Source organism: Phocoena phocoena, chromosome 6 (genome assembly GCF_963924675.1).
Source record: "Phocoena phocoena chromosome 6, mPhoPho1.1, whole genome shotgun sequence".
Lineage (NCBI taxonomy): Eukaryota > Metazoa > Chordata > Mammalia > Artiodactyla > Phocoenidae > Phocoena > Phocoena phocoena.
Genome location: NC_089224.1, coordinates 97,822,455 through 98,975,887, shown reverse-complemented (window position 1 = coordinate 98,975,887; position 1,153,433 = coordinate 97,822,455). Strand labels below are relative to the sequence as shown.

Here is a 1,153,433-nt window from a genome sequence, read left to right as displayed (position 1 = left end):
TCTATCCTGGAGAATGTTCCATGAGCACATGAGAAAAATGTGTATTCTGTTGTTTGTGGATGGAGTGTCCTATAAATATCAATTAAGTCCATCTTGTTTAATGTATCATTTAAAGCTTGTGTTTCCTTATTTATTTTCATTTTGGATGATCTTTCCATGGGTGAAAGTGGGGTGTTAAAGTCCCCTACTATGAATGTGTTACTGTCGATCTCCCCTTTTATGGCTGTTAGTATTTGCCTTATGTATTGAGGTGCTCCTATGTTGGGTGCATAAATATTTACAATTGTTATATCTTCTTCTTGGATCAATCCCTTGATCATTATGTAGTGTCCTTCTTTGTCCCTTTTAATAGTCCTTATTTTAAAGTCTATTATGTCTGATATGAGAATTGCTACTCCAGCTTTCTTTTGGTTTCCATTTGTATGGAATATCTTTTTCCATCCCCTTACTTTCAGTCTGTATGTGTCTCTAGGTCTGAAGTGGGTCTCTTGTAGACAGCATATATAAGGGTCTTGTTTTTGTATCCATTCAGCCAATCTGTGTCTTTTGGTGGGAGCATTTAGTCCATTTACATTTAAGGTAATTATCGATATGTATGTTCCTATTCCCATTTTCTTTATTGTTTTGGGTTCGTTATTATAGGTCGTTTCCTTCTCTTGTGTTTCTTGTCTAGAGAAGTTCCTTTAGCATTTGGTGTAAAGCTGATTTGGTGGTGCTGAGCTCTCTCAGCTTTTGCTTGTCTGTAAAGGTTTTAATTTCTCCATCAAATCTGAATGAGATCCTTGCTGGGTAGAGTAGTCTTGGTTGCAGGTTTTTCTCCTTCATCACTTTCAGTATGTCCTGCCACTCCCTTCTGGCTTGTAGGGTTTCTGCTGAGAGATCAGCTGTTAACCTTATGGGGATTCCCTTGTGTGTTATTTGTTGTTTTTCCCTTGCTGCTTTTAATATGCTTTCTTTGTATTTAATTTTTGACAGTTTGATTAATATGTGTCTTGGCATATTTCTCCTTGTATTTATCCTGTATGGGACTCTCTGTGCTTCCTGGACTTGATTAACTATTTCCTTTCCCATATTAGGGAAGTTTTCAACTATAATCTCTTCAAATATTTTCTCAGTCCCTTTCTTTTTTTCTTCTTCTTCTGGAACCCCTGTAATTCGAATGTTGGTGCGTTTAATGTTGTCCCAGAGGTCTCTGAGACTGTCCTCAGTTCTTTTCATTCTTTTTTCTTTATTCTGCTCTGCAGTAGTTATTTCCACTACTTTATCTTCCAGGTCACTTATCCGTTCTTCTGCCTCAGTTATTCTGCTATTGATCCTATCTAGAGTACTTTTAATTGCATTTATTGTGTTGTTCATCATTGCTTGTTTCATCTTTATTTCTTCTAGGTCCTTGTTAACTGTTTCTTGCATTTTGTCCCTTCTACTTCCAAGATTTCGGATCATCCTTACTATCATTATTCTGAATTCTTTTTCAGGTAGATTGCCTATTTCCTCTTCATTTGTTAGGTCTGGTGGGTTTTTATCTTGCTCCTTCATCTGCTGTGTGTTTTTCTGTCTTCTCATTTTGCTTATCTTACTGTGTTTGGGGTCTCCTTTTTGCAGGCTGCAGGTTCGTAGTTCCCGTTGTTTTTGATGTCTGTCTCCAGTGGCTAAGGTTGTTTCAGTGGGTTGTGTAGGCTTCCTGGTGGAGGGGACTAGTGCCTGTGTTGTGCTGGATGAGGCTGGATCTTGTCTCTCTAGTGGGCAGGTTCACGTCTGGTGGTGTGTTTTGGGGTGTCTGTGGCCTTATTATGATTTTAGGCAGCCTCTCTGCTAATGGGTGGGGTTGTGTTCCTGTTTTGCTAGTTGTTTGGCATAGGTTGTCCAGCACTGTGGCTTGCTGTTCATTGAGTGAAGCTGGGTGCTGGTGTTAAGATGGAGGTCTCTGGGAGATTTCCACTGTTTAATATTATGTGGAGCTGGGAGGTCTCTTGTTGACCAGTGTCCTGAAGTTGGCTCTCCTACCTCAGAGGCAGAGCCCTGACTCCTGGGCTGGAGCACCAAGAGCCTTTCATCCACACGGCTCAGAATAAAAGGGAGAAAAAGTAGAGAGAATTAGTAGAAGTATGAGGAAAGAAAGAAGGAAAGGAGGAAAGGAAGGAAGGAAGAAAGAAGCAAAGAAGGAAAGAAAGGAGGGAGGGAGGGAGGGAGGAAGGAAGGAAGGAGGGAAAGAAGGAAAAAAGAAAGAAAGATACAGTAAAAATAAAATAAAGTATAATATAGTTATTGAATTAAAAATATTTAGAAAGAAAAAAAAGGGACGGATAGAACCTTAGGACAAATGTTGGAAGCAAAGCTATAGCGAGAAAATCTTACACAGAAGCATACACATACACGTTCACAAAAAGAGGTAAAGGGGGAAAAATCATAAATCTTGCTCTCAGAGACCACCTCCTCAATTTGGGGTGATTCGTTGTCTAAAGGAGGGAAGGAAGGAAGGAAAGAAAGAAAGAAAGAATGAAGGTAAAGTATAATAAAGTTATTACAATTAAAATTAATTATTAAGAAAAATTTTAAAAAAAAAAAACATGGACGGATAGAGCCCTAGGACAAATGGTGGAAGCAAGAGTATACAGACAAGATCTCACACAGAAGCATACATGTACACATTCACAAAAAGAGGAAAAGGGAAAAAAATCATAGATCTCGCTCCTAAATTCCACCTCTTCAATTTGGGATCATTCCTTGTCTATTCAGGTATTCCACAGATGCAGGGTATATCAAGTTGATTGTGGAGCTTTAATCCGCTGCTTCTGTGGCTGCTGGGAGAGATTTCCCTTTCTCTTCTTTGTTCTCACAGCTCACAGGAGCTCAGCTTTGGATTTGGCCCTGCCTCTGCGTGTAGGTCGCTGGAGGGCGTCTGTTTTTTCGCTCAGACAGGACGGGGTTAAAGGAGCCGCTGATTCGGGGGCCCCGGCTCACTCAGGCCGGGGGTTGGGGGATGGGGGAAGGAGGGGCACTGCGTGCGGGGCGGGCCTGCGGCGGCAGAGGCGGTGTGACGTTGCGGCAGAGGCCAGCGTGACGTTGCACCAGCCTGAGGCCCGCCGTGCGTACTCCCGGGTAAGTTGTCCCTGGATCCCGGGAACCTGGCAGTGGCGGGCTGCACGGGCTCCGCGGAAGAGGGGTGTGGATAGTGACCTGTGCTCGCACACAGGCCCCTTCCTTGGTGGCGGCAGCAGCAGCCTTAGCGTCTCCCGCCCGTCTCTGGGGTCCGCGGTTTTAGCCGCGGCTCGCGCCTGTCTCTGGGGTTCGCGCTTTTAGCCGCGACTCGCGCCCGTCTCTGGGGTTCGCACTTTTAGCCGCGGCTCGCGCCCGTCTCTGGGGTTTGCACTTTCAGCCGCGGCTCGCGCCCGTCTCTGGAGATCCTTTAAGAAGCGCTCTTAAACCCCTCTCCTCGCGCACCAGGAAACAAAGAGGGAAGAAAAAGTCTCTTGCCTCTTCGGCAGGTGCAGGCTTTTCCCCGAACTCCCTCCCGGCTAGTCGTGGTGCACTAACCCGTTCAGGCTATGTTCAAGCCGCCAACCCCAGTCCTCTCCCTGAGCTCCGTCCAAAACCAAAACCCGAGCCTCAGCTCGCAGCCCCGCCCGCCCCGGCGGGTGAGCAGACAAGCCTCTCGGGTTGGTGAGTGCCGGTCGGCACCGATCGTCTGTGCAGGAATCTCCCCGCTTTGCCCTCCGCACCCGTCGCTGTGCACTACTCCGCGGTCCCGAAGCTCCCCCCTCCGCCTCCCGCAGTCTCCGCCCGCGGAGGGGCTTCCTCGTGTGTGGAAACTTTTCCTCCTTCACAGCTCCCTCCCACTGGTGCAGGTGCCGTCCTTATTCTTTTGTCTCTGTTTTTTCTTTTGCCCTACCCAGGTACGTGGGGAGTTTCTTGCCTTTTGGGAGGTCTGAGGTCTTCTGCCAGCCTTCAGTAGGTGTTCTGTAGGAGTTGTTCCACGTGTGGATGTATTTCTGGTGTATCCGTGGGGAGGAAGGCGATCTCCGCGTCTTACTCTTCCGCCATCTTCCCAGCCCCCCTCTCATCTTTAAATTAGAGATAATAATGCTTAGCTTGGAGGGTTGTTATGAGGATCAAATGAGATAATATATTTGGAAACAGAATACAAACCATGTAATACTTTCTTAATGTAAAATACTTTTTAAACATACTTTAAAATACCAAGTTTAGGAAAGACTGTAGTAGTCATCTAGATAAAAAAAAAAAAAAATCCTGCTTTAGATAAGGCTGTAAAGAGGATGTATTTTACTGGGTGACTTTAAAGAAATCACTTGTCTTTTCTGAATGATTTGTTTCGTAATCTGTAAAATGGGGTTGGTAACTTCTGCCCTGCCTGATGGCTAGGTTGCAGTGAACATCAAATGAAATAGCCCATATGTAGGTGTTCCATATGTAGGTGCTCCACAGTATTACCCAAATGTAAGCTATAGTCATTTAGAAAGCATCTTGTAAAGACAAGATCAGGTTAATAACCACATTCAACTTTTTTTTTTTTCTTGCTGCAAACCTCCCATTTCAGACCTAAAGTAGTGTCTCATTAAAGTCCAATCCTCCATGAGGTTAAAAATAAATTCCTCGCTTCACCCTGTACTTTACACTTGTATCTTTACTGTGCCGTCTCGGTCTTTGAAGCTAAATGTTCTCTAATGGTCTTATTGACAACCTGAGACCAAATAAGCACGTTAATATGGAACAGACATTCACTTGATCTGAAGAGCAAGGGAATTGGTCCAAAACAGTTTTTGCATAACAGGTATTCCTCCTGGCAAAACATACAATTATTTTTGAGATCTCTTTGCAAACTAAGATTTAAACTAAATTGCATGCCATTAATATTTCTCTCTGACTGTTGGCCTCAGCTTTCTAATAAAGTAACAGCTGAGGCAGGGTGCACTTTAGATACACCATGATCCATCTTCTATATTAAGAGATATTAATGATAATATTAGTGATTAATTATGCATGTCACCTCACCGACGTCCTAATACAAGTGCAAATCAGCCACAGCAACCTAAGAAAGTGAAGGTGTGTGTCTGTGGCCCTCTTGGTATCTTTACTGCATAAATCTTATCATTAAATTCTCCTTTGAAATTATCTCACATTCAGTGGCTTATTGCAAAAACAAAAACAAAAACACTTTTCACTGCCTTGCATCTGGAACTTTAGAAATTTATATTTTATCTGAAAATAACATCACTAAAGGTTTTATCACACAGTTTCTTATATCGCTATAGAAACTTAATTATGATTTCTTTATTTCATCAAACTCTTCAGGTTAAAAGTGACATATGACTCTAAATCACTATTATAATTGTTTGTATTATCACCATTGTTCTCCTTCAATTTCTGTTACTGGAATTGATTTGGTCTCATATTTCAATGATATAAAGTATAATTCCAGAGATTATTTTTATGTATTTTTGCATTTACATATCAAAAATCTCTATTCCTACCTCTGAGAGAGAGATGAGCCTCTTTATCACATGTACTTTGTCTAGGAGGTGCCCTAGAGAAAATGCAGCATTCCTCTCCTTTCCCAAACCCGCTACCTCACGTGTGCATTGCCCAGTGTTCTCCTGAAGGTTCCCCTATACCCAGATGTCCAGTGCAGTTCAATTTCTTTATCGTTCATGCCCATTTCCTTCTGTGGAGCAAATCATGTGTAAGAAGGGCACATCATTCTTGAACTTCTCCTCTTGCTTTCTCACACTCCATCCTGCTTCCTCCCAACTTCCCATCTGTTAACCAGCAATCGCACCTACTGTTTCTGTTTCCAGCCTTGTTCTGATTACCTCAGGTGTAAAGCAAGTTTTCTCAGTCCTGGCGTATTGACGTTTTGGGCTGAATGATTCTATGTGGTGTGTGGGCATTGCAGGATGTCAAGCAGCATCCTCAGCCTCTAGCCACTACATGCCAATAACATTCCCCCTTCCCAGTCCTGACAGCCAAAACTGTCCCCTGGAGAGCACAGTCACTTGAGATCCACCGGTAGGAAGGGAGGTTAGAACCAAAAGGTTGACGATCCTGGCTACCGAGAAAAACTAGAAAACCCTGCTTAGTAAACAATATAGGATAATCAAACATGGATTAGAATTTGAGCCATTTCAAAAAAATAACTTGCTTGGAAAACAAAGTAATGTGCAAAAAGTTTAGAAGAACTCAGTTAAGAAAAGCTGCAACAACCTGGGACAGAGAAGATTAGGTTCAGAACTATGGCAAGGGTAGTAAGAACAGATACAGAAAGAAGAGGTTTTGGCAAGGGTAGTAAGAACAGATACAGAAAGAAGAGGTTTTGATGTGAGAAATATTTTAACAATGAAAGCGGTAGGAATTAGTGAATAATCAGATATGGGGATAAAGGGATGGAGAAGAGTTGAGATAACCTCAAGCTATCTCCTTGGAAGATGGGAATAATTGCGATGCTGTAATCAAACATGGATTTATAGTCCACATGTATTAATGGTATCCAGGAAACATGACATTTCATTTCCTACAGAGTGAACAGCTAGAGAACCAACTGTGTATCCTATTTATCTTTATATCTTTGTATCTATTCAATATCTAGAATTAAAGAATGCTAGTAATTGTCTTTTATTGAAAGCCAAGCAATGTGCTAGCACCTATATGAGGTACATTACCTATAATCCATAGAGCAACCTTTGAAAGATCAAGATTTTATCCCCACTTTACAGCTGAGAAAACTGAGAAGCTGAGAAGTGAGGAAACTTGTCCAAAGTAACAACAACAGATTAGTGATAGAGCCAGGTCTCAAATCTCACTCTGTCTGTTTTCAAAGGCAATGTTCTGTCCTTTGTGCCAACCTGCCTCTTTTTGTTTAACATTTTTAAAAATTAATTAATTAATTAATGTTTGGCTGCGTTGGGTCTTCGTTGCTGTGCAGACTTTCTCTAGTTGCGGCGAGAGCGGGGGCTACTCTTCATTGTGGTGCGCGGGCTTCTCATCGTGGTGGCTTCTTTTGTTGTGGAGCACGAACTCTAGGCGCGCGGGCTTCAGTAGTTGTGGCGCGCGGGCTCAGTAGCTGTGGCTCGCGGGCTCTAGAGCACAGGCTCGGTAGTAGTGGTGCATGGGCTTGGTTGCTCCACGGTATGTGGGATCTTCCCGGACCAGGGCTCGAACCCATGTCCCCTGCGTTGGCAGGCGAATTCTTAACCACCGCAGCACCAGGGAAGTCCCCAGCTGTTTCTTAATTAGAAGTTTTCCCTGGTGGCATTTATCACCTCACCCCTCAGCCAGATGACTCCCCCAGCCCCACCCCCATTCTGGAATGAAAAAGCTGAGCCAGGGCACAAAGGGTTTGGGGCGCTCCCCTCTGCCTCCCCCTCCTCTTCCTCTTTCTCTTCCTTCTCTTATTCCCCCTCCTCTTCCTCCCCATCCCCTGGATTTAGGAATTTCTGTCTCTTACACAAAGGGATACTTTTCCCTTCTCTGGAACACAGGGCAACAGCTTAGCAACTGCCTGCAGGCATTGGGAAATTGGACTGTTCTTTCAAGGCCAGAATATTTGGGCTGAATGTCAGTGCATCTAAAACATGATCGATTAAAGTACCTTTCCCCACCACATGTGAGTTAAATGATTAGGTGCAAAATTGCTCGAAGCAAAACTGGAATATTTGATCAAAGCCAGAATGTTAGAAAAATGGCTGCAGTTGGTTTTTCTGACTCCAAGTCTGGTTGGTTTTCCATTTCTCCCAGCTGAAAGCTCAGCACATCTATCTGTTTGGGAGCCTCCCAGAAAAGGTGGGATTGCATAGGCACTGAGAGATCTTTGTCATCCTGTGTTTCATCCAGAACTGTAAGTAAACATGATCTGTTTGCATTGTGAATGATCCCCTGAAAGGAAGAGTGGGGTGGAGGCTGGATGATGTCAGTCATGTCTGAATGACAGAGAGGTCCGTGCCTCTGGGCACTACTCAGTATGCTGCTGCCATGGTGGGATATCAGTCAGCAGTGGTCGAGGCTTTTAGTAGTGGTCAAAGCTTTCTAATGTTGAGAATAAAGATAATTATGGTGACAGAGATAAAAATGAGATGACTACAGTGATGGTGGGATGTGAGCATATAACAGATGGGCCTCTGGCTAGGCAATTTATATGCACATGAGCGGTAGGCAAGCAAAAAAGCAATTATGACTTTCTTAACAAAAGCCGGACTGGAGTCTTCAGTAGCGTTTCTAACTCATTCCCCTTGAAGCTTTATTTAAGGTTAGGATCTTGGCCTTGCAATGTCATTAAAATTAAGTCAACATGACATCCATCAGTGTCATAGCATTAAAAAAGGAGCAAGACAGACAAGAGAGAATATGTTTTCCCATTTTTCCACGGTCTCTAGTGTTAAAGCGACCTAAACTGTGCAGCCTATATCCAGAGCTCCAAAACAAGCTACAGAGAACAGAGTAGAAATTCCTCACCTCCTACTCAAGGAGGAAGTCTTGGTTCTTTCAGCTAGATAAACACAGGTTAGTGGAAATGAATGACATATAAGTACAGGAAGGGGGAAAAAAATAGGTCAGTGTCTGTTTCTTTTCTTTAAGGTATGAAGACCCTGCCCACTAATGAAATGTGGTCCTGATTTTTAACAAATGACGGTGAACTAGTAAAAGTTGTAGGCAGTGAGACTGAAAATTGTTCTACTCTATGAGCAAAATGGGTCAAAAATCACTCTCTTCACTCTAACCTGAGACAGAAACATTCTTGCTCTTTGACAATAATGATGAATCAGTGCTCATGACATCTGACATTGCAAAACGGTTTCTAGCCACCACCTTGACTCCCAGAGGTATTACTTAGCCATGAAAAAGGACAAGAGAAAGCTCTGTTTCAAACGGATTTTCCAAGAGTTACCTTCCAAAAAGACTAAAGAATTTCCCCAAATTTGTGGTATGACTGCCTTCTAGCTTCACCAATCAGTGATGACAGCAGCCCAAATAAGATATGTTATCTGTGTGAGTAAATGGCACAGATTACAACTATCCTAGACACTGGTCACATCACCCAAGCATCCTATCATCTCCCTTCCCCCCACCCCTGTCACGTTCTATTTAAAGATGGAACCAGGGAAGTATGCAGCCTACCCTAATTGCTCAGAGGTGACGATACTCAGTAGGAAAGAGTGTAAGGCCGGATCTTAACAAAACGGCACCGCGAAACAGAGGAAAGCTTCAAGTGAGCTTTATTAGGGAGCGCTCCCAGGTGAGGTTCACTGGTCCAAGAGAAAGAGGCCAGAGAAGTTGCACCTGGGCGAGGGTTGGGCAAGATTTTATAGGGGAAGAAGGGAAAGGGGTGTGGTGAATCTGGGAGGGCGCAGGGTATTCCTTATTTGGTGGTCTTTTCGGGTATCCTGGGGGACCGTTGGTCCCGTCCCTCCCGTCCCTCGAAAGGTGGGAAGGCTGGGCTGGGTTCAAAGTCCCCAGGTCAGTTCCTGGAACTGGGTGGTCCGGAGAGTTTCGGTCTGATGCAACCTGTGAATCTGATTGTGTTCCCCTGCCTCGGGCCAGTTGGCCTTACAAAGAGAGTGTATATTAAAGACCGGGCATACGAAATGTAAAGATAATAAAGTCTGTGTTCTGTGCTCCTGGATTTGCCTTTCTTCTACCCTTCCTAACCTGTGGCAGAACCTATGAGAAATGAATCCATCAGAGCTTCCTGAGTTAGATTGACCTGGCTCCACCTCCACCATTTCCTGGCTAAATGTCCTTGGGCAAGTTACTTAAGTTCCTGGAGCTACAGTTTGCTCCTGGGTAAGATAAACATAATGGAATTTACTCCCCTAACTGGTTATTAGCATAAAGTAGGATAACATATAAAGCATTTGCTTCCAGCTGTGACCTTAAATAAATCAATTTCCTTCACTGCACCTTGGTTCTTCATCTATATAATGGAGGCAACTACCTAAAAATAAAAAGAGCTACCATTTATGTTCATGTTATATGTTAAACATCATATCAAACTCACTCCTCAGGACACATACCAGTCAATATATGTCAATGACTGATTATATAATCATCTATTTAAATGGCTATTGTTCCAGTACCATCCTTTAAAGATTTTAACTAGTAAGACCTGAAGTGAGATCTGGTGATTTTCTAATTTTGGCAAGTGCCATCTGTGATTTTTATTATTAGGCAAGCTATGAAAACCCATGGGCTGTTGCAAAGATTAAATGAGATGCTGAGTAAAATGTCTGACACACAGTTCGTGTTCATTGAGTGTTTTGTCTCTACCTCCACTTATAAAAATCTATCTTTCAAGTTTTATTAAAGTATAAAGTACACATAGAAAAGTGCACAGCTCATAAGTGTGCAGAAAGTGGGGATGCTGTGTAACTGCCCAGATCAAGACCAGAATGTCACCAGCCTCCTCGAAGTAGCATCAGGCCCATTCCAGTCACTGTTGCCCCAAGAATAAATACTCTTCTGAGTTCCAGTACTATAGATGTTGCCTGTTTTTGAACTTTATATAAATGAAATTATACAGTGTATACTCTCTTTTATGTCTGGCTTCTTTGGCCTAAAATTGTGTTTATGAGAGTCATCTATGTTGTTGAGTGTAACTGTAGTCCCTTCATTCTTGCTGTTGTATAGTATTCCGTTGTTAATTTAGTCATGCTTTTTTAATTCTGTTAGATGGACATTTCGTTTCTTTCATCTCTTAGGCAATCAGAGATAACTGTCTCATACACATGTAATTTGGTAAACGTGTAGACATTTCTGTTGGGTATGCATCTAGGAGTGGAATTCTTGGGCCTTAACATTGGCATATATTCAACATCAGTATATTCTACCAAATAGTTTTCCATTCTCTGTACATCCATCAGCAGTACCTGGAGTTCCCATTGTTCTGCATCTTTGCCAACATTTAATACCATCGGTCTTTTACATTTTGGCCATTTTGGTGGATGTCCAGTGATACTCCATTTTGGTTTTAATTTTCATTTCCTTGTTGAGTAGTGATGTTGACCATCTTTTCCTATGTTCATTGGCCATTTAAAATTTTTTTCTCTTGTGAATTACCTGTCATCGTTCTCATATTAACACCCCAATTCTTAAAACTTACGTGCAGTCGATCCTCATTATTTACGGACTCAATTTCTAAATTCTCCTACTTTCTAAAACTCATCTGTAACCCCAGGTCAATACTCACGTGCTTTCATGGTCATTTACAGACATGTGCAGAGTAGTGAAAAATTGTATTCCGACATGCATGCTACCAGCTGAGATCAAACAGGGTGATGCCCTGCCTTCTTTTTCTTTTCTTTTTTTTTTTTTAATTTTAGAACGATTTTTTTTCCCTATTTTTTATCGGAGTAGAGTTGATTTACAATGTTGTGTTAGCTTCAGGTGTACAATAGAGTAAATCAGTAGTACATATATCCACTCTTTTTTATACTCTTTTCCCTTCTTAATTCAGTTTCATCCTATAAAGTGTCCTTTTTGTAGTACATTTGCTGCCATGTTTGTTGCATTTTTGTGCTTTTGTGGATGATTTCACTGTTTGAAATGATACCTAAGCATAGTGTTAAAATGCTGTCTAGGGTACCTAAGCTCAAGAAGGCTCTAATGTGCCTTACTTAGAAAATAGATGTGTTAAATCAGTTCAGGCATGAGTTATAGGGCTGTTGTCTGTACGTTCAGTGTTAATGAATTGACAGTGAATATTAAATAAGGTGTCTTTAAACATAAACCAAGTTTATATACTGATTGGTTGATGAAAATGTGATCAGAGGCTCAAAGCAACCCTACCGATATCTCCCTTAGGAGCAGTGGTTCAATATTCACCGGGTCAGCATTTGCAGTGACTACTATGAATAGTGAGGATTAACTGTATTTGGCATCCGTTTCCTCAGAGCAACCTGTGGGCTTGTTAGGATGGGCATAATGTCCCTATCTGACAGACAAGGAAAGTGAGGAGCAAAGAGGCACCATATCTTATCCAGCGCTGCACCGCTAGCTAATTCAAGTTCTGGCCTCGTATCCAGGTGCCTGGACTCCCTGCCATGTATCTTCTCCATGGATTGACCTTCGTGGTAGGCTCTCTCCAGCTCTGTTTTGTGGACACCACAACAGGCATCTCCAGATCAGATGCACATTGGAACTTATTTCCTTATCAGTTTTGCTTGTTGAATCCAAAGGTTCTCTTAGAAACTTCTTTCTAAAAGAATGGGCTACAGTTCTGGTGGTTTGTAATTGATTACATAAATAGCAGCTAAACAAGCTAATGCTGGACTGGAGGTAAGCTCTTAGTACAAGCCCCGTCATTTATAAGTCATACAGCCGTAAATAACTTGGATACTTTGAGCCTATTTCCTCAGCTATAAAATAGGCATAATAGTTCCCGCCTTCCTTTCCTCAGAAAAGTGTCCAGTTTCTCAAATTCAATGAGTATGGGCCAGACGCTGTACTAAATACATGGGGAGATACAAAAGAAAATAAACACAACTGCTTCCCTTGGGAAACTGGCAACTTATTAAAGAGGATAGAGAACGTGTTTAAATGACTATCATAAATGGTATCAAATACTAAAGAAAGTAAGCAGTTTTTGAAAGAGATGAGGGAACTGCTACTTCTATTTAGCAGGTATCAGGAGTAACCTCAAAAGAGGAGAGGCAAAGTGTGGGCTATGTGTAGAAGCAGCAATACTAACAAGGGTAGCTGGCATTTACTGAAGGTTTGTTATGTGCTTGGCCATTCGTATGCATCGTATTCTGTCCATCCAGCAGAACACATTATGGTAAATTCATATGATGGGATGCCACACAGCAGGGTTTCTCAGTCTTGGCACTGTGGATACTTGGAGCTGGGCACTTCCTTGTAGGGCACTGCACTGTGCATTGTAGGAAGCTTAGCAGCCTCCCTGGCATCTACCCACTAGATGCCAGTAGCACCTCTGCCCAGCTGTGAAACCAAAATTATCTCCACTCATTGCCAGATGTCCTCTGGGGGTGGGTGGGCAGAGTTGCCCAGGTTGAGAACCAATGCTACCTAGTAATCCATGTGGTGAGCTAAAAAAAGGTATGGTTCTGTGAGTTAGACAGACTTGTTATTCAAATGCTCTACCCCCTGGGCAATTCTGGGATTTCTCTGATCCTGTTTTCTCAGCGGTAAAATGCAGGTAGTAATGAGAACAGTTATGATAAGTGAATTAAATAAGATGTATAAAGGGCTTCCTGTGGCACAGACAGGTGTTGGCGAAACAGTAGGAATTATTTTTATATGTAGCTCTACAATAACCTAAGAGTTAAGAATTACTTCTATCTCCATTTTCCAGAAAATCAAACTGGGCACAGAGAGGTTGAATAATTTGCTGAGGGTTACTTTGCTATCAAGCCTGCCTGGATTGCTTTCACCAATAATGATGTTCCAATAGATCAGGGTGGGGCTGGCGAGGGTGTGGGCGTAGGGTACAAATCAATCCAGAAGGGTAAGGCATTGTATGGGGTGGGGGCAATAAGCATTGTGAGAATCCAGTGAGACATTTTAGGTACAAGCAGGGAGAGAGAATCTCATTATTTTCACTGGAGAGAGAACTCAGACCAGGTGGAGAGTGAAGAAGAAAAAGAATGGAGGAGAGTGTATTTAAACTGAAAATCCAAACCAAAGGTATAATTCTGTCAACTCTCATTATAAACACTTAATCATTTACAAAATGACTCTTAAAAACATACCTAGAGATTTGATGAGTCACATCTTGAATTTTTAAGTGTCAGATGCCATGCCGTCAAGAAGGGATAACTGTTACTATCACATTTTATTAATTCTGAGATGCTAAGCAAGTAGCAGATGGAAGAAAAAGAATCATTTCATTAAAGGTGGCCACAAGCAGAGCAAAGGGGAGGTTTGCTTTGTTTTAGGCAACAATGGGGAGTTCCTGGGCTCTCGTCATGGCCCTGCTGGCTGCAAGCTCTGTGACCATGGGCATGTCACCTCTCCTAACCACACCCTCTGAACCTCAGTGTCCTTTATGTGCAAAATAGAAGGAGGGAATTGCACAAACGTGATCGGGTCCCTTTCTGTTCTGACATGCCATCAGTTGAGTTCGCCCCACATTCTCCAGCTCGGTGGCAGCCTCTCTTGACTGTCTGCTTTTAAAGAGACCCCATGTTGCAGCCCTGGCTTGACAGTGCACTGATCTTTTCAGAAGGAAATACAGCCCACGACATACTGCACACACCAATCCAGCCCACTGATGAGTCTTGCTCCTTCTCTGATGAGAAACCAAGCTTGTGTCCTGCCTTTTACCTTTCCTTCCCCCTACATCCCACTCAGCTAAGAACTGTTTGGTTTCCAGAGCCAAGGTGGGCAGCTACTGATTGCAGGGGTGAGTTTTCTCTCACCATCTGTATCTCACCACCTTGCAATTATAAAAGTTTTCTCTCAGACAGGCTTAAAGCCCTTAGGCATCCCTTGCATTTTAGGACAAAGAAGGAGCACAGAAACATACAGACTTCTTTACAGGTGAGGAAGCTAAGGGCCAAGGAAAAGGAATACCACAAACAACGGAGTCGGTACTGGGGCCCTGGGTCTCCCAACGCAACCTGGTTTTGATTAGTCCTCTTCTGAACGCCATGTGTTAGATGACTTACTTAGGCCTTATTTCTTTTGCTGAGATGGGAAACAGAGAGACTTCAAGTTTAAAATGTTTTTGATGGAAGAAGAAGAACAACAACAAAAAGAAATGAAAATTAGTGATTAGCTCGTGATGGGGGATGAGGCATGCTTGTTCAGTGTTAACTGACATAAAACCCTACCTTTGACAGCAAGTACTTAGGACGCTGCCTGCTGGATTGTAGTTTTTCATTAAGCATCTGAATCAACAGTTATGACCAGAATATGTTCTGATCCAGGCTTTCAGGCTGGGAAAACACTGACCTCAGTTTGGGTCTGGAGCTCCACAAAAGCAGGAATATTGGCTGTTTTTGTTCCCTGGTATATGCCAAGTGCCTCGCACAGAGCCTGACACAGATGGTACCCAGTCTATACTTGTACAAGGGTTTTCTGGTTCATGCACAGCTTGGTTGAGTGAACATATGATAGGAAAAACAAGCCGTTCAACTTGCAACCAGCAAACCTGACTTCTACTCTAAATATGTTGCTACTTACTTCTCTCTTGGACAAGGCATGTTTTCTCAGGAAAGCTCAGTTTTCTCAAAATAGGAATAAATTATTACCAATTTCAGAGAGTTGCAAGGATTCAACGTATTAATGGATGATAAAAACCTTCAAGTTAATAGATGATAAAATGTAAATGTGAGGTATCCAGACTACATGAAACAGGTTTTCTTAACCTGGGGATTGGCTTCAGGGAAATCTCTCAACCTCTGTGATTATGTGTAAAATTTTATGGGTTTACTTATTTTTCCAACAAACGGGTCTTTCAGCTGTCATGCAAGTCTCAAAGACATTCACAATATCCAAAATTGAAGGACTACCCATAGAAAGCAATAGTGGTTATTAAAACTTATCCGGCACATCCTGGTTGCTGTGCAAATTCTCCGAGCTCCTGGCTCCTCATCCAGATGGGTCACTACTCCTTGTCCCCTTACCTGGGCTCCCAAGCTCCCCACTTACAGCTTTGCTTCCATAACTGCCTGTCTTCTTAAACAGTGCCCACTAGTAGTCCCTCAACTTGCTCAGTCTCCCTCTCTGGTCTGCTTCCATTCCCGATATCTGGTCTGAACCTCAGATGGCCTTAAGCCTCTGCTTCATCCGTATCTTTAACTCCTTTTGTAAAGTTTCTACTGCCTTGCCCTGATTCTAGAGGCCCATAACCATAGTTGCCATCTATCTGTGTAGCTGCCTGTTTTAATTCAGCATCATCTTTCTTCCCTGCCTGTCTCCCCTCACCCTTACCTTCAACAGAGACTTTGGGTACCTACCATATACTGTGCCATACACTATTAAGGAGTTAATTAATGTGTTCATCCAACAGTGATCATCTGAGAGCTTATTATATGTCAGCAATGAAGAATAAATCCTATTTTTTCTCATAGAGCTTATGTATCAGTATTGGGGACAGAAAGATGAATAAGACATGGTTGCAGCCTTCACGGTGGACACAGAATGTCTCAGGTCTTGGCAGCATTGATTTCTAGACTAAGATTTTCAGCCTTTGCTTTGCAGACAATGGGGAGTCGTTGAAATTTTTAAGCAGGAAAATAACACGTTTAAAGTGATATTTTAGGATGTTCAATCTGGTGACATCTACGGGGTAGACTAGAAGTGGCGGAGCCTGGAGTCAGGATGTCTATAACTGTAATTGTCAAGGAGAAAAGCAATTAAGGTTTAGGCTAGCCTGGTGACTTTGGAAATAGAGAGGAAGTGGAGAGCTACTGAAGGCGTTATGAAGCACCAGTATGATGGTGTGCAGAACAATAGAAGAATGAACAAAAGACGATTCCGGCCTCTTAACCAACAAGCAGCAGGACTCCTCTCCCATCTCCTCTGCTCTCCTGCCTGTTTTCCCCACCCCCAGGTAGTTCTATGGCTTTTAATATCTCCTTGGCATATATTTTAAGCTTCAACTGCCCTGTCTCCATCCATCGCCCACACTGTCATTAGGGGACTTATCTGAAGAGGCTGAGCAGTCATGGAGGAAATTGCAGGCTTGGACTGCTCAGGTGTCACTCAGAAAAGACTGTCTCAAAGGTCATCCCCTCCTCCCCTGGTGTCTAACGACCCCTTCATTTCCCTCCAGTCCCCTTCCCCAGGTGTAGTTCAATGATTCCATGGGGAAAAGAGAAAAGAATCAACAGGATGATACCTCTGTTTGGTCTGCTGCCTCACCAGGGCCAGCAAGAATCTGAAGAAAAAGTGGCAAGGACACCCAGGGAGAGCCAGCCAGCAGGAGGAGAGAGGAGGGGGGAGGGAGGCACCATCCTCTGACATCAGAGTCTGCTGAATGCATCTGGTAATTACCAGTGAGCAATGGTATGCCCAACCCTCCAGAAAGGCCAGGCTCTGGGAGAGTTTATAGCAATGCTTGAGGCTTCCTTTTTGATCCCTCCTTACTTCTCCATGTGTGATTCTCCCAAAGAACCCTCCACCCCACCCAGCAATACCTGAGCCTTTCCTGTCCAGGGCAGAAAATATATCAACTTCAGATTCCACATTTGGGGTGTCTTGGCTAAGTCATGGGTACCTAGGCAGTTTCAGAGTTGTGCAGTTTCCTCCCTTCCCCGACACCCAACTTCTCAATAAACCAGCACTTGTAAAATAGATTGTCTTTATCCACCTTTGCTAGAAACTGCCGGATCTAGCAGTTTATCCATAAGAAGAGTATTCCTGACACAGTGGCCTCTCTTCTCTCTACTTTCCATACTTCAGACTCCCTCAAGGACTGCTCACCAATGACCTTCAGTCACTTTTGGGGGGTTCTAGAGACCAGCCCTTGCCTGTTTCAGCCCCAGGAGTCTCCTGTTTACCATATCCCGAACAGAAGGATTGGAATTTTAACAAATGGGCAGATCACAAAAAAATACGTTGCAATTCTTCATAAATCTTTATTGTCACTATCTGCCTGGAACATTTTGCTATCTGGTTCCTGGTTTAAGAATGTGTTAGGAGTAGGGAAGGCAGCCAGGCAACAGTGTCAAAGCATGATCCCCTCAATAACGTCACTTTTAAAGCCACTCCACCTGTAAAGTGCTTTCCTATGCATCATCTGATTCAGACTTCACAGTAACCCTACCCAGGCTCAATCCCTTACTCCTACTGTGCAGATGAGGGACAAAAGCCTGGGGGAAGTCATAGGATTGCTCCATGGAATTGGTACAACTGTGACTCTCAACCAAAGCTTCTCTCTAGCTCTTAATGCTTTTCCCATTCAGAAATTCCTTAGGGAAGTGGTGGGTGAGGAAGGGACAAGTTTCCTGACCTGATCATTTTTCCTAGTGCTCATTCTAAACAGTCCACCTCTCTGCCTCCAGTGTATCTGGAGATCATGACACACACACACACACACACACACACACACACACACACACACACACACACTGGTAAATAAGGGAGAATAAAGATCAGTACTCTGTTGTACGGTTAAGCCTGTGCCTATTATGAAAGTAAGGAGGAGAGGAAGAGGAATCTCATATTACCTACCTTCCACGTGTCAGGTACCGTTCTTTTTTTCTTTTTTTTTTTTTTTTTAATTTATTTATGTTGGTCTGCGTTGGGTCTTTGTTGCTGCACGCGGGCTTTCTCTAGTTGCGGTGAACAGGGGCTACTCTTCATTGCAGTGCATGGGCTTCTCATTGCAGTGGCTTCTCTTGTTGAGGAGCATGGGCTCTAGGCGTGCAAGCTTCAGTAGTTGTGGCTTATGGGCTCTAGAGCGCAGGTTCAGTAGTTGTGGCGCATGGGCTTAGTTGCTCCATGGCATGTGAGATCTTCCCGGACCAGGGCTTGAACCCGTGTCCCCTGCATTGGCAGGAGGATTCTTAACCACTGCGCCACCAGGGAAGTCCCAGGTACTGTTCTTGATGTGTGATCTCATGTAACTGCCTATATTAGTCAGGGTTCTCTAGAGAGCAGAACCAATGGCAGACAGATAGATGCCAGATAGGTAGATAGATAGATAGGTAGATAGATAGATAGATAGATAGATAGATAGATAGATAGATAGAGATTATTTATTAGAAGTCCCATGATCTGCCACCTGCAAGCTGGAGAACCAGGAAAGCTACTGGCATTATTCAATCTCAGTCTGAAGTAAAGTTCTGAGAATCAGAGCAGCTGATGATGTAGGTCCTCCCAGTCCAAGTCTGAAGGCCTGAGAACTAGGAGCACGGAAGTCCCTCAGCAGAAGAGGGAAGTCCGAGCTCAGGCAAAGAGAGGAAACTTACCCTTCCTCTGCATTTCTGGTCTCTTCAGGCCCTCAATGGATTGAGTGTCGCCCACCCACATTGGTGAGGGTGGCCTCCTTTATGCACTCCATCAATGCAAATGCTACTCTTCCTGAACACCCTCACAGACACACCCAGAAATAATGTTTTACCAGGTATCTCAGCCTTCCTTAGCCCAGTCAACTGACACATAAAAGTGACTATCACACCTCCACAATGTTCCTTAGATTCAGTCATTCACTCCACAAATGTCAATAATTGGTTGCCAGAGTTGCACAAAGTACTAACAGACAATTATAGAACAGTGTCCTAAGTGCTGTGCACTCAGGGAGTAGTATGTACCCAGAGTAGGCACCCAAGAGCAAGGCTTGAATCATCTTATTATGCCACTTCACCTGTAAAGGCACTGATGCTCAGAGAGGTAAATTTTATATGTACTGATATGGAACAATCTCCCAGATACTTTGTTCAGTCAGGGGTAAGATAGTGTGCTTAATATATTACTATTAGTGTGGGGGGAAATTTTCATTTATGTATATTCTTGTATATACATCTTTGGAAGAAAATACAAAATATTATTAACTGAGAATGCATTCAAGGAGGATCCTGGTAGCTAGAGAGAAAGGGAGATTGAGGTTTTACTGTATAGCCCTTTGTAGTATTAGAATGTTTTTGTCTGTGTATATGTATTATTTGAAAATAAAAACATAAAGCATGCCCACATTGATGATTGATTGAAATGAGGTTCAAACCCAAGTCTCAACACAGCTCAATAATTATTTGTTGAAACAAGTATTACTGGAAATATAATAGGGAGGAGCTTAGACTAGACCACAGAATAATCAGCAAGGCATGTGGGCTTGACCCTGGGGTTTCCTCCTGGGTACAAAAACCTTCTCTGTGTAGGCCTTCCTTGAGTTACAAAGGGCAGATTCAAACAGTTCCTAATTAGGGAAGTAAGGGAATGCAGAACCGAAGAAAAAAGCAGTCAATAAATTATAGTGCAGCTATAAAGCAGAGACCTAGCTTCCCTCCAGTGGATATACATAACAATCTGATACATATATTCGAGTTCTTCTACAGGAACTAAGGACCCCCCACCCAGGTGGAGAATAGTAACTCCAAGCTAGGCACAGAATTCATAGAATACCACCTGTTACCTCACCACCAACCAATCAGAAGAAGACACTCACCCTGCAGCCCTCACCCCAGATTTTGCCTTTAAAAACTCTTCCCTGAAAGCCGTCAGAGGATTTGGGTCTTTTGGGCATGAGCCCCCATACTCCTTGCTTGGCCCTTGCAATAAACCTTTCTCTGCTCCAAACTCCAACATTTTGGTTTGTTTGACTTCACTGTGTGTTGGGCACATGAACTTGGGTTGACAACAGGCTGTGGGTTCAAATGGACAAGGGTACAGAGGTGTGAATGACACTGGTGTGTTCTGGAAAACTGGTCTAAGGCATCTGGCATGTGACGGGCATCCAGGGCAGTGAGGCTGGGTGGAGAGAAGGGGTCAAATTGCGGAAGTGCCTGAAGCCTGTGCTCCCTCTTTGGACAGGGCTCTGGCTGTCACCAGGAGAATGTTATGTTTGGGAGCCACTTTTCTAAATGTGAGCATTATTAGCAATTGTGTCAAATTGCCTTTTCCTAAAGGTCTCCCCATGGCTGCCAGAGCTTTAATGCTAATTGGACAGATTGTCTTTGGATTTGAAACACAAACTGTGATTAATGAAACAACTGTTAACGAGTTTGGCCTGAGGTGGTTTCTCTACCTTTGCTTCTCCTGCTGATACAGATTTGACAAGGTCCTGTAGTGCATTTTTTGGCCACTGTGCCTGGCATGGGGAAATTGGCAGCCCGGTCTGAGAAGGATGGAAATATTGACCTGGATGCCACCTTCAAAATCTGTCCCTCTACTTCCCTCATTTTATGGATGAGAAAATCGAGTGTCAGAAAGGGAGAGAGTCTTGTCTAAGGCAACCCAGGGAGTGGGTGAGAGCCAGGCTACAATGTAGCACCAAGGTTTTATTCTGAAAAGATGTTTAACTCCTTTTTTCTCTTTCCTCTGCCTTTTCCAGTTTCTTTTCCTTGACTCCCTCAGTCATTTTAATGATCAGACTTGCATGTCACAGTTGTGCTATGTCACAGATGCATTGTTTTTCCTCCATCTTCCTTAGCATAGGTCTTATTTACTCATCACTGGTATTGGTTAGTTTGGTGATATAGAAGTACAGACTTCAGAGTCATGGGAAACAGAATCTGTAGCTCATATCTACTGTCTATAAGCTATGTGATCTCAGGCAGTATCCTCAAATCTAAAACTAGCAAAATGATACTTACCTTATAGGATATTGCAAGAATTAGGTATGTGATGTATGTAAAGTATTCAGCATGAGCCTTGGTGATAGTGTGGGCTCACTACATAGTAGTCATTTTTCTTACCTACTTTCACCTGCTTGCAGACTCTAGTTTTGCTCTCCACCCTTTAGAAGCTGTCACAATGCATCATATAAGATTTGTGTTGGTCTGTGATTTTTGGTTCAGGCATACTGGCAGTCTGAACAAATGCACACTGCCCCCCTTTTGTCTGTAATACCTAGAAATGCACAATTATTTTTAACAGGAAATAAAGACAAAACTAACTCAATAGAGAAAATAAGCTAAAATTAAATTCCTAAATTCCAGAAACAAACAGTCATAAGTACTCTAAGGGAATGCCAAAGAGAACTTAAGTAATATTTGGTCCAAACATTTGCTCTTTGGGATAAAGGCTATAGTTTTAACACCTTTGCAGGGGTAGAAAATATAGCTTTGGTCCTATTTCTCCCTATAGATTTATCAATGTATTTGAAATTTCTTATTAAGAAGATAGAGGGGGGGACCTTCAAGATGGCAGAGGAGTAAGATGTGGAGATCACCTTCCTCCCCACAAATACATCAAAAATACATCGACAACACATGGAACAATTCCGACAGAACACCTACTGAGTGCTGGCAGAAGACCTCAGATTTCCCAAAAGGCAAGAAACTCCCCATGTACCTGTGTGGGGCAAAAGAGAAAATAGAGACAAAAGAATAGGGATGGGACCTGCACCTCTGGGAGGGAGCTGTGAAGGAGGAAAAGTTTCCACACACTGGGAAGCCCCTTCACTGGTGGAGATGGAAGGTGGGCGGGGGGGAAGCTTCGGAGCCATGGAGGAGAGTACAGCAATAGGGGTGCAGAGGGCAAAGCGGAGAGATTCCCGCACAGAGGATCGGTGCCGACCAGCACTCACCAGCCTGAAAGGCTTGTCTGCTCACCCGCCGGGGCAGGTGGGGGCTGGGAGCTGAGGCTCCTGCTTCGGAGGTCAGATGCTAGGGATAGGACTGGGGTTGGCTACGTGAAAACAGCCTCAAGGAGCTAGTGTGCCACAGCTAGACGGGAGGGAGTCCAGGAAAAAGTCTGGACCTGCCTAAGAGGCAAGAGACCATTGTTTCGTGGTACGTGAGGAGAGGGGATTCAGAGCGCTGCCTAAATGAGCTCCAGAGACATGTGTGAGCCGCAGCTATCAGCAGAGACACCAGAGACGGGCATGAGACGCTAAGGGTACTGCTGCAGCCACCAAGAAGCCTGTATGCAAGCACAGGTCACTAACCACACCTCCCCTCCTGGGAGCCTGTGCAGCCCGCCACTTCCAGGGTCCTGTGATCCAGGGACATCTTCCCCGGGAGAACACACATCGCGCTTCAGGCTGCTGCAACGTCACGCTGGCCTCTGCCACCGCCCTGCATTCTGTGCCCCTCCCTCCCCTGGCCTCAGTGAGTCAGAGCCCCCTAATCAGCTGCTACTTTAACCCCATCCTGTCTGGGTGGGGAACAGCAGCCCTCAGGTGACCTACATGTGGAGGCAGGGCCAAATCCAAAGCTGAACCCCTGGGAGCTGTGCGAACAAAGAAGAGAAAGGGAAATCTCTCCCAGCAGCCTCAGGAGCAGCAGACTAAATCTCCACAATCAACTTGATGTACCCTGCATCTTTGGAATACCTGAATAGACAACGAATCATCCCAAAATTGAGGTTCTGGAATTTGGGAGGAACTGTAGACTTGCGGTTTGCTTTCTGCATCTAGTTTGTTTCCAGTTTTATGTTTATCTTAGTTTAGTATTTAGAGCTTGTTATCACTGGTAGATTTGTCTATTGATTTGGTTGCTCTCTTCCTTTATATATATATATATTTCCTTTTTCTCTTTTTATGAGTGTGTATATGTATGCTTGTTTGTGTGATTTTGTCTGTATAGCTTTCAACATTTGTCCTAGGGTTCTGTCTGTCCATTTGTTTGTTTGTTTTGTTTTTTTAGTATAGACTTTAACGCTTCTTATCATTGGTGGATTTGTTCTTTGGTTTGGTCACTCTCTTTGTTCTTTTTTCTTACTTTTTAAATATTTTTTAAATAGTATTTTGGTTATTTTTTTATTTTAATTATTTTATTTTATTTTTTTCTTCCTTTTGTTTTCTCCCTTTTCTTCTGAGCCATGTGGCTGACAAGGTCTTAGTGTTCCGGCCAGGTGTCAGGCCTGAGCCTCTGAGGTGAGAGAGCTGAGTTCAGGACATTGGTCCACCAGAGACCTCCTGGCCCAATGTAATATCAAACAGTGAAAGCTCTCACAGAGATCTCAATCTCAACGCTAAGACTCAGCTCCACTCAACGACCAGCAAACTACAATGCTGGACACCCTATGCCAAACAGCTAGCAAGACAAGAACACAGCCCCATCCATTAGCAAAGAGGCAGCCTAAAATCATAATAAGTTCACAGACACCCCAAAACACACCACCAGATGCAGTCATGCCCACCAGAAAGACAAGATCCAGCCTCATCCACCAGAACAAAGGCACCAGTCCCCTCCACCAGGAAGCCTACACAACCCACTGAACCAAATTACCCACTGGGGGCAGACACCAAAAACATTGGGAATTATGGACCTGCAGCCTGTGAAAAGGAGACCCCAAACACGGTAAGTTAAGCAAAATGAGAAGACAGAGAAATATGCAGCAGATGAAGGAGCAAGGTAAAAACCCGCCAGACCAAACAAATGAAGAGAAAATAGGCAGTCTACCTGAAAAAGAATTAAGAATAATGATAGTAAAGATGATCCAAAATCTTGGAAATAGAATAGAGAAAATACAAGAAATGTCTAACAAGGACCTAGCAAAACTAAAGAGCAAACAAACAATGATGAACAGCACAATAGATGAAATTAAAAATTCTCTAGAAGGAATCAATAGCAGAATAACTGAGGCAGAAGAACGGATAAGTGACCTGGAAGATAAAATAGTGGAAATAACTACTGCAGAGCAGAATAAAGAAAAAAGAATGAAAAAAATTGAGAACAGTCTCAAGAGACCTCTGGGACAACATTAAACACACCAACATTCGAATTATAGGGGTCCAAGAAGAGGAAGAGAAAAATAAAAGGGACTGAGAAAATATATGAAGAGATTATAGTTGAAAACTTCCCTAATATGGGAAAGGAAATAGTCAATCAAGTCCAGGAAGCACAGAGAATCCCATGCAGGATAAATCCAAAGAGAAACACACCAAGACACATATCAAATTATCAAAAATTAAATACAAAGAAAAAATATTAAAAGCAGCAAGGGAAAAGCAACAAATAACATACAAGGGAATACCCATAAGGTTAACAGCTGATCTTTCAGCCGAAACTCTGCAAACCAGAAGGGAGTGGCAGGACATATTTAAAGTGATGGAAGGGAAAAACCTACAACCGAGTTTACTCTACCCAGCAAGGATCTCATTCAGATTCGACAGAGAAATTAAAACCTTTACAGTCATGCAAAACCTAAGAGAATTCAGCACCACCGAATCAGTTTTACAACAAATGCTAGAGAAACTTCTCTAGGCAGGAAATACAAGAGAAGGAAAAGACCTACAATACCAAACCAAAAACAATTAAGAAAATGGTAATAGGAACATACATATCGATGACTACCTTAAATATAAATGGATTAAATGCCCTAACCAAAAGACATAGACTGGCTGAAAGGATACAAAAACAAGACCCATATATATGCTGTCTACGAGAGACCCACTTCAGACCTAGGGGCACATACAGACTGAAAGTGAGGGGATGGAAAAGGATATTCCATGCAAATGGAAATCAAAAGAAAGCTGGAGTAGCAATTCTCATATCAGACAAAACAGACTTTAAAATAAAGACTATTACAAGAAACAAAGAAGAAAACTACAGAATGATCAAGGGATCAATCCAAGAAGAAAATATAAAAATTGTAAATATTTATGGACCCAACGCAGGAGCACCTCAATACATAAGGCAAATGCTAACAGCCATAAAAGGGGAAATCAACAGTAACGCAATAACAGTAGGGGACTTTAACACCCCACTTTCATCAATGGACAGAGCATCCAAAATGGAAATAAATAAGGAAACACAAACTTTAAATGAAACGTTAAACAAGATGGACTTAATTGATATTTATAGGACATTCCATCCAAAAATAACAGAATACACTTTCTTCTCAAGTACTCATGGAACATTCTCCCAGATGGATCATATCTTGGGTCACAAATCAAGCCTCGGTAAATTTAAGAAAATTGAAATCGTATCAAATATATTTTCCGACCACAATGCTATAAAACTAGATATCAATTACAGGAAAAAAATCTGTAAAAAATACAAACACATGGAGGCTAAACAATACACTACTAAATAACCAAGAAATCACTGAAGAAATCAAAGAGGAAATCAAAAAACACCTAGAAACAAATGACAATGAAAATGCAACAACCTAAAACCTACGGGATGCAGCAAAAGCAGTTCTAAGAGGGAAGTTTATAGTGATAATATCCTACCTCTAGAAATAAGAAACATCTCCAATTAAGAACCTGACCTTACACCTAAAGCAGTTAGAGAAATAAGAACAAAAAACCCAAAGTTAGCGAAGGAAAGAAATCATAAAGATCAGAGCAGAAATAAATGAAAAAGAAATGAAGGAAACGATAACAAAGATCATTAAAACTAAAATCTGGTCCTTTGAGAAGATAAACAAAATTGATAAAACATTTAGCCAGATTCATCAAGAAAAAAAGGGAGAAAACTCAATTCAATAGAATTAGAAATGAACAAGGAGAAGTAATAACTGACACTGCATAAATACAAAGGATCATGAGAGATTACTACCAGCAACTATATGGCAATAAAATGGACAACCTGGAAGAAATGGACAAATTCTTAGAAAAGCACAACCTTCCAAGTGTGAACCAGGAAGAAATAGAAAATATGAACAGACCAATCACAAGAACTGAAATTGAGACTGTGACTAAAAATCTTCCAGCAAACAAAAGCCCAGGACCAGTTGGATTCACAGGCAAATTCTATCAAACATTTAGACAAGCACTAACACATCCTTCTCAAACTCTTCCAAGATATAGCAGAGGGAGGAATGCTCCCAAACTCATTCTACAAGGCCACCATCTCCCTGATACCAACCAGACAAAGAGGTCACAAAAAAAGAAAACTACAGGCCAATATCACTGATGAACATAGATGCAAAAATCTTCAATAAAATAGTAGCAAACAGAATCCAACAGCACATTAAAAGGATCATACCCCATGATCAAGTGGAGTTTATCGCAGGAATGCAAGGATTCTACAATAAATGCAAATCAATCCATGTGATAAACCATATTAACAAACTGAAGAAGGAAAACCATATGATCATCTCAATAGATTCAGAAAAAGCTTTCAACAAAATTCAACACCCATTTATGATAAAAACCCTCCAGAAAGTAGCCATAGAGGGAACTTACCTCAACATAATAAAGGCCATATATCACAAACCCACAGCCAACGTCATTCTCAATTGTGAAAAACTGAAACCATTTCCACTAAGATCAGGAACAAGACAAGGTTGCCCACTCTCACCATTATTATTCAACATAGTTTTGGAATTTTTATCCACAGCAGTCAGAGAAGTAAAAGAAATAAAAGGAAAACAAATTGGAAAAGATGAAGTAAAACTGTCACTGTTTGCAGATGACATGATACTATACATAGAGAATCCTAAAGATGCTAGCACAGAACTACTAGAGCTAATCAATGAATTTGGTAAAGTAGCAGGATACAAAACTAATGCACAGAAATCTCTGGCATTCCTATTCACTAATGATGAAAAATCTGAAAGAGAAATTAATGAAACACTCTTATTTACCATCGCAACAAAAAAGAATAAAATACCTAGGAATGAACCTACCTAGGAGACAAAACACCTGTACGCAAAACTATAAGACACTGATGAAAGAAATTAAAGATGATACAAACAGATGGAGAGATATACCATGTTCTTGGATTGGAAGAATCAACATTGTTAAGATGACTATACTATCCAAAGCAATCTACAGATTCAGTGCAATCCCTATCAGACTACCAAAGGCATTTTTCACAGAACTAGATCAAAAATTTTCACAATTTGTATGAAAACACAAAAGAGCCCAAATAGCCAAAGCAATCTGGAGAAAGAAAAATGGAGCTGGAGGAATCAGGTTCCCTGACTTCAGACTATACTACAAAGCTACAGTAATCAAAAAATTTGGTACTGGCACAAAGACAGAAATATAGATCAGTGGAACAGGATAGAAAGCCCAGAGATAAGCCCACACACATATGGTCACCCTATTTTTTTTTTTTTTTTTTTTTTTTTTTGCGGTACGCAGGCCTCTCACTGTTGTGGCCTCTCCCGTTGTGGAGCACAGGCTCCAGACGTGCAGGCTCAGCGGCCATGGCTCACGGGCCCAGCTGCTCCGCGGTATGTGGGATCTTCCCAGACCAGGAAACGAACCCGCATCCCCTGCATCGGCAGGCAGACTCTCAACCACCGTGCCACCAGGGAAGCCCTAACACTTGATATTTTATCAAAAGTCATTGAGGCTCTGTTATTTTTCGATCAACTGCTAAACCCATTTTTTTTTTAAATTTCAGGTAGCAAGTTTTAATTTTTACTTTTCAGTTTTAGAATATTCATTTTGTTCATTGTTACAGTTTTAATATTTTCCTGAAATTCCACAACTTTTCACTAATTATATTAAAGTTTTCCTGAAAATTGTTTATCATATTTCTTTCTTTTTTAACATCTTTATTGGAGTATAATTGCTTTACAATGGTGTGTTAGTTTCTGCTTTATAACAAAGTGAATCAGTTATACATATACATATGCTCCCATGTGTCTTCCCTCTTGCGTCTCCCTCCCTCCCACCCTCCCCGTCCCACCCCTCCAGGCGGTCACAAAGCACCGAGCTGACATCCCTGTGCCATGCGGCTGCTTCCCACTAGCTATCTACCTTACTACGTTTGTTAGTGTGTATATGTCCATGACTCTCTCTCGCCTTGTCAAAACTCACCCTTCCCCCTCCCCATACCTCAAGTCCGTTCTCCAGTAGGTCTGCGCCTCTATTCCTGTCTTACCCCTAGGTTCTTCATGACATTTTTTTTTCTTAAATTCCATAAAAATGTCATGTAACTCCAAGGTATACCTGTCTTTTATTGTAAACTAGATATTGTGAGTAATAAACAGTGAAGATTCTAGATTCTGTTATCTTCCTCTATATAGTGTTGAGTTTTGTTCTGGCAGACAGTTAAATTACTAGCAGATCAACTGGATCTTAGAGGTTTAGATTCCCGTCTTGGAAAGGTGACCTATTCCAGTTTTCTTCTGAGTTCTAAAACAAATCCCTAATCTGAGACCTGTTATTTTCTTCTGTGTCATCCTTCTAATACAAGCCCAAGGTGTTTACCAAGTCCCTCTTATGTAACTTGACCTAAACCCAAAACTCTGCCTTCCATGAGGTAGGGAGCTGCTGCAACCTCTGATCAGAAATCTAAGGATTCCAGGTGCTATTTTGCCTGTGGACCACTTACATTTTCATGCCTCTGGCATGCATGTCAGGAGTCAGCCAAGGATTCGAGGGAAGCTAATAATCAGATTTTAGAATTAATTTTCTGTGGCTCCCCCGCTTCTAGCATTTCCCCCTTTTAATTCCCAGTTGCTTTGGCACTCCCAAACTCTGTCTGATTTTTTTAGGCAAATAAGACTGTACATTCTGTTTGATCTCCAAGGCATGTGATTGGAAATGGTCTGTTTCACTTCCATGCCGACTTATATAAGCTTCTGAGTTCTTTCCTTCTTTTTGCTGGATGTAAATGATGATGTTGGTGAGGCTCAGAGAATGGCAGAGTTTCAAGATAGAAAAAAACGGAATTATCATATGAAGTTGAGCCACCTGTGACCTTGGATTGTTATGTTAGTGAGAAGTAAACATTGATTGGATTAAAAACTAAAATTTTTGAATCTATCAATTACTATAACAGAACCTACCTTGGTAGTAATACCTTACAATAGGTTAATAAGTATGTGCGTGTATATTTATATACATTTACTTATATACACATGAATTCTTCCTAATGTTTTTACTCACAAATTTATTGCTAAACTCATATTAAATAATATATATAAAGAAGAGCTCTATGTTCCAGTTTTGCTCAAAACTTAATCATAACAGTAAGTGCAAAGGCACATGTTTTGTTTTGTTCTCTTTTAAGAACATCATTGTGTGCCTTCTGATGACTCAATTCTCCCTCCACTTTTCTTTGTTCAAACTGCCAAGGACTATTTGTCCCTATAGCTTGTCATGAGGTCACTTGGCTCTCAAATGCATCATTTATTCTGAAGCCTTTAGCAGTACAGTTTTCTCATTAGCCTGCAACATTCAAGATAGTGTGACACTCCCCTTCACTGAATCATTTTCATGATGTCAAATTAAATTCTTAATTTATCAACTAAGTCAATAAATTAATTTCATAGTCCATGAAAATATCTTTTGAATACAACCCATTGCTGAGAAAGAGTAATTTTGTCATAATAAATGTTAAAGGATTAATGAATACAGTGGCAGATGCAGAGCAAATATTGTCATTGTGACATTAGGATGTGAAAGCTACATGCTGTCAAACTTGCTTACCAACACATTAGAAGTTAAATGCTGCCACTTGGCATCATAATCTAGCATTGACATAATTATGAAAAACAAATAGAAATACAGGTTTTGAAATTAGATGGTAGTCTTGATTGTAACATTGTAATTTAGAAACATCTAAGGAATGCAAAATTATTTTTAAGTCATTATCAAAATGGTAATTAGCTTGTGGACCCAAAGACAAAAATATTCTCTGTGACTTTGTTTATAATATTAAATAATTAAAAACAAGGTAAATGTCCATCATATTAAGAACACCGCCTCTGGAGTTAAGCTTTCTGAGTTCTAATGCTAACCACTGCTTCCTAGATGTGTGATCTTGGGCAAGTTGCTTAAGCTTGTTTCTGTTCTGTAAATAATAATGGCAATTGTGCTGAATAATATCTGTTCATATTTACACTCTCCCTGCTCTTCTAAGTTCTTCCCTGTATTACAAGGCCTAGAAGATTAGAAACTACATTTCCTCTACATCCTTACCAGTAGTTTCCACCAATGTAAAGCACTTCTGCAAGATGATACTGTAAAAGAAAGGAAGGGTCATTCTTCTTTTGATAGCCTCAGTGGTGGCAGCAGACTGAGATTGACCCCCACAGTGATGCTGGTAGCAGCAGACAAGGGAACTTCCATTCCATGGAATTGGTGGCCATAGCAGGCTCTTGGAGATGTTGTGCAATGGCCAACTCTTGCAATAGTAGCAGCTGATGACCTAGTGAGGCATCTTAGGACAGTAGTGGCTTCTCACAGTTCTTTATGTCTGGATAGCACTGCCCTTTGCAGGGCAGGGGGAGTGTGGTTCTGGTCCTTGTAACTATTAAATAGCTCAAATTTCTTTATTTATATGTTTGATGTCTCTTTGCCTGAAATACCTAAACTGGTTTCTGCGTTCTTAATTCCATATTGACTGATGAGGTTATTGTATCAACAAAATAGAGCTGCCATGAGGATTTACATAATATGTGTAAAAGTGCATAGAATATGTCCTGAAGCATAGAGTCATTCATTAAATGGTAGGTTCTGCTGTTGGCAAAGGCATTATACCCTTGAGGATGTGTCTCATGCTCTTGTTTCTTCATATATCAAGTTATTTATGGTTATCTCCTAGATATTGAAAATGTTATGGTATGGAGATGGCAGATTCTTCTGGACTCGTTGAAAAAGTGAGGGGTTCTGTTTGTTTGTTTTAATAGAAGATAACATGGTTGGGTGCAGAATGCAAAGTTCAGTTCTTTTAGCCGTAGCTAGCTTATTTAAACTCTGCTCCATGCATGAGTGATTAAGCTGTCAGACAGAGATTTGGGAAGAATTTATATACAGAATTTGGGCTGTCCATCTCTGGCTCTGTCCTTTCTGAGATCTGCCCCTCACTTTCCAGCAAATATGATTGCTCCAAACTCTAACTTCTGTTTTTGAAGCCAGAAAGGCTGTGTGCCTTCTATCAGAGTTTTAACTGCTCTGCATGGAGCAGGCTATGGACTGCCCTCATGCTGAGATAAGCTGTGAAAAGGAAGACCTCATTTTTCCTCCAAGTGTCAAGTCCCCTCCAGGATACACCTACTTCTGCTCCCTCTCCATTGCCTTGAAATAGCTACTTTTTAATATTTTTGTCCATTACTTATTATTATCCATGGGAGGGCCAGTTTGATAGAGGTTTATTTGCCCATTAGTTGAAACAGCTGTTGTTTATGTACACTATTAATATTTTATTGATATAAATATATATGCATATTTTATTTATCTACTGTTGCATAATCAACTACCCCAAAACTTAGTGGTTTAAAATAATAACATATTTTTTTCCTCATAATTTTGTTGGCTGACCTGGCTCAACTGGATGGGTCTTCTGTTCCATGTGGCCTTGGATGAGTCACTCACTCAGCTGAATTCACCTACCACTGGTCTAGGCCAGAAGTTCCACGAATTCATTCACATATCTGGAACCTCAGTGTTCTTCGACATGGCCTTTTCACGTGGCTAGCTTGGGTTTCCTCATGAAATAGTGATCTCTGGGTAGTTGGCTTTCTTACATGACAGCTGGCTTTGTGGAGGGAAGACTCAGAAGCTTTCAGACTTCTTAAGGCCGGGGGTCAGAAGCCCTAAAATGTCACCTCTGCTGCATTCTATTGGTCAATACAGGTCACAATCCCAGATACAGGGGGAGGGGAAATAGACTTTACTTCTTGATAAGAATGGTGCCATGAGCATGCAAGAAAGGGAAGGATGTATGACAGCTATTTTTGCTAACTGTACACACACACACACTCACGTACATAACATTCTGGCAGACTAAAAGAAGAGGGAGCTATGAGAGGCTGAGTCTTCAATTTTAGCTGCTGTGTTTTACTTCTTAAGTGTAAGGCAAAATAACAATCTAAATATTTGTTAATTCTAAGCAGCTGAGTAGAGGATTGTTTGCAGTATTATTCTGCTGTGCTTTTGTTTGTTGGGTTTGTTTTATTTAAAACTCTTCCAAATAAAAGGCACATAGGCTTCTTGAACCCCTGAGACTTTGTCTGTGGGGTTGAACAGACTCCTATTGATTGGCACAGATCCATAGGTCTCTAGACACCTTCCTACTCTTAACAGTCAGTAATTCTACCTATAAGGAGGGAAAGGACTGGATGACCTTTCAAAGCCCATCTAAGCTCTGTGGTTCCTTGCTCTTTCTGCTGTGCCTGGGATCATTTCATTCCCAACATTGCCCCTTAATCACTCTCCTAGTCATTCTGCTCCAGAGCAGTTTTCTTTATCATGATGTTTTCATATCCTGAACTTTACTCATTACTCTCCTTCCCACCTCATTACCAGAATGTGCTGCTTGAGTTTTGCTCACTTAAAAATAATCTACCGTTATAGCTCTGTAGAGATTACCCAACCAACAGGCATCTACCTCCTTCAGCATCCATCAAGCTGAAGAGAGTGATTAGAGAAATTGCAGAGACCAGGATACTCTCCACTGGTTCACACTGGTGATTTTCATCCTCTAGTCCTACAGAGGAATATCTTCAAGTGGACCCATCTTGAAATGAAAGGCAAAGAGTTCTGAGAAGCTTTGCTGACTTAGAGAAAATTCATTTGTTAACCAAACTTTGTGACCACTTAAATAGAAATAATAACCTAATATAGGAGAAATCCTACAAAATAAGTGCAAAACATAGGGGTCTAAGGTGTTCACTCAGCCTTATTTGTAAGAATAGAATATTAGGAAAAAACCTAACAGTACTTGTCTGTGGAATAAAGTCATAAGTCCCAGTACTTGCAAACAGAGGATTAGTGCTTAGCCATTTTAAAAATTGAGGTAAAATCACATGCCCTGACAGGGAAAAGTGCTCATAATATTTTAAATTAAGACCAAAATTTGCAGAACAGTTTTTTAGAGTTTTATGATATGATCCTATTTCTCATGAAATAATATTTTTAGATGAGTGTATGTATTGTTATAAATACAAGAAAGAAAACAAAGAATAATAACTTTCCTATATTGAAAGTCTCCTATGTGTCACACCCTGTGTATGTAGTGTGCACATATCAAATTATGTCATCCTTCTTCACAACATAAGGCTGGTTTTATCATCACCGCTGTACACATGTGGAAACTAAAGCTCAGAAAAGTTAAGGAACTAGTCCCTGGTCCTCTAGCTAGGAAGTAGCCAAATGTGTATATACTTCTTGGTTTGCCTAACACAAGTGCCTGCATACTTAACCAGTTCACAGTATCACTCAACTTCTCACTTTTCAATTTCTCTCACTATCAAAATGATAGTACTCCCTGTCTTTACCCACACTCTGCTCTCCTCCTGTAATATTTTTGTCAGATCTCATTTTACCCTGATTAAAAATTTTGGGGGGGAATCCTAACATATGGTAACATTTGGCTGAGGAATCTTAAACGTGCCTTTTAGTAGCTAAAACATACATATAGTTCAAAATGCAAAATAATATATTACCCTATTCACCAGCAACCCAGTTCTCTACATGAAAGGTGACCGATGTTCTCTGTTTTCTGCATGCATTTAAGTATCTATAATAATACTTTAGCTATGAGGAAGTTGTGGGGGGCACTTTGAATTATAGCAGAGTTCTCATCAGGGACTATGGAGGTCAGACAGAAGTGACACAATGTTTTTCAAGTGCTGAAAGAATAATAAAAAAGTAATACCTAAAGCAACCACTAAAAAAATAAACATACTCAAAAACACTATAGCTGAATCAAAATGGAATTCTAAAATGTTCAAGTTACCCACAGGAAGGTAGAAAAAATGAAAGAGAATGCAAAACAGAGGTAAATAGAAAACAAACAAAAAAGCAAGTGGAGGACTTAAACCCTCATTTATCAATCATTATATTCATTTTAAATGATCTAAACACTCCAATTAAAAGACAGAGATTGACAGACTGGATTTTTCAATGGGTATTATCTGTGTGCTGTCTACAAGAAACTCACTTCAAATACAATGATACAGGTAGGTTAAAAGTAAAATGATGGAAAAATATACATTATTTAAAACATTAATCAAGAGAATGCAGGAACAGCTATATTAATAACAGATAAATAGACTTCAGAGCAAAGAAAATTACCCCAAACAGACAGATCTTATAATGATAGAAGGATCAATCCACCAAGAAGACATATCAACCCTAAATGTATGTGTATCAAACAACAGAATTGTAAAATATATGAAGAAAAATTGATGGAACTTAAAGGATAAATCCACAAATCCACAACTGTAGTTGGTGACTGCAACACTTATTTCTTAGCAGTTGATAGAAAACCAGACCAAAAAAAAGAAAAAAAAGCAAGGATATAGAATAATTCAACAATACCATCAAAAAGAGTATCTAATTGAAACTTATAGAACACTACACCCAACACCAGAATACACATTTTTTTTTCAAATACCCATGATAATTATACCAAAGTAGACCACACTCTCAGATGTAAAATAAATCTCAACAAATTTAAATGAATTGATATGCAATAGAATGCATTCTCTGCACAAGAAAATAAAAATCAATACCAGAAAGATAATAAGACTATCTTAAAACATTTGAAAACTAAACAACACACTTCTAAATAATGCATTGTCCATGTTGTTCTTATACTAGCAATGAATACATGAACATCGAAATAAAAAATACCATACCATTCACAATCACTAAAACACCCCAGATACTTAGGGTCAAATCTAACAAAACATGTATAAGACTTGTATGCTGATAACTATAAAACAGTAATGAATGAAATCAAAGAAAATATAACTAAGTCACCATGTTCAGGGATTGGGAGACTCAACATAGTTAAGATGTCAGTTTTCTCGAAATTGACATATATGTTTACCATAATTTCTATCAAAGTCTCAGCAAGATTTTGTGTATATATAGACAAGATTATTTTGAAGTATATCTGAAAAGGGAAAAGAATAATTAAACTAATTTTGAAAAAAGAAGAAGAAACGGAAGGAATCAGGCTACCTGATTTCAAGATTTGCTATATAGCCAGTCATCACAGATGTGTAATGTTGGTGGAAAAATAGACACATTGATCAATGAAAAAAAATAAAGAACTGAGAACTGAATTCACACAAATATGGCCAATTGATTTTTGACAAAGGTGTAAACACAATTCAAGGGAGAAAGGATTGCCTTTTCTACAAATGGTGCTGAAGTAATTGGACATCCACAGGGAGGAAAAAAAAAAAAAAAGAGCAAGAACCTCCACCTAAACCACACATTTTATATAAATTTAACTCAAAATAGATCAGACTTAGATGTAAAATATAAAACTATATATCGTTTGGAAAAAACATAGGAGAATATCTTTGAGGTCTGAGCCTAAGCAGTGTTCTTATACAAATGTGTAGGCATCTAAGAAAAGAGCTTTGGAGTTCATGGAACACCTAATGCTAAGTGAAAAGTTCTTTAGCTAGATTCCAGAAGTACCATCCATAAAAAGAAAAGAAAAAAATAATAAATTTATCAATTGGTCTTCATCAGAATTTAAGACTTTTTTCTGCAAAAGACCTTGTTAAAGGCCGAAAAGAGAAGCTACAGACTGAATGAAAATATTTGCAAGCCACACATTCAGCAAAGGACTAGTATCTAGAATATATAAAGAACTCTCATAACTCAACAGAGAAAAAAAAATGCATTCAGAAAATGGGCAAAAGTCATGAACAGATCTTTTACCAAATACAATACTCAGGTGATGAATAGCCACATGAAAACATTTCAACGTCACTAGTCATAAGAGAACTACAAATCAAAACCAGCCTGTAATATCTCTACGTGTCTACAAGAATGACTAAAATGAAAAATAGTGACATCAGGTGCTGGTAGGGATGTGAAGAAACTGAGTCACTCATACATTGCTGGTGAGAATGTAACATGGTACTATCACTCTGGAACATATTTTGACAGTTTCTTTAAAAAACTAAATATGCAGCTACGAAAAGCCTCAGTGGTTGAATTGCTGGACATTTATTCCAGAGAAATAAAAATGTATGATCACACAAAAATCTGTACACAAAAGTTCATGGCAACTTTGGTCATAATAACTCCAAACTAGAAACAATCCAGTTACCAATCAATGAGTGAATGATTAAGCATACTATAGTACATGAAGAAAAATATATGGAACTTAAATACAACTCAGTAAGAAAAAGGAATAAATGATTGATACACAAATTTCTTGATAAATCTCTAGATAACTATGCTGAGTGAAAAATCCCATCCCTAAAGGCTATATACTCTATGACTCCATTTTATACCTTTCTTGTAAAGAAAAAAAGATAGAAATGGAGGACAGATTGGTGGTTACCAGGGGTTAGAAATAGAAGGAGGGGGAATGGAAGTGAATATTGCTCTAAAAGACCCCATTAGAGTCCCTTTTGCTGATGGAAGTGTTCTGTGTCTTGACTGTATTAATGTCAATCTCATGTTTGTGATATTGTACTATAGTTTTGTAATGTGTTATCACCGGAGGAAACTAGATAAAGTATACCTGGGATCTTTCTGCATTATTTCTTACAACAATATGTGAATCTACAATTACTTCAAAATAAAAGTTTAATTAAAAATATTGTTGGGCTTCCCTGGTGGCACAGTGGTTGAGAGTCCGCCTGCCGATGCAGGGAGCACGGGTTCATGCCCCGGTCCGGGAAGACCCCACATGCCGTGGAGCGGCTGGGCCCGTGAGCCATGGCCGCTGAGCCTGCGCGTCCGGAGACTGTGCTCCCCAACGGGAGAGGCCACAACAGTGAGAGGCCAGCGTACCAAAAAAATTATATATATATATATATATATATATATATATATATATATATATATATATATATATATATATATATATAGTTTTACTATCCAAGAACACGGTCTGTCTTTATACTTGTTCAAGTCTTCAAGAACATTTTACAGTTTTCCTTTATATAGATCTTGGCCATTTTATTATTTATTGCTATTTTTTTAATTTATTTTATTTTATTTATTTATTTTTGGCTGCATTGGGTCTTCATTGCTGTGCGTGGGCTTTCTCCAGTTGCGGTGAGCGGGGGCCACTCCTCATTGCAGTGCATGGGCTTCTCATTGCGGTGGCCACTCCTGTTGTGGAGCATGGGCTCTAAGTGCACAGGCTTCAGTAGTTGTGGTGTGTGGGCTCAGTAGTTGTGGCTCACAGGCTCTAGAGCACAGGCTCAGTAGTTGTGGCACACAGCTTAGTTGCTTCACGACATGTGGGCTCCTCCCAGACAGGGATCGAACCCACGTCCCCTGCATTGGCAGGTGGATTCTTAACCACTGCACCACCAGGGAAGTCCCTATTGCTATTTTAAATTGAATCTTTTCTTCTATTTTTTCTGTTTTAACTGTGTGTTATTTGTATTGTGAAAGTTATTGTTTTCAGTGTATTAATATTGTTCCCATCCACTTTATTGAATTATCTGATTATTTGTAAAAGTTTTCACTTTATTCTCTTAGGTTTTCCAAGTATACCATCATATTATCTACAGTAGTGATACTTTTACATATTCATTCCCAATGTTTATATCTGTGATTCTTTCTCTTGTCCCACAGAACTGTCTAGCACCTTCAGCAAAAAACAGATTAACTAAAAGCTGTGGGTTTTGTTGTCATTGTTATTTCTGTTGATGGTGAGTTCTTTGTTTCTAACTTTAAGGGAAGTGTTTTTAGAGTTTCTCTCCACTAAGCAGGATATTTATCATATTAAGGAAATACCCATCTTTGAAAAATATTGCTAAATATGATCACATATTCTGTCTTTTAAAAGCCTCTAATGAAGCACATTGTGCTTCAGAAAAATAGAAAAAAATAATGCAAGCCATAAATGCAAGATGCATATATGTTGAATTTTTCTAGTAGCCACTTTTAAATAGTAAAAATAAACAAGTGAAATTATTTTTTTTTCATTTTTTTGGAGTATAGTTGATTTACAATGTTGTGTTAGTTTCAGGTGTACAGCAAAGTGAATCAGTTATCATATACATATGTCCACTCTTTTTTTAGATTCTTTTCCCATATAGGCCATTACAGAGTATTAAGCAGAGTTCCCTGTGCTGTACAGTAGGTTCTTATTATTAGTTATCTATTTTATATTTAGTAGTGTGTTTATGTCAATCCCAATCTCCCAATTTATCCCTCTCCCCAAAATTAATAGTAGTTTAATTTAAATCAGTATATCAAAAAATACTATCATTTTAACATGGATTCAATATAATAATTAATGAGATATTGTATATTCTTTTCCAAGACTAAGTCTTTGAAATTTGATGTATATTTTACAGTTTCAGTACATCTTAATTAGGACTTGCCACAGTTCGAATGCTCAATAGTCTGGGTTCGGTTCCTGTCCTCTGCGTTTCCATCATAACTTGTTTCTATCATTCTTCCACTAGACTGTGTTCTTCTTGAGGTGAGGGACTCTTGCTTCCCACATCCGTAACACATAGCACAGTATACATAGTAGGTACTCAGCAAATACTTTGTAGCACAATGAAGAGGTGTTATGGCATGAGATACAAGCCTTCATGCAGAGCAGAGGAAAAACAATACGTCTGGTGTATCTTATGAATGAGAAAGAGAAAACTCTGAACACAAAAATGTAGGACAGAAGACTTGGATACAAGTGGATGGATTATCAGAAAAGAAAGTAACCTGTTAGACCCACATTAAAACATGTAAATCATGACATCTCAGTACCTAGGTTGTAGTATTAGAGGAAGAGGAAGAAGTGGCAGAATGCATAGGTGTCTGTCCATGTCTTGTTGGAGAAGAGAGATGATGAGATCTGCAGCTTTCAGCTTCAATGCCCTGGGCCACTTTAAATTTAAATGTTTTTTTTGTTGTTGTTCCCTTGGTTGGGGTAATGGTGTGAAAAAAATATCATCTACCAATCACCATGCTAAAGCTTTAGAGTACCTTGCCCCATTGGAGTGACCCTTTCTCAAGAAAGATCACTGTCTGTCAAAACCTGGAAATCATGTTACTAAGGTTTTTCAGTGCTAAAAGTCTCTCTCCGTCTCTGGACTTACATTTTTATATTTCTCACTTTCTAAGACATGTTTCATAGCTCCCAGCCCATCCTGTCACCTCTCTAATGGAAGAAAGATGCATTAGCTTTCAAACACTGACAGCTAGCGTGACCCTTGTGATACATATCCTTGGAAAATTACTGAATAATAACCACAGTAACAATAGTAATGGATACTATGGACCACATACATACTATGTGTCAGGCACTGAGCTGGGTACTGTATCCACATCATCTCATTTAAATGTCACAAATTTTACAAATAAGTAATTGGCCCAAGGAGACATAGCTCATAATTAACTGCGCTGGGACTTGTTCCTAATATATCTAACTTCAAAACCCACAAATTCATACATTATATGTTATTGCATACAATGTATCAAACAATATAGAATACTATTCCTGAAAATCTCAGTTATCTATCTTTGCTTTTGGCCAATGCCAGAACATTTGGATTGCACTCCAATTCACTCCTCTTCAGGAAGAACTTCATCTCCATCACGTTGGCCTTTGGGTTAGACTGACGAGAAATGCTTCAGTGTGTCTGCTACTTTCTTTCCCATGAGAAGAGAGGCAAAATGACTGACTCAGACCCATTCACATACGGAGACCACAGCAACTCACAGTCAGATATCTTCTGTGTAAGGGTCAATTAAGATGTGTACTTGACAGGGAACTCTGCTCAATATTCTGTAGTAACCTAATTGGGAAAAGAATGTGAAAAAGAACAGATACATGTATGTGTATGACTGAATCACTTTGCTGTACACCTGAAACTAACACAACATTGTTTATCAACTATAATCCAATATAAAATTTTTTTTAATTAATTAAAAAAGATATGTGCTTGATAGTAAACCAAAGAAATAAAGCACAGATGGAGGAATTTGGTCACAGTGATTGAAGGCACTTTGACAGCTGCTGTACTGCTTACATCACCAGACACTTGGCTTTCAGTGAAGATTGTATCTTGATAACCCTTGAAGAGTAATATAAAGCATTTGTCTTTGTGATAGAGTCTTTAAAGGCTTTAACATACATAGGTTAGAAATATTGGCAGAACTTAGATTAGTGGTCCAGTCATCCCTTTGTATCCACAGGTTCCACATCTGTGGATTCGACCAACTGTAGATCAAAAATATTTTTTAAACAATTCCAGAAAATTCCAAAAAGCAAATGTTGAATTTTCCACCCACTGACAGCTATTTACACAGCATTAACTTTGTATTTACAACTATTTACATAGAATTTACATTGTATTAGGTATTATAGGGATGATTTAAATTATCCAGGAGGATGTGTGTACATTATATGCAAATACTACACTATTTTATGTATGGCACTTGAGTATCCACAGGAGATGGGAATAGGGTGGGGGGGATCCTGGAACCAATCCTATATACTGAGGGACCACTGTACTCAGCTTTGACTACACATTAGAATCCCAGGTTGCATACCCAGAGACCAGTTTCATCAGAATCACTGGGGGTGAGATCCAGGCATCGCGTTTATTATAGTCCCCTTGGATGATGCCAACGTTCAATCAATAAGGTTATCAAAATATATGTTTCTCTTACCTTACTTACCAAATGTAAAGTACACTTCTACATCTTTATTGTCAATGTCTAAATTATTTGCATTGCAGAAAGAAAATGTAGTCTGTTCAATACCAATTTTTAAAAAATATTTGATAATTTATTTATGACCATATATGACACAAAAGCATATGTGTAGATAGTTATATATGTATACTGGGTACATTTTAGAAAAATCATGTTACCAATTTTTGCGTATAACATATTTATACATATGAACAAATACACACATACATATGACAAACCTTGCTAATTTTGTTAACTATTTTTGTCTATTTAATCTATTGATTTCTGATAAAGATATTTTAAAAACTCCCACTAGTGACAGGACGTTTGATAATTTTGCAAAAAAATGATATCAATTTTGCTTTTATATTTTGAGGATCTGTTGTTGTGTGCATCAGTATTCTTTAAATTATGTTTGCTTAGTAACTTTAAAATTTACTCTTAAGTAATATATTTCTTCATCTCTAGTAATGCTTCTTTGCTTTGGATTTCATTTTGCTGGTATGTTGCCTCATTATGTTTCATTGCATTAGTATTTGCTTAATATATCATTTACTTTACCTTTCAAACTTATTGTGTGATTTTTGTTTCAAGTGATTCTCTTTTAAGGAACATTATAGCTGTAGTTTTGAAAATTCATTCTGATAATATATCTTATAATGGCAAATTTTATTCATACACATTAATAGTAATCACAGATATATTTAGACTTGTTTCTACCTTCTTTTTTTCTTTCCCTTTTTTCGATTCTGCTAGGATTGATATATTTTCCATATTTATTATTCTCCTCTGATCTTTCAGGAATGTATTTTTTTCACATACATAGATACGGTCAACCCTCGAAATCCTGGAGTTCCACATTTGCAAATACAACCAACCTCAAACTGAAAATATTTGGTAAAAAAAATTCTAGAAAGTTCTAAAAAGCAACACTTGAATTTGCTGCATGCTGTCAACTGTTTATATACCATTTACATTGTATTTACAACTACTTACATAGCATTTACTTTGTACTAGGTGCAATCTAGAATTTATTTAAGGTATTCGGGGGGATGTGCATAGGTTAAATGCAAATACTGTACCATTTATAAGGGATTGAACATCTGTGGATTTTGGATTTCACAGGGGTACTGGAACCAGTCCCATGCAGATACAAAGGGATGACTGTAATTATAAATTTTTAACCATGACTAAGGTTATTCAAAATTTTAAATGTTTTCCTGAACATAGCAAATATCTTAGAACACATTATTTACTGCTGAACTCCAGCCCGTCATGGTAATTATTGTTCAGACTTTGAATTACATTTTTTACACAAACGTAATTATTATTAATTTAAAGTTAATTAAATGTACTGGTATTTTTTTCAATTCTGTACTCACAGAAATTTTCCCATTATTTTGTTTTTTTTAACTTTTAACAATGTTTCTTATATCCCACATCTTTATTTGGCGTTACCATTTCCTTATTATTAAAAGACATCCTGCCTTTTTTCTTCTTGAAAGAACCTGAGAGTGTTAACCTCACTTAATCTTTGCATTCTAAAAAAATGCTTTGTCTTTCCTTCAAACTTGACTAAAAGTTTAGCTGGGTCTAAAACCCTGAGTTAATACATGCTTTCCTTCAATACAGTGATATATTACCCTTTGATCTTAGGGCATCATTATTGTCAAAATGAGAAAGAAAATATCTTATCAGTCTAAATACTATGATTCTGTGGTCACTTTGACATTTATCTCTGGTAATTTTTAAGACTGTATTTTTGCCTTAGTTCTTCTACCATTTCATTCAATGAGTACGTATTTACTTGGTATGATTTATTCTTCTGTGTGGATCTTTGACTTGTGGACTTGTATTTCGTCAGTTCTGTAAAAGGCCAGTAATTACCTCTTCAAATATTTCTCCTCCTTTTTCCTTCATTCAGTCTTCTGGAACTTTTACAGGGTCTAAGTTGGAGCTTCTCAAGATATCCTTGATATCTCTCTTTTTCTCTTTTTATTTTATTTTATGTTTTTCAAGGGGAACTGTATTTATTTATTTTAAAAACATCTTTATTGGGGTATAATTGCTTTACAATGGAGTGCTAGTTTCTGCTTTATAACAAAGTGAATCAGCTGTACATATACATATATCTCTATATATCCTCCCTCTTGCATCTCCCTCCCACCCTCCCTATCACATCCCTCTAGCTGGTGACAAAGCACCGAGCTGATCTCCCTGTGCTAGGCAGCTGCTTCCCACTAGCTATTTTACATTTGGTAGTGTATATATGTCAATACTACTCTTTCACTTCGTTCCAGCTTACCCTTTCCTGTCACCATGTCCGCAAGTCTATTCTCTACCTCTGCGTCTTTATTCCAGTCCTGCCCCTAGGTTCATCAGACCCATTTTTTTTTTTTTTTAGATTCCATATATGTGTGTTCACACATGGTATTTGTTTTTCTCTGACTTACTTCACTCTGTATGACAGAAACTAGGTCCATCCACCTCACTACAAATAACTCAATTTTGTTTCCTTTAATGGCTGAGTAATATTCCACTGTGTATATGTGCCACATCCTCTTCATCCATTCATCAGTTGATGGAAACTTAGGTTGCTTCCCTGTCCTGGCTAGTGTAGATAGTGCTGCAATGAACATTGTGGTACATGACTACTTTTGAATTATGGTTTTCTCAGGGTATATGCCCAGTAGTGGGATTGCTGGGTTGTGTGGTAGTTCTATTTTTAGTTTTCTAAGGAACCTCCATACTGTTCTCCATAGTGGCTGTAATCAATTTACATTCCCACCAACAGTGCAGGAGGGTTCCCTTTTCTCTACGCCCTCTCCAGCATTTATTGTTTGTAGATTTTTTGATGATGGCCGGCCATTCTGACCTGTTTGAGGTGATACCTCATTGAGGTATTGGTTTGCATTTCTCTGATGATTAGTGATGTTGAGCATCCTTTCATGTGTTTATTGGCAATCTGGATATCTTCTTTGGAGGAACGTCTATTTAGGTCTTCTGTCCATTTTTGGATCAGGTTGTTTGTTTTTTTGATATTGAGCTGCATGAGCTGCTTCTATATTTTAGAGATGAGTCCTTTGTCAGTTGCTTCATTGACTAATATTTTCTCCCATTCTGAGGGTTGTCTTTTCGTATTGTTTATGGTTTCCTTTGCTGTGCAAAAGCTTTTAAGTTTCATTAGGTCCCATTTGTTTATTTTTGTTTTTGTTTCCATTTCTCTAGGAGGTGGGTCAAAAAGGATCTTGCTGTGCTTTATGTCATAGAGTGTTCTGCCTATGTTTTCGTCTAAGAGTTTTATATCTCTGGCCTTACATTTAGGTCTTTAATCCATTTTGAGTTTATTTTTGTGTATGGTGTTAGGGAGTGTTCTAATTTCATTCTTTTACATGTAGCTGTCCAGTTTTCTCAGCACCACTTATTGAAGAGGCTGTCTTTTCTCCATTGTATATTCTTGTCTCCTTTATCAAAAATAAGGTGACCATGTGTGTGTGGGTTTATCTCTGGTCTTTCTATCCTGTTCCATTGATCTATATTTCTGTTTTTGTGCCAGTACCATACTCTCTTGATTACTGTAGCTTTTTAGTTGATTCCTTGTTGGAGAATTCCACTCCAAATCACCATTTTTATTGTTTATTAACTAGCATTTATTCCATTCTTTATATTTTTGATTTAAATGTATCCATTTTCAAAATTTCTAACTGGTTATTTTTTATGTCCACACTCTCCAATTTCATTTTTTTTTTTTTTTTTGCTTGTTTCCTAATTTCCAGTGTGATTCAAGTTTTCTTTTTTTTTTTTTTTCTGTGATTAAACTACATATTCTTATTATGAACCTTTGTCAAACATTTTGCAGAATTTATTTAATTTGTGGTGTATTCATGTCTTGATGCTTGGTTTTGCTGGCTAATTTTCTCAGTATTAACTTTCCTCATATGTGAAAGTGTGTGTGTGTGTGCATTTTTTTTTTTTTTTTTTTGTGGTATGCAGGCCTCTCACTGTTGTGGCCTCTCCCATTGCGGAACACAGGCTCAGGGGCCACGGCTCACGGGCCCAGCCACTCCGCGGCATGTGGGATCTTCCCAGACCGGGGCATGAACCCACGTCCCCTGCATCGGCAGGCGGACTCTCAACCACTGTGCCACCAGGGAAGCCCCGGTGTGTGCATTTTGATGTTTGTTTTTCTCCCTATTCTTCTTCTCACCCCTTCTTGTATCATCCACATATTTATATATAAATATGATTTGAGTGACTACTATGCAACAGTCCTTATGTAGCTCTGGGGGATATCTAGGCTACAAAACACACAAAAATCACTCCTTGCGTAGAGCCTGCATTCCAGTGGAAGGAAATAGACATAACACATGTATAAATCATATAGCATGTTAATGATCTCATAATTGACTGCATCTGTTCCTCCAGGGCTCCCAGTCCAGAGTGTTGGTTAGGGGCTCCTGCTCTACTGTGCTATAGAGCATGATTATTTAGAGTGAAGACCACAATGGTGATGATTCACAAACTGTAACCTGTCCATGATGAGAAAAGTATAAAGATTTAGAGAAAGGCCCTGGAAAATTTTATATCCATTTGACAAAGCAATGTTATTTCTGTCAAATGTAACACAACAAAATTTGATCTTGTATTTGTATGTCTACGTTTTATTTCATTTTTCAATTTAGTTTAATTGTATTTTACTAAAAAAACAACAACTCTGTGTTGAAATGGGAAAAAAACAACAAGAACTGTTCTTTGCGCACAGAGTCTGAGAAGCATAGGTGTAGAAGTTCTTCAAGGTGGAAATTAGCTGGTAGGGGCTTGGTTAACCTCTTGATAGAAAGGCTATGGGCTGTGTCTGTGTCCTCCCTCCTCCCTAAGTGTGCCGCTTTGTGGAAATCACAGCCTATAGCGGCAATTGGAAGCTTATGTTTTCCATCTTCTCTATGTGAAGCAGGCATCTTTGCCCCAAATTTAAGCAATCAATTTGCCATGGAACATTTTAGTTCCAGTTATCTGGTGGTCATAGAAGGGATTCTCAGAATATATCTAACCCTCCCACTGGACATAAATCCAAGGTTCTTTTCATTCTGAGACTTCTGCTTTGTTCAAACTGACCCCTGAAAGAAACAGTAAAAGGAGTACCCGACTGACTGCCAAAATTCCTAATTTCAGATGTTTGTTTGGCCGCTGAATTAATGGTGAACTTAACAACTATTCTCTTTCACTGTTTACCCTTTATAATTTTTACAATGAGTCTGAGGATTATTTTCATAGAGAAGGAAAACATATTCAGAAATGTGCAGTGACTTGCCTGAGGCAAGCTATTCAGACAAACCCAGGTGTGTCCCAAAGTCCATAAGTGCTGTCTTATAGAATACTTAAAATGGATGGAGACCTCTCCTTGGGAAGGTCAAGGGTGGTAAAGCTCAAACACTGCTCTAAAATACTAGCATTCTTTTCATCGCAGGGATTTGGAATCCTGTCCCAGTTGGAGACACCCTGCACCCTGCCTGTGGCTGCTGTAGTTTTGCTTGCAGATACTTGGGTGTGACAGCAAACAGACTACTAAACTCTTCCCCCATTGTCAGAGCTTAGAAGCTGTGACTGACAGGCACTAGACAAGGTAGGGGAGAGCACATGGCCTTGACAACAGACAATGTGTGTTTACCCAGATGTGGCTTGGAAGCTGCTGGGGAAGGGATTTGATTCACCTGGATGCAGATCCATACAATCATGATTTGCTCAATATTTCCCCTCTCCTTCACACCCCTCTCCTTTACTGCCTTTTGTCTTTTGCAAATCCTGACGCCAACATCTAGCTACATTCTCTCTTGAATACAGGTCAAATTTCATTTCAAAAAGATTACAATGAGAAAGCAGAATTATGTAGAATAAAGTTCTGTACTTTGGTATATGACTCCTAGGAACAAAGCTTTCTTAATCTAGTTACAACAAAATTTGAGCTCTTGTACAAACACTTTTCTTGAATATAACATTCATTCTTAAAGTAGTATTTCCTTATGTATGCATCTCTCATGGAAGATTAAAATGCATGTCCAAGGCTTATTCTGTTTGATCTTTACAAGAGCAGTTGATGATTAAAATAATTATTCCTATTTCACAGGTTAAGAAATTGAGATTCAAAGAAGTGAATCAACCAAGTCTCCACAACCCTTAAATTGCAGGAACTGGGGATTTTGGGTTCTAAATATGCTCTCTCCTGTGTAATATTCAATTCTGAATATAGCTCTATGAGAACTATTTTTCCAGGAAACTAAGAGTAAAAGCTAAGGGATTTGTATGTTTTGCATCCTGCCATCAAGGAGCAAATGCCAAGCAAGTCACTCAGTATGTACTAGTATGAGTAATATCTTTAATATCTTTTATTTCCTTTCCATCTCAGATATCCCAAATAACAAAACCAAATTGGGAATGAAAATATTCACATTGGGAGGGGAAAAGGGAATGGGGATGGTGTCTTTTCTCCCATTTTGGGTTGAAATATTGGGAGTTCAGTGTAGACAGGGGAATCATCTCTTTTCGACCTCCAGGTCTAGGAATACAATGTTTTTACTAGGCCAGTGAGGGCAGAATCATGGAAACAAATAGCTATAGAGTTGGACAGAAGTAGCCCTACCACTTATTATACCTAGAACATGTTGCTTAAATGCTCTGCACTACAGCTTTCTTATTTATGTAAGGATAGTGGTCATAATGATATATATACTAGGCTGTGCAGATTGGGTGAAGTATGTCCAAGCAAAACTCATTTTAAACTGTAAAGAGTTGTTCAAATATGAGTTCTTATTTTGTCCATTTTGTACTTTTCCAAGCAGCATAAATTCTATTCTAAGGATGGGTTAACTTGTGGAGGTCCCAAACTGTGGACACGTGTGGCAATAGCAATTGCGATTAAACATAGTGTGACTTTGGGGAAATCTGTAACCTTTTTATTCTCCCTGTGCTCTCCATAGAACAACCAGACAACATCGTCGTCACTCTCACCTTGAGATGAGCAAGGTTATATATAATTAGGACTATATAATCACACATTTATGATCCTGTGTGTGTGTGTCTGTGCAGTCTCCTTTTGCAAATGCAATGTAAATTCCTTGAAGTCAAGAACCATATTTCTTCTAGTCTGTAACTTTTACAGCATTGGGGAATGGAAATACAATTACTGACTCTCAGAGCAGGAAGAGACTTCAGCCTCATTTAGTCTAACTCTCCTCGTTTTATAGGTAAAGGACTAGGAAGCCAGTGTACAGAAAATAGATGATTTGCCTACCATCACCCAGCAGAGGTTGGAATTAAACCAGATGTTTTGATTTCAACTCCTTGTTTTTCCATTATACCTTAGAGTAATATTTGATATATAATTTTCAAATGAATAGGAATAACTAAAAGACATTTAGTGTAGCATCTCACATAGTAGAAAGAAAGTTCAGTGATCGAAGAAATTTTAATAAATTATATACTCAAGAACTTTGGTTTTTTATGCTAATATAAGAATATCCAAAGCATAGTAGGTTGTTTTTTTTGCAAAGTTCTTTGAGAAAAGACTTTTTTAAAGGACAACGGCTATTAGAATATAATAAACAGCAAGTAAACATGAACAGTTAAGTGAACAAAGAATAGAGGATGGTGTCTTAGGATTTCAGCCTCAAATCTGATTACCTGTCTTACTTAGCCTTTTATAACCTATGTAACCTTAGATAAAACTTTTTGGTCTTTGCAGCATGGTTCCTCTTCCTAAGTTGGACATAGGATGACCTGCTCAACCTACCTCAAGAGGCAGCCAGGAAGATCAAATTTTTTGGAAACACAGAAGGTGGGTTGACTCATGAATGACTCATTTTAAGCACCAGCCATTCTTCTTTCATTTGGGGAACAGTACTCTCTTTTTTTGGGGGGGGTGGGGGAGCTACATTTCCCCTCACACCATCAATATAATTACCATTGGAGCTACCATGTTCTGATATAAACCTGACCCTCCAGCCAAAATTAACAGGTTGAGAGGTACACACCTCACTCAAGCTGAACCAGAATTCTCTCCACTAAGATTTTAGCTGAGAGTCAGCTAAGAGTTACTGTGGGTAAAACGCTGTTGAGATCCCTCATCTCTCTCCAGTATTTCCTTTGTTCACTAGCTGCCAGCCACAACCTCCAGGTATTCCAAATTGTGCTCCCATCTGTTGGCTTTTCCACATTTCTTCTCCCAGCTATGTCCTGCCCTCAGATATTTGCAGAGCTGACACCCACTCGTCATTCGTGCGTCAACTCCAAGGTCACCACTTCAAAGATCTCCTCTAATCACTTCACTAAAGTAGCATCACTTGTCTTTCTACATCACATGACTGTTTTATCTTCTTCATAGCTCATGTCAGTAGCTAAAACTATCTTATTCGCTTATGTGTTTATTGTCTGATTTCCCTGTGAGAACATAGACTCCTGAAGGGCATTTTTGTCTTATTCACCCCTGCCTCCATAGCCCTCAGAATAATGCCTAATATGTACCCATTAATTTATAAGCTGGTAGGAAGTCTCTGTGTTCATAATGATCTTTAAAGTAAGCAGCACTGCCCTCCTTTTATAGTGGGAGGAACAGAAACCCCGAGGACATAGTCATTTGTTCAAGACCCCCCAGCTATGAAAGGAGTGGTCATCTCCCACCTGGTCAAGATGGTTTCTCTAGGATCCATCTAGTGCAAGCTCACTGATTTTATATTAATAAGACTGTATTTTGGGGGGGGGTGAGGGGTGAAGGCAGGGTGGTTAGTTGGGTAAAGGTGTGAAAGATCTGAGCAGGTATCACATGCCAGTCAATGCATTTAGAACCGTTAGACATCACAGATAAACGCTACCATATAACCACAATGTCCTTTTCTCCTGGTGTCCAGCCTTGTTTTTGGAGCGGTTTCTGCTTATAAGTCCGGGGCTGAAACATTCTGGAAAGCCCTAGATATCACTACTTTGTAGCTACCAACCTTCTAACACTGATGCTGCTTCCTCATCAGTAGGCCGGGATAAGCATTAGTAATAAGGGAGAGGAGAGTAGAAGCCTCCTTCTGCTTTCTGCTTTTCTGCCAGACACCAGTGGGCTTTGTTTTACCAGTGAAATACATTTTTTAACGTGTCCATGAAAGAAAGCCAATAGTTGGCAGAGCAAGAGCGACCCCTACACAGGCTTCTTCCTGTGGGGATTGAAAATAAGATTCTGTTTGTTTGATTTTCCACAAGGTCAGACCTAGCTGAGATTGGCAGAGGTAACCATTCCCACCTTTACTCTGCTGGCAGATCAGGAGAGAAGCTGAGCTCTGGCCCGTTTTTCACATTGAATGAACCTCACTCGAGACAGATAGACGAATGAATCCAAGGTCACACAAAGGCTCATATATGACTAACAGTCTGAAATAGTTGACTTAATGCTTGACACTTTGAATTATTAACTCATTTAATATGGGCAGCAATCCTGCAAAGGAGACATCGCTACCTAAAAGGAAGTTGAAACCAAGAGAGGTTAAATGACCAGTCCAAGATCACGTAGCTGGGAAATCACATAGAATTTGGGCTTATAAATAGTGAACTATTTCTGTACTCCCACTTGGGTCAAACCATCCAACCACTGTTTCAGAAAAGAGGTCTCCCTTGTGATCATCCCACCTTTATATACCGTCACAGGAGAACGTTCTCATTTCACACACCTTTATGAGCGTCACCACCCAAAACTGGGCTCTACAAAGATCCCTGCATTTCCGTGGCAACTGCCACTTCTGTCCTCAATCCTCGTTCCCCATTTCATATTATTCACCTCAAAGCAATTTTACCGACAGGTGTGATTCCAGGTTACAACAGAGAAGTAGCGATGGCAAAAACCAGTCAGCAGTAGATCCCAGGTCCAGGAGGCTCAGCTGTCCCCAAAAAGCCCGGAAGCCACCATCAGGACCATTTTGGCTTAGGGGAAATGGCTAGGAAACGGATGATTCTCCAACAGTCCTCCCCTTCAGGGTAAATGGAATTCTCCCCACCTGTGCACCTCGTGACCCGAGATGGGTAGTTTAACCTTGGCAAGCTTCAGTTTGTCCTCTAATGGTGAAATAATAATAGCAATACCTATATCATAAGGCTACCAAACAGATTAAATACTTCAATGCATATGAAGTATCTAGGGCAGTGCTTGGTATTTAGTAAATGCTCAACAAATTATAGTTCCTCGGAGCTCCATTTTCTCTCAATTACTGTTTTTTTGGGGGGGCCTGGAACACGCTAACCCCTATGCATATTGACAGACTGACTTTCTGCGTCTTCTTTTTCCCCTTGAAGGCTGATTTTAGCATTCATTTTAATTTTCCTAGATAGACACGTGTGACTTTTTTGTCTGATTGCCTATATCCTCTGGAGTTTACTGTGCCCCTCTAGAAATGGCATGGGACAATGTAGCTCACCTATTTCCATCACCCATAAGAACAACCCTCTCCCAGGCAGAGCTGCTGGGCTTCAGCCAGATGGTCATTCCCTAAAACCCAGGCCAGCAGATGTCCCTGGACTAATTTATCCTTAGGAAACCCCTGTACACAAGGACATGTATGCTTGGCGTATCTTGCAGAAAAGAATCCAATGTATCTATTTCTGAATTTCAGCATCTGGCTCAAGCCTGAGACAAAGAGAGTGCTCAGGATGCGTTTGCCAAGAGAAGTTCTACATAAATCCCTACATGGCTAGAGCCCCTTAATAACAACAAACAGCAATATCAGTTTAGTGAGTATTATAGCTAGACCCTGTGCTGGGCACTTTACAGACATAACCTTAGGAGAGTCACAGAACAAACCTGTAAAAATATACTATTGGGGGCTTCCCTGGTGGCGCAGTGGTTGAGAGTCCACCTGCTGATGCAGGGGACGCGGGTTCATGCCCCGGTCAATGGGAGAGGCCACAACAGTGAGAGGCCTGCGTACCACCAAAATATATATATATACTATTGTTACCCCCATTTTAACAGATTAGAAGACGCAAACTCAGAGTAGGTAAGAGTAACAGAGCCAAGATTAAACCCAGGCTATCAGACTCCAGAGACTGTGATTTCAAGGAGACTGCAGTGATTATATCTCTTTCCTGCATTCACTTAATGCCATAGCTCTCCCACTATTCTGGCTGCAACACATGGGAAGCTAGCCCCTCCAGTGATGGGGAGCTCAGTACTTCACAAGGCAGTGTAGCTTTAGTCTTGGATCATGCTAACGGCCAGAAAGTTCTCCCTCATATTGAGTTCAATTATTTCTTGGAGTTCCTTCCCTCTATCAATTCTGGCTCTGCCCTCTAGAGGAACACAGAAACAAGGTCTCATGTCTTTCCCATATGTTAGCCCTTGTGCTATAAATAAATCAGTCTCCTGCTTATTCCAACTCAGAAAGATGGAGCTGAAGCAGGGGAGGGGAAGGTATGTTAAAAACTAGTCAGTTTTTCAAAAATCTATGATAATGATGCTAGCTAACACTTATTAAGCACTTGATATTTCTTTTGAAACACGTTTTTCCCTCCATTCCTGGGTGTATGCCTCTAAGTTTGCAAACAAAGAAAATGTCCCCATTGCTGTTAAAATAGCCATTATCAGACTTGTGAACCACACCATCTATGGGTGACTACCTAGTAAATCCTGCATCTGTATTCCATGCAGGTAAATGACAAGGCTGGGGATGATTTAATGGATTGTGACTCTGTTGCATTGATTTCTTTCCTACTAAAATTGTATTGTGCCAGAGTGAATGTGAACTGAAATTTTTAGCGTTAAGAGTGGGCTCTGACATACTGGGAAGAGAGAGGGCTTGGAAAAATTGGAAGAATTATCAGTTGAAGCCCCTTCTTGGAGACTGGCCCTAGACTTCCCTTTAGCTCTAGGACTGATAATAGTGTTGAGTGGGGACAAAAGAGGAACAAATAATGGGTGTGAGTCAGGTAAAGTAGAACCATGCACGCCCTAGAGACTTTGTCCTCAGTGTCTGTAGCACATCTGCTTGGTGCCCTACCCATAGCTCCTTGGTCCCTGTCAGAGGTCATCTGGAAGTTCAGTGGACAATTCCTGTACACGCCATCAGTTCCTGCCTCTAGCACCTGTTTGTCTCTCCCTAAAGCCTTTCTCCAGCTTCAGGAATGGGACCAACCCACATGTGGTGCAAGGGGTTAAGGGCCCCAGGAGCAAACGTAACCAACAAGGGATGGGGTTTGGTGGTTAGATAAGCCTCCTGGCTTCTCAGGGGAACAGCTGTGAGGTGTGTTCCACAGTCTCTGAAAGGGCTGAGTGTCAGTTGACATGGATTGAGTGTCAGTTGTCCCCTCGATAACGTATTCCCTACAGTCTTTCCCTTTTTCCTGGCTCATTTTCTCCCTCCCTCCCTTTGTTTCCTGGGATTACCTCTCTGGTTGACTATTTGCATTCAAATCCTTGTGCCAGTATCTGTCTGTGGAGAAACCCAACCTAAAAGTGTTCCTGCCAAGAGTTACATGGTGACTGTAACCTCCTTTGTAGGGCTGTTGGGGGAAATAACATTGGCAAGGTTTTGGCACAGAGCCCGGCCTGTGAGTTCTAGGCAAAACAACAGCAACAGCAACAACCAAAACCATGCAGCGCATCCTCCACTTTATCCATCGTGTCATCCTTGTTCTCATTTTCCTTTTCTTCCTGCTGCTGTTTCTCTTCCCCACTCTCTGAGGGTGAATGAGAATTTTACCCGAGAAACAAATTTTACTAGTCATCAAGCAGGATGTTTAAAAACATTAACTCAAGACAAATCAGAAGTGGGGGACACTAAAGTAAGTTCGAATTTGGGAACAAATTTTCATAACCTTGATTAAGAAAAGGGGCTACCATACCTGGGACTCACTTTTACTGGGTACTGGCTCTACCTGAATATGAGTGGATTACACTGAGCAACATTTATAAGTGGTAGATGAGCCATAGTGATACTCTATAAACTGTATGAGCTACAAAGGCAGAAATAGACACGTTTAAAGAGTAGCCAAAAACAAGAATCCTTGGGCTTCCCTGGTGGCGCAGTGGTTGCGAGTCCGCCTGCCGATGCAGGGGACACGGGTTCGTGCCCCGGTCTGGGAAGATCCCACATGCCGCGGAGCGGCTGGGCCCGTGAGCCATGGCCGCTGAGTCTGCGCGTCCAGAGCCTGTGCTCCGCAACAGGAGAGGCCACAGCAGTGAGAGGCCCGTTTACAGCAAAAAAAAAAAAAAGAATCCTTATGATATTATTAGATTTGGGGGTCTTGGGCAAGGGTCAACAAATATGGCTCAACACCTGTTTTTGTGAACAAAGTTATCAGAACACAGTCATGATCCTTTGTTTCTGTATCATCTATGGCTGCTTTGGTGCTACAGGCAGAGTTAAAGAGTTGCAACAGAGATCAGAGTCCACAAAGCCTAAGATATTTATTATCTGGCCCTTCGCAGAATAAGTTTACTGACTCCTGGTCAAGGAGTCTGGACACTGGTCAAGGTCAAGGACACTGCTTTGATTTGACACTGACCTTGACCTGGTCAAGATCAAGGACACTGCTTGGATTTTTTTTTTTATGTAAAAAGTACCAGGAAAGCATAACTAGGAAAATTATTTTAATATATTTTTTGTAATTCCACACCATAAATAGTATATGCTGTCCCATAATTTCCCAGTCATATTTTTCTTTCCTTTGCTTTTTGGTCCAGAGAACACTTTAGTGGGCAATAGATCAGGCCATCCAAAAATAAAAATAAAACCAGCCTTTCTTTTTTGAATTATAAAATAGATATGAAACTTTAGGTTGGAAATGGCAAGATTTAACCAGGCAATATTGTTGACCAATGGGTAGCCACCACACCCACACCTCCATCCTAATGGGAAAATAAAATATATTCCAAGAATTGTCCAGACCTTAGCAGCTCTATATATAACAAACATGAAACATGATACTTTTAAAAACAACCCAAATTATACATAATGCATGCTCATATTCTTAAACTGATCTGTTAGAGATGCTAAAAAAAGATTGCATATATTTCAATTTTCCCAAAATGTCTCTTTCTCCAACACCAACTATTTTTTCTCCCTTTCAGAGCTCCAGAAATTCTGGAGACCTTCCTAAAATAAAACTAAAAAAAAAAAAAAAAAAAAAAATTTTAACAAAATTAAAAAAAAAATAACCCAGGTCTGAACATATTATTCCACTGTCTGAAAACCTTTAAAAATTATCTTTTTCCCAGATTAATTTCAAAGACTTTGATATCGTATGTCACTTAAATTTTCAATTTTGTTCCCTGATGGCAACATCTGCACAGTGTCACTTTGCATACGCAATGCCATACTCTTTCACTGCCATTCTTCTGACCATGTATTCTTTCATCCCCAGGCTTTTGTTCACATCGTTGTCTGCTTAGAACAACCCCCTTTCCCTATATTAATCTTTTTTAATGTCCTCCTTTATAACTCCTGTCATCCAGATATCACTTACCCCTGGAGGCCTTCCTGAGTTCTCTTAGTCAGCATTAATGTCTACTCCATCCTTCTGCATCTCAGATAATAGTCCTGCCATCTACCCAGTTGCTTAAGCCTGAAATCTGGAATCATTCTTGTCTTCCCCTCCTCCACCTCTCATAGACAATCTACATCCCAGCTTTGTCCATCCAATCCTCAACATACATATTGAATCTGTCATGCCTGCTTCAAGCTGCTGTCATCTCAGTGCTGGACAACTGTTTATCTTTCCCTCGCATATCAATTCTTGTTTGCCTCCAATCCATTCTCCACTCTAGTAGACTAATCCTTTTAAAAATACAGATTGGATCATATCACTCCTCTGTTTAAACTTTCTGGTGGCCTCCCTTTACATTTGGAATGAAATTCAGATATCTTAAAGAGGCCTGCAAAGTAATTCATGATCTGGCCCCTAAGATCCCACTCCAACCATTCTCCAGCTCATTCTAATCCTGTGCTAAATGCCAGCCAACATCAGGAACTTTGTGATTTTCTTCCCTACATCTGAAATACTCTTTTCCTCACTCCTTGCTTGTCCAAATTCTTTGTTCATAGCAAACAAAAAAATTAATTCATTTGAGATGATTTTCATATCTCCTAAGACCAAATCAGGGCATCCTCCATAACCTTGCTTCATAGCACTTGGTTTTCTTCACATGCAAGAAACTTGAAGCTAGACTTACTGCAACTTGCCATTATATATTTATTCATAAGTAACTTTAGAATATTTGCCTTTCCCACTAGTCTGTAGTCTGGAAATTTATGAACCATGTTATCTTGTTCAACACTCTATTCCCAGTGCATCTGTGTTTAGTACACAACAGTCCCTTGTTAAATATTTGCTCAAAGGAAAGATGAACAAATGAATAATTGAATGAATGAATGAATTATATATCATACTGAACATATATCACAGAGTTGAACTCCAGTTATTGCATTTACAGCAGCTTATCTGATACCAAGTTTGTTTATGTGCAGTCCTGTTTCCCTTTCTGAATTGTAAGCGCTTATGGGCAGTTAGCGTCAATTATTCAGCATGGAATGTTCCCACTGATCCTGGAAGCTGGGCCTTCCATGAATATAAGTTCATAGGAATCAACTGCCTTACGCATTTGACTATAATGTAATCTCCTTGAGGATATAAGCTTAATATATACAGTTTTTAATCTCTAGTACCTGGCACACAGTAGATGCTGAATAGATGCATGCAAAAAAAAATAGATGCATGCATGCATATATATTTATCAGAAAATCAGCAAGTCAGCCCTCCACCAATGGGTTCAGGAATACAGAAGCAAGAACAGACTTTTGGCCTTTTTCCTATTGATTTCCCCCTTTTAGCATTGCTGGATCACTTTCCTCCAGGTTCATTTCAGTTCATTAAGTGTGTGTTAGAGTCTACACTGTGTAGTCACTGAGGTAGGCCTGGAGGTCAGAATACTAGTAGGACCCAGCCCCTGATTTAAGGAGTTCATATACTGAGAAGGTAGAGAGGACCATGAGCATTTTAAGATAATGTAGGTGTTATAGAGGCTGACGCATATGCCATTTACAGGGTCAGTGCACTGAGCTCTACTTGCAGTGAGTATTGGCTGGTAAGGTTCACACCTCCTGTTGAGAGAATGACACTTGGCTGCCCGAAGCCACCCACCTCCACTAGTGAGCAGCTCACAGCCAAATGGACATTAAGGACAGACAATGCTGTGGTGTGGTTTTTGCTCTAGAATCCTGTCCTGTGGATCAGGCCAAGGCTAGGCTGTGCCTCAGACCACTCTTTCCCCTTCCTTACCCTACTTTAGTACTCTCCCTGTGTAAATTGCATGGACCCAAACCCCTATCTCAGGCTCTGCTTCTGGAGAACACCTCCTAAGCCACTGTACAGTAGGTGCTTTGATAGGGTGAGTGCATGGAGCTTTGAGAGCACAGGGGAGAGGTATCACACGTGGTCTAGAGACAAAGGGCCTGAGAGGGCTTCCTGGGAGAGAGGCTTCCTGAGCTGAATCTTTATATAGACATGAAATATTTTAAATCTATAGAAATGTATCAGACTAATACAACATTATAAAACACATACTCCCCACCTGGAAGTAGCTAATACCAACAGTGTTTCATAGATGCTTCAAAACCTATACAGAATTAGAGATTACCAATATAGTAGAAAACTTCTTTGTGGGACTTTTCAATTCTATGCTCTTTTTTTTTTTTTTTTAAATCTCTAGAAACAACACCTAGCCCGGTAACGATGTTAGAACTTCACAATTATATTTATGTATTTGTACATATCCATGAGCAATACATATCATGATATCATTGTTATAGGAGGTACATATGTTAGAATCATACCTAAACTTTGACAACTTTCTCTTTTATCCTGAATGTTATATTTTTGTGATCTACCCATCCAGATCTAGACATTCATTTGCATTGCTGGGTAGCATTCCTTATCTTGCCTTCTCTTTGCCTCCTTTCCTGCCTTCTATTAATTGAAAAATTTTGTCTTTATTTCCTCTTTTTAAATTGAAAGCTATACATTCTACTTGGCTTAATTTAGAGATTGATCTTCAATTTTAAACATGCATGCTGTATTTAATAAGTTTAAAATTGATCATTTCTGTTTTCTACATGAATATTGTGAAGCACATACGACCCTTTAACTGTGTTTTCCATGTATTGACAAATATTTTATTTCCACCGTTTTAAAACCCCTCCATTATTTGTGTATGTGTACACACAGCTCTATATGTAAATATTTGAGGTTTGTGTTTATTTAGTGCTAACAGTATGCTTAATACTGTTTACTCAACTTTGCTTCCTGCATCTTATACCTTCCATTCAGATTCAGCTTCCTTTTTCACTTCAGTTCAACCTTTAATAGTCCTTTTGGAGAGGCCAGTAAGCAGACAAACCACTCAGTCTTTTTTCTGTCTGAAAATGTCTTCATTTTGGTATAAAACATATTGGGTATAGATTTGTTTTTACTTTTCTTAACTAGGATCCTCTATGTTGATTTGATCTGTTTTCAAAACTGGACGAATATTTACGATACGATTCCTCTTATATGAGGTATATAAAGTAGTCAAATTCATAGAAACAGAAAGTAGAATGGTTGTTACCAGGAGCTGGGAGGGAGGGAAATGAGGATTTGTTGTTTAACAAATATAATTAAGATTTATAGGATGAAAAACTTCTGGAGATCTGTTTCACAGCAATGTGAATATATTAATACTTAGCACTGCTGAACCGTACACTTAAAATGGCTAAGATTGTAAATTTTATGTTACGAGTTTTTTACTACAATAAAAAAAAAATGGAAAAAATTAGCCTATTTTTCTGTGAACATCACTTGCCTCTAGATTTACATTTTCTCTATTAAATGCATGTTGGATATTCACAGTTTTTAGAGATCTAATGTTACCCTTCTTCTTATATCTGTGAACTGCATTTTTTTGCAGTTTGAGGTTATTTCCTCAAAGCTATATTCCAGTTCACGAATCCTCTTCTCTTCTAGTCTACTGTATCATCCATCCATTGTGTTTTTAATATCTACAAATACATTAATTCCTAAACTTATTTTTTTAAATCCACCTTTTATTTGTTCCATATTCTATTGTTCTTGACTTACATGTACCACTTTCATTTATCTCCTTTGACCATTTTAAATACACTTTAAAATCTCTTTCAGATTATCTAGTGTTCAGGTTCATTCAGTGTAAATTCTTCCATTTGCTTCATATGTAGACTCTCCTTCGTTGTGGCTTGTTTCCTTGTGCGGTACACAATTTTTACTAGGAAGTCGTCTCAGTAGGGGTGTGTATAGTGGGAGCCGCTTGTGTATTGTCTTATAGAAGCAAACTGATAGTTTGAGATTCTTTTTTTATATATAAATTAGTTTTTCATTTGGAGTCTTAACACTCCGGAGATTATGTGGATTTAAAGTCTACAAGTATATTTGGCTTTGGCCAAGGGTTCTGACTTCTCACAGGGATCTGATTTCCACTTATAGCCCTGGGAGGGGAGGGCTATTGGTAAAATCCCTATATTATACATAGGGCATTTTTTAAGGCTTGTGAATTTTTTCAGGGTTTCAGTTCACCCAGGAGAGCAGAGCCCATACTCATTTATATGACCTCTCCCTACCCCTGTGAGTTAGGGATCAGTCTGTATTCATAGCTCCAACTCCAGGCATTGTGGATTTCCGTCTCTAAGCTTTCAGACTGGATGTGTATTGTTTACTTTTTATTATATAATATCTAACATTTTTATGTTTGTAGTGTGGGAGATACGATGAATCTTTCCAGACATGCCCAAGCCTCCATTTACTGGATCTGAGCTAAGTTTTCAAACATGAGTGAGACAGTCAGGCAAAAAGAAGAAGGAAAGGTATGTCAAGGAGAGAAAATAGCATAAAGAAAGAAGTGGGGGAAAGCATCATGGGCTCCGTCTTGGTGACTTAGCGTAGGTAGAACCTGGGGCTCTTGGCTGCCTCTATCCAGGCTGCTCTGAGAGCCAATAGTTACTAGAAGGAGAGAATACACAGTGGCAGGCACGAGGACCAGGTGAATCTGGTCTCAGAGATGATATGTCTGCCATGAAACTAGGGATACGGAGGTGTGGGCAAGTAAGTCAGTGTGAAAAAAAACCCAAGTCAGAACATAGAATAAACGAGTCTGATGCGATCAACTCTCAAAATATCCTGGGCTTAGGGCAGGCTCACCTGGACCTTTCTGAGCACAGCAGCACCTGGCCTGAGCAAAGCACATACTTCACATGTGAGTGTGAAAGGTACATGTGCAGGTGCATCACTCCAAAGGGAATTCAAAGTTGGAAATAATCTTTCCAGCAGAACATGCTACTTCTCCAGTGTCCTCATGCCTGGCCTTTCATGGAGGATGTGGGTGGTATAAAAACTTGGCTCCCAAACGTGTGAGGAACTTGGTGCCAGGGAGGGAGCAGTTTGAATCTGAAGTACCTGGAAGATCTGGAGAAGGAAAGAGGGGACATATGTTGGAGAAACACACTATTCTTGCTACTCAGGGAACCTGCTCCTGGAAGAAGGCAGTGTGGGCCTTGCAACTCACCAGGAAAGAGAAAGCCACTTTGTGAGGAGAACTTAAGGCAGTGGGTTTCATCTTAGCTCCTCAGAACCCCAGGGTTTTGCAGAAGGACCTCAGGGGTTCTCTTGGAGTAAGAGCAAGGCTGAGCTAGAACATCCTCCCAATTCTACTTCCAACACAGTTGCTTCTGCTTTTAAGTGGGATGGTGGCTCAGAGAGAAACAGGAAACTTTTTTATAGCTTTTTTTAAATCCTTTTTTAAAGTTGAGATCAAATTCACATAACATAAAATTCATAAGTTTAACCATTTTAAACTGTACATTTCAGTGTCTTTTAGTATATTCACAATGCTGTACCACTGTTATCATTATTTAATGACAGAACATTTTCATCACCCCAAAACAAAACCTATTTTCATTAAAGTCACTCATCACTTCCTATCCTCCCCTTCCTCCAGCCCTTGGAAACCACTAATACTTCTGTCTCTATGGATTTGCCTATTCTGGACATTTCACATAAGTGGACTCCTATAATGCATGTCTTTTGTAACTAGTTTCTTTCACTTAGCATCATGTTTTCAAGGTGTAACATGTATCAGTACTTCATTCCTTTCCATGGTTGAATAATATTACACACATACACCACATTTTGTTTATCCATTTATCACTTGATGGGCACTTGCCTTGTGTTCACTTTTTGGCTGTTATGAATAATGCCACCATAAACATTCATGTGCAAGTTTTTGTTTGAACATAAATTTTTAATTGCCTTGAGTTGTTAGGGTTTTAAATGAAAATAGTTCCACAGCTTCTCCCTGTATGCCCCAAAGATGCTTTGTACCACTAACTCCAGGAAATGGCATAATTAATGTGTCTTAAATGGGAGTGTGAATACTTCTGGGGGTTTGTGATGTGGGATACACAAAGCCAAAGGACAACCATGGTGCATTTTATGACGTAAAATTATTTTAAAGATTGGGGGAAGACAGAAGGAAAATAAAGTTTTATATTAAAACAGACAAATATCCAATATTTCATTTGTGGTTTAACACCTTGGAAATCAGAATGCCTTTTACAATCAATGATATGTCACAGTTTAATTTACAGTGTTTTTTCTTTCTTTCTTAGTGATAAAACAATGATGTGTTTCATAATAAATGCATCTTAGATTTTATGGATTATAGTAATGTGGAGTATAATCTACAATTCACATAAATCTTTAAAGATAAAAATGGGAGATTTGGGGCTGTTTCAAGCTAGCTGCAGTTTCTGCAGTGTTCTCTGACCACCCCATCGTCCCCTGGGGCTATGGAACACAGTGGTTCAGGCTGTGCCCGGAACATCAGGGTGCCGCGAAGCCTCACGGAGATGGCTTTGCATGGCCCACTCCAGGGTGCTTATCTACCGTCTCCTTCTCTCTGGCTTTGACTTGTCTTCCACCTTCACCACAGGCTCCCAGGATTCACAGCCCTCTCCCTAACGCTCTACTTCAGTGTCGGATAATCCCCCTTTTCTTATCTCCCCTCAGTGTAGCTGAGACAGGCTGACATTTTCAAGAAGCACTCTAGAAAAAAGCCAAAGGAAAAGGAAAAGGAAAAAAAAAAATTAAAAGAAGGAAATAAAAGCAGTACAGAAATTGTCTAATTTTCCATGATTGCATTTCTGATAGCTACCATCCTATAAGAGTAAAAAAGAATGTTAGTGAGACCCCTCAATTTCAGCAGAAGTTAATGACTCTTAGGAAGCCTTGTCTCATGTTCCAACTCAGTCCAGGATCACCTCTAGCTGACATTCACTCACAAAGTTAGAGCATTGGCTTGATGATTTCTCAGATTCCTCCGCTGCTGACATCCTACAGCTTGGTTCTTTCGGAAAAGTTCTGGCCCAAGCGAAGTGCCACATCTTTGTCCATAAAATGGCTTGGAAATCACTTGAATAGCTAGGAAAGTAAAACTCTTGCCAAAATCACAGAGAGAAAAAAAGAAAACATAGCTCACTGGGTTAACTCATGAAAAGTAGCTCTGCATTTTCAAAGCACTGCAGTCACCGAGAAGGAGTTAGTTCAGAGGCGAGTGGTGTAAGTTAACAAAGTGTTGCTGACAACCATTCAGGTCACTTCTATTTTATTGCACAACAGTCTCTAAGAAAAAAATACTTTCAAAATTAATGCACAGATTTTCCCAGATCCTAGAAAAATTACACAACAAAACCCAAAAAACTTATCTTTGAATCTAAACCAGAGAACTCAATGTTCCGGTGACTGGGTGAGTACTTCTGAAATCAGGAGGAAGAATCCACTGTACCTAATAACCCCCCTCCCCCATGAAATGCTTTCTGGTCTTTGGATTTAAACTTACGATAAGGGTGTGAAGACTTCTCCTTGAGAGCTGATTAGTTTCGACATCTGAGAGTGGTCCTAAGTACTGTATTTTGTCTTGTGAGAGAAGCACATTTAGCAGGAGGAAAGAAGCATTGCATCATTGCATTCCTTCTGGATAACAGACTAAAATAAAGCTAAAGACAGGTTGAGGCATGTTACCAAAAACTCAATCAAAGTTGTGAGTGCAGTCAAAACCACGTCTGTGGGAAAGGTTGAAGGAAGTGGGATTATGTAAGCTAGAGAAGAGAATACTTATGATTTAGGGGTAGGGACAGAAAGGAAACAATCTACAAACACATGAAGGTATATTATGTAAAAGCAAGATTGGGCTCATCCTTTGACATCAGGAAGACCGCTGTTTGTACTATCTGAAGTGCACTGTACAATTTTCTAATAGTGAAATCGGTCCAAGATATTACGGCGTGCTTTGGGAAGATCTGAGTTCTTCAAGAAAGGAGGTATGCAAGAAATTAGGTATTCAAGCACCATCAGTTGTAAGAGCTCCCTAATTGAATTGTAATAGTTAAGTGACAGAAGCTCATTTTGAACATCCCTTTAAACCTGAAGTTCTAATGACCACCGGCCTATGACAGGGGAATGGAGATTCTCAGCTGTCCCCCAAGGAAGGAAAAATATAGACTCTGACAGCCTTTGGGGTGCTTGATTCAAGTTGAGATGTAACATAGCAAGATTTCCCAGAACAACGACGACAAAAGCCCAGCCTGTCTCACTTTGGCAATGTCTTACTCGTATAAATTAGGGATCATGTGTCACCCCTTTTCAGCAGGTTTACACCTCCCTCCTGACTCTGCAGGTTGCAGCCAGCCCTCTGAAAACTTACTGTTCCCCGCATACCACTTGGGAGAAAACTGCGGACCAAGATATAAAAAATGTTCAGACCAGCTGAGCTCTTGCATGGTGCACTGCGATTTGAGCAAAAATGTTCTCTTTCAAGACGGATGACCCTCTTGCCAACAATTGCTTGGATCAAGTGTTCATTCTGGGCTTGTTACCAGCTCAGAGCATGGAAATCTTGCAGGTAATTTCTACCCGCCGTCCAATCTGTTGCTTGCCCACCCTCACACCGGCTCACATTTGGTCCTTCCCAAGATAGATGCAACATTATACACACCACTTTATGATCCCTAACACAGCAGGTGCAGTTAGGTACATCCAATACCATATTAATAAGAGTTCTAATGAAGAACCAAAATAACATACCTGTCACAGAAGTTATATCACCCCCTAGGAAAATTAAAGTGGAAAATCATCCCACACATGGTCTGTTTTATCTTTGTCTCCACTTCGTTCCCTCTGCCTGCCCCAAAGTGTCTCTTTGTTATGTGTGTTAGTTCTTACAGAGCGGTTTCAGCAGGCCTGGGTTTGGTTGCTAACTCACCTGGCCATTTGCTGTGTCACTGGTGGGATGTGCAGTGAGCCAGGAAATAGAAGAGCTGGGTAGGAGTTCCAGCATCCCCTCTGCTTCTCTGTCCAGCAGGAACCTTCATTTTAAGAATCTATCCCAGGACAAACTTAAATGATGCTTCTATGAGGTTAACGGATGCAAATTTACCCAGAATGATCTGCAGTGCTGGCTACTACAGATTCAGAAATAAAGAGCAAGCTCCTGCCTTAAAAATATTGATAGTCTGGTATAGAGGTCAGCAACCTTTTTATGAAAAGGGTTAGATAGTAATTAGTTTAGGCTTCACAGGCCAAAAAGTCTCTGATGCAATTGTTTAACTCTGCTGTTGTAGCTTAAGAGCAGTCCTAGACAATATGTAAACAAATGACCACAACTGTGTTTCAATAAATATTTATAAAAACAGGTGGCGGGCCAGATTTGCCCTTTAAGATGTCATTTGCAGGCCCCTTATCTAGTTGGAGAAACAACCAGGTGATCCTACCATTGCAGTGTTCAAGAGTGAGTGACATGGGGACTTCCCTGGTGGTCCAGTGGTAGAGAATCTGCCTTCCAATGCAGGGGATGCAGGTTCGATCCCTGGTCAGGGAACTAAGATCCTAGTTCCCTGCAGTGCAACTAAACCCATGCACCACAATTACTGAGCTCGCACACCTCAACTAGAGAGGCTGCATGCCGCAAACTATAGAGCCCATATGCTCTGGAACCCGCACGCCACAACTACAGAGCCCATGCGCCCTGGAGCCTGTGTGCCGCAACTAAGATCCAATGCAGCCAAAAATAAACTAAATAAATAAATAAATCTTTAGGGGAAAAGAAAAAAGAGCAAGTGATATGACAAGAGCAAAACAGCAGAAGGTAGTTAGGGAAGGCTTCCTAGAAGAAGTGAGGTTTGAGTCATAAAGTGAACGATTAGGAGCTGTTTGATCACTTGCCTGCCTCTCCTTCCTCTTTCACTACCATCTTCCCAGGTGGACTGCTTATCTGTGATTAGATTCTGTTAGATATATATATTTTTTTAACATCTTTATTGGAGTATAATTGCTTTACAATGGTGTGTTAGTTTCTGCTTTATAGCAATGTGAATCAGCTGTACATATACATATATCCCCATACCTCCTCCCTCTTGCGTCTCCCTCCCTCCCACCCTACCTATCCCTCCCTTCTAGGTGGTCACAAAGCACCCAGCTGATCTCCCTGTGCTATGCGGCTGCTTCCCACTAGCTATCTATTTCACATTTGGTAGTATATATATGTCCATGCCACTCTCTCACTTCGTCCCAGCTTATCTTTCCCCCTCCCCGTGTCCTCAAGTCCATTCTCTACGTCTGCATCTTTATTCCTGTCCTGCCCCTAGGTTCTTCAGAACCTTTTTTTTTTTTTTTTTAGATTCCATATATATGTGTTAGCATATGGTATTTGTTTTTCTCTTTCTGACTTACTTCACTCTTTTGACGTCTCTGATAGCTGCAACTGCATCTTCGCCGTCTCTGTATCTCCAACGTCAAGCTTAGTGCCCATACGTAACCAGGGCTTCATGAATGCTTATTGGATTAAAAGGTATTTAACTTTTACTTGTGTTGACCAGTCTCCCCTCTGCATTTTGGAAGGGGGCATTCCTGCTTCTCTCTGTGCTACAGGCTGGGGAGGACTTTATAACTAGGCAAGGGAGTCCATATAGCTTACTGGCTACTAGTTCATATTCTAAAGACAGACTGCCTTTGGTATCATGCTCTGCCATTCACTAGCTAAGGTGACCTTAGATGTGTCGCTTAACCTTTCTGTGCCTCAGTTTCCTCTTCTGTTAGAACAGAATATTGATATGACTTACCCCATGTGATTGTTGCAAGGATTACATGAGTTTATAAGAGTACAGTATTTAGAAGGGTTCCTGGCACAGAGCAACTATTCATTAAATGCTGGCTATTGTTAACATTACAAAGCTAAGCATAGTCTGTTTGTAATAACCTTGCACCTCCATGATGGGAGGGGGAAAGAGGGACTGCCAGTATGTGCTGACATTCATTTGGAAATTCTAACCAACTTCCTGGCTCCAGCCTTATTTGTTTGTTTGTGTTAATCTCTCTGCCCTCAACTGCTGCACAAGGAGAGGAGTTGATTGGCAGCTTAACTGTTTAAAATCAATATAAGAAGCACTTGGGGATTAAAGCAGTTTAAGCAAGGTACTGGCTGGGGTTGGGAGCTAAAACTGCTCTTGAAGGAAACAAGCAAAGGAAATGAAGGAAGTGGGTCACAAATGAAACGGGGTGAAACTGTGTGAGTGGAGGTGAGACTACAATAGAGCAGCATGACTTCTTCATCAGAAAGAGATCTTTCTTTTTTATAAAAAATAGAATAAAATAGAATCCAAAGCGCTAATCCCAAAATTGCCCCGCCTAGTACTGATTGTTCTGCTGCTTTAAATACACCTGTCTCTGCCCTCTGCTCCCTGCCGCCGTACTCCCCCACCCCCCACACGTGTACTCACTTTCCCCTTTTCTTTTTTTTAAAATGTCACCCTTTTTTTTGTTCTTTTTATTTACTTTTATTTATTTTTGGCTTCATTGGGTCTTCGTTGCTGCGCGCAGGCTTTCTCTAGTTGCAGCGAGCGGGGGCTATTCTTTGTTACGGTGTACAGGCTTCTCATTGCGGTGGCTTCTCTTGTGGAGCACGGGCTCTAGGCACGCTGGCTTCAGTAGTTGTGGCACGTGGGCTCAGTAGTTGTGGCTCGCGGGCTCTAGAGCACAGGCTCAGTAGTTGTGGTGCATGGGTTTAGGTGCTCCGCGGCATGTGGGATCTTCCTGGACCAGAGCTCAAACCCGTGTCCCCTGCATTGGCAGACAGATTCTTAACCACTGTGCCACTAGGGGAAGCCCACTTTCCCCTTTGCTAACCTCTGCAGGAACTTCTTTGCCACGTAGAGATGGAGAGATTACATGTCAGCTTTGTTGCTGAGACCGCAGAAGACCAAATCCCACTGGAACTGAGTCACAGAGACTAGGTGCAAGAGTGTCATGTGGACATCACCCCAACAGTCTTGTCTACACCAATCAGACATTTGGTGCAGTTAACGCAGTCTGTTCTCACATAGTAGGGGCTCCATTGAGGGGAGCTAAAACTGCATTCAATCTTCAGCAAGTCCGCAGTATTCTGAAGTAGGTAAGAGAGCCCCTCTGTGCCCCTCTCCTGCTTGTGTCAGACATGCACTGGAACCTCCATCTCTTGCTCATTCTCCTTTATTCCTTTTATCCTACTTGGTTTGTACACTAGGCGTTAAGCTTTTATGGATTTGACAGTACTTAATGCATCTTCCTTGCCACAACTGTTTCAATATGGACCCTAAGATCTCCTATGCTATTTCCACCACAAACTGGTCCCCTACTGGGTTAACCGCAGCCCTAATAAGGAATTACATGTGCATAGTTTACAAGGGTGTTTCCATACTTTTGACTCTAAATTTCTCATATAATGTTGGTGATTTTCATGCTCAGAGAGCCAGAAAAATCAGACACCTATGCTGTTGGGGTATCCAAAGATCTTGGAAGGCCTGGAACCCACATCAGAGAAGACCAGTCTTACAGGAAAGCGTCTAACTACATGTGGAACATTTAAGCAGGCTGTGATTAGTACTGTGGGCTTTATTCCTACACACTTTGGGGTCTTGTCTTCAAGACGCAATCTACACCTCCCCCCTTTGAAAGAGAAAAGGGAGCTTTCTTAACATAAGAATACTAATATATGTCACTGGAATAATAGAATAGAAAGTCACTGTTTGGTAACATCAAGAAATAATTGATTCATGGAGAGTCAATAACAGAAGTTTAAGCCATTGGTTAAAAGTGTCTTGAAAAAAAGGGCATTTATGAGATTTCAAACCATGATCTCACAGGTCACTTGAGATTCTTAATAATGGAGACACCTGGGGACTAACACCTTAACCAACTGACCAAATTTAGCAACACCAATAATAGGATAAACGTGCATTATGTGCCCCCTGATGTTATTCAAAGCCAATTGCACAATAGCTTCCCCGAAATGTTTAACTAGAATTCAGTCATGAAGAATCAGAAAAATCCAAAATTTGGGGCAATTGTGCAAGACAACTAGCATGAAATTCTCTAAAAAATTGCCCATGAATAAAAGTAAACAAACAAACATAGATGAATAAAGGAGAGGAGGGTGTATATTAAAGACAGTAAGAAAACATAAAAAAACAAATGCAATGAGAGACCTTTAGTTGGATCTTGGATTTTTGAAAGAGCTATAAAAGTATATTTGGGGAGAACTTGTGTAATTTGAAGACTACATGTTAGGCAATTACCATATTAGTGTTAAATTTCTTGGGTGTGATAATAGTAGTATAGTTCTGTAAGATAAGGTCCTTGTGTTCTACAGGTAGATATAGTCTAAAGTATTTAGGGTTGAAATATTATGATGCCTACAAGTTACATTCAAAAGATTTTGGGAAAAAAATCCACTGTGTGTTTGTGTGTGTGTGTGTGTGTTCATCATCCTCAACAAATACTCTGTACCCATAAAATGTGTGTGTGCGCACATATATATGCAGATAAAGCAAATGTGGCAAAATGCTAGCAATTGTGAATCTAAATGAAGAATACATATGCGTTCATTATAATATCCTTTCAGATTCTCTAGGGGTTGGACTTTTTTTTTTCAAATAAAAATTGGGGAAGATGGAAAGATTCCCTAATAAAAATTAGAGAAGATTTTCATTTGCCTTCTGAAAATCCTCTTTAAATGTTCCATTTCACAAAACAAGCAAGGTCTCTTGACTGCCCTGCTTCTGCGGTTGTTGCTGTTATCTTGCCCTTTAATTAAATCTGGCAGACAGGCAAGCATGTTTGAGCTGGAGGTAAACCAAGGCCAAGTGGAATCAGGGCAGGGTGTTCTCCCTCTTGAGAGCTGGAGTCTCAGCACAAAGCCTGAGGCAAAGCAGAGAGAAAATCAATAGTCCTCAGCTAAACTCATTTTCAAATGTGAATGTTGCTTGCTTGCGATTAGCGAGAGAGAAAACACAGTGAAGAGTTTTTCTCTTGAGTTGTTTTTGTCATTGTGTTCATGGTTGTTGTCTGATGGTCTTTGCCTACCAGTCCAACTCACTATTTTAATATCATCTTTAGATCTAGATAATGATTTATTCTGAATAATGACAGTTAACCACACTTGGGGTGTCTCCTATAGGCTTGTTTACTGGGCAGTTTTTGAGATCCTACTATGCACATAGAAGTGTGGTAGGCTTATGGCAGTTGAGCGAAAGAAACGTTTATCAAATCATGTCACAAATACACACTGACATGTGTTGAGTGGTAAGGATGATCTGGCTGGAGGACTGACCTTGTCAGGATAGAGACAGAGAAGGTATTGGTGAGTAAGCGATAGTGAGCTGAGATATTCAAAGTGATAAGGATTAGCTGGGCGAAGTGTGTGTATGCACATCTGTGTTGGGTATATGCTCAGTTGTGTGTGGGGTGTGAAGATGAGTGTAATTGGGAAGTGAAAAGAGTATTCTAGGCCAAGGACAGAGTGTAGGCACAAAACCGTGAGGAGGGAGTATGGAGGGTGTTGCTGCCTTCACAGTTTCACTGTAGTAAAGGAGAGAACCATGGAAACCAGCAGATTACAGCTGTGTATGCTCTATGGTGGTGGCATTCTAGTGTCACTGAGATCAGGAAGGCTGAATTTCCCCAGAAATATCTCCATTACCACATGTCAGAACTTTCAAATCTATCACTAGCCTACACAATCTTTGCCTTCTTCTTACACTTTATTTTAGAGTGCAAAGGATAAGTCCTTTATTCATTGATTTTTTTTTCTAACAAATATTTATGGAGAGCCTATGATGTGCCAGGCATGATTCTAGCAGCTGAGGTTCCTGTGTTGAACTCGACAGAAACAGTTTCTCCTTTCATGGAACTTATAGTAAATCATCCCTCCTCTATAAAATCATGACTGCCTGGACATGCTTCTAGAATCTTGCCTCCCTAGGGTAAATTGCTCTACTATTTACTTCTATTGGCTGCTTTGAATATAAAGTGGATGAGCTGGGAACAGTCTTTTCAATAAGTGGTGCTGGGAAAACTAAATAACCACATGCAAAAGAATGAAGCTGGATTTCTATCTTACATCATATACAAAAATTAACTCGAAATGGATCAAAGACTTAACCTTAAGAGCTAAAACTGTAAAACTCTTAGAAGAAAATTTTGGGGAAAATCTTCATGACATTAGATTTGACAATGACTCTGTGCATATGACACCAAAAGTACAGGCAACAAAAGAAAAAAATAAATTAGATGTCATCAAAATTAAGAACTTTTGTACATCAAAGGATATCATCAAAAAAGTGAAAAAACAACCTCCTGAATGGAAGAAAATATTTGCAAATCATATGCTTGTTAAGAGATTAATATCCAGGATATATAAATAATCCTAAAACTCAAAAGTAAAGAACCAAACAACCCAGTTCAAAAATGAGCAAAGGACTTAAACATTTCTCCAAAGAAGATATACAAATGACCAGTAAGCACGTGAAAAGATGCTCAACATCATTAGTCACTGGGGAAATGTGAATGGAAACAAGATACCACTTAACACATAATAGGATGACTATAATAATAAAAATGGAAAATAATAAGTGTTGACAAGGATATGGGGAAATTCAATCCCCATGCATGAGTGGTGGGAATGTAAAATGCTGCCACTGTGGAAAGCAGTTTGGCAGTTTCTGAAAAGATTAAACATAGAACTGCCATGCGACCCAGCGATTCCACTCATAGGCATATACCCAAAAGAATTAAAAGCAGAGACTCAAACACATATTTGTACATCAGTGTTCATTGCAGTATTATTCACAATAACCAGAAGGTGGAAATAGTCCTAGTTCCCATCAACAGGTTAATGGATAAATAAAATGTGGTATATACATACAATGGAATAATACTCAATAGAAAAACATACTAAAGTTTTGATAAGTATTAAAACATAGACGTCCCTTCAAAACAGTATGCTTAGTGAAATAAGCCAGATATAGATAGACAAATTTTGTATGATTCCACTTACATGAACTACCTATAATAAGCAAATTCACAGAGACAGATAGTAGAATAGAGGTCACCAGGGGCTAGGGGAAGAGGGGAAGGACTAGTTATAATTTTATGGGTACAGAGTATTTGTTGAGGATGATGAAAAAGTTTGGGGTATAGAAAATGGTGATGGTTAGCCAACATTATGAATGTATTTAATGCCACTGAATTGTACACCTATGAATGATTAAAATAATAAAATTTTTATGTATATATTAACACAATAGAAAAATGAGAAAAGAAAAGTTAAGAGGGATTTTGAGTTGCCTGGGTAAACCCAAGAAAAAAAGATAAAGAAAACTAATATCAGGTGAGGAGAAGAGAGATTGTGCACATAGGCAGGGGATGTTGGTGATGGGGTAGATCTTGGGACAGAGGGGTGACTAAGGGTACTTAAGTCTGAGGGAGAGATAACCAATGAGCAAATTTAGGTGGTATAATGGCCAAGGGGCTTCAATGATCTGGAATGTTTAAATTTGCATAGAATTTATATTTTGGTTTGAAGGAGATGGATAAGTAACACCTCTCTTTTCCCCATTGGGACAAAAACATTAGACAGAGATAAATGAAAATAATTAAGAAGACTATGAACCCCCCGAATTAAAACATTTCATTCTGTCACTTTTCCATTTTAGGTTGCCAATGCTGTGATTTAAGTTCCACCAGGACCTCGAATCTCTTTGAGAGTGGTTTATTTTGTACTTCAAGGAAAAATGTCTGAATCCCATAATTTAATGACAGAGAAAAAGGAAAACCTTCAAAAGGTAAGATGGGAATGAGAGAAATAATTTAAATGCAAGGAGTAAGGAGAAGATGTGATAAGGGAAAAGGAAGAACTCCATGAATACAGCAGGAAGCTGGTATTCTAGGAATCAGCCGAGATACACTTGATTCTTTGTATAAGGCAGTGAGTGGATGTGTTAGAAGACACATGACACATGAAAGGAAAGATTGTTCCTTTAGGAAAATATTTTTATTTTCAACTTAAAATGTCTTGGTGCAAAATGAAGAAAATGCTTGGTATGGCTTCTTGTCTTGTTACTGGAGTAGGTTAATTTTTTTTCTTTTCTGGAAGCAGTGAAGACTATGCCCTCCTTTTCCATCTTAGAAGAGGTGAGCAGGTATGTGTGACCATCCCTGTTATCCTCAGCAGACCACACTCCCACACTACTTCTCCTGGGGGTGAGAACCTGCCTGTCTCACTTATTCTCAGCATGTGTGACGATAGTAATATACAGTGACAAGTTTTCCTTTTGCATGTGGGGCTCTGTAAGTGGGGCTTCCTCTCTTCTCTAGGAAAAATATTTAAAAGTAAGTTAAGTTTCTCCTATTTACTGATAGGAATATAGCAAGGTAATAAGCGTGAAACATTTATCATGCCATGATGTAAGATAAAAAGACTACAGAATATCTCAACATTTATTGTTTACTTTTATGGTAACTTACATACATTTTTCCCTTGAGAGTTGAAGGACTCACACCTTGTGTTCTATGGTCTCTAGGTAACAACGTTTCAAGTGCATTCTTGTCCCCAGATAAAGGAATGGTTATAATCATGACAATGGCCAAAATGCCTTGGTTTTCAGGGAAAGATTTTCTAAGTCTCTGATACATTTTACTTTTTCTTACTAATTGGGGAAAAAAACGGTGAATGCTGTAATGCTGTACTCTTCAAAGTACAGAAATCCTTGCATTTGGCCAGAATCCATGGTAAATTAAAGAGAGAAGCTAGTGTTTCCTAGGAGCATATGGCCGCTAAAATAATAACAATCAATTCATACATGTATATGTGTGTGTATATGTGTACACACGTGTGAGTGTGTGTGTAGTGCTAGGTTCATGTGTTTTCAACTTTATGCAAGATGACCTACAGATGATGTGAGTTCTAATTCACCTCAGAATGTTGTGTACAAGAATGACACTCTTAACCTGTAAAAAATTTGGCATAAACATTGTAGATTCTTTCTGAAGTACACCATTTACCCTCAGCCAATAAAGAAGAGCTAACAATTAGATATCCCAGAACCTTGAAGGCAGTGACCCTCCCAAGAACATTGACAGGCATATATGTCACTTTATTTACATGGATATACAGTTTTTCAACCCAATATTAGAGTCGTCTCATATTTTTTCACCATTTTAAGAACGGTCATCTATTGTATCCACTCTTCCTTAGAACAGAACAAGATAGTTTTACAGAAGCTGCAATGAACAGGTCTCTAGGACTCTGAGCTGAGCTGGGAAAATAGAGCCCTGTGGCCCAGCAGCTCACACTCAGGAAGTGTGGCTGGCAGCTTGGGATAGTCATAAATTTAACACAATTGCTTGGAAGAACAAAAGGAAAATGATAACTTCTGGGAATTGTGTCTGGACAATGTTACTTCCCAGGCAGCTCTTACTCTTTATACCCAATAGAGATGTTAGAAATAAAATCATAGCCAAGATACAAAGGCACAGTTTTCATCTAGTTCTCTCTTATTAACTCCCTATTACCAATTTTTCTTCCTATATGGACTTACCAGTTGTATAGCATGACTCATTTTGAAACACTGCTTTCTGTTTTTCTAAGCCTATAAAATAGTTTTATTATCCCTGTGGTTATTTCTTCCAATTCACAGTTTCAGTACTTTGGGCACTGATGTCTTATTGGAGAGTCTAGCTCATTAGATGGTAGGCAAACATTGTCAGGTTCATGCATTATGAGCCATGGCTACACACTTCCATGATCAACCCACCTCCCGCCAACCATGACCTCTAGAGTAGAGTTGGTTGTTTCCCCCAGGCTGAATGTCTACATGGTGTCTTATTTCAGTTTAACACAGCTCTCTGTTGCATGAAATTTTTAATACTTGGATGGCTTCAGAGCAATTTGGGGATGTTTTATCTACCCCAAAGCCATTTATGTCTCTGGAGAGACTTAAAATGGTCTGTCCTTCTACCTCATATCCTTTACAGTTCTACTCCCAGAAGGCCTCAGAAGGTTGTGCCCTTTTCTCTGTGGGATTCCAATTATAACAGACAGGTTAATTACCCCAAGCCGAGGTATAGAAAATAGTATCTAAGAGGCTTCCACCACTCAAGAGTGCTGGTGAGCTCTTACTGAATATTCTTTTGTGTTAATAGAGATACTCACTTTAAGTGTATATGTCACTAGTTATACTTCAGGATACGTTTTAAAAATTGTGCTCACACATCAAGCCGCTAAAGTTTGTCGTGTGTCATGTTTGACACAGTAATTATCGTCAGCACAATGACAACCCACTGATTATCTTCTCCATTTAATAAACTAGAACAATATGATTTTGTGGTTAGATTTTCAGTGTTTACCTATATCCAGTTCCACTCTCTTTCAGGCACAGGATAATAATTACATTTCCCTACTGCCTTGTAGTCTGATAGGACAATGTGTCTAGTACTAGACAATGGGCTCTGAGAGGAGGTGATGTGTATCATCTCTGAGATGAAATATTTAATTTCCACTCTAAGACCTTTTTGCACTTCCCTTTACCTGCCACATTGACCATGGAGGCCATCTGTTCCAGATGGCACAGCTGTAGGATGACAAAACCTCCATCAGCCTCTATCACTGAGTCACCAGGTAGATGATAGTTGGTCTTAGTGAAAAATAGAGTGACCTTCAAGATGGCAGAGGAGTAAGAAGTGGAGATCACCTTCCTCCCCATAAATACATCAAAAATTTATCTACATGAATAAAAACTCCTACAGAACACCTACTGAACGCTAGCAGAAGACCCCAGGCTTCCCAAAAGGCAAGAAAATCCCCATGTACCTGAGTAGGGCAAAAGAAAAACAAAAAACGGGGACAAAAGAATAGGGACGGGACCTGTACCTCTGGGAGGGAGCTGTGAAGGAGGAAAAGTTTCCACACACTAGGAAGCCTCTTCACTGGTGGGGATGGGGAGTGGGCAGGCGGGGGAAGCTTCGGAGCCGCGGAGGAGAGCACAGCCACAGGGGTGCAGAGGGCAAAGCGGAGAGATTCCCGCCCAGAGGATCGGTGCCGACCAGCACTCACCAGCCTGAGAGGCTTGTCTGCTCACCCGCCGGGATGCATTGGGGCTGGGGGCTGAGGCTCTGGCTTTGGAGGTCGTATCCCAAGGATAGGACTGGGGTTGGCTGCATGAAGACAGCCTGAAGGGGGCTAGTGTGCCACAGCTAGCTGGGAGGGAGTCCAGGAAAAGGTCTGGACCTGCCGGAGAGGAAAGAAACCTTTGTTTCTGGGTGTGCGAGGAGAGGGGATTCCTTTCCAGTGTGCCCACAGAAGGCAGAACACTGCCTAAGTGAGCTCCAGAGGTAGGCACAAGACGTGGTTATCAGCTCAGACCACAGAGATTGACATGAACCGCTAACCTGCTCCCACTGCCACCAAGAATCCAGTGTGCAGGCACAGGTCACTATCCACAGCTCCACTGGAGCCTGTGCAGCCTGCCACTGCCAGGTTCCCGAGCTCCAGGGACAACTTCCCCAGGAGAACACACAGCACGGGTGTTACAATGTCACGCCAGCCTCTGCCGCCTCAGGCTCGCCCTGCATTCCAATTATGACTACGTACCCCTCGCTCCCCCTGGCCTGAATGAGGAAAAGAGCCCTAATCAGCCGCTGCTTTAACCCCATCCTGTCTGGGTGGGGAACAGACTTCTGAAGGCAGCCTACACACAGGGGTGGGGCCAAAACCAAAGCTGAACCCCAGGACTGTGTGAACAAAGAAGAGAAAGGGAAATTTTTCTATGCAGCCTCAGGAGCAGTGGATTAAATCCCCACAATCAACTCGATAAACCCTGCATCTGTGGAATACCTGAATAGACAACAAATTTTATCAAAATTGAGGTGGTGGACTTTTGGAGCAACTGTGGACTTGGAGTTTGCTTTCTGCATCTAATTTCTTTCTGATTTTACATTTATCTTAGTTTAGTATTTGGTGCTTATTATCATTGGTGGATTTGTTTCTCGTTTGGTTGCTCTCTTCGTTTTATTTTTTATATATATATATATATTTTTTTTTTTCCCTTTTCTCTTTTTGTGAGTGTATATGTGTATGCTTATTTGTGTGATTTTGTCTGTATAAGTTGGCTTTTACCATTTGTCCTAGGGTTCTGTCTGTTTGTTTTTTTGTTTTCTGTTTGTTTGTTTTTGTTTTCTCTCTTCCTTTTCTTCTGAGCCACGTGGCTGACAGGGTCCTGGTGTTTCAGCCAGGTGTCAGGACTGAGCCTCCAAGGTAGGAGGGGCAAGTCCAAGACATTTGACCACCACAGACCTCCCAGTCCCACATAATATCAATTGGCGAGAGCTCTTCCAGAGATCTTCGTCTCAGCACTAAGACCCAGCTCCACCTAATGGTCAGCAAGCTCCAGTGCTGGATGCCCCATGCCAAACAACTGGGAAGACATGAACACAACACAACCCATTAGCAGAGAGGCTGCCTAAAGTCTTACTAAGTTCACAGACACTCCAAAACACACCACCAGATATGGCCCTGCCCACCAGAAGGACAAGATACAGCCCCACTCACCAGAACACAGGCACCAGTCCCCCCACTAGGAAGCCTGCACAACCCATTAAACCAACCTCACCCACTGGGGGCAGACACCAAAAATAATAGGAACGACGAACCTGCAGCCTGAAAAAAGGAGACCCCAAACACAGTAAGTTAGGCAAAATGAGAAAACAGAGAAATATGCAACAGATGAATGAGCAAGGTAAAAACCGCCCAGACCAAACAAATGAAGGTGAAATAGGCAGTCAACCTGAAAAAGCATTCAGAGTAATGATAGTAAAGATGATCTGAAATCTGGGAAATAGAATGGAGAAAATACAAGAAACATTTAACAAGGACCTAGAAGAACTAAAGAGCAAACAAACAACGATGAACAACACAATAAATGAAATTTAGTAATCAATAGCAGAATAACTGAGGCTGAAGAACGGATAAGTGACCTGGAAGATAAAATAGTGGAAATAACTACTGCAGAGCAGAATAAAGAAAAAATAATGAAAAGAATTGTGGACAGTCTCAGAGACTTCTGAGACAACATTAAATGCACCAACATTTGAATTATAGGGGTCCCAGAAGAAGAGAAAAAGAAATGTTCTGAGAAAATATGTGAAGAGATTATAGTTCAAAACGTCCTTAACATGGGAAAGGAAATAGACAATCAAGTCCAGGAAGCACAGAGAGTCCCATACAGGATAAATCCAAGGAGAAACATGCCAAGACACATATTAATCAAACTATCAAAAATTAAATTCAAAGAAAAAATATTAAAAGCAGCAAGGGAAAAGCAACAAATAACATACAAAGGAAACCCCATAAGGTTAACAGCTGATCTTTCAGCAGAAATTCTGCAAGCTAGAAGGGACTGGCAGGACATATTTAAAATGATGAAAGAGAAAAAAACTAAGATTACTCTACCCAGCAACGATCTCATTCAGATTCGATGGGGAAATTAAAACCTTTACAGACAAGAAAAAGTTAAGAGAATTCAGCACCACCAAACCAGCCTTACAACAAATGCTAAAGGAACTTCTCTAGGCAGGAAACACAAGAGAAGGAAAAGAACTACAATAACAAACCCAAAGCAATTAAGAAAATGGTAGTAAGAACATACATATCGATAATTACCTTAAATGTAAATGCATTAAATGTTCCAACCAAAAGACACAGACTGGCTGAATGGATACAAAAACAAAACTTGTATATGTGCTGTCTACAAGAGACCCACTTCAGACCTAGGGATACATACAGACTGAAAGTGAGGGGATGGAAAAAGATATTCCATACATATGGCAATCAAAAGAAACCTGGAGTAGCAATACTCATATCAGATAAAATAGACTTTAAAATAAAGAATGTTACAAGAGACAAAGAAGGACATAACATAATGATCAAGGGATCAATCCAAGAAGAAGTTATAAAAATTGAAAATATTTAGGCACCCAACATAGGAGCACCTCAATACATAAGGCAAACGCTAACAGCCACAAAAGGGGAATCAACAGTAATACAATCATAGTAGGGGACTTTAACACCCCACTTTCACCAATGGACAGATCAACAAAAATGAAAATAAATAAAGAAACACAAACTTTAAATGATACATTAAACAAGATGGACTTAATTGATATTTATAGGACATTCCATCCAAAAACAACAGAATACTCTTTCTTCTCAAGTGCTCATGGAACATTCTCCAGGATAGATCATAACTGGGGTCACAATCAAGCCACAGTAAATTTAAGAAAATTGAAATCGTATCAAGTATCTTTTCCAACCACAATGCTATGAGACTAGGTATCAATTACAGGAAAAAATTACAGGAAAAAAGCTGTAAAAAATACAAACACATGGAGGCTAAACAATAAAATGCTAAATAACCAAGAAATCACTGAAGAAATCAAAGATATCAAAAAATACCTAGAAACACATGACAATGAAAACACGATGGCTCAAAACCTATGGGATGTAGCAAAAGCAGTTTTAAGAGGGAAGTTTATAGCAATACAATCCTACGTCAAGAAACAAGAAACATCTCAAATAACCTAATTTTATGGCTGAAGCAAATAGAAAAAGAAGAACAAAACCCCCAAAGTTAGCCGAAGGAAAGAAATCATAAAGATCAGATCACAAATAAATGAAAAAGAAATGAAGGAAACAGTAGAAAAGATCAATAAAACTAAAAGCTCGTTCTTTGAGAAGATAAAATTGATAAACCAGTAGCCAGACTCATTAAGCAAAGAGAGAAGATTCCAATCAACAGAATTAGAAATGAAAAAGCAGAAGTAACAACTGACACTGAAGAAATCCAGAGGATCATGAGAGACTACTACAAGCAACTTTATGCTAATAAAATGGACAACCTGGAAGAAATGGAAACATTCTTAGAAACGTACAAACTTCCAAGACTGAACTAGGAAAATATGAACAAACCAATCACAAGCACTGAAATTAAAACTGTGATTAAAAATCTTCCAACAAACAAAAGCCCAGGGCCAGATGGATTCACAGGTGAATTCTATCAAGGATTTAGAGAAGAGCTAACACCTATTCTTTCTCAAACTCTTCCAAAATATAGCAGAGGGAGGAAAACTCCCAAACTTGTTCTACGAGGCAACCATCACCCTGATACCAAAACCAGACAAAGATGTCACAAAAAAAGAAAACTAGGGACCAACATCACTGATGAATATAGATGCAAAAATCCTCAACAAAATACTAGCAAACAGAATCCAACAACACTGTAAAAGGATCATACACCATGATCAAGTGGGGTTTATTCCAGGAATGCAAGGATTCTTCAATATACGCAAATCCATCAATGTGATACACCATATTAACAAACTGAAGGATAAAAACCATATGATCATCTCAATAGATGCAGAAAAATCTTTCAACAGAATTTAACACCCATTTATGATAAAAACTCCCCAAAAAGTGGGCAGAGAGGAAACCTACCTCAACATAATAAAGGCCATATATAACAAACCCACAGCCAACACCGTTCTCAATGGTGAAAAACTGAAACCGTTTCCTCTAAGATCAAGAACAAGACAAGGTTGCCAACTCTCACCGCTATTATTCAGCATAATTTTGGAAGTTTTAGCCACAGCAATCAGAGAAGAAAAAGAAATAAAAGGAATCCAAATAGGAAAAGAAGTAAAACTGTCACTGTTTGCAGATGACATGATGCTATACATAGAGAATTCTAAAGATGCTACCAGAAAACTACTAGAGCTAATCAATGAATTTGGTAAAGTAGCAGGGTACAAAATTAATGCACAGAAATCTCTTGCATTCCTATACACTAATGATGAAAAATCTGAAAGAGAAATTAAGGAAACAATCCCATATACCATTGCAACCTAGGAATAAACCTTCCTAAGGAGACAAAAAAACTGTATGTAGAAAAGTATAAAACACTGTTGAAAGAATTTAAAGACAATACAAACACATAGAAAGATAAGCCATGTTCTTGGTATATCTCTATACCAAGACTGGATTGGAAGAATCAACATCGTGAAAATGAGCATACTACCCAAAGCAATCTACAGATTCATTGCAATCCCTATCAGACTACCAGTGGCATTTTTCACAGAACTAGAACAAAAAATTTCACAATTTGTATGGAAATACAAAAGACCCCGAATAGCCAAAGCAATCTTGAGAAAGAAGAACGGAGCTGGAGGAATCAGGCTCCCTGACTTCAGACTATACTACGAAGCTACAGTAATCAAGACAGTAAGGGACTGGCACAAAAACAGAAATATAGATAAGTGGAACAGGAGAGAAAGCCCAGAGATAAATCCACGCACCTGTGGTCAACTAATCTATGACAAAGGAGGAGAAAAGACATCCTCTTCAAGGAAGTGATGCTGCGAAAACTGGACAGCTACATGTAAAAGAATGAAATTAGAACACTTCCCAACACCATACACAGAAATAAACTCAAAATGGATTAAAGACCTAAATGTAAGGCCAGACACTATAAAAATCTTAGAGGAAAACACTGGCAGAACACTCTATGACATAAATCACAGCAAGATCCTTTTTGACCCACTTCCTAGAGAAATGGAAATAAAGAGAAAAATAAACAAGTGGAACCTAATGAAACTTAAAAGCTTTTGCACAGCAAAGGAAAACAAGACAAAGACAACCCTCAGAATGTGAGAAAATATTTGCCAATGAAGCAACTGACAAAGGATTAATCTCCAAAATATACAAGCAGCTTAGGCAGCTCAATATCAAAAACTCAAACAACCCAATCCAAAAATGGGCAGAAGACCTAAATAGACATTTCTCCAAAGAAGATATACAGATTTCCAACAAACACGTGAAAGAATGCTCAACATCACTAATCATTAGAGAAATGCAAATCAAAACTACAATGAGGTATCACCTCACACTGGTCGGAATGGCCATCATCAAAAAATCTACAAACAATAAATGCTGGAGAGGGTATGGAGAAAAGGGAACCCTCTTGCACTATTGGTGGGAATGTAAATTGATTACAGCCACTATGGAGAACAGTATAGAGGTTCCTTAGAAAACTAAAAATAGAACTACCATACAACCCAGCAATCCCACTACTGGGCATATACCCTGAGAAAACCATAATTCAAAGTGACTCATGTACCACAATGTTCATTGCAGCACTATCTACACTAGCCAGGACAGGGAAGCAACCTAAGTTTCCATCAACTGATGAATGGATGAAGAGGATGTGGCAAATATACACAGTGGAATATTACTCAGCCATTAAAGGAAACAAAATTGAGTTATTTGTAGTGAGGTGGATGGACCTAGTTTCTGTCATATGGAGTGAAGTAAGTCAGAAAGAGAAAAACAAATATCATATGCAAGCGCACATATATGGAATCTTATAAAAAATAAAATGATTCTGATGAACCTAGGGGCAGGACTGGAATAAAGACGCAGAGGTAGAGAATGGACTTGAGGACATGGTGAGGGAAAGGGTAAACTGGAATGAAGTGAAAGAGTAGTATTGACATATATGCACTACCAAATATAAAATAGCTAGTGGGAAGCAGCTGCCTAGCACAGGGAGATAGGCTCCGTACTTGTGACCACCTAGAGGGGTGGGATAGGGAGGGTGGGAGGGAGGCGCAAGAGGGAGGTGTTATGGAGATATATGTATACATATAACTGATTCACTTTGTTGTACAGCAGAATCTAACACAATGTTGTAAAGCAATTATACTCCAATAAAAATGTTTAAAACAATACCTGAGTTTTTCTAAACCACTGAGATTTTTCAAAAAAAAAAATTATTGAAGTATAGTTGATTTACAATGTTGTGTTAATTCCTGCTGTATAGCAAAGTGATTCAGTTACACATGTACTTTCTTTTTTCATATTTTTCCATTATGGTTTATTACAGGATATTGAATATAATTCCCTGTGTTATATAGTAGGACTTTGTTGTTTATCCATTCTATATACAATAGTTTGCATCTGCTAACCCCAAACTTCAAATCCATCCCTCCCCTACCCTCTCTCCCCCTTGGCAGCCACAAGACTGTTCTCTATGTCTGTGAGTCTGTTTCTGTTTCATAGATAAGTTCATTTGTGTTGTATTTTAGATTCCACACAAGTGATATCATATGGTATTTGTCTTTCTCTTTCTGACTTATTTCACTTAATATGATAATCTCTAGGTCCATCCATGTTGCTGCAAATGCATGATTTCATTCTTTTTTATGGCTGAGTAGCATTCCATTGTATATATGTACCACATCTTCTTTATCCATTCATCTGTTGATGGACAATTGGGGTTCTTCCATGTCTTGGCTATTGTGAATAGTGCTGCTGTGAACATAGGTGTGCATGTATCTCTTTGAATTATAGTTTTCTTCAGATAAGTGCCCTGGAGTGGGATTGCTGGATCATGGGGCAACTCTATTTTTAGTTTTTGGAGGAGGCTTCACACTGTTTTCCATAGTGGCTACACCGATTTACATTCCCATCAACAGTGTAGAAATGTTCCCTTTTGAGAATTTTTAAATCACTGCATCATAATCTAGACTTTCCTTACCAATAAAGATTTCTTTCATTATTGAGCACAAAGTCATATGACCCTAGTTCCACGTACAGTTACTGCTCAAGGTAGGACAGGTGTCATTAAGATTTAGAGATATCTGTATACATACCACCCAGTTTGTCACAAATAGCTACATGAGATTCTACCAGAGATGTCATAAATTACGTTGCTTCCTACAGCCCAAGTTCCATGCATGCATGGAGCTAGAGCAATTCAGGTGAAGTGAAGGTCACCTTGAACAGTAGTAATATTCATCAGAAGTTGCAAGTTTATAGGGATTATAGTAGCCATATATTACTGTGATGATGTTACATAAAATCTTGGTGGTTTTACAGCAAAATCATGTATGATCCTGACTCTTTGACTCACTAGTTTATGGATTGCCTGCAAAGAGGATGGTAGGTACTCTGCCACAGGTTGTGTGTCATTCGTGTCACAGGTGTTTCATTCTGGGCCTCAGGCTACCCATGGCATGGTCTTCTCATGGTGGGTGGCAAAAGCACAAGAGACCAAAACAAATCGAGCAAGCACATTTAAAACCTCTGTTCATGGCCTATCTGTCAATATACTATTGGCCGAAGTAAGCCAGATGGCTAAGCCCAAAGTGTTTGGAGGTGGGGTCCTGGTGGGGATGTATACTCCACCTACTCTACTTAGAGGCATCAAAGCCACTTGACAAAGGGCATAGGTGTATACTTCTATTAAAAGGAAGAAGTATTAAAAAATTAAAAAATAAAAAGTAAAAAAAAGGAAAGAGTAGGCTTCCCTGGTGGCGCAGTGGTTGAGAGTCCGCCTGCCGATGCAGGGGACGTGGGTTCGTGCCCCGGTCCGGGAAGATTCCACATGCAGCGGAGCGGCTAGGCCATGAACCATGGCCGCTGAGCCTGCACGTCCGGAGCCTGTGCCCCGCAACGGGAGAGGCCACAGCAGTGAGAGGCCCGCATACCACAAAAAAAAAAAAAAAAAAAGGAAGGAGTGAAAAATAGAAAAAGAAAAATGTACATTCTACCAAAGGAATCATACTGGAATAGGAAGAATTAACTAAAGGTCTTTTATTTCAAATGACTGTGAAATCTTACATTATCTTTCCCCATGATATGATTCAGCTATATAGCCAGTATTTCCCTGTCCTGAAATATTTACTCTTATTTATTTATATATTAATATATTTATTTGTTTTTTGGTTATTTATGTATGGAATTCTGTGTCTTGGCCACCTGGTAGTTAATCCTTATCTTGCCTCTTCCTCCTTTGGCAAAGGCATTTTCCTTTCGCTATATACTTAATTATTTTCAATAAATTGTAAAATTAAAGTTAACTTCTGATTTAATCAGTGAGTTATTACAACATTGCTCCCTTGGATTGTGTAAACAAACATATATATTCAACACAATATGGTTCTTTTTATTTTTCCAATTTATAGTTGTTGCTGACCAATATAGCAACTGAGTAAATAAATTGTCTCTATTTCTACTTCTTTCCATTGTGATTTAACAATGAACAGTTCAAGATTGCATACTTGTTTTTCATCAGAAACATTCCTTGGAGCCTGCCACAGTGAATGGCCATACTAATACTTCCCTCTTTCTTATCCATCCCTTGGTCCTATACATCATGAAGGCATGTGCTTGGACAGACTGTCCATAAAGTGCCTAATGAGAAGATAATACAGGCAGTGATAGAACCATCAACTCTTCTGCTAAAGTTTCAGCTACTGAGGGTTTGATCTGGGACTTGAAGTGTCCTTTGCATGGTTTTACCCGAGGTGCTGTTTGGGATTGAGAGTTGTAGTGAAAGAAAAGATGGCCCTGTGCTGCTAGAGCCTTGTTGCCTGTAAAAGAAAGACAAAGATGTCTACACTGCAAGGCTGTTGTGATGATTAAGGAAGATGCGCTTCAGAGCTTGGACCAATGCTCTTACTTCTCCTATTGCAGTGTTTTTTTAAACATGGCTGATCATAAGAATCACTGAGCCATTTATTATTAATCATCCAGGGCCCACTCAAGGCATATCGAATCCAAACCATTAGTGGAAGAGCCTAGGGATATGTGTTCTTATAACCAGGAGGAATTAGACTGCTAATATTTAAATAAAGCTAAATAAAGCTTTATTTATTTAGCACAATCTGTGAATCTAGGTAAAAGCTGCCCCTTTCATAGGCACCATCTAGTCTAATTCTCTTGGGCCAATGTACGCATTTATATTAACTGCTCAGCCTCTGTGTGCATTTGAGTTCAATCTTTTGAGTAGAAGATGTAGAGTAGGTGGCAACAGATGAAGCTACAAAGATGCATTGGGGCACTGGCAGGTTTCTTTCCCCAGGGGACCAGTTGATGGAGAAGTCACCTAAGGGTACTGAGCCTGTCTGCTCTTAGCTGCTTAAATAAGCTTTTAGCACCTCCCTCGCTGTGGAGATAGAGGCAGGATGCAGTGACATCCCTGGACAAGTCCACTCCTGCCTAGGAATTTTCAGTCTTCTAAACCTGCTGGGCAGATAGTTCTCTAGACAGAAAGTGGGCATATGGATGGAGTGTGGGCTGTGGATCTGTGGGCTTGACCAAACAGCCTTTTCTTAAAAGGTGAAACTAGTCGGTGATTAGTGGAGTTCTTCTTCTCTATTATTACCTTGGGAACTGTTCTGTGACTTAAATGTTAGCTTTATTTAGTCAGCCAAGGAGACAGTAATGGTTTAATGAAGGGGAAGATCCATGAATTTCTAAGATCACTTTGGCATTTTCTTAACCTAGAGATAAATGCTGGAATACACATCGAGGGAAGAGAAAGAAGGAAAGAGAAAGAATTGGAGACAGAGACAGCTACAAAAAGAGAAAAAATGAACAAATATGTATTGAGTGCCTACTCTGTGCCAGGCACCTCTCCTGGTGGTCAAACTGATGACCATATGGTGGAGAACAGGTTCGACATTATTTTTTCACAGAAGTCAAATATTATAGAAGTTATTTATGTGGATACAAATCACATGAGTGTGAAGGCCCTGGGTCACATCAGTTAAGCCAAGAGTAGATGGAAATCGGGTGAGCCAGTCATGCTCAGCTTAAACACACTTGAAAACTGATTATTATCCTGAGAAATGGGTAAAGGAATATTGACTTAGTTCAGGGCAGTTGGTATAATGGCAAGAGCAGGTGTTTTGGACTCAACAAGTCCACAGTTTGTGCTATGTCACAAACTCTGCAGTAGCTAGCAAGCTTCTCTGAGCCTCAGTTTCCTCTTCCATGAAATAAGAATCATAACTATTTTATTATATCACAGAGTTTGGGTGAGAGATGATAATATTTTCAGACACACAGTAGGCTCTTTATAAATAAGAGATCACTTTCCCTCTTCAGCTGTCTTAGTGACACGGTCTAAGTCATTAACATTCCTGAGTAGTTTTGTCCATGCTGGCGGATAGGAGACAAAATAAATTCAAGTCCCAAACCTCTAAATGAAAGCTAATGAAAAATGTATGTTCTCTCACTCCCTTATTTGGCTCCCTGCAAATGATGTCTCTTGATGTGTGCTGGTTTCTCTGCTACTCCAGGACTTCAGACACTGAACTCTGAGTCTTTATCACATCAGCAGCGCCGAGTAATTCCATACAGAAGCCTGACATTTCCAGTTGAAAAAAATAAATTGATTAAAATTCAAAAGGCGAGTAGTGTTTGGCATTTAAAGGTCGAGGAATCTAGGGAACTATCAACTGTAAGATAATTCAACATTTAACGTGAGTGGGGGTAACCAGGGTGTGTTTCCTTCCCTCATGGCCCTAGCATCTGACTGCTGGGAATATAATTAAGGAAAATTTACAGGCTTAAGATAGGCCATCCATCTTTAGGGGTCCTTAGCAGTTGGGGTTCCAAGAAAGTAAGGAAAGATTGATTTGTCTTTCCATGGTTTATGTCTTCACTTTCGTTAGGCAGGAAAGAATCTTTGCTTTCCTTGCATGAGCTCTCTGGAACTGCCTTCTTTGCCTTTTGAGATTCCCAGGATGCTTGCCAACCAGTTAGTCTTTGTTTAAAGAGGGAGAGGGAGCAGATCTCTGGACCATAAGCTCCAGGACTTGACTTATTATGCTCCATGCTTGACTCATTACACTGGTGTGATGGACATCCCGTTCATCATTATATAGCAAATGACTAGTATACGGCTGGCATGTAGTAAGTAAGTCTGTTATAAATATCTGTTGATTGAATGAATTAAAAGGCCACATTTAGGCTCTTTCAGATACTACTCGATCTTGGGCAAGTTACTCACCTACTCTGGTCCTCAGTTCCCATCTTACTACAATAGGGGCAATTCTCAATTTTTATGTTATTTGTCAATAGCCTGTTAGCTCTATGTTTTCTCCACAAGACAGTGATATTTAGTGCAGGGACTGTTTTCTTAGGTCAACATACCTCCTCATTCCCGACAGGGATCAGCACAGTGCCTCAGAAAGAGTAGTGTTCATTGATTTAAAATGAATTAGAGTCCACACCATATAGCATTAAGAGCACTGACATGGAATACAGGAAGCCCAGGGTCTAAACCCCTATCCTGTCACCAATGTGTGATGAGACCTCTAAGTCTTAATTGGCTCATCTGCCAAATGAGAGATTTATGATAGCAAATCTCCAGGCTCCCAGTGAGTTCTGATATTCTTTGATCCTTATTCCTGTTTTATCAGGACTTTATTCATTAGAGATCATTTACTGAGTCTTAGTAATGACTCAAAATTACAGCAAATAAAAGAGTTTTCTGAAAACATGAGATGACTGTAGGGGATGACATGACTGCTGTCTGCAAATATCTAAAGAGTTTTTATGATGACGCTGCAGATCACTTGTTCTCACTTTACTAAAAGGAACAGGCTTTGGTTACTGCAGGCAAGGATGCAGTTAAACAAATGGAGAGGTTTCTTGATAACTGCAGGGATAAAATGGTGCCTACTTTCAGTCTCCTCTACAGGTGAGAGCTTGAGTCCCTGATGAGTCAATCAATGAATCAACAATGATTTGCTAAGCCTGCTAGCTTCTCATTTTCCTCCTCATGACATTTTACTCAAAGTGTGGATCATGAACCACCTGCATCAAAATCACCTGGAGCTCATGTTTAAAATGTAGATTCTTAGACTCACTCCAACTGAATCTGACTCTCTGGGGCTAATGTCTAGAATCAAATGACATTCCTGTGCATCTTGAAGTTAGGCAAACACTGTTCTTGAGTTTATTAGTCTTAAACAATACTTTCTCCCAACTTGGGGGCTATTAGTATAATAATAACGGCAGATACTATTTGTTGAGCACCAACTGTGTGCCAAACATCTTATTTATATAATTCATAACAGACACACTTGCCGTGTGAAGTAGGTATTATCCCACCTAAGAGATGAATAAAATAGACACTGAGTGACAAAGTGACACAACCAGAAAGTGGCAGGATTAGAGCTTGAACCCAGGTCTCCTTACTCTCATCCCATGACTCCACAGCTGCTTTCCTGACATGCTGGCTTCTAGGAAGGGCATTCTGTGAGACTCATGTTCTGGAGCCATAACCTTGCTTGTGTCTGAAAGAGGAAAAGAGGTAAAGAAGGTCACAGAGATGCAAGCTCAGCCATATTCAGCTTTGTCTGTTAACTCTGAGTTTTCGAAAGGAGACTGAGCAGGAGCTGGGTCTCAACTCCCTGCAAAGATATAGAAGTATGGTTTCTCAGAGAATTCACAGATTTTTTTTTTTTCTTTTCTTTCATGGAGAATGTGGGACTTTTTGTGTGATCTTACTGTGACGCCTACAGGTTACTCAAAGCAGAATAAGGAGACAACCTCCTTCACAGATCTCAGTCCAAAGGAGGGAATCCAAGGAGCCACTTTCAAATGGTCCCCATTTACATTATTCCTTATAATTACAAAATAAAATCTCCCTTTGGATTCTTAGCTTCTGGAGGTCAGCAGAGGTCATGGAGGACATGTCTCTTTGCGCTTTGGATGAAGAAGTCTAATGGATTATTAATTGGCAGAACTGATGGTGTCACAGTGAAATAATCAAATAACCATTATGTCCATTATCAATGATTACCAGACAGGTTGTCAGAAGTGGAAAGCAAATTTGAGACAGGTAATGTGGGCTGATGGTACAGAAATGCAGATGATTTTAGGAAACTCTTCCTTAGTCTTTCCTTAACATCTTCTAGATAGTTGGAATACAAGCTCAGCTCTTCAATGTGTTTCCAGACTAATTCTTTAAAGGTTAAAATGTCACCCAACCAACTCATCTGGAATAGTTTAGGGAAAGCATTACAGAGGCAGAGGAATGGTTAAAATGACCTCACTTCTCACTTAGTTTCATTCATTCAACTCACCTTGATTGTCAGGCTAGGAGAACCTGAGGCTGCAGGAATAACTAAGTAACAGCCTCGTTTGGGAAGAGCTCTTGTAATTCATTTGCTATGTGAGGAAGGAAAAAGGAATAACCCTCCACTGGTGAATTCTCAATGTTAAAAGAGATGGCAAGGCAGGATTATCTCAAGGAAATCAGATAAAATTAACGTCATAAGGAGTAGGCAAAGAGCAAGGCCATGAAATTGCCTAGGTGCCCTTGGGTAAGTCACTTAACCTCTCTGGACCCTGGTTTCCTTATCTCAAATATAAGGGAGTTGGATTACATGATCTCCATTGTCCTTTCTGGCTCTTACAGTCTATGGTTCTACTTCTATTTTTGTAGACTTACAGGCTACTAAACTTAGATATATGACTTATTGAGAAATACTAAATCTATTAAAATGCATTTCCCCACTGCTCAGAAAGTCTGAAATCCACCTTAAAATCCAAGGCTCCTTAGTGAGAATCTGAACCAAACCTATGAGTTTATCGATGGAGAGACTAAAGTCCAGAAAAGGAAAAGAACTTGCCCAACATCATGTGCAGGTTAGTGGCTGGCACTCTTAGAAGGCAGGCTTCTGGATTCTCATTCAAGAAGGAAGGTGATCCAGGGCACTTTCCACCCCATCCCCTTGCTGCCTATACATTCAGTACTGGGTATTTTTTTTTAACTTAAATTTAAGTAAACTTTAAAATAAAGACTATTACAAGAGACAAAGAAGGCCACAACATAATGATCAAGGGATCAATCCAAAAAGAAGATATAACAACTGTAAATATTTATGCACCCAACATAGGAACACCTCAATAAATAAGGCAAATGGTAACAGGTATAAAAGGGGAAATAGACAGTAACACAATAATAGTAGGGGACATTAACACCCCACTTTCACCAATGGATGGATCAACCAAAATGAAAATAAATATGAAAACACAAACTTTAAATGATACATTAAACAAGATGGACTTAATTGATTTTTATAGGACATTCCATCCAAAACCAACAGAATATACTTTCTGTGCTCATGGAACATTTGCCAGGATAGATCATATCTTGAGTCACAAATCAAGCCTTGCTAAGTTTAAGAAAATTGAAATCATATCAAGTATCTTTTCCAACCACAATACTATGAGACTAGATATCAATTTTAGGAAATAAACTGTAAAAACAAAACAAACAAAAAAAAAACATGGAGACTAAACAATACACTACTTAATGAACAATGAACTACTTAATGAACAATACACTACTTAATGAACTACTTAATACACTACTTAATGAACAAGAAATCAAAGAGGAAATCAAAAAATATCTAGAAACGGGGCTTCCCTGGTGGCGCAGTGGTTGAGAGTCCGCCTGCCGATGCAGGGGACGCGGGTTCGTGCCCCGGTCTGGGAGGATCCCACATGCCGCGGAGCGGCTGGGCCCGTGAGCCATGGCCGCTGAGCCTGCGCGTCCGGAGCCTGTCCTCCGCAACGGGAGAGGCCACGACAGTGAGAGGCCCGCGTAACGCATAAAAAAAAAAAAAAAAAAAAAAAAAAATATCTAGAAACAAATGACAATGAAAACACGATGACCCAAAACCTATGGGTTGCAGCAAAAGTAGTTCTAAGAGGGAAGTTAATAATGATACACTCCTACCTCAAGAAACAAAAAACATCTCAAATAAACAACCTAACTTTACACCTAAAGCAATTAGAGAAGAACAAAAGAAACCCAAAGTTAGCAGAAGGAAAGAAATCCTAAAGATCAGATCAGAAATAAATGAAAAAGAAATGAAGGAAACAATAGGAAAATTCAATAAAACTAAAAGTTGGTTCTTTGAGAAGATAAACAAAATTGATAAACCATTAGCCAGACTCATCAAGATAATAAGGGAGAAGACTCAAATCACTAGACTTAGAAATGAAAAAGGAGAAGTAACAACTGACACTGCAGAAATACAAAGAATCATGAGAAATTACTACAAGCAACTATATCCAATAAAATAGACAACCTGGAAGAAATGGATAAATTCTTAGAAATGCACAACCTTCCAAGACTGAACCAGGAATAAACAGAAAATATGAACAGACTAATCACAAGCACTGAAATTGAAACTGTAATTAAAAATCTTCCAACAAACAAAAGTCCAGGGCCAGATGATTCACAGGTGAATTCTATCAAACATTTAGAGAAGAGTTAACACCTATCCTTCTCAAACTCTTCCAAAATATAGCAGAGAGAGGAACACTCTGAAACTCATTCTACAAGGCCACCATCTCCCTGATACCAAAACCAGACAAAGATGTTACAGGAAAAGAAAACTACAGACCAATATCACTGATGGGCACAGATGCAAAAGTCCTCAACAAAATACTAGTCAACAGATTCCAACAGCACATTAAGAAGATCATACACCATGATCAAGTGGGGTTTATTCCAGGAATGCAAGGATTCTTCAATATACGCAAATCAATCAATGTGATACACCATATTAACAAATTGAAGGAGAAAAGCCATATGATAATCTCAATAGATGCAGAAAAAAGCTTTCAACAAAATTCAACACCCACTTATGATAAAAACCTTCCAGAAAGTAGGCATAGAGGGAACTTACCTCAACATAATAAAGGCCATATATGACAAACCCACAGCCAGCATCATTCTCAATGGTGAAAAACTGAAACCATTTCCACTAATATCAGGAACAAGACAAGGTTACCCACTGTGACCATTATTATTCAACCCAGTTTTGGAAGTTTTAGCCACAGCAACAAGAGAAGAAAAAGAAATAAAAGGAATCCAAATAGGAAAAGAAGGAGTAAAACTGTCATTGTTTGCAGATGACATGATACTATACATAGAGAATCCTAAAGGTGCTACCAGAAAACTACTAGAGCTAATCAATGAGTTTGGTAAAGTAGCAGGATACAAAATTAATGCACAGAAATCTCTTGCATTCCTATACACTAATGATGAAAAATCTGAAAGAGAAATTAAGGAAACACTTCCATTTACCTCTGCAACAAAAAAATAAAATACCTATGAATAAACCTACCTAAGGAGACAAAAGAGCTGTATGCAGAAAACTATAAGACACTGATGAAAGAAATTAAAGATGATACAAACAGATGGAGAGATATACCATGTTCTTGGATTGGAAGAATCAACATTGTGAAAATGACTATACTACCCAAAGCAATCTCCAGATTCAATGCAATTGCTATCAAACTACCACTGGCATTTTTCACAGAACTAGAACAAAAAAAAAAATCACAATTTATATGGAAACACAAAGCCACTGAATAACGAAAGCAATCTTGAGAAAGAAGAATGGATCTGGAGGAATCAGGCTCCCTGACTTCAGACTATATGAAAAAGCTACAGTAATCAAGACAATATGGTAGTGGCACAAAAACAGAAATATAGATCAGTGAAACAGGATAAAGCTTAGAGATAAACCCAAACACATATGGTCACCTTGTCTTTGATAAAGGAATCAAGAATATACAATGGAGAAAAGACAACCTCTTCAATAAGTGATGCTGGGAAAACTGGACAGCTACATGTAAAAGAATGAAATTAGAACACTCCCTAACACCATACACAAACTTAAACTAAAAATGGATTAGAGACCTAAATGTAAGGCCAGACACCATCAAACTCTTAGAGGAAAACATAGGAAGAACACTCTATGACATAAATCACAGCAAGATCCTTTTTGACCCACCTCCTAGAGAAATGGAAATAAAAATAAACAAATGGGACCTAATGAAACTTAAAAGCTTTTGCACAGCAATGGAAAATATAAACAAGACGAAAAGACAACCCTCAGAATGGGAGGAAATATTTGCAAATGAAGCAAGTGACAAAGGATTAATCTCCAAAATTTACAAGCAGCTCATGCAGCTCAATATCAAAAAAAACAAACAACCCAATCCTAAAATGGACAGAAGACCTAAATAGACATTTCTCAATAAAGATATACAGATTTCCAACAAACACATGAAAGAATGCTCAACATCACTAATCATTAGAGAAATGCACATCAAAACTACAATGAGATATCATCTCACACCGGTCAGAATGGCCATCATCAAAAAATCTACAAACAATAAATGCTGGAGAGGGTGTGGAGAAAAGGGAATCCTCTTGCACTGTTGGTGGGGTTGTAAATTGATACAACCACTATGGAGGTTCCTTAAAAAACTAAAAATAGAACTACCATACGACCCAACAATCCCACTACTCGGCATGTACCCTGAGAAAACCATAATTCAAAAAGAGTCATGTACCACAATGTTCATTGCAGCTCTATTTACAATAGCCAGGACATGGAAGCAACCTAAGTGTCCATCAACAGATGAATGGATAAAGAAGATGTGGCACATATATACAATTGAATATTAGTCATAAAAAGGAATGAAATTGAGTTATTTGTAGTGAAGTGGATGAACCTAGAGTCTGTCATACAGAGTGAAGTCAGAAAGAGAAAAACAAATACTGTATGCTAACACATACATACAGAATCTTAAAAAAAAAAAAAAAAAGTTTCTGAAAAACCTCGGGGCAGGACAGGAATAAAGACTTAGACATAAAGAATGGAATTTAGGACACGGGGAGGGGGAAGGGTAAGCTGAAACGAAGTGGGAGAGTGACATTGACATATATACTCTACCAAACGTCAAATAGATAGCTAGTGGGAAGCAGCCACATAGCACAGGGATATCAACTTGCTGCTTTGTGACCACCTAGAGTGGTGGGATTGGGAAGGTGGGAGGGAGATGCAAGAGGGAGGCGATATGGGGACATATGTATACATATAGCTGATTCACTGTGTTGTACAGCAGCAACTAACACACAATGTAAATCAGTTGTGCTCCAATAAAGATGTTAAAAAAAAAGAATTGATATTGGAAGGAATACTACGCTACAATGCTGGGGGTCAAGATGATGCTGATAGTGGTACAGATGATGAAGATGACAAAGTAGTGGAGAGGAATAAAAAGGACAAAGTTGGTAAAGCCATCAAGGTAATAAAGATGATGATGTTAATGAGGGTGGCAATAGTAGAGAGGTGGTAAAACTGAAGCTGATGATAATAATGAGGTTAATAATAATGAAAAAAACAACAGGTCAACATTCAATTAACACAAGCTCAGTGAATTTATATGCCTTTCTGATGCATCCTTCCTAAAGAATTTGCCTCTGGCCGCAGCTCTTGTTTTTCCCTTTATATAATGTTATTATATCCCCTTTTTCTGGCCACTCCTGACTGACTCAAGGTTGGACTCCTGGTCTAGGAAAACTAATCCACAGTTTGGGCTATCCTAAGTGAATCAGAGCTTCCATCAAGAATTTTTAATATGACACAAGATATAGTCAGTTAACAATGGGCTCTTGACATGGCAGGTTCAATGTTCCTTGTTGTTGTATATCTTTTGTTCACAATTATTTGTTCCTCCCCAGCCTTTTCATGCTTCCCTGCCCCATTTTGTGGGGCTTTGCCGTGTGTCATATCCTGACCAATGTGATATGAGCAGACATGATGTTAGGGTCATATGTACAGAAGCTTTCAATTTGATTTCTTGGATTGGCTGGGTTCTTTTTTTCTGGGCTACCTCTATGAGAACAACATGTCCTAAATTGTAGCTTCTCCTTCAGCCTGGGTTACAGAATGAGAAGACATGTAGAATCCAGCTAAGTCTAACAGAGCTGTAGCTGACCCAAAACCCCCAAGAAATTTAAGAATTAAATATGTATTGATAAGATTTTGAGGTTGTTTGTTATCCAGCATACCCTGGTTAAAAACTGACTGAAACATATACACTCAGGCCTAGAGCTAACCACAGAGTTTGCAAAGTCACATACACTTGTAGGTATGAAGAAGCAGAGAACCTCTAAGAAAGCAAAGGAAGTTATTCTGCAGTAAGAATTAAAGAATAATATCTCAACATTTCTCTCCTGAAGAGATCTGGAGGAATAGGTTGGATCTCAGGAGATCACAATGGCAAGATGGGTACAATGCCAAATGCAATAACCCCAGTGTACAATCATAGCTCAGACTTGTGTGCAGCCTCATCCCTACACCTATCATCAGAGTAGAAGCAGCTCCCTAAGGCCCTTATATTTTATCTGAAGGGTTCAGATAAAAGAACCCTTATTATTTTTTCCCAAGTCCAAGTGAAAGAGATGTCATCTCACTACAGTTGGTTCAACTCCTTTCTCTTACTGAGGGCAATATTTCTGATAAATCAAACATTCTCCAGCCTGGATCCTATTTCCTAAAAGTTATCTTTTAACTCAGTTACAATTTTTGTTAAAAAATACACATCCAGGGCTTCCCTGGTGGCGCAGTGGTTGAGAGTCCGCCTGCCGATGCAGGGGACGCGGGTTCGTGCCCCGGTCTGGGAGGATCCCACGTGCCGCGGAGCGGCTGGGCCCGTGAGCCATGGCCGCTGAGCCTGCGCGTCCGGGGCCTGTCCTCCGCAACGGGAGAGGCCACAACAGTGAGAGGCCCGCGTAACGCATAAAAAAAAAAAAAAAAAAAAAAAATACACATCCAGGGCTTCCCTGGTGGCGCAGTGGTTGAGAGTCCCCCTGCCAATACAGGGGACACGGGTTCATGCCCCGGTCTGGGAAGATCCCACATGCCACAGAGCAGCTAGGCCCGTGAGCCATGGCCGCTGAGCCTGCACGTCCAGAGCCTGTGCTCCGCAACGGGAGAGGCCACAACAGTGAGAGGCCCACGTACCAAAAAACAAAACAAAAACAAAACAAACAAACAAAAAAAAAACACATCCAGTGAAGAGTGGTGGTTTCTCTGTTTTCTACAAGAGAGAATTTCAGAAGATAAAAATTTCTGTATACAAGTTGAAGCCTCTCATCTTTTTTTAAAATGTCACATAACTATTAAATGATCACAAGCAGAAATTTATGAGATTTTCTCTATGAAATCCAAGTTTCCTCATCTGTGAAAAGGAAATAATAATACTGGTGTCTTAGGGATCATGTGAGTATTATATAAGAGAGAATGGAGGATGTGTGACACAGAGTAAGTACTCTATAAATGACAACTGATATTAATGTAGTGGGGAAGGATGAGGTAGCATACCTGGAGGAAACAGAATTGGAAATAATTTGTGAATTAAATAACCAACAGAGACCCTACCCATACAGGGCTGTTTGGGAGAAGGAAGAGAACACATTACGCAAACAGCAAACCTGTGTCCAAAGCTAACAGGAAGGGAAACCCAGAGTGAATTCCACCTGCTTTCCACTTGCACCTGCTATTTATTTACTTTTCAGCTTCATCAATCGAGGCCAAATTGTTATTTTTTTAAAAAACCTCAAAACATAAGTAGAGAAGAGAGAATGGTAGAGAGAACAAGAGGGAAGGGAAAAGAATAACACCATAATAGCTAACATTTGTTGAGTACTTACTATGTGCCTAGCATAGTGTCACATATGGGTTAATATATTTACTAATCACAACGGCTCTATAGGGAGGTTACTCTTGTCCCTGTTTTATAGGTAAGGACTGAAGTGTGGAGATATTGAGTGCTTTGCCCAAGATGTAACAGCTAGTAAAAGGGAGAGTCAGCATTTAATCCAGCCAGTCTCATTCCAGAGACTGACTTTTTAAATCCCTCCGTTATATAGCCTCATAAGGTTTGCTAGAATGGAAAGGAGAAATATCCTAGGAGAGATGGGAACAGGAAAAAGAATATCATCCTTTCCCTGTGGTCAGGCAGATCTTCATATGTGAATGGAAAGCAGTCTGATTTGGAAGCAGTACATTTTGGGACTCTCCCTGACTGTTTTTACATACAGGCACCATTTGGTTTATGACTTCTGCGGGTTCAGTAAATCTCTAAACCTCATTTTCCTCAGTTGAAAAATCCTGTAGTTTACTAAATCACCTCTGTGGATCAAATAATAATAGGACAACAGTTATTTGACTGTTTTTTTAAAAGCATGTCATTTAGGCAAAGTAATTAGTGCATGGTAACCGTTCAGTAAATGATAACTGTTATCATGATAATTATATATTATTATTAAATTAGTTGGAGAAAAAAATCAAGAAATTCTTCATGAAATAAGTGGTATTTCAGCAGCTTCTAGTGGATGAGGAGGATTCTCATAGGTGGAAATCAGATGGATTGTTCTAGGAGAAGGAACAGTATAAGTAAGGAACAGTCCTAAGAAAGCACAAACTTGATGTTCTGACTTCGCTATTTCAGGAATCAGGGAAGCATATGATACATCTCAGAAATGCATCGCTCTAAAATTTGTTGAAAGACAACCCTTTGGAACTTAACGTGGCAGACCCTTAGCCATCTGGGAACTTGTACTAAATGGAAAGATAGTCCCAGAGGGATCTCCATACTGGAGGTTTTACTGTAGCAAGACACAAATAGACCCACAATCTGTTTCCACAGGACTGCCAGCAAGTGTCCATCAGAGATCCTCTTCTCCCAGAAATAGTTGGCTTTTCCCTTTATTTTCTGCTGAAGCTATTGGAGGAGCCACTGACCAAAGCCATTATATGCTCAGACTCCAATTCTAGAATCTTATTTAAGTCAGGTCAAGATGTGGTTGAGACTCCTCAGGTACATCTTTATGTTTATCACTCTTTATCTAAAAACCTGTGACCTAAAAAGGCAACGTCTTCCCCCACTGACCCAACATACAGTGGTGAGCTAGAGGTTGGATAACCACAAAGGACGATCCCACATGAACGGCAGAGTAATGAAAGTGCCTTAGCTGTCACAATTTTAGGTAAATTTTGTCAGGACCCTGTAATTTAGGAACGGTTACTGTTCTTTGAATAGGGCCTGCATTTACTCCCTAGGAGTAGCTCCCAAATTCATCACTCCCTTTATTTATTTGTTTGTTTTTTATATTGTTATTGATATATAGTTGACATACAATATTGTTAGTTTCAGTACAACATAGTGATTTGACATTTAAATACCCTACAAGTGTTCACCATAAGCCTAGTAACCATTTGTCACCATACAGATTATTACAGTATTACTGACTGTATTTATTTATGCTGTATATTACATCCCTGTGACTTATTTATTGTAAACCTGGAAGTTTGTACTTCTTAATCTCCTTTACCTATTTCACCCAAATCTCTACCTTCCTTCCCCCTCTGGCAACCACCAGTTTGCACTCTGTGAAATAAGAAATAAGTCTACCTCTGTTTTGTTTTGTTTGTTTGTTTATTTTGTGTTTTAGATTCCACATATAAGTGAGGTCATTTGGTATTTGTCTTTCTCTGTCTGACTTATTTCACTTAGCATTATATTGTCTAGGTCCATCCATGTTGTCACAAATGGCAAGATTTTATTCTTTTTTATGGTTGAGTCATGTTCCACTGTGTACATATATAGCACATCTTCTTCATCCACTTATCTATCAATGGACACTTAGGTTGATTCCATGTCTTGGCTGTTGTAAATAATGCTGCTATGAACACTGGGGTGCATGTATCTTTTTGAATTAGTATTTTCATTTTCTTCAGATATATACCCAGGAGTGTAACTGCTGGATCATAAGGTAATTCTATTTTTAGTTTTTTGAGGAACCTCCATACTGTTTTCCATAATAGATGCAGCAATTTACACTTGTAAATTGCTACCAACAGTGTACAAGGGTTCCTACCAACAGTGTACAAGGGTTCCTACCAACAGTGTACAAGGGTTCCCTTTTCTCCACGTCCTCGCCAATGTTTTTAATTTTTTTTTATTTTTGAGGATACCTATTCTGACAGGAGTGAGGTGATGTCTTATTGTTGTTTTGATTTGCATTTCCTGATGATTAATAATGTTGGGCATCTTTTCATGTGTCTGTTGGCTATTTGTGTGTCTTCTTTGGCGAAATGTCTATTCAGGTCCACTGTCCCTTTTTTAATTAGATTGTTTGGGGTTTTTGATATTGAGTTGTTTAGCTTCTTTATATAATTTAAATATTAACACTTAACTGGAAATATAATTTGCAAATACCGTCTCCCATTCAGAAGGTTGCCTTTCCATTTCGTTGGTGGTTTCCTTCACTGTACAAAAGCTTTTTAATTTGATGTAGTCCCGTCTATTTTTGCATTTGTTGCCCTTGCCTGAGGAGACAGACCCCCTCCCAAAATTGCAAAGATCTGTGTCAAAGAGCATACTGCTTATCTTTTCATCTAGGAGTTTTATGGTGTCTTACATTTAAGTCTGTAATCCATTTTGAGTTTATTTTCATATATGTATGAGAAAGTAGTCCAGTTTGATTATTTTGCATGTAGCTGTCAGTTTTCCCAGCACCATTTATTGAAGATGCAGTCTTCCCCGTTGTATATTCTTGCTTCCTTTGTCCTAGATTAATTGACCATGTAAGTGCTGGTTTATTTCTAGGCTTTCTATTCTGTTCCCTTGATCTGTGTGTCTGTTTTTGTGCCAGTACCATACTGTTTTTATTTTTTAATTTTTAATTTTTTTGCGGTACGCCGGCCTCTCACTGTTGTGGCCTCTCCCGTTGCGGAGCACAGGCTCCGGACGCACAGGCTCAGTGGCCATGGCTTACGGGCCTAGCCACTCCGCGGCATGTGGGATCTTCCCGGACCGGGGCACGAACCCGTGTCCCCTGCGTCGGCAGGCGGCCTCTTAACCACTGCACCCCCAGGGAAGCCCTAACTTTTTATTTTATATTGGAGTATAGCTTATTAAAAATGTTGAGATAGTTTCAGGTGCACATCAAAGCAGCTCATGCTGTTTTGATTACAGTAGCTTTGTATCAATAGTATAGTTTGAAACCAGGGAGCGTGATGCCTTCAGCTTTATTCTGCTTTCTCAGGATTGCTTTGGCTTTCTGGGTCTTTTGTGGCTCCATATACGTTCTAGGATTATTTGTTCTAGTCCTGTGAAAAATGCTATTTGTATTTTGATGGGAATTGTATTCAATCTGCATATTGCTTTGGGTAGTATGGAGATTTTAACAATATTAATTCTTTTACTCCATAAGCATGTTATATCTTTCCATTTATTTGTGTTGTCTTCAATTTCTTTCATCAGTGTCTTATATTTTTCAGAGTTTTTCACCTCCTGATTAAATGTATTCCTAGGTATTTAATTCTTTTTGATGCAGTTGTAAATGGGATTTTCTTAATTTTTCTTCCTGGTAGAACATTGTTAATGTGTAGAATTGCAACAGATTTCTGTATATTATTTTTGTATCCTGCAACCTTAATTAATTTATTAATTCTAATAGTTTTTTGGTAGAGTCTTTAGGATTTCTATATATAGTATTATGTTACCTGCAAACAGTGACAATTTTATTTCTTCCTTTCCAATTTAGATACATTTTACTTATTTTTCTTGTCTGATTGCTGTGGCTAGGACTTCCAATGCTCTGTTGAACAAGTCTATTACTTCATTTAGCTCTTGACTCTCTCCATGGGATATTAACTTTACTGTCTGAGATATTCTTGCTGTTTTGTAAGAAACAGCCTTTGTTTACAGCTAAGTAAATTTTTTAGCCTATTTCTGGCCTGTAGGAAGTTGAGGGCTTGGAAGCTTTTTAGAAACAAGAGCAATCTCAGTCACTTTTAATGCAAGCTGGTGGTCCATTCCTGATACAACTCCCTTAAAAACTTTATGGGCTTTCCACATATTAATGTAGAAATGTAGAATCAAATGCCCAATTCATTTTATAGGAGCAATAGCTACAATCTTTTTTGTATGCCTCTCTTTACTTTGACCACGCATTGTTGTGGGAAAAAAAAAATAATGCTCTTAAGATTCTGAGAAGTCCTTTGTCTGACTGAAAGGGCCTATTGGACATAACTTTAAATCTTCTGGATGTCTTAAAACCATGCTTTTGATACCATTAGGCAGCTGCTTAATTTATAAATTATTTAGAATTTTAACTAAGGTTATATTTTTTTCTTGCCTTTAAAAAAAGCTCAAACCAGTATTACCCCACATAAGATCCAGTCATAATACCTTTTTGACCATCTTTTATTTCCCAATTCAACCCCACAATCACATTCATGCAATAGTATTATAATTTCTATTTTATAGTTAAGAAAAAGGAGGCTCAGAGAGGTCAATTTTCATTCTAAAATTACACTGCTATTAGCATAACTGGCATTTAAGCTTCAATTTATCTGTCTTCAAAGCTATAAAATTGACCATTTCACTCCACTGTGTTTCATCATAATAATCTCACCCTCTGGCATTACACTTTACAGTTTACGAAGCATGATTTCATTTGATCTCATTTAATCCAAGCCCAAGAGGTTGGAGGATTCTCTGTCATGGCCAGACAGAGGGCTAAACTAAAATATAAAACTTGGGACTCCCCTGGTGGTGCAGTGGTTAAGAATCCGCCTGCCAATGCAGGGGACCCAGGTTTGATCCCTGGTCCAGGAAGATCCCATGTGCCGCGGAGCAACTAAGCCCGTGTGCCACAACTACTGAGCTTGTGTGCCACAACTACTGAGCCTGTGTGCCACAACTACTGAGCCTGTGTGCCACAACTACTGAAGCCCACGTGCCTAAATCCCGTGCTCCACAACAAGAGAAGCCACTGCAATGAGAAGCCCTCATACCACAATGAAGAGTAACCCCAGCTCATCACACCTTCAGAAAGCCCGTGTGCAGCAACAAAGACCCAACACAACCAAAAGTAAATAAATAAATAAAATTGATTCTTTAGAAAATAAAATATAAAACTCCCTCTTCTCTAATCTTCTTCAACAAAACAAAAATGAATAATTTCCAAATGACTTACCTTCTTCCCTGTGTGTAAAAAAATGTGCTTTGCCTAATCATTTTCAACCAGCTAAGAGTTTCTGATCAACAGCAAGTGTAAGCACTTAGCAATTTTTAATGCCTTTCCCCACTTTTGTTTCCTTTCACTGAGTTGGTTGATTCGTGCAATAGTAGAAATGGGTCTGTGGTTGGGGAGAGATGTCACATTGGGCCTCATTTGTGCAACCTGTGGGTGCTAACCCTGTGAACCAAGTCTCTCACACAGAGGACGTGGTGGTCTGGCTGATGCCCAGGGCTTAGGAGGACCAAGACACAGAAGCCAATTAGAAACAATCACCTACTACCATTTTTTAACTTTACTCAACAGTATATAAAACTGAATTTGGAGTTCTGCGCATTTGTTGATCATTCAACATTTTGAGCTACCACCTAGTAGCACTGCATGCCAGCCAACAGTTCAGAGTGGACAGTTTTGCCATGTTCTCTGTATAGCAGGGTTTGTTTGTCCAAGGGATTGCCTTTTTTACTGCATTTTGTTCTTCCTGTCTTATAATTGTGAATGGAAAGTGGAAAAACGCAAGTGCCGCTACTTGTAGCAAAAGCAGAGATATAATAAGTGTAATACAGTTGAGGAAAAGCTAGAAATTGCTCCAGCCTAATGGTCCAGTATGTGTGTGTGCTTTGAATGACAGCTGCTTTGAATTTAGGCTCCATCACTTACTAGCTGGATGACCTTCGACAGAATACTTTTTCTGTCTTCTACAAAATGGGGATTATAATTAAATTCCTTTCTCATACGTTATGTGAGGATTAAATTACATAATCATGAAAGACGCTATTAAGACACCTGTAAGGCAGTGCTTTTCAAAATAGAGTTTCCCGACCAGCAGCATCAGCATCACCTGGGAACTTGTTTGAAATACAAATTCTCCAGCCCCACTCCAGACCTACTGAATCAGAAACTCTAGGACTGGGCCCAGAAATCTGTGTGTCACCAAGCAATCCAGGTAATTCTAATGCACTCTAATGCTGATACTGACATAAATCATGATGGAGAAGAGCAGGCTCAGAAGTTAACTGATCTAGATTTCAATTCCAGTTCTGCCTCTCAGAAATTGTGTGATTTGGGGTGAACTACGCAGCCTGTTGGTGCCTCTGTTTTCTCATCTGCAAATTTAGAACAATATTATGTTTATCCTGAATTTGTCATGAAAATTTAAACAACATATCAATCATATCACAAGTCTTCAATACATGATACCTGGTTGTTTTGTGGTTCTTCTTATCGTTTTATTACTTCTGATTTTAATTGCCCTTAATCCAATTGGCTTTATACTTAATTGTAGAGGAAAATCAAAATCAAAGAGCATATATGAAATATTGAAAATATATTGTGGGAGAAGATTTTTTCTAAAGTTAGAGACACATACGAATTTTATTTATTTTCTAGCTATTTTGGAAAATAACCCTCCTCTACAACAGTAGTTTATAGTTTGATTTCTATGCTTTTGACCATCATACACTTTTTAAGGAAGATATAATTTCAGAATGTATTGTCCTAGCAAAACATCACTGGCCCAGAGCTGGATTCTCTCACCAGGGACTTTCTGGTCTGCCAAGAAGGTAGGGGAGGATGGACAGAGAAAGAGGGAGAAGGTCCAGGGCCTGCCAGTCAGGGCCCTAAAGGCCAGTCCCTCTGCTACAGGGCTGGCTTTTGCTTTGGCCAGAGGCCCACTCCAGGAAGTACTGCTGGGACTAGGAGCTCAGGTACAGCCTGAGCAGGTGTGACCAGCAGGCAGGCATAGTGAAAAATCCAAAAACAGAGGAAACAGGAGAGAATATAACTGTGGGCCAAGCCGCAGGTAGCCATGGAGACTCTTGGCTATGCTGGCCAGAACACAGAGCAGAAGCAGCCCTTCCTCCTGTAGAGGAAAAGGAAAAGAGCAAAGTGGATTGTGCTCCTGGTTATTTTTCTGCCACTAACTCATTGTCAGACTCATTGTCAGACTCCGGACAAGTCTCTGGTCCCTACACATTTCTCCATCTAAAAAATCTAGGAAGAGCTGCCATGAAAACCCAGGATTTTAACAATTTGTATGTAAATCAAAAACCTACCCATGGTGAGTAGGTTTTCTAAGTAGTGCCCTGGACCGTGATGGTAACTCTTCTGCCAACCCCAATAATCACCAGCCCCCAATGCTGGTACATCTCTCTCCCTGTACCATTGCTGTTGGCATGGTAACACTGGCATCTTTGCATGCCTGACCCCAGACCTTTCCTCTTTGTGGCTGGATTCTTGGATGGCTGTGTTTCCCTTTCACCCACATTTGGTCTGGTGACAGCCATCGTAATGGATGCCCCAGACATACATCTACCCACAGGATCTAAGGGCACCTCTGATTCCCTGGCATTTCCTAACTTGCTTACCTTCCGAAGAAAAGTGCCTTCGCTTTTCCTGATCCCTTTACTCTGCATTCTCTTTTCTTTCCCTTCAACTCCCATCTCCTCTCAGCTTGGTTTATGGAGAGAATAAACTTAATTCGGAGTCACAGCTGAACTTCATCAAGTTACGTAACTTCTCTGAGCCTCAGTTTCCTCATTTTTTTAACGAGGATAGTGGCATATATCTCATACCATCATCAGCAAGATTAAACAAGAAAATACATATAATGTGCTTAGTACCGGGCCTCCTCTATAGTAAGCACACACAGATGAGTACTAATTCTGTCATTACCATCACCTTCATCATCGTCATGAGCTCATAGCGTTTATCTCTGGACTCAACTACTTATTTCAAGTTTGTCTCCCTACAGGATTGCAAACTCCATGAGGGTAAGCGTCCTGTTTTGCTCACTGCTAGCTCTTCACCCAGTGGCTGGTCCACAAAATAGGTTGCAAAAATATCTGTGAAATAGATGTTGGAAAGCAGAAGCTGGGCAAAGACTTTTAAAGTATGGTGTGAATGTGTGTGTGTGTGTGTGAGTGTTTCCGCCTGTGCGCTGCAGTCCTGAAGAATCTAGTTCCCTTCCCCGCTGCACATGTTGCTCTACCTCACACTTAGAGCCTAATCCACTGGAATGGTCCTTTGGGGACTCTCTGGAGCTACTCTATTTTAGTCCCTTCCTCAAGCCACCCAGCCTGCCCTCATCCCCAGGGAGCCACAAGATCAGAGCCACAGCCATTTATTACATACTTACTAACTGGTGTGGAAGATGGTGGCTGTCAATTAAGGAGAATAAATAACCAGCCTATCCACAGTTAATGTTTTCAAAAAGGAACAGAGAATGAAGGGCATTTATAGTATATTTAGATCTCCAAACACAATACTTCAAGAAACAGACATCTAGAGCTGCTCATTTGGTCTCAGCCACATCATTGACCGATTAACAACCATATACTGAGAATGTACTTTGTGCCAAGCACCATGCTAAGTACAGTTACAGAGAAAACTGCAACTCTTTGTTGGCCGGGGAAGAAGCATGGGCCAGAAACAGAAATGACAGAATTACAATACAAACTGATAAACGTGTCCATATGAGAAGCTCAGAGCACTTTACGTGGTACCGCTTTCTTCTGGATGAAGTCAAGAAAGTTTTTCCAAAGGGAACAACATCTGAGCTAAGTTTTTCAGATCTAGAGTGAACCAGATGAGGGAGAGGCATGTGTCAGTGCATGGAGGGTGAGAACGTGATGCTTGTTGGGAAATCCAGGTGCTGATAAGACAGGAATGCTAATAATAAAAGTAATAGAAATATAGTAGCTAACACTTTTATAGTACTGTTCTAAGCATTTTACACATTCTAACTCATTGAACAACTAGAGCTTAGGGCTCCAGGAGTTGAAAGAATTTGGGAGAAGCCAAGTTCAAAAGTAGATGGTTCCAGATCTTGGTGGTTTTATGAGTAGGGCTTGGGAGGTTAGGATTTGATTATGGGAAGATGGGGAGTTACAAAAGGGCATGATTTGATCTTGACAAGTAGATGTTTTAGAACGATTAGTTTCATTGTACGGTGGTGGATGGATAAGAGTGAGCTTCAGACTGGAGTCTGGGAGATCAGTGAACAGACTGCTGGAGAGTTCCAGGTGAGAGATTTGAGCACCTGAATCAGGAAGCAGTGTTGGGAGGAGTCAATATAGTTTGAGTTGCTGAGGGCCACACATCTAGATACAGAGTTTGTTCTTTTTTTCCAGCTTTGTTGAGGGTCTACCTAATATACAATGCTTCCCATATTTACTGTAAATTTTGATGAGTTTGGGCATATGCATGCTCTCTGTGAGTCTACACTCTTTACTGCCTTCCTTACCACACAGTGTCTCGCAGATGTCAGAACACTTGAGATATCCCTGACACTGCCTCTGGACTTCCTTCCTTACCAGCTGCACTGTCTAATGGACCACTTTATTTCTCTGAGCCTCAGTTTCCTCATATGCTAAAGGTTGGTAGTAAGACCTTCTCTGCTTACATGCAGAACAGGTCAACTCACTTTGTGCTTTCTGAATATTAAACTGTGATGTAAATGTGAGGGCTGCACTGTGCAGATACAGAAGAGGAGGGTAAGGGTGAGAATGAGGATGAGGACAGCCACACCTTTCCAGAAACAATTTCCCCTTGGTTTCACAGGCCAAGCTCTACCCATTAATTTAATCTTTCATAGTACCTTGTCCTGTTCTCCTTCCCCTTCCAGAAAAAAAAAAAAAAATTCTCTCTCTCCTATTGTCCCATTAAAATTGTGCTCACAACTCAGGCTTTACATCAAACAGATTGCAGTCCTTAAATAATGATTAATTCTGGGTAGATTACTATTGATGTCTGATTCAAGACCTGAACCCTCCAATGTCCAGGGACTAGGGGGACAGTTTTACATATATGCACCCTTATATTTAGACTTGAAGACCAGAGTATTTTTGTTGCTGTATTATTTAATTATTCAAAATAGAAGTCACCCACTACAGAAAATGACAGCTTGCGACATGTAATTTGCCTTCCAAACAAACTCATTTGGGCTTTGACATTTGACAGAGAAAGGTCTGGGAAGATGAGCTGTTTGGAAAGGGTGTCTCTGCATCTGACACTGCCTGAACTTTGGTAGGTTGATTTTTACAATTGCCAGATTATCAAAGGTTACACTCATTTAAATTCTCCCTTTACCAACAAAGAAAGAAAACAAAATGCCACAAGCTGCCTTAGCCTGCTGTCCTCCACTACACGCACTAGCTGAGGACTCTCATAAAATGCTTAATGTCTGTAAAAGGTGCGGTGAATTTGACAAAATTAATCTATCATACCCTTGCGCACACTTTCTGCATCCTCGCCTCTCTTTGAAAATGCAGAGAGCTCTTGCTCTATTAAATTCTGCTCTGTATAAAAACTCTCTTCCATCAGTACTCATTCAGCCCTCCATTCCTTCACTTTCCAGACGTTCTTGGGTTGTTTGTTGTCAGGCACAGAACTGGGTACATACGGCTGGATGTGTCTGCTGTTCCCATCTCTTCCCTATGATGCCGAAATAATCTTCTGACTAGTGTCCCTTCCCCGTTTTGCTCCAGTCTTTCCCTCCACAGGCACACTGGAGCCCTTTGATAAAGCACTAACGTGACTATTTCCCTCCAGGGACCGCAGAAATTGCCATTATACAACTGAGTCTGGCACATAGAGCCTTTATTTTATTAATTCATTTTACAAATAGTTATTTAGTACCCAGTATATGGCAGGCATATTGTACAAGGTATTGGGAGATATAGCAGTGATGAAAATGGGCAACGACATTTGCTCTCACAGTAGAGAAATAAATAAGCAAATAAACAAAGAGCACAAAAATAAATATATAGCTTTGAACTATCTAGTTAAGAAATAAACACTACTATAAGAGAATAAGAGAGGATATCCCGCTTCGGTTGGTATGAGGCTGGGGGAGGTCTCTGGAGTCTGAAGGAGTGACAATCTGGGTAAAGCTCGGAGCATGAGTAGGAGGTGAGAAACCCTATGATGTGCTCAAGAAGGGCAGTGTGTTGAGAGCCTACTGCTCAAGGGAGAGAAGTGAAGGTGGACAGGAAGCTAGGGACCTGGCCATGTAACACCTTATAAGGTGGTAGTCCTCAGCCCTGATGGTCAGTGCTTGGGAGATTTTTTCAACTGCGGATGCCCTGTCCTTACCCCAGATCAATTCGTTTTGAATCTGATAGGGAGAAGCCTGAACATGCATCAGTTTATAAAGCTCTCCAGGTGATTCAAATGTGCAAGCCAGTATTGAGAACACCCGCTGTTCAGTCTTCTAAATTGACCCAGCCTCCCACTATGTTTCATCTCCATCTTGCCCATCCGTTCCCTAACACTATCCCATAGCATCCTCTCTTCCCCTTAAACACTAACCACTTTCATATCTCTTCATTTCTGCTTAACTAGTTTCCTCAGCCTAAAATTCAACCCCCCTCCCAATATCAGTTAGGGATGTTTTGGGCTGCAAGTAATTAAAACCCTGACTAGGAATAGCTTAAATAAACAGAGGCTTATGTTTCTCAAATTATGAGTGTCAAGGTAGGTGTCAGCTGGCATTGTTCGGAGGCTTAGTAATACCAGGGCCTGCAAGTCAGCCTTCAGTGCAGGAAGAAGGGAAGAAAGATGAGCCTCAGGTCATTTTCATCAGGAAAACTAGAGTTTTCCTGGAACCACACTCTGGCTGACTTCCCCTTGTGTCTCCTTGGCCATATCTGCATGAGGAGCCTTCTCTACCTGCAGGCGGCAGATGGATATGAAATTATTCACTTAGATCGCCCATGTCCCATCACCTAGAGCTTGGTGCTGGGGTTCTGTTAAGTGGAATAAGGGGAGGTAGCTGTTGTTTAGACAACAGACACTGTCTTCCACAGACGCTCATAATCTGCTCAATGAAACCCTACCATCCCTGAATAAATGAAAATTGTGGTTCAGGGAGAAAAAGTTACATACCCAAGATAACTGGTGCTAGTGGTTAGGAGAGACCAAGCAGAAGGGTTCCTTGCTCACACAGTGTTTACACTCAGTTTTAAGTTGGAGGACTTTCTGTGAGTGATGAGTGGGGTTGGGACATGAGGATTCGGAGGCAAGGTCAAGGTACAGGTTTGCATCTTTTGGCAAAACAACAAACTCTAGTGGTCTGACCGGACTCCTGGGTTTGTGTTCCATAAAATTAAAGGACTTCAGAGAAGTAGAACAGCAGGGAGGGGTATGGGAAGATCTCATGGATGACCTTAGGGGATATGGGATCTAATAGGTTTTCCTTGGTAGAAGGAAGGAGAAAGGACCCAGGCTGCAAAGAATACAACTCCCAGTCCCACTTTCAATACCTCCGTGAGTTTTGGAAGAGTATGAGAGTCTAGAAAGAGATGATACAAATCTCTGCCAGGATCAGGGTTTAAAACTGCCCTCAATAATTTCAGCTTCCATTGTGATCAGTGTGTGTGTGTGTGTGTGTGTGTATCTATATCTATATCTATATCTATATCTATATCTATATCTATATTCTGGCTGGGAAGGGACTGCTTCCTCCAAATTGCTCTTTGAAGCACGTTCTTGTAATTGAACCCTAGCCCCAGATGTCCCTGGCATTTTTTTTTTTTAAAGCAAAAATTTATTTTAATCAATGTCCTTTCTGCCGTGGGTAGTGGAATCAACAATAGGCTCTCACCCCAGGGAAATGGGCGTGGCTTGCTGCTCAGACATATGGGTGGTGAAATTAATCAAAGCCCTTCTGCTTTCAGCTGCTGACCCTAGACTCATGTGTGGAAACCCATACCATCATTACTATCATTATATGTATCATTTTCATTAAATTCTTATAAACTAAAGAGGTAGATTTCATTATCACACCTGTTTCTCAGATGAGGAAGTGGAGGCAAAGAGAGGTTAGGTGGGTCTTACTGGAGTGGTCAGGACCAGAATCTGGGCAGTCTGACTCCGGAGCCAATTAGGAATGTCCTCCTCATACCCACTTGGAATCTGTCTTTTGGTACCCACTCTAAGCTTAAGACTATTAAAAGCCAACCATCCTACTCACTACGTAATCAGAGGCCACCAAAGTGAGCCACAGACAACTCATGAAAGTTTTAAGAACCAGTCGTCACCTCTCGTTTCTACCCCTTCTACTCACTTTCTCCCCATTCCCTTGTTTATCCCTCCTCTTGGCCTTTCCTCTGGCCCCATGCTTGCATCTAAAATTGGACTAAATTTGGCTTTCATTTCCCCCCCCCCCCCGGGCTCCCAACCCCCCTGGCTTTCATTTTTTAATCCACTGTACTTTCTTTTTTTTTTTTTTGAGCTCAGCTTTTTATTGAACGTGTTACTAAAGAGGTTTAGTCAAAAAGACCAAAGCCCATGTCATCATCAGACTCTTCAGATTCTTCTTTCTTTGCTTCCACTTTCTTCTCCTCAGCTGGGGCAGCAGTGGTGGAGGGGGCAGGACCTCCTGCTGGTGTAGCACCAGCTGCTGGGGCAGGTCCACCTGCCCCCACGTTGCAGATGAGCCTCCTGGTGTTGACGATGGCCAAAGCCTTTGCAAAGAAGCCTGGCCAGAAAGGTTTAACATTTACGTTGGCTGCTTTAATGAGAGCATTGATCTTATCCTCCGTGACCGTCACCTCATCGTCACGCAGGATGAGGGCCAAGTAGATACAGGCGAGCTCCGAGACGGAGGCCATGGTGTGGGCGAGCGCTAGGCAGGGGCTGCCGGGCGCAGTGCTAGTCACCGGATGAAGTGAGGGACTCACCCCAACGTGGCCTTAGCTTCCTCGGAAGGACAGAACACCTTAGCTGCAGCTGAGGAAAAGCTAATCCACTATACTTTTAAAGGAAAAGAATTGTCTGACTTTCCCACTCCAAACTCAGATTGGACCTCCCAGATGCTTTGGCTAGTTTTATAGAGCTAGTTCAAACCCCCTTGACCCCAATTTCAGCATCAACGATGTCTGTTCCAACTCCTCAAAAAAAAGGTGCCATCGGCCTTCCAGTTTTCCTTTTGTTATTGTCGGTGTTTATTTTTTTACGCTAGTGTTTGTTGAGTTCTTGCTTTGTACCGAGCACTGTGCTAAGCACTTGGTCTGTTTTGTCTCACTTGATTCACCCCTAAACCCTGTGGGGTAAGTATTAGTATTATCTCTATTGTACAGACAAACGAATTGAGCCCCAGCAAGATTCACTCACTTGCATAGGTTTGCACAGCTATGAGCAGACAGATAGGACCCAAGCCCATGTCTGGCTGACACCAGATTTCTCTCTTCTAGGGCTTCACAAAACAAGCCTAAACCTTCCTTCATATGTCAGCCTTTTAAATATTAGCCAACAGTTCTTACATTTGCCTGAGTCTCCTTTAGTTTCAACAACCACAGGTCCGGCTGTGCGCTTCATTTGCTATGATTTTACCTTCATCTCCTCATCATCCTTCTCTCTCCTCAGTGTGTCCCGCGTTCATCTGCTTTTGGAGTTTGGAGTAGACCTGCATTCACTACTCCAGGTGTGGCCTGATGAACGTAACATGTACAGTTGGCCTGTCCCCTCCTTCATCCTTTATGGTCTGTTTCTGGTGATTAAATCATACATTCTTTCAGCAGCCTCTACGGCCCTAATCAGCAGAATGAATGAGTCCAGAGAGAAATTGCTTCTGAGGGTGTCGACTGGAAATGGATAAAGTGAATGAAAGTAGAGGAGAAACAAAGCCTGGTGAGGAAGACTGTTAGGAGGCTGGACTCTTGTGATGGGAGTTGAGGGTCATTGACCGCAGAAGCATCGGTTCACATGTAACGTATTACCCCACATCCGGACACCAATGGTCAGCTCTTACCTGAAAGTTCCCTGGTGGGAAGGCCACCTTGAGGCTATCTGAGGTACTTAGTGTTCTGCTCAGCAGTTAGTGTTTTTGATGCTGGGCCTCCTTGGTCCTTGTGATCCTGTGACATAATGGAATCAAATTAAAGGCCCATTTGCCAGCTTTATTGCCGATTATTTATACTCTGGTTCCAAAGTGCTTCTTTATTGAGTGCTTAAACCGCCATTGCTGGATAGAGCTCGCCATAAATGCCTTCACGTGCACGGCACATTACGTCCCATAGCCTCAGCAAAAAAAGGGAAAAGATTATTCTCAATTATTTCATATAGTCTATTTTATTGTTTTATTGTAATAAACCGCCATACCTTACACCACTTTAAAATCAATAGTTTGCATTAAACATAATGAAACATGGCCATTAATCTTGTTTAGCATTTCTGCTATTACTTTCTGGTAGTGAATCCACGATATAGAAAAGGTAATAATTATTCACTTCCAATCGATAGGAACATTTTCAAATGCTCCTGTGTGTCCCACTGCTATTGCATCGATGGGACTTGATGACAATGGGGGTGTAGATTTAAAGACCCCTGGTTAGCCTGAAGTTCTTCATGCCCTCCCTGCACCTGCTAGCACATTCCCTGACTCTCAGAGCATCCTTTTTAATTCCTTGAGACAATATGACAGAATGGTTAAAAACCTGGGCTTTGGAGTCAGGCAGCCTAAGCTTAATTCCCAGTTCCAGCACTCACCGGTACCATTTGAACAACTTTCGGCATGTTATTTAACCACTCACTGCCTCAGTGTCCCCATCTATGAAAAGGGAATGTGAATGTCTACCTTGCAGGTTTGTTGTAAATATTACATGCAAACTTACAGGACATGCTTATCACAGGGTCTGAATTGTGGTACGTGCGCTAGAAATGATAACTGCCATTATTATGCCATGCACACTTGGCATTGAGAATGGCCTGGTAGACAGCTGTTGTTTCCGAAGAGCTAGTAGCAAAGGCAGGTGAAATGGTGGGTGCTGTTTCTATCCTTTTGTTCGTTCCTTTCCAGCTGGCATAAGGAGATCCAGCTGTGCTTTTTGGTGGTACCCAGCATCTGGACTAGAAACCCTGACAGGAGAAATTGAGCCATCAATTTGGCTGTGATGCAAGAGGCCTTTTAACTCCCAACCCTTTGCTCTGCAGCAAAGTCTCTGTGGAGACAGCACTGGACTGAATAACATGGTTTTGTTAGTAAATACCCTTTGATCAACACTCAAGTCAAGTATAACGAGTGGAGATGGTGAATTCTTAAGCTGTAATTGATGGCATGGCTTTTCCTATCCTGTTTAATTCAGCAACTGTTTATTGAACAGGTAGCATGTACCAGGAGAAAGCTTAGGTGTTAAAGAGTAAAGAGATTCAAAGATTAATAAAGCATAATATTTGCTGTATAAATATCTTCAAATCTAGGCAAAGACACACATGTCACCTAAATAACTTGAGTCCAAAGTACAGAAAGAAAGATTGATTCTACTGAGCAGGGAGAAGTTATTTCAGCTAAAGCACAAGTGAGTAGACCCTCATCAGGAAAACAGAGGAGAAAGAATATTCCAGAGAGAGAGAGGGAACAACAGAGGCAAATGTCAAAGGGGGACAAATGCACATCTCAATGTTGCTTTGTTAGAATAAAATCCTTCTAAATCCCCTGCTGCCTAAAATGCATCTCATGGCTCCATAGTTTCTCAGCCTTAGTCCACTCATAGTCCACTATGTTATCCTACCTAACCTAGCTTCCTAACAGACACTACACCAAGGCCGTTTGTACATTTTGAACAACATGTCCTCTGTTTCATGCCTCTCTAAGCTTGCGTTTTCTGTCTCTTGGACTCAGAATTAATTTATCTACCTGAAAAACTATTCTCCTGGAGGACTCAAGCTCAAATATCACCACCTCTGTGCAGCCTTCCCTGATGCTCTCAGATAATATCACAGTATGTCACAACTCTTTGTCTGCATGTCTCTTGTCATGTTCCTTGAATGAATGAATGCACAAATGAATGAATGGATGGATGAATGGAATCATGTATAATGTATTCAGAAAATGGCAAGTCTGCAGGGATTGGGACCTAGCCCATTTGGGTACATAGTGAGCTGGGCTTATAGGACAGGCTAAGTAAGGAATTTCAAATTTATTTTACATAAGATTATGTGAATGACCAGAATCATCTCCTAAGAAGATTAACCTAACAGCAGCCTGTAGACAATTTTGGCAAGGGATAAACTAGAGGCAGACATACAACTTAGATGATGAGATACTAAAATACAATAGTTACAGCAGAAATGAAGAAAAGAAGAAAGTGGAGGATATGCTAGAGAAAGAACACAGAAGTTGGCCATGGATTGATTAGAAAAGGGAAGAAGAGTAAAGAGGCAGAGATGAACCTCATGTTGCCCCTGTTATCACTGCAAACATTGTTGGGAAAAGATGTTCCTATACCGTTCTCCTCCTTACCCCACCTTGCTTTAAGAAAAGTTACTAATCTGTTTAGGTCAGATTCCAGGACAGAGGTAGGAGAATGTACCCCAAGGTAGGGTCACTGAATTATGAACAAAATTGTCATGCTCTCTTCTAGTCTCTCCTTTCATTGCAGCCAGATCAATAAGTTAGCTCATCAAGCTTGCAACTTCCCCCTGTCTTTCCTGTCAAGAACGCTAGGACCTTGGTATGCAAAGCATGGTCCATGAGCCAGCAGCAGCAACAGCAGCAGAGAGCTTGGAGAAATGCAGATTCTTGGGTTCCACTCCAGAGCTACTAAGTCAGAGTCTGCATTTTAACAAGATCTCAGGTAATCGGTATGCACATGAAAGTTTGAAAAGTACTCCTCCAGGAAATTATCACTTCAGTGTCAGACAACTAGCTTAGAAGGTATGACTCTCAACGTGAGCTGCATGTTAGAATCATATGGAGGATTTTTTTTTTTATACAGCAGGTTTTTATTAACCATCAATTTTATACACATCAGTGTATACATGTCAATCCCAATCACCCAATTCATCACACCACCACCCCCACAGCCCCGCCACTGTCCCCCCTTTGTGTCCATACCTTTGTTCTCTACATCTGTGTCTCAACTTCTCCCCTACAAACAGGTTCATCTGTACCATTTTTCTAGGTTCCACATATATCCGTTAATATATGATATATGTTTTTCTCTTTCTGGCTTACTTCACTCTGTATGACAGTCTCTAGATCCATCCGGGTCTCAACAAATGACCCAATTTCATTCCTTTTTATGGCTGAGTAATATTCCATTGTATATACGTACCACATCTTTATCCATTCGTCTGTCGATGGGCATTTAGGTTGCTTCCATCACCTGGCTATTGTAAATAGTGCTGCAGTGAGCATTGGGGTGCATGTGTCTTTTAGAATTTTGGTTTCCTCTGGGTGTATGCCCAGTAGTGGGATTGCTGGGTCATATGGTAGTTCTATTTTTAGTTTTCTAAGGAACCTCCATACTGTTCTCCATAGTGGCTGTATCAATTTACTTTCCCACCAACAGTGCAAGAGGGTTCCCTTTTCTCCACACCCTCTCCAGCATTTGTTGTTTGTAGATTTTCTGATGATGCCCATTCTATCCAGTGTGAGGTGATACATCATTGTAGTTTTGATTTGCATTTCTCTAACAATTAGTGATGTTGAGCAGCTTTTTATGTGCTTCTTGGCCATCTATATGTCTTTTTTGGAGAAATGTCTATTTAGGTCTTCTGTCCATTTTTTGATTGGGTTGTTTGGTTTTTTTAAATATTGAGCTACATGGGCTCTTTATGTATTTTGGAGATTAATCCTTTGTCCATTGATTCTTTTGCAAATATTTTCTCCCATTCTGAGGGTTGTGTTTCGTCTTGTTCGTAGTTTCCTTTGCTCTGCAAAAGCTTTTAAGTTTCATTCGGTCCCATTTGTTTATTTTTGTTTTCAGTTCCATTACTCTAGGAGATGGATCAAAAAAGATCTTGCTGTGACTTATGTCAAAGAGTGTTCTTCCTATGTTTTCCTGTAAGAGTTTTATAGTGTCCGGTCTTACACTTAGGTCTCTAATCCATTTTGAGTTGATTTTTGTGTATGGTGTTATGGACTGTTCTAATTTTGTTCTTTTACATGTAGCTGTCCAGTTTTTCCAGCACCACTTATGGAAGAGACTGTCTTTTCTCCATTGTATATCCTTGCCTCCTTTGTCATAGATTAGTTGACCATAGGTGCGTGGGTTTATCTCTGAGCTTTCTATATTGTTCCATTGATCTATGTTTCTGTTTTTTTGCCAGTACCATATTGTCTTGATTACTGTAGCTTTGTAGTATAGTCTGAAGTCAGGGAGTCTGATTCCTCCAGCTCCGTTTCCTTCCCTCAAGACTGCTTTGGCTATACAGGGTCTTTTGTGTCTCCATACACATTTTAAGATTTTTTTGTTCTAGTTCCGTAAAAAATGCCATTGGTAATTTGACAGGGATTGCATTGAATCTGTAGATTGCTTTGGGTAGTATACTCATTTTCACAATACTGATTCTTCCAATCCAAGTACATGGTATATCTCTCCATCTGTTTGGGTCATCTTTAATTTCTTTCATCAGTGTCTTATAGTTTTCTGCATACAGGTCTTTTGTCTCCCTAGGTAGGTTTATTCCTAGGTACTTTATTCTTTTTGTTGCAGTTGTAACTGGGAGTGTTTCCTTAATTTCTCTTTCAGATTTTTCATCATTAGTATATAGGAATGCAAGAGATTTCTGTGCATTAATTTTGTATCCTGCAACTTTACCAAATTCATTGATGAGCTCTAGTAGTTTTCCGGTGGCATCCTTAAGATTCTCTATGTATAGTACCATTTCATCTGAAAACAGTGACAGTTTTACTTCTTCTTTTCCAGTTTGTATTCCTTTTATTTTTTTTTCTTCTCTGATTGCTGTGGCTAGGACTTCCAAAACTATGTTGAATAATAGTGGTGAGAGTGGACATCCTTGTCTTGTTCCTGATCTTAGAGGAAATGCTTTCAGTTTTCCACCATTGAGAGTGATGTTTGCTGTGGGATTGTCGTATATGGCCTTTATTATGATGAGGTAGGTTCCCTCTATGCCCACTAGCCGGAGAGTTTTTATCATAAATGGGTGTTGAATTTTGTCAAAGCCTTTCTCTGCATTTATTGAGATGATCATATGGTTTTTATTCTTCAATTTCTTAATATGGTGTTTCACATTGATTGATTTGCATATATTGAAGGATCCTTGCACCCCTGGGATAAATCCCACTTGATCATGTTGTATGGCCCTTTTATTGTGTTGTTGGATTCTGTTTGCTAGTATTCTGTTGAGGATTTTTGCATCTATATTCATGAGTGATAGTGGTCTGTCATTTTCCTCTTTTGTAGTATCTTTGTCTGGTTTTGGTATCAGGGTGATGGTGGTATCATAGAATGAGTTTGGGAGTGTTCCTTCCTCTGCAATTTTTTGGAAGAGTTTGAGAAGGATGGGTGTTAGCTCTTCTCTAAATATTTGATAGAATTCACCTGTGAAGACATCTGCTCCTGGGCTTTTGTTTGTTGGAAGATTTTTTTAAATTTTTTTTTTCTTTATTTTACAGTACGTGGGCCTCTCACTGTTGTGGCCTCTCCCGTTGCGGAGCACAGGCTCCGGACGCACAGGCTCAGTGGCCATGGCTCATGGGCCCAGCCGCTCTGCGGCATGTGGGATCTTCCCAGACTGGGCACGAACCCGTGTCCCCTGCATCGGCAGGCGGACTCTCAACCACTGCGCCACCAGGGAAGCCCATGTTGGAAGATTTTTAATCACAGTTTCGATTTCATTACTTGTGATTGGTCTGTTCATATCTTCTATTTCTTCCTGGTTCAGTCTTGGAAGGTTATACCTTTCTAAGAATTTGTCCATTTCTTCCAGGTTGTCCATTTTATTGACATAGAGTTGCTTGTAGTAGTCTCTTAGGATGCTTTGTATTTCTGCGTTGTCTGTTGTAACTTCTCCTTTTTCATTTCTAATTTTATTGATTTGAGTCCTCTCCCTCTTTTTCTTGATAAGTCTGGCTAATGGTTTATCAATTTTGTTTGTCTTCTCAAAGCACCAGCTCTTAGTTTTATTGATCTTTGCTATTTTCTTTGTTTTCTTTGTTTCTATTTCATTTATTTCTGCTCTGATCTTTATGATTTCTTTGCTTCTGCTAACATTGGGTTTTGTTTGTTCTTCTTTCTCTAGTTCCTTTAGGTGTAAGGTTAGATTGTTTATTTGAGATTTTTCTTGTTTCTTGAGGTAGGATTGTATAGCTATAAACTTCCCTCTTAGAACTGTTTTTGCTGCATCCCATAGGTTTTGGATCATCGTGTTTTCATTGTCATTTGTCTGTAGGTATTTTTTGATTTCCTCTTTGATTTCTTCAGTGATCTCTTGGTTATTTAGTAACGTATTCTTTAGCCTCCATGTATTTGTGTTTTCTACGTTTTTTTTCCCCTGTAATTCATTTCTAATATCATAGCCTTGTGGTCAGAAAAGATACTTGATATAATTTCAATTTTCTTAAAATTGCTGTGGCTTGATTTGTGACCTAAGATGTGATCTATCCTGGAGAATGTTCCATGCACACTTGAGAAGAAAGTGTAATCTACTGGTTTTGGATGGAATATCCTATAAATACCAATTAAATCTCTCTGGTCTCTTGTGTCATTTAAAGCTTGTGTTTCCTTATTACTTTTCTGTTTGGATGATCTGTCCATTGGTGTAAGTGAGGTATTAAAGTCCCCCACTATTATTGTGTTACTGTCTATTTCCTCTTTTAGAGCTGTTAGCAGTTGCTTTATGTATTGAGGTGGTCCTATGTTGGGTGCATATATATTTATAATTGTTATATCTTCTTCTTGGATTGATCCCTTGATCATTATGTAGTGTCCTTCCTTGTCTCTTGTAACATCCTTTATTTTAAAGTCTATTTTATCTGATATGAGTGTTGCTACTCCAGCTTTCTTTTGATTTCCATTTGCATGGAATATTTTATCCATCCCCTCACTTTCAGTCTGTATGTGTCCCTATGTCTGAAGTGGGTCTCTTGTAGACAGCATATATATGGGTCTTGATTTTGTATCCATTCAGCAAGCCTGTGTCTTTTGGTTGGAGCATTTAGTGCATTCACGTTTAAGGTAATTATTGATATGTATGTTCCTATGACCATTTTCTTAATTGTTTTGGGTTTGTTTTTGTAGGTCCTTTTCTTCTCTTGTGTTTCCCACTTAGAGAAGTTCCTTTAGCATTTGTGGTAGAGCTGGTTTGGTGGTGCTGAATTCTCTTAGCATTTGTTTGTCTGTAAAGCTTTTGATTTCTCCATCAAATCTGAATGAGATCCTTGCCGGATAGAGTAATCTTGGTTGTAGTTTCTTCCCTTTCATCACTTTAAGTATATCGTGCCACTCCCTCTGGCTTGTAGAGTTTCTGCTGAGAAATCAGCTGTTAACCTTATGGGAGTTCCCTTGTATGTTATTTGTCATTTTTCCCTTGCTGCTTTCAATAATTTGTCTTTGTCTTTAAGATTTGCCAGTTTGATTACTATGTGTCTTGGCATGTTTTCCCTTGGTTTGTCCTGTATGGGACTCTGTGCTTCCTGGACTTGGGTGGCTATTTCCTTCTCCATCTTAGGGAAGTTTTCGACTATGATCTCTTCGAATATTTTCTCTGGTCCTTTCTGTCTCTCTTCTCCTTCTGGGACCCCTATAATGCGAATGTTGTTGCTTTTAATGTTGTCCCAGAGGTCTCTTAGGCTGTCTTCATTTCTTTTCATTCTTTTTTCTTTATTCTGTTCCGCAGCAGGGAATTCCACCATTCTGTCTTCCAGGTCACTTATCCGTTCTTCTGCCTCAGTTATTCTGCTATTGATTCCTTTCAGTGTAGTTTTCATTTCAGTTATTGTATTGTTCATCTCTGTTTGTTTTTTCTTTAACTCTTCTAGGTCTTTGTTAAACATTTCTTGCATCTTCTCCATCTTTGCCTCCATTCTTTTCCTGAGGTCCTGGATCATCTTCACTATCATTCTTCTGAATTCTTTTTCTGGAAGGTTGCTTATCTCCACTTCATTTAGTTGTTTTTCTGGGGTTTTGTCTTGTTCCTTCATCTGGTACATAGCCCTCTGACTTTTCATCTTGTCTCTCTTTCTATGAATATGTTTTTTGTTCCACAGGCTGCAGGATTGTAGTTCTTGCTTCTGCTGCATATGGAGGACTTTTAAAAATCCCGATTCTCCAGTCTGCATCTCAGACCAATTAAATTAAAACCTTTGGAAGTAGAACCCAGCCTGCAGTGTTTTAAAAATCTCCCCAGGTGATTCCAATATGTGGCCAAGGTTTAAAAGCACTGGACTAAAGTTAAGATTTAGGCTGGACACAACAGGAGAAATCATCTCCTTTCCTTCTTCCCCATCCCCATTTAGCCCTTGCTTCTAAGCAAAGTGCTCCTGTCGGTTTAGCAAAGAGATCACGTTTGGTTTTCTGGCACAGGCACTGCCAAAATAAGGTGGAAGTTTGATTTCTCAATCTCCTGTCATTGTTTATGTGTTTATCGCCCTTAGAAATTCTTGCAAAGAAAAGAAGAGGTGGTGTAAGGCAGTATTCAGGTCTTCTATGTGCCTCATAGGCAAACACCATTTAATGATGCTCCAACACTTAACTGTTATTAAGATGAAGCTGTACCTCCATGCTAGTGAGAATAGCAATGCCACCAACTAAAACAGAGGACACAGAACAGCTTAGATTAAGGAGAAAGCTTTAAATGGAGCATACTTTCTGTCTCCTTTCTTTATGAACACACATCAGATATTCTTCATTACTTATTCCACACAGTAGTTTTCACCCATTGAGCTCAATGGTTTGCATTTCCCACCCTCCTCCTCAATATTGTACATAAAACTATCTGACCAGAGGTTTGATTTAGTTCATATTTCATACAAGGAACAGTAATGGAAAAAAATCCAGAACATTAATTCTCGGTGATGATATCATCAAGAGAGGGAGGGAAATGTCATTCTACGGTGTTGGTTTTATTGTAATAATACAGGACAAGCATTTATCTGAGTGAGGGGCTACAGCTGCTGGATATAAACCACTGTAATAATGAAGGCCAGATTGAATTATCTTCAGCCATGATTAAAGATCAAAGTTTTGTTTGTTTGTTTGTTTTTAATAAACCCAGTCTTGTTTTTCATTGTCAGAAATGGTTTAGGTTAAGTTAGTGGGCTAAATAGAGAGATGGAAAACTGAAGGCCTTTTCAACAAAGTGGCCAAGCAGGAAATACAGGAATGGCCAAATGGATTTGTGCGTGGGTAGCGAGGTGGGTTGGTGTATAGATAAAAGAAGACAGAACCTTTTGAAGGACAATAAGGGAATGTGATCTGGTCTCCCTTGCTGCCAGAAACAGTATTTTCAAGAATAATCATAATGATAATGTCAGCTATCACTTTGTGAATATCTACTATATGACAGGTACTGGATTAGATGCTCTAAAACATTTATGTGGCTCATTTGATTATCTGATTTTAATAATAAACTTGTAGGGCAGGTATTATCTCATTTTTAAAAGAAGGGATCTAAGATGTACATATGTTAAGTAATTTGTTTAAGAAATATATGGGGCTAGAATTTATTTCTATCTTACTCTTAAAACATACAGCTCTTTTCACAGTACATTGTTCCTTCCAATTAATTTAATGATTCTTCATGTGGGAGTGGGAGTGGATGGATACTCTTACACATCGCTTTGTGAATGTGGGACACTCTCTTCAGAAAAAAAAAAAAATGCATTTCCTCCCATGTACAAAATTTTATGAAATTTCAAGGAGTTTCCTAACCACCCAAATCCATATAGAGTTTCACATTAAGAAGCCCGTCCCCCAAAACTTAAGTAATGAATAGAGGTGAGAAGGAAAGCAGACAAACAAGGAAAAGCAGTAGACAGTTTATGAGACATTTCCTGGACTTGCTCTGTTTGGAGCAACTGTATTTCTGGAGTTTGGTTCTCTTAAAATTGTCTTTTAAATTAACATGCAATATACATATATTTGCATAATTGCAAGTTAATTCTTAAAAAAACACTATCACCCCAAACTCTCTGGGAAAAAAAAAAACGCACACCCACTGCCGCTTAGACTTCTGTGATGTAACGGTCATTGGCCATTAAAATGCACACCATGCTGTGGCTGTGAAGTGACCTGAGACATACTGGCATCAATACAGGTCATTTCCTGCCCATAGGATCATACTGTCATCACTCTCTCCACTGTAATGGAGCATGCTTTATTACAGTGGAGTGGTTTTGTTTTTAATGGGTGCTCACTGAAAATAATACCTTTTAAAATGTGCTGGTGTCTAGTGTCCTATACTTCTCTTGACTAATTTGAAATAATGCAGTGTTTCATGTACAGACAATCAGTCTATAATGGCCCTGCCCATCATCAGCACCAGGGCATTAACTTTCTCCGCTTTCAAGTGCATCCTTAAGATGCACTCAGTGGTTTGTGACTTTTCTTCACCCATTCTGTTCTGCTCTACCCATTCTATTCAATTCTTTTTTCTTTAAGGATGTCTTTCATTTCTGATACCATCCAGGTTAATTCGATCAATTTATATTGGAGAAAAATTTCACTTGATATGGACCCCGCAACACTTATGAACAGCTGGAGGGAGGGGAGTGTTTTTAGTCACTGTTGGGGATTTAAGCCATGATCAGTATAAACATAGGAAAAAGGAAAGTGTTAGCTTGGGATTTGGGAATTGCACTGTGTACTATTTGGGGATATTTTGATTAGTGACATTTGTCTGACTTTATATTATCAAAAGACATTCATGCATTCAACTGACATGTCAAGTTCCTGGTGTGTGTTTGGTCCTGTGGAGCATCAGAAGCCTTGGTGTATTCAAGTAAAATTAAGGGGAGCGCTAGATTAGAAGTCAAAGCACCTGAACTCCAAATTCCATCAACAACCACAGAGGAGCAGAAAGGGCCGCCACTTAACTAAACATTCACTAGGGATCTGGTGAGTGCTTTATAGAACCTATTTCATTTATTGCCAAAAACATACTCTCTTGTATCTTCCAAGATATTTAATATCTTATTTGTAAGAAAAGTATGGAATTGGCTACATTTGAAAGAAACAAGAAATTAGATCATAATATTTTAGAGCTAGAAAGGCTTTCAGAGATCATTCACCTGCATTTTCTTCTGTGGCCAAAATGGGTAGACTGAGGCCAAGAAGGGAAGTGACTTTCCCAGAGTCAAATACCCAGTCAGCCACAAAACTGGCACTAAAATCCAGGCCTCTTGAGTCTTAATCATGCATTGAATCATTCAATCACAGATGTATTGAGCACTTACTTGGGAGGCATTGAAGATACACATCTATTAGCAATGGGAAAGAAGCACATGGTATTTACATTAGACAGGGGCGACCAGACATTCCATAACTACATAAATAATCACAATTATGGAAAAGTTATACACGGAGAAGTATTGCTCCGAAACTCTCAGGGTATAGGTGGGGAGCAGTGTTCTTTTAACACCACAATGCCGTCAGGTGAACGTTTCCCTAATTCTTTTTCACAGTTCATTAGTTGTACATGATAATCTCAATAAAGGGCTCTGTGGTCCAATATGTTTGGAGATGCATGATACCAACCCCCTCTCCAGGAAACTCTTCGTGCATAGGCTCTGAGAAGTCCTTCATATAAAAAATCTGCTCAGCCTTTTTCAACACAGATCGTCCCTCTTGAGACATGCGGAATTCCATGTGATGCAGAGAAGTGAAGTGCCTTTCTGCTCTGTCCTAAGGCAGAAAAACCAATGGAAATGTCATAAACACATACAGTTCTAATTGCTAGGTCCTTCACTTTTTAGGGCAATTAGCCATAATACTTCCTTCCATCATCATCATAAAGCCCCTCCTCTCCAACATCTACAAAAATGCATGTGTGTTTTATTCAAAACTTCTTCCAACTCTTACTCTACCTTTTGGAAACTGCTGCCAATGGCTCCATCCATTTCATTGCCATTGGGAAGGAGAGATCCAAGATCACGGGTCTTCAGCTGACAAAAGTCATTCAGGTCCTCACAGTAATAGGTCTTATCCTGACATTACTCTGTGCCACTATCCTGGAACACAGAATCGTGAAGTCTTTTAAGGGGGAGAACCTTCAAGTTCACTTAGCACAGCCGGCCCTGACCACAGTACAGAAAGGTAAACTGAGGCCCCTGATGTTAAATGACCCCTGTGGACCTCTCCCCTCTTTCAGCCCCAACCCCTGGACTGTCTCATGGGAAGTCATCCTTCCAATGTCAGTCAACATATCTTTTTCCCTGAAGTTTGTATTACATGCACCCCTTTTGTGCTCTCACAGTATTCTATACTTTCTTAAATGTAATCTTTAGCCTGTAAGAAAACTATGTGTTTATGGCTTATGTCCCTCCTAGAAACTCCATGAGAAGAAGGTCCGTTATCTGTCATGTTCTTGTCATTTCCACAGAGCCTAGCACAGCATGTGGCCCTAGATTCATCTGACTCTCAACATTAATAGAATGAGTTGTAAAATGTCTAAGATCACTTAGTGAAGAATGGCTAAGACAAAAGTATTTTGATTCCATATTCAGTGTTCTTTTCAATAAACCTTGTTGTCCCTGACTCCTGTGTCCAGATATGAGGAAGGTCTAGGGGCAGAGATTTGCAGATGAGGTGAGAGAACTTTCATTCTCGAGGAGGTTGATGTTCAATCTCAGCCAGCTTCAATCAAACCCTGCAAAAAACAGAAAGCAGAAACAAACTGGATTGAAAAGGGATCTGAGCCTAGGGCATGTGTCTCATTCTAGCTAATCAGCATGATCCCCACACAATTATTATATGAACATATGACAAAATTCAGGCCAGCAAGAAGGGAGGAGCAGTTTGCAGAGAGTTTCTGGGCAAGGCTGACTGTACTTCTCAGAGAGCATCTCTAGATATGGGTGAGGAGACATATAGCCCCGGACATTCTGATAGTCAGTTTATGGACAAGAAATGGGGTCAGCTTTAGGATGAAGTCAACATTGCAGAAGGCAAAGCAAATAAACAGGAAGAAACCAGGGCCTTGATGACACCATAGAGTCAGTGAATCAAACCACTGACAGAAACCACTTCTGAACTTCTAGCCAATATGATTTTCTGTTCCTCACAAAAAAACATCTTCCCTTTTATATGCCAGTTCTGTTCTATTCCTTGGCTCATGGCTCCCAAAGTAGTTCTATTTATGTTCAGAGACTTTTAAATGCTTGCTCAAGTACTATTTTTTTCAGTTTCTAGCCCTAATCCCAATTTCAGATGTGTCTGAACAAAATGCATCATGGTGGCATGGGCCAATGGCCATTCCATCCATTTTCATCTTTCTGATCCCTTTCTTACCTCCCCAGAGTCTCTCCCTTCTGCTTCAGTCAATACTAGATGTTCCTATGAACAGTAATTCATGTAAATAGATGCCCACTTTATTCACTTACTAAAATGTTTCTCTAATAAGTATCTGTCTCCCTGGGTTGAGCCCCCATGGATGTGTGAGACCTCTAAGCTCCAAGAACTTGGCTGGAAAAGAGGCCAAGTGAGAGAAAATAACATTTTTAAAGAGTTCACTTAAGAACATGAACTTTAGTGTTACACAAATCATGATTTTCGTCTTGACCTTGCTACTTAGGTAACCCTGGATAAGTGGCTTCACCTTATGTTTCTCAGTTACCCTGTCTGTAAAATGGGTATTGTGATCTATACTGCAACTTTGTGACTATAAAATGAGCTAATGTAAATTAAGTGATTAGCTGAATTCCAGGCACATTAGAGATATCCAGTGAATGGTAGTTATGATGAGCGTCTTTCAAATGGTCCCTGCTCCTGGTATTCAAGTCCTTAGGTAATCCCCTCCCCTGGTAACTTACTTCTCGCAAGTAGGATACAGCAAATATGATAGGATATCGCTTCTATGATTAAGTTATGAAAGGCTGTGACTTGCTGGACTCTCACTACTGCCTTCGCAGCTTGCACACTTTGATGAAGCTGACTGCCGTGGTGTGTTGGAGAAATCCATGTAGCAAGGAGCTGAGGGTGGTCTCAGGCCAACAGCCAGCAAGGAACTGAGACCTTCAACCCAACAGTCTCTGAAGAACCAAATCCGATCAACAACCAACAGGAGATTCTTCCCCCGTCAAGCCTTGAAATGAGACTACAGCCCAGCCAAGAGCACGATTGTGCCCTGTGTGAGACTGAAGCAGGCACCCATCTGTCCATGTCCTGATTGCTGACCCATAGAAATTGTGAAATAATAAACATGTGTTGCTTTAAGCCACGAAGTTTGGGGATAAGTGGTTATGCAGCATAGATAATACAGTAACTGTCAGGCTATTACCACTGTCTCTTCTGCTATTCCTGCTGCTGCTGCTGCTGTAACTGTTAACAGCAGAGAAAATAGTGAAAACCCAGCCCCAGGACTGCAGGACAGCATTGAAAAGTTAGCCATCCATAATCTCAGTACTGTTACCAAATCTTCTATTGGTCTTAAATGTATCCAACATTTCAACAGTTGCTTTCTACTCCTTAATATATTCATGATTCTTTTTAAAAGTTGAAAAGTACCTACCAGTTAAAGGCATTAATTTCCCCTACCTCTGGTATTCAAATCAGATGGTCATTTTAGGCCCCTAGATCTTATTCATTTCTAGGCATCCTTCACCCCTCACATGTTACCTATCATTCACCTCAAGAAGATGCATCTTGGGGATGGTACCAACCTACACTTGAAAACTGGCTTTGGTAGCATCACCAGAGACTGAGCCTATTGCCTTCATCTATAAAGTGAGGATAAGCTCCCCCATCCTCGGAGTGTTGTTTTGAGCCTACAGTGAGAGAATATTTACCAAGTGTCTGAGCAGCAGTATCAAGAAAGGTATCTTTCATTTCAAATATCTCTTATGCACGAATCACAGTATCATGGAACATTATAGATCTTAATCTGCTATAGGAAATTACACTGAGAAATAGCAAAACTATACCAAAAGTGAAAAAGGAAAATAAATGGCTTAAATTCACAAGAAACTTTTTTAGCTTATCCTGGCACTTCATTTCTTCAGGATTTTCAAGATTCCACAAACGTATATGTGCATTTTTTTTCCTCAGGGGGGAATATAGCAGACTCTTTCCTCCTCGGAGGGTCTGGCGTGGCCACACATTGGGATGTTTGAATTAAACCTGCCCATCCTTTGCTGGGATGTCATGGCCTCAGACTGAATGGCAGTAAAGGAAGATGGAGTAGGATATGGGGACATTGGCCTCAGTAAAGACAACTGACCAATGAATACAAAGCCCAGGGGCCTCTGGAAACTTAGACCATGGTCTGGCAGGTCTTAGGGTTCCAACTCAGTGGGTAGAATAAATTCAGTTACTTGGGGGTTCCCAAACCCGGGTCAGCCTTCTATGCATGGTGTAACCATGATGAATATTCTTGTTTTCTGGAAAAAAGAGAATGGTAGGAGCTAGGCAGTATTATGTAACATGGTACTTCTCTAATTTTACTACACAGACAAATCACCTGCAGATCTTGTTAAAATGTAGATTCTGGTTTAGTAGGACTGGAGTGGGCCTGAGACACTTGCACTCCTAAACTGCTTCCAGGATTACAGGTGATGCTGAGTCTCTGATCCACAGATGGCATTTTGAGTAGCGAGGGTATAGGGGGAAAAGCAAAGGCTTCTGAGTCAAGCAAACAGGAGTCTGAGATCTAGTTCAGCCAAGTTGGATGACTTCAGGCAAGTTACTTAACTCCTCTGAACCTATTTCCTCACCTGGAAAATGATTTTGTTTATTTCCTAGGGTTGTCGTGAGGATTAAAGGGAAAAATATGCTTGTAAATGCTCAGCAAAGTGTCTTAACATGACAAATTGCAGGGAGAGGGAAATTTCTACCACAATCCTCATGCTTCCATCTCTGCCAGCCTCTTGCATAGTCAGTCTGATTGGTCATCCCCAGGACATTTAATTAGCAATGTTCAGGGTTCCTTCCTGCTCCCAAGGGGTAAGAAAATCGGGGTACATTTTTGCCTCTTTGGAGAAAACAAGTCTGTGTGTCTGTGTGTCTGCCCCATTTCATGTGTGCCTGTAACCAAGTGAGTGACTCCTGCTACAAGTTACTCCTCTGAAGACTCAGCCACCTCAGTTTTTAAAAAGGGGGTTAAACAGACCAGCCTAGGTCCCTTAGCTTCATGCTGCAAGCAGGCTTTTACCAGAGCTCATCACTGGAGATTATTGGGTATTCGCTCAGCTATTAATCCAGAAGAGCTTCGTCTTCCATATGGATATTTTCCCTTAGGTACATAGGTAGTCATCTCAGTTGAGAGCCCCCAGGGTGTGTGAGCAGCAGACCAGTCTTTGAGCATTTACTTAATTCCTGATGTAATACATTTCAACTTTTCGAAACCTCACCCTGATCCCTTAATCGTAGCTGCCACCAGTTCATCACCACCGATCTCTTGCTTTCATTATCATCATCATCGTCATCGTCGTCATTGTCATCATCCCCAGCAAGACCCAAACTCATTTTGTTCAATTCTATTTGAAGTGAAATTACTTGAGTGTCTGTGTTGTGCTGTATGGTGGAGTTCTGTCCTCTGCATCTGTGTGTTGGATGGACCAAGTCCATTTGAATGGTCTGTGTGCACTGGACATACCGGTACTGAAACCGTTCAACTCAGATTGGGACTTGAACCCACGGTCTTTTAATTGAGATCACACACCTGGTCTCAGGACTTAATGAAGCTCAGGTTCTTTTTTTTTAATATAAATTTATTTATTTATGTTTGGCTGCGCTGGGTCTTCGTTGCTGCGCGTGGGCTTTCTCTAGTTGCGTTGAGCCGGGGCTACTCTTTGTTGCGGTGCATGGGCTTCTCATTGCGGTGGCTTCTCTTTGTCACGGAGAACAGGCTCTAGGCATGCAGGCTTCAGTAGTTGTGGCTCGCAGGCTCTAGAGCACAGGCTCAGTAGTTGTGGCACACGGGCTTAGTTGCTCCGCAGCATGTGGGATCTTCCCGGACCAGGGATTGAACCCACGTCCCCTGCATTGGCAGGCAGATTCTTAACCACTGTGCTGCCAGGGAAGTCCCGAAGCTCAGGTTCTTGGTGTCTCATTGCAGAAAGAATTCAGTGAGAGACAAAGGGATAGGTAAGAAGTGGATTTATTTAGAGAGAAACACACTCCACAGACAGAGTGTGGGCCATCTCAGAAGGCAAGAGGCCCCGAAACATGGCTTGGTTAGTTTTTAGGGGATGGGTAATTTCATAGGCTAATGAGTGGGAGGATTATTCCAATTATTTCTTGGAAGGGGTGGGGATTTCCAGGAATTGGGCCAGGCCCACTTTTTGGCCTTTTATGGTTAGCCTCAGAATTGTCATGGTTCTGGTGGCTGCGTTATTTAGATGCTAATGTATTACAATGAGTATATAATGAGGTCTACTAGAAGTTGAATCTTCCGCCATCTTGGACCTAGTTGGTTCTAATCAGTTTTTTTCATGTCCTATGGCTATGTCATTCCTTTAAAGGTTGTGCCCTGCCCCCTTCCCTCCTGTTTCAGTACTAGGGAATGGGGATAAAGAGATATCAAGAACTGCTTAACTCAGGGACCGGAGCAATGTTGCATCTCAAATGGAAATTTTCATCAGGGAATCCAGCTTCAGGAAACAATGAGGAAGTACGAGGCTGAGGTGCACCTTCATCCTAGTGGCGTCTCCCCTGCTTTGGAGCTGGGGTGAGGGAGGGAGGAGGGTGTGAGCCACAGACAGAGGCAGCACCAGAAGATCTGTTCACACTACCAATGGGATTCTTATCTAGTTTGGACATTATCTGAAATTAAAATCATACCTGACATATGAGGCCCTGGAAGAAGTTCATCGTGCTTTCCCCACCTGAGATTATCTCTGTTTAGTTCCCGTGTGATAAGAAGGGCAGACAGAGGATTCTCAATCCCCACCACCACCCCCCACCCCACCCCTTGCTTTTCTTTCTGGCAGGAAAATAGTCTTCCTCTAGGCCATAGCTTTTGGAGAAAATACTTCCGAGGGTGGCTCTCCTAGAAAGAAACTGAAGCACCAGCTTTTGTTTGGAAGAGATCATGTCTGTGTCTGGCCCCAGAGTAGGTGTCCTGCTGTCCTGGTCCCTAAGCCTCACCCAGAGCCAGCATGATGCCTTACTCCTGGTGGCTCTGTTGGCACTGTGGTAATTATCCGCACCCATGTTTTCTTGTTCAGTCTTGCAAAAGCCTATAAAAGAGACAGAATTACTAAATTACTAGTCTCATTTTACAGTTGAGGATACTGCATCTCAAACGGTATGGGGAGTTTTTAAACACATACAAACTTGGATTCTAACCCATGTCCTTTGATCTGCCCCAATGCCCTTTTCTCTAGGACCAAATAGTGAATATTTTAGGTTTTGCAGGCCATGAGGTCTCTGTAGCAACTACTCATCTCTGTCTTTACAGCATGAAAACAGCCACAAATAAGGAACAAACAAATGAATATAGCTGTGTTCCAATAATGTCCTGCTGTGTTTATTTACAAAGCAGGCAGCCAGCCCAAGGGCAACAGTTTTGTCACCTCTGTTCTAGGATGCTCTCTGGACTCCCACCTCTGATACCTGGTGATAAGCCAGGCAAACAAGCAAATAAACATTAGTGGCCTCTGAGTTCCCGTTCTGTCCAAAACATATCTTATGGCCCAGACTTGGTCCCAGGTCCTAAACCACACAGTGTGGCATTTCTTATGTTGGATACAACCCGCATCAATCATCGATCACTATGCCATACCCTTTCACTGGGGCATGTCTATCACGGTAGAACACAGTCCACATGTTCCTTACTTAGCTTCATGGTATGGTCCATCATTTAATTTTAGGACACTTTCTATAATATAAATAGAGACTCTGAAGTCCAGTGAGTTAAATAGTGGATCCAATCTTCGAGCGCAGTTTCAGAAAAATACAGACACACTTTTTTCTCCTGGGCAGTTTTCTTATCAACCCTCTGTAAAGGCAAAGAGCAAAATATTAAGTTGTGACTCAGGGACAGCATTTCTGCCATGGGCTGAGATAATGTGACTCAGGTATTTCCTTTCTAGTGGAGACTGGAGATGAATGGATAGTTAGCATGTCTATTAGACTTTCTCTGTCAAACATCAGATATCGTAAATGAGCCTCTGAGAAGTGCTGTTTCTCATTCGATTCACAATCAAATCCTCCAACAAGGACTTAGAATGCAGGTAATCTCTAATGTGGACTAAAGGAAAGCCCATAGACGATGGCCACTATGTGATACAAAGAGGTAAAGACACCATCCTTCAAGAACACTTAAGAACTGATGGTTTAGTGCCTTCCCAAAAACAGAGCCAAACTACTTCAGTGCAAGTAAGAGCAGGATATCCCTCCTTCTTGGGATGTCTTGGCTTGGGGTTGGCAGAGACCATCCTCAATAGAAATTAGTGGGTGTTAGACTCAAAAAAGAATGACAATCTAAGAGTTGAATAGGAAGTCCAGTCAAGATGCAGAAGAAGCCTTGGGAAACTGCCTGGAATTAATTTGATTAGTTTTATTATTTACTTTTTCGCTTATGCCCAGTTTCAATGGTATGTGCAAAAGTGGGCTTACTCGCCTAAAGGGCCACTAAAGAAAGAAAATGGATTTGTTTGGTTAATGATATAAACCTAATTAAGGCTCTTAATGGGTAAAAACCTACTTGTACTCAAGAAATGTTGGTGAAGGTACAGCCTCACAGCAGTATGTAAGAGTATCTTCACCAACATTTCTCTGAGAGACAGTCCTAAGAATCAGAAATCCAGCCATCTAGTCACTCATTCACAGATTCATGCATGGATGTTTTTATTCATTTATGCATGCGAGGATTCATCTGTTCCTGGATTAATTTGCATAGTAGGCTCCCAAGATATATTTGAACGCATAAGTACATTAATTCATTGATTTATCTGTGTACAACGTCATTTATCCATGCATCCATGCAACTTTGATTCACTCCTTCATTTGTGGGTTCTCAAAAGTATTCATTAATCTGTTCAACAAATTGCTGTTTAAAACTGACCGTACCAAAAGAGCACTGAATTAATCTATGTATGGAATAAAGATGATTCCCTATCTTCATGGAAAGTACACTTAAGAGAGGAGGAAGAAACGTGCGTACAATGGCTAACTACTAGATCAATTAAAAAATGTGTTGCAAGTAAAGCATTGTGTAAGTTAAAAGCAGGGAGGATTTACTTCCATCGGGGGCAGAGATATGGTGGGTAGGAAGCATATTATTATTTAGGAGAAGTTAACCTTGAAGCTGAAGCATAACAAGTGGACAGAACTTGGACAGAATCAGTGAGGCCAAGGGAACCATATGAGTGCCTGCAGTGAGCTGAGAAAACACAACAGGTCTGGAGAAGAATGTGCTGGGGAGCGAGGGGAGGCTCTGTATGGCTGGAGTCCAGGGACTAGAGAAACACTGGACACTAACAGAGAAAGGCAAGAGAGAGTCAGGCCATCAGGGACCTTAAGCGCCAAGCTAAGGATTGGGGACTTGATCCTGTAGGTGGCAGTGAGCTACTGAAGGATTTTAGAGAGAAATTATACCATCAGAAATGGGCTTAAGGAGATTTCCTCTGGCTGTCACGCATAGAGAGGTGGGGAAAATAGCTAAGAAGTTATTAAGGAGAAACACATGCAGGACCAGACCTGGAGCTACGAAAGAAGAGAAGATATGTAAGAAAGAGAGAAAGATTTGGAAGATGTTTTGATAGGACTTAGAAAACTGGTTATAGAAAGAAAGAGGGGAAGAATAGGTAGGTGTCTCTGAGGTTTCTAATCAGCGGTGCAGGAGATGGTAATGCCTTCTTGGCATGATAAAGGATCAGAGAAAGGGGAGCTGGGATGGGAAGGAAGATGGGGAGATGAAGCTTGGCCTGGGTCTGCTGTGGTTCTCAGGAGGCTGGCAAACGCCCTTGAAAGCAGAGGGCGGTAACTCTGGACTCCGCATGAGCCAGCACACCGGAGAGCCCCTTCCTTCTCCCCACCTGCCCCACCAGCCTCAACTCCTCCCACCGCCGACTCTAAGCTTAAAGTACAAGCTCCAGGAAGCCATCAAGAAAGGCTACTGGTTACTGGAGGGAGAAGCACAGGGCTGGGAGCGGGGAGGGGACAATTACCCACAAAGTGACTTACCAAGCTCGCCTATTTCTATTGCATCTTCTCAACCTTGGCCTGAGCTAATGAACCTCAGAGAGCGAAGCTGTCTTTTGTTTGTTTGTCATTTTGAGGTTTTCTGGTTGATTAAGATCTATGCCAGCAGAGGGTATAACATCACCAGCAATTCTTAGTTCGAGGACCACAGGGCATAGTCATCCCCTCCTGACAAAATGCTGAACTTAATATAAAAATGCTGTCCCATCCACTTTAGAAGAGAGAAATTGTTAAAAGGATTTCTTTTCTTTCTCCTTTTTCCATTTGAATTGTTATTTTTTTCCTCCTCTTATCATTTTCTGCTTTGTTTCACACCCCCTGTAAATCAGGTTTCTTTTAAAAGCAAAAATTGAATTCCTAGGTACAGACAAAAACTACAAATGCATCTCACTCTGAGTGAGGCCAAGGGAAGGAAAAAAGAAAAGAAAAGAAACTCTTAGTTAGTGGGTAACACTTTGAGGTTAACTTTTCCTCATCAAACCCTGCTTTTTCTTTTTCCACGCACTGTTCTGTCACCCCCAGCAATGCTAACCCACATCCTTGAAACCCCTAACTCTTGCTGGAGAAAGACTGCAGCCTTCAGAACCTCAGTCTTACCGGGGAATGTAATTATTTAAACTGGCGTGGATCCAGAATTCAGCTTCCCCATGAAAAGGATTTCTTATGAAAGATTAAGTGGTAACACGTATGTCAACAACGCTCCCAGCTCTGGAGTAATTCTGAGCAAACAAGAAAATGGCAACAGTTCTTGTTTCCCATCTGGAAACCCTCCCTGGGTTTCTTTCCACCCCAGGTGGCACAGAGCTCTTGATTTTGTTCAGGTGTCTTATCTTGGGAGCCAGGAGACAGGTGAAGGGGACAACGGGTTTATCCACGGTGAGCATTCAGGGAATGGGCGCCAGGGAAACAGCTGGATGTAGGCAGCCCTCTGAGGCTGGCTGTTTTAGCAACGCTGCACAGGCCACCAGGTCGGCTTAGTCTGGGCCTCCGTCCTGTTTCCTGTAGCCCTGTGTCTTGGCTGGCATGACAATACTGCCCTCTGCTGGAGAAGCACAGTCATCGCGCCCCACCCGGATCCGATGGCCGAGGACAATGGCTGGGAATATGGTGGGGAGAAGAAAGGCTTGACAGCTAATCAACCTCTAGCGTCAGCTCTTATGTGGATAGTATGTCAAGAGTCCCCATCTCTGATGTCAGCCTTGACCCCGGGATGTAGAATTAGACAGACAGCTCTGCCAAGCCCTTGCTCTGTGACCCTGGGCATCTCACTTTCTGAGATTCAGAGCAAAGGGAAAGTCACCTATATTATGGGGCTATGGTGAATATGAAATGAATAGTATCTCTTCTGCAAGGGCGGCCATACATCCTAGTTTGCCCAGGATGTAATTATTAATAGCACCCTTTTTCATTCTTTTTCATTCATTCATTTGGATAGGCTGACAATGTAGTCAGCCTATCCAAAGCACAGGGCACACTGCCAGGTGTAGTAGCTACTCCAGGAATTCTCTTCTTTATTAGGCTGCTGGTTTTCGACTGTGAATGCTTATGTCCATTTGTAAAGGGACAGGTGGCACAGTTTTCTTTTCCTTTCTTTCTATGGGACAAACTGGACACTAGCTTTCCTGCATTCAACTAAGAAAGCAGTACTGCCATGTTAGGAAAAATCAACGATGGAGCAGGTAGGAGACATAGAAAGACAAACCAGGCCAACGAATTCTGAGAATATTCTAAGAAAGCCCCTTCCACTCTGTCCCTGCCTCTTGAAGGGAGGGACCTTCTTCGCGGGACAGTGGCAAGGCCCAAATGCATCAATCAGTATGAAAATGCAGTGCTAGACAGCATCTTGTTTTCAGTGGCTACCAGCTATCCACAGCTTGAAAAATATCTAAAAGAAAAAGAAATGCAGGGCTTCCTGGTGGCGCAGTGGTTAAGAATCCGCCTGCCAGTGCAGGGGACACGGGTTCGAACTGGTCCGGGAAGATCCCACATGCCGTGGAGCAACTAAGCCCGTGCGCCACAACTACCGAGCCCACGCACCTAGATCCCGTGCTCCACAACAAGAGAAGCCACCGCACTGAGAAGCCTGCTCACCGCAACGAAGAGTAGCCCCCGCTCGCCGCAACTAGAGAAAGCCCATGCACAGCAATGAAGACCCAACACAGCCAAAAATAAATAAATAAATTTTTTAAAAAAAGAAATGCAAAATTGCAGCATGTGTAGGCCTATAGCTGTCTAATATGCATTTGTTTCTTCCAAGCCTGAGAGATGGGGGGAATTATTGAAATGTCTACCGCTGTGATAGCTCAGATCAGCAACAATGGTCAAATTTTGTTGCATCAACATCCCTGATAGGAAGCTGGCACCAGTGCCAGGGTAGCAGCTGATCTGCTTGTCTATTTACATAAATTTGCACTGGTGTGATGTTAAAAAATAAATGCTGATATTAAGGGAAGTAGTTTTCCCCCAGACTAAGTCATCTCCACAGCAGAGCAGTGAAGAGTACAGGCTCTGGAATCTAGCTGTTGCCTTCAATTTGTGTGACCTTGAATGAGTCATGACCTTGTTCTACTGTGTTTTCTTATCTGTAAATGGGAATAATAAGAACACCACCTCCTAGAGAGGGTTGGTACAAAGATTGAGTTAATGTATATGAGGGACTTAGAGCGTTGCCTAGCCTATGAAATGCTCAGATATTAGCTACTATTATTATCCCGCAGCCTGTCTTGTCTCCCACCACTAAGCTGTGTAACATGACCTCTGCTTTCTTCCTTCTGTAAATCATAAAAGTTGGAAATCTGGAGCTGGGAGGGATCTCAGAACATCTAATCAGTCACTTTCAAACTTTTATTTTATTCCTTTTAAAATAACCGTGGAACACTTTTTGAAAATGAAAGCTTATATGGAAACCCAGCAGGGGGGCCATGTAGAATTGTGGTTAAGAAAATGGGCTTTGCCGACAGACAGGTCTGATTTCCAGCCCTGGCAAACTGCCTACTAGCCCTGTGACTGAGGGCAAATGATTTACCTTGGCTTTAAGCCTCCGTTTCATAAAGTATAAAATAGCAATAGTAATTGTAAATATTTCATAAGGTTGTTATGAAGCTAAATGACTTCATACGTATTGAGTGTTTAGTGCAATGCCTGGCACATAAGGAACCAATAATTATGTTAACTCTTGAGATTTTAGTATGTGAAATAGATGCAAGCAGAGCCACTCCAGGTGAAGCCAGGCAGAGAACCAGAACCACACGGCGGGCTCCAAGGGAAGCCCTATGACTCTGCAGAACACAATTTAAAAGCTCCTGATTTAAGCCAACATCTGGAAACTAAGTTCCAGAAAGCCCCCAGCCCCTGATCACACCTAACATTAAGCTTCCATCAGTAGATTTTCCCACCCCTAGCCAGGGTTCTAACTCTGCCACTGTCACTTACTGGCTGTATGATTGTCCGTCTTTCCCCTTGGCCGTAAATCCACAGCCCTGAGACAGCCTCTTTGGTTTAAACACTTTTTTCCAGGCCCGATTAAGCTGAGCAAAAGTGTGTGGCATCGCCTGGAATTGGCTTCCAACGAGGTGAAAGTGTCCTGAACTTGCACTTCTAACATCTCCTGCTCCTTCCTGAGCCTTCGACAGCTCACTGCCGGAGGGGGAATGAGTCATTTTGTTAAAAATAAAAAAATAAAAAAAACCACCACCATCTTCCCTCTAATGGCTTTGTTCATGATCACTGCAGGCTGGCACCGATATGCATTCCAAGCGGCTAGGCGCAGCCAGTGGGCAGCCCAGGAAGCTGGCCTACCCGAAACCGCAGCTTTGTCATCACTTTGCTGAATCTCAGGGGTCCACCTTGGCTGGCTTGTGGGTAGTGTGGGACCATGAATGACATTAGCGTGGGATGGGAGGGATAGCCAGGTTCCAGAAGAGAAGGGCAGTGCTGGACTCAGGAGTCATCTGGTTAGGGGACAAACGGTAAACTTCATAGCCCACAGAGATCTGGTCCAATCTCTTCATTTCGCTGAGACCTAGGAATGGAGAGTAATGAGACGACTTAGCTGAGAGTGGAAAAGTAAGACAAGTACTCAGGGCTTCTGTCTATAATAATTATAACACTGCTGCTACTGGTGCCCTTACTTCTGCCTGCTGTTTCCAGCGCTAGGCTAAATACTTTTTATCAATTGCCTCATTCAGTCCTCAATCCCGTGAGGGAGGTACTATCATTCTTCTCATTATATAGATGAGAAAACTGAAGGTTTGAGAGGTTAAGTTCCTTGCCTGTGCCGCACCAGCTAGTACATGATGAAGTAAGTTAATTTTTCAGAGCTTGGATTCCCAAGCACTGAATCATCAGAGTGTGGGTAGTGGGAAGCGTGTTCCTTTGCCTGTGTGTGTGTGTGTGTGTGTGTTGACAGAGCAGGGACCGTGTTTTGTTCATTGTTGAATCCTCAGTGTTCATCACAGTGCCTGAACAAGAACGGGCACCCTGTAAACACGTTGAGTTCATACGTGAAGAGCATGATTATTTGTTCCTTTGGAGCCTGGGTTTTTCCCCCCCTCTAATTGAGGATGTTAGTGACTGCTATACAAACTTTGGTCAGAAGAACTTCCTCTGGCCATTTTGGGTATCATCTCTCTTCTCTCCCCATCAGACATCTGACTTATGCTCAGGCTTGTGAGAGGCAATGCATGTTAGGGCTGAACTGGAAGTTAATGAAGCCATGACAATAGTCTCGGTTCCACTGTGTGACTTTGGAGAAGTCACTCATCTTCTCTGAATCTCGATTCACTCAGCTGGAAGGAAACCAGATGGTTTCCAAGGACCTCATGCAACAAGAGCCTCATCTAGTCAGGGTGTAGAGTGAGGTTTCTCAACTCAGCGTGACGGACATTCTGAGCTGGATCATTCTCTGTCGTGGGGACCTGTCCTGTGCATTTCAAGAAGCTTAGCAACATCCTTGGCCTCCACCCATCAGATGCCAGTAGCTCTTCCCCAGCCGGACATTGCTAAGTGTCTCCCGGGGTGAGAAGAAGCAAAACCCCTGGTATGAAGTAACTCAGGCTCTGCCCTGGCTTTGACATCACCTATCTCGATGTCCTTCGGGGAGTCCCTTGTCCTCTCTGGGCCTGACCCCTCACCTACAAAAGGAGAGTATTGTCCTATTTCTCCAGATGATGGAGCCATGAATGTGCTCCAGCTGTGATCCCCTCCTACCTGCTCTGTGGGTGGAGGTAACAATCAGCTGAGAGAATTTGGTACTAAGTGCTTTGATACAGGCATGCGACTACCAGAATCCATTGCGTAGAGAGAGAATTATGTTAGCTGGGTTTATCAAACCTCACAATCGTGTTTGCAACACAAGGAAAATCATGTCAGCCCCATTTCAAACCTTCCACCAGCCTCTGATGCCCACACTCCAAGATCCTATCATATTCCGGTTTTTCATGATCTGACTCCTAACTCCCCAGTTCTTCCCCTACTCTCGTGCCATCTTTTTACTTTGAAAAGCTGCTACCTCTGACAGGAATACCCTTCTCTCTATCGTGCACGATAAACTTTAGATTCATCAATCCAAATCTGACCTGAGATATCACCTCCTCCAGGAAGTCTTCCCAAAACCCCTGTGTATATATTTAACCTCTAGGCCTTTCTCATGTGACGTAGTGGCTGCCACACATGAGACTCAGATATGCAGCATCACTTCTGTAAGCTTCAGTGTTTTCACCTGTATAATTGGTTCTGTTTCTCTGAAGAACACTGACTGATGTGAGATATTCATCATCATCATCATCATCGCTACTGTTCACACACCATTTGGTCAAACACGTATGCCAGAAGCTGTGCTGGGCTCCAGGTTTATAAGAATCAGACACCATTTCTCAGTGCGAATCAGAGGGCTTGGTTATGCCTCTTTCTGCTCTGTGATCACAAGCTTCTCTTAGGATGTGAGTATATTATGCCACCTGCCTCTGAGGGATCTGCTGTGTTTCTCCAGTGAGATAAGAGGTGTAGGAGCCCTTTTTAATGTCAGATGTCCCCCCACCCTTGTTGGGGGTTATTATTTTGGAATCAGGGAGAATTCATCAGTTCTGCAGATGCTAAGCAGGATTTTGTCTTTGTCCCCTGCTGTGTGCTCCGTGTCCCAAGCCGGCCTTGCTGAATAAATAAATGAAAGGCCTTACTCTTCTGGTCTCTGGCTCAGAAAGCCAGGATAACTTTTATCCGTGGACATATTGAATACATAGATAAACATCCTGTCACACAAGGAAATCCAAACCTATCCAAACATGGAGAATGATTTTCTATGAAATCTTCTGGAGCAATCGTTTTCAGATTCCCTTTGAGGAACAGGTCACCCTGTCTCTTCTTCTACTCCCTCTTTTTCTAACTTTTCTTGAAAAACCCTAAGCCTGGAGAAACACAATTTGAAGAGAGTTGGCCATAAATATTTTGAGTAAAATTTGGTGTTGGAAGAGCACTGTGCAAGGAGTCTGAAGTTTCAGCTTAGCCTTCTTTCTGCCTCTGACTCACTGTACTCAGAGACATCTGACACGTCCCTTCTCTGTGCCTCAGTTTTCCCATCTCTAAAGTGGGCAAGATGGAATATCTTTGAGTGGTCCAATCAGATGTACTAATCTTGAACAAAGGAGGCACTCAACTAATCAACCTATTTCTTCCCCCTTTTGCAATATCCCTTTCATATTCACTTTTGTTTCATCTGTTTCTTCTTGAAGGGAGCAAGGGCCCAAGGGGGACCCAGTAGAATGTATCCAGATGATGGAGCTTCAGCTGCAGCACCTGAGCACCGTGATGGGGTTACTGTGGCAACCTGAGCTCTCAAATGGTGAAATTAGGTATCTGCATGACCTGATCAGAAATGACATGGGAGAAAAGAAAAGAGCCATAGTTGTGACAGCAGCTGGGACCCCATGTTTGGCTCCAGCAGGATGGAGGCACAGTTCCGGGGGCCGTGTTCCAGCAGTTAAAAGAAATAGCATCTATTTGCCAACTAATTACAGAATATCATTCAGACATTATCTGGCCAGAACCTACTCTCTGGTCCTCACAGGGCCCTGACTGATAACAGTCTGTTTTTTCCTCTTTTCATTACCCCACTAGTATCAGATGAACATCTTATAATTTTCTTGGCGTAAGCTTGGCTATGGTGGGACTTGCTTTCTCACGATGCTCTTGTCTGCTGCAAAAATGTACACGTCTCTTTGCCTGATGTTCTGACTCAAATTTTTCAACTTGCTTTTTCTTGCATCCTGCCTGATGTCAGGGAGCTAGAAAAACCTAACTTCAAATCTTGCTTCTGCCATTTCTTCCTGGAGTAATCTTTGAGACCTTCTCTGAGTCTTGGTTTTCATGTCCACTATGCCTTCTCAGTCAAGTTCCCAGGTTTATGAGATTATGAAACTATTCTACGCATTTTAAAGTGTGTTACAAAGTGTAAAAATATCACACATATGTTAATGTTTGTGTAGTCTAAATGGCTATTTACATTTACAAACGTTTTCACTTCACCAATTATTTCCCATTTTGGGTGTAAAGGAAGTCTAGTTCTATGAAATGATAATAAATGTGCTCTAGGGGGGAAAAATTTTAAAGCATTCACAGAATAAATAAAATTGAATTTTAATTATGCACATTTCTTTGTGCAGACCTCCTCAGTGCCTTTATGCTAGAAATGTTATCTGACCCACAGAAGCTTTTGTTTTCCCTCAGGAATCACTTATTACCATATCCCAGAACTAGTTTAGCAGAAAATAAAATTCGAGAATTACTGAACTACACTACCTTCTATTAAGAAAAGTACACTATAACAACTGCTTTAAAACTAGAAAAATTAATTCAGGAAAGTCTAAGAGAGTAAGACAGAGAAATTAGGTCACTTCATTTTTTTCTAGGCTCTGTAATTGTTTTTCTTTGTATGTTTCTTTTTCTTCTTCTCTCTCCGTCTCTCTCTCTCTGCACCCTCCTCGCCTGCTTGCCTTCTTTTTAAAATCACTTTGTAACTTGCCATAAATACAAATTTTCATGCCCCTCCCCAGATCTACCAAATCAGAAACTCTTGAGTGGAGCTCAGCAGAAAGTGATTCTGATGGACACTAAAGTTTTCACTTTAAATCACAGATTTAGTTACTTATTAATAGTGCCGTCTTTCAATTCCAGATGTCCCAACGTGGACTATAAATTATGTGATCACCTTAAATATGGCTGTTTTAGTCATCCTGTGTTAGCTAAATTTTTTTTTTTTTTTTTTTTTCTTTGCGGTACGTGGGCCTCTCACTGTTGTGGCCTCTCCCGTTGCGGAGCACAGGCTCCGGACGCGCAGGCTCAGCAGCCATGGCTCGCGGACCCGGCCACTCCACGGCACGTGGGATCCTCCCAGACTGGGGCACGAACCCGTGTCCCCTGCATCGGCAGGCAGACTCTCAACCACTGTGCCACCAGGGAAGCCCTAAAATATTTTGATAATAATTTCATTCCTTCTGGTAGACAGCAGTTGCACACACACGTGTGGACACACACACACACACACACACACACACACACACCTGTACAGTCCAGCCTCCTCCCCTGGATGCACTGGACGAGTAAACATTCCAGGTACTAAAGAATTAATGCCGAGCACAGCAGATCCTTGTTCTGACACCCTGGACCAAGTCCTTTCTGAAGGATCAGTGCCTTACTACGACAATTAAATGATAATTGTGTCAAGCACTTAGCACAGTATACAGGAGGAATTCAACAAATAGCAGCTATTTATACTTATTTTCTACCTTTTCTGACACCTTCGTCTATGTCAGAAACTGTAGTAGGCTCTGGGCATTAAAAGATGAAGCAGACAGACGTGACCCTCCCCCGACCCCCAGACCTTACGATCTAATTGGAAATACTGACTGCAAACAACTGTGATCCGAGGGGACGAGGGCTGTGGCTGGACAAGCAGGAGTGGTGGCCGCAGAGAGGAGGGGGGTCCATCCACCCAGCCTGGGCAGTGCTGGGCAGGAGCGGGGGAGGGGAAATAGACATCCCCTGGGCAAAGCAGGAGCACGCGGAGAAATCCAGGACTGTGCGCGGCTCAGATTGGCTGGACTTCAGTCACGCTGGGGAGAAAATGGGGAATAATGATAATGATGAGAGATGAGTCTGAAGATGTTGGCAGGGACCTAATCATTATCAAGAGATTTTGGAGCCGTGTTGGAAAGTTTGAAAATTGTTTTGAGGGCAGTGGGGAGCCGTGAATGGTGTTCAGCAGAGGAGTAGCGTGTTTCGTATTTTTTGAACCTCACTCTGGATGTTGTGTGGGATACACATGACTGAATGAGAGGTGATGAGAGCTAACTACACCCCATCGTAATTGGTGGTGTCCTGGATGAGGAAAGTGGAGTGGGCATGGAAAGGTGTATCTACAACCACGTTTACTGAATTTTGCTTCCGAGTTATGAAATAGAAAATTCCTTGTTTTCTCTCTCATCATACATCATTAAGTTTTGTTTTAGAAAGTAGAATGATAGGAGTATTATGTGTGCGTTTGGATCCCTAAAGGAGCTCTTGTTTTGATTGTCCTTGCTACCTTTATTGTCCAGACCTTAAGCCTCAGTGTAGACCTCTATCTAACGGAACACTTATTAGTCCATCTAAATATCTAATATCTATATATTACTTCTAATAAAATTACTGTGATATTGTGATCTATAAGAAGTATATATTTGGCCATTTGAAATAAGGTCAAATTTGGTCAAATGACCAAATATACGTTTCCCATCTATGTTTTGTCTCAACCCATAGTTCCTGGCTCAGAGCTCCCAAAACCCTTGCAATTTCCTGAGTGATAAATAAGAGCAGTGGGAACATCTTCTGTTATAATAATTTCTCTATAGTCCTGAGTAAAGGCAAAAGGGTTGTCTTGTTATTCAAAACAAGCTCCTTTCCACCAAAACTGGGTTTATATTAATGAAGGTGACTTTTGGAAAGCACCTAAAGATGGGGGCTAGTTGCCAGGGGAACAAACCAGGAATAGAGGGTTGGAACTTTCAGTTTCACCTCTTGATTTCCAGGAAAGGGAGAGAGGCTGGAGGTTGAATCAATCACCAATGACCAATTATCTAATCAGTCATGCCTATTAATGAAGCCTCCATAAAAACCCAAAAGGATGGTGTTTGGAGAGACTCTGGGTTGGTGAATACATGGAGATTTGGAGAGAGTGGAGTGCCTGGAGAGGGCATGGAAGCTCCACACCCTTTCCCCATACCTTGCTCTATGCATCTTTTACATCTGGATGTTCCTGCGGTATGCGGGCCTCTCACTGTTGTGGCCTCTCCCATTGCAGAGCACAGGCTCCGTACGCACAGGCTCAGCAGCCATGGCTCATGGGCCCAGCCGCTCTGCGGCATGTGTGATCTTCCTGGACCGGGACACAAACCCATGTCCCCTGCATCGGCAGGCGGACTCTCAACCACTGCACCACCAGGGAAGCCCCTGAGTTATATCCTTTTATAATAAGCTGGCAGTCTAGTAAGTAAAATGTTTTTCTGAGTCCTGTGAGCCGATCTAGTGAATTAATCCAACCCAAGTTCGGGGTCACTGGAACATGTGATTTATAGCCAGTCGCTCAAAAGCACAAGTGACAACCTGGACTTGCAATCGGCATCTAAAGTGAAGGGCAGTCTTGTGGAACTGAGCCCTTAACCTGTGGAGTCTGGTGCTATCTCTAGGAAGATGTGCTAGAACTGAGCTGAATCGTAGGACACACGGCTGGTATCCAAGTGTTGCCTGTTGGTGTGGTCAAATCACCTACCCCACCCACAAATACACACACTGGAATTCGGGACCAGAATCTTAGTTATTGTCTTCTCATTTGATCTGCAGTGTAGATCTGTGAGTTAGGCCAGGTGAGATTGGAAGTTGAGACCATGAGAGGGTTGGCCACGTTCATACAGATGGCCAGGTGCCTGGTCTTCTGTCTCCAAATCCCATGCTCTTCCACATCATCACTCTGCTTCCCACTCATGTATCAGCGTGTCAGGAGGACTTTGGGAGAGCCAGCATTTGAGAGCTGGAAACTTTTGTGAAGGTTCAAAACCAGTTGCTGTGTTCTGCCCACATGTGTCCTACCTGGGCTCAGGACAAGAGATGACAGAAAGGAAAAGGATGAAGAAGGAAGAGGGAGGGAGAGGGAGAAGGAATGTGTCACCTTCTAATCCTGCAAGAGCAGCAAAGGTGTCACTAGAGGACACTTTCCACCAGACCTGTAGCTCCTGAGCAGTCTTAGAGCTGCACCAAAATGCCCCAGACTCAGCAACAAATGTTCTTCTGAAGGTAGATCCCGGGCAGAGATAACCACTGGCACATGAGGAAGAACACTAGGCTGAGCCTCAATTCTGCCACTTACTAGCCAGGCAACCTCCCCCTCTCTGAGCCTCAGTTTCCACATCTGTAAATGAGGATATTAATGATACCTGTCTCCCAGGGTTATAGTGAGGGTTATTTCTTGTTCATTTTTCTATTGAAGTATAGTAGATTTACACTATTTTATTAGTTTCAGATGTATGGAATGTATGGAATATATGTATGTGGTATACAGATATATACCACATCTTCTTTATCCATTCATCTGTCAGTGGACATTTAGGTCCGCTTCCATGTCTTGGCTATTGTGAATAGTCCCGCTATGAACGTTGGGGTGCATGTACCTTTTTGCATTAGAGGTTTTTCTGGATATATGCCCAGGAGTGGGATGGCTGGATCATATGGTAATTCTATTTTTAGTTTTGTAAGGCACCTCCATACTGTTTTCTATAGTGGCTGCACCAACTTACATTTCCTGTGATGAGGATTATTGAGAGGATTAAATGTAGTAATGCCTGGCATGCTCTTCCCCCCCAAATAGCTGCATAGTTCCCTGACACAGGTCAGGCCTTTACTGAGATGCCTCCTCTCTGAGAGGCCTTTCCTATCCGTCCCATTTAAAATTGCAGCACTTCTCCCTCTTGGTCCTTCCTATCTCTCTTCTGGCTTTACTGTTCCTCACAGAACATATCCATTGTTCGACAGTGGATAGCAATGAGCATACACCTCCATCTAACAAAGTTAATATTCTACTTATTTATTCATTGTGTCTCCACCTTTCACAGGAAAGCAAGGATGTTTTTTCTCTTCTGTTTATCACTTTATCACTAGTTCCTAAAAGGATGCCTAGTGCAAAATCGGCATGCAATAGGAACTAGATGAATGAAGGATGAATGAGTAAACAGATAAGTGAAAATATTTCATTTGTTGGCTTTGCATTTCCAGACCTGTGTTATGCTCTTAGAGTTTCCAGTAAGCCAAATTTGTTTCTTAATACGTAATCCATGAATATGGTCTCACACAAAAGAAGTAATCATTACAAGAAAACAAAATAAAAATACACAAATAGGGGCTTCCCTGGTGGCGCAATGGTTGAGAGTCCGCCTGCCGATGCAGGGGACATGGGTTCGTGCCCTGGTCCGGGAAGATCCCACATGCCGCAAAGTGGCTGGGCCCGTGAGCCATGGCCGCTGAGCCTGCGCGTCCAGAGCCTGTGCTCCGCAACGGGAGAGGCCACAGCGGTGAGAGGCCCGTGTACCGCAAAAAAAAAAAAAAAAAAATGCCTCTCTAATGGCCCATGGTTTTGCTCTGCCAGCATCTCCCCAGCTCATCACTGTCTCTGCATTTCTTTCTGGGATAAGGTGCAGGGTATCCCCTGTCCCTCATCCCTGAGGTCAGTTCTACTTGTGAGTCGCCACAAGCCTCCTTTGAGTTTCCTACTGTACCACTATTTGATTCCTTGCTCCTTTGCACCAAAAAATGAATCACTTCCCACTAAGTGGGGATCTTAGAAGGTGGAGAGAGGATAACTTCAAGCATTCTTTAAAATCAACAGATACCCAAGGAAGTCAAGCAGGGGAAGCAACTGCTGCCATTTTTGCTAATTTGCTGAATTTTAAAACCAATTGTTCAACTTCTTTAAGTCTCCAGTTTCTCATATATTAAATGACAGTAGCTCCCAGCTTACTACCTCATGTGTCTGAAGTCTAGTATTTTGGGAGAGTCTGCATGATCATGATGAGTTCTAGCAATCTCTCCCACTTACAGAGTGATTTACAGCTCACCAAGTGCTTGTTGAAGAGGGATATTTCCTAGACTCATAAAATTTCAGAGGTGACCCTTACAGATGAACATATCCAGTGGTTCCCCAACTCTGTTTACACTCCCTGGCAAGAAGAGCCCAAAGGTATAATGGCAGTCCATGAACTCTTCAATATTTCAAAAATGCTAATGGGAATCATACATTTCCGCAATAAAATCAGACTTTAATTGCTTTTGGTGGGAATTATATCAACTAAAATTGGTACTTATTGGAAAACTAATTATCCCTTAATAAATGTAACTTAATAGACATAACCCTTTGAAACATTGGGGGTCTATGGGGAAAAAAAATTATAGAAGGAAAACTTAATCGTGAAATGATGAAGGATTTGGGCCACAGAGATCCCCACATTTCATAGACGAGGAAAGTGGAGCCCAAAGAAGCAAGTTGTGCCCTGAAACTCCCCCTCTTCTTCATCACTCCTGTCTTAGATTATGCCTCGTCTATCCTCTGTTGGAATTACGCACTAGTGTCCTATCTTATCCTAGTCTGTACTGGCTGCTTTCCATCTGCCCCTTGAACTGCAACCAAAGTAACTTTTTAGTATGCATCCCACCTCTCCTTTGATGGGTTCACATTCTCTGAAGTCTCCCCATCATTGTCAGGATAAAGACACACTCTTCTGTTGGCACCCAAGGCTCTTCATGATCTGGCCTCAGCATCCCTTAAGATGCTTCTTGAGCTCCAGCCACACTTAATGGTTTTTGGTCCCTGAATGCACCAGGCCTTCTCACCGTCCCTCTGTGTCTTTGCATAAACTGGTCCCTCTTCAGAATGCCCTTCCTCCACCTGCTTACCTGTCAACTTAATGCATCCTTCAAGTTTCAGCTACATCACACCTCCTCCAGGAAGCTTTCACTCCAGAGTGGACTGAGTGCCTGCTCTGGGCATCTCAGCACCCCATGCGCCCATCCAGCGTACGCTTCTGTTACTGCATTGCAATCTCCTCAGTAGACAGGAAATTGTTAAATGAACATGACTTCCCCAAGATCTCATGGCAGAGTCAAGAGGCAAATGCTAGGTCTTCTCCTGGCTCCATGGCTCTGTGTCCTATAGCACGTTGAAGTGCTGTGAAAATCTCAAGGCTTGGCTTTTCCCTCCATAGATCCTACATTTTGAGAAAAAAAAAAAACTGTCCAACATGAAATTTATTAAGGGATAATTTTAGGACTACCAGCAAGGAAGAAGGCATACCGTTATGATAGTCAGATTCTATCCTCCAGACTGGAAACACTAGGAGAGCTTTAAGGGAAAGAGCCCAAAGTGGAAGCACCTTTAGGCAGAGGCGCGTAGGGCAGCTCTGCCCCAGTTACAGTGCAGGTGCAAACAAGGCCAGAGAGACCCTGTCACTCATATGAGAGAGAACCCAGATAAGGATTCGGGAGGCCTGGTCCCATTATGTCAGGCTCACTCAAAGGGCATTTTCCCCTGGGCTCTCTGCTTTCTGAGACCCGCTAAGTACAATGCCAGGCAGGGAGGCCAGCATCTACTCTCACATGCTTACAGATACGGTGCTGCTACCCACCAAGGCCTTGGCACTTAAAGAACATGGACCCACCTTTAGAACCTCCAAGTCCTGGCCTCCAGCTGCTGCTTTAAGGGACCAAAACCAAACCAAAACAAACCACCATGACAAGTAGGAGGATCCCCCTCAGCTTCTAATCAGGAGACCCAATGTTTGCAAAAATTAAAGACACTACACTTGATTCACAATATATTCAATCTGTGTGATTAGGACCTATAACAACTCTGGACAATTGACAAGCCAAGGGCAGTCGTAATGTCTCTTTTTTAAAATGAGAAATCCAAAGCTATAAGTTGTTTAATGACTTTCCTGAGATCTGATGAATGTATGCGACGTATCTGTGTACCAACAGAGCCATCAATCTGAAAATGTCAATCCTTACCTCAACCTTGCTGTGCAGTATTACACAAGTTACTTAACCTCTCTGATATTCACTTTCCTCATCTCTAAAAGGGAGACAAAAATGTCACTCTCACATGGTTATTGTGAGGTGAAGCGAATTAATGTACTAAGTATGTTAATTCACTTCATCTCACAATACAGTACATGGATCACTGCACTTGATACCTAGAACTTAAGGACCCTGGTCTTCTGACTCCAAATCCCCCCATCCTTTCTTTTTTTTTTTTTTTTTTAAGTTTTATTGGGGTATAGTTGATTTACAATGTTGTATTGGTTTCAGCGGTACAGCAAAGTGAATTAGTTATACAGATATATATGTCCACTCTTTTTTAGATTCTTTTCCCATATAGGTCATTATAGAGTATTGAGTAGAGTTCCCTGTGCTACACAGTAGGTCCTTATTAGTTATCTATTTTATATATAGTAGTGTGTATATGTCTATCCAGATCTCCCAATTCATCCCTCCCCCGACCCCCACCCTGTCCTTTCTGATTGTTCTGCTTCAGACACTCTCTAAGACTTTGGATAAATTATTTAGTCCTCTGGGTATAATTTTTCCATCTATAAAGGAGGTTCTAGTGACCTTACACAACCTCTCTGAATCTCAGTTCCCTCAACTCTAAATTGGGAGGAATAATTACAGTCTCCTCCTTATAGGGTTATTCTGAGGAGTGAAGTAGAAAATGTTTGGAAAGCACTTAAGACAGTGCCTGGCACATAGCCAACACTAAAAATAAATTAACTATTAACACTGTGATTGTTCCTAATGTTAATATTATTAGTCCCTCCCGTTATAAAATGGGATATATACCCTCTTACTCAGTCAGGTGATCAAAACTCAGTTCTATCTGGATCACCGGGAGAAACTAAAATTTCTGTATTTTTACTACCAAAGCCCCCCACACACACACTCACCTTTTTTCTTCTTGCCCCTGACCTTAAAGAATCATAGACTCTCAGGCCTAGAAAAGTTTTCAGAGGTCATCCACTTGACCTGTTCTCCATTTTTTTATTTCTCTTTACAACATCTCCACCAAGTGGCATATACTTAAATACCTCTGGTGATGGGGACCTCACCACCTTATACAGTAGCTCACTCTGAACACAGTTCTGTGTGCTGAGCTCTCTTATGTAAAGCCAAAATGCAAGTCACAGTAGCTTCTTCGTTTTGTCTCACTTTTACCCTTCAGCTCTAGCTGGATTCACAGAAGTGAATTCACAGAGAATTTGCAGAAGCCAAGCTTCAACAACATTTTTCTCCAGACTGTAACAAACTCGAATTGTATTTGTTGGTCATTTTTTTCCTCCTTCTTTCTGGGAAAAAAAAAAAAAAAATCTTAAGCACATTTCACCATTCGAAAGATTTTTTTTTTCTTTCCCCCTGTCTGCTGGTTCCCACTGGGATGAAAAGCAATAAAAAGTTAGAAAGAAGTATAGGTTTGCCTTCTGCTTTTGTCACTTAGACAAATAGCACCATAAAAAACGGCGAATGCTATCGGTTAAAGCGAACTCCTTCCTCTCCCTCATACATTTCACCAAGATCTGATGCAAGGGGTTTGGACAGGAAAACCTTTTTCTGAAGATGGATAAGACAGTGAGTTAAAGATTTTGCATTAAAAACAGATTCTGGTTATAATATCTTCCTGACAGTAACATTTTGCTACCCCTGTTTTGTGAGTCCTGTAAATAAATCTCAGGGGGCACATCAGTTGGGCAGGGGATATCTGGGAACCTTGTGAGGTGTCTGCCAATCAGGGCATAATAAAGAGGAACAGTTCCAAGACAGCTCCTGCAGTTTTCAAGGGGTCTTTCTGCATTCTTTCTCCTTCCCCACCCCCAGCACTGGTGCTGCCTTCTCCTTTTTTTAATGTTCTTTGTATTTCCAATCAGCTCCCTGATCTGGCACCAGCTTTAGGAAGTCGTGTGAATAGACAACATGAGAGGATCTTGTAATATTTCACACTTTCCAATGAAAAATATGCTGGTTGGAAACATTAATATTTAATACCAGATAAAGTGTCTGAAAAGTTGCAGGAGAATTTTCCATTAAGATATGGAGATACTCAGAAAGTATACTCAGTTTGTTAGAAAACCTTAACAGGCTGGGGCAGCAGCCGTGGGGCTAAATCTGTTGCCCTCCTGGGGGTTAAATATGAATTGCGACCCACAGTAAACACAAAGCAGAGAAAGTGCTCCTTGATCCAGTGCATGTCTCTGACCAGCACAAGCAAGATTAGGAACTGAAAGGTGGTCATTGGACTTTGAGTCAGGGCAAGAGGGGCAGAGTCTGGATGTCAAAGATTACTTTGAACTTTTCTCCTGTGAGAATGGTAGCCCGATGGACACAATAATAAATCATAAGCTAAAACTTACCTTTGTGTTGCAATATATGTTAAGAAGTGTCTTCTCAGCTATTATCTCATTGGACACTCCATCATGGATGAATGATATGAATCCCCCTTTATGGAGGAGGGTACAGAGGCTCAAAGAGGTAAAGTGATCTGTCCAAAGTCACAGAATAGATGTATGGTTGGGTTTTTAACATAGGTCCTTCTGACTCCAAACCCAGTGTTCTTTGCACTAAAGCATATTATCTTCCATCAGGAACAGAGGAGCAGGTCTTTTGTGGGGAAGATGATAGTGATGATGATGACAAAAGATGTTGCTGATAATTAACACATTTTCTTCATGTTTCGAGTCCTACTAAGTGTCAAGCCCTGTGTTAGATACTTTCTGTGAAATCTCTCATTTAATCCTTATAACAGACATAAAATGCATTATTACTATTATTATTATTATTTCATTTTACAGATGATCAAACAGGCTCAGAGAGGCAAAATGACTTGCCCAAGATTATATAAAGGATTATTCAAACCTAGCTCTGGATAGATTTTAAATTCCTGAACTTTTTTTTTTTTTTTTTTTTTTTTTTTTTTGCGGTACGCGGGCCTCTCACTGTTGTGGCCTCTCCCGTTGCGGAGCACAGGCTCCGGACGCGCAGGCTCAGCGGCCGTGGCTCACGGACCCAGCCACTCCGCGGCATGCGGGATCCTCCCGGACCGGGGCACGAACCTGTGTCCCCCGCATCGGCAGGCGGACTCTCAACCACTGCGCCACCAGGGAAGCCCCTGAACTTTTATTTAACGATGGAAAAAGGAAAAAAGGGGGAGGTGGGTAAAGAGGAGGATTTAGGGTTGAGAGATGTGGAGTTCAGAGGCAGTCAGGAAAATTGATTTACATAGATAATCCTCCAGAGCTTCACGTACTTAGGGGTGCTCAGAAGGCAACTGGAAACTAACAGGGGCCTGGAGTTGAGGAAAGACATTGGAGGCAGACCTGCAGAGCCAGTATGTCCTAGGCATGCATTGAGCACCGAGTGCATGCAGTTCCAGTATGTACCAGGACAAGTTGGATGTGGATCCTGAAAAAAAACCCTAAACTTTGTAAAGATTTTCGAAGATCATTTGGTAGCCTTGGGGATCAGCAGAGTGCAGGAGGCTAGATTACAATGATGTGGAGCCATAAGGGGAAGTGAAGAAGGGCAGGTACCAGCAAACTATGGAGGAGTTTGTAGTCAAGGAGCACAGTGGCAAAATGGCTTAAAGGATTATCAAAGTCAAGGAACTTTCCCCCCTCTTCTTTTAAGATAAGAATTGAACACTTTCATGGGCTACAGAAGGATTCAGTGGAGAGGGAGGGATCAAAGATATAGGAGAGAGAAGAAATAATCAATAGCTCAATTGAAGGCAGTGTTGGAGGATTCCACTTCAGAAAGAAGGGTCACTTTCCCTACAACTCCAGGCACAATAAAGATTTGCATCCGTGAATGAATCATATCAGATTTCTGGGGTAGGAAAATGTCAGGGTATGAACAAGGCACACTTAGGTTCGAATTCTGATTCTATCACTTTCTAACTCTCTGATCTCGAATAAATCGATTAACCTCTCAGAGCCTCAGTTTCCACATCTGTGAAAAATATGCAAAACAGAGATGTCATCACCCATAACAACGTTATTGGATTGTTCCAAAGCACAGATTCCCAAACTTGCTTGATTCACAGTTTCTTTAGTATCTCAGTAGTTTTTCACAGGGCCCCTAGGCCAAAATAAATACCCAACAGTTCCATGTATTAAGTAGTTGGGTTCAAACAATTTCAAAAGTATGTATGTCCTATCACTTTATATACATAATTTGAAAGAAAGGTAACACTATCATTTCATTCTTAAATAAACACAATCACCTAATTACTCATGGAATGTGTGGGACTATGGACACTGTACAATCAGATTGAATACCGACATCCCTCTTTCCTGTTCCACATTGGTGTTTGCAGTTACTTGCCTGTTTTTTTTTGTTTTGGCCATACCATACAACAGTGAGAGCACAGAGTCCCAACCATTGGACCACCAGGGAGTTCCTCTGCAGTTACTTGCTTTGTTATTAGAGCAACTCACTAAAACCCAGCATCACCTACATATGATGTCATTGAATGGACTGTAGTGTGATCTGATGGTGAGATGGTGAACTCCCTCACCCTGGTAATTCCAGGGTATTCAGCAGATGTTAAATATCACTGAGTTTCTCCCTAAAGTGTTAAATATTGCTTCATGCCCCTTTAAGTTTTCCGTGGCCCCCCTAGGCACCTTGACACAATTTGGGAACCGTTATTCTAAAGATCAAATTAAATAATATATGTATAATATGTATTATATGCAATTTCTTATCAATTACAAATTGGTAAGAAAAGGTGGAACATCCCAGTAGAAAAAGGAAAAGGATATTATGGGCAAATATCAGAAGAGAAAACCCTAATGCTAGTACAAGCCTAAACTTGCATTAGGCTCCCCTAGTTGTTAGAGAAACACAAATCAAAACAGCAATGAAATAACATTTTCTCCTAACCAATGCACGAAAATTAAAGATTGATTCCATTTAGTAGCTGGCAAAGGGGTAGGAAAATAAAAACTGTCTCATATTGCCCGTGAGAATATAAATCGCTGTAGCATTTTCAGAAATTAAGCTAGAAGGATCTAATAAAATTTAAAACCTGTCCACCTTTACCACAGCAATCCCACTTGGAGGAATCCAGCATACAGAAATAAAAACACCAGTATACATGGATAGTCAAGGATCTTTATTAGATAAGTGTTTATTATAACATAAAACAGTCTGGAACAGTCAGGAAACAGTCAGGAAACAACCTGAATGTCCATCAATAGTAGAATAATTCTTATGTGTCTATCCTCTGGAGAGTTGTTTAGTTATTAAAAGAAAGAGTTTGATCTATGTGTATTGACAGAAAGGAATGTCTGCGATATATTGTTAGTGAAAAAGGCAAATGTGGAGTAAATAGGCATAGCAGGTTATCGTTTTTTCTGTAAAGAAGTAGAATAAAAAGAAGCCTCTGTTTATACAAGCATATGGGAAAGCCAGGGAGGACAAAAGCTAACACACTTAATTGTTGATACTTAGTACCATGTGTGTCTTGCTGGGGGCGGAGTATAAACATGGAAGGGAAGAATACTGGTTTTGTCTATGTTCATATCTGAGTAGTTTGGCAGGTATTCATCTATCAACCAGCATAAGTTATACTGCCCTTCATAAGCTGAAGAGAAAACCCAGTGAAACGTCCTCCAAAAAATGCATTTGGTTTACCTAACACTGTGCGTATCACATGACAGGGATTTTGTGTGCCAGTGTTCTGTCTCTGGTTGTCTTTCTGTTATGTCTGTTATTCCACTGCATTTCCCTCTACCTAGCTGCATCTCTCCCGCTCCCTTTTGCTCTCCCTCTCTCTCTTTTCTTCTCTATTCTCTCCCCTTGCTTTTATGTCACATGATGTGGGGACACAGAGGAGGAGTAAGACAGGGCACCTGCCCTTGAGAAGCTTACAGTCTGTGGGGCTGAAAACCAACACATTTTCAGAGAGGGAGAAAGGAAGTGGAGGAAGATGGTGCCAGATGAACTTAGTTTTGGTGAAGAATCGGTAAGTCCCCCTACTTAGGAAGAGAGGAGGCTGAGGACTTATGGGGAATGAAAGTGGCTCAGGCTGCAAGTATGGAGTCAAGAGGAGATCACTCGAGGGATTATCTTTCAGCCCTTCTCCCTGGGTGGTTTCAAAATTCATCTTTCTGAAGGCAGGAGTCTGGCTCAGGCACCTCAGAAAGGCTCTTCAGTATCTGATTCCTTCATTTTGCAGGTCTGTGTCTAACCGTATGGGCAGATGGACCCCTCTCCTACCTCATGCTAAATCTTTTCTATTTTAGCTGTGCTCAGAGGCTAACTGTCCTTACCCATTCCCTCCACAGCCTGTCTCACCCATAAAGAGAAACGTCAGACTCAAACCAACTGTACCATCCCACAGCCTGACCCTCCTTCCCCCACCTCTCACCCCATACACCATCCTCTGTACCATCCTCTTGTCGGCAGCCAGCAGACCAACGTTCCTGGGCCAGCTCTGCCTCTGTCTCCCTAGACAACGGTCCTTGCAGAGACAGAAGAAGGGTCAGATGTCAGGGCCGCTGGGCTAGGATCCCACAAACTGTGTCCTAGTTTTCCAGAATAAGCTGTCAGGATTTGCCTCAATGCAGTCCCCTCTTCCCTCTCCCCAAATCCTATTTCTGAGCCTGAAGAAATGGCTTTGCCAGCCTCAGGAGAAGCCTCTTGCCCAGGGAAAGCCAGGCTTGAGAAGCTGCCATCAGACCCCATTGTCTGTGTCCTGGGACCACTGCCAAGGCTCGGGCATCTTGGCTGGGGTGGTGGAAGGGCCCTGTTCTGATCCCATCTGTTCAGAGTGAGGGAAAGAAGCCAGGTTCCCTCCCCTTTATCTCTCCCCCCAACCCCCAAGCTTTATGGATGAGTGGCTTTTCGGAGATGAAAAACCAGAGCCCTGTCAAACAAGTCTTCTTGCTTGACAAAGATAGAATCTAAATATAGAAAGGTACAGCTAAGCTCTGCAGCCGAGCGAGCAACCCCATCTGGCACACAGCTTCAGGGTGTTTCCTCCCCTACCATGGCACCTAGCCCAGTGCCCAGGACACAGTAGAGGGTCATCAAATGTTTTGTTGAACTGACCTCCTGAATCTTGCTGAACACCCCTCTGCTACCAGCGAAGAGATGCTGTACAAACATCCCCATGACACCCACTGAAGCTGCCCTGGACCCCTCACTTCCCACCTGCACATAGCCCTGGCCCCTCTCCTATTGAGAACATCCTTACAAAAATGCCACTGCCTTGAAAGAAATCTCCCTGAGATGGGGGTAGGGGGCTAGTGCATATATTTTTCTTTTCCATGTTATCAGGCACTGTATATCCACTACCTTATTTAATCCTCACAATATCAAGGATATAATTACTCCCATTTTATAGATATGAACATTGAGGCTAAGAGGTTAACTGACACATCCAAAGCCTTGCTGTTGGAAAACTCAGGTCCATTTCCCCTGCTCCAGAGAACACCATGGAATGGTGAAGGGGGTATTCGTGCTGCTAGACCCCATTGACAGCCATGGTTTCCCCTGGATAATTCTCCTTAGGACCTCTAGAACCTTTCTTTGGTTTAACTAAAAATGATACAATCATAATTCGTGGAGCCAAAAAGTATTCCAGGAGAGCACGGAGCCCAGGCTCCTGTTTTCAAGAAGATAACATGATATTCAGACGGTGTGTTTGTTTCCTAGGGCTGCCATAACAAATCACTACACACTTGGTAGCTTAATACAACAGAAATTTATTCTCTCACAGGTCTGAAATCAAGTTGCTGGCAAGGCCATGCTCCCTCCAAGGCTCTAGGAAAGAATCCTTCCTTGCCTCTTCCTAGCTTCTGGTGGTTACCAGCAATCCTTGGCATCCCTTGTCTCGTAGATACATTGCTCCAATTTCTGCCTGTCTTCACACAGTTGTCTTCCCTCTGTGTGTGGCTCTGTCTTTCTGTCTGACTCTTCTCATCTTTCTCTTATATATAAAGACACCAGTCACTGGATTTAGGGTTTACCCTAATCCAGTATGGCCTCATTTTAACTGGATTATATCTGCAAAGACCCTACTTTCAAACGAGATCACATTCTGAGATTGCGTGGACATGAACTTTGGCGGAGCACTGTTACCCAGCACAGTCGCTACAGCATGGTGCCAGGAGGGTGGACTCAGGAGTCAGGCTGCCTCTGGGCCTTTAATCCTGCCACTTGCTCACTCTGTGACCTAGAGAAGCTCAACCTCTCTGAATCTCAGGCTCCTCACACGTAAAATAAGGATACTAGGCTGGTTGGGAGAAGCCACTAAGATAATCCATGCACAGAGCTTAGCCCAATGCCTGGAACAAAGTAAGTGTTCAAACATTAGCTCAGCCCCCTATATTCTTGGTAGGTAAGGGCACACACTTTGGAGTCAGGCTACTGGGGTAAAATACTGGATCTATCCATTGTGGGAAGATGGACACATTACTTAAACTCTCTGAGCCTTAATTTCCTCATGTAGAACAGAGATAATAGTTGTATCTGCCTCATGGTTTACAGTAAGCAGCACATGAAGTAATTCACATAAGATATTTAAGAATATCTTGCATATATGATATCATTTATATGTAGAATCTAAAAAATAATACAAATGAATATACATGAGAAACAGGTTTAAATATAGAAAACAAACAAGTGATCACAAAAGGTAAGAGGCAAATTAGGGGTATTGGGATTAAGAGATACAAACTACTATGTATAAAATAGATAAGCAACAACGATACATTGTATTTAGCACAGGGAATTATAGCCATTATCTTGTAATAACATTTAATGGAGTATAAGCTGTAAAAATACTGAATTACTATGCTGTACACCTGAAACTAACATAATATTGTAAATCAACTATACTTCAAGAAAAAATAAAATAAAAATTAAAATTTATTAAAAAAGAATATCTTGCTTATAGCAGGTTCCCAATAAATGGTGGCTATTATGGTATTGATGTTCCCAATTCAAATCCATATGATATTATATAATCCTATAACACCATAGGAACAGGCTCAGCAGAGGCATCCTGGGTTTCTGGCGGAGAAGGACCAGAGTTTTGTGGGCATCAGTGAAATGTGCTTTTCCCCAGAAGGGAGGGACCTACAGGTCTGATGTACTGAGACCAGGCGTCTCTGTCCTGGGCAGTGGTCCAAGGGGCTGAGCCCGTCTCCTCCTCTCCTTTGCGGTTGGCTCACTCAGTGTATACCCAAGGCATCTAGGGACATGCTCTAGCTCCAGGGCTGGGCACTTCCCCACACAGACTCCCATCAGTCTCCAGCTGCCAGATGAAGGTGACTTAGGAGATCTGGGGTGGAGAATGGCTGGGGAGCCGGGGGCAGAGAAGCAGCATGAAGCTCATTAGTAGCTAACTACTCTGGTGGAACAGACCTCTCCCGGGGGCCATAACTCTGTCCCTGGAAGAAAGAATGATGATTGGGAGGTGGCTGACACTCGGGCAGCCCACATATGGGGCTAGGCAGTAGGAGCAAAGCTGAGTCCCTGCCTTCTCTAAATCCCCAGCATATCCGTGGAGAAAGAAGAGCTGCAGCATGAAAAAGGGTGGGGAGAGAGTATGACCTGAAAGGAAGCTGAAAAGCACGCTACAGAGCTTCCATTAAGTAGGCAGCAATCCTGACAAGGCGTCTGGACTTCCACCATCAAGGAAGTATTCTGGAGCCAGGCTCCCTTGGATTTTATTGGGTCCCCAGACTTCTGGGTGATCTTAGATAACTCAGTCTCTCTGAGCCTTAGGTTCCACATTTGTAAAATGGAAATGTCTATTTTTCAGAGTTGTCTTAAAGCCTACATGATTTAACTCACATCGACCTGATTTGTACTGGGTCTTCAAGCTCAGCTCAGTTGCCCCTCTCTGAGGACACCACCGTCCCCAGCACAGATAGGTTGGGAGCCCTGCCAAGCCCTTACACATTTCTCCGCCATAACATGAACACTTCGTTGCTGAATTATAATTTTATGTTTCCTTGTCTGTGTCCTGCACTAGGCTATGAGCTCCCTGAGGACAGAGAAGGTCTTGCTCATTTAGGCATTTTCAGTGTCCGGCATAATTCCTGGCACAAGCTGAGTGAATGGATGAATGCACGAGTCTAGTTGGGTAAAAATAAGTCTCATTAGGCAGGTTTTTAGGCAGCAGTTTTAACCAAATCATTCTGGAAGGCACAATGGGTTGTATACTGATGAAAAGTTTCTCTCTCTCCAAGGTAACTTTAGTAGAGGTGTGGTAAAGGAAAGTTGCAAGGGGTGATAGAACCAATAAATGGGGAAATGCTGCTGTGTGGAAGGCATTATGCTATGCGTTTTTCATTAATCATGAAATTACTAACAACCAGCTGTATTTATCCTCATTGTGCATGTGAGGAAACCGAGGCTCAGCGAGATGAATTACCTTACCCAAGATCACAAAGCCAGTAAACAGCAGAGCCGTGGAGTGGAACCCTGATATGCCTGGCTACCCAGCTTATGTCCTTTTCTTTATTCCCCTTCCGATAGAAAACTGAGGGTGTTTGAAAATGAGTAGCTCCAAAAGAAGAGGGGGAGGGGTGGGGTGGAGGAAGCAGCAGTTGAACTGTCTAAGGCTTATTAGATTTAAACCCTGCATAGCATCTTGCCTTTTCTTTCTTCCCCATTCATTGGCGAGGCAAATGCCAGATAAAGCATTTTGGACACTGAGGTATCAGGGGGCCACTGATGAATTAAAACCCTGTTTGTCAGGGACAGACATTCTTCCAGTCCTGAGTATAATGGAAGTGACTTAGTGGTCATAGGAGTCTCAGAAGGGCCTGGGGCTGTGAGGATGCAGAATGCAGAAGAGGCAGGAAAATGTCCTTTTGCTTTTCTCAGAAGGAAAATATTGCCTAGATATTATAAATTGACCAGAGTTGAGGGGAACAATGCCTTGCTGTGGGCTGTGGAAAAAATTCAAGCATCTCTCAGGTGGAGGCAATCCATTGCTTCTTGAGCCTGCATGATGCACCGGGGGTGGGGGGGGCTTTATATGTGTTATCTGTTTTAGTTCTCACAAGGTCACCCCCATTTTACAGATGAATATAATGAGTCATGCCGCTAGGATGTGGCGTAAATGAGACTCTTACCCGTGTATCTAGCTACAAAGGGCATTGTGGTTGGAATCTTTACAACTGGAATGAAGCAGAAGTATAGATACTGAGATGCAAAGTCCAATCTAGCATAAATACAAGTTTTGTTTTTCTTTCATTTTACACTGAATTACCCAAGAATTAATTTCAGACTCCCTACATCCCACTCCTTCCTCTCACCCTTCCTCTGGCCTAAGAGCAGTGCTACCTTTAGGATCCTCCTGAGACCAACCAGCTCAAGCAACTACAACAAAGAACACACCACCCCAAGGACATAATTAAAAACATACGTAAAGATTTAACTACAAGGATGTTCAACACCAAACTATTTGTAATAAAAAAAAAAAAAAAAAAAGAGGGAACTCCCCAAACACTCAAAAGTAGGCACTTGAGCAAATAAACTGTGGTGCAGTCATTATATAGGGAATTCTATGCAGCAATTAAAAATTATTTGTGTGACAATATTTAGGGACAGAAGCATGATCAGGGGTTTACAAGATACAATGTTGATTTTAAAAAGCAGGTTATAAAACCATTTGACTATTGGCATTGTAAGTGGTTTTTAATCCTTTTTGATTATTAGAATGTTTTCAATTTTCTATATTGAATATCTGTTGTTTTCGTAATAAGAGGAAATAATGAAAGGTTATTTATAACATGAATAATAAATATTCCAGCCTCAACTCTCCTTCAACTGTGATAATAAAAGCACCAGTTTACATGAACACAAAGAGAAAAGAAACCCTAAGTCTGCAGAGAAATCTGACGAAATAATTGGCATCTTTGTTCAAGGAAAGGGGAGCGTCTGCTTTCTGTCTCCCCGAGAGGGGACATGTTTGAACGGCAGCAAGCTGGATTGGAGTTGAATACAAGGAAGCACTGCATTAATGCAATTGTCATCCAAACACACCATAGACATCTACCCAGTGGGTGTCGATAATCAGCGTGGTTAGCCGAACCGAGAAGAGTCACGTCACACAGAGGATGGCAATACCAGCTACGGCAACAGCTACATGGCCTATGCGCCATATGCCTTCTTTAATTCAACGATAATCATTAGATGACACTCATTTAACATACGAGGAAACAGAGGTTAAATTAGATGCTTAGCAACACACATCCAGAAAGTAGCAGGGTTGATCTTGGAACCCAGGTCTGTCTAGTGCTAATGCCCAATTCCATACACTATGCTGATTTCCTTGGCTTCCTCCTCTACCAAAAAATATTCTTCTCACCAAGCTTGCTGTCGTGTGCAGTATTTTTTCATAAACTTGTTAAATTTTAGAATACTTTTAGATTTACAGAAAAATTATGAAAATAGTATAGAGTTCCCCTCTAACCTGCAGTGAGGTTGTCCTACTATGAACATCTCATATTAGCATGTCACAATTAATGAACTAATATTAATATATTATTATTTATTAACATGTATATAATATCTAGATTTTCTTAGTTTTTACTTAATATCCTTTTTCAGTTTCAGGTTCCCACCTTACATTTATTACCTGGTCTCCTTAGGCTCCTCTTCACTGAGATATTTCTCAGACTTTCCTTGGTTTTGATTACCTTGACAGTTTTTAAGGAGTACTATTCAGGCATTTCATAGAAATACCTCAGTTGGGATTTGTCTGATGTTTTTTCTCATGATTGGACGACTGGGGTCATGGGTGTTGGGGAGGGAGATCACAGAGGTGAAGTGTTATTCTCATCACCTCATACCAAGGGTACATTTTATCAACATGACTTATCACTGATAATGTCCCTCTTGATCACATGGCTAAGATAGTGTTTTTCAGGTTTCTCCACTATGCATTTACTCTTTTTTTCCCCTTTCAAACTGTAATCTTTGTAAGGGAGTCATTATGCGAAGCCCACTTTTAAAGAATGGGGGACACTTGAGGACGGAGTAGGCAGAAAAATTATTTGGAATTCTGCGTGGGAGATTTATCTATATTCCCCCATTTATTGATCTACTCAGTCATTTGTCTACATCAGAGTGGACTCATGGATATGTATTTTATACTTCAGGCTATAATCCAATATAGGTTTCCCGCGCTACCTGAAAGTATGGTAAGACTATGCTTAAGTTCTGTAGGAAACTGCCAAAATGTCTGCTAAAGTGATTCTATCATTTTCCATTCGTACCAGCAATAAATGAGAGTTCTTCTTGCTTGGCATTCTTGCCAGAAATTGCTATTGTCAGCTTTTTGGATTGTAGCCATTCTAATAGGTGTATAGTGGTGTCTAGTTGTTTTAATTTGCATTTCTCTAATGACATATTATGTTGAGCATCTTTTCATATGCTTCCTTGCCATCTGTGTATCTTCTTTGGCGAGGCTTGTCCAGATCTTTTTCCTATTTTTAAATGGGTTTGTTTGTTTTTTTGTTGCTCTGTTTTTGAGAGTTCTTTGCATATTTTGACTGCAAGCTCAGATCTGTGTTTTGCAAATATTTTCTCTCAGTCTGTGGTTTGTCTTTTAACTCTCTTAAGAATATCTTATACAGAAAAAAAGTCTTTAATCTTAATAAAATCCAACGTACCAATTTTTTCTTCTATGGATCATTCTTTTGCTATTGTATCTAAAAACTCATCTTCAAATCCAGGGTCATGTGGATTTTCTTTTGCTTCGAGAAGTTTTATACTTTTACATTTAAACTTAGGTGTATGATTCACTTTGAGTGATTTTTTTGGGGAGGTCCATGCTTAGAGGTTCATGGTTTTTTACACATGGATGTCCAGTTGCTACAGTGTCATTTGTTGAAAAGACTGTTCTTTCTTCATTAAATTGCCTTTGCATTTTTGTAAAAAATAAGTTGAGTTAGTTTTGCTTTTATCTGTTTCGTTAGTGTTCTGTAGTTTCCACATATATAGATACTACAACAAAGTTTTGTTAGATTTATATTAATATTTCATTTTGTGGGTGCTATTATAAATGATATTTTTAGTAGTAAGATTCATTACTGGTACATAGGAGAGCAATCAATTTTCTGTATTATTCTTGTATCCTGAAATCTTGCTGTCATCACTCATTAATTCCAGGAGTTTTTCTTGTTTCTTTGTTTGTTTTTTTAATCAGTTCTTTGGGATTTTCCACATGGCATCTGAGAATGATGGTTTCATTTCTTCCTTCCCAATCTGTATATTTTAATGATTCTTTTATGATTGCTTTAGATGAAACTTCCATTATGATATTGAATTGAAGTTGTGAGAAAAGGTTTTCTTGCCTTGTTCCTGATCTTAGGAGGAGAGTGCCATTAAGTATGACATTGTTATAGGATTTTTTAGCTGTCCTTTATCAAGCTGAGGACATTCCCCTCTATTCCTAATGTTCTGAGGGGTACTTTTTTTTTTTATCATGAATGGGTATTGGATTTTTTCAAATCCTTTTTTGGTGTCTTCTGATACGATCATATGCCTTGTCTTCTTTGTCCATTCATATGGTTGATACATTGAAATCATACATTGATTTCAAATGTTGAACCAGCCTTGCATACCTAGAATTAATCTCATTGGGTCACAGCATATAATTATTTTTATACAATGTTGGAATTTATTTGCTGATATTTGGTTGAGGATTTTTACATCTATGACCATGAGATATATTGGTGTGTAGTTTTCCCTTCTTGTAATCTCTTTTATCTGGTTTTAGTTTTAATGTAATGCTGGACTCATAAAGTTACTTTGGAAATTCCCTCCCCACTCCCAACTTCTAGTTACTGAAAGAGATTGTGCAGAATTGGTCTTCTTCCATGCTTGGTAGAGTTCACCAGTGAAACCATCTGGGCCCGGTGTTTTCTTTTTTGGAAGGTTGTATTATTGATTCAATCTCTTTAATACTTACAGGGATATTCAGGTTACGTATTTCTCTTTGTGTGAGTTTTAGTAGTTTTTCTGTCTCAAGGAACTGGTTCATTTCAAGTAAATTATCAAATTTGCGGCCATAGAGTTTTCATAATATTCTTTTATTCTCCTTTGCATATCCATGGGATCAGTAGTAATAATCCTTCCTTCATTTCTGATATTGGAAAATTGTTTCTCTTCTCATATTTAATTGGTTAGCCTGGCTAGAGGTTTATTAATTTTACTGATCATTTCAATCTATTTCCCTATTTTCAATTTCATTTTCTATTCTAATTTTTATTATTCCCTTTCTTCTGCTTGCTTTAGGCTTAAATTGTTCTTTTCCAGTTTCCTTCTCTCTAGTTATACTACCCATCTGTTCTTGTATGTTGTAAATCTTTTCCATTAGAGCCTTAACAGATTAATTATAGTCATTTTAAATTCCTTGATAGTTCAAGCATCTGTGTCATGAACTGAATCTATTCTGAGGCTTGCTTTGTCACTTCAGACTGTGCTTCATGTGACCTCATAATATATCTTGTAATTTTGTTGTTGTTGTTGAAAAGCAGACATGTTGTATTAAATAACAAGAACTGTGGCAAATAGTCCTTTGGTGTGAGGATTTATGAGAAACTGGCTAGGATTTGGGCATGTTTAATATTTTGTGTAGCTTTAGGTGCCAGAGGCTTCAACTTCCTTTAGGTCCTTGTTTTTGTCTCCCCTCTTGAATGCAGGCTTCCCTAAGTACTATTCCTCAAACTACTAAAGGCTTCCCTAAATACTATTTCAGCTGTTTCATGGGTAATCCACTGTCATTATTCTGTACTCCTGTTGTGGTGCTGGTAAGGCATAGGAACGGGGAGCTGGATTAGTTTCCCATTGTTGCTGTAATGGATTAACACAGACTTAGTGGCTTAAAACCACACACATATTGTAGTCAGAAGTCTAAAATCTGTGTCACTGGGCTAAAATACAGATATCTGGTGTCTTCTGGAAGCTCTAGGGGAGAATCTGTACATCTGACTTCTAACATCTGGCAGCTACATGCATGTCTTGGCTGGTGACCCTTTTCTTGAAGCACTGCAACCTCTTGCTTCTCTTTTCACATCTCCTACTTCCTTCTTTGACCTTATTGCCTCCCTCCAATAAAGACCCTTGTGATTAAATTTAAGGCCCATTAGGATATGATAATCCAGGATAACCTTCCCATCTCAAGATCATTTAACATAATCATATCTGCAAGTCCTCTTTACCATGTAAGGTAACATATTCACAGGCTCTGGGGATTAGGATGTGGCTATCGTTTGTGGGCCACTACTCAGCATATCACAGGAGTATTCTAGAATCTTCTCATTAAAATTCAGCATTTCGCACCAGAGGGCAGACAGCAGAAGCAAGAAGAACTACAGTCCTGCAGCCTGTGGAACAAAAACCACATTCACAGAAAGATAGACAAGATGAAAAGGCAGAGGGCTATGTACCAGATGAAGGAACAAGATAAACAACTAAATGAAGTGGAGATAGGCAACCTTCCAGAAAAAGAGTTCAGTATAATGATAGAGAAGATGATCCAGGACCTCAGAAAAAGAATGGAGGCAAAGACAGAGAAGATGCAAGAAATGTTTAACAAAGATCTAGAAGAATTAAAGACCAAACAAACAGATGATCAATACAATAACTAAAATGAAAAATACACTAGAAGGAATCAATAGCAGAATAATAACTAATCAATAGCAGAAGAACGGATAAGTGACCTGGAAGACAGAATGGTGGAATTCACTGCCATGGAACAGAATAAAGAAAAAAGAATGAAAAGAAATGAAGACAGCCTAAGAGACCTCTGAGACATTAAATGCAACAACATTCACATTATAGGGGTCCCAGAAGGAGAAGAGACAGAGAAAGGACCGGGGAAAGTATTTGAAGAGATCATAGTTGAAAACTTCCCTAACATGGGAAAGGAAATAGCCACCCAAGTCCAGGAAGTGCAGAGAGTCCCAGGCAGGATAAACCCAAGGAGAAACATGTTGAGACACATAGTAATCAAATGAACAGAAATTAGGGACAAAGAAAAATTATTGAAAGCAACAAGGGAAAAACGACAAATAACATACAAGGGAACTCCCATAAGGTTAACAGCTGATTTCTCAGCGGAAATTTTACAAGCCAGAAGGGAGTGGTATGATATATTTAAAGTGAAGAAAGGGAAGAACCTACAACCAAGATTACTCTACCTGGCAAGGATCTCCTTCAGATTCGACGGAGAAATCAAAAGCTTTACAAACAAGCAAAAGCTAAGAGAATTCAGCACCACCAAACCAGCTCTACAACAAATGCTAAAGGAACTTCTCTAAGTGGGAAACACAAGAGAAGAAAATGACCTACAAAAACAAACGCAAAACGATTAAGAAAATGGTCATAGGAACATACATATCGATAATTACCTTAAACGTGAATGGATTCAATGCTCCAGCCACAAGACACAGGCTTGCTGAATGGATACAAAATCAAGACCCATCTATATGATGTCTACAAGAGACCCACTTCAGACCTAGGGACACATACAGACTGAAAGTGAGGGGATGGAAAAAGATATTCCATGCAAATGGAAATCAAAAGAAAGCTGGAGTAGCAATACTCATATCAGATAAAATAGACGTAAAAATAAAGAATGTTACAAGAGACAAGGAAGGACACTACATAAATATCAAGGTATCAATCCAAGAAGAAGATATGACAATTATAAATATATATGCACCCAACATAGGAGCATAAGGCAACTGCTAACAGCTCTAAAAGAGGAAATAGACAGTAACACAATAATAGTGGGGGACTTTAACACCTCACTTAAACCAATGGACAGATCATCCAAACAGAAAAGTAATAAGGAAACACAAGCTTTAAATGATACAAGAGACCAGAGAGATTTAATTGATATTTATAGGACATTCCATCCAAAAACAGCAGATTACACTTTCTTCTCAAGTGTGCATGGAAAATTTTCCAGGATAGATCACATCCTGGGTCACAAATCAAGCCTCAGTAAATTTAAGGAAATTGAAATCATATCAAGCATCTTTTCTGACCACAACACTATGAGATTAGAAATGAATTACAGGGAAAAAAACGTAAAAAACAGAAACACATGGAGGCTAAACAATACATTACTAAATAACCGAGAGATCACTGAAGAAATCAAAGAGGAAATCAAAAAATACCTACAGACAAATGACAATGAAAACACGAAGATCCAAAACCTATGGGATGCAGCAAAAGCAGTTCTAAGAGGGAAGTTTATAGCTATACAATACTACCTCAAGAAACAAGAAAAATCTCAAATAAACAATCTAACGTTACAGCTAAAGGAACTAGAGAAAGAAGAACAAACAAAACCCAATGTTAGCAGAAGCAAAGAAATCATAAAGATCAGAGCAGAAATAAATGAAATAGAAGCAAAGAAAACAATAGCAAAGATCAATAAAACTAAAAGCTGGTGCTTTGAGAAGATAAACAAAATTGATAAACCATTAGCCAGACTCATCAAGAAAAAGAGGGAGAGGACTCAAATCAATAAAATTAGAAATGAAAAAGGAGAAGTTACAACAGACACCGCAGAAATACAAAGCATCCTAAGAGACTACTACAAGCAACTATATGCCAATAAAATGGTCAACCTGGAAGAAATGAACAAATTCTTAGAAAGGTATAACCTTCCAAGACTGAGCCCGGAAGAAATAGAAAATATGAACAGACCAATTACAAGTAATGAAATTGAAACTGTGATTAAAAATCTCCCAATAAACAAAAGTCCAGGACCAGATGGCTTCACAGGTGAATTCTATCAAACATTTAGAGAAGAGCTAACACCCATCCTTCTCAAACTCTTCCAAAAAATTGCAGAGGAAGGAACACTCCCAGACTCAGTCTATGAGACCACCATCACCCGGATACCAAAGCCAGACAAAGATACCACAAAAAAAGAAAGTGACACACCAATATCACTGATGAATATAGATGCAAATATCCTCAACAAAATACTAGCAAACAGAATCCAACAACACATTAAAAGCATCATACACCATGATCAAGTGGGATTTATCCCAGGGATGCAAGGATTCTTCAATATATGCAAATCAATCAATGTGAAATTGAAGAATAAAAACCATATGATCATCTCAATAGATGCAGAAAAAGCTTTTGACAAAATTCAACACCCATTTATGATAAAAACTCTCCAGAAAGTGGGCATAGAGGGAACCTACCTCAACATAAAAAAGCCATATACTACAAACCCACAGCAAACATCATTCTCAATGGTGAAAAACTGAAAGCATTTCCTCTAAGATGAGGAACAAGACAAGCATGTCCACTCTTGCCACTATTATTCAACATAGTTTTGGAAGTCCTAGCCACGACAGTCAAAGGAGAAAAAGAAGTAAAAGGAATACAAGTTGGAAAAGAAGAAGTAAAACTGTCACTGTTTTCAGATGACATGGTACTATACATAGAGAATCCTAAAGATGCCAAGAGAAAACTAATAGAGCTAATCAACGAATTTGGTAAACTTGCAGGATACAACATTCGTGCACAGAAATCTCTTGCATTCCTATACACTAATAGTGAAAAATCTGAAAGAGAAATTAAGGAAACACTCCCATTTACCATTGCAACAAAAAGAATAAAATATCTAGGAATAACCCTGCCTAAGGAGACAAAAGACCTGTATGCAGAAAACTATAAGACACTGATGAAAGAAATTAAAGATGATACAAACAGATGGAGAGATATACCATGTTCTTGGATTGGAAGAATCAATATTGTGAAAATGACTATACTACCCAAAGCAATCTCCAGATTCAATGCAATCCCTGTCGAATTACCAATGGCATTTTTTACAGAAATAGAACAAAAAATCTTAAAATTTTTATGTAGACACAAAGGATCCCAAATCATCAAAGCAGTCTTGAAGGAAAAAAACAGAGCTGAAGGAATCAGACTCCCTGACTTCAGACTATACTACAAAGCTACGGTAATCAGGACAATATGTATGGTACTGGCACAAAAACAGAAATATAGATCAATGGAGCAGGATAGAAAGCCGAGAGATAAACCCATGCACCCATGGTCAACTAATCTATGACAAAGGAGGCAAGGATATACAATGGAGAGAAGACAGTCTCTTCAATAAGTGGTGCTGGGAAAACTGGACAGCTACATGTAAAAGAATGAAATTAGATCACTCCCTAACACCATACACAAAAATAAACTCGACATGGTTTTAGAGACCTAAATGTAAGACTGGACACTATAAAACTCTTAGAGGAAAACATTGGAAGAATACTGTTTGACATAAGTCACAGCAAGATCTTTTTTGATCCATCTCCTAGAGTAATGGAACTGAAAACAAAAATAAACAAATGAGAACTAATGAAACTTAAAAGCTTTTGCAAAGAAAAGGAAACTACAAACAAGAAGAAAAGACAACCCTCAGAAAGGGAGAAAATATTTGCAAATGAATCAATGGACAAAGATTAATCTCCAAAATATATAAACAGCTCATGTAGCTCACTATTAAAAAAAACAAACAACCCAATCAGAAAATGGACAGAAGACCTAAATAGACATTTCTCCAAAGAAGACATACAGATGGCCAAGAAGCACATGAAAAGCTGGTCAATATCACTAATTATTAGAGAAATGCAAATCAAAACTACAATGAGGTATCACCTCACACCAATTAGAACGGGCACCATCAGAAAATCTACAAACAACAAATGCTGGAGAGGGTGTGGAGAAAAGGGGACCCTCTTGCACTGTTGGTGGGAATGTAAATTGATACAGCCACTATGGAGAACAGTATGGAGGTTCCTTAAAAAACCTAAAAATAGAATTACCATATGACCCAGGAATCCCACTACTGGATATATACCCAGAGAAAACCATAATTCAAAAAGACACATGCACCCCAATGTTCATTGCAGCACTATTTACAATAGCCAGCTCACGGAAGCAACCTAAATGCCCATTGACAGACAAACGGATAAAGATGTAGTATATACATACAATGGAATATTACTTAGCCATAAAAATGAACGAAATTGGGCTTCCCTGGTGGCGCAGTGTTTGAGATTCCGCCTGCCGATGCAGGGGACACAGGTTCGTGCCCTGGTCCGGGAAAATCCCACATGCCGTGGAGCAGCTGGGCCCATGAGCCATGGCCGCTGAGCCTGTGCATCCGGAGCCTTGCTCCGCAACGGGAGAGGCCACAACAGTGAGAGGCCCACGTACCGCTAATAAAAAAAAAAAAAAAAATGAACGAAATTGGGTCATTTGTAGAGATGTGGATGTTTCTAGAGACTGTCATACAGAGTGAAGTAAGACAGAAAGAGAAAAACAAATATTATATATTAATGCATATATGTGGAGTCTAGAAAATGGTACAGATGGACCAGTTTACAGGGCAAAAATAGAGACACAGATGGTAGAGAACTAACATATGGACACCAGTGGGGGAAAGTGGCAGGGGGTTGGTGGTGGTGTGATGAACTGGGAGATTGGGATTGACATATATACACTAATATGTATAAAATGGATAACTAATAAGAACCTGCTGTATAAAAAATAAATAAAATTAAATTAAAAAGAAAACAAAAACTCAGTGTTTCACTGAGTGTTTCACTGAGGTTGTGTCTTTGGGCTCTGCCCTTCACAGTTGTCTCCTCAATGCTATAACTTTATTTCTCTTTTTTTTATACCCGCTTCCTATTCCTTTCCCAGGATGAAGCATTCTCAGTCAATGTCATTGAATCCCAAATGCTATGGACTGTGCTCCTCGTCCTTCTTCCCTTAGGTGAAACAGGAATGCTAGAAGGAGTAATAGAAATGTCCTTCCTCTTTCCTCAACTGGAATAGGGCTCTCACCTGGAGTGCACGCATTTGTCATGAAGAGGTTCTGGGAGTATTTCATAAATATTACTTATCCTTTCCCATTCACCTGGCAGAGACACAGGGTTTTTCTCACATCTTCAAAACGAGAATCTGGTAGGGTTCCTGAAGGTAAAGCTCATAAAAAAATGTAGGGGAGTACACCGAGACTGAGGTCCCCAGGCATTTTTGCTTAATACTCAGCCACAAGCAATTCTCAAAATTACTGTTACAGTGTTCTTACCAGTGTATGACTCCAGAAGCTTTTGGAGGGAGTCTAGCTGTGTCTTTCTGGATAGGACTATCTCTCCAGATTTCATAAAGGCAGCATCAGTTCTCTAAAGGGTCCAAGAACAGCCTTTGGTTTTCCGTTTTTCCAGCTTTTTCTTGTTTTTAAGATTTAAGTGATTAGTCCCAAGCTCTTTATATGCTGGAGCTGAAATCCAGTGTCCAAGATTTTCACCATTATTTTCACTAAGGCTTTGAGCTAAGTCATTGGTATCTCTTAAGTTACTGTATCAGTCATGTACCAACTGGGAATGAAAATGAGGAAAGTTTCTCACGTCAATTAATAGAGAGATGGAAGAGAGCTTGGTCCCAACCTTCTGCTTTTCAGATGAGAAAATTGATCATAGGTGAGGGAAAAAGAGTCAATTGAAAACATACAGTGAATTCCATCTATATTTGTCACTGAGACCAGCTTAAAATGGTCTAACTTCTGAGACTATTTAAAAGCAGATTTCCAAAGGATAATTTGCTAAAGATGAAATGTCAAACATGCCTTATGTTTGACGTTTATGACAACATAAATGTCAACAACCCTTATGACACAGAGCAGGTACTCAATAAAAGTGTTTTATTTTTGTTTTAAAATGAATCCATGAAATAAAGAGGTTACTGCGTGACCTCTTACACTCACCTCTATAGGTAGTCAAGATCTTTTCTACTATGAACAATAAAACTACAGTTAGATATTTCATCCCAATTTAAAAATTTCAAAAACTACAATTAGAGATTGGACAAATCTGGTTAATGGTAAACTCACACTAGGTTAATATTTCTTTCCCTTTACTTTCTTTTTTCATAAAGTTACAGAAAAGAAATGTTGTAGGTCTGCATTGTAATATTTATATGAGTTATTTACTGCTGCCTAACAAATCGAACCAAACTTAATGGCCTAAAACACACATTTTTATTTCTCTTGAGTGTGTGTATCAACAGAGTGGTTCTCGTCTTAGCTTGTCTTACTTGTGAATCTGCCAGCAGCTGTGTGTCAGTTAATCAACTCTGCTGACTGTAAATTACTCATAGATGGCCTCAGCTGGGCCCTCTCTGTAAGTAATTTGATCCCCCAAAAGGTTAGCCCGGGCTCTTGACGTAGCCAATGACTGGGTTCCAAAGGAAAGTGAGCAAAACACCTCATTAGGCCTCGATTTAGAATGACTGCACCGTCACTTCCATTATATTCTCTTAGCCAGCGTCAGTCAGAAGGCCACATTCAAGGGACAGGGAACCAGACTTTACCACTTGACAGAAGAGGCAGCCAAGTTGTATTGCAAAGGGTATGGATATAGGGGAAGATTAAGAATTGCGGCCAGTTCTGCATTTACTCTACGAGCTTCTAATAATGGAACAATTTCTCCTAATTTTCCAAAATGCTGTTGGGCATTATATTGTATGGATGCTGAGTTTAGAATTAATGAAAAGGTGAAAGTGGGGTCACTTCTCTGGTCAGAGTATATTCAAGAAATGTATTCAGTCACCAATTTTCTGTAAGCAAGTCACCAAGGTGCCCGAGTCTCTGATGCACTGAGGAGGGGCATCTGCTGAGCACCTCACACCTTCCCAGGTGGATAACCACGGCCTGGGATGACGGTGTCTGCGTTGGGTGGCCAGGCAATATAGACATCACTTTGGAGCAGCAAGTTCCAAACATGAGACCCAGATCATTCCTCTGACTTTATAACTGACTAATGAATCTATTAATAAAGCATGCAATTTGTGTGTGTATCTAGGATTCAAAGTCTTTCTCTTTCTGAACATCTTTGCAAACTGAGCTAATGGCCAACAGGACTTTCATATACATCACATCATTTGATCCTCGAAATAGCCTTGCAAGCTGAACAAAGGCTGTCACCCCTGTTCTGTAGATCAGATCATGGAGGTATTTCAATTTAGCTAAACTCACACATGGGTTAATCACCAAACCAGAGCTCTCGCTGAGTTTTCCTAACTCCTAGGCTCACATTTATAGGGGGTTATATTCCTCTCAAGCACTTCCCTCTGAATTTCAGAAAATAGGCAAGTTTGGGGTTGAACACTTCCCTGATGAGCCACTGTCTCAGCTACCACGTGTTGTAGCCACCACCACTGTGGGCTTTAAAATGCATTTTTATAGACGAATTCATTTACTCCATTATTCTAAGTGGGCCTTAGGGAATTTTAAGAGAGAAAGAAACACAAAACTAGACAACAAATCCAAATTCTGTTACATTTGGTATAAAGAAAAGAATTAATTTTCCTCTCTTCCTACCCAGTAAAGATTTGAAGCCACAAAGAACCCTCATTAACCTCCTATCTTACCCTTATAATTATCAATAAAAATAATCAGAGCTGGTGGGTCAGTGCTTCAAGGATTAAATTACGAACCCAACGTTGATAATGTTTTTATTGTTCATAATAATGATGGCATGATTAGATGCTGCTTTTACATTTTCACCTCCCATCCCACACCTCCACTGATTAAGTCTATAATACACCCTATTTAATTAAGTATCTTTGCCCTTATTTTGCTGATGGTAAATTAAGGCACACAGAGGTTAAATGCCTTTCTCAGTACCACTGAGAGAGGTTGTTTCTGGACCTTGGTGTCTGAGCTTTGTAACCCGGGAGGCTTGGAGGAATGAGAAGAGCATGAATTCAAAAATAATACCAACCAGGATGTGAAGCCGGGTTATGCTACTTCCTAGCTCCTTGACTTTGAGCAAGAGATTGACTCTCTGAGCCTCAGTTTCCTGTTGGGTAGATGGCCTGGCAGGATTATGGTAAAGAAGTTCCTGGCCCTCAAGGAATTTGATTGATTGGGAGGCATTCAGTTAAGCACATTTTATTTCCCTTCCAACTCATTACTAATGTCGAATGAAAAAAAAAATGCACAACCGAAAAGTTGAGAATTATATTTTATTTGGCAGAAAAAACTGAGGACTTAAGCCCGGGACACAGCCCCTCAGCGAGCTCTGAGAGATTGCTCCAAAGAGATAAGGGAGGAACCAGGATATATAGGGCTTTTTGCAACAAAGACCAGGTAGTGTGTTAAATAAAGAAAACCAGGTATCTCTAGTTAATGAACTCAGCACTTTTCTTTGTATGGGAAGATGCAGGAACCTGGGCTCATCGAAATCATTCCTTTGATATGCATCTTAGCTGTCTAGGGCCAGTATCCTGTGCTCTCCCATCCTGAGTCCCTCAGGGTGCACCACTGCGGGTGGCCTCAGTGGCTGAGGGCTTGGCGAAGGGCAGTCTGTTTCTCTCCATAGGGGGTGGCGGTAGTAACTTAATGGCTGTAAATCCTTTGTTTATTGATATGGCAGGCCACATTTTTCACTCACACTACGAGTCTCTTCAGATATAAAAACTCAACAAAAATACCAATTCTTGAAACTGCTAACCCCTTAGTCTACTCTTGCATTAATCTAGCACTCATTTACTGAATACATTTTGTGGGCAAGACACAGTTTTCAGTGTAACAGAGAAATGTTTTTGTAAATGTGGTCTTTAGACTTAACAATAGGATCACCTGGGATAATTGCTTATAAGATAGATTCCCAGGTGCCATGGGAGATTGACTGAATCAGAATCCCTGTAGGTGGAGATCCGCAATCTCCAAGTGATTCATCTGTACCATGACATCTTATATGTACTATAATAACACTTATAAGCTGCAGTTCCTATTTTCCAGGGTCCTAATGAGTAAGAAAGGAAAGTTATGTGTGCAAATTAATATAGTAAAATATATGAAATGATCAAGTACTCTAAGGAATGTTCAAACAAACTGCTAGGAAATTTGGGGCAGGTGAGACCACTTAATCTCAAAAGTGATCAGGAATTCCCTGGCGGTCTAGTGGTTAGGACTCCATGCTTCCACTGCAGGGGGGCCCAGGTTCAATCCCTGGCTGGGGAACTAAGATTGCACAAGCCTCGCAGTACAGCCAAAAAAAAAAAAACGTGATCAATAAGTTCTCCAACCAAAAGGCGATACAAGTTGCCCATGAAAGTGTGACCATGATAAAGATTTAACCTTTTACCTTTGGCCAAAGCTAGTCTTTACAGAATTGTAGGTGATTGTCTTTACCCAATGGTGGCCTCTGGCATCATGGCAGGAACAAATTCAGCACTTATCCATCATGCACATCTTGGGCCTTTTTTTTTTTTAATAAATGTATTTCTTTATTTTTGGCTGTGTTGCGTCTTTGTTGCTGTGCGTGGGCTTTCTCTAGTTGCGGCGAGCGAGGCTACTCTTTGTTGCCCTGTGCGGGCTCCTCATTGCGGTGGCTTCTCTTGTTGAGGAGCACGGGCTCTAGGTGCACAGGCTTCAGTAGTTGTGGCACACAGGCTTAGTTGCTCCGCGGCATGTGGGATCTTCCCGGATCAGGGCTCAAACCGGTGTTTCCTGCACTGACAGGCGGATTCTCAACCACTGCACCACCAGGGAAGAAGCCCCAGGGCCATTTATTTTTAATGTCCAGAATCCTGAAATTCAAAATCTGTTCCTTTGGAACTATTGTCAAAGTTATCGATTCCAAATTCAAAGGCTAAGAATTGATTTTTTTGTTGCCTACTCTGCTGGAACAATGCTTCCCTGAGGGTGTGAAAATGGAATGCCCCTACGTATGGTTCCAGGGCATGGCCACAGTATGTAAGGCAATGTGAGGCAAAAACATGTTAGTAATTCAGAATATTATCCCACTCTATTGGTTATTAAAGAATGATTTCCCCATCGCATCCTTTGTAATCTTCCCTCATTTCAGTAGCTCCAACACCATAACAACACAAGGTGAACTCCACAATCATAATAATAAGAGCTAATACTTCTCATCTTCTAACCTGTGATAGGTGCTGGTCTACATGATTCAAATATATTATAACTGATTTTCTCATTAATTAAGTTAAGCTGTGAGGGAATGCTCAGAAGAGGCAGAGAAGCAAGACCATAAGAAACCATTGCCTCCAATTCAGAGATGTTTGTACTCAAACGTCTTGTCCAGAAAGTTTTCTTCTCTTTTTGACTCTTGGCACCTTGTGATTTAAAACACCTACCAGAATTTCTGGGATATGCCCACCATCTTGCTGCAAGTGGTATCCGTCTGGTCCTTGCTCATATCTTACCTTAATTGATTAAACATAAAGTAAAAATACCTAGACCCTACATATCAACTAGGAGACAAAGTAAAATGTTCTAAGAAAAACAGAGGTGAAGGTTTCTCAACAAGGTCCCTATTGAATTAATATTTAAAATGAAAGGTGTTAAAAGGATGAAAAGAAAGTTCTTGTTTCTGGTGAGTAAAGATAAGGAAGAATGAATGTTAGCTGGGGCTGATATTCCCCTAGATCCTTGCCACTTCTCTAACTTTGAGTGTGTATTTTCTTACTCCCATGAACAGGCAGGAGGATGGGTATACAGTGGACCCTTGGCATACCCAAGGATGTGGTACCCATATGGAACAGGTTCAACCAACTACAGATCAAAAATATTTGGGGAAAAAAATTCCAGAAAATTCCAGAAAAAACAAAACTTGAATTTGCTGCACTGACAGCTGTTCACATAACATTTGCATTGTGTTTATAAAATTTACGTAGTATTTACATTATATTAGGTATTATAAGTAATCTAGAGATGATTTAAAGTACGTGGGAGGATGTGCATAGGTTATATGCATAGACTATGCCATCTTATGTAAGGGACTTAGGCATCCACAGCAGATATTGAGGGACAACTATAATTTGAAAACCTGGAAATGTGATAAAAGAGGATATTCCAAAAGGAGGAAACAATCTGGATATAAAAAGGCATCATCACCTCCAACAGCATCAGTGCCATCATCTACCCTCTACTGGATTTTTCTATGTTTCAAATAATACCACCTTATTTATTCTACACAGAAGACCTACAAGATAAGCATCACTTTAAACATTTTGTAAATGGTGATCCTGAATTTCCAAGAGATTGAGTTACTTCATTAAGGAAATGCAAATCAAAACCACAATGAGACACCACTTCACAGCTTACTAGAATGACTGTAATTTAAAATTTTTAATTAAAAAAAAAGAAAATAGCAAGTGGTGACAAGGACGTGGAGAAATTGGAACCCTTGTATTACATTGCTAATACGAATGTAAAACAGTACGGCTGCTGGCTCCTCAAAGAGCTAAGCTTATGGGAATTCCCTGGCGGTCCAGTAGTCAGGACTCCATGCTTCCACTGCAGGGGACACGGGTTCAATCCCTGGTCAGGGAACTAAGATCCCACAAGCTGCGTGGCACAGCCACCAAAAAAAAAAAAAAAAAGCTGAACTTAGAATTACCAGATGACCCAACAGTTCCATTTTCCAAGTACATACCCAAAAATAATTAAAACAACGACTCAAACAGATACTTGTACACCAGTGTTCATCACAGCATTGTTGGAGGAGGTAATCAAGAGGACGTGACTGCCAGTTGACCCAGGAGCTGGACCCAGGCAATCCTTACCCCCTCCTGTCCTCGGAATGTGCATTCTGCACACAGTTCCCACAGTGGGTGCTGCTTTCAAGGATGCAGCCTTGAGAGAGCAACGTGATGTTGAGACCATCTGTACGGTATACATGACTGAACCCCGTTAAGACCTCTATATAAACTTTCAAGAGTCTGGTGGACAGGTGCAGAGATCTACTTGTCTTGCAGCCGCTCAAGACAAGCCTTGTATGTAAGTTCCCTTGCACTGCCACCTACCAACCTGGAGGGGTCTGCCTCTTTCTCTGCTCTCTCCCTGCCCTCTGTGTATGGGGGTGAGTTTCAGAACTCACCTGGGAAACTCCTGAGGTTTCAAACCAACAAGTATCATTGTCAATAGTCAAAAGGTGGAAACGACCCAGATATCCACCAGCAGATGAATGGATAAACAAAATATGGCAAATTCATACAATGGAATATTACACAATGGAAATATTATTCAGTCTTTAGCACATGCCGACACATGGTACAAGATAGATGAATCTTGAAAACATAGTACTAAGTGGCACAAACCAGACACAAAAAGACAAGTATCGTATCACTTAAAGGGAATAAGGCAAACTCATAGAAACAGAAAATATGTAGATTAGAGGTTACCAGGGGCTGAGGGGAGAATGAATGAGGGGTTATTATTTAATGGGTAGAGAATTTCTGTTTGGGGTGATAATGTTTGGAAATAAATAGTGGTGATGATTGCACAACCCTGTGAATGTGATCGATGCCAATGAATCGTACATTTTAAAAATGGTTAAAATGGCAAATTTTATCTTATATATATGTTACTACAATTTTTAAAAAGAAGAGGTTGAGTTACTTACCAAAGTCACACAGTGAGTAGGTAGCAGAGGTGAGAGGCAAAGCCATATCTGTCTAAATCAGATATCTTACATACTAGATTGTTCTACTTTTCTATACTCATGAACTTGGGGAAATTGCAGATTGCAATGGAGACACATACATTAATTCCTTTATTTTGTGTAGAAAAACTCTCTTTAACTCTTGCTTTCTTGTTCCCTGCATTTAGCAACTTGGAACAAATCATCATTTTCCATGACCTTAAATCTTGTAGTTTAAGAATCTTAACCCCCATTCCTCCATCACCCCAACTGCTGAAAATAACAAGGTTTGGATATATTTTCATTCATTTCATAGCCTTACAGGAACAAAGACATTGTACCATGTTAATGACCTTTCTATTTTCTCTGTTTATCTTTTTTAAAAACATCTATCAGTCCTGATTCTGTGGGAGATTTCAATGCTATGGTCTATGCCAGAGTTAAACCGATGTCATTGAAACTTTGCTATTCTTTGAATTTGAAGGGGATAAAATATAAACTTATCAGGCTCCTCACTTTAGAATTTAGTATAAAAATAGTAGCAGTTGGAAAACCTAGCCTCTGGCCTATTTTCTCCCACTGACTGGCTGGGGACCTTGGAAAAGTGACTGACAAATATTCAATGCTGAGTAAATAACGGTGGTTGTTATTGTTATTACTATTATTATTAAATGTCAGTGATACCTTAGTCACTGTATCCATAAACTAAAGAAGTTTGATTTGATGATTTCTAAGGACCCTTTCTGCACGTGTTTTCCAGAATTCTAATTTTTTATGAAAAACATTAGGAGAAAATGAATCTGCAAATCTCTCTTCTAACCCTCTTCTAGTTCCTCATTGCGGGAACTTTTTTTCTAACTTTCAAAGGTTGCTTTTGTTGTTAACCATAACTTATTGTTTTCCCACACTTGGTCAGATTTTTCTTCCCTGGTCTCATTACCCCTCAGGTGAAATTGACACTTTCAAGGCTTGGTGAGCGGAGTGTGAAATAATTAAATTTGACAAGCCTATTGCTTCAGATTGAGTCCAACTCTCAAATAGTGGGATTGATTTTCCTCCAACTTAGGATAAGAAATGGGTCTGACAAGTTACCACTCAAAAGGAGGCTTTTCAGAGCGTTTCAAGCAGGTGAAAGTTGGGCTTATATTGAAAACTGTCCTCCCTGCTACCATGCAGCTAACAATGAGTCAACTATGTAACTCATCTACATAGAGCCAGAGCTGTCATTTGTAGTAATTAAGGGAAGGCCAGTCTAAACCCCAGAAGTGCATATTTTAGAATTTAATTCAAGTCCCTATGGGGACATGTTGATGGAAATAGAAAAATATTCATTGGTAACTAGCACATAACATGCTAGTTATAACACAGTGCTTGAAAACTGTTCTCTTAAGGAGTCTAATCATTCTGTGGACTATAGATCAGTAAGCTTTAACTTACTTGCAAACTTTGCAGATAACGCAAAGAATTTTATACACTCTTAGTGGACCCCTGAAATAATAGCATCAAGTGCAATGGCTTATACTCAGCTTCTCTTGTTTCCATGTAAAGGAACTTCCATTAACATATTATTCTTGGTCTTTCTGTACCCCCAGGGAAGTGGCCTATCTGATTGGTGAGTTCTACCCCCAAAATGGGTATGTAAAGCTCCTCAATTTGCATCTTTGTTTGTATTGTTTTTTTCAGGTCTGCCTGCCTGTAGGGAGGGTGCGTGCTCAGCTGCCCTTTGTCATGTACTAAGCTTAGTTGAGCAGTTTTCTCTCTGCATGGAGGACTGTGATTGCCCGCTGTACCAGTGACTGGGCAGGTAAGCTTAACTTATTCAGAGATAACGTGTTGGTAGGCCCATCTGGGCAACAGACCCAAAGCCACATCATCGAAGAGCTTCGACAGTAACAGTGGTGATAGACTGATTTTTCTCTTGGTTCCTGTGCCTACCTCTCAATTGGTTCTAAACACGGGTGGAAAATAAGATGTCACTTATTGGAACAAACATTATGTTCCATAATGATATACAGGGCATGAGCCTAAAATTAGCTCATCGTGTCTCTGTGTGGACGGGGAGAGACTGAATATGTATATTTTGCACACATTTGTGTAAAGGTCACAAAATTAAAGGTTAGGTGATCCAAGTTCAAGTTGAAACTCTATCTAACTAGAAAGGCATCATGGATGGATTCTGGAGCCAAATCTGCCTGGATTAGCATGCTACACCTGCCAAGTAGTATATAGCTTTACTAACTTTGGAAACATTCCATGACTTCCCTTTATCTCCTTCCCTCTTCTAAGTGGGAGAGAATAATACCTACTATGTGAGGCTGCAGTAAGGATTAGATGTGACGGTATGTGTAAAGAATGTGGCACGTATTTTGCCTTGGAAAAATGGCTTTCCCTCTGACAGCCTCTGTCTCTTCATTTGCAAAAAGTAAGTGGCAAGACTCAGATTTTAAAATGTTTCTGCAAGTCTGATGGTCTATGATTCTGTTCTGAAGACTCTGAGAGTAAAATCATGGTGCCTGTGAGTTTGTGTGTATGCGTGAGTATGGGCTTTATGTCTGTGACCCACAAATTCTTGCTTCCTCTCTAGATCTCCAAAATTTTACCATTACTGGAAAACACCAACAGAGGGCATCAGGATTTAATTCTGGGTGAGTTGCTGCTGGAGGCTGAGGTTCTGGTTGCCTGACAGGTCTCTAAGCAGAGCTCTTTCCCCAAAGGCGCGATAAAGATCTCACTCTCCTTCTGACACTGCAGCAACCTCAGCCCCTTCCTTCCCATCTGGCGCTGGGGTACATGCTCTGGCTTCTGTTTCTAGAGTTTCTTCCCCAGGGGTATCTGCCTTTGCCTGGTAAGGGTGCTGACGCATTTATGGAAACAGAACAGTGATTAATGACATCTGAGCTCTTTCTGCTGAGTGCTGAACTGAGATATGCTGGTCTACCCAAGGGCTGCTCTCCTGTCTAAAATGACACCAGGGAACCTTCCAGCAGGCATACAGAGTAGGGCGGCCAAAGCAGAGAGGGGAGTAAGGAGGGAACCCAGGCAAACAGGCGGTCCGCTCTGTGCTTCAGTGTACCCTCTTGCTAAAGGTGTAATTACACTTCACTCCGGGGACACTTCCACATCACACTGAAGGGAAAGGGCTACGTTTGGAGCCAAGTGTCCTGGTATGATCTCTGTCACTAAATGTATTCTTACGGCAAGAAACAAATTCCGAGCTTCATTGTCTTAACCTGCAAAATGGGAATAATCCCATCACAACTTCCTTGTGGGATGGTGTTGAGAAGCAATGGGCAGGAGGCATGAAAAGGCATTTTGGAGAAGTGTGAAATGTCTACATAAAGGGTAGCCTATCGAAAGCACCTTTAGGTCTTGCAATGATTCTGGTGGTGGTGGCAGTGGCATTAGTCATGTCAGTTGGGTCGTAACCACACTCAGAGATGCTGGGAGTGGTTGCCGTTCAGAGTGCCAGCTGTGGAATCAGATGGTCTGAGTTCATATTTCGTCTTGCCATTCACCTTGCAAATCACCTGTAATCTATAAAGTGGGAATAATAGTCGTAGCACCGACCCCATGTTTTGTGAGAAACATACCAGATGTTGCACGTAAAGCACTTAGTACATGTCCTGGAATTGAGTGAATGCTTAATAAATTGTAGTGATCATTTTTATCATAATTATTGTTTCTTCCTGGTAAGAGGAGATATTCCTGAAGGATGTCCTAATGCCTCACACCTGGAGAACCTTTCCAGATGACTGTGACTCGCAAAGGCTCCCCGTTTCTCCCTAAACTGCCTTAACACTTAAAATCTGTGCCAGCAGCCCCAGGCATAATCCCACCTTACATGGCCTGGAACATCTCATAGCAGCTTGTATAAATTCTGTCCCCACTTGGCATCCTAGTTCCTGCATGCTGGACACTGTGAACCCGTCTCCTCTCCTTCAGCACCCAAAATATTTATATTCTCATCTAGCATTATAGTTGCATTGGTTTGCAGATATGCAAATACATCCAGGGCCACACACTCACACTGGCTGACTCTCTGCATTTGGTCTCTTTCCAGAGCAGGACCCAGGGGGAGTTTGAGCTGGAGATGCCCTGGGGCCAGGCCTTGGGCCAGTGTAACTGGGAATTAGCCATGCCTTTGCTGCTGTGTCCCTGGACCGTGGGATGGGCCTATGCTCTCAGATGCTCCACACCAGAGGGACTTCAGTGGCAGGTCAGGCCGTGGGGTCTGCTTAGGTGTCTGCAGGCTGACCTGGTGGGAGAGGAAAACTCAGAGAACAAAATGAGGTCCGTTGTCACAGCAAGGGAGTTCTTCTGTATAGACATGTACCCGGGGATCAGCTTGTGGTCCAGGAAATGATTTCCTCTAGCAGGGCACAAAAGAAAGAACGGTGAGCAGTCTTGAATCTCACACAAAAAATTATAAAAGGAAAGAAACAGCCGCAACAATGAAAATAATCCAAATTATTTATCCTGCTAGGTTATAATTACTTGGCCGCTCCCCCGCTCATTACTAAGAGCAAACATTGACCTCGCCAGGCACTGAGCTAAGCACTTTACCCTACAGTAGTGCTGTTGGGTCTCTTATTGTGTCTGTTTTTTTAAATATGAAAAACTGGAACTTGGGAAGGCCCAGCGACTCTCCCTGAGCCACAAAGCAAGCACATGGCAGAGTCCAGGCTTTAACCTCTGTTTTCTGCTCCCTCCTCCTCCCCGCCTGTGCTTCCTGCTGCCCCATCTGTAAAATGTGACTGTCCTTCTGTTGAATTAGATCAAAGGTGCCTCCAGCTACCTGATCATCAGCATTTCTCAAGGTGCTCTTGAAAAGTGCAAAACCCAGGCCTCTAGAGTCTTAAGTGAGACTCGCAATGTGTGTTTTTTTCACAATGCCCCAGATAATTGTGAGGACCGGCCAGGGCCTCATCTAAGGGGATCCCAGAAGACAAGACCAGGTTCAAGATTCCATACTTCTTGTGTCCTTTTACCTCTCGCCTGGGAAGTAAGAAAAGGGGGTTGGGCCCCATGTAGAGACAGCTGAAATAGGGCCTGGAGCCAGTCTCAACCCTTCCCCCATGGGCCTGCCCATAAATATCACCCTTTTGGGACTGGAGCCAATGTAGATCAGAAGCATTTTCCCCTCGAAGCATCTAATGTCTGGTTATGTCAGCTAAGTGGAGCAGCAAGACTGTACAGGCTTTGCTGGTTTTTGGATGGCAGCAGCTCGTCTGGACTCACAAGACATTAACTACCGGCCTTTGCAAAGTCGCTGTGCAAAAATCATTTTCTCTGAGCACTTACATTTGGCCCATCTAGAGAGTCAGTCGCTGGTATCCTCTTCCTCCTCCCACATCCACTTGGGCCAAACTTATCTTCCTAAATTGTTCTCCCAAAGCAAGATTATCATCTGAGATTAGCTGCAAGATCTGGGATCTAGTTCCAGCTCCGCCTGTGTCTGTGTCCTCCAGACAAGTTTCTTTCCTTGCTCCTAGATCCTCATATGACTTCTTGAACTGCAAAAGGGGTAAGGAAACTAATGCTTGTTTACTCAGCTGAGATGTAGACTCAAGTCACTGTAACCTAGTGTTTAAGGGCAGAGGCTCTGAAATTCACACCTTGAGGTCACATCTTCTCTCTGCCACTTACTGGCTGTGCAACCTTAGGCACAGTTTACCTCCCTGGACCTTACTTTTACCATCTGAAAATTAAGGATAATAACAGTACCTAAGTTACAGAGCTGTTGGAAGGATTAGATGAATAACGTACATAAAGTGCCTGGCATTTAGCAATTAGTAACTATTATTGTCATTACTATCATTAAATAAGCATATAAACAAATAACTATACTCTAGTGCCATACATGTTTGAATAGAAACTTCAGGGGTCTCTGAGTTCCTGATAAATGATCCAAACCAAGCCCAAGGTCCCAAAAAACTCCTCTGGCAGGGATGTTAGGCTCAAGTTGTTGTAAAGATTGAGTTGTGGCTTTCCAGGCAAACGCCAAAGAGACTTTCCCAGGCAACATGGATTCTCCGTGGCAATACCGCTGAACCCATCCCCAGCATCTCTAGCTTTCTTCCTTTTCCTGGCATGTGCCCAGACATTCCACCTCAAGGTCATTGTACAGCTGCTTTCCCTCTGCCCACCCCCACTCATCACCAGGTGAGCCCTCTCACTCTCCCTCCCACCTGACACTGCACTCCCGAGGCCTGTTTCTGCCCTCTGCTCCCAGAGCTGGTTTCCCTATGAACTTGCACTCCCCTCTTGAATGCAATGGAAGCCCCTGATACTGAGTTTGCCTGGTAATGAACTTGTCTGTTTCTTTAGGTTCAAGCACCTCTGTTTTATTTCTGGCTATTCCGGGCAACTGTCCACTCCCATTTGGATTCTAACCCACTCTCTCAGGATACCCTGGTGTCCACAGACATGTGCTCTGGGAATAAGGCATCCCGGGTGAAAGCATAGCTGACAGGGGTCTTCCGAAGTCAGAGAATGGTACAAGGCACTTGGAAAAAAATCTTTTTCATTTGTATGCTTATTTAATCAGTAAATATTTATTTCATCAGGTGTCACGGTAAGAACCGGGATATCATTCTGAAGAAGGTCTACTGGCCCAACCCTGAGGAAATGGATGGGACAAATAGGAGGACAGATAGCCAGTTAGAACAACTTATAACATGGAGTGAAGGGGAAGTTCGGGGGCTGTAGGGGCACAGAGGAGGGCGTACTGTCTCATTCAGGGTTCTCAGCTGAAAACAACTCTTTCAGCAGAAAAAGAATTGAGGAAAGGAATGAGTTAATGGTGGCCTGCAGAGAACCAGCCTTGTCCACCACACAGCACCCAAACCACAGTGTGGGAATGTGCCAGCAGACCCCACCCTGCCAGCCCCTGACCAGAGATGGCAGCACATCCCACTGGCCCTGGGTGCTGGACACCAGAACTCCCTCTTCCTGTGGCCTGAACCCCACATGCTTCTCCTATCAGCCTCAGCAGGAAAGAGAGTTTGTACAAATCTCCTTCCTCACGTTCCTGACTTTCTACTCAAGGTTTCACTTGGGTGTGCCCAGTTGGTCAGGCTGGGACTATAACCGATCAAATTGGAATAAGGCAGGACATTGCCCAACCAGAGTGTGTGTGGTGTGTGTGTGTGTACATGTGTGTGTTCCAAAGCTGCTGAGTAGCAGAAAAAGCAAGACAAGGATCCATTACAGATCCCCACAGGAGAGTTGGTGTGTGTGTGTGGGAGGGATAGAATGTGGAAGGGAACATGACCAATTTCTCAGAGGCATTGATCTCTCAGCTGAGCTCTGAAACAGGGAAAGAAATTAGCCAGGTAAAGACAGGCCTGGGGGAGTGTTCAAGACAGACAGAATAGCAGGTGCGTATGCTTGGAGATGGAGAACAGCAATAGTTCAATGTATCTGGAATAGATTTGGATGGGGGCATGGTCAAAGTTGAGGTTGGAGAGGTCAGCAGAGCCAAGCTCCTAAAATCTTAAATCTCCTGGGCTGAGAAGCAGAAGCAAAAAACAAGGTGGCAGTGTTCTTTTGAGAGACCAAAAAAAGATGGTTACACATTCCAAGACTGTCTCTGTAAGTGTCTCTGATGTTTCATTTCTTCTTTTATTGAAGACTCTTCATTGCAGCTCACTTAAAAACTCCCTGTAAGTAGAAATCCCTCACCATTATGGAGAATTTCTTCCATAATATCACACAGGCGTGGGCTGTTTATGGAAGCATGAAACATTCCTTGCAGGAGACGTTATTCAGCATTCATGATGGAAATATTATCAGTCTCCCTTTGGAAATTAACACAAGAGCTGCATTCTTCTGCCTCTGGTCTGCAGGTTCGCCTTGCACCTCTTGACCTGTGCAAGGCACAGTTCATACCCCATCTCCTGCATGCAGACTTCCTCAGCGGCACCCATCCTTTCTCATCTGACTTCCTCTGGCTTTGAGTACCTCACAAACCTCATGTTCTCAGGTGCATATATTACTATCTTTTAACCCTCTTGCAATGAAAAGCAAAAGGAACTCTTTACTACTTTTTCACAAGTTGAGATTCCTTTTTGTGAGTTCTCTCCAGAGGAGGAAGCTGGACCATAATCTGGGTATCAAGATTTACTGTTTTATGGAAAATAAAAGCTCCTCACCCGAGCTCCTTTGCACACAGTGGGCTTAGTTTCAATGCCAAATTAATATCCAAGCCGATGCAGAGCCCCACAGGGAATTGTTCTTTCCCTGAGACAGAGTCCACAGCAATAAGCAATGCAGGGGTGTGACATCACTCCTGCCTGTCCAGCTATTCATCATGGCAAGTCACGGGATTCAGAGGGGAGAGATCATTGTTCCAGTGCTGTGTAAATCTCTTCTGTTCTTGAACCTGGGCTTTGTAGAAATGAGTGAACAGGCATCTACAGAAGACATCATTTTCTTAGTTATATCTCTATTTGATACTAGAGAGATTGCATTATCTCTTTAAATCACAATAGGACTGTGTGAAAATCACTTTCTCTAAGCCATTTATTTGCCTTTAAAATAAAGAGATGACAAGGAAAATATGTTATTTCTTCCATGAAACGCTGCCTCCTTAAGAGCTCAAGTCCGGAGCCCTTTCCTCTAGGTAAATATCCCAACATCTGGAAAAGTGATCCTCTAATAACTTTTGATGGCACTTTTGCCTCAGGACCCTTTGAAGTGCACCTTATATTGGTTGAAATCAAAGGATCTGAAACATCACGGAGACCTGGAAATTCAGAATTGGCTTCAAGTACCCCGAGAAGAGGGACTAAGAAGCCTCTAGGATCCGAAGCTACTTTTTCATTTTTGTTTTATTTTGTTTCTCTTCTCTGTTTCTCTCTTGCTTCTTGACCTTCCTCCTCAGTCATAGCATCCTCTGCTTTCTGCTTGTCCCTGGCTCATGGTGGCTGACAAAACCCCCAACTCTCTATTCCTTTTTCAAAAGCAGCACCCACCATACTGAGCTGATTCAGCTCAGCTGTGCTCATTCATTAAGAGTTATATAAAGGTAGCTTCTCTAAAGTGGGATATGGACAGAGCAGAATTTTCGACCTGCATTAGTCATCTATTGCCGCATGACAAATTACCCTAGAATTCTGTGACTTAAAATAATAGTAAATATTTTTTTTATCTCAGTTTCTGTGGGTCAGGAATTTGGTAGCAGCTTAGCTGAGGTTTTATCTAAAAATCCCTCTTGTGGTTGCAGTCAAGATGTCAGCTAGGGCTACAGTCACCTGAAGGCTTGACCAGGACTGGAGAATGCACATCCAAGGGGGCTCACTCACGTGCCTGAAAGTTGATGCAGGCTTTGTCCAGCAGGCCTCAGTTCCTTCCAATAGGGGCCTTTTCATGAGCTTCTTGACTCTCTTCATGATATGACAGCTGTCTTTCCCCTGTGTAAGCAATTGAAGAAAGACTATGAGGAAGCTGCAATGTCTTTTATGACCTAACCTCAGAAGTAGCACACTGCCGTTTCTATAGTATCTTATTGGTTACACAGGTCAGCCCTATTCATGGTCGGAGAAGACCATGCAATGACGTGAATACCAGGTGGTAAGAATCACTGGGGACCACCTTGGATGCTGGCTACCACAAGAGCCAGCACTAGAACAGGTTTCCAGGGACAGAGATGCAGTATCTTCATTGAATGGCTCATGCCGTTGTTTCCCCCTGGGTGACCAAGAAGCTCTCTTTTAGCTACAACCTGAATATTTTTTGCTTTAAATTCTGAATTAAAACCAACTCTGTGTGCCATAGAGTGAGAGATGCTGTACAGCTGGTTATAACTACATATTCATGATTTGTAGGACACCGCTCACCCAAGAGATCTGTTCTAATTTCCTTGAAAATGGCGTTGCATGAGCCCCCGCAGAGGGCCATGCCTAGCTCAGTGTGAAGCTCTGAGGAGTGGGTGCCCATATGTATTCATTGATGACGCTGATTCATAGGCTGCTGAGTGGAGATGCTCTTTAAATGCTCTTAAAAGAAGGTAGGGGACAAGGCAAGGAAACGCATCACTTCCGTGTGGGAAATCTGAATAGTCAATAGCTTTGACATCTGCAACGTTGGCCACTTTCTCAGAATCCAGAGTTGGCAGAAAAAACAAAGAGCTAAACAGAAAATAATAAAAGAAAATTGTATGTGCTCTGTGCCAAAAAAGGAATGGTTCTAGGAAAAAGGTTACATTCTGAACCCTGGGCTGTCACAATAATGTGTGCTTCAAAGCCCTTATGAGTGCGGAAAAATATTCTGTGTCAAGACCAGAAGTTGGGAGACCTGGCTCCTAATCTTCAAATCAGGTGCACTGCCTTTGGATTCTCCAGTGCAGAGTATACCAGGACTAAAAGCTGAATTTTTATTTTTTTTTTGCGGTACACGGGCCTCTCACTGCTGTGCCCTCTCCCGTTGCGGAGCACAGGCTCCGGACGCGCAGGCTCAGCGGCCATGGCTCACGGGCCCAGCCGCTCCGCGGCATGTGGGATCTTCCCGGACCGGGGCACGAACCCGTGTCCCCTGCATCGGCAGGAGGACTCTCAACCACTGCGCCACCAGGGAAGCCCTAAAAGCTGAATTTTGAATTTTGCTTTCATTGTACAAAAAGTCGTTGAGAAAGGACTTTACCACTTGACAGCAATGCAAAATTGGATAAATATTGTCATCTCTCTGAACCTCTGAGCCCTCATCTGTTAAAAAGAAAAAAAAAAAGAAAAAGAATAGTAGTAACCACTTTTCCTACTTCTTGATGCTGTTTCAGGTATCAAATTCTGGAAGACAGTTACAGATTTGAAAAGGTCCAAGGAAGCTCCTTCCTGGCCCAGTAAGGACTGGGGACCCTTGTAATGCTTTTGCTTTAAAAGGCAGCTGCTCCTACTTCAGGCATATGAGGAGGTAGGGCAAAGGAGTTGGTCCAAGCACCAGACACAGAAATCAATAGAGTTATCCACCACAAGGGCCTCTGTGACAACGATAATAATCATCACTTTCATATTGGGCTTTATGGACATATTAGGAGCAAATATTGGACTAGTCTCTCTTTGGGTCCAAGTGTGTCAAAAATAAAGCTCAGAATCTGTGGACATGTGCTTCTCCTCTGTAAGGAACAGGGATTTTAAGATGTAACTCTGCAGACAGACAGAATGAAGAAGAAAGCAGGTGTAGGTGATAATAGAAAGAAATAAGGAAAAGAGACAAGGAGAGCGTCCTAATGCCGTTTCAGTTCCTGGTTCCCATTGTTTCTGATGTCCAGCTGCATTCCTGACCTTGGCTTCCTCAAGAGACATCCCCTCCCCCCTTATAATAAATTTCTCCTTTTGCATATGTTAAGTATGAGTCTGATTTCTTTTATTCAGAATCAAAATAGTTCTAACTAATATCATTCTTATAAAAAGAATGATCTGTGTCAATTTATGATTCCAATAGAATTGATATTGGTGTTCACGCAGCAAAGACTATGGTATTGTTGAGAAACATAGAAGCACGATGACTGAGAGTTTAGACCCGGGATCCAGGCCACCTGGGATCAAGTCTCTGGACAAATCCCTTAACCTCTCTGTGACTCAGTTTCTGTATCTGACAAATGCTGATAAAAAAAATAATAATACCTACCTTAGAGAATTGTGAGGATTGAATGAGTTTTTACATAATCAAGGTCACTTATCATTGCTTCATCCTATGGGAAGAAAAGTCACCAAGTTCCCAGCCCTGACGCCAATCTGGACTTCTAAAAAGCCTATTTATAATTATACACATACAGCGTGAATAAAAAAAACCTTTTGGGGGCTTCCCTGGTGGCGCAGTGGTGGAGAGTCCACCTGCCATTGCAGGGGACATGGGTTTGTGCCCCGGTCCGGGAGGATCCCGCATGCCGTGGAGCGGCTGGGCCCGTGAGCCATGGCCGCTGAGCCTGCGCGTCCGGAGCCTGTACTCTGCAACGGGAGAGGCCCGCGTACCGCAAAAAAAAAAAAAAAAAAAAAAAAAAAGGAAAAAATGCCTTTTGAGGGTTGAAAGGAGCCATTGTTCCCTGTGATAATGGGATAACTTGAAAGTAATCAAAATTTCATGTTGAAATTGGTTGCCACTGCCACATGGAAGATCGCTGAGACCCCAAGCTTCAGATGGGGAGCCCCTAGTGAAAATGTACGTCTGTGCTCAAAAATCCTGGAAATAGGGATAGATAATTGAGATTCTGGCTAAAGCAGAGTGAACAAAGATGCTCTAATTAAATGCTGCATAGGAGCTAATTAACCCATTTATGTGTTTTCTTCCTGTGTGTAATAGGAGAAGCAAATATCAGCGTTCATATATTTGCAGCCTATCAATATGTTGTGTGGGATTCTTTTCCTCTTGAGTACGGTGGGAGGATGCCCACCATGGGATCTCCAAGCCCTAATTCATCTGTCCCGAGGCTTCCGCTTAGTTTTGACATTAGCTCTGGGAAGCACATGCAGGCTTTGCTCTTTGGGCCAATCACAGAAGTAATCCTGGAGGGTACCACCAGTAATCATAGCTGTCTCCTGACACAGGGTCCTTCAGACCATCCCGGAGCTGGTCTCGGGAGTCACCTTGAGGAAAGGGCCTTGGTGCTGGTAGTCCAGTGTGGGCAGCTCTCCTGACTGCTCAGCGATCAGAGAGGCTCTCCTCACTATGGTGCTAAACGATTGACAGTTGACAGACAGGGTATTTCAGGATGCAGAGTCCCCCCACCCACTCCAGCTATGTGGCACAGGTATTTGCTTCCTTGGGAAGGAAGTGATTTATCTGTGGGAGAACACTTTTGGCAAAGTTTGCATAGGGACAGCCTCTGTCTCTGCAAGCATGTGCGTGTGTGCGTGTGTGTGCGCACGAGTGTGCACGAAGCAGTGAGAGTGAAAGATAAAGACAACATGAACGCCTTAAAAAGGCACTTCTTTATACGAATGCTTGAAAACACACGACGCAGAAAGACATCAGACCACAGAAATGAATTTCACGGCTATACTTTCTTCTTAGCTATACTAATTCAACACAGCTGTACTACTTCAGAATCAGGAGCCTGCAGTATCACTGTCTTTATTATGAAAACCTTCACAGAGAGGAAATAGTCTTAGAGGGAAATGGGTAGAAGAAAAGAAGAAACAGAAAACAAAGCTTGGTGGGAGGGTTCTGGGTAAGGGAGCAAAGAAAATGCATTTGCTCCAAGTTTGAGTTGAAAATGTTATAAGGACTCCACATAGCAGTGTCATTAGTTGGCGTCTTATAGTTGTGTATGTATATATGCTTTGCCGTTAGCTAATTACCTAAACATTAACCTTCTGGTTACTTGGCCTAGTGTTTAAATTCAGAGAAGAAACAGTTTCCCTGAAGGATTTTGATCCTTAGTGATTTAATTTAGTTGATTTCATTATAAGCTAGGTATGTAACCAAATGCTTTTAACTTTAGATGAATATAAGTTCACGTTACTCATTTGTTTCTAGCATTACTCATTTGTTTCTAGCAATTACTCATTTGTTACTCATTTGTTTCTAACATTCACCATTACACATATTAGTAAAGCACAAGGACCCAATTTTTATAATTGAAGAAATTGATTTCTTTGGTCAATCAGGAAGATATAACAATTAAAAATCATTCACCTATCAAAAGATCATATTTTAAGACTTTATTAAACATTGCACAGCAGGTTGAGTTACTGGCAGTTGTCCTTAACACATTTGAACATATTTTATCACAAAGCAGAGAGCTCACCGACACTAGATTGGAAGGGTTTGATTAATTGGCAATTATGACGCCTTGGGTCCCATCCCTAGTTGCATAAGGATTGCTGTGTGGCCTTGGACAAGTCATTTGCAATGTGAGCAACATCTGCAATGTGAGCACAACCGTGTCTTCCTCACCTGCCTCATATTATTGCTGTGCAAAGGAAACAAGTTTCGAGTTGTGGAAGTTCTTTGAAAAGTTAAGCCTCTGAGTGAAAGGCAAGTTTTTATGGATCCACATACACATACACTCTTCATGATCATGAATACATAAGGGGTGCCCTGTGGAATATGCTATAGGTGTTTTGTGCTTTGAATGCATGCGCCTGGAGATCCCAGCCCGTAACAGCACATAATAGGTGTCCTCCTAGGTGACACTCTGTACATTAAGCCGCACCTGTGCTCCGACAGAGACAGCGGCGTGCAGAGAATTTGGAAGATCAACAGGTGCCAAGGCAGAGAGAGAACAGAGCTGTGCATTGGCAGCACCAAGCCTGTCTGTCCCTCAAGGCCAAGCAGAAATACCACGGTATCCACACAGCTTCCCAGGGCTCCTCTCTCTCCCTGAAACAATTAATTTCTCCCAGATCTGTGTAGTTGGTGCACTTTATTGGGGTAGCCCTGAACTTTAAGCACCCATGCCAACCCTCACAGTATTCAACTGGCTCAAATAAATAGGGTGCCCAGCCTGCTCTGGTTTGCAGCCCTGGTTCTAAAACTCTGACCCTGAACCATTCCTCAGATTAGATTCTACCCTGTTTGGACGCTCCTGGCTTCCAACTCAAGCCAAGTCAATAAATAGGTAGCAAGAGCCTGGTATTTGCTAGGCTTGTGCTAAGTCATGGAACACAGCGATGGGCAACAATTCATGTGCTCGCCCTCATGGAGGTTATCATCTAATGGAGCGATAGACAAACAATTCCAATCTCCAGACTGAGGAATCCGTGGAGAAACTTCCAGAAAAGGTGATGTCCAACCTGAGACCTGCAGGCTGAGAGAGTGTTAATCAGATGAAAGGAAGTTGGGAAGGAAGAGAAGGCAGAATATTCCAAGTAGCACATCCGGGAGACAAGAGAGAACCTGTTGCATTTAAGAAACTGAAAGATGTTTAGTCTGGACAAAGGTAAGTGGTAAGCAAAAGCCAACTTCTTTATGTCTTTATTTCCAGCTTCCCCTTAGATTTTGCACCTTCACACCTGATGTTAATCTCCACCAACTTCAGCTCCAATCCCTCCCCCACAGACTATTAAGCGTCTCCCAGCATGATTGGGTTTGTATAATATCTTCTGGGTGGAGACCCCATGAGGACATTGGTGCCCTTATAAGGGGATAAGAGACCACAGCTGACCACTCTACACCCCATGAAGACACTGGTGAAGGCAGCCATCTGCAAACGGAGAAGAGAGCTCTCACCAGACATGGAATCTTCCAGCATCCTGATCTTGGATCTCCAGCTTCCAGAACTGTGAGAAATAAGTCTTGTTGTTTAAATCCCCCAGTCTATGGTATTCTGTTATAGCAGCCCACACTGACTAAGCCAGGACTGACTTCCCCTGGCCTTGTAAATGGAAACCAATCTGTCTCAAGTCTTCTTTTACATGTAATTGTATTACAGCTCTCTGACTTTATTTTATTTTGCCTATTAGACTGCCAAGGCACAGATGATCTTGTATTTACTCTCAAGTACGTGGGACAGTGCCGAGCAATATGTTTTCCTATAACAAATTTCTATTGTGTCGCTTTTTGGTTTAAAAACCTTCAGCGATTCTGCATTCATCTTCAGACAAAACTCTATCACTAAGCACGGCTCACAAGTCCCAGCCCCTGTTAGCCTGCCAGCCCCACCTCCGTGCCTTTCCCCTTCTCACTCTCCCCTCCAGTTTCACTGACCATTCATGTTCTCAGTGACTCCGAGCTCTCCTGCCTTTGAGCTCTCACACATGCCGTTCCCTCTGCTTGCCCCGTCCAACCCCTTCAGTCGTACTCATCTCCAGAGTCTCAGCTTATATACTACTTCGGCATGGAGGCTTTCCCTGACACTTGCTTACTTTTCCTGCTAGAGCATGGCACTTATTATGCTTTATTGAAATTGCGTGTTGGAATGTCTGCTCTCCCACTGTCTCAGCCTTGGCACTCTGGATCATTTGGACCGGGTAACTCTGTTGTGGGGCTGTTCCATGCACGGGAGGATGCCGAGCAACGTGCCTGGCCTCTACCAACTAGATGCCGGGCTCTCTCCCCACCCCACCCTCTGCCCCCATGGTTAGGACAACCAAGGGTGTCCCAAAGGTCCCCTGGGAACAAAAGTACCCTCATTGGAGAACCACTGTGCCAGACTCTTCCAAAGGTAGAGACTATGTCTTTTGCACAACTCTGTCCCCAAGCTGGCAGGTATAATAGTAGAAGCCCACGAATCGTATGCTGCAGGAGCGAACAGAAGTTCCTACTATAAACTCCTCCTGAACGGATGAACGTTGGGAAGGAAGCGGTGTCAGAAGCACTGGTAGCTCAGAGCCCTGCGTTTCTCTTTAATGAATGGGTAGGACCTGCACAAATGTGGTGGTCTCCTCACTTTGGAACCAGTCTCCTCCCTGCCTGTTACATCTGTCCTGGTAGGCAACAGGTCATCTAGTCTTCCGCCCCCTCCCCACACACACCTCTTTGGGCTGCCCTGTCCACCCATCTCCCCTCTACAGAACAGGAAAAAGGTTGCGGCTCTCTGAGCTTCCTGCATCAAAGATGTTTAAGCTTTTAATGCGAATCCTGATTAATTAACAAGGGCACAGGACTTATATGCATTTCAAGTTGCTTTTATCTCTGGAAGAAAAGATGCCTTTTGTCAGATACTTTCTGTTCACTGTCTAGTTCAGCATTTCAAAGGGCATGCTTTGATGGGCTGAGCAGGTTACCATTTTTTGTGAGTGAAGGGCAATGACTAGTAATTAAGGTTCAGACCCCTTTATGTCAACTCAGGGAAGAAGAATCAAATTCAATCTCAGCTTCATCCAAAATTGACTTGTGTCAAAGCTGGAGGGCTCTTCCTGGTGTCAGAAGGCAGAAGGAAGAAGGGAAGAGGGTGTGCAATGTGGTAATGGTTGCATCCTTTTGGCTTTCAATTTAAAAAGCTAACGTTTGTTGAGCACCTACTGTGTGCTGTATCACCTCGCCCACAAATTCTGTGAAAGAGTAATATTATTTCATTTACAGATTGAAGAAACTAAGTTTTGGAGACGTTAAGTAATTTGTCCAAAATATAACAAGTGGGCCAGCCATGCTTAGAATATGGTGGGTCTGATGGTGGGCTTTCTCTTTGAATTCTGTATCCTTAGTGTTTCACACAGTGACTGGCACAGAGTAGGTTTCAAGAAATAGTTGTTGAATTGAATATTTACTGAGGACCTATAATGATGAGGTTGCTGGTTGCTTCCAACACCTACTTATCCCTTCTTCCTTAATAACATAATACTCATGTTTACCCGGAAGGTCATAACTCCAACTAAATGGCTAAAAAGACATCCCCAGCTCCTTTGCAGTTAGGAGTAACTGTGTAACAAAATCTGGTCCATGAGATATAAGCAGAAGTGTTGTGTTGCACTTCCATGAAGTCTTCTCTTACTCTCTCCTACTATTTAGATCATGCATGTGATGGCTGGAACTCAAGCAGCCGTTTTGGACCAGGAAGATCAGAGCCACACCTTGGGGATTAAGTAGCAAATATATAGAAGCAATCTGGGTACCTTATGGCCAAAGAAATGCTAAAACAGGTCCGTACTGTCTATTTCCAGACTTGTTTTATAAGAGAGAGAAATAGACTTCTATCATTAAATTCATTGTTTTTGATTTTTTGTTACTTTCCACTGAACCTAATCCTAGCTGCTCTAACTACTAAGTGCAGAGAGTACTGTTCTAGGGATTGCGAGGCATGCTGACATGGCTACCCCATGCTTGTGTGAAGCTCACAGCCTGTAGGAGAACTTTGATGTATCCATATCTGATGATTATGTGCCACGCTACACTACAGTCATATAAATTTTCTTTTCAGTCCCCAAATGGTAATCACCACAGAGAAGATAAAATGCTCAGTGGGAGATGAATTGGGAGATGCCACTTACAGCGGGAGGGACCATGAAAATTTTCGTGGAGGAGACACCCCTAGAATCTGGTCTTGAATATTCATGGGAGTTGGGATCTGCAGAGAATGGGATGATGTTGAATACCCCAGGAACAGAAAAAATATAGGACATGTTTGGCAGAAGGCCAGAGATTCTGTCACATGAAGTGCACGAAGCAAGCATATTGTGTAGTATTTATGAGCGTGGGCTCTGGAGTTAGATGTCTTGGGTTTGAATTCTAGCTCTGCTGTTTACTAGCTATGTGACCTTTGCCGATCCACTAAACTTCCATGAACCCTGTTTCTTCATCTGTAAAATGAATGAGGGTAGTAAGTCCTGTCTTCTCAAGTTGTCAGAATTAAGTGAGTTTATATGTATAGAAGGCTCAGAACAGTAGCCATTTCAAATAAACAAGCCCTAAATGTTCTCTCTGCCAGTCATCTCAAAAAGCTGGAAGAGTTAGTTGAAAAACAGCACACACAGCCACAAACGCCAACTTAAGACTATTATTATGAAGGTACCAAAAAGCTGCTGAAGGTTTGTAAGCCAAATTGTGAGTGACGGGGCTTCCCTGGTGGCGCAGTGATTGAGAGTCCGCCTGCCAATGCAGGGGACACGGGTCCGTGCCCCGGTCCGGGAAGATCCCACGTGCCGCAGAGCGGCTGGGCCCGTGAGCCATGGCCGCTGAGCCTGCGCATCTGGAGCCTGTGCTCTGCAGCGGGAGAGGCCACAACAGTTAGAGGCCCGCGTACCGCAAAAAAAAAAAAAAAAATTGTAGGTGACAGAAGAGCTATTTTGGGGGACATCTTAATGTGTCAACATTTACCATCTTATCATGCTCTCTCTCCCACTCCCACCCTGTCAGCCTACTGACCCGGGTACCTCCTGGCCCCAGGGCACATCAGTATTCAGCAATTCCCCGAGGCTCTTCTCCAGGAGTCTCTGGGGATCCCAGGTCACTGACTGGGATCAAACCTGGCTGCTTCTCAGAGCCCTGGGAAAGGAAGCCCTCTGGCTTAGGCAAACCTGGCTGCTTCTCAGAGCCCTGGTAAAAGAAGGTCTCTGGCTCACAGCTCCTGGGTCTCCTTGTTCCTTTGGGATTTGCTAAAGCATGTGATTCCTGTCTCACTCTTCTGCTTTCTCTGCCCCAAATTCCCCTGCCCCCAACCCCTCAGGTTTGGGGTCATCAATGCTGACATTCTGACTCTCGGCTGTGAAATACAGGCCAATGATTACGTCAGAGCTCGATAAGATGAGCCATTTTTTCCTCTGTAGGGACAGTAGGAACCATGCCACCTTCACAGAGAAGGTTGACCATACTGTATGCTATGGACTAAATTGTGTCTCCCCCAAATTTACATATTGAAGCCCTACCCCCCAATGTGATGGTATTTGGAAATAAGGCCTTTAAGATATAATTAAGGTTAAATGAGGTCATGAGTGTGGGACCCTAATTCAATAGGATTGGTAGCCTTATAAGAAGAGGAAGAGCTCTCTTGCTCTCTCGCTTTCTCCACCCCTGGCCACAGGCACATATCAAGGATACAGAGAAAGCAGCCATCTGCAACCCAAGGACAGAGATCTCACCAGACACCAATCCAGCTGCTCTTTTATCTTGGACTTCCAGTCTCCAGAACTGTGAGAAAATACATTTCTGTTGTTTAATCACCCCAGCCTATGGTATTTTGCTATGGTAGCCTGAGCAGACTAATAACATTATGTCTACATGTACAGTTCATTGTATGCCTGTTGCTGTACAGATGCTCCTCTGAGCTTGGGAGCTAACTGCAGACCTCTTCCGACAGCAAGTTGCAACCCTCTATTTTTTTTTTTTTTTTTTTTGCGGTACGCGGGCCTCTCACTGTTGTGGCCTCTCCCATTGCGGAACATAGGCTCCGGACGCGCAGGCTCAGCGGCCCTGGCTCACGGGCCCAGCCGCTCCGTGGCATGTGGGATCTTCCCGGACCGGGGTATGTACCCGTGTCCCCTGCATCGGCAGGCGGACTCTCAACCACTGCGCCACCAGGGAAGCCTGCAACCCTCTATTGGTAGCTTATTAATAGCCTCCTACTCTTCCATGCCAGTTGATGAAAGATGCATTGGATTCCCTTGTCCAGATTCCAGGTTGCCAAGCCCACAGTCACCATCCTATGCTACCTGTGACCATTTAGCAGCCGCAAAGAGAGTAGCTTCAGCTTTCTCCCCCACTTCTTCTCAACTTAACATTTTATTGACATTTTAAGCATCTTCCACTTAAGACGTCTGCATGTGGACATCCAGTGAGACACACATCACAGCTACAGAGAATATTACAGTACAGACAATATCAAGTCAGGGGCCTGCCTTGGTCCAGACAAAAATAGAATAAGAAAAGTTAAAAAAAAAAAAACAACACCCTACATGTGCATTGCCGTTTCACCCAATTTTTGTTCCCTCGAAAGATAACATGGAGATGAATATTCATGGTGAGAAACGTGAGGCTTCAGCCTTGGAAGCATAATTTATCGTTATTTCGAATTTCATTAGCGCTTTACATTTGTAAAACCCATTTGGGGTGAGGCATTTTGTTTCTTTCCTCCCTTGCCTTTTTCTTCCATGCTTCCATCCTTCCCTAAACACCCTGTCTTCTTCCAAGAGCTAAATCAGACACTCACTGTCATTTTTTTTAAAAACATCTTTATTGGAGTATAATTGCTTTACAGTGGTGTGTTACTCACTGTCATTTTTTACAGAAATGAAAAATCAGGAGTGAAGAGGGGAACTGACTTTGAAACAGAAATAACCAATTGTGGCAATGGAAATAATTACTCTAGAAGACTTGCTCTGAGGCTGTCAGGCCATCGTGTGTGCTGGTGGTGGAGCTGCAAGCTCCTGGTACAAGAGGGTCAGTCACATGCTGTCTCTTGCTTCACTTCCCAACCTGAGCAAGGAGCCAAAGTGGAAGCATTGATACAAGGTATCCTTGAGTTTCCTTCCTCCACCTGTGTGACTGAGGATCTTAACATAATTTTGGGACTTTCACTGGCAGGAACTAAAACTTTTCTGATTGATTAAAGAGGTAGGAAAGGGAAATATTTTTTATTCAACAGGAGCTATGTGTCAGACACTGGGCATAAGTATATATGAACATTCTCTGTACTGGTTACCTGTTACTGCTTAATAAACCACCCCAAAATTTAGTGGCTTAAAACCATTATTTATGATTATAGCTTACATGTCAGTGGGTTGGTTGGAGGTTGGCTCTATGGGCTAGGCTCATCAATGCATCTGTGAGTCAGCAGGGATTCAGCTCTAAGCTGAACTTTGTTGCGGCACCTTAATTGGGAAATCTCTGCTCCACGTGTTTGCCGTCTTCCTTCTGAGACCAGTAGGCTGGCCCAGGCATGTGCTTCTAGCGACTGCAGAACCATAAGACAGAAAGCAAAAACACACAGGGCGGGGAACTGACCCACCATTCACTTCTGCCTCATTCTATTGGTCAAAACAAGTCACATGGACATGCCCTGATTCAAAGAGTGCAGAAATAGACTCTGGCTCTTTAGTAAGAGTAAAGACACCTGGCAAAGGTTGCAGACACTGAGAGAGGTGAAGAATTAGGACCATGATATAATCTACTGCATTTCATTTTTCAAATGATTCAGGGAGTACCTTGCCTAGGCTACCACATGGTGAAGTGAGAACCATGTATTTTGGATTCAACCTTTCCCTTCCTTTTTACTTGTCTCCTACGGTTTGGCCCTGAAGACCACACTTAAACTTGCATCCTTACTTTTCAATCAACCATTTCTTTCAGTAGAAACATTCCAGAAAATACTCTTATGTTATGGTAACTAATAATTATGATCATAATAAAATGATGATGATGTTAGCTTCCATTCATCGTATGTCTGATCTTGATGATGAAAGGGGATATGAAGTAGTGTTTATAACCAGGAGCTCTAGAGTAAGATGCCTGAGATCAGATCCTGGCCTCATCACTTATTAGGTGTGTGACTCTGGACAAGGAACTTCACATTTCTTAGCTTTAGTTTCTTCATATGACAGACGGCGATGCTTACACTTCCTAACTCTTAGAATTGTTGGAAGGGTTAGCTGAGACGAGACCTTCACAGCATTTGGCATACTGCCTGGTATACTATAGGGACTCAATCAATGATACTATTATTATTTTTGTTGTTGCTGTCATACGCTAAATAGTGTACTAAATGTCGTAGTGCATTATCATATTTAAATTGCATAGTGATTAGAAAATAGATCTCTGTTGATATTTGTCTACTTGACCAAAACATTTATTTTCTTATGGCTGCTGTCCCCATTAAGGTCTGCTAGCATATCAAAGTGGCATTTATTGAAGGTAGTAAAAAATTCCAACTTATTCTTTCAGGCTAAGAGATGCCAGTTTTGGAAATAGCCATGCATTTCTTTTGGTGTGTCATTCTCCAAGCCATGCAAAAGTTGCCTTTTCTCGCTCACAGTCCATCTGTACTAGCCACCTGCTCTGTCAAAAACATAGACACAAACAAAAAGCCTTAGGTGATATTAAAGCACGTGCAGGATGAATTTTGCTCCCCAGTGGCTGGTGTCCAAGGCAAGGAAGCTGGACTTAACGCTTGGTTCTGTTGATGCCTTCCATGATTCAGGAATTTTAGCGCTCTAATCCTCATTCCTAGAGTTCCTTGTGTTGCAAAATGGAAGTCATCAGCAATAAGCTACTTTAGCCACACCTTTGGGGTGAGTAGGTGGGGTAGGCAGGAAGGTGGGACAGAAATGCTTAATGATCAGGAAAAGCTCTCGGAAAAGGGCATTGAGGTCACACTGTCAAATCTATACGTCATGGATCCAGGTTTTTGATTTACAGGTGATAATGGCATTTAGGCTCAGCACGCCCAAAGCCTCTCCATAATAGGGGAAAGGGATAGAGGTGTCATTCAGCAATCAGAAAATGACCCACCAGTACCTGTCCCTGTAGATTTCAATTTTACCCTTGGGTCAGCTTCTACTACTCATTTTCTCAAATGGAGGCAAATTCCTCCCATCTGCCTGGGGATTTGCTCTTAACCTGAGATAATGGGAATCAGCAGTGAGAGAGGGATCTTCTGCTCTTTTCTATCCATTATCACTTCTCTGATTATTTTGCTGCCCTCGCATGCAATTCAAGGATAATCAGGGTTTGCACGTTGACTGCATTATGAATTCCTGATTCTCGAGCCTTCCCAAGCCACCAAGGAACATCAAGACTACAAGTCTGGCTTTTTTAGCACTGAATACTGTTCCTCTAGTACAATGCCTGACACAAAATAAGTATTCAATTGATTCTTGTTGAACTAATGAGTACATTAGTGTTACTGATTCTTGAATCTTGAATTTCTCTCTAGAGTTCTTTAATCATTCATTTATTAATCCATTTATTTGTTCAAAAAATATGTATCAGGATTGTGTTTTGGAATTTTGCATGAGTGAAAAAAGATGAATCAAACTGTCCCTAGCTTCAAGCCATTCAGAGTATAGGAAAGGAGTTAAAACTTTGTATCAGTCAGTGATTGGCACAATAACGCTGCGTAATAAAACTAATCTAAAACTCAGTGGCTTAAAATGGCAACAATTTATTTTCACTCAGATATCTGAAGGTTGGCTGGGGGGGGTCTGCTGATTTGGGTTGGCTTGGCTAGGCTTGTCTCCAAACTATGGCTTACGTACAGATCTTCTATCATATCTGTCACCCTACATGGACCAGTGAGCTAGACAGGGTATATTACTCTCATGACAATGGCAGAAGCACAAAGAGACAGCATCACTACGAAAGCCTTGGCTCATATCATGACTTCCAGTACCTCACTAGCCAATGCAAGTCACATGGCCAAGGTCAACATCAACAAGTTCTGGGGAAGGCTCTCTACTCACAGAGGAAGAAGGGAATGACTATTTATTGGACAATAATCTAAAGCATCACAGCCTTAAATGCAAATAGGATATGTGATAGAAAATATTAAATGTTATAAATAAGTTATACAAGGAATAAGGACATACAAAGGAAAAAACTATTACTCATAAAGGATATGATGAGAATCAGAAATGGCCCTGAAGGATGGATGCTATCTGTGCATGCAGAGTACTAGTGAGGGAAAAAATAATCTAGACAGAGGTAACAGGGACTTTGGAGTGTGTGCAGGGAATAGTAAGGACATCTATTTTGATGAGGGCAGAGATTACAGGAGGAAAAAATAGCAAGACAGTAGATCAGAAAGGTTATTTAAGAACTTGAATATCATGCTAATGGGTTACATAAGACTTAGAGCAGCAAAAATTAATTAGAGAATAACAGGTGAGAATTAAAGCTAACAACAAAGTGCATGGCTCATTGTCAAGGTAGGTGTTAGACAATATATTAGTTCCTAAGAATCTCCAGAGATGTCAGGGAGAATGAGCTACCAATAGACCGAGGTGATAAATACTAGACATTACACTTTTTCAAGTATTATTTTTTCCCAGTGAATCTTAGTGGGCATCTCAAACCCCAGGCTTAATGCCACGACTGCAGTTTATCTCTCCCCTGTGCAGCTTCCTCTGCTTTCCCATCCTGTCACCTTGAAGAGAAACCCCTCCTGCCTTCCAAGAAGAGGGTGAGAACCAGCTATTGGCCAGCTGTTCAGACAGAAGCCAGGCTACTGAGAGTCCAGAAGACCCAGTGCAGGGCCAAAGGGAGTCCTATCTCTGTGCAGTCTTCCTTGTCCCCCACCCCAACTTCGTTTAAAATGCCACTAACTTTCACAAGAAGGTAAAAAGTATAGATTGACCTAGCCATTGTTTTTAAGTTACAAAATAAATTCCATAATTAACAAATGCATGCAATTGTTAATTTTCCATCAGATACTTATTGAGCACCTCCTGTGTGTCAGCGTGTCTCCTAAGGGCTGGATACACAGCAGTGTATGAGAGAGGCAAAATCCCTTTCCTAGTAAAGTTTATATTTGAGTGACGGAGGCAATCCATCAATCAATCCATGAATCAGCTGTGGTGGAGAAAATATCGACATAGAAATGATGGTGAATGGGTGGTACTTGTGGAGTAGGGAGTCGTGAAAGTCCTGTCACTGGGGATGACATCTCCACTGAGACCTCAACAAGTAGAAGGAAGCAGTGAGTACCCCATCTGTGCCGGCCGTGCAAACTGGGATGCGTGATTCAAACCCCCTCTTGCCTCAGTTCCCTGATACACAGAGAATGATAGTACACCTTCCTAGGTTTATAGAAAGATTAAATACATTGTTATTTGTAAAGTGCTTAGAACAGTACCTGGTACATCAAACAGCTCCAGGTTAAAGGTGGAGACAGAGGAGCAGATACTTTTTTTTTTTTTTTGCGGTACGCGGGCCTCTCACTGTTGTGGCCTCTCCAGTTGCGGAGCACAGGCTCCGGACGCGCAGGCTCAGCGGCCATGGCTCACGGGCCCAGCCGGAGGAGCAGATACTTTTAATGCAGCATATTCTCTTCTCTGCTCCAGGTTGATGCAAGGTGCTAGAAGCAAAGAAAGGAGGGTGTCTAACTCAGCCTGCGGCATCAGGGAAGCCTTCCTTGGGGGAATGATGTTAAATCAAAGCAAAGATGAGGGAAATTAACATTTATTGAGTACATAGTTCTTGGTGCTAGGTGATTTCTCTTATTAGTTACAGAATTTACTTTTCACAACAATTTTGTAAGTCAGGTATGCTTATGTCCACTTTATAGATGAAGAACCAGCTCACTGATTATATACCTTATCCATGACACTATGGCAGAGTCAATATTCTAAACCCAGATACCTTATATTAAACCCAAAGCAACTTGTATTTTACCACTATTGCTTTAGACAAAGAAGGTCTAAGATACCATAATAACTAACATCTATTGATTATGTTTATTGATTATTAATGTAGGCTAGACACTCTTTCATTGTTTCATGCTTTTAATCTATTAGCTCATTTAATGTCATCCAACTCCATGAGGTCGTTACTTTTGTTGTTCTCAGATAAAGAAACCAAAGTTCAGAGAGGTTAAATAAATTTTCCAAGGTCACACAGTAAGTATCAGAGTCAGGATTGGAACACAGACAATCAATGTGATACCAGAACAATTGAGCTTATTCTACATCTATGCTGCCTCTCACTCTAGGGTGAAAAGAAGCTTGCACTTGGAGTTGAGGACCTTGATTCAGGACCCAATTCTTCCACTTATTTGTCCAAACTTGGTAAGTCACATCTTTGAATTTTATTCTCACCACTTATAATTGAGGCTAAAAACTCTTGTCTTGCTGCCTCACAAGGTTATGGAAGTCAAACTTATGGTGATGAATATGGAAGCATTCACTGTAAATGAAAGTTATTGTTAATTTTTATTGTTTTATTTTCATACCCATACAGAGAATAGTGGAGGTAGCTGACAGGGACAGTCATTTCTTGAAAGGGAGAAGGAGGTAGATGCCTTCAAATACTTGGAGAATTTTTATGAAACTTGCCCCACATAGCTTCTCAAATTTATACAATTTGAATCCATAGTGGTAGATTAAACAAGGAAAATATGAATCGGTACATTCTACTGGTCAGAACCAACCAAAGATAGAACCAGTTTTCAATGGAGATAATGAGTACCCACTATCAGTGTGTGAAAGCTGTAGGACTTCATGGTGGGGGGATATTGGAATGGAAAAGTCCGCGTCCTAGACAGGTTTACACCTGGGCAGCTGTGATGGACTCCGTGCTAGACTCCTGCTGTTCTGTCTTGTACTATTCAAATCCATCTCTACCTAAAGCCAAAGAAGCATTTTAAAAAATGTATATCTGACTATGCCATCCTCTTACGTAAAATTGCCCATGGCTTTCCATTTAAATTAGAATTAAACCCAGACTCCTTGCCATGGCCTACATAGACCTGAACAATTTAAGCCATACTAACTTTCTGAGACTCATTTTATCCTTTTCTTGTCTTCCCTCTCAACTGCCTAGCCACGCTGACTTCAAATGTTTGACTCCTGGAATTTGCCAAGTTATCTCTTATAGCATTTGGCCCTGCTGCTCCCTCTGCCTGGCTTTCCCCCCTCACTTCCCTTCCCATAACAATGCTATTCGTTCTTCCTTGTTTCTAATTAACTGCCATGTTTTCACAGATGCATCACCTGGTCCTCAAATATAAATCAATACATCTCTCATCATTCCACTTCATAGAACTATGTTCTTTTCTATCACAGAACATTTAAAATCATATATTCTCTTTTTTATTGTAACAAGAGTTCACATGAGATCTACCTTCTTCATAATTGTTTATGAATACAGTATAGTATCGTTAACTATACAATATAGTATCGCACAGTGTTATATAGCAGATCACTAGAACTTGATCATCTTGCAAAACTGAAACTGTATACCAGTTTGTTGAATAGCATCTCCCCATTTTCTCCTCCCATATATTCATTTTCAATTATTTGTTTTTGTCTGTCTCTTGACTAGACTGTAAGCTCTGTAGGGGAGGAAAACCTTTCCCTTCTTCCTTTCTAGTTTGTTTGTCTGGTCTAATAATTAAGTTGACATAAGACCAAAAAAAAAAAAAAAAAGGAAAAACTAATACAATTTCATATGTATGGAAGCTCATAAAAGCCTGAGACTCCAAGAAGTGACCAAAGCAGGCAGCTTCTATATCTTTTAGATAAAGAAACAATACATTTCTAAAGAATTGACAAAACAAAGGAGTTTGGGCTTGGGGCAGCTAATTAGTGAAGAAGTAACCAGTTTGTTTATATAGCCTTCTCTGCCCTGAATTCTCTGTCTCTGGTGATGAGGATGTCTCTCTACCTCCTGGTACAGAGAGGGTACTTTTCACATGGAAGATGTATTTCCTATTTTCAGGGTACAGAGGAGGATCAGAGTTCCTGCACCGGCTGTTTCTTAAGTAACTTTAATTCAAAGCAATCAGTATGCCAAGGTGGCATAGTTTGGAGTGGCATATTCTGCTCCCTTTTAGCTCTGTGAGTGCAGGGACCATTTTAGTTTTGATCATCACTGTATCCACATTCCTGGAGCACAGTATTGCATAGTCCTCCATGCATGAAAGATAAGAGGAAGAAAGGGAGGGAGGGAGGAGGGAAAAAGGGAGGGAGGGAGGAAGGAAGGGCTCTTTTGAATTTAAATTTCTTTTTTTCTTTTTCCCTCCAGACCAGAGTCTCAGTAAAAAAAAAAAAAAAAAAAAAAAATTACATGTATATTATATATAGTGCCTAGAGCTGAGATGAGGGACTTTCAATAAATTTCGCTGAAAGCCTCTCTAAATGAGATGGAATGCAGCTGGACTTTCAGGAGACTTAGGGAGCCTGCAGAGCCCCAGCCTTGCTGAGTCTGCAGCTTCTCATACAATAGGCATCAAATATAGCTTGGTTAAGTGGGTCAGGAGTCGGGGATGTCCTCCCATATCCCTGAGATACATCTAAGCGGAGGCCCTTGGAGTTATGTTTACATAAAGCTCCTTAAGATAGTGGGAGAAATAGTGAAAGGAGGCCATGGAGTTGGGAGTTCAGGGCAGTGAGATCTCTGGTGTAATAAAATGTGCAGGGGACTTGAAAACAGGCAGTCTTGGGTTTTCACCCCAGATCATCAACCAAACTAGCACTTACTTGTCCTTGAGTATAATAGAGAGACTGCATTATTCTCATTTAATAGATGAAGAAGTGATGCTTGAAGAGATAATTAACTTGCCCAAGGCATCAAAACTGGCAACCGGGAGAGCTGGGATTTGAACCCTGGTTTGCCCGACTCTAAGGGTTGCTAAATAAGATTACTTAAAAATTAAAAAAACTATATGCACACAACAGCATGCGTCAACAAATTTAAAGATACAGACTGAAAGATGTCTGCTCTCTCCCTACTGTGTTCAAGGTCACATGGGTATTAAATGGCAGAGCTGAAATTCAAAACCAGTATCATCTTATGCAAGAGATTGTTCTTTTAACATTCATTCATTCATTCATTTAACAAATTATCATTGATGACCTAACACATGCCAGGCAGCAGAGAACAAAATTGACAGGATTTCTGCCCTCTGGTAACTATAATTTAAAAGGGAAGACAAATGTCAAATAACACTCTTGCAAAGTGGTTATTATCATCCCTGTTACAAAAGTATGGAAACTCTTAACCCTTAAGCTATACTGTCTCGTTGGAGGAGGTCACAGAGAGGACATGACTGCCAGTTGACCTGCAAGCTAGACCTGGGTTCATTACCCTCTCCTGGGTCTTCGAAATGTACATTCCATCCATTGTTCCTGGAACCACGTCAGGGATCGCAGTCTTAAGAGAGCAATTGTGTTGTTGAGACCATCTGGACGGTGTATGTGACTGAACCCCGTTAAGGCCTCCATACAGAATTTCAGGATTCTGCCAGACAGGTGCAAAGATCTACCTGTCTTGCAGCATCCAAGACAGGCCTTGCATGCAAATTGCTTTCATCTTATTAGCACTGCCACCTGCCAAGCTGGAGGGGTCTGTCTCTTTCTTTGGTCTCTCCTTGCCCTCCCCCTACAGGGCTTACTTTCGGAATTTCAACCCAACAAAGTTAGAAGGACTTCATTAGATGTAAATTGCCTAGTATATTGCAGGCAGCACATTTTCTGTGTGTTCCCAATTGTCTCTATGTAAAGCTGAGATTAACAATTGCAACCTCACAGGTGGTTGTGAGAATTAAATAAGAAAATATGTTTTGTGCCTGACTCATAGTAGACACCCAGAAAATGTTGTAGAAATAGTCACTTTATGCCGTCACCTTCACCAGTTCAAAATGTAACGGTACAAATGATGTGCCACAGAAAGGAAGACGACCTAGTACTCGCTAGCAGAGAAGAAAGCTTACACTTTTCGTTAGTAAAATACATTCTAATGTACCAGGTTAGAAGTTCAGCTTGAATAAATATAAAGAGGATACTGCAAGGCTTTTTTTTTTTTTTTTTTTTTTTTTTTTTTTTTAAACTAAAGCAGGGTTCCAAAGAGAAAAATATTCCAGACAGGAAGAGCCAATGGAACCCAGACAGAGGGTCCTGAAAAATACACCAGTAGTAAGATTTGGAAGGAAAAAAGATCCAGAGGAATATCACCTATTGCTATGAGCTAAGGATGAAAGATGACAAGAGTAACAAAGGAAGAAGGAAACATGAATAGGTGAAATGATTAAGTAGGCAAAGAGGTACAGAGATTTGGGCACAAGCAAATGAATGATGGGGATGAATTAAAGATGAGCGAACTTGAAAAAGAAAATGCAACAGGATGAATGAGGAAAGAGAGTCTTTCAAGGAGTTTTGCGAGGGTTTTGAGTAGATGGTGTAAGAAGGATTTGAAATGACTGCGTAAATCATGGAACAAGAAGGGGTTGATTTAGAGGACCGGGGACAGGGAATGTGGGAGGTAATGAAAGGTATGAGCTGGAGAAAAAAAATAATAAATTTGAGAACTGTTAAGGGAAAAGAGTCAGATAAGTCCTGGGTTGAAGCAGAAATCAGTTAAACGGATGCAAGTAGAAATGAAGAAAGACAACGGTGATTAAAATACTCTTTCATTTTTCATGAAGGAGAAGTTAGAGACAATGGTAAAAGTTTGCTCTAAATGAGATATAGTGGAAATGTTCTGGAAAGGGAGATGAGAAACAGAGGGAGGAAAGCAAAGAGACAGAAAGGTCACAGAAGGACCAAATAAATAGACATTTGGGGTTGGAAACAAGCTAGCGTTACTGAGGACCTACTATGTGCCAGAGAGTACTCAGTGCTTCCACTTATACCTGCTGGCTCATCCAACTTTCCCATCACCCAACTTACAAGAAAGATAATTAAGGCTCAGAGAGGTAGTGAATCACTAAAATTAGCCAACTAGTAAGTGATCGAGAAATGAATTTGAGCTTACGTCAAAGAGAGGTCTGAGTCAAAGAAACAGCAGTAATAGAAATGTTTACAGTGATCTAATTTGGAGACATCAACAGTAAAAGGAAAAGCTTCAAGATTGACCTTCATCTTGTAATTGCTTCTGTACCAACGGATGGAGTTGGGCTCTGCATGGTTTAAGATGCTGAGGTTGGCAGACCTAAAAGGAGAGAGTGTCTGTGGGGAGGTGGCTGAAGGGAAGAAAAGGAAACAATATGCTGAGTGATAAATGGATTCAATGTGCTGCAGGGAGCAAGGCAGGATTAAAAGAACGAGGTGAATTACAGAGAGGGCCATGATTGAAGCAAGAGAAAACAAACGGTGGACAGGTGTGGGTACAAAGAGGACTGATGGAGGATTGAGCTTAGATAGAGTAGAGATGGAGCAAGAGATAACAAGCTCTTCTCCTGAAGTGGAGTTTGTGTTCTAGACATCATTTTGAAGCTTAAAGAAGAAAGACTTTAAAAAAAAAATCACTTGAATCATGGAAATCTGGGAAGGGAGAAAAGAAGGAAGGAGGGAAAGAAGGAAAGGAGGAAGGAATAAAAGGAGGGAAGGAGGGACAGACAGATAGACAGAGGGAGGATAATGTACTCATTGTGGAAAACCAAAAGGATGGGTCTCTTTTCTTCACTGCAGAATTATGGCTAGTGCCTAATACAATACGTGTCTTAGACTTAAAAGTCAAGAAAGGCGTGATTATTCATTAACAAAATACTGATTTTGTGTCTCTACCCTATGTCAGACACAGAGCTAGCTTGTACAAACAGGGTGGTAAGCAGGACATACATGGCCTTTGACCTCTTTGAGTTCCCAGTCTAGAGGGGAAGATGCATCAAGGAAATACACTAATAAATGGACAATTATTAAAATATGTAATGAGTGCAGTTAAAATATATATGAGGAGATGTGAAAGGAAATAACAGGGAAGTCAGAGAGGAGCTAGCTTGAACTGGGGGCTTAGTCATCTTAGAGAAAGTGCTTTATGCACTAAGACTCACATGTAAACGAAAGGTAGCAAGGTGAAGTCTGGAGGGAGATCCCTCCAGGCAGAAGGAAGAGCCTTTGGGAAAACAGTGGGGACACAAGAGCTTGAAACATTCCAGGAACAAAAAAGAGGTGTTTCTGGCCAGAACAGAGTGACGGTGCTGAAGATCTCGTCAAATGGGGCTGGAGAGGAAAACAGGGAGTGAGATACCAGAAGATGTTTGGATTTACTTATAATGTTAATAGAACCCATTATGGGCCAGGCATTTTCACATATGTGATCTCATTAAATTCCCATAATAATCCTGAGAAATGGGTATTACTTTTTCCTCCTTTCACAAATAAGAAAATGAGGTCTAATAGGGGCATTATTGAGTGATTTGACCCAATAGGTAAATAGCAGAGATGATATCTCAGCCAACCCTGTCTCTCCCAAATCCTTGCTTCTTCAAAACACTAGGCTGTCTCAGTCACGTGGTCTGAATAGATGGAATTTTTAAAAAACAGAATAGAGTAAGGTGGGGGAAGAAGGAAAGGAGAAAAACGTTACAAAACTACCTAGAAAGGCAAATATGAAATATTCAAGAGGAAGCATTTGCTGGGGAGCGGGGGAGCTGGAAGGGGCTAGAAAGAATGAAAAGGAATTTCAGATCAGTGGAGTCAGAGATGGGGGTATGTGGGGACCCTCTAGGAGAATAAATTACATCAATCATGAACTGTAACTAATTACATCAATAATGAACTGTGACTTAGGAGGAGAGGGGAAGGGTGAGAAGAGTGGTACCACTGGCCACAAGACAGGGGGGTATCAGAGTGTGAATAGGGAAGTCCTGAGGGTAGGTGGGAAGGGTTGGGGCAGAAAGGTGGCATGCTGTGGCAGGGAGAGCAAGGACTTAGGAGTCAGGCAGATGTGTGTTCCAACACTTGGCTACTGCATGATCAAAGTCAAGTTTCTTAGCTTCCCTGAGCCTCAAACGCCACATCTATCAAATGGGGATAACAAGCCTCCCTCCAGATGTTGCTGGAATTAGACATCAAAACAGCAGTTATAATTTATCGAGCACCTATTTTGTTAAGCGCTTTGCATAATGGTTTCTGAAGCCTCGCTACCACCAGGAGGCAGGAATTGTTATCATCATTCATTGATGTTCTGCATAAAGTTTTGAAGCTGCAGAGTATGTGTTCAGAAGTATGAGTTCTTTTCCTGTGGTTGTTCCCGATTCGACACTGCCTACTAGATAACTTAGGTCCTCCTTCAAAATGAACAGTAAATTCCTTGCCTGCCTTTTTTGTCTTGTCTCCAATCTCTCCTCTCCCTCTCAATGAACTTCCTCCATTTCCCTTCATGAGCTTTGCCCTTGCTGCCTTCCATTTGTTTCCACTTTCTGTTCTCCGTCAGGTGTGTTAGTCACAAGCAACAGAGACCAATTCTGATCATTTAAGCAGTAACAGAATTCAGTAGTGATACTACTCAGAATATCCAGGAGGGCACGGTATCTGGGCTGAAAGTCTGTGAAGTTGAGAGCAGCACTCCAAATCACATCACAGAACTGGCTGCTGGAGCTATTGTTGTAGCTGCAGCCAGGCACCAAGAAGGCATTTCACACTTTTGACACCAAATGACACTGGGCTCTGAGCAGCGGTGTTAGAACGATTTCTACTAGTGATGAAATCAGGATGTAACTGCCCCACCTGTTACCACTTTGGTCCCCAAGTGGATTCTGCCTAATTCCAGCTTCCTTCCCAGAATCTGGGGTGGGTGAATCTGATTGGTGAATTCTGAGTCATGTGCTCAAGTCCTAGATGCAGTGGAGGCTGAAAGTATCTGGAAATTGTAGCCTCTTCATGGGAGGTGGGCTGTGGCTTAGGGAGTAAAGCCCCCTCTAAGGGATTCATCCAGATGCTGAGCAGTTGCTAGGAATGCCAAATGGCAGATTTAACCCCATGCTACTAGTCCTACATGGCTCAATTCCAATTTCATCTCCTTTGGGGAGCTTCCTTTGATTTCTCCAAGCATATGTTTCAGAGCACCTCATAAAAGAAACACATGTCTGTCTGTCTGTCTGCCTGCCTGCCTGGTATCTGAGATATTTCTGTGTTCTCTCATCCCCACACCTCCCTCCACATCGTTATAAACTCTCCAAGGGCAGGAGTTGTGTTTATGCATCTCTGCATCCCCTTATAGTGCCTGGTAGGAGCCCTAGATATTTGGTGGTGAATGAATGAATGAAAGTGTTGGTCTCATTCGACAGGCCTTTGTACCAGGGGTCCATGAAGGACTTGTACAGACTCTGCCTTACATAAGGGAGCCCTTTTTTCCTGGTGTGCACTTCTATAAATGGACTATGTCAGCATATTTGAAGAAAGGGGCATAGAAAATCAGAAAGCCCCGTTGCAGAGGATAGTGGCGGATTGTAAGGGTACAAAGGAGAGACTGAGGGAGCCAGGGTGACATATTTTGGAGGAGTAAATGAACTGGAGCAGACATCAGAGAGGCAGGAGACAATTTAGAATCAGAGGACTTGAAAAGCCAGATTTCCACACCCCCACCCCCTCCTTGGGTTCACAGATTAGTAAACTGAGACAGGAGAAGCATACCTTACAAACCTCAGAGCTGAAAAAGACCCAGATGCACTCCTGCGGATGTGCCTTTCACAACATCTTTGATAGGTGGGCTTTTCCAAGGTCACTGAGGACAGTGTGTTTCAGTGGAAACAGCCAAGGCGTTGGAGCTTGGAGTTCAGATTTTAGCTCTTGTGCTTATTAGCTGAGTGACCCTGGGAAGTCCCTTTACCTCCCTGACCTCCTGATCTCAGTTTCCTCATCTGGAAAATGGGAATCATAATACCCATCTCATTGGAGTATGTTTATGTATAAAAGTTAACATAGATACATGTCTAGCACTTGGAGAATGCTTAATAAACAGTATAATTAAGTCCAAGGTCACAAAACAGGTTTTGATTTTTCCTTCTTTTAAGTCCTCTTCCTTTATCCAAAGTCATGAAAAAGTAAATAAAATGTGCTGGGAGCGGGAAAAAGGCCTTTCCTATGAAGGGTTAAATACAGAAAGGAGAAAAGAGGCAGAAGAGGGAAGAGCTAAGATGAGAGAAGTTAATGCACGGAGGAGACCACACCAAAGGTGTGCAGATGGGCAAGAAATACCGGGAGATGGCAAATGGCTCACAAGTAATAGGTAGGAAGCATCTATAAGATTAAAGTCAAGACAAGGTTAAGAATGAAAGGAGTGGAGAGACGAAAGAGAGAACAGAGAGAGGAGAGAGGAAGAAAAGGAGGGGAGTAGAGAAGGCGGGGCCCCTCAAGGTCCAGATTCCTGCAGAGGTGATGGCTCGCTGGGGGATACCAGGTATGTGGGTCAGAGAGAACCTACCCAGGGCCAAAAGGCTGCCCTGTGTCCGAAGACCTAGGTTTAGCGCTCAGCTTGAATCCAGGAGAAAAACGACCGGGCTTGGGGGGTGGGGTGGGGTGGGGTGGGGTGGGGTGGGGTTGAAGAGTCGGTGAACAGACCTCTTCTCCGGGAGGGGGGCAGAGGATGAGGGAGCCCGTGGGAGCCAGAAGCAGACAGAGTAGTAGGTCTCTACCTCGCACCCTTTTCAGGAATTTTACACGCAGAGCAGCCAAGTAGTGCTGTCCAGGTTGGGAACAGGATCCAGAAAAAAGCGCTGGCTTGCAGGGCGGCAGCTGGGGGCCAGAGCATCCTCCTGGAGTCAGTGCAGGAGGGTGGGGGCCTTAGAGGGTGGAGTTCGACAACCCTTTGTCCATTAGCTCTTGGTGCAACCTCCGAGGCCTGGGTAGATGGGAGAGGTGGGAGAAGGAATGCCTGAGTTGTGGGCAAGTGGGTGGGCAGGGGTCTCAAAGGCCACGAGGAATTATTTCAGGGACTAGGAAAGGGTACAGGACTTGCTATTGGGCTTGAGGGGAGACGAAGTTGTCTTGACCATCCTTAGGCGCCCCTACCCCCCAGAAGGCGGGGTCTGGAGCAAGGCTGGGCTAAGGCGCGCCCCCAGGTGCAGCCTCTGGGTTGGGCCAGGGGTGGGGTAAAGCTGGGCGAGCTGGGTTGAGCCCAGGGGAATAAGGGGAAGCACCCGCGGTCCCTAAGTCTTAGGAATTTGCAGAGGGGTGCTGTGGCTAAAGAATATTGTGAGGGCGGATTGGGGGATCCTGGGAAAGGAGAAGGGGCGACTGGGATTCGCACGAGGCTGGGCGGAGCCTCCGAGACGCTCGGGGTCTGAGTGGGGAGCCAGAGAAGGGGCGGGCGGCGGGGCCCGGGGAGGTGGCGCGTGGGGGGGGCGGGCCAGGGCCGATCGGGAGGCGGAGCCCGGAGCCGGGGGCTGCTAGCGAGCGGCTCCCACGGCTCCTTAGCTCCGGCGTCCTGGTTCGCTTCGGCGTCCGCCGCCGCCGCCACTGTCTCTTCCTCCTCCTTCGCCACCGCCGCTCGCAGCACCGCAGCCCCTCCCGCCATGGCCGCCGCCGGCGCCCGGCGCAGCCCCGGCCCCAGCTCGGGGCTCCGGGGGCGGCTGAGGCTCGGTTTCCACCCGGCGCCGCAGCCGCTGCTGCTGTTCCTGCTCCTGCTGCCGCCGCCGCCGCTTCTGGCCGGCGCCACCGCCGCCGCCTCGCGGGAGCCCGACAGCCCATGCCGGCTCAAGACAGTCACCGTGTCCACGCTGCCTGCCCTGCGGGAGAGCGACATCGGCTGGAGCGGCACCCGCGCCGGGGCCGGGAGTGGGACCGGGGCAGGAGCCGCCGCCGCCGCCGCGTCCCCGGGCTCCGCTGGCTCCGCGGGCACCGCCGCCGAGTCTCGCCTCCTGCTCTTTGTGCGTAACGAGCTGCCGGGGCGCATCGCGGTGCAGGACGACCTGGACAACACAGAGCTGCCCTTCTTCACCCTGGGTAAGGCTGGGCGCCGGCACACGCGGGGTCCCAGGGAACCGGGAGCCCCCAAGTGAAGCCAGACGGGTGGGGGCGCCCTGGGGATTCCCGCCCCGGGCTGCCCCGAGCGGGGTTGAGTGAGGGCAGCTGAGAGGCCCGGAGGGCGTACAGGTGGTTGGAAAGAGTCCGGGGCAGTATCTGAGCGAGCGCGTGGTGGGAGACCGGGGGCGTGCCAAGCCATCCGCGGTGGGGACCTGTCCGTCCGTCTCTCAGTGCAGACGTTGAGCTCTGCCGCGATCCGTCGCTGACGCCGAAACCCCAACTGCCTGAGTGTGCTTGAGCTGGGGGCCGTGGTAGTCCCCCGCTCGGGAGCCAGGTCTAGGTCCAGCCGCCCACTGCTCCTGGGGCACGGCCACTGGCCGCCCGCGGTCACCGCCCCCTCGCTGTCGCCTCGGAGTCGTCGGCTCTGCTCTTCCGGTTCGATTTTCTCGAGAATCGGAGCGGAGTCGCTCCATGTGGCATCCCTCAGTCCGCATAAATTCGGCCTCACGGTGGGTTGGGTGACCTTGGCCAAGTCGCTTCCCCTCTCTGGGCCTCAGTTTTAGCCATCTGTGAAATGGGGCTGGGGAGGATTGAGTGATTCCCGAGCACTGGCGTTCGGAACCCAAGGTCTCCTTCCACTTTCAGATTCTCCCTCCATCCCCGTGGTCGCATTCGCCTTCCTACCCCCTCCCGGCGGAGAGCAGGTTTGTCCTCGCAGCTCACTCACTGGGCTAATAATAATAACTTAAAGGCATGAAAAAGGAAAGGGAGAGGAAAAGGATGGGGGTGGGGGCTCAAACGTAAAAGTTAATCGGAAAGTTCGCCCGCAGCTTGCTGCCAGCTGGTTCCCAGCGCGAATCCCGGAGGAGTCGGCCCTTCCAGGTAGCTGTGGGAGGCGCAGCTGATTTCCCACCCGGGTAATTGATCGCTTAATTATCTCGGAGAGCGTTTACAAAAATGTTGTTTCCCCTTAGCTCTCCCGCGCTCGCCGGTCTCTCTCTCTCCCCTCCCCTCTTGGGGGAGCGGGGTGCGATTGGTTGTCGGAGTCGGGCCAGCAGCAGCTCCAGGAAGGCGCCGGGGGCTCGCCCCAGACTCCAGACCCCGGGATCCGGCTGAGCTCCGGCACCGCGGGGGTGATGGGCCTTCGATGTCCGCGCCTTCGGGGTCCCGGCTTGAACCTCTGAGGTTAACTCCTTGCTCGCCCGAGAAGCCCCAAAGAGTAATCAATGGACTAGACTCCTCTCTCCTGGGAGCCATAATATTTTTGATGTATTTTTGTGACGCCCCCCTCCCGCCCGCCCGCCCGCCCGCCCGCCAGCCACTTCCCTTTCGTGCTGGCCGCCTTTGGAGCTTTGAGCGAGCGCCAGGCCCTTTCCTGGTCTGAGCATGTACCTCGGGTTTCTGGCCCCTGGGCTCTCCCCAGCTGGCTGTAACTTGAGCGTGCTGAGCTTTGTGGGGTGCTAGGCAGGAGAGCGCCTTGCAGGTTCCCAGGGGACTTTCCGCGGCGGCACGTCTGGTGTGCCACACACACACGTTCAAGCATACACACGTGCGCGGACACACACACATACACCAAGAGCCATTCCCACGTGCACTTGTGAGCTGCCCATTTCCAAGTAAGTGGATGGGGGTGAAGATGGGGTTCCTTAGGGCGAAGAGCCAACCTTGGGCTCATGGCCAACTCCTGTGACCCCGCCGCAGGGAAGGGTCCTTCCAGAGAAACGGAGAGTGTCACCCTCACCACTTTCAATCCCAACCTTCTCCCTCCACTCTCGAGATCTCTCTACTCCCGGATGTCCGGAGAGGGAGGGAGTGGGGATCCTTCTAAATGGCTGTTCAGATGAGGGGGAAAGGTGGGGGGAATCCTTGGGTATGCCATGATTTGGAAGCGAGGACCCCAGAGCGTTCCAGTTTCCCTAGGATGTGGAGGACCTGGTCCAGCCGGCTACAGGAGTCGCTCCAGAATTCCTGGAGCTGGCAATCTCTGCGTTCTTAAACTTTGGCTTTCAAGAGGAAATGGGTACCTGGGAGCCCAGGGCAGGCTGAGTGAGGAACTGAGTGAGGAGCTGGAAGTGTCAAATCCCCCAGACCGGTGCTTCAGCATCAGAGTCTTCTGGTGCTCTCCACTTGGAGGCTTCCGCCTTCTCTGACGCAGGCGGCTGAGCCTTGGCGGCTGGGGACTGCCTGCTGTGGAGTGGCAGGTGCCGTCCTCCTTGGAAGCCCTGAGCCCTTTGGGGAAGCAGGTTCCTCCTCCTCCTTCCCCGCAGCCCGAGGCACTCCTACCAGGGATTTGGCTAGCGAGGTAGTCGCCAGATGGCCGAGCATAGCAGGATCTGTGTAGGGAGACGTGGGCTTTTTATTTGTGTTGTTCTTCCACTGTTTGTGTGTAAACACAGAGTGCACAATGAGCTCTGGGAGGGCCAGGCTGGCTGAAAATGAGGGCGGAGAGGGGGTACTATGAGTCATTTATGGCCGTATCTCCCCCAGGGTCCCCAGGCAGCCCCATCCCATCATCCCATCTTCAGACCTTCTAAACATCCTTCCCTAGTGTTTGTCTCTGGCGAGTTGGGTGAGTCTTTCACTTCTAGGTCACCAGTTCAAGGGATTTGGAGATGGCGTGCGCCACAGATGCACATGCAAAGTCGGTAAATGCTGAATCCTGCCAGTAGCGGGGTGTGTGGAGCCACCACTAGGGGGTGATAGTGTCTACCAAAGCCCTCAGGCTATGCTTTGGGTTGTGGGTCTAGAGTTGGTGGTGGTAAAATGTCCCTGGTGTTAAGGGGCGGTGAACAAACAAATAAAAGGTAGAGTTCCCATTCTACTCCAAGTCCAGTTGGGGAAGCTCAAAATTATTTTGCACACGCTGTCTACAATCCCTATTCACCAAAGTCACCGACATACCTGGCCTTCCCTCCCTCCATTGTGCCTGCCTCTCTTGTTTGAATTATCGGCTCTATAATTGGTAGTGCCCAGACTTAAAAGACTTTTCTTCAGGTCTTTTCCTCTTCATGTTTCTAATCTTCCCTTCATGTTCCAGCCTGCTTTATGTAGGTGGAAATTTCCCTCAGAGGTGAAATGCCCCCCAAGTTTCTATGTCTGGGCCTCTTCTTTAGAATCTAAGTCAGTGGTCCTGATAAAGTGAATTTCCTTGAAATAGATCAAGGAATAGCAACTAGTTGTTGAATCCTTACTGTGCTGCTCAGAGCTTTACTCTTGCCTTTTATTATTTACTCACATAAAATATATGAAGTGGGCACTGTTGTAATTTATTCCCATTTTACAGGTAAGGAAACATTCTTTAGAGAGGTCAGGTGCCTAGTCCAAGGGCTCACTTTGAGTAAATGCAGACCTGGGACTGGAATCTCAGCGCATCAGACACCTACATTCTTGGTAATTGCTAAACAGCCATCTTGAGCCAAATATGCACTGAGGGGCTGGTTACATTGATGGAGGGCATGGTGCAGGGTCCTGGAGAGGAAACATAATCATCAGCACGGCAAGAACCTTTCTCGGGGGAACTTTAGCTACACTGGTGCTGAAGTATGAGAGTGTGAGAGTGAGGCATGCGTTAAATGACCTTCAATGACCCTGCCAACGCAAAGTTCCATGACTCATGGGATGTCAAAGGGCATGTGTGTAGTGGTACCAGTGATTGATGGGTTTGACACATTCTGTAACATCAGGGAGGGAGATATCTCTTTAGACTTAGAGAAAGCTGGGGACATTTCCTGGACAGGAAAAAAACAAAAGCAAAAACAAAAACTGAGTGAGGTCATGGAGGATGGGCTGGAGGAGAATTTGAATGCTCCAGTACAGCTTGGGGGCTTGATGTTGCTTAGGACCTGGAACTCTCAGCTGTGGCCTGCTCTGACCTTGAACAAGTCATTTACCCCGGATCTTCAGTTCTTTGTGCTATAATATGAGTGGGTAGCTGAGCCCTAAAATAATCCTTTGGTGCAAAGATTCTATGAACTTGAAGTGCCCTGACCCACTCTGTAACTCTGACTAGCTGCCCTTGCTTCTCACTGTCTCCTTTCCTTTGCTGGTAACATGGGGGTGTTGGGGAGGACTGACGAAAAAGAAAGAATTTGAATGGGAGCAACTGTCCGTGCAGGGCTTGTGAGGTGAACCCGCACATCACCCAGTTTTCATCTGCCCCCAGGCAGCTCCAGAGTCTGCTTGTGGATTTAGCTTTCATGCCCACCGCTAGGGAAATGGCATCCTTCTTCCTGTGCTTGATAGTGGCCAGGCTGGGCTGTTCACCGTGAGCCTTGATACAGCAAAAGGGGGAAAGGAGATAAAACTGAGTAACCACTTATTGTCAACATCCATTACTAATTTACCTTGTCATAGAAATCACACAGGTGAGGAGCGTGCTCTATATTTGGGGGAGGGTGTGTGGAGAAAGAAAAACCATCCAGTAGTATGTTTTTAAATGCATCTGCATGAGCAGATCTGGCAGTGTCCTCAAGATCTGTCCTGAAAGGATGCTGTTTGCAGGAAGCTGATTGGCCTGGGTGGAAGACGAAGATGCTCTGAAATGCCCACTTGGTCAGTCTGCAAAGATTCCTTAAAATGCAGGCAAAAATGAACACCGAAAGAGAAGAGCCCCCAGAAGGAGTGAGGGACCAGGCACAAGGTCAGAAAGGTTGCTAGAAGCAGGGAGTTTACCCTAAGGACAGTCCACAAGGGCTGGAGAAGCTTTCTTCGAACATCAACAGGGAATGAGGCATGTGCTTTTTTTTTCTGTCTGGTTCTAAAGAATGTCCTAAAGGTGCAAATACTAAGGGGATGGAGTACAGCATGACAGGAGGATGTGTCCCTGGGAGCTGTCCAACAACCAGGCATTCTGACCTCTAATGATGACAGGGTCCACGTGGGAGGAAGTCTTCAAGCAGGGACCACACAGCTATTTGGCAGGCATTTGGAGAAAGGACCAGAGGCATTGAGGCTATCTGCCCCTTTTGGTTTCTGCCTTGATTCTGAAGGTTGATGACAGTTATTAAGTGGGAGAAAAAAAACAGATACAAACAGTATAAGCTGGGTTTTCTGTAGGGATTTCTGACCACAGAATATTCATTAAAATCAATCGCAGTGTTTTTCCCAGAATGGGTAAGAGGGAGAGATTCCGGGGTGGGTGAGGGGGCGAATTTGATGTCTTCAGACAAAGCTTAAAAAATGTTATTTCCTCATTTGGGCTCCAGGTCCCTTATCACTAAAACATTTCAGTAGCACTCAGACTCCAAGGTCCCGTCCTGCACTGATGGTCCAGGTTTCTGGGATATTGTAAATAAGGGTGTGTGTGTGTGTGTGTGTGTGTGTGTGTGTGTGTGTGTGTGTGTGTGTGTGTGGCAGTTCAGTGGTCTCTGATCTGAGTTTTCTCCCCTTTTCATTCACTTCCCTTACTCCATCCCCACCCCTTTGCCAGTTCAGGTCTGATGAACTTTAATAATTAGGGCAGAGACAGATATATTATCTGCCCTCAGAAAGTATAATTAGCCCTCCGTAGCTGTGGGTTCTACATCCCCAGATTCAACCAACCGTGGGCCGACTGCACTATTCCATTTTATATAAGGGACTGGCACATCCTTGGATCTTGGAAAGGGGTGGGATCCTGGAATCAATCTCCTACAGATCCCAAGGGACCATTATACTATGTTACTGAGAAGGTGATGGGGCAGGGTGAGAGGAGGATTCGTTTTAGCTGTTAGAGAGGCCCAGGTTGGGTCAAGGCCATCCAGATTTGCTGTTTCTGGGGGTCAGGAACGATAGCCATCAAGACAGCACAGCTCTGCGAGCTTTTGTGACCCAGAGCTTGTTCCTTATCCTGAATGGGGCCCTCAGGCTGCAAGATCATTGAGTAATACTAATTTACAGCAAATGCAACAGTAGGTTTGCCTAGGCCCCTGGCAGGCAGAGCCTCCTGCTTCTTACCTCTTTGCTTAGCTGTAAACTAGGCATTGGCTGCCATAGGATGGTGTGAACACGTGTGCTGGGGGCAGAGGAGGACAGAGAGTGACAGTGACTTCTTTGGGTAAAGCCATAAAAGCTGTGACCATGACCATCAACTCTGATGGCCTTACAGCATCACAGACTCTCAGAGCACATTGAATCTACCCCTTCCATTTAAATGGTAACACGGGGTCCCAGACAAGGGAGGCAACCTACCTAAGGACCAGCTGTTCACACTTAAACCCAGTGGTCTTGAATCCCCCTCCACGCTTCTTTCCATCACACTGACTACCAACACGTGGCTCTGGGTGAAATATGTCTCACATCATAAGGTGCACCAAGTCTCTCCTCCTCTCCCTGCAAAACAAACAAACAAAGAAACAAAAATCTAAGGAGAAAGATATCCCTGGGGAAGTTGAATTTGTTCTCCTGCCCGAGGTATCCAGCTGGTTGGCTCCAGACTCTTCTGAGAGCCTGAGCCGATGGGTTTTGTGCTGGGGAGGAGGGAGCCTCATTGCTTTTTCACTCTAGCTGCCCTGAGGGTGAGAAGAAGCCTGCTCTTTTCCAGAAAAAGAAAGAGATTTAACCTTGAGGTGCAGCAGCATTATGGGGATACTTTCTTTGTAGGGCTGATACTTCCCCAAGTTCTCATACTGACCAGCTAGTGGCAACAGAAGATTAACTATAGCGAGAGAGAGCTGACTTTTCTTTCCTCCCAGCAGAGCTTGCAGTCTCTCGGCCCCAGAGAAGGCAGGCAGCGGTGCTTGGCGGGACTCGCTCTGCTCTCCTCTCACTGGCTCTTCACTGCCGTCTGCAGTTCTTTAGGACAACAGCCCCCAGGAAGACTTTTCCTTGGTTTGGAAGGGGGTCGGGTGGTGACTACCCAGTGTAAGATTCAGGACTGGAAGATTTCTGGCTTTCTTATTGGCATACTGGAGCGTGCAGGCAGCCCTTCTGTGAGTCGAAAATTGACAAGGATGTTGTATGTCATAAACCATTAGGGTTTTCACCTGAGAAGGAACCCTTTCTCCATGCCCGTTGTCACGGCCCCCGGCAGGGTCAGATGTCAACACTTCTCTCGACTACGATTTCAGCTGTCAACTGACTGGTATCTCCCTCTAGTCTTATTCTCTCTAGTCCATCGTCTGTACTTGCAGACAGAGGGAGTTCATTAAAAGCCCAAATCTGATCATGGCCATCCTCTCCTAAAGCACTTCACTGGCTCCCCATAATTCTTAGTATGAAGTTCAAGCTCCTCGTTGAGCTACAAGGTCCATGATCAGACTCTGCCCAGACTGTCCTATGCTAAGAACCCTTCTTTCTTGTTCTGTAACTCTGCCCCAAAGGCCCTGGGAAAATTCCTTCTTACCTTTCAAGGCTGAATTCAACTATGAACTTACCTTTGAAGCCTTTCCTGACCTCTTGGCACTAAAGTTGGACACTCTGGGCCTTGGTACCCACTAGCGATATAAAGATTGGTGTAACAGTGGCTGGTCCCTTAGAAGTACTGAGCGCCTACAACATGCTAGGCACTGCTCCAGCCACGTAAGATGTATGGAGAACAAAAGACATAGATTTCTGTGTTGAGAGCTCACGTCCAGGAGTACGTGTATATATGCGTGTGTGTGTGCATGTGTATGCGTGTTGGGGAGAAAATGATAAATGTAATAAGAAAATTATGTGGTATGTGAGAAGGTGATAGATTCTATAAAAAAAGGGCAAAAAGAAAATGAACATTATTGAGGTGAGGAAATCAGTTTTAATATTAAATAGGGCCAAAGGATTGTTTATTGAGATTATAGGATTAGACCAAGACCTGAAGGCCATGAAGGCGTCACCAGGCAGATGTGTGGAAGAGTATTCCGGGCAGAGAACGGCTCCAGCAAAGACCTGACTCCAGAGCACACGTGGATCGTTCAAGGGCCAGCAAGAAGGCCAGTGTGGCCGGAGTGGAGTGAGTGGGGGGTGGACAGGACAGGACAGGGTTTAGGCTTTTACCGTGAGTGCCATGGCGAGCCAGGCAGGACGTTAAGCAAAAGAGTATCTGTAACTGACTTCTGTCTCAAAGGAATTACTCAGGCTGCTCTGTCGAGGAGCAAGGATGGGAGAGGAAGGTCTGCAGGAGTCTGTTCAGGTGAGAGATGATGGTGACTTGGGGCAGAGTGAGAGCAGAACTTAATGTGTTTCTCTGTCTGTCTTGTGGTACTTGCCTAAGAGCTCCACAGGCAGAGAACATCCCTCCTTTATCTCTGGGGCTGCAGTGATTCACCCTGTGCTTGGCACATCCTAGGTGTTCAGGGCATCTTAGATGACTAGAAACAGGTTTGCCAAGTCTCATCTCAGAATCCATACTGTGCAGAACTGGAGCGGTATTGCAATTCCACTCCTCTGTTAAGGCTGAGCTGGAATGCCACCTCTTCCATGAAACCTTCCCTCTTCTGAGCTTCCACAGCTACTGCCTCTACCTTCTCCTGCCTCCTTATTATTCTGGGGTGTTTGTAGGATGAGGAATGAGACCAGTTTGATTATAGAGGAGAAAGAGTTGGGTTTAGGGAAGACCTTTTCTTGAGAATCATGGAAGCCAGATAAGGGATTAGCACCTTTGCATTGTGCCAGACAGAGAGACACTGAACGTTTGGGGGGAGATGATCCATCCATGGTGTTGGGGTCATCACCTGCTATAAATGGTAAGAATTTAGGACATTTTCTAAACGAAACCCTTTTATATAAAGATGGAGAAGTCAAGGTCACCGTAGCAAGTCAGTGGTGGAGCAGGAACCAGATCCAACCTTTTGACTCCTGGTCTGGTGTACCTTCCTCCCACCTTAGTCCAGGCCACTGGGGGTGGGGGGAGCTGGTGTTCTGGACTTCCCCCTTCTGGTATGGGGTAGGCTATGAAAAAAGCAGCCATTCATTGAACGTTTACTATGCCCTGGATGTGGTGCTGGCGCGTTTGTTATTGCAGTTCCTTCTTTCCATAGTGCTGAAAGACAGGTAGGATTCATCCCATGTTATAGGTGAGCACGGAAGCTCAGAGGAGTTCAGAAACACGCCCAAGATCACTACAGCTGAGCGGGGTCCTGTCCCAGGTGTGCCTGCTTCCAGGCTCTGTGCTCTCTCCGCCTTCCATACTGCACAGAACTAGGAGTGCCCTTGAGTTTTCACCTCTTTGACAACCTCTTGTACTTTTTATCTCTTCCTCCTCTCATTAGCAAGAAGTTGCAGACGTTTCTTACAGAGGAACTTCAGGTGTGACAGCCTCACAGGCCTGAGGGACTCAACACCTCATTTCTGGGCTGCCAGGAGCTGACTCAGCCTCTCCCCAGGCCCTGTCGCTCCTTGCTCGTTTGCCAGGAGAGCACCGGGCCTTGTCTCATCTGCTCTAGATGTCACTCGTTAGCCCTGGACTCCTTGACAAGCAGATTCCCATGCTGCCGTGGCTTCTTGATTTTCCTCCTTCCCTCCGTTCTCACTTCCTCTTTCCCTCCATCCTTCCTCCTTTCCCTTTCTTCTTCCCTTTCCACTTCCTTCTTCTCCCAGTGCTTAGGGAATTCCCACCTTCTGCTGGGCATACTGTTATGCTAGGGAACCTCTTACCTAGACCTTCCAGGAACTTAGAGAAGCTCTGCATTTCTTTTCTAGAAGTTGTCAAGCATCTGTTGTCTGAGGTGCAGCCCCTGTTTGATTGGGTGAACTTCCTCGTCACTCCTCCCCTTCAGCCCAAGTTGACTTTTCTCACCTAGTGCTTCTTAGCAGCGTTGTGCAGTTTTTATGCTCCTACCTTGAAAATGGGATTTAAATTACATTATACATATGGGATATATATAATAATAAATAATACATATATATATTATAATGCTGTAAAAGTCCTAATAAATAGTGTGTAGTTCTCCTAGAGTATTAGAGCTGGGTAAAAGAATGCCTTTGAGATCCAGCCCAACTCTCTCATTTACCTAGCAAAAAGAAGTACATTTGTGGGCTTCCCTGGTGGCGCAGTGGTTGAGAGTCCGCCTGCCGATGCAGGGGGCACGGGTTCGTGCCCCGGTCCGGGAAGATCCCACACGCCGCGGAGAAACTGGGCCTGTGAGCCATGGCCGCTGAGCCTGCGCATCCGGAGCCTGTGCTCCGCAACGGGAGAGGCCGCAACAGTGAGAGGCCCACGTACAGCAAAATAAGTACATTTGCAAGGTCCCACAGCTAAGCCATGGCAAAATCCAGTCTGTAGCCCAGCTCCTCTGACTGGTGTGCCAGCTCTGAAGACCCAAAGCCCTGGGATAGAATCCCGGCTGCACGACTTCCTAACTGTAGACCTCTGTATGCCCATGAAGAAAGTGAAGGTAACACAGCAATCCCTTCTCTGGGTTGCTGCGATCATTATTTTTGGAGAGTCCTCCATCTTCAGCTGTAGTCAGTGTCCAACGCTGTGCTCGATTTTTACTTACACTAAGCCGTATGATCCTTACGGAGATAGTGTGTGCAAAGCACCTAGCACAGCATCTGGCACAGTTTGTGCTCCGTGCCTCTTAGCCACCTGGAATCCTTGTTATGGAAGGAGGTGGAGGTATGAATAACTAATGCATGCAAATTCCCTTTCCCTCACCCTTCTTTCCACTCCAGCTTGCTGGCTTTGGCCTCTGCCCTCCCTCCCTCTCTCCCCACCAGGAGGAGAAAAAGGATGAAATTGACCATTGATCTCTGCTCCCTCTCCAAGAGCAGGGGGAAGCGGTGGGGGTGGGGGCGCTCCCAGGGGGCTCCCGGGTTGTCTGAGGACAGTTTGGCCAGAGAAACTAGGAGAGGCTGAGTCTAAGGCAGGCGGGTCTTGGGGGAGGCAATCGGGGCAGAACCCTCTCCCTTCTGGTGGCTGCCGGCTGACAAAGCCTTGCTGTCAGGCACCGGGGAAGTCACGAATGGCTTTGCAAGCAGCCGCAAAGGGAAGGAACATTTCCATTAGCAGAATCAGCAGTAAAGAGATTTCCAGTCACAGTCATAGCTGCATTTGGGGGAATCATTTCGGTGGTGACTGTGGGCTGAGGAGGGAAGGAGGCAGGGCGCCAAGGAGAGGCATGGAGACGTCTGTCTCCTTGCAGGAGCTGAGAGCTCCAATGAGAACCAGGTACCAGATACCTAGGGACTCTTGGGGAGCTGGGTGGGTCCTTAGACAAACATTCTGGACCACCTACTTCCATCCTAATGGACAGAACCCCCTTCTCAGGAGTCCCCTTGGGAGGCTGCAGGCTTGTCCTCTGTCACCTTTGCTCTGATTACCTGGGTTACTCTTTTCAAGACTTCACAGCCAGCAGCAACTTCCTAGGGTCCTGGGATTTGTCACTGGGAAAGGTCCCAGATTATTTAGCCCGTTTTTTTCCCAAAGTTAGCGACTCCTCAGAATCACCTTAGAGGCCAGGTTTTCCCTTCCGGATCAGTGGAAGCACCTGGGAGGGGCCTGGGAATCTGTACTTTAAGAAGTGTACCAAATCCTTGGTGTGTCCCTGGACACCCTGGGTGCACTGGTCCCTGGGTATCTCTTTGGCCTCACCTCCTGACATTCCCCATGGCACTTGGGGCTCTAGCGTCACTGATTACTGGCAGATCTCTGGGGGGAACCAGGCACATCCTCCCTACCTGAGTCCTGAATAGAAACACTGTTTTCTCTGCTGATGATGTTTTTCTGGTCTCTCATTCACCTGGCCATCTCCTAGCCTTAGCTCAGCTATTACCTCTTCTGAGGAACCTTCCTTTCTCCTCCAAGGCTACCCCCCAGTAGGATTGGCATATCTTGTGAACAAAAAATAAATGCAAAAAATAAAATGCCGGATGCCCAGTTGAATTTCAGACAATGAATACTTGCTTAGTATAACTACGTCCCATATGTCCCATGCAATATTTGGGATGTAGTTATTCTAAAAATGACTCTCTGATTATCAGAAATGCAAATTTAGCTGGACAGCCAGTATTTTTTCTGGCAACCTGCAGGGACCCTGTTTCTCTCTCTGCTGTCAGGAATCATATTACCAATGTGTGATTTGTCCCCCAAACCTGCTCTCCCCACATCCCTTCCATCTCAGGAAACCAGACTACCATTCACCCAGTTATTCAAGCAAAGGAATCATCTTTGATATCTCCCTTCCTTTGCCTCTCTCATTCTTTCAGCCAACCAACCTTGTTGGTTTTACTTCTAAAATGACTGTCAAAATTCTTCACTTCTCATGATGTCCTGCTGCCATCACCTTTGTCCAAGCTCACTTGGGCTGTTACCTCAGTCTCCTAACTGGTCTTCCTGCTGCCTCTCCATCCTCCTTATCCTTTCTTTATATTTTTTGATATATAGCACACGGGCCAAATCCAGCTTGCTGCCTGCTTTTGCGTGGCCTGTAAGTCTATTTTCTTGTTTAAATACTTGAAAAAATCAAAAACAGAATAATATTTCGTGATATGCGACAATTATATGAAATTCAAATATCAGTGTCCATAAATAAAAAAAGATTTATTGGAACACAGTCACACTCATACCCTTGTGTATGTATTGTCTGCGGTTGCTTTTGCTTTAAACAGCGGAGTTGAGTAGTAGCGATGATGAGTATCCGGCCTACCAAGCTTAATATATTTCCTAATTGTTCCTTTACAGAACAAGTTTGCCAGCCCTGCTGTATACAGTAACCAGAGTGATCTTTTTCAAAAAGCAAATTGGATCTTGCCACTCTCTTGTTTAAAGCCTTTGAATGTTTCTCATTGCTCTTAAGATAAAATCTTAATTCCTTTTCGCAGTCTAGAAACTTTAAAAAAGTTTGCCTTCTTCTCTGGGTTCATATTTCCTTTGCTCATAGAACTCAAGTCACCTCCTCCAAGAAGTCTTCCCTGACCAAAGCCTTCCCTGGTATACCGTCCCCCTCATAGCTTTCTATCCCATTTATTAAAAAAAAACCAAAAAACCCAAAAAACTTTATCTGGCAGCTCCTTGATGGTAGGGAATGTGTCTTGTTCATTTTTTTTGCTCCTCTCAACTATATAATGCATTACACAACACATAGTAGGTGCTGAGTAGACGTTTCCTGACCAAATGAATGACACATGGGCAGCGGTAGGGGTGGTAGTTTGTGAACACCATCTTACAAGGTAGGGGCCTCATTGGGTTGTTCTGTTGCTTATCTGGAGATTGCTATCAGGATTCCGAGAGCTAAAGTTTGCAGAGCATGTAGACCAGTGCCCACCACTCAGCAAATGCCATCTAGGTGTGTCTGTTAAATAAACAGACCTATACTTTAATCCCTAGGACACATCCCCTGCCTACTTTATTTGCAGTTGGACCATGTTTAGGGCAATTCACAGGAAGTCCTGTGAGTAAAGACCTCATGGAGCCAGGGGGCAGGGTCATCTGGTGGCTGGAACTAGGAGCCAGGGGTCCTGGGGTTTGGTCCCAGTTCTGCTGGTGTCTGTGGTCAAGTCCCTTCCGCTTTCTGGGCTTCCTACCGTTTCTCATGTGATGAGATGAAAACAAGTGATATTTGAGGTTCTTCTCAACCCCCGCAGCTCAGCAGGAGCCCAGGAGGGAAAGAAAGATTCCCTTTAGGAGCTTCTGAGTCTGGAAGCTCTGCTGCAGCAGGATAAAGCCGACTCCCTCCCTTCCTTCCTCCATCTCTGCATCCTTTCTCGGGCGTCTGAAGATCAAACCCTCAGCTCTGAACCCAGGTGCAACTCAAATTTTTAAGCCCAGTCTCACACTAATTTGTTCAGGCACCTTCTTCAATTACTTTCTCTCTAGTCTTCCCCAGGGAGGGAGACTGGAAGAAGCTGACAGCCCAAAGTAACCAATTACCTGTCTGCCAATAGCAGGACTCCTACCATCCCTCCCTCCCTCCCTCCCTTCTTTTCTTTCTCCACTTTATTCTCCTGGCCTGTAAACCATCTCCAAACTGCAGAACCCTCCAGGGAATGGCCCCAGTTCACCTCCCAGCTGGGGAAGAGAAGGCAACCCCTCCCCCAAGAGAGACAACAGGTGGGAAGGCTGGTGGCTGAGAAGGGGCAGCTGCGGATCTTGGAAAGCCAAGCAGGTTTTGCAAGCCTGCTAAATACCAAACTGTGCTAGATTGAGAGGCAAGTGCTTTGGGCTCTAGTCTTGTTTCTGCCATCTACTTGCTGTGGCCTCAAATAAATGACAGTTCCTCTTCGGGCCTCAGATAAGATTAAGTGAATATTGTCAGAGCCATCTCTCCTTCAGGTAGGTGGGGAAGATTGGACTGCATAAGATACTCCGTGAGAGAGGAGGAACCTTCTAGTCCTGTCCACTGCTGGAATCACAGGTGTCTAGAGCTGTGCCTGTCACATAGTAGGCACTCAGTAACTATTAGTTGAATGAAGGAATGAATCAATGGAAAATGTGTGTGATCAGACGTTGCTAATCAACTTAATCACAGCTTCAGATGCCTCGTCAGTCACTAGGATCGACTGGGGTTTGCATGGGTGATGAATTCTGTTCGCGTTCCCTAGACCCAACCAGTTCACCCCAAACCTGTGGTTCACCTTAAGTTCCCCTTGCTTGGAGCTAAGCCCCTTCAGTCATTATTCAGTCGTTCTTCCATCCGAGACATTGTGCTGAGTCCCTTGGGGGCACAGAAATGCAGGGAGTTCAAACTATTGGGATAATAACACTTGAACTTTTTGATTAAAAAAAAAAAACCAAAAACCTCCCTTTCATGGGTATTTTTAGCATCTCCATATTACGGATGAAGATGTGGCCATTCAAAGAGATCAAGTCAATTGCACAAGGTCACATAGTAAATGGGATTAGCTGTATTTATTTTTTAAAAGGAATCTTTGTATCACTCTCACAAATGGAACACCAGAATAACTTGCTATAAATGGAAGGTAGCCTGTAGAAGTTAGCGTAGTGTCCACGTGCCGTCTAAACTCATCTCTCGTACCACAGTTTGGGAAACATGGATTTAACCCAACTGCTGAGATAAAGATATTCATTTAAAATTTAAATTTTGCCCACTTAATTGTGAGATTTCCCTTAACGTATACATTTAAATAATATCTTTCCTGCCTCATAACTCCTACCCGTATTTTAAGATCCAGCTTGAATGTCTTTGCTGCTTCCAAGGTGACTTTCCTGGCTCCCCCGAGAACAGTTATCTCGCAAGCACTTTGTATATTCACTGCAGTCCGTGTTTTCATGAAAATATGGTGATTGTTTAATTGTCTGTCTCTCTTGCTAGTCTTGTAAGCTTCCTGAGTTAAACATCATGTCTCTTTAATATCTGTAACTCCAGCAATGAGTGCATACATACTTAGTAAATTTTTAACCTTAATTGTAGGTTTCAACAAAAGGAATGCAAGCTTGTTGTAGTAACAAATTCAGACAATTCAGGAATATTATACGGGAAAAAGTGAAAGTCTCTCCCCCGCCCAATCTCATTCCCCAGAAGTGATCATGACGAAGAGCTTGCTGGGATCCTAGTGAAATGTAGAGTAAGTATGTGCCTGACCAACCAGCTTTGGTGATGGGACAGAGAGGAAGTGACTTGTCCGAGGTCATCCGGAACCATCTTTTGTTAGGGCATTGGTTTTTCAAACTGGGTTCCATGATAGATCTGGGGAGGATGAGTCGCTCTGGGCTTCAGCTAAAGAGACACTCCAATATTAAGCCAGCTCCGGGTCCCAGAATCTACTTGCAGATTCCTTCCAGACCACAGGCAGGGAGTCCTCTTCTTGACCGACCCTATGTGAATGTGTGTGTATATATATATATATATATATATATATATACACACACACATACACACACACACACACACATATATAATGTGTGTTTATATATGAATGTATACAAATGTGTGTATGTATATACACATACACATATATATACACGTATGTGTGTACATACATACAGATACATATAAGAGATAGAGAATAGGATAATGATTCTTCTCTCTGCGGAACTAAAAGAAAAAAACTGAAGCCAGCAGGGGAGGAGCCAGAAAGGAAACAATTATCACGAGTCTGGGGTGGGTGTCTCTTTCTGGCACAGTATTTGACATGATGGGTAAAGCAGTTCTTCTTTTCTTCCTTAAATTATTTTCTCACTTGAGCGGGGAGACAGACTATTCAGGAGAGGGTTACCTGGGCTTAGGTTGAGTTGCTTCCTTTAGAAGCCCTCATCTGTGAAGCCATGTAGATTGGCAGCTGGTCAGTTAATAGAAGAAGCCTATTAAAGCAAGGAATCATAAAAAAAATAATGCACATTAAACGTTTCCTTTTTAACTTAAAATTTGTAAATGTGTATACGTTTGCCAGTGATTTGATGTAGGCCCAGGGCCTCTTCTTCGAGTCTGGGTCAACTGATTGGAGTTCCATGTCATCTTCCTTGTATAAGCCATGCTCGTAATATTCCGAATAGGATCTCCAATGTTGGTGTCATTAAAGGGGACTGAGAACTTAAAGATGTTTGCCAAGTAATTCTTCTGGAGTTTTATGATTCCTTTCTAAATTTTTATAGTTGTCACACCTGACCTAACTCAATAGCAATATTTAAGTGACTTTATTTTTATCGTAGGATCAGCTCAGTCCTCCTAGAAGCCACTTTCTTTTGATGCTCATAAATTTTTAATCTGCACAACATTTCATTAAATTTTAGAGTTATGAGAAACACAACAGGCATAAACAGGTTTGGGAAACTGGCTCTGTAAAAATGCAGCTGGCGGTCAGTGCAGAGAAGCCTAGCTGAAAGCTTTTTTTAAAAAAATTAATTAATGAATGAATTTTTGGCTGAGTTCGGTCTTCGTTGCTGCACGCGGGCTTTCTCTAGTTGCGGCGAGCCAGGGGCTACTCTTCATTGCGGTGCGCAGGCTTCTCACTGTGGTGGCTTCTCTTGTTGCAGAGCACGGGCCCTAGGCGTGCGGGCCTCAGTAGTCGAGGCTCACGGGCTCTAGAGCGCAGGCTCAGTAGTTGTGGCGCACGGGCTTAGCTGCTCTGCGGCATGTGGGATCTTCCTGGACTGGGGCTCAAACCTGTGTCCCCTGCACTGGCAGGCGGATTCTTAACCGCTGTGCCACCAGGGAAGCCCACTGAAAGCTTTTGAAATTTATACATGTTTCAGGTTGACAGAGGCATTAATGTCACAGAAATTTTAGCGGTTGAGCCATTAGATAGCATTTTGCCCCAAACCCTTATTTAAAGAAGAAGAAAAGGGGACCCACTTGCACTTTTGGGGGGAATGTAAATCTTTGCAGCCACTATGGAAAACGGCATGGAAGTTCCTCAGAAAATTAAAAGTAGAACTACTGTATGATCCAGCAATTTCACTTTTGGCTGTTTATCTGAAGAAAATGAAAAACAGTAATTCGAAAAGGTATATGCACTCCTATGTTGATTGCAGCATTATTTACAATAGCTGAGATATGAAAGCAACCTAAGTGTCCATCTCAGGATGAATGGATAAAGAGGATGTGGTTTATACATACAATAGAATATTATTCAGCCGTAAGAAAGAAGGAAATCCTTCCATTTGCAACAATGTTGGATGGACCTCCAGGGCATTATGCTAAGTGAAATAAGTCAGACAGAAAAAGACAGATAGCGTATGATAATCACTGATATGTGGAATCTAAAAACGCCAAACTCATAGAAACAGAGACTAGCATGGTGGTTCCTGGGGGGTGGGAGAAATGGGGACATGTTGATCGAAGAGTAAGAATTTCCAGCTATAAGATGAATACATTCTGGGGATCTAATGTACAGCATGGTGGCCACAGTTCACAATACTGTATTATGTTCTTGAAAGTTGCTAAGAGAGTAGCTCTTAAATGTTCTCACCACAAAAACAAAATGGTAATTATGTGACGAGATGAAAGTGTTAGCAAGTGCTTTGGTGGTAATCATTTTGCAATATATAGTTGTATCAAATCAACACATTGTATAGCTTAAACTTACACAGTGTTATGTGTCAGTTGTATCTCAGTAAAACTAGAAACTTTTTTTTTTTTTTAAAGATGGGAAAACTGAACCCCAGACCTGTGTCAGGAACTCAGGTCAATTAGACTCTTGGAGTTCATGGCCCCCCCCCCCGCCCGGGACTCCACAGCAATTGTCATGATGCCCCCTTCCTTTTGGGTGGCCTCAACACTTCCGTTTTACAGATGAGGAAACTGTGGTTCAAATACTGAAGTGACCTAGCATGGGATGCAGAGCGAGATGGAGCTGCAGTTCAATTCCTAGAGCAGGCCAACTTCCTGCATGCCATGCCAAATATCCCTGTGCTCAAGGGTAGTTTTTCAATATCTTTTAAAAAATTAGGTCTTATCAACTATTTTTTTTCCACCTATGACCACACCTTATCTTTCCTTCAGTTCAGGAGGGAATGAGAACAGGGATTCCACTTCAAGTCCCTTTGTCCTCACCCCAGATCTTTCTATAAAGGCACAGCTTTACAGGGGATCTTTGTGCATCCCTGAGCCCACATTGCAGGCCATCCAGATTCAGAACTCTCAGGGCTCTCAGGCCTATCCAGACCAGCCCTCTCATTGCACAGAGGGAGACCCAGGGCCAGAGGAGGCCAGTACCTTACTAACGTCAAGGGGCTGGGGCTGCTTCTGAGTGCAGACCCCAGTCCCTTCACCTCCACTGGGCTGCCTGCCTGGCCCTGGGCCTCTCAGCGTGTCTACCTGCTGGGGAGGGTTGGTCAGGTAACGAGAGGGCAGTGTGTGTGCGTGCAGGCTGCCAGGAGTTTCCGTGCTTTATGAGGTGCACAGTATAATTCAGTATAAAAACCCATTTTGGGGATGTCTTGCCCCATAAAATCTCCTCTAGCAGGAATGGCTGGAAATTTGTTTTGACTTCCCTAGCACATGTTTTTTTTAAAAAGACCTTCTCCATCTCATTTTGCTCTTTGCTTCCTTTTTTCCACCCAGTTCTCTTTGGATGATATGCCCGTAGTGGCTTATGAGGGGACACGGTGGGGATGACACTGGGGGAATGGACCCTGCAGTATAGGTTAATGGGCTGGCAAATTGTTGTGAAAAAGCTCACCTTTCTTGAAAGACTCTTCCTCTGCAAAGACTGGCTCAGGGCATGAGTTCAGGGAACTGCCTTCAAGAATTATAATCAGACTTCTGAATGTCATTCTTTTTTTTTTTTTCTTAATTTATTTATTTTTTAAATTTTTGGCTGCGTTGGGTCTTTGTTGCTGCGCACGGGCTTTTCTCTAGTTGCGGCGAGCGGGGGCTACTCTGTTGTGGTGCGCGGGCTTCTCATTGGGTGTCTTCTCATGTTGCTGAGCACAGGTTCTAGGTGCGCGGGCTTCAGAGTTGTGGCACGTGGACTTTAGTAGTTGTGGCTCGCAGGCTGTAGAATGTAGGCTCAGTAGTTGTGGCGCACGGGCTTAGTTGCTCCGTGGCATGTGGAATCTTCCCGGAGCAGGGCTCGAACCTGTGTCGCCTGCATTGGCAGGCGGATTCTTAACCACTGCGCCACCAGGGAAGCCCCTAGATGTCATTCTTATTTGGGGCAAAATAAGGCTTCCGTACAACCCTCTCTCTTGTAATCCAGTAGCAGCTACTCCTCCCTCATTTCCCAGCTTCTTCATGTCACATCATCTCTTTCCCAGTCTCTTGCAATACTGCTTCAGTTTCTTCCTTTGAGTAGATACTTCATATGCTGCCTGAAGGCTCATTCCCAAAGGTCATTTCTCCCTCACTTAGAATCCTCAGTGGCTCCCTACTGTTTACAGGATTAACAGCAAACTCCTTGGCATCTGAGCTCTCCACCTAAGGACCAAACCCACCTTAATTATCCTTCTCTCTCACCATTCCTCTGCCTACACTTCAGATAAACTGGGTTTTTTTTTTTATTGCTCTCAGAAAACAAGCTCTACTGAAGTCGCATTTCAGTGACTTCACTCAGGCTGGTGCTCTACCATGGATGGCCTGCTTCTCGTCTATTTCTGTTGGTGGAACCCTATCTACCCTTCTTAAACTGCTTTCTTTATGGAAACTTCCATCCTTATTCTTTCCTCCCTCCCCTAATTCAGATTGAATAACTTTATTCAGAAACGTTTGTTTGTATCTCTTAGGCCACCCACCTCACTTATAATGAAACGTTTATGTCCATGTCTCATCCTCTGCCTGCGTAGTACAGTACAGAAGTCACTAGCCGCATGTGGCTATTGAGCCTCGAGATGTGGCTGAAGGACTCGATTTTAAATTATACTTAATGGTAATTAGTTTGCATTTAAGTATTGATAATAGCCGTATGTGGGTAGTGGCTATCCTCTTGAATAGCACAGATATAGAACATGCCCATCATTGCAGAAAATTCTGTTGGACAGAACTGCTTATGAGGTCTTTGAGGACAGGCATGGAGCCTTGTCTCTTCTGTACCCTGTTCCTAGTACAGGGCCTGTTATTGAATGAGTGTCAATAAATGTTGGTAGAACTGACATTCGGGCAAGACTGTGTAAGCACTGACCCCAAAGAGATTCGGTTTTTAAAAATAATTAATTAATTGGCTGTGTTGGGTCTTCATCGCTGCGCACGGGCTTTCCCTAGTTGTGGTGAGCAGGGACTACTCTTCGTTGCGGTACGCGGGCTTCTCATTGCGGTGGCTTCTCTTGTTGCGGAGCACGGGCTCTAGTCATGCGGGCTTCAGTAGTTGTGGCTCGGGGGCTCTAGAGTGCAGGTTCAGCGGTTGTGGCGCATGGACTTAGTTGATCCACGGCATGTGGGATCTTCCTGGACCAGGGCTCGAACCTGTGTCCCCTGCATTGGCAGGATTCTTAACCACTGCGCCACCAGGGAAGTCCCAAGATTCAGTTTTAAAGAAAGAAATTCACGGAAATTTACTTAAGACCAAGGTTTGTTAATAAAGTATTGCTTTGTAGGCTTTGCAAAGCCTGATACATCTTATAGTCTGGGATGTCTTAGGTTAATCTATTAATGACACTTACTGGTAGGAATTCCGGGTCCTTGATGGGTCATTTCTCAGCTGTGCCTTTTCTTCCCATCTTAATCCCCTCCCTCCTTTCCCAGAGCAGGCCCGTCCCATAGCTGGGACTTAGAAAGAGCAGTCCCAGGAGTTCTCATTTCCTGGGAGACAGGTGTGGACAGACCTGTCTGACACGAATGCTCAGGTTTGCGCTTCCATTGTTGCTTCATGGAAGATTTACGAGTGTTTCTTCGAGAGAGAATTCCTGAAAACTCTGCCCTGTGACTGATGGGATGAGAATGGGATACAAGGGTCTCTCCCCGTTTTTCTCCTGCCCCATCCTTTTTCCTTCTTCTCTTTTCCTCCTAAGTTTCACTTCATGTCCACTTTCTCTTTTCTCTCTTTAACCTCTTCTCTCCTCTCTTCTTTGTCTTTCTCTCCTTTTTTCTCTTTACTACTCTTAATGTCTCTTTCCTTTTTTCTCCCTACCATGCTGTGTGTGTGTGTGTGTCTTCCTCCTTGTATCTCCATGCCTCTCTTAACCTTTCTGTCTGCTCCCCATAGCCTTGAGTTCTCATAAGAATTCCTGAGCACAAGTCGCTCCTGTCTGCCTACCCTGATCAAACCCCTTGTTGACCAACATGGAGCCATGCACAGCTCAGAACTGGCTACCTCTGGTCTTCACCTCTGGCCCAGAATGGTATTTCTAGTGAAGGAGACCACAGGTGCGGGGGGTATTGCAGGGTGCAGGTCTACCTTGCTTCTAGTGTCAGGGCCTCCCTCCTCCTCACAGGGCTGCCTCCTTGCCTGGCCCTGTTGTCAAATGTGATTCCAAATGTCCTGAACGAGTTTAGAGGCCTCGATGACCATTTGGTCCATATTGGACACATTTGACTGTGACCTTGATTTTCAGTGTGAGGTGAGTTTTTGAGAGCAGCTGGTACAAAGCATCTGAGTGTCTTAAAATTTCTGTTTTGCTAAATATTCAAAGCTCTTTTTCTGCAACTCTGGTGGGCTCCTTTTTCTCAACCCCCTCTGCTGCTCTAGCACTATTCATCAGCTCTCTTTTCCCTCAAGGCATTAGAAACATCTGCTGGAGAGTTTCAGAAGAAAAGTTGCAAGAACGATAAACCTTCTCTTTTTTTTTTTTTTTTTTTTTTTTTTGCGGTACGCGGGCCTCTCACTGTTGTGGCCTCTCCCGTTGCGGAGCACAGGCTCCGGACGCGCAGGCTCAGCGGCCATGGCTCACGGGCCCAGCCACTCCGCGGCATGTGGGATCTTCCCGGACCGGGGCACGAACCCGTGTCCCCTGCATCGGCAGGCGGACTCTCAACCACTGCGCCACCAGGGAAGCCCCTGATAAACCTTCTTAAGAGATCATTTCTTCTGAAATGTCAACCCTTGGCTGTAACTGACAACAAAAGGCATCTGAGCCAAGTTACCTTATCCCCCAAATACCATGTGCTCTTTTGAGATTGACCTTAAGGGCATATGCTCAATTATGAAACTTGCAAGAGTTTCTTAACTTTAAAATAGCAGTTGGTCCTGAGTCAACAGGATTTCTTGTTCCAAAAATACAAAGCAAACGAAAGAACAAAATAAAGAAAATGGTGAAGAAGAAGGACAGGAAGAGGAAGAAGAGGTGGAGGGAGAGAAGACAGAAAATAAAGTAGAGTCTAAGCCATCTACCACCATAGGGTAGACTTAAATTTGCTGCTGGAGCAGGGGTGGAAGTATCTTTCTACAATCCTTGCATTTCTCTTTGTTTCCTCCCATTTCAGTATTTAACCTGTAACCACAGCTTATTAGTTTTCCCCCCCAACATTTGTTTTGAATGCATCCATTTCTTTCTGTCGTTATCCTGGTACAAGTTCCTTTCATCTCTGACCTGTAATTCAGTAGACTCCTAACCGGTCTCTCAGATTCATTCCTGCTTCTTACTCCCCTCCCAGCCCTTCCCAGTCCATTCTCAGACGCGACCAGAAGGACTTCGTAAATGTGTGCACCAGATCACACCTCTGCTCTCCTTAAATTCATAATGACTTCCCATTGTGCTTATAATGAAATGCATAGTCCCCATCCAAGGCCTACGTGATCTTCAACCACAGCTGCACGTTAGAACGCATGGGAAGCTTTTAAAAATGCCAGGGCCTGGAATCTACCCTAGACTAATTAAAGCAGTATAACTGGGAGTTAGACAGTTCAGCAGTTCCTTGCAAAACTAAACATGCTTTTACATATGACCCAGTAATTGCGTTCCTCGGTGTTTACTCAGATGAGTTGAAAACTTACATCCATGTAAAACCCTGACTGCGAATGTTTATAGCAGCTTTATTCAAAACTGCCAGAACTTAGAAGCAACCAAGATATCCATCAATAGATGATAGATAAATAAACTATGGTATATCCAGACAGTGGAATATTATTTTGTTTGTTATCTTCCCAGGTGACTTAGGGGTTCTAATACACAGCTGGGCTTGACGGCCACGACCCAGGGGGACCCTGCCAACCTCTGCCTCCACCCATGCTGCTTCTCTCTTACTTGGCAAACCCCACAGAATCCCTCCCTGCCCACCCGATCTAAACTGTACTTGGCTATCTGTCCGTGTTTATTGTCTGTTGGCTTCTCTAGACTGCAGACATTTTGAGGACAGGGGCTGTGTTTAGCACTGTGCTTCTCAAAACATGTGTTTCATAGTTAGTCCTTAGTAAATGTTACTGAGCAAATGAACAGATGAATGGCTAGGTCTGAAAGTTTAACAGATCCCTCCTTGTTGCCCCCATAATGGCAAGCAGAGGAGACTATCAGGGAAAGTGGTGATATCTGGAGCTGGGTAAGATGAAATGTACACATACCCTCCTTCCACTCCTGAAGGGACCTACAGAACACAGAATAATTTCTTTAACCACCCATGGGCATTCCCCTCTGCTCTTTTTGCCCTCCAGCTGATGGCCTGGGTCTCCCACGTTTAAGTTAGGGAATGGATGAGTTAAACTTGTCTCTGTCATTTCCGTTTTCTTTCTCTGCAATAAAGTTAGTGATTGCTTGGTCAAACTGCAGTATAATGCAGTTAGGCTCGTGTGTTCCTATCTCCTTCAGGTGCCTTGGGAGTGACTTCTGCTACTGTAGGAAACAGCTCTGTAGTCAGTGAGCAAGCTGAAAGAAGAAAACCCCAAAGCCCTACCCTTGGCCTTCCAATGCCAGCCCCCTTTGCTGCTTCTTTCATATAAGGAAATTAAATTGCCTTTAGATTGTGAGCAAAGGGAAGAGTGATGTAGAAACAGGATATTCACAGGTACTTTCTGAAGCAGGGATAATTGCAAAGGATTCCTTTAATCCTTGCTTAGTTGGGAGAGAGACACACACATACCATTGGAGAAGCAGAGTCAGGAAGCAGTTAAGGATGTTTCTTGTCTCTGTTTGGCTTGAGTTCTAGCTCCCGGCATAATATCTGTACTTGTTTCCCTGCACATTCAGCAAATTATCTTCTAGCCAACGAGGAGTGACTGATGTCAGATTTATGGTGACGGACCCGGAGGGCAGGATAGCCTGTGAGCTCTTTTGAAGGATATAGAGAGGAAGGTAGGCAACTATATTTTTTATCCTCATGAGACTTAGGAAAAGAGGCTGGGAAGACAAGGCAGAATACTAGGAATTAAGGACCCAGTTAAAGTGGGGCTGCAAATAGTTACCAACCCAGGGAGCCCCAGGCTGTGGTTGAAGAGCTCTGATTTCTAATCTCGGGTAAACTTCTAACCCTCTGAGTGCCCTGAGCAAGTCATCCATACAACCTCCAACTGTATTGGGGGGTGGCAAGCAACGGAAAGCAGCTCTGTTTACTTAAGCATAGAGACTTTATGGGATGACTCAGGAGGATGGAAGAGCTGAAGACACAGGCTCAGAAAGGACAGCTCTGGGGATCTTGAGAGCAGTAACCTATCCACAGTCTCATCCGAGCATCCGCATCAGGACAGAGGGGGCTCCAAGTGTTTGTCCATCCTTTCCTCTCTCACTTTGGCATCCATTGCCTCGAAGTGGCCTCGTATGTACCCCTCATCTAGGGAAGAAGAGGACACACGGATTGACATTCCCTCCAGGCTGCACATGTTGGAGAGAGAGCTATATTTTGCAAGTGAGTCTAGGGGCTGATACCAATATGGTTTCTGGGTAGCAAAAAACAGCACATGTCCTCATCAGGGACCTCGGTATTCTCATCTGCAAGATGATTGTGGTTTTCCAAATCCTCTTTTAGCATCTGAAGCTTTCCTTCAGGTAGAACCTTGGGCAACCCACTGTAAACACCAGAGGAAAGCAGTATTGCTCGGTTGAAGTAGGGGTGAGGAGGCCCAAAGCCCTGCCCTTTAGGCTTTCTCTTCCTCCTCCCCTGAAGTGGTCCTTGAAATATCTATTTAGAACCTAGAGATCCATGAATTGCAGTTAGGTACCAGTGGACTATATGATCTCCAGGATCGTTTTCAGCCCTGGCCTTTGCAGCGAAACAGAGCATCTAAGTCAAGGGCTCTATAAAGACTTGTGTAGAGGAGAGGGAGATTCTAGGAAGTAGTAACAGGGCTGAGCAGCCTCTGATTTGCCTGACAAAGATGATGACCTTCATGTGACCTGCTGCCCTCATGCCCCAAAGCATGCCCAGAAGAGTCAGGACTTAGCATCTCTAGAGAGAAAGGCTTTGCCTTAGGGAAATGATGCTAGGCAGGAGGTGTGTGGACCTTCTGGTTCGAGCCCTGTTTACAACTTGCCAGTCTCCCTGTGTTCTCTGTTTCTCCATCTCTGCTGGGCTTCTTTCAATTCCTCTAATGTAACAATCCCCCTTCTGCCTCTGGGCCTTTGCACAGGCTGTTTCCGTTGCTTCTTTTGTCTGTCTGACGCCTACCAATTTTTCAGATCCTCAATTAGTATCACTCCTTCAGAGAAGCCCTTCTGAATTCTCAGGTTAGAGCTGGTCTCCCTGTTTTATATATAAGCTTCTGTTATTGGTAGCACTTAGTCACAGATTTTAATTATACATTTATTTCTTTTTGATATTTATCTTTTCCAGTATAAGCTCAGTAAAGGCAGGAGTCAAGCCTTATTAGATACCAAAAGATGTATGGGGAATGAAGAACTAAATATAGAGCATCATACGATTTTCAAAGTGTTGATTCAGTTCAGTATTTACCGAACTGAACACCTTCTGTATACCAGGTCCTCTCATAAGTACTGGAATGGATCTCTAAATAAAGACATAGATCCAACCCCTGAGTTGCTCACTCTCTTGGTCAGGAAAATTTTGCTGTTTCTCATTTAATCCCCAGCCTACCCCCAGGAAGTCAAAAGGTATAGACTGTAAGGCCCAGAGAGGTCAAGTGACCTGACCAGTGTCACACAGTGAGTTGGTGGCTATGCCAGGATTGAAGCTTGAACTTCCTGACTCCTGGTCTGGTGCTTCTCTGTTTCTCCCATTCTTACGGAGAATAATGTAATTAGTGGAAATGGACTTTTTAAAATTTAATTTTTATTTTATACTGAAGTATAGTTGATTTACAATGTTGTGTTTCAGGTGAAACAGCTAAGTGATTCAGTTATACAAATACATATATCCGGGCTTCCCTGGTGGCGCAGTGGTTGAGAGTCTGCCTGCCGTTTCAGGGGACACGGGTTCGTGCCCTGGTCCGGGAAAATCCGACATGCCGCGGAGCGGCTGGGCCAGTGAGCCATGGCCGCTGAGCCTGCACGTCCGGCGCCTGTGCTCCGCAACGGGAGAGGCCACAACAGTGAGAGGCCCGCGTAACGAAAAAAAAAAAAACAAAAAACATATATCCATTCTTTTTCAGGTTCTTTTCCCATGTAGGTTATTACAGAATATTGAGTAGAGTTCCCTGTGCTATATAGTAGGTCCTTGTTCTTTTAGTTTTTGGGTTTTGTTTTTGTTTTTTCTTTTTAAAAAATTTTTATTGGAGTATAGTTGATCCACAATGTTGTGTCAGTTTCAGGTGTACAGCAAACTGAGTCAGTTATACATATTCATAGATCCACTCTTTAGGAGGTCCTTGTTGATTATCTATTTTATATATAGTAGTGTGTATGTTAATCCCAAATGCCTAATTTATCCCTCCCCGCCATATTTTCCCTTTGGTAACTGTAAGTTTGTTTTCAAAGTCTGTGAGTCTGTTTCTGTTTTGTAAATAAGTTCCTTTGTATCATTTTTTTTTAGATTCCACATATAAGTGATATCATATGATATTTGTCTTTGTCTGACTTACTTCGCTTAGTATGATCTCTAGGCCCATCCATGTTGCTGAAAATGGCATTAATTAATTCTTTTTTATGGCTGAGTAATATTCTATTGTATATATATACCACATCTTCTTTATCCATACCTCTGTCAGTGGACATCTAGGTTGCTTCCATGTCTTGGCTATTGTAAATAGTGCTACAATGAACATTGGGGTGCATGTATCTTTTTGAATTATGGTCATCAAAAAGTCTCCAGACAGTAAATGCTGGAGAGGGTGTGGAGAAAAGGGAACCTTCCTACACTGTTGGTGGGAATGAAAGTTGGTACAACCACTGTGAAGAGCAGTATAGAAGTTCCTTAAAAAACTAAAAATAGGGCTTCCCTGGTGGCTCAGTGGTTGAGAGTCCACCTGCCGATGCAAGGCACATGGGTTCGTGCCCCGGTCCGTAAGATCCCACATGCCTCGGAGTGGCTGGGCCCGTGAGCCATGGCCGCTGAGCCTGCACGTCCGGAGGCTGTGCTCCGCAACGGGAGAGGCCACAACAGTGAGAGGCCCGCGTACTAAAAAGGAAAAAAAAAAAAAAAAAAACCTAAAAATAGTATTACCATATGATCCAGCAATCCCAGTCCTGGTCATACATCTGGAGAAAACCATAATTCGGAAATGGACTTCTTGGCACACAACCGAAAGTGCTTTCCCCCAGGGAGAAAGTAGTCTTGGCTAGACAAGGATGAGGTGTGTGGGTGCAGAAAGAGGAAATAAGGGCAGGGGCTTAGCAAAGGAGGGTGTAGCAGCACATGTGGGTTTCTGCAGTCCAGATGCTCCCCGTGGTACCCAAGGCAGCTGAGGAATTGAGCTAGCATTTTAGAGTGCCATGCCCTCTGCTGTCAGAGAGAGAGAGAGAGAGACGTTCATTCTGTGGCCTCATGGAGCTTGCCTTCACCTTTGCATCCCAGGTCCCTACCTGCTCCGCCTCACTTCCCCGTCTCTTTCCCAGCTCTCTCCTCCAGAAATGTACTCTGAAAGCAGCTCATGGTCCATCATGGTCCCAGTAGTGTTGTCCCCAAAACAGTGGGTCCTGATGTGGTACAAAGGCTGCATCAGTTCACTTTAGCCCTGCTGGTCAAAAAGAGCACCATGTTTCTGGGTCGTTGAGACTCACCAGATCACGGCAGCAAAATGGATACAAATCCCCCTTCTTCTCGCCTCGCCTCTCTTACACCCCATTTAACCTTGCTGGAGGCTGTCAGCAGCTCCCTGTTAATTGGAAATAGCTGCTTATTCCCAGCTCTCTCTAAGCTGGTGACAGAGGGTGGTCCTGGTGAAGGCAGAGTCTTCTTTGACTGCAGGCAGAGTTTCTATGATTGTGTAGCTAGTTGTATTATCTTCTTCTTGTCTAAGTGTATGAAATGTCTGCTTTCATTTTTTCCCCCCTTCCCTCTTGATCTTTGTCAAAGAGTGACAGCTTCTCTAATTAGGCTGTTGAGAAGGTAACCTTAGCAACTCAGAGCTGGCAGTGGAGAAAGAGACAGGGTTCCAGGTGCCCCGCTTGCCCAAGCACTGGGCGCTCTGGGCGAGGCACAATTGCTCCCTGCAGACATTAGCGAACTCCAGACCTTCCCCACCAGAGCTGGCTCCAGAGCTGCCTGGCCATTCTCTGCTGTCTCTCTGCTGCCGCAGGAAATTCAGCCTCATCCTCGTCCTTTTTCAATCGAGGATTGAAACTCCTGGATGCAGGAAATTCCCTATGTTTCCTAGGGCAGGCGGAAGACTAGAGATTTATGCACTCTCGGTTGGCACTTCCCTTGCTGAGCTCCTCCCAACACTCCAGGACACTCCTGCCCCCGTGGTCTTGATCAAGCAGTTGTCAGTATCACCATCCTCTCACTCTTGCATCTCCCCAGTCTGCTCTGTGCTCATCCCCTGAACAACTGCTTTCCATCTTCCAAAGCTCTTCCCTGGGAAATCTAGTTATCTGCACTCCCCATTCACACATATTTCTCTCTGCCTAAAACTCCTTACTTAATGCTTATCGTCTGGACCACATAATCTAGAAACAGTTTGTTTTAAAAAATTAATTATTTTATTCTTTGCACGACGTGGTTTTCTGGATCTGAGTTATGCTTTCCCGTAGGTGAAGGGCTCACCTAGTCCCTTATATTCTTTTCACGGTAGCATGTTAATAGGCACCACGTGTGCTTATAACTCATGTGCTTATTGTGAAACAAAAGGAACGTTATGGTCTGTGTCCTGAAGAGGGGGCTTCAGAAAGCTTTGGAAATTACGAGAATTTATATAATGGGATTTATCACAGTGGGTACTCCGTGTACTGGGACTGAGCTATGGTAGTAAAGGAGGTGCTGAGATATTGTCTGTGGATGTCTTTCTTCCCATTTCTCTGTTCTCCAGTATTCCCCAATTGCCTGTCATCCATTTTTCCGCCTTGTCATCATACCACTGATTAATCCATCGGCCATCTACACATCCACCCTTCTGCCTCTTCACCTACCATCCATCCATCCATTCTCTGTGCTAAGAATTATGGGATTAGTATCCTTAGGGAGCTTTCAGGGCAGGAGAGGTTGGGGTAGGAGGGATGACGTATGCTCAACTGTAATCCAAGGTGCAATCCAATGAGAGCAACGAGGTAAATGCCCTGAGTCTTCTGAGCAGGCAAGAGCAGAAGACTCCAAATATGGGAGGGTCTTTAGAGATTTGGCCCCTTCAGCCCTCTAAGTGTATAATGTGCCCAAGGTTCAGAGGAAGTGACTTGCTCAGCATCACCTGTCAAGTTGGAGAACCAAGGTTGAGTGGAAAGAACTGTAGAGCTGAAATAGATTGCTGACTTTGCTCTTCCCTTCTCACAGATGGGGAAAACAAGGCTCAGAGGTGGGAAGGGACTGGTACCGTATTACTAGTACCACTCATCTGGCAGCAAAACTGACATTTGAGCAGAAATCTCTTGACATGGTTAGGCTCAGTTGTGTGTTATGCTGGGAAAGGACCAGTGATTTGCTTAGGTGAAGGTTATACTGGGATTCACTTTTGTGTTTGAATCACCAGTCCACTTCGGTGCTTTCTCCAATGAATCACACCACTCTATCCCCAGATCTCCCAAGACACCTTGAGTTCTAGGTAAAACTAGACTCCACAATCCATCCCTTTTCATGCAACCCAGCCTTGTCCTGTGTGACCGCACTGTCTGCTCACCTTGCAAGGACCACCATTTTTACCCAGTCCAGCCCTGCCTGGTGGCCCAATTTTACTACCGAGATGTAGACTCCTCTCCAGATATTCCCAGGCTTCCCTGAAGCTGGCAGCTGAAGCCAGGTCCCAGGTGCCGAGGAGACAAGGTTCTTGACTGTCAACGGGAGGTAAGTGGAGACGTAAAAGGTGATTTTCTGGCCTGTGAGCCCCTGTTTGTGGATTTCATCTTTGAATGGAAGTGCAGTAAATAAAAGCCGTTTTCACAATATGCCAAGCAACAGGTCAGAAACATCTGAGTCGCTGGAATTGATAGGAGGGAGCTGAGCGTAACAAATCTCCCCAAATTGCACCTGGGTCCCCTTGTATCAGCCTCCAGACCGCACCCCCCAGTTACTGTGCAAGGCAGTTACTTCTGAGCTGGAGCCTAAGGCATGTGGACGGGGGTATACTCGCACTGCTTCTCGCCAAATAGAATTGTTCACCCCGTTTTTTGGTTAGTGTTTGAGCGCTGATTGAATCTTATCCCTACTCCCCTTCAACAGTTTCTTCCCCACCTTGGATTCATTCTTCAAGCCTCATTTAAATGGCACCTCTTCCATGCAGCCACTTCCTACCAGTCCCCCCCCCCCCCCCCAGTGTTTCAGTTCGAAACAGTAGTGTTAAATTGAAGCTAAATTTACATACAATGAAATGCTGAGCTGTCTGTGTACCTTTCAGTGAGTTGTGACAAAGGTCTACATCCAGGTAACTAAGAACGTTTCCATTGGGATTGACATATATACACTACTATGTATGAAATAGATCACTAATGAGAACATACTGTATAGCACAGGGAACTCTACTCAATGCTTTGTGGTGACCTAAATGGGAAGGAAATGCAAAAAAGAGGGGACATATATATATGTACAGCTTATTCACTTTGTGGTACAGCAACACTAACACAACATTGTAAAGCAATGATATTCCAATAAAAATTAAAAAAAATAAAAAACATTTCCATCACTCTAGAAAGTTCCCTTGTGATCCCTTCCAGTCAGCCTTCATCCACCCATAGGCAGCTACTGGGCTAATACGTATCATTATTAGTTAATTTTGTCTGTTCTTGATCTCTTATAAATGGATACATATAATACAGGGAACAGAACACTATGGCCTATGGGCCAAATATAAGCCATCACTTCTTTTTTTGTTTGTTTGTTTTTTGCGGTACGCGGGCCTCCCACTGCTGTGGCCTCTCCCGTTGTGGAGCACAGGCTCCGGACGCGCAGGCTCAGCGTCCATGGCTCATGGGCCCAGCCGCTCCGCGGCATGTGGGATCTTCCCGGACCGGGGCACGAACCCGTGTCCCTTGCATCGGCAGGCGGACTCTCAACCACTGCGCCACCAGGGAAGCCCGATTACTTCTTTTTGTATGACTTATGAGTGAATTTTTTTTTTAAGGGAATATAATAAGCGTTTTTTTTTTTGGCCCACAACACAATATAATTTATGTAAATTAAAGTTAGTCATAGGAAGCAATTTGTGTTTTGCAAGAGCACAAATAAATGGAAGGAGCTACATTGTGATAGATTCCTAGGGATGCTAGGAAATATCACAAACTAGGTGATTTAAAACAACAGAAATGTATTCTCTCACAGTTCTGGAGTCCAGAAGTTAAAATCAAAGAGTCAGCAAGGCTGATTTCTTCTGGAGGCTCTGAAGAAGAATCTGTTTTGTGACTCTCCAACTTCTGGTGGTTGCTGGCAATCCTTGGTGTTCCTTGGCTTGTAGACACATCACTCCAGACTCTGCCTCCGTCTTCCTTCTCTTTGTATCTGTGTCCAAATTTATTTCTTCTTTTTTTTAAATCTTTTTTTTAAATTTATTTTTTATTGAAGTATAGTTGAATTACAATGTTGTGTTAATTACTGCAGTACAGCAAAGTGACTCTGTTATACATATATATATATATCACTACATTCTTTTTCATATTCTTTTCCATTATGGTTTATCACAGGATATTAAATCTAGTTCCCTGTAAGAATGGTTTTTACATTTTTAAATAGTTGGCAAGAAAATCAAAAGAAGAATGATATTTAATGATACATAAAAAATATATACAATTCCAATTTCGGTGTTCATATATAGTTTTATTAGCACCAACCATGCCCGTTGGTTTGTGTATTGTCTATAGCTGCTTTCAGGCTGCAATGGCAGGGTTGAGTGGTTGTGACAGATTATCTGGCCAAGGCCTAACCCGTTGATTATCTGACCCTTCACTCAAAAAGTTTCTCCTTGATCTATTATGCACTCTTCTTCCTGACACCTTTGCTCAAGTTACTGTTTTTGCGATTCATCTATTGTTGTGTATAAGGGTACTTTACCAGTGGCTATTTCTAATTCCTTTAGCTAGAACGTTGTGTCTTATTCTTTGAACTCCCAGAGCGGTAATGGCAAATACTGTATGGCAAATACAGTGTGCTTTCACCTCTTTCTGTGCCCATGGCTTCGATTCCTGATCACTCATGGTTTTCCTGCTGGCCTGAATTTGGGATCAGAATTCATCTCAAGCCAGTGCTACAGGCAGTCACTGCGAAAAGATCAGAGTTGAGTATCTGTTGAAGGTCATTTGCCATCCTGCTCTAGGAGCGTTATAGGGTTGAGCAAAGGTGCAGAGAACTTTGGCATCAGACAAAACTGGATTTGAATTCCTGTGCCGCCACTTACCACTTCTTTATATTTGGGCAACTTACTTAGCCTCTCTGAGCCTCAGCTCTCCTCCCTAAACAATGTGAGAATAATAAAACCAATCTCATTGGTTTCTTGCAAACATTAAAAGAAGTACAGATATAAAACGCCTTGTTCAGTTCTGACACACAGTAGATGTGTAGATGCTAACTAAATGTCCTTGTAGAACAGACTTGTTCTACTTGCCCAAACCTGCTATTCCTCCTGGTTGGTGAACTCAGAATCCTCCCCGTCATCCACTCGCAAAACGTCAGACTCATAGCCTGTCCCCTCCGTGTACACACGCCCACCCCCATCACCCTCTCTTGACCTGACACCTTCTCTTGCTTTGACCTGTGCAACTGGTCACTCTCTTCACCCTCCCTGTGACTCCCTCCAATTTATGCTGCCTAATACAGGCAAAGTGAATGTATGACACACATACAGCTCCCCATCAATAGCCCATTATTCTAAGGATAAAGACTAAGCTATTTAAAGTGGCCTTAAAGCACCCATGGTCAACCCCTGTCTACATTTCTAGTCTTAGGTACCATCACTCTCCCTTGCTCCCAACAGCCAGCCACATTGACCTTGACCAGTTCTCCTATGAACCACAGGACCACATCTCCCCTCCCACGGTGATCAATATATCTTCTCCCCTCTCTTGGGAATGATAATCACTCCCATCATTTGGGGTGATGAAATGTTCTAAAAGTTCAAAACAGCTGCACCACTTTACAATCCTACCAGCAGTCATGAGGGTTCTGAGTTCTCCACAGTCTTAACAAAACTTTTTAAAAAGTAATTAATTAATAAATTTTTGGCTGAGTTGGGTCTTCGTTGCTGCGCACGGGCTTTCTCTAGTTGCGGCGAGCGGGGGCTATTCTTCGTTACAGTGCATGGGCTTCTCACTGCGGTGGCTTCTCTTGTTGCGGAGCACGGGCTCTAGGCGTGTGGGCTTCAGTAGTCGCGGCTCGCCGGCTCTGGAGTGTAGGCTCAGTAGTTGGGGCGCACAGGCTTAGTTGCTCCGCGGCCTGTGGGATCTTCCCGGACCAGGGCTCAAACCCGTGTCCGCTGCATTGACAGGCGGATTCTTAACCACTGCGCCACCAGGGAAGCCCCCAAAACTTCTTATTGTTTGTCTTTTTGCTTATAGCCATCCTAGTGGGATGAAGGTGGTATTTTATTCACCTAGTTGTTTCTTCCTTGTCCTTTAGATCCAAATCAAATATCAACCCCTTAGGAAAGACTTCCCCCAATGGCATCACCCCTAACTAGAACAGGCCTTACTGTTCTTTCAGAGCTTCCTGTGACCTTTTCCTCCAGAATCCTTATCATGCTTTTTGAATTGTATATGTATTTTTATGATGTTGGATTATTCTGTGACCCCCACAGTCAACACTGAGCTCAGGGAGGGTAGAACTCATCTGTTGTATTTTGAGGGTCCCGCACACTGCCTTGCGTGTAGTAAGTGTCCTACCCCCAAAAAGATCTGTTGAAAAAAACCATGAATCGACTCCTTCCTCTTCTGCTGTATACTCTCATGACCTGTGGTTTCTTGTTTTCTAAAAATTTTCACATTAACTTCTCATCTTTTTTTCGGCCCCTAGCCTTGCTGTTTTTACCCATCGTCCACAGAACCGTCAGATTGATCTTCGTAAAATACTTTAAAAAATCATGCCACTCGGAAAATATCCATGGCTACCTATTCTATTTCAAATAAAGTACAAAATGTTGAGCCATTTTGATGAAAGCCCCCCAAGGTGATATGTACTATAGTTGAGCTCTTGATGAAATATACAGAAGAAAGGGCAGTTATGGAACTTTCTTTCTTCTTTACCTTATTTTTGAGTTTTCTCCCTTGTTTTAAGTTTGGTTGGCACACATCTTACTGCTCTAATGAGCTATAAGCTCCTGGAAGACAGGAAAGTATCCTATTCATCTTTGCATGTCCCACTATGCCTCACAAGTGCCTGGTTTAAAGGAACTGTCAGTAAATGCTTGTTCACTTGGATTAAATTTTATTATTCCTCCCAAGAGAAACATTTACATGCTAACAAAGGCCTTGGAAGATTTAACTGGAAGGATTAATGATGGAATTCCAGGCATCTAACGCAGGCTGGTTGGGGAGATATTCTTGGAGCCAGCCAATCACCACCACCTCATGTTGTTAAGGCCACGTCTTTACATGAACTTGAAGCTAGTTCTCCCTGAGTCAGGTTAGTGACTCTCCTTCTTGCAAGCTGCAGAGCCCTGGGTGCCTTTTTTAACTCCAAGGGGTGTCTAGCCTCACATGCCCCTCCCTGCGCAGACCCTCTGGCTCCAGACCCCAGAGATGGAGAAGCACATGGAACCCTTTGTTCCTGATGACAGCATTTTGACCCAAAGACATATTTATTTTTTCCTCCTGATAAGTAGGAAGGATCCAAAGGCATTCAGAGAATTGTGGGGTAGGGGGTGGAGATAGAGGTGCACACTAAAATATAGAGAATGTTTTAATGCTGGAGAAGAGGGAACCCTCTTGTACTGTTGGTGGGAATGTAAATTGATACAGCCACTATGGAGAACAGCATGGAGGTTCCTTAAAAAACTAAAAATAGAACTACCATACGAGCCAGCAATCCCACTACTGGGCATATACCCTGAGAAAACCATAATTCAAAAAGAGTCATGTACCACAGTGTTCACTGCAGCTCTGTTTACAATAGCCGGGACATGGAAGCAACCTAAGTGTCCATCGGCAGATGAATGGATAAAGAAGTTGTGACACATATATACAATGGAATGTTACTCAGCCATAAAAAGAAACAAAATTGAGTTATTTGTAGTGAGGTGGATGGACCTAGAGTCTGTGATACAGAGTGAAGCAAATCAGAAAGACAAATACCGTATGCTAACACATATATATGGAATCTAAGAAAACAAAACAAAACAAAAAAAAAACCAATGGTTCTGAAGAACCTAGGGGCAGGACAGGAGTAAACACGCAGATGTAGAGAATGGACTTGAAGACATGGGGAGGGGGAAGGGTAAGCTGAGACGAAGTGAGAGTGGCATGGACATATATACATTACCAAATGTAAAATAGATAGCTAGTGGGAAGCAGCCGCATAGCACAGGGAGATCAGCTCGGTGCTTTGTGACCACCTAGAGGGGTGGGATAGGGAGGGTGGGAGGGAGACGCAAGAGGGAGGAGATATGGGGATATATGTATATGTATAGCTGATTCACTTCGTTATAAAGCAGAAAATAACACAACGTTTTAGAGCAATTATACTCCAATAAAGATGTTTAAAAAAAAAAAAAGAATGTTTTAGACTTTCTCAGATGCTACCAGATGGGTCTAGGGTGGAGCAGAAATTCAAACCCTGAGTTTTGAGACGCACTCAACCTAGTTGTCCCTGAACTTTTCCAGGAGAGATATCTCTCTGATAAAAGAAGAGGAGGGGATGAGTGGAACTGTGCACCTTAGATTGGGACTCCAACCCAGCTTAAACCTAGATTGAGACTTGAACCGACGGTCTTTTAATTAGAATCACTCATCTGCTGTCTGGACTTACTGAGGCTCAGGTTCTTTGTGTCTCAGCGCAGAAGGAATTCAGCAAGAGGCAAAGTGGTAGGCAAGAAGTAGATTTATTAATATAGGACACTTGTGAGAGATGTAAGTGGGCGGGCGAGTAGGCTCTGCCCCGAGGATTAAGTGGGCTACAATTTTGTAATCAAAGGAAAGTGGGGCCATTCTGACTGGTGTGAGATGATACCTCATTGTAGTTTTGATTTGCATTTCTCTAATGATTAATGATGTTGAGCATTCTTTCATGTGTTTGTTGGCAGTCTGTATATCTTCTTTGGAGAAATGTCTATTTAGGTCTTCTGCCCATTTTTGGATTGGGTTGTTTGTTTTTTGATACTGAGCTGCATGAGCTGCTTATAAATTTTAGAGATTAATCCTTTGTCAGTTGCTTCATTTGCAAATATTTTCTCCCATTCTGAGGGTTGTCCTTTGGTCTTGTTTATGGTTTCCTTTGCTGTGCAAAAGCTTTGAAGTTTCATTGGGTCCCATTTGTTTATTTTTGTTTTTATTTCCATTTCTCTAGGAGGTGGGTCAAAAAGGATCTTGCTGTGATTTATGTCATAGAGTGTTCTGCCTATGTTTTCCTCTAAGAGTTTGATAGTTTCTGGCCTTATATTTAGGTCTTTAATCCATTTTGAGCTTATTTTTGTGTATGGTGTTAGGGAGTGATCTAATCTCATACTTTTACATGTACCTGTCCAGTTTTCCCAGCACCACTTATTGAAGAGGCTGTCCTTTCTCTATTGTACATTCCTGCCTCCTTTATCAAAGATAAGGTGACCATATGTGTGTGGGTTTATCTCTGGGATTTCTATCCTGTTCCATTGATCTATCTTTCTGTTTTTGTGCCAGTACCATACTGTCTTGATTACTGTAGTTTTGTAGTATAGTCTGAAGTCAGGGATCCTGATTCCTCCAGCTTCATTTTTCGTTCTCAAGATTGCTTTGGCTATTCGGGGTCTTTTGTGTTTCCATACAAATTGTGAATTTTTTTGTTCTAGTTCTGTGAAAAATGCCAGTGATAGTTTGATAGGGATTGAATTGAATCTGTAGATTGCTTTGAGTAGTAGAGTCATTTTCACAATGTTGATTCTTCCAATCCAAGAACATGGTATATCTCTCCATCTATTTGTATCATCTTTAATTTCTCTCATCGGTGTCTTATAATTTTCTGCATACAGGTCTTTTGTCTCCTTAGGTAGGTTTATTCCTAGATATTTTATTCTTTTTGTTGCAATGGTAAATGGGAGTGTTTTCTTGATTTCACTTTCAGGTTTTTCATCATTAGTGTATAGGAATGCCAGAGGTTTCTGTGCATTAATTTTGTATCCTGCTACGTTACCAAATTCATTGATTAGCTCTAGTAGTTTTCTGGTAGCATCTTTAGGATTCTCTATGCATAGTAGCATGTCGTCTGCAAACAGTGACAGCTTTACTTCTCCTTTTCCGATTTGGATTCCTTTTATTTCCTTTTCTTCTCTGATTGCTGTGGCTAAAACTTCCAAAACTATGTTGGATAATAGTGGTGAGAGTGGGCAGCCTTGTCTTGTTCCATCATCAAAGAATCTAGAAACAATAAATGCTGGAGAGGGTGTGGAGAAAAGGGAACCCTCTTGCACTGTGGTGGGAATGTAAATTGATACAGCCACTGTGGAGAACAGTATGGAGGTTCCTTAAAAAACTACAAATAGAACTACCATATGACCCAGCAATCCCACTACTGAGCATATACCCTGAGAAAAGCATAATTCAAAAAGAGTCATGTACCAAAATGTTCATTGCAGCTCTATTTACAATAGCCAGGACATGGAAGCAACCTAAGTGTCCATCACCGGATGAATGGATAAAGAAGATGTGGCACATATATACAATGGAATATTACTCAGCCATAAAAAGAAACAAAATTGAGCTATTTGTAGTGAGGTGGATGGACCTAGAGTCTGTCAAGCAGAGTGAAGTAAGTCAGAAAGAGAAAGACAAATACCGTATGCTAACACATATATATGGAATTTAAGAAAAAAAAATGTCACGAAGAACCTAGGGGTAAGACAGGAATAAAGACACAGAATGGACTTGAGGATATGGGGAGGGGGAAGGTTAAGCTGTGACAAAGCGAGAGAGAGGCATGGACATATATACACTACCAAATGTAAGGTAGATAGGTAGTGGGAAGCAGCCGCATAGCACAGGGAGATCAGCTCCGTGCTTTGTGACCGCCTGGAGGGGTGGGATAGGGAGGGTGGGAGGGAGGGAGACGCAAGAGGGGAGAGATATGGGAACATATGTATATGTATAGCTGATTCACTTTGTTATAAAGAAGAAACTAACACACCATTGTAAAGCAATTATACTCCAATAAAGATGTTAAAAAAAAAGAAAGGAAAGTGGGGGAGGGAGAAAGACCGCCTTTTTCCAGTAGACGTCAGGCTTAGGACAGCAGCTCCTCCTTTGTATCAGGCATGAGAGTGTCTGATCCTATTAGGTCAAACTAGGACTGTCATAGCGCTTATTCAAATCAGTAGAAGGGTGGTAACATTTTTCTCTTACCTAATGAAGTGGGGCATATGTCGTGCTTTTATTTATGGCCTTATAGTTAAGCAAGGCCTCTTCGATCCACGATGTTCTAATAACTTTTTTTTTTTTTTTTTTTTGCGGTACGCGGGCCTCTCACTGTTGTGGCCTCCCGCGTTGCGGAGCACAGGCTCCGGATGGGCAGGCCCAATGGCTATGGCTCACGGGCCCAGCCGCTCCGTGGCATGTGGGATCTTCCTGGACTGGGGCACGAGCCCGTGTCCCCCGCATCGGCAGGCTTACTCTCAACCACTGCGCCACCAGGGAAGCCCTCCAATAGCTTTCTTGAGCAATCATTAAATTACAATGGTCTCCCAAAGTTTCCTTGGTTTCTCTCTCTCTCTGTAATCCGCTACTGGGACTTCTACAACTACCTGTATAACTCTCCTCTTCTATCCCCATCAGTGGCAGAGATAACATCCTGATTCAGGCCACTTACAGCACGCGTTCCCCGGGAGTCTCATAATAATTAAAGTTCTTCTGCTATCTAGTGGGAATGTTCCTTCATAACACGGATACCCAAGGAATCCAGACCTTGAAGGTGGTGGGAACAGATCTGGATTGGGGTCCAGGAGGCCTGAGTCTACTCTCTGAACCCACCAAGTGACCTTGGACAGATCACTCCCTCAGTCTCTGTCTGCTCTCCCCATCCAAGAAATACAGGACTTGAATCCACCTGTCGAGCCTCTTCCCATTCTAATCAGCTGTTGAAATGGGCTTCATTTTTTAAATTTACACTTTTGTAAATTACATAAATAATATATAAAGCCATTCTTTTTGTAAAAATATAAACAAAATAAAATCAAACGGAGTAAAAAGTAACAGTCTGCCCTTGGCATCCCCCATCTCCCTTCCTACCTAGAGATAATCACCGTTTGTTTGGTATATATCCGTCCCAATTACTTTATTTACATCCACATATGTGAGTAAGTTCAAGTATATGTTTGTGCTTTTACCCATATGCAGGATTATGGCTCTTTTTTTCTGAGACTTGCCTGTGTGTGTTTTTCACTTAGAGATAATAGGAAATTTTTCAATATCAGAACATTTGGATCTACCTCATTTCTAATGACCTCATTTGGTAGTATGGATATACTATAATTTATCCAATGCGTTCTCCTATTGATGGACATTTATGTTGTTTCTAATCTTTCACTATCAAAAGCATGCTACAGTGAACTCTTTGTATAGAAAGCTTTCTGCTGTATGTGAGTATTTCTGTAGGTTAGATGCCTAGGACTAGTATTGCTAGGTCAAAGAATACGAGCATTTTCAATTTGAATAGATACTGCTGAATTGCCCTCCAAAATAGCTGTACCCGTTCACAGTCAGATTGTCGACGTGGAATTTTAAGGGCATCTTTGTGGGTCCAGGATGCTGTCCATCACCTTTCAAAACACCCTCTGCAAGCTATTAGTGATTCCGTTTACAGGTCAGGCGGGTCCTGCCCCGAGTGCCTTCTGTTTCTGGTTTCCTGCAATTCAGCGCTTGCATGGCTTTCAAACAGGGTTTTAGAAAAGGCTTTCCAGAATGGGGAGGTGGCTTGATTAACCTCCTGCCCAGCTCAGAGCCCTGCGTTTCCTGAGAAGGCCCCAGTGGATGGCCAAGTGCTGGCAAATAGCTGACTAATACGGGCTGCGGCATCTGGCCTCGCTCAGAGATCGGCCAAGTCCCGAGGAGTTCAAAGGACCTCTCCAAGCTCCCTCACCCCTTCCTGACAAAGGCCCATCACCCAATGCCCTGAATAATGCATTGTGTTCATCCTCTCTTGGTCAGATGGATGGCTGCATTCTTCCCTCCACCTGCCTGCTTTTCCTCCTTTGTCTGCCTTGTGTCTCTTAAGCCTTCATCCACGCCTGGAGCTCAGGCAAGGGGAGGGAGTGGCTGTTTTTTTTAAAGATTACTTGCACAGCTAGCGGTCTTTCTTCGAACAAAGCCCACTTGTCTTTGTTTCTTACTCTGAATCCTGAGTCAGGACAGAGAAAGAGAGAAAATTAAAATGCCCACATTTATTCAACTCCTACTCTGTGTTCGATATAACATTGGGGAGGCACGTCATCAGCTCTTCCCAAGAAGACCTTGTTGTCCCTATTTTCAAACGAGGAAACCGAGCCCAGAGCCATGACATAACCTACTTATAGCTGGAGTCAGGAGCTGGGACTTGAATCTGCAGCTGTCTGACTGCCTAGCCCAGGTTTTTTTCCCCCACTGTGCGTGACTGCTGAGAGGAGGACTTTAAAAAAAAAAATATTTATTTTAGTTTGTTTTATTTTATTTATTTTGTTACCTTTAGCTACAGGCATCAGCATTCAGCTGACCCCCAAACATGTATTTCTTGGTATTTCCAAAGATGCAAAGCATCAGATCCTCCACAGCCATTTCCTGCCAACCCAGAGAATCACTAAGTCTGTCTTGAAACCCTCCCTGATGATGATTCGTTTGGATTTGGCTGCTTCTCTGTTTGACTGTGCCAGGTGGTTTATCTAGCTTTGACATTTTCCTGGAGGCTGTGTCATGGGAAGGGGGGAAAAATGGACTTTGAAGTGAGACCGATCTGAGTTCAGACTTCCTTTACCTTTGCCACTTGCACACACGTCCCAAAAGCCTCGCTTTACCTCTGTGAACTCCGGTGTCTTCTTTAGGACAGTGGACTTACTATTTATAGTCTCTACTATAGTCATGTGTGTGTCTGCTGTCCTGTGGTGTACTGAATAACTCCCCCTCCCCGGATGTCTACATCTGAATCTCCTGACCTATGAGTGTGGTATGGCCTATGGCAAAAGTGACTTTATATTAGATTGATTAACTCAAGAGCCTTGGGATGGGAAGATTATCCTGGATTATCAAGATGAGCCCAATATAATCCTTTTTTTTTTTTTTTTTTTTTTTTGCGGTACGCCGGCCTCTCACTGTTGTGGCCTCTCCCGTTGCGGAGCGCAGGCTCAGCGGCCATGGCTCACGGGCCCAGCCGCTCCGCGGCATGTGGGATCTTCCCGGACTGGGGCACGAACCCGTGTCCCCTGCATCGGCAGGCGGACTCTCAACCACTGCGCCACCAGGGAAGCCCCAATATAATCCTTTTGAGAGTGAAGCACTAGCCTGAGAGTCTGAGAAGGAGATGTGGAGGGAGAGGCAGAGAGAGACTTTTACGGGGGAGGAAGGGGCCAGGAGCCAAGGTATGCAGCTGTAGGAACTGGAAAAGGCAAGGAAGTGGGATTTTTCCTAGAGCCTCCAGAAAGGAAGGCACCCCTGCCAACACATTGATTTTGGCCCAGTGAAACCTATTTTGGACTTCTGACCTCCAGAACTGTAGTCATAAATTTGTGTTGTTTTATGTCACTAAGTTTGTGGTAATTTGTTACAGCAGTGATAGGAAACTGATACATATCCTCACTAAATGGTGGGCTTCTTACAGTCTATAAGGCAGACAAGACAAAATGGAGCTTGAATCTCTCAATTCTGTACTTACGAGCTGTGGGTGACTTTATGCACCTCGGAGCCTCCCTTTCCTCATGTGCAGTATGGGGTTAGTGATGACTCTTCATTAGGATTTGTGAAATTTGCATAAGAACATGTGCTCAGCAATACGCCTGGCACCAAACAGATGCTCAGTCATGAACGTTATAAATTTCCTTGACCTATAGCCATGAACTGGTGGTACAGATGTCGGTGGTGGATGATTGTGGTGAGCTGTGTGGTAGAGTGGAGAATACCTGGGCTTCTGTGCCAAAGAGATTTGAATGCCAGCTCTAGTATTTGCCAGCTCTGTGATCTTGGACAATATGCCTAAGCCTCTATGAAGGACAATGAATCTTCTGAACCTAAATTGAAGCAAGGTTCAGTGAATACACTGTGCAAACCCTAGCTCAAACATCCTTGTCTAGCTTGAGCTTCTGGAAGGCGAGGCAAAGACTCCTGCCTTGTCCATCTCTCTATGATCTAATGCAGTGTATGTCACATAATTGTTCATGGAGATTCTTGTTGCATAAACTGAACTGTGATGGGAGGGAGTTTGGTTTAGTATGATCAGAGTAAATCCCACACCTTACAGATGAGTCTGGGTAAGGACCAGAGCTCAGGGAGATCCATCAGCAAGAAGAATTGGTTCTAAATATCAGCCTGCTGGTCAACTGGAAAGGGCAGAGTGGGGATCACAGTGGTTAGGCAGGACCTGACATAATGGGCCTCTAGTTCTGGGTTGATGGTATTTGGTACATCCAGATATTCAGGCTTCTGTCCCACCTAATTCCTCCTTTATGCCATGCCCACAGCTCCTCTTTTGTAGATGCTAATGGTGAGAAAGGAAACACCCTTATCTGGACCTTACTTCTTCTATTAACCCCAGGCCTCAAATGAGGCTCCGTTCAACAAGACTCCTTCACCCAGTCCTGCTGTGCGTTACTAACCAGACAGGAGGATTCATAGAATGACATTGTGGGGGGCTCCGAGCTCCCCTGACTTAGTGCCTTCCCTTGTATTTGAATTACTTCCACCATTATCCTTTGTTTACTGCCTTTGAGCTAATTTTTGAGTCTTGCAGTTATACAGCTTCTCCCAGTCCATTTGAATTAATTTTGCGAGAAATGTTTTTGAGTTATTGTGGTCCAGATTAAGTCATTTTGTGATCTTTTCATCCACTGTCTTCGTAATTCTGTTGAAAAGCTATCGTGTTTATGGGCTGTGATGGGTGCTTTTTTGTTTTTTTTATAACCCCAGCCTTATGCAGTCCCATAATTCCTTTGTTTCCGAACTGGGCTGTGTCCAATTTGTTAATCCTTGGTGTAGAAGGGCAATAAAAATGGTAAGACATGGGCCCTGCCAGAGCAAGGCAGAGACTGGGGTTGAATTCCAGCTCAGGCAGGGACAAGCGGCTGCCCTTGGGCAATTTGCTTCTGCCTCTTGAGGTCTGGTTTCCTGGTCTGGAAGATGGGAAGACCCCAAGCCTGGCTTGCAAGTGGATGATTGAATGAGATGCTCTGTCTGAAAATGCCTGTCACATACCAGCTGGAGGTATTTCCCTCTTCTCTTAGTTCTTAAAGCTCCTACTTCATGTATTTTTCCCTTCTGCCTAAAAGATCAACGTGATATTTGATATTTTTAAAAAATTCAGTGTATGTTCTGTTGCTCTTCTACAGTGACTTTTCAGAAATAATTGTTAAGTGCTTCACTAACTATACTAGCTCTTCTCTGGAACACCTTAGGATACATGCTGTCCAACCTGCTGATTTGTGTTTTCCCCCAAATCGCTAAGTATCCCCTTAACTGCGTTCTGTCATAGCTGTTTCTGTGAGAACTTAATTACTTCCTAATTGTCCACATTTCTTCTCTTTCCTTTTTTTTTTTTTTTCTTTTTCTGGCAAAAAACAGATTATCAAAGACGGGTTCAGGATCTTTGCCACCTTAGAGTCATCGTTAATTTCCTTTCTTCCTCATTATGAAGGCAGGGATATGTTCCAGTTCGCTTTCTGATACCTGGATTCCTTCTAAGAACTCTTGATAATCTCAGCCTCTGTGAAATCCCATTTCCCCTTCAAAAGAGACCTTTCTGAGCAGATGCTTCTCACACTGTACCAGCACATTTCACTGGTCTGCATCCCATCCTTTGACCTCATGGTTTTTCACTGCAATGGACAATAATTTACTCATGTCTATTAAATGCAAGGCACCATGTGAGATACCAGGGAGGCAGAAGTGAAGATAGCTCTGTCCTTGGTTTGAGCACCTCGTGTAGATAAACACATGCTCAAATAACAAACAGTAAAATGTTAAAGATCGCATTAGCAGCTAAGGGAATGCAAGCCAGACTGACAGTTTGAGCAAGTGGACATCAGAGAAGACTACAGAAGTGAGAGTTTAACCAGGTATTTTATAAGATGTAAATTTCCGCATCTATAAAATGGAATGATTAACACTAACTGTTCAGTTTGCACGTAAAACCGGGTAAATTTTTAAATGCATTACTTATGCTTAGCATTCGATAATTATGAATATGCTCCTTCACTAATAATAATAATAATAATAATAATAACAATGCTAGCGACAGCAACAAAAATGTGTATATCACCTGTTCCCACACTCACTTTATGGTGGCAGATCAGGAAATGCCATCATCCCCAGTAGAGAGATGAGGAAACTGAGTCTCGGAGAAATTCAGTGACTTACCAGACATAATGCTACAACTTAGAAGTGTTAGAACCATGGGAACTGAGTGGAAATCTGTCTCTACATTCAAATTTTCACTTTATGCTTCTACCTTCCAGTGTGCTTGCAGACAGGAACCTGCCAGATGAATTTGCAAAGTATTCCTCCAGACAGCCAACATCAGCCAGGAGATAGCAGGGAAGGGGTGGTGAGCTGCAGAACCTTGGGAGTTTGAGCATACATTAGCCAGAATGTATTTTTAAAAAATATTTTTAATAATAGATAAAACTTATTCATTACCTACTATATATCAGGCATTGTGCTGTGTGTTTTGCATTTATCATCTCATGTAATTCTTGCAGTCTTTTGAAGTAGATACTACTGTTCTTCCCAGTTTTCAGATGGAAAGACCGAGGCTTAGTGAGATAAAGTGAGTTGCCTACATTTCATGGCTAACAAGTGGCAGCACTAAGGATTTGCACCCTCCAAATCCAGGATCCTAGTTTGCGACTGTGGAAACACCCCTCACCTCTCAAATGTCCATATGAATGGGGTTCGTGTTACAGCCATTGCACTGGAAGCCTTGGTGAGGGTTGCTAACTAGTACCAGTGTTTGATCAGCCACTCAGAAGCTCTCCCCTCCCCTCCTCACCCCCTAGGGGGACAGAGTCAATGAGCCATGAAATGACCAAGGGGCATCTGAAAGAGAGAGGAAAAGCCAGGCACATGGCTAATCCACCAAGGACATAATCAGCCTTCCAGTCATTGCATTGGCTGGAAGTTGATGTGCCCACACTGGCCCTGGGGACTGCAGTCTGGCCTCGTGCAGCTCTTGGATCGAGGGTGTTCAACAAGACGTTGGAAATATCAGCCGCTTTGCCAAGCAGCATTAAGGATTCCCTGAAAAGTCTACTCAGCCAAGGCCAGCCCACCACTTCTCACTAGCAAGAGAGGGAAGCTCTTTGCAGGCGAGCAGTCCTGTGGGAATAGGAGACTTTGAGAAAAGTGTGCATTTGCAGCAAAAGACCCCCATCTGGGCACAGGAAGCCATCACTGGTTCTCTGAGTGTTCTGGTGCCGAGGTGGGAGGAGGGGCTTCCTCTCTCCAAACCTCAGTTTTCTCCTCTGCAGAATAAGAAAATTAGACTAGAAGACTCTGCAAGGGCCTCCCTGACTTTGCACCCTATGATGCATCAGCGCTTTGACATCTAGCGATGATAATAACAAAATCTTATGAAACGCTTTCCATCTTCCAGACACTGTCTAAGTGCTTCAGGTATTATCTCATTAATCCTTACAACTCTGTGGGGTGAGGTGCACTGTGATGCTGGTTTCCGGATCGAGAAACTGGGGCACAAGGGGGTCACAGGTCTTGCTCAACGTCATACAGCTATTCAGGGTGAACTGGGATTCGAATTCACATCATCTGGCTACTGAGTTTGCATTTTTAACCACTGTGCCTTGCTGCCTTTCAGTCAGTCCTCCTTGGAAACATGGCTCCCCACTTCCCTGTCTGCAGGTGACAGGACACTTTTACGGGAACGGTACTAAGGGAACTTAAAGCATTGCTATTTTTGTTCAAGTTTTGCTTGGATGGGACAGGCAAGGCAGGGGGTGACATTACCATATTAAAATATACATAGGCCCTTTTAGTTCCTCTGCTGGGATGAGCTTGCATTGGAATAAACAGAATACCCCCAGTTGGGTGTGTGGCACTTCCAACTGGATTTAGTCTTGGCTCTCCCTTGGGTCATGAGGGCCATTTGCTAATGTGGAGTTTAAGAGTTTGGCCTACAGGGTTCAAGGGACCTGGGTTCATATCCCACTTGGTAGTTGTTTGATATTGAGCACATTACTTAATTATTCCCGTTCCATTTCTTATTTATAAAGTAGGAATTCTAGTAGCACCTACTTCCAAGGTGTTTGTGAGAATCAAGTGACCGAATGTAGTTAAAATGGTTTCTAAACCGTAGAGGTTCCTTCGGATGGTTGAACATGGACCAGACTGCACTTAACCTTTTGTGTTTTTTTTGTTTTTGCGGTACGTGGGCCTCTCACTGTTGTGGCCTCTCCCGTTGTGGAGCACAGGCTCCGGACGCACAGGCTCAGCGGCCATGGCTCACGGGCCCAGCTGCTCCGCGGCATGTGGGATCTTCCCGGACCGGGGCACGAACCCATGTCCCCTGCATCGGCAGGCGGACTCTCAACCACTGCGCCACCAGGGAAGCCTTGCAGTTAACCCTTTGTGGGTCTGTTTCCCATCCTGTTCCTTCTCTCTCCCACTGCTGCCACCCTGAGGACAGGGGCCCTGGGCCTTTGGTGTTCACCGAGGCATTGCTGGGGCCCAGGAGAAAGAGTGTGATTGATTTGCTTTGCATTGACTGCGCAGGCTGAAAAGTGTTTTGTTTTTTTTTCCTTCTCCTTTCTTCTTTAGTCCTGGGAATTCTATTTTTCTTAGAGTGTTTTTAATGGAAAGCACTGAACCAAATTCCCTCAAATTGAATTTGGCTGCCTAAACTGTCAGCTCTCCATCAACTACCCTCTGTATCCTCATCCACCCCCAAGCAGGAGCCTCCACGTTTATACCCAGAATCACTCGTGGGCTTCCAACCTGGGCTGAGAGAGAGATGGGGGTGTGGAGGGAGGTGGACAGTATACCTAGGCTTACGGCTGGCCTGCAGCTCCTGCCTACTGCTTGTCAACCGATGTGTCAGGACACAGCAAATAGACATGTTTTTGATGCTGTCAGGTGGCAGCCTGGCCGTACGGATGGCCATTCACACCAAGAGTCAGAGGATTGAGGGTGGGGTCCCGACACCAAGCACTTAACAGCTCTGTGCCCTTGGGGAAGTCGCTTCACCTCTTAAGAGTTTCAACATCCCTGTTTATTAACAGAGAACATATCAAGTAATCTCCTTGCCTCAGAAGAGATGTAAGAATTCACTCATTTGCTCATGTGTTCATTCATTCTTTTAGCAAATATTGGTCAAGTGCCTACAGTGTTCCAAGCTTTGTGCTAGGTAATGATGTTAGGACTCTGAATAAGGTACGTTTCCTGCCTTCCAAGAGTGTTTAGTCTAAAAGGATGACAGATAATAGTTAACAAGTAACTTGAAGGTCACATGAAATGCCATATTTAGAGTGAAAATGGCCTGGGTCTTGGGGTCAGGCAGGCAGGAGTTTCAGTCCCATCTCAGCCACTTATGAGCTGTGTCATCTCAGGCTGGTTATTTGCCCTCTAAGGGCCTTGGTTTCCTCCCATATAGAACTAGTGTTACAACCTCCTTGTAGGGTTATTGTAAAGATTAGAGGTATTGTGTTTACTGTTCACTGAACAGTGCCTGGACCCTAAAACACTCACAATAAATGGTAGCTATTATTAGTAGTAATGATAATACTAATAATGGATGGGAAAGTGCTTTCCAAGCTGCAAAACCGTACACAAATATAATGAATCATTATAGTCACGTTACATAGAGACTCATTTCCCAAGGGATTCCAAGAGCAGTCTGGATCACTGGTGTCTAGAAAAATAAAATAATATTATTAACAAGAAGAAGAATGCTTTGTGTTTGAATAGCACTCTTCCAGTTTTAACGAATAGATGTGGCAGGGAAGAACACTTAGAGAGTTCATTAATCCCAGCTGGCCTCTACTTTTGTTGGCAAGTATTATCCTGTGTGTGTTGTAAGATTTTCTGTCTTCGTGAGCAGCTCTTTAGTTTCCCCCTAAGTCAATGATGGTTTATATAGATTTGCCCCATTTTACTTGAACTAAGTTCAGCCAGGACTCTTCTGTGCCGACACCTGCCATCAAGGTTTGGGGCATTTCTTAAGCCTACAACTGAGTATGCTTTCTCCCGTGCTAAATGCACAGTAATCCTTGGAGACTTGGCTGACTGTGGCTTTGTGATAATGGGATTTTATATTTATAAACCAACATGTTAAAAACTTGCGTTATTTTTATGTACAAGTTTTTCAGATCAGAACTCTTAAACAGCACATGACAATCATTATGGTCCCTGGGGAACCAAACAGTTCTATGGATTAGTGTAGACAAAAGAGAGCTGTTTACTTTCCTTTTCAACAGAGGGTTAGGATACTATCTCCCACCCACTCATGCCCTTAACCCAGTGATCATTTGAAAACCTTATCTGTTACATACATTGGGAAGATTAATAAGGGAGATGGAAGGTATAATCATATACTTTCCCTTCCGAAATACGTGGCCTTAGTTTAGTCTAAACCCTCTGGAATGAGGTGCAGGCTCCATAATGGAAACCATGTATGAGAAGGAAACCATGTATGAGAATCTCCTTTGGCAGTTCTCACCACCAGGTGAAAAGAGGTCATTATTTAGTATATTGGCTACTTTTAGCAGGTTAAAAAAAAAAAAAAAAACTCCTATGACTCTTGTTTTGTTTTTGTTTCAATGGATGCCTTCCTTAGTTTGTATCGGGTGTGATATTCATAACTGTGAATGTGCGTGTGTTTGTGTGTGAATATGCTCATGGTATATTTCCCCAAACCCCTAAGAAGAATTCTAAATCTCTCAGATTTATTCTTGTCAATTCTTGTACTTTCCCAAAGTCAACGAAGAGTTACTACATAAATATTACACTACTTGTGTCAATTCCTGATCCTTAGTTTCTGCTTAAGCCATGTCCATTCCCAGATGGTTAGCTACAGCAAAGCCATTTTTGATTCATTTTTCTTGTGGTCAGGTTGCTATCTGTTTTACAAGTGAGAAACTGAAGAGTTACAAGTGGAAGTTGTTTGTTAAAAGAGCACATACTGCACGCCGTGTAGAGGGATACTGTACAGAGTTCATCGTATGGAAATAAGACAGGGCATTTTGTAGAGATGACTTTTGCAAGTGGATGGGGCTGGCTTAGAGTCCTTTCTTCCTCAAGGTTTCTGTGATTCTAACTGAACCTAAAAATAACATTAGGTGAAAGCTAGCCAAGTTCTATGTGTCTGAGAAGCAAAAGTGTCAGTGACTTGATAGATAAATATCTATGTGCACTCCATCAAGTCCCATAATCATTTCAAGAGTTGATAAGCAGTGACCACAACCCAGGCACTGTGTTACATTCTGGGGAATCGGCTGTGAACAAGCAGAGAGGACTTCAGCCTTTAGGAACTTCCCATCTAGAGGGAAAGCAGACAGGAGGAAATGATTCACGCACTCATTGTTTATCGTGAGCAGGGCCTGTGCAAGAGCTTCATATGCATCCTCTCGTTTATCTTTACAGCAACCCGAAGAGGATGGGGAAAATGCCCCTCCTTTTGCAGAGAAGGAATTTGAGACTTAGAGGTGTCAGCGAGGAGCTGAAGGTCACAGGGCTCGTAAGTGGCAGAGCCAGATCTAGAACCAGATCCAGCTGACTCGTAGGCCTCAGGCCCACAAATCGTCACCAGACCGCCTTTCCCATTGCTTAATGTCTACAAACCTCATCGATGAAATGGGTGGCCCTGCTTCATCGAAAGCACTCTTCCAGGAGATGGTCCAGAGAAGCCTGTACAGTAATATGACTTGTTTTTATTGTAGTTGCTTTGTGTTTATCATTGTTGCTCTGAAACACACAAAATGGAGAGGTAGTGAAGTCTGTGTAAGCCCGAGCCTCCATTCTGCTCTGATAATGTCCCCACTAATGACAGAACTCACGGAAGAAGATGTAGTTGATGCGATTTGTAGTTCAGAGCAGGTGTTCCCAGAGAGCGGGGGTTGCTGGAGCAGGAAGGCAAAGCCGGTGGCTGTGGTGGGGGCAGGGAGTTCACACACCAAGATCAAGGCCAAGGTCATAAGGATGGCTCAGGTGTCTAATCTGCACGAGGCAGGGAAAGACTGAGTCCACGTATAACAGTAAGGGCTTATTCCCTTGTTAAGGGAGGAGTTAGGGAGAGGAGAAAAATTCTTAAGGAAAGATCATGGGCAAAGAGTGCCCAGCTCTAGGTTAACGAGCTAGATGACCTTGGGGAAAGTCCCATTCCCTCTTGGGAACCTCAGTTTCCTCATCTTTAAGATGCTGATGACAGTTTCTGCTCTGCTTTCCGCACAGGGTTAATGAAAACATCAAAAGAGAGGATAAAGGTGAAAAGGATCTGTAAATTGGAAAGCGCTCCATACGTGTTATTTTCTTCTTAATGTTTATCATTAATATTATTAGCTGATCACTGACATCGTCAGTATTATATCATTGTATGCATTCGTTGGGACATCCACAGAGTTGGCTGGGCTGAGTCCTGGAAGTCATTGTTTTTTGGAAATTTTAATCTGTTCGTTTATTAAACAAACATGCGGTGAGCGCCTCCAGTATGTAAAGAAGTATGCTAGGTTTTGCAAGATGAGTCAGACAAGGCCTCTGCCCTCCAGGAGTTTACAAGGGGAAATGAGCAGAGGCCTGGGATAACTGCAGAACAGGGCTAAGTTATGTAACGCATCAGGAGCACGGAGCAAACAGAATGCCGTGTTAACTTGTCACATCCCGCCGAGGTGACTCTGTGTGCTGGGAGAGCGCTGAGAAGGAGCTCAGAGAGCATCACACAGGCGCAGCAGGGAGGGGACACCTACCAACTCCCAGGCTGGTGCCTTCCGCCACGGATTCAAGCTGCCTTCTCCCTTTGCTAGGAAGCTCAGAGACTTGCTCAGCCTCGCATGTCATCAGGACATGGCAGGCTTCCTGGGAGGTTCTGTTGGCCAGACTCTGAGTACTGTTTTGTCAAGGCTTTCCGATGCTTCTCCTTTCTGAGTTCATGCTAGGCTTGCCTGTCCTCCTGGCTTACTGTTCTTTGCAAGTCTCCAATAACTACATTGTGAGTAGAAGTGATCGGTGCCACTTATGGGCCAGAGCCCATTTTACCTGCCACGGGAAGCCCTGCAGAGATCCCTTTCCTTCTCATGTGGAGATTGGCAACATTTGACCTGGTGGCTGCCCGCTCCGTCTGGGTCATTGAGAGACTAGTGAGTGGAGGTCCCCTGTTGACATGGGATGGATGTATAGTATAGCTTGAGTAGAACATCCACCGTGATCCTTTAAGCCCCTGAGGTTTGGGGCTGAAACAGGCTGTAGCTAATGTTAACTGGTATAGGTTTGGGGCTGAAACAGGCTGTAGTTAGTGTTAACTGGTATAGGAGCAATGTCATAACAGAGGTGGGGAGAGTCCAGTGATGCCGGTTTTCTTATTTATCGAGCCTCTTCACAGGGTCCTTGATGCTGCGGTGTGGGGACTCAGAGTTCCTGATGCACCTTGTAATCCAAGTTTGAGCCCGACCACGTCTATTAGTCTAGGGTGATTTTCTTGCGCTTCTTCAACTAGCATTTTTTTTTCTTCTTCGAAGCTGCCAGAACTTCATTCCCTGAGGCTTCACTGCCTCCTGTTCTGCAACCATATTTTATACCCCATCCCCTGGCTTATCTTCTGTAGTCTTTTAGGAGGTACCTCATCAACAGCGTTTGGAAAAACTAAGTAAATCATCCTGCCTTTTATTCCGCACTTGATTAAACTTGTCTGAGAATTCAAACAAGTTTATAAGGCTCGTGTTTTCCTCTGCTCACAGAAAGGAAGACCCACCTGATCTGTTTCTTGGTTTAACCTCCCATGTGTGATAGCAGATAGGAGTCAGCAAACTGTGCCCTGTGGCCTGCAACACAAGCCCTTGGGGATGAATTTTTGGTGTTTGTTGTCATATATTTTTTTATTGATTAATTTATTTTTAAATTATATATGTATATATTATTGAATGAAAGTCTTTAAATTCTATAGTACTTTACAATTTTCAGAAGTTTCACACTCATGATTTCATATAATCCTGTAATAACCCTTTTTTTCCCTTATCCCTGTATTGCCCCTCCTCCCTTCCCTCTCCTCACTGGTAAACTCTAGTTTGTTCTCTATATATGGAAGTTGGCTTCTTTTTGTTTTATTCATTAGTTTGTTGTATTCTTTTAGATTCCACATGTAAGTGATATCATACAGTATTTGTCTTTCTCTGTGTGACTTACTTCACTTAGCGTACTGTGCTCCAAGTCCATTCATGTTGCTGCAAATGGCAAAATTTGATTCTTTTTTATGACTGAGTAGTATTCCATTGTGTGTGTGTGTATATCTATATATGTCTATCTATATCTATATCTATACCACCTCCTTTATCCATTCATCTGTTGATGGTCATTTAGGCAATTATAAATAATGCTGCAGTGAACACTGGGGTGCATGTTTTTTTTAAATGAGTGCTTTTGGTTTTTTTGGCTATATACCCAGAAGTGGAATCGCTGATCCACTTCTGGACCAATATATATGGTAACTCAAGTTTTAGTTTTTCGAGAAATCTCCATACTGTTTTCCACAGTGGCTGCTGTAAGGCCATCTGCCCCTCAGACCCAATGTAACTTGTACAAGTAGCTGATGAACAGATGCTTGATGAATGAACGTGCTCCTGGACCTTCAGTGTTATTTATTTATTTTATTTTATTTACTTTTGCTGCATCAGGTCTTAGTTGCGGCATGCAGGATCCTCGTTGAGGCATGCGGGATCTTTCCTTGCGGCATGCGGGCTTCTCTCTAGTTGTGGCGTGCAGGCTCCAGAGCACTTGGGCTCTGTAGTTTGCGCGCAAGCTCAGTAGTTGTGGCACGTGGGCTTAGTTGCCCCGCAGTATGTGGGATCTTAGTTTCCCGACCAGGGATCAAACCCGTGTCCCCTGCGTTGGAAGGCGGATTCTTTACCACTGGACCACCAGGGAAGTCCCTGGACCTTCGGTGTTATATCATTCAGGGCCCAGGAAGGAAACAGACAGCTCCCTTCTGAACACACTCAGAAGAGGGTAGAGAGTTTCATGGAGGGTGTGGCACGGGTAAGGGGACTGACCCGGGGTCATGAGGCATTCTAGATTAGCATCTGGGGTGCCTCGGTCTCCTGGCAAAAGCAGGAGGGATTCCCACCCAAATCTGGTGTAGGTGTTGAGTCCGATGATCACACACACACACACACACACACACACACACACACACACACACACAGTATGAAAGGGTTGATCATTCACATAACTGAAGTCCTTGTGGTGAGCCAGGTAGGCCTCTCAACAGGTCCAAATGGCTTGCAAGCCAGCAAAAGGGACTGGCCTCAGTTTTGATTGTAGTTCAAGGTGGGGCTGGGGTGAGAGATCCCATGCATGGGCAGAAGCTTGCAGAGTTTGAATCTCCAGCCAGTGCCAAAAGGAGGGAGCATTCAGGCGTTCTTATGAGCTTGTTCAGATATAAAGCACAGAGGCGAGATGGAAAGGTGAGGCTTAAAAACTGTCTGTGGTCAAACATCAAAAATAGGAGCCAGACTGCTCTTTCCAAGGGGAAAGATCCTGCCGCCCCAAAGGAACCAGAAGAGGAAACAGTGATGCCAGGCAGAGGGACCCCGCTTACAGGGACCGGCCACATGGGACCCGCACTCAGTGTGTTGAGAACACAGTTCAACAGGGAGCAAGTGAGGATGATTAATACTCTGACCTGCTGCTCACCAGTCTCCTGCCAGTGCGTCTCCTGAGCAGAACCCACCTGGAAGCAGAAGGCAAGAGAACCTGGGTGATACGGTCTGGAGAGGTCAGTCAGCATCCTGGGGTTAAGGGCATCACAGAAAATGGTTTGGGGATGGGGCAGAGCACATGGAGGATACCCAGCAGATAGGGATCAGATAGAAACCAGTGAGATTCTGAATCTTTGCTAGCCACCATTTACTACGCATACTTCATGTGCCAGGTGTCATACTTGATATGCAACATCTTTTTTTTTTTTTTTTTTTTGCGGTACGCAGGCCTCTCACTGCTGTGGCCTCTCCTGTTGCGGAGCAACAGGCTCCGGACGCGCAGGCTCAGCGGCCATGGCTCACGGGCCCAGCCGCTCCGCGGCATGTGGGATCTTTCCGGACTGGGGCACGAACCCATGTCCTCTGCATCGGCAGGCGGACTCTCAACCACTGTGCCACCAGGGAAGCCCATGCAGCATCTTTTTTAATCCTCACAACCTTAAGTAGATACTACTTTTCACAGATGAGGAATCTGAGGCTCAGAGGGGTTAGAGTCTTAAAGATGGGTGGAGCTAAAATTTACACCCAACACTGTGTAACTCCATTGCCGGTATGCTTTACGCTGGACTGTGCTGTCCCTTCTCTTCTTGGGTGCTGGAGAAGTCCCCACGTGAGGTGTCTGACACCAGAGAGCTGGGAGCCACAGACACTTCCTGCCAGCTTTCCACAGAGCCCTACCTTGCTTTAGCTTCAGCTACTCTTCTTTGTGCAGCTTCGTTTTACCCTTACGGTGATTCCTTGAGGAAATGATAGTGGCTTCACTTTCCAGCAGGGGAAACCAAGTCTCAGCGCAAATGAAATCACTGGCCTGAAATCACACAGCTTTGAATGGGGTAGGGCTCCAGGTCAGCTCTGCATGGCCCCAGGTTTTGGGAATTCCTGCTCTGCCTGGCTTTGCTGGCTCCTTCCTTTTGAGAATGAGAAACAGAGATCCAAAATTCAGTTCCCTCAATATGCTGGGGGCCTTTGAGATGTATCCAGAGGGAAGCTGTTTCTTCTGTCTGTTTGCAAATGACCTACTTTACGTGTCTTTCTTTGTTTTTTTTTTTTTTTTTTTTTTTTTTTTGTTAAGTGTCCTGCTTGCCTCCAGCCTGACTTGGTACAACATTTTCCTTGGGGCCGTGGAAGAGCCAGATCCCTGATGGAGGTCACAGGAGTGGCAGCCCCCATTTATCTCCATGCCCCTGGGATTGAGAATTTATTTATGATGGCAGGCCGGGGCAAGATTTAGAATAATTGAGGGATTTAAGTCCTGAGGATATGAGAAATAAATAATGTCACCCATTCCACATAAAGGGGCCTAATGTAGAAGAAGAAGAAGAAGAAAAAAAACAACTATGATTCTATGAGAAGTAAAGAACAAATCCTAAAAATCGCTAAGTCATTCTGGAGCATAGAATTTTCAGTGTAGAAAGGTATAGATGGTGGGCTGGAATAGTCTCCTCTTTTAAAGATGGGGTGAGTGTGGCCATAGAGGGGAGTGCCTTGTTCATGGTCACGCAAAGGCTACTAATAAAGCCAAGCCTTGAAATGAGGTTGGCTGCTTGGTCTCAGTGTCCACTGCATCATACCCTGCCCACCGTGGGTGCAGAGTCATGAAGTGGGAAGGAACTTTGTGTGATTCCGGTTGTTTGTACAGCTCAGACTACACTCTGTCCACTAGACTGGCAGTGCCATGAGGGCAGGAATCACATCTTACTTAACTGTGTGTCTCCAGCATGCTTGCTATGTCCTTTCTCTGGTATAGTTTCCACTCTTCTTTAACTGACTACCGTTGATTCATCGTTCGGTTCTAACTTGAACAGCGTTTCAAATGGGAAATGCTCCCTGACTTCTGGCTAGGTTAGATGCCCCCTGTTGTGTATTCCCATATTCCCTGGACTCTTTCCTGATTTCTACATTATGCTTCATTTTCATTACCTGTTTAATTCTCTTACCCACTAGACCAGAAGCTTTGTGAGAGCAGGGGTTATTTACTCGTATTCATTTCAGTAGGTGTGCTTAGCATAGGGCCAGACATACTCCATAAATGTTTGACAGATACATGAAGGATGAAATTAAGAGGGTCCTAACCTCAGAGTGTAATCCAAGGATCTCCGAGTGCTGGACAACTACCCACATGTCCTGAGACTCAGTGAGTCGTAAAGACACTCACCAATTTCTACTACTTCGTGTTTAGCAATCAGTAGGAGCCAATGGGTTTGCATCCACTTTCTCTTTTCCCTTAGTTTATCCCTGCTGAGAAAAGCTGCCGTCCACCCTTATTGACTTCCTAACTCCTGCTTCTGTATTTTGTTCTTCATCAAGTTGTCCTTGGTTTATATAGTCATTGCATCCTTCCCTCCTGACTTTCAGGGAAACTGAGGCTCAGAGAAGTAAAGTTACTTATACAGGCTCATATCAAGACAGGGAGGCCAGGTCAGAATTGAGTCTGTAATCCCTGAGTTCACTCCTCTCTCCTGCCTCTGATAGTTTAGGTCTAAGTTCCTGTCTTCCTTTTTCAACTTATTTTGCTCTCATCAGAGAACCTGGCCCAAATCTGTACTGCCGTACTGTAGTTTCTGTTAAATATTCATGCAGTAATTTCACAGATACTGACTACATCCCGGCAGTGCGCTGGCTGTTAACCAAAAGACTCCCGCTCTCCAGACAGGGACCCGTAGCTTTTAAGAACCATATGATTCAACAGTGTTAAACCATATAGGCCAATTCTTTGTATGGCGTTTTGATGGCGTTCTAACTCTGGAACCTCGATGGGTGTATAGGTATTTAATGGTTATCTTTTAACTCATAGTTGAATGACTAAACCCTTATCTCAGCATATAAGAGGTACAACTGGAAGACAGTGTTTGCCTTTCTTGAGTCACAGAAAAGGGAGGAATATCGGCTTTGTTACTTTCTTTAACACACCGGTTGTTCCTTTTGGAGTGGTAGTAATATCATTCCTGGCATTTATATTGCATTATCATTGCCTGCAATCATATTTTGCTTTCTTTTCAAAACAACCCATCAAGGTTTAAGCACTTTCTTCTCATTTTACAGATGGGGAATCTGAGGCTCAGTAGCAGGAAGGGGCTTGACCAAGGGCACAGCATTAGGAAGGGGCAGAACTGGAACAATAACCAAGGGGTCCAGAATATAAGATTGATCCTCTTACAGTAGCCAGTGTTTATCATTGAATCTGTGCCTTGCGTTACGTGGAAAAAAGGGCTCTGAACGACCTCAGGGACCAACCAGGGTTTACTCATAGAGTAACTGTATTTGGGTTGGACTCAAAGCATGCCTAACTCCCCACTCCCCTCCCAGTTCACAGGTAGTGGAAATTGACTTGTCAGGAGCAGAGGAGTGGGAGGTGAGTTGGGGTAGGCAGGTTCTTGGAGAAAAGTGGGATTTATGAAGGGAAGTTCTGAAGGATGGGTAGAACTTCAACAGCAGGTATAGAGAGAGGCGTGACAGGATGAGGGAAGCAGAGGAAAGAGATCCATTTGAGGAATTTGGGGGGAGGCTGTTGAAGTGTTGGATGCAACTGGAGGAGATTAGGTTTCTCCAGCAGCCGCAGAGCTTTCTTCATTCCCCTGCTCTTGGGACTACTAGAGAGCAGATGCTGAAAAGTCACTTTCAGGCACTTCCTGTTGTAAATTATATGATAATCTCCGCACTCCATGTCAGTGCCACAGGAGGCTGGTGGTCCGCAAGTTTGTGATTAGAGGTGGTGCCCAGGGTGATGTAAAGACAATTGCTCCCAGTTTAATGTTGGCCCCTTTCTCATTCAAATGATGGGAAAGGAAATGGAAGTTCTTATTCACCTGTCATGGCCAGAAGGAGAGTTTTCAACTCTGCGTTGGAGGTATTTGTAATATGACAACTCAGGCAGGGGGTATAGCCATGCCCGCACCCCTGTACTGTCCCCAGGTCTTGAACCTTGCATTGACCCTGATTTACTGTGTGTGTGTGTGTGTGTGTGTGTGTGTGTGTGTGTACATGTGTGTATGTATTTGAATGTGTGTATGTGTATTACCTAATCTGTCTGACCTTTACTGTCTCTCTGCAAAGTCTTAGAAATGATACTGTCTGTGCAGAAACTAACAGGCATATCCTGACTTTTGGACAAACTAGATAGAAGGCTTCTTAAACACCAAACATGATAGATCCTCACTATAACACTGATTTTACTATAAGTGGATCTGTGATAGGATCATCCATAATATCCTAAATGTTCAGTATTAAAAGGTCCTTCAAATTTATATATGCTTGTAACTCTCCTTTTTCTGATAGGGGAAACCAAGGCCCAGCAGGGGAAGTGACTTGCCCAGGTCACACACACATTTACGACGGAATTGTTACTACAGTCTGTGTCTTCTCACTGCCATTCAAGTGTTCTGCCATTCAAGTGTTCTGTCCATTCAAGAGCTTATATACTCAAGCTTCCAGAAGGACATTATTAGAAGGAAATCCTTGCAACAATGCCAGGAAAGCAACACTTGCAGATTTTCACTCTTAAAAAGCAAAATTAAGGACTGTAGCTAGAATAGGCAGGGTTTGGGTTAGGCATCAAAGGCCTGCTTAGCCATTGATTGGGTATTGGTTTCAACCTCCAGAATCCCATTAGGTTCCAAGGACCCATAATAAGTGTGATTCTTGAAATGGAGAAAATGATAAAGCCAAAGGTAACTTTAATTTAGCCTTCTCAGTTTGGCATAGCCAAAGGGGAAGTGCCAACATGAACCCAGGAGCCCAATTCCAATTCTCTTGATAATGCTAGAACCTCAGCTCTGCCCATGATAATTCCATGCAAGTGTCCATCAGAACGTAGCTGAAAACACTCTTCCCCAATCCCGTGAATCCTCATCAGCTCAGTTTGGCTCCACATTCAATGGCCAAGGTTATATAGTAACAAAGTCAGCATACAGGCAGCTTTATGACATTTGAGGGACTAGGCACTTTTGCCTTTGGGGGCTGTTCCTCTATAACATTTTAAAAAATTATCTTATTATTATCATTTACTTTAAAAATTGTACAATTGTGTTTGTATAAAGATGAAGATATTAATATCACAAATGGAGACATTTTCTTTGAACTAAACATTGTTTTTGCTTCTGGTTTCAAGAAAAGTTAAAACATTTTTGTTTGTTCCTAAAAGGTCTGTAGGCTCCAGACACCGTGCCTGATGGATAATCCAGCCCTGCCAGGACATGCTTCATATTCAATTCTTTATCTTTGCTGAGATATGATATGAAGAGGGTTTTTTTTTTTTACCTTCTTTCATCTTTTCTCTAAATGCCCCTTTCCTAACCACTCTTGACATACTTCAACTTTGTTTTATTTTTTTGAGCAACCATACTTACATGAAGCCCATAAAAATGGGAAATCAGATTGAACAGACACGGTACCACCATTTCACTGTACTGTAGAGCCAGTCCCGGCATATTTCTTGAGAAAAGGTAAAGCAGCTGGCTTCCTGCATTGCTGTTGTTCCTCATATTCTCAGAGTGAAATCTAAAGACCTCGGTGTGTCTTAACTGCTGGCCCTGCCTCTTGCAGTAAATGGCTTCGCCTCTCAGAACCTCACTCAGCTTCATCATATCAAATATGAAATCATAGTCTCGTCCGCACAGGTTGTAAGTGATGGCCCATATGGAGTGCCTGCTGGCACCTAGTAGGTATACAAGAAGAATCAGATCCATGATCATCTCCCTGGGAAAATCCAACCCCTCTCAGTATTTAAAAATTTTGACTTTACGTTGGAGACTCGTGCTTTGGATTGATCACAGGGTACTTGGAGACAGACTAGGGCAGACTTGTAACTCTTGTCTCAGCCTTACCTTTATACCCTATAACTTTGAGCATGACATTTCCCCTCTACCAGCCTAGGTGTGTGCATCTATAAAGTGGGCGTTGTAACACTGATTTTAGTAGGGTTTGGGGGACGACCTAATGAGACTAGAAGTTACATTACTTTGGAACCTGTTACACACTCTGCAGTTATAAGGGCTTGTTTCCATTACTCCTCTGTCCCCTGACCCCCAGGACAGGCTGCTCCCCTTCTCTGGGTTCTTGGGGGAAGCATTTTTTATTAGCGATGCTGTGAACGGGTAAATCTGTCATCCACCACTTCAGCTGTAGCCTGAAGCTGTGGTGCTCCTGTGTCCCCCAGCCTGTCCCCCAGCAGCAGGCCAGCCTCTGCCTCCAAATTTCCAATTCCAGCTGCTCAGAGGTAGCCAGAGGGTGTTTGATTGCCCACAGACTCTGGCATTACAGCACAATCCAATCAACTCTCTTTCAGAGAAGAATCCCCCTCAGATTGTAATCAGGGTCCATTCTGTCTCTCCCCATCTGGCTCTGGTCCCCCGGAATCAAGAGGGCTCATTTGCTTCTCTGTCATGGCAGCTTCTCAGCCTGTGTTCTCACCCTGGGAGCCAGCAGCCTGGCATCTGGTTGGCGCCTCACTCACTGCGTTATACGTGGCAGGTCAGGTTCTCTCTGTGAACTCCATTACCCATTTCTAGATGTGGGTTTCTATCACCCAACATTGACATTACTGAAAGAATAAGGTGAGAGAGCATGCTTGAAAAATATTTGGTAAATGAAAAGAACTGTTGTCGTCATACTCGTAACATTATTTTTGCATATACACTTGCAGTGGCGTCTTCAGTCAGAAATGCGAATGGTGCTGAATGGTTTCTACCATGAAGGAATGGAATAATCCATTTATGCAAGGATTTCTGAACTTCTCATTCATTCGTTCATGCGACAGATACTGAATTTGCTGACCACCCATTCTGTGTCAGAGACTGTCCTAGACCCTGGAGAAAAAAGAAATAGAGTCATTTTACAAATAATAATTATCACCCACCCGGACCCTAGAGGGGTCTCTGGAGGATAGAGAAATGAATCCATTTATTCACATATATACTGGTAATGTCTGATATGGCAGGAACCATGGGTACAACTGTGGGGGGAAGAAAAAGAAGGACAACAGGGTAAGAAGCTTAAAGCCTGAAGAAGGAGATAAGAATTAAACAAATTAAAAAAAAAATTTTATATATATTTTTTGCGGTATGCTGGCCTCTCCCATTGCAGAGCACAGGCTCCGGACGCGCAGGCTCAGCAGCCATGGCTCACGGGCCCAGCCGCTCCGCGGCATGTGGGATCTTCCCGGACCGGGGCACGAACCCGTGTCCCCTGCATCGGCAGGCGGACTCTCAACCACTGCGCCACCAGGGAAGCCCTAAACAAATATTTTTATAAGTAATTATTGAGACACATTTTTAGTAAATGTCTTGAAGGAGAAAGCATTGAATATTTTGAGAATGTATAACTGGGTTGTTTATTTTAGGCTGGGAAATCAGGGAAGGCTTCCCCAAGAGGTGGAGTCTGAGGTCAGTTTGCTGAGGTTTAGCTGGGGAGTGGGTTCCAAGCAGAGGGAAGAGAGCCAGCAGCCAGAGAAGTTCTGGTGTTCTAGGATGGTAAGAAGGCCAGTGCTTGGCTGGAGGGAGGGAGGCGTGATGGGGCCTTAAGAGATTGCCTGGGGCCATGTCATGCAAGATCTGGCGGGGAGGAATAAGACCTATGCTGGAGCAACTGAGAGGTTGTTAAAAGAGAATATCAGTAACAAAGCAAGGATAAAAACTGTGATATTTATTCAGTGCATGACCAGCAAAGGAAGGGGGTGTTGACTTAGCTTTCCTGGCTCAGCAAAGTATTCAAAGAGAGGGAGTCTGGTTTTTAAAAGATATGAGGGAGTCTACCAAGCAGCTCTAGTAGAGAGATGAGGAACATTCAACTCTGAGGGAATAGCATGTGCGAACATGGTCTGCGGGAGAAGTCACTGGTGAGTGTAGGGAACTGGCACGTGGCGTGAATCTCCAGAGCAACGAGAAAGGGACGGGAGGAGAGGCAGGAGCCAGATGATGAGTGAATTTTAACGGTATTTTACCTTTCAGTGGTTTTTTTCTTAATTGACTTTACTTTTTAGAATAGTTTTAGGTTCATAGCCAAACTGAGCAGAAAGTACAGAGTTCCATTGACCCCCTGCCCCCACTCCCAGGACCTCCCACTAGCAACTCCCCCCACGAGAGCAGTACATTTGCAACCGAGGAACCTGCACCGATGCACCATTATCACCCGATGTCCATAGTGTACATTAAGCTTCACTCTTGGTCTTGTAAGTTCTGTGGCTTTTGACAAAGCGTGCATCAACCATTGTTATTCATACAGAGTAGTTTTACTGCCCTAAAAGTCCTCTGTGTTCTACCTATTCATCCCTCCCTCCTTCCCTGAACCCCTGGTAACCACTGATCTTTTTACTGTCTCCAGAGTCTTGCCTTTTCCAGAATGTCATGTAGTTGGAATCATACAGTATGTAGCCTTTTCAGATTGGCTCCTTTCACTCAGTATATGTGTTGAAGGTGCCTATTTAGTGCAGATTTTAGAGAGCAGATGACATGGTCGGGTCTGCTATTATTAAGGCTGCTTTTCCTGATGGATTGGAGGTAGAGGTGAACCAAAATCAAGCAGACAGGTTGGAGGCTGTGCTGGTTGTCTTTGGAGCTTGAGTGGCTAGTATTTAAATTAATTAAATTAAATTAATTAATTAAATTAAATAAGTTTTTAGTTGCTCAGGTACATTAGCCACATTCCAAGTACTCAGTAACCATATGTGGTCAGTGAGCACCGTATTAGATACTGCAGGTGTAGAACATTTCATTGTGGAAGAAAGTGCTGGATTAAATGGATTAAAACAGCAATGGATTAAATCTTTGAGGACCTCTTTATGGTTTTCTGGAAAGATTACAGACTTCAGAATCATAATAGGTTTTGAGTTGTCAAAACATTTAGTAGTGATGCAGTTTTTTTTAAATCAGCGTACGTATATGTACATATAGAACATAAAATTTGCCATTTTAACCATTTTTTCAGTGTACAGTTAATTAAGTGGCATTAATTGCATTCACATTGTTATGCAACCATCACCATTATCTGTTTCCAAAATCTTTTCCTCACCCCAGACAGACACTCTGCAGCCACTAAGCAGTAACTCCCCATCTCTCTCTCTCTCTCTCTCTCTCTCAGCCACCACCCCACCCCGCCCAACCCCTGGTATTCTCAGTCCACTTTCTGTCTCTATGAATTTGCCTCTTCTGGACATTTAATATAAGTAGAACCATTCAATATCTGACCTTTCATGTCTGGTTTCTTTAACGTAGCATAATGTCTGTAAACTTCATCCAAGTTGTAGCATGTATGAGAACTTAATACCTTTATGGCTGAATGGTATTCCATTTTGTGGATATACCATGTTTTGTTTACCCACTCATCTACTGATGGACCTTTGGATTGTTTCCACCTTTTGGTTCAGTGATGGGATTTTGAATAGTCTACTTAATTTCTGAGCTTCATTTCAATAAAGTGGGTATATTAATACTTAAATCCTAGGATTATGCTGAGGATTAGAAGACTTGCCAAAGATAAAGCACTTGGGATGAGGTTTCCTGTTCGGCAGTGTTCATTTTCTTGCCCCTTTTCCTTCATCTCCGTCAACCACCCTCTCGGTGCCCGGATCCTTTGCGTTAGAAGCTCAGCAATTGTTTACCAGTTGTTGATTCTCTCTGGGCCCATTAGCTCAGCTCTGATTCTTGGACTGTGGAATGTGAGCAGAATCTTTTATTTGACCTCTGCCTGTTTAATGTGTGGGAGGTTCCAGGTCGGTGGAGATAATGCCTCTCAAGTGTCGCAACTCCTAGGATGCAGACGTCGGCCTGTGTTCCTCATTAAACTAAAAATTCCTCTCGGGAAGTGTGGCGAAGATCAGCACTTGACATTTAAAAGTAGATGAAGTCATAAGGAGATTTTGACTTGGCCTTGGATAGCATATCTTGGGCCAGATTAGAAATTCACATGAGAGAGTAATTGTTTTCTGGGGTCATACTCTGTGTTCTCTCCTTCCAGGGCTGGAGGCATAGATTCTGAGTCGCAAGGGACTGTTTCTCTCTGAAGGAGGTACATTGAGAAGTCTGGGCTTTCCTCTTAAAGGGACTCAAATGATAGGGAATTCTCACATTCAGTTCAATTAAAAAGATATTAGCCAGTGTCTTACTTAGGATACTTTTACCTGTATCCCAGAGGCTTAGACAGTGAGGACATTTAATCATCTCGTGTGACAAAAAGTTTGTAGATTGGTGACTTTGCAGCTGAAGACTGCAGTACCCAGGGTTGGAATCTCTCTGTCGTAGCCTTCTCCTTGGGGTTCCCAGTTCCCAGGTGGCTTTAGAGCCCCAAGATTCATGAACTAACGTATAATCTAAAGCAGGGATGAGGGTAGGGCAGGCAGAAAGCAGCTTTCCTTGTGAGCTTTTTCCTTTATTAGAAGAAAAGCCTTTTCCAGAAGTGCCTTCAAAGGTTTCACCTTATGGTTCATTAGCCAAAAGTGAGTCACATGGCCACCTCCATTTGCAGTGAAGTCTGGGGAAGGTGAGCTTTTTCATTCTTTACAGAGAGAAGACGTGGCTAGGAATTGAGCACTGGGTAGCCAACCAACACTGTTTACCTGAACACCTGTGTGCAAGGTGCAATGGAAATATAGATACTGATAAGGTATGGACATGCATGCCCCCAGCAAACCAAAACCATAGTAAATGGAATACATCCTAAAACAGATACATAAGAAAGCTGGGATGTAGAAAATTGAAGGGAGGAACAGTTTATACTGTCTGTGTGGTCAGGGAAGCCTTCATGGATGCAGTGACATGTGCATGAAGTATTAGGATCTGGACTCAAGGCAGCTCAGGCTGAGAGAACAACTTACACAAACGTACAAGAATTGGAAATTTAAGTTTTTATTTTTATAGGATGTAGAGTTGAAATATCTGTAGTAAAGCAACAAGGAAGAAAGTGAGATATAAAGGTAGTTTATTGCAAATATAATAGGTGTTGAATGCCAGGCTTAGGTGTTTGGACTTTACTCTGGAGGCATTAGGTAGCTCTTAAGGTTTTTGAGTTGGGTTTGCCATGATCAGTTTCCCCAAAGCCTACTACTTCTTCATTATCTAGTGATAGATTTGCCATCATGACTTTATCTTAATGTTTGTGACTCCATTTCTCAGTTGTATCCAGTTACCCATATCCTTCCCCCAATTCTCTGAGTAGCAGTGTAGACATGGGTGTTGCAAGCAGAACAAACAGGCTTCCACGTTCGTGGTCTTTATGCTTTCAAGTCAAAAGCATGAAAAACATTTCACTTTCTCCCATCTGCCACTCAACATAGAAGTCACATCAGAGCAGGGCCCACATAGGATGGCTTCATTGTGATTTTATTATACTTGCTGTTTTCCCCATTTTGCTGCTTCCATATTAAACAGGACTTGCTGGTTGTCTTTGCCAACTCTTCTGACTTCTAGACACTTTGTTCCTATCTGACAGGCTTTCTCTGCTCTAAAACATTCATCGACTCACTAACATCCTTCACCTAAATCAGTAGATTCTTTGTGCTGTTGTCTCTGATACTCAGTCTCTTTCCCTCTGCCCAGCAAGCCCTCCTGCCATAGCAGGTACACAAAGTGCTCTGAACACATCATCATGCTGTACACATGTTTCCCTCTGATGACAGTGTCTTCCTATGGTTTTTATTTCTCCCTCCCCCAGACTGCTTTACAGGAGTAATTAATCTCTCAAAACCCTTCTTAAGCACCATATCTTTTTATCTTCTTATATATATATATTTTTTAAATTTTGGAATAGTTTTCTAAATACATAGAAAATGGGCACAGACAGCACAGAGATGTTCCATATACCCTTTACCCAGCTTCCCCTAAAGTTGATATCTTACATTTGTACATGTACAAATGTAAGATGTCAACCTTTGGTATATTTGTCAAAATAAGAGATCAAGACTCCCTCTCGCAAGAGCACCAGAATCGCAACTAACTACTGAACAGTCATCGACAGGAAGATACTGGAACTCACCAAAAAAGATAGCCCACATCCAAAGACAAAGGAGAAGCCGCCTACCAGTGAGATTGTGGTAGGGGCACAATCACAATAAAATGAAGTCACATAACCACTGGGTGGGTGACTCACAAACTGGAGAACAGTTATATCACAGAAGTCCACCCACTGGAGTGGAGGTTCTGAGCCCCATGTCAGGCTTCCCAACCTAGGGGTCCGGCAATGGGAGGAGGAATTCCCAGAGGATCAGACTTTGAAGGCTAGTGGGATTTGATTGCAGGACTTCGACAGAAATGGGGGAAACAGAGACTCCACTCTTGGAGGGCACACACATGACCCAGGGGAAGGAGCAGTGACCCCATAGGAGACTGAACGAGAGCTACCTGCTAGTGTTGGAGGGTCTCCTGTAGAGGCAGGGATGTGGCTGTGGCTTACTGCAGGGACAAGGACACAGACAGCAGAAGTTGTGGGGAGTTCTCCCTGGCGTGAGCCCTCCAGGAGTCTGCCATTAGCCCCACCAAAGAGCCTGTAGGCTCCAGTGCTGGGTTGCCTGAGGCCAAACAACCAAAGAGAGGGAACTCAGCCCCGTCAGCAGACAAGCGACTAAAATTTTATTAAGCTCTGCCCACCAGAGCAACAGCCAGCTCTACCCACCACCAGTTCCTCCCATCAGGAAGCTTGCACAAGCCTCTTAGATAACTTCATCAACCAGAGGACAGACAGAAGAAGCAAAAAGAACTACAGTCCTGCAGCCTGTGGAATGAAAACCACATTCACAGAAAGATAGACAAAATGAAAAGGCAGAGGATTATGTACCAGATGAAGGAACAAGATGAAACAGCAGAAAAACAACTAAATGAAGTGGAGATAGGAAACCTTCCAGAAATAGAATTCAGAATAATGATACTGAAAATGATCCAGGACCTTGGAAAAAGAATGGAGGCAAAGATCGAGAAGACGCAAGAAATGTTTAACAAAGACCTAGAAGAATTAAAGAAAAAAAACAGACGTGAACAATACGATAACTGAAATGAAAAATGCACTAGAAAGAATCAATAGCAGAATAACTGAGGCAGAAGAACAGATAAGTGACCTGGAAGACAGAATGGTGGAAATCACTGCCAGGGAACAGAATAAAGAAAAAGGAATGAAAAGAAATGAAGACAGCCTAAGAGACATCTGGGACAACATTAAACACATCAACATTCGCATTATAGGGGTCCCAGAAGGAGAAGAGAAAAAGAAAGGGTCTGAGAAAATATTTGAAGAGATTATAGTCGAAAACTTCCTTAATATGGGAAAGGAAATAGTCAAGCAAGTCCAGGAAGTGCAGAGAGTCCCAGGCAGGATAAACCCAAGGAGAAACACGCCAAGACACATAGTAATCAAAGTAACAAAAATTAAAGACAAAGAAAAATTATTAAAAGCAAGAAGGGAAAAATGACAAATAACGTACAAGAGAACTCCCATAAGGTTAACAGCTGATTTCTCAGCAGAAACTCTACAAGCCAAAAGGGAGTGGCATGATATATTTAAAGTGATGAAAGGGAAGAACCTGCAACCAAGATTACTCTACCCGGCAAGGATCTCATTCAGATTTGAGGTAGAAATCAAAAGCTTTACAGACAAGCAAAAGCTAAGAGAATTCAGCACCACCAAACCAGCTCTACAACAAATGCTAAAGGAACTTCTCTAAGTGGGAAACACAAGAGAAGAAAACAACCTACAAAAACAAATCGAAAACAATTAAGAAAATGGTGATAGTAAGATACATATCAATAATTACCTTAAATGTGAATGGATTAAATGCTCCAACCAAAAAGACACAGGCTCGCTGAATGGATACAAAAACAAGACCCATACGTATGCTGTCTACAGGAGACCCACTTCAGACCTAGGGACACATTCAGACTGAAAGTGAGGGGATGGAAAAAGATATTCCATGCAAAAGGAAATCAAAAGAAAGCTGGAGTTTCACTACTCATAGCAGATAAAATAGACTTTAAAATAAAGAATGTTGCAAGAGACAAGGAAGAACACTACATAATGATCAAGGGATCAATCTGAGAAGAAGATATAACAATTATAAATATACATGCACCCAACTTAGGAGCACCTCAGTACATAAGGTAAATGCTAACAGCTGTGAAAGAGGAAATCGACAGTAACACAGTAATAGTGAGGAACTTTAACACCTCACTTACACCAATGGACAGATCATCCAGACAGAAAGTTAATAAGGAAACACAAGCTTTAAATGACACAATAGACCAGATAGATTTAATTGATATTTATAAGACATTCCATCTGAAAACAGCAGATTACACTGTCTTCTCAAGTGCACACGGAATATTTTCCAGAATAGATCACATCTTGAGTCACAAATCAAGCCTTGGTAGACTTAAGAAAATTAAAATCATATCAAACATCTTTCTAACTACAGTGCTATGAGATCAGATATCAGTTACAGGGGAAAAAAAAACGTAAAAAACACAAAGACATGGAGGCTAAACAATACGTTACTAAATAACCAAGAGATCACTGAAGAAATCAAAGGGGAAATTAAAAAAAAACCTAGAGATAAATGACAATGAAAACACGACGATCCAAAACCTATGGGATGCAGCAAAAGCAGTTCTAAAAGGGAAGTTAATAGCAGTACAATCCTACCTCAAGAAACAAGAAAAATCTTAAACAAACAACCTAACCTTACACCTAAAGTAACCAGAAAAAGAAGAACAAACAACCCAAAGTTAGTAGAAGGAAAGAAATCATAAAGATAGAGCAGAAATAAATGAAATAGAAACAAAGAAAACAGTAGCAAAGATCAATAAAACTAAAAGCTGGTTCTTTGAGAAGATAAACAAAATTGATAAACCTTTAGCTAGACTAATCAAGAAAATGAGGGAGATGACTCAAATCAATAAAATTAGAAATGAAAAAGGAGAAGTTACAGCGGACACCGCAGAAATACAAAGCATCCTAAGAGACTACTGCAAGCAACTCTGTGCCAATAAAATGGACAACCTGGAAGAAATGGACAAATTGGTAGAAAGGTATAACCTTCCAAGACTGAGCCAGAAAGAAATAGAAAATATGAACAGACCAATCACAAGTAATGAAATTGAAACTGTGATTAGAAATCTTCCAACAAACAAAAGTCCAGGACCAGATGGCTTCACAGGCGAATTCTATCAAACATTTAGAGAAGAGCTAACACCCATCCTCCTCAAACTCTTCCAAAAAATTGTGGAGGAAGGAACACTCCCAAACTCATTCTATGAGGCCACCATCACCCTGATACCAAAACCAGACAAAGATACTACAAAAAAAGAAAATGACACACCAATATCACTGATGAATGTAGATGCAAAAATCCTCCACAAAATACTAGCAAACAAAATCCAACAACACATTAAAAGGATCATACACCATGATCAAGTGGGTTTTATTCCAGGCATACAAGGCTTCTTCAGTATAGTCAAATCAATCACTGTGATACACCATATTAACATATTGAAGAATAAAAACCATATGATCATCTCAATAGATGGAGAAAAAGCTTTTGACAAAATTCAACACCCCTTTATGATAAAAACTCACCAGAAAGCGGACATAGACGGAACATACCTCAATATAATAAAGGCCATATATGACAAACCCACAGCAAACATCATTTCCAATGATGAAAAACCGAAACCATTTCCTCTAAGATGAGGAACAAGACAAGCATGTCCACTCTTGCCACTATTATTCAACATAGTTTTGGAAGTTCTAGCCACTGCAATCAGAGAAGAAAAAGAAATAAAAGAAGTACAAACTGGAAAAGAAGAAGTAAAACTGTCCTTGTTTGCAGACGACATGATACTGTACATAGATAATCCTAAAGATGCCACCAGAAAACTACTAGAACTAATCAGTGAATTTGGGAAATTTTCAGGATACAAAATTAATGCACAGAAATATCTTGCATTCCTGTACACTAACAATGAAAGATCAGAAAGAGAAATTAAGGAAACAATCCCATTCATCATTGCAACAAAAAGAATAAAAATACCTAAGAATAAACCTACCTCAGGAGGTAAAAAACCTGTACTCAGAAAACTATAAGATGAAAGAAATCAAAGATGACACAAAGAGGGCTTCCCTGGTGGCGCAGTGGTTGAGAGTCCGCCTGCTGCTGCAGGGGACACGGGTTCGTGCCCCGGTCCGGGAAGATCCCACATGCCGCGGAGCGGCTGGGCCCGTGAGCCATGGCCGCTGAGGCTGCGCGTCCAGAGCCTGTGCTCCACAACGGGAGAGGCCACAACAGTGAGAGGTTCGCGTACCGCAAAAAAAAAAAAAAAAAAAAAGACACAAAGAGGTGGAGAGATATACCATGTTCTCGGATTGGAAGAATCAATATTGTGAAAATGACTACCCAAAGCGATCTACAGATTCAGTACAATCTCTATCAAGTTACCAATGGCATTTTTTATAGAACTAGAATAAAAAATCTTAAAATTTGTATGAAGCTGCAAAAGTCCCTGAATAGCCCAGGCAATCTTGAGAAAGAAAAATGGAGCTGGGGGAATCAGACTCCCTGGCTTCAGACTATACTGCAAAGCTGGTAATCAAGACAATGTGGTACTGGCAGAAAAACAGAAATATACATCAGTGGAACAGGATAGAAAGTCCAGAGATAAACCCATGCACCTGTGGTCAACTAATCTATTACAAAGGAGCCAAGGACATACAATGGATAAAAGACCAGTCTCTTCAATAAGTGGTGCTGGGAAAACTGGACAGCTACATGTAAAGTATGAAACTAGAACATTCCCTAACACAATACACAAAAATAAACTCAAAATGGATTGAACCCTAAATGTAAGACCAGACACTATAAAACTCTTAGAGGAAGAACACTCTGACAGAAATCACAGCAAGATCTTTCTTGACCCACCTCCTAGAGTAATGGAAATAAAAACAAAAATAAACAAATTGGTACCTGATAAAACTTAAAAGCTTTTGCACAGCAGAGGAAACTATAGTAAGACGAAAAGGCAACCCTCAGAATGGGAGAAAATATTTGCAAATGAATCAATGGACAAAGGATTAAAATCCAAAATATATAAACAGCTCATGCAGCTCAATATTAAGAAAATCAACAACCCAATCCAAAAATGGACAGAACACCTAAATAGATGTTTCTCCAAAGAAGACATACAGATGGCAAGAGGCACATGAAAAGCTGCTCAACACCACTAATTATTAGAGAAATGCAAATCAAAAGTACAATGAGGTATCCCCTCACACCAGTTAGAATGGGCATCATGAGAAAATCTACAAAGAACAATTATCTGAGAGGATGTGGAGAAAAGGGAAACCTCTTGCACTGTTGGTGGGAATATAAATTGATACAGCCACTATGGAGAACAGTATGGAGGTTCCTTAAAAAGCTAAAAGTAGAATTACTATATGACCCACAATCCCACTACTGGGCATATACCCAGAGAAAACCTTAATTCAAAAAGAGTCATGTACCACAATGTTCACTGTAGCTCTATTTACAATAGCCAGGACATGGAAGCAACCTACGTGTCCATTGGCAGATGAATGGATAAAGAAGATGTGGTACATATATACAATGGAATATTACTCAGTCATAAAAAGGAACGCAATTGGGTCATTTGTAGAGATGTGGATGGACCTAGGGACTGTCATACAGAGTGAAGTAAGTCAGAAGGAGAAAAACAAATATCGTATATTAACACATACATGTGGAATCTAGAAAAATGGTACAGATGAACTGATTTGCAGGGCAGAAATAGAGACACAGATGCAGAGAACAAAAGTATGGACACCAAGCGGGGAGAGGGGGTGGGGGGTGGTGGTGCGATGAATTGAGAGATTGGGATTGACATGTATACGCTAACATGTATATAATAGATAACTAATAAAAAAATACGTCTCAAAAGAGAAAAAAAAAAGAAAAACTAAGAAATCAACCGTTGTACATTACCATTAACTAAACTTACAGGCATTATGCAGATTTCACGTGATTTCCACTAATGTCCTTTTTTCACTCCCAGGACCCAATTCATGTTTCCGTGTTGCTTTTAATCATTGTGTCTCCTTGGTTTCCTCTGATACGTGATAGTTTCTTAGTTTTCCCTCCCTCCCTTCCTCCCTCCCTTCCTTCCTTCCTTCTTTCCATTCTTTCATTCTTCTTCTTTTGTTTCTTTTAATTATCTTAACAGTTGTTCAAGAAACTGGTCACGTATTTTATAGAATGTCCCGCATTTTGGGTTTGGTATGTTTTTTCATGATCAGACAGAGGTCCTGTGGGTATGGAGAAGCACACTGCAGAGGTCATCGTATCATACCAGAGAGTACATGATCTCAACCTGATGTTACCCTGATCACCTGGTGAAGGTGGTATCCGCCAGGTTTCTCCACTGCAAAGTTACTCTTTTTCATATTCTTTATTCTGTTCCTTAGAAGCAAGTCATTAAGTGTGGTCTACATTGAGGGAGAGGGGAATCAACCTCTACCTCCTGTAGGGGGGCATAACCATCTCCTTTTTTAAGCCTTCCTAGCCCCTTAAGAACCAGGGAGCTATTTTCTTTCAGTACTTCTTCTGATCCATTGGCAGTCACTTGTCTGCCATCCCTCCCCCGACCCTCCATTAAGCAGTGGACTGCTGAAGCCAGGGGTCATGTCTCATTTGTCTGTCTCTTCAGAATTTAGTCCGTGACAGATGCTTAGCAATAAATATGACCCCAAGTTAACTTCTCCCAAATTGGGTGCTTTTACTCTGCTGTGACCTTGGAGCCCTCTTCATGGGAGGGGCTAGCGAGGGGGGGACGGAGTCTCTGCCAGTGCCCTTAGCCCCTGTCTGCTGCATCTGTGTTTGAGCTTGCCATTTAGATTTGAGGACAGAAGATAAAATCCTTTTTGACCCATGCGCCTGATGATCAACGGCCTTCCCGACATGCTTCACTGCCCCCGCCTAGCTCTCTGTGGCACCAGTTGTCACTCGATAAATCCATAAAGAGACAACTCAATTGTTTTGACTTTCGTCCACCTTTTCCACTGATTCTTCTTTTCCAAGTTAATGGGGCAGAGGGAGGGGAGGCAAACCTACACACACTTTCTTTTTTGGCAGAGACAAATGCCTCTATATGCTGACAGGATCATAAAACATGAATTAAGAAATCAGTTATTAATGAAATACTCCAACCTAATATCATAGCAATGAAGCCCTTGGCTTTACACAAAGTGTCTGGCACTTGTAACGTAAAAGCTTAGAGTTCTTTTCCTTGCCTCTCTTTTTTCCACAGTAGAATACAGCTGGAACAATCGAAACCAGAATTTTCAAGCTCTGGTCTAGGATAAGTGTGGGCAAATGGCTCTCTACACCCAAACACACACATATACAGACACATTAGGGATTCGTAGTACAAATCAGTGTATCAAGGAAGTCTGCTCTGAGCAGCTTTACAGGAAATAGATGCATTTCTCTTTGCTTGTCTCAGTATTTCCTAAGTTTATTTGACCATAGAAGACTCTATTTCCTATTAATGTCTAACAAATGTAGGGTTCCACAGAACATATTTTGAGAAACAAGAATGTAAGTGACATTGCCCAGCACCTCCTGGATCACATGGACGCAGAAGAGTGGTGAATTGAAATAAGAATGTGTAGAGTTAAAAGGGAGATACAGCAAATCACCAATATTTTTTGTGTTCAGTTGTGTTGCTTCTTCAGTCAGAGTGAGAAATTTTAGATTGAAGTGGCTGGAAAATTGCCTTGAATCCCTGCTTCATTTTTCCTTTGGCCAAATTGTTTAATCTTCCCCATCCTGGGAGCAGGGTTGACCTGAACTCTCAGGCCCAGGCTGAGTAGGTCCCCCCAATTACCTACCTACTTACTTATAAATAGATTGTGCTCCTTCCTGATTTTAAGCTTGGTGCAGTGTTGGTTAGAAACATTAAAAATAATGAGAATGTAGGTTAAGTGTAATCTTCTGATCTGGTAATAGACTCTCTGATTAGCATTTTTTCATTTCCTCTAGATTCCAGCTAAGCAGGGCTTTGGAATCTAAATGACTATGACAGTTTAGTTTTCAGAAAGCTGGACATGTAGCGCCCAGGTCCCTGGGCCTTCTCTGCCCTTGTCATCTGGTGCTGAGTGCTTTGCCCAAGAGGCGTGAGGTCAAATGCACCTTTTTGTTCCCTTTTAGCAATTCACACTTTCTCTGCCCTTGAGAACCTGCTTCTGTCTTTGTGTGGTTATAGCCATCATCTTCTCACTTTTTGTTTATTACCTATTTTTTTTTTATTTCCAGAAAGACACATGTATATATGAAGGACAGAGCATTGAGTGTAGTGGAAAAAGGGAATTGCACTACACGAAGCAGAAGACCTTACTAAATAGCTGTGTGATTCTGAGCAAATTGTTAACCTCTCTGAACCATGGTTTTCTCATTGATACAATCTTGGATAACAGGGACAACCTCCCAGGGTGGTGGTGAGAGCAAATGAGATACTGAACTAGGAAGTGCCTCTCTGATTACTGAGAGCCATTTACAAGTGAGCTCTCAGTATAATGTGTTTAGGTAGTAATTTCTAAAGTGTCACACTCAAACAATTCACCTCTCCCTGAAGTCTGTTAGTCATTGTAGAGAATGCTTCCTAACTGGGAGCCCCTTAATGATTTTGGAGCCATGTTGCATGTGCCTTTTCTCCTTGACAGCACCTCCATTAAATATTCCACAATTTCCACTCCAAAATCTGCTCCTCGGATGTCCATGGGTACCAGATGTACCAGGTCACCCTGCCTCAGGTAACACACACCACTGAAGCAGCAGGATACCCTTCAGGTTGTAGGTTGGTGGTAGACGCGTAAGCGCCGACCAGTTTGATGATACTTACCTGCATCTCTGACTCTGGTCAGTTACCTTGCATTTCATTTTCCCCAAATGTTAAAGGGAATGCATCTGTATTGAGCACAGATTATTTGTCACCATTATGTCCAGTTCTTCTCATGACTCCCCATTTAATCCTCATCCCAACCTTAAATATGTAGGTGTGAGTGTCCCCATTTTACAGACAATGAAAGTTAAGCTCAGAGAAATTAAGTAAATTGGTCAGAGTTGGCAGTGGTAGAGTTTGAACCCAAATCTGTGTGATTTCAATACATTAGTATGTACATCCCCTTGAGGATACAGAGATGGCTTCGGGCAGATTCATTCCCATCACTGGCAAGAGAAGGAGATGGAGGAGGAAATCTAAGGCACTTATATTCCTCCTTAACATATGAGGGCAGTTAAATTGTTTATTTCTGCTTAATGATTCATCAGTAAACTGAGCTTCTATTCTTGGCTTGGTTTCAGTTTCTGTGTCTGCAAAATGAGAGAATTGGGCAACCCTTCCTGCACTAAGATAATAGGATTCTAGAGGGTGAGTGCAGGTGAACGTGTTAGTTTGGTTGATTGGTGGACAAATGCTGTGTAAATAGGCGGTCAAGTTCAGAGCTTGGTAGGATGTGCAGTTCTGGGTTCTACCTGAGAAACTAATAAATGCTATATTGGTCATACTCAGTTTCCTAGTTTTCTAGGCTGTGCCTTGATTTGATATCTGCAAATGCTTTTGAAAAGTAACCAGAACACTGGTGGAATAGCGTACTGCCCTGGACAGAGAATCAGTGCACACAAGTTTAGTCTTGACTGACACCCACGGGCCATGTAGCTTTGGGCAAATGTCATAACGCCCCTGAGTCTCCACGGGGGATTAGACAAGATAAAATCTAGAAGATGACTGGTGTCATCATGCCCTCTCCTCCTTTCCTTTCTCTGCCCATCAGTTTGCCTAACTGCGAAGTGAAGATTAAAATATAGGCCAGAGTGGGAGCCACAAGAAGACCTGCATAGTGGGTGCAGGGAACTAATTAATGGGACTAGGAAGGTGTTAGAGGGGAGAGAGAAAACTACAGAATGGAGAATGTTAGTAATGGAGGAGCCAGAGTACAGGGATAGGGTAGAAGAGAGAAAGAAGAAGAGATAAAAGAGAATGGGCTAAGGAAGGGTGCGTGTTTTCTTGAAATCAGCTTCTTTGCTGCTTTCCTCATGGCCAGTTTCTTTTCATCTGTCACCTCCTTCGGTTTCAATGTCACCTCCTCTGAGAAGCCCTCCCTGACTGTCCTGTCTAAAAAAGTATCTGCCTCAGTTATTCTCTATTGTTGCAGGCTGTTCATTTAAGTCTGGCACTTAACACCGATTGTAACCATGTACTTAAAAAAGTTATTTTTAATTTTTAAATTTTTATTGAAGTTTAGTTGATTTACAATATTTCATGTGTACAGCAAAGTGATTCAGTTATACATATATATGTATATACTTTTTCAGATTCTTTTTCATTATAGATTATTACAAGATATTGAATATAGTTCCAGGTGTTGTGCAGTAGGTCCTTGTTTTGTTTTGTTGTGATTTTTGGATAAAGGCCAGACCGCTTGGGTTTGAAAACCCAGCTCTGCCACGTCCCAGCTGTGCGACCTTAGGCAAGTTCATAGTCTGTGAGTCACAGTTTCCTCATCTCCCATCCAGGGATTTTGTAAGGATGAAATGATTTACTACGTCTTAAGCACTTAGAATTGTGCGAGGTACATGGAGAGCTCTCGTAAAGCAGCTGTGGCTGTGATTCACACTTGGTTATGTTCTACATACATCCATAAGGGCAAGGATTTTGTCTGTTTCTTCTTCACTGAACACCCAGAACCTAGTCTATGTCTGACACATATTAGGTACTCAGCATATACTGGTTGCATGACTAAAATTAATGTAAAATATAATAATAACTGAAAAAAAAAAGATAAAAGAGTGAGCATTAAGGGCAAGCCCTACAGGCTGGGGGATTCACCAGACACAGGCTTGGTTCCAGGCACTCCCTGCCTGGGCTCCTTTGTGCTGCGGCAAACACAGTTCCAAGGCAGAACATTGGGGTGGCTTCTTTTATTCTGATGGATCCTCCCACCTGTCACCCTGGCTCCCTTAGGATCCTGGGTCTCTTCATTCAGCCACAACCTGTCCGTGCCCTGGGAGGGGAGGTGATGGGGAACGTCCTCCACTCTTGTGCAGGCTGCATGTGTCAGCATTGCTTTCCACGTTCTGGAGAAAAAAATAAGTAAAAGTAATTTATGTTTGGGTGAAAAATGCATTGGGGCCCTTAGGAGAAATGAGCAACGGGAGGGCAGCGCTGGCATTAGTGTTGCTCACAGTACTTCCGCCGGCTGTCCCCTCCCCACCACTGTTGCCTCACGCTTTTCATTACTCTTAGGTCTAGAGTTGAAACCCATGTTCACTCTTTCCTCTTCCCTTAGCTTCAGGCTGGGGGGGATGAAGAAATGAAAACAAAATAAATCATCAAGAAATAGGGGGAACTGCAAGAAGGAAACAGGGCTTCGAAGCAGGGAGAGGTGTTACCTGTGTGTCTGTGTCACTCTGCGGGGTGTGTGAGCCTAGGGTGTGTGTACACACAAATTAATATGGCCACCCCTGGGCACTGCTGTGCTCCAGAATCCAGATAGCTTCCCCAGATGTCTGTGGTGCTCAGAGTTAACATGGCCCTTTTCCTTTGGGGACTCCCGGGGTCCTGGGGGTGAACGAAGCTGGGGAGGGACAGGGTCTCTGGGGTTCGGGGCTCATTAAGGCTTCGGCATCTCCACTCTGCCTCTGCTTTCATCACCCTCAGCACAAGGCATCCTAGCTCCCAACCTGCCTGAAGGATTCATTTCCGTATGCAGAGGGCTTTGAAGTCTTATTAGCTGTGCCATGGTGTAGGGTTTAATTTTCTCTTGTTAATGTTGCTTTTGGGGATGGGTTTTCCCTCCACGTGTTTGGATAGACGGTTGTGTAGTTTCTCTGGCTTCTTTTCTCAGTCGTGCTATGCTGGAGCTCTGTCTCCTCTCTCTGTCTCTGTCTCTGTCTCTGTCTCTGTCTCTCTCTCCCCCTCCTTCTCTTCCTCCCTTTCCCCCTCTTTCCGTATGTCTCTGTACTAGAACTAATGGTGGGGCCACCTTGGGAGTTGGCTTCTCCTGCTTCAGGAATTTTTGGAGTAACATCTAAGTGGCAGGCTCTCCGGGTGATACTTTCTGAGTAGTTCTGGCCCTTCACCCCTCCTCCTTCCCTTTTCTCTTCTCCTATTCTCCATACCTTCCTTGATCTCTTCTTCCTTAATTTTCTTTTATTTATTTTTCCCTTATTCATTTATTCATGGCACCAAGGATTAGGCCAGTGGCAGGAGGGGTACAAATCTGCAGAAAGTGCTAGCTCAGCCTTTAAGAAAGGCACAGTTTAGGAGGAAAGAGAAAGTTGGTAGAGAACTAATTAATGCAGGGTAGAATGAGCTTGGGAGGTGGGCAGTGAGCAGGGAGTAGACAGTATAGATTGTGTTGAGAGCTGTGATTCTGGAACCATACATGTGGGTGGGGCTGGAATCTCTTTCCACCCCTGGTTGGTTAATCCATCTTGGGCAAGTTAAGTTACTTAACCTCTCCAAGTCTCAGTGTTCCCATCTCTGTAAATGGGGATGGAAATAAGAAGATCTACCTCACAGGGTATTTGTGAGGATGCAATGATGGTATTCATTGAAGCATCAGCCCTATGCCTGAGTTTTAGTGCTACACAAACATCATCTGTCAATACCACTTTTCAATGACATCATGACAGTTCAGCTAATGTTTTCTGTGAGTCTCTCCCAGGAAAAGTGAGTTCAGGCACTGGGGTGATCTGAGAAATCGTCTTGGATGAGTTACTTTCATATCAATTCTTCAGGGTGAGTAGACTATGTACAAGTGTATTTGTATTTGGGGTGAGAGCTGAGTGTAGTTCTCACAAAAGGAACAGATGAGCAAAGTGACAAAGGGGCCCTGGAGATTTTCTCTTTGCAGAGTTTAAAAAGCTTCCAAGGTGAGTTAATCGGGTGTACTTGTTTGCATTCTTAAAGTTTGCATTGTGACTATGAATAAAGAACAACAATATGGTGGACTGAATAATGCCCCACCACCAAAAAAAAAAAAAAAAAAAAAAATTGCATCCTAATCCCTGGAACCTGTGAATGCGACCTTATAAGGAAGAAAGGTCTTTGCAGATGTGATTAAGTTGGTGCTCTTGAGATGGAGAGATTATACTGTATTATCCAAGTGGGACCTAAAAGTAATCACAAACATCCTGACAGGAGGGAGGCAGGAGGAGATTTGACTTTAGACAGAAGTGGAGAAGGCAGAGATTGGAGTGACGTGGCCATAAGCCAAGGAATGCCGGCAGCCACCAGAAGCTGGAAGACACGAGGAACAGATTCTCCCCTAGAGCCTCCAGAGGGTGCACAGCCTTCCTGACACCTTGCTTTTTTGGCCCAGTTAAACTGATGTTGGATTTTTTGGCCTCCAGAAATGTGAGACAATAAATTCCTGTTGGCTTTAGCCATCAAATTTGTGGTAATGTGTTACAGCAGTCAGAGGAAACAAATACAAACAATAATGATATTTGCATGTGTTTCCAGCCCAGCACGGGGATGGCCTCTTAGTAGATATGCTGTCCCTGTGTGGGAATGAAATGGCAGTGGACAGGATTCCTTTTGGCTGCCTCTTCTTTCCTAAAGCTTTACTTCTCTTATCAGCTCTCCCTGTCTTGGTTTTTTTTTTTTTTTTTTTTTTTTTTTTGGTGATGAGGGTGAAAGAGTAAGCATGACCAGTAGCCGTCCTGATCAGAAGCCAGCTTTGGAAGCTCGTCAGGAAAGAGCTGTCCAGCAAACCAAGCTCCTGAAATTCCCACAGCACCTGTCCTCTGTGGTCTCGCAGAATGTCCTTAGGACCGCAGAGTCATATGCTACTGAAGGTAGTCAGGGGCAGGGGCAGGGGTATAAGTGGGGCTTGTGGCCCCCATGCCCACGAAAATATCCACTCTCCTTTGCTAGGCATGTTCTGCTTGTACTTCTGTATAAAGCTGTGTTTGAAGAAATTATTCTGTTCTAAGAACACAGTTTGAAAATTGCTAAATTACACGTCAAGTCCACCCCCCTCATTTTATATGTGAAGAAACAGGGACTCAACCAGGGGAGACAAATGACCAAATGTTCCTGGTGAATCAGCGACAGCGCAAGGAGTTAAACGGGAGGTCCCCGAGCTCCTCTTCTGGCACTGAAAATCCAACTCTTAAGTCCACATAGCGGAGGGGGATCCAGAGATAGCACTCAGTTTGGGAAGCTCCAATTCACTGCAAACTAGCCTTTCCCAAATTCTCTATGCTTCCCACAGACTTTCTGCCATCCTTGCCATGTTAAGTTGAATTATCTCGCCCAGCACGTATCTTTTTGTTTTAGTTTTCACCTGATAATACTGAGTTTCAGGAGGACTAAGTGACTTGCCAACAGTCAAGCATCTAGAGGTGGCAGGATGGGGGATTCAGACTCCTGACCATCTGGCACTTTAGCTTATGCGTTCTTGCCGCTCTGAACCTGATTGTGCCATTCACAGAATGGAGATGGCTTGGTGGGTGTGGACCTTTCAGGGATCTGTGTTTGGTTAACGACAGTTAATGAATAGCTCTGTGCTGCTTTGTAATAGATGCCGTGAAATGGAGATGTTAAAGATTACCTCTTCAGCCATGGGGAGAGGTGATGTTTGACCAGGTGTCCACCTAGCCAACCATAGCAGAAAATAGCCATGGCTATCACTGCCAACTCGGGTCCACACTTCCACTTGAGTCAAACAGCTCATATATTCTTGTTTCCCTAAATGAAGGATGCACTCAAGCAATTGAAAACAACTTCTGGGACAATCTTGTTCCATTATGTCTAATGGAATTGAGTGTCTGTGGTGCACAGTGTGTGCTATTTTGCAGACACAAGGCGGGATTTTCCCATTACTCTCAGGATGGATGAGACGTGAAATGAACTCCTCAGAGACCTCTCACTTTGTCACAATAGAGCTAGTGAGTCACATTAGGAGATTTGGGGAACAGAATGAATTTTTGGTTCCTGCTTTGTATCCTCCCCTACACTCTATGCCTTCTTTCCCATGCATTTCTCTTTCTGCTAATAAATTGGGTGGCAAGAGACCCATATGAAAAAGGCCTATATAAAAGGATTCATCTTGCTGTTTAAAGAAATGTCACTGCTGTTTGGAATACAGAGACCCTGCTCTGAACATGGCATTGTCTTTTTCAATGATTGTTTGCTACTTGACATTTTTTTCTTTCCTTTTCTTCCTCATTTTGTTTTCTTTATCTCCGGCTCACGAAGATGAGGAAAGTCACTGCCTCTAGCTTGGAGGCTGTGTCTGTCTCTGTCTCTCACCATCCGTCTGTGTATCTCTGTCTCTTGTGTGTAAAAATGTTTTGGCAGATCATTCCTATCTCAGCGAATAAAGTGCCCGTAACAGAGCAAAAGGCAGCGACCAGAAAAGAAACTATTTGATTCATGAACATATACTCTCTCTGGGGTCCATTTCTACCTGGACTATTTCCTTGTTTCTTTCTGTCCTCACTTTTATTAAGTTGTTTTCTCCTCAGAGCATGACATGAGATTTCCTTGCCCAAGGACTTTAAGAGACACAAAATGTCCCATCTCACAAAATGTGAGAGCGACAGTAGTTCTGAAAGACCATCCTCTCTCTCTCTCTCTCTCTCTCTCTCTCTCTCTCTCTCTCTTTCTCTCTCTCCACTCCAACCTTAACCAAGGGTAGTCTTGGGTCTGTAGAGAAGCCAGCACCATGACCAGTCTCCTCTGCGTTGTCATAGGCACGAGGCTGTGCAAAGGTCCTGAGGGGTTATCTAGCAGTGGTCCAGGCTGGCTTTGTTGCTGATGGCCAAGCTGAGGCCCAGAGGGATGAAAGTCACATGTGATAGCTGCTCAAGGTCACACGTAATAGCTGGCAGAGCTGGGACTGCTGGCCTGGCTCCCTTTGCTTTTACTTTCTAACTCATCATATAGACATAAAGGGATGGGGATCTCTTCCAAAAACAACATTGTCATGACCTTTGTGGTACTTTACAGTTTATATTAAGGGTTCCCTGTCGGTAACCTCATTTGACCATGGAGGCAGTGATTCTATGAGATAGGCTAAGGCTGCCATTAGCATCTCCTTTTTACAGAGGCAGGAAGTGAGGAGAGCTGTCCAAGGTAGCGGTCAAGAAAGGGGCAGAACCAGACTCTTCCACTCTATGGGTTGGGACCACACATTTCTGCTGCTGTTTGGGCTTCACTCCCCCAAAGGGCTTAGCATGGAAGAGACTGGTAGCCATGAGGCAACTGACTGATTCTTTGGGTGCGGGTATTTAGCAGGGCACACAGGCATTTTTCTTTTACAGCCTCTAATATCTCTCCCCACATGGTCACACCTTCCCTCTTTTCCATGTATCTTTCTGTTGGCCTGGAGGGGTATGGGTGAGGGAGGGGGTATGCTGTCTCAGGAGAAGAGACGTCTGTCCTTCCCATGCAGGGAATAGAGGTTTCTATTCGGGCCCTACCTTTTCCTCAACAAGCCTCAGTTCCCATCTCAACAGTGCTTCAGCATCAAGATGAGTCTTCTTTGTCTTTCTTCAAAAAAATTACTTTTTGGTAAGAGGGAACATTTCCAGACTTAACAGATCAGTGCATTAAAATCCATAAATATTTGATCAGCCTGTGGTCTTCAGAGAGGTTCTTGTCGGAATAGCTGAGTGGGTATGTGTGCCTCTCTCCCCCTTTCCCTGTCTTCTTTCACCCTCTTCCTGCCGTCACCCCAAACATTTGGGTAATCTGTTTACTAATGAACTCAATATTAATGTATCCATTTTTCTCCATTAGTGTCAGAGTTCATTAGGAAACATGGGAGGCCTGACATTAATTGTATGAAAAATGGGTCTCAGGGAAGCTGTTGGGTTCTTGCTTCTTAACAGAGAAAAAAGTTTCTCCGGGAGAAAACATGGTGTCTCTGCTGGTCTGATGACACTGGAGGTGTGGCAGCAACAGCTTATGTGCGTGTGTGTGTGAGAGAGAGAGGTGTATCTCAGTGGACCTTTGGGACTGTGAGCCTGTTACCATGCCTCCTCTTGCCTCTGCAATATACGAGGGTCATCTGTACCTTTCAAATCTCAGCTCCAGTGTGGTAGAAATATCAGTCATTGTGGAGTTAGACTCCTTCACATTCCTATCCTGACCCTATTCCTTGAAAGTTCTGTGACCTGGAACACTCGGAGCCCTGGTTTCCTCATTGGCAAAATGGGAAGTACTAATACCAGTTGCTAAGAGCAAAACGAGGGGATTGGCAGTATTGTAGCCGGGAACCCAGCAATGCCTGGATCCTGCCATGCCTATCAACTCTCCTTCTCCTGAGGGATCCAAGATCACCTGGAGGGATACTTTGCAATGCTTGAGGGAAGGCTGGGATGAAACCAGCAGCTTAACAGCAGCCCAAAATGGGATCTACACGTCCTCCATCATCACCTCTCAGCCAGTCCAGACTGTGAGGTCGAAATATCTCTGGATAGCTGCATGAACTCATGGTTGATGAGAGAGAGCCATCAAAGCTGGGTGATTGAATTTATCCATGAATTTATCCACCCATCTGTGGGGTCAGGAGAGGTAGAAAAGGGAGGGATGTGCTGTTTGATTTCAGTGACCCAGCCTGAAAGTGAAGGTGACCCAAACATTTTCATAGGTCTCACCAATCCATTTAAGAGCTAAAGCTTGGGAGATTAGTGGTTGTGATGGGGGTGGGGGAGAGAAGACACTCCTCCCTTTATATTTATCTTATATAATTGATTTATCTTATTGTTAAAAGAAAGTAAGACGATAAATGAAATGTGCCTAGTGTGATGCCTGACACATATTGGGTGCATAGCGAGAGCGCCCCTCTGCGGTGAGGTGTGTCCTGCTCTCCCCCTCTCCTTTACCTGCATTTGCACAGAGACAGATCTTCGTCTCTCTTACCCTAGTGCATTTATCACTTTCTTCTATGTCTCAGAGTATGTTACAAATGTCATCTATATTTACAATTAGCTGCTAAGCCCTTTAGGGCAAGGACCCTGTCTTATGAGTGCCCATCACAAGGTACTCCATCTGAAAAAGTTTTCGGACAGATTTTCAGATGCCTGGTTGGATGGATGGATGGATGGATGGATGGATGAACAGATAAATGGAGAAGAGCTTGGGCTTGAGTGCTTGTCTGCTTAAAAAAGGGAGTCTTGAGGTGTAGATCTAGAAGGAATAAGTAGGCATGTTTTATTTGGGGAGCTAAAAGATTGGGGGGGAGACACTCTGTTAAGATTATGTTCAATGTGACTCAGGATATTAGGATGTCCTAAAGGCTAATGTGAGTAGAAAATAATAATATAAAAGGAAAGTCAGCTATTACACAGAGTACTAGTAGCTTCACTTTCTTATTTTCAAAATGGGAACCTTTCCTAACCCTCCTGTTCTCTCCGGGTAGTCTGTGAAGATGAAAGGATGATTAGAAAGTATTACACATTGTAAAATTATAGATAGATAAGTGATAGTCAGTGGCTCCGTATTTATTTTATTTTTCATATGAATAAGAGCAGAATTAGATTCAGATGGATACTTGGCAGCACTTCAGCTGCATGAGGGAAAATGAGCTGACTTACTATTTCCACTAGATCCGCTTGCCCAAGGTCATGAGCACTGGTCAGCCCATTGCCCTTGATCCTCCTTGGATATTAGGTTAGTTGTGTGTGCTTCTGCTTCTCCCCTTGATTCTGAGCTTACTCAGCGTGCCCTACACAGCGTTTTCACTTAAAACAGAGTCGCTACTTGTTGGTTATTTGTGGAGAATTCTCCACTTTTCCCCCCGTTGTGATGCCTCATTACCTGATATCTGCTTCTTTAAGAGAGAATCTCAACAGTGAAAACGACAAGGGTTGGAGTTAGACATATGTACTGACTAGGTTTAAAAGCTATTCTATCTCCAGAAAGTCACTTTCTCTCTCTCAATATCCTCACCTGAACAGTGGGTGTACTGCTTTTACTTCATGGTGTTTTTAAGATAATGGAAAGAACTATAGTAGTGCTTGCAAACCACTCTGTCTAGTGCCAGGCATGATTGTTCACATGGTCTTGTGCAACATATGGTGCATAATAAACACATGAAAATTACCTCTCTTTTCATTGCTCTCTGTTATAACTTCTCTAGGATTGGTAGCTTGGACAAATGTGCAAGGATTTTGATCTCTGGAACCCAGAAGTCACAGGTCATTGCCCTGCAGCTAAACAATTTTAATTCCTTGAAGAAGCCATTTAATTTCTGGCTGCTTTTCTCCCATTGCGCTCTGTGGACCCATCTGTACAACAGGAACTCATGTCGGAATTCACGGTAATTTGTTGCGTGGGGCAGAGGTGCAGGAGGGATGTGTATGATTCCTTGGAAGTCTCACATTAAGTGTGGTTTGCATATGGTATTTTTGAGATCCCTCTTCATTCATTCAATGTTAGCATTCTTCTTATGTATGTGTTTATCTATATTGCTCCTCTTTCCAAAAATACGTGGCTTATTGATTCATACAAATAGTGGCAACAAACAGATACACAGCTAAGGGGGAAAATGGAAGGTTTACACTTTTGAGTATGGACCTAGTGTTGTTTTGCATTTCTTTTTTTTTTTTTTTAACATCTTTGTTGGAGTATAATAGCTTTACAACGGTGTGTTAGTTTCTGCTTTATAACAAAGTGAATCAGGTAAACGTACACATATGTCGCCATGTCTCTTCCCTCTTGTGTCTACCTCCCTCCCATCCTCCCTATCCCACCCCTCTAGGTTGTCACAAAGCACCGAGCTGATCACCCTGTGCTATGCAGTTGCTTCCCACTAGCTATCCATTTTATGTTTGGTAGTGTATATATGTCCATGCCACTCTCTCACTTTGTAACAGCTTACCCTTCTCCCTCCCCATATCCTCAAGTCCATTCTCTAGTAGGTCTGCGTCTTTATTCCCATCTTGCCGCTAGGTTCTTCATGACCTTTTTTTTTTCCCTTAGATTCCATGTATATGTGTTAGCATACGGTATTTGTTTTTCTCTTTCTGACTTACTTCACTCTGTACGACAGACTCTAGGTTCATCCACCTCACTACAAATAACTCAGTTTCCTTTCTTTTTATGGCTGAGTAATATTCCATTGTATATATATGCCACATCGTCTTTATCCATTCATCTGTTGATGGACACTTAGGTTGCTTCCATGTCCTGGCTATTATAAATAGAGCTGCAGTGAACATTGTGGTACATGACTCTTTTTGAATTATGGTTTTCTCAGGGTATATGCCTAGTAGTGAGATTGCTGGGTCGTATGGTAGTTCTATTTTTAGTTTTTTAAGGAACCTCCATACTGTTCAACATAGTGGCTGTATCAATTTACATTTGCACTAACAGTGCAAGAGGGTTCCCTTTTCTCCACACCCTCTCCAGCATTTCTTGTTTCTAGATTTTTTGATGATGGCCATTCTGACCGGTGTGAGATGACATCTCATTGTAGTTTTGATTTGCATTTCTCTAATAATTAATGATGTTGAACATTCTTTCATGTGTTTGTTGACCATCTGTATGTCTTCTTTGGAGAAATGTCTATTTAGGTCTCCTGCCCATTTTTGGATTGGGTTTTTTGTTTTTTTTGATGTTGAGCTGCATGAGCTGCTTGTAAATTTTGGAGATTAATCCTCTGTCAGTTTCTTCATTTGCAAATACTTTCTCCCATTCTGAGGGTTGCCTTTTCGTCTTGTTTATGGTTTCCTTTGCTGTGCAAAAGCTTTTAAGTTTCATTTACAAATATTTGTTTGTTTGTTTTTTATTTTGTTTTTATTTCCATTTTTTTTGGTTTGTTTTTATTTCCATTTCTCTAGGAGGCGGGTCAAAAAGGATCTTGCTGTGATTTATATCATGGAGTGTATGTTCCTCTAAGAGTTTGATAGTGTCTGGCCGTACATTTAGGTCTTTAATCCGTTTTGAGTTTATTTTTCTGTATGGTGTTAGGGAGTGTTCTAATTTCATTCTTTTACATGTAGCTGTCCAGTTTTCCCAGCACCACTTAGTGAAGAGGCTGTCTTTTCTCCAATGTATATTCTTGCCTCCTTTATCAAAGATAAGGTGACCATATGTGCATGGGTTTATCTCTGGGCTTTCTAACCTATTCCACTGATCTATATTTCTGTTTTTCTGCTACTACCATACTGTCTTGATTACTGTAGCTTTGTAGTATAGTCTGAAGTCAGGGAGCCTGATTCCTCCAGCTACGTTTTTCGTTCTCAAGATTGCTTTGGCTATTCGGGGTCTTTTGTGTTTCCATATAAATTGTGAGATTTTTTGTTCTAGTTCTGTGAAAAATGCCAGTGGTAGTTTGATAGGGATTACATTGGATCTGTAGATTGCTTTGGGTAGTAGAGTAATTTTCACAATGTTGATTCTTCCAATCCAAGAACATGGTATATCTCCCCATCTGTTTGTATCATCTTTAATTTCTCTCATCAGTGTCTTATAATTTTCTGCATACAGGTCTTTTGTCTCCTTAGGTAGGTTTATTCCTAGATATTTTATTCTTTTTGTTGCAATGGTAAATGGGAGTGTTTTCTTAATTTCACTTTCAGATTTTTCATCATTAGTGTACAGGAATGCAAGAAATTTCTGGGCATTAATTTTGTATCCTGCTACATTACCAGATTCATTGATTAGCTCTAGTAGTTTTCTGGTAGCATCTTTAGGATTCTCTATGTATAGTATCATGCCATCTGCAAACAGTGACAGCTTTACTTCTTCTTTTCTGATTTGGATTCCTTTTATTTCTTTTTCTTCTCTGATTGCTGTGGCTAAAACTTCCAAAACTATGTTGAAGAATAGTGGTGAGAGTGGACAACCTTGTCTTGTTCCTGATCTTAGTGGAAATGGTTTCAGTTTTTCACCATTGAGGATGAAGTTGGCTGTGGATTTGTCATATATGCCTTTTATTAGTTTGAAGTAAGTTCCCTCTATGCCTACTTTCTGGAGGGGTTTTATCATAAATGGCTGTTGAATTTTGTTGAAAGCTTTCTCTGCATCTATTGAGAGGATCATATGTTTTTTCTCCTTCAGTTTATTAATACGCTGTATCATATTGATTGATTTGCATATATTGAAGAATCCTTGCATTCCTGGGATAAACCCCACTTGATCATGGTGTATGATCCTTTTCATGTGCTGTTGGATTCTGTTTGCCAGTATTTTGTTGAGGATTTTTGCATGTGTGTTCATCAGTGATATTGGCCTGTAGTTTTCTTTCCTTGTGACATGTTTGTCTGGTTTTCGTATCAGGGTGATGGTGGCCTTGTAGAATGAGTTTGGGAGTGTTCTTCCCTCTGCTATATTTTGGAAGAGTTTGAGAAGAATAGGGGTTAACTCATCTCTAAATGTTTGATAGAATTCGCCTGGGAAGCCATCTGGTCCTGGACTTTTGTTTGATGGAAGATTTTTAATCACAGTTTCAATTTCAGTGCTTGTGATTGGTCTGTTCATATTTTCTATTTTTTCCTGGTTCAGTCTTGGAAGGTTGTGCATTTCTAAGAATTTGTCCATTTCTTCCAGGTTGTCCATTTTATTGGTATAGAGTTGCTTGTAGTAATCTCTTATGATCTTTTGTATTTCTGCAGTGTCAGGAGTTACTTCTCCTTTTTCATTTCTAATTCTATTGATTTGAGTCTTCTCCCTTTTTTTCTTGATGTGTGGCTAATGGTTTATCATTTAGTTTATCTTCTCAAAGAACCAGCTTTTAGTTTTAGTGATCTTTGCTATCATTTCCTTCATTTCTTTTTCATTTATTTCTGATATGATCTTTATGATTTCTTTCCTTCTGCTAACTTTGGGGGTTTTTTTGTTCTTCTTTCTCTAATTGCTTTAGGTATAAGGTTAGGTTGTTCATTTGAGATGTTTCTTGTTTCTTAAGGTAGGATTGTATTGCTATAAACTTCCCTCTTAGAACTCCCTTTGCTGCATCCCATAGGTTTTGGGTCTTTATGTTTTCATTGTCATTTGTTTCTAGGTATTTTTTGATTTCCTCTTTGATTTCTCAAGTGATCTCTTTGATATTAAGTAGTGTATTGTTTAGCCTCCATGTGTTTTTATTTTTTTTTCTTGTAATTGATATCTAATCTCATAGTGTTGTGGTTGGAAAGATAGTTGATACGATTGCAATTTTCTTAAATTAACCAAGGCTTGATTTGTGACCCAAGATATGATCTGTCCTGGAGAATGTTCCATGAGCACCTGAGAAGAAAGTGTATTCTGTTGTTTTTGGATGGAATGTCCTAAAACATCAATTAAGTCCACCTTGTCTAATGTATCATTTAAAGCTTGTGTTTCCTTATTTTCATTTTGGATGATCTGTCCATTGGTGAAAGTGGGGTGTCAAAGTCCCATATTATGATTGTGTTACTGTTGATTTCTCCTTTTATGGCTGTTAGTGTTTGCCTTGTGTATTGTGGGGCTCCTATGTTGGGTGCATAAATATTTACAATTGTTATTTCTTCTTCCTGGATTGATCCCTTGATCCTTATGTAGTGTCCTTCTTTGTCTCTTGTAATAGTCTTTATTTTAAAGTCTGTTTTGTCTGATAAGAGTATTGTTACTCCATCTTTTTTAGATTTCCATTTGCATGGAATATCTTTTTCCATCCCCTCACTTTCAGTCTGTGTGTGTCCCTAGGTCTGAAGTGGGTCTCTTGTACCCAGCGTATATACGGGTCTTATTTTTGTATCCATTCATCCAGTCTATGTCTTTTGGTTGGAGCATTTAATCCATTTACATTTAAGGTAATTATCAATATGTATATTCCTATTCCCATTTTCTTAATTGTTTTGGGTTTGTTATTGTAGGTCTTTTCTTTTTCTTGTGTTTCCTGCCTAGAGAAGTTCCTTTAGCATTTCTTGTAAAGCTGGTTTGGTGGTGCTGAATTCTCTTAGCTTTTGCTTGTCTGTAAACGTTTTAATTTCTCCATCAAATCTGAATGAGATCCTTACTGGGTAGAGTAATCTTGGTTGTAGGTTTTTCACCTTCATCACTTTAAATATGTCCTGCCACTCCGTTCTGGCTTGCAGAGTTTCTGTTGGAAGATAAGCTGTTAATCTTATTTGTCTTCCCTTGTCTGTTGTTTTTCCCTTGCTGCTTTTAATGTTTTTTCTTTGTATTTAGTTTTTGATAGTTTGATTAATATGTGTCTTGGCGTGTTTCTCCTTGGATTTATCCTATATGGGACTCTCTGTGCTTCCTGGACTTGATTAACTATTTCCTTTCCCATATTAGGGAAGTTTTCAATTATAATCTTTTCAAATATTTTCTCAGTCCCTTTAATTTTCTCTTCTTCTTCTGGGACCCCTATAGTTCGAATGTTGGTGCATTTAATGTTGTCCCAGAGGTCTCTGAGACTGTCCTCAATTCTTTTCATTTTTTTTTTCTTTATTCTGTTCTGCAGTATTTATTTCCACTATTTTATCTTCCAGGTCACTTATCTGTTCTTCTGCCTCAGTTATTCTGCTATCGGTCCCTTCTAGAGAATTTTAAATTTCATTTATTGTGTTGTTCATCACTGTTTGCTCTTTAGTTCTTCTGGGTCCTTGTTAAACGTTTGTTGTATTTTCTCCGTTGTATTTTCTCCATTCTATTTCCAGGCTTTGGGATCATCTTTACCATCATAACTCTGAATTCTTTTTCAGGTAGACTGCCTATTTCCTCTTCATTTGTCTGGTCAGGTGGGTTTTTTCCTTGCTCCTTCATGTGCTGTGTTTCTCTGTCATCTCATTTTGCTTAACTTTCTGTGTTTGGGGTCTCCGTTTTGCAGGCTGCAGGTTCGTTGTTCCCGTTGTTTTTGGTGTCTGTCCCCAGTGGCTTAGGTTGGTTCAGTGGGTTGTGTAGGCTTCCTAGTGGAGAGGACTAGTGCCTGTATTCTGGTGGATGAGGCTAGATCTTGTCTTTCTGGTGGGCAGGTCCATGTCTGGTGGTGTGTTTTGTGGGTGTCTGTGGCCTTATTATGATTTTAGGCAGCCTCTCTGCTAATGAGTGGGGTTGTGTTCCTGTCTTGCTAGCTGTTTGGCATAGAGTGTCCAGCACTGTAGCTTGCTGGTCGTTGAGTGGAGCTGGGTGTTGGTGTTGAAATGGAGATCTCTGGGAGATTTTGATATTATGTGGAGCTGAAAGGGCTCTTGTGGACCAGTGTCCTGAAGTTGGCTCTCGAACCTGAGAGGCACAGCCCTGACGCCTGGCTGGAGTACCAAGAGCCTGTCATCCACGTGGCTCAGAATAAAAGGGAGAAAAAAACAGAAAGAAGATAAAATAAAATACAAGAAAGTACAATAAAATTAAAAAATAATTATTAAAAAATTTTAAAAATAAAAAAAAGAAAGAAGAGAGCAACCAAACCAAAAAACAAATCCACCAATGATAACAATTGCTAAAAACTATACTAAAAAAACAAACAAATGGACAGACAGATCCCTAGGACAATTGGTAAAAGTGAAGCTCTACAGACAAAATCTCACACAGAAGCATACACATACACACAAAAAATGAAAAATGGAAAAAAAAATATATCGCTCACAACGTCCACCTCCTCAATTTTGGGATGGTTCGTTGTGTCTTCAGGTATTCCACAGATGCAGGGTACATCAAGTTGATTGTGGAGCTTTAATCCACTGCTCCTGAGGCTGCTGGGAGAGATTTCCCTTTCTCTTGTTTGTTCGCACAGTTCCTGGGCTTCAGCTTTGGATTTGGACCCACCTCTGCGTGTAGGTCCTAGGAGGGCGTCTGTTCTTCGCTCAGACAGGAAGGGGTTAAAGGAGCCGCTGATTCGGGGGCTGTGGCTCACTCAGGCCGGGGGGGGGGGCAGGGAGGGGCACGGAGGGCGGGGCGAGCCTGCGGCGGCAGAGGCGGCGTGACGTTGCACGAGCCTGCGGCGTGCCGGGCATTCTCCCGGGGAAGTTGTCCCTGGATCCCGGGACCCTGGCAGTGGCGGGCTGCACAGGCTCCCCGGAATGGAGGTGTGGATAGTGACCTGTGCTCGCACACAGGCTTCTTGGTGGCGGCAGCAGCAGCCTTAGCATCTCATGCCCGTCTCTGGGGTCCGCGCTGTTAGCCGCGGCTTGCACCCGTCTCTGGAGCTCCTTTAAACAGCGCTCTTAATCCCCTCTCCTCGCACACCAGGAAACAAAGAGGTAAGAAAAAGTGTCTTGCCTCTTCGGCAGGTCCAGATTTTTCCCCAGACTCCCTCCCGGGTAGCTGTGGCGCACTAACCCCCTGCAGGCTGTGTTCACGCCGCCAACCCCAGTCCTCTCCCCGCGCTCCGACCGAAGCTCGAGCCGCAGCTCCCAGCCCCCGCCCGCCCCGGTGGGGGAGCAGAGAAGCCTCTTGGGCTGGTGCGTGCTGGTCGGCACCGACCCTCTGTGCGAGATTCTCTCCGCTTTGCCCCCCGCACCCCTGTTGCTGCGCTCTCCTCTGCGGCACCGAAGCTCCCCCACTCCGCCACCCGCAGTCTCCGCCCGCGAAGGGGCTCCTAGTGTGTGGAAACCTTTCCTCCTTCACAGCTCCCTCCCACTGGTGCAGGTCCCGTCCCTATTCTTTTGTCTCTGTGTTTTCTTTTTTCTTTTGCCCTACCCAGGTACGTGGGGACTTTCTTGCCGTTTGGCAGGTCTGAGGTCTTCTGCCAGCGTTCAGTAGGTGTTCTGTAGGAGTTGTTCCACGTGTAGATGTATTTCTGATGTATTTGTAGGGAGGAGGGTGATCTTCCGCCATCTTGAAGCTTTGCATTTCTTTTTAACTTCACCCGTTATAGCAGAACTTGTCACAGCAGCTCAGCCTTCCAGTTGGGGGAAATTGACATGATGTAGCCCAGTGAAGGCACAGACACACGGGGACCTGGAACTTCTGAGTACAGAACAAAGGAGTGATAAACCATTTGGGAAGTGGGAGGAGTGATGGGGATGGTGCTTTACTATAGGAAGCCAGTTGGCTGGAGGGTGAACTATCAAACGTCCTCAGTGAGGTCGGGGACACTGTCGAAGACTGAGCTGGCTGGACGGTGATAGCAGTCAGCTGGTGGGAGTTGGTAAGTTGCTTGCAAGTCAGTCAACACACACGAGGCACAGAGTAGATATGAGATAGTGTTATTACTTACCGGGATCTGGAGACAGGATGGAGCAAATAAGGACGAAGGCGAGCTTCGTCCTTGTCCCCGTGGGGAAGCAGGGCGGCAGGTGCTAATTGCCCAGGCTTCTAGGGCCCCGAAGCCCTGACTTCCCCTTTTCACCTCTTGAAGAACTTTCTTTAATTCTCCTCTGATCTCCCCAGCTGAATGTCAAGGAAACAAAGAGCAAATTAATCCCGGCATGAGGGGGTTGGAGGTTAATTTGTATAACAGATGAGTGACATCTTACGAATGGATTATTACCCATGCAGTCTCTTGGGAGCTGTGTGAGCATGCGTGCACACACACACACACACACACACACACACAGGTCATGTATGCAACTCTTTCAAACTCTCACCATACCCCAGTGCCTCTGGTTTGAGCCCTTGTCTTATAGACAGACTTCGAAAAGATCAGAATGGGAAGATTTCTGTGTGCCTTCTTGTCTTTTTTTTCTTTCTTTCTTTTTTTCCCCAGACCTCTTGCCTCCTTAAGCTGCCTACACTGGCTGCCAATTTGTTCAACAAAGCTGTCGTGTATTGTTAATATTGTCAGGATTTATGAGCATTGCTCAATGTGTGCCTGGAATAATTTATTTTCCTTTTCTTTCTTTTCTGTTTCTCTCCAAAGAGCAGCATGGAGGGTGGAACTCTGGGTACAGACAGCCACGGGTTCTAGTCTTAATTCTGCAACTGACATGCTGTGTGATCTTGGGCGAGTCCATTTTTCTCTCTTGCCCTGAGTTCTCCGTCTGTATTATCAGATGGGGTGATATTGAAAGGACCTTATGGCACTACGGTTTTATGACTTGACTGATTTAAGTGGTTCCTCATTCAGTGAAGAGGAAGACTGTGAGAAAGTCCATTCTCCTTTCTGAGCCTCAGTTTCTCTATCAGCAAAATGTAAGTAGGGAGGGAGTTCAAGGATGCTTGAAGGTCTAATCTAATACGGAGATTAATGAAATGGCCTTTCTGCAATCTGGGTGCAATGCCAGCTCTTGGCAATTAATGTCATTAGAGACCCAGATCATTCCAAACAGTGTATCTGAGTTCCAAGTAAGTCTGTACCTAACTGAGGGGTATATCATTAGATTGACCTTCCTAACATGGAGGTGTTTATATTATATTCAAGCCCAGTACTCCCCAAACACAGGAGCTTAAGGTGGAGAAGTCAATTCAGAAAATTGTAGCAGTGTGGGGGGGGGAAATCATTATTCCCTTTTTTTTTTTCTTTCAACAGATATTTACTGAGTGCCTACTATGTTCCAGCCAGCATTTTGATTCTAGGAAACCAGAAGAATCCAGTAAGATCTTTATGGAGCATAGAGAGAAACAGACAATAAACAAGTAAATAAATACATAAGTGTTGGCATTTAAGGTAGCGGGAAGGGCTATGAAGAAAGTAAAGCAGGGTGATGTGATAGAGTGCCTGGAGGTACAGGGTAAAATGGGGGTTGTTGATTTAGATAGTGTCATCAGGAGAACTCTGCCAGGAAGTAGCAATTGAGCGGAAATTAGGAAAATGAGAAGAACAAGCTGTAGGAACGTCTGGGGGAAGGCATTCCAGGGAGAGGCCCCTGTGAGCGTAAAGCAGAAGAGGGTGTAAAAGGAACTTAGCAAGGTGGGCACTGTGGCTGGTGCTGCGTGAGTACAGGGAGACAGCCGGGTAGAAGCAGAACGATGAGAGATGAAGGCGGAAAGTGGGGCTGGCTTTGCTGATCATCATTATTCTCCGCACTGTTAAAGGCAGCCCTGATTCACCGCTTCCGTGTAATCCTTGCAACATCCCCTAGGGCGAACACTGTTGTCGCCATGTTGCAAGTAAAAGAAGGGGCTCAGAGAGGTGGCTGATTTAGTCTTGTCTCAGAGGTAAGGGGCTGGATATCTGGACCTGAAAATCTGCCTGACTCCAGGTACAGGGCTTTCCACCCAACCACACTGCCACCTGAGGCAGTTCTAACAAAGGCATTGAGGAGGGGCCACTTGCCTCATCATACGCTGCCCCTCCTATCCCTGGGGAGAGACGTGAGTGACGGTGGGGCTCTGTGCAGGGCAGGAGTCAGCAAACTGCCCTCCTCCCCTATCTGTTTTATTGAAACACAGCCACACCCCTTTTTATGTATTGTCTGTGGCTGCTTTCCTACTACAATGGCCAAGTGAATTGCTAAAGAGACCAGGGCAGGCAAAGCCAAAAATATTTACCATCTGGCCCTTTACAGAAAGGTTTGCTGACCTCTGGTTTGGAACATGAGTTGGTGAATGGAACCAAGTCCTCCAACCTCGTCGTCTTGCTCCAGGCCATTAATCTGGGCTAAGAGGAACCTGTGATTTGGAGGGGGAGGAAAACTAGCCCTCTGCCCAGCCCTAATATTAACTCACCACGTGACTCAAAAGAGACCTTTTTTCTCTCGTGTGTAAATTATCTTATGTTTAAAATGAGCAAATTGGACAAGATCCGTGGCTTCCAAACTATCTTATCCGTATTTTCCATAAAAACCTTATATGGAAGCCCAGCATGTAAAATAGAAATTAAAAACTGCTCTGTTGAACCTCCCAATCCCCCTGCAATCCCCCTGAAGACCTTCATGGGCGTCTTTAGGGGATGACACTTTGGGGCCATTTGAAAATCACTGGATTAAATCATTTTAGGATCTGTTCTGGCTTAGATTCTCTGTTTATAATGAACACAGGTGGGTACCTCCTATATGGAGATGTTGAGAAAATCAGTTTTCTTTTCTGTAAATGAAAATCGCCTTTGGAAAGAGAACACATTATTTTCCCACTCTGTCTCTCCATTTCCTCATTTGTGGAATGAGAACAGTCATCCACACCTCACAGAACCATCCTGAGAATTCAGTGAGGTGGCACATGCCAAGGGCAAGGTGATGAGGTGAAATAAACAGGAATTGGAAACCTTCCAGACATGGTTTCAGGCATCAGCTTAAAAAAAAAAAAAAAGGTTTATTGAGCTATGTCACGTACTGTATTTCACCCATTTAACATATACAGTTCAATGGATTTTAGTGTATTCACCAGTGCAGCCATCACTAATCAGTCTTAGAACATTGCATCGCTTCAAAAAGAAACCCCATGCCCTTTAGTGAATACCTCCGTGAGGAATCACGAATGTACTCCCTGGACACTTCGTATATATGGAATCATATAACATGTGGTATTTTATGACTGGCTTCTGTCACTTAGCATGATGCTTTCAAAGTTCATCCATGTTGTAACGTGTCAGTAAATTCCTTTTTAAGACCATCTGATATTCCATTGTATGGCTGTAGCATATTTAGTTGATGATTCATCAGTTGATGGGCATTTGGGTAGCCTTTTGGCCATTGTGAATAACGTGATTGTAAATATTCATACACCATTCTGTGTGTGGGCAGGCATCAGCTCTTGCCTTGGGTGAGCAGCTTAAGCTCCCTGAACCTCCATTTTCTCCATTTTTTCATCCATTAAATAGGCTGAGCCTGCATACGTGTGGGCTTGTTGTGAGGGTTATAAGAGAACCCATGGTAAGACATGTAGCATAGAGCCTGCCGTAGCATAGATGTCTGATAAGTAGTTGTTTACTCTTATTATGAGACAAAGCAAGTTCTCAAAAAGCAAAAAGGAGTTTGTTTCTTCCTGTCTTTACTTTTTGTGTTAAGTCTACAGGCTCCTGGGTGGCAGGGAGCTGACCCACTCCCTCACAGTGGGCCTTATATTTTCTAGATTTGGGGGTTCTGTCCCTTTCAGGCAGAAGCCGAGGAGCCTGCCTGGTGAAGTCTGAAAGAAAATTAGCATCTTAGAATATCTGTGAAAATTAAATGGAGCATAAATGGAACAGTTGTTGAGGAGAAATGTTCTTGGAAGGTTGTAGAGAGAGGAAGGTAATTATCCTTCAGCTTTCTAACTTTAAAAGGGCAAAGAGACCCTTCCTAAGTGTTTTTGCAGCAAAACTCAGACATTTAACTCACAGACTGAGCTTTTTTTTTTTTCCCCCGTGTTTGATAGTCTTTTGGTTTATATTCAAAAGATCCGATGGGGAAGGTATATTAGTACTGTGTTGGTGATTAACAATGTTCCGAGTGCACCCACGATGGGCCACGTGCTTGGTGCACCCTGCCCATTTATTCATCAGTTCTTTATCCAGCATTCACCGTGTACCAATAACATTTTGCTAGCGTTGCTGGATAGATATGCCAGTGATCAAGACAGACACAGCCCTTCCTCCATCGGGGTATAGCTTATCTCATTTAACCCTCAGAGCCCCATTTAATGGATGAGAACATTGAGGCTTGGTAAGTTAAGCTGTCTAGTAAGTGGTAGAAACCTATTGGAATTCTAGTCTGTCTCCCAAGACTTTATTCTTTCTATTAACCTGCACTGTTTGGGGATAAACACATGACATAGGAAATGTGACTCCTGCAATCAAGACATTCATAGTCTTCACCGTCTAATCCCTTCTCTCTGTGTAAGTATTGATTAAGCTACAAGTAACAGGAAATCCAGCACTCCAGTGGCTTACACAAGAGAGATGTTTGCCTCCCTCATAGGTGTTTCTGATGTAGGACACTGTGTTGGGTCCTTTTACCTTGTTGCTTTGTTGCACATGGCCTGCATTCTCAAATTCACCTCCTAGACCAACACGGTTGTCCCAGCAGCATCCACTGTGTCCAAAATTTAGCCATGTGAAGGACAAGAGTCCAGGAGAAGGGCGTGTCCTCTTCATTTCATTTTGGGGTTAGGGTTAAACTAATTAGGTCAAGTTCAACTAATTTCCATTTACATCCCTGTAGCCAGGACTCAGATGTATGGTCACAGTCAGCTCCAAGGGAAGGTGGAAATTGCCCAGCTAAACTTGGGGGATTCTCTTCCTGCTGAGAGGGGAAGATTGTGTTTTCAGGGTGTGGGGTGGAGCATGAACCACCTCTGCTGTGTTCTCTGTCCCTACTTGTGTTCTTGGAGGCTGACACGGAGGAGGGGCGTGGTGAGGAGGGGGCAGAGAAAAGGTTATTTGGGTGGAGGCAGGATCTTGCACCAAAGGTCAAGCTGAAGTGTTGAAGTCCAGATGGGGGGCTGTGAGCCATTGGCTGCTTTCATTCCCGGAGTCCAAGGTGTGACGCCTTTCTCTCTTCCCTTCTGTTCTCTGCATTGGCATCGGTCCCCAGGGAGTCCTCCAGGAACCAACCTAGAGGGGCTTTGGAGAGGGGCTCAGGGTGAAAAACTCTGCTCTGTGTTTCCATCCATCCCCAACATCTGGCTAAGCTTTCTTACTCTGTGTCTCAGATGGACTCATTCTTAACCATGTCAGGTGGGTTTCCTGCAGGCTTAGGCAGAGGCTATAAAAAAAAAAATGGTGAAGGAGTTCTTTACCACCTTTATTCCCTCTTGGAAACTGGCTGGAGTGACCTAGCGGGAGGGTGTGATGGGGGCAGCCAGGCTCCCTTGGGGATCTCTCCTTCAGGGTCTCTGGCCTCATCAGCTTATTTCCCTGGTAATGGAGAAGCTGTAGGTACAGACAAGTAAGTGCTCAAATGGGTGCATAGAGGTTAGGAGCAAGGGCTGTGGGGTTGCGAAGTCCTGGGCTTGAGTCCCTGCTCTGCCGTCACTGGTGACCTTAGGGAAACTACATAACCCCTCTGAGTCCCAGTTTCTTTGCTTAGATTTAACAGTGATTAACAGTTCATACTTCACAGGGCAGATTAAGGATTAAAAGAGCTAGTGTACAAGAAGGGCCAAGTCCAGGCTCCCAGGACAGTGTGTGCTTAAAAACGGTCATCATGCCCATTATTATTTAAGTGTCCAGCTCCATTCCTGGAACACAGTAAACAATAAGTGGAAGCTATTATCATTACAGTCTCCTGGCTTTCCTGGGCCCTGCATTTATGACCTCAGCGGCAACCGAGCACAGCCCGCTTTACATGGAGTCCTGAGAGCTTGCACCTCTTGCCAAGTGATCTTGGAGAAGTAAGTGCACGTGGCCCCTCTTTTCACCTTTACTCCATGCTCCCCTCCTTCGTCATTTAGTTGATTAAAAAGAGCAGGGTTTCTTTTTTCTCCCACTTTCTGGGTGGTTCTCCTCCCCTCTGTTCCTTTAAAACCCTATCCTAGTTCATCCTCACCCATCAGGGACAGGGACCCTGAATGCATGTTAAAAAATTAGAGACTTGGGAGCAGAGAGTTGGACAAATTAACTGCCTATCCTGAAGAAGGCGGTGCAGCTGTGGCTTGCTCAGAGCTGTGACGCTGTGACAGTAGCTTCCCGTGTCTGCTCTTTTTTTTTTTTTTTGACCTGTAATTCTTTAAGGGCAATCAACTCAAATACCTCTTCTTTTTGTAAGCCTTCCCTGCCCTCCTATAGAAGGTTACCCATCCCTGGTGCTCCCAACTAGAGGTAAACCTGCTATGATCCTCTTACCAGGGGTTACCTTTCTCTGGGGAGACATCTCCTATAGGCCCAGACTCCTTGGGATGGTACCCAAGCCTTCAGTTTCCCTTTCAGTCTCCAAAGAGCATCCACTCTTCTTTTTCTCTCCATGAGACTCCTATTCATCACCCACTCTGTGAAGGGTTCGCCATCGCTTTCTTCTTGCAGTGACTCGTTGCTTATTCACTCAATCACTTTGTGCCTCTCTGGCTGCATTAACCCTGGGGCTGGTGATGAATGGCTGTAGAAAGACCCCAGGTTCCAGTCTCGACTCAGCCTCAGCCTGACTGAGTGGCCCTTCAGGCCCTTTCTGTGCCCATTTCCCTGGGATGAAAAATGAGGCTTCTCAGAAGTCTCTACCATGCCCAGGGGTGGTGAGGGATTAATTAACAGTCATCAGGAAAGTGCTTTTCTTCAATGTATGGAATACCTAGAGAAGACCAATGAACTCAGTAATTATAATAATGCAAGTGATGGGAAACAGCATTGGCCATTCAACCTGAGATCTTTACAGGGGCAGATCGAGGTAGAGAGGTGATTCTGGAAGTTGGCAGATATGCAGCTCCACAGCTCTGAGTAGCCCCAAAGTTTCCCGAATCTAGCTTTCCTCTCCTTCCTCTTTGTGGCACTCTATTTTTCCAGACTCAGAGGTTTTGCACATATTATACTCTCTTCCTCCGTCTCAGTCTACCCCATTTTACCATGATTTCAATTTCACATATGACTTTCGGGACATAGAAGCTTGGAACTTCCCCAAGCTCCTCAATTTTGTAGATGTGGAAACTGACCCCCAGGCTGGGAAAGGGAATCGTTTAGGGTTGTATAACAATTACAAAGGCTCAAGAGAAATCCAGAATCCTGATCTCAGGATCAGAGATCTTTCTCCCACCATGCATCTTCTCTCTCAACCGTGCCTTTGAGCTCTTCTGGAATTACTCAGACTTGGTCCTTCGATTTATCCTTTGGACCTGTCCACTTAGATGGAGCAAACCATCACTGAGCACTTACTCTGTGTCAAGCTCTGTGCTTGGCTGTCAAGTGAATGAGGCTGAAACCCTCTTCTCAAAGGGTGCTTTATACATGCTGGGTGTGCAAGACATGTATTGAATGGTTGCTTTCTTCATCACTGGATCGCCAGCTCTTAGCATAGTGCCTGGAACATTAGAGTTGTTCAACAGATAGTCATTGAACGAGGACTTTTGCGTTCTTAGCAACCTTTCAAGAGGCTTCTGTATCAGGTTTTTACCCTCCAGTTCACTCTATACATGACTCTTCCCCAGACACAGCGCCTGTAGTGTCATCACCTCTGGTCTTTGTTCACAAACTTTCAGCAGCTCTCCATTTCCTGCCTAACATATACATACTTCTTTGCTTGGCATGCTTGGCCTTGTCAGGTGTGGGCTTGACTTCCCTCTTCAGCCCTGCCACTCAAGGCTATCATCTTGAACAAATACTGTAGCTAAAATGACCTCTGCTTCTCAGCTACATATACTCCCCCTGCATTTACATCTCAGGACGATGTTTATGTGCTCCCATTGCCTGAAATCCATGCTTTCCACGCAGTTTCAAATGTCCCAGTCCTTGAGAGTTAACCTATAAGTCATTGCTCCTATCCATGGTAAACTAATTATCCTTCAAACTCCATCTTAAGTGTCATTTTATTTTTGAGAATCTTCTTGTCATCATCACTTCCACATAGATTAGACACCCCTTTTTTTGGCCCTGTTTCTTTGAAGATTCTTTCTTGGCACTTGCAACACTTTATCACCCCTATCAATTTATGGGTCTGCTTGCCCCCGCTCCGGTCTACCAGCTGCTTAAAGGGTTGGGATTGTGCCCATGTCCCCAGTCTCAACCGCTAATACAGAAGTGGGTGCTCTGAGATTCTCATACGGAAGCAATCCATGGTTCAGTCTCTTGCATATGAAGCCTTTTGTCTACCCTTCCTCCTTCCTCCACAACCACCACAGGAAGTGATTTCTTCATTTCCCGCTGTAGAATTTTCTTTGTGCAGTTGGATATCTCTGCTCGCACTCATTAGTAGTATTTACATGCCTGTTTGATTCCTGTCATCTGTGATCAGCCTCCAGTGTTTAGTATTGTGAAAAGCGGGAGGGTGGGACATCAAGAAACCTTGCTTGAGTCTTGGCTGACCGTAAACTTGCTCTGTGACCATGGGCAAGGCCCTTTTTGACTCTGAATGCCTGTGTAGTCTCCATGTCTGTAAAGAAGGTGTTGGATTAAAATAGCCATCTCAAACTGGCTGCCCGCAGGCCACATGTCGCATGCAGATATCATTTTTCTTGGCTCGTAAAATATTTTACTTTAAAAAAAGTGGATAGGTTTCTAGAATGAAAAAAAATACATGAGAAATTTTACACAACAGCTGGATTTCTAGCTTCTCTGGAAAAATTAGAAGAGCTGCCAAAACTGGGCCTCCTTCCTGCATGGCAGTGCGCTGCTGGGGCTCCATTGTGTTGATTCTTCTGAAAGGGATATGAAGTCCCCGTCCCTCTCCCCGCCCCCCGTAACTCCCTGTGTCAGAGGCCAAGTGTCAGTTGTCATTTATCATCATGTATGTGCTGCTGATTTTCCCCCATCCATTCTGCGCCCCTCATTTAACTACCAGCCTGGTGTCTGAAAGGCTTTGACGTTGGGACTCCTGAATTGGATGAGAGTTCAGGGCTCCTTTCGTGCATTTCCACCCCCTTCCTCTATTCCATTTCCCTGACTCCCCTTCCAGCTTCTCCATCTCTAAAAATACCCCAATCCTGCTCAGTCATTTGTCAGGAAAGGGGGTGGTGGGAAAGTGGCCTTATCTTGACAGTGGAATATTTTGCCTTCCTGTAATCCCTGCATGTCCATCCTAATTACTTCCTTATCAGTCTCCATGAGGATATACAGCAGGTAATTAGGAGGGGAATTGATAAGCCACTCTTCATCATTAAACAGTCTGGTAGGAAAGGGAGAAGGGAAGAGGAGCCTCTGAATCCAGGAAGGACAGTGGGGTTCCAGCCCCGCGTGCCCAGCTCTTGGTCATATGATCAGTCTAGGTCAGCCTAGCTCAGACTCGGCACTGGCCGGGCTGGCTGCTCTCGCAGACATCAGAGAGGGTGTCTGGAGAACCCACGGCGACAGAGGAGGTGGGAGGAGGGCTGTGCTGTCTGTGTCTGTGTTGTAGGGCCAGGAGGTGAGAGGTGAGCCCCTGCACTCTGACCCAGACCCCTCCTATGGACAATCTGGAACAGTCTAGTGCCTTCTGGAAGGGCAGGCCAGTCTGTGCTGGACCTGCAAGAGTCTGGCCTGTCATCAGCCTCTCCCTCAGGGACCAGGGCCAAGAATCTCCACTTCAGATGGCGTCTCTTGTCTGCCTGCTTTATTATTAAATAAGTTACATGGGTGATGCCACAGTCTCTCGCCAACCAGCTGCTCCAGCAACATCTCACTCCCGCCCTCTCAAGTTTATTGCTCCTGAAACACAACATGCAGTGTGCTCGACCCCTTATTTCCCCTTATGCCCAAGCCACCCTTGCTTCTCCAGCTGTAGGTCACCCAGGACAGGTCCTGCCTGCTGCAGTAAGTTTCCCTCAATACCACTCTTAACCCCCTCCAACTGCCTTCAGATCTGATCTCTTCCTTTTGCAGTAGAGTAGGAGGAGGGCCAGCCTACCAGTCTCATCTGTTTTTAAGGTGCTTAAATCTCTGTAGAGGCTCCTTTTGGCTATCAGAGGAAATCCCACATGCTGAGCATGGCCTGCAAGGCCTGGCATGATCCAGCCTGCAGTCCGTCTCTCCAGCCTCATTACCTACCATGGCCATGTTCCTGCTTCCTCAAATCTAGCTATCAACTAGGCTGCATTTTTTTTCCAGTTTTTTGAAGGATCCATATTCACCATATTTTCCTGTGTCTTCACATGTGCTTCCTCTGGATGGAATGCTTTGGTTCACCTTGTTCTCCCTGAAACCTCCACTGACCCTATAGCTCTCAATGGAGATGTTACCTCCTCCCATGAGCCTATAAGACCGTGCTAGGGTTGGGTCTCCTCCTTCAACTCCCATAGCCCTGCTGTGCTCAACTCACTGAGTGCTTTCCACATGGCTGTGGGTACCATATGGCTAACTGGCACATATTTCTTCCCAGCTAGGAGGGCACATGGCCATGTCTATCTTGATTCTCTTTGTGTCCCCTGAGTCTAGAATGGTGTCCAGCTGATAATTAGGCAGTTGGTAAATATTGGTTGATTGATTACATGAATTGAGTTAAATACAATTAGATTCAACTCAGTTTGACTTTGAGCCTTTACTTCCTCATCTGCAAAGCGTGTTATGTCATATATTTACCTTCTTACAATAAAGATGAAAAGCAGAAATGTACAGGAAGAAAGAAAAACAATTAGAATGTCTGCTACATGATTCCATACGAGGGACATAAATAATATTGGGATGAGAGTCAATCCTGGACATAGTTCATATTAAAAGGATGTTGACTTTTTTTTTTTTAATTTAATTTATTTTTGGCTGCGTGGGGTAGTCATGGCTACGCACGGCCTTTCTCTCGTTGAGGTGAGCAGGGGCTACTCTTCGTTGGGGTGCGCGGGCTTCTTATTGCGGTGGCTTCTCTTGTTGCAGAGCACAGGCTCTAGGCGAGTGGGCTTCAGTAGTTGTGGCTTGTGGGCTCAGTAGTTGTGGCTTGTGGGCTCTAGATCGCCGGCTCAGTAGTTGTGGTGCACAGACTTACTTGCTCCGCGGCCTGTGGGATCTTCCTGGATCAGGGATCGAACCCATGTCCCTTGCATTGGCAGGTGGATTCTCAACCACTGTGCCACCAGGGAAGTCCCAAAAGCATGTTGTTGACTTCCAATACTGAAAGTTTCTTTGTGGTCATGGAATCTTCCCCCACCCCTCCCAACTTCTTTTCATGAATGCAGTGTTGGTGATTCAGGATGAAGCAGGGGGTGGGATGGTATTCTGCAGAATGGGGGCCTGAGTGGGACCTTTCGCCAGGACTTCGGAAGGTCTTTAGTTGGCAAAGCCATAAAGCTTTTCGGAAGATAATGTTCATGTTCCCCAAAGAGACTCTATCTGGGAAGGCCCAGAACCAAGAAGTCAATTACAGACACTGAGTGAAAGCAGGTAGGATCAAATGTGTGGTGCTTGGCCAGAGCGAAGGTCTTTTTTTTTTTTTTTTTTTTTAAAGAACCTACAACTTTTGACCTACATACATTTATTTATTTATTTATTTATTTACATCTTTATTGGAGTATAATTGCTTTACAATGCTGTGTTAGCTTCTGCTTTATAACAAAGTGAATCAGAACAAAGGTCTTAATTGATTGCCTGGAATGTCAGTTTACATTTGAGAACGTGCCTTCAGGAATCAGAGATGGGGCAGACAGACTGTGCCCAGATCAGTTTATTGCAGCTGCTTTTCGTTTTTGTGAAAGAAGTTGTTCTTTTCAAGCTGTGTGCGTGTGCGTGCGTAAAAATGGCTCACTCTATGTCTGCACCAGACCCGTGATGGGAATGGATAAACTTCAGCCCTCAGGACTGTCAATCTAACATCATAACTAAAACTAAATTTAAAAAAAACAAGAAACAGAAAAACAGAGAGAGGAGGAATTGGAATACCTTAGTGTGTATGTATATATATATATATATATATATATATATATATATATATATATATATATATTTTACCTTTATTAAATTCTGGTCTTGACTCTAAGAGAGGGGGAAAAAAACCATTGTTTCTATTCTAGCCCCCGAAGGTTCCCATTACTGGGTAGGTTGAAGGAGTGTAATAACACCACCAGAGACAGGAGAGTGTTGAGAATGCCCGCATATTCTGCTCAGGAAGCAGAGCTGGGGAGGAGCCTGACTGCTGGGCTGGAGCCCACCTGTGCCTGCGCTGTGCTGGGGGCAGGACCCACCATCGACACCACGCACACTGCCCTGCCTGCTGCTCCACTGCCCAGAGCCAGCAGGGTCGGGAGCCCTGGTGAGAGGAAGCAGTGGGGTCACCTTGGAGCCCCAGGGCCCTAAGGCAGAGGGCTCTGCCATCCAGCTATGGTAGGAAGCAAGGCAGGTGAGCCCATGAGTGGAAAGCCAGGAGGGCAGGCTGGCAGAGCGGGAGCCCACAGACTTAAGTGTACGTGCCTCATTGTGCCATTTGCTGCCTGTGTGACACTGGTGAGTCCTCTCTGCTCTCTGGGAGTCTGTTACTCACTAGAAACATGTGGCGATAACAGCCCGTGATGCTCATGGACAGCGGCATGACGACACGCGGACATAAGATGCCCGGTGGGCCTGACGTGTCCCAGGCAATCATTAAGGGTTAGTGTTCCATTCCTGCATTTATTTACTCAATCCTAGGCCACAGTAGCCTCAGTATTAGGAGCTTGGGATTTAAACACGAATAAGGTAGGGACCCTGCCCTCCAAGAATGCAAGGTTTCCTTCAAGGGTGCAGAGAAATAACCACAGTGTGACCAAGCGAGCATAACTTGCTTGTAGACGTGGAAAGCATCTCTCTGCTGTCCCAGTTTCAGGAGGCCCTGGAAGGCTTGGCAGAGGAAATGGCCCAGGAGTTGGGGAGCAGTAGAGGCTTGCCAGGTGGTGAGGTGGGGACGGGCAGGGAGAGAAGATTCCAGATGGAGGGAACAGAATGTGCAGGTGGTAAGAGATACCATGGTGTATTCAAGACCCTGGGATTGATTAGTTCTGCATTACTGGGTTAGTGCATTTTTATTATTTTTACTCTAGACCAGTGGTTCTCACCAGGAGGCAGTTTTTCCCCGTTGGGGACGTTTGGCCATGTTTGGAGACGTTTTTGTTTGTCCCAACTGGTGGAGGCAGAGATGCTACTGGCATTTAGTAGGTAGAAGCCAGAGATGCTGCCCAGTATCCCAACCAGCACAGGAGAATCCCCACAACAAAGAATTATCTGACCAAATGTTCATAGCTCCAAGGTGGAGAAACCCAGCTCTGGTACATCAGAACCTGGCCTGGTAGGGAAGGTGGGTCCTCAGGTGTTGCCTCTTTGATTTTAGTCAAAGACTCATCCCCCATCCCTGTCCCAAATATCCCCTAATGTTGTCATGGTGCCGACCACTCCCCTCTTAGAACGGAATATTCACGACAGTGACTGAAATGCACATGGGATCTGTGACGTGATTCCATCCATCTGAACTAGTCATTAGCAGCCATTTGCACCTTAGCCTGAATCATTTCATCAGATTATTCAGTCATTTAGCAGGGTACACAGCTTTGGCTGTGGGGGGTATGGGGGCTGTAAAGTTCTGGAACTGGGTTGCTTGGAGGGCGAGGAAAGCCACATCGGGTTCTGTAGCTAGAGAGGTATAAGTGGTTTTCCCTGCATCACAACTATTCCGTTGATCATCTGCTCTTGGCCCAGTACTGATCTAGGTGTGTCACTGAATCATTTCTTAGGCACCCATCAGTTCCTCCATTTGGTCTATAAGTATTCACTGAGCATCCACTGTGTGCCAGACACCTTGTGAAGTGCTGGACCTCGTGGTTTGGGTATTACCACTCCATTTCACAGATGAGGAAACTGAGGCCCAGAGAGGGGATGCCACTGCTAAAGGCCACAGAACCAGGACTCACATCCAAGGTGCCTTTTAACAGCCAGGTCGCCTTCCCATGGATTGAAGTGGCTGTGTCCCTCTCACCAGCTGGGCTAGGACTTTGGTTTCGGTCTGTGTCTGACAACATTAAGTGGGAGAAACTTGATGGAGTGTAGTATGTAGTACTCATCCCTGCTTGACAGAGTGGTGGAGGAGATGTGCCTTTTCATGCATCAGGAATGTGCGCTAGCGGACAAGGAGCTGGAAAGTTAGGCTGCCCATCAGCCCAGGCCACCTCTGCACGCTTCACATTTTAATTTCCAGAGGCTTTCTTTGATTCTTGCTGTTATGTTTGTCCCAGGCAGGGAAGCAAAAAGGAAATGGGTTGCTGTTCTTTGGGCTGCGTGATGAGGTGTTAGTGGGTGGCCCTTATGGGGAGCTTGGGGTGGAGGAGGGACTGTCTGACTTCTTGGTTAGGCTCTAGGTCGGGAAAGCAAAGAGCTATGAGAGGGGTGATTAGTACACCTGACTGAGCTGTCCAGAGTCTGAGAACACAGCAGAGGTTCTGCTCTTCCACGTGCCTTGAAAGGAAGCAGAAGGTGCTGGTTCTGGTCAGTAAGGAGGGGCAGAGTGACAATATGGGGTCAACATGGACTTTAAATGTAGACCTTCATGGAGTACAAAGTCCAGAGCTACCACTTCCTAGCTCTGTGACCCTGGGCAAGTTACTTAACCTCTCTGGGCCTGTTTCTTAATCGGTTGATGCTAAGAAGTAAATATGGTCCTGTATGCAAAGGTCTTTCCATCTTCTCTGAAAGGCACACAGAACAGCCTTGTTTGATGGCTCTCAAACTTGGGCACAAAGTCATCCCAGGCAGAAGCTGATGAAAATGCATATGCCTTGGCTCCTGCCACATTCCTGTGTGAGTCCAGTGAATGTGGGCCCTGGGAATATGCATTTCAAGGAGCATCCCAGTCATCCTTATTGGGGATAAATAAGCAGAGGAAACAAACCTTTGTGATCTCTTAAATCAATGCATCTCTCCCCTGCCGGCAAAACAAGCTCACTTGGTGGCTTTATTTGGTTCTCCCTGCTGCCTGGTAAAGTAGATATTTTCACTATCTTCATTTTGTGGATGGGATAAGAGGACCAAAAGGCTTATTTATAACAGTTCCTACATTTACATCAGCTTTCAATGTGTCAGTTCCAATGTTATGAACTCGAACCCAGGGCATAGTAGAGAAATTGTGGGGCTGGGAATTGGGCAGCCTGCCTCTCCCACTAAGTGTCTTGTGGGTCTTGGGCATTTTTACCTCCATGTCCAGATATCTTGGCCTCAGTTTCCTAATATGTGAAATTGGAACCACTGACAGGGAATGAACTCACACTCCTCACTTATTCTTTTTTTTAACCTCTTTATTGGAGTATAATTGCTTTACAATGGTGTATTAGTTTCTGCTGTATAACAAAGTGAATCAGCTATACATATACATATATCCCCATATCTCTTCCCTCTTGTGTCTCCCTCCACCCTCCCTATCCCACCCCACTAGGTGGTCACAGAGCACCTAGCTGATCTCCCTGTGCTATGCGGCTGCTTCCCGCTAGCTATCTATTTTACATTTGGTAGTGTATATATGTCCATGCCACTCTCTCACTTCGTCCCAGCTTACCCTTCCCCCTCCCTATGTTCTCAAGTCCATTTTTGGATGAATTTCTTATTCCCATTTTACAGGGCAGTAAAGTAACTTGTCTGAGGTTTTACAGTTATAAAGTGGGAGAATCCAGGTTTTATTTTTTCCCTGCTGGGCTGGAGGCCTCACTGTGCTGTCGGGAGAAAGCACTGGATTAAAATATAGGTGGGATCGCGTTGAGTGTTAGTCTGTCACGTGAGGGTGCAACTGTAGATCTTCATGAAGCGACTCATTACGGGGCCTCACTACATATATAATAAAAAAGCATGTTCAGAGAGGAGCACGACCCTTAATGATTACTTTGATCTTATCAGAATAAATGGTTCCTTTAGAGCAAAGGGCTCACTCCTCGGAAGAGAAGGGATTATTCCCAGGGGCCTTTGGAAGAAGCAGTTTTCTAAGTGGTGCCCTGTATAAAACACATGTGCCTTAATTTGCCTCTCACAGTGACTAGATGAGTCCCCTCCCCTCAGAGCGGGAGAACCAGCGTCGGGTTTGGTCCTGTATGTTCACAGAGTGCTTTATAACAGGTCTGGTACCCTCTGTAACCCCAGGCCTTTCTCAGGGCAGCCCTGCAGCCAGTGGCTGAGACGCAGGACTTGGTTATCATCCAGCTTGGGCACCTCCTGGGTGACCGTGGGCACACCTTTTCCACTGGAGGCCCCGGGTTTCCATCACAAAATGAGGGCATTGCATGCGTGCCTTCTGAACCCCCTCCAGAGTCATGCTCCACATTTGAGTTAGCTGTCTTATACTTGGAGCCCCAAGCTGGGCCAACAGGAAAGGGGTGACACATCCCTCAGAGAGCACACCACCACTAAATCAGCCCTGACCTTGGATTCCTGGCCTCCCTTATACCAGAGGCTCTTCAGTGTCTGCTGATCCTCCCAAGTGTCTTCTTCCTTCAGCCAGGAAGAAGGAAAGTCTAAGATGGACCGAGCCTGGAGCAGGGGCCTGGGGACTTTGGGGTAACCCACACTGTGAGACGGCTGTGGTCGCATTATAGTCAGATGCACGATGATAATAATAATAGCTAGCATTTATAAAATGTAGATTTTCCTGCCAAAGTTGTAAGCGTGTCACACGTTATAACATATCTAATCCTTACAAAATTCAGGGATAGAGGCATTATTATATCCCCATTTTATAGATGGGAACGCTGAGGCCTAGAGACCATGAGCAACTATTGAAAGGCCTACACATCAGCGAGTGGAAGAGGAGGGATTTGGACTCAGTCAGGCTGACCCCCAAGACCATGCCCTTACCCTGGGCCACACAGCCTCACTACTGAGCATCTTGTAACTTGGCAGGACAGTTCCATTCTGCCTGCACTCCACTGTGGCTCCAACAGGGATCCAAAAGAAAGTCGAGACATTCTGGGCCACCTTGGATCTGGTACCTTGCTGAGCCGCCAGCATCTCTGACCAGGGGTTCAACTACCCTCCACACACCCAGTCCTGCTGGTTCTCTGCCCTGGCTCCCGGCCCCTCTCTGGACTGGGCAGCTAGGGCCTGGCACTTGGCCTGCCTTCACCGAGTGTCAGAGCCCTGCCAGTACTGTAGCCGGGAGGGCTGCTCCTGTATCCAGGACCCAGCTCTCTGGGGACTCCTCCCTTCAGTTCTCCCAAGGCTGGGCGGTGGTCTCTGCAGTGGTGTTAATAGCTGGCAATGGATGGAATCACAGGGGTACCTTCAGTGCCTTAAATCAAAGGCCTGGGTTTGACAATCCCAATAGTTGGGGGGGTAAGAAATGAGATGTGAGGCAAAAGCTCGGTTCTGCTATTAACTCACAGTGTGATCCTGGGAAGGAGACTCAGCTGTCTTGGAGCCTTGGTTTCCCCACCTGTAAAACTGGGGTCAAGAACTTACATTTCATTACTTTATTCATTCAACATCTGTATTGAGTGCCTGCTATTTCCTGGGCATGTGTTAGGCTCTCCTAACTCAGCAGTGAATAACAGCTGAGTAAAGCCAGCCCCAAGTTCCTTTTCAGTCCAGGCATTCGATGGGCCTATGAACTTACGGTGGGTGGGTGTGGAGGCGTATATGAGGCAGAGATGCGGAGATGCTTCCTGAGGCTCTGAAACCTCATCTAGGGGTGCAAGGCTCCAAAGGTGTTTCACTTCTGCGTCCTGAGGGAGAAGAGATTGTGCGTGAGTGTGTGTGAATGAGAGAGAGAGAGGAGGGGAGGAGAGAGAGAAGAGACCGTGTGGTGACGGATAGAGGAGGGACAGTAGACGGAAAAGGAGAAAGCAGAAGGAACAGCGAATAGAGGAGGAGGCAACAAAGGGAAGAGGTGAGAAGAGGGACGGATAAACAGAGCCAGAGGGTTCTCTGTTTATGTTCCTGGAGCCCAGATAGACCCACAGAGTGTACCCTCCTGAGCTCCACTCCGCTTCCCTCCGTCTTTCATGGATTCTGGCATAGCTTCTCATCTCCCTCGGCCTCAGAGGCAAAAGGATCCCGAGACTCGAGTCCGCATTACACTAGGATCCCACCAGCTGTCTGTGTGTCTGTCAGGAAGCTGCCGGCCGCACACTGGTCTGTGGTTTGTTCTCCTCCCCACAGTGCCCACTAGGAAACCTGAAAGTGGAAGGCCCAGCAGTATTCAGATTTTAGAGTGTCCGAGTCCAGCTCTTCTTGGGGGCAAGGATGCAAATCGTGGGGGTGATGCCCTCAGATAGAGGGCATGTGCAGAGGGAGAGTGTCATCCTGTATGTATCCCTCCAGGCTAGGGCTCCGGGCTCCTTCCTGACCACATAGAGTACTATGGCCCAGGAATCTACAGCTTCATCCCTTTCAGTGCCTCTCCTCCCTCCAGCCCCTCAAGAGGCTCTTGTAAGGGAGAGAGTAAAGATGCTGCTATAGAGAGAAAGCCTACCATACCTCCTTCCTTCCTTTCTTTTTCTCTCCCTCCCTCCCTCCTTCCCTCCTTTCCTCCCTCCCTTCCTCCCTTCCTTCCTTCCTTCCTTCTTTCCTTCCTTCCTTCCTTCCTTCTCCTTCTCCTTCTCCTTCCCCCACCCCCCCTTCATTGAATTATCAATACTGTTTGGCAAGTTACGTTTACTTTTTAATTACCCCTACTTTATGGATGAGATCCCCAAGCACAGAGAGAGGAACTGGCTTACCTGGAGGTACTCAGGAAATCCGTGTTGGACCCTACACACTTCACAATGCTGCCTGATTCCAAAGCCCACAGTCAGGGAAGCCACCACAGAGGAGTGGTTAATTGCACGGGCTGGATTGCCAGAGAGCGTGTGATTTGCAATCAGTGATCAAATCTTTCAGCACTTCACGTTTGTCGTTTGTTTTGTTCATCTGTATGATAGGATTGGTGTGAATATCTACCTCCTAATACTGTTGTGAAGGTGACATGAAATAGTTCATTTAGTTCACTTAAAGTTCTGGGCACACAGCAAGCCCTCAATTGATATTACCTATTATTACCATCTGACCACAATGAGTGGGAAATTCAAATTAAGATCCTCCAGCAAAGATGTATCTTAAGAGGTCAGAGTTAGGGAAAGCTGGCTCACTCCATCCTGGACTGAATTTAGGGAACTGAAACTTAACACAATGAAAAGTGCTGCTCAGGTGTTCAAAGAAACAACTGCAAAGTTTTGAAGAAAGAAACGAGGGAACAAATATTTGCAGAGAACTTCCGTTTGCCAGATGTTGGATGGATCACAGAAGCCCTGGTGAGGAAGGTGATATGATCCTATTTTTTTAGATACGGAATCTGAGTTTTAGAGAGTTAGAAGGATTTGTCTAAGCTCACATGTCTGGTGAGAAGTCCGGGTGGGATCGTAATCCAGGCTGGCTTCAGAGATACATGCTTGTCAGTCTCCCAGCTGTGGGCCGAGGTTGGCAATTGCGGGAAAGCTGGTGAAGCAATTGACCTTCAATGTCTTAGCAACTCAGCTGAGTACATAGACAGTGTCTCTGGATTGTTATTCTTAAAGAAAACTGGAAAACAGACTCGACCCTTTCACTGCTGAGGATTCTGTAAGGACTTCTTAAATTTTGCTGTGCTTATTCTTTGAAATAAAAGGGGAGAAAACTACCCTGTATAATACTTAAAAGTTCACAAAACATTGTGAAGTACCTAGGTCACTTAGGAAGGTGTGATCACTTATGGTTCTAGCAAGGCTAGAGGTTCTAAATTCAGGGGATTTTGATGGAAAGCATCAGAGTATATTGGACTAAATATTTGTTATTCGTGCCATGGATTCGTTTTGAAGGAGCCAGTCCAAAGGTACCCTGCTGAGCAGTTCTCTTGTGGTCCTGCTGTAGTATCTCAATTTCAGATCATTCTTGGTTCCTTCTATGTGGAAACACTTCCCAAGGGTTTTCTTTACCGACATAGGTGGCCTTAGGGAACAATCTCAGGTACACTATGAGACACAAGAATCTGAGCGTTCACCTATAAAAATATGAAAGGATAGGACACAGCAAGGACAGGTTTTGGTGACCAGTAAAGATCTGAAAGAATTTGTCCTTAAATAAGCATACCCAGGTCAGAGCTGGGTAGGGGATGATCCAGAAAACCCTGGAAGCTAAGAGGACAACTGTAGGGCCACAGGGCCTTGTCTTGGAGTTGATAAAGCGGGGAGCGATATTTAGATCTCGGCAAAAGAGATCTGAATGGTGTTTTGGGAGATGGAAGTGAGCTTCAGGTTTGGCCACTGACGCCCGTTCTCTGAACCCTGTATCTTCATTGCTAACGCAGACCCTGGTTGTCCTGGGATGCTCTTTGTTCTAAATGAAATTAGGCTTCAATCTATATGTCACTTCACTTAAACATTCGGGATGGGGGTAGGCAGACTCGCTCTGTGTGTGTCTGCCTGTGAGTGAAACAGACATGTTCTTAGCAGTGTTTTATGAAAACAATAAAGTCCAAAGCCCCAGTAACTACAGATTCTCTCTCCTTTTCAGCTAGGTGTCCTTCGGTTATTCAAGCCTTAAGGCGTTGTCTTGCAGTGCATTAGAAACCTGTTAAAAGCCTCTGCCTGTTAGTTAGGGAAGTGATACATCGTGTTTTTGCTTTGTTCCTGAGAAGAAGGGGATTTGCAGGAAGAGAGGGGTGGAAGGAACGCTAGGGAAGCAGCGATATAAGTGTCAAAGCACAAAGGAAGAAAAGAAAGTTCCAGAGAACACTTAGAAGGTTGAGACAGGTCTCGTCTGGTCTGGCTTTCAAAGCCTCTGTACCCTTTTCCAAATTGCCATGAGACATGGAGGTCCTGGTCTTCAGTGCGCATCCATGACTGTATCCTGAGCCATCTCATCACAGATGGACCACATGTCTTACGTGTGAGATCATCCCCAGTGTCTGACACCTGTCGGGACTGGCTGGTGCTGGAGACTCATGTCTCAGAGAGGTTTCGTGACTTTGCAAGGTCACCCAGCAGGCAGTGGCCCCAATGTCGTGAGTCAGGGACACCCAAGGCCTTGTTTATCTTCGGCATGGGGTTTTGCACTTTCTTGCACAGAAAGCTTTTAGAAAACTTTTCCCATCTTCACTTAACAAACATTTGACCACTCCTCATGGCTGCGCTGGGACACCGTCTGCCCAGGAAACTTTCCGTGGCTGCCCTTTAAGGTAAAGTTAATCATCGCCTCCTGTGCATTAGTTCTGTGTCGCATGATTCCGGAGCTGTATTTCTCACTCCCGTGCATTGATGAACTGAATGCTCATCCCACCAATGTGAGGCCTCACTGAGGCGGGAGGAGACCTGGTCTGATTCCTCCCTGTGTCTTGGCCATCTCACGCTCACAGGCTCCTTGGAGCTGGAGCTCAGTAAAAACAAAATAATCCAAACAGAAGAGCCAGGTCAGAACCAAAGCCGTGGGTTGCAGTGTCCTAAGGGTCTGCCATAACCACACATGTGTCCTCCCCAAGACCCTTTCCATCAAAACCCCACACAGAGGACCTCAATGCAGACAGTGAGGGGCGAAGGAGATAAAGTAGCACCCAGTGCTGTGTGTCAACAAAGGGGGGCTGCAATGAGTCAGGTTTCTAAACAAGGAGTCTTAATGCTGGCTTTATTTACTTTGTCAGGAGTTGGGCAGGGAGGGGGGAAGCAACATAAAAAGTGAAACCACGTTAGTAAACAAAGGGATGCCACAGTCTGTGGCGTCTGTGAACTTTCATCGGGGAGTGAGGCATCGTGAAGATAGGCGCGGTGGCCACATGGCTTTGATGCATTTTCCACGGGTTTGTTCCAGTTTTGATTGCAGTCCTGAAAGGATTTAATACATTTCAAAAATGTTCAGAAGACTTGGACTTCTGAGCCCTTCATTTTAGGGATGGGAGGATGGAGGCTCCGGGAGGGGAATGGGTCTGTTCAAAGTCATAGCACATAAGTGAATGGCAGGGTTGGGTCTGGAGCCCTGGACCCCATGTGCCTATTCTAGGGAGACTTATGAGCCAAGTCTAGACCGGAACTCCCAAACCTTCATCATCTCAGGGATATCATCATCATTTTGGCCATATCTGCATTTTCTTTTTTACTTCTTTTTTTCCTTACAGTAATATGTGTGTTGTAAATGGAAACTTTAATATCATGATGATAAATGGAAAACTAGCATCACTTACGAAAATTAGAAGAGGCCGCTATAAAAATGAGTACGATGAAAGCAAAGCAGTGCTATTACATTCTAGCCCCTGGTGCTGGCAGCCAGGGGGATTTGAGCCTGAGGGCTGCTCTCTCTGGCTTGTTAGGGACCTTGTAGCCCCTCACCGATACTTTCTCCTTGAGGTTAGCGGAAGGGCCAAAAGACACTGGAGAGGATATAGCTTTCTCACGTTGTTATTCTCTCTTCATTAATTTGATGAAAATGGACTGCATGCAGTCATCCTCTGCACCAGCATCCGTGCACCTCCCTGCACTTTGGAAAATTTCCCCTAATATATTAGCAGCAAGAGAGAAGCCTTAGGGGCAAGAGGGCTTTTCTTGTTACCTTCATGATAGCTAATCTGTACTAAGTGCTTACTCTGGGGTTCGTGTTTTACCTACTCTACTTCCTTCGATAGATACGGTCAACTGCCCTATTTAAAGATCGGGAGACTGAGGGTCAGTAACGTGCGCAAGGTCTCATAGAGGCTAACTCACAGTGGATCCAGGGGTCACCTTGGCCGTCTGGCTCCAGGTCCCCATTTTACCATGCTATTCTGATCATAATGGGGGGGACAGCTCAGAGGCCCTTTGGAATTGTTTCCGCCAAGGAAGGCCAGAAAGAGCTTCAGTAGGGATATACTATGGATACCATGAGAAGAGCATTTGCTCAGTTAATACATACTAATGAGCACTTAATATGTGCCAGGCACTGCACTAGGCTCCTGGGGGACACAGCAGTGAACAACACAGGCAAAAATCCTTGCAGCTGTGGAGCTGACTTTCCAGTATGTATGTGTGTATGCATAGGGCAATTAAAAAGAAATCATAAATCATAAACTATGTTTATTAGTCAGGCCACCTGATTTCTTCTTTTGAACTTGCCCTTTATGCATTAGTTTTGGCCTGTTTGGGCATATTTCTGTCTGTCAGTTTCTGAATCTGTAAAACAAAGGGTAGACAAGATGTTCAGTTTCTAGGCTCTGAGATTCTGGGTGGGTTTGTGCTTCCCTTTTGCTGCTGAGTCCAGGAAGGGAGTGGTTGGTGATTCCTTGAGCTTTCACTTGGGGTTGGGTCCTAGGAGCCACAGTGACTGGCATCTGCCTCTGGTGGGAAGTGGGGCCCTGAAAATCAGTCCTGACGGGTCGTGAGCAGGGTCTGCGGACATGATTTCACTAGGAGGATAAATTGAAAAATCAATTATAAACGTTCTGTAGTCTTCCTCATGTCTTCTCATAAAGCAGCTTTTCTTTGGTGGGGGGAGGGTAAGCCTACCATTTATTGAGAGCTCATGTCTATGCCTGATGCTTTATTAAGCACTTTACATGTATTATCTTAATGAAGCTCACAGCAGCTCTGTCTTAAATTAGGTTCCTCTAGGAGCAGACCCTGGGACAAGGAGATGAGTGCAAGTAATGTATTTGGCAGTTGGTCCCAGTAAGCCCCAATAGGGCAAATGAGGCAGGCCTAGGCAGGGAGCCAGTGGAGGGTGTATAGCTGAGCAGGGGGCTCCTGTGGGCTTCAGGGACTCAGTCCCACTGAGGAACTCTGGGCGACAGTCTAGAACATGCCATGGACCATCCCAAGCTGGGGCATTTATTCCCCACCTCCCATCTGTCATTGGCTAAGGGCTATGACATTGAGGGATGGGGGGAAACAGGTGGAGGACATTAAAACTCCTTGGCATTTCTGGCCTCTTCACAAGGGTTAGGAAGGGCCTGGGTGGAGTGCAGGTACCTACAGGAGAAATCGCTATCGCCTGTACAGGGAAGGTGTGTCCCAGGGGGGATGTGGGTAAGGCACAGATGGTGTTGGCTACACACCCTGCCAAGTTAGCACCGTCACTAACTCACTCAGAGTTGAGGACACTGAGGCTCAGAAAGGGGAAGTGTCAAAGACAGGACCAGGGATGGAATTGCAGGGCCCATCCAAGATGAGAACATGGGGCACCTTGTTCACAAATTATTAATACTTTCAAGGTGGTGACAGCGAAGCCTTAACTAAGCCCTGTGTGACCTCACAAGTCATACACCAGGAGCTGGCTCTGGTCAAGGATCTCAGAGGTATAAGTGACACCTCTGAAGCCACTGGTGTGCCTGTCACCACCCGTTGTCTTTTTAACGTCAACACTCAATGGCTTCCAGTGCAGGTCAGAGTAGATTCTATGCGAAAGGAGCCTGGATTTTGTTGGAGAAGCCTGCTCCATTTTTTTCTCAGGGAAATCCTTTCCTCTCCATGGGCCTCAGTTGGCTCATTTGTTTAAAAAAAAAAAAAAAAAAGGTAATCCTGTTGCCTCTGGGATGGAGGGATTACTTCCCCTGCAGCTCTTTCACCTTCATCTAGGAGAGGAGAGCTCTTTCATATCTGTTCCTGCTTTTGGGTCAGTGACCTCAGGGTCAGGATTTCTCATCTTGAAAATGCATCGCCTGCCACAGAGCACGTTCGGAAAAGAGCATTGATCTGGGGGGTCAGAAGGGCATGCCCTAGTCCCCGTCCAGACGTTTATTGTACAGTGACCTTGGCCAAGACACTTCACCTCTTCCAACCTCAGTGTTGCTAACTCTGTATTATCTCCCAGGGATCACCCAGTGGTGCTTTCCTCTGCTAAATAGCCAATATTATCGAGATTAGCCAGCCACCTCAGGTAGCACATGCAGCTGCAGGAGGGCCAATAAGAGGAGTGAATACTGTACGGTGAGGACCATGGACTTAGGTTGTGTGGGTCTGAATGCTACCTCTGCTGTTGAAATCCCCTGTGATCTTTGCTGAGCGTCATTTCTCTGACCCAAATGTGTATGTATGTATGTGTGTGTGTATATACAGATATCTGCATCCATATGCACACACATACACAAATATCTATGAATACGTAATGGGTTGTAATAACTGTCTTGAAAGGTGGTTGTGAGGATTACGTGGGAAAGCGTGTGAAGGGGTTGGTGGGTGGTAATGCTTCGCATTGTGGCGAGGGGCGGAGGGTATATTAAGGTCGTTTTGCGTCTCTCTTTCCTTGCTGCTTTGGAAAGCAGTTGTGCAAATATTTTTAAAACATCTAGTCCAGAGCCCAGGGGGAGGACTGGGGTTGGCTGCGTGAACACAGCCTAAGGGGGCTAGTGTGCCACAGCTAGCCGGGAGGGAGTCCGGGAAACAGTCTGGACCTGCCTAAGAGGCAACAGACCATTGTTTCGGGGTGCGCGAGGAGAGGGGGTTCAGAGCGCTGCCTAAGTGAGCTCCAGAGACGGGCGCGAGCCGCGGCTATCAGCGTGGACCCCAGAGACGGGCATGAGACGCTAAAGCTGCTGCTTCCGCCACCGAGAAGCCGGTGCGCGAGCACAGGTCACTATCCACACCTCCCCTCCTGGGAGCCTGTGCAGCCCGCCACTGCCAGGGTCCTGTGATACAGGGACAACTTCCCCGGGAGAACGCACGGCGCGCCTCAGGCTGGTGCAACATCACGCCGGCCTCTGCCGCCGCAGGCTCACCACGCACTCCATACCCCTCCCTCCCTAAGCCTGAGTGAGCCAGGGCCCCCAAATCGGCTGCTACTTTAACCACGTCCTATCTGAGCAAAGAACAGATGCCCTCAGGCAACCTACATGCAGAGGCAGGGCCAAATCCAAAGCTGAACCCCAGGAGCTGTGCGAACAGAAGAGAAAGGGAAATCTCTCGCAGCAGCCTCAGGAGCAGCAGATTAAAGCTCCACAATCAACTTGATGTACCTGCATCTGTGGAATACCTGAATAGGCAACAAATCATCCCAAAATTGACGGGGTGGACTTTGGAAGCAACTGTAGACTTGGGGTTTGCTTTCCGCATCTAATTTGTTTCTGGTTTTATGTTTATCTTAGTTTAGTTTTAGGGCTTATTATCATTGGTAGATTTGTTTAGTGATTTGGTTGCTCTCTTCCTTTTATATATATATATTTTTTTTCTCCTTTTGTGAGTATGTATGTGTATGCTTCTTTGTGTGATTTTCTCTGTATAGGTTTGCTTTTACCATTTATCCTAGGGTTCTGTCTGTCCTTTTTCTTTGTTTTTTTTGTACAGTTTTTAGTGCTTGTTATCATTGGTGGATTTTTTTGGTTTAGTTGCTCTCTTCATTCTTTCTTTTTTCTAAATAACTTTTTAAATTTTTAATAATATATATTTATTTTAATAACTTTATTTTATTTTATTTATTTATTTTTTTCTTTCTTTCTTTTTCCTCCCTTTTCTTCTGAGCTGTGTGGCTGACAGGGTCATGGTGCTCCATCCGGGTGCCAGGCCTGAGCCTCTGAGGTGGGAAAGCTGAGTTCAGGACATTGGTCCACCAGAGACCTCCTGGCCCTATGTAATATCAGATAGCAAAAGCTCTCCCAGAGATCTCCATCTCAATGCTGAGACCCAGATCCACTCAATGACCAGCAAGCCTGTGCCAAACTAGCAAGGCAGGAACACAGCCCCACCCATTAGCAGAAAGGCTCCTTAAAATCATACTAAGTTCACAGACACCCCAAAACACACCACCAGACGTGGTCCTGCCCACCAGAAAGACAAGATCCAGCCTCATACACCAGAATACAGGCACCAGGGGCCTTCACCAGGAAGCCTACACGACCCACTGATCCAAACTTAACCACTGGCAGCAGACACCAAAAACAACGGGAACTATGAACCTACAGCCTGTGAAAAGGAGACCCCAAACACAGTAAGTTAAGCAAAATGAGAAGACAGAGAAACACACAGCAGATGAAGGAGCAAGGTAAAAACCAAACAGACCAAATAAATGAAGAGGAAATAGGCAGTCTGCCAGAAAAAGAATTCGGAGTAATGATAGTAAAGATGATCCAGAATCTTGGAAATAGAATGCAGAAAATACAAGAAATGTTTAACAAGGACCTAGAAGAACTAAAGAGCAAACAAACAATGATCAACAACACAATAAATGAAATTTAAAATACTCTAGAAGGAATCAATAGCAGAATAACTGAGGCAGAAGAACAGATAGTGACCTCAAAGATAAAATAGTGGAAATAACTACTGCAGAGTGGAATAAAGAAAAAAGAATGAAAAGAATTGAAGAGAGTCTCAGAGAGCTCTGGGACATTAAACGCACCAACATTCTAATTATAGGGGTCGCAGAAGAGGAAGAGAAAAAAAAAGGGACTGAGAAAATATTTGAAGAGATTATAGTTGAAAACTTCCCTAATATGTGAAAGTAAAGAGTTAATCAAGTCCAAGAAGCGCAGAGAGTCTCATATAGGATACATCCAAGGAGAAACATGCCAAGAAACATATTAATCAAACTATAAAAAATTAAATACAAAGAAAAAATATTGAAAGCAGCAAGGGAAAAGTGACAAATAGCATAAAAGGGAATCCCCATAAGGTTAACAGCTGATCTTTCAGCAGAAACTCTGCAAGCCAGAAGGGAGAGGCAGGACATATTTAAAGTAATGAGAGGGAAAGACCTACAACCAAGATTACTCTACCCCGCAAGGATCTCATTCAGATTCAACACAGAAATTAAAACCTTTACAGACAAGGAGAAACTAAGAGAATTCAGCACCACCAAACCAGCTTTACAACAAATTCTAAAGGAACTTCTCTGGGCAGGAAACACAAGAGAAGGAAAAGACCTACAGTAACAAACTCCAAGCAATTAAGAAAATGGTAATAAGAACAAACATATCGATAACTACCATAAATGTAAATGGATTAAATGCTCCAACCAAAAGACATAGACTGGCTAAATGTATACAGAAACAAGACCCGTATATATGTTTTCTACAGGAGACCCACTTCAGACCTAGGGACACATCCAGACTGAAAGTGAGGGGATAGAAAAAGATATTCCATGCAAATGGAAATCAAAAGACAGCTGAAGTAGCAGTTCTCATAACAGACAAAATAGACTTTAAAATAAAGACTATTACAAAAGACAAAGAAGGACACTACATAATGATCAAGGGATCAATCCAAGAAGAAGATATAACAATTGTAAATATTTGTGCACCCAATATAGGAGCACCTCAATACATAAGGCAAATGCTAACAGCCATAAAAAGGGAAATCAACAGTAATACAATAATAGTAGGGGACTTTAACACCCCACTTTCACCAATGGACACATCATCCAAAATGAAAATAAGTAAGGAAGCACAAGCTTTAAGTGATATATTAAATAAGATGGACTTAATTGATATTTATAGGACATTCCATCCAAAAACAACAGAATACACTTTCTTCACAAGTGCTCATGGAACATTCTCCAGGATAGATCATATCTTGGGTCACAAATCAAGCCTCGGTAAATTTAAGAACATTGAAATCGTATCAAGTATCTTTTCCGACCACAATGCTATGAGACTAGATATCAATTACAGGAAAAAAACTGTAAAGAATACAAACACATGGAGGCTAAACCATATACTACTTAATAACCAAGAGATCACTGAAGAAATCAAAGAGGAAATAAAAAAATACCTAGAAACAAATGACAGTGAAAACACGATGACCCTAAACCTATGGAATGCAGCAAAAGCAGTTCTAGGAAGTAAGTTTATAGCAATACAGTCCTACCTGGAGAAATAAGAAACATCTCAAATAAACAACCTAACCTTACACCTAAACCAATTAGAGACAGAAGAATAAAGAAACCCCAAAGTTAGCATAAGGAAAGAAATCATAAAGATTAGATCAGAAATAAATGAAAAAGAAATGAAGGAAACAGTAGCAAAGATCAATAAAACTAAAAGCTGGTTCTTTGAGAAGATTAACAAAATTCATAAACCATTAGCCAGACTCATCAAGAAAAAAAGGGAGAAGTCTCAAATCAACAGAATTAGAAATGAAAAAGGAGAAGTAACAGGTGACCCTGCAGAAATACAAAGCATCATGAAAGATTACTACAAGCAACTATATGCCAATAAAATGGACAACCTGGAAGAAATGGACAAATTCTTACAAAAGCACAACCTTCTGAAACTGAACCAGGAAGAAATAGAACATATAAACCGAGCAATCACAAGCACTGAAATTGAAACTGTGATTAAAAATCTTCCAACAAAGATAAGCTCAGGACCATATGGATTCACAGGCAAATTCTATCAAACATTTAGAGAAGCGCTAACACCTATCCTTCTCAAACTCTTCCAAAATATAGCAGAGGGAGGAACACTGTCAATCTCATTCTACAAGGCCACCATCACCCTAATACTAAAACCAGAGGGAACAAAAAAATCCAAAAACTACAGGCCAGTATACTGATGAACATAGATGCAAAAATCCTCAGCAAAATACTAGGAAACAGAATTCAACACACATTGAAAGGATCATACACCATGATCAAGTGGGATTTATCCCAGCAATGCAAGGATTCTTCAGTATATGCAAATCAGTGTGATAAACCATGTTAACAAATTGAAGGAGAAAAAACTATATGATCCTCTCAATAGATGCAGAAAAAGCTTTCGACAAAATTCAACAGCTATTTATGGTAAAAAAACCAAAACAAAACAAAACAAAAAAAAACTCCCCAGAAAGTAGGCATAGGGGGAACTTACCTCAATGTAATAAAGGGCATATATGACAGAGCCACAGCCCACATCGTTCTCAATGCTGAAAAATTGAAACCATTTCCACTAAGATCAGGAACAAGGCAAAGTTGCTCAATCTCCCCACTATTATTCAACATAGTTTTGGAAGTCTTAGCCACAGCAATCAGAGAAGAAAAAGAAATAAAAGGAATACAAATTGGAAAAGAAGAAGTAAAACTGTCACTGTGTGCAGATGACATGATGCTATACAGAATCCTAAAGTTGCAACCAGAAAACTACTAGAGCTAATCAATGAATATAGTAAAGTAGAAGGATACAAAATTGATGCACAGAAATCTCTTGCATTCCTATACATTAATGATGAAAAATCTGAAGGAGAAATTAAGGAAACAGCCCCATTTACCACTGCAACAAAAAGAGTAAAATACCTAGGAATAAACCTACCTAGGGAGACAAAAGACCTGTATGCAGAAAACTATAAGACACTGATGAAAGAAATTAAAGATGATACAAACAGATGGAGAGATATACCATGTTCGTGGATTGGAAGAATCAACATTGTGAAAATGGCTATAGTACCCAAAGCTATCTACAGATTCAATGCAATCCCTACCAAACTACCACAGGCATTTTTCACAGAACTAGAACAAAAAATTTCACTAGTTGTGTGGAAACACAAAAGACCCCAAATAGCCAAAGCAATCTTGAGAAAGAAGAATGGAGCTGGAGGAATCAGGTTCCCTGACTTCTGAATATACTACAAAGCTACAGTAATCAAGACAGTATGGTACTGGCACAACAACAGCAATATAGATCAGTGGAACAGGATAGAAAGCCCAGAGGTAAACCCACACACATATGGTTACCTTATCTTTGACAAAGGAGGCAAGAATATACAATGGAGAAAAGACAGCCTCTTCAATAAGTGGTGCTGGGAAAACTGGACAGCTTCTCGTAAAAGAATGAAATCAGAACACTCCCTAATACCTCTCACAAAAATAAAGTCAAAATGGATTAAAGACCTAAATGTAATGCCAGATACTGTAAAACTCTTAGAGGAAAATATAGGCAGAATACTCTATGACATAAATCACAGCAAGATCTTTTTTGACCCACCTCCTAGAGAAATGGAAATAAAAACAAAATGAACAAATGGGACCTAATGAAACTTAAAAGCTTTTGCACAGCAAAGGAAACCATAAACATGACAAAAAGTCAACCCTCAGAATGGGAGAAAATATTTCCAAATGAAGCAACTGACAATGGATTAATCTCCAAAATATACAAGCAGCTCATGCAGCTCAATATCGAAAAAACAAACAACCCAATCCAAAAATGGACAGAAGGCCTAAGTAGATATTTCTCCAAAGAAGATATACAGATTGCCAACAAAACATGAAAGGATGCTTAACATCACTAATCATTAGAGAAATGCAAATCAAAACTACAATGGGGCTTCCCTGTTGGCGCAGTGGTTGAGAGTCCGCCTGCCGATGCAGGGGACACGGGTTCGTGCCCCGGTCCGGGAAGTTCCCACATGCCACGGAGCGGCTAGGCCCGTGAGCCATGGCCGCTGAGCCTGTGTCCGGAGCCTGTGCTCCGCAACAGGAGAGGCCACAACAGTGAAAAGCCCGTGTACTTCAAAAAAAACCAAACAAAAAAAACCCCCACAAACTACAATGAAGTATCACCTCACACCAGTCAGAATGGCCATCATCAAAAAATCTACAAACAATATATGCTGGAGAGGGTGTGGAGAAAAGGGAACCCTCTTGAAGTATTGGTGGGAATGTAAATTGATACAGCCACTATGAAGAACAGTATGGAGGTTCCTTAAAAAACTAAAAATAAAACTACCATATGAGCCAGCAATCCCACTATTGGCTATATACCCTGAGAAAACCGTAATTCAAAAAGTGTCATGCACCACTATGCTCATTGAAGCTCTACAATAGCTTTACAATAGCTAGGACATGGAAGCAACGTAAGTGTCCATCGACAGATGAATGGATAAAGATGTGGCACATATATACAATGGAATAGTACTCAGCCATATATAGAAATTAAACTGAGTTATTTTTAGTAAGGGGGATGGACCTAGAGACTGTCATAGAGAATTAAGTAAGTCAGAAAGAGAAAAACAAATACTGTATGCTAACACATATATATGGAATCTAAGAAAATGGTCATGAAGAACCTAGGGGCAAGATAGGAATAAAGATGCAGAATTACTAGAGAATGGACTTGTGGACATGGGGAGGGGGAAGGGTAAGCTGGGACAAAGTGAGAGAGTGGCATGGACTTATATATACTACCAAATGTAAAAAAGCTAGTGGGAAGCAGCCGCATAGCACAGGGAGATCAGCTCGGTGCTTTGTGACCACCTAGAGGGGTGGGATAGGGAGGGTGGCAGGGAGACACAAGAGGGAGGGGGTATGGGGATATACGCGTACTTATAGCTGATTCACTTTGTTATACAGTAGCAACTAACAGAAATTGTAAAGCAATTATACTACAATAAAGGTTAAAAAAAAAAAATCTGGTCCAGCTTTAAGATGGAACAGACCGTGGCCCCACTAGTCTGGGAGTTCCCCAGTGGAAAATCCCGCTGGCACCTCTCACGGGACTCAACAGCGAGAAGGGGCTCAGCGCACATTATCAGATGAAAGATGGACTCTACCACCTCTTCAGCTGTTTCCCTTCATCCCCATCTTCACTTCCTCCCTCTCTTCCCAACACTGTCCTGTTCTCCTTCCTGACTCCTTCCCTTCCTTTCCCCCCCCCAAACGTATTCTCCTTGCTCATCTTCTTATTCAGTTCCCTGTTGGCTGCGAAAGCACCTCTGCAGTGTACCAAGTGCTCTTCTCTGGAAGGAAACACCTGTAGTCAGGAAGATTCCAGAGGCCAGGCAGTAAGCCAGGGCTGGCCAACATGCTTCCAGATCCCCCTGAGTCCAGAAAGTGCTCCGGGGCAAGGGGAGCCACGTTCCCATTCCTCCGCATTAGCTGCCGTAGCACTTTAGCAAGTGCCTTCACCTCGTGGAAGCCCAGTCTCCTCCCTGTAAAATGGGCTTGCTTATAGCTCCCTGGAGAATGTTCTGAGGATCAACTGAATTCGCTGTGTGACGATGCTGAGCATCAGGTGTGGCCATCAGAAGAGCGTGCAGAGGATTCGGAGCGTGGTATTTCTGCTCCGGACTCTCCAGCCCCTGCATCCAGGGCGCTGCTCTGGCTTTCCAGCCAAGCTGCCTGCACAGTACATGGAGTCAGAGCCTCACAGGAATGTCACCAGGGCCACCGGGGGCCCGGCATCAGCGGGTCTCTTTCTGCCTCATGTGAGTCTTTCTCTTTCAAGGACATCAGCCTGTGGGCTGAAGTAGGAATTTGTTCCCCCCGTAAGAGAATCAGAAAGCATTGAGTGGATGGACAGGCAGGGAACAGAGACTGTTCTGTTCTTCTTTGCTCCACGATGGCCTGTCAGTCATGCTAGGAAAGAGGAAACAGCTTTCAGAGACTGTTGGGGAGAGGATTTGCTCTTCCTCCTTGGGTACAAAACCAGGCCTCTTGGAGGACAGATCCAGAGATATTCCCATGGCAGAGAGGGGCTTTTCCTGATGTCGGTTATATGAGGACATAAATGAGTGCTTGGGTATATCCTTAGGCTGGATGTAGTCCTAGCTGTAGGTGTGTGCACGTCTGAGCACATCTGTGAATTCCTACCCATGAATGTGGCCATCTGCACCTACGTGTAAAGATACCAGTGCACGTACATGTGAGTTTGGATATGCAGGATAGAGCATGCACGGCAGTGTGCAAGTGGGGTGAACACACGGTGAGAGTGTGCATTGTGTGAGGATCCTGCATACGCCTGTGGTTGCTCTGTTGTCAGTGTGCACATATGTATGTGGATATGTACACGGAGATGCCTGTTTACGTGTGTCAGGGGATGCATGAATGTGCGTGCACGCACAGCTACTCGCGATGCTAGTGTAAGGAAGGGAGCAGTTTTGAAAGATGTACATGTGAGTCTACATGCAGCCACACATATTCTGTAGCATTGGTGTCTGTATCATAAATGCTTCGATCCGTGTATTCATGCATGTGCATGAGAAAATGACTGCGTGTGAACATGTGTATTTGTGTGTGCAGGGAGATGTGGATGCCTTCCAGGAAGTAATGTAGACATCCGTGAGGAGGTGCACATGTCTGTGAGCACACTTGTGCTTTGGGAGCACAGAGAGATGAATGTGTATGCTCACCTGCTGGGCATCTCTGCAGGTACTTTGAGGTTGTGCAAACTTGACTTCCTGCTTACCTCTAACTCCCCTGGGCTAATTCCCTTATATATTCTCTAGAGATGATTTCTCTAACTTTGTCCTCACTTCCAGTGCCAGCACACTGCCTGGTTGCCCCTGTGATGGGCACACCTGCCAATCACAAGAACATTCTGGTAACATGTTTTTTTCTAGTGTATTCCACATCACTCTGTGGACAAGAACCTGGGTGGTGATGATGGTGGTAGGAGTTAAACCACCAAGTGGTCATTAAAGAGCAAAATTCAGAAAAGATAAAAAGCCTGTCAGTAAGGTGTATGGGATGAGTGCATGGGACACCACGTTGGGGGTGCCCTCTGCTCCCCGTTTCCATTTGTAACTATCATGCGATAGAACTGATGCCTATGGATGAGAGTCCCCATGAGACCGTGAAGTGGGAGACATGGTCCTCTATGTTCTCTGGTAGCAGTAAGATACAGAATAGGGTCCAAGAACCTTTCCCACTAATGACATTCTCTAGTAAATCCTCTGAACAGCCTCTGAAGATGGCATGGCTGTTCCCATTTTACAGGTGAGAAAAGTGAGGTTCGGAAAGGGAAGCAGGTCATTGGTGGAGCCAGGAGGCCACTTAAAATCTGGCAGATGGAATATGAGAGTCTGTCCTTGAGGTCAAGAGGCTGGATTCTTACCGACCCAATCCCTGATTTACTAGGTAATCTGGGACCACCCCCTGTCCTCTCTGAGTTTCAGTTTTCTTGACTCTAAATGAGAAGTGGAGATTCAGGAAAATGATGCCTAAAAACTCCAGCACGGGGCCTGGCATGGCAAAGGCTGAGTGGGCTGCATTGGCTCAGTCTAAGTGTAGTTTCTGTGGTTCCGGATGTGGAGCCGGCAGGTGGTGTGAGGGTGGGGGAGGTGTGACACTTCAGAGATCACGGTTCCTAATCCCATGGCCCAAGGATATTCCAGGTGGTAACCAGAGTGCCCTGAAGGGGTAATTGGACAGATGTGATTCTTATTCTCCAGAAATTTACAATCAAAGACAAGCCCCGGAGCCTCAGAGCACACAATCCCCAAACTCCACATTAACTGGCATAAAAACAATGAATCTGTGTAGCACAGAAGAGGTGGTGGGAGAAGCAGCACCCTCTGTTACAAACCTCACTGAGCAAGTGCGGGTGCCAGGTCTTGTGCTGACACATTATCTCAACGCTGCACACGTGTGGATTTCTTATGATTTGTAAGCCATAGCGATGTTGGGAGGATGGAATGAGATGAAACATGCAAACAGCTAGGAACAGAGCTTTAGCACATCATAAGCACTTAATAAGGGTCAATCATTCCATTCTTCCAGGGTAAGTGGCTACGTTATAGCAGGTGCTGTTCTAGGCGCTGGGACGCAGGGATGAAGAAGACAGTACAGTCTGTGCCTTCCTGGAACTCACACTCCAGTGATTATTATGACATGATTCCCCCCAGTGTATGAGGAAAATGAGACCTTGGGAAGTTAGGTGACTTCTGCAAGGTTACTCAACAAATAAAGAGAGTGGCGGGGTGAGAACCCAGGTGGCTGGTTTCAAAGACCAACCCCTGCCCCTGTGCTGTATTAGGGAAGCTGATAAATAAGGAGCAGTCAGAGCCAGGGAGCTGGGGTATTAACACGGGGGAAGGAATTGTGGCCTTTCTCATTGAGCCTCTTGGTTTCAGTTTTCCAGACATCTTCCATCAGGTTGAATAGTATTAATCATAACTATGCATTTGGCACAGACAACATTTTATTCAAAGTATCTTCTCATGAGTTTCTCCCTTTACTTATTCCAGTCTTCTAGTGAAGGTGTCGGGGGGAGGGATCAGTCCTCCCATGTGACAGGTGAGGGGGCTGAGGTCTCACCTATGGTCACAGAGGCAAGATGAGAGTGGAATTTGTCTTTCCCGACTGCTAGCGTGGCAATATGGGGACCACATTCTGTCCACTTACCGGGGAGCCTAGAACTTAAATAAAAAGGTGTCCAGCAACGGGTCACAGGAGTCCTTGGGCCTGAGCCTGTCGGAGAAAATCCATGATTTGCCATCATTAAGGCCTCACTGTCCTGGTCCAGAAGGATATTGGACATCCCGAGCCTTTTTCTCCTTCTGCTCTGACGTAGTCAGAAGATCAAGAGGGTCCTTTCACCTTCCCCTTCCCCAACCTGGCATCCTCTTATCCTCCCTTTCCTGCCACAGGGCACCATCTGTAGCAGGTTTAAATTGGACTGAATGGTGTGGAATTGCAAGTCAAAAGGATCCTGTGATCATTCTGCTGACGGCCCGGGGCTCTGTGCTCTGCCGCGTTATAAGTAAGAGTAATGGAGTAAAGGCTGAATGACAATCAAGGCTGCTGTGAACACACCGAACAGGCACGGGGCTTATTTAAGGAATATAGAGGCAGCTCATGCTCCCGAAGCTATGCCGTCAGAGCCAGTCAGTACCTACTCACTCTTTCAAATCAGGGCCGCGGAGATTTTGATTAGGAGGAAGAGAGGCTGGGGGGATATGGTAGGATACCGAACTCTGGGAAGTTTTCAGAATCCATTTGTCCTGTTCTACACGTGCCTACTGAGAACCTATTCTGAGCTAAGTTTTAGGGAGAGAGAAGGCATTAAGGGAGTCTAAGCCTTCTTAAAGAAGCTGGGAGACTTGGGGAGCAGAGGGGTAGGTGAACTGTGAAATAACTAAATTGATAATTATAATACAATGTGATAAACACAGCAGTGAAAGGAAGCAGAGAGCGGGGGCCCCAACGCAGCTCTGGAGGGAGAGAGGCTTCGTGAAGGAGGAGACATCTGAGTTGTTCTTCCGATTAGCTATTGCTGTGTAACAAACACCCCCGAAACTTAGTGCTTAGAGCAGTTTTTAAGCTCGTAATTTTGTGGGCTGGGAGTTTAGGCTGAGCTTAGGTGGGCACTTCTTCTGCTGGTGTTGGAAGATATCCTCCGGGCTCTCTCATGTCCTTGTGGTCAGCTGGAAGTTCTGCTGGGAGCTGGATGATCCTGGATGGATTCTCCGGCGTGTCTGGTGGTTAGCAGCAGGCTTCGTCTGGGGTGCTGTGGGCAAATGGGCCATGTTTCTCATCATTCAGCAGGCTAGCCTGGGCTTCTTGCCATGGACGTTTCAGAGTTTTCAAGAGCAGCGGGAGAAAGCAAGACCCTGGTTCACAAACACTTTTCAAGCTTGTGTCATTTTTGGCGTTGCCCCTTTGGCCAAAGAAAGTCATGTAGCCGACTCTGATTCAAAGGGAGAAGAAACAGACTCGTCTCTTGATGGGAGGAGTGGAGATCTGCACTGTCGCATTACACTGGTGTGGAGGTAAGAAGGAGAAGAATTGTTGATGGTTTAGTTTACTTACAGCTGAATTCTGAAGATTAGGCGAGCAAAAAACAGTGAGAAGAACAGCCTAGGGAGAGAGAACAGTGTGAACAAGAGCATGGAGGTACGCTTCTAAAGGCAGGGAGACGGGGAGGGAGTGACACACCTGGAGACACAGACAAGGCACAGGAGGGCCACTGTCATGATTTGACCTTCAAATGCCATAGGATCCAGGTTGGTTCTGTTTTGGTAGATGCTGCAGAGGCTATAGAGTGTGAAGAGGGCGAGGGTGGGGGACAGGTGGACCCCTATGCTCTTAGCATAAGGGACTTTACCTGGTTTCTTCTACTTCTGGGTCTCCATCTCTCTAAGTACCTTTGGCACCCGCTGTGCCTTAACATTACCATCTGTGAATTGGACCAGGGAGTCTCACCCTCTTGGACCTCTATATTAATCTTGTATCAGCCTGTATTTATCAAGCAGCTGTTATTGCAAAAAATGCTGAGCTACCATGAGGGGGTCAGAGGAGACAATAGGGATTCCTGGCTCAAAAGGATCTCATGATCTAGCAAAGGAAATGAGAGTCATGGACAGGTGAGGTTGGTGAATCATGAGAGGGGGTAGAAACCTGGCGGAGGAGTTCAGAGCCCAGAGGAGGGAGAGGGCATTTTGGGGAGGGCTCTTCAGAGGGGTCGGTTCAGCTGGGTTTTGCAGGGCAGGTAGTGTCTGTGTGCAGAAGAAGAGGTTAGAGGGTCCCAGGAAGGAGGCAGCATGAACCAAGATTGGGAGGTGCGGCTGTGCTTGGGGCCTGTGGGCTGTGGCTTGGAGCACAGAGGCAATGGGCTTAGTCCAGAGCATGGCCTTGGAATGAATCCATCTTGTGAAGGCATTCCTCCCGGTCCAGGCCCTCACCCCTTGCTGCAAATAGCTGGTAGTCAGTGGCAGATGTGTTCACTCTCTTCATCTCCTCGTTGCTGGGTTTTAAGGTGTCGTTTTTCCTCTCTCAGCACCCACAGCTCTGCACGGTGCCATGCTCTCCTGACTCATCACATTTTGTGACCTGTCAGGTCGCAATCCAAGCATGTGACACTCCCATGTGGAACCCTGTGGGCTGAGGTGAAGGTGCTGGAGGTTGCCAAGTCAGACTCAGCCACAGACATAAGGAGCCTTCCTGGTAGCATCTTCAGGAGGGGCTGAGGGAGACCTGGAGTTACGAGGGGATTCTACACACTCCCCCCTTGCTGCAAAATCCCTTTTAGGCATCAGAGAGGTTCCACATCTCACCTCTGTCCTGGTCCCTGTACATCCGTGTCTCCTCCCCCTCACCCCACCCCTGTGGTAAATCCTTGTTTCTGGAACCCCTGTAATCCATGAATGGCACTGGATTATGAAGCTGTGTGTCTTTGGGCAAATTGCTATCTCTCTCTGGTCCTCATGTTCCCAGTCAGTACAGTGATAGACTAGATCATTGATCACCATACCTTTACACTCTTCCTGTTGTGATTTTCCGTGATTCCAAGTCAGAGCCAATAGGAGTGACTTAAAAAGCGTGGAGGGCACTGGGAACCAGACAGAAGGGCCTTGAAGACTTTCCAAGTGAAACGGGAAGTTTTATCTCTGTGACCTCTGCCTCCTTTTTCTCTATATTTGATACCGTGTCATCCTCCACTGCTCTCAAAACAACCTGATTGTTCTTGTCTTGCCAGCAGCGAGTTAGAAAAAGAGCGAAGAGAAGGCAGACAACTTACAGGGAATGTGCATACGCTAAATGCTGCGCTGGCTCCTCCAAACACTTTATCTCCCTTAATTCTCACAAGATCACAGGCATTGCTTTCATGATTCCCATTTCCCGTGTGAGGCAAGTGAAGCTTAGAGAGGTGAACTTAATTTGTGAAAGGTCACCCAGTGAAATATAGGAAGGAACAAAGTGGTCCTAAAAAAAAAAACTTCACTCACTGTAAGACAGAATGCTTCCTATTTCTCTTTCCCAGGGGAGATTTGCATCTTAAAAAAAAAAAGGGCACACCACTTAACCCTGGCAAATGACTTTATAAGAAGGGATGTATAGACAGAGCATCTGACTCACCCAGGTGGATGCCTGCCTGGGTACTTTTATCACACCTGCAGTGTGGACTTGAGCCCTCAGTCTGTTTACTCCTTTTCTCAGCCCTAATCCAGAAAACACTGGATTTGGAATCAGGAAACCAGAGCTTGAATTCATGCTCTGCCCCTTGCTTAGATGGAAGATCTTGGGAAAGTCCAGTCACCCTTTGGGGCCTCAGATATCTCAGGTGAAAAATGGGCATTCTTCTACCTACTGTATCCATGCGGGTTTCTCATGAAGGCTACGAAGGCAGTGAATGAAAGCTCTGAGCTTACTGCCTGGCACACAAGTAGGCACTGGTGAAAGACCCTGTCTTCCTTCTGCATCAGTTTGTGGAATGGCGGAGAGAGGCGGAGAGAAAAACTCATTGACTGTTTGGATGTAATTTTTTAAAAAAAAAGGAAAAAAGAAAAGAAACAGCAAACCCACAAAGAAACCAAGGGTGCATAGCGAAAGCTAAATGACAAAGAAAAACAGGCAAAAAAAATGCAACAAGGAGGGAGGAAAATGGTTCAGGAGAGAATAGCTAAGGGTAATGAGAATCAATTCCATCAACCCTCCATCTGTTTTCAAATCTAATCTGAAATGATATGTTCTTCTCTCTTGCCAATATCTCTTTTTTTAAAATTTATTTATTTTTTTACACAGCAGGTCCTTCTTAGTCATCAGTTATATACACATCACTGTATACGTGTCAATCCCAATCACCCAATTCATCACACTACCACTCCCGCCCCCCTGCCGCTTTCCACCCTTGGTGTCCATACGTTTTTTTCTCTACTTCTGTGTCTCAGTTTCTGCTCTGCAAACAAGTTCATCTGTACCATTTTCTAGGTTCCACGTATATGCGTTAATATACAATATTTGTTTTTCTCTTTCTGACTTACTTCACTCTGTATGACAGTCTTTAGATGCATCAACGTCTCTACAAATGACCCAGTTTCGTTCCTTTTTATGGCTGAGTAATATTCCATTGTATATATTTACCACATCTTCTTTATCCATTCGTCTGTCGATGAGTATTTAGGTTGCTTCCATGATCTGGCTATTGAAAATAGTGCTGCAATGAACATTGGGGTGCATGTGTCTTTTTGAATTATGGTTTTCTCTGGATATACACCCAGTAGTGGGATTGCTGGGTCATGTGGTAATTCTTTTTTTAGTTTTTTAAGGAACCTCCATACTGTTCTCCAGAGTGGCTGTATCAATTTACATTCTCACCAACAGTGCAAGAGGGTTCCCTTTTCTCCACACCCTCTCCAGCATTTGTTGTTTGTAGATTTTCTGATGATGTCCATTCTAACCGGTGTGAGGTGATACCTTACTGTAGTTTTGATTTGCATTTCTCTAATAATTAGTGATGTTGAACAGCTTTTCATGTGCTTCTTGGCCATCTGTTTGTCTTCTTTGGAGAAATGTCTATTAGGTCTTCTGCCCATTTTTGGATTGGGTTGTTTGTTTTTTAAATATTGAGCTGCATGAGCTGTTTATATATTTTGGAGATTAATCCTTTATCCATTGATAAAAAAATTTGCAAATATTTTCTCCCATTCTGAGGGTTGTCTTTTCATCTTGTTTATGGTTTCCTTTGCTGTGCAACAGCTTTTAAGTTTCATTAGGTCCCATTTGTTTATTTTTGTTTTCAGTTCCATTACTCTAGGAGGTGGATCAAAAAAGATCTTGCTGTGATTTATGTCAAACAGTGTTTTTCCTATGTTTTCCTCTAAGAGTTTTATAGTGCCCGGTCTTACATTTAGGTCTCTAATCCATTTTGAGTTTATTTTTGTGTACGGTATTAGGGAGTGTTCTAATTTCATTCTTTTACATGTAGTTGTCCAGTTTTCCCAGCACCACTTATTGAAGAGACTGTCTTTTCTCCGTTGTATATCCTTGCCTCCTTTGTCATAGATTAGTTGACCATGGGTGCGTGGGTTTATCTCTCGGCTTTCTATCCTGCTCCGTTGATCTATATTTCTGTTTTTATGCCAGTACCATATTGTCTTGATTACTGTAGTTTTGTAGTATAGTCTGAAGTCAGAGAGTCTGATTCCTCCAGCTCCGTTTTTTCCCCTCAAGACTGCTTTGGCTATTTGGGGTCTTTTGTGTCTCCATACAAATTTTAAGATTTTTTGTTCTAGTTCTGTAAAAAACTAGTGTCATTGGTAATTTGATAGGGATTGCATTGAATCTGGAGATTGCTTTGGGTAGTATAGTCATTTTCACAGTATTGATTCTTCCAATCTGAGAACATGGTATATCTCTCCGTCTGTTGGTATCATCTTTAATTTCTTTCATCAGTGTCTTATAGTTTTCTGCATACAGGCCTTTTGTCTCCTTAGGTAGGTTTATTCCTAGATATATTCTTCTTCTTGTTGCAGTGGTAAATGGGAGTTTCCTTAATCTCTCTTTCAGATTTTTCATCATTAGTGTATAGGAATGCAAGAGGTTTCTGTGCATTAATTTTGTATCCTGAAACTTTACCAAATTTATTGATTAGCTCTAGTCGTTTTCTCGTGGCGTCTTTATGATTCTCCAAGTGTAGCAGCATGTCATCTGCAAACAGTGACAGTTTTACTTCTTCTTTTCCAATCTGTATTCCTTTTATTTCTTTTTCTTCTCTGATTGTCGTGGCTAGGACTCCCAAAACTATGTTGAATAATAGCGGTGAGAGTGGACATCCTTGTCTTATTCCTGATCTTACAGGAAATGCTTTCAATTTTTCACCATTGAGAATGATGTTTGCTGTGGGTTTGTCATATATGGCCTTTATTATGTTGAAGTAGGTTCCCTCTGTGCCCACTGTCTGGAGAGTGTTTATCATAAAGGGATGTTGAATTTTGTCAAAAGCTTTTTCTGCATCTATTGAGGTGATTGTATGTCTTTTATTCTTCAGTTTGTTAATATGGTGTATCACATTGATTTGCATATATTGAAGAATCCTTGCATCCCTGTGATAAATCCCACTTGATCATGGTGTATGATGCTTTTAATGTGTTGTTGGATTCTGTTCGCTAATATTTTGTGGAGGATTTTTGCATGTATATTCATCAGTGATATTGGTGTGTAATTTTAGTTTTTGGTAGTATCTTTGTCTGGTTTCGGTATCAGGGTGATGGTGGCCTCATAGAGTGAGTTTGGGCGTTTTCCTTCCTCTGCAATTTTTTGGAAGAGTTTGAGAAGGATGGGTTTTAGCTCTTCTCTAAATGTTTGATAGAATTCGCCTGTGAAGCCATCTGGTCCGGGACTTTTGTTTGTTGGAAGATTTTTAATCACAGTTTCAATTTCATTACTTGTGATTGATCTGTTCATATTTTCTATTTCTTCCTGGTTCAGTCTTGGAAGGTTATACCTTTCTAAGAATTTGTCCATTTCTTCCAGGTTGTCCATTTTATTGGCATAGAGTTGCTTGTAGTAGTTTCTTAGGATGCTTTGTATTTCTGTGGTGTCTGTTGTAACTTCTCCTGTTTTCTTTCTAATTTTATTGACTTGAGTCCTCTCCCTCGTTTTCTTGATCATTCTGGCTAAGCTTTATCAATTTCGTTTATCTTCTCAAAGAACCAGCTTTTAGTTTTATTGATCTTTGCTATTGTTTTCTTTGTTTCTATTTCATTTATTTCTTCTCTGACATTGATGATTCCTTTCCTTCTGCTAACTTTGGGTTTTGTTTGTTCTTCTTTCTCTAGTTCCTTTAGCTGTAACGTTAGATTGTTTATTTGAGATTTTTCTTGTTTCTTGAGGTAGGCTTGTATAGCTGTAACCTTCCCTCTTAGAACTGCTTTTGCTGCATCCCATAGGTTTTGGATCATCGTGTTTTCATTGTCATTTGTCTGTAGGTATTTTTTGATTTCCTCTTTGATTTCTTCAGTGATCTCTTGGTTATTTAGTAACGTATTATTTAGCCTCCATGTGTTTGTGTTTTTTACATTTTTTTCCCTGTAATTCATTTCTAATCTCATAGCGTTGTGGTCAGAAAAGATGCTTGATAATGATTTCAATTTTCTTAAATTTACTGAAGTTTATTTTGTGACCCATGATATGATCTATCCTGGAGAATGTTCCGTGCACACTTGAGAAGAAAGTATAATCTGCTCTTTTTGGATGGAATGTCCTATAAATATCAATTAAATCTATCTGGTCTATAGTGTCATTTAAAGCTTGTGTTTCCTTATCAATTTTCTGTTGGGATGATCTGTCCATTGGTGTAAGTGAGGTGTTAATGTCCCCCACTATTATTGTGTTACTGTCGATTTCCTCTTTTGTAGCTGTTAGCATTTGCCTTATGTATTGAGGTGCTCCTGTGTTGGGTGTGTATATATTTATAATTTTTATATCTTCTTCTTGGATTGATCCCTTGACCATTATGTAGTGTCCTTCCTTGTCTCTTGTAACATTCTTTATTTTAAAGTCTATTGTATCTGATACGAGTTTTGCTACTCCAGCTTTCTTCTGATTTCCATTTGCACGGAATATCTTTTTCCATCCCCTCACTTTCAGTCTTTTTGTGTGCCTAGGTATGAAGCGGGTCCCTTGTAGACAGCATATAGATGGGTCTTGTTTTTGTATCCATTCAGCAAGCCTGTGTCTTTTGGTTGGAACATTTAATCCATTCACGTTTTAGGTAATTATCAATATGTATGTTCCTATGACCATTTTCTTAATTGTCTTGGGTTTGTTTTTGTAGGTCCTTTTCTTCTCTTGTGTTTCCCACTTAGAGAAGTTCCTTTAGCATTTTTTGTAGGGCTGGTTTGGTGGTGCTGAATTCTGTTAGCTTTTGGTTGTCCGTAAAGCTTTTGATTTCTCCATTGAATCTGAATGAGATCCTTGCCAGGTAGAGTAATCTTGGTTGTAGGTTCTTCCCTTTCATCACTTTAAGTGTATCATGCCACTCCCTTCTGGCTTGTAGAGTTTCTGCTGAGAAATCAGCTGTTAACCTTATAGGAGTTCCCTTGTATGTTATTTGTCATTTTTCCCTTGCTGCTTTCAATAATTTGTCTTTGTCTTTAATTTTTGCCAATTTGATTGCTATGTGTCTCGTCGTGTTTCTCCTTGGGTTTATCCTGTATGGGACTCTCTGTGATTCCTGGACTTGGGTGGCTATTTCCTTTCCCATCTTAGGGAATTTTTCGACTATAATCTGTTCGAATATTTTCTCGGGTCATTTATCTGTCTCTTCTCCTTCTGGGACCCCTATAACACGAATGCCATTGCATTTCATGTTGTCCCAGAGGTCTCTTAGGCTGTCTTCATTTCTTTTCATTCTTTTTTCTTTATTCTGTTCCACGGCAGTGAATTCCACCATTCTGTCTTCCAGGTCACTTATCCGTTCTTCTGCCTCAGTTATTCTGCTACTGATTCCTTCTAGTGTAGTTTTCATTTCAGTTATTGTATTGTTCATCTCTGTTTGTTCTTTAATTCTTCTTGTTCTTTGTTAAATATTTCTTGCATCTACTCGATCTTTGCCTCTATTGTTTTTCCAAAGTCCTGGATCATCTTCACTATCATTTTTCTCAATTCTCTTTCTGGAAGATTGCCTATCTCCGTTTCATTTAGTCGTTTTTCTGGGGTTTTATCTTTTTCCTTCATCTGGTACATAGCCCTCTGCCTTTTCATCTTGTCTGTCTTTCTGTGACTGTCTTTTTTGTTCCACAGGCTGCAGGATTGTAGTTCTTCTTGCTTCTGCCATCTGCCCTCTCGCCAATATCTCTTAATTCTCTCCTCCCCTCCCTTATTTAACCAGGTATAACTATATTAGTTATCTCCACCATGTGGCTGGGGAAAACAGTTTTGTTTAAAGATGAATTTCCTAAAGGAGGTGGGAATGGGCAGATTGGAGGCAAAGGCAGAGATGAACGCTGACAGATGGGGGCTGGGAAGGAGGGGGTCTGAGGTTCTCCTGGGATTTTCTCTTCCAGTTGCTGCTGCTGGGCCTGGCTGTGTTACTGCCCCTGCCATCTCTCCACCTTCTGTCCGTGCCCGCCCCAGGGGGCTTCCTATACCTAGCACCACCGTGATGCCATCATGCAGGCATTTAACCTCAGCATACATCAGGATCTCGACCTATAAAATGTCCAGCTTATAAGCTCTGCCTGCTGGCTTCATCCAAACCTTTGATAAATGAGGAGTGTTAACTCAACTCTCTTGCATGTTCTCGTGACATCCTGTGCATACTCTCTTATGACACCAGATGGTGGTCTCTGTTGATTTCCCTTTTCTGCTCTCCTAGATTATAATTTACTTTAGGACAGGAAACTTATAAAATGTGTATCGAGTGGTATGTTTATTCAACAAGTATTTATTGAACACCTGCTGTATGCTAAGCACTGAGAATAGCAATTACCTAGAGAGACACAGTTCTCTGCCATGAGTGAATAAGTGGATGAATGAATGAATGAATGAGTGGAAGCAAGAGGAAATGGTGCTGCTGTTGCTTAGTGGGAACAGAGGAAAAGTCAGACTAGAATGGAAGGTCTGTGAAGACAGCAATGAAATGCATCTTTTTCTCCAATCTATCCACAAAACCTCACATTGTGCCTGGAACATTTTAGACCGTCAATAAATATTTATGGTAAGGTACATTGCTGAATGATGGGGATCATGATTGTATTTGCTTTCAGGACTAGCCATGGGACTTTGCAGATTTCTAAGCACATTGCTAGGTATGACCTTATTTTCTCTCAGTTCTACATTAGATGTGATGTAAGTAGGACAGATCGTGACACCCCCCCACCACCAGCCACACGCACTTTACAAAGAAAGAAAGAAAATCATAGAAGCTTTGTGATTTGTCCTCAGGTAAACTGTCCAGTTGGTGCAGAGGTATCACACAAACCTATGCTTCCAACTCCAAATTTAGTGTTTCTTTCAGTAACCCAGGCTGTGTGATTATTGATGAAATCAGAAACATAGGAATATATCCATCCATCCACCCATCCATATATCCAACCATACATCCATCTGTCCATTCATCTATCCATCTTTGTCTATCCATTTGTCTATCTGTCTGTCAGTCCATCCATCCGTCCATCCATCCTTTCCTTTTCATTTATAGCATTTGAAGAGAGTCATTAGCCTCTGAAGTAGGACTTGGTCTGATTGCATGAGGGAGTCCCAAGTTGGACTTAACACTTTTTATTCTGCTAGCAGAGTGTCCATAGGTATAGCATGCTAACCCCCATTTTACTTTCCTCTCTACAGAATGCTGTATCAGTCTCTCTGTGTTTCCTCTGCAATGATGAGCTTCCATATTTTCTACTGGCTTCCTCCCACTTCACTCCTCTGCTCACGTGCAACCTTCCTGCCTTCTTGTCCTTGTACCACTCCTCCATCCGAAATATCCTTTACTACGTGGGTACCTGTTGACATTTTGTCCATCCTTTAAGACTCCTCTCTGAATACTTTCTAGATTCAGCCAGATGTTCTCTCCTCTGCTCTAAGCTTCCTGTTTTGATTTATAGCTACTTATAGCCTGATTTTTTCCCATTCCTTGGACTGAGCTCCTGAGGATAGAGTTTCTTTATGCCAGATCTCAGAAAAAGTTGGTTGACTAAGTGAATTTTAAGGTGAGCACATATTTGCATCTGCTACAGAGGTAATATATATTCAGTGTAGAAAATGTAGAGAAAAATGAATCATAACATGATTAAAATCACCTCTGATCCCCCCATTCTTGATGTTCCAGTGTTTTTCTTCCCAGCTGTATATGCATATACTAATCTCTAAACAGAATCATAGGACCGTGTATTTTCTATATAAACTTCCTCTGCTGCTCCATAAGAATGCAACCTCCTTGAAAGTTAAAGTTCTGTCTTTCTCTTCATTTGCATTCTTCAGGGTGCTTAAACTTGAGCCAGTTGTTGAATAAATTTCTGTAGAGTGGTTATATGGGCATCAAGCTGTCATTAGCCTCCTGAGTTGCCATCTCCTTCCTCTGTCTTCTGGGGATGCACATCTGAATTCAGATATGAGGACAGCTCAGTTCAACTCACTAAAGATTTATGGAACCTTCTTCTCTGTATTCGACTACCGTGTCAGGCATGAGGGCACACGAATGGCTCTGATGTATCCCTGCACTAGAGCCCAGTGAGAGAAGTCAGCTGTATAAACAGACCATTTTAACATAGATGAATACCATGTTACAATAAGATGCTATCACCTGTGTATATGAAGTAATATGTAACAAATGGAACTGTGGAATGCTCACTGAGGATCAAGATTAATGTTAAAAGCTAATTTGTTTGTATCATCTCATTTAATTCTCACGACAGCCCTGCTAAGCAGGTGCTGTTAATATTATTCTCATTTGATACATGGGGAAACTGAAGCATGAAGAAGCCGAAAAGCTTGTCCAAAGACATACACCTTGAACACAGGGGACCTGGGGTTCAAAATCCAGCAGTTGGTCTCCAGTCTATAATGTTATGCAGCAGGCAGTATTTCCTCTTAATGGAAGCATAAAGAGGGGGTCATACGGGGGTCAAGGAAGTCTTCCAGAGCGAGGGGTGGGGTTTGGTAGGAAAGGTTATACCAGGCTCTGAGAAAATGTCTTCAAAGATGTTGAAGTAAGAAACAGGATAGTGTGTATGGAAGATTACATAAGTGTTTGATTAGATTTAACATATAAGTGCAAAGAAAGGAGTGAAATAAGGTAAGGCAGGGGAGAAATGCAGGTGCCAGGTTGGTGCAATTAGGTTTTATCCTAAGGGAAATCAAGAGCCATTGAAAGGTTTTCAGCAAAGGAGTGACATGAGCTTATTTATAAGTTAGACATGTAATCATGGTAGCCCTTTAAAGGATGGCTGGAAGGAAAGAATCCTGGGGGCAAGGATAACAGTTGGGGCTACTCGGTAGTCTCCATTTGCCCCTTGAGATCCACTCTCCATGCTTTCCCCCCCTTCTGTGTGCCTTGGAAGGCTGACCCGTATGATTTGCTTCACTGGAGCACCCTTGGGTGTTTGGTTGGGGTTTGTCCATGTTAGGCACCTGCAAGAGATTAGCAGGTACAAAGAGGGTGAGGTTGAAGCATTTATTACCCTATCACCTCCATGCTTGGTCATGCCTTGTCAGAGTTAGGTTATTTTGCTGGATTATACTGAGGTAGGAGATAGGTGGGCCCCAGGCTGAGCAGCTGCAACCAGTCTCCTGCTGACACTTTGAGATAAGATACTAGCAGGTGCATTGGGCCCTGATTGGGTGGGTGCAAAGAGACCAATTTCCTCATTCTTGTGGTCAAGGGGATTTCCCAGCCCGACACATGTGCAGAGAGGGTCCTCAGTCTAGGGGGGAGCCCAAGGAGCGAGGCGACACCAGCCCTTAATATGTCCTGCCAACCTCCCAGAAACCTTCGCGTTGGAATCCATCTTGGCTGGGAGATGTGCACACCCACCAGGAAGGACCCTGAGTCAGGCCAAATATGGGCACAAGCAAGATGATTGGCCAGAGACCACCGGGAAGACTGCCTCCCCTGTAAGCGACCTTCGTTGCCCCTATTGGGGGCAACTCCCTCTGAGTTCACCTGTGTGCTCTTCCGCCTGCGCACTGCTTCTAATAAATGCTTTATCTGTTTCACAGTCTTGATCTCTTTGCTAAATTCTTTCTTCAAAGAAGACAAGGACTGAGGTCCTTCTTCCAGCCACCTCACCCCTGAATTCAATACTACCTGAAAGCCACAGCAGCTGACTAGCAGCCCTTTCCTACAGCTATGGCTCTTTCAGGGTGATAGAACCCTCCCTTCCTTTGCACCTTCAGGCCTAGGATGGTGACAGCTCCTTGCTGTTGCCAGCTTTGAGGTGCTTCATCATTGGTTGGCCTTAACTCTGCCTGTGATGATTAATTTCATATGTCAACCTGACTGGGCTAAGGGATTTCCAGAGAGCTGGCAAAACATTACTTCTGAGCTTGTCTGTGAGGGTGTTTCTGGAAGAGACTAGCATTTGAATGGGTAGACTAAGTAAAGGATAAAGACCTTTGTCAGTGCAGGTGGGCATCATCTAGTCCCTCTAGAGCCTGAATAGAATGGAAAGGTGGAGGAAGGGGAGATTTGCTCTCTGCCTGAGCCAGGACACATCTGTTCCTGCCCCCTGAAATTAGTCCTCGATTCTCAGGCCTTTGGCTCAGACTGGGACTTACACCACTGGCTCCCCTGCTTCTCAGTCCTTTGGGTTTGGACTGGAACCACACCACTGGCTCTCCTGGGCCTGCAGCTTGAAGATGGCAGACTGTGGGACTTCTTAGCCTCCGTAATCATGTGGGCGAGCCCCTCATAATAAGTCTCTTTCTATGTATCTATATATGTTCTATCGCTTCTGTGTCTCTGAGAACCCTAAGACACTTCCAAAGCCTTTGTAAATGGTCCCATTATTAAACACTTCTCTCTTTTCTGATGAGACACTGACTGGCACAGAGCCATTTGAAGCAGTCCACAAGAGAGATGATAAAGGTTTGCAGTAAGGCAACCACTTAGAGATAACAATGTAGAGATTGATATTGTAGAGATGATAAGGAAGGGTGTGTATTTGAGATGTATTTCCCAAGCCCACTCCTCATGACTTACTGTGTAGAGGCTGGAACAGCTAATGTCAGGGGTGCGTGAAGTCAATGTCACTACCTTTCCCAGCTCTCCTCTTACCTAGGCAGTGAGTTCATCTCACAGAACGTCTGCTTTCCCCCTCATGGCGAGGCAAAGACCATTTGCAAACTCATCAAAAGCACTCTCTGGCCTTAACGTGAATAATCTGCAGGAGGGTCAGCTGGTGCTGTGGAATCTGAAGACGGGTTAGTTAGCCACTTGGGAGACGTTACCAAGATGGCTGGTGAACAGAAGAGCTGCTTATTTTCATAATGACCTTCAGGAATTAAATAAAAATACAATGAGTGCCATAGATTAGGGAGAACAAGCCAATTAAAACCACAACACGCCTTTGGGATTTTTTATTTCTTTTCCGGGAGGCTGAAAGGCATCCGTGGCTGCTGAGGCAGGGTGGAGGTCTTCCCAGAATCACTGATGAAGGCTGATCCCCTTGCTTGGCTTTAGCGGGCGGTGGAGGGGATTTGAGCCTACTGAATATTTCACGAGTTGCAGCCCACGTGGGGAGAACAGTGAAAGGTGAAGAGGCAATGCCTGGGTTTCTTTACGATTCCAATATAAAACTAAGCTCTTCGGGGTGGGAGGGAGGCAGGCATTGGAGTCAGTCTACCGCCGGAAGGCATGGTGCACCAATTCTCCCACTTTAATATCTGCTGTTTCATTTTATATTCATCATGTCAGCATAATCTGCCTTTATGGGAATCATCTTTGTTGCCAACCAAATGCATTTAGTCCCCCTTTTGCTTTAAGTTTGATTGTAATATGACTTGAAGACTTCAATGAAATGTTTATATGCAGGGGCTAGGGGAAGAGGAGAGGGAAAATGCAATTGGAAAATCAATCATCAGGGAATTTCAAGAACCTAGCCTTGGTTATGCTACTATTTCTTTGACCTGTTTTTAACGGACCCAGGACCGGCTCTCGGAGCAAATCTACCTGCTGATTCCCTACTGCATGCTGAAAAAAGGATACTCTGTTGCCGGACATCCAAAGCTCTTAACTCTGTGTCTGAACCATATTCCCGCCCTGACATTCTACTGCCCTCCTTCTGGTGCATGTGGCTTCACTGAGATACCTAGCCACCCAGCCCATCTCTCTGCCTCCTTCTCTCCTCCGAGAGATGGGCAAGATGCCCATCCTCTGCAACACTCATGTTACCACGTTTTGGGAGTGGTTCTTGGTCTCAAAGCTAGGAAAGTCCTGTCCCACCCTCGAGTTCCCAATGGACCTTTACTTTTTCTTTATTTCCCTAATGAAGCTCAACACTGCTTTCATCATCTTATTATGGATATGTATAAACACGTGTGTATGAGTGTATATGTGTGTGAGTATTCATCATTCAGCAAATTAGTTTTTTTTTTAATTGATCACTTATATGTGCCGAAGTACTTGAAATGTGGCAGGAATAAGACACACGGGGTCCCTGCCGTCCTGGAGAGACAGGTATTAATGCATGTTCTAGAAAATACGTGAAGTAAAATTCGAATAGTGATAAGTTCCATAGAAAGTGTTTGTAAAGGTGGTACAGTAGAGAGTGCATGTATATGGAGAGAAGTACTTTATTATTTTTAATCTTTTTTTATTGAAGTATAGTTGATTTACAATGTCATGTTAGTTTCACGTCTACAGCACAGTGATTCGGTTTTGTATATATTTTTCAGATTCTTTTCCCTTATAGGTTATTACAAAACATTGAGTATATTTCCCTGTGCTATACGGTTAAGTCCTTGTTGTGTATCTATTTTATATATAGGAGTAACCCTAAACTCCTAATTTATCCCTCCCCCTCTTCCCCTTTGGTAACCACAGTTTGTTTTCTATATCTATGGATCTATTTCTGTTTTGTAAGTAAGTTAATTTGTGTCTTTTTAAAATTTTAGATTCCATATATAAGCAATGCTGTATGATGTTTGTCTTTGGCTTACTTCAGTTAGTATGATAATCGCTATGTCCATCCATGTTGCTGCAAATGGCATTATTTCCTTCTTTTAATGGCTGAGTAATATTCCTTTGTGGATATGTACCACATCTTCTTTATCCATTCATCTATCAATGGGCATTTAGATTTCTTCCACGTCTTGGCTATTGTAAAGAATGCTGCTATGAACATAGGGGTGCATGGATCTTTTCGAATTATAGTTTTGGAGAGGAGTACTTTACGTAAGAGTGGCATGGCCTCTCTGAGTAGGTGTTAGTTGGACTGAGAGACAAAGGCTGAGAAGAAGCCAGCTTGCAGGCTTTGGGTGGAGAGTTCCAGAGACGCTGGACAGAAAGTCTGTATGTGCTGAGACAAGAGGAAGCCTGGCCTGTGTGAGGAGTAGTTGTAATTCCTGTAGAGCTGGGGTATGCTATGAGCAGATGATGTGAGAGGTGGATCAGGATACCGCTGGAAAGTGAGCACATGTGTGGACGGTGACATGGGGCAGGGGTAGAATTTCTGCCATTAAAGGACTGTGGGCTTCCCGAAGGCAAAGCTATGTCTCATTTCACTCCAGATTCCAAGCTACTAAGCCACCTGCTATTGAGTAAGTCCTCAGTAAGGTGTGTTGAGTGTCTAAACAAAGAAACACATGAATAAATGAATGAATGAGAGAACAAATGACCAAGACCTTCTGCTTCCGCTGAGGCAGTTTTCCCTCTGAGGTTTCATGCCCCTTCTCCCCTCCCAGCAATAGTTTGTTTTTTTCCCCTCTTTGTAATAGAGTAAGGCCAGAGCTGTTCTTGTGATTCAATATTTACTGTGTTTCACACACTGCTATTATCATTTAGCATTTACTGTCTGCTGACTGTGCACTCATCGCCATAGCAAACAAAGAGCTCAATTGGTTTATGGGCTAATTTAGTCAAGGAAAAGGAGATGTTATAAGAGCAACTGGCATAGTAGAAATTATATAGACTGGAAATCCACTGGGTCCATCTGGGTACCAGTTCACCAGTGACCTTAAGCAAGTGACTAACCCTGCGTGACCCTCTGTTTTCTAATCTGAACACGGGGATGGCGGCAAGCTCCTTTAATGGTGGGGTTGCAGGCACAGGTGGGGAGAGCTCCAGAAGTAAGGGGTGCAGATTTCAGGAAGGATTCCTCCGCTTCCTCTGCCTGCTTCTGTACCAGGCTGTGTCAACCAGACGTGGCATGCCTTGGGGCTCTCTGCCGGTGCCATTTCAGGGACTCTTAGCACAGTAAGTGCCTGCCCAGCTGACAGCACACAGATCCTCCTTCTTGAGCTGCTTGATGAGAGACAACAATTTCCAGAGGCAAATCCCAGCACTGGGTTCCCTGGACGTCTGGTTCTGGCTTTGATGCACAGAGAGAAAAATGAGCAAAGGCACTGAGCAAGGCCATTCACCATAACGTCTTCACGTTGCCTTGGCCCAGCTGGCTGGCTGCCAGAGAAGCTTCTGCCACGTCCTCCGATGCTGAGGCTGGGAGGTTGGGGAGAGGACGTGCTGGGGAGAGATGTGCTTCATAGACTAGGCTCCCAGCCAGTCTCCTCCCCGGGGCCACACAGTGTGCTCTGGGGGCCCTTTGGGGCCTAAGTTCTAGGAGCCGATGTACTCCTGAGATGATCTGCAGCCCTGCTCCACTCTTATTGCAGCAAGGGAAGCCCAAGCAGGTTTTCCCTTGGACTCATAACTTACTATATTCCAGCCACTTTGTCTTTGCCTTGGGATGAGATGGGAGGCTGTTGGTTTAGAAAAGAGTGGTGACGTGAGCTGACTTATGCTGTGGCAGGATTCTTCTGGCTTCTGGTTGAGCATAGACAGAAGAGGCAAGGGTGGAAGAAAAGAGTCAAGTTGAAGAGCCCTTGCAGGAAGGCAGGCAAGAGAGGAGGGTGGGTGTCTTGGCCCAGGTGGCTTGCGGTAGAGGAGCTGAGAAGGGTTGCATTGCGGATGCCTTTTGAAGGATTTCCTGATGGACTGGATGAAGAGTGGGAGAGAAAGCAGGCAATCAGGAATGTCTCAAGAGCGTCTGAAGGGTGTGTTAGATCCTGTCCCTATTAATAATAATAATAATGATCATAAATGTTAATAGCTAACTTTTTATAGCACTTATTAAGGGCCAGATGCTCTTCCCCTAAGGACTTTTTTTTTTTTAATTAATTAATTATTTTTGGCTGTGTTGGGTCCTCGTTTCTGTGCGAGGGCTTTCTCTAGTTGCAGCAAGCGGGGGCCACTCACCGTCGCGGCCTCTCTTGTTGCGGAGCACAGGCTCGGTAGTTGGGGCTCACGGGCCCAGTTGCTCTGCGGCATGTGGGATCCTCCCAGACCAGGGCTTGGACCCGTGTCCCCTGCATCGGCAGGCAGATTCTCAACCACTGCGCCACCAGGGAAGCCACCCTAAGGACTTTTGATTGTGAAATTGAAGGAGTTAGAGTCTACTGGGAATGGACCATATGAGAATAATTCAGTAGAATTTGGTGAGCAAATATCATCATCTCATCTCAAGGTGACTGTTTCATTCAGTGTCACCAGGTGTGATGGGGGCTGCCGTGGGCATGGGTTGAGCTGACTAGATAAGAATTTCTAACTCGTCTTCCTCATAAATCCTCCCCAAGCTCATGTCTGTGTGCATGTACATGAGGTCTTTGGGGACTGAGAAATACTGTCTCTAGGTCAGCTCTATAGCTCCGTCCAGAGGTCCAAGAGTTAGACGCTGTTAAGGCCACTTGTCTATTGATGGATTGATTGCCTCTGTTTCCTACAGTAACTCTCACTTGAGGAAAGATCTGATAATTCACCAACCCCATCACCCTTCCCCTTCATTCACAGGACACACTGATAGGCCTTGCCCTTCAAAATATTTTCAGAAAAGGTTGTATGATCCCACTGCAAGGATGCTTTTAGTACTGTATGCTCTCACCCTTCTTAATAAGAAGCTATATGGCTACAATTACATTGACTGGAAGTACTATTAAAGTGATACTTATTATTTTTAAAGCATTTTCAGAGGGAAAAACAGCGTAGAGGCAAGAGTTAGGAAGTTCAAGTCAGGTGACCTGACAATTGACTAGAAAGTCCTAACTTCCCATTGGTTATATGAGGACATTGAAGTAGGAAAGAGGGTTTTCAAGTATTTTTAAGCCATGGAAACCTTTGTGCCAGTACTTCCTGGCTTGAGAGTACAGTATATACAAAATGAGGGAAAAAATGGAGTGGCTCTGACTGAAGCAGGAGAAATGGCTCAGAACAACCCACTTACCAAGCTCCTTTCCCTTAAAGGGTGATCCTGAGGCACCTTAGCTGGGCCAGATGTTCTTTTGGGCCTTCCCGGCTCTGAGGTTCTGCCATGAGCATTTCCAACTCAGCTTCTGAAGGGTTCGCACTCTGAACTCCCACTCTTCAGAGATGTCCTTCCTTCACCTCCTTATAGTTCCGTGGCCTCACAAGAACGTAAGCACGTTCACCTCTTGCTTAGTTCGCCTCCACTGTTGGAGTAGAATGAATACCTTATCATGCATGCTGGTATCAAAAGGGCACCAGGCAGACCTGGGTTCAAATCCTGCCTCTGCCACTCTGTTGTTTGGGGATAACCTTGGCTACAGTTGACTCATCTGTAAATGGAAGTGATGATCTCTGGCTCAGAGATTCCATGTGGGGAGAGACATCCTGGTACAGGTAGGCGCCTTCAGAGCTCCTGAATCCATGTGGCCCCTCTCCTCCCTGGAGCGCTGAGGCCAGACCTGCCGCTCACCCAGCACCTTGGGTCTTGTCTTTCAGAGATGTCAGGCACGGCAGCGGACATCTCGCTGGTGCACTGGAGACAGCAGTGGCTGGAGAACGGCACCTTGTACTTCCACGTCTCCATGAGCAGCTCCGGGCAGCTGGCCCGGGCCACCGCCCCCACCCTCCAGGAGCCCTCAGAGATTGTAGAGGAGCAGATGCACATCCTCCACATTTCTGTGATGGTGAGTGAGTGGGAATGCAGTGGGGGGCTTTGGGGGGTGGGTAAAGGGAAGGGCGAGTGGAGAGACTGTGGCAGGAGGCAGGGGATGGCCAGCAGGTGGAGGGAAGGAGCTGGCCAAGTGCGAGAGGTTAGAATGATAAACACCGTGGATCCCACGGTGTCACTTGGACTGATGCATACTCGTCTATCATCTGTCAGCTGTGACAAACTAATTGTGCTTCAGAGGAGAAAATAAAGGGTCTCCAACTCCTTGGCCTTTTGGCCGACATCTCTGGGAACAGCTGTTTAACATCTGTCATGTGCTTGACCTGCTTTGCCGAGGGCTGAGATTCAGCGCTCCACAACCGGCCGTTCCAAGAATGACTGAACAAACAAAATTGGAATGGGGCTGCCCTTCCCCAAGTGCCCTTGATGTGCCAGGTGCTTTAACTCTCACAACACCCCCTGCAGTGTAGACCGTGCATGGTGGTCCCTGGAGCTGGACTGGGCATAGCCGGGGCTGTCACACACCAAAGCCCCCTCCATTACCCTCACTTTATAGCTGTGAATACTGAGTCAGAGGGGTAGAGAAACCTCCCCAAGGTCACATAGCTAGGAAGAGATGGAGCTGCTCTTGGGTATTTGAACCCATGTGTATCTGGCTACAAAAACTGAACTATGTCCTCTACACTCTCTCTCTCAATGCAAGAATTTTTTGACTGTCCACCATGTGTGAAGCACTGCACCCGGCACATTCATGGACATGATTTCATTGCATTCTCACCAAGAAGTCAGACATGTCACTTCCATGTTAGACATGAAGTTATGGACACATAGAGATCTGTTGTCTGTTGGCCCCAGGGTCTGGAACACTCTGAGGCTGCTGCCTCCCCAGAAAAGCATGCTAGGACGGAAATCACCTGAATGGTAAAGCGTATGTAGATTCACATTAACGATGTGTTAGGAAAGCTGTACTTAATGGCTTTGCACAGTAGATAGAAAAAAATGCAATCTGCAGAATGTACGGGGTCTAACTGGCTCAAGAAGAGATCAGATAATAGCTACAGCTGACATCCCTCTAGTGCTTTCACTCCTGAAGCTTATTACGTTCTTACGTTATTTTCCCCTTTTTACCTTTAGCACAGCTCTGCCAGATGCAAGAGGGTAGGAAAAGTTATTCCCAACCTATGTGTGAGGAAGGTAGGGCTCAGAGAGGTAGAGTGATTGACCTAAGGCCACTCAGCACAATAGGGCTATAACCCAGCCCTTCATGCTTTCCTTCCATTCAGTAGTCAACAGTACTTACCAAGGGCCTACAGTGGAGCAGATCTTGCCTTTTGGTCTCTGTTCTCCTGGTCCCTCTTCAACCTGCACTGTGCATTAGACAGTCTCATTAGGGCTGAGTAAGTGCCTGGAAATTTTCGCTTTTTGGAAAAACACACACATACCCCAGCCAGACAGCGACGTTAAATTTGGACCTAACTCATGCTCGTCACGTGGAGGAAAAAATCAAGGCCTTTGTGTTATTCATGGAATGAGTGTGATAGACTTTTCCCATTTTTATATTTAGCGAGTGATGCAGCCACACGCCAAGCCAAGTGGATGCCTGCATGCTAAGTTTGGGTGGCAAGTTTGTAAGCACCCTCTCAGGGTACTTGCTGAGTTCCTCAAGGGGCCCGGGGCACCAGCTCATGGGCATGACGGCTCTTCTTTTAGTCTGAGTGAGACTCGGTTTGAACTAATATTTATTAAGCATCTTCTGTTCGGCATGGCATTTACTCACCTACGTCCTTCCCGTAACCCAGTGACCTAGACAGTATTATCTCAATGATCAGTGAGTCCTGCATGGCCTTTCTCTGCTTCCATGCCCAGTGTTAGTGTTAGTGAAATCAGACCTCTCCCCAAAGACTGAAGGTGTTTCTCACTTTTTTCTGCTCAGTGAGTTTAGCTTGGAAAGAAGAACTCACTAAGACCCAGATGTCGCTCCGATTCCCTGTAATTCAGGATGTGGCTGGTGGAGTAGGTGGTGTGGAGGTTGCCAGTCTCTAGACCCTCCCTGCCCGCAAGCTGGAGTGGCCCAAGACTACCACCTTGTGGTCCCACCCATTCTTTCCCCCTTCAGTGCTCCCAGATCTCGATCTTTCCTGTCCTCACCTTACCCTCAGCAGACAGTCCTGTCCAGGAAACATTGGTTCCCTTTGCATCCGTTGATGGCAGCCCAGCCTCTCAGAGGTGGGACATGCCTCGGGGAACCCTGCCCTCTACATAGAGGTAGGACGACATGGCTGTAAGCACAGACACCTGAGCCCGAGCGCCTGGGTGTAAAGTTTCACTCTGCCACTTAGCACTCTGGGTGATGCTGGGTAAAGTATTTAACCCATCTATGCCATGTTTTGTCATCTATAAAAATGAGGATTATACTAATACTTACTGTGTATCAGAGCACTTGTATCAGAGGAGCTTGGCATACAAGGGCATTAGCTTTTATTATTAGGCACACTTTTATTATGGAGATGTGCTGATGTATTATACCCATTCATTTCACAGATGGGTAAACTGAGGTCCAAATACAGACTAGGACTTGTCCAGGACCCCCAGCCAGACAGTGGGGCTTGGCCTGGAAGACAGACCTCTCCGTGGCTCAGACTCTGTCCTTGCCGTTCTGGCCACAGATAATTCAGCAAGAACAAAAACAGTGTTTGGTTCTCCCCACTCCCGCCTTACCAATCTTTTTAATTTTTAAGGCATATCTTGAATCTTTTAGATTTTTAAATCCCAGACGTTTAAAATGGCATTCATGGTGGCTGGGACCTGCCTTCCCACTTCACAGATGAAAAATCTGAGATTCAGTGAGTTTAACTGACTTGCCTAAGGCTGCGTGGCTAACAAGAAAGCACTTCTGGGCCCAGGCTTTTCCAAGATTCCAAACTCATGTCACGGGGCTACTCAGGACACCGTGACTCTCCCTCTGTCAAACTTTGCATTGTTATCATCTTCGGTGAAGATCTGAGATGGTTTTGTGAGAAGACCAAATCATCCAGTCAAATCTCAAAGAAACCTGGAGGTGAGAGTCAATGTTTTCCATCCACTTTCCTCAGCATAAATATCCTGCCCACCCATGCAGGGCAACCAGTTCCAGCTCAGTCACTGGAACCTGCTACAATCCATGCCTACTGGAGTGGAACCAGCATGCCCTTTTGGGCTTGTTAAGCCCTGAGTTGAGCATCTACTTTATCCCAGAAGGTTGCATCATCTGACTATTAATATCCCAAGAGTCAGGCAACAAAGAGGTACTCGGTGAAACCCTGGGCAGAGGAAGAAAGTAGAGGGTCATTCATCTAGTCTGCAGCCCCGACTTCAGCTACTCAGAGCAGTCCCATGCCTGCCTCGGCCATGCAGGGGGCACGGTGGATGCAGAGAACAGAGCAGAGGTTCGGAAGGCATGGTCTTTCTTGCTTCCTGCTTCCTGACGGTTCTACTCTTGGGAGTTCCATCACCTCTTTGAGTCTCAGTTTACCTGTGAAACAACTGATCATACCAGTCTCACAGGGTTATTGAGAAGAGTGGAAGAAATATATAAATCATACCTAATATCTAGTCTGGCACATTGTGGGGATACAGTAAAGGTGGTTATTACTACTACCGGTGCAGCAGTTTTAAAGGACTCTAATGGAGAAGTAAGGAGACATTGGATTGAGTCTTCTTTTTGCCGCTATCTTGCTATCTGATCTAGAGAAATATTCACAATACCTGACATTTACTGAGTGTTCACTACATTCCAGCTAGTGTTCCAAATTTTGTTTTACATGCATTATTAAATTTAATCCTTACAACAGATCTTAAGGTGGATACTCTTATGTTTATTTCATAGATGTGGAACCTGAGATGTTAATGATATCAATAGCTATTGGTGTGAGTTGGTCAAGGTTAAATGGTAAAACCAATATTTAGTTCTATAGCGGCAGACTCCAGATCCTCTGCTCTTAATCTGTAAAGCAGACCATCATTTCTCTTCTCCCTGAATTAGTTGCTGACTTAAATTATAAAATGTTATGGACAAATTAATACAAAGACTCCCACCTTATGTGGAATCTACGGGTGTGTTAAGGGGGGTTATGACTTGGGAGTCAACTCCAAGGTTAAACAGCATCTCTGTTGCTGGCTTTATGACCTTGGCCAAATCAACCTCATCATTCGTAAAACAGGAATAATATTTCCTAATTCTCAGATTTGTTTCTAAGTACTGAATGAGGTCACACGCGCATAATAAAAACAATGGCTACCCTCACTGAGGACTTTCTGAAGGCCAGGCACAGTCTAGGTGTGGTGCATGCAGCATTCCATTTAATTGTTCTGGTTCCTCTATAAGATAGATACTGTTCCTGTCCCTCATTTACAGATGAAGAACTAGATGGGAGCTAGTGAGATTTTATAACCTGCTGAAGTTCACATCACCAATGAGTACCAAAGCTGAGATTCCAACTCCAGTCTGCACAAATTAATAAGAATCTTTGCTCTTGGGCATGATTCTGCATGGTGCAGTGCCTGAAATTCAGTAAGTGCTCACGAAGTGGTAGCTGTCATTACAGTGTTAGCTGTAGTGACAACAGTGATGAGTATTGTTGCCACAATGTTTTGAGCAAAGGGATGAAAGGGAATGTTTGATTTGATGAGTGAGAAGAGAAGACCTTGAGGACATGTTTCTTTCAAAGGGACCATCCCACAGAAAATGCCACAGATTTGTACTGGTGGGCCCCAGTGAGGAGGGCTTACAAAGGACCAAGCTTCCAAAGTGTTTGAGCTCTCCAGAAATGGAGGGGACTGAGTCAGCGGGTAGTGAGGTCCTTGTCTTTGGGGGTATGCAAGCAAAGGCTAGAAGCCGTATTTGTCAGGACTTTGAGAGGAATAATAGTTAAATTAGATGACTATTGTATTCCTTCAAACTTGAAGATCTATGATTCTATGGCATAATATATAGAAAAACACTTTGAGGATTATAAACTGCCCCATAAATCTAAGAAATTATTATTACCATTCTCAATCAGTAGCTTTGTCTAAAGGATCCGTGTGATATGGGGATAGTACATTTTAAAGCTTTCTGTGAAAAATGGCTTTAGATCATTTCCCCAGTCATTGCATTTACTCATTCACAGCATATCATGCGTTCCTTAGTTTATTGATTTAATCACTCAATCATGCAATGCTTTACTTGCCCACTAAACCCAACAATGAAAATCCTATCTGGTAGAAAAAACATAAAAAAGTAAAAGGCTCTAAAAAATCAACCACAGGCTCAGAACAAGCCAACTCTGCGGGATTTGATCATCAAAAGGGGTCCTACGTTTTAAGTTGTATTCGTGAAAAATGAGTTTTCCGAGCAACTAGTTTTAGAAGGTTCTAGGTGAGACTTGAAATATTGTGTTTACTTTTGGGGATCATATGTTAAGATAAACAATAACTGACTAGAAAATGTATGAGAAAATAATCAAGACAGCGAAGAGTCTTAAAATAATGCTCGCAAGCACTGTTATGATGTTTAGTTAGTGCTATAGTCATTGACACATTGTTAACTCATTCAATCCTTACGATAACCCTAAATCAATAGGTGTCATTATTACTCCTGTTCTACTTTTGAGAACATGTAGGCATAGAGAATGTAACTACCATGCAAGCCCTGTGGACCTGGTATCCCAAGGTTCGTCACTGACTTACCGGCCATGTGACTTGGGCATGTTCCTTCCCTCTGCTTCTTCCGTTTCCTCATCTACAATGGAGTGAGGGTGGAAATACCTGCCAAAGAATGCTGTTGTGAGCATCACCTAAGGTGATACACATAAAGCACATATTGCTAGAGCCTGACACACAGTCAGGTCGTCACAAGTGTTCAGACTCTGCTTTTTACAAGTGTATGTTTCCTAGGGCTGCCATCACAATGCACCATAAACTGAGTGACTTAAACAGCAGAACTTTACTGCCTCACCGTCCTGTAGGCTAGAAATCTGAGATCAAGCTGTGGGCAGGCCAAGATGTGGATCTGTTCCAGACCCCTCCCCTAGCTTCTTACAGCACCTGGGCTTGTGGCAAGATAACCCTGTTCTTCCTGGCGTTCTCCCTGTGTGGGTGTCTATCTCTGTGTCCAAATTTTCTCCTTTTTATAGGACACTGGTTACATTGGATTGAGGCCCACCGTAATGACACCATCATAACTTGATTACCTCTATATGTAAAGATCCAGTCTCCATGTAAGGTCACATTCTGAGGTACTGGGGATTTGGAGTCCAACATATCTTTTTTGGGGAGACACAATTCAAGAAATAACAATAAGTGCTATTGCTGTGTTATTTATAAGTGATATTAATGAAGGATGCCCAGGGCCACCAAGGTGGGAGAACCCAAAGCCTTTCAGAGTGAAGGCAGTGTAGAAGGGGAAACATCTTGACTGAGAGGAATATTTTTAAAAAGGTGGCAGCAGTGGTAGGAAAATCATGTGATACACATAGCACAAAAATCTCTGGCCTGGGACTCAGCTGTCGCAGCCCTGCCCCTCATGTGCTCTATGACCTTAAGCAGGTCACATTCCCTTCTTAGCCTTAGTATCCCCATCTGTAAGTTGAGATCCTCAAGCTTATATCTGTTGCCAAGACATGATGAAGTTTGGACGTACAAATATCCCAAGTACATTTTTATATGTGTGCCATACCTCGTGAATCCCATTTACTTTTTTTGTTTCCCCAGAAAGTGAAATTTTTAAAATCACAAATGCTTTTTTTTAGTTTTTAAAAATGTAAATCATATGTACCTTGAAGCTTGGCCATGGCTTGCCTCAACAACAAGGATTAACTAAAATCCCACAGAGTCTCTAGCTAGGCTAATGGGAAGATTAGGAGAATAAGCCATGGCTTCTGTCCTAAAGGAAATATGGCTTATCTGCCACGACATTTAGGGATGCAGCTTAGGGAAGTATTGATGGAATGAGCCTGAGGTGGTGTCAGGAGGCCTGGTTTCACGTTAAAGACTGTACCTTGTACCAGCTGCAGAGATTTGGACAAACCTTCACCTCTCTGAGCTTCTTGATTGGTCATCTGCCAAATGGAAATAAAATTAGAATCAAAACATTGAACTGAGATAGTGCACATGAAAGCGTTTGGCTAGGTTTCCCCCAAAGCAGTAGAACTATACAGTTTGGTTGGAACGTTGGAGCTGAAAACACCTTAGACCTGGCAGAATCCAGTTCTTGAGATGTCAGCTTTTGCTTGCCTTTTCTGTGAACAAATCACTCTGAACCTCAGTGACTGACCAAACAATGCTTTATTTCTCATGCACGTTACGTGTCAACAGCTGCAGTCACGGTGGCCCAGATCTGCTTGTCTTCTCGTGCTGGGACTGTGGCTGAAGGGGAGCCCCAGTCTGAGACATTTGGTTTTCGTGGCAATGAGCAAGACAGCAGGCAGAAATCTAGGATGGCTCTTAAAGCAAATGCTTAGACATTCTGTGGGCCAGAGCATATCGTGTGGCCAAGCCAGTGGCAGGGGTGTATGGTCCTATATGGATTTTACAGATGGAGAAGAATGAGGCCAGAAAATGGGCCTTCTCCACCCCTACTCCATTCTTCTGGGCCAACAATCAAGCCCAGCTGGAGAAGGCTGACAAAGGCATCCTGGATATACATCTTGGGAAGGGGGCCTGGAGGCCGTTCCTTTGAGCCTTCTGGTCAAAAAGAAATGCAAGATGGGAATGTATATAAGAAAAAAATCTGCATAATGGGCGGGGAGCAGAGAGATAGACGGGGAAAACAGACATCCACCAGTATTTATTGAGCAACTGTTGTATACTAGATGTGTAGAAACTACCAGCGGCAGAGAGAAATCAAAGGAAACCGAAAGAGGGAGCCAAGGACAATGAGAGAGATGTAGAAAAATAAAGGGAAATTGGCAGGAACAGACAGAAAAGGATTTGGCAATAGAAGCAGAGGTGGGGAAAGAGGAAACAGAGAATAAAAGACACGGAGGAAACCACACAGAGACAAGTAAACAAGGGAAGAGAAACAGCAGAGTGAGAGGGACCAGATAGATTGGGATCCCCAGAAAGAGCCTTGGAGGGTGGACTGACGGTGTGAAGGGTGGGGTGCTAGGAGCAAGGCAGAGGCTGAGGAGGAAGTCCAGAAGATGGGGCAACATCCAGCAGAGACGGGGAGGCTCTGAGGCGGGGCTTCGGGACCAGCGGATCTGAGAAGAGGCAGGAGAGCTTGAGGTGGGTGAAGCTGCAGTGCCGAGTCCTGGAGGGTGGGGGGGATCCAGAGACTACAGAGGGGCAACACAGGGAGGGGCCAGATGGGTTGGCAGAAAAGTCAAGGAGAATGTCCTCTCCGTGGCCACGCCCCACCTGCTTTCCTCCAGCCTCTTGTCCACATTTCATCTTCCTTCAAGAACCCAGGGCTTTCGTATGGTGTTCTAGCAACAGGGAATGAATGAATGGGGTGTGTGTACAAGTGGGGTGCCACGTTCCCACTGTTTACTCCCCTTCCCGCATGTTCTGAGTCTATCTGCAGTGAAGATCGAGGTGGGCTTCCCTTGGGTTCATTAGTGGGCTTCCACTTCCTGCTTCACTTAACTCCCCTTTGTCCCCTCTCCCCATCTTCAGGAGGCAGCTTGGTTTGGTGGAAGTAATGTGTGTTTGGAGACAGACAGCTGTGCATTCAAATCGTACTCTTTCCCGTATTGCTGTTTGACCTCAGATATATTCCTGAACTTCTCTGATTCTTACTTTCTCCTGAATTTCCAGTGAGGCTGTGAATCTCTCATTCATGGGGATCGGGGGAGAAATAAATGATAAAAGACACATGAAATGTCTTAGAACAGTGCTCAGAGAAGATCCCTTTCTTTTCCTTTTGCCTCCTAAAAATTCCCTTCTAATTCACTGTTGGGCTTGGCCTTGGTAAACATCCTTAGAGCTAAGTTGGGCAGGAGTTATTAAGAATATTGACTCTAAAATACTGATATAAATAATTGACTAATAAATAAATGGGATAGAAGAGAGAGCTCTTTCTTACAGTGGAATTCCAATTAATAAGTGTAGAGGAAAGAGGGAAATAGAAAGTCACCATTAGACCGTCACCACTGTAATAATTACTACCAACAAGATCCACCCATGTACTAAAATTAATGGGTGAGACGTCAAGCAGCAGCAGGATATTTGCAGTCTCAAAGAATTACGCCACCACCCGCCCCCTCGGATATGTATTAATTACAGAGAGAAAATGGCGACTTCACAGTGGGACGGTCTGGCAGACACCACTCGCATTAACTTCCTAGCGCTGCTATAACGAATTACCAGACACTGAGGGGCTTCAAACAACAGAAATTGATGTTGATGCTTGTACAGTCTTGGAGACCAGAAGTCCAAAATCATGGGGTCGGCAGGGCTGCATGCTCTCCGGGGCTCTATTCCTTGCCTCTTCTAGTTTACGGTGGCTCCATGCTTCCTTGGCTTGTGGCTACTTGACTCCAATTTCTGCTTTCATCTGCCTCTCACCTTCTCCTCTGTGTCCTTTCTTCTATGTCTCTCGTAAGGACATGTGTCAGTGGATCGAGGATCCACCTGGATAATTCAAGATGATCTCCCCCTTGCAAGATCCCTAGCTTACCTACATCTGCAAAATAAGGTCATATTCACAGGTTCTGGGCACTGGGATATGGATATATCTTTTTGGGGGGTCCGCCGTTCAACCCACTACATCACCTTAACCAAGTGATCCAAGTTCGCTTCACCAGGAACAAGACATATGGACAGCCTGAATCTCCCGATAGGATGCAGTGAGAAGAGCACAATGCCGTTTCTCTGGTTTTCTTGCCAAAAAATGGTGTAACTTGATTCTAATCCTGAGAAAACATTAGAGATAAACTCAAAGTGAGGGACATGCTACAGAATAGCTGACCAGCATTCTTCAAAGGTATTAAGATCATGAAAGACAGGGAAGACTGAGAAATTGTCACAAATAAGAGAAGACAAGGGAGACTCGAAAATTAAATGCCACGTAGGATCCTGGGTTAGACCCGGCCACCACCTTCCCCACCGCCCCCCCTCCAAAAAAAAACGTTGGTGGCAAACCTAGTGAAATCCAAATAGGTCTGTAGTTTAGCTGATGGGATTGTATTGTTAACGTCCAGGTTTTGATTATTCTACGGTTGTCTCTCAGTATCCATGGGAGATTGGTTATAGGACCCCCACAGAGACAAAAATTCACGGATGCTCAAGTTCTTTAGATAAAATAATGTAGTGCAGTTGGTCCTCCGTATCCATGGGTTCTGCACATGTGGATTCAACTAACAGAGGATCGGTTGAACCCATGGATACAGAACGTGCAGATAAGGAGGACCAGCTGTATTTTGTTATGAGAAATGTTACCTTTGGGGGAAAGTGAGTGAAGACAATGCAAGAACTCTCTGCAGTAACGTTGCAACTTCTGGTGAGTTTATAATTATTTCAGTATAAAAGAGTTAAAAACAGAAAGAGTATTGCGTCTGGAGCAGGACTGTTTGGGTTAGATCCTGGACTCATGGCTGACCTCCCAGTGTGACATGGTTAAGTTACTCCCTCGTGCCTCAGTTTCCTCCACTGTAAAATGTGATAATAATAGTTTCTACCTCCTGGAATTAAAATGAGGTCACACGTGTAAACTCTACGTAGATGTTGTATCATCAATTTCATTAATATTGCTACTGTCATTGTTCCTCTTTCACCAATGATAAAACCAAGGCCTCGACAGTTAAAACTACTCTTTTCTAAGATCACACAGCCAGTGCCCGACCCCAGAATTAAAGTTACGTTTCTGATTCCAAGTGATCTCTCTCCTCTGTGGTATTTCTTCTCTTACAGGGGCAAGGATGGGTAAAGATCTTTTAGGGACCCATCTTCATAACCATCTAGTTAATACTTGACTCTGTGTGTTGTTAATGCAGGTCTGCCCTTGGACTGTGGAAGGAGGTAGTGTATCCTCTTTAGAAGTGATGAGAGCAGACATTTCTGACTTAGATTCCCCCCAAAAAACAAAAACAGCTACTTTGAAACTCCTCTAGTCCAACTCCTTCATTTTAGAGTGAAAACAAATACAGAAACTAAGGCTGTAGGTCTCAAAGAGTGACGTGGTCAATGTCATGTGGCAGGTCAATGACAGAGCTGGCCTTCCCATCTAGATCTCATGACTCTGTGTGTGTGTGTGTGTGTGTGTGTGTGTGGCCTCCACTGAACCACTCTTTCTAAACCTCCCCCAGCTGTGATCTGCACTCAGTAGATGGACCCTCTGTGCTGTGGGAGCCGTAAACATATAGGTTCAGCACAACGATATTTCACTTCATTGTGGTAATCGTGCTGTCTGCAAATCTATCAATACAGTCAAACAATCACCCAATTCAAACTTCTGCTGCTAATGTCCCCCAGCTCAAGGGTGTCTTTAATAGCAAAATAATACTTGTTTTTTCTTCCTTCCCTCTCTGTGTTTTTCCTAATCTCTCCCAGATGAGACATAACATTAATTACAGCAGTTAACAGAAATTCTGTCTCCATTACTGCCTGCCACCTTCTCCATCTTGACTTCTGCCTCTAAAATTTCTCTCCTGAATGAAGGGAGGGGGGTTTATGCAGATGTGTGATTGCCTGTATTTACCTTTTCTCTGCCACCTCCTTGGTGCTGAATTTTAAGTCAAGCAGGATCGATATTTTCACTGGGGGGAAGGATGTGCGTGAGTGTGAATGTGTATGCATTGTTTGTGTGTGCCTGCTTTGTAATCTAGCTGTCATTTTGAGCTAATTGTGTTGTTTCCTCTTGTGTGGAAGGAAATCTTATCTGTTTTGGATTAAAATTCAATGAAGGTCATAGCGGCTGGAAAACTTACCAGACTGCTGCAATTAATGTTCATTTGGCTTTGATAAATTGGTACGTTCCCCTCAATAGGACTGGAGTGGATTTCACAGGCAATAATTCTTCCATTAACTCAATGACTCTGCCTGTGATGGAGGACCTCGTCCTGCTTTTGTTTGTCATCTGTCACTTGGAGGAGCTGGGCATATGTCGGAGATGATTTATCATGACTGCAGCGCCTGCTGCTTGTATCAAAGCATTTAAAACCACAAATTATTTTTGCCCCCTGTAAATTGCTTGATTAAACAAACGTGAGGTTGGAATTAAGGTAGAAAGAAATTGTTGTGCCTCTGTTCCCACCCCTGGGTTTCCACAGTTACGGGGTTATTGCAGGTTCCTTTCAAGCTCAAGGTGAAAACGCGTTTGTAGAGGGATAATACTGAGCGCTTACTGTGTGCCAGGGATTGTGCTGGGGGCCTTACGTGCATTATTTTACTTAATTCTTAAAATAATTCTGTAGGGTAGTTTGTCTTTCTTACCTGGGAAGAGGTTGAAATCCATAGATGATAGCATTTCATCCAATATAAGCAACGTAAGATTGGAAACCAAGTGTCTTGATTCTAAAGCCCTTGCATTACCACTCTGTGCATTAGGATCTTTAAAAATTGCCTAATATTATTAAGTTCTACTGTTTACTTCTGGTATTTCACTAGATGTGGAGCCAGATCTCTTTTCTATACATAAGAATTACCTCAGGTGTTCGTTTAAAAGGCAATTTCCTGGGCCCTGCCCCAGGTCTGCCAGAGCTGAACACCTGGTGTGGGGTTCTGGGGAATCTGCACTATGGCAGGCTCTGCCCCTAATGTTTGCCGATAGCAAAGGTGGAGAATCACTCACCTGCAGCTCATTGAGACCAGTAGTGGGAAAACCACAGCCTCAGCCCACTAAGTTTTTAAATTATTATTTAGTTCTCACGAAACCCCACCACGCAGGCATTGGTATCACCGTCTTACAGATTGAAATGTTGAAGTACATCAAGTTAAGTGGGTTTGGTCAAGGTCACACAGCTAGGGAGAGGCCAAGCTGGGGTCTAGACCCTGCATCTGCCTCACTGGCTGTAAAGCTCTTAATCAGCATCCCCATCTCACCCTCTCCTGCCCTTGACCCTCTGTGTCCCCAGCCCTCCCTCCTCTCAAATTCTGCAGGGGCACCAGCAAGAGTGGCTCTCTGTGCTCTCCCCATGGACACTCTCTTCAGCTCCTGGTTTATTAAAGTCCATATGTGTCCTGATGTTCCCCTAACGAAGCGTCTAGAGGCCTGCCCTGTCTCCGCCTCCCGTAATAGGGAGTGAAATATGTTGGTGTCTGTGCCAGGGGCTTTACTGAGATGTTTCAAGAGCCCCCGGGAGGAGATGTGGGGGGAGACGAGACCCCCTTCCCCTCATTGCAGATGATCTCAGGTAAAGGAAACTCATGCAGGGCAGGTCTGTGCCATTACAGTAATTGTAGAAGCATGGCTGAGAGGGGAAGCTGATCAGCTGGACCTGGGTCTGACAACCTTTTGCTGACTTTGTGGTCTTGGGCTAGCTACTTGCCCTCTCTGAACCTTGATTTCCTCAAATGGAAAATAGGTGTAACAATAGTACCTCCTCTGATAAAAACACTGCCAGATATGGAAGCATCCATGGTAAGTGCAGGCTTGGTATATGATACATAGAAGTTTCTCAGTACTTTGTAGCTGTTCTTAAAGCTCTAACAGTGTTGACCCATTAATGTTAATAGAACATGTTGTCATTTAACATCTCCTGAAAGCTTGACAACCTATTAAGTAGGTGTCCATTTTAACACCCTTTTACAGCAGGTCAGGCCAAGCCTCACAGAAGGGGCTTGCTTAGGGTCACACAGTTGGTCAGCACCAGAACAAGAAGTCTCTGGATCCCTGACAGAACTGGGTAGGGGGGGCCATTGGTGGATGGTTGCCTGAAGTCCCGTAGCAGGTAATTCAAGGTCCATGGTAAGATTTGGGCTGGATACTCTGCCTGCCGTTCATTTTTGAGATTGAGTGGCAGGTGTTATGAACTGAATCGTGTCCTCCTCCCCCCAAAAAATCCTATGCTGAAGTCCTAACCTCCAATGTGACTGTATTTGGAGATAGGGCCTTTAAGAGGCTAATTAAGGTTAAATGAAGTCATAAGAGTGAGGCCCTCATTTAATAGGACTGGTGTCCTTATAAGGAGAGGATGCAGGAACATAGTGGAAAGACCATGTGAGGACACAGTGAGAAGGTGGCCGTCTACAAGGAACCCTTACCAGAAACCACCCCTGTCAGCACCTTATCTCCGATTTCCAGCCTCAGAGCTGTAGGACAATACGCTTCTGTTGTTCAGTCCACCCTGTCTGTGGAGTGCTGCTATGGCAGCTTGAGCAAACTAATACAGAAGAGAATTGTGGTTAGTGCCTCCCTAGCCGACAACGGCTGAGTGATGACAGAAGCTGGAATACATATTTCCCTTTTCCTCGGTTCTTATTCCTGGGACAAAGGGGAAAAAGAAAGAGGGGAGGAAATGATCACAAAGCAGAAAGGGGACAGGATGGAAAGGGGAGAGAAGAGGGGAAAGAGGTTTTTAGAGTGTCTGGCATATACTAGCAGCTCAGTAAACTGTTAGATGAATGGATTGGGAGATAGATGATTGGATCCTGTCATGTGTTACAGTAGTTAACTTTCTGCAACATTGTAATACTGGGTGCAGATTCCCAGGTTGCAGGGAGAGGGGCTGATGGTAACAGCTTCCACTTAGTTATTGCAACAGTTATTTGAGAGTGCCTTTTATATGCTTGCATGGTCTTCCTCACACACTACTTCATTAAAATTTACAAAACTGCCTGTTAGTGATTATTCACAGATGAGATGTGTAAGACTATGCCCATTTGATGGATGAGTAAACTGAGGTTGCCCAAGGTCACATGCAGCCAGAGACCTGGACTCTGAGTCTCAAGCCCATGCTCTCCCTGTTGGCACGTTGAGGCCAGTGAAACTGGAAGAACAGTTCACTCAGAGGAGAGACCCACACATTGTTAGGTTTCTCTTTACCCAGTTACTACCTGTGCGACCTAGAAAAAGTTGTCTAACCTGACGGAGATCCTCACAGTGGTGGAGGGAGGCTTCAACGAGGGAGCCCAGTGAAGTGCTCGGTGCCTTGTCGGTAGGAAGTGCTCTGTAACGGGCAGCTCTGAAGTTGTGCAAACCTTCCTTCTTATCTCCAATATCCTGTTTCCTGGACCTTAAATCAAGAACAGCAACTCATACCTTGAAAGACTGTGTTGAATGAAATGAGATAACCCAGGTAGAATGCCAGGATAGTGCCTCGCACGTAAAAGATGCCCAGTTCATGGTGACTCTGATTATGATTACCTGTAGTCTCCCAGACCCCATGCAGATTAGGGAGTCCTCACCTTGGGAATCTCCTAGAAAAAGCAAAGACAAAGATGATGTTTTTCTGGCCTATCCAACCCCAGGTTGCTAGTGGGAGGCCCCTGAATGGAGGAAGGCCCGCAGCCATGGGAGGTGACAGCTGGGGTCTCGGACCCACCCTGGGACCACCTCCTGCTCCTTGGAAGGTGGAGACGTGGCTGGCCTGCCCAAGTGGCGCAGAGTGACAAATGAGGTTGTGAAGCAGCAACAACATGTGTGTCATCATTTCTGCACCAGGAGGTCAACTGGCTTCATAAACCGTGTTGCTGCTGGAGCAGTCTTTGTTTAGGAATTAATTAAGAGAAGCGAAGAACTGCTGCCCATGCAGATTTTGGTCTCTGGAAGTTATAAAAAGCAGATGGATTTTAAGCAAATGCGGTTTTCACCCTTTAACATCAGGTGAAAGGGTACGTATTAGAGCAGGGGCACCCGGGAAACAGGCATTGAAAAGAACACTTGAGCCCTCTTCCTAATCCACTTCTGTGTGCCCACGCGCATGGCGCCATTCTTTTGGCTACTGCAGTTTGTGCATTGATACCACTTTGGTATTAATAATAGCAGAGTCAGCTGAGTCTTTTTTTTTTTTTTGCGGTACGCAGACCTCTCATTGTTGTGGCCTCTCCCGTTGTGGAGCACAGGCTCCGGACGCACAGGCTCAACGGCCATGGCTCACGGCCCAGACGCTCCGCGGCACGTGGGATCTTCCCGGACCGGGGCACGAACCCGCGTCCCCTGCATCGGCAGGCAGACTCTCAACCACTGCGCCACCAGGGGGAAGCCCTGCTGAGTCTTTTTATGTGCCAGGAACACTGCTAGATGCTTTCCACACTCTTATCTAATCTCCATGAGAGTCCAGTGAGGAGGCTTTTGGTTACTGCCTTTTACATGTGAGAAACCCGAGGCTAAGAGCAGCAGATTCTTTTCTTAGAAGTGATGGAGCTCAGGCTTGAACCCAGGCTTGTAGAAGTCCAAGGTCGATGCCTTTAGCTGCTGTGCTATAGTAGAAGCTCCTCACCTTCTCCATGAAATGCTCTGAGTATCCATTTGTAACAGATATCCTAGTATCTGTTAAAAGCTGAGTGAGAGGGCTTCCCTGGTGGCGCAGTGGTTGGGAGTCCGCCTGCCGATGCAGGGGACACGGGTTCGTGCCCCGGTCCGGGAAGATCCCACATGCCACAGAGCGGCTGGGCCCGTGAGCCATGGCCGCTGAGCCTGTGCGTCCGGAACCTGTGCTCCGCTACGGGAGAGGCCACGACAGTGAGAGGCCCGCGTACCGCAAAAAAAAAAAAAAAGCTGAGTGAGGAATTTTGAAGAGCAGATCTTGTAAAGCACAGGGATTCTCATGTGAGGGCCTTTGAGGACCATTTATACTTTCATGCATCACCTCTATTTGGATTTGGAAGTTAATTATCCTCAAAGAACGCATTTTACCCTATAGCAGTCATAATACTGTTGATGCTAACTAATATTCGTACAGTGCTTTTGGCAGTTTCAAGGCAATGTTCACAGCATCTACTATTGCCTTTTATCTTTAAAAACCATCCTTGGGTATTTAGACATTGATATTGTAGCTATTATTATTATTATTAGCTCTGCTTGAGGCTTAGAAGGATTCATCCTGTCGAAAATCACACAGTGAGTCCATGGTAAAGACAAATCTCCTTTTACCAAATATCTCAGCATCCCCTGGGGATAATTGGAAGGTTAGGGTTGCCCTGTAGAGGCAAATAGGGAGGAACTCGTGTTGGAGAAGCACATACAATTATGACATATTAGAGGCACAAGGAACCTTTCAATCTCTGCTTATAAGCATTTCATTTTTAAAAGGAAGTAAACCCACGGCCAGTGAAAGAAATTCCCTTCTTCAGATTCACACAGTAAGTTAGTATGATGTTGAGGATAAACCCCAAACTTTCTTTCCCCTCTACTTATGACTTTGGGCAGGTTAATTTATTTGAGCCTTAGTTTTCTCTTCTGTAAAATAGAGAGAAAGTACTACCAAACAGGATAAGGACTCAGTGAGATGATGTATGTGAAACGGGTGGGACAACGCATGTCCACAGAGCCTGCGCCCACTGAGCGAGAGCCTCTGGGATGGTCGATGAGGAAGAAAACACACGGGCTGGGGAGCAGTTAGGGCTGAGTGCAACTCTAAGATCCTCCGTCATCAGCTCTGTGACCTTGGCATCACTCCAATCCTCTCAACCTCGGTTTTCTTCTAGAAAAATTAGAATGGTGGTTATACCTACACCCTTTTGTTTGCTGTGTGGGTTAAAACTAATTTATGACGAAGATCAGCCCAGGGCTTTGCCCACAGTGAACTTGAACTCTCCTGGGTCCCAGTGTGTTCTGCTCTTCCCATCCCACGATTTTCTTTCTCAGCTCCATGCTCCTCAGGCAAACAAGGAAAGCCCATGGCTCCTTCCCTGAAGCACCACTGTTGATATTCTTCCTTTGGACACTGGAGCTGGGAAGCAGTTTTGGATTCTAGCCATTTCTATAAAAATCTTCCCAAATTTGTGGAGCGATGGGTCCCCTCCATGCACAGAGCTAGAGGAAAAAGATAGCATTAAGTGTAATTAAATATGCACTCCTGCATTTGGGGAATGCATTGGGGGGATTTGTCTTTAAAGTGTCCTTCTTTTTGCAAAGGCACCTGTTATGCTAATGGTGCTGTGTTAGTCTCTCAACTGGGCACCTGGATGCTTTCTTAGCAGAGCCACTGTACATACGTTACACCCCACGCTGCACTCCATGGCCCAGCATGTTTTGCTTTTTCTCAAACGTAAGCACCTTGGATTCTTAATTTGGCCTCCATAATGAAGTGCATGGCTGGGAGAAGTGCTTAAGTGAGTCCCCCCTCATTGGAGAGAATGCCTGATGGGAAAAGACTAGAAGAGAAACAAACATTTGTTGGGCAACTGCCATGCACCAGGCATTGTGCTCAATGTACGACCATTCTCTGCTATTTAGTCTCACCACAGAGATGCCAGGTAGATATTTGTATCGTTACTTTACAGATAAAGAAACAGAAACTCAAAGAGGCTACAATTTAGTATTTATACAACTAATATTTCTTGAACAACCACCCACTGGATGTCAAGTACTGTGTCAGACCCCTGGGCTTGTGTGATCTGGTCTATAGGGTTTAGGACACGGGGAGGGGTAAGGGTAAGCTGGGACAAAGTGAGAGAGTGGCATGGACATGTCTACACTACCAAATGTAAAACAGATAGCTAGTGGGAAGCAGCCACATAGCACAGGGAGACCAGCTTGGTGCTTTGTGACCACCTAGAGGGGTGGGATGGGGGGGTGGGATAGGGAGGGTGGGAGGGAGGGAGGTGCAAGAGGGAGGAGATATGGGGATATATGTATATGTATAGCTGATTCATTTGTTATAAAGCAGAAACTAACACACCATTGTAAAGCAATTATACTCCAATAAAGATGTTAAAAAAAATCTATATATATATAGGGTTTATTAACAGCACTAACCAGAGGCTGACTTGAGATTGAGGCCCCCAAGGACATTAAGCGACTTTTCTAAGGTTGCACTCTAGGAATTGGCAGAGCTGGAATTCAAACCTAGATCTCTTGGAGTCTTGTTTAGTTTCCTTTGAACCAGGAGGCCTGGAGCTTGTTCCTTCACTTCTTCAGCTTCCATGGAGCATGTCATATGCACAAGGCACTGGGTTCTGAGATGAAGGTTTCATATCTTTGGGTAGGGATGTTGAGTCGAGTATTCAAGGAAGACAGGGTAGTACCATGTCAGGGGCTAGAGCAAAGACAGTGGGAAAGCAGAGGAGGAAGAGGTAACTTCTAGCTGGAGGGATCAAGGGAAACTTCCTGGGGAAAGGGAAAATTCATCCAGGTCTTAAACTGTGGCATGGATTTGGACATCAGTCAGTAATTGACAACTTCTGCCTCTTTGTCAAGATCTCTTTGCAGTAGCTGGTATTAGCAAGACTTTGGGGTCAGGGATGTGTTCCTCACTCATTCTCTTTCCCAGAGGTTATTAGACTCTTAGCTTCCTATTCGGCACAGATTCACGTGGTATTGACTACTCTGTCCCAAGACAAGGGCAGGGGACTGATCAACCTAGGTAAACAGACATGGCTCCTACTATGAAAAACTCACAGACTAGAGAAGGAAGGGAGTGTTTTAAGTCCTTTTTAGTTCATTCAGGAAAGTCTTGGCAGGGGAAGGTGAACGTAAGTTTAGAAAAGAACCGTATCAGTGATCGATTCCAGTACTTCTCAACATTTTACATCAGAAACCTTCCATCTAAATGAAATGTTATGTAAATACCTAATATGTAACAGACAAAAATGGTTCTGTTTTGGCTGGAAATTTGGAAGAGTTAGTGGTAGGTGAGGGTAGACAGGACTTGTGTGGTATAGCCACACACCACTGAGGCTGTGCCATGTGAACATGACTTGAGTATGACTAAAGCACCCTCCACTCCCCGTCGTGTAATAGACAGAGGAGCTGCCCTGAGAGGGGAACTTACTCAAGGCCGGAGTCAATGAGCAAGCCAGCACCAGGTGCAAGCTCTCTAGTATCCTACCCCAAGGCTTTCTACAACATCATTGAGAGAAGGGATGGTTTTGGTTTGGGGGTTTTTTTGGTGGGGGTGGTGGTGGTGGTGTTTTTTCACTTCTTATTTTGAAATAATTTTAGATTTACAGAAGAGTTGCAAAGAAAGCACAGATAATTCCTATATACCTTTAAGCCAGCTTCCCCTAATGTCAACATCTTTCATGACCATGGTATATTTGTCAAAACCGAGAAGATAACATTGATGCCACATTGTTAACTAAAGACTTGATTTCCCCAGTTTTTCCACTGATGTCCTTGTTCTGTTCCAGGACCCAATCGCGGGTACCATATTACATTTAGTTGTTCTGTCTCCTGAGTCTCCTTCTCCTCAGTCTTTCTTGCTTATAACCTTGACCTTTTTGAAGAGTATTGGGTCAGGTATTTTGCAGGATGTCCCTGCATTTGGGTCTGTCTGGTGCTTTCTCATAATTAGACTGGGATTATAGACTTGGAGGAAGAATACCACAAAGACCAAGTGGCCTTCTCGTCACATCATATCATCAGATGTGTGACACCAACAGGATTTATTACTGATGATGTTAACCTTGAGCACTTATGTGAGGGGGTGTCTGCCAGGTTTCTCCACTGTAAAGTTTATATCTTTCTCTTTCCACACTCAATTATTTGAAGCAAGTTTACAAAGTCCAGCACACACAAGGAGAGGGGGATTAAGGGCCACCTCCTGGAGAGAGAGGTGTCAAAGAATGTGTGGGTATTTGTTAAAACCACCGCCATAATTAATAAATATTGGGGATAGATACTTTGAGACTCTACAAATATCCTGTTTCTCCATGAGGTTTTTTTCCCACTAATTTTAGCATTCATCAGTGGATCTTGCCTGCAGTGATTTATTACTGCAATGGAAAAAAGGAATTTTAAAGCAAAATAAAAACAAAAATGTAAGAGGAAAAAAAGGAGACAAGAAAGGAAGAAGAAAAAGGGTTCACACTTATTAACGCCAACCTGTTTCCTAGGTGGTAGACCTGGGTCAAGGCAGGTGTCATGGAGAAAGGAGCTGCGGTATCCTCACCGGCTTTGCTGACCTCCTCTCAACATGGAGTGTTCTAATTGGCATCACCATGGCACTGTCAGTAACCATCACACTCTGAGGCCGAGGGAGGCTCTTTTAACTCTGTTAGGAAAAGGTCAGCGTGGAACAATATAATAGCACCTAACTTGCGTGTTTCTTTCTCCAGATTTCATTTTAAAATACACCTGGTTGAGGAAGCAGGAACCTGGCAGACACCCCCTCACATAAGTGCTCAAGGTTAGCATCATAAGTAATAAATCCTGTTGATGTCACGTACCTGCTGATAATGATGTGATGAGAAGGCCACTTGGTCTTTCTGGCGTTCCTCCACCAAGTCTATAATCCCAGTCTAATTATGAGAAAGCATCAGACAGTTTCTATGCTTTTACGTGTATGTGGGTGTTGTATGTGTGTTGTATGTGTGCTTCTTTTTTTTCTCTGTACGTGTGTTTACTACTGGGTCCCCTGGAATTTAGGGAGGAAGGGAATAACAGATCCTTCCTTTGCCTGTATCTTAGCTTTGTGCAGTCACTTAGAGCAGCTTGAATCCTTGGCGAGGTTCCGTAAGATCTAGATGATATAATACAGCTGACTCAAAGCTCAAGGATGGGGAAGCACAGGAATGTATATAAACTGCCCATGCCTGGCACATCTTGGGTGTATCTGGTGAGGGTCACTGAGTTAAGTATGTCAGATCATCTTGTTTAGCCCTTGGAGCAAAGCTAACGGAAGACGTGACCTGTGAGATGGTCCTTGAAGGGATGAGGGTGGCAGGAATTATTCCAAACAGAAAATAGCACGCAAGAGCTTAAGGACCTTAGGGAATTCCCTACCCGTGAAAATACTGGGGGGCTTCCTACTCATTTTGCCTAGAATTATCTCTGATTCTGAGGACTGTTGTGTCGGGATGTGGCTACTTGCATCAGAAGAGTGATCGAGCACTTGAATGTGCCCTCTCTACCGTCTTGCAATAGTAACACAGTATTAATGATTGTTTCTTAATTGATTAGTGGGTTGCTCGGTCTGCTGGGCGGTAGCTTTAGGCTCATTCAGAGACTCTGCCTCATTACCATTTGAACTTTGGAGCAGACGCTATTGGTGTCCAGCTCAGATCCCCTGAGCACTAACCCTTTCCATGCATGCTGGCTTGACTTCCAGTTGCCAGCTCATGTGCCTCTGGCTAGAGGCTCTCTGGCAGCTCGGTATCCCTCTGCCCAGGCTTGAGGCAGGCTGGAGTGCCAGGGAGTCATCAGCTCTTCAGTGGCAGCCCTTAACTGATGATTGCTGGAGGATGGTTAATACATACCCCCCCCCACCCCTGTCACCCCAGCAGGATAGACCTCCTGTGGTCCACTATGGTATCTGGCTTAATAAACCATCCTTTACTGGACTCCTTCCCTTCCCCGCCTCATTTCCCCACTTCTCTATGAGCGTTTCCTGGAATCACTTTCCAAATAATCACGTGCACTCAGATCCTTTTCTGAATTTCTTCTGGAGACAGACAGACTTCAGTGGACTTCCTCTGTGGCCTCTTTGACCAGGATGTTTGGGCCCAGAGGAGGAAAAACAAAAAGATGACCTTGACTTCCAGTGACTCTGAAACTGATTTGCTGGTTGAAATAGAGCCAAACACTGTCACTCTCTGAGGCTACATCCCTTACTTGTAAGGGGAGACCTTGGCTCAGGTGTTGCCAAAGCCCTTCCTGAAGTTTTTGTTCTGAGGTTTTAACTTCCAGATACTTTCATTTCCCCCTATGTGTGTGATTTCCAGGAATTTATTTAATTTGCTTTAAGGAAATTTGTATGCTTCCTGCCTACCAAGTCCCATTTTCAAAACAAACTCTTTAACACTTTCAGGGGTAGGGAAGTTTGGCTATCCCGTCTTCTAGGAGTACCTGTCTTGGCTTTGGATGTAAACCCAGAATATGGGGAAGGGTAGTCGTATTTCCTCTTCCCCCTCCTCCTCTCTCTCCGTCCCTCTACCTGCACTAACTTTTCCATTTGCGCACATGGAAGAAAACAATCCTGAGCTTGAAAGAGCTGACCTTTTTTTTTTTTCCCTGATTGAATATAATAGTAGGTACCGTTTTTTAAGAGCTTAGTACATGCCAGGCACTGTGCCAAGCACTTTCCATACATTATCTTGTTTATTTCTACAATGGCCCTGTAAGGAAGGTACTATTATTATTTTATCATTAGGAAGCTAAGATTGGGAGAGATTATGCAGTTGTTCAAGGTCATATAACTGTTAGTGGTAAAGCCAGGGTTTGAATCCAGGCTCATCTTAATTGAAATCCTGTATCTTACCTATTCCCTGCTTCTCTACATGATGAAATGCGATAGGTATAACTCTAAAGACCTCTGTGTACTTCAGAACATTAATCATAAGAACGGGGTGAATGTAGAGGGAGGGGCAGAGAAATGACCCAGCAGCACCTTGGAAAAACATAGGTAGGTTTTATTGGACAATAAGCTGAGGGAAGGAATAGTGTTCAATAACAAAATATTTCTGTTCAGTTTAGATTTCATCAGTATAAGTTCTTACCTAGAACAGGGATATTCTGATCTGCTTAGTCATTTCTTGGAATATTGTGCATAGTTGTGGTATTATCTTTAAAAAAAAAAAAAAAGCGTAATCAGAATCGAGTGTGTCTGAGGAAGATTAACCACAGGGTAGTGAAAGCATTCAAAACCATATTACAAAGTTCTGAAGATGCCCGGGAGGATTTAGCCTGGAGAAGAGAAGACTAGGGGATCTTGGTGGGGATTACTATTTAAAATCCTAAATATCTCTCAAGGGGAGGTGGGAGTTAAATTTGTCCTGTGTGGCCTTCAGACATAAGAAGCAGTGGGGGGAAGCCACACGGCAGCCAATTCCAGCTCTATTTTAAAAAGAAACAGTAACAAAAGTATCCAAAATTGGAATAGGATATTTCAAGAGGTGGTATTCACTCCACCATGCCTGTGTTAGGATTTTTTTTTTTTTTTTTGCAAGTGATATAAATCCAACTCAAACTGACTAAAGGCTAAATGAGGTCTTTGCTTCCTCAAGGAACTGAAGTATCTAAGGGTAGCTTTAGTGCAGGGATTGTTAGATCAAAATGTCCAGATAGAGTATTTAGGAATATGTCTCTGTTCCTTCACTCTGGTTTCCTTCGGGTAGGCTTCATCCTTGGGCGAACTCTCCCCAGGTCACGATAAGATTACTTTATACTTAGCACCAGCAGGAAGGAAAGAAAGTGCTTCTTATTTTTAAGTTAAGTGCCTGGACAAACTATCATTTGCTCATGTGTGTGCCCCTGTGTTAGTTTTCTATTGATGCTGTAACAACTTACCACAAATTTAGTGGCTTAAGACAATACACCTTTAGAGAACACATGTATGGATACCAAGGGGGAAAGGGGTGGGGTGGGAAGAATTGGGAGACTGGGATTGACACACATACGTTATTGATACTATGTGTAAAATAGACAACTGATGGAAACATACTGTACAGCACAGGGAACTCTACCTAGTGCACTGTGGTAACCTGAATGGGAGGGAAGGCCAAAAGGGGGGGGATATCTGTGTGTGTCTGGCTGGTTCATTTTGTTGTGCAGTGGAGGCTAACACAACATTGTAAAGCAACCATACTCTGATAAAAATGAATTTAAAAAATACACCTCTGTTATCTTATAGCTGCAGTTCATAAATTAGAAATGCTCCTCGCTGAGTTACTTTCATGCTGTTGGTGGCAGGACTGTGTTCCTTCTGAAGGCTCCAGGAGAGAATCCGTCTCCTTGCCCCTTCCAGCTTGTAGAGGCTGCACACAGTCTTCGACTTGCACCCACTTCTTCTGTCTACAAAGCTAACGAAATGGAGTCGAGTTCTCGCACCACATCACTCTGACCTCCTCTGTTGCTTCCCTCTTCCATTGATAAGGACCCTTGTGATCATATTGGGCCCGTTTGTATAATCAAGGACACCCTACCCTTCAAAAAGCCAGCTGCTTGGCAGCCTTAATTCCATCTGCAACCTTAATTCTCCCTTGCCATGTAACCTGACATATTCACAGGTTACAGGGATAAAGACGTAGGCCGATTGGGGACATTATTCTGACTACCACAAACCCTAAATAAGTTACTGTGATGCTCTACTGGTCAACTCTGGGTCAGGTGGCCACCCCTAGACTTAGATTCCAGTAAGCCAGAGCCAGACCATGTCGATGGAGAGTTTTGAAGGGGTGTCATGTAGTCTCTCAAGGAAAAACTAGGTCCTTGTTACAAAAGAAGAGGAAAGAGATACTAAGGGGGTTACAAAAATCAACCACAGTGTGGGGTGGGATATTCGGTATTAGGTAGGGGATGAAATCAGTGATTTCAAAGATTTTTTTTTTCATATTCTGATGTTTGAATACCATATCTGATGGCTGTGCTTAACCACAGAGAAAGGGAAATAGCTTATTTCTTTCAATGGATAAGAATTCTATTCTCTATTCCTAGATAAGGCCCTGGGGATTCCTAAGCCCAGACTGACTCTCTTGTTTATATGATTTCCTGGTTCCTAGATGAGAGAATCAACTAGTGAGAGTCATGGGAGACATTTTAGGAGAAATGGAGTTGTATTAATTAATTTTTTTCATACTTTAGAGTCCCAAATGGTCAAGCAGGATTCTTGACCACTGGAATAATGCTAATCAAAAACATTTTGGTATCATACGTATTTTTTTTTTAAGAAATGAAGAACACCATCTTCCTCACCCGAGAAGGGTATTTTTCAGGACATATTCTAAAAGATTCCATGCAAGTCTTCAGCAAAATAATTTTGCTGAAGGGACAACAACAACAACAGAAACCTTTCTTTCCAAACTTTGCCTTAAGAAAAGCAAAAAGTATGGGTCTGCCCATAGCTGAACATTTTCCCCGCCTTGCCTGATGCTAGCTGAAATAGGATGGGACCATGAAATCCTAACCAGTTTCACTCTACTGCAGGTGCCCTGAGTGATACATTTCCAGTCATATGCACACTTTAGGGCTACAGGTGGTGGAAAATATAGAAAGCAGAGGTAAGAATGAGAAGAGAGTCATCAGAGGTGTTTTAGGAGAAATGATGTGCTATTAAATTTTTTTCTGACTTTTGAGTCCGCAGTGTTTAAGCAGGAAGCTTGGCTGGGGCACTTATTGGGGAAACCTTTAGTGATATAGGCAATTCAGGCATAGCTATGGAAGTGGAATCAGGTCCTGCATACAAAACACATGCACTTTGAGGATCTGTAAGGTCTTTTAAGCCAAAGTCAGATTGAACAGATCAGCTGCCCCAGCAACGCCCAAGGCATAGCTACTAAATAGGGTGCTGTCCTGGGTGCTGAATAAGCACATGTCCAGACTACTGCTTGGTCTGATTTCTGCCGAACACAGCCTCAACTTGTCCTGGCTTCTATTTGTGACCAAAACCCCACCTCTAATTATACCTCCATAACTGGGTGAAAAAGCCCAGGGCTCCTTCTTTTCCCTCTCAGATGTGACATTTTCATCCTTAGAATGTAAGCTTTATGAAAGCAGAGAATTGATTATACTCACTGTTCTGTCTGCAGGGTCTCAAATCTCATTCATACAAAACACTTGCTAAGTTTGGGTCAGAGGGATTTACTAATCATATTGTCCTTACTTTCCACTCACTCACTGGAATAATGCATACCTACATATGTACGTGCATACACACACACACAGTCAAAAGAACTACAGTCTTCCTGTAGCACACCTTATAATGTATGGAATTCATCATGTATGGAATACTTCCAAATTCAGTCTTCCTAATCAATTTAAGCTATATGTTATTTGCCTCTGTATCTGTGTCTAGCTCCATGTCTGGAAGGCACATGGTAGGTATGCAGTATTTTTGTTGAACTGAACTAGGTTAATTTTACAGACTAAAAAACTAAAGTTTGGAGAGAAATGAATGGCCCAAGGTCATACAGTAAATGGAGAACAGTGACATTTCCCTTACCTCCTCTTACACAGTGTCAGTCTCCAGACCTTTCAGTTCCCCCACTTTGGTGACTAAATTTAAAGACCACATGAAGGAATCACGATTCCTGACCTTTTAATTCTCTCAAAAATATTCATGTTTTCCTAACACCAGGTATGGTGTGGATCCCTGTCATTTATACACACACATACACACACACTTTTATGCATATATATGTGCATATATATGTATATATATACATACACACACACATATAATATATATACAGCAGGTTTGGGGGGGGATTTATGTGTAAAAGTTATGAAGTGTGTTACCAAGATGTAAGTTTTAGAACTGAAATCACATTGCTTCAGATCTTCCCTCAATCTTGGCACCTGTTTACTAGGAAGTAGACTGGAATGATGAGGTTTGCATCTAAAGATGGGTCCTCAGTAGAATAGCAGGAATTCTCAATTCCTTTAATTAATAATAACCCTCTCACCCTCTGTTCACATGGTAGCTTGCTCGGTGGAGCTCAAAGCGCAGTGCAGTGGCAGAACACTGCCATCTCACTGCTCTGCATTCACGTGTCCCGCTGAAGGGGTAGAGAGCTTTGAAATTGTATCACGGTCCTCAGGGATAACGCTGGGCTGTGCCTAACCCCTTCACCCAAGGCCATGAGAATTCCAAAATCATACTTCGGGGAAAAAGGCAGGTGTGAGGGGCTAGTAAGAGAAGAAATGAAGGAAGGCAGGAAGAGAGGGAAGGATAAAAGTAGAAGAGGATATGAGACAATGAGCTAGAAAGCTTTTATTGAGCTTCCACTCTGTACCTCGTCCTATGAAAGTCTCTTTAGCATTCATCATTTCAATGATTTGCATCTGACGTACATACTGAACGCAGGGGTGAATGAATGAATGTGTTTAATCTCCCCAGCCCTCTAGAATTTAGTGCACGCACTTCACGTATGAAGAAACTGAGCTGCAAAGAAGTGAAGCACGGGGGCAGCTAAGAGGAGGGTTTTGGAGAACAAGAACCTACGTTGATACTTTCACCCAAGGGGAGCTCTGAAAGGCACTGGGGAGGTGGGAGGGCTGAAAAGGAAAGCATCCTTCATGAGCAGTCACACTAATATCTGCGAAGGATGTCGTTTTATTTATATCTGAGAAAACAAGAGGATTGGAAACTTGAAATGTCTTGTCCAAAGCTACTCTCTCATTCATTCATAGATTCTACTTTTTTTGAGCCATCTACTCTGGACAAAGGGTGAAATAGACAGTCCCTGCCCCTCAAGGCTCTGTTAGTTCGGTGTGTGGCTTTTTCTGTGGCCAGGGTCCTCTGGATTAAAGGAAGGTAGATGGAGGTGAGGTGGAGAACGGAGAGAAGCAAATAAAGGCGTGTTGCATGCAGAGGGCATAGCACGTGCAGACACACAGAGGCTTCAAGATGTGAGAGCACGGCACTTTTTCAGGAGCGGAAGTCATTTGTTGTGACTGAGGCGCAGGTTGCTTGGGGAAGCATGGCGGGTGGTAAGGCTAGAGCAGTCTGATGGTAGAGACTTGAGTTTTATCCTGCAGGCTGTGGAGAAAAAGCAGGTCTTCGTAAGCGAGCGCAGCCTAGACTTCAGAAATGAGAGTACAGAGCGGTGGAGCGGGGGTGTCGGCTTGGGGCGTGGCATGGCCCTGTGTGAATTCTTGCCACTGCAGTCTAGCCGCCTCCCCTGCTGCAAGCCGTAGGGCAGACCATGACCAGGCAGGTGCTTCCAAAGGAGCAGGGAAAGGGAACAAATGAGTAACCCAGTTTGAGTCTGAGTTGAGCTGTTGAGAGCCTGAGCTGCGTGGTAACAATTTGCAACATTAAATTGAAATTGGGTCTGATTGGCTGGAAAGCACTTGGCCTACATTACTGCCCGGGGAGACTCTCTGGGTCTGATTAAGCTGCATCTCCTGGTGATCCATCATTATTCATGTCAGCACCAGGCCTGTCAGCCTCCCTCCACCACCAAAATTAATGAATTGAACTCCATGACCCACCCGTTTGATGGGATGAGACTCTTCAAGTCAGCACAAGGCCATGGGGATGGACCACAATTGTTCGTTACTTCTTTCCTCCAAAGGAGGGGCTAAGCTACACCCTACTCTTCCCTTCACCTTCTTTAGCTGCTGAGCTGGCCTCATGAGTGGTGACAGGGAACCCAGGAATAAGGCCACAGGAATACCTAGAACCTGAGACCAGAAATAGTCCTTGGAGATGTAGTTCAACTGTATATCCCCACTGCTTAGCTGCAAAGAGTGAGGCTGTGTCCCACAATGAGAAAAGAACAGAAGAGGGAGTAAAACAAATCTCTCCTGTTCTTTGATTTCCTGTAGTCTTTTATACCTTCACTTGCCCCCTAGACTGCTGTTTTTTTCCTCATTCCCCCTATTTTCTGAGAATGGAGAGAGGTGTGTTAACATTTCCCATTTTGCCAGTGGAACCAAAATCCAGCATCTCTGTTTTTCCTCTGTGTCCTCTCTGACATCAAAGCCAAATTTTCTGTGATGGTTGCTGCCATAGGGAGAAAAATGAGAAAAACAGACATTCAATTGTATTTCTAGCCTAGAAAGAAACTTGGGGGTCACCTTCAGTTCTATCTACAGCATCCCTGCCAAGTGATCTTCAAGCTTCAGCTTGTATGGCTCTAGTGCCAGGGAGCTCACTACTTCCCAAGGTGATCTTTCTTTTCTGGATGGTGTTACCTATTTAGAAAGACATCTTTATGTTGACCTAAAATTTGTGTTCATTTTCCACTCTTTGGTCATAGTTCTGCCATCTCTAGCAGTGAAGCGTTAATCTATTTTTTCTTCCATGTGGGAGTCCTTTGGATCCTTTGAGCTGGTTCATGCTTTCGTGCTCTGAAAGTCCATGGTTCATTCTCAGACTCCTGTGTTTGACTCATTAGTAAGCTATTCAATCCATTTAATGAGTCAGGACCATCATTGTCTGCAACAAAATAGAATGGAATAGAATAGGATACAGTGGAGAGTATCCGGATTGACTGTAGAAAGTAAGGACCAGTCTTGTTTCTGAAATTTTGTTGTTTGCATGTGTGTGTGTGTGTGTGTGTGTGTGTGTGTGTGTGTGTGTGTGAATATGTTGAGTGGGTCCCCTTGAAGAATGTTTTCTTCCATGTCTTGGCTATTGTGACTAATGCTGCAATGAATATGGGAGTGCAGGTACTTCTTCAGCTTAGTGATTTCATTTCCTTCAGATGTATACTTAGAAGGGGGATTGATGGATCCTATGGTAGTTATGTTTGTAACTTTTTTGAGAAATTTCCATACTGCTTTCCATAATGGCTGTACCAATTTTCATTCCCACCAACAGGGTATAAGGTTCTTAAATTTATACAATATTGCTTCTCAATTATATCTCAGTAAAGCTGGAGGAAAAATTTTTTTCTTACCATGAGTAGTGCTATAAAAACATTGCAAGGAATATTGCTCAGTCTTCCCTTTTTTAGGCTAAACTTCTTTTGAATTGGGTATCATTCCAGCTTCGTAACTGACTATCTTTCAACAATTATTTAACCTTTCTGAACCCCAGTCTCACCATCTTTCAGATGCAGAGAAAGTGCCATGCATCTTTCCTCTCATCATTTTTGTGAGGATCAAGTATGGAGTTGAATGCGAAACTAACTTAGAAAGTGAGAGGGTCTGAGTTACAATAGTAGTGGTGGAATGGTAGTACTCATGGGAGAAAGAGTAGTGATAATTTCTCTGATTCCTTCTTTTTTTCCCCCTCCTCCTCTTCCTTTTATGCTTTCTCCTCTTTAATGCTAGTTTAGCACAGTCTGGATTTCCCATTATTGTTTCTTTAATCAAGAGACATCATGATATGGTGAGATGAACTTGGGCTTTGTGAACACACAGACCCAAGCTCCAACCCAGCCTTTTGCACGGTTGTATGATCTTGACAAGTCTTCTAACCTCTCTAAGCCTCAGTTGCTTTACCTTTAAGGTGGGGATCCCAGCCTGTAAAAACGATAAGGTTTCATGATTGAACAAGTTATCCAATGTGCATGACACATCGTAGAACTCGGTAAATAATAGTTTGCTTTCTCCTGTCCCACCCACTCCCAAATCCCCATCTTCAGAAAGACTCATATTCTCATAGGTTGAAGTCAGTCTCTTCACCCAGGATTGGGGTGAGTCCAGATCTACTAACAGGGAAGGGAGATGTGTATGAATCTCTCCAAGAGGTTTCTTGGCGATGAAGTTGCTCTCTAATAACCTTCTGGAAATAGTGGCATTTCTGAGGCTTGTGCCAGAAGCAGATGCCTCAGGATTCCAGGAATCAGTGTTTGTGCTGCCTCACTTTGGCAGCAGCCTCTGCAAAAGGAAAGGAGATCGGGTTCCCTGGAAAGCATGGGAAGAGGAAGCATAGAGCTATAACAGGAGTCCTAGGTGAGGCTACACCAAGCCCTGAGTCTTGACACCTAAGTCTCCATTTCCCCATCATCACGCAGAGAAAACGATCATCTCTGCCTACCGACCTCACAGGCTGGGTGGAAGCATCAAATGAAATTGAAAATGAGGCAGTGGTTTTTAGTGATCCAAATGGGAGAATTTTATTTTTGTCTACATAATTTTAATTCAGACCAAGTCTGTTTTTTCCCGTGGAGAGATGGCCAGTTCTGGACATGTGCTTCTAAAGAATTAATTTGTTCCTGCCATGAGCTGTGCCCTTCCCACATCAGGGCTGAAGCTTAACCTCTGCCAGAGGCCTGTCAACCCTGCCCTTCAGCCTGGGACTTGGCCTGGAGGGCCCACACCAGACAGCCCAGCTTCCTTGCCTTTCCCCGCCCCCCCCCACCCCGCTCTGTGTAGCTTCCAAGCACCACTGAAAGCCTCTCTCTCTCTCATGCAGTCTGTACCCCAGCCAAATTTGGCTTCTCCATGTTCTCCCAAAATGCTTTGTAGCTCCAGCCTTCTTCCTGTATTTTGCTCACACTATTCTTTTCTTTTTTTTTTCTTTTGAGAGGCAGAGGAAAGGCTTTCCTTTGCCTCTAAAGATAGAGTCATCTCAGAAAGCACCTCCTCTGAGAACCTTTCTTAGATTCCTCTAGCTAGAACTAAAGAATCTGAGATTTAAACAACCTGGGTTTAAATCCCAGCTCTAATATGTATCACTGTATGACCATGGGCTACTTCTGAGCCTGTTTCTTCATCTGTAAAATGGGTCCAACGCCAATAGTCTCTCAAGGGAACAGTGGGGGTTTAATGTGAGGCTGTGTGTAAAGTACTTTAGTACTTGGTGGGCATTTGATAAATCCTCATAAGGGTAAGAATCATCTTATTCAAGCCCAACTCTAGCACTTGGCATGGCACACATAAGCATCTGATAAGTATCTACAAATGAACTGAATTAACCAACAATTTAAATCATCTCCCTCCCATCCTTTCTCTGAAAGCCTAGGAGGGGGCTCTTTATAATCAATATCAGCCCTAAGTCATCCTCACCAATTGTTAGGGGTCTAGAAAGGTAGAAGTGGCCAGTTAATTCTGGGCCCTCACCCTTTCAGCCAGAGTAACTCCAATTATTTGTTTAATAATTATTAAGATATTAGTATTAGCTAGGATTTAATTTCAAGAGAGTATCTCAGATATAGATAACTGGAACAAACAGCTTCTTTATATTAGTGATTTTTGAAAGATAGGTCAAAACCATTTAATGGGTCATAAAATTTTGAGTGGCTTGCAACAGACATTTTTAAGAGATATCATAGAGAATATAAAAACATAGAATGGAACAAAATAATAGAATGCAATGGAAAGGAACTATACAGATCAGAATAGAATGAAACAGAATAGAAAAGGATAGAAAATGACAGACCGGAATATAAAAGGATAGAGAGAGCAGAATGGAATAGAATAGAGTCAACAGAACAGACATTTTGGCATTTATCCATTATACTAAAGGCGAGTAGTTTTTAGTGTGTGAAACTTTTTTTAGGTCAGTTACATGCATACATACACATATGTAAAACTATGTATGTCTTATTGCAAGCTTTAATGGAAAATAAGTTAAATTCACTACTTTATGGCTTGGTAGTCAGCTATGCCCTTGTTTTACCGCTTAAGTTAATGATAAGCTCCCTGACCAGGAGCTGTAACTAATCCCCATCTGGGTCTCCCCATCCTCTAAACCTGGGCCTGGCCATTTATAGAAGCTCAAGATCTATTGGCCAAATAAAATGGCCAAGAAAACATTGAGCTTTGTGGCAGTCATCCCTACAAAAACATGGAAGCTGAAGTGTATAGTGGATTTAAGGAAATATATCAATAATAACAATAAGTTCTACTTAGGGATATCAGTCACTGCTCACATGTTTAGAACAGGGTCTGGCACAGAGTAAATGCTCAATGAATGAGCATTATGTTCAGTATCGCCCCGCCTCCTCAACTACCACCATTTATCTAATGCTTACTAGGCGCTTCGATGCCTCTTGTCCTGTATTCCTCACACCATCCTTTGGAGGTAGCTATTAATGTCCCCATTTGACAGACGAAAACATTTGAGGCTCTAAGAGACAGAGTGATCTGCCAAAGGAGGTAAATCCCAATAGAAGCAGAGCTGGCATGAGAACCCCTACCCCACCCTCTCTGTCGGGTTCAAGAGTTCCTTGCTCTCTAAGCACTTGAGAGGCCGCTCAAGGTAGGTGAAGTAGACCGGCCACAACAGTTCAGACTTGGCAAGGCTTCCTGAAGCTGGCCACCCGTGCAGATAAAAAACCTCTGGGTATGTGGCTGGCGAGACTGCCAAACAGAAGGCACAGGAGGGGATCAGGTAGCTGGGTTTTCCAGGCCAGGTGTCCCCGAGGTGAGTTCAGCCTTATTCTAGGACAGGAGGCTGGCAGGGGGAGTCGGGATCATTACAGACCCACTCGCTCCCCCATTGTGCCCTGAATCCCCCTTCATGGCTCTGAGTCTGCTATTGGTAACCACCCGATGGGCCAGGCAGCAAAGAGGACGCAGTATACACCACCTCTTTAAATGTTTGTAATTCTCATTAAACTCTGTGATGCATTAGTGTTCCCATTTCACAGAGGAGGACGCTGTGACTCAGAGCTGAAGTAACTTGCCTATTAGTAATAATAACATCGACATCAGATACCCTCATATAGCACTCACCGAGAGGCAGGGGCTGTTCTGAGCACCTCCAGGGCTGTCTGACTTCACAGCCCGACTTCTGCAAAGGCATGAGGCTGCCCAGGACCGTGGAAGGGCTTCGGCCAAAAACCTGACATGGGTTTAAATCTGTGCTCCCGCATCCCAGGCTGCCTGCTCTCTGGCACATTCCTAAACCTCTCTGAGCTTCCGCTTCCTTGTTTGACAGGTGAGAGTGATGCCAATGGGCTTACAGAGTTGCTGATTAAAGGGTACAAGACATGTCTAGTCCCTGACAAATATAAAACACTCTAATGAGGTAGCGATGATTTGATTTTTGTAATGGCCTTGTGCAAAGAATGTAGTCAGGAAACACTGGGCTATTCACACCAAGTGGACATAGACTAGGCTCTGTCCTGCTGCTTGTTTTGTTCTCCGTGGCAGTGCTGTGTCTTTGAGGGTATCAGAAGCGTTAGTTGTTGATTGACTAAATGAGTGAATGAACAAGTAAATGAATGCAATTGACTTAGATATGTACAGCATCTTCTTGATTTCTTTCCAGGTTTTGTTGGAATGAAAACCACCACCTTTTAGTTCTGCCTCTCCATTCTTGGCCGCAGATGGCCAGGTGTATGCAGAGAGTAGGGAGGCTAGAAGTGCTGTCCGGGGGTCAGCCTGCTACCCTTCAGGTATCAGGCTCTGCCTTAGGTATCTACCTCACTATTAGGTGAGCCTGGCCTTGACTTCCACACGATTTAGACATACATCCCCATCATTATTAGGCAGAACAATTTTTTTTTTTCCTTTTCCAAAGACACCTGTCCTCCAACCCATAGACAGTGTAATTTGATCAGAGGCTGTTCTGGAAATATTTAATTTGAGAGACTGTTCTTGCCACTTTTATGTGTAATCTCCAGAAATGGGAATAGCTCTGCCTGCCTGGAGATGTGACCTTCCTTCTCTGGCCTCTTTTATTAGTGGGCGGCAAGTCTTGGGCTGATGGTCTGCCTGAGGCTTCAGGTCCTTTGGGGGGCGGTCTTTCCTCTTCATCCCTCTTACTACTCCCTGGTCTAGACCATCATCTTCCCTGGCAAACAATAGTGCACTGCCTCTTCTCTGTTCTCCTGGCCCCCAAGTGTGTCTTTGTCGAATTCATCCTCTACATTGCTACCAGCATGGACTTTCTAAAGCCACATCCTGTCGTGTTCTTTTCCTGCCAATAGTAACTAAAAGGTCACAGCCTCCCTATCAGTCATGGGAGTGTAATACAGCATTGAGTATCAGAGCAAGGATTTTGAATTGAATGAATGAATGAGTGAATTTCTTTCATTCAACATTTATCGCATCCCTTCTGTGTGCCGGCTACTGTTACGACTGCCAAGTATATCGCATGAATAGAAACAAGTCCTTATCCTCATGGAGCTTACATTTTTGTGAGAAGAAGGTAATGCACAAACACACACATTTATATTATATTATCAGACTGTAATAAGTGTCATGAGGAAAGATGAAGCGGGGTCATGGGCTAGACAATGACAGGTGGTTCTGTTTTACGTAAGGTGACCAGGAGACAGTTCTCTGAGAAGATTTCATTGGCTTGGTTCTGTGAATGAGGCAAGAGGGTAAACAAGCCACTCAGGCATCTGGGGGAGTAGAGTTTCAGGCAGAGGGACAGACCTGGGTTGACAGTCTACCTCCAGTTGCTTCCCGTGTGCGACCTTGGACAGATCATTTCATCTCTGTTGTTCTCACTTTCTTCTCTAAGATAATTTCTGGGATAGTTCTGACTTCTTAGTTTTACTTATAGCACCATTCAGGCTTTGACCTGTGCTTATTCCTGACCCAGCCTCATCCCTTACGCGTCCCTGCCTGGTGCAGCCACACTGAACCCCTAGAGCCTCCTTCCACCTGCTCTTCTCTCCATCTGGGTGGTCCTCTGCTTCCCTCTCTCATCTTCATCCCATTCCCTTTTCCTGGATTACTGCAAGTCCACCTTCAGATATCAGCTTAGACATTACTTCTTCCTGGATGCCTTTGGTGACTCTCCCACCCCAAGGCTGGGGTATGTGCCCCTAAGTGCTTCCATCACTCTGTTTCCTCCATTCCACCACTGCCCACAGGATCACCAGTGTCTGTGCCCCTCATGAGACTGTGAGCTTCGTAAGGCCGACAGAGCCAGTGTTTGCTACATAGTAGGTGCTCCTGAGTGTTTGTTGAATGAATGAATTAATTAATTAATAAACTGTTTGGGTAGAAGTCTGGATCAAATAATGACTAGAGAGGTCTTTTTAAAAAAGAGTTTATTCAAAGGATTAATCTCCAAAATTTACAAGCAGCTCATGCAGCTCAATAACAAAGAAACAAACAATCCAATCCAAAAATGGGCAGAAGACCTAATAGACATTTCTCCAAAGAAGATATCCAGATTGCCAACAAAGACATGAAAGGATGCTCAACATCATTAATCATTAGAGAAATGCAAATCAAAACTACAATGAGATATCATCTCACATCGGTCAGAATGGCCATCATCAAAAAATCTAGAAACAATAAATGCTGGAGAGGGTGTGGAGAAAAGGGAACCCTCTTACACTGCTGGTGGGAATGTAAACTGACACAGCCACTATGGAGAACAGTATGGAGGTTCCTTAAAAAACTACAAATAGAACTACCATACGACCCAGCAATCCCACTACTGGGCATATATCCTGAGAAAACCGTAATTCAAAAAGAGTCATGTACCAAAATGTTCGTTGCAATGAACTCTATTTACAATAGAGTTCATATGAGCTCTATTTACAATAGCCAGGACATGGAAGCAACCTAAGTGTCCATCATAGGATGAATGGATAAAGAAGATGTGGTACATATATACAATGGAATATTACTCAACCATAAAAAGAAACAAAATTGACTTATTTGTAGTGAGGTGGATGGACCTAGAGTCTGTCATACAGAGTGAAGTAAGTCAGAAAGAGAAAAACAAATACCGTATGCTAACACATATATATGGAATCTAAGAAAAAAAAAGGTCATGAAGAACCTAGGGGTAAGACGGGAAAAAAGACACAGACCTACTAGAGAATGGACTTGAGGATATGGGGAGGGGGAAGGGTAAGCTGTGACAAAGTGAGAGAGTGGCATGGACATATATCCACTACCAAACGTAAAATAGATAGCTAGTGGGAAGCAGCCGCATAGCACAGGGAGATCAGCTCGGTGCTTTGTGACCACCTAGAGAGCTGGGATAGGGAGGGTGGGAGGGAGAGGCAAGAGGGAGGAGATATAGGCACGTATGTATATGTGTAACTGATTCACTTTGTTATAAAGCAGGAACTAACACACCATTGTAAAGCAATTATACTCCAATAAAGATGTTAAAATAGAGACCATTAATAAATTAATGAACAAATGGAAATACTTGTAAAATATTAACTGAAATTGATGAAAATGGCCTAAGGAAAATGATGGAAAATATACCAAATAAAATCATTCCTTGCATGTGTCAAGTACTTTACAGCTTATCAATCCTTCCACCTTCATTATCTCACTTGATTGTCAAACAAACTAGTGAGGTAGTGAGGGAAGTGTGAAGACCTCAAGAGGCAAAGAAGCTTGTGTCAGACAAGATCAGCCAGGTTGAAAAGCACGGGACCAGATCTCAAACTCAGTCTTCTGATTCTTTGCCCACTGCAAGCTTTGCCAGCTCCTAGGACTGCAGCATTAAAGGCTCTGTGGGAGTGTGCAGGCGTGTGTGTGGTGTTTCCTACGAAGCCTCCTGCTCCCACCCGGACTCAGAAGTCCCAGCATGGGCAGCAAGCACAGGAAAAGCCCGAGGCTCTGAGAATATGTCTGCCAGGTCAGGGGAGGCTGATACAGCTGCTTCCAAAAAGCAGAGTTGGCACTGAGTGTGGGCGGTTAGTGAGTTGACTCTCCAAGGAAAGGGAAAAAGGAGGTGAGGAGGCAGTGGCATTCTGGAGAGAAGATCCCTTTGAGGGCCCCTGTGGCTGTTGTCTCAACTGGCTGGGGCAAAGAAGGCAAGTAGGACAGTGGCATACATGTGGGTCTGGGGGCCCAGAGACCGGGGTTCTGGCTCCAGCTCTGTTACTGCATAGTGTTGCAGCTTGAGCAAGTGCCTTCTTTAGTCTGGGTCTCAGTCTCTTTATTTAAAGAATAATAGTAAAGATTAGGTCAGTGGTTTTTAAATCGTGCTTCTTGGGACTTCAGGGGTTCGTGGCTGTGCTTCTGGGCCAAGAAGGAAAGTGGTGGAGAGTAGAGAAAGGTACAACATGGCCCCTCATTCTTACGGAAACATGCCTCTTATAGGTTTTGTATGTGGGATTTTGAGTATAAAGTTTCATTTGAACAAAGTGTTCTGCTACAAAATGAAGTTTGAAAACCTCTGGCCAAAATGATCTTAAGTGGTTTTCCAGTTCGGGCAATCTGTGAAAGGTGAATCAGAGGGAAAATAAAGCCTTCGATTTCAAGTACTCCTTCAAGGAAAGAAAGAGGGCAGGCTGCAGGGAGGCAGCTATGGGATGAAATGGGGATGAAAAGAAGCTGCCATCATTGTCTGTGACTTTGTGATTTAAGACTGGAGAGAAGTGGCTTCCCATGAACCTTTGCTTTCCCTCACGATTTTGTTGCCCTTTTCCCTTCTCTTTCTGTCCAAGTAGCTACTTGAAGAACTTGATAGGACTTCAGCAGTTGTGTGTTATCAAGCCACAACTTGATCAGATTATCTTTGTTCTCTTACAAGCGTGACTTGCAGAAGTTGGCCATGAGAACGGATGTTGTCAATACTCATTGAAAAGTTTGTTGTCTCTAACTCAAAAGCATATATGCACCCAAATGTTCATTGCAGTACTATTTACAATAGCCAAGACATGGAAGCAACATAAATGTCCATTGACAGATGATGTGGTATATACATAAAATGAAATATTACTCACCCATAAAAAGGACTGAAATAAAGTTAAGCAAAATGAGAAGACAGAGAAATATGCAACAGATGAAGGAGCAAGGTAAAACCCCAACAGACAAAACAAATGAAGAGGAAATAGGCAGTCTACCTGAAAAAGAATTCAGAGTAATGATAGTAAAGATGATCCAAAATCTTGGAAATAGAATGGACAAATACAAGAAACTTTTAACAAGGGCCTAGGAGAACTAGAGAGCAAACAAACAATGATGAACAAAACAATAAATGAAATTAAAAATTCTCTAGAGGGAATCAATAGCAGAATAACTGAGGCAGAGGAACGGATAAGTGACCTGGAAGATAAAATAGTGGAAATAACTACCACGGGGCAGAATAAAGAAAAAAGAATGAAAAGAATAGAGGACAGTCTCAGAGACTTCTGGGGCAACATTAAACGCACTAACATTCGAATTATAGGGGTCCCAGAAGAAGAAGAGAAAAGGAAAGGGACTGAGAAAATATTTGAAGAGATTATAGTTGAAAATTTCCCTACTATGGGAAAGGAAATAGTCAGTGGAGGCCAGGTAGTGCAGAGTCCAATACAGGATGAATCCAAGGAGAGTAACGCCAAGACACATATTAATCAAACTATCAAAAATTAAATACAAAGAAAAAATATTAAAATCAGCAAAGGAAAAACAACAAATAACATACAATAACAACAAATAACATACAAGGGAATCCCCATAAGGTTAACAACTGATCTTTCAGCAAAAACTCTGCAAGCCAGAAGGGAGTGGCAGGACATATTTAAAGTGATGAAAGGGAAAGACCTACAACCAAGATTACTCTACCCAGCAAGGATCTCACTCAGATTCAACAGAGAAATTAGAACCTTTACAGACAAGCAAAAGCTAAGAGAATTCAGCACCACCAAACCAGCTTTACAACAAATGCTAAAGGAACTTCTTTCAACAGGAAACACAAGAGAAGGGAAAGTCCTACAGTAACAAACCCAAAACAATTAAGAAAATGGTAACAGGAACATGCATATGGATAATTACCTTAAATGTTAATGGATTAAATGTTCCAACCCAAAGACATAGATTTGCAGAATGGATACAAAAACAAGAACTGTATATATGCTGGGTACAAGAGACCCACTTCAGACTTAGGGACACATCCAGATTGAAAGTGAGGGGATGGAAAAGATATTCCATACAAATGGAAATCAAAAGAAAGCTGGAGGAGCAATTCTCATGTCAGACAAAATAGACTTTAAAATAAAGACTATTACAAGAGACAAAGAAGGACACTACATAATGATCAAGGGATCAACACAAGAAGAAGATATAACAATTGTAAATATTTATGCACCCAACATCAAAGCACCTCAATACATAGGCCAATGCTAACAGCCATAAATGGGGAAACTGACAGTAACACAATCATTGTAGGGGACTTTAACACCCTCCTTTCACCAATGGACAGATAATCCAAAATGAAAATAAATAAGGAAACACAAGCTTTAAATGATTCATTAAACAAGATGGACTTAATTGATACTTATAGGACATTCCATCCAAAAACAGCAGAATACACTTTCTTCTCGAGTGCTCATGGAACATTCTCCAGAGTAGATCATATCTTGGGTCAGAAATCAAGCCATGGTAAATTTTAGAAAATTGAAATCATATTAAGTGTCTTTTCTGACCACAATGCTGTGACTCTGGATATCAATTACAGGAAAAAATCTGTTAAAAAATACAAACACATGGAGGCTAAAGAATACACTACTAAATATCCAAGAGATCACTAAAGAAATCAAAGAGGAAGTCGGAAAATACCTAGAAACAAATGACAGTGAAGACACAATGACCAAAAACCTATGGGATGCAGCAAAAGCAGTTCTAAGAGGGAAGTTTATAGCCATACAATCCTACCTCAGGAAACAAGAAACATTTCAAGTAAACACCCCAACCTTGCACCTAAAGCAATTAGAGACAGAAGAACAAAAAAAACAGAAGAAAAAAAAGTTAGCAGAAGGAAAGAAATCATAAATATCAGATCAGAAATAAATGAATAAGAAATGAAGGAAATGATAGCAAAGATCAATAAAACTAAAAGCTGGTGCTTTGAGAAGATAAAAAAAATTGATAAACCATTAGCCAGACTTATCAAGAAAAAAGGAAGAAGAGTTAACAGAATTAGAAATGAAAAAGGAGAAGTAACAACTGACACTGTAGAAACACAGAGGATCATGAGAGATTACTACAAGCAAGTATATGACGATAAAATTGACACCAGGAAGAAATGGACAAAATCTTAGAAAAGCACAACCTTCCAAGACTGAACCAGGAAGAAATGGAAAATATAAACAGACCAATCACAAGTAATGAAATTGAGACTGTGATTAAAAAGCTTCCAACAGACAAAAGCCCAGGACAAGATGGCTTCACAGGTGAATTCTATCAAACATTTAGAGAAGAGCTAACACCTATCCTTCTCAAATTCTTCCAAAATATAACAGAGGGAGGAAAACTCCCAAACGCATTCTACACAGCCACCATCACCCTGATACCAAAACCAGAAAAAGATGTGACAAGAAAAGAAAACTACAGGCCACTATCACTGATGAATATGGATACAACAATCCTCAACAAAATAGTAGCAAACAGAATTCAGCAGCACATGAAAAGGATCATACACCATGATCAAGTGGTGTTTATCCCAGGAATGCAAGGATTCTTCAATATACGCAAATCAATCAATGTGATACACCATATTAACAAAAAGAATTACTAAAAACCATATGACAATCTCAATAGATGCAGAAAAAGCTTTTGACAAAATTCAACACCCATTTGTGATAAAAACTCTCCAGAAAGTAGGCAAAGAGGGAACTTACCTCAACATAATAAAGGTCATATATGACAAACCCACAGCCAACATCATTCTCAATGGTGAAAAACTGAAAGCATTTCCACTAAGATCAGGAACAAGACAAGGTTGCCCACTCTCACCGCTGTTATTCAACATAGTTCTGGAAGTTTTAGCCACAGCAGTCAGAGATGAAAAATAAATAAATAAATAAAAGGAATCCAAACCAGAAAAGAAGAAATAAAACTGTCATTGTTTGCAGGTGACATGATACTATACATAAAGAATCCTAAAGATGCTACCAGAAAACTACTACAGCTAATCTATGAATTTAGTTAAATATCAGGATACAAAATTAATGCACAAAAATCTCTTGCATTCCTATACACTAATAATGAAAAATCTGAAAGATAAATTAAGGAAACACTCCCATTTAACACTGCAATGAAAGGAATAAAATACCTAGGAATAAACCTACGTAAGGAGACAAAAGACCTCTATGCAGAAAACTGTAAGACACTGATGGAAGAAATTAAAGATGATACAAGCAGATGGAGAGATATACCATGTTCTTGGATTGGAAGAATCAACATTGTGAAAATGACTGTACTACCCAAAGCAATCTATAGATTCAGTGCAATTCCTATCAAATTACCAATGGCATTTTCCACAGAACTGGAACAAAAAATTTCACAAGTTGTATGGAAAACAAAAGATCCCAGGTAGCCAAAGCAATCTTGAGAAAGAAAAACAGAGCTCGAGGAATCAGGCTCGTGTACAAAAACAGAAATATAGATCAGTGGAACAGGATAGAAAGCCCAGAGATAAACCTACGCATATATGGTCACTTTATCTTTGTTAAAGGAGGCAAGAATATACAATGGAGAAAAGACAGTCTCTTCAATAAGTGATGCTGGGTAAACTGGACAGCTACATGTGAAAGAATGAAATTAGAACACTTGCTAACACCATACACAAAAATAAACTTGGAATGGATTAAAGACCTAAATGTAAGGCCACACACTATAAAACTCTTAGAGGAAAACATAGGCAGAACACTCTATGACATAATCACAGCAAGATCCTTCTTGACCCACTTCCTAGAGAAATGGAAATAAAAACAAAAATAAACAAATGGGGCCTCATGAAACTTAAAAGCTTTTGCACAGCAAAGGAAACCATAAACAAGATGAAAAGACAACCCTCAGAATGGGAGAAAATATTTGCAAACGAAACAACTGACAAAGGATTAATCTCCAAAATATACAAGCAGCTCATGCAGCTCAATAACAAGAAAACAAACAACCCAATCCAAAAGTGGGCAGAAGACCTAAATAGACATTTCTCCAAAGAAGATATACAGTTTGCCAACAAACACATGAAAGGATGCTCAACATCACTAATCATTAGAGAAATGCAAATCAAAACCACAATGAGGTATCACCTCACACCAGTCAGAATGGTCATCATCAAAAATCTACAAACAATAAATGCTGGACAGGGTGTGGAGAAAAGGGAACCCTCTTGCACTTTTGGTGGGAATGTAAATTGATACAGCCACTATGGAGAACAGTATGGAGGCTCCCTAAAAAACTAAAAATAGAGCTCCCGTATGACCCAGGAATCCCACTACTGGACATATACCCTGAGAAAACCATAATTCAAAAAGAGTCATGTACCACAATGTTCATTGCAGCACTGTTTACAATAGCCAGGGCACGGAAGCAACCTAAGTGTCCACTGACAGATGAATGGCTAAAGAAGATGTGGCACATATATACAATGGAATATTACTCAGCCATAAAAAGAAACAAAATTGAGGTATTTTTAGTGAGGTGGATTTGCCTAGAGTCTGTCATACAGAATGAAGTAAGTCAGAAAGAGAAAAACAAATACTGTATGCTAACACATATATATGGAATCTTAAAGAAAAAATGTTTTGAAGAACCTAGGGGCTGGACAGGAATAAAGATGCAGATCTAAGAGAATGGACTTGAGAGCATGGGGAGGGGGAAGGGTAAGCTGAGATGAAGTGAGAGAGTGGCATGGACATATATACACTACCAAATGTAAAACAGCTAGCTAGTGGGAAGCAGCCGCATAGCACAGGGTGATCAGCTCAGTGCTTTGTGTCCACCTAGTGGGGTGGGATAGGGAGGGTGGAGGGAGACACAAGAGGGAAGGGATATGGGGATATGTGTATGTGTATAGCTGATTCACTTTGTTATACAGCAGCAACTAACACAGCAAGGTAAAGCAATTATACTCCAATAAAGATGTTAAAAAAATAACAAATACATATATGGTGCTTACAAAAAACAAAAAAAAGGACTGAAGTAATGCCATATGCAGCAACATGGATGGACATATAGATTATCATGCTAAGTGAAGTAAGCCAGACAGAGAAAGACAAATACCATATGATACCAGTTATGTGTGGAATCTAAAGTAGGATACAAATGAACTAATTTACAAACCAGAAAGGGACTCACAGATATAGAAAAGAAACTTATGGTAATGAAAGGAGAAAGGGGCTAGGGAAGGGATAAATTATGAGTTTGGGATTAGCAAAAACAACTACTCTGTATAAAATAAACAAGGTCCTACTGTATCGCACAGGGAAATATATTCAATATCCTGTAATAAACCATAATGGGAAAAGAATATGTAAAAAATATATATGTATGTATACATATATATATATATATATATATCTGATTCACTTTGCTATACATCAGAAGCTAACACAACATTGTAAATCAACTATATTTCAATCAAAAAAATAAAGAATATTTTCTCAGAAAGTAAAACTCATTACATACCTGGGGTAGATGCAACCATAGTGAGCTTCTGGTTCCGTTGCTCATTGCACAGATGGGAAATGGAGACCTGAGGAGGGAAGAACCTTGCCCAAAGTCACAGCATCAGCAGTGAGGCAGCCGATAGACTAGCTATAAGGGGTGCAGTCGCTGATGGAGGGACACAACACACAGAGTTGTTCAAAGGCACTGTGGGAGTTGCTGAGCTTGAATTTATTTATTTATTTATTTATTTATTTAAATTTAATTTTTTTGGCTTCGTTGGGTCTTCTTTGCTGTGCACGGGCTTTCTCCAGTTGCGGTGAGCGGGGGCTACTCTTCGTTGTGGTGCGCAGGCTTCTCCTTGTGGTGTCTTCTCTTGTTTCGGAGCACGGGCTCTAGGGCTTGCAGGCTTCAGTAGTTGTGGCACGTAGGCCCAGTAGCTGTGGCTCGCGGGCTGTAGAGCACGGGCTCAGTAGTTGTGGCGCACAGGCTTAGCTGCTCCGCGACACGTGGGATCTTCCCGGATCAGGGATCGAACCCTTGTCTCCTGCATTGGCAGGTGGATTCTTAACCATTGTGCCACCAGGGAAGTCCCTGACCTTGAATTTAAATGCAGATTATTGACATTATATCTTTGGGGTCGGTTTGGGGTCTGTACTACATGCTACCTTTCTGCTTTTTCATCAAATACACGATTGTGTAATAATGCAGGAACTACACGTACTCTTCTCCCATCTCTAGAAAGGTACAGTCAACATAGATCTTATTTTGTTTATGTTCGAGATCGTGGGACAAGAGCCGAGGGCCCAACCTTGTCACTGGACACACATCTTCCCCCCTGCTTGCAATGTTCCATTTCTCTCATTCCCTTCAGGATTAAGTCCTAGCTCCCTGGCCTTGTATCTAGGGCAACTAGGGCATCCCCTGCCACTCCCAACCTCACATTTATGTCTGGACTAGACATTGTGAAGTTCTTATAGCATCTAAAACGCTCCATGATGTTTTAACCAGAAGGCCTTTGCTCCTACGATTCCCTCCACCTGGGACACTGACTCCTCTTTTTATTTCATTCTACTTAAGTCAGAGTCAATATTCCTCGTTTATAAGTCAGTTCAAGTGTCAGCTTCTCCAGGAGACCAGCCTGGCTTTCATCCTCACTGTCTGAATTGTAAAACTGTCCTAAGTGTGGGCAAGTCATCTTAAGCTCACTTCGACCATAACACTTTATTGAATATGGTCAAGGGCCCCTCCTCCTTTCTGAAGTCCTGCAGGACAGGGGACAGTGTGAGATCAGAGCCTCCATCCAGTTCTCCGGTTAAGTGTTAGGTAAATAGATCTGCGTGTGTCTGTTTACCTGAATAGACCTGAGCCCCTTTGAATTTCACTTTCTTTGTCTGAGTGATTCAGAGACTAAGGCTATTGGACAGTGGTCTGTGAGAGGAAAAATTAGGCTGTGTGTATATATATATATATATATATATATATATATAATTTATTTATTTATAAAAGGCTTCGTAAGCCATGCCTCATATGGATAAGCGAGTTGTCGCTCTAACAGTCACACACCTGGATTGTGTCTCAGGGTCTCCTGCTGCACCCAGAGCCTTGTGCCAGGCTGCTGAGAGATCTAGGAAAAGAGAATGACACAGCCTTCTACCTCTCCTCGTCCTTCAGAAATGAGGCTTTATTTCTAGAAGGGCAGCTCAGCTAGGTCTTGAGGCCAGTCCTTTAGAGGTGTGGGCAGCTGCTGGCCTGTAACTGCAGCCCTGCCTCTGCTGTGAGGATGGAGCTTCTGCCCTGGGTACGCCCACTGACTTCCTTCCTCTGCATACATCAGAAACCCAGACTAGCTCCAGGACCGTGACAGGACAAACTGTTCCATACCCGAGACCCTCACACATTGCTTTTCACGCCTTGAAACTTGTCTATTTACCTTTTCATCCAAACAGGCTTTAAAAAAAGGAAAGCATTGTAAGTCAACTATACTTCAGTGAAAAATAAGATTAAATTAAAAAAGGAAATAAGAATTCAGGGAGTTTCAGGGAGAAGAAGCTAGCTCACCATTTCACCTACACTCAAAACTCCTCAAGGAAGGAGAACATGCACTACAGAGAGGGAAAGTTGTTTCATTAGAGACATCCTCTCACTCTTTGGCCAGTATACTTTCATAAATGAAAACAAAATAAAACAAAAACCTGAGGGACAGAGTATAAGGGTTTTTCCAAAAGCATGCATGAATGTAGGATCAGAGGAAGGACCAGTGCCTGGGACCCTCCAGCCCGGGGTGCATTTCCCTGAGCCACAAGGGTTTTACCGCTTGGCCACTTATTCACTGTTACCCTCGGACCAGTGTCCCTTCCCATCCCTTTACCTCATTTGCCCTTTCTACAAACTATAGAGTCTGTTTACCTTCTCTTTGAGATTCTTTCCAGCCGGGAGGTGTGTGTATATAGTCGTCCCTTGGTATCCACAGGGGACTGGTTACAGGACCACTGTGAATACCAGAAATCCCCAGATGCTTGAGTTCTTTATATAAAATGGTATCATGTAGTTGGTCCTCTGTATCTGTAGATGTGGGACCTGCAGTTACGGAGGGATGACTCCACACACATATACTGTATACACTTCAGTTCATGATATAATAGTGTTTTGAAGTTAAAATATGTCCCTTTTCATTCATCCATCCATCCATCCGTTAATCTATCCATACTTAATTCAATTCATTCATTCATACCTTATTGATTATCTACTAAGTATTAGGCACCTTATTCAAGTTGGAGTCTCTGCTGTCATGAGGCTTAAGCTCTGGCAGACTCCAGCAGGCATTTTAGATCCAAAGAAAATTAAGATGCCCTTAAAAACCTTGACAGTCAAGAGAACAATATTTATTTTATTTTAATTGAAGTGTAGTTGATTTACAATGTTGTATTAATTTTTGCTGTACAGCAAAGTGATTCAGTTATACACATATATGCATTTTTATATTCTTTTCCATTACTGTTTATCCCAGGATATTGGATACACTTCCCTGTGCTATATAGTAGGACCTTGTTGTTTATTCATTCTGTATGTAATAGTTTGCATCTACTGTCCCTGAGCTCCCGGTGCATTCCCTCCCTCACCCCCCTCTCCCCCTTAGCAACCACAAGTCTGTTTAAGAGAACAACATTTTTTTGTGTTTCTGGTTAAAAGTAGTCTTGCCAAAAGTATCATATTTATACGTGATGCTTTCACGTATATTCTCATATATGATTTTAATAGTGGCCCCTTGTGAATTCAGCAGGATTAGGGAGGATTTTCCCACTTTGCAGATGAGGAAACCAAGGTCTAAAAGGATGAAGTCATTTTCCTTAGGTTCCCACAGACGGTTCTTTGCCAAAGAGGCATAAACATAAATTGCTGGGGTTTTTGTCCAGGCGTAGATGACAGGGCAAGAGAGAGGAACCTTGTAGTGGGCCACACAGTAGGGCTCTGCTTACATCTGCTCGCACTGGGAAGAGGCTCTTCTGAGACATAGGATCCACCTCTGATCACTGTGCGCGGACCTAGCTGTAACTGGGGTAAAGAAAGGTTTGGGTTAGTTCAAAGATCCAGGCTCTGGGCAGGGATGGTCTCTTCCCTTCGTTTGGCTTCAGGTCCTATGTCTGCACAACAAGGATGATGCTTACCTAGCTACTTCACAGCAATTCTGAGTGCCCAGTGAGACATGGTACATTCCTTGAGCAGACCCCAGGCAAGGCATCGTCTTCCTCCACGCCTGGTACATAGTGGGTGCTCAGTGTTGTTTGGTGATCTTGGGTCTGGAGTGAGGCGAAGGTTGCATGAAGGGGAAGGACATGAATGCACTCCTTTGTTCTAGGAACTATATTAGGTGTCTTTCATGTATCCTTTCCTTTGATGCTCTCATCACTCTGTGATGTAGGTGCTGCAAATCAGAGAGGTTAAGTAACTTCCCTGCCTCACTCAACGCAGGTGGGCCGGAACTGGGATCAGAACCCGTGCCTCTCTTTTCCCTCTCTTGCATCTCCTTCAGTGATAGAGAGTCCGTTTGGGTAGGTTTCTGTCCTATAGCCGGGAGTGCAGCCTGAGTGATGAACAACATAGGCAGTGGATGGCCTCGGAAAGCCTTAAGATAAGGAGGCAAGCCATTAATCCTTGCTTTTTCTGTCTTTGTCTTTACAAGTTTCTTATTAGACATTCTCTCCTCACATTTTCAATTAACATTCCTTTCTGATTCTCTCTTATTTTTCCCTCCCGTTCTGCTACAGTTTTTCTTTCTCCATTTTTCTCTCCCAAGTTCTGAGAAGACTCCTGTCATGGTTTCCTTTATTGGTGCTTTTGCCTCTTTGCCTCTTTCCAGAACGTTCTTTCGACTGCTAAGTCTGACCTGGTCATTTTCATGTTCAAAATCCCTCACAAGATAGAATCCTTCACCTATTCCAGAAGTTCCTTCAGGATCAGGTCCGAACAGTTGTGTCAGTGTCAATGCCTACCATCCCTCTGTGCCTGCAGCTCACAGCTCTGCAGAGACACCTGCCATATGGTAACCATTTCTTCACCCAGCTACACACCTCACCCCCACCCACCAGTGTGGAAGGTCTTTGAGGGAAGGGCATGCTTTGCTCACCTCTTATACACCAGTTTCTAGAATAGCACTTTGCTCAGCACATAGTAGATGCTCAGTACATAGTGAACTTAGTAAAGAAATGCATCAGACACCCCACACTCTCCTTTACCTCTGTCCTCTTCCCCAGGATTTAGAGATCAGAAATCCAAATTCCAATATCCACTGTCTGCTAGAGACACCAGCAGGAAGCTATTAAAGTGACACTTCCATAGCATTCTGCAGACTACAAGCCATTTTATACGGATTAACTGTTTGATTTTCACAACAACCCATGAGCTCCAGGGTGGAGATTTTCATTCCGTCGCACAGGAGAGGACAGCAAGACCCTAAGCGGCTGCAGGACTTGTCCAGGGCCACACAGTCGTTGTGCCACGTGCCAGGATTTACATCCTGCATGATCGCTTGCTGCCGTGGACCTTGGTTTCTCCACTAACAAAGACACTCTGTCTTAATTACAACGAATGAGGGAAGGAAAAGCCAGGGTAATTATTGGTGACACATTGAGCGAGTGTGAAGCTCTGAAAGAATTGAAATGCTTTCTTTCTGTACCTTCAAGGACTTTTTCATTACTCCTAATTCCTTAACATTTGTATATCAATTTGGAGGTTTGCAAAGTGTTTTTTGTTTTTTTTTGTCCCCCTCAATCCTACATTCCATTTGCTTGCCTCTTACTCTGTTTAGTGACATGGGCAGAACACAGCTTTAACACAGACATTTTTGTCTTATCTCTGTGCCATGCACTATGCCAGGCACCAGGGACATAATTGTGGGCCATCAGACGTTGCCTCTGCCCTCAGGGAGCTAGTAAACATGCAGTTGTGAGGATGCCAAGAACACAGGATGCTGTGTAATATAGAGAGCCCTGGGTCAGTGGTGGCTGAAGAAGGTTTTCCAGAAGGAAGCAGTGATCTAAAGGATAGGAAGAAATTAACTAGGCAGACAGTGGTGGGAAAGGATGTACCAGGCAGGGAGAGTATGTGCAAATTCCAGGAGGCAAAGTAAGTCTGGTTCAAGATTATTGCAGCCCTGTTCATAATCATGATCGCTGAGATGCAAAAACAACCTAAATTTCCATTGACAGATGAATGGATAAAGCAAATGTGATATATAGATATAGAATGGAATATACGTGTGTGTGTGTGTGTGTGTGTGTGTGTGTGTGTGTGTGTGTGTGTGTAATGGAATATTATTCAGCCTTGAAAAAGAAGGACATCCTACCATAGGCAACAACATGGATGAACCTTGAGAACCTTATGCTATAAGTGAAATAAGCCAGACACAGAAGGACAAATATTGCATGATTCCACTTGTCTCTAAAATTGTCAAACATAGAGACGGAGAGAGTAGAATGGTGGTTGCCAGTGGCTGGCGGGGAGGGGGAGTGAGGCATTGCTATTCAACAGGTATATATGTTTAGTCGTGCAAGATGAATAAGTTCTAGAAATCAGCTGCATGGATCTCATTAACAGTACTGCATTGTACACTTAAAAGTTTGTTAAGAGGGTAGATGTCAGGTTAAGTGTTATTACCTTGATTTAAAAAAATGATTGTGAGTCATTCAGATGAGTAAATTGAAAGCCATAGAGAGGAAGGGACTTGCTTGAGTGGCCCAGTGGATTCAGGGAGGATTGGAAGCCATGGCAGAGACCGCCCGCCTCCCGGCCTGTGTCCAGACTCCTTGGACGCCTTTGCCGGCCTCTGCTTTTCAGGAGGCAGAAGGGCAGTTAGGGGGAGAGCCTGCGCCATGTGGGTTCAAACACAGATGCCGAGGACTAGCCGGAGCCAGCACCAGCTGCTGAGACCGTGGTGCCCTGAGCCCCGGCCCTCTGCTGCCCTGCAGACTGGGCCTCCCGCCACTCAAAGATTAGTCACAGACGCTGCAAACACATCCACAATATCATGTCAGAAAAAGGCGTGAGGCAGCATTCATATAGCAGGCTCATTAGCCTGTTAGTATCCATTCACCCAAATATTCCCACTAATCAGCCTTCAGATGGGCAGGATTAATTGGTTACAATCCTAGCACTGGGCACATCTAATTGAAATGGATGCGTTTGCCTTTCAGAATGGACAGCTTATCCATTGCCATTACACAGAGCACGCCCTAGCCCATGGGTTTTGCTATCAGGGCCATGACAGCAGAGCCCACGGGAGATGAATGGAACCGTTTTCTCACCTTTGTTTGGGGCTGGAGCCCCCTTCTTGTATCTTGGTGATCAGTTTACTGCATATCCATCTTCCCTACAGGACTGGGAGCTACTTGAGGGCAGATCTGTATCAATTAGCATCGGGTCTGACTACATATAACAAGAAAGCCATAATAATAGTTCCTTAACTAGGTGAAATTTATTTTTTTTCTCATATACAAGAAGTCTGATGACAGGATAGTCAGGGCTGACAGGGCAGCTCTGTGGTGTCTTCAAGGACTTAGCCCTTCCTTCCTTCGTTCCTTCCTTCCTTCCTTCGTTCCTTCCTTCCTCCCTCCCTCCCTCCCTCCCTCCCTCCCTCCCTCCCTCCCTCCCTCCCTCCCTTCCCTTTCTTCCTTCATCCTTCCCTCTTTCCTTCCTTATTTTCCCATCATCCTAAGGTATAGCTACATCCTCATGGTCCAAGATGGCTGCAGGAAAGTCAGCCATCATATTTGAGCCTCAAGCAGCAGAAAGGGGAAAAAAGAAAGGGAAAATGAGGCACACCTCCTAGCTGAAGCAGCTCCCTTTAAGGAGCTTTTGGAAATCCCTCACAACACTTATATTTAATATCTCATTGACCAGAACTTATTCACCTGACAGATGCAGTTGTTAGCTGGAAGTGTACCCATTTAAATAAAACCAGGGCCTGTCACTAAGGAAGAAAGGGAGAATACATATTGGACAGGCACCTCGAAGTCTTTGACAAAGTGTCTGGGTCTGATTCAGCTTTGATATCCCTCACAAGGTCTTTCTTGTACATCATGGGTGTGGTTAAGAATTCAGGTCAGAAAAACCTTGGTATCAGTGCTGGCTCTGCTCTTTGCTGGCTGTGTAGCGTAGGCAAGCGTTGTTTACTTTTCTGAGCCCAGTTTCTTTACTCTGGTAATAGTCACACTGACTTTGTAGGGTGGTTATGAGGATTAAATGAGTCTATTCAGGTGCTTAGTAGGACTTCTGGCACACAGTGAAGCATCAATAATTGGTAGCTTCCAGGGTTATGAATTGATTGTCATTACCACCACACAGGTGGGTATTATATCCTGTTTTAAAGAATTCTGGGCTTGGAGGGAGAAGATGTATTTTTCAGACCCACACAATGGCTGTGTGGCTCTGGCAAGTCATTTAAACTGTCTGAGACTCATTCTCATTTCTGGAAAATGAATATAATTCGATCCACTCCCAGTTATGAGAATCAAAGAATCTCTTTCCAACACACTATAAAATGTTATACTATTAACAAAGGTAGTGTTTTGCAATGAGAAAAACCACAATTTTAGCGGGGTGGGGGGTCAGACAACTTAGTTGCACACCCCAGCTCTGTCACTTCATAGATATGTGACTTTGGCATATCACATGACCTGGCTGGCCCTTGGTTTCCTTACTAGTGAAATGGAATAGCGATCATTTCCTTGCAGATTTCTTATAGAATTGAAGAGAAGTGCCTGAAAAATAGAAGACTCTAAATAGATGACATTGATGTTTCTGGTGATCATGGTGACAGTGATGGTGATGAATCACTCAATATTTATAGAATGAATGAATAAGTGAAAGAATGAATGAGTCAGCAGGCAAACCAGAAGCTTGGAGCTGGTGTCCTCCATCTGCAGGGCCACACAGAGGGGACACACAAAAATCCCTGTGGCATTCGGGCACCAGGTTTTGCTCTGGGCAGCCTCAGTGTTGCGTGGCGGGTTCCACACGCCAACAGGGCCCACATGACATGTGTTGAGGAACCCCCCTAGGGACGTCTTCTTATCATGTTCCAGGGAGAGAAGGTTTCCTAGCCAGAAATCACCTCCAGTCATCCTTGGGCCCACCTGCCTCCTACTGAGAATCAACTCCTGGCAGCGGCCGAGCCCTCATCCGTGTCTCCAGGCCACCTGTATATATGTAGCTGGGCAGGGTAGCATAAAGCCTTGATTTCGCAGAGAGTGAAATGATAACATTACTTATGCTTCTCTCTTCTAACAAGAGGCGATAAAACCTTTTTGATACCTCCAGCCCACATATCCCTGTTGCACTTCCACGTTATTCTTGCTTTTTCAGACTCCTCCTGACTTTCCTCCATTAAGTACATCAAGTACTAAGAACGCGGAGCTCATTTGGTACAGAGAGAAATTCAGTTTTATCCACCAGCAGAGTGTAAAAGAAATGGAGGTTTGAGATATATTTATAGGTTACAGCCTCTAGGTGGAAACTTGCCCGTTTTCAGTCCAGCAGTCTATAGGAACGCTCAGGAGGACGTCAGCTGAGTCCAGGGGAACCAGTCCACATAGGAAGCACTCTCTAAGAGGATCTATAGCAATGCGAATGTCAAAGTTAGCTCCAAGTTCAATGAAACTAATTGGACCCTGTAGAACAGTTTGTAAACTGGGAGCCCAAGAGCATCTCTGAGCCACAGATGAGTCTCATTTTGTCCACAGTTAAAAAAAACCAAAATCGGTTGTCCAAAATTTGAAAACCAGATTTCAAACGAAATTATAGAATATGTGTGTGTGCGTGTGCAAAACTGCATGCTCTATATGGATCCACATTCTTGATGGCAACGATTGGCTGGATTTCAGTAGCAGATACCCCTTTGGAAAGATCACATGTGCTGTAGTTTGCCATTGTCCCCACCACTCCCTGTTGTCTCTTTTATTGTATCGTCTTCCCTTCCCTATGTACGTTCTCTATAGGTATTTGTGTTTAGCCCCCTTCTTCACAAGATACTCACTGCTTGAAGTGATACAAAAGTCAAAATGACCTCTAGTGTGAATGAAACCAGATGGATCCTTTAGAAGGTACTCCTGGCTTGTAGGAGTGCAGCTGTCAAGGTTTCTTCTAGCTGAAAATGTACCCAAACGGATCCATTAGAGAGAACTCGTGAGTCATGCAGGATCTGAGGAGCCGCAGTGTCAACTCTGAAAAGCATCGTAAGGACAAATTTAACCAGGACTCAGGCAGTCGGGGAGTGAATGTGAGCCCTTCTGCTATAGCCTCATGATATGCAGAAAATGAGCCTGAGAGTATGGTGTCGAGGGCCGGAGAGTGTCTACCCGGGAAGCAGAAAGCCTGGGTTCCATCCTCAGTTACATCCCTGATGTGCTAAGTGAGTCTGTACAAAACCCTTCCGTCTCTGGACTTTGGACCCCCATTTGCAAAACTGGGATTGGACTAGATGAGTTCTAGAAACCCTCTCAAAGATTGTTATCCTGGAGAAAGACCTGACAAACATTACAGAAAGGCAAGCCTGTAAGAAGGACCACCTGAGGGCAGCTTGAGCGTCTGCTCCGAATTTACGACGACTGCCCTGGCTTACTGTCACTGCCTGGTCTCTTGGTCCTCTGCTCTCTGGCTTCATGGTATGTCCCCACCTCATCTCCTCTCCCCTTCCTCACTCTGCTCCAGCTGTAACAACCTCATGTTCTGGGGGCATGCCAAGCACAAGACTTTGCTTCAGCCTGTAACACCCTTTTCTTTATTCTGGCAGAATCCTACTTTTCAAGACTCAGTCCCTCCTCCTTGAAACCTTCCCAGTCCCCTTCCACTATCACACACACAGTCACACCCAAAGTCGACTGGCTTTGGGATTCAAAGTCCGGCTCTGCCTCTTGCCAAGAGTGTCACACAGTTTGCCAGGATGGCAGGGCCGGGAACCCAGTGTCCCCAGTCCTTCCCACCAAGTCCCTGGACCTTCTAGTCGCCACTGTGACCACAGGTAGGTCACTTGACCTCTCTGCGTCTCAACTTCTGCATCCAAAAAGGAAGGATAAAAATAACATGTATCTCATAACCTTGAGAGAATGAACGAGTAAGCATACTACCCACGTGATACTGTGCTGGGCACCTAGTACGCGCTCGCTTTCTTTAAATACAGAGAGAGGGCTGCATTCACTTTTGTGCTCACTTGCAGCCCATGCCTGAGCCTAGCGCAGAGAAGGGAGTACTATTCCGGGACTCATGGGGCTTTGTGTTCGGGCCCTAGCTGCCTTATTAGCTCTGTGATTTGGGGCAGGAAGCTTAACTTCTGTGAGCCTCGGTTTTGCCTTCTAAGCAGTGGAAATGGCCCTGCCTGGCTTTGAGACAGCTGCTGTCTGCAGCACTCACTGGGGCTAATGAACGGGAGTGAGAAGGACTGGGGATGTCTCTTGAAACTGGAGAGAACACTCCGCAAACGTGAGCTCTTGATTATCATTCCTCACACCAGCGGCTGTTGGCCCAGATGTTGTCAACATCTGTCTGCTCCGCTGGGCCTTTTACAGAGAGAGGAGGAAAAAAGGAGTGAGGGAGGATTATATTCCGGAAACTGTGTGGACAGGTTTCCCTAACTCCTCTGGCATCCCTCCCCGACTTGTAGCCCCCGGGGAGGAGGGGCCACTTCTCATTCCTCTCTGGACTCCAAGTGTCCTGCCCAGTGTCTGGCTTAGGAAACACTGGCTACTTGATTGTGGGGACTCAGTGCTGCCTTTTGTCTCTGGGGGGATGCTGTTAGCCAAGGATGACAGGGCCTCTTGGTTACCCCAGTAGAGTATATGATGACTTTGGGATTCAGGAAGCCTGAGTCTGCTGCTGCCTTGCTGTGTGACCTTGGGCAGGGCAGATACACCCTCTGGGCCTCAGTTTTCACATTGATAAAGTGATGCACCTCAGGTTCTAGGAAGAAGCATTCCCTGCCTGATGGATCCTTGAGTATTGTGGAATGTCTTCCAGCAGGGAAAGACTGGAAGTTTAGTATCTGCGTGTGAATAGACCATTTTTTCCCCTTTTTGTTTGTTTCTACTTGGGAGAGTGGCAGCTTGGCAACTTGGAGAATAATAGCCAGTGCTACTGGGTACCAGGAACTTCACTCACATTAGCTCATTTAATCCTTACAGCAATCCTTCCAGGTGGGCACCCACATCCTTGTTTCTCTACTGATTAAACTGAGACTCAGAGAAGAGAATTCATTCTCTTATGTCACACAGTTCATCAGAGAGTCATTCAAAATTTCTTCCAGGGTGCTATGCTTTCCAAGAGGTAATGAGTCTCGGGCTTCCCTGGTGGCGCAGTGGTTGAGCGTCCACCTGCCGACGCAGGGGACACGGGTTTGTGCCCCGGTCTGGGAAATCCCACATGCCACGGAGCGGCTGGGCCCATGAGCCATGGCTGCTGAACCTGCGCGTCCGGAGCCTGTGCTCCGCAACGGCAGAGGCCACAACAGTGAGAGGCTCGCGTACCACACACACACACAAAAAAAGAAGTAATGAGTCTCTCATCACTGAAGGGTGTTGTGGAAGAGATTCAGTTACGGGCTGGGCCAGAGCCAGAGATGCTGGTTGTGCTTATCGATGCATACACTCATAAGATGTTCTGCGCTGGGAGGACCCTTGCAGACCACCTGGTACAATCTCCTTTCATAAATGAGGCTCTGAGAGGAGCAAGGACTTGACCAGCATCGCTCACCAGCCTCCCAGAGTCAGGCCGGTCTGGGTTTGAACTCTGTCACCTACATCCCTGACATCCCACTGTCCCTCAGTGAGAGCCTACAAAGGGAGCCCAGCCTCTGTTCCCCGGCCATGGATACACAGGGCTGGGCCAAGGGACCTGAGGGAATACCTGCAAACCAGTGGGTCCTCTTGCCCAGAGCCTCCGGGGATGCACCTCTGCCCTTCCTTCCTGCACTGGATGGGGGTGGGAGTGTCTTTATTAAACACCTCTTTCCTCCCTCCAGGGAGTGGGGTGGTAATTGCAGCTCTGTAAGGTGGTGGGGTTTCACTTTGCCGCCTTCCCAAAACCATGGCCAGTGGCAGCCCTCACCCTGGGCTCCTTGGGAAACACGACTGCATGTCTCCAAGCAGACTGGCTAGCCTGTATCCACCAAGTGTTGGAGGCAGGAGGCCTCGCACCAGTATCTCCTCTCTGACTCCCTGCTTGCAGATGGGTGCACAGAGAGGAAGAGTGAGGTGTGCCAGAGCGTGGCACAGCGGCCATTGGAACTTGACCTTCAGAGCTACTTGGCCTCATTGACCAGCCCTTCTAACAACCTTGAACAAATTACCTCCTCTCTCTCAGGCTCAGTCTGGGAAAAGGGGATAATAATAGAGCCTACCTCACAAACTTGTAAGGGTTAAGTAGAATAATGTTGGTAAAATGGGGAGGGCCAGGACTGGTGGGTAGAAGGTGCCAGACAGTGGTTGTCTCCCTCCCTCCATGGTTCAGGCCTTGCTCTGCATTCTCTCCTCTGAGGCCAGCAGTGGAGCCTGAACCAGTGTCAGACACAAAAAGAAAATATCAGCTACCTCTATTCTGTTTGCTTTTGGGGGCTAACTTTTCTTATTATCTTTTTTTTGCGGTACGCGGGCCTCTCACTGTTGTGGCCTCTCCTGTTGCGGACGCAGGGTCAGCGGCCATGGCTTACGGACCTAGCTGCTCCGCGGCATGTGGGATCTTCCCGGACCAGGGCACGAACCCATGTTCCCTGCATCGGCAGGCGAACTCTCAACCACTGCGCCACCAGGGAAGCCCTCTTATTATTCTTTTGCCTAATTTATGTAGCACTTATGAGGCGCCAGACACTATACCTAGAGCTTGACCTATATTAACTCACCTTTCTCTTCCAACATACCCATGAGGTATGTTGTATTTATTTTACAGGTGAGGACATTGAGGCAGAGAGAGGTTGCCCCTTGCGTGGGGGCAGTGGAAGAACTCAGAGTCTAGGGCTCATTGTACCCAGCTGAATCTCAGAGTCTGAGATTCGTCCATTATCTTGTCTATTATCAAGCCCCTGCTATGCGTTAGGCATTGTTTCAGGCACCGAAGATACCAAGCATTGAACAGATAACGCCGCTGCTCTCACAGAACGTACAGCTCAATACAGAGGGAGACTCAAATGTCAGAGCCAGCCCCCGGGATCCCACCTCCTGCCCTGAGTACTCTCTCCTTTGCTCATGACATTCTTTGGACAAGTCTCCAACCAACCAACAGGCTGGTGTTTCTTCCACTGCTTGCCCACTGCCCCGTTGTCTCCAGCTCACTGCCTGCAGCCCAGGGCAGCCTCCTTGGCACTTCCCCAGGATGGTAGGAAGCACAGAGCCCAGTTACCACTGCTTCAGAATGGTGGCCATCTGCAGGCTCTCTCAGAGCCTTCACGTTTCTGCATCTTATTCAGAATAATCCTCATGTTTTGGTAATGATGGAAGGCTGTGTGGACTGTGGGATCCTATCAGAACTGAGTTTATTGCTGAGCTCTGCCACACCGTAACCCTGGGTTTTTGCACAACTCATTCGGCTACTGTGTGCCTTGGTTTCAGGGTATGTGTAATGGGACTCAGCTCTACCCTAGCCCCGTCACAGCGACACCACCAGATTCCCAGGGCTGAGAGGCCCACAGCTGGCCTAAGAGGAGTTTAAGGCCTGGAGTCAGAAGGACCTACCTTTAGTTCCCTGGAAATGTTATTTAATCACCTTCCTCATAGTAAAATAGTACAATAATACATTTCCTCCCCATTTCAGGGATCTTCAGACTGTAGGGCTGGGGCTAGAGTAGGGGAATGAATGCGTCACTCATCTTGGGCACGGAATTGAGAGGGTTGTCAGAACACTCAGGAATGCATTCATTTTGATTTTTTAAAGTAGTGTTTTAAAATATTATTTATCTTGATTACTAAGTTTTTGGCATCCCTTTACGTTTTGCATGAAAGAGGAGCACCTCCCTCGCCTTTCCCTGGTCCCAGCCGTGTAATGCAGAGCTAGCTGCTCAAATGAGGGAGTGCTGCAGGGAAAGGCTTTTAAATCTAAGTGCTGTGCAAATGATGCTGTTTTGTTGCAGTGGTGGTTGTTTATATTGTTTGCTTGTCGTTACAGTAATACGCTTTTAGATGGGAGGAGATTTTTCCGGAGGGGAGAAGAAACCCTCCCAGATTTTCTACTGAGTCTTACAGGTCTGGGTTCTGATCATGGGTCTGATACAGATTCATCTGGGGACCTGGAGCAAATGACATAACTTCTTTGAGTTTTCTTACCTGCAAAATGGGTATATTAGCACCAACCTCAGATTCCCTGTGAAGATTGACTCAGCGCAATTAATTTGTCAGTGCCAATGAATGTCTTGATATTCCCCTTGGCGAAATGAAAGAGTGCTTTTTTTCTAGTTCTGTTCCGTGGAACCCTAGAAATTTCAGACTCCCAATCTTCACTTGAACTGGAAATTTTTTATGTTGTTTTTTTAATTCCAGAAATTGGTACCCAATTAAGATTTCTTAAAAAGGAAAGCGTTCACAAACTAATAATCCTAACAGTGTTGGCTAGCCTGAAGAGCTCTGAGTTCCTTTCTCTTCTGACAGCTGGAAAGGGAGATTTTAGTTTAGAAAGATGAATGTGTCTGTCTGCTCCCACCAGGTTTCTCTCCAGCCCCTGCCAGGCATGGCATGAGCATGGTATGAGACACGTGGACTGATCAGGAGAGCTTAGCTGGCACTGGAGGGCCGGGAAGAGAAAGAGGAAGCGGGGTCATGGGGCAGTGGTCTGGACCCCAGGCACGTCTGTTTGGTCTCTGCTGAGTTTAACTAGTCTCACTGTGCATCCCAGACACCATCTATCCCTGCCCACAGCTTCCTTTGCAGCCTGGTTGCGGGCAGCTGGGTACCACTGCCGCCTTCTCTGATCTGGGGAGAGAAGGTTGGCTCTGCCTCTGCCCCTCTGCCAGTTACTTCTCCTGTAACTCCCCTTCCTGCTGCCCAGCCCTTGTACACAGCATTGCAAAGATCCCCTTCTGTTACAGCGAGAGTCCATCAACATTTTAGTGGGGAGTCATTGGTCCAAATGGAATCTTACAGGGAGGGATCTCCAGTTCATAAGACAGATACAAGAAGCGTTTTATAACAGTGGAGTCCTATCATATGCACATTTAATTTGCGTGAATTAACCTATATATGTTTTTATGACAAGAGCTACAGAGACAGAAATTTAAGAAGTTGGGTCATTTTCTCTCTGCTACACTCAGTGAGCATTTATAATCCAGAGGGAAAATGGGATGGGAAACACGAAACTACTGTCTTCCTTGGTCAGTCTGAATGTCCACTACTCAGAGTTGGTGCTGCTGTGCCCTGTGTGCAGTTCTCTTGTTTAAATATATCCTTTTCTTTCTTGCTTTTTTTTTAAGTGTGGTTCTAAATTCAAGCCAATTATTTCAGGTGCTGAGTCAAATAAATAGTAACAGGGACATTTCAACTGGACCTTGAAGGATGAGCAGAAATGTAGGTTTCAGTATTTATAATGCAGTGAGAGTTTTGAGAGTATATTTTAATTTCATGCATGTGTATTGCTTACATACATACACGTGTATGTAAATAGCACTTAGTGAATTTCAAAGCCTCTTCGCCTGCATCCTCTCATTTGCTTCTTCCAACCACCCTGGGAGTCAGGGAAGGTAAATCATCATTGCCACTTAACTGGTGAGGAAGGAAGCTTGAGTGACTTGCCTAAAAATCTCATTAAGAGAATTAAGTTCTGAACTCCTGACTTCCACTGAGCCTGATACTGATTTAGGTCCAGCAATTTTCCATGATATCCTCCTTTTGAGTGAGGACCGATTGCTTGAGGGAAATTGCAGACAGGGCATCCTTCCAGAATCCGGCCCCTCCCTGATTTCCTCAGGAGTTCCGCTGCCAGCCTGCTCTCTGCCTCCTGGAAGGGCATGCAGCCCTGCATCCAGAGAGGCTTCATGAACGGGAGACCCTGGCTAAGCCTCTGGAAAACTCGCTTGTTGACAGCAAAGGGGGAGGAACCCCAGAAACCAGTCACAGACAATGGGAGGGAGGGAATCATGTCAAAATTCCTCCCTGTGCAGAAAAAAGAAACAAATATTCAAATTGAAAGTGTCCACTGAGAACAAAAAGGGGAGGAAAAACCCACACCTAGTTGCATTGTGGTGCAGTTTCAGAACAGTATGGATAAAAGGCAGGGGGATGTAAAAGCTTTCAGAGAGAGAGAGAGAAATGCAAAAAAAAAAAAAAAAAAAAGTTCCCCATAAAGGAAAGAGAGACAATGCAGTTGTTGGTGAATATGATAGTAGTTACAGAACAATTTGCTGAGAACATCTATGGACCAAGTAGTGGGTATTGAGCCACCCAGTTTGTGGTGACTTTTATGGCAGCCTTGGAAATGAATATCCCCAGCTTCCTTGGGGGCTCAGGATTAAGATGAGGATATGGGGAGGGGGAAGGGTAGGCTGTGACAAAGCGAGAGAGTGACATGGACATATATCCGCTACCAAATGTAAAATAGATAGCTAGTGGGAAGCAGCTGCATAGCACAGGGAGATCAGCTCGGTGCTTTGTGACCACCTACAGGGGTGGGATAGGGAGGGTGGGAGGGAGACGCAAGAGGGAAGAGATATGGGGACATATGTATATGTATAACTGATTCACTTTGTTATAAAGCAGAAACTAGCACACCATTGTAAAGCAATTATACTCCAATAAAGATGTAAAAAAAAAAAAAAAAAAGATGAGATTCAGAAACAGGGACTTTCTCTGGGGCAGTCCTATCCCACCTCCACCTGTTCCTCCAGGGTGTTCTGGTTGGTTCAAAATCCACAGGGCTCTGGAGGGTCCAGGAACCCAAGCTAGCTGTCCTTGATTGAGCTCAACCCGTCACCAACATGGGAAGGAGGTGACTCTATGACGTGGTCATTTAGTTGAGCTCATCTAATTCCTCTTTTATTGACACAGTTCCTGGGCTCTCCCACACCTCATCCTTCCAGCCTCAGGCTCCAGTGGCCCCTGAATGATATGTCTTCTTGGATGGCTGGTTCGGGGGAGCTATCACTGACCCCTTTAGGCTTTGAAGTGCTGAGGTTTGGGGTTTCTGTACTTCACCCTGGACTTGAGCTAAGGACAATGTACAGTCTTGGAAGCCCAGCTGGGGCTGGATCTGAGGGAGGTCCGTGGAAGGATATAGACGCAGAATCTTAGGGAGAGACTGGGGAAGCAGAACTTGGAGAGCTGCCTTGGAGCGGCCCAGCTTGTGACAGCGAGGCCTCAGGGAACACATTCTGAGGTGCTTAGAACTCATGGCGAGGGTAGGGGCTTAACCGTGTTTCAGTTGGGGTGTTCCCTGAACAAGGAAGGAAAGCATCACATACCAGCGCCCCCTGCAGCCTGTGCCCTGGGTTGCCAGAGGTGTTCCCCAGGGTGGAGGGCATCACCGAGGTAAGAAGAGTTACTAAGAATAAGGCAGTAGGTGGCTGGCAGTTCTCTCCGCTAACTGGGGGGACTCAGGAAATGCTGAATTCAGTGTTTTTGAAAACTCAGGAGACAAGGAGCAGGAAGGTAAAGAGGAAAGGGTGAATCGTACCAGGTCAGCCGTGATGGTTGCAAGGAGGGCACTGAGCGATTTTTGCTTCCCGCCTCTATCATTGCTCAAACCTGCCTCCCCTTGAGTCCCCTCCCTTCTCCGTTCTCATTGCTTGTCGCCCTTAGTAACTACCTTTCCCGGGGTTTTCCTGATCAGACCCAGTAGGGGAGACCCCCCCCAGGCTGTCACAACACGCCTTCCAGACAATTGACAGCTCCATCACCGGTGCTGGGAAATGGCAGCAAAGCAGTGCCTCCAAAAGACCCCTAGTGTGTGACTTGTGATACGTTTTGCAGAAACTTGATGGGTAGAATGAAGTCATCGGAAATACTGGGAAGCCTCTGGGTTTGCATCTTTGCTTTCTGTGACTGCAGTGACTCTCTGCCCAAGTTGCTGCTGGTATTGGGTTTCTTCTTTCTTTTTCAACACTTATTTTACTAAACATTGCTCTGTGTAAATCACTTTGCAACAGAGAAAGTTCTCTTATAAACATGAGTCTCAAGATGGGTCCTTACATAAAGAGGAAAAGGTACCTGTTATCATGGTCTTTTTAAAGATGGGGAAACTGAGGCTCAGAAAGGTGAAGTGGCTGGCCCAGGGCTGTACGGCCGATCAGTGACAGCCAGGACTTGATGCTGCATCATGGATGTCCCCTTTCACTTAAAGTCCTGTTATTTCCATCCAGGTCTAGGACTAGAAATAGCAAATAGATATAGCTATCAATTTGCTTTCTGTGGAAGGTGATTGTGCATGGATAATTGGGTCGGACATCACCTCACCTCTTTGCTTTCTGGTTCACTGTCTCCTGAGCATTTACAAGTAAGTAAATGATTAAACAGGCTTGGAATGCAGACCAGCTTCTCCTCTTTGCCCCCAAAGCAAGGAGAAGTAGCCTGACTGTTGTCCTGTTGGCCTTTTAATTACCCACAGTGCCCCTTCCCTGGCCCTAGGAGGGAACTAACAGCAGTGTGTGTGTGTGTGTGTGTGTGTGTGTGTGTGTGTGTGTGTGTGTGGTGTGTGAATTCACTAAGTATCTTCCAGTCTTCTAGCCCTAGGACAGGAGTCAAGGATGCTTCAGACTCAGCCCTTTCCCCTTTGGGACTTCCAGACCATTTGTAGAGACATCTATCTGCCCACTCATTTATCCACTTATCCACTTATCCATCCATCCATCCATCCATCCATCCATCCATCCATCCAAAAGATATTTAGTAAGCACCAACAAAGCACCTAGTGCTACTCTCAGCACTGACAATAAAGTAATGAACAAAATGGAGGTCCTATCTTATGGAAGTTCTATTCCATTAGAGCCATAAACAAAGTTAACACATGAATGTATAATATAACAGCAGGGAGAGGTAAGTTCCCTTTGAAAACAGTTAAATCAAGGAAAAGAGATAGAGATGCTGTGATGGACACAAGAGTGAGGGGCACCATTCACCAGGGATGCAAAAGGAGGTCTTCACTGTTGAGGCTGTGTCTTGTTTGCAGACCAGCACCTCCACCAAACCTCCTTTCCCCACCCAAGATTTCTCAAGAAGCCAGGTCACGTGCGAAGCTCCCTGCCTGTATGAAAGTTATTTTGAGTGTATTAAGTGTTGACCAGCTTCTCCGTAGCCTCCAGCTTCCTTGAGAGTCTGAGCTCTCCTTTCTGTCTCAGAAGGCTGGGCTGTTGGCACAGTGCTGTAAGGTTGGCACAGTGTTAGGGATCTCTCCATGGGCCGTGTGTGTCTGCAACACATTCCGTGAGAATGATGCCCTGAGCAAAGGCCACAGAGTCCGGGTACCACCGGCTCTAGGGACAAACTGAGAGCTTCAGGATTAACATGGACTTTGGATTCTGGAACCAAATGTGTGCCCTGCCTCTAACTGACTGCAACCTTGGGCAAAGTGACTTCTAGGAGGCTGTCTTTCCTTGTCTGTTAAATGAAGAACACTTCACTCACAGGGCTGCTACGGCCACCTCGTTAAAAAATTACACATGAGGACCAGTGAACTTTCTGCAGACTTCTTCAGTTTATAAGGGGGCAGGGCCAGGGCTAGGATGTAAGTTTTCTGATTTCTTTCTCAAGGCAGTTTTCCTCTGTCAGAATTTTTTAAACTGCCATTTACTGACCACTGGCTTTGTTCTAAACATCATCTTGAATGCTTTGTGCATTTCCTTGTTTAATTCTCACAATAGCCCCATTCTGTGAAGACTGCTCTCCTCAACTTCCCAATGAGAAAACTGAGGCTTAGAGAAGGGCAGCGACCCACCCAAAGCTGGTACATGATAGCTCAGGTACCGGAACTCGGGGCCATCACCTCCTGCATGGTTAGCCAGGCTGTTTAGTTGGTTATCCAGCCTTTCTGTCACATTTTGGGTATGAGTATACTTGGTAAGATGGGCCAGCCTACTCCACTACCTTTGAACTTAACTGTAATTGGAATGACAGGGAAGTCCTTTTTATTCCCACTTCTTCTATGTTTTGCACTTAGAAGCTATCAGAACCTTTGCTTCTTACTATGTTTCGTTCTGGCATAGAGCTTATCAGACTGGGCATTGCAGTCATTATCTGCTTACTTATCTATTTCTCCAGACTGACTGCAAGTTCTTGAGGCCTTATCTGGGTATTCCTAAATCTAGGCAGAAGGTTTGGCACAGGGACGGGGCATGACAGTAATAGCAGTAACAGTCAAGCCAGTAACGGCCATGTATTGAATGTTTTTTTTTATAGGTCAAGGGCTGTATGACATATTTTACATACATCATCTTATCTAATCCTCACAACAGCCCATTTTGGTGAATGGTTTTATTCCATGTTGGGACTGCAAAAGCTGAGCTTCACAGAGAGAAGGTCACACCACTGGAAAGAACAAGAACTTGAACTTGGGCCTGCCTGGTTCCAGGCATGCCCTTAATCTGGTGAATGAGTGAATCAGTGAATGAGTGCAAGGCTCCTCCATAGTCACTTGGGTTCATCTGTTTATCTTCATGACTCAAAGAATAGGAAAAAAATCAATCCTCTCAAAGATGCTCCCCCCGCATCCATCTTCAGAGTGGGATTTCTGACAGAACTTGAGAGGCCACCTGAGGATGTGGAGAGGATACTGATTTGTGCTAAGTGCCTCCTGTGAATTGTTTTCAGCTCTCTCTCCCACACAGATGGAGAATTGCCAAACAGATGTAGGTATATGTCAGTCACCTACCCTCAAAGAGGCATTTATAATGGATTCATTCGTTAATTCTTCCAAGAAGTAATTGAGGATCTACTATGTACCATGTACCATTCAAATTTATTCAGAAATAAATAAAACCCTGCCCTTCCCTTCACTGCCTCTCACTGTAGAAATACAATCAATGCATAATGAGATCTACTCATTATTGGACCCTGGGCTTGGTCTTGGGTACATGGAGTTGATTAAGGATGCCCTCCAGGGGCACTCAGGGTGATGAGAGGGTAGTTGGAAGACAGAAGCATGAGTCGCTGAGGGTCCTAAGAGGTGAACTTAACCAGCCAGAGACAGCAGGTTTCACAAAGGCTTGCTGAGAACTCATGACCCAAGAGCTGAGGTTTAAAGGACTAGACAAAGTGGGGGAAGGACATTTCAGGCAGAGTGAGTGGCATGAGCGAAAGCACAGCTGCGTGAGATGGTGCGAGGGATACAGGATGTTCCGCTGGTGGTGGTAGTTCACGCTTATACAACTGAAATGCGAGGCGGGATGTCATGAAAATATATATATTTCATCTGTTCAAAAATGCTTTCACGTTTGCCTTTGCTTTTCTGATCTGGAATATTGGAGCTGGAAGGACTGTTAGAAACCAGCCAATTTTATCTACTCGCCCTGAAGAGGGGAAGGGCCATGGTCAAGGTCACACAGCTTGGAATCTGTAGGAGGAGAGCAGGGTGATCAGGGGAATGTTTTGGGAGACGGTACAGAGAATATCTCATACTTTAATGGAGGGAGTTTGGTGGCTTCACCATTACCTTGTATCTAACTTTTCAGGAAACAAGGCCTTGCATCAATAACAAGGATGCTAACATTTCCTGAGATCTACTACTTGCAAGCCATTATGCTCAGTGTTCTATAATGCAATCTCATTTAATCCTCCCCAAACCCTCTCAGTTACGTGTTAGTGACCGAATTTATAGATGAGAAAACTGAAGAAGCACAAGTGATATACATCAGTGACACCCAAAGGAAAGATAGTACAGCCATGACTCAAATCCACGTCTGCCTGACTCAACGTGCATTAGCTTTCCTCTTGATGAACTGCTGTAGCATTCAGAATGATCGCCCAGGATTTGGCCCCCATTCTCATCTGATCTAAAGATGATTAAGAAAGTTTGAGCTGGATGGGGAGTGAGTGTGTCTCAAAGAATTTCTGCATTTTTACTTTATTCCCTTGACATCATCTTGGGAAATAAAATAGGGTCGCTAAAAGATACATTATAAGTAGATGATTACTTTAAAAGAAAAAAGGGTTTTCATTTTCTATAATGGGACCTCCTTAAATAGGTCACCCTACGTCTGTCTAGTGACAAAGAGATAACTATAGATAACTATAGCCAGCCATATATATATATATATATATATATATAAATAGTTGTGAATATGTTTTTATACACATGAATACATACATACATGTATATAATATACATTATATACATGCACATCTTTTTTGTGCATTTATCCGCTCCTAATTGTTCATACGTGTAAACTTATCTCTTCATTTGATTCTGTGCTGGGATCTTTCATAACCTTCTGGGAGCTTACCTAGGAAAAAAATTAACACATAGATAGATTCATCTCTAATCCAGTGACAGAATCCACACCTCACTGTCATGTTGGCACTTTCTTTCTCTCCCCTTCTTGCCAATCAAACACCAGTTCTTTCCACCCCGTGGTGTGTCTTATTTCTACCCCATTAGCTAACTACTCACTTCAACTGCCCTAATCTCAGGTCTCATCTTCTCTCTCTTAGACCAGGGCTTCCTCAACCTCTGTACTATTGAAAGAAATAATTATTTGTTGTTCCTGGCTATCCTGTACATGTAAGATGCTTACGGATTTCCTGGCCTCTACCCATTGAATGCCAGTAACACCTCTTCCCTAGTTGTGACAACCAAAAATGTCTCCATTACCAAATGTCTCCTGCGGGGCAAAATTGCCCCCAAGTCGAGAAGTGCTGTCCTAGACGATTGTGAACAGCTACCTCACTGGTCTTCCAGTTTCCAGTCTCCTCACCACATACATCCAATGTGATCTCACCACCCTATTGCTTAAAAAAAAAAAGTCTCGGATCCTTAATGCGTAAAGTCATGCCATTTGCACTATGTTTCTGACCTATGTTATCATCTTATGGAGGGCAGGAGTGCAGCTCCAGTGGCCATTCCCAGTCTGTGAGAGAGTGGGCCTGCAGTTTTACTGGAAATAGCCCCAGGTGGGAGGTCTTATCCCCTATATTTGCCACTGTGTTGTGTATTCTCAAGCAAGTTTATCTTCCGAGCCTCCGCTTTTTCATCTGAGCAATGGGTATAATCATCTAACCAATTGGGGAGCTTGAGCATCACTAGCTCTAATACAAGGTAGAAAATGCTAAAGCTCCTGAAGTAAGGGTTGAGATGAAGTATTCTGGGAATTCAGAGGATAAAGCGATATCCTTCTGGCTGAGGCTGCAGACGGGGAGATCCCAGAGGAGTTCACCAAGGAGATGGCAGTGAAGGTAGCCATGAAGTCTGCCTGATATTTCATCTTACAGATGGGGGGGGGGTGAGGAATAACAAGGAGGGCAGCATTCCAGGCAGAGGAGATCTCAGGACATTAAATAGGAACAGTGAGTTCCCATGTGGTTGAATACTTAGCATGGTGCCCTGTCGCAGGCCCACAGTAGGGTTGGTGGCATGGATGGGGGAGGCATACATTTTGAGAAGATTATCTCAGAGGCATACATTTTGAGATATAAGTTAAGCAGTTGATGAACTGTCAAACTGCAGAACTTTCCAACTTACTCAGTGGGGAGGGGCTTTGTTTCCTGCTGTGCATTATTTATGATAGAAGATGGATTGAGAACAGTGAAGGAGATGGAATAAAGCCTGGGAGATGGTTCAGAGTGTATTCAAATTATCATGGTGAAAGGTAATTGTGACTGGGACATAGGATGGAGAGAAAGAAAGGTTGGGGAAAGAAACTATTTTGTAGATCAAAGTGTCAGGATTCATGATTTCTCAGCAACTTTGGGGAGTGTGGGCTACATAGTCTGCCTCCAAAACCATTTCAGGATATTCTGTGATCTTGGTCAAGTCACTTCCACTCTCTGTGCCTGTTTCCTTACCTGTAGCACCAAGGGTTTGGACTATTTTCTAATAATCCCTCCAGCTTACACATAGTCTGAGGCCTGAAAGAAGATGTCCCAGAGAACTTGGAGACCCAGCCCCTTTCCCTGCTAGCTGTCACTCAGCAAACGGCCAGGAGAACACCCAGTGGATCATCAGGCCTCAGCTGTCCTGGGGCTGGCTGTCGGGACCAGACACAAGTGACGAGAAGGGAAGGACATTACTTGGGAGAATATGCATGTTCACAGCTCTGAGGATTAAAGGCCCATGTTCTTATCACTGCCTAACAGAGTATTATAAATCCATTCTTAGAATCCCAAATCCTTTTGTGGCTTGGCCGTTGTGAGGGAATATTAAAAAGGCCAAAGACAGAAATAATCAGTTTCCGAATGACACGTTGTCACATAAAAGCATTTCTCGCATTATCCCTTTCTTTCCTTTCTCTGGCTCCTTCTCCTGTGCCTGGATATTTTAACCGGAAAAATAGATTAAAATGGAGCCAGGCTGAATGGAGTTCTAACCTTGACTTTTCAGAAGGCTCTCTCGGTGTGGTGGTTTTGGAGGTGCTTTCTGTTTTCCACCTCTGTGTGTTTTTCAGCGTTCGATATTGTGTGTGTAGGCAAGCCAGCTGGAGGCACGAGCATGGCGATAAAGGCAGAGCAGCAAAGAGGGGCCCTGCAGGGTCTGATCAGGTGCCCTCGGGATGCTGGGGTCAGATTTACATTCCTCTGGCAAAGTCCGGGCAAGATTTTAGGTTTCTGGATGTTTACTAAGCGCCTTCCTGGGCCAAGCACCATGTTTTAGGCTGGATAAATGAGAGCTCAGAAACTAGAGTGGGAAAATGGTCAACCAGATGATCAGGTGGTAGCAGTGTAGCCGGATAACTGACAACCACGGGGTTTGTGAGGGAAGAGAGCACAGCCGCCTCCCAACGTGCAGAGGCAAAGGTGCCCCCTGAGGAAGCCGTGTCCAAGCTGAGAGGCTGGGTGACTTGAGATGAGCGGACGAAGAGGAGGATGTTAGCTTCCTAGGGCTGTCATAGCAAATTATCACAAACTAGGGGCCTTAAAACAACAGGAGTTTATTCTCTCACAGTTCAGGAGGCCAGAAGCCGCAGATCAAGATGTCAGCAGGTTTTGCTCATTTGGGGGCTCTGAGGGAGAAGCTGTCGCATGCCTCCCAATAGCTTTTGACGGTTGCCGGCAATCCTTGGTTCTCCTTAGTTTGTAAATGCATCGATCTAGTCTCTGTCTTCACGTGATTTGTGTGTGTGTGTGTGTGTGTGTGTGTGTGTGTGTGTGTGTGTGTCCTCTGTTCCTTTTTTTTAAAATTTTTGTTTTGTTTTGTTTTTAGTATATTTTCTTGGCCGCGCTGTGGGACATGTGGAATCTTAGTTCCCTGACGAGGGATAGAACCTGCGCCCCTTGCGTTGGAAGCGCAGAGTCTTAACCACTGGACCGCCAGGGAAGTCCCCTCTATTCTTCTTTTAAGGACACCAGTCCTTGGATTTGGGGCCCACCCAATCCAGTATGACCTCATCTTAATCGATTACAACTGCAAAGACCCTATTTCCAAAGAAGATCGCCTTCTGAGGTTCTGGTTGGACATGATTTTGGGGGTGGATATTATTCGAACCACTACGGGGAGGGAATGATTGAGTGCTCTGGGCTGAGGAAGAAGCCACTGGGGAAGTGCTCAGGGCATCACACTTTGGGACGATGCTAATCACACAGTGCGACTCCAGGGCAGGGTATGAGGTAGGACTTGCAGGGAAGGGAGGCATGAGAAGGAAGCAGAGACCTAGGCATGAAGGGGCTTAGGTGCCAGGCTAGGGATCTGGACATTATTCTGAGGGTGGGGGAAGGGTATGAAAGGATTTGATTTGGGATGGAGGAATAGAGAGGCTGAAGGACTGAGGCTGGTGGTGTTGACATTTGTGGAGCCAGACTTTTATCTAGATCTTTCATTGTCTTGTTTAATCCTTAGCTTAACCCTTCACATTGGGACCAGTCAGCACATTTTATAGGTGAGTCTGTTGTAGCACAAGGAGGTAGAATGTCGCAGCCAACTCGTCATGGCCAACAGCAAGCAGGGACAGGGGCTCCCATGCTGGCCTGTGTGCCCCCAGGATACCTGCTTACCCCATCACATCACTCTGCCCTTGACGTCGCCCACGCTCACCCTTGCCTAGCTCCGCTGAGGGATCTGAGTCCAGTAATAGAAGGAGTGAGCTTCTGTTATTAGAGAGGCTTCTAGTAGGGAAGGTTCCTACTAGACGTTCCTACAGGACGGATGGGAACACATATTCCATCTCCCGTCTCTTTCCCACTTCCTGCCTGAAAGCTCAGTGAAATCCTCAGACCCGTAAGAAGGTAAAACTAATCACCCGAGGCTTGTGCTGCTTGCAGTCTCACAGAAACCCACCCCTAACCAACAGACTGAGATTTTTATTTCTGCAACTCCTGGCCACATCTCCAACCTTGTTTGTCTTGGGCTGCCTAGAGGAAACACAGTCCACATCAGCTTGGGCTTCGGGTTGTCCCTGAGGCCAGCAGGACCTCAGCTTGCCACCCCTTGAGCCTTGACCTCTTCTTAATTTGCTTTCTAAACATTCCCAGCCGTCTCCTTACATCCTCTTTTCCCTCCTGGGCTCCCTGCTTGCCCTGCAGCATTTTCTCCACCGCTGGGGTCTGTGTTTGCCCCTGGCGGGTAGCCTCAGTGGCTGGACACTCTGCCCTGCTCACCTTTCCAGAGACAGTTCTGCTTTTCTGTTTGCTTGCCCTGGTGAAGGAAGACTGCAGAGAAGAGGGGGCTCAGCTCTGCAGGAGTGGCGCGGCACAGCAGCCTGGACCGATCCAGGTGGATGCAGATCATAGTTTCTTCTTGATTTCGAGTTACTCATCTGCTTTCTTTGGGTGAAATGTTCCACTAGGACAGAGGTGGCTATGTGGTTCTCCTATGTGCTATACTATTCCAGGTATTACCGAGTTGATTTTACAGATGAGTGAACTGAGGGTCTCTAGGGCATCTGGGAAATTCGAGATCCCATAGTGAGTAAACTTGAATTCAGAACCTTTTCCTGCATGCTCTGAGCCTGCCTCTGAAGGTAGGGCTGGTCAGTGGTGCTTGAAGCATCACCCGAGCTGCTACTATGTCTTGGGTAAGGCCCCCCGAGCCCTTTAGGAGCCCAACCTGGGGATGTCTGTTTCCATTGGTCAGTGGCACTGTGAGACCTTGATTACTGGAATTCTCTTTTGGCCCAGTTTTCACAGTGAAACCCGGATCTGTAATGGAAGCTGTGTGGTCGTTGGCTTAGCTGAGATGGTGAGAGCAGAGGTCAGAGCAGGCTGAGGAGTGAGGGAAGGGAGCCTGGGCCCCCAATAGGAGGGCTGGAGCCACCGGCCTGGGGTCCTGTCAAATGAATCAGCAGATCATTGAGCTAAAGGGACTCCCAAGCTCAGCTTCCATCAAAGTGGATGGTCTTCCTCTGCCACCTCCTTCTGGAAGCTCCCTAGGCTGGGAAATCTGTGCCTGAAGTTGCCGAGGTCATTTGAGGAGGCAGAGGTGAGGCTGGGCAGGGGCTGATTACACCTTGGGTGCGCCTGTCCCTTCCCACCACGAGCAAAATTGTGAAGCCGTGATGCAGTGTGTCTGAATCTCAGCAGCACTGCCTGGGTAAACAGCCTCCTGTCTCTGGGCCTCTTTCCTCACGTAACATAGGATAACGATGCCTTATGTGCACAGGTGTAAAGGTAAGTGACAGAGCGTATGTAAGTGTTTGGTCCAGACTGAGAAGGATTTAGGGACCCAAGACAGGTTTTGCAGAATGAGCATTCAGGGGCAGAAGGTCATTCATTCATTCATTCATTCAGCATTAAATATCCACTTGCTGAATGCCGTTGGCAATAGCAGTAGCTAACAGTCTGTGAGCAGTTACATGTGTCCCACACGGCACTAAATATTCTGCAGGCATCTCACTTAGCCTCACAATGATCCATTGAGGAGACCCTGAATACTGCCCTTATTTAACCAATGAAGAAACCAAGGCTCTGAAAAGTAGTGACCTAGTCAAGGTCACACAGCCTCTTAAGCAGTAGAACCTGGACTAAAACTGTGTCAGTCTGAGGTCCGCTCTTAGCCTCTATGCCAGATATAGCTAGAGGGCTCTGGAAGCAAAGGACGGGGCTTCCTGCCTTCCAGGAGCTCCCTGGGGGTGCTTTATGAGCTGATCCAGGACTGCATGGGAATCCAGGGAGGCTTGTCAGGATACAGTGGGGGGAGAGAGGAGTGGTGGTGGTTACCTGTGGACAGATTGGTTAAGCCTCATCTTTCCCAGGTCAGTTTTGGTCCTGGGTCTGACCACAGGGTCAAACACCCATAATCAGGGTGGGCAGAAGGGGCCGGGGATGAAGGACTCTGGAACCAGGCAAGGTCTGCCCCTCACAGCGAATGAAACACCCAAAGGGGAGAAGATAGAGGGCTGAGTCAGGGATAGCAATTTCCCGAAGGGTATCCATGGACCAAAATTAAAAGCTTCTCTGAAGAGTTTACCTCGAGATGTGCCCCCTGAATCCTGGATTTGAAAACAATGTTTTCCTTTTCCTTCTCGGGATTCCCTTTTACTTTGTACACTCTCACCATCTTTCCCACTTTTCCTTTCCCTTCCTTTGCTCTGTAGAATCACTACGCTGTCAAATAGCCACTGGCTATGCAGTGAAGAACTGGGTTCAAATCCCTGCCTTACCACCTCCTGGCCTTTTATTCCCAGTTGGACCTAGGATCAAAACCTCTGTGACTTTAAGCAAGTTACTTAACCTCTCTGAACCACCTTTCCCTCATTTCATTTATGGAACAGAAACTATTACAGAGGATTGCCTTAAAGATTAAATAAAATAACATTAAGTAAAAGTAGTAAGGAGAGGGCCTGCTACTGTTATATTGAGTGGCAGTGTTCTTCCTGCCTCCTTTTTCTCTTCACTTATCTTTCTTATTATCTCTTCTGTCCACACTCCCCCCTCTGTCTCTTTCCTTTCTTATCTCTGGTGTAAAAAACTGACAAGTAATACCACGTCACACGTGATTTCTAGACGTAGAGCAATCTCTATTGTATGTTCTGTGGGGGGAAAAAAGGGTTTGTTCTTGTTTTTCTAGTGCTCCAGAGGTACTAAACTATACACACACACACTATTTTTTTGAATTTTAGAATTTTATTTATTTTTTTATGCAGCAGGTTCTTATCAGTTATCCATTTTATACATATTAATGTATATATGTCAAGCCCAATCACACACACACATTTTACATACACTTGACAGATCGTACCCCCCCACACACACATATACATAAATATGCATACTTATAGCTTTTTTTTTTTTTTTTTTTTAGTATATTTATTTTTGAGTTCTGACATCCAGAGAAACCTGGGGATCCCACAGTAACTCACCGCCAGAGTCAAGACGGGGCTGTCAGCCATACCTGCAACCCTGGTCACCTCTTAGCTTACTTAACCACCCACTACCCGTCCCCCATGGAGGTGATGGATTCTAGCTTAGTGAGTTGAAGGACTTGCAAAAGAAAATCATTATTTTTTAATGTAGTCAGCAGGACAGCGGAATCATTGTAGTAAATAATGTTCTTCTTGGCCTAAACAGGTATCCTTTACAGCCGTCCCACCCCCACCCAAGATAATCTATTCAGGGTTAGTTAACATCTGTCATCTTTGCTAGATGTTATACAAGTGGTTTTCAGAAATTGTCCTTGCCTTCAGTGCGATTATAATTAAGGAAGAACAATCAGCCACATGGGTGTGGTTGAAAGAATACAGGCTTTAGAGCTAAAACAGCAAACCAAACACACACACGTACAGTGAGGCTCGGAGCTTGCTCTGCTATGCACCATCCGAGTTCTAGAGTCTCTTGATTCATTGGCCTCTCTCCCCCTAAACCACAAGCGTGATCCTCCCCAAGTGTAGGGATTACACATCAGGGACTCAACAAAGTGGCCCCGAATCTCCCAGGCAGAAAGCACAATGTCTAATGAAGTGAAGCAAGATAACTGAAGGGGCTACACCTGTTCATTGGAGATGCTTCTGGCACAGAGTGAAAGAAGGGAGGTGAGGAGAATACAAACCTTCCACCTCCAGCCCTTGACCGGTTCTGTGGGGAGCATGGACGTGCTTTGGAAATACCCCTGCCCTTGAGGAGTTCACAGAGCAGGCTATTTCATGAGTCTCATGAATCATGCAAGATCCATTCGTGAACACTTTAGCCTGTTTCAATTTAATGTGTGGTGTGCAGACACAACCAAATATTTACTGGTTGGGTGTGTTAAAGAAAAATAAACTTCAGTATGCCTTAAATTTCTGATTAAGGGAGCCCTAGAACAGTGCATTTGTTCATTCATTCATTCAACAAATATTTATGAAGCGCCTAGTTTGTCCCAGGCCCCCTGCTGGGAATCAGTGTTTATGATAATAAAAATATACATTATGCAGAAATTGTTTGACTTGACAACACTATTGTATATTCCCAGCAGGATGGAACAAAGGCTGCTGTCTCTTGAGCCCTCAGTGGACTCATTCTAGACGAGGAAGCAAGGCTGACAGGGTGTGAGCAGATGTCCTGGGGTCACTCAGCTGGTGGAAGGCAGATTCAGGACTCAGACACTCTGTGTGTGAAGCCACAGCCCTGACTCATCCCAGTGTTTAGCAGTCTGCATCACTCTGGCGTGACCGTTATCCATCTCATTTGCTCCTCATGGCGACCTTCTGAAGAAGGGAGGGCAGGGGTTCTTACTCACCCTTATACAAGTGAAAAACAAGGTTCAGAGAGGCGAAGCAGTTTGTCCAAGGTCACACAGCTTGTTGGTGAGAAAGCCAGGTTTGGAAATGGTGTCGCTCTGAGGCTCTGAGAGCCAAACCCAGGGATCTGGGCTGAGTGTGGTGGATGGAAGACCCCCTCTGGCATTCCGGCCCAAAGAACAGTGGCCCATTTGCTTGTCCTTCTTCCCTCCCGCTCCAGGGTGGCCTCATTGCACTGCTGCTGCTGCTGCTGGTGTTCACTGTGGCACTGTACGCCCAGCGGCGCTGGCAGAAGCGTCGTCGCATCCCCCAGAAGAGCGCCAGCACAGAAGCCACTCACGAGATCCACTACATCCCCTCCGTGCTGCTGGGTCCCCAGGCCCGGGAAAGCTTCCGCTCCTCCCGGCTGCAGGCCCACAATTCCGTCATCGGCGTGCCCATCCGGGAGACCCCCATCCTGGATGACTATGACTACGAGGAGGATGAGGACCCACCCCGGCGGGCCAACCACGACTCCCGTGAGGATGAGTTTGGCAGTCAGGTGACCCACACCCTGGACAGCCTGGGCCGACCAGGGGAAGAGAAAGGGGACTTTGAGAAGAAAGGTGAGTCTTCCTTTTTGCATCCCACCTTCCAGGGGGCATTTTGGGGAGCTGGGAAGAGGCGCAGGAGCTGGGCGGTTGGGGACACAGGAACTGTCTTCTGGGCTAAGCCATTTTTGATTTATGGCCAACTTCCATTGGGTTTTCAGAGTTTATTTTCTCAGATTCTTCATTGTTGATGGGAGGAAAAAAAGAGAGTGTCAGTGTGCTTGGAATTGGAGTTTTGAGGAGCATCAGAAGTTATGTAGTCCAACATCTCTCCAGTGTCTCTTGATTACCTCCCTTGATGGCCTTCTCACTACTCAGGAAAGCTCTCATATCATTTCCAGACACTACTATTGGAAGGTTTTTCCTTAAACTGAGTTGCAGTCTGTTTCCCTGGCCCTCTATGTCAGAAAGTGAATCTGCATTTTTCTTCTCCAAGGCAGCTCTTGGGAAATGTAACAAAAGGAAAAGAAAAAAATAAAAGGTACCCTGTAATTTTTAGAAATCAACCTCAATAAACAATCCCAGTTTCTTCAGCTACTCTGATGTGACATACTTTGAGACATTTCACCCTTTTGATCACTGTCCTCTAGATGAAGGTTGTAATTTGTCATGTCCTGGAGTGTAACACCAGAACTGACAGACGCTCCACTTCCTCAAGGTGGGAATGTTCCTGTGCTGAGAAAAAAGCAATCTTCACCTCCCTCTTGCTAGCTGTTATGCTTCTGTTGATGCAGTTTGAAGATCACCTTTGGGGTTTTTTTTGCAGTTATTACTGGCCCATAGTTGGCTTTTTGATGACTAAAACCTCTCACTCTTTTTCATGTACGCTGTTGCAAGGACCCATTCCCTTTGTTCTGTTGGAGGACAATTGATTATTTGGACATAAGTGCAGGATGTGTTTATATTTGTCCTTATTAAGTGTTACAGCTCCAGCTGGTTTATAGAAGGGATTTGGCTATTTTTTCCTTTAGATAAATACTACAAAAGTACTGTTCTGCTTTTTTCCCATATTGTCTTTGTGATGCCGGTGGTGGGTTAAAGCTTTGGCCTTGAGGCCCCAGCGTTAGAACTAGTCTTCTTTGTGAGCCATGAGGAACCATCATCACTGCTTGGCCCAGTCCTGGAGCTGTGAACTCGACATTCTTTTCTCCCGCATCTAAGATCTTTCCTCTCAGATCCATGTTTCCGTGATACTCAGCGGGCAAATAGGAACACTGGGGGCTTCTTAAAAAGGAGGCATTTCTGTTAAATTTAGAAACCCAGGGAGGGAAAAGAGTGGTAAACAAGCGAGAGTACAGGTTTTGGAGTTGTCTGGACCTGGGTTCAAATCTCGTCTCCTTTGTTTGCTGGGTGACCTTGGAAAAATGGGAATTCAATCCTCCAAGTCTCAGCTTCCTCACTGAAGGATTTTTGGAAGGATTAAATATAAAAATAAAATGTGTGTAAAGTACCTAATGCAGGGCCTAATATCTGGTATGTGTTGAATCCCTGAGAGCTGTATTTGTAGACCTCAGGCCCTTGGTCTCTCCTGGGCCTCTAAGACGCTCCCTAACCCAGCTCCCTGTGCTTCGCCAGTCTCGCTCTAAGTGCCAGCCACCACGCTCTGCTCAGTGCTCTGGAATGTCTGCGCCATTTCCCTTCTCCGCCACGATCTCTTCTGTCTTTGAACTGTTGCTTTACTGACAATTTCCTCAGTCTTTGCTTTCTCAAGCATTATTTATCTTTTTTCATGTGACTTCTCATCTTGGCACAAGAACAGTCTGCATTTATTTCATATCTCCACATCTTGTAGTACCTGCCTAGCACAGTGCCTCACGTGTCAAGAATGTCCAGTGAGTGTTGGGCAAGAAAGGTGACCGTAGAGAGTGAGGTGGTTTGGGAGCAATGCTGTGAGGCCAGAGCATCACGCCTCTCTTGTCTAATGTCGAAAGTCGCTTGGGTAAGACACCAGCATCTTCCCGTTTGCTTAGATTTGGACTTCTAAAGCCTAATTTGCTAAGCCTCACTGTGTTTATGTGGAAAATGGGTGAATTAGCAGCCAGTCCGCCCACCTTATAGCTTTCCTGTGGGGATCAAATGATAATGATCATTTGATCATTATCTTAAGTGCACGGCAAGCGCCGAAGAAGTTTTCCCAGAAAACTTCTAGGAAAGTTGTGGGATTTGTCTTCCACACCAGAATCTTCCCCAGCCTAGCCAAGAGGAATGCTTCGTGTCTCCTTCAGTTCCTGGAGCAGGTTGTGATTACTTTGAGCTTATTAGTTATCACTGTTCAATAATAATCCGTTTCTCTTTCTGTTTTCGACACTAACTAGACTTGGAGGTTTTTATTTATTTTTATTGAGATATAATTAACATATAACGTTGTGTTAGTTTCAGGTATACAGTGTAATGATTCAGTATTTGTGTATATTGAGAAATGATCCCCACAATGTCTAGTTAACATCCGTGGCCTTACATCATGACGATTTTTTTCTTGTGATGAGAACTTTATGCTCTTGGCAACTTCCAGATATACAATAGGGTATTATTAACTCTAGTCACCATGATGTACATTCCATCCCCATGATTTACTCATAAGACTTGGAGATTTTTGAGAGCAAGGGCAGTGTTCCTTATCTTTGTTTCACTAGCGTCTGGCGCAGTGGGTAACACTTAATAGATGCTCTGAAAATACTGGTTGACTGGATGAGTAACACAACCCCTCAATCATTTGGTCGATCGGATAAATCCAGGCATCGGTTAGACTCCAGAATTCTCAGTTCCAGACCTCAAATTATCTCATTGACCTCAGATCTGGGGACCCTGGAAACCAAAGTGTTGGCAGAGGCCATCAGTAGTGATGACCAGAACCCAGAAAAGAGTAGCCACTGGTTGAGGGTGAAAACCCAGGAGGAGTCACTGATGACAGGTGAGTAACCAAGGAGCAGAGCCAAGAAGCCGCCAAAAGAGGCAAATTCTTTCCCCCCAGCCCCCATCCCCACGCCCGCTGCCTCCACCAAGCTCTGTATGGAGAACGGAAAGCATCTTCAAAATGGGGAAGCAGGTCACTGCCCATAATCCTGTCTGACTTCTTTTCCTTCCTTTCTTCCTTCTCTCCCCACTCCCTCCGCCCTCCCCTCCCTCTCCCTCCTTCCCCCCACAACCTGGAAGGTGATACAGTATGGAGATAAACACTCTGCCCTCAGGAGGCGGAACAGTACAGAAATTAAGTTTACCACTCAGCTTACTAGCTGTGTGACCTTGGCTAAGTCACTTACTCCTCTCCCGTCAAAGGGGCATGATACTAGTATTCTACCTCCAGGGTGATTGGGAAACATAAATGAGGTAACACAGGTAGAGGCTCTGGTACAGTAAACATTCAGTACACATTTCTGTCTTTGTTATTCATACCGTCAGTCCTCAGAGTTGGCCCACTGTGCCAGAGGCCATGATAGACTCTGGAATAGAGGTGAGGAAAGGAGAACCTTTGCCCTTAAAGAGCATGGTGGTAAACCTCCTTGGAAACCGAAGCTGAAGCTCGAATAGTCCTGGGTCTCTCTGTGCCACACAGCAAGGGGGTGGCAGAGTCGAGGGAAGAGCTCCAGCCTCCTGGCCAGAGAGCACCCTCACTGTATAGATAGCTGTCGTGCTCAGAATGGCCTACATGGCATCACGATGACGGCCCATTTCGTTGGGGCCTGCCAGGTCTTGTGTTCCTTAAAGAGAACCCTCAGGCTTGCCATTCTAGCTACTGGACATTCCAGTTATTACGCACAAAGCATAGACCTGACTCTTGAATGACAGAGACAGCACAGGGGGACAGAACGGTGCTGGATCCAGAGGATACTGAGGACTAACTCCTGAGAGAGGGGGAGGGGCTCTGGCCTCCTCTCCCCACGGGGTCCTCTAGAGTCTGCACACTCTCAGGCTTACCACTGCGTCGTGGCTTAAAGATGCCCCTGTCCCTTGCGTTTTCTTTCAAGCAGAACTCTATCTAAACAATAACAAAAGCAGACTCTTATTTTCTGAAATCTCAACTTTAGATGAGAAGCATACAAGAGAAATCTAAAGAGGATGAGTATGAATGCATGAGAAACAAGACCCAGTCCATGCAAGGCAGCCTGGTGGAGTGGGGGTGAACAGATGGGCTTGGCACCCCACTCTTGAGTGCACTGGCTGCGTAGCCCTGGCGAACCTCTTAGCCACTGGCAAATCCATGCCTTTGTCTCACCTGTTTTCACCTGACCACGTTATTTTTTTTTCACATTCCTCTGAGCTGGTTTTAAAACAAAGTACTATTTGGAATAAAACCAAGCGCTTCATTTAATTCTGTATCCCAGCTGCCTTTAGATCCGATAAGGGTAGGAAAGGAGGAAACCCGGGCGAGAAGAAAGTAGAAGACACGCTTTTCCTGAGTCCAGACAGGATACTGGACACCCTAACCGTGGGGAGGTGGTGGCTGGGGACTGTGCTTGCAGCGTTGTGGCCCCTGAGCTCCTGTTCCCCCTTTCCTGGACAGAAGAGGGATGATTCTGCCGGCAGATTGTGGAAGTTATAACAGCAGCAGCTCAGACCACACGTGCTTTCTGTTGCCTCAGGTGGCTCTTGGAGAGAGCCATGAGACTCTTTCTTTTATGGGGGAACCTGGAGACAGCTATGCATTTTGTCCAGAGTGGGCAGGTATCAGAGGCTAGGCGATCCCTATAAAAGTAATCCCAAAGGCCTTTGAAATAACATTGCTAAGGGCTAGTCCCACCTGCTCCTCTCACACTTAGAATTTGCCCGTAGGTTCAAACTGCTTCATCATACTTGAGCACCGTCAGCCTGCTTTGCAGCTTGGACCTGCAAATAATAGAGGGACCATCTGGAGGCAGAGGGAGAAAGTTTCATTACCAAGAGACAACAGCTTGGGTTCCCAGACCCCAAGAACACTGTACTGATTGGGCTGACTTGCAGCTGATACACACTCATGTGGACACACATACCCTTTGTCCAACACTGCGGTTCTTCTGTGCCAGTCAGTAAGAAGCTTGCTGCCCTGCGTGCCCCTCCCCATGCCCTCCTGCTGCCTAGCCATCCCACCCCCTCCCAGGGACCCTCCTGAAGCCCCCACTGTCCAGAACAGGGTGGCTTTAGACGGCTTCCCCAGGATTATGGCTGGCATCCCGTCTTGGTGGTTAGTGCCTGTGCCTTAGACATTCTGAGGTATTGCAAGCGTCACCCTTGATATCACCTTAGCCAGTTGCTAGGAATTTAATCATGTCAGTGTGTGACCGCTCAGCACCGCGTTGGGTCCATGACAGAAACTTGATGCATTTTAATTCCAATTCTCCTTATCCGTCCTCAAATTTCTGTTTCCCTTTTCTGAATATTATGCACGGAAGCTCAAAGAAATTAAAATAACAAATTTATCACTTTATCAAGGGATAGGGTAGGGGATGGCTGAATGGATATTGGGTTTTCTTAATTTTGGTTTATTATCGTGAAAGAAATGCATACTATTTGTAATGGAAGGGTGTGAGAGAGGGTGGGACAGAAGGAGAGAGAGAGGGGAAGGGAGAGAGAAAGAGAGAAAAAGAGAAAAAGAAAAGGAAGAAAGAAGACAGGGAAGGAGCAAGGAAGGAATAGGTCTGAGTTGTATAAAGCAAGAACTAAAAGCTCTGCCATTGTCTCTCCATCCCAACCCGCTAATGGGACCCAAAGGCTAATCTTTGATAATAGTTTGATTTATATTCTTCTAGAATATTTTTCCTATATATATATAGAATGTATGCCTTACATATGTATGGTATAGATATAAATATATGCATTTTCACCCAGATATACACTAATAGGGCCATCTCAGCCATATCCATCATTCTGCAGCAATTTCACAGTTTACCAAACAATGTATGAAAAGCATCTTTCCACGTCAGCCCTGCACACCTATCTTCTTCTTTTTGAAAGCTCTGTAGGATCCCATCATGGGAACACACCAAACACTCCAACATTCGCTTTTCTACCCCGTTTTGTGGATCATTATCTCTATTTGCTGCACTTACAATGAGTCAGTAAACATCCATGCACACACACACACACACACACACACACACACACACGTATATATTTTTGCAAAGTTTGACTGTTTCTGTAAAACAGATGCCTAAAAGCAGAATCTCTGCCTTGAAGGGTGCACGTTACACACTTGTAATTACAAATTACACATTTACAATTTGGGAAGTACTGCCATATTTATTCACTTTAAAATTTGTTTTGTACTCTCTTGGGAGCCAGTATATCCTCTCACACACATCTGCACAGACCACCCACTCCCCCATCACATTGACTATTCCTATATTAGCATGGACCCTTCTGGTCTTTATTTATATAGTAGCCATCATTTTAACTGTGCAATTTTCTCTTTTGATTTTTTTTTTTTCCTGATTAACTTTGGTCCAAATTTTTTTTTTTTTGTCAGAAGTCAGTCCTCATGGTTACCCTGAGCAATGATTCTTTGGTGAAATGATGCCAAATAAAGGCTTTTCTTTGCTGTCCCACTTCAGTTCAGGACTTAGGGTGGAAAAAGGAAAGAGAAATGGCATCAAATACCAGCAGCGGCCCACAGTGATAGATGTGGAGGGGTCACTGTCTCTCTGACATGGACCAGTAGGCTAATCCTTACTGTTGCTCAAGATGGCAGGCCAGAAAGTTTCAGGGTGAATGGGACCTTTGTTGAGAGGATGGGGAGGGCAGGACTTTATTGAATCCCTATAGGAGCCCAGCTGCTGTCCTATACATTATCTCAGTGAGCCATTTGTAATTAACCCTGAGGGGAAGGCAGATGGAAGAGTTGGCTAGGAAAGCAGTACTGCTGCTACTGGTGATAAAGATGACAGCTAACTTCCACTTAGTGATAATCAGTGTCTGGGAACTTTCCAGAAATTATGTCATTTACACCTCACATCAACCCTATGAGTTACCTACTAATATTGCCCTACCTTACAAAGCAGGAGACTGAAGCTAAGAAGGGTTGAATAATATGTCCAAAGTGACACAGGAGAAAGTGGCTGAGCCAGGTTAAAACTCTGGCATGAGAGCTACCATGCTAAGGGGCCGAGCTGGAATGTGAACACATGACACCACACTGAATTACATGAGCCTTGGGAAGGTGCTGAGCTCCTGCAGTCCCAGGGATAGAGCTGAAGCATAGTGCCCATGAGCTTGCGTCCCTCACAAATATGGCAAGAAAAATAGGTAACTAACATCTGTTCTCCAAGGCGGGATGCTGCTACAGAGGAATTCTGAGCTTCCAAATGGGCAGAAGGGACTTTGCAGCAGGAAGACCCCAGTTTTTTTAGAGTGTTTTGAGTGGTCCCCAAGGGTGCAGGGAACTCATGTTTGGTGTCAATAAAGCACTCTAGGGTGACAGAGAACTGAGGAGCTGTTTATTAACTCGCCCTCCTGACATCCCCTGTGAATGCCATGTAAATGTCCCCCTTGTGCAGCGCTTTCTAAAATTTCGGAGCTCTTTCATAGTCAACACCTTATTCAGTGCCTCATCTTGGTGTTCAGACTTCTTTACACAGAGACTCTAGCCTGTTTCCAGCTCTCTCATCTTCACCTTTACTCATCCATCCCCTCTTCAAGCCACATCAGTCTTCCTGATGTCTCCAAAACACCTCATTCTCACATACCTTCCTGCTTGCGTGCCTACCCTCCCCTTCCATTCTCTACACAGCTTTCACTCTGTTGTGACCACAGTTCCGTGCTTAAAGTTTTGCAGAGTTCTCACTTCTCTTGTCCCTCATCCTCTGTGCTCCAGCCACAGTGACCGCCTTTCTGTTCTTCAAACGTGCTAGGCTTCTTCCACCACAGTCTATTTGCGTTTGCCATGATTACCATTGTCTGCAAAAATCCCTCTCTTTCCTTCCCCGATCTGTCATGGCTGATTCCTTCTCATCATTCTGGTCTCAGCTTAAATCCTACTTCATCCGACAAAGCTCTTTTCCCTATGAGTTCTCCCCTTTCGTCTTCTGTAACAGCACTTTTTTATTATTTTGATTAATCTATTAAATATTTTACTTCTTCCTAGACTCAGGGTTCCATGAGATCATGTCCCAGGTCTATTTGCATTGTTCTGTGACTGTCAGAGTGACTGGTACATAATAGATGTTACGGTATGTGTTGGGTCAATAGAGGGAGGAATGGATATGTGAATGAATGGATAGGGAGATATCTTAGTGTCTTTCCACAAGCTGGTAACCTCTGCATAGACTCTTTATCCTTTTTGTGAACTGTATGAACTGTGTTTAGTATTTTCAAATCAATGATTTGCTGAATCTTCCCATCCATCTCACAAGGCAGAAATTATCCTTAGCAAAATTTAGAGATCATCCCAAAGTTATACAGTTAAAAGTAATGAAATCATAATTTGAACCCAGCTTTGTCTAATTCCCAAACCCAAGCATGTTCTGAAGGTTGCACAGCATAACCCTGTCCATTTATTTGATCAGGAGAGGTAAAACATGGGTTTAGATGCTAGCAAGCTAAGTCTCTCAGAGTTGTGTTTCTCAAGTGTTGAATACCAACCACAATGAGAAATATATTTTGCTGTGGCCACACACACATTCTTTTTTAAATTATAGTTGATTTACAATGTTTCAAGTATAGAGCAGAGTGATTCAGTTATATATACCTATATATGTCTATTCGTTTTTACATTCTTTTCCATTATAGGTTATTACAAGTTATTGAATGTAATTCCCTGTGCTATATAGTAGGTGCTTGTTGTTTGTCTATTTTACATATAGTAGTGTGTATCTGTTAATCCCAAATTCCTAGTTTATCCCTCCCCCCACCATCCTTCCCCTTTGGTAACCATAAGTTTGTTTTCTGTGTCTTTGAGTTTTGTAAGTAGGTTCATTTCTATCATTTTTTTTTAGATTCCACATATAAGTGATATTATTTGATATTTGTCTTTCTCTCACTTACTTCACTTAATATGATAATCTCTAAGTCCATCCATGTTGCTGCAAGTGGGCATTATTTCATTCTTTTTTATGGCTGAGTAATGTTCCATTGTATATATGTGTGTACTCCACATCTTCTTTATCCACTCATCTGTCGATGGACACAGGTCGCTTCCATGTCTTGTAAACGTTGCTGCTATTGTAGATGGTACTTCTGTGAACGTTGGGATGCACGTATCTTTTCAAAGTAGAATTTTCATCTTTTCCAGATATATGCCCAGGAGTGGGATTCCTGGATCATATGGTAACTCTACCTTTAGTTTTTTAAGGAACCTCCATACTGTTCTGCAAAGCGGCTGTACCAATTTACATTCCCACCAACGGTGCAAGAGGGTTCCCTTTTCTCCACACCCACTCCAGCATTTATTATTCGTAGACTTTTTGATGATGGCCATTCTAACCAGTTGAGGTGATTCCTTATTGTAGTTTTGATTTGCATTTCTCTAACAGTGATATTGAGCATCTTTTCATGTGCCTGTTGGCCATCTGTAGATGGCCTTCTTGGAGACATGTTCTTGTGAATGTGTGTCTTCTTTGGAGACATGTGTTCTTGTGACTGTGTGTCTATGTGTCTCTAAAAGAAGTTTGGCAAAAGCATCCTTCCCCTATTACCTGTGGCATGCTCTGATATTTTCTGTTCTTTTTTGTCATCTTTTTGATGCTGGTGTGAACCACTGAATTGATTTCACAGTTTATGAGGAGGTCATAACCTAAAGTTCAAAGACCTTTCAGCCTCAGAGAGGCTGCATTGTGCTGGGATATCCACAGGGGGACAAATCCCTGGTCACTGGGTCTGTGATAGCTTCCTGGGGGTGTTCCTTACCTGGAGAGCTGAAGGATGAACATAATTAGACTCAAGGTAAGGGGTTGGTAGAGGAACTAGGAATGGTGCCTGAGACAGGCAAGGCCCGCATGATGGCTTTATGTCTTACACCACTGTCCCTGTGGCCAACCCACTGGGGTTTTTCACCCAACCCTCTGGCCCGCTGGTCCCATCGTCTCCATACTTTCTCTTGAAACTGCTCAACCTGCCCTCCCAAAGGATCCTTTGTATCACCTTTTTCTTGTTTCCTTGTATATTTTCTCTTCTGCCCTCACCCCCCACCCCCAAAGTTCTCCACTTCTGCTCGCTGCTTAGAAAACTGCACCCATCCATTAAGGCACAGCTCAACAGCTCCGTCTTCCCAGTTGTCCTGGAGCCCAGAAGGAGCTTCTCAAAGAGCTTGCGGAAACTCCTTCCTAACTGCAACTCCCATTTTGACAGTGCCTTCAGGGTGCTGCCTGGGCTACCCGGGGACAAGAGGAAAGCAGAATGGGCAGCATCGTTTTCAACTGGTTTACACACTGGGATTCCACTTACGCTTATTTTTGAAAGATGGGCAATCCAGCATAAAAAGAAGAAAGGTTTGGATATGACTTTCTTTCTCCAAACTCCCCTGATGTCCTTATACCAAACTGCCTTTCCCCTCTCGTTGTTCAAAACACCTTTTGAAGTCTGTGTTGGAAAGTGTTCCAGGGGCTGTTTGGTGGTCCTTCTGTCTCCTGTGCACCTTCATCAGCCATCTGAAGAAAGCTGACAATTTAGTCCCTGCATCTTCTCTTTGGGTACACCTCCCCCTCACTACTCAGTCATTCATTTATTTAACAGATCTTTACTGAGCACCTACTATGTGCAAGGCACTGTGTTTAATGCAGAAGATACAAAGCAAAAATGGAAAATAGTTTTCTCCTAGAAGCTCACAGTTTAGAGGGGTATAAAACAGTAATAGCTGCTTTCTTTTATATAGTCCTTTAACATTTATAGAATGGTTTCATAAACATTATATGATAAACCCTGTGTGTTACCGAATCCTTTTGAGAGACAAAGGACCTTACTCGGGCTCAGAGAAGTTAAATCACATCCCACAGTACTTAAACCTGCATCTCTTAAGTTCAGGTTCACTACTGTCTTCATTTATCCCTGCAGTATCCTGAATATCAAATTGTTTAACTTGTTACATCCACATTGCCTTCCCACTCTTAATTTTGAAGATCATAAACTCCTAGTGTTCGGAAGTATTCACACAGGATGGGGTAGCCATTCGTCAAGGATGGTGTAGCACGGTTGGAGATTTAGACGCAATTTAAGTCATCCCTCTAATTCTCAGATTGTAAAAGGGGGCTGAGATGTGTTTGAAAATATAGGTTCCTTAAAACCAGTTAGCCTGGAAAGTGTCCAGAATTGAGTCTTTTTTACTTTCTTTCTCTTTGAACTGCAACTGATCACTTGTAGAATGGTAGAAAGTTCATTTTTGCTCCAGTTAATCATACCACATAGTGGAGTTAACAGGGCTACGGAAGACCAGACCCTGACTCTACGACAGAGCTTTTTGACTTGATTTCTAAGCCCCTCCCCTCCTGGACCTTGGCCCTGGTGCCTAAAAGCCTAGGCTGGCAAAGCGGGAGCCAGCAGTGTGTCCAAAAGACAGGAGATCAGCATCCCCAGACAGCCATCCTCTGAGCTGTCTCCACACTCTCTAAAATAAGACAGAGATAGAGATTTGTTATGGAATCACAAACAGGAATGTCACCAAAGCTGTCACCAGAGTCCCTTAAAATGTCACTTCCCGGCATTAATTGTACAATAGCAAAACAAACGGGTGTGCTCTGAACATTTGCTCTCCCCCTCCTGCCTCGTGATCCTCTCCCTACCTCCCTGTCTCCCCTCTCTCCCGACTCCCTCAGACCCCGCCCCCCTCCTCTTGGTCTCCGGGGACCCTCGGGGCATTCTGATTTGATTAGACTGTGCCCCTGGAGGCAGCCCCACCGCACACTGACAGATGAGGGTGAAGGAGGTTTGATAAATGTCAGGGGCTGAAGAGACTGTTCCCTGATTGATCAGAGCTGGAGCAATTTCCCAGTAGTCAGGGGACTCTCTACCTCCCATCCTGGCTTCCCTTGAAATGGCTGGAAATCACCCAGTGGGGGCCTGACTGTCACACAGGGAGTCCAGGCAGCTCAACTGCAAGTCCCCACGAGGACTCAGCCTGCCTGTGGCTTCCGTACCCTCGTCCACCTTGGGGATGCAATAAAATGCCATCCTTGTCCACAATTATGATTCATCCTTATTTTTCCTAATACTTCCTGGTTATAAAAGTTATATACGCTTAATTTAGAAAACTTAAAAAAATAAAGTATAGATTATCACTTTTCAGAATACCTCAGTAAATTGCCACAGTAACTTCTTACCATTTTTTCCTTTTTTCATCTTCTCTTCTTTTACGTATTGAAAGCAAAAACCTATATTATTTTACATGTTATACTTTTATTAAATATCATATTTCAGTATGTTTATCTTTCCGTTGTAAAACTATCTCACAGTTGATTTATTGATGAACATTTCAGTTGCTTTTTTTTCTTTACCCCTTGCTATTTTGTTTTCATCAGCAACAAACATTTTTATACTTCAATTTGTTTTTCACCATTCTGGTTTATTTCCTCAGGGTATATTTCCAGGAGTAGAATTACTGGGTAAAATGGTCTGAATGTTTTAAAGTTCTTGATATGTTTAGCTCAACAGCCCTGGTGTCAGGAAGTCTCAGTAAACATTTCTGAAATAGGGAAACATTTGTTCATCCACATTTTCATTCATTAATTCAACAAGCTTTAATGAAGTACCTACTATATGTCAGGCACTAATTAGGGTGAGGATAAAGCAGTGAATAAAATATATACAAATCTATTTCTATTGAGCTTTTTATTGCGTGTGGAAAGACCATAAACAGATGAACAAGAAACAATATATAGAATATATAAATACAAAATATAAATATTTTATAAATGTATATTTTGCAAGAATAAATAATATGTAAGTATATAAAATATATAATATCAAATCATGACAGTTACGGTGGGGAAGAAACAAAAGTAGGAGTGGAAGTAGGACCCTCAGGAAAGGTCTCACTGGCGAGGCGATATTTGAGAACTAATCTGTAGTAGATGAAGAAGTAAGCACTTCGGATATTTGAGGAAAGAGCTTTTCAGGCAGAGGGAGTAGCAAGTGCAAAGACCCTGTGCTAGGAGCACAGCATGCTGGGAGCATTCAGGAATAGGAAGGAGCAGTATGAAGAAGACAGTGGTAGAATACATTGGGTCACAGAGACATTGAAAAGCAGGGCAGAATCTAACCTTATCTGTTCACACTAATTTTGATATCTTGGACCAGTCGCTTCATTTTGCTAACCCAGTGGTTCTCAACCAGGGGTGATTTTTGTCACCTCCCCCCCCCCCCCTTAATGGGGACATTTGACAATGTCTGGAGACATTTTGGTTTGTCATGACTGGGAAAGGGTGGAGAATGCTACCGGCATCTAGTCCTGGACCCCAGGGATGCTGGTAAACACCCTACCATGCACAGGAAAGCTCCTCACAGTAAAGAACTGTGCGGCTCAAAACGTCAGGAGTGCCAAGATTGAGAAACCCTGCTCCAAGCTGTAGTTGTCACATTGGTAAAATGGAGAAGCCAATTTCACAAGAATGTTGGAGAAACAAGCAATTGTAGAGGTGAATCCTTTTTGTAAACTAACACACTAGACACACATAGTGCGGTGGTAATGTTGTTGCATTGTTATTTTTTTTTATCATCTTCTGTAAGGTTTTGTTTTGAGGGAGCTACCTCAGGGCCTTTGCATCGCGGAACAGTTCTGCCCCCAGGTATCTGCATGGTTTATTCCGCAGGTACCTCCAGGCAGATCTTTCCTTATATCTCACCTTGTCACTGAGGCCATCTCTGGCCACCCCACATGAAACAGCACAATGTACACGATCACATGTACACATGCCATACTCTCTATTCTCCTGTACTTCCTCTTCCTCGCCTTTGTCACCCTTTGATCCATCATAAATATTTGTGTGTTTGTTGTCTGCCTCCCCCAGGTATTTTGTCTGTTTTGTTCAATGCTGTTCACTTGTTTAGAACATTGCCTGGCACAGAGCAGACAACAAATAAATAACTTCTTGAATGAATGGATAAATTGAATGAGTAAATGAGTCAGTGCATGGCTGACAGTGAGCGTTTTCTTCAGCTTGCTTAGGATTCAAAGAATGGACTGTTCGGTTTAGCTAATGCAGGTTTATTTTTAGTTGCAATAGGAGTAATATTAGCTAGACTGTATGGACCAAGCTCTGTGATCAGCGCTCAATAAATATTTATACATTTAATCCTCAAAAAATTTGGTGTGGTCAGTACCTCTAATTGCCCCCTTTTTCAGATGAGCCAGCTGGGACTGGGAGAGCTCAGGTAATTTGCCCCAGATCACGTGCCAGGATTTGTACCTAGATCTGCGTGACCTTGAAATGCTCATTTCTCATCAGTAGTCTGCTGCCTTTACTACTGGAGAACACAGGGTCCAGGGATAATGTAAAACAGTCTCGGGCTTCGTGGAGAAGGAGCCATTGTTAGGATATAATAAAAATTGGCACATTGTTTCTGCCATTGTTTAGCTCTGCTAAATTCATGAATGGGTGTCTCTCTCTGAGGCCCATTTGCCTCCATCTGGTAATGACCTCTCTTTATCTCCTAGGCTGTGCATGCCCACTGCTTGCTTTTACTGCCTCACAGCTTCTGCTCCTGGCTCCTCTGTGTTCCTTGTGAGATATGCACTCTTTGTCTTCTTGTGTTTCCTATTCAAATAGCCCATGAAAGAATCTGTCACATTCGATATTGAAAGTCCTAACGGGCAAATTCTCACACCAGGCCACACCACCACCCACCCGTGAATCTGGGGCTGTCTGCCTCTGGTCAGATGTGGAGCTCTGGTCCCATGAGCTTTGCCAAGATGGCGGAGTCTTGGAGTCCCCAGCAGGGCACCCTCTGGGTGATGAAGCACCTACATCTACTTTTCACTAAAGCAGGCATCTGTGAGTATGATGCCTCAAACCATCATATCTTGTCCAGAACAGTGGGGAGTACATCTGCTTAGAGCTGGGCTGGTGTGTTTGCTTCAAAAGAGCCTGGTTTATGAGTAACTCAACTTAGTGAAGAGGTAAATCAGAGAGGGACAGATTATTTTCCTAAATGGTTCTTTATTTTACAAAAGCATTCACCACGGGATCCCTTTCAGTACGTAGCACCCCACCAGTGCATGGAAAAGAAGGTGGGATTTAACCAACTTTTTTTTTTTAAATGAATTTTTTTATTTATTTATTTATTTTTGGCTGTGTTGGGTCTTCGTTGCTGCACGTGGGCTTTCTCTAGTTGCAGCGAGAGGGGGCGACTGTTGCGGTACGCGGGCTTCTCATTGTGGTGGCTCCTCTTCTTCTGTTATAGAGCATGGGCTCTAGGCACGCGGGCTTCAGTAGTTCTGGCATGCGGGCTCAGTAGTTGTGGCTTGTGGGCTCTAGAGCGCAGGCTCAGTAGTTGTGGTGCACGGGCTTAGTTGCTCCGCGGCTTGTGGGATCTTCCCGGACCAGGGATCGAACCCGTGTCCCCTGCATTGGCAGGCGGATTCTTAACCACTGCGCCACCAGGGAAGTCCCTTAACCTACTTTTAGCCTACCAAAATGTTGAAATGTTTAAACCAAAGCAAAACCATAACGGCATGGCTTTCCAAGAAATAGTCAGCAGCAGGGTGATGGGTTTGGAATGGGGCAGATGTGGGTGTGAATCATGTCCCCACATAACACCTCGATCTTGGACAAGTTAACTAACCACTTTAAGTCTCAGATTCCTTCTCTGTGAAACTGATTTAATAATTGTGTCAGATTCCTAGGGTTGTTTCGAGAATGAAATTCAGTAATATATGAATAGCTCTGTGCAGAGGCCACCTGCCATAAATATTCATGGTCTTGGAAAAATCTTATTTCCTTCCTGAACCTCAGTCTTGCCATCTGTATAATGAGCAGCTTGGACCTTAGCTGTTCAATTTCTACCCCTTTTGATACTGACCAGGGTTCTTGGCCTTCCCCGATCAATAGGAATTGATAAGAGGCAAGACAAGAAATTCAGGCAAGGCTTTATTGGGCCCCTGCTGTAGTAGCGGGGAGCAAAAACAAGTGACATGTTCCCTTGCTCACTTCCTGAGAGGGGGCAAGCTGGTTCCTTCTATGGGTTGAGGGTAGGGGCGGGTCCAGGGGTCGGGCCAGAGCAGGGGCTTAGGTGATCTGCCCACCCCCTTGGTGGTGGTGTGTGCAGGGGCCATGCGCAGTACCCTGCTTTTGCTCCCGACCCCCTGGTTTTGCTCCCAGCTCTTCAGAAGTGGCAGTTGGTTTTCAGCCTTTCTGTATCTTGTGGTCCATAATTTGCCCCAACTGTGCGTGCGCGCAGTTATTTTTAGTCCCTTATAGTTTCTTTGTATTCTGTTGCTGGAGGAGACATTTGTCCAGGTGCAAGCCCTGCGGCAAATGGTCCCAGGTCCCAGCCTGTCTCACTTTCACCAGAATTCTGGGGCTGAGGATGCATGGCACCAGTGGAAACTGAGCTAGAACTCAGTGCCACGTGGCTCGTTGGCACGACTGATGGTGTGTGAGTAGGTTGGAGAGGGTATTGGAAAAACCAGGAGGTCTCTAAGAGGAAGACTTTCTCTCATGCAAACCCTTATCTCCTCATACTTCCTTGGACAGAAATGATGCAGAAAGAAAAGGGGCACCAGTCACTTGCATTCTAACTGGGCTAATAGGTGGCAGAGGCCAGTCTCAAGCTTCTTTTTATAGCCTCCTGGCTCCAGGACTCTTCCCTAAGTGTCCCAAGGAGGTCGGCAGAGAGAGATATCACTTCCTCATCATTTCCCTTGTGAATGAAGCCTTCGGAGACCAGATGCATCCACTTCATTATAATTATGTTAAGTGCCGCCTGATAGGCGCCGTTCATACCCCTCTGGAAAGCAGCCTCACCAGTGGACAAAAAGGCAGCCTGCTTGGGCTCAGCCCAGCTCCCTCTCATTCAGCTGTGTCCTTGGCAATGACTGCTTGTGGTACCCAAGGATCTCCTCTGGAGAAGAGGAAACAGTGGAGAGCGGAGGGGAGGGCACTGGCTTTAGCAGGGCGTGTGGCCCGAGCTGAGTCTTCCCCCCTGGGCCTCTCAGCCTGATGATCAGATGAGACCTCTACACCCTCATCCAGCTCTTAACCGGTCGGTATCTCAGGAGGCAGGTGACCTTGATATCCTTACAGGGGATGCTCCTGGGTACTATAGGTTAATTTGGTCCTGGGGGTTCTGAATGTGTGGGACCCTGTGTCCTCACCTTGTAAGAAAATGAGGTTTGCCTCACCCTTCAGAAGGGCCAGAGCAGGGTAGAAACTATTCTGATATCAAGGGCTACATCTTGTAACCTCAGTTTTCTATGCATGGGTTTGTGGAAGGGGGATGTGAGTTTCCAGAATTAAGAGAGTGTGGCTGGTAAGCCAGCAGAGACTCCACGGGAGTATTTAAGGCTGAGAAAAAGCCAAGAGGGAAGGTGTAGGGATGGAGCTGAGATCTCTCTGAAGTCTGGTGGGTAGGCACGTGGCTCTGGAGCTAGGCTGCCCCGGTTGACTCCTGAGACTTTCTGAGAGTTACTAGGTGTGCATAACCTTGACATAGGAGTAAATGTCCCCGTCTCCCACTGTCCTCATCTTTGAAATCGGGGAAGTCAGAGTTGCATCCATGAGGTTTCAGACTAAGTGACTTAAAACATGTCACAGGGCTTAGAAGAGTGCTTTCTACAAAGAAAAGCCTCCATTCGTGTTACTTATTATCATGCTGAGAATCTTGTGCAGGTAGATTAGGCATTTTGTAAAGCTGCTTCATTTAGTTCTCACAGCTGCTCAGCAATGCATTTGTTCATTCATTTACCAAAGACTCATTAGGACCGAGCAGCAGAAGTGACCGGCATGACCCTGCCCTGAGAGACATGGTCCTTCTGGTCCTTCAATGGGAACCCAGGCTTGAGACCTGAACTGAATTATCACAGTTACTAATGTAACCAACATGAAGCCGCCAGGAAAAGCATGTGCTGGGCGTTCTTGGGGAGGAGAGGGGGTACTTGGCCTCAGTTTGGCTGTTCAGGAAGGCCTTTCTGAGAAAGGAGGAATTAAGGTGAAGTCAGAAGGAGGCACGGTGTTTGGCCAGATGAAGGACTGAAGAACAGCGGAAGAACTTTTGCAAAGAAAAAGCCTGGCCCGTTCCGTGACCTGGTGGGCCAGTGTGACTAGAACACGATGAGGGACTGGGCCAGAGTGCCGTATTACACATAGATGGGGAAACTGAGGCATGAAAAGTTACGTATCTTTCCAGAGGTGACCTACCTGGCATGGAAGGGTTGGGTTGTGCCTGAGATGGAAGCTTTCCTTCCTGCTTCATTAGGGAGGATACCGGGGAGGCTGGTTCTGGCTTGCTTGTACAGGGAATGGAGAGCAGCTGTGTCTGAGCTGAGGGATGTTGTAGACAGAGGTCAGTGACTTAGAAGGTGGTGGGGTGGGCCTCGAGTTTCCCAGCTGAGTTTGGACCTTATCTGTTCTAATTCCCTTAGGGTTACAGGCTAGAACTGGATTAATTTCTGAATAACCTTATCCATGCTCCAGGGTTTAATATCTCCTGTGTCCCCTGGGTCATCCTTGGCATGAGAATCCCCTGCTCAGATCAGTGGTATAAAGTGTTTTCAGTTTTTCATAGTTGTGTGTGTGTGTGTATGTCTTTGTGTTTGTGTGTGTGTGTTTGTGTGTGTGTGTCTGTCTGTGTGGCTTTCTGCCCCAGAGCTTGCTGACTTCACTGAGGGAAACGCATGGGACGTGGGTGAAATCTGATTTGTTTTTTGGGAAGGCATGCAGTACAAAGTCGTTTCTCTCCCTGCATAAATATGCATGAGGCCGGCCTGCACTCTTCTCCTCAGGAAGCGTGGGTTGTGTTGGGGCAGAGGGAGAGCCCCACGTGACTGGTGTCTCGGCCCTGCCCATGGCTGCTGGCACCCCATTAATCACGGGGGAACACAGCCTCATGAACTGTGAAATTGGCAGCCCCCTGACCGCTCTGGGGCCAGCGGAGCAGGGACTCTATTTCACAGCTGGAAGGTGGCAGTGTGGAGTGGGCAAGGAGGGTGCCGGGCTTAGTGGGCCAGAGCAGCCATGCTCCCCTCCTGGCCTTCCCAGACCCCAAATGAGCCTTGCTGTTGATTAAGGGGAGACACGGGGAGAAAGAGAGAGAGAGAGGAGTAGGCAAGAGAAGGAACACCCTGAATGATAATGGCCATCGTAACACGTGCTTATTGAGTACCTGCTGTCCACTGAGGTCCAGGCGCTCACCATGCTATGCACTTTTGATGCATTTCTTTATTTAATCCCCACAAATATCCTACATGGTATCATTGTGAGCTCCATTTTACAGACCAGGAAAAATGGGACTCAGAGAGATGAACTGTTGGGTCTTCCCTGGCAGTCTGGTGGTTAAGGCTCCGCGCTTCCAATGCAGGGGGCGCAGGTTTGATCCCTGGTTGGGGAACTAAGATTCTACATGCCAAAAAATTTGGGGTGGCCAAAAAAGAAAGAGAGAGAGAGAGCGAGATGAACTGTTTCAAGCTAGATGTAATAGATCTAGGATTGAGACCTATGTCTGTATGTCTGTCTGGCTCCAGAGTCTGCATTTTGTAGCCACTGCACCATCCTGTACTCTAGTATGCTTTTAAAACAAAAAAAAGCAAGAGAGAAGTGTCTTATTCATTCAGTGGCCATCTACAGAGTGTACACTCCATGCAGAGACTCGAGTCACTGTGCCAAGTGCTGGGGTTCTCTGGGGATGAACATCTTTGACAGTTCATGGTGTGTGAGAGATTTGGTTCAACAGGTTTGCACAGCAGTATGACATATATTTGAGAGTGGAGCCCGTGTATAATCTTAGCTCTGGCATTTACCAGCTCTGTGGCCTGGGGCAGTTTCCCCATCTCTAAAACAGTTATACCGGAAAACCCAGATTAAAAAACTGCTTTGAGGATTAAATGAGATGGGCCATGTAAGGTATTTAGAACAGTGCTTGGTGCCTAGTGAGAAGTCCATAAATTATTGCTGGCAAGTTGCTGAAATGTGGCAATGAACAGATATTCTAGGAGCACACAGGAAACAGCATTTAAACATGCCGAGGGGGCCAGGGAAGGCTTCCCTCTGGAGGTGACATCTTGTAGATAAGAAGCTCATCAGTTAACCCAAGGGGCAAGGGGAGGGGATGTGCAAAGTCCCTGAGGCACCCAAGAAGGAAGGGCACATTCGAGGAGCTGCAAGGAGTCCACGGTGGCTGGAGCAAGGGGACATGCGCAGGAATAGCAGACTGGAGAGGAACACAGGGGCCAGACCGCAGGGCCCTTGGACTTTATCTGGAAGGGACTGGGCAGTCATAAAAAACTTTTCAATAGGGAGCGCCATGCCCAGATATTTTCCTTCTCAGAAAGATGGCTGAAGAGGCAGGATAAGCATAGATAAGAATAAGGGCAGGGAGACTGGTGACAGACTGCCTGTGTGATTCAAATGAGACATGAGGAGTTGGGATGCCTCAGTAGGTGCCACAGTGTTTATGTGGGAATGGACCTCCCTGAGTCTGACTCAGAGCTCTTCTGCAGACGTGCCATGTGATTTGACTTAGCCACCCTGCTATGGACCTCAGTTCTCCCATCTGTTAAATGAGACCCAGTGATCTCTGAGGGGACATCCACCTCCAACTTCTTTTTTTTTTTTGTGGTACACGGGCCTCTCACTGTTGCGGCCTCTCCCGTTGCGGAGCACAGGCTCCGGACGCGCAGGCTCAGCGGCCATAGCTCACGGGCCCAGCCGCTCCGCGGCATGTGGGATCTTCCCGGACCGGGGCACGAACCTGTGTCCCCTGCATCGGCAGGCGGACTCTCGACCACTGCGCCACCAGGGAAGCCCCACCTCCAACTTCTTGTATCATTGGGAGGAAAGGTAAAGAGGATGGGGCTGTCTGAAGTGAGAAGATGGCTAAATAAAAGGAAGAGAGAGTAAGATAAGTCCCTAACCACAGATTTTGCACAGATCTGAGTGACAGATCTGCAGTAGGGCAGGAAGGGAAACCTGGGGTTGGAGACACAAGAGTCAGACAGAAACACCATGCCGCCGCCCTTCCTCAGCAAGCCTGGATTGCAGCAGGCAGTCAGGGAGGGGACATCCTTGGTGTCCTTATGTTGCACCTTGATTTATTGAGGGAAAGAAGGAAATAGAGGGCAAAGGAGAGATGCAAGAATGGAAGGCAACTGAGAAAAAGATGAGAGACTTCCCTTTAGAAGAAGGGAGAATATCCCCCATCTCTTTCTTTCTTTTTTTTTTAAAAATAAATTTATTTATTCATTTATATTTGGCTGCGTTGGGTCTTCGTTGTTGCACGCAGGATTTCTCTAGTTGCAGTGAGCGGGGGCTGCTCTTTGTTGCGGTGCGCGGGCTTGTCATTGCGGTGGCTTCTCTTGTTGCGGAGCGTGGGCTCTAGGCACACGGGCTTCGGTAGGGCTCTAGAGCGCAGGCTCAGTAGTTGTGGCGCATGGGCTTAGTTGCTCCGCGGCATGTGGGATCTTCCTGGACCAGGGATCGAACCCGTGTCCCCTGCATTGGCAGGCGGATTCTTAACCAGTGCGCCACCAGGGAAGCCGCTCCCCACCCCCGACCCCCCCGTCTCTTTCCTATCGCTATAAACCATGGGGTCTTGTATTAGGATGACATCTCACAGTACATAGTCCATTTTACCTCTTGGAAAGACTGTTCGAGCATGTTGGAGACCCCAGAGAGTTGGAATCTGAGATCTGTCCCAGCACTTGGAATACTTCCTGGCATATAGTAAGTCCTCAATACATATTGGTTAAATAAATAAAATAAATGAGCTAATGGAGTCAATGTAGACTGTAAAGGGTTGTGCACATGTGAATTAATCTGTTACTGCTCTTACTGGGGAGTCTCCATATTGTCTACCATGTTGACAAAAAGTAAAGGGAGGAGAAGGCTGAAAGGGCTGTGAGAGCACAGGAGGCAGCTCAGCCTGCATCCTCAGCCGTTAGCCTCCCGCCCAGCCAGCCCTGTCTGCGGGTGGCGGCCCAGGAGCAGCCCGGCCGCGGTGGCGTGGATCTAACAACTTAATTAGAGCTGGTGCCACTGGCGCAGCCCAGCTGGGCCCAGCCCTCTCCCCCTGCGGATGACATGTTGTCAGTGTTCAGTGCTCTGATTCCTTGTGGGCTCCTTCTCTGGGGCCTTGTTAATTAGATCTAAGTGCAGGGGGTCTGGTGCCAGGCTGGGTAGACCTTGAGGACCCCATTCTTGGGACCCAAGAGCCTTACCCTTTCAGAACAGAAGTGACGTCACTTCTCTGCTTGCCCCGAGCAGATAGTTATGGGCATTGGGGAAATTGCTGACACTTTTTCTCTGTGATGCCCCCTGACATTGCACACACATTTTTTTTTCTTGTCCTTAGGAGCCCAGAGTGAAGCCAATCTACCCTATGACGCTGTCAGGGTTGGGCACACGGACATGTCTAAAAGAGTGTCCAGGAGTCACAATCATAAATCCAACTAAATTCTCTCCCTCCCTTCCTTTTCTTCTGTTCACCAACACTCATTGAGCACCTCCTGTATGCCAGGCACATTTCCGATGGTGGGGACAGAGCAGTCCTCAAAGTAGACACAAGTCTTTGTGCTCAGGAGCTAACGTTCTAATGGGGCGGTGGGGGAAAAGACAGACATTCATCATAGGAATCCACTTGTAGAAACTTCAATGCAGGGCCGTGGTAAGTGAATGATGGGTAGGGGCATAAAGAGTGAGAAGAGTTGGATTCGGCTATTACAGAGAAGATGGCCAATCTGAGAACATAACTCCCAAGGCTATGAGATGGGTTCCAACAATGGGAGACACAGTGGGGATGGAGCAGAATGAGAAAGGGGGAGAATTATAGGCTATGAGATTGGAAACTTCACGAGGGGCCAGATCACCCCAGGCCTTAGGGGTGATAACGAAGAGCAGGGATTTTCTAGGTGTGATTTGCAGGCACTGGAGGGTGTAGAACAAGGCAGTGGCAAGTTCAAATTCCTGTTGCTGATTGGAGTATAGAGACTGTAGGGCACCAGGAGCGTGGAAGCTGGGAGAAGAGTTAGGAAATTGCTGCATATAACAATAACAATAGTCAATGCCATGCACACAACTGGTACTTATTGTGTGCTCTGTGTTAACTACATTAACAGTCCTCCCAAATTAAGAATACTCAGTGCTGAGAATTTATATCCATGGTTCACTGAATGAGAATACACAGTTTGTTCACTCCTTTCCAAAGTAGGGGGATTTTAATGTTTTGAGTTGTTTCATGTTTCAGTTTTCCCCTAAAATTATTTGCAAAATTGGGGATATCTTCAATTTTGTGACAAAAAGGATCCACAGCTTTGTCACTCGATGAAAAAGCTCCCAGATATAAGCAGGAGTCAGGAGCTCGTTTCAGTTGCTGGAAAAGTCAGACCTTCAGGCAGCTACACACCCAGACCACTTTACTTTAAGATCATAAAACAACTTTTATGTAACTGGCTTTGCTATAATGACATTAATTCAGGGTAATGGAGAGCCAGACTGTCTAAATTCTCTTCCAGGCTTTTCCACTTCATAGCTATGGGATTGAGGTAAACTGTTTACCTCTTTTCCCCTCAATTTCCTTATACATGAAATGGCGATCATAAAATAAGGCTAGTTTTAAGTATTAAATAAGCTATAAAGCATGAACTGTTTAGAACCGTGGCTTGGCCTACACAGGGACTGCTTTTATCATTAGCCCTTGCTGCAGTTCACTCGGAGAAGGTCTAGTTGAGTATATTGTTTAATAACTTACACAGGGCAGCAAATAATGAACTTTGACCTCAGGAATCAGAACCCAGATCCCCGTGTTCCCTGGCCAGGTGATTATTTTAATGTTATGGACATTCGAGTCTTGTAACCAGTTTCCCGTCTCTGTGCTGTCCGCTGGGATGCTCAGAGTATCACGTGAAACTGAAACTCTAGGAAGTTGTTAATTTTTATGTGTTAATTCTGAGTACTGCTCTTTCCCTTGGGTTCTTCTTTATATCGTTATATCTATTGTTTTTTTCGTGGATTACATCTTTTTTAAAAATCCTCCTAGAATATATTTTATTTTAGAACATGAACTACTTTAACCATGCAATAAAGTAAGTGTATAACATACAATGCATGTACATACATAATATATATACATATATACAGTATATATATTCTTACCACTGAATTAGAACAAATATAAATATTTTGTAGTATCCATCAGATATATTTTTATAAATAAAATACTAAATTACACAGCTAAATCATTTCCTCCACTGATTACATGCCTCACTACCCCAGAGTTCGTGTTTCCCTCTATTTGAATGTTTATACTTTGACTTCATGATCATATCTGGGCTGGTCTCCCATGCTTTTAAATTTTCTATTTCATCACACTCCCACCAGCAGTGTATAAAATCTACTGTTTTCCCAAATTCTTAACAACACTTATTATCAGACAGTTTATACTTTGCCTGTCTGTTAAGATATGAAATTACGATTTCAGTGGTGATTTAATTTTCATGTCAGAGACTTCTAGAGGTTAAAGTATATTTTCTTATATTAAGTTTTATTTTTCTGTTAATTTACTCATTTATATCTACTGCACATTTTTCTAGTGGGTTGTTTTTTTTCTTATTGATAATAATAAAATTAACAAAAATAAGTAGCCCGTTGTCATTTGAAAAGATCTTCTTCCAATTTATGCCTTAACATATTGATTTTGTTAGAATCATTTCCTCATTTTGACAATTTTCATTATAATGCTATAAAATTATTATTTCTAGTTTATAATTCTTGTGAATGATGGAAAAATATCTTTCACTCTCTTCATGTCTTAATGATGTTCCTGTATTTCATTCTAAATTATTAAGATTTGGCTTGCTACATCTGGGTCTTTAGACATGGGTTTGTTTGTATGTGGTATAATTTAGAGGCCTGATGGCTTTAGTTTTCACATGGATAGCTAGTTTTTCTGCCCACTCCCCTAAGAGTCCATCTTTACATCTTTACTCCACTGGTTCATAATATTGCTGTCATGTAATAACAAGTGCATGTATGTGGAGGACAGTTTCTGAGCTCTCTCTTCTTTTTCACTGGCTTACTTACTGATCCATGCTCTAGTAACATGCTGTTTTTCATTATTAGAGTTCTGTAATGTCTTGGTATCAGGTAGGGCAGTGCCCCCTCACTGTTCTCACTTAAGTATCTTGGCTGTTCTTTTCTCTTGACTCTTCTGTGTGAATTTTAAGATAAATTTCTTCTATTTTAGGAAATGTCTTGCTGTGATTGGTATAGTGAATGCATTGAATTTACAGATCGATTTGTAAAATTCATAAAACTCAGACTTCCTATCCATGAAATAATAGGTCTCTTTCTTTAGGTCTTCTTTTATGTCTTTTTTTTTTTTTTTTTTTTTTTGCGGTACTTGGGCCTCTCGCAGTTGTGGCCTCTCCCGTTGCGGAGAACAGGCTCCAGACGCGCAGGCTCAGCGGCCATGGCTCACGGGCCCAGTCACTCCGCGGCATGTGGGATCTTCCCGGACCGGGGCACGAACCCGTGTCCCCTGCATCGGCAGGCGGACTCTCAACCACTGCGCCACCAGGGAAGCCCATTCTTTTATGTCTTTGAATAGAGTTTTAGAAACTTATCTATACACCTGTCATACTCTTTTTATTATATTTAATTTTTAGGAGCATCCCCACTTTCTATTATTATTGCAAATTGTATCTTTTCATTTTTATTACATTTCTTAATTGTTGCTTTCTTGTGTATAGATATACTAGGTTTTCATTGATCTTGAATCCGGAAAATATGATTAATTATTTTATTACTTTTTGCCTATAGATTTTTCTGTGTAAAAAAATCATATAATATACCATTAACAGTCATTTTGCAGATCTGTATGTCTTGTATTTGTTTTCTCTTGTCTTACTGCACTTACAGTCATTTTTGTTCCTGACTTTAAAGGGAAGAATCCTAAAACTCTTCCATTACGTATTATGTGTCTGTAGGTTTTCCATAGATAATCAAATAGTAAAAGCTAGTAAGCTTTTAATAATAAGGAAATTTCTCTTCCATTCCTAGTATATTAAGAATTAAAAAAATCATGATTGAAGGTTACATGTTACTAAACAGTCTTTCTGCATCAAGTGAGATGATCATATTTTCTCTTTTAACCTGGTTGTGTAGTGTCTGTATACATACACATTCTACATATATACATATATATTCTATTAGTAAACCATCCTTATATTTTCTAACATCTTTGACAAGTTTCAATACCAACATTATTCTAGCTTCATAAAATATGAGATGAAGCAGCCTTCCCTTTTATTCTATCATGCTGTTATATATAACTATTCAAATGTATAACTACTGTGTGAAGTGAGAGCTATCTCATTCTAACATTTGTTAGAATTAATGCTTCAATCTATCTGCGCCTGACATTTGTCCGTCTGTATGTTAGATGGTAAATTCTGTCTACTGATTCAAGTATTTATATGGCTATTTCAGTCGTCTATTTCTTCTTAAGTCAATTTTGGATACTCTTCCTTAGAGTCATTGGTTTTTGTCTACATTGTCCCATTTATGGACATAATGTTTTGTGTTTTCAGTCTTATGTGTTAAATATTTAGCAAATAGTATTATGTATGTATGTATGTATGTGTGTGTGTGTGTGATAAGTATGAGTACATATGCATATCTCCCAAATATTTACCATACCTATAATTATATCCTCATTTTAATTCCAGACGTGGGTTTATTTGGGCCTCTTCTCTCAATCTTTTTGGTGTTATATCTATTTTATTAATATATTTTTTAAATTAGGCCACAGTTTGTTGAAACTCTATGCTATTTCTTTTCTATATTATTAATTTCTGCTATCTTAATTATTTTCTTTATATCCTTTATTATTACTTATTATTACTCCGTTATTCTTTTGTAAACTATTGAATTAAAAGCCTAGGTCATTAATTTTCAAATTTTCACTCACTCATATTCGCATTAGATATTTAACTTTATTCTATGTATTGTTTTAGTCTCCAGGGGTCAGGTTTTGCTATATAATGTGCCTGCCGTTATTTAGTCCTAAATATTTTTAAAATTTCTTTTTCTTTGAACAATTAACTATATCAAATGTTTTTTGTTTAAATCTCTAAATATACATTTTAAAAGCTTTTTCTGTTATTGACACTAATTTTATTATACTTTGTCAGAAAATATGACCTGGATACTATCCTTGCTTATTTGTTGAGACTTGCTTTGTACCCTGGGACATGGCTACTTTTTATAAATGATTCCTGTGTATTTGAGAAGCATCATGTATTTTCTAATTGTCAGACAAAATATTCATGTATAACCATTAGATCCTGCCTCTTAATTTTATTGACCAAAAGGTCCATGTCCAAATTTTTGTCTGCTTTATATATATATTTTGGTTCTTCTTGTTTCTGAGACAGATGTGCTAAAAATCTCCCAATCAAAATCTGGGCAGGTAGGCTGGTTAATTTCACCTATTTCTGACAATTTGTGTTCTTTTATGTTTTAGGACTACATTGCTAAGTGAATAAAGTTTTGGATTGCTAATGTTTTGTAGGCAGTTGATCTTTTATCATTAAATCATTAATATCTTTATTGCTGATGGTGTTTATTGATTTTCTTTTAGTTAGTATGTCTCTAGGATATGTTCTTTCATCCCTTGTCTTATAAATGAAGGAGCTAGGACTTGGAAAACAAGTAAGTTAGTCAGCTCATAAGAGAATCGGGAATAAAATCTAGGATTATCTGGCAGGAAATAGATAACTGGTAGATGTTTAGCTGAGTCTGATTTTACACGATTTGGTCCGTGGTCAGATCACTTCAGGTCAGAGGCTCTGTAATGGTGGCCAGAGTGAGGTGAGCAAGGATTTCTAATGTCAGTTCCAGGAAAGCCAGGACTTATCCCTGCTTTGTCCACTGCTTCATTCCAAGCACCTAGAACACTGCCTGGCACTTAGCAGGCGCTCAAAAAATATGTATTGAATGAATGAATTGTTGAACGGAATCTTCTCAGCAGGTCATTTTGTGATGCCTTTTGCCCATTTGTGAAAGGCTTGGATGGGCTTGCCCCCTACCCTGCCATTTACAAGCTACAGGACCCCTCACACATCATGACCACCTTCCTGAGCATCAGTGTAGCCACTGCAGAAACGGACACCATAGGGATTTTCCTCCCTACGTTGCCTCAGGCTGCTTGTGAGGACCATATGATGTAATGCAAGTAATAAATTAATAGTCCTAGCTAATGTTTGAAGGATAAAGCAGTTAAAGTCTGTAGACTGCACAGATCTTAAGTATATCCTTGATATTTTTTTTTAACATATGCATATATTCATGTTACCACCATCCAGGTGAAGATTTGGATTGTACCTGCCAAAACATGGGCCACTAGCCACATGTAGCCATTTAAATTTAAGGTAGTTAAAATTGATTAAACTCAAACAACCAGTTCCTTGGTCACACAGACCACATTTCAGATACTGAGCAGTCACCTGTACCTTTGGTTTTATACGGTGCCTACTGCCTTGCACAGCACAGAATGTGAACATTATTATCCCAGAAAGTTCTACTGGGCAGCTGTATGACAGGCTCTCAAAAGTAACCAATATTCTGACTTTTACCATCAGTTGGTTTTTCCTATTCTATATGTATATGGGATCCTACACTGTTCACTCTTTTGTGTCCAGCTTGTTTTTAGTCAACATACCATGTGCAAGATTCATGCAGAGATACTCGTCTCCCTTGTCTTGTAGTTTGGTGTTTACCTCCCTCCTCCCTCCTTTGGCTGGGAGCTCCGTCCCTTCCCTGGGAGGTGCATTAGAAACTGTCTCATTCATCTTTGACATCTTTGTCCCCCACTAGGGCTGGCACAGCCCCCATGTGACACATAGCAGGTGTCCTCAGATTGTTTGTTAAAATGTTCTTTGCCAAGGGCTGGCTCTATGAGAAAGCATGTGCTGGCAGTGCTAAGCCCATCTTTCTGGTGGCTCCCTTCTGCTGCATCATCCTGTCAATGTTTGGGGGAGCAGCCTGGTTGTTTTTTTCTGGTCTGTGTTTTAATAATTAATACCTTCTGCTTGGAAGTGAAGTTCATCCAAGAACAATCACAAGCAAATGAAAGCTAAGCTATGAAATCATGGTGGAGAGGGAAAACAGGGAGTCACTATAAATAACCCCCAAGCCCACATGCCTTTTTCCTTTTTTTGACTCTCACACACAACTATAAATGTTTGATGAAGCACTTTACTTATTTATAAATCCTGTCACAGCAAACAGGGGCATTTGCACCAAGTTCCCCTCCCCACAGCAAATAGCTACATTTGGAAGACAGAAAGACCCCCTGGGTAGAAAATGAATGAGATTTTTTTTTTCCTTCTTCTTCTTCCTTTTTCTTCCCCCTGAGACAAAAGGGATTTAGCTATGCTCTAATACTCCCATTAGCAGCCTCTATTTATAATCAGTACTGTTTATTGAACACCTATTCTGTGCCAGGAAATCTATGTAGTGATTTCCCAGGGTATTACCTTAATTCTCCCAGCTCTTAAAGTAGGCATTATTATCCCCATTTCACAGTTGAGGGAATTGAGGCTCCAAGAGGATATGTATTGTCCGAGATCACATCAGCAATTAACTGACAGAGGCACAACTCAGAAGCATGCTTGCCATTCTTTAAACAATTTTCTAAACAGCAGTTAGGTTCAATTTATTGAGTCGTGGTCAGCATTTAAAAATATGGAAAAACAAAACTGCAATGAAATAAGAGAACAGTAGAGTTAGAGAGAATAAAAAACCAGTATAGTATATCATATTAGTATTGCTTCATGCAGCTTTTGTCCAGTTGGGTCGCAGTTTAAAATGCATGTTTTACTATGGGTTCCATTCTGACAAGTTAGAAAGGAGCTGCTGCGATGACTGAATGCTTCCTCTGCCCTGAAGGTACTAGCCTGATGTCTAAGGATGGACTTCAGGGCACGTGTACCCAGAAACCAGTGGGGTTATAGACCAATGTCTTCCACCGAGCGTCTTTCTAAGGAAAGGACTCTAACTTACACTAGATTCCCTAGGATGTTGCGTTCCCACCTCCAAGTATAAGTTAAGAATCCCCACATGAGGGACTGTACCCACAGGCTGTCAGACTACGTTTTTTCTTGTGGAAATGAAGATATTGATAAGGCAACTTTTATTCCCATTAATTTAACATGCACAAGTTGTGAAGCATTTGCACACTCACCTCTTCTTAGCTTCCCCATCATCCTCAGAGCTCCTCTCACTATCATTTTAGCCCCTCCCTCCCTCTTCTTAGCCCCTCCTACTATCCTCTTAACTCTTCCCTGCAAGTCTGAATGTGAGGCAGAAGAAGGTTTGAACCAAGGACCTACTGCATAAAACAGGGAACTGTACTCAATATTTTGTTATAACCTATGAGGGAAAATAATCTGAAAAACTGTATATATAGTTGGACCCTGAAAAATCCATATATGTGTCCAACTATATATATAATTTTTCAGATTATTTCCCCTTAGAGGTTTTATATATATATATCTGAATCACTTTGCTGTACACCTGAAACTAACACAACATTGTAAATCAACTATACTTCAATAAAATAAAATGAAAAAAACAAAAAACTTCCAGTTATAAGATAAATAAGTTCTGGGGATGTAAAGTATAGCATGGTGACTATAGTTAACAATACTGTGTTGTATATTTGAAAGTTGCTAGATCTTAAAAGTTCTCATCACAAGGAAAAAAACTGTAACTATGTGAGGTGATGGATGTTAATTAGACTTACTGTGATGATCATTTTGCAATATGCACATATATCAGAGCATTATGTTGTACACTTTAAACTTATATAGTATATCAGTATCTCAATAAAACTGGAAAAAATAATATGAAATAAAAGGAAAAATATTCCTAAAAAAAGAAAAAAAAGGTTTGTAACCCCCATTTTATTTTATTTTTATTTTTTTAAACATCTTTATTGGAGTATAATTGCTTTACAGTGTTGTGTTAGTTTCTGCTCTAAAACAAAGTGAATCAGCGATATGCATACGTATATCCCCATATCCCCTCCCTCTTGTGTCTCCCTCCCACCCTCCTTATCCCACCCCTCTAGGTGGTCAGAAAGCACCGAGCTGATCTCCCTGTGCCATGCGGCTGCTTCCCACTAGCTATCTATTTTACATTTCGTAGTGTATATATGTCCATGCCACTCTCTCACTTGGTCCCAGCTTACCCTTCCCCCTCCCCGTGTCCTCAAGTCCATTCTGTACATCTGCATCTTTATTCCTGTCCTGCCCCAGGTGCTTCAGAATCTTTTTATTTTTTGGATTCCATATATATGTGTTCTCATACAGTATTTGTTTTTCTCTTTCTGACTTACTTCACTCTGTATGACAGTCTCTAGGTCCATCCACCTCACTACAAATAACTCAATTTAGTTTCTTTTTATGGCTGAGTAATATTCCATTGTATATATGTGACACATCTTCTCTATCCATTCATCTGTCGATGGACACTTAGGTTGCTTCCGCGTCCTGGCTATTGTAAATAGTGCTGCAGTGAACATTGTGGTACATGACTCTTTCTGAATTATGGTTTTCTCAGGGTATATGCCCAGTAGTGGGATTGCTCTGTAACCCCCGTTTTAGAGGTTAGGAAATTGAGTCTCAAAGAAGCTGACTTGGTTAGTGGTCCCTGTTAATGGTCTTCACCTTGCCATACTGCCCACTGCCCTGTGGTCCTTTCTCCTCAAAGCTACTCAGCTAATATTTCTAAAATGTAGATAAGTCCTTATTACTCTCATGACTAAAATCCAGTGCTTTTAGGATAAAGGCCAAGTCAGATGCCAGCTAAAATATTCTTTCCTCAGGAGAAAGTTTGCTGACCACCCAGATCACATCAGATTTCCCTGTTGCATTCTCAGACAGCCTCCTATGCAGGACCTGCCACTCATGAAATTACTTGAATTGACGTCTAGCTCCCTTTCCAGAATATAAGTCCCATCAGAATAGGGTAAATGTCTTCTTTGTTCAGAGCCTAGTATATAATAGGTGCTTAATATTTACTGAATGGATGATTTTGTTTTGTTTTTCTGACTCACAGTCTGTTTTGTCCACTACATACAGGTTCAAGAGAGACAGTAATTTAATATTTCTGCTAAATTTTCAAATTCTCAGAAAGTCTTTCCTTGATATTATGTTCAGCATGTACTGTAAATTGATTTGGGCCATTGTTCCTTTCCTTGGTGTCATGTCGTATTTGGGGAAAAGTGGTTAAAATAAAGGGAGGAAAACAATGGTTTAAGGAATTTATTTAAGTCACTCCAAAATTTCCAAGACACTAAAATATGTAATTGCTAAATAGTGTTTAAATGATTTAATTGTCGATGACTCAGAACTATACGGATTTCATTTCTCTTTAAACTCACAAGAATTCAGCAATTAAGGAAAGATGTTTTCGGGAAATAAAAACATAATGTGATCAAAACAAGATAGATAGATCGACAGATATAGAGAAAGATGTAGATAGTATATTGCACTTGTCATGAAATTTGGGGATTTTGCAGGGTCCAACTGGTAGTACTTTTCTCTGTTTGTCAATCCTACCTCTCCAAATCCCCTGATATGTTTTGATTTAGTTGGTTTTACCTTTTTAGCTTATCTTTCTTTTTTAAAAAACATATTTTATTTGTTTATGTTTTCTTTTAATTTTCTATAATTTTAAAGGTTACTTTCCATTTACAGTTATTACCAAATATTGGCTGTGTTCCTCGTGTTGTACAGCAGATCCTTGAGCGCATCTTACACCCAATAGTTTGAGTCCTCACTCTCCCACCCCTGTAATGTCCCCCACACACACACTGGTAACTTCTATTTTGTTCTCTATGTCTGTGAGTCTGCTTCTTTTTTTGTTATATTCACTAGTTTGTTGTATTTTTTAGATCCACATGTAAGTGATATCATACAGTATTTGTCTTTCTCTGATTTCTTTCACTTAGCCTAATACCCTCCAAGTATGTCCATGTTGCTGCATATGGCATTATTTCATTCTTTGTTTATGGCTGAGTAATAGTCCTGTGTGTGTGCATGTGTGTGTACACACACACACACACACCCCCCCCACATCTTCTTTACCTGTTCTTCTGTTTTTGGACACTTAGGTTGCTTCCATATCTTGGCAATTGTAAATAATGCTGCTGTGAACATTGGGGTGCATGTATCTTTTTGATAGGTTATCCTTCTAAATTAAAAAAATAAAATAAAAGAAGTATCTACTATGTGGACAGTGATCGGAAGTTTTAACAGGAATCTCTCATATGTGACCTTTTATCTTGTCACCAATCCACTGTAGCAGAAAGAATGGATGTTTTCAACATCACTTGGCCTTTGAGGAAAATGAGGCCCAGAGGGGAGGAGTCAAACATCAGATTATGTGCCTGGTACTGGGTTGGGCTTTTAGACTTGGGCTGTCTTCTTTGATTCTTGGGAAGTTCGCAGTTTGTGGAAAAGATCTTGAACCATAAGCATATACTATGAGAGGAGAATTAGGTGGTGCTATACTGTTTAACAGCGGGACCCACCTGGTTCAGAGGGTCAGCAAAGATTTTTCTAAATAGCAGAGAGCTTACTGAAGAGCTGAAGGACAAGTAGTACTTAGCTAGGGGAAACCAGGGCATGGGAAGATGCTGCAAGAACTGTGGTTTGGCTGGGTGTGGATCACAAAGGAACACATAACAGCGAATGGTGAGGAGGCTGTTGCAGGTGAGGTTATAAAGGGCTTTCCTAGCAAACCATGTAGGAGCACTTGACTTTGTTCTCAGGTCTTTCGGGGAGCCGTGAAAGGTCTTTAAACTGCTGAGTCAAAAGATCCCATTTGCATTTTGCAGATCAGATGGACTACAGTGGGGAGGGTGGGTTGGAGAGGGTGAGACTAGGGAGGGAGAGACAGTGGAAGCAGCCAGAGGATTCGCAGGGCAAGAGGAACAGCCCCATAGGCCCTGGGCTCCTCCACGTGACTTGACCCTTCGGACTCCGTATCTGCATCTTTGTCTCCCTCTTTCCAGCCCACTGTTTCTAAATGAACACACTCTAAAGCCGTAGAGTGTTATGCATTTGATATTATCATCAGCACCATTATTTATTTTATTGATAAGACCCAATGCCCGTGCATTGGGGAACCAGTTACCTGAGTAAGTTAAGAACTATTCGTTATAAGTGCTAAAAAGATGATTTTTAGTCCATGATTATGTTCCCGAGGTTTAGAAACCTCAGATAATCAGTGCTTCTTCCAGTGCAGATGTTCCTATAATAATAGCTTTTTCTTAAAAAAACAAAAACAAAAACTGGATCTTATTTTGTGTTAGGCAGCATACTGATGCTTTTACATCTAGTTTCTTATTTCATCTTCCAACCAATTTTATGGGGAGGTGGTATTATCCCATTTTGGTAGACATGGAGAGTAGCGTTCAAGAAGTGTGAAGTGACTTGTTCAGCAAATCACAGCTGAATGTGTGGAGAAAAGGGACCGTGTTTTGCCACTGGAATTTCAAGTATCTGTGGTGAGCAGGGTTTTGGGCAAAGGGTTTGTGGGGAATATAGAGTGAACATGCATGGCCCTTGCTCTTGGGAACCCGCAGCCTCATGGCACAAATGGTTCATTCCTGGGAGTAACTGTCGAACATCCATGCTGTATAGGGCTGTGTTCCATGAGAGAGGGGCCGGGACGTGCCAGCTGAGAGGTGAGGGAATCTCTTCTTTGAGTTGGGACAGCCAGGCAGAGCTATACTGGGGCACTTGGAAAGGAGCCCAGGCCTCCCACTCAGAATCATAGCCTTGCCTCTTGCTGGCACAGCTGTTATTCCACCTCCCTGAGCCTCTGTTTGCTCATCTGTGAGACAAGGGTAACAATACCTACTTTGCAGAGGTTGAAGTGTTGAGTGTAATGTACCCAAGTCATGTAAGACGTGTGGTAGGTGTTCAGCGAATCACACATGCCCTCTGTGTGAGTACAAATGCATACGGCAGGACAGGTGTGGAACAGCAGGGCAGCAGAGGGGAGGCACTTGGAGGAGGCGGCCATGACCCCCCCAAGCTATTGCACGGGCACCGTGTAGGCAGTGGGAGTTATGAAGCTTAGTGGTCTTCCTGTACCCTTCACTGGCCCTGTGACCTTCGGAGACTTAGTGAAACCTTCCTGAGTCTCAGTTTCTTCATCTGTAAAATGGCTATAATAAGTTATTTAACTCATAGGATTATCATGGGAAGTAAAAGACAATCCATATATGTGCTGAGTTCAGTGCCAGTGTAGGGGAGGCAACGAGTCGACCTTGGCCATCACCATTTGTCCTCCTGAGAATAAGATGCCCAGTGGGGCAGGGGGGAGGATCCCAGCAGAGTTCACACAAGAGGTGTGAGGACAATTCTACCAAAGCCTGACACCCGATGGCAAAGTCTCATCCCTGTGTCTTGCGCTTGAAGGAACCTCCCCTGCTTGGGCTCAGACCCATGCCTCATAAAGACGTTTCGTTCAAACCCAGCATGAGTAGCACATTTCAGGGCCCACTGGCTGCCTAGAAGAGATGGGGGCGGAGGTCTAGGGAGACCTGGAGGCTGAAGATCTGTTTTGACTTGATCTTTCCCCAAATTTCATGCAACATTAGCCTGGGATTTTGCTGCCCGTTCATTAATGCCAGAATGGAAGCTTCCTCCAGGCTTCTGTTCACTTTTCATTTACACCCAGTGACAGTCTCACCGGGTGATGCCATGAAGTGTGAATCCATAAAAACAATCACCTGAAAAGGGCCAGAGGGTTCTTCAGCCAGCTCGGTGTAGCAGAAAGAGCTCTGGACGAAGAGGTGAACACCTACCTGCCTTCCCATCCTGACCCTGCCTCAGGGGTCATCCCCAATCTCTGGGACCTTGTTCTGCCATCTGTAAATGATATTTTGAAGGTTTTGTGCACTTCCAAATGGTGATACTTCTAAAACTGATTTTAAAACCTAATCAAGTGATATATTAGTTGGGAAGGTATTTATTTTAAGACAGAACTATATATATTAAACCCGTTGTTTTGAAGCCAGTGCTTTGAAACTCAGAATAAAAGTGGTGAGTCCCTGTTACTTAATCCAATCATTCATTCACTTACCCGACATGCACCAAATACCTACTCTGTGACGCACTGTGCACTGGAGAAACACTGGACAAACAGTAGTAAATTATACCAACATGGTTTTGCCAGTGTGGAGCTCATTTCCAACTGGGAGAGATAACAAGCATACATCATTGCAAGTATGAGAAGTGTTACAAGAGCTAGGACTCTATGATAAGATGGGAAAATATAGAAAAAGTACCTAATCCAATGGAAGAAAGACTTAATGGTTAACCCAAGTTTGAGCTAAGGAAAAAAGTGCATCATTTAGAGCCATAAATTGTATATATCGATTGTCTCCTGGTATGAAGAATGATTCATGAATTGGGAGATACAGACTCAAGTCAAATTTCCCCACTTCCCTGCTAAGTAATTTTTATCTGGGTATGTTTTGATGATTGTATTAAATTAAAAACAAAAAGGAAGTCCTAGTTAGAGTGGAAAAGCTGTATTAAAATAATAAACTAGGGGCTTCCCTGGTGGCGCAGTAGTTGAGAGTCCGCCTGCCGATGCAGGGGACACGGGTTCGTGCCGCGGTCCGGGAAGATCCCACATGCCGCGGAGCGGCTGGGCCCGTGAGCCATGGCCGCTGAGCCTGCGCGTCCGGAGCCTGTGCTCTGCAACGGGAGGGGCCACAGCAGTGAGAAGCCCGCATACCGCAAAAAAAATAAATAAATAACTAAAATAATAAACTAGCGTGTAACAAAAATAGTACAGTAAGTCCCCTCATATGAACGAGTTCCATTCCAAAAGTGTGTTCCTAAGTAAGTCCAACGAAGTTAGCCTAGGTACCCAACTAACACAATCGGCTATACAGCAGTGTACTGTAATAGGTTTATAATACTTTTCACACAAATAGTACAGAAGAAACAAACAGAAAATAAAGAAAACATTTTTAATCTTACAGTATAGTACCTTGAAAAGTACAGCAATACCAGCTACATCACTGCTTCTTTTATGCTTGCTTCCGGACATCCTGGGCTTGAAATAAAGATTCTGTACTGCTGTACTCTATACAGTACTATACAGTGAAGTATCAATACATAAAAGCACAACCACTTGTAGAGGATGCACACACATGACAATGTACGCCAGACACGTGAATTAACTTACGTGATCGAACCTGCAGACGCATGTTCTCATCTTTGAAAGTTCGCAACTTGAAGGTTCATATGTAGGGGACCACTGTATTAGAGAGTTGTAACCTAGTGTGCTGCCTGGCTATGTCCCATAGAACACAGTCACAGAGCATCTTTAGTTTTGTCTTCTATCACTGCTTTGTACTTGTTGAGTAGTATTATGGTATTAGTTTCTTCTCTGCCCCTGAAATAAAAGCACAGTGACTTTTCTGAGGAGCATTAGGTGATAAAAGGCTGACATTTCCTTAACGTAGCAAAACACAGTCTCAATTCAGGGCCGTCCAGTGTCTTGGAATAACCAACCCTTCAGTCTCCACTGAAAGGAAAGTCTCTCTGCTGCTCCCCCAATTAGGGCCGAAGTTATCTTGGCAGCTGAAGAAGGTCGATGAAACTTGCTGGCTTTCTCTTTCTCACTTACCTCCTCCCCTACTTTTTAGCTGTTGTTTCCAACAACAGTGGGGCTGGGGTGTGGCTGAGGAGGGAGGAAACATAGGAAGGCGGGGGAAGGTCTGACTTCATTGGCATTGTCATAACATGACTTCAACTTCAGTGATACGGGTAGAGTTAGAGCTGGCTCTCTGTCTGAAGGCATTTTCATGATCTGCTCGCAGACCAGCCCCCATTCCTAATGACCCCTCCTCTGAGGTCCCTTTATGTGGTTGGATGCATCCCTGTTTCCATGTGTTGGTTCACTCATTCTGTTACTCTCACAGTTTCTCCAGCTTCCCTCTGGTGAGATCTGTTCACCCTTCCAGGCAGCCTTGTTCCTCAGAATTTAAGATAATTTCGGTAGCTAACACTTGTGTGGCACTTACAATGTGCTAAATATTTTACCTATGTTTACAGTATCTATTATTACGTGATTATCATCCCTATTTTACAGATAAAGAAACTGAGCCTTAGAAAGCTTAAAGAATGTGCCTAAGATCTCACAGCTGGAATGTGGAAGGGCCAGGATTTGAGCTCACATAATCTATCTTAGAGTCCTTCTTTGAACAGCTATTTTGTACTTCAGCCCCATGCTAGTTTTTTCTCTGGCTCATAATCCTGGGCCACGGAGAAACTTTAATTTGAAAAGATACCCACACCCCATTGTTCATGGCAGCACTGTTTACAGTAGCTAAGATATGGAAGCAGCCCAAGTGTCCATAAGAGACGAATGGATTAAGAAGACATGGTATAGATATATCATGGAATACTACTCATTAAAAAGGAATGAAATAATCCCATTTGCAGCAACAAGGATGGACCTAGAGATTATCATACTAAGTGAAGTAAGTCAGAAAGAGGAAAACAAATACTATATGATATCACTTATATGTGGAATCTAAAAAAATGATACAAATGAATTTATTCGCAAAACATAAATAGATGCACAGACGTAGGAAACAAATTTATGGTTACCAAAGGGGAAAGTGGGGGAGGGACTGATAAATTAGGAGTTTGGGATTAACAGACACACATTACTATATATAAAATAGATAATCAACAAGGACCTACGGTATAGCACAGGGAACTATATTCAATATCTTGTAATAACCTATAACAGAAAATAATCTGAAAATATATATAAACGTATATACATATATAGATGTTTTATATATATATATATAAATCACTTTGCTGTACACCCGAAACTAACACAACATTGTAAATAAACTATACTTCAATAAAAACCAAAAAACCTTAAAAAAAAGTAATTTGTCATTCCCTTGATAGAACTGAGGGGTTAAGTAGTTCACTCATTGGTTCCTAGCTACCCACTTTTCACATGAGCTACTGGAGTGATCTATCTGTAACTCATTTTGATGTCTGATATGTGTCACTTTGGGGTCTCAGCTGAACTTTCCATTTCTCATCCAGCTGCCAAGTTAAATGATGCACTCTCTTTGAGCCTCTGTTTCTTCATCTATAACATGGTGATGATAACTCTTCTGTATATCGTACATGGTTACTCTAGAGATCAACTTATATAATAAATCCGGAATTGCTTAGGTAAACCTAAAATTTTTAAAAGAAGTGTGAAAATTGATTGGACAGTTGTAACTGTTACCTCTGCCCTTTTCTCCCTCTGGAAATTTTCTTGTTTTGTTTTCCTTTTCTGGGATTTTGCTCTTCCATCTCTCTGTTTATGGATCAAATGTGGTCTTTAAGAGTCAGTTCAGGAACCTCTTGTTCCCTGAAGATTTCTTCAACTTTTAATCCCCATCCCTTTGCTATACCTGTTATGGAGTTTAATTCTGCCAGCTTTTTCAAGTTCGTTTTATATACCTTTTCCAGGAAAAACTACAAGTTAAGAGAACGCACATCATCATGACCATCACCATCCGCAATCTTCATCCTGTTAGCTACCTAGTTGGTACCAGACACTTTAATAGATTATCGCAGAGACTTGAGATATTCTGGCAAAGTCTATATATGCAAAACAGTTACACAGATGAGATCACTGTGAATTGCTGAGGTTAGGAGGCCTTCCAAAGCAGCACAGCTGGAAAGATATGAAACTGAGTCATCAGTATTTTTTTTTTATTCCAAGCCCAGTGATATTTTAGATATGTATTATTTTAATTTCTGTTATATTTAGTACCAGCATCACACCACAACCACCACTGTCATCATCACTACCATGCTACTGTACCTCTCAAAAAAACCTTGTCCCCCTTCAGAGCTCAAGATGGTACCTAGACTGACACAGGTTGAGTTCGTTGTGTTGCATGCAAAGAGTATTTATAAAGTTGCGTTTAGAACATTGTATTTTCATTTACTAAAAGAAAATAGAAATATTGAGTGTGTACTACATTTTAGTCCGTACCTTAGGTGCTGGTGATATGATAGTTAACGAAATAGACAATATCTTTTCATTTATTTAACTTACGTTTGGAATGGTTAAGGGGGGAAAAATAATAAAATAAATAGAGAACACAATGTCAGCAGTGATACGTTTGATGAAGAAAAATAAAGCAGAGCAGTGCAGTGGAGCACGAACATATGAAGAAGCATCCTGTTCTTAAAACTCTGTGTCCCAGTCACCTTCCAACAGCCTTCTTAGGAAGATCGGCCAATGTTATTGCCTTTTATACAGATGAGAAAAGCTCCAGGTCATGCACTCACTACCACTTCTGTGTCGCCATGGCCACCTCCCTTCCACGTGAGCCCCTACAGTCCAGACACTTAGACCCTCAGGGGTATGGTTTTCTTGAAAGATTATGGAAACTTGAAAGATTTTGGGGTGTGCTAGCTTAGATGATTGCTCAGCACATACTCACTTTCCGTCTGCCGCTGTGAGTCGGACATATTTTCTTTTCCTGTTGACATTGAGCTTGGCCATCTGGCCTACTTGACCAGTGAGATATTAGTAGGTATAACACAAGCAAAAGCTTGATATGTGCTCTCACAGAGGAGTTTCCTTCTTGTGCTTTCTGAAATGTCCATGGGAATGTGTCCCGTACAGCCTGCTGGTCCAAAGAGGATGATAGGCATGTGAAGCAGACCTGAACTCAACCTGCAGTTTGCAGCCAAGCCTGATCCCAGCCCGAGTAATCTCATCCTCGTGTGGCCCATAGCGCGTGAATGAATACAATCTGGAATGAAAAAAAAAAAAATGGAGTGGTTCTTACTGTCAGTAACTGTGGTACTAGAATCGAGGATTAAATCTCACCTAGCCCGTTCTAGCTCTTCACTTCAGCCAACTTCCCTAACTTACAGACTCCGTTCCTTTGTCTCTAAAATGGTACTAAAAAACGAACTCCGTGGAGTTGACGTGATGAGTAAATCAGATGATATATGTGAAGCACCCAGCATAGTAGATGCTTGGTATGAATTTTCTCAGTGTTCAAAGGTTTTGAGCACGCTTCCTGGTTGCCTTCTAGAAATATCCAAGCAAGCTCAGCTCCCCCGATGTGGACTCTGGCCAGGTTTTCTGGACTACTCTGGCTTCTTCCTTCCGGCTTCACCAGTCTTCATTCTTCTCACTCCACAGTGACTCCAACCCTTTTTCCTTTTTGCTTGAGAAATTTCAGGAAGCACGTAGCACCAGCTGGATGGGCCGTGCTGGCATCTGAGCTTCCTGTATGTGTTTATAACTATACTGCATTATCTTAATTACAGTGATACGAAGGAAGGGAGTAGGGGGGAGGATTGGAAGAGACAATTGTTCAGAAAAATGCTTCAAGAAAAATAACCCACAGGTAGTGGACAACAGGCCTGCGATTGTGGTTGTAACTGAAGATGGCACTATTAATGCAATACTTCTTCATTCTGTATAATAAAAAAAGGAAGCTCTTTTCACAGTTACCCAGTTCCAGATGAAACTAACATCCTGTGACATTTCCCATAAACGGTTGTTTTGTACACATTGATGGAAACAATTAGCTTGGAAGTGAATGAGAGCTGTGGCTGGAGGATAAGGTAGGGAGGGTCAGGTACATCCAGAAGGACAAGGGTGAGCAAAGGAATTCAGACTTTGCTGAGGATGGGAAAACAGTGAAGCTCAGAGCAGGCAGTATACTTGGTGTCCAGGAGGAACAGTGAGACTTTAAGAATCGGACTTATCTTATGGGTCAGAGCCACAGAGACATTCATGGTAAGTGTGTAGAACAGGTGAGTATAAATATTTGCGTGAGTTGTGTTTACTTAAGTTTCAAGTTCAGTCATCCACAAACCCTCCTGCTTATGAAACCAGTGCCATCCTTGGCTGTCTGCCTGAACCCTTAGTCCTGCCCAAATTCCAGAGTCTGGTCATGGTCTTACCCAACGATCGCTGCCCTTCTGCCATCCCTCATTGAGGATGATGGTGAGATGAAGAAATTTTTTCATGCCGTGACTTTGTTTTTTTCTTTTCTGTAATGAATGTTTTAATTTAGTTCTGTAGACAAGCTGATCCTGGTAAGTGAAGCACCAATGACAAGGCATCCTTTTATAATTGAAAAGGGGAACATTCAGGCAACCTTTGGCTGTATTGGGGTATAGTTAACCCTGAAACCATATAATTATACATCATTCCCAAGGGGAATAACTAGAATGCCTCTCAACTTCTCTTATATCCTCCAATTCAGATCTAAGTCCTATCATTCCTGTCCATTCTAACCCCTAAATATATATGTTTTCAAATATAAACCTTGTTTTCTATTTCCTTTGACATTGTCATAGTCAAGATTTGTATCTTCTTTTGTCTGGACTTACAGAGACTTCTTGACTAAGTGCACAGTCACTAGAATTGGACCTGGGTTAGTATCTTGACTCCATCAACGTTCAGTATTGGGGTCTTGAACACAATTTGAGTTCTAAGCTTAATTTTTTTCTTCTACGAAAAGCAGCTTATTGAAGTGCGTACCCCGTGTGGCTGTTGTGAGTATTAAACTGGAAAATTCAGGTGAAGTGCTTATCACGGTTACTGGCACATGCTGAATACATTTCAGCTCTTTTTATCATTATTATCATTATGTGTTATTTTCCCTAGGAACCCTCTTCCACACTGACATCACATTGATCTTTCTTAAGTACTTCTCCGACAGTGCCGCTCTTCTGATCAAAATCCATGTCTATCTGTCTATCTATATCTTATAGTGCGTGCCCATATAACCTTCCCTACTGTACAGACTAAAGTGCAGATGCTTAGCTTGGCATTCAAGTCCCTTCCTGATGTGGTCACAAGCTCTTTCTCACCTCATCTGTAGCAGCATCCCTCCAGAGACACTGAACTCTAGCCATGCTAAGTGGCTCATCATTTTTTTTTTAATTAATTTATTTTTGCTGTGTTGGGTCTTTGTTTCTGTGCGAGGGCTATCTCTGGTTGTGGCAAGCGGGGGCCACTCTTCATCGCGGTGCGCGGGCCTCTCACCGTCGCGGCCTCTCTTGTTGCGGAGCACAGGCTCCAGACGCCCAGGCTCAGTAGTTGTGGCTCATGGGCCCAGCTGCTCCACGGCATGTGGGATCTTCCCGGACCGGGGCACGAACCCGTGTCCCCTGCACTAGCAGGCAGACTCTCAACCAGTGCACCACCAGGGAAGCCCGGCTCATCATTTTTTGAACTGAAGATGTCTTTGGACTTGAGCTCTTTCTATATGCCACCTGGGAAAACCCTCTCATCCTTCTTTGATATACCGCACCCAGCATCAAAGTGTTGCTTCAGTCCCTGTGCTTTGCAAGGGAGCGCTAAAGTCATCAGCCAGTAGCCATCTCTCCCTGCTTGGCCTTCTGGACATGAACTCCGCATCGTCCTCTTGTCATTTTTTTTTTAGTGCTTGAGTCACCAGTTAATTGAATAATTCTTTTTGCTGTCCAGTCCAACTTAGTCCAGCTTTAACTTAACTTCATCTTGGTGTAAGTTATTGCATCGTCAAGCTCTATGGGGATCGCCTCTAAAATGTCACCTAGATGATTGGCTTCCAACACGTTTGCTCCTGACTTAGATCCATGCACCTTTGCTCATACCAGTCTCTAATTGATGGAGATGTGCACGTCTTTCCTCCACTTTCCTCCTCTGTGTTCAAACACAGCTCAGGAGGTAGATGTCTTGGCCATGAAGAGAGGCAGGTGGGAGGCTGTGGGCTTCTGTCTTGTCAATGTCTTCCTTTCTCAGGCGCCATTAATTTATTACACACCAGTGGAGACTTGCCAATTCGCCGCACAGCTAATGACTTGCTAGATTGTATCTCAGTTTCTTCTGCTTAGAACCAGATAATGGACCAATTGTTTCTGAGCCCAGATGCATGGGCAAGAGGGTTTGTATCTGTGTGTGTGTTGGAGGGATGAAGAAAGGGAGTTAGGAATGGCATCTTCCCAGTCTCCTAAGTATAAGAGCAAGGCAAATTTCTTTGGGTTTCTACTAAGGATAAGGCAATTCAAATTATGATTTGTTTCTTCCTCTGTAATTATTGAAAGGCACTTAAAATCAAAGCGTCGAGTTGTAAATTCCCAGAATAATGGATTTTTAGGGTTATCATTGGTCTGAGCTGTCTTTTAGTCCATCTTTTCTATTTAATACTTTAATCTCCTCTATGTTATTTTTGGAATGTGACACCTTTGCCTACTTACTTCCAGTTTCAGAGGACTTAACTAGCCCCACTAGCTCTTCTTTCCATAGTTAGAAAGCTCTGTCATGTAGTGTGCTCATAAGTAATCAATATTACTATCACGATTGTTATTGATATTATTATTCTTAAGATCATGGTTCTTCATACCAGACAGATTGAGTTTGAATTCCAGCCGTCCCACTTACCACCTAGGTTACCTTACTCTAGAGGTTCCCAACCGAGGTGATGTGGCCCCTCAAGGGGTATTGGGAAATACCTGGAGATACTTTTGGTTATCACAACTCAAGGAGGAGGCTAATAGCATCTAATTGGCAGAGGCCAGGGCTGCACAGGCAGCCTACAACACACAGGACCATTCCCGCAACAGAGAATTATCCAGACCCAAATGTCAGTAATGCTAAGATTGAGAAATCTTGCCTTAGTCAAGAACCTTAACTGTCTCAAGGTCAGTTTTCCCATCTGTAAGAGAGAGATGAGTAGAGATTGCTTCACAGCATCATTGAGAATTACGTGAACTTATATCTGCAAAGCACTTTAGCAGGTACCTGGCCCAGTGTAAGCACTGAAAAAAATAGCTCTTGTAATTATAACATATATAATGCATGTATCATGGTGCGTGGGACATAGTTACAGTAATAAGAATATTAAACATTGGTATTATAAGTACTAATACTACTACAGCCCTTCAAATAGTCGAAGGCAGGTGAGTTTCCTTTTTATAGTGTCTTTATTGTTTCTTATGATTCCATTACAAGCTTTCATATTAGTCTATCTTCTCATCTCTGGATCTGCTCTATTTTGCTAATAATATTCTTAATGTGACCCTCAGATCTCTACACAGTTCTCTAGGTGTGGTCTGAACAAGGCGCAGTAGAGATGTCCTGTTCTTCGTTCCAAGACTTTTTGCTGCTTTTAATGTAGCCCCAAAATATGTTACCTTCTCAGTGGTCACCTTACTGTTAACTTACATTGAGATCTCTAATGCCCAAATTATTGAATGGAAATGATGGGTAAGGAGAGAGAGGAATAACGCCCAGCTGAACATGTGTTTATAAAATTTACGTTCGTGGTGAGGACTCCAAAAAAACCTACTTGGACACCCACATCTAATCCAGTCATGCAAGGTCCAAATTCTAGACATTTACATCAGGAGTTGAGTGATGAGAAATAAAAGGTGAAGAAGGAGGGGCAGACTCAGAAGAGAAATAGCATGTGTTGTTTATAATCCTGGAATACCCGTTATCAGAACAGTAGCTGGAGCATGAGCCCCCTTCCAGGACCATCAGAATCTCCAGTGTTGCTACTGGATGAGCTGAGTTTGGAGGTTCTATCACAGCCTCTATGCCTCTCTCTCTGTCTCTCTCTCTCTCTCTCTTTTTTTTTTTTTTTTTATCACATTTCTCTACATCATTGTGCACATCTAGCAAAATGAGAGCATTCCTCAAGACCCATCCGCCCGTGCACGCAGGCTCCCTGAACAAATGGCTCCCTAAGATGGATCTCTATTATTTCACCACAAAACATCAGAGGAGGAATTTGTTCTGCTCCACTAAAGACATGATTTCCAGTCCTCTCTCCTGCCTTAGCTCAGTTTTTTTTTTTTTTTTTTTTTTTGGCTTCTCCCTGGGAAAAGGATAGAGAGAAAAACAGGTATCCATAATACTTAGCTGGGCCAGTTTAACCAGGCTAAATAAGGAAAAAGAAGATAATTCAGGATTATCTAGCTTTGGAATAAAAATAATTCCTAAGATGCATATGTGAGCCCGGACAGCCCCACCATTCCACAGGCTGATCCCTTCTCTGCTTCTCCCACATCCTTCTTTTGTTTCTCCTCCTATTTGCATCATATCAGCGTGGTTAACATCAGAGAGTCAGGCCAACTTGGGCTCCAGGTCAGGCTCTGCTGCCATGTGGGGATACTAATGTCACCCACTTTCCAGGCTGGTGGTGAGTGGCATATGAGGCAGCAGTGCCTGGCATAGAGTAGATACTCAACAGGTCAACAAGTATGAGTTTATAGTATAACTGGTGTGCTTATTTAAATCTTGCTTGTAGATACCCTCATCTCCATTTAGTAAGTGAACAGAATAACCAAGGTTCAGAGAGGCACTGCCGTTGTACCTTGCCATCTTCAAGGGTGAGCAGATGCTAAGAGGCAGGTCCAGGATTTGAACCTCAGTGCAACAATAAAATCATTTTGCATCGAGTTTTTACCATGTAGTTTTGTCTTACCTCTTTGTTTGTATACTGACTGTCTCACATGAGTCTCACAGGCATTTTTATTTGCTGTGGCTCAGAGCAGCCTAGTGAGGGGTTCAAAGTCACACAGCAGCTGAGCTGAAACTGAAGATCTGGTCTTCTTTCTCCACATCTACTGAGTCTTCAGTTCAGCATTCCCTGCTGTCCCCTCCCCCCACTGTTGCTCTCTAGCCTTCTGCTTGCATTTTTGTGTTGTGGTGGCATGTAATCGCCCATAATAAAGCAAGGCTGCTCTAACTGTCATGTGGAAATGGGAAATTGAAATTGTGAAGTCATTAAATGGAAAATCCCAAGCCTTACAGTAATGCCAACTCAGCCTCAATCCATTATTGTCTATATATTTAGCCAGTCTATTTTTAAGAGTTTAATATTGAGAAATAGGACATATTTATAATGCAGCTGCATTCATTTCACTCTAAAATCCCTGTCATTTGCTATAGTTGACTTACATGTGTTTAAATTTATAACCACTTTCTTGTGCTGGGAAGATTTGCCCTTAGTGTAAAGGAACATGGGAAAAAAAAAAAAAAAAAAAAAAAAGGAACATGGGTGGAAAATCTGCCAGTTGATGAGGTGAGAACTTTCCAGGTTCTGTGTTCTTTTCTCCAACATCAGCACGGGTCAGTAATGCACCTATGTCACCATGTGTGTGTGTGTATATATATATATATATATATATTTTTTTTTTTTTTTTTTTTTTTTTTTTTTTTGGCAGCACGCGGGCCTCTTACTGCTGTGGCCTCTCCCGTCGCGGAGCACAGGCTCCGGACGCGCAGGCTCAGCGGCCATGGCTCACGGGCCCAGCCGCCCCACGGCACGTGGGATCCTCCCGGACCGGGGCGCGAACCCGCGTCCCCTGCACCGGCAGGCGGACTCCCGACCACCGCGCCACCAGGGAAGCCCCACCATGTATAGTTTTACACCTCTCATTTGGTGCCCAGTCGTATACAATGTGAAACTTTTTTTTTTTCATTCATTCAGCAAGCACAGCCCAAGCCCAAAAGCTCTGAATAGATGTGCTGGCAGTCTTAATGCCACTGAAGAGAGACATCTCGGTTTCAGATGGTCGCTATTTCTGGGCTTATTCTTATAATTATCATTCATGTGGTCTAAAGGGAAGCTGGCTAAGAGGGGTTCCTTTCATCCACTCCAATGTGGAAGTCAGTTCATTAAACCGTGTTTATCGGTCCCATTCCAAAACAAGCCATGGTGAGGTATATGAAGCTATTTGTCCAGCTTTGCTATTTATAGGCTATATGACCCTTGAAAAATGAATCCTGTTGTGCCTCCCTTACCCAGTTGTAAGATGGAAATTTATCAGTCAGTCATTGCCACCATAATGCTACATAATAAAAAACTATGAAAGCTCAGTGGCATCCAGTAATAAACATTGACTTTCCAAGTGTCTGCAGGTTAGATGGAGTGTTGTGCTCATCTAAGATGGATTGCTTATCGTCTACAAATTGGCTGGTGTCAGTGACCTAGGCTGTAGGATTAGGCTGACCCCACTCCATGCTGAAGAGCTGTGGGTTCACTATGTGTCCATCATCCTCCTTGGACCGGTAGGCTCCTCATGGTGGTGGCAGGTATAAATGTGTGAGCAGACATGTGTTGCCTCTTGAAGCCTATGTTCATAACTGGCACACACTGAGTTCTACCCACGTACCACTGGACAAAACAAGTCACGTAGCCAAGAACAAATCAAGGGGCAATGAAGTACACTCTATCCACAGTGAAGTTATAGCAAGAGGTAGGTGCAAGGAGTGGTGAAGACGCTAAAAGTTTCATGTACCGTAGTCATTATGAGAATTACATTCAACCATGGCTTGTTTACTTTAAAATACTACGTGTTACATTATAAACACTCCATAAATGGTAAATATTATTATTCTTGTGATTACGTGACTAATGAGGTGTTCTTGGCAAATTGGAAAGCTACATTTAGGTGAACCTCAGTAACAGATCAACCAGAAGCATCTAAGCTAACTTTGGGGAAAAAGTGAAACCAGGAGGAGGTGAAATTTCTGGGAAGGAAGAGAGTAGGGGTTAGAGAGTGGGATTCTCCCTTCCCTGCCAACCAGATGCCATCAAAATGATGGAGCTAGATCTTCATAAGCAACAGATCTCCCTCTCCCTCCTTCCCTCTCCCTCCTTCCCTCTCCCTCTCCCTCTCCCTCTCCCTCTCCCTCCTTCCCTCTCCCTCTCCCTCCTTCCCTCTCCCTCCTTCCCTCTCCCTCTCCCTCCTTCCCTCTCCCTCTCCCTCCTTCCCTCTCCCTCTCCCTCCTTCCCTCTCCCTCTCCCTCCTTCCCTCTCCCTCCTTCCCTCTCCCTCTCCCTCCTTCCCTCTCCCTCTCCCTCTCCCTCCTTCCCTCTCCCTCTCCCTCCTTCCCTCTCCCTCTCCCTCCTTCCCTCTCCCTCTCCCTCTCCCTCTCCCCCTCCCCCTCCCTCCCCCCTCCCCCTCCCCTCCCCCTCCCCCTCTCCCTCTCCCTCTCCCGTCTCCCTCTCTTTATATACACATATATATAATCCCACATATTTGCCACAGTGTGCCTTACATTCAGGACCTGGTGATCTCTTAGAGGTCACAGCACAAACTTGATGAGAATGAAAGAGCAAGATATGAGAGTGGACAGGGGGCCATGAGCAGAAGATCAATTTCCAGGCTTAGTGTAACAGCCATACCCAGGTCCCAGGTTAGGCTAGATCCACGGTGTAACCATGGGGGTTGGCTGACGTAGAGTGCAAGCCCCGTGTGTCCCTGGGGTCAGGGAAGGTGGTGAGATTTATACATGAGAGCACAACAGGGAGTTAGAGTCCTTAGTCAAAGGCACTGAGTTACCCAAAAGGGAAATGGAGAACCTAGTCTGTATTAAGCTTTGACTCAGTGCAAGGCCTTCTGCAAGCTTGTGCCACTTAAACTTGCTAACAGGAATGATAATAAAGGCTATTACTTTGTCGAGTGCTTAACCCATTTTACATACTGTGCTACGCACTTTGCATATATTACTACTTTGACTCTTAACCAAACCAAGTAAACAAACAAACAGAACCCCACAATTCTTGAGAGAGATTTATGCTCAGGGTTTTACATGGAGAACTGAGGCTTAGAGAAGCTAAGTCCCATAATGAGTAAGTGATAGAATGAAGGTTAAACCCAGGTCTGTCAGATCCCTAAACCACATGCACTTGCTAAACCCAGGGTATCTGAGATAAATATCAAAGGCACAGGAAAGGGTAGTGAGGCTGGATAGCAGGGCTCTCAAAAGAGGTGGGCATTTTGAACTGTGGTCTGGGGAAGGAGGTAGGAGTCCGCAGAAAGAGCCAGACCAGCCTTCACAGCTCAAAAGATGGATTTTCTTTATAATAAAATCATCGCTCATGTCAAGCTCTTGAAAAACCGAACTGTGTGGGATTTTCCCTACAATTCTTGCCCCTTTTTCCTGCTGATGCTACTCTTTATGTCATCCTCTGCACCTGGTTCTGCATTCTTTAAGGGTCGGGCAAGTTCACATCTCCTCTGAGGATTTTCTATAGCTTTTCCACATGCAAAAGGAATTAGAGGATACATTTTCAGCCGTCTCATCACCGGGCATTTAGCACAGTACTGTGTTTTTCTTATCTTTATCTGTCTCTTCCACTAAGCAGTGTTGTGTTTTAAAGAAGGCTCGACATTCAGTTCATCGCTGTGTCCCCAGTGCCCATCTCTGGATACAGCACCCAGTAACGGTGTTGGGTGAAGAATTCCAGTTGTAGAATATGGGTGGCCCTCTAGTCACGGGGAGTGCTGGCCGTATACATAGCCTTCCTGTGCAGTTATAGAAAGGATGAATCTAGGAAAAGAATCTGACTAGTGACTGCGAGTTCCATCAGATTCTGGGCACGCACATGCCACCCGGGGTTGGGTAGAAGACCTGTATTTGCTATGTCTGACGGTTTAAGATCTTTTTGGCAGTAACAGTATTAACTCTCATCTTTAAAATGCTTACTCTGTATCAGCATTTGTGGTAAGCATTTTAACATCTCATTTAATCCAAAAACAGCTTTATGAATTTGGAATTGCAAGCCCCATTTTAACACTTGGGGAAGCAGAGGCTCTGAGTGGTTAAGTGATTTGCCCACGTTTTGGAGCTGGTAAGACACATAGCTCACATTCCAAACTATGGCCGATTCCAAAGCCTTTCCATAGCCATGCCTTGCCACCAAGGTGGTAATAAAGTGACCAAGAAGTCTTTGGCCCAGCCTATCACTTGACCTTTTCTCCCTTGAATAGCACTTGTTGATTTGTGGTATCAACTCCAGCCCACCCTTTGGAAATCTCCTTTGCCTCTATGGTCTCTATAAAACGGGGGGTGGTAAAGACAGCATTAGCTGAGAGAGGTGAAAGTGCTTTGCAGACTGAAGCAGGCAGTGCCTGTGGTTATTGCGTTCATCTTGTTAAAGGCACATTTCATTTACATTTATAACTACAAGGCCATGGAGCTGGAAGGAATCTTCAAGACCATCTGTGTCCTGGCTAGGAACTGTGGAACCGGCTCCACAGAACCTGGATAGTATTGTGTTTCTAACAGAGCAGAGGAAAATATCACTACGTTTAATTCAGTCATTCAAACTCAGTGCAGTCTCCAGCGGAAATTATGATCAGTCTACAAGTCTGCGTATTAACTCATGGACCCAAGGTAGTGTATGTAAGAAAAGGCCAGTCCAAGTTTTCCAATGTATGTTTGTTGCTGTTTGTTTATTTGTCTTGTCTGCTGGCACTCGTTTGAAGATAAGCTGTGCCAGGCACCAAAGATTTAAGAAAATATATGGAAGAAAAAACTAAAAAGGAAGAAAATCCTATCCATCAAGTTTATCCCTGAGAATTGGGAAAAGCTGGCCATGTTTAAAAAATGCGTACATGGGTTTTAAATGTATTCTAGTCATGGAGCATTCTCATCTGGCTAGGGGACACTGGCTGGCTGTTTTTCTTTGCTACTCTTTTCTTCTTTCATGAGAAGATGACTCCTATATGAAATGGAATGTCGGGTTCTGGAACTGGATTCTCACAACTTCCGAATTCGATGGTTCTTTGCATTTATACCAGGTCTTCCTAGCTGAGGTGTTCTTTAGGGCTGGGATGTCTTCTCTTATTACCTAATCCTCCCACAAACCTGACATTTGAGTGTGCCCAGCCCAAAGCCTGGATATGAAAATTGAGGTCTATATTAGGGTTCTCCAGAGAAACAATCAATAGGAGATGTAAATATAGACACGTGTAGATACATCATCTTTTGGTTATATACATCCCATCGGTCTGTCTATCTATTGATATCTAGAGAGATTCAAAGAATCATCTCATGTGACTGTGGAAACTGACAAGTCCACAGTTTTCAAGGTAGGCTAGGAGGCTAGAAATCCAGGGAAGAGTTGTTACAGCTCAAGTCTGAAGGTAGCCTGCTAGCAGAGTTCCTTTCTCCTTGCGGGAGGTCAGTCTTTTCTCTGTTAAGGCCTTCAATTGGATGAAGCCCACCCAGATTATGGAGGGTTGTTTTATTCAAAAGCTACTAATTTAAATACTAATGTCACCTAAAAAACACTTACACAGAAACATCTAGGAAGATATTTGACTAAACATCTGGGTACCACAGCTTTGCGAAGATGACACGTAAAATTAATCATCATAAGATCTGAGGTTAAAACGATCCTAGAATTTGGGGAAATGGGGTGGGGAAGTAGAAATAGGAGACTTGAGTGCTGGACCTTGGTCCGCTGCTGGCTTTTATCATGACTTTGTCTCATGGTGCCTCTGTTTTCACATCTGTGTAAAAGGGAAAATGTATATTCTCTCAAATAATTTTGAAAGTGAATATCTTACAATGCAGATGCCTTTCACAATGAATGAATGAATGAACGGATGAATGGATGGATGGATGAATGGATTGAGCAATCATAAAGCTGAAGAGTGAGAGAAACTTGGGTTGTGACCACTCTTGACCACTTACTGTGTTCCAGAAGCTCTGTTAGACAATTATGTACATAATTATGTTTAATCCTCCCAACAGCCCTGCAGGCATTCAGGGAAACTGAGAGTTGTAAAAGAGGAGGGAGTGGCTCTAGGTCACACAGTGGCAGAGCTGACATTGGAACTCGGGTGGGCTTTCTCACACTTTGCACTAGGCAGTATGGCCAAGTAATACCCACCTGTTGCTTTGTTCTCTGAACATAGTTCTGTAGTGAGACAAAACTGACAACGCAGAGTATGAGCTGAGCCTAGGACCTCCAGGCTGGACAGTGTTGACCATCGACACTGAACAAGGTTCCTTGGCAGAGCAGGTCAGACTCCAGTCAAGTTGAGCCCCTGGCTCCAGCCAGGACCAGATCGCCAGGGGCTCCTTGCCCAGATGAGTTAAGAGGGGCTGAGCTTTTCGAGTCACTTTCCAGGCCCAGAGAAGGCACATCCAAACTCAAAGGCTGGGATATCCATGTCCATCCACCAGGAAGGACAGAAGGAGTATGTGTACGGTGGTGCAGTGAATGGAGCCCGGTCATCAGAGTTATCATAACCTGAGTCTAAATCCCAGCTCTGCCATTGTTAAGGGTGTGACCCCCGGAGCTTATTTAACTTCTCTGAGCCTCAATTTCCTCATTTTTAAGCGGCTAATGACACTTAGCTTTCAAAGTTTTTAGGAGGAATAAATGAGAAAACATAAATGCCAGCTTCCTTGCCTGGCAGAGAATTGGTGAAGTTTTCAAGAACTGTGAATTTTCTCCCTATGTAGGCCAGGTGAGTCTAGAAAAATGAAAGAGGGTGATGATAAAGGTGATATAGGAACTTGAACCCAAACCCATACAAGTTACAGTGATGGAACATCCCAGGCTGTGCCGGGGAGAGAACAGCGCGTGAGCGTTGGAATGTGGACTTGGTGAATGCCAGTGTAGACAGGGCATGTAGTGCCTGTTCTCCAGGGTCGAGTATCAGGCTGAAGCTTACCTGGTGGCTGGAAACAAACACAACCCTTATGCCTTTGCAGTGGTACTCGGGGTCTGCCTTCTCCTTTCCCTTCTCTCGCTGTCTCTGTCTCCTCTCGTGTCCTTCCTACCCTTCCCTTTCTGTTCCCTCTTTATTATTTTCCAGATCTCTCCCCTCCTTTCCACTCTTCTTTGCTTCCCTTTTCACCCCCTGCCCTTGATTACTGAGCACAGTTTTCCTTTCCATTCTTGTTTTCTCTCCCTCCTCCTTTTTTCTCTCCTCTTTTCTCTCTCTGTCTTGGCTTGGGGGCCGGGGCTTCTCTCCTCAGTCCCCAGTGCTTCATTCCCATTAAGCTTGACAGTCTCTCATATGTCAATTAGGAAGGGCTGCTTCCCCCTCTTCACCCTCCCTTTCCTGGGCCTGCTGTGATGCTCAGATCAAGCACCATCTGTTGCATTCATCTAGGCGACGGGTGAGCATTTTGCTGCTCTGGGGAGGCAGAGCTCAGCGGGTACCAGGAGGTAACGTGGCTTGTTTGGACAACTTGATATATTGATATTGATGGAGCTACCGAATGGGATTGAGAGGGATGGGGGCAGGAGAGAGTGGTACAGAGGATGAAATAGGCCGTGGATGGGTTTGCATAAGCACCTCCCCCTCTAAGCCTGTCTGGGTTCTTGGCACTGTCGCCAAGGCGAGAGCAGCCAAACAGATGGATGGGATTTGCCACAGTCGGGATCAGAAACCCTTGCAGCTCCCTTGCAGCTCAGGGGAGCAAACCTTGCCTCTCTGAGTGTCTTCCTCTCCTCCCCGCTGGTCAAATCTGCATCAGCTTAGGAGAAAGTAAAGCAGAAATAACAGGATGGGCAGAGGCTGACCTTTAGGAATTGCTGAATGTCAGAGCCTGGATGAAAAGGGATGATGTATCAGTCAAGGTTCCAGTTGGGCAAAGAAGGCGCCCTCCAATGGGATTTTTAGGCGAAGTTCAACGAAGCTACTATTTATAGAGGTGTAGACAGAGTGAAGAGAATCAATGGGGAGGGGGTATTGAGGCACCAGGAAAAATAACTATCAGGAAGCCACCACTAATCCCTAGAACTGAAGGTACAACGGGAGAGGACATGGTTTTACTGGAGTCTGGGAAAAATGGATTTGTGGAAAAGCGGCCCTGGCAGAAGCTGTGATTGTTGAGTGTCCCCGTCTCTATCAGAAATACGATGCAGAAACAGGAAAGGAGTAAGGGAAGACATCCCCTCAAATTCCCTCCTCCCATATCCTGCCAGAGCATCTCCCCGGGCAAACTCACCTAGTAGCCAGATAAGAAGGATCTGTGAAATAGCCCATTGAGGGTCTGCTCCAGGCCATGGAGTGGGGCAGAATGAACCTGTGGGTGGAAGATGGATCTGGGGGTGCAAAGGGAGATCAGGCAGTGCAGACCAGGAACGGTCACATGTTCCGTAGCCTCCACGGTGCCAGAAGCTAACATGCTTCACCACTACACACACTCCCTCTCTGCCTGTTCCAAAGAACACGTGAGCAGAGCCTCCACAGGGTCCAGTTGTCTCTTGTGAGTGCGAGACCCACATAACTTGCTGTCTACTCAGCACCTCTCCATGTAGACATCTGGGAGGCACCAAGTGCTCTCACCTAAAACCAAACTCAGTTCACTCCTCTTTCAGTGTCCCTCCTCTGACTGAGAGGTACCATCGTCCTGCCTCTGTGGATGCCAGAAGGCCAGGAGTCATCCTCTCTACCTCGCTCTGCCTTATCCGCCTTTTCCAATAAATCACTGCATTCTTAGGGAGGGGTACCTACAAAATAACTCTCAAATGTGCTCCCTGCTCTATCTCCACTGCTCCAACATCTCTGACGCTACTCTCTCTCCTGCTCTATCCCTATCTCCACCTCTACTACCTGGCATGTCCTGCATGGACTTCTGTAATATGGTACCGCCTTCCTAGTTGGTCTTCTCACTTTCATTTCTGTCCTTCCCCAATGCATCCTTTCTACTGCCAGAGCAATCTTCTCTAAGTGAAGATCTGATCAAGCCACTTTCCTATCTAAAACCTTCAGTATGTTCTATTCTTAACAAGGCCCAGAAGAGCTAGGGTCAGGGTGGGGGTTAGGGTGAGGGTCAAGGTTAGCATTAGGATTTCCTGCCTCTCTAGCATTATCTCACACCGCTTGCTTTCAGCATTTCAGCCGCAGTGGTGACTGCAGCCCCTTGCACGTTCCCTCTTCCCGAGGGGTCTTGGTTTTAGACTCTTTCCTCTGACTCCTTTGCTTTCGTCACCCCCCCTCCCCCGCAGCTCCCTTGTCACCTGATTATCTCATACTCTTTCCAGATCTTAGTCACACTGGTCACTTCCTTGAAGCAAGTTTCCCTGGTTTTCCTAGACAAGGTCATATTCCTCTACTAGAGCCTCTTATATCATCTTTCACCTCTCCTTTATTGTATACATCAGTTGTAAATTTTACATTTCTCTGTCATCTATTTCATTACTATTGGTTTTCCTGTCTACATGGTGAGTCACGAGGGGGTTTTGTTTGTTGTTGTTTTCACCGTCTTACCCTGCTATGGACTGAAAGTAAGCCTTATTAACCCCCAATGTGACTGTGACTTTGTCTACTAGACCCGCCAGAGCAAAATGCCACAGACTGTGTGGCTTAAACAACAGACATTTACTTTCTCACGGTTCTGGAGGCTAGAAGACCGAGATCAGGGTGTCAGCATGGTTGGGTTCTAGTGAGGGCTCTCTTTTCGCCTTGTAGATGGCTACCTTCTCTTGGTGTCCTCATGGGGAGATCTTTCTGTTCTTCTAAGGCCACAGTGCCATAAGATTAGGGCCCCGATTTTATAATCTCATTTAACCTTAATTACATCCTAAAGATCCCGTCTCCAAATATAGTCTGCTATAGACTGAATTGTGTACTCCAAAATTCACATGTTGAAACTCTAACCTCCATTGTGACTGTATTTGGAGATAGAGTTTTTGATAGGTAATTAAAGTTAAATGAGAACATACGGGTAGGATCCTAATTTGATAGGATTGGTGTCCCTGTAAGAAGAGAAAGACTTCTCTCTCCCTCTCTCCCTCTCTTTCCCTTTCTCTCCCTCCCTCCCCCTCTCTCTCCCTCTCTCCCTCTCCTCCCCCAACATGGATGCAGCAAGGAAAGGCCACGTGAGCAGACAGTAAGAAGTCAGCCATCTTCAAACCAGAATCTGACCTGTTTATGTTATTGAGTCTATGATTTTTGTTATGCAAGTCCAAGCAGACTAAGACATATTTTCTGAAAATACTGTAGAGTGAATGAATGAGTGAGGAGACGAATGAATGCGTGAATTTTCACAGATGTGTGTGGGTCCCTCTCTTGGAGGATTCCAGACAGTGGCTTGCTCTGGACTTCTGACCACAGTTTAGCCCAACTCTTTCAATTCTGTGCAGATCACTCTCCTCTCTGGGTTTAAAGCATCTGGATATTGGGTATGACAGTGCTTCTCAGAATTAGACTGTAGCCTCTTGCTGGAGGGTTCTGTATCATAGGCTTGGAGTAGGGGGCCCATGTTTGGGATTTTCTTCTTGGCTTAGTAGACCTAACTGAGATACCTGTGGAGACAGATAGCAAGAGAGGCAGGTACGTTACACCACTACAGCGTCATTTGTATTGTCAATTATCTTTTCCTTAGCAAACACAGATGCCCCTCTGTGTCCCTAGAGATGAGGCTTCTCACAGAGCCCAGTACCCAAACCAGCCCTCTGGGTATGACCTACCCTGCAGACACATGTGTGTCTAAGCTGATAAACTTTCCTGGGAAAACAGGATCTCCTTGAAATTGGTGTCGGGATGTTCAGAAGCCTTCTTTGTCTACTCTGGGAAAAGCTCATCAAAGAAACAGGAATCTTTACCACATCCCATTCCTTGTCATCAGACAGCAGGTAGCTTAAACTGAAGAACTTTCCCAGCCTCTTGAGACATAGGTGGAGGGAGGGTTGAGTCTGAAGATTTCAAAGTCAGGGCTGTCTTTGGGGATTTCTCAGAACAAAGACACCGCGATCATTCAGCCAATCTTCTTTTCTTCTTTCTCATTTCCTCTCCTTTTCTTTTATGTTGGCTCTCTCCTTCTTTCTCGTTTGTCTGCTTTTTTTTTTTTTTTTTTTTTTTTACTTTTATCTTCTACCTTTTTTCCCTCTGTCCTTCTGCCATCACTCTCTCCATTCTCTCTAACTTTCTACCAGTCTCAATTTTGAAATTTCTGAAAATGTGGCTACCAGCAGCTCTTTGGAGGATATTGAAACGAAAGGAATGTTGGAGTAGGATTTAGAAGGCTTGACTCTACCGCTTGCTAGCTTGGAGCTAGTTGTATGCCTTGTTTGGGGTGGGGGTGGGGGGACTTCAGTTTCCCCTAGTAAAAGGGGGCTCTTGTACCAAGTGATCTACGTATCTCTGCACTGCAGTTTTGTCTCCTGAAATATTGTTTGACCCATGTACTGCCGTCTACCTTTATTGCCACTGTTCTGGTTCAGGCAATATTGTCTCTGGCTGGCTTCTGCAAAAGCCTCTGTACAGCCCTTTGTCCTTGCTTCTGTGTGTATTCTCCATACTCTGGTTAGTAATTGTTATCACAGGGGCTTAACTGGAACATGCCAGTTTCCTCTTTAAAACCTTTCAATGATCATCTTTTGCCTTTGGGATAAAATCCAAGCTCCGCAAGGTGGCTTACAAGGTGTTCTGCCCTCTGCAGCCTCATCTGCTCTTCCCAGGCTCCACTGCAGCCACACTGAACTCCTTTCAGTTACTCAAGCACCATGTTCTTTCTGGCTTCAGATCTTTGCACATGCCTCTCCTTCCACCCAGGGCACTCTCTTATCCCAAATCTTTTCAACAACTCCACCCTGATTCTATCTTCTTTGCTAATTCCTACTCCTGTTTAAGGTCTCAGTGGAGGTATTGCCTCCTCCTCCAGGAAGCCTGCCTTGACTCCCAGGATGGGTGAGCTGACCCTTCTTGGTGCTCCTGTGGTACTCTGTACTCCACTGTCACGGAGGTATTGCACAGTGTTGGAAATGCCTGGATATGTGTGCTACCAAGCTATGGATTCCTTGAATCATGGATTGTGTCAAACTTTCACCATCATATCTCAAGGACTTGGGGAAGTACCCTTGAGAACACAGTCGGTGTTGAAGAAATAAATGTGTTAAGCCAGTAGATTCATCTCTACTGGCCCCTGTGGCTTCTGCATCACCACTGGGTCCGGGAGGGCACTCCGGGGGGCCAGGCCCAGTCCTCCAGGGGCTGAGGGTGGGCCGAGCCCTAACCTCAGCCCTGTTGCCCACCCCGTAGCGGCAGCTGAGGCGACGCAGGAGCCAGTGGAGTCCCTGATGCAGAAGTTCAAGGAGAGTTTCCGTGCGAACACGCCCATCGAGATTGGCCAGCTGCAGCCAGCACCGCGCAGTGCCTCGGCAGGGAGGCGGAAGAGGAGAAGCAGGTCCAGAGGTAGGTCCTCCCAGAGGCTCTGGCCAGGATGTCTGCCCGCTGTGCCCAGGTTCTTAAGGTGCCGGGAAGAGCTATGCCCTCTTCCCCCTGCTTCCCTGTGCTCACAGAACCCACGCCACTGTCCCCCTGATAAGTCATCTCAGCTGAGGCCTTGGAGCGAGAGGACCTGTGTCCCTGGGTGTAAAGCTAACCTCTCTGAGCCCCAGCCGCCTCATCTGAGAACGGGAATGAATTGCCCATCTTCCAGAGAGGTCGAGAAGGTTAGCAACAATCTATGGAAAGTGCCCAGCACAGGACCAGGGTACAGCAGATGCTCTTCAAGTTGTAGCTGGTGTCACTTTGGAGAGTGTGAGAAAGCCAGGATGTTCTTGTGGAAAACATCCTCAGACTGGGATCACAGCACAGGGTTTGGACCCACTCTTTAATACCCTGAGTAATCTAGTGGTCAAAGCAGGAGTGCTGTGTATTAGACAGAACTGGATTCAAATTTTGGTTTTGCTGTTACCTAACCCTGTCACCTTGGGCAGTCCCTCCACTTCTCCAAGCCACTCCTCTCTGCCCAGCTTCCTGTAACATCTCAGCGCAGTGCCCAGCCAGTGTGCAATCAAAAGTAGATTTTCCCCTCTTCCTCCTTCCTCATCCTTCTCCCTGTCTCTCCTCCCAACGTTACCATCATCATCATCATCGTCGTCGTCTCCTTTCTCTGACCTTCTCGTGACCTTGTGTCTGGGACGAACCCCCTCACCATTTCACCATTGCCTGATTTCCCAATGTCGTCTTTATCCTTCCATGCCCTCAGTGGTCTCCAGCCAGTCACTCTTCCTCTTGACTTTTACTCCTCTAGTTCCTGTAACTTGATTTTGATTATGTCATTTCCCTTCTCCGGTAACTTCAGTGGTTGTCCAGGGTCTTCAGAAGTGTTCGTGCTTATGAAAATGGCATTTGAGGCCCCCAAAGAGCTCCAGTCTCTCTGCTGACTCTTCTTAATCCATGTGTCCCCACTTCCACATTTCTTTCCCGGCCAGTTTCTCTGCGTGAAAGCCCCTATGTAGCCCCTATGAATAGTTATTGGCACTTATTGACAGGTACTCCAGGCAGCAGGCTAAATGCTGTGCATATCTTATCTCATTTGATCCTCAGCAACCCTATGAAACAGGTACAGTGATGACGCCCATTTTACAGATGGTATCACTAAGGCACAGAAAGCTGCAGCCACCTGCCCGAAGGAACATCCTAGCAATTATCAGAGCCAGAAAGAACTAAGCAGTCTGAGTCCCAGACTTTTTTAAAAAATCAACCATTAGGTTCTATCCTGGTGAAGTCCTACCTTTCTTTCCAAGCTTAACGTGCATGACATATATTGGCAAACACATCACTGACTGTCACCATCACAGTTCACCCTGAATTCTCCCATGTGTGAATTCTCCCACATCTTTATCTATGTGTTAAGCACTGATTTCACTTTTGTGTAATATCATTTGCTTTTGTCTGTCTCTCTCTTTAGCTAGACAGTGTTCTTTGAAGGCGGGAAATATCTTATTTGAATCATCTTTGAATTTCTGGGTCTAAATCAATGTCTGCACACATAGTAGACACTTGTTATTTGCCGAGATGTCTAGGTCTTAATCCTGTGAATTCCTGTATCCGGTGAAAAACCGAGATCTACACATTTAGGTGAGACCATAAATCGAGGCAGAATTTGACGATGGAGTTCCTTTTTGGAACTCATGGTAAACCCCAGGTTGAACCATTGTATAATGATAAAGAATAGTTGTTTCGAGGTCAGCAATGTCTGAGCGCTAATCCAGCCCTGTCAGTTTCAACTTGCTTAGCTTTGGAAGAGTCACTGGATGTCTCTGAGCCTGAGTTTCCTCTTCTGTAGAATAGGGATGCCAACCCCTACATCAGAGGATTGCTGTAAGGATCTGATGAAATGATGGATATAGACTACCTTGGAGTGCTGAGCTAATGTGTATTAGGAACTGAATAAATGCTATCTTACATTTGTCATGGCTTGGGCATTCAGGGTCACTTGTAATTTCACTCAGCATTAACTAGCCATCTTTATTGCTCCAATATTCACCAAGAATATCCTTCCCATGTCCTCTCTACAAATACGGCCCCCATAAATACACTTGACTCCAAGTCCATAACCTCCCGCCTCTTCACTATCAATCTGAATTTCTTTCCTTAGTGTCATATCCTAAACATTTTTATGTCAATGAATTCTTCCAAAAACAATCTCTTTTATGTACCATAACTGTCTTAATGAGGCCACTACTGTAAGGCATTTGGGCTGTTTCTAATTATTTGCCCATTATAAACAATGTCATGTAGAACCTTTTTTTTGCATAAAACTTGACCTTCACTTTGGAGTCTGTTTTCCCCTCTTGAATTGCAGAATTAGATTATTCATGAAATCTATTGTTTGACAGACTCTAATCGACTATCAAGTTATTTTAATTTATACGTTAGGTGGGAACTAAGAGAACTGATACAGGAAGAAATTCATTTTGTCCTCCCTTTCTTTGTCACCATTATGACCACTGCCACCTTTTATCTCCTGCTTCTGACTATACCCTCCTTGAGATTCTCCCCAAGGCAAGCCAGAATAACCTTTTTAGAAATATAAATAAGATAAGGTCGCTGTTCAGCTTAAAATTTTTCAGTGGTTTCCTGTTATCTTCAGAACACAGTCCAAAATCTTTGCCATGGCCTGTAGCTTCTGTTCCATCTGAATCTGTTCCTGCCTTATTCGCTCACTTGGCATTTCCTGTGCTCCAGGCACAATGCCTTTCTTCATGTCCCAGGAACACAGCGAATGGAGCCCCAGTGTAGGGTCTGAGAACTTGCTGCACTTCTCCTTGCCGTGTCTCTTTTTGTCCCCCAGATTCTCTCCTGGCTGGCCCCTTCTCACCTTTCAGCTCTTAACTCAAATGTCAGCTCCTCAGAGCCATTGTCCATGACTACCCAAACATGGGTACCCAAACTTTTACTCCTTTCCATCCCCAACCTGCTACTATCTGTTACATAACCATTTTTCGCTCCTTCCCTAATTTTAGGGTCTAAAATCACTTTTATTTGTTTGCTTGTTTACTGTTTTCCTCTCTAAAATGTAAGCTTCATATTCATAAATCTAATACGTAGAAAGTGCTTAATAAATATTTGTTGAATAAATGAGTGCATTAACCTCAAAGATTGTGGAAAAGTGGCTTAGTTTTATAACTTTCAAATTGATGGTAGAAGAGGGATCCAGGATAAAATAAAACCTCCCAGTACAGATCTCCAGGGAATCCTGTTTCCGCTAGAGATAGACTCATTGCTGGATAGCACATGAAACGTGCTTACGTGGGTGCTGTCAAAGCAGTTTTCAAAATGGCTTCATAACGTTGTGCTCACGGTTTTGCTGCCACTATTGGGTAAGGTTTTTGCAAGAGAGAGAAAGGCTAGTACGTGCCAGTCCCAGACTTCCCAACTCACGCACTTTCCACCACATGTCCTCAAGATTTTCTTGGACAGAAGAAATCCGTGGCCAATAACTGTTTTGGAAATTCCGCACGCTCCCTCTTTCTCTTGGAAATTCCCAAATGCATCTTCATCTGTGAAAGACCCTGGGAAATCCTGCAGTGCGGAGAGCTGGGCAGATTTGTTTAGTTCATCATCTGTAAAACCATCTTGACCACAGACTCTGTTCTTCCCCTTGGAACATGTATGAACATCTTGCAGCACAGGAACATCCATAGAAACACAGTTTTGGAAGTGCTCCACTGGCTTCCACTGACCATCAAACATCCCAGATATCACGGTCAAAATCCCCAGTCTTTCACTGTCTCTTCCCCCTGCCGCTGAAGTGGCCGTGGGCCTTCTGGCCCAGAGTGGGAGCACCTGGCCTCTCTCTGCTTCATTAGGCTCTGTGCCCGGCCCATGGTGCTCAGCGGGTCCCAGCAGATGGAATGGTAGCAGAGAACCGGTGTCATGAAACTGAGCACATGCTTGAAATCAGCTCCAGTGTGGTTTTGTAGTTAGGGCTTCCTCCTGAGAGACCTGGCAGATGCTGACGTGAATTGTCCTCAGGCAGACAGAGGAAAGTGGTGGAGGTCCCAATGCTGTCCTCTTGGCTGTGACAGCGTTTTATGAGGCAGCTGTTGGGTAGTCAGGTCCACAGGTAGTGAAGGAGGGGGTATTGGCTCTCAAATAAAGCAGAGGAAGATTTCTCTGGATGTGAGGAAAGGCTGCTGAGTTGCATGGAGTCTAGGTAGTGGTCTTTAAAAAGTGGGACTTTATATTTGAAATTGAATTCCACCACTGGCTAACTGATTGATCTTAAATAAGCAATGAATTTGTTTTCAGCCTCAGTTTTCTTATCTGTAAAATAGTGCTAATAATGCTGAAATCCCATGTAGGATGTGAGATAATACCTGCAAAATGCTTAGTCCAGTGTCTGGCTCATGGTTGACCCTCAATAAAGAGTAGCTAAGTTTATCATTGTCATCAAGGTCCCACTCATCTGGCCTCCAGGGGCTCACAAATCCATCCCTCCTCCCCGGGCCGTTGCCTCTGACTTGGTTAAGGTTTCATCATCCCTCATCCAGATTCCCGTAACAGCCTCTTCATCCCCAAATCCATCTTCCACCCTGGTGGGTGAAATGATCTTTTGAAAACACACTAAATCAGACCATGTCACTCTCCTGCCTAGAACATTTTCCTGATACTCTGTCACTTGCACTGGGGGCTTTTGAAGCTTTTGCAGTGAAGTCTTCCTGGAGGCAGACGAAAATCAACACACCCCCAAACAGTCTGCAGCTGTGCTCACAAAACGTCAACATAAGCCCCTAATTCCCGATTCTGTCTAAAAAAAAATCCATGCCATTCTATTTTGTAATATGTGCATATTTATTTTAGTTTAGATTATATTATCTGTCAGTTAAATTATCTAACATTTTCTCAAGTCTTTAGGTAATGTCGATGTCCGGAGAAGAATCATACTTCCGCTGATTATACTAGGATAGTAAGGTACCATCTTCAGTAGGTTTCCATAGGATCCAGTGAGATAATGCCCGTAAAGCACTGAGCACAGAGACAGGCAAAAGGTGCACACTGAACATGTGTTCTATTATTTTATTATTTACTACTCTTATGGCTACTGTTTTATTATTACTTTTGCATTTGTCAGTATCACTGTCATGACAGTGAGAATGTCAACATCATTATATTTTTCAGTGTCCCATTAAGGATACACGTACCCAGTTTTAGAAGGAAGAGTCTGTAGGATTTAGGGCACACTGTTTAATAGGATCAGAAAGTTGCCAGAGCTGGCTACACAAGGCTCCTTCCTAGCCTGGACTCCAGCCTACCTCTGAACCCCCGCAAGCCACTTTATTCTGCAGCCTCCAGCACGCTGTCCATTTTCCTCTTCCCCCAAAATGACTTGGTTTCCAAATCCGTGTAACGATCATCCTTTACCTGAAAGCCCCTTCCTCTCTTCTCTAGGCAGAAAATTGCTACTCATGTTTCAAATTCTGGTTTCAAGATTTTCTCTATGAAGACCCCACCCCCCCAGCCCATCCTCAGCCCTAATCCAGGCTGAGTGAGCTGCTGCTTTGGGCACTTGTAGCCCCCACGCTGCTTTCTATCACAGCCCTCATTACAGGACACATCTGCTTCCCTCATCATCTCTGACAGTCCCGTGATGGAAAGGACAGTGATTTATGTCTCTCTGCAGACCAAATGCCTAACATAGAACTGGCATAGACTAGCAATTGGCTGAATGGGAGAATATACGAATAGGTGGATGGATGCATGGATGAATAAAAGAAGATAGTTGGGAGCTTCATGGAATACAGAGGGTTAAGAAGATGTGGCGCCACTAGCACTTACTGAGAATTTAGTGTGTTCTAAATACTATATACTCATCATATATTATCTCATTTAAAAGCTCCCCACATCCCATAAGGTAAGGACTATAATTATCCCCATTCCACAAAACAGGAAGTTCAAGCTTAGGTAGGTTACGTGACTCGCCCAAGTGTACCCAGCTAATAGACTGTGGAATTGTGAATTCAAAGCCTAGACAGAGCCCATATTTCAGTTCCCAGATGACTATAGTTTTTGTCTTAGCTAGCCTGGCTAAGATCTTTGAGCTGTGAAATTGTATCAGCCTAGTCTAGATACTGGAAGGAAGAGGTTGTAGTTCTCTTAAATTGGTAGGTGTTTCTGTGTCATCAGAGCTTCTGTGAGGGTGATCAGGAGCTACAAGATTCCAGAAAGTGAGGTCTCTCTCTTTCTTAGAGTCAGGACTGCCCCCCTACAATCTCCCTCTGGCCCCAGAGAGCCAGTTCTATGACCTGAGGGGCAGCAAACCCAGTGGTTATGCCATTGTCCAGTGTTCTCTGCATTTGAAAGGCACTCACCCAGCTTTTTTCGCTAAGTCGTACAAATGTAGGATGTGCCGCCCAGATCCCTGCCAGCCAGCACTTCATCATTTAGTGAATGAAGCAGGTGATTAGACATTTGCACCACAAGGAATGCATAGGAAGGTGGTGTGAGCTGGCCTGGGGTGTTTACAAAACTGGGAGAATAATTAAAGAAGGGTTCACTGTGGAAGTAGCCCTTGAAGAATGCATTGGTATCAACTGAGGAGAGAGATTGGGAAGGTATTGCTAGTAGAAGAAAGAAACATGCAAAGGTACATGTGAGTGACACTGTGCAGGGCATTATGGGAATATCTGGGGAAAACTGTGAACAGAGCCAGGCTCCGGATATCACTCCCACAATCCCCAGCTGCGTCCCCACGCTGGGAAGAGAGGCACATTCTGGCTTCTTTATCCTCCCTGATAGATAAGCCCTGATGTGCTCTTTTATTGGGGGACACTGTCCTTTAGAATGCGGGTTTATGTGGTGTGTGTGTGTACTCTTTACTAGTAAGTAGCTATGGATTATTCACTTAGTTGGAGAAAAATATTCATAAATATTAAGGGCTTTAAATTATTTGCCTTATTGGATTGTTGCTGTGCTTAAACATTAAAACGACAGCCAACCAGATATGTCTTTATTTCTTTGGTTTCCATCTTTGTTACCCAGCTCCTGTGCCCCCTTAATAGCATCCCCTTCCTACCAAGGAGTTTTGGGTGGAGCTCACTCCTCCTTTGGCCAAAGGTAGTTTTTTGTTTTTTGGGTTTTTTTTTTGTGGTATGTGGGCCTCTCACTGTTGTGGCCTCTCCCGTTGCGGAGCACAGGCTCCAGACGCACAGGCTCAGCGGCCATAGCTCACGGGTGCAGCCGCTTCACGGCATGTGGGATCCTCCCGGACCGGGGCATGAACCGGTGTCCCCTGCATGGGCGGGCGGACTCCCAACCACTGCGCCACCAGGGAAGCCCCCAAAGGTAGTTTTGAAACTGCATAATCAAAATGGCATTCAACTTGAAACCATGAGATAGTTACAGGGATAGAAAGAAGACTGGATAGACCCCAGCTACCTAGAGTCTAGCGCTAAATCTATGAGGAAATAACCCCTGTCTCTCTACCTCTGTGACATTTCTCCTACTTGATTTTCCTCCCCGTCTCCATTGCCGCATGTCCCCAAGCCTGCTCTTCCTTCCAAATAAAACCTTATAGCTACTTTCTTCGGGAAGTCTTTCCAAATTTTTCCCACGTGAGAGTCATGCATACTTCCTCCAAACTTCAATAACCTCTTCTCTATCTTTCTTATGATACTTGTCACTTATTACCTTTTATGAGAGTAATTTAAGGCCACTTCTCTTCTCCCTTAATTAATCTCCTGAAGCACAGTGACTGTGTACAGGTCATGCCTGTGTTTCCAGTGACTAGACTAGTCCTGACACATAGCAGACACTCAGTTAATGCTTGATGAATTAATAGACTAGGCTAATCACAAGGGCCGTGTGATCTTGGACACGACTTTCCACTCTCCAGGCATCATCGTCCCCATCTAAGAAGCTGTGTGGCTCTGTGGAAACGAGCTCAGGTTCTGGAATCAGATGAGAATCGACAGCACAGTTCTGCCTCTGACTCCCTCAACTTTTGGAAATAACTTGTGCTAAATCGTCATCACCTAATTTGTAAATCATACACTCGGCCACCTCATAGGGAGGCTGGTAGGATTAGACTTAATGTATGTGAAGTGCTTAGCAGGCCACACTAAACCTAATAAGTACGTAATAAATCTTTGTTGTTGTTAATTTGGAAAGCAAAGGTGATGGGCTAGATAATTTCCACAGGTCTCCTCCACCTCAAATGACCTTTGACTATAAATCTGATTGGCAAGCATTGTTGTCGAGTGAAAAGTCCAGTATTTGGAGTCAGAAAACCCTGATTTGAACCCCAGCTCTTAAGTGCAGTGGGTCCTCAGAGAAATTAATTAATTTTCTCTGGATTCCATCCACAGCACCTGGAGATGTGGTAATATCTGCTATTCTTGTTTCTCAAGGCTGTCGTGAGAATGTGCTAGAATACTTGTTGAAATCCTTTTTTAAAGCACACTATAGATTACCAGCATCCTGGAATCATAGCCTTGGCACCTTCAAAGACAGGGGATAACATGCAGATTTGAACAGGGAGCCTTTCCTCTGGGCTCCGGCTTTCCTTTTCTGGACCACATGCCCCTTCCAGGAGGTGCTGGCAGGGCCAGTACTACCACAGCCCAGTGATCCCAGGTCAGGTTGGACTGAGGCCCGGGAGAGCTGATTTACAGTCAGAGCACATAGCTGCCTCCATAAATCTTCCCTGATGTGTCTTTCAGAGAAGTTTGCATTCCTAAAAGCGCATGTCTCCTCCAGGCGGTTTTCCTTGTCTTCTGAAATATGTCACGGGGCCCTCAGTCAATTCTGTCTGGTCTGGCTGGGTGGAGAGGCAACTGCAGGCAGCCTTAAGAGAAGGCTCTGGACCAGGTCTTGGCGGGGCCTGGGGATATAACTCTAGGATATTTCTTTCATCAGAATGGTATAATACCATGTCAGAGTCGCAGCGTAATAAACACCCTGAAACTTGGTGACTTAAAACAGAAGCCACTTATTTGTCTCTTAATTCAAGTCAAGCATTTGGCCCTGGACTCAGCTGGGCAGTCCTTCTGGTCTGGATCGGGCAGGCTTAGCTGACCTCAGTCAGGTACCTGTGGTCAGCCAGCTCTCCAAGGCTGGCTCACATGGGTTCCAAAAGCAGAAAGGACAAGAGCTGCAAGGCCTTTTGAGGCTTAAGCTCAGAAGACACACTTCATCCTTCCCACTTCATTCACTTGCTCAAAACCAAGTTGTGAGGCCATCTTAGACACAGAGGGTAGAGAAACAGAGTTCATCCCTTGAAAAAGGGTCAAAATACCAGGGTGACTTTTGTAACCTACAAGTACTGATATTTTATGAAGCCTCTATTTTATGGTAACGTCTGAGCTGATCCTCACAACCTCAGCATAATTACTTCTAATTTGCTGATGGAAAAGTTGGGACTCACACATATGAAGGAAACTTTATGATGGGGCACAGCTGGTCTTGGGAGAACCGGATCCCTGATTGTAATCCTTGTAATAGCTGATCTAAAGACTATACTTTTTTTTTTTTTTTTTTTAACCTCTGCTACTTTGTCCCTCTTTAACAGTGCTAAAGACTTCATGATATCAAGCCATTGTTAGATACAGCCTGGCTTGTGGTGTATCGAAGGGCAGTAGATTTGCATCCTGGCTCCATCCTTGCAAGGGCTTATGGTCTATTGCAAGGTCAGTAAAATGCTTTAGTAAAGGGCCAGATAGAAAATAGTTTAGGCCTTTCTGACCAAGAGACAAACTTCAAGATAGTATGTAGGCACCTGTACAATGAGAAAATTTTTTTCCACAGATTTTTACTGATGAAATTTAAAATATAATAATAATCAAGTACCATTTTTTGTAACAAAGTTCTGCTAACGAGAAGAATGGAATTTATTTGACACTAAAATGTGAATTTCATATCATTTTCACATCTTAATATATTCTTCTTTTGATTTGTTTTTACCACTTAAAGATGTAAAAAAAAACAGGCAGTGGGCCACATTTGGCCCACAATCCCTGGCATAAGGGAGCATCTCCCATTTGGACTCAGAGAATCCTAGATCCAGCCCCCCCATGACTATCTAATTGCTCTGTGATTTGTGATTTGAGGCGAATCCTTAATGTCCCAGAGCCGCTGTTGCCCCAGGCTCCTAGGCACACGACAGAGGGGAAACAATTCCTTATGTTCTCTTAGTCCCCCAAAGATGGACTGTTCCTCTGATCCAACTTGCTTGTAGATGCGGAAAATGGTGGAGCTGGAGACCTGTCTCTCTGCCGTAGAGAGAAACTAGCAGACCCAGGGATGGAATGCCACAAAATTGTCCTTGTTTCATGCCATTTGAACATGTAAAATGATGTAGGCCAGATTACATACATAAGGATTGACTACTGGGGAATTTGGATAAAACACGTAGTTAGAAGCTGACAGATTGTTCTCTTTTCTCATTCAACTGCAATCAAATGAGTAAATCATTTAGAAGGTTACAAAGAGAAGGCTTTGTGTTTTCCTATGTTTGAGAAAGACATGGTGAACCAGAGTGAGGATATGGGGTAGAAGTTCACAAGCCATTAGCAGGAGTTTTTGGGTTTTTTTGTTTTTGTTTTTTAATTTATTTTATTTTTGGCTGCGTTGGGTCTTCGTTGCTGCGTGCGGGCTTTCTCTAGTTGCGGCGAGCGGGGGATACTCTTTGTTGCGGTGCGTAGGCTTCTCGTTGTGGTGGCTTCTCTTGTTGCGGAGCATGGGCTCTAGGTGCGCGGGCTTCAGTAGTTGTGGCGCACGGGCTTAGTTGCTCCGTGGCATGTGGGATCTTCCCGGCCCAGGGCTTGAACCGGTGTCCCCTGCATTGGCAGGCGGATTCTTAACCACTGCACCACCAGGGAAGCCCAGCAGGAGTTTTTAGGCTGTGCTCCAAATAGGTGCTCAGGGGACGAGCAGGCATAGAGGGATATCGCTGTGCAGGCAGGGCTCTTTCATCAAGCTCCTATTCTAGATTTATGTATCGGGCTTCAACATTTTTGGAGAAAAGCCCCAATTCTAGTATATACGCTTTTAAAAACAAGTGTTTTTATGACAGAAGCTCCCATTCCTATATGGAAAGAAAGCCAGCAAGGGCCTTCTTCCTGTTACACACACACGCACACGCACACACACATAGACACACACACAGGTTGGGTAAAATATAACACTTTTTTTAAACACAAATTTATCTCAGAAATGAAGGAAGGCAACTCCTCAGTTGTAAGGAATAAGGAGGAAATGCAAAAACCTAAGCTTTGAGTTTAGAAGCTGATGTCTTGGTGACTCCAGGTGGGCAGTGGGATGGCATGGGATAAAAATAAAAAGAAAGCAGGAGCAAGGAAGAAATGAAAGACAACTTGGTAGAAAAAAGCCCTAAAGCATGAGTAATCATAATAACTATAATTTGCATATTAAAATTCAGAGCTAGATTATACTACACAAAATCTATTTATGTGCTGTTTACCAAAGAACTTCTTAAAACATAAGACACAAAAAGCTTGACAGTGAAGGAAAAGAAAAATATATACTAGGCAAATACTAATCAATTGAAAGCTTTGGGAGAAGTATAAGTATATGACAAGATAAAATTTACAACAAGAAGAAACAAGAAATCCTTAGGAATAAAGAGTGTCATTAATTAATCATAAAAGGAGTGGTTCACCAGGAGACAAATAAAATCTGTACTTTCATATGCAAACAATGCAACTTCAAAACGTATAAAGAAAAAATTGAAGTAGAACAAGAAGTAGATGGATACCTAATCGAAGTGGGAGATTTTTTAATAGAAATCTTCCTATTAGATCAAGTAAGCAAAATGCTACAAATAATATGGACAAATTGAACTGTATTATTAAAAGTACAATAAAATGGGCATATATAAAATCCTGTCCCTAAGAATTAGAGTTTAAAGATTTTTCTCAAGAAGTGAGAAATTCTCTTAATGGTCTTGACATCTTATGACCCAAATGTTCTGGCTTTGGCCCAATTTCCTGAAATTTCATTTTATTTTCGATGATAACTCTTTGCAACATTTATGACTACATGTGGATTCAATTTTATGCCTCTGAAAGACGTATCTCTCAATCAGGAGTGCGAGCAGGGAGTAGCAATCTATGTGTACTGATTTTCTTTTGGTTTTGCTTTTTGCGGGGGAACAGGGTATAGGGGAGCTTGTGGTTGAAGGAGAACGCTTCCGGAAAGACAGTCGCCGTCAAAACAAAGCAGTAGTATTTTGTTTCAATCCATATTCCTCATATTTTTCCTCAGGCCAGAGAAATAGTCCATTTTGTCAGGATAGCTTCTGGAACCAGAAGGGCTTTCTCTAGATTACCTGTATATGATCTGGTTGTGAAGGTTTGCAGGAAATAACTGTAGTGTGTGACCTCCTATATCTGTGTCAGTCTACCTTGCCCAAGGAGTTGCCTGAGAAGGGTCAGTGTGATCCCCTTCATGGAATCATGTGACATTAGCAGTAACCTTTATAGATTCCAAGATAGGAAAGGGTCCTGAAGTCTTTTCCCTTTTAAGCAGGACTGCATGGCAGTAACTCTGCAAGATCTTGAGAACTTAAGACTAGATAATTACACTGGTAATTAATATTATAAATAATATCTTATTGATTTTATACATAATAGTCTGTACCTCTTATTTCCCTACCCCTATCTTGCCCCTCCTCCCATCCCTGTCCCCACTGGTAATGACTAGTTTGTTCTCTATATCTGTCAGTCTGTTTCTTTTTCGTTATAGTCACTGGTGTGTTGTCTTTTTTTTTAGGTTTCACGTATAAGTGATATCATGCAGTACTTGTCTTTCTCTGCCTGACTTATCTCTGGCCTCATTCTGATGTAGATCGGCTTCTTTGGTCCCAACACAGCCAGAGAAGTCAGATCATCACTATGACATCATCATTCCTGCCATAGGATGAGGCTCTTCCTAACCGCTCCCTAGAAATTCCCATTTCTTGGATTCTAGCCCCTCCTGCTATTATCCTGCCCAGGGCCTCCAACCTTACTGTCATCATTCTTTCAACTGAGTGCCTACCAAGTATGAGACACCATGCAGAGTCCTGAGACTTCAGCAGAAAACTGGCTATACGAGGTCCCTACCCCTGTGGGGGTCAAGGTGTGTAGGAGGAGACAGACAGGTTATCGATCAAGCAAGGAAGCATACAAGTACAATGATTGCAGACCGTTGTAAGTGCACTGGAGGAAATGACCTTGGTGTTGGCCATCACAGTTGTCCACCAAGCCTAAGGTAAAACCAGCCAGGCTTCTCCTTCCTTGCCTTGGCTAGAAACCATCATCCCTGCCTGTGACTTCCCCAGCCAAGTCCAGAGGAGCAGATTCTGAGGCTGTAGTTTGCTTTTATTCTATTTCCTACCTTAGGACGTATATCTGGTAGGAAACAGTAGCAATAATTGGCCACCTGCCTTGTGCCAGTTACCGTTCCAGGTGCTTTCAAATGTATTCTTGTAACCACTTTTCTTTAACCCTTATTTTGCAAAAGAAATCGATGTTCAGAGACATGAAGTATGTTGCCCAAGCTCATGTGGTCAAGTTGGTGATGGAGCCTGGATGTCAACTTAGATCTGTCTGCTTCCAGCACTGAGGTCCTTTCTCCCACGTAGTAGCTCTCTCTCTTTTCAGTGCCTGCCTCCAAACCTGCTTTCACACCGCCTGTGTGGGGTCTCTGCACATACACAGGCCTCAGAGGTTAGACTGAAATTTGGCAGAAATAAAGTCAGCCACAAAAACAGACCCTTTTGAATCCCCTAATCACCCTAGTGGGATTTTCATTCATTTTCTTGCCTGATTATTATTAAGAATATGCCATCTGTGTCAATTAGATTTCATGATTTTGTTGTAAACGTTTGCACAGTGAAACTTACAAAATCTAGCCTTTTATCGCATTTCAGGATGGAAAATGTTGGTTTGATGTACAAGGTCTAATTGTCCTCACCACGTGTTAGAAATCCAAGTGCAGCTAAACATTAAGGTTAAATGATGATATCACAACTTACTCAGTTTGCATTTTACATCCAATTGAAAACACAAACCGCTCGCCTCATTAATCCTTTGCAATCCAGTTCTCCCACCCCCAAATGAAATGATCCTTTTGGGACACATTTATATCCTTTTAACAGCCTCCTGACAGTTCTGCTGATGGAGTTTGTATCCAACTTTGTTACTGGGTAGAGACAACTTGCCCTGATGGCTATGTGTACATAATTATTCTCTCACAGTTAGATTTAATTAATGCTTACCCTCATCATGATCTTGCAGCTAGCAAGCTTGCTTTGCTTAATGGCAAAAGGATTTCCTTTTTAGCCAAGAGAGACTCCAAAGGGCTTTGTAAAACTCTTCTACTTTTTTTTTAAGAAGAAAAAAAAAAAAATGCACCTGAGCCTGTTTCATTTCTTCCCTCCCTCATATTAATGCCACATTGTGAATGGATGTGATGCTACATATGGGGATGGGTTATGAAACTTAAATTTAGACTGAGTATCGCTAATAGGAACAGCTCTGACAGACCTACAAAGAAGATGTATAATTTTCAATATCTTAGTTTAGAATTGAAGTGTCCTGGCTTCATTTTGTTTGTCTCTCTACAATATATGTATATGTGTATTTTTCTAACCACCTCCCCAAATGGGACCCAGAGTTCAGTAATAAATAGCTATGAAAGTAAGGAGACATTAAGAAATGATGGGAGAGACAAAGGGAGTTTGAAGATAAGATTTGGAAAGAGATTATTAGAAAGTTCGTAATAAGGAGAGGGTGTGTGTACTTATAAAACCCCATAAGATGGGAATACTTTACAAATAATCTGTCCCAGTCCATGCTTGTGAAATATTCATGTGCTATTTGCTTTTTGTTCCCATAATGGCAATGCCTTGTGTTTGCAGAGAGCTTAACAGTTTTCAACCAATTTGCACATCCATTATCTTAGGCGATCTTTTACAACAGCCATGTGATGTGAGCAGAGAAGAATTCACAGATGAGGAGACGGAGGCTCAGGGAGGTTGAGACACTGGCCCATAGTCACATACCTGTTCAAATAGCAGTCCCTCTTTGCCTTCATTTGTCTTGCTAAAGCATCAGCAGACTCTTAGCTAAAAGATAACATCTGGGGCTTCCCTGGTGTCACAGTGGTTGAGAGTCCGTCTGCCGATGCAGGGGACACGGGTTCATGCCCCAGTCTGGGAAGATCCCGCATGCCACGGAGCGGCTGGGCCCGTGAGCCATGGCTGCTGAGCCTGCGCGTCCGGAGCCTGTGCTCTGCAGCGGGAGAGGCCACAACAGTGGGAGGCCCGCGTACCGAAAAAAAAAAAAAGATAACATCTGGAGGCAGCAGAAGCAAGAAGAACTACATTCCTACAGTCTGTGGAACAAAAACCACATTCACAGAAAGGTAGACAAGATGAAAAGGCAGAGAGCTAGACAAAGGAACAAGATAAAACCCCAGAAAAACAACTAAATTAAGTGGAGATAGGAAACCTTCCAGAAAAAGAATTCAGAATAATGAGAGTGAAGATGATCCAGGACCTCGGAAAAAGAATGGAGGCAAAGATCGAGAAGATGCAAGAAATGTTTAACAAATATCTAGAAGAATTAAAGAACAAACAAACAGAGATGAACAACACAATAACTGAAATGAAAACTACATTAGAAGGAATCAGTAGCGGAATAACTGAGGCAGAAGAACGGATAAGTGACCTGGAAGACAGAATGGTGGAATTCACTGCCGCGGAACAGAATAAAGAAAAAAGAATGAAAAGAAATGAAGACAGCCTAAGAGACGTCTGGGACGACATTAAACGCAATAGCATTCACATTATAGGGGTCCCAGAAGAAGAATAGACAGAGAAAGTACCCAAGAAGATATTTGAAGAGATTATAGTCGAAAACTTCCCTAAGATGGGAAAGGAAATAGCCACCCAAGTCCAGGAAGCTCAGAGAGTCCCATACAGGATAAACCCAAGGAGAAACACGCCAAGACACATAGTAATCAAATTGGCAAAAATTAAAGACAAAGACAAATTATTGAAAGCAGCAAGGGAAAAACAACAAATAACATACAAGGGAACTCCCATAAGGTAAACAGCTGATTTCTCAGCAGAAACTCAACAAGCCAGAAGGGAGTGTCATGAGATACTTAAAGCGATGAAAGGGAAGAACCTACAACCAAGATTACTCTACCCGGAAAGGATCTCATTCAGATTCGATGGAGAAATCAAAAGCTTTACAGACAATCAAAAGTTGAGAGAATTCTTAGCACCACCAAACCAGCTCTACAACAAATGCTAAAGGAACTTCTCTAAGTGGGAAACAAAAGAGAAGAAAAGGACCTACAAAAACAAACCCAAGACAATTAAGAAAATGGTCATAGGAACATACATATCAATAATTACCTTAAACATGAATGGATTAAATGCTCCAACCAAAAGACGCAGGCTTGCTGAATGGATACAAAAACAAGACCCATCTATATGCTGTCTACAAGAGACCCACTTCCGACCTAGGGACACATACAAGACTGAAAGTGAGGGGATGGAAAAAGATATTCCATGCAAATGGAAGTCAAAAGAAAGCTGGAGTAGCAATACTCATATCAGATAAAATAGACTTTAAAATAAAGAATGTTAACAAGAGACAAGGAAGGACACTACATAATGATCAAGGGATCAATCCAAGAAGAAGATATAACAATTATAAATATATATGCACCCAACATGGGAGCACCTCAATACATAAGGCAACTGCTAACAGCTCTAAAAGAGGAAATTGACAGTAACACAATAAGAGTGGGGACTTTAACACCTCACTTACACCAATGGACAGATCATCCAGGCAGAAAATTAATAAGGAAACAGAAGCTTTAAATGACACAACAGACCAGATAGATTTAATTGATATTTATAGGACATTCCATCCAAAGACAGCAGATTACACTTTCTTCTCAAGTGCGCACGGAACATTCTCCAGGATAGATCACATCTTGGGTCACAAATCAAGCCTCAGTAAATTTAAGAAAATTGAAATCATATCAGGCATCTTTTCTGACCCCAATGCTATGAGATTAGAAATGAATTACTGAGAAAAAAACGTAAAAAACACAAACACATGGAGGCTAAACAATACGTTACTAAATGACCAAGAGATCACTGAAGAAATCAAAGAGGAAATCAAGAAATACCTAGAGACAAATGACAATGAAAACACGACGATCCAAAACCTATGGGATGCAGCAGAAGCTGTTCTAAGAGGGAAGTTTATAGCTATACAAGTCTACCTCAAGAAACAAGAAAAATCTCAAATAACCAATCTCACCTTACACCTAAAGGAACTAGAGAAAGAAGAACAAACAAAACCCAAAGTTAGCAGAAGGAAAGAAATCATAAAGATCAGAGAAGAAATAAATGAAATAGAAACAAAGAAAACAATTGCAAAGATCAATAAAACTAAAATAATAATAATAAAAAATAAAAGATAACATGTGAATCGAGGGTAATATGATGCTACTTTAATGATTACATGCAATATTAGTGATCACTATTACTTTGCATTATTATGGGAGATTTCATCCAGTAAGCTCCGAGAGGCCACCACTGAAATGTGGCCACTTCAGGATAAGAGGAAGCACTGTTTTTTCAGTACATCGAATACTCCTTAAAGACCTTGACCTTGAACTCCAAATAGACCTACAATAATATATTCTAGAAATTCAGGACTGTAGAATGAGAGCTGGGTACTTACAAATCTTCCCGTAGTACAGGTGAGAAAACTGAGGCACAAAGAGGGGAAATGACTTCTCCACCTTGAGTTAGTGGCAGATCTGAACCCCCAACCCTGCTTTACTGACTCCCAGTACAGATCTCTGTTCACTACACTATAGCTGTAACCTTAAGCTGGAAGAGGCCTGAGAAATCTCCTTTCTGACAAGTGAGAAACTGAGGTTTAGGTGAGAGGAGTAGCTTACCGAAGGCCACGCTGACCCAGAGACAGAACTGGATCCCAAATCCTGTCTCCTTAATTTATATAAATTTAATTCATTTTCAACAAATATTGTTTGTGCAGATGTTATGTGCCAGGCATTGTGCTAACTGCTGTGGCTACATCATCTTACAAAAGCACAGGGAGGCATACTGTGGATGCAAGAATATGACCACTTACCCTTATGTGGCACTGTGGGTAAGAAGAACATGAAACTGATTTCCAGGGAAGTTCAAGTCTGCTTTTAAACAAGCTGACTTTGGAGAACAGGGCTGAGGAGAGATGGGGTAGAGAAGGTTGGGGACGGGGGAGCTACTGACCCCATTACAAAGTCTCTTTTCTTTGCTTTCCTCCTAGTGTTGTTACCTCTCAGAGTCCCCGAAGATGAAAATTTGAATTGAAGAATAAAGGCTAGATGTCAGTAGAATGTAATCTCTTACATTTGGCCAGCACTTTACAGTTTACAAAACACTAGCATCACCTGTTGACATTGTATCCTCATTTACCAAGGGCTTAACTACGTGCCAAACACCATACCTATTTTTTCAATGTACCTAATGAATTCTTCACAATATCCCTGGAAGGTTGAAGGTTGATGTTATCATGGCTCCCATTTTACAGATGGGAAAATTGAGGTTCATAAGATAAAGTTGACTTGCCATAGCTCACATCTCTGATCAGTGACAGAGTATAAATTTCAACTCAGATCAGTTGAACCCCAAAGCCCAGGCTCTTAACTGCAACACACATGGCCTCTGTCATTGAAGCTGGCTGCTAGAGCAGGGGGTGATGGAGCTCACAAGGTTGGCTTCTTGCTCTGGGACAGTGACTCTCAAGGGTGGTTTCTAAATGGGCAGCATCAGCATCCTCTGACAACTCGACAGAGATGCAAATTCTCAGGCCCGCCGCTCCCCCACTCCAGGGTGGAGCCCTGCAATCTGTGTTTTAACCGCTTTCCAGGTGATTCTGATGCCCGAGTAAGTGAGGGAGCCACTGCACTAGGAAACTATTCCCAGCCTCGGCTCCTTTGTCATGGAATCTGAGGGCCAGAGGGACCCCGCTGGTCACTGATTCCAGCCCCTTTTGGAGCTTTGTATTATTCACCAGGTCTCCGTTTTTCGGTGCCACTCTATATATTTCACATGGGCAGTCAAAGTCAGGTTAAAAGAGATTGAGGGTTGAAAACTTTGCCGACAGGCTCCAAGGAGCTGGGCCAGGTTTAGTGTGAATTGGTGAGCTGTGGCACGTGTCTGAACCTTTGAAAGTGAAGAGACAAGTTCCACAGTCTTCTGTCTGCCTTCTCCTCAATAAACCACCACCCACTGTTGACCACAGGCAGGAGTGTCTCACTGACTTCTCAAAGACTTTTGTTTAAGTTGGTGTTGAACAAGCAAGTGGGAGAGGGGGGCATCTTCCTGTCTTTCTCTGCCAAGACCCCTGAACAGCCAATCAGGTCATACATCCACGTATCTCACCTTGAACCTCACCTTTGTCCCCACAAAGTGGATGGCCAAGTGCACCCCTTGAAGTCTGTCCTTGTGCAGAAGTGGCTTATTTTTGGCTTGTATCCATATGTACGAAGCTAATATCTCTCCGTGAAATCAGCTTGGCCTTCCATCCCCCAGGCTACCCCCCAGCCCCCACCATTTACATAAGCATAAGGAAGGGTGCCAGCGGTGGACGGCGTGGGATCTGGGCCATCCACGTGTGTAGTTTTGTTGCATGAAGGGGGACCCCTTCCAGGGCCCGAGAGTGGGCTCTCGTCTAACACTTGGAAATGAATTGTCCGTGAAGACACACGTGCCGACAGAGCAAGTGACTTTATCGGAAAGTGGCGCTCGGGCAGAGAGCAGCAGGGTGAGGGAACCCAGGAGAACTGCTCTGCCACGTGGCTTGCAGTCTCGCGTTTTATGGTAATGGAGTTAGTTTCCGGGTTGTCTCTGGCCAGTCACCTTGCTTGGCCCATAGTCTGACACAGGGTCCTTACCTGCGGTGCGTGCATCTCTCAGCCAGGATGGATTCCAGCAGGAAGGACTCTGGGAGATTGGTTGTGTCCTCCCTCTTTTGGCCCCGCCCAAATTCTCCAGGTTAGCTTTTGGCAGCAGTGCCGTGTTCCTTATTGGGACCTCCTGTTGTGGGACAGCTCGGGCAAGTGGGCCTGGTCAGGGCGGGTGATTTCCATCAGCAGTTCCCTAACAGTTTACGTGCGCCCTCTGAACTTGCTTGGGCCTGATTCTGGTTGTGCCACTTTCATCTTATGCCATCTCTCCCACATGACTTGGTGGATCTGACAGAACCCAGCTCACGATAGGCAGCTCTGGCTTCCCAGGCTCTTGATAGGACCTTGTAGCATACCAGGTATAGGCCCCACCAGCCCCCTGCAAACGCATAGCTCTGTGCTGCATATGGTGTGGCCTTATTCCAGGAGCTTGGGGCGTCTACATTATGAGTCTCCTAATTGGCACCTGCTACAAACTCCACAGAGTATTTATTTCTACCAGTGACTCTCATACTTAGAGGATCCACTGGATCACATAATGCACATAGCAGGGTTGTTTGTAGCACAGCCTGACCCACTGCAGATCCTTTTCCTGCTCTGTGATCTACGTAGAGCTGGCAGCCTTCCATGCCGCTGGGAAAATGGGTCAGGGTAATATCCCCAAGTGTTTTGTATGCTGCTTTCGGAACCCAAAGAGGCCTACCAAGCATTCTGCTTCCTTCCTGGAGTTGTGAAGTGTAAGATGCAGGAATTTCTTCTTTATTTTGGAACAGATAATATAGCATACCGCAGACCACAGAAACCTGCAATCTTCACTGATGTGGCAAGCCCCTGTTTCTTCATAGGATTTATCTTGTACTTTCTGGAGTACATATATCTCACCAGGCTCTTGAATGTACTTTCCCTTTTTTGTTCTTCTGGTCCAGTTAGCAGGATACATCAACATAGTGGGCCAGTGTGATATTCTACAAAAAGTGCAGGTGGTCCGTGTCTCTTCAGACTGTTATGACAGAGGGTTGGATAGTGAATACAGCCCCGGGGTAGGACTGTAAATGTGTACTGGTGCCCACCCCATGTGAATGGAAACTGCTTCTGATCCTTCTTCGAGAGGGATGGGAAAAAACTTATTTTCCAGATAGATGGCTACAGACTCTATGCCCGAGGCTTTGTTAATTGGCTGTAGCGTAGACACCACATCTGGCAGCTGCAATTAAGCCTACAATTTGTTTGAGTGTGTGGTAGCTCACTGCCATCCCCCTGGACCCGTCTGAATTGTTAAAGGACAGGGTCGGTGGATTACATGGCGATGTGATGGAGACCACCATCCCTGCATCCTCAGGGTCTTTAAGAGGATCACTTACCACAGCTACTTACCCTCAGGATGTGATCGTGGTTTTGCTTTCCTCTTTGGGCTGGAGATGGAGATGATTGCACTTGCCTTCCCCACTATGAGAGTTTACAATAGAGACCAAGGAAACAATGGGAGGAGGGTTCTGCCAACTACTCCATACGTCCATGTAAATTATCCACTTGGGGACCGCGGAGATGGTCATCTCACGGTGAAATAGACCTAGGTGAGGACTCCATTTGTTACCTGGCAGTCCATATTTCCCCCACTCTAACCATACCTTGGGTCCCTGGGTATCAGTGTCAACTTGTATTCACCTCTCTGAATAGTCTGGATGTTCCTCTTACCTGGGTGTCTGATCGCCTAAATAAACGGCCGTAAATCCCCTGAGGAAGACCTGGGGGAACCGTTGCTACGTACACTTGCTGTGCTGTCGGAGCCTTCCTCGTGGGTACCCAGGCTCTCCTTTGGTCAGGGAGTTCAGGTCTGAGAACTGGTTTAGATCCAGAAACAGGAATATAGTAGAAGCTTAGCAAATACTTGCTGTCATAACATGATGACTCACTTTGCCGGAAGTGTTCAGAATGTGCGTGGGAAGGTGGAGTCTTCAGTCCTTCAAAACAGAAATGATAAAATTTTCCTATGAGCCACCACCTTCTTCTATTTCAGGGTTTTTCATCTCTCCCCCATACCCAATAGGAGCCAAAATATTTTATAATCATTCAGCGTTTTACGGTTACGTAATCTTTGAATACAAATAATTTCCTTTAATGTGAAATAATAGTTGGGCTATGTTAAGAAATTACCTTTTCGTGTTCCAGTGCTATCTACCTCTTCACCTCCACTCGGCAACATCTACCCATGGAAAAGATTCTAAAGTCAGGCTCCATCACCTTCTGGGAAAACTGGGGGTAATGGACATGTCACAATGGGAATCCCCTCATTTGTGTCACCCACAAGGACCTTATCTCAAACAAGAGCTAGTGAGGCAGGAATAAGGGTCCCTATTTTTCACATTACACAGCATTTTTAAAAATGCAGAAAAGAGTCAAAGAGGTTAAGTAATTTTCTCAAAACTCACTCAGCAAGGAAGAGGCTGAGCTCACGTCATGTGTTCTTTCTAGCACTTGGAAGGGTAGGCTTTGTCATTAACTGTGGAGTGAAGAATTCTGGAACCGGTGGATGAGGGAGTGTGGTGAGGGAGGTGTTGGGAGGGGCAGGGACACTGGAGGCCACTCTACGCTCTCTCCCCATCCCCTGCCCCCAGCACAAGCCCATCTGGTCCTCGGCAGGGGCCTTCCTGTCCCGCTGCACCTCGCCTTGGCACTCTCATCCCCTCAGCCTGAAGGCGTTTCCTGTGAAATCCAGCACAATCTGGGAAATAACACACCATGCCGAGCAAAACAAAATGCGTTTTTCATTTCCTTCATTTCCCCAGACAGTTCCTCACATAACCAAGCAGACAAGTTGTTCCTGAAATGTATACATGTTGAAACGTATATGTGTTTACAAGAGATTTCCAAACCTCCATGTAAGTCTTTTTCTGTTTGGAGTGGGCAGGGACAGCTATAATGTATAATTTTCCCTTCAGCCCTGCAGCTTTGAACTTTTCCACATGTTTTTACGTGCATTAGCTATTCATTCGTTCCACAAATATTTTATCGAGTGTCTGCTCTATGCCGGCACTGGACTAGGTGCAGGGTATGGTGATGGAAAAACAGAGATCCTAATCTCCTGACAGTTCTGTTCTGATGGAAGAGAGAGGCAGCAAACAAAGACATGGCATCATTTCAGATATTAATAAATGTTATGAAGAAAAATAAAGTAGAGCATGTGGGGGTAAAAGAAAAATAGTATATCAGATAGGGTAGTCAGGGAAGACTTCTCAGAGGAGGTGACATTTGAGGAGAGGCCTGCATGAAGTAGAAAAAGAACATTCCAGACGAGGAAAGAGCAATGTCATGACCCTGGGGCAAGAACAAGGTTAATGTGTTGGATGAAAAAAGGCCAGGGCGAATGTGAGTGACAAGGAGGACAGAAAGAAATGGGGTTGGATTGTCTTTTCTCTAGGAGAGAAAGAAAGGGCCCAGTGATGGCTGCCATGTTTTGGCCTGAGTAAGTAAGTGCATGACTAGAGATCATTTTTTTATTTAAGATGGGGAGCCTGGGAGAGTAGCAGGTTGGGGAAGACCCATCACGTTTTCTGACTTGGCCATTTAAGAGTTTCTCATCTGAACTGAATAGTAACTTTGCAAAATCTATGGGGAAGATAACCATTATTTTTCTCTTATAAGAAAATAGGGAAGTTAAATGACTGACCAGAAGCCACATGGCAACTTTGATAGAACCAAGGTGAGGACCCAGGAATCCTAGGTCTTAGTTAATGAGTCTGTGTAACTTGCCAGTGAATCCCTATTTGAATGACAGTGAAATTCCCTGGCGCTTGTACCCTTGTAGGAAGTGGAGAGAGGTTGGAAATAATATGGGTGTTTTTGCATAACAGTGCTTTTTTTTTTTTTTTTTTGTGGTACACGAGCCTCTCACTGTTGTGGCCTCTCCCATCGCGGAGCACAGGCTCCGGACGCGCAGGCTCAGCGGCCATGGCCCACAGGCCTAGCCGCTCCGCAGCATGTGGGATCTTCCCGGACCAAGGCACGAGCCCGTGTCCCCTGCATCGGCAGGCGGACTCCCAACCACTGTACCACCAGGGAAACCCAAATCTTGTACCCTTAACCTTACCTCCTGCTTTGCTTGTCCGAAGTGACAAAGATTATTTAAGGGTAGCAATTATGTGAGTCTGTTGTTCTTGATTATTTGTTTGCCTATTTATTGTTTTATTCTTGTGTGCCTAGACAGATGCACGGAAGGCACTACTCCGTCATGCCACATTGTGAAGTCTTCTTTCACCAAGATGTACATAGGTCACAAGAAACCCCCTTCCTCTGTACAACAGTCCACTTTCCTTTTTTAGTCTCAACTCACTGACTATTGAGCTAAGCCGGACACTCGGCTTCTCTTATGCAGTGGTGTTTCCTCCACTCTCCTGCCTCCCCGCACTTCCACACCTCTAATCCGGAATCCTGACCATTCTCTCTGCTGCCCCCAGGATGGTAGGAACGAGCCCCTACCATGTGTTCCACAGTTCCTACACTGACCCACGTGGTGGCCTTTCCACACTTCAGTCCATCTCCTGGTTTCCTGACCACTTCCTCCATCCGGATCTGAGTTATCTGACTGGAGGGACTGTATCCTGTTAATGGTGATACCCTAGCCTACCACACAGGCTTGACATACAGTAAGCATTCAATAAGTGTATTAAGTAAACATATACATAAGTAAATAAAATAAAACTACGAGTATTAGCTCAGAACTCCAAGGTTCACAAGATCCTTTTCATCCTTGCAACAGTTCTAATGTGATATTCGGTTAGAGATGTAACACTTCAGAGTTTAAAGATGTCAAGTGACTCACCCACGATCACTGTGTGAGTACAGGTATTATTGCTGCATAATAAATTGCCCCACATGTTGTAGCTAAAAGCAACCACCGTTTTATTTTACCCAAAATGTTGTGGGTAAGAAATTGGGGAAGGACTTGGCTGGGCAGCTCTGGCTTGGGATCTTTCATGTGGTTACGGTCAGACACCAGCCTGGGCTGCAGTCGTCTGAAGAGTCAGCTGGGCAGGACATCCAAACTGGCCCACGTGCATGGCTGGCAGCTCATGCCAGCTGTTGGCTAGGAGCTCAGCTGGGGCTCTTGACTAGTGCTTCTACAGGTGGCCCCTCCGACGTGGTAGTCTGTGGAGAGTCAGACTTCGTAGATGGTCACTGGCTTCTCTCAATGCAGCCCTCCCAAGAGAACCAGGAGAAACTTCATGGCCTTTATTTTGGTGGGGGTGGGGTACGCGGGCCTCTCACTGCTGCGGCCCCTCCCGCCGCGGAGCACAGGCTCCGGACGCGCAGGCTCAGCGGCCATGGCTCACGGGCCCAGCAGCTCCACGGCATGCGGGATCCTCCCGGACCAGGGCACGAACCCGTGTCCCCTGCATCGGCAGGCGGACTCTCAACCACTGTGCCACCAGGGTAGCCCTCTCTTTCCTTTTTTAAATTTTTATTGGAGTATAGTTCATTTACAATGTTGTGTTAGTTTCAGGTGTACAGCAAAGTGAATCAGTCGTACATATACATATATCCACTCTTTCTTTTCCCATATAGGCCATTACAAAGTATTGAGTAGAGTTCCCTGTACTATACAGTAGATCCTTATTAGTTATCCATTTTATATATCGTGGGTTGTGTATGTCAATCCCAATCTCCCAATGTATCCCTCCCACCCCTTTCCCCCCAATAACTGTAAGTTTGTTTCCTGTTGTTACATCTGTGACTCTATTTCTGTTTTGTAAATAGGTTCATTTGTACCATTTTTTTTAGATGCCACATATAAGCAATATCATATGATATCTGTCTTTCTCTGTCTGACTTACTGCACTCAGTCTGACAATTTCTAGGTCCATCCATGTCGCTGCAAATGGCATTATTTAGTTCTTTTTTTATAGCTGAGTAATATTCCATTGTATATATGTACCACATCTTCTTTATCCATTCCTTCATGGCCTTTTCTGACTGAGCCTTGGAAGACATACAGCCTCACCTCTGCCATTCTCTGTTAGTCAGAGCAGGAACAAGCCCACCCAGATCCAAAGGTAGGAGATTGTACTTCTCAATGAGAGGTGTGTTAAACAATCTGGGGGCTGTGTTTAAAACCACCACGGTAAAGCAGAATTAATGAACCAAGACTCAAACTCAGGTATCCTGACTCCAAAGCCAAGCGTTTTTGAATCTTCCATGATGGATGGAGACGTGTGTGTGTGTGTGTGTGTGTGTGTGTGTATGTGTGTGTATAATGAATTTTGAATACACAGTACAGTTCAGAGCTAATGCAGTGTATCAATGAAGGCCTCAGTTCTTCAGATAGGTACAGGAAGACTTATTCTGCTAAAAACATTATTTATGATAAATTATTGAACTGTCTGTGTTCCAGTTTCATGCCTGAAATGTAGATGAGAAGAACACTTATCCCTCTGGGATTATCTCTTTGCCCTTGATTCTGACCAACAAAAAGAGTATTATTTGGAAATAATATGTCCTAGACAAAAATGCATATCTTAATCATACATGGCACCAGGAACAGGAGGCTGCTCTTAATCTAATACATGTCATAAACTTGTTTATTTTTAGAATTTAAAATGATTTATGTTCATTAAAGCAAGTTTCTAAAATTCCTAAAAGTGCCACCAGAAAAATAAAAACTTCCTGTAACCCCATTATCTAAATATTACCAACATTTAAATTTTGCTGTAGTTAATTTTCAAGCTTGATTTATATTTTTCTATATGTAATTTAAAAATCAATTAAATTAAGCTATATTTTATGTACAATAAACTGCATCCATCTAGAGCACACAATTTAATGAGTTTTGGAGATGTGTATAACAGTGAACATTTTCATCACCTCCAAAGGATTCCTTGTCACCTTTTATAATACATCCTTCTTTCCATCCATAACATCAGGCAACCACAGATCCTCTTTGTCACTGTAGATTGCATTTGCCTCATCTAGAATTTCATTTAAATGGAATGATACAGTATGTATTCTTTGTGCGTGGTATCTTTCATTCTACTTAGTTACCTTGAGATTCATCTGTTTTGCATGCATTGGCAGTTCCTTTTAAAATACTGGCTAGTATTCCATTTATATGGATATGCTTTCTTTTATGTATTCACCTGTTGATGGACTTTGGGCTTGACTGCACTTTTGTGCTACTGTGAATAAAGCTGCTACGAATATTCATGCACAAGTCTTTGTGTGGCCATGTGATTTCATTTCTCTTTAGTAAATAACTAGGAATGAAATATCTGGGCCATATGGTTGTTGTGGGTTTAACTTTTCGAGAAATTTTTTTTTTCAAAGTAAGTGCCTGATGCACATTCTCATCAGCAGTGTATGAGAATTCCACATGCTTCAAAACTTTGTCAGAATTGGTAAGGCTGATCTTTTTTAAAAAATTAACCATTCTAATGGTCGTGTAGTAGTATCTCACTGTGGTTTAATTTGCATTTTCCTGATGAATGAAGAGTTTAAGCATCTTTTTATGTGCTTGTTGCCCTTCTGAGATTTGTTTTTTTGTTGAAGTATTTCTTCAAATAACTTGCCACTTTTTCAACTGAGTTTTTGTTTTCTTTTTATAGAATTATAAGGAGTCTTTGTGTATTCTGGATACAAGTCCTTTGTCAGATATATGTATTACAGACAATTTCTCCCATTCTGTGGCTTGTCTTGTCTTAGTGATATCTTTAGAAGAATTGTTTTCATTTTTATAAAGTTCAATTTATATATATATATATTTTTTCTTTTATGGTTCATGCATTTGGTTCCCCGTCTAAGATCTTTGCCTACCCCAATGTCACAAAGACATTTTTCCTGTTTTCTACTAGAAGTTTTAGTATTTACTCTTAGTCCTAGGATACATTTTGAGTTAATATATGTATACAGCATGAACTAAGGGTCTGTGCTCATTTCCTCTAGCATATGGCTCTCCAGTTGTTCCAGCACCATTTGTTGAGAAGGTTTTCCTTTGACAACTTTATGAAAAATCAGTTGTTTATATTTCTGAGCTCTCTATGCTGTTGCATTAATCTGTATGCCTGTCCTTTAGGCAAAAATGCACTATAGCAAGCCTTGAAAACAGGCAGTGTTAAGTCCTCCAGTTTAGTCCTGTTTTAAAATTGCTTGGCTATTTGAGGTTATTTGCACTTCCATATAAATTTTAGAATCACCTTGTTGATTTCTACCAAAAAAAAAAAAAAAAAAAAAGCTGCTGGGATTATGAGTAGTATTTCATTTAATCTATAGATACATCTGGGGGTAAATGGCATCTTAACAGTATTAAGTCTTGCAACCCACAAATGTGGTATATTTCTCCATTTATTAAGTTTTTCTTTCGTTTCTCTTAGCAGTTTTATGTTGTTTTCATTGAAAAGATCTTGCATGCCTGTTGTTAAACTTATTATTGCGTAGTTTAGATTTTCTTGTACTGTTGGGTGGAATTGTTTTTTAAATTTTATTTTCCAGTTGTTTGCTGCCTATATAGAGAGGTACAATTAACTATCTTATATGAAACTTTCATCTTGCAAGCTAAAGTCACTTATTCTAATAGTTGTTTTGTAGATTTCTTATGATTCTTTTTCTAAACAGTCATGTCATCTGCAAAAAATATGGTTTCATTTCCTTTATAATCTGTGTTGTTTATTTCTTTCTCTTGCCATATTGAAATGGCTAGAGCATAGCTGTTTCTGTATGTTTGATTTTCAGCTGTTTGACTATAAGGATAGGCTTTTTTCCCCCTCATATTTATTCTGTTCCCTGAGCTTTACAAATTTGCTAGTTTACATCTTATGCTAAATTTGGTACATTTCAACCATTATTACTTTAATTTTTAAAGTTATTATTCTGTTTTCTCTCTTTGCCTTCTGCAACTCTTTTTATCCATATTTAAAACTTTTGGTATTGTCCCGTAGATCCCTTAAACACTGTTTGTTTTTTTTTTTTTTTTCAATCTTTCGTTTCTCTCTTCTTCAGATTAGAGAATTTCTATTAATCTGTTTTCAAGGCAATGATTATTTTCTCTGTTATCTCCATTCTATTAAGCCCATACAGTGGTTAAAACAAAATCACATATATGTTTAATATTTTTTGCTTTTAAACCTTCATTTGCTGTATGTATGTTTGTGTATAATTTTCCTGCTCATAATTCTTATATTTTTTATTCATTATAATTATCTTCTTCCTTACCCCATTGAGCACAATTATAGTAGTTGTGTTAAGGTCCTCATCCATCTGCATCATGTTAGGTTGACCTTTGCAGATTGTCTTTTCCCTTGGGAATGGATGAAACTTTCCTGGTTCACCATATGTTGAATAATTTTGGATTGAATTCTAGAAGTTGTGAATTTATTGTATGAAGATTCTTGGATTCTGTTTCTCCAAGGAATGTTGAATGTTGTTTTGCAGGCAGTGAACTTGGTTAGACTCCAGCTGTCTTGCCTGTGGTGAGCAGCAGCTTAAATCTCAGTTATTATTATTACTTTTTTCCTCCAGCTGAGCTGGTTGGAGTCTGCCTTAAACATATATAGTTCAGAGGTCAGCCAGAGATGTGGACAGAGACTACAGACAGGTTACAAAACGCTTCTCTAAAAAAAAAAAAAACGCTTCTCTAGGTCTCTCCCTCACTCCCTGGGAGCATTGGTTGATCTGGGATCCGTCTACTGGGTCCTCAGTCCAGAAAAAATCAGTGTTTGTCCTGTTGTTTCTGTTGCCCTGAGCCATACAGAAACTGTGACCTACCCTCAGGAACAACCCTGAAACATAGGAAATTCACCCAGTGCTGCCTGCTTTCTCCAAGTTTCAACTCCTTCCCAAAACATGCCTGCTCTTATTTACTTTCCAGAGCCCTCAGGTAGCATTTTTTTTGTCCAAAATTTATTGTTGTTATCTGCAAGAGGGTTGGCCTGCCAATATTTTACTCCTTTATGCCATAAGCAGAATCTCTACTATATTCAATGATTCTTATTTTATAATATAGAGTTTATGTTTTTTACCCTCCTTTCTCAAACTGGATATTGGGCAGACACAAATCATTTCTGCAGCATCTCATCCTCATCAAGACCCTTTTAATATTCCAGCATAATTAATTATTCCCCTCAAGTTGGACATTTCCATTTTTCTGTATTTATAAATAACACGGCAGTGAGTGTAAAACTGCATAAAGCCTTTCCTATATTTAGGATGGTTTCCTTAGGGTGAATTCCCAGAAGTGGGTCAAAAGGGATGGAGATTTTTTAAGGCTCTTTTTTATATTGCCAAATTGCTTCCCAAAAGGGCTGTGCAAATTTGCACTGCTTGCAGCAACTTAGGAAAACGATCATTTCATAAAACCCTTGCCAGCGCTGGATATTATTAAACCAAGAAATAACATTTTTCTATTTGAAGAGATGAAAAATTATAACCAAGAATTTATGAACACATATACGCATAATATTTTAATGCCAGAAGGTAGATTTTTCTGGTTCTATGACCGGAGACTCTAAAATGAAATAAAGGTATTACAGAGAGGAAGACTCTGAAAAATGAAATTCTGAACAAATAATCACAGAGAATTACAACGAAGGAGGAATTTGGGAAGCATAGAGGGGGAAGCTATATTTGCACAGGAAACTAATACATGGAAAAGAGGCCAAAATGTGGAACAGTTTTGCCTAAACTTATGAAAATACTCCCAGAAAGGCTGAGACTTCAAATTTGTCAGTGCCTGATGGGCAAATTTAAAAGAAGACAAATAAAACAAGCTTTTAAAATTGCTTTTGGAACAGTAAGAACAAGAAAATGATTGTCCCATTGCATGAAACAACTGAAACCTTATAACCAGATGAAAGTATAAAACTAAATCCATTCTGAGTCTGTCAGATCTGTCACTTATATCAAGAAAAAAATCTGAAAACTGGGAAAGGGAGAATAAAGATGTTTCATAAGGAATGGAGTTCTAACACACAGAGGAGGTACTAAGTATTTACTTTGAAGTGTCTTCCTCAAGTTCACTCTCTAGACCCAAGCAAATTACTTTTCCAGGGCTAAAGTAATATGAAGATATGTTTTCAGAACCACAAAGTTACTTACACTCTTGGAGGAATAAAGGTAGGCAGAGAAGCTTCCAAAAATCTGAAACGCACAAATCTTATCCTGATTTCAAGTAAGTGGTGAAGCACTTTTGAAACATGGTTTTGATCCTCAAGAACCATAAGATCAGTTGGCCAAATTTACATAGTGAGTGTGTGGGATCAGAAGTTGGGAGCATTAGAAGCCATCTTGGATTCACTGCAAATAAATCATGCCAGTTGAATTGCAGTTCTACTTTGGATATATTTGTTGCACAGGTAGATCAGGGAGATACCATGAAACAGGATATCTGAATGTCAGCAAGATATTTGACACAGCTTCTCGTAGGTGTATTGCTTTTTACATGTGTTTATCTGAATATTCCATCTTCCCAATTAAGTGCAAATTCTGTGATGGCAGGGAATATTTCTGTTTACTCTCTACTGCATATCCGTTACCTGGTATATTATAGGCTCTCAACAGATATTTATTGAATGAACAACAGTTTTTTGTTGGTTTTCAAAGGAGGAAATTGTAGAGTGCTTGATAGTATGGTCAGTTCTATTCAATTTTATGTTTCCAAAGAGTTTTCATTAAGGGACTGATGTCAATTTGAAGAGAGTTCTGTAGCCGTGAGCTATCAAGTTCTATTCTCCATCTAGTTCTCTTCAGCACTGATGTCCTTGCCTTAGGTAAGGGAAGGCCTGGTGTGGAACTCTGGGAATAGCAAGGACCACAGTTAGACTTCCCAATGCATTCCTTCTCTGTACTGGCTGTATGGCCTTGCTGAAGACAATCTCTGCACACATCAGTTTCTTAATATTTGAAACAAAGATGCCAGCATCAACCTCATTATACTCTTAAACGTACTATATGATTTTAAGTTACATAAACATCTAATCTATGACTTGACATGTTGTAGACACTCAGTAACCTTTCATTCCTTTTCTCACCTCCTGTTCCTTTTCATATTTATCCAGTTCACAAGGGGCATATTGTCAGGGAATAATGAAAACATGAGATCACAGGATTAGGACCAAAAATATCCTGAGATACTAGAAGAAAGGGCTGAAATAGATACAATTTGGTAGTTTAAAATGTTTTTTACTTTGGTTTTAGAAAAATCAATTTTACAAATACATGATGGGAAAGACCAGATTTATTTGCAGTGCATGTGAACAAAGAACTGAGGGCATATTGGACACAGGTCAGCTGCCGGTAAAGCGGAAGCAGTCCTGGACTGCATTATTATAAATCTTGTGTTCAGAGAAAGGGAGGTGACAGTCCGTTTCTGCTTGGTGTAGGTCAGAGCACACCTGGATTATCATGCCTAGTTCTGGACATCAAAACTCAAAAAGGAGTTGAGCAAATTGGACTATGTTGAAAAGAATCTGACAAAATGAATTTGAAATATGGGATGCACATCAAAATCACAAAGACTGGAAAACAGTGATGCAATACCCAGTGTTACAGAGGAAGTAGTGAAATAATCACTCCTATATACAACAGATCAGGATGAAATTGGTATAACGTTTCTGGAGGACATCTTGACAATATGGATCAAAAGCTTTAACTATGTCAATACCCTTTGACCCAGCGATTCATCTTTTTACTCACACATGGAAGCGTAGGGATGTGCAGAAAGATTTATCTTTAGGAAGGTGTGATGCAATATTACAGTGAAAATTGGAAACAATATAAAATGTAAACAATAGAAAATTGATTTAAAATATACATCGATAGAGTGGAATATATTGCGGGCATTAAATGATATTGGAGTCAATACTTAATGGTATGGGATAATGTGTGTGATATAGTTTATTTAGCTCTGTCTTAATTCCACAAGCAATCTCAATTCATTAAGAAAAAAAAAACAGGAAGGTGAACAAGAAGAAAATCTCAGTGTTCAGAGAAAATCACTATTAACACTTTGGTGGTTTTAGGTATCTAAATATGTATAGATGATGATATTGATATACATGTAAATCTAGATATAGATCTGAATGTGTACATAAGCGCACACATTTGATATATGTAATTTATGTCATAGCAAAAGTGTGAAGAGTATAGTTGGATCCCAATATGTATTTCTGACATAAGGGAATAAATCAATATATGCTTAGATATTTTTAACAAAACTCACAAGATGTACTCATGTAAAAAGACCATAAAATCTAGTTGTAAAAACATACGCATATAAAAGGTAAAAACCTGGAAGTAAGGAAGGTCAATTGGTAGTGATAGTATTTGACTTGGTTATTACTTTCTTCTTTGTGCTTTCTTATTTTTTTTCCTAATTTTCTACAATAAATAGGCATTGACTCTGTAATCCAAAAAATCATAATCTTGGTGAAATGTGTGGTATAAGAAATGGCTGAAGGTATTAGTAGGGATATTTTGGTTGGATGGAAAGATTATAAATGGGCACATGAGAAGTCTTCAGACAGCTGAGAGGCCATTGTATGGGGTCATGGAACAGCCTGAGCCCATGATTCTAAAAGGTTGGACAGGATCTAGAGGGGAAATTGTTTATTACAGAATCTAGAGGGGAACTTCATTCTTGGCCAGCCTCACAGACCCGAATCTGCTCTCTTATTCTCTTGTATATACCTTCTGGGCCTGCCACTGTATTCTAGTCTTGGCCGTTTATGAGCTTTGTGACCTGGAGTAAGTCATTTGTAGTGTCTTTGATTCAGTCTCTTCATCTTTCAAATGAGGATGACAATAGCTCATGCAATTATCATAAGGGTCAAATGAATGACTATCTTTGGGAAGAAGGTAAAGCGTTGTTATGTAATACTGGGTTGGCCAAAAAGTTTGTTCGGGTTTTTCCATAACATCGACCTTTTTAGGCCAACCCGGTATTTACTAGATGTTAATGCTTTTTTTTTTTCCAGTCATACAGTATGTTATTAACAGGACAGACTTAGGATGTGGGTCTCTGGACACCCAGTTCATCTTTCCATTGCTCAGGGCTGCCATATGGGGACAGGTTGGAAGGAGTGTGGATGTTTTTGTAGGACTAGACAAAGGGGAGTGTTGTGGTCACCTACTACTTCATAGTACCTCACCCCAAACTCAGTGCCTTAAAACAACAGTCTTATTATGCTCATGGATTCTTGAGTCAGGAATCCATAAACAAGAAAGGGAAGATAGACTGTGTCAGCTTTACAATGACTGAGACTCATCTGGAAATACTCAGACACCTGTGGGTGACTCAGATGTCTGGAGGCTAGAATCAACTAGAAGCTTTTTCTCTCACATTTTTGCCACCTGGACTGAGATACCTTTTTTTTTTTTAACCATCTTTACTGGAGTATAATTGTTTTACAGTGTTGTGTTAGTTGCTGCTGTATAACAAAGTGAATCAGCTATATGCACACGTATATCCCCGTATCCCCTCCCTCTTGCATCTCCCTCCCACCCTCCCTATCACACCCGTCTAGGTGGTCACAAAGCACCGAGCTGATCTCCCTGTGCTATGCGGCTGCTTCCCATTAGCCATCTATTTTACATTTGGTAATGTATATATGTTCATGACAGTCTCTCACTTCGTCCCAGCTTACCCTTCCCACTCCCCACTGGACTGAGATATCTTGAAAGCTGGGCTCAGCTGTGACAGTTGACTGGACCACTTACACTTGGCCTCTCCTTGTGGCTAAGACTTCTCACAGTGAGGGGCAGGTTTCCAAAAATGGAGTAAGTGTCTAGAGAATTAGCATGTCAAGAGAGCCAAACAGATGCTGCATCGCCTTTTATGACCCAGCCCAAAAGTTATGCAGAGTCACGCCTCTTTATTAAAAATGCATGCCTAGGGGCTTCCCTGGTGGCGCAGTGGTTGAGAGTCCGCCTGCCGATGCATGGGACACAGGTTCGTGCCCCGGTCTGGGAAGATCCCACATGCCGCGGAGCGGCTGGGCCCGTGAGCCATGGCCGCTGAGCCTGCGCGTCCGGAGCCTGTGCTCCGCAACGGGAGAGGCCACAACAGTGAGAGGCCCGCGTACCGCAAAAAAACAAACAAAAAAACAAAAACAAAAAAAATGCATGCCTATGGCAGCCCAGATTCAAGGTGAGAGAAATTAGCCTTCACCTTTGACAGGGGAGTGGGAAAAGTCACATTGCAGAAGAGAGTGTGGGATGGGAGATTTTGTTATGGCTATCTTTGGAAAATCCAGCCTCCCACAGGAAGCAACGGAATATTCCAGAAGATAAAGCTTTACTGTCATGAGATACTGCGTTAAGCTTGATCGGAGAGCTTCCCCTCCACAGGCAAGCAGTTCTTTGGGCCAAAATCTGGGGATAAATTGAGATTTGTCCTTTCTTGGATAGTGGAATGATCACCTCTGGGATGGCCATATTACACTAAAGGTCAAGTGGGGAATAGCTTAAGCTGGAGCAATAAAGACAAATCCATTTTTAAAAAATAAACACAACTTTTATTAAGTATGTTGTTTTACAGTAACCAAGCATTAGATATTCATTGGAGGAAAACTATAAAATGCAAATGAAGAACAATAAGAAAAATTTTTTAAATACTCCAAATTCTACTACCCAGGGAATAACCACTAGAGTATCTTCATATATTTCTTTCAATATCTTTTTGTGCATGTGTGTGTGTGTATGTAAGTATATATATATATGCATACATTTACATACTTTATGTGTGTGTGTATTTTTAAAACAATAGGATCGTTTTGCATTTACAGTTTTGCAATATGCTTTCTTAAGCTTGGTTCATAACCCTAGATCATGAATATCTCAGAATGACTTCTACTTTCCTCTTTATTTTTTAAATTAAAATATATTTAATTTTATTACACATACTCAGTGGAATTCACACCACATATCAGCAAATATGTATAAATGTGCACAAGTGAAATCCCTCTTTGTATTCTTCTCTGTTTACTTTTCCATTCAGCAACATATCATGGGGAGGTTTGCATGTCAGTAAATAGAGATTTACGTCACTGTATTTAATGATCTCATAAAAGTCTGTATTAGAGATATGTCACTATTTTTTAAAGCAGTCCCCTATAAATGGGCCTCTAGGTCATATTTTTTTTCCTGAAATTATAAACAATCATGTTTAATTATATTTTACCATAAAGATATTTTTTTAACCATAAAGATCAATTTAAAGAAATTCAACATGAATCCCAAGAATGCTGCAGAATCTTCTTCTCTGGCGACCAGATAAACCTGGGTTTGAATCCAGGTCCTGCCACCTCCTGGCTTTGTGACTATGGACCAGGAGGGCCATGTCTCCCAGACTCTGTTTCCATGTTGGAGGAATAGGAATATTTGTAGTCACCTCCGGGTGAAGTGCCTGGCCCTGTGCCTGGCCTGTCATGGTACCTGATGACAGGTAGCAGTTGTGGTCAGAGCATCTCCAAATGGTGGATGTGTGTGAACCTCTGTGGTTTAGCCCTAGAGCTCAGAGCAGTTATGAGCTGTGTGGTTTAGGGTGTGGGAAGATTAGCCACTTTTGTCCTCTTCCCTTGACTGGTACCATTTGTATTCCCTGGACAGCTGGGGGTCAGATGGGTTTTGCATTCCCAAGCTACATATTTCTCTATCTGGCACAGTTCTGGGCAATCTAAAAATGCAGTATCGCCGTCACCAGCTCGAGGAAGACACGGAGTCTGAATAATTAACATGTCACCACCATCCATCATGATACCAAGAGCACGGGAGATGGAGGTGGAGGAGTGCGTCAACTGGGGGCTGCAGAGCAGGTGTGTGGACAGGGCAGCCCAGTAAGAGAAAGTACGTTTGCAGTGAGTTAATCCTCAGGCCCAGGATAGACTATACATCCTAACAATTGCTCCAGCCTTTTCCATAATATGGCTCTCAAGTTGTTCAGATGCCCTGATTTGCCCCAGAGCAAACCTGGGGCCAGGTCTCTCCTTGCCACAAAATATCTGTGTCATCTTAGGGGAGTCTCTGTAAACTTCTGAATGTCTCAGTTTACTTATCAGCAGAATTGAGATAATTCCCATGCAGAGGGCTCAGCATCATGCCTGGAATATTTTAACTGCTTCCTCACCAGGAAGGAAACTCCAGAACGTCAGGAAGTTTAGTCTGTTTTATTCACTGCTTTATCCTCCCTCAGTGCCCAGAAACAGTGTTTTGATACAGAGTGGACACTTGGTCAATAATCGTTGAATGAATGAATGAAAAAATGAGTGTTGTGGTTATTTGAGGTGACTACTGGGTCCGGGACAGACTGACTGGTCACCCTCTGTGACCTCAAACACTGGATCAGGACGCCTTGAGCCTGGACGCTTTCAACAGGGGCTCTGTGATGTCTCCACTTTGCTCTCACAGTTCCCCATTATACAGTTTTTTTGGGGGGATATGCAGGCCTCTCACTGTTGTGGCCTCTCCCGTTGCGGAGCACAGGCTCCGGACGCGCAGGCTCAGCGGCCATGGCTCATGGGCCCAGACGCTCCGCGGCATGTGGGATCTTCCCGGACCGGGGCACGAACCCGTGTCCCCCGCATCGGCAGGTGGACTCTCAACCACTGCGCCACCAGGGAAGCCCCCATTATTACAGTTTTATCATGAGTCTTGTGAGGTTGCAAAGCAAACAGAGGGTCTCTCTCTCTTTTTTTTAAACATTTTATTTATTGAGGTAAAATTCACATAACATAAAATTAGCGATTATCTATTTAAAAGTGTGTAATTCATTGCCATTTAATACATTCACAAGATGTGCAACCATCACATGTCTGTTCCAAGACATTTCCAGTACATCAAGAGGAAACCCCATACTCATTAGCAATCACTCCCTATTCTTCTCTTCCCTCTGCACAGCCCTGGCAATCACTATGTCTTACTTATTTCAGATGTTTTCTATAAATAGAACCATATAACATATGACTTTTTATGTCTGGCTTCTTTCACTTAGCAAAATGTTTTCCTCAGATCCAAAGTGCTGTTTGCAAGGTCCATCCATGTTGTAACATGTGTCCAGCATTCATTTTTATGGCTGGATAATATTCCATTGTATGAATATACCCCATTTTGTTTATCTGTTCATCAGCTGATGGACATGTGGCTTTCCGCTTTTGGCTATTGTAAGCAGTGCTGCTATGAATATTCATGTACCAGTATTTATTTGAAAACCCTCTCCAGTTCTTTTGGATATGCCTAGGGGCAGAATTCCCGGGTCATGTGTAATTTTGTGTTTAACTTCTTGAGGAACCAACTGTCAAACTGTTTTCCACACTTTCTGCACCATTTTGCATTCCCACCAGCAATGTATGAGTGTTCCAGTTTCTCTACATCCTTTCCAACACCTGTTATTTTCTCATTATTTTGATTGTGGCCAACCTAGTGCCGAAGAAGTGGTATTTATCTCATTGTGGCTTTGATTTGCATTGCCCTAATGACTAAGGGGGGGTTTTGAATCAGACAAAATCCAGGTTCAAACTGGGGGGCTCCGCGACTTATAATTTGTGTGATCTTAGATAAGCAGTATTGAGGTTCCGAAGGTTGGTTTGCCCCTCAGTAAAACTGGGGTGATTCTTACCTCTCAGACCCCATGTGAAGTGTGGATGGGATATTGTGTATAAGGTGTCCAGAGCGGTGCTTATCCCACTGTGGTATGTGCTTTGCCCATCTTCTTCATGCTCCATCCCAGACCACTCAGGACCAGAAGGAACAGAGGCCTGTGGAACGAGGGCAAAGGAGCTGCTGCTTCCTCTCCTTTCCTCTTGCCAGCCTCTGCCATTCTCACTTTCTCTCGGCCCCTAAATAGAAATACTTGAGCAGCCCTGTATAATTAATGGCTGTACTTTAGCTCACTGTATCACCAATTTCATATTAAAATGCTAGCAGAGGGGGCCCTTTTCCATTTGTCTGAGTCATCTCCAAGTCAGTCTGGAATTGGCCTGTGGCCCCTGCAGGTTCTATGTATGGACACTCAGAGGTTGTTCGCCTTGGGTGGCTGTCACCTCCCTACAATGTCACAGAAGGCAGGGAGTTGCCACCCCCACTCAGTGGCATTTCCATTTCTTCACCTAAACTCAGGCAAGCACTGAATGAACGAGGAGTGTGCCCTCACTCTCACTTCTCTGATGTTTGTGCTGTTTACATACACTGCATTGTTTTCCTCATAATGACCATGTGAGCTGAGAGTTACTGCCCTCTTTTTAAAGATGAATTCAGACAGTTTGGGGGCCTTGCCCAAGCCCACACAGCTAATAAGCGGGACCACGGTTAGAACGCATATCTGACTCCAGTACCCTAATGTCTTGTACAGAAGTGCATGACGTTTCATGACTCGTGGATTAAACCAATCTAAAAACCTACTAGCCTTTAAGTGCCTGAGGGCAGAGACAATGCTATTGTCTTTCAATGGAATCTGAACTACACCATTTTTCATCCAAATCACATTAAAAAAATTCAGCACCTTAGTGGGGCCCATGGCTCATTCATCTCTCCAGATTCTGGTCCTTAATTATACTCAGGAAATGTGTCATATAAGTGCCTTCAGAACTGTGCTCTCTGATATGATAGGCAACTGAAATGTGGCTAGTCTGTGCTGAGATGTGCTGTGAGCATAAAATATACACTGGATTTTGAAAACCTGTGAAAAATATATTAAATATTTCAGTAATAATAATTTTATGTTAATTACAAGTTAAGATGAGAATATTTTGAATATATTGGTTGAATCCAATAAATTCTGAAAATTAATTTTATCTGTTTATTTTTTACCTTTTTAATGTGGCTAGTAACATTTAAACTTGCATCTGTGGCTTGCATTATATCTTGGGGTTGATGTAGAGGCAGCCTCTCTGAGCCTCAGTTTCAACTCTGAACATGGTACCTTGGTACTTACAGGAGGGACGTGAGGGCCAGAGTTGTGGGAATGGAGGGGGGCACCTGGAGAAGCCAGGGGCTTGGTCTTGGAGGATGGGAACATGTGGAATGCTGGAGGCATCACTAGGATCTAGCTGAGTGTAATGAGACTTCCTATCTATAGTACAATTGCTGAGGTTCCAGGGAGGAGCGGTGAAGAGTGGAAAATGTGCCCTGGTGCTGGGGGCCGGTGATGGACTTGCTAATCCTCAGAGGTCATGATCATCAAGCTTTTGCTACCGCTCTACCTCTGCTCTCACGCACACACACACACACACGTGCGCGTGCGCACACACACACACACACACACACACACACACACACTTTCCCTGGTTATTGTAGCCATGAGGCAGGCTTTGCAGGCAGACCTGATTTCAATCCCAGCTCCCTCACTCAGCACCTCTCATCCCCTCTCTCTGAGGCGCGGCTTATTCATCTGTGAAACAAGGTTCACGATGCCTTCCTTACAAGGATGGCTGTGGGCATTAAGTGAAGTCTTTGCTCATGTTATTGGACATCAGCCTCGGGACTAAGGGAATAGAGTGCAGCCATTGTCTGGATTTGAACTGTGGGTTTATAGCTTATGAGCTGCGTGACCCCGGGCAGGTTACTGACTCTCCTTGTGCCTTCATTTCCTCATCCGTTAAAAGGGGAAGGAAAGTATTAACCTGCTTCTTAGGGTTACTGTAAGGATTAAACAAGGCAGTGCAAGCAAAGGGTTTAGAACCATGCCTGGCAGAGGGACAGTGCTATGGGAGGCTTAGCTTTTCTTATTATATTCGAATTACCTGGTGACTTTGCCATCCCCCCACTCCCCCTCACCCCCTGCCACAGCTAGACTGTCCCAGTAGGGAAAGACTCCTGTCTGAATTCTGTCTTCCACATTCACCATAATAGGCCATTTGTTTGGGAAAGGAAGGAAGATGAGAAAGAGGAGGAGAGGAAGGAAGGAAGGGAGGGTTTCGCTGGAATGTTTAAAAGTACTGCAGTAGCAGCAAAGGGCATGGAGTAGACTCCTGACAGGCAGATTCCTGCCTTTTCCTCTGCCGCCCAAACACAGCAGGAAGTATGACAGATGCTTCCTGTACTTGAAGCAGCTATTTCATCACATGCCTTCATTTTCCCCTTGGCCAAAAATTATGTGTAGATGAACAAAAGTCCCTCCCTCCCTCCCTCCCTCCCTCCCTTCCTTCCTTCCTTCCTTCCTTCCTTTCTTCCTTTTTCTGTAACAGTAAAATATTTTAATGGAAATTTTAAAAGCCTACTGGTCTCTAAGACCTCTGCTCTTCCGCTGCTTCCAGAATCTCCATGGGGCGTCTGCCAACTCCATTTCAATGGAGAGCCTTTAAATGGAGAATTGCATCCGGTAGAATCTGGAGTCTCCTGCCGTCTCCAGGTCCAGCTTTTAGTTGCTGGGGATTGGGGAGATGAGCACGAAGGGACAGGGACACATAGTGGCTGAAGACACATTTGGGGACAGTGATCAGGTATTGTTGTCCCTTGTCCTCTCCCATTCATTACAACACACTGTCTCCAGGAAGCAGGAGGCCAAGTATTCATCTTTTCCATTTTACAGAGCGTTAAACTGAGAAACAGTGTCGTAACGGTTAAAAATTTGAGCTTGGCCGTCGGACACCCTTGGGTACCAAGTCTGACTTCACTCATTGTTCACAAATCACCTTCCTTTCTGAACATTGGCTGCTTCGTCTGTAAAGTTGGCATCATACCTCCCTCCCACGAGGACTGGGAGTTTGGAATGAGGTGATGTATGCAAAGCTCATAACACAGCGCTTGACACCTTGATGCCTAAAGGACAGTCTTCTTTCCCCAAGGTTCGCTCTTGAGTTGTTTGCAGGGAAAGCAGTTTACATACTGGAGAGCCCAGATTTGGAGCTGGACAGTGTAGCCCTGAGTCATAACTCTCCTGCTCATCAGTTGTGTGACTTTTGGCAAGTAACTTTGCCTATGTGTGTCTTTATATTATTGTCTTGTATGTTAATTACGCCTTCCTTAAGAGTATATCACAATGAGGATTGTATGTAATAATGTATAGACATCTTCTATATACATAGTAGCTTGCTACATGTGTTGCTGGAATGAACGAATGTGTAATAACTGTTATAGAAAGCATGTCTAAGAGTGGGATTTTTGTGGACCGAACATCATTTCAGATGCCCCACCAGAGGAAATGACAAAGTAAATCCTTTCACAACTTGAACAACATTTTCCTCTAACGTATATTTTTCTTTACTTCAGGTGGAATTTTTGGAATAGGTAATAGGTTTGCACAGTGCCTGATGCAAAAGATACAAAACATTTACAGGGAGAAGTAGTCCTCCTCCAGTGCCATCCTTCAGCCACTTAACGTGTCCACCCAGGACAACCATGTTTACCAGATCCTTGAGTCTCCTCCCAGATGTAGTCTGTTGGTGTAGGTGTCTGAAGCTCCATTCACTAAACAGTCTCCTAAACCAAACTCCCTCTTGTTTCCCACCCCAGCATGCTGTGAGGCTCTCCCATCACCATTTATTCTCTAGGGTAAAGAGTCCACCAGTCCTTTAAGCCCTCTCTTTCCACATCCTGGACTAAAAAGAAAGAAATAAATAGAGCACAGAGAAAATAAAAATTACCCGTATTTCTCCCTGAAGAATTAACCGTTATTAGTAATTTGGTATATTTCTTCCTAGCCTTTTCTCCTCTATAGGTTTTGTAATCAACCATTCCTAGCGTATGAATACATCGCCTTTTCCCCCCTCCACACGTTCCTCTGAGTTTCTCTCTGAAGCATCCCTTGCACTCATCTCTTCCTCTCCATCCTCACCACCCCTGGCCTCACCTAGACCCCCATCTCCTCTTACCTGGTGATCCCTGAGACTCCTGGCCGTGCTCCCTCCCTGGCACCCATTCTGAGGTCTGTGAGCCACCGTCATGTCCCTCCTGGCATGCACAGCTGCTGAACTGATTCTCTCTCTTGCTTCAGAACCTTCCGTGACATCCGGAATTAAGCCCGCAGTCCTCAGTGTGGCACTTCCCCTGGGTGGCTCCCACAGATCCTTCCCAGTCAGCGCTCTGCTCTGGTGCCTCTTCCTGCCCGCACTCCCCCTCCCCAGGGATATCTCCAGCTCTTACCTCTCCTCCCAACTCCTTTTTCTACCACTGAAGCGCCCCATCCATCCTTCCATCCCTGACCTAAAATCTCCCCTCCTCCATAAAGCCTTCCCGGGTCCTCCGTGTTGGGATGGATTGCTCTCTTCCATATTCCCCGTGTCTCATTGTGTGGGAAACATGGCCATGAGTTAGATTAAAGGCTCCTTAGTATCCCATTTGTCCCCATGACTAGCTTATGATCCCCTGGCTGGCAAGGACCGGGTGGTATCTATCTTTGCTTGTCCTGTGTCTGGCTCTGGGCCTGGCATAGAGGAAGCACTTGACTGAAACGTGTGTGTGAAATTAAGTCACCTGGAATGTTTTCTCAGAGGTAGGTTCATCATTCTAAGCAACAATGTACCTATCAATTATCTGGTACCCACCCTGGACCAGGTATCTAAGTATCGTATCTCCTTTAATCTTCAAAGCAACCCCACAAGGTTTAACAGCTTTTCCCCTGTTTTAGAAAGAAAGAACCCAGGACTCAGAAAGGTGAGGCATCTCCTCAAGGTCACACAGCCCCAAGGCTGCCAAACCATGGTTAGAACCCAGGTCCGAGTCATGGCAGAGCCTGAACGCCTTCTATAAATCATGCCGACTCCTGGGCCACTTGGGATTTACAGAAAGGAGTCTGGAGATGGGGTTGCTCATCTTCGGGATGGATGAGGGATTTAACAAGCTTCTGGAGGCCTGTGATGACTGATGGATTGTGATTTTTGCACAGGGGGAATCAGCTTTGGGAGAACCAAGGGGACGTCGGGTTCAGAGGCAGACGATGAAACGCAGTTGACATTCTACACGGAGCAGTACCGAAGCCGTCGCCGCAGCAAAGGTAAGAGAGTCCTTGAGAAGGTTCCAGAACCAGGGTTTGGAGGAAAATCTGGAAAGCAGCTTTTGTGCTTCACGACAAACCCTAAATCTTCTTCAGCCTGGTCCCTATCTAGTTAACACTGAACTTGGCGTCTGATACCCTGAATACCCAGTCTCTGTTTGCTTTCTGTCTCACCCCATTCCTCAAAGGATTTAAGTTTATGCAGTTTTTAAAAAATCCATCACAATAGAGAATTGGATTGAAAGGAAAATCGGAGTAAGGAAAATAATTCAAATTCAGCTTAGATGTATGCATGGTAATCCGTGCCATGCTGTGTTGTGTAGTTCTTAGAAGGAGCTGACAGCTTAACTCAGAGATTCTTAGCAACCAGAGTGCAAAAGGACACATACAGCAGTAAAATGCACAGGGCCTACGGGATAAAAGTAGCGTTTGCTCAGGAGATTCTATTTACCTGACACAGAGACCAGACAGAGAGTTCGCCAGTTGGTTCCAATAAACAGGGCTCTGGGAGGGCTTCCTGGAAGCCGAAGCTAGACAATGACCTGGGCCCAAACTTGGCTTTGTCGCTGTTCATCCACAGAACAGAAGCAGTAATCCTAACATTCCCCTGTTTAAGATGGGGTAGCAATACCTCCCTCTCAGGGTGATGGTGGGGTTAGATGGAAACATGAGCATCTCCTGTTTTTTATTGTTTATTAGTTTTCTTAAATTAATTAATTTATTTTTTACAAATTTGTATTGGGGTATAATTGATTTACAGTGTTGTGTTAGTTTCACGTGTACAGCAAAGTGAATCTGTTATACAAATACATATATCCACTCTTGTTTAGATTTTTTCCCATATAGACCATTACAGAGTATTGAGTAGAGTTCCCTGTGCTATATAATAGATAACTAATAAGGACCTACTGTAGAGCATCTCCCGTTTAACTGCAACTCCCGGCAACAACTTTTCCCTTTCTCCACGGCCACCATCCTAATGCCTGTCCCCTGCATCCTTTGCTTAAAAACTGTTACAGTCACCTTCTCGATATTCTCACCTACTGTTTCCAACCCATTTTCAACCCTGCAGCCAGTGATCATTTTAATAATGTAAATAGGGATCATGTTGCTTCTTCTCTGCTTAGAAGCTTTAATCCGTCCTTTTGCATTTGGGAGAGAATGTGAAGTTCTTGCCACACCTACGATCCCCTGAGTGGTCTGGCCCTGCACATCTCTCCAGGGCTCTGTCTGCTCTGCTACCCAGCACTCTTCTCCAGCACTTCCCCATCTGTCCCACCAGAAACTTCACAAATATTCTCTCCCAGAACACTTCCCCTGCCCTCTCCGACTCACTCCTACTCACTCTGACATCTCCATTTAAATGGCATGTCTTAGCTGAGCCATTCTACATACAATTTCCCTGTCTCATTCTACACCAGCTCCTGCGCTGTTCCTTCTGCAGACTTTCACCCCTGGAATTTTACATTTACCTGTACGTTCTCTGGGCAATGTTTGTACCCTCCACTGAACTGGAAGTTCACGAGAAGAGGTACATCCATTGTCACTTGTATCCAGCTTTCCATCCCTGCACCAAACACAGGGATGGGTCCATATTTTTGGTTCAACTATAGGTTCATATATTTGAACCAATGAAGGATTAACGAATGAATGAAATAAATTCCTAGCCCAGTGTCCGGATTATTACAAGCGCTCAGGGTGAATGGTGGTTTTCCATCTGGCCCTCCTTGTTTTCTCTCACTCCATTCCCAGTTACTGGGGAAAAAAAAAAAAAAAAGGTCTCCTCTCCTTTCCCCTTCTCTTTTCCGCTCCTGGTGAGTAGAACTAATGCCTCAGGCCTGCCCATTCTTCCACCTCAAGCCGCCGGGGAAGGATGTGCCTGGTAGTCGGAGGAGGGCCTGAGTACTGATGTCGAAAGCCGGTTCTGCCTGGGTTCTTCAAGCACGGTTGGAGCGAGTGCAACCTGAAGGGATGTAACAAGTCTGGGAGGTTCTCTGGCAGACGCGCCCAAGGCTGATGGTAGAGAGAGGACGTGAAGTGGGAGGAGAAAAGAGACAGCTCACAGGTGTTTCCTCCCTAGTCCCTCTCTTTAGCCTGTCCCATGAGAGAAATAGAAGTGGCGCTGGATTCAGCCAGTCCTGGCTGTGAATTCTGACTTCACCTCGTCTGCTTTGTGTGGCCATGGATGGGGCTTTTCACCTCTGGGTACTTCTCTCTGTATAAAATCGAGCTACTGATGACTACCTCGCAGAGCCAGCAAGTCTAGAGATGGAAGGTTATGGGACTCACCCAGAGGTGCTCAAAAATTTTTGTTCTTTCCTCCTGAAACGCCCCTTCCCTTGAAAACAGTCTGCACCCCAAAGTAAATCAGCTAAAATCTCAATTTTGGCAATAGGGTCTACTGGAAAAGAGATTTATGATATAGTCTGAAAATCAACCCTTTCTTCCCTGAGCCTCAGGTTCTTTGTCAGGGAAATGGGACTGTTATTCCAAGGTGTCTGCTATGGCCAGGCAGAACCCCATCCCAAAGCAAAGAACTGTAGTCATCTATATGGTGAGTGGGTGGAGAGGAAGAAAGACGAAGGGACCGAGAAACAGAGACTGAGAGACATGTGCGTCTGGTGGGATTTCCCTAATCAGAAATCAGCAACCTTTCTCTGTAAATGGTTAATCGGTAAACATTTTCAGCTTTGCAGACCTTACAGTCGCGATTGGAACTACTCAATTCTGCCATCTTACCTTGAAAGCTGACACAGACAACACATAAAGGAATGAACATAATGTGTCCTAATCAAACTTTATTTCCAAAAGCAGAAGCGGGTTCAGATTTCACCGGTGGCTCACAGTTTGATGACCCCTACCCTAAACCATCCATATCATACAGGTCACCTGTAGGACTGATCCAGGAAGCAGGAGTGAAATCTCACAGTGCTTTGTGAAATGAATCTGATCTCAGGGCATACGTGGTCTTGCTGCTGAAAGGAGTTTTTTTGTGAAGCAAAGAGTTTTGTGTTTGGTCAAGTGAATACCCATCTACTCCATCATTTGTCTGAGGTGTGCCAATTCTGATGGTATTGGACAGAACTGTTGAGGTAGCTGGATATGGTAGGTTCCCACTTGGCAGAATTCCACCTTTATTAACTAGAGATGACACCGCACACAACAGAAGACTCTGGACTCATAGTCCGGAGATGTGGAGTGAAGTCTGTAGTCCCACCACCAACACACTCAGAGAGCCTTGGCGAGCGTGTGCCCTCTTGGGGCCTCAGTTTTCCTATCTGTGAAACAAGGATATTTACATGTCATGTCATCAAGTCTGAAGCTCATTTTAATCTAACCTACATTTAGGGAATGATGCTGGGCAGTGTGGGAAACAGGGCCCGGGCCCCCAGCCTCAAGGTGGTTATAACCTCCTTGCGGGGGGAATGCAGCTCACACAGAGAAGCGATGCTCATCAGGATAAGCTCGTGTATGACTGAAGGTCCAGATGAGAGCTGCAGATGGCGTGTCCAGCCACAGGCACAGGGCTGAGCAGGAGACAGAGCGGTACAGCTGCTGCTGATTCCAGCAGCGCAAGCACCCAGCATCAGCCTCCCAGCCCAGCTCTGCGCGGGTGGCTGTGTGGCCTTGGGCGAGTCTCTGTCACTCTCTGGACCTCTGTTGGTTGCTCAGCCAGCTCTGGAAGCTCAGGTTATCTGATTCCCAATCGCCTGCACTTTCCTCTAATCTTTGCTGATTAGTTCCCCAGCAAAGAGAACCAGGGCACGAATGCCCCCTGCTTTTGCTTATTTATTTTGTTTTAGTTTCTTGTTTTAATGTGATGGATTAAGATTTTCTGTAGTAATAAGAACTCTTGAATTTAAGCAAAACTTTGTATGGATGTGTGAATTTTTTTTTTTCCTTTTGATTCTCCCCCGCCAACACACACACACACGCACGCACACGCACACACACACAGTTTAATCATGTTTTAGAGGAAGTGGACAGGTGAGGGAAAGTTCAAGCCATATCTGCAGAAAAGGAGGCCTTTCGGGATTGAGGGAAGGAGACTGTTCTGAAATTTAATCTGAGAATGCCTGGATGGAGCAGAGACTCCAGGAAATGGGGATGGAGTGGGGCGAAAGCTGAACGTCACCAGAACAGTACCTGCCATGTATGAGGGCAGAGGTACAAGGTGTTCTGAGGGTGGGGATGGGAGAGATCCCAGAAGCTAGGTAGAGCCCAAGGCTATAGCTTCGGGAGTAATGGCAGATGGACTGGGGAAATAAGCAGGAGCCATGCCTTGACCATTGGGGCACACATCCCATTCTTTATCCAACATTTCTCATCAAGCCACAGCATTTCTTTCAGCCCTAAAGATAATCCATCCAGTTGTCCATTTTATGCACACACAAAAAAACAAGGCTCAGAGAAGGGGGAAGCATTTTTCTCAAGGTTAAAGTGTCATCTCTTCAAATGACAAAGCAAATGGGGCAAAAGGTTAACAATAGGTGAATCTGGGCAAAGGATGCGTGGCTCTTCTCTGTACTCTTCTTATCCTTACAGCTTTTCCATAAATTTGAGATTATTTCCAGACTAAAACAGTAGGTAAACAGTAGTCCTTCTAGGTTGATTACAGGTTTTGAAATCAGCACCCAGGGGTCCAAATCCTTGCTCTGCTGTTTCCTAGCTGCATGACCTAGGGCAAGCACTTTCCTTCTCTGAGCCTCAGTTTCCCCTGGGTAAAGAAGGATAAGCCTAGTGTTAATCCTTCTACTCTTCCTTAGGCTTGTTGCAGGGAGTAAAGGAGGGAATGTATGCAAAGGACATGCTTAGTGGAACGTGCCTGCCATGTGATCACTGTTCACTAAATGGTAACCGGTTAAGTACAGCAAATCAGTGTCTGGGCCAGGCATGACTCCATGGTCTTTTCCCAATGTGCCGGTCTGCAAATTGGTCTTGCTTCTAGGGGAAAAAAAGAAAATTTAAAAATGGCATTTTAGGTAAGAACATAAACTTGGTGGGCCCGTCCTCTTGGGGACATTGTGCTATGGTTTTCATCTTTGCCATCTTGTCCCTTGGTGAGGTCAGCCTCTTTCACGGGAATTCTTATAGAATTCCAAATAATACCATGGGAAGGGATTATTTTACCTCTGTTTTACAACTAAGGAAACTGGGACTTAGGTCACTTACCTGAGACTACCATGAGGTAAGGGGAGCTGAGATTTGGACTTAAGCTCTTTGGTTTCAAAATCTGGCCAGACCATTATATGACTGAGATAATATATGTGCAGTGCATACCACAGTACCTGCATAAGATGTATACTAAAGAGACAGGAGGGAGGTACCCATGTCTTGCTGGTACAAAAGCCTGATCAGATCCCTGAGAATGTCCTGGTGCAAACTCCGTAACCCTTCAGAGAGCATCAGCCCTGGAGGAGCTGGGAGTGGGAACAGGGACGGTCGCAACTGGCTCAGACACTGAGAAGTTAGTTCAGTGTAGAGGGGGAAAGGCAGAATCCATGCGGACCAACCCTCCCAGGATCCTGGTATTTGGTCAGGGAGGAAAACATATGACAAAGAGATCTTCCAGTGCTGTGCTGGTGCCAACTCATACCAGTTGTGTGAGCCAGTTTTGTTCATCGTTTCCAACTCCGCTGTGAGTGATGTCACAATAGTAGCTTATAAGCAACCATGCTAGAAGTATTTACACCATGCAAATTAACAAACAATGCAATGGAAGCTTCCCTTTCCTCCTCAGAGCCCATTGTTAAATATTTACTAGCACACCACTGAGAAGAACAGTCAGTAGGAAGTAAGAATTAAGCTACAAACCAGGTCGCGAGGGCTTTTTTCTAGAAATAGAGCAATCCAGAATCTTTCCCAGAGGACAATGCACTGGGCCTGGGACAAAGCAAACTACTAAGTCCAAGGCTTTGGACAGAGGATCTCTTTTCAGAAACAGAAGACAAGGTCAGCTGGGGAGGCTGGATATTTAGGGCCTGCGTAGGAGGTTGGAAACTCTGGTGTTACCCGCTTGAAGGAACGATGAGTCATAGAATCTGGGTCAGGTCAGAGCCAACAGTGGATCAGGTGTCCTCAGCTGTGTGCTAAGAGGGGCTGTCAGAGGCTAGCCAGTTCTCTGATCTCATTGAACCTCAGAATCACTTGGAAAACTTAAAAAAAGCAAAGCAAACAACCCAATTCCAAATACTTATCTCAGACCCATTATATGGCAATGTCTGGCCAAGGGGTCTGGTGTAAAATTCTTTTCAGGTTCTAATTTTCAACCAGAGTTGAGATAAACCACTCTACAGTTCCCTTTACATATCAGCTAACAGTACATCCCTGTTCTTATTCTGGCATTGGCTCCCACCGAGTATATCCCCCTTTCCCAAGCCAGGAACTCGACTCCCAGTCCTAAGAGGGATAACCATTTATTGCCACTTTTGTGCCAGATCTGTTGCATATTCACCAGTCATCCTGTGTGATCTATTACTGTCCTTGTCTCTGTATGCAAAAGAATGAAGCTAAAACACGGCAGAGCAACTTCTCCAAGGTCATAGAATCAGTAAGTTGCAGGATTGAGTCTAGAACCCCATTCCAGTTGTTTCCAAAATCTATTGTCACCATACCCCAGCATCAGCCCCTTAGAAGAATCTTACAGGTTTTTTGTTTTTTTTTTTTAATAATTATTTATTTTTGGCTGTGTTGGGTCTTCGTTTCTGTGCGAGGGCTTTCTCTAGTTGCGGCGAGCGGGGGCCACTCTTCATCGCAGTGCGCAGGCCTTTCACTGTCATGGCCTCGCTTGTTGCGGGGCACAGGCTCCAGACGCGCAGGCTCAGTAGTCGTGGCTCACGGGCCTAGTTGCTCCGCGGCATGTGGGATCCTCCCAGACGGGGGCTCGAACCCGTTGTACCCTGCATTGGCAGGCAGACTCTCAACCACTGCGCCACCAGGGAAGCCCGAATCTTACAGGTTTTAACTTCTTCCCTCTTATCATAACTCTTGCCCTGGTCATTAGCTGTTTGTTATTTGTAGTAGGTAGATACCTTCCTCCAGAATGTTCCAGCAGCTCCTGAAGGCTTTATAGAGAGATTCTAGTTTCTCTCATGAAGAAATGAGACTGGGAGTTTGGATTTCTCTTACTGAAGGAACAGTAAAATGCAGAAAACTAGCTTTGCTCTACGCCTCCATTTGGCCCCATTTAATGAGACGTTAGTGAAGAGAAAATTACGTATTCAGAAATTGTTATAGACTCAAAAACTCCTGTCTGATGTCTCTCTTCTCTCTCTTCCCTCACACCTCAGAGGAAATAGACATTGGTTTTTTTGTTGTTGTTTTTCTCTCTTAAAGGTCCCTCCCGGACTACCTGTCCCCAACCTACAAACATCAAGCGGTCTTGGCAGACAAGGGTTCCCTGAATGCAGTGAGAGAGTCAAACAACTTCAAAAGCTCCCTCCCCAAGCTCGTGATGGTCCCTGAAATATTGCTTAAATTGTTCTTTCTCCTCCTCCTTAGCGATGCCAACCAGCTCGGCACCTGACAGCCCGGCATCCAGGGGAGGGAGAGGGCTGTCAGGAATCAAATGGGAGACCAAAGGCAATAAAGCAAACATGTCGTTTTTAGTTGCCTACACGAGCGAGGAGGAATAATCAGTCTCTCTCGCTTTCTTGTTTTTCAACTCGGCTCAGCAGGAATCCCTCACCCCCACCCCTTTTCTTTACACTGAGGGATTGTGACTCTCTGCTTCCCACCCAAGCATCAGCGCTCTGTCATCCCTTTTCTTCACAATCCTGTGGGGTGGCCAGGATTCTCCTACCCTGCTAAACGCTTTCCCAGATAAAGAGGTGAAACTACCTGGCACGATTGCCAACTGTGTGCCAAGTGCCCTGTGAGATGCTTGCACGCATGACCCTCTGTAGCCCTGACTCCTAGTTACTTTGCAGGCTTCAGTTTCCTTTTCTAAAAAATGGAGGTGAGAATCCCAATTTATAGGATTTATGCGACGATCCAGCAGAGTCTTGTGTCACTAGCATACTAGGTATATGAAGGAAGATAATCCGAACAAAGCTGGGAAGGGTGAATCGACCCAGATCGGGAAAGGATTTGATTGTCAAGTTCATTCACCTGTTCATTCATTGAATCAACTAATGTTGACTAAATATCTAATTCTGTTGAGACTATATGCTAAGGCTCAGGTCTAGAGTCACAAACAGACCAATCATGGGACTGACCTCATTGAATCTTATAGTCTTGCCAGGGAGAAATGGGGAGGGAGAGAGGGTCTCACAAACAAACATGTAAAGAAATATATCATTTCCGACTGTGAGAAGTGCCACTGAAGAAAATACAGGGGGAAACTCATATCGTGGGGAGAGTCATGAAAGACATCTTTTTCTTTTTTTTTCTTTAAACAACTTTTTGAGATATCATTTGCACACCACACAACTCAATGGTTTTTGCTAATATTCACAGAGTTGTGCAACCATCACCACAATCTAATTTTAGAACATTTTTGTCTCCCCTAAAAGAAACCCTGTACCAATAGCAGTTAGTCCCGAGTTCCCCTTCCCTCCACCCGCTGGAAACCACTAATCTCCTTTCTGTTTGTACAGCTTGGCTTATTCTATACCTTTCATATAAATAGAATCATAGAGTGCTATCTTTAGGGATTGGCTTTCATTTAGCATCACATTTTCAAGGTTCATCCATGTTGGAGCAGCTACCTGTACCACATCATTCATTTTCATTGCCAAATATTATTCCATCGTATGGATATGTTGCATTTTGTTTATTGATTCATTAGCTGTTGGACGTTTGAGCTGTTTCCACCTTTGAGCTATTATGAGTAATGCTGCTGTGAATGTTGGCGCGCTCAACCAAGTAACATCTAAAATTGCCATTGCACTGATTATCCCACAGCTTCAAACCCTGCATATCTTTCTTCGAACCTAACAGTGTATGAAAACACACCATGCTTTCCATCTTATCTCTTCCTAAAAGAAGGCAGTTTTGTGTGAAGGGATTGTGGCAGCCTATGAGTCGGAATAGTGGAATTTGTGAAGAGACAACACCTGAATGATTTGGAAAAACAAAACTGCTTAGCTAGGCAATGCTTCTTATGTGACAAGTTTGCGATGTGCGTGAATTTGCGCATCTGTACGCTTATGAGACAGGCCACATGCAAAAGGTGCAAACCTGGGGCCCAGAGGCCAAATTCATCCCCACGGGCATGCTGTGTTGGACAAAATTATTGTATCCAGCATTTTAAAACTATGGTAAAAATCTCGATTTCTGCTTTGTCTTGAAAATGTAGGAACTCCAGCCTCACAAGCACTTTCCCTTTCAGATGGGGTCACCCTACTGCAGTTGCCAAGACCCCACGGTTCCCCATGAAAGACATCTTTGAGGAACCAGCAGTAATGCTGAAGGATGAATGGGGGGTGGCTGGCTACTAAGAAAACACATCTCCACATGATCAGGAGAGAGCTTGAACTTGAACCTATGTGAAATGGGGAGTGCATTACGGTTTTTGAAGACGAGAGTTGCATCACCCTGTGCTGTTTTAAGATCACTCTCTCCACAGTGGAGGAAGAGCTGGAGGGGGACAGACCAGTTAGGAGGCTGTTGAGGTAGTAGGGGGGCCCTCTGGGAGAGCGTGGGACAGGATGGCTGCTAGGGGTATGTTCAGATACAGTTAGAGCTGATGATTGATTGGCTGTGAGGAGGGGAACCCGTGAGCATTGCTGAAGATGAGCGTTGAGAGGTCTGACTGGGGGATGGGAGAAAGAGTCAGGACTCCGTGGCTGTGCATTCACTTTCTGTTAACGCTTGACAAATGTCCCCAAACTTAGCAGCTCCAAACAACGTACAATTATTATCTCACGGTATGTCTGTCATCGAAAAGTCCAGTTATGTCATTGCCAAGCTCTCTGTTCAGGGTCTCAAATCAAGGAGTCGGCTGGGGCTTTGATCTCAGCTGAGGCTCAGGGCCTTCTTCCAAGCACTTGTGGTTGCTGGCAGAATTCACTTCCTTGTAGCTGCATGACTGACACGCCTGCTCTGTTGCTGCTGTCAGCCAGGACCACCCCCAGTTCTTATAGGTTACTCCCTGGCCCTTCTCACAGCCCCCTCCGTGGCAGTTCACAGCACGACTTCCTCAAGGGCAGCTGGCGAGCACCTCTTACACTTTGACTGTCTTTCTTCAAGGCCCCAGTCTCTCTTAAGACTCATTTGATTCGGCCAGACCTATCCAGGGTAAACTCCTATATGATTAACTCAAAGTCAACTGCTTCTGGACCTTAATTTTATCCGAAAAAAATCCCTTCACCTTTCTCAGATAACATCATTTAATCACAGAGTGATATCCCATCATATTCACAGACCCAACCACATTCAAGAAGAGGGGATGTACACAGGGTATATAGGGCATGGGAATCTTGGGGGCCGTTTTAGAATTCAGACCCCCCACACACACACTGGATGGTAAAGCAGGCACAAGAGGAACTGACTCTCCTAGCAGAGCGTGTAGACTGGAAGCTGAAGAGTTCCGGGTTGTTCGGCTCCGTCATGGATTCTGGGTTGAAAATGTCCTTCTCTCAGCATCACAGGTACCGTCAAACCACCTGGTGCTCCGTGGGGAGGAAGCAGATGCCACAGCCCAGAGGCATTGGTCATGAGAACAACTTAGGGGCTGTGGGACGTAGGGATTCAGGGGAGATCTGTAACTAAAGTTCACTGAGTCAAACCTGTTCTGTGTCGGACTGGAAAAGGACTCTTCCTTCATGGCTCCCGTTGAGCAAATTTACTAACCATCTGCCTCTTTTAATTAGAGTAGATTTTGGAAGAAGCGCGGTCAACTCTGGTTCTTGCACTCAAATGCTGGGGAACATTGGGAAAGTCTCTTTGGCTCTCCATCCATTCGGTTGGGAGGTGGTGTTTGAATAAATTACATCTGAGTCCTCTTCCAGCTCTGAAATTCTATGCTTTTATTCATTGGACATACATTGTACATTCCAAGAACAGTATGACTCTTTCGGGAATCAGGGGTTAATAAAACATGGTTCCAGGGAATTTCCGGACAGTCCAGTGGTTAAGACTCTGCACTTTCACTGCCGAGGGCGCGGGTCAATCCCTGGCTGGGGAACTAAGATCCTGCATGCCATGCAGCATGGCCAGAAATAAAAAAATAAGATGTGGTTCCAGCCTTTAAGAAGCTTCTCTTCTGGCTGCTGTCTGTGGAAAAAGTCAAGACCACTGACTAGCCCAAGCTCATCTCTCCACGGTGAGAACACTCAGGGAACGGAGATATTTCAACAACATTGGGGATGGCATGCTTATTGTTTCTGTCATTTTTCACCAGTCTAAAGTCATGTAATAGTACTACCAGAGGAAAATAGAAACAAGCAAGAACCTGCTAGACCAAAGAGCTGATTTCATTTTTCCTCATCCTCATTTACATATATATTTTTCTCATCATTGTAACTGTAATCAACACACACATTTCACTTGCTTGTTTTTTTTTACTCAACATTATATTATGACCGTATTTTTTCCATGACGCTCTAAACCTGAAGATACTCATTGTAGCATAATCTGTAATATTGAAAAATTAGAATGAGCCTGAATGGCCAACAACAGGGAAGTGGCTAAGTGAACTACAGTGCGTCAACTTGATGGAACATCACGCAGCCAGATAATTGTTGAGAATGATTTTTTAAGAAGGGCGGAATTCACAAACCGCAGTGCTTACTTCCGAGGACAGGCAGAACAATTCATTTAAAAAATATACTTGGGTGAATCACACTATGTTATATATGTATGTATTTTTTTTATCCTTCTCTTTATCAGTTATACTCTGCCGGTTCTTAAAAGGGATTTCAGGTGAGTGGATTTGCTGGAGGTAATTGCACCAGTGTGCAATGCTTGATTCGTGGTCTTTGGAGGTAAACAGGTGGTTGAAGGGACTTCCCTGGTGGTCCAGGGGCTAAGACTCCGAGCTCCCAATGCAGAGTGCCGGGGCTCGATCCCTGGTCAGGGAACTAGATCCCATATGCTGCAACCAAAAGATCCCGCATGCCGCAACTAAAAAAGACCCCGTGTGCCTCATCGGAGATCTCACGTGCCGCAACTGAGACCTGGTGCAGCCAAGTAAATAAATACAGTAAGTCCCCTATATATGGACCTTCAAGTTGAAAACTTTCAAAGATTCGAACGTGCATTCCATCCGCGTCAGGCGTGAGTGAAACTGCAGCTTGCCCTCCGTCTCCTGTTGCGGATGATCCTTCAGCTCTGCGATCTCCCACCCCCTCTGCCTCCTCCAGTCAGTAACTCTTCTTGCCTGTTCCCTCGATGCCAGCCCCTGGATGCCAGCTGTTGTACTGGACTGCTGTACTTTTCAAGGCACTGTCCTGTAAGATTAAACATGTTTAATTTTTTTTTCTTGCTTTTTATGTATTATTTGTGTGAAAAGTATTATAAACCTACTACGGTGCCGTACTACATAGCCGACTGTGTTAGATGGCTACCTGGGCTAACTTTGTTGGACTTAACGAACAAATCGGACTTACGAACGTGATCTCGGAATTGACCTTGTACGCGTATGTAGGGGACTTACTGTAAATAAATAAATACTAAAAAACAAAAAACAATAAACCAAAGGTGGTTGTGAGTCCTAACAGGGTGATCTTGGGAAGACCACTTTAACCCACTGGCTCCTGCTTTCCTCAGGTCTGTAGTACATACTTGGAGTTCCTTCTTCTAAAAGTGGTTTTGAGGTTGAAATGGAATAATACAAGTAGAGCAGTCAGCACAGTTCCTGGCGGATGGTAGGTGATGGATAAATCTGCCCACTTCCCTTTATACCCTAGGGTACTGTGTCTCAGTAGCTAGGTCAGATGATCTCAAAGGTCTGTTCTATCTTTAAATTGATTTGGAATCTTGAAAAATGTTGCCTTTCCCTCTTTCATTATTCATTCAAACCCTTGTGTGTCTGGTCTTGGGATCCCTGGAGGCATGAATGCATTTCATTTTTACCTAATGGAAAAAATATAAAAGAAAGAAGATGAAGAAGAATCAAAACTAAGTGTCCAGGTGGAAAGGGTCCTGGACCACGAGAATGATCTCCTTGTACTCTGTCCTTGAATGATGTTTCGAGTAAAGTTACTTTCCCCTTTAACATGGTTCCCAACCCTATGTGCATAGGAAACATGTTCGGGTTTAAAAAACAGATACCTACCTTTGGACTTCAACCCAGAGTTTTATTTAATAAGTTTGGGGTGGAGCCTGAGCATTTCTGAGTTTTTATAAAAGCTTTCCAGGTGCAGCCGTGGTTGAGCATCACTGCCTTAGGGAACCACACCAAAGAAGAGTAAGAGTGGTGGTCCATGTGCTCAAGGCTTGTTCAGCCTGGTAGAGCGATACAAGATCCATCAAATTCAGTGGCTTCCATTTCTCTCTATTATCTCTCTATAATCAAATAGATTATAATTCTAGGATGTCCTCTTGGCTCTGCAATTCTGTGATTCTAACTGAAGGATACCTTTTGTTTTGTTTTTAGCAAATGTAAGAAGAGGTAGTATTAGCCACGTGCTGATAGCTGAGGCGGTTTAGAGTGAGGCGTCGGGATACACAGGGTCCAAAAATAAAGGATGGCGCTTCACAAAAGGAAAATCTTGAAACACACATCTAACGAAATAATTTTCTTTCTGTTGGAGAAACTAGAAACAAGAAGAGAGACTCCTCCCATTCCAGAAGAGATCTCCAGCAGGCGTTCCACCATTTAAGTCCAAGGTAATTTCAGTTCACAAGACTCGTACTGGAAGCCTGCTGTGTAGGCCCTGGGAATACAGAGACAAGTGAGGCACAGTCTTTGCCCTGTGGGTCACACAGTCTGGTAGGGGCAAGAATCAAATGGGCAACTACAATAGAGTGTGAAATGGTCTGGGATAGAGGCTGGTGGTGATTTCTGTGCTGGCACAAAAGAAGAGCACCTGACCAGCTTGTAGGGATGATCAGAGTAGGGATGCTGGCATGGGAAATCTCTAGGCTGAGTTCTGAAGAGCAGGGTGGTGGTGTTGAAGGGAAGAAGGTCAGAGAAGACTGTTGCATACAGAGGAGACTGTGAATAGAGTGAGATGGAGCAAAATGCCTGGCATACTAGAGGGCCTCAAAATAATTCCTGTTGAAAAAGAAGGAAGAAAAAAAGGAAGGGAAGGAAGGATATGTCTACTTCGTTTCATTGAAATGTAGACTTTGAAGAGCAGAGAGCTAGAGGTGACATTGGCTGAGCGATTTTGACTTTATCATGATGACAATGAGAAGCCATCAAAGGATTTCAACAAAGAAGTGATGTTTTCTGACTTGTGTGGTAGAAAGGTCACTCTGGCTTTCGTAGAAGCTGGGATAGAAGGGGACAAGAATGGGGTGAGAGAGAGCAGGTAGGAGGCTGTTGCAATAATTCAGGTGAAAAATGATCCCATCATCTGGCCTAAGACAGGGATGGTGGGGATGGAGAGCATCTCCTTTATTACAGGATGTAGTCACAAGCCACACCCACTACCTGCCTCATGTGGTCCAGCCCCATCACCATGGCAACATCCTCTTTAAAATCCCTGACCAGAGAGAGTGGTAACAACTCTTACATCTGTTCCTGGAGGTCCTGCCTCTAAGTTTTTTCTTTCTTTTTCTTCTTTTTTCCCCTTTGATTGTATCTGATCCAGCCTCACTGGGTAATTCAGTGTTTGAGAGTAAAAAATTATCTCAGCAGCTTGGCCCTTATCTTGACAGCAAAGCAGTACTTTTAATTTAATTTTGTTCGGAGACGCATGGCTAACAAATTTCACTAATCGCCCGGCTGTCGCCTTCTGCATGGTAACGAGCCATTTGTTACCAGGCAGCCCAGTGTAAATACATATGGGGGAGCAGTCGGGGGACAGAGACAGGGGCTGGGGAAGAAGGAAGGGACAGCTGCAATCAGTATTAGCCAGGGGCTTCCCTGGTGGTGCAGTGGTTGAGAGTCCGCCTGCCGATGCAGGGGACACGGGTTCGTGCCCCGGTCCCGGAAGATCCCACGTGCCGCGGAGCGGCTGGGCCCGTGAGCCATGACTGCTGAGCCTGCGCGTCCGGAGCCTGTGCTCCGCAACGGGAGAGGCCACAACGGTGAGAGGCCCGCGTACCAAAAACAAACAAACAAACAAATATATATATATATATATATATTAGCCAGGCTGGGGCTGCCACCAGGTGTAGAATCAGAGATGGGAATCCGGCTGCGTAACAAAAAGAGAGGGGCTTGGGAGTTAGGTTCCCCGGAGCTCCCGGGCTTGCTCTGCCTCCTCCTGTCTGGGTGCACCCTCGAGCAAGCGACTTCACTCTCTGCATCTTGAGGTTCCTGTCTGAAGGTGGGGGTGGATACTCCCTACCCCACTGGGTTATGAGAGTTAAACGAGAAACAGTACAATCAGTTAATACGCCGCTGAGCGTTACGCCATGCTATTTCCAGTGCTGGTGAGGACCTTACTGGAACTGCTCTGCCCACCCCCACCCCACCCCCCGCCATCCAATGTTGAAATTTCTTTCAGAACATCAGCTCCAGACTGTTGGCCAGCTTTTACCTGCGTTCTCCAGAGATGGGGAGCCCACTCACTATTGAGGCCGCCAGTAGTTGTGACTCTCAGAATTGTCTCGGTACACTGGTGTGAAATATGCATCTTTCAAGATTTCCACCCTACCTCAGCCCCCGCCCTGCCCCTGGACCCCTGCAAGGAGTAAATCTGCAACCTCCTCCCTAAGTAAGCTCCCTCCTGCCCAGATTTGGTTAACTCTTCTTGTATCCAGATAAAAATGCCCAGATGAAATCAGTGCTAGAAAAGCCCTTATAGGTCATGTGGCACAACTTTGCATTTTACAGATGGGGAAACTAAGGCCAAGAGGGAGGGAAATAAATTTAAAAATAGCTGTTATTTACTGAGCATCCATTACGGGCCAAGCACTTTACCTGTGTTCTCATTTAATCCTTTCAGTATAAGGTCTTCTCCTGATTTTGTAGATAGGGAAACCGAAGCACAGAGAGAAAAAGCAATTTGCTCAAGTCACATTTTAAGTAAGGATCACAGAATAGAGATTTAAGCTCATGTCTAACTCCAAAACCTGCAAGCTTTTGTGTTGTGATTTTGGTCTCAAACTGCACAGCAACTCAGGAACTAGAAATGAGGTTCCCTGGCTTCTGGTCATACAGCCACGCTAGAAAAAGGTGCATCCCAGGGATTCCTGTGTAAAAGGTGGCAAAGATTCCCATCTTCTCTGTAGTATCTGGAGCAGAAAGCAAGGGAGACTGTGAAAAAGCTAAAGAGGTAGCCAGTCTGTCCCTCCCCCTCCTCCCTGACCCCTGCCAGACTCCAGCCGATGGATCCTTGGTTCTGAATTTATGAGCCTTCTTGGTGTCTCTCTTTCTTTCCGTCCTAGAGGGCTTGACTCTTCCCTCTCTCAGCTAATTAAAAAGCCCAGCCTGGGCTGCCAGCCTTGGATCACAGGCTGCTGGGCAGAGGCACTGATGCCGCTCTGATAAATCACTCCCTGGGGCCGTGGGAGGCTGGAGCATTTGTCAGAGGGGCTGAGCCCATCCAGGGTTCCTCTGGGACACTTGGGGACTGCTACAAATGGACCATGTCCACCCCTGCTTACCCCAGAAGGGGCTTCGTTAGGAATAAGAAAGTAGGAACCACCCAAAGCTGATGGGGTATGTGTGACACCAGAGTCATCTTCTGAAAGCATTTGTTAGATCGTGTCATTCCCTCATACACTTTTAACAGCTCCCTCTTGGCCCTCGTAATAAATTCTCCACTTCTTAGCCTGACGTTGGGTGAGGTGTAGCAGAGCATTGGAAAGCATTGCCTTTGGAGATGGGCAGTCCTGAGTGTAGATCCTGGCTTCGTTGTTTCCTTACTTCGGATGTGTTACTTAACCCCTCTGTGTTTCATGTTCTTCACTTATGAAATGGAAATAAAAAACTACATATTGACAGATAGATATACTTATGCATATGTGTGTATCTACATATGTAGGACTCAGTGAGGCATTGTGTACACAGCCCTTAACGTCATCCTCGGCATTCTGCTCCATCATCCTGTCCCTGTGGCTGCAGCCATTCCCACTTGCCACTGCTACTTCCACCGTTCTGACTGCTATTACCTGTTGTTAATTTTAGCCAAACCTGCCTGTCTAGCCTGAAATTCCATTCCATCTTCTGCCCAAACACCCACAAACACACCTCGAACATCTTCACCTGCTGGTGTTTGCTGGTGTGGTTCCATCAGCCTAGAGGGCATTGTCAACCCCGCTCTAATAAAGCCGGACTGTCCTTCTGGGTCTGGCTGGAATAAATGTCACCGCCTTTCTGAAGCTTGCCCTGATACCTCCAGACAAAATGTTTCCGTGGCACGTTACCTATATCTCTCTTATCATCGAGTCCTTGTCTCTTCTTTTAAATCATGGTTAGTCCCGTATGTCTCTACTCCCCTCCTGAGTGGAGACCAGGGGCGGTGGCTTGCTCACACCTGTATTGCTAGTGTCTGAAATCACGTTTGAGGTGGTAGGTATGCAATAAATGTTCCCAGTTAGAATGAGAACCCCAGATGCGTTCATCCCCTCTATTGTGAAGGTCTTTTCTTCCTGATACATCAGAATGCTTTACTGCTCATTCATCCTGTTCTTCCTGGCAGGTGGGGGCTGGTGATAATAGCGGCCTCGCCTGGGCTTGGTGTGAATGGAGTGAGCTGTTGCCCTTCCACGATGAGTGATTCCCCAAGCCGCAGAGCTAACCAGTTCCACAGACTAGAGTCCTGTGCTTCTGACTTTCATTGTAGTCTTTAATCCACCAGGGCAGGCTCTGTTCCATTCTCAGCCTCACCTGGTGAAGTCTGAAAGGATTTCTCCAGTTTTGAATTACTCTTCTTTCCTTCTCTGTTTCGCAGAGATGTTTGGTAGAAAGAAATTCTACTCTTGTCTCCTCGCCCAGGGTCCATTGCTGGAGTTACCCAAGAGCGCCTCCCAGTGGTTTTAGAAATAATTTTTCACTCTGAGAGCAGGAGCCCTTTGTGCGATCGCGCATTCATCAGTCAGGCATTCACCAGTCCTGCGTCGTGCGTAATTCATGCTTTACCCTGTGGTAGGTGCTGGAGATATAGGATGGATCAAACCTAGTTCCTGGCCCTGGGAAATTTAGCCTACTGGACGAAGCAGGGTAACGTGAAAACAGAGATGTAAAGTCCATTGCGATAAATAATACGATGGAGGTTTATGGGGTGTTACAGGAGCACAGAGGAGAGCCTTCCAGCCCTGTCTGGAATGGAAGGTAGTTGACAGGAAGAGGGGGGAGGAGAATTTCCTGAAGGAAAGGAGAGCTTAAAGATTAGGTGAAATGAACCTAGCAATATCTAGGAATGGAATGGAGGAGAAGGGCAATCAAGGCGGAAGGCAGTCCTGGAGGCAGAAAGCTGGGCTGGGGGTTGAGGGTGGGTGGGAGAGGTCAGCCAAGCTCAGTGACAGAAGGCTGGGGACCTGGGTAAGGAGCGAGGACTTGGTGGATGCAAAAGCACGGGGAAGGGTTAGAGCATCTTCATCAGACAGTGACGAAACAGTTATCTTAGCCCATATTTTTATTTCTGCCATCTCCCTGTGTGTGAATTTTTCCTGCAGTATATTGTCTTTGGCTTTCCCTGTTTTCTCACACTTTCTCTGCCCCTGTCTTCATGTTCCTCATCCCTCGTCTTCTCCTCCTGTGTAGATGTCTTCTTGCCTTACTTCCATCCCTCTAATCCTTCTTCCTCTCTTTTCTCCTCAAAAGTCTTAAGGCTGTTTTGCCTTCCCTGCAAAATTCCCTTGGTCTGTACCTCCAGTTTTTGTTTTTTTTTTGGGGGGGGTTGTTTGTTTGTTTGGATATCTAACTTCCTGTCTACTACAGAACAGCAGTTAAAAGTCAGAGATCCTGGTTCTACTGTTACCTTGCTGACTGGTTGGAGAAGCCACTTAACTTCTCTCTACCTTGGTTTCGTCCACTGTCTAAAAAAATAATGAGCTGTGCTGTGTCTGTGCCACCGTATTCTACAACACCAGCAGCCACCTTCAGCTCCTGCGTTCCAGCCCGTAGATTCAGGGGGACTGGGCCCCTGGAACTGTGCTGTGAGGGCCTTGAACAAGATGAGCTCTAAGCATCTGTTCAAATTGATGGATGCATTGTATTTTTCCTTCCCCTCCATGTCCCCCCATCTCCTTCTCTCCCCGTGTCCGTTCTCTTTACTTCTTCCCAGTTCTAACTAGCACCAGACTACAAGATACCTGTATCCGAAGGGAAGCGCTTCCAAATGGGGAGAGTGATCTGTAATTGAAAGATGATGGTTTGGGCAGAAGGCATTTGTTTTCATACTCCCTGCATTACGATTCACAGTGTCTCAAACCAGCTGAGACTCGGAAGACTGTATTAGATACGAATTTAGAGGCCTCCCAAGGAGCCTGAAGACTGAACGAGATAAATTCAAGGATATGTGCTATTTGGGGGAAGCTTCATTCTGGGAAAATAGAATATTCTTTGTCACTCAGCACATGGATTAGGGGGTCTTGCTGGGGTGGTAGACAGCCTGGGATTCTGTATAATATGTTGTTCAAGAGCATGGACTTGAATGCTAGTCTGAAGTTCAGGTCATACAGTGTCACTTACTGACTGTGCCGCCCTGAACAATCCACTTCTCTTGGATTCAAGGTCGTAATCTGTAAAATGGGAGTGATGATGTTATTGTCTGAAAAGAGTTACTGTCCAGATTCATTGCATTAACCCACTTAGTCTTCTACTTACATTTCAGAGATGAGGGCTCTGAGGTCCAGAGAGGTTAAGTTACTTACTAAAAAGTGATAGGATCAGGGTGTACACCAGGCTGACCCCAAAGCTGGTGCTTGTATCTTTGACATTATACTGTCTCATGCCTGGTCCTGAAATCCTCTAAGTTTATTTTTAATAGACTTCAGGTAGGGGAGGAGGAAAGGTTAGTAGATGGGCCTGGAGATGCAATAGGTATGGGTTTCTATAATTGGAAAGGAAGGGAGAGAACACAGATTAAGTCATTCATTTGTGCTCACCTTAATTCTGTAGGAATTTCCTGAGTACTTGTTTGAGTATAATTAGGTCTGGGGCCCAAAACTGAATCAGATGTAGCGCATTCTGTCTATGCCCCCAGAATTTGGTAGGAGGGAAGGATAAATGACTAAAATGACAAGTTAAAGATGCTGAGATGAACTCTATGGGTATATACACTTAGGGACACCAAGGAAGTTGGGATCTATTCTAATTGGAGGTGCAGTCAGGAAGGCTCACACATAGGCTGGGAGCAACATTCAAACTTAATCTTAAAAGAAAAGTAGGTCCTCACTGCACGGAAGAGGTGAGGGAGGACATTCCAGGAGGAGGCTAATATTAGTTTCCTGTGGCTGCCATAACAAATCACCTCAAGCTGGGTGGCTTAAAACAACAGAAGTGCATTCTCTTACAGTTCTCAAGGCCAGAGGTCCAAGATCGAGATGTTGTCCGAATGAACTTCTTCTGGAAGCTCTGAGAGAGAATTCGTTCCTTGCCTCTCTCCTAGCTTCTGGTGGCTAATGACAACCCTTGGCATTTCTTATCTTGTGGCTGCATCATTCCAATCTCTGTCTCCACCTTCACGTGGCCTTCTCCTCTGAATGTCTCAAATCTCCCTTTGTCTTTGTCTTAAAAGGACCCTAGTCATTGTATGTAGGGCCCATCCTACATCTAGGATGATGTCATCTTAAGATCCTCAACTTAAATACTTTTTTTTTTTTTTTTTTTTCTAAATAAGATCACATTCTGAGGTTCCAGATAGACATATCTTTTGGGAGCTACAGTTCAGCCACTGCAAGTGGAAATCAGAGAAAATGTTCCTAGGTGTTGGAAAGCAGCCACATGGGGCCCCATGCCAACAAGAGGGGGTTCTTGGGACCATCTCGAGGACCTTCGATTCTTGATGCTGGCTGAAGCTGGGTCACCCCTTCTCTCTAGACCCCAGTTTCCCCATCTTTAACAACAAGGCTCAGCTGAGATGACCTTTAACATCTTTCCAGTGTTGATATTCTGGGACCTCGGGACTCAGGCAAAGACTGTTTTGCCCAGTAGACCCCAAAATAGCAATGTGGACAAGAGCTGGACCACAGCAGGTTGGAGGAAACACCGGCCGTCCCAGCGGCCCCGGCTGGACCATGATAACAGCTCTCCAATACCGCTGTTAATCTTTAATTGGTATTTGATTTGATGTAACATGATCTTCTGCTTGTAAAACACCCTGAGATGTTTCTGCGTTGTGAGCGTGTCCTGGAAACGCGGGTTTATTGTATTAACAAGTCTCGGCCTGAACATAAAGGGAGATAATTAGAACCAGCAAAGTCCCTTGGCACGCTCAGGGCAGGCAGAAAGCTCTGGGGAAAACAATCCTTTCAGCTGCTTTCATGTATCCGAATGAGAAATCTGTTGGAGCAGCCCCAGTGGATAGGGGAGCTTCTTAGGGTCACTCAGCACGCTATTTCTAGCTCTCAGCCTGTGCCACCTTTATACAGCTCTTGTGGTGCACCCCTCGTAAGTTTTGGCTACAACCCCTAGGAGCTCAACCTAGGAGCCCTCTGGGTGGCCAGCAATTTGTTTGTAAGATCTTTTGGCACGCAGAGCGTGTTTTCTCATACGAAACAAATATATCAACAGCGGCAGAGTTTCCAGGCTAGCCCACAAAAGTTGACTAACCTCCTAGTGGATCAAAAACATTGCCATACTATTGAGATGCCTACCAGGTGCCCACATGAGCCCTAAATGGTTCTTTAACCTGAAAAAAATGTACCTTAAGGGTGGCGAGGTTATAAAGTGCGGTTATTTCTAAGAATAGCCCTGGTTGGCACTCTACCATGAGATATATTTGAATTAGAATTATGCCTGACATGGCAAGTATATAATAAAAGTCTGTGCAAACTAAGGTGGTTGGGTTCCAAGGCTATTTCATAAAAAGTGTACTTATGCAGAATGCACTTGAAGTAGGAGAATACACCAAGGTTGGTTAGCTTCTAAGGCTGTCTACAGCATTCTGTCTAACCTCTACCCTGGTGTGCCTGAGCTACGGCAATAGTAAAAGTGGCAGTTTGGAGCCAAGGTTGGCCCCTCAAAACGTTGCATAGTCTCCCTGCAAATTGATAAGGTTATGAATATGGATTACGTTTCCAGTCTTGTCTCCAAACCTAATTAATCTGTTATGTATGAGAAATATGAATAGTATCACATTCACTACATATAAATATCCTTTATGAAGTTAATTTTAAAGAAATACGTCTTCTGTGTTTCTGTACAGTGTGCCGGAAGAGCATTTGTGGGCGTGGGAGCGCGCACGCACACACACAGTCAGACACACACCATCACCGTTGCTCTGAAGGTATCAGCATCCACGGGCACCCAAGGGCATGGCTTGGGGCTTGAGTGTAGATTCCACTGAATGTATAGCTCATCTCGGTATGTTTTGTGTTTTTTCTTTTCTTTTTCCCTCTGAATATGTGAATTTTAATTTTTTTTTAAGATTTTTTGCCATAAAAAGGAACAAAACTGGGTCATTTGTAGAGATGTGGACGGACCTAGAGACTGTCATACAAAGTGAAGTAAGTCAGAAAGAGAAAAACAAATATCGTATAGTAACACACATATGTGGAATCTGAAAAAATTGGTATAGATGATCTTATTTACAAAGAAGAGATAGAAACACAGACATAGAGAACAAACGTATGGATACCAAGTGAGGAAGGGGGGGTTGGGATGTATTGGGAGCTTGGGATTGACATATATACACAATTGATACTATGTATAAAATAGATAACTAATGAGAATCTCTATGGGTTTTTTATAGGAATATTTTAAAATTAATTTTTAGTGGAGTATAGTTGGTTTAATAGTACCTTTCTTTGATTTTCCATCTGCAGGAAAAATGGTGAACAATTGTAGGAGGAAAAAAAAAAGTTTAAATATCAGATTTCTGGACCTCACCCCAGAGAGTCTTGTTCAGTAGGTCTTATCATGGGGCCAGAGCACTGTATTTACAACAAGCCCTGTAGGAGATTCTGAGCTAGGGAGCAAGCAAAGCTGGATCTGCTCAATAAGGTGAAGATATGATTGAAAGAGAGCTGCTTTCTAGGGTCTAGGTATCGGTTAGTGGTTTAAGAGTGGCTGTCTAACGGTAGTGGTGGCCCTGTGCTCCTAAAAGGTGAGAAGATGCTCTAATGGTGACTGGATCAGACAGGTAGGCAGAGGTGGATGACACCTTACGTCCATGAGAATGGCGTTGGGGGCAGGCTGGGCCACTCAGCAGCCTCATTGTGGGGCCAGTCCTGATGGACTTGGCCCCAAATGGGGTCGTGCTCCCTGCTGGGCAGAGTTCAATGTACTGCACAGGGCGGGCTCATCCTTTGAACTTCAACCTGGTGTAAAGTCCCAGCTCCACCCCGCTTAGCACCTTCAAGGCTTCGGGCAAGTAATACAGCTTCCCTGATCCGTAGAAGTACTGACAGTGTTATAATGAGATTGAAGCATAACAGTGTGGGTAAAGAAACTATTAGACTAGATGGCTCCTCGCCCAGGGGCAAGAAAGACTTCTGAGGACTGAATTGAGGACCTTCTCCCCCTCTTCATTCTCCCACCGAAAGTTCAAGGATGACAGTATTTATTTTCTTGTTCAGAGAATGTAAACAAGCCACAGCCTGGACTGGCATCAATAATTTATACAACAAATCACATAATGTGCATAATACACAAATTTTTAAAAAATTATTTTATTTATTTATTTTTGGCTGTGTTGGGTGTTCGTTGCTGTGTACAGGCTTTCTCTAGTTGCGGCGAGCGGGGGCTACTCTTTGTTACGGTGCGTGGGCCTCATTGCGGTGGCTTCTCCTGTTGTGGAGCACAGGCTCTAGGCGCGCGGGCTTCGGTAGTTGTGGCACGTGGGCTCAGTAGTTGTGGCTCGCGGGCTCTAGAGCACAGCCTCAGTAGTTGTGGTGCACGGGCTTAGTTGCTTCGCGGTATATGGGATCTTCCCAGACCAGGGATCGAACCCGTGTCCCCTGCATTGGCAGGCAGATCCTTAACCACCATGAGGCATGTTTAGCTTATATTTGTCAGATACTTTTGTAAACATGGAAGACATGTTGATTAGGTTGATCTTTGACAAATACCTACAGAGTACGAATATACAAATGAGGATATTAAAGCAAAGAGAGGTTACATAATTTGCCCGAAATCACACAGCTATTAAATAGCAAGCTGGAATTTAAACCCAGGTCTTCTAGTCCCAGAGCCAGTGGTCTCCTTTTACAAGTTCATCAGCAGAGTAGACACAATTTATATTGCATCGTTGGTTGTTTTGGTCTATAGCCTTGATGCAACTTGAATAATTTAATGTGGATGTAGCAAATATTTTCATAACACATTGTTAGATAAATGAATACTATTGGTAGAAATTACACTGTCTTCTGTTTACAAAATTATCTTTCTTATACTCAGAGCTGACTAGAGATGGAATGGGTTACAGGGAGAGTTGTGAGATTCCTGCTCTAGGGCGTGTATAAGTTAAGGCTGGATGCTACTGAGGATAATCAAGAGTGAAATGGGTTGGGAGAAAAGGCTAGAAAATCATAGGGGGAAAAAAAGAACAGTAATAATGATGCATAGCATTCAATGAGTGCTTACTAAATACCGGGCACTGTGCAAAGCACAAGCATATAGTATGTATACACTGTCCCCAATTTAAAGGCAGGGGAATGAAAGTCCAGATGGTAAAGTAGACTGCCTCGTCTGGACCTTCAGTAAGTGCTCACAGCAGGATACACACCCAGGTCTGTCTGACTCTAGTCTGTGATCTGGCCCTGAAATGCTTAGAGCTCTTAAAAAGGATTGGTGTGTACTTTGTAACCGTGGCCTAGGCTTCTGCACATATTTCTGAATTCTCTGAACTTGGAAGATGAACCCACAGACTGTCAGCCCCGTTGAGGCAACTTGTTCTAACCCAGTGGTATGCTGGCAGGCTGACTCTCTGAGAAAATGTAAAAAGCCTTACTTATAGCATTTGCTTATTTCTATGGTGTACATTCTCCTACCATGTCATCTCAAGCCATAGATTTAACAACTACCAAGCGGCATCCCTGAATATTTAACAATTAGCTGTCTTGAGTCAGCTGGAGCCAGTTCCAGTATGCCATTGCTCCAGTTCCACTGACCAACCCGGGATGCATCTCCTAGGAATTGCTATCTTGTCTTTCCCTGCATCTCACATAGTCTGGCCCATAGAGGAAATACAGAAACTCGGTACATGTTTGTTGATCAAAGAATAAATAAACAATTGAATGATTCATGAATAACCAAAACTAGAGAGGAGGATGGGAAATACTGTCTTCAGCCCTGAAATAAGAAGAACACAACATCGTCTTACTAGGAGATTCTGCCTGCTTGTCTGTACTTCTCTATGACAATGAGATGACCTGTTGAGGAAATTCTGCCTGCAAGTACAGTTTGGGTGGAGATGTCAAAACCCTACTTATCCCTTTCCCTTTCTGAGCCATCACAAGCCAGCAACTCTGCCTTCAGACGTGCTTTGCATTGGATGACGTTTCTCCAGACCAAGTGTTGCCACCACAGTCAAGTCGTGCCCCCTCCTTCTCAGCACCTTTTTAGTTGTTCTCCTGTTCCTTAGGGTTAAGAGCAAACCTCTTAACCTGGCCTTCAGAGCTTTGCATGTTCCTGCCCACCTATCCATCCTCATCTCATGTCACACGTCACTGTTTCCACTGCATTCCACCCTGGACCATCCATCCTGCTGCTTGGAACACCCCTCCTCCCCCTGTCAGGACTGGGCTTAACTGTCCCTTGCTAAAAGAGGTCCCTCATCCCACCCTGTTCTTCTCCACTCTAGCGTGAAGCAGAGTGCACATGATATATTCACATCTGTCAATGCCCACCCTCACCAGATGGAGAAATTCATGAGAGTGGGGGCCACATCTGTTTCTGTGTTGGCACCATCTTCCCCGCAGTACTGGAGAGGTAGCTACGTAGGCTTGGGAGGTCTCCTCTCATAGGTCAGAAGGCTGTCACCTGGGAGGCAATGTGACAGAGAGTTTTGGGGGCTTCACTGTGGGCTCAGCCATCTTCAGTTTTAAGTTTTATCAGCTCTGTGATCTCAGGTAGGCAGTTGCATTCATAGGGCTTCAGTTTTTTTCCTCTGTAAAATGGGTGTATTAACAGTAATTCCATCACAGAGTGTTATAAAGATTAAATGAACTAACTCCATGTAAAGCCCTTAGTCCAGGACTCAGCACAGAGTTACGTGCTTAACCATGGTAGCTATTATTAGTTTATTGGGAGACAAAGTGATACTTCATCTGAAACTCATGCTTACCTCATTCTCTTCATCAAGGAGGTAATGCCTGGATTTTGTTTCCTCCTTGGAAAGTACCCGTGAAAGCTGCTCCTCTCTAAAATAAGTCATTGGTTGGAAACTTCCCTGTTCATTTGTTCATCTGTTTGTTCATTAACCAAATATTAATTTAGCTGCTACTCAGTACTAGGTCCAGTGGTGGAGAGTATAAGGCAGGGTACATGCCTTTGAGCAAGGTGGAGTCTCATGGGGGGAATGGCGGGTTTACATTCTTCTCTCCCCAGTCATAGGATTTTGCTAAATAACTTTGCAAATAGCCAATTGGAGGATTAGTCTATAAAAAAACAATGAACTTTCACTATATCCTCTCCTTTGTAGGTTGAAATACGAAGGCATGGGGGAGAAGGAAGGAGGGAGGATCTACTTCCCACACTAAACTTTGAATAGGACTAACCAAGACATTCTTACGCCCATTTGATCATTTAAGGAACCAGACACTACAAAAAAAGAAATGAGCATCCCAAGGTCATGTAGCCAGAAACTGGTGAATCTGGGAATTTGAACTCTCCTGACTTTTGCAATGGTATTTTCTATTCTTTGAGCTGCTGACTACTAGAAAACTAAGAAGAAAGCAGCATTGCTAATGGTGGCCCTGGTTGGTGATTGAGGGGGAAGAAGAAAGTCATAGTTATGATTCCCAGGGCTGCTGTTGCTTCCACTCTAAGCATACATACATCCTAATCTCAATTCTTATACACTTACACATATATTCACATCCTCACATATATACATAGATTTCTCTGAAATTCAGTAGGGCTTCTATTTTAGCTCTTTAAGATGTTCAGATGTGGACACTGTATAAATAAATATGCGCTAATGTTGTTACTATGATTGCTGTCCCATAAGTTTAACGGTACATGCAGGAAGCTCCAGGTGTGTGTAGCACCTGAATTACAGTTACTTAGGGAACCACTGCTACTGTGTCCCTGCCATCTCTATCTGAGTGATGCCTCTGCACATCTCCTGCTGCAGGAATACTCTGTGTCCTTCCATCCCAGCACAGGGAACTAAGTGCCCCTGGGGGTGGGCTAGGGAGCATTTTTATAAATACTCAAGGATGTGTGACTTGAGTGCGTCATTGCTGGCCAGCCCTTAGTCTAGGAGGAAGCCTGAAAAATCAATGGGTCCAAGGCCTCCGCTAATAACATTAACAGGTAGAGCAGCTAAGAACACTCAGTAGATATCATACAAGGTGCTGAGAACTTTACATGCATAAAGGCACATAAAAAGTTGAGTAACTTACCCAGCGTTAGTCGCTATTATTGCGCCTTTCTTATTATCAGCCACTGTGCTGAAAACTTTTTGTTTTCACTCAAGTAGTCTTGTGAAGTAGACATTTTGATTATTCCTGTTTTATAAATGGGGACACTGAAACACAGAAAGATCGTATTGAACCAGCAACTTCAAGTAGTAACGGGCAGTGCCGGTGCTTGATCCCAGCTCGGTGCAAAGTTAAGGGCTATGATCTTAATCCTTCTTTTTTATTGACTTCCTATGTTCACATTGTTGAGAAATTATTGAGTTGGGTTTCAAGCTTAATTGGTCTGACTGCAAAGCTCATAAGCCTTCCATTTCACCAACTTCACTTCTGGGATCAGTGTGTGAACACAGGATCTTGCAGAGAGAAAGAGAGAGCGAGATGCCTTTATACAGATAAAAGGAGCTTCCTCCCCTGTGCAGCCAGCCCTGGTTTTGTCAAGCACCCTTCAGCAGCTCCCTTCCTCTCAGCTCTCACTAGGGTGTGAAGAGTTTAATAAAACAACCTAGCAGTTATCCAGGTACAGTGCAACTATGTCTTCTTCTAACCTTCTCATGTACCCGACTGTGCCCCTGCAGGTCTGGGCCGTGCCCGGCTCCCTGGCGAGTCCTGAGACTTGCCCAGGGCATAGCACACACAGGTGCTCAGGCAACCTTTCTGCAGTGACTGAAGGTCTCTTCTGAACCTGAAGGACCCCGAGTTTCCTGCTAGGGATGCGGACTCTGCAGCCTCTCTCAGTCATTCATTCAAGTAGGCCCCAGGATTAGTTATCTGTTCCTGTGTAACAAAGTATCCCAACGTTAGCAGGTTAAAACAGCAAACGGGTATCCTCTCATTTCTTATCTCAACCAGCATTTATCTATTAACGTTTATTACCCCAACAAACATTTATTCTCTGAGTCAGGGGTCCAGGCACCATGCAACTGGTCCTCCAGTTCAGAGTTTCTCTTGAGATTACAGTGATGTTGTCAACCAGGGCTGTGGTCTCCTCTCCAGGCTTCATTGGGGAAGGACCTGCTTCCCAGCTTCCTCATGAGGTTGTTGCAGGATCTGTTCCATGAGCCACCCTCAGCTCCTTGCCTTGTGGGCCTCTCTAGGGGGCAGCTCACAACGTAACATCTGGCTTCAGCAGAGCAAGAAAATGAGAAGAGCCAGAGAGTGTAAGAAAAAAGGAAGGCACAATCTTTTGTACCCACCCTACTGCTGGAAGTGACATACCATAATTTTGCTATAGACCACCTGATGGAAGCAAGTCTGTAGGGGAGGGGATTACACCCGGGTGTGAATACCAGGAGGCGGGAACCACTGGGGACCGTTTTGGGTTTTGTTTTTCTTAATTAATTAATTTATTTATTTTTCGCTGCGTTGGGTCTTCGTTGCTATGTGCGGGCTTTCTCTAGTTGCGGCGAGCAGGGCCTTCTCGTTGCGTGCGGGCTTCGGCAGTTGTGGCACACGGGCTTAGTTGCTCCGTGGCATGTGGGATCTTCCCAGACCAGGGCTCGAACCTGTGTCCTCTACACTGGCAGGCGGATTCCTAACCACTGTGCCACCAGAGAAGCCCCTGGGAGCTATTTTAGAAGCTGCCTCCCTTTGTCCACTTGCCCTCTTTCCTTTTCTCCAAACCAGGTCTTTCTTTGATTTCAGACGACTTATGCTTATGTGCATCCATACGCTTGAAGAACGATTTATCACCAAGCTTCAGGTTCTCAAATTCTATCCAGGATGTTCTTCAGCCTCCTCTGGTGTGTCACAGGAGTGTCTTTGCAGGATAAGTTTTGTGCCTCTAACCCGGTGCCTCTCCGTCTCCTCCACTACAGAGGTACAGTTGTAGATCTCATCCTTTGTCACAAGGTCTTTGGATCCCACCCTTTGAGGTTATGAAGTTCCTGCAGCATCTCCAGCACCCAACACAATGTTCGGCACTTGGTAGATACCTAGAACGTCTTTGTGGACAAAGTGAATAAATGAGGACATGTTTTAGCTTTGCACAGTGCCGGGAGAGCTGGCCTGAAAGGACTGACTACATCATCTCAGATAAAGCCCACTCTCCTGGCAGTGGACCGTGACTTTCTTTGTGTGCCCCTTACTACCTCTCTTGCTTCTCCTGCCTGCATTTTACTACAGGTACCTCCTGCCATTCCAGTTTATGTGCAATGCCCTGTTCACCTTTGCTGTTCCATTCTCCTGGACCACAGGCTCTGTTTTCCTACTTGGCTAACAGCTTTCATGTTATAAGCCTCAACTCTGAGGAATGATTCTCTGACCTCCAAACCTGCACTGACCTCTGCCACCATGGTGATCCCCTTGCATTACTTTCTCTGTTTGGGGACCTGCCTACCCCACTGGGCACTGAGGCCCTTGATGACTCTGATCTCTGGATCCCCTACTCACAGAGCTCAGTGAAGAATGGACTCTCAGTAAATATTCATTGAAGGAATGGATTTCTCCTGTTACTGGCAGGGAAGACAGAACTCCAGAGAAGGGAGGGATTTTCCGAAGGTTTCATAGTGAATGGTGGCAGAGTGCTGTTCAAGTTTGGTCTCTAGACTTCCAGAGCAGAGCTCTTTGCACAGCACCCTCAGGCCTGCCCTTGTTACTGAAGGACGAGACAGAATGTGGGTCTAGCGTGGCCCTTGGGCAAAGACCACTATTGTTCTGTTGGAGGTGGCATCTTTCAACCAGCAGGTTTGAAAGGTTTAGGCCCAGAATGTCAGCCTGAAATGGGTAGAGGCCTCTGTATGGAAATGTATTTGGGCAGAAACGCTTCACGGTAACACTTTTTCCTCTTTTCTTCTTTTATTCTCTGTTATATTCCCTCCTCAAAGGTCTAAAGGCAAAGGTGTTTATCTCCAGTTGGCTGTTTAAACACAGTGTCATGGGCTTTTGCTGACATTTAGTGGTCTGAAGAGGAGATAGCGGATTGGAAAACCAAGGAGGAAAGTGCCCCTCTATGTAAAGAGCTGGAGACGAGTGTGTTTTTCCTAGTCAAGTTCCCAGGTGATGAGCAGCCCAACTCCTACACCCAGGAAAGGGCAGAGTCCTCTGTCCCCTCATGGGACCCCAGTTTCTTCCTTTATAAGAGTGAGGTTTTGGGTGTGGAGCAAGACCCTTGGTTTGAGAATCTGCTTCCTCGGGCCAAAGCTCCTTCTAGTTTCTTAGATTTGCAAGAGTCTTACGGTAAACAAGCCCTGGTATGAAGAATAAGGGTATTTCTTGGGTCAGGTAGACCTAGGTTGAATCCCCGCTCTGCCTCTGATTGTTCGTGCAGCTTGGGATAAGGGTCTGATCGCTCTGAGCTTCAATTTCCTCATTTATAAAATAGAGATCATGGTACTTAACTCAGAGGGCTGTTTTTTTAACAATACAAGTCAAGCTCCGAGCCTTGGTTCATGGTGGTTGCTCACGTGGAATATCTGCTTCCTTTCCCTTTTTGCTACATTTGTGTGTCTTCCACAACATCCTCGTTAAGAGGCCCCTCTGCCTGAATCTTCCTTGTTTCAAGGCTAAATATCCTGTCTCCTTCCTCTGGTGTCCTCTCCTGACATAATCTCCGGTCTAACCCTGGTTACTGTCTTCAGGCCATGGACCACTTGTCTGTGTCTTGCTTAGAGCATCACACAGACCTGAGTTACATTACCAGCTCTGCAGCTTACTAGACATGTGACCTTGAGCAAACCATTTCTCCTCCCTAAGCTCCACTTCCCTGCTCCACAAAATGGGGACCCAAGGGTTGTTGTGAATGCAAACTGAATAATGGATGCAAAGGGCCCAGGAGAGGCTTAGCACATAGTAGTTACTCTGTATGTGTTTGAACTTCTCTTAGTAGAAGCTCACTGCCCTTCTGACCACATGCTCTTTTGTCCACTTCTGACCCATCCTGAATTTATACAGATAGTTTCCTGGATTCATAGGTCAGTCTCTACATTTATTGGTCTTACATTTAATGATGATGATGATAAAAGTTACTGTGCATTGAGCACCTACTATGCAACGTATATTTTCCTACCTAATCTTTCTAATGAGCCTGTGGAGTAGATGCCATTCACGTTTTATGGATTAGGATAATGAGACTTTTCGAAGGTCAGCCAGAAAATAATGCAGCGAGTTTCTCTAACCTCCAGTGTCCCCATTTTTACTTTAATCTACTGTGCTTTAGGCTTTGCACTTTGGGATCTAGATGTGGATTTGAATTCTCTGGGGCTCAGTAGCCTTCTAGACTTGGGCTAGGCTCAATTTTCTTATTTGTAAAATGAGGAGCTAAGAAAACTTTATGATTGATTGACTCAAGTGATATCTGTAAAATATTTTGCACCACGTGTCATACATAGTGAGCGCTTTAAGAGAAAAGAGTATCAGCAGCAGCAGCAGTTAAGTGGGTTTTCTTTCGAGCTGATCAGCTCCCCGTTTAGGTGATATTCAAACACAGGTTGGATGACCGTGGCGGGGAGCATTGTAGGAAACTACCTGTATTATTGTGCTATATGTTAGGGTCAAAGCCCTTTTCGTCCCCTGTGATCCTGAGTTTCTGTGATTCAAATTAAAGCAGATGATACGTGTGGCAGGAGTTAAGGGGAATTTGGCGTTCCTGTGAATTGTGATGCTTAAGGCAGACTTCCAGGAGATGGGAGTTCTCTGGTCTTGAAAAGTTGGTCTCCCTTTGACATGTTAAGAAAAGTAGGCAGGACAACACATAGGTGTAGGGAATGCATGCAGCTTGATACAAGGAAAGGGACAGGCAGATTTAACTGTGGCAGGGGGTTTATGGAACATCAGGCAGAGCCTTATTTCCCGTTACTTCTCAGGTACAATCTGAGAATAGGGAGAAAGAGGCGGGGAGGAAGATACACGGAGGTTTGAGGAGGCCCCCTTCCTTTAGAAGCAATGTGATGCAATGGAGGAAAGACACATTGAGTTTGGAGGTCAGTAGGTCTTGGTTCCTATTCCATCTCTGCCCCTTGCTAGTTCTGAGCCGTTGGGCAAGTCAGTTAAACTCTGAGTTTCCATTTCCACCAGTGTCAAATAACAGTCTCATTGACAGTAGACATGGGAAAGAAAAGGGTTTCTGGTGGTAAAAGCCACCACCACAGACCTAGTAAATATGAAATGCACAATAAACAGCATTCCTCTCCTCCTGCTCTCACAAACCTTGAACCAAAGTTCAGTGACATCTTCTAAGAGAATGGAACAGTGACTTTTTTGGCAAGCTCTGAGAAAAAGCAGCTAGAAATGTGTCTTTCAAGAAGATGGGAGATGATTGGCCCTGATCTTCCTTGGTAGCCATGGAAACCTGTGGCTGCTTTGTGCTCTGTCCGTTTGCACCCACTGCTTGGTCCCTACTCTTCCTTGCCACTCCCCTTTGCATCCGTGATGTGGGCTGAAGGCGGTGGATGCAGCGAAAACAGCCTACAGTCTAAGAGGGTGAACCCAGGGATCAAACACAGGTAGCTTAACTTTTTTTTTTCTTTTGGAAGTCAGTACCAGCTGATGATCACCTGTGTATCTGAAACTCAAGTGTTACCTTTTCTTCCTCCTTCTTTCCCATTTATTTCTGAGCCTTTCTAGAACTTTAGCTCTTTTGAATCATCTCCACGGTTTCTCATTCACACACTGCAATTTCACCTAGGGAGTATAGCATCTTTTTCTTTCCCCTAATGCATTCCATCAGCCTGTTAAATTCCAGTTGAATAGTATCTAACTTTCTACACTGGCCTCCTGTACCTGCCTTTTTTCCTTTCTTGCACATATTTTCCTGTGACTCTGAAGTCCATTTTCCTTAAAAATTATTTTCTAGCTTTGTTGACATATAATTGATGTACATCACAGTATAAGTTTAAGGTGTGCAACAAAATGATTTGACTTACATATTTTATAAAATGATTACTGCAACAAGTTTACTTAGCATCCATCATCTCAGATACAATAAAAAGAAAAAGCAAAAAAGAAGGGAAAAAATGTGTTTTCCTTGTGATAAGCACTTTTAGGATTTACCCTCTTAACACTTCCATATATATTATACCTCAGGGTTAACTGCATGTCATCATGTTGATGTCATCATCCCTAGTACTTATTTATCTTATAACTGGAAGTTTGTACCTTTTGTTCGCTGGTCTTCCAATTCCCCTTCTTCCCACCCACCAGCCACGGTAACCACAAATCTGATCTCTTTTTCCATAGTTTTTGTTTTTTTTTTTTTTTTTTTTTAGATTCCATAGATAAGTGAGATCATACAGTATTTATTTTTCTCTGGCTGACTTATTTTACTTAGCATTATGCCCTCAGGGTCCATCCATGTTTTTGCACATGGCAGGATTTCCTCATTTTTTTATGGCTAAATAATATTCTGGGGGGTGTGTGTGTGTGTGTATATCTCGTAATTTCTTTAGCTGTGGATGGACAGTTAGGTTGTTTCCATGTCTTGGCTATTGTAAATAATGCTACTGTGAACGTGGGGGTGCAGGTATCTTTTCATGTTAGTGTAAAACTATACCTAGGAACCAGAAGGGTACAGAACTTGCAGTCAGGCAAGACTGACTATGAAACTGTCCTCCATCACTTGCCAGTGGTGAAGGCTTGGTTTTCCCACTTTTAGATAGACAATGATCTCCGCCTTGCAAGACTGTTGAAAAGTGTAAAGTAGGCAAATGTAAGTAAAATCTTTAACCCGGTGTCTGGCACAGCAGCCACAGTGAATTACTGGGAACTGCTCATATTCCTAACAGTCACCTTTGTATGAACTATTAAAGTAGCTCATTATTTTCCCTACTTTGTTCCACAGAACAATGGTTCTGCAGTATAGCAATACTTTGGGGAAACACTGGGTTAAATTCTGCTAAAGAGAATTTAATGTAGACCTTTTCAGAGAGTTTAATATCAGATATATACTCTCGCACCTTAAGAGTTGATTATAGAATAGAGCATATCCCAGAAATTTTTGAAAATTGATATCTTTTATCTTTTAAGATACATTTTGTTTTGTGGGCAATACTGTACTGGCTCTGTGGGGCATTTGGATACACTTGTGTGGTCAGTGGTTCTGGAGGTAGGGCTCACAGATTCTAATCCTACCTTCACATTTCACCAGTGAGACCTGGGTCGAGTGTCATGGAAAGAGCAGTAGGCTGCAGGTCAGGAGATGTGGCTCTCAGGCCCAGTTATTCCCTTGGTGCCTAAACGTGAGTTCCCCATTAAGTCTCTTGTTCCTCATTTGTATCCTGGAGATAATAGCAGCACCCACTGCATTGGATTTTGGTGAAAAGCGAATGAAATATTTGTGAATAATTTGTAAACTGACAACAATTGAAAAAATACGGTGTGCCATCCTCATCACCAACACCATTGTCACCACACCACTGTCATCTTCTTGAAGTTACCTTCACACTTCCAGGAACAGGTGTCTGCAACTGCCACAGAGAAATCCAAGGAGCCAGCTGTGTGTAGCCCCATTCAGTGTCTGCTGTCAGTGCCTTTCTGGGGTGATCCAAGCCTGCACTACAGACACACTCCTCGTCCACGGGTCAGAGCCAGCCCAGGGGGCTCCCCAGGGGCCTCATGGATAGTGACTGGCCCCAGGCAGCTCAACTGAACTGTTTTCTGGGGCTCAGAGAGGAAAAGAAACAGCCATCTAGCTTGCCCCTCCCACCATCTGCCCTCCTTGTAAGCCTCTCTCTGGTGATGCAGAGGTCCCCTTAAAGACCTGTGGTCGATATGAGGTAGGACAATGAAGCCACCATGCATCCATCCATAGTCACCATAGGTCTGCAGGGCAAGCTGAGGTCTGTCAGCGGATTGACACTTAGGGTTGATTCTTCTTGGCTCAGGCCACATCTAGCGTACTGATGGAGAAGTTGTGGAGCATAATGGTTAAGAACTTGGGTTCCGAAGTCAGTTTTTTTTAAAATTTCAGCCCTATTACCTTTGAGCTGCATGACCTTTAGCAAGCAGTGGCCTCAGTTTCCTCTTGTGTCAAATGTGGGGGAGAGTAGACAGCATCTCATGAGGTTTCTGTGAAGATAAGTGAGATACTACGTCAAAAATGTTTAATTATATTTTCTGGTACAAAAGTGTTTTTTTTATAAATGTTCGTTATGATGATGGTGATGATATTCTTTGCTAGGAAAGCCATTGTAGAAAAAGCAAATCTATGCAAAGTATAATAAAGAGGCTCAAAATACGACTTCAGAGAAATCAAGTAAAACTAGCAATATTTGGTTTGGAGGAAAGAAAGCTCAAGGCAACTGCATTGCCACCTTGAACTAACTAAATAGCCTGGAGGAGGAGATCTTGGGTATATCCTATTTGACTTGGACAGCAGAAGTTGGCTCACAGAGTGAGATTCTAGGACTGTTTAGTACAGCTGTCTGAATATAGAATTGCTGCTTCTCAGGGGGTGAGTTTGCTGTCTCTGGAAGTATGCAAAGGCTGGATGAGCACTTGCACAGATCTTATAAAGGAAAATCCTAGGGAAGATGGGAGACTTCAAAGGATACTATGGATTTGAGAGCGCCAGGTTCAAAGTGCCAGAGAACACAAGAAACTAGTTCATGGCAGAAATAGAGGGGCAGGGGGTGAGGAGGGACTTGGCCCCTGATGAGCGACAGGGAAAAGGATGCCCCAAAAATGATGCCCCATATTGACACATCACACTGAAGAAGTGTGTGCAGAATGTAGACACGAGGCAGGCTGAGGAAAGGCGGCTGCCTTCCCCAGAGTTCTGAGAAAGCCCCAATTTCAACTATTCTTTCCTTCTGCCTCCAGCGTGACACTTGCACTTGTCAGAGGATGTGTCCCAATTTTAGTTTCCAGAAATACACAGAGAAGCACAGAGGCACTGGAGCTCAGGTGTGGCAGGAATCCCATGAGGTCTTCAGTGAGGTTAATGGGGCACCCCACCAATCTGTGGTGGTCACCCTCATATGCAGGAGGCTGGGTGGCCTCTCAAGGGCTTTTTGTATGATTTCTGGCTGGCCGGGCACCAGTCTTTGCCAAAGAAAGTGAATGAATACATTTGACTAGAAAAGTACCAATAGCAATATTCCAATACTGACACCTCTTGGTAGAACGAGGAATAACATTTAAGCATTTATTCATTCACTCATTCGTTCAATAGATGTTTATTGAGCACCTAATATATCCAGACGTGCTTATAGACACTGGAGCTAATAGGAGGGCATAAAAAATGAGGTCTGACACATAGTAGATACACATGAAATAATTACCTATTGAATAAATTAATTCCCAGATAAGGACATTGAGACTTAGAGAAGTAAGGTGACTTGTCCATGGGGGCCAGCAGCTAAGGTTAAAAGCCAGAATTCCAGCTTCAACCGGAGTATCACCGGCCTCTTGATATCCATGTAGATGCCAAGTGTTGGGCAGTGGGGTTTTAAGGAATTGAGATAAAAGGAATGACACCAAGAGCGTATATGGACCCCTAAGTATGTGTGCTTGGTGTTGTAACTGTGGTCTCTCATTTAATCCACACAGTTTGCCTACCAGTTAGGGATTATCATTGTCATTTTATAGATTAGAACACCGAGGCTCTGAGAGTGTAGGTGACTTGCCAAAAGTTAGAAGCTACTAACAGAAGGAGTTTGGATTTAAATCTCTATGTCCAGAACCTAAAGCGAACCTTTCCTTTGTTCTAAGTGGCATTTCTACCTTTTGGTCTCCTTTACCCTAATGTCTGGGTTCCTAGAATCTCTGCCTCTCACCCCAATTCCATATGCCATTTAAAGAAAGAAATGAGTTCTCAGCTGAGGACCAGCCTCTCACGCCCCGTGATATCAGGAGGAAGGAATCAGTGAGAGTACAGCAGCTTTTAAGTTTTCCACACACAGGGGTCTGATGGGGTTAGATCTGTTTTCTTCATTGTAAAATGTGATTGATTCAATTCCAAATTTAACTTAAATTTGATTTTCCTCTCTCAACCTGGCATTTCCAAACTGAGAATTAATCAAACCCCAAATTATAGGCAGCATGTGGATCAACAATGCCGAGTTATTTCCAGTTGGATTTCTCAAGCAATGAATTTTATGCCATTCTCTGCAGCCATGAGAGGAGTTGAGGGGTAGAGGGAGGGGGGGGAAATGAGGGGAAATTAGATTATTAACTTTCTCCAGTTCCAGCAATCCATGCAACCTGGTGAAATTCTATTCCCACAGCACAGCTCGCCCCCTTGCAAGTGACGGGGAGGGAACTGTAAACTGGGATGTCAGCCAGGGATAACCACGACCCTAGCCATCCAGCGATGCTCCTGTTATGATATGGAGCTATGATTTATTGTTTTGTTTTGGTTTGTTTTTACCAATTATGTGCATCATCTTATTTTGTCCTCAAATCAGCCCTGAAAGAAGACCATTGTTCCCATTTATTCAGGTGGAGACATTGCGTCTTCTCAGGGTTAGGTCCATGGGCAAGTGTCACATGAGATTTTGTGGTGAGGCAGGATTTAAACAAAGGCATACCTGTCTCCAAAGGCCATGCTCCTTCAGCAACTACATGATGCCATCCTGGGACACTTATTCTGTGGTGAAGTGGGAGGTAGTATGACATGGGGGAGAGGATGGAAAGAACTGGTTCTAATCCTGACTCTGCTACCTATGGATTAAGTGACCTTAGAAAAGTCGTTTTATCGCTCTGCCCGTCTGTTGCTGTGCAAAACAGAGATAGTAGGAACAGTTTGCTGTAAGAATTAAATGAGATAATTTCCCTCCACTAAAATGTAAGCTTCAAGGACTTTGGCTGTTTTGTTAACTGTCCTTTCCCCTGTGCCTAGAAGAGTGTGAGGGAAAAGTTGATGTTCAATAAAAATTTGTTGGACGGATGGCAGGAGGGATGGATGGATATAAGTGTTAGGCATAGTTCCTGGATCGTAGTAAGCACCCAACAAGTGGAGGTTCTCTTCCCTGTCTTTGCTTACTGTGATGCAGTGCACAGCCTGGGTGAGGAGGGGTTGGGTATTATGGGATAGAGAGTTTCTACCTTGCCGCTGTCTACAGCCCCTCCTCAGAGCTAACTGCTGATGATCAGTTCCCTAGGCCAGGAACTCTTAAAAAGTCACCTCTGTTTGAGTCCCACTGTGAAGTTTTTGCCAGGCCTAGTTGCCATGGAAACCCCCAAGCCCTAATGGCTGCTCCACGGGCATCTGGCCTGAGTGCAGACTTGACCTGCGTGCTTTCTTCTCCCTGGACTTCAGAGACAGCTGTGGTGTTTCAGGCATTCTCTGAGTAAATGGCTACCTCAGGGTGCTGTTAATTTGCATTCTCTCTTCCATTCCCTTTGCTTCTTAAAACTCTCCCTGCACTCTCCACTCTGTGTGTCTTTAGCGTCTGTAAAGAATAATTCAATCCCTAGTATGGTCTGATAATGGGTTAGATAAAGAGATAAATAAGTCCTGGTTTCTGCCATCAGCTAGGAGATAAATACCAGTGTCTGGCTTGGAAAGATCATTTACCAAGGGCCTATGTATGTGCCAGAAACTGTGCTGGTCATTTGACATTTTCTGTCTCATTTAGGTTTTACAACACTCTTGAAGGAAATGTCATTTTATTCCTGTTCTCCAGATAAGAAAACAAAGGGCCAACAAGCTAATGTGACTTTACTCCCCACCGTATTGACTCTTAAAGACCTTGGATTACCGTGAAGATTTAAATATAGGGGATGCAATTAGCCCAGCATGAGCCCAGGGAGCTAGTGCAAGCAATCCTACTCTTAACCGTCAACACTCTTCCCCCAACGAGAAATCAGCCTCATGGAGCCTGGGTGGGTACGTCTGGTAGTTGTTTAATTAGTGAAAGGAATGTCTTGGTCACATCTGTTTCTGCTGCTGCATGGGCCAGTCTGAGAGATGCCTTCTCGGACACTCACAGGGCACTATTGTCCTTCCAGGGAGTCCACTCCCCAATGCCAGGCGCCTCTAACCACCTTTCACATCTCACGCTCTGGACCTGGTTCACCTTCCCAAGAGTCTGTTCCTGCTGGACTCATGTTTATATGTTCTTTCTCTCGGAACAGCCTCCTTAGAGTCGAGACTGGAAACTCAGTGCTGCTGCTGTTATCTGGGAACGGGGGTCGGGGGGTGGGGTGGGATGTTAAATATCTAGATATCTAGGCTAGGAGTCATATGTTGACTTTTTTTCTTTCCTTTTTTTTTTTTTTTTTTTTTTTGCGGTACGCGGGCCTCTCACTGTTGTGGCCTCTCCCGTTGCGGAGCACAGGCTCCGGACGCACAGGCTCAGCGGCCATGGCTCATGGGCCCAGCCGCTCCGTGGCATGTGGGATCCTCCCGGACTGGGGCACGAACCCGCGTCCCCTGCATCGGCAGGCAGACTCTCAACCACTGCGCCACCAGGGAAGCCCCATATGTTGACTTTTTAAGGAAAGACCTATGCGAGGCAACAACGCTTAGTCCATACCCTTTCTGGTAGAAAACATCGACGTTAGCTTGCTTCTGCTATTTAGTTATGAAACTGTTGATATTATCAGAGTTTGAAACGGCTTCTTGTGGCTCCCAGATGAGAGAGAAAATGTGTTCCTTTTTTTATGTGGTCCTTTTAAGTTAAGAGATTTTCTGTCCCCTGATACCACAACCATCTTTTTATCTTAACTGCTCTTCTAGTTAACTAATATTCACCAACTATAGCAACCACAAGTATATGAATTGTCCCTACCATAGGCTATGCCTTATTCTAAGACTGGCAAAGACAAAACCCCTATTCTTTTATTTAGTTATGTATGTATGTGTTTATTTATTTAACATCTTTTTGGGTTTTTTTACATCTTTATGTAAAAAGATGTATATGCCCATGCCACTCTCTCACTTCGTCCCAGCTTACCCTTGCCCCTCCCCATGACCTCAAGTCCATTCTCTACGTCTGCATCTTTATCCCTGTCCTGCCCCTAGGTTCTTCAGAACCTTTTTTTTTTTTGTAGATTCCAAATATATGTGTTGGCATATGGTATTTGTTTTTTCTCTTACTTCACTCTGTATGGCAGTCTCTAGGTCCATCCACCTCACTATGAAAAACTCAGTATCGTTTCTTTTTATGGCTGAGTAATATTCCATTGTATGTATGTGCCACAACTTCTTTATCCATTCATCCGATGATGGACACTTAGGTTGCTTCCATGTCCCAGCTATTGTAAGTAAAGCTGCAGCGAACATTGTGGTACATGACTCTTTTGGAATTATGGTTTTCTCAGGGTATATGCCCAGTAGTGGGATTGCTGGATCGTATGGTAGTTCTATTTGTAGATTTTTAAGGAACCTCCATACTGTTCTCCATAGTGGCTGTATCAATTTATATTCTCACCAACAGTGCAAGAGGGTTCCCTTTTCTCCACACCCTCTCCAACATTTATTGTTTGTAGATTTTGATGACGGCCAATCTGACTGGTGTGAGATGATACCTCATTGTAGTTTTGATTTGCATTTCTCTAGTGATTAGTGATGTTGAGCATCCATTCATGTGTTTGTTGGCAATCTGCATATCTTCTTTGGAGAAATGTCTATTTAGGTCTCCTGCCCATTTTTGGATTGGGTTGTTTGTTTTTTTCATATTGAGGTGCATGAACTGCTTGTAAATTTTGGAGATTAATCCTTTGTCAGTTGCTTCATTTGCAAATATTTTCTCCCATTCTGGAGGTTGTCTTTTCATCTTGTTTATGTTTTCCTTTGCTATGCAAAAGCTTTTAAGTTTCATTAGGTCCCATTTGTTTGTTTTTATTTCCATTTCTCTAGGAGGGGGGTCAGAAAGGATCTTGCTGTGATTTATGTCCTAGAGTGTTCTGCCTATGTTTTCCTCTAAGAGTTTTATAATGTTTGGCCTTACATTTAGGTCTTTAATTCATTTTGAGTTTATTTTTGTGTATGGTGTAATGGAGTGTTCTAATCTCATTCTTTTACGTGTAGCTGTCCAGTTTTCTGAGCACCACTTATTGAAGAGGCTGTCTTTTCTCCACTGTATATTCTTGCCTCCTTTATCAAAGATAAGGTAACCATATATGCGTGGGTTAATCTCTGGGCTTTCTATCCTGTTCCGTTGATCTATATTTCTGTTTTTGTGCCAGTACCATACTGTCTTGGTTGCTGTAGCTTTCTAATATAGTCTGAAGTCAGGGAGCCTGATTCTTCCAGCTCTGTTTTTCTTTCTCAAGATTGCTTTGGCTATTCAGGGTCTTTTGTGTTTCCATACGAATTGTGAGATTTTTGTTCTAGTTCCGTGAAAAATGCCATTGGTAGTTTGATAGGGATTGCACTGAATCTGTAGATTGCTTTGGGTAGTATAGTCATTTTCACAGTATTGATTATTCCAATCCAAGAACATGGTATATCTCTCCATGTGTTTGTATCATCTTTAATTTCTTTCATCAGTGTCTTATAGTTTTTTGCATGCAGGTCTTGTGTCTCCATAGGTAGATTTATTCCTAGGTATTTTATTCTTTTTGTTGCAGTGGTAAATGGGATTGTTTCCTTAATTTCTCTTTCAGATTTTTCATCATTAGTGTATAGGAATGCCAGAGATTTCTGTGCATTAATTTTGTATCCTGCTACTTTACCAAATTCATTGATTAGCTCTAGTAGTTTTCTGGTAGCATCTTTAGGATTCTCTACGTATAGTATCACGTCATCTGCAAACAGTGACAGCTTTACTTCTTCTTTTCCGATGTGGATTCCTTTTATTTCTTTTTCTTCTCTGATTGCTATGGCTAAAACTTCCAAAACTATGTAGAATAATAGTGGTGAGAGTGGGCAACCTTGTCTTGTTACTGATCGTAGTGGAAATGGTTTCAGTTTTTCACCATTGAGAACGATGTTGGCTGTTGGTTTGTCATATATGGCCTTTATTATGTTGAGGTAGTTTCTCTCTCTGCCTATTTTGTAGAGGGTTTTTATCATAAATGGGTGTTGAATTTTGTCAAAAGCTTTTTCTGCATCTACTGATATTATCGTATGGTTTTTATCCTTCAGTTTGTTAATATGGTGTATCGCATTGATTGCTTTGCCTATATTGAAGAATCCTTGCATTCCTGGGATAAACCCTACTTGATCATGGTGTATGATCCTTTTCATGTGCTGTTGGATTCTGTTTGCTATTATTTTGTTGAGGATTTTTGCATCTATGTTTATCAGTGATACTGGCTTGTAGTTTCCTTTCTTTGTGACATCTTTGCCTGGTTTTGGATCAGGGTGATGGTGGCCTCGTAGAATGAGTTTGGGAGTGTTCCTCCCTCTGTTATATTTGGAAGAGTTTCAGAAGGATAAGTGTTAGCTCTTCTCTTAATGTTTGATTGGATTTTCCCGTGATGACGTCTGGTCCTGGGCTTTTGTGTGTTGGAAGATTTTTAATCACAGTTTTAATTTCATTTCTTGTGATTGGTCTGTTTATATTTTCTATTTCTTCCTGGTTCAGTCTTAGAAGGTTGTGCTTTTCTGAGAATTTGTCCATTACTTCCAGGTTGTCCATTTTATTGGCATATAGTTGCTTGTAGTAATGTCTCATGATCCTTTGTATTTCTGCAGTGTCAGTTGTTACTTCTCCGTTTTCATTTCTAATTCTATTGAATCGACTCTTCTCTCTTTTTTTCTTGATGAGTCTGGCTAATGGTTTATCAATTTTGTTTATCTTCTGAAAGAACCAGCTTTTAGTTTTATTGATCTTTGCTATAGTTTCCTTCATTTCTTTTTCATTTATTTCTGATCTGATCTTTAGGATTTCTTTCCTTCTGCTAAATTTGGGGTTCTTTTGTTCTTCTTTCTCTAATTGCTTTAGGTGTAACATTAGGTTGTTTATTTGAGATGTTTCTTGTTTCTTGAGGTAGAATTGTATTGCTGTAAACTTCCCTCTTAGAACTGCTTTTGCTGCATCCCATAGTTTTTGGGATTTGGTGTTTTCATTGTCATTTGTCTCTAGGTATTTTTTGATTTCCTCTTTGATTTCTTCAGTGATCTCTTGGTTATTTAGTAGTGTATTGTTTAGCCTCTGTGTGTTTGTAATTTTTACAGATTTTTTCCTGTAATTGATACCTAGTCTCATACCATTGTGGTCAGAAAGCATACTTGATACGATTTCAACTTTCTTAAATTTACCAAGGCTTGATTTGTGACCCAAGACATGATCTATCCTGGAGAATTTTCCTTGAGCACTTGAGAAAAATGTGTATTCTGTTGTTTTTGAATGGAATGTCCTATAAGTATCAATTAAATCCATCTTGTTTAATGTATCATTTAAAGCTTGTGTTTACTGTTTATTTTCATTTTGGATGATCTGTCCATTGGTGAAAGTGGGGTGTTAAAGTCCCCTACTGTTATTGTGTACTGCCGATTTCCCCTTGTATGGCTGTTAGCATTTGCCTTATGTATTGAGGTGCTCCTATGTTGGGTGCATAAATATTTCCAATTGTTATATCTTCTTCTTGGATTGATCCCTTGATCATTATGTAGTGTCCTTCTGTGTCTCTTGTAATAGTCTTTATTTTAAAGTCTATTTTGTCTGTTATGAGAACTGCTACTTCAGCTTTCTTTTGATTTCCGTTTGCATGGAATATCTTTTTCTATCCCCTCACTCTCAGTCTGTATGTGTCCCTACGTCTGAAGTGGGTCTCTTGTAGACAGCATATATATGTGTCTTGTTTTTGTAACCATTCAGCAAGCCTGTGTCTTTTGGTGTGAGCATTTAATCCATTCACGTTTAAGGTAATTATTTGTATGTATGTTCCTATGACCATTTTCTTAATCGTTTTGGGTTTGTTCTTATAGGTCCTTTTCTTCTCTTGTGTTTCCCACTTAGAGAAATTCCTTTCGCATTTGTTGTAGAGCTGGTTTGGTGGTGCTGAATTCTCTTAGCTTTTGATTGTCTGTAAAGATTTTAATTTCTCCGTCAAATCTGAATGAGATCCTTGTTGGGTAGAGTAATCTTGGTTGTAGGTTCTTCCCTTTCATCACTTTATGTATCTCATGACACTCCCTTCTGGCTTGTAGAGTTTTTGCTGAGAAATCAGCTGTTAACTTTATGGGAGTTCCCTTGTATGTTATTTGTCATTTTTCTGTTGCTGCTTTCAATAATTTTTCTTTGTCTTTAATTTTTGCCAGTTTGATTACTATGTGTCTTGGCATGTTTCTCCTTGAGTTTATCCTGTATGGAACTCTCTGTGCTTCCTGGACTTGGGTGGCTATTTCCTTTCCCACGTTAAGGAAGTTTTCACCGATAATATCTTCAAATATTTTCTCTGGTCCTTTCTCTCTCTCTTCTTCTGGGACCCCTATAATGCGAATGTTGTTGCATTTAATGTTGTCCCAGAGGTCTCTTAGGCTGTCTTCATTTCTTTTCATTCTTTTTTGTTTATTCTCTTGTGCAGCAGTGAATTCCACCATTCTGTCTTCCAGGTCACTTATCTGTTCTTCTGCCTCAGTTATTCTGTTGTTGATTCCTACCAGAGAACTTTTAATTTCATTTATTGTCTTATTTATCATTGTTTGTTTGCTCTTTAGTTCTTCTAGGTCCTTGTTAAACATTTCTTGTATTTTCTCCATTCTAGTTCCAAGATTTTGTATCATCCTTGCTATCATTACTCTGAATTATTTTTCAGGTAGACTGCCTATTTCCTCTTCATTTGTTAGGTCTGGTAGGTTTTTATCTTGCTCCTTCATCTGCTGTGTGTTTTCTCATTTTTCTTAACTTTCTGTGCCTGGGGTCTCCTTTTTGAAACCTGCAGGTTTGTAGTTCCCGTTGTTTTTGGTTTCTGCCCCCAGTGGCTAAGGTTGGTTCAGTGGGTTGTGTAGGCTTCCTGGTGGAGGGGAGTAGTGCCTGTGTTCTGGTGGATGAGGCTGGATCTTGTCTTTCTGGTGGGCAGGTCCACGTCTGGTGGTGTTATTTGGGGTGTCTGTGGCCTTATTATGATTTTAGGCAGCCTCTCTGCTAATGGTTGGGGTTGTGTTCCTGTCTTGCTAGTTGTTTGGCATAGGGTGTCCAGCACTGTAGCTTGCTGGTTGTTGAGTGGAGCTGGGTCTTAGCGTTGAGACGGAGATCCCTGGGAAAACTTTTGCCGTTTGATATTATGTGGGGCTGGGAGGTCTCTGGTTGACCAGTGTCCTCAATTCGGCTCTCCCACCTCAGAAACTCAGACCTGACACCCGGCTGGAGCACCAAGACCGTGTCAGCCACACGGCCAGACAAAGTTCAACCAAAGTTGTGATACTTATTTCCCTTGTAGGAGTCAACATGATATTAAGAGGCACCGTGGGAGGAGTATATTAATAGCTACCATGTCTTGGGTCTTACGATTACCCTTTTCCCCTTAACAACATCACCTCCCGGCAGGTCCTGAGGAGACCAGGCTCCTGTGAGAGAGAACTGGACCCCACAGCTTTCCCAAAGCTGAAGCCCCAGTGGGTCCTGAGGAGACCCAACTTCCGTTAGTGTGGACTCGACCCCCGGTTGTCCTGAAGCCCGGGCCATCAGCATGGACTCAGCCCTGCGTGTTCCAGTAGCTGAAGACCCAGCGGGTCCTGAGGAGATGGGCCTCCTGGCAGCTGTCCACAAAGCCCCTATTCTTAAATTGAGCAATTTAAGGTTCTGAGCAATGAACCTGGCAGGAGAGACATAAAGATGGTAAAGATAGGATCCCTTCCCTCAAGCAGCTCACTGATTATTAAGAAAAATAGGTATCCGTACAAAAGTCTGGAAGTAGGCTGTCAGGGGCTCCTGTTCCTTTAGGGTCCATTCATCTGGGAGCGTTGGTTGTCTGTGGTTGGCATGATTTTTGACAGTTCCGTGCCTGTGTCTGGTTGCTAATATGCTTATTATCACTTCTGGAAGATATGATGCATTTACTGAGATGCTGCCACATTCCAGACACTGTGGTAGGCATCGCGATACAGTGGTGAGCCGAAGACGCAGTGCCTGCCCTGAAGGAATTTACCATCAAGTTACTAGATTCTAGTGTTTGAATAAGATATTTTAGGAAGCATAACAAATGTAGGCAGTCTTTCTCCCTAGAGGGAGAGGGATTTACACTTATGATTAATCTCAGTGAGTGACGGGAAACAAGGAAACAAGTGGATTTCTATGCAAAAGAAATAGCTCCTATGCTAATATTAACATGATGAAGAGCGCTCACTTTGGCATCACTGCAGTGATGCAGCCCTGCCAGCTCGTGGGCTGGGTAGGAGAGAGCAGCAAGGAGGTATGAATGTAGGGATATGCACTGTGAAGGCCTCAGATGCCAGGCTAATCAGTGTGGACCACATCCTGCGGCCAGTTGCTCTATAACAGCTCAGGGGGTTCCACCATGGAGTTAGATGGGAAGATGTGCCTACACCTCCCTCATCTCACAAGTAAACAGACAATAGAAGAGATCAGGGGTAAGAGGTGAAAATGCTAAGGGCATAGAGTACACAGGACTGCATGCTGTTTAGTTGCTGTAAAGGAGGAAGACAGAAGACTGAAAGTTGACATCTAGGTTTCTGGCCAGTTTAAATGGCAGTGCTTTCAATACTTAGGGAAGCCCAGGAGAAGGAGGAAGAAGAGGCTTTAAGGAGACGGTAATGTGTCCAGTTTTGAACATGTTGTTTTGTCACACTCATGGGATATTCAGAGAGAGATGTCCGGGAGGTTTGGGCATAAAGGTTTGCTCCAAATAAGAGCGGAGTGGGTAATAGAAATTTGGGAAGCATTGTTCTAGACGTGTTAATCAAAGCCTTGAAATTAGATGTGAATAGTGAAGCCAAATAATGAGACCCGTTGGGGGCTCAGGATATAGTCCTTAGAATTTCTTTGCTGGCCCAACACTCTCCTTGCCAGGCAGATCCAATCTACTCATTGTGCTGTGACCCTGAAATTGTCTTTAATTTTCCCAGGCAAAACTCCCCTTCTCATCTTGTGCCCTCTCTACTAGCTCTTAGCACAACTTGCCTTGGATTCTAATTAGCTGTGGATAAGTCCGCCTTTGCCCCCTAGCCTGTAAGCTCCTGCAGAGCAAGAAGTATTCTTATTCTGCTCTATGTGTGTCTCACCTAGGAGGTCATCATCAGTAGATGCTTGGGAAATTAACTTGAACTGATCGGCCTCAAAGTCTGTGAAACCCTCCTGGATGGCAGACATTGTATATACACTATGCCACACACATGATCATCACAACCACCTGTGAGCTGTCTGTTATTATCCTCATCGTGCACATAAGAAAACCGAGGTTCAGAAATTGAAACAGGTCACACAGCCAATGAGGGCTGAAGGCCAAATGTGAACCCAGATGGTCACACTCCAAAGCCCACGCTCCTTTCCCTAGGCCCTATGGATTCAACAACACAGTATCTTCTCGGTTGCTTCTAAAGTGAGTAGAAAGTTTAGTATCATCTAAATATTATCAAACATGAGCAACCTAATCGAGAGGGGAAGAGTAAGAGTTGCCACAACTTTGAGGAAGGTTTTTTCTTTTCGTCTATACCAAAGGGGATAAATAAGCCAGAGAGTTAAACAAAGACCCAACAGGGGACCACTGAGCTGTCGCTGCAAGCACAGAGGTTGGAAAATGTGGTTTCTTTTTCCAGCTTCTCATTTGGAAAACAACAGAAGTCCCCAGTTCCGTGCTATTCCTGTTTCCTCACCTCATGGACTTATGTATCTTTGTGTGTGTTTCTGTTACTAGGTTTGCTGAAAAGCCCAGTGAACAAGACGGCCCTGATGCTGATCGCTGTGAGCTCCTGCATCCTGGCCATGGTGTGTGGCAGTCAGATGTCCTGTCCGCTCACTGTGAAGGTGACTCTGCATGTGCCCGAGCACTTCATTGCAGACGGTAAGAGCTGAGCGTCGGAGACGCCCCACGTCTACTCGGCACCTTGCACCCCTGTGGGCTCCAATGTTCCCCATGCATGGCCCAGCCTCAGAATCATATTACTAAAAAAGAGAGAGAACATCCAAAGACCTTGAAAGAGGTCCTTATCTTTGAAAATCCTGGATTCTTTGAATGGAACTAAAGACTACTTTTATTCCATGGGCGAGGATAAGGTTTGTTAATAAAGGAAGAATTCCAGTGTGCGTGCAGAAAGATTGAGCTACTTCAGAGAGCCTACTGTTTTCTTATCGTGTGTGTGCATCCTATGCCTAACTAAAAACACCGCCCCGCCCCCCAAAGTGGTCTTTCCTATTTAAAAAAGACGACAAAGAAGACTGTATGAGCTTTGTTGGAACTTCCTAAGTGTCCTGGAGTCTACTCATATCTCGTTCGCTGTAAATGTCCTTTACAAGCACGTTATATCCTACCATTTACTCCTCGCCCAATTAGTTTGAATTAATGAGACACCGTAGTTGCTATACTCATTTGCCAAGCATGGTCCAAGAAGCTGATGAAGGCGCTTGATATCTATTGCTCAAGTGCCCTCCAGAAAATTGTTCCAGTTTATATACTCCAGCAGAATGTGATGTGTTTCCCCAAATGCTTGGCATTATTATTTATTTATTTATTTTTACAATTTACATATATTATAACTTTTCCTTTACATACATTACAAATGACAGAAATGTATCCATTTTGGGGAAGAATTTTTTTTTTTTTTTATTGACGTGTAGTTGGTTTACAATGTTGTGTTAATTTCTGCCGTGCGACGAAGGGATTCGGTTATACGTATATATACATTTTTGTATTCTTTTCCATTACGGTTTATCTTAGGATCTTGAATATAGTTTCCTGTGATATACGGTAGGACCTGGTTGTTTATCCATTCTATGTATAAGAGCTTACAACTGCTAACCCCAACCTCCCATTCCATCCCTCCCCCTTGGCAACCACCAGTCTGTTCTCTATGTCCATGAGTCTGTTTATGTTTTGTAGATAGGTTCATTTGTGCCATATTTCAGATTCCACATATAAGTGATAACATATGATGTTTGTCTTTCTCTTTCTGACTTCATTTAGTGTGATCATCTCTAGTTGCATCCATGTTGCTACAAATGGCATTATTTCCTTCTTTTTTATGGCTGGGTAGTTTTCCGTTGTATATATGTACCACATCTTCTTTTTGATTATTAGTTCTTATCGGAGTACAGTTGATTTACAAAGCTGTGTTAGTTTCAGGTGTACAGCAAAGTGATTTACATATATACATTATATATATGTATAGTGATTTACATATATACATTATATATATGTATACACACATGCTCATTCTTTTTTCAGATTCTTTTCACATACAGGTTATTACAGAATACTGAGTAGAATTCCCTGTGTTATACAGTAAGTCCTTATTAGCATTATTATTTTTAAATGTATTGAAAGTTACCGTAAATATAATAAAGAAGAAATATTAAGTATGCAGCTTAATGAATTTTTACATGAGTTCACCCAGATCAAACATAAAACATTTCCAACACCTTCAGCTTCCTTATGCCCCCTCCCAGTGAATCCCATCCCAGGGATAACCACCCTTCTAGCACCATATTAGTACCATTATTATTTTTAAAAATCTTTTTCCCATTGGATATGTATCAGGTGTTTTTGAGATCCTTTATATATGTCAGCCATATTTTAATGCAACTTGATTTTATCTCTAATTTTTTAAGTTGCAGTGTTCACAACTTAGCACCAATCCCTTCAGTATGTTCTGTGCAGAGTGGAACTTTCACCTCCTTTCTCTCCTAGACTTATACGAAAGCATCCTGTGTTTACTCCTACTTCACCATAGTGAACTAGCCCCTACTTTAAATTTTTTTAAATTATATTTTTATTGAGGTATAGTTGATGTGCCATATTATATAAGTTTCAGGTATACAACATATTTTGCACAATTTTTAAAGACTATACTCCATTTATAGTTATTGTAAAATACTGGCTACATTTCCTGTGTCATACTGTATATCCTTGTAGCTTATTTATTTTATATGTAGTAGTTTGTACCTCTTAATCCCCTACCCCAGTTTTGCCCCTCCCACCTTCCCTTTCCCCTCTGGTAAAGACAAGTTTGTTCTCTGTATCTGTGAGTCTATTTCTCTTCTGTTATAATCACTAGCTAACTTTATATTTTAATTTTTATTTCCATTTTTCAATTGAACTGCAAGTAAGTTTAGTATTTCTCATCTTATATGCACTCAGTTGATTTTTTGACCAAAGCAGAAGACTTTTGGTTCATCCCTATCAAATCGTATGTGCACATAAGACAGGAAAATATGGGAATATGAAATGGCAGAAGCATAGCAGAAGTAGAAGGAACAAAATTTACTGCAGCAGCTAGGCACGTAGGCTCATGGAGCTTGGGACTGGAAAAATTGCCAGGACTTGGGTGTGGCTGGAACATGGGATGGGAGAGTAGGAGTGATGAAAACCAATAGGGCAAAGTTTGACCATTGTTGGAGGCATGTGCACTTACTTTTTATCACCACCAGTCACTATTCATTAATTGTAGAATGTTAGGTCTTAGAGACGTCCACATTTTGAACATTTATTTTCGCGCATGTAGAAATGGAGCTCCTAAGAGGCTAAGTAACTTGGTCAGGGTCATGATTAATGGCTGAGATCAGAGACTATAGAATAATACAAACAAAATTCAAATAGTTGCCCTATTACCTGCCTCTTCCGTAGCCAAGTGAATTATTTACCTCTCTGAGTCTCAATCTCGGCGTCTATAAAATGGGAATGATAATGATACCTATCTCATAGGATTATTGTGAAGCCTACAATTCCGTATTTATCAGATTTTTAGATAGCATGTAGGTGGGAAATAGCGAAATCAAAGGATTACCCAAGAAAACTGTAAAACTACTGTGGTGGCTTCAAAGGATAGACAAAAATGTGGTAAATTAAAAGGTGCCCTTTCCCGGTAATTCTTATTCTGATCTCTGTCATAAACTTAAAGCTTTATAACTACATGTAGACTCGTCTGCTTCTGCCTCTAGACTGGAATGTCTGTGAGGCAAGAATATCCCTGGTGACAAACACACCGCATGGCCTGTGATGGATGCTCAATAAATATGTGTTGAATGAATGAACAGGGCCTAAATTAAAGCAGAATTATGAAAAGTTCTGTGGGATTCTTCTACCAGATGTCTAAGCAGAAAGGGGAGACCGAGTGAAAGAAAACTAAGGCAGAGGATGCACAGAAGTCAAAAAAAATTGGAAATAACCATGGAATATACAAGATTAGAGACACAATTTAGCAAACATGGCACGCACCGTTAGGAGGACCTAACCCAAAGTGTGTCAGTCTCGAGGCATAATGGAACCCTCTTTCCCTACATGCTATAATATCTTTGTAAGGAATGTACCCTCTGAAATGGGACATGTTTGTGTAAGTCTCATTTTTCTCATCTATAAATTGGGGATTATTTTGAAAAGATTGAATGACATAATATATATAAAATACCAACAGAGGATCTAAAACACTGGGATTGCTTAATAAATAACAGCTGTTATTACTCTTATTCCTAAAATGATCCATAAAGGAAGAGACATCGGAAGCTGAACTATGGTCAGACAAGAAGGTATAAGAAATTATATAGATGAGAGTAGCTATTCTCAGGAAAATGGAACGGGGAGTCCATTATATGCCCCCCAACCCCTGGCCCATGGAAGTCTTGTAATGTCTTCCCAATGAAAGACATTTAACACTTGAAGGTCCTCCATCTTCTGGGGATCTTCAGGAATCCAGAAAGCAACCAACACCTGAAGTCAGGTGGACAGCTGTCTAACAGTTCTAGGCAAGCAGACCTTCCACAGCACAATCCCAGTGCCTCTTGTGGGTGCATAATCTCTGTGCATTGCTCATTCCATTCTCCCAACAAGTCTCCAAAGTGATCTTCATTATCCCTATTTGACAGATAAAGAAACCAGGACTTGAAAAGCAGTAGAGTCTTGCTTTCCATGGGAGTAGAACATGATCTGACAAAGAAAAAATCATATGGGTTGGACTTAGTGGGGTCTCTAGCTCTGATTTCTGGAGATATGAGAGTGTTATGCAGGGAGGCAAGAGGGGAAATGATGACGATGGTGCCTATTTTCTTGAACCCTTATCATCACTTGACGTTAATATTTATAAATGCGTTGAGATATAGAATAAATAAAGAATGCAGATTGCATGTGTGTAATTAAATTATTTTTTTACATATATTATACAGCCAGATCAAAATATAGGCCCCACCCAAGGCCACTGGCTGAGTTATAAACCACAGTACCGTCATAATGGGGCTTATCAGGATGAGAGAAACCCCTGTCAAATGGGAGAGAATCCATTGAGACAAGGCCACCCAAGGACCGTGGCCAAGGCAGCTCTCATCTTTCTTACCTTCCCCCGTGAAGCTTAAGCTGCCAAGCTGCCAGCCCTTTCTTAGTAGACAGAGCTCTCAGCCAACCTTGTGCATTGGGCTGTCCGTGGTGCTGAAGTATTGGAGATGGCTGAGTAATGGGTTCGGTCTTCAGGAAGAAAATGAATTTCACACTTGTGTTACAGCATAGTTGTGCTTGATGCTTGCTGCCCATTACAAGAAAAAGGTCAGCATGATATAGTACTTGTCCAGAGCTCAGCTGGTTAGAACAATAAATCCTAACAGAGTCGCCATCCAAGCCCTTGGCAAATATCATCTCTTCCTTTGTCTGTTGCTTTCTCAAGGCCACTGGTGGCTCTTTGCTCTGCTAAGCACATAGTAAAGAGACGGACTAGGTCTGTGTCCTAATTTACTGAATTTGGCACTTGTTCTTCACCTGACACCTGTAAGTGATCTTCATTTGGGTTATCTGGGCTCATGGTCCCCAGAACTAGTGAATCACATTTTCTAGGAGTAGAGCCCAAGTATTAATATTCTCAACAAGAACTTGAGGTGATCCCTTAACAGAAGTTTGAGAGCTGCATCAGTATCTCTTTACGTGTTACTTTCCTTTCATCTAACAGATTAACAACAACTCCTTGCGATCTCTTGGAGCCCTGATAAGGGGCTTTGGTTTCTTCCATCTTACACTTGATCGATGCTGTATTAATGGAGCTGCCTTATGGTACAATTCCAGTGATTGCCCATAGCACTGAATACCATGTGAATGTTCCAGTATGAGTTTTATAACAAGGCAGCTCTCATCACATGGATTTTGGCTTCACCCAAATTGCCCTACAGGTAGCATTATTGATGCGTGGTTATTGGTTAACATTAAAAGCTCATATGAGTTGAGATGTTAGTTTCTTCATCCCTCGAGGCCCCCACTGTATAATATGTCAGGACATATTCACCAAATATCCTGGCCCTATAGTAAGCCAGTAGAAGAGACAACATTTAAAGGAATAAGCTGTCTGGATGAAATGGGTGAAATGGTTCCACTCCAGTGTAGATAGATAACACTATACCTAGAGTTCTCTGTTACATTTTGTTCTGGTAGTTGTGCTTTAAGAAGCACAGAAGGTCAGTGATATATTGGAAGGCATCCAAAATAAAGGAATTGCAGCCAAGGGATTGGAAAAACATTGTCAGTACCTAAAAACCTCTTAAGGAAAGGGTGGAGGAAAATCATTCTATAAGAAGAGTTGAAGGAACTTAGACAAAAAGTGAGCTTAGAATTATTGAGCATATCTGTTATGAATATGGCAGTGTTCAAAACACTTTACATGGAGTTACTAATATAATGCTCATATCAGAACTCTGAGGCAGGATTTAGCATCCTCTTTCTGCATAAATGGAAGGTAGTTTTTGGAGATGTTAAGTGATCTGGCCAGATTAACACACAGAAGTGAAGCAAGGTATGAAAACCCAAGACTACCTGAACCTCTCATCCAAGTTTTTTCCTTGTCCCAAGCTTCCACAAAATTGACGATGATAATTATCATTTGTCTTGAAAAGGGGGCAGGCTTGTTCTGGAAGTCCCCAGGAAGCAAAATTAGAGCCATATGGGTGAGCGGGGTGGTCAGAGATGGGAGAAGATTGAGTCTTAATCTGAAAATGTCTTCCCTTTCTGAGCTTTAGTCTCATGTATAAAGTGGGGGATTATAGCAGTACGTATCTCCTAGAGCTGTTGTGAAGAATAAATGAAATGATGCTCATAAGGCTTTCAGCTCAGTACCTGAGACCTAGTAACGGCTCAATAAATCATATACATGTTAGTAGTTGTGATAATACTTTTTCAATATTGGAAGGGGGTCCTTGCAAGATAACGAGTTCCCCATCATAGGGAATTTCCTGAAAATAGATGACCACATTTATTTCTATGAAGCCATAGAAGAAAAGTGAAGGAATGCGTTTGGCTAAGGTACAAAATATTTTGCATCAGAGCCATTTTATCAGACTATAAATTTTTAAAACACTTAAATTTTTAGGACCTTTAGAGTATGTTTGTTTATTCTTTACTTTCTCATCCGTGAATATCACCCATTCTTTGCCTAGGCTCAGAAATGGAGTGAGACCCAGGAATGGGTTATGGCCAGTGATGTCTCTTGACTAAATACACCCTGCTACCCAAGCACAGACGGTGTTCTTTATGTTGATATGCTCATTGCATACATCTATGCCAAAATATCTGTTTGTTAAGGTCAAGTTAATGCGTTAGCCTTGACTTTTGGGTTGGACTAAGGTGTATTCAAGTCTTCTCTATTCCCTAGGACTGAGGAATTGGGGATTATGGATTCCTTACCAGCCTATGAAATCCTCAAGTGGAAATGTTCATGAGGATGGCCTGGTTCATTAATACGCCACATGTGTAGCTGCTTTTGAACACAAAATTAGATACGATGAATCTTGTTCTACATTTATTTGCTTGCACCCCTACTTTATGTCTTTCAACCCAAGAGAGTGAGCTCGTGTGTGGCTGTGCTGTTACTAAGGAATGAGGTTCATAAGTGACTTCAGAGCAAGTTTGCAGTGATTTGAATACATGGGAGGAGTATTTTCAATTCTTAGAAGTGGAAGTGACCCCACACTGAAGGTGACTGCTCAGTCACAAACCACCAGGCTACTTGCCTAAAAAGAATAGTTCCTTGGATATCTTGCTCTCTGGAATCACCCGGAGCTTTGTTTTAAAATGTTCAGTTTTTATTTCAGACTTTTGAGCACCATGGAACATGTTCAGGTATAGAAGTGCTCTACAGTATGACCTCTCCCTTTTCCATTCTTAACTCCTTTGCACGCACTTAATACTATTTAGACAGATAGACTGCCTGGCTTTGTATTACCTCATTTCTATGTATTGCAATCCTACCCATGTCTAAGACCTAACTTAATTTTCTCCTTTCTCCAGAAAACCTTCTTCAACAAAACCCCCAAAACTTCTTCAAAGGAAACGCCCATCAGAAATAATCTCTCCTTCCTTGGAAATTATGTAGAACTGTATTTGTATCTTTCTAATAACTGCACAGTCTAATTTCCATCGCTGTTATTGTTATGTATGTGTCACTGGAACAACTGACATAGTCCGAAGAACTGGCCTCCTGCATTAAATCAAGCGCCTCTCCAGTCTTTTCTTGACATTAAAACAGAACAATCTTTTAAAATTAAAAATCTCAACATGTTGCATCCTCCCATAAATCTGTTCAAATACTTCTTTTTTTTTTTTGGATACGCGGGCCTCTCACTGTTGTGGCCTCTCCCGTTGTGGAGCAACAGGCTCTGGACGCGCAGGCTCAGGGGCCATGGCTCACAGGCCCAGCTGCTCCGCGGCGTGTGGGATCTTCCCAGACCGGGGCACGAACCCACGTTCCCTGCATCGGCAGGCGGACTCTCAACCACTGCGCCACCAGGGAAGCCCTCAAATACTTCTTATTGTACTTATTATAAAGATTGAACTCTTTAACATGGCCTTTAAGTCCCAGCAAGATCAGGCCCCTGCCTGCCTCTCTAACCTCACCTTATACCAGTTTCTCTACATTGTTTTCTTAAATATCCTTGGCTGTCTCCTGCCTCAGGGCCTCTGCACATGTCCTTCTTACTCTCGGAAAATTTCTCCCCACTTCCTCAGTTTCTTCGGTACAAGTTCCATTCACCGTACAGTGGTAGACCTCCCCGTTCATTTCCCAGTCTCTGTTGGGCCCATAACTATTCTTTCTCCTTGAGCCCTGCTCTATTCCTTGATTGCACTCATTTCTATTTGTAATTATAGTCTTATCTAGTTAATGTTGAGCTCTCCCACTAGGTTGCGAGCTCCTTGAGGATTGACATAATATTTGTTTGTTTTGAACATTACATTCAGCACTTGGGACAGCACCCAAAACAGAGTGCCCCCAAAGCTTTGGTTGAATGAACATAAATAAATAAATAAAACGATTTTAATAGCTAGTCTGTAACTTCCTCAAGAGCAAAGCCAGTTTATTCATGCCCTAAACTACTGTGAAGCCTGATGAAGGTTCTGACTCAGTAGACATATAATAAATTACGACTGTGAAATGAGTGAAGGGAGAAAGGGCAGGCAGGTGGATGCAGATGCCCTGAGAAGATACATTCTGGGGAATGACAGTGCAAGGAATCTGAGGCTGCCTCCTCTTCTTATGACTGACTTCACTTCCCAAGGCTTTGTTCCCATCCCCAAAGATAAGAAACTCCAATCAAACTCACATCTCTCCACCTCCAACACCAAAATGAAACAAGCCTTATCCCAGAGCCCAGGAAGAGGGGAAAATATAAATTGAGCTGAGATTCCGTACACCCAGGGGGTAGGTGGCAGTGAAATACCAATAAACCATATTAATATGCTGAAATCAGGAAGAATAGGTTGAACTCCAACCCAGATGTAATAACTGTACGTGAGAGAGTGCAGGAGAAGGCAAGCCTAGGTTTCAGTCAGAATTCAAATGAGATCTGTAATGAAACTGGTAATATAATTATAAACTGTGAAAACATTTTCCCTTCTCCCTCTTCTTGTACTTAATGGACAGCTTGCTAAGCAATGGCCTGGAGCTGGTGCTGGGAGCTGTGGAGAGCCCGTAGAGTGCATTCTGTTTTTTTTTTCTTTCCCCCCGTCAAATCTCTTCATTACAAAAGTCTAAGTCCACAAAACCATGGAAGGAAAAAATGCTTCAAGCTTCCCTAAAGAGTAACTGATCCCCAGGTTAAAAGTGACAGGGGGCTTGAGGGGAGAACAAACCCCGGAAAACAATTCTAAGCAGCTGAACATGTTCCGGCTTTTCAAGATGTCACAGCAGCCATTTCAGGTGCGAGGTTTAACGGCACTTCGTGCTACGGTGTTCGCTTGGCTTCCCACCAGGATGAATTGTTAACTAATTTCCCTTCTTAACAAAAGGTATAACTGAGTTTGGCATCCAAATTTGGAGACTAATTTCTGTGTTTTGATAGCAGATCAAGTCCAAAAATATATTAGTAGGAACCAGAGGCAGAGCACGGTTGCAGGGGGTAGGGGAATTTAATTTATTCTCGTTAATAATTCTGCTGTTGTGAGCAGAAGCCCACTTTGACTTTTTGACTAGGAGGAGAGAATGGCAGGTGGGAGCTTTGATGGGATGGAGCTCAGGACTGTGGAGTTAGATGTGCCATCATGGCTGGCTTGGTGTTCGCAAAGTGGTGTAGGGTTGAGGCGGTGGTGCAGTGCTGGGATAGAGAAGGTCACGTGGTACAGAGGTTAGGCGCACTGATCTGTGACACAGCGGGTGTGAGTTCTACTCCCACTTCTTCTGATAGCTAGTTTTCTGACCTTGGTAATATTAATTCACCCGCCGCTTCTCACTTTTCTTTCCAAAAGCAGTGTTGACACTCCTTGCCCCAGCTGAGCGTGAGTGGGGCTGGTGAGTGCGCCTGCGCTTGGCCAGCTGGGAGAATAGCTCTGATGATGAGAACATTCTGCTTTTCCCTTTCTGTTTGTTCAGTGTTTTATTATTTTTGAAGACAAAGAGGTTGAGAGGAGGTCTTTAGTGGGTATGGCCAGGTAAGAAGAAGGTACAATTTTAGAGAGGCTTAGCTTGGCCCCAAGGAAGAAAATTAAATAGTTAAAAATTCACTAATAATATCACCACTTCTTGATTCATATATAGTGCCTGTTACTTCCCTTCCTTCCTCCCTCCTTCCTGTGGTCAGCAAATATAGCACATCGCCTTCTCTGTGGCATGCTTCGATGCTCAGGGATGCAGATATGGATAAAACAGTATCTCTGGCCTCCCCCAGTTTGGTGGTAGTAAGACACTACCAAGCAGATGAAATCGGAAACACAGTGTGGTAAGAGTCTTAACGGGGTGTGCAGTGTGTGTTCTGGGAAAATAGGGGAGGAACAGCCAAGTACCCCAAGCTGGAGGTGGGGTGTGGTGCTAAGGAGAGGATGTCTTAAGGAGGTGCTACCTGAGTTGGGTCTTAGAGCCACTGGTGCTTCCCTGAAGGTGAGTGAGGATGACACAGGCTTTCCAGAGGGATCATGGACACTTTTCACTGCATCCCTATAGACCCTGCTGCTCAAGCCTCCTGGTAACTGTGATAATAACAACACTGTGAATTGGTAACATTTACAGAACATTGCTACGTGCCAGGCCCCATGCTGAGTGCTTTGCAAAGCATTACCTCATTTAATTCTATTACTACGTGTGGTAGATCCAGGCATTTTCCCCATTTTAAATTTAAGGGAAACTAAAGCTGAGGGAGTTTATGTGACCACCTCAATGTCACACAGGCAGGGATGGGTTGAACAGCAGAATTATTTCAAATCAGTGGCCACAGGATGTGGTAGACAGAGAATTATTCAATGACAAGATCAGGTTCTACCTGTGCCACAAACTCACCTTGACTTTGGGCAAATCTCTACTTCTCCAGGCTTTTCCCAGATTTTTTCATTGTAAAATGTGGGAAGGGGAACAAGGTGGTCTTAAAATTCCTCCCTGGCCTAGCATTCTAACAGTAGAATGAGAAATACTGGGGCTCAGAGTCCCTCTTTACTCATCCCATTAGGTATGTGACCTCCGGAGTATTTATGCAGTCATTCCATTAGCATCCTCAGTCCTCTGCTTTCTGACTCTTGTCTGGGACAGTCTGTGGCTAGGCAGCCCCTGAGCGAGGATCTTGGGAGCAGAGGCAGCTGAGCAAACCTTTCACAGCCCACAAGTTGCCATTTGAAGAATGCTTAGAAGGATCACAGCCAAGCTTGTGCAGGGACCGCAGGCTCCCAGGGCTGCTGGGATGAAACAGAAAGTGGTGGGGAGCTGGGCCGTGGTGGGAAAGATGCCTCTCAGTCTTTAACTCCCAGCTTCAGCTGCTGAGGGACCTTGAACATCTCGGATGCCAGCAAGAGCACGGGAGGGGGAGGATGCGCCATATTCAGGAGGATGTGATGAGATGGGAGGAATAATTATAACCTGTGTATCCCTCCTGCCTCTCTACCTCGCCCTGCTCATTCCTCCCCCCTCCCCCTCCCCCCTCCCGGCCTGTGGTGCCCAGCAGAGCCTTGCTGTTTGGCTTTCCTCCCTAGCCGCGCCTCCGAGTTATCTAACCCAAATATATCTGCAGCTGCACATCCTTGTTTTTTTGGGGTTTTGTTTTGTTTTGTTTTGTTTTTTTGGCTGCTGTTGGCAACTTCCTGGAGCTCTGCTAAAGTCCCTGGGCATCTCACCCTTACTTGGAATTATTCCCAGAGCCTGGACCACCCCTGAACTTTCCATGGCTTCCCTCCCCTGCTTTCACCCTGATTCTCATTTGGACTTTATCAATGAATCCATCCATCAAGAACGTCAGCTGACGCTGCTGAGTGTCTGCTCATTGCCAGGACTCATACTCTAGAACTCACTCAGATACTTATCTGCACTAAGGGAGTGTGAGGTAGGGGAAAGAACAGGAGATTTAGAAGCAGAAAACCTCCAGTACGAATCTGCACTCCTCCACTTACTAACTATGGATCTTGGATGAGTCACCTCACTTCTCTGAACCATCAATTTCACCATCTATAAAAGTACAGCTCTTCGCCTCTACTTCACAGGGCGTTGATGAGGTTGAAATAGAAGGCGGTATGAAAATAGCCTATAACAGGTGCTCAGTAAATGCTAAGCATGCCCTCAAAGGGGTTGCACTTGTTATTTAAAGTGATTGGATACCTATAAAGCAAAAGACAACACTAGAAGGCAGATCATAATCTGGACCAGGAGGGGCATATAGTTAAGAGTCAGCAAAGACAGAAATAGAGACACAGTTGTAGAGAACAAACGTATGAACACCAAGGGGGGAAAGCCGCGGGGGCTGGGCAGTGGCGGTGGGATGAATTGGGCGATTGGGATTGACATGTATACACTGATGTGTATAAAATGGATGACTAATAAGAACCCGCTGTATAAAAAAATAAGTAAAATTAAAAAAAAAAAAAAGAGTCAGCAAGATCGCCAGGGAAGCCTGGTATTTTCCACTGGCCAGATCTGGGTAAAGCTTCAAGGAGCTAGAGGCTTTAATTTGCCTTGGATTTGTCCCATCGGAGGAAGCTGGATGGACAGGGATTGGAAGTGAGACTCTCTGCTTTGTTGGAGATGATGAGAGAGAGTGAAGACACGAAGGATGACCTTCCAGGCAGAAGGGACAGTAAGAGCAAAGGTGCGGCAGGAGCAGACAGCATCCAGTGCATCTGCGGCTCTGTGGGGCTTGAACGGGACTAAAAGGAGGAGCAGATGAGAAGAGCAAGGGTCTCTGTGTTGGGCTTTTACCGTGGAGGTGGTCGGGGGTCACAAAGCCGCTAAAGGGTTTTTTTTTTTTTTAAAGAAGATGTTGGGGGTAGGAGTTTATTAATTAATTAATTTATTTTTGCTGTGTTGGGTCTTCGTTTCAGTGCGAGGGCTTTCTCTAGTTGTGGCGAGCGGGGACCACTTTTCATCGCGGTGCGCGGGCCTCTCACTATCACGGCCTCTCGTTACGGAGCACAGGCTCCAGACACGCAGGCTCAGTAGTTGTGGCTCACGGGCCCGGTTGCTCCGCATGTGGGATCCTCCCAGACCAGGGCTCGAACCCGTGTCCCCTAGCATTAGCAGGCAGACTCTCAACCACTGCGCCACCAGGGAAGCCCCCGCAAAAGGTTGTTAAACAAGGGAGTATAAGTAAGGTAGTTGCTTAAAAGACAATGCAGTATGGCAATTCGGAGTTTGGGCTGTAGAGTCCGATGTATCCGGGCTCAACTGCTGGTTCCATGACTTACTAATAGTTATTTGATATTACGAATGTTACTTAACCCTCCGGTGTGTTTCTTAATCTGTGGAGTGGACATAACAATAATAGCTCCCTCTTAGGAAATTTAAATGAGATAATATCTCTCTAGTATTTAGTAGAATGTTTGGCAAGCACTAAACACTGGGTAATGCTTGTTTTTATTGACATTATCATCTTCATCACTCTCTCCTAGTCTAAGTTAGTCTCCCTTTTAAATGATCCTGAACTTTTCTTTTTTGCACTCAGCACATTCACAATTGCTTATTTGATGTCTAATTTGGTTAAGAGTCTGAGCTGTAGATTCCCACTCCCTGGGTTCAATGCCTGGCTCTGATATTTCCTAGTCATGAAGCATTGAGCTAGTTATTTAATTTCTAAGCCTTTGTTTACTCATCTTTGAAAGGGGGATGATAACAGTAAACCACCTCAAAGGGCAATCAAATGATTGTATGTGAAGCACTTGACAAGGGCTCGGCACATAGTTGAGACTTGGGAAACAATACCCCTGATAATGCTGCTTTAAACCCCTAAGAGCTAAGATTGTAGCTGTCTTGTTCTTGTGGAGTCTCCAGTACACAGTCAGGGTTCAATACAGATCTGTGGACAGACTGACCACAGTGTAGAAGGTGAGTCTGAGGGCCCAAGACAGAAGGCAAGCAATTTACTAGGGGGCTGTTACATTTAGTCTATATGGTAATGTCTGAACAAGGGCATTAGAAGTGAGAGTGAAGATGAGGGAGTCCTGTGGAACGAGAGCAAGGAAACTTAGCAGCTCATTGTAAGGAGAAGCCAAAGAGGGAAAGGAGTCAAAGACTGCTTGACATCTGCCTCCTGGGATCCCTTAGAGGCTGGTGACCGCAGACATCAAAATAAGAGTACGATGAACACCAACAGCAGAGCGCATGGGTTCAAGTCCTAACTCCACCTTCCCTATGATGCTACTTCGTCTTCGGAAAAACAGGGATGCTAATGCACCGGGAATCAGACTGGGATCCTGGGGATTAAGTGGTTGTTAAATGCAAGAGCCTGGCCGTGGTAAACACACCCAAAAGCTAGCTATTATCACTATTCTGCTCACGCACCAACTTTCCTATGTGAGATCAAGAATCAGGTGCCCACCTCTTGGTTATGTTTGTAGAAAAGAAGGAAAGAAAAATGCAAGGAACTTTGAAGAACACACGGTCTTAGGACCTTTACAAATCCTACCTGGATAGAAATTATTAGTAAGAGTTGTCACTGTGCTCTGTGAGCAAAATTAATTTGCCAGATCTCTTAAGGCTGCGCTCTTGAAGGTTTGAATCATTTGAGTAATATTTCAGGTGAAGTCTCACCACAGTCTTCGGGCCAGGATGGAGAATGGAGAGAGTGATCAGTCCTGGCCCTCACACAGGTCCTGACGTGACCGGAGAGTGTGAAGGCTCCGGGGTGGCCATTTCCTGAAGAGACTCCAATGCAGCATTAACGTGCCGGGCATGCAGCCTGCCATGGAAGCAGAGGTTGGAAGGGAGGCCCAGGGGCCCAGTGATTGGAGCTGGTGTCACATTTGAAATATGGAAACAATTAACAATGGCAGCTTCTGCCTCAAGAGAGAACGTAGGTCCAGGGGTGAGGGCACACAGTGGCCATGTGGCACATGGCAAAGCAGCCAGCTTGGCAATTTTCTAAATTGTAGAATGTGAGAGCCAAAAAATACTTTCAGCCTCATCTTTGCTCATTTCCTGTCTCGTTAGCACTCCAGCCAAATGAAATGGCTGTTTCCTGAAGGCCCAGGTTCTCTTTTTTTTCCTCTACAGCCATTCCTTTCCTGTCATCTAAATCCTCTTTTCCCTTCACTCCACCTAGCTGCTGCTTCCTAGTGCTTAAATGTTCAGCTCAGATGTGACCACCTTGACTTTGCAGGGGAGACAAGGGCCCCAGCTCTGTGCCTCCAAAGCTCCCTGTTTCATCTTCACCACAACCTTGATGATGGTCTGTAGTAACCGTCTAGTTATCCTGCAACACTACTTTCAGGCAGGGTCTCTCTCCTCCACCTTGATAGCCTCCAAATTTTGTCACAGAATCCAACAAGGAGTGGGAACTCTGTATTTTTATTTTTTTCTTTATTTCTCTGTTTTTAAAAAATTTATTGGAGTATAATTGCATTACAATGTCGTGTTAGTTTCTGCTGTAGAACAAAGTGAATCAACAATATGTATATATACCCTCCGTCTTGAGCCTCCCTCCCAACCCACCCCCATCCCACCTCTCTAGATCATCACAGAGCACCGAGGTGAGCTCCCTGTGCTATACAGCAGCTTCCTACTGGCTATCTATTTTACACGTGGCAGTGTATATATGTCAGTGCTACTCTCTCAATACATCCCACCCTCCCCTTCCCTCCCTGTGTCCACAAGTCCATTCTCTACATCTGCGTCTCTTTTCCTGCCCTGCAAATAGGTTCATCAGTACAATTTTTCTAGATTCCATATATATGCATTAATATACAATATTTCTTTTTCTCTTCCTCATTTACTTCACTCTGTATGACAGACTCTAGGTTCATCCATATCACTACAAATGACCCAATTTCATTCCTTTTTATGGCTGAGTAATATTCCATTATATATATATATATATATATATATATATATATATATATATATATATATATATATATATATATGTCATATCTTCTTTATCCATTCATCTGTCGATGGACATTTAGGTTGCTTCTATGCCCTGGCTATTGTTATAGAGCTGCAATGAACGTTGGAGTACATGAATCTTTTTGAATTATGTTTTTCTCAGGGTATATGCCCAATAGTGGGATTGCTGGGTCATATGGTAGTTTTGTTTTTAGTTTTTTAAGGAACCTCCATACTGTTCTCCAAAGTGGCTGTATCAATTTACATTCCCACTAACAGTACAAGAGTGCTCCCTTTTCTCCACACCCTCCCTGGCATTTACTGTTTGTAGATTTTTTGATGGTGGCCATTCTGACTGGTGTGAGGTGATACCTCATTGTGGTTTTCATTTGCATTTCTCTAATAATTAGTGATGTTGAGCATCTTTTTATGTGTTTCTTGGCCATCTGTATGTCTTCTTTGGAGAAATGTCTATGTAGGTCTTCTGCCCATTTTTTGATTGGGTTGTATGTTTTTTTTGATATTGAGTTGCATGAGCTGCTTGTATATTTTGGAGATTAATATATATGACAAACCCACAGCAAACATTATTCTCAGTGGTGAAAAACTGAAAGCATTTCCTCTTGATCAGGAACAAGACAAGGGTGCCCACTCTCACCACTGTTATTCAACATAGTTTTGGAAGTCCTAGCCGTGGCACTCAGAGAAGAAAAAGAAATAAAAGGAATCCAAACTGGAAAAGAAGAAGTAAAACTGTTGCTGTTTGCAGATGACATGATACTATACATAGAAAATCCCAAAGATGCCACCAGAAAACTACTAGAGCTAATCAATGAATTTAGTAAAGTTGCAGGATACAAAATTAATACACAGATATCTCTTGCATTCCTATACACTAACAACAAAAAATCAGAAAGAGAAATTAAGGGAACAATCCCATTTACCATTGCAACAAAAAGAGTAAAATACCTAGGAATAAAACTACCTAAGGGGCTTCCCTGGTGGCGCAGTGGTTGAGAGTCCGCCTGCCGATGCAGGGGACTTGGGTTCGTGCCCCGGTCTGGGAGGATCCCACGTGCCGCGGAGCGGCTGGGCCCGTGAGCCATGGCCGCTGAGCCTGCGCGTCCGGAGCCTGTGCTCCGTAAGTGGGAGAGGCCACAACAGTGAGAGGCCTGTGTACCGCAAAAAAAAAAAAAAAAAACTACCTAAGAATGCAATAGACCTGTATGCAGAAAACTATAAGACACTGATGAAAGAAATTAAAGACAACACATACAGATGGAGAGGTATACCACATTCTTGGATTGGAAGAATCAACATTGTGAAAATGACTATACTATGCAAAGCGATCTACAGATTCAGTGCAATCCCTATCAAACTACCAATGGCATTTTTCACAGAACTAGAACAAACATTTTTACAATTTGTATGGAAACACAAAAGATCCCGAATAGCCAAAGCAATCTTGAGAAAGAAAAATGGAGCTAGAGGAATCAGGCTCCCTGACTTCAGACTATACTACAAAGCTACAGTAATCAAGACAGTATGGTACTGGCACAAAAACAGAAATACAGATCAATGGAACAGGATAGAAAGCCCAGAGATAAACCCACACACATATAGTCACCTTATCTTTGACAACGTAGGCAAAAATATGCAATGGAGAAAAGGCAGCCTCTTCAATAAGTGGTGCTTGGAAAACTGGACAGCTACATATAAAAGAACGAAACACTTCCTAACACCATACAAAAAATAAACTCAAAATGGATTAAAGACCTAAATGTAAGGAACTCTGTAGTTTTAGATCTATTTCCCGTTCAAGACATCAAAACAAAACAAAACAAAAATAAAAACAGGGCTTCCCTGGTGGCGCAATGGTTGAGAGTCCGCCTGCTGATGCAGCGGACATGAGTTCGTGCCCCGGTCCGGGAAGATCCCACATGCCGTGGAGCAGCTGGGCCCGTGAGCCATGGCCGCTGAGCCTGTGCGTCCGGAGCCTGTGCTCCACAACAGGAGAGGCCACAACAGTGAGAGGCCCACATACCGGGGAAAAAAAATAAATAAATAAAATCTCAAAAGCCAGTCTGAGACATTTACTATGTTATTTTGATGATGAACTGTATTGCAGTTTTATTTTGAAATCCAGAATTAGATCACATGATCTGACAGTGGGATGGCCTCTTTAACACAAACCTCAAACCCAGGAAACATAAGCTGAGTGGTTTCCAAAGCTACAGCAGAAATAGAATGGGAGCTGGAGAAGAGAATTCTCACTGAGGTTGATCTCAAAGGAAGGATTCTTAGAGAAGGGAGAGGTTGAGTTGAACATTAAGGGTAGGTTGGGCTTGAACATTCATCAACCCCCTCAAAGAACTTGTTTGAGGAGAGGATGAGACTGGTTTGTGCAAAAGGAAATTGAGCTCAGCTTTTCCCCCTCCCTTATCAAGCTGCTGAGTCAGCCCTCAGCAGCTCCCAGTCTTACACCTTCCCCATCCTCACGCTCCCAATAAGATCCATCTATACAACAAGCACATACTTATGGCATATCGGGTATTTCAAATATAATGTGAGACAGCAAATTGGCCTTTGGAGCCCTCCAGTCACCTTTTGAATCTCCATCCTTCTGCCCTCCCAGGATCAAGCTCACTATTAGAATCCAAATTAACATAATATTGGTTAATTATAAAAATAGCCAACTAAAAGTCATCAATGTGCCCCTGATGTGGCAGGCAGTGTACCAGGTGTTTTACCTACTATGTCTTAATCTTTCCAGAACCTATTCACTCGTGGAACAAATATTTATTTCATGTTCCTTATGTGTCCTGGAGCATTAGAGATGCTGTCTTGGAAAAAAACAACAACAACACACACACATTATAAAGACCCTGCCTTCATAATGCTTTCATTCTCAGCAGGAGACACACACCAAAGCAAATTAGCAAAATAATGGAATATGTGGAGGTGATGAAATAAGTGAGAGCTGCTGTGAAAATAAATAATTAAAACAAAGAGGAGAGTTGGGATGTCATCTCAGGGTCTGAGGAGGTGGCTTTTCAGCTGAGATATGAAGTGAAGAAGGAAGAAAGGGTACTTCAGGGAGAGGGAATAGCAAACCCAAAGCCAGTGACAGAGAAGCTGGGACAGGGTGGGCATGGCTGGGTGGATGGGGTGAGGTAGGGTTGCATAGGTGAGCAGGAACCGGGTCTTCTGTGGCATAGGCATTCTTTTGCCTTTCCATCTGATGCTCAGCAAAGTAGGGCTCTCATGAGCATTCCTTTGTTCAGAGGCACTTCCTGTCTGCCCCAACTTTGTATGTTTAAATTAAGCTGGGCCACCCCATTCCTGGCCTGTCACCATTCATGAAAAGTTTCAGCATCCCTGCTCTGGTCACTTCTCCCCCTGACGTATCGCTTCTTTCCTCATTTGTGGCCCTCAGTTCAGTTCTGTGTCTGCCTGCCTCCTGACATAGTTTTTGCTTCTTTTCTTCTGCCTGTCTCCACGCTGCCCTGAGAACCAGGGGCGGATTGACCTCTCTTTGGGACATGCCTTCCAGGTCCATCCCAGACACAGCCCCACTGCCCACTCTGACTCCATGCACGGTGGCACCCACAAACCAGCTCATCTGACCATCCTGACACCCAGTTCCCAGTTCCCAACTACTACTTGTCACATCATTATTTGAGGTTCATAATTTGAGAGGGATTAGAATTTGACTAAGCAACCTGAGTATTCGAAATTTCAAAGGATAAATGAATTGGTAAGATGGAATTTCAGGCAGTGAATGACGATTATTATTTTTTTTTTTTTAAAGAATTTGCCCCCATCTCCCCCTCATTTAAGTCTGTTTTTCAAAACCCTTCTCCGTTGCCATAGAAGATGCTACTTGGGGAATCTCAGGGCACTTTCCCATAATGGAAATGAGAAAGTCGAAAAGAAACACACCAGCAAATAATGTTCCTTTTTGCCCTGGGATACTGTTCGTGATTATTTCTCAGAAGTGATCTTTAATTGTTTCATCTAAAGAGTATGCCGTCTTCTTTCCTCTGACTCTCTTCCTAGAAGCTTGTGAATTAGATCCAGCTATTAGTAGCACTTACTAATTTCCTCTGAGTCTTGCTGGCTGAAGCGCTGGGCTTGAAACAACTTTAAATTTTGTTTTTAATTAAATTTCAGTTGTTTCAAATCACTCACTTTTAATGTCCTTTCTTTGCAGCCCTCAGAAGCAACAGGAGCTGTGTGTTCTTGTCGATACGCACACACCGTCTGATGTGCATGTATCCATGGCCTGGCTAATGACTGACTCCTGGCTGAGGTCCAGTGCAAGAGCAGGCAATTAAGAAAACAGAAATGAGTCACAGAATGAGCCTTTGTTTACCCTGTTATGTTCAAAGCTTAAGCAGGAGGCTCTGTTATTGTGGGGTTTTTTTGCCAAACTGTATTTGAACAAGGCAACATTCCCTTGTATTTCACAATAGGGTTATCAAATAAATGTAAGTAAAAATAGTATAAGAATAGCTAACACTTATTAAGCATTTATTATGTGCTAGGTACTGCTTTAAGGACTTTATGTAGATGACCTCATTTACATTAAAAGTGAGTAATTTAAAACAACGGGAAATTAATTTACATATATTACCTCCCACATTCCTATGAGATTCTTATTCACAGTTTTATAGCTGAGGAACCGAGGCCCATTTAACTGGATCATTATCTCTGGGTTAGGTTAGTTCGTGGCTGGGCTGGAACATGAAAACTGGCCGCCTGACTCCATGGTCCTGCTCTTAAACACTGCACTGGACTCTCCGTCTATAAAAAAACAAGAAGGGCTTCATCATCTAAATGAACTTAACAACAAAAAATAGAGAAAATTGACTACTTCTTTGCAAAAGTGAAATTATGTTCATCTCTGTTTGGTCTGTTATGGCCTCCGGTAAAACCCGATCCTATTGTGTAAGTTGTAAACTGCGCTGTGGGGTTGAGTTCAGATTCACAGGATCCTAGTTTGGGTATTTAACTGCTCTTTCAGATACTTAGCACTGCAGAAAGGACAATTGAGTTTGAAAGCAAAAGCATAAATACACGCCAAATCTTACACATCCCCTAGTTTAGCTAACATCATTTGCTTTACTGCTGGTCCCAATCGAAAATATTTAGAACCCAATGATTTTCCATCTTAGAACTTCACGTACTTTATTTTTTTTTTTGCAAGAAACATTATTTAACTGATATCACCACTTTCCCTTCTCCTCCCCAAATACACACGCACACACGCGCGCGCGCGCACACACACACACACAGCCTGCTGGGTACTCACAGCAGCTCCTTTCTTTCTCCGCAGCACTCCTTATTTGTAGTCCTGTACGTTTTGATGCATTTGCTTGTTTTATGCTCATTTCCTTGTACATTCGCTACAGCCAAGTGCTGTAGTGCTGTGTCTTTTGTGTTCCCTGCTGAATACCCAGTTCTTCCAGCCAGGCCTGGCATATGTATGGCGCTCAATAAACATTTGTCAACTATGTGAATAAATATGTTCAGACTTAAACTCAGTAACCAGACTGCTGAGAAGTAAAGTGACAGTTAGATGAAGCACAGGAATGAGGAAATGAAGAAACCGAGTCCCAGAGAAGGTAATAGGTTTGCCCAAGCTTACACAGCTGCTGCACAAGATCTGTCTGACTCCAGGAGCTCTCATATCTCTTGCTGTGAGGATCAAGTGAGATATTGCATGTAAAGGTGTTAGACAGTATCTTAAATGCTGAACAAACATTGCCTGTTACTAAGGCTCATTAGTGAGTCTCCGGTGAAATTTGAAGCACTGTTGGAGAATGTAGGGGGAAAACTGTGCGGTCGCCTTCTTTTGTTCCATTTGATAACATCTACGGTGGTGGTCTTCAAAGAGCTGAAAGCACCGTTTGTCACTTCATCCATCTGAACATCCATCCATCCATCCATCTAAAATGTTTACTGATTACCTGCTAAGTGCCAGACACTTTGCTAAGGAACCATAATTTGAAGATGAGTTAGATATGTCCCTCCAAAGCTCAGTCTCTTCCAAGGTAGATAAGACATCAACTTGCCCAAACCTTGCCACCTGGGGGATATTCAGTAAGTTTGTGCTGAACTCAAATCCTTTAATAGTGACAATTGTGTAAGGAGAGAGCTTCGTATGCAAGGCCACTGGGGCAGAAGAAGGACAGGCCACTTCCAGGTGAGAGAACCAGGGGGGACAAATTGCCTTTGACAGGGACTGGGGGGACGAGTATGGTTAGGAGGACGCTCCAGGGTATGGGAACAACCTGAGCAAAGACAAAAGGACGGGTGGGCTAGAAAGGACGTGCGTGAGACGGGGAGCAGAACCATTTGGTCAGCTGCTGCCTTTTTTATCCAGTGCCTCTCCTAGTCCAAGGGAGAGACAACAATATTCCTTAGTTGCCAGGGACAAAAAAAATAAATAGCAAGCACATTTTGGTCACCAACTATGTATTTGACTGAATACTATAAATATATGTGTGTGTATGTGTGTTTTATTCTTTATTCCTCCCCAAACCTTCTGAAGTTGTTGGTATACTAGCGGTAGTAGCACTCTTATTATTAAAGTAATAAGGAGTGATTGTAGTAAATATTAAATATGCCCTCATTCATAGTCCTAGTCTGTTGGGTTGGTGACTCTCTCGGTGTATATTCTTCCAGAATTTTGCTACTCCTACACTGGCGCAAATACATACATACACGCATGAACACACACACACACCCCTCCTGAATTGCTGCTTGTTTGTTTGTTTCAAACCTGAGATAAGATCCTACATATTCTTAGGCAACTTGCTTTCCTAATCAACCATGGACATCTCAGTATGGTTATGTGGAGTATGTGATAGGTATTATTATCTCCATTTTATAGAAGAGGGGCTAGGACTTTCCTGGTGGCGCAGTGGTTAAGAATCCGCCTGCCAATGCAGGGGACACGGGTTCCATCCCTGGTCCAGGAAGATCCCACATGCTGAAGTGCAACTAAGCCAGAGAGCCACAACTACTGAGCCCGCGTTCCACAACTACTGAAGCCTGTGCGCCTAGAGCCCGTGCTCTGCAACAAAGAGAAGCCACCGCAGTGAGAAGCCCATGCACCACAATGAAGAGTAACCCCCGCTCGCTGCAACTAGAGAAAGCCCATGCACAGCAACGAAAACCCAATGCAGCCATACATAAACAAACAAGCAAACAAACAAATAAATAAAATAAGAGGAGCCCTCAAAGTCAGATAATGGGCATAAAATTCATCAGCTGGTGAGTGGCAGGGTTGAGGCACCAACCAGTTCTTTCTGTTTTCAGAGCCTGGCTCCCGTAAGCTACACCCCCGAGAACAGAATGAAAGAACTCATCCTTCACGTGCCATGTACCAGAAATGTGGATCTCAGTCATCCTATATCCTGTTTGAGCCTCAAGACCTTCATTTGGTCCTCAAATAAAAATCTTACCCTTTTTCTCCTCACCTTTCCCAGAATTCATAGTAGGCTCAGCAGGTGCAGGGATGGTGGCTGTGGACGCAGCAGTGAGCCTAAACTGAGCCTCCTTTGTTATGTTGCTCCAGGTACCAGTATTCTGTATTTAAGCAGCTGTTCTCATCTCTGCCAGATGGTGAAATCTGTTTCATCAACATGACTGTTGAAACGTCTGATTTTTGGAAGCCTTGCCTCATGTACTCCTTTGTAGCATCATAAAACAATTCAATTTAGGCTTAGCATTAATTTGAATTATTGTCCGGTTTCCAGAAAATATCTTCTGGAAATGTCAAGAGGAGGTATTACATGTCTTTGGAAATATTAAGTATTGAATTACAGTATTATGTCACTTTCCCCCTGCCATTTCTCTCTCGTTCACACACACTCAGCATGGTCTGATTTATGTTTCAGGCACCACCGTGAGAAACTCAGTACGTAGGGAAATAACCAGAGATGAATATTGACAGAGGCCAAACACACACACACACACACACATTAGTAGTGTGGATTGGTTTTCCTCAAAGAAAGAAGAATGGGAGGCAGCCTGGTGTTACAGACAGAGCTCTAGACTCAGAGATGGGTGGACTGAGCTCTGATTTGGAATCATCAGCTCCTTAGCTGTGCAGTTGAAAACATGTACCTTTGACATCCTTCAGCTTCAATTTCCTTGTCTGTAAAATGGGGGTAAAATTAACATTTGCCCTCCAGAGTTATTTCTAGGATCAATTAGATTAACAGCAACATCAATAATAAAAACTTCCATTTGATAAGTAAGGTACACAGAGTCACATATGATATTCCTTCAAATGCTCCAAGGTAAATATTATTCATCCTCTTTTAGATGAGGAAGCTGAGGAAAGGAATATTAAGCAGATCCCAAGGTCATTCAAATAAAAAATGGTAAGGACACTTTTTGAATCCAGGTTTGCCAATTCCAAGGTCTGTGCTCTTCCCACTGAATTCAAAAGAGAAGAGAATAGACGGTATGAGATCTAGAGAGAAAGGAGCACACACACATGTACATACGTGCACGCACGCACGCGATGACAGACACACAAAAGCAGGCAGGTGCCTGGACCTAATTTGGTCGGTTGGCATTGAACCCACGGTGTGGCGATGAAACAGATCTGGGAGGAATTGCTAATATGGTTATTCTTAGTGCTCACAGTTGTGAGTCGTCCTTGCCAAACAGGCCCTGACGTTTGTGCATATTGCTTGGGAAAGGCAAAAAGAAGCGTATTTCATAGAAAAGGGTGGACCAGAAGAAGGGGATGGGGCAAGGAACGTAGTTAAACTGCTGGATCTGGAAAATCACAGGGCACGTTCATGCATTTGTTAATTCAGCCAGCCAGTCATGTCCTAGCCACAAATTTTGTATTTTCATTACAAATTTATTGAACCTAATAGGTGCCAGGCATTTCTCCAGGGCCTCTACAATGTTACCTCACTCCTGCGACATACTTCTTTTTAAATTTTTATTGGCGTATAATTGATTTACAGTGTTGTGTTAGTTTCCACTCTTTTTAAGATTCTTCTCCCATATAGGTCATTACAGAGTACTGAGTAGAGTTCCTGCAACATATCTTAAAATAGTATCCCTTGTTCCTGCCCTAGCCAGCTTGCCCCAGGAAATGGTGAAAATCAGAGATGCTGCTGAGATAAGCCATGAATCCACACAGGGAAAATGACCATTCTTGGGTAGACAGGGTAAAGGTTTTCTTCTTCTAAATGAAGCTATTGTCTGACTGTTTCCCAGGCAGGGCCTCCATGTTGCACAGCTCCAGGAGCAACATCTAAATAGGGTAGAGTTATTCACAGAATTATCTGTGTTTGTGTATGTACACATACGCAAGCATATATACATAGGCACACTCAATTGTCCAATTATATTGTATATATGAAATATACAATAATATATATGATTGGTATATATGGTATATATGGATAGACATGTGATTATGCATAGCATGATTTTTTTTTTTGCTATGTAAATTTTGTCCCCGGAATACTACAACTCAGAGGCCCTAGCCAGGCGCAGTCCTGTTCTTAGGCAATTCAAGTGTTTCTCATTTAATGGTCATAGAACCTCTGTGAAATAACTATTCCCTTTGTACAGATGTGGAAACTGAGGAGGGTTGCCAAGATTAAGTGATTTGTTCCAGGGTCACACAGTTACTCAGTGGCTGGGCTAGGATTTAATCCATGCTTGTTTGACTCCAAAATCCAGACCTCTAACTCCCATTCACGTTCATGTCTTATGTGAGCAACTGACAGAGAGGGAAGTTTTTCAATATTAGTCAGACCTAAAGGATCTTTGCGTTTTGGGAGCAACTGTCCACGTTCATTCAAGAAGCACTGATCTTATCGGATCAAAAAGAAATCCAACATTGAGATTGGGTTTGATGCATAAATTCCCAATGAATTAATGAAGAAATTTTTTTAAAAGAAAGGAAGAAAAGATAAACAAATTATTAAATTAAAAGTGAATAGCTGCTTTTAATCTTTAACCACAATTCTTCTTTAAAATTTTAAGTAACAAAGAAAAACGGGAAACATTTTATGACTTTGTTCTTTTCCCCTGCTGCCTAGCTTGATACCAAATTGTTATATCTCTGGGGAGAAAAATAATTTTTTGAAATTTCAACACTTTAAACCTCTTTTGTTCAGACTCAAACACCCCTAACTCAACCTTGAAGCAAGAGCAAGGATACATAAAGGCTTGTGGAATTCTGTGGCAATCTGTTTTAGCTAGACTTTGATCACATTTTGAGGTGGGGAAGATAGAAAGCATAGAAACACAATTGCCTGGAGCAAATATGGGTCTGGCACTACAGGGAAACCTCTATTTGGGGAGAGGGAGCAAGTGCTTTGAAACAGCTTTCTTTGGAAATAACTCTTTTGCTAACCTAGAACACCAGTGGCCTGTCTATAGCCATGCTTCCTTTTCTGGGACATCTAGTGATGGATTCTTCCATGTTTCTTCTATGACATGGACCTCACAAGGGTATTAGCATTTCATCTTCCCATCGAAGGATCTCTAGCCTCATGACAACTTAACTTTCATGGAATCTATTCTTTGTTTATTTTTTATTTATTGAAGTGTAGTTCATTTACAATGTTGTGTTACTTTCGAGTGTACAGCAAAGTGATTCAGATACATATATATATATATATATCAGAATATATGTATGTATATATATATATATATATATATATTCTTTTTCAGATTCTTTTCCATTAAAAGTTATTACAAGATACTGAGTATGGTTCCCTGTGCTCTACAGTAGGCCCTTGTTTTTGCCTATTTTATACGTAGTAGTTTGTATATGTTAACCCTAAAATGCTAATTTAGCTCTCTTCCCCCCGCCCCCCACTATTCCCTTGGTGCCCATAAGTTTGTTTTCTATGTCTGTTGAGTCTGTTTCTATTTTGTAAATAAGCTCATTTGAATCATTTTTTTTAAGATCCCACATATAAGTGATATCATACGATATTTCTCTGACTTACTTCACTTAATATGGTAATCTCTAGGTCCGTCCATGTTGCTGCAAATGGCATTATTTCATTCTTTTTTTATAGACGTTCCTTAAAACAACTAAAAATAGGGTTACCATATGACTCTGCAATCTCATTCCTGTGCATATATCCAGAGAAAACTCTAATTCAAAAAGACACATGCACCCCAATGTCCATAGCAGCACTATTTACAGTAGCCAAGACATGGAAGGAACTTAAATGTCCATGGACAGATGAATGGATAAAGAAGATGTGGTGTATATATACAAAATACTACTCAGCAGTGGAATTTATTCTTCATTGTCAGTGTGAAATCCTAGAACAAACACTGAGCTAGAAGTCACAGCACTCAGGTTCTGGTCCATACTCAACACTTTCCAGCTCTGTTGCCTTGGGAAATTCAGTTCACCTCTTTGACCGTCACCTCCATCACGTTGCTAAGAGGCTGGGAGTCGTAAAATCTAGGTTTTAGTTATGGACATTTCACTAATCCCAGTGGGATCTGGGGCACATCTCTCTCCTTCCTTAGCCCTCAGTTTCTTTATTTCTAAAGGAAGAGGGTCTCCCTGGAGCATCCATTCTCAGTGAGGACAGTAATACTTCCAAAGGGATGAAACTGATTCTTGGGAAGTACAGGGAGAGGGGCACAAAAAATCTTAATCCTTTTATGTACAACAAAAGCACAGTACATAAACAGATATACAGGATATCTGTGGTATTAAAAGTTTATGGGTGGGGGAGTGATTAGGGGAAAAAAGGTCTAAATAGGTTGTTTCGTGTGTGGTGATAAAAAAAATTAAAAGTTGAGAGGGACTTCCCTGGCGGTCCAGTGGTTAAGACTCCACGCTCCCAATGCAGTGGGTACAGGTTCGGGTTTGATACCTGGTCGGGGAACTAAGATCCCACAAGCCCCGTGGCATGGCCATACACAGAAAAACAAACAAACAAACAAACAAAAAAAAAACTGAGAAACTCTAGAGTTTTCTAACACTTTAGAATTAAACCTGTTAACTTAGCGTCAGACAGTTCTTATCTATTGTATGATTGTTCCAAGAAAATTCTGATCTTAACCAAGTTTCTATCTTCCTTAGACCTTAAAAAACAGTATTTCCGGGCTTCCCTGGTAGCACAGTGGTTGAGAGTCCGTCTGCTGATGCAGGGGACCTGGGTTCGTGCCCCAGTCCGGGAAGGTCCCACATGCTGCGGAGCGGCTGGGCCCGTGAGCCATGGCCACTGAGCCTGTGCGTCCGGAGCCTGTGCTCCACAGCGGGAGAGGCCACAGCAGTGAGAGGCCTGCATACAGCAAAAAAAAAAAAAACCAACAAACCCCCAGTATTTTCATGTACAATAAACAAAAGGAAAGCGGTAACCCTCTTTCAGTTAGCCACTGGACTATCGTAGCATTTTCTTAGTGTCTTTCTTCTCCTTTGTCATATGTATCTCATTCACATACTGTAGCAAGATTACATATTCATTGCAGCCAAGCCGCCATTCCCTCTGCCCATCCAGTGGTGTTGGGAGTACTTGGAACCAGGTCAGGCAGCAGACTGGGCACCTGTGGAATGAATGAAAATAGCTTAGTTCAGACGAGGGTTTTTATCCTGGACTCTACTAACCCCCAAGGGGGTCCATGGATAGAACTCTAGTTCAGTTACTGGTTTCCTTTGTAATACTATGCATTATGTTTTATACATTTCAAAACTTTATTCTGAGAAGTGATCCACAGGGACCAATGACACAAAATAAAGGTTAATAAATGGAGCAAATGCCAGGTTTAAGAGATAGTTGCTGTCAAAAAAGAGGTAATACATCAGTTTGCTAGGGCTGCCATAACAAAGTACCGCAGACTATGTGGCTTAAACGACAGACATTTATTTCCTCACAGTTCTGGAGGCTGGAAGTCTGAGATCAAGGTGTTGGCAGGGTTTCTTTTGAGGACCCCTCTCCTTGGCTTGTCGATGGCTGTCTTATGGCTGTCTTCTCCTTGGTCTTCACACGGTCTTCCCTCTGTGTGTGCTTGTATCCTAATCGCTTCTTCACGGAAGGACACCAGCCATATTGGACCCACCCTGATGACTTCATTTAACCGTAATTACCTCTTGAAAGATCCTTTCAACAAGTACAGTCATATTCTGAGGTACTGGACATTACGATTTCAACAAATGAATTTTGGGTGGACACAAGTCAGCCCATAACAGATAGAGAGAGTACAGAGAAATAGGTTGAAGTTGATCCAAGGAAAAGAGGAAGAAATGGAAGAAGGGAAGAGGGCTGGAAGGAGAAAGTCAGATTAAGGCATCGAGTGGCAGATTCCTCTCTCAGATGCCTGTAAGAGAATCACCCCTCAACCCTGCGACCCTAGAGAGCTGTTGCTCTCTCCCAGAGGCTGAGCACCTCCAGCTACCCACACTGGCTCTGCTTACTCTCCCAAACCCTCAAACTGTTGTTTTTAACCTCACTTTTGCAGAGTTTGATCACTCCTTAAACAGTGTTTAGTCAATGGCTGGTGGTAGAATGTATTCATTCTACATTGTGTGGGGCTCTGTGGATTGGGTGGTTGGGGGAAGAGGTAGGAGTGGGTGTGTTCTTCAGGGGTCTATTGGGCTGAAGGTAGATGCGCTCCTTATTCCTGCTTCATCACACTTCCTCCTGTGTCCCGGAAAGACGTTTCTCCCAGGTCCAAGTCAGATGGGATCCTCATGGGGAAACATGATATAACAGAAAGAAGGAAGCCTGTAATTATTTTGCACCCAAAGAAAGAGGGAACAGGAGAGAGAGAATACGTTGGGCTAAAAAAATTCCCTGAGCTTCCTATGTGAAGACCATCTTTCAGCCATACAATCCTTTCCTCCTCTGCTCCCCATTCACCACTGTGACCAGAGCCTTCTTTTGAAATTTTCTATCCATGGTTTTCAGAGGTCTGTGTCATGATTTGAGGTGCAGTGAAAGAGATTTGCGCAGCTGTCTGGCTCTCCAGGCGGTTTTGTCTGATGCTACCTCCTTCCGTGGTATTTTTAGTTCTCATCTGTAGCTCTCTGTGTCTTTGGGGGCTGATGTGTCTCTGGCTTTTCCGACTCCACTACGGAGTGTCCTGAGCTCCCCAGTTCACCCCGATCTATGCCACACAGTTAAAGAAGCAGGCTTATAATCAATGTAATTGAAGATCAGAGTTAATGAGTACCTCCGTGCCCAGGCGGTCCCCTGAGTAGCACCGCACTTCAGATGCAAAATAAGGAAACGATTGGGCTGAACTGAAAATCCATTTGGCTAATTAGATGATGTATATTCCCACAGCCAGTGAGAGAAAAATATGTATATATTTTAAAATAAGGAAACATGACATTTTGAAGTTGAGATTTTGGCAAAGATTCATTTCGGAGTCATTGCACTCTGAGGAAGTTGACTTGAGCACAAAAGAAGACTCTCAGAGCACCCAGAAAAAGGGAATGCATTTGATCCAAAGTCAAGAAGATAAAGCAGGGGTCCGCTGGAAAACTAGAGATATATGAGACACATGGAATAAGGCATTTGTATTCCTTTCCTCTGTAAATATTTATTCTCGAAGTACTGGTAGAATTTACCCAGGGAGAACTGCTCGCTACTCTTTGGCTTATAACACTTTCTCCCTTCCCCCACCCTCATTCAACACACACATGCACACATACACAACACACACACACGTTCTGAAACTCCACTGTACCCTAAGCACTGTGGTGATAGCACAGTTACATAAGGCACGGTCTTTGCCTTCAAGAAATACACAGTCTAGATGGGAGAGTAAGAAAAAGAGGATTAAAAACACTCATGCTTTGCCTTAGATTTGTCACTTTGAACTTCCTTCCTTCCTGGACTACAAGTTTTCAGTGGACAGACACCATATTTTGCTCATCCAGAGCATAGGAACAGGGCATGGCACATAGTAGGTGCTTTATTTGTTAAATGAACAAGTGTATGAATGAATGGATGAATCTATAACAGGGCATACATAGCTGTTAGTTGAGTGGAATACCTTGTACGTATTAGAGAGATTAAGAGGCATATGAGCCAGGTCTGAAGCCGAGGCTTAAGGGGCAAATTCCGCCTCAGCTTTTGCCTAGTTCGTTGTTCTTTTTTGCATTCTTCAAGATCTAGCTTAAAGACCGACTCTAATGATTCCTCTCCAATCCCCCTTTTTCCTTCCCCTTATTTCCACTTAATGCCCATCCCTTTCAGGCAGTTCTTACAACACTCTAGGATGTATTATATCTACCTGTGCGTACGTTTGATCTCCCTCATTATTCTACAAATTTCTTGATGGAGTCAGTCTGTTTTTCAATCTTTATGTCTATTTCTTACTCAAGGAGCAGTTTAATAACTGTTGGCTAAATGAACACATAGATTGAGCCTTGATTAGATTTTGCAGGTACTTCCTTTCACTCTCTGATGTGGCAACTCCCTGCCACACACCTTTGCCCCTTCACACTGAGTCCCTCTGGCATCTCTAATCATCCACATCACAAGCCCATGGGGTGAACAAGAGCTCAGGAGCCACGATAGCAAACTTCAAGTTTTGTTTTGGAACTAGGGAGACATTGAAGGGCTAGTCTTGTGTTCTGGCTCCCACAGGCTGAAAAATATTAAACTTTGGGATCAATGAGGAAGCATTTCTACTTCCCAATTCCATCATAAAGTAAGCTGAACTTTCCTCTAGTCAAGCATGGAATTTTTTTTTAAATATCTTTATTGGAGTATAATTGCTTTGCAATGGTGTGTTAGTTTCTGCTTTATAACAAAGTGAATCAGTTATCCATATACATATGTTTCCATATCTCTTCCCTCTTGCGTCACCCTCCCTCCCACCCTCCCTATCCCACCCCTCTAGGTGGTCACCAAGCACCGAGCTGATCTCCCTGTGCTATGCGGCTGCTTCCCACTAGCTATCTATTTTACGTTTGGTAGTGTATATATGTCTATGCCACTCTCTCGCTTTGTCACATCTTACCCTTCCCCCTCCCCATATCCTCAAGTCCATTCTCTAGTAGGTCTGTGTCTTTTTTCCCGTCTTACCCCTAGGTTCTTCATGACCTTTTTTTTTTTCCTTAGATTCCATATATATGTGTTAGCATACGATATTTGTTTTTCTCTTTCTGACTTACTTCACTCTGTATGACAGACTCTAGATCCATCCACCTCACTACAAATAACTCAATTTTGTTTCTTTTTATGGTTGAGTAATATTCCATTGTATATATGTACCACATCTTCATTATCCATTCATCCGATGATGGACACTTAGGTTGCTTCTATGTCCTGGCTATTGTAAATAGAGCTGCATTGAACATTTTGGTACATGACTCTTTTTGAATTATGGTTTTCTCAGGGTATATGCCCAGTACTGGGATTGCTGGGTCATATGGTAGTTCTATTTGTAGTTTTTTAAGGAACCTCCATACTGTTTTCCATAGTAGCTGTATCAATTTACATTCCCACCAGCAGTGCAAGAGTGTTCCCTTTTCTCCACACCCTCTCCAGCAATTCTTGTTTCTAGATTTTTTGATAATGGCCATTCTGACTGGTGTGAGGTGATACCTCATTGTAGTTTTGATTTGCATTTCTCTAATGATTAGTGATGTTGAGCATTCTTTCATGTGTTTGTTGGCAGTCTATATCTTCTTTGAAGAAATGTCTATTTAGGTCTTCTGCCCATTTTTGGATTGGGTTGTTTGTTGTTTTGTTATTGAGCTTCATGAGCTTCTTGTAAATTTTGGAGATTAATCCTTTGTCAATTGCTTCATTTGCAAATATTTTCTCCCATTCTGAGGGTTGTCTTTGGTCTTGTTTATGGTTTCCTTTGCTGTGCAAAAGCTTTTAAGTTCATTAGGTCCCATTTGTTTATTTTTGTTCTTATTTCCATTTCTGTAAGAGGTGGGTCAAAAAGGATCTTGCTGTGATTTATGTCATAGAGTGTTCTGCCTATGTTTTCCTCTAAGAGTTTGATAGTTTCTGGCCTTATATTTATATATTTAATCCATTTTGAGCTTATTTTTGTGTATGGTGTTAGGGAGTGTTCTAATCTCATACTTTTACATGTACCTGTCCAGTTTTCCAAGCACCACTTATTGAAGAGGCTGTCTTTTCTCCACTGTATATTCTTGCCTCCTTTATCAAAGATAAGGGAACCATACGTGCATGGGTTTATCTCTGGGCTCTCTATCCTGTTCCATTGATCTATACTTCTGTTTTTGTGCCAGTACCATACTGTCTTGATTACTGTAGCTTTCTAGTATAGTCTGAAGTCAGGGAGCCTGATTCCTCCAGCTCCATTTTTCTTTCTCAAGATTGCGTTGGCTATTCAGGGTCTTTTGTGTTTCCATACAAATTGTGACATTTTTTGTTCTAGTTCTGTGAAAAATGCCAGTGGTGGTTTGATAGGGATTGCGTTGAATCTGTAGATTGCTTTGGGTAGTAGAGTCATTTTCACAATGTTGATTCTTCCAATCCAAGAACATGGTATATCTCTCCATCTATTTGTATCATCTTTAAATTCTTTCATCAGTGTCTTATAATTTTCTGCATACAGGTCTTTTGTCTCCTTAGGTAGATTTATTCCTAGATATTTTATTCTTTTTGTTGCAGTGGTAAATGGGAGTGTTTTCTTAATTTCATTTTCAGATTTTTCATCATTAGTGTATAGGAATGCCAGAGATTTCTGTGCATTAATTTTGTATCCTGCTACTTTACCAAATTCATTGATTAGCTTTAGTAGTTTTCTGGTAGCATCTTTAGGATTCTCTATGTATAGTATCATGTCATCTGCAAACAGTGACAGCTTTAATTCTTCTTTTCCGATTTGGATTCCTTTTATTTCTTTTTCTTCCTTGATTGCTGTGCCTAGAACTTCCAAAACTATGTTGAATAATAGTGGTGATAGTGGGCAACCTTGTCTTTTTCCTGATCTTAGTGGAAATGCTTTCCGTTTTTCACCACTGAGGACGACGCTGGCTATGGGTTTGTCATATATGGCCTTTATTATGTTGAGGAAAGTTCCCTCTATGCCTAGTTTCTGCAGGGTTTTTATCATAAATGGTTGTTGAATTTTGTCAAAAGCTTTCTCTGCATCTATTGAGATGTTCATATGTTTTTTCTCCTTCAGTTTGTTAAAATGCTGAATCATGTTGATTGATTTGCCTATATTGAAGAATCCTGGCATTCCTGGAATAAACCCCACTTGACCATGGTGTATGATCCTTTTAATGTGCCGTTGGATTCTGTTTGCTAGTATTTTGTTGAGGATTTTTGCATCTATGTTCATCAGTGATATTGGCCTGTAGTTTTCTTTCTTTGTGACATCTTTGTCTGGTTTTGGTATCAGGGTGATGGTGGCCTTGTAGAATGAGTTTGGGTGTGTTCCTCCCTCTGCTATATTTTGGAAGAGTTTGAGAAGGATAGGTGTTAGCTCTTCTCTAAATGTTTGATAGAATTCGCCTGTGAAGCCATCTGGTCCTGGGCTTTTGTTTGTTGGAAAATTTTTAATCACAGTCTCAATTTCAGTGCTTGTGATTGTTCTGTTCATATTTTCTCTTTCTTCCTGATTCAGTCTTGGCATGTTGTGCATTTCTAAGAATTTGTCCATTTCTTCCAGGTTGTCCATTTTATTGGCATAGAGTTGCTTGTAGCAATCTCTCAGGATCTTTTGTATTTCTGCAGTGTCAGTTGTTACTTCTCCTTTTTCATTTCTAATTCTATTGATTTGAGTCTTCTCCCTTCTTTTCTTGATGAGTCTGGCTAATGGTTTATCAATTTTGTTTATCTTCTCAAAGAACCAGCTTTTAGTTTTATTGATCTTTGCAATTGTTTCTTTCATTTCTTTTTCATTTATTTCTAATCTGATCTTTATGATTTCTTTCCTTCTGCTAACTTTGGGGTTTTTTGGTCCTTCTTTCTCTAATTGCGTTAGGTGCAAGGTTAGGTTGTTTATTTGAGATATTTCCAGTTTCTTAAGGTAGGATTGTATTGCTATAGACTTCCCTCTTAGAACTGCTTTTGCTGCATTCCATAGGTTTTGGGTCGTCTTGTCTCCATTGTCGTTTGTTTCTAGGTATTTTTTTACTTCCTCTTTGATTTCCTCAGTGATCACTTCATTATTAAATAGTGTATTGTTTAGCCTCCATGTGTTTGTATTTTTTACAGATTTTTTCCTGTAATTGATATCTAGTCTCATAGCGTTGTGGTTGGAAAAGATACTTGATACGATTTCAATTTTCTTAAATTTACCAAGGCTTTATTTGTGACCCAGGATATGGTCTATCCTGGAGAATGGTCCATGAGCACTTGAGAAAAATGTGTATTCTGTTGTTTTTGGATGGAATGTCCTATAAATATGGATTAAGTCCCTCTTGTTTAATGTATCATTTAAAGGTTGTGTTTCCTTATTTATTTTCATTTTGGATGATCTGTCCATTGGTGAAAGTGGGGTTTTAAAGTCCCCTACTATGAATGTGTTACTGTCGATTTCCCCTTTTATGGCTGTTAGTATTTGCCTTATGTATTGATGTGCTCCTATGTTGGGTGCATAAATATTTACAGTTGTTATATCTTCTTCTTGGATCGATCCCTTGATCATTATGTAGTGTCCTTCTTTTTCTCTTGTAATAGTCTTTATTTTAAAGTCTGTTTTGTCTGATACGAGAATTGCTACTCCAGCTTTCTTTTGATTTCAATTTGCATGGAATATCTTTTTCCATGCCCTCACTTTCAGTCTGTATGTGTCCCCAGGTCTGAAGGGGGTCTCTTGTAGACAGCATGTATATGGGTCTTGTTTTTGTATCCATTCAGCCAGTCTGTGTCTTCTGGTGGGAGCATTGAATCCATTTACATTTAAGGTAGTTATTGATATGTATGTTCCTATTCCCATTTTCTTAATTGTTTTGTGTTTGTTATTGTAGGTCTTTTCCTTCTCTTGTGTTTCTTGCCTAGAGAAGTTCCTTTAGCATTTGTTGTAAAGCTGGTTTGGTGGTGCTGAACTCTCTCAGCTTTTGCTTGTCTGTAAAGGTTTTAATTTCTCCATCAAATCTGAATGAGATCCTTGCTGGGTAATCTTGGTTGTAGATTTTTCTCCTTCATCACTTTCAATATGTCCTGCCTCTCTCTTCTGGGTTGCAGAGTTTCTGCTGAAGGATCCCCTGTTAACCTTATGGGGATTCCCTTGTGTGTTATTTGTTGTTTTTCCCTTGCTGCTTTTAATATGTTTTCTTTGTATTTAATTTTTAACAGTTTGATTGATATGTGTCTTGGCGTGTTTCTCCTTGGATTTATCCTGTATGGGGCTCTCTATGCTTCCTGGACTTGATTAACTATTTCCTTTCCCATATTAGGGAAGTTTTCAACTATAATCTCTTCAAATTTTTTCTCAGTCCCTTCTTTTTCTCTTCTTCTTCTGGGACCCCTATAATTCTAATGTTGGTGTGTTTAATGTTGTCCCAGAGGTCTCTGAGACTGTCCTCAGTTCTTTTCATTCTTTTTTCTTTATTCTGCTCTGAGGTAGTTATTTCCACTATTTTATCTTCCAGGTCACTTATCCGTTCTTCTGCCTCCGTTATTCTGCTATTGATCCCATCTAGAGTATTTTTCATTTCATTTATTGTGTTGTTCATCACTGTTTGTTTGCTCTTTAGTTCTTCTAGGTCCTTGTTAAATGTTTCTTGCATTTTCTCTATTCTATTTCCAAGATTTTGGATCATCTTTACTATCATTATTCTGAATTCTTTTTCATGTAGACTGCCTATTTCCTCTTCATTTGTTAGGTCTGGTGGGTTTTTATCTTGCTCCTTCATGTGCTGTGTGTTTTTCTGTCTTCTCATTTTGCTTATCTTTCTGTGTTTGGGGTCTTCTTTTCACAGGCTGCAGGTTCGTAGTTTCCGTTGTTTTTGGTGTCTGTCCCCAGTGGCTATGGTTGGTTCAGTTGGTTGTGTAGGCTTCCTGGTGGAGGGGACTAGTGCCTGTGCTCTGGTGGATGAGGCTGGATCTTGTCTTCCTGTTGGGCAGGATCACAACTGGTGGTGTGTTTTGGGGTGTCTGTGGCCTTACTATGATTTTAGGTAGCCTCTCTGCTAATGGGTGGCGTTGTGTTCCTGTCTTGCTAGTTGTTTGGCATAGGGTGTCCAGCACTGTGGCTTGCTGGTCATTGAGTGAAGCTGGGTGTTGATGTTGAGATGGAGATCTCTGGGAGATTTTCGCCGTTTGATATTACGTGGTGCTGGGAGGTCTCTTGTGGACCAGTGTCCTGAAGTTGGCTCTCCCACCTCAGAGGCATAGCACTGACTCCTGGCTGCAGCACCAAGAGCCTTTCATACACACGGTATGTCTGTTGTGAAGCAGTTGTACCTTTTTTCTTATGACAATTCAAAAGACTTATTAAAGAGTTCCTGCCCTTTGACCCTTATAATAACATCACCTCTGGGAGTTGATCCCTACTGTATGGAGCTTGTTGGCTCCCGAACGTCGATTTGTTGCTCCAACCGTCAAGCTCTGGGGAAGCCAGTGCCACTTTGGGGAATTTTGAAGGGAAAGATCCTCAGGACAAGCTGTCCCGGCAGCTGCTAGGGCCTTACCCCCAAATTCCCCAACCAGGGCTGGCTAGCCACAAGTAGCAAGGCTCCTGGCTGGCTGCGCCAAAATTTGTTAAGAGTCCAAGCTCGTGCTGCTCACCACACTACAGGCCAGTAAATCAAGAAATGAGTTGCTGGGGCGAGGAATAGTGACTTAAATCCAGCAGACCAAGAAGATGGTGGCCTCACGTCCCACAGAACCATCTTGCCTGAGTTAAAATTCAGGCTCCTTTTATCAAGCATGGAATTTTGATTTCATTATTTCATCAAGCAGATAGTCACCAAGCTCCTAATATGTGCAAAGCCTTTTTACTGAGAGCTGGATCGCAACGGAGTAATGAACAAATCCTTCCCTGCAGGAGATCACAACCTATTAGAGGAAGCAAAAGCCCTTCAACACTATAGAAACACACTGAAGGGGGATGCACAGACTCCCAGAGGAGGAGTAGAAAGACCAAGGAAGGCAACTCTGCCTGATACCCAACCAAAGCTCCAGTTCTCAAGACAGTCTGGGATAATGGGCAGGTCCGAGCTTTGAATGCTGAGAAACCTGGGTTCAGTTTCCCTTTGGCCACTTACTAGTTGTGCAAGTTTGGCTAAGTCAACATCTCTCTGAACGTCACGTTGTCCTTCTGTAAAAGCAGGGACATACCTATGCTGCAAGGCTCTGGACCAGAGAGTGCGTTCAAAGGATGGTCACTTCCTTGTGTCATTAAACCAACAGTATACCTAGGCGTAGTATCTTTTTAAGGAAGCTGAGGATAACCTGCTCTCGAGTGAGTCGCTTCCAATGAGAATCATATTTCTCATGTTTGAAAAGATCTGTTAACCAGTATTGCATTCAGAGCTTCCAAGCTCATAAGAAATCCAAGTAGTAATGAAAATAGCTCCAGCAAGCTGAGATTCCCCCGTGTGCCAGGGACTTCACGGACTATAGTGGATGTTGTAATGCTGCTTCCAAATCTCTCATTAGAACAGGGGCACTCATTCCCGCAGCCGCCTGGAATGTTGACGGTTGACCACTCTCTCTCAGTCTTCCTTGGAGAAATGCCCTCCATTAAAGGGGACCACTTCATCCAAGTTTATGTCCCTTCCCCAGGGAAGTCTGACAGCCTATGACTGGCTATATGGGGATACGAAGACCTGACACCCTTATCTTGATTTGGAACAACTCAGAAGGACCATCTTAGTTCCAGGGCTTCCCGTGGGATCAGCTGAGGGCTTTGCTACAACGGCATGGCGATCCACCTTCTCCCTCTGCCCAACCCCTCTTTGCTCATGCCCTCACAAGAGAACACCCCAAAAAACCTGCTGCATGCCAGTCTCTGCCATTAAGAGTGATTTCTGGTGAACCTGACCTAAGACAAATGCATTGTCTCATTAAATCCTTATCTTTTTTTAACCCTGTGAAGGGGAAATCACAGCTTTCATAGGATATAACTGAGGATTTGTTTTCTTGTCCAAGTTTACAGAGCTGGTGGGTAGCGGAGTGAAGATCTGAATACATATCTTGCTGACTCTATTCTCTTTATCCCTGTGCTGTGTAGCTTTCCTAAAGTAGTGGGATTAGCCAAACTCAGCCCTGGGACATAATTCAATATCCATCCCTCAGTCTTTAGTGAGAATAAATACAAGAATTATCCACTTAAACAGCATGACTGTGCTTTTTAAAAGAAAAATCTGTAGTTGATACTGACGTTCAGTGCCTTGCACAAGGACCCATGTGACATGTTTCTGCTCGGGCTTAGTTCCAGAGGGGAAAATATGGCTTTGGAGATCGATTTGCATATCTCCCCTTGCCAGAAATTTAAAATATGGAATCCAACAGACTTCTTCTTTTTTTGCTTTAGCTGCCAAGGATTTTAAGGCCAACTTCAAATGTGGTCATTTCCTTTTCTCCCAGCCAGATGCTATCTACTCCCAGTGCTTTTCACATAGAGTCCTCTTTCATCCTCACCAAAACCATATTGTCCACTGTGCTTTTATTTAGGAACTCATTCTGTATGATGATATAAATCATAACATGTGTATGAGTTAGAGAAGATAACATTGCCTGCCATGCCCATATCCTTTCCAGGGAATCTTAGATCCTCAGGGCAGCCAGGTAGGGTTTGATGTGGCCCTGCCTCTCTGACCGTTGCCCATTGGACCACAGCTGGGTACCAGAGGCAAGACGAACCCGACCATTGGTTAGCCAGCAGGGTCTGATGGGACCTGACAAAGAGGTTGCTGCCAAACCCACAGGATGTCTATTAATTGAGTCCCTCTTTGGAAAATTTAAATTGCCTACATGGAAAGATTTTGTTGCTTGATGGTGAGGTAGAGAGAAGCAGATGTAGGGAGAGAAGCCAAGTCATGCTAATTTTGAAACAATTTAAGATCTCCTTCTGCTGAGGTCTCTAGATCTGTCATAAATCTAGAACCACTCTCCAAGTCCAGCTTTGAGGAACCTGGTCCTATTTGAACTCTTTGTTCCCCCATTTCCCTCTGTGAAATTCTACCTTCACTATATTGCTACATATATACACTCAGCATTTACACCCAATATGCAGCCACCCTGAATGGGCTTCTGTTCCTTGACCCCAAAGAATATACGTAATATATGTATGTGTATATATGTATGTAACCCATATATGGCTGTATAAGTGTGTATGTGTGTGTGTGGAGGGGGGGTCTTTTGTTTGGCCCACACAAGCTTTCAAGAACAAATTTAAACCATCATTTCCAAATTGGTTGATTACAATAAAAATGTCAATTTTCAGCCTCTCCTGATGAAAACCTGAAGTCCTTGCACCACTTACCTTTAGACCCATTTGGCAAGAGCTGTCTAGAGCTGAGTTGCACCTGCTTCATTTTGATAGAGCCTGTAGTACCCAGTTCACCCCAAACTCCACCTTTTTCCTTATTATATCCCAACATTAAGGCATCTTCCATTGCATAAGTGCTGCTTTTCTTTTAGAGGTGCTACAGATTTCTTTGAATCCTTCTCTCTCTCTCTCTCTCTCTCTCTCTCTTTCTCTATCTCTCATACAATAAAACAAAACAAAACGCAACCAAGGCCAGGGGGCCAGCATGCAATTTCCCTTATACTCAGCCAGTGCTTCCGAGGGATATAATCTGCCTCCCCACTGTGGGGTATTAGTGAGTGACCCCTGTTCCAAGGGGGATGCCTGGGTGACAGAAACAAAAGCTTTTTTTATATTTTAAATTTGAATGTTTAATCATTCTTTACTAGGACAAATGAGGCACTGGCTAAGCACTTTATCTACATTGATTTATTTCATTTTCACAACAATGAGGTGGGTTCCATTACTATTCCTATTTACAGATGATGTAGCCAAGGCCCAGAGGCATTGAGTGACTTGTCTAAAGTCCACGGCTGGTAAAGGTGGATCCAGGATTTGAACCCAAGTCTCTCTCAGTCCTAAGGGCCTGACCCTTAAGCACTAGGCTGAACTGCCTCTCATGTCTGACTTGTCTGTCTCCATTGGCTGCTGACGCCATGACTGGCTCATTGTAAGTGCTCTGTGAATGTGTGTAGCTAAGCGAGAACAGAGGACCTGGGGTCGCGGGGCGGATGGCTTGTATGCACCTGTCTCTGTTCCTGCCCTGCAGCATCAGTGGCAAGACACCTGTACCCTAAAATCGTGGAGAAAGTAGCTCTCTCTCTGTTTCCCCACAGGGAGCAGCTTTGTGGTGAGTGAAGGGAGCTACCTGGACATCTCCGACTGGTTAAACCCGGCCAAGCTGTCCCTGTATTACCAGATCAATGCCACCTCCCCATGGGTGAGGGACCTCTGCGGACAGAGGACCACGGATGCCTGTGAGCAGCTCTGCGACCCAGAAACCGGTGAGCCATGAGCAGGGCTGGGGTTGGAGGGAGGGAGGGAGGGTGTCGGCTGGAAGAGGGTCTGCACTCCTTCTGCCTGAAGAATCATGGCTTCTGAGTGATTGACAAGGGGCTTTATGTAAAGGTCCATCAATCCCACTGGTGGTTAAACTATGTGCTGCCATTGCCGAACAACAAAGCAAATTCTTATAAAACCACAGCATCTCAGAAAGGACCCCAGAGAACATCTAGTCCAATTTCAGCAAACCAGTGTCTGAATGTCACCAGACATCCCTGAGCTTAGATCCTATCTATCAATACCTTCTACTAGCTGGGTATTCTTTATCATTTTTTTTTCATCTTTATTGAAATATAATTGACATATAACATTGTATAAGTTTAAGGTGTACAATGTGATGATTTAATACACATATAAATGATTACAGCAATAAGGTTCATTAACACTTCCATCACCTTACTTTTTTTGTGTATGTGGTGATAGCATTTAAGATCTACTCTCTTAGGAGTTTTCCACATGTAATACCATATGGTTAACTGTTCACCATTCTGTACATTAGATCCCCAGAACTTTTTCACCTTAAATGGGGAGATGTTGGCTGTAGGGTACAAACTAGCTGGGCATTCCTTAGCAAGATACTTTCTCTCTCTGAGTACTAGAGAAGGAAAGTAGCATCTAACTCACAAGCCTGTTGTTAGGATTAAGTGAGATAATGTATGGAAATCTCCTAGCATACTCATTTATTCATTCATTTGGCAGATATTTATTGAGTAGCCGGGCACTTTTCTAGGCATTGGTGACACAGCAGTGAACAAAAAAGGCAAAATCTCTGTCCTAATTAAGTTCATATTCTACAGAGACATTATATTTGCACTGCCTGAGAAGATAGCCACTAGCCACCTGTGGCTGTTTAAATTTAAGTTAATTAAAATTAAATAAAAGTAAACATTTCCTCAGCCACGTTAGCCACATTTCAAGTGCTCCATAGCTAATGTGTCCAGTGGCTACCTCTTGGAGGACTCGGGGCATTACCATCATTGCAGAAATTTCTGTGGGACAGTGCTGCAATAGACAAACAGGTAAATGTGGATATATTGTGTCAGGGGATGATAAATGCCGGGGGGAAGAGCACGAAGCATAAGAGATGCTGAGCTGGGAGTAGGGGTGGAGTTGTTATTACAGAAAGAGTGGTCAGGGAAGGCTTCTCCAAGGTGGTAACATTTGAGCCGGCACTTTAAGATGGAGACGGTGGAAGCCATGCTAACGTCTGGGGGGAAAGCATTCTAGGCAGAGGGAATAGCAAGGGACGGCCTCTGCAGCAGGAGCACAGGAAGATCCCATTGATTCAGCACTAGCAGGAAGACCAGTATGGTTGGAGGGGAGGGAGAGAGAAGTTAGGATGCAAACCTGAAAAGAAGCTTGGGAAGGGGGTGGTGGCGGGGGAGGTTACAGGGCCTTATATAGGAGAAGGACTTTGGATGTTACTCTGAGTGAGATGAGAAGTCATTGGAGGATTCTGAGCAAAGGAGCAACATGATCTGACCTACATTTTATCAGGACCACTCTGACTGCTGTGTGACAAATCAGCTTAGAGGGCGTTCAAGGGCACTGTTTTTCCGATGTAGACAGGAGTTGGTAGTGGCTGGGAACACAGGGATTAGGGGAGAAGATGGTGATAAATGATCAAATTCTGGATATATTTAGAGTGTAGACTTCACAGGACTTGTTATTGGATATGGAAGATGAGAAATAAAGGGGAGTCAAAGATGATTCCAAATCGTTCAGTCTGAACAGTGACATGACGGACTTATCATTTGTTGAGTCAGAAGCTGCTGTAGGCGGGTCAGGGCTGAGGTGAAGGGGATGGAGACTGCCATTTTGGGTATTAGTTCAAGATGACTCCTAAACATCAGGTAGCGATGAAAAATAGGCATTTGAATCCAAAAGTCTTCTTCAAAGAAGAGGTCTTAGCTGGAGATAGAAATTTGTGAGTCAACAACATAGGGATACTATTAACCCAAAAGACACCATCTTATCTACAGTTATTGCTTAGTAAATGGACAGCATCTTACTCATAGTTGCTGCCCAATAGTTACTAATGTCCACAAACAGGGAAATAGGAGTTAGAGAGGAGAACAGCTTACCAGGATCACAAAGCAAGTTAGAAATGAAGCTGGCATTAGAACCCCAGTTCCCCTTCTCCCCGTCCTGTGCTCTTCCCCACGACTCATACTGGTATATTTTTCTCTGCAATTTCACCTGCCTCTCCATTGACAAGATTCTGGCCATCTTGCCTGAAAATCTCACTGTACTGATGCCGTGAGGAAGGCTCTGTAGAGCTGAGGAGACTCAGTGGCCCAGGCCAAGAGTTTGCTTTCTCTACCCAAATTCTCTTCCGCTTCTCCATGGGGCAAGCAATTCGGGAGTAAGGAGACGGATTCTCCAGGCTAACCCCTTTGTCTCTGCAGAATCAGGCAGGGACTAGGCTTTCTAACCATCATTCCCTCCTTATCCTTTAGTTGGGAGCCTATATTCAGACACATTTTTCCAGCCTTTACATAGGCCTACTGGGGAAGCTATTCAGAAAATGTGATGCAACTCTAGTGTACCATTGGACCGGACAGCTGAATCTTCTTTCTCTTAATTAAAACATTTAGACTTTAAGGCACTGACACCCTAAGCAGTATCCCCTTACCCCCAACACACACACACACACACACACACACACACACACACACACGCACGCATACGCACGCACTCAGCCCCTTAGAGTTGAAGATGTTGCTAGAATCCACTGGGTTGACCTTCTCAACTTTATCACTGATGATACTGATACCCAGAGAAGAAAGATAAAAGGAACAAAGTCACACACACACAGGTGGCAGAGCCAGGATTCAAACCTAGGATGCTGTGCTCCTGACCAATGCTTCTCAAGCCCTCAGTAGGTCTGCAGTGAGGCCTGAGATTCTACTTCCCTAAACGGCTGTCAGCTCTTGCTGGTACTTCTGACCCAGGTACTACCCTTGGTGCAGCGAGGCTCTAAACTCTTCTTCCCAGATAGTCCTCTCATGTTCTAAACAAACAGCGAGAGGCCCAGTCACCATATTTGTTAATTCATTATTTATCTTGACAAAATCATGCTTACTTTTATCACTTTATCTTCTGCCTCTATTTGTCACATACCGTGGGCTCTAGGTCCACTGATACCCGCACTTCCCTGAAGGCACCATGCCTTTTCATGCCTGCGTCCCTTTCATGGGCTGTTTTCTTCCCCCTTGAAATGTCTTTTTCCTCCTTTTACTTGGAGACCAGGGGCTCTTTTTGTTGTTGTTGTTTTGTTTTTTGTTTGTTTGTTTGTTTTGCGATACACGGGCCTCTCACTGTTGTGGCCTCTCCTGCTGCGGAGCGCAGGCTCCGGACGCGCAGGCTCAGCGGCCATGGCTCACGGGCCCAGCCGCTCCGCGGCATGTGGGATCCTCCCGGACAGGGGCACGAACCCGCGTCCCCTGCATCAGCAGGCGGACTCTCAACCACCGCGCCACCAGGGAAGCCCCAGGGGCTCTTTTTATTTCCATTTCATGAAGCCCAAACATCCTTCCTCTCAGAGGCATTCATGACTCGCCACCCCCAGCCCTGACCAAATTCAGGGGTCCTCCTCTCTGCTCTCATAGCCTCCGTGCCTCCCTGTGTTATAGTCCTTGCCCCTGGGCGGTCATTGTTCTTTCCTCATCTGGATCTACCACCAGACTGTAAGCTTTGCTAGGGCCTGGAGAGGGGGATTCAAAGCATGTGTTTTGCTCATCTGTGTATCTTTAAAACTTATCATTATACTGACATATAATTCATTCACAAAAAAAAAAAAATGAAAGGGGGAAGGAGGGAGGAAGGAAGGAAATTTCCCTTCCCATGCTCCTTGAAAAATTTGTATTCACCAATTTTCGGCTTCTTCCTCCATACCCACTTACATATAAACTCAGATTAAATATTTTCCAGCACTGGAGAAATTGGGTCGCCAAGAGCTGTCCAGTAGCCACACCAGCTAGAGAGTCTCACCCTCCCATTCAGCTACATACATTCCCAAGAACATTTCCCTTTGCATTCTCCTCTCTGCTCACATTCACAATCCTCCCACCCCCCAAACACCCTATGCAGAGTTTTACCTTCTGACTAGAGTTCAGGCTCTTCCCTCTACCTGAAATTTCTTCTATCCTTTAATTATCTACTTTCCAAAATTCTATTTACTTAATTACCTCTCATTTCCTCTCTGTAGAATGGATGACTTCTACAGTATCACCAGAGTTTTCTGTTGACTAGAAATTTGATTAAAACGTGAGTTATTATTTGGAAACTGCAACGCTAAGATGTAAGCTCCTTCAAGCTTACTGCTGTATCTTATGTATCCTTCATCAGAGCACCTTGCTCTTACAAATCACAAGACAGAAATGGATGGGGTGATCTACAGATAAGGAGTGGAAATAGAAACATAAGTTCCCTGAATATATTTTCATGGAGCTTGACTCAAACCCACTATGTAAAATTTATTTCAGTTTGTTAAATCCGTTCAAGCAATATTTTCTTAATTCCACAAATGCATTAAGTCTTGTGTGTCAAGTGCTATGAAAAATCACAGACAAACTGGACAATGTTCCTGCCTTCATGGATTTCACATTTTTGCAGGGGTAAAAATAATACGCTCCTCTACAGCTATTATAAAAGACACAATGTAGAATAAATCAGGAACAGGCATTTTTTTTTTTATGCGTTACGCGGGCCTCTCACTGTTGTGGCCTCTCCCGTTGCGGAGGACAGGCTCCGGACGCGCAGGCTCAGCGGCCATGGCTCACGGGCCCAGCCGCTCCGCGGCATGTGGGATCTTCCCAGACCGGGGCACGAACCCGTGTCCCCTGCATCGGCAGGCGGACTCTCAACCACTGCGCCACCAGGGAAGCCCAGGAACAGGCATTTATAGAGTACCCCATGCCTGGAGAAAAGGGAGAAATGTATTCTAGATGGGAATTTCAGGAGATCCATCATGGAAAATAGGACCTTTTAGCTGAGCCTTGTAGAATCAGTAGGGAGTATGAAGAAAAGGTGTTTAAGCAGAGGAATCTTGATGATGGAGAAAGAGAGGAAGTAAGTCGAGAGTGATCCCCAGAACCAGAGAGCGGCGTAGCTGGGCTGGCCTCTGGAGAATGTGCTGCATGTGAGGTAGAGGAGGAGAACCAGGGGAGTGGAAGGAGATAAGGTTGGAAAGGTGGGGTGAAGAGAGCTCACAGAAAGATGAGGGTCTGAAGATTCTGAGAACCACCAGGGATTTCAGTAAGGCTGCATCGGCCACTGAAAAAGGGAAACTTGCCTTCTATCTATCCAGTTGTTTTAGGCAACATCTAACTGCCCAAGGGAATAGCTGGGTGTTCTCTCCTCAACCTTCCACCAAGAATTAGAATTTGGTGAGGTCATGGAAAAAATAAACCCCCAAGCCCTGTACATATTCAGATCTTAGATCTGACAAAAGTGGCTTAGCTTTCCTTACAGGAGCCCTTCCTTCTGTTGGGGGGATCTATAGGGCTGAATCAAGTCATGGAGTCCAAGTACGGACCATCATGCCTTAGTGCTTTATTGGATGTGTCAGCAAGAAGGATCATTCTTCCCAGCTGAACAGAAAGGAGAAGGAAATTGGGGAGATAGTGTTGCTGAAGAATATATAATTGCCGTGATGTGTGAAGGAGCCTGGTCAAGTTTTCCTGCCTCTGTGCCATAGCCCAGCTCAGGTGTGTTTGTCCAGGGGTTTCAATAATTAGTACCACCTGCGGGGCCGATTATGGAATTGATTCCAGAGTGTGCTGGAGCTGGCTTGTATGGAGTTAAAATCTGAGTTTATATATAGGCAGATATAGAGGAAGAAACTGAAAGTTGGTGAATTCGATTTTTTCAAGGAGCCTAGGAAGGGAAATTTCCTTCCTTTCTCTCTCCCTCTCTCCCTCCCTCCCTCCCTCCCTCCCTTTCTTCCTCCTTTCATTATTTTCTGTGAACTCATGAGAGTCGATTGTTACCATCTCATCCCAGCTCTTTGTTCAGTTCTGTCATGCAGGTAGCTTGGAAATTGGCTATGATGAGAATATTTATACCCAACAAAATTGGTAAATGTTACAAATCATGGCTTATTTTCTTTGGAAAGCCAATCATTAAAACATTTGCCATCATAACAGTGGATGGGATGAGAACAAACTAATCAAGGACCAAGGCAAAGAAGAGTCTCAGTGATGGCTCAGAGAAGGGTTGAAAATGTTGCCGGAGGGCGGCATTATGCTCCCTTCCAGAATAAACTACCGTTACTCTGCAGCTCTCTGTAGACAGGAAGTGAACATTCAAGGACTACGTGCTCTGGTCCGATCAAATGCAGCACCACACAGTCCACATGATCAGGCCTTGACCTTAAGAATGGGGAGAGTGACATGGGTAAAGGGGATCAACTCTATGGTGATGGGTGGGAACTAAATTTTTGGTGGTGAGCATGTTGTAGCGTGTACAGAAATAGAAATACAATGTACACATGAAATGTATAGTGTTACAAACCAGTTACCTCGGTAAAAGTAATTTTAAAAATGTCGTCATGGGTGACTCTTAGTGAAACAGCTTTATTAAATTTCTGCAAATGGGTGTTAAATTCTGTGTACAAAATCATTGACAGTATGGCCCCAACCACACGAGGCAGGTAGCTGCAGAATTAGTGACTGCAGAATTAGTGACTCATTTAGTCACTAATTCTTTCACCTATCCGTTTATTCATTCAAGCCTTTAGTGAACCACAGTAGAATTGGAATATCCTTTGGAATCCTACAGAACTGGGTTCAAATGCTTGCCGTTCCGTTTACCGACTTTGGCAGGTCATTTCTCATATCCAAGCCTCATTTTTACATTTACAAAAAGAGGCAAATAATCCCCATTTTGCACAGTTGTTGTGAGAAGAAGATGAAAAATCACATTTAAAATGCACTTGGCACGGTACCTAATTTATGGTGGGCACTCAAAACGTAGTGTCTACTGCTATATTTTATAATCAGTTATTTAGTCCATAGTGTCTTCACTTCATTAATTTAATGAATATTTCAATTAATTTAATAACTATTTTATGAAATACCTTTAGTTCAGCAATGCACAGCTGTGTTAGATTCTGTGAGAAGAAAGTAAGATACAGCCTCTGGCCTCTAAGACCTGACCACCTCATGAAGAAACTTGCGGTAACCTGGATGTTTCCATCTGCTGGCTTTTCATTTAGTCCTTGTGTGACTTCTAAATGTGCGCAATGAAAAAAGTCATAGGCTCTCATCCTAGTGCCACCTTTGCCACAGATTTATCATTTGACCTTGGGTATGTCACGTATTGTGAACTTCATATTCCTTCTTTTCAACAAGGAGATCAGTGGAAACATAATTTTAATGCTAGAAAGGTCCCTAGCGATCATCTAGTCTGATGTATTGAGGGTCACGGAGGCTAAGCAAGTTGCCTGGTGTCACTCAGTCAGTCAGTGGCAAGATACAAATTACAACCCTGAATAATTCCTAAGATATCTTCCAGCTTAAAATTCATGTTTCTATGACCTTTTAAGCACTAATAACTTAGAACATAAGTATGATTGAAACAATTTGTAAATGGCATTCAAAGCAGATTGAATTTTCTTTTCAAATTGATACAGACGTCAGTCCTGTTTGCCATCGTATGCAGTTAATTTTCATGTCTTCAGCAGCCACTGTTCATTTGCAATTGGATATGAAATGAGAATACAATGTGTGTAGTTATGTCCTATGTATGTCTCATAATGTACTAAATGTTTCCAGTTGTTTATAGCTTGTTTCTGTTATTTGCTGATCCCTGTATTATTAACGTTTAAAGGGACACAAGGACTTCATGAAGTTGCAATGACCAAGAATTCACAGAGAATAAGAATGTCTCTGCCTTGAAGGGGATTGTAGCATGGGGGGTTTCTGGGTAATGTAGTAGATAACACAGGGTTTACGTTGGGTGGTGCTTAGTGAGATGTGCACTTAAATAAGTTGAGATCTATCCAAAGAGAGCCAACATTCTGGCAGACCAGAGAGGAGAAATTTGTATGTGAGAACATAAGTTTTATAAAGAGTTGACCTTTGCTCATCTTGTTTATTGCTGCGTATCAGGTACTGAAACAGTTCCTGCATCAATACATCTTTTCTTGAATGAATAAATGAGTGAGTGAATGAATGAGTGAATGAATGAATGCATGAGAAGCAAGTTTCAGTTGCTGAAAGGTCAAGAGTTGGTTAGTGGGTTGGGTGTAGGGTTCTGGTGTCAAGACCAGGAGTAGCCCTAAGGGTGCTGACAGTGACATTTTGGCTAAGTGTGTTTTTGCTGAAGATTTTTTATCTGGGACAATTAATTCTCTGCTGAAAGTCACCTTCTCCCTTGAGCTCACTATCACTAGTCTTTCTTGAACTCAGAGTAAGCTCTGGTTAGGATCAGTCCATATCCAACTATGCTGTTACCCCGGTGGACCTCAACTGGGGAAATCAGTCCTTCATAAAGTGAGCCACCGATCCTCAGAATCCATAATGCTCTCCACCTCACCATTCCTTGGTCCCGAACTTTACTGGGAGATGTATTAAACAAAACTCATCTAAACTGACTGTAAATTAATGAACCCAATGCCTTATTTTTCAGACATACAAGATAATGTAAACAAACTATCCAACACCATTTCCAACAAAAGACGTTCACACAACAACAGACCAAGATTTTTCTGCTTAAATTCCGTGAAATGAATGTTAATCATAAAAGCACATTTATCACATCAGACTGATCCATTTGATGCATTCATTATTTATTTATAGCAGATGAGACAGTGACCAAATATAGGTTATAGTTAAGAGAAGGATGGTAGAATTTGGGTGAGATATCGAGAGGTACATGAATACAGGAACAGCACCTACTGTTTATTATGTGCTTGTTGTGTACCAGGTATCATTCTGAGACTGATTTAGTAACTCTCTTGGTCTTCATGACAGCACATCTAGGTGGTTATTATTGCTTCCGTTTTCCATACTAGAAGCTGTGTCTTAAAGTAACTGATTGACATTCTCAGGGTCATATACTTACTAAGTGTCTCAGCTGGGATTTGGACCCAGACTTAGTGAGGAGCCTACTGTATTGAGAGTGAGTGTGTGGGAGGGTCTGCTTAGCCCGGAGAAGAGAGAGACATTCTGGCAGTCGCCCTATGGTAGGTGTTGGCTGAGAATTTTCAGAGGCAGGCATAAATCCTTTGGACAAAGAATTTGCAGAATAAGTTGACCTGGAAAAAAAATAAAAGGACCCGTTTGGGTTGGGGGTGAGGGAAACATGCAGAACCAGAGAGGTGAAACTGGGACAGCACTTATGAGTTGTAGGGAAACCATTTTTTATCTCTGTTTGGGAGTCTGGCTTTATCTGGTTTAAATGTGTTGTAAAATGTTATGTTGTGGAAGAGGGTTGAGGTCCTTGGAAGAAAACAATCTGTGTCAAAGATGAGGTCATAAAATTTCAGAGAGCCCATGACAGCAAGCCACAGGACTGCCTGCTCAAGCGCTGGGAAGGACAGGAAGGTTAGAATGGGCTGCAAAAGAGACTTTGAAAACATTTTCTTATTGGGAACATGCCAGTCCCACTGGAAGTTCAAGGCAGCCTTTACTTCTGAACTTGAAAGAAAGAGGTTGTGAGAACCTCATATTGTAAAGTTGCCTGGAGGAAGATAACCCGAGATGCGTCTCTGGTAATTATCTCCAGGAGAATTGTACCAATGAGGAAGAGGGCTCTCAGCTTCTAAAACTAGATTTTATCATCCAGAAAATAATCTACGGTCATTTAAATTAGAGTCTGTGTTTAATTTTAGCCAACAAATGTATTACAAAAATATATTTGCCCCCCGCAAAAATGTTCTGTGTCCTACTATTTAAAAAAAAAAAAATTCAGGAAGCTTCTAAATATATTTGTAATATCTTATGACCAATGGATTATAAATAAAAAAAAGTATGGGCAAAAGTATAGATTGGAGATGGGAGGATACAAAAGCCATGTTGTGAAGTGTCCACACTTGTCAAGGGTGAGGCATTTCCAGTAGCCAGTGTGATAGGTCTTTGCAGGTGTGTTCACTCTGCAGGCTGCAGTCTGCCCTCTACCCACCCCCACTTCGTATAAGCCACTTTCTTCGTGCATCCTTGTCCTTCTTGTTTCAGTTTAAATGTCACTTCCTCAAGGACGTTTTTGCTGACCTTCTAGACTCAGTTATTCCTCCATGTTTTTTTTTTTTTTTTTTTTTTTTTTTTTTTTTTTTTTTTGCGGTACGCGGGCCTCTCACTGCTGTGGCCTTCCCGTTGCGGAGCACAGGGCTCCGGACGCACAGGCTCAGCGGCCATGGCTCACAGGCCCAGCCGCTCCACGGCATGTGGGATCTTCCTGGACCGGGGTACGAACCCGCGTCCCCTGCATCGGCAGGCGGACTCCCAACCACTGCGCCACCAGGGAAGCCCCGTCCTCCATGTTTTAAGCTCCATTTGTGCACTCTACTTTTTTCTTTATAGTAAATACAATGATAGTAATAATAATAATGCACATTATGTAGCACAAACTCTGTGTCAGCCCTCTTCTAAGCAAGTCACATGTATTATCTCATTTAATCCTCTCAATAACCCTGTGAGGTAGATAGAGTCATATTTTAACTAAACCAACACACAAACAGATGTATGTACCAATATCTTACACACTGTTAAGGAAAAAATGCTGCCACTAATAACCATAAGTTGCTAATAATTACCACATAAGTCCTCATTTTCAGGGATATTGAAATGTAGAAAGTTGTGTGTCTTAGAATTAGTGGAATGCCCTATTACTATCACCATTTTACATGTGAGGAATCTAAATTATGTAAGTGAATGGATTTTCCCAAAGTCACACGTCTAAGAAATGGTAGAGTTTAGACTGGAATTTCAGAAGTCTGGCTTCAGAGTTTATCCTCTTACCCGCTAGCCTACGCTACAATGTATAATTAATATACATTTATTTGTGTGGTTCTGTGTTCAATTCCTTGTTATCTAAGAGACTGTACGCCATAAAAAGACAAGGATTTTGTCTATATTATTCCCTGCTTTATCCCATTGTACTGATGTTTAATGATGAATAATGCAATGAGTGGATGAAAGAAGAAACACTGGATTTGGAGATGAATTCCATGGGCTTCTCCTAGATCTGCAGTTTTTACTCAAGATGTAACTTTTGACATGGCACTCTGTCTCTGGGCCTCAGTTTCTCTATTTAATATAAGAGGAGCTTACATTAGATTTCTCTAAGTGCTCTCCAGCTCTGAAATTCTGTGTACTGAAAATCTGCGCTGAAAGCCAATGCTGTGTCCAACTCTGGCTCTGGAGGATGTAGAAATAGGATCACTCGTGCTTCCTGATTTCTTGAAGGAATGTACGAACAGGAAACTGGGACCACCACACATTTCATCTCTTAATAAACATCTTGTAATGGTCAAGAACTTGAGCTCTGGGTTCCAGTACACTGGGATTCAAATTCCAGCCCCTTCATTTTGGACCTGCACAACTTTGGACACGTTCCCAACCCTTTCTTAACCTCTATTTTTCTCAGTGGTAAATGGTGGTAGATGATACCAACATAACAACCCTCAGAGAATGATTATGTGGATTGAACTAGGTAAAGCATATTAAACACTTAGCATAATGCCTGGTACACAACACTTAACAGATGTTAGCTATTATTAGAGCTGTGCTCAAAACGTGGATTGAATAAAATGAGTATTGTAGGACTGTTTAAAAAAAAGGCAGTTTACTATGAGCCTGAGCAGTCAGGGAAGGCTTCTTGTAGGGGGGGAGACCAGAGTTGGACCATGAAGCAAAAGCGTGATTGTGATAGACCTACACTGTCCAATATAGTAGTAAATAGCCATATGTGGCTAAATTAAAATGTGAATTAAGCCACAGTCCCCGTGTTCCAAGTACTCAATAGCCACACATGGTAAGTGGCTGTGTATTGAAGAGCATTTCTATGATGGCAGCAAGTTCAGTTAGACAGCTGTGACAGAGAGTGAAGAGTGAAATTATGTTTTCATATATATTTTATTTCATTTAAAATATTTATGAGTGACAGTGCTGTGCTGAGTAATGTTTTAGGAACCAAGATTTAACAGTGAGCAAAACCAGACACATTGCTTGGCCGGGTAGAGCCTGGTCTAGTGCGGGGGTCAGCAAACTACAGCCCACCAGCCAACTGCTGTTTTTCATAAAGTTTTATTGAAACACAGCCATATTCACTAGTTAACATATTGCCTATGACTATTTGTAGCTACAACAGCAGAGTTCAGTAGTCATAACTCTGTGGCTTGCGAAACCTAATATATTTGCCATCTGGCCCTTTAAAGAAAAAAAAAAAAAAGCCAACCCCTGGTCTAGTAGACTGATTTCATGCTTTGGCATCTGAGTTAAAGAACTGGGTTTGGTATTTATTCTTTCATTCGTGGATTTGTTCACTTAACATTCATCGGTATTTATCAAGCATCTAATTTAAGCAGGATGTCAGGCAGTGACAGAATGAAAAGAACAGATAAAAATTGCCGCCATGATGGAGCTCATGCTCTGGTAGGGGCGCAGGACAGACAGGTGATTAGAATACAGGTAGTAATCAGTACAGTGTATCCTATGTTAGAAGTGGATGTGTTATTGAAAACAAAACTACAGGAAGTGGGGCTGTGAATGCGGAAAAGAGGGATGGTTGCACATTTTAGTAGCCTCTTCAAGGTAGGCACTGTTGGGGAGGTGAGGGAGAAACACGCTTTGTGGATATCGGGCGAGAGCAGAGTCCAGGCAGAGGAGATAGCCAGTACAAAGGCTCTGGGAGCGGACTCTGCCTCACACATCTGAGGAAGATCATGGGAGAGAATGTGGCTGGGCTTCGCTGGACACTAGGAGGATATTAGGAGATGGGGTCAGAGAGGGAACAGAGGGCCAGAACCTCAGAAGAACTTTTTTTTTTTTTTTTTTTTGCGGTACGCAGGCCTCTCACTGTTGTGGCCTCTCCTGTTGCGGAGCACAGGCTCCGGACATGCAGGCTCAGTGGCCATGGCTCACGGGCCCAGCCTCTCCGCGGCATGTGGGATCCTCCCGGACCGGGGCACGAACCCGTGTCCCCTGCATCGGCGGGCGGACTCTCAACCACCGCGCCACCAGGGAAGCCCTCTCTGTAGAACTTTTTAAGAATAATGGCTTTCAACCTGAATGCAAGGGGGAACCACAGAACATTCTGAGTAGAGGACTGATGTTATCTAACATATTTTAAGAGAATTACTCTGGCCACTCTGTTGAGAAAAAATCTATAGGGATAGAGACAAGAGTGGTAGCAGAGAAGCTACTTGGAAGACTGATGGAATAACCCAGACCACAGATGCTGATGGCTTGGGCCAGGGTGGTAGCAGTGGAGGTGGAAAGAAGTGGTCAGAATCTAGATATTGTATTTCATTCACTGCAATCATTTAGTGAATGCCAATTATATGCCAGGCATCATGCCCAGTACTGGGGATAGTGAGAAAAAGAAGCTGCCATCTCTGTCCCTTTGAAGCTTTCAGTCTAATGAATTGGTTTCAGTGTTTGACGTCAGAGATGAAGGACCCAATTTTTAGGTCCCCCACATGTGTATGAGCTCCAGGACCAGTTTTCACACCGTCTTTAAAGAAAAGACCCAGGAGGGGATGACTCTGTCTTGGTCTGCTTGGGCTGTCATGACAAAATATCACAGACTGGGTGGCTTGAGCAACAGAAACTTATTTTTCACAGTTCTAGACACTGGGAGGCCTAACACTGAGGTACACTGAATTAGTTCCTGGTGAGGGTCCTCTTCCTGGATTGCAGATGGCCAATGTCTCGACTTGTCACTGTGTCCTTACCTGGCCTTTCCTTGATGTGTGCATACAGAGAGAAAGCAAGATCTCTCTTTCCTCCGCTTCTATGAGACCACTAACCCCATCACAAGGGTCTCACTCTCATGACCTCATCTAACCCTCATTGCTTCCCAAAGGCCCCATTTCCAAATACCATCACATTGGGGATTAGGGATCTGACATAGAAATTTGCGGGAGACGCAAACATTCAGTCTGTGACAGACACCAATCACCTCGGATAAGAGAAGAAGGAACACAGTGAAACAAATACGTGCTGCAAGTGAGGGGGCTGGACAGAGCTTTCTCGGGCACTCTGCCCCACAGGGCTGGGATGAGAGGAGGTGAGCAGGGAGCCTCAGCGCAGAACCTAAGGTGTCATTCTCAGGTGGCAACTTTGAACTTGCGCAACCCTGAGTGCCCCTTTGGCGGGAGGGAAAGTATTAACTCATGACAGTGGCCTCTCCAAACCTTCTCCTGAGAAGCCTTTATAAAGACTGCTGCAGGGGCAAGTTTGGAGGCGGGAGTCCAGAACAAAGAGAGGCAGAGCTGGAGGAACCGTGCCAATCATCTAATCCACCCCCTCCTTCTACAGCTGCTGAGGGTGGGTCATCACCCTTGACCTCGGGTCGGTGCCTCGCCAGAGTTAAGTCAGGGGCCGAGCAGAGGTCTCCTGACTACCCTGCTAATGCTTGATCTCCCTACCTCTTGAGAACATTTTAAGCAGTCAAAATATTTCATCCTTGGGATGTAGGCGCCTGCCTGCCATTTGACCCAATGCCTTCAGGAGTCTTTTACAACGTGTGCAGGTCATACCGGCTCCCAGCAGTGCTTTGCCAGGCTCATCTTGCATATGCTTGTGATCAGATCCACTCATTCATGCAAGGAAGAGTTTCAGTGTTGGGCATCTGGAGCGTGGCGAGTTCCCCATACGCTTCATTCATGTCTTTCTTCCACAAACAATGACTGAGCCCCGAGACTGAGTCAGTTCCCAGGGAGGGAAGTGGACCAGACCCTGCCACCACCCTCTCTTCGCTCGTCATCAAGCTGCCCTCATAGTAGGCTCAGTTTTGTGTTTGGAGAGGCGGTCAGAACAAAACTGTAAGAGTCACGGCTTTGAAGTCAGGCAGACCTGGGTTAAAATCTTGGCTCTGCCTCTAACTACAGTATTGGTACAGTTTTAAGCAAACTGCTTAATTTTCCCCAAGCCTCAATTTCCTGCTCTTTTTCATCACAGAAGAAGGTATTCATTCACCTTTGCTAGGTTATTGTAACAATTAGAATCAGCATAGCAGTATAGAGTACCTGCTACATTATGTGGCAAATATACATGTTCAGTAAATGGGAATTATTGAATCAAGGGCAAAAAGAACCCCCAGTGTTGACAGTGTTTAACCCACAAAAGACTTAATCGTGATGGAATGGAAGGCGTGATGACAGATCTTGGAGCAGAAGTGGTCTCCGTGAAACCGTTTAAAACACTGCGCTTAGCAATAGTACTGGCCTTCTCTGGTTATTCGATGCCATCTTTAGGGAGCTAGCCCACTGCATCACACTAGCTTTCTTCTCTTTCTTGACTGAAGGCAGCTTTCATTTCAATGTAGATGATTAAAGATCTCTGAATAGGAGGGGTGTGTGTGTGTGTGTGTTCCTGCCCCAGCCTTTTGGCTACAGTGTTAAGTGATCTTTTCATTAAAACTTCTTCACGGGACTTGCCTGGTGGCGCAGTGGTTAAGAATCCTCCTGCCAATGCAGGGGACACGGGTTCCATCCCTGGTCTGGGAAGATCCCACATGCTGCGGAACAACTAAGCCTGTGTGCCACAACTACTGAGCCTGCGATCTAGAGCCTGCAAGGCACAACTACTGAGCCCATGCGCTACAGCTACTGAATCCCGCGTGCCTGGAGCCCGTGCTGTGCAACAAGAGAAGCCACCGCAATGAGAGAAGCCCACGCACCGCAAAGAAGAGTAGCCCCCGCTTGACGCAACTAGAGAAAGCCCGCATGCAGCAACGAACACCCAACACAGCCAAAAATAAATTAATTAACTAATTTTTTTAAAAAGATATAAAAAACTTCACTAGATAAGTGTCTATCGGACCACAGGGAGTGAGGGAGGTATGTGGACTTTATGCTGAGCACACCAAGACTGTCCATCAGGACGGGACATCCAGGAATTCGAGCTGCTCCTCTCAAGCCAAGCAAGGTCAGGTGCCTCGCCCTGTGCACCGTGAAGGGACTGCTGCAATTTCTCGAATGGCCACAAATGGACGTGACAGTGGAGCCTGACCTCCTAGTGAAGCCTGGAGCAGGCCGCCTAGACTCACGTTGCTTAAATTTAATGGTTCATGATGAGTCTCCATCCTATACCAGTAAAGGTGGCATAAAAAATGTTTTGTAGAAGGATGTGCATCTTAGGAGTGGGAACCGTGCTGTCCTGCAACTAAGTTGTTGCCAGAAAGTGGGGGCTGCCTGGGACAGGGGTGAGGGGGGCAGAGGCAACAGTGTGTGGGCTTGTGTGAGAGGTGGGCAAAGAGAGCAGGATGGATGGGAAGGGAAGAGAGAAGAGGGAAGGAAGGGAATGAGGAGAATGAGAGAAATCAAGAGAAAGAGGCAGAAAAGGAGGGGACCTGGAATGAGCAGGATATGACTGTATTTTTTGTTCTAGGCACCTTTACACACCGTATCTTACATAACCTTTATCTTTGCATTAACCCTTGAAGCAGATCAACTGTCCTTTATTACCTCTTATTTGAGGAAGAGGAAATGAAGGTGGGTCTGGGGGTTAACTTGGGCCTCTGACTCAAGCTCAGTTATTTTCACTGCAGAGTGATACAAAGGAAATGGGACAGACAGACAGACAGTGAGGAATATGAAGGTGCATACAGAGGCAAAGGCCAGGACAGAGAAGCAGAGACTGAAGAGAGACACGGAAGCAGCGAAAAAGACACAAAGACTGGGAAACACAGAGAGACAAAGATGGGGGAAAGAGTGAACCATAGAACAGAAGAGAGACAGGGAGAAGTGAGAGCTTTAACCAGGAATGAGGGTAGCGGAGCGAAAGTGAGCTGGATTCAGCTGAGCGTACACCTGATGTAAAACGGTACAATATTCCAGATGGAAGGAACTGGAAATGACAGTCCTCCCAGTTCCTGGGAAGCTGGCCTGACCCTGATCACCTGCCTGTAGCTGAGGCTGGGGTCACTCTGAGGAAGGGACCCCCTCCGAAGCAGAGCACAGATGTCACATGCCCTCCCCTGGTTCTCTCCATTTCCCCCAATATCCGACTAGAGGAAGGCCAAGGTCCACGCTGGTGGGTGTCTGGACCCCCGTGATTTCTGGCCTGGATGGCATGGGCAGAATGGGCAGGGCACACGCGTGTGGCCCGCTGTACTCTGTGCACATCTGGAAAATCGTGACTCTTTGCTTTAATTCTGTAAATGAAATTTGACTTTAAACTCACAAAGATAGCTGATGCTTGGGAAAAAAAGATCAATGCCTCTTTTTCTGTGGAGGGAAGAACTCTTTTGCAAGATGATTAATTACCCTCTGCTTAATGTATTTTGTATATTTCACTTTGCTGTTTCAGGTTCTGTGCAGGCGGCCCGGACAACAGTGTTATTAATCATCCCGTGTTCTGAATAGGATGAGTCTGAGTCTATATTTTATCCTCACAGCATCCTTATGAATGGGAGAGGAAAGGCGTCTGTTCCCCGTCTTCTGGAAGAGAAGGATGAGGCTCAGAGAGATGAAGGGGCTTGAGCAAGGCCACCCATTAAATGGTGGGGAAACAGAGCCGCAGGGTCCCGTGGCATGACTACCCCCAGCACAGGTGTGATAGGCGGCCAGGGAGAGCCACCAAGGTGGGTCATTTTGAGTGAGACACAGGGTCATGTGGAACTCCTCCATCTTACCTGGCATCGTGTCGGGGAGCTCTGACTGCAGAGTCATGCAGGACTGAGTTTGAATCCTGACCTTGTTTCTTTCCCACTGTATCATCTGGAGGCCAGTCACTTAACCCCGGTAGCTTTAGTTTCCTCATCTGTAAAATTAGGACACTAACACCTGATTCACAGAGGGGTTGGGTGGATTAACACATGCTTAATGAGATCCATACACATCTTCTAAACTTGTCCTTTCCCCAGATTATAACCAAGGGGTTCAAGATAAAAGCTGTGGTCAGGAAAGGACAGTAAGACAACCAACTCCCTAATAATAATCATGGCGATAGCGTGTTACGATTCTGGAGCCCATACGGGGGACAGAGCATTCTTGGTGTTATTCACTGATTAACCTCAGTGTAGGATTGAGGAAACTGAGTCTTGGCCAGAGACAGGAAATTATATTCAATACAAAGTCACAGAGCCACTGGGTGACAAAGGCAGTTTGAAGCCTGTTCTAACCCCAGTTCCTGTCTTCTTTGCTGTAAACTGACTCTCTCCTTGCAGAATGCTTGGATTCAGCATTTGGGAGTGACTGTTTTGGAGAGGGGGTATGGGGGTTCCCAGAGGTTGTTTCCCCACACCTGTGGAATTAGGGTGGAATTTCTCAGTGCCTGATCCAGCTGATCCAGAGAAACAAAAGGGCCTGTGATTTCCCATTTGTGTGCTGACCTACATTTGCACCCATCATTTCCTCTGTCTGGAAGACTCCTCCTTCCCCTTGAGAGAGAGGTATTGCATCCTGGGCACAGCAGCACTGTCTCTGGAACCAGGCCCACCGGATTCCTATCCTCTTAGCTTTGTGCCTCTAGGTAAGCAAGTCACTTAACCCCTCTGGGCCTCAATTCTCCTCATTTGTAAGATGGAGTCGAAAATAGAACCTGCCTCATAGGCTTGTAGGGTCACATGAATTACTATAAATAGAGAAATTCCAACACTGCCTGGCAGTTAGGGATCTCAGAGTTCCCTCTTATTATCACCCTCCATCTTCACTGGTGTGAAGGCCACTCAGTCCATAAGTAGTAGACCGAGGATTCAGCCTCAGATTGCTTTGATTCCGGGTTAATGCCATTCACTTTCATAGGTCTATGACCCTTGACTTCCCCCTCAACCCATTCCAGGCTGATCTGAGAAGCTTGGATGAGGCAGGCTCTGGGGTGGATGTTGGGGAGCGGTGGTGGGAGATGGCAGACCCTTGCCCAGCAGACACAGCTCTGTGCATCCCTGTTAGGAATCGCACGTTGCTTACCTGGAGCCAGATCCTTCCTGGTTATTGGAGATGTCTGTGTCTGTATCTGTTCCAGGCTGTTAGTGAGATTTCTTCACCCCTCTCCACCTTCAATCAGCCATAATTTTAAGGGAGTCTCTTACCTCCTTGCGTTCCCCCCAGACACTCATCTGTGGATAATTGTGTGGGGGGTTGCACTCGGGGATGGAGGAGGCTAGGAAGAGAGGGAATGGAGCTGGCTGAGAGGGGTCACCATGGCTGAGACCTTGAAGTCGGGGTCTGGTGTGGCCTGGCCGGTGGCCTTTCAGAGCCCAGGCCATCCCACGTGGGCTGCCCACATGAGCTAAGTCAATAGCCAATTAGTCCCCATGTATCCTTGATTAAGGACTGTGATCTCCATCAGACCCAGTCACCGGCCTGTGCCGCCACAACCTTTTGGCCTCTTTTTTTTTTTTCTTCTTGCTCTCAAAGGCCTGATTATGAAAGGCAATGAGGACCTGGCAACTGAAATGCAGTTATCCAAGTTTGTCTCAAATGCTTTGGGAAGAACAAGGCCAAAACATCTCACGCCAGCAGTGTAAGGAAGAAGGGGACATCAGAGACACACACACAAGGTTCCTAAAGGTGTCATCAAGACCCACCTCCTCACTGTACGGGTAGAGAAACCAAGTCTCAGGGAGGGAGGGGACCTGCCCAGGTCACACAGCACGTTTGGCTGAGTTGACTTCTAAAGAAGTCCTCTTCACTTCATAAAGGTCTGAATTATATCCTCTTGTTATTTCACTCCAGTCATGTTTCTCTGCCTCCCAAGCCTCTATTTTCAAAACCCCCAACCCTTCCATACATACCCTGCCTCCCCCTCCAATCCCTAGGGAAATGCTGACTTCAAGACACAAGACCAGAGTATGTTAGAGGTAGAATCAAGGAATCTGAACAAGGTTTGAAAGGATGTTTGGGGATCTCTGAGTACTAGCTACTCATTTTACAGATGGGAAGACTGAGGCCTAGCAAAGTAGAGTGATTTGCCCAAGTTTGCAGGTGGGTCAGCACTGTACACTGTATTCCCTGATGACACTGCTTACGTTCAAAACTGCCCAGATGATCTCATTCCTTCTCTAAATAATTATGTTGCCACTTAACTTTCCCTTCATTTCATATTCCCTCTCAACCCCTGGTCTCTCTTCTGTTGAATACATCCCTCTCCAATTTTCAGGCTCTGCTTTTCTCAAGAATTAGGATCAGGGCAGACCTACTGCAAGAAGCAGGTCCTGGTCTGCAGCTGAGTCTCACACATCCCTGTTCTTATCAGGAAACTCAAGGGCAGTTAGAGCAGGAAAGGTACAGGGAGGGAGAGTAATTGATAAGGGGGAAGATTGCCTGGGCCAGTCATGAAGGACTTTGAAGGTTAGACTAGGGCATATGAAGTGTATTGTGAAAGCAACTGAAAGTCCCTGGAGAGTTTTTAGGATGAGCCATGGGTGCAACTGTTCTTTGAAAAGGTAACTGGCCACCACTCAGATTGATGGGCAGACACTGAAAGCAGGTTTCCAGTGATAAGACTTTTTCAGTAGTGCACATGGACAATGTTCGGGGCCTGCAACAAGGAGAGATGGGAAGGAATGGATCCAAGTGACAAAAAAGAGTAGAATTAGTGGGATTCAGGTGCCATTTGGATACTAAGGGTTAAAAAAAAATAGAGTCCAGTCAGAGATTTTTCCAGTTCGGGAAGAGGGAAATAACAGGTTTAAGGTGCATCGGGCAGCTTTCGTTACACTGATGCTGCGTAACAAGAAGCACGGTATTTACTGTGCACAGCTCTAAGCGGTTTTCCCCTTTGTTGCACATCCGGGTGGACTGATCCACCTGGGACTCAGCTGCATGTGGCACCAAGTTCAGGTCGTGTCCACTCTGTTCTGTGTAACCCTCATCCTCCTTGGGCCAGCCACTGCTTGGAATGTGGTTTGCTCATGGCAAGAGGAAGGAATGCAAGAGAGCAAGCCCAGCCACAGCACACTTCAAACTTTAGTTCGCATCATGTCTGCTACCAACCCACTGGCCAAAGCAAGTCCTAAGCCTAGCCTGAAGACAGGGTAGGGAAGAAATCTCGCTCTTCTCACAATCAGGCGTGGCAAGGATGTGAATGCATAATGCTACTCTAGAGAAATGAGGACTTGACACCAATAATTCAGTCTACCACGGGACAAATTTCCCTTCAGCACCCCCTGATCTCCTATGCCTATCCAGACTCTCTGAAAGCATGTCCTCGTAGAGAGCCATCACATGGCTTGGGAAGGAGTCAGAAAGGTCCTGGACTTGGATGTTTGCTCCTCTGTTCACAATTCTCAGCAGCATACTGACTCTCTCCGAGCCTCACTTTCATATCATTTAAAGGAGCCAGTGACATCTTCCTCCCAGTGTTGTCATGGATGTCAAAAATCACCTGGGTAAGGTTGGTACATAGTAGATGCTCAATTAACAGAAGGTATGACGCTTCCCTTGAGGCTTACCCCTGCTAGCTAGAAATCAGCCCAACAATACTTCATTATGTGGGTACTATTAATTCAATGCAATCCATATATAAAGTATTTACTTTTAGACAGGGCTTATTTGCGAGAGCAATTCTTAACCTTTAGTTATAGTGGAATTTTAGAAATCAGCAGGATGCCAATTTCAATGTGGGTGGGTTGGAGCTGCCTCTTCTTCCCTATCCCATGTGTCTCGCTCATGAGAATTGTCAAATTAAAGGCAACTCCCCTTGCTCTTGCCCTTGTGGTTATGTTTATTGCTGTGATGTTTGTGAGCGTATGAAAGCAGGAGCTTTGAAGACCTGACTCTACAGCCTTGGGCAAGTGACTAGTTGAGTCTGAGCTTCAGTTTCCTTATTTTACAGTGAGGACAGAGTGCCTTCCTCCTGGTACTAGTCATGGGTATGACCTGAGAGATGAGATGCAATAACATATGTCAAGCGTCTTCCACCACTCCTAGCACAAAGCACACCCCCCGTCATGTTATGCCCAACCCATGCCTCTCCCACCGCATGCCTGGCCCTGAGCTGGGCTCCAGCGACACAGAAGTGCAGAGGTGCAAGGGGGCCCAGTCGGAGTCAGAACAGGAAAGGATGCCATGCACACTCACTGTTCTGAGGCCCAGAGTGATGCCTTTTCGAGCAGCAGCGAAAAGAAGAGTGAATAGGAAAGTGAACAGCAGCCAGTGTCCCTGGCCTGTGGTGATAAGTGACGACTGAGTCGGAAGCAAGTGAAAATGGAATCGTAAGGGGATAACAGGGTGGGAGGAGTGGAGCCAGACAGCCGGGTGGGATTGGAAAGAAGTTTTTGCGCTTATCTGATACTCTCACAGGCAGGCGACGAGCTCTTCTGAGCTGTGGAAGACAGAGGAGGCAAGACCCTCTGGCGACGCCCTTCTTCATACTTATGTGTCCTTCGCTAGAAGAGGCCATAGACCAAGGCAACAGGTGTTTCTGAGAACAGGGGACCAGCCTGGGAGATTATTTCATTCAAGCTGCCCCAAATGCACAGATAAAGAAACCGAGGTTCCTTTTGCTTTGCTTCGCTTTGCACAGGGCAAACCTCGAAATTGAGACCATCGTTCATCTAGAAAGCACCTTTTCTTTCCAGTAAAACAAGATGCTAAAGTGGCCTCTCCTGTCCAGGAAAAAAATAACCAAAAAACTGACACAGCTAATGACGTTTTCAGCAAGGAGAAATACGCCATAGACTGTGCTGAGGACTTTTCAAATGCATCACCGATCTTGCAGCAAATAGGTGATATCAGCCTCATTACTGATTAAGAAACAAACTCGGAGAGGTGAAGCAACTTGATGAAGTTCATGCAAGTTCTAAGTGGCAGATCCAGGACAGAACAAGAGGATTCTGGGGCGCACACTCTAAACTATTTCACCAGTCCACTGGCTTCATACGATTGACACGAAGGCACCGTCTGCTTTGAAGTGGTTTAGGGGAGCCCCACACAAGAGAAACTTAGATCGTTCATTATTGAGGGATTCCGTCGTTCTCACCCAAGAGTTTATGGAGTGAGAACACATGTAACATAAAATGAGAACTCGATAAATGGGGCTTGAGAGACGTAAAGAGTGAATATTTTAAAACCAATACAACTCATCCATAGCTGATAATACAGAGTTCTAGTAACTAGCACAATGAAAATCCACTTAGTTGAATTCCCTTATGGGAGCCACTTTAACGAAGAGATTAAACTCTTTGTTAAGGTCTGCATTATCAATCACTTATAAATGTATGTTTTTAAGGTGTTAAGGGTATTTAAAAATCATTATATTTTAAAAAATAATTTCTGGTTTTAAATGTAATAATAGGAAACTCAGAAATGTCAAGAGGCGTACAAAGAAAAAAAAAAAAGCAAGAAAATGTTGCTGGGTGTATTAAAGTACTGAGACCACTAGTGTAGTGGAAGGGACGCTGAGGTAATGACCAATAGTCCTGGGTGCTAATCCGGACTGGCCAAGAGGCTATTACAGTTGTTTGGCTAAATGTCTTCGCTTTCTGAGCCAGAGTTTCCCCATCTGAGAAATGAAGCTGGGAGGATTTGAACTAGATGATCTTTATGAGCCTTTTCTACTCTGATGTGAAATAGAAATTCTGTTTTAGCCATTTCATCAGCATTCATGTTTACACTTTCCATTTCCTTGGCAAATACCTGTCATGGATGTAAGAAAGTTTCTTCCAGTCTTCAGCAGGATCATCATTATTCTAAAGGAACTCAGCCTGAATTCACGATGATTCCCGCATATTTATGTATTCACTAATTCACGTATTCACTCAATCATTCATTCATTCATTCATTCAACAAATGAGTCACCTACCCTTCATCAGGCATGCTACTAACTATTAGGATATGGAAATGATTAAGAAAAGGTTTCTGCAATCAAGAGACTCCCAGTTTAGTGGGGAAAATAGGCAAAAAGTCCCTATCCTATGGCCATAGGCATTACTATTGTGAAGGATACTCCCTCATTTATTTACGTACCGGGTGGGGCAGCAGGTGCCGGATGCAGTGGTGAGCAAGATGGGCCCATCCGTTTTTCCAGGGAGCATCTGCTGTGGTGAGAGAGTCAGGGAGTGCGGGCGGGCATTCACAGTCAGCGCAGGGAAAGCGTGTAAACGTATGTCCCTGGAGAGCTGATCTTCAGCAGCCTGGCTGCCCTGGGTATACCAAGGCAGGATCGAGGATGGGACTCCCCCGGGCAAGGGGTTAATCCTCAGCTCCCGCTGTCAGAGGCTTGCATCTTGCAAGAAGGAAATGCTTGGTTGTGAATAGTAGAGAGGTCGCTGAGCCAGCAAAATGGAAAATGGGGGCCAATAAAGCCAACAGTCATGGCGTTGAGGGAAAATCCTGTTGGAGGCACCCAGCCCAACTGCTAAGAGTGATCAGAGTTAAGGGTTTTTGTTGTTTTTTTTTGCTGTACGCGGGCCTCTCACTGTTGCGGCCTCTCCCCTTGCGGAGCGCAGGCTCAGCGGCCGTGGCTCACGGGCACAGCTGCTCCGCAGCATGTGGGATGTTCCTGGACCGGGGCATGAACCCGTGTCCCCTGCATTGGCAGGCGGACTCTCAACCACTGTGCCACCAGGGAAGCCCCGAGTTAAGGTTAAAACAAAGGGTATTCAGAAAACTAGATGTGAGCGATTCGGAAAGGCATTGGAAATGACTGGCTCTCACTGGGGCCCGGAACTCATGAACATCTATTCCAAGCTTCCATCTTGCAGGTGGGGAAACTAAGTCCCAGCAAGGAGGAGCTTACCTATCCAGTGTCCGTAGAGCTAAGGTGTCAGCATATGTCAGAACCCAGTTGCCATCTTGGAATGAAAGGGAAAGAGGAGGGAATGAATTTGTTGAGCATCTACCCACTTTCTACATGAGCCATGAGGTTTACCCTTCAGTACTTCAATTTATTCTTATATCAGCTCTGAGAGATTGGCAGAACTGTCATTCTCATTCTGTAGATGAGACAACTGAGACCTCGTCAAAAAAATGAAGTAACCTCCTCCCCAAGCCCACACATCTTAGGGAGAGAGGAAGTAAGGATCGGAACCCAGTTCTGTGTGTCTCCAGTACTCGTGTGCTTTTCCCTCTGCCTCACTTCCTGTGCTCCATGCAGCCTCCAGGGTGGATGCTTCTCATTTGCAAAATACATATTTGTTGTACAGTGAGCGGCAGTAATTAATGATCCGTTCCAAGGCAGGGGAAACTTGCCTGGTAAGCACACACGAAAAGAGAAAAATACAGCAGTGCCCTTTTTCTGTGTAGTTTTCTCGTTCTCACTCATATTCGCAAAAGGAGGGAAAGGGGAAAAAAATGACCTGTGCCCTGTCCTGAGTCACTGAGAGGAGAGACAGGAACCTCAGCCCTTTCCATGGAGGACAAAGAGCCTCCTTTCCCACCATGCTCCTGGCTCGCCCCAGCCGGACTTCCCCTCCCTTTGCCAGAGGTAACCACTTTACCTCTCCCATTATGAATCATGAAGGCTGTGGCTTGTGGCAGATCATAAATCAGTCCTGGGAGTCTCGAGGACAAATCCCAGGACTTTTAATCTTAGATGTGTTTAAAGTGGTGAATATTTCATGAAGGGACTGCTGCATTTTAACACATCATTAGTGACTGCTACCCCTCCCACTTTGGTCGATGATTCTCATCCAAATCTCAAGGACCTCAGCTCTTTCCGTCCATTTTCCTTACCTCTGGCAACAATCAATCAGTCCATTAGGTTGCACGGACTTACAGCCCAGGCGTCCGGTGGAAGACCCTGGGATGTTATTGGAGAGGAGAATTACAGACAGCATCCCTGCCTGCAAGCAGCCCCCTCTTATATACCGGGTATCCAGAGAAGGGGAAAGGTAGATCTCTCTCTTTCTCTTCTCTTTCTCCTTTTAACAGTCTTATCTGAATATTGTGAATATTCTCTCTGACTCATTTTTTTCTCCATATTCTGTCTTACTACTCTTTTAGTTCAACCAACATTTATTAAGCCCAGGCTGTTTGCCAGATACTTGCTGATGCTGGACATACAAAGATTAAGCAGCGTTGGAATGCATAAAACAAAGTGTTGACACTCGGAATACTTTGTATAAGGTCAAATGTATAACATGTATAGTGAATCAGTGAAAACAATAAGGCTATTCCATAAATACAAGCACTTAGAAATCAGGAGTTGTGGGCGATAGTTGTAGAACCTGTGTTACCCTAGCGTCTTATTCACTGCTGTGTTTTGTTTTTGTTGCACAAGGTTGAGAAAATCCTGATTCATAAGACTTGAAGTTGTACAAAGCATGAGCTTGTTAGCACCTAGACTCACAGTCTCAGGGTCCTCTTCCATGAAACGAAGATGACAGGAGAATTTTTTTTTTTAATGAGGTCTGCGTAAAATCTGTTTACCTGGCAACCAGACTTAAAGTGACAGTGCTCTTCGTGTCCTCAATTCTAGCATGTAGTATCTGAGTGTTTAGCCATCATTTTTTTTTATTATTAAAGAGATCTGAAAATAAAACTTTTTAAGGAACATTAAAATCTAAAAGGTGCAAAGTCCCTAAATCTCCCCCATTGAGCTAGACGTTTCCATGAAACATAATTTGAAAACGCTTGGGTCAAGCCAACCAGAATCACCGTAGGACTGAAGAATTGCGGGTTCATCTGGGTATGTGCATGAGTGTGATTACCAGAAGATGGCAACGTGACAGCAATAGTCTGGAAATTGATCAAAGCCATAGGTAGTTAATTATTCATTCAACTCACAGTGTTGAGCACCTACACTGTTCTATGCAGTGAGTTCAGCCAGGGCGCTTCCTACCAGTGTTTCCCAAAGTGTGTTCCACAGGACACTAGTCTATGATTTGTTTCACCAGCAAGGCTTCCAAGGTGAAATAAGTTTAGGGAAAACTGTATACGTTATCACCCTCCTGAAGAATCGTACTTTACTGGCACTAAGGAATGGTACAGTATCTCACAAGCTTTTTTTTAATGGAATCTATTTTTGGTAAAGCATCTGGGAACATTCTACAAATACGTCTTAGGAAAATCTAACAACTAATTGAATCAAAGAATACCCCCGAATCTTAAGGAGTGTACAGTGAAGCAAGACTAATAGTAGCAAGGAGGTAGGACCCTTCCAGAATTTTGAACACTGAAGATACACCAGGAAACATGACGTGTGCCCCCAGAATGAGCTTGGCTAATGGGAAAATATACTTAAGGCAGTGTGAGATGCTAGTGAGGATGTGTGCAACCAAGTGTAAGGCGTGGCCAGAAAACAATGACACATGGATGGATGGATGGATAGATGGAAGGGAAGGGACAAGAAGGGAAGTGAGGGGAGGAGGGAAGAGGAGAGGAAAGCCATTAAGACAAACAAGCAGCAACAAAACAAAATAAAATCTGGAGATGGTAGATGAAAATAATTTTTCCAAAAGGGGAAATCAGAGGTATTTGGAGGAGGTGGCATTTGTTTTGGGGCTTACAAATGAACATGAATAGTTCATTCAGGTGGAGAGAATTCAATTTCCTGATTACACTTGTCATGCAAGTGTACTTTATCATAATTTAAATATTTGAGAATAGGACTTCCAGGTATAGCCACCAGGTCACTTTCTGTTTGCCTCGTTAAGCCATGAGCTCCTTCAGCATCTGGGTTGTACCTTTGACCTCTGCATCCCCAGGGCTGAGCAGAGAGCCCGGCAGGGAGTGTGGTCAGGGCTCGCTGAGTGAATAAGTGATTGAATGAACAAATGAATAAACTCTTTATTAACCACAATGGCAGGTAGACCAGAACACCCTCTTTCCGTGACCTTTTCTACAACTAGCCACCTTGTTTTATTTTCTCAGAAAACAAGGAAACCAGAAAGAAGGGCAGGCAGTATTTCACAAGATCCTTTTCTCTTTTACAGGAGAGTGCAGCTGTCATGAAGGCTACACCCCTGACCCGGTTCACAGACACCTGTGTGTGCGCAGTGACTGGGGACAGAGTGAAGGGTGAGTGACCAAGGACATCAGGGCAGAGACAGTGGAGGGCCCACCTTCCCTATGGCATTACCAGATGCCCCAAACTGCTCCACAAAGAGGACTCTTCCTCTGCAACAGTTGTGTCCCTGCAAAGCCTGATGGAAAACGAATCCTATTTCCCACTGAATCACATTTTAGTATTACAGGTACATGATTGATGAATCTTCTAGAGAACAAAGGCTGAAGTTTAGCTCACCCTCCCAAACCATAGGTAATCAAAGACCACTCTCTTGAGTGGACTAATGAAGAAGAATTGGGTTTTTTATACATAATCTCCAAAATGGACAAAGTGGACTTTGAAGTGCTGAGTCCTTCGGTGAAATGGAGCCTTTTATAATATAAATAGCCTTATCCAATAATGACCTCTGCAAAATTTGATTGTTTGTAAAGCTACTCCAAGCATTGTCCACATATGTATCCCACCTGCTTCTGACTAATAGCATCTTCTATCCCTTTTTCTTTCCCTGTCTCAATTCTTCCCACAGACCCTGGCCTTACACGACACTCGAGAGGGGCTATGATCTGGTGACAGGGGAGCAAGCCCCTGAAAAGATTCTCAGGTGAGTTGACAGTCTGTCGGGGCATGACGCTGGGGTATGGAGAAGGGTCTGATGGGAGGTGTAGTTACGCACCTCCTTAGTTTATCGAGCCTGTGCACTTCCGGGATGCAATGGCCCCGGTTGCTATGGGAATCTAATTCCCATTTGTCTGGTATAGACATAAATTGAGATACTTGAACTGGAGGAGACATTACTGATTATCTAGTCCAGTGGTTTAAAAATATTCTATAGCCATAGAACCTCTTCCTGCCACTGCCATGAAATCATGTGTGAAACTTCAGTACCTAAGCTGATGAAGACATACAGCAAATTAAGTGGCAGAACTGGGAATCAGATTTTGGGTTAAATTGATTCAGGCTCCATGCCCTTAACCTTTGTGCAGATTGCCCCTGCTGACTTAGCAGTCACTTATGGTCCTCCTGCTGGCTATCAGGACTGCTTGGGAAAGCAGAGCTGAAATAGTTCCTGTCCTCACAAAGCCCACTGGTAAATGGGAATCAGGATTTAAACTCAGGAAAATAAAACTAGCAATATAGAACAAGGCATGGGCTAAATGATTAACGGAGTGAAGAAGTGACCATCCAAGTCTGGGCAAAGTTGGCCAACATTATGCCTTGGAGAATGCAGGGGACTCAGTTGGGTGGGGGAGTGAGAGAAGGTTCTAGAAGGGAAGGGTGGAGGGGCCCCTTTTTTCTGTTTTGTCTCTGCTGCCCAGGGAGTCCCCCAATGGAAACTCTTACATTGCAGGTCTACTTTCAGCTTGGGCCAAGGACTCTGGCTTCCTGTCAGCAAAAGCTTCGTGGTCCCACCCGTGGAGCTGTCCATCAACCCCCTGGCCAGCTGCAAGACTGATGTGCTCGTCACAGAAGACCCTGCAGATGTCAGGTAGGGATGTCATCTCCAGCACCTGTACCACGGTCTTCTTAGAGCCCTGGAAGCCCCTCTGTTTCAGGATCTCAGGAACTCCTGTGGAAAAGTACTCTTCATGTTGTTGAAGTAGGCAGTTGCCTAGTCGATATATAAAACACTGTCCAATATGCCATGCTCCACACTCCTGAAAGTGACTTCCATGGTGGTACTCAGTGCCTTTATATTTCAACATAATTACTTTCCTTTGGGGTTTATATAAAACATGAGAGAGGCGACCACACTCTCTGGCTTATCCTGGGATCTTTAATGATCTTCTCTTATCAAAGACGATTACTTAATAGTGTACTGGAGAGTCATGAAGGTAAAAGATTGGTGAATGAGGTGCTTTCTCTCATGACTCAGATACCGGGAACAGATTTTGGGCTAATCCATAGGTCTGAAATGTCCAGGTCAAATGAATTTGTTTTTTACTCATGAAAGGATGGAGATTACATCTTTCCTTACACGTTTTGCACCTTGTACTTAACTTCCTTGTAGACTGACTCTACTGTGTTCTAATTAATTGCTTACGTATCATTCTGTCCTATTATGTGGCGAATCTCTCAAGATCAAAGCAAATAACTTATTTAGCTTTATAATCCCCAGTTCCCAGTACATATCGGACAGCTACTAAAATGTTTATTGATTTAATTATACCAGTGGTCTTAGATCTGATCCTAGCACTATTCTGGAGCTTTCTAATGGAGGTTCTTTTTTCCCCCCCCTCCCAATTTGATTGAGGGAAGAATTCTAGAATTTAAATGTTACATAAAACGGACTCTGATTTTACTTTGGGAACTGGCTTGTACACAGCCTATGAGCTCCTGAACTGGAACATGGAAGCATGGCCCCCATACTTCCAGTGACTGTTATTCTCCTGTCTAGCTGTCTTCGGGTCATTTTGAATTTAAAATGCTATCATATATCCATGACATCTTGATAGGAAGCTCCTAGAACCCACGTCTCTTGCTTTACAATTTATTTATTCTCACCTTCTCAACATTTCATGGAGGGATGAACACATCATGATTTTTTACTGGTATTTCTCCAAAGAGGTAATTTTAAAAAGGATAGAAAATTCAAGGGATAGCGCTTAGAAAATGAAGTGGTAATTACTAAGAACTAAGATGGTTTCATGCACACACAAATTGATTCATGGCAAATTACCATTATTTCCATTTTTGATAGAATTGAGGTCAGTGAGACTTTAGTAAAGCATGTGCTAAGGTTTCTCTGCATTACATATTTTAAAGATGGAGAAAAGACCATCTGGTTGAAGGATGATTCTCAAAGAGACCCTACGACCGTGTCTCAAATCGACTGAACAAAGGTCTCTACTAGCTTTCCTCAGAGTTCTGTACTGTTGACATTGAACGTGTGATTTCAGTGAAGCTATAAATGTCAGACTGGCGGATAGTAACACTCCCTCTGGAGTCAGATAGGTCTGGGTTACAGTCCCGTCTCTACCATGGATGAACTATATGATTCTGGCCAAATGCAACTTACTAACTTTCCATTTCTTTGCAAAATGAGGATAGTAACAGTGCCTACCTCACAGAATATGATGACGATACTACTAATAATAATAGCTCATCTCCATTGATCATTCCTAAACCCTTTACTAACATTATCTCATTACATCCTTACATTGACCCCAAATGTGATGCTAATACTATTTTTATTTTACAAATTAAAAAAAAAAAAAAATCCGAGGCATGAAGGTGATACCTTCACTAGTAAGTAGTGAAGCCAAGCTTCACCCCATGATCTCTCCACCTCCTGAACCCATGTTCTTAACTATTTCATTGAAACACCTCCCAAGAATCGTTGTAATAATTAACTGTGTAAATGCTGGTACATAATATACTCCCAAAGGTACAGGATTACCAATTTTAGATAAATTCAGTTCCCACTACAATAGAGTTCAAGTAGAAACTGGTGATGGTGGGGAAGGCAGAGTCAGGAAGTTTGAGTACTATGTCATACTGCTGAGAATGACCATGGTCGGTAGGATAATTCAGTTGCCTTTTCTGCTCCAATCTGAATTATTACATTGAACAGCAAACCAGACATGGAAAAGAACAGAATATCAACCTACAGGGACTCTAAAACATCTTCGGAAATATTAAAACAAAATTGAGAAAAGTATAGTACTAGAATTTATTTCAGTGACAATATTGTTTGTAGTTGGAAGAAATACTGTGATAAATTGAAAGCGGTGAGACCTTTGAAGGGCATGATCCGTAACAGTTAGATGCTCTAAGCAGCTAGAAATGCTGTGCCTGGTTACATGGAGGGTGTGCCTTCACCGAGTCGGGACCAGAGCAGAGTGGCTCAGGATAAACCCTTTGAAGAATATTTGAAATGTATTTCAAATATTTGAAGAATGTTGGTTTGATTAGGTCACTAAATTATTATCCTGCTTGGGGTGCCCACACGTCTTTGTCTGGCCTTGGAGCAATTGCAGACAGCCTTTTAAGTGTTACCTTCATCTTACCTCTCACATACCCATTGGTTTCACTGTAAGGGTAGATAAAAGATTGCAATCATTGCCATTCAAAAAAATCTGTGCTATGTAGGTTGAGTTTCCCAAGTTGCACTAATAAACCTTGTTTGACATGACACCGCTCAGGCAGGCATATCCTGGGCATTCAAAGAATTAATAAGTTTCAGTCAGATGCTATGTTAGAAATTAATAAATAATAGATCTTAATTATAGATAGCCAATAATATGCCACAGAATCACAACTGAGAGATTAAAGGAAAAAGCAACGTCAAGAAGGAAGAGATAAGCGTTCCAGTAGGATTGGGAAGGAAAATAAAAAGGTGCTTTCCCGGTTGTTGGTTTTTTTGGTTTTGTTTTTAAGTCTGTGACAGATTACTATGAAAGTATGGAATCTCAAACTAGGGGAGGCAGAGCAAGTTAGAGTCAAAAGTAAAGGCTCAACCCACCTGGGTGTCTAAATCCAAAACAACTGATGATAGTAAATGTTGGTGAGAATATGGAACAACTGAACTACCATACCTTTATAGCAGGAGCTAGTAAGTTAGTGTGACCACTGTGTAAATCTACTGGGCCGTATCTACTACAGCTGAACATCTACATATCCTACAAACAGGATACCACAAATAATATGTCCAAGAATACTAATGGTGGTATTTGTTTGTGCTGCCAAAAAGCTGGGGGAAAAAAGCACAGATGCCCATCAATAACAAGATAGTAGATAAATAAAACAGTGGAATGTTATTAATGCTCAGTATTAATGAACACAACTACCACACACGTCACCAATGACGAATTTCACAGATATAAGATTGAATTATTGAAGCCAGACACAAATGAATATGTATGTTTAAATAAAGATCAAAAACGAATCTGGGATGTTAGAAAAAAGAAGAGGGATTACCTTTGGGTGACGGAGGGGACAGTGATTGAAGGGAAACATGCCAGCATGCTGGTGATATTTGATATCTTGATCTGGGTGGTGGTTATATGGGTGTGTTCATTCTGTAAAAATTCATCAAGCTGTACAGATACGATTTGCACACTTTTCTCTATGCGTGCCATGTGTTGATTAAACATAAAGTTTATTAGGTAAGGGTGTTCATTTTTTAAAAAATCATAGGCTATAGAGCCCAACTGAACTGCGTCAGTTCAAATCCCAACTCCACCACTTGCTTCCTGCATGAGCTTTCCTGAAGCTCTGTTGGCCCCTGTGGATAACGTGGATAGAACACTATCTATGCCCTATAGGGGAGTGCTGAGAATTAAAAGATATAATACCTGTAAAGTACTGAGTTTGGCACATGGTGAACTCTCTAGAAGCATCAGTTATTATGTTTGTTGTTATTTTTCTCTTTCTTTTGCTGAAAGGACACATCCAATCTATGACATACCTTAAAATCGATAGGGTCTTAGTATTGAGAGTTCGCATTAATCCCTTTGTCATGGGATTTGAGGAAGACTTAAGTGAATATATAACATCTAGTACGGTGTGGTAGGTCTAGCGGCTTTATGCATGTGGAAATATTTGCAGAATGAGTGAAGAGGCACGTGTGCGGTACACATAGAGTGCCTTGGGGGTGGAAAAGGAAGAACGAATTCCTGACCAAAGGAATTAGAAAAGTATTTGCCGGAGAGAGAACATTGGCAATTAACCTTGAATTATGCATAGGGTTTGTCTGTGTGGAATTTAAGGTGGGAGAGAAGGCTTTCAAGTATGAAGGGTTGAAGGGCCAAGGAAAAGAACTCTCCCCTGGACAGCTCCCATTCTTTGGCCCGTTCCAGCAGGAAGCCGCTGGAAATGAGATTTTTAGCATTCGAGACACTAATGATGTCAGCTACAAAGGCAGAGGAGCGAACTCTAGTTAAATTGTGCGCAGATTCCTTTCAATTCTGAAAACCGTAGCTGGGCCCCTCCTGTGTGCCAGGCACTGTGCCAGGTACCGTAGGAATACTGCGATGAATAAGACCCACCTTGGCTTTCAGGGATCTCATGGTGTAGCAAAGAGCATGGAACAAGAGACTGACTTGAGAGATGAAATAAAAGATACTCATAGAGAGACAACATGGCAAACAACACTTATTGCTACACACTGGGCCTGCTTCACAATTTCACCAAGAGCTGATTCTTCTTATAAGACAGATGCAAGAATTGCTATTATGGTTGGAATAGTAATAATGTGCAAAGCCCAGCTTTTGGAGCCCCTGAGTGATTTTTCTGTGATCTCAAATCAATGAAAATGAAATGGTGAAAAACTGTTAATTCCTACACAGTGTTGAAAGGATAATGGGACATCAGGATACAAGCCAGCATCGCTCACTTGGTGACAGTTTTCACATTGAATTAGTTCTGGATAGAATTCAGAAGAGTTCCTTGTTCTTTTGGCCTCTTGATTCCAAGCACTAAGAATTTATTGAACACCTACCATGTGCCAGGCTAGGTATCAGAGACAGAGAAATGTTCGGACAAAGATCTTGAAGCATTGAGACAAAATTGCAAACAAAACAGTGTTGCACTTTGTGACCTTTGCAAAGGTTAGAGGAAACGTTCAAGGCAGAGAAGGGACCCAAGGGAGGAAGGAGGTGGTTAAACTCACCTGGGAGGTAAAGGAAAGGCCCCACAGAGGAGAGGACCTCTGAGCGAAATTGCAAGGTATTAGCAGGAAGTCACTAGGTCACTGGTTCTCAAAGTGTGGTCCCTGGACCAGTAGCCTCAGCATCACCGGGAAACTTGTTAGAAAGGCAGATTCTCAGACTCCATCTCTGGTAGACTGACACTGACCCCCAAGGGTATCAGTTTCCAGTCCCTAGAACCTGTAAATGTTACCTTATCTGGAAAAAGGGTCTTCTTCGCAGATGGGATTAAGTTAAGAATCTTAAAGTAGGTTGATTATCCTGGATTATCTGGATGGGCCCTAAATACCACTATAAGTGCCCTTATAAGAGAGAAGCAGAGGGAAATTGAACACACACAGAGGAGTCGGCAACGTGAAGAGGGAACTAGAGATTGGAGTGACACAACCGCAGCCTAGGAATGCCAACAGCCACCAGAAGCTGGAAAAGGCGAAAAGCAGATTCTCCCTCTTGCACCTCACGGGGGCGCGCAGCCTTGCTAACACCTGGATTTCGGCCTCACAATACTGATTTTGGACTTCCGGTGGTTTTAAGCCATCCCAGTTTGTGGTGATTTATTCCCGCAGCTGCAGGAAACGCATACATCACCCAAGACCTGAATCAGATATTTTGGAGGTGGGCCCTGTAATCTTGTTTCACCAGTAACCTGGTTTAACAAGTCCTCAGATTACTCGTGCCCACTAACGTATGCATACTAAAGCACTAGGCAGCAGAAGAAAGGAAGGCTCACCTGGCTGCCACAGAAAACAAAGGATGGAAGGGCTTGCAAACTCCAGGGTGGCAACGGCTTTGGGTCCAGCAGGATTTATATGCTCTACAGTGTTGTTGGGACTCAGTATTTGTGTCTCTCTTCATCCCTCATCTCTGTCTTCCTCTGGGTTAACGTGCTCTTCCGGCACACTCTCACCAACAACTCCAATCTTACAGCCTCAGTGGGGCGTTGCCAGAGTAAAGAGATATCCTGTTTCCCCAAGCTCTAAGCAAAAGTCCTGGCACTGAGTGACAGCAGTGAGAGCTCCTCCTTATGTGGCAACTGTCCCAAGTGCTTTGCTGAAATGAACTCGTTTAATCTTTACCCATTATTAGCCTTATTACATGCACGAGGAAACTGAGGCACAGCGAATTTTATAACTTGCCCGTGGTCACACAACCAGTCAGTGACACAACCAGGATTTGAATCCTGAGACTCTGACTCCTGACTCCATGCTCTTCATCTCTAAGCTATGATGCTTCTGTTTGGCCTATTTGGGGACATTGGCCAATATCCCAAATCAGTGCCTGAAATTAGCCAGACCTGGGTCACTGACCCACTCTCAAACCAGCAAGGATGGGGGATCTTTACCATGTGGATTGAGATTGCAGGGAGGATAGGGGGAAAGCAGGGGGGAATCAGGACAGGCAGCAAACGGATGCTGAGCAACAACAAAAGAAGGCAAAACCCACGGATGTCCGCTCCGTGGATGGGGCATGGGGTCTTGAAGTGGCATGCCTGATGCGGGGAGCTTCCAGGGTCCAGGTCAGTGTGTCTTGTGGGTAGTGCCAAGGGGCACGTGGCAGAGAATACAGTGAGAAGAGGAGAGGAGACGGAAGCTCATGCTATTTTCTTCTTCTCCCCCTCTTTCCTCAGTTCTGGGCCACCTGGCCTAGAGACAGCAAAGACTCTGAGGGCACTTGAGGAGAGTGTATTCACCACTCCAGGGCCCCCAGCAGATACCCCTGTGCAGATGCTACAGATACCAGAATCTGGCTTTTGCCCAGGCAGTCCCCCAAGTCAGTTACAGTGTATTCTGGAAACATGGGCCATCCATCTTAAGGTGAAACCCGCAACAAAAGAGCTCTAGGTACTTCCCTGTGTGATGGACACTGTGTAGGCTCTGGAAATGTAAAGACCAGAAAGGGAAGAGGGTGTAGGAAAGCGAGCATAGGCTTGCACTCCTACAGATACGGATACGAATCCTGGCACCACAGTTGCTCCCTGAACTCCTTGGGCCAAGTCGGTTTACCTCTTCCAGCCTCCATTTCTGAACCTGGAAGATAGACATTGTTGGGCTTCCTTCAGATGGCTGTCGTCAGGATTATGCAATGTAGTCAGAGTAACTAGTACAGCACCTTACACGTAACTGGTACCCTATCGTGGGAAGTTTTTGAAGTTTTAGTTGGCATTTTAGTACAAATAAGGAAATAACTGTATGATGCAGTTGGGTTAAGGTGATAAAAGATGTAGTTTAAGGCCCAGAAGTGGACACAGAAGGGATCCCCTGCATTCCTCTTGATCTCCTTAGGCATCAACAGCAGAAGTAAGGGAGGGTAAGAGCAGCGGGACATCAGGGTGTGTGGGGTGGGCAGGGGTGAGGCTCGGCCAAGGCAGGTGATGTGTTACACTGGGACACCTGGATGGGAAGGCCCAGGCCAGCAGAGCCTCCGGTGGGGGGAGTCCCGTAATGGAGGCCTTGTGTGATTTGATACTCAAGATGCTCCCTCCTATTGGAGGTGAGTAAAACTCAGACGTCTTGCCTTTGCCTTCCATACAACCTTGACAGCTTTTGCAAATAAGTGACTGTGTGTGTGTGTGTGTGTTTGCATGGTAGGCAACCGAGAAGCATACTTCCCTTCCCAGGGAGATGCTGAGACAGGGGTGGGCTTCTGCAGCCCTTATTAGACAGTTTCAGCCCCAAGAAGCTTCCCCCACTTTCCCCTGCTTCACCAGTTACTCACACAGACGTTCTTTTCCGAAATTGCAAGAGGACTTCAACAGGCAACCCACTTACCTGCTTGAAACACAGAAGAAGGGAGATTTGGGCAAAGAGAATAGTGAAGGCTCTGGAGTCAAACTACCTGAGTTCAAATCCCATCTCCACCACTTACTAGCTGACCTTGGGCAAGGTGTTTAAACTTTCTGAGCCTCAGTTTCCTGTCTGTAAATGGGGATGATAATTGCTATTGCATCTTTGGATGTTTTTGCAAATTGATGAGATAATACATGTAAACTCTTAGGCCCGTATGTAGTCAGATATAATCATGACTCACGTGTACTGACCGTTTACTTTGTATCAGGCCCTGTCTAAGCGCTTTACGTGCATTAGTTCTGATTCCTCCCAATGACCCAATGATGGAGTTACTACTGTTTACAGAGGAGGAAACTGAGGCACAAGAAGTTTAAATCATTCGCCCAACATGTTCCAGGCAGTGAGTAGCAGAATCCGGATTTGAATTCAACCCATTAGGTGAGAGCTCAGTAAATGTTGGCTACCGTTGATGCAAGGGGTTCTCTGTGAGATTAAGGGGTAGGCGCATCGGACTTTTTGTCTTCATCTTTGTTGACCATTTAGTCCATTGAGTGTGTGTGGAAGTCCATTCCGTGCTCGTGGAAGATTAAATGGGGGTCAGGGGAGACTTTGGAAGCAACAGGGCATCTGTCTGGCACTCACAGCTGGGCTCATGGGATTTGGGCATTGGAATTTTCCCTGCACCCCTGCACCCCTCCCTTCTTTTAGGAGAATGAAGCCCCTCCGAGAAGCATGAATATAAAGACCTCCACACTCCCCACCAAATGGATCTGCTTTCTACTCACATCCCTTCACAGCCTTGCTGCCTGTCATTCAGCCAGTGAGCCCAGCGACATATATATTTCCCCTCATTTTGGTTTTGTGATCTTAATAAAAGTGAAGTCTATTAGGATGAGTTTCCGCCCAGGCTCAGTAAATCTCTTCAAACACCGTTCCACACCAGATTTCTGTTAGTCTTTGCCACTGGGGAGGCTGCAGCAGGTGCTGACTGTCAGCTGGAGCAGAGGCCCACGGCACAGCCTCTGCTAAATGAAACCCAAATGGAGACTTTGGAATATAAATATTGAAGTGAACCAGGTTGGATAAAGGGGAACCAGTTAGCTAAGCTTCTCTCTTACATGCAGGAGATGCTAAATTATTAAAAGTTTAATAAATGTAATAATAAATATTTGATGTTGAATTATGGAAGGCTTTGCAGATACAGTGAAACTGAGAAACGACTCGGTATATCTGCATTAGAAGTTAAACACTTTTCAAATGGGACTTCTGATGTTGAAATGGGACTGCAGATCTTTCAGTGAAAAAAGAAAGAGAGAAGGGAGAAAGACACATAAAAGTATGGTTTTTTGGCGAGTACACTGGGCAGAGTTAGGGTGCCTGAGTTTCAGTCCTGACTCCACACGGAAGACAGCAATAGAAGCAGTGTTTTGGGCATGCCTGACTGGGCAGAGGCTTTTATATAGCATCTCATATGTGGTCTTTGCAGTCATCTAACAAGGCCGAGGCTATTTTTTACCCCCCGCCCCATTTCACAGATGAAGAAGCTGATGTTCTAAGACCCTAAATAGCACAGCTGATAAGAGGATGAATTGGAATTTGAACACAGGCTTCTGATCTCAAGATCTTTACTCCATCATCATGACACCATGTCTTCCTCCCACTTGTTGCGTGGAAACCCTTTCTGCTCTATATTAGTCAGGATGTTTTTGGTTTCAGGAGAGAGAAACCCAGTTCAAATTAGCTTAACGGCAACTGCACCAGAAGGCTGCCACGGGAGGGTGAAAGATCAGCTTGGCCACAGAGGTGAGGGGAGTTGAGGGAATTACACAACATTAGGACTCTGACTTTCCTCTCTGCATTATCCCACAGTGGCTTCATTCCTCCCCACTCACACCCCCATAGTGGGGTTGTGTTAGTCATGAGCTTCCAAGACTGTTGTACTCCTACCACCAAAGAATGAATGCTTTTCTTCGTTGAGTTGCAGTTTGAAGAATCCTAGAGAAGGAAATCTATTGGCCTGGCATGAGTTAGGAGCTGACCTCTCAGTTAGTCACCTGTGATTAGGGGACAGGATCTCAGTGTACAGACACAGCCAAAGAAGGAAGTGGGGGGACCATGAGCTGAACATCTGCTCCAACCCATGTCTTCAAGATCCCCCCCGGGCTTCTGCGTATCCATCTGCCTGAGAGGTTGGACTAAATCAGAGATGGCAGACAGCAGACCTCTCGTGTGCCAACTCAGATAAATGGGCAGGGGCTGCCTAGGATGTCAAGTTGGGAGGATTTCTGAGGCTACAGATGGCCTCAGATGGGGAGATTGTTATGATCAACTCATGACGCCGGCCTTCAATATGGGACGGGAGTGGTGACGGATGGGTCAGGTATTTGCCATCTCTGAACTTGGTGGTGTTTAGAGGTCCTCCTGGTTTTGCATCTGATGACTTGACGATCATGTGCTTCTGTAAAATGAAGAGAGATTTTCTGGTTGCTGAGATGCAGGAGAGACACAGCCATGTGGATGGAGATATTGAGGATGAATTAGAAATGGGGCTGTCTTACTCCATCTATCTGTTTCTATCCATCTGTCTGTTATCTCAGGAGGTATATTAGGATAATCTCATCTTGCTGCCAGTTAGTTTCCTGAAATAGATTTCTGGCTTGAGACACAGTTGAGGCCTCCATCTAGGTGCTTCCTAGATACAGTCTGGCACTATCACCGTCACTTGTAATGTATTAGAAACAGAACGCTCTAATTTAAGCTGTAAACAAACCACTCATAACATAGAGGCCTTGAGCTGCATCGTAGAGTTTCAAAGGCAGGTTTAAACAATTATAAACTCACAAACTGGATGCGACCTTTGGAGTCCTTTTTTGCCCTTCCCCCTGCCATCACTCGGATGGTTCTAAACTGCTACAGTCCACCTCTGCCTGTAGGTATATCCTAGTCTCTGGGTGTGTGGTCACATTGCTTCCTTAGAAATCCCTGCTCTGGTCTCACCTAAGCAGGCCAGGCTTTAGATTCTGTGAGCAGCAACTCTGGGCAGTGCTCATCAAGACGAGCTAAGTTGAGCAATCATTTTCCCTTCTAAGACCACTCATTGGGGGTAGGTAGGACCACCCATTTCCTTTAGTGTATCTTACTCTGCCCGATAAATACCAATCCCCTCTGTACCCAACACACACACACACACACACACACACACACACACGCGCGCGCGTGCACACACCATGCAGGCTGATCAGAAAGATGATTGGATATTTCAGTGAGTCATGAATTGATATTAGGCTTAATTCCTTTTCTTCTCACCAACTAAGGAAACTAATATCAAAGAGCGTCCCAACAGGAAGCAGACGGTATGCTCAAGTGGGAAAGGTTTCAAAGGGGGCTCTGCACAAAGTTGGGGGGAAGTCCTAGAAATGGCGTATTCAGTACACTGTGGGTGGTGTCAGTGGGTCCAGGTGAGGGTGAGGTTACCAGAACATGGAGAGGGAATTCCGTGGAGACTCCTGCAGGAGCTGTGACGTTTGGTCAAGGGACAGAGACAGGAAAGAAGCCAGAGGAATAAATGTCCCAACCTTACTCACCCACCTCCTGCCAGACCTTCTGCTGGTGCCCCGCACTGGCTGAGCCAAGGGAACCCAGGCAAGAGAGCCCATTGAGCTGGTCCGTCAAAGTCAGCCTTCTGAGGCACAAAGCTGGGTACAGGTGAGCCGAGGGTGGAGGGAGGAAGAGCAAATGGAAGAGATCCGGCAGAAACTCCAGGCCCTTCCATGTTACCTTCAAAATATCCCTCATATGTCCCCCCCACCCCGTCCATCTTCCCTGGCACTCCCAGGCTCAGACCCTCCTAAAGAGTCCCACTGCTTTCCGTCCTCTACCCCACACCCCCATGCACATGCCCAATCCAGCTCCTACACAGACCGGGCCACGCCTCTCTTCTGCTAGAACCATTCAGAGCCCCATCACCTGCCCCGCGTAGCCTCAGGATCAAAATCCAAACCATTTCACCTGGTACACATTCCCTCCTAGCACTTCAGAATCTGGCCTTCATGCCCTCCGGGATCTCATTTCCCACCATGTCCTCATCTGCCATTTCTTCAAAATGCAAAATACACTTTAGTATCTCCTTGCCTTTGGCAGTGCTGTCCCTCTGCTGAATTGTCCTAATACTCACACAGTCCCCTGTGTCCCTGGCAAGCTACTCCTCGTCCATCACAGTCTTGCAGAAGTGTCACTTCCTCTGAGCAGCCTTTCCAGAACATTCCCTCCTTCCATCCACCGGAATCATAGCCTCCTCATTGCTATATTCATGCTGCTAGTATACCTCTTCCTTAATTACAGGACAGCACATTGCCCTTGCATTATGGTTAATTGTAGAAGGGTATCCCCCCTCTGCCCTCAGCTGGTGATCTGTGTCTTCCTGGAGGTTAAGAATTGAATCTTAACCATCTCTGCATTCCTAGTTCTAGGCAAGTAAATGGCTCAGAGGAAGGATATGGGACATTTTGATGCCCCAATTTGATGTGGCTTTGTTGGCGCAGTCCTGAGGATATTTTGATATTACCAATAAATTGCTCAAAAAATATGTGTATGCAGTCTCCGAGCATCACCCAGTCCCCTTACGTGGAAATACTCTTCGTATCAAACAGCCTCATCAGAACTTCCTGCCTCCCAGTGTTCACTGTATTGTATTATAAAAACCCGTATTGTCTGAGAGTGGTTCCAAATAACACCTGTATTTGGGGAAGAGTAAATGTGACAAAATAAAAAAGGAGTGTTCCCTAATTTGAAAGGTTTGAGAAATCCTATGATAAAGGAAGTTGGTGGAAGCTTTTCCAAGGACATTAATATACTAATGAATATCACGCATCCTTAGGAAGTGAAGTCTGCACATTACTGTTTCCCCAAGACTATTTTACTAGATGCAGGCTCAGGACCAACATTCCTTGACACCCCCTCCAAGTAATACCGTGTTAGCCCAGTGAGGCTCAGAGGCTACACACATGAAACGAAACATCAGAGAAGGGGGGATTTGGTTCACATTCCTTGGGAAGAGGGGGAAGCTGGCCTCTATCCTGTTGGCTTATTATTTAGTCTACCCGGCCGCTGAGCTCCACATTCTATCTCCCTGGCCCTGCAGAAGACACAGGGACCTCATGAGGGATGCAGCGTTGGGATAGGATGGGCATGCTTGGATACTCCAGAGAGGGAACAGATCCTGGCTGAGTAGAACTCAAAGATCACCTAGAACTGGCAGAGGAAGAAAAGGAAGTAGCAAAGAGAAAAAGTAGTGAGAGAGAGGAAGAACTTTGTGGCCGCCCAGCCTTTTTGATACTCATAAGCCCGGCCCCAGCCTGGTTGTTGGCAGCACCTGCTCTAGTGCTCAAATCCCATTTCAGCCGCACACTGTCTGGGGGAGGGTGAGCAGGTTACTAGACCTTCCTCTGCTTCCACGTGCACATTTGCAAAAACAGATAACTGTACCTTCCCTGTAGGGTTGCTGTTGAGAATCAAGTGAATTAACGCATGATGTGTTTGGAACAAAAATAGTGGCAATTATTGTTATAATTTTACAGTTATTTAGCCCAGACTTAATCCACAGTAGGAATTTCTTATTAGGCTCTTTCTAAACTCTTGCCTCTCAGGAGGGACTGTGATTCGTGCCCTTTGTAAACTCCACTTTCCCTTCTTAGTGCTTTGCATTCAGTAAGTACTCAGTAAGTGCCTGAGGATTGTTGTTGGAATGTGGCTCAATAATGCTTCAAAAGGAAATAAAAGATGCATAGCAGCATTATTCAGAATAACTAAGATGTGGAAACAACCCAAGTGTCCATGGGTTTTTATTTTACATTATTCACAATATGAAAAATGTGGTATATACGTACAGTGGACTATTATTCCGCCTCAAACAGGAAGGGGATTCTGACATGGACCATCCATCCATCCATCCATCTATCCATCCATCCAACATGGATGAACCTTGAGGACATTACACTAAATAAAATAATCCAGTCACCGAAAGACAAATGCTGTATAATTCTACTTGTATGAGGCACTTAGTCAAAGATCATAGAGACAGAAAGTAGAATGACGGTTGCCAGGGGCTGGGGGGAGGAGAGATGGGGTGTTATTGTTTATTGGGTACAGAGTTTCAATTTTGCAAGATGAACGGTTCTGGAGATGGGTGGTGGTGATGCTTGTACAACCACATGAATGTACTGACTGTCCCTGATCTGTACCCTTAAAAACAGTTAAGACAGTAAATTTTATGCTATGTCTATTTTACCACAAAAAAAGGGGGTGGAAAGTAAAGTGAAAAAAATAAGGAATAAGAAGTGGAAGGGAATGGCTTAGGGGGAAACATGAATGGCCAGCCTGGCCAGTCACTGCAAGCCATTCCAGACACCTCAAAGACTATGCAGGTATAGAGTTCCTGGAACAGAGGGTATGCCTCTATAGTGTCTCTCTCCCCACTCCTCCTTTCTAGGGCACCTTCCAGCCCTGCCACTGTCCTCCTGGGCACAACAGTAACGACTTAAATGCACTGAAGAGCCTGACGTGGATCTGGATTTGCACACAAGGTGCACAGGCGCTAGGGGATGCTTGAGTTAGCTGTGAGGGTGTCCATTCCAGCAGCGTGAACACAGCCTCTGGAAGGTATGACAGGAAATAGTCATGGAAGTCTATGGTTCCACATATCCCAGAGGAGCCTGGTCTTCGGGGAGAGAGTTTGGATGCCCAGGAAAGCTGAGGTCCAAAGGAAAAGCCTCACTCCCCTCATCTGTAAAATGGGCTTCAAAAGGGATGATTTTGCCCCCCAGGGGATGTTTGGCATTCTCTGCGAACATTTTTGGTGGCCGCTGGGAATGTGCTGTAGGCATCCAGTGGGTAGAGGCCAGTGATGTCGCTAAGCATCCTGCAATGCACAGAACAGCCCCACTAATAAAGAATTATCCAACCCCAAATTTCTGTGGTGCCAAGGTTGAGAAGCCCTACCTTAGATGGTTCTATTGGCCCCACTGAACATATGAGAAAACTGAGGCTGAAGAGGTATGATTTCACATTCACATTCATTAATAACTTGCACTATGCCCCAGCCCCTTCAAGAGACCCAGTTCTAAAGAGGCTGGTTTATAGTGCAAGCGATTAAGCCAGAAATTGAAGCATGAAGAGAAAAGATGGTATGCATAGACTTAGCCTGGGGAGACAGGAGGAAGATTGGGTCTCAGGAATAAGGCAGTGCCCTGGCTCCAGGAGGGAGGAGCAAGCATCCTGGCACCCTTCTCAGCAGGGTTCAGAGAGTCCTGCAGAGCCCAGTTGGGCTGCATAGGTTCAGTGGCCTGGCTATGGGGCCAGGAGGAGCGTCGCAGGCAGGTCTGACAGCAACCCGCACCTCCAAAGTGAGCAAGAGACACCGTGCCCGCCCTTGCTGTGACGGATTTTGCACATTAAAAAAAAGTTTACAATCCCAGCCAGGCAGGCATAAATCACAGCGCCTCTGTGCAGCAGCAGACATGACTTATGGTCCCATCACCATGGCAACGGGAGCACAGCCGGCACAGGCACAAAAGCACTGCTCCCGCCTGACAGGCCTGTGAGGGGCCCTGATGGAGAAGCAAGCGTTCCGGAGAAAGGATGTATTCTCCAGAACTCACTGCCCATTTGTCTTCATTCTGGACTGGAGAGAGCCCCTCGCTCTTTCTCTCTCCCCATCCCCAGCCAACAGGTTGTTTTCCTCCCTCTCTTCTGCTTGGGAAGGGGTTTTCTTCTTTTAATCTGTTCTCCCAAAGGTTTGCAGGAAAGACCCCAGTTGGAGCTTGCAAAGACCTGGATGGGTCTGCCTGGTGGTCCTCCCCAAGCTGTGAGTTAGAACGATAGCTTTCACGTGAGAAGCACAGGTCTGTGCCCACACCATGAATCTATTTCCTCCACGACGTTGGCAAACCAGCCTCTTAGACTTTCTTCCTGCCTCCCAACCCCTGCCCTCCGAGTCATCCTGTGTGTGCAACTGGAGTGGATGCTTCAAGGTTGAAAACCTGATCTAGACCCCTCCATTGCACCCCTTGCCTGTCGCCAGGAAGCTGAAGACCAAACTTCTAACTGGGACACACAGCCCTTGGTGCTCCAGCCCTGCTTCTCTCTTACATCGCATCCCCATGCTCCCTGCTAGAGGCTTCGACCTTCTTGAGGGCTTTCTTGTTCCATGTGTAGTCTTGTTCCTCCTGCCCCTTCATCCAGCTGCCTTCCACACAGCAACAGGGATTAGCATATGCCACCTCTTCCAGGAAGCCTTCTCGGATCCCACAAGCCCAGTGTAGAAGTCCATGCGTGTCCACAGTGCCTGACACTCCCCCTCACACAGTGCTACTGTATTTGGTGATCCCTACTCCGCCATCCAGGTCACCATTTCCTCTCTCTAGACACTATCACCTCCTCACTGCACTTCCTGCCTTCACTCTGGACACCCTCCAATCAATGCCGCACATGGCAGTCAAAAGAATATATATTTTTTCCAACACAAAAACCCGGGTATGTCATTCCTCTGATGAAACCCATTGCATGGTCTCTCCTCGCTCTTATAAGAAGTTCAAACTCCTTGCGTGTCCCCTGCCTGCACCTCCAACCTTCTTCCTACCTTGCACTCTGTGCCCGGCCAGCTGGCCTTGGTTCATTTCTAGATATCTTCTATGCTTGTTTGTCCCTGGCCTTATTTTGAATGTAGAACATCTGCACCCCCATACACACCAGTTTCCAATGAGTACGGCTATTCCTCTGCATCTTTTAGGCCTCAGTGTAACTATCTCCTCTTTCAGGAGGCCAGCTCTTACTTCCTTATATTGGGTTAGGTTGAACAGCTCTCAAACCTGGCTACATGCATCTAACCTGGTGAGCTTTTAAAATTTGTGAATAGAACTAGTGGGTGAATGTTTGAAGAGGGATAGAATATTCACATCATCTCAGAGTATCTCTCCACAAGAACCTCCTGGTGTAATGCACTGAGAAGGCCATGATAGCATCACTTCTGGGGCACTTCTGCCAAAAACCCATTACCCAGATGTAACCATGAAGAAACATGAGACACACCCAGATTGAGGGGCATTCTGTCAAATAGCTGACCTGTATTTTTAAGAACATCAGGGCCACAAAAGACAAAGCCCAGTGAGGAGCCTTCTGGATTAAAAGAGCCCAAAGAGACTGTGGCAACAGGCTACAGCACATAAACTGAGATATTCTTTTATTTTTTTTTCAGCTTCATTGAGGTATAACTAACAAATAAAATTTTTATTATATTTAAAGTGTACAATGTGATGATTTGCTATGCCTATACATGGTGAGAAGATTCCCACCAAGCTGGGCTTTTCTTTTGTTACAAAGAACATTCATAAGACGCTTGCAGGAATATGTTGATTAGATGATAGCACTATACTGATGTTAATCTCCTGATGTCAGTAATTGTATTAAAAATGTTATAAAAGACAATATCTCTGTGTTTAGAAAATGCTCACTGAAGTATTTGAGGGTAAAGGGACATCACACCTTTAACTTATTATCAAACAGTTCAGAAAGAAGTGTATGTTTGTATACCATTTAAATACACACAGTTACACCGTGTGTGTGGTGTGTGTACAGACAGCGAGAAGCAATGAGGGAGAGGAGGGAGAAAACAGAAAAAATCGGGGCATCTGAGTCCTCCAGCTTTGTTCTTCTTTTGTACGATTGTTTTGACTTTTCTGAGTTCCTTTTGTTTCCATATAAATAGGATGAGCTTATCAATTTCTGCCAAAAATAATTCAACCGGGATTTTATGGAGACTGCACTGAATCTGTAGATCAGTTTGGGGAGTATTTCCATCTTAACAACATGAAATATTTGAATCCATGAACATAGAATGTCTTTCCATTTATTCAGATCTGCTTTAACTTCTTTCAGCATTGTTTTAGTTTTCAGGGTGCAGGTCTTTCACTTCTTTTGTTACATTTATTTTATTCTTTCGAATGCTATGGAAAATGAAATCATTTTCTGAATTTCATTTTCGAATTGTTCATTGCTAGTATGTAGAAATATAATTTGTTTTTGAACTCAGACCTTGTATCCTGAAGTCTTACTGAACCCATTTATTAGTTCTAATTGTGTGCGTGTGTGTGTGTGTGTCTGTCTGTCTGTATGTATTCCTTAGGATTTTCTATACGCAAAATCATGTCATCTGCAAATAGAGATACTGTTATTTATTTTCTAATTTGGATGTATTTTTTTGTCTTGCCTGATTTCTCTGGGTAGAACCTCCAGTAAAATGTTAAATACAAGTGGCAAGGGTTCATACCTCTTACAACTGTTCTGTAAGTATGATATTATATTAACTTAAAAAGTAAAAAAAAAAAAAAAATTATAGTTCCTACCTTCAGGAATTCTTGTTGGCTTGGTCTGAGGTGACACTCAGGCAGTGGCTTTTTTTTTTTTTTTTAACATCTTTATTGGAGTATAATTGCTTTACAGTGGTATGTTAGTTTCTGCTTTATAACAAAGTGAATCAGCTATACATATACATATATCCCCATATCTCTTCCCTCTCGCGTCTCCCTCCCACCCTCCCTATCCCACCCCTCTAGGTGGTCACAAAGCACCGAGCTGATCTCCCTGTGCTATGCGGCTGCTTCCCACTAGGTATCATTTTTACCTTTGGTAGTGTATATATGTCCATGACACTCTCTCACTTTGTCCCAGCTTACCCTTCCACCTCCCCGTGTCTTCAAGTCCATTCTCTACGTCCGTGTCTTTATTCCTGTACTGCCTCTCGGTTCTTCAGAACCTTTCTTTTTTCTTTTAGATTTCATATATATGTGTTAGCATACGGTATTTGTTTTTCTCTTTCTGACTTACTTCACTCTGTATTACTGACTCTAGTTCCATCCACCTCACTGCAAATAACTCAATTTTGTTTCTTTTCATGGCTGAGTAGTATTGCATTGTATATACGTGCCACATCGTTATCTATTCATCTGTCGATGGACACTTAGGTTGCTTCCATATTCTGGCTATTGTAAATAGAAATGCAAAGAACATTGTGGTACATGACTCTTTTTGAATTATAATTTTCTCAGGGTACATGCCCAGTAGTGGGATTGCTGGGTCATATGGTAATTCTATTTTTAGTTTTTTAAGGAACCTCTATACTGTTCTCCATAGTGGCTGTATCAATTTACATTCCCGCCAACAGTGCAAGAGGGTTCCCTTTTCTCCACACCCTCTCCAGCATTGATTGATTTTAGATTTTTTGATGATGGCCATTCTGATTGGTGTGAGGTGATACCTCATTGTAGTTTTGATGTGCATTTCTCTAATGATTAGTGATGTTGAGCATCCTTTCATGTGTTTGTTGGCAATCTGGATATCTTCTTTGGAGAAATGTCTATTTAGATCTTCTGCCCATTTCTGGATTCGGTTGTTTGATTTTTTGATATTGAGCTGCATGAGCTGCTTCTATGTTTTGGAGGTGAATCCTTTGTCATTTGCTTCATTGGATAATATTTTCTCCCATTCTGAGGCTGTCTTTTCTTCATTTTTATGGTTTCCTTTGCTGTGAAAAGGCTTTTAAGTTTCATTAGGTCCAATTTGTTTCTTTTTACTTTTTCCATTTCTCTAGGAGGTGGGTAAAAAGGATCTTGCTGTGATTTATGTCATAGAGTGTTCTGCCCATCATTGCCTCTAAGAGTTTTATAGTGTCTTGCCTTACATTTAGGTCATAAGTCCATTTTCAGTTTATTTTTGTGTATGGTGTTAGGGAGTGTTCTAATTTCATTCTTTTACATGTAGCTGTCCAGTTTTCCCAGCACCACTTATTGAAGAGGCTGTCTTTTCTCCATTGTATATTCTTGCCTATTTTATCAAAAATAAGGTGACCATATGTGCATGGGTTTATCTCTGGGCTTTCTATCCTGTTCCATTGATCTATATTTCTGTTTTTGTGCCAGTACCATACTATCTTGATTACTGTAGCACTGTAGCATAGTCTGAAGTCCGGGAGCCTGATTCCTCCTGTTTTCCTTTCTCAAGATTGCTTTGGCTATTTGGGGTCATTTATGTTTCCATACAAATCGTGAAAATTTTTGCTCTAGTTCTGTAAAAAATGCCATTGGTAGTTTGATAGGGATTGCATTGAATCTGTAGATTGCTTTGAGTAGTATAGTCATTTTCACAATGTTGATTCTTCCAATCCAAGAACATGGTATATCTCTCCATCTGCTTGTATCATCTTTAATTTCTTTCATCAGTGTCTTATAGTTTTCTGCATACAGGTCTTGTGTCTCCATAGGTAGGTTTTTTCCTAGGTATTTTATTCTTTTTGTTGCAATGGTAAATGGGAGTGTTTCCTTAATTTCTCTTTCAGATTTTTCATCATTAGTGTATAAGAATGCAAGAAATTTCTATGCATTAATTTTGTATCACTACATTACCAAATTCATTGATTAGCTCTAGTAGTTTTCTGGTAGCATCTTTAGGATTCTCTATGTATAGTATCATGTCATCTGCAAACAGTGACAGCTTTACTTCTTCCTTTTCAATTTGGATTCCTTTTATTTCTTTTTCTTCTCTGATTGCTGTGGCTAAAACTTCCAAAACTATGTTGAATAATAATGGTGAAAGTGGATAACCTTGTCTTGCTCCTGATCTTAGAGGAAATGGTTTCAGTTTTTCACCATTGGGAATGATGTTGGTTGGGTTTGTTATATATGACCTTTATTATGTTGAGGTAAGTTCACTCTGTGACTACTTTCTGGAGGGTTTTTGTCATAAATGGGTGTTGAATTTTGTTCAAAGCTTTTTCTGCATCTATTGAGATTACCATATGTTTTTTATCCTTCAATTTGTTAATATACTGTATCATATTGATTGATTTGCATATATTGAAGAATCCTTGCATTCCTGGGATAAACACCACTTGCTCATGGTGTATGATCCTTTTAATGTGCCGTTGGATTCTGCTTGCTAGTATTTTGTTGAGGATTTTTGCATCTGTATTCATCAGTGATTTTGGCCTGTAGTTTTCTTTCTTTGTGGCATCTTTGTCTGTTTTTTTGGGATCAGGGTGATGGTGTCCTCATAGAATGAGTTTGGGAGTGTTCCTCCCTCTGCTATATTTTGGAAGAGTTTGAGAAGGATAAGTGTTAGCTCTTCTCTAAATGTTTGATAGAATTCATCTGTGAAGCCATCTGGTCCTGGGCTTTTGTTTCTTGGAAGATTTTTAATCACAGTCTCAATTTCAGTGCTTCTGATTGGTCTGTTTATGTTTTCTGTTTCTTACTGGTTCAATCTTGGAAGGTTGTGCTTTTCTACGAATTTTTCCGTTTCTTCTGTGTAGTAATCTCTCATGATCCTTTGTGTTTCTGCAGTGTCAGTTGTTACTTCTCCTTTTTCATTCCTAATTCTATTGATTTGAGTCTTCTCCCTTTTTTTCCTCAATGATTCTGGCTAATGGTTTATCAATTTTGTTTATCTTCTCAAAGAACCAGCTTTTAGTTTTATTGGTCTTTGCTATTGTTGCCTTCATTTCTTTTTCATTTATTTATGCTCTGATCTTTATGATTTCTTCTGCTAACTTTGGGGTTTTTTTGTTCTTCTTTCTCTAATTGCTTTAGGTGTAAGATTAGCTTGTTTATTTGAGATGTTTCTTAAGGTAGGATTGTATTGCTATAAACTTCCCTCTTAGAACTGCTTTTGCTGCATCCCATAGGTTTTGGGTCATCGTGTTTTCATTATCACTTGTTTCTAGGTATTTTTTGATTTCCTGTTTAATTTCTTCAGTGATCTCTTGGTTATTAGGTAGTGTATTGTTTAGCCTCCATGTGTTTGTATTTTTTACAGAGTTTTTCCTGTAATTGATATCTAGTCTCATAGTGTTGTGGTCGGAAAAGATACTTGGTACAATTTCAATTTTCTTAAATTTACCAAGGCTTGATTTGTGATCCAAGATGTCATCTATCCTGGACAGTGTTCCATGAGCACTTGAGAAGAAAGTGTATTCTGTTGTCTTGGGATGGAATGTCCTATAAATATCAATTAAGTCCATCTTGTTTAATGTATCATTCAAGGCTTGTGTTTCCTTATTTAGTTTCATTTTGGATGATTTGTCCATTGGTGAAAGTGAGGTGTTAAAGTCCTCTCTATGATTGTGTTACTGTCTATTTCCCCTTTTATGGCTGTTAGCATTTGCCTTATGTATTGAGGTGCTCCTATGTTGGGTGCATAAATATTTCCAATTGTTATATCTTCTTCTTGGATTGATCCCTTGATCATTATGTAGTGTCCTTCTTTGTCTCTTGTAATAGTCTTTGTTTTAAAGTCTATCTTGTCTGATATGAGAATTGCTACTCCAGCTTTCTTTTGATTTCAATTTGCATGGAATATCTTTTTCCATCCCCTCACTTTCAGTCTGGATGTGTCCCTAGGTCTGAAGTGGGTCTCTTGTGGACAGCATATATACAGGTCTTATTTTTGTATCCATTCAGCCAGTCTATCTTTGGTTGGAGCATTGAATCCATTTACATTTAAGGTAATTATCAATATGTATGTTCCTATTACCATTTTCTTAACTGTTTGGGGTTTGTTATTGTAGGTCGTTTCCTTTCTTGTATATCCTGCCTAGAGAAGTTCCTTTAGCATTTGTTGTAAAGCTGGTTTGGTAGTGTTAAATTCTCTTAGCTTTTGCTTGTCTGTAAAGGTGTTAATTTCTCTGTCGAATCTGAATGAGATCCTTGCTGGGTAGAGTAGTCTTGGTTGTAGGGTTTTCCCTTTCATTACTTTAAATATGTCCTGCCACTCCCTCTGGCTTGCAGAGTTTCTGCTGAAAGATCAGCTGTTAACCTTATGGGGATTCCCTTGTCTGTTGCTTGTTGTTTTTTCCCTTGCTGCTTTTAATATTTTTTCTGTGCATTTAATTTTTGATAGTTTGATTAATATGTGTCTTGGCGTGCTTCTCCTTGCATTTATCCTGTACGGGATTCTCTGTGCTTCCTGGACTTGACTATTTCTTTTACCATATTAGGGACGTTTCCAAGTATAATCTCTTCAAATATTTTCCCAGTCCCTTTCTTTTTCTCTTCCTCTTCTGGAACCCCTATAATTCGAATGTTGGTGCATTTAATTTTGTCCCAGAGGTCTCTGAGACTGTCTTCAATTCTTTTCATTCTTTTTTCTTTATTCTGCTCTGAGGTAGTTATTTCCACTGTTTTATCTTCCAGGTCACTTATCCGTTCTTCTGCCTCATTTATTCTGGTTTGATTCCTTCTAGAGAATTTTTAATTTGATTTATTGTGTTGTTCATCATTGTTTATATCCTCTTTAGTTCTTCTAGGTTCTTGTTAAACGTTTGTTGTATTTTCTCCATTCTATTTCCAAGATTTTGGGTCATCTTTACTCTCATTACTCTGAATTCTTTTTCAGGTAGACTGCCTATTTCCTCTTCATTTGTTAGGTCTGGTGGGTTTTTATCTTGCTCCTTCATCTGCTGTGTGTTTTTCTGTCTTCTCATTTTGCTTATCTTACTGTGTTTGGGGTCTCCTTTTCGCAGGCTGCAGGTTCTTAGTTCCCGTTGTTTTTGGTGTCTGCCCCCAGTGGCTGAAGTTGGTTCAGTGGGTTGTGTAGGCTTCCTGGTGGAGGGGACTAGTGCCTGTGTTCTGGTGGATGAGGCTGGATCTTGTCTTCCTGGTGTGCAGGAGCACAACTGGTGGTGTGTTTTGGGGTGTCTGTGGCCTTATTATGATTTTAGGCAGCCTCTCTGCTAATGGGTGTGGTTGTGTTCCTGTCTTGCTAGTGTTTGGCATAGAGTGTCCAGCACTGGAGCTTGCTGGTCATTGAGTGGAGCTGGGTCTTGGCGTTGAGATGGAGATCTCTGGGAGAGCTCTCGCCACTTGATATTATGTGGAACTGGGAGGTCTCTGGTGGGCCAATGTCCTGAACTTGTGTCTCCCACCTCAGAGGCACAGGCCTGACACCCGGCCGGAGCACCAAGACCCTGTTAGCCACACGGCTCAGAAGAAATGGAGAAAGAAAGAAAGAAAATAAATAAAATAAAGTTTTTAAAATAAAAGTATTAAAAATAAAAAATTGAAAAGCAATTTAAAAAGAAAGAAAGAAGAGAGCAAACCAAACCAAAAAACAAATCCACGAATGATAGCAAGTGCTAAAAAACTGTACTAAAAACAAAAAACACGGACAGACACAACCCTAGGACAAATGGTAAAAGCAAAGCTATACAGACGAAATCACACAAAGTCCACCGCCTCAATTTGGGATGATTCGTTGTCTATTCAGGTATTCCACAGATGCAGGTACATCACGTTGATTGTGGAGATTTAATCCGCTGCTCCTGAGGCTCTGGAAGAGATTTCCCTTTCTATTCTTTGTTCGCACAGCTCCTGGGGATCAGCTTTGGATTTGGCCCCGCCTCTGCGTGTCAGTCATCTGAGGGCGTCTTTCTTCGCTCAGACAGGACGGGGTTAAAGGAGCCGCTGATTCGCGGGTTCTGGCTCACTCAGGCCGGGGCGGGGGCGGGGGGGAGGGAGAGGCACGGTGTGCAGGGCGGGCCTGCGGCGGCAGAGGCCAGCGTGACGTTGCACCGGCTTGAGGCGCTCCGTGCGTTCTCCGGGGAAGTTGTCCCTGGATCATGGGACCCTGGCAGTGGCGGGGTGCACAGGCTCCCCGGAAGGGAGGTGTGGATAGTGACCTGTGCTTGCACACAGGCTTCTTGGTGGCGGCAGCAGCAGCCTTAGCGTCTCATGCCCGTCTCTGGGGTCCGCGCTGATAGCTGCAGCTTGCGCCCGTCCCTGGAGCTCGTTTAGGCGGTGCTCTGAACCCCCTCTCCTTGCGCACCCCCAAACAATGGTCTCTTGCCTCTTCGGCAGCTCCAGACTTTTCCCCGGACTCCCTCCCGGCTAGCCGTGGTGCACTAACTCCTTCAGGCTGTGTTCACGCCGCCAACCCTAGTCCTCTCCCTGGGATCTAAGCTCTGAAGCCCGAGCCTCAGCTCGCAGCCCCGCCCGCCCCGGCGGGTGAGCAGACAAGCCTCTCAGGCTGGTGAGTGCCGGTCGGCACCGATCCTCTGTGCGGGAATCTCTCCGCTTTGCCCTTTGCACCCCTGTTGCTGCGCTCTCCTCCGCGGCACCGAAGCTCCCCCCGTCCGCCACCCGCAGTCTCCGCCCGCGAAGGGGCTCCTGGTGTGTGGAAACCTTTCCTCCTTCACAGCTCCCTCCCACTGGTGCAGGTCCCGTCCCTATTCTTTTGTCTCTGTGTTTTCTTTTTTCTTTTGCCCTACCCAGGTACGTGGGGACTTTCTTGCCGTTTGGCAGGTCTGAGGTCTTCTGCCAGCGTTCAGTAGGTGTTCTGTAGGAGTTGTTCCACATGTAGGTGTATTTCTGATGTATTTGTGGGGAGGAAGGTGATCTCCATGTCTTACTCCTCCGCCATCTTGAAGGTCTCGGCCGTGGCATTTTTTAACAGCTCCCAGTTGGTTGGAATGTACTGCAAAGGTTGAGAAGTTCTGGATCAACGTCTCTGGGAAGAAGCCTTTGCCTTCTCCACCACAGCATGTGTCACAGTTGACTGTGGTTATTAAGGTTCCCAGTTAAACTGTAAATCCTGCATGAACTGGAATGGTTTCTTTCTTGCTCACCATGATATCCACAACAATAGTGCCTGGTACAGAGAAGACTGGAAAAAAATAAATGTCAAAGTCTGTAACTCTCTCTCCAACCCCATGGGTATATAATGCTGGCCCGTTTTATAGAAGGAAAAATGAGGCTCAGAAAGGTGAAGCAACTCACCTAGGACCACACCCGTTAGATGGGAGCAAAGGGGAGTTCACATCTCTGCCCATACAGATCCACCTCTATCAGGGCCTCAATCATACATGTGGGAGGAAATGTGGCCCACCCAGGCTCACAGAGTAGGAAGTCGAGAGCGGATTAGCACAAGGGTCCTGGCTCTGAGGCCATTTCATGGCCCATTCCACTTCACCGGAATTGCCAGAAATACCCAACAGATGGTTGATGGTTCCTCTGCCATGAATGAGCTTAATGACCTTGGGCAAGTATCTTGTCCTCTCTGAGCTTCAGTTTCCCCATTCAAAACTGTGAACAATTAACCTCATCAGGTAGTTATAAGGCCCAGATGATGGAGGATCTTAGCTGGGATCGTGCTAAGAGCCCAGCACAGGGCCTGGCACTCAGAACATGCACAACACAGGACACCAAACATGTTTGTTAAGGAAAAATAACAATAATGATATGACTGGCATCTATTCAGCATCCGTGGGTTCTGCATCTGTGAGTTCCACCAACCATGGTTTCTGCCAACCACGGATCAAAAACATCTGAAAAAAAAAAATTCCATAAAGTTTCAGAAAGCAAACTTGAATTGGCTGCATGCAGCAACTATCTACATAATATTTACATTATATTTACAACTATTTACATAGCATTTACATTGTACTGGGTATTATAAGTAATCTAGAGATGATTTAAAATATGTGGGAGGATGTACATAGGTTATATGCAAATACTATACCATTTTATATAAGGGACTTGAGCATCCTCGGATTTTGGTGTCCGCGGGAGCCACAGAACTAATCCCCCATGGATACCCAGGGATGACTGTATCCCAGAAGCAGCAGCTACCCCAGAGGACACTGAAAAGCCTGTCAACCTTCTTGCTGACCAGCCAGCTGGACTCCATAACTCGAGTCCTAACGAGGGGCTTGAAAATTCAAACTGGAAATTGGAGAAACAAAAATTATTGTCTCATCCTGGGCTCCTCTGGACCTCTCTGCCTTCCTCTGAGCAGGCATCGGGCCCTAGCAGCACCTGGTACCTGCGGTACTATCAGGAAATTGGCTTGGTTCGAGTGTCTTAATGGCCTGCGCTCGAGCCAATTCGATTGCTAGTAGAAAGGGCAAGGGTTTTTGGAGTCAAGCCGATTTGGATTCAATTCTGACTCTAACCCAGCCTGTCTGTGGTTTTGGGCACCTCACTTAACCTTGCTAGGCCTCAGTTTCCTCATCAATAAACGTGATAATTATACCGTCTTTTCAGCTGTGAAAAGCCAATGAACCAATTCACCGATGCCAAATAATCAGCAGTTAATAAATGTTATTATTTGCCTCATTGAATGGGAGAGTTAAAATCACGGGGTGCCCTGCCAGTAACAGATATTTGTGGAGGTCCGAGATGGCGGAGATCTGAGAAGGAGAGTCCTCCAACCCATCCTTTCAGAATAGAGAAGTGGAACACAGAGATGTCGTGCAGCTGTCCCACCATCACACTGTGGGTATTGGAACAGGCCGTTTGGGTTCTGTCAAGGGGCCTCTGCCTTTTACTGAGCTGCATCTCTGTGGTCCAGGTCAGCACAGAGGTCCTTTTTTCCAGGGTCATCGGTGACAGAGCAGGAATCAGGGCCCTCTTTGGAGGCTGTAACCAAAAGCAGCCTAGAGCCATGAGGATGCAGTTCCAAAGGCTATTGTTTAGCGGCCTGAGGCAGAGGCTTGAGGCCAATGTCAGCGGCCCTGGGATCCTGACAGCAAGTGCAGATGATGAATGAGCAGCTTAAAGTGATGGAGCAAATTGATCATTGCATCACCGACCACAACTTATTCATTTCTGAATAGAGGGCAGTTCATTACCCTGCACGTCACACTGCCCATGTCATCGCCAGAGATAAAAGCCCGAAGCCTCACAGCCTGGGTTTCTCATCACATCTCGCCTCAACTTAATGGGAGAACAGGGATGCTGAAATAGAGCACCATATGCTCGAGGCTGCTCTGGGGTCCTTCCTAGCTTGGCCAGAACCTGGGAGCCATTACTTCTTCACCAGGAAATGAATAGGAACAAACCTCAAGGGCTTTTAAAGCAATCAACAATAGAAAATAAGTTGCCGCTTTCAGGCCCCTCTTGCACTTTCTGCAGCGTGATGTTGAGAAGGATTCTGAGGCTGAATGTGAGCTCAGTAAGAATGAAAGCCAGAATCAATTAGTGATGTCTGCTGTGGGTCAAAAATAAGTAGTCAGACATATACCATCTGTAATTCTCCATCCACTGATGGTGAGAGTTGGACTATTCCATACAGCTCTCAAGTCCTGTTGTCAAATGTGCAACAGCATTAAGAATAAAATAAAAGGTAGTTAAAAACAGGGCATGCCATTATAGACAATTAATGAAATGTTTATATCTTACTGTTATTTCAGTCAATGCAGTAGCTCTCAACCACAGTAGCCCTCCCACAGGTTTGTCCAAATAAATTTTGGGGTAAATTACAAAACACGTAACACTAAAAATAGACAAATTACTCGTGTTACTCTGGTTTGTAATATTTGCAAGTGCAGGGTCTCAACCCAGAGTTTATGTACATTGCAAAGTAATAATGATAATGATAGTCAAATGATTCAAGTGTGAAAATATTTTCTCTCTGGGGGGGATTTTTTTTTTTTTTAATGCAGTGTGTTCAAAGTGGTAAGTAAAATAGGAAAAGAATTCTGGAATGCTTTTCTTTGAATAGAAGAGAAAAAAGTGGGATGGTGTATAACTTGCTGGTAACAGCTTGCACACTGACAGAATCTGTGGTACCTCCCTGAGCTTCTGCCACCAAATAAACAACTGGGCTTCATCTATACCTTCCCCGCTTTCACTGACTTCCAGGATATGGCCCTCTCCTGTCTGAGGCCAATTCTTCTGCCTGAGCTCTGGATCCCAAGCACTCTAGTGTATTGGGGGACCTTACACTATTGCCTATACCCTCCCCTTCCTGTATCTTTGCAATAGAAACCAGACTGTCTTCATAGTAGGGGACAAAAACAACTCTAACCAGCCTCACTATAAATGGGAACCCGGTGGTTCTCATGATAGAGTTGGGCTTACACATGGAAGTACCTGGAAAAACAGAGCTCATGCTCCTCCCTCCCTCCCTCCCTCCTCCTCTCTCTCCTTCTCTCTCTCTTTCCCTCCCCCCACTTATCTCACCTCCTGCCTCTGTGTTGACCACATTATTTCCATATTCTCCATAAGGTATTAAGGTATGGGATGTAGGCACCAGGAGCTCTGGAGACATATTTTTACATCTTGAACATAAACGAAACAAACATCTCTTTATACTTTTGTCATATAGAATCCCAGGGAAGGATTTGTACTGGCCCAGACAAATGCATGTGCCCTTCACTGGGACAGTTATTACTAAAGGGGATAAAGTACTATAATTGGTCGAGTCTGGCATATGCTGTGGCCAGGATGGAAACGTGCTTATATATCTGTCCCTTTCCTTCCCCCCCGCCCCGCCACCCCATAGCCATGTGAAGTCAGAAAGAGGTAATTCTGGAAAATAAAGGAAAAGAAAAGGACAAAGAAAATTGGGTGATGTTATCAGAATAAGGTAGAAGGGATGCTTACCAAATGAAAACAACTGCCATGACAATCTTCCGGTATTGACTGTTTTTTACCCAGTATTTAAACATGTCCAACCATGTCTCATTAAAAATAATGATAATTTTAAAAAGCAGTAATCATCCTCTCTTAATCATGTTCTTCCTTCTATCTATCCACTTATATCTCTCCATCACTGAACAGCCGCATTTATTGGATTTTTTTTTTTTTTTGGTCATTTCCTAGCCACTTCTCAGCTCCCTGGTAAATAGCTTCCTTTAGCCCAGCGGTTCTTAACCAAGGGCACTTTTGCCCCCTTTCCCCACCCCCCAGGACATTTGGCAATGTCCAGGAATAATTTTGGTTGCCACAAATGGGAGGGTGCAACTGGCATCTAGTGGGTGGAGGCCAGGGATATTGCTAAACGTCCTATAATACACAGCACAGTCCCTCACAATGAGGAATTGAATAGCCTGAAATGCCGTTAGTGCTGAGATTGAGGAATCTTGGACCCTTCTTCTAGAATTAGCTCCTTCGTTCCTGATTGCCTTGCATATTCTTTTATAGACCTCCCTGAGAGACCATCCAGACTCCCAGCTGATGCTAAAATGACTGCCACCACCAAACAAGGAAGAAGGAAAAAGACCCTGCCGTTTATTGAGCATTTACCATATGCCAGGCAGTGGACCAAGTTCCGTGCAACTGCCGTATCTAATCCTCACAAAGGTGTTATGAGCTAGGTACTGTTATTGTATGTAAAGTCTCACATCCTTCTCAGAGGGAAATCCAAGATCCACACTTAAATCCGGCTGATGCCATAGTCTGTGCCTTTAATCAGCAAGCAATAAAGACTTTGGAACCCTCACTGTATCCACCAAGAAGCTGTGAGGGTAGGCTTCATCCTTCCTCCTCATAGACATTTACACATTCTGGAACTGGGCATGATATGACCCTGCACCCAGCTTCCCTGAGCCTCTAACACCTGCACTGGTTCTGGCACAGTTTCGGTTCATCTTTTCCTCTTCCTCCAGAGGACAAGATTTCAGCATTCTATGAAGCAGGCGTGAGAGAGACAGAGAGAGAGAGAGAATTAGTATTTCTCTAGTATATTTTCAAACAGTGATGACAAATATGTTATAGAAAACTCAAGTAGAGCATGCATATATATATATATATATATATCAGTTTATATCACTGAGAAGCAATAAAAAATTCTAGACTGGGACTGACATATAAATGGATGCTATGTACTACATGGCCTTTTTGGATGGTCACCAAGCACGGGAGCATATTCAAACCTCAGGAAAGTCCAATGTTTGCCAGGCTCAGTTGACCTTAGATCTCTTTTTTCACAGAGTATTTATTAACAGTTTACTAGAGTATGTTTCGAGACACGCTAATCATATATGGTTGTTATAGTACAAATAGAAACCAAATACTTCCGTCTCCCTCTCTGTCTCTCTTTCTCTGTCTCTCTGTCTCTCTCCCCCCCACACACACACACGCACACGTACATGTGTGCGCACATAAGTTAAACTCTGCCTACTGAAGGTGAAGGGCCTGGGACCGGCAACCCCTGCTCACCCCCGCCCAACACACAATAGCAGTGAGCATGCCCGGTGTCAAGATCTTGACTGCTATACACCACTTCCACTGAAAGGAATCCCAGGTCTTTGAAGAAATGGCAGATTTCAGGGCTAAGGCAAGGAAAATAAAACATCTTGAAGTCAGAATAATGGGGACATGTTCAAGGACACAGGAACCAGCTTGAAGAAGCTTCCACTGGCCAAATTTGGTGCAATTTGGGCCAAATCAAAACTATATTATTTGGATCAAAATAAATAACTATAGTGAGGTATAACCCAGTCAATAACATAGGAAACCACCATTCAATACTAATGTACATTAACAAATGAATGCATTGAGTGATGAGGAAAGGTATATTTACATAGTTTCAAAGTACCTCTCCACAAAACACTTTATAATTACAGAGGGGAGAGAGTTACTTTACAGTAGAGAGAACTGGCAGACAACACCTTAATCCTCGGATGAATAAAGTGAGGATCACCCTAAATGGGACAAATCAAAATCCTGTGCTACCTGAGAGGATGCCCTGACAAAGAAACATGACTTCTGTGATATTATTTTCCAAAGATGCATTACCTGACTCTGGTCATGAAGAAACAGGTGAACACAAATTGAAAGGGTTTGGTATTCAAAAGCTTCAAGGTTATGAAAGGTAAGAAGAAGAACCGAGGGCACGTTCTAGATTGAAGAAGACTTAAAGACATGACAAATGATGGCAACCCAGGATTCGGACTTAGATCATCTTCCCTAAAGTCCATTTTGGGACATTTGGCAAGACTTGAATAGGACTCGAGGAGTCTATGGTAGTAATTCATCAGTGTTAATTTCCTGATTTTGATGATTACACTGTTATGTATGTTTTTGTTTGTAGAAAATACCACTACAGTGTTCAAAGTAATGGGCAATCTGGTCAGCCCCTTACTCTCCAGTGGTTCCTAGGAAAAGATTCTTTGGTCTGACCAGGAACATAAATACACTGCCTGAATCAAAATTCCGTTCTTTAAGAATGAGTCTGCTTCTCTGCTGGCTAGATTTGAACCAAAGACATCTCTTTTTGGATATCTTCAAGAGTAACAAAAAAGATGCAGCCCATCTCTTGAATTTTTTTTAACATCTTTATTGGAGTATAATTGCTGTACAACAAAGTGAATCAGCTATACGTATACATATATCCCCATATCCCCTCCCTCTTGAGCCTCCCTCCCTCTCTATCCCACCTCTCTAGGTGGGCACAAAGCACCGAGCTGATCTCCCTGTGCTATGCAGCTGCTTCCCACTAGCTATCTGTTTTACATTTGGTAGTGTATATATGTCCATTACACTCTCTCACTTTGTCTCAGACTACCCTTCCCCCTCCCCCTGTCCTCAAGCCCGTTCTCTACGTCTGCGTCTTTATTCCTGTCCTGCCCCTAGGTTCATCAGAACCGTTTTTTTTTTTTAGATTCCATATATATGCATTAGCATACGATATTTGTTTTTCTCTTTCTGACTTACTTCTCTCTGTATGACAGACTCTGGGCCCATCTACCTCACTACAAATAACTCAATTTCATTTCTCTTATGGCTGAGTAATATTCCATTGTATATATGTGCCACATCTTCTTTATCCATTCATCTGTCGATGGACATTTAGGTTGCTTCCATGTCCTGGCTATTGTAACTAGTGCTGAAATGAACATTGCGGTACATGTCTCTTTTTTTTTTTTTTTTTTTTGTGGTATGCGGGCCTCTCACTGTTGTGGCCTCTCCCGTTGCGGAGCACAGGCTTGGGACGCGCAGGCCCAGCGGCCAAGGCTCACGGGCCCAGCCACTCCGCGGCATGTGGGATCTTCCCAGACCAGGGCACGAACCCGTGTCCCCTGCATTGGCAGGCAGACTCTCAACCACTGCGCCACCAGGGAAGCCCCATGTCTCTTTTTGAATTATGGTTTTCTCAGGGTGTATGCCCAGTAGTGGGATTGCTGGGTCATATGGTAGTTCTATTTTTAGTTTTTTCAGGAACCTCCATACTGTTCTCCATAGTGGCAGCCCATCTCTGTAAGAAGAGAGCCTAGAGATCTGGGATACACAGAGAGAGAGAAAGTAATTGAGATGGAAAATCAAAGTTGTTCACACATTAATGTCTCAGTGAGATCTGTTATGTGGTCCCTTTAGGAAGTATCTTCCCAGAAGAAATAACAACCTTGTCAACTTAACTCAGACGTCTCCATGAGACTAACACATTCATTATCCCATTTGTTCCTCAAACAGCCCACAGAGGCAGAATGACCACAGGTCAGTCCCATTTCACACAATAAGAAACTATGACAATAAGAAACTAAGTCCCCCGGAAGTTAAGTGACTTGTTACCAACACCACGCAGCTGGCAAATAATGGTTCAGTGACTCAAATCCAGAACGATCTGATTCCAAAATTCCTCTAAGAGTTCACACACTGCCTTCCTAGATCACATCAGAGATAGCGTCTCCATCAAAGAAACAGCAACAGTTAGTCTATAACTACTAAAGAGATATCATTCGTCTCCATGACGCATATTCTGCGTTGGCTTAAGGCATGCTGGAGAACTTTGTCCTGCTTTCTCCCATCTTGAAATGTAAAGGCAATCCTGTTTTGGACAAAATGCATACTTGTGGCCGGTCACTCAGGCCAGTCGAGACTGGGGTCCCAATTTTAGGTACAGAGGTGGGTGTGGGGTGGCAAAAAGTCTTGGCAGATGAAGATGGCACATGAATCCTCTGGTCGTGGACCACTCACTCCTCTCATGTACCCTCTTCCTGCCCCATAGCCTTTCCACCTCAAGACCTTGAGGTGAGATCCTTGTCCCTTTCTCAAAGGCTCAATCCTCTGATCTTATCTAGTAGACTGTTTTGATTCCCAGCCCACCCCCAGGTGGCCTTCCTCTCCTTCCCTGCTCCTGCTTTATTAGCTTCATCCTTCATTCCAGTGCTAACAAATATCGTTATTAGATTTCAAGAAAGTTGCACGGCTGAGGAGTTTATTAATTTTTCCCTTCGGCTACTGAAAAACCAATAATCATTATCAGAGAATTTAAAAGACAGTGAAAGGAGGAGAGAGGGGTTTAGGTTGCGGGTGAGGGAAATAAACAGGCACTGTCTAGTTCTAAGATGCTTTTAATGTCCAGAATCTCCCAGGGGACATCTTCCCATTTTCTCACACTAGGTTCTGACTGAATTGGCAAGCAGCCTCAGGGATGGTGAAAACTCTGGATAGAAGAGAGAGATCGCTGCGGGCTGCAGTGTTCATAAAAGGCTTCATGCAGGAAGAGGGGGCGGGGGGTAAGCTGAAGGGAGACAAAGACTCATGGTCATACAAAATGCAGGAAGGAACCGTGTGTCTTGCTTAGGACCGTGATTCCGGAACTAAGAATAATACTGAACAAATTATAAACCTTAGTAGGTTTGTGTTCAATAGAAGGAAAGTGGAAAGGAGGAAGGAAGGAAGGTGAGAAGGTGGGAGGGAGCGAGGGAGGGAGAAAGGGAGGAAAGGGCCATGAATGCAGGCTAGAGTGGTAAAAGGCAATGGATATATGAATAAAAGATTGCTTCTAACTGTCACTTTGGTTGTGCCTTTACTTTGAATGCCCTCCTCTTCCCCACTCCCCACCACCATCACCTTCAGGAAAAAGGCTGTTTTTCTTTCAGAAACACTGGCTGCGAACTTGACATTCAGTCCTCCTTTCTTTACTCATAAACTGGGTATTTGATACAAATATCTACCCTGTGATTCAGGGAAAAGTAAGCCCCATCCCTTTCTAAGAGCTAATCGTGATAATCTAAACCATTATGATGGATTCTCCTTGCCAGTTTGATCAAGGTTGGCATGTGAACCTCAGTCCTGGCCAGTGAGATGTAGTGGGTGTGGAGAGGTGGTCTGAGATATGTGCCCTTGCTCCAGAAGCAGACACCATAAGTGATGGTTACTTTCTGACCTTGGACTTTGCCATGTCTGGCCAGGAAGCCTGAAGATGTTCAGCTTTCTGGAGGCCATGAGGCGAGTCCTCATGAGAAACAAGCCAGCACTGAGCTTACTAGAGTGGAGAGATAGAAACCTGGGTCCTGATGACACAGTTGAGCTGCTGAGTGGCACAACTCTGAAACTCTCCCTATCTCTGAACTTTGTGATATAAGCAACACTTCATGGCTTTATGGATTAAGCCACTTTCAGTCATGCTTTTCTAGTTCTTTGAGGCAGAAGCACCAAAAAGAAGACAGCACCTCCACCTGCTGTAATTAAGTCCCTCACAACATCTCAAACCTCATCTCTGACCAACATTACCCCTTTCTCTCTATATTCTGGCCACATCAAGTTGTTTATGGTTCCCCAAACACATCCCACTCTATACATTCACATCTTTGCACCTGTTTTTCATTTGGTCTCCTCTCCCATGTGTCTGTAGGGCAGAGTATATTCCTCTCCCAAAACTAACTGAGACGTCACCTCCTCTGATCTGTGAGCCTATAGCATAACAGTCAAGAGCATGGACCCAGAAGACTGGATGCCTGGATTTGAATCCCACCTCTGCCACCTACGACCTTTGTGAGCTTGACCATTTAGCTTAATCCTTTTTTGCCTTGGTTCCTTCCTTTCTAGAATAGAAATAGTAATAGTACCTCCCCTATAGAGTAGTTATAAAAAATGATATGAGCTCATATATGTAAAAACACTGAGAACAGTGTCCAGCACATAGTAAGCACTGCACAGATTCACTGTTACGGTTCTATTTGTCTGTTGTATATCGGTCTTCACAATGAACTGGTGAGTCTGTGAGGGCAGAAATTTGTTTTCTTCATTTCTTTATCCTTAACACCTGTCATAGAGCTGTGCATGGCTAAAGAGAGTGCTTAAAACAAGACAAACAGAATCTTGTGGGATGGGATGACATGGGATGAAATAGGACGGAAAGGCATGGAATGCAGTGGATGAAATGGAACATACACGGCCGTGTGCAAGGCCAGTGCATTTAAAGCAAAGGGCGCCATACAGAGCTAAGCCTTTCTGCTGCAGTGTTTTGTGTTTGGAATGTCAGGCCAGAGGAATGGATTTTATCTTGAACAAATTAAGGAAGCACTGATGATCTTGATCTACAGAACTGCACAGTCACAGGTGTACCCAGAAGATGGATTTGCCTTTTTAAAGAGCTTTTCTGAGATATAAATTACGTACCATAATACTCACCCATTTTAAGTGTACATTTCAGCAACTTTTGGTAACTTTACAGAATTGTATAACCATCACCAGAATCCAGTCTTAGCACGTTTGAATCAGGCTTCTCTAGCAGTGCGGGTTGAACTGTAAACCCTCACGTAAACTGGCCACTTAGGGGCCCAGTTGTGTAGGTTTGCCCAGAACTGAAGGTGGTGGCAGCAGGAATGAGCATCTGGAATGAGCATCTCTTTGTTCCTAGCCTTGGCCCTGGAAAGCGTGGGCCCTAACCCCCACGTCCCGTGAGGTCTGTCCCCTTCAGTCTTTCCCCTCCCTCCTTAGGCTCAACATTTATGCATAGTTTATTATGTGCCTTTTCCGCTTGCTCTGCCCTCTAAGCTGTGAGCTCCTTGATGTTTAGGATCATGGCTGATTTCGCATTTTCTCCCCAGTTCGTACCTACTGGCAGCCAGACCTGGCACACAGTAGGTAGAGATTTGACAGTTAAGAAACTCAAGAACGTCATTAGTTATAGTTCTGACTCTCAACTCCCCTATGGAGATGGGCTGACGTTCCTGTAGTGCGTATCCATCCAGGTGAGGGTGTGGGACAATGAAGGGGAGAGTTAACGAATATAGAGACTTTGAATTATTACTGCCTCTTTGGCAATTACAGGTCAAGTGCACCAGCCACCTCTGGTCTCCTGCAGTTGTTACCTCTGAGCTAAGCCACCTGGCTGTTCCCTGAGTCCTCGTTTGTGTTGGGCTGAACTTGACCTCTCATCGCTTCTCTCTGCGAGGCACCTGGAAATGTTCTCTGAATGTCACACCCCTTGTCTTTGTCTAGCTTCTCTGGTGCAGAAAGGAGCCCTGCTCAAGGGGAGCCCTCACAAGCTGTGCCCGATGGGCAGAGTGTGTGTGTGTGCACACGTGCCTCTGGGCAGTAAATCAGTGTCTCAGCTTGTGCAGGAAAGGCAGGGCATTCATTGCAGGCACACATTCCTAAAATAAGCAGTTTGAAGCTGAAAGCAGTGCGGGGACCCCAGGGGCTCTCTGGGTCTAGCATCCAAGGGGTCCAGGGCAAAGGAATTCATGCAAGCTGTCAGGGGGTTGAGAAACCACTGACTCCAAAGGGAGGTTGGAGGTCAAAAATCAGAGAAGAGGGGCAAATCCTACAGGAGGCTCTGTCTTGGGAGATTAGAGAGATGAGTTCAGATGGAGTTCAGGTTGAACGGAGAGGATAGTTAGCTGTGACCGGAAAAGGGCCAAGGCGTAGACTGAACTTACCAGCACTGAGGGCCTGAGTGGTAGTCATTGTACTCCAAGTTGGCACACTCCACTGGATCAGGAAGGGACCTCAGAGCAGCGGGACCGCATTGGGTCATTTGCGTGTGTGTCCGCGCGTGTGTGTCCAGGTGGTGCGCGTCTGCAGGTGGTGTGTTCTCCTCCCTAAATTTCTATAGACCCTTAGAGCCTGATGGGACTTTTGATTTATCTAGTTAGATTTATTTAATGAAGAATCAGAAAGGTGCTTCAGTGTGCACGGAAGCTACAGCCTTTTAGTAGCAAAGCCAGGACTGGAATCCGAGTATCAGGTCTACTGGGCTCGTGTTCTTTCTGCTCCGCTGTGTTGGGTGTGGCTGAACATCTTGCTCTGTTCCGGCAGCACAGTCCAGTAGTCCCAACTTGGGGGCTTAACTCAGATGCCATTTGATATGCGTAGAGGTTATTCTAATGAAAAGGTAATTGGCTTTCAAATAAAGTCTGTCGTCTGTTAACAGTATTGTTTCAATGTTAATTTCTTAGTTTTGATAAATGTACATGATTTTCTGTCTCAATTTAACTGGGCCATGGGGTGCCCAGATATTTGTTCAAACATTATTCTGGGTGTTTCTATGAGTGTGTTTTTGGATGAGATTAACATTCACGTCGGTAGACTAAGTAAAGCTGATTGCTCTCCTGAATGTGGGTGGGCCTCATTCAATCTGTTGAAGGTCTGAATAGAACAAAAGTCTCCCCAAGTAAGAGAATTCTCCTGCCTGATAGCCTTTGTTTTTTTTTTTCTTTTTTTTTTAATTTCATATTTTATTTAATATTGGAGTATAGTTGATTTACAATGTTGTGTTAGTTTTAGGTGTACACCAAAGTGATTCAGTTATACATACACATATATCCTGCCTGATGGCCTTTGAACTGGGGATCGGCTCTTCCTGGTTCAAAGACAACCTCCAGCCTTGCAATTCAAACTGGGCCATTGGCTATGCAGATTTAGGACTTGCCAGACTCTGCAATCACATGAGCCAATTCTTTATAATAAATCTCTCTATATACATATATGTATATATATGAGATTATCTTATATAAGATGTTAACATTAGGGGGAGCTGGGTGAAGGGTATACAGGAATTCTCTGTACTGTCTTTGCAACCCGTCTCTAAATTATTCCAGAATAAAAAGCTTCAAAAAAAAAAAGTCAGACCAGAATCTCAGTATCCTAGATTATCATAATTCCCCAATAAAGGGACTGCAAAGTCCTGAAAGGGCAAAGGGATAAATACAGTGCTAAACAATGTACCATAACCAAGGCTTCCAGATCTCACACTAGTGGCCTCAGTTTTCTTCCATGTCATATCATTTTCCATCCGAATCATTAAGAAGAATAAATGCTGTTTTTCTTATTTTATCCCTTCACCCTGGCACCATGAAGCTATGAAATTTATGAGAGCAGAGATGGTAGTTTATTCGTCTCTCTCTCCAGCCCTCCACACATAGGAGGCTTTCACTGATTTTTTTTTTTTTTAATTTCGTCAATTTGAAAAAAAATACAAAAGAATAACAGGAATAATTTCATTTCTGTCTGTATGACTAAAATATATTTGGCTAATTTATTTTTATTTCTATTTTTTATTGAGAGTCAAGTGTGTGATGAGCCTTTTGCTAGATATAAGGGATAGAGAAGTTACAAAGAAGAAAAACATAAAATCCCTGTCCTCAAGGAGTTGACAGTCCTGCGGAAGGCCAGAAAGTAAGAAAATAATAATAATAAAACAGTTATTTTTATCAAGCATTTACTATGTGCTAACTACTATACAGGATTGTCTATATAGTATCTCCTGTCATCCTTAAATAAGACATTGATGCTGGTACTAAAATCAAGACTCTATGAGGTTAAGTCCCTGGCCCAAAGATGTTTTGCCAATTAAGTGGCAGAACTGGGATTGGAACTCGTGACTAGCCTCCAGCAAAGGAGAAGCTTTTTACTAATGTGCTATCCAGTCTTTCTGAGCTAGAACTACTTTTTCACACATCTCTCTTTTTTTTAATAGAGTGGGTAACCTGAGAGGAAGGGTTCCAATCATGTTTATCTTTGTTCTTGAAATCTTAACACTGCTGGGCACACAGCAATTAAAAAAAAAAAAAAAAAAAAGTAAATGCTTGTTGAGTTGAATTAAGGAAATCAAACTTCGAGAAACAATGAGGAACAGAGAGAATTCCTTCCTGGTAATGTTCTTTTTCTTTTTTAATGGCAAGAAATATCTCAGAGAGATGATCAGTTCTTCTCTGGAATTATCCCCCTGTGTACTTATAGTAATGAATTGCTATCAGTCTGAAGAGCAATATTGTGATAAAGTATTGAGACCCAGATAATGTGCTGTGGTTTGGACCAATGCAATGTCCTCAAATGGGGCCGAGAGCTGGCCATGGTCTCCAGAGCCCTTTCATGTATCAGCTGAGGAGGGGAGTAATGGATAAAGGCCTGAAAGTGAACTTAATGTAAGCATTTCTTGGGGACATGGGGAATTGGTAGGGATCCCCGGGGCCTGTAAAATGCCATCATTCAGCCATAGGGCAGTGCCATTGATCTACCATGAGAAAGAAATGTCAGTGTTTCTTGTGGACAAATGGAGTCACGTGTCTGGAGTTGAAGGGGCACGATTTTGGAGGTTGTATTTGTCAAGTGACGAAGAATATGCCCCACAACCTAGAAACCTGTATTCTGTACCTGTTTGCGTTAATATGTGACTTAGGAGGTTATCATCCAGCCTCACAGGGTCTCAGATTTCCTATCTGTAAATGGAGGATTGTGATAGCATCCTTGTCTGCCTCGGAAAGAGTACTTTGTGAGACTGAAATGAGGTAATATGCCTACAAATGATGGCAAATGTACAAAGTGCTGTTCAAGTGTTTTACAGCAGAATGGAGTATGAATTAAGGGAATATGGCAAGAGAGCACAGGTGTTAAGGAGAGCCAGTTTGTATATCTATCACTGCGTTGCATGACTGAACAAAGGGAAGTTACCTAAATTAAGTAAACTGAGTTATGCGAATCTCCCTGCACTTCAGTTTCCTCATCTGTAAAAATGGGATAAATGCTTGTCTCATAGATTGCTAAGAAAATTAGAAATGATTTGTGCCAAAAATTGGCTTGGTACAGGCTCAAACAGCCAAAATATATTTTGTGAGTTTTGTTTTGGTGTATCTGCCTCCCCCATTAGACAGTGAGCTTTCTGAGGGCAGAAAAGATATATTTCTCTTTGCAGCTGAACCTATCATGTAGCTTGACAGTTCAGTAAAAAATAACAAATCTTTATAAAATGAATGAAATATAGTACCAGGATCAACTAGGAATCAGAGAACCACACTTGTTAATTTGTCTTTAAATTTCAATTCCATTTGCACCTTTACCTTGTCTTAAACCTTAAATATGTTTCTTTCTACCCAGCCTCCGAAAACAAGGGTAATTGTTAATCCTTGGAAATGCTTGTTCTTGTATTTATTCAACCAATAAATATTTATGAAGGGCTCACCCATTGTGTCACTGACTTACAGGGTGGAAAACTCTACCCAGTCCCTGGCGTTGTTGGAAAGATAATAGATAGTTCTCATAAATGAGAGATTAGAGGATGGACAGATTTGAATCATCCAGGCTGGCTTCCCAGAGAAAAGTGGAGTCCCCAGCTGACATCCAAAGGAAAAGCTGGGGACAGGAGAAAGCAAAGGGAAAACATTACCTAGACATTCTGGGAAAGGCAAGGTGTTCTGGATTACTGCATGAAGCTTGATGGCAGAGGGTGAGGGAGGATGGGGAAGAAGGAAGTGAGGAGAGAGTGGTTGGTCCAGGGACCAACCATGAAGAACCTCACAGATTATATTCAGGGGTCCTGTCTTTTTTCCTGAGAGCACTTGGGAGCCATGGAAGGATTTTAAGGAAGAGAGAGCATTACTGGATTTCCATTCCAGAACCATTATTCTGGCTCAGTGTGGAAGATGGACAAAGACGGAAACGAGGTCACTGTCGTAGAATCATCTGAGCCCAACATTCTCCTGCGAAATACTAGGCCTGTAAAATTAAACCGAATTAGATATCAGACACACATGATCCAAACAATGATGGGCTATTCACACCTTCTCTTACGTTCTGGTCCCTAGTGTCTTAGGCCTGTGTCCAGCCCCTAAGGAGACAGGCAGTGCTCGGCCACCCATCTTTACTGATCAGTCTTCTTTCCAAAGACATAAACAAGGTGCCAGGCCTTGAACAGAGCTGTGCTCAACGAGAGCAAGGTGGAGACGTGTGTGGGTTCATTCGTTATCTGAGATTCACCCTTCAAATCCGACAGGGTGAAAAGATGGATATCTTTTCTGACAGCTCAAGGGCTGTCAGAAAATCCAACCTTTACAGCTTGGAAATTCCTGGAAGAGAGAAATGCCTTCTGGAGACTGTCAGATATGTGCCTGGTGATGTGCTGGGTGCGTTCCCAGTTTCAACAGTTTTGTAAAGTGCCTAGGAGCATGGGCTTTGGGGCCAGAGAGACTTGAATCAATTGTAAGCACCGGCGCTTGCGAACTCAGTGACTTTGGGCAAGTCCCTTAACGCATCCCATAAGGGTTGTGGTGAGAATAAAATGAGGCCGTGCATGAAAGTGCTTGGTGCCCGTTCAGCACAGGAGAAGCGTGGTTGCGCTCGCCAGTGCAGTTGTGATGGTGGTGGCAACAGCGATGGTGGTGGCCCGCAGCTCGGTGATTAGGAACATCAACCCCAAAGCCAGAATATCCCCAAGTCTGCCACTCACTAAGATGTGGTCTTGGGCAAGTTACTCAATGTCTCTTTCTTGGTTTCTCATCTGTAAAATGGGGATAATAATAGCACTTACCTCAAAGGGTTGATATGAAGATTAACTTTAATGAGTCACAATTGTAAAGTGTGAAGATAGCTTCTGGAACATGCTAGGTATAAATAAGCGTTAAATAAATATATAAGCTAATTAATGCTCAAAACAATCAGGTGGGACATGTATATCCCCACATAGAGGAAGAATTGCTTCCTTATCTTGCACATGATGACAATGAAATGACAGGTAATATTAGTGCCCATGTCACCAGCCAGTAAAGGATGGAAATGGAATTTGAATCCTGTTTTCCCTGAGGACAAGATGGTACTCTAGATTGTGGGACAGGAAGCTTTATTCTTCTCCTGGCTCGTCCCCAAATCTAGCTGTGACCCAAGGCAGAACATGCTTCTGGAGTGATGGATATCTCTTAAAAAGCTCACATTTACCGAGTGTCTTCTATTTGCTAGGCCCACACGTTACATTATTTGATTCTTACAACAATCCTATGAGCTAGGCAGTATTTATTTCTATATTAAAGATGAAGACAGGGACTTCCCTGGTGGTGCAGTGGTTAAGAATCCGCCTGCCAGTTCAGCGTACACGGGTTCAAACCCTGGTCCAGGAAGGTCCCACGTGACGCGGAGCAACTAAGCCCATGCGCCACAACTACTGAGCCTGTGCTCTAGAGCCCACGAGCCACAACTACTGAAGCCCGTGAGCCTACAGCCTGTGCCTCAAAACAAAGAGAAGCCACCAAAATGAGAGGCCCATGAACCACAATGAAGAGTAGCCCCCTGCTCGCCACAACTAAGAAAGCCCGAGCGCAGCAATGAAGACCCAATGCAGCCAAAAATAAATAAATTTATTTAAAAAAAAAAAAAAAAAAGATGAAGATAGTGAGGCTCAGAGAGGTTAAGTTACTTGCCCAGGATCACATAGCTATTGTAAAACAGCAGGGACAGGACTCAAATTCAGGTATGCAAAACTCTAAAACCCATTCTCTGAAGCCCTGGGCTCTCGCAGCCCTAATTCCCCAGTGTAGTGAACAGTGGGATACCCTTCTTGGAATTCAGTCCAGGTCCTGTTTTATTTAAAGTGTGAGATCTAGCAGTATATGTTCGACCAGCACGGGCCTAAAGACTGCTAAGGGAATTACCATTAACTGATACCTTTTGTAATTACTCTTAACAACAACCTAGCAGGGTGAGTATTATCCCCCAAACTACTTTATAAATGAGAAAAATAAAAACTCAGAGAATTTAAGTAACTTCTTCAAGTTTGCACAGCTAGAACAGGAAAAGAGCTGGAATGTTCATGTATAACAGCCTGACTCTAGAAAGCCAAACCTATTTCTCCAACAGTCACCATATAGGGGGGTGCATATAAATGTCAACAGAAAATAATGGACCGACCATCATCTGTCTGCATAATGCCTCAGCCTAGGGAGCTAAATGAATTCAAAAGCCATTTTTTTTTTTTACGAGGCCATCACTTAGGTGCTTACCAGCCTAACTCCATTGCGCTCTGAGGCTTACTTGGGGGTATTGCCTTCCTCATAAGGTTGTCTTAATGGCACACTCAGCTCTGTTAATTGCAAAGTGTTTTGTGTGTGTTAGCTGAAGCTGGCACTGCTTTTGATGGGTACTCCAGGGCCCTTTATGGGGCTTGGAAGAAAACTTGCAGAACACTGGCATCTCTGCAGCGGTTGAGAAAAGAAACCAGGCTTCTTTGGTCCAAGGCATCGAGGCATCTCTTTGGAGCGATAGTTTCTCATTTGTGGAAGTGGGGCTGATCTTCGGCAGGTATGTAACAGTACACAGTGACTGCTGTAAAAATATTGAAATGCATTAGGACCAGTTCTTGAATATCTGCTTCCTGAGCCCCAAGTGCCCCTGATGACTCCAGCCCCTCTGCTAGGACTCCCCACCTGTCTCCTTGATCCAGAAAACAAAGGACTAACACTTGACAAAACAGAAGGCTCCGGGATCCTGCCATGTTCAGATTGGTTCATTGGCAATGCTTTCTATGTACCCTCTGTTCCATTCTTTGACTGTTACTCCTTCCTGAAGACATTATTTAACTAGAAGACAGAGCAGTCCAGAACAGGCAGACCATCTCAGTATAATTTTTTTTTTTTTTCTGACATCTTGCACAGATTCATGGGAATTCCAGCATAATTGGTATGTTCCACCTATTGCGTTTAAATGGTGATATTTTAGTCAATGGTGACTTTTCCTTGGCTTTTTAAAAATAACATTCAGGAATGATCTTTGCCAATAAGTCGTAGCTTCCAAAGGGTTGCCATCTCCTGTTAGCTAGGTTCTGTTTGCATCAGGCTTTCCTCCTGCCTTGTGAAATGAATGCCGGTTTAATTGTTGAAGTGCTCTTGTCAGACCTGTCTTGGCCTGCCTGTCTCATAAACAGGGAACAGAATCGCCGGCTTCTCTGCGGGAAGGGACTGCCTCGTGCTCACCTTCACTCTGGCTCCTCTCCTGTCTGCTTGAAATGGGCCTGAGGGTAGGCAAGGAAGCACAGATAAGACCACTGTGAGGTCTCAGAGACAGCTAGTCCTACCCGTTCCTGAAGCACTGAGCTGCAAGGAGTGGAGAGCAGGTAATGAGAAGAAAGTAGGAGGGAAGCTCAGAGTAAATGTGGGCAGTTTGTTTTAAAGGAGCTGGAATTAGCTCCTATCTCTCTGAATGCCCATAAAAAAATCTCTCCCTACCCCTTTATTAGCACATGTAACTCTTAGTCTGCAATAACAGAGGCCCAAGATAAAACCTGCTTCCACATGGGACGGAGGTGTAAATTTCTCTTGGGTAAAAGTTCAGAGGGAGGAATACAGGGCCGAATGGTAGCTCTTTACTCCAGGGGTGCTTAGAGATACAGGCTCCTTCCAGCTTTCTGTTCCTCCACGCTGAGATCCAGCTCTTATCCCATGGGCTCCAAGACGGTAGTGCAGCCGTTGCACCCACAGTGTGAGCAGTCGGATGGCGACAGTGTAAAGAAAGCAAATTGTGCAACGAATTGCTTCCCAAGGAGGAGCTGCTGTAAGCTACATCCACATATATCGTGGTAGCCACGAAAGAACCCAGCGGTCACACCCAGCCTCAAGGAAGGTTGGGAAATGTGATATTTATTCTGGGAAGCCAGAAACCAAACTAAAATGTCTATGACTAGAGAAGAAAGGAAGAGCAGCCACAGAGGTCCACCTTCAGTCTGTTTGTCCTTACCTTGAATCAGACACCTGGCTGTGTGTCTGTCTCCACCGTTAGAACTCTAAGAAGGCGGTGACCGAATGTACTTGGTTGTTGTACACCCGCTAACCGGATTTCGTCTACAAGGTGCTCACCAGGAATCTTTAAAAAGCACCTGCATCCAGGGGGATTTCCCTGGTGACGCAGTGGATAAGACTCCACGCTCCCACTGCAGGGGACCCAGGTTCAATCTCTGGTCAGGGAACTAGATCCCACATGCATGCCACAACTGAGTTTGCATGCCACAACTAAGGAGCCCACCTGCCACAACTAAGGAATCCTCCTGCCGCAGCTAAGACCCGGCACAACCAAATAAATAAATACATATTTAAAATGTTAAAAAAGCACCTGCATCCAATGGTGTCATTCTACCGCTTAAATCCTACAAAAGGCTTCCCATTGACCGTAGTGCCAAATCCAAGCTTATTACCATGGCCTCTCTAAACTCAAATGGACTATATCCACCTCCCACCCCTCATTATCATGATTCAGCCAAACCGGCATTATTTCTGTTCCTGCAGCTTGCAAGCTATGTTTCTTCTCAGGCCCTTTGTGCGTGCTGTTACCTCTGCCTACGATGCTCTCCCCTGACCACTGTTCATTTAGCTGACTTCTCTTTGCTGAGATCTTGGCTCAAATCTACCTCTTGATATTTCCCTAACTTTGCCCAACCGGACATAGGCCTGGCCCACTATCACTTTCGTGCCGTAAGAGATGCGGTCTTCATATCCCTTATCATTATCTGAAATCGTTGTATGTATGGATGGATGGATTTACTTATCTTCTCTTTGCCTCCCAGGTTAGGATATAAGCTCCTGGTAGGTAGAGATCTTGCCTGTTTTGTCATCCCTAGTATCCTAGACGCATAAAACAGTGTCTGGTACCTAGCAAGCTGTCAGTAAGCATTTGTGGCCTCAACCGTTCCATTAGCGAAGTGGCAAGAGTTTATCTTTAGAAGTTAAATTCCATTCTTTCTCTTTTTGTTAACAATATTACCCCACACAGTTGCAAAGTAAAATCTAGAAATCAGCCTGCGTGAATTCACAAACTTCTTGCCCACTGCCTCTCCCAGGTTAGGAATTTGCCTTCATGCTTTCTCCCACGTGATGGGAGGGGAGTCTCCATTTGAGGGATCAACCCCCCCAGCACCTGTTGCCAGGATGTTGTAGCCTCGAGAGGCCAGGCTCCTCATCCTCATTGTCAACCCATATCTACATCATCATCAAATGACTAGGATCAGAGGTGTAGGCAGATGGACCTACGAGTAAAGATTAAACATCAGTTGGGGTGATGCAGCTTAGGACAGAGAGGCTCAGGGAGATAGAAACTAGCATGTGTTGACCAGATCCCTTGCCAGATGCCACAGCAAGTCGATGCCCTGTTTCGGAGAGGGTGAAACAAAAGCTCAGAGGGGAGTCAGGAAGCCTGGCTGGTATGTTTGAGGAACAGAGTAAACTGGGAGAGGAGATGAGGTCCAAGAGGCCACAGCAGGAGAGGGTGAGAGAGTGCAGACCCAATAATAACTAGATGGGACAGTAACCAAGCAAGCCATGGACAAGGGAAGGAGAAATGGGGATGAAGAAGAAAAAGAATTCCTGAAGCGTTAGTGAAGGAGAACCAGAGCCTTAGGAAGTGGAACAGTGCAGGGGAGGGAGGAGTGGACAGTTGTGAAATAGACGTAAAGGTCAAGGATAATTTCCCAAAAATGCCTGCCCTGGGAGTTAGCACAAGGAGCTTGTCTTTGTCATGCATACAAAGTGCTTAGTAAATATTTTATGGAATCAAATCCAATTTCTTTCCCTTCTTTGTCCTTCTACTGAGCTTCTGCTTTGTTCCAGACTAAATGGACAGTTCTGTGATGCCCAATCTTGGATGGCGTCCCCTCTTTGTCACCCCCAGTTTTGCTGAATGAAACCTGACGTCTTTCGGCGCGGAGGCTAGACCATGCTGAGCCCAGATCACAGTCTTGACATGTGTACCTTCTCCTGACTGCTCAACAGCTACTTCCTCATCCCCAGCAGCTCCCCCGCAAAACTCCAAACACACAGCCGGCCTTGCCAGGCCAGCAGCGATAATTACTGAACACCCCCCAAGCCAGCCATCCCAGTGGTGCCCACCTGGTGCCATGAAGCCATTCTGGCTGTCTTCACCTCTGCTTTACTGTCTCCCCCTTTGTACACTCATCACAAGTTTCCATTAGCTCTAGCAGCAGGAAGTCACCACCCTTTCGTGTACAGCCAGCGAAATGGACACCCTGGCCTTCCAGCAAGCATCCTTCCCAGTACATCCCATTGGCCTCCATTAATATTCAGGAACTGACAGCTGAGATTGACTGCCTCATTAGCAGGCGTCGTGTGGAACTCTGACAATAATTAACAACTCAACAGTCTCATTTGCTGGCCTATCAGAGAAGTATTCAATCAAAAATGTAATTTGCCCGATGCCTCCATTTAGCATGGGAAGACTATTCCCTCAAAGTTTTAAATAGTCTAATTAAGAGGGAAGAAATAGAAGGGGGAAAATTATTAACAGTATAGGTTTAATGTGAAATTGCTGGAGCGAATTAATAATGCAATAACCATTTTTAGCAGCTGTCTATCAGTTTGTGGGCCAGAGTAATTCAATTAGTCAGCAAAGGGCCGTTTGGCTTAGACCGTGGGGAACAAGTGCCATTTTGTCTCTCAGAGGCTCTGTGGACTTTATTTCCCCAGGTTTGGGAGAGATGCGTACAAAACACTCCAGGTCGCTGCACAGAGCCAATGTCTAGGGAGCACTGTGCCTCCTGGTTGGAGCAAATGGATTTGTTTCCCACGGTCCCTTGAAAATAGTCCCAGTGACTCTGCTTGGGGTTACATTCTCGCAGAGGCAGCTCCACAGTGTCAACACCCTTAATTCAAAGCAAACCATCTGCCAAAGTCAAGAGTTCTAGCTGGACTCGACAGAATTCTGGCTGTGTCCCCTTCCAGCCGCCTAATGCCATAGCCGCCCCGGCAGGTAGCCTTTTCTATTCTCTTTTCCCTGACTGTGATCATGAAGACTTTTCTCTTGAGGATGCCTTCCTAGCGTCTGTTCACTAAATCCTATCAGTCCTTTCAGGGCCAGCTCAAATCTCATCCGCACAAAGCCTTCTTTCTCCCAAACAAAGCCTTGTAGTTTCCAGGTCCTTTCCAACTCTGCCCCTTCCTCTTTACCCGTTAACACGGATAATATGGTGGATCCAACTGGAAGGTAACGAGGTTCAGGTGAGAAATACAAGATTTGCAGGCAGTAGGTCTAGCAGAAAGAATACAACCTTTGGACCCAGACATACTTGAATTCTAATTTTGGTTCTGCCACTTAATGGCTGCGTATTCTTAGGTACTTTGCTCCACCTCTCTGTGCCTTAATTTCCTCATTTGTAAAATAGTGCTAAGAATGGAGATAGGATTTGCTGGCTTCTAGTAAGGATGATGGAGGACGTGTGAAAAGCCCATAGTACATAGTAGGTGCTTTAAAATGGCCACCATTGTTATTAATGCACTTACTACAGTGTCAGGCTTATAGTAAATATTGTTGTTGTTTTTTTTTTTAACCTTTCCTAACTCATTCCTTTGAACCTCCACAAGTCTTTGTGTGTTTCTGAGAGTATTCTAGTGGCCAATTCTTTTGATATAGTTTTTTTTTTTTTCTCTTTTTCCCTCATCTCCCTGTTCCTTTGTAAAGTCACCAAGGGTATGATTTATGTCGTATAGAGTTTGTACCAAGCGCCGCCCAGCTCTTGGCCTTACACCTGGGAAGCTGGAGTGGCTTCTGCAGAAACTGGATGTTATGTATAAGGTTAGAAGAGGAAGAGCTGTTGCCATGAAGGTTTGTGAGTAAAAGTGAGTTTAGGGATATGTGACTACCCATTAGTATTCAAATCTGTACGTGCAATTTTCCTTGAATAGCTAAAAAATATTAATCAGTGTTTCTACATGAAGATAGTTAGACTGCTAGACTTTGGTGTCAGTCACAGCTGAGTTTGCATTTCAGTTATTTCTCTTAGGCTTGTAAAGTCCCTTCTCTGAGCCCCAGTTTTTTTACCTGAAAAATAGATAGTAATCGACCTACTTAATAGACTGTTGCAAGGATCCAGTGAAGTTTTGCATATAAAACATCTGCCGCATAGTAGGTACTCAGCAAATGCTAGCTGTTTTAGCATTATTTGGAAGAGAGAGGCAGTTGGGAGACCTAGGAAAGTGATAGGGAGGGAAGCTGAGACTGGTTGTAGAATGTCATGGGAAATGCTGAACTATAGCCAATTGAAAGCAAGGAAGAGATATAGTGAGTTGTTGCCCAAGCATGAAAGGGTACGTGGAGAGAATTATGGCCAAAGCTAAACTGGTGTGGTTTCCCAGGGAAGGAAAACACACCACAGGGGGTTGTCAGCACTGAGAGTCCTTTGTATGTGGCAGTAGGGCAGTACAATGGTATTTTCAATCACTCACTCATTCAGTCCAAGAACACTCCCTAAGCATCTCCCACAGGTGTGATCATGGAATAGGGGCTAAAGATGCTTCAGAAAAGACCCCCACCTTGAGATGCTTCTATCAGAGTGGGAGATAGCACTTGGGTAAACAAGGGGGTTGAACCAGCTGGAGCCCGGGCACCGTTCCTTGGGAGCCCGCAGGCATCAAAGGGAGGACGGTCTGGGACAGATTTCTGTCATAACTACGTATTCAGTGTGACCGAGACAATTCTAATAGATGGAGCTGATCCGTCCAAATCAGTACGCTCTATGAATACTCACGAGCCTGCTGGTAGGCAAGTGAGTTCCCGAAGCTTGCTGAAGAAGGAACCCGAACACCAGCAAAAGCCAGGAAAACAAAACCCACCAGTTTCCCATTGGTAACAATAAATGTAAAGGTAATAAACAGCCCCATGACTGTGGGCTTAACACAGCTCTACATCTATCACTGTAGGACCATGTGAGAGCTACGTATGCTAAGGGCTCCGCATGCATTGTGTCCTTTAACTGTAGAAATCAATCTTTGGGGAAGTAAGAAGCATTGTGCCCTAAGGAGAGGTTCTGATGAAGGAAGCAGGGGAGACCTGGCCCAACAAAGGCAGAGGAGCTGATGGAAGGGGACAGAGACACCCTGCCACCTACACTTCCCAGCTAAATGCTCAAGGTTTTCTGAACTATCCACAAACAATAAAAACGAGTCTTTGGTATTCATGTGTAGCCCGCTCAAGGATGGACTGTTCAGGCTAACCTCTTCGCTGTGACACAATTAATTAGTTTACCCCAAACTTGTAAACCACATTTCATTGTTCTCAGACTGCCTGCTCCGACTGTTTCCTCTTTCCTTCCTGCTCTCTTATAAATCCGGGTTTTATTTCTAAATAATGGTCTCGTGGCTGTCTCCCTGTTATATAGTAAACTGCATGTGAATAAATATCTCTGGGTTATTCTGTGATCCAGAGCTTGGGCTTTGGAGTCAGCTGTGCCTGGGTTCACATCTCAGCTCTGTTACTCTGTGGGTGATGTAACTTGCATGAATGACTTGACTTCTCCAAGACTTGGTTTTCTCATCTATAAGATGGAAATTTAAAAAAATGTGCCAGCTCATCGGTTCTGTGAAAGATTTAAATGAAGCAATCAGTAATCAAATGCCTTATTTAACTTATTATCATCAACATAGTCAGACATATTGTTACAAGAGTTGATCAAACATTTCTTATGACACTGATGAAAAATAATAGCAATGCAAAATCACTGCACTTGTTTTTTGAAATGGGACCTAGTAACCTGAAGACAGGGAACACAAAGAAGAAGAGGTAAGTAGAGGTTCCTGTAAGAGCAGATGAAGCTTCCAAGGCTATAGGTGGTACCGGAGGGAAACGTGCACCAAAAATAAATCTCTATGTTGGAGGGCGGGGGATGGGTGATAGCAGTTCAGGCACCTGCATAAATTGTTGGGATCAATATGTATTTTGAGGCAGTTTTTGAAAATGATCCTAAGAGCTCTGATGAGAGAGAGATTATTTACAACAGGAATGCTAGGAACATCACTGCTGGTTTCATGGACATTGTAGTATTGGAACTGGGCCTTGGCGATTGGACAGGGGATGGCATTCCAGCCAGTGGCACCGTCCGAGAAAGGGCTGAGATGGAGTGCACAGGAGACCACTTTGGATGGAGAATGACAAAAAATGGAGGAAGTAAGGTTGGAAGGAAGCAATGAGGCTTAATCATAAAGGACCTTATTTCTAGGCTAGGGTGTTTCAACTTTATGGACAAAAAGGGGACCTTGGACCTTTTGAATATGAATGTTCATGCCTGAGTGTGTGGGTGGGAGGTGTGTGTGTGTGTATCCTTGTGTATAGAGGGAGGAAAGAGGGTAGTATAGGGAAGGAGAGATACATATGATCCAAGCTGGGGAGCAGAAACCATGGTCTTCCTTAATCATTAATCATGACCTATAATATGTGCAAAAAAAAAAGAAAATAGGTGCAGCAGGGCCAGGTTTGGGTCTGTTTGAGAAACTGGGATATTGAGATAATTTCCCTTGAGAAGGCAGCTCCTGGAGTCAGCCCCGAGCTCCCTTTTATGTATCTGTGTGTCAGGGACCGGTATAAACACGTGTGTGTGTGCATGTACATGGGCATTGCCTTTTCGGCAGAGGAAAAGCAGCCCCACTCTGATACTAGAAGCCCCAGATGATGAGATCTGGCAGGAGGAAGCACATCTTTTTTTTTTTCGTTAAGAAGCTACTTGAAAGACAACTGTCACGATAGGGGGCCATTCCTTCTGATAGTGGGAGATTCCTTGCCCCTGTCCACAAGGTTCTTAAGAAGCAACCGCTCAATGTAAAACACTGGACGGAATCCCTAAGCACATAGCGGACGCTCAGTGTATAATCACTGTTACCATGATGGTGGTGGTGGTGATGATTCAGTAGGGGCTGTAGCTCTGAGCAGAGTACTTCAAAAGAAGTGTCTGATATTTTGGTAATTGGGATTGAGGGAATGAGTCCTTATTTCTTTTCATATTAGGACGCAGAGTATTCTTCTAGCATTGAACTGAGGGTCAAGAGACTTGGATTTTAATAATATGTGCACTCTCTGGACTTCATTCTTCCCATCTGTGAAATGAGGGATTGGATTCTAAGGAATCTCTCAGGCCTCCTAAGTACCTTCAGTGCCTTATCCTGAGACATACACTAGGCAGGGCCAAAGATTCTGGTCCCTTTACCTCAGAGCCCTGCGGATGGGGGTTCGGGGGAAGCAAGTCTTAGCACTGCCAGCGAGTGCATTCTCCTAGTGAGACATGTTCAACAATGGAGCACACTCCTCTGTGAGGTAGTGAGCTCCCCGTCACTGGAGCAGAGCCTGGTGGTCACTCTGCAGGGAAGACCCAGGGAGATTCCCTCACAAGGGTCAGAAGTTCGGTTGAATCACCTCTGCTAAGGTTCCTCCCAAGTCTGAGTTTTAAGGATTCTAATTTGAATTCTTATTTCCCACCTTATGACTCCTTCTGAGATGGCCCATCCCCAGTGCAGACCAGCCAGGCATCAAAGACCCTGACGCAATCACCATCCCCAGGAACGAAAGCTGTGGATGTCTCTGCCAAACCTGATCAATGAATGTTGGGTCTAATCACCAAACAGGAACTGTTTCCTACAGCTCCTTCCTGCTCACTCACCTCTTCTGAAAAAATGCAGATGGTACCACTCTTCCCTCCTGGGAAGTCTGCTTTGCAAAGACAACTCAACTCCATCTCTAAAGACAAAAGAGCAAACGAAGCCACGTAAGTGCTGACTTGGACCCTCGAGGAGTGACTATCTCATTGTAGAAGTATGATCAGCTCAGACCTGGGGGCAGAGAAACAAAAGGCAAAGCCCTTGCCCTTGCCCTTGCCCGAGAGCAACTTGGCTGGCTGGGGTGATGACCTCCAGATGAGGAAAGCAATGAGAGGGAGACACAGCACAGGAGGGAGCTTCCTGGCTGCCTACCCCGAGCTGGGTGAAACCGCAGAGGGCTCCACGTCTCCATCCACAAAACGGACTTTGATTAGAATCTTGGTGTTAAGCTCTTGAAGAGGATGAGCTTGAGATTTAGACAGGCTGTGTTTGAGTCTGAACTTTAACGTCCTCATCTATAAAGTGGCACTGCTGATCCTTACCTCTGAGGGTTTGTTATGAGGCGGAAGTGAGGAATACAGGCAAAGACCTCAGCCCATCTCTGGCAGATGATAAATACTCAGTGAGCCTAAGCCCCATCCTGCACTGCCTCTGCCAGTCTTCATGTCCTATGCGTCTATTGTTTTAGGTCACCAAAAAAATCTTAAGATGCATTTTCAGAGGAAAAAAGCAGAAATGTTCCCTCATCAAACTTACATCCCACTCCAAAAGTAGCCACTGCTTAGCAGTTTGAATGCAGATTCTAGAACGGTTGACACGTGTTTATATAGGGAAACTTTAACTATATATTTTTCCTGAAACTTGCTTTTTTCTACTTAATACAATGGTTTAAAGATGACTCCATGTCAGTTCACCCAAATCTACAATATTCCTTTTCATAGCTGATGAATATTCCATAGCACAGATGTATCGTGAGCTAACCATCCACCAGTAATAGGCCTTTAAGTTACTGTTGTTGGTTTTACTAGTATAAACAATGCTGCAATGAACAGCCTCATGCATGAATTTTCATGACTATGTTTGAGGATTTGTAAGTTGGAATTACATGATAAAAGAAAAGATATTTTGAATTACGATAGGCAATGCCAAATTGCTCCCTGACACTATGATTCCAAGGCTTAAACTAGTCATTACTGAACATAAATTGATTAAAAACCAATTATGAATCAGGCATTCTTGCAATACACAAAATAAATCATATACAGAGACTTCCTTCAGAAGCTTATAACTTGCTATGGGCACACACTTTGCAAACAATAACAATACCAAGTATCAAGTACTCAGACACTGCTCAGGGTAATAATAAGGGGCCTTCTGGGGAAGGTGGCTTTAGACTTGGGAAAGGATAGGAGGGCTGTGGACTATGTCACTCCTAGGGGAGTCCTACCTTCCAAAGAAGTGATCAAGGAGGACTTCCAGAAGGAGGTGGCCCTGGAGCAGTCACATGAAAGAGGAAGGAGCCTTAAATAGGGAGGTGGAGGGGGGTAGGCATGGTTCATGGGCACAGGGACTGAAACAAAGCAGGCTTTGAGGCCGGACAGACCTGAATCCTGGGTCTACTTCCTATCAGCTGCATGACCTTAGACAAGTAACTTAATCTCCAGGAACTCCAATTTATGCTTTGTAGAATGGAGGTCGTAATCCTAGTAGCCTCAGAGAGTCATCGTTCAGTGTATCACCAAATACTTAATGAACACATACAAGGGGCCTTGGTGTTGTCCTAAAAAATGGGGGTGCAACAGCAAACATGCCACATAACCCACCGCTGTCCACATGGAGCTGACATTCTAGTTGAGGGTGAAATGAGGCCATGCATGCTCAAGAGCTTAACATCGTGCACAGGACATAGTGAAGCATTTTCATGTAAGCTGCTAAGGTAAGCAAACGTCATGAGCAGGAACAGGGCTTGCAAGAGACCAGTCGGATGTTGACCCAGGATTTTGTAAGGGATCCTGAAAGTTGATTGTTCCCGTTCTTCCCTTTCTTTTTACCTTTCAGTCTTCCTCATGTGCGTTCTCCTCTTTAAATTTTTCCCAGTTAATCTTCCTCTTATGGGAGGAGCTGGAGAACAACTCTTTGGCTTTTATGCCACCAGATTGTTTAGAGCTTTCATGTAGAGCAGAGTCAGCTGGTCTGGCTCCTCTGAACATGACGTGTCGACTGGGGTGGGGGGCTGGGGTTGGGGGAGAGGGGCTGCTTCTGGGACAGAGCCATGTGCTCAGGAGAAAGGTCCTCCTTCATCTACTGAAACTGCTGCTGTCCTTGCGAGGAGGAGACGGTTGGAGCTCAAGGCCTTTTTTAGAGAAGAATCTGATCCAACCCCCCACCTTCACTGTACAGTGTTGGGAGAAATAGGAGGCAGTATTTGAAACAAGACTTATCAACTTTAAGAACTGAATTGCAAAGAACAAGGCAGTGTATGCTTGACAGCTGAGAACTGGGGACTCCCCACCCTCATTCCTAACATATCAACATGGCATTTTTTTCATGATTTGTTTTTTAATTTTATTAAAGTATAGTTGATTTACAATGTTGTGTTAATTTCTGATGTACGGCAAAGTGATTCAGCTATATATATATATTTCTTTTTTTTCATATTCTTCTCCATTATGGTTTATCACAGGATGTTGAATATAGTTCCTGTATACAGTGGGACCTTGTTGTTTATCCATTCTATATACAATAGTTTACATCTGCTAATCCCAAACTCCCAATCCTTCCCTCCCCACCTCCCCTCCTCGTTGGCAACCACAAGTCTGTTCTCTGTATCTGTGAGTCTGTTTCTGTTTTGTAGATACGTTCATTTGTGTTGTATTTTAGATTCCACATGTAAGTGATATCACATGGTATTTGTCTTTCTCTGTCTGACTTACTTTGCCTAGTGTGATAAATCTCTAGGTCCATCCATGTTGCTGCATATGGCATTATTTCATTCTTTTTTATGGCTGAGTAATATTCCAGTGTGTGTGTGTGTGTGTGTGTGTGTGTGTGTGTATACCACATCTTCTTTATCCATTTATCTGTTGATGGACATTTAGGTTGTTTCCATGTCTTGGCTATTGTGAATAATGCTGCTGTGTACATAGAGGTGCACATATCTTTTTGAATTATAGTTTTGTCTAGACATATACCCAGGAGTAGAGGAGTAGGATTGCTGGATCATATGGCAACTCTATTTTTAGTTTTTTGAGGAACCTCCAAACTGTTTTCCATAGTGGCTGCACCAGTTTACATTCCCACCAATAGTGCAGGCGGGTTCCCTTTTCTCCACACCCTCTCCAGCATTTATAATTTGTAGACGTTTTAATGATGGCCATTCTGACTAGTGTGAGGTGATACCTCGTTGGGGTTTTGATTTGCGTTTCTCTAATAATTAGCAATGTTGAGCATCTTTTCATGGGCCTGTTGGCCATCTATATGTCCTCTTTGGAGAAATGTCTATCTAGATCTTCTGCCCATTTTTTTATTGGGTTGTTTGTTTTTCTGTTATTGAGTTGTATGAGCTGTTTGTATATTTTGGAAATTAAGCCCTTCTTAGTAGCATAATTTGCAAATATTTTCCCCCAGTCTGTTGGTTGTCTTTTCATTTTGTTTACGGTTTCCTTTGCTCTGCAAAAGCTTATAAGTTTGATTAAGTCCCATTTGTTTATTTTTGCTTTTATTTCTATTACCTTGGGAGACTGACCTAAGAAAACATTGTTATGTCAAAGACTGTTTTGCCTATGTTCTCTTCTAGGATTTTTATAATATTATGTCTTATATTTACATCTTTAAGCCATTTTGAGGTTTTTTTGTGTGTGTTTGTGTGTGTGTGTGTGTGTGTGTGTGTGTGTGTGTATGGTATGAGTGTGTATTCTAACTTCATTGACTTGCGTGCAGCTGTTCAACATTCTCAACACTACTTGCTGAAGAGACTGTCTTTTCTCCATTGTATATTCTTGCCTCCTTTGTTGAAGATTAATTGACTGTAGATGTGTGGGTTTATTTCTGGGCTCTCTGTTCTGTTGCATTTATCCATGTGTCTGTTTTTGTGCCAGTACCATGCTGTTTTGATTACAGTAGCTTTGTAGTATTGTCTGACATCTGGGAGGGTTATGCCTCCTGCTTTGTTCTTTTTCCTCAAGATTGCTTTCGCAATTCTGGATCTTTTAAGGTTCTGTACAAATTTAAGGATTATTTGTTCTAGGTTCTGTGACAAATGTCATGGGTAATTTGATAGGGATTGCATTAAATCTGTAGATTGCTTTGGGTAGTATGGCCACTTTAACAATATTAATTCTTCCAATCCAAGAGCATGGGATATCTTTTTCATGATCTTTTTACAAAAAATTTATTGAAGTATAATTGATTTACAACGTTGTGTTAATTTAATGTGGCATTTTTTAAAAACAATGGACAGAATCTAAGCAACTCTAAGAACTGCTCTGTGGTTAGCAGGGGAGGAGGGGCCTTGTGGCTCTTTGAAAGCAAGTATGAGGCCTCCTGACCTTAACAGAGATGGACCTTTATTCGTAGGTCAGCACACCTCAGAGGACTAAGAGACATTTGAAAGAGGTTGCAGTATCTGCCCAACAGAATTTTTAGGACTGTTAAAGCATTCATGGTGTGAATTCCAGGGGAATTGAGATAGTGTCTTTTTGACCTGTAACAGGAAGTTCTGTTGATCATGAAGGCTGTGTTCCTCTTAAACATTTGGGGAAACAGAAGCCCAGAGATGGTACAGAAATTACCCAGGTCATACAGCCAATTAAGAATAAAATTAATTCCAAAGTTCAGGACTCCCACACAGTGACCTCCTGTCTCCAACCTCTGTCCCTACCTCATCAGACTCATCCTGTTCTTTGATCCCAACCTGCACTGAACAGTTAAGCTGTGAACTGATCACAACAATGATACTGCTGTGGTTTTAGTCTTTTCTGTCCTGCCAGGCTCAATGAACACTATCTGAAAACACCTCGTGTGGGGAGCACAATTCTTGGCCCCATTTTAGAGATGAGAAAACTGAGGCTCAGGGAAATTAACAAACTTGCCCAAAATGACATAGTAAATAAATGACAGCAGTTTTTAATTTGTGGTATTTATTTATTTTTTTATTTATAAAAGACATTCCCAAGTCATAAAAAATGAAAAACAGAAAATTTAAATAAGTATTTTTAAGTCCCCATGCAAACGTAAATATTGGTTGATACTTCTCGAGTTTTGCTTTTTTTTTTAACAATACGTAGTGTTTTTATTTTTATACGACTTGTAATGATATGCCTATATGGTTTTTCACCCTACTTCCTGTTATAACCTCAGTGTGTTCCGTGCTATCACACAGTCTTTGTAAACATAATTTCTAATGGCTACATTATAGTCCACATAATGGATATATTAGAGGAATGCTAGGAAAAGCATTGGTGGAAGAGGGAAGAAAACATAGAGGGAGTCAAGAAGAAGGTGGGAAATTGACATTTGGAGGCAGAATGTAAATAAGAAAAGAACAGGGGAGGCTCTCATGGGATTTGGCCATTACTTGATTCACAGGTTTTGTAGAAAGGCTTACAGGAGAGAGTGGAGGAGAGACTCTACAGGGGAATAAAGACCAGCTTGCATTTCTAGCCTGGATTATTGCAAGAACCTCCCAAGCCATCTGTCAGCCTCTAGCCTGGTGACATGTGACAAGAAGCTCCATTGAGTATGAAGTTGTCCTCTCTACCCACCACTCCCAGTCACCACCTGTAGGAAGCCCTCCTGCACCTAGATCAATAAGCATCTCCTCACTCTGCTTTGGTAGCTCTAGATGCCTTGCCCATCCAGGCAGGTATAAGGTGTTCTCTAAAGGCAGGCATCATATCTAGTATGTTCACGCCAGAGTCACAGGGCCCAGTGTAGTACTAAGCACATAGTTGGCGCTCAGATAATTTTACCAAATTCATTGGTGAACCAATTAACTGATTTATTACCTTGGGCTGCCACAGCCTTCCCTTCTACCTTCCTTTCTCCTTTGCAGTGCTGATCAGTCATCAATATGCATAGGGATCATCTGAGGATCATGTTAAAATGCAGATTCTGATTCAGAAAGGTTTGGGATGGAGCCGGAAATTCTGTATTTCTAACTAGCCACAAAGAGAAAGCTATGCCTCTTTAATGCACAAGTTAGGAAATTCTGTTGTCTCCAGACCCAGGCATTTTAGCATCCTGTACTTTAATGCATCCTTGCATTCGTTCAGAAATGCTCATTGAGCATCTACTATCTTCCAAGTCCTGTGATTGGAATTGAAGACTCAGTAGTGATCCAAGTAAATGTGCTCTCTGCCCTCTTAGAGCTTATGGTCTAGTGGAAGAGGCTGGCATAAGCCCAGTAACTCACCAATTAATCAATACTTGGAAACTGAGCTATGTGCCAGAGAATAAAGTAGTGCAATGCTCTGAGAGTTCATTGGGAGGGGAGGGGGCTGACCTCAACATGGGTTCAGGGCAGCTTCTTGAGAAAGTCACAATGGATCTGAGATCTAAATGGTGAGCAGGGTTAAAGAGGGAAAGCGGTGAGGGAAAAGCATTTCAGACAGAGGGAACAGCATGTGCAAAGACTCTGTGGGTGGCAAGAACGTGGTCATCACTGGGGTCTTTGCAATACACAGGAGTCCAAAATTGACATCCTTGTTCCTTAAGCAAAAAATGGCCAGGGAAATATCTTCCAAGAGAAATTAGCACTTTTGTTGCCCAAATGGCTGGAACGATGGCATTTCCCAAGGTAGTGAGAAATCTTGGATCAATGAGAAAGGTGAGAGTGGAGGTGAGACAGATGAGGGCCAAATCTGTGTTTTCTTAGCATCAGAGGTCATGTGGTACAGCCAAAAAGGCTACAGGTTTTTGATGTCAGAAAAACAAAAGACCTGGATTCAAACCTTGTTTCTATCACTTACCATATGTCTTGGGCAAGTCCTTTAATAAACCTTTCTAAATTTAATTTCCTCATCTATGAAATGGGGATAGTAATGCAGTACCTACCTTGCAGGGCTGTGATTGGATATTTTTGAGCTGATTTGTATAAAACAGCTACTCAGTCAACTTCCCCTCTTCCCTCCCAACTTCCAAGCTCAGATGCCCTAAAGTGATGTCCAGAGAGCTTCACCAGCACTTTTCATTGGTGGTGCCCCATTGATAGTGGGGAGAGGTAACAGTATGAAACTCCAGTGTGTAGAATAAGGTGACCTTCTGAAGAGTATGGTGAAAAATCACCTTCTAAATCTTGAGTCGACATGCCGGTCAAGTGGTCAAAAGCCTTGTCCCCAAGGAAGAGGTTGGTCACAGCTACAGGGAATCCCTGGCCTTCTAGCAAGTCTAAGGCTGCGGCAGACTTTCAAAGGTATCCGCCCAGATGTTCCCCTTGTGACAATGGCATTGACGTGTCTGCAGAGAGAATGCTTCCCGGGGCTGGAGAGGGCAGTTTGGAAGTCTGGCAGCATGGCGCCTCCTTGAGAAAAAAGTTTGCAAAGAACATCCCAGACTTTGGGGGAAGAGATTGTGGATCTGATCCCTAATTCCAGGCTCCACCTGTGTGAATTTGAGCGCAGAAACACCTAAGGTAGCATCCAGAGCCTTTATGCGGGGCCAGTGTGAAGCCGAAGCCCCACTGTGTTACAGGCTGGTTTTATGACATTGGACTAGTGATTTCTTTTTACAGAACTATAGTGTACTCATCTATAGAACAGGGATCCCAGGATCTCCCTTGAAGGGCAGTGGAAAGGATGAAATTAGCCAGTGGACATTAAAGATTTCCACAGTGTTCTTTGCTTTAGGAGGTGCCATTTTGTCGTGGCAATGGGACTGGCGAGAATAGAGCAGCTACCAAGGCAGGCATGACTCTTGGCCCTGCCACTCAGCCCTGGATGACACAAGTACGTCCTCTTACCTCTGAGCTCCAGATGTGAAGGGGTGATAACCTCTGCGTGATGGGCTTCTGATGATCAAGACACATAATAAAGAATTTTACAGTGCCTGGCACAAAGTAGGCCTTCAGTAACAGGGAGCCTTATTGTCTTATTATTATTATTATTATAAAACAATAGGGACTGGGATAACCTTAGTTTAAACTTGACCTTCACGGCCAGAAGAGAATAAAGACTCAGGAATTAGTTGTGTCCCGCTGAAGTTCGGAGCTACTGTCCTTCAAACTACTAAAGATCATCAAAGAATATACTCCCCTTTACAGATGAAGAACGGAGGCCCAAGAAAGATATGTCTTTCCCACGTTCACATAGTTAGTTAGTAACAGCCCGAACTGAGCCTGACTCCCAGGCCAGGGCTCTTGGTACCAACCTTAGGGATTCTCATTCAACATTTCTTGGCATTAAGAACCTCATCACCACGGCCCATGGTCTTCTTCCAGCCACATTCCCCACGCCTTCCCTAAAAGGATCTCCACCCCAGCCAGGCTGCTCTTCTTACTAGTAATTGAAAACACCCCCAATTGTCCAGACTCTGCACCTTTGCCTGTGCTGTTCTTCTCCAGAATGCCCACCCCACCTAAGGAAATATTTCCACCAATCTGCTCCTATTCTTGTCTTCGGGGCCCCGGAGGTAGAGGTGCACCCACAGAGGTATGCCATGAGGGAATGTGGATATTACCAAAGCACGAACCACCCATAATTTCCCCGAGGAATGGATGTGAAGACACTTGGTCCACGTGGCTCCACTCACCTTCTTGCACATGCCAGAGAGTTACGAGCAGTATAGATTATTTTAATGACAGCATTACTTCCAACTGCATCTCTCCCATCTGTTCTTCCCCAATTACGAATACAGAAACACAGCATGTGTCTCCATTCTGGCAGTAGAGAATGAAATATAAGTGCTGTAAAGGGGAGTGTATTCGTTGAACAATACAGTTGGCACCTGTGAAGCTTGCCTTGTGTTTCAGACTCTCCTGCATCTCTGAGAGGGAGCCAGAGCCTCCTTAAGAAAATGACACAGCATGCTCGAATCATCCGTCCCTTCGCGCAAATTTAGGGCAACTGAGAAATGACAAAGCCGGCAGGGTTTTGTCCAAGAAAGAGACTGGGGTTCTCATGGAAATGGCCCAAACCAAAGTGAGAAGAAAAAGGAATAAATGGGGAGTCTGTTTGTCACATCTAATGCACGAGGCAGGGGCTGAGGCTGGGAAAGATTAGGTAAGGCAGGTTCTATGGGTACAGGCAGAACTTGAGGACCCAGAAGCATGCCAGGCAAAGTAACCAAGAGTGTTATCGTTCCCATTTTTGTACACGAGAAAACAAAGGCACAGAAAGGTTAGGTTACCTGTATGAGCTCACACAGTAAGGACATGGCAAATCTGAGTTCAAACTCAGCTCTAATAAGAAGTCGATTCATAACCACCACACAGGTCCTAATAAGGTGATCCCACCTCCCAAGCCGCAGCCGCAGTTGAATTGGTGCCCCTATTTTTTGCACACCCATAGCTACTTAGCAAAACCCAAACTGGCATCTCTCACCCCTGCCACAGCAATAGACAGGATTAGCTGCAGAAAGGAAAGTAAAGAGAGGGCAGCCAAGTCCTAGATTTCAGAAAACATGTCATTCTCCGGGCGAAATAGACTTCAGGGAGGAAAGAAATCCCTAAATGTTTTATTAGAGGAATTCAACAACTACAAATATTAACAGCAAGGCTATGAATTATTTAAAATTCAACTACCTAAACCAGCCTATAAATCGGACATGAAAGGTTCTGGTCAGAAAGAAAGAGGCCGGGTTTGCTCTTGGTTCTGAGCTCTTAAGAAAGAAGCCTGACCTCATGTTTATTGAGCACCTACTGCGTGCCAAGTGTTGTGCTTTTCTCGGTTTCCATTTGGAGTCTCACGTGAAGCCTGGGTCAGGGAGAGATTATGTATGGGCTGCAGTTTACAGATGCAGGAAACCGAAGGTTTGAGGTGCAAAGTGATTTCTCTACAGACACATGGTTAGTTAATAGGGGGGCTGATGCTGAACCAGCTTTTGCCTGGATTCAGAGTCATCCCTTTGCACTGTACCAGGCTGCCTCTCGGCTGGAGGACACGTGTCGGCGTAAAAGCAGAAAGCAGAGGCCTTAGACACGTCATGTTGAAGACAGGATGACTACCTCCAGATCCCAGTGGCCGGAACATCACAGACAAGCAAAGCTCCTGGAGGCAGAATGCCTGGGAATTAGTCACATCTTTGTTTTTGTTGCTGCTGCAGCTACTACTACTGCTGTTATTGTTGTTTCTAGGGAAGTTTTTATTTTGAACTCATTTTAGATTTACAGAAAGATTGCAAAGATAATACCCAGAGTGTTCATTGGCACCTCACCTATTTTCCTCTAATGTTAACATCTTACCGTGAGTCAGAACTAAGAAACCAACGTGGGTACCTCACTCTTCATGAAGCCCGAGACTTCATTTGAATTTCACCAGTTTTTCCAGTAATACTCTCTTTCTGTTCCAGAATCCAATCCAAGATATAACATGGCATTGAGTTATCATGTCTCCTCAGTCTCCTCTGGTCTGAGACGGTTTCTCAGTCTTTACTTGGGTTTTATTCTGTTTTTTGACCTTGACAGTCATGAGGAATACTGGTCAGGCATTTTGTAGAATGTTCCTCGATTTGGGTCACACCATCTCTACCAGCTGTGTGACAGTGGATACATGACTCACACTTTCTAGAATTCTCTTATCTTGCTGAGAGTATTGAATGAGATGAGGCCTGGAAAGCCCCCACTCAGGGCCGGTGTGCTCAGCCATCACAACCGTTATTTATGGGACTGATCTTATGCTCTTGTGAGTGAAGGTGCCACGGAGTAATTCTGCATGGTAAAGTCTAGGGCATCGGGATGCTTTGCTCTATAATCACAGAATCCCAGAACTAGAAGGCCTAGTCTGATCCTGTGGTCTGTGCAGCTTGAATGCCTATTACAGGGCACATTGCTCTGGCAATGCGGCGTGCACTAACTTAGAAGGCACCCATCCCATCCTCGAGCCGCCGGGACTGGTCTTCTTTCTCTATCCCACTTCCAGTCCGTTACAAGGCTTACAGGAACCCTAGTCCACTCACTCTCTTACTCTGCAGAGTGACTACCTCATTCCTCCCCTTCTTGCAAAACTCTAACACAGCCTCCTGCCATCACGCTCTTAGTGGAGGCCCTTGCTTTTTATGGGACTGAGAAAACACAAGTAATGAGAAGATTCTAGTCTATCAGTTTACTGGTATCTATACCCTAAACTCCGTCTTGCCTTCTTTTCTTTTATTTATTTATTTTTTTGCAGATTCAAAACATTTTATTATTAAAATATAAACATGTATAAATTACCAAATACCAAATAGTTTATTATTGAACATTAAAGGAAAGAAACTGGCCTTTATTCTTCAAGTGTCACTGGCATGAAAGACAAACACAAACTGAGATTCCAGATAAAGAGAGACTAAAGAAACATGAGAACTACATGTAATATATGGTCTTGGAACAGGTCCTGTGAAACCGTGCACCTCAGATTGGGACTCGAATCCCTGTGCCGGGACTCGAACCCAGCCTAAACCCAGGTTGGGACTTGAACCCATGCGGCCGGGGCTTGAATCCAACCAAAACCCACTGTCTTCCAACTGAGATCACACGTGGCCTGGTTTCAGGACTTAATGAAGCTCAGGTTCTTGATGTCTCATCGCAGAAAGAATTCAGTGAGAGACAAAGTGATAGGTAAGAAGTGGAATTATTTAGAGAGAAACACACTCCCCAGACAGAGTGTGGGCCATCTCAGAAGGTGAGAAAGGCACCAGGGTATGGGGTTGTCAGTTTTTATAGGGGTGGGTCATTTCATAGGCTGATGAGTGGGAGGAGTATTCCAGCTAGTTCAGGAAGGGGCGGGGATTTCCAGGAGTTGGGCCACCGCCCACTTTTTGATCCTTATGGTCGGCCTTGGACCTGTCATGGCGCCTGTGGATGTGTCATTCAACTTCCTGATGTGTTACAGTGAGCATATACTGAGGCTCAAGGTCTGGTGGAAGTCGATTTGTCCGCCGTCTTGGACCCATTTGGTTCTAATCAGTTTATGTCATGTCCTCGGGCTATGTCATTCTTTCAGAGGTTGTGTGCCCTGCCCCCATCCCTCCTGTTTCACCTGTACTGGATGGAAAATGGAAAAGACAATTATAAAGGACATAATTGGGTCAATTGAAAAACATTAGAGTATGGAAGTTAGATTTGACAGAAGTATCATATCCGTGTGCAATTTCCTGAAGTTGACAACTGTTCTGAGGCTACTCTTGTTTTTAGGAAATACGCAGTGAAACATTAAGGGTAAAGAGGCATGATGTCTGAAAACTATTGTAATAGCTCAGGAAAATAGATAACAATATGTGTGTGTGTGTGTGTGGGAGAAAGAGAGAGAGAGAGAGAGAGAGAGAGAGAGGAGAGAGAGAGAGAGAGAGAGAGAGAGAGAGAGAGAGAGAGAGAGAGGGAGGGAGGAAGAAAACAAATGTGTCAAAATGTTACAAATTGGTGAATCTGGATAAAGGATGTGTTTGCCTTCTTTTGTGGTGGGTGTTCTCCCTGCTCCAATCTAAGTGCAAGCCCTCAGCCCAAGCAGAGGTGGGTTTATCAGAAGCAAAGGGAGCCTAAGCTTCAGAGACCTTTATTTGCCTGGCGCCTGTCAGTGCTAGAGGTTTCTAGGGTTTGTAGATACTTGAGGTGGAGATTGTGACCGTGTATACATACTGTTGTATGTAAGCATTTCAAGTAAATTATCTAAAGCATATGGTTCTCAAGGTGGTGGAGGGCAATGTCTCAGACATCGTGAGTTGTCAAAATTGGGGGATGGCTGCTACTGGCATCTAGTGGGTACACATCAGAGATTCCGCTAAACATCCTACAATGCACAGGACAGCCCCCTCCAACAAAGAACTATTTGGCCCAAAATGTCAATCTTGTGCAGACTGAGAAATCCCGGCCTAAAGAGATCTCAGAAGAAAGATACGGGCATCTTTAAAGTGTTGTTGATTTGCTATGATTTCTCTTCTCGGACTAAGTAAATATTCATGTCCATAACTGATTTTGAATTCATGATTTTGAATTCTTTTTCTCAAAAGAAGCCTCTTTGGATTGCATCAGCACAGGTCCCACAGAATTTGGACTGTCCCTGAACTCAGGCACTGGGCTCCCTTTCCGCCATTGTAGGCTTTGCCTTTGCAGTTTCTCCCCTCTCCTGGATCATGTCCATCAATATGAACGTGTTTTCAGATCTCTCATTTTACAAAACAAAACCGAACCCTTTCCTTAACCCCTCCATAGGTATTGGGCTCCGCTCCAATTCTCTGCCCTCTTCTTATAGCACAACCCCTCTAAAGAGTTACCTGTATTCACCACCTCCAGTGTCTCACCTTCCTTCTCTCTTGAATCCGCTTCCACCGGTCTCTCACCCCACCCCTTCCCTCCCAGCAACACGCTCAAATCTCATTGTCAATGTCCCCAAGTGACCTTCGTCTTGCCAAATTTCAATGACCATTTCTCAGTCTCTATTTCCTGGACCTTTTTGTGTAACATAGCTAGTCACTCCTTCCTGCCAGAAACATCTTCTTTACCCTAAGACAACACTCTCTCCTGATTCTCATAGGCAGCTCTGACACACTGGCCTCTGCTGGATCCTCCCTGCTTCACCCCAGCACACTCCTCACCTTCTCCCTCCCACACTGATTTCATTCAGCGCCCTGGTTTTAAATGCCACATAGCTCAGCCCCAACCTCATAAATGCCTCCATTTGAATGGTTAATGGGCATCTCAAACGTTGAATGTCTGGAACTGAACTCATTATGTCCTCCACCTGCTCTTCCCACAGTCTGGCCCATCCTGGAAAAGGCACCGGCGCCCACGTGCCCTATTACTCAGGCGCAAACACTTGGAGTTATCCTTGACTAGTTCTGCCTCTCATGTCCACGTCCAAACTGTCAGCAGATCCTGTTTTGAGAATATACCTTTAAAGTACATCTACCTTAAAATATACCCACCTTGAAGATATATCCATTATTCAAAACTGTTTCAACACCCTCAGTTGACCTCCGAGTTCAAGCCAGTATCATCCCTCACCTGGGACACGGCAGAGCCTCAAGACTGGTCTCTGCTCCCCTGCCTTGCTCATCCCCACCAAGTCCATTTTCCACATAACAGCTGAAATTATCATTTAAAATAAAAATCATATCATACCACCCCCTGCTCCAATGCCACCACCGATGACATTAACCATCTAAGCATACTTAGAATGAATCCAACATCCTTTCCACTATCAACCCTTTCTGAGCTGGCCTCTGCTGACTTCTGCTATTTCCTACCACGCCCTCACTCACTCCCTCCATCCCTGGCCTGCTTCTTCTCCTTCTAGCACTCCAAGCTTTTGGCCTCACTATTCCCTATGTGTAGAGTACACATCGCCCAGATGTTTGTGTCTGGTTCCATTACTTCACCCAGGTCTCTTGAATCCACTTTGTACATGCATATGTCATTATTGTGTAATGCATGTATAATGTCACACATGATATGATTATGTTTTCAGTTCTATATACGCAGCCGCTAAAACAAGAAAACAGTGGCTGCTTTGAACAAGCAGAACAGAGTGTGCCAAGGGTGTGCAGTTACACGGCGCCTTTTCCCCACGTCCTGTTGATCCTAGCTTCCCTATGGGGCCACAAAGAACACGGCTCTCCGTCTGCTCTGCGAGAGCCTTTAGAGAAGTGAAACCACCAAAATAAAAAGAGAAAGCTTCCTTATCCAGGCTGAGGATGGCGACGATGATGATGACGATGATGTTTTTAACGGGGAGGAGGAGTATGTAGGTGATAGCCTCTGTTTATCAAGTCTTTTATTTTATTTTATTTTATTTTTTAACGTTTTTATTGGAGTATAATTGCTTTACAATGGTGTGTTACTTTCTGCTTTATAACGAAGTGAATCAGTTATACATATACATATATCCCCATATCTCTTCCCTCTTGCGTCTCCCTCCCTCCCACCCTCCCTATCCCACCCCTCTAGGGGGTCACAAAGCACCGAGCTGATCTCCTTCTGCTATGCGGCTGCTTCCCACTAGCTATCTATTTTACCTTTGGTAGTGTATGTATGTCCATGCCACTCTCTCACTTTGTCCCAGCTTACCCCTCCCCCTCCCTGTATCTTCAAGTCCATTTTCTAGAAGGTTTGCATCTTTATTCCCGTCTTGCCCCTAGGTTCTTCTTGACTTTTTTTTTTAGATTCCATATATATGTGTTAGCATACGGTATTTGTTTTTCTCTTTCTGACTCACTTCACTCTGTATGACAGACTCTATGTCCACCCACCTCACTACAAATAGCTCAATTTCATTTCTTTTTATGGCTGAGTAATATTCCACTGTATATATGTGCCACATCTTCTTTATCCATTCATCTGTCGATGGACACTTAGGTTGCTTCCATGTCCTGGCTATTGTAAATAGAGCTGCAATGAACATTGTGGTGCATGACTGTTTTTGAATTATGGTTTTCTCAGGGTGTATGCCCAGTAGTGGGATTCCTGGGTCCTATGGGAGCTCTATTTTTAGTTTTTTAGGGAGCCTCCATACTGTTCTCCATAGTGGCTGTATCAATTTACATTCCCACCAACAATGTATGAGGGTTCCCTTTCTCCACACCCTCTCCAGCATTTATTGTTTGTAGATTTTTTGATGATGGCCATTCTGACTGGTGTGAGGTGATACCGCATTGTAGCTTTGATTTGCATTTCTCTAATGATTAGTGATGTTGAGCATTCTTTCATGGGTTTGTTGGATTTCTGTATATCTTCTTTGGAGAAATGTCTGTTTAGGTCTTCTGCCCATTTTTGGATTGGGTTGTTTGTTTCTTGATATTGAGCTGCATGAGCTGCTTGTAAATTTTGGAGATTAATCCTTTGTCAGTTGCTTCATTTGCAAATATTTTCTCCCATTCTGAGAGTTGTCTTTTTGTCTTGTTTATGGTTTCCTTTGCTATGCAAAAGCTTTTAAGTTTCATTAGGTCCCATTTGTTTATTTTTGTTTTTATTTCCATTTCTCTAAAAATCCTCAACAAAATACTAGCAAACAGAATCCAACAGCACATTAAAAGGATCATACACCATGATCAAGTTGGGTTTATCCCAGGAATGCAAGGATTCTTCAATATATGCAAATCAATCAATGTGATACACCATATTAACAAATTGAAGGAAAAAAACCATATGATCATCTCAACAGATGCAGAGAAAGCTTTTGGCAAAATTCAACACCCATTTATGATAAAAACCCTCCGGAATGTAGGCATAGAGGGAATTTACCTCAACATAATAAAGGCCATATATGACAAACCCACAGCCAACATCGTCCTCAATGGTGAAAAACTGAAACCATTTCCACTAAGATCAGGAACAAGACAAGGTTGTCCACCTTCACCACTATTATTCAGCATAGTTTTGGAAGTTTTTGCCACAGCAGTCAGAGAAGAAAAAGAAATAAAAGGAATCCAGATCGGAAAAAAAGAAGTAAAGCTGTCACTGTTTGCAGGTGACATGATACTCTACACAGAGAATCCTAAAGATGCTACCAGAAAACTACTAGAGCTAATCAATGAATTTGGTAAAGTAGCAGGATACAAAATCAATGCACAGAAATCTCTGGCATTCCTATACACTAATGATGAAAAATCTGAAAAATTAATAAAACACTCCCATTTACTATTACAACAAAAAGTCATTTATTTTTATGTCAGGCTCTGTGCTAAGAATTTACAAACCGTTAATCCATTTAATATTCGTAATAGCTCTGTGGGGTGGTCTTTATCCCCATCTTCCAGACGAGGAAAGAGGAAAAAGGCCGGCTTGGAGAACTGCGACTTTCCTGAGCTTACAAAGCAAACAAGTGTAGGGGTGGGTACCCCTCCCCTAGTCCACTTAACTCTAAAGTCTCTTTTTGTCTTATCCTAGTGCCTTTCATCTTTCTTTCCCTTTTTGAAGTTGTTAACTCCAAATTTACTAACCTAGGGAATTCGCCGGTGGTCCAGTGGTTTGGACTCCATGCTTCCACTGCAGGGGGCACAGGTCCGATCCCTGGTCGGGGAACTAAGACCCGACATGCTGTGAGGCGAGGCCAAAAAAAACAAAGAAAGGCAAATTTATTAACCCACATGATCTGTAGAAACACTGGGACGAAGGTCCATCCAGCCCCATAGCCAGTGTCCGTTCCCTGATCCTGCACGCCTCAGCCTGCACACCTTCATGCTGTAGTTTTGAAGTTCCACAGCCAGAGGTCCCTGCCTCTCAAAAAAGGGGGTGGGGGGGGGCTGATGCCGTCATCACGTGGCTAAGTACTCAGTTCCGGTGTCCTCGAGGCTGAGATCAGCCTAGTCTGTCGTTGGGTGTGGTCGCCTCCAAACAGTGCCTCCTACAGCCTTGGGTATCTGAGCAAGACAAGACCTCTGAGGGGTTTGATGGGGAAACTGAGGCCAGCGAGGGGAAGGCTTGCCCCAACCTTCTCTGTCAGTTCGTGGCAGAGCTGGGGCAGAAGCTCCTCCTGCAGCCCAGCATTTTTCTGTAGTGCGTACCTCTTCACCTCGGTATCACCCTCCTTCTTCCCTCCCCTGCCATTCCTCACCACCCCCACCACATTTTGTTTTCTAGTCTTACTCTTACAAAGTTCCTTTCTGCCAAATAGATCCCTGCGCACAGTACAGGTGTTGGTAAAGGATATTGCCCACCGTCCGTCTTTCTTAATCACACTCTGCTCCTGAAATGCCGCCATTTCTAGGGTGAAATACGGCCCCTATTTAGCCGTGTGTAACACCAGTGGGAAAGCCTGTGAAGGCAGGCCTGCTTTTCTAGACGAAGCACACACTCCAAAACAGAGGTTGGAAGATTTTCTTGGGTCTGGGCTTTGGGCGCGCTGTCACTACTTGGAGCCTGCCCAGAGACCTTTGTGTGGGGCTGCAGCTCACTCTCTGGTGCTCTTAGGGACCCAGACTAAAGGCTGAGGTATCTTTTGGGCCCCGAAGAAAGCCTGGAACTTAGGTAACTCCAACCTCCAGGCTCTAAGCAGCAGTGAGAGCAATACATTACCCAGCTCTGTGACCACAGGGCCAAGGAGAAGGGCACTGGTCCTCAAATTACGGAATCTATCACCTACTCTTATGAAACAGTCAGTGAATGCATACCCCGGGTTCCAAGGCACATTTCTCCACTTCGCGGCCGAATGATCGTGAACAAGCCTCTTAACCTCTCTGAGTTCTCAATTTTCTCATTTATGTAAAGGGAATCATAGTACAGCTGAAAGGGTTGTTCTGAGTTTTAGATGAGAAAATGCAAGCAATGCTCTTAAAGAATGTAAACAATATTTAATAGTTGTTTAGTAATTGTTAGCACTTGTTACTATAAGTCAGTAAGAAGATTAATGAAGAAACGCTAACAGAGAAATGAAATAGAAAAATACCAAGCAGAGAAATTTTCAGGTTTATAGATATTGTTATATTTATTGATATGATAATAAGGCTCTCACTTGAAGGTATTTTTAGCTCCTTACTGATCCTTTTTTCGCTCCAGTTTCTGTCTTTCCTGAGAATTCTCACCTATATCTTTTCGTTACTTTTTTTTTTAACATCTTAATTGGAGTGTAATTGCTTTAAAATGGTATGTTAGTTTCTGCTTTATAACAAAATGAATCAGTTATACATATACATATATCCCCATATCTCTTCCCTCTTGCGTCTCGCTCCCTCCCACCCTCCCTATCCCACCCCTCTAGGTGGTCACAAAACACCGAGCTGATCTCCCTGTGCTATGAGGCTACTTCCCACTAGCTATCTATTTTACATTTGGTAGTGTATATATGTCCATGCCACTCTCTCACTTTGTCCCAGCTTGCCCTTCCCCCTCCCCAAGTCCATTCTCTAGTAGGTCTGCATTTTTATTCCCGTCTTGCCCCTAGGTTCTTCATGACCATATTTTTTGTTTGTTTTTTAGATTCCATATATAGGTGTTAGCATACGGTATTTGTCTTTTTCTTTCTGACTTACTTCACTCTGTGTGACAGACTCTAGGTTCATCCATATCACTATAAATGACCCAATTCTGTTCCTTTTCATGGCTGAGTAATATTCCATTGTATATATGTGCCACATCTTCTTTATCCATTCATCTGTCAATGGACACTTAGGTTGCTTCCAAGTCCTGGCTATTGTAAATAGAGTTGCAATGAACATGGTGGTACATGACTCTTCTTGAATTATAGCTTTCTCAGGGTATATGCCCAGTAGTGGGATTGCTGGGTTGTATGGTAGTTCTATTTTTAGTTTTTTAAGGAACCTCCACACTGTTCTCCATAGTGGCTGTATCAATTTGCATTCCCACCAACAGTGCAAGAGGATTCCCTTTTCTCCACACCCTCTCCAGCATTGTTTGTTTGTAGATTTTCTGATGATGGCCATTCTGACTGGTGTGAGATGATATCTCATTGTAGTTTTGATTTGCATTTCTCTAATGATTAATGTTGTCGAGCATTCTTTCATGTATTTGTTGGCAATCTGTATATCTTCTCTGGAGAAATGTCTATTTAGGTCTTCTGCCCATTTTTGGATTGGGTTGTTTGTTTTTTGATACTGAGCTGCATGAGCTGCTTGTAAATTTTGGAGATGAGTCCTTTGTCAGTTGCTTCATTTGCAAATATTTTCTCCCATTCTGAGAGTTGTCTTTTCGTCTTGTTTATGGTTTCCTTTGCTATGCAAAAGCTTTTCAGTTTCATTAGGTCCCATTTGTTTATTTTTGTTTTTATTTCCGTTTCTCTGGGAGGTGGGTCAAAAAGGATCTTGCTGTGATTTATGTCATAGGGTGTTCTGCCTATGTTTTCCTCTAAGAGTTTGATAGTGTCTGGCCTTACATTTAGGTCTTTAATCCATTTTGAGTTTATTTTTGTGTATGGGTGTTAGGGAGTGTTCTAATTTCATTCTTTGACATGTAGCTGTCCAGTTTTCCTAGCACCACTTATTGAAGAGGCTGTCTTTTCTCCACTGTATATTCTTGCTTCCTTTATCAAAGATAAGGTGACCATATGTGTGTGGGTTTATCTTTGGGCTTTCTATCCTGTTCCATTGATCCATATTTCTGCTTTTGTGCCAATACCATACTGTCTTCATTACTGTAGCTTTGTAGTATAGTCTGATGTCAGGGAGCCTGATTCCTCCAGGTCTGTTTTTCTTTCTCAAGATTTTCTTTACTTTTCTAAAAAGGATTTCAAGCATCCCACTAACTGAATGACCTCACATAAGACCCTCCACATTCGGATTCTGTGCTGGCATCTCTCCTTTGATCCATTTCAACACACTCCCTAAGCGACCACTATATGCCAGACTCTGGTGTATAAAAAGGAACAAGGTCCAAGGTGCATCTCCTAGAAGCTGACAGTCTATGGCGGGAAGGGGTGGTGGTGCGGGGAGGGGGGCATGGGGGAGGGATGGGCATGCAAGCAAATCATTCTTCCTGTAAGTGAAGAGGTTGTACTAGAGCAACAGTATTAAGGATGGGGCTGCCCAGACACCTGATATTGTAAGGTGGAGAGGCAACTGGGGTCCTCTGCTCACCAGAGAGAAAAGAGAGGGAAGAGTCTGGTTGCATCCATGTCCTGCCCCCACCTGCTTCAATCCAAGAGAGCAGCTCTGCTTTCTTCATTTTTCTATACCCAGATCCCAGAAAAATTATAGCTTGAATAGAATGTTTTGCTGCTAGTTTTTTTTTTTTTTTTTTTTTTTTTTAACATTGAACAAAAAGCTTCCTTTCGTCCCTTTGTGGGCTGACATCCCAGGATTTGCTCCCAGATGTGTCTGCTTTACACATCATTCACTTTGATCCTTATCATGTGTGTTATTGAGTTAGCTCACGTGGGCCTGGCAGGCCATCTCCTTGTGTCGCCTGTGAGCTCTGTGGGGGCAGGGTCCCTGCAGCCTCCCCTGGTTATCCCCAGCATTCCGAGCAGAGCCAGCCATACAGGAGGTGTCCCCTGGACTTTGGCCGACATCTGAGGGTTGGCTGGTCAGTGGAGAACAGAGATCTGCTTTTTCTGTGTGCCTGTGATGGATGGGAGTGAAAAGCTGTAAAGGATGAAAGAAAGCTCTAGAGAGACAGGTTTAAGTTCAAGGGCAGATAGTATTTCCTGCATGTCTCCTCACGAGGACGTGTGATTCCTAGACCCTTAAAGCAAAAAAGACTGGGCACACACTCAGTTCCACGTTCCCTTGCCCATGCCTCTGGATGCTCTGGGCATTGTGAATGGTGAGGTACCACCTCCTCTTCCAAGGAAGCTGAATTTGAGCCTCACCTTCCAGGTTGTTATGAAGGCACAGGTCTCCCCTGCTGTCCAAAAGTAGAGCATTCCTATGAAACCTTTCATAAGCTGAAATGGTGTAAAGTGAAGAAGCGATCACCTTAGGACACATGTTGCTAACGGATGCAGAGAATAAATCACAGATGCTCACAGTCACAGTTCAAAGCTCTGGCGGCTTGATGCTGAGATGCTGAGCGTAGTTCCAACATAAGGAGCTTGGTGGTGCCTGTCTCACTGCTCAGGGTGCGAGCTGCTTCTAGAAGGCTCCCTGCAAAACAAACACTAAACGCTGTTTTTCCTTTTCGCCTTTTGCAAAAATGAAAATCCTCTTCGGATTTCTTTCGATTACTGAAAAGAGGTACGAATGTGGGTCTTTCGTAAAAGCGAACTGGCGTAAAGCGAACTTTTGAAAAGCGGGGGACACCTGTATACTTGTCTGTTGAGTAGGATAAAACACATTTATTGAGTGTCTTACTTTAATGTATAACTTTCTAATGCTTCGTCTCATTATGCCCAGGTTTCCAGCTGTCCTCTTGAACGTGGGTGTGGGCAGGTCTGCTTAGGAAGACAAGGCAAGCACCTGAGTGGGAGGCCTGGCCTTGCACACCTGCACTCACGCAGAGTTCCCTTCCACACGAGAGGAGGCAGGGGCCCCTGGGAGAGGAGAAAGACGGTGTGTTGGGGTGCGTGAGGGGCCATCCAGCATTCAGGGCGCGTCGCTTGCCTGGTGGATTCACGGAGGCTTCGTCTCCTTTTATATGCTGTGCACGTCTTGGTAAAGTGCTAAATGTTTTGTGCCGGCACAAACGCCCCTTTTGTGTCACTCCAGCTCCTGCTGGTGGCTCTTCGCAGCCCACAATAAGTGGTACATTTATTTCCGCTAGGACTTTTCAAAAAGGAACACGCGCTCTGCTGTACAAGAAAAATCTGTCTCTCCCACCTACCCACACCCCCTCCCCGAGAAGTGAAGCCCAAAGATTAGCTCCCTGGGTGGTCTTTTTAGTCTCCTGAAATAACCCGGACTCCGAGGAAGGATGTGGTGTTAGGTGGCTTCCAAGATGGGGAAGGTTTCCGAAGGCTGGGCTTGCTCCCCATTTTTTGCAAAAAGAGGGCGTAGAGGGGTCTTTAGAGGGCTGGGCGAGAGTTATCTTGGAGGACAGTGCTGGAGACGTTTGGCTTGGGCCTCGTAGTCTCACTGCAAACACAGAGCTCTGACATTACCTCCAAATTGAGTTCTGGAGCATTTAGTCCCAGAAAAGCACTGGAGGACTGAAAGATGTTCATCACACGGCCTGGATCTCGAGTTTATTTTTATAATCCTGTTTGTTATGTGAATTTTTGAAGAGATGGAAGAGGCCCAGACCTTTCTGCTGTAGAGAACGGATATAGATCCTACTCAACAGGCAGATTGATAACAGACACTCCTTAGCACTTAAACTATGCCAGACCCTGTTCTGAGTGCTTTACACATATTAATTGGTGAAATCTCTGCATTTCCAATGCCTGGGGTAGGTGATGTCATTATTCCCATTTTACAGATGAGGAAACTGAGGCCCAGAGAGCTTAAGTAACTTGTTGGAGGTCCTACAGCTAGTAAGTGACGTAGCCAAGATGGAGGAGCAGGCAGTCTGGCCCCCCAGGATGAGGTCTCAGCCACAGCATGGTCTGGACTCTTGGAGATGAGCAGCCTCACCCCCTAACCAGTGTCTGAGTAGAGTCATGCTGTCCCACCTATCACCTCTTGGTTATATCCCAGACTCTCAGGGTCCTAAGAAGAAACCATCATACGGCCACTTAAGAGTACCTGCCCCTACAACATAGGAGCCTCATTCAGCCTTAACCCTTGGCGCTCCTGTGTCCTGGAGAGACACAGATTTCCCCCAGTTATTCACATCCTTGTTATGTATGCCAGGCCCTGTGGTAGACTCTGGAGCTTCAGCAAAGGCACGAGAATCCCTGTGCCTGTCCTCACCTCGTGCAGGCGAAGGAGAGGGCTGGAAGGCACTCACCTTCTGGTGTGATGCTGGCCAGGATGATAAAGGGATGGGTGCCCTGGGGCACGCAGCAGAAATCCCACCCATGGGAGGCTGATGGGGGCTTCTAGATGCAATAATTAATTAATTAATTAATTACTGAGACTCAAACAATTAGCAGGCACTAGTGAAGCCAAAAGCAGAGGGAGGGAGGGTGGCGAACAGTGTTCCTGGCAGAGACCCGGAGGCAGGTGAGAGCCTGTCCCTTCTTGACTGTCAGCCATGCCCGTCCCCGGTGAGCACATCCACAGGGGCACCTGCCTGGTCATGCAAGCAAAGAGGCTTTCAAGACTTATTTCCTTTGGGCTCCAGACCTCTGCATGGAAGGAAAAGAATATCAAACTAGTCTTGTGACTGTCCCATACCACACCCTGATCTGAACTCTCTAACTGTGTCATCTCATTTAACCCTTCTCACAAGGAACCTGAGGCCCAGAGAGGGAATTTGTCTCCTGTCCAGGAAGAGGAAGAGGAAGAGGTGGGCTTGGCATGGAGGTCGGGATATTGCCAAGCCTGGGCCTCTCACACCAGTGCCCTGACATCCGACCTGCCTTTGAGGAGTGATTTCAATGCTACCAGGAAATCCCTGACTGTAGAATTCCAGTTTAGTCCTGGTGGTCTGGCTGAGGCAACACTATTCTCCCGATCAGTTATTTTGTTCATTAACCTGTATATAACTGGGCAAGGTTCAGTGCACGTGATTCAGCCATTCTATGCAAGTCAGCTGGAGTGGTTCACCTAGGACGAGAGGAGCTCCACTTTCAAGATGGCATTCAAGTTGGTGCTCGCTGCCAGCTGGGAGCTCAGATGGGGCTGCAGGTTGAGGGACCCAGTAACTTCAACTGGGCCTCTCCATGGACTGCTTGGGTTCCCACACAGTATGGTGGTCGAGTTCCAAGAGAGCAAGGTGCATGGGATGGCATTTTATGACCTAACCCTGGATGTCACAGAGCATCATTTCTACTGTACTTTATTGGTTGACGCAGTCGTACACATGAAGCCAGTTTCAAGGAAAAGAGACAGAGAGCCTAGCATTCAATGAAAAGAGTGCCAAGGTCACCTTGGAAGAAGTGCGTGTGGGATGGGAGATAGTGTTGTGGCTATCTTTGGAAAATACAATCTATCGCAAATATTTACTAGGCACCACTCTAGATGCTAAGTATACTCCAGAAAAGAAAACAAAGACCCCTGCCATCACGGACCTTGTATTCAAGCAGAGAGGGCTCGGGGGGTGGGGGGAGATAGACAATAACATGACAAATAAATAAAGCATGTAGTAAGTTAGAGGTGATAAGTGCTGTTTAAAAAAGAGCAGGGTAAGGGGGTCTGGAGTGTGGGGTGAGAGTAGCAGTTTTTTTTTGTATAGCAAATTCTTATTAGTTACCTATTTTATACATGTAAGTGTATATGTGTCAATCCCAATCTCCCAATTCATCCCACCACCATCACCACCCCACCCCCCTTGGTGTCCATACATTTGTTCTCTACATCTGTGTCTCTATTTCTGCCTTGCAAACCGGTTCATCTGTACCATTTTTCTAAATTCCATTTATATGCGTTAATACATGATACTTGTTTTTTTCTTTCTGATTTACATCACTCTGTATGACAGACTCTAGGTTCATCCACATCACTGTAAATGCCCCAATTTCGTTCATTTTTATGGCTCAGTAATATTCCATTGTATATATGTGCCATGTGTTCTTTATCCATTCATCTGTCAATGGGCTTTAGGTTGCTTCCATGATGTGGCTATTGTAAATAGTGCTGCAGTGAACACTGGGGGGCATGTGTCTTTTTGAATTATAGTTTTCTCTGGGTATATGCCCAGTAGTGGGATTGCTGGGTCATATGGTGAGAGAGTAGCAATTTTAAATAACATAATCAGAGAGGTTTTCCCAAGAATATGTCATTTGAACAATAAATTGAAATGAGAAGAGAGAATGAGTGTGTATATATCTGGGGAAAGAACATTCCCAGAAGAAGGAACTACCAGTGCAAAGGCCCCAAGGCACAGAATGCCTGGGGTATTTGAAGAATGATGAGATCAGTGTTCCTGCGTAGGAAGTGAGAAGAGCTGTAAGAGGGGATGTGAAGGGAGCAGTAGGTGGCCAGGTCATAGAAGAACTTTAGCTTTTACTCTGAAAGAAATGGAAAGCTATTGGAGGATCCTGAAAAAAAGAGAAACATGATCTAACCAAATTTTCAAAGGGAACACTGTGGCTGCTTTGTTGAGAACAGACTGTAGGTGAGGGAGGTCGGAGGTGAGGAGGACAGGTAGAAGGCTACTGCAGTAATCCAGGTGAGAGGTGATGGTGGCCTGGGCCGGGTTTAGATTCAGGAAGCATTTTGAAGTCCGTATCTCCTTAAAGAGTGAAAGGGGCTCTTCCGCCGTGGCGTTGCGCGGAGGCGGAGGCGGAGGCTGGGGTGCACTCAAAGTTCAGCTCCACCCGTAACCCACCGCCCTGGCCGAGGAAGGCATTGCTGCCGGAGGTGTAATGGACGTTAATACTGCGCTGCAAGAGGTGCTGAAGACCGCCGTCATCCACGATGGCCTAGCACGTGGAATTCGGGAAGCTGCCGGAGCCTTAGACAAGCGCCAAGCGCATCTCTGTGTGCTTACATCCAACAGCGATGAGCCTATATGTGTCAAGCTGGTGGAGGCCCTTTGTGCCGAGCACCAAATCCACCTGATTAAGATTGATGACCGCAAGAAACTAGGGGAATGGGTAGGCCTCTGTAAAAGTGACAGGGGGGGGCTTCCCTGGTGGCGCAGTGGTTGAGAGTTCGCCTGCCGATGCAGGGGTCACGGGTTCGTGCCCCGGTCCAGGAGGATCCCGCATGCCGCGGAGCGGCTGGGCCCGTGAGCCATGGCCGCTGGGCCTGCGCGTCCGGAGCCTGTGCTCCGCAACGGGAGAGGGCACAGCAGTGAGAGGCCCGCGTACCGCAAAAAAAAAATGACAGAGGGGGAGACCCCATCAAGTGGTTGGTTGCAGTCGCGTGGTAGTTATGGCAAAGAGGCTCAGGCCAAGGATGTCACTGAGGGGCACTTCCAGTGCAAGAAATGATCAAATAAAAAAACTGGGCTCTTGTTCCTCAAAAAAAAAAAGAGAGAGAGAGAGAGAGAGAAAGGTAGGTGTCAAGCACGATTCCATTGCACACCCGTATCTGTCCTGTGACGTTGGCTAGTCTTTGCAGAGGGAAGAAGGTGGGCTTCTTGTCTTGGCTCACCCTGAGCCCCCTTTCTTGAGAAACGATTCTTATTCTTTCAGATAATTTCATTGGACTCTTTTTTGTTCCCCGCAACTTGTACTTTAAGCAGTTGGGTGCGGTGTCCTACCCACTTCCTGGGGAATGGTAGCCCTATACAATGCTCTGGGACTGTGGTTTCTGTGGTGTATCAATGGGGAAAAGGCCGCCTTTATTTTTTTCCCTTTCTGAATATTTACAACGTGCACTTCCTCTGAAAAGTCCTGAAGTAAAGACCTTGTTTAACTTAGTTCAGCACATCATTTCTCAAATATATTTGACTCCAGGAACTTTTTCCATTAGCATACTTCCTCGGAACGATTTGGGAAAGGCTGATCTTATTTCAGTGACCTTCCTCCAAGGAGTAGATCATCAAAGCAGCCAGGTCTCAGTTATCTGCGTGACTTGGAGCTGCCTGTCCCAAACCAGTTTGCCAGGCTGCTCTGGCCTTTCTGGCCTCCTGCCTGCAGTCTCCTCACCTTTGAGGTCCTGAAGAGGCTGCCCTTTGCTGGGACAATGCTGCCCCATCCACATCGCTATCTGCACTGAGATGTCCTGTGCAGGAACGCTTAAGAGTCAGCACCCCGAGGTTGTCCCTGACTCTCCCATTTGTTCCTACAATCATTTATGGGCACTTATTCTATGATGCTGAGCTGTTGGAAGATGCAGAGATGGATCCAAGCTGGCTCTTGCTCTCAAGGTGATTCAGGTACATCAGTAGCAGTCATGTAAGGGGAGCTAAAGTAAGAATTGCTATAGGAATAATGCAGCTTTAAGCACACACACGCACGCGCGCGTGCGCGCACACACACACACACACAAAACACAATATCAGTAACCAAAAGAGGGTTTGGGATTCAGAACTTACAAATTATAACCACTACGTTTGACCTTGGACACATTTTTTCACACTTCTATCGTGGTGTTCAAGAAATCCATAAGAAAAATCTTCATTTGATGTAGTAAATAGTTTTACCGCCTGGCCAGCCAGGAACTCACCTAAGGTAAAGAAACCCTAAAGAATAGAACCGGACTGCTGGTTCCCTCAGAGTGTGTAATAAATGTACTGTCCCCTCCCACTTGCTTCCTGTGGAGCCTCAGAACCTAAAGGAGGTGTGGGTGGAGGGGAGAAGAGGAAGGAGAGACGGGGTAGAGGGAGGAGGGGGCAGGCAAGGAACGCTTAGGCTGGTGGTGAGAGACTTTTCCTACTGGAGACTCACCCTTGGGACTTTGTGATGGAAACTATTCTAGAAACTGCTGGAGGCTCCTACCCTCCCCAGCTGGAGTAGCCTTAAGGGGTTGCACTGGTGGCGAGATGTCCCATCCTCTTCCTCAATCATCTTGTAGGATTAGCTAGTATGAGTGGTGAGTCTCCTGCCTTAAAGAATGGATCATTTCACAGGGCTCGATTTTTTTTCTCCGATTGTGTTTAAACTTTCTGTTTCTGAGGATTAAGTCCAAGGAGTACAGCTCAGGAAAATCTCTGAAGATGAGTTCTCTCTCTATAAATCAATAACAAGAAAACCGTAGACCCCCTCAGAAGCCAAGAACATGATAAGGGAGGGCTCTCCAAAAGCAGAGCCCCTAGAAAATGGCAACCCCCACCCCTCCCTGTTAACATCCTTCCACACTCACTGAGCCTTGGTTTCTTCATCCATAAAATGGGAATATGGATGCTTAGTTCTCAGGGTTGCCCTGAGGATTAGATGAAAACCCAGCATGGTCCCTAGTAATTGATGTTGCTCTGTAAATGGTAGCTGTCGTCAGCATCATGGTCATTGTTGTGGAGGGAGGAGGTATCCATGAAGACTACATGGGGAAAATGACATCAAGAAAAATAGGATGTAGACATGTGAACATTGTGGGAAAAGATGGAATTCCAGGCGGAGGACTAGCCTAGTAGAAGCACAAGGTCCTGAAAGCTTAAGGCACTCTTATAGAAGATATTCCCCTGCGCTGACAGCTTCGCCTGTGTGGACTTAACCCTGGCAGTTCTAACTCAGGGTCATTGAATGACACTTTGACTTTGATCCCACTGCTGGTGTTGTCCTTGTGAAGTGACCCCTCTTTAATACTCATTGATACCCACAAAGCAAGGTAAAGGACGTGTTCCAGTTCAGCTGAAACCTTGCTCAGTTAAAACCCTGACTGACACTATGACAATTAGAAAAACTTTAAAAAAAAACTCATTAATTGTGAATCCATTAAATCAGTTTCCTGACTCCATGAAGACTAGGAAGGGACTTCACCTTTTCATTAAAGGAGTGATTTTTTTTTAAAGTGTAAGAAACAGCAAGAAAATGCATGTCCTGTTATCCAGGGCGCAGGAAACAAATAATATGTGAATGTAAATTATGCCCCAGACAGGAGACACTACTGACTACTTTTTGGCGCTCAGCTTTGCAAAGTCCGTATTCCAACTGGGGAGTCAGAGACGCTCAGCAGAGAGGTTATCTGCTAGGATTACTAGGTCTGATTCCATTTTCCGAACTCTTTCCACGTTATCATGTTGTCTTCTGTGATAACCAGACTGTGTACTAGACATTTCTCATTTTTAGAGTTGACTGTAAAATGCATGATTCGATTCTGCTTTTGTCAATTAGAACAATATCACTAAAGCTAAAACCACCCTGACTGTCCCACCCACATTCACCATTGCTAGTCCCATCCTTTCTTTATTTCTGAGTTTCTCTCCTCAAAATTAGCCACTCGTGTAAATGCGGTTTTAATCTTTCCAACATAACTTTAAATGAGTTTGTTGTCGCTTTTCAGTCCTTTAAAAATACTTTTCCATATATGTCACCTACCCAAAGGAAAGCTCTGATGTGTGCATGTTTTCTTAAATGGTGTCATGCTATATATAACATTCTGCATCTTGCTTTTTCCCTCAGAAATAATTTTTGAGCTCTACCCATGTTGACACATATAGAGTCAGTCCATTCCTTTTAACTGCAGGAGAACATTCCAGCACATGAATATACCATTTTTATTCCACAGTGCCCTGACTGAAGGTTATTTAGGTTGTTTCCAATGCTTTGCTGTTACAAACAGTGCCTCGGGGATCACCTTGTACACCTATATCTATGTGTGTTATGTTTGCACCCTTGAAAAGCTCACACTTAAAAGCTAACAAGTGGAATGCTCGTTATAGATCATTTTTTATCTGTGTGAGAAGCAGTTTCCTGAAGGGCCTCTGATCCTGGGATCTGGGTTGACCGTCTGGTTTACAGAGTCACTGACACTCAGTCTTGGGGGGGATGTAAAGATTCAGACCTCTCCTTTTAAAGTTAGATTCTGATGCCCAGAGAGACGAAGGGACTTGACCGTGGTCGCAGTACCCAGAGCTCCTTCTTGCATGCGCTCGGCGAGCTTTACTGTTTACCTGTGTCCTTCCCATCTCCTCTTGGCTCTCGACAGCGGTCACCTACATCTTCAGGTATGCGCTACACCTGACTCTCTCTGCCTTCGGGCTTTAGAAGAAACTTGGGAGGGGGCAGTGGTAGGAGTAATACCCTCAAAAAATTGTGCAACCCTCAACAAATGACAGACAGGAAGCTGGCAGAAAAGTACCCCAGGTTCCTTGCCCCTTGGTGGAAAGATTCTAGGTGCATCCTACCCAGCCTCTGACAGACTCCAGCAAGACTGCAACCACTTCCCATATGGTGACCCACTTATTAACACACCCTTGTTAGCTTTCCTCCCTCCCTTGTCTCTCTCACTTCTCAGCCCCTCACCTGCTTCCTGGGATCACCTCCCAAATCAACTACCTGCACCCAAATCCTTGTCTCAAGGTCTGCTCTTCACGGAACTCAAAGACTGCATCTGTATGCCAGGGTCTGTGCCAGGCAGAAGGGGATACAAGAAATGAATAATATATGATTCGCTGCTCTTAACGAGTCACAAGCCAGTGACCCAGGTCTTCTGACTCTCAGTGCAGTGCTCTTTGTGCTGTGCATATCTGTGCATTTTAAGTCAATGGCATTCTTTAAAAAAAAAAAGCAACCAGTCTTCCCAGCAATCAGTCTGACTAAATGAAGTTTTATTGTAATAAGTTAATTCCACTGCTTTTTTTTTTAATAGTAAAGACCTGACTAAAATATTAATCCTTAAACTCAGACCTTCACTGGATACCAAGCAGTTTCCCCGACGCGCTATCGCCATCTCCATTTTTCTGATATATATGTTTCTCCTCCCTCTCTTCTTAGAAAATGTTGATGTTCGGTTCACCCTGATCAGTGTTTAGCTCTTCTGGTCAATTTATCTTATTTATTGACCTGAGCAGAAAATCAATGTAGTCTTCATTTGCCGTCCTGTTTAATTCGGGAGAATTGGATTCTGTGGAAACTATGTCCAAACTACTAGAACCTTGATAGGTACCATCTACTCCAGAGAGCCTTCCAGGGTCCAGCCTTAACTGACCTCCTCTCCTACCCCCTCCCTGTTTCCACTCCCACCCCTTTAAAAACAGAGACAGTCAAGACCAGATTTGCGTGCTTAGTAAGTACAAATGGATGTAAAGTTTGCTTTCAGAACGGGCTGGGTCTCCGAGATCTCTGCCCAAAGACTCCCTTCTCGCGGGGCCGCTTTCATAAATGCACAGGAAGGCAAAATGCCTTTGCCATAAATAAATAACGTGACCAAGAACACTTCTGAAAAGCTGGTTTCTTTCACATTCTAACAACTGCTGGGGAGCCTCAGGTCCAAAACTGCTGCAGGAGTCTTCCTTTCAAACAGACCTCGAATCCTAACCCCAGCTCCTCCCTGATTAACTGAGACTTTGGGCAAATTACCTTCCCCCTCTGAACTTCTGTTTGCTCCCTGTAAAAGGAGGCATCGAGGATATTGTTCTCAGAGTAACAGAAAATACCCCTGACACTTACATCAGGGCACTGGGCTCCTACTGGTTTTTTTGTTTTTGTTTTTGTTTTTTTTGCGGTACGCGGGCCTCTCACTGCTGTGACCTCTCCCGTTGCGGAGCACAGGCTCCGGACGCTCAGGCCCAGCGGCCATGGCTCACGGGCCCAGCCGCTCCGTGGCATGTGGGATCCTCCTGGACCGGGGCACAAACCCGCATCCCGTGCCTCAGCAGGTGGACTCTCAACCGCTGCGCCCCCAGGGAAGCCCTGGGCTCCTACTGTTATGTGCTTGCTGCCATTTGGCTTTTTTTAATTGAAATGGAGTCATTGTATTTTTTAAAAAGAACTTCTATTTCTTCTGGTCACCTTCAAATATCAGTGATCATTCAACACTTGTTCCTACTTACCATTTTCTTTTGAAAACCAAGAGTAAAGCCCAATTTAGCCCCAAATCCTGGGCAGAAAGGGGGCCCACATGTTTTCTTTCTAGAAACTGGCAGGTAAATGTCTGTCTTGGCATTGGGATCCCCCTTTAGCCTGTGTCTGAGCAGAGCCTGCATGGAAGAGGCTTTTGCTCAGTATCTGACTGAAGTAAGGAAGTAGGGATGGCTGGTTGTTGCTGCCCTGGAGTGAAAAGTATGAATTTCTGGAAAACAATGAACAATTGCAATATTTGGGACACATTATACTTAAAAAAAAGGCTGTTTATTTGAAATTCAAATTTACCTGATGTCCTGAATGTTTATTTGCTAAATCTGGCACCCCTAATATGAGGTGGTCATCCAATGACATTGAACTGGTGACATTTGAGCCAAGAGGCTGTCTGGGGAAAGAGCATTTGTGCTTGGATCAAGGATGGCACGATAACAACTGTAGCTCTCTCTAGGCAGCGGGATTAACGGATTTGTTTTTCTTTTTACTTTTCAGTGTTTTCTAAACATCTTAAAACAGCAATGTATGACTTTTCTAATTAAAAAAAAAAAAAAATTGAGGGCTTCCCTGGTGGTGCAGTGGTTGAGAGTCCGCCTGCCGATGCAGGGGACACAGGTTCGTGCCCTGGTCTGGGAAGATCCCATATGCCGCGGAGCGGCTGGGCCCGTGAGCCAAGGCTGCTGAGCCTGCGCGTCCGGAGCCTATGCTCCGCAATGGGAGAGGCCACAACAGTGAGAGGCCCGCGTACCGCAAAAAAAAAAAAAAAAGAAAAAAAAAACTTGGTTGAAAGTCAGTGAGCTGGATAGGGTATAGCCTGGCCTGACCAGGATTGACATATAAGCTTTATCCATCTTCTCTCCTTTGCTTCCTGCAGACCAGGCCCTCAGTCACCCCACCCAGTTTAACCAGCCCCCTCCCCTTTGCCTCTTTAACAAACCGTCTACCCTCAGACCACGTAACCGACCGTAAATGTCTGTATATGAGGGCAGCACCTACTCCACAAATTCACCCGACAAAGGAGGCTGTCACCTTGAGTATGGCTTTCTCACACATAAAGGGTATTTTTGCAACTAATTTCTTTTAAACAACAACTGCTTAGGGGAAGATACATTAGACTAGATCAGGAATTATAGGTGAAGAGTTGGAATAAAGTAGTTTTGTTCAAAAAGAGTAGGCAAGAGCAGTAATTCTAAATGTATTATTTTGTGCAATAGGAGATTTTAAACAGGTGGGGTATTACTAAAGTAATACACGAAATACTTAGATATGTGACTGGTTCATTTACAGTTCTAAGTCAAGTTTATATTTTCAGGCAAATCAAATAACTCTTCTCAGGAAGGTGGTGGTGAATTTCCTTATATTCAGTAATATGTGGGGAGGGGCTTGCTAGACACCGAATACTGCAGACTTTTCCATCTTAGCTGTTACAGTAAATAACAGCTAAGGGACTTCTAGTGGTTAAGACTAGGCACTTCCACTACGGGAGGCACGGCTTCGATCACTGGCCTGGGAACTAAGATCCTAGTTTTTTGCCACATGGTGCAAAAAAAAAAAATAACAGCTAACATGTCTTAAATACTTACTTTGTGACCAGTTCTAAATGCTTTGTCTGTGTTAATGCATTTTATGCTTAGAGCAACCCCATGTCCAGGGTGATATTGTTACTTCTGTTTCACAGTTAAGATCTTAGGCAGTCTGGTTCCAGAGCCTGCATTTATATATATATAAAATATCAAACATATATAAAAGTAGCTGGAGTAACCTCACCTCATAGCTCAGAGCCCAGCTGTCAATCAAGTGGTACCATATTGCTCATCCCAGCCTGCATTCAAATTCTAGATCCTCCACTTTCTTGCTGTGGAGCACTGTGGCTGTCCCCAGGCCTCACTATGCCTCAGTTTCCTCATCTATAAAAGGGAGGGTAAGGAACACAGGTGCTGTTTCATGGGTTTGGGGTAAGATAGCACATTTTGCCCCGCTCCCTTTTTGACACATAGGAGACATAGCATTATGGGATTAATGTTCATTTCCTGACTCTAACAGAAGCAGCCAGAGGACCAGGCTGACTGAATACCACTGACCACTGAACAGTAGGTACTCAGTAAATGTCTGTCAGGGAAAGTGAAATGTCTTGTCTCAGCCCCAAAGCTCCACCGCATATGGCTCCTTGTCTTTAAGCAGAGAAATTTTCCTTCCCAAGTTAATAGTTAGAGCTACTCAGAACCTTTTCAAAAATAAACAGTCTTTAAGAGAAATTGTATACTAATGCAAATATCGAGGTACCTCCGGCTACTGTTAGCAAAATAAACTGAACGGTGAATACAAATACATTAGATGCAGCAACACCCGTCGTGTGGATTCTAGGAACTTTGCTTTGATGACTGGAGCCTACAGAATTGTTTCTAGAGAGAGTGGAGTTGCTTTGTGTATGTGAAGGCTAGCACAGAGCTGAGTTCTTCCTAGGCTAACCTCAAGGCCACTGGCACCAAATGGAATTTTGGGCCAGGCAGAGAGGTAAAATCACTAATAAGATTAATGGGAAATTGTCTTTCTTTGAGCAGCTGCGTCAGGCAGAACTAGGTTGATCTCATACCTCTGCCACTACCAGCTGGGAAAAGGTCACTTCCCTTCTTGGAGACATGATTTGCTTGCCTGTAAAATGGAGATAGCAATCATGGGGCTGACTCATTATGAGACTTAATGAGATAATATTACAAGTGTGTCTCCCCTCTCTAAACATGCTCTTGTCTTCTTTAGCAACAGCGCCATTCACAGTGTATCCACATTTTTCACGCAAGAAAACTGAAGCTCAGAGAGGTCAAGTACCCTACTCAGAGTCACACAGCTTTTACAGGGGACTTAATTTCAAGGTCTGCATGCCAACGAATGATTTTGTAACTAAATGCTTGGGTATCATTTATTTAAAGGTGGGGGGGTGGGAGGGGAAGCAATAAATGAAATCTTCTTCAGTTCTGTGCACTGAGCCCGGGGAATTGGGCCCCGTTGATTATATAATACAGAAATGGGAAGATTTCCTTTAATTACCATGTTGAGCTATTGCTAGCAATTTGAAATGTTTATGTGCGTCCCAGGCAGCCAGTCATCTGGGTGGCAGGTGCAGTTAGAAACATGGCATAAGAAGGGAGTTTATTTATAAAGGGCCTGATGAATCCCTAAAATGAACTTGTCAGTCAGCCCAAGAAATGTAACTGTGAAGGAACAGGAAATTAATGATTGTCCCCCTTGGCACAGACAGGCACTCTGCTATCAGGGCTATGATTTGCTGGCTGTCAGCACATTTCTCTCTCCCCCAGCCTAGTTGCTAGTTATTTCTGTCAATAGAAACTCAGAAATGTTGATCAATAAGCTTAGCATTTGCTGGTTGAAATGGGCTTCAGCATTGCCTGGAAAAGAAGGAAAGAATTGTATTCCTTTTCTCTCCCTCCTCCCTCCCTCCCTCCCTCCCTCCTTCCTCCCTCCCTCCCTTCCTCCCTCTCTTCCTCCCTCTCTTCCTCTCTCCCTTTCTCTCTTCTGTAGATGTTTTTTACACCAACCGCATCAGAGACTGTGTTAATCTCTGAGGTTATACAAGTATTGGGTGGGCCGAAATGTTCGCTTGGGTTTTTCTGTAAGAAGTTATGGAAAAACCCAAATGGACTTTTTGGCCAACCCAATAAATGAGAAGAATGAACGCTGTGAGTAAACAGCATACTCATGTGCCCCTCAAGGTGCCTCAGGAGGGATGCATCCGGGATCCAGGAGGGTAGACAGGCAGGGGACAGCAGTTCAGCCCAAGTGGCTCGGTGGAGGGAGGGCTCTTGGATTCCAGGAGGCGAAGAGTGAGCTGGGCTCCGGAATGTGAATAGGAGTCCACCAGACAGCAAATGAGAGGACGGTTATATCCGCATATTCAGAGATACAGTGGTGAGAAATGGCACGCCACTGCTCCCTCGTGCTTACTTCTGCCTCCTCTTTATTTTTTTTTTTTCTTTTGCTGCTCCCTTCTCCTCAAGAATGAGCCTCTGGTGAATTGTAACACTGTCGCTTTGGGGGCAAGAGACATAAAAATACGAATGCTGTGCTATTCATATAGTATAATATAATGCAATGTAATATATATTAGTTCATATCAAGTGATGATAATTTATGAACTATTTACACTGTGCCAATAGAACCATCAGAAGGTCCCCAAGGGCAAGAAGCAGTGGCTGTCTCCATCTACACTGCTCTATCTAGCAGCCTGCACATAATAGGCATGCAATGAATACGTTACTTCTAGAACGAGTGTCACATCGTTTGCCTGTGCTACCTCTGATCTCATGATACGCCAAGATGAATAAGATGAATAATACACACTACACACGGAGAAGTCAGAGTGATGCTTTTAAACTGTAAATCAGATCATCATACTCCCTGTACAAAATCCTCCAGCACCTTTGCTTCGTACCCATAGTTCAACCCAAAGCCCCTGCTGTCACCTCCAAGATCCACTGGCCCTTACCGCTCCTTTCAGGGCCAACCCCACCCCTGCCTCTGGGCCTTTGCACCTGCTGTTTCCTCCCGTTGGGACATGCTTTCACCAGCCCTGTTCTCTCCAACACTTCCTCCCTGCTTCTGTTCAAAGGTCATCTCCTCGAGCCTTGGAGGTCCTTGGTCTCCCCACACCAGGAATCTCGATCTCGGCCTTTGCCTTCTTTTCCGACCTTCACTCACCACTCTGACTTTATACTATGCATTTATGTGTTTGTTTATGCCAGTCTCCCCTGAAACATGGCTGGCTCTCAATAATCCCTTATTGAATGTGTCATATAAATTTCTTTTTACATATTTCCGAATTTAATCTACTCAGCAGCCCTATGAAATAGGCATCGCTGTCCCCACGTTCAGAGAAGGAATTGAGAACGTAATTAACAATAACACTAACAGCAGTAATTCCTTGAGCACTTGCTCTGTACCAGATGCCGTGCTAGTCACTCTGCATTCATGACCCCACGGATTATCTCCATGACCCCACAAGACTTCCCTGGCATCTTAGTAAACCAACACACCACCCCTCAGCCCACCGCCAACACTCCCTAGCCTCGTTCTGTCACAGTCACTGTCCAACACTTCAGCCATTTAACTCCTTAATCCTTTTTCATTTGTTTGAAGGTTCTCTTCCTAGTAGAATATAAATACCATGAGGGAAGGGTCTCTTTTTTTATACACTACAGTCTTTACTATATGTAGAATGATGCCCAACATTTGATATTTCTAAAAGAGCAAAATCTTTCCTCCACCAAAAAAGAAAACACGATTTGCAGAAGAAGCCAGTTCCTTCACATGCTCGTACGCCGTCTGCACTTGAGTGCTTCACGGACCCTGGGACTCTCCCGTAAGCACGGTCTCCACCTCCTTCCTCCCCCGCACTCTGTCTTTTCTATCCACCCGGCCCAGCAGGCCAAATCGTGGCCTTGTCTAGAACAAGACAGGCAATGCGGGCCTGTGGGTGGTAATTGCATCTTCCCCCGTGCTGTACGTCTGTCTGTCAGCGAGTCTGTGGCTCTTTGCTGCCTGATGTAGGTCCACCCAGATCCTTAAGAAGTAGAGACAAGGGGATAAATCCAGAAGGGAGCAGCCCACGGCTCCCCCACACTCCCTGAACAGTACCACCGAGAGCCTCCCCATCCTTTGGACATAAAGAACCAATGTTCCTGCAGATATCTAAATTGGTAGTACATGCTAGTTAGTAGACATTCAATAGATATTTGCTCAATGAATGAATGAATGAATGAACATGCTGCCGAATGAATGAGCATATCCTGAGGCTCAGTGGCTTCCTCTGTACTTCACAGCCTCCTAGGTCCCCAGGCTCAGGCCCCGGATTCATGAGAAACAGGGCCTCTAGATAAAGCCTGCCTGACTGGGTGTGAGACTGAACTTAGAAGCAGCTCTATTACCATTGGTCTCAAGGTGCCTTCTCTGCTCTTCCTCCTTCCCTCCTCCTCCGCGCTCTTCCAGATGGTGGCAGGGCTGGGATTGAGGCCTCCCTTCCCCTGTCTTCTGCCCTCTGCTGGTCTCTCTCGTAAGGCACAAGACAGACATCCCTCCTGGTCACGACTGCCTGAAGCTCAGTTGTCCTCTCTCAATGCCCTTCTCCAAAAGCCCTGAATCTTCGTCTGGATCTTCTGTTGCCAAAACTCAAGACACACTGAACCAGACTCAGAAGCTCTGAACTGAAGTGTTCCTTAATTATTTGTAGACACATCTCTATTTATGTCGCTCCCCTGTTCAGAAACTTAGAATGGCCGGCCATTGCTTGTGACAACAGTCAGCAAACCCAAGTAGACCTGCCACAGAGAGGCACCTTGAAGAACTTCCAAAGGTGCGTGATCATGGGTAGTTTACAAGTAATTGATTTCCACATCCTCAGCCTTCATGGCATTCTGCTTACGATCCAGACTCCCAAGAGTGAGCCTCTGCTTGGCCTAGTTATCAATCCCCTCACTCGCCTGGTAGGCCACTGATGAATCTACAAGGCTCTACCCATGGTGTATGTGTATATGGGGGAGTGATGTACATTTCTACAACGCTAAGGGGGCGCTTTTACCAGAAGGGGGCATAGATATTGTATGAACAAATCTAAGGGCTGTCTACTGCATAGTTTCACCCCTATTATCACACATCCAACCCAATGAAATACCACAGCCTCCGTGAAGCGTCTCTTTTTGTTCATTATGTATGCATGTGCATTTGTGTATATGTAACGTTTTCTTGATTTGAGGGGGAAAAATAATATCATAAAGGTTTTCCATATCATTAGCTATACCTGGAAAGCATAATTTTAAATTTTCACATAACTTATTATATGAATGGATCGTATTGTCACTGTTAGATATTTAGATCGTCCCCACTTTTAACCCCATTATGAATGATACCACGATGAACATCTGTGAACATATCTCTTTATCTGGTGGCTCTTTTTTCCTTTACAATGTACTGCTATAATCACTAGGCCAAACTGTATGAACACTTCAGAAGTTTGGTAGATTTTGCCAAATCGCTTTCCATAAATGTTGGCGATTTATACCAGCACAAGTAGAATAGGAAGAATGTCATTTCACTCTACCCTCGTCAGCACTGAGAATCATCATTGGACAAAAATATTTGCCAACTTGATTGGTGAGAACCGCTACATTCTTGTCAATGCCTTTTGCACTACCACCCATTTTCAGTCCATAATATTTCTCTTCCTCTTCCTCCTTTTCTTTCCTCCTCTTCCTCTTTCTCCAGTTCTCACTTATTTTTTAAAATAAAAATAAAATATCTCCTTATTTTTGAATAAGCATATACATGCACACAGTTCAAAATTCCAAAGGTACAAGAAAGTAGAAGTCTTTCTTGATCCACACACCCAACTACCACCCACTCCCCTCATCCCAAACTGGAAGTAATCTCCTCCCCTTCTGACTTCCCATGGACCTTTCTGCTGTGTCTTCTCTGTTCTTCAATACTGCTGGCTTTTTGGAGGGCAGAGACCATGGCTTAGTCTTGTCTGTACTTCTGACTCTTCATAGCACAGGGGAGGGTATAGCGGGTGCTCAGTAAGTATCTTTGTAATGGATGGTTAGATGGAACGATGGGTATATGAATGGATGGATGGACGGATGGATGGATGCTTATTTTGTTGATCCTGAAGAAATTAGGAATCATTGTTTCAGGCTTTGCATACCTAACAGTCTTGTAATTATGATCAGCCGGCAATTACCTAGCGATTTCCACCACATAAAAACTCCATTCATTAAATTGTGCTACAGGTAACCCTGATGCTTCAAAGTGCAATATTTCTTTTCAGTAAATGAATTAACTAGTGTTTAATTACCATAACTCACTATCCACTACTATATATTTTGGCAAGTAGCTGATAGACACAGGCTTTTCCTGCGTGGAATTTACATTTTTATAAAGTAATTGTTTGTAGGCTGGTAGAGGTGCCTCGTGTTCTACACAAGTTGGAGTCTCTTGAAAAATGGCATTTTCTTCTAACCTGTCACTACCATGCAAGGGCAGCAGGCACCCCAGGTGCTGACTGAGAAGGGCAGTAAGAGGGACTTTACAATGGCTGGACTCTTGCTCGGTGCTGGACAACGTGTGGGTGCTTTAGGTGGTTTATCTCATTTCGTTGTCACCTCTGTACTGAGAGGGAGGTGCTATAATCCCCATTTGACCAATCAGGAAGCCAAGATCAGAGACACCAAGTGACTCTCTTGAAGTCACACAGTGAAGCTTCCAGGCAGAGCTGGGTTTCTGGCTCAGAGTCCTCTCACTGGCATCCCGAATGCTTTCTGATGTTTCAAATTATTCTCTTTTCACATTTCTTTTCTTCCTTTGTTCTAACAATGCTTGGAATGTTATTTCCTCCCTGCACCTATATTATAGAATCGATTTCCCTACTTTATGGGATAGAACTGCACTCTCCAGGCTTCTTTTCCCTTCTCTGGCATGTTGTCTCCCCCACTCCCCACACACATTACCCTCTAACGCCTGTCCTGTCTTTCTTCTCCTTTCCTTTTCCTCCTCATCTTTGTCCTCGTCTTCCTTCAAGAGCCAATGTATTGCTACTCCCTCCAAGAATCCTTCCCCAACCGGCCCAGGAAGAATTCCTTGCTTCCTTTAGGAGATCTCATGTATTTTTATGCATCTGTGCTGTAAGTATTCACTCCACTTTATAAATCTTGTTGTCTCTGGCCGCAGTCTATGCACTTCTTGAGAGTGGGGCTTTGTCTGGGCACCTCTGAGTGCTGAATATCTAGCAGATGGCTTGCTACTCAGTAGGTGCCAGTGCATCCCTGTTGTGGTACATTCAGCAGCTCTTAAGTGTGAGTGGCTGCAAAAATCTTGTCTCACGCTAGAAGGTATCGAAGGGGGGCACTGAGGGGTAGCACTCGCCTCTTTGCACAAGGTGCATTGCCTCGTTTATTTCACCCAGCCCTCCAGGCACTGAGGGAACATTGCAATGGTGCATTTATAGAGGAGGAAACTGAAGTTCAGAGAGGGAGATCACTTGGGTGAGGACACACCCTTAAGAGTTTAAAATTTTCTTTTTCTGAAGGCAAAGTCTGTCCCCCATTCCCCACACCACATATGCCCCACCAGGAAGGAGTGATTTTGGTGTGATCGTAACTGAGTTTTAATTTCCTGTCTCTTCTTATCTGGACCCAAGCTTCTGGTTATATTCACAGATCGACAGATATTCGGGGAGAAGCTTTCTCTATCAAAGTCTAGGCAGAGGCTCTCAATCCAGGGTCTGTGCTGGTCCATGAAATCCCCTAATAATAAATGTTCACTTACACCAACTTCTCACTGAAATTTAGCATTTCCTTCTATTGCAGACATGGGTGTGTTAATAGCACCTGTGACTTTTTCGCCAAGAGAAATCACATGTAGTTTTATATCATCTTAAGTTTGTTGTTTCATTTGTTGCAGATGTCTTAAAACATAGTTTATTCTCTTCACTACTTCCAATTTATGGTCATTATTACATCTGTTCCTAGACCTTTTTATTTAATGTGTCAATAAAGAAGCATATATATCATTATATGCCAGTTGGCTTTTTAAAAAAATGTTTTGATAAGTGGTTTCTTATGTAACGCTTTTTGTATTTGATCTTGTGCGTTTCAAAACATTATTCGAAGATGTGGCCCATATGCTTCTCTAGACTGACAGAAGGGTTACAGGTTGAGTTAAGAACGCTTGTTTTCCCAGCTTGGAGTAACTTTCAGGGTTTCAGCCCAAAAAGCAGGCTATTGTCAGTAACAACCACAACAATAAAAGCGAGGGTATCCGTGCAGTGGTTCACATACATTTTCATCCATTCACTCACTCATTCGCCCATTCATTCATTCATCTGTCCAACAAAAATCTGGGTACAATGTTCCAGGCACTGGACTGCAGTAAGCATGACAGAGCCCCTGCCTTCACGGAGCTTTTATTACCTCATGTCATCCTCTCGTAACCTAAGAGGGTTATTATCCATGATCCATGCATGGGGAAACTGAGCTCAGAGAGGTGGAGTGACCTGTCTTCTCAGCTAATAAGTGGCAGGGTCTGGGTTTCAGCCCAGGGCTTCCTCCTGGTAGCACAGTTGTATTTGTTTCTCGTTTCCCTGCTGACTCTATACGTCCCTTGATTTCCTTAGATGCAAAACAATGGAAATATTGGATATGATGGATACAATGGAAACCATGGCTATTCTCTATCCCTCCCTCCCTCATTCTTACATTTCCACCTATCCATCGTGGGAAGTCACATAAGGTTACTAGAAATCTGAGCCGGAGGGACCCTTAGCAATCATCCCATCATTGTATAAATGTGGAAGTAGAGGCCCAGAGAGGGTAGAGGGTTACCTGGGGACACATAGCAGTACAAGGTAGAGCTAGACCCAGACCCCAGTCCTCCAGCCTCCAGCCGGAGCCTGTCCTGCTGGAGGATGCAGCCCTGTTTACTCCCTAATGGTGGGCTCTCCTCTGCCCCTCTCAGGCAAGCCCCTCTGCCCTCCCAGGACACCAGGGTCTCCCACCATCGCTGGGCAAGAGGGCTTCTGGAGAACACGGCGCCTTTCTACCTCTCGGAGCCCACCTTAATGAGCTTCCCCATGAGATCAAGCCTCAGCATTGTCACTGAACCTTTTTGATTTCTTTTGAATATAATGATGGGATTTGCAAGGGGCAGGAGAAAGGGCGGGGGGTCGGCAAGGAGGAGGCTTTCTATGAGTGAGCAGTCAACGCAGGGTGGGGGAGGTAGCTTTCTGCCAAAGAAGGGTGGCCTCAGAGATCAGATGGACTCCAGGGTCACTGTGTGTGCATGGGCCACACATTATCCCAGCACCCCTGGGGAAAGCCCAGATGTGACAGAACTTCTCCAGGCCACTGGCTGGTTTTGCTTCAGGGCCTGACACTCCCCGGGGAAATATGCTCCCCCCGACACCCAACTCCCACCCCCAGTTCCCTAGGTTAGATTGTCCCCTCTGCCACATGCTCTCCTGGTATCCTGTATTTTGTAAGCGTCTATCATAATCTGTAATTATAGATATAGACACAGATGTAGATGTAGATACAGATACGGGTATAGATACAGTGACAGGGACTTGCTGGGTGGCTGTGTTCCATTCACTGAGCTATAAGTTCCAGGAGAACAAAGCCCGTGTCTATATGTTTTGCTCTTTTCTGTATATTTAACCTCCAGCCTCCACGGTGGTGAGTGCTGGGTAAATATCTGTGACATAAACAAATGCATTTCTGAGATACAGCAGCCCCTTGTCTGCATGGGCCTGATGATGGTGAGGGCCATCTACATCTTCTCTCTCCTGGAGTCCTCACCATGACCCTGTGAGCTGAATTTTATTGTCCCTATTTCACAGATGGGCAGTGGCCACACAGAATCATTTTCTCTTTGTCCCCAAGACCACACAGCTGAAGGGCCTCATTCATCCCTCCGCCTCGTCCTTGCTTGTTCAGTGAACAGCTGCCACATACCCAGCATGCAGGGGGAAGCGAGTGAGGAGGGTCTCTGCACGCAGGAAGCTGGCAGGCTTCTCAAAGACACAGGCGCTCACAAGAAGCTATGAGACCGCTCAGCACAGCGATATGTATTCCTGACCTAAACTAGTGCAAACCATGATTGCTAAAGGAAGGGGAATGATCAGGGTCAGCTGCAACGCCAGTCCCAGAATCTCCAGGTGGGAAGGGATCCTTAGGAGGAAGGCAGGACCCTACTGGGATCGGAGATGGACACATCAGAGCAGAGCCACGGTGTGTCACAGGGCAGGTCCCCTCACCTCTGTAAGCACCAGGTCCTGATCCGAGTGTGTGCATCTCTGTGTTAATCAACAAAATGGGGATAAGAATGGCACCATCCCATAGGGCTATAGCAAGCCCTACGATCAGATAGGGACTTCCCTGGTGGTCCAGCGGTTAAGACTCCACGCTTCCAATGCAAGGGACACGGGTTCAGTCCCTGGTTGGGGAACTAAGATCCCACATGCATGTGGCCAGAAGAAAAAAATAAAAATAAAAATAAAGAAAGAATGAGATACCCCATGTTAAGTCAAGTTCTCAGGTTGTAAGTTCTCCATAGACAGCAGCCATCGTTGTGACTCTCACTGTGATATTGTACTGCCCTCCCCCCGAAGCTTGACTTTCCTCCGCCCCAATCCCAGAAAATGGCCATCCCTCCTCAGGTTGCATTCCTGCAGTGACCAGCAGCAGCAGGACCTTGGGAGATAGTGTTCCCATCGCTCAATAGCTCCGACTTTAAAAAAGCCCAAATCTGCTTCCCTGTGCCATATGCCAGCTCACCCCGGCCCAGAAGCCATCTACCAGCTAATCTTGATAAAGCAGATGCCATGTGCCAGCCACTGTCCTAACACTGTTCCTGACATGATCTTCAGCTGGTCTCAAAACTGCTTAATCCTCAAAACAGGGACTTCCTTCCTTCTTTCCTAAAACGGGGATGAGCATATCATTCGCGTCACTGTGTTTCGTGTGGATTAGGAAGGCCGACACATGTCATGCTTGAAACATTCCCTGGCATATTACGAACGTTCAATAATCATGAACTATCATTACTGCTGTTGTCGTTATGGCCATCATGATTATATAAAATCGTAGTCTGGGCTTCCCTGGTGGCGCAGTGGTTGAGAGTCCGCCTGCCGATGCAGGGGACACGGGTTCGTGCCCCGGTCCGGGAGGATCCCATATGCCGCGGAGCGGCTGGGCCGGTGAGCCATGGCCACTGAACCTGCGCGTCCGGAGCCTGTGCTCCGTAACGGGAGAGGCCACAGCGGTGAGAGGCCCGCGTACCGCAAAAAAAAAAAAAAAAAAAAAATCGTAGTCTGTGTTATTAGTCTAACTAAAAGCAGAATCTGCTTCTAGAACCCTTAGGTGGATGCGTGCAGCTCCCAGGGTGAAGGGAAGAATCCTCGCGGCCTGGCACACGGAACCTTGTCTAGCTTGTCTCCCGGCAGCCTCTGCCATACCCCATCTCCTCCTCGACACTCCAGCTTCCCTGAATTGCTTGAAGTTCCCCCGATCAGGGGGAACTTCTGCCTGGAATACCCTTGTCTCATGCCACCCTCCTTCACGTGGCTAATTCCTGCTCAGCCTTTCTGCCTCAGGTTCAATACTGCCTCCTCCAAAAAGCCTCGTCTGACCCCCCACTACCAGAGTCTGGGTGGATGCGGAGGCCTCTTTATAGTCCTGTGGCCCCAGTTATATTGTGAGGTTAATTGTTTTTGTTTTTCCCTTCCTCCTCAGCACATACTATGTCATATCTATCCCCATATCCCCCCTCCCCCCAGGAACCAGCCCAGGGACAAATTAGGTATCAATGAAAAAATTTAAGTGAGTAAACGGATACTATGAGGCCCCAGGTCTTCCTTTTCTCTCCTGCATTGAGCTCCTTACAGTCTCAAGTCATGGCCTTTGCAATATTGCAGGTCAGTCAGATGATTCTAATTTTAGCTGGCTGTCGGGCACCTTCTGATAATATTTTGCATATATTATCTAATTTATTTCCCTCGCGAACTCTGCCGGCTAGGTATTAATATCCCCATTTTTCAGACAAGAAAATGGAAGCTCAGGGTATAAGGGACTCACCCCCGGTCTCATGGTGAGTGAAGCTGAGGGACACACCTGCCGCGTATCACTGTTCTCCACAGCTGCTCCTGCCGCTGGGGCTGAGGCGCCTCCCTGAACGCGAGGCCGGGGTGGGCAGGGTGGGAAGGCAGCTTGCTTCCTGACAAGCCCTGTCCTCGGCACCTCCCTCTCTGGGAGCTCAGGAAACAAGGCTGCCTGTTGTCATCAGAGAGTGGTCAGTCTGCACCCGTGGGGGACTTGTCACTGTCTGGGCCCTAAGTTATCCATTAGCACCTCTCTGTGAGTGACACAGACCTTTCCTGGTGTTTATTAACAGGGGGCCATGTCAGCATCTGTTCCCGGCCACTGGTGTGGGGCTCAGCTGACTCGGCCCGCCAAATGGAACCCAGGTGATGTGTTCACACTTAAGGAATCAGCCAGTGAGGGGATGGCAGCCTCACTCAGCCTGGTAGGGTCTGGCTGACTGTTTTGAAACCAGTATTATCAGAACAAAAAAAAAAAAGAAGAAGAAGAAGAATTAGAGTGTCAGAACTGGAGAGATGCTTGGAAGCATCTTAGACAGCAGCTGGACGTAATAGATGCAGAAATACAGGCAGAGTGAGGCCAATGGAGAGACGTAATAATAACCAGTTCAGTACCGGGCATGCAGTAGGTGCTCAAGTATTGGCTGAATGAATGAATGATAAATGTATTTGCATTGGGTTTTTGAGTTTGTAAAACATGACCCTATGCATCTTGTCATTGCATCCTCACAATAATCCTAGATGGTTGGGAGCTAGAAATATGCTGTTCCCATTTTGCAGATGAGAAGAGTGAGGTTCAGAAGAAAGAGTCTGTAGACGGGGGTCCGCAGCCTGTTAGAAACCGGGTCGTACAGCAGGAGGTGAGAGGCGGGCAGGCGAGCTAGCGAGCAAGCGAGCGAAGCTTCATCTGCCGCTCCCCATCGCTCCCCATCGCTCCCATCGCTCCCCATCACTCCCCACCGCTCCCCACCGCTCCCCACCGCTCCCCACCGCTCCCCACCGCTCCCTTCGCTCCCCATCGCTCCCCATCGCTCCCCATCGCTCCCCATCGCTCCCATCGCTCCCCATCGCTCCCCATCGCTCCCACCGCTCCCCATCGCTCCCCATCGCTCCCACCGCTCCCCATCGCTCCCCATCGCTCCCATCGCTCCCATCACTCCCCATCGCTCCCCATCGGTTGCATTATCACCTGAACCATTCCCCCCGCCCCCCACCTCCCTGTTTGTGGAAAAATTATCTTCCACAAAACCCGTCCCTGGCGCCAAAAACGTTGGGGACCGCTGATGTAGGAGAAAGAATGTGGGTTCTGGAGTTGGACATACCTCAGTTCAAATCTAAACTCCAACACTGACCTGCAGGTTTTCCCATGTAACACAGGAAATGGCAGTCCAGTCTGCTGTGTCTTTTTGTAAATACAATTTTATCGAAACTCAGTTGTGCTCATTCACTGCATTTTGCGTGTCGTCATCACCTATTTTCTATGGCTGCTTGTGTTCTATAAAAGCAGAATTGAGTAGTTGGAACAGAGACCATATGGCTTGCAAAGCCTAAGATATTGACTATGGATTTCTGTATAGAAAAGTTTGCCAACCTCTGTTCTGCCTGGGGTGTGTTAGGTACTTAATTAATGTTGGTCTTTTCTCCTCTCAGATGAAGGAGAAATGGCTTTACTGGGATCCTTTTTCTAAGACTTTACAGGCCTTGTAAATACCACAGTGTAACACAGAACCTGGAGTTGGAAGGTGTGGCGTGAGGAACACTGGCGTTAAGAGTCAAAGACCAGGGTGTTAATCTCGGCTCTGTCCTGCCGTCCTGCTCAGCTTAAGGACGTGTCTCTGAGCTGTGAGTAGTGGGTTGAGTAGCATCCTCCCAAAACTCGTGTCTACCCAGAACCTCAGAACGTGACCTTATTTGAAGATAGGGTCTTTGCAGATGTAATTAAAATAAGGCCATAATAGATTAGGAATGCCAGGTGTTGCCAGGAGCCACAGGAAGCTGTGAGTAGGCAAGGAATGATTCTCTCCTAGAGCCTGTAGAGGAATCATGGCCTTGCTGACACCTTGATTTTGGACATCCAACCTCCAGAACTGTGAGAGAATACATTTCTGTTGTTTTAAGTCACCTGGATTATCGTACTTGTCACGGCAGCTCTAGGAAACCAGTACACTGGTGTTGGCCTCTTTTATTCCAATTCGGATTGAGGCTACTGTGACATGTACATAGGCCAGGAGGCGGCACTGGGCAGTGTGCAAAGGTGGCACAGGCTCTGTTCTTCCAGTTCTTCCTCCCCTAAGACACAGAGGGATGGGTATAGATGTCTACCAGCTTTACAGTTAGGAGAGCTCTGACTTGCCCAAGGGCACAGAGCAGGTTGGACAAGCTCAACGGTGGCCTGGAGAAAGCTCACGACCTGACGTCAGGCAGACTTGCATGCAGACCCTGGCCTCAACACTTCACATCCATGCGACCCAGGACAAGTGCCGTCTCTCCCCAGTATCCCGTTTCTCCAGCTGTACAGGGGGAGTAAAAATGCATACCTTAAGGCTATGGAGACAGCATGGGAAAGGAACCTAGCACAGTTCTCCTGTAGCAGGTGCTCAGGAAGTCATAGATGATGGAGATGATGTTGGTGATGATGGTGATTTCTGGCAAAGCTAGGACTCTCACCGGGATCTCCCCATCACCCCAGCCCACCTCCACCTCCAGGGCTGTTCCCTCCATCCCTTTGCGCCCTGCTATTGGGGCAGCTCTGAGCTCCAACAGACCCCAAATCCTGCATTCAACAGCTGGAATGAGGGATTGAGTCCTGAGTTAAGAAAATGCCAGTGTCTGCCTTAGCTCCCTCTGTCGCTTCCCAGACCAACACAGTCACTGCTCTCAACTCAGTAACAGCCCCTGTGTCAGGGCTTTGTGTTTTAAATAATGTTCTCCTAGTATAACTGATGTTTATACAGAATCAGTGCTTTCAAAAGCTAACAGCCTCCTTATTTGTATAGCCTGAGCTGTCGCCAGGTTGCCCTGGAAGGTGAACATTTTTGCTTGATTTTTTCCCCTCTTCCTTTGTTTCTCTCTGTTGTTCTGTCTCTGCTCTTTCCACTCATACAGTATCTTTCTCTTCACTTTCATTCTCTGTCTTTCTGTGTCTGTCTCCTTCCCCCATCCCCTTCCTCTCTCCCTCCCTCCCCTCCCTCCCTCCCTCCTTCCTCTCCACCTTCTCTGTACACTTCCACATTTGTTCTCCTTACCTTGCTATTTTCTCCTTTTTTAATCTCTGGGTCTTACTCCTGTTTCTCCCTTGCTTTCTCCTGATCTAGCTCTGCATTTTTTCTCTCTTTACACCCTTTGCCTCCGTCTTCCTCTCTATGACACTCCTGGGTGTGTCTCTCTAACTCTCTGTCTCTCTGTCTCTCTCTCTGTGTATCTGTCCACTTGTCAATTCATCCATCCTTCCATCTATCCATCCATCCACCTTGTTCTGGATGAGGATGTTTCTGCCTCTCGGTTTCTCTTCTTTCTTTCCAGCACATTCTCTATATGTTTATCTCTTTTCTTGCTCTCACACTCTCTCAGATTGTCTCTCCCTCCGTCTTTATCTCCTTCCCTCACTTACCACTTCTTCTCAGGGTATTAATATTTTAATAGCCTTAATGTCTTTCCAGCACCCTCAACCCTTTCCATGATTCAAAAGTGGCGGGTCTCCCAAAAGCTTCAGTTCAGGGACTGTTGATTCTCTTCCTCCATCTACCTGTTACCCTGACCTCAGTCTATATAAAGTTAGGAAGTGATGGGTAAGCTTGCAGCTCTCTTCCTCACATATTCTTTTTTGTCCCTATACAACAGCCCTGAGCATGAAGGATTTGGGATGGGAACCCAAGAGGATGGGAGTGTCCTCTTTGGAGATACTCTTGGTAAAATTACTGATTGGTGGCAGTGGCATCCATGCCTTCTGGTGTTTTCTTTGTTTCACTTGAAAAACATTTACTTAACACAAGTTCTTACCAGGCCTTGTGCTGGGGGCTAAAGTGGAATGACTAAGTCATGAGCCTTTCACTCAAGAAGCTTACAGTCTCTTTGGGAAACCATAGAGTTGTTGATGAAGATCAGTAAGATAATAGATTTAAACAATGGACTCAAAGGGAAAAGGAATTAATTCTGCTTGGGGGAAGTAGAGAAGGTTTCACAAAGGAGGTCACAGTAAGCTTGGTGGAGGTAAGGACTTTGTCCAATGTCACTACTGCATCCCTAGTACCTAGAATGGTGCCTGGCGCATAGTAAACACTCAATAAACATTTGTAATATATGAATAAATGAATGAATTTGAACTTGAATAATTTTTAAGGATTCTTAGGATTTCGCGAGGGAGAAAATTTGGAGATGAGCATCCCAGGCAGTAAAGCATGGTTAAGGATTCAGAAAGGTAAAGGTACATACTGTCCTCAGATCCCCTCTTCAGGGCTGACCCACCCATCCTCCAGAATGTGGCTGAGGCTCACAGCTCTGTCCCTCATTGGGCACTGCCTTCAGCCACAAGGAACTGCCTCTCCCAAGGATACCCCCTTCCAGATGGCAGCCATACCAATGACTGGCTGATGTGGTGTTGCAGAGGCCTGGATCCCTTGCCTGCATTCAGGGTGTCCCTAAAGGGCCATCCAAGCTCCACAGCTCCCCTCAGGACCAACTGAGGCTTCAGATCTACATGGCATCAGCCACATGGCAGGACAGCCTCTCCCCTGCCCAGTCCTGCCTTGCTTACTTCCTACAAGGATATCCCAAGAGGGCTCCTTGATAAACCTCGTATATACAATGCTCTGTTTCAGAGTCTGTTTGCAGTGAACCTGACCTAAGTTTGTGTGTTTAGGGAATGAGAAGAGACCTGGGGGTATCAAATGGAGACTCTGAGAACAGGTAAAATGTAGCCAGGCGGGGAGGCAGGAACCAGATTATGAAGGACCTTGAATGCCAATGAAACCAATTTAGATTTTCTTCTATAAGTAATGGAGAACTATTGATCCATGGGGTATCTAATTAGAGCGGGGACTTACTAAGTTCACTGGCAGTCAGTATGAAAGATGGGCTAGAAGGGGATAAGGCTGGAGTCAGGGAATAAGCTAGGAGACTGAAACCTGGAGCTCCAAGCCTGAGGAGAGAAAGGATGGGGGAAGGGATGATGGATGGTCCAGAGACATCAGCAATAGTGCTCACTGGCCTCCTCTTACGACATGTACATGTACCAGCATCTCCCTTCTTTCAAAATTCCAGATTCCATGAGGCATACAACATGGAAGAACATAGTGCTTCTTTTTACTGCCTGTAGTGTCCCTTTAATAATATCTCCTGCAAGTGTAGGCATCATAAATAATCCAGTGCTACGATATTCCTTATTTGGGGCCCTTTTTCCAGAATCTTCCATTTGAATCTCTCATGTAATAGAATTTTGGCAGATCCATGGATTGTGGTAGCTAGTCTAGTCTTGTCTCTTGTGAACCTCATTTGGGAGGAGTCATGCATTTGCCTAGAATCTTATCACCTTTACAACAGCTGATGCTACCATTATTGATGGTGTGATTTGTATGCAACAGTCTGAAAAATAAAATTCTAGGGTACGAGGGTCAGACAGTTCTGTGTTTGTATCTTGGCTCTGCTGTTATAGGCTGTGTGATAATTTGGGGTAAGCCCCACACCTCCCATAGCTTCAATTTACATGCACAACGTTGGAATAATAGGAATTTTGCAGAGTTGCAGAGTTGTTATGGGGAGGTCTGGACTCTGTAAAAACATGTATAATGCAAGTTAAGAGTTGTGTAGTGGGAAGAACTTTCTCTTTGGACCCAAATGGAGCTTGACACGGACTTTAGTTCTGCCACGGTACAGGCTTGGTGACCTTCAACAAAACACTTCACCTTTCTTTTTTTTTTTTTTTTTTAAATGAAGTATAGTTGATTTACAATATTGTGTTAGTTTCAGGTGTACAACAAAGTGATTCAATTATAGACATCTTTTTTCGGATTCTTGTCCATTGTAGGTTATTACAAGTTATTGAATATAGTTTCCTGTGCTCTACAGTAAATCCTTGTTGTTAATCTATTTTATATATAGTGGTGTGTATCTGTTAATCCCATTCTGCTAATTTATCCCTCCCTCCCTTTCCCCTTTGGTAACCGTAAGTTTGTTTTCCATGTCTGTGAGTCTGTTTCTGTTTTGTGAATAAGTTCATTTGTATTTTTTTTAGATTCCACTTGTAAGTGATATCATATAATATTTGTCTTTCTCTGTCTGACTTGCTTCACTTAGTATGATAATCTCTAGGTCCATCCGTGTTGCTGCAAATGGCACTATTTCGTTCCTTTTCATGGCTGAGTAATATTCCATTGTATACATGTACCACTTCTTTCCTCTGTTGATGGACACTTAGGTTGCTTCCATGTCTTGACTTTGTGAATGATACTTCACCTTTCTGAGCCACAGTTCACTTATTGGTAAAATGGAAATCTCATGCCTACTTTCCAAAATTATGAGGATTAATGAAATAAAGGGTACCAAGTTCCAAATATATTCCTCTTTATCAAAACTAGACAACCATCGGAAATTCCACGGCGGTCCAGTTGTTAGGACGCGGCACTTTCACTGCTGGGGCTGGGGTTCGGTCCCTGGTCAAGGAACTAAGATCCCACAAGCCGTGAGGTGCAGCCAAAGAAAATACAACAACAAAAACCTAGACAACCGTCATGTCATATGATGATATATCTGTTGAATTTGTTTCTTTTTGTTTTTCTTTACTTCTTATTTTTTAAATATGTATTTCATTTTCTTCGTTGTGAGTATAATAAATGATGAGCTCAAAAGTAATAAATGCACATTAAAATTATTTGGAACCCGATGATGATACAGATGTCTCTGGAATTTAACCATCTCCTTTCTCTCCAAGGGAAGAAGCCATGCTGTCCACATACTTTGAAACCATCAATGACCTGCTGTCCTCCTTTGGGCCCGTCCGTGACTGCTCTCGGAACAATGGGGGCTGTACTCGAAACTTCAAGTGTGTGTCTGACCGCCAGGTGGACACCTCAGGATGTGTGGTAAGTGCCATTGGCCTGTGAATGTGGTGCCGGCCCAGGTGCCAAGGCTACATGCTGGAGGCCCCTCCCTGTGAGGGGCAGCTGGTCAAGGGAGATCATACTACTCATAGCACCTACCTCTGTGGCTTTCAACACACCAGGCTGCCTTGGTTTCCTCATCTGCAAAGCGGGATAATTAAACTTACCTCCTGGAAGTGTTGGAGGCATGAAATGAGATATTAGAGCATCAGTACCCAGTAGGTAGGTCCTTGAGAGCTCCTGGCCTCTGGTTCACCAATACCCCAGGCCTTGCCCCTGCCCTGCCCCGCCCCACCGGTACAAGATCCACCAGTCCGCTGTAAGCTCTTAATTGGATTAAGGGTCTGAGGGTGTGGTCACTCTCAATCCCCAGGTAGAACAATGAACACCTTTGAAGGAATTCTGTTTACAAATCTCCAGAAACACCTCTGGATAGGATCATGTATAAAGGTGCTCAGAATGGAAATGAGTTGGGGCCTTAGCCCTCCCCAGTGTATTCACACTGGGGTTTAGCCTTCCAGGAAGCTTACAGTCCAGTTGAGAGTGAGGTAGGGCCTGCCTTATTTCTGTGCGCTCAGTGGGGAACATGTCACCTGTGCAGAAGAGAAGTTTCAGCTGAGACCTAAGGTTTGTAGAAGGCTTCCTGGAGAAGTTGGTGTCTTAACTGTCTTCAAAAGAGGGGTCAACGTACATTAGGAAAAGAGTGGGGATGGCCAAGGCAAAGCCATGGGGGGGGGGTGGCCTTGTTTGCATGGAGCTTTAATATCAAATGTGGGATAAGGACACAGAAGAAGATATGTGAGGATCATTGTTGCTTATAGAAGAGGGTCCTTAACTGGATGATTTGTTTTATAGGAATGACCAAGGGTGCTTGTTTAAAATGCACATTCCAGGTTCCACACTAGAAATTTTGATTCTATAGACGGGTTTCTGTCCCAGGAATCTGAATTTGTAACAATGTAATGAGTGTGTATATGTGTGAGACATGGGAGTGTGTTGGAAGCACACTTGGGAAGCATTGTCCTACAAGCTGAACACCTTAGCCGGGTATCCAGTGCCTTCTTGATCTGGCCCCTTTCCAACCTTGCCATCACTTTACTTCATTCTCCACTAGAGCCAAATGGAGCTAATTAGTTGTTGTTCCTGAATATACTTGCCACCAATGTGGGAAGCAGAGTGACTTTCCAAGGTCTCACCACAAGGGGGCAGGATGGAGGCCCAAGAACATGTCTCCAATACTCTCCGTGTTAGAGCCACTTTGGGCTGCTTTCCTGAGGAGCTGAGAAGGGACAGCAGCAGAGAACCTTGGAAAGAAGGCTGGTCTGAGTGAAGTGGGCTTACGCCCTGACTTGGTCATTGGTGAGCTTTAAAATGTGTTGACCTCATTAGCCTCAGTTTCTTAATCTTTCAAAGAGAGCAATAGCTCTTGAACTCACAGGTTTTCTGAAAAACCAAAGAATGTAACTGGAAATTGTTTGAGATTTACCCAGTGCCATTTGTGTGTGATATGATGAAAGCCACAGCTACTGATGTATTTATGTAGGGGATATGATACGATATTTGGGGCCACAGAAATTCAAGAGCACCGTGTATTTAATTTCCTATAGTGCTTCTACAACTGAATTTTATTTATTTTCTGCTCCACCCATTGGCAGTGGAAACGTAATTCTAGTCAGTTTAGGTGTGCTGCCTCCTACCACTTCCTGAATGTCTAAGTTCAAGGGGACTGAGGTACTTGTAAGGCATGGGAGTGAGGGGATGCTTGATGCTTGCCCATCACCTCTCAACTCTAGTACCTGCTGTCTCATCTGGCCCTTGTCCATCACTCTCTTTCCTTTTTGGCATAAGCCAGGACCTCCCTGTTCCACCTGATTTATAGGTGCATGGTCCATCCTGGCATCTGCTGCTGGTTCTCTTCATCCCCACCACTCGTCATTTGAGGCCATCTGGTTTTAACCATTAGATAGCTTACCCACCCTATTGAGGAAATGAGGAATGTCCAGCAGCTCTTCTACACAACCCTCAGGACATGAGGGTCTGAGGGGAGCTGGCCGAAGCCCTCTTAATCCAGACAGACCATGAAGGCATTTGTAGATGGAAGCTTTCATGGCAGAGCACTCGACCACATTTACCATCCACTGGACACTATCCGGCAGGTGAGACACAGACCCCCCTTTGCCTTCAGATCCTTCAAACCCACCTGATTTTCTACAGCCCTCGTCCTTTCCAACCACCCGTGTCATTAGCGTAGTGGGAATAGAGACAGGGTCTCTTTAACAAGGTCATCTTGCTTGACTTCCAACATTGCTGTCTTCCCCCCAGATCAAGTAGTCTTTATGGGTGGGAGGGAAGCCACTTCTCTAACAGATCACAGATTCTCCCTATTATTACTATTATCATTATTCCTTCTAATTAGACCTCAACTTCTGAAACCCAAAATTAAAAAAAAAAAAAAATGTCCTTCTCTTGCTTGGTGCTCTGATTCTGCTGTGCTAACCTGCTCCTGGGATAATGGGTCCTCAGGCATGCAGCTGCCTAAATTGGGGAGGGTCATAGGATGTGTGGTAGGCAGAATAATGGACCCCCAAGGATGTCCACATTCTACTGCCTAGAACCTGTGAATATGTTACTTTCCATGACAAAGGAGAATTCAATTCACATATGGATTTAGATGCTAATAAGCTGAATTTTGAAGAGAAAGATTATCTTGAGTTATCTGGATGAGCCCAACGCAACCAAAGTCCTTAAATATGGAAGAGGGAGGCAGCAGAGGAATTCAGAGTGATGCCGCATTGCTGGCTTTGAAGACGGAGGAAGGGGGTTATAAGTTAAGGAAAGTCTGTAAAAGTTGGATGAGGCAAGGACATGGATTCCCCACCCCCCCCAACTAGAGCCTCTAGAAAAGGAATGTAGCCTTGTTGAGACCTTGAATTTAGTGCACCAGGCTTTTTTTCTACTTCTAACCTGTAGCACTGCAAGATAAATTTGTGTTTCTTAAACTGCCATGTGCGTGGTAATTTGTTACAAGAGCAGTAAAACACTAATGCAGGTGAGCAATAATATGGGAAGGGAGGTTGGTCCTGGAGATAATATATAAAAAATTATCCTGTTATTTTGATTCTTAATTATTTCCAGGGAGACCCTCACCTCTTGACCAGGGATAGAGAAAGTAAAAGTGAATGAAGCATCAAAAGAGGGAGGGAGGGAGTCTTGTGTTCCCCTTCAATGTGCTAAAGAGTGAAAAGAAAAAGTTATCTACTAGAAGTGGTCTAAATGTGACAAACATAATGATGTCAGCAACGCACAGCTTGAAGAGTCAACTATGGTTCCATTTATTCTGTGTGGCCGTGTAAACATTGCAAAATTCTAATCAAGATAGAGGGCAAAACCAAAGAAAACCGTAAGCATTTAATCATGATGATACCCTGAGGACGATGTGCCCACCGCCTCTGAGTAGCTGCTGCCCCCTGAAGCATTTCACTGCCGCTGTTCCCTTGTGTTATCCTGGTTTTCCCAGCTCCAGACGGAAACTTTTATTGGACTCAACCCCAGACAATCTGGTGATCAAAACGTATCCTCCTTAGCCCCTTTAGAAATGTCAATTCACAGCTCACCGTCAGTGTTCCAATTTTCTGTTATTGTGTAATAAACCTGATTTGCGGCAACAGGGATGGACCTACTCATGCTGAGTGAAGTAGGTCAGACAGAGAAAGACAAATATCATATGGTATTATTTATATGTGGAATCTAAAGAAATGATACAAATGAACTTATTTACAGAACAGAAACAGACTCACAGACTTAGAAAACAAATTTATGGTTACCAGAGGGGAAAGGTGGGGCAGGGGAGGGATAAATTAGGAGTTTGGGATTAACATATATACACCACTATATATAAAATAGATGATCAACAAGGATCTACTGTATAACACAGGGAACTCTACTCAATATTCTGTAATAAACTAAATGGGAAAAAAATCTGGAAAAAAAATCATATATATGTCATATATATATCATATATATGACATATATATGTCATATATATGGATATCACTTTGCTGTACACCTGAAAATCATACACTGTAAATCAAGTATACTCTGATATAACATAAAAATTAAAAAGAGAAGTTCTATTGAACAGTGGTTATCTAGAACACAGTTTATAGTTCTCATTTTTTAAAAATATGTATGAAGATCATACCTGATTTTTAGAGAATGTTAGTAATTTGAAAAATTAATTACATTAAGAAAAGAATGAGTTAAAAAAAAACAAACTCTGGCTTAAAACAACTAGTTTGTTTTGCTCACAGTGTTGTGGGTCAGGAATATGCAAAGGGCTCAGCTGGGTGATTTGTCTCTGGTCCATGGCAGGTAGTGTATCTGTAGCTGGAGGATTTGCTTTCCAGAGGAGCCCTTCACTTACATGTCTGGTTCTGGGGCTGGTGTGGCTTACAGCTGATCCTGGCTCTGTTAGACCTCAGCTGGGTCCATCTCTAGAGCACTTGCCCATGATGTCTCCATTTGGCTTGGGCTTCTCATGCCATGGAGGCTGGATTTGCAAAGGAAATATCCCAAGATCAAGTGCTCCAAGAGCCTAGGCAGAAGCTGTACGTCTTCTTAGCATCTAGCCTCAGAAGTTCCAGGACATCATTTCTACCACAATCTATTGGTCAAACAGGTCATTGATTTCAGCTCAGATTCAAGGGAAATGAACTGGACTTCACTTGTCCATGAGAGGAGTAGCCATCTTTAATCTACCTATTTTCCTGCAGCTTGGACTCACAGACCAGGAAGGGGCCCTGGAGATCTTCTAACCAAGCCAGCACCTCTCCCACTATACAGACAGGAAAACAAAGGGCTAGAAAGATGCGGGAGTCACTCAAGTTCATGGAGGGAAGCAGTAATAGAATCAAGATTTGATCACAAAACTCCTTCCATGCAGTTGTACCTTCCTAGGTCATGGTCTTTTAGCATCATCGTTGCCACTGTAGCAGTCCAAATATTGACTTGGCAACACTGTATCCAGCACTGTGAATGTAACAGAGGATACAAGAACAACAGCCCTGCCTTGTTTTATAAGCTAGTTCAGAAGGCAAGGTGGACTTCGGCAGGGCTGCAGCGTGACCTTCACATGAATAGGTCACTTTGTATCTCTGCACAAGAATATCCATCAGGGCTGATATGAGCACCAGAGGGAAGGGAGGGGATGTGGGAGAGAACCAACACTCATTGAGCACCTACTGTGTGCCATTTCACTTATGTTCATGGCAGTTCAGTGCTTATAACCACCCCCCTAGATGGGTATTATTGTATCCATTTTACAAAAGAGAAAAACTAGTACTATAAGAGCAACCATCCTCACAGTGACTGCGTGCCAGACATGATTCTAAGTGATTTGCTTATTTTAACCAATTTAATTCTCACAGTCATCCTATGAGCTAGGTTTTATGATTATCTCCACTTTACACATGAGAAAAAATGAAACTGGTTGGGAACGGGAGTATGGGGAAGAGCACAAAGGAGTGTGGGGAAAAAGGACTGTGCTAGGAGCCTTCATAGAAATTTAGGACTGAAAGAGGTACAGAGATTTATACACTTGCTGGACCCTATAGAGTGATGGTGTCTTTTAGGAGGTGTGTCTAATGTCAGTTTCCAGCCCTGCCTCTGAATTCCAGACCAATCCCACTCTACCCCACCCCCTGCAAGTCACCCAACCACTTCCTACTTCCTCTTCTCCCTCTTTTTTTTTTTGTTTTTTTCCCCACTTTGACCTAGAAAGCCATCTGGCCTCCCAGGTATTAGGAAGGACCAGGAGACCCCTGATTGCCCTTGAAATGCTGAGAGGCAACAAAAAAAATGCTGCCTTTTAAAAAGCCAAGATGAGTAAAGTTACAAATTTTCATTTAGTATAGGTCAGGCCCCTCTTTGGCACCACTCAGGGAAGCAAAGACTGACATCTGGTTCAGTTAGGGAGAGGGAGGCTGCTTCTTTCCATTCCTCATGTTTTCCCCTTTCAGTGACTCAACTGGACTGTAATGAAAGGAAACAAAACTCAAGAAGAGCGGGGAGCACAAGTGATGGGAATCAGAAGAGTGAGAAATCACTTTGAAACACAGCCCAGGCCCTGCTGACTGGGAAGCCCACCCCAGTGTGCCTAGCTTCCTGCCGTTCTGTATGGGCAGAACAGGGCTGAGCCATGGTGGGGTCTGGGCCCTGCCAAGTGGGTCTTCCTCCCCAGAAATGGACTCTCCATCCCTGCAGGTCAGCGACAAGGGGGTGTGATGGATTCATGGTACAAGCAGGATAGGTTTTGCCAGGGTCCAAAATAGGAGGAATGACGCTTGTCACGTTTTTCTTATTAAACATCTTCATAAACATGCAGTCAAGAGGCAAAGCTTCTTTATGCAGACTCTTTCAGAGATGCTTGGTCTGGGAAGCAGGATTTAAAGGGTGAAGCATTTTTTTTGCGGTACGCGGGCCTCTCACTGTTGTGACCTCTCCCGCTGCGGAGCGCAAGCTCTGGACGCGCAGGCCCAGCAGCCGTGGCTGACGGGCCCAGACACTCCGCGGCAATGTGGGATCTTCCCGGGCCAGGGCACGAACCCGCATCCCCTGCATCGGCAGACGGACTCTCAACCACTGTGCCACCAGGGAAGCCCTGAAGCATCTTTTATATGGTATCCTCATCAAAGTGCCTTCTGCTCAAACAGGTCCATAGACAGATAATTTTCTTTTCTTTTTTTTGTTTGACAAATCATTTTATTATTGTTTGTCTCAACAATATACATTGCCCAGAAGGTACCATATGCGTATATGGTGTGGTGCGTGTAAAGAACCTCTTCTTTAACGGCTTCAAGGAGACACTTGCCTTTTTTTTAAATCAGTTTTATTAGTTATCTGTTTTATACATATTAGTGTATACATGTCAATCCCACTCTCCCAATTCATCCCACCACCACCGTCTCCCACCACTTTCCCCCCTTTGCGTCCATACGTTTGTTCTCTACATCTGTGTCTCTATTTCTCCCTTGCAAACTGGTTCGTCTGTACCATTTTTCTAGATTCCACATATATTTATTAATATATCATATTTGTTTTTCTCTTTCTGACTTACTTCACTCTGTATGACAGTCTCTAGGTCCATCCACATCTCTACAAATGACCCAATTTTGTTCCTTTTTATGGCTGAGTAATATTCTGTTGTATATATATACCACATCTTCTTTATCAAGACAGAATTTTCTATATGCACCTTTATCAGTAATACTAGTACCGATGGCATTAATTAATGAAGAAATCATTGCTATTAAATATATCAATGATAGTCTCACTGATGGAGATGCATCTAGAGAGTGTTTGAGTGCTAATTACAGACCAGGCCCTGGGATAAGTGCTTAAAATGCGTCATCACAGTGAATCCTCATAGCTGCCTGATGAGATGGGCATGATTACTACTCCTGTCTTGTCCGTGGAAAAAGGGATTCAGAAAGCATGAGAAATTTGACCAGAGCATAAATTCAAACCCAGGTCTATCTAAATCCAGAGCTACTCTCTTACCTCATCAGATGCAATTTCCAGAGGCTGAGGGTAGTTCCTCAAGGATAAAGCAAATGTCCCCATGTCAGGGAGCATACAAGGAGGGGACACTTCCTTCTCCCCACGCTCCATCAATGTCCGGGGTTCCTTCTTCCTCGTATGTATCCAGGAGATCTGGAGGAAGAAAAAGGGAGTGAGTATTGGAAAAAGGGAGAGGCAGGTGAAGGAAGTTTCCAAAGAAGGAAATTGGAGCCATGCCTCTTGACTCAGTGCCTGTACACAAGGCTCAGACTTTGGGAGGTGAAAAGGAAGGGTGTTCTCTTTCAGTTGGGAGCTGTGCCTTTGCATCTTTTCTTTGTGAACTTCAAATAAAGCCCTCCTCCCTTCTGCATATGGGGATGAGGGGGATGCAGTTTGGGGTTTCCAAGATTATAATGTGTGGCATTCTCTTAAAGCCTGTGCACCCTTTTATGACATTAAACATTATTCCTCCCATGACATTTGAAGCTGTCTCTATTTTTTCCCCCTCATTTTATTTATTTGGGACCCAGATTTGCTGGGTCTGATGGTATTTCTGGTAAGCTGGTTTTATTGTGTGGAAGTCATTATCTGTTAAAGTCAAGGAACAGCCCCCACCCTTCCAAAGTGATGGGTTTTACCCTTTGCTTCCCAGAAGGATGGTGTGGAGGAAAAGAGCCTCAAATTGGAGGCAGGGGATAGAAGCTTCAGTCCTGGTTCTGCCACTTGTTGGCTGCAAGCTGGAATAAATCCCTTCAGGAAGGCGATGGCCATCTGTGTGGACCGCATGCTGGACCCAGAGAGGAAGCTTGGGACCAGCCTGGGGAGGGCCCGAGGAATTGCTAAGGGCCCTGAAATCTCATGACGTATGTTCCCAGAGGGCAGTGATTCTAGCATTGGAAAGATCTGAGGGCAGGGACAGGCAGCATGGGGTGGAGGCCAGGGCTTAACTCATTGGCTGGTGGGGAAAACAAACACAGAGAGAGGGATGGTTGGGGGCGGTGGGGTGGGCATCTCCATCCCTTTGCTTCCCTTTTGTAAGCATCTCTGGAGTCATCATTGACATTTTAATTGTGTTTCATGCACCTGCATCAAACACCTTTTCACCTTAGGAAGGTACCACGAGAGAGAATGTATTTCCTCCTACCATCACCTCTGCCTTCAGGAGGTCACAGTTTCTGGCATCAGAGAAACCTGGGCCCAAAACTTGCTCTGTCACTCACTAGCCGTGTGACCTTGGGACAGATTACTTAAGGCCTGTGAGTCTTGGGTTCCTGTTGAGTAAAATGGGATAATAATACCTGGCAAAGCTGCTGTTAAGACTCACTGAGATAATGCATACACAGTGGGCCAGCACCTGGCTCTAAGTAGGCATGAAGCATCATCACTATTATTATTATTATCTGATGTCTCACGTAGGGATGATGAGGATGGTGGTGGCAGTGATGATGAGAGCTCAAATTGTCTGATTGCTCGCTATGTCCAGAGCCCCTGACATGGTCTCCTTCTTGTCCCTTTCCTTATAGGTGGGAAAACTGAGGCAGGGAGAACATAAATAACTCAGGTTCACACACTTAAATTCTAGAGCAGAGGATTTCAGCCACGCATCCTGATGCCAGAACTCTCATCCTTAACCGAGGCAGATTCTTCATAAACATCATTTGTAGTGCTTGCCTGATTTCTGTGGACAGGAATATTCCATCATTTATTTTTGTCTTATTGTTGGACATTTTGAGTGTTCCAACTTTATTATAAACAATGTGCTCTGAGCATCTTTGGGCAGAAGGCTCCTTCTGTGTTTTATTTTTTTCTAGAAGTCTGTGAGGACGATTTCAAATTGCATTCTTGCTCCATGATTTTGGTGAAGGTATGGGGTGGATTAAAATAAAAAGGAGGAGCTGTCTCTGGTTTTCTAACCTTCTCCTGTTTTGGGTGCTGTATCCGACTCAAGGGTGTTTGGTTTGGTTTTGTTCTGCATCCAACTCAAGGGTGTTGGGCCAAATGGGCCCTTGAAGAAGGGAGTGATAGAATAAAAGTAATACGTTAGGAAGTAGAGCCTGGTGAATTGTGCAAAAATGCATATGGAAGAGAGTCCCAAAGCAGAGGAATGGTGCAGACAAGAGTAAATGAGGCAGCAGGGCTGTCATCTCGTTGAGGACATGAGGGGGCTCAGAGGCAGTGACTGCAAAGTTCTTAGTGGCCATGCTGAGTGCTTGTGAGGAAGGATTCCATAGCTGTTGGAATGCTGATAATTAGCTTTTTCTTAGCTCTGAAATGGAAACCTTTAATAATTGTGTTTGTCTTAATTATAGTAATAGAATTTTGGCATTTATAAGGTATTTTACCCCATCCAGTTTTCAATCTTCTTTTTATTTTTTTTTTAGTTTTCTTTTAAGTAACTCATGCTCATTGTAAAATCAAATAAAACCAATTCAAACACTGATGAAATGTATAAAGAAAAAAAAACAAAACAAGGTCCTCTTTATCACTTACTTTAGAGATAACTGTGCCACACTTTGGGTTATATATATATCTTCCTATACATTTTCCCCCATGCATATGCAAAAATAAATAAGAATTTATACGTGTAAGTTTTTAAATGGAAGCGTTAGAAGTATACAGTCATGTCCTTTTGGGGTAACTTTATATGTCAGAACTGCATGTATTTACATATGCTTTTCAAAGAGCATTTCCCTTTCTTCTTTTTAAACTGGCTCCCTAACTTGATCTTAACCGTATATAAACCCTTTTCCTTATGTCAAAAATTAATATGAGTGGGCTTCCCTGGTGGCGCAGTGGTTGAGAGTCTGCCTGCCGATGCAGGGGACATGGGTTTGTGCCCCGGTCCGGGAAGATCCCACATGCCGCGGAGCAGCTAGGTCGGTGAGCCATGGCCGCTGAGCCTGCGCATCCGGAACCTGTGCTCCGCAACGGGAGAGGCCACAGCAGTGAGAGGCCTGCGTACCACAAAAAAAAAATAAAAAAAAAATGAGCAAACTGAGGCCAGAAAACATAAGAGCAATGCTTGTCTTGAACCCAGGTGTCCTGAATTCCAATCTAGGACCCTCTCTCTTCCACACATGTAGTATCCTTCTTTTATTTTTTATCATCATTCTTTTATCTTGTATCATGGGTCTTGGGTAAGTGGATGAGAAAAGATGTCATCATCATTATTGTTGTTAATTTGAAAAGTTATCTTTGTTTTCCTGTATTCTCCAGCTTCTTCCTGAGCCCTGCCTTCATAAGTCTTCCCCCACCAGCCCAGATACTCTTGGAGACCATAAAAGTTGTCCAGGGATGGCAAACTGTTTGGAGCACAGGAAAAAGAATAACTGGACTCCTGCCACCAGCCACGATCATGAAACCTTTTAGTGTTGAGGGAGCAAACAGTGAGAATGTTTCATAAAACAATCATTAGCCTTTCTACTCACTGAGAAAATAGCACCCGGATAGAGTTATATATGTTTCTTGGGAAGTGGGCTAGTTAATCAGAATTCCAGTCCAGAGGAAAGAGCAGACTTGGCTGTGATACAGGCTTGGGTTCAAATCACATCCCTTTCACTGGGAAGTTGGGTGACTTTGGGCAAATTGCCGAATGTATCTGAGCCTTTGTTATCTTGTCTGTCCATAAACTAAGAATGGCCCTTGTGCCTTACAATGTTGTTGGCTGAGCCCAGTTTGAATAGCTGGGTACCAGCCAGACACAGTTATGTAACCTCACTTGCCAGGGCTAGTACCAATTGTATAGAGAGGAGCTTGGTGAGCTAGGGACCTGGGATCCTCTTCTGGCTTCCATTGAGTGAAGAATTTTTTTTCACCATCATTGAAAGGAAAGGTGATTTCAGGAGCCCACTGTCCTGGGGATGGTATAGACCTAGGTTGTAACATGATCCTCTGTCTCAATGTGGCTCTACTTACTGTGCGTTCTTAGCTAAACCCCTTATGCTTTCTACAAACTCAGAGACTTTAACTTGATTCTCTCTGGGGCTCTTTCCTTCCCTGCAACGGTCTGTAAATCAAAGCTGTGCTTGTGTCCCTAGAGGAAACAACCCAAAGATCAGCCTATGCAACAGCCCCTGGGACTTGTACCCTTCCCCACCCTCCCTTGGAGAGTTGTTCTTTCGTACACAGTAAACCTTAGGGAGAAGATGGGGTCCTCCACAGGGTGGAATTTCAGGCAGGAGTGTTGTAACCAACCTCCATGATTCTGTTGTTGCCTCGTTTAGATAATGAGGCATGTCAATTAAAAACTTATTTGTTTCAATTATTAAATTATTGTATGCACATATTAAGAATGTTTAGAATACAGAGGGAGGAAAATGAAGAAAAATATCACCCATAGTTATACCACCTCCAATAATCACCATTAACATTTCAATATTGCCTTTTAGTAGCTTTTCTACATGATAGAAATTTTAGCATAATAGACATTTTTGCATAACAGAAAATTTTGCATAATATAATTTAGCAATTTTATTGTGAAATATAATAGATGTGGAAAAATGGGTAGAACATTATGTGCCATTTCATCAGTAGTAATTAAGTAATACCCATCTACCCATCACCCAGGTCAAGAATTAGAATATCGCCTGCATTCCACAAGCCCTCCCCTAACACACCCACTGTTTCTCTGTTTCCCGTTTTAGCTCCTCTTCCCCTCTAGACCTTCATGCTAATCAGGCCCTTTATATTTTCTTTATAGTTTTCACACCTATGTATACATAGAACAATTTATTTTATTCTTTTGATCGTTGGTGGTGGATGACCTAGCATTCAACACATCTCATTAAGCTAGGTAAAACTGATATTCTTCTTTGGTTGAGGCCAGAACTGGCTATCAGCTGGTTCACAGTTTTATTCAAACTTTAGCTGCATTTACAATGTAACCTCCAAGTACCTACTATATGTAGGACACTCCGTTAGGCTGCAAAGTTACAGCAATGAACTGTGTCTTGGCAGCAAAAAAGCTCACAATCTGTTTACCTGGCTAAAAATTGATGCTCTGGTCCTACCAGCATGAATCACACGTGGATGCTTCCTTACGGCCCAAACACGCAATAAACGTCCTCCTAATGATTCCCTCTGCTGTAGACTCTGGCCTAGGCTGTTGCTTCCTGTCCTTTGAATCTTTGGCACCCATATGAACATATTCGTTTTCTTTTTTCCAGCTGGTCCAAAACCTTGCAGGCTTTTCCTAGGGCATACTTTAAAATGTTACATCCTGGGTTCATCCTGGGTGAGAGGAAAAGATTTTAGGCAGGGGATGGGGTTAGAGAGAGAAAAAGAACAAATGTCTCTTAAGCTGCTTGTAAGTGTAACTTTAGATCTTGGAATCCTCACAGCACCCCAGCCAAATGCTAGCACCATCCCCATGCTGAGAGTGTGGAAGCCAGCTCAGGAAAAGAGGTGGTGTCCCCAGTGTCCCTCGGATGGGAATGGGCGGCATTGGGATCAGAACCTGAATCTGAGGGGCTCTGGTAACCTTGATGGAAAAGTTGAGAGCCCTGGTGGGCAGATGGTCTTCCTGGAGCACAGATCCGTGTTGCCGTAGTTGATGACATTGGACAACGAAATGTCTGTGTTCTCACCTGCACAGCTCTGCACTACAACGTGGGATGAGGGGATAGTTCAGTGGGATTGGAATGGTGTGTGCTTAGCCCAGAGTCTGGGTGATATTTAGTACTCGGTAAACAGTAGCTAGAGGACAGAGTCAGAGAGACCACTGGGGAGGTTGTGAAATTAAAGTCTTGAAGGATGCTGCCGTGGGACTGGATGCTTAGTGCCCTGCTGTGGGTGGCAGGGATGTGAGAGCATCAGAGCTGACGCTTAGTTCTCAGCGCTTGTAAATTCCCATCCGCCCACCTCCATTCCCGAAACGTTGGACTGGGGAACCTCAGGGTCCAACATATATGACATCTGTCTCCATTCTGGGGTGGACTTTTTTCCTCCTTTCTCTTTTTGCTCTCTGCGACACACACAAAAAATATGCAAACTGCCCAAAATTACACTCAACATACGCTGAATAAATATATACCCACAGAAGCATATGTTCAATGGCTGCTACTCCCTGCGGTTCAAAGCCAACTAGCTTATAAAACCATTCTTCACACAGAGTCCGGGTGATCAATGAGGAGGTGCAGTGTGAGGACACAGCCTTTAGCTGCAAATTGAGTTTTTAGTTACAAAGGATGGGGAAGGGAAACCAGCCAGTGAAACCCAGCAGGTACTGAAAAGTCCGCATGTCCAGCCTGTCCTATCAAGGACCTGGCTGTGGCCCTGGGATGTCTTGCTCTTGACGAGGCATAGGGGTGGGTAAGAGGGGATTCTTTGGAGTCAAGCCGTGTGGGTTTAAATCCTGACTCTGCCACTTACCGTGTAGTATTGGGACAGGTTGCCTTAAACCTCTTTGTTTTAGTCTCCCAGTATCGAAAAAGGCGTTATGTAATAGTACCTATCTTTCACGGTCATTGTATAAAGAAGTACAACCATAGGGTTAAGGAAACAGACCCTGGTGCTAGATTTTCTGTCTCTGCCACCCACTTACTGGCGATGTGACCTTGGACAAGTTAACGAACCTCACTGGGCCTCATTTTCCCTATCTAAGTGTGCATGATAATAGTTTCCACCACCGCGGAAGAGATGAGTTAATGCATGTTCACGGCTTAAAATGGGACCTGGCTCCAAACTAAGTGCTCAGATCACGTCCAAGGCCATTTTCCTCAAGTGCCCCCTTGTACACAGGTCTGAAGCAAGCATACCTTGTCAAAATGCCCTTTTGCTCTGTGCCACTCACAGAGGAAAGAGGACAGGAGGCTTCTGAAAACTAAAAGAAATGCAAGCATCTATAGTGTAGACCTGGCAAAAGCCATCTCTCTTCTCCAAGCCTGTTTCCCATTTGTGAGTGGTGAAAATAATAGTACATCCTTTTCTGAGTAGTGGTGGAGATTGGATAAGATACTATACCCTGGCAGTGTGTCTGGCATGTGGGGAGAGCACCATCAATGCCCATTTCCCTCCCTGTGCCCTGAAACCACAAAGTGCCTAAACCCAGGTGTCAGCGATTACAGCCCCGACCTTGACAAGAGGGGCTCCTTCACAGGTGGGGGGCGGGGGGGGCGTCTCGCTGTCAGCCCAGCAGGCGCAGCGTTGGGATGGTACAGACCTGAGCTCAGTGTATGAGCCTACGCTCCACCCCACACCCGCTCACCGTGTGACCTTGGCAAGTCCTTGGACATCTCACACCTCAGGGTCCTCTCCTTCCAACTGGCATCTGAGTCTCTATCTTGCAGTCCCATGAAGTTAACACAATATAATGAATGGAAAAGTACTTTAGAAACCTTAACGCACATGTGAAAGGCAGCATAGCGAGACTTGATATCTCAGCTCTGCCACTTACTTGCCCTGTGGCCTTGGGACAAGTGACAAAAGTTGTCTGTGCCTCATTTTCCTTCTCTGAAAAATAAGGAGAGTCGTGTACCTGCACCATCAGGCTGGAGTTAAGAGTAAGAATTAATATTCATAACACATTGAGAACAGTGCCTGGCACACGGTAAGCACTATTAAGTGTTAGCTATTATTATTATTAATGAGCTATACAAAGGCTATTTATTATCATCACTAGACAGTTACTGAATAGACATTCGTCAGGACTCCTGGCAGATTTTCTTGGGAGAGGGTTCCCTGGACCCCCTTCTGTGAGTTCTCGGTACTTCTCTGTACCATATAGAAAACCACAAGGACTGTAAGAATGTGTGCACTTATTTCTCTCCCCATGCCCCCCACCCCGCCCTTTGGAATAGATGCTCCTTGAGAGCTGGGGCTAAGGTTTTGTAGATGTGATGGCCTGGAGGACAGCAGGCTTTGAATAAGCATTTGCTGGACTGAGCACCCAATCCACGCAGGGCCCTGGGGGGCTCCAGAGTTGCAGAAGTCTTGATGACTCCCGCCAGAAGGATGCCCAGGCTGTAGGAGTGAGCTGCAAGCTATGTTCTCAAGCCGCTCCCTCTAGAATAACCTTCTCCATGGTTCCCCAGCTCAGGTGCCACTGACTATCAGAACCTATCACCTGACCTCCCTGGGAGTCCCTGTCAGCCGCTTGCAGAGAACCATAGGATGTCCAAGCTGGAAGGGCCCTTGGAGACCAGCGGCCAGCTTTCTCACTGCATAGATGGGAGGACTGAGGGCCAGAGAAGGCAAGTGCCCAAAGCAGGGACCGTAACCTGTGTCTTCTAACTCCCTGGGCTCCTCTGATGGGAAAGGCAGGCGACCAGAAATTCATACAGCCAGCCTTGATCAGCACGTTGTGAGCAAACCCAGCCATGCATTCCGCCACTCCCGGCATTCCGCGTTTCATTGTGCTTTGCTCTATCGCGCTTCGCAGATGCTGCAGTTTTTATGAACTGAAGTGTCGTGGCCCCATTGCACTGTCAGGTGATGGTTAGCATGTTTTAGCAATGAAGTATTTTCAAATTAAAGTATGTACATTGTTTTTTAGACATAATGCCATGGCACACTTAATAGACTACGGTATAGTGTAAACATAACTTTTATATGCGCTGGAAAACCAAAACGTTCATCTAGCTCACGTTAGCGGGATATTCACTTTACTGCATTGTTCTGGAACCGAAGCCGCAATGTCTCTGGGGTCTGCTTGTATTGCTATTTCAGAACTGTTCTTTTTTTTTTAATTGTATTGAAGTGTAGCTGATTTACAATTTGTTAACTTCTGCTGTACAGCAAAGTGACTCAGTTATACATCTATATATATTCCTTTTCATATTGTTTTCCATTCTGGTTTATCACAGGATATTGAATATAGTTCCCTGGATTTCAGTACTATTCTTGAGCAAAAACCGAGCATAAGCCTCTCAGGGTTTACCCACTTCCTCTGTTGGTCTGGATGCTTCTTTGTGTCTCCATAGGACAGGGGTGGTGTGGTGAGTGGAGAGAGCGTGGGGTTAGAGTCAGACACACCTGTGTTTGCACCCCAGCTCTACTCCTGGAAAGCTGAGTGACCTGGGAAAAACACTTGTGGTCCTAAAACCTGTTTCCTCTTCTGCAAAATTAGGCTAATGATAGCAGGCTCATAGGGTTGTCGGCTTCAGCAAAGTAGACTAGCGAAGACACCTCGTGTAGTGCCTGGCCTGCAGTAGGTGCTCAGAGCCTTTGAATTTCCTTTCTCGTGTCTTCAGTAGGAGTGTGTTGAACCTGCACAGATGGCTGGCATGTGGGGAGAATGGCCTGTTGGCATTTCACTGGAACTCAAGCCAAAATGAAACAACATAACCAGACATTTTATTACATTCCAAAAATATTTACCAAGCATTGAATAGTGAGTGAGCATAGTCATAATACCTAAACTTTTATAACAATGGACATTTTACCCTGTACCAGGCACTATGTAACGGACATTAAATGTCTAACTTTTTATTTCCCCCACAGGCATTCTATTGAGTAGATATAATTAGGCTCATTTCACACTGAGAATATTGAGACTCCAAGTGTTAATGAAGTGACTAATATTACACAGCTAGTTAAATGGCAACACCAGGTGGGGTTCCTGCCTGACCCCAAAGTGCACACGGGGTGTCTTCCTCCCCTGTGCTGGGCACTGGGGCGGTGCTGACAGGCGGAAGCTGTGTGTGTTACATTCTCTGCCCTGAAATAGCACGTAGGCTCAGAGGGAGACAGTCTGTGAACCAGAAACCATCCCACCTGGCAGAACAAAGTTTGTACCAGAAGAATAATTAATGTGGGAGAGAAGGAAAAATGATTCTTGCTGACTCCAGGCATCTAAAGGAAGTCAGAACTTCTACACAGGGATTTCTCATGGCACCAGGTGTTCCTAAAAACACCCAGAAGGCCGTTATTTATTATCAGGTCCATTGTAAAATGGGGAAACCAAGATCAGAAAGGTGTGGTGACTTGCCCGAAGTCACATAGCTAGGAAGTAGCAGCGTCTGGATTAGACTTCCTTTCTTTCTGTCTCCTCGGCATCCTTCTGCTTCTTGAGCTCGTGAAGGGATCCACAGAGGGGGGCTGTGTGAGCTGTAACTTAGAGGATACATACTGTTCTTCAGAAAGAGGAGGGCAGGCCCGGATGAGGGCAGAGCATGGACAGAGGTACTGAGGTCGGACCCTGCCTACAACAGGCAGTGTTGGGCATTGGCCCAGGTGGTTTCCAGATGCGGGTGGAAGGACAGATGAGGCAGGGTGGTGCTTTGGGCAGCGTGCCTGGGAGCTTTCCTCGGGACTGAGGCAGGCGGGCTCTGCCTTCTCCACTCGGGTCTGAGGCCCTCTGGTGGTGCCGGCAGCTGCAGACAGACACTACGCAGGACTATTATTGATCCCTGGAATCCCTTTTTGCATGCCAGCACCCTCCCTCCGTGTCAGCTTTGCAGCCCAGCACAGATTGAGCGGCAGCTGAATTGACATGAGTTGAATAAAACTCCCAGTAATTATGGGCTCTCGACCGGCCCGGTTGTCCAAATCAATGTCAGCAGTAATGGACAGGCCCTGTTGACAGATTGAGGCTGAGCGGGAGGGGGCGGGGGACGGGGAGCTTTCCCCACTCACTCCCATTCCTGGCGGTGCTCCAGAGGCCTCCTGGGATAAGGAGCAGCAGGCTCACGCAGTCGCTAATCAACGGGGCGGTTCTTACTAAAGGACTCAGCGCATGGGATGCTCACTAACCTCGCCAGCAAAATGGGTGTATCTCAGAGGCGCCTCTGAGTTTTGTTGTGGGGATTTGTAGAAATAGCACATGGGAAATATGCAGCCCATGGGAGGTGCTCGATAAATAGCCATTTCATTTCCTTCCTTGCTTCCTTCCCTTCCTCTTCCCAGGATTCTGTATCTGATCTGTGCACCCAAGACTATCCTGCCAGCATCCTCTCTGAGTCCCCTGGTTAACTCATCATAGGGACCTTCCCATAAGGTGCTCAGAATCCTTGTGTAGCCCAAGCCAGTCTGAACCGCTTGTGACATCACAGGCAGGCCGCCTCCATGTGGATCAGGGGAAAGAGCACCTCACTGACAATTTAGGGAATCTTCAGTGGTGGGCACAGCCTGCCTCTCCCTTGCTGTGTGACCTTAGGCAAATCACTTGGCCTCTCTGGGCTTTAGTTTCCTCATCTGAAGAGTGAATAGGATGATATTGGTCCTACCTTAGCATTGATGGGAAAAGCAAAAGCTGCCTGTGGTGGTGTTCTCCCTCCTCTCCACATGTAATGGGTCTCCTTCCATTGCTTTCAGAATGTATTTCCTATCTGGGGGAAAGTAATACGCTATCCACAACAGGAGTTACCGCTTTTTGAGCACCTGCCATTGTGGCAGGTCTGGGGCAGGTACCTGATCTAGTTTGGTTCTCTCACAAGCCCAGAGAGGTAGGAGTGACTCTCTCCAGTGGAGAGATGTGGAAACCAAGGCTCAGGGAATCCAGGGCACACAGCAAGGAAGTGGTTTGGCCGGATTTCACTCGCAGCTGTGGGGATGCTTTGTAGCTGCCAGCGTGCTCAGCCTTTCATTCACGCCTAAGCTCACAGTTGCCGTTGTCTCATTTAATCTTGACCGTGATCTTATGGGGCAGTGCTACTGTTAGGAAGCAGCGCTCTTCCCAGGAGGTGGTACTATCATTCCGCTTCCATTGGCAATGAGAGAGAAAGCAAATGCTTACGGAGCCCTTGGAGGAGGACAAAGCTTTGCCCATGGTTAGGCAGGTTTGGAGGCATCCTTGTGATTTCTTAAAGTGCGCTCCCTCAATCAAAGGAAATTCTCCATTTTCTTCTGAAATACTTTAGACCTAGTTCTCCCCTTTTCAAGATCCATAGTTGCTTTGGTACAAACCCAAGCACCTCGGAGCTAAAAGGCTTCTCCAACTTCCTATTGCCCAATTCCTTCATTTTACAGCAGAGGAAACAGACTCAGAGGGTGGGATGTGCTTGCCTGAAGCCATCCAGCGAGTCAGAGACCGACGCCAGGCAGAACTGGAACTCAGCGCTCTGGAGAGCCTTTCCCATGCATCTATAGAGGGCTGGCTAGGATCTCGCTTCTTATCTCCAGCATCCCATCTGCCTCCCGCTTCCACTTTGAGGACAGGCTCAGAGAAGCCTCGATGAGCTCAAGGTGACAGCCAGTACGAGGCTGGGTCTAAGCTGGAGCTCTTTCCATTACCCCATGCTGCCTGTCAGGCCCCAGGTTGTAGAGGAGAGTAGAAGTACCACATTCCTGTCTCCCAGGGCCCAGGGAGGGGCAGGGCTCATCCTCCAGCACCACTGGGAAACCCCCCAGGCTTATTCACTACATGAGTCAATCCGACCCCAGGAAAAGTTATTCTGTTTTGCAAGTTGGTTGTTTTTCCTTCTGCTTAGAACAGCTGGTCCACCTTCTAGACTTGGGGGGTGGGGTGGTAGAACAGCTCATTACAAATTTTGTGCTGGGAGCAATTTGCATTCCATAATTAATGAACATTAAAATGCATAATTACAAACAGAAACAAATGGCTTGGTGCTGATGAAAAGTCAGGCTGGGAAGGAGCCAGAGGCACAGGGGATGGAGGAGGAGGCTGGAGAGAGCCTGGCAGGGCCAGCCTGTGCTGGAAACAGCTGGGAATCCCCCAGTTGCCTCCCCTCCACCTGCTAAGATCCTTAAGGCTTTAAGCCTTAGGGATCCAGGCCCAGGGTCTTCCTGTGGGTTCTCTTCTGAGATGGGGCAGAATGGGGGCTGCGAAGCTCCGGGGCCCAGCTGACCTGAGTTAGACCCCAAGCTCTCTCACCTACTTACTATAAAGCCTGAGGCAAAGGAGAAACACTCCAGGGATTGGGGTTATTCTCAGCTGGACCTGCCCCCTTTCTCCTACCCACTCCTTGTCCCCCAGAGCCCACCTCCCAAGGCTCCTTGTGTGAGCTCTAAGAAAGTACTTGGAGATAACTGAATTCACTTACTTCAGTAATCTCTTCAAAGTAGCAAGTCGAATCACTTATTCCTCTGCCAACAACCCTCCAGTGCCTTCCAGTTATACTTGAATAAACTCGAGATGCCTTCTCATGACAGAAGCCCGGGGTCAGTAACTTTTTTGTATAAAGGACCACACAGTAAAGATTTTAGGCTTTGCAAGTCACACGTGGTCCTTTTGTGTGTGTGTGTCTCATATTCTTCTTTAAAAATCAAACAAAACAAACAAACAAAACAACTTTAAAAATGTAAAGGAACATTTTTAGCTCTGGGGCTGTGCAAAAATAGGCTGTGGGGGGGAGTGGAGTTCTTTTCTCTGTTCCACTAAAAACAACTAAAAACTCTGGAGGTTATATATAAAACAAACTGTGAGAAGTGGAGAGAAGAGAAGGCGGCAGACCAGTTAGGGATTTTGAGACACGAGGAAGGACATGGTGGTCATTCCCTGGGTTTTCTTTTTGCCTCATAGGTCCCAAACTTGGAGCTCAAGGAGACAGCAACTCAGAAAGGCTGATAGATAATGACACAAACAAGCGAACAAAAAGAAAAAAAAAAAAAAAAAACCTGCTTTCTTAAGGCAAAGTATCAGGAAAAGGGCAGCTGACCAAGATAGAAAATTTTAGGTGCTAACCATTCTATTCAGGCCAAACATCACAGAAAATTATAATAATACTAACAAGGATAACAACATGCCTCCTCCCCCACCCATGCTAATAAAGGCCAAGGAGGGAACTAGATGCCATCCTTGGCAGGCTGTACTGAGACCATCTGCCAACCCAGTTCCCTCTCCCTGCTGGAGTGGTGTCAGACAAGGTCAAGTAAGGAGCCAGGACTTTAATCCCCACTGAGAGGTAATGAGCAGCCCTCCTCCCCCCATCCAAGGTCCATCCAGTGTCAGTGGAGACTAAATAAAGAGCCTGCACTTCACCCCAACCTTCAGTAATAGGGTACTCTTCCCCTCCCTGCTGAGGTATTGCCAGAGGAGGCCTAGTAGAAAGTCAGGACCATTGACCATTGATCAGTAGTGATGAAACCAACCCCCAGCCCGTCCAGATGGTGTCAGTGGGGAACAGTAACTCAGCACACCTAACCATTCCCATCCAGGAAACTATCAGTGGAGTCCCAATAGGGAGTCAGCTTCCCACCACCCCCCAGCAGTAATGAGGACCCTTCCCTCTTGGGTATCAGTGGAGGCCAAGTGGGGAAACTGGGATTCTGCCTCCCCCTGACAATAACAAGGTGTGTCTCCCCTTTCACCTGCTGGAGCAGTGTCAGAAAAAGCCAAACTTAAAAATATATATTTAAGATTCAGAATTTTAAAAAGAATATAACATAATGTCCCAAATATCTAGGTTTCCATTGGGAATCACTTGTCATACCAAGAACCAGGGAGATCTCAAACAGAACGAAAAGAGACAACCAGTAAATGCCACTACCAAGATAACAGAGATATTAGAATTATCTGACAAATATGTTGCAATAGCCATCATAAAGATGCTTAGGCAAGCGATTATACGCACAAATGGAAAAAAAAAATCTCAGCAAAGAAGTAAAAGATATAAAGGAGAAGCAAATGGAAATTATGTAACTGAAAAATACAATAATTGATTTACAAGATGCAGTGGATTGACTCACCAGCAGAATGGAGAGGACAAGGAAATAATCAATGAACTGGAAGATAGAACAGTAGAAATTACCCACTCTGAACATCAAGAGAAAATAGATTGGAAAAGAAAATGAACACAGTCTCATGGGCCTGTGGGACTGTGAAAAAAGATCTAACATTTGTGTCATTGGGGGCCCAGAAGAAGAGAAGAAAGAGAGCAGGACTAAAAAAGTACTCAAAGAAATTATGGCTACAGACTTCTAATTTAGCAAAATGACTCATTCTACAGATTCAAAAAGCTGAGCAAACTCAAGGATAAACACAAAGAAATCCACACCAACACATCATAGTCAAATTTCTGAAAATATCTTTAGCTTTTCAAAAGAAAAAATCTTATTAACAAGGAGAGAGAAATGACATCTATAGGGGAAACACAGTTTGAATGATGGTGGAATTCTCATAAGAAATCATGGAGGCCAGAAGGAAGTGGCACAACATTTTTCAAGTGCTAAATGAAAAAGAGCTGTCAATGCAGAATCCTATGTCCAATAAAATATCCTTTAGAAATGAAGGAGAAATGAAGACATTCTCAGATGAAGGAAAACTAAGAGACTTAGTCTAAATAAATGGCTAATGAAAGTTACCAAACAAAAAGGAAGTCATAAAAGAAGGGATCTTGGAACACTGGGAAGGAAGAAAACACAGTTAGCAAAACTATAGGTAAATGCATTAGACCTTCCTTCTCCTCTTCATTGTGTTTGATGGTTAAAGCCAAAATGATAGCAGTGTCTGATGTGATTCTGAATACAATCCACCCAATATCCCTAGGTTTCATATCCACGGATTACACCAACCTCTGATGTAAATTTCCCAGCTGGTTGAATTTGTGGATGGGAAACCTGCAGTTGTGGAGGGCTGAGTGTATTTATTGCACCAGGCCATATGAGGGACTTGAGCATCGGTGGAGGTTGGTATCTGTGTGGACCCCTGGAACCAATCTGCTATGGATACCAAGGGACAACTGTATATTTAGAGGAATATTTAAGAAAATTACGTTATAAATGGGAGAGGATAAAGGGACATAAAGAGAAGTAAGCTTTCTTTTTAAAAAAAATTATTTATTTTTATTTTTGGCTGTGTTGGGTCTTCGTTGCTGCATGCAAGCTTTCTGTAGTTGCGGTGAGCAGGGGCTATTCTTCGTTGCCGTGCACGGGTTTCTCATTGCGGTGGCTTCTCTTGTTGCGGAGCATGGGCTCTAGGTGCGTGGGCTTCAGCAGTTGTGGCATGCAGGCTCAGTAGTAGTGGCTCACGGGCTCTAGAGTACAGGCTCGGTAGTTGTGGCACATGGGCTCAGTTGCTCTGCGGCATGTGGGATCTTCCCAGACCAGGGCTCGAACCCGTGTCCCCTTCATTGGCTTCTTAACCACTGCGCCACCAGGGAAGTCCCAAGAGAAGTAAGCTTTCTACACATCACTTAAACTGGTAAAATAATGGCACCAGTACACTATGGTAAGTTATGCATACTAGAACGACCACTAAAAACTTTACAAAGAGATGTACCCCCAAAATATTATAGATAAATTAAAAAGAATTTCTAAAAAATGTTCAAGTAACCCACAGGAAGGTAAGGCAAGGAAAGCAGAGAAATGAAAAGCAGAGATGAGAAAACAGAAAGTAAACCAGTGGACTTAAGTTCTAAGCTATCAATAATCACATTAAATGTAAGTGATCTAAATACACAAATTAAAGACAGAAATTGGCAGAGTGGGTTAAAAATCATGACCCAAATATATGCTCTCTACAAGACATTCACTTCACATATAATGATTTAGGCAGGTTGAAAGTAAACAGATCAGAGAAGACACATACATAGCAAACAAAAGCTGGAGCAGCTGTATTAATATCATATAAAGTAGGCCTTAGAGCAAAGAAGGTTATCAGAGAAGGACACTGTATAATAATGAAAGGGCTGCCCACCAGGAAGACATAGAAATCATAGATATTTATGCATCAGACAACAGAGCTGCAAAATGTATGAAGCAAAAACTAATTGAACTGAAAGGAAAAGTAGACTAATCCGCAGTTATAGTTGGATCCTTCCACACCCCTCCCCCCACAACTGATACAACACTTAGACAGGAAGTTAGCAATGGTATAGATTAGGTTAGTAACACCTCCAACCAAAAGGATCTAGTTAACATTTATAGAACACTGCACAGCAACAACAGAATGCTCATTCTTTTTAAGTACCTATGGGACATGTGCTGAGATGGACCATATTCTGGACCTTGGTAAAAGGCTCAACATATATAAAGAATTTAAATCATACAGAGTGTGTTCTCCAGCCACCACAGAATCAAACTAGAAAGCAATAACAGATGACAGAAAAATCTCTAAATACTTGGAAACTACACATTTCTAAATAATGCATGGGTTGAGAGGAAGTCTCAAGGGCGATTGAAAATACATTGAACTGAATGAAATAAAAATACAGTATATCAAAATTTATGGGACACAGCTCGCACAGTAATACATCTTTTCCTCAAAGTAAAAGTCTTTATATTTAATGAGGAGGAAATTTATAGCCATAAATGCATACATTAGATAAAAAGTTTCAAATTAATAATCTAAGTTCCCCACCTCGAGAACCTACAAAAAGGAGAACAAAAGAAGCTCAAAGCAAACAGAAGAAAGGAAATCAATGCAATTGAAAACAGAAAAATAGATAAAGTCAATGAAACCAAAAAAAAAAAAAAAAAAGAAGATTCTTTGAAAATGTCAAGAAAATTGAAAAAAGATAAACAAAACAGCAAGACTTTTAAAGAAAAGAAGAGGAAAGACACAAGTTACCAATATCAGGAATGAGACGGATAATATCACTACAGACCCTGCAGATGTCAAAAGGATTAATAAAGGAATGTTACAAATAGCTATACACACATATATTTGACAACCTAGATTAAATGGATCAATTCCTTGAAAAATGCAAAATATCACGTCACCCAATATGAAATAGATATTTGAATAGCCCTATAACTACTAAGAAAATTGAAATTGTAACTTAAAAACTCCCCCAAAAGAAATCTCTAAGCTTGAGTAGTTTCACTGGAGATGTAAACCTCAGTGTAAGTCTCACGCTTCATACAAAAATTAACTTGAAGTGTATCACAGAATTAACTGTAAAACATAAAGCTATAACACTTCTAGAACACACACATACACACACACGAGAAAATATTTGAGATTTGAGCTTGGCAAAGAGTTCTTAGATTCCAAGATATAGATTTTATGATACATAAAAGAGAAAATAACTTGGATTTCATCAAAATTAGAAACATTTGCTCTGTGAAAGCTCAGTTGAAAAAGATGAGAAGACAAATTACAGAGTGGGAGAGAAAATATTTGCAAACTGCATATTTGACAAAAGTCTAGTGTCTAGACTATATAAAGAACTTCCAAACCTTAACAATTAAAAACAAACAATCCAATTAGAAAATGAAAAAAAGACACTGAGAGACATCTCACTGAAAACGATATAAAGGTGGAAAATAAACACAAAAGATGTTCAGCATCGTTAACGATTAGAGACATACAAATTAAAACCACAGTGGATGGGCTTCCCTGATGGCACAGTGGTTAGGAATCCGCCTGCCAATGCAGGGGACACCGGTTCGAGCCCTGGTCCGGGAAGATCCCACGTGCCGCAGAGCAACTAAGCCCGTGCGCCACACCTGCGCTCTAGAGCCTGCACTGTAGAGCCTGCATGCCACAACTACCGAAGCCCGCGCGCCTAGAGCCTGTGCTCCGCAACAAGAGAAACTGCCGCGGTGAGAAGTCTGCACACCTCAACGAAGAGTAGCCCCCACTTGACGCAACTAAAGAAAGCCCACGCACAGCAACGAAGACCCACCACAGCCAAAAATAAATGAATGAATGAGTGAAAAAACACAGTGGAGGTATTATTACACACCTGTCAGGATGTGTAAATAAAATGAAAAATATTGACGACATCAAATGCTGATGAGGATGTGGAGAAACTGGATCGCTCATGTTTTGCTGGTGGGGATTTAAAATAGTACAACCGCCCTGAAAACGTTTGGCAGCTTCCTAAAAATATTAAACATGTAACGACCGTACAACCCGGAAATTATACTCCATGGCTTTTTTTTTTTCCCCAGAGACATGAAAATGTATGTCCACACAAAAACTTGCACACTCACGTTTGTAGCAACATTATTCATAATAGCCAAGAACTGGAAACAACCCACATGTCCTTCATCAGGCAAACAGTTAAACTATATAAAAGGAGCTAAATATTGATACATGAAGACACCTGGATGAATATGAGAATTATGCTAAGTGAAAAAAACCCTAACAGGTCACAAACTGTATGGTTTTATTTATGTAACATTCTTGAAATGACAACATTATAGAAATGGAGAGCATATTAGTGGTTGCCAAGTATTAAGGAAGGGAGTCAAGTGAGCAGTGAGTATGGCTTTAAAAAGGCAAGAAGAGGAATCTATGTAGTGATGGAAACGTTTTGTATCTTGATTATCAATGTATATACCCTGGTTGTCATATTTTGATATAGTTTTGCAAGATATTACTATTGAGGAAAACTGGTAACACTCTGGATCTCTCTGTATTGTATTATTTCTTACAGTTGCATGTGAATCTATTATAAGCATCTCAAAATAGTAATATATATATATAACTAAAAAAAAAAAAAAGCACAGGCCTCTAACTGGATTTGGCCTGCAGGCCATAGTGTGCCAACTTCTTGGCTTAAGTGATTTGGTCACTTTCTACGTCTCACCCCTTGCCTTGTACCAACATTGCTTCCCCCTGTCTCACAGAGCTTCAGCTGCATTGGCTTCCTCTGTTCCATGGACAGGCCAACACTGTTCCTGCCTCAGGACTTTGATACGTGCTGTTCCTTCTTGGGTAACTCTTCCCACTTATACTCACCTGGGAGATTCCACTTATTGTTCAGGCTTAGTTCAAGTGCTGAATGTATGCCTCCTTTATCCCCGTTCACTTTTTATCATGTTGCACTTTTGTTGTACCTTTTTACTCTATGAAATAATCATTTTACTTCTTGTTAATTATTTGTCTTCTCCCTAGAATTTAAGCCCCATGAGAGCAGGGTCTTGCTTGTCTTCTTTACTCCTGCATGTCCAGCACCCAGCATCCTTGCTTAGCACTGAGTAGATGTTCAATATACATTTGTTAAATGGTCCAAAGAAGGACTCATATGGATGAGAAAGAAAAGATAAACGGATAGTGCCAGTTAGGTTTTATGGGAGGGAATGGGTTCATTCATTTATCATTTGTTCCACTTACCCATTCATTTATCCTTCATTTATTGAGTGCCTATTGTGTGCCAGGTTCTGAGCCAGATTCTTGGGTTTTTTGTTTTTTGTTTTTTGTTTTTTTTGCGGTACACAGGCCTCTCACTGTTGTGGCCTCTCCCGTTGCGGAGCACAGGCTCCAGATGCGCAGGCTCAGCGGCCATGGCTCACGGACCCAGCCGCTCCGCGGCATGTGGGATCTTCCCGGACCCGGGCACAAACCCGCGTCCCCCGCATCGGCAGGCGGACTCTCAACCACTGTGCCACCAGGGAAGCCCCAGAGCCAGATTCTTTAGGTTGTTTTCTCATAGGGTCACCAGAAATGCCTCCCAGAGAGGCATTCTTATTTCCGTCTTACAGATGAGAAGCCTGAGGCTGTCTTTGAGGTGAAGCACTTGCCTAGATGCTCAGTGTCAAAGGCCTGTGTGCAATTCAAGACTAACATCAGTCCTACTGGTCCCGTCTTCAAGGTGTTGCCTCCATTTAAGGAAGAAAAGCTGAGGCCCAATTAGGTTCAAGGTCACCGGGCGGGTGAGTGGTGTACCTGAGAAGAGTTCTGATCTTCCTCTCTCTAGTACACCAGAATCTCCGTTTTGCCCCAATGACATTCATCTCTTTCCTCTAAGAAGATATCCCCGACCCAAGCCTGCCTACTCCAATATTCCCCAATCACATTTGCAGAATTTCCATTTTCCCATTCAAGTTATACTGTGCTTCTTCATGTTTGCTTTGTAACTAGTGCTCTGTCTGACGGATACATGTATTTCTCATTTCTCAAACTAGATCCTAAGCTTCTTAATCATACCCAGAACGGCAGCTACCATTTGCCAAACACTGTGCGAAGCACTTGTTACATTTATCTCACTGTATTAGTTATCTTTTGCTGTGTAACAGATTATACCCAAATTGGGCATCTTAAAACAAAAAGCATTTATTATCTCACACCATTTTTTTTTTTTCTTTTTTGCGGTACGCAGGCCTCTCACTGTTGTGGCCTCTCCCGTTGCGGAGCACAGGCTCCGGACGCGCAGGCTCAATGGCCATGGCTCAGGGGCCCAGCCGCTCCGCAGCATGTGGGATCTTCCCGGACCGGAGCACGAACCCGTGTCCCCTACATCGGCAGGTGGACTCTCAACCACTGCGCCACCAGGGAAGACCCTCACACCATTTTTAAAGATTAGAAATTTAGGAGTGGCTTAGCAAACTGGGTGGTTTAAGAAAATAGAAATGTATTTTCTCAAGGTTCTGGAGGCCAGAAATCTGAAATCAAGATTGTCAACAGGGTCTTCCTCCCTCAAAGGGCTCCAGGGGAGAAAGCATCCTTGTCTCTCCAGCTTCTGGTGGCTGCAGCACTTGGTGACTTGTGGCCACATCGCTCCAATCTGCGCTCTATCCCCATGTGGTCCTTTGCATGTGTGTAATCTCTCTGTGCCTCTTTTTTATAAGGACATTTGTGACAGCATTTAGAGCTACCTAGATAGATAATCCCCATTAGTCTCCTCATCTCAAGAGCTTTAATATAATTACATCTGCAAAATAACGTTACCATAGAAGGTAACATTCACAGGTTCCGAGGGTTAAGATGGGGACGTATCTTTGGGAGCCATTATTAGCCCTGCCACACCACCTCATAGGTTTGCCATAAGGATTAACTACGTTAAATTAGATACAGTGTTTAGATTATGCCTGGAATATAGAACATATTGTTTTAAAGAATAAAAGTGGTAGGGAATCAGTGGGGGGTGGAAAGAACTGTGAGTAATACCCCGCCCCAGATATCTCCTGTTACCTGGTGAGAAGGTCAGCCCTTCCTTCCAGCACTCACCCCTACATCTCTGCAGACAGATGACCCAGCCCCAGGTACCAGCACACAGCTCCCAATGACCCCATGACTAGGTGCCTTTCTGTCTGACAGTGAATGTTCTGAGACAAGCAGGGGCCTCCTCTAAGCTTGTATTAATATGTACAGCACTTCACTCCCATAGAAAATTGATTTTTCTTTTTAAGCACAAAATGTAGCCAGTTTTATAACCTTTCTGCAGCTTGACAAAGGCCATTTATAACCAACTCTCTCTGTCACCCTTCCTGGCGCCAGTCTCAAATGTCTTGAAGAACTCTCTCGTGCATCTGTAATTATGAATTCTTCTTAGGCAAAATTTAATTTCTAAGAGAGATGACCTTTTTTGGTTATTGTGGTTTTTGTAAATTAATTTTGAGGTGTGTGTTTTGTTATTGATGTTGTTCAGGATGACGGCTTGGGGAGGGGAAGAGGGAGCTGGTTGGGAGGAGAGGAGAGGAACGTTGGGAGGGCGTTTTAATCAGCGATGTCCAGTGATAGATGAGGAGGGCCAGGCTCTGGGTGTTAATCTTGGTGGACAGGAAATGTCAGCAGGGTGACTGAAATTAAAACCTAGTACCTCATTTTCTCTCCCAAACGCAGGAGAATTGGAACTTCTTCTCCATCTGCTGGACTGGAGATGAGCTCAGCCTCATCAAATGATGGGAAACTAAATTAAATAACTAGGTGGTTCTACCGAGGGTATAAGAGCTTCCATTTACGGAGCACTTAGCAGGTACACCCTTAGCTGGGCACACCAGAAGAGCATTCGACTGAGGTCACTCAAGGTTGGAATTGTTGAGCTTTTAAGGGACCAGAGGGCAACCCGTTTGGTTACCTGGAGGAAAGTTCACATGGCCTGGCAGAGGGTTTGATATCATCTGCAGAGGACCTTGGCTGTCAGCTTTAGGAAGATTCGCTTTGTTGTTGTTTAGAATTCATTTATTTATTTAAGCTGGGGAGTGATGCTACTTAGAAATATCACTCTGGAGACCATTAGGAGGATGGTATACAGCAGGCCAGACTGCAGGCCAGCAGACTGTGTAGGAGGCCTTTGTGAAGATGCAGGAGTCTCATTTAGGACTTCAGGTACTAGGATGGAGAAGAGGTGACACATTCAAGACAGGAAGGAAGAGAACTCACATTTGATGAGTACCAAATTTCATGCCAAATTCTGAAGTAAGTTATGCAGCCCCTGTGGTCCAGCTTAAGCTTGACAACAAATCCACAGATGCAGGTGCTAGGCTCGTTTAACAGATAAGGAAGTTGAAGCTCAGAGAGGGTGAGTAACTTGCCCCAGATCACACAGGGAGAAGGGAAAGATCTGGAACTTAAACTCATATTGGTAAAAGCTCTTTAAAATATATCTGGCCGCCTCCCATGGTGACCCTATTGGACAATAATAATAAACACAATAATGATGATGATCCCAGCGGTATTAGTATTCATAGCAGCTCACTTTTGCTGTGTGGTTGCCATACAAGCCACAGAGTTCTAAGTACTTTGCACACACTATCTCCCTTCATTCTCATAATTTTACAAGATAGATATCGACAAAAGCTCCATTTTACAGGTGGGCACACTGAGGTTCAGAGAGGTAAAGGAATTTATCCAAGGCCACACAGCTATTAGGTGGTCAAATGAGACTTTGAACCTGTCTCTACAGTCCCGACACCTGCCCCTTTTCAGAAGGTGGGAGGAGAGGGCGTGATGAGACCCTCCACTTCTTCAGCTGTAACCACCCTGTTGCTGTCTCTCTGAGCAGTGCCCTGAGGAGCTGAGGCCCATGAAGGACGGCTCCGGCTGCTATGATCACTCCAAAGGCATCGACTGCTCTGATGGCTTCAACGGTGGCTGCGAGCAGCTGTGCCTGCAGCAAACACTGCCTTTGCCCTACGATGCCACCTCCAGCACCATCTTCATGTTCTGCGGGTGAGTCTCTGTCCCCGAGGCCCGGCCTCTCCCTTCACAGCAGTGGGAGGGATGCAGGAAAAAGATCAGGAACTACAGCCTGGCCCAGCTGGGACTGACCTTCAATGAAATGGCCTTTCTTCCTCTGCTTTTTCAGCCCAAGAGGAAAAAGGCAACAATATAACCTTTGGTTGGGGATTGAAAAGAAGAATGGAAGAAGAAAAATAAATAATTGATTAGTGGTTATGACAAATGGAATCCTTGCTCAGGCTACATCCTAGGGTCAGGATTTTTTTCTGCAAAAGTCTCTTGCCCCTTCTGCATCACCCTGTAGCCACGGTCAGTGTATTTTGGAGACAAAAGCAGGCACCGTGAAGGTGTCCCTGAGAAACCAGCAGGTGTGGTGCTTAAGAACACGGGCTTAGCCTGGGCTTTCAACTTTCTTTCTGCAGGGATTAAGCAGTGCCAAGTTCAGAGGTTACCCCCTCTTTGTCCTAATGCCCCTATCAATAATGATAATTAATTGGGGGAGCTGAGGTGGAAAAGAAACAATGCAGGCAAAGCTCAGAGTTCTCGCTCATGCTAAGAAATCAGCTGAGTTTTAAACTTAGTATGAGACTGAAAGAGGGGGTCACGTTAAGACCAACTTGCTGGGTGACCTGGGACAAGTCACTGTCCCTCTCTGGGCTGCAGTTTGACGACTTGTGAAATGATATCTTCGACAACGACGCCTAATAGTTGTTCCAATTTATCTTGTTCTCCTTGTTGAAAAAGTCTGCAGTGGGAGTTACCTCTGCCATGGAGAGCTTCTAGCATAGCATTTGGTCCTCAGCAGTCACTCAAGAAAATGGCAGCCTTTTTTCTTCTCTTCGTTCCCTTTCTGATGATGCCTTCATATTAGAAAATTTGCTCATTTTTTGACTCAGAAAAATAATTCTTTGCTTGTGCAAGATGGTTGGTCATTGAAGGGTGCTCAGTGCTTTACTAAGATAGAAAAGCAGAATAAAGTGTAAACAAATTTTTCAGTCCTACGTATTACGAAAGAGGAGGTGGGGGAATGTGTATGGGTTTAATCTCAGTTTAACAGAAAATTAACTTTACCTGCATGGTTCTAGTCCATGGGGTCTGGTTTTCCTTCTGGGGCTTATTTCAGGGTCTCCCCACCCCAGCCCCAGTTACACTGGGTGCTGCAGGCGCCCTTGAGCAGTTGTTAAAGCAACTTGCCAGAGGCCCTAGATATGTATCAGTCAGATAAATAAGAAATAAAGTATTGTATGCAGACGTGAACTTATAGGGTCTCTCCTCAGTTTAAGTGACTGCAGGGCGGTGTTGAGTAAATTATGCGTGGGCTTAAATCTGAGACTTGAATAGTAAATCAGCTGTGTTCTTATCATTGTTATTGCACTTGGGGGGAGAAGTGTCCTTCTGTTGCAAATTGTAGTAACAGCAGGGGCAACGACAGTAATGGATTTTGACTTAGAAACTGTCACCACCGTTCATCCCTAGCCCACTGCAGCAGTCCAGGGGAATCAGTAGACTTGGGTTCTAATCCTAACTCTACCTCTAACTTTCTCTTTTTTTTTTTTTTTTTTTTTTTTTTTGGGTTTATTTTTTTTTGTGGTACGCGGGCCTCTCACTGTTGTGGCCTCTCCCGTTGCGGAGCACAGGCTCAGGGGCCACGGCTCACGGGCCCAGCCGCTCCACGGCACGTGGGATCCTCCCGGACCGGGGCACGAACCCGTGTCCCCTGCATCGGCAGGCGGACTCTCAACCACTGCGCCACCAGGGAAGCCCCTCTAACTTTCTCTTAAACATCAGGCAGCTCTCAGGACCCCTGAACTTCAATTTCTCCATCTCTAAAATTTTAATAATATCTACATTAACATGCTGATGTTTGTGAAGATTGCAAAGTACATTTATTACTCCGTTCAGGTTAAGTAATGTGCCCAGGGTCACACGGCTGGTAATGTAGCTTACCACCTCGCTGTGTGACCTTAAGCAGGGTACTTAACATCTCTATGCCTCAGTTTTCTCATCTGTAGAAAAGATGATAATAGCATCTCTCTATAGAGTTGCTATGAGGATTAAATGCATTACATTAATTGCATCACAGTTTACATTAATATTTCTAAAGTCCTTTGGAACAGTGCCCTGCACAGAGTTAGCACTAGTTTGTATTTGTTAAATAAAATAGCTACAGTGAGTGATAGTAATGACAACAGCCCTCCACTTGCTCAGTGACCTGAGGTGCTCAACCTCTTAGTTTCCGGGTCTGTGAGACACGGACAAACTAACCTTCCCTACCCAGAAAGGTCTCTTAAAGTTTTAAATTAGACTGAATTGGGAGAGGGTGCTATGAGCTGTTGAAGCTCGTCCAAATGCTGATAAACAGGACAAAAAAAACGAGAATAAAACTCAGGTCTCCTTAAACCAGCTGCAATGTCAACATGCTTTGAAAATTGTCTATTAAGGATGCAAATGAGAAGTTAGCCACACTTGTTAGAAGCAGTGTAAACAAAACCATTAGCAGGTACTTGTGTGAAAGTTGGTCTAGAGAAGTGGCAAGCTGCTGAATTAAACAAGGAAAACAAACCCTCCTCCAGGGGACATTGTCCACTTGCTCAGAGCTCTGTGCCTTTTCTGAGAGTTTCCTGGGTAGCACAGGTTTAATAAACCTATTTGCAGGCAGGTTAATAATAGCAGCTAACACTTATTAAGCACTTCCTACATGCCATGTCTGTGCTAAGTACTTTGATGACATTAGCCCGTTGAATTCTCATACCAACTCTACAAGGGAGGTACTAGTATTATGATCTCGATTTACTGTCAAGAAAACCAGGCACAGAGGGGCTCAGTGACTTGCTCAAGGTCACACAGCTAAATAAATAGGGGCGTCGAGCTAGAAACCCAGTCCACGGGGCTCCAGTATTAGTCAAAACAGATCTGATATCACTCCTGGCCTCTGGCCACTCCCGGCCATGTGGTTTTGAGCAAATCACTAAACATCTCTGAGACTCTTGTTTCATGTAGAATCAGATGTGATTGCAGCAGCATTGTGAGGGTTAATTGAAATCACATGTGCATAGAGGCCAGCACGTGTAAGCAGTCACCAAATGGTGGCTATAATTAGTCTGATAGGTATAAAGCCATCTCATTTAATCCTCCAATGACTGAATTGTATGTCCTGTTTCCTGTTCTATCTCCAGCACATTAGAACAGTACCTGACACGTAGTAGGTGCTCAATTAATAATTGTGAAATTAAGTTCCTCAATTGACACGGCTAAGGAAGTTGTTCGCAGTCTGGCCTTTTCAGCTGTATTTCCAGTTACATCCCTATTCCTGAATTAGGCATCTTGGCTTCAGCTTCTGGAGTGTTCAGCATTGTTTCCTCTGCTTCTCCTCCTCTCTTCCCCCCACTACCCCCCATTTGTCCGTGGCCCTTTAGCTTGAATGCTCTGTTTCATCTTCAAGTCTTGGTATAGATCTTAACCTTCTTCAGCCAGTCTTCTCTGAGTCCCAAGAGAAGTCCAAAAGTGAGATGTGTAGTTACCGTGGAGCTGGGTATATAATGCCTTGCCCTTTCAAATGGATACCATTTAAATGTTGGCTTAATATTTATCAAATCTTAATATTTATAGGAAAGACTGTTTTTCTTGTCTTATGTTAGTTTGTTTTTTTTTGTTTTTTCTTTTCTACCCATAGGGCCTTCTTACCAGGGAAGGGCCATTGACATTTTGTCTCCAATTCTAATTTATCCCAGTGAAATCTTGACACCTCTTGCAGACTGGACCGCTGGCTGGCTGTTCTGGTTGCCAGCCCTAGTCAGGTCAAGTTCCTCAAAACTGAGTAAAGCATCCTTTCTCTGGAGTTACACAGCCCCCCACCCCATGCTTCTCACTGTCGCAGCCCCACTGCTGTGTTGACTTACCTGCTTTCCTGTCTGGTCCTTGTCACACTGCAAACTCCTCATGAGCAGGGACTAGGTCTTAATCACCTGTGTGTCCCCGTTATCACTGCTTGCCCAAGGACTTTTTCAAAGCCATAACTGTCGAATTAAAGAATTCATCCACCTAAGATTTGCTGCCCCAACTCTGTGCCTGGTCTTTTGTGGGGCGATAAGAATGCAAAGAAGCATTGAGTACAAGTCCTTGCCCACCAGGGGCAAAGTGGACTCTGAGGACAGATGTTTGAGCCTCACTTGGTCCTGATTGATGTTGATAGACTACACGTAACAGTATAAGAGAAGCAGGTGGATTTGAGATAGGTTGAAAAGGTCATTGTATACTAAGATGAAACATTTAGAATGAATCTTACGGGTGAGGAAGCATTTCTTCTCTCCAAGACCTACACAAGTTACCTAGCAACCAAGTTTGTTTCATTTGTACATGTGTTTACAGCATATACCGCGCATTCTTCCAAGAGAAGTTAATATTATCCACATGAATCCAACCTATAAAAAATGGATAATATAAAGATATGACAGGACGGATCAGGGCCATTTGTAAGGAGAGAAAGGGAAAGGGAGAAAATGGTTTCAGGAGCCTGAAATGGGAGAATTACTCAATGTGAGATAGATTTAGCGCTGTTTGTCTTGGCAACCAAAGTAAGCAGGAAAAAAAGTGGTGGATTATAGAGTTGTCCTTGCTTGAGAAGAGGAAGTTTGCAGTTTTGGGGTTTTTGCTTTGCTTTGTTTTGTTTTCCAGAGGATGTACTCCTTTTCCTGACATAATTTGCTAAGAGAGATATTTCCTATATATTCCTATGTAAGAAGTAGTGAACAATGCCATCAACAGTTTTGAAGTTTCAGTCTTTCTCACGTCATTTAGAGGAGAAAACTGAGGCCCAGAAGGGTCTCACAGCCAGTGAGGAGGTGAAATTGGGATAGGAGATGTCCCAGACTACTCTATTCTAATCTGAATATATTGAATATACTTAAATATAATTTACTTTAAAGTGCAGTGAAAATGTATGTAAAAATATGGACTCAAAGAGCACATCCAGCCTCAATAGTCCTTGCTAGGCTATCTGTTTAATGTCATTTTTATGTGATTTTAGGAGGGAGAGGAGATAAATACATGTGTTTAATAGCATTGTTAACTGGAAGCCTCTTATTTTCATTGCCAAAGCTGAAGTTGGCTCCAATAATGGAAAACACTGACCTAGAGAATGCAGACAGTGATTTTTAACTTTCGTTGTCAGTAACTAGTTGCAGAGGTATGGGGGATATTCACTCACGCACTTGTTTTGGTTGTAGTTTCAAATTTTAGGCTAGGCCTGACCTCTGACCTCTCCGACTGCTGATGGAAAGATGGGGCTTTACCGCTCAGAGTGGACATAGAACGTGCACTGGCCAGCTCCTTGTCACAAAAGTACAACCTTGCACTCTCAGCTGTTTGAAACATTTGCAAGAGCTCAGGTGCGAGACATATTCACAGACAACTGATGGAAGCACGCAAAGTCCAGCCATTCATTCAGACAGGTGTTTTCATATGTGGGTCCTGTGAAACATTAGTTCCATGAGATGCTCAAAGACAGAAAAAGGGACGTTCCAGTGGTCAAGCCCATATGGAAAGTCTGCCCTCTAGAACTATCTCTTGAAGGTTCACAGGGTACCTGAGGATAATAAAAGCTCTAAGTCCTGCAGTGCTCAAACATATCATATTTTGTTGGTTCTAATGTGCCCAGATTTTTCCACATTTTAACATTTTTGAAGTTAGGATGTATTTTACTATCGATGGTTTGACAGAGTTTAATTAAAAATTGTTTTTTCTTTCTTAGTGTTAGGTGAAATGCTAGTGTTTCTTATAGGTGTTGAGGGTCTTAGAGTAGATAAAATATTTTATATAATTGAGCCCAAGGTTCTCCATGGCATTCCCTTCCCTTCCCTTCCTTTTCCTCTCCTTCCTTCTTTTCTGAAGAATACTCTTGAGTATGTTACCTTCAAAATGGCTTTTCTAGAAACTCTAATTTTTTCCCTTGAGTGAAACCTGTAGACGTAGGCCACTCTGACAAGAGTTTTACTAATCTTCATGCTGGTCAATGTTGGGACAGTCCTGAGAACTTTCATGAGAAACATTAGTGGGGTCCATGTGGCTGAAGGCCTTAACTGCTAGGTCACAGAGGGCCCTGGTCCTGATTGACCCCAGAGTAGGATTTCTTACAGGTGTCAGGAACAGCAAAGCTGAGAAAACGCCTGCTTCTCTCTTGCCTTGGTGGTAGATGCTAAGATTCATCCCTAACCTTAGTCCAAGTCCATGTGGTATGTAGTTTCTTGAGCTCTTCTTACCCTTAACTTTGCTCTATTCTTTTTTTGTTTTTTCTGGGATTTGATTCCCTTCCCCATTTAAAAAAAAGTTTCTAGTCTATGCATGTCATTACATAATTGTATTGATTCTATAGCCATTGAGGAATGAATGAATGAATGCGCAGGTAAATACGTGAATAAATAACTAAATACCCTGCCTTGAGAATGTGTGTAAATGCCATTTCTCTTAGGCCCCAGTTTCCGTTTTTTTGAAGAACAAGCAGATTGGAAGCAGTCATTTGTGCTAAAGTGGAAGGAGCCCTAGATTTGGAGGAAGAAGATCCAAGTCCAGGTCCTGGCTTTTCCAAAGCGCTTGTGTGATCTTGGTCAAGGGATTTAAAATGCCAAACCTCAGGGTCCTTGGTGGCAATGTCAGAATGAAAGTACCCATCTCATGACATTGCTGTAAGGATTAAATAAAACATGCTCTTGGCTAAAAATGTATAAGATTTTGTGGTACGGGTTCTGAATCCCCATCCAATTCTAGTATTCTCTGTAATGTGATGGGTGTGTTCAGGGTAACACATTCACTGCCTTCAGCTAAAATGCCCAGTTTGTATCTCTGTACTTATTTTATTTTATGTTTTTCATTTTGGCATATGTATAAATATAGTTTCATGCAGATCTTGGCTGGTTTCCTGTGAGCCTACACTCTTTAGAATTTCTGTAAGAAAATCTCCCAGACGACAGAATGTTCTAAAGGAGCTGTATAATTATGTCGCATGGTACAAAAATAAGATTAAAGAGAAAAATAGAAACCAACAACTAAATAGACCTTTGCATAAACCATCCTGTACCCTGAGGTGTCTTGGGGGAAAGAGTTGCTCACGTTTTAAAACTCAAAGGATCATTTGCATTTATGGGTTCTCTCTCTCCTCTTTCTCTCTCTCTCTCTCTCTCTCTCTCTCTCTCGCTCTCTCTCTCTCGCTCTCTCCCTCTCCCTCTCTCTCCTCCTACATCTCTAAGGGTCTTACTAAGCGAACCCGGCCTTTTATCTCCCTTCCTTCCTCTCGTGCTGAGCCACAGTCTTTTCTCACCCCCAGGCAAAAGAAAATCACCATGCACCTACAGTTGTAATATGGCTAAAGTCATACACACACATTCATATACACACTTCTTGAAACAGGAACTCCAGGTTTAATTCCTAGCACCACTATCGCCAAGGTATATCTCCATGGGCAAGTCACTTCACTTCTCTAAACTTCAGTTTTCTCATCTGAAAATGGGAGCAACAGCTCCTTGTGAAGGTTGTATATTAGTTTCCTAGTGCTTCCGCAATGCATTACCACAAACTTAGTACCTTAAAACAATACATATTTACTATTTTATGGTTCTGGAGGGCAGAAGTTCTAAAATCTAGGCATCGGCAGAACTTCAAGGCCGGAGACATAGTCTCTGTGTCTGCTTGTCTGTGTATCTCTTTCCTCTGCTTCCAAGTTATATCTCCTTCTCTGATCCTGTCACTCTTCTCTACCTCATATGCTCCTATAAGGACCCTTTTGATTACATTGAGTCCACCCAGGTAATCCAGAATAATTGTCCCATCTCAAAATTCTTAACTTAGGGCTTCCCTGGTGGCGCAGTGGTTGAGAGTCCGCCTGCCGATGCGGGGGGACGCGGGTTAGTGCCCCGGTCCGGGAAGATCCCACATGCCGCGGAGCGGCTGGGCCCGTAAGCCATAGCCGCTGAGCCTGCGCATCCGGAGCCTGTGCTCCGCAACAGGAGAGGCCACAACAGTGAGAGGCCCGCGGACTGCAAAAAAAAAAAAAAAAAATCAGAAAAGGGTAACTCTGTTGGCTTTAAGAAATCTGGATCTAGAAAGAGGCCAGCAGCTAAGATCTGAGAACCACTGGAAGTAAATGTACATTCTCTGGGAAGTGTAAATTGGCTAATAGATTAAGCAGCAATCATAGGTAATACTAGCATAATCACAGTAGCTGATGCGTTAATTGGCCACTACATCATAGATACTATTTTATCCTTTATGTAAGTTACCTCTAATTCTCACATCAGCCCTATGATAAGGATTATTATTATCCCCATTTCATCGATAACGACACTGAGGCCTAGGGTAGTTAACAGACTTGATCAGGGTCACACAGCTGGGAAGTGGTACAGCCTCTATTTGATCACAGCTTTAATTAGATCCAGAATCTGAACTTGACATTTTGTGCCTCCTTTAGGTAAGGGGGCCTGGAATGTCAATAAATTCACCAAAGTAGAAATTATACAAGCTACATTCTCAGACTAGAATGTGATAATATTAGATATTAGCAGCAATCTGTCTAGCATATGAATCTATATATTTGGGAATTACAAAAAGCAACCTTCTAAATAACACTTGGGTAAATAAAATCAAACTTAAATGCTCACCTCTTTAGCAATGAGCAGGAGCTGGAAAGCTGCATATCAGACTCATGGAATAGAGGCAAAGCAGTAGTCAGAAGCTCCATGACATTTACTAAGAAGAAAGAAAGACCGAAAATAAACAAATGAAACATTCAACTCCAGAAGCCAGAAAAAGAGTTATAAAACAAACTCAGAGAGAGCAGCAGGAAGGAATTAATACAAGTAAAAGCTGAAATAAATGAAATAGAAAAAAAAAGGAGCCTTGCCAATAAAATGCAAAAGCTTCTTCGAAGGAGAGAGAGAGAACACAAACACATTAGTAATGAGCTAGGGGCATAACCATAGAAGCACAGAAGATAAAACAAATTTAATGAGAAGACTGTGTGCAAATTTATGCCAATAAATTTAAAAGTCTTGATAAAATGCATTATTTCCTTAGAAAATATAAATTACCAAGTTTGAGTCATGATGCTGTAGAAAATCTAAATAGCCAAATATTATAAAGTGATAAGAGAGCTAAATGTCTACAATTAAAAAGAAGACATCAAGCCCAGGTGATTTTATATGCAGGTCTTACCAAATCATCAAGGAACGGAGAACCTCTATCTTATGTAAACTGATCCAGAGAAAGAAAATAAAGGACAGTTTTCTAATTTATTCCATAATCCTAGCATAACCTGAATACCCAAACTGGCCAAATATATACTCATTCATCTGGTTGATGTATTAGAACTGATGGGCTCCTTCTGTGGTAGGATGAAAAATCAACTTTCAAAAATCAAGAATAACTTTCCTCAATATCAGCAATAACTAACTAGAAAACATAAGGGAAAACAAATGTGAAAACTGATCATATTCCTCAAGTGGAAAATACTGTAATAATAGAAGCTGTCACTCTACTATATCCTTGTGCACGCTATATTTCAGACACAACTCATTTAATCTTCACAGTGGCTCTGTGCGGTGGGAACTTCTTCATAGATAAGCAAAGGAAGTACAGAGAGGTTAAGCATTTTGTCCAGGGTCACACAGCAAAAAATGGTGGAATCTGGATTTGGACTATTGTGGTCTGGATCCTAAGCACCTGCTTGTAACCTCTACCATAGTGCATTGCATAAATACCTATGAATAAACCCCCACCAGATATGTGCAATATTTTTATGACCTAAAGTCTAAAACTTCAGTGAAGGTTTTAAAAGAACACTTGCTAAATGGAGATGCAAACTATGTTTCAGAATTAGAAGACTCCGAACTGTAAAGATGCTGTATCAATCAGTCAGGATAAGATAGGCTATGTTGCTGTAACAAGTGAAGCCTCCCAAACCAGGAGATTGTACACAAAAGTTGATTTCTGGTTCACACAAGGTCCATTGTAATTGAGGCAGCATTCTTCCATCCTGCAGTATTGATCTGGAACACGTGATCTCCAAGCTTGCCATAGCAAGGGAAGAGAGAGCTTGAGAGTCATGCAACATGTTTGTAAGGGCTGGATCTGCAGTGACTTATATCACAGCAACACAGATTCCATCTCTCAGAATCCCTTCACATGGTCCCTTAAACCCAACTGCAAAGGCAGCTTAGATGCGTAGTCTACAGGGTGTCCACAAAGAGGATCCAGTGTGGTGAACATAAGATATCATCTCTGCCACAGTTGTCAACGGTGCTCACCACAGAGTTGACTCTCAATGCGTATGTCTTACAGGAAAAAAAAATGAACAACTTTCCCCCATTTAGTCTACAAATTCAATTTAGACAACCCAAAATTCCACTAAAGTTTTACATGAAATTTGACAAAACAACTCTAAACTTTATCTGAAGGGAAAAATGAGTAAGAACAGTGAGGAAATTTTGAAATAGGAAATTAGTGTTCTTGACAGGGAGAAGACTTACCTTGCTACATTCAAAACATGCCATAAAACTCTATTAATGAAAATAGTGCTGAATTATTGCAGGAATATATAGATAATTAAATAAAATTTCCAACTATGTATATGTGGTACATATAAGGATTTAATACATGACAAAAAGGCATTTCAAACTACTTAGGGAAGGGATGGCTCCTTCAGATACTCATCTACCCATTTTAAAAATAATTAAGTTAAAATAACCACTCCCACCATGCACAAAAATAAATGCCACACAGATTAAATAACCAAAGATGAAAAAACTATATAAATACTACAAGAATATAAAGAAAGATTGGGTTTTTTTAGCATCTTTGTGGCTTCCTAAGCATCACACAAAATTCAAAAGCAATAAAGGACCAGGATAAAGAGGTTATAAGACATCAAAAGCAATATTAAAATGCAAGTACAGACTGGAAGAAATTTTGGAAGGTGAAAGATAATTACTGAGAAAATGTGCAAAACATATATAAACCAATAAGGAAAAAGACAAGTCTCACAAAACATGGATGGATAATGAGAAATACAAATGACCATAGCATGAAAAGATGAACCTCACCAGTAATCAGGGAAATGCAAAACCAAACAAAAATGATGAATTTTTGACATCCCAGATTGGCAATAATGAACGTGACAGATGTGGAGAAATGAGTTCTGTCATTCATCAGTGATAGGATTGTAAACTGGCAGTGCCTCTACAGATAGCCATTTAGTAGATCTATCAAAATTTAAAAATTCATAAAACATTGATCTAGCAATCCCTCTTTTAAGAATCTGTTTTCTAAAAAATAAACTCAAAATGGATTAAAGACCTAAATGTAAGGCCAGACACTATCAAACTCTCAGAGGAAAGCATAGGCAGAACACTCTATGACATAAATCACAGAAAGACCCTTTTAGACCCACCTCCTAGAGAAATGGAAATAAAAACAAAAATAAACAAATGGGACCTAAGGAAACTTCAAAGCTTTTGCACAGCAAAGGAGAACATAAACAAGATGAAAAGACAAACGTTCCTAGACGTATTTGCTAGGAACCTTTTGGAAGGTTCCTCCAGAAAAGACAACCTCCAGAATGGGACAAAATATTTGCAAATGAAGCAACTGACAAAGGATTAATCTCCAAAATTTACAAGCAGCTCATGCAGCTCAATATCAAAAAACAAACAACCCAATCCAAAAATGGGCAGGAGACCTAAATAGACATTTCTCCAGAGAAGATATACAGACTGCCAACAAACATATGAAAGGATGCTCAACATCACTCATAATTAGAGAAATGCAGATCAAAGCTACAGTGAGGTATCACCTCACACCAGTCAGAATGGCCATCATCAAAAAATCTACAAACAATAAATGCTGGAGAGGGTGTGGAGAAAAGGGAACCCTCTTGCACTGTTGGTAAGAATGTAAATTGATACAGCCACTATGGAGAACAGTATGGAGGTTCCTCAAAAAACTAAAAGTAGAACTACCATATGACCCAGCAATCCCACTACTGGGCATATACCCTGAGAACACCATAATTCAAAAAGAGTCATGTACCACAATGTTCATTGCAGCTCTATTTACAATAGCCAGGACATGGAAGCAACCTAAGTGACCGTCGACAGATGAATGGATAAAGAAGGTGTGGCACATATATACAATGGAATATTACTCAGCCATAAAAAGAAACAAAATTGACTTATTTGTAGTGAGGTGGATGGACCTAGAGTCTGTCATACAGAGTGAAGTAAGTCAGAAAGAGAAAAATAAATACTGTATACTAACACATATATATGGAATAAAAAAAAAAAGGTTCTGAAGAACCTAGGAACAGGACAGGAATAAAGACGCAGACATAGAGAATGGACTTGAGGACACAGGGAGGGGGAAAGGTAAGCTGGGACAAAGTGAGAGAGTGGCATGGACATATGTACACTACCAAACGTAAAATAGATAGCTAGTGGGAAGCAGCCGCATAGCACAGGGAGATCAGCTCGGTGCTTTGTGACCACCTAGAGAGCTGGGATAGGGAGGGTGGGAGGGAGAGGCAAGAGGGAGGAGATATGGGGATGTATGTATATGTATAGCTGATTCACTTTGTTATAAAGCAGAAACTGACACACCATTGTAAAGCAATTATGCTCCACTAAAGACGGTAAAAAACAAAAATCTGTTTTATAGAAACACACACATGCATAGTGATATATGTGCAAAATTCTTCACTGTGGCACCATTTGTAATAACAAACAGCTATAAACAACCAAAATGCCCATCAATAAAGATTAGGTAAAATCATTATGGTGCATTCATACTGCACAATGCCAAACAGTCATTAAGAAGATTGATCTGTATGTATACTGATTTGAAAAGATCTCCAAGAAATTAGGTACAAATGCATATCTCACAACAATGTATAGGGTAATTCTGTTTATGAGTTTATGAAAAATTATAATTTTAAAATATATATGATATTAAAATAATATATTATATTATAAAAAGTGTAATATATATATAGTAGATCTCTAAATGCAGTAAAAATCCCTACAAGAATACATAATTATTAACAATGATGACCGCTGGAACAGGAAGTAAGGATATGTGTGGAGTGGAGTGAGAAATGAAGAACTTCTCTGTTTTACTCTATAGACTTTGATACTATCTAATCTTTTACAACAACAATGTATTCATTCATAGGTGTACACGTGTGTGTGTGTGTATGTATGTGTATGTGTGAGAGAGGCGGGTGGGGGGAGGGAGAGAGAGAAGAGGGTGAGCTCTACCCAGTATATCATTTCTCGTATTTGCTAGGAACCTTTTGGAATAAATGGATGGAACTATACTTTATTGAGAACTTACCATATACTCTGCACATTTATATAACTCACATTATCTGTACTGCAACTTTATGAAGGGAGAGTTGCATGTATTTAATAGATGCAAAAAGAAGACAGGATAGACTTGACCAAGGTACCAAGATAGCCCTCCTTCCAAGAACTTTCCACTGTACTTTGGGCAGGAGCATGTAAACATTGGAAAGACAGTCGGTGCACCTATGCAATACACTGGGAATTAGAGGAAAACAAGGACAGAGTGACAGCCTGCTTCAGACGTAAGGTGTTCCTGAGTTTTCAATAGGAGTGATCTTGGGTCATGTTTTCAGCTCTGCCTGCCTACTTCCTGCCTTCAGTTGGGTTCTGTGTCTCTAGCATCAGCTAGTGGTTCCTGCAGACTGGGTACACTTTCTTCCCAAACCATGTCACAGAGCCCCTCCCTTCTCCCACATGAGCCTTTTTGCAGTCAGATTCAATAGATCTTCACTTCATCCCATGGGAGAAAGGCCGATAGGAGACTGACTACTTTCTGCTGACTCCAATTAGCATAGTGTAACCAGGGTCATGTGATGCAAATAAGGACAACTGTATTTGGAAAAGACAAGTGAGGGAAAAGTTACCTTTGTTGCTAGACAGCCCTGATACTGAACACCAGCTTTGCCACTAACTCGTGGTGTGACATGCTTTATTTCATGGCTCTTCCTGTTGCTCTCTGTAAAGCAGGAATGATGATACTACCTTTTTCGTGGTTAGAAAATAAACATACAAAGTGCCTAGTCAGTAGCATATGCTCAATAAGTAAATACCACCATTGCCACCATTACAACCTCTCTATATTTATTTTGTTAAGTACACTTTAATTTCTAACTGTTTATGCAGTCAGTGTATCATGGAACCTCATAGCAGCCTAGTGGATTAATGTAGGATAGTAGTGTCTACCCCCTTTTACAGATGAGGAAACTGGAGACCAAAGATGTAAAATGACTTGCCTGGTTCACATATGTCACAAGGAACAAAGATGACATTTTACAGCTATCTTCAATCGTTCAACCTGTTCTCTTGTATGTCTTATTTCTTATGTGCACCCTACCCTCAGTGCCTAGCAAAGGACCATGAACAGATAGACATTCACAGAATTTCAGTTTCTGAATTGATTTTCTCATAGGCTAGGACCTCTGCTTTCTCTTTTCCCCCCATGCCTCTCTAAGAGATTTCTTTCCCACTGTAAACATCCCAAATTGCAAATATTTTTTCCACACCCCATTCACATGCCTGTTTGGGCCATCGTGGAGCCCATCCCAGTTTCAAAGGCGTGTCAAGGGCCCTTCCGCTGTCAGGATTAGGTAGTTAGAGACCAACAGAGGCTGCTAACATTGCTAATTGAACAGAAGCTGTGGCTGCTGCCCCCCTGCCCACTCCCCCATGTGCTGTCCATGGTCCTGGAAGGATCACCTCTGAGCTACAAGGGCAATAAAAACCTTGTTTTTGCTACAGTCTTCAACCTTGGCCAGCAGATACACTGGAAATAGGTTCTGGTTTGAGAAGCTAGTTGGTAATTCCCTGTGAATTGGTCTCTCGTGCTTTTTAAGGTTTGTGTGTTCATGGAAAACAGTTTTTAAATTTGCTTTGTGTATGGATGTGCTCTCTGACGTCCCCCTCAACTCCTCCAAAATGTCACAGATGACTTTCCTTGAATTTACCAATTTGCAGGATTAATGTGCTTCTCTCTAGACACCTGTGCCCTAGATAGATTCCAGCCAGAATAGCTGTATGCATTCCTAAATTCTGACCTGTTTTGCAGGCAAAGGAGGCCTTGATTTTAGGTCACCCCCGATGGGGGCATTCAGCATGCGAGCTAACTCTTGGCCCTGTTTTATCATGCAGTTGTGTGGAGGAGTTCAAGCTGGCTCCTGATGGAAAATCCTGCCTAATGCTCTCAGATGTCTGCGAGGGCCCCAAGTGCCTCAAACCTGATTCCAAGTTCAACAACACCCTCTTTGGAGAGATGCTACATGGTTACAACAACCGGACGCAGCATGTGAACCAAGGCCAAGTCTTCCAGATGACCTTTAGGTATGGGACAGACACCTGCACTTCACTCGTCAAGTCACTGACCCAAAATCTGGGCAGGGGGAGGAAGCCATGGGCACCATGGGATAGAGGTCTATTACACTGGTCAGCATCTCCCCCAAATCACTAATGCCTGTGCATGAAGTATCAGCAGTCAGCAAAGTCCATTCCCTGAAGTTCTTTTTCCATTCACCTATCCTTTATTTATCCCACCCTCCCATTTTCTAACTCTATCCACATATTTGCAATTCAATCTTAAATCATCCTGTAAGTACAGTTAATGGAATTTCTAATGTGATTAATCTTTCCGTCTATTAAAAATAAGTATCTTATGTAGGCTATTCAGGCAGTTCAAAAAGAAAGACATTTAATGAACGAGAAAATAAATTTTCCATCACCCAGAAATAGCCAGAATTAACATTTTCTTGAACATTCTCAAAACACCTCTCTCTCTCTTTCCCTCTCTATCTGTGTATCAGTGTACACACACACACACACACACACACACACACACACACACACACACCACACAAACACATAAACATGCCAACTCTCAGTAAAGCTGTTTAGGAATTGCTTTTTTTGCTCATCAGTATGTCAAAGACCTCTTTCCCTGTTAACAAATACAGGGGTACATGTGAAATTAAAAGATTGAGACTACTCTCACATAAGAATAAACAGAGGGACTGGGTTGGCCAAATTTTATGAAGATTAGACATGCATTGTACTTCTGAATGTCTTCTTGGGAGAGTTGAAGAAACTGGGGCTGTTCTATCTGGAGAAGAAAGGCCTTAGGTGGGATTTATTCATGCCTCAAAATCTGAAAGCCATAAGATGGTAGCAGCATGAGAAGAACTGTTCCGTGTATAAGAAATGATTATCTTAAAAAAGAAACAACTATACTTTGAGACAGTTTTGCATAAAAATGTAATAGGATATTATCACAAAGAAGGGTTCTCCCTACCATTTGAGGTCATGTCAACAAAAGTCAGAACTGGTAAGAAACATCACCGTTAGAATCATCCTCGTCTTCATCCTGTCATCTCACTAATAATAATTGTAAAAATAATAATAATAATTGTGATTGTAGTAGGAGTGGCTACTATTTATCAGGAAATACTCTATATGTCAAGCTCTTTGGTAAGTATTTTAAAAATAATAATAACCACTAACACGAATTTAGCGCATGCTGTGGGCATTCGAAGCACTTTCCATTCCTTAATTTAATGTCATCCTCACAATGGCCCCGTGAAGCAGAGGCTGTTGCCATCCCCTTTATACAGATGAGAAGTGGCAGTGTTAAGTGACTTTCCCAAATCCCCCTTATAGGAAGTAAAAGAGCCAGGGGAGTACCATTTTAGCTTCACAATGAAAACCCTTTGAGATACCATGGCCTCCATTTTACAGTTGAAAAGTCAACACCAGAGAGGTAAACTGACTTTCTCAAAGTCACCATCTACTGAGAGGGGTAGTGAGGATTCAGATGTATATCTGGCTGACTCCAAAGCCCTGCTCTTATCTTCTAATCCAACATACCTTATCACTTCCCATTTTATAGAACTAGAATGAAAACGTGAATTCCATAAAACTGTTCATCTATGTAGTTATCACATGCTCTTTGAGCACCTGCTATGTCCCAGGTACCATGCTTCAGACCCTGTGGTGCTTAGATATAGTGTGTGTGTGTGTGTGTGTGTGTGTGTGTGTGTGGGTGGGTGGGTGGTGTGTGTGTAATCTTAAGTACTTAATTTGTGGCAGGAATTATGAAGTAAAGATGCAATGTTCCAGGTAATCAGTTAACAGTGGGATCTAATTTAGTTGGAGTAGAGTGTGTGTGTGGTGGAGGAGGAGTACATCTATTGGATTAGAAAACAGTAAGGCTCACAGTCTACCTTGCAGAGGAAGTGTTATTTAACTAATACCTGGAAGATGAGTTGGAGCTAGCATTGTAAAAGGTTTCAAGCAGAGACAGATATTCTAAGGAGGAAAAGAACTTGGTTGGTTTCAGGAGAGGAAGAATGTGGTGTGGTTAAAGCTGAGTAAATATGGGATGTGAAGCCAGAGGGGTAAGCAGTGACAGATTATGGGCGTCTTGCAGGCAAAGTCTTTATTCTAATAGCAAAGAGGAGAACTCTTAGATGGTTAAAAGAGGGGAATATGTCATGATTGCATTGTATGTTTTGACTTCATGGTAGCTGTGCGGAAGTAGATTGCAATGAGGGTGGAAAGGAAGACAGTGGAATGGGGTCAATTAGGTGTCTTGTGGAAGCTACTTGAGAATGTTAGTGGCTTCAACCAGGATGATGGGAACACAATTGAGAAAGGGGATTTGGGGAGATATTTGAAGGGTATAATGGACAAGGGCCAGGGAACAGTTGCAGGCAAAGGGTAAGGTTGAGGGAGGATTCAAGGGTGATAGAAGTACTGGCAGCCACATAGCAATTTAATGGCGGAGTCGAGTCCTCCAACTCCCAGATGCGCAAGCCAAGGCCAATGCTACTTCGGAGCAATTTAAGGGCAATCTGGATGAGGTACTTTTAATTCTAATATTCTACAGTCCTGATTTTCTATAGTTTTAATAGTCTATGAGTTGAGTACCATGATGGATAGAATAATGCTGCATGGAATCCAAAGGAAAACATTAATTGTCCCTGGCCTTCAAGAAAGGAATTTACAAGTTTGCAAGAAGACACACACTCAATTAGAAAACAAATATGTGAACACTTAATTTGCAAAGAAATGTTCCAAATGATGCCAGTGGTTTTCAGAGTTCCCATACGAAGACTTTTGAAAGGAATTAGAAGGAATGAGAAAGTGCTTCATAAAGGATGAGGTTTATGAACTGGAGTTTGAAGTGATGGCAAAGAACAGTGCCTCTTGGGAGAGATAAGACCTATAAAGGCATTTTCCTGTCCAGGAAGGAGCATGCAGAAGCCCAGATATATTGATAAGCGAGGGGAGTGGGAGGGACAGGAAAAAAAATCTCCAGATAGACCCAGCTCCAAATCCTGGCCCCATCCGTGACAAGCATAGTCCTACTGCCTCATCTTTAAAAAGGAGTGTTTAATCAGATACTAGTAACTGTAATATGGCAACATTGCTTGTTTTATGTAGTTTGATTTCTCATAGCAACTATCAGAGTGACTGGCATGTGATAAATGATCAAATGCACTAGTTCCCATTCTCAAGTGTGAAGATCAGCTTGGTCCAAAAGAAGGATACAAATTGGGTAGTAAGATGCTAGATCCTGAAGGGACTTCATGGCATCCCAGGATCTCATTTGCATGTGGGGAAGGGACTTGGCTAAGGTCACAAGGCAAGTCATTGCAGAGCTAGCCTATAAACTCAGATCTCCTGGTTGTCCAGCATGCTTGCCTTACCCCTACCAATAGACTGGTTGGTAAGGAGAGCCTGGCTCCTCAAAGGCTGACCTGGAACTCTGCAAGCTCAGACAGAATTTAAGCCCCATCAGGAGTCCTCCTTCTGCCTCAAACACTCTATTTATTGTTCCCAGCCCTTCCATCTTGGGCCGTCTCTGAATAGCTAGGGCCGATCTTCCCTGATTTGCTCAGGAAAAGCAGTATAGTGAAGAGACCACACTGTTGTCTTTTGACAACAGCCTCCAGATGTAGGAAACTCCCCAGACTACCATTATATTAGAGTAGCCCATTTCACTTCAGCTCACTCATCCTTGGCTTCAGTTAAGCTTTCTTTGCAATTATTTCTGTCCCCAGACCATGTCACCTCTGGGAGCCACGTGCTAAGGCAATTGACTTCCCTCTGTGGGAAGGCGAATGGCTTCTGACGAATCTAAATTTTTCTCTTTCAAGTCTCCTTTCCTGAGCCCCAGATAAAGGGGAGGCTGCGGCTCCTTTGTCCTTCAGGTTTCAGAAGGCAGGCCTGTAAAGTTCTTGGCATCAAAGGCTGTTGTCACTTCCCGCCTCCTTCTCCTTCCTTGCTCTCCTCCTGCAAGTAATTTCCGGTCCAGTCCTCCAGAGTAGCTAGCAGGCACCCCACCAGCCCCATATGCCGCATTTCCTGACAACTGCCTGGCCTGGGATTTCAAACTCTCTCCCAGCTAAAGAATCTGCTGCGTGACAGTCACAACTCTGCTTTGTACTCCCCCCTGCCCCCAGCTGGATCCCCACACCTAGCAACTGCCGAGAGAAGACAGGTCTGCCTCTCATGTCTTCTCTTGAGCCTCTGAAAGAGCAACCTGGATTTCTGCTTCCAAAAAGCCTCACGTGGGCTTCCCTGGTGGCGCGGTGGTTGAGAGTCCGCCTGCCGATGCAGGGGACACGGGTTCGTGCCCCGGTCCGGGAAGATCCCACGTGCCGTGGAGCGCCTGGGCCCCTGAGCCATGGCCGCTGAGCCTGCACGTCTGGAGCCTATGCTCTGCAACGGGAGAGGCCACAACAGTGAGAGGCCCGCGTACCGCAAAAAAAAAAAAAAAAAAAAAAGCCTCACGTTTCAAATCTCTGAGCTGGACAAACTTAAAGATTAACAAAGTTCAGACCTAACCTCTTATCGTATAGCTGGAGAAACTGAGACCCAGGAAAGGATATTACTTGCCCGGTGCTCACCATGATTTGGGGCCCCGCTGAGACTGGAAGTTTGAGTTTGTGACTCCCAAACCAGTGTTCTCTTGGTTTCTGCTTCTGTTACAGGGGACGTATGTAACTTCTCCATACCCCCATACTAGTGTGTGCTAAGACGAACCACCTGCTTCATCCCTGCTGTCAGCAGACAGTGACGACACAGGTGTCTTGGGGATGCCAGATTCATAACGAAGGGGGCATCTTAGGCAAAGCCCACTTGCACGTACATGATTCTGCAGGAACTTGACCCCATTCCTGGCTATCTCCTCGGGTTGCCACACGTAGGCTGCAGCCTGTCTCTGGGAGAGGAACGTGTGGAGGCGTTTAGGACGCTGACGAGTCCAGGACTTATCCACTGTGTGGGAAGATGAAGTGGAGCACAGTAAGAGACACAGAGAAAGACAGCGGCAGGGTGAGAGTGATAAGGAGAAGCAGTCAGAGGGACAAAGCTGAGACATGTGGAGAGACAAGGATGGAGGAGATATTGAGAGTCAGAGTACAGAAGGAGGGATCGCCAGGCACAGAAAGGGTTAAAGAGATACCGAGTAGTGACAAGGGTTAAAGAGATAAGGAGGTAGATGCTGAAAGGTAGGGGAGTCGGGAAGGAGTGAAAGATGAAAGTCCTGTTCTGTAAATAAGTTCACTTGTATCGTTTTTTTTAGATTCCATATATAAGCAATACCATATGATATTTGTCTTTCTCTGTCTGGCTTACTTCACTTAGTATGATAATCTCCATCTATCCATGGTGCTGCAAATGGCATTATTTCATTCTTTTTAATGGCTGAGTAATAGTCCATTGTATATATGTAAAATGAACTTATTTACAAAACAGAAACAGACTCACAGACTTAGAAAACAAATTTATGGTTAACAAAGGGGAAAGGCAGGGGGAGAGGGATAAATTGGGAGTTTGGGATTGACATATACACACTACTATATATAAAATAGATAATCAACAAGGACCTACTGTATAGCACAGGGAACTCTGCCCAATATTCTGTGATAACATAAATGGGAAAAGAATTTGAAAAAGAATAGATACATGTATATATATACATATATGTATATATGTATTGAGGAAAAAAAAAAAAGAAAAGATGAAAGGCTTGAAGGAGGGACCTAAAGTGATAGAGAAAGAAGGACACAGAGTTTACACTGAAGTCACAATATAATTTATTCCCAGGAGGGAGTAAGGGTTGTTTTAAGAGACTGGGTGGTGCCCGGAGAGAGCTCTGGATTAGGAGTTGTGTTCAGATGGATTATGAATGCACATAAAAGCCTTTGGTAAAATGCCAAGTTCTGTGCAAATGTGAAAAGTCAAAGATCTCACTTCTGAATTGCCCTCAAATGCAGTAAATGATGTCAGGCTTTGCTGTTTCTAATCCCTTCCTGTGAACTGTGTTGGTCTTAATGACCCATGCAGGATCACCCTCAGAATTCCCTTCCCTTAACTCTTGATCAAGGGGGGATTGGCACAGACTGTTGGAGTGAGGTAAACTCATCAGAGGTTGGTGGTATTTGCTGTTTTGTTTGTTCATTTGTATTTTACTTCCCTCCCTCTCCCATCCTTATCCATCCTGCCTCATTTTTATAAGAAGGAAAGGTCAACTTCGCTTATAGATCGTAGAGATTTAGATAAATATAGGTCAAAAACTATTATTGAGCCTGGAGTCTCAGAAATTGCACTGAGAAGCTGCTTGGGAATGGGGGCTGAGCGAATACAGTGGTGGATTTTGCAAAAGCCTCATCAAAAAGAAGACTCTTCTACCAGCCACAGACATTTACTCATAGGCCTTCACAAATGACCTACAAAGAATGTAAGGTGCTCATGAAAAATTTGCTAGAAAGGCGCTTGACAGTCTGGTTTGCTTATCAGATGTGCGTGTTGTACAGCATAAGAGGACGGTCTTGGGTAAGATGTGGGATTCAGGATGAGGCACCACCAACCCACGCCTGGTGAGACAGAAGGATTCTCTTTAAAGATTTAAGGAAAGCTGGCTTTCACTTGTGGTACCCACTTGTTCCCCCGCTGAAGGTCCTGAGTCACATCTTATTAAGTTGCTCCAAAGCTACTGTTTTTCTGCTGCTTTCCTGGGACGTGGTTAATCGTACACGCTGCTTCTGTATCATTCCCTGTTTTCTACACTTTAATCATGTGTGTATGTTTTTATGTGCCGGGTCCTATACTACATACTTTGTTTTCTCACTTAGTCTTTCCAAGACCTGTTGCAAAGTAGCTCTTAACAGCTGGGTTTTACAAAAAAGGAAATGAGTGTGTCAACCAGACTGCATTAAGCTTTGTCTTGATGACACACAACGTCAAAACCACGGTGGCTTCACAGGAAAGTGTGTGTGTTGCTCATACCACGTGCTCCGGACAGAATCACAGTGGTTCTGTTCACCCTGGTATTTGGGAATTTGGGCTGACAGAGCATCATCGTCCATGTGCTTCCGTGAACGCTATCATAGTGGGGAAGGAACTTGACTCTCATTACTTCCTCCTAGAGGTGACATTCATTCTGCTCACATCGTATTGGTCACATCAAATCTCACGGTCATGGTGCCCCTCCAAGGGTTGAGCTGAGACGCGAAATCCTATTATGTGCAGAGAAGCAGAGACCCAGAAATATGTGGGACATCAATACTGTTTACCACACTGAGGCACAGAGGTGTTAGGCTAACTAGCCTGACAGTCATGCAGCTAGAAACTGACGGCACATGGGTCTAACAACAAAGCTCATTTAGCAGTAGTGCCTCCCAGGCTCCCGGGATACTCCTACTTCATATCACCACCTCTGAGAACTGTAATTAGACTTCTGTTCTCTTCTTGTCAGTTTCCTTCATTCAATCCCAAGGAACGATAGACTTTATAGATGGGAGAAACTTGGAGAACAGTTTGTACAACCCCCTCCATTTGTAGATGAGATGTCCAAGGCTCACAGTTTTTAAGTGAATTACCTAAAATCCCGTATAACTAGTAAATAAATAAGGCAGGCCTCCAACCCCCAGTCTATTGGTCTTCTCTGTATCCACTTGGAAGGCTTAGGGAAATAGCGTCCAACTCCCACACTGTACAGATGGTAACACCAAAGCCAAGGTTCCATAATTAACAGCAGAGCCAGGCAGGGAAGCTGTTTTTCTAAATTCTTAGGCCTGAGTGTTTTGTAGTATACCACGATCTTATTGTAAAAAAGAAAGCAAAGGAGGCAGGTAGTGGAGAAATTATCAATCAAAAGTAGCATTAGCTTTTGATTTTCAAGGACATTCCCAGCCTCTCTATGTAGTAATATTCCAGCTCTTGGCAAAATATTCAACTAACCACCTAGAGGCACAGCTGCATGCTACCTTCTCTGGGGGATCAGTGGTGAGATCTTTGAAGTGGGTTGAGCGACAGAAGTTGGAGGCTGGATCACAGGAGTCAGGGGGCAGTTTTCCCTGGGGTCCTGACTCCTGGGCCGACTGTGAAGAATCTCCTTTCTGTGTGTCCATTGTTCCAAGGTTTCCTAACATCGTCCACAGGAGTCAAACCCAACATGTCCAGTGTACCTTAGGTCCTGGAATCAGAAATTCTTCATTCCTGTCCTACCACTTCTGCCACTCTTGGCCATTCCCCCCTTCTGACTTCTGTTGTCTCTTCTGTATATTAAAGTGAGGGCAGAGCTCAGACAAAGGCTGAGGGCTTCTGACCTAGAATACAGCACTCTTTTTACTCAACTGCCATGGCCAGGGGCCTAGTGAAGCCTTTCCTACTTTACCTGATCATAAGAATCATCTAGGGCTATGCCAAGACCCACCAATCTTTTTTTTTTTTTTTTTTTTCCCAGTTAAGGGGCCTGGGAAAGTGAATTTCCACTGTATTCCCAGGTGGTTCACATTATCCAGCAATTTGGAGATACAGTGGCCTGATGTCTAAGATGCGAGGCTCTAGAGTCCGAGTTCTAACTTGCCGCTAACCAGTTGTCCGACCTTGGGCACATTAGCTCATTAAGCTCACTTTCCTCATCTCTCAATTAGGAATAATAACAAGACCCACTTCCTGGTGGTGTTGTGGTGATTAAATGAGATTGGCCCCTGTTTCATCCCTATTCTCAGCAGACAGGGAGGATCCTGGTACCATAGCGGGTGGCCAAGTCAATAACTAAGGAGGAATCTCAGGCAAAGGCCATCCTTATGTGTGTGATTCTGCAGGAATTTGATCCCATTCTTGGCTGTGACCCAACACAAGGTGTCAGGGTGCCACCATCAGAAGTAACAGGGTCCAAATCCCACATCTGCCATTTCCTAGCTGTATGGGTTTGGACAAATCCCTAATCTCTCTGAACCTCAAGATCTTCAACTGTAAAGTGGGTTTTACCCCAAAATATCCTCAAAGAGCTATGGTAAGGATTTAACAGTCTAATAAGCAAGGGTCCTACCTAGATCAGTAGGCTTTCAGTAAACACTGTTTTCTTTTCCTTCAATTGTATTCCTCTCCCCGTAGTTCTAGAATCCACGTGGCTAATGAAGATGTATTCTGTTGCATTCCCCCAGATCTCATCTCTGGACTGGAGTCATGGTCATCCTCCCATCTTCCTCCAACTAACACATGTTTTGGTGAATACATTGCTTTGGTGAAATGCCCAGGGTAGAGACAGGAATGTAGCCCTTCTTGCTCTATGGGTCTGTTGGAGGTGGACAGCTCAGCCAGCAATGTGGGATGGGGCAGCAGCCATGGTCACCTTCTTGTGGGAGTATTTATCCCAGCCTTTGGAAAGATATAATCTCGCTGATGTGTTGTATCACCTGTGTCCTATAGGGTAGCCCTCTTCGTCTGAATGACCTGCAGTGAAATACATCTAATTAGCAATGTGACATTTAGATGCTCATGTGGGCTATGTGGAATTTGATAACCTGGGCCCAGATCCAAAAGTTTCAGAACAACATTAATCTACCACCTCTAGGGTGATATTAAAAATACTTAATGATGAGCATAGAAGTGGCATTGACCAATCAAAGAGGATGTCCATCCAAACAGAATGAAGGTTTAGCTGTAGGCCCTTCTGGACCTCACATCAGTCTAGCTCACCTTCCACCTTTCCTGATTTCGTCCCCCTCTTATCAACTCATCACATCCTCTGGTACATTTCCTCAACACCTTTAAACGTGACTGATACTGTAAAACTATTTTTTCTTTTCTTTCTAAAGTCTGTTTCTGAGGGGCATAGGCAGATGTTTCTCCCATGACACATGTGGACGGAGCAGACTGCCTGTCATACTTCTTACATGAGAAAACTGAAGCTCAGAAAGGTGAGGTGTGGCATCCAAAGTGCCATGTGCATGTGGTCTAAAACCATATGATCCTCAAAGAGCCGGAAAGCAAATAATAGCTCATCATCATCATTGTACACAAGACCTCTATCTAGAGGTAGGAATTTTCCATACCTCTGCTTAGAGCCAGAACTCAATACACATGAAATACACAAGTGCTTCTTAAACTCTCACGTGCATACAGATGCATACAGGAAGTCCTGCTAAAATACAGGCTGTGGTTCGGTGGGTTGTGGGTAAGTCCTGAGACTCTGCATTTCAAATGAACTCCTGGGTCTGAGGACCAGTTTGAATAGCAAAGTGTTAAACTGAACTTTTTGCTAGATGTGAGCCCAGGTTGGACCTGAGAATGGAAAAGGATGGTTTCCCCTCCATGTGCCTGTTTGAAAACAGCAACTGAGTCCCAAGTCCAGTGGCACAAGGGCACCATGGTGTCCCAGAGGAGTCTCCCCTCAGAGTGACCAAGTGCAGAGACGGCTTTGGATTTGCAGCAGCCAGGGCGGACAATGCTGTCCTGCAATCCAACAGGCCCCTAGTGCATATTGTAGCACAATTTGTTCTCTGCATCCGTTCGTCTGCTCGGCTCACTGTAGGGTACAAGAACACTGAGCATCAGTACCGATCGGGCAGGCACCTATCCTAACTCTAGTGTCCTGAAGCTGCAGCTGGGTGCCCAGATCATGGCCTCCTCCATCTGCCCACACTAAAGTTCCAGCCATCATTGGATATCGTGGAAGGTACTTTCCAGTGGAGAGCTGGGCTACAGTCTGCATTAGATCAAAGGTGGAAGGCAGACTCCTAGAAAATCAGTGAGAAATCCATTTGGGAGGGGACATTGGTCTGGGTGAAGCTTTATTTTTCTTAAGCGCTGAGACCAAAATCTCATACCGACGACGCTCATTAGTTTAATTGGGGACAGAAGGAAAGTAGTAAAATGAAGACCTAGTGAAAGATGCTTTTTATTTATTTATTTTTGTGGGGAGCAGGGAATTGTAATCCATTTTAAAACAAGGACTCTCTAATCTCCCTCCCTAATCATAGTAAGAGAAGAAAGAAAAATAGCTACTTCATTTTTAAAAACATTTTGTTCTCAATGTTCACATCTCTGAATATACCAAGCATGGTCATTTTATGAGGAAAACAAATTATACACAGCATACTTTGAATGTTCTCCAGTTAACCTAAAGATGTAACCGGAATCCTCCAAAGGTACTAAAACAACAAAAGTAACCAACCAGGTCCGTTTCACTTCTCTTCTCAGTTTTCTACCTAACCCCCGCTCCTTTTGGTTTTGTTTTTAATTTTCTGTCTTCAAAATCCCTGGCTACATTCTCTCTCTTAGAGTCGGGAGCCTATCGGAATCATGGAGGCAGCTGAAGCAGAGACATTTTTTTAAGGAACCGCAATTTCATTACACTCAAACGCGGGCAGTAACTCACGCAGGTCTAAGCACTCGGAAAAGTCTGGAGGGAACCTTCAGAGCGGATAAGGATAGATTGTAATTAGCACAGTAATTGTAGTTAGCAGAGCAGTTGTAATTAGCAGGGTGATTGTTCATAATGGGTGCTTCCAAAGTGACTTCAGGCGGTTTGTCCTCTTAAATATCTTCTGCCATTCCCCAGCCCCCCCGCCGGCCCCCCCCCCCCCCCCCCCCCCCCCCCCCCCCCCCCCGTGATCTTGTTTACACTCTGGTAATGTAATAATGCGCTTAGCAATCTCTTTTAGGTACAAGCCAGACTAGCCCCTAGCCAAGCATTATACATCTTAATTAATGGAGTCCACAGCACTGAAATTTACTATTTTTGCATTATGCCAAGGCAATGCCTGTATATTACGCTCTGAAGAAATCACACTTCAGAAGTCCTTTGTTATTGTTGCTGTTGTTCTGTTAATTACAAGAGGGAATGGGATGTCACCACAGGACTGCACTTGAGGTCAGAGATTCCAGGCCTGGCTTTACCACTTATTCTCATTTGTTATTTAACAAGTTTTCATTAAATAACCCCTCTGGGGCTTCCCTGGTGGCGCAGTGGTTGAGGTTCTGCCTGCCAATGCGGGGGACACTGGTTCGAGCCCTGGTCTGGGAAGATCCCACGAGCCGCGGAGCACCTAGGCCCGTGAGCCACAACTACTGAGCCCGAGCGTCTGGAGCTTGTGCTCCGCAACAAGAGAGGCCACGACAGTGAGAGGCCCGCGCACTGCGATGAAGAGTGGCCCCCACTCGCCACAACTAGAGAAAAGCCCTCACACAGAAACGAAGACCCAAAACAGCCAAAAAAATAAATTAATAAATTTTAAAAAGAATTAAAAAAAAAATAACCCCTCTGATGTATTAAGCATTGAGGATGAAAAAAATGGAGATAGGCAAGGTCCCTACTCTGATGTGGATGGACCACTGGTCCAACCTTGGTGTGGTGAGCAGCAGGGAAGACTTTTTGAAAGAGGTGCTGGCTGAAACCTGGAGGATGTGATGAACAGTTAGCTAGGTGGGAGAGTACTCCAGGCAAGTAAGAGCACAGAGCATCTGCAGACATGAACATCAAGGTGGATCATGAAGACGGTGAGGGGATGGGATTGTAGAGATAAACCATGATGAAGGATGGACCTTCAATCAGGAAGGGTTATTTAAGCACCGCAGTAATAGGACCATTGCTGGCTGTAAGACTCTGCACGGTCTTCTAATCTTTCTGAGCCCAGTCTGCTCATCACTAAATCAGGGAACGTAATAGTACGAGTCCCATAGGAGAATTATGGTGTGGGGGCGGAGAGGTGATGAGAAAAGTCAGGTTAAAATGCTCTGTAAAGAGTAAAGACATGTGCAAATGTTAGTGACATTTTCCTAACATGAATCTGAGCATCTGTGAGATACCACTTACTCCAAAATTATGTGCTGGAGTGTGCGTCCTGGCACATTTGAGATCATGTGAGATGCAAATTCACCAGCATTACTTTCTTTGTATTCCTTCCAGAGAAATGAAAAAATAAGTCTATTCTAAGCTCCCATTAATAAGCCTATGCATGTGAATCAAGAAAATTAATTTTTAGGGAAACATTTCCATTTCAGGGAGATACCCTGAATAGAAATGTATTTAGTAACAATTCTAATGAAAGATATGATCACAGTTTATTAGATATGAATTAATACAGAAAGCTCCAAGGGCAGTGGCTGGGGTTTTATGTAACATCACCACTGAAAAATTACTATTACTGATAATGTAATGGAACACCTCAAAGGTGGCTTTTAAGAGTCCAAAATGAGCATTTATTTTTATGTCTCATAAGACGCTCAGAGGTGCCCGTTAAGTGGGCAATTAATTAGCAGGCACAAGCCGGGAGCCTATGACGCGGGCATTCAGTGCATCCCTTACCACTGTGAAAGAGCCTTAATCCCTGAATCAGCCAGCCACCTCTCCATCCTCTGCGAGTGTCCTAGTGCTGTGACCTTGAATCTATTTAGCTTGTGTTGAATGCTTTCTAGAGTAAGAGGAAAGAAATAGGATAAAGGGGTTGGTCTTCCTTGCCATCTCATAACTCAGAGAACTAAAGTTACACCAAGGGATACCTTTCCAAGTTTCTGTTAATTAGCAAACTACTTCTAAGGAGTTAGTGAGGACCCAGACACCGGAAAGATAGAAGCCCAGAAGCTATACAGGCATCTTGCAGCCGTACTTGCAAAGGAGGAAGAAACCTAGCTTGAAATTAAACTAAATTGCAATTAAATTCTCCTTCAGCCTTGTGATTCAACCAATAAATATATATTGAGTGCTTAGTATGTGCCAAGTTCTGGAGATGCAAGCTGAACAAGACTCACAGAGTCAAACATTGGTGTAAAGGCGAAAAGAATGTTCTTCTCCTTGGTATTATCTAAGTCTGTGTTTATTAATTTTTTTCCTTTCTCAAGGACCTGGGAGCCATCTCTTTGAAATGTAATCATCAATGAAGAAAGCAGAGAAATACATTTGCAAGTTCAGACATCACTGCACTGTGTGGGGCATGTCCCCTGGTTCACCTCCCCCTTGAAGTTCTCCAGGACTTTTCTGTACGCGGGCCTCTCACTGTTGTGGCCTCTCCCGTTGCGGAGCACAGGCTCCGGACGCGCAGGCTCAGCGGCCATGGCTCACGGGCCCAGCCGCTCCGCGACATATGGGATCCTCCCGGACCGGGGCACAAACCCGTGTCCCCCGCATCGGCAGGCGGACTCTCAACCACTGTGCCACCAGGGAAGCCCCCCTCCAGGACTTTTCTACTTGCTCAGCCCAGCCTTAAAAACCCCTCCTGCTCTCTGTTTCAATGAAATTGAGTTCAGACCTCTCAACCCTATTGCCATAACCTTGAATAAAATCAGTTATTCACATTAGTTTTTACCCAGTGTCCTTTTTCTCTGTTCCAGGATATGATCCAGTGCTCTGTTAGAGCAAAATGGCACTGGACAATGTCAAACAGTCAAGCAAGACTTTATTCGAGGCTGTTGCAATAAAGAGAGGGAGGTCTGGACTCAATTCTATTGAAACAAAGGATTTTTAATGCTGGGCTATGGGAGCAGAAAGGTCCTGGAGGACTTCAGGGGGAGGTGGACCAGTGGGATGTGCCCACACAGTGCAGTGATATCTGAATTCAAAAATGTATTTCTCTGCTTTCTTCATTGATGATTACATTCAAAGAGGTGGCTCCCAGATCCTTGAGAAAGTCATCCCTGGGTTATAAAACTGGCAAGAGGCTTTTAAAAAGATTAACATGTTACAGGGCAGAGAAGGAATTTACAGTGACAAGTTTTCTAAAGAAAATGCTCTAAGAAAAGGGAGGTCAGGGACCTGGAGTCTGGAAAAAGCTTGCCTGAAGTTTGACCAAGCTGGGCAAACCTTAAGCCGGCTTAGTTATTACCTTACCCTTAGTTGTTTGTCTCCTTAGGCTCCTCTTGGCTGTGACATTGGAAGGCTGATTGTTTTACTTGATTCTTTATAGGCATTCCATTTACGAAGTTCAAGAACAAAAGCAGTATAAGAGACACCCAATGAGGAGTGGTACTCCTCTCCCTGTTTCTCCGTATTCCGTTTCTCCTACCTCCTCTCCAGTTTTATTCATTTACTGGGTATTTTCCCAGTGTTTCTTTATATAAATTCAAGCAAATAAAATTAAATAGCATTCTCCCCTTTCTCTCACAAAAGGTGCATAAAATATATTGTTTTTCACCACCCTCACTTATTTATATCTCTTAAAGATCTCTCCACAGACAACAAATTTTTCAGTAATGACACAGAACATTCTAGTGCTGGGGTTTGGGATCCCATTGGTAAATACCATGCCACCATGGAAAAAGTAGGGGCCCCAGGGAGATGGAGCGACCTGGGTTTTGGAGATGGGTGATTCCACCTCTTGGGCCTCACACAGGTGATGTCACTTTTCTTGGCCTAATCTCTTCATAGGTAAAATAAGCATCCTTACATCTCATTATGTTGTTGTGAGAAAACTAAGATAAGAATTATGCGGAGCCTGGTCCCAATAAAAGTAACAGTAGTGGTATAGTAACAATAATAGCGATAACGAACATACACGGTATTTACCTCCCACCAGGTACCACTGTATCTTCATTCAGTCAAAAATAGTCATTAAGTACCTATTACATGCCCCTCCTGGTTCTAGGGTACCAGGACTACAAAGGTGAACAAAACTCATAAAAACCCTGGCCCCATGCGTTGTATTCTAGTGTGGAAGACAATCAATCAATAAATATATACTATGTCAAGTGTATGCACTATGGAGGAAAGCAGAAGGAGGCTAGGCTGGGCAGGGAAGACCTCGTTGCTAAGGTGACATCTGTGCAAAGATCTTAACAGGTAAGGCAGTGAGTCTTGCAGATATGCAGGGACAAGCTTCCAGGCAGAGGGCACAGTAAGTTCACAGAACCTTCACATGTTCCGTGGACAAAAGTAGCCCAGAGGTGGATGGAAAGTAGTGGAAAGTAGTGAAAGAGCAGGCGAATGGTAGGAGAAAAGGCTCTAAATACAAAGGTAATGGACGTCAAGAGGGGCAGTGTGACAATTTGTACAGGGTCCTATGAGTCACATAGGTATAGTACTTGGATTTTACTCTGAGTGAGAAGAGGAAGAAGCCAGCACATGGACTGAGCAGAAGAGGGCTATAATATCACTCATATTTTTAAAAGACCACTCCATCTGGGGTGTGAAGAATAGACTTTAGCGGGCAGGGTGGGAGCAGGGAAAGCAGTTCTGAGCTTTTGCAGTGGCTCAGGTGAAAGACAACGTAGCCTGGTTGTAGGTGTCCACATGGTGAGAGGTGGACAGGTTCCGGGTGTATCTTCAAGGTAGAGCAACAGAATTTACTGATGGGGGAAAGAAAGGAAGGAGGCAAGGGAGGCTCCCTGCTTCTAGCTTGAGCAGTTGGACAGAAGGAAGCACCATTGATGGAGACAGTAGGGACCACAGTAGAAGCGGGCATAAATGAGGGGAGTAGAAATAGAAATTTGTGGGCTTCTCTGGTGGCGCAGTGGTTGAGAGTCCACCTGCTGATGCAGGGGACACAGGTTCGTGCCCCCATCCGGGAGGATCCCACATTCCGTGGAGCAGCTGCGTGAGAGCTATGGCCACTGAGCCTGCGCGTCTGGAGCCTGTGCTCCACAACGGGAGAGGCCACAACAGTGAGAAGCTCATGTACCGCAAAAAAAAAAAAAAAAAAAAAAAAAAGAAATTTGTTTGTGACCATGTTAAAAAATTAACTTGATTATGAAAAATTCCCATCATTTATAGCAATAGACAATAGTGTAATAAAACCCAAGGTACTCATCACCCTGCTTCAGTCACCATCATCTGGTTATGTCTAACGTATATATCCTTATGGAGAACTCAGAAAGCCAGTAGGATATACAATCCAGCAGAAGACAGACCAGACTTGAAATGCACATTTCAGATTATTTAGCCTATAGATGGTATAAAAGTAATGAGAAGAGACCAGTTCACCAGGGAGGAGCTAGAGGAGGGGAGAACCGAAGTCCCCAGCCCAGGGGCTCCTGTGCTTGGAGGTCAAAGGGATGAAGAGCCACCAGAACAGGAGGCCGAGGAGGAGCCCCCAGTAGCATTCTTAAGAGGAGAAGCCGGGATTAGTCCTGCCCGTTTAAACCCGCTCAGTTCTTACAGCAGTGTGACATTCATTTTCTTAATGTCATCCAGCTTGTAAATGGTGGAGCCAGGACTGGGATGTAGGCAGTCTGGCTCCAAACCCGTGCTCAAATATCCATCTCCCCCATCCCTTCCACCACAGAGTCACACACTCCTCTCCCTCCGTAGCACTGTGCTAGACTGAGGGACTTGATGGTGGTGGCAGTAGGGGCAGGGAGAATGTTACCAAAACATCCACGTTAAAAGTTAACTAACAATGCAGGACGTTCTTTGTGTGTGATCGACCACCAAATTATCTTAGTCAATAATTCGACGCTGCCTAATAATATTAATGATGATAATAATTGCTATTTACTGAGCACGTATCTGTGGGTCAGGCACTCTGTGAAGTGCTTCGAATGCTGTATCTTCTTTAATCTTACAACAAGTTTATGGAGATGAACCAATGTTATATCCATTCTGCATACAAAGACACGGAGGTAACAGAGCTTAGAAAGTGGTGGCAAGGGATCTGCTCTGTTCCGCCGATGGGTTTATGATTGCATTATTCAGAAGAAAATGGGGGAAGAAAGGGCAACATAGTGGGTTCAAATCCTAGCTCTCTGCGATGTGGTCTTGGTCATTCAACCACCCAGCCTCAGTTTCCTTATCCGTGAAAATGTAATGAAAAAAAATCCTATGTCTGGTCCTTGTACCCTCTTTCCTCTGAAATACTTGTAGATACCCGAATAAGTTAATATTTGTGTGATTCTTTATTTAATGTCTACCTTCCCTATTGAAATGAGGCCTGGAACCATTGTTGAATGTTCATGCTAAGTCCCCAAGGCCTAGCAAAGTGTCTACATGCCTAAGGTCTCAACAAATGGTAGCTGTAACTTACAAGCTGATTTAGTTTTTAAAGTCTATGGGTAAAGTATATGAGATTTGTGGGTGAGAGTAGCTTTTATGCCCACCCGAGACTGGGAACTTCCCTCAACTTTACACCCTGTACTCCTTTATATTTCAGTTTTCCTCTGTGAAGCTGAGGCCGTAGCGTAGTTTAATGATGAGACTGTGGCTTCGGACTCAGGCAGACCTGGAATTGAATTCAGCCTCTTTTGCTATTAGCTGTGTGACCTTTGTCAAGTCACCTGACCTCTCTGAACTTCGTTGTCCTCATTTGTACAAGGTGATTATATTAGCTACCTCATTGGCCAGGTGGTTAAATAGTATGTGGTGTTTAAATCAACTGACCCATGGTAGATGCTTAGTACTGGCTACTTATTTCTCCTTCTCACCCTCAAGGAAGAAACCATGTTTATTTATTGTATGCCCAGTGATAAAAATAAACAGGCCTTAACGCATAGGAAGTGATTAACAAGTTGGAAGGCAGGAGGAAAGAAAAGAAAGGGAGGGAAGGAAGAGAGGGAGGAAGAGAGGAAAGAAGGAATCAGAAAAGGTTCTGTAAGCTTGTCATTAGGACTAGTTTTTTTTTTTTTTTGCGGTACACGGGCCTCTCACTGTTGTGGCCTCTCCCGTTGCGGAGCACAGGCTCCGGACACGCAGGCTCAGTGGCCATGGCTCACGGGCCCAGCCGCTCCGCGGCATGTGGGATCTTCCCGGACCGGGGCACGAACCCGTGTCCCCTGCATCGGCAGGCAGACTCTCAACCACTGCGCCACCAGGGAAGCCCAAGGACTAGTTTTTAAAAAGAACCCATTTCATTCATTGAACAGATATCCTGCACTTAATAAATTTTAATCACTGTCCTAAGTGATGGAGATACAGAGAGAGCCAGACAGTGGCCTCATGTACCCATATTTGTAGGGTGACCATACATTCCATTTTCACTAGGGCAATTCTCGTTTATGCCTGTTGTCCCAGAGTCCTGTCTATTTTAGCATTTATCCCTGGACAAAAGTCACCTGGATTAGATGATAAATTATATAGTCACTCTACCTACTGAGTTCATAGATAACAAAGGAAAGATGCTTATTCAAATGAAATTCAATCAAGCGAGTTGTGCACTGTGATGTTTGGAAGTCAGGGTGCTCTTAGAGCAAACATCTGGGACCCACACGGGGTATTAGGAGTCCAGGTAGGTGCTCCTCAGGAAGTAACGTTTATGATGAAAAATGAAGGGTGAGTAAGCGGATATTAGGTGAAGGGAAAGAAGGGAACAGACTATGACGAGCTGATGAGGGTTGGTACAGAGAGCATGTTGCTCCAAATATAAAGACCAAAGGGAATTCAACCTGGTGTTCAGAAAGTGGCCAGCATGTGGGGGGGGTCTCTTTCCTGGTCTTCATTCACTTAGTAGGTCCCTAAAGCGGGGAAGCACCTCTCTGCCCGTCTTTGCCATCCTGCTGTGGGTGGCAATCCCCAGAAAGACGGAAGACGAATGGAAGTTTATGGAACTCGCACTCCTGGCTTGGCCCAAAGGGACCTGTCACGGAGGTGCCAAAAAAGGCAAAGAATGCCTGTCTCCCCCAAATTAGCTTTTCTTGGAAAGACAGAGGGGAAGCTTTTGTTCCGACAAAGTTATATTAATATTGTCAAGTTGGTGCACTGGGTCGCTGAACTGGTACTTGGGGACTGTCACAATATTGATGGGGAGTTGGGCAAGTTAATTTTAAATCTGTCACTTCACTCTTCCATGACTTCTGCTCCTTAATAAAACTCCACAGTGATCGAGCTGACAGCCGGAGAGTGATCTTCGAGTCTGAAACTGGCATGGAATGATTCTTTCTCCTCTCCCTCTCTCCTCCTGCCCCCTCCTTCTCTCCCTTCCCCACATCCTAGGTTGCCAACGTGAGGTGAGAAATCCCTCCTCTTAGAAAGGCAATCCCGTTGTTGGGGGCAGCATGAAGTCCCGGAAAGGGTGCAGGCTTTGCAGTTAGACCAACTGGGGTGTGAATGCTGATTCTGCCACTGACTAGCTGTGTGAACCTGTAAAAGCCACTTGAGGTATCTGATCCTCTGGTTCCTCTGGCTGTTGTAATATAAAATTCTACATGTCAAAACCCCTGCTACATTTTACCACCTGCCGGGTCCCTTTCTTCCCTTCAGCAATATGCGGGACGTGAACTGTAGGTATCTGGCCCTGGACTCCATTGACAAGTGAGCCAGAAGTGATCCCTCTCTACACACCTTTAGTAGATCCAATGCTCAGGCGGTGTCAGGAAACCCATGGAGGAATCAAAAGGAAGGCAGTGATTAAAAATGTGCAGCGCTTTTGAGAGCCCTAGTGAGTTTCTAATGAGCTTTTTGCGTAACAGACTAATAACAGTTCTAATAAAACCCACCCCGCTGGAGCTAAAACCTTCATTTTCTCCACACTTGTAAGAGTATTTTTTTTCTGCTGGGGCTCCCGAACCAATGCAAATTGCCAGGAACTTGTGCAAACACCCAAACATTCTAGGCATGTGACATTCGCTCCCTGGCTCTGTTTTCTATGGCCAGCGTCCAGTCTACTCTAAGACAATCCTATACACCTACTCCAGTCCCCAGCTTTGATCCTGCCCCCTGCTTATACTTGAATTCAATTTTTCCCTGTATTTGAACCTGTACTTTCTTTATCAGTGTTGACTTTGCTTATTTTCCTGGCTCTCACAGTCACTCCCTCTGTATCACCAGTCTCCCAAGACCCAACTGGTTAGGCTGACTGCTTGGTGGGCAGTCCCACCCAGCTGACCTGCTCTTTCCTCCTCTCTGTAAAGCGCAATTCTGGGCAATGTGTGAATCCATTGTTGAGCATTTGACGTTCATTGTATAGGTATTAATTTAACAACTGTATTATGGCAAGCCCGATGTGAAGACCTAGTATTTACAGAAGTAAATAGAACAGCTCACAGTCGTGTTGGGGGCAAGAAGAATGAGGTCACCTAAGGGAAGACAGCGGAAGACACCTGCAGTCATAGCCATGCTTGTCCTGATGAATGAGATTCTTCTGAGGCTCTGTCTAGCACTCACTTCTCAGCCCCTATTCGGTTACACTCTTTCCTCTCCTCCCCTTGAAGGACAGACTATCTTAAGTTTGATAGAAATGTATAGCGTATAGTCTCCACTTCCTCACTTTCCAGTTGCTTCTCACACTTTTCTAATTTGATTTTTCCCACATCTCTCCCCAGAAACGCTAGTCTAAACTAAGGCCACAGATGATATTATTAGTGAACGCAGCAGAGCGGTTAAGAGACTGGGGAGAGGAAAGAGAATGCCTGCACTCAGATCTCAGCTGAGTCTATGTACTAAGTAAATTTTGTTTCATCATCTTTTGAAAGGAAGGGAGTATTTAAACCAGGAAATGCATGCAGACTACTAGGTACGTAGTTAATAGCCCAGGCATGTTATTACTTTTCTTGTCAACCTTATGCCTTCCTCTGCCTTCCTTGCACCCCCTGGTCATGCAGTGTTTGCAATTATATGTTTGCTTCTTTGTCTTCTTGACTGGCTTGTGAATTTCTCAAGAGCAGAGGCCATATCTTCTATGAATCAATGGCTAAGGCAGATCCTGACCATGTGAACACCCAGTGAATTTTGTGGATGATCAGTAATTGAACGAATGAGTGAATGAATGTCTGAATGAGAGAACTGATGTGAATGAAAAATGGAATGAATTAGTGGATATATACATGAATATATATTCAAATACGATTAATATATAGATGACTGTATGTGAAAATAAATGCATGAATAAACGAATCCATGAATGGATTAGTGAAGTGATGAAAAGAAAAATTGCTGGGATAGATGACGGAATGGCTGAGGGCAGAAATGTTATTGAGGGAATGACTGAATGAAAAGGTAAGCAAATGAATAAATTACTTATTGACCCCAGGTGGATACGGGAGGAACCTGGATTTAATGTTGGCAAAGGGGAGCCATACAAGGCACATGGCTTTGGGGGAAATTTGTGTCATTCTGGGAAAATGGAAAAATGAGGCTGGGAGTTGAGCAAAACTTGTTGTCTTTTCTGGAAGTTGAGGAATGTTAAGAAATAAATCAATATTTTAAATTTGCTACTGTGTAAGGCATCGTGGTACGGCCATGGTAGGGAGAACATGAGAAGCAGGTGGGGAGGGCACACAGAGATGATGAGGAGAATGGTAGGAATTAACTGAGGCCAGGAAAGTATGTGGGGTGGGGTCTATTTGTTACAAGGTCCTTAAATATCAGGTTTAAAGTGTAACTAGTGTTAATGTATAATAGTGATCACAACAATAATGAACCATTTCATCCCTATTGTACCTAACAGTCTACAACAGTCCCTTTTGGGTTTCTCTCTTGTGAGCTTGCCAAATGCTTCAAGAGGAGGTTGGGCAAAAAGTACTCTCTCCTGTGGTGTGAATTCACTTAATCAAGAGTTTAGATTGAAGCCCCTTCTGGTCTCCTACTGGACTTTATTTACTTATTTATTTTTATAATTTTATTTTATTTAAATTTTTTTTAATATGTTTATTGGAGTCTAATTGCTTTACAACGGTGTGTTAGTTTCTGCTTTATAAAAAAGTGAATCAACTATACATACACCTATATGGCCATATCTCTTCCGTCTTGCATCTCCCTCCCACCCTCCCTATCCCACCCCTCTAGGTGGACACAAAGCACTGAGTTGATCTCCCTGTGCTATGCAGCTGCTTCCCACTAGCTATCTATTTTATGTTTGGTAGTGTATATAAGTCCATGCCACTCTCACATCGTCCCAGCTTACCCTTCCTGCTACCCGTGTCCTCAAGTCCATTCTCTATGCCTGCATCTTTAATCCTGTCCTGCCCCTAGGTTCTTCAGAACCTTTTTTTTTTTTAGATTCCATATATATGTGTTAGCATGCGGTATTTGTTTTTCTCTTTCTGACTTACTTCACTCTGTATGACAGACTCTAGGTCCATCCACCTCACTGCAAATAACTCAATTTTGTATCTTTTTATGGCTGAGTAATATTCCATTGTATATATGTGCCACGCCTTCTTTATCCATTCATCTGTTGATGGACACTTAGGTTGCTTCCATGTCTTGGCTATTGTAAATAGAGCTGCAAGGAACATTGTGTTACGTGACTCTCTTTGAATTATGGTTTTCTCAGGGTATATGCCCAGTAGTGGGATTGCTGGGTCGTATGGTAGTTCTATTTTTAGTTTTTTGAGGAACCTCCATACTGTTCTCCCTAGTGGCTGTATCAATTTACATTCCCACCCACAGTGCAAGAGGATTCCCTTTTCTCCACACCTTCTCCAGCATTTATTGTTTGTAGATTTTTTGATGATGGCCGTCCTGACTGGTGTGAGGTAATACCTCATTGTGGTTTTGATTTACATTTCTCTAATGATTAGTGATGTTGAGCATCCTTTCATGTGTTTGTTGGCAGTCTGTATATCTTCTTTGGAGAAATGTCTGTTTAGGTCTGCTGCCCATTTTTGGATCAGGTTGTTTGTTTTTTTGATGTTGAGCTGCATGAGCTGCTTGTAAATTTTGGAGATTAATCCTTTGTCAGTTGCTTCATTTGCAAATATTTTCTCCCATTCTGAGGGTTGTCTGTTTGTCTTGTTTATGGTTTCCTTTGCTGTGCAAAATCCTACAGGAATTTAGACAAGCAGCAATAAATTGCATACCATAGCGAGATACTTAAAGCAGAGGGGGGTATATGTTATTTTAAGTTTGATAGTGGAGTGACTCTAGAACTCTCATAACAGTACCATGAATGAGTCCAGGGAAAATTTTGACATTGGAGAGTATACTGGGTTCTACTTGCAGGTGGAAGGAGGGATAGCCAGTCATCAGAGGAGAGAGAGATGAGTTAGCACTGCATCCTGAGAACTCTTTTATCCATGACTTCCCACACAAGAATGTTGGGCAATGCCATGCGGCATGTCTTCCACAGTTGTTCTGAGACATCCCCAAATATTTTCCTTATGAACGTTTTTTAATTGACTGTCAGATGAAAGTCTTGGCATTAAAGAATAAGAAACATGATAAGAAGAAGACTATTGCTTTAGAAATAAGCAAAGTGAAGAAGTTAAAGAAATTCCTCCAATCGTAAAGTAAATCAAAGGAAGACAAGGCCTTCCTTGTCTTTAAATTTAAACTCAGGTCTCCCAAATTATGTCCTTCATTTTCCTCTTTGTTCTGTTTCCTCTACCTTGGATTCCAGAGTAGCTTCTTAAGTTATGGCCCTGTCTCTCTAGATTTCTCATTTCCCAGCATCATGGCATAGGCGTATACCACTCAGGGTGTGGTTGCAGACTAGCAACATGGGCATCTCCTGGGATATTATTAGAAATGCAGAATCCTCCATCCCCCAGAAGATCCACTGAATGAGAATCTGCAGTTTAACAGGATCTCCAGGTGAGTCATATGCAAATTCGTATCTGAGAAGAACTGGGTTAGAGCAGTGGTTCTCATAATGTGATCCCTAGACTAATAACCTCAGCATCACCTGGGAACTTGGTGGAAATGCAAACTCTTGGGTCCCACTCCAGACCTACTGAATCAGAAATTCTGGGAGTGGAACCCGGTGGTCTGTGCTTTAGCAACCTTCCCCCAAGCCTCCTTTCACCCCACCAGTATCCCTGGTGATTCTGAAGCATGCAAAGTTTGAGAATGACTGAGCATAGAGGAAAGTGCACCAGCCATTAGAATCAGACCCACCTGGACTGGAACCTAGGAACCTCCACTTCCTGTCTATGTGGCCAGCCACTCCCTCTCTGACCATATAAGCAAAATTATGTTGATGACAATGAAGATGATGATGGTAATAACATCTGCCCCATAGGGAGGTTGTGATAATCAAATTATCTCTAATACAGCCTTTCTTCCTGATGACCCAGAGTCTTCCACTGCTTTAAATATGTCTGCATTTCTGCCTGGGCTCCCAGTGGCTTTTCTGACACTCCCTTCCAGACCACAGGTGGGGGTGAGGAGGTCTCTGGCCCTGGCCCTTATAGCAGCACCATCTATCAGCACCTGATAGCTCTGTTCTTCAGCCAGATTCAATAATAGCACTAATCCACACAATGCAGCTTGAATCAGAGGCAATTTGAATTAATTTAGCAAGTTGAATATCACATGTGGCACTATTCAGTATTTTGCTGGAGCTCAGATCCATAACCTTTACTACACTTCCTTCATCCACTAATTCTGTAATTTTGTCAGGAAAAGCTATCAATTTGTCCAGGATGATTTGTTCTGCATGAACCCCCAATGCTCCTTATCACTCACTATTCCATCATCCCTCAAATGCTTACAGATTTCCTCTGGGCACATCTGTCCAAGTATTTTACTAAATATTGACACCAGGCTTACTAGACAGTGATTTTTCAGGATTACATCTCATTAGCCTCCTTGGAAGACCAGTTCTTCATTTGGTCAGTTTCACTGCCGCCTTTCCCGGACCTCCTGCCTCCTTCTGCACAGACCCACCACTCCTCCTGGGTGGCACTCCCTGTTGCTTGACTTGGAGAATAATAATATTATTCCTCAGTCCCCCACACCCCAATGCTCCAATAACCAAGGCCATCTTACGTATAGAATCACAGCAAGCTAGAGGTGAAACAGCCTTAAAGAGGAGGTGTATTGTGGGGAAAGAGCCCAGCTGCACTTGGACTGCAAGCCTGGCTTCTTCTCTGCTCAAGTGTTTCATTACCTGGGGCAGGTGGCCACCTCTCTCTGAGCCTCGGGTTTTTTTCCCTCCATCTGTAAAATGGGACTAAATAAACCTCAAGAGGGACTACCGAAAGGATTAAATAAGACAGATGCTTCATGCCCTCAAGTGTTGTGCCTGCCGGGAAATTGGTGCCTTGTTCATGGTAGTCCCCTTCACCTGTACTTTATCTAATGCCGTCTCTTAAAGAAGGGAATCAATCTAGGAAAGAGACATACAGAAGATCATATAGACCCCCCCACAGAAGACATGTCTCAGTGCTTGTTCCGTGTAAGTCCATACATTTACCTCTGGCTCCTCCCCGTTAATTATCTACAGGTGGATGCAACCCCATGCAAAGATCATGGTTTGTCCAGTAGAGCATGGGCTACATCTCAGTCCCCAATCATCCGTCAGTGAGAACCCTTGCACAGTGTACAACCTGCACAAGTGTGTGTAGAGACCCTGCATCTTCCCCTGTGCCACGAGAGATGAGATTTTAAAAACATTTTTTGTTTTTACAGTTCTGTTTCATTTATTTATTTATTTATTGGCCATGCTGCACGGCATGCAGGATCTTAGTTCCCCGACCAGGGATTGAACCCGTGCCCCCTTCATTGGAAGCACGGAGTCTTAACCATTGGACCGCCAGGGAAATCCCAAGAGGTGAGATTTTAAAGCCTCTTCCAGCCTTGAGATTCTCTGATTTGTCCCTCTTCTTTGAGATGTCACAAAAAAATATGCCTGAAGTCCTGTTTTGTTTTTTTCTGTTTGTTTGCTGGATAGGACAGTGGGTGGAGGAAAGATAAGCTGGTGTATAGGGGTATCTCATACAACTGCTGCGGCAAAATAAACATAAAATATGGGTTCAGGTTAAATTAATTTCATTAATTTTATTTTTTTCCTTCCGGTCCTTTGAAACCTCAGAGTGTGGAGGTTATAACTGGGCCATTTATTATCCGCCGCTGAGGGACTCACAAGAACCAGCATCTTGGGGGCCTGGAGCTCCTTGTTTACATATCACCTTTCAGAAACGGATAATGGATAGTCCTCCTTGCTGGCCTGAGTCGCATTCCATTCCCTTTTATTATGTGTCCCCACAATTCTATTACCTGTTTGTGGTGTCAGTGACTCAGCCACAGTGGCTACAGTAATGACGGCTTTCAGAGCTCAGCTAATGACGCAGGCACTGAGGTGTCTCCAGACCCAACAGCCGGCTGAATCTCAATTTAGCAGGATTTGAGACCGTGGCATCATGCATTATGCATGAGCGCGCTAGCCGCCTGTGTGTACAGAGCCTGGGAGTTGGTCGGAGGAAGGGTAGCGGGGGTGCACATTTATACCCAAGACCCTGCATATTGGCGGTCATGGGAGGAAAATGAGCTGTCTCATCATGCAGAGCGTTTGCTGGGAGATTGGCAGGAGGAGAGGGAAGGAGAGATTGGTAAATATGAACAAATCTAACCTGGGAAGACAGTACAGCAGGCTGGTTAAGAGGTGGTCCCTGGGGTGAGAAGGCTGGCGATCAAATCCTACCACAGCAGTTTACTGGCTGGGTCACCTAATGCTGAGGAATTAAGACTCACTTTCCTTATCTCCATAATGGGATTGTAATCCACTGAGGGGGTGAAATGGAATAATGCAAGCAAAGCTCTTTGTTCTGTGCCTAGCAGCATAGAAAGTGCTCAATTAATGTGGGCCACCATTATTAATGATTGCTTCCTCTGCCAGAAGGAAGTTTCTATCTCCAGATCCCACTCCCACACAGCCAGCCTGCATAGACACGGAACACCTTTCCTTCTACTCTGATGGATATGACTTGTCCACTGTATACAATAGAGAACAGTAGAAACAACAGATGGGGACTCTTGTCCCAGTTCTGCCTCAAGGTCATTGAGTAACCTTGGGTGGACCCCTTCCTGATCTCGGTCCCCAGCCTTCTTAGCCACAAATGAGGGGGCAAAGTGGATCAGATTGCATTTCATGGAGGAGCACAGGGTCTTCAGAAGAGCTTTGAGAGTCCCTTCCAAAAGAGTACAGATGGGGCTGGAGAAGACTCTACCTAATATCTATGTCATGTGTGGGAGTTCCTAACATAGGTTCTGCTGCACATAAAGAAAAGAAATGATTGCACATGACATGATCCTATACATAGAGAATCCTAAAGATGCCACCAGAAAACTACTAGAGCTAGTCGATGAATTTGGTAAAGTAGCAGGATACAAAATTAATGCACAGAACTCTCTTGCATTCCTATACACTAATGATGAAAAATCTGAGAGAGAAATTAAGGAAGTGCTCCTATTTACCACTGCAACAAAAAGAATAAAATACCTAGGAATAAACCTACCTAAGAGACAAAAGACCTGTATGCAGAAAACTAGAACACACTGATGAAAGAAATTAAAGATGATACAAGCAGATGGAGAGATATATACCATGTTCTTGGATTGGAAGAATCAACTTTGTGAAAATGACTATACTACCCAAAGCAATCTACAGATTCAATGCAATCCCTATCAAACTACCAATGGCATTTTTCATAGAACGAGAACAAAAAAAATTCACAATTTGTATGGAAACACAAAAGACCCCGAATAGCCAAAGCAATCTTGAGAAAGAAAAACAGAGCTGGAGGAATCAGGCTCCCTGACTTCAGACTATACTACAAAGCTACAGTAATCAAGACAATATGGTACTGGCACAAAAACAGAAATACAGATCAATGGAACAGGATAGAAAGCCCAGAGATAAACCTACGCATATATGGTCACCTTATTTTTGATAAAGGAGGCAAGAATATACAATGGAGAAAAGACAGCCTCTTCAATAAGTGGTGCTGGGAAAACTGAACAGCTATATGTAAAGAATGAAATTAAAACATTTCCTAACACCATACACAAAAATAAACTCAACATGGATTAAAGATGTAAATGTAAGGCCACTATATAAAAGGCCTATATATAAGGCCACACTATAAAACTCTTAGAGGAAAACATAGGCAGAATACTCCATGACATAAATCACAGCAAGATCCTTTTTGACCCACCTCCTAGAGAAATGGAAATAAAAAAAAAAATAAACAAGTGGGACCTAATGAAACTTAAAAGCTTTTGCACAGCAAAGGAAACCGTAAACAAGATGAACAGACAACACTCAGAATGGGAGAAAATATTAGCCAATGAAGCAACTGACAAAGGATTAATCTCCAAAATATACAAGCAGCTCATGCAGCTCAATATCAAAAAACAAACAACCCAATCCAAAAGTGGGCGGGAGACCTAAATAGACATTTCTCCAAAGAAGATATACAGATTGCCAACAAACACATGAAAGGAAACTCAACATCACTTACCATTAGAGAAATGCACATGAAAGCCACAATGAGGTATAACCTCACACCAGTCAGAACGGCCATCATCAAAAAATCTACAAACAATAAATGCTGGAGAAGGTGTGGAGAAAAGGGAATCCTCCTGCACTGTGGGTGGGAATGTAAATTGATACAGCCACTATGGAGAACAGTATGGAGGTTCCTTAAAAAACTAAAAATAGAACTACCATACGACCCAGCAATCCCACTACTGGCCACGTACCCTAAGAAAACCATAATTCAAAAAGAGACCTGTACCACAATGTTCATTGCAGCTCTGTTTACAATATGTTCATTGAAGCTCTATTTACAATAGCCAGGACATGGAAGCCACCTAAGTGTCCATCGACAGATGAATGGATAAAGAAGATGTGGCACATATATACAATGGAATATTACTCAGCCATAAAAGTAAATGAAATTGAGTTATGTGTAGTGAGGTGGATGGACCTAGAGTCTGTCATACAGAGTGAAGTAAGTCAGAAAGAGAAAAACAAATACCGTATGCTAACACACATATATGAAATCTAAAAAAAAAATGGTTCTGATGAACCGAGAGCAGGACAGGACTAAAGACACAGACGTAGAGAATGGACTTGAGGACACAGAAAGGGGGAAAAGTAAGCTGGGATGAAGTGAGAGAGTGGCATGGACTTATATATACTACCAAATGTAAAATAGATAGCTAGTGGGAAGCAGCTGCATAGCACAGGGAGATCAGCTCGGTGCTTTGTGTCCACCTAGAGGGGTGGGATAGGGAGGGTGGGAGGGAGACGCAAGAGAGAGGAGATATGGGGATATATTTATAGTATAGCTGATTCACTTTGTTTTAAAGCAGAAACTAACACACCATTGTAAAGCAATTATACTCCAATAATGATGCTAAAAAAAAAGCAAAAAAACGAAAGCAAAAAGAAAAGAAATGAAATTGAGTTATTTGTAGTGAGGTAGATGGACCTAGAGATTGTCATACGGAGTGAAGTAAGTCAGAAAGTGAAAAACAAATAACGTATGCTAACACACATATATGGAATCTAAAAACAAAATGGTTCTAATGAACCTAGGGGCAGGTCAGGAATAAAGACGCAGACGTAGAGAATGGACTTGAGGACACGGGAGGGGGAAGGGTTAGCTGGGAAGAAGTGAGAGAGTAACATTGACATATATATACACTACAAAATGTAAAATAGCTAGTGGGAAGTAGCTGCCTAGCGTAGGGAGATCAGCTCGGTGTTTTGTGACCACCTACAGGGGTGGGATAGGGAGGGTGGGAGGGAGACACAAGAAGGAGGAGATATGGGTATATATGTATACACAGAGCTGATTCACTTTGTTATACAGCAGAAACTAACACACCATCGTAAGGCAATTATACTCCAATAAAGATGTTAAAAAAGAAAACAAAAAGAGAAACGAGAAAACCACTGTTCTCGCAGATACTAATGTTCTTAGAGTTTTGATGGCCCATGATTCTACAACTTCTTCATGGAAGGGATGAGGTAAGCAGAGGGAACAGTGGCCACTCTCTTAAACTATGAGATAATTTTCTTGAGGATGTTGACAAGGCATGTCTTAAAAGTGCGGAGACATCCTGAGTCTGTTTATCTAGACCAGAGATCTGGTTCTTTAGGAGGCAGGAATGGCTTTACAGTTAGAGCTGATTCTATTCTGGACTCTACCCCTTACCTTCTTGGTGATATTGGGCAGGACTCTTATTCTCTGAACCTGAGTTTTCTCATCTGTAAAATGGAGGCAGTGGCTTCTACTGCAAGGGGTGATGGGGACCGTAAGTGACATCATATACATAATTTCACAGTTCACGGTGTGTGGTATGCGCTCAGGGCCTGTCTTTTTCTCTCCTCTTCCCCACCTGAATTCTGAATTCTGTTTTATTCCTCTACTTCGAGGCCTGCCCTTGGGTCAAGTGCTCTCTTATGAAGAAGACATGGTCCCACCTACCTTTCCTGTCATTAGCTATCTTCACTGTGACCCCTGTTCTCCCTCATGACATCCCCATTAGGGTACAGCATTTCCTCCTTCAAATCCACAGACCTCTGGGGCAAAGCGTTGGCAGAAGACTCCCGGAAAGGAAAAATACTTTACTGTAGCAGGTTGTAAAGTTCAGTACAGGCCCCTGTGGACAGTGCGAGTAGATGGTGGCTCAGAGTCGGGGCCCAGAACTTTGCAATGGGAACTAGGTATGTTCCGAAGAATAAAATTTTAGAAATACAGGTTTAGTTCCTAGAGGGAGAGCATCAGGCATCGAAAGAACATGGCTTGCTGGGCAGGCTATCAAGACAGATATGGGATGGAGGCTTAGCGTCCAAAACTGTTTCCTAAAATGAGAGTAAAACCAGACGCCAGTCTAATTCTTCCCCTTCCATTCCTTTCTTTATTTCTCCCACCCCCTTTTTAAAACAATGTACTGCTTCTAGGCAAGCCTCAGGCTAGCAGGAAACACATCTGTAAAGAAATAATGACTCTACCACTTGGTGCATGAGTAGCACGTGCTAAAGTGAAGTTAAGCCTCCTGAGCTCTGACCTGGAGGTTCGTAAATTGCCTTTGACTGGAATCAGGCCCTGGTGACTGCAGCCAAGACGAGGCTGCTGGCTGGAGTCAGGTGGCTCTGCTGTCGGAAGAAAAGACATGGAGGGATAATGGTTGAGGGGAAGGCAGTCCTGGGAATAGGGCTGATGATTTTAACCCATAGTGAACTGCTGGCTGATAGAGTCTTCTCAGGGGGAGCTTACGTAGCAGGGCTCAGATTGCTAATTCATTGACTCAACCCAATGGCTGGCTTTGCCTGGCCTGAACTCTACTTCTCTGCTCTTAGCTTGTGGCCACCTAAAATCTAGCCTTTGGATCTGCAAACCTCTAATTAAGGTTCCTCATCACTTACCTCAGTCCTGCTGGGAACCTAGGATCCCTATGTTTCAGAGAAAGGGTAATATCTAATATATTTTGAAAATGTAATGGCATGGATACCAAACAATCAGAATGGACCTGGATGGAGCTCTCGGATTGACTGTCAGCCATAAACAACGAGGCAGGTTGTGTGTATGAGAACTAGTGGAAAGTTCACCCTGATGCTGAGCCCCCACTGCTCCATGGGACTTGGATCTTCTCTTGTCTGCTTACATGCTTGACTGCCTGGCCTCTGGACTTTGCCACCTCTAGATGGACGTGACTGTATTCCCTTTGGGTACGGCCACCACCACTATCTATGGTCCTGGACAGAGCTTGGCACTCAATGCACAAATCCCCCCAGCCTCCAGCCAGTTCTTGGGGAGGCCTCCTGCCCTGCAAATGAAGAACATATATCTTATCCCTCAACTTCTCTGAAAACATATGGAAAGGAAGTAGGTAATTTCAGATAACGTGATTACAAGGGCAGTATACAGAGGTGACTTAGATCCATCCATTCATTTGTTCATGAGCCCCTACTGTGTGCTCAACTCTGAATGAGGTGCTAGAGATGGAAACATGAATTAGATGCTCTTCCTGCCTTCTTGGTACTCATAGGCTGGTGGGGTAGATATAAGCGTAAACTAAACGCGGTAGGTTTGACAAATGTTACTAAGTGGGGATTCGTTTATTTTAAGGTTTCTTCTTTACAGTAATGCTATGCGGTTGGTGTACACCCTCCTTATCCTACAGCTGAGGAGATGGAGACGCTGAGAGGTTAAGTGACGCAAGTAGTAAGTGCCTTGAACCAACTCTTGTCTAGTCTAATATGCCCCTCACCCACTTGTTTAATCATCGTCCTCTGCTTGTTCTGTGTTATGAGAGAAGAAGCGTGAAAGTCAGGGGGCACCTGATATAGCCAGGCCACCTGGGAAGGTTTCTAAAAGGCAATGCCCGAGATGAATCTTGAAGAGTGAGTGGTGGTTAGGAAAGGACAGAGGAAAGGATATTTCAGGCAGAGAGATCAGCAAGTAAAGAAGCTTGAAAAGAAAGCACATAAGACTCCAAATGGTTTGACCTCTGTGGAGCGTGTGGGTCAGTCTTTGGAGAGAGAGGTGGAGAAGTGATCAAAGTCGTGGAATGCTGGGCTCTATATCCATGGCTTTTTGAAGGACCTCCTAGTTGGCAAATTTGCTTAGGGAGAAAACTAGATAGAAGCCTGTGAATGTGTCCTTGGGGAAAACCTTCCAGAGAGTCCTTCTCAAGACCTTTTTACTGAGGAGTCTTGGCTTTCCCATAGGGAACTCATTACTGCCTGGAAAAAAGTGCATGCAGGAACACACGTGTTTGGAAACAGGAAACTAACAAACTGGAAGGGGCCGATGGGAGAGTGAGGGGAATGGAAATGAGGTCCCATAAGGAAGTGTTCAAAGCCTGGAGTTGTTTATCCTAGAGAAGCAAACACTCAGGGTGGGGTGGGTGGAAATGGGAACTACAGTCACATCTCAAAGATTACGACAAGCTATGGAGTAAGGGAGAGAGCCTGGGCTTTGCAGCCAGACAGGCTTGTAAAACCTTAAGAAAATTACATCACTTCTCTGGGAACTGAGTTCCTCAGGGCAAAAGGGGAGAACACATAATGGTTTTACAGTACTATCCTGAGAATTAGAGATACTGTATGTAAGGCACCTGGCAACTGACCAACACTCAACAAAGTGGTAACTGCTGTTGCTGTCATTGTCCTGCGGAAGAAGTAATGAAGGAAGGACTAGTCTTGCATAGATTCCCCAGCCCTGAATCAACCCCATCACTTATCTTCCTTCCAACTTGGGGACAGCCACATGTAGTTTGTTCTTTATTATTATTTTTTTTAATTGGAGTATAGTTGATTTAGCCACAGGTAGTTTGCATCATTCACACCAAAATGCAGATTGGCACCGATACCCATCCATGGTCTCCAGTATCAGCTGGGTCCTCAGCTCTAGTAGACTGTTCTCTTCCCTTCTCTCCATCCCTGCAGTGGCTTTTTTTTTTAAACCTTCAGAGCCCTTGTTTAAGCCTCTAAACAAGGGCTCAGCCTTCTTCACTCTCCTGTTGTTTTAAAGAAAAAAAATATGAGACCATCAGGCAAGAAAGGACATAACCAAACCTCCTCCACGCGTACCCTCATACACACCCACTCCTGTCTTAGGAGAAGTGTTTCTTCTCCTAACTAATACTTATCTCGTCCCCTCCAATCTTTTAAGAAATATATCATCAGTAACCACCCTCTTTCTTCCTTAAATGTCTCCCTCTCCCCTGATCCTTTCCCCTCAGCCCATAAATGTGTTCATTTCTGCCATCTCATCCGCTCCCCACACTTTGAGTTGCCGTCAGCTACCACCGTATGGCTTGCATTCACAGTCAGCCTTCTAGAAAGAGAAGTCTATGCAAATGGTCTGTACTCCCTCATTTCCCACTTGCCTCCCCACCTACCACATAGGCGTCTGCTCCTGTCATCCACAGAGACTGCATCCCCCAAGGCCACCGGGACACATGCTCATGGGCCCGTCTAATACACCTCTCACTTTTTCCCTCACACCAGCTCTGCTCTTGATTTGACCCCAGTGTTCACTGTCTCTTGAAAACTTCTTCCCTGGTTTCTGTGTACTGCATACCCCTGGTTTCCTTCTCACCTCCATAGATACTTCCCAGCCTTTTTGGGCTTGATCCTCAGTACTTTTATCTTCTCTCCCTACACATGCTCCGTGTATGCTCTTTTCCAAGCCTGCGCGCCAGTTGGGCCTATCTTCAGCTAAAGTCAGGTATATCCAACCTCCCAAGGATATAACTACTTGACGAGCAAACACACCTCGGAGCTGAGTTCTGAACTAATCCATTGGTAGTCACCAGCATGGAGATAATTATTTTTTAAAAGTCCTTTGAGATAAGATTTCCTGGAGAGACTACAGATAGTGAAAAGAGCCAGAACAGATTAGGGGTGGGGACAAGAGAAGGGGCCACCCAAGGTGACAGAGAAGAAGTGGCTGGGGAGGCAGGAGGGGGAAACACCAGAGGGAGGAGGTCATGGGGTCCTCAGAACATGCTTCATGAAGAGAGTTTGGTCATCCATGTCATCTGCTGCTCTGAGGTCCCCTCGATGAAGGAGGAGAGCAGTGGGCTTGTCAAATTGAAGGCCATCGGTAGCCGTGGTAAGGGTGAGGTATGTGGAATGCATGTGACCAAAGGCTTATTGGAATGGGCTGAGTGAGGATGAGAGCTGAGAAATCAGAATCAGTGTGATAACTCCTTTATAAGGAGGACTTCTGGCAGAAAGAGGAGACAAAACATTGGATTTGGGGAGCTTACAATATATTATCGTTCTTTTTTTTACCTGTATGACTCCCCTACTAGACTACTACATGCTTGAAGACAGGGTCATTGTTTTTCTGCTTTGTTTTGTTTTCATCTTCAATACACGAGGTCTGACCCAACATAGGTCTTTAGTAACTTTTGTCTTGAAAAGAGGATTAAAACCATCAGCATTTCCACAGGTTGTTAATGGAAGTAATGAGCTCTCATTTCCTATAGACCTGCAATCAGGAACTGGGGGATTTTCTTCCCTCCCTCCCTCCCTCCCTCCTTCTTACTTCCGCTCTCCTCCTGCCCTCCTTTTCTTCCTTCCTGAGATATCTGCCGCATGACTCCGTCACCCTGTGGTGCCCACAGCGTTAACCCCAGGGGGGCTCTTGAGGTCAGATCCGACAGTGCTGGCTGCAGGGACCCCTGCTCGCTGAGCGGGCTCTGAGCACAGTTCACCAGGAGTGTGTCTCTGTACTGTGCTGCATGGAAGACAGAAGACACCAGAAGAAAGGCCCAGGCATTGCCAACGTGCCTTTGAAGAAGCCTCGTAGTGTCTGTCTCCGGAGCTGCTCAGCCCACAGACACGCTGGTTATTAGTGTCTCCTTGTTACTGTGCTATTAAGAGCTGTCAGCTCCTTCGTTCTAATGTTCTCTTTCACTTTGAAATGTTTTGTCAGGCCTGCGTTCGCCTAGAGAACAGGGATTCCGAGTTCAGCAGGATGTCTCTTACAGGGCATCCTCCAAGCCTGTCTCTGGGCATCATGCTTAATTAAACTGCAGCAATCACCCTCCCCTCTCCCCAGCCACCCTGCCCGCTGTTCGCAGGGAACCGAGCTCTAGGAGCTGGCACAGAAGCGGGCAGTGGGGACGTGACACAGCCGGAGGCGGGCTGTCGGGGGCGGCAGGCAGCCCGATCAGTGGTTAGTTCTGCAGGCTTGGTGCTCTCCCAGCCCTCGCCATGCGTGCCTCTGTGGGTGTGCTTGAATATAGATGTGTGTGTGAGTGTGTTTGCTTGTGTTTATATGTATATGTATGTCTCCAGGTGCCCTAAGTATACGTGTATGTGCCTAAGTATTTGTTTATGTCTGCGTGTGCCTAAGTGTATGTGGGTGTGAATGTGTGTATGTATGTGAGTGTGAATGTGTGTGTATGTGTTTGTTGTGTGTGTTTATGGGTATGTGAGTGTGAATGTGTGTGTAATTATGTGTATGTGTGTATGTAAGTGAGAATGTGTGCTGGTGTGTGTGTGTGTTTACATGTACGTGAGTGTGTATATTTGTGTCGGTATATGAGTGTGTACCGGTGGGTATAGGAGGGATGGCGTTTGGCCCAGATGTCAACACATCTCCTGGTCACAGGTCTAGGCCATTTGTCCATGATGTCTGCCCAATCCCTGCTTCTTTAACTATTACCAGTGATCATTTGAGGCTTGTCTTAGGCTCTGTTTTAAGTGACTTAGGTAAGTTTTAATTGAATACTTAGTAGCCTTATTAGTAGGTAATATTAGTCTTCTTTTCACTAAAGATTGAAAGGGAAAATTATTTGTCCAAGGCCACAGCCTTTATTCTCCACCACCGTAAAGTTAATACATATTTCTGTAGAAAATCCAAGCAATATTTGTAGAAAAAAAAAGAAGTTAAAAATCCCCTGGAGTCTTATCTGCGTGTGACCACCTTCACATTTGTGAACCTCCTGTCAAATGTCCTCTTGCGCTTAGAGTCACATGTCATATATAGAAAAACGTATATAACTAGGGTGGCACGGCATATGCTCATCATTTTTTTTCACTTAAAAATATCCCCTAAAGATCTTTCTCTAATTTATAAAGATCAGCTATACGTTTTTTAATGCCTGCACCTATTCCATTACCCAGACTTATAATTCATTGAATCGATCCCCTATTGATAGACATTTAGCTATTTGCCGGCTTTTCACTATCATAAGCTATGTTGTGATAAGCATCTTTGTAAATACAGCTGTGCACGTTTGACTGTCTCTTAGGGTGAATCCAGGAAGCAAAACCTCTTGGGCAAGAAGCATGCACATTGAACTGTTGATTCCTGATACCACGTAGCCTCAAGAAAGGTTGAGCGAGTTTACATTTCAAGTCCCAGATGTAGTGTCTTAGCCAGAGGGAAGGCAGCTGGTCCTGATTTAACTCCACTGTTGTGGGGAGGAAGATTTGGACTGCCTCAGGGCTTGGCTGGTCCAGGACTCCGGTTTCCACTGCGCGGTGCCTGGAAGACTAATGCCGGGAAAGCGGAACAGGGCTTTCTCTGCAAGGAAAGCTTCATTAGGCTGCTCTGGCGCATGCGGCGGTGCTCTCAGGTAGAACTTGGCCTCCACTCAGAAGGAACCCTCTTGGGCTGAATTACCCTAATTCAGCCCCATGCTGTCTTGGTCCTCACATTTGTCATTAGCAAGCGTACTGTAGAGACATCTGCATTTCACGCAGCGTCTCTCAGAGATAAAGAGGATCCGTACAGAACTGTGAAGGGAAAAGGCAGACAAAGCCGGAGCGGTGGGGCTCAGTGTGCAGACACATGCAGATGCCGAGGCACAGAGGGGTCTTTCAGAAGAACTGAGGATCCGATAGATGCCTGCATTAGACCATTATTATATTTTAAAATTGACCCTGCCCTCAACTTCCAATTAAAATAACAGGGGGCAGTTAACATGCTCAGATGCCGGAACTCACATAAAGGTGGAGAGATAGTGATATCAGGAACAGTAAATGTAAGTTTGCTGTACTCCGAGCTCGTGAAGGCAGGGATGAAGGAGGGGATGACAGTTCTCAGAAGATTCAGTGAAGAGTTGAAATGAATGAATGAATGACTTTCATCTTGAAGTCGTCCACCAAAAGATGTTCCAGTTGAGGACTGAATAGAAGTGGTTCAGATGTTACCTGCATCACTCACTAGCTATCCTTGCAAGCTGGGTTTGCTAAGGATGCAGAATCCAAGTTCAGTAAGCAGCGTGTGGATTAGGGAGTGGCTTTGGGATTAGTAGGTGTGGAGCGGGACCCAAAAGAAGTCACAGGGCACTGCAGGTTCAACCACAGCCTCAGCGGCCCCCATGGGGAGCTCTGGGCTGAACTGGCCCTTCAGCTTGGCCCGAGTTGGGCCCGGATGTCTAATCCTTTATACGCTTGCAATGAGCAGTCATGGGTGCAGGGTACCCAGGTAGGGGCAGGGTCTTAGGCAAGGTGACTCTCTGTGGCCAAAGCAGTCCCTAAAAGGGCTGCACGCTGACAGCACACCTAGCATCTGGTTCTAGCATCTGGGACGACAGTGAAGGGGGACCTGAGTGGAGCACCACAGTGCCTGCCACGCTAACTGTATGACCTTAGACAGCCATGTAATTTCTCTGATCAGCGTTCTTATCCATGTATAGAGAACCCCCTTTATATAGTGGAAAGGCTGGAAGGATTAAAAGGTCCTCTAAGGGGTGTGCCCAGCACTCTATTCCGCCCCAAGGGTCGTTAGTAAAAGTTATATTCGCATTTCCCTTCTTCCGGGCTCCCTCTGGAGCCCTCTTGCCTTCCCCGCTGCTTAGTTATCTGGTTGTTTCTCCCCATCACCCCACTCCCGAGGGCCTTGCACAGTGCTTTGCATGTTGCAGAAATGGAACTATAGTAGCACTTACTGAGAACCTACCGTGAGCCTAACACTGCAAGGTGCTTTCTCGTCTATCATATCCTGTCCAGTCCTCTCTGTACTCTGACAGCTGGGTTTTAGCAACCCCACTTTACCTGTAAGGAAACCGAAACTCAGCAGGTGAAGCCTCTTGCCCTGGGCCAGCCATATAGCAACTCACTGCTAGAGTGCGGATGAGATAAGAATTCAGGGCCACCTGCCTGACTCCACAACCCCAAACAAACACAGACGGTGTTTCTTCTCAGCGTTGCACTCCGGTGGGGATTTTCTTGCCTGTTTTTAGTCGGAGTGATGAGGGTTGCCTGGAGAAGTTGAAGTTCCGGGTCTTTGAAGGTGGCTTTCAGGGGCTCCCAGCCACCGTGCAGCTGCAAGGAAGAGACAGGCTGGTGTGGATCACGGAAGCTGCGTGCAACACAGCATCGCAGACACCGACTGCTGGGCTTCTGTCAAGAGACGGTGAACAGAGCATACGCGGACATCTCCAAATCGCTGCACTCGGGGGCAGATGTATACTCATTTTCAAAAAGGCAAGGGAGAAAAGGAATCTACCTTATAAATTTGCGGCTGGTGACCGAATGCTGGGTGTGCGTGCCGGAGTGGCGGTGTGATAGAGCGGAATGGCTACCTCAGCCAGGTGTCCGAAGTAGCAGCTGTTATTTATCGGGCACCGACTGTGGGACAGGCACCATGATAGGCGTTGCAGAGAGTGAGGAACACAGCGTCCTCAGCCCTCACCCTCACTTAGTTTGTAGTCTGGTGAAGAAAGCAGCCGCTGGACCTGTGAGTAGTGGGCGTGCCTCCAGAGAAGGAGGAAATTAGCTCCATCGGGGAGAATCAGGATGAGGTAAGAAGAGATTCAGCTTTGAAATAAAGTAGTCGCGGAATTGAGGCAGTTTTCATCCTGGGATCCAATCTCCCTGAGCCTCAGTTTCCTCATCTGTGAATGGAGAGAAAAAAAAAAAAAAATCCTTACCTCATAGGATTACAGTAATTAAATAAGGCAATATAGCTAACCTGGGGGCCAGCAGATTTTTCTATAAAGGGCCAGAGAGTAAATGTCTGAGTCCTTTATAGAAAATGAGTTTGGGGAATTCCCTGGCAGTCCAGTGGTTAGGACTCCACGCCCTCACTGCTGAGTGCTTAGGTTCAATCCCTGGTCGTGGAACTAAAATCCCAAATCCCACAGGCTGCTCGGCGCAGCCAAAACAGACAAACGAACAAAAAGAAAAAAGAAAGAAAGAAAAAAAAAAGAAAAGAAAATGAGTTTTGTAGCCACCTGATTATTTTTTTTAATTGAGGTAACATTGATTTTTAACATTATGTAAGTTTTAGTGTACACTGTTGTATTGCTACTTCTGTATACTCTACAGCATACTCACCACCCCAAATTTAGTTTTCATCCATCACTATACAGTCGATCCTCTTTACCCATTTTACCCTCCCCCCACCCCTCCCCTCTGGTGACCACTACTCTGTTCTCTGTATCTGTGTGTTTGTTTGTTTTTAATTTATTTATTTATTTATTTTGGCTGCATTGGGTCTTCGTTGCTGTGCACAGGCTTTCTCTAGTTGTGGTGAGCGGGCACTACTCTTCGTTGCGGTGCGCGGGCTTCTCATTGCAGTGGCTTCTCTTGTTGCAGAGCTCGGGCTCTAGGCACACGGGCTTCAGTAGTTGTGGCTCGTGGGCTCTAGAGCTCAGGCTCAGTAGCTGTGGTGCACGGGCTTAGTTACTCCACGGTATGTGGGATCTTCCCGGACCAGGGCTCAAACCCGTGTCCCCGAATTCTTAACCAATGTGCCACCAGGGAAGTCCCCTGTGTGTTTGTTTTTGTTTAGTTTTGTTTGTTCATTTATTTTGTTTTTGTTGTTTTTTGTTTATTAGATTTTTTTGTACTCCACATATGTTTGAAATATGTGGTATTTGTCTTTCTCTTCACTTAGCATAATTGCCTCAAAGTCTATGTTGTCATAAGTGGCAAGATTTCGTCTTTTTTGTGGCTGAGGACTGTTCCATTGGGTATATATTCCACATCTTCTTTATCCATTCATGCACTGATGGGCACTTAGGCTGTTTCCATATCTTGGCTATTGTAAATATATCTTTTTAAATTAGTGGGGCTTTGTTTTTTTGGTAAGTATCCAGAAGTGGGACAGCTGATTCATGTGGTAGTTCTATTCCTAATTTTTTAGGAATTTCCATTCTGTCTTCCACAGTGGGGGCAACCATGTGATTTTTGTTACAAATAACCAGCTCTGCTGTTGTAGGGGGAAAGCAGCCATAGACAGTGTGTCAATGACTCCATCCCCCCACTCATCCCCTTAGTGTGTTGTGGGTGTATTCCAATAAAACTTTATTTATAGGCGCTAAGTTTTGAATTTCATGTAATTTTTACATGTCACATGAGATATGATTTTTTGATTTCTTTCCCCAGCCATTTAAGAATGTAGAAACAATTCTTAGCTTGTGGCTTGCACAACAAAACAGGGAGCGGGCTAGATTTGGCCATAGTAGTTTGCCAACCACTAAACTGAAATGTGAAGCCTGTGGAGGTGCTCAGTGGATTGGAGTTCACACCCACCCACTTCCCATTCAAGGTGCTAAAGATTCATGTTTTTCCAAGCAAAGCACTTGAATGTCAGCCATCCAGGTTAGCCCTCCTAAGAACCCTGAAAAATAGGCAAAGAGAAGAATGTTATGCCCATTTCAGAGATGCAGAAACGGAAGCACAGAAATTCAGGGAACTTTCCAAGTTCACAGACAGTAAGTGTCAAAACTGGAGCCTTTGAGGCTCTAATTTTGTGCTATTTTCTGTTTCTGGATATCAGGGATGGGGAAGAAAGACAGCAGAGTGAAGTAGTGATTAGATCTAATAGTACTGCTGTAAGTAAATAACTGATAACTAATATTTCTACAGCGTCTTACACCTTGTAGGTCACTGTGACACACTATCTCGTTTGCTCTTCACTGAAACTATTATCAATAGCTCTTCATGCTCTGCAAAATCACAGAGGCTGCTAAATGGCAAAGCCATGTCTGTATCTGGGGGCTTCTGCCAGGCCCGAGAGAACAGCCCTCCTCAGTGCTGCACATGAGCCAGGCTGCCTCCAGCTGGAATTCTCATCAGCCCCCTTACTCCCCCCCCGGTCTTCCTTCTGAATCCAGTCTCCCTGCTGCAGCCAAAGTGGTCTTCCAACATGCAGGTATGATCGTGCCACTCCTCTGCTCAGAACTTGCCAGCAGTTCCTCATGGTGCCCAGGAGAAAGTCTGGCCTCCTTAGCATGGTGGACCAGGCTCCACATAATCAGGTTCAAGCCTACCTGTTAGGCTTCCTCTATCACTGCTCCTGGCCCTTGCCTTGCCTGGTCCCATCCATTTCTACCGAGCTACTTGTGGTTCCCCGAGTTCCATGGGGTTCCTCTTGCCTCCCTGACTTTGCATATGCTGTTCCCTCTATCTAGAATGCTCTTCCAGTTTCTCTGCATGAAATGCTTTAATTCGTCCTTGATTTACACCAGGGGTCTATCACCTCCTCCAGGAGTCTTCCTGGAACCTCTTTCCTCCAGAAGAGTTAGGTGGTCCGCTGCTCTCACCTCTTATCAGAGCCCTCCTTCACTAGGTACCAGTTCACATATCTGTCTCTCTGACTAGAATGTGAGTGCCCAGCACAGAGTAGGCACTTCACGAATAGACATTTAATAGTTAAGTAAATGAATGAGTTTCTTAAAGGCAAGGGATGTGTATGCCCCTGGAGCCTAGGTTCATTCCTGGCCCCCAGTAGTAAATGTTTGTGGAGTAGGTCAGTGGGAGGGTGGGGGACGGATGCAGCTGCCGCTGGATGGATCAGGGAGGGTGGGGCGCACGAGCAAAGTCCACCCAGGACTGCACGTCAACCCTGAATGAGCAGCGACCATAGGTTGTGGTCGAGAGTTATCTGTTTCCCACCGTGCCGTGTGCAGGAGGCGCCAGTCAGGGCTCCGAGTTCCCCGCCACCCTTCGAGCATCTCAGCACATCTCTTCTTCCCTAAAACTGCTGAGGAGCTGCGTTTCCCCACCTCCGTTTCCTCCCCTCCTCCCCCCACCCCCGAGAGTAGGTTTGGTGTTCCTACAGATGTTTGTATTCTCTGCAGCGGATGAAAATATTCATTATCTTGTTAGCTGTGGCGGGGAAGGAAGTGCAGATTTGCATTTTCCCAGCTAATCAGGGTGGCACAAGCGGTGCCTGTCACCCAGTCCCGTTCCCTGCCAGCCCCACTGCCTTCTGGTGCTTGGAAAGGGGATTCCTCACCCTGCAGCTTCTACCTCGCTCTTCCCCAGGCACAGTCTAGAAGGGAAAAAGGCACCTTGGAGGCCCAGCCTGTGTGTACACACTACCAGATTCCCTCCCCAAAGACCACGTCTTCATGCGTCTCTTTCCTGCTCCAAATCCTCCCATGCTCCCAATTCTCAATCAGGTCTGAACTGCCCAGCCCGGCTTTTCCCCTTAAGGTTAGGGCCCTACATCTGTGTGAAGCTTTACACTTCACAAAGTACTTTCAAGATCATTAGCTTATTCCATCTTAGCAAGTACCCTCTAAGACCTGGTATTACCCTCACTTTGGTTTTGTGTCAAGAGGTAATTGAGACAAAATGACTTCCCCCGAATAATGTTGCCATGAAACAGTGCTACCAAAAAAGCTGCCCCCTGCTTCCCTGTTCAAAAACAGTCTTAAGTCTACCTAACACCAACTTGTCTTAGTGGAGACCTTTGTCCTGGGAATGGCAAAAGATGCGACTTTGAGGCTGAGCTGTGCGTCCCAGCCCGGCAAGGTGGGGAGCCTTTGGCAGTGACCTGGACTTTTCCCCTTGGGCAGGGCAAAAGATCTGTGTACACAAGGACGTGCATAGGTGTTTAAGGATAATGATGATGATGATGATACTGTCTGTTTTGGTGAGCTCCCAAACTTGTCCGGATGCAGCTTCTCCTCGTACATTCTGGGAGGTGTCAGGTATCTGTATCTTGTCTGACAGGTGAAGAAGCCAGAGGCAGAGAATGAGGATTTGAAAGAGAATGTCAGACGGTAAACAGACTTTTAAATAATGGGCCCAAGGTCATCCAGCCATCATTCCAGTCATTTCGTAAATCCATGGCAGGCACCTTTATGTGTCAGGTATCATTCTCGATGTTAGCAGCATAGCAGTTAACAAGGCAGATAAGGTCCTTGCCCTCATCGAGCTCACCCTCTGGGAAGGGACGGGGGCGAGGAGGCAGCCACGAGAAAGCCAACATATATTTCTGGTGGTAGTGAGGGATATGGAGGAAAATAAAGCAGGGTAAGGAATTGGAAAGTCTTCCTTCGTATGAGGTGGCCCCGGCGGGCTTCTCAGAGGAGGTGACAGTAAAGCAGAGGCCTGAATGAAGTGAAGGGGTGAGGACTCAGAAGGCATAGGAGGTCTCCTGATATCTCACAGGCCAACTCACCGACTCAGGGGACAAGAGCATGGTGGTTAAAAAGGGCACTAGAGGCAACAGAATACCGGTTGTAGCATCAGCGTTACTCCCTAGGAGCCATGTGACCGCAGGCTAATCCCTTAGCCTCGTTAAGCCTCAGGGCCCCGGTGTGTACATCGCACACAGTCATAGTGCCTTCCTCACTAGGCTGTTCTGAGATTTTAGGATATCATGCAAATATTTATGTCTGTATGAAGTCAGTACTCAATAAGTTAGCTACTATTACTCTATGGGGCTTCAAGTCCAGGAAATCATGGTTTTTCTCTCTTCATCCTTCCCCTCCTGCTACTTCAGTGACACGTTTATCCAGCACGCACTGAGCCCACACCCCACAGCAGGGTCTGTGATAGGTATTAAGAATACAATGGCTCATTTATTCTACACGTAATTGCTTGAGTGTCCACCAGTCCAGGCCCCGTCTTAGGTACTAGGGATCGAGAGGTGAGTTAAGACAGACACAGGTCCTGCTCTTGTGAAAGTCTGCCTGTGTTCTGAGGCTTCAGGTTGTGTCTCCAAGCTGTCCTTTGGCCCCAGAACAAGCGCCAAGCCAACAGCTGCCAATAGGGCACCCATGTATGAATCAGAGCAGGGAGCCTCCTCTGGGCAGACACCCGCTGCACTGAGCTTGACTTGCAGAGCAAGGCCGGAATTCACCTCCTATTCGCCCTCTTGGCAGTGGCATGATCTATAGGGTCACGTGTGGGAGTCCTGGAGAGACACCCTACCACCACCCCACACCAACCCAACAATGGACAAGACTCTTCTGACCCAACATAGGTCAGAGCATCCCTGGACTCTGTCTTAATTCTTAGCCTGAGTGGTCCCCAAAGGGGGGACACTCTGTCTCCCTCATTATACCAGTGACCCCTGAGAGTTGGCACACGTCTGTCCCATGAGCAAGCCCTGGGACTCTCAGCATGGCACCAGCCCATTGCTGCTCAGGAAGAAGCAGTATGGGCTGGGAGGAGGAGCCTTGAGTTATGGTCCAGGGCGTACCGCAGACTGCTGTTGTCTGAGCAGAGCCCTTTCCCTCCCTCACAGCAAGTTTCCACTTTTCATTATCATTCACAACAGGAGCTACAGTATTTACTGAGTGCTTACTACCTTCCAGGAACTCTTCTCAAAGATCTGCGTATGTTATTTCTTTCATCCTCAAGCATCCCCATAAGGGAGGTGATTTTCTTGTCCCCATTTTACAGATGAGGAAGCTGAGGCACAGTGGGAGGACTGGACTTGATTTTGACTTCTCAGGCTTCTTCCAGTACTGACATTCACTGGCTCTGTGATTCTGCTATTCATACATTCATTCGTTCAACAACTTATTATTGAACACCTATCATTATGTCAGGGACCGTGATAGGTGCTACATGTATTTTTTTATTCATTTAATCCTAACAAACTGGTAGAATATAGCTTTTATGATCCATTCTACAGATGAGGAAACAAAGACTCAGAAGGATCTGTTCGTTCATTTGGCCCATCAGCCTTCTTTATTGGACACCTTCTATGACATGCGCCTTGTCCTGTGTTCTAGGGAGACAGTGATGTGTGCTGGCCAGACAGATATTCTGTAGTAACTAAGGACAGAACTGAATGACAGTGGTGACCAGGGGATGAACCCTACATTCTACCAGGCAGAAAGGTTGGCCTCCTTTTGAGGAGGCTTGCCAGCATACACAGATGGGGGCCTTGTGATGTTGTATCCCAGTTTCGATACAACCACCATAAAAGCCCCATCCTCAGCTGGTCAGATGGCCCTCTCCATCCTCTATTTCGCAGACCCTCAGTCACCCACACATCCCACTTCCTGAGCCATGGGCATGCTCTGTGGCCCCCAAGCCCACTGCACTCCCAGTGGGCCAGGAGCCTCCCATGGCTTCAGTAATTAAGTTCACACATGCCAAAAAGAGAAATAGCATCACAGATGCGGTCGCAAATTTCAGCTAATTAACCATATGGTCTGGATTGCTGACAGAGTGGGAAGGCGCTCTCGGCGACTGCCGGTTTCCTGGGGGGAGGGAGGACTATGAGGTGTGTCACCTCCTCCTCCAGTGCAAGGCTTCCTGCCACCCACTGGGAGTCCTCCCATCTGTCTCTTCTCTAGGAGCTGCCCTAGGGAAAGAAGTCCCCACAGGATGGAAGGAGGGAGTCTGGCCTTATCTATGGTCAGGAAACACCTGACCCAGTTCAAGAGGCGCTGTAGGTGGGAGCACGCTATCTCTGGGTGTAGAATTTGGAGAGACAGGCTTAGCAGGTGAGACACAGTGTGATATAGTGGACAACATATTGAAAACCTGGACTTAAATCCCAAAGTTGTCACTTATTAGCTGTGTGACCTTGGCCAAGTTGCTTAGCCTCTCTGAAGTTAAGCCACTTAGGACTTCTCCTGAGTGTCAGATAGCAGGATTGGGGTCAGTGATGACCATGCTGTTTTTGATTCTAAGCATCTCATAGATAGTTAGAGATGCTAATGGATGAGAGAAGGAAGTCGCTGGTACAAATTAATTTAACTGGTGCCAGAGCTACACCCCCACACCGTGGTTTACAAAGTCCCTGATTGGCTTTGAGAAAAGGAAAACAGGTACATTCAGAATTACTGCAGAACCTAGCATAGTTAATAATAGCAATTATTACTATTACCTATCGAGAATATTAAAAACCGACTTTATTCCAGAAAATGTGTTCTTCATTTTACCTATATCATTTAAAATCCTCACAACAACCCTAGAAGGCTATCAATTTGATCCCCATACACTGATTAGGAAATTGAAGTTTAAATGGGTTATGTAATATGCCCCAAATCATGTAGATAAGATGTTTTGGAGTGGAGATTCAAATTTCATCCTGTCTGACAGCAAAGCCTTGCCCCTCAGAGTTCCTACAGATGTGGTTATATGAATGCGCTGCTCTTATTTGGGTAGGATGGTGGTTAAGTGGCTGCCTGACTCCTGGCTTGAGAGCTAGGTGGCCACGGAGAAGGAGAGTCTGCATACCAAACTAACCCCAAAATGGTATTTATCTGAGAAAGTGTACATATTTGTTTCATCTGGCTGCTGTAACAAACTTTATTATGTACTTAGTAGTTAAAACAACGTACATTTATTCCCTCACTGTTCCGGAGGCCAGAAGTCCAAACTGAGTCATGTGAAGTTAAAATAAAAGTGTTAGGAGGTCTTCCTTCTAGAGGCTTTTGGGGGGAATCTGTTGCTTGTCTCTTCCAGCTGCTGGCATTCCTTGGCTTGTGGCCACATCACTCCAATCTCCCCTCCCATTTCTACCTCCCCTTCTGCCCCTTCTGTGGGCATATCACTCTGCGTCCCTTTTAAAGGGACACGTGTGATAATGCTTAGGGCACACCCTGATAATCCAGAATAATCTCCCCATTTTAAGAACTTTAATTTAAATGTGGATGGAGAGGTTAGACTAGGGAACTCTTCCTCTCAAAAGTCCCTTTAACCATATAAGGTATAGTGGCTTGCTAGAGCTGCCATAACAAAATACCACAGACTGGGTGGCTTAAACAACAGACATTTATTGCTTATAGTTCTGGAAGCTGGCAGTCCAAGATCAAGGTGTCAGCAGATTTGGCTTCCTCTGGGGCCTCTCTCCTTGGCTTTGGATGGCCACTTTCCCACTGCGTCCTCACATGGTCTTCCTCATGTATCTCCAGTGTCTCCATGTGTCCGAAATTCCTCTTCTGATAAGGACACCAATCATTTTGGATTAAGCCCGCCCTAATGGCCCCATTTTAACATCATCATGTCTTTAAAGGTTCTATCTTCAAATACAAACATATCCTGAGGTGCTGGAGGATACTGCAAAAATAAATGTTTATGTCAATCCCAATCATCTATATATTGAAGTCACACTACTATATATAAAATAGATAACTAATAAGGACCTACTGTATAGCACAGGGAACTCTACTCAGTACTCTATAATGACCTATATGGGAAAAGCATCTAAAAAGAGTGGATATAGGTATATGTATAACTGATTCGCTTTGCTGTATACCTGGAACTCACACAACATTGTAAACCAACTATACTCCAATAAAAGTATAAAAATTAAATATATATATATATATATATAGAGAGAGAGAGAGAGAGAGAGAGGAGACACAGTTCAGTCCATAATATAAGGTAACATTCACAGGTTGCAGAAATTAGAACCTGGCTATCTCTGGGGGCCATTATTTAGCCTACCACAATACTTTTCAATTTAAACAAAGCCAGAGGAGCCAGGGCCATAGCTGGGGCGCTGGGTCAGGCACTGAAACTAGAAATCAGAAGCAGGGGCTGGATGCGCAGGTATGAACAGTAAGGTCAATAACCAGAAAGGTATTGGAAGCAGAAGCGATTGGGTCAGGAAGTGTGGTTCAGAATGAAGACTTTGCACGATGAGTACGTGCCCAAGTTCTGCTCTGATGTTGTATTTCTGGATGGAAAGAGTGGGCTTGGTGGGTGAAAGGGATAGCAGAGGGAGGAAGAGGCTGACTTCTAATAGCAAGGTTAATGTTCATTTCACACTAGGTTAGAGTAGGGAACTGCGGAGGTTAGAGTAGGGAACTATGCCTTTTGGGATGATAAGATAGTACAGATACCAGAATTTATTAGGTAATTGAACTCAGCAACTTCTAAATGTACTTCCTGGCCTGAAAGCCTCTACTTTAAAACAGGAGTCAGCAAACTTCTTTTCTGAAAGAGCCAGATAGCATATATTTTCAGCTTTGTGGGCCATGTAAGCTCTATGGCAACTACTGAACTCTGCCAGTGTAATATGAAAGCAACAACAGACAATAGATAAATAAATGGATGGGTCTGTGTGCTAGCTAAATGTTACTTACAAAACTAGGTGGGGGCCAGATAGACTAGAAGGCTGTGGTTTGTCAACCTCTATAAGAATACAGTTTAGTAAACAACTATCTGCCTATGCTTATTATCATTATTTTAATGAATAGATTATTTTAGAGCAGTTTTAGATTTATGGAAAAATGAAGTAGGAAGTACTGAGTTCCCATTACCCTCTGTAACCCCGACCATACAGTTCCTCCTATTATTAACATCTTGCCCTAGTGTGGTAAATATGTTACAACTGATGAGCCGGTATTGATACTATACTGTTAACTACAGCCCATAGTTTATTTTATGTTGTACAGTTCCTGGGTTTTGACAAATGCATAATGTCATGTATTTACCATTACAGTATCATACAGAATAGTTTCACTGTTCTAAAATCCCCTGTAGCATCTATTTATCCCTTCATCTGTCTCCCTGAACTCCTGGCAACTACTGATCTTTTTACTGTCTTCAAATCTTTACCCTTTACAGAATGTCATGTTGTTGAAATCATACAGCATGTAGCCTTTTCAGACTGCCTCCTCTCATGCAGAAATATGCATTTAAAGTTCTTCTGTATCTTTTTGTGGCTTGATAACTCATTTATTTTTATTGCTGAGAACTACCCCATTGTATGGACATACCACAGTTTGTTTGATTGTCTAGTCATCTGTTGGAGGATAGCTTGGTTGCTTCCAAATTTGGCAGATATGAATAAGGTCACCAACATTCATGTGCAGGGTTTTATATAGACATGACTTTTCCATTCATTTTAGTAAATATCAAGAAGCACAGCAGCTTCGTCAGAAACTAACCACCTTTCAAAGTTGCTGTTCCATCTTGCATTCGCACCAGCAATGAACTCTTCCTGTTGCTTCAGCCACATCTTCAGCAGCATTTGGTGTCATCACTGTTTTCGATTTTAGACATTCTAATGGTTATGTAGTGGTATTTTATTGCTGTTTAATTTGCAATTCCAGAATGACATGTGTTGTGCATCTATTCATATGTTTATTGGCTATCTAGATATCTTCTTTGGTGAGGTGTCTATTCAGCTCTTTTGTCATTTCTTAAATCTGGTTGTTTGTTTTCTTACTGTGGAATTTTAAGTGTTTTCTGTATAATTTGGATACAAGTTTTGTTTTTTTTTTTTTTTGAGGGGGAATACAAGTCTTTTATCAGATACATGTTTTACAAATTTTTTCTCCCAGTCCGTAGATTGTCTTTTCATTCTCTTTAACAGTGTCTTTCACAAAGCAGGAGTTTTAAATTTTAATAAAGTGCAACTTATCATTTTTTTTCTTTAATGGATCATACTTGTGATGTTGTATCTAAAAATCCATCACCAAACCCAAGATCACCAAGATTTTCTGCTATGCTGTCTTCTAGAAGTTTTATAATTTGGGGTTTTAAATTTAGGTCTATGATTGTTTTGGGGTCAATTTTTGTGAAAAGTGTAAGGTCTGTGTGTAGATTTTTTTTTTTTTTTTTTTTTTTTTGCATGTGGGTGTCTATCTGTTCCAGCACCATTTTTTGAAAAGGCTGTCCTTTCTCTGCTGAATTGCTTTTGCTCCTTTATCAAATATCAGTTGATAGTTTTGTGTGGATCTATTTCTTTGCTCTCTGTTCTGTTCCCTGATCTATGATTTATCTACTATTTCACCAAAACCACACTGTCTTGATTACTGTAGCTTCATTAGTAATTTACTTAGTAGTTTATTTAATAAAATTTATTTAATAAATTTATTTAATAAGTTAGTAATTTATTTAGTCTTAGAGTTGGGTAATGTCAGTTCTTTGACTTTGTTTTTCTCTTTCAATTTTGTATTGGCTATTCTGGGTCTTTGGCCTTTCCATATAAGATTTAGAATGAGTTTGTCAATCTCTACAAAATAACTTATTGGGATTTTGATTGTGATTGCATTGAATCTATAGATCAACTTGGGAAGAACTGACATTTCAACAACATTGAATATGAACATAAATATCTTCCATTTATTATTCCATTTAGATCTTTGATTTCTTTCATCAACATTTTGTAGTTTTCCTCGTATAGATCTTGCACATATTAGATTTATACCTAAGTATTTCAGTTTTTGGTGTCAGTGTAAATGGTGTCGTGTTTTTAATTTCAAATTCCAATTGTTCATTGCTGACATATTGGAAATAATTTGACTTTTATATATTAACTTTGTATCCTGTAATTTTGACATAATCACTTATTAGTTCCAGGAATTTTTTGTTGCTGCTCTTGATTCTTTGGGATTTTCTATTGAATATTATTTTAAAAATTACATTCTTATTAATAATGATGATGATGATGGTAGTTAAGAGTGCCTAGTAGGAGGTGCCATGTGCATGCCACATGCACCATCTCATTTAATTCCACAACAACTTAGAATCACCAGTATTGTTGTTTAGTCCCTATTACAGATGAGGAAACTGAAATTTAGTAAAGTGTGACAATCTATCCAAAGTTGCAAAAGGCAGAACAAGACTTAAACCTTGTCCTTCTTACTAGGAAACAAATAATAATCATAGCAACAGTAACCACAACTCAGTTAAATACATACCAGACTGTTTACATTCATTGCCCCTTTTGATCTTTGTAACTGAGTCTGTCAAAATTGATACTATTATAATCCTCACCTAACAAGTGTGGTAACTGAGGCTCCTGAAATGAAATAACTTTCCCAGGATCACACATCTAGTAAGAGGTGGAGTTTAAGATCCATTCTCAGTGCGTGTGGATACAGTTATTATAGGCAAACTTGAGGCTGAGCATGGCCATGTGATTTCATATGACAATGCGGTCAGTAATTAACAAGACTGGAAGCTAGATCCAGGGTCTTAGAAACTGAATTTAATTATATTTTGGTGTCAGATTTTGAAAAGGCCAAATATTGTGTTCATTAATTGGATTTTTGTTTTCCTAGGCCCCTTTAAAGTTTTGACATCCACTGATTTTAAGGAGCACTTAAAAGCCATTTTCAACTGTCCTATAACAGTATGCACACTTCACCTTGGTTATCATGTAAACTGGCTAATGTCCACACTAGCTGGGCTCTGGATTTGGCTACAGCTGATGTCAGATGTATTGGAATTGAACACGAAGGGATGTGAGAGATGGTCAGCGCTCCTCATTAGCACAGTGTTGCAGGAAGTACGTGCAAATAGTGCTGCCTTTTCTACTGCCTATGGGTGTTTTCTTCCTCCATTGCTAATGACTAATAAAAATGAGGGAGAGAGAGAGAGCAAAGAAGAAAGCAATTGCTAGTAGATTTTCTTCTACTGCAGTAGGTTTCTCATTTTGCAGAAGCTCATTAGATACGGCTATACGGGAAGACTTCCAAGATGCCCCAGGGGGAATGGGAAAGACGAAGGGGAAGTAGAAACTTTCAGAGATGTGACCCCAGCCACAAATTCACACCAGAACCAGCTGTTCTGAGGTCACATGTTCAGATTCTAAAATGCACCTCATGGCTTGGATTTAAAAAAAAAAAAAAAGGTTTACCTCTCGAACTACTAGCAGGAATAAAGTTATAAGTGCATTGATGCTGTGTGGTCAGTTAAAATGTGGCTCTGATTTTTCCTATCTGTTGCTTTAAGTTAGAGTTTTGAAGCATCTTTTTTTTTAATTTCTTTTTTTTATTGGAGTATAGTTGATTTACAATGTTGTGTTATTTTTAGGTGTACAGAAAAGAGATTTGGTTATATACATATATCTATTCTTTTTCACGTTCTTTTCCCATACAGGTTATTACAGAGTACTGAGTAGAGTCCCCTGTGCTATAAAGTAGGTCCTTGTTGATTATCTGTTTTATATATAGTAGTGTGTATATGTTAATCCCAACCTCCTAATTTATCCCTCCCCCAAACTTTCCTCTTTGGTAACCATAAGTTTATTTTCTAAGTCTGTGAGTCTGTTTCTGTTTTGTAAGTAAGTTCATTTGTATCATTTTTTAGATTCCATATATAACTGATATCATATGATGTTTGCGAGAATCTCTAGGTGCATCCATGTTGCTGCAAATGGCATTATTTCATTCTTTTTTATGGCTGAGTAATATTCCGTTGTATATATGTGCCACATCTTCTTTATCCATTCATCTGTAAATGGACATTTAGGTTGCTTCCATGTCTTGGCTATTGTAAGTAGTTCTACAATGAACACTGGTGTGCCTGTATCTTTTTGAATTATGCTTTTCTCCAGATATATGCCCAGTAGTGGGATTGCTGGGTCATATGGCAGTTCTATTTTTAGTTTTTTAAGGAACCTCCATACTGTTCTCCATAGTGGCTGTGTCAATTTACATTCCCACCAACAGTGTAGGAGGGTTCGCTTTTCCCCCCACCCTCTTCCCCATTTATTGTTTGTAGACTTTTTGATGATGGCCATTCTGACTAGAGTGAAGTCATAACCTTATTGTAGTTTTGATTTGTATCTCTCTAATAATTAGCATTGAAACATCTTTTTATTCTTTTAATTTGCAGTCTAACCTATTAGAGGTTCAAGTTCACAAATGTTTTTGAGACTCTTCTATGTATCTCAGGCTTTGTTGGGAGCTGGAGAAGGAGAAGGAAGACACGGTCTCTGCTCTCAATGTGGGGGGAACAGACACCTCACAACAGTTTCTGTGCATGCTGAGGTAGGAAGAGAAGTATTCAACACACGGGGCTGGGGGGCATTGCCTCAAGCATAAATAACTCCCCTAAAAGTCAGGAGTAGGGTATGTGGTTACAAAAAATCAAATCAACCAGCAAAACAAAAACAAAACCAAAACCCATGTTATAAAGAAAAGAATTCCAAATTAGTGGCCACCTGTCCCTGGGTTCTTATTATAGCTCCGTCATGTGACTTGGACAAGCTGTGTATGCTGTGTGGAAAGGAGTAAGACAAAAGAATTTGAGGTCTGTTCCAGCTCTAAAATCTGCATCTTTCTTATTCGCCATCAAGATAGGCTTTTTGAGAACGTTCAATTAAACTGTGCTGGGACAGTATTCTCTGCAGCAGCAGGAGCTACCATTTATGGAGAGCTTGCTACTCCCTGGCCTTCTGCTGAGCTGTTCAGATTATGGACTCTCTTAATCTCTACAGCAAGTATGTGAGGCAGGGATGAATGTCATTCCCGTTTTTCTGATGAACAAACAGAGGCCCAGAAAAATGCAATGTTCTGTCCGACCAGAGCCACACAGGGGATGGGAGGGGGAACCAGGATGCAAATCCAGGTGTGTCTGGCTGGTTCCCATGGCTCCTTCCTCCTTGGGAACTTCCTCTTAGCCCTCTAGAGCCATTTAGGGACATCCATGTTAGTCAAGGAAATGGACCCAGGGCTGAAAGGGTCCCCGGAGACGGGAAGCGACTTGCTAAAGGCCACACAGCAAGTTAATGGCACAGCCTCACAGAACTGGTCTCCTCCAGTGCAGGATTGAATGCACATGAGGAATGGTGAGAACACACACTAGGATTCAGGGAGAGTCAATGCCTCAGCCCTTGGAATCATTTGGCAAGTGCTTTTGCGCCCCTGCTCTACGTCTGCTGTTCTGCTAGATCCTTGAGATAGACATGAATAATGGTGTGGGGTGGAGGGGCCCTGAATACCAGAATATGAAGATCCTAATTGCACTTGAAATATCTCTAAAGGTTCAGGGATATTGGCTTCTGCCCTTGACTGTGATAGAATTAGCAGCTAGACCTCTCAGGGAGGGAGATACACTGGAACCTGTAGCTCAGGGCGTGGAGAGAGAGATCTAGACTGAATGGCGCCCCTCCCTTGGCGGGGCAGCTGCCACCTCGGACCAGGAGGTTCTGCACTCACACCCTGCAGATCTGTGGGAGGGGGCAGGTTTTAAGCTTGGATCTCATCCGGCTGCATCTGGGCTGTATTTGGAGCAAGGCTAATTTCCCTCTTCAAATCTCATTTATAGCATCTGAAAAAAAAGAGATAATGATAGCACTTGGTTGGAAAAATGCAGAGGTTGGACCTACTGATGTCGAACTTTCCCCACCCGCAGCTCTAAAGCTGTCAGGGCCTTGGATCCCTTCTCTTGAGAACTGGAGGGACAGTTCAGGAAGATACTCCGGAGGACCTAGTGACAGCAACTCAGCTTGTTCCCCGTGTTACGACAGGATGAGGAATCCCGGTGCTGACACACAGGCGAGAGATGGAGGGCGAAGCTGCTGAGGAGAAGATAATGTTTCTCTAGGCTGCAATTTCTTTCAATTTCAGGGATCGCAGTTACCAGGACAGGAGTTAGTAACAGCCATGCCTGGAATGCTAAAGTGAGTTTGGTGCCACTGGTGGAAACGGTTTTGCATTTAGAGAGGGAAGCCTTGTGCATTGTGTAACCCAGGCTTCACATTCAGTGTGTGTGTGTGTGTGTGTGTGTGTGTGTGTGTGTGTGTGTGTGTGTGAATACACACCTGTGTATGAATGAGGGTAGGGCAGGAGAGAGAAAGACAGGTGTGAGCATGGTCGGAGAGGCAGGTAGAGGGGTGGAGCTGACAGCCCTGATTCAATTGTATGTGACCCTAGGAAAATGACCTCACCTCTCTGCACCCCAGTTTTCTCACGTTCATCATCGAGGTAATAATGCCTACTTTGCAAAGTTGTTGAGAAGTGTTTGAGTTTGTTCAGGCTGCTATAGCAAAATACTGTAGACCGGGTGGCCTAAAACAGCAAGCATTTATTTCTCACCATTCTGGAGTCTGGGTAGTCCAAGATCAAGGCACTGACAGATTCAGTGTCTGGTGGAAGCTCACTTCCTGGCTCATAGATGACACTTTCTCCCCATGTCCTCACGTGGCAGAAGGGACAAGTAGCTCTCTGGCGCCTCTCTTATAAGGGTGCTCATCTCAGTCATCAGGGATCCACCCTCATGACCTAAGTCACCTCCTAAAGGCCCCACCTTCAAATACCATCACGTTGGGGGTTAAGTTTCAACGTATGAATTTGGAAGGAACACAAACGTTCAGTCTGTAGTGAGCAGGTTAGAAACAAATCTTCCAGAGCATCTAACACATGGTATGCATTCAATAAAGGGTAGTTACTGTTATTAATGTGGGGATCCCTCTGGGACATTCAACCAGCACTGGTATTTTCAGTGACTCAATCTTCATTTTTCAGCATTTCATTTAGGGGGAAACCAAAACATCCCTAGCATATTTTTGCATAGTTTTTTAAGAACACAGAGTTAGACTGTTCAACGCCCAGCTTACTAGCTCTGTGAACTTAATTAACCTCTTTGTACCTCTGTTCTCTCCTTCAAAAAAAAATAAAAATAAAAATTAGAATAAGGGTTCTTACCTTTCAGGATTGTTGTGAGCATGAAATGAGATATGTGCAAAGCCCTTAGAATGATGTCTAGCACATTGTAAGCAATCGATAGTTATTAGCTTTACAAATGATCCTGCTGTTTTGATGCTAGCTATCTAGGGAAGAAGGGGCAAGGTGGGTAGGGAGGCAGCGATGAGTGAGGCAATGATCCAGGCCTCACAGGAGGGAGATTGCAGTCCCACAGCTGAATGCATTGTTCGCACCCGCCCCCCGTCATTTCCATTCAGCTAGGAGGCACTCGTTCATTCACTGAATAAGCACTTATTAAGCCCCTTGTGTGCTTCAGCCACTGTGTCAGGGCTGGATGCATAGAAGTGAATAAGACAGACATGGTCCTTGTCCTACAGTGCCCTTGGTCCAGTGAAAGAGACAGCGTGTAACCAGGACCACAAGTCCAGTGTGAAAATGTTAGGATAGGGTAGTGTGCAAACTCAGGGAAGGGGCATCGAACCCGCAAATGAAGGGAGAGCCATTGACATAATTCTGGAAGAAAACCCCACAAAACTGGAGTGTGGTAGGCAGAATAACGGTCCCCAATATGTCCACATTTTAATCCGTGGAATAAATTATCTTACATGGAAAAGGGAGATTAAGGGTGCAGGTACAAATGAGGTTGCCCATAGTTGATCTTGAAACAAAGAGATTATCCTGGATTATCCAGGTGGGCCCAGTGTAATCCCAAGCGTCCTTAAAGTGGAAGAGGGAGGCAAGAGAGGAGCTCAGAGCCGTGTGATTCCAGAAGGATTTGACTTGTCTTGGCTAGCTTTGAAGACGGAGCCAAGGAACGTGGGCAGCCTCAGAAAGCTGAAAAAGGCAAGGAGATGGATTCTCATCTAGAGCCGCCAGGTGGTGTGCAACCCGGCTGACACCTTGGCTTTAGCCCAGAAACCCATGTCAGACATCTGGCTTACAGAGCTCTAAGATAAGAAGTTTATGTCATTCTAAGGCATTAAGGTTGCAGTGATTTGTTATGGCAGCAACAGAACACCGATACACGGAGCCAGTGATATCTTTGAGTTAGGACTGTCCTTCTAGAAAATCACTCTGGCCGCAGGATGGTGAACAGGTCAGAGGGGCAAGGCCGGATGCAGAGAGCGCAGTTAACAGGCTGTTGCCATAGGTCCTGGGAGAGGGGATGATGGCTTAAACCAGAAGAGACAGCTGTTATGTGCTGTGTCTGTACCAGATCCTGGAATCCGAGGGGAATCAGCCGAATAGATCCCTACAACCGAGACCTACAGGGCCTGGGATGGAGACATGCAGAGAACAGCCATCCCTGGCAGCACTACCCAACTTATATCCCATGACTCTTCTTCTACTCCCCGCCACATGCAGTTATGATGGAGACCAACAGGTTCTACTTCCTGAGTCTCGCTCAAACCTGTGCCTCTCACCTGTATTCTGCCATCCAGCTACTCCATGATGTCTTGGCTGGGTTGCTGCAAAACCTCGTACCTGGTCTCCCTCACCCCAGCCTTGTTCCTTTCCCAGCCCATCCTCCACCCTGTATCCAGGCCTTCTTTCTAAAGCTCCAATCAGATGGCATCACTGTCTTGCTTAAAACCTATAATGGGTCTCCTTGCCCTCAGAATAAAGCGCACATTCCTTAGCATCATTTAGCAGACACACAAACACACACACACACACACACACACACACACACACACCTTTGGACTTGGCACATGCTATTACTTCTGCCTGGACCTCACCCCCGCCTCCCTTCCTCACTCTCTCCCTGGATAACCCCTCCCAATCGGTCAAGACTCACCTCCTCCAGGGAGCCTTCCTGACCTCCCCAGTCTGTGTTAAGTGCCCCTCCCTGGGTCTCTGAACCTCCTCTATGAATCTTAAACTACCACATTAACCTATAACCGCGTCTTTAAATAGTTAAGGGTTCAAACATTTTTTTCACTGCAACTCAGTTATGCAAAACACTGTAGTCTTCTTAATTTTCTACAGCCGATATAATATTTCCCTCAAGTTTTCATTCCACTGATAGCAAAAAAAGTAGTTCAACTTGCCAGTTAAGGATACAGAACATACTCTTTAGGGTAACTGTTTAGTCTGTTCAAAGTTGAACTCCTCAACAGCCAACCCTGTCTTTCCCTTACCAGGCAGTCTCGCCGACCTCTGCTTGGCCTCAGGGTGCAGATGGGGGCTGGGAAGAACGTGGTCTACTGGATCCTTGCTGGCGTTCACTATGTGATTTCCTGTGTGAGCTAGGCTCTCAGCCCTTGCACTGGCTTCCATTGTGATATGGATGGTCTTGGGCATTTCTTTTGAGAGGGGCTACATATTGGAGTCCACTGCCAAGTCCACAGTCACAAAGTCCCCACCCTCTATGGGACCCTTGTTCTAATCTCAGGCCTCCTTCCCCATCCCCGCTTCCTTGGGAACAGGAGGCTTCTGCCAAGAAGTCTTGTCATCTTTATTCTCTCTACCCTGCAGGGGCAGGATGTGGGGGGCCAACTTCTGCTGGCCTCTTGCTCATCTACTGATACCCTCTCATGGGACCTTCTGTTAGCTTTTCAGAGAAAGGGGCTCACACCCACCCCCAGATTATACCCTGATCTAGGGGAGCAGAGCCCGTCGTTCCTGCTCACCCCCATACCCCTTGGATTTTCCCCAAACCCTTGTTGGTATTTAAACATTTGTTGGTACCGCCCTCAAGGCTGGGGTGAGTAGGGAGGGGATGTTGACTTCCAAGAAGCCCAGTAAGAGGGTTGGTGACTCCCAAGCCTGAACTCTTGGCCTCTTGGTCTTCTGGGCAATTCCTCCCAGAACTAGTGGCAGAAAAAAAGTGTTTTCACCTTCCTTTTTCTGTCCTGTGGGAACTCCCCTGAGGTCATAGCCTGTACCAACTGTCCATTAAAATAAGATATTATGATCTGGGTTGGCCAGGCCTGCCTTTGATATATAAGGGACCTTCACTCCCAGCACAGGTTGGCTTTCAAAACTATTGTCTAGCTCAAGTCACTACAAAGTCAGCTTTGAGATCTAGCCCAAAGCTGAGTGATGGCTCCCTTTCTCTTCTAGAAGGTATGTGCTCTCCTGTCTAAGGACAAATGCCTTTGATTTAGACCAATATGACTCATAGAGAATGAAAAAGTCTTCGTTTTAACATTTTCAGCACCATCATCCACCTTGCACACATTTTCACACAATTTATAATATGTGTCTTACGCTAGGCTGTGAGCACCTTGAGAATGAGCTTCAGAGAAACAAAGATTTTGTACCAGCCGCCCACCCCTCCCGGTTCCAGAGGTAGGGAGTGGCTTGCCAAAACCACCCAGAAAGGCACTGACAGAGTCAAGATGAGGGCAGGGACCCAACTCCTTGATCACAGAGGAAACCACATCTCAGTCAAAGTTGCCTCTCACTTGGCAGAAAGGCTTAGTTTAGCTGGAGGCGAAGGATGGGTCATGGTTCAAGCCAGGGGAGGCGTCCTCATTGGTATTGGGTTTTTTTCATGGCACCCTCTCAGGAGGCTGCGGGCAGCCTAGGGAGAGCCAGGGAGAGCGGCCCCCTCCCTGCAGACTCAACAGCGCGCAGGCCAAGACTCCTATTGTCTTCCCTTGACTGAGGAAAGGCTGTGGACAGTGCTGACTGGCTCCCGGATGATTTACTTCTCGGAAATACCTCAATTTAAACGCTAATTTCCCCAGAACTGAGGGGTGATCGGCTCTTGCATGCTGGTGGCTGTGTATTAGTGTATCCAAAACACTCACACGTATTCTTGAATGGGGACAGGCGGGAGGGAGAACCTTGGGAAGGGTCGGGGGAGCCAGGATGGCCAAGGAGCCCAGCTTCCCTCGCTTGTCGACAAGTTCCTGCCAGCATGGCTGATGACAGGGAAGCTACGCAAGGGACTTGCTCCGGGGAAAGGCTCCCTATAGGTTTGTGTCGCTTGGAGGTCATATGCAGGGGGCATAGGAGGTGAAGAAGCCTGCCCCTACTCTGTACACAACTGAACAGATTCTTGGGGGGCTTGTGCTGTAGGAGGCCCCGGGCTGGGCTCTCTGAGGCTCTCAAAGGAATCCAGCATCCGGTACGGGGTTTAGGAAAAGGAACTAGCACTAAAGATAACTAGGGGGCACTTCCCTGGTGGTCCAGCGGTTGCGACTCCGCACTTCACTGCTGAGGGCCTGTGTTCAGTCCCCGGTCGGGGAACTAAGATCCTGCAAGCCGTGTGGTGTGGCCAGAAAAAAAAAAAGCTAACTCTATATGGATCCTCTTCCTCAACCCTTGAAGTTCAACTCATTACTCCCATTTTACAGATGACATTAATAAATAAATGAATATTTATTTATAAATAAATGAATATTTAATGAATAAAGTGTAAGTGACCTCTCCAAGGTCACACAGCCAGAATCTGGATCCATTATCTGTATGATTTCTGAGCCCATGCCCTTTCCACCACCAGATCCCAAGGTAACTGCTGGAATTTGCTCACAAACAAGAGGCGTGAGAGAGAAGTGACAAGAAAGATTTATTCCAAGTGGGGAAAACTGACATGGTTTCTTGCAAGGGGTGGTTTTTCGACTGGTCCTCCTGTTTCATCCTAGCCTTCCTCACCCCGTACCCTTCCTCACCCCCTACCCCATCCCCTGCACCTCCCCGATGTGAATGCACACGTGTGTTCATGTACTCACCAAGAGTGGGAGTTCCGGCCGGCCTCTGCTGAGTGAGATCACTTTTTCCCATCTGGTGCCCGCTAGCTCTGTGGCCCTGGCCCCTGTCTGAGCTCCATGGGAGCCAGGGTTTCTGCATATTAGGAAGTTAGAGGAAGAAAAAGTAGGGTTTTGAAGCTTCTTATGGAAAGGCTGGCATTTTAGACTAAAATCCCCAATATCCCTTGGAAACTAAAGCATTTGGGTACCCTGTAACAAAACATCAGAAAGGACTCCACGTAGGTCATACACACATTACTTTTGTCTCTGGGTTTCCTTCCTTTGCTTCCACAACAAATGTTCATTGAGCACCTACTTTGTATGCAGTTGACACTGGGCTCGGCCCTGGGAAAGGCGGCAGCAAATGGGACAGGCATCGTCTTGGCCCCCGTGGAGCTCAGAGTCTAGTGGGAGAGTAGATATCCATCAAGGTCCCGAAGAGCACATCTGGGTTAGGAACTATGAAGCTCTTCCTAGAAGAAAAGAGCAAGATGCTATGAGAGGGTGTAACAGGAGAACTGACCTTGGGAAGGTTTCTGAAGGGCAGAGGAATAATGTGTGGTCTGAGTGACAAGTAGGAGTTGGCCTGCTGCAGGGGGCTGGGGGCCAAGAGCTTTCCAGAGAGAGGGCAAATCCTAAGCCGACCCTTTGTAGGAAGTGAGTATGCCCCATCAGAGGAACTTACGGCCAATCAGTGCAGCTGGACCGCGGGCAGGGGCCGTGGTTCATGAAACAATGCAGAAGGAGTAGGCAGGGGCTAGATGGTGGAGGCCTTGAGACCTTCACACAGTGCCTGCGTTCTCCACCAGGCACCTCCTCTGAATTCCCACTGCCGTTCCCCTAGCGTGCATGGGAGACCCCAAAACACATTTGTGGAGTGAAAGAGACCTCCCACTCCCAGAGTTCTCCTGAGTCCCCGGAACCCAGGATCTGCTACTTTAAAAATCTTATGAATTGTTTCCATATAATGTCAATTGAGATTGAACTGTTTTCATGGATATTTGCCGGGGGAGATGTTTGTCCAAAGAAACAGTAGCCCTGTCGCCGTTAGAGACACAACGTATGCAGACCCGCACACACACAGATATGCATGTACAGTGATATCCCTGGGCTCGGAAGCACACCCCTCCCTGGCCTGGTCTCAGGTTATCCCGGTGATCAGGAGCACGGGCTCTGGATTGATCCAGTGAATGTGTGCTTACTGAGTACCAGGTTCTCAGCTAGGAGCCCCATTACCGCTTCCTAACTGTGGACCTCAGTTGGACAAGTTCCTTAACCTCTCTGAGGATCCATGTCTTCATCTGTAAAATGGGAATAATAATAGTAGTTATAGAATTCTCATGTGGTGAAAATGACATACACATTCACATGTATCTTGACACATTACCTAGGACATAGCTGATGATCGACAAATAGGATCAGTAAACAAATATTACTTACTCTTCTTCCTATCTGCCTCTTATTAGGATTCGTTAGTTGCCTGGTAGTTTATACTACACGCACACCCACGTACACACGAGCTCTGAGAATCTGGATTTGTTTTCGAGCCAACTGAGTTTCAGCCAGCACCCTGCCATCCCCCCCGCACCCATCACTTCCCCCAGGTGGGTGGATTCTGAAGTTGCTGTCTGGGTTCTGCCTGAGGTTCTCGGCCCAGTGGCACCTTCCCAGCTCTGCTCTTCCCATCCTGTTTTGCCTCCCGGGAGAGCTGACTAATGCAAGGGCCCTGGGCGCCCTCTGCTGGCAGAGGCCATGCAGGACTTGTGGCCATCGCCCAGGCAGCCGCGAAGGGGCCCAGTCCTGAGGGGCCATCATTGGTCCTTGGTCTTTGCTGCAGCTGTCTTGTCATTCCCTGCTCCACCCCTGCCTCCCTCCCTCCCCGCTCTCCGCACTGGCCTGTGAACTCCCACCCTTCCATGGTCTCCCACCTTCTCACGCTCTTCCTTGAGACCCTCCCTGCGTCCTGCGAAAACCTTCCTCCGAGAAGGGGAGTGTGCGCTGGCCCCCTGCCCTCCTGAGGTCAGATTGAGGTCAGATTTGCCCAGAGTCAAGCCCAGCTTAAATAGAAGGCAGAAGGATTAGAGGAGAGGAACGTGGGGCTGGCGAGGATGTCCCTGTCCCCCTCCTCTGCGATTATAAACGCATAGCCAGAGATGTGAAGTCGTGGCCCTGGGTGGTAAAGTGAGAAGTGACGAGCTTGCCTTCAGATCCCTCTTCCCAAATGCACTTGGTGTGTAAGTCCAGGGAGGTCAGTTCACGTCTCAGAGCCTCCATTTCCCCATCAGTCAAGAGGGGGTGTAATGGCACTCATCTCACAACATTGGAGTGAGGGTCATGAAGTCACCTGGAGAGCAGAGCCCCTCGTATGCGGTCAAATTACAATGAGTAACAGACCCCTTCTTTAGGCTGCAGCCTGTCTGGGCTCAGTGCACCCAGGGGTGCTACGGCTCTTCCAGCTTTGACAGCCTGTGACTGTCACAGGCAGCGTCTTCAGTGCCCCGCACCTGTGCAGGGATGTGGAGTGTGGGCTTTGGGGCCAGACCACCTGAGATCTCCCGCTTCCCAGCTGTGCGGTTTTAAGTAGTTACATAACTGCTTTGTGCTTCTGCTTTTCCACCTCCCAACTAGGGGTCTTAAGGGCACCTAATTCATATGGTTGGGTGAGAACTAATGTAAAGTACTTGGAACATCGCCTGGTGCATAGGAGGTACTCAACAGTTTTTGCCATCATTGTTATTGTGATTTCACTAAGGCAGGCTGAAGAGCGCTTAGGATCCCCATTTTACAGATGAGAAAACTGAGGTTTGAGTGGTTTGCTCCAGGTTTCACAGCTAGGATGCAGTGTGGGCAGATCAGGAACTCAATCTTCAGAGCCATCTCAGCCTTGCCCTCTCCTATTCATAAAACAAGTGCTTGGGTCTCGTGGGGAAGGGACCTTTAGCCAAAAGCCTCCAGCCCATCCAGATCCCTGATAGCTGGCCCTACTGACTGTTCTGTATGGCTGATCCATTGTCTCCCCCACACAGCTGGGAAGATCTAAAGGACAAAGGGAGAAGCCAGTCTATCTCTGGATCCTGAGTACTTAGCTCAGGGCTCCACCCCGAGCGTGTGCTCAGCGCATGTTAGTTGAATGACTAGGGCAGGGGGATAGCCTCCACCTCATTGTATGTCTAAGGGAAGGTCTGTCTCACAAGAGGCCACCTCATGAGGGGGACAGGAAGAAACTTAGTTCCTTAGGCCCTGGTGGGTGTTACATGCTACTTGGGGGCACTTCCATGACCCCTGGCAGGTTCTCTTTTTCTATTCACGTGGCTGACCCACATGTCCAAGTTTGCAGACAAATCAAAGGCCAGCCACAAACACCTAGGTGGAACCCACGACAACAGGCACACGTGTAGACATAAGCAAGTACGGCTCTGCAGACAAACACGGGCACAGCCATGATGCACACCGTAGCAAGCTTCACTGTACAAGTGTGGGTCTAGAAACTCAGCGTCGTGCTCATGCGTGCCCAGCAGACAGTCCAAGGCCCGGCCGCTTACCTCACCAGATGTGCAATCAGAGAGACCAGGTTCCACTCCCAAATTTACCACCTCTTAACTCTGAACCTCATTTTTCCTTTCGTGTGAAAGGAAGATAATGATAACTGTCTCGTGGGTCGCTGTGAAGATTAAATGATTAAATGGATGCAACGTGCTTAGCGAGATCCTAGCCAATTAAGGATTCAATCAGTGGTTGTCAAAGATGACACTGATGATGATGACGGAGATGCTGGTGATGTTGAAGATGGAGACAGTGGGTCCTCCCCTGGATTCTGACCTGCTCAGGGCTCGGACACCGAGAAGGTGTTCACTAAATGCATGACTAGAGGGTGAGCTTTGAAGGTGCCTGGGGTGGAGTGCATGGGGACATGCAGTACAGAAAGGAAGGTGACCCAGGTCACAATGCTTGCTTGGCTGCCTTGGAACTGCCCGAGATCCAGGCTTCAAAGGCATTGCTTTGGCATCACAGATTTTTGTTTGCCTCTTTCTGATTTTCATTTCAAGGTTGCCCATTCCAGGTGGCAAAATGAAGCGATAAACCTCCCCTTCCTTCCCTTTGTTCTTCAATTCCCCCTCCTCCTTTCCAGATTGTAGTTAGTGTCTCTAACTCTGAGGATTTCTGAATAAGAAGAGACCTCAAAAGTCAGATATGAATACAGAAATGCCCTGGATACCGTCCATGCCAAGTGGCTATCAAGTTTCCTACTTGCATACTCAGCTACAGCAAGCTCACCACCTCGCAGTGGCAGGCTCTTCCATTTTTAGGCAGGTCTGTTGTCTGGAAGATTGAAGCCTGCCCCCCTGCAATGCACTATCACCTCATCCCCCACACCTTAAGACTACCTTTGTTCAGGGTTCAGTGCCCCGAGGGCACCCCGAGGCTTGTCTTCTGTTTCCTGGAGTGGCCCTGCAGAGAAGCGACAGGGGTACCTGAAGAATTTAGGGCAAGAAAGAGCACTAGCCTAGGAGTGGGGAGATCTGGTTTTGAGTCTAACCCGTTGGTTGTCTGTGAGAAATTTGCTCCCCTTCTCCCGGCCTCAGTTTCCCCATCTCTAAAAGGAGGAGTTTGATCCAAAGGATCTCTTAGGATCCTTCCACTTTAGCACTCCAACACCCATTCTTTCAGGCTTTCCTTTCTCCAGCTCAGTCTCACCCGCTCTTTCTTCAAGCACTCCACACTCTCCTCAGTTCCCTCGCATCCTGGCTCACCGTTGTCACCGCTTACGTAAAGGGACATTTAGCAGCCAAAGAGACAGTTTATAGAATATCAGACTGTGTCTTAGGCAGTTGGCAGCTTTCTCCCATTAAGTGTTTAAAACCACCCTGATATCTGACTTTCATGGAAAAGGAAACTGAGGTTCTGAGTGGACCAGGAACTTGCTCAAGATCACACAGCTAGTAAGTGGTGGGCCAGGACTGAAGCCCCAGCCTGCCGGATTCTGGAACCTGTCCTTAGCACCATGGCCTCAGGGCTGGGACTCAGGGAGCCAGAGGCATCCCACCAAGGCCGTTCACCGGCTCACGAGTCAGTCTCTTCTGTGACTACGAGCTCCCTGCCCTCCTTCCCAGCAGCACCTGCAGCCTCCACTTCCTCCATCTGGCAGCCTCTCTGCTCCTCTCCACAGGGAGAACAACTTCATCAAGGACTTTCCTCAGCTGGCCGACGGGCTGTCGGTGATCCCGCTGCCGGTGGAGGAGCAGTGCCGGGGGGTCCTCTCCGAGCCCCTCCCAGACCTCCAGCTGCTCACCGGTAAGACACACATGCTGGACCCCTCCCCAGCCTCCCTGACCACACGCACACCTGCTCTCCAGTCCATCTCAGCTCTCAGCACGTCCAGGATGGGCCCTGCCAAGCCTCTGTGTTCGTGAGGGATGGGATGGGAAAGGGACCTACCTACCATTTCTTGGACTCATGGACTGTGCAGAGCTAGGGGCTTCCCTGAGACTCCAAGCTCTGAGCCGAGGCCGGATTTACTCTCTTAGCAAACTTCAAGTACACAGTGCAGTATTATTAACTATGTCACCAGGCTGCACGCTAGACCCCAAAACCGCACTCATCCGGCGTAACTGAACCTCTGTACCCTTTACCCAACATCTCCTCATTTTTCCTGCCTCCAGCCATCCTACTCTCTGCTTTTATGAGTCCAACGTTTTTCGATTCCACATAAAAGTGAGATCATGCAGTTCATTTTTAAGTCGTTTTAAAATAAAATAAGTGGACCTCCCCCATCCCCACCCCAACCAGGAGCCTCTCTCAGTTGACAGCATCTCAGTTACACAAGCTGTTTTTGAATGTGGGCCCTGGGCCATCCTGGGGGGGTGGGTATCATTCCTCTCGTGTTATAGGTGAGGAATCTAGACTCAGAGAGGTGAAGGGACCGATCAAGGTCACACAGTAAATCTGCCAGGACTAGAACCGGGTGCCATGGCTCCAGATCTTCTGCCCTTTTCACTCCACTCTGCAGTCCATCCCCCAACCCCCAAGCTCCGTCTCTCCCCTACTGAGAAGCCCTCTTGCAGGCGCTCCTGAGGCTTGTATTTTCTGTGCCACTGCAGGATGCCCATCTGTTCCACCTCATCTTCTCCCAGTTTCTCTCTTGCCCTTTTGGGGGACTTTCCCAAGATGTAAGGACCCTGGCTCTGCTTTTGTGATACAGTACATTGTGGTTCTGCATTAGTGGTACAAACTCTTAGGATTATTTGTTTTGATTTGGGGATCCTTGGAGGTGTCCTCATAAAGGAGCTGTTACATTTTAAGAGTTACTATTTTTTGTTTTTTTTTTACTTACCAGAAAAAATACCCCCCCCCCAATCCCGGGACTTCATTTTACCCCTAATCCTTTGGTGGGGATCTAGGATAGAGTCAGGTAAGGTGGGGGTCAGAGATTGAGTAGGACTGGGGATGGGTTTTTGGTCAGGAATAGTATGCAAGGAAGTGAGTGAGTCAGTAAATAGGTATTTATTGAGAGCCTACTATATGTCAGGCTCTGTTTTGTCTCTGCAGGAGTGGGAATAATATAGACCATGGCCTTGACCTCATGAAGCTGACATTTCACTGAAGGGGCTTATATTTCAAGCTGGAATCCAGGAGGGACCAGGGATGGGGAAAGTGAGGGATGGAGTGATGATGACTTATGGGGGTGGCCCAGGGATGGGGTGAGGGGCAGGGAAGATGGTTTGGTAAATTTCTTGATAATCAAAAGAGGTAGCAACGTTGTTTTGCTTTGTTTTGTTTCCTTTTGGACACCATTCCACCAAGTGCATCAACAGTCTGCATCAGAATATCTGCCTCCCTCTATTGGGGACGGCCCCTCCAAGCCTGCTCTGAATTAGGGCAAGCAATCATAGACGGGGCAGAGGCTGCCTGGGTGCTGGTGTCTAGTCTTCCTGTACAGACTGTTTTCTTTGCCCTGACTCAAAACACGGCCCTCTCCTCCTCTCCCACCCTCTCTCCTTCTCTCCCGGGTGTCTGCAGAGGAAGGAAAGGACAGGCAGAGCAGATAAACAGAGAGGACGTATTTGTAACAAAACAACCTCCCTCCAGTGGACATATCTTTGGGGATCATGAATATTTTACTTTAAAATGAAAAGAAAGCCTCTAAGAAATTATATTATTCCTGAGGCTAAGGGGGGGAAAAAAGTTGATAGTAATGGACAACTTTAATACTGCAGTAATGTCCAGGAAGAAATCATTTGTTCCAGTGAGATTCTCATTTGCATCTTGGTATCAAATATCTCTTTAAGTGCCTCCTCACCAGGGGACAAGAGAAAAGGACAGAAAATGTGCCTGCCATTTGCAGAGGATACACAACAATAACAGTAACTGCTGATGTGACTAGCATTTCTTTTTCACGTATTTTTTCCTGATTATAAAAAAGAGAGTCTGCAGCGCTTAGAGTACAAAATTATGGAGATGAATATAAATCAGAAAACAAGGATCTTTCACACATCCACCACACTAAGTTAACCACTTGCTAACATTTTGTTTTGTGTGTGTTTTTTTTTCTTTGTGTATGTTTTGTCTACACTTGTGTTTCACACAATGCATTCTATGGAACATGAGTTCCAGTGAAACCTAACAACGGGGCTCCTTGGTCAAAAATGTTGGCAAAATGTTGTGCACTATCGTCATGTACCTTTAAAATGCATTAATTTATTCAAGGTGCTGAGAAATTATACAGCTTTTTTTTTTTAATCTTTTTTAACTTTGTTTAGCCAGTGTTTCTTGGTCTTGTTTGAAATGGTAACCTTTTATGTGTACGCACAGGTATTTTATGAGATGCCAAAGGACATCTTATGTTTCCATGTTAAGAAACAGTCTGTAGAGGGTGAACAAACATAAATTGTCAGATAGTAAATGTGTTAGGCTTTGCACATGGTCTCTGTCACAACTGCTCGACCCTGCTGTCATCGTGCAAAAGTAGTCTTAGGCCGTATGTGATGAATGGGCTGTGGTTCTCTGGCCCCCAGTCCACACGTAGGACATTTCAAGATGACCAAAGGACTTCCACTGCTATTAATTTATTTGAGTCTCACAATACGCTTGTGAAATAAGATCAGCCCAGGTAGCCATGGTATCAGATGGGGAAACTGAGGCACCGTGTATCTAGCACCCCATGGCAAACCGCCACCAGAGTTAGTGGAACCGTAAACCCATTCTTGCTTGTAGGGTAAAGGGGGCCATGTGAGCTGTAGAGCAGAGAGAAAAGGCGGGGTTGGGGCTGAGGTCAGAGGCCTGGAGGTGGAGTCCAGATAAAACTTCCAGCCCCAGAGAGAGCCCTCACTCTAGGGCCGAGCCTCTGTCCACTTAGAAGAGGTGGCTGTTACCCAGAGCCCAGGGCTGCAGGGTGGGCTTGTAGGGTGAGGCCTGTAAGTGCTGGGCTCACATGAGCTTCTTCTTCCCTCCCCAGGAGACGTCAGGTATGATGAGGCCATGGGTTACCCCATGGTGCAACAATGGCGGGTCCGCAGCAACCTGTACCGCGTGAAGCTCAGCACCATCACCCTCTCGGCAGGTGAGGACTGCCGCCCGCAGCCAGGGGACTTGGCGTGGTTCGGCTCAGGTCTGCCAAGGCTGCCGGCCCTGGAGATGCTGAGGGAATGAGGCCACGCCCCATCCACCTACCCACCCCACCTCCCACCCCCCACCCCCCCCCGCCCCCGCCATCAACAATCTCACAGGGAGGGCAGACTGACAAGCAGGCAGGACAGTGGTGTCCACACACTGCAGCAGGTCAATGCAGTAATGGGGCCGCTGTCCATTCTGGGGAGTCAGAGAGGCTCCTGGAGGAAGGGGTGTCTGAGCAGGGTGTGGGGGATGAATAGGAGAGAGGGGCAAATGATAATCTAGGTGACACTTACATTCTCGAAGTATTTCAGGTGTGTGGATTGTATGAGTTCTTTCAGGCACTGATTCCTCTGGTTTCTCCTGGCTGATTTCTTTTCCTGCCCATTTCCTACTCAGCAGTAATGCAGTCCCTGCTCCCCTCCCCCCACCAACACACACACACACACACACACACACACACACGCACGCACGCACACGCACACACACACTGCTCACACTTTGTCCACATGAACCCTGTGCTTCAGCTGATGGGGACGGTTTGTTGTTCTCAAAATGGGACATTTTCTTTCTTGTCTCTGTGACTTTGCGCACGCTGTTCCCTCCGCCTGGATCTCCTCGCACACCCTACACTACTCGGAGATGCCTCCCCCATTATCTATACCCTTTGGAATAATTCAAGGAACTCCCTGTGCTCAACTGCCTATGTTAAAGCACTAACAAGTGCTTGATTCACATCGGAATCCTGTCTGTCTCCCCCACTAACCTGAGAACTGTGGGTAGGGCTTGGGTCTTATTTATTCCTGTACCTTACATTCCTGCACATTACTGGTGCTCCGTTTTGATGAAGGAATAAAAGATAAATGAAAACTGAAAAGTAAGGAAATGAAAACTGAAAAGATGGGGCCTGGCCTTGGGTTTTCTACCCTGACTCTTACTCATAACACTGCCACTGGGTTATTGTCCAAGTATCTTGAAATGGTGGGCGAGCTCTTTTCTCCTCTTTTCCCTTTCAATATTGCTTTGTTTGTGAGCAACATGGAACTCTTTTAGCCTGGGTATGGGGAAGTATAAATAGTAATTATGGCTGACATCACCCAAGTGCTTTATAATGTTTCATATCTTAGGGCTTACATCAGTCTCGAGGGTAAGGCATTCTTTATCACTTTTTTTTTTCAGATAAGGAAACTGAGGGTCAGAGAGGTTAAGTAACTTGCCCAAGGTCACACAGCTAGTAAGTGGCAGAACAGGAGCAGGGCAGGGATTTGAAGGCAGTGTTGTCTGCCTGGATAAAGAGCCACAGGGCATCTCCATGGTGTTATTTACTACTTAACAGAAACCATCTCATTATTAACTCTGCTGCATTAATTACCCAGCTGCATGGGTTAACAGGTTGATGGGGAGGGGTTGTTCTAATCAAGGACCCATTCTTTGAGCCCTGTTTCTGTTTTTACCACCACCCACACCTTTACACCTGCGCTTGTGAATAACACTGCTGTGTTCCTGTTAGAACTACAAAGGTGTATCTACTTTAATTAATCAATAATGATGCTCCGGGGAATTCCCTTGTAAATCAAATGTTCGCAAATTGGAGCGCATTTTTAATGTCGAAGAAGAGCTTGCTCTTTTACATTTTAGTTTGATGTGGCACAGAATCAGTTGTTCTTATAATAATGGGCGTCGGTGTGCCTGCCGTGTCCGGGATCTGTGCCGTGAACCTGGCTGACTTGTGGGTGGGGAAGGGTGCATGTGCAGACTCAGAGACAAACAGGACAGACCTTCTGCTTTCAAGGTGGTGCCTGTTGAAGGTGCAAAGGGTAGGTGCTCCAGATGGTGGGAAAGCTTCTTGGGGGAGGGGTGACTTCCTGGGGCCTGAAAGCATGAGTGTGACTTAGGGAGGAAGTGGGAGTCCATTCCAGGTAAATCGTGGTGTATGGGTGTGTGTGTGTGTGTGTGTGTGTGTGTGTGTGTGTGTTGAGAGTGTGGGAGGGATATACATAAAGAAAGAATGATGGAAATCCCAGATCACACACAGGAGAAATAAGAAAACTGATTTGGCCACAGATAAAGCCTCATGTATGTAGCTCATGGGAGATGACCTTGGAGGCCTGGGATACCCAGGTAAGGTCATTGAGCTTTATCCATAGCAGGGAGGAGCCCAGAAGGTCTTAAGGCCCCTGGAAAAATAGCTTGGTGACCTGCCTGTAGGAGGAGAAAGAAGGCAGGGGGGCAGTGGTTACTGAGTGAGTGCTGTGCAGGCCCCGTGCCAGGCACTGAGGACTCAGGCCCCTTTGGCATAGGACTAAAGGCAATGGAACAGCAAGGAGGCCCTTGACAATGGCAGGAGAAAGGACATAACTGTTGTTTTAGGGAGGCTGAGGCAGGGACAGAAAGGGAAGTGATGTTACAGGAAGCTAAGCCAGGGATCAGATATGAGGACACAGACTGTCTGCTGAGCCTGGGCCAGTGCAGCCCCCAGGCTCCAGCCGTGGACAGCTCAGGCCCTGGATAATTGGGTACATGGGAAGTGCGTGCATCCTGGGGTGAGAAGAGAAGTGGGTTGGAATCCTAGCTCCTCTGGCTGGAGGACCAAAGGCAAATCAGCTCCAGTTTATGACCTTTGACTTGCTCATCCACTCGACAGGGCTTATTATGGTTGGGACTGCAGTGCTGGGCTGAGGTTAAATTAGACAAAGTGTCCGGAACATCTAGCAGTGTGCCTGGTACACGCTAGGTGCTCAGTAGATATCAGCTTTGATTTTTCCTGGTTGCGATGTTCAGGTCGCCAGCTATAGGCCCTCCTCTGCTGTTGATTCCCTGTCAGTCCTAGTGTCTTGTGTGTCCACCAGCGAGAGCAGTCTTTGCAAAATAAGTGAGGGAAAGCTGTGCACATTTGGCTGACACCATGGTGATGGATAAAGCACCAAATCCAGGCTTGTCATTTGCCGGCCACCAGCCTCCCAAGCCTGACCACCTCTGCGTGCTGCTCCTCTGTCCAGGCTTCACCGACGTCCTCAAGATCCTGACCAAGGAGAGCAGTCGGGAGGAGCTGCTGTCCTTCATCCAGCACTACGGCTCACACTACGTCGCGGAAGCCCTCTATGGCTCCGAGCTCACCTGCGTCATCCACTTCCCCAGCAAGAAGGTCCAGCAGCAGCTGTGGCTCCAGTATCAGAAAGGTAAGCCTGGAGGGCTTGCTGGAGGTGGTTGCCAGATGCAGTGCGGAGGTAAGGCTGCGCGGGAGATAACTGACCTCCCTGGGAGCTAAATCCTGGCTCTGCCCCATAGAAACTGGGTGGCCTTAGGCAAGTCCCTGCCCCTCTCTGGGCTTCTCGTTCACTGTGGATGGAATGAAGGGCCGTGTGATGCTTTCTCAGGAGTCTTTCAGTTCAGGCATTTCCTGAGAGCCCGGGGTGGTGTTCCGGACTCCAGAACCCTGGCCTTCTACAGCACGCTCCTTGTTTCCCAATCTCTCCCCTTGAAACAACTGCCGGGGTCGGCGGGTGGAGGAGGCTGTGGGGTGGGAGTGTGTCTCCCAGACACCTTCTTCTCTTCAGGCTCTTGAAAGAACCCAAGAAGAGCTCTGGCTCCTTTGGGAGCAATCACCTCATGTCTGGGGGACAGTTTCAGGTCTCTGCCATGGAGAGACTTTTATCCTCAGGGAGGGTCAGCAGATCTTATTTCCCTCCGATTATCAGCTATTATCAGAATTGGAATTTCCCAGATGCAGGAGACCAGTCTGTGCCACTCCCCTTGGGAAATCCATTCCCTTCCCACCTCAGTTTTCCCTTCCTGTGAAATGGGTACTTTAGCCATTCCTGTCTCCCTCCTACATTAAAGGAAAGTGGTTTATGCAGTAGCATTTGGAGAAAGATGGAACTATGGCACACATGCATTATGTATTATAACAGGTCCATGTAGTCACAGCCCCATTTCACAGATGAGAAGATGAATCTCAGATAAGCCAACAAGTCAAGTGCCCTGCAGACACACGTAGCAGGGTGAGGATCACTTCCTGTTACCATTGTTACTATTATTATCAATTAATTTGAAAAGAAAGTCTCTCGACGACGGAAAGGGTGAGGCATAGTGTTAAAACGTGCTTGCACCTTCTCCATATGGACCAGCCATCCTATCTCCAAGAACCAGATCGACCGTAACTCCTAAAACCACAGAATGTGGGAGCCACAGGGACCTGACAGGTCTCACTGGGCTCAGCACTCCCATTGCGTACCTGGGAAAACTAAGGCTGAAAGGGAAGAGGAATCTTTCTCAGAGTCACTCAGCTCCTCTGGATAGAGCCAAGACAGAGCGGGACGCTGCATACTCCCTGTCTAGCTCTTCTCATGCAGCCCCTCATCCCCAACGGGATGAAGCCCTTTGTCTTTTCCCGAACAATTCCCTTTGCGCTCTCCACCCTGTCATGGTCTCATCCCTACCTTTCTCGTGTGTGCGACTGTTTGGGGCACCGGGGGTGGTTTATAGGCGCAGGGGAATAATTGAGTTGTCTGGGAATAGCTCCGGTTTATGGCTGTGACAACAACAGTCTTTAAGGAAGTGCATTAAATCAATAGAAGTCTCATTGTGCTACCCTATAAATAAGGTGACACATCATTAAGCAGGGCAATAAGCTTCCGGACTTTGAAGTAATACAATTAGGTTATGTTTATAAAAACCTTCGCTCACTGTGGCCACTGAACCAATTTGCCTCGTCCGGCATTTGGGGCCTGGGACGCTGTGCTAATGCTGAATCCCACCCCATCTCCACCCTCGGCTGCTTCCAGGCCTTGGACTTTTTCACTCCAGAAAATGCTATTTCTTATATACAATGGATGCATGGAATCTATGGCAAGTAAGATGGGGACGAGGGCAGACAGAATGCTGAAACAGCAGCTGGGGACCCCCTTCAAGACTCAGAGAACCTTCAAGTTTTCCACAAACTTGCTGGGTGAACTTGGTACAGAAGCTTTTCCTTCTGGGCTTCCAGGGCAAAGGTACCTTTCTTTCTTCCCTCATCCGTGCTCGATCCCAGAAGAGCATAGGGATACACTGAGGCCGGCTGATCTGTGTGTGTTTCTTTCTCTCTGTCTCTACCTGATGTGACCACCTGGATGGTACATCAAACACTGTAGTTTTACTTTTAAATTTGCAAGTGATGCTGGGGAGGAGGTGGATGAGAACCTGGGAATTTGCCCACGAAGGACAGAAAGGACTCTGGACTCAGAGATAGTTGGTGTGTGTCCCTTCTCTCCCCAGCCACCTGTGTGTCATTGACATCTATATGTCAACTGTGTGTCACTGACATCTGTGAAACCAGGGTTCACTGGGGACCAGGTCAGGATGAATCTGGGTTTGGAAGCTGATCACTCTTGGGGCAGAGCTTGTGGGAAGAAGACGGATTAGAACGGTGTCGAAGTGGGACAGACAGGATTTCAAGTCCCGATACCTCTTCTTACATCCCTGCCAGGAAGCCTCAGGCAAAGTAACTTCTAAGTTTCAGTCTCCTTGTTTGGTAAGTGAGGGATAGTAATTTCCTTACAAGGCTTTTGGGAAAATGAAATGAGAGAATACAGGTAAGACACATCGCATGCAATAAGTACATAAAAAACTTAACGTGAAGTGACGTTATGGACATCAGCTGAGGATTGTAGTCCTGGCCACAGCTCTTGCTAATGTGTGGCCACAGCCCTCATTTCTCCCTGAAAAGCACCTGTGTCACTAGTCCCTGCAAATATCCTTTCAACCCAGCAAGGGTAGAGGGTGGAGTGCTCCAGGATTCTTTGAAATCTATGTTTAGACCCAGATGGTGGTTTCTTCTTGGTAGGAAAGGCCAAGGCTGAAAGAGCAGGCTGTGAAGAGACCAAACAGGGTGTGGATAAGAACCACGGACATTGTACAGCCCTTCACAGTTTACACACAGCCTTCCTTCGGTCCTCCCACCTACCCCTTGAGGCAGAGAAGGCGCAAATACTCACCCTTTATCTTAGAGAAGGGAAATCTGAACTTAAAAGAGATTGGGGGCTTACCAGGGCCACACAGTTTGCTACTGAATGAGCTGGTGTTTAAATTCCAACCTGAGCCCACATCCAGTGTCCCCAGACATTAGAAACAAACGTCCCAGCCTTTCCAGGTTCACTAATCACGGGGCTCTGGCCACTGTTGTGATCCAGCCACTAGAAGTCATGGAAAGTCAAGGGAGTTGGGGTGATTGTCCCTGATTAAAATATCTCCCACGAGTCATTCATTAACCTCTGGTTCACTGGTACTTCCTAAGTGCTTCTTCTCAGCAGACCTCACGCCACATGCTGGGGCATTGCGGTAGGCAAGACATGGGTGCTGTCCTCACGTGGGTCCAGCCTGTATTAGCCTTCCAACATTTTGTCATTCTTGTGATAGACTTTTTTTTTTTTTAATCTACTGATAGACGGCTGGAGAAAGGCAGGTGGCTGGGCACGTGGTGGGGAACCCAGTCACTGTCAGACGATGGCCCATAACTTGTTTCATGTACCAGTTCTGATTCGCTGGGGAGTGGCTTTTCTAGACCAGTGTGTGAAGGTCACTGGGATCACTGGGAAAGAACGCTGAGATCAATGAACAATATCTGCTGTTTGCAGAAAGGGAGAGTGGTTGTCCATACCTTTGTACTGTTTCCCTGTAATAGGGCAAAATGAAAGCTTGAACAACAGACCCAGCTTCAGATGGTGATTCCAGAGAGGCGCTGGGCATGCCAACAAGAACTAGAAAGATCCAGGCAGGGAGGCGGGGTTTCCTATCACCAAGTGGATATTATGGGCATTCCACCAGTCTAGAAGGGACTGGAGCAACTGGACAGGTCAATTAGATGGTACCAGCCAAAGCCTGGAAGAGCTGGACCTTAGAAGGCAACTAGAATAGCTTAAGTCACCCCCAGAAACTCCAGCCCAGGTATGATTAGCTTGGAAGCTGTTCAGCCTGTCAGGTTCCTTTAACCATCACCTCTGCTCCCAGGCCGTGCTCCAAGCACCACGTCAAGTTTTTAGTTTCTTGCCGCAGCTTAATATTTTCACTATATGCTACTGTTTTCCTGATGCACCTATATTTTGAAAAGCTACTTTTCTCCTAATTGGGGCTTCACTTCACTCTTTGACTTAATATTCACACATTCTTCCTAGCCATGACCTCGATGCATGAGTCTTATATCATGATTAAGACTCCCTGTATAAAGTTACCCTTCTTCTGGCTATCTTGGATAAAGACTTCCTCATTTGCAGATAAAACACAGGTTTTGCAGTCGATGGACCTCGGTTCAGATCCCAGCTTCCCTCTTACAAGCTGTGTGATCTTGGGCAAATCGGTTCACACTCTGAGATCTACTTTCCCATATGCAAGATACGGGATCCAATGACAGCATAGACACACCAATGATGGACTTATTTATCTACCACTGAGCCAGGCATCTAATTACTATCTTGATCCAATCCACTCCCTCCACCCATGGCTGCCGCATACACTTGGGTAACTGTGATCCCAGATGTGTGTGTGTAGGTACACACGTGTATATGTCGGGGCAGGGGGAGATACGGCTGCCACTTTACTCCGCTCTCTTGTCAGTTGACTCGGCACTAAGGACAGGGGTAGACTGGACTCAGGTGGAGAGGGACTGCTGGGGTGGAGCCAGTGAGGGAGGGAGCCTTGGAGCTCTACTAGGGAGGTGTCTGTGACACCTGCACTTCTGTTAACCCTTGTCATTCTCTATTCAGAGGGGATAGTGATGAATGCAGAAATTATGAGTCTGATAGGTTTCCTGAATTTTCAGTTGCTTCTTTTTCACGGAGAAAGTGACTATGGAAGGTAAAGGATGTGTGCATGTAAAGGAATTGTTCGTTCTGTGTGTGTGTGAGAGAGAGACAGAGACAGGGACAGAGAGAGATAGAGACAGAGAGAGACGGAGAGAGATTGACTGAGGGAAATAGGAGGAGACAGAAAAACAAAGAGAGATAGACACAGGGAAACCAAAATCCACAAAGAGAAATGAAGAAACAAAAAGTGTAGAAGAGAAAGTGTATGCGATTAATGTGTGTTTTCCAAGTTTAGAGACTCGGTGACCCTGATGAAAGGACATTCTCCATGTGAAGGTTGAACTGCTCTTGAGTTTAGATTGGGAGAGCCTACAACATAGAGATGTCCCCACAGATAAATGCCTGTTGCCACCTTTAAGAGATGTTTTATCTCTATTTTAATTTCCCAAGACTGTCCAAAGGAATGAACTTCTGCATTTCCATTTGAATTACGATGCCCTTTTGAATGTCACCTGAAACATTCCTAGATTACTCTTTAAAGGAATTCTGGCTGTTTGAAAGGCACCTCAGGGGTTGGGGAGGGGGGAGGAGAAGGGAAAGATGTAGTCAAGTGTCACCTCCTTTTGTGAGGACAGGTGTAGCCCAGGGGCTGATGTGAGCTGGAGAACTCTCCTGGGCTTTCTGTTTCCTGAGGGAACTTGCTTCAGAGATGCCAACCGGACATGAAAAGAGTCAGTCTCAGAGCTGAGACCTGCATGGGTACTGGTCTGCTTCCCTGGTGAAATCATCTGGGGGCAGTTCTCAGTTCCCATTTGCTTGACCGTTCATTAGCATTTGATGGCGCTGACCACTTCCTGCTTGAGGCACTGTCTACGTTTGCTTCCGTGGTACCAGATCTTCCTGGTTGCCCACCGTCCTTCCTGACTGTTCCTTCTCTGTCTCCTTTGCTGGCTTATTCTCCTCTGCCAAACCAGTCAGTATGGTTTTGCAGAACTGCCCTTGTCTCTGTGGGGACTCTCAGCCACGCTCTCTGTTGCCATCCCTACGCTGATGACTCCCATTTTATAGTTCAGCCTCCAAGCTTTCCTCTGATATGTGCTATCCCGGTAGCTCTCTGCCTGCCCAAGCTCTGCCTCACACAGCCTAGAATTTTTCCAGTGTTCTGGTGAAAAGCACCTGTATCTCTTTAGAGGCAGAGCCACAAACCTAGAAATCCTCAACATTCTCCCTCTCCCTCGCTCCCCCCATTTCCAAACCATCCCAAGTCTTATCAATTTTAATTACCAAATAGCTTTTGAAATTGCCCACTTCTTCCCACCTCACTGCTGCCACCATAATGGCTTGTCTGGACTCTAGCGTTGGCCCCCTACCTGGTCTCCCTGCATCCAGTCCTGTCCCACATCAATCCAGCTGCACAGCCCTGAGGACAGTCAGGGTTCTCCAGAGAGAACCAACAGGATAGATGGGTAGATAGATAAAATTCTCTTTATTATATATTATATGAACATATATATGATATATATTCATATGATATGTATAATATATATGAAAGCTATATATATAATCGGTTCTGTATCTCTAGATGTATGTATGTATATATACACACATATCCATCTATATATATATATATATATATATATATATACACACACACACACATATATATATATAGAGAGAGAGAGAGAGAGATAGAGAGGTTTATTATTAGAAATTAGCTCATGTGATTATGGAGGCTGAGAAGGTCCAAGCTAAGATCTCAGCAAACTGGAGACCAAAAGAGCCAGTGGTATGAGATCCAGTTCCAACGCCGGCAGGCTCTAGAACTAAGAAGAACCGATGCTTCAGTTCGAGTCCAAAGGCAGGAAATGATGGACATTCCAGCTCAAATACTCAGGGAGGAGGAACTCCATCTTACTCATGGGAGGGTCGGCCTTTGTTTCTATTCAGGCCTTCAACTGATTGAACGAGGCCCACCACATCAGAAAGAGCCATCTGCCTTACTCAGTCTGCCGATTATTTTGCCGAAAACACCCTCACAGACACATCCAGAATACTGTTTGGTCAAATATCTGGACACCTCATGGCCCAGTCAAGTCCACATAAAAAGTAAGCATCATGGGTTGTCTCTAAAATGGAGATCCCATCACGCCCTTCCTTCCATGAAGACTCCTGGGTGCCTTGTCATTGCCCTGAGGCTAATTTCCAAACTCTTCCCCACAGCCTCAGGGCCTTCTCAGATCTGCTGTGTCCCCAGCAACCTCCTTAGCCCCGTCTGTCTCCATGCTCTCTGACTTCCAGTCACATTGAGCCTCGTACTCCTTACCTATCACTTGGGTTAAAGTCTCAGCCTGGACAAGGTCCCAGTGAGCTGATGGGAGGTGGCTGAGTATCCCTTGCCCGTCCCCTGGCCCCTTGGCCTCCGTGCAGCTGTTTGTAGGATAGGTCTAGCTCTGGGCGGGTGTTTTTTCTTGGAGAGGACAGGAGGACATTAAATACGAGCTGGACACTCTCGAGCCTGCAGCACGCCAAAGGAGACAGCCAACTTATTTCTCCTCAGAACCATGCAAAAAGACGATACAGGATGTGGTTCATTAAATACAAATAGGCCCACGAGACTGCTGTTTCTACAGATGAAATGACCAAAAAAAAGCATTTGTTCCCCGGTTTAGATTGAGTCCGTCTGGAACGGAACACCCTAGTATTTTTCCTATTGGAGCGTCCCAAGGATAATAACCCTCCACTTGTACTCAGCACAGCGCACCTCACAAAGCATTTCCACATACGTTATTTCATCCAATTTACTGCTCACAACCAGCCTGTAAGGTGGGCATCGTTATCTGCATTTCACGCTTGAGGAAACCGAGGCTCCGACGGGGGAGATGATTTACGGGAGTTCACCCCAGGGAACTTGGCAGAGCAGGGGTTTGAACGCAGGCCACTTTCAGCACAAAGACCTTGCTTGTCCACCTCTATCACAGCAACCTCAGAAACCTCTTCAGATGTTGGCATCAGACCCAGGGGAACTGTTTGCTTTCCTGTTCTGTCTCTCTCGTCCACAGTTGAAAGAACTGGGGAAAGCTGAGACTCGGAGTTTAGTCCCTCAGCTCAGGCAGGGGTGGAAGGACTCTCTTTATTCACCCCCTCTGCACAACGTGCTTCTCTAGCATAACTTAGGAGCAATGTTATAAGGTAAAGCCAAACCCCAAAATATCAGGGCTGAGAGAGGCCTCAGCGGTCATCTAGCCAGACCTGAGTTTCCCTTATGTGTCAGTTATGATCAAATGGTAGTGAAATGCTGCCTGGAATACTGCACTGAAAGAGATTCTGGGTCAGGACCAGGCTTGGTGGGGTCGAATCGCTTAGCAGTATCTGTCGTGAATGTGAGAGTAAGAAATGGTGAGTCATGTGTAAGGTGTTTTCCATCCCCATCTAGGTCAGCTATTCCCACTCTACAGATGGGAAAGTCGAGGTCAGTTTAGGTAATCCATTAGGACCCGCCACTGCAAAGGGGGAAATTTAATAACCAGCTAGAGGCATAATTTGGTCTTTCTTCACCTGAAAACCTACAGCAAATTCAAAGACTCCTAGTCGCCAAAGCCCCCCACATGTTCATAGATCATGGAGCCATTCATCTGGCAGCGTGCCCATTTTCTTATTTCAGAGTTCCTGCTCACACAAAAACACATGCACAGGGCTTCCCTGGTGGCGCAGTGGTTGAGAGTCCGCCTGCCGATGCAGGGGACACGGGTTCGTGCCCCAGTCCGGGAAGATCCCACATGCCGCAGAGCAGCTGGGCCCGTGAGCCACGGCCGCTGAGCCTGCGCGTCCGGAGCCTGTGCTCCGCAACGGGAGAGGCCACAACAGTGAGAGGCCTGTGTACCGCAAAAAAAAAACAACAAAAAAAAACACATGCACAAATAACATCATTTCCTGAACCACTGGAGACTGTCCCCATTGTCCTAGTTAGGGGACGCATTCAGAGATTGACACTCTTGATTCTCTTCAGACTGGGGCCAGACCACGCTTGTTCCCCTATCACAGTCCCATTCCCAGGAAGGTCTCACAGGGACTCCGGGAGCAGGATTTTCGACAGGACCCTTCGCTCACATCAGTCTTGCTCTAAGAATGTGGAATTTCCCTGGAGGTGAATATGGGGCTTTTGTTTTCTTTCTGTCTTCAGCCCCCTTCTGAGAACGAAATGGTCTGGAGGGAACACAGATACCCAGATGGAAGCTTTTGCCTTCCCAGGCCATTATTAGCAGGTGGAACTTTCCACCCTGAGGGCAGCCTCACGCACAGTTTCACACCACAGGGCGTCTTCCCTCCCCTGTCTCGCATGTTCCCTTCGTCCTTTCTCAGCCCCCAACTTTCCACAACAGTGCTCTGAGCCCCTAGTATATGCCAGGGCCTGTGTCTGGTGCTGAGGACGCCATGGTGAATGAGACATGCTCTCTGCTCTCAAACAGCTCACAGTCAAATGGGAAAGATTTTCAGCAGGTGAACAGATGATTACAGCCCTTTGGATACATGCTGTGACAAGGAAGCATAAGGCCCGCGCGCGCGCGCGCGCGCGTGTGTGTGTGTGTGTGTGTGTGTGTGTGTGTGTGTGTGGTGTAGGGCCAGGGGTGGAGGAGGCAAGGTGGGGAGGTGGGCCCCTAACCACCTGGGATGAGCTGGGAATTTCCCTGGAGAAGATTCTAAGCCGAGCCCTGGGGGGTGAGGGCATTTGCCATCTAGGGAGGTGGAGAGGGATTGCACAGGCAAGATGCAGGCTGGATGTGTGGGGCAGCCTGGCAGGTGCTGAGTCCTCCCAGAGCAGTTGGGAGCAATAGTGCCTGAATCCCCTCCGGCATTCCTGAGGGTTGCCATTGGCTTCTTTGTTAGAGCTTTGTAAGTCTTTGCGCCTCTGCCATTGGCTCTGTCCACAGCAGAGAACTCTCACAAATAGGAGAGGCTGAATCTCCAAATGCCTAAAATTAAATGAAAACAAGGGACCGGTATGGGAGGTACCAGAGGAACCGTTGGAAAAACATCTGGACCTTTCAGGTATGAAATGATACGAGATCATGTGATTTATCAGCCCATAGTAGGAACTCAACATGAAATCAGTCATTCTTACCCACTCCTTATCAGAGGTTACCTTTCAACAAATAACAGCATACAAATCAAGCTGTGTGTGAGTCATCCGTCCCATTTGCCAGATGTGACTTAGGATTTTCTGAGCCTCAGTCCTTATCTTTAAAATGGGCCTCATCATGCTTGCCTCACAGTACTGTTATGAGAATTAAAAGAATCGATGGTTGTAAAGTGATTATCGCTGCACCTGACATATAAGAAGTGCTCAGGAAATGCTAGCTAGTATTATTATCATTTATTACTGTGAGACACAATCAAGTTAGTGGGGATGCTTATTACTAAACAAAAAGCAGAATGACGTATCTCTTTCCAGCCCTGACTACAGCAGCCTAAGATATAAGCCCTCTTCCTGCCAGACCTTCTAACACCATGGCTGTTTGTCTCTTGTTGGTCTGCCAGCTTGTGAATTTTAGTCCTGCCTGAGCCTGGAGGTGGGAATAGAAGGCAGAGTTATCAGAAAGCACAGCCTGGAGCCCAGCGGTGGAGCACAGGGGAGCGTGTTTGCACAGCCAAACACCAAGCTTATAGTGGTCAAGAATGTGTAGGGGTGTGTTGGGGGGAGGGCGGGGGCCGGGTGACAGAGGAGTGGGCAGCAATGACTGACTTGTTTCCTGTTTCTACTATGAAACAATCAATCACACGATCTCACACTGTGTTTGTAAAATCCCTGTGAGGTCCAGGTTATTATCCTTATCTTCTAAATGAGAAAACTCATGTGCTCAAGGTCATGTGGCTTGGTAATAGACAGAGCCAGGAGTCTATCCCAGGACTGTCTGACTCCAAATTCCACATACCCTACTGCCCCCCTGTAATAACAAAAGCCAGTGGTACTGAGAACCACTAAATGGCAGGAGATTCGCTGGCACTTCACATACATGATCTCATTTAATCCTCCAAACAGTCCTCTAAAGCTAGTATCTTTATGCCTGGGAAACTGAGACTCAGAGTGGGTAAGATACATAATCCAAAGGTACATAGGTGGTGAAAGGTACTCTCTCTTGCCGTCTCTTTCTTCCATCCTTTCTCCAGCCCTCTCACCATTTACTTTTTACTATTATTTAACCACAATGGCCACTCCAACAAGTGTGTTCTCCCTGAGAGGCCTTTCTCTTCCTCCGAAGCAATTAGAAGTACTTGGTCACGAAGAGTGAGAAAAGAGGCAGATAGACCAACGTGATTCCAGCCTGCATGATGTCGGCCTGCTGGCTCCAGATTCTTGTTTCCTAGCAACAACTTGGCTCTGGGTCAGGGTGAAGGCTTTGAGGCAGGCCTTAGAGGCGGACTTGACCAGTGATCCATTGGGTTGGAGCTGGCCTTGGCTGTCTTCATCCGACACACCAGCTCTGTGCCCCAGGGGTGCCTCCTTAGGGTCCTTGGGATCTGCACTTCTGTCTCCTCCCATTCCACAGGTGTTCAGGGAGATGGAAGACTCCTTTTGGAGCTCTTGGCTCAAGAAGTCCCTAAGGTCTGGGGCACCAGAATCACTGACATTTACAACTGAAAAAATCCTTAATTTAGTAACTCTATTAATATAGATAATGAAATGGAGTCCCAGGGAGAATAAGCAACTTGCTCAAAGGAATTATACATTAGTGACAGGATTAGGACTCCAACCAGTTCCTTCTTCTCTCTTCCCCATCAAAGAAAGTGTGTTGAGAGGCAGTTCAAGGGACCATGTGTTCAAAGGTACATCTTTTTTGTTTGTTAACAGCTTTATTGAGATATCATTTACATACCACACAATCGAAGGTGTCTTTCGGAGCCTTCTTTGGAAGCACTGGTGACTTTGCACCAAGACGAAGTTTGGGTTGAATTTCCAGAAAGGAACCCAACTTTTAATTATTTTATAGCTGAGAAGATTCTCTAAAGAAAGTGAAATCTGAGGGAACCACTCCTCCCAGTTTTCAACCACATCCCATTTTTCTATGGCAACTAACAGTGATTCAGCGAGGCAGCTGGTGGGAGGAGCAGGTGGCATAATCAGCTAAATATGACCCAGAGTGTTCATGTGTGTCAACATAGGAGCTAAGCTGACCCCCTGCCCTGGTTTTATCCAGCAACTGTTGTAGCGCCTGCTTTGTTTCAGGTACCGCGCTACATGCTGCCGATGCAGCGGCAAATTAAAAGTCGCTCTGCCTTCACAGAGCTCAGTCTAGCCTTAGAGAGGGGTAGGCAACAAGGAAATCATAATGCAATGAGTCAGTGCTACAAGGCAGAAATACAAAAGGTGGTGTGGACACCTGACTCAAACCGTGTAGTGGACACCTCAGAAGACCCGGAAGAGGTAAGATTTAGGAGACACTGGTGGGTAGGGAGAGGGAAAGTGTTTTAGGTAGCATAAAAGCAAGGACTAAAACGGCCTAGAGAGGGATGGAAGCAGTGGTGAGATAAATCTAGAAAGATAAATAGGTGGGAATAAAATCCCACTGGATACGTAGACCGTGTTAAGGAATTTTTCCTTTTACCAGGAGCATTTTAAAGTCATTTAAATGTTTCATGTAACATTATTAGCGCTTACGTTTTAAATCTGACTCTGGCGGGTGTGGGATTGGGCTTGATTTGGGATGGGAGGAAGTGTAGTAGGTAGGATGCTAGATTAGATTCAAGATCAGTTAGGAAGTTGTAACAGTGTTTCAAGAGCTTAAATTTAAGGTTAGTAGGAGCTTAAATTTTCATAGTTATGAGAATGAAGAAAAGAATAAAGGGATGTGAAACATATTAAGCTGCTAGTAGGATGAGAACTTTATGATTGTATAGTGGGAGGTGGGAGGTGAGAGGTGAGGGAAGTGATGAGAAATGGTGCTAAAGTTTCGGGCCTACATGCCCGAGTCGATGGTTGTGTTCCTTAAACGGAACAGTAGCAGAACAGCAGGTATTGGAAAGCTGAGTTGTCTTAAATACGCTGAGTGTAAGTTTTCTAAGGGATATCTTCATTGAACACACCAGCCCGCGGTTGGCGTGCCAACTGGCAGTATAAAGTGGGCAACTGCATATATACCAGTCAAAAGGAAGAGCTGGAAAATGCAGGTTTGAGACTTAGTTTCATAGGTCATTGAATTCATAGGAAGAAAACATCTCCCAGCATAAAAGTAAAGTTCCCCTTTTGTAACTTGTTTCCTTAGGGAGCTGCTTTTCCCCCTACCACACCCAGTATTGTTTCTGATGTTTTATTTAGAGAGGCTTTATCTCATTCAGAGAGAGGCTGTCCAGGCTGCCCATTTTAGGCCACCTTTTACTTGTGTAAGATGTATGGGACATATTTCACCCTATTTGACAGTGTCTAGGTCCATCCACATCTCTACAAATGACCCAACTTCATTCCTTTTCATGGCTGAGTAATATTCCGTTGTATATATGTACAACATCTACTTTATCCATTCCTCTGTTGATGGACACTTAGGTTGTTTCCATGTCCTGGCTATTGTCAATAGTGCTGCAGTGAACATTTGGGTGCATGCATCTTTCTGAATTATGGTTTTCTCTGGGTATATGCCCAGTAGTGGGATTGCTGAGAACCTACTGTATAGCACAGGGAACTCTACTCAGTGCTCTGCAGTGACCTAAATGGGAAGGAAATCCAAAAAAGAGGGGATGTATGTATATGTAGAGCTGATTCACTTTGCTGTATAGTAGAAACTAACACAACATTATAAAGCAACTACTCTCCAATAAAAATTTTAAAAAGTCTACGGGACATTAAGAATAGTCCTGGTACATATTAAGTAGGCTGGAGTTAATATCCCCATTTCATCGAGGAGAAAAACAGGCATATGTGGCAATGGTCACCAGAGCAGAAGAGAAGAATACATACTTTCAGATTTTTTTCCTTTATCATTTGCACCTTTCATTTAGCTAACAATTAATTAACCTTTTTGGAGGATCCAGGGTATATGTACCATTTGTATGTGCATTGTACATTTCTTCCAGGGTATTAATCAATGAAAGTTTTATTCTCCTAGATCCAGCCCCAGAGTCATGGATCAGGTGAGGTAACACACATGCCTGCTCCCTCTTTAGAGTGTAATATTTTTAATTTAACTTTATTTTTAACATTTTTACAGAGTCATTAAATTTGTCAAACAAGTTTCAGATTCCTGGGGCTGAGAGATTTAGAGAGTTATTATTTTTAAGTGTAAATATTAAATGTCATTTCACAAAAGCACATGGTTTTATTCATGTGGTTGCTCAGAAATTAAAATTATACAGTTTTTTTTGTTTATCATATTATGACGTTGTTTTTAATATTCAACTCTAAACGTTTGTTGTCACTCTGAAGTAGGGGGATGGACTCCCAGCCATTATTTGGTTCAGATGATGAAACAGATGATGCTACACACACACATCAAGATGTTTTTAAAAGATTTGTCACCCATGTAATGGAGCTTTCTGGGGAGAGCAAAGATGGCTCTCAAGCAGGTCCAAAAATGGCTTGAGAGAGCAAGGAAAAGAGACTGGCTTGGCTTTTATATAATGGCAAGTGGGGTGGAGTGAGGCTTGCATGGTTTGAACTTCCCTCTGGCACCAGAGGTGGGAGCACTTAGGCTTGCCCAGGTGAGGGGGCCAGTGGGGAAGGGGGAGTAGCGGGGCTTGAAAGCTGGCAGAGATCAAGCATCAAATATGGAGTCAGAATTTTTTTAACATACAAATTTTTTTTTTAACATAGGGCAATGGCCCGTCCCTTTTTGTGAGTTATTTTGTGAATGTTTGTATGTCCTCAAAGAGCGTGTCAAATTAACGTCTTTGGAAGAGGGTGTGATCAGTGTGATGGCATTACCGTGCTCCTGGAAAAAGTTGGTTGCATTAAGATCTTGTCTGTAAAGATTGTGTGTGAAGGCATGGCTGTTGAGGTACCTCATGGGTAGCCAGGTAAGGGGGGGATTGTGTCCCTTTGAAGTTGAAGGCAAACTATGTGTGAGAGGCTGTTGAAATAGGCACTGAACATGACATATTAGCCAAGTGTATGAGTGCAAAGTATTAACCAGTTATTGATTGGATGGAATTTATTATTTCAATAATTGGTATAGAAGCATTAATGGGTGGGGCCTCAGCATTAAGGTTGCAGTAATCCATTGTGAGGTTTCATTCAGGTTTAAGAACAGGGTAAACTAGGCTGTTAAATAATGAAGCAGTGGGGATAATCACTCTTTTTCTAAATAGGTCTTGTATATGGATTTTAAACCTCAAAGGTTCTGTTTAAAATGGGCCATATGAACTATTTTAACTAATGGGGGAGGGCAGGGTCCATGTCGTCCCATTTTGGTAAGCCAATTGTAAGTACCAAAACTTAATTCAATTTTAATTTATTACTCATTGGGTCAGAGCAGCCATACTCAGTATGGAATATTTCAAGGTAATGAGTGTTATGGCTATGGGGAATTTAGGCAAGGCATTAGTTCTGATGATTAAGGTGAGGTATACCTATTTGTCTTCCTTACATATCCTGAAATGTCCTTAGTAACTCCCTTAAGATTATAGGGCGTACCTTGTTTAAATTTAGGGGAATTCCCACACGTAAATCTAATTTGAGCCCCAGTATTGATTAAAGCCATGGGAATTTGGTAATTAGTGCATTTCAGCAGATGTTAAAAGCTAGTTCAGAGTTTAGGTTGTCCAGGTGCAAAAACCAATTAGCAATCTTCGAACTTTTTTGTTTTTTGTATAAATTCTTTCAGTAAATTTTGGAATTCTAATTGGGTCAAATTGTGACCTCTATTTGAGTTTTTTGTTTGTTTCCTCCTCCTGTATTCACTGTTTGTTTGTTTTTCTTTTGGTGGTTACTGTATATAGTTTTGTGGTGAGGGGCCGGGGGGAGTCCTCACTACCCTACTCATAAGTTTCTTCCTCCAGAGTTGCACATCTGTGTCATCAGGATTAGGGTCTCCCTCATGGCAATAACCTTCATAGGGTTTAAGGATCCTGGGCTTAAACTGAATTTGAATTAACCCCTCAGCTATGCGACAAGGGAACCATGGATGCTCTTCTCTATAACCCTGAAGGTCAGGATCTTTTGTTTTGGCCAACAGTGACATAGCAGCAGCAAAGACATTTTGTAGAGTCCTAATGAGCCATCTGCTTTTAGAGTGTAGACCACAACGGTCCACATGGTGACTGCTCTTCCTGCACATGAACCACCACCAGTAGACCCATAGATTGCATAAGGTAGCAGTATTTCCCTGAGCACTTTATAGAATGGGGGCAATGCCTGGTTGAGACAACCAACCAGTAGTCATAGGGCAAGAGTCATTCCCCTGAAGTCACAGCTTGTGCTGGAATCTAGACACATGATTCCATCTGAGACACAGATAGATCTGGACCAAGACACATGACCCAGGGCCACTTTGCTCTTGCCCCTTAACGCCAATTATCGTATCTTCCAACTCAGTTCAGTTAAACTTATAAGAGAGGCATGGTAGGGCTCAGCAAATACAGCACAGGCTGCACATCTTAAAGCGCAAGGCTGCCAGCGGGCAGTGCCTCAAAAAAGCTAGCCAGTTAGCAAAACCAAAGCAAGAGAATAGAGAGCCCCTGGGATGGTGGTCGTTGCCTAACACTGCTTGTTGTGCCAGTTGTGTGGTTATCCCACAGAGAAGAGGGGGACCCACCCAAAACTTGGTTCAGATGTTGAGATTGATGATGCTATGTATCCACCAAGTGGGTATGAAAAGATTTCTAACTCACATGATGAGGGTTTCTGGCGAGAGCAATGTGGGCTACCAAGCAGGTCCAGAAATAGCTTGAGAGCAGGAAAAGGAGGCCACATTGGTTTTTATGGTGGCTTGAAGCTGGGGCTGGGGTGAGGATTCCCATGCAGGGGCTAGGACTTGTGTGGTTGGGACTTCCCACTGGCACTAAAGGTGGAAGTACTTGAACTTTCTTAGCAGCATGTCCAGATACAGGGCAGAAGATAAAGAGAGAATGGTGGGTTTTGAAAGCTGTCAACATCAAACATCAAAAAGGCAGTAAGACTCTAGCACAAAGTTATGTCGCTGCGATTGCAGAACTCATTTGGCTTAGGCTTTTGAGGGGGAGCAACTGGATATTATTTCAGGATTTCATTTTATTATTTTTTTTCTGAGACAATGTCATCAGGCATTCCCAGTAAGGAGGTATGTTAGAATATTGGGGGGGGGGCGGGGGAGGGGAGGTGTACTTTCAAACTACACCATCTTCCTCCACCTTGGTCTCCCTCAGGTCTCCTACCAGTTCCATAAGAATGAAGTCTCCGTGAGCCATGATTACTGATAGGAGTAAATGATACGGCTTAGGACAGGAAAAAGAGAACCACTTGCATTGTTATTTGAAGGGTCATGGAGAAGTGGACCACTTTTGACCTTTGAATTGCTTTAATGCCCACTCACTCTTGTAGTTTGAACTTCCTGCTGGTACCAGCTTCTCACTCTTCCCTGGTATGTTGTACCTGTGTTCATGACACTCCCTCTACTTGCAAGGCCCTTCAGGAACCAGATCCTCTCAACTAGAAGCAGTCTCTTCTTAAACACTTGGCACTCTATTTCCATCTTGCACCGTTTATCTTATTCTTTTGTATATTTGTATTATTTCTTACATTCCTTATCTCTCCAGCCAGACTACAAGCTACCTGACTGCAGGGTTCATGATCGAGTCCTCTTTGCATTCATTACTCATATAATTACGGCTATTAATAAAAAACAGTAGATGTCATATATGTCTGATGAGTAAGTGAATGAATAAATGAAAGAATGAATCTAAATCTTAATATTCTGTGAAAATATACAGTGGCATTTTAGTTATAGCTAGGTAAACTGAGTAAATCACCAAAAGAAAATCATGGTTTTATTTTTATAGGGAAGATATGCATTTGACTCGCAGTCACACAAACTCCTTGTGTTTACACTCAGGATTTCAGTGAGTTACTAAATAATTTTCCTTTGAGGGAAATAAATGTTTTCCTCACCAGTTTCATATAATCCTTCTATCACAAAAAATATGGGTAATCTTATCATACATTTACTGTATTGATACTGAGGACTACTGAAAGTTTATGAAATGTCTGAAAGTCTGCTAAGTGTTTTACATCCATCGTTTCTTCAGAACAATGCAGTAAACAGTATCATTTTATTATTTGAGGAGACTGAGGCTGAGAGGCTAAATGACTCAGTGGTCATAGAACTACTAAGTGGAGGAACCAAGACTGAACTTGCCACCAACCCATCCCCCCGCCCCCCCCCCCCCCGGCCGTCCCATGCTTACAAAGCCCAGTTTTAACTACAGTATGTTATATTACCTCCACCTGACAATGAGATTTATGGCTTATTTTAAATTTTGTAATTATTTGGGTTAATGAATGTTGACCTGGAGGGAAAAATCCCTTTATGCTGGCCATCTATAGGAATAGCTAAACATGCATGTTTCTGCCAAAAGTCAGGATGCCATCCTAATTACTTTAATCAGATAATTAGCCTTTAGGTTTTATGTGCAGCTTTTCTAGTGGGATACATTGCTGTGAAAGTTTTGCCTCTGCCCCTCCGGCAATCCCACTCTTCTTCCTATAGGCTTTTTAATTAAGAAGCTGAGCAGTGTGGTTGAATCACCAATGCAGGTCTGAAACCTCCCCGAGTGTTAACATGAAAAATTTGCATCAGTTCACCAAGAGGGAAAGGAGGTCTTTGCCCCCTACAGTGGAAATCACATTTTCTGGGCATGTCACATTTTCTGAATTAGGTCATTTTATATATACTATCCCGTTAGTATATTTTAATTCTCACAACAGCCCTTCAAAACATAAACTGTCATTTCCTTTTACAAGATGAGGAAACAGTAGCTCAGCAGAGTGGCAGTAGTTCGCAAGTGGCCCAAGGTCACAATAGTTGGGGTAGAGCAAGCAGTTGGACCAAGGTGGGGCTGATTACAAAGTACAGGTTCTTTCTACTACTCTAATGTAAACACGATAAAATTACAGCAAAATTATGTAAAAACATTGGGGGAAAACTCAACCACAATTCTATTTGGTAAAATAATTAAAATCATAGAGCTAGAAAGGATTTTAGTGATGATCTAACCCAACTTTCTTATTTTATAGACAGGGAAACCGATGCAGAGGTATGGTGATCATCTGAGGCCACATAGCTAGTAGAGTTAGAGCTGTGATTCAGATCCAGACCAAGCCCAGTGGCTTTCCCACTAGAATGCATTGCCAGTCCCAGAGCTGCCTAACTTCAGACTTAGTCAGAGTACCATGAATGTTAGTGATATTGACAAGATACAGCCAACGTTCTGGAGTGTAAGCATTTTGCTAAACACCCTCCTACCTTACCACTGCCAGCTTGTAAAATTCATCCAGGCATCTGCTGTTGCTTACCTGTAATTTGTTTTGTGATCCCTTGAGGAGCTGCACGTCCTGAGTGCAAATCAGCAGCCTAATCGGGTATAAGGTAGAGTCCTGAGTTTCATACTAGACTTTGCCTTCCATTTCCCTCCTATAGAGCTGGTAACACTCCACTTTTAAGAAGCCATTAATTAGTACTAGACTAAAAGTACAACTACTTTAAGCATTACTTGTCTTACCCCCAGGAACACAGACTCAAGCCAAGTTTATCCTGCTGATTGGAATAATGGAGTGGCCGTCTGTGGACTTATCTCAGGCTGGAGTGCACATTGGGATTGACCCTCACAGTCATCCACATAGTGCCTATTCCTGGCTTTTGAGAAAGCCCAGGGCAATGGAATACAATTCCAAATACTTTAGAAAGACTGTGAAAATAACTTACGAGAAAGTAGACACATTAATATTACTTATCATTTTTAAAAATTTTCTGAACACCTGGCATAGTACTGGGCTCACAGTAGGTACTCAATATTGAATGAATCATTGCTCCAAAACCTTAAATTCTATATAATTACTCAGAAATGATAAAGGAAAGCAGGGAGTTAATGAACCTATAAGTCATTTGTCTGCCTTTATCTTTTAGCCAATGTGAGGGTGTTACTGGAGGGCCTACCATCACCAGGTCATATAAATAACAGCCAATTAAATAACTGAGGACATACTGTATATTAGGCACCATGCTATGTGCTCTTAGCTAGAGATTAAAGCTAACCCTCAATAAAGCTCAAATATATGGGCAAATAATTGCAACACAGTAAGTTATATAATAATAGAAACATGAAATAGGTAGAGTGATAGTAAAAAGGAACAGGTGACCAGATTTATTTGAAGACTTATGGCTAGTGGGAGGAAATGCCTGAGAAAGGTTTTGATTGGCAAGTAGGAACCTGTAACAACAGGAAAGATGGAAGGTATTATTCAGAGTGGTTGGACAACCTAACCCCACTCTTTTGAACAACTCAATAGAAGATAATAGCCTTCACTGATGGAGTGTGCCAAGAACTGTAGCGAGTATTTTAACATCTATTATCTCACATCTTACACCCGTCATGGAGACAGGGATCACTTTCATCATTTTCCAGAAGAGGAAGGGGTAAGTGACTTTCCCATGGCCATATGGCTAATAAGATGGAACTGGAAGATAAGCGATGTTGTAGTTTAGTGGTTTTCAGAAAGTGTTCCGTAGATTCATGAGTTTTGCAATTGGACACAGGTTAGGTGAGGGGATAAGCCTGTTCTCCAGGCCCACGAGCCTGCTTCAACCAGTGCTGCTGCACTCTGGTTTATTACATAATTGACTTGCATTTAAGACTTTATCTGAATGAAGGTATTACTGCTTAAAAAGAGAAAACAACAACAAAAAACTGCTATAATTGAGCATATCAGTTTCTTGAGGCTATATTCTGCAATTCAACTTGGTAGATAACTGGAAAATTGACTGTACTCAGCACAGCCTAAAATACTCACATCAAAGGAACAAAAACATTCAGACCGCATTTATTTCCATTCTGAGCCAGCAGATACCTGCTGCATTTGAAGGCCAAGGCATGAGTGTGGTTCAGAGATGGGTTAGACCTAAATGCTGAATGCCAACAGTGACAGCACTTCCTTGCAAAGGCATAGGCAGCTGGAGGTTTTCTGGCATTGTTTATGTCAAGCCAGCCCACAATGTCATATCCGTATCTCTGCTGCAAACCTTGTGCCAAAGGCCTCGGCCACCATTATTGCCTCAGCAAGTCCCCCACTGACAGCAAAGATAGATCTCCTGCTTCCAGGTGCTACCACAGATAAAGTGGCTCTAACAACTAGTGGAGTCATTTGGGATGCACTTTTAACTGGATCAATTTCCTCTCAATTATGCAATCTTTAGAAATCGGATGCAATTTCATAATCAGAACATGGGGCTTTCTCCAGATGAAAAGCACGAGACAGACCAGTTCAACATCATTTTAATTAGCTCCTTTCCTATCCTTTGGCAGCTACCACAAGAGAGGCCAAAAAAGCAACACCACCACCAAAAAAAACAATTTTGAGTAGCTCGGCTTAGCAGATTTTGTGTCTGTGAAAGCAAGGTAATAGTTTTTTGGCTTGCCATCAGCCCTGCACCCAGGGTACAAGATATGTTGCTTGGTAAACACCAAAGCCTGAGGAACCTTGTCACAAAGTCCCTCACCCACTTCTGGGCTTCCTAAAAGCACACGTTTCTTCCTTTGTTGAACTGTAATTATAAGGATAAAGCAGATGGTGGAGGCTGAGTTTAGAACAGGGTGTTGGTGACTATAGACCTTGGGGGCTGATTCTGTACACGTGTATGTGGAAGTAAGTTTTGGATTATCTTTACATAATAGTGCTTTTTGCTGAATCTTGACCTAGGTAGATTCGTACTACTCTCAAAGAATGCAGTGTCAGACATGGAAGCAAAGCAGCAAGGTACAACTTATCCCTCCCCTCACCTCCCAAATTCCACATTTAATTAAAAGACATGAATACCAGAGATGAAAAGACAATTATCAATTAGTTAATGCTTGATAGAGAGATGGAAATAAATCCCCAAACCAAATACTGTGCACTGACTTGAGGAAAACACAGAATAAGGACCAAACAGTTTTGCTCTAGCAATGAAAACGAGATGTGTCCACCTCCCCACTTTGTTGGCCCTGGCCCGTGTTGTACAATTCCACAGACAGCTCCTAGCACAGGTCAGTGGAGAGAGGTAATAGGAAAAATGATGTGCTCTAGAGACTATTCAAGAATGTTTGCTGACTATATTAGCATTTATTTTTGTTTATTTGCAACTTCCTATGCTTTGGCATAATTCCAATCCACATGCTCCTTTAAGAGGCAAGCGATTTCCAGGCTAAAGCCTTCGACACCAACGAGGGTCAATCCATTCTCTGTCACACCTGCAATTACAGACCAATCCAAGATGGCACAAAACCCCCAGAGCCAAGAGGTACTGCTTCCCAAAGGGACTGTATAGCTCCCATGGTGGCACTAAATGAATGGTCTTTCACACTGGTAAAGGTGGTCAGACCTGAGACGTCATGCCACAGGAATATGATGTCTGAAGTGTCACTGAAAGGGAGAGTAGATCCCACTAAATACATGCACACTAAATGCAGGAGAGCTGAAGAGGAAGTGTCACAGATGGAGCATGTTGTAATAGGAAGGAAATAATGGACCAGAGTTATCAAAGCCAGAAGAGAGGAAAATCAACAAGGGTTCAATACACGGGAAAATTTCAAATACAGGGGAAAGAGGCTCTCCGCTGAAGCCTTAGAAGTGCCTAAGTTCTAATGAAACATCAGCTAACCTCATATCATGTGTCCTATTTGGGGTAATGCATCTGTTAAAACTCTAAACCTAGGCGAGGAGATAATGCAAATGAAAAACACTAGAAGACAGAGCTTCTAAACTTCTAGGACTAGCCAGCCGAAATCAGGACACAGGCCAAGTCTACACTATAGTACCACCAACAACCAAGGAACAGGGAAGGGAAGCTGCTTGGGGAGCAGAAGAAACTGCTATTTCCCAGCCCCTAAGGGGTAGAATATCTTCTCAGATGGTAGCTGTAAACCTTGATGCAATGATCCCAACAGTCCAAGACCAGCAGCTGCCCCTTAGGTGTGAGGGCGATGCCCACTGGACAGGTGAGCCCCTCTCGAATAAGGACGCTATAGCCCCCACCCTTAGGAAAGTGGAGAATTTCTTTGCGACTACTGTCAGCCACGATGAGATCACCACGGGCATCCACACACATGCCAGCAATGCAGCGGAAATCCTCGTTCTCCGAGAAGAAGTGGCTAATCTGGCGGCCCAGCTGCCCGTCGGGGCCCACAGAGCCAATGGAGAAGCCGCCCTCCAGGTGGTGCTCATTCTGCCGACTCTCCAGATTGAGGCCCAAGCCCTGGGTGAAGTAGACAGTGCCTTCAGCGTCACAGGTGACAAACTTGGGCCGCACAGCACTGCAGAGGCAGCTGTACTTCACCACCCCTGCTCCTCGGTCAACAGTGAAGCACCAGAGCTTTCCACCTTCCACATCAGTTACCACAAACTGGCCAGATGGAAGGGCTGTGATGCCCCAGGGTTTGCTCAGCTGGCTCCTGTGACAGGCCACGCAGTGGCCATCCGAGGTGTATACCTTGAGGGAGTTGTCATAGCTGTCAGTCACACCAATCAGCCCATGGCAGTTCATGGCAACTGAGAGAGGAGTGAGATTGGGCAAGTCAGCCCCAAGGAAGCTCAGAACAAAGCTATCGATGCCACTGGGGCTGCGGCGGATCTCCTTCAAAAAGCCTTTGCGGGTAAAGACTTGTATACGGTAGTTGCCACGGTCAGCAACCAGCACTTCGCCTTGACTGGTCACGTAGAGACTGACTGGGAGGTTGAACATGCCTGGAGTGCTGCCTTTGGCCCCCATCTTCTTGAGAAAGAGGCACTGCTGGATGCTGGCGGCTGTGTCAGAGCCCCGCTGCTTAGCAGGCGAGGCCCTAGGGCTAGCGGCCACTTCCTCAGGGCTCATGTCCATCTCTCTAAATGGAACGGAGGAAGAGGCAGCAGAGGCCGCAGCCTCCATGGCCCAGGAGTCTTCCATGTTGACTGTCCGGGGCTTCCTAGCCGCCTGCCCGATTTGGAGGGGGCCAACGTGGCCAACCTTGAGGAGCTCCACGTCCTGCAGGGTGAGCTCCCGGGGCAGGCTGGCAGTGAGCGCCGGCTCCTCCTCGTCGGCTGTCTCTTCCAGTAGTGCTACGTCTGCCTGCTTGATCTTGGCCAAGAAGTAGTCACAGCGAGACACGGCCTGCACCTCGGCGACGTTGAGCAGGTAACTCTGCTCCTCTACCACCTGGCTGTTAGACTTCTCAACCTCGGCCAACGAGCCCGTGAAGAACTTCCGGGAGCGAGCCAGCTCCTCCTGGACCCTGCGCTCTTCGTGCCCGTACTCCTGGAGGACTGCTTTATACCTCGCCTGAAGGTCCTTGGAGACTCCTTCCAAGGCTACCTTCCGGCGCTGCAGCTCCCCCATAAGCTCCCGCAGACGGGCCAACTTCTCTCCAAAGTCCCGACGCCGCTCCTCAGCTGCTTCTTTGACAGGGAGTGTACAGTGGCCAGGAGGCTGGTGGTCCGCCTCCCGGCAGGGCTCACACAGCACCACGCTGCAGCTTCGGCAGAACTGCCGGGGCAGCCGCCGCCCGCACGACCGGCACATGAGCAGCCCCACGGCCTCACTGAGCCCAGCCGTGTCAATGATCTTCAGCACCGTCAGGTTGTCCGTCAGCTGGGTCAGGCTGGTTATGCGGGTAATCTTGCTGCAAAAGGGACAGCGGACACCATTGATGCTACTGGCCAGTAGCTTCTCCAGGCACTGGCGGCAGATGGTATGGCCACAGTGCAGGAGCTTGGGCCGCAGCTGCTCCTCTGTGAAGGACTCCATGCAGATGGGGCATTCCAGCACTTCCCGCAGGGCATCCAGGTTCAGGTGAGAAGCTGCTGCCGCAGCCATTGCTCTTGCCTTGAAGGGGCCTGCTAGCACAGCCCGGGACCGAACAGCTTGGTGTTCATGCTCCAGAGGGTTGGATCCTGCTAAAGAGAAAAGGAAGCCATTATTCCACTGCCTCTACGAGGTAAATCACTCAGGAAACATTTAGAGAATGGCTGCCATCACTCAGTTCAGTCACTGACTGGTTTGGAAAGGTAAACTGGGGAATGATTATAAGAAGCCTTCAGAGCCAAAATGAGACCTCGGAACTTTCATTCTGATGAACACAGAGAAACAATGCATGTTTTGGAGCCGGGAACTAATATGATCAAAGCTTGAATGCAGTGGGGGAAAAGGCAGAGAAACTAGTTTGGAAGATACTGCAAAACTGCCTGGCAAAAGTTACAGGGAGCCTGAACTAGGGAGCAGGTGGTGGAAATGGAAAGAAGATGCATTTGAGCAATATTCCATAAGTACGATCACTAAGATTTGTTAGCTGAGTGGATTGGGGTGGGGAAGTGGTAGAGCTAAGACAGCCAAAGACTCAAGCCCGGATGATTTGAGAAATGGTAGTCCCTTATCAGGGACTTAGTTTTGGCCTGAAATACCCCCTCCTACAAGCAGTACATGCCATGAATTCTCCCACCCTCCTCGATCCGCATATGCTCATGAAGTAGAACCATAGAGATCTCAGTGCTGTCTCTGCAGCCTTATGTCAATGTCAATTTATACCCAAAATAAGAATGAATAGATCTAGCAAGGTGAGGCCCAAGGATAAATTCAGCCCTTCTTAAATGCAAATCCTACAGCTGCACCTGTGCAGTCTTGTGATCTGCAGATGGTCAACCATCGAGAAGAAGGAGGAGGAAGACCAGTTAGCTTGGTTTTCAGGGCAATGCAGCAAGCTGAGAAAAGCTTTGCAAATGTCATTAATTCTTTCTCCACCCATAGAGAAGAAGGGGAGTCAGCGCAGAGATACGTGTTACAAATTTCCCCATATTTAGCTTTGTTATCACAGTCTGACAGATATTCAGGAGCAGACATGCACAATCTGTCTAAAGTCAATCCAACCTCCCTGAAATCCCACTTTCCTTCTACTGGAAAGGAAAGAGTATACATCTAGTGCTTACTATGTGCTAGATAGCATGCTAGATGCTCCATATACTTAATCTCTCTCATTTAATACTCATAATAATCCTATGATGTAAGTACTATTTTCATTACCCTATTTTACAGATGAGGAAGCTAAGGCTCAGAAAAACTGGCTCAAGGTCACATGGTGCAGACATGGTAGAACCATGCAGTACAGATATCTTTAACTTTATTTAACCCAACATTACTTCAGGCTTTTTTCTTTCCCGTCATACAACACTTACCGTACTCTGAGAAATGCTGCCTAACAGCATAGAATTGTCTCCACAATTAAGAAAGAATCATGAGATTTAGCTGCTCTAGAGTGGGTTAGATTGCTTTATTAGCTGAGTGACCCACTCCCACACACCAGCCTGGCAACCTCTTACGATTCAAATCCATGCCTCAACAAAATAACACATTACCCCATACCATGAACCTAAAAGGTCTCATGGGACTATCCCATGTGACTAAGCTGTGAACGCTGAATGCTTAAATGTCATGGGTCTGGCTGCAATCTTATAGAAACCTCAGCTCAGAACCCATGCAGACCTCCTCAATTCCAAACCAATAGCTTCAGTTCTCTCTTCCATCATCTGGGACAACAGACTGAGGGCAACATTTGGTATCTGGATCCAGAGCATGTAACTTTGCAGTGCACAGGGACATCTGTTCTTCTCAGAACTGGCACTGCAGATTAGCTAATTAAACAAGTCTGCCAACTTGTAAAAATACCAGCAAATTCTTTCTCCAGTTTTCTGGAATATCATACCACCTCCTTCCATTTAAAAGCTTCCTGCCTCCCTGTTTAAGCCGTCCACTTTAAAAAATGAATTTACTATGCCCGCGTCCACTCCCCAAAATATCTCATCTGTATGCAGCTTCACTAGGCTCTCTGAGGCAAAAGAGAATGTCAAGGATCCCTTTCCTAAAGCTGCCATGCTTTGCCAGGAAACATGAGGTCCCATCACTAAAGCGTCAGGTGTGGAGATAGCTGCGTATCAGTCTAGGCTCCCGCTGAAAGTGGTGTTCCCAGGTTGTAGAAATGGGAGATATGGTTCAGGCCTTTTCTAGGTCTGAGGCTATGTGACCGGCAGAGACAGCCCCTCTCTTCCAGAAGGATACAGCTGGTCATTATTGTTAGCACCGAGAAGCATTCAGGTGGAAGGTCAATTTGAATTCAGTTTCCCTTGAGAAGACGTATGTGTGAAAGGAATTGTCTTATCATCCCAAGTCTTTAAGTTAGCTGCCCATTTTCTGCCATTTATAAAATCTAACACCAATCAGAATGAACCCCCAACATGTTATTTACAATTTTGGCTGCCTTCCTGATACTTTGAACATATTTCCTGTTGTGCACTTTGTACTGTCAGCTCTTGACCCCCCACCTCAGCTTACTGCCCCCCCCACCAATTTCTTTGATCTCATGATTAGTACTGCACACCCCATACTGATACTAGCCCAGCTCTGGTTCAGCTTCGCATGAGAACCTACCCCTTAAGCTGTGTTTGCACCAGCTGCCCTAAGACTCAGGAAAACTCTATAGTCATACCCTAGCCTGATCTAGCTGCTTCTGGCACCACCAGGCTTTCCCCAGTCTATGACATAAATAACAAGGGTAGCAGAACAAAAACAAAAACCTGTGAACCTTGAAGTCAGACAGAACTGGGATCAAATCAGCATGTCATTTACAAGTTGTGGGACAGGAAGCAAGTTATTTAATCTCACTAAACCTGTTTTCTTACTTTATAGAAGATAACTAACTTTATAGTTACTGTGATGATAATTTCTTACTTTATAAAACGGTTAGTGTGATAATAATCCATATAAAGTGCTTAGTCTGGAAACTGGTAGGTATGCAATGAAAAACTGCTATTTATCATAACTTTAGTAACAATCAGGAACAGTATTAACATTATAACAACTAGTACTAGTATTAACAAAGCATTTAGTTTACAAACTGCATTTGAAAGGATGAAGAATCTTTCCTCTATGGCATATAAAGGCACATAAAGATTCATAACCTGTCAGCTTTGAAGGAATTTGATTGAGGACACTAGATATCCATGTTAGAAACTGGCAAATGAATTCACAACTTCTCTTGTTCAGAAAATACCAAGAGGGGCATAAAAGGAATTATGCAATAAAATATAGATTTTAGTAATAGCAGGAGTAGCAGCCGTGGTGGCGCTGGCGACCACCCAGCCAGTGAGAAGGAATGAACAGGCACTTTTCAAAAGGCAGACAGCACCCAAGCTATCAGATAGTACACTTCAAAAATTAAAATTCTGAACCTTCCCTGGAGATCGTTTTATCTATTCTCAAAATCAAAGGATTAGAGATGACCTAAGGTTTCAAATTACCATCCAGTGGTGGAATCCCCACCATGGGATAGTTCTCTAGATGTCTCTATTCCCTAAACCTGTTCACCCCTTGGGGGGCTTAAGCTATGAGCAAAACTGCAGGACTTTAAGAAATTAAACAACAAATCTTTACTGAGCACCTACTGTGAGTCCAGCCCCATGAAAACACTGGAGATATAATTTTGAGCAAAAACAGACAGGAACAGAGTTCACATAAAAACTAGAAAACATGTGAAACAGCACCTACATTTCCTTTCACAAGACATAAAGGTCCATCCTACTTCTTATACAGTCCCCTGGTTTGACTGGGTTTTTCGCAAGGCTTATCACATTTCCTTTCATGACAGCTTTCTAAACTTTGTTTATTCCTCCAGCATTTGAATGGAATGCGAAGCAAGTGCATAACCATCTCCCTGCCACCAATGCTCACTCTCCAGGAGTGGCTAGCAGGGCTAATTTTAAGAAAGTCAGTGAGGTCCTCATCTGACACTCACCCAGTTCTGTGTGTGGGAGAGGATTCTTAATGTTACATTACTCAGGGCATTTAAGGTACCCGCCAACAGCTAAGATAAACTCCGCAAGTAGGGGATCATTGGGAAACGCAGGCATGACCCCAAAGCTGTACCACTGTGGGACACACAAAACAACCCAGAAGGGCATGTTTGCAGCGAAAAAAAATCTTTAGCTACAACTCTAAATCAATAAGTTTGCTGGAAAAAAAAAAAACAAATAACACTTGTCTGTCCTCTGTCTTCCTCCAAAACTGCAGGACCTAGAAAGGATCCCCTGAATCTTCCACAAACATGTGCAATGCTGCCAATGAGACTCAAAGAATATAGGACAAGGGGAATATCAGCAGTCTTCTCGGGGGACTTCCAACTGATCTCGACCCACCCTACTCTCAGTTCGTTTCTCTGCATACAGCATATGCACATTTAACCATGAGCTTTTGATTAAAGGATCAAGAAGCAGATCCTGGGAAAGGTACAAGAGGGGATGGGAATTTGGGGGAGACCAGTGGGGGCTGCTTAGGTTCAAGGAAATTTGGCAAAGCAATACTCAGTCCCCTTCCAGCCTCACCATCCTCTCATAATTGCTACCTCTCATAAAACTGCCATTTACTGAATGTCAGGCACTTTTTACACATTACCTCTTATTCTCATAATAACTACGTGAAGTATGTTTTATTCCTCTTTATAAATAAGGAAACTAGGCTCAAAGAAAAGCAACCTGTCCAAGGTTTCAAAGCTGCTAAGTAGTAGAAGTGAGATTCAAATCCAGGTGTGTCAACTCCCAGCCATAAAACCACAGCCACGCAAAAGATGTATTATAGTTTCCTAGTTGATTAGGCTACCATTAGCTCTAGGCACTCTGCCTGAGAGGCTGGTAAAGGTACCTAGGAATGGATTTTTAATCTGATTGTTCCACTAGAAGAACCTAATGGAGGTAGTGTCAAAGAGGCAGCACATCCGTGTGCAGGGACGATGAACCACTTCAAGGGCCTTGTAAAGTTTTGACCACCAAGCACTCTCCAGACATGAGTGTATGGGCTCTTAAGTATTGAAAAAGCCTTTCTACTAAAACTAGTATAATGTAACTTATGAGTCAGACAGATCTGGGCTCACATCCCTGCTTTGCAACTTGCTATGGAGACTTGGGTAAATCATTTAACCTATTAGTTTTTTCATCTGTAAAATGTAGAATAGCACCTAGATTATTAGCAGGATCACTGGCAGGATTAACTGAGATAATGCACACAATAAGCACTCAATAAATGGTAGCTATTCGTGTTTTCAATAGATTGAAGCTGATAAGGGCAAGTACTTGTCCAAGATCTCCTAGTAAATTAGCAGCAGAGGAAAGGTTTTGAACTTTAAGCCTCTGATTCCCAGGCTGACTCCATTTCCATTACATATCTTCCTTAGGGCTGTGTGTGGATTTTCCAGCTAGGTCTCCGGCCTTCTGATGCAGTCCTACTATGTTTCTGAGCTGGTTTCAGCAATGCTATAGCTAGTCCTGGAGTTGACAGAGCAAATGCTGTCATTCTGTTCCAAGGGAAAGAAGCCCACAGGAGATCATTCAGAACAGGAGTTACTTTCCAGAGTATGGATGCCTTCAGCCTCGGTCCCTGCTGTGAAGTGTTTTTTCAAGCCAATGGCCTCCATACTTCACCCTCTAGTCTCCTGCACCTTATCCTGTCTGCTAACCTCAAGATCCTTTCCTTATCTACCCACTGGTCCTGGTCTAAGAGCAAATCAAGAACAAAGTCCAGGGCTACTCCCTACCTAATCAGATGGATTTATTCCCTTTACAGTTCAATTTGATACTCAGCGATACTCACTGGGTCATCCTTTCATTAGAGGGGAATGAGCTGAGATAGACAGTAAGACCAGGCAGGCCCCAGCAAAGAAGCAGCAAGGGAAGAGAGAATAATACAGGATTACAGAGATCTGAATATGAAGCTACCTTTGCCATCTCTAGCTGTGGAACCTTAGACAAGTCACTGCCTAAGCCTTAGTCTCCTTATGTGTAAAACTGGATATGGTAGCACCTACTTAGTAGGGCTGTTATGAAAACGAGTAAGAAAGTAGATATGAAAATGAAATATTACTAAACGTTGAGCATTTACTATGCACCAGACACGAAGCACTCTGATTTACTGCACTGAGTCGTCACAATAATCTGTGATGTAGGTCCTGTTATTAACCCCATTTTACAGATGAAGAGCGAGGCACAGGAAGGTTAAGTAACTCATTCAAGACAGAGCCGAGATCGGAATCCAGGATATATCTGACTCGGTGCAGAGTTCAACTTCGGCACTACTGACATGGACCCGATACTTCTTTGTTGTGAGGACCGTTCCGTGTGCTGTAGGGTGTTTCACAGCGTCCCTGGTGTCACCTACGAGAGGCCAGTAGTCCTCCCCCCACCCCAACTATAACAGCCAAAAATGGCTCCAGACATTGCCAGATGTCCCCTGGGGGACAAAACCACTGCCAGTTAGGAACCATTTCTTTAGAACTTGGCCCAGGACTGAATGCTCAATGCATCTGAGATCCCCTTTTCTTGTTTCTCTCCCAGTTCAAACACCTCATGTGGGATTAATCCAATCTACTTATATCACTGATAAGGAAAATAAGACGTGAGATCATGTTCCACTCATCCCCTGGAAGTCTCACACACTGTCACCACAGCTTGAAGGGACCGGCAAAGGGGGGCTGGGACAGATGACCTTGAAGAGTCTCCTGCTTTATGATTCCACTGACCACTCTCTTCCCCCCCCCCCCCCACGAAGCCTACCACTTTCAGCAGGTCTGGGGTTCAGAGTGGAGTCAGTGGGCGTACCACGGCTGCCTCATGGTAAGAGATCTCTGGCTAATAATTGAGGGAGGTTCTGCCCCTCACAGGCAGTCAGGCTCCTTCAGGAGTCCTGAGCTCAAAGACTTACGACTTTCTTGCTGGACCCCTGAACTCCGCTCAACTTCATACGCTCATATACAGTTTCATACATTACTTCTAGGTCTTTGGGTCCCCAGAACTCCCTTTGCTTCCCATGCAGAGACTTCAGGAAAATTCCTTTAGCGGCCCTAGACACCCATCCACGATTCTATTCAGTCTCTTAATTCTACAGTCCAATCAGTACCTCTCCACCCCACCGTTCAACCCTTCCTAAATCCCATTCCCAACTCTTCCACAATACAGAATTCCAGCCTTTTGAGCTCTACCCTGCCAGCCTCACCAGTTGCTCACTCATGTGCCCTGAATCCCTCTGACACAGATCCTTTAATCTCTGTTTCCAAACCTCTGCAGCCTTCAGCCCTGCATCACAGTTTAACACCCCAGTCCCACACCTCAGATGTGTGCCGTCCCTCAAGCAGAGCCTCCACCCCCTGCATGCCAGCAGGAATCCCGCCCCGCCCTCAAGCCCTGCTCCTTCCTCTTTTGCCCACCCGTGTCTTCTGTCGCTTCAAACCTTAGCCAGATCTCTTCTTTCTGCCGACCAGATACTGCTTCCCACTGATTCCCGCACGAACTCAGCCCCTCATTCTTCCCCAGATTCCACTCGGGAAAACGCTTCCTCCTCAGCCATGATGATAGCCCCGGACCCTGCTCCCTCTGACCTCAGATCTCGCCCCCCGCCCCAAAGCCTAGTGCCCCCAGACTCCCTCAAGCCCCCTGAGATTCTGCACCCCAAACGTCACCAAGGCTCCCCCATTCCTTCATATTTCCGAGACTGCACCCCTGGTCCCTCCAGGGCCTTCAGATCCCCTCCCGTCTCCCAGATGCTGCACCCGTCTCTCCTCAGGGCCCCACATTACCTCATACCTCCCGAGATGCTGCACCGCGACTCTTCTCAGAGTCCCTCGCTCCCCTCCCCGGCCGCATTTCCTCCGAGCTCCTCAGCCCCGTCTCGGACCCCCGCCGCTCCCGAGCCTGCCCCCGCGCAGCCCCACCCCCACCCCGATCCCACTCCTCAGATCCGGTCCCCCAGACCCTGCCATTCTGGCGTGGACCGGCCGCTGCACGCCGGCACAGCCCCCCGCGCCGCTCGTCAGCCACCGCCCGCGACTCCGGCCTCGGTCCCGGGTCCCCCACCGTCCACCCCGCCCCCTACCTGACCGCCCGCGGCTCCGACGCGTCCACTGCTGCCAGCCCACCCGCCCGCCGCGCTCTGCGCACGCGCCAACGCGCGCCCCTTGGCGGGCGCCAATTCGCAGAACCGCCTGTCCGTCACTTCGCCCCGCCCCCCCCCACAGGCATGCTGGGGCTTGTAGGCAGCGGCGCCCGAGCTCGCGGCCCAGCGGCAGGGTGGCGGCGAGCCCTCTGGAAAGAACGAGGTGTCTTGGGAACACGTAGTTCAGCTTTCTGTCCCCGTTGTACGGTTAAAGAAACTGAGGCCTAAGTTCACTCAGCAAGTCGGGAGCTAAACCAGAACTCACGTGTCTGACCCCAACCTGTGTCAACCCCTTTGCTAAACCATGGCCTCCGGGAGTGTTCCTCAGCCAAGACTTGGCACCTCTCAGAAAGGCCTCGCTCCACGTCAGCTTTGCCACCTGAGAAATGGGCCAAGGAGACAATACGACATCCACTCTGGGGCAAGCACAGAACCTGGACGTGCTTGGGAAGGTAGCTCTTCGGGCCCCTCAGTTCTCCCTGTGACACACCGCAGCAGACTAGAGATAAGCTTATCTGATGAACAAATTGCCCTCCTGAAGGATTCTTACTCCTGCTCAGCTGGGAGGCCGACAGCGGAGGTAGATGTGAGAGCACGCTCTACATCCTCTGTAGAAGCTACCCAGGAACCCAAAGCCAAGTCTAATTTTGGGGGAGCCAGGAGGGGTAAGAGTCTTCGCAGGTAAGCGATGGTCTAGCCTGTTGGCAGGGGAGGACCCTGGGTCGTTTGGGGCCAACTACAGGCTCCTGCAGGTGACCATATAGTATAGCTTAAGAGTAGGAAGGAGTTTGAAGGAGGATGGGCTTGGATTTGACATCCCGGGTAGATAATGTCAAATGATAAAACAACAAACAAAAACAATAACGAAACTGTCTGGCTGCAGCCAAACACTTCACGTGCACGTAGTTCACTTAGTCTTCATAATCACCCTATGAGATAAGCAGCTGATGGCAAGGTAATTGAATAACAGGGTCCCAAGTTGATAAGTCCCTCTTAACCTCTCAGCCCTTTTTTTTTTGGGGGGGGGGGGGGCGGGGCGCTGCACCATGGGGCATGAGAAATCTTAGTTCACCGACCAGGGATGGAACCTGTGCCCCCTGCAGTGGAAGCACGGAGTCTTAACCAAGGGACCGCCAGGGAAGTCCCTCTTTATTTCTAAATGGAGATGAGGTTTGCTATAGGATTAATTGAGATTATATATAGTGGTTTGCATTTAACTAAGGGTATGCTCACTGCATGCCCAGCAAGTACTTGCAATTTGATGATTTCTCACAAAGCATATACCAGGTTGGACTTTAATTACCCACTTCCCTGCAGTTGTCACCAGTGGGCTGTGAACTCCCTGAAGGACACTGCCTGCTGGTTGTCATATCTGTTAGCACTGTGCACAGCACGCAGAAGTTGCTGAGTGAGCCAGACTCAGAAATGTGACCTTAGGCAAATCACACCCCCTGTGTAACCTAGAGTTAGTCCAGCTGCGGAATGACTCAGTGGCGTCAATCGAATAAGAGCGGACCATTTTTTGAACACCGGCAATATACCAGACACTCCATAGATACTGTCCTATGTCACAATTAATCTTTTCAGCAATGATTCAAGTAGGCATCAGTAGCTTTATCTTACAAAAGAGGCAACCGAGGCTGAGCAAGATTAAATGGCTTGACTACAGACACCTTTTGGGAAGTGGCAGGGCTGGAGTACAAATCCAGGCCAGTTAGGCTCGTGACATGCTCCAAACCACCGTCCAAAGACTACCCACATTTTACGACACCAGCTATCTATCTATTAATATTTTATTAAGTAAGTTTTGTTTTTAAGCCTCAGAAGACAAGAGAGATGATATTTAGGAATTCAAGGAAAATGAGGCAAATGGTGCCTGTCATTATGACCACAGATCATGATCCTGTAAGGCAAGGACCCTCAGATGAGCTGTTCCGAGCAGCATTGCCAGCGAAAAAGAGGGACTGCCGTCTGCCCTAGGTTTCTGCCATGTTGGAGACTTAGTGCAGCCTGTTTCACCAGAATGGCAATGAGCCTCTCTGGACAGAAGCCTGGGGTTCTTCTACCAACCACTGTGTTACAGGTGGGGGAGATGGGAGAGTTACTGTCAAACGGTTTATTCCCAGCCTTGAGACCTCACTTATACCCCCTTCTCAGACAAGGTGGGGAGTTAGCACTCTGTTTGATGAAAACCACAGTTACAAGCCCAAAGTCTCAATTCAAGACTCATCATATTTTTTTACTGACCTTTCCCCTATCATAGGGAAGAGCTAATGGTACCCCTGACAGTCTGGGGACATAGTCCAATCATGCTTTCAAAAAACGACGACAACAACAAACCGTTTCTTTTCTCTTAAAAAAAACTCTGTTTGCCTTAAAAAATGTTTACATTACTTACCAGTTAAATTAATTACCATGCTTCCCACAAAAATCTCAGAGTAGAATAAACACCCTGGGAAAATGTACTTATTTTAATCCTGTGGCTTTGCATACCCTTGACACATTATTAGTTTTCCTCATAGACGGAGACATTTAAAAAATAATCTTTGTGGAGTACTTTATTCTTTATTCAGCATTTTACCGTAACTTTTTTTTTTTTTTTTTCATTTAACATTTAAACCATCTGGATCAGTTTGCTTGGGCTGTAATAACAAAGTGTCACAGACTGGGTGTTTTAAAACAGAGAAATTTATTCCCTCACAGTTCTGGAGGCTAGAAGTCTGAAATCAAGGTGGCAGTGGGGCAAGACTTACTCTGAAGTCTCTAGGGAGGATCCTTCCTTCTTTCAGCTTCTGGTGGCCCCAGGTGTTCCTTGGTTTATGGTAGCATAACTCCAATCTCTGCCTCCATGGTCATTTTCTCCCTGTATGTCTCTGTCTTTCCATGGCATCCACTTATCTTTGTGTGTCTGTATTGACTGAAAAAAGTGCATAACCTAAAAGTTGAGAATTATATTTTATTTGGCGGACAATCTGGGGACTTAAGCCCAGAAGACAGCCTCTCAGATAGCTCTATGGGACTGATCCCAAGAGGTAAGGGAGGAGCCAGGATATGTAGGAGTTTTGCAACCAAAACCAGGTAATCTGAACATCAAAAGATTACTGTTAGTTAAAGAAAACCAGACTTTTCAAGTTAATGAATTGAGTGTTTTTTTTTTTTTATTTATGAGAAGATGCAAGAGTCTGGGCTGATTGAAATCATTCCTTTGATATGCACCTTAACTGTCTGGGGCCAGTATCCTGCTTTTCTCCATCCTGAATCCCCTCAGGGTGCACAGGTTGGGGGTGGCTTCATTGGCTGCTGGCTTGATGGCTGCAACATTCTTTGTCTCCTGATGTGGCAGGCGACATTTTGCGTCCGTACCTGTGTCTTCTTATAAGGACACCGGTCCTATTAGATTATGACCTCTACGTTACCCAATTAAAATTCCAGTATGACTTCATCTTAACTAATTGTGTCTGCAGCGACCCTATTTTTAAATAGAGTCACATACTGACATACTGGGGGTTAGGATTTCAGCACATCTTTTGGGGGACACAGTTCAACTGATAACGTCCCCCTATCAGCTAAGCATTGTTTTCTCCATTTACAAATAAGATCTGTAGTTTAACCTCTCTTTCATTCCCTTTAAAATGGTGGTAACAACAGCTAATTCACAGCATCGTTGGGAGCAGAGTAAGATATGGGTGTTAGGCACTTACATATTAGGATATTGCCTAACTTGCAGTAATGTCCATTCCATTGCATTTATTATTATTGAGTTTGCTTATTAAGTCCACCATTGTGTGGTAGACGGCTTCAGAGTCAGACAAACCTGGGTTGGAACCCCAGTTCCACCCACCTGGCAGGTTTGGGGAATAGATTAGAAGATGATTCGAAGTAATGCTTATTTAGTAACTTGTTGCAGCTGACAAGCTGTGTAACCTTGGACAGCTTACTTAATTAGCCTTTCTGTACTTCACTTTCCACCCCTGCAAAATGGGAATAATAGTAGTTATCTACCTCATAGTAATGTTGTAAATTTTAGATGATTTAATAGATCTAGTTTTTAGAGCACTTCCTGAAAAAGTGTTCTATGAATGATAGCTATTAGTGTCATTATTATTATTATTACTATTTTGACAAAATGTTCTCTTTTCCTTCTCATATTAGCAGCTGAATTCTGAGAAGGATAAAGGTCTTGTTTATGGAAAATAGGGTAGAAAATCTAAGGAGTTAAAACTCGAATGCATCCTAACCAAATTGGTCTGAGTCTGGAGATGTATAACTGCTAGCATTTCCATGAAATAATGGAAAATTATATCTGTCTATCTGTATTACTTATCTATCAGGGAATAACAAATTACCCCCAAACTTTGTGGTTTAAAACAACACACATTTCTTATCTCACAGGTTCTGTGAGTCAGGAATCTGAGCACACCTTAGCTAGATCTGCTTCATCGTCTCTCACGAGGCTGCAATCAAGTTATTGGCCAGGGCTGGAGTCTCTCCTGAAAGTTTCAGGAAGGAGCGGTTTCCAAGATCACTTAGGTTGTTGTTGGCAGGTTTCAGTTCTTTAAGAGCTGTCGGACTGAAGGCTTCATTTCCTTGCTGGCTTTTGGCTGGAAACTGCGCTCAGGTCCTTGCCACAGGAGCTATTCCAGGACAGCTTGTTTCAGCAGAACCGGCAAGAGAGAGGTCACAGCCTTTTGTAACCTCATCACAGGAGTGGCATCCCCTCAATGTTGCTGTATTCTGTTGGTTAAAAGCAAGTTACTCAAGTGGAAGAGATTATAACAGTGTGTATCAGGAGGTAAGATTATCACAGGCTGGTTTCGAGGCTCCACCCGTCCCACCCACCTTCCGCCTCTCCCTCTCCCCACTTCGTCCCTCCTTTCTCTTCTCCCTCCCTGGGTCTTTCATTCTGCTTATGTACATATCTGTGTACATCTCACATAGATATCTTACATCTGTCTGTCATTTGTCTACTTTCTGCTGAAACTGACTCCAATCTCTGTATGTCATACTCAATCCCTGTGGGTTTCTCAACCTAGCCTATACTTGATACTTAGTAAGTGCTCAGTAAATGTTTGAATTCTATTTAAATTTACAGCATAAAAGAGAATTTTTTTTTTTTTTTTTTTTTGCGGTATGTGGGCCTCTCACCGTTGCGGCCTCTCCCGTTGCGGAGCACAGGCTCCGGACGCGCAGGCTCAGCGGCCATGGCTCACGGGCCTAGCCGCTCCGCGGCATGTGGGATCCTCCCGGACCGGGGCATGAACCCGCGTCCCCTGCATCGGCAGGCGGACTCCCAACCACTGCGCAGCCAGGGAAGCCCATAAAAGAGAATTTTTAAAGTCGACTTTATCCATCACCTAATATAACCATTATATTGATTATTTAAATACTTACCAAGTTTCCTTTTAGTCTGTTCATACATACTTGTGACCATGCTGGGTCTCCAACATTTTTTTTTTTAATAAATATAAGGTTTTATCTTTTACTTTATGGAAAAATGTTTGAAATCATATTTTTCTGGCCTTTATGGTTGTCAAACGGGCTATATAAGAACTTGTCAAGTTGACAAGCTCATCTTTAAACATTTAACCGTCACAAATAAAACTGCATAAATGTCCTTTGTGCGTGCTTTTGTTTGATTTATTTCCTTGTGCTGATATGGAAACAGCTGGTTTAGGATTTTGAACTTTTATTTCAATATCATCACATTTACGTGCATTGGCCAGATCCGGTTTGTAGTGGTTTGAACTAGTGTGGATAGTCAAAGTGTTACCGAACCAAACTTGGGTCCGCTTGACCACAGGCAGTAAAGCCAATCTACTGACGCTGGGTTGCAGTGAAGCAAAGTGCAGCGTTTATTTCAGGGCACCAAGCAAAGGGTCCAGGTAGTTAGTGCTCAGAAGGCCCAAACTCCCCAGTGGGTTTCAGGGAAAGGTTTTTAAAGAAAGGGTGAAGGAGGGGGCTATGGGGTGTGTGATCAGCTTGTGGACAGTTTTCTAATTGGTTGGTGGTGAGGTAATCGGGAGTCAACATCATCAGCCTTCTGGTTCCAACCCACCTGGGGTCTCTGTGCTTCTGGGCAGCATATCGTTAACTTGTTCCACCTGATGGGGGTTTCAGTATCTGCAGAACAGCTCAAAGGATACAGCTCAGAATCTTATCTGTAGACCTTGAGGAGGAACTAAAAGTACTGGACTTTGTTTAATGGCTAAATTATTATTATTTTGTCTTGCCTGGCTGTTTTCCTTTCTTTCTGCATTTGCTCACTTCTCTGATGAAATTTACTCTTTGGAACTCGGAGAAGGCCTTAGGAAGCTAAATTTTTTATACAGATAAGAGGCAGGTGGAGGACATGGCGGGGTGGGGATTGAGTGGTGTCTGTTCTGGGAAGGCCCCATAGGATCCTGCCTGGTTACAAAAGGTCAGTGGTAATCAAACACTGACTGGGTAGAGACTTGGTAAACGTTAGTGGCATTGAAGGCTTGCTCGGAGAACATTCCCTGTGCAGTGTCATCAACCTCAACCCGACTCAGTGCGAAGTGAGGGCTACTGGAAGCTTTGCCATGTGCTTCATTTCTCCTAAGCCTCACATATCAACCCCCGTCCAGATCTCCCGCCCTCTTGGCTCCAGGATTTCAGCAGTTTTCTCTTTATCGTGGCTACCATTACCCTGTCCGTCCATCGGTGTTTTTTTGTTGTTGTTGTTTTGCTGGCACCATGCACCTTGCGGGATCTTAGTTCTTGGATTGAACCCAGGCCCTCGACAGTGAAAGCATGGAGTCCTAACCACTGGACCGCCAGGGAATTCCCAGTTGATATCTTTTAGGACTGGATGGCAGCAGACTAAGAGACAGTCTCCTTTCCCCAACAGGCCTCACCAGCTTTACCCACATATTCTTTTCATGTCACTGCTATCCATTATTCTAATTTAGTTTTCCAAAAGTAGGCAAATATTATTGTTTTTTTTAAAAAATTGATATATAGTTATTTATAATGCATAAAATTGCCTTATATGTTCTAAATTGCATTTAGAGGATACTGAAAATAAAGATGTATTTTTTTCCCCATATACAAATTTATAGACCATTGAATTCTATCCATGGGCTTAAGAAGCACTGGCTGAAGTATACAACCTGTCCCATGTACTTCCTATGGCATATATCAAAGGCACTTAATGTCTGATTTTTACTTTTAGTGAAGTTAAAGTTGATCAGATTCAGGTGCAGGGAGTCTGATCCATTCATTAGCATATCTCCCATCAGCCTTTCTACTAATGGTTTTAGCATTCATCGATGATAAACTGTCTACATCTATTATCTTATTAGAGATTACAAAATGGTAATTTTCTAACTGTCATTCTTCTTGCCTGTATTAAATGCAATATTTCCATAAAGTAAATTGTGGTTACCCTGAAATCCAGTTCATGATGAAATCTTGACTACTACTTGATTCTTTTACCAATTTTCAGAATAATGAGCTGGTCTCTTAGCCATCCCCAGTGATGAGCAATGAGCTTTTGTTTGCTTGTTGGTTCCAGTTTGAGTTTTGGCTTTGGTTTTGGGTTTGATTTGAGGAATGTTATGAATTATAGGAAATTTGTTTATCTGATCTATTTTAATCAATCACAGTCATTGTTCATTTTGTTCAATGTTAGGCCAGTGTGAGCCCCTCTAAACTGGTCTGCCTGTCCTTTTGAAATGAACACATTGGTCTTTGGCAGCTATCTCGCTTTTGGGCACAGCAAGACTTCCCAGGCTCAGCTTGTACCGTACCTATCCCAGACTTGGAATAAGGAATTTTTTCCAAGAATCTTTTGTTCCTTTTAGGGGAAAATGATATTTAAAAACAAGAGTCTGGGTGTTAAGGGTATTTATTGCTGTTAGGTTACCATTACTTCTAGGCTTTTTCAGTGGACAGAGCTATGAAATGTTTATTTTTTTTAAAGAGAAAAGCAAATCATTAGTGTATATGATTTCCAATAGAAATTTCAAGGTACAGAATTTTTCTCAACTTCTTTGACTTTATAAACATAAGAGACAAACAATTCAGGAATAATCTTAGTTCCTAATGACGGTAACATGATGGCTTGTCTGCTGGAGCCCACAGTATACACACAATAGTTTCAAAATAGCAATACCAGTATTACAACTAGCAGTGAGTCCATTAAATCTAGTTTAAGATTTATTTACAGAACATTTTTTTTCTTTGGACTGTTTTTCCCTAAGCATGTAAAATCAGAATACTGCCTTTTAAAGCCTTTCAACATAATTATTTTCTCTGTGTAGTTATGCCAACACTTTGATATATAGCTGGATATATACATTTAAAATTTGCAGAGATTGTATTGTCTTTCTTTTTTAAAAAAAATTATTTTTTGGCTGCGTTGGGTCTTCATTGCTGTGCGTGGGCTTTCTCTAGTTGTGGCGAGCGGGGGCTACTCTTCATTGCAGTGCGTGGGCTTCTCATTGCAGTGGCTTCTCTTGTTGCGGGGCACTGGCTCTAGGCACGCGGGCTTCAGTAGTTGTGGCTCGCGGGCTCAGTAGTTGTGGCTCGCGGGCTCTAGAGCGCAGGCTCAGTAGTCATGGTGCACGGGCTTAGCTGTTCCGCGGCATGTGGGATCTTCCCGGACTAGGGATCGAACCCGTGTCCCCTGCATTGGCAGGTGGATTCCTAACCACTTCACCACCAGGGAAGTCCCTCAGTCTTTATTTTTATTTTATGTCTATTTTCGTTTAATTTGATCTTTTGATGAGTAGGCTCATTAGTCCCTTTTCCTGTCCCTAGAAGCACAGCTACGGGGAAGACGGAAGCTAATGGGAGAAATAACTCACCCTGAACATGTTCTCCAAAAGCATTGCCTATCAACATGTTTAAAGGTGACCTTTTAACCTGAGTATTGTTAAGATTTCAGTGAATATGAAGACTTAGAAGTGTGACAGCAAACCCTTAAGAAAGTGGTCAGAGGGTGGCAGTTTCTTTTCTGATGGCACCAAAGCCTCCAACTGAGCCATCCTAAGTTCATACCCTCCCTGACGTTTGAACCTGGCAACCTCTCACCAGCCCCAGGCGGCCTGGTTTGTCTTGTTGGCCTGCTTTGCTGCCTCAAGGTCCTGTCTAAGCAGCATCTGGGAGTCTTCATCTCAAGCAGGCCATTAGCATCTCAGAGGCCTGTCGCTCCCTCAATCCTGTCTAGGAATGATTCCTTCTGGGCATTTCCTCCTTGATCCCTAGTCTAAGAAGCTACTGGAAGGAGGGGGAAGGAATTGAGGAGGAACTCATTTTGGAATCCTTCCTCAAGGGGATAGGTTTTGAGTAGAGTTTTTAAGAAAGGAGGAATGGGATGCCAGGGAAGAGAAAGCAGGCTTCTTATTAATGACGCTTCTGCACTTCATCAGACAGAAAAGAGGCTTTGAAGTCAAAGCCTGAATGCCTAACGGCCTTTGGCTGCAGTGTGTCACCTCTCAGAACCTCTGTTTCCTTGGTTGTAAAGTATGGTTATAAAAATTATAATATTCCTAGGCCAAAGCACTGTTGTGAGGATTCAATGAGATTTACAGTGTCTTGTGTTTGGCAAAGAGTAGAAACTCAGGAAATGTGAATTTCCTTTCTACCCTCTCCCCGTTTCAAGCACTTGTCCCACCACCTCTTAAAAATGAAACGAGGTAGTTATAATAATACTAGTAATAGTAAGAACGGAAATCTCTGGAGAGGCACAGGCGTACATTATCTAAATTCTTACGGTAACTTTTATTATTGGTGATAATAGCCTTACTTTATGCATAAACAAGCAGAGGTTCCAAGAGAGGAAATAGCTTGTCCATGGTCACACCCAAAGCCTTAGCCCATAAGTCACATTTTGCATGAATTAGGAAATGGTGCGCCTCTGCTTGGATTCAACCCCGTGGGTACAGGCATGGCCAGTGGAGCTGAGACAGGATTCAGCCCCTCACTCACCCCCTTGCCTTGTCACTGTCGTGCAGTACACAGCTCGCATAACTGTACCCAGAAGCTCTGGTCAAATGCATAGTTTTGATCAAACTGAAATTGAAACCCAGATCTGACCCGACATTCGGACCACATCCTTTCCAACGCTACCTGGGAGTTCATCTCTTCCTGTTTCCTTTAAGATCCTACTCCATTGTTTATCTCTTCTCACTGCCTTATCTTCATCTCTCCCCTTTCCTTCTCGTATGGCTTTTCCTTCCTAGCTGCTACACTCCATCAAATCTCTGCACTTAAGTACTGGTAGGTTTGAAACAAATCATTATTCATAGTATCACCCCCACCCCATACCTAGCTCCAAACCTGGCACTGGTAGGCCTTCTAAGTAATGCTTGTTCAGAACCTCTGTAGTCATTACGCTAGGCTTCCTTGTATCATAGCTAAGCCTTTACTCTCCTTCTTGTTGCCCTCGGTGCCTAGCAAGTTGCTTTGCCCACAGTGATCACGCTTTGGCATGAAGAACTTAAGATTTTTCCCAAGAGCAGTTGTCCTAAGAAGGCACTAGAGGGCAGCAGAAGATCACACATGGCCTTTCGTTCACCTTCCCGTTACTGGCCACAGCCCACCTTGCCTCAAGAGGCAGGAGTAAATGATACACTGCAATGCTGACTGCTCCCTGACCTGCAAGAGCGATGTAAGTCGGGGAGGTGGGGGCTGAGCATGCTTTAGTCTGTGGGAAGAACCACTTTTGGGCCCACTGAGCTGCACTGGGATTCTTCACTCTGCCCTTTACTTTAGGGCAGATAATACAGCAGGACCACGTGGCTGTTTTTGTGCTTTTTTTTTTTTTTTTTTTTTTTTTGCGTTACGCGGGCCTCTCACTGTTGTGGCCCCTCCCGTTGCGGAGCACAGCCTCCGGACGCGCAGGCTCAGCGGCCATGGCTCACGGGCCCAGCCGCTCCGCGGCATGTGGGATCTTCCCGGACCGGGGCACGAACCCGTGTCCCCTGCATCGGCAGGCGGACTCCCAACCACTGCGCCACCAGGGAAGCCCCTGTTTTTGTGCTTTTTAAAAATATTAAAAGAATCCTAATTTGCAAACAAAAGACACCAGCCACTACTGGGCTACTGGGCATTATCCAGGGGTCCCTCTCCCTGCCCCACAGAGGATATGACCTTCCTCAGAGATTGACCTGCCATCACTTGAAACAAGTATCCTCTCGTAGGCTATACTGTCACTCTGAGCCTCAGTTTCCTCCTCTGTAAATGGAGACAACGATTTCTACTTTGTAGGAGGATAGCAAAGACTATATGAAATTATAGATGCTGCATCTCTCCTTTGATGCTCAGAGCAATTCAATGGGGAATTAGTGTCCTCATTTTACAAATGGGAAAACTGAGATTAGAGAGGTGAGGTGACTTACCCAGAATTCAGAATCGGGTAGTCTGACTAAATAGCTTTAGACTTAAGCTTTCAATTCTACCCTTGTCTACTATGTCCCACCAGGTAGGAAGCGGGTAGTTCAAGGAGATTCCTGACAGTGTGGTTAAAGCGCCAGCAGGTTACAAGGGAAGCTTTACAGATTCAGACATGCACGGGAGTGAAAAATGCTGAGCTGAAGGCCAAGCACTGGAACAAACGACCTCTGATGATGCTCCTGACACCCTAGAATTTATAAATTCCTCATTGAGTTCTGTTTCTCGTTTATCCTCGAAATAATCCAAGATTTAGGTACTAGCATTGTTCACATTTTACAGATGAGAAAATGGAGCCTCAGGGAGGTTAAATGACTTGTCCAAGGTCATCCAGCTGGAAACGGAAAAGCTGGAATTTAAACCCAAGCAAGTCACTGTCCTATAGCTTCCCTTCTGCAGTTTGGCATATTACTTGTGTATTTAGGGAAGAAGCTGCAAATCAGGTTAGGACAGGAGATCAGTTGTCCTAGGATTTGGCAGTTTTGTAGACCTGTCCTCTGTTTAGAGTCTGCACTGTTGCTTCCCGTTCCATTCCTCAAACATGCACACAACACACACGCACACACACTCGGACATACACACCTTAATCAGAAAGCACTCAAGAATGTCCCACAGTTCCTAAGGGTGGAGTTCACCTGCCTGAACTGTAGTTTGTTGGTTAATCTTAGCATGACCCCAAGTAGGGGCAGGCTTGAGTACTGCAGATAGGGTGTCCAAGAAGCACAAAGTGCATAGCTCTGGGTCTGGGTCTTATGATTAGAATGAGAATTGCAGTTTTTAGATGGCAAGCCAGTCTAGGTTCAACAGAGCTGTCCCATAATGGAACTGGAGGCCTAAAAAGGTAATGAGTTCTGTGTCACTAGAAGCATCCAAAAAGCAGTCGGAGGATCATTTGGTGGTGAATGAAACATTAGATGGAATTTCTGACCAGCTGACCTTTAAAGTGCCTTTTACCCATGAGATCCCTTAGCCCATGGAAAGGGGTGGGGAAGCCTAGGGTTGTTGTCTGGGGGTGGCAGGAACGGGGAAGGCCCAAGTGTTTACAACAGGGATGACTTGTGCAAGAGTAAGAATTAGAGCTGAAAATTTTTCGGCAAGAAATTTGGACAACGAAAGGAGCAGTAGGACCAGGTGCAAAAAACTAGACTAGTTATAAGCTCTGTGGTCTTGGGAAAATTGCTTTACCTCTCTGAGTTGTCATTTTTACATTCATAAAGTAAGGTTAAGACTGTCTGCCTTTGGGGCTATGGTGATAAGATTGAGATAGTGGATTTGAAGTCTGATAAGGGTTACAGGAATAGAGGGGATTAAAGGTAAAAAAGAATCAGAGTACACATTCATCTGTTTATTCAGATAGTCACCTGCAAACTGTCTGCATGACATCAGACATTGAACTCTGTGCTGGGGATGCAAGCGGTCATTGAAAATGGTCATAGTTCTTGCTCTTATGGAGCTCACAGTTGAGTTGGGGAGGCAGATATTAACATTAACTAATAATTTAACATTATAATGATGATGTAAATGGTTCAGTCGATAGTACAAATTGAGAATGATCAAAGTATAGTTCTGATCATGAATATATGCATGTTCGAAAGTACATAGCATAGTTGGTTCCCACACTCCTTTTAACATATTCACTGGATAACCTTCCTCTGCTCCTAGATGAAAATCTTAGCTAAGCCACATCTAATCTATTATAACTTTTGTGGAACAGACAGTGCTATAGACATTTTAAATTGATAACACAGTTTCACATCAGGAATTAGGATGTCTAGTCTAAGATTTTAATCAAATCTCTAAATCTGACAAGTCAGATCTCCTCTCCCTCCCCATTGGGGATGTTAGGAGGTGGGGCAAGGTTGGCCTTCGTTCTGTTTCTCTCCCTTGCTCTTCTTCTTCCTCTCCCTCTACAGTCAAAGCAGGAGAGAGGAATGGTAAGGATTCGGAAGGTCATACTTGCCCTGATAGCCTTGTATCTGGGTCTGTGTTCTCCGGTCCTGGAAGGTTTTTAAAACCGACCCTCTCTCTTGGCGGGGTGGGGGGCGTTCTGTGGTTTTTCAGTGGTCCTCGTGGCCAGGGCCTTCTCCCAAGACCTGAGACGATGTAGCATCTCTGTGGCTGGCTACTGCTCATCCCTCTCCACCCTCTGTTTCTCTGGCTGCTCACCTTATGGAGACTCTCACCGTGGGGACCTCTCAACCTGTTATAATTCCTCCTGGGTAAGACTCAAAACAGATCCAGCCCAGCTCTTTCTCTTATGTGACCCACATCTGGTCCGGGGGAAATACTCAAGCATTTTTCCCACTGGCAACCTCTGGGATTTGGGGCTAATCCCTATGCTGCCTCTTCCGCCCTGCTGCCGTAGGCCACTAGAACTTCTGCAGGTGGGGTGTGACCCTAGTCCACTATCTTCCCCATTGCCGAGAAAATGTAGCAGTTTCTCCAAGAGGCACTCTTTTGAGGCTCCTTATCACATAACTTGGGATTAGAAGGTAATGTGCTCTACATGACCCACCTGGGGTGCTGGGGACTCTAAACATTAGGTAATAGCTGTCTCCAAAGCAAATCTCTCCTATATCCTTCCCGTCTACTCTCTGACCTCATTTTATTTCCTTGTTCTGGCTGAGGTTTCTAGAGTTGTGAAACTAGTCAGGATTCATCTCCTTTGTAAAGTCTGTGTATAGGGGCCTGGCCCTGGGACTTCACTTCTATTCTGTCTTGGTGTCTCAGTAGAAATTTCAGTTTTAACATCTTGTTACAGCAACAGCACAGCAATAATTAAAACAATCACGACAACAACACCGATAACAACTAGTATCGATTGAGTGCTAAACCTTTGCCTTATTTAATCCCTACAAGTAGTCTTTCAGGATGGTACTATTATTTATGAAGGGCACGCTGATGGTGCTGGAGTTTGACTCTCAGGCTGAGAAGTTCAGAATGCATAGCGCAGAAGTTCAGTCCTTGCCGATGCCATCTCAGCTGGCTACTTTCCCTTTGTTAAGGATATTTCTGTGGGTCCTTGAGTCAGGCTTCAGGGCAATTGCTTTCCTCCAAGAGGAGACAGTAACTCTGCCTAAGAAATGATCCCATTTCAGCAATTCCTGGGAGGCCATTGCTGTAATAAAGGCCATTCTTTCTGATATAAAAGTCTCACCCTCTTCCCCCCCCCCGCCCCCATCCTTAGCGTTTCTAATTTGAGCCCCTCTGGTCCCTGTGGAGTCTTTAAATGCTTCAAGTGCAAGCCTATTGCCAAAGCAAGCCTGTCTGACTCGGGACGCAGCGCCCTGCACTGTTGCCGAATATTGAACAAACATTCACGCGGCTTTGGCTCTCCCAGAAGCCCTTAGTCTGATGCCTTTGTTTTGTTTTCTGGATGAGGGCAAGCGATGCCATCACCTCCTGCCGAAAAGCCCTGGCTGCCCTCCCAACAAGGAGTTGTCACTTCAACTGAGGCTTTTTTTTTTTTTTTTTTCTTTCTGGTGGCAACAAAATAATACCCAGCAGGAATTTGGGAGAAGAAAAAAGAGAGTTCAGTTGGCAGGTTCTCAAATGAATGGGTTGTAGTGTCATTGGAACTGAATTGGGCTTGAAACCAGACATGATCCTATTTTGGAAGCATTGTTCAGAGGGATGGGAAATGTGAACAGAGGATAAGTCTCTTCAAAAATGTTCTTTATCCTTGGCCTGTTAAAGACAGCCTGTTTTAACTAAACTCTCCCATCCCCTCAATGGCAAGGGCCTATGTGAGAACCTAGAGGAGGTCAGAGCGACTGGCAAATTGATCAGCTATTCATCTGTCAACCTTTCAACTGAGAGAGCTAATTTTACTTTGAGAAGAGCTTACCACTTGATTACAAGCCATCAATTAATTGTCCATCCTGAAATTCACAAATCTTCACTCTTAGACTCATCGATGCTTGGATGAGATGGCACAGGGATCAGGGTATATAAATATACATGTATTCAAATGTATTATTGAAAATCGTATCGAAAGCCTACTGCATTCCAGGTAATACGTAAAGTGGATGGGAATCGGCAGAACTAACACTGTCTCTGCCCTCATGGATCTTATAGTCTGGAGACATTAACAGGTGACACGTAGAACAGGATGCTGTGAGGATCTTTAGTATGAAACCCTAATAGAGATTGGAGGCATGGGGATGGAGTTCAGGGAAGGCATTTTCTGAGGACCAGAGTCCTGGCCTCTGAACTAAGATCTGAAGGGTGAATGGGAGTGAGAGCCAAGAGGAGGCAGGGCCAGAGGGCGGGATGGGGAAAGCATTCTGTGCAGAGAGAAGAGCACATGCCAAGACTGAGTGAGAAAGGACAGGGTGTAGCCGAGAAGCAGAAAGGCCTGTGTAGCTGAAAGTAGGAGAATCGGGAGGAACAGGATGACAGATCAGACAGGTGGTCTCATTTGCATATTACCTATGTGCCATGGTAAGGATTTTGGTCTTCATCCTAAGAGCAGTGACGTGCCATGCAAGAGTTTTGAGCAGGAGGAGAATATAGAGTTTGCCTTTTGAAAAGATGACTTTAGCCACCGAGTGAAGTTGGATCAGAAGCAGTTAGCTTTCACAATTGTAGTATCTACAGAGGAACAATTAATGGAATGGCTAATGGTCTTCCCTGATATAACTCTCCTCCAGATCATAACTTAGGTACGACACAATCTTTATGAAAAAGGATCGTTGTTAATAAATGCATGGGACTTAGAGGTAAATCCCTTTTTCCATTTAGGTCTCAGGTTCCTCACTTGTTAAGCCATGAGTTTGGACCAGATGATACCAAAGTGCCCTCCTTTTGCAAAACAAGCCCTTAAATTCAGCTTGAGTTCTATACTGCTACTAGAATTCAGTTTTCAGCCTGGACTATGGGCTTTTAACCCCATGTTTTTGAACTGATAGATTGTTAAAAAAAAAAAAAAAAAAGGATTTATTGGACAAAAGCAGACCAGCAAAGATCGGTAGCTCATTTTGCTGTTAAATAGATAGATCTTTAACCCAATGTCTATGAATGTCTGTTTGATCAAGGGAATTCTTACTCCCAGCACCATGTTACATATTTTTCCCAATTAAATTATGGCAAGGTGCTATGAGGGATGAGGCATCTGTGTTCTAAAAAATGAGATAACACGAGTAGTTTAGTTTAAGTGATGAGTTGGTTAACAGACAGCTGAGGTCATGTGCTGAAAGGATCACTAAGTCATCATGTGACCTTGGAAAGTCATTTTCCTTCTTTGGGACACAGTTTCCTCTCGTTTTAAATGGGAGGGTTTTACCAGATTAGACTTTTCAAAGGTATGCTTTTTCAATAGTTTTCAAAAGATATTTTATGGAGAAAAGGTGCCCCACTCTATTTTTTCTCCTTGGAGGTTAATAATCCAAGTGTATTGATGGTCTATTGATTCCAAAGTTTTTCCTTTAACTAATCCATCATACTGCCACATTCCTGTGTAACCTCTCTCTGAAACTCAGTTTCCCCATCTATAGCAAGGGCTACAGAGCAGAGGTTTCCAAACCTTTTCTGTAAAGGGTCATATGGTAAATATTTTAGGCTTTGTGGGCCATATAGTCTTTGTTGCAACTACTCAATTCTGGCATTTTAGCCATACACAATATATAAACAAATGAGGGACTGTGTTCCAATAAAACTTTATTTACAAAAACAGGCAGAGGGCTGGATTTGACCCACAGACCATAGTTTAGTGAACTCTGGGTCACAGTGGGGGCTAACTGCTCTCTAATGTCCTCGCAGCTCTGACTTTCCCTGACCTTCTCCCCTGAAGAGTTATTCTCTCCCAAGTTGGAAGTCCCCCTTCTCCAAAATGTATCCCTCTGGCCTGCACTTCCAAAAGTCATCATCATCATCTTCTTTTGACATGTCTGTATATAAGACTGTCTCTGTCTCCCCAGCTGCTGAGATGCCTTCTTCACAGCTTTGTTTTGTTTATCTTAGTAACTACCCTTCTTTAATCCCTCTGAAGGATTGGTTAGCTGGAATTTGCCTTGTCTTCTTCCCCCAGAGCCTTTGATCTTGTGCTCATAAGTATTTGCTGACAGCCAGACAGAAAAGGTGGAGCCCAGATCCCAAGCCCGAGGGCCCAGAGAGTAATGAATGAAGACTGCGTTTATTTGTATTTCTAATTGGCAAGCCTATTTCCAGATCAGCTGCATGTCACTGCAAGCCGAGAGCAAAAGCAGGAGACAACCTTCTTTCTCCCAGGCCTCGGTGCCCAGGGCCCCTGTTTTCCACTGAGGCAGGAGCTTGCCCTGATTTCACCAGGCTTGGAAGAAAATGCCATCTGGACCAAGTTTTGTCCCTTAGTACAGGACCACCTTGTTTTGCCACTCAGACTGTACATTGCACAACTTTGAGGACACCATTTACATCATCCGTGATGTAAATGGAACCCTCTGAGTTGTACAAATCACTTTTTCAAGCTTTGAGCCCTTTCTTCTTATGAAATCTTACATCGAAGGCCAGTCTATAAAAGAGATACAAGTGGAACAACTCTATTTGAAGCTGAGATGCAGGTTTAGAGTCCTGCCTTCTCAGTCTCCCTCTTGCCTTCTTCAAGCAGCTGCTGAGATGGCTGTTGGGATCCCTAGAATTCCTCAGATGAATTTTGGAGCCTCTAGACTAGATCATAAATGTTGTTCTAACCATTCACAGTTATATAATCTCTCTCGATAAACTCTCAAGTATATCCCTAGCACCATTCTAGGCACTGAATATTGAGGGGACAGGAGTGGGAGACATGGCCCCTGGTCTCCCTGAACTGATTTTATGGTTGGAGAGGTCAACAGAAAATGAGGTGAGAAAATGAGCTTAACAAGATAGGGTCTTACATGCAGAAATACTTATCAGAGAAGAAGGGCTGGGGAAAGGAGGAGGAAAGACTTCCTGAAGAGGGTCACATTGGAATGGAGCGCTGATGGGTGGTAAAGATTTGGGGAGGCAGAGGGGAAACGTAGGGCAGGGAGAGCAAAGGCACAGAGGTGTGAAATGCCACTTGTAGGGATAAAGAGGAACAGCACAGAATGGGGCGTGCGTCCTTCATGCACATGACAGCACACTGAGGAAAAGAAATTTGAATAAGGGGACAGACGAGCACGGAAAGAAAGGGGAAATAATGCCTTCTCCAGACAGGTCCATCTCCTTCTATCTCATTTACCAGTCATAACTGTTTCAGTTGTTATTGTTAACCACACATTATGCAATTAATCACTATAAGCTCCTGGACATTCGAAGACTTTCCCAAGGCAGCAGAGCTATTATCCAGCAGAAATGAGATTTAAACTGAAATTGACTTGACTCCAAAGCTTGTCTCTCACCTATTACATGGAACTGCATGAAAAATATAGGACTGGAACAAGTTTTTGAAAAAAAGGTAGAATTTATAAAAATTAACAGTAAACAAAAGAATTTCTTATTGGGAAAAATATGCTTGAGTATTTACATCTTACAAAGGTCCTTGAAGAATCCTCTAGTCCAACCTACTGACTTTAAATATAAAGAAAGTGAGGCCCAGAGAAAGCAAAGGGTTATTTAATATAAATGGTATAACAAGACACCATTCTGGTCTCTGAGCCCTCAGGTCAGTGCTCTTTCCAAAGCATCATGAAGGAACCACTCTATCATCTTTTTTCCCTTTCCAGTGGACGACTACCTCCTTAGCACATCGTAATGGGTTCAAGAGTCCGACCTTTTGAACAGTACTGAACAATACTGAACTTACATCTCTTTCTCCAGAGACCACGGAGTTGGGCAGCAAGAAGGAGCTCAAGTCCATGCCCTTCATCACCTACCTCTCAGGCCTGCTGACGGCCCAGATGCTGTCTGATGACCAGCTCATCTCAGGTGTGGAGATCCGCTGTGAGGAGAAAGGCCGCTGTCCATCTACCTGCCACCTTTGCCGCCGACCGGGCAAGGAGCAGCTGAGCCCCACACCGGTGCTCCTGGAAATCAACCGCGTGGTACCACTTTACACTCTCATTCAGGACAATGGCACCAAAGAGGTGAGGTCCCCTGACACAACCACTGAGTCAAATCTAAGAACCAACCCTCCTACCTCCTGCCCTTGTGGGCCCTTTGTCCACTGGGATTGTCATCATCGTCATCAACAGCATGGTGAGGGCTAGCATTTATTGATCCCTTGCCGTGTTGTAAGCACGTATATAACTTGGTAACACTAGCTGCTGTAACTGGCAAATTCTCCAATCTCAACGGCTTAGTACAATTAAGGTTATTTCTTGTTGTGCAGAGTCCTAAATAGAAGTGTTTGATTGATGGGTGGCTTTACTCTGAGAAGTAGTTCAGGGTCCCAGCCTGTTCATCTTGTGCTCCATTAATCTAATGCTTCCACGGCTGCTGTGGAAGAAGAAAGAACATGGAAGATTGCACATGAGAAGTTGAAACGGGCCACGCCTGAAAATGGCAAATTCTCATTTCATCTCCTATTCTGCTAAGCTAGAATTCAGCCACTGGGCACACCTGTCTGCAAATGAAGACAGGGAAATGTATTCTATCTGTTTGCCTAGGAGAAGAAGGTATGGGTTTGGTGAAAACCTTGCAGCCTCTGCCTCTGTACTATACTTGGGTTATCTCATTTAATTTACCCTCCAGATCTATGATTTACTTATAAATATTGAGTTGATTCATATGGAATTTCTGACATTTGACCATTTTTTATTTATAAAGATGGCAATTCCGTATGGTTCATCCTTTTCTCATGCCCACTTTACAAGTGAGGAAATGTAAGATGTTGAATGATTTGCTCCATGTTGGTCTGCTCCAGAGCCTACATGCTTAATCATGAAATTATATCTCCTCTTTTTCCTCTTTCTATCTCTGTGACTTTCAATTATAGCATGTCAGGGCTTGAGAGGACTGTATGAATGATTTAGTTCACTGGTTTGCACACTTGTGTTCATGGAACATTTTTTTTTCCAAATGTAGTGTTCAGGAACCCCAATCCATAAAACCAGGAATAGTGATGCCACTGCTTCAGTAAGGAAGAAGGCAGATAAAGCATCTCCACTTGGTCCCCACTCTTCCCTCTCCAACAACTTCTGGACAGCCCTGGGCCTCCAGAGAAGGCAATCTGGTAGACCACTGACCAAGTCCAATAGGACGCTATGGATTATGTGCCCCTCCCAAAGCATCCTCCTGGGCTGAGTAAGTGCCAGTGCATGGTGAGTGGTCAGGTAGGGTCTCATAGAGGACAGATCAGGGATGAGAATAAGGAAGTGAGGAGAGTATCTTCAGGTAGAAGACCTGAGGCAGAAAAGTACATGGTCTCTACAAAGACCTATAGAAATTTCCCATGACTGAGACCAAGAGATGGAGGGAGAGCAGATATGAGGCCAAGGGGACAGAAAGCACCTGATTATTTAGGATACTATAAGCTAGGTCCTGGAGTTTGGACACTATCTGGAGGGCAGTGACATGCTGAAGATACATGGTTAGCAGGAAGCTGATAGGATTAGATTTGTGTGGCAGAAAGAGCCCTCTGGAAACAACCCAGATGACCATCGATGGGAGAGCAGTTAAATAAGGTGTCGAATATGCACACAGTGGAACACTGTACTACAGCCAAGATGAATGAACTATAGTGACACTTAATATGAGATGGATGAACATAATGTTAAATGAACACAAGAAATCCCGAAGATATAGCTTATATAGCATGATACCCTTACCTCTATTTTAAGTTAAAACAGACACACAGGGCTTCCCTGGTGGCGCAGTGGTTGAGAGTCCGCCTGCCGATGCAGGGGACGCGGGTTCGTGCCCCGGTCCGGGAAGATCCCACATGCCGTGGAGCGGCTGGGCCCGTGAGCCATGGCCGCTGAGCCTGCGCGTCCGGAGCCTGTGCTCCGCAACGGGAGAGGCCACAACAGTGAGAGGCCCGCGTACCGCAAAAACAAAACAAAAAGAAAACCACACACACACACACACACACACGCATATACATGCATATACGCGCATATCAAATACACTGCCTTTTAAAAATAAATACAGATGCAATAGATAGTTTAAAAAAGGAATCAAGGAAATTATGAACATAGGATCATGGTAATCTTGAGTCAAGCGAGGCAGGTAATGGCACGATGGAGCATTTGTTACATGATGGTAGTCAAGTTTCTAGCTGATGTTTGGGTGCTGGATTTATGGGGCTTTATGAAAGTGCTAAACGTAGCTAACCAGCTAACACTAACTGGATGAACACATAAAGCCTAACCATGCATGGTGCAGCAATGAGATTGAGTCACGAGCCGTGCATCTCAAATCATCTAACTCTGTGCATCAGAGGTCCCCAGACCAACAACAGAAAATCCAAGAGAGACAAACGTGTATACATCTCCAAACCTCTGGTTTCAGGGTGAGAGTCAACTGTGGAAACGTAAGAGTGGCAGCAGGGAGACCCCTGAGGAGGCTGTTGAAGCTTCCAGTAAATACCAAGGGTCGTCTGACCAGTGTCGTGTTAGTGCAGACAAAAAAAGCAGCACGTCCGTAGCTCTCCAGGGTTTGGTGAGAGAGGCTATGAATATCCCTATTTACGGCTCTTTCTGGGCCATGCTCTCCTCACCTTTGAGGTGTTTCGATACTAGCTACGTCACAGGACTTTGTGTGTGTGTGTGTAATTTATTTTTATTTTTTATTTTTGGCTGCATTTGGTCTTTGTTGCTGTGCGGGGGCTTTCTCTAGTTGCAGCCAGTGGAGGCTACTCTCTGTTGCACCATTCGGGCTTCTCATTGCGGTGGCTTCACTTGTTGTGGAGCACGGGCTCTAGGCACATGGGCTTCAGTAGTTGTGGCTCGCGGGCTCTAGAGCACAGGCTCAGTAGTTGTGGTGCACGGGCTTAGTTGCTCTGTGGCATGTGGGATCTTTCTGAACCAGAGCTCGAACCCGTGTTCCCTGTACTGGCAGGCGGATTCTTAACCACTGGGAAGCCCCAAGTCACAGGACTTTTATGATGTGTTCTTGGCACGTGTGGTGGCAAGACGAGCGCTGGTTCCTTTCCTCTTTGCTTAGGAGTCAGGTTCCCCATGTCCAGATGCTATGCCAGCTTCCCTCAGCACGTCAGTTCTGGAAATGGGTCTTCCTGAGGCTGATTCACATTCTCTCAGATAGAGAAGCCCAGGAGTGTGAAAGCAGTCCAGGAGTGTGAAAGCAGTCACTAGATGTCACTGTTCTCCTTATGTGGCATCTGCTGTTTTTGAAGCCCGAGTCCTTTCTTCATTAATTCAGTATTTTTGAGCACCTACTATTTACCATGTATGGTGTCATGCCCCAAGAAGTGAAGAGTGGGACAAATGGACACAAATGGGCATGGTCTTTATCTTCATGGAGTTTACAGACTTGTGGGGAAGACAGATATTATTGAAACACTCCCACCAAATAAGTGAGAACAAACTGTGCTGAGTACCAAGAGAAGTCCAGGCCTTTGGGTTAAAATCGGGTGACCGAGGGATTTGTGGGATGAAGGAAGGCTTCTTTAGGGAAATGAAATTGGAATTAGTTCTTGGGGGTCGGGTGCCTAAAGTGAAAGTAGAGGACTGGATTTGGGGGAGAGGAGGAACCTGAGAGCATTCCGGGTCAAAGGCCTAGCTCCTGCAGAGCCCTGAAGGATGTGCAAACGTGGCCCATTTCCCTGAGGCCGGGATGGGAGCTCCATGGGCAATGCCGAGCAGAGGCGGTGGCCAGGCTAGGCAGAGCTCTGAAGGCTCTGGTGGTGAGGAGTTTGGCTCCTGATAGCGGGGAGCATAGAGGCATTAGAGCAGACAGGTAGGCGCTGTCTTCTCAGCTCCAAGCTCCTCTCCTCTAAGTTATACCTGCAAAGGAACCTTAGAGCTGCTTGACTAGTTTCTTCTCTCCCTCCCCAACCCCCAAGACAGGCCTGTTTAGAGTTTCACAGCAGCCTAGGGGCTGCTGTACATTAGGCCTTTTCAAAGGAGCCAGGCTGTGGTAGGAGTGGGTAAGACAGGCCCAGTGCAGGTCTGGAAACGATCCTGGAGGAGGGGATCGTGGCCCCTGAGAGAGGCTGGTGTGATGAGAAAGCAGCAACTTTCATCTTAGCCATCATTTTTCCTCTGCCTCTTCCCCAAACCCCCATCACTTCTCCCAAGACTTCTCCATCTCTCTGCATTTCTTTGCAGTCAGAGGCAGGGTCCACATGGGTCAAACATAAAAGGGCCTTGGCCTGGACTCTGACACTGAGTCATAGCGAGGCTGGGGCAAGTCCTTTTTCCTCCCTGGGCCTCTCTTTTCCTACCTGAAAAAGCAGAGAGGTTGGGTGAGTTTCTTTCTGAGTTTCCTACAAGAGACTTTGTCAAAGTGGAATCAGATAGTGCAAGATCTGTGCTCCACTCAGGTTGAGTTGGGATCCTGCCTCAATTCCCTCCTCCTGTGGAGTGTTGCTGAATGACCTCTCCAAACCTCAGTTTTTACGTCTATAAAATGGACTCTTGTGATCCCTACTTCATGGGGATCAGATGATAGTGAATGTATAGTACCTGGCATGTAGCATGTAATGGGCTTATGTTTCCTATGATAATGATAAAAATAACGTTTGTCTCAACTGATTCCTTCCTTTTTCTGTGCTTCCTTTGGTATCTCCTCCTCTAGGTAGCACTCGATAACTTTGCAGATGCCCAAAGTGCTAGGGACATGACGTTCAGAGTAGGGTCTGCATTTTGTATGCAAGAGATTAACCTAAAAGGGCAGATCACAAATGGAAGGATTTCAGGAGCATTTTTCTCACTTTATAAATATTACTGGAACTTGTACTTTATAGGAAAGGATACCATAGGTGGAATTACACATGAGTAAAAGGATTTCCTTCTGTAGACCTTCCAACACAGAATGGAACCATTCTTCTATGTGAGAACACCTGTCTCCTTGAGTTATTTGAGATGCTAAGTCAACTGCTCAGTCCCGTTATATGGCATGGTCAGGAAGTATCAGAGAGGGGGTGTGACTTGCCTGAGGTTTGTGGGGCTGTTCAGGCCTCTGATTCTGGGCAAGGGCCAGGGTGTGCTCTTCATAGCCTTGGGGACACTAGCTCCTTTGGTGGTTGCGATATCCTTGGTTCCATCCCCTTGAATGCATGGGAAAGGATGATGCCTTCTGCCTCAGCTGGAAAGGAGCCTTTCATTACACTTTGTGCTGTGGTTCTGAATAAGCAAAGCAGGAAAAAAGTCTTAATGATGGAGAATTTGATTAATGCATCAATCTTCTCCCTCCACCTGTTAAATGACCCTTACACAGCCCAAAGCCACGGAGCTTAGCTAAGCACAACTAGTGCTTAAATGACCAAGACTGTGCGTGGCTATTAACTTAGCCTTTGGGTGAATAAGAAGAGGCTCCAAATGCAGGAGAAAAAATTGTGTCATGGTGAAGAGCCAGACTGAGCTGGATTTGAGTCCCATCTCTCCCGTTGATCGTCTGGGTGACCTTTCATTTTACTCATTTATAAAGTAGACATTACAGTATCTACCCCTATCCATTTGGGGGTTGGGAGTTTTCTTTGGAAGAACTGGGACACCTGGATTCTGTACCAGGTTCTGTCCTTGATTGTTATATGGCATTGGGCAAGGATACTTCTACTGTCTTGGTCTCTTTCCTTATCTGTATGACGAAAAGTATGGGCTAACTTTATCCCACAGTCCCTTTTGACAGATCTAGGGTCAGATCTAGGTTCTTCCCTGAAAATAAGGGAAATATTTTGATGTTGGATGAGGCACCTTGTGACCTGCAATTTATTTTCCATCCAAAGATATTTACCAACTTTACTCCTTAAGTTAATACTGGGAAGAGAAAGGTTCACATATCTTGTACTCCATCCCAATGACACAGCATTTGTGAGTAGAGATGGGTATTAAAATCATACCCTCTGTATTTTACAAATAGTAAAGCTGAGACCTGGAGACAGGAATGACTTGCTCTAGGGCACACAGCCAAGTCTGAATTTGAAGTAGTCAGCCATGGCTTCTGACCTGGGTGATGTCTTTTGTCTCTCTCAGACTCGTATCCTCATCTGTGAAATGGTGGTGACTTTCCCCATAGGGCTCTCAAGCAGAAAAATTAAGAGACTGTTTGCTGGTGTTTTGAAGACTATAAAATACTCTGTAGATCTGGATGCTTTTTTTTTTTTTTTTTTCTATTGCCCGAGTCCCCTGAATTCCAATAATGTGATATATTTTTTTTTCTTTCCATGCTGCCCTAGGAAGAACCATGTGTAATTTTGGTCTTGTTGTGGTTTTCTAATATTCTAGCAGATCCTTTCCCTCTGCCAGAAAGATTTGTTTGCTCAATTTACACTTCTTGGCTCAAACTGAGAAGAGAATTCCAAATGACTGCTCTTTGAAAAGAAATTAACAGCCAAGATCATCCCCCCGCCCCATTATTGCCACCACAGCTGTGCCCACCACTGTGACCACTACCCTTATCATAACCACCATCACCACTGCTGCAGCAGCATCACCACCACAGCCTCTCATTGGGTGTGTGTAGATACTGTGTGAGGAGAGATAATACAGAGGGAGACGCGACACAGATTGTACCTTCAAGGACCTCACAGTCTAGGGGATGAGGCAGAAGAACCACATGAGTAACTAACTGCTTACACATGCTACATTAATTCATGACTTATTTTCAAACAATACAATAGACATTCCAACAGTGTTAGAAAAGAGGGAGAAAGAAACTCTGGTTGGGGGGAGGTAAATCTGGAAAAGGTTCTTGCAGCAGGGAAGGTGGGTGTGTACAGATGGTGGATATAGCTTGAGACTACTCTGTTGATGACAAAGATAATCCTAGGTACCAGATGTACATTATATGCCAAAAACTGCCATGGGCTTTCTGTGCTTTATCTCATTCAATCATCCAAGAACTTCTGAGGGGAATATTATTATCATCCCTATTTCATAGATGAGACTGAGGTTCAGAGAAGCTTGAACCCAAGTCTGTGAGATTCTGAAGCTGACCTAGGCCTGAGTTGGAAAACTCTGGCCCACAGGTGACATCCAGCCTGCCATGTGTTTTTATAAAGTTTGTGACACACCGCCACACTCATCTGTCTACACATCTCTATGTCTGCTTTCCTGCCATGACGGCTCAGTTGAGCAGTTGCCCCAGAAGACAGTAGGACGCGCAAAGCCAAAGATATTTACTGTAGTCCTCTGAAAAAAATTTGACAAACCTTGGTCTAGACTAAGGTATATTGGAAAAGAAGAGGAAAGAAAGTTATGTCAAATGCTGTGTGACAAACATTTAGAATAGAAGAAAAAAACCCAACAAGCATTGAGTGCCAGCTGTATGCCTGGCATTTTTTCAGTGCCTTGCGTGTATTTGTATGTGTTCTCTCACTCTATCCCCTGGCACATTTGCATTATGATGCCCATTTCACAAATTAAAAATAAAATCTGAGGACTTAGGTAAATAATTCATCTAACATCACACAGCTAGTGACTGACCCAGGAAGTCTGTGTCCAAAATGTATGTTTAGTCAATCATTCTTACTACAGGTGTGAAAAATTTGGGAGATAGAAAACGAGAAGTGATGAGCAGAAAACTGGGTCGCAGAAACTTTGAACGTTGTGCTGAGGGATTGGAGTACCGTGTGAACTATAGGGAACTCTTGAAGATTGGGGGTCAAGGGAAAGCCATAACCAGACATGCATTTTTGCATAATAATTACATCATCAACAGTGGAAGGGTGAATTGTAGGGACTAGGGCTGGTTTTATGTCAAGGGTTCTTAATTTCAGGTCTGCAGATCATTGATTTTGAAGGGTTGTTGGATCTCCATCGCCAGAAAGTTTATGCAGAATTATATATTATTGCATTTTTCTTCTGGGGGAAAAGCTACATGGCATCAGCAAATTTTCTAAATGTTTTTGACCCAAACGTTGTAGAACACTAAGAGAAGAGGACTAGTGAGTTGGGGTGTCCACTGCAGAAGTCCATATATGGGATGTCTGGGAGGGTGGGGACTCAGTTCAAATAATTTTAACAAATATTTATTAAGGATCTCCCATGGGCTAGGCACTGTTCTGGGCTTTCAGAATGCATCAGGGAGCAAAACAGGGATATATTTCAACCATCTGGAGACTTAATTTCTACTGGAGTGTATGTGGGAGATAGAAAGTAAACAATAAAAATAGTGAAAAGCATGGTATATTGAAAGGCAAAGGGGAGGGGAAGTAAAGCAGAATAAGAGGTCAGGAGTGTGGAGTAGAGTGTGGAGACTTGGAACTCAGAACGTCACAAGTCAATCAGGATCACTTAGGTTGAGAATGGGGGAAGTGTTATTTAAAAAATGCAGATTCCTGGCTTCCTCCTACTGATTCTGTTTCTCTAGAGGAGTGAGGCCGAGAATTGTTATTTTCACAGGCTTCCCAGGTGATTCTGATGCACACTGAGCTTGAGAACCACTACTCAAAACCATTGTTCATATGTCTTTCTCATTCTGATATTCCTTCAGGGAATTCCTTGCTTAGGGATTAAGAAAGTCAAGTACTTATAATCTGGAGTAAATCTCTGCTATTGTGGGCCACTTCCTCTCCATCGGTGCATTATGAGAAGGAGGTGAACTGGCCAGGAACCAGGCTGTCAGGCAGTTCTTGGCAAGAGGGAAGATCAAAGAAAAGAGGGGGATATAATCCACATATTACTCAACACGCTCATGGTCAATTACAAAAGAGGAACTTAATGCTTGGCTTGTCTGCTTGCAAAACTGGAAAACATAGCTATTTCATGAGACCAGAAAACTACCAGATTCAGTAAGATATGCAAGACAAACAGACTTAGCAAATGCAAGCATTTTTGCGTGTCAAGAGTGTAGAGCTTTTTTTTCCCCCACGGGACATTGAATTCAGTTAGCAAATGTAATAAAAAAGAGAATCACAGAATGTCTTTTCCTGGTACTTTTAAGAACAACCACTTACTGAGCACTTCAATTGTGCCAGGAGCTCAGCTCAAACACTTTATGTACTTAGTTCACTGAACTCTCTGATCAACCCCACACGATGGGCACTATTATTATCCTTCTTTTCCCCTTGGGAAAAATTGAGGCACAGAGAAGTTAGATCACTTGTCCCAAGATCCTATAAATAAGAACTGGTGGAGCCAGGGTGTGATCTGAGCGGTTCTGCTTTTTCTCATTTTGCTGTGGTCTCTCTCTTAGCTACTTCCCTTCAACTTTTTAATAAAGGGTAAAAAAATGGAAGTCTACTGAGGACACTATCATTGCCTAATATTACCTTCTCCTGCCACTGTGTCTTCATTTCTTTCACTCAGTGGCCAAAAGATTTGAAAGAATAGACTACCTCTGCTGTGTACACTGATTCACCCCCATTCATTCCAGGGCTGGCTCCCTCCACCCAGTGGAAATACAGTAGCTTCTCCTCATGTGTAACCCACGCAGACACCACATTTGCCATAGATGACTTTGCCTTTCTTTTGATAGGCACCTTTGGATTTCCATCTCAGTTCTTGTAGTCTGGAAACCAGCGAGACATCCCTGATACCTGTTTGTCCTTCCTCCTGTGCTCACTCCCCACCCCCAAACTATAGCTCATTAACAAACCTTGTAGAATTGTCTTCTTAGGAATTTCTCAAATATGCCCACTTTTACCCATTTTGGTCCAAGTCTTGGCTGAACTGTTGCAGTAGCTTCCTAACCGGCTAACAATGACCCTCACCTCCTCTAATTTATTTTCTTCCTGGTAACCAGAGTGATATTTTCAAAGTTAAAACTTGCTCACATCACTTTTCCAATGAAAACCCTCAACTGGCCTCCAGCTGCTCTCGGGATCCAGACCCAGGTGCTTACCGTGGCCTGCAAGGGACTGCGCTTCTCACTTCTTACAACTCCTGATCTTCTACTTTCTGGAACTGTGCTTTGTGGTGCCAGAGAGCCTTGGTACGTGCTGTTCCCTCTGCTTGGAACTTGTTTTACCCTCCCCCTCCTTTCTCCGTTCCACTGACTTGACTGCTATTCATCCACCAGATTGCTGAGGCTTCTAGATTTCATAAGATCCCCCTGTTTGTTTATTGGTTTACTTTCTTGAGGCTTTTTATCTCTCTTTCATAGCAGTTATCATAATTTCTCATTATACTTTTTTTTTTTTTTTTTGCGGTATGCGGGCCTCACTGTTGTGGCCTCTCCCATTTGCGGAGCACAGGCTCCAGACGCGCAGGCTCAGCGGCCATGGCTCACGGGCCCAGCCGCTCCGCGGCATGTGGGATCTTCCCGGACCGGGGCACGAACCCGCGTCCCCTGCATCGGCAGACGGACTCTCAACCACTGTGCCACGAGGGAAGCCCTCTCATTATACTTTTATGTATGTTTTCTAATTGTTTGATTAATGTCTGTATCTCCTCCTCCTCCACATTTTATTATTTTGTTTTATCACGACAACATTGCCAATGCAGAGGGAAGAGCAGATAAACTCAGGAATGAAGACGTCTAGTCCAACCCTGGTCTACTTCTTGATTCCTTTCTGCCACACCTCACAAATGTTACAGAGCCTGTGTTTGAATATTCCCAGTGACAGTGTGCTCAGTGACCCCTAAGCATCCTGTTTCCCTCACTTCTGGAATATCCATTCTGATATTGAGTCAAAATATTTTCCTGTACATTAAGAGGTAAACTCCATGAGACCAGGATCTGGACAAACTTTTGTTCAGCATTGCACCAATAGCTTCTACTATAGTGTCTTACTCATAGTAGAAGTTCAATAAATATATTTTTCATGAGAATAACTAAATGAATGTGTGAAAAATGAATGACCACCTTGCATCAGCATGCTTGCGTGGTGCTTTCACATACACTAACTCCCTTAATTCTTTCAATAGTCCTATGAAGGTAGCAGTGTTTATTTTCACTTTACAGATTAGGAAACTGAGGCTCACCAAGAGTGGGTACCACCCTCTGAAGCCCCACAGGGCTACCAAATGTCAGAGCTGGGGCTGGAATCCCTTTTCCAGCTGTCCCACAAGCACTCATCTGTCATACAACCATCATTTATCTGGGTGGGTGTCGTGCAAAACGGCCAGGGTAGTGCTGGGTTTCCAGGAACAGAGCAAGCTGCAGGCCCCATCCCTGCTGGAGCTTATCCCTGTTCACAGGGGGCTCTTCTTGGGTCATTAGGCAACTTCAGTCAGCAGTGATGCTAAGGGCGTAGAGAGAATTCACCAACAATTCAACTCTCTCTGCCTATTTCTCTCTAATCTTAGGAGAAAAAAAAAGTCATTCCAGATGTGCCTCCCAATTCACCAGGCAGATGTGTTTGAAAGCAGCATGAGTTTGTACCATCACACAGTTGGTAAATCTGTACAGAGCCTTCTCTGGTCAATAGAGTCATGTCATTCCTTGAGTTTCTGAGCAGAAGGGTCCCAGACCATAAATTTAAGTCCTGAGAAGAGGAGAAACCCTCAAGTAATTAGCTTCTTCTTGGAACTACATGTTTCTTTTCTTTTTTAGATTCATCTCCAGATTTTCCCACTTGGGGGAGCATTGTCATATTCCTGGATTTTCTGCTACCTAACTCCAAACCAATTTAGTTTAGAAAAGTATAGCATGTACAAAGCTAAAGTGACTAGTATAATGAACCTCCATGTACGTATCATCTTCTAGTTTCAATAATAATCAACTTACTGCAGGCCTGCATCGCCGGCTCTGTCCCCTCAAACACTATATAATTTGATATGTAAATGTTCGTATTTCTAAAACATAAGGACTCCAAAAATATCAATATCATTGCCTTGCTTTCCAAACTAACAATTCCTCTACACCATCAAATATCTAGTCATTGTTCATGTTTACTAGATTGTCTTATATTTTTGGTACCAGTTTGTTCAGATTGGGATCTAAATAAGATTCAAACGTTATGATTGGCTGATAATTAAGTCTCCTTTAATCCATAGGTTTCTTCCTCCAACTCTTTTTATTCCTTGTGATATTTTATCAAGAAAACTGGGTATAGTTCCCAGGGGATTTTGCTCATTGCAGCCCCATGGTATTATTTAGCACATTCCTCTACCCCTGTACTTCCTGTAAGTTGGTAGTTAGGTCTAGAGGCTCGACCAGGCTTGATTTTTTGGCAGTCCACCACAGCCAGTATTGATAGACTTGTAGGCCAAAGTGATCTAAAAGAACAGTTTTGTCTTTGATGCCGGTCAAATCTGTCATCAAGTCCTGGCTGTTCCCTTTCTCCTGTGTGACTTTTGGCAAGGGATTCTGAGCCTTAGTTCCCTCAGATGTGTTGTGGGGCTAATAATAATACCTAATTTCTGAGGCTATTGTATTAAATGAGATGGGCATCTAACACGCTTAGCCTTGTGCGTGGTGCATAGCGAGTGCTGAGTATAGACAAGCTCTTACTTGTCTTCTCCTTCCTCCCTGTTCTTCCCCTTGTCCCTCCTCCTTCATCTCTCCCACGTTTCATTATTATATTTTATGATCAAAACAGTGTGTGTGAGAAAGAAAGAGAAGACAGAGTCAGAATGGAAGAGGTTCCCCAGGCATCTAGTCCAGCCCTAGTCTGTTGCTTGATTCTTTGCACCCGTACCCTGCAGGAGCCTGTGTTGGATACTTCCAGGAACAGCTTGCTCAGTGATCCCTGAGCAGCCTGTTCTCTCACCACTAGAATATCTTTCTTTATATTGAGTCAAATTATTTTCCTGTACATGCCCTGTCTTTGTTTCCAGTTCCATCCATCAACACTGTGCTGAGATGGACTTACCTATTGACTTACCAGACAGAACATATGTTTTGGAATCAGATGAGGATTTGAATACCAGCTTTGCTACAAAATGTCTTTGTGCCTTTGGGCACAGTACTTAAGTGTTTAAGCTTCTTTTTCTCTCATGAGTAAAATGGGATTAATAATGTCTATAGAATTGTTTTGCAGATTAACAAATAATCCACGGAAGGTGCTTAGCGGCAACGTTTGGCTTATAGAAGCAGCTCAATGAAAGTTTGTCCTCTCTCCTAGTTCTAAGTGCCAGCCTTCCAGGTGTTTGATGACATCGTTGGTCTCCGTTGGACTTTCCTTCTGGTAATCATGCCCGGTTCCTGTAATTGTTTTTCATCACGAGTCTGTTTCTTATCTCAGACTCAGTCTTATCCCAGCCATTCTGAGTATTAGCCTCTGAAAGAACTCAGTACGCCCGTGTCCTTCTTAATGTACGCTTTATGAAGAAAGAAGTTAGAATACACAGAGACTGCTTTACTTGCCTGCAGAATTAAGGGTAGAATCCAAGTTTCTTGCTTCCAGACTTTGGGATCTGCCCTGGGTCACAATAGCTTCTATCTTTACTGTCATGCTCATAGTATTCAAAACATGATTTTTGGCTCGCTAAAGGAAACGGGAGCTCAGAGGGAAAATCTCGTATCAGTGTCACAAGCCAGTAGTTATGGAACCAGAATTTAAACCCTTGTCTGTGTGGCCCCATAGCTTGTGGTCTCAACACGTAAGCTATAGAGACTACCGCATCATTGGTCCTTCCTCTACTCTTGGACACGGACAAGCTATTCCATCATCAAGTAGCTTTTCTTGGAATCTAGAATCACCTCCTGTCACTATCTTTTTCCTCACCTTTCCTTGATGATAAAACATCTTGCTCCATTCTTACCTTTTGGTCACTTCTCAGCCCTTTTAGAAGCTGACATTGGTTACACCATCTGCTTGAAGTTCTTGTCTTAAAACTCAACAAGGACCTGTTTACTCAAGCCAACACCCTCTTCTCAACCCTTTTTTAGACGCATCAATCCATTCTTAAAAGAGCTTGGGCTTGGCTCCTTCAACTTTAGTTTGCCCAACCTGAATCCTTTCCAGAAATTATTGCTTCCCTTCAGAAACTCTGAGGGAATGCCAGGAAGTGGAAGCATGGTAGCTGCTTGGGGGTGGGGATCATACATTAGTGAGACTCCGTCCATCCCTCCATGGTGCTTCTCCCATAGTTGTTTCTTGAATGTGCGGATCCCATTTTGAATGGAACGGGAGAAAATGGGAATTTAGATATATGTCTAAGGTAGGCATATTGGTATAGCTCTATACTTATATAGATAGATAGATAAATAGATAGATAGACAGCTTTATTTACTATTTTTTTTTTTCAGGGAATTATATTAGTTACATTCAAAGTAAACAGACTTCTTAGTGAGATTTTGAAATTTTAGGTGCTTTAGTGAGCTGTAATTGAAAGGGCCCAAGTTTTGGAGTCAGTCAGATCTAGACTTGAATTCCAAATCTGCTTACCTGTTGGATGTTACCTGCTTACCTGTAGTGAACAGGTGACTTAGCCTACCCGAACTTCATTTTCTTATCTGTCAGATGGGGATGATAAGAAGACTCGCTGCCGAGGTTGCTTCTGCGTATTATATCAGATGACAGATGTAAAGAAGGGCAGTATAAGAATCAGATAGACCTAGGCTTACATTCTCACGTTACCAGATATTCTGGAGCTATAAGTTAAATACTCAGAATCTCAGTGAGGATGGTCACAGCTCACAGAGTAAAAAAAAAAAAAAAAAAGATTATATATGCAGAGCACTTATCAATGCCTAGAGTGATTAGAATCTCGATCAACAGTAGTTGCAGCTTCTTTCCTCTACCTTTGTCTTCTTCATCTTTCTCTTCTTTCTCCTTCTCTTACTCCTTCTCTCTTCTGCTTCTGCTATTGCTTCTGATTAAAGCATCCAGCACAGAGTAGGTGTACAATAATTGTAATTGCCTTACCTTCAGGCATCAGCCGATTAAAAAACTGCAAGGGTAGTCAGTTCACAGAGACGAGGAAAGGCATGCTTCCCCAAAGTAAAGGTAATCTTGCCGTCTCTGATAGTTGGTTCTAATGACATATTTTTCCCCATTGTAAAAATGTTAAAAAGAGGAAAAATAATTCTGAGCATAGATGTGCCTAGAATCACTGTTGCCTGTAAATAACTTTACTACATTCATAATAAACAATAATAATTCATAATAACTATCTTGCTTCCATTTAGAGAATATCCAAGTTTAAAAGCTTTGTCAGTACTCTTTAATTATCAAATATGTGTATATGTGTGAACATATATGTGGTTCTGGCATTATTCTAGGCACTTTATAAGTTATTCTTTTGCCATTCTTCATTGAGGTAGGTACTAATACATCCCCATTTCACACTTGTGGGAATGAAGCATAGAGAACTGACGTCACTTTTATCAAGTTTGCTCCGTGATGACACTGAGACTTGAACCCAGGGGTTTGGTTCCAAGGATCGTATTCTTAACCTCCATGCTCTGCCATCCCTCCAGCATTTGTAACGTCCTTTGCTAGATTAAGGGATCAAGACTTCTCAGAGTCCAGCTTGTCAGCTTGGAAATATGGCTACAATGAACCTGGTAGGAATCTCCCTTTCCATAATTTTTTAGCCAGATTTCCAAGGCACCTTCTCAAAGGCAAAGATGAACTCAGTATGGGTCTAGACAGCATGTCCCCTCCTCTCCTCCGACCTTTCTTTCCCTGCCCCTACCCACAGGCCCAACCATGGAAGCCCCACCAGCTGGAGAGACCACCTCCCTCAGATGCCTCCTAAGGGAAAATGGATGTACTGGAAACATGGGGTCACCAGTGGCCACAGAAGGGAAGTTTTGCCGTCCTTTACTCAGGAACTCACCACTAGCTTCAGCTAGCATTTAGCAACATAAACTCCACAGCCTTGGACAGATCCTCCACTTGAAAGCTTCCCACCTGCCTCTCATCTCCAGATGTTCTCACCACAAGGGGAGAGGAGTTACTGTCAAAGGACAGCAGGCCTTAGAAGACAGGTCTTGTCTATTGGGTGGGGCTGGGATCCTTGGCTAAAGGCTTCCCTTAGGAAAAGTGTGTGAGTTCCATCCAGGTTTCCCCTTCCAGGACTGAGTGGGCCAGGAGCAATGCCTTGTAGGAGACAGGCTGAGAGGAGGGGCCATCCTCTGAAGAACTTGGATTTGTACAGGACTGAGAAGCTCTTGGCAGTTCAAGGTCACAGGGCAAGATGCCTTGGGAAGATGACTCACGATTAGATGTATGAGGCTACTGATATGGCTGTGTCTTCTCTCTGGAGTTATAACTGATGTTTCCTATTGCTCATTCATCACTTTCACAATTGCTATCAGCTCAGTGACAGGCAGGACAAATGGTCTGGAGACAGTTTGGAACAATGTAAGCACAGTCTGTTACCCTGACGACTGGGCAGGTCTACTAGGATAACATGGATTAGACATCCAAAGAGCTCTCAGTCTTCTAGTCCTCAGAATGTACCATTCATTCGTGCAACACTTACTCATACAACAGACATTTATGGAGTACCTTCTTTGGGCCAGGCCTTGTGTAGGAGCTTCTGATAAAATAAGGCAAAGAACTCAAAGTTCAGTGGAGAGGACAGGTATGCAAATAAATAGTTCTATAAAATATTGTGGTTCACTAACAGATGTATTGTCCAAGGTGCAGTGGAGGCCTTCAGTTCTGTTGGGAAATCAGAAAAGAGTTTCCAGAGACGACTGCAGTTGTAGTGGGTCTTAAATAATGAGTATGATTTGATCACAGGTAGAATGGGGTAAAGGCATTATAGGCTGAGGGAAATCATGTGCAAAGACACAGTGACATCAGAGTGTGTTGCCTGTCTGGTCCATGGCAGGTGGTTTAATGTAGATGTTAGGTAGGACCAAGGAAGACTATAGTTGTGGGAGATGAGCTAAGGAGATTGTGTGGCATCACTGTGTGAAGGGCCCTGTGTGCCAGGCTAGGAAACAATCTTTATACTTGTCTCAGTCATAGCTCTTTTATTGGTAAAAAGAGAAACCCACTGAAACAGTCTAAGCGAAAAATGGAGAAATTATTATAATGATACAGTGATTTCTCATGTAACTCAAGGACAGAGAGCGCAGCTGAGCTACCAGCATCCAGGAAGCCACTGTCAGCAGTAATCCTGGAGCCTGACGTTCTGTTTCCCTCTGCAGTTGATTGGCGTCTGTCTCTCTCCTCTCTCTCCTCTCTCTCCTCTCTCTCCTCTCTCTCCTCTCTCTCCTCTCTCTCCTCTCTCTCCTCTCTCTCTTTCCTTCCTCCTCCGCCTCCCACCTTTTCTGGTTTCCATCCATGTGGCTCAACATGACAAGCCAAGCCTAGCCTTGCATCTCATACCAGTTCAAGCACTCAGCGAGAGCGATGAACATTTGAATCTAAATTCCCAGGGAAAATATGTGATTGTTCCAGTTTGGGCCAGTTTTGGTCCCACTACTCTTGGCCAAAACAACAGGGTTATTTTTGTTTAGTTCAAATATGCACACCAAACCATCCCTTGTATCTGATAAGCTGAAGCGTATCTATTAAAAATCCTGTCAGTTTTTATTCTCAAACTGAAGTACCCTGACTCAGGGGGATACACTGTGATATGCCGGGATATATCTAAAGCCACAGGATAAAGTGATCAGAGATTCTTGAACTTAATAATACCTAAGAATTACTTGGGAGTGTATTCAATCATGGGTTCTGTAGCACCTCTCCCAAGATTCCGATTCAGTGGGTTGAGTTTGGCCTGGGAATCTGAACTTCTAATAAGTGTTTCAGGCCATTAATGAGGCAAGAGGGCCAGGAATCATACTATGAGAAACACTTTGGGGAAAACTCCATTGTTTTAATATTAAAAGCAATCAAAGTCTATTGCGGAGTGTAATTTGCATAAATGTTTAAGAAAGAGTCTTCAAAGTAATTTTGCACTTGTTCCTTCTGATCTTTGGGATGCTTTGTACAAAAAGCTCAAAAGCCCTTCCATATTTTACTGGAGGGTGTGGAAGGTTTTTGGGTTAATAACTTTGGCTCTTAGATCTCCTGGGCTGGTCTCAGGAGTAAAGTGAGCATCCAGTATGGCAGAGGCTAAGAGCCCAGGATTATCTTGAGGCCCCAGGCAAAGGAGAAATCTTCCAAGCTAAGGCCAACAGGAGGCAAAGGGACAGAGATGTGACAGGATTAGGGTTCTTAACATTAATTAACTTATGACAGACTAATTGATTAATCAATTACTGGGCCCCTACTCTGTCAGGCACTAGGGATTAAATGGTAAACAAAGTAGACAGGGCTCCAACGTCAATTTGTACAGTCTGTTAGGAGAGACAGACAAGCAATGACACAGACAATAAAATACAACACAGGAAAATAAGTTTTGTAATAGGGGAAGGTGGGAAGAGATGTGTTACAAAGGAAGGGGTCTATCCCAGGGACCAGGGACTGCAAGAGGTAGTCTCCAAGCTGAGAGCTGATGGACTGGTCAGTGGGGGAAATTATTAGATGGGGGAAGAGTGTTCCAAGGAGAGAAAATAGCTTGTAAGAGGTGAGAGGTGAGAAAGCATAGCTGGAAAATAGGGTGTAAAAAGCATGGTGGGGCTTCCCTGGTAGCGCAGTGGTTGGGAGTCCGCCTGCTGATGCAGGGGACGCGGGTTCGTGCCCCGGTCCGGGAAGATCCCACATGCCGCGGAGCGGCTGGGCCCGTGAGCCATGGCCGCTGAGCCTGCACGTCCGGAGCCTGTGCTCCGCAACGGGAGAGGCCACAACAGTGAGAGGCCCGCGTGCCGCAAAAAAAAAAAAAAAAAAAAAACATGGTGGCAGGAGGTGATGTGTTGGAATCTGAGTCACCCTAGGTTGGTGACATTGTGCAAGTCACCTGATCACACGAGCCCAATTAATTAATTAATTTGGCTGCACTGGGTCTTAGTTTCGGCCTGTGGGATCTTCGCTGCGGTGTGCGGGGATCTTTAGTTGCGACATGCATGCGGGATCTAGTTCCCCGACCAGGGATCGACCCCAGGCCCCCTGCATTGGGAGCGTGGAGTCTTAAACATTGGACCACCAGGGAAGTCCCCAGATCTTTTTAAAGTTTCAACTTTTTCAAAGATTGCATGGAGACAATGCAACCTAATATACGGGCTTATGAGGATTAAATTAGCTCACAGTGGTAAAACATTCAGGCTTTGGAATTTGACACATTTAAGTTTGAATTTTGCTCTGCCAAATATTGGCTATGTGACATAGGCAAGGAACCCAGACTCCCTGAGGCCTCAGTTTCATCTTCTGTGTAATGGGAGTGATAGAGGTACTGAATCGTGGCATTGCTGTGCAAATGAAATAACTCCTCATGGCAAACACGGAGCACTGTGTGTGGCATATAGGTTTGCTCAAAAATGCTCCCTGTTATTTTTTTTTTTTTTTTTTTTTTTTGCGGTACGCGGCCCTCTCACTGTTGTGGCCTTTTCCGTTGTGGAGCACAGTCTCCGAACGCGCAGGCTCAGCGGCCATGGCTCATGGGCCCAGCCGCTCCGCGGCATGTGGGATCTTCCCGGACCGGGGTACGAACCCGTGTCCCCTGCATCGGCAGGCGGACTCTCAACCACTGCGCCACCAGGGAAGCCCCCCTGTTATTTTTAATGCTTTAAAACCCAGCACTTCATCCTCTACGTGAGATGGATGGGAGCTAAAATATGGAGTGAACTGACAAGAAAAATAGCTCCTTGCCTGAGGATCATATAACCATATCATCCTGTCTCTGTACATCTTGGGAAACAGACAGCTGACAGAGCCCTGTGTAGGAACGTCTCAGTGGGTTGTATATTTATTTCTCTAATATTTTTTTCATTAGCAGAGGTAAGTGTGGCAAGAAGGGGTTTGGCTGCCCCTGAACGTCTTCCCCCTGTCGCCCAGATTAACAAGCTGTTCTGTCAGGCTCTCATCATTCAGGCGAGAATGGCTTGAAAAGCAAGCTTTATCCTGACAGGGGAGATTAGGTGTCGTTCCTGTGATTTATAGAGCTATAGATCAAGCTGCACAATTTCTCATAAGGAAATGGGTCCTTGCCTATCAGTATTCCTTTACTGTGTGGCCTTGTGAGTGGGGGGATCTAACTCAGAGGCTGAAACTGAGGGGTAGGGTATGGGAGGTCAGGGGGCAAAGCTTGGGATTCAGAGTTAGAGGCCCTCTGCTCTGCTGCATTCAATCTGGGGCACCTGGGCTGGTATCTCTTCTCTGATCCTACATTGGCTCATCTGTACGGATTACCGGGAACAGTAAGAGCTGCCGTATCCACAGGTTGCTAGGAGTCTTATAGGAGTGAAGAGACAGATGTTCCAGCACCAGACCTAGAGTAAAGAAATGCGTAATAGGGGTGTCTCTCTTCTTCATCCCACTCCCCCCTTTCCTCAAAAACCATCAATGACATGCTCATCGTCTGTGGGGCCTCTTCTACAGAGAAGATGTTAACTGGCAGTTTTTTTTTTTTTTTAACATCTTTATTGGAGTATAATTGCTTTACAATGATGTGTTAGTTTCTGCTGTATAACAAAGTGAATCAGCTATACAAATACATATATCCCCATATCTCTTCCCTCTTGCATCTCCCTCCCACCCTCCCTATCCCACCCCTCTAGGGCTTGGGAAGTGGCTGCTTCTCACTAGCTATCTGTTTTACATTTGGTACTGTATATATGTCCATGCCACTCTCTCACTTCGTCCCAGCTTACCCTTTCCCCTCCCCGTGTCCTCAGGTCCATTCCCTACATGTGCATTTTTATTTTTGTCATGCCCCTAGGTTCTTCAGAACTTTTTTTTTTTTTTAGATTCCATATATATGTGTTAGTATATGGTATTTGTTTTTCTCTTTCTGGCTTACTTCACTCTGTATGACAGACTGTATGTCCGTCCACCTCATTACAAATAACTCAATTTTGTTTCTTTTTATGGCTGAGTAATATTCCATTGTATATATGTGCCACATCTTCTTTATCCATTCATCTGTCGATGGACACTTAGGTTGCTTCCATGTCCTGGCTATTGTAAATAGAGCTGCAATGAACATTGTGGTACAAGACTCTTCTTGAATTATGGTTTTCTCAGGGTATATGCCCAGTAGAGGGATTGCTGGATCATATGGTAGTTCTATTTTTAGTTTTTTAAGGAACCTCCATAGTGGCTGTATCAATTTACGTTCCCACCAACAGTGCAAGAGGGTTCCTTTTTCTCCACACCCTCTCCAGCATTTACTGTTTGTAGATTTTTGGATGATGGCCATTCTGACCGGTATGAGGTGATACCTCATTGTAGTTTTGACTTGCATTTCTCTAACAATTAGTGATGTTGAGCATCCTTTCATGTGTTTGTTGGCAATCTGTATATCTTCTTTGGAGAAATGTCTATTAGGTCTTCTGCCCATTTTTGGATTGGGTTGTTTTTTTGATATTGAGCTCCATGAGCTGCTTGTAAATTTTGGAGATTAATCCTTTGTCAGTTGCTTCATTTGCAAATATTTTCTCCCATTCTGAGAGTTGTCTTTTTGTCTTGTTTATGGTTTCCTTTGCTGTGCAAAAGCTTTTAAGTTTCATTAGGTCCCATTTGTTTATATTTGTTTTTATTTCCATTTCTCTAGGAGGTGGGTCAAAAAGGATCTTGCTGTGATTTATGTCATAGAGTGTTCCGGCAGGAGTTTTAAAAATAGGCTTTATTTTTAAGAGAAGTTTTAGGTTCCCAGCAAAATCCCAGTGTAAAGTGCAAAGAGTCCCCATACACTCCCCACCCCCGCACAGAGTCCTCCCACACCACGGTAATGTATCTGTTACAGTCAGTGAACTGACACACATCATTATCACCAAAAGTCCAAAGTTTACATGAAGGTCCACTCTTGGTGTGCACTCTGTGAGTTTTGACAAATGTATAATGATGTGTATCCACCATGATAGTATCATACAGAATAGGTTAACTGCCCTAAAATCCTCTGCACTCCCCTGTTCATCCTTCCCTTCCCCCAACACCTGCCAACCACTGATCCTTTTACTGTCCCCATGGTTTTGCCTACTGGCATGAATTTTTAAGAATCCCAGGCAGTATATCTGGGATGAGAACTTTTAAAGGGGGTGAGAAAATTGTGGACAGCTTTGAGAAAAAGCAAAATCCAGAACACAAATCCGAAAATGATTAGAACCAGCAATGCTGTGGAATGTACGTCCAAGTTGAAGAAAATACAGGTGATAATAAGGCCCAGAGAGGGTAAATGACTTACTGAGGTCACACAGCAAGTTAGGCAGAAAATGTTAGCGTTCCCTGGGATTCTTGTGTCTGAGCTCTGTAGCCTCTTCCTGTGAGACTTTATTCACTCCTGAGGCTTCTGTTACATTGAACTATATAGCATTGCTCACGTTTGACTTAAATGTAAATGGCAGTTACCTATAGCATTTTCATTGGCCCATTCCCTTAGGTACAGTGAAAAATCTCAGTATATGCTAAAGGTGGGGGGAATCAGGAACATAAATAACATTTTTTAAAAAATGGGTTGGGTGTTCGGAGGCTTTGCATTTCAGAGCACAGGCTCTAGAGCCAGATTCCCTGGGTTCAAATCCTGGCTGTGCCACTCACTAGCCCTAGGATCTTGGGCATAAATGTAAAATGGAACATAACAATCATGCCTACCTCACAGGTTGTTGGGAGAATTAGATGAGTTAACATGTCTAAAATACTTAGGGTTGTTGTGAGAAGGAATACATATAAAGTGTTTAGAACAGTGCTTGGCTTGTAGTAAGCACTCAATAAATGTTAAGTGCTGTTACTAATATCCTCTAGTTAGTGAGAATATTGTTCGTGATGGTAGGATCAAATGACCTGAGTTCAAATCCTTGTTCTACCACTTTTCAGCTGGGTGACTTTGAATAGGTTGTTTCACCCTTCAGACCTCAGTTTCCTCACCTGTAAAATGGGGATGGTAACAGCAGAATCTGCTTCATAAGGCTATTGACAGGATTGAATGAGATAATGTGTATTACAATGCTTATGACACTCTCAGTAAATGTTGCTATTATGTTTGTTTCCTATCTAAAAGCATAACAAATTAGTGGCTTGAAGCCAGTTCCAAAGGTAAGCAGCCTTATATAGTGAATGTTAGTTGATATGAAAAACTTAGCTTATTTTCTGACAGATTCTTGTGGTTGTAAACTTGGACAGGTCGCTTTTCCTTTTGGGCCCCTCAGTCTGTGCAAAGTTGTAAAGGCCAGTTTCACCTTTCAGGACTCTTTCAGGTCTGAAATGCCAGGGATCGGGGGCAATGAGTATGTGTGTATGCACTTCAGAGCCCTCTAACTCCTGGGATAAGTATGTAATTTAAGGTGTCTACTTCCCTTTGATCAGCTGCTCCCTAGTTGCTACCTCTTCTAAGTAATCTTTCAGGATTATTCAGAAGTGAATTACCTGCGGTTCCAGTTATTCATTCCTACGCAATCCCCAAAATTGGTGGCTTAAAACAATGATAATTTTATTATTGTCTTTAATGGTTCTGGGGGTTGACGGGGCTGAGCTGGGCACTTCTGACTTGGTTCCCTCATGTAGCTGCAGTCAGCAGGTGTCTGTGGCTCACCCATCTGGCAGATGACCTTGGCTGTTGGCTGGGTCCTCAGCTGGGTCTGTTGCCTGGAATACCTACATGTGGCCTTTCCATGTGGTCTGGGCTTCCTCACAGCATGGTGGTTGGGCTCTAAGAGTGAGCATTCCAAGAGGCATGATGTGGAAGCTGCCAGTTTAAGGCCTGAGCCCAGAAATTGAAGCAGCCGTACTTACTTTGATCAAGCAATTGTAGAGCCCAGACTCAAGGGGAGAGAACCTGGATCCCGCCTCACGGTGAGGGAAATGTCAAAGATATTTAGGGTCATGTTTTAAAGTCACCACACCTGCCTTCCTGCTCTGTTTGGGAATAAGAAATCTTAGGTCAACTAACATTACCCACTTCTCTTCCCAAATGTTCTCACACATGCTGCTTAAGTATGCAGTCGTTGATTTGTAACGAGATGACCATTTAATCTCCTCACTGTCAGGACACACCAGCATTACTTATTTTTTTCCCGAAGAATGGGGGCTCCAGCCCCCTGGTCTCCAACTCCTGTAACTACCAGGGCAATGAGTGATTCGCATCTCCTATAGCCACTCTAGGGGGTGTGCTGATGACTGAATGGCAGGTGGCTCAGGTAGGTCCTATCCGAGAGGTCCAGGCCAGGTTGTAAACCACTATTTCTGCCTCTGCACAAGCACTGCTATGATGTCCTCGTCAACCCTTCTATATGTTCATCAATCCTAGTCCCTCCTGACCAATCAAATGTGGTCAGCGTGGGCTCAGGAATTAGTCTTCCTACAAAACTAGAATGTCACCCACTTCCCTTCCTCCCATCTCTCTCTAGGAACATAGAAGCATGTTATTGTAGACCCAAGTACTTCCTGGGCAAAGAACTATCAACCTACTCTCCTCCAAGCAGTAATCCCAAATGCCTCCAAAAGGGATTCTACTTCCATACACCACCCTGACCCCTTTTCAACGATATCAAGGAATTTAGTCTTTTTAAGGTGACCAATTGCACTTCTGTCATCTCTTTTGCTGGAAAAAAAAAAAAAACCAGCAAGTATGCAAGTTTATTCTTTGGCCGAGCATCCTATTACATATATCTATGGAATTTAACACATATTTTGGGGACCCTACAATGTGTTGACTCTTTTGGTTGGAGCTGGGGAGAGAGAGACGAATCAAACATATTGCCTTGGCCTGGAGGAGTTCCCAGTCTGATAAGCAAGAAGTACACATAAACAAGCAAATTGCGAGGGACTGTGACGTGCAAAAATTGAACAAGAGGAGAGAGACGGAATCTCTCAAGTGACAGGGTCCTGGTGGACAGAAAGTTTCCTGGATTTCAGCAAGGAAACATAAGTGGGGAAAGGGCATTTTAGACAAAGGCACATGAGCAAAGGCTTGGTATGAAGCAGTGCGCTCCTATAAAATGGTATGTGCACAGAGTAGGAACAGTAAGGAGAAGATGGGAGAAAAGCCACAGGCTGAACAACAAAGAGGACTTTGAAATCAGGTTAAGAAGTAGAGGCTTCAATCAGAAGGTGGTGGAGTATTTGAAGGGGTGCAAGCAAGGGGGTGGAATAGGCAGTGATGTTTTAGAAAGCTGGGAGAGGATGTGCTGGAAAAGACTGGAGCTAGAAGGCCAGTCCAGGGGCTATGACAATTGCCTAGAGAAGAGGCATTACTAACCTGCACCCAGGAGACAGCCATGGGGCTGGGGGAGAGAAGTTGGTTTGAAACCTGTTATGAGGTAGAGGGGGGAGCCCAGGTAACCCTCAGTTTCTGTCTGGAGGCACCAAATTGACGGGAGTGCCCTTCACTGATGTGGGAGATACAAGTAATCTTGAGGACGGAGAGCATCACACACACACACACACACACACACACACACACATTTTCCTGGCTTTATGATGTCATTTATAAACTTGGTTCATTTCATTCAGCATTCCACGTGAATTTTTAATTCAATTTAACAAACATTGGCTGACTTATGCTATCTGCTAGATACTGTGTTAGGTACTAAAAGGAAGCCTGGTGGCAAAAAGGTAATCTGTTTCTTTCTCCAGAGGGCCTTTCATCTCAATTGGTATGGGTTGAGCACCACCTGACCAAGCTTATTAGTACTGAAGATAACACATTCATGAAGCTTTGAGTGAGGACTTCAGGGCATCTTTTTGGTTATACAAAGCAGAATCATGTCCGTATCAAAAATAGCAGATCTGGTGTCAGCCCCTGAGTATAATTTTTCGGTGTAAAAAATAGTCATTGTAAGTATAGAGTATGGAATTTAATTCGTAGGCCTAGTGACATTCTGTATAGATGGTCCCAAGAATCTATCTTAATCAAATACGGAGTGTTAACTTGAAGTTTAAGATTCCCAAGACATTGTCAAAGCTTTTAGAGCTGGAAAGTCCTCTTCCTTTGTATTCCCATAACCTCCTGCATGTTACTTCACAGCATTTCAACCATATTAATTGTAATTGTGTGCGCCTTCATCACTAGACTGTGAGTCCTTTGAAGTTAGTGACTGGGTCTTGTCCGTCGTCTTTCTCAGCATCTAGATGGCATGTAGTATGGAGGAGGAAATTCAGTTAATTAAACCCTCTGAACTAAAACTTCTGTGTCCTCATTTTACAGATGGACAAATTGAGGCTTAACTAGAGAAACAACTTATGCAAAGTTCAGTTAGGGAAGTAACAGTGGAGTCAAGAATAAATCCTAGCTTACTTTGATTGCTTAACATTTTTGTGGCTGTTTTTGCATCCTGAGGGGCTTGGTTTGCTAGCTAATTAGCCAGAAGTTGGAAGCATTCACTAGTAGTGGAAATGCAAACCTTCATTGTCATGAAAACCAATGACCATGCAAATGTAGCCCTTAGCCCTGTATTAAGTACAGGATTTGTTTCTTAAGTGCCTTCACTTTTTCAAAAGCTAGGAGTCAACAATGCCTCTAGTGTAAGGTTTCATTTTCCTCTGAGAACACACACAGGCACACACACATGCACACAACAAACAACACATAAGCACGTGATACAAGCAGAACAGCTGAAAAGGATGTTTTGGATGAAATCTTGGCATTTATAGTTCCTGTGTGACCTGGGGAAGTCCAGGGTGCCAGAATTCAGACGAACTTCAGTTCAAATCCTACTCATCCATGTGTCTGTGAATGGGAATAGGACACCCATCTCAAAGGGTAATTTTGAGGATTAAATGGAGGAATAGAGTCATTTCACCACAAAGTTGCTCTATCACCTTGGGCCAGCCAACTAGCATTTCTGGGCCACTGTATGTGCATCTGTAAAACAGATTCACTTAGATGATTTATGGAGTCCTTGGAAGCTGGAACATTCTATGCTGTTCCTCCCTTGGGATCTCTTTGGATTCGGGATGGAGTGTTGCAAGGACTGGAGATGTAAGAAAAGAGTGAACCTGAGCTGATGCATGCTGGCTTCTGCTGCCTTGCGAGGGCTCCCTGTTTGATGTAGGCCTTTTATCAGGGTGTGTTTGAGCTCTGTCCACGGTTTGCCTGGCCACTGCTGCAGTCCCTGTTCTGTTCCTCAGGGTTTGGGAAAGAGCCAGTGGATGTGGAGACTCACAGGCAATGTTTCTTCCCAAGAGCTGCTTGGATGGTGAAACTCACAAAGTCCAGAGAGATTTCCTGTTTTGTTTTTCACAAGCTCCAGTGACTATTGATTACAAAAACCACACACACACACGCACACGCACACACGCAAAAACAAAAACACGTACACAAAACAGGATGTTCTCTCTCCTCCCCTTGCTGGAGTCCAAGGCAATCTCTTACCATCTGTGTCACTTTCATCCATGGCCCTGGATCTCACCATTATGATAATTAAGCCCTTAGCTCTAGCTGGAGATGTTACAGAATCTTAAACCACGAGCAGTTGTACATGTTAATTTAAATCAGAGGGAGCCGGCAAATGGAGGGAGAAGAAAGTCTGTCAGTCAGCATGACCCATCCCATCTGGTTTCTGCCCTCATGAGAGTGCCCCCTCTGGTGCCAGTAGGAGAACCTATGTTGTTCCTAACCTAGGTTCTAACTTGTAGTAAGAACAGTGCTATTATTGTGTGCCAGACTCTGGCCCACATAATTTATATGCAAACACTGAATGGGATATATTTATACTAAAAAAAAGTTGTTTATTTGGAACGTGAATTTAACTGGGCATCCTGTATTTTTATTTACTGAATCTGGCAATCCTACCTGGAGTCAACCCCACTGTCCTGAGTGGTTAAATAGAAAAGACCTATGCTTGGGAGTCACAGAGATCTGGGTTGGGATTCTGCTTCCATCATTTGCTTGCTATGTGATCTTGGGAATATTTCTTCACTGTTCCGGTTTCTAGTTCTCACCTGTAGATGAAGATCACAGTATCTGTGTCTCAGGACTATTGTGAGAATGACACTTTAATGCCCTTAAAGTACATTCCACTGTATAATTAGGTGCTTCATGAACATTAGCTCTTATAATTCTTTTTATTTCTTTGGGTCACTATTCTTAATTCAGGAGAAATTGGATCATTTGTTCACCCCTTGGAGAGGATATGAGTAAGGACATATGGCAGGAATAACTGGAGCCTTCTCATCAGAGGCACTGAGAGGAATGTGTTGGAGGCTTACACAGTAGTGTCCTTGATACACACGTTCTCCTTCTAGATCTGTGTTCTGAGTAGCTAAGGAGGCAGACCCCAGACCCACTTTACACAAACATGCTGTACTTGAGTCTTTTCAACAATGCAAGTTGGAGGGCTTCCCTGATGGCACAGTGGTTAAGAATCCACCTGCCAATGCAGGGGACATAGGTTCGAGCCCTGGTCTGGGAAGATCCCACATGCTATAGAGCAGCTAAGCCTGTGCACCACAGCTACTGAGCCTGTGCTCTAGAGCCCGCGAGTCACAACTACTGAACCTGTGTGCTACAACTACTGAAACCTACGTGCCTAGAGCCCGTACTCTGCAACAAGAGAAGCCACCACAATGAGAAGCCCGTGCACCGCAACGAAGAGTAGCCCCCGCTCGCCACAACTAGAGAAAGCCCACATGCAGCAATAAAGACCCAGTGCAGCCAAAAAATAAAGAAAGAAAGAACAACCAAAAAAATGCAAGATGGAAAAAGTGTCACCTGGGTAATCAAGTGTCCTTGGTAGTAGGTTTTGTGAAGCTTTAGTTGGAAAAGTACACAGAAAGTAAAAAAAAAAAAAAAAGAAAAAAGAAAGCAAGCAGGTAGTCTGTTACCTGGCAAAGGAGTAAGAGATCAACATTCTCTGGAATCCCCAAGTTTGAAAAAGAGCTGTCAAACATTTTGAATCCCCAGTGCCTTGAAATGTCAGTGTAAATGGAGTGACGAAAGCATAAAGCACATCTGAACCTCAGCCTCGTGATCAGTTTTTCAATGTCTGTTCATTTATTCAGTAAATATTGACTGAATAAGTGTTCTCAGTCCCATGGGAGCACTCATGTGAACAAGGCATGGCCTGTGCCCTTTGTGAAATCAAAGTCTGTTGGGTGAGATAGGCAAGGGAATGTGATGATTAGGTGTGGTCTAGTGTGTTGTGGTGTCCAGAAGGGGAGCCTGATTACAGGCTTAAGAAAGTCAAGGTAGGGTTCCCATAGAAAAGAAGGTTTCATCTGAGACCAAAAGAGTGAATTGGATTCCAAGGTGGGGGTGGGGTTGAGTATTCCAGTAGAGAGGACAGGATGTATTAAAAAAAAAAAAAGAGAGAGAGAGAGGGAGAAAGAGAGAGACAATGAAGCACATTGCAATTAAATAGAACATCAGGGGACTTCCCTGGTGGCACAGTGGTTAAGAATCCACCTGCCAATGCAGGGGACACGGGTTCGATCCCTGGTCCGGGAAGGTCCCATTTGCTGTGGAGCAACTAACCCCATGCACCACAACTACTGAGCCTGAGCTGTAGAGTCCGCGCACCACAACTACTGAGCCCACGCTCTGCAACTTCTGAAGCCCACGCGCCTAGAGCCCGTGCTCCTCAACAAGAGAAGCCACCGCAATGAGAAAACCATACAACACAACGAAGAGTAGCCCCCACTCGCTACAGCTAGAGAAAGCCCACGCAACAGCAACGAAGACCCAACACAGCCAAAATAATAATAATCAATCAATAAATCATCATTTAGAGCAAGGGTCAGCAAACAATGTACCTCAGAACAAGTCTAGCCTGTTGGCTGTCTTTGTAAATAAAGTTTTATTGGAACACAAACATGCCCACTTATTTATAATTTGTGTCGCTTTCATGCTACAAAGGCAGAGTTGAGTTATTGTGGCAGAGACTGCCTGGCCATAAAGTCAAAAATATTTACTGTCTGGTCCTTTGCAGAAACACTTTGCTGTCTCCTGATTTAGAGCACACTTTTCATAAGCAGGAATTCACTGTTGGTGGAAATGTTAATGGTTGCATGAGGGTGGATGTTAGCATGCAAAGGAAAATCAGAGGAGTGGTGAGAGATGAGACTAAGAAGGTGGTCAGGAGCTAAAGCATGGAGTTTAGACTTTATCCTGAGGGCTATGGGGAGCCTCTGAAGGTTTCAAAGCAGGGTGGTGAGGTGGTCAGATTTCTACAAGAAGCAGTGTGGCAAGGTGTTAAGGAGGGCAGGGTCTGGAGCCAGACTGTCTTGGATCAGATCTCAGTTCCATCACTTAGTAGCTATGAACCTCAGACAAATTACTTACCTTCTGTGTGCCCCAGTTTTTCAGTTTGTAGAATGGGAAATAATGATAATTTTTATTACAGCTATCGTGTGAGGTACTGAAGATGAAATAAGTTAATATACTTAGAGCAGAGTGTCAGGCCCAGGGGAGGTTCTCAGTGGATGCTATTACTATCCTGTCTCAGTGATCCTTCTGGCTGTTGGGTGGAGAATGGCTCAAAATAGAAGAACCCGGTGGTAGAATGCTGGAGCTTTATGCAAGAGATGGTGTCCTGTGCCCAGGAGAGCTCCTCTGAAGCTTGGGTCAGTGACTGTCATGGCCACTGGGACCTTCACTCTCCATCTCTTCACCATTGTCATAATCATCTCTTTTGTCCTCCTTTATTCCAGGCCTTCAAGAGTGCACTGATGAGCTCCTACTGGTGCTCAGGGAAAGGGGACGTGATCGATGACTGGTGCAGGTGTGACCTCAGCGCCTTTGATGCCAGTGGGCTCCCCAACTGCAGCCCTCTCCCGCAGCCGGTGTACGTATGTATGGTCCCTCTTCCTCTGGCCACCCCTTTCCATGGACTCATACTCTTGTCCTGCCAGTGCAGGCCATGGCTTGCTTCTGTTCCTAAGGTGCTTCACCAGATGCCTGAAGTCTCTGGGGGCCTACCTCCTTCTTTGAGAAAGCAGGGAGCTTTGGCAGAATGGAATCGTGGCTCGGAGGTAGACACTTAACACTGCAGTGTGTGCTATTTTAATAGCACCAAGCCAGCCATCATTACTTTTCTTCACTCATCCATTCGGCAAAGGTTTACCGAGCACTAACCACTGCTTTGCCAGTTCTGTGTTGACCACTGGGACTACTGAGATAAAGAAAGTGTAGGACCTTTTCTAAGAAACTTTATATTATTCATTCATTCAACAAATAAGTTTTGAACACCTGCTGTGTGTCAGACATTGGGGAATTCATAAATGAGCAAGACAGGCACAGCCTGTGCACTTAGGGAACTGACCGTTTAGTGAGGGGGACAGATGTCAAAGCAAAAACAGGAAAGCATGATACCGTTTAAACATTTAAATAATAAAAATATGAAAGAAAAACAAAGATGTGCTAATGGACAGAACAAAGAGGGGATGCTTTAGTTGGAGGAGAGGGAGATAGTCTGGGAAGCCTCTCTGAGAAGACCTGAATTAGAGTCAGAGTTTGCCAGGCAGCAAATGGCAACAGACGTGTTTCAGGAAAAAGACAGAGCCCATGGGAAAGCCCTGACTCAGGAAACTCACCCTTTGAGGAAGTAAAGGAAGGTCTTCTTGATTGGGGCAGTGTGATTAAGAGGGAGAGTGGTGTGATGAGTGGAGGAGGTCTGGGCAGGAGCCAATACTGAGGGTCCATTGTAAGACAGTCCTTGCAGAGTTAGTGGGTATAGTGGAAAGAGAGAAGGAATCTGGGCTGGGGACAAGCAAAGTCACCATCATGGTTCTGTCCCCAGTTTGCTGTGTGACTTTGTGCAGATCATCCCCTTTTCTGGGCTTTGCTTTCACCTTCCATGAAATGGGGGGATTGCCCTTCCCTCTCTCAGAGGACCCCCCCCCCCCAGTTCTCACCTTCAAACATTCTGTTATTTCTTGCTTTGTAAAAGGATTCCCCAGGATCCCTGCCCGCTGTGAGGGAGTATTGATATTAAAGCATTGACTGATATACTGGGGGGATTGAAGAGAATGGCAGAGAGGTTGGCAGATGACTGTGTTTGAAAGCACTGCCAATTTAATTGACAGTGAAGCATCATTGAGAATATAGTTTAAACAAATGGAAAGCTAATCAACTTGCTGTGAGCACACACTAGGTACTTGGATCAATTTACTGGATTCCACATTGATCCAAAAGGTGGCTCTTTCTTGTCCCCATTATGAACAAGGAAACAGAGGCTGAAAGAGGTATAATTAATTGCCTAAGTCTACACAAGGGGTATGGTGGTGGGTTGAAGCCAGACTGAATCCTGTGCTTTTAATCTTGACCTGTGCAAACTCTTGGGGCCCAGACAGTACTGGCTGGCAAACAAACAACCTTCCCTGTCACCCCCCTAGGCTGCGGCTCTCCCCAGCAGTAGAGCCCTCCAGCACCGTGGTCTCCTTGGAGTGGGTAGATGTTCAGCCAGCTATTGGGACCAAGGTCTCTGATTATATTCTGCAGCACAAGAAAGTGGATGAATACACAGATACGGACCTCTACACAGGTAAGCAGAAAGTTCAAGACTTCCTCTTTCGCTGAGATGGTGTGACAGAGGAGGGAAACTGGGATTTTCTAAATACCTTTGGAGACTTGGTGTCCTCTGAACTGGGAAGACACTGGGAAGTTTCACTGTTTGGTGTTTGTTACCTAGTTCCCACACCTGTGTGCTTTTTGGTATGATTTTCTACAGGGGAAGGTAGCAAATTGTACTTGTAGAGGATTTCTGATTCTCTAAATTGGATCCACAAAGTCATATACTAAAGTGTTAATTCAAAAAAGGATTTACCCGTTTCTACTTGGGAAGGCCTACAGGTTACATTCTTGAAGACCTTGATCTGTAAATATATTATCTCTGGGACTGAGATAAAGAAGTTCAAGGAATTGTCTTTTCTAGTGAGATGTACTGAGATAGTTGTCTTTCATGCTAAGGAAGAGGATTTGGAAATTATTCAGACATGCAGGAGAAGATGCAGAAAGTGGATCTTAAGGAGTGCTTTAAGTTTACTTAAAGAGTATACAGGAGGCTGTGACATCCTGCAGGTGGGTCTGCAGGGCTGGTCTGGCTTATGGCAGGCGGGGAGCCTGGGTCTGAGGGAGCTGGCCTTGAGGCTGGGCCATGAGGGCAGGCCTGGAGTGCTGGAGTGTCAGGAACCTGGGAGCCAGCCTGGTTGCAGGGTAGGTCAAAAGCCTGAGCTGGTGGTAGTTGGCCTAGTGCTGGCCCCAGCCGGAAACCCGGGTTCAAGTGTAGATCACCTGGGGGCCTTCGGAGCTGGCAGGTGTCAGGGTGACTTGGAGACCTGGGTTCGTGGGAGCCCACTGGGAGCCTGGTGCCATGGAAGCTGCTGGGGCCCCTGGAGACAGCAGTTGCTGGGATGAGCCAGAGTCCTGGATGCACACAGAAGTCTTCTGGGAGCCACCTACAGCCATGGGAGCTGGCTCTGGAGTGCAAAGTGAAGTTGGTCTCACTTTTCTCTTTCCTTCCACAGGGACGGTTTCTCTCTCTGCACTGGGCTGCTCAGGCGTGGGGGAGAGGTTATAAGAGTAATGTGAATCTATCTTTCCTACCCTCCTCAAAGCATCTTTCCTTAGTTTTGTGCTTCACCCAGGTGCAATGATCCCTCACCTAGAAACCTTAGTTCTTGTGAAGTACTTCTGCGCACGGACAGCTGTTCAAATTGATTTTTCGGTTCAAATTGTCCCCACAATGCCATTACTCGGATTGGTTCAAATTGATTTTTTGATGGAGGTTGTTAGAGGGGTGATGGGGGGGTTGGGGGGGTGAGGGTGAAAATTCTTAGGCCGCCATGTTGCTAACATTAGTCTCTGAATGATTACCAGGCGCATTTTTATAGATCAAGTAGTGAATCCCACAGAGGTCTGTGACCTTCCCAAAGTTCCACAGCCAGTCTGTCCTACTCCCAGCACAGTGCTTGAATCTTTATTTGTTATGAATGTTGAATTCTCTGTGTCCATTGAAATGATCATAGTTTATGTTTCTTAGTTTGTTAATACGGTCGATTATATTGATGCATTTTCAAAGGATTAAAAAAAAAACCTTGTATTCCTGGAATAAATCCCACATGGTCATGATGCACTATCTTTTTGTATATATTGTTGGATTTATTGTGTTAAAATTTTGTTTACATTTTTGCATCCTTATTTGTCAGGTATTTTGATCAGTAGTTTTCTGGTAATGCCTGTGTCTGTTTTGCTGTCAGGATAATTCTGGCCTCTCAAAATAAATTGCAGAATATTTTATCCTTTTTAGTTTTCTGAAAGAGTTTGGGTAGAATTAGTAATGTATTTTAAAAAAATTGTTTGGTAAAATTCACAAGTGAAATAATCTGGGCTTGGAGCTTTTCTTGTAAGAAGGTTTTAATTACTAATTTAATTCTCTGATAGATATAGGGCTATTCAGGTTATGAATTTCTTCTTAAGTGATTTTGGTACCTTGTGTATTTCAAAGAACTTATCCATTTTGTGTAAGTTATAAAATTTACTGGCAAAAAAATTGTGATATTCTGTTATTATTTTTTTAATATTTATGGAATTTATAGTGATATCATTCTCATTCTTGATATCGGTAATTTCTGTCATCTCTCTTTTTTTTTCTGATCAATCTGGAAAGAAGATTGTGTAATTTATTTATCTTCTCAAAGAATCAGCTTTGATTTCACCTACCTTTGCTATTGTTTTCCATTTCATTGATTTCTACTCTGACCTTTGTTAAGAAATTTCTTTGGCTTATTTTAGATTTAGTTTGTTCCTCTTTTTTCTAGATTTTTAAGGTGGTAGCTGAAGTTGTTGATTTGAGATTTTTCTTGTAAGACAAGTAATTTCCCCTAATAACTGCTTTAGTGGCTTACCACAGATTTTTGATAAATTGTGTTTTCATTTTCGTTCAGTTCAATATATCTTTTAATTTCCCTTTTGTTTTCTTCTTTGACCCATGGATTCTTTAGATGCATGTTACTTAATTTCCAAATATTTGGGGATTTTTCAGATAACTTTCTGTCATTGAATTTTAATTTGATTCCACTATATCAGAGTATACACTTTTTATGACTTTAATCATTTTATTTTTTTTTAATTTTTGTATTATATTGGAGTATAGTTGATTAACAAAGTTGTGTTAGTTTCAGGTGTACAGCAAAGTGATTCAGTTATACGTATTTTCAAGTTCTTTTTCCATTTAGATTGTTATAGAATATTGAGCAGGGTTCCCTGTGCTGTACAATAGGGCCTTGTTGGTTATCTATTTTAAATATAGCAGTGTGTATATGTCAATTCCAAATTCCTAATCTATCCCTCCCCGTGACCCTTCCCCCATAACCATAAGTTTGTTCTCTAACTCTGTGAATCTGTTTCTGTTTTGTAAATAAGTTCATTTGTATATTTTTTTTTTTAGATTCCACATATTAGTGATATCATATGATATTTGTCTTTGTCTGTCTGACTTACTTCACTTAGTATGATAATCTCCAGGTCCATTCATGTTGCTGCAAATGCATTATTTCATTCTTTTTTATGGCTGAGTAGTATTCCATTGTATATATGTACCACATCTTCTTTATCCATTCCTCAGTTGATGGACATTTAGGTTGCTTCCCTGTCTTGGCTATTGTAAACAGTGCTGCAATGAACATTGAGGTGCATGTATCTTCTTGAATTATGACTTTCTCTGGATATATGCCCAGGAGTGGTGTTGCTGGATCATTTTAAATTTATTAAGACTGGTTTTATGGCACAGGATATGGTCTATCATTGTTTTCAGTGTCCAGTTTAAAATCATGTATTTTCTTCTATTTATGGATGAGTTTTTCTATGAGTGCTAGTTAGATCAAATTGGTTGATTGTGTTGTTCAAGTCTTCTAAATCCTTTCTGATTTTCTGTCTTCTTGTTGTATCAATACTTTAAAGAATGGTACTGAAACCTCTGATGATGATTGTGGATATATCTGTTTCTTCTTATAGTTCGATCAGTTTTTACTTTATGCATTTTGAAGCTCTGTTATTAAGTGAATAAACATTTATAATTTTTATATTCTCTTGATGAATCAATCCCTTTATCATTGTGAAATGGTTGTCTGTATCCATGTTACATTTTTTGCTCCAAAATCTACTTTTTTCTGATATTAATATAACTTTCTCAGCTTTCTTCTGATTAATGTTAGAATGATTTACCATTTTTTATTTTTTTACTCTTATGTTACTTGTGCCGTTATATTTAAAATGGGTTTCTTGTAGACAGCATGTATTTAGGTCTTTATTCTTTTCTTTTTCTTTTTTTTTTCCTAATCCAATCTGACATTGTTATCTTTACATTGGGGTGTTTAGACCATTTATGCTTAGTATGATATTGTTGTGGTTAGGTTTAAGTTTATCATTGTGCTATTTGTTCTCTATTGTTTCAGTTTTCTTTGTTTCCTTTCTTCTCTTTTTCTATCTTTTAGATTGAGTGTATTTATCATTCCATTTTATTTCTTTTGTTGATTTATTATAACTCTTTTGTTAGTTTAGTGATTACTTTAGGGTTTATATATTTATATTTAACATATCACGGTGTGCCCTCAAGTGCTATTCTAACACTTCATATACAGTAAAAGAGCCTTATATAGTATACTTTTATTTCTCTCCTCCAAGTCTTTATGCTATATTGTCATACATTTTACTCATATACATAAGTTTCATAATTCATTGTTATTTTCCTAAAAGAGTAATTATCCTTTAAGTATATTTAATTAATAGTTTTATTGTTTACTCATGTACTTACATTTTTTGGTGTTCTTCATTCTTTTGCGTACATCCATATTTTCATCTGATTTCATTATCTTTCTGCCTGAAGGATATATTTTATTCTTATATTTCAGGTTTGTTAATGATGAATTCTTTCTGCTTTTGCTTTTGTAAGCTATTATGTCTGGGTACAGTATTCTAGATTGGCATATTTTTCTTGTAGTAATTTAAAGATGTTGCTCCTGTGTCTTGCTTACATTAGCAGTTTATTGTGTTTGAGGTTTATTAAGCTTCTTGGATCTATGGGTTTACTGTTTTAGCCCATCTGGAAAATTTGGGGCCATTATTTTTCTCTCTCTCCATCTTGTTTCTCCTTCAGTGACTCTAAAAATATATGTATTCAGCCACTTGAAATTGTTCTTTATCTCACTGATGCTCTTTTCATTTTTAAAAATTATTTCTTTTTGTTTGTTTCCTTTTGGATAGTTTCTAGTGCTATGTCTTCATTGCCTTCTACAGTAGCTAATTTACTGTTAATCTATTCAGTGATTTTTTTTTTTTTTAACTCAGACATTGTAATTTTCTATTTATTTAGTTTTGGTTGCTTTGGGTCTTTATTGCTGTGTGTGGGCTTTTTTCTAGTTGTGTCGAGTGGGGGCTACTCTTTGTTGTAGTGCACCAGCTTCTCATTGCTGTGGCTTCTCTTGTTGTGGAGCACGGGGTCTAGGAGCGTAGGCTTCAGTAGTTGTGGCACGCAGGCTCAGTAGTTGTGGCTCGTGGGCTCTAGAGCACAGGCTCAGTAGTTGTGGCACATGGGCTTAGTTGCTCTGGGGCAAGTGGGATCTTGCTGGACCAGGGATCGAAACTGTGTCCCCTGCATTGGCACATTGGCAGGAGGATCCTTAACCACTGCGCCACCAGGGAAGTCTCAGACATTGTAATTTTCATCTTAGGAAGTTCAATTTGTTTTTTTAAACATTTATTTAAAATTATTTTTGGCTGCATTGGGTCTTCATTGCTGCACGTGGGCTTTCTCTAGTTTCATTGAGCGGGGGCTACTCTTCATCATGGTGAGCGGGCTTCTCATTGCAGTGGCTTCTCTTGTTGCGGAGCTCTAAGCGCACGGGCTTCAGTAGTTGTGGCACGTGGGCTAAAGTACTTGTGACTCACGGGCTCTAGAGCGCAGGCTCAGTAGTTGTGGTGCACGGGCTTTGTTACTCTGCACAGCATGTGGGATCTTCCCGGACCAGAGCTCAAACCCATGTCCCCTGCATTCGCAGGTGGATTCTTAACCAGTGTGCCACCAGGGAAGTCCCAGGAAGTTCAATTTGGATCTGGCTAGTATGTGGCATGTCATAACTTTTTTGATGTATAGAATAGAGTTATAATAATGGTTTTGATGTCCTTGTTTCCTAATTCTAACATCTGTATCAGCTCTGGGTCAGTTTAAGTGGATTGATTTCTCTCTTCATTATGTGTTGAATTTCCTTCTTCTTTGCATGCCAGGTAATTTTTGATTAAATGCCAGACATTGTGATGTTTGCCTTGTTGGGTTCTGGGTACTTTTGTATTCCTATAAATATTTTTGAACTCTATTTTGGGCCACAGTTAAGTTATTTGGAAACAGCTTGATTCTTTTGGGTCTTACTTTTAAGATTTCTTAGATGGACCCAGAGCAGTGTTTAGTCTAGGGCTAATTATTCCCTACTACTGAGGCAAGACCCTTCAGTGTGTTCTACACAGTGACCCATGAATTATGAGATTTTCCAGTGTGACTGGGAGGAATAGGCACTATTTCTGGCCCCTGTACGAGCAATGGGCATTGTTCTGTCTAATCCTCTTGGGTTGGTAGGCTCCTTACATACATCCATTAACCAGTACTTTGCTGAGTATTGAAAGGGGACCCTACACAGATCTCTTCAATTTTCTCTCTGTACAGCTCTCTCCTCTCCATTACTCTATCCTATAAACTCTAGTCACTTTCATCTCCCTGGACTAAGGACTCTGCCTTCTCAATTTAGGGAATCTTCCAGGCATCTCCCTGCAGTGACCTAGAAACTCTCTGAAGACAGGAAGCTGCAGAAATTTTAGGGCTCACAGAATTTGTTTTCCATATTTCAAGATCTCTGTCCTCTGTTGCCAGATTTCCAGTTTGAAAACTTGTTGTATGTTCTTTTCTTTTAAAAAAAATCCTTCATGTTTCAGGTAGTAGGGTAAATAAATCTAGTCTCTGTTTCTCCATCCAGTCCAGAAATGGAAATCCAAGATTCTTCCTTCTGATTGTCTAGGAACCAGTGTTCTGATCCAAGAGTTCCTGTTTTTTGATAGAGATGAAACTTCTTTTTAGTTCATGGTCTGGGGACACCCCACAGAGATATTACCCCTTCTTCTTCCTGCTGCCATTCAGAAGTTTGAAGATAATGACATATCTGCCACCATCTTTACAGGTTCTTCTAATTCTTCCTTGTGCTACTTGACTTTAATTCTCTCCACCATCCACTTCTTGAATTTTTCAGTGGACAATTTCTTTAAAGAAGCAGGATAATGACTCTTATGTCTTTATAATTTGGTATCCTTCCACAGTGCCTGACGTACATAAATGTTCAGTGTTCACTGAATTGAATTGTATGTGTATGTAAAACATGTATCATATACATGTTTTAACTTTTCAACTCTGATGTTAATTCTTTGAGAACCGTGTGGTCTTACATAGTTCTAGAGACTAGCTGAGTACATAGTAAGCCTTCTAAAATGTGTATGATTAATTGATGCTGTAGATGATTGGCAGTGGATATCTGAAGCAGAAACCTCATCTCTTTGCCTCCATGCCATTTTTACTATGTCTCAACAATCTCAAAAGTGAACTTGGACCAAATTTGAAAATTTCAGTCTACTTGACTGAACTTTATCTTAGAGGTTACAAGCCGAATTAAGGAGCGTGGGCTATTTTTTTTTCCCCAAAAAAACCTGGCTTCTGCTTTCAGTTTCTACCACTTCTCATTGAGAAATCTAGGGCCAGTCGACATCCTTTCTGGGTCTCAGTTTCCCTATCTGTGGAATGGGGAAAATAACACCTATTTCGTTAGCTACTTTGAGAGTCAAATGTAGTACAGTTCTTGAGACATGGTAAGTATTGATAAATGCTAGTTGCTTCTAATTTCCATGAATTAAAAAAAGAAAAAGGAAAATTCAATGTTAGGAAGAAAACAAACAATAAAATAAGGTTTAAGACTTGTTTTGTTAGAGAGCTAGGATTGCGCACACATTTGGCCAGGTGAGGCCAGAATAAGGAAATGAGGGCTTTCTCTTTGATCTCTCTGGATTTTTGCTGGCAGCCGAGTGCAGTGCTGTAATTGTTTATTTATTCACAAGCTCACGCATGCGTGTGCACAGATATACATGCATACACACATTCTCTCTCTCTCACACACACATGCTTTATGACTGCCATCTGTTCAACACCCTTTTGAACTAGCTGTTGAAATGCGGACTCTCCCTCCCTGTCTCCTTCTCCTGCCCCCCACCCCTGGGTTTGGCGTCCTCTTTGTTTCCTTCAGAGAAGCTATTGCTCTGTCGGTCCTGGGACTCTATTGGGAAAGCCAAGCATAACTAGCCTCCTGTTCCAGTTGTTTTGAGCAGAGACGGGGCTTGTTTTGGGGGGTGGCTGAATTCCCCGCACGCTAATCTGTCATCGATATTAAAAACAGACGTCTGGTTCTCCCCCGTGGCCTCATCAGAGCAATTGGCATGGGTTTCAGCCTCTTGGGCAGGGCTAGATGCAGGGGGGTGGGAATAAGAAGGCGGGGTGAGGCACAAGAAAATTTAATGAATCCAAATACCATGTTTGACCTACGGAGAAAAAGGCTGAGGAAGACGGGAGGGGGGCTTGTCCCGACATTACACACATGAGCTAGTGGGAGAGTCAGTGCTAGAATGGGGGCTCTGGTTTCTTTACCTGCTCTCCCTGCCAAGTCCAAATATCTTTCCACCAGTGGTATTACCTCTGGTGTGCTTTGTTCTTGTTGAGAATAAACCAAGAAGCAAATGGAAATTAGGGGATATAGGGTATCTGTGTGTCTGGGCAGGATGGAGTATATAGACGTATGATGGCAGCTGGGAGGCTCTTCTAGAGAACGTAGCTCTTCAGACTCATTGCTTCTTTGTCATACATGCCAGCTTCTGAGAATCCCAAAACTTTAGGGTAGCAGGACCTCAGCAGTGATTCCAACTCCCTCACTGTAAGGATCAGAAAAGGAAAGACAAGAAGTGGAAGGGTCTCACCCAACGTCATAACCTCCTACCACACTCCCCTGAATTTTCTTTGGTCAGCTGCTGGAATATTTTTTAACCTTTTAAAAATCAGAGACTTCTCTCTCTCCCCATGGGATTCCCAGCTTTGCTTTGGGTTTTGGTTCAGGACTGGAAGGCCAGCTGGCTCTGTCGGCCCCCGCACGAGACAGCGTGCCCTCTCTACCATCCCCCACATCTGCCCATGAAATGCAGCAACATCTGGAGCCGGTCAGTGCCCCTTTCTGTCCTGGCATTTGGGAGCCTGTTGGGCTGCTCCCCAGCTTATCAGCACCAGGCTCCCCTCCTGCCAACTCTCAGTTCTTATCTCTGTGTCTTCCTTTCTCTATCCTCGCTCTCTCCTTCCTCCCTTCCTTCTTTTCCTCTATTTATGTATGTCCCTCTTGACATCTTTCTCTCTGTCTCCTCTTTTTCCTTTTTTACTTCACGCCACCTTCTGCCTCCATCTCAGTCTATCTTTTCCGTCTTTATCTCTTCAAGCTGCTTAGGCATGAGCCGCTCATCTAGATTCATCTAGATCTGGGTCAAGAATAATATCCCAAAGGGTCAGAAGACACCTGTCTCCATCCCCAACGCAATTCTCTAAACCCTCCCTCCCTGTTTCCCTTAAGTCTAATCTACAACTGAAAGGACACCGCCCACACCCTCTCCCTGCACACTCACCATCCCACCTTAGACTGATGACCTTCTCAAGTGAAGGGGAGCAGTTATGGAGGTGGGTTTCTGTGGAGAATAACTCAAAGCAAAGGACAGCAAGGCCTCACATCCCCCAGTAGCTGACAGGATGGTGGCAGCAGCGCCTGTGATGGAGTGATTACATCGGAGCTGTTTATGAAATTCCGTGGAAATTACTCATAGCTCCTCAAGCAGTGCAGGCCATGGCTGAGCCCTACTCTTTGTCTGAGAAGCTAGAAGAGCCCTCACCCGCCTGCTGTCTGCCTGCCCTGGACCAACTTGAGGGAGGTGATGTCATTGGAGACTGGGCCCCACTCCCTCAGCTAGAGTGGAGGGAGGTGAAGGAAATATGTTTTATAGGGTGAGGTACAAACTGACATGCCTGCAAACATCTGGAACTGATCTCAGGTCCTCAGAAAATGTTTCTGTCACTCCAGCTGCTCTTTGGGTGAGAGGTTTCTAAAGTCAAGGGCCTCCAAAGGGAAAAGGTACTTGGAGGGTCTTAATTCTCTCCATTCCCCCATGCCACCCAACCTGCCTTCTATGTCACCGAGTGTTTTGTTTTATTTTGTTTTTTTAACAGTTCACGAAGCACGCTCATTTGTTTCATTCATGTATATGGAGCTCTTACTGTGGTCCAGACACGGCAGGGTGTGCTGGGCATGGAATAGGAGCAAGGAAGCCATGAATCCTGCCCTCATGGAGTTTATAAGTCTACTAGGAGATAAATACAGTTTAGCAAGAAATTACCCTAAAGCATGGTAGGAGATGAGACAACTCAGATACTGTAAGAGCACAGATTAGAGGTTTCTAACTCAGTCTAGTGGCGTTGGTAAAGGCTATGCACAGGAAGTGAGGCAATTGTTCAAGATTCTGGTCCCAGTAATTAATCATACTAGTCAAACCTCACTTGAGACTATCAGCACCCCCACGTGGAGCTCGCCTCTGGTGAGAAAGTTTTCCCTTTCTCCCTGCTGCCACCTGTCACCATGCTTGACCTTCGTAGCAGCTGCCCATTATAGACGCCAAGAGAAGCAAAGCTAGCTTTCCCTCTGTACTCTCCAGAACCTCCTCCTAGGCCAGGGAAGAATTATGGTAGGTAGGTGCCTACCTCCCGTCCAAAGACTTTGTCAGGATTAAAGCCGTCCTTCCTTATGACCCTGAAATGCAGTCGTTCCCCAAAAGATAAAGTAAAATAGAGTCCAGCCTTCATCTTCTTGCCGCAACTGGAACTGATGCTCTAAGTATCAAAGCTGCTGGGTTTGAGTTTTCTCTCCATCTGTGCTCTTGTCATCACAGTAGATGTGTTCAGGTCCTCTGGGGTTCCGTGCCCTACCACCCAGTCTCTCACTTCCTTAGCCTGCTCATCTCCAGTGAACTTGCTTCCGGTCTAGCTCAGCCACCCACTCCTAGTTCACACCCTGGAGTTGTCCTCATGTGATGAGATCCCGTCAAAATCATTAGCTCCATTATCCCACTCTCTTTTATCCTGTTTGTTTTTTATCTCTCACCCCTACCATATCTGTCTTTTAACTCAATATGATTCCCTGCTCCTAGGTATCACTGCTCTATCTCCATCTATCAGTTCCAACTATTTTTTAGTCATCGCCCTATCCATGTGAAATGGACTGAATGTTTATGTCCCCCTAAAATTCATATGTTGAAATCCTAACCCCCAAGGTGATGGTTTTAACAGGTGGGGCACTTGGTCAGTGATAAGGTCATGAGGGCAGGTCTTCATGAATTGGATCAGTGCCCTTTTAAAAGACACCACAGAGAAATCCCTCACTCTTCTACCTTGTGAAGTTACAGTGAGAAGAAGGCCATCTATGAGAAAGTGGACCCAATGCCTACTGATGTCTTGATCTTGGACTTTCCAGCCTCCAGAGCTGTCAGAAATACATTTCTGTTGCTTATAAGCTACCCATCTGTGGTATTTTGTTGTAGCAACCCGGAAGGACTGAGACACCATGGTAGAGTTCATGGCTCATATTTTAATCACTGTTCTCAGCCACCTCCTGATCTCTCTTGCCTTTCTGTTCTTCCGTTGCCCTGCTTGGCCAAACCCCTACACTGGATACACACAGCAGCTCTCCATCCTCTCCTCTGCTAGTACATACCTCAAACAGCTAGTGAGAAGCACACAGTTGAGAATATTTGGCACAAATATATCATCAGTCACCAATGTCAACCAGGCTTTTCATGCTACCAGGCAATCCTACTAGACTTCTCCTATCAACTTACTTTCTCTTTCACCAGTCTTCAATTCATGGCACCTTATTCTCCCCCCTCTCTCAGCAAATAATCTTGGGTCCTCATTTTCAGAGAAAATAGTATAGGGAGTAGGTAAACTTCCCTCCTTAACTATTTTAAATCTGTATGTTTCTTTCTGCATATTCTTCCCCTTCCCTCCTGTAGCAATGTAGGAGGTGCCCTTCTTCCTCTGTAAAGTTAATCCTTCTGTTGCACTGTTTGCTGTACCCTACTAAATTTCTAGGAAATTTGACATATCAATTATCCCTCTATATTCTATGCTTCCAATCTCTCCTTCTTTAGTAGATTATTTTTACCATCATTTAAATGTGCTTATATGTTTTTCTTAAAAAAAAAAAAAAAGCATTCCATCTTACACTCTCCTAACTATCTCACTCCTCTTCTTTATAAACACACTTTTGAAAGTAGAGTCTGCAGTGGCTGACTCCATTTCTTCACTTTCCACTGGTTCCTTAACTCCCTCCACTCTGTCTCCTACTACCTCCAAGTTTACTGAAACATTCTTCTCCACAAACATCTGTAACCTCCATGTCATTAAATCCAATGACTTTTTTTTTTCTTGGGGGGGGCCATAGACTTACTTGATGTCTTCAGGCATTCTACAGGGTTCATCAATCTCTTCTGAAACCTTTGCTTTTTTGGTTTCTTTGACACCACGCTCTCCCTCCTGGTTTTACACCCGCCTCTCGGATTCCACCGCAGCCTCCCTTGCAGACTGGGTCCTCCCCATCTGCTCTTTAAATCCTAGAGCAGCTTAGACCTTGGTCTTTTATCTTCGTTTTTCAATTTAAACTCTCTCTGGGCTAACATCCACTCCCGTAGTTATAATCAGTATAATCACTGCTCTTACGTTTGTGTTTCCACCTCATTCTTCTGAACTGTCCATATCCAGCTGACTAGAAGCATCTGCAACTTGATGTCTCACAAGCAATTCCAACCCAACACATACAAAACTGAACTTGTTAGCATCTCCCCACTAGTGTGCTCCTGTCTACGTGCTCATTTACTCTCTCTATAACTGGTACCACTATAAATTCAGTTCCTTGAAGCAAAATCCCAAGGTTTAACTCTTTTCTCTAGTTCATCCTCATATTCAATTTACAGCCAAGTTGTTTTGCTTTGATCTCCATTATCTTTTTTCCCCAGTTTTACTGAAATATAGTTGACATACAACATTCTCTCTTGAATCTATTCCTTTGTTTCTATTCTCATTGCATGGTCTAAACCACCCATCATCTCTTGCAATGACTTTCTAATTAGTCTTCATATCAGCCACTTATTATCCCTTTCAGTTACCAATTCTAAAACCAGAGTTACCCTTCAAAATGCAGCTTTGGATCCTATCCAGTGCCTAGAACAGTGCCTGGCATACCATAAACACTCAATAAATATTTGATGAATATCTGATTTATAAGTATCATTTTCTTAATTTACACCCTTTAAGAGCTTTCCATAACTCTTCTAACTAAATGGAAAAAAATGTTGACATGGCCTTTAAGGTTATGAATAACTGTTCTTGCCTACTTCTCCAGTCTTCTGTCTGCTCTTGATAGCACTGATTTTCTTTCCCACTTAGGTCTATACACTCAGGTCTCAGCTTAAATGTCATTTATCAGGATCTTCAGATTATATTTGGCCCTTTCTTTAATTATGTGAACTTTTAGCATTTAATACTCTTCTTGTAGCACTTACTATAACTATGACGAATGCATTTTGATTTGGGGGGAAGAAAGGTTGAGCATTTTCCCTTCTCGCTAGAATACTAGCTCCTCTGAAGTGGAGTTATGTTCATCTTTTTCATGACTGTAGCCCAGTGCCTAGTAAAATGCCAGGCGTGTAGGAGGCACCCAATAAGGACCTGAAGTGTGGGCAGGAAGCAATGAGATAAAGTGAAGGTTGAGAAGTACATGAGGATGGAGAGTATTCCAGGTAGAGGGAAAAGCATGTGCAGTGACCTTAAAGTACAAAAGGGTTGCGTGCTCAAGTTTAAATTTTGAGTGGCAGAAATAAAAGAGAAGGGACTATAGCAGGGGTGAAATTACAGGGAGTTGTTTAAGGCATGCTAAAGAGTGAAAGTTTCATCACCCTGGCTGCTCTGTGGAAGATGAATTGAAGGGCCTTTGAATCCGTTATCTCATTTTATCTGCAAATTATTCCTTCCAAGCGGCAGGGAATTATTATCTCCATTTACAGGTGAGGGAGTTGAAGATAAGGCTTGTGAACTTGATAGTTGAAGGTCAAACTTCTAAGAAGAGTGGGGTCAGGAATTGAATTTGGGTCTCCTGACTGTTTAATCCACATTTCTTTCTCACTGGCAGTGTAGTACTAACCAGAAGCAAGGAGCCCCTGGATTGGGGGAGCAAAGAGAATGGCTGAATGGTCTTTTCCTACAGAACTTTATTGCCCTATAGGAAGGGATTCTGTGTGGCAGTAGGGGTTAGACCAGGTGGCCCAGTCCGTAGAACTAAGACTCAGCTTCTGTTGCCCACCTGGAGAGATGGCCAACATGGAGCTGAGAAGAGGCATCAAAGAGACAGCCCTAAGGTGAAAATAGAGTGTAAGAAAAGGGGTACACCTGTAAGGTCTCTCCATCTTCCACCTGACGTGGGGAGGTGGGAGAGAAGTAGATTTTCCTTCTAAGACATTATTGACTGACTTGAAAGAAAAGCTTAGTTAATTGCTTTTCCATTATGCCTCAACTCTTTGTTTTCTTCCCGACTAAGACCACTCTAGATAATTCCAATATAACTTCCTCACCAGGCTCCCCTGCTTCTAGTCTTGTCCCTATATTCAGTCTTCCTCATACTGCCATTCTTATCTGTCTATACCAGTGTTTCCCAAAACACACTCCCCATATGTGACTTTCCTAAGGAAAAAAAAAATCAGTACTAAACATCAATATTTCTCAGTATCGTTGTGAGCAACCAGTGGAACGATATATGATGTGTGTGAGATGCTTGTTGCATCGAAGATATACAATAATCACTCATCCTCTTTCCTTTGTTCTTACCATCTTTGAAAACATTCATAATACTCCTACTTATCTGAAATAATTTGCCTTAAACTAGGTAGCAAACCAGTGGCTACATAGCGTTCTTTTTTAATATTTGAGTACGTTGTCATCATTTGAAATCTGCAAGATTTTTACATAAAAATCTGGATTCCTGGCTTCTGCTGAAAAAGGGTAGGTTTTGTTAATCTTGGGCTCACATTCCCACATGGCAGCAGTAGACAAGAGAGTTGAGCTGCCCCCTTTAGGGAATGCATGTACACTCTAGTTTGCCATAATCCCCTTCTTCCAGGTTGTCTGACATTCAACCTGCTACAGTAATTTGTGTTCTCTGCTTTGCCCCTGTGGATATGCAAGTGTGTCATCTCTAACTTAGGCCAGGGACAGAGAGCTCTCTTCCCTTGAGAGTTTTGTATTCGCCACTTCTTGGAATGTTTTTGCCTGCTATTTGCCATACATGGACAAGGGGTTTGAGCTGATTGTCAAATCATAACAGAAATGTCTTATGAAAATTGCTTTTTAAAAAATTGCTTTAGTTTTTGAATTTTACTGTGTTCCCCACAAGACTTCTAGCTCTGTGAAGGTATCCCTGTAGTTGATCACTGAATTCATTTGTTCATTCTCACCTAGTACAGGGTATGGTTTGCAGTAGAAGCCTAGTGGGTAACCATTAAAGGAATACACCGAATGAACGAAGTAGAGATGCTGTGGTAAACTCATTTAATCTTCAAAATAATTCTATGATGAAGTTACTATTGTTATTCTAATTTTCACAAAAGCAGAAACTGAGGCACAGAAGTAGTCCACTGCATCATATGCTTTCTAGAATCCTAAAATATCATACTGACAAGATCCTTACAGATCAGTTAAGCCAATCTCCTCAGTTCAGTTGAAGAAGCTGAACTTCAGAAGTCAAGGAACTTCCTCTCAGTCTCCTGGTAAGTTCAGGCTAGCACATAGGCAGGATCTCCTGGCTCCCAGCCCAGCATTGGTTCCCATACCATGTGCCCTTAGGAGTATCCGGGCTTGGATTTGGCCACCAATCGCATTTCCAGTCTTCATAAACTTCCTGTGATTGAATTCCCTCTTCCTGAGTCATCCTGTCCTGTCTCTCAAGGGAGAGATTCTGGGTACATCCCTGGAGCCATGTGAGATCAGGTCAAGGAGTTGTGTTCACCTGACCCCAAACTCCCCAGGAAGAACTCAATTAGCCTGCCCTGATCCGGCCTCACCCATCTCCGTGGGAGAAGGTGAGGGTGGAGTACCCTGGAAAGAAGGAATTTGGTTATTAACCAACAAAGAAGATGGGCTTATAAGAGAGTTATTATGGGCCCTATTGTAATTGTCCTTTAATCCATAATTTCCAGGTTTCTCTCCAGGCTTGTGTTTGGAGACTGTTGACCCACTTAAAAGCCTCAGGCACAGCTGACATCAGTGTTGTAGGAGAGCTTTCCAACACATAAGAATTCCCTGGGAGTATTACCTCCATGATTCCAAAGGGCCTTTTAGAATCACAGGAAATCTGAAAGGAACCATAAGAGATCACAGATAAACCTCTACCCAGTGTCCACCACCCACCCTTCACCTCTTACTCAATCATTACAGATGATGAATAAGACTCAGAGAGGAGAAGTGACTTGACTGAGGTCATTCAAAGTTCATGATTTAATTCTGTAAACCTAGAGGACATAACAAGAGTCCTGGAATAATTACTGCCCTCAACACTGACCATACAGGTGCCAAAGAGTTGGATCACAATACCTATGGATTTGGGTTCACTCACTTATTATTTCAGACCCCAGGCAGCAGTCATCTTTTGGGAGTGTCTGAGTTCTGGACAGAAAGCCTTCAAGAAAGGAGCATACCATTTTCAAAGGCCAGAAAAGACAGAGACCATACATTCTTGTAGGCAAGAACATAAATTCCTTTATATAACCATCCTTGATACATATTTCCTTTATATTTGGAAAAGAGAACAATACAACTCAAACTCTTTCCCTTCTTGAGTTGGCTTTTAGGAAGCTGGTAACTAACCTAATGTGTAAGGGCAGAGCTGAGAGTTGTTTGGATTGTCAGCACCTTCATAGCAATTGGTTTCTTCATCCCATTGTCATCTTCACTTAGAGGTCTCTCTGACCACCCAAATGTAAGGTTGCTTCTCTGTCACTCCTGTCACATCCCCCAGTATTACTGCTCTCACATCCCTTATCATTCTCTGAAATCTCATTTATTTATGTTTTTGCCCATTTATTTTTTGTTCCCCTGCTCTTGAATGTAAGCTTTACAAGGGTGAGGACCTTGACTGTCTCAATCCATGCTATATCCCTAGCACCGAAAATACAAATTATGCTGTTATCAGAGCTCATGAAACCAGGCAGTTAAAACCACCATGACTGAAGAAGCAGAAAGTTATCCAATATAAAGAGAGCCAAAGCGAGGGTGAAGCAAGAGGGGGAGCATTTGTTAAGCACCTGCTCTGTATTAGAACTTCGTAGTCACTATGGAAAGTGTAAAGCTAATTAAAGGGAAAGGGAAGAGAAGCAACGTTTATTGAGCATTTATATACCAGGTGTCTTTATAATATTTAATCATCAGAGTTATTCTGAAAAGTAGTTATTATTATCTTTATTTGACAGCTGGGAAAACCGAGGTTCAGGGGGCAGAGTCACTTGCCAAGGCACATATAGTTGTCCAGTGACAGTGTTAGGATTTGAACCCAACTCTTCGTCCCTACTCTTGATAGCTCCCAGGGAATCCCTGAAGGGGGAAGAACTAAAACCAAGTTTCTTAAATGAAAAAAAGGAGAGGATTATGTAATTAAAAAGAAACACAATTTTTAAGAGGTGTGTTTTTGATTGGGGGTGTGTAGGAGGGGCTAGGCGCTGTTTTCATGGGAGAAATCATGAGGAAACTTAAACTCTGAGTCACTTGGGTCATATCCTGGGTTGGGGCTGCAGGTCCCCATGTTTCACGCATTGGTGCAGATGTGCTGTCATCAGGTGCGTGATGAATCACACCTTCGGAAGATCACATCTGGCTCTTCCACAGTGGCTGAGCATCTCAGGGGAGTTCTGGGCCTGTAGCATAAGGAGGCAAGGGGTAAGGAAACAGATGCAGTGAGTAAGCTCAACTGGCTGAATCTAAAGTGACAGCAAAATCAAATGTCAGTGAGATTGGATTCTCCTAATGTTTGTCACCTAGAGATAGCTACATGGACACCTGTCTTGATGATTATCTAGTTTATAAGTGGGATTTTCCTCTGCATGCTAAGTTGATACTAGTGGCTCAGATTTTTAAATTCATTTCTAGCTGACACACAATTATGGACTATCTACCATGTGAAAAGTTGGTTCCAGACACTGGAGAAATGTTAGAAATTGTTAGGTGGGTTATCTAACTGTAATTCAAAGTAGAGGACATCTATTCATCCTGTTTTTGTTTGTTTTGTTTTGTTTTTCATTTTGGTTAACCTAAAAAGCCTGAGCAAGGATTGGGAGCAGATGGTGTACTTGATAGGAACACACAGGAAACAGTTGTGAGGCAGCTTGGGCAGTGACACCAGAAGGAGAGAAAACCAATACAGGGCTGTGTTCACAGGTAATTCCTGAGTGGTACGGGCTTGATTCCACTGGTACCTCTTGAGAAGGAGACAGATACCTCCCAGAATTGCTGCCTGAGGATGCAAAGCTGGAGTATGTCTGCTCTGGCTCCCTACCCATATGATGTTTGAAGATTTTTGTTCCTTTCACTTCTGGGCTGTGCTTACCCTTTTGAACTGAGAACTCCCAGGGCATCAAGGAAGGTCTCAGGCCAGAAGCAGAAAGACACACCTGGCGTATCTCAAGGTGGAAGTTATTTGAGGAGGACAAAGTGAGTCTGAACTCACGCTGAAACTGTCCACTGCAGTTGAGGCTGAAATCAGAGATTAGGAGTGTGTGGTGACCTCAAGGATGGTCTTATATACTCATTCAGAAAATGTGTATTTTGAACAGCTACACATTTCAAGCATATTGGAAACCAGTGGGGAACATGATAAATACTATCCCTTCTCTTTTGGAGCACTCAATCTAGGGAGAGAGAAATGAAAAACAGACAATTGTATGATCATAGAATAAAAATGAAATGTGACTAAATATATACAAAAACTTCCAATGGAAGAAAAATTAGTTTGGCTTGGGGAACTGGTAATCAAGGAGGCCTTCATGAAGAAAGTGGCCTTGACATCAGCCTAGAAGGATGAGAAGAGTTTCAATAACAGAGATGAGTAAGAGGCAATTCAGACAGAGAAAAGAGCATAAAACAAAAAAGAAAGACGTGAAGACAGAAAAGAAAGGTGCCTGGAGGAACACAGTGTGAGAGGCACTGGGGTTTGTGGTCAAGTGGGTGAGTGCCGTGAAGGTCAGGTGAAGATATTTGGACTCCACTCTCTGGGCAGCAGAAAGTGATGGAAGGGGCTAAGTTGTGATTAGAATACACGTCCTCATTCTCAGTTAAGAATGGCTAGAGGCAGGTGAGGTATCATGGGTGGTTGCAGTATAGGGTGAGCCCCCCCCCCCCCGCCCCAGTCTTCGCTTACATAGGGTCTTGGCAACAGAACAGAGGCTCTAATTTGGACAAGTGGGATCAAGGTAAAGATATAAAGCAGGTTAGCTCCCTCCAGACATTCTCTGCCTTTGATGTCCACATGGGGAATGGCATTTGCATCCCATTCCACCAACCAGGGCAGTTTGATCCTTTTTATTAATGTGTGGCCTAGTGAGTATCCTCAGCCTTCATCCATCAAACACTGCATCATGCCTTCAAGAGCGGCCCACACCCAGTGCCTCGGAAGCCCATAGATCATGCCTCCAGGCAGGGAAGCAGATTCCCTTTTATATCCCTTGCAAAAGCACAAATGTTTGGAATGTCAGTAAATGTACCCAGCCTTCTCTGGGGTTCAGGCACAGCTTCTCCCTGGATGACCTCTTTGGATTCCTCATTCCCAGTGCATTCCAGGCAGGCATGTTCTCCTTTTGTTCCTTTAGAGCTGCCTCTGCCTCACTCTTCCAACCCATGTGTCATGGGCAACATATTTGTGTGGCCACATCTGCCTTGTCTCAGCTGCCAAGGCCATTTGCAAGGCAGATACTAATCGACGTCTGAAAAATTTTATATCTGGATACCCAGATTCATGGCTTATCTTTAGACTTCACCCGCATCTCCTCTTTATCATCTGAAGAAGGAAAGCAACATTAGGAAGGGCTGGGTTGCAGGAGACCTGATGTGACACTGAGTCCCTGTGTGATCTTGGCGCTCTCCTCTGTGGGCCTCGTTTTCCCCACCTCTGAAATGAGGTGGCTGAAATGGATCACCTCTGAGGCCTTTCTATTCTTAAGGTTTATGATTTCGAGCCTCTAGAGTATTACAGAAATATACTATCCTCCGTTCTTTTATTCATTTTTGGCAGAGTGCCTTTGTTTTTCGAAATTTCCACGGAAATGTAGCATTCATACACACAATTACACTAATCATAAATGTATATATATCTTGACGAATTTTCACAAAGTGAACACAGCCCTGAAACCAATACCCAAATCAAGAAACAGGACGTTGCCAGCCTCCCAGATGTCCACTCTGAGCTCCCATTCAGGCACAGACCGCCCCCTCAAGGGTAAATCACTATCCTGACTTCTATTAATATAGATTAATTTTGCCTGCTTTTTAAGCTATATGTAAAAGAAAAAAAATGTACAAATTCATTCTGTTGCGTTCTGGGTTCTTTTGCTCACCATATTGTGAGATTCATCCATATTGTTGGAGTTGTAGATCATCATCATCATCATCATTATTATTATTATTATCATTTCTCTTGTTCTTAAGGGAAGCTTCCATTTAAAAAGATGGCAGCAGTTTTTATATCTAGAGACAGCAAGTTAGCTTGGAGCTGAGGTTTTTTGTCTGAGAAGGTTCTTGTGAATGGCCTCTCTTAGATATAAATATAAAGCTAAGGATGGTAGGTAACCTTTAATTGCACTAGGGGAAGGATTTGATGAGGGCATTTGGTAGCTTGAAGAAGGCTACCCTCTCAATGACATTTGATATGCAGAGCTCAAGAGGAGAAGCTATGAAAATTTGATTTTAAATCGAGCTGCTGGGACTTCTCTCACGACGCAGTGGTTAAGAATCCGCCTGCCAATGCAGGGGACACGGGTTCGAGCCCCAGTCCAGGAAGATCCCACGTGCTGCGGAGCAACTAAGCCCGTGCACCACAACTACTGAGCCTGCGCTCTAGAGCCCGCGAGCCACAACTATTGAGCCCGCATGCCACAACTACTGAAGCCCATGCACCTAGAGCCCGTGCTCTGCAACAAGAGAAGCCACCGCAATGAGAAGCCCGCGCACCACAACGAAGAGTAGCCTCCGCTCACCGCAGCTAGAGAAAGCCCGCGTGCAGCAACGAAGACCCAACACAGACAAAAATAAAAATAAATAAATTTATTATTATTTTTTTAAAAAGTGAGTTGCCACTGGAAACAAATGGGTGGAAGATCCAGTCGCTTTCCCTGGTAAAGTCTAGAAACTCTGAGGTGGGTTAAGATCATCCGCACATGGAGGGTGTCTCAACACTTGGGAGGAAGAAGTCTGATTGGTGTATCGGGCTCAAAGCCAAGGCACAGGGACCTTGGCACAGTGGGCATGACCTGGGGATGAGGAATGAAATGTAATCTAAGGAGCTGTATGCTTGGGAGCCTGAGCCTGGGTCTCTTGTGGCCGAGGGAGTGGGGTTGTCTTCCCTTGGAGAGGGGTTGTGGTCTGTGTAAGGCAACTTTCTAATGCCTCTCCCTTCACCACGACCCGGCATACAGAACTCCTGTTTTCCGAAGTGATGTCACGTGTCAGTGGCAGGGATTACAGGCAAAGAAGGAAAGAGGCACCACTGGAGACCTTGCCACAAGGCACTGAGAAAACCTCTAGAATTCTTTCACAATTCAAAGGCAGAGGGGTTAACCTCGAGAGAGACACTGGATTCCTCAGCAATGTGTGCATGCGAAACTAAGGGACACCGTTCCAAACATTGAAATAGATGTTTGTGGTCCAGGTTGATGCAGCTGTCTGCAGAGGATATGTTCATTCGTTCATTCACTCATTCATTCAATGATTATTTATGGAGTTTCTGTTAACTGTCTATTCAATATGCTTGGTGCTTTCAGAAGTTATACATCTTCAACTACAATCTTCAGCATTTTTTTCATTCTTCCCATCTTTCTTTTTTTTTTAATTCTCTTTTTTATTGGGGTATTATTTACATGTAGTAAAATGTATGCCTTTTGGTATAGACTTCTACAAGATTCAACAGAAATGCCCACTGTTGTGTAACCAATGCCATAATCAAGACACAGAACTATTCTGTCACCTCCCAGAATTCCTCTGTGCTGTGCTTCTGTAGTCATCTTTTCTCCCCATCCTGACACTCAGTGATCTGTTTTCTGTTCCTGTAATTTTGTCTTTTCCAGAAGGTCATATAAATAGAATCATACAGTATATAGCCTTGAGTATTTCTTCTTTCACTAACCATAATGCATCTGAGATTTATCCACATTGTATGTATTAGTAGTTGATTTATTTGCTGAGCAAGGTTCTGTTGTTCATCCGTTCATCAGCTGAAAGACATTTAGGTTATTTCCCAATGTGGTGATTATGAATTATTCTTTGTAGGTTCTGCTGGATTTGCTTTGATAGTATTCTGCTGAAGCTGTTTGTATTTATTTTCATGAGGAATATTGGACTGTATTTTTTTCTTTTTTTCATTCTTCCCATCTTTCTTACTGTAACAGGTATGTTGACCTATGGTTAAAAGTCTCCACGTGTCTGTACCTCTTTCAGTATGGTTGATAATGAAGCATTTTGTGGGGAGAGTTATCTTCCGGGACATACTAAGCACTGAACAGATCTTTGCTATTTTGGGGGATAATTTTGATCACCGTAGAATTATATGACCTTCCCCACATCCGCCTCCCTAAGTCAATTCTCTAGACCTCAGTTTTCCCAATGAAAGAAAAAGAAAAAAATGTTGTACCAGTTCATGTATAAGTTTCCTTATGAGTCTGTGTTTCCTAGGTGCCAGAGTGATGCCAGAGAACCCAGCCGTTTTTCAAAAACATTGAGTTATGTACTTAAAATCTGTGCATTTTATTGTGTATGAATGCTATTCCTCAATTTTAAAAAAATCGGTGTGAGATGTCAGAGAAGAATATCATTTATTGAGCCCTTTGGCATAATACTGTTCTGTAGTAAAAATGAAGCAGGAAGTGTATCATTACATTTTACCGATGAGGTCACTCATGTTCTGAGATGCTAATATAGCCAAGGTCCAGTGGTGTCCAGTTTTTACCCATCATTGTTCTAAAGCCTACTGCAGTTATAACTGGCTCTACCTTCTCCGTGAAGCCTTTCCTGATTCCCACTCCAAGACCAGAAATTCATCTTACAATTCTGGGTTTGGAGATATCTTTCCTCTAGAAATTCTGGCATAGACACCATCTCATCTGTTGCTACCGCTCTCACTGTCTCTACTCAATGAATAAACAGAGACTTTCAGTTCCCAAGGCTGTCGATCGACTCTATCTTATAAGTCCTAGATTTGCTGCTAAAGTGTTTTACAAGATACAACCAAACAAAAGCAAGTCTTTGAACAGAAGGTCACAGTTTTGGAAGGGCCTGTTTGGGTTTTAACAACTAACGCTGGGCATTAAATTCATCTTAAGCAGAGCCGAAATTTCCCTCTGGGCAAGAGGGATGGCTTTTCAATGACCAGTGTCATTTGGGATCCTGGAAAGCAGAAGGTGGATAGTTTTGGCATGGTTTATGCCCAGTGCCTCATTCTTTAATTGACTCAGGTTTCTGGGTGGAGTTTCAGTTTTGTAGTAAGACTCTGGACCTACGACAACAGTCTGGCCAATTTCCCCTCGGTCACTCTAAATGGCAAGAAAAAATACTGGTAACATTTTCACAGGGCAGAGATGAAACCGGGACCTTGAAATTCTTGTCTACATGGAAGTACAATCACTTTAAGACTGAAAGAATAAGAGGGAGATGCTAGAATATTCTCTAGAAAGGCCTGGGCGTAGACATAAACAACTCTTGCTTTTGGGTAATCCTTCTACTTTATAAAGCTCCTTTCATACATTGTCTCATCAATTTCTTACAGTAGTCCTACAACATAGAGTATCCTTGGACTCCTTTTCCCGATATGAAAATGGAGACTCAGAGAGGGAAAGTGATTTAACCAAGGGCACATAGCTAGGAAGAGGTACAGTTGGGTCTCAGCTATTAAGGACTCTTGCTCTTGTTGCCAACCAGCTACACTGCAAGGGCTTGGGCTTATCACAGTCAATCCTTTCAGCAACTCTAGAGACCTATATCATTATCCTACTATATATGAGAGAAAACTGAAACCTGGGCATGGTAATGTGGATGGCCTAAAATTAATTACATGGCTTGGGACTCAGCAGAAGTTATCCCAGTTTTTCTACCCTTGAATCCATACCCAAGACATAATAACCCTCCACATGGAAAGAATGATTCCTTCCAAAGCTGGCCTCAGATCTAGATGTTCTGTAACTGGATGTTCTGTATTGCTTTTTAACATGACCAGTTGGTTTTTGGAAATCAGGTTTCACCAGCTGTGAATTAGTGGCCTCTAGGACACAAGCAGTTGCTTTTGATAGCAGAATCTTTAGCCTGAGAACGTAGCTTCTTTCTAAACTCAAAGTCTCTGTCAAGATTTTATCTTAAAGGTCTTGTTCTTAAAATCAGTCATTCATTAGCCAAAGCCCAAAGACCTTCCCAGAATGCTTACTACCATTTGCTGCATATGTCTCTATGCAGACACTCTGCTTAGGACATCAGATATACTTTCTCAAATCCTTAGAGCAATTCTGTAAGCTATAAATTGTTAGTCCTTTTTATAAGAAGGGAAAACTGGTGCTCAGTCAGGGGAAATCACTTTTCCAGTGCAGAACTGGGATTTGATCAAGGTCTATCAGAGTCCCTGCCCTTTCTGGTATGCCAGAGTATCTTTTAACTACTGATCATAGACCATCAATGTTGGGGGACTTTAGATATTATCCAAGTCAACGTCTGTCAACTTTCATTCTAAGGATGTGCAAATTAAGACCTGGAGGAGGAAAGGGTTATTCCTTAAGAGGAATTTTCCCACACTCTGCATTAACCTAATCAAGTAGGTTTTGGAGACTGGCACCTGCCTATAGGATTCTCGGGGCTTAGGCTCATCATTGATACCAGACCAGGCATCCGGGGGGAATCAGAATGCACCTGGAGACTACCCAGAAATCTAGGGCAAGGGGAGAAGAGCCTTCTTCACCTTTATGCCTCTCCTAAAGCCAGGACCTTGCCTTCAGCATTGTTTTGGGGACTGGAACATTGAAGTTAAGAGGGCCACACCATTCAGATTCCCCTGGAAAATTCCTGTAATGACGTACCCACCCATTCTCTCTCTGCTCCTCTCCTTCTTCCTGAATGAGACATAATCCTAGCAACTGGGTTATGTCACATTTCACTTTGTTTGGAGAGGATAAGATTTTCCCTCCTCTTAATTGAGTGACTGAGCCTTTGTGAGCTCACAGATCTAATCTCGAGACGCGGGTGGGTTAAATTTGGTTTTTGAGACATAATAGGAAATAGTGTTTTGGAGAGTTTGGGTTAGAGGGAGTGATTGAATCTTTTTCTCAGAGGCCTGGTTTGAGGGCAGGCTAGGTTTTTTCCCATGCAGATGGGCTCCTCTAGCTCTGGAACAGTCCACTCAGTGACTCTCTCTGAGATGAATGCATATACAGCAAAGGCTGGGGAGACTGTACCTGCCTCCAGTCATATACTGTTTTTCCCCGGAGGCCATAACTTCCTGACCATTTCAGACTCAAGGCTTGTGAATGGTTGTGGTACCCAGGAGTTCTGGACATCAGATTCTCTTTGGTTCTGACTTTAATTGAGCTACCGACTTTCTCTGCAGCCTTTGGAAAGTTGCTTCTCCTTTCAGGCTCTGTTTCCCCATCCTGAAAAAAAAAAAAAAAAAAGAGGGAGTGGTAGCAAAAATCTATGTCTGCTACAGTCTCTTTTTGAATTAAGGCTTTAGGGATCATTAAGGATGATTCAGTGTAACCAGCACATGTTCTGAATGTCAACAGTGTGCCAAGCACTGGGCTAAGTGCTGGATTCCATTGGTGAACAAGACTAGTCAAGACCTCTGCCTTCTTGAAATTTAGAGTTGAGTAGGGTAGATAGACAGTAAGCAATTGACTTGAAGCATAGTGACTCCTGTGGAGGGAGGGCATGCCGTTGTGTGGTAGTGTACACAAGAACTGTTGAAAAACTATCTTGAAGCAAAATTTTAAAAATTTTATGCCACCAAGAAAACAAAAAGTCTCTCTTTAGAAATAGGTATTTCTGCATGATTAGTAGGACAAGTCACATTGTTAAAAGGTCAGCTGATCTTCAAGTGAATCCAACAAGAACTGCATCACTGTAGGCTTCCTGGGCTGGAAGCATCTGATGGGATGGGAGACCCTGCATCTAGAGAGACTGGACCATGGAAAGCTTAAGGGAATGCCTCCTTCTGTATTGATATGATCATTTGACTAGTATTTGTAAGCTCCAGGAGAGCAGGGCCCAAGCCTTGGTCAGTCAACATTGCATTCCAATACTCTAGAACAGAGTCTGGCACACGGTTAATACTTAACAAATGTTGAATGAATGTGGTTGAGAGGAGATGAGACAGGAGCCAGATCACAGAAGGATTGGAAAACAGGCTAAGCTGTTTGGCCTTCATCCTGCAGGCAAAGGGAAGCCTCGGATGCCTTTCGAGGAGGATCATAAACATGACCAGAGTGGCACTTCGGAAAGAAATAGAACTTTTCTAAACTTCCTGCTCATGCTTCTTAGTTTGTTTAGCCCATCTATGAGCTTCCTGATGGACCTTTACTCCTGCTTCCTTGTGTTTTGCTCAGTTCCGTGTACAGAGGAAATACTCAGGGGATGTTTGTAGCATGAATGAATGGATGCATGAACAAACAAAGGCACAACAACAACGGAAATGACTGGATAGGTGGAGAGTAAGGTGTCCAACACGGGCTTGGAATCAGTCAGCGTGAAGTTTGAAATCTCAGTTAACCTTTTTTTTTTTCCTCCCTCTTAGTTTTTTTTTTTTTTTTTTTTTTTTTCCAGTTGTGGACATTAGTGTGTGGCACATAACAGGTGCTCAGTAAATTTCAGCCATTGTTATTTGTATTCTTCCTTTCATGGGGAAGATGCATAATTTTCTAGGAAAGCTATAAAAGGCAATCCCTAGACTCTCTCATTCTCTGCATAGTTCATAAAAATTTCCTGCAAACCTTTGAGCTGCCAGAGCCCGTGTCAGTCATCTAGTACAACCCCTTTATTGTATAGACAAGCGGGTAGAGCCCTGGAGAGTAGAAAGGACTGATCCCAGCAAGTCAGAGGCAGAGCCAGGACTGGAGCCCTGCTCCTCTGGTTCATTACTCTTCATTCATTTTATGGACAGAGCATTTATCCATGAAACTGGCCATATGATCGCCGGTATTCTAGAGGTAGAATGGAGCCTTAGGCCCTTAAACATTCTCAAGGTCAAATGAAATTGTTCTTCTAGCTTATGTAGCACATCACTTTGGCCATTCCTTTTACCTAAAAAGTGTTGTGATAGTTTCTGGTTTCTTTTATCCCCCCCCACCCCGCCGCCCCCGCCTTGAAGGATATGAGTCTTCAGAAGGAATGGGATTGGCAATGAGGTTCATGCCAGAGGCTGCTTAGCTGGGTCCTGTATTGTCTCAATAACTTAAACTACTCCAAGGGCTTCTGGGCCCAGGCTCTGGATGGATCCAGAAATTGTAATAGACTCTAAGTGAGCTGAGTGAGTGAGTAAGAAGAGGAGAGTGGGTGAAGGAAGGAAGTGAGTCGTCGCACTGTGTCAGAGCCAAGACATGCTCAGAGATCATCTCACTCAACTTTCCCAATTTGCCCAGAGATGGGGCAAGATTGGCTGAGATCATGCAATGTCAGTGCAAAGATAAAGTCAACAGGGTCTGGTGTTGGATCAGATATAGAAGGTGCAGGAGAATGAGGGTCCAGGATAGATGACACGTGTGTAAGTGGGGATGCTCTTCTTTGGGAAGCAGACGTGATTAAGTAGAAGATCCTGAGTTCTTTTTTGGGTATGTTGTATCTGAGGTACTTGGAAACACTCAAGAAAAGGCATAGCGCCACAGTTGGATATGAGGACCAACCACGAGGGAAGATGGTACCATCCAGTGGAACTTCGAGGGTTAATCAGATGAAAGGTGAAACAGTGCATGTGGATACACTGTCTTGATAAAGCCATTTGACCCAGAGGAGAAGTGGGCTTGGGACTGAGCCTTGAGCAACCCCAAATTCTAGGTAGACAAGGCTGACCCTGCAAAAGAGACTAAGCAGGATCAGGCAGATGGGACACTAGGAAGATTGGGGGGATTGAGCAACCCGAAAAAGAGAGCTTCTGGGAGTAAGGGAGTGGTCAGGAGATGGCAGACTCGAGTTGCCCAGAGTCATTCTGGTGGTAAATGGCAGAGGCAAAACTTGAACCCACATCTGTGATTCCAAAAGCCATGTCCCTTCCAAAACACTATATTGCAACCCAGCCATGAGACAAACTGGATGGTAAAATGTCCGTGATTGCAAGCAAAACTGTCCACTCCCTCCCTGACTGGCTCCTAGACCCCAAATGCCCTCAGAAAAGACTGAGGCTTAACGGAAGGAAGGTCAACTAGAACTTGAAACTCAGTCAGAACACTAAGGCTCCTTTCTGCCAAACTTTCTCCCCACCCCCATCCCTGGGGAAAGGAGTCCAACAAAACTTCAATTCACTTATAATTGCTCCACTCCCAGAATTAGAAGGATTTCTTTTTTTTTTTTTTTTGTTATTGGTCTCCTTCTAACACCCTCAACTGATGCTTTTACAAAACTGTTATTTTAGGGCTGTTTGGACTTGTTTTCTACATAGCTCTTGTTTTCTATTATTTTTCTCTTTTTCCAGGGTTCAGACTAATTAAAGGAAGTGTAAATCACACCTCGTTTGCACAAAATACCTTTCATGAGGTCTGGAAGCAATTTAGCTTCTGTTTGCCAAAGATCTTTAGGAAAGAAAAAAAAATCCCCTTGGTTTAAAAAAGATTAATTTCTCGGTGCCAAAAAAACCCATTAAGTGCACCTCCCATTTCTGGGATCTTTTATGGTTTTCATGTGAAAATAAATGGCAGCCAGGGTAAAAAGAAAAGGAAGACCAGGCGGGCTCTGAAATTGCGTTTGGCTCTCCCATGCCACCGATCCGGCTGTCCTGCAGCAAAGAGAGGACTTAGAACATAGCCGGGTCTCAGGGCATCCAGAGTGAATGGAAGATCTGTCTACTGCCTGTCTTCTGCTCCGCTTCCCCAGTCTCAAATTCTGATTGATATTCTTCCCAGGGCCAAGGGATGAACTTTATCCGTGAGGCTCTAGAGAACAGGGCAGAGCTGTCACCTCGGGATGCCTCTTGTCCCCCCTCTATTTAAGACCTGTTCCCTATTTCAGTGTTGTTCCCTCTTCTCCACCCTCCCATCTCTGCCTCTTCTGTCCCGTGTATGTTCACCTTTGCTCTGAGAACTGACCCCCTGCACCTCCCCTCAGGTGTTAACATCCTAGAATGTGGAACCATGAAGGGCCTCTTGATACCTTCTAATGTCCTCGTTTTTTACGATTGGTGACAATTAGGGCCAGTCAGTGAGATAGTTTGTCTGTGGATCCACACCCATGGCCCAGCAGAGCCAGGGTTAGACCTGAGGGCAGACTCTCAGTCCAATGCCCTTTCCTGTCTTCATAAAGATGACTCTAATAGTAACCATTTCAGACAGCAAGAGGTGGGGAGAAAAGGTGGTAGGCTCGGAGGGATGGTGTGTGCTCAGCTCCTTACATTATACCCCGATGATGCTGGCATCTGCTCCCTTCTCACAGAGTCAGCCACGGGAAAAGAAAGAGATGAGCTGGGCTCACTATGGAAGTGGACGTGGTAAATTGCAGTAGGAAGAGAAAACCTTTATGACAGACAGATCTTTTATTCAAATCTTAGCCCTTCTATTCTCACCTGAGTGACAATGGACTGCGCCTTTCTAGGCAACAGTAACTCCATCTATAAAATAGGAGTAATAGTACCACTGCCCTGCAGTTGTCAGGACAATTAAATGAGCTAGGGCTATAACAGACCCATAGTAGGGGGTTAATAATCAGAGGCTGCGGTTTGTCCAGGTGCCTTCCTTCTTGAGAGGGAATCAAAACCTCTGTATGTGGCTACTTTTTGGCCTCCCCGTCCTCCAAGTGTGGAATCTACTTCCTAAGAAAATAAGTAAATAATAATACAAAAATATTTGGAACTTGTTAAAGCATGAAATTTCCAGACTGCTTTTCTGATGATCTGAACCTTCTATAATCTTCTTCCAAAGGGAAGAAAATGCCATGGACAAAAATAACTTTGTCCGAGAACGTACTACATACTATATTTCCTCAGTCAGAATTAAATGAGACAACCATTGTAACTAACCTTGCTCAGCATGGGGCATATGCTGAGTGCTTTTCAGAGGGTGTGTCCTCCCTCTTTTTATCCTCGTCACTTGCCTCCTGGACATTGCTTCCAACTCAGACTCTGTCCTCACAGGCTCGGCACACAGCCCTCTCCTGTGTCTTCCTCTTTCACGGCCCTGTGCGTTAGTTCCTGGAGGTTCTGCACGTGGGTTCTGATTTCAATCCCAGTTCTGTCGCTTAATGTGTGTCCCTTTGCATAACTTAGTCTGAGCCTCAATGCCTCATCTGTATAACGGGGACAGTGACAGCATCTCTCTCACAAGGCTGTTGTTAACGTTAAGTTAGAAAATGCACGTAGAGCACTTAGCAGAGCTCCTGGCACATAAAAAGAACATGGTAGGTGTTTGCTATCGTTGTTGTTGCTTCTGTATACCTAGTGCCTGGCCAGAGAAGATATGATCATTGTTGAAAGGATGAAAGCTCTCTATAAGCAAAGGGGAGTGTGGGATGAGTTTTCTGATGGTTTTCAGAGGAGAGTTGGTAACAGATCCAGGGTGGGGCTTGCTTTGTGCAATTATGGGGTCAGGCCAGGGCAGTCCTGTTCCCTGACTGAGCCCTACTCTCTTGCTCTTTCGTTTGAGAGCTGGGGACGGGATGATAAGGGGAGAGTGTCCAAATGTTCATCATGGGGCAGGCACAGGCACAGTCGCAAGAGAACCAACAGCACGTGAGTCAGCAGGACCGTCCTTGCCAAGGTGCCCTAATCCTGTCCTGAAGCGTTTCCTGCGTTCCCACCCCAGCCCGGAATCCTGTCACGTTCCCTCTGCAGCCGTATCTACCAACAGGGCCACCCCTTCTGCAGCAGCCCCGTGCGGGGGCTACCTAAAGCATCTTGCCTTTTCTGGGTCTGATTGGAAGCTCCTTTTGAAAAACTAAAATACCATGGACCCTGGGTGGTAGACCATCCCAAGTTTGAATTCCAGCTTTCCTACTTAGCAGGTTTGTAATTAAGTCCAATGACTCAATATCCCTGAGCCCCAGTTTCCTTGTCTGTACAACAGGGGTGTTAATCCCCATTCACAAGCTTGTCATGAGGGTTACCTAGAACAATGTAAGTAGTACAGCGAGTCAGCTCCTAACATATACTAAGTCTTCTTAGGGGATTAGTCCCCCTTCCTCTTTTCATTGTCCGCACTCGCATCCTGGAAGCAGCTTCGTGCCAGCCTCCTGGACACAGGTGGAGCTAGCTTCCTGTAACTGGGAGTGTTCAAGTCGGGGCCAGATGGCACTCAAATGTGGAGAAGAGGGGTCAGGCTCAGAGGGATCGGGCTTTTGGGTTCTTCCAAACTTAGGATTCTGCTACTCTATAACATACTACCCAGGCTGAGATGATCAGTGTGCAGACAAGGGGGCTGTTGGTACTGTTCCTCTGCCCCGCCCTGAGCTCCTCTCCTAGCACAGCGCCAGAGCTGCCCTTTAAACGCTTTCCCTCCGAATTTCACGGTGGGCCTTAGCCACTCACATTCTCCTGCCTGCCTGGCTTCGGCACACGTGCCAGTGTAGAGAGGGAGGCGTTCAGTGAACGTTTGGAGGGGGAAATGATTAAGAAATTAGTTTACAGGACCCTCTGCAGAAGCCAGTCCCCCTGAGCTTTCGATGGCAGACTCTCTCTCTCACCGATGCCTTCCTATGTGAACAATGTTAGGAAATCCCATTAGAGGTATTTTCTCAGACTGTACCCCAAGACCAACCTTACGTTAATGTATAAATATTTATTGATTGCCTGCTATGTGTCAAGCTCGGCACTTGGTGGGGTTATGCCATCTGTTTTTTTGCTTTTTCTCTGTAATCTATAAATTAAGGTTCAATGAAACCTACAGAATTTAGGATGCTCTGCCCTTGCCGTCTTCCCAGCCTCGTCTCTCCTCACTCCTCTGTAGGGACCCTTGATTCAGCCACACCAAAGCGACTACACTTCCTGAAAGACTATGCCATATTACCCCTTTCATCTTTTCAGACTTTATCCCCCTTCTGAATTTCTCAATCTCTCTCTCTCTCTGGAATGGTTGGGTCTTTTAAACAGTGAGTTTGTATTTTTTATAATCTTTAAGAAGTTAGTTTCATTTTGGAAAACAAAGAAAAATTAAGCCAAGGAAAGTGATACTGCTCATAAGAAACACAGTATCTGGTTGTGGCAATTTAGAGGGGAGAACTGGAGGTCTTCACCAAGCAGGATGAATTCAGAGTAGAGTCGTGAAGGTCACAGTAGGACTTGGATGAAAGGAAGGAAGGAGGAGGGCATTCCATGTGCAAGTGCAAAGGCCTGAAGGTCAGAACTTGTAAATCACGCACAGGGACACAGAGACAAATGCGGTTTAGCTAGAGTGGATGCTGAAGTGAATAAGGTTGAGTCTAAGACTGGGGTCAGGTGTACAGCGCCTTGAATGCCAGGCTGGAGCACTTAATTTTGATTCTGTGCCAAGTGGAGAGAACTGTAACATCACTGGGCCTGTGCTAGAGACTGAAGAATGGAGACGCTGCTCTGATATATTACATGTGATGAATGCTGGGACTTCTGCAGATTGGCTTGGCTATCTAGTAGATAGAAACAGGGAAGCATTTCCCTTTTCCAAGAGGGAACTAGGTTTGTTGTCTTCCTCTGCTTTTCCAACAGACTAAATCCAAGTACAAGTTCACAGGCACCTTCCACTTCAGCTTATCTCAAATGCAGGGAGCTTGCTTTTTGCAAAGCTGCAGTAAGCTCACCCTCAGGGTTTAGAACACAGTTGGGGTTGGGGTGGAGTGGGAGACAGAAAGGGAACAGTTATGAGCAGGCCTGGGGCCTGGAACTGGCCTTAGAGTCTATTGCTCATTACACTTGTGTACAAAGGGTCTCCTAGCCCAGAAAGGTTTCACTCCCCTCCCCCGCCTTGATCTGCCTCAGGGGTTGGCAAACTAGGGCCCATGGACTACCTGCCTATTTTGCAAATAAAGTTTTATTGCAACACAACCATACATCCTTTCATTTACGTATTATCTATGGCTGTTTTCACACAACGATGGCAATGTCAAGTATTTGCAACAAAGGCTGGAAGGCTCACATGAAGAAAATATTTGCTATCTGGCCCTTTGCATTAAAGAGTTGCTGACACCTGATCTCACTAAGGCGTCTCCACCTTTCAAAGCACAGCTTAAATTCACCTCCTCCAGGAAGCTCTCCCTGACCTTCCCAGTTCTCCCTGAGGGTGCTCACCTCCCATATATGATGCCACTTATTTTCCATGAACTTTTACTACCATATTTCCCCTCTTTTTATGTATACTTTGAAAAAGTCTCTCTAAGTACAGTGTACAGCTCTTGTGGGCAGGGACCACATTTTAACCTTTCTGTCAAGTTATGTTCAGTAGTAGTTAGCAAAGTAGAAGTATATGTGTTGTGGAGAGTCAAGTCTTGCTCTGTCCCTGGCCAATGTCATGACTTGGAACAAGGCACCTCACCTTCCCTGATCCTCTCTTCCCATCTGTAATCTAGTATGATAACACAAGCACCTACCTATCCAGGTTATTGTCAGACCCAAAGAAACAAAACACACAAAAGCAAAAACAAAGCACATCGTTGCTGTAGTAAGTGGGAATTTAATGGTAGTTGACTTATGCTACTTGGAATTTTGCTTTACCAATGTGTAAATTTAAAATTTTCTCCCATGGATGTCTGGGAGGGAAAAAAAAATTCCAGATACTTCAAGAAACACTGCATGTAGTCATCCCCTTTCTCAGAAATTTGTAAAACATATTAAAAGCTGTGAGATAGCCTATGGGAAAGAAATCTGTTTAACTTTATTTAACCCTGTATTTTTCAAATTTATTTGGCCACACCTTGAAATAACTATTAATGTCTCATGAGAGGTAATGTTCTGAAAGACACACTTTAGACTGATTGGGCCAGGTGTTCCTTGGGTCCCCCAGCAACCTTGTCTGAGTTTTTACAGAAACAGCTACTCCTTATCAGCCCCCTCTTTAATCACCAGCAGAAGGAATGCAACGAAAACCCACATTTTTGTACAAAATAGTGCCATTTAGGTCTGTTTGTTCTATAAGTAGAGAAGTAGTCAATGTGCATGCTCCCAGGCCCCAGGGATATTTGCCAAGAAGTCTGTTTGAGAGTTCTGCATTTTGGGTGTGTGTGTGTGTTTGCACTCATGCCCACATATGAGCACATGACTCCTTCCTCCTTCCGATGAGGCTCTTAGAATCACACATACCTGGGGCGTTGCAAGTCCTGGTACATCCACGACTATTCCCTTTTCTTCCACTAAGTAAAACCCTCTGACAAGGGTGCCTTTGACCTCCTTGCATTCAATCCACTGCAAAAGTTTCAGGGTTCATTTTGCACAGTTGAGCCCTCCCTCTCTCTGGAACTGGAACCCTTAGGCCTCAACCTTGGGTCTCTGTGGAAGGGGGAAATTGAGGCCCTGAGGAATTATCCGGAGGGTTGTGGGGGCGGGGGGATGCATGAAGTCATTGGGTAGGTGTGGGCTTGGGATTCTGAGCTGCATGAATGTAAATTGGGAGTGGCTGTCACTTTGACCAGCCAGGGCCAGCACACACTTCGCAGTCTCTTTCTGCGGGGCTGTGACCCGAGTAGGCGGTCAGGGAAGTCTTCCTTACCCTGCCCTCAGGACGCCTCTGCTGTGTACCCACTGCCCCAGTGCACTTGATAACACCCTTTTTCTTCTCAAAAGCATCTTGGTTTGAGCGAGAAATTATATGGTCATTTCCCCTTCTAATGAAGGCCCTTTATTAATGAGGCTGGAAGTCTCAGGGATGATCCAGACAGGGAAGAGGAAACCCCAGTCGCGAGTGTGGGCCACACGGCTGGCAGAGGGCGCTCCCACACTACACAACACGGAAGGCCTGGCTCCCGGCAGGCCCAGGGAGAAGGGGGCCAGCTGACCTTTCTCCAGGCAGTTCTCGGGTTGCCAGAGCAGCGGAGGTGTCAGCTGAGACCGGTCACAGCCTAGGGAGGAGAGGGGCGGGAGGGAGACTGGGGCACCCGAAGGGGAGGAAGAGCCGGCAGGGGAAACACAGACAGACATGCATTTCACAGAGATGGGGACACGGGAGACACGCAGCGTACGCACAGCACACCTACAAATAACACATGCAGTATATACCACACAGGCACAGCATACAACCCAGGAATTTTTAAAAAATCATACAGGATGCAGAACCACATGAACGCAACCCGTTGCACAGAGATACACGCCACACGGCCCTCTCACCCAGCTAAGCAACAACAAAGACAACACACAGACACACGCACATATGTAAACACATCACCCCCAGGCAGATTCAGCCACGTGCAGTATGCAAAAGGCAGATAACAAAGACTCACATGGTAAGCACGCAGGCACACACAGTGGACCCACAACACTGACAGAGACACACAGCCTGGGGATAGCCCACCACACACAACACACACCCCCAGAGACGTATCATAGACAAGCAACAGAAGCACACACGATGTATAAACATAGCCAGCTCCCCACAGGCATACTGTAAAGACATATGTTTTGTACCATATGCCACGTTGATCCACCCAACACAAACCGGCGCGCCTATCACACGAGATGTCATCCACTCGCGTAGCACACACCACGCGATGCTCACACCCACTGTATGGGCACAGGTCCACGTGCTTCAGAAGCACTCGGAGCTCAGTAAATGTTTCTATAAAAGAGAGGGAAGCCAGATACAGGGTGAGAGAAGAGAAAGAAGGTTGAGAAAGATGGAGAAAAGCATAGGGAGATGAGAGGGAGTGAACAGCAGACCCAGGCAGGAGGGCTGGGGACCAGATCTGGTACTCTGCTCGCCTCTCCTCCCCAGTCACTGGAGCCGAGAGCAAGCTGTTTTCTGGTGGTGCCCTTGGGGAGGCCACACAGACTCAGTGGCTACAGCTGGGGTGGATGGTGCCCCCATGAACGTGAGCCACCAGCCCGGGGCCAGAGCTTGGGCCTCATTCTCAGCAGAGTCAGAGGCACCAAACCATAGCCCCATCTCCCTGGGTCCCTGCAGCTCCAGCGAGGCCCCCCTGACCCACTCATCTCATTTAATGCTGATCTGCTTATACTCCACGGTCTGGCTGGCCCCAGGCAGCAGTATCACATAGAAACTAGTAGCCAAACTCGCAGAATATATTTCAGTCTCCCTTTTAAAAGTATCCTTTTTCAAAATAAAAAGGGAAAACTTGAGTGATCCCAAGAGGGGTTGTCCCTCCAGAGAAGACAGAACAGTCAGGGTGGTAAAGGACTCCTCAAAGCTTACTTATTGTGAGGCTGAGTAAATACAACTCACTTCTTGGAATCTCAAGATTTTCAGTGAAACAGATTCAGATCAGCAAATCTTCTTGAGCAACCATCCTGGTCTAGGCCAATGCAGGGTCCTGGGATATAGAAATAAAAGACTCAAAATCTGCCTTCCGAAATGTACAGCCTGGGCTTCCCTGGTGGCGCAGTGGTTGAGAGTCCGCCTGCCGATGCAGGGGACGCGGGTTCGTGCCCCGGTCCGGGAAGATCCCACATGCCGCGGAGCGGCTGGGCCCGTGAGCCATGGCCGCTGAGCCTGCGCGTCCGGAGCCTGTGCTCCGCAACGGGAGAGGCCGCAACAGTGAGAGGCCCGCGTACCGCAAAAAAAAAAAAAAAAAAAAAAAAAAAAAAAATGTACAGCCTAAGGGTGGAAAGAGACACAATGTAAAACTTATAAAACAAGGGCAAAGGGTTAAGTAAATACACAGAATTTGGTTTCTTTTATATTGATAAGGAAAGAATAGGGCAAAGAGGTGAACATTAATTGAAAGCCTACTACATGTACGGTGCTGGGCACTGTATATCCATTATCTTGGTTAAAGCTCGTAAAACAAACTCTGGCAGGCAGGGATTAGCAGCTCCATGCTACAGATGAAGAAACCAAGGCTGCAGCTGTGAAGCCACCTGCCCAAAGGCAGGACAGTTAGAAGTCCACCGGGCAGTTTGACTTCAAGCCCCCACCCCTTTTCACTATATGGTACTAATTATTTCCTCTGGCTTTTCAGATCTTGAGCGAAAGCCAGCAGAAAGGGGAGAGAGACAATCACAGCAAAGGGACTCTGAGTTAGATGGCATGAGGACATACTTTGGACTCTCCCACCAGTAAGAAGGCCTATGTCTTCCAGGTTCTGGGCCTGGCATCAGGTCTCAACTTAGGTGCTGACATGTGGTTCCCAAGTTCCTGGTGATGCCCTCTGTCCTCGTGTGCTTCACCCCTCGGCTCCCTCGTGACGCTGCCTACCGTGTGATGTGGGTGTGGGGATGGATCTCTGGCTTCTTGGATTTCCCAAAGTGTCTGTAGGTCAAGAAAAGAAGAAATGGCAGGAGAACCAGTGAGCCCAAATGTGGATTGAGGCTGAAGAGACCTGAATTCTATTTTCCAGTTCACGTTGTTATGGGTTATCAGATAACAGCGGAGGAGGAAGGCACATTTGGAATCATCTAGTCATTTTATAGGTGGGAGAGCTGAGGTCCGATAACATGCCTTAATTGATATTACTGCTATGCTTTCATTAATAATCATATTAGCAACTATTTATTACATACTATTATACCAGGAACTATGCTAAGCACTTTGCACTTATTGTCTCATCACACGTCCACAGCACTTCTGTAAGGCAGGTGCTCTATTTGTCACTTTCACACACAAGCAAATCAAGGCTCAGAGACATGCAGTAGTTTGCCATGGGTTGCACAGCTAGCCAGTGACAGTACTGAGGTGTAAACCAGACATGTCTGACTCATAGCAATCACTCCTAACTGCTCTGGCCTGTGGCTTCCCTGACCAACCTGGAGACAAGGGCAGGGGCAGTTACCCCCGATTTAGAAAGAAGAGAACACAGGTCAGAGGAGAAAGGGTATGTTCAAGGTCACAGAGCCGATTATCAAAACCCAGAGCCCCGGGCTTCCCTGGTGGTGCAGTGGTTGAGAGTCTACCTGCCGATGCGGAGGACACGGGCTTGTGCCCCGGTCTGGGAAGATCCCACATGTCGTGGAGCGGCTGGGCCCATGAGCCATGGCCACTGAGCCCATGCGTCCGGAGCCTGTGCTCCGCAACGGGAGAGGCCACAACAGTGAGAGGCCCGCGTACTGCAAAAAAAAAAAAAAAAATCCCAGAGCCCCTGTCTCTCATCTGCTCCCTGACCCTATCACTTTTCTTGGTGTCAGAGTCATAAAAGGCCTCACTTTGTCTAGAAAGGATCCCTTTGGAATAACTAGAAAGTGGTGTTCTCCCTCTCCTGGGCCCCTTTAGTACATCACACAGTTGTTAACTGTCTTCCAGGTGGTTCCTTTGGGAAGGAGGACCCTCTACCTCTTGACCCCTTGAATGTTGCCTGGCTCAGTTTGGTCAAGTTCCTGCTCCATCTTAGGTGACTTTAGCTCTCTTCATTAAGACCTGGCCCTATCCACGTACAAGCCCTACGTGATAGTTGGCCCTGGGTTCAGAGAGGGGCCACCTTCAGGCTGGTGACATAACCGGCTTCAGGTTTCCTCACCAAGGCCATATGTGTTGAGAATGGAGGGTTAGCTGGTAAAGCCTAGAGGGCATTGTGTTCACATGTTGTTTATTCTGGTGGGATCTGTCTCTTACTCAGCAAGGGGATTTACGCTGGAATTATCCAGCTGTGTCTGCTGAGATTTGGCTACAGACTCAGATTCCCAGGATGGAGAGGTCAATGGCTGCCTTTCTCCTCAAATACATTTAATTTTCTCCCCAGCTATTCTCGGTTATCAGTCTACTTAGGGTCCTAATGACTTAGGATAAAGCATCTCCAGAACTCCCTCTGTGTGATGAGTTCACTGTGGGCTGGTCGACTGGTACAATCGCGGGCTGAAGTTCCAAGCATCCTTGTTCCCACAGGGAAGGCACCGCAGGTTTTCCATCTGCAAAATGGATCTCAGTGTCGTTCCTTTTTACATTGTGTGTTTCCTAATCTCTGTCCTTATTCGGGAAGGAGAAGTGAAAAAGAGTGTATCCCACATTTGGGGACTTAATCTGAGTTATTAATGGCATCTAGAACAAGATACTTAGACCTTGGTCAAGAGACAAAGTGCTGGGATTATAGTTCCAGCTCCACCATTTGCTAGTAGTTTAATGACATCTTTAAAATGGAACGCTAATAATACCTCATAGGGCCACTGGGAGGTATCGTATACAGTAAAGGCTCAGTGAATTTTAGCTACTATTTTTGCTACCTGTTTCATTTTTGTTATTATTAGAGGCACAGTCTCTCAGAGGCTTAGTTTCCACATCTATAACATGGAGACAGTAACTCTCACCTTGGTATTTGGGAGGTGGCGTGTCAAATGAGAAAGTGCTTCATATAGACTCGGCAGGTAGTAAAGGCTCAGTAACTCGTAACTATGGTCTTTATCCCTCCCTCTATCCCTCCTTCCCTCACCTCCTTGATGTCCTTTGTGAAACACTCTCCACAACACCATCTTTCATTCAGGCTTTGCATCTCTTATTTAAACCGCCTCTTACGGGTCTCATTGTCTTCTGCCTTCTCTCCTTCAATCCATCTTGCACATCACAGCCAGGTAGTTTACACGAGGCCATTTTGGTATCAGAGGCCCTCTCTAAGAAAACAGCAGATGACTGCTCCCCTAGCAGAGCCTCCATTTCTAGGGACCTTAGAACCCCCATCCACCTCCTAGACTCGTGCAGAAGCCAAAAGTACACAAGGTCTCCAACCTGGTGACCCGACAGAGACTTCTAGGAACAGACTGGCTGCAGGGCCCTCCTGAGAAGAGCACTCAGGAGTGAAGCAGAACTGGGGAGGGCTGTCCAAAGATGCCCAACAGAGAGACAGAAGCCTAGGCTTGCAGCCTGACGGAGGCGTGCAGAGCCCGTTTGCACAGGGTCCCGAGAACAGTCACGCATATCTCTTCCCAACTCCATGTTCAGTGATGTCACATTGGCAGTGATGGAAAGCTGTAAAAAAAACTGGCTATGGTGGAAGTATTTACACCATGGAAATCAGCCAATGCCACAAGTCAGTGCCTCCTCCACATTTTTTTTTTTTTAATCCAGAGAGCCAGTTGTTAAACATTTACCAGCACACCACTGGACCTCAGTCTCATGAATTGTTCACAAGTCGTGTGACCTCTCTGACCCTCAGTTCCCTCATATATACATTGAGGATAGTGCGTTATTTCAGGTCCTCTGAGAAGCAGATGCTGAGATGGGATGACCTATCCAAGGATTGTCTTAGGGGAAACACGTGTTCGGAGATGAGAAGTTGCTCTGAAGACCAGGAGTGTCATCAGACTGTGGTGTAAATCTGACCCTGAGTGAAAGACAGAGAGAAGGAAGGCTTAAGGAATGTTTGGTGAGGCCGTCGAGGAGTCCTCAAGACAGCCTACCATCCAAGGAGGAGTCCCGTGTCTCAGTATCCCTGCCATGTCCAGCCATTGGTTGGGAGCAGCCTGTTAGGAAGCGTGGCCTCTGCAAATGCAGTAATGGAATTCAGAACACTCAGACTAGGGCTCTTGGTTAATTGAGCCTCATATAGTTAAATTTCCAAGATGCACTCTCAGGGCTGCCACAGATATAAACAAGTCAAACCCCACTGGATACATCTTATCCAGATCACATCATACAACCTTAAAGATATTTTCTAAGCACCTAAATCTGTGCCAAACACTGTGCCGAGTCTAGAGGATGAAGAGAGGTTTGAAACATGGTCCTTGACCTTAGGGACCCATACAGGCGCGATTGACAAGTAAACAGGCACATGCAGGAAAGTGTCAGAAATAAGCAGGATGGTGAGGAGGCTTGTCATTAAAGGCTGCATAGGAAAATAAGTGGTTCAGTGACCCTTGAATGAGGCCAGTATTGAGTAGAATGGGACTTCTGGACAGAAAAATCTTCAAAAGCAAAGGCTCAGAGACAGGAAAGAACACGGAAGATTCAAGGACTAGCAAGCAAATCAACATGGGTTCAGCGTAAGACGCGAGAGTGGAGTTAGTGAGAAATGACCCTGGAGAAGGAATCAAGGTCGGACAAAGCCAAGGAATTGGATACATTTATTCATCTTGTAGACCGTAGATAAGTGAGGAGTATTACAGACTTTTCATCAAATGCATATCTTAGAATAATCACTGGCTGCAGTTTGGAGGATGGACTGGAGGGGTAAGACAGGAGACAGGAAGTCAGGACAGGAAGCGAGGCCCGTGTGGGAGAGAGATGGCAGGGCACGAATGTCGAGAAGGAAAGTCAATCGAGAGGCATTTAAGAGACAGAGCCTACTTGAGTAGATGTAGATGGCTGTTGGATTTGGAAGATTATGAGAGTAGAGAGTCTATGATGGTGTCCAGGTAGCTAGCTTGTATTAAACATACTTGTAACCAAGTCTCTTGACTTTCTAAACCGTAGTTTCCGATTATAACCATTAGTGGGCCATGAAATCAACTTACTGTATTGTGGCCAACATTTAAAATAAATATATAATATAATATATTAGATTATACTGCATATAGCAAGGGTAAATGTTATTTCATAAAGCTTTGTTTAGAACATGTATAATGCATGTGTGTACTAGGTCAGGATGTGGAATATATGAATCACAGTAAAAAAAAAAAGTTTGGAAGACCCTTTTCTAGGTTATGAACTCTTGTAGGGCAAGGGTTGTATCTTACACATTGTAAACTCAAGGAATAATAGAATTGGAGGAGGTCTTTCATTCTAACTGACTTAGAAATTTTGTATCATTGAAGCCCCACTGACTTAGAAGTTTTGTATCATTGAGGCCCCCTCACCCCCACCCCTGCCGCTCTACCTCTTTTAGCTGGAAATTGCTGTTTGGAGAGGTTAAGTGATTTCTGCAAGATCAGATAATTCTCATAATACCCTATACAATGCCTGGTTAAATTAAGAGAATGAGTAGATCGATGTATGCCTTTATGAATGAATACATGAATGGATATGATTATAGATGAATGCAGTAGTAATTCATGAGTAAATGAAGGAGTAGATGAATTCATGAATGAATGAATAAATATATAACTGTATGAAAAACTGAGTGGATGGATTAAGGAAGGAAAGGTGGGAGGGGATACGGGGAGGGAGGGAGGAAGGAAACTCTTGAATCCTCTCACAGACACTGTGAGTCTGTAGATTCCCAGCTAAGGAGTGAAGAATTTCTGAACGACCCCAGGCAGGGGACAATGGCCAGTTGGAATTAATCATGTGGCCAGCACAGAGATCAGCCAAACCTGATGAGGTGATGACAGCCTTACAGTAGACTTTGTTACGCACCCGTTTATAGGGTGAGCTATTAACTGGCCCAGCACGGGAGTAGTCAGGTGCCTGACATCAGAGAATGAATGAGGTGTTTGGGGTGGGGAGAGATGGTCTCCTTTCCGCACCTGTGGTCTGCTGAGTCATCGCCAGCACCAAGGGCTGCTGTGCTATTATTCATCAGTCCCATGACTAGGGGCCAACCAGTTCCATGCACTCTGGGCCACTTCAGAAAGCTGCCCATTTAGTTCAGGGGAGAAGTGCATTAAGGTGAACAGCAAGAACCCAAAGAGCCACCTGAGATCATTAAAAGTTAACCAAGCCTAAGTCCTTTTAACTATTTGAATCAGGTCTGGGTTTGAATCTGAGCTTCTCTACTTATTTGCTGCGTGGCACTGGGTAAGTCCCTTACCTTTCTGAGCTTCAGTTGACTCATCTATAAAATGCACGTAACATTGAGCTTATAATATTTCTACGATCTGTATGCTTTGCAAAGAGTTTATGCTAAATAAATGCTTATTATCTCCCTCCTTTCTTTGTCCTTCGCATTTCCTATACTTTTTATTCACTCATTAATTCACTTACTCAACATATGCCTGTGGAGTGCTCACTGTGTACCAGGAACCAGATGCAGGGGATGCATGAGTGAACCAAAGAGACAAAGATGAGGAGCCTGGAGGGAGAGTGTCCCTGGCAGAGGGGAAAACATGTGCAAAGTCCTGAGGTGGTATTTGAGGAGTGGTAGAGGAACTGTGCTCTATTTAAAATTCCTTTTCTTGCCTCTCTGCTGGGAGAATTCTTAATTAACTTTCAGGCCCCACCCCCTTTTTCTTGGGCATCTTGTCAGAGGAATTGCTTTCTGATGGTCTGCTTGCATCTGTACTCCCACTGCAGAATGCAAGTTTCATGAGGCCAAGGTTCATGACTCTCTTGGCTATCTCTGTATTTTCAACACCAAGAATACCCTCTGGCTGAGTGTAGGAACTGAATGAATACTTATCAAATACATTATGGAGCAAACAAATGAGCCTTCTGACTTGCCCCCTCTCTTCTCTTCTTTCCCCCCACTCTTCATCCTTCAAGGTCCTGCCTAAACCTTGCATTCTCCAAGAAGCATTCTTTAACTTGTCAAGGTCACGCCCACCTCTCCTTGACCTGAACTTCAGAGTCTACACGGGAGAACGCTAGTACTATGGGAGTCTAATAAGTGAGCCATAGAACATAAAAAGAGTCCTGGGGTTCGTTAGGGAAATTATTGGTTAATCAAGTCTAAGTGGGTTTCTTTATGCAATGACTTCTCAGACTTGAATATGGTGATGGTTATTGTGACTCTCAAGGAGAGGGACTGTTAGGGAATGTATCCTAAATGTAACTGACCGTATGATCATGGTACATCTCCCAAAGGAGCAATCTTTAGGATCCCACTTTAGGAAATACTCGGTTGAACCTTACTTGGGACTCTCCCAGCTTCTGCAGTGTTGTTTGGTTTAACCTCAGCCGATGTCTGTCACTCAAGCCTCATGGCCCAAGGTAGCCACCTTGGTTTTGGTTTCTACCTCCTGCTTGTGTGCTGAGAGAAAGGCTGCTCAGGATGGCGAAATGACCTCAGACTTTAAAATTTTCCTGGCCAGTAGGGAACCCCTAAGGAAATATAAGGAGTCACAATTATAAGAATTGGGAGAAAGCCAAGGGAATAAGGGAACACCTGTGACCCAGGCCTGTAGAAGAGGAGGGCATGGCTTTTTCCTTCTTACCCTCCATAGTACCTTCTTAAGTAGTCTCAACAATAAAAGTTTGGCAGGTTAGTTCATGCTGTAAAAATTAAATTAGTGGCGGCATGTAATGGATGCAGTGTGATACCCATAGGGATGGGATCTTTATCTTTGCTCCCTGGGGCTTGTGGGAGATGCCAACCAATCCCTCCAGATTTTGACAAGGAGTCTCTTGTTTTTTTCTGTCTCATTACCTCTGTATCTTTCTCACAGTTATTCTCTGTTTCTTTTTTTCTCTTCGGTGGTCTCCTTTGTCTCATAAACTTGGTTTGGCTTTTTCTGATCTGGAACCTGATGATCCAGCTAAACTTTAAGAAGTAAAAGATGAGGACTGGTACAGTAGAGAGATAAGAAAAAAGCAACCAATTTTGCCTCAACTTATTTTATTTTACTTCAATTCCGTTTAAATCAATAAACATTTCTTGAACTTCTACCAGAGCCTTTATACCAGGCTTTGGGGAAAATAAGATGAATAAATCATAGCTATTGATCACAAGAACTTTCCAGCCTAGTAGGGGAGACATACACAGAAAGGTGACCAAATACATCGTGGTACACACTGAATTAGAGGGTGAAAGATAAGAGGGGACCCGGGGGATGTTTGGAAAATCTGTGCTCTCGGGATGACTTTGGGTTTGAAGCAGGGACTATTGATTGATTGATTGATTTTTTGTTTTTTTTTGAGCATTGGTTTGCAGCATGTATGATGTCTCCAGACTTACTTCCCCCAAACTCTCTCACCCTCAGTTTTATAAACAACCAGGGTTCATCTGGACACCTCTACATTCAGTCCTGCTAGCACGAACACACACTGTTCTTTGCTCCTGTGGCACCTTTCTCTGTCCCTTTGCCTGTCAAACACCTGTCATGATTCTTTGAAATAACTTTCGCTTTCTCTGAGAAGCTTCCTTACTATCTTCCGTCTCCATCTTCTATCCAGGCCCAAATATGAATACTTGAATTCTGTGCCTCTAAAATAACCTAACCTAAGTGTCCAGCAATGGATAAATGGATAAAGAAAATGTAGAATAATATATTAAATGAATAATATAGATTTCCTTCTTTTTATAGAAGGAAATTCTGCCTTTTGTGACAACATGGATGGACTTTCAGGGCATTATGCTATAGGTGAAATAAGTTAGACAGAAAAAGAGAAATAAAGTGTGTTCTCACTTTTTTGTGGAATCTAAAAAAGTTGAACACAAAGAAATAGAGAGCAGAATGGTGGTCGCCAGGTGCTGGGAGGTGGGGGAAATGGGAAGATGTTGGTCAAAGGATACACACTTTCAGTAATAAATTGAGTAAGTTCTGGGAATCTGATGTATAGCCTGGCATCTATAATTAACAGTGCTGAATTATATATTTGAAAGTTATTAAGAGAGTAGCTCTTAAAAGTTATTATCACAGATTAAACAAGTAATTATGAGAGTGGATGCGACTGTTACCTAACCTTATGGTGGCACTCATTTCACAATATTTATGCGTATCAAACCATCACATTGTACACCTTAAACTTACATATGTAATATGTCAATAATTATCTCAATAAATCTCAGGGAACATGAGCAGGAGTTAGCCCCAGGAAACTAAAAGTGTTATACAAGAAAATAGATGTCATAATAGTACAGCACTTGGCTCAGGATTAAAAAAAAAAAAAAAAACCTGTGCCTCGAACATAGTATTTCTATCTATACTTATTTTAAAAAATACTACTGAATGCCCTCTGGGTCCCAGAGATGTTTTTCTAGAGGCTGGAGATACATATGTCAACAAGAAAAGGCATATGGCACTTACAGTCTACTGGGAGAGAAACACATTGATTGAATTTTTTAAAGTAATGAATGGATAAGGAAATACATTCCTGAAAAGAGAACGTTCATGTGCTAAGGATGTGGGGCTGGAGGGAAGCTGGAATGTTGGACGAACTCACTGATGACTATTGTGAATGAAGGAGAAGTGAGGAGGAGGAAAGGTGGGGAGGGTCAGATCACCTGGGTCTAATGTTACGGCTTTTGGGTTTTATTCTAAATATATTGGAAATATGGGGAAGAGGTTGATGCTCCATAAGGAGCAAGTCTTCATTTTATTCTTCACCATCTTCTCAGTGATAAGAAAAGTGCCTGGCATGATGGTACTCAATACATGTTTATTGAATCAATGAATAAGTGAATCAGTGATAGTACCAGATTTTACTTTACAAATATCACTGTGCTTTTACATAGAGAATGAGTTACAAGGAGTGGAGAGAGGGGGTGTACATAAACTAAAGGAACGTGTAAAGTCATATGTAAATGGCAGACCATTTTGGACCTCACGGGGCTGTGGCAGTATAATGCAGTCATTAAAAGTAAGCATTGGAGCCAGATGGTCCTGGGTTCAAATCCCAGCCATGCTTCCTATTAAGCAGCATGACCTTAAATATGTTGCTTTGAGCAATTGTTCCTTCACCAACAAAATATGGACAATAATCGTAGCTATATGTTTGATTGTTGTGAGGATTAAATGAAAAAATAAAAGAAGATAAGTTGCCTGGCAACAATAATAGTTCAGCAAGTAAGAAAGGGAGAATAGTATAGAGGCCTGTACGGAGAGTATAGAGAATACACATCCTTAAATTAGACTTCCAAAGTTCAAATCCTGATTCTGTTATTAGAGTGTAACCTTGGACAAATCCCTTAGGTTTCCTGCAGCTCAGCTTCCTTACCTGTAAAATAGAGAAAACAGTACTACAGGCCCACAATCCCTTTTCCAGAATCCTTAGTGGTAAGTGTGTTTCTGGACTCAGATGTTCTTTTCTTTTCTTATCTTTTAATTTTTAGAATGTAATGAAGTGGATATGCCATATACTTTGTTACATTCTCATTGGGTTCTCCGTCAACAACTCCATAATCAAACTTCTTTTTTTCTGCAGCTATACATGTACTTACACAAACACACTAAGTAGAATTAAAGATAAAACACCACAGACAGCTCACAATGAATTCAGATTCGAATTTGCCTCTAAATAAGTTGTGAAAAAAACTGGGATTGTGCTTCATCTTGTTTCTCAGTACCAGTCACATAGGGCCTGGTGTCGAGATGTATTCAGCGTGTGTCTATTGAATTTCTCCTCCCTAAGTTATTTTCTCGTGTATCTGGTCTGATCAGATTTCCAAGGTCTCAGCCTTCTGCGTTGGTCTATGGGATGGAGTAAGATTAGGACAAAGGCTTTACGCTGGAACAAAGGCCTAGCATGGAATTTCCAAAGGTCCTTCTGGGCAACATTTGACACCTGAGAGCAGAGGAGAGGAGGTCTCCTCCAGCCCCACAGGGCTCGGGTTTTCCACAGGAGGCACTGGCTGGCAAGAAAGAGGGCAGGGAGTGAGAACTGCTTCCCCAGCTCCCCAGATGTAACCTCTGGAAAGGCAACAAGCTGTCATTTGTTGTTTTGTTTATTTGTTTTGTTGACTGGTCTATTCCAAGCACCTACAAGAATGACTGGCTCACAGTAGATACTCAATAAATATTTACTGAATGAATGAGAGAATGAATAAGAACGAGCATTTATTAAATATCTGCCACGCACCAGGCAATTTTACATGATTTCTTCGACCCTCTTATCAGTCTTATGAAGAAGGTAAAATTCTCATCTCTGTTTTACATCAGAGGAAACAAGGGCTCAGACAAGCTCACATCATCAGGATGTACACCTCAGCTTCAGTCCTGGCTCTTTCTTCTATGCCCCAACAGTCTGGTACCTTATGAAAGACAGGCTAACCTGGTACCTGTCCAGGGTCTCCTGTCAGCCAGAGCAGACCAGGGCAGGGCACGAAGTCTTCATCTCAGTCCCCACCACATATAGGCTGGCTCCTAGTGAGAGCCCAGGGCTCAGTTGCTGAAAGACTGATCACAGCGAGTAGACATGGTCATCTTATTTCTGTGCTTATAGCTCTGTGATGGGACTCCTATAAGAACAAAAATCCAGCAGTGTGTATCCAGTCATAGCCTCTTGGAACATGAACAGTGCTTGAAGCAAATGCAAGTTCAGAGCTGCTATGGAAGCAAAGAACAAAATGAGAGGTGTTTGTGTTGGTTTGTTATAGCATTGTGTTTGTCTGTATTATCACGGTGCCTCTTTCTTCCTCGGGCCTTATAATTGCTCAGAGACATAGAAAATATTACATTTGTTTATATATACTTAGAAAGAAGGTAGGGGAAATACACACCAAGATGCCAACGGTGGTTATTTTGAAGTGCAGTGACTACAGGTAATTCATTTTTTTTTCTATCTTTGCTCATATATAGTTTCCATTATTCCATTGGAGGGCCATGCATCACTTAAGTAATTTATGTGGGAATGTGAAGGGACTCAGCCTAAGATCCTCCAAATTACAGTCCTTTAACTTCTGTACACACCTGTGGTTTCTTTAAGGACAATTTCCAAGTGGCAGTGTCCCTTTCTGCATTGAGAGCAAGAAAGGCACATCAGAAAAATGTTGGCTGTCCATGCCTAGACATATAGGAAGGGGCAAAAAAAGGGGAAGAAAATATCACTTATGAACTTGTATTATGTGCTCCTCACCATGCTGAGTGCTGTAATCCACCCAAGAATACTGCAAAGTCAGACGTTGTTCTTCCCGTTTCACAGAACAAGAGACTGAGAGACTTGAAGAAGTTAAGTTCCTCCAAATCACATATCCAGAAAGTAGTTGTCATTTTAGACTCAAAACACTGGACTTTTAACCCCTACATCACTGAATTGAACAACACTTAGTCACATGCAGTAGTACATCTATTTACATATCTCTTTACCTACATTTCTCTGTCCATATATATAATGCATGTACTTTACCTATAATGTGCACATGCATAGGTGTAGACACATACTCCAGTGACTTCCTAGGTGCTTGCAGGAAAACAAATAGATAAAGTGGGTAGAAAATTACTTCAACGTGTGACTGCGGTCCTAGATATATTCTTATCACTCAGAGCTACTGGGTTAAATTTGGGAACATCTGTGTCACCATGGCCCTTGAAAGCCAACCTGGAAGGAATTTGGTAATGACCTAGTTATCAACCTCCTTCTTGATTTTCTTCTTTCTTGATTTCTCAGTTTTTCTTTATTTGTTCCTTCCTCCCTCCCTCCCTCCCTCCCTTTCTTTTTCTTACTCCTTCCTTCCTTGATTTCTCTCTTTCTCTCTCCCTCTTCCTCTCCCTTTCCCACCCTCTCTCTGTCCCTCCCTTCCTTTTCTCTGTCTCCTTTCCCTCCTTCCTTTAGTATCAGCAGAGCCCTTTATTCAAACACAATCTAGAAAGGTCTAACATTCAAAACAAAATAAAAGCAGGTGGCTTAGGGATCTAGGCTGAAGTCTTCTCAGCAGCCCCTGGGCTCTTCTAAAGAGCCCTAGGACTTAAAACCCATGGATCTAGACCGATCACCCAGCTTGTCATCACTGAGGAAACTTAAGATCAGGGATGCAAAGACATTTCTCCAAGTGTCTCAGAAACTTCTAAGCAGAGGTGAAGCGGGCCTCAAGCACTCCCTCACCTAAGAGCTCTCTTTACACTTTATTGCAATTATTTATTCAGATTTTCTATTTTCCTGCGGGAAGGTAAAGTATTCTGAGGGCAGAGGCAGCATCTGGACTGTTTTCCACTGCACCCTCGGTACTTAGCTCTGAGCCACGCACCTTGCGGGTGTTAAGTACAGCGTTGCTGAAGGGACAGTCAGCTGGATGAAGGTAGTAGATCCTTCTTGCTCAGCCTGGTGCTGCCGTGCTGTGAGTTGATGACTTGTCCACATGATGGATCCATCTGCTCACAGAACTAGCAGACCCTAACTTGAGATGCTAATTATCCTAAATAATAATCCATCCCTCCCTACACCCTGACGCCTCTCCTCATTCCACAGCCAACAGCTCCTGTCATTCAGCTGTCAGCTCCAGGGTTGGGATTTCTTCTTTTTAATTTAGCTGACCCCATTTATTGTCCAGTGAATGTTTAATCCATGGAGGAATCCATCTCCATTCCCCCACTCCTCCCCACTGCAGAGCTGGGGACCCCCTCCTCCCTCGCTCCTAACCTTACCAGTGTCTTCAGAACACTATTTAATAGCTTTCCCTGAGGTCAGCTTGTCAGAGGTCTTGGTGAGCTCTGATGGCCTCGGGGGTGGTGGAGGAGAGGAGGTGAAGTGTACTAAGTGGGGAGGGAAAAGCCCACCCCCATCCTCCTTAAACCCATTCTCTGCAGTTCTGGGTTGTCCTGGTTTCACCCTCTTGTTCTGCTGTGTTTCAAGCCGAGGTGGCGTGGGGGAGGGTATAGGAGAAGGGCTCTGCATCCAGGCCACGGACTTGCTTTTGGCTCAGAGATCCCAGCTGCGCACGAGTGGGCTGGCCTGTGCAGCTGGCCTTGCCTCTTTTCTTGGCCAGGGAGCAGAGAGGCCCAGGGTGGGGAGCTCAGAGAAATCATAGGGCCTCAGCCTCTTGCGGTGGTGGCCTCTGGGCAGCTGTAGGCCATTTTCTGTGGCCTCTAAAGTTAAGGGGCACTTCGCTCTTCCAAGGGCCTCTGTAGACCTGCTTCTCTCCCTTACAGGCAACTGGTTGAAGAAAATAGATGCTCCGGAATATCCGGGAATCACATTATACAAATTAATTTTCCTGGAAACCAAAACTTGGTTTCCCTGAAAACCAAAGTTCATTTGATCCCCTTAAGAATGTTCTGGCTGGCAGTTTCGGGGTTTGAAGAGCACAGATAATCTGAGTTCCCCTCCTCAAAGGACCCTGGAAAATCATCAAGCACAATTTCTCCTACCCCTCATTTGAGCATCACGTTCCCAATTTTGTCCTACCTGGGATATTATTAACTTAATGTGTTCTTCTTAAAATTGACTCATTTTTATTATTTTTATTTTTGGTTAAATCAATGATTTTTAAATGGAAATTTATATCACTACCAGTAAATGGAAAACCAGGACTACTTGCCATAAATAGAAGATAACTCTAAAAATCAGTACAATGAAAAGAAACAATTTTTTTTTTTTATAATTTTAGACAGACGTTGTTGCCTCTGGAAGGTTCTGAACTGCAGCCTTGTTCTGCCTTTTATAAGAAAGGAAGGCTGGCAAATGTTACAGAATTGTCAAGAGCGTATCAGCGCTAAACCAAGCCATTCTCCAAGACTGAACTGGAAGAGCTGAAAGAAAATTAGAAAGTTCTTTTATTATTATTAAATGATTTAATTCTGATGTGTCCCACACTTTGGTAAACACCCTGTAACCCAATAGAATGGTTTTTACCAGAGAAGGGACTTGCTCCTAGTCACACAGGAAATCTGTGACAATGGTGGGACTAGACTAGACTGTAGACCGTGGGTTCCAGAGTGGGTTCTCCCCTGCCCTCCAAACACACACCAAATCGCCTCTTTGAATGGAACAATTCATTTTTCAGGAGTAGGGACTCTTGGGTAAGGATTCTGTCAAGGAAAAGGTTATATTATTTTTTTTTTTTCCATCACAGCACTCTGTGTCTGTGGTATCGTTAAGAAAGATAATTGGGTTTTTCAGCATTCACTCTGCTTTATTGAGTGAATTAAGTGACTACTATAGTGATAAAGTAATCCGTGCTAAATTATAAAAACTAGAAAGTAAATCGTCTCAAAGCATGCTGAATTTTGACTATTATTAATAGTTTAATCATTCATTCATTTGGTACTCATTGAGTAACTTATACCTTCAGGTACATTTACCTATAGCTGGTAGAAGACCCTTTGGAGCCTGCTGTCCTGGTCTTCCATGGCATTTTTCTAAACTTCAACTTCTGTTCAAGGTCGAGGAGTCAATAGACTAGTTCACCCCGAATCTGATTTCCCCATGTGTTCTAAGAGAAGGAAGAGAGGCTGTAACTTAGTTCAGTATGCACAGTGCACCAGGGCTGGCCTAGGTAGGAGCTGTTACCACAGCCTCGTGCGTAGAGCAGAGACTCAGCTGAAGCATTTTGCCCAAGTAACACCCTCCGGGGCAGATAGAAATTTGACTTGGGCTCAGGCCTGCCTGATTCCAAACCTAGCACTTTTTCTACTGCAGTTCAGAGCTACATACTTATAAGCATTTTGAGAGCAAACAGTTTTTCTCACATCTGCTTTCCATTCCATCTCAGGACCTAACACTGTGCCCTACACTTAGTTCCTGCTCAGTAAATATCTGCTGAGGATAATGGTGATATAACAGATCGGGAAGGTTGAGATCCAGAAGAGAAAAGTGAAGAAAAATAAGCACTGACCCCTGGCTCAGTGTTCTCTGGACTTCATTACCTCACTTAGGGTTCCTTGGAGGTGAATGCTATAAACATCTGAAGTTGCATCTTTTTAATTTATTTTTAATTTGGGAACAGAAATGAAGTGAAGTAAGACTGGTTATTGATCAGTCTTGTTTTAGAGTCAAAGGTGGACTCTCTGACCTCTTCCCTTACATGTCTGAAGATTCACAGAATCTTCCTGAAACCAGCAGACCATTAAAAAAGAAAAGAAAAGCAATGAAACAAAAAAGCAAAGGGGAGGAGGAAAAATGTGCTCTTCAAAAGGGGATTTGCCTGAGCTGGGCTTAGGTATCTCTTAAGACTCTCAACCAGGGGAAACCTTTAACTCTGTCTCACCTGGCCCTATCCTTTGATGCTGCCTCTGTCTTCTCTGTACGGGGCTTGTTGCCTACAGCCCTACTGCCTCCTCTCCCCCAGAACCTGTCCCATCCTCTTCCTCACACAAATAATTTCATGGATTTCCAAAGGAAGCTATAAAATCCCACCAACAGCTCTTGACTGTCCTACAGAGGTCATTTCTCATTTGCTGTACCCATGGCGGCTTGGTCCAGAGTGTCCAGATTCAAACCTGGTCCAAGGTGACGCCAAGTTTCAGGGCACCGGCCCTTGCATCTTCATCTTTCCTTTGACCCCTGAGTTGGGTTCTTCACACAGGCATGTAAGGTAGAGCCATTTAGCTGGAGGGACACTGTATGAAAGAGTTCAAATCCCAGTTCTACCATGACCTACTGCATAGTCTCCTTCTCTCTGGTTCTCAAAATAAGGAGTTTAGACAAGATTGACAGTTTCTAAAAATATATTATTAGAAACCTAGGTATACTCTGAGACACCCCAAGAGCCACCAAAGAAGGTAAATTAGAGTCGACAGGAGTTTGCACCCCCTCACTTTCTGCTACTATCAGAGTGCCTTACCTTTACCTGTTGGGTTTTCCCCTGAGATTTGATTAGGAATAAGTGGTTCTCTGTTTAAATAAAAGAGTTTAAAACACCCATTTTCTAAACTCGCTTTCCGTTTAAAAAAAAAAAAACCAACCCCCCTTATATACATGCATATACACATAACAATACCCCCAAAGAAATTAAATGAAAACAAGCAAAATGCATTATTTCCCTAGTAATATGCCTATTTTAAATGATAGATTAACTCAGGCATGGGAAGGAAGTTGATTAAGAAAGTGCTTTGCTCACTCACCCACGCCTTCACACATACCATGAGGGAAGGCTCTTGGGCTCTTTGGCGTTACGAGTCCAGTGGGCCAACTTTGGCCTCTGGAAACTGCTGGAACAAGGGACCAGATTCTTCATGGATGCTTCTGTTTCTCTGAAGTTTATTACAATCCAGGACATACGTATATATGTACATGTATGTGCATGTGCATATGCATGTACGTCCATACACATACACACGTGCACATATATGTGTTGTGTGTGTGTGTGTACACATACATATGGCAGGCTGTTGCAAAACCTGTTGGCCATATCCTTATGGATAGAACTCCAAACTTGGTTAGACATCATATTCCCTTTCTCTGACTCGCCCTAATTCTCTACAGCTCTTTCTATTCCCTGAGAATCTGAGACAGCGAGGTCCTGCTTCCTTGCTCTCCAGCACGATTTCTTACTCCTCCTGCCCTACTCTTCAGTCTCATTGAACTGCAGTGCTCCAGGGGGAGGTGGGGACTAAACTAGAGTGATAGCAGTGAGGATGGAGGGGGCAGGGGTGCTGAGAAGTAACATCCATAGGACAGTGGTGGTGGTGGTGGTTGTGGGTGTGTGTGTGTGTGTGTGTGTGTGTGTGTGTGTGTTATATGTATGTGGTGTGTGTGTGTGGTGTGTGTACGTGTGTACATGTGTGTTTTGCTGGAGGATCGCTTCAAGAGAAGGCTGAATGGTCAGAGCGGATATAGACTCTGAGGGTTGAGTCAGGACCACTGACTATATGGATGTTGATGCCAGTTTCCCAGTGAAAGGAAATCCAAGAGAAGCAATTCTGGAGAAAGAGAACTGAAGTAGCTGATAGAACTAAGTCGCAAAAAAGTCAGGAAGGGAGGCTTCAGGGACTTGACATTCATGGGCAGGGGCTGCCCTAACAGAGGTGGAGGGGTTCTGTTGCCCTCTCAGATACTCCCCCCCGCCCAGTCTAGGGCCCAGACGAAGCCAGACAGGAGGAAATAGTGGATAATAGCAGAATGGAATGGGGTGTCCACATCAATTTAGTCAGTGTTCTCAGTAAAAGATGAATTGTGATGGAGGGGCAGGCTAGCGGGGGAGGAGAGAGAGATGATTTAGATCAGGGGCTGGGCTAAAGTATTTTGCAATGTGTGGTCCATTTATATAAGAATCACGAGGGAGAGCATGCTAATAATGCAAATTACTGTGTTGACCCCAAAGCTACTGAATCAGAATTTCTGGGAAGCTTTATTTTTTACACGTTCCCCGAGTGATTCCATATCTACTAATGTTTGCGAGTCACCATGATTGAGACGCTCCTTGGGATGATGAAACCAAATAAATGTTTTCCCAAAGCGTTCTGCAGGCCCTTGGAATGTCCCTTCCCCTCTCCCTGCACCACATCCTGGCTTCTTGTGAAAGGCGGAGCAGGCAGGGCTTCAGTGAGTGTGTTCCGTTTCCTTTAGGCCCAAGGTTAGGTCCCTGTGTGCCCAAAGGATGACATCTGACAATGGGGCCAAGCCTGCTTCTCTTCTTGGCAGGCAACAGAGCCATGGAGCGAGAGTAAGCAAGGCATCTTAAGGGGTCAGGAGAGTCTGAGTTATAATCTGTCCTTGGCCTTGTCCCAAGCTTCCCTACACTGGGTAGGGTATTTTTCCATTTTTAGGGGTGGGAACTCCTGCCCATTTCACAGGACTATTAGGAAGGGGGAATGAGGTCTTTAGTGTAAAGTTGCTTCAGATCTGCCAGCCTCAGTTTCCTTATCAGTGAAAGAGCATAACAGCGTCTATACAGCTGCAGCCTTGCAGGGTTCATTCTTGTTTTCTCTTCCTTCTTCTCTCCTGATCTCCTCCTCACACCCAAACTTCTGATGGTGATGCCCACAACTACCCTAGGAGGTAAGAATTGGCAGCCTTGTGTTACAGCCTGCTATACAAAGCACAGGTACAGGTGCCAGGGCCTAGACTGAAACCCAGCTCTGTCTGAGTTCACAACTTATTCTCAGAGACGTTATATGGATGTAAGTCTGGTCACCTAGGAACTTTCAATTTTGTGGTCTGATACAGAAGTCCAGATTGCTAAGTATTGCAGAGGAGAGACAAGACATTTGATATAGATTTATAGAAGTTGAAAGGAATAATTCTGACTGTGGATATCTTGGAGGCACACTTCATAGTGCTACCATATGATCCAGCAGTCCCACTCCTGGGCATATATCCATAAAAGAGGAAAGCTCTAATTCGAAAAGATACATGCACCCCAATATTCATTGCAGAACTATTTACAGTAGCCAAAACACGGGAACAACCCAAGTGCCCATCAACAGACGATTGGTTTAAGAAGATGTCGTATGTGTGTGTGTACACACACACACACACACACACACACACACACACACACACACACACACACTGGAATATTACTCAGCCATAAAAAAGAATGAAACATTGCCGTTTGTAGCAACATGGATGGACCTAGAGAATATCATACTAAGTGAAGTAAGAGAAAGACAGATATTATATGATATTACTTACATGTGGGATCTAAAAAATAAAACAACTAAATCTGTACAAAACAGAAACAGACTCACAGGCATAGAAAACAAACCTGTGGTTACCAAATGGAAAGGGAGGAGGGATAAATAAGGAGTTTGGGATTAGCAGATACAAACTACTATATATAAAATAGGTAAGCAATAAGGATTTACTGTATAACATAGGGAACAATATTCAGTATCTTGTAAAAACCTATAATGAAAAATAATCTGAAAAAATATATATATAACCGAATCACTTTGTTATACACCTGAAACTAACACAATATTGTAAATCAACTATACTTCAATTTAAAAGAAAGAAGAAAGGCTACCTCATAGAAAAAAAGGGGGCATTTTATATAGGATTTTTCTGTTTTTTCATTTTTTTTAGAAAACATTTACTAAGAACCTACTAGGCACACAATTCTAAAGGACAAGTAGGAATTAGCCCAATAGAAAAGATACATGTAACATTCTCTTATTCTTTCAATGCCCCCTATATCTATAGTTGTCATTTTTAATATTAACTCATTTTTGCCTTCCTCCCTCTCCCTCTCCCTCCCCCCCCCTCGTTGGGGTTTTTCTGTTTTATGGGTGTTTCAAAAATCGTTTTACTCATCCTTTTATACTTTTTGACATTTTTTTTTTCTGTCATAAAATTCAGACAGGATTTTTTTAAGCAGGATTTTGAAGGATGCCTGTGGGGTCCGTTGGCTAGAAAGTGAGCACATCATAAGGAAAGGTATGTAGGAAACTTCTACACACATTTGGGGAAGTAAATGGTTTTACAGATAGTGTAAAAAGCATGGAGGGGCGTGGTGATTAAAGAGATGTTGCAGGACCAGATGTCCAATGCCCTGCTGCATAGGGTGTCTGTGGGGAAGGGCACTCCGGTGGAGACGGGCATCAGGCAGGGTTCTGGAATAGGCCTGTGTCAGAGCCACCCAGCTGTTCAGCCAGGCCGGAGCACAGGGTCTCCTGAATCATCTGTTCCCTACCTCTAGCACACGTCCTTTCCTAAAGGTTGCAGGGCCCTCTCTGCTGGGATCACCTTGCAAAAGAGCATCCATCCCTCCCGCCTGCTGCCTGGATTGAGCAAGAGGCTGGAAGCAGAGTAAGGAAGCAGCAGCTGTGAGTCAGACCGCCCCCATGCAGGCTCCAGCCCGGGCCTGGGGCCCCAGCTGGGATGGAGCTCCTGCCTGGGTTGCAATACGCACTGTACAGCCAAGAGTGGCTCAGGGCTGCCCTGACTCACTGGGAACTAACCAAGTGGCTCGTGCCCCTGCTGAGGCTTTTCTTTCTCTTTTTCTTTCTCCTCTGCTCATCCCCCCTTCTCTTCCCTTGCCTCCTTTTCTTTCCTCTTACTTCTTTCTCTTCTTCTTCCTTTTTAAATTTGCCCCCCTCTACTTTATTTTTTCCTTTATTTTCAGCTTCTTCCTCTCCCTTCTTCAAACCCTTTAATTTGTCTACAGTTTGTTATTTGTGATGTGACTCAGGAGACCCAGGTTTAGACCAGGCTGCCAGTGACTCACTAGGAGGCTTTAGACTCATCCCTTCTCTCTGGGCCTCAATTTGCCCATCTGGCCAGTGAGGCAGTTTGATTAGATGGGGTTTTAAAGACAAAGAGCCATTAGGATTTCTCCTTCTAGAATTCTCTGCTTCCGTGCCTCTGCCTCTTTCATAGATTCCTTAAATGATAGTGTTCACAGGGCTCTGAGAATGCATTTAGGGTCATGGATCTAGACCCTGGCTGCCTACCGGAATCACCTATTGAGTTTCTAACCATTGCTGTTGCCCAGACCCCATACCAGACCAATTCGATGAGAATTTACGGGGTGGGGCTCAGGCATTCATTTTTTAAAAGCTCCCCAGCAGTGACAATTAACTGATTTAGAAGAAGCTGCCTTTTGGTAAAGGTGGGAAAACTGAGGCCCAGAGTGGGGAAAAGGACAGGTCCAGGGTCACATGGTGAGTCAGCCTAGAGAGAACCAGAGCCAAGCCTCCTGCCATCTCTGCCCCCTTGGCCCGGACTTTGAGTCACCTTAAGCAAATGCCACCACCTGCAGGGGGGCCAGGCAGGAGAGCAGGCTTCCGACTCTGCCAGAGCCTGGCTTACAGGCAACACACAGCCCCGTTAAGCCAGGCGTGCCTTACGGGAATCGCTCCTGGCTCCAGCTTAGAAAACAGAGTGCTTTGGTTTTCTTTGGCTGTGTCCCCCGGTGGGGTAGCTGGGAGAGCACCTGAGGACGCAGGTTTGCTGCTCTTTTCCTGGGCAAAGTGGGGCTGCCAGAGGGGGAGGACAGGAGACAGGTGGGCAGGCCCACTTGCCGGGTGAGCCGGGGAGCACATGCCTCCCCCAGCTGCAAACTGGCTGCCTGAGAATGCACCCCACAAAGACGCTGATGCTTCAGCTTGGGTAGGAGTTGCAGGTAAACCCTGTACCTTGACCTGCCTCCAAGCAGACCCTCTTGAGTGTACACAATCTCCATTCCTCCCCTGCAAACAGCGTTTATAGTGGATAGAGGCCTTGGATGGGCTCTTCATTATAGCTGCTGTTTATTGAGAACTCCCTACATGTCAGGCATTATGATAAGTTATTTATATATAATTCTCATGGGGATTCCTCACAGCTCACCGAGATAGGAATGATTAATTTGTCCACTTCACAGATGAAGAAACAGGATCAGAGAGAGGAAGTCCACCATTCCAGGCATGCAGCCCTGAAGGTACATAGTAGATGCACAACTCAATCTCAGGTCTGCCTGATTCCTAAGTCCATAGTCCAGAGCCACTATGTAGCACTGCTTTCATGTGAATCAGCAGAACTGAGTTTGAATCCCCACTCCTCTATGATGAGTCGTGTGTCTTTAAGCAAGTGAATTGACCTCTCTGGGCCTCAGTTTCCTCCTCTGTAAATCGATGCTTTCTCTGTCTATTTCACATGACTGATGTGAGGATCAAATGAAAGAGGTTAGTAAACAACAGAGAGATATACAAATAAGAGATTATTGCTGTTATCGCCAAACGCAGCTGTGTCCACACTCAGGGAACCACCATCACACATACACCTGTCCATACTTGTGACCTTGGCCATTCCTGGCAGCCTCTTTGGTTCCCAAGGACTCAGGTGGAGGAGTGGAAGGGGAGAGAGGCAATAATAAGAACCTGTTTATAAAACACATCACATCTCTCAGATGAAAGCGTCTAGATAGATATCGTAGCACCATATAAAAGAAATAATATTATTCCTTCCCCCTCCATCCAGCATGCCTGCAGATGCTCTCATCCAAGCTCAGGGCGGCTGGGGGAAAGTCCAAAGAGCAAGGGCTTTGGTGTCAGAGTGACTGGAGTTCAACACCTGCTCCTCCCACGTACTGTTTGCATGGCCTGGGCGCTGTTCCTTAGCATCTCTGGGCTCAGTTTCCTCATTAGAGAGTTGGGAATAAAACACATCTATCAGCAGTTATGCAAGCTCCTGTGTGTATCTCTGATAAAGGACTCATCACACTAGCTACTATTTACCTCTTGACATGCCTGTCATCCCCATTCTATGGTAAAACTCCACAAGGCAATAACTGGCTTCACTTGCATATGATGGTATATACTCAAGTAATGTCAACTCCCTTCTTTCATTTTCTTAAAGTCACTCCATCTTCATACTCCCAGGCCTATCTCTAACTTAATCTATTACTCGACTAGAATGGGGCTCGAGGCTCCTTACTTTTTGAGACGTTCAGGGTCTGCTACTTACCAGTTGTCTGACCTTGTGCAACTCAGCTCACATCTCTGAGACTCAATTTCTCCATCTGTGAAATGGGGATGTTGTCTCTCCTGTGCACCCAGATCCTCAGGAGGAAGATCAAATATGATACTACCAGTGAACGTTTGTAAAGTAGAAGGTAATGTGATCTGTAATGGAAACTCAGTGTCTATCAGACTGATAGAATTAGGTTTGACAGCATCATTTCTCCTAGGTTCTGGGCACCCTACCCATGGAATCCTTTCACACCATCATCTAAGATTCAGTGTCTTCAGCCCTTCACTTTGGGGTCGGAAGACTCAGTCATCACTGCCATTCCTGCTGTTCGCAAGTCATCCTCATCAGTGTCTCCTTGCTGTCTTGTCTCGTGCTTTGCAACCAGGGAATCTGAAACACTGCTCAGTTGGAAGCCTGGGGACCAAAAGTTGAGTCTGGGCCTTGAATCTGATATCCTACTCTTCAACTCAGCTTCTTTTAGTGGAAAATGAAGAGATTCCAGGTGACAGTAATCATCACCTCTCACATTGTTAGCACATTTCTCTTCACAGGGACCTAAAACTACAGGGACTCAGAGAGATGCAAGTGTCTTGCCTAAGGCCACTCAGCAGTAAGGTCTATCTGGTATTAGAACTGTGTCACATTTATCTCTTCATCCCCACTGCCTAGCACAGTGTTTGGCCTGCACCCTCTTCAGAAAATGCTTGTTGAATGAATCCTGACACTGACGACATGTGAATTTGCTTAACATTTTTTTCTGCTAAAAATTAGTGATTTTGAAATTGTATTTTAAGAAAGCTTTAAGTTGTATATAAAAATCCTTAAACCATGATTTTCAAATATGTTTCTCTGAGCTTAAGAGATCCGTGGCTACACCTCAGGGGACAACAAGCTGTGTGCTAGAATAGCTGATGGGGATGGGTGTGGGGAGGTATTGGATACAATCTCTTAGCCCCTCTCTCATCTGTCTTCATATGGGATGTACGTGTAAAGCTTAGGAAAAGTGGATTCTACTGCTTTGAGATGTTTGAAAAATGAGTGATTTACAGTAATGAGAAGTTATTGGCATATCGCAAATTAAGCAGTCCGTATAGAGTGGAGGGGTGTATGTGGAGACTCCAATCCACAGCTCATTCTCCAATTTTGGGAGAAATACTTTCTACATAAATCTTTAGAACACTTCTGCAGGAACACATGTGAAAGTTACAGAACCTCACTGGCATCTGGCCACAGCTAGGAGCTGAAACTCCAGGCCCTCTCAAACCCTCTGTTTTCTTGAGGATAGCCCATGGCCCCAGGCAGGCGGCCCCCCATGCCAGGTCTGACATCCCTGGCTGCAAGTTGGCACATCTGGGAGCTTGGCCCAACTCTGGGCCAGGAGCTGCTGGGGCAATCCAAGAACATCTCTGGGAAGATGGGAGGAACTGTCCCAGAGGCAGCAGAGGAGCAGGGCCCATCCATGTTTGCTCAGGCATCCAGGGAGCAGGTAGCTGGGCCAGGAGCAGGCCATAGGCATTCTCACCAAGGGTCTTCTGGCTCAGATTCCAAAACAAGCTAGGGAGAATGTTTCTGCAGCTGGGAGGAAAGATGGGGGAATCCCTCTGAGGCCTTTTTATGCTTCACGACTTTTTATGTCCATAAGACAGCCACAAAAATGTCTCTCGGCTTCATCTTCTTTGCCATGTTTCCCACTGATTTGGCTCCTGGAAAATTGCTGTTGTGTTTGCTCCTGTGGTCTAGAGGCCTGCCCCCCAGTGCCTAATACAAAGTGTGACCTTTGGTGTCAAAATTATAAGGTCTGTGAACCCTTACTCTGTTCCAGCGTAAGCTTCTATATACCTAAGAACTAATCAGGCAGACAACCCAGGAACAAAAATGTGAAACTGTCAGAAATGTGATAGAGATGTCAAACATGCATTCAATCTATGTAAATAGAGGAGTCCAAGTCATCCTTCCTTTTTATCTAGGATGTGTAAACATAGTGAATCACCCATAAGAAAAAAAAAAAAAAGGTGGACCATTTCAGGGAAAGACCTACAGCTATCATGTCTAAGATACCTGTTTCCTTTGTCAAGGATAATTTTTGATGATAAACATTTTTTGTGGGGGGGATGCTGTCCTAAGGTAACTTGATTAGACATGGAGGGCTTCTGAGTTGCTTCCTGTCTCCTCCGCCTAACTATCTGGGGACATTCCATTTTTTATGGCAAATATCTTCCTTCTCCCAAGACACTGCATATTCCTTAGTATGACTGCCTCAGTGCAAGTTTCAGGGTTGATTCATCATTGAACGCTAGAATGTCAGCCGTAAAGTGCCCTTGGAGAGTTTTGAGTGCAACCCCCTTACTTTGTAAACGAGGTCCTTTTTGGCAGCTCCTTCCCAAGTACTTCCTCAGGGAATATGATATTGCTAACCCATTCCCTGTTCTCTGTGTTACAACCAGACTGTCATTTTCTAATGGAAAAGACAGTGGAGGGTTCAGTCATCCACCCCAGGTCACACTGGCTTTGCAAGGAGCAAGAACAAAGTCTGAACTCCAAGTTCTCATTAGTGCTTGTCCAGGGGCCCCATGGCTCGGCAGAAGGTACCAACAGGAACCTCAGAGGCATCATTCTGATGTCACAGATAGTTCTGGGGCCAGCGAGTTTGTCAGCAGGTCCCAGCAAGGAGCTGAGAAGCTTCTATCAGGTCCAAATTCACACGAGAGGAAAACAAAATTCCATCATAATGTTGACCATCTGTGGCTGAGGATGATTTTTCAAGAGAGGCCACTAGAGAGGGGGATGAGGAAAATAAAGACTGTTGTCTTAAGGGAACACGATATGAAAGGGATCACTGATGCAACTAAGCAATATCGGCTGTGGCATAGCAATACATTATTCTACCTTCCCAAGCTTCTGTTTTTAAAGTAATTTTAAGCTGCTTTTTTTTTCTTAACATCTTTTTTGGAGTAAAATTGCTTTACAATGGTGTGTTAGTTTCTGCTTTATAACAAAGTGAATCAGCTACACATATACATATATCCCCATATCTCCTCCCTCTTGCATCTCCCTCCCACCCTTCCTATCCCACCCCTCTAGGTGGACACAAAGCACTGAACTGATCTCCCTGTGCTATGCGGCTGCTTCCCACTAGCTATCTATTTTACATTTGGTACTATATTTAAGTCCATGCCGCTCTCTCACTTTGTCCCAGCTTACGCGTCCCGCTCCCCACGTCCTCAAGTCTATTCTCTACATCTGCATCTTTATTTCTGTCCTGGTCCTGGGTTGTTCAGAACCTTTTTTTTTTTCCTATTCCACATATATGTGTTAGAATACAGTATTTGTTTTTCTCTTTCTGACTTACTTCACTCTGTATGACAGACTCTAGGTCCACCCACCTCCCTACAAATAACTCAATTTTGTTTCTTTTTATGACAGTAATATTCCATTGTATATATGTGCCACATCTTCTTTATCCATTCATCTGTCGATGGACACTTAGGTTGCTTCCATGTCCTGGCTATTGTAAATAGAGCTGCAATGAACATTGTGGTACATGACTCTTTATGAATTACGGTTTTCTCAGGGTATATGCCCAGTAGTGGGATTGCTGGGTTGTATGGTAGTTCTATTTGTAGTTTTTTAAGGAACCTCCATACTGTTCTCCATAGTGGCTGTATCAATTTATATTCCCACCAACAGTGCAAGAGGGTTCCCTTTTCTCCACAGCCTCTCCAGCATTTATTGTCTGTAGATTTTTGGATGATGGCCATTCTGACTGGCGTGAGGTGGTAGTACAACCTCATTGTAGTTTTGATGTGCATTTCTCTAATGATTAGTGATGTTGAACATTCTTTCATGTGTTTGTTGGTAATCTGTATATCTTCTTTGGAGAAATGTCTATTTAGGTCTTCTGCCCATTTTTGGATTGGGTTGTTTGTTTTTTGATATTGAGCTGCATGAACTGCTTGTAAATTTTGGAGATTAATCCTTTGTCAGTTGCTTCATTTGCAAATATTTTCTCCCATTCTGAGGGTTGTCTTTTCGTCTTGTTTATGGTTTCCTTTGCTGTGCAAAGCCTTTTAAGTTTCATTAGGTCCCATTTGTTTATTTTTGTTATTATTTCCATTTCTCTAGGAGGTGGGTCAAAAAAGATCTTGCTGTGATTTATGTCATAGAGTGTTCTGCCTATGTTTTACTCTAAGAGTTTTATAATGTCTGGCCTTACATTTAGGTCTTTAATCCATTTTGAGTTTATTTTTGTGTATGGTGTTAGTGAGTGTTCTAATTTCATTCTCTTACATGTAGTTGTCCAATTTTCCCAGTACCACTTGTTGAAGACGCTGTCTTTTCTCCATTGTATGTTCTTGCCTCCTTTATCAAAAATAAGGTGACCATATTTGCGTGGGTTCGTCTCCAGGCTTTCTATCCTGTTCCATTGATCTATATTTCTGTGTCAGTACCATACTGTCCTGATTACTGTAGCTTTGTAGTATAGTCTGAAGTCAGGGAGCCTGATTCCTCCAGCTCCATTTTTCTTTCTCAAGATTACTTTGGCTATTCGGGGTGTTTTGTTCCATACAAATTGTGAATTTTTTTTGTTCTAGTTCTGTGAAAAATGCTATTGGCAGTTTGATAGGGATTGCACTGAATCTGTGATTGCTTTGGGTAGTAGAGTCATTTTCACAATGTTGATTCTTTCAATCCAAGAACAAGGTATATCTCTCCATCTGTTTGTATCAACTTTAATTTCTTTCATCAGTGTCTCATAGTTTTCTGAATACAGGTCTTTTGGCTCCTTAGGTAGATTTATTCATAGGTATTTTATTCTTTTTGTTGCAGTGGTAAATGGGAGTGTTTCCTTAATTTCTCCTTCTGATTTTTCATTGTTTGTGTATAGGAATGCAGGAGATTTCTGTGCATTGATTTTGTATCCCGCTACTTTACCAAATTCACTGATTAGCTCTAGTAGTTCTCTGGTAGCATCTTTAGGATTCTCTATCTATAGTATCATGCTTTACTCCTTTTTTTTCCAGTTTGGATTCCTTTTATTTCTTTTTCTTCTCTGATTGCTCTGCCTAAAAGTTCCAAAACTGTGTTTAATGATAGTGGTGAGAGTGGACAACCTTGTCCTGTTCCTGATCTTAGTGGAAATTGTTTCAGTTTTTCACCATTGAGAACGATGCTGGCTGCGGGTTTGTCACATATGGCCTTTATTATGTTGAGGTAAGTTCCCTCTGTGCCTACTTTCTGGATGGTTTTTATCATAAATGGGTGTTGAATTTCGTCAGAAGCTTTTTCTGCATCTATTGAAATAATCATATGGTTTTTCTCCTTCAATTTGTTAATATGGTTTATCACATTGATTTATTTGCGTATATTGAGGAATCCTTGCATTCCTGGGATAAACCCCACTTGGTGGTGTATGACCCATTTAATATGCTGTTGGATTCTGTTTGCTAGTATTTTGTTGAGGACTTTTGCATCTATGTTCATCAGTGATATTGGCCTGTAGTTTTCTTTCTTTGTGACATCTTTGTCTGATTTTGGTATCACGGTGATGGTGGCCTCATAGGATGAGCGTGGGAGTGTTCCTCCCTCTGCTATATTTTGTAAGAGTTTGAGAAGGATAGGTGTTAGCTCTTCTCTAAATGTTTGATAGAATTTGCCTGTGAAGCCATCTGGTCCTGGGCTTTTGTTTGTTGGAAGAGTTTTAATCACAGTCTCAATTTCAGTGCTTGGATTGGTCTGTTTATATGTTCTATTTCCTCCTGGTTCAGTCTTGGAAGGTTGTGCTTTTCTAAGACTTTGTTCATTTCTTCCTGGTGTCCATTTTATTGGCATATAGTTGCTTGTAGTAATCTCTCATGATCCTTTGTATTTCTGCAGTGTCAGTTGTGTCAGTGTCAGAGGAGAAAGTCTTCTCCCTTTTTTTCTTGATGAGTCTGGCTAATGGTTTATCAATTTTGTTTATCCTTTCAAAGAACCAGCTTTTAGTTTTATTGATCTTTGCTATTGTTTCCTTCATTTCTTTTTCATTTATTTCTGATCTGATCTTTATGATTTCTTTCCTTCTGCTAACTTTGGGGTTTTTTGGTTCTTCTTTAATTGCTTTAGGTATAAGGTTAGGTTGTTTATTTGAGATGTTTCTTGTTTCTTGAGGTAGGATTGTACTACTATACACTTCCCTGTTAGAACTGCTTTTGCTTCATCCCATAGGTTTTGGGTTGTCGTGTTTTCATTGTCACTTGTTTCTAGGTTTTTTTTGATTTCTTCTTTGATTTCTTCAGTGATCTCTTAGTTATGTAGTAGCATATTGTTTAGCCTCCATGTGTTTGTATTTTTTACAGATTTTTTCCTGTAATTGATATCTAATCTCATAGCGTTGTGGTCAGAGAAGATACTTGATACGATTTCAGTTTTCTTAAATTTACCGAGGCTTGATTTGTGACCCAAGATGTGTTCTGTCCTGGAGAATGTTCCATGAGCACTAGAGAAGAAAGTGTATTCTGTTTTTTATGGATGGAAGGTCCTATAAATATCAATTAAGTCCATCTCATTTAATGTATCATTTAAAGCTTATGTTTCCTTATTTATTTTCATTTTTGATGATCTGTCCATTGGTGAAAGTGGGGTGTTAAAGTCCCCTACTGTGATTGTGTTGCTGTCTATTTACCCTTTTATGGCTGTTAGCATTTGCCTTATGTATTGATGTGCTCCTGTGTTGGATGTATAAATATTTACAATTGTTATATCTTCTTCTTGGATTGATCCCTTGATCATTATGTAGTATCCTTCTTTGTCTCTTGTAATAGTCTTTCTTTAACATCTATCTTGTCTGATATGAGAGTTGCTACTTCAGCTTTCTTTTGTTTTCCATTTGCATGGAATATCTTTTTCCATCCCCTCACTTTCAGTCTGTATGTGTCCCTAGGTCTGAAGTGGGTCTCTTGTAGACAGCATATATATGGGTCTTGTTTTTGTATCCATTCAGCCAGTCTTTTGGTTAGAGCACTTAATCCATTTACATTTAAGGTAATTATTGATATGTATGTTCCTGTTACCATTTGCTTAATTGTTTGGGGTTTGTTATTGTAGGTCTTTTCCTTCTCTTGTGTTCCTGCCTAGAGAAGTTCCTTTAGCATTTGTTGTAAAGCTGGTTTGGTGGTACTGAATTCTCTTAGCTTTTGCTTGTCTGTAAAGGTTTTAATTTCTCTGTTGAATCTGAATGAGATCCTTGCTGGGTAGAGTAACCTTAGTTGTAGGTTTTTCCCTTTCATCGCTTTAAATATGTCCTTCCACTCCTTTCTGGCTTGCAGAGTTTCTGCTGAAAGATCAGCTGTTAACCTTATGGGGTTCCCTTTTGTGTTGTTTGTTGTTTTTCCTTTGCTGCTTTTAATATTTTTTCTTTGTGTTTAATTTTTGATAGTTTGATTAATATGTGTCTTGGTGGGTTTCTCCTTGGATTTATCCTGTATGGGGCTCTGTGCTTCCTGGACTTGATTAACTATTTCCTTTCCCATGTTAGGGAAGTTTTCAATTGTAATCTCTTCAAATATTTTCTCAGTCCCTTTCTTTTTCTCTTCTTCTTCTGGAACCCCTATAATTCGAATGTTGTGTTTTATGTTGCCCCAGAGGTCTCTGAGACTGTCCTCAATTCTTTTCATTCTGTTTTCTTTATTCTGCTCTGTGGTAGTTATTTCCACTATTTTATATTCCAGCTCACTTATCTGTTCTTCTGCCTCAGTTATTCTGCTATTCATTCCTTCTAGAGAATTTTTAATTTCATTTATTGTGTTGTTCATCATTGTTTGTTTGATTTTTAGTTCTTCTATGTCCTTGTTAAACATTTCTCATATTTTCTCCATTCTCTTTCCAAGATTTTGGATCATCTTTACTATCATTACTCTGAATTCTTTTTCAGGTAGACTGCCTATTTCCTCTTCATTTGTTTGGTCTGGTGGGTTTTTACCTTGCTCCTTCATCTACTGTGTTTCTCTGTCTTCTCATTTTGCTTAACTTACTGTGTTTGGGGTCTCCTTTCTGCATACTGCAGCTTTGTAGTTCCTGTTGTTTTTGGTGTCTGCCCCCAGTGGCTAAGGTTGGTTTCAGTGGGTTGTGTAGGCTTCCTGGTGGAGGGGACTAGTGCCTGTGTTCTGGAGGATGAGGCTAGATCTTGTCTTTCTGGTAGGCAGCACCACATCTGGTGGTGTGTTTTGAGGTGTCTGTGACCTTATTATGATTTTAGGCAGCCTCTCTGCTAATGGGTGGGGTTGTGTTCCTGTCTTGCTAGTTGTTTGGCATGGGGCATCCAGCACTGGAGCTTGCTGGCCATTGAGTGGAGCTGGGTCTTAGCATTGAGACGGGGATCTCTGGGAGAGCTCTCACTGATTGATATTACATGGGGCCAGGTCTCTGGTGGACCAATGTCCTGAACTCAGCTCTCCCACCTCAGAGGCTCAGGTCTGACACCTGGCTGGAGCACCAAGACCCTGTGAGACACACAGCTCAGAAGAAAAAAGAGAAAAAAGAAAGAAAAAAATAATAATAAATAAATAAAATTTAAAACATTATTAAAATAAAAAATAATATAATTATTAAAATAAAAAGTAATAATAATAAAAAAAGAGAGCAACCAAACCAATAAACAAATCCACGAGTGATAACAAGCACTAAAAACTATATTAAAAAACAAAACAAAACAAAAAACGGACAGAACCCTAGGACAAATGGTAAAAGCAAAGTTACACAAAGAAGCATACACATACCCACAAAAAGAGAAAGGAAAAAACATATATATTAAAAAAAAGGAGGAAGAGAGCAACCACATTTAAACAAATCTACCAATGATAATAAACTCTAAATACCGAAGCTAAGATAAACATAAAACCAGAAACAAATTAGATGCAGAAAGCAAACACCAAGTCTACAGTTGCTCCCAAAGTCCACTGCCTCAATTTTGGGATGATTCGTTGTCTATTCAGGCATTCCACAGATGCAGGGTACATCATGTTGATTGTGGAGATTTAATCCGCTGCTCCTGAGGCTCTGGGAGAGGTTTCCCTTTCTCTTGTTTGTTCTCACAGCTCCTGGGGTTCAGCTTTGGATTTGGCCCTGCCACTGCGTGTAGGTTGCCCAAGGGCATCTGTTCTTTCCTCAGACAGGACGGGGTTAAAGGAGCAGCTGATTAGGGGGCTCTGGCTCACTCAGGCTGCGGGGAGGGAGGGGTTTGGAATGCGGGGCGAGCCTGCAGTGGCAGAGGCCAGCGTGACGTTGCACCAGCCTGAGGCGCCATGTGTTCTCCCGGGGAAGTTGTCCCTGGATCACGGGACCCTAGCAGTGGCAGGCTGCACAAGCTCCCGGGAGGGGAGGTGTGGATAGTGACCTGTGCTTGCACACAGGCTTCTTGGTGGCTGCAGTAGCAGCCTTAGCATCTTATGCCTGTGTCTGGGGTCCGCGCTGGTAGCCGCGGCTCGTGCCCGTCTCTGGAGCTCGTTTAGGAGGTGCTCTGAATCTCCTCTCTTCGCACCCCGTGAAACAATGGTCTCTTGCCTCTTTGGCAGGTCCAGACCTTTTCCCAGAGTCCCTCCCAGCTAGCTGTGGCTCACTAGCCCCCTTCAGGCTGTGTTCACACAGCCAACCCCCGTCCTCTCCCTGGGATCCGACCTCCAAAGCCCAAGCCTCAGCTCCCAGCCCCTGCCCTTCCCGGCGGGTGAGCAGACAAGCCTCTCGGGCTGGTGAGTGCTGGTCAGCACCGATCCTCTTTGCGGGAATCTCTCCGCTTTGCCCTCCGTACCCCTGTTGCTGCGCTCTCCTCCGTGGCTCCAAAGCTTTCCCCCCACCCACCTGCCGTTTCTGCCAGTGAATGGCCTCCCTAGTGTGTGGAAACCTTTTCTCCTTCACAGCTCCCTCCCACTGGTGCGGGTCCCGTCCCTATCCTTTTGTCTCTGTTTTTTCCTTTGCCCTACCCAGGTACCTGGGGAGTTTCTTCCCTTTTGGGAAGTCTGCAGTCTTCTACCAGCGTTCAGTAGGTGTTCTATAGGAGTTGTTCCACGTGTAGATGTACTTCTGATGTATCTGTGGGGAGGAAGGTGATCTCCGCGTCTTAGTCCTCTGCCATCTTGAAGGTCTGCCATTTTTAAGCTTCGTTTAAAAAAAAAATTTTATTGTGGCTCTTACCACTTAACATGTACTGTATCCTCTTAGCAAGTTTACAAGTTTTTAAGTGTATAATATAGTATTGTTAAATTAGGTACAGCCTTGTACAGCAGATCTCTAGAACTTATTCATCCTGCAAAATTGAAACTTCAGGCCCGTGGATTAGCAACTCCTCATTCCCCTCCCCCACCCCCACCCCGCCCCTGGAGACTACCACTCTACACTCTGATTCTATGTGTTTGACTCTTGTAGGTACCTCATATGATTGGAATAATTCATGATTTGTCCTTCTGTGACTGGCTTATTTCACTTAGCATAATGTCCTCAAGGTTCATCCATATCGTCACATATTGCACATTTTCTTTTTCTTTTTTTAAGACTGAGTAATATCCCATTGTATGTATATTATACATTTTCTTTGTCCATTCATCTGGTGATAGGCATTTAGGTTGTTTCAACATCTTGGCTATTGTGAATCTAAACCACGATGAGACATCACCTCACACCTGTTTGGTTGGCTGTTATCAAAAGAACAGAAGTTAGTAAATGTTAGCAAGGATGTAGAGAAATCAGAACCCTGTACACTGTTGGTGGGAGTGTAAAATGGTACAGCCTCTATGGAAAACAGTATGGAAGCTCCTCAAAAAATTAAAAATAAAACCACCATATTATCCCCAGTCCCATTTCTGGGTGTATCTAAAGGAATTGAAATCAGGATCCTGAAGATATATTAACAACTCCTTTGTTCACTAAGCTTCTTTTTTTGTGTTTGACAATCTGTTTCAAAGCTATGTTGTAATCAGCAAAAGTGAGCATCAATCTCCCTTTATGAAACTCGAGTATGAAGAGCTCCCTCATTTCCTTCAAACCTTTTCTATCCATCAAAAAAACAAAACAAAACTCGACAGATGGTCCTTAGGATCCATATTTAGTAGAGCTAATATTCAATTTAAAATAGTTCCAAAAAAGTTATATTGCTGTCCAGCACACATACTATATGACTTTTTGTTTGGATTGGACACTTCAAAAGAGGAACATCAAGGTTACTCCAAAAATAATACTCTTAAAACAACACTTTGACGAATGGAACTGATGAAGGTCTTTAATAACTCCAAAATGTTACCTGTTTTTCCCAGAATCTATAACTTGGCTTTGTTCAGATTTGCCTAAGTTTTTTTAAAATTTCACAATGAACTTACATTCTGGGGGGAGACACACTTGCAATGATCTTTGACCAAAAGTAAAATGCATATTAACTTGAATTGATCTGATTTTAAAATAACTTATTCAATGGAAGTGACAGGATTTGTTTTTACCCCCTTATAAGACAGTGGACATTAGAGGATCTTATGAACCATCAAAAGTTTACATCACCTTTTTATTTCATTAAAAATCATATAATAATGTTCATTGGACTCTATTATAGTTTGTTGATTGTAATACAAATTAATAAAAGTTTCTTAAAGGAAAATTATCAATATATATCAAAAGACAACATATTTTAGGAAAAAAATTTTCATGAAAGATTTACATGTGAGGATGTTCATGACAATGTTAACTATAAAGGAAAGAAAAGAAAATCATCTAGATATTACCATTGAAGAAAGCCAGTTACAAAATAGTATATGAGATGTCTTAATTAAAACACTTCTGGCTATAGGGTGTGGGTGTATTTACTGAGAGCTGAAGGGGAAATGTTGTAAATCAAGAAGACACAGGAACTAGGGAGTTATTGTGAACCATGGGTGCTGTTGTCTTCATCATTTGGAGGCCCATCACAGGCCTCTGCTCACTGAGTAGAGTCCCTGACGCAGTCCAGTGTTTCAGCCAACTGCCTTTCTTCCTAGTATCTTGGTATTGCCAGATTTAATTTTCTGGAGAAAAAATATTATTGGGCCACCTTGGGTTAAGTTTTTACTCTTGGTTCAATCAGCTATGATAAAAGGGATAGGGTTACCTATGAAAACTATAGCTAAAACAGCCCAGTGTTATGCCTGTTGGCACCAGTTCTCAGAAAGCAGAGCTCCTGTTTGGGTAGACCTCACAGTGGTTCAAACTGTTATGGATCTTCTGTGTGCATGAATGTATGTGTGTACGTGTGTACGTGTGTGTACGTGTGTACGTGTGTGTGTGTGTGTGTGTGTACGTGTGTGTGTGTTGTATACGTATTCAAGCAACAATGACTAGAAGAATATATACTGTTGCTCTTGTTCTTTATAAGTTGTTTCTTTGTGTTCGGTCTGGCAGATTTATACTTTCCTCTTTTTTCCTTCATTTTCTATAATAACCATATTTTATTTTTTATGATAAGAAAAAATTTTTAAGTTATATGGAATTAACTGTCATGATGGAAAAGGGTATTACACATTCATTAGACAATGGGAATGCAGAAGCAGGAACAAATCACTCAGAACGATACCAGTCTGGGATGATCAGACTTCTGGCATATTTCCTTTCTAGAGAATGCATAGTCCTTATGTCATGGAGAACAAATATATTTTTAAATTTTTTCTACGTTTTTTGTTAGGTAGTGGAATCCCAACCTTTCCTTATAGTGTTACAAACGTTTTGCAAATACGTTAAGGTCTGTATACTGTTTAATAATATGGATATTCCAGATTTTATTTAACATTTCTCCAGTGTTGGACATTTAGGCATTTCCAATTTCTCACTTATTTTGAAGAGTGCTAAAATAAACATAGGCCTTTGCATTGTAGACAAAAATAATCTTATGCGAAGTCTGATAATTAAAAGGAATCTCAAACCTACTAAAATATTTACATTCTCTGATTGAGCTTACCGGCCATTCTCTTCCTCCATTGTGTTTCTATTCTTTTTGAAAGTCCTGTTTCTGTGTGAGCTCCCTCTGGGGTTAGTGCTTCAGAAGTCCTCGTTGGTGCCTGTACACAGAGCATCAGGAAGCTACCTACAGGCTGGACAATTACACACCAAGGAGAACTCATTCAGGGGCCAAAGCTGCCACCCAAGCAGTTGGCTGCTGTGGTGAACACATTTGACCACAGGCCCAGAGTTTCTCCTTTTAATGTGTTATTCCATTCACTGTCAGATCTTTGAGGATCTGGTGAATGGATAAAGAAGATGTGGCACATATATACAATGGAATATTACTCAGCCATAAAAAGAAATGAAATTGAGTTATTTGTAATGAGGTGGACAGACATACAGTCTGTCATACAGAGTGAAGTAAGCCAGAAAGAGAAAAACAAATACCATATACTAACACATATATATGGAATCTAAAAAAAAAAAAAAAAAGGTCATGAAGAACCTAGGGGCAGCATAGGAATAAAGATGCAGACCTACTAGAGAATGGACTTGAGGACACGGGAAGGGGAAAGGATAAGCTGGGACAAAGTGAGAGAGTGGCATGGACATATATACACTACCAAATGTAAAATAGATAGCTAGTGGGAAGCAGCCGCATAGCACAGGGAGATCAGCTCGGTGCTTTGTGACCGCCTAGAGAGCTGGGATAGGGAGGGTGGGAGGGAGGGAGACGCAAGAGGGAAGAGATATGGTGATATATGTATATGTATATCTGATTCACTTTGTTATAAAGCAGAAACTAACACACCATGGTAAAGCAATTATACTGCAATAAAGATGTTAAAAAAAAAGATCTCTAGGGATCTAGGATTCAGAGAGGATTAAGAAATGAAACTACAGATAATCAAGGGAAAAGTACAAGAAATCATTTTACTTTTCTCTTCAAGCATATTCCTTTCAGGAGATAAATTTAAATGGATGTGATATTTTCTTCTCTTCCTTATTTGTCAAGCCTGTGGTCTGGTGCAAGACCTAATGAATGGTGAATTTCCCACCAGGCATGAATAAAAATCTAAATTAGATCTAGAACATCTCAGATCCAAGAGGATCCTTAGAAATAAATCCACTATAGAGATTTATAAGCTTAGGAATGGAGAAGGTAATGGATATATCCAGTATTTCATAGCTAGTCATTGACTGGAAAAACCAGCCTCAGGTAGCTGAGACTCAAATACTATATTCATCACTTCGAGATGCCGTTGATTTTAAGAGCCACTTTATTTTAGGTGCTATTAAGAAAGAAAAGAAAATGCTGCCAACTGAACTATAACCCAATGCTTTCTTATGAATTGAATTTTTAGACTTATTTAAAGAGCTCATTTATTCTGATTCTGCTTTATAATACATCACTCTTGTGATATAAAGGTAAAATCAATGTTCAGATAGTCATAAAATTTTTTCACAGTAAGCTTTCTGCCTTTTCTGAATCACTTTTTGACTCAGGGTCTTTGAATCCCAGGGTTCTCCTTATACTGTCCTGCTCTTTGCCTGCCAGAGGACTGGTTATGCCATATTTCTTCCCCTCTCCCCAATAGTTATTTTAACTCTTGTGTATATATATATATAATTTACATACCATATAAGTCACCCATTTAAAGTGTACAATTTAATAGTTTTTAGTACATTCAGAGTTGTGTAACTATCACCACAGTCAATTTTAGGAGATTTTCAACACCCCCCCACCCCCCGCAAATAAAACCGTTACCCAATTAGCAGTCACTCCCTCTATTCCTCTCATTTCCCTAGTCTTATACAGCCACCAGTCTATTTTCTGCCTCCATGGATGTGCCACTTCTGGAGGTTTCACAGAAATGGAATCTTACAATATATGGTCTTTTGTGACTTGCTTCTTTCACTTAGCGTATTGTTTTCAACGTTCACCCATGTTGTGGCATGTGTCAGTACATCATTCATTTTTATTACCTTATTTCTTAAAAGAAGACTCCATTATTCTCTCTGGGCTTTTCCCTCAAGTTTTATTGCTGGTGCTTTCTCGACCTTAACAGCAGTTGTCAATGAAGCCCATTGAACAACAGTCGGGTTTCATGTTCCTTCCACAATTAGTTCTTAAGTAGTCTGTGGCCTGAAATATTGAGGGTTGTCCACATCCAGCTGTACCACTAGGAACGACAGCCAAGTTCACACGAGCGCAAGCAGTGACATCTGCTGCCAGGCTGATGGAAGCTGTTTGACGTCATCATTATTTGTCAGTCACAGCTCAATTTCAGACATATTGAAAGATGAAAAAAGGAATGTATTCTAGAATTAATAAAGCATGGAATATATCTTCAGTACTTTTCCTTAGATCACCGTGAAGTGAGTTTACTCTGAGCGCCAACAAACAGCGAGACTTGGGACACACAGCCCAGGAACTTGAAGGGATATTAGAAGTTCACATGTCACACACCACCCAGAGCAAGAGTCCCCTCCAGATTTGTGGGTCTCTGACCTTGGGAATGAGAGACACCTGGAGAGAGCTTGCAAATATGATGTCACAGGTCACAGCCATAAAGATACTTTTTCAGAAGGGCTGGCAAAGAACCAGAATCTTTTCCTCAATCCCTCCATGCCTCCCTCCCTCTTTTTCTTTCTTTCTCTTTCTTTCTTCCTTCCTTCCTTCCTTTTTCTTTCTCTTTCTTTCTTTTTCTTTCTTTCTTTCTTTCTTTCTTTCTTTCTCCCTTTCTTTCTTTCTTTCTCCCTTTCTTTCTCCCTTTCTCCCTTCCTTCCTTCCTTCCTTCCTTCCTTCCTTCCTTCCTCCCTCCCTCCCTCCCTCCCTCCCTCCCTCCCTCCCTCCCTCCCTCCCTCCCTTCCTTCCTTCCTTCCTTCCTTTCCTTTTTCTTTCGTGCTTGCTTGCTTTCCCTCCCTCCCTCCCTCTCCCTCCTTCCCTCTCTTTCCTTCCCTCCCTCTCTCCCACTTGGTCTTTTACTGTCTTTCTTTCACTCTTTCTCTTTCTTCCTCTTTCTGTCTTTCTTTTCCTCTTTCACTTTTTTTTCTCTTCACTCTCTCAATCCCTCTCTCTTTCCTTCTTTCTTTTTCTTAGAAGCTAGTTCAGAACTAGGAACCACAGCTCAAGCTCATTCCTGGACAGATCAGCCAGAGGTATCCTAAGCATCGATGAGAAGGTGTCACTAGTGAATTTGGAACATGCAGATTTGGTTTCTAATCCTGACATGACCACTTAGGAGTAGTGTGACCTTAGGCAATTTACGAAGCCTCTCTGAGCCTCAGTGCCATCCTCTGTAAAATGATAGCAACCTAGAGGGTTGTTGTGATAACTATGTGAAATCACACATGATAGTGCCTCATGTTTACAGACAATACTTCTTCCAATCCCAGCTGCCCTGGCTCAGGTCTTCTCAGGCTTAAATCATTACCACCACCCCTCAGTACTGATGACTTGAAATTTGAATTTAATTTTTTGATTCTATGCTGGTGTCCTATTACCCATGTATGGCAGCTGTCCCAGCTCTTCTGATTATGTGGTTGTCAGTGAAATACTCTGGTTTCACCCATGTGCAGTAGACACTCTTTCCAAAGCCTGTTCTGTCTTTAAAACTTTTCTCCAAAGTACTCTGTTGGGTTTTCTGGCTTTGGAAACTCAAGGTCAGTCAGCTTCCATCAGATCTCAGTTATTCACCTCCCAGGACTTCCCTGTGTGTTTGCAGCTCCCAATGACCCTACCACACATACACATTAAACATGTCACTTCTTTTCCTTTATGTCCAGGTCGTAGCTGGACAGAAAATCTGCAGTTGTCAGAAATGTGGTAGAACCGCCAAATGAATGTGAAGTTACCAATGTAAATCGTGGAACCAAAATTTCAGTTCTGTGTTTTCCACCATTGTATAAACCTGGAGACGTTTTGGTGAACAAATAGGCCAAATAGGAGAAAAGAGCAACTATGAGCAAGCAGAGGGACCTTGAACCACATGTCAAACAGAACTTCATAACTGCAGTTGTGCTCTGTTACTGTGTTTCTGCATACATGGCTGTGTGTTTAGGAAATAAAGCAGAATGAAAGGTGGTTCTGTTTTAGAAACCATAGTCTAGTAGGCAAGCAGACAAGGACACAGACAAATGCAATACAGCCTAAGTGTTTCCATGGAGGAAATGGAGAGACAGAGTAAAGACTGTGCCCCTAACGCAGACTGGGGGATGGGATGGGAACAAGAAGGTGTCTCTGCTTACATTAATAAACAGTTATTGAATAAAAAGCTACACTATGGCTTCAGCTTTCATCTAGGCATGATTTTCTGTTTTTATAAATAAAATTAAAATATCTGTATTTATTCACTTAACAGTTATATATTTAGTGGCTCTTGCATGCCATGTACTGTCCTAGGTACTGGATATTCAGTGGACAAAAGGAAATGGTCCCCATCATTGGAGGGCTTTTCAAATGCAGCTGAGAGATACTAAACCAACATATATACATAGACATTTCACACTGTGATAGGTTCTATGAAGGGAACTCTTAGGTGTTATGAAAAGGAATATCAGGGGAACTGTAATTTAGTTGATGGGAAAGGGGTCATTCTCATGTCAAAATAAGTCTTCTGTCCTGTTTCCTGATTCTTGTTTGATTGATTCACTCATTTTTTTCATTTGTTCATTCATCAGACATTGTATTTTCTTTTCCATTATACTGTATTACAAGGTATTGAATATAGTTCCCTGTGCTATACAGTAGGACATTGTTGTTTATTTTATATATAGTAGTTTGTATCTGCTAATCCCAAACTCCTAATTTATCCCTCCCCACCTTCCTCTTTGGTAACCATAAGTTTGTTTTCTGTGTCTGTGAGTCTGTTTCGTAAATAAGTTCATTTGTATGATTGTTTAGATTCCACATATAAGTGACATCATATGATATTTGTCTTTCTCTGTCTGACTTACTTCACTCAGTATGGTAATCTCTAGGTGCATCCATGTTGCGGCAAATGGCATTATTTCATTCTTTTTTATGGCTGAGTAATATTCCATTGTGTATATGTATACCATTTCTTCTTTATCCATTCATATGTCAATGGACATTTAGGTTGCTTCCACATTCATCAAACATTTTCTAATCACTTGCACTATGTTAGAATTGGATCTGATCCCTTAGGGTACAGATATCAGTCTGGGCTCACCAGGAAGTTAAAAAACAAAAACCAACTGGGGAGGCCTACTGAAAATCACAATGTCATGTTTCCAAAATTAACATTTATTTTTATATTTCTTGTCACATTTGGTACTCATACCAACCTCATAAGGCGAGGATTATAATTATCCCCATCCAGCAGGTAAGGGAAGAGAAGCTTTTAGAGGTCTCCGCCATATGGCACCATGCCTGTAGGGAGGCGACGGCATGTATGTAAACCTGAGCCTTTTGATGTCTTAGCCTTTGTGTGAATGAAATTAGCACCAAATAATAGAGGTCAACTGTGGATTAGAGAAGAAGGAATGGATAGGGCTGTAGAGAGCGTTTTGGACCAGGAGGCACGAGAAGATGGCATTTGAGCTGGGCCTTGGAAATGAGTAGGATTTCAGTAAGAGGGACTACGCCGGCAGCAGGCAAGGGGATGGGATGAAGTGGCCTGCCAAGTTGAGGGAACAGCTCAGGCAAGAACAAAGAGGTACGAAACTGAGCCGTTTGGGGATGAATCCAGAAGGGATGGTTTGTGCAGAGAGTGGTTCTGGAATGGTGGTTGGGAGTACATTGCTTAGGGTGACTCTAAAGAGCTTGAACTTTCTTCTGAGACCCATGGTGAATAATTAAGGACCTTTCAATAGGGGAACGGTATGGTTAAGAGCTTTGTTTAAGGCGGGCACCTGTAGGATAAAGGAGCAAGAAGCCTCCCTTGGCACCTCGGGAATTCTCAGTACTTCTCTCTGCCACAGCTGTTGAACACAGGTGGCTTGCTTTAATAAATCTCCTGTGCTTGCTTGCTGCCCTGGGCTAACCTTATCACCCAAACCCAAGGACCAGTGGTAGAGATGAGACAAATAGCTTTTGGATGTGGGTTTTAATCTGTTGCTTGATTTATTAACATGTTACAGTGGCCGTAGAGGGCAGAAGCTGTCCATGGTGTTTAGGCTATCAGGCTGGACAACGGTAAATGAGGTGAGGAGACCCCAGCCCCTGCGCTGGGAAGTCTCCTGCACCTGGGCTCGGATGCTTTCTCCTCTGCCACACCTTCCACCCTCCACCCTACGCTCTGCCAGCAGGGCCCCAGGCAGAAGCAAGAGCTACTCCATGTATTGTCCACAAGTGTTGCAATCATCGCTCTCTTTTAGTTCTCTTTATCTCGGGGCTTATGCCTTTTGGAAGTTGGAGCTTTTGGAGCAGAGACACCTGGGCAGCTTAGAGACCGAAGCGGGCACATCTCTACAGAGAGGCCTGGGACCTTGGCCACAGAGCCCTGAGTAGTGAATTCCCACTTTCATGTAGAAGTTGTGTAGGGGGGCTCACATCCTCACAGACTGGAGAGTTACTAACAACTCTTCAAAATTGCACAGGGGCTTTACGGTTTTCAAAGTGATTCTGCAAACGTTATTTTCCTTTAAGCTCAGAAGAACCCAGAGAAGTAGGAGTTTTCATGCCTGTTTGACAGATAAAGAAACTGAGATTCAGAGAATGACTCCATGGGTCATCCAACTAAGAGATCAGGAAAACTGGGACTGGGACTCATGTCATTTTGCTCTAAATATAGACCTCTTTCCATTATACCATGCTGCCTCACAAAAATCAGTGAAAGTCTGCAAAGGAAAGGTGTTTCTGGCACCTCAGCATGGAAGGGAACTCTGACCACATTTTCCCATGGAAACATTTTTACCCAAGGTGGTTAAGATCTATAGCTCAAATAGTAAAACACTGTGTTTCAGCAACTCACTTGCCTTCCCGTCAACTTAGTTACGTTTCACGTAGCACCTACTAGGCAAGACTATAGAACAAAATTATAAAAGACATTTTCTTACTCTGGTGAAGAATACAGACATTTGCAGAAGCCACTGAAAAATAGGAGCCTCAATATTTATCCCACCGGGCTTCCCTGGTGGCGCAGTGTTTGAGAGTCCGCCTGCCGATGCAGGGGACACGGGTTTGTGCCCCGGTCCGGGAAGATCCCACATGCCGTGCCGCGGAGCGGCTGGGCCCGTGAGCCATGGCCGCTGAGCCTGCGCGTCCGGAGCCTGTGCTCCTCAACGGGAGAGGCCACAACAGTGAGAGGCCCACATACCGCAAAAAAAAAAAAAAAAAAAAAAATTATCCCACCAAGAATCACCTTTCTTCTCCTTCCACCAGGGTGTCCAATCCATGTTAGAAACATCCTGTCAAAGAAATGGGGAGGCAGCATCCGTGAGGGTCCGGGTTTTAGAGCAAGACAGACTTCCGTCCAAATCTAAGCATCTAAGCTTTGTGATTTTTTTTTTTTTTTTTTAACGTTTTGGCCTTTCTCTCCCTGCTAAAAATCCAATGAGCACTGACCAAAAAATATATTCCATGCGTCTGCTGCCCCTGAGACAATGCTTTCCTTGTGGAAGTCAGCTCCTATTCTCTGCCTTCTTCATGGAGGACTAACTCTAGCTATGGGAGGCTCTTGAAACAGGAAAGCAATAATTTGTGAAGTAAGGCCTGTGAACTTCTCGGTTTAGCAAATTACGACTTTAGAAAATAATATTTGAAGCTGGCATCAAAGGCCTGGTTAAGTAGGAAGTGCCCATGTCTACACAAGCCAACCCTGCAAGCCATCCCATCTGCACCATTTCCTGCCACCTGCCTCAAACATGTTCATTCTTAGAACCTCCCTGAATAATCGTCAGTATCAAAATCACAAGAGCCTCCTGTTATTCAGGGCCTACTTTGGGCCAAGGACTGTTAGGGTCTTTCTATATAATATTGCCAGTCTTCACAGTTCTGCAAGGAAGGCGTTATGACCTTGTAAAGCTGAGAAGATGGATGCTCAGAGAAGTTTAGTAACCCACCCAAGGTCAACATACTCTTTTTTCTATACCATGCTGTCCCAGTAGGCTAGGTCTGCTCTGCTTCTAAAGCAAGAAGTTAGCCTTCTTTTGGAAAGTGAGATAGCCCTAGAGTACCTGAATTTTCTTTTTCTTATCCACAGTTAATACCTGTGCCAACTCACCAAAAAATATCACGGTTTAGTAGAATACAGAACTTAGGCAGACCTGGCTTTGAGTCTTAGCTCAGGAATTTACTTACGGTATGACAGGGACAAGTCATTCAGCCTCAGTTTCCGCATCTGTACAGTGGCAGTCAACCTCTTCTTTCCCCTCCTCACCCACCTCCTCTTCTCCCATGTCTTCCTCATCCTTTTTATAATCATCATGATCTTTTTCATAGTGTTGTTATAAAGGTTAAATGAAATGATGGATGTGAAAGGAATATATAAAGTCTAAATGATGACAACAGAGATGTGGATAATGACAATAGTTAGTACCTTTTGAGCTTACAAACATGTTAGCCTTGTGGCAGGGGATGAAGACAAGCATCTTTCTGTGTCATCAATCACTGCACCTATGTCATAGTCTCTCTGAGTCTGAAGCCATGGGCATCTGGAATCTTGTATCTCAACCCTTATTTCCACATGACACATGTAAAGAGTGTAGTCAATGCAAGACACCCTCCCCAAGAGGTTTCCAGGAGTTTGACTTCTCACTCTAGTTCCTCTTCTTTCTTCTCTTGCCAGAGAAATCATATTTATATGCAAATAAGTGTGAGGGACATTATTACAAAAATTGTCTAAATCACTTGTTCTCAAAATGTGGTTCTTACCAACAGCAACAGCAGTATCTGGGAACTTGTTAGAAACTTAAATCCTCAAGCCCCACTACAGATTTACTGAATTAGTAACTCTGGGGGCTGAGGGCCCAGCAATCTCTGTTTTAAAAAGAATCCCCCATCATAATAAATGATGCATAATAAAGTTTCAGAACCATTGGTCTAGATTTTCTAGAAAAATCATGTTTTTAAATTGAAGTATAATTGATTTACAATGTTGTGTTAATTTCTGCTGTACAGCAAAGTGCCTCAGTTACAAACATATGTACATTCTTTTTCATATTCTTTTCCATTATGGTTTATCCCAGGATATTGAATATAGTTCCCTGCGCTATACAGTAGGACCTTGTTGTTTATCCAAACATTCTTTTTTTTATAAATTTATTTATTTTATTTTTGGGGTCTTCATTGCTGCGCACGGGCTTTCTCTAGTTGCAGTGAGCAGGGGCTACTCTTCGTTGCGGTACACGAGCTTCCCATGGTGGTGGCTTCTCTTTTGCAGAGCACGGGCTCTAGGCGTGCAGGCTTCAGTAGTTGTGGCACGTGGGCTCAGTAGTTGTGGCTCACGGGCTTACTTGCTCCGAGGCATGTGGGGTCTTCCCGGACCAGGGCTCGAACCTGTGACCCCTGCATTGGCAGGCGGATTCTTAACCACTGCGCCACCAGGGAAGCCCCAAACATTCCTAAATATTTTATCTTTCTTATTTGTGACTAATAACTTCTGATGACCTGACTCAGTGGGTAACAGCCCCATTACTGAGAACTGCACGGGGTCACAAAACAGGCCGCACATAAGAGCCACCAGGAGGAGTCAGGTGACCTTTGGCTGCACGTAACAATAACTACAACTCACAGCAAGTTATGCAATAAGGAACTGTATTACCTCATGTTACCAGAAGTCCAGAGGTCGGGTGGATCCGAATGTGACCTCTGGGAGATCCAGCCCCAGTTCTCTGTAATGCTCTTGTTTCTTCTCCAAGTTTGTAGCAAGATGACTGCCTGGCACCAATCACAAGATCACCACAGGGCTTTGAAGCATTACATTTGGATATGTTCAAAGGAGGAAATGGACTCTCTTCCTGTGTTTCCATCCCAAGAGAGAGAGGAAACCTTTCTCGGGAGCCCTCCAGCACACTTTCCCTACACCTGGCTCACATGCCCACCACCAAAGCAACCATCGACAAATAACTGTTGACTTATGACGTAGGTTTTGCTGTTTTCTGTCTGTGGTGGCAGGGAGGGGGAGGTTGACCCTAATCAAAATCAGCATTCTGTCTCCAGAAGAAGGGAGAAATCAAGATTCATACTGGGCTTCTCTGGTGGCGCAGTCGTTGAGAGTCCACCTGCCGATGTGGGGGACGCGGGTTCGTGCCCCGGTCCGGGAGGATCCCACATGCCGCAGAGCGGCTCGGCCCGTGAGCCATGGCCGCTGAGCCTGCGTGTCCGGAGCCTGTGCTCTGCAACGGGAGAGGCCACAACAGTGAGAGGCCCCAACAGTGAGAGGCCCGCGCGCAAAAAAAAAAAAAAGATTCATACTGACATCCAAATGGGAACTGTTTGAAAATTCAGCTTACCAGGGAATTTGTTTGAAAATTCAGAGATGGGGAGATGTGTGGGATGGAAAAGATACTTGCAAAGGCTGAAACCTCCACCCTCACTGCCACCTGGAAAACTGCACCTGGGGGATCTTCTCAACCCCGTCTTGCTCAGGTCTTCCAAACTACCTCTTCCTTGTCCCATAGCCTTGCCTTGTTTTCTTCCCCGTGCTTCCTTTTGTGGAAGCACTCCCCTCTTTGCTCTCTAATCATCCCTTATCTTGTGTGGGGATGCTGAGGAAAGGTCACTTGACAGGAAGTTAGCGGAGCTGCTTCCGGCTCCTAGATCCTTCACAGCAGTTCCACGTCTCACACTGATTGCTGTGACAAGTCAACTCCCTTTTCTGCTCCTCAGCTTTCCTTATCTACAAAGTGAAAGTAAGATCATCTGCTCAGAAGTGTTGCTGTAAGGATCAAAAGAAAGAAAGAAAAGGAAAGTGCCCTGTAAACTGTAAAGTGCTATGATGCATGTGAGCAAGGGCGTCAGTGATGCCTTCATGGATGAGGACTTCCCAGTGGGTGTCTTTACCACGCATGTGCGCGCACACACACGCACACACAGTCTTTCGACTGGTCCTGTTGAGAGGACACATTGAAAGGGCACTGAAGCTCTAGAAGGGAGAGTGGAGGGTGGTGAGACTCCTGCAGGTTGTAGAACTGGGTGAGATGATGCCTGTGTCAGTACCGCCACCGTGCAGCCAGTGTCTACTGCCTCCTCCCTGAACTCATCTGACTCTGCTCTGATGCTGTTGTGTGACCTCAGGCAGCTCACTTTCCTTTCTGTGCCTACTTCTCCATCTGGGAAACGGAAGATTCACTTCAGTGGTCTCTAAGGGACCTGGCTCTGACTCTAAGGCTATCAAATGACAATACCCCAACTCTGCATTTGAAGGGGACACCTTATTTAGAGCCTGGATAGCCCCTGGTTCTGATCCCAGTGTGGTTGTTCACCATCTGGATGAGTTGTTGATCTTGTACATCCATTTCTTCAATTGAAGAGTAAGCATAATAATGCCAGCTTCACACGTTTCTGTGAGGATTAAAGCGATCGTGTACGTAGAGCACCAAGCACAGTGCCAGCCTGTTGCATGGGCACGTGACATGGCACATGTTTTTCTTGACACCATCCCCCCCAAACCAATCCCCAGAGTTCCTCTAGGCCCAAGAATTATTTTAATAGACGAGAGAACTGACATCCAGAGAGGGCAGGTGAGTCACAAAGCAAGTCAAAGCACAGCCCAAGTCCAAGCCCAGGTTCTTTTCCTCTCTAGGGAACTGAGGAGTCCATGAGTCCCTCCCTCCCATGTCAGACTTGGCCATCCCCAGGAGGCAAGTGGAAACCTCGGGGCGATGAAGTAAGTCATCACCTCTTTATAGAGTGGAAATTGCTCTGAAAGGGTGATTGGCTTTCTCCTGCCTGGCTCTCTGGAGGCTTGGAGAGGCTACAGCAATGCCTGCCCTCTTCCCACATTCTCCCAACTTGATACCATCCCTTCCGCCACTTGGCTGCTGCTGGCTGGTCTGCAACACGGACGCTTTGCTGCCTGCTCCCAGCCGAGCACCAGTGCTCTGGTTTGTCTACAGGATGGCCCTGGCAAGGCCAATGTCTGGGTGGAGAACACATGGGGAAATCACTCCTCACACCTCCATCTCCTGCGACATCACCTAAGCAACAGAATCCCAAGTAACACCACTCCCCAGGGTTTACTTGGAGGTGAAGGGGAGCGGTAATGGAACATACAACTTGGTTGGATAGAAATGACTCTGGATTTAAGTCTGACAGCTCAGCTTGCCAGTCCCTCCTCTGTCATTTACCAGTGGGAGGCCTTTGGAGAAGTTTCTTCACCTCCCCAGGCCTGTTGATTAATGTGTAAAATGGGAATCAGAATGCCAGCTTGGCTAGCCTCTTGGTGTTTTGTGAGGAACCATGAGTTCATTCAATACACACTTGTTGAACACCTACTGTGTACCAAACACTATTCTAGAAGCTGAGGACGTGGCACTGAACAACAACAACAACAACGATTGCCTCCCTATCATGAAGTGGGAGAAGAGGGGATGATGATAAGATAATAGATAAAAGAAAGCAGGAGTTGGGGATGGAGGCTGGGGGATGCCATTTTTGTTAAGGTGATCAGGGAATACCTCTCTGATGACGTGACTTCAGAGTCATTGAAGTAGAGTCAGCCAACGGAGAGGGCAAGGGGCTGTAGCTGCAGCAGTAGTGCAGCCCTGGACCACTTAGGCCTTACAGACCACGGTAAGGAGTTGATGGATATGAGATGATAGGTACATTGTAAAGTTCTAGCCCAATATGAGTGCCCCTGGCCGAGAGCCCCTTCTCCTTGCCTTGGAAACATATTTTGTACGTCAAGGGCAAGCATTGGGCCAGACACTTTACATCACATTAATTCCTTAAAACCTTCCATCAGAGTGGGAGTACTTATTCCCATTTATACAAGAGGACGCTGAAGGCAGGAGACCCAGTCCTGTTGGTGTCCAAAGACAGTGCTTGCTTTGCCTGTAGCAGCAGACTTCTGCCATTGATTTTGTTTGCCTTTTCTTTCCCTCCCTCCCTCCCTCCCTCCCTCCCTCCGTCTTTCCTTCCTTTCTTCCCTTTTATATTTCTGATGACTCTTCATATCCATTTGCATCATTGGTGAGGGAAGGAAGCAAGGAGGCGAGCCAGGTACCAGGGAAAAGCTGAGTTGGAGCCACTATAGTGTCCACAGAGCAGAGACTCCGTGAACACATCATCCAGATGGCTCCATTCATCAGCAGCCTCGATGTGATTAAAGGAACGGGTAGACTGTCGGACACTGGAAAACACACAGAATGAGGAGTCAGAGAGCTGCTTTCATTCTTGGCTGCCGCTTCATGTGATATGACTTGAGGCAAATCCCTTCCCTTTGCTGGCTATTGATGCCCTATATACAAAGTAGGGTCTGGTGTGCTAGGATGATCAGTAGTGACTGAGTGTGGAAAGCATTTCAGTTATCTTCAGAGGATGTAACATGTGACGATATCTCTGCCTCTATCCTTTCCTTATAAAACCCAAATCTCAGCCACACAATATCTCTACCTCTATCCTTTCCTTATAAAACCCAAATCTCAGCCACACAATTTGCCACGTGACCTTGGCCACCTCTGTGAGTCACTACACCTCTGTGAGTCTTGATATCTTCATCTGAAATGTGGGGAAATAGCTTTGGTTCTTGTGAAGCTGAAATGAGCTGAAGTGCATGAAATATTAAGCATAGTACCTAAAAGATTGTGAATAATATTTATTATTAATATTAGTTGAGAAGGCATGGAAGAAATGCAAGCAATGGTTAGACATATGCCCTACTCTCAAGGGTTACTGCAAGCATCAGACATGATTGAGTGCTTAATAAACACTAGTTATTATCATTCTCCTGTTAAGCTTTAAGTGAAATGAGTTGTCTTTCTGGACCCCAGCAATCCAGGTTGGTCCCTCCTCATCTGACCTTCCCAGCCCTCTGTCCTGCCCTCCTCTCTGCCCTGACCTTGGCCGAGCTCACTCCTAGGAATGCCACATACAGTTGTACAAGTTTTACGGTGCAGAATGCTACCACATGTAAAAGCCCACCATTCCAATTGTAGACATTGTGGACACGTATTAATGATTGATCAAGTGTCTTGTTCTAAGAAATCAGAATGCTGAGGCAGTTTTCAGATACGTAGAAGGAAGGTGTCTTAAGGAAGGGATGCTTGTTTTTTTTCTAATTTGCACAGAGGCGCCGTATAGGTTAGCAGCGACTCTCTGAGCTTCAGTCCTCCGGTCTGTGAAATGAAGCCCTGAAACAGGTGATGCCTCAGGCTTCCCTTGGCTTTGCATCCTTTCAGGTCCAGAAGTGGGCACTGCCCGATCTGTGCTCATGAAATCAGTCTGCATGACTGTGGAGAGGGGAACTGTGACCGCTTCAAGACCTGAGGGTCCCTGGAGCCTTTGCCTTAACCACAGGTACCGGTAAACTGGGGGCAATAATCCTACCCTGTCTACCTCCCAGGGTTGTTGTAAGGATCAAACGAGAGAAAGAGAGGGCTTTGTAAACCCTAAGGAGCTGTACCAATTTGAGGGATTGTTTATGCACGTGTTTACGTATTTATATGTGTGTGTGTTTATGTGTGTACATATAAATATACGTGTATTGTGTATATATATATGCACACATGCATATATACAGATACATTTTATGTATGCTATATAAATGCAGATGGTATATATGTATAATATACTTTATATATATTACAATATACTATATATATATGGCTATAAACTTGTAGAGTTAGGTGTGAGTTAGTCACTTATAAACTGTGTTTACCCATTCAGTGTAACCTAAGGCATGTATTAAACAGTAGGAAAAACTGACCAGCCAAATTTTCCAAGCTTGAAAACCATCTTATAGCTTTCCTTGTGGGTTGAAGAAAGGATTCCTTTCCCCTTCTCTATTTAAAGGAAAATTTTAATATAAATGGGGAGGCCAGGGAGTCATTTCAGTAGAGAGTGAAAAGAAAAGCTGTGTGTGGGAGGGATAGAAGAGGGGATTTAGATGAACATGGCTATTGCCTACTCGGTCTCCCTTCTTCACCTTCCAGATCATTTCCCCTGGGGTACGTGGAGCCAGAGGTCACTAAAGTTGCCCTGATCAAATGCTCAAGGGTGCCTATTTGTGGTGGAAACACTTCTGGCCTCTGAACCTCTTCAGAAAGTCACCTCTCCCTGTGGGGTTTAAGAGGGACCCCAAGTCAGGCTCCAGTCAGGCTGTGGGAAAATAGGGTCTTTGGCTGTCTTGGTTTGGGGTCCAGAGCTGAAGAGGGGAGGGAGCAGTATCCACCCTCTGGGCCAGGGTCTGTCCCCTGTGTCAGGGCGTTGGGTAAGGCCGTGGAGAATGGGAAGAGGAGAAGGGGCACTAGCCAGTCCTGGGCAGAGCCACGCACCTTCGTTCCTTGTCTTGCAGCTCTGGACCTCAACATCCAGCTCTCTCGCTCCCCACGTCTCTCTCTGCCTCTGCCCCTGCTGTTTCTTTTTCTGTCTCGTCCTGTTCTCTTTTGGGGTAGTTTCTTTCCTCCCTCCCTTTATGCCTTCCTCCCTTCCTCCCTGTTTCTCTTAATCTTGGCCTCCTTCTGTCTCCATTCCTCTCTGTTTTGATCTCTACCTGTATCTGTCTTTCTCCGACCCTCTCTTCCCGTCTATGACTCTTTCTCCCTTTTCTCTCTCTATTCCTTTCTACCACTGTCTGTTTCTATGTCGGTCTCTTTGTCTCTTAGTAGTTCCTGGCTGTGGTTCTCTCTGACTGCCCTTCTCTATTCCTCCCTATTTCCTTCTCTCTGTGTGTCTGTCTCTGTCTTTTTCTCTCTATGTCTGTCTGTCTCATTTGGAAATCTACCTCCTTCTGCCATCTCCCAGGTCCCACCTCCTTCTCAGTGATGCACCTCAGCCTGGTGGAATGGTGTTGCTCTCACAACCAGAAAACCTGACTCATCTTCGCTGGCCTTCGCTCCACCCTCCTGGATGCACCCTGCTGTGGGGCCTGAGCACAGGGATGGGATGAGGAGAGGAGTCCGCATGCCTGAGGGTGGTGAAGAAGCGGGTTGGGTAATGGAATGGACTCAGGATCTCATTCAGTCCTCCCTGGTGCCCTGATGGGGTACCCCTGAGGCCACCTTTGGAGGGTCCTGGCCAGACTGGGTTTGAAGCTTACATTTCCCCGCAGGGGGGAAGAAGAAAGACAAGCAGAGGCTCCCTTATCTACTGAAGATATACCCCAACTATCTGCTCACCCCAGGCTATGAGGCGCATGTTTAGAAAAGGGGAGAAGGTTTGGGCCTTCAGCAGTTTTTAAGCTCTGGGCACACAGTTTGTGCCGTTCTGGTCTGGGAGGAGCAAGAGGTACTAAATGCCTGAGGATAATTCACTGTCCCTGGATTGTTGAATTTCTCTTCTCTACTTACCCCATATGAAATGTTCCGTGAATTGATGGTGTTCATAACAGTAATAACAGTCAAGCTGCCATTTGTTGAATGCTTCCCATGTGCCAGGCAGTGTGCTAATTGTCTAAATTAATTCTCAGTATGTTTCCATTGATTCCTTTAATATAGGCATTTTCACATCCATTTTACAGATGAAGAAAATGAGGCTTAGGGAAATTAAGTAACTGGCTTGGAAGAGTCATTTAGCAAAGTCAGTTTTTAAACCCAGGACTGAGCACAATACTGCCTTTTCTGCTACTTTCCCGCCACCCAGTATTTGATACTGGTGTCTCAGTAAATATAATAGTCTAAGTCAGTAACATGTGGAAGGCTCAGTAAGGGTGAGTGCCTCATACACGTACTTCAGGGCGTGGCTCTGAAGCTGTGTGAGTCGTGGTTGGGTTCACAGTCTGGATGAAGAGACAGGAGCACGTGGTACAGCTGCTAATGCACTAGATCAGGAGTCAGGAAATGTGTGCTCCAGCCCCAGTACCTCTTTCCCGAGCTTCAGTTTCCCCTTTTGTAGAATGTGATTTTTCACTTCCATCTTGTCTTGCCCACCTCACCGAGCATTTGTGAAGCTTAAATATGATGCGGGGGCCAGGGCATGCAATGCAAACCGTAAAGGGCTTCACAAAGGAGAGGGCTGTAGGAAGAGAAAGCCGTTTCTCGTTGCAGAGACAAGAATCAGAGGGATCATGGACAGCCAGTGTGGATGCCGAGGTGATGCAGCAGAGGGCTTGGCTGCATAGAAATGCCAGGGCTGGGCAGAGATCAAGAGGAATAATATTAATGAGGGAAATTTCCTGAGGTGTGTGTCGGGGGCTGACAACTAGACAAAGAGCTCAGGGAAGCTAAGACTGAGGGAGCAAAGTGATAGGCACGTATAGAGGAAAATAAAAGGGTCACAACGTTGGGGTTAGCTGCGAGATCAGATCAGGTAAGGGATGGGAGGGTGCTTGCTGCCCTTTGTTTCTATCGTGGCCATTTGCATTGGTAGAGAGAGATGAACTGATTTGTACAAAGTCTCACAGAGAGGCAGGGGTGCAGCCCGTGTCCTCTTCCTCTGGATTCAGGGCCTTTTCACACGAGATCTGCTGGCCTCATGGGATTGCTCTTTCAGACACAATTCAAAGGCTGTTGCACAAGGAAGCCCTAGCCCGCTGCTCCCCTCGTGGGCCCTCATCCTGCTTGCTCATCAACTTGCTTATTTTGCATATGCCCATCACAGGGCTCAGATGGTGAATAAGTCAGGTCCCTTTCCACAGGTCCTCCCAGTCCACAGGGGAGGGAGACACTGAGTAGGTGATCGCAGGACAGTGGGTTAAGGGCCACAATGGTGGGAAGCAAGGCCACCGTGGGAGCCCAGAGTAGGAGTCTGACTCTTGCTGGGTGGAGGAGTGACCAAGGCAAGGTTTCAGAAAGATATTGGGTATGAGCGAAAACTTAAGTTGTCTCAACACATTTACGGAGCCTAGCTGAGTCATTAGTTACTTACTTCTCCAGCCTCACCTGCCCCTGATTCGGTCAGTGGATCTTTAATGAATGGCTGCTATGTCCCCCATACTCTGCCAGCCACTGAGGAGACAGTGAACAAGATGGACAAGGCTCCTGAACTCATGGAGCTAACATTTTAGTAGTCAAATGAAAACGAAGAGGAAAACAAACAAGTGTAGTAACTAGTTTGTCACTAGTGCACAGAAGAAAATCACCAGTTCTGTGGTGAGGCATAACTGAGAATGGGCAGCGTGGGTTCCCTTCAGACAGCGTGGTACAGAAAGCTCTGAGGATGTGGAACTTCAGCTGAAATAAAGGAAGAGAAGCCAGTTCTCCAGAGCTGAGAAGAGTTTGGAAGCTCCAATCCCACGAAGCTAGCCCTAGATTTCCCTGCGCTATAGTGTCCTCATGCCGCCGACCCCTTTCTTCTTTGCTCTGTGTCACTGGTGGTTATGTTTTTGGGCTTGTAAAGGTCCTTCGTCATCACACTTTGTTTTCCCTGGTGTGTCCTTGGGGCTGAACACCGACGTACCTCACCACCCCGCAAAGGATGGTCTCTTCTCCGTCCTTCTAACTCCAGAAGCACCCACCTGACATTTTTATCATCTTACCTGCACTCTGTGGATTTCCCCTAACAACAGTCTTTTACAGATGCATCACTCTTTGCCGATTATAAGGCACATATATATATTTTTAATGGACTTAATTGAATTCATTCCTCATGAGCCCCTTGCAGAGTAGATGCTGACGTCCTCCTTTTAGAGACGAGGAGACCGAGGCCCACAGAGATAGCACAATTAGGAAATGCGTGTTGTGGTGGAAAAACCACAGGCTCTGGCACTGGATCAGCCCAGGTTCAAGTCCCAGACTCGCTGTGTACTAGCTGTGTGGCTGGGCAGTGTGCCCCAACTCTCTGAACCTCTCTTCTCCTCTTGACAAAGTGTGAATAATAACCCAGCTCTGCCAGGTTATATGCTGTTTCATCACAACTGTGGTCAGAGGGGCTATTAGGGCCCACCGTCAGCACACAAGTTTTCTGCCTTTTTGCCCAGAGAGGGAGACGCTGAATGAAGACTGGGGCCTGCAGAAAGTAGGACGTGTTAGAGGAACCAAGAGTCTGATGAGAAGCACATCGTGTACAGTTGGTTCTTTCCGCTTCACGACAATGTAACGTTTAGGGATATGATTTTAAAAAGGAAGGAAAGAAAAGAAAGCCCTTCGTGGATGAGTGCTCTGATGGCAGTAAACACACACTGTGGCCCTCAAAGAGTGATGGCGTGGGGAATGAGGGTCCTGGCTCTCCTTCCACGCCCCTCCTCTTCTGCAATCCGGTCCCCAGACCGGCTCTCCTCACACGTGTTAGCAACACCCAGTCTAGCCAAATGTATTAGCATCATTTGTCCTCAAGATGGTGGGGATGACGAGGGCTTTTGCGGCCCTAATGAATCCAACTGTAGAAAAGGGCAGGCTCTATTAGCGAACTGCCTATTAGTGCTGAGGTTAATATTATTAAATTCTGTATTAATAAGTTGCAAGACTCTGGAGGGTTGCTCACAAAAGCAGCCATTGCCATTCTGCCTTGTTTAGCTGTGAGCATCACAGGGAGGGGGCTTTGCCTGTGTGGCTCAGGACTGTGCCTGCAGTGCCTCATCCTCTCCTGGCGTGGAGTGGCTGTTCGGTAACTGGGGACTGTTTCAGCAGTGGAGCTATCAGGTCTATCCTAGACCTCAGTGAGGAAGGCTCCTCGGTGGATCTTTCTATCAGTTCCTCAAAGGCAGAGAGATTGGGTCTTTGTAGCAGATGCCACTGGGGCAGTGACGTAGCCTCTTGGCCCAGGGTTATCTCAGCTGCAACTGTACTGCACAGCCAGGCTCCCTTTGTCCTGCCAGTGACCTCAAATGCACACTTGTACTTTGTGTCCCATGGCCTTGTAGGAGACTGAGCTCCCTAGGCCTTGGGGGCAAGCCACATTAAAAAACGTGTGGGGAAATTCACCCTCCCGGGGAGCCTCTCCACCGGTGGCCATCAGGAATCATGGGCGGATATGTGCTCCAGCCCCCCAGCTTTCAGCCAAACAGCCCTGGGAGACATCCTGTTCACTCCTCAGAAGGTCGCAGTAGGAGCGAGCCCCCGTGACTCACAGCGGCAAACTTCGTGATGCACCTCTGTGTTGACTGTTCCTCTTCCCTGCCTCATTCTTCCCATTTCCCCATGCCTGCTTCTTGGAGTCACCTTCTAAATAAACCATCTGCACCCAAGCCCTTCTCTTAGGTTCTGCTCTCCAGGGAATGCAAACTAAGACATTCTTCTTTATGTTGCGTTCACAGCCATCAGCTCTTTGTACAGTACACAGTAAATACACTCATTCCCTAGACGAGTGTTTATGGAGAACACGCTGTGTATAGGCAGCTTGCTAAGTGAAGAAAGTCTCTTCATCAGGGGGCTTACGGGGGGGATACAGGCAGTCCAGTAATTCATCAGTATAAGAGAGAACGATATGTTTTATGAAGTGAAATAGGGAATAGAGAGGGATTGGATTAGGTTGAGTAGCTGGAGAAGGCCTTTCTGAGGAAGTGACATTTAAGCAGTGATCTGGCTAAGGAGAGGGAGTGAATCATGCAAAGCCACGGGGAGGAGCTGTCCAGGCATGGAGACCACAGGTGCAAAGTCCCTGTGTTAGGAGCATGGTCTGCATGTTAGAGGAGGAGGGGTACCAGCCTGGCTGGAGGGAGGGAGGGAGGGAGGGGGCACAGGCAGTGAGGTCAGAGGACAGGGCCAGAGGAAGCAGGACACTGGAGATAACTCGGTGATTTGTTGAATAATAGAATCCTTTTATCCTCTGCCCTAGGCAGTGTTTTATGATGGGAAAGGCTCCGGTGTTGGCATCTGACAGCTCTGGATTTGAGGTCCAGCCTCGTTATTTAGATGGAGCGTGACCTTCGGCAACTTGCTTAAGACCTGTGACCTTTTTGTTTGTTTGTTTTTCATTTATAAAATGGCAATCATAAAATCTACCTCATAGGATTTGTATCTGGTAGGACTCCTGGTTGCAAGTAATGGAAAACAAACTAGCTTTGTCAGAAAAGGGAAAATACTGAGTCATGTATTTGAAATATCCAAAGGTATGTCTAGCTTCAGACACAGCTGATCCAAGGCTTCAAGTGATGTCATCAGGACTTGGTCTGTGTCCCAGATGTTAGTCTGATTGATCAGGCTTGGGTCACTTGTTCATCTCTTGCTGGTCTCTGATATGGGATATCATGCCATTGATCACATGCCCATCTCTGAAGAAGGGAGGAGGCCATAGCTCCACCTAAATCATATAGACTGAAATTGGGGGAGAGCTGACTCCCCGGTGGAAAACCGGCATGCTATAAGTGGAAGGAGACAGATTTTAGAGCAGGTCAAACCTACAGATGTAGGTTGTATGAGGGCTTATATGAGGATATGCCGGAAGTCCCTTAGCACAACAGAGGTATATAGGGGCTCTCAGTAGATATTTGCTAGACTGCCGTGGCCTTTTTTGGATCCCTTACGTCTTTGGCAGTCCCTTCTCTCCTGTACCATGGGAGTCCTGTGCACTCCTGAAAGAGATCATGCAGGAGGCAGCCTGATTTCCCAAAAGAAAGTTCTAATGACAAGTGCTAGTGTTGGGGAGATGAGAGTGGATCCAGGCTTCAACCTCTGAAGTTTGGTTTCACAGAATTCCACAAATACCTGCATGGCCAGCCCTATGCTGGGTACTGGTGATACAGAGGTAACCAAAATACAAGTCTCACCAAAAGCATCTTTCAGTCTGTAGGCAAATGTGTAGTAGGAAAACCACAGGCTTTGGATGACAAATGTCCTGGTTCTTGCCTTTTCTCTACCATTCTTCCTTGGTGGATCTTGTTAGGCAAGGCATTTAACCTTCTTTGAACCTGATCCCTCATTTGTAAACGTACAATTAACCTAATTCATTAGGTTGTATTGAATATTAATCAAGACAGGCTCGTTTTGAATGTTTAATCAAGATAATTAAGTAAAAATGTCTAGCACTGCTGATGCCATATAATAAGAGCTAAATAAACATTTTCTTCCCCTCTCTCCTTGACTGCCTACCTTTCTTCCTTCCTTCTTTTTGAAATTACTTCAGTTTGCAAAAACTAGGGAAGGTTTTAGGGAGTTAGGTATTATGTAATGTTTGTAAAAGCAGCCGAATTTGACCACTAAAAATTTTGCCATCAGGCAAACTGATGAGACATGACGGGGATGAGGGAGCACAAACATTGGTGAACCATTCGTGTAGCAGGTATACCACATATATTACTTACTCCTTGCCCGGTTCTCTGATCATCTACTTTCCAGATGAAGAAGTGGTCTCTCAGAGTTTAATCATCCATCCCTATGTACTATAGTTCATAAGTGGTGGAGCCTGGCTTCAAAACCAGGTGTCACCTGCCCCCCCAAACACACTCTTTTTCGTATCTCATACTGCCTCTCTCAATGAATGTGAGAATCATCACGCACTGGTTCTTCCGATGTAAAATAACATTGTTTTGGAAGAAGTGAACCAACTGCAGCTGAATGGTGTGAGGCCCTCAAAGATGCATTTTGTCACTGACAAGGTCTCAATGAATTTCTTCATTTGTCCAAGTAAAGGAAAGGTGGGGAAATGCAGAGCCCTGCCTCTCCCTGGGCACTGTAGCAAAGAGCATCTGTAGGTTAGAGAGAGGCCAGGCCCAGAGTGGCTCTAAATCCCCTTGGCGTTTCTTGAAAAGAGTGTGGAGTCCAAAGCAGGGACCTTTCTCCCCACCTGGGCTAAATAACTCACAGCTCTAGTCCCTTCCATTTTGGAATTTCTTTGCTGCTTTTCTCCCAACCTGTTTTCAATTTGCTCTTGTGGCCAGCTTTGACTGTGACCTCAATCAGGAGAGAGAGGGAGAGAGAGGGAGAGAGCGAGAGAGCGAGAGAGAGCGAGAGAGAGCGAGAGAGAGCGAGAGAGAGAGAGAGAGAGAGAGAGAGAGAGAGAGAGAGAGAGGGAGGGAGGGGGAGAGAGAGAGAGGGAGAGGGAGAGAGACGGGGGGGGGGGGGGGGAGAGAAGGAGAGAGAGGAGAAGGAGAGGGAAAACAAGGAGGGGAGAGAGAGAATTGAGGCAGGGGGTGGGGCCTGTAGAAAAATCGCTCTGTGCTTTGTTGGGTTGGTTCTGTAGCTTCAGCAGAATTGTGATTGACCTTTTCTGTGGATGGTAATGAGAGCAAGGCTGGAGTCTGAGTGGATAAAGAAATGTGTGTGAGGGTCTGGCCCAAGCCCACTCGGGTTACAGCCCCAGAAGAGCCATAATGGGGAACAGGCGCATTCCTGTACAGCGACTCCCAACTCCCTATCTATTTTCAAGGAAAGAAAAACAGAAAAAGAATGTTAGAGTCTTGGACAGGCATGGGCAAGGCGGCAGTAGCAGCCTGGGTCCAGGAGGGTTCTGCCATGTGGCCATAACGACTTCCTAGAGAGGAGGGGACAAAAGTGGCCGGGGCAGAGTGTCCTAGTGGAAGGCACATGGCGCTCAGAGGCAGACGAGCTGGATTTGGGTTCTGGCCTCTGCCTGGGAGTAGCTTCGAAGCCTTGAATGAGGGTGTAACATTCCTGAGCCTCTATATTTCTATCAGGGAATGTGGCAGAGTTTTAGGATTCAAATATTTTAAGCAATTAAACTTTTTTTTTTTTTGCGGTACGCAGTCCTCTCACTACCATGACCTTTCCCGTTGCGGAGCGCAGGCTCTGGACGCGCAGGCTCAGCGGCCATGGCTCACGGGCCCAGCCGCTCCGCGGCATGTGGGATCCTCCTGGACCGGAGCACGAACCCGTGTCCCCTGCATCGGCAGGCGGACTCTGAACCACTGCGCCACCAGGGAAGCCCAAGCAATAAAACCTTTAAGCCGAGGTTTTTAAAACGGTTTTTATTTTCAACCTAAATAAAACATGGATCATTAGTATATAAAGTAGATTAAACTGGAGTTGATCTGGTTGAAGGTTAGTATAGGTATAGAGGAGACAGACTTCAGCACCCACCATATCTGCCATTTCTTCTTATCCCCAGAGTTCTAAATATTCTAATTCTCAAGCCACTGTTAGAATTTATTACATGTGTGAGACCTGTTGAACATCTTCTGTCTCTCCTGGGCATTCTATATTTCTCAGAGATTTCAAGTTTAAGAAGATGACTTGGAGGGTGGAGCTGTGTACCATGTACACACAGTGCCCGGCACATAGTAAATGCCCAGTAAATAAAGCTCACATTCGTGTTGAATAAAGTTGGTCACAAATTGAGGAGCACAGCCTCCTGGGGCAGCTTTGGAAGCTCTTCAGTTCTCAGCGATTTTATCTCAATGCGCTGGCTGATATGAATTATCTCACAGGCCATAGGAGTTAAGAGACCAAGTTTTGTTCCAAGTCTACCTCCCACATTGTGTATGGCCACAGACATGCCACTTTCTTTATCTGGGCTTTGGTTTCATCACCTGGAAAAGGAGCCATTTGGATAAAAATAACCTCTAAGGGTCCTTATATCTCCTCTGTTATGATGACACAATAATAACAAGAACACTAATGATAGCTGGAATGTTTTTTGAGCTCTTACTGTATACCAGACATTGTACTAATAATTACAAATGGTTATTAGTTGTAAACAATATACATTAGACAGCATGATTATACCCACTTAACATATGGTAAAATAGATGTAGAGTGTCAAGGAACCTGTTCAAAGCAAGCTGTAAGTGGGGATGTACCAGGATTTAATTCTATGCAGTGTAAATGCAGGGCCCAACCTCTTAACCACTACACTTTATTACTGTTCATTCAATTATAATGCTTCCAGACGTGGAACATGGTATACTGTGGAACCACAATACATGTGTTGAATCGCACTGGTTCACCTTTGTACATGGAGACGCCCCCAGGCCTTTCTTAGTTGCCCCTCCACTGGGAAAGGAAGGACAGTGAGGGTCGCTGCATTCACCTGTCCCCTTCTAGCTTGCATTTAAACCTTCTGGAATAGAGTGCCAAAACAAGCAATCTTACAATTCACTTTATGGGTCTGTATTTAACAACCCTTCCTGTTGTCAGATTACAAGCTGTAGAAGGCCTTTTATTGTTTCATTTCCCAAGCCCGTAGAGCTGAGAGTGGCATGAATTCAATCTCAAACTGAAAAGAATTGCGAAAGTTCCCTTCCTAACACTGTCGTGTTTTTTTGTTTTTAAACATTCTCTAGGAGGCAGCATAACATAAAAGAAAAGGTATGGCTTTGGAATTAGGATGATATGGGTTCAAATCTCAGCTCTGTCTCTTCCTAAATTTGTGAGCTTAACTTCAGCTTTATAACAGAGATACTAACATTTAACTCAGTAAGATTGAATGTTGTGAGGATTAAATGGGAAAAACAAAAGTTGGCACTAAGATATCAGTTTCCTTCATATTAACTCTTTTCATTTGAAGGTTATTATGTATATATAGCCCCAAACAGAATTGGACACTAAGTATCCTTATAATGTGCTTATAGGACTATTTATATACTCCACATTATCCAGTTTCTTCACTTGAACTAAACCTGTAAACCTTAGAACTGTGTGCCGGTCTTACTGACCAGATGTATCTATGGGGCTTTTATCCATGGTCTAAATTATTCTGAAATGCATGGAAATATCTGGAAAACTGTCCATTTGAAAATGAATGTCAACCATCTTTCGGCTTGAAGACAGTTAATTAATACAGGCCACAGGCATACTGAATTCCCTCACGAAAGGCCAACTCTTTCAATGGCTATCTGGAAACAAACTGAGAAGCAGACAGACATGTATCCAAGCTCAAAGAAAACAAATGCAAGCAGCCAGACATGGAATCGTGAAAAACCAAGAGAAACAAAGCCCTCACTCCATCCAGTGAATAGTTCCATGTTTTTTTCTCCTTTATTTTTCACCCCATACATTATTCTGCTTTGACACCTATTGGAAGACATTGTTGGTTTATGATTTTACTATGGAAGAAGCTTGACATAAGAGACCTATAGAAGAAATAGGGATGCCAAAATTTGAGATAAAAGAAGCGTTAAATTTACCTCTTCATTTTTTAATAGCAAAACCTCTGATTCTAGACAGACTTTCTTCCTGGACTCAGCCTTTCTTTCTAGATTCCAGACCCATAAAAGAGTCATTGACCCCTTGCTACAGAAAGGAAAACTGAGACTTGAGAAGTTAAGGGACCTGTGATAAATGGTAGAACTCAAATTCAGTCCCAAGTCTGCCTGGCAATAGCAGCTGAACTTGTATGTCACTGACATTAGCCTGATTCAGACACTTGTTCTGGCATCTACATATCGAATCTATGAACTGTCTTTGTAAAAAGCAGAAAACAAAAAACACTCCTCATCAGATCTGCTTTGTTGGACCATAGGGACAAATACGTTTTAGAGCTCTTGTCCGTCTGAATCCCAGGGCCATCTAGACAGTTCAGTCAGACACGTGTCACATGGTTCACTTGTGAGTGAAGGATGAAATTCTTCTTTACGAGACCAAAAGAAAGTGATCTGTAAATTCTGTCCCCACCGTGTCTTCTCAGACCCTCGGCCAGCATTATGGTTTCATGATGGTACCATCACGTTGGATTGTCCTTAATCCCAAGTAGAGAGAAGATAGTTAACAGCTGTCCTCCTCTTGTTTATTACCGAGAATCTAAGCGAGGAGAGACTACAAGGCCCTCCATATCAGGCATGAAGAAGAACAAGAAGTCAACAGTTGGGCGGCCTGATATCATTTCATATCGTGTGGTATGCAATACCTCACGTGCCTCTAAAATCATCCTGTTTTAGAACTGGAAGGGAACTTAGAGGCCATTTAGTCTGGCTCATTTACTTTATTTTTAAGTAATTTTTATTGATTTTCTTTTTCTTGTTACAAAAGCAATACATGTTCCTTGTAGATAATTTTAAAACGACAGATAAGAAAAAATAAGAGAGAAAAAAATACCCATTATCTAACTTTCCAGACAAAGCCACTGCTATTCATTTACTGTATTTTATCCCTTCTCTTTCTAGATAGATAAATGTCCACCAAAAATTATTCTGTAATAGTGTAACCTATCTTTTTAAACTTACTATGCCATGAATATCCTTTCAAATAACTTCATATTTTTCCACAATATTATTTTAATGGCTATAAAATATTCTATTGCATCATTGAACTATAATTGATATTACTGTTTTGATATCATTGAACATTTAGTTGTTTTAAAATTCTTGCTAGTTTAAATAGTACCACAGTGTTTATCCTCATAACTTAATCTTTGTGCACATCTATGTTATTTTATTTTTTCAGAAATCCTAACAGTGACTCTAGCACCTTCACTCTACAGAGGAGAAAACTAGAGTACAGAGATGGGAATTTAGTTCTCCAAAGCTATACAGCAAATTCTTCACAAAGCTAAGACTAGATCCCAAGATCCCAGATGTTCAGTTATTCTTTCTAGTCTTCATCTCGTCTTCTTTATGAGCCCTATTTCTAGTAAACTTCAGCAGCCTCCTAAAATACAATGGCTAGACTGACTTTTAGAAATCATGGGGTTCGGGGCACTTTCTCTTCTATTGTCCCTTCCTATCTCATGACCTTCATCACTAATCAGTCATGGAACTCTTTCCCCCTTAGCTGGACCAGTCTCTGTCCATCTCAACATGACACTCCATGAATCCAGTGCCAGTGCGTAAGAGTGACCGTATGACATGAGACCTATTTTATATCCTTAGTCCAACTCCTTCATCGTACAAGGAAGGAACCAGCAATTCCAAGGAGGCTTGCTTAAGGAATTAAGAGGAAGTTAGTGGCAGTGACAAGGCCAGAATAGTTATTCTAGACAGAAAGCCCTGTCCTCCTGTTGGATTTTCATGCATTTTTATTACACAGTAATTTACCTCATTTGAGCTTTGCTACAATCTTATCAAGGTAGGTATTAGTATCTCCACTTCACAGTTGAGAAAATTCAGGCATAAATTTAAAAACGAGTCATCAGGAGTAGACACTGATCTGTGTCATTTTCATATCCTGTGCTTGTTCTGTCCATTAATCCTCTTAATAATGGTATCCAGACATTTGATGGGTTTGGACAATAGCAGGAATGTCTGCTCACCAAGGCCTGAGCTGGGGAGCTCATCTTTCTTTGTCTCCCTCCAGGAGAATTCCTGAGTTTTGCCGATGACTTACTCTCTGGCCTGGGTACATCTTGTGTAGCAGCTGGTCGAAGCCATGGAGAGGTCCCTGAAGTCAGTATCTACTCCGTCATCTTCAAGTGTCTGGAGCCCGACGGTCTCTACAAGTAAGACATACTTTGTGTGTGGGGAGCGTGAAGCAGACAGGACAATTTTAAGTCTGGGAGGCAAGGCACGAGTCATCTGTCCAGACCAGCCTAATGTTTTATAGGCCCGTCTGTGTGTGCACCTTAATATGCTAAGACTTAGAAGTGTCCATTGGAGAAGTATGGCCACAGTGAGTCACAGAATCATACAAGGTTAGTGATAAAGGGTCCAGGGAGGCCAGTAACTTAAAACTGTCCCTCCTACTGATGAATCTGCAGCCCAAAGAGGGAAAGTGGCAAGTTAGCAAGGAAGGCTGTGACAGGAGTCCCTGCCTGGTGTTCTTTTCTCAGTTCCGTGATATTTCCTCTGAAAAATGTTGGATTAGCATATCAGAAGTGTCTACATATATGTAGTATATACACATATAATTTTTTTTATTAGTAGATTCATCCAGTCCCTTAGTAATAGTGTCATCATCACGCTTTCACAGAGTAGATTAGAGTCATCGCATCCAAATTTCTGGAGGTGCGAAGGAAGTCATTCTGAGACTCATCTGTTCATCTCAGAGGGAAAACGGAGTCATTTTTTCTCTGTTTCCCACCTCAGTGAGTGTTGCCACATTCGGATGCAACCATCATAAGCTATAACATACAGTTCTAGCAACCAGCTCTCTTCATTCTCTAATTATGAAACCATAGGCCGCCTCCCTTACTAATCTAGAAAGCTGCAGTTGTTGACAAGGTGGGCATTGTTTTTTTTTCTTTTTAACATCTTCGCTGAAGTATAATTGCTTTACAATGGTGTGTTAGTTTCTGCTGTATAACAAAGTGAATCAGCGATACATGTACATATATCCCCATATATCCTCCCTCTTGTGTCTCCCTCCCTCCCACCCTCCCTATCCCACCCCTAGGTGGACACAAAGCACCGAGCTGATCTCCCTGTCCTACGAGGCTGCTTCCCACTAGCTATCGATTTTACATTTGGTAGTGTGTATATGTCCATGCCACTCTCTCACTTTGTCCCAGCTTACCCTTCCCCCTCCCTGTGTCCTCAAGTCCATCTCTATGTCTGCGTCTTTATTCCTGTCCTGCCCCTGGGTCCTTCAGAACCACTTTTTTTTTTCGATTCCATATATATGTGTTAGCATACGGTATTTGTTTTTCTCTTTCTGACTTACTTCACTCTGTATGACAGACTCTAGGTCCATCCACCTCACTACAAATAACTCAATTTTGTTTCTTTTTATGGCTGAGTAATATGCCATTGTATATATGTGCTACATCTTCTTTATCCATTCATCTGTTGATGGACACTTAGGTTGCTTCCATGTCCTGGCTATTGTAAATAGAGCTGCAATGAACATTGTGGTACATGACTGTTTTTGAATTATGGTTTTCTCAGGGTATAAGGTAGGCATTGTTGACCAATTAATTATTCAACTCATTCATTTTTTTTCTTTTATTCATTGATTCATTCACTTATCCATCCATCTATCCAGCCATTTATCCATCTCTCCATCCATCCATCCATCCATCCATCCATCCATCCATCCCATTCATCTATTTATTCACTCTTATACTCCATCATTCATTCACTTATTTATTCCTCAATTCTTTCATTCATTCACATTTTTATTTACTCATTTGTAACTCATTTACTTATTCAGCAGACATTGTCTGAATTTTCCTATGTCTTGGTACTGTGCTAGAATGCAAGTATAAATGTGCCTAAGACAAAGTTTCTATCCTCAGGTAACTAACTTATAACTTAATGGTAGTATGGAAGACCACAGACTGTGGATTCAAATCTGGTTATGACATATTTAGTTGTGTAGCCTTAGATAAGTCGCTTTACCTCTATGAGCCTCCATAAAAGAGAAATAATAAAACCCAGGTTGCAGAGTTGCATGAGAATTAAACCAGGAGAAACCTAGCGTAGTATCTAAGTATGTGCTCAGTAAATGTTAGCCCCTTCACCATCTGTAAATCTCCCTCCCCTCCAAAACACATCCTATCCCCACTTCCTCTGGAAGACCATGGCTTTTCTGAAGACCACGGGGCTCTTTTGAACATGTGACATATTGAGGCTCATTGGTAACACCCAATGCGTTCACGTACCAAACTCAGGAATATCACCGTAAGATGGAAATCAGGGCTTCTGACTCTGGCTTTGCCACTGACTATCTATCTCATAGATGTTAGGGCCCAGGTTTTATTTCATTCAGAAGGGCAAACTCAGTTGGGGACGGTGAGAGCTGTAGGGATGAAATCCCAAAAGTACAACATGCTATCAGGTGTCTTCCAGTGGGACATGTGGGCAAACTTCACAGAGGCGATAGCATTTACCTCAGGCCTTCAGTAATGATTTGGTATTTAGATCTTGGGAGCAAGAGTCTATAGCCTCTCAGTCAGTAAGCTCTGACACCAACCCCTTGGGCTTTAGGGTCACTGCATCTATGAAACACGAGTATGTGACTAGATTATGAGCTATATGATCCGCTCCAACCCTAAAGACTATGATCGTGTACAGAAAACAGCATTTTTGCAAGACTGCCTATGGCTGGTTTCTGGATCTTCTGTCCCTCACTGAGGGCATAGACTGCACTGGAGGCATACAGAGCTGGGTTCAGATCTCCACCCTGTGCTTTATCAGCTTGGCACTGAGGGAGCTTCTCAACCTTCCAGACTCCGCTTCCTCCTTTGTGAAGATGTAGGTAATACGGTGTCTGGCTCACTGGGACCCCAAGAGGTTTGATGAGCTCGTAATGCACAGAAGTTCTTCACTTTGTCACAAGCCCCCAGCAGGAGAGTGAGAAGTGTTAGCTGTTACCATCGTTGCTCTTGTTGCCCTTGCTGTAGTAATAATTAATTTCAACTCCCTCCACCTCCATTCTCCAGCTGCTGGGAGAGATAGCATCTGGCAGAGAGGGACCGAGCCCTGGCAGGTGATTCCTATCTGCTGAGACACAAGTAGTAACCCTGTCTCTGGGTGACATTGTGGTGACTTGGCGTTAGCCAGGCTGGAAGCCTACAGGCCCATTACGTAGAAAGCAGTGAAATGTTTTATGGAACCCCGAAAGCAATTAACACTTAGAGCTGACAAATCAGCTGCCATCCTTTAGATAGAAGTGATGAGTGCTTTCCCTCGCCTCTTCTTTTACACACACACACACACACACACACACACACACACACACACACACACACACACCCCGCCTTCCCACCTCGTGAAGCAGGAACATCCTTTCTTCTCCTGTCTTGGAAATGTGCTTGTCATGAGCCTGTCATCCCTAACTCTGAACACTTCTTTATTTTATTTTTGAAATTGATTTTATTAATGGCCCTGGGATCTGGGCGCTCTGACAAGGAGCCAGGGTGTTGTTTGGACCCGTCTCTTATCCCACTGGCGGCTCTCCTTCCCTGAAGTCTGACCGATTCAGTCTCAAGTTTTAAAATAGTTCCAGTGTCAGTTCTTGGGGGTTTTCATTTTCTGCTTGCTTGTTTCTTACCAAAATTAGTTTTCTTCTTCTTGGGCCAAAAAGGCCATGTGTGGCAGTGGAAAGAGCGCAGGCTTTGGAGACAAGCGGAGCTGGGTGCAAATCCTGATTCTGCTGAGTACTCACGACCTGCCCTGGGACAAGTCATTTTTTCACTGCTCTATGCAATAGTTTCTCCCACTGGGAAAGGGGGGCTGATAATCTTTCCATTCTCGTAGAGTTATAGGGAAGAGCATTAAGTAAGAAACTCCACGAACAGGGTTTTTCAGATTGCATGGCATACGGGAAGTCTACAGGAAATGTTGGTTACTTTTGCTTCTTCCTGTTTCATTCTCCTTGACTCAGTTGATGGTTTTCAGTGTCTCTTTTTTCCAAGGACAATCCCAGAAGAGCTATTCTCTATGAGGCAGGTTGGGGTCCCACTAGCCCTGGAAAGAATGAGTACCCAGGATCATTTGGGGAGAAATAGGATGAAAAGAGAGCATGGTCCAGACCCCTGAGTTTTAATTAAGCACAGCTGGGCACCAAACCTTCCATCCATGCTGCCAGAAGGTGTGATGGAAGGATTCAGGTGACACAGGCATGGAGGCGCTGTCTCTCAGGCAGGAAGTCTGGGTTCACATCCCACTACTGCCACTTCTGCCTCTGGGACCTTGGGCAGAATGTTCACATCCTCTCCTTGTTTCACAAGTTCAGGATCTTCAAAATGAAGATGCGTTAGATCCACCCCAGCTTGAGAGTTCTGGGAATGCATACTTCTGCCATGGGACTTTTTTCTCATTCTCTCTCTTCTCCTCCGGGGCTCTTGCTCTTACAACTTCACCTTTGTTTTACCCTACCATACCTCTCTGCATCTCTGTCCGTCTCCCCTTTCCTTTTTTTTTTTTTTTTTTTTGTGGTACGTGGGCCTCTCACTGTTGTGGCCTCTCCTGTTGCGGAGCACAGGCTCTGGACGCGCAGGCTCAGCGGCCATGGCTCACGGGCCCAGCCGCTCCGCGGCATGTGGGATCTTCCCAGACCGGGGCACGAACCCGTGTCCCCTGCATCGGCAGGCGGACTCTCAACCACTGCGCCACCAGGGAAGCCCTCCCGTTTCCTTTTATTCCCTCTCTCGTGTGAGTACTCTCTGCATAGCTCACTGTCTTTGTCTGTCTGCCATTCTCCAATCATTCCTTTTTTGCCTTTCTATCTGTTAATCTCTTAATTTCTGTTTCTCTGTCCTGTTTCTTATTTGAGTTTTGGTTCCTCCTTCTCTCTCTCTGAATCAGGCCCCTCTTTATCCCCACTCCCTCTCTGCACCCCACCTAGGAAGGCAAATTGCTTCTGCAGCCCCTCTATCCATGTAATTTTACACAACACCGCAGAGTTGAGACCAATTGGAGGAGTGAGAGTCAAGGCTGATTCTCTCGTCCTAAGCTCACCCTGGTGTAACAAAACAGAAACATCAGCACTTGGGCCTGTTTAAATTGAATGTCCTTGTTTGTTTCATTTGTTTTACTTTTGAATGAAAACAAACAAAGAGCAGCAGAGGGAGAGGGTCCCCAGACGTTCTGACAGTGTGACCAGCTCTTGCACCTTTGGGTTGTTGGAGTCCGAGGGTAACCCCGAGCAGGAATCTCCACTCAAGGTGGGAGGGTCAGCCCAGGCTGGGCACTCACCATCCCTGCCCTTGCCTGGCTGGAGGCCTAGACACCCTTTTTGTCGCCACTCCCCAATTTCCTATTGTCCAAGGTAATTAGCCTCTGTCTTGTCTTGGCTGCCTTGCTTTCTCTGATCGTGGATGACTGCCAAAGTGTCCTGCGCAAACACACAGCAGCAGCCAGGCCTAATTCCTGGGGTGGGAGCTCATTCCCACACATGCAGAGGCTTGCTCCAGGCCTGCCCTCACCTCCTTGGCCTCAGCTCTGTGAAAGGAATGCCAAGGGAGCCTGCATCCTGCAACCACGTGCCAACATCCACGGTGGGACCAGAGGCTCAGGGGAAATGTTCCTTCTTATCAGGGGTGGCTGGAGTTGGAGGAGAGGAGTAAAAGGAAAACCAGGGCCCTGGAGGAGGGAAGAGCCTGAGGTCAGGAGTCAGACAGCAGTTCCCACGCTTGTTCCAAGTGAGACCTGGGCCCAGTTCCTCCTGCTCCTCGGGCCTTGATGTTCTCATCTGTGAAATGGAAAAGTTAAACTCAGTGAGCTCTGTGACTTGCACACTGAGGTAGAGATGGAGACTCCAGACCAGTGTCCTGATTCTCGGTGCCCCAGTACTTTCTGGATCCCGGGAGTGTAGTGGTGATACTAATTTATTGAGTACTCACTATGTGTCAGGAGCAGTGCTTTAAGGATGTTACACGTGCTCTCTCACTTCATCCTCGCCGTAACCCTGTGGATCTGGTATCACCATCATCTTCATGTTTCATTTCACAGAGGGAAAAACTGAGACTTCAAGAAATAAACATTTTGCCCAGAGTCACATGATAAAAAGAGATAGAGCTGAGAGTCATACCCAAGCTGACCCACCCTTCCCTTCCCCCACATGCTGTCCCTGCCCGTGTCCACTCACACATGGGGAGTTGTCAGAAGTACCTGGTAAGAATAGTGGAAGAGGGCCTTCTAACTGCAAGCAAATGTTTGCAATGGAAAGAACTTTGGGGACAAGAAGACCCTGATCCTCAGGAAAGGAACTTCACACCTCATCTTTCTCATCTGTAAAATGGAGCTTATTAATTCATCCATGAACTGGAGATAATTAATTATACCTCCCCAAGTTTTTGCAAAGATTAAACTTGATAGTATATGAGAAAGTGCTTTGAATTTGTCCTAAGATTGTGTGAACATGAAACGTTATGATCACTCTGTCAAAAAAAGCAGCCAAGGGACGGGCAATAGATATTTTGAATCCACATCCCTTCCCACACCCCACCACAATATACATATTTTTAAGTTAGGCCTTTGAAATCAGACAGAGGTGAGTTTTTACCTTGGCTCCAATACCTGTGCTGTGTGGCCTTGGGCAAATTTCTTAATCTCTCTGAGTTTCAATTTTGTCATCTTTAAAATGGAATCATGACAGGACCTATTTCATAGGTTTGTGGGGATTCGATGAACTGAAACATGTAAAGAGCACAAGAGAGCGTCTAGCTCATTGTCAGTACTTAATAAATGATGAGAGGGGGAAGGATAACCACTGTTATTACTCTTTGTGATTATATACTTTACCTAAGCATCGTGCCTGGGGTTGCCACTGTTGGCCACTGTGTTCTCAGCATTCCAGCGGGGAGAGCAAGTTAATCCTTCATCTGGCACTGATTCCTTTATTCATCACTCCCTAGGCACACTTGCTAGAATGTATTAGAATGTACCTTCCATAAGGTCTTTGCTTCTACTGTTCTTTCCCCAGGATAGCCTTCTCCTGGCTCTTCCCATGATCAGTACCTTACTCTCCTTCAGGTCTAGGATTAAATGTCATTTCCTTAGAAAGCCCTTCTTTGACCACATTATCTACAACAGATAACACCTGCTATACACACAGACGCATAAAGCCATGGCACTTACTAAAGCTGTAGTGATTCAGTATCTAATTTATTGGTTTGTTGTCTGTCTTTTCACACCAGACCGTCAGCTGCATAGAGCAGGGTCTATGTCGGCCTTTGTCATCCTGTATTCCTGGTGCCTAGAACAGTGTCTGATGCCAGTAAAGAATCCAGTAAATCGTTGTTGAATGATTTGAACAAATTTCGAAGTCAATGCAGAAATCTGGAGATACTGACTTCTCCCCTTCACTCACTCACCATCTCTAACTCACTTTCTCACCAAATATTCAGGAGACAGCCACTGTGTGTCCGGCTGTGGTCTGGTACCATATCTCTACATCTATCTCTAGGTTTCTATGTCTCTGTATCTATCTATCTACCTATCTATCCATCTATCTACCTATCTTAAACCTTACTGAATTTAATCCTGAAAACAACTCTCTAAGGCAGTGACTGTTATTCTTGTCCAACAGATTAGGCTGTTAAGGCACAGAGAGGTTAGATAAGTTGACCAGAGCCTCAAGGCTAGTAAATGGAGAAGATACAATTTGAATTCAGCCAATTTATTTCCAGAGCTTGAACTTGAAATTACCACACTAGTTTATGAGAAGAATTGGACATGTAGAAGTAGCAAGGTTCAGGGGTGGAAGCTGTTTAAAGGGATCTTTTGTGCAGAGATCCATACTCAGATGAGCTGGAAACACTATGGAAAACAGATTTTGAGTCCTGACACCAAAAGCTACATGACTCCCACTGAACTCCAGACTTCTCCCTGCCTCTGCAACCCTGGTGATGCCACGTAAACAGTTGAGCCCTGAGTCTGCACAAGGACCCCTGCTCTTCCTAGGAATGTACTCCCAATGCCATTCTTGAGATACCCAGTATCTCCAGCTCTCATCTGCTGGGTTGTTTCCCAACGTCCCCAGGCTGCCATGTGTTTCTGCAAACAAGTCCAGGCTCCCTGCCCCAAAATACTATTCCAAAAGCCCAGGGGGCTTGACACCTTGGATGGAGCATTGCTGGGCCCCCCATCACCTCCAGGAACCCCAACCCCACCCCCTTTCCGGGCACAGCCAGGGCAGCACATCGAAGAAGCAGCCAGGGCCACCGCCATGGATACTATAATTACATATTAGATGGAATCCCAAAGTTTCCTTTTATTTACATTCCTACCCTACCCTCTTCATTTCCTCTCTTTGTGCCAAGAATCAGCACAGAATTTACTGGAAAAAGCATGAAAGTCATCAGGAGCCCTTCAGGTCTGGCGTTTATGAATGCTTGCCCAGATGAAGGGAGGCGAGAGCTGGAGGGTCATCCTGCGTCTGGCCCTAAGCAGCTATGAAGCCTTGGACAAGGAGTTTCCATTTTGGAGGCCTGCGTTTCTCCCTTTGTAGAAGAGGGATCGAATGGGGCCATCCCGAAGAATGTTTCATGAATTCAGGTGAATTCGGAGGCTGTGTATCTCAGGAGATAATGGAGGCAAGGATTTGGACTCCAAGCCCTGGCAATCAGAGAGGGAAGGGTTGGAGTCCGGGCGGAAGAGTTTCATTCAGCTTAAGGCTCCATGCTTCTTCCCTCTTCCAGCTTCAGTGACCCTGTCTATGCAGTGGGCCTCTTGAGCCAAGTCCCAGCGTGACCGGGCCAGCTTCTCAGGGGACTTTCAGCTCCTGGGAGGAAGGAGATATGCACAGAGGAAGCCTTCCATGCTGACCGGGGCCTGGGCTGTAGCCTCTGAGAGCTGAGGCTGAGGCCCAAGGTTGATCCAGGACACAGAAGGGAAAGAAGCCAGGACGGGCCTGACAATTCCTGCCTTGCTCTTTACTGGCTTTTTCTCCCCACTGTGAAACTCTCTCAGTCCTTTTTTTCTCTTCAACCCTCTCTCCCTCCCTTCCTTCCTTCCTCTTCTCCCCCCCCCCCTTCCTCTCTCCCTTCCTCTCTCCCTGAGTCCTCTCCTGTTTTTCTAACATCTCTCCTCTCCCCCAACCCTCGCCGCCCCTTTTTGTCCATTTCTGATTGTCTCTGACTCCTCTTTCCCTCTCTTTCTTCCTGTCCCATCCTTGCTCTCTCTCTGCTCTGAGCAGGGATGCTGCCTCTCTCTCAGCACTCTGACTTCTCGTCTGTCTGTCTGTCTCAGTCTTTTGTGTCGGTGTCTCCTTCTCTTATACTTGCTCTCTCTGTATCTGTACATCCTGCCTCTTTCTCCTTTTCTTATCACTCCTTAGTCTCTCTTGCTTGGTCCCATGATCTCTCTTCTTCCATGTTCCTGTGCGTTATCTACCCGCTCCACCCCTCCTACCACAGCCTAGGAACAAAGGTCTGGACCTGTTATATGACACTGGGGTGAACAGCCAGTTGGGTGTGGCCAAGGGTCCCAGAGCTCAGCAGGGGCCAGGCGCCTCTGATGTCCCATAACCCAGATGGAATGTGAACTTTCTCTGGCTGTGGTGCCCTGTCCTATTGGTCAGGGGGTGGGGTGAGGGGGGGCAGCCTAGCTACTCAAGACTCAATTCCATCTAGCGTCAGGTCACACTAACCTCTCCAAAGTGTTCAGTTGGGGCCCCAGAGAGGGAAAGAGCTGTCCTCAAGCCAGAAGCAAATACAGCCGTGAGTCCCAAGCCAAGAGAGACTCGTAGAGGAAAAATAACGCTGTTTTTCAGCCGACAGACAGTGAGGCTCCTAAAACCTGCTGGGGACTCTCAGGCAGGCTGTTCTTTCCTCAAGCTGCATCAGGATTTCATCCAGGAATGGGACGCCAGCCAGGCTTCTAGAGGGACAGGGCACAGACTGCTTGTGCAAACTCGTGGAGGGTGGAGAGATGGGACCTGAGGCCGTGCTGGGGAACTAGGCCTTGAATGCCAGGCATAGGAGCTGAACTTGGTCCTGCAGGCAGTGGGGAGCCAAGAAAAGCTGTTGAGCAGGCCCAGGCTGTATTTACACCTGTGTTTTTGGTGACAACCCTGACTGGGGTGTGGAGAACAGGCTGCGTTGAGTTGAGAGACAGTGAGGCCATTTGGTGCAAGTAAAGGCGAGGTCCTCACACATTGGGGATCCAGTGAGTGGTGCCCTGCGTAGGGCATGTGCCGGGTAGAAGTGGAGCAGCATGGGCTCAGCTCAGTTCTGGAAACATCCGGAAACAGCTTTTCCTCTTCTTAACAACTGGTGTCTGTGCACTCAGGAAAAGGACATATATGTTGGGTATCCACAATGTGCCTTATACTAAGCTAGTCAGCTGGGATTCAGAACTAACCAAGCCAAACAAAGTCTGTGCCCTCGTGGAGCTCAGAGTCATGGTGGGGAGGCAGAGGAGACTAGCTCGACGATGCTTCATGTCATGCTCTGATGGGAAAGACCGGGGGCTGTGGAAATATCAAGGAAGGGTCGCTAACCCAGACGAGTCTAGTGCAGGGCCATTTTGCAGACCTGCTGTGAAGTCTTCCTGCAGAAGTAAGAGGAGGTGTTGCCCTGGGTTGAATAGCATCCCCCCAGAATTCATGACTACCTGAAACCTCAGAATGTGACCTTACTTGGAAATAGAGTCTTTGAAAATGTAATGAACTAAGGATCAAGATGAGATTTAACTGTAACTAGGTTGGTTCCTAAGTCCAATATAATATAGTGGCTGGTGTCACTCTAAGAGGAAAAGACACACAGAAGAAGGCCACGTGAAGATAAAGGTGGGGATTAGAGTTATGCTACCACAAGTCAAAGAACACCTGGGGCCCTCAGAAGCCAGAAAAGGCAAGGAAGGATCCTTCCCAAGAGCCCCCAGGGGGAGCCTGGCCCTGCCGACACCTTGATTTCAGACTCCTGGCCTCCAGCACTGTGAGATAATATGTTTCTGTTGTTTTAAGCCACTATGTCTGTGGTAATATGTTATGGCAGCTACAGGAAACTAATACAGGGGTTTCAGGCAGGGGATAGATTATGAGAAACCTGGAAACTGAGAGACAGCATGATGGGGCAGAGAGTAGATCTGGAGTCAGGAGGGCAAGGGGAGGTAAGAGAGCTGGGGCTACTGAGCAGGTGAGGGCCTCGCCAGCCGTGTTGGAGCCCCAAGGGCAGCGTGGCAAAGATTCAGTGGAGGATGGTATGAACGAGCCTCACGGCTGCAAGGAGAGTTGGCTTGCAAGGGGAAGACTAAACATCTGAACAGCGTCCAGAGGAGAGGAAGCAGGTCAGCAGGGGCCCTAGAAATGATGCCCCTGGAGAACATTTCAGGGGCCTGGACGGTTTGTTCAAGTTAAGAGAGGACCCGGGAGGATGGCCCATCGTCTTCAGCCCTCTGTAGAGCCACACAGGTATCAGAGGCACAGATGTGCTCACTCTGACCCTGGGGAACAGGATGAGGTGATTGGCTGCGAGGAAGGCAAATTTCAGGTCACTGTCAAGAAACGTTCCAGGGCTGGCCTTCAGTGGGCTGGTAATCTCAGGGGGTGGTAAGCCCCATGCTTGGGGAGCAGGAAGCTGAGGGAGATGGAACAAACCCTCGGCAGGGCTTTATAAGGAGGAACTGGCAAGTGCCATGAATGGGTCAGTGTGACCAGATGCTCGATAACAGGGAGCAGTGGGGACAGTGGTAAACTAGAAATGGAGCAGAGAATCCTTAGCTCCAGCTAATCATTACTATGTGAGAACGTCAGCCATAAACCTAGGCTTAAATGAAATCTCTTAGTAGTACTTGCTGGAAACCAATTTAATACTGGTCATATAAACCAATTTTGCAGGTCACAATTAGTCTGCAGGTTATTAATTGAAAATCTCTAAGTTAACTCTCTCAGTATATAGATAAGGGAGCCGAGGCCCAGAGAGACCCATAGGCTTCACAGTGAAAGCAGAACCAGGATTAGCACACAGGGGTCCTGACACTCAATCCACGGCTCTTACCAGCAGGCCTTGACCCCCTACCTTTTACCTCGGGGGTGCTTTGGTAGGGGGAAAGCACAGGGACATCTCAGCGTGGAGAGGAGTTCCCAGGATGGGGTCACAAGCCACACTCGGCTCTGTGCTCAGCTATACTGCCCATCAACCAGCGGCCTTGGGCAAAGAGCTTCCTCTTTCTGAACCTCAGTTTCTTCCTCATCACAATGAGAAGACTGGATGGCAAAGTCCCTTCCTTCTCTGACCTTTTAGGTCAGAGGAACTGACCTAGAGGAACTGACTCTAGGAACTCCTGAAATAGGAATGGACCCACACTCAAAGCCAGGCCTCTCCCTGCTCCCATTATCTTGGCTGTGGGTCCAACACCACATGCTGAGGGCCTCCCCTCGCCACCCACCCATTTCTAAACTCCCACCTCCATCTGTGAAGGAGGCTGTTGCTATGAGCAGTCTTGAGGTCATCACTGGAAAGGTGTTAACAGACTACAGGAGATCACCATGAATGATGTGTAGAAACTCAGAGGCAAGACAGAATCCAGATTTCTGGCATTTTTCCTTTTGCTTTATTCTCCTTTACCCCAAGGACAGATTCCCCCATGTACCAACAACCCCATTCTGCTTTCACATTTGAATCACAGCACAATAGGGCTTGAGGACTCAGACATCATGGACCTGATCCTTCTCTCTTTATAGAAGAAACTGAAGGTCAGGGAGGGCAAGGGCCTGCCCTTGGTCACTCAGAGAACCAACATCAGAGCTGGGCTGGACCAGGGCTCTAGATTCCACTATAGACCAGCTGCTGCTCTCTGGTCCTAGACCGGAGCACACACGCCCCCTATCATCTTGGGCATCTGAGAGGCTAAGAGTCTAGGATTTTAAGTTAGACTGTCCTAGTGTCAATTCAAATCTCAGTCACTTTCTGGCTGTACAACATACTTATTTTCCTGGGTCTCAATTTCCACATCTGTAAGGTGAGCGTATTGGTACTCCCTACATTAGAGTTTTGCTGTGATACAAATATAGAGTAGTTAACACATGCAAAGCTCCCAGGCATAGCAGGCACAGCCCACAGTAGGTGCTTAATATCAAGTACATACAAGACGTTCCTTTAGTAGGCCTTCATCAGGGATGACCATGAAAGACAATCATGATTGGCTAATTGTCCTGCCCTCCGTGAACTTGCTTACACGTCTCTGTTCTCTCTGAGCATCTTCCAGGCGCCTCTGGACATGATGTGGCAATTTTGGTATCATTTTGCCCAAACACTTGACATAACGAGATGCCTGCTCTCCTTTTTTTTTTTTCTTCTACTGTTCCTTGAGCTTATCCCTAATGTAGTTCTCACAATCATAGAGAAATAAGATTGTCAGTAATCCAAGAGTAGAACAGGTTTTAGAAACCACGTTTAAGAGTCTGTGAATCCCTAACATATGGCCTGGGACTTAGTAGGTACTCAATTTAGAAAACAACCAAAGGTCAGGAAGAGGTATAGCGGGTTGAATGGATGGAGTCAGGCCTTCATGTAAACATCTGCAGCTATTAGCCAAGGACATACATAGCGACGCCACAACCACTTCCTACCGATCACTATTGTCGTCAGCCATTTATCAAGCTCTTACTACCTCTACGCAACGTGCCAAGGTCTTTATGTCCACTAGCTCTCTGAACCTTCACAATATGGTACTTTCTAAGGTAGGTACTCTAATATCCCCACTTTATATGTAAGGAAGCTAAGACAGAAGGACTAAATGACTTGTTCAAGGTCACTTAATTAGCAAATGGCAGAACCATGAGTCTAACACAAGATATCTGGCTCCAGAGTCCACACGTGGATATTCTTTCGCATTTCTCTCATAGACAGTGGTGCAGGTGAAATTTGAAAACTTATGGCTTAGACCGAAGGAGTTTTGCCCAGTGTTGGGAACAAACTTGTAAGGAGCTAATCATCCTGGGATAGAGGGTGATTTGCCTCATAATAAAGCATGGGCGTTCTGAGGAGGCTGTGGTCTCTAATAGTCAGTGTACCTTGGGGGCCTGCCAGACCGGATAGCATTGAGCTGGGTCTGGAAGAGCGGATAGCATTGACCATTTAGATTTAGGGCCATTATTGCATCACCAGCAGAGGGAACAGCTGAAATAAAGACAAGGAGGTGGGGAATTAAAGGGGCACATGAGAGAACAGCAGAAGGTTCAGGATAGTTGAGATACATAGTATAAAAGCTTGGAGAGGGCTTCCCTGGTGGCGCAGTGGTTGAGAGTCCGCCTGCCGATGCAGGGGACACGGGTTCGTGCCCCGGTCTGGGAAGATCCCACATGCCGCGGAGCGGCTGGGCCCGTGAGCCATGGCCGCTGAGCCTGCGCGTCCGGAGCCTGTCCTCCGCAACGGGAGAGGCCACAACAGTGAGAGGCCCGCGTAACGCATTAAAAAAAAAAAAAAAAAAAAAAAAAAAGCTTGGAGAGGCAGGACTTACAGGGCCTTGTTAATGCACACGAAAGAACCATTGATTCGTTTTGAGTAGCAGTGAGGAGGCCACGTTTGGGTTTTAGAACGATATCTGTGGAGTGTGGGTTAGAGCAGGGAGAGTTAGGGGCCGTGGTAAGAGATACTGAATCTGGAATTAGGATGGCGGCAGAGAGGGATGAGAGGAGTAAGTGGATGAAGAGAGTCCTAGGATGTGAGACTGTTGTGTTCACAGTTTTCTTTGGGAATCTATCAAATGACATAAGCCTCACTGAGAAGACTTGGCACAGGATTTGAAAATTTTAAATCTGGGTTCAAATCCTGACTCTACCATTTTGTAGTTGGGTAGCCTATGAAGAAATGCCTAAGTTTTGAGACCAAGCCTTTACCTGCATCCAAAACGTGGTAATAATATATTCGACTTCAAAATGTGCATGTGGAATTGAAAATATATGTATTTTATATGTCAGATTTGGGCACCTAGTAGGCCCTTTATTCCTATCAATTTCCTCCCATTCTTTCCATCTGCTTTAGTCCTGTTGTGGTGAGCATTCATATTCATTCTCTCTCTCACTCCACCCCCTTACTGCCCAACTTCCCTCTCACTGTCCCTCTTTCCCCAGGATGCCAGAAATGAAATAACATTCTTTGCATGTTTGTTCTAAAGCTCCTGGCCGCCTTCCCGCAGACCCCTGGCTGGGTCAGGACTCATTTGCATTAGCATGTGTGAGGCCAGCATGAAGGGGAGGGAGAGGCCCTGTTTTCAGGGATTTTCATCAGGCGCCCCTGCCAGAAAAAGGAGAAGTTACTATTTCTTTCTGGGAAACATTCACAGACTCAAACAGGCAAGGAAGGCCCAGGGAGCTGCCTCACTTGTGGAGAGGTTGATGGGTGGGTGAACTGCCTGCCTGACTCCCAAAACTGTATCCAGCTCCTCTCACCCTTATCACAGGCCTGCCCCCAGAAGTCTCTCCTTCAACATGTATAGTCTAGTAACTGAAGACCATAAACAGATCTTTCTTAATCGTATCCATGGCCTGTAACAGGGAGAGGAGAGGGAGAGAGAGCACATAGGGGCAAGGAAGACACTCAGAAGCTACAGGATAAATAAACAACAATTTTGCTGGCTTCTAGAGATGGATATTAAATCCACAGAAGCATCTTTTAAAAAAAGCAGTGGTAATCCCTGGAGTTTTTTGTTTGTTCTTGCTATAATCCTGTTAATTTTTAAAATAATACGATGTCATGGAGTTATGCTTTCTCCCAGGACTCCCAGTAACCTTGTCCAAATCCAGACAACCAATGGCCAGCCAAAGGAAGTCCTTTGGAGTTGTCTCAGGAGTGCCATTGGCACCATGACATGTGCTGACTCTAGAGGCAAGGATTATACCATTTATAGAGAAGCAGATTGAGTTCCTGGTATTTTATTAGACAGCCTCCCATTATTTCCCATTATTTTTCTCAGTTCCTAGCCTCATTATGTCTTGTTCAGGCAAGACTTTTGCCTCCTCCTTCATAATACTATCCATATAAATACTTCAGTGGAAAAATGAACAAATCAATGATACACATGGTTATTACTTAGAGTGCCTTCAATATGTCAGGCACTGTTCTAAATGCTTTACACAAATTAACTTATCCAATCCTCTCAATAATCCACTGAGGCCAGTACTTTGTTATTCCCATTCTTAGAGATGAGAAAACCAAAGCCCAGAAAAGTTAAGAAATTTGCTAAAGTCATGCACTAGTCAGTAGCACAGCCAGGGTTTAAATTCAGTCAGGTTGGCTCCAGAGCCCAAGTTCCTAACCATTAAGTAACCCAGCCTCCCCAGAAGTCACATTAGCATTTAATGAGCTGGTGCACACCAGATCTTGCGCTCTCACCCATCACAGGGCCTGGGTACCTGCTACACCTCTTATTCAGTTCTCAGCCTAAATGTTGCTTCCTCAGAATGGCATCCCAAGAACCTGTAATCTCAACTAGGTTCCCTATCCCTTTCCTTTATTGCAATTATTAAACTTTGCAATGACATGCATTCATGTGTGTTAACGTCTGTCCCGTACTAGACTTGGCAGTCTATGGAGATAAAGACGGTGTCTGTTTTGTCTGTCTCCATATACTCAAATGCACACATGCAGAAGGCACTCAGTAAATGGTTATTGGATAAAAAATGGAATACATGTAATATTACATTTACTCAGAGCTATAATCTTAAGAGACAGACACTTTTTTCCCCTCGCTTTAGAGATAAAGAAATAGAAGCTCACAGAGGTTCGATAAATTGGGCAAAGTCACTGAGAGAGTAAATGGCAGAACCAGTATTTGAAAGCAGGTCTTTTCTGACCTCAGAGCCCATGCTCTGAACCTCTGCACCGTATTCCCTTCTGTGAAGCCATATAAGGGACACATAGAGGAATGAGACATAGTGTCAGCCCTAAAGAGCTCCCTGTTCTACCATACCACAAGCCAATTAAAACTGGTGAAGTGGTTCTACAACATCATGCAAATGATGACCTATGGAAAAAAGATGGAGGACAAGGAAGTTTTTGACAGCCAGGAATGACCTCCTGTAGCCTTTCTTAGACGATGTACACTTACTCTCGATGGGCACATTCAAATGTAGCATCCTCCCTATCAGCACTGGTGTTCATTCATTCCATTTGTTTCAGAGTATCTGCTTCTCTGTGGGGCTGTGTACTATATCCCGAAGACCCAGAGATGAACACGATCATCCCTGCCACCTTAGAGCTCCCGATAAAATGTGGCCCATGGTATGAGAGCTCAGAGGGGAGAATGCCTCCTATTCCAGTGAAAGTTGGCCAGAAAGAGTGACATTTTAGTTGAGTGTTAAAGGATGAACAGGATCAGTAAGGTGAAGGTAGAAGGGACAATGGTTTTCCAGGGAGAGGAAATCATATGTACGAAGTTACTGAAGAACAAAGCAACTTAGCAATTTACAAACCCTGCTCAAGTCACCATGAGGCAATGGGGCAAATCTGGGTGATGAAGTTGAAGAGGTTGATAAGACTCAAATCATAAAGGGACGGTGTCTCCAGGCTAAGGGGTATAGAGTTTATCTTGAGGGGAAGGGGAACCGTTAAGGGTTTTAAGCTGCTCAGAAGACATTGTCAGATTTGCATTTTAGGAAGAGCACTCTGGCTAATATACTGGCAGTAGGGTGGAGGTGGGAAAGAACTGTTGGAAACGAATAAGGAAGCTGTTCCCAAGGCCTGGGGGAGAAGCAGTGAGGTCTGGTATAGACCAGAATTGGAAGAAAGAAGGGTGGTTGAAATCTACAGTCTCTGATGAACAGGATGAGAGAGGGTGAGTAGTGGGCCATCAGCATGCACCAGTTTATCCTGCCTGAGGCTTATTGGTAAGGACTCAACTTCAGTCCCTTGCTTTTTGGGCTAGCCCAAGATAGAAAGCATTTTCTTTCTTTTCTTTTTTTTTTTTTTTTTCTTTTTAGAAAGCATTTTCTAAGCACCTACTATGAACTATGACTGTCCTCTGGAAGATAAAAAATAAGCAAGCTAAGTAAGCCTATGTGAGTTGGCAACAGTCCCCATTATTCTATGTCTGATTTTCAAGAGTACTTGACTCTCGTCTGCTTCTGAAACAGCAAGAAATGATTTAGAGGTGCCATTACCATGTGAGAGGCTGATGGGGTTAAAAGGAGAATGAGATATGGTTTCCTTCCCCCAGAGAGCTCACATGCCAGGGGGATGACAGCAAGTAAAGGATAGATGAAAGTGCTTCCACGGTTTCATGTCCTAGGTAGTAAGACTAAGACACTCAGAGGAAAAAGCAATTAGTCCCATCTGAAGAGGTGTGGATCTTTCCCAGAGCCTGCAAAAGTGGTTCTGAGCCCAGTAGAGAGAGATCAGACCAAAGTCGCATGACCAGACAGTGATAGAGGTTTCATTTGCTGGTCACTAAGCTGAGCTGCGGAGCTGAGCACAGGGACAGTCCTCCTTCTGGGACAAGAATCCACTACAGTCCTATTAACGATGACGGCTGTCTCCCCAGCCGCTGCTTGAGCATGTAGAAATGCATCAGATATTATGTTAAGTGTGTGATTAAACAGCATTAGCATGTTTAATCTTCACAATAACTTTCTAAAAGATATTTCAGAACAGTATGTAAGAGTCTGAACCCTTGGATACAAGTAACAGAAACTCAAATCAAAATTGCTTATGAAAAAATGGAATTTATCCACTTATATCAACTGGGAAGTTCAACAGGTGTGCTGGCTGCAGCCCCAGAGACATCCAGGAGTTCAGGTGACGTGATATGGACTTTGTATCTCTGCCCCAACTTTCCTGTGTGTTGGCTGCATTCTGAGGTGGGTTTTCCTTCTGGGAGGACAGAGGTGGAGGTGGCAGACCCCACTCAGGTGCAGCAACAAAACTGACAAACGGTACTAGGCGAGGAGAGTCCCTGGAGAATGGCCTGGTGTGAATGTGAAGCAGGGTGCTGTGGAGAACTGCCTAGAAGCCCCAGCCTCACATCCAGGCTTCAGAAAACATTTGCTGAGCCAATGACATCAGGGCTCATTGTTGGAGAGCATAGTGACATGAAGGTACGTAGGCTGGCCGAGAAGCTGGAGATCAGAAGTGTCTTGGTACTGTCTTAGTCCTTGGACCAATCCAAACCTCAGAGATTTTTCTGCAAGACAGAACAGTTTTGTCTTCAAAGTCAAGGTGAATGCAGCAGCCCTCACCCAGCAGTTGATTAAGTGCCAACTCTATCACTCTGCCACTCTGTGTCTGTCCTTGATTGAAAAGCCCCCTCCTCACCCTCCCGGAAAACATCAAATTCTCTGAACGTAAAACGCAGGCAATAAACCCTGCTTTGTCTTGCTTTCAAGGTTATTTGTGTAATAAGCTTTGCAAAGTGTAAATTGATAGGTGTCAGGAATGCATTCATTTGTTCGCTTTAATCATGAAAATGAAAATAAAATGCAGAGAGTATGGAGACAGTACAATAAGCCCCCGTGTGCCCACCATGCAGGATTAATACATGTCAGGACTCTGTCACATTTGCTTCAGAGCTCTTTTCTCCTGAAAGAAATTAAAATTAAAGATAAACTTGAAGATTATTTTGCCTCCTCGTCACCAGTCTTACTCTGTTCCCTCCTTCCCTGCTAAGCTGTAACCACCGTCCTAAATTTGTATCAGTCTAGTCCAAAGAACAGAGTGAGTTTATGTTTGTTTATTTGTTTGCTTCTTCTTTCGGTTTTCAATTTCCACCATCATTCCTAGTCTTATATGTTAGCAAATTAAAACTGCAGCTGCCTCCAACTGACACTTTGCAGCTTTTGTTATTACTTATTATGAATCTTAATTTCATTTCTGTAACAACCATAGTCACAGAAAGTCCCACTGTGTCTTATCTCTCCTGGGAACCTTTTTTCCCCCCCTTTTTATGTCAATACCTGTAAGAAAATAAATAAATATGTTAATAATGTATTCTTCTAATCTCGTGCTTACGCAAAGGCTTACGTCTCTGAGAGCTTGTCCAGCCGTGGCGAGGTCTTATCAGGGCCGGATGCCCCAACCGTGCCCAGCCAGCCTGTTCCCTTATTCTGGTGGCTCAAGGTTTCCAAGGCCGTCATGTCCAATGGACCAGAGAGGCTTATCTTCATGGGGCAAAGGGAGCCGGATGGGGCTCTGAGTTGGGGCTCTGAGATATTAGACGAAGGCTATGTGGGGTTGCCTGAGTTCACAGCAGGGATCAGACCTGCTGGCTGGAGTGAAGAGGGGCAGCATACTGGGGGGTATGTGGCCCTGGTGGCGGAGAAAGACAGACCTGGGTTTGAATCCGGTACTCTGCCGCGTCACTACAGGGCCCTGAGCCCCCAGTCTGCTTATGGCTGATGGAAAGAAGTTGGGCCCTACTGGCAAGCAAAGAACAGGGCGTGTGGCCCAGAGAGCAATCATCAAAAGAGTGAGAGGAGGAAAAAAGAAAATCAAAACAGCAACAACTGCCCAGTGTAAAGGCTGTCTGGGGACCTCACTGACAGCGCAGACTCAGTGGGGTAGAGGCAGGGTGGTACCTTTGGGGAATGGCACCCCGCTGTCAGCACTGTTCTTAGTCCTCACTGTGAATCTGCTTTACCATTGCTAAGTGCCTGTACAGCATCCTGCCTTGGAGGCAGGGGACCTGGGTTCAAATCCTGGATTTGCTTTGAACTTACTATGTGACCTAGGACAAGTTGATTGCCCTCTCTGAGCCTCAGTTAAACAAAGGGTTTAAATGAACTTCTTGATAAGGTGCTACCCTGGTGCTAACAATTGTTCAGCTTATAAGAATGCTTTTGAGTTCTCTTGAGGAACCTAGGGCTGACATAGGCAAGGCTTCCTTCAAGCTTTCTGGGCAGCTGCTTCCAGCCCCTCCGCAGTTCCCACCTGTGTTGAGAATTCTGAGATATCACAAGTCCAAGTCCAGGGTGTTTTCATCATCTTTAACCTTTTTACCAGCATTTGGGCTTAGATAATTGATCTTTAAGTCATACTGTTTGTGCCACCCACCTTTACCCTCTACCGCTTTGGCCTTCCTAAATCGGTGAAGCTAACAGCTTATAACTCTTGCCTAAGGAAAGGCTTTGTCAACCCCTTTTCACCTCTCTGAGTAGTTTTACCACTGCTTGACTTTCTATCCTGTCCTGTTCACCACTGGTGCCTGTGGATATGTCTTATCTGTTCGAGGAGGAGGGTGAGTGCCTTTTGGATTAGGACTAAAGTGCTGTTAGTTCATGGTGGGGCGCTGTGTAACACAAAGACCACAGATTTGGGGTCAAGTAGCCTCTGGGATGGCACCCTGCTCTGAAACTGGCTACCCATGGGATTCAGGAATCTCATTTCATTCTCTGAGACTCTGCTTCTTCATCTGAAAATATAGTTAAATACAGATAATATGATCTAGTACTTAAGATTGTTGTAAGGAGTAAATTAGATGACGTATAGCCAACGATTGGCAAGGATGATATGTATGTGTGAGATTGTGTGTGTGTGTGTATGCATGTATATATATATATCGTCTAGTCGAGTATGTCGGGAGCCCCTGGAAGGGCAAGGACTGTGTTTTATAGTATTTCTTTTTAATCTCTTCTCACATAGTAGCCGCTGGCACATAGGATTGCTGGGCTGCACCTGCTGCTCTCAGGGCTCTTGGGTGCACGTAGGTTTCTAGAAACACTGTGATGTGAGCAAACAAGTGTTACAGCAGCCACAGAGGGAGTAGCCTTCCTGCGTCTTTGAGCTTGCAAAACCATAATACCTTCTCCTCCTCTCTCTGCACCTCATCCTTTCCCCAGCTTTCCAAGAGCTGAATGTGGGGAAGAAAAGGATCCACCTTTGCCCTGAGCAATGCAAATGTGATTTCTCACATTCTATGCCCCAGTCCACACACACACACACACACACACACACACACACACATTTATGTATATACATTTATTTAATAAACATTTATTGGAGGTCTACCATGTGATCTAGCACAGTTTTTGGCACTGGGGATAGCTCAGTGAATAGAACACATTATATCCTTGTTTTTGTGAATTTGATATTCAAGTGGGAGTGACAAACAAAATCAGTAAATGTAACAAACAAGGAAATTATGTATTAGAAGATCACAAATATTGTGAAGAAGAACAGGGAACTAAGTGAATGATATTCTAATAGACTTCTAGGTGCAGCAGTTGGGATGGAGTTGAAATTTAGAAGGGAACCTCATCGAAAAGGAGACATTGGCACAAAGCTTGAAGGAGGTGAGGGAAGGAAGTGGGGAGAGAGAATCCCAGGCAGAGAGAGGAGCCAGCGTGCATTGCTGGGAGTATGCCAGAGGTTCAAGGTGAAGCCCCACTGGATTGAAAACAGTTGTTTAGTTTTGTTTATCAAAGAAATAGGAAATGCAGCTGAGGATTATTAAAAATGCTAATTCTAACTATGGATGGAGAATTTGGCTAAGGGCATCTTATCTACTCTGAGGACTCCTCCTAACAATCCTGTGAGACAGGTGGAAATGTGTTTGTTTTATTGACAAGACAATGAAGGTGAGGAAGTAAAGTAGTTACCCAGTGTCGCATAGCCTGTGAGCAACAGGGAGGATATTTAAACACAGAACTTTCCCTACTTCCAAGTCTATGCCTCTGACCTCGGCATCATACTGAGGTTTTGAACAATTCTGCTGCAGTCCGCAGGCTCCTACCTTCACAGGTAAACCAAAGCCATAACTACCCCCTTAAGCTTCCACTGAAGGTCCTGTTTCCCCTTTAAGAAACTCTGGGACAGGGGCTGGGGCCGGAGGGCTTGCTCAAATTCAGACCTCAGAAAGCTGCACATATAAGAGACCCAGGCCCCAAATGCCTGCCGTGGCCACCATTTGGAGGCAGGATACGTCTAGATTGACACCACTGGTTTTGTTTGTTTTGGTTTTTTTTTATAGCGTTTTTTTGGGTTGTTTTTTTTTTTTTTACCCCAGTTCTAATCCACATACCATGAACTTTACCCTTTTAAAGTATATAATTCAGTAGATTTTAGGATATTCACAAATGTGTTCATCCACCACAATAATTCCAGGATATTTTAATCATCTCAAAAAGAAACTCAATACCCATTAACAGTCACTCCCATTGCCCCCTCCTCCAGCCCTGGCAGCCACTAATCTACTTTCTGTCTGTAGGAATTTGCCTGTTGTGGACATTTCATATAAATGGAATCATACAATGTGTGGCCTTTTCAGGCTGGATTCTTTCACTTATCATAATGTTTTCAACTTTCAGTGATATTGTAGTGTGAATAAGGGCTTTATTCCTTTTTATGGTTGGATAATATTCAATTGTATGGATATACAACATTTTGTTTACCCATTCATCAGTTGATGGTTATTTGAATTGCTTTCCACTTTTCGGCAATTAAGAATAATACCGCTCTGAAAATTGGTGTACAAGTTTCTCTGCAGACATATGTTTTCAGTTCTCTTGAGTATATGCCTAGGAATATAATTGCTGGGTCATATGGTAACTCTGGATAGCTTTGAGAGGGATTGCCAAACTCTCTTCCAATATGGCTGCACCATTTTTACATGCCCATCAGTAATATATGAGGGTTGCAATTTCTTCCATCCTTGCCAACACTTGTTATTTTTGTCATTTTTATCATTTTTATCATAGCCATCTTAATGGATAGGAGGAGAGGTCTCATTAGAGTTTTGATTTGCATTCCCTAAATGACTAATGACGTTGAGCCTATCTCCATGTGCTTATTGACCATTTGTATATCTTTTCTGGAGAAATGTCTATTCAAATCCTTTGCCCATTTTTAAATTATTGAGTTGTAAGACTTATTTATGTATTCTGAATATTAGACCTGTATCAGATAGATGATTTATAAATATTTTCTCCTATTATTTTGGTTGTCTTTTCACTTTCTTGGTAGTGTCCTTTAAAACACAAAAGTTTTGTTGTTTTTTTTTGTTTCTGGTGAAGTCTAATAATCTATTGTTTTCTTTGGTTGTGCTTCAGGTGTCATATCTAAAAATCATTGCCTAATCCAAGTTCATGAAGATTTACTCCTATGTTTGTTCCTAAGAGTTTTATAGTTTTTGCTTTTACATTTAGGTCTTTGAGCCATTTTGAATTATTTTTTTTTTATATGGTGTAAGAATAGGGTCCAATTTCATTCGCTTGCGTGTGGCTATCTGATTGTTCCAACATAATTTGCTGAAGAAACTATTATTAAAGAGACCATTCTTTCCCCATTGAATTGTCTTGGCACCCTTGTTGAAAATCAAATGACCATATTAGTTTATTTCTAGACTCTCAATTTTATTCCATTGATCGATATCTATCCTTATACTAGTAGTAGACAGTCTAGATTACTGTAATTTTGTAGTAAATTTTGAAGTCAGGATGTGTGAGTCTTCCAAGTTTGTCCTCTTTTTCAAGATTATTTGGCTATACTAGGTACCTTGTATTCCCATATGAATTTTAGGAGTAGTTTGTCAATTTCTGCAAAAAAAAAAAAAAATCAGCTGGGATTTTTATAGGGATTGTGTTGAATCTATAGATAAATTCGGAAATATTTTCACCTTAACAATGTTAAGTCTTCCCATCCATGAACACAAGATATCTTTCCATTTATTTAGGTCTTCTTTAATTTATTTCAATGATGTTTTATAGTTCTCAGTGTGTATGTATTGTACTCCTTCGTTAAATTTATCCCCAAATGTCTTATTCTGTTTGACAGTACTGTAAATGGAATTGTTTCCTAATTTTATTTTCTGATCATTCATTGCTAGTGTATAGGATACAATTGATTTCTTTATATTAATCTTTTAACCTGTAACCTTAACTGAACTTTTCTTTTAGATCTGTGTGTGTGTGTGTGTCTGTGTGTGTGTAGATTCCTTTGCTTTTCTATATATAAGATCATGTCATCTGCAAAAGAGATAGGTGTTACATTTTCCTTTGTTATCTGGATGACTTATTTTCTTTTTTGTTCTAACTGCCCTGTTGGAATAGCACCTTCAGAACAATGTTGAATAGAAATAGTGAAAGTGGACATCCTTGTCTTGTTCCTGACCTTAGGAGGAAAGCTTTCAGTCTTTACCATTAAGTATGATGTTAACTGTGGGTTTTACAGATATCCTTTATCAGATTGGGGAAGTTCCCTTCTATTCATAGTTTGCTGAGTGTTTTTATCATGGAAGGGTATTGGGTTTTGTGAAAGCTTTTTTCTCTGCCTATTGAGATGATCATGTAATTTTTGTCTTTTATTCTATTAATGTGATATATTTATATTGGTTGATTTTCATATGCTGAATCAATCTTCTTTTCATGGGATAAATCCCATTTGGTCATGGTATATAGTCCCTTTTATATATGTTACTATACTTGGTTAGTATTTTGTCGTGTCTATATTTATAAGGGATATTGGACTCTGTGCATGTCTGTGCGCGTGTGTTTTCCTTGTGATGTCTCTGTCTGTTTTCGGTATCAGAGTAATACTGGCTTCACACAGGTAGCTGGTAGTGTTACCTCTACTTATATTTCTTTTGGAAAAGTTTGTGAAGGATTGGTGTTAAGTGGCGTTAACATTTGGTAGACTTCACCAGTGAAGACATCTGGTGGCCCATTGTTTCATAGGAAAGGAAAGCAAAGTCCACGGGGAAGGACTTCACCCAAGGTCATAGTGTTGATCAGGACAAAGTTGGAGCAGCCCAAGGTTCAGACCAAAGTTCAGCCAGTAGCTCCCTATATGCACTGTCTCTAATTCTCCTACTGCTATTGAAAGCAGGTATTGTTGTCACTATGTAACTGATGAGGAAACAGGCTCAGAGACATAGTATGACTTAGCTACACACCCAGCGGCTGAGCTAGAGCTCTAACCAAACCTTATGAAAAGCAGTGGTATTATTGCTTACAACACCCTCCAGGGTGATCTTCTTTGCCCAGGGGGTTGGTTTTCAAAAAAGCAATATGCCCACTTTATCTCACTTGAGTATCATGAATAAGCAAGGCAAGCAAGATAACATTTACCTTACCAAGCACTGTTTTAGGTGTTTCGCATGTTATTTCATTCTTACAGCAGTCTTGCCAGGCAGATATTATTGACTCCAATTTACAGGTATGGAAACTGAGGCTCTCAGAGATGACAGGAACAGGAAATAGAGCTATGATCAAATTCAGTCCTTCAGACTCCAAGCACAGGGGTTGGCATCTTCTCCCCCCATCCATCCATCCGTCCACCCATGGGGAAGCAAAACTCACACATGTGGTGGAGACTGAGTTCAGCCGGAAGTAGATAAGAACCATCCTGCCTATAGTGTTCCCTAACTCAGTGTCCAAAGGTAAATCCAAGTTGGTGACCTCTACTTGGCCTCCTTTCCTCTGCACTTGGCTTTGGCAAAATGCAATCTCAAAAGGCACCACAGAAGAAGAGAAGGACTCTAGGGTCAGATGTGGAAAGAGGAGCAATGTCAGTGTTGAAAGGGTGTGACGGCGATGGTGTTCCTGTACTAAGATCTCTTCCTTGTCAAAAGTTGGGAACATGGAGTTCGTCCTCCTAATAAACTCTAACCTCCTCTGAACTGTGACTCAAGACCAAGTTGGGACCAATGAATAGCTAACAATTCTATTTGGAAACAGCACTGGACTTTGAGTTAGGAGACCTCCACTGGGGCCTGGCTGAACTGCTATCTGCACAGCCTTGGGAAAGTCAATTCAGATTTCCATGGTTCACTTGCCTCCTTGTAAATATGAACTTAATAATACATATCCCTTAGACAGTTGTAAAGAGAACAGAAGACAACTGTATAAAAGTTCCCAGCTTTGTGTTTAATACAGAGCAGGTGCCCAAGAAATGTGTGCAGAATCTCTAAGGCACTTTTGCATCCATACTGACTGCTTGGTCCTCACAGCCTCCCTGTGGAGTTATCAGTAGGTACCTGGGACACAGAGAAGTCAAATCATGTGACCAAAGCCACATAGCTAGTTGACAAGGTTAAACCTACAATTCATGTCCTCTGTCTCTCAGATCAACATATTTCCAAGTTATGCTTTCCTGTAAAAAGTTCTATAATGGAAGTCATTTAAAAATTATTGTTTTTATCTGGGTTTCAGAGAGGCTGTCCAGTATGCAATAAAGATATAAGCAAAAGGCCACAATTTGCTTTAAAGATCCCAGGAATACAAGTTGAAGTGGAATTGGGCATTCCATGCATAATTCATTCCTTCACTTGGAACCATAAATTTAGACTGTGTCTGCTTTACCTTAAAGCAACCTATTAAAAGATGAACATCCTCCAACTAAGAGCTGTGGTCAGTCCAACTATGTGTTATCATGTTGTCCACTCCCTGCAAAAAAAGAGAAGTGGGAAAAGAGAGGGGGTGAGAAGGGGAAGGGACAGAGAAGAAGAAAAGGAAGGAGTAAGGCAGGAACTGCTGCTAAAGCCAAGTCAAGTGTGGACCAGAATTTTTCTTTCAAGAGAGGTCAAGTTATACCTGTTAGGTGAATGAATGAGGTTAGACAGGCCATGTGCATAGTACTTGTGTATTAAAATCCACTGGCACAGTCACGCCTCTAAGGCTTTCTGAGTGGGGAAGGTAAGGATTGTCCACCATGTTGTTTTGTAGGAGAAAATGAGATTCTTATAGACATTATAGGTTGACATTCCCTGTAGGTTGCAGCTGACAGAGGATTCGGGTGGCCCTTGAATGCATTTCCAAGGCTTAGTTCACTGTTTAAAGAAGGGAGAAGGGACACACCTGAAGCAAACGTAGGGGCAAGAATAAATTTTTATTGAAGTGCCATAGCACTGCGTCCCATTTCTTGTCCACTTGACCATCTCCCTGCTCTCCTGTGATCTCCTTGAAAGCAGGGGCCACACTCTTCTTATCCATGAGTGGCTCCTCCCCTGCTTGGCACAGTGCCAGGTGTCTATCCGGTGTTCCACCAGTGGCAGGCACACACACAGTGGAGCTGCTGTGATAGTCACTCGTTCCTCAGTGGGTTATTGGAGATACACTCGACATGTTTTAATTGTAAATCAGTTCATATCTATTTCATTTTAAATGTCAGTACTCGAAGCATTTGTTTCTGAGTTCTGGTATTCTTGGCGCTGTGGGTTTTAGGGTAATGCTCATAACCCAGTGAGTTTGGGGGGTCTTGGCAGTCAGAGCAGCGCATGTCTAGCACTGATTCTAGATTGTCGTTGCTTCTGCCTGAGCTTAGGCCCACACTGGTTTCCGAACTTGGCCTTCCCCCAGGGCTCTCTCTGCTGGCTTCCCTTTCCCCTGATTCTTTCCCCTTTCTCTCATGGAGCTGGAGGGATTGAAAGGAGTGCAAGTGTAGAGAGCTGATGTTTGGAGTCCAACCGCAGACTGCCACACCTTTGTCCCAAGCAGGGCCTCCCAATCACAGCTCAGACTAGGTTGTTTTGAAAGTAGAAACCTGGGCTAGAGTCCTTAATACCATGACAGTTTCTCTGTGCCAGGCATTGGAATTAAATATTTATGTTGGCAGAAAGCATGGGTTGTCAGCCCGAGTTAGGAGATAAGAAGGTTGGGTTTTGGTGTTGGGGAGTGTAGGTGGGCTGCATGTGGTATCCGTACAGCCCCTGGCTAATCATTCTCAAGTCCTACTTTGATATACCTGGACTAATAGAGATATTTTGCCTGGTGGAAAGCACCCAGCTGGGGGAAACTTTGGACATCTGAATTCTAACAGCCAGTCCATACCATCTTGCCCAATGCCCTCATTTCATGGGCTGGGAACCTGAGGGCAGGGCATGCTCCAAGGTCACACTGCCCATTCAGTGGGTGAAACTGGAGTCCAGATCTTCAGCAGGCTGCTGAAGATCTGGGGTCAGAATAGCTGTGTGACTTCGGACAAGTCACCTGAACTCATTGTGCCTATCTGTAAAATGGGAATGACCGTTTTACAGATCAAATGGGATCAAATGAAATAATGTAAGCAAATGATTCTAATGTTAAGTACTGTCAAAGCTCTAATTCAGAGGTCAGCAAACTTTTCTCTAGAGGTCCAGATAGTAAATATTTCAGGCTTTGTGGGCCATATGTTCTCTGTTGCAGTCACTCAGTTCCATCACTGTAGTGTGAAAGCATCCACAGAAAATAGATTTTAAGAAAACAAGAGTGGCTACGTTCCATTAAAGCTGTATTTACAAAAACAGGCAGCAGACCAGTTTTGGCTATGCACCATAGTTTGCTGACTCCTGCCCTAGATGCTTGGAAATTGTTCTAGTGACTACTGATGACATAACAAATGACCCCAGAATTTAGTGGCTTAAAACAACCATTCGATTATGCTAATGGATTCTGTGGATCGTGCATTCAGACAGGGCACAGCAGGTTGGGCTGCCTTTGCCCCTTTAAGTCTGGAGCCTCAGCTGCAAGGGTTCAAAGGCTGGAGGTGACTCAACTGCTTGAAGGCTCCTTTGTGCATCTTTCTGGGGATTGGCTGGGATGACCTGAACATCGTGCTGCTGAGGTGCCTGACATAGCCTCTCTGCATGGCATGGCTTCCTCACACCAGGGTAGTTGGATGTCCTGCATGGAGGCTCAGGGCTCCAAGCAAGAATGTTTCAATGAGCAAGGTGGACGTTGTATAGCCCTTTATGACCCAGATTCACAAGTTACACAGTGTCCCTTCCACTGTGCTCTATTACTAAAAGCACTCATGAACCTGCCTCATTCAAGGTGAAGGGACATAGGCTCCTGCCTCTCAATGGGAACAATGTCAAAGAATTGGGGTGGGAGTGGGGCCTCATTTTAAAATCATTATAGAAGAGATTCATAATTTAAACACACACATTGAAAAATGGTGAAAGCTTATTTAGCACTTACCATGTGCCAGGCGCTCTTTTGAGCTCTTTATTCCTCCAGCATCCCTTTGAAGGGGGTGATATTATCATCCACGCTTTAACGACAAGATCACTGAAGAACAGAGAGGTTAACTAACTTACCCAAGGTCATAAAGATAGTACGGTGTAGAACCAACATTTGAGCTCAGGTAGTCAAGCTCCGAAGTCTGTTCTAATCATGACCTATCCTGCTTCTTTGTGATCAGGAAAATGAGAATTCTCTTTCTACTATTCAAGCAGAACTGGGTTAAGAACCTGAGTCTTGGGAATGTCAGGTGTCTAGCAGATCTTCCTGCCAAGAATCAGTTACAAACATTATTGCATACCTACTCTGGGTTCAGACTGTTCTGAGCACCATGGGTAGACCAAGGAAAGAGGTACGGTGCTCAATTTCATTCATTTTAATTTGAGTGGGGGGATTGAATTTTGATTTAGTTCTCACAACCCTATGAGATGGAACCTTGGTCCCCATTTTACAGATAAGGAAACCAAGGCCCAATGGTTCAGTTGCTCTTGCCCAGTAGCTGACGGAGTTCAGACTCAAACCCAGAGCCCGATAATGCAAGTCCGTGCTCTTTGCCATAGACTCCACTGGAGAAAGATCTGGAATGGATCATACCAACTCTTTCAGAGGCAAACATCCTCAGCCCCTAGAAGATCAGATCTAGCCCATCCCTCAGCGCTGATCATCTTGGTTTAGTTCCCTCCTTGCAGAGACGAGAGACTGAGACCCAGAAAAGGGCAGTTAGGTGTCCCTGGCCATCTGACTGCACAGACCCCGAGCTGGAGCCGGGACTCATTGTTTTTCCCACCACCCCTGCCTTCCACATTGTGCTGGGAATGGCAGGGAGGGGAGTGATGGTAGTTGGTGGAGGGGGGTTGTGGGGGGATGAACTAACGGGAAGTTGTTTGCCAAAGCTGTGTGGGGGAAGGAGCATTTTACAAGACCAGGGCCTCTGGCCTGGAAACATCTGTTTCCCTTCAAATCAGAGAGGAGACTTTTGCCTCCCCAGAATGCCTGAATCACGCGGCGGCTGGGGAAGAGCAGGCGTTGGCCTGGAGACTTCAAACGCATTTTCCCGTCCTCTCGGGGACCTAGTTCTGACGTGGGCCTCTGAGCCCCTGTCCCTGCTCTTACCCCCTGTCAGATCCATGAGAAGCTCTCACCGCCAATTAATGTCTTGGTTTCATTCTCTCACCCCTGCTGTGACAGGGTTCCGGGGGTCTTGGATGGGACCAACAACAGCTTCCTTTCTACCTCCCTTCCTCTAACCTCCACTAGGACAACTTACTCTGGGTGTGGGGGGAGGGTGTCAGAGCCTTGAGCTGTGGCCTAACAATAATAATAGTAATAATAATATTGGTAATGATACCCACAGCTCTCTCTCGTTGACTGCTAACATGCCAGGCGTCAATAGTGAGCAGTCTCCTGCCATATCTCATTCTAACAGCTGCCCGATGTAGTGGGTTTTAATATTACGATTCCTATTTTACAGGTGAGTTTACTGAGGCAAGGCCTCACACAGCCAATAAATGGAGGGCCAGAATTTAAAACCAAATTGCCTGATTCCAAAGCCATGCGTTGGGCCACTCTGTTATTCTGTCTCCTTTAATGGCCTTGTAATCTAATCACCTTTTGTTCATTTTACAGATGGGGAAACTGATTTCTAGACCAGGGAACTACTACCTTATAGTTGATTGAGTCATTCATTCAGTCTGTCATTCATTCTGGAAAGTATTTGCTGAGCACCACGTGCTTTAGGTGTCTGAGCATCAGATGTAGGTGGACAGAGATGGGCAGAGCCATAGTCCAGTCCTGAAGACACTCACATGCTCATGGGGGCACGAGAGAAGTGTCTGGGCACTGACCTAGCCATGCCACATGTGCCGTGACAGGGCACCGTGCAGGGAGAATGGCTTCCCCAGAGGAGATGAGGTTTGATTGATGCTCCGAGGACAAGGTGGAGAGGATCAAGTGGAGAAGGGGTCGGGTGACCCAGATGGAGGGTGCAGCAGGTGTGAAGGCAAAGAGGTGGGATCCATTAGCAGTTGGATGTGGTTCTACTATGAAACAGAGTAGGAAGCAGAGATTGTTAAACAAGGCTGGATCTGTGGCCAGAGTTTGAGACTCGGTGACAGAGTCTCAAACCGATAGTGCCAAATGAAGGAACATCAAGGAGTCATGCTGGGGGCGGGGGTAAGGAGTTTGTGCTTTGTCCTGAAGATGGTGAAGAAACATTGAAGAACACTTTGCATTTGAGTAGTCAATCCCAAGGCACTTCCCCACACATTGAAATCCCAATACACCAAGATCCTATAGCTGTTGGCATCTGAGATCTCACAACCCACAGTCTCTGGAAAAGCCGGGATGCAAACTCAAGTTTTCAACCACCGTGGCCAGTGTTCTTTCCCCTGAAACAAAGAAAAAGGAGCAGCAAGGGCTTGAGCCTGGGATTCCCCCACTTCATCCTTGGAGTCTCCTCTTATTATAATTAACTTATCCCATAGGTGCAAGTGGAGCTAAGTCAGTCAGTTGCGCAAGAAGCAGGGTGGTGTCTAGAAGGAGCGCTGGAGGAGGAGGCGGGAAAGCCAATGTCTTTATTCTGAACTTATTGGCAGCGGGTCCTTGTGCAAGTCTGTTTCCTCTCTGGGCCTTGGTTTTCTCACCTGTAAAGTGAGGTTGTAGAGTTTGGGGATGGCTCAGGGGTTCTAGTCCACATTCAGTGGATCTCAGCCTGCCTCAGCCGAGCTGAGGTAGCCGGCACCCTTCTGAGAAACACAGACCTGACCGTGTCCTCTCTCAATCTCTCCCTCTTTCCCCTTTTCACTCTGTTTTGTGGGTGTGTATGCGTATATCTGTTTCTCAGCCTGCCTCTCTCTTCTCATCCTCTTCTCTTTCCCCACATCAGGGGCTGCTACTTTCTGCCTCTCTCAAAGAGCCCCTCCAAGCCCTGCCTGGTCTGCTAACAGCTTTCAGATGTGTCTCTGGAACAGTTCTACAATTACAGCTGAGACAGGCAGAAAGCACATGGCCTTGTGACTTCTGACCCAGGCCCGTAAGGCTGACATCTTCCTCTTTCGGCACCCCTCCACCCCCACTGGCAGGGTGGCCTGAGGACTCGTCTATCCTGGGGCCTCTACTGACATGTTGGGTTACTCTAATAACACACATAGAAGCTACCTTTTGGGGAGCAAAGATTGAACCAGGCAATGCTGCAATCAGTATATCATTGAGCCTTGATCCCAAACTTGTGAGATACGGTTAACTTCACCCTGTTTTACAGGTGCAGAGACTGAGGCTCAGAGACAGTGAAGTGACTTCCCAAGAACGCTCAGCCAGCTATTGGGGAAAGCAAGATTCTACCCAGGTTTTATAATTTGAAAACCTAAGACTACTTCTTTCCCAGCATGCTGCTCTTCATGCTGCTTGGCTAAGTAGAGAGGTGACCCTGGACCCTCTTGGTGGAGGAAATATATTACAGAAGCATCCTGGAAACATAATTGGCCAGTGGGAAAGCAGTGTTTAAATTTTTTTCTAACTCCTCATGTTTGGAGACCCTTTCACATACTTACTACAGCCTTCTATGTTCCCCTCGGTTGAAATGCATCTCCTTTTTAAAAATGTGTACCCTTGTCCAAATAAGTGCTCTTTATATGGCCTTTATTAAAATTTGCAACTTACAAGCCACTTCTCATGCATCACTCTAGGTAATTCTTGAGACAGCCATGCACTGTCTCTACAATTAGCCCCATCTTGTTGATGCAGAAACTGAAATTCAGAAATGCGATGTGATATGCTCAAGTTCATTCATTTACTCAAATATTTAAAGTGCTGTGTTAAGTGCCAGGGATATAGCTGTACCCAAGCTTCAGGCTAGGGTTTGGATTCTGCCTCTGCCACTTCCTAGATGTCGTGTGGGTAGTAAGTGCTTGCACAGTGTTACCCAATGCTCTCCTTACCTCCCTCCTTTGCCACTTACTAATTCTCACATCCTGGAGTTTGACTACGATCTTGCCTCCGACCCTTCTTCCTGGTCATAACTCACCTTGTATAGCACTTACATTTCACATTCATCCACGCTGACCTGTGAAATGGACAGCAGCCTCCCTAGCACAGATGCTTGATGCGGAGAGCTGAAATAAGCACAGAGGGGTAAAGTGACTAGTCCAAGGTCACAGAGCCAGGGAATACAATGGAAAGTGAACGCAAGCCTGGCCATCTCCAAGGCCAGCCTTCTTCCTCTGTCACCTACTGCTTCCCTTGACTGAGACAATACTGGACGTAGTAAGTGCTAGAACTGAGCTCCGCGCACAGTGCCGAGATATGACAGGTGGAGAGAGATAATCCCACATCGCAGTGCTGTTGTTCTCACGCCAAAGGCTGAACCCAAAAGGTCCAGAAAGAAGATGAATAGATTGGCCTGCATCTGAAGATGGGACCAAAATATTCCATATTTAGGCCTCTTAGTCACATCTATCAGGTTTAGACCCACACTTGTTTACCCTTGCCAGCACTCCAAGCCAGCTGTTGAAGATGAAAGATAAAAGGTGAAAGGAGATTTGACAAGATAGTATAGTACGATGTAGTTAAGAGTATAATCTTTGGATTTAGACAGACCTAAGTCCTTGTCCCCCACTGCTACTTACTTAATAGGTAATAATAGGTCAATTACTTGACCTCCTTGGAACCAACACCCTTACTGATAAAATGCAAACAGTCATGGTACCTGACGCATACATTATGAAGATTAACTGGAGTAGTGCATACAAAGGACCCAACACCGATGATGGCAGCCGTGCCTATCATTACATTTAGGAAGTGGGCTAGTTTTCCTGCACTTGGACTGACAATTCTTCAGAGAGGGACTTGTTTCTTTTGTTTCACATTTGGGGAGACTTAGGATCAGAGAGGATAATCAACCAGCCCAAGGTCATACAGCTAGTGAACCTCAGAGCCAAGGTTTGAATGGATGCTGAATGTCTGCAAGGCTCCTTCTGCTTCTGGGGCTCTGGGTGACCTGTTCCCTGCTTGACCCCTCACCCCAGTTCCCTTTGCAGCATATTGGTGGGACAGCTCAGTGCTTACATTCCTGCAGTGCTAGGAGGTGTCTCTGTCATGGGCCTAGTGGCAGTGACCCATAGCAGCAAAGAATGTGGAGGCTTGCTGCCAGCCTGGCTCTTGGCGTCAGAAACACAGACCTGGCATGACTGATTGATGAATTCCGATGTGCGCCCAAAACACCAGCTTCCCAGTAAAGGCAGGATGGTGCTAAGGTACCGTCTGAGTTACGACAAAACTCAGAATCAATATCGAGGAATAAGCTAAAAACACATTCTTGGGATGGCATGAGTACCTCTTACAGTTCTTCGAAAGAGAAATCGAGTTATTCTTAAAAAGGAGACTTTCACACAAAAAAGACAAATGGTAGTTTCTCCAGAAAGATACTGGCTTCTGCTTACTGTGCCCCCTGTACCAAGAAGTTCTGATTTATAGTGCCTTAATAAAAACAGCCTTTGGACTATCATGTCATGAGGTATTAAAGCTGAGAGGCCCTCTGAGATTTCCAGGTTCGGACCCTCTGAGCTAGTGGTGGTGGAGCTGGAGCAGGCAAACGGCAACTGAGAGTTCAGAGTATGGGTTTTAGAGTGAGACAAACCAGGATACAGGTCTTGGTTTTCTCATTGTCTAACTGTGATTTTGGACAAATTGCCTAATTTTTTGATCTTCAGTTTCCTCTTCTGAAAGATGGAGATAATGAGAGTGATTATTTTAGGAGGTTTTCATAAGATTAGAAAAACATGTGAAATGGCACTGTTTCAACATACTTGGAGTTTGGCAAGTGTACCTAATGGACTTGTATTTGTACAGAGGTGATATCCACAGACCTTTAGTCAGAGGATAGTAGCTGATAGTGGCTAAATGCATGGGCTTTGGAGTCGGACACACCTAGACTTAACTGCCGGTCTCAGTAATTACTGTGTGGTCCTGGGCAAGCTGCTTTCCCTCTCTGAGCCCCGTATATAAAATGAAGAGAGTAATAGCAGTTATCTTGTAGGATCATCTGGGGGAATTAATAGCAATAATGCAGATAAAACTGCATAGGTCCCTGCTTGACACATATTAAGGACTCAGCACAAATAATTAATTTGGACAACCAGCTCATATTTATTAACTACCTAATATGAGCAGTCAGTCAGGGTTCATCATTCCACAACTTGGAGTCACAGTGTTATGCCCATTTTATAACATGAGGTAAGTTGAGGTTTTGGAGAAGGGGGAGAGGAAATAGGGCCCCTGGGACTGTAGTTTCTTCTACCTGACCCAGAAAACCCTATTCCCACTCCACGCTGCTGCTCTACCCTTGAACGCTGGTGAAAGAGGATGGCATGACAAGGACAGGATGCTGAGACGCTTAGCCCTTCTCCCTTCTATTCAGATTGTCGCTGGCCTCCAAGGATTACCTCTTCTTGAAAGTCTACTCACTCCTTTGACTTTGTTTAAACTTCAGAACTTGGAGATCTGGAGGTGTGAAGGGTCAGAGAGCCTTCTCAAAGTAGGCCAGACAACCGTGTCTACTCTAGAAAGAATTCTGTGCCCTGGATTGGACCTGAATCCACCAGGTCTGCAGTTTACCAGTTCTCTCCGTCGAATACCACACAGGCTGCCTATTCCCCCCAGTACAGCATGGGGCTGCAGGCAACAACGCTGAAAGCTGGGGACATGCCTTGTACCTAGAATAACTCCCAGACTCTATCATGGCCCACAGGGTCCCCACCCACCCATCTTCCCACTCATCTCTCTTTGCTACAGCCGCACGAACCGTCTACTCCTCCAACAGTCTGGATCCTCCTCACCTCAGGACCTTTGCACTTAACTGCTTTTCCTGCCTGGAATGCTTTTCCTCCCATAAGCTAGTTCCTTCTCATTTTCATGTCTCAGATCAAACCTCTCAACAAGAAGGCCTTTGCGGACACACCTGTCTAAAGCAGCCACATCCCCCTTCACTTTAGTCTATTATCATTCACCACTATCTATTTTTTTGCTTACTTTTTGTTTAGCTTTATGCAAGCAGGGACCTTAACTCTCTTGCTCATCTTTATAATCTTAGCACCTAAAATAATTCCTGGCACACAGTTAATGCTCAACCAAAACTTGTTAAGTGAATGAATGAAAGAATATATAAATGAGTATATAAAGCCATACAAGATGGCATCGGGGTTTACTTCTCAAGTCCTGGATTCAGACTGCTCTGCCCCCCAGTAACCGTGAGACCATGGAAAGGTACACAGCTAAGTCTCAGTTTTCTCCTTGGTGAAATGCAGGTGAGAATAATCCCTGCCTTCTAGGTTTGCTACTTGTAAATTAAGAGATTATGTGCAAAATGCCCAGCAAGGCAGTTGGTGTTCAATGCATGCTTAATAATTATCATTATTTTTCTTTCCAAATCATTTTCCTGCAGCCTAAGCATCCCTGAGTTCTTTTTTTTTTTTTTGCTTGTGGCCTTTTTTCAAGTTTGTTTATTTATTTATTTATTTTTGGCTGTGTTGGGTCTTCGTTTCTGTGCGAGGGCTTTCTCTAGTTGCGGCGAGCGGTGGCCACTCTTCATCGCGGTGCGCGGGCCTCTCACTATCGCGGCCTGTCTTGTTGCAGAGCACAGGCTCCAGACGCGCAGGCTCAGTAGTTGTGGCTCACGGGGCCTAGGTGCTCTGCGGCATGTGGGATCCTCTCAGACCAGGGCTCGAACCTGTGTCCCCTGCATCGGCAGGCAGATTCTCAACCACTGCGCCACCAGGGAAGCCCCTCATCCCTAAGCTCTTTCAACTATTATTCCTGTGCTATGATTTTGTGTTCCTCTTTGGAACTTCCAGGGCCTTTTCTGAAGTCACAGCCTTGTGCTCTGTTTTCTTGTTGTGCTACAGGTTCACTCTCTATGCAGTGGATACACGAGGGAGGCACTCAGAGCTCAGCACAGTGACCCTGAGAACCGCCTGTCCGCTGGTAGATGACAATAAAGCAGAAGGTAGGTGACCCATTTCTTCACTTCCGAGGTAACTCCCATATTTTCGCTCTCTAAATTCTGCACCCAACGGTCACTAACCACCACTACTTTCCTGCCTCACACACATACTGGCACAGGGAGAAGAAAGCCAAGGGACTAAGGAGGAACATGGAGATAAATTAATCAAAGCCATGAAGGAAATTGAGACGGACCAGCAGTATCTTTGCCAGTAGAAAGACTTGCTCCTCTGTTACAGAATCTGTGTTCTGACTTAGAGGCAAGGAGTGGTGGAGAGTCAGAACCCCATGACTGTGTTCTGCCCCTTGGCCTAGGCTTTTAGGGACCAATCCCTTTCTTCCACTTCAGGCTACGCTAGAGCTGGCAAATCGGGGCACCTAGAGGACCACTTGGCTTTGTTGCACTCACGGCAGATATTGTTAGCTGATCACGGCACACCTTCCCATCTAGCCCAGGGGTGGCCTCAGAATCCTCAGCGTAGAGCTAGAGTCAGTAACTATCAGTCGGAATTAGCACGCAAGATGAAACCTTTTCTGCTATTCCTTGTCCATGAAGTTGTAAACACTAGGCAAAATACCTGTCAAAAAAAATGGAACCAATAAATCAGATCTACCGTATACTTAGTTCTTAGACAATGTGTAGATACAGTTTCTACAAAAACATGATGGTAGCTCATGGGACCTGGTGGTCCACTTCAAGTTGAGCAGATATTTTCTAAGAACCCTGGTACAAGGAATGCAGAAGAGACATGCTCTTCATCTTTCAGGAGTTCACATTCTAGGGGGAGAGAGAGAGAGAGACATTTCTTCAAATGGCTCAGTCATAAGCTTGATGACAGATGTTTGTGTGCTGCCTACCAGACAAGAGGAGATGCTGAGATACTGAGTCTCAGAAGGGAGGGGATTTGAGGTGGTTTCCTGGTAATTGTTTTAAGTATTTTTATTTTAAAATAACACATGAACATGGTTTAAAAATAAGAACAATAAAGATTAGAGTAGAAAACTTTACAAAGTAAATGCTCCTTCCATCCTGAACCCAAGTCCCCCAGACTGTCCTGAAAGCAATTGCCATTAGCAGTGATGTGGGAACATACATAAATTTTGTTCAAAGTCTTCAATGATGAAAGAATGCGCCTCCTATTCAAGAGAGCAGCCCATAATGAATTTTAGTTACATCAATTAGTAGGAATGACTGAAAGAGTAGAAATTGCCATGAATGGCAAACAGAAGAGTCTGGATTTTCTTTGAAAGATTTTTGAATGGAGAGCTGTTAGACCTGATCACAGAAATGTGTGGGGAGTATTGCAGAGAGGAGATAGAAGTTGACTATTGAGATGAGCCCAAGACAGTTTATTTAAGCCTCTGCACTTGTTTGGAATTTTCTGTTAAATCATAGGCACAAAACTTACGTTAGGGAGTGCAATTATAAGCACTAACTTTGTGCCAGACCCTGTGTTGAGTGCTTTACATGCACACTTTAATTTAGTCCTCCCAATGCCTCTCCAGACTATATATCGTTATCTCCGGTTGATAGATAGGAAAACTGAACACAGCTGGTCAATGACATATTCAGGGTGGAATTAAGGTTTGTCTGTCCCCAAAGACCACACTAGTGAACTCCTGCATGAATATGCCTTCCTAGTTGCAAGGCATGCTTTTGTCCTCCCTTTTTCCTACTGTCCGGTGATCTGTGCCTGCAATTCTTCCTCCCCAGAGATAGCTGACAAGATCTACAATCTGTACAATGGGTACACAAGCGGGAAGGAGCAGCAGACTGCCTACAACACACTGATGGAAGTCTCCGCCTCCATGCTGTTTCGAGTCCAGCACCACTACGACTCTCACTATGAGAAGTTCGGTGACTTTGTCTGGAGGAGTGAGGATGAGCTGGGGCCCAGGTGCGTGGGCATATGAGCGCGAGTGGGGTGGTGAATTCTTCTTGCTTCCATTTGACTTTACTGGAGCCTTTCTTCCATAGGCTGGGAATGGGCTTTATGAAATAAATAAGAGTGGCAGTCACCCCGGTCATGTCAGGGTTCGAGAGGGGAAGTGGGTAGGGAGAATGAAAGAATCTTGGAATTTTAGCTTCTTAGACTCCTGGAATGTCAGATCAGAGACCCCAGTGTTCTTTCAGTCAATCCCTCCCCTTATTCACCTTCCACTTGCAGTTTTAGAGATGGGAAGCGTAGCTTCCTTGAGGGGATATGTCCTAATCAACATCGTAGAAGAGCATGGTGACAGGGTCATGGCCCCTAATCTAGGGCTTCTCCTACTCTTTCATAAGAAATCCGAGGGTTTTTTTTTTTTTTTTTTTTTCTGAAATAAAGTCCATTGGTAACCAAGACTAAATACATTCATAAATTCAACACGTACTAAGGCACAATTTTTTGTCACCAGCACTGACTATGCCAACCACTGTGATAGTTGCCATGGAGGATTCAACCATAACTAACACACAGTCACTGTCTTCTGAAGCTTCACAAAGTAGTATCTGAAACGGTGGCTGCATTTCATGCCTTGCACCCAACAATGACATCCGTTCATTTATTCAACACAAACTTAGTAGCCCCTCTTTTAGGTCGGTAGTTGATAACGCAATGTTAAAAATGTAGAAACAGTCCCTATCTACGCATAGCTTACTGTTGCAGGTAATTAAACAAGCAGTTGCAAAGAATAGGAATAATAAGGGTCAAAAGAATAGACGAAAGGGGCCCTTTGGGGAAGCAAGGCATAGACACTCGGTCTAGGTAACGCAGTGAAACCCCCATAAAGGCTGAGACTCTGAGGCCTAAAGGGTGAGTTAAGGTCAGACCAGTGGAGGGAGAGGAGGATTGGAGGGGTTAGGGCCAAAGGAGTAGCCTGTGAAATGTTCACAGGAAATAATACTACATAGGCAGGGGTTTTCCTCTTAAATTTTGGTCATTTGCCTGCCACCTTTATGATTTTTGTCATATCGCCATACCATATGCAGTTCATTTCTTTTCTATTTCTTCCTTAGGTCCACTTATTGAAAATACATTTGAAACGAAAACACTGTATCATTTTGTAAAGGGAAAACTAGCACCATCTACCCTTAATAAAGATTAAACTTAAGCATTCAGTACAGTGGAAGAAAAACAAAACCAGAAAACAATGTAGTTCAAGCCTAGCTGAGCCTGAGGCTTTCCCTTTAAAAAGGGAGATTAGCAAGTGTTAGAGAAGTACTTAAGACACAGTCCTGAACTAAAACTCTCTTTCTTAAAGTAATCTGGAGGAGGGGAAGAGAGTGAAAATGGGAAATGCTTTTCCTCAGTGTGATTCATTGTTGTTTAATACTGGATCTGTGATCTTCCTGAGTACCACCTAAAATCCTTTCTCCTGCCCCAGGGGAACTCCTTCTACACTTTGGTAAACACTGTGTGGAGGAACTGAAAGAATTTCTGTGTAGTTGGAGCCAAGTGTGTGACAGCAGGAGTGGGAAGAGATAAGAAGGGAGAGGTCAGCAAGGGCCAGTTCCGAATGCCCTGTAAGTAGGGTTAAAGAGTTTGGATTATCTCTCTAGAGTAATGGGAAGCTTTTCAAGTGTTTTTCACAAGGGGGAGATGTTATCAGATCTTCAAGGGATAGAGATCCCTCTGACTGCAGTTAGAAGCCTGGACTAGAGGTGTCTAGACCAGAAGGAGGCAGTGAGGCCATAGAGGCTGTTGTAACAGTAATCCAGGAGAGATGGTGCAGTGCCCTGGGACAGGCTAGTGTCTGTGGCACTGAAGAGGATTGCGTGACTTCCTGAGATACTTAGTAGGACAGCGTGTTATGCCTTAAATAGCTTTAAAATTACCCTGTAAACTAGGCAAAGTAGGGTATCCTCCCCATTTTATGAATGAAAAGGAATTGGAGGCCCCACAGGGTTAAATGAGCTGCCCAGAGTTTGCTATGGAGTCCGGTTCTGCCCCGAGCTTTCACCCTGAGCCCTTACAACACTTGCAGTAAACCCCAAGAATTCAAGGCTTGGTTGAGGGATAAAAAGGCTCTTTCCCTTGGGCGGGGCCTTATCTGTTTTGCTGGGTCCTAGATTGTAACTTTCTCCCTTTCACATGAAAGAAATGTTCTTTAGATAAAAGCTAAAAGAGAGCAGACAGACAGAAGCACAGAGCCCCAGATGAAAGCTTTTGCATGAGTCATCTCGGCTGCCATCTTGCCTGGGGACAGCGAAAGGCATTCTACTTTATTGGGCTTTCCCACAGGGTTCAGGGATTTTAGGTGGAAGCTAAACCAGAGCTTCACTCCTGACTTTGTCTTTATTATCTTCTGGGGTCCTTCCAGGACATAAATCTTCTGGAAAGGCTTTCTGGTCGCCCACAGAGGCAGAACGACCCACTCAGTAATGGACCCGTTCACCTCCGGCCAGCTGGTCACCAGCCACTATATGCCAACACCCACTGTGCCACCCAGCTCCCTCCTTCTTTGGTCTTTCTAGTCTCTTGAGGGAATCTGAGATTTCTCTGGTGTCCCACACTGGCATCAGCAGGAATCAAGGCAGCTGCATCCTAATCCATCCTGGCACTGCTAATAAACTCACTGTGCAACCTTGGCCTGTGGCCCTCTCTGGCACTCAGTCTCTTTATCTATAAAATTGTTGCAGGAAGGGGGTCCCTTTCCAGAGCCTGAGAGTGGGCTCTTGTCTAACACTCAGAAATGAATTGTCCGAGGAGACACATGTGCTGGCAAAGCAAGAGACTTTATTGAAAAGGGGCGCCTGGTCAGAGAGCAGCAGGGTAAGGGAACCCAGGAGAACTGCTCTGCCACGTGGCTTGCAGTCTCGGGTTTTATGGTAATGGGGTTAGTTTATGAGTTGTCTCTGGACAATCATTCTCACTCAGGGTCCTTCCTGGTGGCACTCGAGCATCGCTCAGCCAAGATGGATTCCAGCGAGAAGGATTCTGGGAGGTTTGTAGGACATATGAACTGGCTTCTCCTCTCTCCTTTTCACCTTTCCCGAATTCTTCCAGTTGGTGGTAGCTTGTTAGTTCTGAGTTCCTTACCAGGACCTCCTGTTGTAAGATAACTCATGCAAGGGGTTACTATAGGGCTTGGCCAGGGCGGTGGTTTTGGTCAGTGGTTCCCCTAACAAAACGATAGTAGTACTTTTTCTTTTTTCTTAGCAGTGAAAAAGCTGTTTTCTAAATAAAGCTTGCAAAGAACCCCAGGTCTTATCTAGAAGTCACCTCCTCAGAGAATCCTCTAAAATTTCTACCCATTCACTTTATCACACCCTCGTGTTTTAATTTTCTGTGTTGTATCTACTAGTTTTAGTATCCTATATTGCTTATGTGTTTACTTCTGAGTTATCTATAAGATATTATCCCCACTACAATGTCAGTTTATGTATAGCTAGTGATCCTTTATGTCCCATTCAACTCTTGTAAGTAGGTGCTAAACGATTACTTATTGAATAATTGAATAATGGGATGAGTAGATGTGTGAACCAGATGACTACAGAGTTGTTCTGGTAGAAGCTAGAGTGGGTGGCCTGGAGCCCCCCTGCTGGGTCTCCTCTTCAACTTCCCCCCTCCAATCCCAAGGGTCCCTGAGGTCTACCTGAGCTATCAAGGATCTATATAGATCACAGTTGGAAACAACTGAATTCCGCAAACTCTAAGGTTTTTCTAGCTTAAAAATAACGTTCTAAAAATAAAAAAAATTCATTGTCCTTGCAAATATTAAGAGACTTGAGGATATCCTCACTTATTAATTTATGGATTCATCGATTCATTTAATGTGCTTACTATGTGCCAGACCCTGTGCTGTGGGCTGGAAACAGATGAGCGAAGAGGACAGCTCCTGCCTCTACCAGGCTCAACATCTAGTGAGAAAAAGACTGGTCAGCAGGCAGATGCAGTGAAATATGTCACAAGAAACACAGTATAAGGAGGGTGAGCAGTGTGCTTTAGAGTGACGTTTATCAAACTTCAGTGTACTGGCGAATCACTCAGGGGCCTGGTTAAAATTCAGATCGACTCCGTAGTCTAGAATAGGCCTGAGAGTCTGCATTTCTGACAGGCTCTTCAGTGACGCCAGTGTGGCTTGTTAAAAAGCACCCTTTGAGTGACACGGTTCTGGATGCAGCTGTCGTTGCAGCTAATCCAGACCTGGAGCTCAAGGAAGAATTCCTGGAGAAGAAAGTGAAGTGTATGCTCAGAAGTAAAGGATGAACAGGAGTCCTCCAGGTGGAAGGGGAGGAGTGCTCGCATTAGAAGGAGCAACCAGGGCAAGGGTGAGAGAGGGTGGGGTAAGAGAATATACCTTGGTCAGGAAGGATAAATCTCAGTGGGGCAGAGAGTTCAAGGTGAGAAGGAAAAGGGAAAAAAACAAGGCTGGAGAGTTCAGCAGAGGTCAGATCATAATGGCTCTAACGAGCCCTGTTCATGAGTTGTTCTTTCTTCCAAAAGCTGGGTAAAGGTTTGAAACAGAGGATCACTGTGGGCGAATGTACCGTGCTTCTTAATGGTTAGCAAGTATGCAGAACATCAAAGTGTAAAGGAGAGAGAGCGAGACTCTGCCTTGAGTTCATGTCCTAGCTTTGCCACCCGCTTGCTGTGTAACCTTGGACAAATTTCATCTCCATTCTGGGCCTCATTTGCAACATGAAAGAACTGAACTCCAAAGTCCCTTCCAGCTGCGAAGCCAAGGAACCAGCAAGCCCTGAAGGTCATAGAGACCAGAGAAGAGGCACCCCATGAGTGTCCTTTCACCTCTAGCCCAGCATGGCTTGTTTCTCAGGAACCTAGGATGGCTAGGATAATAAGAGCTTTTCCCAGGAGCACTCTGAGGTCTGGTATCGTGGGATGAGCTCTATTAGGATTTTGTTGGCCTATAATCACCAAACCCCAAAATGTTCTCTACTCCTCTGTGGATTTGTGGTCATGTACCCCCATAAAATGTAGTGACAAAAGGGTGACTCTTCCTGCTACCTAATAAATCCATCAGGCCAATGTCCTCCAGAGCCTGGTTCCCATGGCAACCACAGGTTACTGCAAACAGCTGTTCAGAGAAGACCCGCTGACACCCAGCTGTCCCAGCCATACGGTTCCTATTAGGAGAATTGAAAAACTGAACTTATAGGTGGCCAGGGACCAAAATTTGCTCCAGTCAGAATACCCTTGACCACTCTTGAGCTTCTCAATCCTCTCAGTTATGTCTGATTAAAATGATAGAGTAGGGAGAAGAAAGCAAGCACTTGAAGAGATTTGTTTCAGTGGAATTTATCTGGCTAGATTAGAAATGGTGTATTTCTGATGTCAGCCCCTCTTGCTTCCATGGCAGACATTGCTAATAGCTCACAGAAATCATCCCAGGATTGGTTCATTCTGGGATCTTTCTCAACACAGCCAGACAAGAAGCTTTTCCCATCTGAGAAGGATTAGCACATGCTATGAACTGTCATTGCTTTGTTCTTAGTGAAAACATTCAAGCCTGGGATATCAGTGTACCTTTTTCAGTCCAAGGTTATGTTAGCTCTTTCCTTAGATATCTTGGATTCACTCTCTTGGAATTTCTAGGACGTTGGGAGCAAGAGCAAATTTAGGCTTCTAGAGCCATATTCCTGTCATCTCAGATGCACTTTTATTTTTTCTGCATATTTCGGAAATCATGAAGGATTGTGCACAATAGATTTGCACATTAAGTGTTGTATTCTTCTTTTCTTGAAAGGCTGTGATTAAATCAATAGCATCTCTTAAAATTGATGATGTCTTAGAATGGATAAATACAGAGAAGACAAACTATGACTTTTAACAAATGTCCCACAGAACATTTTCGCCACTGATAATATAGCAATGTACATAATTATCTTGAAGTTTCTGTCAGTTCAAAACTGAAATACCTTTGGGTTCATTGAGACTCAGTTATTCTTACCATCAGTTTAGGAATGAATTCTTGGAAGGTCTCATGGTTTCTTATGAGAGAACAAGGAGGAAACAAAGCCAAATGTAAATATTTTCAGTAGTCACCTTACAAATCATATTTCAAACCGGATGTTGAGGAAATATATTTACATGGCAGTACCTGAGCTTCTGGTTTTCTGTTTAGTGGGGGTGGTCTGAGGTTAAACTTGATGTGGATTTATTCTGAAAGTAACCCCAGTGAGCCACTGGGAAGCCATAAAACCATGAGTTCATTGCACATACTCATCACACCAGCTTTAAAATATGTGTAAGTGTATGCATGTCTTCAAAATGGAAATGCCTTTATTGTATTTTATCCTAAAGTAATTCTTGTTCATTCTGTAACATGTAAATGAGACAGATATATATATATATATATAAAATGGCAAGCAAAAATGTTGCACCCCTGAACCCCTAATCCCCACCCAGAGATAAAATTAAGTGTGCACGTATTTCTCCAGATATCGATATGGATGTGACATGGATATGCTTATGAGTAGGGAAACGGGTACAGACTTAAGGATACATTGACATCTACAGACCACAGTTCCATTTCCATCAGCTCTGCTATGTTTAAGAAGTACATACATTTTGTTCTGTTTTCTGCCTATTTACACACATGTACAAGTCTTTTCCTATGGATGCGTGTGTAAATACGTTGTCTTTTTGAAGGGTCTTTTAGCCAGTTAACTATATGAATGCATCACATATTAATTTAGTTCTCTGCTAAAGACCAAGTAGATTTCTTCCAACTTCTTTTCTATTATAAACAAATCTGGGTAAACATTTTGCCCACTTGCCCGATTACTTCCTTAGATCCATTTGATGCTCCCGTGGTATTTCATTCCCATTATAAACCTCTGCTAGAAAAGTGCTGTATTTTGAAAGCTAAGGACTGAAAATTATTAATCCTTTCTCCTTACACAATCAGGAGGAGCTAGATACCAGGGGAACTATATACTGTCCAAGAAGAAGGTGGGAAATATTAGTTGAACATTTATTTTGGCCCAGTCATTTTTATCTCATTTCATCTCCTGAACAATTAATTTTGAAGACGAAGTAACAGAGAATCAGTGGAGTTAAGTAAATTGTTCAAAGTTACACAACTAGTAAGTGTCAGAGCTCAGATTCAAAGTATTGTCTTCTGATGTCAAACTAGTGTCCTATCCGATATAACACATTGCATCCCAAAATATGTGCACAACTAACAGATAATATAGTATGAATCTCAACAGAGAAATGAAATGCTTCAGCACCAAAGAGGAACATGTGACTTAGGGTAGCTGGGAAGATCTGGAAGACCTCCTGAAGATGAAATTTTAGCGTGGCTTTGAAGCATGCACAGAATCTCAGTGAATGTGCTCCTCTCATCTCAGGAACCCGATGCTGTGACAGTTGTCGCAGCATGTTCTCTTGTGAAGTGCTCGTCAGATGGTATTTCTCTGTGAACCAAGCCCCTAATTCCTCTTAGATTAAAAACAAACAAACAAAAGCAACAGAGATCTGCTCCAGCTCCCACTACCGTTAGATTCTGCTGTGGTCTGAATGTTCGTGCCGTTGCAAAGTTCATGTACAGTATTGCAAACCTAATGCCCAAGGTGATGTAATTAGGAGAAGGGGTCTTTAGGAACTGATTAGGTCATAGGAGTGGTGCCCTAATAAATGGGATTAGTGGTCTCATAAAAGAGACCTCAGAGAGGTCTTTTGTCCCTTCTGCCATGTGAGGGGACAGTGAAAAAGTGCCTTCTATGAACCAGGATGTGGTTCACCAACCACCACACCAAATCTGCCGCTGCCGAGATCCCAGGTTTCCCAGACTCCAGGATATGAGAAAGATATTTCTGTTGTTTGTAAGCTCCCTAGTCTATGGTATTTTGTTATAGCAGCCCAAACAGACTAAGACAGACTCTTCTAAGGCATGCTCGATTTGATCATCTCCAGTGAAGGGGAACCCACTGGAGGTATAGAAAGACCCCATCTACATTTAGAAGATTTTAGTTTTAAGGTTTTTTATTGTGTGTGTGTGTGTGCCTTCTGTTAGTTTTTGAGTGGTTTGTTAACACTTGGGTGCTTTGCTGAAGCGATCTGAGATGCTGTCCTTACTCTGTTAACCCTAGTCAAATCGTATGACCAGCCTGAGGCTTACTTTTACCACCTGAAGAGTGGGACTAAAGTATGCACTCTAGAATTGCAGTGAGGATTACACTTAAGATGATGTTGCCTAGGTTTCTGGCACATAGTAGGTCCTCAGTCACCTGTAGTCATTATCATCCCTGACCCTCAGGGTTTCCCCCTCTTGTTTTCAGTTACTAGAACAACATAACCATCTTCCTAAATCCCCACTTCAGTGACACTTGACTGCTTCCAGCACTTCCACAGAAGACTTGCTTTTGAGACAACCTTCAGCATCAGGATCTGGCCGCAGTTTGCACATGTCCCTCTTACCAAAATGAGTGGGGCTCTCCAGATGTGCCCTGACAAGGGCAGCGTAAATGGAAGTCATTATTTCCCTTAATCTGCCCCCTGAACTTCCAGAGGTTGTGTTCCAGTTTTTTTGTTTGTTTTGGTTTTCTATTTATTTATTTTTTTTTTTTTTGCCGTACGCGGGACTCACTGTTGTGGCCTCTCCCATTGCGGAGCACAGGCTCCGGACGCGCAGGCCCAGCGGCCATGGCTCACGGGCCCAGCCGCTCTGCGGCATGTGGGATCCTCCCGAACCGGGGCACGAACCCGTGTCCCCTGCATCGGCAGGCACACTCTCAACCACTGTGCCACCAGGGAAGCCCTGTGTTCCAGTTTTTTGCAACTACACCATTTCCTTGACTCTCATTAAGCTTGAGGTCAGCTAACACAGAGACTTTTAAGCTCAGCTCAGGAGACAGAGAGGAGGGAGAGAGGCCAATGGGGATATTTCCTTACTGTCTGTCCTCTTTTTCTCCATTCCAAGGCCCCCTTAGAATTAGGTCTGTGTCCGATAACTGTGTCAACAGTGGATCGGGTAATGGTGATGGGAAGAGAATGGTCACTCCAAGGTTCTACAGTTCCCCGAAGAAGCGCCATCTGAGTCTAGCTGCTGACTCCTTCACAAGCCATTCCTGTCTCAATCTTGCCTTCTGGGACCGTGATAAATGAATGTGTGCTGTCCCTCCTTTACCTCTGACTTCCTATCCCACCAGGCCTGGGTCCTGTCTCCAAGGAGGAAGATTTCATTTCTGGTACTTGAGAAAAGTGGTCCTTCTGACCTGCGATTTCCCCCTCCAGGCAAAGCTTGGGGCATGCCTGGCCTTTGGTTTGTGAATCTCCATTGCCTACAATTTATCACCTAGCACTCTCACCTTTTGTCTCTCACCCATGTCCCCCTCCTTGGCCTTTGAGCACCTCCAACCCTTCTCTTCATGGCTTCACCCTCTGAGTTCTTCTGCCTTTGTTGTCTCATTGCAAACCAAGGTGCTGAGGCATAGTGTACAGTGGAGAAAGAGCAGGGGACAGTTAGGCAAACTGACATTGGTTTAGTGTGTGTTATATGCAAATTCCTGTGCTAGATGCCTATGGCGGTAGCTTCATTCCAGCCTAGCAGCAGCACTACAAAATAATGGTCTCTGTCCCCGTTTTACAAATGAGGAAGCTGAGGCTCACGGAGAAGAAGTGGCTTGCCCTAATGGACTCTGGAGCCTATGTCCTATCTACTATAAAATACTACTTTGAATCTTGGCTGACATTTACTGAGAGCTAAGCAAATTACCCAGGTTATCTCATCTTCCAGAAACATTGTTATTCCCATTTGACTTTGCAGTAACTAAGAGTTAGTATGAAGAGCTAGCTCATGACCCACACAGCTAAGTTATAGAACTAGGATTTGAATCTGGGTCTCCAGAGCCAAGTATTTCATCTTAGCTCTGTACACTTAGGAGCCCAGGTTCTAGCTTTGCCTTTGTTACTAACTTAAGGTGTTCCTTCAGGCAAATTATTTTCCAGTTTCAAACCTTAGTTTCCCCATCCATACAAAGGCTTGGTCCAGTTGAGTTCCAAGATCCTCTCTTTGGAAATAGCTGGGCCCTTGGAGACAAAGCATCTGGTCATGTTGGAGGACTTGTCCTTCCCAACCTCATCTTGTATTTATGACTTATCAGACAATGACTCTCCATCACCCCCAAAATAGAATACTTTACCATGGCTCAAAAGAGTCTGGATGGTCTGATCTCTACCAGACTGACTTGTCTCTCACCCATTCTGTGCACTTCACCATTTCAAAAGACTGATGCTTTATGCCCTCTTTAGCCCAACTTTGGATGAGCTATCTCCTCTGCCTTCCCATCTACCTGAAAAATTTGTTTCATCATTGAAGACCTAGCTCAGATGTTATGTCCCCTGGCAAGATTTCTCGGAGCCCCCAAACTAATGATTGTATGCCCACTTTATATATTCCCGTAGCACCCAGCATGTTTTCCAACCCAGAACTCTCCCCCTAAATTAGAGGCTGTTACTATTTCTGTCTGTCTGTCTCCTGCCACTAACTTACATAAGTGCTCAAAGCTTAAACCAGTACACAAATCCTGATGGTGGAGGTGGTGGTGATGGTGATGTACTTTCTGACATGTATCAGGGGCTTAGTATGTGCCAACTACTTTTCTAAGAGAGTTTTACACTTATTAACTTATTTAATCCTCGCTTCAACTCCATGAGGTGGGCAAATGTTATTCCCTTTTTGTAAATAAGGAAATAGAATAAGTAGCTTTTTAAAAGCAAGAGGAGAAACAAGCTAGCACCCCTAAGTGCAGTGATAGGAAACACGTGACACCTGGCTGTGTCTGTTCATGGTTCTCGCTGCTGGTCTTGACCTCCCCAGGTTTCATTCTCCTCAATGCAGCTAGAAACGTTTTTAAGCAGTTTGTCTCTGAACCTGCTACTTTGTTACTTGAAAGTCTTCAGTAACCCCCCACTTACCCCTATTGAGGGCTTACTACAGATTCATTAATGTTTTGTTTTTTTAAACATCTTTATTGGAGTATAATTGCTCTACAATGGTGTGTTAGTTTCTGCTTTATAACAGAGTGAATCAGCTATTCATACACATATATCCCCATATCCCCTCCCTCTTGTGTCTCCCTCCCACCCTCCCTATCCCACCCGTCTAGGTGGTCACAAAGCACCGAGCTGATCTCCCTGTGCTATGCGGCTGCTTCCCACTAGCTATCGATTTTACATTTGGTAGTGTATATATGTCCATGCCACTCTCTCACTTCGTCCCAGCTTACCCTTCCCCCTCCCCGTGTCCTCAAGTCCATTCTCTACCTCTGTGTCTTTATTCCTGTCCTGCCCCTAGGTTCTTCATAAACATTTTTTTTTTTTTTAGATTCCATATATATGTGTTAACATACGGTATTTGTTTTTCTCTTTCTGACTTACTTCACTCTGTATGACAGACTCATTAATGTTTCTTTTTTTATTTTTAAAACGACCTTTGTGATAGATGTAGTCATTATTCCCATTTTATGGATAAGGAAACTGAGGCACAGCTGCTTAAACAATTTCCTCAATATCACAGAGCTAGTAAGTGGCTGAGGCAGGATTTGAACCTGAGCAACCAGGCTCTAGAGCCTGTGTGGTACACCATTACTCTATACAACAAACGCCCCAGCTTCTAAGCTCCAGTGGCTGGGCTCCTGCCACTTCTCCCGTTTCCCACTGTGAGCCCACTTGCACACCGTATTTCACCATGAAATTCCTTCTCTCTGTGCCTTTACCTAGGCTTCCTGTTATGCCTGTGCCCTCTTCTTTACCTAAACCTTACTCATTAATGAGGCTCAGCACAAGTTCCCCTTCTACAGGAAGTCTTCTTGGATTTCCCAATCCTACCTAGGCACTGTCCTCTGTTTCCCACAGCTCCCACGCCTTCTTTTATCATTGCTCTTGCCACGGGTGTTTCAATTTTACATCTGTCTGTCTTTTCCTGCTGAATCGGGAGCTCTGCCATATAATAAATGCTCTGTAAAGGAGCAACCAATGACTTTGTCTCCTTTAACTTCTCAACTGCCCCACTTGTCAAGTGAAGAAACAGGTTTGGAGATGTTAAGTAAAGTTCCCAAGGACACCGAGCTGCTAAGGAACAGAGCGGGAACTGAAACAAGGAGGGCTGAGAGTAAGCTCCTTGGGCTCCCCCTGCGGAGGCGCCTGCCAGAGGTGAAAGAGGCCTGTGGGTCAAGTGGTAACTCGAGTGTGATTATGAAGCTATGAATTCTTGGCACCTCAGGAAATATTCCACCCAAGTGGTGAACTATACAAAGAGGACTTTTTGAAAGGCACCTCATAAATCGTGCCCACAAAAGCTACACGCATAAGCCCGGCCCTTTTCCAGCCGCCTCGCAGGTGCCTAAAACAGTCTCCCATTTGTGGGGTCTGTTGTCGTAAAACGCCCTCCCTCCTGGGGTCTCAGAGGGGCATGGAGAGGACAGCAGGAGAGAGCCTCTCATTTAGCCCCTCAGGATCCCTAGGCATTTTGAGGATGCTGAGATGTAGAGAAAAATGGATTCCACAAGGAGATGGACACCTGGACAGCAAAGCTGACTTATGGTATGACCCACGCGAAAAGGTCATTCCTTTCCCTCTCTAAGCCTCCTCAGTTTCCACATCTTTAATGAGATTAGGTCAGACTAAGTCTCTGGTTCTCAAGTGGGGTGATTTTGGTCCCCAGAGGACATCTGGCAATGTCTGGAGGCAACTTCATTGTCATGCCTGGGGCTGTGGGTGCTCTTGGTATCTTGTAGGCAGAGGCCTGGGGATGCTGCTAAATGTCCTGCAAGACTGTCCCCACAGCAGAGAATTATCCAGCCTACATGTCAGTGGCGCTCCTGTTGAGAAGCCTCGGACTAGGGGATCTCAAAGATGCTTGCTTTAATTTTCTCTGCAGCCCTCGGGTCTCCCCGAGGATCCGCTGTCTGGTGCTACAGAAAGAGCTCTAGATAAGTGCCTAACGATGACCCCCACAGTCCAGGGCGCTTCTTGCTGAGACTAGTGTCCAGTATGACCTTGACCCTGAGACATCATCACAGCAGTTCTCTGTAATAGAAGCTATCATTAATGAGAGCTTACTCAGGACCAGCCTTTGGGCATTCCTCTTAGTTAATCTCACAACCAGTAAGGCCACCATCACTATTTTAGAGATAAGAAAAATGAAATAGAGAAGTTCTGATTTGGGTATATACATGTAAAGGCTTTCATGAATTTAGAGGCACAGAGGACAAGATTTTATTCTGACTATGAGAAAAGAGTATGAGAGAATTAGAAAAGTAAGAAAGCGGACAGAGGGGGCCTTGGTGGGTGTTCAGGCCTAGATCCAAATGCCCAGCTCAATGGTCAACCTGATGTTTGACCTTGGTCAAGTAGTGTCACCTCTCTGAAACCTGGGCTCCATGGCCATTGACTATAGGTGGAAATAACAATATTTTCAGGGCTGTTGTGAAGATTATATAGAAATTTTTAAATGTATGTACAGTACTTACCCAGCATCTAGCTCATGGCGTTAATACGTTTCAGTTGTTGTTCCTGTTGTCATTTATCATTGTTATAATAATTTACACTTACTTGGTCAGAGTCCTCAGGCTGCTTACCTTGTAACGCTTGTATCTCAGAAGTGAAAGTGTTAGGTCAAAGGTTATACCGCTCTTCTACTTTTTACACATTGCACAGTTAAAGAGGACAAGTTCCAAGGGAATTTTGAACAGGCGTTCAAAGTACCACATTCAAGTCAGGCACGGCTAGGGAATTGTTGGGACAAGAAGTCCTCATCTGTCTGCTGACATTTACTCACCCCCTTCAAAGGCCTGGTGCTTGATCTAGGCCCCTTCCGTCATTACCACCTCCTCTGTCTTCCAGGAAGGCCCACCTGATCCTGCGGCGTCTGGAGAAGGTGAGCAGCCACTGTTCCAGCCTCCTCCGAAGCGCCTACATCCAGAGCCGCGTGGACACCGTGCCCTACCTTTTCTGCCGCAGCGAGGAGGTCCGGCCTGTGGGTATGGTGTGGTACAGCGTCCTCAAGGACACCAAAATCACATGCGAGGAGAAGATGGTGTCCATGGCCCGAAACACGTATGGGGAGTCCAAGGGCCGGTGAGGGAGGGTGCTGCCCTCCGTGAGCACAGAGACTCTCCGTGGGAGGGGGAGCGGTGCTCTCGTGGATCCTGGGGCCTGGGTGGGCTGGGGGACAGCTGAGGACGGGCCTGGCAGATGAGGCTTGCCAACAAGGCCAAAGCAAACTCTTTCTCTTGTGGATAGCCGACAGAGAACTTTGTAACCACTGGAATTATTCATTTCCCCCTATCTTTTATTTTTTTCTAAGATCTTATTTGACTCTATCAAAGTCTCTCCTTTTTAAACACTTTCTTCTGGATGGTGGTCAGTCCCAAGGCAGGAGCTTTCAGGTGGAGACCAAGAGGCCTTTCCCCTTCTTCCTCCCTCCTGCTACACTCAGCTTCCTTCCTGCCGTGGACCCCAGGAGGAGACCTATGGAGAGACAACTGGACCTCTTGAACAGCAGGAGGGCATCCCCGAGGATCGTTGCAGTGAGGAAGCTTGGGTCTCTAGGACTTTGTTTTTCGGACACGTTTGAGTCTGCAGGACCCCTGCCTCTTCCTGCTGCCTGTGGGTCTGCCCAGAGTCCCTGCAGGGCTCTCCATGCATTAAAAATTCCTATTGTCTCTCTTTCTGCTCGGGTGCTGTTTCTTACTGATGGGGGACTTCCGTCTGTTCACTCAACAGGTATTTATTTGTTCTCTCCTGTACACTAGGCACGCCACTAAAGACAGAGATGTTCCCTCTCCTCAGGGAGTGTACAGTCCAATGGAAATTATAGAGAGGTAGCCAGTTATTTCAGGCTGTGGTAGGGGAAGAATGGAGGTTCTCTGAGCTCATTGCTGGGTCGTGAGACAGCCTGGAGGGGTTCTGAAAAAGTGATGCCTACGCCCAAAAGATGGGGGGAGGAGAATGGAATTTGCTCCAGGCAGGTGGGACACTGTGAATAAAAGCCCAGAGATAAGAGAAAGTATACTCCTTCGAGGGCTGCAAGCACTTTCATTGAGACTAGAGATCAAAGTAGGAAGAAGCAAGAGGTAAGGCTGGGAGCTAGGCAGAGCATTGGAAGCCGTGGACAAAAAGTTTGACAGTATTTGAAGTAACCAAAAGCCACTGCAGAACGTTAGCAGAGGAGTCAACTTGCTCTTTAAGAAAAACCATTCCAGCGCCAGAATGGAGGTCGGACCGGAAAAGGCTTTGAAGACGGTGACTACTGTCCTTTTCCAGAAGTGACGGCAGTTTGGATCCTGAGGTAATGAGGGAAACCTTCCACCATTAAGTCTACTTTTAAATGGCAATTGTTTACTCCGTTGTGTTCCCGGGGAGGGTAATGCATACAAAGAGGCTGTACATGTCCTTAACTTCCTGGCAGTAGCTCAGAGACGCTAGCTTGCTGGAGGAAATGGGATGTAGGTCAGGTGTTTCATAACGCGGGGACGACACCTGTTAGAGTGAAGGGCGCAATGGGAATTCAGAGGGGAAAATGCTGAATATCAGTAGAATAAAAGCAGTTGAAAATAAGCATATTTCTCGGTTTTGACGAGTGCTGATGAGATCCATAATCCCCTCCCCCAAAACCTACATGCTGAATTCCCACCAAAGGACCGTAATAATCCACATGGAGAAATAAAGCAGAAGGAGATCCTTCCAAACGACTCAGGTGCCTAAAGATCTGCTCAGCCTCCAACAATGTAAGCTCAAAGGTGCTCTTTTAAGAAGTTTTACTATTATTGGATTTACATTTCTGTAAGTATGAAGGTGGAATTTAGATGAATAAATTCCCACTACACTGTTCATGACTTCTCTTCCAAGTATAGTACAGTCAGAGAAGAATAAACATCTTTCCAAAAAAGGAGGATGAAAAGAAAAGGAATAGAGTTCTTGCCTATCTTAGTTATGGTATAAAAGAACATCATAGATTAGGTGATTTATAAACAATACAAATTTGTTTTTCACAGTTCTGGAGGCTGGCAAGTCCAAGATCAAGGCATCAGCAGATTTGGTGTCTGGTGAGAGCTGGTGAGTTCATAGGCAGCCGTCTTCTTGCTGGGTCCTCACGTGGTGGAAGGGGAGAGGGATCTCTCTGGGGTCTCTTTCATAAGAGCACTAATCCCGTTCATGACCTAATCATTTCTTAAAGGCTCCACCTTTAAATACCATCACAATGGGGATTAGGTTCCAACATATGAATTTGGGGAGTACACAAACATCCAGTCTGCAGTATTGCCACATGCCAGGCCCTACTCTAAATTGCTGTCATGCGTACCCTTTCCGGAGCCCTAGGTCCCAGGCCTTTACCGAGTCACCCCATTGCTATAGCTTTCCACTGTGTTGACACAACCTGAGGAAAAGTTTAGCTCAGCAGTTGCATAAAGTTAAATTCCCCAGTGCGCTGGGGCTGTGGTCTGAGCCTGATTAAGTTTGAATCTGCACCTGCCGCTATTCACCAGCTATTGCCCTTGGACGAGTAATTTGATGTCTGAACCCCAGTGTCCCCATCAACAAAATGAGGTAAATGATTGTCCCCGTGGTGTTATTGTGAGGCTTGAATGTGATAGCAACTATAATGCACCCAGCGTAATATAGAGTAGGGTCTTTTTTTCCTCTTAATAGACAATATTCATGATGTTATTAATCTTGAAGAGATAAGTAGGAAACTGTCTGCGAAAGTCATAGAGAACTCTGATTAAGAGCAGGAATTAATGACTAGCATCCCTGTGAGGTATATGGGTTGTAAATAGTATCAAAAGCTTAACTCGGAGAGCAGTGGCCACGGTGGTGGAACTTAACACAATAGCAAGAGCCCCAAGAAGTATGTGCTTTTCTCTGAGGCTCTCACAGACGGCTGTGGCCTCTGGATAGCTGCCCAGTTTGCCAGAGGTGGCTGGCCCCTGTGAATATCCACCATCAGGCTGTGCCCAGCTCGTTCTCCCGTCCACGCCCCTCCCTGGTTTCAGCCTGCTTTTCCTGGCACTGTGGAGCCTCCTGCCCTTTCCAGCCACCATAAGCCTCTCAGGAGTGGGATTGAGAAGCGTGGAGAGACAGGTGTGTGTGTGTGGGGGGGGCCTTGCCATCGCAGGCGAGGAAGTTAAACCAGTATTTGTTAAGCTGTTTCATTGGAAAAAGAAAAATTATTGAGGTACAAATGAAGCTTCTGGGTCCAGCGCACTGTCCCCTGCCCAGACAGACTGATTCACGCACTGCCACAACAAATGCCAGGGAAGCTCTTGTCTCACTCTGCTGGCAAAGATGGGACTTTCCATATGGTTTCCACCGCTGAATAGAGGAGTCGTGAACACACAGAGGGGTGTGTTAGGGGCGCACAGGAAATCGCCTCTACATGACTCCCATCCTCTGTATGGTCAAGAAGTGTCTTCTCTAGGCAGGTTTCACGATGGAAAGCGCGTTTCATGGACAAGTGCTGATAGCTACCATTCGGGGAGTTCTCCTCGCAGTGACTGGACATACTTATCACATTTAACCACGTGCAAAACATGCAAAACACTAGCCACGTGCTAGTGTGGTTACCATTTTTCCAATTAAAGAAAGTGAGGTTTAGACAGGTTGAATAACCTTCTTCAAATCCTGTAGTTAGCAATTCGTGATGTTGAGATCCTGAGATCTAAACCTGGACTGACTTTAAGTATTTCAAACTGGTGAGTGCTGTGCTTGCTACCTGCTAGGGCAAATGGGTGTAATGCCCCCCTTCTCCATCTTAAGTCAGAAACTAAGTCCCTCTAACTTCCAACCAATGCTTGAGTACTAATTTCCAGGTTTGGGGTACTAAGATGAACAGGACCCAGATCCTGCCCTTAAGAAACTCCCAGAACTTAGCTAACTAAATACAGTGTGATAAAATCAGACATTTTGGAATCCAGGCAGTCTGAGTTTAACTACTGGCTGTGCAGTTTATGGTGAGGGAGGGCTGGGCCCTGAGAGAAATGTAGGAAGAGAAATATAGGAAGAGAAATATAGGAAGCAAACGCGACAGGTCTTGCTAACTAAGAGGCTCAGGTTAGCTGATGTTAACTTCTCTAAGCCTCACTTTCTTCATCTATAAAGGGGATGAATGCACTACCTCAAAGTACTGTTGGGAAGATTAAGTTAGATAATGTATATAAAGCCTTGAGAATAAGGCTCTCAATAAATAGTTATTACAGTGGCTTATTTACATGAGAAGGGATGGGTGAGATTAACTCTGCATCAGGAAGACAGTCACCAGGAAAGCCTTTACAGTCAACGGATGTATAAGTTCAGTAAGTAGAGTGGAAGACAAGGGGCATTATGGGCAGAGAGACCAGCATATTTCTGAGTGTGCCATGATTGAGGGATGGTGAGCAATTGGTGTGGGCTGAGAGGGGAGGGTGTGTTTGGAGAAGTTGGCAATATAGAGCACACCGGGCATTAGAAGGCATTAGATTGAAAGCAGGAGTGTGACATAGGCAGAGAAGCATTTTGAGAACATGCTTCTGGTTGCAAAGTAGGAGACTGGGGAGAAGGGAGAGAGCCAGTGGCACTAGACAGCATAGAGTAGGGTAGGGTAGGGTAGGGTAGGGTAGGGTAGGGTAGGATAGGGTAGGGTAGGGTAAGGTAGGGTAGGGTAAGATAGGATAGGGTAGGGTAGGGTAGACTAGACTAGATAAGTGTTGTTTAGGAAGGAGAAGAGGGCCATTGCAGTGGTGAGGCTGGATCTGAGGTGAGTCAACAAGACTTGCTAACTGAGAGGCCCAGGGACTTGGGTCTTCCCTTTCTTCTGTGGTGTCTGAGTGTTAGACCGGGCAGAACGTGGGACATGAAGTGGATGACAAATCCACTTGGGCTCAGTGGACAGTGCATGGATGAGGCAGGATTTGTATCATGCAAATATAGTCATTGGAAGGTAAGAGAGCCAAGAATATAATTTAGCTTTATGGGGAAGCCACGCATGGAACCGTGTGTCACTCTGCACAAATGCGTTATGAGTTCCAAACGTCCCCTAGTGAGGGACTATAAAAGGCAGCAAAGAATCTTGTGGAGGAGTTAAGTACTGAACTTATGAAAAGAGTGCTGGATTCTTCATCATCTCCTCCTCTTCCTCTCTCCTTCCCCCTCCCACTCCACCACCACCACCAGCACCATCATCATCATCACTATCCTTATCACCATTAGCATTTAATTGATTGATTGCTTACCATATGCCGGATTCTTTACGTATATATTTCATATACTTCTTACAGCAACTCTGTGATATATAAATTATCACCCCATTTTATAGATGAAGGAATTGAACGCTAGAGGATTTAAGAAACTCCCTGGTCTCAGGCAGCTAGTAAGTGGCAGAAACAAAATTTCAATCCAGGTTATCATCTGACCCCAGAATTTTAACTACTGTTAGAACAACTCTGTTGCCTTCTGAGGTGGGGGGTGGCCCTGGGCTCTAGTCTTGCCTGTGTAGTAGAGCAGCCGGTGACCTTGAGCAAGCCATCCCCTCTCTGTGGGCCTTGGGTTCTCCGTATGCCCCCACCATAGTGGGGAATATATATGTGCCATGGACCTGAGGAAGTATATTAGATGATGACTCATGTATAAAGAACATTCTCACCTCTCTCTCCCTTTAATCTTCACTACCTCCCTTTGAGGTTGACAATGGCAGAATGAATGACTCCGTTTGGCCAGTCTAGACAAGCTTAAGGTCCCAGCAGGGCTATAGATCCTGGATCCCCAGCCAACTCTAGTGCCCTAGAAACAATCCCAGTCCCACTCGTGGTCATACAACCACTGGTTGCTAAGAGTCCGACAGCCTTGGACAAGTGACAACCTCTCCATGCCTTGGTTTTCTCCTCTGCCCAATTGAGGGAAATAGTAGCACCCCTCATAAGGTTAGAGTGAGGATTAAATAAGTCCACATATGTCGGATATTTAGAATAGTACTTGGCATGTAACAAGTACTATATAAGTGTTAGTTGTTGTTGTCATTCTTGTACTCGACACCCTACTCTGCAGCCACATGGAAAAATCCCCAGAAATGCCCTCTCACACCTTCCTTCTTAGCCTTTGCATATTCTGATCCCCCTCTTAGCAATGCCCTTCCAGCTTGGGCATCTCCAGCTGAAATGTCTTTCACTGTCTCCCTGAGATCTTTTGCCTCTGCCAGAGGGAGTTGGTAACTCTTTCCTCTGGGGTCTTATGGCGAGGATTCCCTGCCTCCATTCCAGTGTTTTCCTCACTCAGTGTCACTGTCCCCCATAGGACCATGAGGAATGCAAGTGCGTGGACTGGGCAGGATTCTCTCTGTACCTTAGAGCCTTTCACTGGGCCTAGTTCAGAGCAAAGTATAGGTTCATCCAGCAAAATCGAACTTGATGCCTAGAATGAGGGGATCCTGAGGGAGGATCCTGGGAAGCACATGAATGCCCTGGACCCCTTGAGAACAGTGGCCCTTCCAATCTGCACCATCAGTGCCTCACAGGAAGGTTCTGGAAAGAAGGTCGCAGCCATCCAAAACCCATGGGCTCTGTGTGGGGTGTGCTTTTTAATTGGCGTCTGCCCGTAAACCTGCCAGACCCTGAAAGGCGCCCACTGTCCCTCACTCTCCGTATCCCTTGGGAAACTTTGCTGCGTGTATTTGTACATGTTACAACTGAAGCCAAGCTGCTCTGTTTTCCTGTTTTACAGGAGTTGGCAGGAGGAGAGGGCGAGGGCCCACAGGTGTGCTCTGCTGGACAAGCGTGTGTGTACGTGTGTGTGTGTGTGTGTGTGTGTGTGTGAGAGAGAGAGAGAGAGAGAGAGAGAGAGAGAGAGAGAGAGGGAGAGAGGGAGAAGAGCGAGGAAGCTGGTGAGGAGGTTGTCAGCAGGTGCCCCAAATTGTAAGAATTCATTTCTGGACCCAGCTCCAACGCTAACAGGCAAGGGGACCCCGGGCTAGTTTCTCCCCAGTCTTGCCTTTGGTGTCTTTTCATAAACACATTGGTAAGGATAGCACTTCACTGATGAACATTCGGCTCTAACATTCTAGGTTCTCAAGCCCTCAGGGCCCACACTGGAAATGGAGAGTAAACAATCCTATGTATTTGTAGAGGATACAGTTGTTTACAAGTCAAACCCCCAGAGGAGAAGTGTTACTTATTCCAAGAAAGCTGCTCTGACCATGACCCCCAAATCCAGAACAGGGACTCCTCCTTTTGCTTCTCACAATCTCCATACTTCTGTCATGTTTCTACTTAGTCCACTGAGTTCTAATTATGTCTCTAGGATTCTGTTTTCTCCTAACATGTGAACTCCTGGGTCAGACCATGTTTTATGTCTTCTGTGCCCAGGACTGGTCAAACCACAGGGCAGGTGCTCAGAGGATATGTGCTAATGCAGCTCTACATAGTCTTGAAGCCATTTTTATGAGTCTTCTAGGACAGGGCTAGAAGATCTGTACTTTTAATTATTTATTTATTGGCCACGGCATGCGGGATCTTAGTTCCCCGACCAGGGATCAAACCCATGACCCCTGCAGTGGAAGCTCGGAGTCTTAACCACTGGACCACCAGGGAAGTCCCGATCTGTACTTCTTAGACAAGGAAACTGAGACTGGATTTGTGGTCACACAGGATCTCCAGGCCAGAACAGGTCTTTGGGCCTCTTACTTCTGACCCCAGCGCCAGCCATCTCCTTTGGGGAATGCCAAGACATCCTTTGGTGGAGTTGCCGAGGAGCCACTGGGTGGCTGGAAGACCTCTGTATAGGCACTGAAGTGTGTTCAAATGTAAGGCCTCAGCACCCTCTCCCTGGGCCAGAGAGGCTGGCCTCTTGGGGATTCAGATGAGAAATGACAAATTTCGATAACAACAAGAGCAATAATTACCATTTGTTGAGCACTTTTCAGGGCCAGGGTCTGTGCAGGTGTATTAGTTTCACTGTCTCATTTAGTTGTCACACCCCCTGTGACACGGCTACCAACATCCCCATTGTACAGAACACGTCCTGAGGTTCAGGGAGGTTAGGGGATGGGCCTGGGTCACACCGTGGGTAAGGAGCTGGGATGCAGTCTAACTTAAGACGTGGTGACTCTGCAGCTCTGTTCTTATAACCACACCAGAGGCCAATGCTCCCATTCTATAAATGGGAAGACTGAGGGCCAGAAAGGAAGAAGTACCTGTACCAGGTCATGCAGCTGACAGAATCGAGGGTGGACTGTTCCGATTTTATCTCCAGTGCTCTTCTGACCCCTTGGTAACCTCAGGCCCATCCTCTTTCCTGACGTCTGGGCAGGTGGGGAGGAGCAAGGAAGAAAGCCTTACCTCTGTTCAGGAGGCAAGGCCAGTGCCAAGTCAGGCCGGCCTCCCCAGGCAGTTCTGTAGTCCAAATACCAGCCTGGTTGCGGCTCACCAGGTTTTATGATCGGGGATGACGTAGTTTCTTCACTTGCTTGCAAGCTATTCAAACTCCACAGTCAACACACAGCCTTCCATGGGCGGAGCAAGAGCCAGGGTTGAGAGGGGCTGTCCGAGGGGATCAGCAAGGCTGGCCCTGCCTGCTTGGAAAGTAAAATGTGACTCGTTGGCTGCATGGCCTTGGGCAAATGTCTTCCCGTCTTTGCATCTTGATCTCCCACGTAATCTAATTTGGAGAATTGGATTGAAACGTCCAAAATAGCCTGAGAGCTTAGGAGAAATACAGATTTTTAGTCCCCACTTGTTGAGATTCCAATCGAGTAAATCTTGGGAGAGCCCTGGGAATCTGCATTTTTTACTTGGATTTTTGACTTGGATGCATGCCATGTTTAAGGACCACAGGTCTGGATGATGTCCAAGAACCTTTCCAACCACAGCACAAAGAGTCTGTGAGCTTACACAGAGAATTCAGAGTCCCAATCTCATCTTTAGATATTGTAATAGTAGGCATGCAGCTGGAGGAATGGACTCTTCTGTTGGGGCTTAAGAGAATAGAGTAGGGACCAGAGGTTTGCCCAGGGAGGCTGGTTTTGTCTCCGTATGAGGTGCTTACCTTCTCATAACTAGACAGGTACAAATTGAGAGTCAACCAGGTTGAGATTCAAGTCTCTGTGATGAGGGGTAAATAACTACAGAAAGAGGTGTTAAGGGACAGAGTCATTCTGAGGAATGAATAGGGGTCTTTAGAGTCAGGCAAACTTGGATTTAAATTCCAGCTTCACCAAGCATGGGAATTGTATAGACCTGAAGCTAGACTTTCTCACCAGAAAGACAGGAATCACCAGATTCACCTACCTCACTGGGACATTGTAGGGAACACATTGTAAATAAGAAAGGGCCTGGCATAGAGCTGGGCACACAGTAGGTGCTCAAGAAAGGCCTGTGGTTTGCTTTTGCTTTAGTTTTCACTTGCTTGTTCCTTTGGCATCACTGTTAGTTCCAGGAAAACCTAACTTCAGGGAGAAAGAGCGTCTCCCCCAACCACACGACCTGTTACATAAGAAACTGGGTCTTGTGCTAAAAACAAAATCAACAAACAAAAACAGAATAAAGGATGATTATTGGACAGCAGAGGTTTCCTTAGTTGGTTGGGGGCATGGGGCATGGGCCTCCGATGAGAATTGTTTGCCCTCGTTCCTTTTAAGTGTTCAAGTGAAACTTCCATCTGGGGACGGGTCAAGCTCAGAGCCCGCTCAGCATATCTGTAATTGGGTTAATGGTATTTGGACTTGTTTAATCTGTTTGTCCCAGTATCAGTGGGCTGTAACAGTTACAGAACACGCTGCAGTCCTTGACGCTGGGCAAAAACAACGTAATAGTCCCAGGCAGCAGGGACACAGGCAAGAGTGGCATTCCCTAGCCTACCCTCATTATCCCAGTCACTCCACGGTGCAATTTCATGTTTAAGCATCACCACGTTGTGCCCCTGTTCGTACCATTACTTTTTGTCTCATGCCTTATACGTAAGTAACACCAAGTTGCTTGAAATTCCTTGCCCATTCCTTATTTTTCCAGACCTCCGTAACTTTGCTCATCCTGCTTCTGTGAGAGTGTGCATGCTCTGGCCGTCTTTATTCGTCTGCCTGAGTCTGTTAGGTAGTTGCAATGTCTTTTTTGGCTGTTCAGCCACAGTTACTCCTTCTCAGAAACACCCTGATTTTTTTTGGAAGGGAAGGGTGGGAACCACCCCGTGGGTATGGTCTTGGTGGAACGTAAATTGCAGTGTTATATTCTCCCTCTACTGATGCTTCCTCTCCTAAGCCAGGCAGAGGTGCCAGCTCGAGCCTCACTCTCAGGACTCTGAGTCTTGAGCGGAGTGAGGCACGAGAGGAACAGTACAGGGTTAGCCGTGGAGCCTGGACGAGATTTTTGAGCTCTTCCTGCTACTGAGCCCCTGACCCCTGACCCCACCTGACTTTCTAGCTCTTTCAAGTCTTGTCCTCCAGCCTTCTCTTCTGCACAGGTGGAAACCTGTGGACCAAGCTCCCCCAGATGCTCGTGATGAGTTCTCCTTGTGTCAAACTCTGTTGCTGCCGCTTGCAACCTATGAACCCTGGCATGGATATTCAACCATGACGCAAGAGTGTTTTCCTTGGGAAGCCTTCCTTGAACTCTCAGATATAGGGCTCATGTATTCATTCATGATATTCCTGTGCAGGCCCTACTACGTGCTTGGTCCTGTGCTGGGCTCAGGCAACACAAAAGCTAGGTACCTGCCCACTCCTTTGAGATTCCTCAAGTGCCAGGGATCACATCTATGTTAGCCCTGCCACAGCAGTTCAGAGACCTCTGGGTTTTATGACTGTCTTCCCTCCAGGCTGTGTGATCTTCAACAGCTGGGCAGTGCTTCATTCACGTCGGGGCCTCTGAGGCCCCGCACGGTGCCTGGAGCATCCTTGATGCTAAATAAATTTGTATTGAACAGAACTGACTTCCTCTGGGGGACTCCCTACAAAGCAGTCTCAGCCTTAAATCCAAAACTGCTTTGAGAACTAACCTAGATGGTGGTGTATTTCGGAAAGCAAAGAGGGAAAAAAGGTTGGGAAAAAAAATTGCAATGTTTGTGTGCTTTAATTCAATGAAGCATTGTTTTGCTGTTGGTCTGTTTTTAAAAAATCACATTCTAGCGGTAGCCATGACCCACTGAGGGCTTCGGTGACTGGATGGAAAGATTTAATCCAGGGGTTCTAGTAAAAATACCAGTGAAAGGGATTCCCATTCCCCCTCTCTCTCCACACACTTCTCTCTTCCCATAAGAAGCCTTAATGGACCTTCACTGCAACTCCAACATGATGGAAATTACAGAGATGGAATTTCCACGTTGGGCAGAGAACAGAGGAATGATATTCTTCTTGCTCCAACCCTGGAACTGGCAAGCTGCCCCTGGGTGGGAGAAATGACTTTGTGAGGGTAGGAACTAGAGCAGGAGGGAAAAGGAGGCGGAGGCTGAGATGATGGAGTACCAGGCCTACAGATGTCTGCTCCTTGCAGATGTGCCTGTGATGGCATGGCCCACACATCTGGGAGATAATCGTCCCCATGGCTGTCATCTGGAGAGCACTTTACAGGATATGAAGCCCTTTCACTGTTGTCTCTAATCAGACTCCCACAGCAAAGTGGGTAGAACAGATATCACTGTCCCCATGTGACCAATGAAGCTCCTAAAGTTGTCACATGCCCCTGCTTAGGCAGTGATGACATCAGTGACAATGGTAATAATGCAAGACGACACTTACAAAGCACTTACTATGGGCCAAGCATTGGTCTGTGCGTTCTGCATACACAGTATTCGTTATTGAATCTACACGGCATTTCTGCAAATGGCTTTGTTTTTTAATCCCCACTTGATAGACAAGGAGAATGAATCACACCAGGTTCTAGCAGTTGACCCAAGATCACACAGAGAGCCAGTGGCAGAGCCAAGATTCAAGCCCAGGAAGTTTGCCTCCAAGATCTATGTTCTGAACCATTATTTCATGTCCGCCTGCCTGTCAAAGCAGGGCATAGAAACAGGTCTGACTCCTAATTTCACTTCAGTGTTGATAGCATTGTGTAAAGATAAAAGTGTGATTCTGGGGGGAGACATTCATTCATTCACTCAAACATGTGCTGGGCGACTACAACATGCCTGGCCCTGGGTCGGACAGTGGGGACAGAGTTGAGGGGGAGTGGGCTCACTGCCCATCCCACTGGTTATAAGTGCCATGAACATCATGACCACTCTGTCTCTAGCTCCTGAAACATGTTGGGTGCTTAATACATAGTGCTGAACGAATGTGTTGTTCCCTCTCTTGCGTGGTTCACAGTCTAGAGGAGAAAGACTTAGAAGTCAATATATACTCATTTTTATAATATATAGTTATAATTGCAGTATACATGTGTTTATATATACACACACACACGCACACAACGCATATATATATATATATTTGTATATATGGGAATGTTGAGAGCTACAGTGTGTACTGGAGATGGAATGGAGGGACACCAGTGTGGGAGGTTACTGGCACTGCCAGTAGTTGAACACACCTGAAACAGAGAGGTATTGTAGGTGGAGCACCGTCAGATAAGGCTGGACAGGTAAGCCGTGATGTGTCCTGAAGAGCTGGGCGTTATTTGATAGGGTTGAGTTCAGCAAACTTTCTTTAAAGGGTCCTGCAGTAAGTATTTTAAGCTTTGTAGGCCATATGATCTCTGTTGCAACTACTTACCTCTACTTCAAAAGTGGGGCTTCCCTGGTGGCGCAGTGGTAGAGAGTCCACCTGCCGATGCAGGGGACACGGGTTCATGCCCCGGTCCGGGAAGATCCCACATGCCGCAGAGCGGCTGGGCCCGTGAGCCATGGCCGCTGAGCCTGCGCGTCCGGAGCCTGTGCTCCGCAACGGGAGAGGCCACAACAGTGAGAGGCCCGCGTACCGCAAAAAAAAAAAAGTAGACATAGATGGTATGTCAGCGAATGAGCATAGCTGTGTTCCCCAGAAACATTATTTACAAAAATAGGTGGCAGGCTATATTTGTCCTGGGGCTGTAGTTTGCTGATCCCTGTTGCAGGGTGTTGGGTGCTCTTGAGGCAGTATGATCAGATTAGGTGTCCTTCATTCATCCCTTAAGTATTTCTTGAACACCTAATATGTACCAGCTATAGTAGCAGTTCCTTCACTCTTGTTGCTTACAGGCTGGAGGGACAGAAAGAGTTAGTCACCACAGCCTGGCAAGTGCTGTGATGGACTGAAACAGAGGGGGTTGTGAGGTTGCAGAGAGAGGCCCTTAAACCCAAATTTGAGAGGCTGAACACGCGCCACACTACTCCAGGTAAATAATATTTGAACTCTGGCCCAAAGGATGAGTAAAAGCAAATGAACTGAAAAAATGTTCCAGCTAAATAAGGGCTGGGTAGAGATGGAGGACATTCAAGGCTAGAAGGCCTGGGAGGCGTTCAGTGTACCTGGAGCGTAGATTGTGGTAGGAAGAGCAGCAAGAATTGAGGCTGAATATTAAGTATTCGTTAGATCAGTGACACCCAATAGAAATATAGTGTCAGTCATGCACGTGATTTTAAAATTTCTAGTAGCCACATTAAAAAAGTTCAAAAGAAATGAGTGAAATTAAATTTAATAATGCAGATGGTCCCCGACTTACAATTTTTCGACTTTATGATGGCGCAAAAGTGATAGACATTCAGTAGAAATGATACTTCACGTTTTGAATGTTGATCTTCTACTGGGCTAGCGATACGTGGTCCGATCCTCTCTCGTGATGTTGGGCAGTAGAAGCCGCAGTTCCCAGTCAGCCACACGATCATAAGGGAAAACAACCAATACACTTATAATCATTCTGGACACAATCATTCTGCTTCCCACTTTCAGTACAGCATTCAATCAATTACGTGAGATATTCAACACTTTATTCTAAAAGAGGCTTTGCGTTAGATGATTCTGCCCGCCTGTAGGCTAATGTCTCTGTTCTAATCACATTTAAGGTAGGCTCGGCTAAGCGGTGATGTTTGGTAGGTGAGGAGTATTAAATGCATCTTCAACTTACGATGACATTTTCAACTGATGCTGGGTTTATAGGATGTAACCACATCATAAATCAAGGAAGATGTGTATGTTTTATTTAATGCAAAATATTCAAAATATTATCCTTTCAACATGTGATTAATAGAAACAATTATCAAAATTATTTATTTTTCTGGTGCAAAGTCACGAAAATCCAATGTGTATGTTCCACTTGTGGCACATCTCAATTCAAACTCACCATGTTTCAAATGCTCAGTAGCCACGTGTGGCTAGTGGCTACTGTGTTGGACGGTGCCAGGCTAGACCACGCAGAGCGATCTGGGCCGTCGGTGGAGTCTGGTCTGTAGCATAAGTGCAGTGGGATTTTTATGTATCATTCTGGTAGCAGGATAGCCTGTTATCTTTTGGTTTGCAGCTTCCTTCTGACCAATTGCCTTAGGATAAGAAGCTCAAAAAGAGAAGCAGGAGGGAGGGAGACGCAAGAGGGAAGAGATATGGGAGCATATGTATATGTATAACTGATTCACTTTGTTATAAAGCAGAAACTAACACAGCATTGTAAAGCAATTATACCCCAGTAAAGATGTTAAAAAAAAAAAAAGAGAGCAGAAGAAAGGAAGAGGGGGAGCATGGCCACCTCTGGGTGGTAAGGAAAAGGAGAGTGTGTGGCTTTATTAGAATACCTGTGAAAATTGAGAAGAATAGAACCAAATTTCCAACTGACCTAGACAGGTGATGGTCAGGAGGTCAGACGTCTGGGATATCCTGTTCACACAATGAGGAGTCGAAGCCCACACGTCCAGTCAGTCATCAGCTCTGTTAACTACCTGATAACCGGCCACCGTTTCATTGGGAACCTGAGGATGTCAAGAGAGGGAAGGCAGGTCAGTCCAGGAAGCCACCTCATTCCCCTTGCTGCCAGCTGGAGGTCCAGATTGCAGAACCTGCCCCGGCCTGAGGCACAGAAGCTTGGCACTCCCTCACATCTGAGCCTCTGAGGGCTGAGACCCATCTTCCAACTGAAACTCACTAGATGGCCTGGGCGGGTGGGCTAGTCTTGGTTATAACAGTCCCTTCTCAGATGCTCAGATGTCCTTCTGTTTGCCCAGTTCCCCACCTGCCATCAACACTTTAAGTGTAGGCTTCTACTTGATTTTCCGTACTTGACTCTATTCAAATGCAGGCAATTGGGCTGTACTAAGTGTTGGAATTACTGATCATTTTTTAAAATCATGTTTCTGTCTCTAACCACATGCTTGCCTTGGTTAAGTCCGAGCAATTGGAGGTCTTCAGGGCGCCTTTTTTAATGAAAAAAATGAAAAAGGTTGGTAATATAATTTTTGTGTTAGCGCACTTCACCGAAGTGCTGACAATTTTTGTTTTCTCCATTGGTTTAGTTACAGCCTGGAGTTTGTATCACTAACTGGGTTAACACGTGTTTTCTTCGTGAATGGCACCTAACTCAGGCTCTGTCCATATTTATTCATGTCTTCCTCAAAAAACCCCAGAAGACCTATGGTGAGCCAGGAGATACAGGTTGAATGGGAAGCAGCTTGTGTGTTTGGAGAAATGGAAGAAGTAAACGGACAACTAGTGTAGTATGGTTGAGGCAGTTTGGGAGGAAATAGGGGCTGGAGGGGACTCACAGGTCTGCCAGGCTGGGTTGAGCTTGGAGAAGGCTTCCAGGAGCATCATTAGGCATAGTTATGTTGGGGGTTCAAACCCAGATTTCACCCCTTAATGGTCTTAAGACCTTGGGAAAGTTATTTAAAAGTTCTTGCCTCAATTTCCTCATGTATAAAAGAGACTGCTGATAATTGTATCTATTTCAACAGACTATGTGTGTGCTAAATAAGTGAGTGCGTAGTACTTAACTCCGTGTCGGGCATGCAGTGAGCCTGCAATCAGTGTAAGCTATAATACTAATTATTAATACACTTATCTAAGCTGAGACCTAAAGAATGAATAGCAGTGAGCTCTGTGTAGTTAAGGGAGAGTGTTCCAGGTAAAGAGCAGAGCCTGAGTCCAAAGCTCAGATCTAAGAGGACATGGCACTTTACAGTAACCAAAGGAAGTTCAGTTTGGCTGGAGCATAAAGTGAGTGGTGGGTAGGTGGTGGCGGGGATAGGAGCAAAAGAGAAGCCTTGCAAGGAAGGCAGAATCTAAAACTTTGGGCAGCTGTATCCTTGAGAGGTGAGCCTATTTCCAAATCTCAGGCTCTGAGACAAATTTCCAGGTGAATGGAGTCCCAATAACTGATGCTTTGTGTGTGTTAACGTGAGTTACAGGAGAACTGCAGATGTTTGAGATGAAAGCATTTGGCAGGGAGCTTCATGGAAAATATTTTTAAAGTATCAACACAGAGAAAAATCAGTAATGGCTCGACAGAAAGCTATTCCCCTAGTGGAAAAGAATAGCAAGGTTTTGGGTATGAGTCTGAATGGTGCACTAAATGTCTGGAAACTAAGTTTTCTCCTTGGCTCCTTGGGCAGAGGTTTTGAAATTGGTCCTTGGGAATTCTGCCCCCCGGCCTGTGCTTGAGAGAGAGAGAGAGAGAGAGAGAGAGAACAGATGAATGGATGGATGGATACACTGTGTCTGTCCAGGAATTGGAGAAAATGAGATGTCTGGTTACTTCTTGTCCTACACGTGGTCTGTGTTACCTCGGTATGTTTTTAATCCTGGAAAGGAATGTGTTTGTTCAGTGCAAATGTATTGAGGAGAATGAGCTGCTGCTTTTCCTTGCAAAGCCCAGACAGGTTCCTGGTAGGAGCCACAGGGGAGGACCCCACCTCCTAGACTAACTTTGGTCAAAGGACAACATCTGTGTGCTCCCTCATACATTGAAGAAGGAAGAGGAAATGAGGGAGACAGTATAGAGTCCCTGGAGTCAGAGGAACCTGAGGTTTTCTCAGCCAGGATACCCTTCCTTCTCTTTCCTAAAGCCTTACTCATTCTTCAAGGCTCCTCGAAGAAGCCTTCTGGGTTCTTCTCCAGCCCCATCTCCTCTGATTGCCCACATGTTGACAAAATTCTGCCTCAAATTCCTCACCGTGCGTTCTCCCACCAGCATTCTCTTATCCAGGCTCCTCCCTCTGCCTGGAGCCCCCTTCTCTCCCTCCTTGGTCTTCATGTTCGAAGCTCCATTTGATCATCACATCACATTCTTATCCTCAAGCCTGAGTCCCTCTCAGTCTTGGCCTTTGACACTAGAAAACATGTGTTTCCACTCTCATGTCTTTACCAATAGACCGGGAACTCCCTGAGAGCAGGGGCCATGTGGTGTTTATTTTATCCATTTAGAATCCTCGTCACCTAGCAGAGTAGGTGTGTGAGTATATGGACGGTTGAGAGATTGGATCTGTGGTTCTCACCGTGTGGCCCCTTGATCAGCAGCAACGTGTCTCATGGAAAGTTTTCAGAAATGCGCATTCTTGGGCCCTACTCCAGCACTACTGAATCAGAAGCTCTGGAGTGGGGCCCAGAAATATTAACAAGCCTTTCCGGGGATTCTGATGCATGTGAAAGTTTGAGTGCCACGGGTCTAGAAAAAGGGATTGGACCACTTGCTGAGAACGCCGCAGTTCCTAAGACGTTCTGCTAACACTAGCTTCAGTAGAACTCAGGGACATCATGAACTATGGACAAAAAGTTCTTTACTCTGTGAGGAAGCTAATTTTGGGAGCTCTCTGGGCAGTTTTCTGTGGATTTAAACTGTTAAAAGAACTCATGCAACCATCCTTGTCTGTCATGACACATAGCCCTAGCACTCAGTTCTCCCTTTCTAGGAAAAATGAATTGCTACTGATTTGACCCCTCATGGCCTTTATACCTTTTCTGGCTACATTTGGCCCTGAAAAATCCTGGATTATCCAGTTGTCCATAGCAAGTGTGTGCATTCTAAGTAAATCATACCACTTTTTTCCCCACTAGCCATCAATATCAAAATAATCACCGATGCTATCCTACTATTTCCTACAACTCTCTTGATCCCAGCTGCTTTTTTCCATTATTTCCCATCACAACCAGGTCATTTCTCACCTGTGCCGCTGCTCCAGCCTCCCATTTGGTCTCAGCACATCCTGGTTCTACCCTACAACCCTTGTTCTACACAAAGCGGTCTACCTCAAAATTTAAATTTGTTTCTTATGTCCCTTTCCCTGAAAATGTGCATGTCTGTCCATCACCCTCAGAATAACGTTCAAACTCTTTAGTGCTGTACCAGAGCCCAGTGAATTCCTGCCCGTTTCCCTGAGCTTTGCCACCCTGGAGTATTCAGGTCCAACTTCCCATCGTCAGTATCCACATCTCTTTGCCTGAGAGCCTTTTATGATGGCCTGAATCTATGCTTCCCACCAGCATGAAGTACAAACGTGCTGAAGGATTAATGTTCCAGGGGAATCCCTTGATGGGAGTGACTGGATAAGTACCCCCATTACCTAGCATCTTGGGTGCTCTCCACTGGCTCAGGGTTCCCTAAGGGGATTAAGCTGTAGTCGCTCACAGTAGTAACATATTGGATGATATATCCTCTCTTGGCTACCTTCCCACGTGTGTTTCACATCTCCTCTCCTCTACTGTAGCTACTGGGATCATTATACAGATAAACTACTTGCACTTAAATACTTGCCTCGGGGTTTGCTTCTGAAGGCACCCAAACTAAGACACACAATTTCAAAGCTCTTGGCAATTTGGTGTCGATATAACTCTGTCATCAGCTGGCACATTTCTTCCCCAGTGTGGTTCTTTGATTATTCTTACACCCAATCCAGATTCCAGGAGCCTGAACACTTGCCATTCCCCAAGCAGGTCATGCCCTATTGCACCCTGTTGGTCTTTGCACATGGTGTTAACTATGCCTGCAACATTTACCATTTTCCCTCTGGGATGGATTCCCCCATGTATGACACTGCACACCAATGAGCGAGTTGCTTGTCTCTCTCTCTGTTTGGATAGTACACTCTGTGGGGGCTTTGACTGTGGCTGTCCGTCTTGGCCATCACTCTTACCTGTACTTAAGTCTAATGCATTACACACAGTAGTGCTCAATAAACAGTTGTTCAACATGCAATTGAATAAATGAATATCTTTAAAGGTTAATAAATATATTTTGTGAACTGTTAAGTGATGTGCCTATGGAAGGATCTATTTATACTATGATTTCAGCACGGTGACAACCAGAATTTGTTGAAAGGACTTGTTGGTTACCATCTCTGCAGCCTCTGGGTAGAATTCTGCTTAGCTTGGAGAGCAATGAGTTAAAGAGGGAAGTGAAAGCACTTAGCTAGGCAGGTAGCCTAGGTTGGACGATGCATGGTGCCAGCCCCAGAGTAATATGGGGACAAGAAACCTCTCACTCTCAGTGGTGGGCCACAGCCAGGTGTGTGTCAGGCAGAGAGAAAACAGAGAATCTCAAAAAACCGTGAGCCCTGACTGCCTCCAGTCCCCCTTTATCTCCAGGCATGGAGTCCAGTCTTCCAAGACCCCATAGATCATGCTTCTCATCAAGAGCCCTGTGGGGAGAGCCCAGATACCATGTGGCAGCAAGGCAAGTCAGTCAGCAATGTCACCCTGTCCCCTGCTCAGGGGTTCTGGGCAAGTGACAAGTTCAAGTTCCGACTGACCCTTTGTCAATTTCTCCATCTGTTAAAAAAAAAAAAGAAAACAAAACAAAAGATCAGATTAGATCAGTTGCTTTTACATCATGTTCTTTAGAATCCCAAAGCTCTAGGGAGTTGTCACTGGGATGATCCTGGTTTTGTTAGAGGAGATAGAAATGGGCGAACTAGGAGGGTCCCTCATCCCCTCTTTGATTAGAGAAGCTCTTTGACTTTTGATATTTCGTATTATATTGCACTTGAAGAATGGATTGCACGGCCAAAGAGTCTGAAAATCATTGACTGACGTAATTACATCTGAGCCAACCTCCCAAGAATATGAAGCCCAGAGAAGTAAAAGGCAGGCATCAAAACCGGATAGTTGGTGGCAGGGGTGCATCATTATTACATGGAAGCTCCTTGGGTAAAGCAGATGACAAACTGCTCCGGCTCTGTTTGGGGTAGAATGTGGTTCCCCAGGGAATGAGCCTCAGTCTTATGGCTGCTTCTCCAGCCACTTCTCCATGGCACTTTTCACAGTTCCATCACAGCACTCGCTCTGAGAGCAAAAGACCCAGGTCAGCTCATTTTATCTGCCTCTTGGTCATCATCATCCCCAGTCTCCAGAGGAGGAATCAAGAGTCTCAGAGGTGAGATAGCTTGTCCATGGTCCCAGTGCTAGAAAGCAGAACAGCAGAACTGGAACCCAGGAACCCTAACTTTTCATTCTTCCACAGTACCAGCACACGTTGCTTCTCCTCCCCACACTTGGGGGAAGAGAAGGGTCAAGATTTGTTATATTTTGAAGAATCGTTGCTAATTTGGGGGAAGGGAAGGGTCAAGCTTTGTTGTATTTTAAAGAATCGTTGCTAATTTGGGAGAAAAATGTAGGTGCCACTTCCTGCTGAAGTGGGGTCTTTTTCCACTTTCAATCATTTTAGGAAAAAATGTCTTCTTTCTAATGGAACATTTCTGCCAATGGATCTTTTAAAAACCTTTTATGTTGACTTACAATATACATACAGAAAAGTCTGTGCGCTTATGGTAAGTGCTTGATGAATTTTCATAAACTGAGTAGACTTGTGTAACCAGTACTCAAATCAAGAAACAGGACATTACCAGCATCCCCAAAGGCCCTTATTGTCCCCTTCCAGTGACTACCGTTTCTACCCTCTGAAGGGTCCCACTATCCTGATGTCTAACAGCACTGAAGTTTTTCTTCGTCCTCTTCTTCTTCTTCTCCTCCTCCTCCTCCTCTTCCCCTCCCCCTCCCCCTCCCCCTTATTATTATTAGTGTTGCTATGCATGTTGAGCTTCTTTCATTCTCTTTTTAAAAGTAATTTGAGTGAAATTCACACAACAAAAGGAACCACTTAAAACGGAACAATTCAGTGGTATTTAATATATTTATAATCTTGTGCAATCAGCACCTTTATCTAGTTCCAAAACATTTTCATCACACCAAAGTAAAACCCCTTACCCAGCAATCAGCTTCTCCCCGTGTGCCCCTCCCCACGTCTCTGGCAGCCACCAATCTGTGTTATGTCTATATGGATTTATCTGTTTTAGGTATATTTCATATGAATAGAATCCTATGTAACATTTTGTGTCTGGCTTCTTTCACTTAGCATAATGTTTTGGATATTCATTCACTCTGTAGCATGTATCAATACTTCATTCTTTTTTATGGCTGAATAATATCGTTTGTGTATACCACAATTTGTTTATCCATTCATCTATTGATGGACATTTGGGCTGTTTCGCTTTTTGGCTATTATGAATAGTGCTGCTATAAACATGTGTACATGTAGTAGTTTGAATATCTGTTTTCAGTTACTTTGGGCATATATCTTGGAGTGGAATTATGGAATCATAAGGTAATTCTACGTTTAACTTTTTGAGGAACCAACAATCTGTTTTCTACAGCAGCTGAGCCATTTTATGTGACCACCAGCTTATGTACAAGGGTTCAAATTTCGCCACATCTTTTTTTAACTCTCCCATTTTTAAAAATTAAAATTAAATTTTATCTATCCTATGTCTGCAGTCTTTGGGGAAACATCTATTCAAGTTAATTGCCCATTCTTAATTGGATTCTCTGCCTTTTTGTAGTAGTTCTTTTTTTCTTTTTCTTTTTCTTTTTTTTGCGGTACGCAGGCCTCTCACTGTTGTGGCCTCTCCCGTTGCAGAGCGCAGGCTCAGCGGCCATGGCTCACGGGCCTAGCCGCTCCGTAGCATGTGGGATCTTCCCAGACCGGGGCACAAACCCGTGTCCCCTGCATTGGCAGGTGGGCTCTCAACCACTGAGCCACCAGGGAAGCCCTGTAGTAGTTCTTTACATATTCTTGATAAATGATTTGGAAATACTTTCTCCAATTCTTTGGTAATGTTTTTTGATGTACAAAACTTTTTTTTTTTTTTTTTTTTTTGCTTTCAATGAAGTAAATATAGTTTAGTCTTTTGCTGCTTATTCTTTTAGTGTCATATCTAAGATCCACTGCCGAATCTAAGGACATGAATATTTACTCCTATGTTTTCTTTTAAGAATTTTATGGTTTTACCTTTTATATTTAGGTCATTGATACATTTTTAGTTCATTTGTGGATATGGTGTGAGGTAGGAGTCCAACTTGATTGTTTAGCATGTGGATATTCAGTTTTCCCAGTGCCATTCATTGTTCTTTGCTTATTCTTGTACTTCATAAAATGGAAAGCATATAGTATGTATTTTTTGTGTCTTGCTTCTTTTGTTCAATACCATTTTTGTGGGATTCATTCATAAAAAGTTGTAGATCATTTGTTCTTATTGCTGTATAGCATTTCAATGCATTAAGATGTACCACTTACTTGCCCATGATACTGTTGATGGACATTTGGGGAGTTTCCAACTTTGGTCTTTCGTGAATAGTGCTGCTATAAACATTCTAGAGCCTGTCTTTTGGTGAACATACATAAGAATTTCTGTTGGTTGTACTTGTAGAAGTGGAATTCCTGGATTTTAGGACCTGCTTATCTTCAGCATTAGATACTGTCATAGCATCTTTTTAATCAAGAAAATACTAAGAGGTAATTGTTTAAATTTCTCTCTTTATGAATGGGTATTCTAACTATTTTTCTTGAATATGGGAAGTAAGGCAATGGGGCAGGTAGATATGTGGAAATTGAGTGAGCTAGAAACAAAGGTAACATTTCCCTACCGAGTGCTTTAATTGCCAGCCCAAAGGTTCCCTTCACCGTGGACTTCTTCAGTTACAAAATGAAAATTCTGTAAATCAACATTGATCCTTTCCAAAAATGGCATAAATGATGCTCTCAAAAGCACCACCTCTGTGGATAAATTGGAATGGTTTAAACACCCTCCTTCCTTTACCTTACGTAAATTCTGCCTTTATGTCCAGAACTTTCCAGTCTATCCATCACAGAATCACTAACCATAAAAAATGAAAACGTTCTTAGAAACCTAAATTTCATACTGTTTTTGCAAATGAGTAAAGGGTGATTTCTCAGTAAATGGAGATTTTCTTTCTTTATCAATTTTTTTAATTGAAGTATAGTTGATTTACAGTGTTAATTTCTGCTGTACAGCAAAGTGATTCAGATATATATATATATATATATATATACACACACATGTTCATTTTTAAAATATTCATTTCCATTATGGTTTATCATAGAATATGGTTCTCTGTGTTAGACAGTAGGACCTTGTTGTTCATCCATTCTATACATAAAAGTTTATATCTGCTAACCCCAACTTCCCACTCCATCTCTCCCCCAAGCCCCGCCCCCCCCCCAACTTGGCAACCACCAATCTATTCTCTATGTCTGTGATTCTGTTTCATAGATAGGTTCATTTGTGTCATATTTTAGATTCCACATATAAGTAATATCATATGGTATTTGTCTTTCTCTTTTCTGACTTCGTTTGCTAATCTCTAGTTGCATCCATGTTGCTACAAATGGCATTATTTTGTTCTTTTTTATGGCCGAGTAGTATTCTGTTGTATATATTGGGTGGGCCAAAAGGTTGGTTTGTTTTTTTCCGTAAGATGGCTCTAGTAGCACTTAGTTGTCTTTAACTTCATTTGAAACAATTTTGTTAGACTGCATGTGACAGTTGTCATATCAGTGTGCATTTAAAAAAAGACTCATCAAAATTGGTGGATTTTTGTGTAGCCATTTTAATATTGAAGATGGAAGAAAAAAGGCAACGTTTTTGGCACATTATGCTTTAGTATTTCAAGAAAGGTAAAAGCACAACTGAAACACAAAAAAAGATTTGTGCAGTGTACGGAGAAGGTGCTGGGACTAATCGAACATGTCAAAAGTGGTTTGCGAAGTTTCGTGCTGGAGGTTTCTTGCTGGGCGATGCTCCACGGTTGGGTAGACCATTTGAAGTTGATAGCGATTAAATTAAGACATCAGTTGAGAACAATCAATGTTATACCATGTGGGAGATAGCCGACCTACTCAAAATATCCAAATCAGGCATTGAAAATCATTTGCACCAGCTTGGTTATGTTAATCGCTTTGATGTTTGGGTTCCACATAAGTTAAGCGAAAACAAACTTCTTGACCATATTTCCACATGCGATTCTCTACTCAAACGTAATGAAAGTGTTCTGTTTTTAAAATAAATTGTGATGGGCAATGAAAAGTGGATACAGTACAATAATGTGGGACGGAAGAGACCGGGGGCCAAGTGAAATGAACGACCAGAACCACACCAAAGGCTGGTGTTCATCCAAAGAAGGTGATGTTGTGTATATAGTGGGATTGGAAGGGAGTCCTCTATTATGAGCTCCTTCTGGAAAGCCAAACAATTAATTCCAACAAGGACTGCTCCCAGTTAGACCAACTGAAATCAGCACTCGAGGAAAAGCACCCGGAATTAGTCAACAGAAAACACATATTCTTCCATCAGGATAACACAAGACCTCATGTTTCTTTGATGACCAGGCAAAAACTGTTACGGCTTGGCTGGGGAGTTCTGATTCATCCAGTGTATTCACCAGACATTGTACCTTCGGATTTCCATTTATTTTGGTCTTTACAAAATTCTCTTAATGGAAAAAAATTCAATTCCCTGGAAAACTGCAAAAGGCACCTGGAACAGTTCTTTGCTCAAAAAGATAAAGAGTTTTGGGAAGATGGAATCATGAAGTTGCCCAAAAAATGGCAGAAGGCAGTGGAACAAAAGGGTGAATACGTTGTTCGATAAAGTTCTTGGTGAAAATGAAAAATGTGTCATTTATTTTTACTTAAAAACCAAAGGCACTTTTTGGCCAATCCAATATATATCGCATCTTCTTTATCCATTCATCTGTTGATGGACGTTTAGGTTGTTTCCATGTCTTGGCTATTGTGAATTGTGCTGCTATGAACATAGGGGAGCCATGTAT

General features: G+C 43.7%; 3 protein-coding genes and 1 pseudogene across 6 annotated transcripts; 2 read left to right on the top strand and 2 right to left on the bottom strand.

The window, feature by feature from the left end:
* Positions 1-110,540: 110,540 nt before the first annotated feature.
* On the bottom strand, positions 110,541-110,885 carry LOC136124781 (large ribosomal subunit protein P1-like). 2 transcript variants are annotated; one of them, XM_065879580.1, is made up of 2 exons: positions 110,815-110,885; positions 110,541-110,739 (listed from the first exon to the last, which is right to left on the bottom strand). In XM_065879580.1, exons 1-2 carry the CDS (start codon positions 110,883-110,885, stop codon positions 110,541-110,543), a joined length of 270 nt encoding a protein of 89 aa, XP_065735652.1. The 2 variants fall into 2 exon arrangements, with proteins under 2 accessions (XP_065735652.1, XP_065735651.1); XM_065879579.1 differs by having other exon boundaries at positions 110,541-110,885.
* Positions 110,886-214,163: 103,278 nt separating this feature from the next.
* On the top strand, positions 214,164-1,128,539 carry ASTN2 (astrotactin 2). 3 transcript variants are annotated; one of them, XM_065878806.1, is made up of 23 exons: positions 214,164-214,593; positions 364,478-364,665; positions 440,769-441,153; positions 500,071-500,223; positions 544,067-544,174; positions 592,568-592,714; positions 633,893-634,060; positions 662,109-662,193; positions 662,709-662,783; positions 663,543-663,668; positions 769,277-769,427; positions 800,513-800,679; positions 815,919-816,107; positions 882,538-882,662; positions 885,823-885,927; positions 888,977-889,156; positions 941,074-941,339; positions 971,789-971,922; positions 973,472-973,620; positions 1,074,624-1,074,765; positions 1,112,411-1,112,511; positions 1,114,222-1,114,405; positions 1,128,302-1,128,539. In XM_065878806.1, exons 1-23 carry the CDS (start codon positions 214,164-214,166, stop codon positions 1,128,537-1,128,539), a joined length of 3,996 nt encoding a protein of 1,331 aa, XP_065734878.1. The 3 variants fall into 3 exon arrangements, with proteins under 3 accessions (XP_065734878.1, XP_065734876.1, XP_065734879.1); XM_065878804.1 differs by having other exon boundaries at positions 663,531-663,668; XM_065878807.1 differs by lacking the exon at positions 500,071-500,223 and having other exon boundaries at positions 663,531-663,668.
* LOC136124591 (small ribosomal subunit protein eS12-like) lies at positions 742,629-743,225 on the top strand (annotated as a pseudogene).
* Positions 910,750-921,867, bottom strand: TRIM32 (tripartite motif containing 32). The gene is made up of 2 exons (XM_065879306.1): positions 921,841-921,867; positions 910,750-913,835 (listed from the first exon to the last, which is right to left on the bottom strand). Exon 2 carries the CDS (start codon positions 913,753-913,755, stop codon positions 911,794-911,796), a length of 1,962 nt encoding a protein of 653 aa, XP_065735378.1. The 5' UTR covers positions 913,756-913,835; positions 921,841-921,867; the 3' UTR covers positions 910,750-911,793.
* Positions 1,128,540-1,153,433: the final 24,894 nt, after the last annotated feature.

Bases quoted from the DNA above. Each gene is read 5' to 3' on its own strand.
- LOC136124781 (XM_065879579.1), bottom strand. From the start codon at position 110,885: ATGGCCTCCGTCTCGGAGCTCGCCTGTATCTACTTGGCCCTCATCCTG.
- TRIM32 (XM_065879306.1), bottom strand. From the start codon at position 913,755: ATGGCTGCGGCAGCAGCTTCTCACCTGAACCTGGATGCCCTGCGGGAA.
- ASTN2 (XM_065878804.1), top strand. From the start codon at position 214,164: ATGGCCGCCGCCGGCGCCCGGCGCAGCCCCGGCCCCAGCTCGGGGCTC. The intron at 592,715-633,892 runs GTAAGAGCTGAG...GTTTCCCCACAG, and splicing joins CGAGCACTTCATTGCAGACG to GGAGCAGCTTTGTGGTGAGT. The intron at 885,928-888,976 runs GTGAGGACTGCC...TCCTCTGTCCAG, and splicing joins CACCATCACCCTCTCGGCAG to GCTTCACCGACGTCCTCAAG.